The sequence below is a fragment of the Nyctibius grandis genome, chromosome 6 (assembly GCF_013368605.1).
Source record: "Nyctibius grandis isolate bNycGra1 chromosome 6, bNycGra1.pri, whole genome shotgun sequence".
In the NCBI taxonomy this organism is placed as follows: Eukaryota; Metazoa; Chordata; class Aves; order Nyctibiiformes; family Nyctibiidae; genus Nyctibius; species Nyctibius grandis.
The window spans coordinates 43,416,491-44,569,923 of NC_090663.1; the positions used below are offsets into that span (position 1 = coordinate 43,416,491).

Sequence of the window (1,153,433 nt, forward strand, 5' to 3'; positions counted from 1 at the left end):
CCAGAATATCATATAGTGACACCTTCAGAACATCTCTGGATAGAGGGATAGATTTATTATTTAAATTTTTTGAAGTACTGAAGGGAATATTGCTCCAGTAAACGTAAAAGAAAAATATTCTTTCCTTTGCATGTTCTTCTGGCCTACAACTGACAATATGAAAACCAAATCTAAGTTTCTGAATCTAAGTCCTAAGAGAGGGATTTTGAATAGAGGATTCATGTATCACAAACTCACCAAGCACACCTCCCCTTTCGCTATCTCTAAATTGCAAATACGCTTTTCATGAAAGACAAAGGAGAAAAGAAACACAGGAGGGCAGAAAGGGTGGAGTAGAGATAAAGTAATGTTTTTTGTAGATTTCATGGTGTTTGAAGGCTAACAACAACATCAAGAAAGGAATGTCAGCAAAAGCAAATTCACTTAAATCTTCTCTCAGCCATGTACCATCAAGCCGTGGCTCTTCAACAGCATGGGTACAGGCAGTGCTGTACATGGTTACTATACATGTTCTAGAGATCTCAGCAGCTGTTCTCATGGCTGATACAAAGTAGGTTGAAAGTTACTAGAAACATAGCCTCCTAGCACACTCTGATACAAAAAGAAACAAATGTGGCCCCATATAGACATGTTCAGATCCAGGTGAAAATTCCAAGTAATTGTACGTGCTTTTATAACATCGCCATCCTCAGTCTCATAGAACCATTCATTCATAACAACCTGATCACACTGCTTAGCAATAAGGAAGGCAAACAGATTATTCCAATCTCCTATCTCATATTCAAAAAACACTCAAAAAAACTCCACTGGCCATAGGCAGTCATGTGTTTTGGAACAGGTTTCCCAAAGAGGTTGTGCAGGGTCCATCCTTGAAGGTTTTTCAAGTCCCAGCTGAATAAACCCAGAGAAACCTGGTCTGATCTCATGGATGACCCTGCTTTCAGCAGGAGGTTACACTAGATATCTCATGACATACCTTCCAAAGACTTAACCTATGATCATATGATTAAATTCCTTATTTCAGCTGAGATGAGGTGAGTTCAAAAACATATTTTTAACCCAAAGCAAGAGTGCAGAGAGTCAGCCATTTCATTGTTAAAAATTAATAAATTATAAAAACTTCTTGTCTGTGCTGCTCCCAACGCACTGGAACCACAGTTCCTACTAGAAAGCAGGTAAAGAAACAGGTGGATATTTGTATGAAAGGTTTGTTATTTGCAACTGGTGCTGGGGAAAGAACAACTGCAAATATTACAGGGGCTGCCTGGCTTTTTCAGGGAAAAAAGCTATCTTTTCCTTTTTTGTGGATGCAATGTCAAACCTGGACAAAAGAAGGTTGTGTTTGTGTTACTCCAGTTTCTAGCTGGAGTTAATAACTAGTGTGCGGGAGGAACACTCCATTTTAAAGAAGTAGCACTACCTTTCCTCCCATGTCGTGCTATCATCTTTAATGGCAACAATAATTCACTTAAGCCAGGAAGACATTTTTTCTGTTTTATTTATAGATCATTAGGAAGGTCTGTCCGCTGCATTAATGCCTGCTAAAACGGCATACCGCTTCCCACTTTATGGCTCTATGTCCAAACTGTCTCTGATAGCTAGTTACTCACTCCACTTTGTCTGTTTTAAACAATCCATTCCTTACTGGATGAACCACACTATCACATGTCAGTTACTTGACTTCTGTAATATCCTCTATAGGTGTCAGGTCTCTGGAGGACTGTATGTCCTCAGCTCCCTCTGAAGACAAAGGTAGATAGCACCTTACAGATCAGATGCTGTGACTTTCTGAAGAGCTGCTTAAGCTTTTCAGTTAAAACTATACAGCTATGCAAAATGTGGGCATTATTTTTAGCCATACGTTGCATCTCTCCATTTGTGATAATTTGCAACCATGCAAAATATGTTGCTATGATATGACTCAAGAGGTAATAGCAAGGACAAATCAGTGCGAGCCTATAACAAACCAGGGTCAAACACTTTGCTGTGTTGACTCAGAGACTTGAGAATTGTTTTTTTATATTCGTGGAGCCTTTCTTTCTCTGCAATATAAATGATATTACAAAAAGTCATGTAATGTGGCTTATGGCATTTGGTGAATCTATTTGGCTTAATCAAATTCAGATTATTTCTTTTTTTTAAGTTTTATTGTGTACATTCTGGAAGTTGTCCACCCAGGATGGTTGCATTTGAGATAAATACAGAAGAAAAGTAGAAAGAAAGAGAGGTAGAAGAAGAATATAAAAAAAGTAATTACAGAATTAACTAAAAATTATTTTATGTACCAAATGAAATGAAGAAATCAGTTTGCACAAGTACATACAAATGGCACAGATAGGGTTGCTGCATATATAGGGTTGGAAGACACTGGATAAATCATTCATTGGTCTGTTTGGAGACCATAATATTTTACTAATTTTATTAAGTAATATAACACACCTAAAGCTTTGCACCGAAATAGGGACTCTATAAATTAAATCTGACACACACATATATATATATATATCTCTTCTTATTGGTCATCTGTGATATACAAAAAGTTGTCTTCATTGTAGATGTAAGACTCAAAGGTCCAGTCTGCCATAAAGTTCCCTCAACACAGCCTTTCACTATGGGTCTTTCAAAAAAAATTTTTTGAAACCAAAATGATAAATATTTACTATGCTTCTACTATTTATCTAAGAGGCTTAGAGCATGCAAGGCTTACCTGAGTAGCTGACATGGTCACACACTCCAATTGTGAGTGTGCTACACACTGTACAAACATAAAACAAAACACCTGATTACTACCTTGATTGCTAGTATGCGCCAAGATCCATGCATACTACATTTAAAACAACACTACTTTGAATAAGAGACTGTGTCACTCATTTGGTACTTGAGAGTGATTCTTGGTACCATATATGAAAGATCCTGGGTCATTTTTCTAAAGTGGAGAAATTTTGCCCCTTTGCAAACCAAAATTTTCTTTTTGCTTCTCCTGCATCAGCACCATTAAGGGTAATATTTTGATGATTACTTGCTGCAGCTTCCTCAGGCAAGGACTAATACATTGGTAATGTGTGATATTTTATAGGTCTCTGAAATTTTAGACCTGACATGAATGAAAAATTCTGAAAAGTACTCCAAAGTGATCATTCAGAATCAAAAAACACAAGGATTCACGGACCTCTCATGCTGTGCACTCTATATTCCTGAATCTGCTTGTTGTTGTTCTTACAGTTAGCTTGTGGACCACTTTATTCCTTATATTAAGAAGGCAAGACAAAGCTCTGATGGGTATGTGAAGCTTGCATTGAATCAGACTAAGTAAGCACCGCCTGTTAGGCTGCAAGCACTTGGAAAATGGTTTGAGGCTTCCCTTTTCAAGCCAGAGAACAGACTGTTACCTCCCACTTCGGACAGGAATGTCTTGGCTCCATTTTGGTGTTATATCTATTAGGTGCAGAGTGATGAGTCTATCTTACTGCTGATTCACACAGGCTGTTCCAGCAGCAACATGTGACTGCGATTCCTCTGTGGCCCAGAGGATATTTTCCATCAGCAGTAACAGATGTTACTAATTCAGAAGGCCAAAAGAAAGAATAAAATTATATGTACATAATACATATAAACATTTCAGTTGTATTCTTTTGACCATAGGATCAATAAATGCAAGAGTTAAAACAATGAATGCTGCTACTGTTGATGTTATTGGAAGATGTCAATGGTCAGGAAGGAGTTCTACTGAATGAGGACATGTAGTAAGTTATATTGCTGATGGAAAATAGGAAATAAATTGGGTGTGATCTTGTTTTTCTGAAGGTCACAATAGAAATGGATAGAAATCATCTGAAAGACTATAGGAGGGGATGTGTTATGATGAGATCACAGAATCACAGAATCACAGAATGTTAGGGATTGGAAGGGACCTCGAAAGATCATCTAGTCCAATCCCCCTGCCGGAGCAGGATTGCCTAGACCATATCACACAGGAATGCGTCCAGGCGGCTTTTGAATGTCTCCAGAGAAGGAGACTCCACAACCTCTCTGGGCAGCCTGTTCCAGTGTTCGGTCACCCTCACCGTAAAGAAGTTTTTCCTCATATTTAAGTGGAACCTCCTGTGTTCCAGCTTGCACCCATTGCCCCTTGTCCTGTCAAGGGATGTCACTGAGAAGAGCCTGGCTCCATCCTCATGACACTTGCCCTTTCCATATTTATAAACATTAATGAGGTCACCCCTCAGTCTCCTCTTCTCTAAGCTAAAGAGACCCAGCTCCCTCAGCCTCTCCTCATAAGGAAGATGTTCCACTCCCTTAATCATCTTCGTGGCTCTGCGCTGGACTCTCTCTAGCAGTTCCCTGTCCTTCTTGAACTGAGGGGCCCAGAACTGGACACAATATTCCAGATGCGGCCTCACCAAGGCAGAGTAGAGGGGGAGGAGAACCTCTCTTGACCTGCTAACCACACCCCTTCTAATACACCCTAGGATGCCATTGGCCTTCTTGGCCACAAGGGCACACTGCTGGCTCATGGTCATCCTGCTGTCCACTAGGACCCCCAGGTCCCTTTCCCCTACGCTGCTCTCCAACAGGTCTGCCCCCAACTTGTACTGGTACATGGGGTTGTTCTTGCCCAGATGCAGGACTCTACACTTGCCCTTGTTATATTTCATTAAATTTCTCCCCGCCCAACTCTCCAGCCTGTCTAGGTCTCTCTGAATGGCTGCGCAGCCTTCTGGTGTGTCAGCCACTCCTCCCAGTTTTGTGTCATCAGCAAACTTGCTGACAGTGCATTCTATTCCCTCATCCAAGTCATTAATGAATATATTGAATAGTACTGGTCCCAGTACCGACCCTTGAGGGACGCTGCTAGACACAGGCCTCCAACTGGACTCTGTCCCATTGACCACCTCTCTCTGGCTTCTTTCCTTCAGCCAGTTCACAATCCACCTCACTACCCAATCATCCAGACCACACTTCCCCAGTTTAGCTGCGAGGATGCTGTGGGAGACCGTGTCAAACGCTTTACTGAAATCGAGATAGACCACACCCACAGCTTTACCATCATCTATCCACCGGGTTACGTCCTCATAAAAGGCTATCAAGTTGGTTGAGCATGACTTCCCCTTGGTGAAGCCATGCTGAGTGCCCCTAATGATCCCCCTATCCTTGATGTGCCTAGAGACAGCACCAAGGACAAGTTGTTCCATCACCTTTCCAGGGATGGAGGTGAGGCTGACCGGTCTATAGTTACCTGGGTCCTCATTCTTGCCCTTTTTGAAGACTGGAGTGACATTCGCTTTCCTCCAGTCCTCAGGCACCTCTCCCGTTGCCCATGACTTAGCAAAGATGATGGAGAGTGGCCTAGCAATGACTTCCGCCATCTCCCTCAGCACCCGCGGGTGCATCCCATCAGGGCCCATGGATTTATGGACGTCCAGATTGCTTAATTGGTCCCTGACCCAGCCCTCATCTACCAAGACAGATTCCTCCCCTATCCTGACTTCTGCTGGGGCCTCAGGGGTCCGGGGCTCCTCAGGACAGCCTCCAGCAGTATAGACAGAGGCAAAGAAGGCATTCAGTAACTCCGCCTTCTTTTTATCCTCTGTCTCCAGGACCCCCACCTCATTCATCAGTGGCCCTACATTGCCTCTAGTGTTGGCTTTACCTGCAATGTATTCGAAGAAGCCCTTTCTGTTGTCCTTGACCTCTCTTGCAAGGTTTAATTCCAAGGAGGCCTTAGCTTTCCTAGTTGCCTCCCTACATCCTCTGACAACAAACTTATATTCCTCCCAAGTGGCCAGCCCCTCCTTCCATGATCTGTACACCCTCTTCTTCCACTTGAGTTTGCCCAGCAGTTCCCTGTTTAACCATGCAGGTCTCCTGGTACCCTTCCTTGACTTCCTACCTGTTGGGATGCTCTGATCTTGAGCTCGGAAGAAGCAGTCCTTGAATGCTAACCAACTATCTTGGGCCCCCTTACCTTCTAGTACCCTGTCCCATGGAATTTCCCCTAGCAATTGCTTGAAAAGGCCAAAGTTGGCCCTCCTGAAGTCCAGGGTTGTGATTCTGCTAGCTATTCTGTTCCTGCCACATGAGATCCTGAACTCTACCATCTCATGGTTGCTACAACCAAGGCTGCCCTCAAACTTCACCTCTTCAACCAGACCCTCCTTGTTAGTAAGGATAAGATCCAGCAGCGCTCCTCTCCTAGTTGGCTCATCCACCATTTGCATCAGAAAGTTATCATCAATGCACTGGAGGAACCTCCTGGACTCAGGATGGCTGGCTGAGTAGGCCTCCCAGCAAATATCAGGGTAGTTGAAATCTCCCATGACAACCAGGCCCTGTAATTGCGAGTCTGCTCTCAGCTGCCTGTAGAAGGCCTCATCACCCTCCTCATCCTGATCCGGTGGCCTGTAATAGACACCCACAACAGTATCACCCCTGCCAGCCTGCCCCTTAATTCGCACCCACAAACTCTCAACTCGCTCCTGATCCGCCCCTGGACAGAACTCAATACATTCTAGCTGCTCACTCACATAAAGAGCAACTTCACCACCTCTCCTTAGCGGCCTGTCTTTCCTGAACAGGACATAGCCATCCATGACCACATTCCAGCCATGCGAGGCGTCCCACCAAGTCTCTGTGATTGCCACTAAATCATAGCCCCCCGACCGAACATGGATTTCCAACTCCTCCTGTTTATTCCCCATGCTGTGTGCATTGGTGTACAGGCATTTCAGGGAGCGAGCTGAGCACACCGATTTCACCCCAGGGGGATGGGAGGCCTCCTGGTCTACCTCAACACTAGAGCGTTGCCCCAGTGGTGCAAGCCCAGCTACTACCCCATCCCCCTTGGAATCTAGTTTAAAGCTCTCCGAATGAGCCCTGCTAATTCCTGTCCCAGAACCCTTTTGCCCCTACGACATAAACCTTTCCCATGTATTACCGTCACGCCTGGTGTCTTATAAAACCAGCCATTATCAAAGAACCCAAAGCCCTGTCTGTAGCACCAGTCTCGTAGCCAGGCATTAATAGAGAGAATCCTACTATTCCAAACAACGTCATCACCTGAAAATGGAAGGAGGGAGGAGAAAACAACTTGTGCCCCAGACTCTTTCACCAGCCGTCCTAGGGCCTTGTAGTCTTTCTTCATCCCCCTCAGACTACAGGATGCAGCTTCTTCCCCACCTGTCTGGAAGATCAGCAGGGGGTAGTAGTCTGTGGCCTTCAGCAGGTTGGGGAGTTGCCTGGTGATATCCCTGATTCGGGCTCCAGGCAGGCTGCAGACCTCCCTGTGATGGGGGTCAGCTCTGCATATTGGGCCCTCAGATCCCTTTAGGAAGGAGTCTCCAACCACTAAAACTCTTCTCTTCTTCCTTGTGGAAGAAGAGAAGAAACCTGACGCCTGTCAGGTTTTTCTGACTGTGGTGGGGCCTCTGATATAGGTTGCCTCTCCACCACATCCCCGTTGGACCGGCTGTATTCCACTAGGGCTTCATATCTATTGCTCAGAGGCACCTGTGGAGGCAAAGTAGGCAAGGAGGGCACTCGCCTTTTGCCACGGCCATAGACTTGCCTCCACTCACTCCTCTCCTCTAGGTTATCGTTTTCCACCTGAGAGGGGCAGAGTACAGGGGTCCCTCGATCCTGGGAGCTCTCCGGCAGGTGCTCCCATTTTTGTTGCAGGATGGGCAAAGCCTGGCTCCACCAGTCTATCTCCATTTCAGCCTCCCGAATGCTCCTAAGCCTTTCTACTTCGGCTTGAAGCCTTTCAACCTGGCTTTGCAGATGTGCTGCTCGGCTGAGCAGATCATCTACCTGCTCACAGCGCACACAGCCCCCTGTCACCACAGAGACGCTGTAGCATTCCCTGCAGCCGGCAACCTGCACCATCGCCTCCTTCCGTGGGAGCTCTGTCTGGGTTCCCACATCCATTTTGATCTTCTTCCACCGGGTAGATACCATTGTTCTTTCACTGAGCTGGGAAATACCTGCTGGTGACACCCCTGGTTCACAGCTCCTTGGCACCTTCCTCGCCTTGTGCACTGGGAGGGAGTCAGCGCCCTCCCCAACGAGCTGCAAACTGCTGCGGCCTCTCCTGCCCTGGGACACACCCAGTCACTGCTGACTCACACAGTCACTGCTGACTCTCCCTCTACCCTCTGGCCAGGGACTAGTCCCTGCCCTCCAGGAGGCTTTTTATCACCCAATCAATCACCACCCCCAATCAACAGGGGGTGGTGCGTTTAAATCGCCCGCGGTGCCTCTGGCTATGCCCCCTCCTCTCCCGGTCCGGGGTGGGGAGAAGCAGCTCGGGACTGCTGCTCCGGGGGGACCAAGAGTATGAAAACCGCCCGGTTACAGCCCGATGTCGCCCTCGCCCCCGCACTAACCTCAAGTCGCTGTTGCTGCTGCCGCCGCTGTCCGGCAGATAACGGATATCTCCGCTATTGCTGAGATAGCGATATATTAAATCATATTAGTTCTCAGTATACATGGGGGGAGGCGGGGTGGGGAAATGGAAGCTTGTTCCTAGAAGCTGTGCTTTAAATGCAATTCTAATAATTTGAGATGAGTCATTTATTTGCAACTAATGCCTGGCCAAGCTTAGGACCAAAATGAGGACAAGTTGGCTGATATTCAATCTAAGCAAAATGGTACATTGGAGAACTTATTTAACAGAAATGACTGGTACAAATCTCACCCCATCTCAATCTTTGGCAGTATCTCTGTCATTTCATGACTGATCATACCCCATCTAAATACCATTTCTGGCTGGACATTTACTATTGAAAATTATCTTTCTACAGTAATCATTATAATTTGTATAATCTATTGGTCCACAAATGCTGAAAGAGGAAAATACTTGTTCGTTCAGCTTTACTTCCTACCTTTTCCATAATCAGTCACCACTACACACCCTTCCACAGCTGAACTGTGTTGTCTTTGTCCTTGGTATAAATTATTTGCTGAAAAAAAATCCATCTTAGTGCCATTTTTTTCTTTTTTGTTTGTTTCTTTTTGATACAGCAATGAAGTCCATATAAAAATAAACTTACATTTTTATGGATTAATCAAAGCAAAATAGTGATCCATTTAGGCAGAGGGAACCAGTCACCTCCAGTTCATCATATGAACAGGGCCTTTGTAAATTGTTCAGGACAAGGATCATGTCTTATTCACCGGATAAACTTTGTCATTATATACACCTATGTTATTTCAAGAAATATGGGTTAAATAAGAAAAAAAATGGCCATTTGGAACCCAGCCTGAAACTCACTGAAGTCAATGAAAATATTTCCATTAGCTCCAATATGAGCTGGACTGGATTCAAGAGGTCCTGTGAACAAAAACATCCATGATAATATAGTAAAGACTGCATCATAATGTAATCACTCAAGGGGGCCAAATTGAGATCACACAGGTGACCTAAACTGTTGTATTTCCTTATGCTTTTGAGCACTTGATTTTTCAACCTTAACATTTTTAACATAGCTGTTTTGTCTGTGGTACTGGAAGTGTCACATTACACTGCAATGTAAATCAGCAGATGTCAAGCTTTTAAATTTTATCTTTTTTTTCTTTTTAACAGGCAACAGCCTTTCCTTCAAGTCACTATATCTGCAGAGTTACTTTTTGAGCAATAAAAGCATTATAGACACATGAAGCAAAGCTCTTCAAAGTCAGATATAATTACACTTTCTGTGAGGTACTTCATGGAATATTTATTTCCATTAATACTGGAATCTAAGTGTGTTGTTTATTGACAAAACGAAAGCAATGTTAAATATAGAATTGCACAGAGGAACACATTGGAATTCTGGAAATGTTCAATCTAATTCAACATTTTTGCCATACATGTATTAGGAACAATCCCAAGTGCAAAAACTAATGTCTCTGATGTAAAACTGTCTTCCAAAAGTTTGAAAGTCTGTCATCTTTCTCCATATACTCACTTCATTAAATAGTTTACTGCTTGCAAGGGGATCACAATGTTGGAGTAACAAAATGACTGTCCTGACAGATTCAGACAATAAAACCACCAGATTGTTATATGAATGTTTTCTCAGAGACTGTTGCTGCAACACATAATAAATACAAATATTGAAACACCTGCATGATAAACATAATACTTTTAACAGATGTTAATCCCCCCTGAATGCGACCAGTGGATTTAGATCGCATAAATGCAACTTGCCCCCTTCAGGTCTCCCTGGAAAATTACCAATCCCATGATTGCTTTCTGACCAACTGCTGCAATCTACGTGCATGGTTTTGCTTTTCAGCTCTGTGAATATGAGCATTTTAAAAACAATCCCTAACTATACCAATATGTATGTATGACACTGAATCTCATCTACAAGTTAGGCTAGTTGTCTGCTGTCAGCAAGCATCAGTTATATCATTTTCATAAACCAGTGTTCCAAGTAAAAAAAAAACAAACTATTTTCTCAAAATCCTGGCATTCCTCCACCATGGCAAGTAGAGAAGAACAGTTCTCTCCAGTTGGTGGGACTCAGTTGTTCTGTCTCAATGCCTTTTGATCTTATGCATCTTCTGTTGACTTCAGCCAGTTTAATGGAGGTTCAGCATCTTTGAAAATTAGCTATTAACGCTATCAAAACACTACTGAGGTTTTGATACCCTTGGAAGAGAGGCACACACTTAAAACTTAAGCACCTGCTCATGCACTTTGTTGGAAAAAAACCTGAATTTACATATGTCTTTTCATCTCCAGAATGCATTTGAATCTCTGTTGGTGTAACTTAAGTCTATACAAACAGTTCTGCACCGGTATGGCCATATCAGTGTTACGAAAGACGACAGTATACATTTCCACTGTAGTGAATGGCTTTATTCAGAGTTAAGCTATCCAATCAGTAGGGTCTGGCCTACTGACATGCGTATAACTGAAAATGAGCAATGTTGAAAGCAGAAAATAACTGGCAAATGATTATTCATAGAAACAGAATGGCGAAGGAAAACCTGTGGACTCGATCTCATGCCTCCAGTCAATAGATGCACTAATTCAGAGAAAGTTGCACAAAGAGAAACAAAGGCAGAACAGAGATCAGCGCAACAGAAATATGCCAATTCATCCTGGAAAGGCAAATATTTGCTTTCAAATTGACAGGTAAGCAAAGGAAATTTAATAACTTCGTTGGTATAAAAATTAACAATGGATTGTTCCATCTCCATGCATCACCTACGGACATCTAAGTTGACAAAAATGTGGGGTGAGCACAGTATTTCAAAACGTAGAAAGGTTCAACTGGTGTAGAATTTCCCCAGAGCAATTTGTGAATGTAGATCAGGAGAAATAAATGCAGCTGACTAGGAAGTAATAGAAGTGTTTGATAAATGGCTCCAGTGAATCTCCAGAGTTTCTCTTGGTGACAAAGGAAGACAAATTTATGTCTTAGATGCATGTTGTAGAAGAATAACCATCATTATAAAAAATCAAGACTAAATTTATTCAGCTTCAGTTGTACTCTTGGTGAAATAATTACAGAAAAAAATGTGGTTGGTCATAATAATCAAGAAAAACCACAAAGAAGATGTATTGCTACAGGGAGATAGCTGTTGAGTGCTCTAAGACAGAGATGGACCAAGGAAAGTTTCCAAAATGTTCCTATTCAGACATGAATAAATGGATTTACTTGCTTAAAGGCAAAGAGGAGGATTTTGTCACTACATCTAGTTAATTCTGCAATTAATTGCCATAAGATGAGAACATGGCACATACGAAAAACTTTTCTATTGGCGGTGAAGTGAAAAATTCAGCTGATTCTTCCACTTTTAGTATTATTATCTCATCATAATTAAAACGGGAAAGAATGGTGTTGCATAAAAATTGTTCCAGCTGAGCCAATGTGGTCAAAAGGGTAAACACACTGTTTGGATGGATACATAACGGGTTAGAAGAGACCATGGACTTTTCTAAGAGAACAGTTATGGTATTCAGCAACTGTAATAACCTGTGCAGCACTGTTCCCCTCATTTCTGAACGCTAGTGAAGAATTAGAATGGGTTCATTAACAATTCTAAGTATTGCTGTTTGCAGGAAAACTCTCATATGAAGAGGAACTGGCAAGATTCTTTATGTCATTAAAAGATCATAGAAAGATGCTGATAAAAACATCAATAAGATTAGCTAAAAAGACCTTTTGGTCTTGTCTCATATAAGATAATAACAAGAGAATGTTCAATGAAAATGAAAAGTAGCAAATTCAAAACCCCTTCCCTTCAAGGGAAGGGATTACTTTTATATTCTTCCCGTACTTAGACTGAGGAGTGATTCTAAGCTATAGCAAGACTCAAAAATCATTTGGTGTCTTCTATAGTTAACAAGAGTTTCAAGAATTGTTGTGTATAAAGCCCACTGTCTTTTCAAAGAAATTTTGCATCTTTTTGGTTTTTTAGTTTAATCTTCATTTTAAAAACTAAAGCACTAGGCTTGGGGCAGGGAGAATAAACACGCTTTCATGCAGCTTGTTCTAACCACTTTAAAGAGCTGATTAGAGGCAGTAGTTATTTTCTCTGACTTCAAAACTAATTGTTGGTCTGCTATAACTACAGCAGACACTTTCATGCTTCTTCTGTGTGTTGTCAAAAGGCTGGTGTCTTGGCCCTTAACTGGCTCCACTGCTGTTATCAAAATACAGAGAATGGAGGAGAAGTCATACGGTGTCTGGATGCAGATACATCTTAATTTTGCCAGGATTGTCTCTTCTATTCATTATAATGTCACATATTTTACCTTTGAAATTCTGAATACATTACAATTTATAGCTACATGAAAAGTTTTCTATAAATTGAGAATTTACCTGTAGCGATAAAATATTTGCTCACAAAACTGCCTAGATATACAGTTTTGCTCTCCTTTCTCCCACTGTCAGAGTACTGTTAGACATTATGAGCCCATGTTTCAGCCTAATCTGAGGTTGTGCCTGAGGTGCACCATCCCTTGCGAGGCAACAAGGCTTTAGCATCAAAGTCGGGGTGGTGGAGGAGTCTTTTCAATGCCATGCTGCAGCTTGTCCTTGCAGGGAGAGGCAGGGATGCCACGGCAGGGATGGGGAGAGCTTTGAGGGCTTCCGAAACCAGCTCCCATGCATGGGACATCCCCATTCCCCACAGAACTCATCAGAGGAAGCTGAATACAGAGCACCTGAGTATTCCACAGCACTAAAAAATGCTGCTGCAAAGGTGTCCTGGGTTTGTGTTTGGAAAATAATGTCACCTTGCTTTACACACAGACTTGCTGTAGCTTCTGTTGCTGCAAATGGTGCCATCAGTGGGTTGAGGGTCTCTGCTTAGGGCTGGATATGTCCCCTCAGTGCCTAGGCACACATGGGCTCAGCTGAGCTCGCCTGCTTACTCCTCTCCACCTCGTAACAGCTAAAATACTTACCTGAGGAGACTGCAAGTGACTAGCATAAGCCAGACCAAAAAGGATCAAAACTCCCATTGCCCTCAGTGGTGGACTGTATACTGCCTGTGCCTTTGTTTGCTCATTTGTGTAAGCTCATGCCTAACTGGCCCTTGTGGCTCCTGCTTGCCCAAGCCAGTGAGGTTGCTCTGAGCTTCATTAACCATTTCTGTTTTAAAACTAAATCCTTGAAGCCTTCCTTGTGCAGCTTCTCACACCTGGCAGGTTTTCCCTGTAAGAGTCTCCAGCTACAACATTCTCAGTCTTCACGATGGCGATTGAAAACTTCACACCTCTCCAGATACAGGTGCACTGATCCCAGCATGGGTCGTGCTAGCCAGCACTGTTTGCCTGGGCTCTCCTGATTACATACGTCTGCATTTATCTGTTTTCTCTCATCTCATGCACAAGTGTTAAGGCTTTCAGATGATGAATTTGTTCTGTCTTTGCTGAGGGAAAGTGTGCCAGTGGATACTGCTGTGCGACAATATTCCTAGGCTACGTGACTGGTAAACTAAGAGTATGATGAACAACAAGCAAATAGCCTTAACATGTTAAAACCACCTTAATTATTTTCATTCTTAAACCCTGTTTTCACATTATATTTATGTGCTAAAGTTTCAGCTGAACTTGTGTAAGTTTAGGTATTTCTGAAAAGTCTACACTTTAATGGGTTCAAATAACTAAGTTGAAAATGAAATTTCAGTAATTAAAGTGCATGTAAGGGGAGGTGTTTCATTTAGGTTTTTGTTTGTTTGCTTTCATCTAAAGGCCTCCAGTGTTTTCGTATCTATTCTATAAACAGGATAATATAAAATCATCTAGTTACAGAAGAAATGAAAAGTTGAATGATTCGTTATATTTATATGGCCCTAAAACATGTTGCAGAATTGTATTTATTACTCAGGAAAAAAACCAAAACAATAAAACATCTTATTGAGTAGACGATTATATGATATTACAAAAATCTGCCTTCCAGTGGAATCCTTTGGCCTGCATATGTACAACACTATAAATCTTGCTAAATATTTGTTTCAGAAATTGTCCAGAAGGATGAACAGATTGATTTTCCAGACCTAAATCATTTCAACACCAAATAGTACTCTGGAGAAAACTGTGTTTCTCTTCTTGTTGTTTGCAGACACATTAAGATCACACACTGAGCTACAGCAGTTCAGCTTTCTGGTCCTTTTGCTGGTTTGATGGTGACAAGATGGAAAAGACACAGCTTTGAGAGAATACCTAAATAAAAGCAGCTGATCAAGGGATAAAAACCCCACAGCAAAATTAAGGAACTAATGAATCCATTTCACTAATTCTGAACTTAGTTACAGAATGAATTTCTAGCCTGTGCATTTGCATGAATTTGAAAACCTGAAGAAGGACCAAAAAAAAGGGAATCTAGGACTTTTTCATAAAATAAAATAGTTTATAAAGGTTTCAGTTTTTACAAAATAAAACATTTTCCTTCTTTTTTACAAAAAGTCAGTAAAACCTATATTTTCCTATTAAACTTGTCAAACTGTCAGATTAGCATTTTGCAAAGGAAAATTTTTCAGCTATAAAAATTTTTACTTGTAAGTTGTTCATAATTTAATACCTCTGTTTAATGGTGTTCTAATTATTTTCCCCAAAGCATATGCTGCTCTGTTCTGAGCTCACTGCTTCAATTTATTTTCTGTTGCTGTGATTTTTAAAATGCTATAATATGTATTCTTTCAACTGAAAAAAATATTTTTTCCAAATGGGCTGAAAGCATATCCCATGTGATATACCTTCCTATTAAAGACAATACGTGCTTACAACCTAAGTACTTAATGCTGTGCCTTTAATTCGCTGGTGAAAGCCTGATGCCATGCTTTTCCCGTTTGTACTGCAGGCTCCCGCCTGAAGCAGCGTGCTTGCCAAAGACGATATTCACAGATCTTTAACAGCAGAATGAAAAAATCCTACATTACATCAGAGCTCATTAAAAACTGAAAAGTAAGAAGTGGTTTTTCTCACTTCTGTCATTCATAACATGCATCAAATACAATTATGTGTGTGTGCACTCATCAGTAACACTTTACAACTCCAGTGTCACCAGACTTCTAAGGCCCAGATGTATTGATTCAGTTTAGGCTGGTTTTATGCAGGTTGATTAATTTAAATAAATAAGTTTTTAAAATAGGGATGCCTGATTCTGCTCTATCTCTGGCAAAGATGAGGAGTTATCTCCAGTATTGTCAAGTATGAATGTATTGTACAGCTGTTATGAGACCAGACTAGACCCGTTATCAATTCTGCTAGATTAAATTCTCCTGAAAAGCTAAATGAAAAGTTAGGGCTCAGTATACATACCAGAGATCTACATCCCTTTAACGCAGGCATCCAGCTAGAACGCTATGTAAAGGACACTAATGTCTGTTTATATATGTTAACGTTTAGTATAAAGAAAATTTAGTGTGAAACATCTTTTCCTTCACGAAGGAAAAAGAAACCTACCCCTTCAGCTGTCAAGTCGCTTCTTTGTCTTCAAAATGCTTTTGGTTTGTTTTTTTTTTCCGACAGGTTCAGGTTAAGAGAATAATGGTAATAAATGCCTCAAGAGAAGTATCCTTGCAAGTGCAGTATAGAACTGTGAAATCTATAGAAAAGGGAAAAGAGAAATTTCCCAGATATAGTCACAACCTCTATCATTTAAACTCTAAGCCTCTTTGGATCTCAAATAAACAAATAAGCCTCTTGCGTTTAGTCTCTACTTCTGAAAAAGAACTGTATCATTTAGAAAGACCTTAAAAGTCATGTGGAAAGGTAGATTTTTATGCATCTTTAAAAAAAAGGTTCAACACCTATTTGTCAAAACTCTCATTTCCTATTAAGTAAATGAAATTGAATTGTTGGTGTTACAGTGGTTTAGTGGGTTTCTCCTCTTCTAAATGAACACAACCCGCTGGATCCAGCAAATTCATTAAAAATGTGCTTTTACAGGGTAGAGGGCTTTAGGAGCTGCACAAACCCATCAGACTTTATGAGTTTTCAGACCAGTTTCATTCACAGGGTGCGACTGAATATCTCCCAGTTCCCAGAAAGCCTCCCTTCACAAATAAAATGAACAGAGATAAGTTGAGAGACATGCAAGGTAAGCATAAAATATAATTAAAACATACTTGCATTCTACTGCAGCTTCGAATCCTACTGATTAGCAGTTCTTCTGCCTGTGAGTCCTCCCAGACATCTACTCACAGGGGGTCTGAGCCTAAAATAACTCTAGTTTTCAAGGATGCCAATGAGCAAATATTCAGATATAATTCCACATAGGCTAAAGACCAGTAAACCTACAGTATGAACTGACATAACTTGTGTCTACTTTAAACCTATGAAGTTAATGGGATCGTTTACATATATGCTAAGTGCGTACTATATACACTTGCTAGATCAACCCTGGTGTTCTTTTTGCATGCAGGAGGTTCAAAAATCAAGACAAGCACAGGTTTCCTCCACTTCGTATCTGCAAGATACACTTCGTGGCCAGAAAGTGAAAATAAAAAACAGGTAAATTCTGTGTCACTGCACTAATATCAGACAGCTGACCGTAATTTTCCACTTACATCCCAGTTCATATAAGTGTTAAATATCAGTCCTGCTGGTGTTTTATGAACTTTACTCATAACGATTACAGATGGTACTAAAACCGAGTCCATTGTTTGGCTGTTCTTTACGCTCCTTTTCTTGTACATGTGAGTTATGCATCTGTAGGAAAAGCATGCCAAGGTAAAAACTCTTGGCCAAAAAAATGTAGAAAGCAGGTGCTTGAATATTCATATAAAGATGGGCTGAACATGAGTACAAGATGCTCCTGAATGCTCATGTTCCCCTCCCTCATTTCAGTCCGATATTTCTGTATTATACATATATATACACATATATATACAGAAATATATTGTCCTACCCTGAGTCTTTCTATGTGCAGCAGCTCTCCAGCCAGTGCCAGGAAAGCTGTTGGTGAATTGATGCCCAAAATGCCCCTACCATGTGATGATGGTCTTGACAACTGTTAACTCCTTCCACAGGCTTCCCCCATCACCCCAAGCTGAAGTGTCCTAGGCTCTTTTGTCTCTGTTTATGGAGACCTGTAGCAGGTTGTTCCCTTCATATCCTCATGAGTCCGCCCGATCCTCCGCAGGAATGCATCTGATCTAGGAAGACTGCCTCAGTTCCTGCTAAGCATTGTGAAGGGAGGGGGCAATGAGAGAGTTTCCCCCTTCAGATCCATATTTGATATTTCAAATATTCAGTTGCCAAATTCTAAAGCTGTTTATACACTTCTTTATGTACTAGCCTTCAAGGGCAATCAGAGTGCATGCCTAGAAAAATGCAATTATATGGGAAAACTCATACATGGGAGTTTGGCTTGTAATTGGGATTACATGCTGGTTTGACATGTTCTGTTTAGGGGAAGTAGACTCACTCTGAAGGGTTTGGTGCTGATTCAGTGCTCTGCCTCCCCAGCTCTCATGTATCTGCCGTGTCCCACCACACTTTGCTGTCCAAGACTGCCACTTGCACTTTTCATGCAGTAACTTCTGTTCAGGTGGGGGTTGCTTTCCCCTGGTCCATTCCCAGCCAGAAGATTGGGGCACCTCTCTGATGACTCTGCATGCCCACTTTCCCAGGATGGGAGCTGGGTGCAGCTCAGGCACACACTGACGGATCTCTCTGTGGTTTCAAGAAATTTCATCCCAAGAATTTTTCACGATGTAAGTATGTTTAAGATTTCAGGAATACTTCAGTGGTTATTAAAACCAAAACCTTACAGATAAGATAATGCAGATAGCCACCGGTTGGGTTAAATAAATGCCAAACGCAAAGAGAAGTCCACCCAGGCTTTTCTGGGTATGTGGATTTATGCCTTTAGACAAACCTACCAAGCAATGCTTTGCATTCCCAGGTCTGAAAACCATGCCTAGCTATTTGTTTGCATGTATACGGCCATGGATATCCTCACAGCATAAACCTTTGTATTTGCAAGATGGGCCTTGAGCAGTAAAAATTTTTACAGTTCATGTCTTCCCTGTCCTAAGTTATTTAAGTTTTAAAGGTTCATGGCTCTTAATTTCTGAATTTTTAACTACTATATGAATGATTTCACCATGTAGCAAATGTTTCCAATATTTTTTCAAACACAAAACCACTAGGAAATCTTTGTATTTACTATGTTTTGCTTTAATACATAAATCAAAAGACAATAACAAGCCTAATGTCAAAGAAAATTTTTGACACTTCATACATTAAATAAAAGCAGCCGATAAACAGTTTAGATGAAATTATGGCTTGAAATGTAGTTCCCAAGAGGACCGTGGTTCATAAATTGTTTTTATACTGCCTCTGTCATTGTTGATTTGAGATATGCACAAGACACCCACAGTCATTACCAGAGCTACCATTACTTAACCTGCCTTCGCTCTAACTGATATTTAGACACATGGAGACTACCAACCATCTATTTCTGTGAAAAATGCGTTGTTTGGTTGTCATCACATGTGTAGCATGTTGCCTTCTATTTGAAAGCTTGACACATAATAAAAAAATTGGAAGAAAATCAGCCTTTAAATTTTGACAATGCCTGAATCCCAGAAGCTTCTGTAGCTACTTTGGGTATGCAAAGGGAGGGTGTTTTCCTATCCGTACAAAAGACATTTAGTATTTGATTGGTAATTGACCTGATTTCATTGACTTGCAAAGGTCAACCATTTCAAGCTCATCAGTTCTTTATTGCTTTCAAATATCTTTGAAAGACATACTTTCTTTTCCTTTTACATTTAATCTTTTTCTATAGCTAAATGTGACCACATATATCACTGCTTCAAAGATTCTAGTCTGCTTATTGCCAGAATATTTATTTTTACTTAGAAATTAACACGCCAGTGTTCACCTTAAATATGGGAAATGGAGAATAGTTTGTGTGGAACCAACCCTTATGATCTCTAGCAAGGTTCAGAGCAAGAACTTTATTTCTTGTTCAGTTCTGGTGGAAGAAAGTGTTTTTCAAAATACCTGAGATTATGTAATATTGCACCTTTCACATTAAGGTCTTCATCCTTCAAAACTGCACTCTCCATGTAAACATTTTCTTCTCATAGAAACAGAATGGTTCATTGAGCTGTGCTCTCGTGTTATTTCATGACTGAATGCTTCAAAATAGAGTTAAGAGAGAGGTAAGAGTTAACTCAAGCATTCACTGTATAAATGTTCTAATAACAATGGATTATAAATAAAACATCCACAAACGAATCTAGCAAAATGATAAATTTATTAAGTGTACCACTTGGGTTTTTTTATAGGTCAAGGTACCCTCTCTCTACAAGCAAAGGTGGTAAGCTTCTCAAAGTGCCCTTAATCATTATGCTAACTATGTGACAGCACATTTGCTGAAAGCTATACAAGTAGAGCATTGTACCTGAATGGCAACTATATGCTTTCAGCACAAACAAAACTAATAGATTTAAAGAAAGACTTTATGCCGTCACGAGTAACTAGTCTTTAAAGAGTATACATCCTTAGCACAAATCCTGATGATGAAGTATGTGCAAGCAGAGCTCTTAAAAAGAGCATATATGAAATAGAGTCTACATGGCCCAGCAGATTTCCTATTTGCTGTGCTTTCAGTTCACTTTTCTAACACCTCTACACAGATATTTCACAGCAATACACATTCATTTGAAGAAACAAGTGGGTCTGTCCAAAATAAACCATAAATATATTCCCACTCCTCTACTCTTGACGTTTGTTGCCATTGTTTTGTAGGGAATGCTATAGCTAGTTGATAGCATCATTTTTTTTCCTGCTGACAATTTTTCCTAGTAGGTGCCACTGACACTGCAGAAAAACCATAGAAGCTGGCTGGCAGCTAGCAGGCTAGATTTGTAAAGTGAGCCTTGGGCAACTGTGTGCATACAGTGCTGTGGGGCCAAACTGAGAAGTACAAACACCTATTGTGCTCATATAAGTCATGAATTTTTCGATGGGGAGATTCACACCCATAAACTGGGTACCTAAGCATAACATATGCAATTAGCTTAGAAAAAATTAACCAGACGTGGAAAACACCTAACCTGTACTATTCATCAGGGAAGGCTGACATCGCCTTTTTTTTGCTTGTTTTATTTTCTTATTTATTTGAAGTGTAATGGAAAGGCTGCTGCTTTACTTCCAATGCCATTAAAGCATATAATTCTTTTCCCTGAAGCCACAGGCTTTTCCTTATTTTCTTTCTTTTCACTTTCCTTTTTTATTTTTTTTGAGGTTGTAAAACTAATCATCCAGTGAAGGGTTTATCCTTTTATGGTATGGGGAGTTGAGCACACCTTTGGGCTCTGTCCAAAGAAAAAATCTACGGAGTAGAAATGTATTCCTGGAGGGCCATTAAACTTGCACTAGGCATTAACATTGTTAGTATGTTGATCTAGCTTCTGTCCTCTCTACTGCCCTCATTAAAGTGACTAACAACCTTTCCTTCATCAGATCCCACTCCTTTTTACTGAAATCCCTGCTACCTTCAAGAAGTGAGACCAAACTTTTCTTAAACCTTTGAACTTCTTGGAGCTTCCTTCACTCTTCTCCCTTGTAGCCAAGTAACTCTTCTTCTCACTTCCTCCTCTTTTCTTTCTTGCTGCAAAAAGAAATCCACTATGAGATTCAGAGCATATCCAGACCAACATTGTCTCCAGTGCTCAGGACAGGAATCAGGAGGATTTTAGCTGCCTCATATCTAAGCCAGAGATTCAGAAATCCTACTCCTGAGCACAGTCTAACTCTGGAGGGTCCTAAATTCACAGAATCACAGAATCACAGAATGTTAGGGATTGGAAGGGACCTCGAAAGATCATCTAATCCAATCCCCCTGCCAGAGCAGGATTACCTGGATCATGTCACACAGGAACGCGTCCAGGCGGGTTTTGAATGTCTCCAGAGAAGGAGACTCCACAGCCTCTCTGGGCAGCCTGTTCCGGTGTTCAGTTACCCTAAATTCAGCCAGCACTAACTCCCCTGTGGTCCACAGAGTTTCTCCTCACTTGAATGCACCCTAACTTAAGCTAATGGTTGCTTTTTGACCTCTGCCTGGCCTTCTGGACAGAGCAATCAGTGAGGGCTACTCAAGAACCGGGTATTAGCCTTTCCCCCTTCCAGAAGCCATCAGCATATGTACAGGAGGGGAAAAGACATCTGAATGAGACCAATAGCTCTGAGCAACTCTGCTCCTTCCCTTTCCAATGTTCCTGTCCTGCCCTGGACTGTCAAGTCTTGGTAACGTTGCTGGCACCATGCTGTTCTCCCCTGAACCCCACATGCTTGCAATAGTGACAAGGTCGATCCCCAGTCTAGCAAAGACACAGAGATATCCCGGAGGAAGCAGAGATGAGTCTGCATCACCCAAAAAGAATGACGTTGGTCAGGCTGCTCGGAGAGGCAATAGGAGCTGATCATGGGCAGGACTGGTGCATGGAAGCAAGATTAACGTGGGTGCCAGGAGACACCCCTGCGTTGCTTCTGGAGATTAAATGTGCACAAAAGTAGACATGTTTATCTCTACATTCTCCCCTCTGTTTTGTCATTTTTCTCGATTATTCCATTACAGTCCCAGTTATTTGTTGTTCCCAGTATTCTTTCTCCTATATGGCTTTCTCAGACAAACCCTAGCCCAAAACTCAGGTCCAATCCCTCCATCTTTCCTTGCAACTGCCTAAAGCTTTCTCCAAAACTCCTGACTTCATCTTCCTTTACTCTAGACAGTAATTCACACTGAAAATTATCATCATTACCCTGTCTGGTAATCAGCTCTTCTAAGCTGGCCAGGATCATCTGTAGGGCGTTTTCTAGGTTAGGTTGCTAACATCAGGCAAAGTATGCAGAGCATAACCCTGCACTGGACTGGACCTGAACTCCTGCATTTGTCAGCATCCTGCCATGGCTTAGGGCACAGTTTCTTGACAACAGAAAAAAAGCCTGCTAGCAGCCCACCTCAGCTCTTGACTTAAAAGGTTAAGATTCAGTTGTTAAGATTTCTTCTCTGCACACTTAAGGATTAATTATTGCCAATGGACTAAAAAAAATATTAGCCACAGAAGAGGTATTCTAAATTGTTTTCTTTTGATGTCAGTTAACGATTTAACTTTTTCAAGGGCTTATGAGAAATTGACTGCTTATTCCGGAACAGGTATATAAAGTGACCTGCCTATATGTGGAACACACAGAAAGAAAAGACTTTTTGCATAGTCCAAGTACAAACATGCCTGACCTACATTTGGTGCCTCTCTTGCTTGTTCTTCCTGTGTGAGACTTAGTGTGGCACTACTTACTTTTATTTTTAATTTTTTTTTTAAGAAAAGCAACTGAGGAATGTAGACGCATTCACAACTAAAACAACCTCTTTTTATTCTTGACTGCTTTAACCCTGTCCTCTGAGAACAGTCCCTTGAGACAAGGTTTATAGTCAATCACCAAAAAAAAAAGTGGGGGGTCCATTACCTTCCCCTTTTAATTGTAGGGCAGGGGCCTTTAACTTTCCATGAGGCTTTAGTAAGAATTTCTTCTGGGCAGAATTTCCTTGAACCTGGTAATCAAGACCACAGGATATGTGTTAATTGTCTTTGACATGCAGAATTATCTGCATTTACCCAAGTTAATAACATCACCCCAGACATACTGTTTTTTAAATGTATGGTTTAAAATCATCTATAAATTCAATTACTATTCAAATAACACAAAGATTGACAAAGACTAGAAAAGTTGAAAGAACTGAAGAAAAATATGCAACTTTGTCCTTAATTCACCCTGTTTCAATTCTATTCCCTACAAGACTAACGTGGCTTGGTAAATCACTCCTGTTTATAGTTCCTGTTCAACTGAGGTACAGTTGCATTGATTAAACATCAAGTTGCAGTCTTAATTTTGAATGGGCTTGCTTCTCTGGGCTAAAGTCAATAATCTTAATGATATGTGCAACATTTTCATTTCCCTGAACACATTTTTTTCTCAGTGTCTTGCTGTATTAAATGTTAGAAAAGAAAAAAAAAAGAAAAGAAACACCTTGTGGAAAAGTAAAGGTAGAAATGACTGGGTATAGTGGTTCTGAATCAAAGCATCTGTAAGCATTTTTAGAGCTTTAACAATTTTTTAAGTGTATAACTTCTACTTTGAAAGAATATCATAGCTGGTAAATGTTAACTAGATATGAGTAAATAATAGGTAAAACAATTTAACACAGGTCCATTTAATTTTCTCTTTCTAATTTATCCACAAAACAAGATGAGATTGATTAAAACAATATTCATTTCTCAAAATTATTTGATTAATATTTTCTTAAAATTCGTAACTCAATTCTTTACCAATTAATTAACAGGCTTCCCACATGTAGCATTTAAAAGACAAAACTGGAAGATAGTGTGGTTAGGCACCAATCATATTTTCATGACCAAGCTATATAATTGCATAAGAATAACATATTTTTGTTTTCTAATTTATTCTACTTACTCGCTAAAGACATCTATTTGTCTTTGCTTCATCTCCTCTTTCCCACCCAAATCTTAAGTCTTGTCTTACACTATTCTTGTGGCACACAGGCATGAATGTTCCATATTTTATATGCAACAAAGACTTCATTTAGTAGCACTACTATGTTTTATTTGTTAAGTAGTAATAATGTGTCCTGATAAGGTGAATAAGATTTTCAGAATTAGTTCATCCTGACGTAATTTTCACATTCAGATATAAAATGCTGTGAAAATTCAATAATTCTCACTTTAAAAAGCTGTCTTTCAGCAAATATTCTTGTTCTTTGTTAGAATATCCACTGGAAAATGATAGCTCAGTGTGGACACTGTGTAATGGGTCTGTGCATCTCTATAGCCACAACTTCCACTCAGGAGTTAATTGAAGGGGAATTAACAGGCTCAATATTGATTCATGCAAACATCAAAGCCAATAATCATGGAAAAAAACATTGCAATAATAGTTAAAACTTGCTAATAATTACAACGCTGCACTGCCCTACACAGTGTCTTTCCCCCTGCTCTAAATCAACTGGATGGAGGACTGTACACTTTGTGATATCTTCCTTCCCGCGCTGTGAATGGCAGCAACTGAGAGCCTAATGAACAGGTATCAAATGTGTATTGAAGATGACAGTATGAAGATGGCAGAACAGTGTGAAGCTGAAGATAACAGGACAGTGAATTCAAGGAAAAAAAAAGGTCTAAAAGCGAAGTAACATTTCTGAGATTATTTTTTTATCATCAGGTACTGTTTATTACCAAAAATAAAATGATTGTAAGGTAAGAATGTCAGTGATTTTAGGCACAAAACTGGAGCATAAATAGGAAAGGGTGTAAATGCCTCCTAAACTACATCAGGCTCTGATGGGGTCCTGCCCTTAAGATAATCAGCCTCACCAGAAGCTGGTTTGGCTGGAGACCCCTAAGCCCTGGAGGGGATGGTGCCCTGTCTTTCCCCGTGATCTTTCCAGCTGTAGCTGAGCCCTGTGCGCTGATCCTTCCTCATGTTTAATTCATACCAAAAGCAGACAGACTGCCCTGACATGCCTGCCAGTGTCGGTGGTAGAGCTGGCTGGGAGAGGTGGTGGCAGCACCCACCTGAGAACAGGACGGGTAAGGGTAATGAGAATGGACTAACACACTTTGCCCTCAGTCTCCTTCTATCCCCATTTTTTTTCTTCCTTTCTCATTATGTAGCTGCCTAGTCTGACAGCTCCTTGCTTCACTGCCTTCAGATGTCTCTGAACTTTCCTTTGAAGCTGTGAAAATTGTGCCATGAATTACTGCAGCGATGAGACTCGAGTGCAGACAGACAGAACAAGAAGTCAGGCTGCCAGTCCTGTGCAACAAAAGACTCTCCCAGGTCAAAGAGGTGGATATGCTTTTCAGCAAGGTAAAACTAATGGGTGAAACCTTCAATTAAAAGCAGAGATAGCCCTCTGGATCACAGTGCTTAGGGTAGTAATCATCTCTCACAGTACTGGCCCCTCTGCCTTCAAGACTTTAGGTTTGGTGCCTAAAGTGACCCCAGCAGAAAGTGACACAGTCTTCACCCCGTGCCAGAAGCCCAGGCGTTATTGCTTTTGTTTGGCCAACTTCCCATTCAGCCATAATCCTGGGGTTTTATCCTTCCTTAAATTTGGTAGATGCAAATAAGAGGTTATAAAAAAAACGGTCCCAGATTCATTTGCATCTTGCAGCTTTTGTTTTTTCAGCACACATCCTTGAAAGGTATGAGTAGGGGGCCTCTACTTGTTTGTTTTTATGTACAGTAGTGCATGTCTTTGCACTGTGGTGACTGAAGTTATAAATTGAGGACTGAGTATCTTGAAGACAGTGGAAGCATTTTAGAGGCACAGTGAGTGACACCTATGGAATAAGCATTTGCAGAAAAGATTTCTACATGTAAAATAAAGTTGTGAGAACGCACTTCAAACTGTAATTTCCATTATCAATTAGTTGCCTTCATTTGTATCATCAAAGTTCAAGGATAAAGCAACTGGAACAAAAACAAACAATGTTTACATTTTACCCGTGTTTTATATTCAATTAAACACCTTTGCTGCTATTTACATAGCTGAATGGCACTACATTTACACCATGCAATTTCACGTTATTTCTTTGTAAATATTTCTTTAAAGCCAGATGGAAGTTCAAATTAGTTGTGAAAGAAACATTAAAATAAAATAAACTTCCATTTGGGGGTGATCACTAATTACTCTGAAACTGAAGAGCAAGCTTGTTAAAATACAAAGTGAAAAGCAAACAATATTAAACCAAGATGAATAAACGAGGAAAAATAACACACAAGGATGCCTTTAAAAAGATTTACCTTATTGCAATAGATTCTGAGGATTACAGGTAAATCAGAATTCGATGTGAGTTTTAATTTAAGCAGCATGAAGTGACACAGTAGTTTAAAATAAAAACTTGTTGCACATGCATACAAGGATTGAAATTCCTGTAGTCAGAATTTACCCCTTCTTCCCTTAATTCTAGTTAAATCGTAAATGGTAATTTCATTTTTCCATCCTGTTTCCTCTTTGAAATCTGCTGCCAAAGCACACACTCCTCCACAACCCTGCCAAATTCTACATCATTTAAAAGTAAACTTTAGGAGAAAGAATGGAAAAGCACAATCTCAAAACAACTAGTTCATAACCTTCCTTCACTCTTGTATGTGTGACATCATGCTTCTCTCTCAGATCCAATCTTGTACCTAGTTTAGACTGAAAAATCCTCAGTGGTAACCACGGGTTTATTCCCTCTACATATTTTTCCATTCCACAGACGATGTTATGTACAAATAATTAGCCAGATCTTTAAAGCTGTGCATTTCTGAGTTCCACACAAGTCTTGGGGAACAGCAGTTGTTGAGGAAAAAAATTTGAGCACAAAAAAATCTTCTTCAGTTTGATCTTTGGGGGGTATGTTTTCAAACCACTTCATCCAGAAGATTTCATTAATCACATGGTAGCTGGATGTTCATTTCCATGTGTCCCTGACTTTCAGATTTCCGGTGATTGGATAATGATATCCACAGAATATTTATCAATGGTTTGTTTTGCAAACAGAAAGGTGGATCAAGTGGAGTTCTGAAGAGATCTGTCCAGGGACTGATTCTTGTCAATGCCTCCATGAATGATCCAAATTATAAACTACAGAATATACATAAATTTCATATATAAATTTTATACATAAAAGATGACAACAAGCTAGCAAGAACTCCATGTAGGTGGAAGGGCAAGACTGGAATTTAAAATTATCTTGATAAAATGGAGAAGTGGTTGGGGGAAAACAGAAAGTTATTATACTTTCTAGAGTAATCAACTGCATAATAAGATGGAGAGATCCCAGCTTGGGATAATTTTTTAGGGAAGAATTTACTGGTTATTGTGGAACACAGGCTGAACATAAACCATCAATGTCAAATTACCATTAAAAAAAAGCAATTACCATTAAAAAAAAGCAAACAGCTTGCAGGAGATATTAACAGACTTACAGGCTCTAAGATAAGTAAGGTAAACCTTCAATTCCACTCAATGCAGGAGAGGTCTAGTTGCCCTACTGTGTCCAGTCTTAGCCACACAATTTCAAGAAAGGTACAGCTGAATTAAAGAGCCAGAAAAACACACTAGACATTTAAGAAGTGTAATATTAAAAAAAAGAAAAAACAGTTAAGACAGTTGTTTGGTGTAGAGAAAAGAATGCTAAAGAGAAACATGCTAATCAAATATGTAGAAGTCAGCTATAAAGAAGAAAAGAATAAACCACTCTCCATGTTGACAGTAACTAGAAGACCCAACAAGCTTCAGTAGCAGTGGCAGAAGACTCGGTGAAGATTCAGGAACAACCTTTGTCAGTAAGAAAGAAATACTGAAATAAATCACCTGGAGAAGAAAGGAATCTTCTCTGGAAATCTGCGAAAACACAAACCTCTGACAGGTATGCTGCTCTTGACAGATGACCACACCTTGCAGCAAAAGGTGAAATCTATGCCTCTTCAGACACCACCCAGCTTTTTGTTTTCTCTGACTTCTTTTAGTCTTTACAGTGTAAGCTGAGATATCTTGACAAATTAACTTTAATATTGACAGCCTTGGAGACTAATCTTTCTTTCTGAAAACACTTTGGCTTTTTTTATCTGAAAATAGAAAGAAGGTCCATTTTGTCATGTCAACAGCCTAGTCAGCATATTCAAACTGAAAAAAAATAAGTTAGTGGTCATTTTCTGATTATGCCACCATCCATCCAACACACTTCTTCAGCTACCTTTCACTCCATTTATTAGTATGAATTTTGACCAGGCCCTCTGCACAGGGTCAGCCCCTGCTCAGAAGAACGTTCTCCAGCAGGGGAAGTCACTTGATTTCATTTTACTATTAAGGTGTTCTCTCCCGAAGGTGAGGGGTTAATGACACACACCAAATTATACAGAAATTTCTTTAAGGAAGAGATTCATCTTAGACCTACAACTACAGAAAAGAATGACAATGATTGATCTTCTCACCACTCAGCAGCGTCGGCAAAGCTACAAACATATATTGTTTTTACTCCTCTGGGAGTTATTTATTGAGCAAAGGGAGGTTAGATAGCACTTCCTTTGAAGTCAAACATCTTGCTTGGATAAGGAGATATGTTGCATGAAACGAAAGTAATAAAAGGACAAAATGCTTTATTAAATCTTCTTTATCTCAATATTGTGTTCCAATAGCATGATCTAATTAAAGACGTATATGAACCTCTTTTCATCTGAGGATTAGTTCAGAGGCCTTCATTTATCCTGAAACAAACACACTGCTGAAAAGTTTCCAAGATTTCCAGTGATGTATCTTTTCCATTTTCTCTAATAGGTGTTGATGCTTTAACTACCTCTTCAAGATTTGTTGTGGAGGGGGAAAAGAGACAGCACTTTTTGAAAGGAAGGGACAAATTATTTCTTTATTATCAAAGTCGCAAGAAATATACTGGTTAGTCTTTTAATATAACAAAACTTAATAAGTTGTATAGACATAACAGTAGATAGCTCTTAGAGTGTATCTCATTGCTTACAAGTAGTTCACTTCAGCTCTTTCCTTCATATGCAAGAGGTGTAATATCAGATGTTTTAAAGATACCTTGCACCAAATGCCTTTAGGAAAATTGGGTTCCTATGCATTTCCCTTAGGATCAGCATGAGCCCCAAATAAGGTGAGTGGAGGCTGTTACTAATTTTCCTTAGGATGGTGCTAGAGGAAAATATTTTGTGGGCTACAGCCCACATTACCTTTCTCCTGAACCACTACACTAATTTTCCCCCAGTACTTGCAGTTCACTTAGTCCTGGATTAATATTCACATTGAAAAGGTCTTATTTTACTTACAAAATCTATTTCAACAAAGTTTGTTTCCATTTCCTGATAAATCCAGTTCTTCCACGTTTGGTATAATACAAACAAATGAATCTGATATCTCATATTCAGTAAAAGTTAATTGTATAAACACTAGGAGTTTGTTTGTTTAGGTGTACTGTATTTCAAGTCTCTAACAGTAAGAACTGGATGACAAATAAATCCGGACATTGCTGTCTACAACTCAGTAACTTTTGTGTAATGGAACTGTAAAACTTGCTTGAGAAGCTGGAGTATGTATTCTGTAGTGACAGATTTGAAGAGTTTTTGTAAAACGTTTTGTATTGCTCAGAATTTCATCAAATTCTACCTAGGGGAGATTGTTCCTGATCTGGAAACAAACATTTAATTGAAGGGGTATTTCTCATTTCTTTTGCTCCTAAATCATTCTCTTCCATATTGTACACAGAGTTCCTTCCTCTTAATCTGTAATTGTTTCTGTTTTGGTCCCTGCATTCAACACTCATCCCTATTTATGTGTATGAAGATTTCTCACTGAGAAATAACTTGAGCGTAGTATTTGTTTACCTATGCTCACAAGTATACTCCAAATTCCCCTTGTAGCCCTTACCACCTGCCATCAATCCTGCCTTAAGTCCTTTACTCTTCCTTTGTAATCATATATGAACTGTAGTTAAAAAACACTTGCCATGCACAAGTACTTGTGTTGTTATTGATATTAAATATCCAAGACCTCTGTTCCTCCTGTTAAGCCCTCTCAGTGGGTTCCTTATGACTGTACATTGTAATCCTTCGTACAGTCAAACAGAGCTCAGATTTGAGAAACTTAGGACCACATCCAAGACCATCTGTTTTATCAGGCCTTTTATCGACCCTTATTAAGCAGTTATTTTAAAACAGAAAATGGGGATGCATTATTAACTTCTGCAGTCTGGAGGAAGACAAAACCATTTTCTTCTTGAAGTGGTATAATATACCCACGTGCTAAGGCAATTGGAGCTATTACAAACAGCTTTTAAGTAGTGTAAATTAAAGCTTACCTACAGAATGTGTAAAGCAAAATAACTTTGAAGAAAAACAGATGAAATGGACTGTTGAAGTCAAAGGAGGGGATATAGTTTTTGGGATGGGGAGTTGCATACTTGTATTTCAAAATGAAGTTTTGTACTTGTAATAAAAATTTAGGCTACATATTAAACACCTGGGGGAAATGAACTGCAAGTAATAACTACATTAGACTAAGAAAGGAGGCCATTCTACAAAAGAATAAAAGAAGTACGAGCAGAATGGGATTTCTATTGTATCTAATTTTATATAGTTCTTCTGATAATTGCAAAAAAATAAAGCCCAGAAATATTTAGATTAATACTGAAATGAACTGGCAGATTTAGCCAATTATAGAGCAGAAAATTACAGCAGTAGCAGTTCCCCACTGTTAACTCCTAAGCACGTGAAATTCCAATAAGTCATAGTAAGAACTGGGAGATTACTGTTGCAAAAAAGTGAGTTTGCTGCCATTTCTGACAAACAACTGAAAGCTTCAGCATCTTTCTTTTAGACACAGAATCATATCTTGTATCCACATTTAAGTTAAACTTTTATTTTCCATTTCTTTTCTTGTGCCTGTTACCCTGTGTAAGTTCTTGGTTTAAACATATGCTCTTGTTCTTAATGAATCTCTCAATGAATCCTGAAGGATATACCAAGGTCCCTCTCCAGACCTCTACAGAAGGCACCTTCCAGGTATTACATGTATAAATTGATTCTTGGTCATCAAGATGGATCATGCAGTCAAACATTGAAGGACACTGTACTATGTACAGAAATCCTGTCTGTGCCGCTTCCTACTTAGCTGTCATGCCTTCATCCAGCTGGCCTAATAAACCGTCTAGATTTCAACAGAATTGCCTATTTATTTCTGCAAACATTTTACTGTCTTCTAACATTAAAACACTCTAAGCCTCAGTCAGTGAAATGTCAAACAATTACTAACGCAGATAAAGAGTTCCCAACTGGTACTGATATCCACCAGAATGGCAGGTTCAAAGACATCGAAGAACCTCGGCACATGTGACCTGTAATATGAGAATAGCGGTTCCAGGAAAATCATCCCATGTCTTGCCAGTAGAACTGCTCATCATACATTTATTACAGTCAGTACCAAATGTGCTTTACATTGCACACAGATATAAAGAAAAGCAGTTAATGTCCCAAAACTATTCCAACTGTAGGGAAGTGGAGAAATATCTTTTGTTGGGGAAGAAGAAAAGAAACTGACCCAGGCCCAATGACAGCATAATGAAAGACACAAAAGTGGCAACAGATTGAGCAATGGATTAGCAAATCCTGAGCTAAGATTAATGCTGGAAAACAGACCAAGAAGAGATTCCTTTCAGGACACTAAGGACCTCAGAGCATCTACAACAAAGCAGGGTAACTCAGACAGTGGTTAAAGCTCAGGAAAATAAAATAACCAATGTTTCTAGTTGTTGGTGTGCTGGCATTGGATCTTCATCACTGGGTTCACAAGAGGTGAAGGAGAGAGGAGAGCAGTCAAGCTCATAAGTAGCCTAGGCGAAGTAAACATATGCATTTGCATATGTCCTTGTGTACTCAGCTCTCAACACATACCTGGAATACCATCTATACATGGCAAAAATGTGAAATCTGTATAGATGCAGGTACATCACATTTCTAAAAGCTGAAGAAGAGAAGGCATTTTCATCAGGCCACCTGAAAAAGACAGTGCAGATTCTCCAAGATCTTAAAGTATTTTGAAGGGAAGACTTCCCCTCTGTAGTCTAAGCCGTGTTCATTTCTCTTTCAGTGCAGGGATGGTAGGTCAGCTTGCCCAAGATACTTGTCATTCTGGCACTACCAAGCTTTCAGATTGTCCTCCATCTTGCTTGCATGCTCCCCTCCCAAGGAACCAGTAGCCAGGACAGCGGAAAAGCAGGGCAGCTCCCCAGCTTTTAGCAAAGCAAAGGGAAACCAGCCTTGAATTTCCAGGGCACCCTGTTGAAAAGTCTTGGTGCATGTCACATTCTGGTTGTCAGTGGCTGTTGGAGCATGTTCACAATGCCTAAGAAATTGAGGTGAACAGCTATGACACTTTGTGTTCTTTTGTTTTGGACAAACAGAATCCTACTTCTACAAAAAGGCAAGTCTAATTTACAACATCCTTTACAGAAAAAAATAAAAATAAAAATGTCCTGTTACAAATGATGTCTCTTCCTACCTTAAAACCAGCCTTTGTATTAACAAATGAGATTTTGCTTCACAGAAATTTTCCTTTTTAAATTGTTGTTTCCTGCATCATTTATTGTGTTCTTTGATCTTGGGCTGTAACTTTAAATCTATGTCATCTTTCCTGGGCTATTTAGATAAATGTAGCCTAATAACTTAGCAGTTTTATCTTTAGCAACACAGATAACTATCGCACATTCAGTTTGCTGTTCAGTTGTGAACAACCACAAGATACTATTTTTAAAACTTCATAAAAACCTTGCAAATAGCTGAAAGCACTTAAAGGATAATACTAGGGGCTATCACTGTGATTGTAAAAAAGGCCTATAAAGTAGTGTGAGATATCTTTTATGTTTTATTATTTCAAAACAGATATCAAAGAAAATATCATTACGTCATAAGGTCTCAGCTATTAAATAATTCTGCATTTCTTGTGCATTCAAATCTCAGATTTTATTAGTCAGACTTTTAGTGACAAATTAGTTCCCTCCAGTATTTATACGTATTACTTCTAAAAACATTTTGACTTGTAAATCTCTTTACAGACAGTAACAAAAATCTGAGCAGGAGAACTAATATACAGCAAGTTAATTTTAAAATAATGAAGTACTAAGCAGACTTGAATGCTTTACTTTATAGAAACCAAGTCAGAGAGGTTATGAGTAAACTACTGAGTGAAGATGAAGCACCAATAGACTTACTACTACAGACTTCTAAAGAGACAGGATTTCACACAGAGGGGACGTGTTGGTGGCTTTATTAGCTAAGGTTTTCTCACATTAATGCACTTCATGAATGCCTAAGAATTTAAAAAGAAAGAAGAATCAAAGGTTAGGTGCTAAATTACAGGTTGGAAGATTTTGCTGTGGTTTCCACACGTTCTATGCCTTACACTAAAAATTTGTATTGAATAAGATCTTCCATATATTTTAAAAATACTCCATGGCACACAGAAAAAAAACATTTATTGTTTTATCAATTAGAATCTTTTGTTCTGAGCTTGTACAAAATAGCTTCTGTGAACGAACTGATTCAGTTAGTTCCAATTAAACATTATTAAGCTCGTATTTTCCCTAGTATCATTAATCATTCTTCCTGTTGCAAATGATCAAAAATACGGTGTGATTAGTTAGAGATCAGCTCTTCCAGTAATTCTTTCTTTTAATAGGGCCAAATATACCAATTCTCATATAGATTGTCTCAGGTGACAGCTTAGTTTGGGGAATGCATCTACTGTGTAAAATTAAGATATGCTTACAGTGTAAGAAATGCCTACACTAACTAGACCTAGGTGCCCTCTTTGACACCAGTGAAGTCTCAGTGGCCTCTTCTATAATATCTGATCCTCCACAAAATAACAACCAGCAAGTTGAGCTGGGAATTATTCACTGCTTCCTTTCACAGTGAAGGGAATATTATGCTGCAATAAACTACCTTTCTACTAGCACTAAGGCAGGAAAAACGTGAACATATATACCACACTCCCAACACTTTGCGAGTTACACATTTTCTTATGTCGTAAGGAGTGAAGAGGTGATATGATGGAAATGAGCACCTTTGCTTCAGTCCCAATCTTCATTTGGCAGACTGAGTGATAATGGTGTTTCCTGGTACCCTCTAAGTTGTTACACTAGAGGTTCTGAATGAGAGTAAGCTGGTGAGACCAGCAGCAGGGTAATTGGCAGAAGCACAAGGCAGGTTAAAGACACAGGAGAGACACCTCCCAAATTAGCTTAGCCTGATCAACGTATTCACGTTCATCTAGTAAATCTTACTGGTGATCATTCAGGAATGAATGGGAGAAAGTGGCATACAGACAGGGAGCACAGCTGATAAATGTCATTGAGTCCAGAAGAAGGCCACCAAGACTGTTTCTTAAATTGAAACATGGAATGTTCTGGATATGACAGAAAAAAGATCATATGAAGATAGTTAAGCACTGGGACATGTTGTGCAAAGAGGCTGTGCAGTCTCTGTTCTCGAGAGTTTTCAGGACCCAGCTGGACAAAGCCCTGAGCATCCTGTTCTGGCCCCATAGGTCACTATGCTTTGAGACAGAGTTTGGGCTAGAGACCTCCAGAAGTTTCTTTAGCCTTGATGATTCAGTGATTGACTGCAGATAGTAGCAACCAGTGGTATCTCAGATTTACAGTGATCATGAAGTTTCAAGTTGTTTCAGACAATTTTGAAATTAACTGTGTGGACCGTTCTTTTGTGTGGAAAGCTGTGAGACAGATCAGCAGTTTCACAGATTTTCTGTCTCATGGCAGCAGCTCACTTGTATGTGCAGAAAGAGACTATAAAGCTCTGAAAAAAAGTTGCCTTGCAAGTATCAGTCTGTCTGTCTGTTGGCTTACTGTGACCCATCACTCTACAATTTGTTTACCTTTCACACCACAGCAGGACACCGAAGTTCCCATTTTTAAACTATAAAGTATAGACTGGCTTTGTAGGAGTGTTATTTGGTTTTGGAGTGGAGAATAAGCAAGGGATGAGAGAAGATCAGTTAGCAATTAATTTTTTATTGTTGCTATTGATAAATGTTTGGCTGTAAAAGGAGGTACTGTGTAATTAAAAAATCTCAGAGAAGGTAAAATTATTTGGATCTGCCAGTCTGTAGTGAAATGGTTATTTCTCAGTTCTTCATTCAGCCTCAACTTTACGGTTGACATTGTGTCATACGATTTCCATGTGCAAGACTGCATCAAAACTATTGGTATGCTTTTCATATCAATGAGGGGAAAAATAAGTAAATAGAAATATTTCTTTAGTTAATCAAATGTAGATTTTAAATTTTGTTCAACCTCTGCTGAGATGTAGGAATACTGCTTGGCCATCTTTTGAGGAAGCTCACTTAAAAAAAAAAAGATAGTAATGAAAATGTACTGTAATAAACACATATATGGACCCATTATTGTCCACTTGCACACATGCGTGCACACACACACACACATGCTTTCCATCATTTTAACATCATCTTGATTGTTTACCTGTGTCTTACTTAAGCTATGTTTATTGTGATAAAAGGCAATATCTTCATATGAGATACAGGTAAGGCCCTCATTTATGGCTTGCATAACACACAAAAGCATAGTTTTCAAAAAGCCCATAGTAAGTCAGAAATCTAGTCTACCCTGAGAGTCAATGGGGCTTGGGTGCCCGGCACACTTAGGATTTTCTGAGAACTTCACTCTATCCATGATTAGATATGCAGAAAGGCAACAGGGCTACCAGTTAAAATTATCCTCTTGTCTTTTAATGGGGTTTTTTATGCCTAAATCTGTATCTAGGGTTTTTTGCATACACACATACACTTATAAGTAGAAATGAATTAAAGTATATATTTGAATAGACTCATTTGCTTCACTCACATTGAAATACCACTGTGGTTATTTGACAGCTTTCAGGAAAGCCACATATATCTGGTGTCCACATACCAATTAATATTTTTGCCTTTCCTCCCAGTGTTACTGATTGTTCCTTGGGCTTAACCTTAGACAGTGACTTAGTTAAACGCTATATTGAATTTCACCATTTCCATTTGAACTACCTTTCTGGTAGTTCACTGAAGGGTTTATAGTTATCATGAGTGACCAAAGTACTTGGATGTGTGTACTTAGGTCAGTGTATAGGCCTATACATGTGGGATGGGGGTGAAATCTGTTAAAATAAAACAGCTGCAGAAGAAATGGTCAAGCCATTGAAGGCAACATGATAGCTGCTATTAAATCCCACTTTGAGAAGCTTCCTTTAGCTTTGATGATTTTTTTTCATCTCAAAAGTTGCTATCAATTTTTTGTTGACCTCATCTCAACCTCACAAAATCAACCTAACTTCTAGTCTGCTCAAGTTTTTCTTGTGTGGGGACAAAAAGCATAAAATAAAAACAGTGAATTTCATTGAAAGCGAAAGTGATCAAAAGTCAGGATGGTTTGGGTTTAAAAATTCCATGAATTCTGTTTTGCTTTTGCAAGCCAATACCCTGAGGTGTCTTACTTCAGGATGTCTTTTTGTCTGAGGTTCAGGGAGGTATGAATAAGTAGTTTGAGACTTCATCTTTAATTGTAACCAAATGCCCTCTTACAAGGGATTGAAGATTACTGTAAAGGTGTTCTCAGCTTTTCAAGGGTTGTTGCTGTTCTTGGAATAAAAATAATTTACATAATGCCTACTCAATATGAAGTCTGAATGACTCATAATCTTTATTCATGTTAATAGCATCTTTATTAGGCATCCTTGTTATCATGAACTCATATATTCTTATTCAGATGGGAAATGAAGGCATAGATGGACTAATGCCACAGAGCACAACACGAGCTCTGTATCGTCTAGAGTTGCGACGCCTGCCTGATACTGGAACTCAGCAGCATGAGTCAGGCACTGAGCATCTTTTTCTCAGTGCATATGAGGCACCTTGCAATGAGGTCGGCAGAATCACCATGCTGAGCAGCAAATTCTTTGTGGCCCTCATGCTGAACACATCTTAAAATATTGCCCCTCCTCGAGACTTAAGTGCTTGGCCAGTAGAGTTCCCATATCTCAGCCTGGGAAATCTGTGCAGCGTATGTGCACTCCACCCCACACTTCAGGAAGCAACACGTCCTGCTGCACATGCAGCATTTCATTGCTCTGCATATTCACAGTAAATCTGACTTACAAAGCCTTTGCTGTGCATGTTCCCAGTGGCTGGGCAGCACATGGGCAGTAGGGCCGTTAGACAATCCCCAGGAGTGTAAGCCTTACTGTGCAGGCATGCAGTGACTTTGTCACATGTGCACTATAAATATGATGCTCTCTGGAAGTGTTGGCCTGACTATGAGGGTTCATGCAGTCTTGTGGTTACCACCAGGCTGTGTACAACCTGCTTGCAGAGCAGCCTGGGCAGACCGTCTGACCTGCCACAGCTCCCAAGCAGCTTGAAATCCTAACAAATGTATAAATTTTTCAAGAGCTGCCCAAACAATGCTTCCGGACTGAAAAGGAGAATCTGTTCAGGAAATCTGTCTGTTTGACAGCCTTAAGTCTACGAAGTCTAAGTTTATGAAGGTGGGCCTGAAGCTCGTGGTCTTCTCTTGAACGTTGGCACCTGCACCTCTTTCCTCTCCCTGGGATAAGTGACTCTACCTACATCTGCATGGTCCAGACCCCACCTCAGGTAGTGAAGGAGTCTGTTTCCTTCCTAGCCTGAGTGACATTTCTGAAAAATATATGTTTTTATGAAGTCAGTGGAGGGATTGGCAACCATTACATTCAAAACAATATCTACAACACTTGTCCAGAGCTCTGAATACTTACAAACTAAGTATGATTTCCAGACTGATAAATACATGGAATACCTGGCTTGAGGATTTAGGTACCTGTATTTTGGCTTGCCCAAAATGACACACCTTGCCCAAAATAACAGAAAACCTCTGGAGCAGAACTGGAGTGTCCCAAGGCTACTAATTTTGTTGTCCATCATGGACACAACAGGTGACATATGATTTTTCAGTCAATTTTCTCAACACAAGCAGAGTGACAGGGATGTTCTCAGGAGCGCTCTGCTTTTCCAGCCTCCTCTCTTCTCCACAGGCACACACAGCCCTCAGTACCATGTGCAGTAGCATGCAGTATTGAGCAATCAGATACAGTCAGTGACTTGGTGTCTTTCTCATCCTGTCTCCTGTGTGCACTATACTGTTTGGTGGCTAGGAGATTTTTTAACGCTATTTCTGATTCTAAAATATATACATTTTAAGGGGTTAGATGAGAAAGAGAAAAACAGGAAGTAAAGTTCACATGTTGGAGTTGGTGGGGCCACCTTTCTGGTGGCTCTTAGTAACTGTGGGGTGTTACACAGTTAACCCCACACTCCTTAACTGACCCCAGGAAAGCTCTGTCTCTTCCCCAAACTAACTTTCTCATGATGATAGAAATTATATTCCCAGGTGAAGGACTGGACTTGCCAGCCAGACTGTCTATTCTAGAGTTACAGCTGGTGTTTTTACATGCAGTGTCCAGAGACCATTGAACATCCTGATGAGACCTTGCACCACTCCACAGGAAGCCAGCAAAGACTGTGCAGGGTGAGTAGGAGGTACTACCACTTGGTAGGGAGACCTGCTATGGTGCTCTGTTACTAGCCTGAAGCACCTCACGTCTCCCTTTTCAGATATGTGGTATTGTTTTAGTACATATGGGAGATTGCAAAGGTGTGTGTAATAGAAGCAGGACCACTGTCCACCAAGATGAGACAGGCACAAGAAGTGTTAGATGCTGTTACACACTGTTACAGCTACATGAGTGTCAAGGAAAGGAAAGGACCATTACTAGCCCATCTTCATAGTTTACTTTAGTTTAGTTTAGTTTGGTGTGGTTTGGTTTCAATTCTTGAACAAAATCCTCCAGAAATGTATAGTCCCTAATTTTATCACAACACTATGTATTTTGTGTTACGTGCGTGTTTTTGACAAATTTTCTTGTGTAACTCTGCATACTCAACCTTTTACAAAATCTCCAGCAGAGACCAGAAATGAGCTAACCTGGGACCAGGTTCTGTTGTCAAATACACTCTAGCTCCCTCTGACTTTGGTGGGATTTAAGAATGTGATATGAGGGCAAAACAAAATGCTTAAGAGTAAGCTTTCTGATTAACTACATTAGTTTATAAGGCACTGGCAAGGTTCCAGGGAGTGTCATTCTAAATTTTATGACAAATTTTTCACTGAAGGTCTTCAGTAGGAAGACATCTTATAGGAGTACTTTTTTTTTAATGGTTCTAGGACCCCTCTGAGCCAGCAGCAGCAGCCATGATGCTAGTTGATCCAAGGACCAGGGAGTTGCACCACTGGCATTGCAAAGGGGATCACAGGAGTAGCAGTGATGACTGTGATTTCATCATTGATACCAGTTTCAGGGCATCATCAAAAAAACAGAAGGCAGACTGTGTATGTGTGGTTCTCAAGTTGGTAATGGTGTCCACAGAGGGTCATAGATGACCTTATTAGAGCAGCCATAGGACTGACCTAGCTTACAGCATAGCCCAACCAGACTTTGAATAGGAAATCCCGCAAAGTATCTGCCACCCAGCTGGAACATGAGTAATCATGCAGAGTATATAGAATAGGGTCTCAGTGCACTGTGGCATGTACAAGCATGGGCAGGCTTGCCGTGTACACTCATACTGGGCACCTCCTGTGGCAGGAGCCATTCAAGCTTTACCTTTCAGCTCTTCAGTCACTTCCTCTATTTTTTCCAGTTTTTATACTATGTCCTCCTCTCATGTTCCAGATCTTATCATTTTTGTGTGTGTGTGTCCTTTCCATATAGTACTTTTACCTCTACTTTCTTCAGTGTGCTCTTCTTTCTTTGCTCTTGTTTCTCTCTAGTCTTATTTCCCAGTCCATTTTTTGACTGAGTTTCTTTCTTTGACTCTCTTTTCCAAGTCTGTAATCTCACTCCCACTCAATAAATCTCATTTTCTTCTTCTCTTTTTAGGTTACTCTTTCATTATGAGTTTGATTTTCACAAAAATCCTTAATTTCTCTCTTTTACATCTTCAGCTTGCATTCCTTTAAATTCTAAATTATCACACTCTGCCCAATTCCAAATGTAACCTTCTCTACTGCCATGGTATCTGTCCATCTGATGCTGTCTCACTCACAACCTGCTCTGCTTCTCCATCCCCTCAGTTTTTAAGTAAAGGGAATGGCATACCGTGATAAATCTGCATACAAAACTTCAAAGTTGCTACCCAGTCCTCTGCAGTTTTCTTCTTAGCCCACCCCATCAGGAAGGATTTATCTGTTGCCTACATCTTGTCACCAGCTGGTGGACAGTAGACAAGAAGTCTTACTGCTCAAGAAGGCTAAGAAGGCGGCAGTTTTGGTTCTTGAAATCCATCAGGAGTCCTATCTGTTCTCTATTTACAGCAGAAGGCTTTTGATTGTCATAGGTGTTCTCCTTTAGAAATTTCTTCATCCTGGAATAATCATTCTGTTGCAGTATCAGCTCTAGTTATGGAACAGGGAAATATCAATATTATTCTGACCAGATTATATAAACTTGGGAAAACACAAGTTTGGAGAACAAATCTGCTTGCAAGAAATGTTCTACAAACATACTCCAAGTCTGCAGCTTTTCAACTGCATATATCTCTGCTGAGGATAAGAAAACCACCTGTTCATCCACCTAGTGTTTTGGAGTCCACCCCTCGATGAAGTTATGTAAAGTGTTGATTCTTATCCTTCAGTCTATCTACCGGTAACAACGTGGTATGAATCCATGGAAATGTTGCAAGAACCCAAGTAGCTGACCCCACCCTGATAGAGTCCTGATTGCAATCCTTACTTTTAAAAAAACATTCAGTAGATCAGGTGTATTTGGCAGTCTCCCACAAAACCCTTTAAGAACACGTTTTACCATGTCTCAAAGGTGGAAATTGTTTATCTACCTCTATCACTTTCAACCACAAAACATTTCCCTTCCTATGCTGCTTCTCTTCTGATATCAAATAATCACCTTGGACTGCCATATCTCTACTCTAAAACTAGCAATAAAGACACAAATTATTCATCTTTCATAGACTTCTTGCAATCTGACAAGAAATTCTTAGGTGTGAAAGGAAGCTGCTGCTCCTTGCACAACCACCAGTTCATCTCTTTTCTGTGAGAGGGCACTCCAGCAGAGTGCAATCTCTGTAATTCTCTCAGATCAAAGCCTGATCAAGAATTAAAATCCACAGTCCTTTTTGCAAAGAATGATGGCAATTTTGTGCACTCAGACTGCTTGTTAGAAACACGAGAAGCTTTGTCCAGCTGGAAGATATACCTGCTTAGAGGGATGTGAATTTGATGTGTGTTTATGCTGCCTAAAAATGTGAAGACGAGCCATGTAAACACGTATGAATGATACTTTTCTTCCTCTACTATATTGAAGGTTAACGTGTAATTGGATGATGATTTCATAGTGACCATAAGGAAAATCTAAGGCATATTTTGTATCTGCAGGTTGTCGTGGTTTAAGCCCCGCCGGCAACTAAGCACCATGCGGCCGCTTGCCCATTGCTTTTCCCCTGGTGGGATGGGGAGGAGAAAATATAACAAAAGGCTTGTGGGTCAAGACAAGGACAAGGAGAGATCATTCAGCAATTATGGTCACAGGCAAAACAGACTCAACTTGGGGAAAAAAAATCAATTTAATTTGTTACCAATCAAATCAGAGTAGGATAATGAGACACAAAACCAAATCTTAAAAACACCTTCCCCCCACCCCTTCCTTCCTCCTAGGCTCAAGTTACTTTACTCCCAATTTCTCTACCTCCTCCCCACCAGCAGGGCAGGGGGACGAGGAATGGGGGTTGCAGTCAGGTCATCACACGTTGTCTCTGCCGCCCCTTCCTCCTCAGAGGGAAGACTCCTCACAATCTTCCCCTGCTCCAGCGTGGGGTCCCTCCCACAGGAGACAGTCCTCCACGAACTTCTCCAACATGAGCACTTCCCATGGGCTGCAGTTCTTCATGAACTGCTCCAGCAAGGGTCCCCCCACGGGGTCACAAGTCCTGCCAGCAAACCTGTTCTAGAGTGGGCTCCTCTGTCCACGGGTCCACATGTCCTGCCAGGAGCCTGCTCCAGTGCAGGCTTCTGATGGGGTCACAGCCTTCTTCAGGTGCATCCACCTGCTCCAGAATGGGGTCCTCCCTGGGCTGCAGGTGGATATCTACTCCACCTTTAACCTCCATGGGCTGCAGGGGGACAGCCTGCCTCACCATGGTCTGCACCACGGGCTGCAGGGGAATCTCTGCTCCAGCGCCCGGAGCACCTTCTCTCCCTCCTTCTTCACTTACCTTGGTGTCTGCAGAGGTGTTTCTCTCACATCCCACTCCTCTCTTCGCTGCAGGTCTTCCAGCAAGTTTTTTTTCCCTTCTTAAACATTATCACAGAGGCACAACCACCGTTGCTGTTTGGCTCGGCCTTGGCCAGAGGCGGGTCCAGCTCGGAGCCAGGGAAGCTTCTAGCAGCTTCTCACAGGACTCACCCCTGTAGCCCCTCCCTCACTACCAAAGCCCTGCCACATAGACCCAACACACAGGTACATGTCATCAAAAACTGCAGAAGTTTCTTCCAGTATAAGGATTAAGTAAATGCTAGACTATCAAGGAGGTAGTTGCCTATTTGCAGACCAAAAATTGGTCTTGAGTTACGAATAACAGTTCTCCACTTTTAAATGTCTATCTTCTCTTTCTTTTCCATGCAATGGCAGACAGATTGTGCATAGGGAATAACAAGACTGTGAAATTTGGGGAAGAATGGGGAGAGGCTAGTATTAGCTTGGGATACATACCTTGGTCTCCTGGAGTTTGCCAGCAGGATTTCTCAGGGCAAGTTGTTCAGCACAGAGGAAAACTGGACTCATTTGCACAGGGTTTGTTTCCTGCTGAAGAGCTCTTTACACATGCCGTTACAGCAAATCCACCAAACAGACTTGAGATAAATTGGTAGGGACTTGGACTAGCAACACAGAAGTGAAAGGCTCCATTCTCTATTCATGGTCTCATAAACTATTAATTCCCACTTGAATTGTTCCATTAGATTCCCACTGTAAGGTCTTCAGCTTCCTTTTGGTCCTTTTTCTTCACTTTATCCCATTGTTTGTGCAGGACACCAGTTTAGACACATAGTATTTTAACCTGAAAGGTCTCTTCCACTGGAAATTTAAATAGATCAGACTACACAAAAATGTCTTACAGCATGCGTGTGTTGCGTGCTACAAGGTAGTGCAGTTTCTGTCTGAGTCCAAGCTATTAATAATGATTTGTATGGAGACTAAGTAACAGAAAAAATATTTAGGAAAAGATTTCTTAGTTCTTATAAGATTGATTCTTTGGTAGGCAACTTTCTTAGTTTATGAAGTAATTTAGAAAGTGCTGTGTTGTAAATTACAAAGTACAGTACATAGCACTCAGGCTAAGGGCAGTTTTGTTATTATGACTGCCTGAGATCTGATAAACTATTATATCTGCCTTTATAAACACTTTATTAAATATCACACTATCACAAACCCAAGAATGTTGTATAAAAGCAACTTGAGCAATTCAACATCCACTTTTTGTCATAAAAAAAAGAAATATTCTCTTGATTAGTTTCTATGAAGCATAATAACTGTAAAATAAACCAGATAATCCTTGTGTAAACAGCACAGGGTACGCAGAGCACAGAAATGGATAGAGGCACAAAGAACATTCTTGGCTTTAAAACCTGAAAGCAAATTTCTGCTTCATTTAATCTAGTTTAATAATAGTTTTAATTGCAGTATTTTTAAGTCACTGAAAAAAAAATTCCAACTTTTTTTTTTTAATTGTGTCTATCCTCCAAGGTAGCAACCCCTGGGCTGCAATGAATCTTTGTGCTCATGCACCCCTTCAGACCTATCTCTAGACTTCACCACTGGAGTTCTGTCTGGCAACTATTGTTCTGTTCTTCATATATCAAGGAAACAAAATGTGGTTCACCTGTCCTCAGAGTAAGCTTCTAACCTCAGTTCACTGGCAACACTCTTTACCCCATACAAGAAGTGCAACTAGAGTTTCACAGCCATAACCGTAAGAAATAGATTTGTCTCAGAATCAGCTGTTTCCCTTCTTTAAGTATTTCCTTCAAGTCAGGTGTAATGAATGGGTTTTACTTTCTTTTTCTCATTATTTTAATCCACAGTTTTGAAGGCACAAATAGTTTACATTTCTACAGTGACCAACGTCTGAAGCACTCTGTGAGAACATTACCTAGTGAAACTTCATGTGGCCAGCTGGAATGAAGACACCTGCCTCTACAAAGACCATGATCCATGAGAATACCAAGGAAGCAGAATCAGGCATTTTTCAAGAGCTGGATAACTCTCAAATATTACTAGTCCTGCCAGATCTCAATGTTTCTTTTGAACTAGAACATTAGTTAACATGCTTAAGATGTAAATACTGAAGGGAAATTGCTAAATCCTATTTTTTTCAAATTCCTATGTATATGTGTATGTGTATGTGCATGTGCATATGTGTGTTTATCAACTTACATAGGATATAAACAATATTAGAATTTGAAGTCCTGGTTTTGTCTTATTTATAGCATCCACCCCACAAATAGCAGATTTCCTGTTGACAGCAACTATGGAAGGTGTAGTGGCAACCAGTATTTAAAATGGCCTGGAGGACTTGCAGACCACTGGAAGAGAACCTGTCTCCACACCCTTTACCTACCATCCAAAGGAAGGACCAATTCTTCACAATACAAAAAAGTATTTGAACGTATTATAATCTTTTCTAGAAGATAGATAGGCGTCAAGGTATTTTTTTACTTAGTTTACGCTAATGCCATGTTTTGTTTAAGTTTCTATTTATCATTTCTGAAACTCACAAATTCACCCAGTGTCAGATTTATAAGGAATCGGAATAAGAAAAAGACTTTAACTTTGCCTAACTGGCAAAAGCAACAAAATGTCCCATGAACATACCACAGTGTTCAGTGCAACTCCACCTTTGATATTGATTGTACTTATGTCATTAGCACAGCAATCAGTGTGTTATGTGGTAGTCAATACACGTAATTACTCATTCTTAAACAGGCACACACAGCTTAGCTTCAATATACGAGAAACTAACACAAGTACTGAAGTGTTTCCGAATGATTTTTAAGGAGCGCACAAAAGAGAGGCGGTTTCTCTCCCCCGACTTTGCACAGGAGTTTCTAGCCCATGATGCCTCTAACTGGGATTAGATGACAGTATCTGAAAAGCAGGCGGCTGGGACTCCATTCACCACTCTCCTCGGTTGCAGTACTGTGTCGGTTGCTCATAACAGACAAACATTAACAAGCCTATCGCAGCCACAGACTCATCTCTTTGGGAGCTGTCTTGGCGAGATCAGGATGAACCTCTGCCCAGTATGCAGGGCCTAATGGTCAGAGAGCAGCACACAGTAGGAATCCCATTACCTACAGAGGTATTAGAAAAGTGTTCCCAGCTGAAAGCCTTTATCCAATTCCAGTTGTTGGTTGAACAACAACAACAACATTAAGGGCAGCATTGTTCCATTTGCTACTGTGTCAAACAATGCAATGACTGTTTAGAATCGCATTTTTTTTCCCGAGTAGCTGAATTTACTGTGGGAGTAGAGAAGCATTTACATCCAGAAAATCTGCATTCCTTAAAGCAGATGTTTTTAATTTTAATAACATCAGCCTATAGAAATGAATATCTGAAATATTCTGATTGTTGTCTGCATGTTGCTGTTTACGAGTAACACTCTATCTTAGTGGGTTTGCAGAAAAATTCAGGAGCCACCAGGAGAAATAAGCTGCTACTAACCGTGCTACCAAGAATAATGCTGCATTTTTTTTCTTTGAAAGCCACTTAAAAATGCCCTCCTGTGCAGAAGAATGTCATTTTCTGCACTGTAGATACACCGCATTATAGACCCATACTTGGAAAATTGCACATGTAAAATTGTTTGCGGTGTGTGCCTTTACTTTTCCACACATGCAGCCCAGATGTGTGCACGCACATATCATACGAAATGGGCATGTACTGTTTTTACAAGCTAGGACATGTGAATAGTACAAGAATGGAGTCAGGGGAAGCCCTTCATGGGCGCCAGGGTATGCAGGGCAGAGCCCCTAGCCACCAGGTAAGCAAAGATGTATGTGTATCCAGTACTCACTTTTCCCACTACTCTGTCTGTACTGCAGACTGTACTGTAGAGGTCCTTGAAGTGGCTGTAAAACAGTGCTTGCAGTGCCTTATTGCAGTAGCATAGAGCTCAGCGAGAGAAACTGAGTACTTTGCTCAGTGAGAAACTGAGTAAAATTAGCCTGCACTGTGCTCTGCCTTCCTTTGTAAGACTGGCAATGGTATATGAGCCAGGTCAAGTATGTACAAATTGTTTCCATTAACAGTAAGCACATGCAAAACTTGAATTCATACAAATAGGTACCACTCTGATGCACAGTCTTGTTGGCTTAAGTAGCACAACTTGTACTGCTGAGGTCTGTGTCCGTGAGGTTTTTTGATCTTTCTTTTCCCATGGATGTATTTTATAGATGTTCAATACATGATTAGGATTGACATATTTGAACTGTAGATCATTCTACGACCTTTCTTGATAAAACTAGGGCTCTGAAATTACTTACCTGCTTTATTAAAAAAAAAAAAACCACAGGAAAAAGGCAGTGTGCCTTTCAATTAGCAATATATAAGACAATTTTTAACTAAAAGGACTTATGTTTGAAAGAATACATTTAACCACATATGCTACCTCTGCTTTCTGCTTTCATAGCTGCTAGACTTCCCAGTGACCAGCCACTTAAAGAGCCATGCTGCATGCATGTGTGTGTGCTGTGATAGGAAAAGCACTGGACTGTGAGATTATATGTGAAGCAATTGTTTCATGCCCTGCAGTTCCAAATCACTGCAGCCCAGGAGCAAACCACTGGAACTACCAGCTATTCCCTGCTCTCTAGGTGACCTAAACCCAGATTTGGGTGCTCGGGGTAAGCAATATCAGGACTTGATAATAAGAAAGAACCAAAACAAGGCATGGAGACAGATAACAAAACGTTCCCAGCACCTTAGATGCAAACATGCTTGCACTGAAGAAAACAGGTTTAGGATGTATGAATGCTGTTTTATAGCGGAATATGACTCTGAAAAAAACATATTTTCCATGAGGCAGAATTTTAAAGGTATCGAGATGCAGAGCTGTGTATTTTAGTTTCCAAAAGTATCCAGGGTTTAAACCCTCACAGGGATTTATATGCTGAACCTGCACTTATTTCAAGGAGTGTTAGACCCTTTGCCACTTTGAAATCCTCCCCTCGAAGTACCTATCTTTATTTTAGCATGTGAAAATCTCTAGAAAACTGGCCCTGTGAAACTAAAGCTGTAATTTAGCTCCACGGGCGGATAAACGATCTCAAACCTTAATAGTTTTGGAGTAACTAGAAAGAAAATAGCCTAACATGCTCGTTATGAGATGGATGGCAGAGCATTACTTCTGACTTAAAGTTTTGCATATCAGCAAACTATGAAAGGGTAGTGCCAGTGGCACCATAAATAACCGGAGCCTATCCCTGCAGTGGTCGGATGTGAACTCTCGTGTCAGCGTTGCTCCCTTGGAAGTCACAGGGAGCTTCGTGGCTGAACTAGAGGGGCAGAGTTGTATTTCCCCGATCCAGGGACGGCTGGGCGGGGGCATAGGGGGTATTTTTTTCTATGTAAGTATCTTTAGAGGTACCTGCGAAATAGTTGAGTCATAAACCCGTTGAATCCTTATGTTTTGCTGCTAAAGAGAATCCATAAAAAGAGATTTATTGCCATATTTCCCTTTTGTGTTGTACAGCTCCCCTCCATCATAAAATATTCTCGTCGGTTTATAGCAAAGCAAATATAGCAGCTTAGTTCATAAGCGCCAAAGTTCCCCTCTGTTACACCCCGGCTTTCAGACATAATTGAATTAGCTCCTATTTTTGTTGACACTAGCGAGCGGATTGCTGCCCCGAGCCTCAGTAACGAGGCTTATCGAGAACCGATGTGTGCAGAGGTGTCGTTAGGCAGGGACTGAGATGGACCGGCACCAGCCCGCAAGTCTGTAGGAGCCCGTCCAAGCGGGTTTTAACTTTTATTCTTCCTGCCGAGGATTTAAAGCGACTTTGTACAACAGTCAAACAAGCACAAGCAGCTGTGGAAAATATAACAAATCATAAGAGCTGTTTAACAGAGAGAGGGGGAGAGAAGCCGGCAAAGCAAACCCGACCACTTCGAGAGCCCTGCGTGGGGACAGGCGGGACGCCTGCCTTGATCCCTGACCCCTGCTTCGGAAGCAACGGTGGACCTGGGGGAAATTTCTTGTCCTGGAAAACTCGTGGCTTCAGCGCAGCGTTGCAAAAAACCTCAGGCAGCATTTGAGACTGAGCGATTCTGTTCTTGATTTTGAATTTTTTTTTTTTTCCCGAAGATCACTTGCTAAGTGGCTGCTCCGGGCGGTCCCACTCACCGCCCCCAGCCCCGGCAAAGGTGTCCGCGGGGCTGTGCGGGGAGAGGTGGCGGGGGGGCAAAAGGAGCTCGCCCCAGCGGGCAGGTAGCCACAAGCCAGGCCGCAATTACAAAGCAAACAGGGGTGAAATACTGGATCGGCCTCGCCCGTGACAAGATCGGCGCTTTTTGACGCCAATTTGTTTGTGGAGCTCTATTTAAAGGCGCTTGATTGAGGAAACGTTGAAAATAGCAGTTAGGGTTTCCCTAATGAGACCTCTAGAGGAAAGCAGTGGCATTCCGGGGGCTCCAGGAGGAGGAGGGGAAGCGCTTAACCCTTTCCAGCCGCCCCCAGCCCGCCGGGGCTCCTCCCGGGTGCGGCACGGCCCGCGGGGCGCCGCCGGGGTCGCCGGGGGGGCCGGGGCCGCCCGCCCCCGGGAGGCGCGGTGGGCAGCGGGGGCCAGCCCCTCCTCCTCCCCCCTCGGCCTTTAGCATTTCGACCCCCGGCCCGCGGGAGGGGTGGCGGGGTGCCCCGGCGGGGGCAGTGCCAAGGCAGGGCTGAGCATCCCCGGCCTCTCCCGGCGCGGGCGGCCGGTGCCCGCGGGCGTGCGCCCCGGCAGGACCGCGGCGTCGGGCCTCTGCCTCCCCGCCGCCCCTTGATCCGCTGGGTCGGATCGTCGTGTGGCCACGGGCTAATGCTTCAACCCGGCAGCTCAAGGGCGGGCGGAAAAAAAAAAAAAAAAAAAAAAAAAAAAGGGACCCTTCGAAATGCTGAAAAGGCCGGGAATGTAGTGAACAAATAACGAGACGTGTGACATTAACATGCCCTGCGCTGGGGCCTTGTGACACTCTCTCCATGTATTCCTCGCTCCGTTTTCTCCTGCTGTGTGAGCCTGCCCCGGCACTCGTTCTCGCAACCTCACAACGTGCTCAATTAGCGCCTGTCCGAAGCCCGTATTAAATACACATGAGATCTTTGGTAAAACGCATGCTAATAATATTTCGAAAGGTGCTAAATGGCTGTAAGGGAGTGTGGATTGCAGTCCTCTTTCAGCTTTCTTCCTCGAAGCGCTAACACTTGAACAATATTGAAATCCACCCACTCTCAATTTCATAAATCAACTTGAGTTCCGAAAAACGGGGCTTGCTTGCACAGTGAACTGCCTGCAGCCTGCAGGGCCTTCGGATCTTACCTAGGGCATGTCTGCTCGCTCCTCTCCTCGGCCACCGCACCATCTTCTACACATACATCACCATCAGCGTTTCCGTTGAACGTGTATATGTGTGTGTATATATACATATATATATATATACCTGGACGGAGATCAAAATAACCTTTTAGGGAATACCTAATAAAAAGGGAGCATTGTCTCTTCCTAGAGGGAAGAAAAAATGAAAAGCAGAAAAACAAAGTGTTGACTTTTGACTTAGTAAAATATGTTCTGCACGGTGATGTAAAATATTTATTTTCGTTGTCGCATTTACACCCAACGTTTTGGCCACGGCTCCGTTTCCCTGCAGGTCTGAGGAGGTATATGACACTCAGTTCTCCATTTCCTGGCTGCTTCAGTTACTTTCCTAAAGGGAAAAGTAAAGACTATTTTTTTTTTTTTGCCAGCTTAAGTGAAGTAAATAAAGATTTTGCCTATGCACGAATCGGTTGTATCATCTGTAAGAACAATTACAGTACGGACACGCATTTCTAGTAAAGCCTCCTGCCTTCTGTTTATGTTATGCTATTTCTGTTTGTAATTATTTTTATTTTAATTTTATGTCATTTTTAACAGAAGCCAGACCGTTTTTCCCTCCGTGTTTTGTACACAATGCTCTCTTTCTCGATAAGATGTTCTTTCCTATCTTTTCGTTTTTTCTTTTAAAAATGTTTATAGTTCCCCACGAGCAATTCTCCAATATTTCTCTCTTGTATTTTAAGGACTTGTCCCTGTCTTGCTTTATTTGTTTGTGTGAAATTTAGTTTGAAAGGAGATCAGAGAGAGCAGGAGGGGTTTGTAATAAGAGAATGACCAAGTGACCTAAAGGCTGATTATATGTCATTAACTGGAGACTTCGTGTATCCAAATTACCAAAAAGACCTCACTCAGCCAGATCAATTACGCCGAGATACGCGAATAGGAATTGCGGTCCAGGCTGATGCTTCTAGCAAGTGTGCAGCCGACATTGCAGGAGTCAGCTGCTGAGTTTTAAGACGAGCCCGTGTGCTTCAGCCGGTCCTGGGCGAGCGGGAGCGGGGCGCGGTGCAGCAGGTACACGGCGTGGGGGGCACCGGCAGGACGACACCGACGTTTTGGGGCGTGCAGTGAGGGCGAAATTGCAGTTAATTGTCACTGCTCTAGAGGGATCTTTTTTTTTTTTCCAAGCCAAGCGAGGTTGTCTTTGATCTATGAACGCTGCTTAAACCCCCGCCTTGTTAAAGGGAGACTTCCCATGAAGAATGGCAATAGAGGTGTTGATTTTTGTTAGCCCAAACCCAAAACGATGCCAGTCTAACCTCTGCTTCCTCCAACGCCTGAACTTCAGATGCTGCAGGACAAAATATTTATTAATGAAAGCAATTACAGTCGAGAGTTGTTTCATCAGCGCCGAGCTCAAGAGCGGCATAAGATGCTCTTTCCCAGGAATGCAAACAACATTACGAGACAAAAACTTGTGCTTGTCTGTATACATACATGTGCGTGTTTATACATGAGTATGTATAGGATACATATGTGACAAACCCAATAAATACAGACACGCTGTGCCTTCGCTGCAGAATGCTATAAGGTCTTTATTATTGTTCTTCTGACAAAGAAGGGGTCTTGGTTGGAGTTCGTTGTGTTTTTCTTTTCTTTCTGTGACTCCTGTCTAGGGTTTAAATGCAACTCTGGATACTCGGTCACAAATATAAGCAATCCTCGAATAATTGCTTACACATGCAGCGGTAAAACGCGCAGGGTCCCGTGCTTACCGCCAATCATTGTGACTTGCAAAATGGTCAGTGTCTTGGGTTGTTCTCGTCTCTGCCCTCTTTTTCCATTTTTTTTTTTTTTTTTTATATACAACGGCTGCGAGACTATCATGCCAGAAATATGTGGGCGTTCATTACTGATAATAGTAACGTAAACCAGGGTTCCTCCACCTCCAATGGCACCAATTAATTCAGGCCTGATGGGCCCGATTCTGCCCTCTGCCCTGGACGTTGAAATCCAGGTTGTGTGAGTGTAACAGAGGGTATAAGTAGGCCCATTAGGCACAAGTCCTTTTCATTAACCCGCACTGACAGGTTGACCTTCGAATGATATTTCTCCGGTGCCTCTTTACAAAAATCCATTTTCTTGCAGGTTTACGTTCTTCTGCGAACTTCTAAGCTATGGCCCAGGGATAGGATGTGTTGCATCCCTGGGACACGGGCTCCTTCGGCATCCCCAAATCCATCCGAGAACGATACCCGTTTCTGATACGTTTTGTCCCGGGTCAATGACATCATGCACTCTATAAATTCAAACGCGTCTCGACTTTTCAAGCAGTGCACCGGGCGGCTGAGCGATGTGGTAGGCAGCCGGGCGGGAGGAGGAAGGAAAGGCACCCTGCAGCCCCTGACCCCCGGCAGTTCAGGAGTTGCCGGGGAGGAAAGCCGTCGGGGGGACTGCCCGGCCGGGACTGCGCCTCAAGTGAAGGGATGTGGTGCCCTTGGGGTGCTTTTGTGGTTGTGATTGTTTGTTTTAATGAAAACTATAAAGTAGAAGGGAGGACACGGTGCTGCTGCAGGGAGAGGGGCGCGCGTGGAGCTGGGCTCGGTATCGGCCACTGCAGCGTTGGCGGGGGGTCCGCCGCTCCCTCACTGCCCTGCCCCGGGCGGCTGCCTGCCCCCCAAAATCGTCCCGCCGGTATCGGACGCTCCTAGACAAGAAGATGCAGAAAAGCAGCAAACGAATGAGAGGCTGCCTGCTCGGGCACCGGCCAGGCGCTGCTATGCCCCTGGCCTGCTCATTCAAACGCCCAGTCCGGTGTGCCTGCAGCTCTCCCAGCCAGCAGGCCCGAGAGTCCCCAGCAGATGTGGGTTTCCGACCACACAGCGTCGGCACCTCTTCCCCGTTTCCATACGGTTTCGTCTGATTCGGAGAAATTAGCTTAATTTGCAATTTAGCTTAATTCACGCAATCCCGGGCTGGGGAGGGGAAGGGGGTGGGAGCACAGCTCTATTGTTCTGTTATCCCCAAATCCCACCCTACCCTTGGCCCGGAGGAGAGAAGTGACCTGGCGATAAGCGGCCCGGCGGTGGCTGAGCGCCGGGGCAAGGCAGCGGGTGGCCCCGCTGAGCGGGCGCCCTGCCCGCCGCCCCCCGCCGCCGCTCCGCTCTTCGGGCTCCTGCCTCCCGCTCCCCGGACTCCGCGGGGCACCCACCGGGGGCAAGGGCAGCCCCTTCCTCCTGCTCAGCGCCGCGGAGGTCTGTCGTGCAGGAGAGACAGCAACCGCGGGGCAAAAGCAATGATACGCGCCCCCACACACACCTCCTTGACAAAATAAAATTAAAATTAACAAAAAAAAAAAAAAAAAGCGGGGCGGGGGAGAAGGGAAAACCAGCCTCGGCACAGTCGACACCAAAATTTCTTAATTAGAGCTAGCTAGGAAATTCCTGTCTGGCAGCAGAGCCTAGATAAACCATCGCCTAACATGCAACCATTTTGGCAGGGAAATAAGTGACATAAGGCTAGGGCTTTTTTTTTTTTTAAAGCGAATTATTTGTGCACGAAAAAAGTCTAATCAAATCGATGAATGGAAGATCGGCAAAACGCTAGTACTTTTTAGCGGACTCCAAGCCTAGTCTTGGGAAAGGTACTTTGGGCTCCAGCGGCTTCCAACGAGTTGATCAAACAGAAAAGGCTATAACCCCTCATCGGACAGCCTGAGCAGTTAAAAGCTGACGGAGGACATGAGCAGCATTTGCTCTAAAATTCGCTTTATAAAAAACATGAACAACTGCTAGGGGGTAGGAAGAAAAAATATATATAAGATCCTGCTGGGTACTTTATCTAGAGACACTCTTTCTCCAAAGCTAATTAAGCAATAATGATGCTAGCTTTGGAGACTGGTATTCTGATCGATATCTCCTGTATCTGTTATTACTTTTTCTCTGCCTCATGTTTTCCGTTTCCTTGATCATTGGAGATGTTATCGGAGTGACCGCAGTGGCTTGCCACGGAGACTGTCACGGTTGCAGTCCAGCCTGCAGTATATTGAAAAGCTCTACCCAAATAAGGAGAGCGCAAAGAAGCACGACCCTGTTTGCAAGCCAATATACCTTCCCGGCCTTGACAATGCCCGCTTCTTCTTCGCATCAAGGAAAATATCGCAACAAAATAAAACTGGAGAACCGCTGCAGAAAAGGGGTGGATTTCCAGGCTGCGCCCTGCAGATGCTGTACCCCAGGGCAGAGGCACGCTGCCTGGCCGCTCCAGGTCTCTGCCTGCACGCTGTGCGCGCGGCCTTTCTTAAATTTAAAAATCCGCGCTGAAGACTCATTATTTCCTTAGGATAATACAATATATACCTGTGTGCGTGTGCATATATAGATACAGATATCCATCAGTCATTTTAGTTACAAGCATGTGTGTGTACGTATAAGATGTATGTGTATATACATCAGTTCTACATCTGGACTAGTTTTTCACTTTCGTACTCAGTTTACACCCAGACGCACACGCATATGTGTTTATCCTTATATAAATGTTCGTCTGCGTTTCTGTTCTCTGTGTACGTCCCCTCGCCGGGTCCAGCCCTGCCCTTCCCGTCCTGCCGAAACGCGGGGCCGGTGCCCAGTTTCACCTTCGGTATTTCCCTGCCGAAGCCAGGTCCCCGGTACCGCAGCGGGCTGCTCCTTGGCGGGCAGCCTCATCCACGGTGATCGCCGCTTCCCAGCAGAGCTTTCCCCGCCGAGAGCACGCAGACCCACCCGGAAAGCCCCCGTGTCCCAGCAAGCCCCCGTGTCCCGGCGGCACCTCCGAGGGCGAGCGGGCAGCAGCCCTTCTCCGCGCCGGGGCAGCTCGGGCTCAGCTCGTCTCCTCTCTCCCGGCATTGAGTTGGTTCCCCACAGAGGGGCTTTTTCACCCTCTTTCCCCCCCGCCAGCGCTTCCCCCCAAGGCACCCCCACGGGCTCTGCAGTGGGTCCGAAGAGCGCACTGAGCTGCTGCAGAAATCGCATTTGCCGTTCTTGCTGCCTCCTTTCGTGTACTTCTCCATCTCTATCTTTCTCTTTCTTTAATTTATGACCTCTCTGCTCCTGTTGACACAGTTTTCCACACTGCCTATATTGTAGGATTGCATTGTAATATACGCCGTATCAGCCCAGACGCCAGCCGACAGACGTAACGGTGGGTATTTGATATTTCGCAGCTATTTAGTAATGCTCGGCTCCATTTGAAGATGACAACAATTCTCCTCGCCTCCAAGTTATCCATGAATTACAGCTTGAGATCCGTTTTCCCTTTGTAATGTCTTCAAGCTTAGCAAAGCAAAACACCTAAATAGCTACGGGAGATTTCCTCCTGGCCTGGCCGTTAAACAAACATTTAACTATTCCCTTTCGATAACTAACTCTGCTTTCCGCAGATGCTGGTCTTTTTTATTGCAGACACAGGAATGCGGCGAAATATTTATATATTTGTTAGTAAAAGCTAGAAAATAAGCTCTGAACATGCTGTAAAAAATATTCGGTTACTTACCGATCAGACCAGTTAAACAAGCATGAAACTGATTTCAGGAGCGAAAGTGAGTCGGGTGAACACTGGTCGAGGTGCGTAAGCGCAGCCAGCAAGCTGGAAGAGAATCAGTTAGAGTCGGGTTTATTGTTAGTGTCTCAAAGCAATTCTTTCTGGAAGAAAATACTGTCCCTGGCCGAACCCTGAGCTCTCCGCTCCCTCGGCAAGTCAGCAGCCGCGAAGCCGGAGCCAGCCTTTGCTAACTTGGATCGCAAACCCGGTGACAGACAAGGCAGAGAAACTTCTTCTCCCTCCTCACGGGGACTAGCGAGCTCTTTGTGTATATTAACCAGCAATAAAAGTATAAGCCGGAGCTCTGATGGGCCGTGCCTATCACACCGGGCAATCGATAAAGTGCCCTCCGAAGCTGGTTTTATTTGTTCCTCTACAGCACCGGCACAAAGCACTTTGTAAAAGCAACCTCGGAGCGTATCAAGTTGGCACCTAGGTTTTTGCCAAGAAATTCCTGGGATCCATACTGTACCTGGTTTGAAATTATCCGATATTTAACTTTTAATGAGTTTGTTCGGTTTTTTTTTTTGTTGTTGTTTTTTTTTAATGCAGATTTTACAGTAAGGCATCTGCTAAACACTTGCATTAACGTCTGCCTCCATGATAATTTTCCCCCCTTGTTTTAATTACATTATGGATGCGGAGGGGCAGCCAATCCTAAAAGAGGAGCTCAGCAATTAGCAGGGCGAACATCAAAAAGTTTTATTGCGGAGGGCGGCGGGCCCCGCCCCCGCCGCCAGCCATTGGCGGCCGCCGCTGCTGACGACATATATAACCCGAGCGGCTCTAAACATGTAGCTGTACATGGAGATCGTGACGGGTAGCCCTGCCACTGCGCCGCGCCGAGCCCCGCCACAGCCACCCGCTCGCCGCCGCCACCCGCCCGCCGCCGCCGCCGCCGCGCCGCCGCGCCCGGCCAAGCGGCGCGGATTGCCGCAGAGGAGCGTCGGGGCGCTGACGCCAGCGGCGCGGCGGGAAGGGATGCTTGCGCCCCGTCCGGCACTGACGGCCTCCGCCGCCGCGCAGGGCAGAGGGGAGCGCCGCCCGAGCCAGGGGCGCATGGAGAGGGGCCGCGTGTAAGTACCAGCTGGCCGGCCGCGGCGGACTTGGCGAGAGCGGAGGGAAGCAAGAGGCGAGGAAGATCCCGGGCTGGGAAGCCAAGCCGTTTTGTTTTGGTCGTCTTCTATCCATAGCGCTTTTTTTTTTTTTCTGTGCGCGCTTCCTCGAAGACCGGCCCCGGGCGAGGAGGAGGAGGAGGAGGTGGAGGCACAACGCATGAGCGGCGGAGCCGGCGCCTGGGGAGGGGGGATCGCTCGGGCATCCGCGGGGACTCTGCAGCAGCGCCCTATGGAGAGGCAGCGGGCAGCGGGGCAGTGCTGAGGGGTGAGCGGCGGGGAGCATCTCCCGCCGGTGCGGCGGGGGGTGGGGGGCGGGCGGGGAGGGGATACCTTTGTTTTGGGGCCCGGGGGGGAGGGGTGGGGTGCGCTAGGGAGCGGGGATGAGTCTAGTGGGCGGCTTCCCCCACCACCCGGTGGTGCACCATGAGGGCTACCCTTTCGCTGCCGCCGCCGCTGCCGCCGCCGCCGCCCGCCACCCGCTGCGGTCACGAGGAGAACCCCTACTTCCACGGCTGGCTCATCAGCAGCCACCCGGAGATGTCCCCCCCCGACTACAGCATGGCTCTGTCCTACAGCCCCGAGTACGCCAACGGGGCGCCGGGCATGGACCACTCCCATTACGGGGGGGTACCTCCCGGGAACGGCCCGCCCGGGCTCGGGGGGCCCCGGCCGGTGAAGCGCAGGGGCACGGCGAACCGCAAGGAGCGGCGCAGGACTCAGAGCATCAACAGCGCCTTCGCGGAGCTGCGGGAGTGCATCCCCAACGTGCCTGCCGACACCAAGCTCTCCAAGATCAAAACCCTCCGCCTGGCCACCAGCTACATCGCCTACCTCATGGACCTGCTGGCGAAGGATGACCAGAACGGGGAGGCGGAGGCCTTCAAGGCAGAGATCAAGAAGACAGACGTGAAGGAGGAGAAGAGAAAGAAAGAGCTGGTCAGTGCTGCGGAACGGGACGGGGCGGGACGGGACGGGGCGGGGGGGCCGCAGAGAGGAGGCTGCTCGGCCGCCCGCCGACGCCCCATCCTAGCACTCCCGGCGCTCAGGTCGCCGGGTGGTGGTCACGGGGGACACCTCAGTTCCGCCAGTCCCTGGACATACCTGCTGGCCGAGAGGGGAACATGGCACAGCCCCGGGCGGCCCTCGGCGCCCGCCGCTCTTGCAGGGCGCCCGAATCCGGCCCAGCGGCTGCGGACAGCCGCGAGGGAAACACCGCAACAGTAGAGCCCTCGGGGGGGTCCGTTACCGGACCTGGGCTTGTCCCGGATCCCAAATCGTGAACCCGCCAGAGACAAGCCTCCGCTCTCTTAAATAATAGGCCTGAGGCGCGACTACCTGCTAAAGCCCAGCCCGGCTTTAAACCCTCGGCAAGTAATAGGTTCGCAGCGCGGGGCTTTTCTGCCCGTGCGCTCGGCGCTTGAACTTTTTTGACTTAACGGGAAGAGTCGGCTTTGACGAGGCAGCGCAAGCCCAGTTTTGTGTAGGCCCTACGGCTCGCTCGGGCGATATTCTCGCAGATTTCGGTGGCCGCGGGCCCGATGTTTTGCCCCGCTACGTGCCGGTGCGGAGCTCCTTCCCGGAGCCCGGGCGGGGATGGTTTAGCGCGGATCCTACCGTAATCCCCATCTCCCCGCAGACGGCCGGCGCCCTCAGCCTCCAGCCCGCTCCCCGTTCCTGCGAGCCCCGGGGCCCGGCCGCGGAAGGGCAGCGGTGGTGGCGCGGACGGGGACCCGGCGTCCGCGGGAGACCGCGGGCGGCTGCGCACGACACAGGGCCGCTCCCATGGGCGGAAAGAGCCCGCGGAGGCCGTCTGCTTTGTCCTCTGCAGCCGGGGGCCTCGGCAGGAGCCCGTGACTCCTCGTAGCTTCCCTTCAGGGCAGGGCAGAGGTGACCTAGAAAGGGGAGGAATATCTCTAACCTTTTTTTTCTCCTCTCCCCCTTCTTTTTTTTCCCCTCTCTCTCCCGCTTCGCATCCTGTCTCCCCAGAACGAAATCTTGAAAAGCACAGTTAGCAGCAACGATAAGAAAACCAAAGGGAGGACTGGCTGGCCGCAGCATGTCTGGGCTTTGGAGCTCAAGCAGTGAGCACGGCAGGACTGGAGGAGCCGTCCTCTTAGTCTCGGTAGTGAGCTCTCCTCTGAGGACTCCTTGTATTTGGAATCGTCCAGTTTATTTATGTGCAATTTCTCCCCCAACCCCCCCCAAAAATGTGGATATTTGAAGGAGAGGGAAAAAGCATTCCATGTATGAAGAGGAAACTCCAGCTTGGTAAGGGGTAATGTCTCTAATAGTTTCGTGAATGTTATTTGCTCTGTATAAAACACACGGGGAAAACACAACCATAGAAAAGGAAAAAAAAAATCCCTCCCTGGCATTAGTGTGTATGTGGAGTGTATCTTTAATACTTGGCCTTTTGGATATAAATATTCATGGGATTATAAAGCTATATTTCAACAGAAGCAGTTGCACCAATGTTTCGGTTGACTCGGTATTTAGTGTTGTAATTTTGTTGTGGTCGTTCAGTATTTGAAGATGTTTTCAACAGTTATTGGTTATGTGCACTTCCGTCCGTAAGGGAAAAAGTGGAATCTAATTAATATTGAAGGTGTAAACATTGTAAGTACTCAATAAACCACTGTGTGTGTTTTTTACAAAACCAAAAAAAAAAAAAAAAAGAAAAGGAAAAAAGAAAACCCAAATCTTTTTATGTTTTATACCTCAAAATGTTTTGAATAACAGCGTTGTTTATGGCTTTTTTTTCATAATATTTAAAATATTCGGAAGTAAACTAAATTATAAAGATGGCTCCTAAGTTTATTTTTAAACAAGTGACTGAGTGAAAGGAGGGGTAGAGGGAGGGACCTCGCCAGCCCCGTGAGTGTTGAACAGAAACCGGCAGTTCAGCTGAATTGGAATTCCTTGTGGTGGTGTTCTCCATGCAGGAGACCTACTGCTGACGGGAAGCGGACAAGGGTGCAAACCCCGGGCCGACCAGAAACGCCCGAGACGGGCGGTGTTGCCGCCGGAGCGCGGGCGGCGGCGGTGCCGGTGCCAGGCGCTGGCGGGAGCCGAGCCAGGAGCGGGCCGGGCGGCGGGGGTGGCCCCGCGAGGGCGGTGGCCCCGGAGGGGTGCCGGGGGCAGGCGAGGGAGCCGGAGGGCTTTGCTCGGAGTGATTATGTAGCAGGTAATTTTACGTCAAGGAAGAAAGAGCGAACAAGGCAAGGGATTTGCGAGGGGGGGGATATGTAAGATTTACAATGAGCTACGGTGAACTTAATATTAACTTTGTGGTTCCCGAATCTCTCCTGGGTTGCACGTTTCCAGTCTGCCACAGCGAGCTTTTTTTTTTTAACCTTTTTTTTTTCTGACTGCAAACTGCAGCAGCCCGTACTTTGATTCTTTTTAGTACGTTCATCTGCTTCCCAGTATGATCTCTTTTCCCTTACATCTGCACAGTTACGTCTCGCCCCGTCTGCCGACCCCTTTATAAGGGTCCCGGTGCCAGGGCGGTGGCTTTTCTGCTTCCCAGTGACGGGGCGAGATGCAGACATTTAGCGCTGGGAAATGCGGGGCATCCCTCTATCGTAGGCAGGCAAGGAAAAAAAACTACAGCTCTTTGCGTAAAGAAGCTGCTCTAGGTATTTTTAGCAAATCCCCGTTAAGCGCAAGGTTTCCCACCTTTTCCATAATAAAATTCAGGTTCGTATTTTAAATCCTTACTTAAATCATCTCAACTTATTCCAAGCTGGTTCTCTCTCCAGGTCCAGGGCTGCAAACCTCCCTGTCTTTCCCCTGCCACCGCGTCTAAGGAAGTGGCTCCCGACGAGACTCGGCACTCAGCGTAGGTAGATGTGCAATTGCCCATAAAAAAGGAACCCCTGCGCCGTTTCGCTACCCCTGCTGACAGTGAGAAGGTTGCGGGGTTACAACAACCAGACAAAAGTGATGTGCCCTCCCTCCGGTCGGGTCAGGCAGCCCGGCTCTGCGCTCCGGCGTGGGTCGGTGTTTACAGACACTTGCTTTTGTTTATAACACTCGGAGAGAAGAATCTCCCCCCCCCTTATTTGCTTTTTCTTGCCTGTTAGTTTCCCAGCTGATAAACTGGAGCATCTCGCACTCCCCCCCTCCCCAAATCTCTTGGGTTTTTTTACGGCACGGGAAAAAAAAAAAAAAAAAAAAAAAAAGAAAGAAAAAAAAAAAGGAGGGATGACTGCGCGGGGCAGCCTCCCTGCAGATGCTGTGTCTTCCCTTGACCGAGTCGCTGGGCTGCAGCTCTCTCGGGGGTTGCGCGGCGGGGCCGGGGAGCCGCCGGCCGCCCCTCCGGCCTCGCCGCCTAGAGAATCGCCTCTCTGATATTTCCCCATCAATAATTTACCCTTTTTGAAACGTTAATTTCTCACAATCGCAAGCCCTTCTGGTTCGGCTAAGGACGATCTCTTTTAATTGCTCCCTAATGAGGATGTTGCCATTTTCTCAGGAGCAGTCATTCCCGCAGCTAAATCACAAGAGCCCTAGACAGGCCGGAGCCGACAAAAATGTAGGTTTTGACGTTAAAAGCTAAATGGGGAAGTAGAAGGTAAATTGATGGTAGATGGGGATGTCAGTGCCCTGGCTCCAGCTTTCCGCCAGCGGAGCCGGGGCCTGATAACAACCGAGCGCTTCTCCCGCACTCTGTCCGCACCCGGGAGCATCGCTGCCCCAGCGGCCTGCCCGGTACTTCCTCGGGGCCAAAGCATTTTGGGGAGCTTTTTCAGAGGTGAAAGGCACGTAGGAGGAGGGGTGGCAGCCTGTACCCCTCTGCAACGTTTCTCTGCGCTGTGCGGATGGGGGGAGGAAGAAAGACAGGAGGGCAGGGGGGGTGGTGGAGTTCAGCCGGGTAGTTGAAGCCCTGTCCCCGCAGACAGGCTCATGGCCCCGATTTACTCCTATTTTAGCCGGTCGCCTCGTTTCATGGCTGGGGGAATGAGACTTTCTGCTCTGCCTCAAGAGAAAATATAATTTATTTTTTTTTTCTTCCCCCTGAAGAGAAACGTCACCACTCCGGATGGTGTCCCGCCTCCTCTGCCCTCCCAGAAAGCGTCCCCTCCGCTCCCCGGGGTGCGGGCCCGCCTGCACGCCCGCAGCACCGCGGCTGCTTCCTCGCAGGGAAGGAGGCGAGGACCTCCCCGGCGGCGGCGTGTCCCCCGGGGACACCCGGTTTAGGCAGATAGTAGCGTGTTTTTTCAGAGATAGTCGCGGTTTTGGGGAGTGGGGAGGCAGCGAGGGGCAGGCCCGGTGCCCCGTCGTCGGCATTGAGCCCAGGCTGCCGCTAATGTACTAGGTTTTGGGGGTCTCCCTGCCACGTGTGGGACCCCGGCGGGACCTCCAGCCCTGCCCTCGCTTTTGGGGTTGGTTTATGTGCCCTCCGTGCTATCGGTCGTGCATGGCATGCCTTTATTCCTGCAGGCAAGGAAGATGATAAACTGTGGTGGGGCTTTTTTTTCTTCGTTTTGCTTTGTGTTGTGTTTTTTTTTTTCACCCCCCCCCCCCCGTTCCCAGGAGCTCTTCTCTGTGTCAAAAGATTATTGCAATAATTAGTGGTAATTTGCTGTCGTTGTCAAAGAGGTGTAACGGGGCCTCCCCGGCCAAGCCGCAGACTCCCCTAGAACAAGCGCCGAGACAACCGCGGGCAAATGTAAGGATATAAACACGGCCAGGGGATGCCATTGAGACAACGTGAGCTTGAAAGGTGGGCGGGGAGGGGGTGGTGGTGGTTAATAATAAAACCTCTAAGCAAAATATCCTCCTTTGCGCTTGAAAACCTAACCATAATCCTTCTTTTTCACACATACTTGCCCAGCGACACAGAAATACACCCAGAAGAAACCTCCAAATAGCGGTTGGAAGGAAACACATTCCGCATGCTTGCAGACATAATCCCCTCTGCTGTAACGAGGGGCTTATCAATGTTTTATATATTTTTAATTTGAGACTTTTTTTTTTTTGCGGGCCATGAAATATGGGCCTTTGCAAACTAGCTCAGATTTTTTCTATTTCTAATTGGCCGATTACTGTTCAGCTGCTTCTGATCGTCCCGTACAATAGAGATTAAAGCAGAGAAATTGTTATCTGAATTATACATTCACATAAATTCTAGCAAAGTCGAGCGATGCGCGAGGCCAGCGCCTCTCTGGGAATCCCTGTGGCCCCTTCCCCCCCTTCCAAACCAGCGTGGTGTGTGTATCCCTCTTCCCCAGCTCTCCCCCCCCACCCCCATTTTCCTCTAAAAATGTCGTTGCTTTGATGATCCGATTGTAGAGCATTGATTACAAATTTATTCTCAGACACTATAGAAGTCTTTATATCTGCTATTAGAGACATCTGGGAATGATTAGAGCCCTCCCTCCCCCGGCTCTGCTCCCTCTATCTTGCAGCGAGGAGCTAGAGACATGTTGACGTCAGATCAGACGGCTAGGAGCCATCCTGCTCTCCACTTGGGTGTAATCACGGCGGCGCTTTCCAAGCTCCAGCCCCGGCCGCGGCCGCCAGCTGGGATGCGGGTGCAGCGGGACACGGAGCTCCCGCTCTCGGGGCTCCTCGGCCCCGGAGCCCCCGCAGCCTCCGGCTCTTCTGGAGTTTGCCGCCGAGGTTGTTTATTTATTTGTCTGTTTGGGACTTTGAGAAAGAAAAAGGGGTGCATTCCGCGGGCGGTGCTCCCCCCGCTGCTCCCGCCCAGCCCCCGGCCCAGCGCTTGCTTTATCTCGGCCCGATTTCTGCCGGCGCATTCCCTCACAGCGCTGTCTTCCAAAATAAATATCGAGCCAGGCAGATTTCCACCTTATGTCTTGGCAGGGAGAAATTAGCCAAGCAAAGCGCAACGCTTACGTGCGGGCAATGGCAGGCGCGCTGACACCCCGCTATCCAAATTGGTAGTCGGGTTTACAACGAGCCGGGAGAGCTGGAGGCTGCTGCTGTGAAACAAGACGGTTCCCTGCCCAAACGGCAGTGCTGCTGGCGAGGAGATGGCTTTGCACCTGCTATTAAATCCTAATGAAGCGCCTTTAATTGGGGGCTGGGGCTGTCTGACGTTAACGCTGAATAGCCAGCATGGTAGCCCTGGCTCATCGGGACCCCAGACCACTTTTGCCACGCTTACTTTCACAAACTTTGCACTCCATAATTTTGTATGTTTCGTACCACTCTTTTTTTTTTCCTCGCCCAAGGAGATAAAAAATAATAATTTAATAAATACAACTTAAGCCTTCGCCGGCTGTCTGCAAAGTCTTGGACGGCTGACACTTTTCCAGCTGTACGTTGCAATCGGTGCTACTACCAGGAAGGAGGGGGTGGATGAGAAAGCAGTTGATCTCGTCTCCAGAGGAAAGAGATAATGTTAGACTATTTGTCTGAAGGATTAAATTCTTGGGGTAAAATACACTTGCCAGGAGGAAAAAAAAAATCCCCGCGTGACCCTAAAAATAAATTTTAAAAATAGAGTTCTATTTCGTTGTTCCAGCAGAATAAAATAAAATAAACCCCCTAAGATACCGCAACGCTCCGCTGTGTCTATTTGTAATCTCGAAAGGAAAAGAAACATTTCCTTTCCGAATCAGTGCAAACGTTATGCTCTGTGCTCGGCTTCCCACCACAGCCACTAACCCCAGGGCTCGGGCAGGCGGGGGAAAAAAGTGAAGAAAAAAGAAAGTAAAAGTCAAGGAAAAAAAAAAATCAACCCAAAAAACAAACCTCATGAAACAAATCCGAACCAAAACAAATCCCAGCAAATCCCGTTACTGGGCTTTACGGGCGAGTTCTGACTGGTAACGGCTCTTCTGCAGGGCTGAGTCTGACACCCCGGCATCTCTCCCGGGGAGCCCCTGGCCCTGAGGCTGCAGCCGCCTCCCCATGGGAGGAGGCCGGGGGGCCCCCTCGCGGAGCGGGCCAGGCCCCGCGGGCCCGCCTGGGGAAGGCGCAAGGGTCTGCAGCCCCGCCGGTCCGGGGACTGGGTACGGCCGCGGCGGCAGCGGGGTTTTGAGAACAGCAGCAATGTATTAGCGAAACAATGGAGATCAGCGCGCCCGCACCGCGGAGCAGGTTATTTGCTAACCGTGAGGGCTCTTCAAAGCAGGAACGAGCCCCTGCGTTGCCCAAAGTACTCGGGAGAAAAAAGTAAAATTATGTTTTACTGTGTGGCAGTAAAGCCGTTTCCCCGGCCACGTATATTGAACAAACGTGGGGATAATAGAGAGGACGACTCTCCTATAGGGGTCCCTATTTGCATGCCATATGTGGCTATAGGCTGAAACAGCTGCGCATAACGAACTTTTTAAAAAGCTAAATACGCATGCAAACCCATAGCAGTTTTCTAAAACTGGCCTAAAAGACAATGAAATGTCCTGCCAGAAAATACAGGAGGCGGAAGAGATTAAAAATAATAATATTAACTTCCCCCCCACACACCCCAGCCAAGCCTCCGCAGGTTTGCTGAGAGCCCTGCCCGAAGGAGGACCCCGGCAGCTGGTGTGGTGCGGGGGTCCGGGGACGCCCGAGGGTAGGGCAGCGACGCGGCGGGGGGGGACCGGGGCGGGCTAGCAGGGGCGAGCCGAGGCGCAGGGCCCGGCCTTGACTGCCTCTCTCCCAAATCTGGTTTTCATAGAGCCGCGCAGTAATTACCTAAAGCCATAACTGTCTCCGAAATTATTCATTAAAGTCATTCTCGTGAATCTCGCGGCGCTAGCGCTTACATTTATGGCCTTTGCGCCATCCGAGCATGACATCGCCTCTCACCCTGCTTCCTCGGCGGCCGTGTGTTTAACATTGCGGAGGGGAAGCGGGAGGTTGGGGGGGACTGCTCTCTCTTGCCTTCCCCTCGGTGTGTTTGCTTGCCGGGGATTCAGGTTGCTTTCCCCCTTTTGGCAAAGGATCGCGATGCAACCCGGCAGACACCTTGGGAGCGGGGAGGATATTTTGTGGAGTTGCAGTGTTGTGCGGAAGATCATGTCTGTGCCCTGTGGTGCTGTCAGCGGTGACAGATCCCAGATGCAGCCGCTACTGTATGGCAGATTGAGTTTCTCAGCAGAAAACTCTCTCCCTCCCTCCCTCCCAAACGTCTTCAAAAACCTTCTCCAGATACTGCGGGTCACTTCGGCTCAAACGGGGAGAGAAAGGGGGGGGAGGCTTTCCCTTTCCCCCTTCCTCTCTCTTCCCGCCGGGTCTCTCGGGGGTGCGGGAGCGTCCATGACCGGGCCCTTCCCCACCCGTGGGGCCCAGGCCTCCCCTCTCACCCCCGGCCCGCTGTGAGCACGCCGCCGAGCACGGGGAACCTCTTCCAGGTAAGCGGGGGCCGGCGGCGAGCGGGGCCAGGGCCGGCGACCGCGGCTAGGGTGGTCCCCGGAGCCCGTTCACCTCCTCGGTGGGGTCTCGCTGCCTGGCGGGGGCGACCGAGGAGGGGGATTGCCCGGAGTTGGGCGGCGAGGGGGGTCCCTCTGCCCTAGGCAAGACGGGGTGAGAGTCGGGGGATGAGGTGGGACCTCCCCGCCCGGCCCCGGCCGCGGCAGGACGCAGCAGCCGGGAGCCGGGTACTCTGAAAGCCCCCGTCCCGGAGGGGCTCGGCTCCTGGGGGGTGTAACGGAGCGGGGGTGAGTTCGGAGGCTTTAAAGGGAGACCGGGGAAGGGAGGGAGAGCGGGCAGAGGAGGGGACGGGTAGCCGGCGGGCGCTGGGCACAGACCCCGCCGGGAGCGGGGAGGACGGGCCGGCTGCGGACCCGGGGGCGCCGCTTCCATCACCGGCACCAGCAGCCGCCTCCTCAGGAAGCGGCGGAGGTCGGTAGCTCCCCCCTGTCCCCCCCCCGTGTCTTTTCCTCACCGCTGCAAATAAACGGCAAGAAGCACGGGGTTTAACAGCGCCGGGAAACTCAGCCCTCTCTTAGAGACATACAACGTGTATCAACCCTCCCCTCCTTCCCTCACCACTCCTGGAAAATATTCGCGCCCCGAGTGCCGCAATCAGAAGCCAAGGGGCTGGGGTGTCTCCTCCTGGAGCCCTTCTCCCCGCTCCGCGCAAGTGGGTGATGCCTAAGGGCTTGTCGGGGGCTGTGGCTGTAGTGCCCTCTCCTCCCCACCTTAGAGGAGCAATGCACGTGTAATCTGCCTGGCACCAGCGAGGTCCCCCGCCAGCGGATGAGTCCCCCGGGGGAGGCCTGCAGCTCCTGACAGGAGATTCGGTGTGTCAGCCCTGGGGTCGGGGGTGACCCCCGCGCGAAGCGCCCCGGACCTCATCCCCCGTCGCTTTCCTCTGGGTGGAAACAACCTGATTTTGCTCATGTCTCTTGCAAACGGTTCCAACTAACCTCGCTCTCGGTCTTTCCTTCCCCAGATGAATTGAAAGGCTTTAATTCAACTACTAGCCCAGCCCCCTCCCCTCTGTCTCTTTTTTCCTCTCATTTTTTTTAAAAAAAAAAAAAACAAAACCAAAAAGCAACAAACTCTTGCCTTTAGCAAAAGTATAATTGTGACCCTGCCTGATCCACAGAGCCTCCTGTTGGGAGCAGTTCGCTGTGGTTGCATTAGGCCAAAGGACCTCCCAAGTGGCCGTGGCCTGGGTGTCATAGGAAGGGACTCTGCACATTGTCCATTCTTTCTCATCAAAGTCCCAGGCACCGTGGAGCCAACAGTTTGGTGGAGCAGGAAAATAGCAAACAAGCCTCCCCCCTCCCTTCCCAATCCAGCAGCCCCGTGATCTTCCCGGGACGCAGAGAAGGGAACAAACTTTCATAACTTTAGCTCTACGGTGTGATTTACATTTCCGGCTGCTCTGTCAGAAGGGCAGTAATTTACAGCCTGATAAAAAACACTTTTACAACACCAGGGCATGTTCAAGTGGTGTCTTACTATGCAAAAAGATTGTGAAAGAGGACACATGCAAGAAAAAAAAGTTCTTTTCTCTGCCTTTTTCCACCGTGGCTTTCCGAAGAGACAAATGGGTTGAAATTGCAGTGTAGGCAAAACAAAAAAAAAAAAAGTAGATGCAGGCTGAAGAAAACGGCGATGAAATCAATCCTGGGCTTTTGTTTATATGGTGTCTATTATATGTCCACGTTTCTCCTATTTCTCCAAGGCTTTCGCTTAATGGATACTTCTATTTTCATGCTCTCGGGCCAAATCCTGCTTGTCTTGCCCCAGGGAATGCTCTCTTTTGGGCATGGATCTATTCTGTTTAAACAATTTCTTTTCTTCAATAACTCATTTCTTCTTCGGAGTCTAAAATCGAGTAGGTCTGGTAGCGTTTATGAAAGGGGAAGCATCTTTTATTCAGTTCTAATTTCTCTAATCTGATATGAAAAGCTTTTCCAAATACCAGGGTAATAGCGTTACCGCTTCTTGAGGGGCATCCAGTTTGTTCCAGCCAGTCTCCTCCACCGGGGCAGGGAAGGGTGGCTCTGGAATCTAATGCACAACATCCCTATCCCGGTAGAGACGATAAAGTTTAGTAAACTACAAATATGTGAATTTGGCAAACAGTTAGGGATTAAAATGATCAAACGATTTAAAAAAATGCCAATGAATAAACCACATGTAGCAGTTGCCGCTTTCATGACTTTGGTAATTATTTACACCTGAATCATAGTTTACTCCAGCCACGGTTTCAAAAGCAAACCTTTAAAGAATTTAATTATTTCCAGTTTTCGGCAATAGCGATGAAAAAAAAAAAGTGTAGGTTAGTGAGCAAATGCTGTCTCCCGAGCTTTCATAAAAGGCTTTACGCACATTTCCATCCCGAAGGTACAAGCATCCCCTCCGCGTCCACCCCTCCCCGACACACATGGGCGCGCACCGTCATCTGTGCGCACATTTACGGCCTAAGGAGCGGGTGCTGAGGGGGGCTTACATGGCTCACGATCCGGCTGCATATATATGTGTGTGTATATATATATATGTGCCTGTGTGCGTGTTCAGCCGAGGTGCAATATGGAAGCATGTGTGGATGGACAACCCGGCTCCTTCCTTCAGCTCTATAATAGCTCTGTTATTTTTACTAAACGATCAGGATGGCTCTACGTGACCCCTCGTCATTTAAAACCATTTTCTATCATTGCACGTGCGCCGGAGGGGGGTCAGGAGGTGGGGAGGAATCGACAAGTCAGTGAGAATAACCGGGAAAGCCTGTGATGTATAGCACGTTTTATCTTTATTTAGGCAACATGTCGTTCGCAAGATGGCCTGGGTTTCCACGCGCGGTGGGGGCATGAAGCACATCCAACCCTGCGGGAGAGGTAGACAGACTCGGGAAGCTCCTGCGGCTGAAGGGAGGCAGTCAGGGCGGGCGCAGGGGCAGGGCAACATCTCGTTCCCCTTCTGCCATTTTCTGCGTGTGAATTCGGCACTTTCTGTGGGAAAAAAAAAGTAAAAAAAAAAAAAGTTTTTAAAAAAGTAAAAAAAAAGTAAAAGAAAGAAGCAAAAAAGCGGTTCGCCGCTGCCAGAGCTCCGCGGCCGCGCTGGCCGGGGTGTGCGTGGCTGGGGTGGGCCAGCGCCCCGGGGGCTGGGACCTCTGGTCCCCGCGGGAGCCTGCCTTTCCGTGGACACTGCCGTGCGCTGCAAGCTGCCAGTACTTCCAGTATTTCATTGCTCCCTCTCTTTAACCCTCCCCCCCGCGAGCCCCCGCGTCGGGGCTACCTTGGCATCCGTCCCGCAGCCGCGCAGCATCCTCGTGTGCGCTGTATCCTGGGACCGGGCTGGGATTTAAAGGGCTATGAAACAGGCAGTTTGCCTTTAGGAAACCGCTCGGGCTTGACTCCGGTGGGGGTCCCGAGGAGGGGGGGGGGGGCAAAGGGAGGAGAGACAAGCCGTGATTTGGTTCGGAGCACAGTTTTCCGCAGCGTGTGCCCCTTTCCTGGGCACCGCAGTCGGGCAGGGAGTGCTGGGCTGCGCTCTGGCGGGAGCTCCGGGGGCGGCCCGAGCATCTCCCGCTCATCCCTCGGGGGGGCCAGGTCCGCCCGCCTCAGACCCCGCTTTGCTCTGCTCAGGCGCTGCCTGGCGCGGCGGGCGTCTGCGCTCGCCGAGAGAGGGGGTGCCACAGAAAAGAAAGGGAAAAAATACCCGCATTCATATTTTTTTAAGCTTTCTGGAGCTTCCCCAAAACAACCAGCAACCTAAAATGACTAGATCTGTGAGGGTTTTACACGCACCCCCTCGCCACGACCCTGAGTAACACGCCGCTGGTGCGTTAGGCGGTAACTATGGAAGTATTCGGACATATACGTATATGTGGGGGCATGGATAAGAGCCCTGCATCGCCTTGGGCTAGGGGTTCAGTCCTCAGGGTTTTTAGGTCGCTGGCTCCCACTGTGTAAAACAGATGTTAGAAACGATGTTCCCTACCGGACAACGAGCTCGGAGCTTCGGGGGTTTGAGGTTTGTTTTTTTTTTTCCCCCTTGGCTGAGGGAAGGGAATATCACGCTGGATACAGGGAGGCGAGGAGGAACATAAATTAACTGTAACTCATTTTCTAGAGGTAAAACACCTCAAGCATGTGCTTAGTCATACTTCTTATTTTTGCTGGCCGATCGTCGTAACAGATGTCAATGCTGTTATATTTATTATGTCATTTGCAATGCCATTACTCGCCCGTCCTTCTTATGTTTAAAAACAAAGATGTTTTTGACCTGTCCAGGGCTAAGAAGACTTATACTTACCTGACATCAAAAGAGTACAGCTTATTAAAGACGGGCAGCCACAGTTCCCACTGCAGCGTCTCACTAAAAGCGACAAGAGAGATTGAAACGTGATAAGGTCATATACTATATTCTGACGGAGTCTAAGCTGTATAAGCACAGAAGGTGTTTAAAACTTAAACATTTCTCTGTTATTTCTTTTGTACACATATGGTTTAAAACAGACAAAGTGGTCATTTTATTTAGTTGTACGTATATATAACTCCCCCCGAAGAGAGCTCTGACACCTGTTGTAAGCTCCAAAACGGAAGATCACACTGTAAATGCTGGGGTTTTTTGTTTGTTTGGTTTTGGTTTTGGTTTTGTTTTAACGGTAAATACTATTCTCAGATAAAATAACCACAGGAAAGATTTACTAAGCAAACGTCCTACGAAAATATATTCGAGGTTGAATTAATATTCGGCTGGGACGAAAAAGGTGTCGGATTCGCCCCGTGTTGCTCAAGCCGGACACCTCCGAGCAGATCTCTGGCAATCTTTCCCCTATTTTATTAAATTCTGTGGAGACTAGTTTGCTGAATTTGCTTGGGTTTATTTCTACTTGCTGAGTAACGGGAAGAAAAGCGTGGTAAAATTTAAAGGGCTTGCAGGGAGAGTCAGAAAAAACCCATCATTTTCACCTTCGCCGAAGCAAAGACTATTTCGGGGCTCTTTCCCCCGGGTTCTCTGCATCCAGCCCACAAAGTGCCTGCCTGCTCCTCAGAAGGGCTGCCCCGGCAGCCGGGAGCGGACCCCCGTGGCCGGTGACCAGTGCCCGCGGAGCCCTCACACATCCCCCGGGCGCGGGGACGGCGCTGCCGCCCCGTCCACCCCCGCCACCAGCCGGCAGCGCGTAATGGAGGGGGGCCGAAGCCGCCGTGATTGTTTTCCCTGCAGATGCTTTCCTGGTATTTAAAGGACTAAATCACAACTTCCAGGCACACAGCTGTGGTGTGTTGTATCCTATCAGTTCATAACAAGGAGGCATTCTGGAAAGACTCGTAAGGATATTTAGTTTAAAATGTATGCTGAGAAGATATATGCCAAGGGGAGGGGGGACAGGGTTGGGCGTCTCGAGTTTTGTTTCTAAGCCAAAACGGCACAGTTCGAGTTGTGAACAAATGGTTTCCAGAGAATAGTTCTTTTCTCTTTCTTTTCCCTGCAAAAAGTTTGGTGGAAGTTCCCGGAGTTTTAAATGTTAAATAATATTAATACCGAAAAGAATTCTTAGGAGCTTCTTGTTTTAATTTTGAAGGGCTGGCATGTGTGGTTCCTCTTTTTTTCTTTCTTTCCCTCTTTCTTCCTCTCCTTTCTTTCTTTCTCTCTTCCTTTCCCCTCCCTTCTATCTTCCCCCTTCTTTCTCTTGCCCTCTCTTTTCCACCATCTCTCTCAGTGCCCCTTTCTTTCTTGTTTTTGGAAACTCCTTTCAAGCGGACTGTGTTCGGGATATTGTTGCGCGTAAAAGAAATAAATAACGCAATAAATAAAGCAGGCTCCTGTTATGACAAGTTCCAAGCCAGAGCAACATTTTACGAGTTAAAAAAGCCCTTGAGGAAAAAGGGGGAAAAAAGCGAAAGAGTTTAATAACATAGACGCTGTCTGTTGCGAAGGTGTGGGGCAGCGGCGCAGGGCGCACCTCTCCCCCAGCCCCACCGCGGCGGATCTGCCGGTGCCCCGGGCACCCCGGGGGACGGAGCGGGCGCCGCTCTCGGGAAGGAGGGATTGCGGGATCAGCCCGCAGCGTTTATCAACGGCAAACCCTCTGCAGAGCCGGCAGCAGCGGGAACGGGCAGCTCGGCAGGGCGCTGCTGTTCCCTCCCCGTAGCTTTTCTTTCTTTCATCGCTGCCAGCGTGTTAAAACGATTGCGAAAACAGAGAGGGATCGCGTCAGCTTTCTGTGAGGGCTGGACGCTTCCTGACCGCCTTCAACCGGGAGTTATCCCGGCTCCGGGGAATGCGCCCGCAGCTTCTGCCTGCCCGCCCCGTCGCTGCTGCCTGGGGCGGGCAGCGGAGGGGGCCTGTGGCCGGTCTCTGCCGCGAGCTCCACGGTTAGCCATGCTGGCAAGGCCAGCCCGCTGCCTCCGGGCGGGTTTCGCTCCAGAAATCGAGGTGGAGGGGTGTGTGTGTGAAAGGTGTTGGTGGGGGAATTGTGCAGAGTCAAAGTTTGAAGACGGTTTGTTCTCTGCAGATCCTGGGAGGGGTTTAACTCCGGCCGGGGAGGAGATCCTGATCCGGGAGCGAAGCGGAGCTGCCTCTCTGGGGAGGGCCCGGCCGGGGGGGGGGAGCGCAGCCGCCCCCCCGGGAAGCCGCGCTGGCAGCGGTCCCCCCGGCCGGCGGGAGCCCCCCGCTCCCCTAATCGTTTGCATGTGCCTGCGCCCCGAGGAGCCCCGCTCCGAGCCGCCCCAAATACCGTAACAACTCGCGTGTCGTAAATTACAGAGACCTCACCCTGGCAGGGACATGCCGGGGAGGCGGCCGGTTTGTCTGCAGCTCTGCAAGGCACGGGAGGAACCGGGCTTGCTGCTTCCCTGATTTCCCTTTCCCCTCGCTCCCCCCGCGCCGCCTCCTCCACGGAGGGTGATATCACAATGACTCACTGACAAGTTTCAGTGGAAGGGAGCCTTTTTGTACCCCCCCCCTTTTTTTTTTCTTTTTAAGCTGTTAACTCCCGTTTATGATCGAAATGTTACTCCGCGCGTTTTGTTTCGTTCTGGCTGCCATTGGTTGGCCTGGGTTTAATCAGAGGAGAAAAATCCTCGCCACAAATGTAGCTATTGTCTGGCTGGAGAGACGGGGACCGGGGGAAGAAAGTAGAGAGGGTGGGAGACCGTGGGTGACAGTGACGGTGAGACCATCCATCCCTCTCCCGGAGCCCTGGTTCTGCGCTCAAGCTCTTCCCAAAACGGAGTTCTCTCTTTCCGCAGCCTGCCTGCAGCGGTATGCAGGGGAGCCGGGGGCATGTTATCTCAGGAACATAATACTAATAAACGTGCTCATATGTTGGACATTCCGCTTGCCTGTTTTATAGGGTTTCGCTGGTGGTGCTTAATGGGCTGGGTCACCGGGACTGATGCTAGAGAGGTTATTAGGATTAAGTAACCTAATGAATCGTATGGCCATTAGCGGGCTTTGAAAGAAGGTAGTTTTCTCTGTAACCTGGTCTTCTGCCTCTTAACACGGGCAATTATTTTTAACTGTCCCTCAATCACAGGTCGGAGGGGGGGGCTTTTGTTTTTTTTTTTTTTAAAACCACTCTCTGATGCTCAGAAATGGATTTATTCACAGGAGGAACCTGGTTGCTTTTTTTTTTTTTTTTATCTCGGTGTTCCTCGGAACTGCTGGGCAAAGCCTGCCACCGGGGCTGCTGCCGCCCTGCCCGGCTGATTAGAGCGCAGCGGCCGGCGGAGGAGCCGGTGCCGGTGCGTTTCCCCGCCGCTGGCCACGGGTACATCTCAGGGCACCGCTCCGTGAGTACCCGAGGAGGGTTTTTATTATTTCTATTTTTCCCCAGCGGAGGGTTTTCCTCTTTGTGCCTTTTGCCCAATCCAGGTAAGCGATGCGGTGCTCGGTTCCCTCTCCAGCTGCTAGCCCTGCGCCGCTCCCTTCTGGGGCGCACCGGGGAGACCTTGGAATTTCCTTCCTGACTTCACCGCCCCGCACTCCGCTACCGCCACCGGACCCCGCCGCGGCCCGACCCGGGGGGCGGCGCTGGGCAGGTGGGCAGGCCGGCAGCACCGGAGCTTGCGGCTGGCCCGCTCGCTCCGGGGCAGCCGTGTCCGGGGGAGCGCGGGTTGACAGGAGCGAGCGAGCTCTCGCGCCATCCACCGTCTTCTCCGGCGGGGAGAAACCCAACTTTTTTTTGTGGTTTTTTTTTTTTTTTGTGTGTGTGTTTTTTTTGTTTGTTTGTTTGTTTGTTTTTGTTTTTTCTTTTGGCCCCGGGGTTTAATATTGCGCCGCGGGGGATTTTTTTGCAAACCTCGTTGTTTGCCCCCCCCACCCAGGGAAAGAGAGCGTCTGAATGTGGTCACAGGTTACAGATCGTAATGCTCCCTCAGAGAGGCCGTGCCAGCGGTGTGAATCTCTCCTTTAATTAGAACAAATGTTAACGGCTAATCAAATTTGATCAGATCTGAAATATTTGTCTCGTGTTTATTTTTCGGACCGTTCACACTTAAAAACCAAACCAAAACAAACACTCAAGAGAAAAAGCCGGCAAGATGGTGTAGGGAGAAGAGGAGAAGAGACCGCAGGCTTGTGGCCGGGTGCCGGTGGGAGCACGGCAGTGCCTGCCCCGCTCAGCCGGCTCCGGCGGCGGGTCTAGGAGGGGGTCCCGGGGACGGACACAGGGTTGTGGGGCCGCGGCGGCTGGAGACAGAGCAAGGCCCAGCCTCCGCACCCGGAGCAAAAGAAGACGAGAAGCCCCGGCCCGGCGAAGCCAGGGCCCCTTCGGCAGCATGTCACCCAGCGGCATCTCCCGCGCCCGGCGACATGGCGCTGGCAGGGTGACGGGGGCAGGCTGGCTGGTGGCAAAACGCGACGTTTTGTTTCCCAGTCGTAAAAGTTCGTGATGAAACGGCGAGAGGCACAGCACCTGCCGGTCTGCCTGAGCCACGGCTGCCGGGAAGGGGCTGCTCCTCCGGGGCCCCGGCGGCGGGAGCCGCGCAAGGTGTCTGCCTGGAGAGGGGAGCAAAGTTCCAGGCCGCCTGACTTGGAAAGCCTCCACTTTCCCACAGCTTTTTCAATCCCCAATACTTTTCACACCCTGTTCGGAGTTAACACCGCCGAAACCGCTAAACGCTTCCATGCCTGGAGGTACTCCTCGGCGGGGGCTGCGCCTGCCGGCCCCCAGCCCCCGGGGGCTTGCCGGGCCGCAGCGGTGGGGAGCGCCGCCAGCCCCGCGGAAAGGGCTCGTTTCCCTGGTGGAAATTCCTCGAACGTTTCGTGCTTAGGCTAACACATCGGGCCTGCTTTCTTTGCAGGGGCTTTGCAGGGCAAGGGAGGGGAAGGATTCCCGGGACACCTTTGCGGGAAGAGCTGGGGGATACTGCCAGAGCCGCTCCGGCTCTCTGGGTAATGTTTCAGATGCCAGCCCCTCGGCGTGGAGAGCCGGCTCGGGGTCAGCTGTGCGCTCCGGGCTCTGCAGCCAGCACCGCCGAGCGGCAGGGAAGGCTCCCGGGGGAGGGGGGATCAAAACCAGCAGGCTAGATCTTGACTGTAGTTGGCGGATTCTTTTTTTGCGCGGGGGAAGGTGGGGGTTGTTTTCGGCGTCTGTGATTGAGCCTCGCACCTTCCAGCCACCGCCCATCACCGTTGCCGGCGGTCGGTACCGCTCCGCCCCGGCACCGCCCCGGTCCCTGCGGCGGGACGGGGCAAGCAGCCGCTCCGGCAGAGCAGACCTGCAGCCAGGCCGGGAGCTGACCTCGCCTTTGGTGTGTCCGCAGCCTCACTACTCACTCCGCAAGGCCAAGGGCGGACAGGGACGATGCGATAACCGAACCGGCGCCGCAGGAAAGAGCCGGTCGGGGAGCAATTCCCGTCCTTTTGTCCCATTGAAGCAATCGCTGGGAAATTCCGTGTGACATTTCTTGCCACTCCTTTCCAAACCTGCAAACACTGCCCCCAGCAAAACCGACCGACTGGGGTCTCCCCAGCTCGCAGCAAGAGTACTCTCCTCCGAGAAGCACAAAATTCATCCAGAAGGCCTGATCCTGCAATGTCTGACCGGCTGTGCCCAGCCTTTGAGGCAGTGGGACTTGTAGGTTGGCATTCAGAGCCTCAAGGGTTTTGTTCGGCGGGTTTGGTCCCCCACAAAAAGGGACTTGTCCCCAGCGCAAAGTGAGCACATCTCTGGAACCCAGCTCTGCCGTGCTCCCCTCCAGCCTTCCCCGCCCGGCTGGTACACACAGCGGTATGTCTCTCCTTGCACCCCACAGCTCACCAACAGTCCTTCTCTTGCAGTAACTCCGGGGAAGGCCGAAACGCCAGGTCAGTGGGCACGAAGTGTGCGGGATGCATCTTCAGGTACTCCATCCACACACCCCCGGTCAGCGCTTTTAGCGTTGTACACGTTGCAGCATCCCTCGGCTCCTCATCTGTTCTGCCTTCAAAACCCTCTAAAACCTTGTGGTGGGGAAGGGAAATCCGTCAGTAATACGCACTTGGCGGGACACTCTGTTGTCTGATTTGGCTTTTCCCTCCGCCGTTGGGGAACGCACAGCTGCGGTGTGTGCCGCACGGGGGGAGACCGCGGGTGCGCTGCCAGGGCGGCTCCCGAGGAACAGCCTGCGGACGTCTCCGAGAGAGGTTGGTTCCCAGGCGGGGGACGCAGAGATTTCCTTGGCTGCCCTCTCCCTGCCCCTGCCCGAGGCACACACGGCCCCCTCGGGCAGGCCCAGGTTAGCTGCAGCCTCTCCCTGCCGATCCTGGGGGCCAGACCGGTGGCCCTGTCCCGGCCCGGCCTGGCCTCACCCGGGTTACATCCCATGGGCTGTGCTCGCAAAGTGACACAGGGATCTCTGCGCACGACCGGGGAGGGGCGCATTTCGGTTGTGTTTGAGTCTTACCGACGTCTATAGCTTTCCATTGAATTTGCAAGCCCCCACGTTGCTTTTCCCCAGCCGGAGCATCAGATCAGATAGAAAAGGAGGTCCTCTGCCCTCCCCACTCACCCAGTGGGACAAAATCACGGCAACAGAGACAACGACCCTGATTCAAACACCATCTGCAGCCCGAGGGGTCCGATCCCACAGCGGCTCAGCCCTCCACTCTTCGCTTTCCCTGACGGGGCGGGACGGCGGGCACCCTCCCGGCGGCAGGCACACCACAGGGACCTCCCCACCGCCCGCGGGGCCCCTGCCCGCACCCACCCAGCCTGCTGCGGCTGGTGGGGATCCGGATGCCCCACGCTCAGGGCACTTGTCCGGCCCGGAGGGAGGATGTCCATACGGAGAGGGTCACCTCTTCCCGCATCCGCCCCAGGCCTCAGCAGGACCCTAAGCCCTGTCCAAAGTGAGGGACCTGCGGTGAGGGTGCTAAAAAAAACAGGCAGAGGTCCTCACTGCTCAGGTGTAACTGCGGAGGGTCTCCTCTCCCACCCTGCTGCAGGCCGGGGCCCTGAGGGTCCGTGTAAACTGTACCCTGCCCGACACTGATCTCATTTCAACTTGATGATATAATTTATTCAAGTGGAATATAGGCTGTCACGTCGAGAGCTAGGAGGATCGTCCAGGAAAGGATGCTCTCAGGATGCCAGGCGAGTGTGAGGATGACGGCGAACCGAGCGTCAGAAGGCACGGCAGATGGATGGCCAAGGCGGGCCCTGACAAACAGCTGTGACCCGCCGAGAGCTGTAGCCGCTTACTGCCCGCAGCCGCCAGCTCTCTGCCTCCTGTGGGGTAGGTGGCGGGCGGCACCAGCGGGCTGCGGGCGCTACATGCCCCAGCTCCCCCCTTCCTCCCATCGCCTGGCCGCTCCGCGTATCCCGCAGCCGAACTCCCCTTCCCTTCCCTTCCCTTCCCTTCCCTTCCCTTCCCTTCCCTTCCCTTCCCTTCCCTTCCCTTCCCTTCCCTTCCCTTCCCTTCCCTTCCCTTCCCTTCCCTTCCCTTCCCTTCCCTTCCCTTCCCTTCCCTTCCCTTCCCTTCCCTTCCCTTCCCTTCCCTTCCCTTCCCTTCCCTTCCCTTCCCTTCTTCCCTTCCCTTCCCTTCCCCTCCCCTCCTAAAAACTCACGGAGAGAGAAAAATACCAAAACCGTGTCGTGCACAAAGGTGGTTTTAGGTGGTTTGGGAGTTTTGTTGTTGGGGGTTTTGAGGTTATTTCCTTTTGGTGCGCTGCCGCCCGTACCGCCGCGGCGCAGGCAGGGTGGGAACTGCTCCGCCCGAGGGGATGCTCGGGTTTAAAACCGAATATCGCGCCCTCCCCGCTGGTCTGAGAGCGGCAGCGGTGGGAGCAAACACCCTCTCTCTCCCCAGCTCCCCCGCGCCATGTGCCTCCGCGGGCGGTGGTGCGGCTGCTCCGCGTGTGCGCGGCTGGTCGGCGCGGTCTCAGCGCGGCGTCGGGGAGGCAGGAGCGGGCATCAAGCCTGGCTGGGGAGCCCCAGCGCAGGCTGGACACGGCGAAACACGTAGGTGCGTGCGTGTGAGTGCTATACGTACGTACGTATAAACACATGCACATGCAGGATTAATATATGTTAAATAATACAATCGAATATAAATTATATTATTTTAGTTACCTTACTAAATAACAGTGAATTAGTTCTGAAGTTTCCCTTCATTTGCTTCATGCGCTTGAAGATCTGCAAGAAATACAAACTGAGGAATATGTATATATATTTTTACATACTAAAGATACACAAACATATACAAATATGTTATACTATATATATATGTAAACACATATCAACATGTATGTATAAATGCACGTACGACTTTTACTCCGGTTTGATGATACGGTAGGATGGGACCTGTGATATGATGGGATGTGACAGTGTCCTTTCGGATGCGAAACTCGCGGCGGGGTTTTCCAGGATCCCCTTCCCAGCGCTGGCAGCTGTGACACCCTCTCGATCCCGCGATTCCCGTGTGCTCCGGCCGCCGCGGCCCCGGCCCGATCCGGATGCGGCCCGTGGGAAAGCGACGTGATTTCCGCCCCCCCCGCTGCTGCCCCGTGCTCGGGCGAGGAGGGGCAGTGAGAGGTGAGTGCCTGCTCTGATAGCATGGTGTCATCTCCGGCTCTTCCCTGCAGAAATCAGTCTGTCTTATCCGAGGAGGTATGGGGCGCGTGGAGTTACTAGCAGATCTTAAACCTCCTCCTCACAAGAAAAAAACAAAAGAAAAAAGAAGTAAGAAGGAGAGAGATCGCTGTTGGAAGTAAGCAAAAGGGAGGAAGTTCCTTCTCGGTGCACTGCGTGGAGGCGAGGCTGGTTTTCCTTCATGCTTCTTTGCAAAGCTTTCCCAAGCGCCTCAAGACGTGAGATGTCAGCTCGAAACTGCCGTTTGCAAAATTCGCGTGTCACAGAGCGGAACTTTGAAACACCTCGTTATGAAAGAACAAGCATCTCTCCAACATCTTGTCTTCTTTTTTTTTTTTTTTTCCCTCCTATAATTGCAGCTACTGGGTACAAAAGACGTGAATAAATGCATCCATCAATCCCTCCTTTAATAATCTCCTCTGAAGTCACTGTGTAACATTCCAGAAAGGCGATTTGAAACCTAATTCAGTCACTTTGCTGAAAGAAAAAAAGAAAGGAAGAAAGAAAGAAAGAAACACCATGAAAAGAAAAGAAAGAAAAGAGAAAAGAAGAGAAAAGAGAACAGAAAGGAAAGGAAAAGAAAGGAAGAAAAAGAAAAAAAAGAAAAAAGAAAAAAAGAAAAAAAAGAAAAAAGAAAAGAAAGGAAAAGAAAGGAAAAGAAAGGAAAAGAAAAGAAAAGAAAAGAAAAGAAAAGAAAAGAAAAGAAAAGAAAAGAAAAGAAAAGAAAAGAAAAGAAAAGAAAAGAAAAGAAAAGAAAAGAAAAGAAAAGAAAAGAAAAGAAAAGAAAAGAAAAGAAAAGAAAAGAGAAAAGAAAAGAAGAAACCCCCCACCGTTTTGGTTATTTGTTAATATTTTCCCATCGGTTAATTGCACGAAGAGCCGAGAGCGGGCACAGAGCAAGGCAGAGAAAGCTGCCGAGCCCCTGAAGGCGGGGAGCCGCAAGCTCCCAGCCGTGAGTCTGGGGGGTTTAAGGAGCTCTTCCTTCCCGCGGGGGAGGTGGGGGCTGCGTTTCAGGGCAGGTAGGCGTCCAGGCCGGCTCTCCGCAGGGCACGGCTGCCGGCCCCTCGGCGGGGCAGCCGCGGAGCTCGGAGGGGCGGGCTCGGTGGAGCAGGAGCTTCAGATCGTGCTTCGGGCAGGGAGGAAACCACCGCGTTTGCAGCGAGGAACGCAGAAAGCTCGTTCTGAGTTAAGGAGGGGGGAAGAAAAAAAATTTAAAAATACAAAAGACAGAAGAAAAAAGAAACAGGAAAAAAGAAGAAAACAAAAAAGAGAGTGAGAAAAAGGGCAAGGAACAAAAGAAAGAAGGGAAAAAGGAAAAAAGGAGGGAAAAAAGGAAAAAACTACCATGTATACTTCGGACTACAGGAGCAGTGCTGGGCCTGGGGCCAGGGCCAGATCCTCACTCCGGGATGAACCATGCCAGCCCCGCGCACCAAGCTGCTCCAGATAGCTCGGCTTGATGCATAGGGCTAGCACTGTCCATCCCATGGTGAGGATCCGGCCTCACGCCTTCCCATGAACCAAACCCAACATCAAAGGGCACGCGATAGGCAATGTGGAGTGCACATGCGAGGCTCGCAAAGCCTTTTCTGTCAAAATGTGTTTCCTGGTGTTTTTCTGTCCTACCAGACCTAGCCCCCAGCACCCTCGAAGGACTGTGGAAAAGCAGCAGGGACCTATAGAGCTCTAGAGATGGGCTGTGCATATGTACGGCTTCTTGAAGTGAGCTTGGGGAGCTGCTAGTTTCCTTTCTTCCTCTGTGGGATGCAATGACTTGCGGCAAGTTAATAGCCATTGTCATCCAGGCATGTTTCTAATTATCTTTTTGGTCCTCTGCAGATTTAACTCCTCTTCTGCCCCTTTGCTGCACAAACTGGGCATCAATCCAACATCCACTTTCAAACTTAGCCCTCACAATCAATATCTCACTTGCTTTGTATCTACCCCACTGGCCAATTCTTAGTTCAGCCAAAGACAGCAACTGCCTCCACCTCAAGTCCAAGGACTTGATGGATAACCCTTTACCCCTGCTTAGTGACTGCATGTGGCTCCCCCTGTGAGCTGCCAGGGTCTGGAGGCACAGCGGGTTCTGAGAAGGGTTCTAATTGGAAATGGAGAAGGATTTTAAAGCTCTGGACTGGTGGGGAGTGGAGAGGAGATGGGAAAAGAAATTAAGATCATTTGGTTCTGCATGAGTATTCAAGAAAACACCCTTATAAACATTTCAGGTAATAAATTAAATAAAGTTCTGATTTAGGAGAGAACTGGGAATTTGTAGCACATTTTAATGATGATTTGTTTCTACATTTTTAAATATTTTCGTTCATTCACACCGCATTATAGTGAAAGGTTATACAAAAGCAATAGGTTTGTGTGCATCAATGTACTGCAACAGTAACAAATCCAGAGAAAAAACTTTTGCAGAGCAAAAAAGACACAGCATTCAGAAAGAGTCACTGCAATACTTCATACCGTCTGCACCTAGGAAGATCCTATTACTTAACTGGGACACAAGTCCAGCTCACAAACATACCAACGCTGGGGATTAGGTGGAAATCTGGTGTTTAAATGCAGACTATCTTTTTCATATCATCATGCCTTTACCAAGTAACTCCCTCGGCACCAGGGAAGTCTCTGAGATGCCTGAAGTTCTGCTCTGCGTGTGCACAGAAGCTTTTCGGTCTTGACAGGGCTAAGTGCATATCTCGCACCTAATTCCTTCTGGATTTGCAGACAAAGCATTCCTTCCCCCTGGAGGAGCTGGCTCTGGCAGTGCACATGTAACGCACGCTCACACGAACAGGGTCTGCATGAAATACAGTGGCACCAGAGCATGGTGGGGAAATGCCAGCAGTGAGACAGTGCAGTCAGCACCATTTTGCAGAGCAGCCTGTTAGCTAGGGAGATCCATCTCCTTCATCTGCTTTAGGTAATTCACAACACATCTCCCATCACTGTAGTATGTAGCTTACAGAGTATCAGGCAGCCAAAGGACAGGGAGAAGTCATCTTATTAACCATCAGGCCACTCCTTTCTAAAAAAAAATAATGGATTTTTCAGTTTCTGATAAAAAAGATTTATTCTCTACCCTCACAATTCAGGAAAGGACTAGAAGCCATGGAACTGGGCACCCATGTCCTTGACAGACCTCGGTAGTGCTTGACTGCTTACAGTGAAGTTACAGGAGATTTTATTCCCTTGGGAAGGAGGGCGGGAGGGTTTTTAAGCTTCTGATACATCTGTCTGTCCTGAAGCAGTTAGTGAAGGGGCTTTGGTCCAAACCAGGCTGCCCTGTCCCTGTTGAGGTTGTGTGAAGTGGCGATGGACTTTTAGATACTGGGTAAAGACAGTGAGTACCTGTGCCCATGTGGCTGGAAAGTAAGAAACACTTATCCTCAAAGGCACTAGCACAGGATGCTGCTTATGTGGGGCATTGCTGGCATGAGCTAACTGCAGCTGGAGTCCTTGGGTGTGCACGCGCACCGGACGCCTGTCCTTCTCCAGGATAGATCCTGCAGGCTGTGTGCAGCCACCTCCTCCACCACCCACCGATGCTGCCATTCCCTCACTTGGCTGCATGGGTTTGGGCATTTGAGTTCTTTTACATTAAGCAACCCAGATGCACATGCACCTATTAGTTGCTGAGGCTGCTTGAATAAGGAGTAGAACACAGGGTCCAAGAGGCATAACTTTTGAAAGATCTGAACAAGGTCTTCCTCCTGTACATGTCAGTACAGCCTGTCAAAGAAATTTATTCCAATAAATATTTTAAGAGCCCAGGGACGGTGCTGAAATGGAAAACTTAGCTCCTTATGCTGGCAGTCAAACCCGTGTTTCCTATAATTCACACAGCTGATCAATAGGTTTGGGGAGGTACAATTTCTGGTAAAGAAAGGAAGTACAGAAGTATGGTTCATGTACTCAAGGCCTTAATCTCCTCTTACCCCACCCCCACAAAATTAACCACGTAATTTGTAATCATTCATAACAGTTGGAATTGTCTTGACTTTTAAAAGACTTTTCTCATTAGACAACCCTTTATTCCTTGTAAAGCATATTATTGATTTTAATATGCAGAAAATGCCATAGCTAGCAACTCTGAATGTCTGTGCCTTTTTTGCTAAACAATGAGAATTGATGAGGTTTGGCAGGACACTAAAATATTTAACATTATAACTTTGAGAAGGCTTTTATGTGTCTGTGCTAATAAGAAAGTCTTTTAACAGGAAAAATGTTTTTCTCTGCTCCGCTAAAATCTCCAATGAGGGCTGATTCTATTTGCATTAAACCTGATGGAAGGTTCATTATTGACTTCAAAGTCAGTTCCAAGAGCAATTCCTGTTGGGAAAATCATGACTAGAAAAAAATCTCAGCCTTTTAGTCACATGACTAGTGCCATTTAAATTAACATTTAATTACACACTCTGACACTTCAGAAGATATCTGGGGCCAGGACATTTGGCTTTGCCCAGAGAAGTTCACATTACCAGCCTGAGCATGGTGGAGATGCCAACTCCTACACCATCATGTCATCTGGAGCACATGTGATGGACCAGGTACCACTCCCAGGGGAGCCACAGGCCTGTATCACATCCCTCTAAGAGTCTACTTTTGAGACACTCTTTTTTATTTTAACTACACAGATCTCTGTTCTCACTGTCCAAGCCTGACTTTCAGGGCTGAGCTCTGGTACCTTGGCTGATTCTCTATATTTACAGTGTTATGGGTAGGGTGCAGAGCTCGGGGGAAGCAGTACAGGAGGCAGCAGGGTGTTCAAAAACCAGACTGTCGCTACGTAGAGCATTACAAGACCTAAATAGGTAACTGTGAGAGGGAAAGCATGTTTGGTTCGATTCCTTGACTCAGCAAGGAGTATTTGCCAGCTGGCTAATTTGCCACATCCTGGTCCTTTGTGAGCTGCTTAAGGGCTGTGGCAGAGCCCTGGCAAAATGGGGCCATCGTCACCTTAGGGTTGCAAGAGCATCTCAAGGCACTCCTCCATCCTGTGAGCCTGAGTGCTGCCTTGGGCTGGTGCACGCCAGCGCTGAGCCCTGCAATGTGTGTCTCCTCTGACCATGCATCTTTGCATTTAAGATGAAGGAGGAAAATTATTTGGGCTAACTAGGTAGCCGAAAAGAAGATTGTGATGAAAATGAGATTGTAAAGTTCATGCCTGTCTTTGACTTTCAGTATTGAGGTCATGTGAGGGTACTCTGGTGCTTTGGGCACCTGGAGCATAAAGGTCCTTCTTGCCTGTATTTCTCGTAAAAGCTCTAAGAGCAGAGCTCAAGGGCCTGTTGAGGCCTCTTGGACCTTTTGTAGCATTAAACAAAACCTGGTACACTTCATTTTAACCATGGAGCTCATCCCCAAGTTTTCTTGAGGTGGGCAATTTAATTATGAGCATCACGTTATTTGTGAAGATCAGATTTTCTTTATCATTTGCACTCTTCCATTTACCCCCAGAAGGACAGCACCTCTTATAAATGCCAGCAGGCAAAGAACAAAATGTAAAATTGGTATCCTGTAATCATATTTATTCCTGTACACAACAAGCTCGAATGCTGGGATCTTTTAATAGCTTTTTCCATATTGGACTCTTTGTTTGGATGTGGTTTTCCTGATGTATCCTAGTAACATGTTTAGTTAATTTATATTGTGTGTATGTGTAGACAGATATACACACATCCATATGTATGCACACACATAGTCCTTATTAAGTAAGTGTTAAACCTCCCACAGCAGAGCTGGGTTTGGAGGGCAATAAGGCTGAAAACTAGCAGTCTGTTCCTTTTGCAGAGGGGTACCACAGAGACCGCTCCAAGGAGGCACACACAGCCCTCAGCGGGGATCTGGAGCCCCTGCGGCTCTGGTGTGAAGGCTGCTATGAAGTGCGCACCCCAAGCAGGATTAAAATCCTTACTTCTCACTGGGAGCAAAGCACCATGCTCAGAAGCCCTCCAGAGGGGGTGGATTCATCTCCCCCTCATTCCTCAGTTGCACGTGCAGAGTCTGGAGCGCTTGGCCGGTCCCTTGGTAGCAGCGGCGTTGCTTGCACATGCATTGGCGGTGTGAGGACTTGATCCTTAAACTGTTGGAGTATCTCGGCTGTTGCAAGACAAACTCCAAACCCATAAACATTTGGCGGATGATGATGAAAGGAGCAATTCCACATATTGCACAGTAAAACACAAGTATAACCTGCTTGTCTGGTGTTAGGAGAAGATTCTCTCTTGAAGGACTCAATCCTGGCCATGCCTGTCTCCATTAAAACAAGCAAGAGCTGGCTCCAGGGCTACCATATGCACTCTTGGAAAAGCCACACACTCCTTATACTCTTTTTTTTTCCAGGCCCACAAGTGGATTGAACAAGTCCTGCACTGTCCTATTTACTCTATAGCGAAGCTCCCTTCGAGGAGGATTCTGCAGACCTAAGGACTGAGGAGTCAGGACTGGGAGCTAAGGAAAGAACATGAATAATTTCCTTCATAGCTGGTTTAGAAAAAGCCAGCTGCTCTCTACAGTCAAAACTAAGAGGAGATGGTCTGAGGTTAAGAAACACACAGGTTAATTTTCATAGCAAATGTGACAAATGAGAAATTGCTTTAACATATAGTAACTTGTCATAAAAAAGTGATACGTGTTCCCTTCCAGCTTTAAAAGGAAACTTTATAAACTCTACTGTCTTTGATTTGTTAAGGCAACTTTATATTTATTTTTTAAATTCATATGTTTGTGAGAAAACATAATGAAACCCTTGATGTTTTTATGATCTCGAGTAGCGCTTCATTGTATAAGGATTTTGTTATTGAAACGTAGACTAAATATTGCACTGTAAAATATGTTGCAACTTGTTCAATATCATTTGGAATTAATAGAAAAAAAGGACAAGACTGCAAAAATGGTATTAATTTTAATTTTGTTTAATTTAATAAAAAACTCACTTGACTGCACAGTCCTTTGCTTTATTTTCTCACTTTCTCTGTATATATTTGAAGAAAAATGTCTGTTGCATATCATCTATCTAACACTAAAAACTAATGGTGTTATTAATAAGTTACCAAGAAAAATAAACCAGTTTGCACTTTGATTTCTATCATTCCTGGTGAGTGATTCTTCTGGAATAAACATAATTCTAACACATGTAAACAACATAGGAAATTAATAACAAAATTCTTTGGGTTTATTTCAGATGCTGCATACTTTATGTAAATATATGTGGCTTTCAGTTTCAATGATTTTCCAGTAAGTAATAAACTTTGCTCATTAACCTCCTCTTAAACTAAACATTTATTACTTAATAAGTATTTCAGCTAAATCAAGTGAATGCTCTTGGTAAATTAATGCAACGGATCTGTTCAACCACAGAAGCAGGATGGCTTCTTTGGAGTGGGGAAAATTCAGAGTTTCTACTTAAACTTCAAGGGAATGATATGCTGTATAGTATGTTGATTTTTAATGTGAAAATTATTCATAATATTTTTCTTAAATTAATCTACCTTTCCCTCGTAAGCTCAGTGGTAAAACATGGGAAAAATCCCATCAATAGCATAAAGTTAGATAGATCTGCTCCATGAAACTTGGGTTAGTAGTTTCTCACAGAACTGGCTTGGTGGTTTTTTTTTCACTGCTATCTGTGATTAGTCAATATTTTTGTGGAGTGATGAGTGGGGTATATTTTCTGGAAATAGAGTTCTTTTAAGTGTACAATTTTAAGAATATAAGGACAAAAATATTTTGCATTTCCTGTACCAACAGGAAAAAACACATATTAAGAAATATTCTGCTCTTGTGGTTGTCATGATATACATCTGACTTCTAAAAAGTTGTCAGCACTGACCTCTGTGGAGACTTTGGACCCTTAGAAAACCCATTCCCAGTGGTATGGGTGTGCAGCTCATGATGTGGAAAAAGCCCTGCCATGAGGCAAAGGTTTGGTGTGGGACACAGCAGCACCTTCGTTGCCCTTCCTTACCTGAGAAATTAGGAGCAAACCCCTGGGGGGGTCAACCAGGGGGACCGTGGGAACCAGTCTCTTTTCAACCCAGACTTCTCACGTTGGGGCTGGATTTGGACAAGCCCGCTGTGCCACTGCTACGCGCCCTTGGCTCACACGGGTGTTCGGCTGATGTCGGCTCCTTTTCCGCACAAGAGACAGCAGGAGGTGGACGGTGGCATGGCGTGGGCATCTCTGCCTTTCAGGGGCTGCTAGCACAGATGAGGGGGCCGTCTCTGAGGCCTGTGAGAGAGATTTTGTTGCTCTGACCGTGTCAGATATCAGCGCACAGCTTAGTATTTAACATGAGTGGTAGGCTTCTGGATTCTATCTCTTAATGAGGCACAGGCTATCCTTGGGGGACAGTGAATCATCACATTTCTTGAGCGCAAGCTCACAACCAGCAGCACTTATTTTAGGGATTGCGTTGGCTGGGAGTCTGCACGAAGTGTCATTAGCTCTGATTACAGGAGTCAAGCACTAAAATCTATTAACTCAGATATAACAGGTTTTGGTTTCTTTTGGTTTTATTTTGTTTGGTTCAATTGGATTTGCTTCAGACATGACTCATTGCCGTTTCCTACATCTCCACGATGGTTCCTGCAGGACCCTCAGCCACGGAGCATGGCTTGCACCCACTTCAAACACAATGCAAATTCTCATGTATATTTTTCATACTGAGGCTTCATCTAAATTAAACGTGGCAGGCCAGAGGGTATGAAGTACACATCCTTAGTTCCCTTAGTAGACGGAAAAAGAGAACTACAAAGAAAAAAGAAAAAAGGGGGAAAAAAAAGAAAGAGAGAAAAGGAAAAAAGCTCTGGATATATAAAGGAAGAAGTCAAATTCCAAAAGCTCACAGGAAGGCAAATTCTCCAGGCACAAGAAAAGTGACATTATCCAAACCAAACCGTAACACAGCATGGAAATGTGATGAAGAGTAGGGCTGGTATTTTCAGTGAGGCTATAGACATATATGTAAATACAATCAAATTGGGAACACATTCTAGGGATTAAAGAGATCTGCATAGCACTAGAAGAAAGAAGCAGCAGATGTAACTGCTAACAACAAAAGAAGGGATTTCTGGTGAAAGTTCAAGATTTTCTTGCACCCAAGCCCATTGTTACAAGTGAATCTGGACACAGTAAATAATTTGTAGTGACTTGTAGATCCAACTTCTTTTTGTTGTTGTTCATGAGCTAGCTACCATTTACCAACATGCTGACTTTTATAAATGAGTTCCTTCAGAGCCGTTCAGCAAACATGTAATGCAGATGTATTTCCATCTAGGCAGTGTCACTGCTCTATTAAACTGAGCTGCTACAGTGGCAGTGGCCCATGTGAGATGGGCAATGAGCGAAAAGCATTGATAACCGAAGATGACCAAAAAGTTCTGAGCCCCGATTAGTAGATTTCCAGCAGCTGAGAGACACTCAGCTCCCATGGAGCTGATTTTCAAGCTTCAAAGAGGTCCCAGGCATCATGCTTCATGTAAGCCTTTCTTGATGAAGGAGGGGAGGTACCAGATGGGGAAGATGCCTTGGTGAAGCAAAGGCCTGGGAAACAAGACCTGTTAGGTTAGTCCAACATTGATTTTAATTTCTTGGTGTCTGTAGCCAGAGCTCGCTGGACATCTTAGCAGTAGGTATTAAACAAGACATTAAAACTGGGCTGCATAATTAGAAAATTTTGCCGGGTCAAGACAGGCATTAAAACAATGATAAATAAGTCACCTGAACTTCCACACATAGTTGAGAGCATCCTGAACACACGAGAAGAGTGCTCAGCCAAAATTAACCTGGAAATAAGGCCCACCTTGACATGTCTCTTACTTTTACTGGTCACCTAAGAAATATCAACAGTATTTTCAACATTATTAATTTAACGTTCCTGTCTGTGTGTTGTGAAGACCAGAAGCCCGACGGGTTAAGGAAGCACATAGAAATGTATTCATTGTCCACACATACTTCACAGGTCTCCACAGCAAACACTGTGGTCTGACAACTTAAAAGTAGTCAAAAATAGGAGTGCTAATGCAGACGACAGTCCTCTGCCTTACTGCCTGCAACAATGGGGTCTGTGTCTCAAGTTATTCAGTGAACCTGAAGGACAGAAAGGGCTACTGTATTGTCCCAGTGGGAGACAGAGAAACAAATGTCTTCTGCCCACCATTGTTTTTAAGGGACTGGCAGTGGCAGACCTTCTAGATCTGTGAGAAAAGGAACTATGGGGTGGTGAGAAAGTGGAATTTCTCTGGTTCCCAAGATGGATTTCCATGCTGATGCCATACCCAAACAAGGCCACATGCAGGGCCTGCCCTGTGCTGGGCAGTCACTCTGGCAGCCTGGCCATATGGAGCTGCCCCAGCCCTAAGAGAGCACCACTATTGGGACCTGGGTCTGCAAACCCACAGCCACTGCCCCATGGCCCTAGGTCTGCTCTCCCTTGCTCGCTGCAAGCCGCTGTGTCATCTCAGACTGAGCCCAAACCACAAGCCCAAGCTCTCGTCTCCTTTACACTGGGGATGGCAGTAGATTAAACAATGAGAAAGTAAGATTATTTGTTCTATTTATTACTCACTTCCCACTTTGGCACACAATACTTTTATTTTTGTAAGATCCTGTTCTGTTGAACAAAAAAGGGGCAGATAAAGGAAACAATTTTATATATAGATTTGCATTGTCCTTTTAAGTCAAAGTCTACATTCAAGTGTTTCTATTAATGATTCAGGATGCTAAACAATTTTTAATAAATTATTACAAAAGCTTTTCAGCTTGCTTTTAAGAAAAAGAAAAGTTGGTTTAACATATGAAGCCTGAAAAACTGCCAACTAGAAAACAACATCACTCTTTTTTTTTGTTTTTAATTATTTGAAATGCTTCTGAATTCCCAACATGGCTATTGGGATCCAAGGTTATGATCTAAGAGAAAAGATATGTTATTTTAATTACAGTAGCCTTTTACATTAAAAAAAAGTTACTTTTAAAAGATTCATATCACTGTTTATGAGCTTTGGGAGGACAAGAGGCTCTGGGAATTGCTAAAGACATACAGATATCCATATGTTCCTCTCACCTCTGTTGTTTTCCGTGGGACTGATTCTTCATTGCTTGTGCCATGTGCGAGGTAATAATAATCTATGTCTCTTTTATGGAGCTTTGCAGTCTTTGGTTACAAAACATTCAGTGCTGCAGATGGGAAATGGAGGCACAGGACATGAGCTGATTTGCCCCATGATGCGGGGTCACACCGCAGATTAGTGGCAAAGTTTGTCCCCGAGCAGCACCCTCCCCAGTGACGTGCGCGAAGTGTAAAATGCTATCGTCTGAAACTGTTGACTCGCCTGCAGCCCATTGCTGCCACAGATGCAAATAATAGAGAAATACAACTGTTGATTTCAGTGATTTATACCTCATTGAGGAGAAAGTCAGCCCCAGAGTATTGTGAGCATGATTAAAAAAGAGCAATAAGAGATCATAAACTAATTGGTATTTAATAAGAGATCAGTTTGGCAGTTTCATCCCAGCTTCAAACAGACAAGCGTCTTCAGCACAATGCTCTGGTCACTCTTTGGGAACTGTGTATTGCAGCCACAGCATGCCAGCCTACCACCCAGCCCCATCAGCACTGAGTGCTCTTAAGTGAAGTTCATTTTTTTACCTTCTACATTGTCAAAGTAAATGAAAAGCTGAATTTAAAATTAAAAAAAAAGCCAAAGCCACACAACAACACGAAGAAATTCATACAAAGGCATCTCTGGTTCTCACCAGGCAAATGGTGAAACAGTTTGATTTTCTTCTGTTCCTCAAAAGTTAAACCATGCTGACCTCCCTCAGAGCCACAGATGTACTTACGAGGTCTAGCTCCGTGCTTAATTACCAGAATGCTGTCTATGATGGAGCCTATTTTTAAATAACTTCCCTTCCATCTTTGAAATCAAAGAGAGAGTATGCGATGTAAAGAACAGCCTAGGTCCAGATAAAGTTTGAAACTCTAAGAGAGGAAGTAAAGAACAAGTAAAGGAAGAGAAGGACGGTCTAGCGGCCAAGATAAGGCTCATAAATTCCCCAGGTTTAAGGGCAGAGGGGTTGTCAGAGTGCCAACCCCACACGTATCATAGGCCACTACATTTCACCCAGTTAGGCCTGCAATGAACTCAGACTGACTACAGCACAATTGGTATTGGCCACTGCTTTATTTTATCATATCCTTGATGAAAGACTAACCAAACGCCCACTGCAATGAAAGGAAACTTTCAGGAATGGGGGTGGAAATACAATGAAAGTAAACCAAAAAGCTTTCATTGGAACCACCTGGGATGAGAAGCATGTCAGGGTGAAAGCTGGAGGATCAAAGGTTGTGTCTATAGTATCTTGTTCACAAGAGGCTTGAGCCAGCCTCACTGGTGACCCCCACGGTGGTGTGAGATGGGCTCACGGATGGAGGCATGCACGGATGTGACTAATGCAAACCTCCCATGCAGGGGGGCCAAAGTGCAGGCTGTGGGCAGCACACGTGCGACTGCGGGCGCTGAGCTGCCTGTCCTCGTCGTGCCTGAACTGCACTACCGCCCCTGAGAAGTGTCACTCCTCCAAAAAGGCTGAGTTTGTAGCAGAATAATAGTTTTTTGTCTGGGGCACCACAAATGTCACTTCTTCGAATGGCAGGAGTTCTCTTTGTGTTTCCATGCTCTGGTAACATACGGTGCTGGGGAGAAAAAGAAGACCCAATGCAGAAGCCTCCCTAAACCCATCATTCCTCTCCTCAACTGGCACCACTACAACAATTTGCAGAAAAGAAGCAAGGAACGTATCAGATGGAGACAAAACGCCAAGAGAAGACTGCAAAATAAGACACCTCTTGACTGTAAGCAGGTTTACTTTCTCTTGAGAGACTCACCATCTCCTTCTATTCTAAATACAGCACCTGGTGCAAGCCTGGCGTGCAGATGGCCTCGCCGTGGTGCACACAGCGTGCAGCCCTCTGAATCTGGCAGACAGCTGTTTCGGTTTCTTTTTGCCAGGCTGCCAGCTCAGGATTGTTTTTACTTTTCTTTCCCCTTTTCTGCTCCCTCTGTACTCAGACTTACCCTCCGCGATGTAAATTGGAAGAGCAGACGTATAATCTGGGAAATTTTCCACATCCATTTTTAAAGAGGAAGGTGGATAAGCTAACTCAGCTCTTTAAGGCCCCAGTTCGGAAAAAGCACTTTAGGCACATGCTTAAGTCCTGTTGATTTAGGAAAGGCAAAAAAGGCTGGTGATTTCATAGGCCTTAAACACATGCTTATATGTCCTTCCTGAAGAGCAATATGTACCTGAACAGTGGCCCAATTATGCCAGTGCAGAAGGCACAAAAACGAGCGTTCACTGTAAAATACACAAGCTGAGTAATGTCCCAGTTTAGCTCTTTACAACGATCACAGTTTCATAGATTTTTAAGGTCAAAGCAATGTGCTGACTCTAGAGTCTTGTTAGTATTGGGGTGCTCAAAATCAAAAGCAAATATTAAAATCCTGGTCGCCTCTGAATCGTTCAAGCTCTTCCTCTGTCAATAAATCCCTGTAGCCCTTATCCCTCAATAAAAATGTTGACAGCATTGCCTGAACAGGCACATTTGGATTTTAGGAAGGAGAAAATGAAAACAGTTAAGGATTCCTCACTAAGGATGATTTCCACCAGACAGTGAGATTAAATGTTTTCCTCAGCTGCTGAAATACCACAGAGCACTGTGGTACAGCATAGGCCATTTTGCTGGTCAGTCAATTGTGCTTGGAAATGAGCAGCAAACCAGCGTGAGCTGCTCCCTGGGAGGACCAAGCGAGCTGTGCATGATGCAGTGGTTGTACCTCTCACATATGGGGTTTTTGCACTTTGTTTTCTCCTGCTCTCTCCCTCCCAGCACCCACATACAGCCTTGTCCTCTCCTTGCCCTTAACCCCACCCCAGCAAACCCTCTTGTTATGGCTCCTCTGCTGAGATGGAGAACATGGAAAAGAGGGAGCACCCCTTTGGGCCCCACTTCTCCAGAGGGCACCCCAAGGAGTGAGGCTGGCCTTTCTGTCCTCAGAGGTCCATAGTCATGGCTTCTTGTCTCGTCATCAATGACTAGAAGCATTTCGCAGGCTGTCGTGTGTGGAAACCCTTTCCAGTGCCCCAGTATGAATGAATGGGTAAACTGCCCCAACCCAAGGAACTGCCATCGTTGTTCCCCCAGCCCTGTTGCTGGCTGCCCCCTTTGGTCCCCATATCTGTTGCCACCTGAGCTCCGAGGCCCAAGCTCGCTGTGACACTGTGTGAGCCCAGCGTCTGCACCAGCTGCTTTTAATGAAACAGGCAGAAGTCTCATGTGGATATTGTTGACATGGTGTCCCAAAACACCTGACAAGCCAAGCAAACAATTGAAGCAGAGCTAGCTCCTGGGGCTAATGAGCAATCATCAATGCCATCTTCAGGGTCCTCTTTCCAGGGAAGAAGACTTCCAGCCTTTACGACTGCTGTGCCACAGGTCAACAAGCGCAGAGATACAAATACAGAGATTTGGCTTTTGTCAGAAGCCTATTGGTTCATAATTTCTGCCAAGAGGTTGCTGTGAAGGTCTCAGTCTGACTTTGGACTTGCTTTGTTCTGTCTTTCAGGAAGATCTGAGGAGACCGGATAGCTGGAGGGCCGAGGCGTACCTCTGCACTCTTGGTGCGCTGAAGTTGGGTATCAACAGGCACAAGTCAGACCAAGGAAGAAGGAAGAAACTGGACTGGAGAAATTAATGAGGAGACGGTTTTATCTTGTCTTTTCCTTTAATCGTGGCTTGTGGCAGGTTAGCAAAGATCAGCTTTCATTGCAGCTGCCTATACTGTACTTGACCTTTGCAGAAAGAAAGAATTTGGTCCCCAAGCCTGGAAGTCAGGCACCCTCGCCTAGCTCTGATTTCTCTTAAATAACTTTAATTAAACAAGGAAAAAAAAAGTGAACTGACAGTTATGAATAATGAAGTGAAAATGGGCTATGAATACAATAAGAACTAATTAAACAGTGAGGGTAAGACCATGTTGATTTATTTCCCCCCCTTTTTTTTTGTCAGACTTTTAAATGAAATACATGTGCATTAGGTCTAAGGAGGGATTTAAAACTGCTGCACACACTTTCCTTCAGAGCACAACGCATGACAGATGTTAGTCACATCACTTAATGCACTACTGCAGTAGGCTTCAGATACTAGTGAGCAGTGCAGTGTGGGAACCCATATGGGAGGGCATAGGAAATGATGCTGGAGAAGTGCATTTTACCTTCTGTTACGGATGTGCTTGCACAAGTGTACACTGAACCTGTGGCACAGCAAGTGCCATAAAGACAAATCATTACCAAATGCTAAGATGCTTCAGCCTGTTCTAATAAAAGTATCTGAATTTCCCTAGAATGTTACTACTGAAGATGTGCAAATAACAATATATTGCAATATATTGCACCACAACGAAAATGAAATCACTGGCAAGGGACCATCCCACAGACCACCTGCAGATTATATATCATTTCATTTCAGAAAAGCTGGAGCAGGGGGGAAAGGGGATTATTTTATTCCACAGAAATTGATGGCAGCAAGCTGTAAATGATACAGGTAATATTCATTCCTCATTCCCAAAGAGAGGAGCAAGGGCCAGCTACAGAAAATTAGAAGGCTTTACTGAAGACCTTCCTGGCTGAATTCCTCCACAGGCTCCTTCCTGCTGGTTTCGAGGCAAAGGACAGCAGGAGCACTGGAAAACGTGACCCATACAGTAGCTGACTAACTAGCCTCTGTCTCCCCTTGCCCGGCACTGTGAATCCAGTCCTTTCATTAGCACTCATAGGCTCCTACCCACATGGAAACGGGTGGCTGAGCATCCCTAAAATATTATTGAGAACTGGCTGCCTGCCTCCGAGCTTGAGACCGACTCCACGCTTCCCAGGTTCTGCAAAACGTCCCTCCAATTCCCTCACCCCGAGTTTGCTGCTTGTCCGCACTGTCTTTGACTTTAACATCTCCAGCAGAAAACGTCACTGAGCTGGAAGGTCTGTTAACACCCAAACAGACCATATTTTTCCAATTGTCTTACAGAGCGGATTGCATGATGTGGTTGCTGTGGAGACTGTCAGAGCTGCGGCAGTATATCTGAGAACGGATCACTTCATACATTCCTTGCTTCTTACACATTTCCCTAAACAAGTGCCAGGGAGAGATGAGGCAGAGGTAGGTAGATCTTTGACCTGAGCCACCATGGCAAGAGCAGGGGGCTACACCTGATGCCTGGGAAGTCCCTCTGAGCCTGTGGCCCAGTCTCCTTCCTCTACCCTTTGCTTAGAGGGGCTCACGTCCATGTACAAACCTTTGAAGGCCCTTTGATAACCTGTGTCCAGAGACCTGCAAACCAGTTTGGCCCATCTATGCAAAAAATACAGCCCCCTCAAAATGGAAGGGCTGTATTTTCACAGAGTTCACTTACACACAGAAAGTCTCATTTGTGAACCTACTACGTGCAATGAAAATGTGCCTTTTTTGTGAATAAAGCCCCAACTGTCTACTAACAGTGCTAACACACTGACATCATTCTGCAAACATTTTCACGTAATACAGTCTCTGACAAGCTTTGTTTCCACTTGGGTCAAATTACTTGGAAAAGTCACACTTTTCCTATTAAAAAATCATTTTCTCTTTAAGCAGTTTCTACGGTACTCTACCCCACCAACTTCCAGTTGGAGCTGGCTCACTTTGCTTGGCCAGGTCCGATGGCTAGAAGACAGGCAGTCCTCAGTTCTGGGCTGGGTGGGAGCTGGGCAGTTGCGCTCAGTACAAGTATTAACCAAGACTACAATTGCTTAAGTACTTTCAGCTCTGACAGCAGTCTCCAGCCAACAGTGGTTAGAAAGCTCTGCACCTCAATGAACAGGTAATTTGTGACGATTTACAAAGCAACACCTTTACTCCTACATTTACTCAGTGATGTAAATTCAAGTGAGCCTTGCACAGGGGTCATTTGAATAATTACAAGCATCCTAAGCTACTGAGTAAAGTCCGAATTTGCCGATACACTCTGGATGCTTTGCATTTTCTAACAGCACAAACCCAGATAACGGAGGCCAGTTTGTGATGCAAATAAACTGAGAGGAACAATTTTTCCTACAGAAAAAGGTGTCACAAATCTAAGTGGACTAGCAGTGGAGATTTGATAAGTGCTTTGAAGATGATGAATGAAGTAATTGCTAACTGTTGTCATATTAATTGTCCTTGGGCATATTTTCAGAAAGAGTGAAACCTCTCTTTTGCGGCTGTGAGTTGGACTGCTGATTAGGCTGCAAAATGCAGCTACAAGAGCAAATCAGCTTATTTGTGTATATGCCTACTTGACAGTAGCTGGAAATTCATAGGTGGAAATTAAGGCTCAATTTTCATTTTCACCAAGTCTGTGCAAATTTTGGGAAGGAAACTAAAACAAAAACACACACCAAAAACCCCCCTATGACTAAAAAATCAGTCCTTAGGCATTATCCTCTCTGTTGGAAAAAAATTTGGTTTCAAGAATTTTGGCTTGATTATTTTTAGTATGGGTAATGACCTTAAAGTCACTTCCTCTATGAAATTTGTACTCTGACATCTTTGTACTTGATTCACTTCCTGAATTACTGAATGACGGTAAAGTGTTTTGTAAGTGAAAAGGCAAAGTTCAAGCACCATCCACATGCAAACTTGTGGCTTTTAAAAAAGCTATAAATGTTAACTCTCCAGCCTCACTAAGATGTATTTTGTTTCTAGAAATAATTAGCTTCTATTAGCTGTTGTAATCTGAAAGGTTGTTCTTTTTCTTTTAAACCCCAAAAAATAATAAATAATGTTTTCATAGTGGTTTTAGACAGCTTTTAAAAATTTATTTATTTTTATTATTTTTATGGAAAGCAGGCAATTTTGAATTTTGTTATCCCATTCTACAGATAGGGAAAATGCAGCACAGATAGAGTGAAGTGGTCACACATTGGACTGATGGCAAGGCAGGGAAAGCACCTACAGCTTCAGAGGCTCAATACAGTGCTTCAACATAAAGTGAGTAAAGTTGTTATGCCCAATATTTTTATAGGCTAGGTGATAATGTGAAAGGAGTTGAGATACCTCATAAAGTAATTTCTTTAGCCCATGCATCCTATGAAATGTGGAAAAATGTCAGCTCAATATGGATTGCTTCATACAAGAAAAATAGCACTGCAGTAATACTGTATGTGATCTAATCAAATGAAATTTTTTTGCTTTGTCTCCATTCCTTTCTGCACATTATTTGTGTTTGCATGCCTACTAGAATATTGAATATCCTCCTGAGGAATAGCTATGTACTTTCTCTTTTTCCTTTCATGGCACCAATGTTTAGAATTGAGAATTCATGTGCTCCTCTGCCTAATAATTTATTATTCTAAGGTAGTTTCATTAACTACTGTACTAAAATTTGTTTCATTTCACTAAAAATTGCCTATAAAGATGACTGCAATGGTTGCTGCATAACACATAACATAGACATTTTGTGTCCTGCTTGGCTTAAAGAAAACTAGAAGTCACACAGAAGGGATGAATGACAGATACTGCGTAGAAGCACAGGGGGAAGAAACAGAACCATTCTTTATTTATTTGTAATAAAAAATCAAGATATTGTTTTAAATTATTGGGGTTATATAGAGACAGGCAGGCGGGAAGAGGAGGAGAAAGGGAGGTGGGAGAGAAGGAAGGAAGGTGGAAAGGGAGGAAAGAGGGAAGAAGGAAGGAAGGAAAAGGGAGGGAGGAAGGGAAGGAGGGAACAGTTAAAGGTTAGCCCCTATGTGTGATCAAAGGAATGGCTTTCTAGGCACCGCAGCAGAGATCTAAAGAGGACTGAGGAATGTGAATTTGCTGTGGTGTTAAATGGCTTCCAGAACTGACCCTTGTCTAGCACCTCCAAGCATGGGCAGCACAGGTGTGCATCTCCCTGCACACGTCTATGCAAACAGGACCTAAGAAGTCTATGTTTGAAATGAAAAGGCTAGGGAAAAGTATCTGTGAGCTATCTAGCTGTCTTGCTGTTGATGGGTATTCAGTCTTGCATTTTCAGTCTATATCCAGCCTTGCACTGAATAATCACATTGCTTTGTAGATAATCAGAGATATTCACATGGAGCTTTGCTACTACACATTGGAAAAAGTCTTCAGCTAAGGCAGTCCTGTTCAGTCTGAGCAATTTTGGGCTTAAATTCCCCCAGGACTCCATGCCCCTCAGACTTACCATAAGCATTTATGTTCAGTACAGCAAGCCAGGAATAAAATAATATATAGATATAAGGTAGTCAATTAAGGGTCCTTCTAAACCTCTTTGTGTGTAAATCTGTGTGATTCATTTTGTATGGCTGCTTTTGGGTGAAATTAACTACTCATTAAAAGCGCTTATTTCTTTCCAATTGCTCTAAAGGGACTCTAAAAGGATAAGTCAAATTTGGAAATCTACGTTATAGATGTCTGTAGCTGAATCACAGTCTTAACATAGGTACCAAAGGTTGTGCTCATAATACCCTGTCTTTACGAAGCTAAGGAGATGTCAGTGTCTTGAAGGTCCTGACTCCTTAAGCTTACCCTAACCATGCTTACCATCTATGCATCTTTTCTCACCCTTGTCAATCAGGTGCCTATCTAATATAAAATTAATCCATATATACTGCCACAGGGGGAAGGGATACGTCCCCAGTCTTCCTCAGCCCACAGCTGGACTGCAAAATTAAGCTCACAGAATCACACAGAATCACAGAACCAATCAAGTTTGCTTTTTCTCCCCGCTCCTCCATGACATGTTTGACACACCTGACTGCCCCACCTCGCTCTGGCTTGAGCTCCTTGCCCACAGGCAAGATGGGCATTTGGACACACATCAGTAGGGATGGCTGGGACTGCTCCTTCCTCACCACCCACCCGAGCCCCAGCGCAAGCCAAGCCCCATGGCAAGGGTGAGCACCCATGCCTAAAGCAGGAGTCCTAGCCTGGGCTGGTATCTAAGCAAAAAGGAAACAAACAAAAATAATCCCTGTGGCGTGTGTTTTTGTGTGCTGCCGAGGCACCAGACACCCCTGCAGGCTTTGAACTCTGGAGAGGCAGCGCAGCTCCAACAGCCACAACCTGCCCTTCGACTGGCCTGGGTTGGCAGCAGCCCTGCGGGACCACATTTGCCAGTCCCAGTGCCCCATCCATCCCCAGAGACATTTGGTTAGCTCAGTACCCTGGTAACTATTGCTTCCAGAGCTAGCACCATCTTCCAGTGCTGGCATGTGCAGCACCATTTCTGCTCTCACCCGACACACCCATATGGGTGCTTTTGTGTATCGCACCCTTTCTTATCTGTTGTCCTGTGTTCTAGGTATCAAAACCCTGCTCTTGGTCCTGAGCAAAGACTCCTGGCAATGCTCATGGGCAGGCTGGTGCACTCATACCACAGGCATTTCTTCGCCTACTTCACTGCAGGGCATGACAGAGGTCCCTTGGGGTGGCAGGCTCAGGTGATCCCCTTCCAGTGGTGATACACCCCAAATTCACTCAGTTCAGTCAGTCCCAGATTGTGCCATGCTGGGGAATCTGAGCCTTGCCTGAGTTTGCCCTCAGTAGACACCAGAACTTCCTTGGCAGGTAAAGTCATCTCCTCACCTCTCTACCACAACCCTTCCACTGTTTTAAAAGGAACCAGAAAACCTTTCTCCATAAAGAGCCCCAGAAAGGTGTGCAACATGATGTGGTCCCATGTGAGCAGGATTTCCTGCCTAACATCTGAACACTGCTCAAGAATTATTTAGCCTAATTTTCCTTCAAACATGCAATGTGAAGTTTCCCAGTTGTTATTACTTACAAATAAGTATCATGACTAATTTGACAAATAACTCCAGACTTGAATACCTCTGCTGGAATCTTTATTTAAAGACTACATCATTCTGGCCTAGCTGTTGTGCAAAACAAAGGAGAGAAAGAAAACCGTCTTTGGCAACAGATAGAAAGAAGATCTTAGTTCTGATTAAGGAATGAAACAGATTTCTTCTATACCTGTGGTCGCAAATTTGGTGACATACATGGATGAAATTTTGCCCCCACAGAGATGAGTGGGAATTCCAGTTGCCAGTGTTAAAGGGCTGAGAATTAATCCAAGGTGAAAATTACTTTTTCCAGGGGGAATTCTAAATTATCAGTGGTGTAAAGCAAGCCTGAGATTTCTCTTTGAACAGAGAATTTCCTGAAGAGAACTCTCTTAATTTTCATTTAAATACATATATCAATAATGAATATGAGACTAGCAGTCTGGTCTCATGATACTGAATAAATTACTACCCACTGGATCATAAATCAAGTGTGTGCATAATTTGGCTATTTACAAATCAAGCCTCAGTCCAGAAACTGTTTTTTCCCAATGCAGTCATTGTAGTTAAGCGAATACTTGGAAAACACACAAGATTTCATCTATTTATCAGCTTCTTTTAAAACAGCTGTTTGTATCTGTAGTAAAAAGGAAGATGCAAAATGTTCTTGGAATGTATTCAAAATATGAAAATTATCATAGTAACAGTGGGAACAACATAAAAACTCATGGAGGAGATCCAACTTCCTCTTCATTAGCCCTCAGGACATGGATGCCAATGAAACAGAGCCTCCCAGGAGGACATTTTGATAGTGCAAGGTGGGACCACCTTTTCCTGGCCGAGGGATGGCTGCACATGGAACAGTCAGCACATGTGGTGGTACGTGCCCAGCTTTGTCCCCACGTCTGAACACAATCCGGTGAGTTGGCCTCCCTATCTGGAAGAGCACAAGGAACGTGTGCTGACTCCCTCAAATGCTGGTTTAATGGAAGGATTTGCTGCTAGGAAAAAGTCTGTGCTCAGAGACTTATGGTCCTGCTGTTCATATTCCTGAGGCAGGTTGGGCCAGCGCTTACTCCAAAGCCAGTGCCGAACCGAGCTCACCCAAGTGTGTTTGTCAGGGTACAGGGAGTTACTCTGGAGAGTTTCCATCTCTCCTTACACACAGCACAGGAGTTTCACCCTGCTCAGATAAATGGCTAAGGACCAGAGCTTGCCCAAAGTTATGGCAGGACAACCCCCCGTGCCATGCAGCAGGCAGCTCATCCCCGTGTCGCATGGAAGTCTGGCTTGAACATCTGAGCCTGGTGCTGCTCCAGCTGAATGCCCTGTGCTGGCTCCTCCACTCCACTCCACTCCACTCCACTCCACTCCACTCCACTCCACTCCACTCCACTCCACTCCACTCCACTCCACTCCACGCCACTCCACGCCACTCCATTCTCCTCCACCCTGAGGCGAGTGGGCGTGCAACCCTAGCCAGAGTGTTGGAGTACACAGCATTTCAACCCATGAAATGGCAGCATAAGGACCAAACCAAAGAGTCATCTCGCTTGGAAACTGTGCCTGCAACCTCATTCCAAACAGATATGCAGAATCATAATATTGTACTTAGAAATAGATTTGAGTTTCCGGAGTAATTTTTAGATGCAATAAAATAATGAGAGGCATGAAAGCTGGTATTGGCCACCATTCGCATTTCCAAGATAAACATCTTAAAATACATTATGATCAAAATAAAGCAGACAAAGTTACTAGTAATGTTTCCAAGAGTAGGTGGCTTGTTTTGAAGCTCAATTAATGTTTTTCATTTTGTTTTGGTGCCAGCCTGCAAAGCAAAAATATTCCAAGAGATAACATAAAGGTACAAAGAAGAATAAACCCATTATTCATCTATTGCAAGGCATTTGGCCACCATGAAGTAAGAGGGATTGAGAATGGAAAGTTGTTGACATGTCCAGAAGATGGAAATGATTTTGTAGAACGTAGCGCAAAATTCAGTGTTATCTATAAAAAAAAAAGAGAAAAGATTGTTGGGTTGTGGGGGAAGGAAACCAGCTACCCAGAAGTGAGGAAGACCTATAGTCACAGCGACGTGATCCTGGGTTAACCCATCCAGGTTAACTAGTGTGCGACCATGCACTTGGGCCTGAGACACAAGATATTTACTTCTCACACCTGCAAAACTCTTTCCTTCTCCTCTGGAACAACCATAACACCCACAGTAAAAAACCAACACCTGCAACTATAAGATACTAGAGGAAAAGAATATTCTTAATTTTTTTATTCTGTTCACCAGCAGGTAATCTTCATATACAACTCCCAGAGCAGCCTAGGAAGTGACCCACACCTCACACTAAGATCAGTGATCCCTGCCGATCTAACTCAGGAGAAAAAAGAGCTGCAAAGCTCAGGCCCAAAATAAAACACACGAGCAGGTTACAGGAGTCCTATTGAGAATCATTCAGTATCACAAGGCTCTTGGGAAAAGAGCAACTGCCTATACTTGAATGATACTGCTACTATTTGCAATTCTTACATCTCAGCTTTTTTTTGTTTTGTTTTTTTTTTTAATTTTAAAAATAAAGAACTGATCTTCTTAAGCAGGAATTTAAATCCAAGATTGCTGGATTACTGACCTCCATTTTTATAAGGTTTCACAGAAATAAAGGGAAAGAAATGCCTGGAATCTTGGAGTCTAATGAGGGCAAAAACATAGAAAAGGGAAAGTTCAAATTTTGTTGAACAACTAGATCTTGTTTGTCTTAATTTTTTACATATACATAAATTTAATAAATTACATATATGTATGATTTGTCTACAGCTAAGTCAACACATTTTATAGCAACATTTAAGAAAGGAGGTATGTTATATTCATTGAACTTTCTTATATACAATTTGTTGATTGTTATTAAAGGCCATGTTCAATAATTATGTCAGTCCTGCATGAATGTCTCCCTGCAAAACACAGTCTATTTTTCTGGCTCACATGTACGGTACTCAAGACACAATAAACTAACAAATGAGCTAACAAAATTTGTCCAGATCTGTTTTTGCTGTCCCTGTTTTAGATACCACTAATCTCCAACAGCAGCTCCAGCAGAATGACATTACAGCTGAAGATCTGTAGATGAGCACATACTCTCAGTCTTCTCAGGGGAAGCACATCTCCGGTCCCTGAAGAGGCGTTAGCTGGTTCTTGCTGCCCGCTGGGAACAGCCAGATTGCTGGAGGAATCCCTCCACCCAGAGGTCCTGCAGGGAGTACCTGGGGGAAAACCAAAGGAGGGTTCAAGAAGGGGTGGGAAGTTCTGACCTTTACACTGAAATGAGTACGTGCAAACTTTTCTGATGATAACAAGTCTCAAGCTTTGGCGAGCTATAACAAAGTCCCCCCTGGCTGCAGGCCTGTGCTTTTGGGGAAGCACAGAGTGTTCCAGTGCAGATACATTGCTTGCCATGGTGCGTACTGCACCACTCGTCCCAACACAGCAGCTCTCCAAAGACTTTTCTTCCCCAAAATGTAGTTCAAGAAGACACTTTTTCAGCTGTGTCCTGACAGTGATCAAGCACATACATCTAAACCACTGAGCATCAGGTGTTAAAAAGAGCCTTAATTTTTAAAATCATTATTGATTAATTTTAACACAGTGTTGATAAACAAAATTATTATGTTAATGCAACATTTGACCTCTATCCAACTCATTAGGTCATAACTCATCACCTGTGTCTCACTACCATGCGCTGGCAGCTGTGTGATCAAGATCCAATCCATCAAATCCTCTATGACTTTGGGGCTGCAGTGCTGGAGCCTGGAGCTGGCATCCTAGGTATCAGCTGATGTTTTCCTGCTGAAGCCTTACTGTGTGACTCATCTTACCATTCTGGGAAGCAGGTCTAAAAGGATTGTTTTACAGACATGGTGGAAAGGACTGCAGTAGCTTCTTCCATCTGAAAATGAGGAAAAACTTCTTTACTTTGAGGTGACAGAGCACTGGAACAGGCTGCCCAGGGAAGTTGTGGATTCTCCTTCTCTGGAGATATTCAAAACCCACCTGGACACGACCCTGTGCAATGTGCTCTAGGGAAGCCTGCCTTGGCAGGTGTTGGACTAGATGATCTCCAGAGATCCCTCCCAACCCTTACTATTCTGTGATTTTGTGATTCTGTGATTCTGTGATTCTGTGAATGGACAATGTGACTTTCAGAGGCTGGTCTTCTGGAGCTGGGAAAAAGCATGAAAGGGTCCAAACCTGGCACTAAAAAGTCAGAGTAACCACTCTACCCTCCAGTGCCCTGGATGGATTTGTTTATTCAGTGTGCCTACCAAATGAATGTCTGAATTAGTTAACAGAAGAATTGCAATAGGAATACTGATGTTAAAATGATCAGTGAAAGTTCATTTCCAAGAGTGTTTTTTTGAGGTGGATCATTTTCTGACTTCCAATGCATTGTGATATAAATCCCAACACCTACCTGAGTTATTGCTGATTTACACCAGTGTAACAGAGCAGAATTTGATCTGGATATAGCCTGATGAGCAGTAATCACAACCCTCTGCTCCCAAACCACAGGCCTCTTACCACTCAAGCTAAAGGAAAATTTCCACTCATTTTGATTGACGTAGGGTTCTTCTTCAGGACTAATTTAGACCATGCAAAGCTGAGAAGCTTCTGATCTGACCTTTCAAACACATCTAGGGGAGGGCTTTTGGGGAGGAGTCATTTAGAGAGTTACCATAATTCCATAGAAATCTCGTGTCCTCTCACATACAGTTGTACAGAAAATGAAGAATTGCAAAAATGAAGTTATGGAGGTATTTGTCCTAGAAAAATAAAACCCATAGCATTTCAAGTTTCCTGCTTGGATAGTGGGTTTGTTTTTTTTTTTTTTTTATGATGCTTCTTTTGTATCTGCCATGCATTTGAGTTTTGGCAAGCAGAGAATTATGTTTCAAACCTGAACTGCAAAATTCTCTCCAGTAATCAGCAATCTTCAGTGAACCTGAATCTGAATTTCAGGCTCATTTAAAAAATGCTGAACCCAGGTGGGGTTTTGCCTGTTTTTATGTTTTGTCATAAAAACTGTGCACACCTTTATTCAGCAGTACTTGGTGAACCAGCCATTGGAGGGTAAGCTTTTTCTAGTGGTCGAGGAAGCGAGGTTCTGCTCATCAGGGATTACAGCTGCACTGTTTTCTTTCCTTAAAAATATTTGATCTTATAAAATTTAGGACTACCAATATTTATTGCCAAATATATAGCTTTTTCCTAGTCCTAACATCTGAGGATATGGCCTTTTCTAAGATGATACTTGGCCTACAGGTTTTCTCCATCACTTTCTAGATCACACACCCAATTGACAGGCAGGATTTGAGCATCTGCCTCCACTGACCTGCATCTGGCATCAATGGGTGGGCATGGCATGCCTCTGCAGCAATAACTGCATTTCCCAAATTCTCTCAAGGTCAGGATCTTGCTCTTTGCCTCTGGCGCTCTCAGATTCCTCCTAAAGAATACTGCCAGAAATCTGCTCTGGCACGAATTAGAACATCAGCACCCTCCTGAGCCATGAATGTTTGATTTTTCTTGGTTTTGCACAAGAATTAACATTTTTATTGTACTGGTTTTCTTTCAAATTAGTTTTCTTTTATTTGAAAGGCCAAAGAGGAAGATTTTTCAAAATATTTTAGGATTTTAAGACAATTTCTCTTAATTAATCCAATTCATTGGGATTGGTGAAAAGTGGTAAAATCAAAGCCAAGTATTTGATGAGCTTGGGAATCATGGTCAAAAGCATGTCCCTCTTCAGTACCAGCAAGACAGTCTTTTTCATTCATGGTTAGAAGTAAGTTAGAGCAGAAAAATCTGGCTTTGCATTTCAAACACATCAAAAGATATTCAGAGCATACCACCAAAGAAACAGAGCCATTTACGAAGGGTAAGGCTGTGTCCTGCGCTTTATAGGTGCCTTTATAAAGTCCTCCATGAATGAGATGGAAAAAAAGGTTTTAAGCCTTCTTATCCCTGCTAATGTGCATTAGCACTGCTACAAAAGTGGAATATACATTTGGCAAAAGGAATAACACTGACATTTGCCTTGTAAGACTGAAGGAGAGAGACCACTAGCTCTTCTCCAACTAACTTTCCTTAAGAATCGTTACCCGAGACTGAGCTCTCTTGCAGGATTGAATTTTGCAGCACTTTCTAGGCTGTGGTGCTATACCTTGTCCATAATACAGGCCAGTTCATAGCATGGACTGTGATACTCTCCTGGGCTGGAGGGGGAGGCAAAGATAACGAGACAGAGAGGTGGAGGAGCAGAACTGAACATGGTCCCGACTTCACTCCATGCACTAAGGTCCACATCATGCTGCTCGGGTGTGAAATCAGACCCCTTGCCTTTATGTGTTTAACCTTTGGTGTCTGAAGCAGTCCTAAAACATCCCAGATAATTGTTCCACCCTCAAACCAGATTCAAAGAATCACAGAATCACAGAATCACAGAATCACAGAATCAATCAGGTTGCAAGAGACCTCTGGGATCATCGAGTCCAACCATTGCCCTCACACCACCCTGTCAACTAGACCATGGCACTAAGTGCCATGTCCAGTCTTTTCTTAAACACATCCAGAGATGGTGACTCCACCACCTCCCTGGGCAGCCCATTCCAATGTCTAATGACCCCTTCTGTGAAGAAATTCTTCCTAACGTCCAACCTGAACCTCCCCTGGCGAAGCCTGAGGCTATGTCTTCTTGTCCTATCACTAGTTGCCTGAGAGAAGATGCTGACTCCCACTTCACTACAATCTCCCTTCAGGTAGTTGTAGACTGCAATAAGGTCACCTCTGAGCCTCCTCTTCTCTAGGCTAAACAACCCCAGCTCCCTCAGCCATTCCTCATAGGTCAGACTCTCCAGACCCTTCACCAGCTTGGTCGCCCTCCTCTGGACTCGCTCCAACACCTCAACATCTTTCTTGAAGTGCGGGGCCCAGAACTGAACACAGTATTCAAGGTGCGGCCTCACCAGTGCCGAGTACAGAGGGACGATCACTTCCCTAGACCGGCTGGCTACACTATTCTTAATAGAGGCCAGGATGCCATTGTCCTTCTTGGCCACCTGGGCACACTGCTGGCTCATGTTTAGCCGGCTGTCGATCAGCACCCCCTGGTCTCTTTCCACCAGGCCGCTTTCTAGCCACTCTTCCCCCAGCCTGTAGCGCTGCATGGGGTTGTTGTGGTCGAAGTGTAAGACCCGGCACTTGTTCTTGTTGAACCTCATGCCGTTGGTCTCGGCCCATCTATCATCTAACTTGTCCAAATCCCTGTGTAGGGCCTTCCTACCCTCCAGCAGGTCGATACTCCCACCCAGCTTGGTGTCATCTGCAAATTTGCTGAGGGTGCACTCAATCCCTACGCCTAGATCTTCTATAAAGATATTGAACACCACCAGCCCCAGAACTGAGCCCTGGGGAACACCGCCAGTGACTGGCCGCCAGTTGGACTTTGCCCCATTCACCACCACTCTCTGGGCTCGGCCATCCAGACAGTTTTTAACCCATTGAAGAGTCCACCCATCCAAGCCCCGGGCAGCCAGTTAGTCTAGGAGGATGCTGTGGGAGGCAGTGTTGAATGCCTTACTGAAGTCTAGATAGACTACATTCACAGCCCTGCCCTCATCTACTAAGCGGGTCACTTGGTCATAGAAGGAGATCAGGTTGGTCAAGCAGGACCCGCCTTTCATGAATCCACGTTGGCTGGCCCCGATGCCCCGATTGTCCTGCATGTGCCGTGTAATGGCACTCAGGATGATCTGTTCCATCACTTTGCCTGGCACCGAGGTCAGGCTGACAGGCCTATAGTTCCCTGGATCATCCTTCCAGCCCTTCTTGTAGATGGGCATTACATTTGCTAATTTCCAGTCAGCTGGAACTTCTCCAGTTAACCAGGACTGCTGGTAGGTAATAGAGAGTGGTTTGGCAAGTTCATTTGCCAGTTCCTTCATTACTCTGGGGTGAATCCCATCCAGGCCCATAGCCTTGTGGGTGTCCAATTGGCACAGCAGGTCACTAACCGTCTCCTTCTGGATTACGGGGGGTTCACACAGCCCTCCGTCCCTAACTTCAGGCTCTGGGGGCTGAGTCTCCTGAGGACAACTGGTCTTGACATTAAAGACCGAGGCAAAGAAGGCATTGAGCACCTTTGCCTTTTCCTCATCCCCTGAAACTACATTACCCTCTTCATTCACTGTGTTAAGTTGTTCTCCTCATACTTACTCCTCTTCTAGTGGGGCCAAGTGCCTTTAAAGGTGGTTTCTGGGACTTGTTTGTTCACTAGTTCCTGAAAATGCAGTACACGAATTTAATCATGAAGAGGAAGATGTCATCCATGGAGTATCTGCACTGTTGGCCTAGTAATAAGTTTGCTTAAAAAAATATTATGTTCTGTATCAGCCATAAAAATTTCATCAGATAATGGAAAAAATGGGGCTATAGCTGCAGACTTGGTAAACTGATTAGCATTCTGCCCATTGTGCTGGGCCTGTGTAGCAGTGAAGTGATGCACAGAGGACACTTCCAACAACTGTCTATACTTTAACATTAAAATGAAATCATTCAGGACAATGTCAACATAAAAACATATTCATTAAAAAAATATTGAAAAATATGTCTTATGCTATGATTGTCCAACTAAAAGGTACAAGATTTAACAACAGAAGATCAATCTACCAAGGGAATTGTTATATTTTTGTTATTTATATCAATATTTATTTCCCTCCCTATTGACTTAAGCAAAAGCCTCTTCTACTCTCCAAAGTACGTGTGCCTCAAAAAAAACCCCAAACTGTTACTGTGATGGAGAGGTAGAAGTTAGAAAAACAATATAGAGCCAATTTGTGGTTTGTACCACTGTAGTGGGAACGATGAATGGGACCAAGAAGTCCCATATAAAAATGTGGGTTGAATTAGATGGCCCAAGTGATCTCTCCAGCATACTGCCCACCACCTCGTAAATATGCCATAGTGCATGCCATGTGTACCCCCTGTTAGTATCTGGGCCTTCTTATTTTTCCGCATTGAGGCCTGAGGTGGCAACACTGTCCAACAGGTTCTTCACTCAGATCACTGATAATGCTACTTTCTGCTTTAACTCTCTGAGTGGTAGCATACTAGCCCAGTTTATTTAAAGCAGAAGACTCAAGGTGCTCCAGGTTTTTGTACTTTGGTGGTCTGAGCTCCCTTACACTGCCATCTTGGGTAAGGCAGCTGTATGGCTCCACAACCACCACACAGGTAGCACCAAGTCACCACCTCAGAAGGCAAGGAGAAAAAAGGGAAATCCCACTGATATTTCAATTTCATCAGCTATTGCCAGCACTGATCCTGCATAAGAAGTAAATCCATGCTTCATAGCCCTTCACAACAAGGTAACAGAAATTTCATGACCTCCTGAAAGCAACTCATTCTCCATGTTGTGCCTGCCTAGAACACATGGGAATTTTGTGACAGTGATGAATGAAAGAATTGAATCATCATGAATAAATGATGCTACACTTACCTTCTAAAGTTCCTGTGGCTCCTAAAGTTTCTGATGTGCTAAAGTTCCATCATGTTCTATCAGATCAAGGCAAACTTACCCTCAATTTAGTTTTTAATTTATCTCTTTTATACTGTTTACCAAAGAAATACATTTGAAACTTATAGGTCTGATATTAGTCTTTGGCTCAGGTTTGTTTGGTCATTGTTCCTTTTTCTCCCTCTCAGACTGCTGAAATCTGGTTTGAGGGGAAGGAAAGAAAAGAGGAGACAAAGCACGGCAGAAAGCCTGACAGACATAAATTTTGTTTTCCAGTATGTCTGTGCTTGCAATCAGCAGCCTAAAAAGTTCTGCTATGATCATCAAGAGATGATGCCTATCAATCAGTCTCTAAACACTGCCCATTAGGTACCCTTGTTGAGGATGTAACTGAATCTACAATTTCCCGAAGGTTATTTTTATTCCATTTTGCAGCCAAGGGAGAAATAAGAGAAGTTCTTTTTCTTTCCAATACATTAAGTGGTATGGATCAAAGGGATTAGTATCATGGCCTAAAAAGTTATTTTTTAGAGCTATAATAGAATCTATACTGTTTTTTTTCCTATAGAATTGTTTAAGACATAAATCAAGTCACATAGTATTGATTGTAGAATATATTTGCAGATGTCACCCCTCAGTATAAAGAGACTTGATTTCGAAATGTTTTATTTTCTGGTGCTGTAGGATTTTATACATTCAATAGGGCATATGCGAAATGCATTACATTATTCTCTGGGTTTAGATTTTTTCCAGACAACAGGCGTTACTTTTATGATGTCCTGAATGGAATGACAGAGTAAATTGTCCTGATTTATACTCCATTACAAGCAGTGATACTGCTGTCACGACTGCTGCTCTTTCTCATTGCACAACATCATACACATCCTTGTCTAGCAATGAAATAAGTTGCAGCGTTCTCAAATACCAGCAACACAGGTCGATTTCCATCATGTGTCTTGCTCGCTCACCCTGGGAACTTTTCCATTTTAGACCTCGGTCTACAGCCTCTCTTACGGATGGTTTCCATTCCGTTGCCTTATCTGGGGTATACATGATATCCCATTCTTCATTTTAGATGTACTGTTTGGAGGCAAGCACCAAAACAATAAATCATGGGGCTAGGTTATTTTTAGGCCACATTTCCGAGTCAACATTGAGACTATTTCTGAAGAACCTGCACAAGGAACTTATTGTGTGCATACACAAATAAATGACACAATTCAATGGTTTAATACTATCTGCCAAGTTAAACTACTGCAGAGCAGCTGTGTACATTTAAAATGATCCCTGGCACTTCTGAAGAGTTCATAAATCAGCAGCAACATACTTTCTTCCAATTAAGAGAGTTAAAGGAAAAAATCAGAAATTAATGTGTCTAGGACATAAATGACATCTCTATACACTTGTGAATGTGAATCTGAAAAAAAAAAGCAAGCAATGTTCCTTATATTATTACGGTTATAATAAATTTAAAATTCTCATTTTTGTGTTTCAGTTGTCAAAAGTATTGTTATAGGGAGTCTTGCTTGAAGCCAGCCAGTGAGGGTAACCCAAATCTACTGAAGAAATGAAAGCCAGTCATCAACTAAACCACAAAAGCACCTCACCAATGCCTCAAACTATGCATCCCTCCACTAAGAGTAACTTGAGATGCACACCCTATATAGGCAGTCACAAATAATCTTTTAGAACTGACTCCGAAAGCAATCTCTAAAATACTGATCGTTGCTCTAAAGAACCACATTATATAGTTCCACTATCTAAACTTTCCTGCCGATTCGCTGGCATCAACAGCAACCACCACGCTACTGCTCAATGACTGTATGCCCTTGGCTCTTGTGCTCTGCTATTGCAAACACTATAGAAACACAATGGAGATAACAGGCAACACCGAGTCTTTACCACCTATGGCGGTCTCTTCTGTTTGTGCATCTTCTCCCTTGCAAGTTCTTAACTTCTCATCATGCTCCAGTTTCCTGCACCTTTTCACAATGGAGTTAGTTACTCTCTTGCTGTAGTTGGATCTTCATCCCAACCGTATTTGACATAGTTTGTTTTTCCCTGTGAATAGACACATAAAAATTTGTATTTTCCTCTGGTTTAGATCTTACTAAAAGAACCAGAAGGAAGAACAAGAGCATTAATAAAAATGTTTAAAAATTTAAAAAAAGCTCATCAAAACAACAGTTTTGTGCAGGAACCAACACCCATCTGACCAAGTCATCTCCCTTTGCTCTCCAGCAGATCTCTCAAGTATACGCCAGAAAGCTCCATTTAATGCAGCCCTGCTTCCTCCCTTCCTTCGTTGAATGGTGTCTGCCACCAGCTTCCCATGGTGCTAGGGCTGCAGGACACACAGTTCTTGCACACACTCCATATGAGAAACATGTAGGTTGGAAGGGACCTCAGGCAGTCACCTAGAACATCCTCCTGCTCAAAGGCAGCTCTTAGAGCAGGTAGTTAACATCTTGTCCAGTCGATTTTTCAATATCTCTAAAGATGGGTATTGCACAACCTGTCTGGACAATCTGCTCCACAGCCTGATGACTCTTATGGTGAAAATACTGAGCTGGGACTTCCTGTTTTCCAGCTGGTGTCTGTTGCCTGTTGTCCTTCTGCTGTGCAAACCTGAGAAGGTGCGTCCACCTTCTCTACACCTTTCCATTAGGAAGTGATTCCCAGGAGTGGGCAGCACAGAAATTCATTTCATTATTATAATTTATTTACTCAAAACCTACTAATTCCATTTGGATACTTCCTAAGATCCATAACTGGTCCTCTCCACACTCCAGAGGAGTGGTATCTCCTTTCACTCTGTGCTCTGGCAGAATGGAGGACAAATGTATGCATAATTGCCAAAGTGTCTGGAGCATGCTTGAATCTGTTTCTTGTTAACTAGGTCGTCATTGCACATTTGAAACACAGAAGCTATGTTAAAGCGTGTCCTCTTGTTTTAAGCTTATAGCAATCTAGGCCATTTTTGTGGTAAACCAAGTGTGGAATGGATAAGATTTGGAGGACTGGGAGACAAGTCTGGGTCAATGTTGCTATATACTGACATAATGAGTTCATAGCACCATTTAGCTGTAACTCTTAAACTAGCGCATAAAAGTTTCAGCATGGTATGATGTTAATTTAATCAGAAATAAAAGGCTAGATTTAATACAGATTTGTAAAATGTTTTGCAAAAATGCCCAGTCACTTGATTCTTCCACGGCATTATTTCCCGTGCCAGCTGTCCCTGGCGACAACGATCTGTTTGACAATTCAAAGGAGGACACTTTAGGCCTGGAGAACTCCAGGAACTGAACAAGGAGACATTTCCAACTAATGGCATAACCCTTCTGGAAAGCTGACAAGCATTCGGGAGTGCTATAATGCACTTCGAAGGTTCTTCACAGCTCACACTCATTCAACAACAAAGATGAGGAGTTCCTGTTCTTCAGGTGAAAGCTGATTTATATATACAAAGTGTGGGCAAACAGGTATTATGCGGACACACTTCAGGGGGTGAGTCAGGTGAATCAGACTAGCCAGCTGGAAACAGGACTAAAATACCTAGGGGCTGAGATGTGTCCTGCAGGGCTTCTGTGTGGCGGGTACTGCACATTAAAGGAAATGATTTTCCATGACTAAGGCTCTCCCCCATTGCTATACTCTTTGCTAGGCTCTGCAGGAGCAGCCAGAGCATGTCTCTTCCATGGCTATGGGAAAGCCCAGTCATTGCCTGACCTGATAACTGATATGAAAACGGTCACCATCATCTTTGGTTTTTCCACTGCCCCTGAAGCTAATCAACAGAATTGATCCATTTTCCAGGGGAAAATGGATCCTGCCACAGGGGGGAAAAAGCATCCTGTGACCAACAGACCAAATTGGCTAGTGATGAGAAAGCTACGGTTGTTTGTAAATTCCTAGTGTCAGAAAAGGAGGTAGACTGAGCATATCACTACTGCATAAATGCTGGAGAGGGCTAGGCCAAGAAATGGATTTAGACACTTCATTCCCTACTGCTAGATCCCATTCTTAGCTGCTGCTTGCCAGAAAGGAGGCATAATACATCAGCACCTCCACTTGCACCTCTATAATTTACTAGGCCGAGTCTGGGCAGCACTGAACTGCTTTGCTTTTCAATGGATAAGCAAGTTTTTACAAAGCTGATTCCAACCCCTTCTGAGATCTAGCCAAAAAGTCACTGAAAAAGGAGGCCAGGTGAGGAAACAGCAGGCAAAGCAGAGTTCAGGAAAACTGCGATTCTGTAACCCTCACCCACCCCAGCTGAGCACTGCAGACATCAAGCTCAACTGGTTCCTTGATTTTTCAGATTTTAATACTTCCCTGGCAGCACCCGATGGGATTGCACAAAAGCTCAACTCTCCCCTTAACCAGCCAGATGCGGAGCATCCCTACCCCGGGTGCCCAGAGGAGATGCTGCAGGAGGCCACCCCAAACACCCCATTGCTAGGCTCCGATTCCTCACAAGAAGCAGTGAAAACTGCCATGACAGTGCTTTTTGGTGCTTTCACAGTTACCCACTGGGAGAGTGCTCTTTGGTGTCCTGAGTGGAAAAGAGACCTTCTTGTTGGAGTTGTCCCTCAAACTACCTGTGGATGCCATGCAGAGAGGGGCCTCCCTTGTAGCCCTGTGGAGGGGACCAGATTTATAAGATACCTGGTGCCCTGTACCTTCCACAGAGCAGGGTAGCTCTGTGCAAATTCGGTCACAGGAGCTTCCCCCCTGGGACAACCTAGCTTTCTCTGTGCACAGCCTGGGAAGACGGAGAGCCTGGCATCTGTTATAGAGAGCAGGCACCTAAAAACCCATCAGCTAGGTCCTCTTCTGGCCCTAATACTTAGGCATCAAATTCCCCCTTGTGAGCAAAGAAAACCCAGTCTAATCTGATGAAATGTTTTATACTTTCTAGCAACTAAATGAGTAGGAAATTGAAGATTTTCCGTTCTGGAAAGTTAAGGAATTGTTATTAGTAAATGCAAGCAATACTGCAGAGTTTAAATTTCTGAGGAAGTCTGTGTTTATTTTAGGGAAGATAGTAGGGTTGATCTCTTTTCTAGATTTTCATGCCCCTGATGAAGTAATATTTTGCAAATGTTGTTTACAGTTTCAGTCTTACAAAACCGTATTATGCATATATGTATGTGTGTGTGTATATATGTATATCTCCTTAACTATACTTTCTATAAAGAATTCATATCACATGTGAAAAGTTAAAAATGCTTTAGCAGAATATACATCTTACTTTGCCTGTAAATATCTGACAGAGATAAGAGATTTATAAGATTATTTTTATGATTATTCTTTACTGTTACATCCAGCAGGTTTAAAAGCCAAAGTTTCAGTTAAAGCACGAAATATGTAAAGACTCCCACCCAAAGAGTAGTATGATAAACATAAAATGCTTCCAAAGAATCATAACCTGCCCACTTTAAAAAAATATGGACTTCATAGCTGTAGAGTACATGGCTAGATGGAAGGAAAATTCCACCAAGTATTTTATCAGCTGGCTGCCATTCTCTGTATGTGAGCCAATAAAAATGGAGAATTTTATTGGGAAGCAATAATTTCCTCTATATCAACTCTTGCAAGCACTATTACATCAAATCCCAAGTGTGGTCACAGAAACAAAACACCCTTTTAAATGTTTTCCCAAGATATGATGCAGCCATTCCATCTATCATTTGGACCCCACTATTTTAACCAAACATGCTTGTATTGAGTCATCAGGGATTTGAGCTGCAGATAGCATAGCCATGCAAAAGGACTACAGGCTTGGTAAGGCTTTACTTCATTATTTTTTGGTTTTTAATTTTGGGGGGGTCAAAGTAGTGGGCTATCTTGGCTGTGATGTAACGCAGATCTAAAAGGTAACGGGAGGAAGACCACATTTTATTGAACAGCTCTGGTTACACAGGGAAGGGATGTGAAAAGCCTTTTCAACACAGGAAGCCATAGGCACTCCCTTGATCAGAGGCAACACTTTAAACCAAATTAAACAGAAGTCAGGTGACTAGAAGAGCACCTGCATATTCCCAAGACCTTTTGGCTATTGGTCTCTGGGACCTGACCATCTGAACCAAAATGTAAGTCATATAATTCTTTATGACCTTAGAAAGCATTAGAGCTACCCCCCCAACCATTTATGCCTTTACTGTAAAGCTTTGCTGATGTGCTGAATTTAAATAATCTCTCATTTTGTAGCTGGCTGAGACGGGTAACAGGCCATCTCTTCAACTTCAGTCTCAGCCTGGCTACAATAAATAAAATAATGCTTTTTTACTGTCACGATTTAAAGCTGGGCCAGCTATTAACCTGGTGGCAGATGCTCTCTGTTAACCCTCTCCCCCCCACCCTAAGGGAAAGGGAAAAGGGAGAGAGACTTACGGGTTGGAAAGTTAAAACAGTTTTAATAAACTATAGTAATGAGAAAGAGTATAATAAGAATAATAGAAATAATCAAATATATACAAATACATACAAAACCAAGATCGAGAACTTAGAAATCCTCCTCAGGCAGAGTTGCTCCCCCCAGCACGGGCAGAGGGGAAAATGCAGTAGCTCCCCCCAGCACAGGCAGAGGGGAAAATGCAGTAGCTCCCCTGCCATCACACCAGCAGGCTTTTAACTGGAGAATTGGCAAAGCTGGTACCAATCAGTGGGAGACAGGAGGGCCCCTCCCTCCTGGGCCCCACCTCCAGGAGGCAGTGGGTTAGTGATAAATAGGAAAGTGAGAATGACATGTATGGGATGGAATACCTCGTTGGTCAATCTTGGGTCACCTGCCCTGTCTGCTCCTCCCTGCATGTGCGACCCCCCTTCGGCTCTTCACTCATAAGCAGTGAGGAATTTAGCAGTGACCTTGGTTTCTCCAAGACTAATTGGCCTGGTTTGGGCCAAACCAGGACATTCCACCCCTTATTCCATACCATTCACATCATACTCAGATCACCACTACCTTTTCATTTTCAAATATATATTCACATATCACTAGTTTATGATTCATCTCTATACAAAAAGTTCATCAAGTTCATTTGGTTCAGGATTGTGGGTTTCCATCTGGCTAGCAGTCTCTCAGCAGTCTCTCTGGCTAGCAGTCTCTCTTTCGTCATGGTTCATGCCCACGGGTTGCAGGTTAAAGATGTCAGTCTCGAGGAGGTTACTGGACGCCACTTGATGAAGCTAGCTCCGGTCTCATCACCACTGTCTTAACCTGAAAGACACTTATGCAGCAACAACATACAGTTCAGAATTAAGTAGTCTCACCCAGAATCAGATCACCTTCAGGGACACATCGGACTTCACCATCTTGCAACATCACCCACCAAGTACATCCAGGTCCCTGAGCAAAAGCAATCCCACGAATGGGTTTACCTTTGCCCGTTGCAGGAAGAACCCAGACAGTTTTTCCCAACAGATTCCTTTCATGCACCACAGGGACTTTATCTCCTTCTACTGTATGTAGAAGGTCTGACTGAGCAGGGCCAGCTCGATTGATAGATCCCCTGGTGTTAACTAACCAGGTAGCTTGTGCCAGATGTTTATCCCAGTTTTTAAAGGTTCCACCCCCATTGCTTTCAGGGTAGTTTTTAACAGCCCATTATACCGTTCAATTTTCCAGATGCTGGTGCATGATAGGGGATGTGATATACCCATTCGATGCCATGCTCTTTGGCCAGTTGTCTATGAGACTGTTTTTGAAATGAGTCCCATTGTCCGACTCCATTCTCTATGGCGTGCCGTGTCGCCACAAGATTTGCTTTTCAAGGCCCAGAATAGTGTTCCGGGCAGTTGGCATGGTGCACAGAGTATGTTTCCAACCATCCGGTGGTCACCTCCACCATTGGTAAGCACATAACGTTACCCTGGCGGGTATTTGAGGGAGTGTGATATAGTCAATTTGCCAGGCCTCCCCATATTTATATTTCAACCACCGCCCCCCATACCACAAAGGTTTTAACCGTTTGGCTTGCTTAATTGCGGCGCATGTTTCACAATCATGGATAACCTGTGCAATAGAGTCCAATGGTTAAGTCCACCCCTCGGTCACGAGCCCATCTGTATGTTGCATCTCTCCCTTGATGACCTGAAGTGTCATGAGCCCACCGAGCTAAAAATAGTTCACCTTTATGTTCCCAGTCCAAATCTATCTGGAACACTTTAGCAGCTTGATCCGCTTGTTGGTTGTTTCGATGTTCCTCAGTTGCCCGACTTTTAGGTACGTGAGCATCTACATGACGTACCTTCACGACTAGTTTCTCTAGCCGAGCAGCAATATCTTGCCACAATTCAGCAGCCCAAATAGGTTTACCTTTGCGCTGCCAGTTGCTTCGCTTCCACTGCTTTAACCACCCCCACAAGGCATTTGCTACCATCCATGAGTCAGTATAAAGATACAGCCTTGGCCACTTTTCTCATTCAGCAATGTCTAGAGCCAGCTGGATGGCTTTTACCTCTGCAAATTGACTTGATCCACCTTGTCCTTCTGTGGCTTCTGTGACTCGTCATATGGGACTCCATACAGCAGCTTTCCACTTCCGATGCTTCCCTACAAGACGGCAGGATCCATCGGTGAACAGGGCATACTGCTTCTCATCCTCTGGTAGTTCATTATATGGTGGGGCTTCTTCAGCACGTGTCACCTCCTTTTCTGGTGGCATTCCGAAGTCTTTGCCTTCTGGCCAGTCCATGATCACTTCTAAGATTCCTGGGCGATTAGGGTTTCCTATTCGAGCCCTCTGTGTAATTAATGCAATCCATTTACTCCACGTCGCATCAGTTGCATGATGGGTAGTGGGAACCTTACCCTTGAACATCCAGCCTAGTACTGGTAATCGAGGTGCTAGGAGAAGTTGTGCTTCAGTACCAATTACCTCTGAAGCAGCTCTAACTCCTTCATATGCTGCCAGTATCTCTTTTTCAGTTGGGGTGTAATTGGCCTCGGAACCCTTGTATCCTCAACTCCAAAATCCTAGGGGTCGACCTCGAGTCTCCCCTGGTACTTTCTGCCAGAGGCTCCAGGTAGGACCATTGTCCCCAGCTGAGGTGTAGAGCACATTTTTAACATCTTGTCCCGTACGGACTGGTCCAAGGGCTACTGCATGCACAATCTCTTGGTTAATCTGTTCAAAAGCCTGTCATTGTTCAGGGCCCCACTGAAAATCATTCTTCTTTCTGGTCACTTGATAAAGAGGGCGTACAATCTGGCTGTAATCTGGAATATGCATTCTCCAGAAACCCACAACACCTAAGAAGGCTTGTGTTTCCTTTTTGTTAGTTGGTGCGGACATAGCTGTTATTTTGTTGATCACCTCTATCGGGATCTGGCGACGCCCATCTTGCCATTTAATCCCTAAAAACTGGATCTCCCGGGCAGGTCCCTTGACCTTGCCTCTTTTTATGGCAAAACCAGCTTGCAGAAGAATTTGGATTATTTTCTCCCCTTTGTCAAAAACTTCTGCTGCTGTATCACCCCACACAATGATGTCATCAATGTATTGCAAATGTTCTGGAGCTCCACCCTTTTCTAGTGCAGTCTGGATCAGTCCATGGCAAATAGTAGGACTGTGTTTCCACCCCTGGGGCAGTCGATTCCAGGTATACTGGATACCTCTCCAGGTAAAAGCAAACTGTGGCCTGCACTTTGGTGCCAAAGGAATAGAGAAAAATGCATTAGCAATGTCTATGGTGGCATACCACTTGGCTGCCTTTGGCTCCAGTTCGTATTGAAGTTCTAGCATGTCTGGCACAGCAGCACTCAGCGGTGGCGTAACTTCATTTAGGCCACGATAGTCCACAGTTAATCTCCATTCTCCATCAGACTTTTGCACTGGCTATATAGGACTATTAAAGGGTGAGCGAGTCTTGCCAATCACTCCTTGGTTTTCTAATTGTCTAATCAGTTTATGAATGGGGATCAGGGAGTCTCGATTGGTGCGATATTGTCGTCGGTGCACCGTGGTAGTAGCAATTGGCACCTGTTGTTCTTCAACCTTCAGCAACCCCACAACAGAAGGATTTTCTGAGAGGCCAGGCAAGGTAGACAGCTGTTTAATGTCCTCAGTCTCTACAGCTGCTATACCAAAGGCCCATCTATACCCTTTTGGGTCCTTGAAATACCCTCTCTTGAGGTAGTCTATGCCAAGGATGCACGGAGCATCTGGGCCAGTCACAATGGGGTGCTTTTTCCATTCATTTTTAGTTAGGCTCACTTCGGCCTCCAATACAGATAACACTTGAGATCCTCCTGTTACTCCTGAAATACTGATAGATTCTGCCCCTTTATGATCCGATGGCATTAGGGTGCACTGTGCACCAGTGTCTACCAAGGCTCGATACCTTTGTGGTTTTGATGTGCCAGGCCATCGAATCCACACAGTCCAATAAACTCGGTTGTCCCTCTCCTCCACCTGGCTGGAGGCAGGGCCCCCTAATTAAGAAATGGATTCGTGCTGCTCACAGGGACTGGACCTTCATTTCTCCTATTCACACTTGGGAAAAAGGAATTTGAGGCCCATCTACCCTGGCTGCGGTCCTGCTCACTGGTAACTGGAGCAGCCATCCTTCTAGAAAAATTCTCTCTGGTATTTCTGTTAGCTTGCAACTCACGTACTCGTGCCTGTAGGGTACTGGTAGGTTGTCCATGCCATCTGCTCATGTCCTCCCCATAACCATGCAGGGCAAACCACAGGATACCTCATGATGTGTTCCGTTTCCTTTGAGCTGGTCCTGTAGGAGGCCGTTTTCTCCTAACAGCTGCAACGCGGGCCTGTGTAGGTAGAGAGTCAAGTTTATTCTCCATCATGGACAGTTTGTCTGACAGTTGTTTAAATGAGTCCTTGTTTTCCTTAGTCAGTTTTTCCACAGCCGAGATGCGTGCCTGCAGTGGGGAAGAAATGCTATCTTCATACTGTCGCATATGGTTAGCCATTTCGCCCACAGTAGAACGTGCCATATCATCTTCTCCCCATACTAATATTGACAATGTATGGGTATATGTCGGTGGAGCATTCTTCACAGCCTTCCGGAACATGGATCGGTTGCATTCCACTTCATCAGGATCTACAGGATCTACAGCTTCCCGTGGGTGTCTATAAATGATCTCTTGCACAGCCAGTTCTCTAAGGTAGTTAATACCTTTTTCTATAGTGATCCAGTTGCTTAGGTGACTCATAACATCATCTTTATAGGGATACCTGCTCTTTACAGCTGACAAGAGTCGCCTCCAGAGACTGATAGTGTTTGACTTTCTTGCGAGCGCCTTATCAATACCACCATCTCTGGACAGGGATCCCAACTGTCTGGCTTCTCTGCCATCCAATTGCATGCTATCTGCCCCATTATCCCAGCATCGGAGCAGCCAGGTAATAATAGGTTCACCGTCATAATGGCTGAAGTCTTTCCTTATATTTCTCAGGTCCTTCAGGGATAAGGAGTGGTAGGTTATCTCTACGTCCGAGTCCTCTTGTGATAGTTCTGCTTTAGAAGGACCTTTCTTCTGTGATGGGTCTGCTTTAAAGGGACGATCGTGGAAACCCCCATCTGTGTCGGGCCCTAACTCTGCCTGAGAAGGGCCCTCACCTGGGTCATATGATGGCTCTGCCTTAGAAGGCTCTGAGTCATCATCCTTCTCTTCACAAGCTGATTTCTTTTGGTATTTCTTCCTGGTTACAGGAGCAATTGGTACAGATTCGATAGATGCTGGAGTCTGAGTAGATGCAGTGGCTGTCGTGGGAGTGCTGAGACTCATTAGAGTCTGAGTAGCTGCAGTGGCCATCTTGGGGGGTGTAGCAGCTGTGGTGCAGGCTGCCGAGGCTTCAGTGGGTTTAGTGGCTGTAGCGGCAGTACACACTGTAGGATCTGAGGTGGCTGCATAACACCTACAACTGTCCCTGCACTGATATTTAATCTTATCCCACATCAGAAACACATTCAGGACAACCGAAAATAAAAACATGCCACCTAGACAGCACCATCCTAATTTCGCAAAATCTAGTAGAATCAGCTTGGCAGAAAAGGAGAAGGTACTATTTCCCAAAGTAAAACTGGAAGTGTAATCATTAACAGAATCAGCTAAAGGACGCCTGGAGCGTGCAGATGAAGTCGCTGCTACTGATTCGCGATTAAAGCTGCCCATCATTGTGTCATAGAGATGAGATCGGAATATTAACTGCCCAGTTTATCACAGCATAAATCAGTATCAAACCCCATACCAAAACAATACATTTCGACCAGCGCCCACTGCTAAACTGCATGTAAACATTCATAAGAAGCAAGCAATAACACAGTGCCCACGGCAGGTAAGGCATCATTGCAATACTCAACTGTGAAAGAAACTCTATAAAAAGACGAGATAACACAGCATTCAAAAATGACATCACCATTTTCACTATCTGTTTTAATTTCCAACCCCTCATAAATCTCAAAGGAAGAAATCTGATACTCTCTCAGCTGAGCTCTCCAGGTCTCCTCCCACCAGAGCCAGGATTCAACTTATCAGAGCAACCTGTTGGAGCTTCTCTCGAGCCCCACATTGGGCACCAATACATCTGTCACGGTTTAAAGCTGGGCCAGCTATTAACCTGGTGGCAGGTGCTCTCTGTTAACCCTCTCCCCCCCACCCTAAGGGAAAGGGAAAAGGGAGAGAGACTTACGGGTTGGAAAGTTAAAACAGTTTTAATAAACTATAGTAATAAGAAAGAGTATAATAAGAATAATAGAAATAATCAAATATATACAAACATATACAAAACCAAGATCAAGAGCTTAGAAATCCTCCTCAGGCAGAGTTGCTCCCCCCAGCACGGGCAGAGTGGAAAATGCAGTAGCTCCCCCTGCCATCACACCAGCAGGCTTTTAACTGGAGATTTGGCAAAGCTGGTACCAATCAGTGGGAGACAGGAGGGCCCCTCCCTCCTGGGCCCCACCTCCAGGAGGCAGTGGGTTAGTGATAAATAGGAAAGTGAGAATGACGTGTATGGGATGGAATACCTCGTTGGTCAATCTTGGGTCACCTGCCCTGTCTGCTCCTCCCTGCATGTGCGACCCCCCTTCAGCTCTTCACTCATAAGCAGTGAGGAATTTAGCAGTGACCTTGGTTTCTCCAAGACTAATTGGCCTGGTTTGGGCCAAACCAGGACATTTATGTTTTTTTCATTCATACAAAACTGCACTAATTGTATAGCCACTTAAAGCCCTAAGGAACCTTTAACAATATTTAAAAGCAATCATCCTTTTGCCATCAGCATCAGTCTGTGCTACTACCTTTTGCTCAGCTGGTCAGTAAGAACTGAAAGTGAGCCAAGAGATTAAAATTAGGCATAACACGTTAACAATGCCTAAAAGCATTTCAGCCTTAGAGAAATTCTCAGATAATCAGAAAAGATGGGAGAAACTCGTTCCCCCCCCCGGTGGCTGGCAGTATACTGGCTCCATTAGCTCTCAGGGGCCCTGAAATATATGCGTATCCCGACATGGAGGCAGTGTTCGGACTTGAAAATGAAGAGGTGGTAGCCAGGTGGGAAGAGCGCTATGCTTTCCAGATCTCCTGCTTCTAGCTCTAACTGAAACTCTAGTTCAGGAGTCCAGTGGAGGACAAAGTCTGTGCTGACTGAAGCTGACCAAACCCATGGAAACCATGAAATCACCCAAGTCAGTGCCACACAAACTTTGAATTATCCCACCTGAAAAGCCTCATTCAGATCTTGTTATTGCTAACTACAGACCATCAAACTGCCCATCAGAAAACAACCCCAAACCCTGACTTGGTTACTGAATTACATGTCAGTGTTCCACTCATTGAGGCAGTGGAAAGGCACACCAGATCCTAATACAACACAGTTAGAAAACACTGCTTCCAAACCCAAGCATTTGCACTTGCTTTGAGTAACCTTCCTAACCCCCATCAGCATTCTTCCTTGAAACTCATAGACGCAAGAATATAAACTTTTTATAATATTTGTGGCCAAATCAGGAAAAAACACCAAACAACAGGAAAATACGCAGCAGGGAAATATGTCCTTCTTTGCCTTTTGATCAAAAGCTTTTAATCCAACTCATTTGAGCACCAAGAAGTGAACACTGTTCATATCAGGAGAAAGAAAACAGCTGTTGACAGCAATAGCAACAGTCCTGCTGTATCATCTCATTTAATGATCCTCTATTTTTGCATTTGATATTTACCTCCTTGAAGCTGAGTCCCATCCACCACTTATATATCTTCCTTTCTTCCTCTTGCAGACTCTATACACATCATAATGTTGATTAGTCAAAGCAAAGCTTTCTCCCATTTGTCTGCAGCTGGCATTCCTGCATAACACAAAATTAATTAAATCATACAGCAGTCCCAAAATTAATATCTTGGCAGTGAAGACATAGTTTTCTCAAGGGTACCTAGCCTGGCACTGGTAACAGGGGGGTGGAGCCCTAGCACTGAACCATTGATCTGTCTTTACAGCAAATGTCCATCCCAAAGGCGATTTCAAGAGTGGTGGCTCTGGTCTACCTTGGTTGGCTTTGAGTCTCTGTTTTGTGGTGAAATAGGTTGTCAGGAGCACTGGGAGCCACAGCGTTGCCTCTGCACTGGTCCTTGTAGATAACTGCAGGGCCACTGCCAGGATGCAGAAAACAGCGGGAGTGAAAGGAGTTGCCATCCCCTTCTGCCTGAGAAGAGAGGGAGGAATAGGAGGGGATGCTCCGAACACTGGATTGGGTGTTTCTTTCTCTTCCCTTCATTAAGCTGGGACAGATTTAGAAACAAAGTGTTCTGAAACAAAAAAAAAAAAAAAAAGAATGAAAGAGTTTTCTGTAGAAAAATGTTGAAATGAAATATTCTGACTATTCAATTTTTTCCTTCATGTTATCGACTGAAAATGTTGCTGGGAATTTAACCTCAAGTCCCAGATAGTTTCACTCAACCCAAACCTGCATTTCAGGCAAATGAGATATCTAACATATGTCAGTGCAAGACTGCTGACCATTTTTCCCACCAGAATATTGGGAGGTCTCATATGTCACTGAGAGCTTAGAGTATAACAAATTTCTTTATGTTTTAAGCAATTTCCTTTAGTGTTCAGTGAATTACCCTGTCACACATTCAGCGACTTGTTTTCATATCGCTACAAGCAATTCTGCTGGATGAAATTAATGTAGTAAAGTGTATTCTCAGTTTTTATTAAGCTCTCTTGGCTGAGAAAAGATCAATATTTAATAGGAAGATGAGGGAGGCAATGCAAGCAGAAAGGTTTCTTTTTTCTGTCTAGTATCTGAAAAAAAATTAAAATACCTAATTTCATGAATGACAGACTCATTCAGCTGGCTGGTTGGATTCTGCTGAGTACCAATTGCGCTCACAAAAATCTCAGGCCTCTGATGCTTTGAAGTCAACAGAGCTGTGCACAGGCAGTACCATAAAAAGAAGAAAACCATCAGAAAGAAATGTAAAGGCCACGTATGCCATTTAATTGATGTAACTTTGGAGTCACCTATGTGGGCAAAGTAATTAAAGCCCAGGCAGCAGGGAGAACAGGAAGAAAACTGAGAAGCAGTAATTAATTAAAAATATTATTATGTTTCTCTCTGCAAATTCTGTAATTTCCACAACACAGCAGAAGCTAGAAGTAACGTCTTGCACCTTCAGGATGCTGATCTGCAGGATATAGACACCTAGACAATACAGTATGTATAATAGATGAATAAAAGGAACAATTGTTTCGGCTTCAGCACGATGGTGAACTTTGATGGCATCCTAGTAAAACACATAACATTTATTGCCATGATAAACTGCTCTTGAGGGAGTGATTTCCCTGCCCTCCCAGCTGGAGCTGTCGTGCTGCAATGACAGAGTGGGTAAGGAAGGGACGGAACAATAGTGAAGTCAAGGAGCTGAAGCCTGACCTTAACAGAGTGGGTGGTATTTGCTGCAGTCCAGAAAAGCAAATAACTCACTCAAAGGTGATAGATTTTACTGGGGAGTGGAAATAACAAAGCTGAGAAATAAAGTGGAGCAAACATGGTATGAAAGCGGATTAAAGTAACTGAAGGAGGGGATTTACTTGTCAATAGATTCAGCTATTAAGGAAAGAAAGAGAGAGAAAGAAAGGAAAAAGCAAAAGAGATGTGAGAGAAGAGAGAAGAGAGGGATGGGGAAAGGAAAAAAGAAAAAGAAAAAGAAAAAGGAGAAAAAGAAAAAGGAGAAAAAGAAAAAGGAGAAAAAGAAAAAGGAGAAAAGAGAAAGAAAAAGAAAAAGGAGAAAGAAAAACCAAGCCTCATGACTGCGAGGTGTTCTTGATTAAATGCATCACTCAGTAACATGTCCAAAACACACCAACCCACTTCATGTAACACCTCGCCTGACAACGAGGGTGTAATTGAGTAGTTGGTACTGGAAAATTTGTTTCTGTTTTCTCTTTTTTGAGACCACGGACTACAGGGACCTACAGGCAGGAGAAATGTTGTTCTTGGTCACCACCTCAGTCAAGAACACGCAAGAGAAAATCTCAGCTCTCCAAAGCACTGGGAATGTTTTTTGTGTGTGTAGGGCAACTACCTGTACTTTTTCACTGTTCTTGCCTATTGCCCTATTTTCCTTAAAGTCTGAGAATGAGAAAGGCCAGAGACCTATTCATTGATTTAAAAAAATTAGGAGCTGCTTTGGTACCAGTGACTTTAATCCATTTGCATTTGCTGTGTGCAAACAAAACATGACACTGGTCGCAATATGTACTTTGGGAACTTGAAAAGGGTTAGTTTTCCAAAGCTGAAATAAATCATTGCAACGACTGACTAAAAAGTGTTATTGTTCAAGGATATTTTATTTGCTCAGCAAAACACCACAGGTAGATAGGAAAAAGTATTTTGGCTGAAAGGAGACACAGAAGCTGCAATAAGCTGTAAATATACATATAGAATGAAAGAAAAGGAAAAAAAACCATCAGTGAATTCAAGTTACAAGTTTATATGTCTCATAGCTGAGTTAAAAAGGAAGGTAAAGAAACTGATGAAATATCCATTGCCTCTTCTTCAGGGGCTTTTTTTCTAAAACATGCATAAGAAAAGATTCTCTCTCAGTCTGAGGTACTTTTATGGCTCCTGTTGATATTGCATTAAAGTGCTTCAAAACAGTAAGGTATTTAATTTTACAGTCTACTTTGAAGAAGCAGATGTCTCTTTTGCCTCCATGTTACAGAGGGGAAACAGGTACAGAAATATTCAGAGATATCCCCAGTGTCAGAGGGGATGGATACGTGCAGTGATAGAGCAAGAGGAACTTAAATCTCTCAAAATTTTTGGGCAAGCATGTGAGTTGTGGGTCACTCTTTGTCCAAGAATGATGGCCACTGCCCCTTTGAATCCTTAGGATAAAGAGAATAGTAGTAGTAGTAGTAGTAGTAGTAGTAGTAGTAGTAGTACACAAAGCTGTGGCTGGGGACTACAAACATCCCAAAGAGTTTACAGACTAGCAGAGAGGAAAGAGCGGGTTACCTTACCTTGGTAAGGCAAGGTAACTTGTATAACACGATATATTCAAATATTAGAGGATAAGGACCGGGAAGCCATCGCCACCCCTTGCAGAGACTGCATAGGTTTCAGCTTCTGTGTACCTTGTGGCACAGGTCAAACCTAAACTGGGACTTTACTGGTGAACATTAGAAGTAGCGTTACACACTTTGACTGGCAAATGGGCAACGTGGCATCATCTTCAGCCTGTTCGATGGAAACTGTGAGCTGTGTTGATGGCCACTGGAGGGGTCATCAGATCAGATGTTTCTAAGCACGTGAAAGAGTTTTTACTTCTTTCTATTCTAGATGGAATTGTAGGATAGGATAATCTCTTGAAAAGACACTAATAAGTTATAAGTGAATGGCCAGCCTACCACATAACACCACTATGATTATTATTTTTCTTTTCCTTAAAGCGGTGTCTCTCAAAAAGCTGAGTGGCAACCAACAGCTCTCTCACCCCACGTCCTGCTCCATGGCCTCCTCCTCGCCCCCAGGCCCCAAGGCACGGAAGGAGACCTCAGCCTGCAGGACACCCCAGAGCGGGCTGCAGCACCCCCCACCACCAGGCTCTGCCGCTGTCTGCGTTTCCAGAGGCCATCTCCCCTTCCCCTCCAGCATGCCTGGCCCAAATGCCCTGTCTTCACAGGAGGAAAGGTTACTGCTGTTCGGGACTGGGAAAGGACAGAGCATCTGGAGGAGCCCAGTGGGGGCCAAGGCAAGTGCACCTGAAAGATGCTCCTCCTCAGCACGCCCAGAGGCTCACCTCAAAGCTGCTTCTCAGACAGCCCCGTCTCCGCCCTCCTTTTCCCTTGCCTGCCAGCTTCAAGAATTGCACTTATCAGCATATCTTCCTTTCTTTTTGATGCAATTACCCTGCAGATCAGCAGCAGCTCCTTGTCCTCCACTTGAAAACATAGTGTGGTATAAACAACCTCTTATGGAGAAGGGAAAAGAGGAGAGATGATTACAGAAGCACAAAGATGTTGATGGAATGTTCAGTTCTTTGCATGTCTAAGAGGAGCATGATTTCCAGCTGCAGCGAGTCAGCATCTTCTTTGTATCTCTAGATTACGTTACTGCAACTCGCTCTGCAGAGGCTATGCAGCAGGCAGTTCGCTTGTGCAAAACGTGGACAACCACCAGGCACGGAGCTCCCGGAAGATCTCTTCCCCTTTGATCCCAGGCCCAAATGGTATGTTGCACTACACAGCACAGCTCTGTAAACTCCCTTATTCAAATCAGTAGTTTTTCTGTCCAACTCATTAATTTTATTCTTTTTTCCTACTCTATTTTGAATATATATACCTCTCCGTGAGTGTGAGCGTGTGTATGTATATATATATATATATATATACACACACACACTTACCAGAGTAGTTTTCATTAATGAATCCCCTATGTCTTATCACTCCTGCAGAGGTGATAATTTGCAATAAAAATAACAGTTGAAGCATCCCATGTAACACTTTAAAACTGATTTGCAAACCTGTGAGCATGCCAATTGTTCAAACTGAGCTTTTCTAATCTTTTAATCTGTGGCGGAACCAAACCTACGCCTCATAGCTGTGACTGCTCAGGTAAGTCATACACTACTGTCTTCCCCAGCAAGAGAGCACTTCCCTTTGGAAGAGAGACAAATCTCCCTGGAGAGTGAATTTCAAATCTCTGGGCTGCTGGATCACCTGGACGCTTGCTGAAAGCAGACGTTAAGTAAAGAGCCTGCACTTAGGAATGGCATGGCCAGCCACGGCATTTCCTCCGCCCCTCCCCTCCTGCTCGACTCGCTCCAGGTATCGCTCAGACTTGGACACACCGTCTGTCTCAGGGAGCTCGTTCCCTCTAATATGGGTCAGGTGAGATGTCCCAGGCTGCCGATCCCCCAGCAGGACCCCATGGAGTGGAGGATCCTGCAGGGGAGGTTTCCCAAAGACACAGTCCCTCTTCCTCATGCAGCAAATGACCTGTCTTGCAGGGGTAGGTTAGGTATGGTGGGTTAGTTTTCCCTTCCCAGTGAAGGTACTGGGGAGGGAGACGTGGGAGCTGGACACATTTTTCTGTCAGAACCACCACGCTGCAGCCAGTTTACTTTTAATATTATTTGCTTGTTTGATACGTCCTTGCACGTGCCACAGCAAGACTGTGATAGAAGGTATGTATAAACCAAAATACCTAAAATGAGTAATTCTTCATAATTCAATATGACATCCTTCCTTTAATTTAAACCTAATCAGGGAATAAGAAACTAAAACCAGCTGTAAGCATTCACATTACATCTCTCCCGGGAAATGTACATAAAGTTAGGATTTGTTTTCACCCAATGGAAATTTTGCGATTTCACACAGCCACTCTTTTTGTTTAAGCTGCTTCTTTATTACATTTTCCATAACAAAATTTACAGTCTCCACAAAATAAAAAGCAATTCCACTGCATTTTCCTTGGGTGACTCTCTTGCTCTACCTTCTCCTGCTCAAAACATGAAAAGATTAAACACGTAAGTGTTTCTAGTAATCTGGCTATCTCGGCCATAAATTCAACAGGCAGGAAAGATTTTTTTTTAATCAGCAAAATATGCCTGGAAACCGCACACAGCCTGGCACATTGTGCACATTTTGGTTTTTTTTACCATTCATATGGTAAATAAGCTTTTAGCAAACCACATCCAAAGGCCTCCTAAAGCTCTCTTCTTTGTGTATATCAATCCTAGCCAACAGCACAGAACTAAAATGCACCGTGAGCTCAGAAGCGGACACTTCTAATGAATAAAATGTTGCATTCCAGTGAGGAGATGCCGGCGGAGAGCACGAGGGAACGTGAGCCCTTGCGGCACAAAAGGACATGGCCCCTGGACCATGTCTGTTCGGCAATACCTCAGCCATTAAAGGGAGCAGGGAGGGATCCAACGACAGCGCGAGACAAGTAGAAGCCTGTATCCTCCGCATCCAGCGGGAAGTGAATAATCTGATTACGGCCTTCAGTCTCTTTCAAAGTCAGTCGCTAATGAATGTTTTGAGAAAAATGCTCCGCTCCTGAAGCTCACTCAAATAAAACGCACAGTATTTGCAAACAGCAATGCCTTATGAGTCCAAAGTTAATGCTAGCAACGGCCTCTTAATCTGTACTTAATAATCTTCTGGCAGAGTGAAAGGCTGACCCAAGGCAAAGTTTAATGATCAAACTGGCAATTAGAGCCATTGGTAACAATTCATTTTTTCTGCAAATGTGCTTTCCACGGTGGGAAGTGAGACTATTAAATTTCCAGACATTTTTCACTACATTTTAAAAAATGAGGCTATCAACCATAAATACTGCCCTAGGTCATATGTGACATTAAACCCAGGAACAGTGGCAAGATCTTGCAGAAAAAGGCAATAGATGCAATTGTGACATTTGGCTGTGGTCACAGCCATAAGTGTTTTCTTCTTCACATACAGGAGGAACTTAAGGAACAAACACTGTAAATTTTCCCTCACAGCAAAAGACTTTTTGAACCTGCCCTTGTGGAGGAAAAAACCCACAGCGCTACCGACAAGCATCACCTCTTGAGAGCCCATTGCCTTCAGTGGTACTGCCCAGAGGACAGAAACAGGCCTTGCCAGCCTAATCCCCCAAAGTAGGTAAGTACCTGCCTAAATTGAAACAAGAGGTTTCAGTGGGACTATTCACAGCACACAAACCAGGCACACGTGTCATTCTCTGTGGTGTGAGAGCACAGGAGCGCGACTTCTGACGCCTTCAGTGCTATTGAAATTGTTCTCCCCCGAGGCAGGGGAATTTTGCAGCCACTGACTTTCACGGGTGCAGTGTGTTTGGGTCAGCATCAAAAAAGGCTGGATGCTCCTCTCATGCCTCCAGAGGCACTGGCTGTTCAGGGTTGCAGCTGGATTACACCAAGCCTTTCTGCTGCCGATGCGCTCAGGGGAGAGGGTGAGGGATGGAGGAGATACCCCTCATGCTCAGTGGGGCTCACAGCAGTGCCACAGGCACCACCGTCTCTCTCTGTGATCGTGACAAAATCCTCCTGTAAGTCACTGGAGTGGCATCACATACCTCTTATTATACACCTGCAATGGTAATTTTGGAATTCAAGTGCTGACATGCCTTTATGAGGACAAAAAAGTGCTTGTCGGTTGAAGTGTGAGAGAGTTGTGGGAGGGAGAGGGAACGAAGCAGTAGAAGGAGAGCAAGAGAAAGAAGCCAACTAAGACAGACCTGGTTTTGCCCTGTTTTTAACAATTTGCCTAGCCAATATTGTAAGTTTTAAACATGTGCATCATAAACCCCGTGAATTTTCCTTCTGCGTTTTTGGAATGTCCTTTTGTCTTTTTTTTCCCAGCAATTACAAGTTTAATTTCAAAGGAAAAGGAAAAGGAAAGGGAGAAACATGAGAAGTAGGCACTCTAAAGCATATTTTACTAGACCATTAACATACGCCTCAGGTATATAGAGGAGCAAATTTGAACTTGAGGCAAGAATTAGTAGCCTACGAAAATGTGTATTGTCCTGTCTTAAAGACATAGCCTGTAAGAATTATTCTTCTAGTCAGCAAAGACGAAGGCGTTTAGCAAATACAGAGAGTACAAATGCATTTCATATACAGTAGTCCATATGTTGGAAAATACTTCTGGCCTATATAATCAAATTAAATGATGAATAAATTAATTTGGTAGCCTAGCTAGGTCCCAGACTTGTTTTTAAGAAAAATGCATACACATATACAGCTATATATACATTTCCTAAGATAACCACAATTCCGTGTACAATCCACTAACATTTATAAGACTTTTTCAATCATTATTGATAAACAGAGATAGTTTTCCCTACAAATCCTAAAATTAATGTACCCGATGTAGTTCAAATCAGGACAAGACAAAGCAAATATGGTTCAAGAACAAATACAGGTACACATAATTCTTAAAATTAGTTTTATCTATCATCTTGATGTTCCCTCTTGTGTGGGCGATTGTTTTGTCTGTTTGTGTTTGTGTTTTCTCTTTTTGCCTTTTTTTTTTTAAGCTTGGAAACTGCCACAGAAAAGTCTGGCAGCTATAACCTCCAGCTAACTACTAGCAAATGCTAACATGCTGTAAAGTGGAACATTTATACAAGATCCATCTGGCGCATAGAAGGAGGAATCCAAGATTTAAAGCCATTACACTGTGCATGTGCATTTACACCTTCATCAAAGTTGGCAAAAAGAGTAGATTTTACCCCATGATTCCAGTAGTAAAAGGAGGGGTGTGAAACGTGTGCTGACCTACACTTCTCCATCCAATTGTAGTTATTATATACTGCACTTTGGCGCGTTACATCCCAGGCTTCATGCCAGGAGTAAATTAGTCCAGTCCTGAACTTGCCTATCAGAAATTAAATAGTACAAGAGTGAAACGTGCCTATAAAGTATTAGAGTAGCTGAACATTTTCTTTTGATCAGTCTCACAGCTTTAAAAGGGCACTCCACCGGGTCTGGTAAAACCAGCAATACTCCCATCAAAAGGACGTCTCAGCTGGCTCTTTTTGCCATAACCGAACAGCAAGGAGGGGAAAAACAGCTTTGAGCTTTTTCATTATTCTTCATGAAGCTCAGGCGCGCTTAACCATATGCCTAGTGTTTTAGTATTTTTCTGCTCGGTACATTCCCATCACCGCAGGCAGAATAGACCTGGGTTTGTCAGCAATATTTGACTTTATTTATACACAGGAGGTATGTAGGAAAACATATGGATATGCAAACAAGGTATGCATGAATTAATGAGAAGCCTAGTCATCACCATGATAAATAGAAAAAAAAAGAGAGTGAGAGCAAAGGGTACATTTACACTAGGGGTGACATTCAGATTTTGGCTGGGAAGCAAACTCCGATGCTTAAGGCATTCGTCAATGCCCTCTGCTGCCTGTCCCGGCGAACTTCAGTGCGCACCGACCGCCTCTCCCAGAGAGAAGCACCGGCTCGCAAAGCCCTTTCGGATCACCGGGGTTTCTCGGTTTGCGCGCATCTCGCCACCGGCAAGATGCAGCAAAGCTGTAGACCCGGTTTACTGAATCACACCAGGATTTCTGCCTCTAGCCCCAAAAAACGAGCCCGTTCCTCTGCAGGTGCGGGTCCTTCTTCAGGCCGGCCATTTAAACACCAGGTGGCACCAAATAACAAGTTTCAATAGACTTGTGGCCGCTTTTTTTATTGGGAAAAGGTTGGTGAAAAGATCTCACAGGAATATGTACGAGAGTGTGGGGAAAAAAAAAAACCCCACAAAACAAAACACACCAAGCCAACCAACAAACCTCAGCACGAGTCTGGGGTGAGCTCACCAAGAACAATGCCTCCATCTAGATAGAGATGGGAAGAGATGGCGGGACACCCGGGCACCCCAGGCTCTACCTGCCTGCACAGATGCTCACCCCAGGACCTGACAGCAGTAACTATCTATCTCAGTAACTTCCTACACACACTTATCTGAAGAGGACAAGGACTTCGGGAAACGGCAACAGATCAGTCATTAGCTCTTCTAATTAACACCTACAATGTGACCAGGTTTTTGAGTGGGGCTCTCCTTGCCACCAAGATTGGCTAATGCTGCTCAACCTGATAGTAACAGGCCAACAAGGGCAAGGGCAGTACTTGGGGGTGGGGAGAGATATCATGCTTTTAGAGCATGCAAGCACAGATGTGACATGCTGGACAACAAACAGACATGATTTCTAGCCCCCCACTTCAGTCACCCTGACAGCTCGCCCACTTTGCAATAGCCTTAACTGCCAAATTTTGCATGCTCAGCGCAAAACTGGGTCCTGTGTTACTGTGCAGGGATGGGCTAGAAAGGGTGGTGCTTTTTCCTCTGCAGAATATTACTCAGAAGACCAACAGCACAAAATCAAATAACGCACCAGTATAAAGGAGGATGAACTTGCTGGTTTGCTTTTATCAGCGTTTCCATACTCAATTATAATTTTAGAAGGATTATAACTGTACCTGGTATGAAGGCATTGCACTGTAGTGTTTCACAGAGTCATAAAATTATTGAAAGGGACTTTTGGAAGTCACAGACTGGATCCTCCTGCTCAAAGCAGGGCTAACAGGTTAGACCAGGCAGTTCAGCATCTTTTCCTGTGAAGTTTTAGAAACCTCTAAGGTGAAAATCCCAGAGTATCCCTGGCCTGCGTGTTCCAGTTCTCAGCCACTCCCATAATGAAGAATATTTTCCTTATATGCAGACAGAGTTTCCCTTGTCAGAACTTGCCATGTACTTTTTACTACACACTCCTGGGAGAAGCCTGTCTCTATCTATCTCCTCGATGCTCCTCCCCAGCTCCGGGGTGGTCCCCCCAAAGCCTTCTCCTCCTGAGGATCAGCAAACCCAGTCTCTCCTCACATGTCACCTGCTCCAGCCTCCAAACCACCCTGGCTGCTCTCAGTGGCCTCTCTCCACTTCGCTGCCTCCCCCTTGGATGGGGGAGCCCAAATCCAGGTGTAGTACCCCAGATGCAGCCTCATAAGCTCTAGGAGGGAAATAATCTCTTGCTCCCATAGCTCAGTAGATGTCAGGTCTTGGGGCACAGTGCTGGCTCACACCCAACATGGTCTGCCAGCACACATGTGTTCTCTGCTGCTAAACTGCCCAGGGCTGATCCATCCACAGCCTCCCCTGGGGCACAGTGTTACTCTAGCCCCAGTGCAGGGCTGTGCATTTGAGCTTCTTGAGGTTGGTGCTGCCTCATTACTTAAGCCTGGAGATCCCACTGAACAGCTGCTCAGGCCTCCACTGGATCACCTGGGCCCTCAGAAAACATTTCTTGTTTGACAAAATCAGAAATAATTGGATTAGGAATCAGGACACTGTTACCTTTTAGGTAGTCAGAAACCTCTATATTGATCACACTGAAGTTACTTCAAATTTTCATTGCGAAAACCAGTAAAATTATTCTGGTTGGACTTTTTTATATGTGCAAGAGAGAGCACACCTGGAGACCACCATGTAAGTGGTTGAGAAGCCACAGTGCTGCCAGAGGTGAATTTCCAAAGTGAGGGAAAGGGAATCCTGATTACACAAAGTTAGTACAGTTATTTGAATAATCGTCTTTTACATTGCACAGGTGTTCAATTCGATGCCAATTATTTAACTTCATTTCCTTCGTGGGATACAAAGGGAAGCAATCAGAATTTATGTACTTACCTCTTGCCAATGGAAAGAGTTCATTCTTAAACTCACAAGCAGAAACTTAACCCTGAAACTTCCTCAAGGTTTTGACAGTAGAAGAAGTTCAAGCCATCATTAGAGATTGCCCACCATATGGAGCGCGGATACCCCAGCCAGAGAGCCGCTCCCCCTCGGGGGGAAGATGTGACCCATGGGTACCCACTTTCGCAGGCTCTGCAGGCTCTGCAGGCTCGCAGGCCCAGAGCCTCCGGGCAGAGCAACAGGGAGGCACTGATGTTCTCCGCAGCTGCACAGCAGGAGGCAGGATAAATATACACCATGTTATCTACGAAAATATGTGTGTTTGTACTATACACACATGCTGTATGACCATTACGCTAGCGAACTAACCCTATGGACAGGTTCACAACTATCACGATGTAATTTCTCCGTGCAACAGCAGGTTTGGAGGTGTGATTAGCATGGTCAGAACAAACAAAAAAAACCAGCACAAGGCCACAGACATGCCCCATATGTCTCATCAGCTAGAAAAGTTGTACTAAAGTCAGGCTTTAAGTAATAAAAATAATTTTAAAGGAGAATTCATTTTGCAAAACGTCAAACAGCCTGTTTAAGAAATATCACTAAGAAAAGCCAGTTCTGCACTTTAACACTTACCACTGCATTCTGCAGCTGAAGTTGTCCAAAGCTAATTATATAAACATAACTGCTTTCTGATACAGTAATGAGGTACATTTTCTACGCAACGTGTTTCCTGTGATGCCTCCTGTTTCCTTTCCAATTTACACTGCTGGGGTACAATTCAAATCAGAGGTGGAGACCGTGCCTGTCAGATTCTCTGTATGCTAAACTCCTTCAGACCTTCAACTAGGCCATGAACCTTTTAAAATCTTTTCTATCATAATGAGCAATCAGGCAGTTGTCTTGAATTTCATGTTCTTAAATGGCAGAACCGGCATCTTTCCTAGATTCAATAGCATTAGGGATGTCATCTCTCTCCACCGCTGAAGAGACAAAGTGCATTGCTGAAACTTCCTTCCTCTAAATAGAAGTTTGGGAAGGATGGAAGGGATGATGTAATTTTGCAAACTTCAGACTCAGTTTCCGCATGTCAGCACTACTGTTTAGGGTGATGATGATGATGGGTATAAGGAATTGATTACCAGTTTCAGTAAATGACAACTTTTACTTTTTCTTCTGTGGTAGTTGTGGTGTTCTCTGCTAGCCATTAGTATCTGAAGCAAGTAATGATTTAGGTTGCATTTTTACTTTTGACAGGGTGAAAAAGGTTTAAATGATCTATTTTTAAGAATTCCTTATTAGCCAAATCTCCCACTCATCTCCTCTGAAACTGCCTGTCTCACCAACAAACTCTGCTCTTCCTCCATCCACACATAGTTCCATAAAGACAAATTAAAATAAGCAAATATTGCTTACATGAGTAAAAGGTTGCAAGATTGGACACCAGTTGCACAATATGGGGAACTGAGAACCAGATCCCTCTGATAAAAGGTCAAGGGCATATTCCTACAAAGTATTTCTCGTTCAAGCAAGTCATATAAAGAACTTTCCTCAGCAAGATACCCACATGAACAACGTGGCAAGAACAGGTTCTTGTGTATTATATGAACTTAGACACTTTCAAAGTTATAACTCCTATGACAATGATACAGTGTTTGCTTGCTAGAATTAAAAATGATTTTTTTTTAAAAATTACTTCACATTCTACAGAATTTTGTTATAACTTCTCATTTTTCCTTTTTACCAAAGCCTTCTACTTTTCAGAAAAGATTGATGCTTAATAATGTACACATTAAACCAGCAGATTGTACACCTAAAAAAAAAAATCAATGCTTTTGTGCCACCATTAGAATGTAAGTTGCAAATTTAAGCAATAAAGGGACAGAGTTACAAAGGGGCTTAATTACTTTAATCTAAAATGGTGATCCAAAACTCTTTATCCAAAGCCCAGCATTCCTCCCAACGCTCACCCTCAGGACGCAGTCCAGTTGGTGTCCTCCAGAGCGCCAAACAAAATGCAGGTGGTGGCAAGAGGAACGCCATGTTTCATGCAATAGCTCACCCACAATGACCACAAAGATCAGCCTGGGTGGAATTAATCGTGCTTCAGTTTGGCCATCTAGAACTGAGATGTCCAATCTGTAATTGCCAGTTTGTCTTACCTGTAATGGAGATAATTTATTCTCTCCTCTTTCCCTTCCACAAACAGAAAAGTAATTATGCAAAACACAAGAGCTGCCAGTTATCTTACACAAACTATAGCCTACTGCTTAGAGCACTGCCTTAAGCTGCAGAGAGAGGAATTGCCTCTCTTATCTTGGTGAAGTTGGCTAACTGATACACTACTGTACGGTTCCCTTCCTAGCTCAAGGAAAGAGAAGAGCAGATTCTTGCTTTCTTTCCAAGCGAGAGAGTTTAGGCACCTGCCTCCAAAAAATACTGGGCTCTTAAAATCCCTGGCATGTTTAATTCATAAGGTCTCACGTGATCCATACAGACAGACTTTAGGACATCTTCCTGAATCGTACGGTCCTTCTCTGTTTGTCTTCTTTCTCTGCCTTTTACTCTTGTGAAGGAAAGCCTTCTCCATCCATCTGGCAACAACATTACCCATTATGGGTTGATCTTCCTGAACAAAATTTTTGTGTTAAAAATCTTACTTGTTAGGGAACGTCATCAAGGAAAGAAGTTCCTAGCAGATCCTACCTCCTCCTCCCATCCGTGTCTTGCATACTTTTAATGATGATAATAGACCAAGGGCAGATGTTCCAGGGAGCTGGTACAGGGAAACTTTATACCCCTCCTCTACGAGCCACCCCGAGCAGAACCAAGCCTTGGGGTTTAAATTTAAGAGGAACCCCACCCACGGAGCAGCCAGTGCCAAAACTACCTATAAATGACATGCACCCTCTTCGAGGCATAAACAGGGAAAAGCCTAAAGAAATATGTGATGCCTACCAAAGTAACCTTTTTAAGAGAAATTGTTACCTACCTAGTGATTAAATGTGATTGGGTCAGGGATGAGTTGTGGTCACTGGAAGGCTGATTTATTCACCTTCAGAATCCACCTTTGGTATGCTGCTATGGTGCACTGTCAACAGCATTCATACTTTTACAATTCAAATGCTTTGGGGGTAGTGGTGGTGTTGTCTGAGCTTTGCATGTGATAGGACAGTGATAGAAATGGAATAGTTAAAAACAGTGAGAAAAAAGAGCAAATCAGCTATGCATAGGTTTATTTTTCACATTAAATTAAGCTCATTGTCAAGTAATATGAGAGCAGAAATGAATCCTTATCCAAAAGGAGAACTTACCAAGTCATTAATTGCATAAGATGTCCAATGGAGAAGGCAAGCAAAGAAAAGGACATTACAGTAAACACTGCAGGAGTATTCAAACCAAGAGAGGCTTCACGCTTTTCATCAAATCCACCTTTAGAGTATACAATTAACAATGAATTACATTCCTATTGGATAACCAAAAGCCCTCAAGAACTGGCAGAATGAGGACTGGGATTAAAGTAAGCCTTCCTATGTTTATTCAGTTGGTGAGAAAGCAAACCCAAGATATTTAATGCAAACAGCTTTCAAGCATGAACTCTTCATGATGAATTTGTAAATTGTGAATATTCACCACCTAGAAGTCAATTTTCTGCTTTGCATGCCAGTTATTTTCACGCATAGATTTGTCAAACTGTACAAACTCTTTTAGTGACTGTGCTCAGACAGTTTATCACATTTCAGGGTATAAAAATGGTCCCTGAATTGTGTATGCTAAAGTGCTGTTTCTGACAAAAGCAATCTGGTAAAACTGACTCAGAATTAACGACATTCACCAATGAGGAACAGCATTGGCAAGAGGGGTTAAATGTAATTACAACTCAAGAAACCATTATTACTTGAGTTGTGAATCCCAGGGAGACAGTCCCATTACAGGACAACAGAACAGACAAAAGTATGTAGGAAACAGGGAACTGGTTAACCTTTTGAACCCGTTAACCAGCTTCCTCTCCTTAAAGACCATGCCTCAAGAAATGTGAAGAATGCTCACACTTCTGTTGTCACCTTACCAGACAGAAAGGTTTGTCTGCAATTCTTTCTGAACTATTAAAAAAGAAACCATAAACAAAAAAACCCCACAAAATATTAACCATTTAGTGGGAACTCTGCTGCAAATTTATGTCATACAGGCAATTAAACTTTTATGCTGTGATATATAAACAAAAGTTCAGATGGAACGGTTTCTACAGTTTACTCCCACAGAGCTGAGTATCTTGCAAACATGATGATGAAATTTTTTAAGGAGAAAGACATGTCCTGATTAATTTGGTGGTGATGGGCATAGGGCAATACATAGAAAATATTAATTTTATATAAACATTTACATAAATATACACAGCATTCTCAGGTCAAATTAGTTTTGTATTTTCTATGTGTTGGGTATATCTTAAGCTTAATGAGTGCCAAGGCTGCTGAAGACAGCAGTAAATTGCTTCAGAGTTTTTGCTTTATGCAAAATTGTCCTTTTTCTTGGGCTACTTACTGTCAAAACATGTTGAACTCTACTAGGTCCAAACTGAAGAGTTGCATAGTATTTACCTAACACTCGACTGTCAGGTTTTGCTAATACAGCTAAGGGCCTGTGCAAAGATTACAAAGTAATAATTCAGTTCTGGATACTCTGAACATGAAGCTTTTAGTCTCTGTTGGAGCAGGGACAGTCTGGAAAGTATTTTTGACTATTCTTTGGATGAAGTTCTCAATCATTCCAGTGACCCAAGAAGACTGCGTAAGAAGAAGTAAAGATGTATACTCTTATCAAACCTTGGAAATCAGACATACACTGTAAGATTTGACATATTCAATTTCAATGCAAAGTTAAAAGCTCTGGAAACGGGTTTACAGTGATGACAATAAACATGCAACAATGTAGTCACCTAAGTACCCGTGAAGGAGTTGCCAAAACTGTTCCTCACGGAAATCATTAAGTACAAATACAGTCTTTATTGACTGAAGAGTCAAAAAAGGCATATGAAGACTTCAGTATATGACTTTGTTTTTCATTTTAACTGGGGTCTATGAATATTGAGGAAATAAAATAGCACCAGAAAAGTAATGCTCCTGACCATAATGACCTGGGAGTACAACGTGAAAGGTATTCATTGTAAGTTGTATATCTCAGCAAGAGATTAATCCTCATCCCCACTCAGCTTCTGTTCAGCAATAACGATTGATAAACTGAATTTCTCATTTCCACAAGTAACATTCCTTTGTGGATTTTTCCAGGTTATGATGATAGTAAACTACAACAGTAAACGTTCTTGTTTTGTAGTTAAAGCTGATTAAAAATGAGCTGCACTGACATATGTTACAAATAAGACCATATTATTTATCTCTGGTGAGTGCCAAGTCCAATATCCTTCAAAAAACCGTTTCATCTGTGATTTACAGTTTTGCTACCCATAAGTCTAGGGAGCAGTCTTTCTAAATGTCAGTTATATGACTGCAATCTGTAGCCTGTACAAATAAGACACTGATGGTTTGACTTGATGTTTTGAGTCCACAATAAAATTCTGGATTCAAAAGCAATTTTAGTAAAATTCCTCTTTATTCATTATGGTAGAGAAGCCCAGATAGTATTTTGCCTAGGGCTTCCAGCATATTCAAGATAGCCCTTCCAGCAGTAAAGCACACTGTCTCACTTTGCATAGACAAGTCCCCAGATGGGACTGTGGAGATGTTCCTCTCTCCATCTCCATCCTCTAATAGAGCTATGTCTGCCTAAGAGACAAGGATCTATCTTTTTGAGATATATTTCAGAGGGCTCCTGTATGTACGTATCCATCTGCACAATGTTGTATCTGCCAAAAGCAATAATGTTTGGGTGAAACTCTCTAAATGCCTTGTGTGGGGCTTCATTTGGGGTACATATATAAATGTAGCTAACAAGCCTCCAAAGTCTTCATCGCACAAGATATGAAATAATCTAAGCACACAGCTATGAACACAGCTCCATTAACACTAGTTGTCTGGAAGATTGGGTATGTGGTCTGGATGATCGGGTAGTGAGGTGGATTGTGAACTGGTTGAAGGAAAGAAGCCAGAGAGTGGTGGTCAATGGGACAGAGTCCAGTTGGAGGCCTGTGTCTAGCAGAGTCCCTCAAGGGTCGGTACTGGGACCAGTACTATTCAATATATTCATTAATGACTTGGATGAGGGAATAGAGTGCACTGTCAGCAAGTTCGCTGATGACACAAAACTGGGAGGAGTGGCTGACACACCAGAAGGCTGCGCAGCCATTCAGAGAGACCTGGACAGGCTGGAGAGTTGGGCGGGGAGAAATTTAATGAAATATAACAAGGGCAAGTGTAGAGTCCTGCATCTGGGCAAGAACAACCCCATGTACCAGTACAAGTTGGGGACAGACCTGTTGGAGAGCAGCGTAGGGGAAAGGGACTTGGGGGTCCTAGTGGACAGCAGGATGACCATGAGCCAGCAGTGTGCCCTTGTGGCCAAGAAGGCCAATGGCATCCTGGGCTGTATTAGAAGGGGTGTGGTTAGCAGGTCAAGAGAGGTTCTTCTCCCCCTCTACTCTGCCCTGGTGAGGCTGCATCTGGAATATTGTGTCCAGTTCTGGGCCCCTCAGTTCAAGAAGGACAGGGAACTGCTAGAGAGAGTCCAGCGCAGAGCCACAAAGATGATTAAGGGAGTGGAACATCTCCCTTATGAGGAGAGGCTGAGGGAGCTGGGTGTCTTTAGCTTAGAGAAGAGGAGACTGAGGGGTGACCTCATTAATGTTTATAAATATGTAAAGGGCAAGTGTCATGAGGATGGAGCCAGGCTCTTCTCAGTGACATCTCTTGACAGGACAAGGGGCAATGGGTGCAAGCTGGAACACAGGAGGTTCCACATAAATATGAGGAAAAACTTCTTTACAGTGAGGGTGACCGAACACTGGAACAGGCTGCCCAGAGAGGTTGTGGAGTCTCCTTCTCCGGAGACATTCAAAACCCGCCTGGACGCGTTCCTGTGTGATATGGTCTAGGCAATCCTGCTCCGGCAGGGGGATTGGACTAGATGATCTTTCGAGGTCCCTTCCAATCCCTAATGTTCTGTGATTCTGTGATTAGTGGATTTGCTAACCATTTTGTATTATCCCTAAAGCTGGTAACATTTCCTATCAGCAGCTGCAGGAATTATAAAGATCTAGTAGAGACAGCAGCAGTTCTACTCAGGACCTACAACCCTTTACAGGTACAAAACCTTTGTAGACTAACTTGAAGTTACCAAAGGACCATGTAACAGATACTGAAGGTAGCAGTTCCTTTGATGAGAGAGCCTGAATGGACACCTTTGGGAAAATGGGATGAGCACTTAAGAACTGTAACCATTAATCTCTGTTACTTATTAGAAAACCAAATCCTTTCACTCTCAATAAGCATCTAAAATTACCTCATTATTATCAACCAACAAATGAAAAGGTTCTGGTGAGACTCAACGGCAAAAGTCCTTTCAGCTTTTATATGCCCAAAACTATTTCTGGCAGGTAAAGCATGAGAAAGAACACCAGTGTGAGATGAACCATGACTAACTGGACGAGGGTGATTCAGATTCTATTGCACTTCATCAGTTTCCAGAAATTTGTTGGCAAAAATCCCTCATTAGAGGCTCTTAAGGAAACTAAGTTGCCCATTCATACGGAAAGTTCAGAAACAAACAGTAGCATACACTGTCACTTGCCATGACAGAAGGAGGTTGCTGTTCTCATAGGGCATCTGGGCTGTGGCCTGACAAAGAGTGATAGGGACCTATAAGGAGTCCACAAACAAAAGATCTGCTTTGTCAAACCACAATTACATGAGCTCATTCATGATGGTGCACTCTGTACAGGTGATTGCAGTTCTGGAGCCTATGCTGAACTGCTAACTGACTTCTATGTGAGCAGGGGGCTGAAATCACAGAGTAGTTCAGGTTGGAAGGCACCTCTGCAGACTACCTAGTCCAGCCCCCCTGCTCAAGCAAGGTCAGCTATAGCAGGTTGCCCAGGACTATATTTAGCTGAATTTTTAATATCTCTGAAGAGATCTCCACAGCCTTTGTGGGCGCTCTGTGCTAGTCTTTGACCTTCCTCACAGGTAAAAAGGTTCTTTGGATTTTGAAACGTAATCTCCTGTGTTCCAGCTGGTGCCCATTGCCTGTCACTGGGCACCCCTGAGAAGAGTCTGGGTCCATCTTCTTTATCCAATCCCTACCAGGTATTATAGATAGGTAGGTAGGTAGGCAGGTAGGTAGGTAGGTAGGTAGATAGATAGATAAAGATCTCCTCTGAGTCTTCCCTTCTCCTGGCTGAAGAGTCTCAGCTCTCCCAGATTCTCCTTGTACAATAGATGCTCTAGGCCCTTAATCACCTTTGTGGCCCTTTGCTGGACTCACTCCAGTTTGTCCACATCTCTTATACTAGGTCACCCAGACCTGGATCCAGCACTCCAAGTGTGTCTCACCAGTGAAGAGCAGAGGGGATCACCTCCCTCAATGTGTTGGCAACACTCCTAATGCAGGCCAGGATACTGTTGGCCTTCGTTGCTGGCTCATGTTCAACTTGGTGCCCACCAGGACCCTCAGGTCCTACTCTCCAAAGCTGCTTTCAAACCAGTTGGTCCCAGCCTGTCCTAGTGCATGGGGTCATTCTTCACCAGGTTCAGGACTTTGAATTTGCTTTTGTTAAATGTCATCTTGTTCTTGACAACATATTCCTCCAGGCCCTTTGAGTAGCAGCCTAACCATTAGGTGTACGGTCCCCTCCCTCCACTCTTACTTCATTTGCAAGCTTCTTGAGGTTGCCACCACTTCCTCACTCAACTGTGGGTTGCCATCTCCCTCCCCTGTTATTCCTTGTTTAAAGCTCTCCTCACCAGCTTGGCCAGCCTGTTGACAAAGATGCTTTTGCGCCACGCAGTCACTCTTGATACTTTCCAGGTCTCTGCTGGCTGTATTGTTGGTGACCACATGGATGAGCAGCAGGGGTAAAAGTCTGAGGGCTGGAGAAGCCTTTACAGTCTCTCTGCAATGCCCTCATCAGAGCCCCCAGCAAGCAGTTTTGTGTAGGGTCAGTTATCCTGTAACAGGCAAAAGGCAGTGGTGTGGTCAAAGACTTCAAAAGTCAGTGCAGTATCTGTAATGTTTTTAGTGGTGGTGATTAAGGAAAACTAAGTCAGACCTTATAATTAGCATAAGTTTATTTTTTTGTTTTGCTTTTTCATATTTTTTTCCTTTAACTACAGAGAAATTAGCACAGGTGATAGAGGCAAAGGTATCTGTTGGTTTTCCATGAGACTCCTGGCACTAACCAACTCTAGTAGCTGCAGAATGCTCCACACCCTCAAGACCAGGCACCTTTAAGTATCAACAGCTAACTCCTAGCAAAGCATTAAAAAATCCCCAAACAAAAACCAGTAACATTCTGAATCAACAAAGAATCAGACCAGGCATGGACTTCCAGATATCAGACAACCAATATCTGTGACGGCTGGTAGCTGAGAACGGTTTCACAGCTTAGAGTAATTTTTCCATAACACATTCAGATTAATTTGCCAGTCTGAATCACCAGACTTTATACATACACACATACAACATTAACTCATTTGGCCCGTCTGGAATTGATAGTTCATAGCATCAGCAGGTTCTGAATATATTGCATCCTCTCTGCCTTCATAGAACAGCAGCAACAGCCTGAGCATGCCAATAGACCATTGATCTGAGGAAATACACTAGAAGATGCCTTTGATTAGCCTAGTGCTTTGTGTCACATATTTTAACCACACACAGATTTCAGCCTGCAGAAAAAGTTGAGAGAACTAACAGCAAAACCAGTAAGCCAAAAATCAGAGAAAGAGAGGAAGCAGAGGGGCTCTGGGACTCCACAGAAAACAGCTGCTGGAAGTAAAGTAACACCCAACAATAAAGGCAAGAAACAGAAGAAATGTTGCATGAACAAGAACTACTGTACCCCCAATTTCTTCAGAAGAAACAACAAACGGTGTTCCAGAAAACTCAGATGAATCCCTCGGGCTAATGAAGGTACAAGGTATAATGCAAATTATCAGATGCAGGAATTGCAAAGGCAATTGTGGAGTATTTAACAGAACAGACATTTTCTAAAAACAATCATGAACAGAACAAAGGGCACAAAATTAAAATTACACAAAGTAAAAGCATGAAAAACTGTTTTCAAATACTTTTTCTGACTGACGCTGTAGATGTTGAGTGACGGAAAGCGTGATATGAGGGATGCAATGCAAGTTATACTTGTTTTACATGTGAATATTTTTTAAATGAGCATATAAGATTTTTATCTTTGCTTAAAAATCCATTGTGCTGAAGATTGACTCCAAGGCACCCTACCTACTGTGAGCCTGCAACAAACGATGACAGCAGTTAATGTCTTAGCTGTGCTGGCACTGTCATTACTACTGGCATTAAGTCTCCAAGGTCTTTATGCATCCCTACAATACTTACAGTCCACTACAATCTTCAAGTATAGGTTTTGGATCGCATCATCCTCCAAAATCAGGTTTTCAGGTTTCTTATAGATCTCCTCATATAAAGTCTATGTTTTAATGAGCTGGCTGACTCATAGGTTAAGTGGTATCTTTTAAGAAGACTTAATGTGAGAGGAGAGAAATCAGTATTTCTCACTGTCAGCCTGCAAAGAGCTGAATGTTGATATCAAGGATACAATAAGATGCAAATTGATTTTTGTTTACAGAAAAAAGCTAAACCTTTTTGCTAAACCTGTGTGGCTCATGTTAAAAATGCAAAGCACATTTAGAATGCTGAGTACTTAAAAAAAAATATCAAAAAGTAAGATTCTTTTTCCAGGGCACATTACACAAATTTAGTCAAGAGTAATGCTGTATGTCAGAGGCAGCCATGTTTTTGCAACTGAATTTCAGCGCTGCCTTTTCTTTCTTCCTTCTCACCCTACCAGGGGCCATTCTCCTTCGACGACTACTTCTCTCCTCTGGATTGCTACTGCTACCTTGTCACTACCCCCTCCTGCCTCCATCTGCCACTGCGTCCTCATGGGCCATCACTTCTTGCTGGCTCCAACAGCTCCAGCCTGGGGGGAGGGAAAAAAAAGGCAAAGCAGCTGTACTTTGCATCTTACCTCTAATATTGCCATACCTCTTCAGGCAGGAACAGGGATACGTATACATCTAAAAATGGGTCTGTAAATATAAGGAGTTGAATGCAATTCATTATTACCATCTCTACACAGATGAAGGAGGGTGAAAAAGCAAGATTTCTTTACGGTTCTCCTGCAGCTCCCAGATGCCATGGTGGAGAACAAAAAGCCTCTGCAATTTTCAATACCTCCCTGTGACAGCTGGCATCCCACCAGCCCACGCCAGACACTGGCTGCCGAGCCTGCTGGGGACGTGGTGCTGGAGCAAAAAGGCAGAAGGAAACCGCAGATAACAAAAGGGCCATCAGGGCTGGAGATAGGAAGTGAGGTAGTGTCAGTACAGAGAGAGATATTCAGGGCAATGGGTTAGGGGCAGAGTGGAGAAGGGAAAGGAGGTAAGATCTGGAATTACCGCTTTGTACTTTGCTCTCTCCCAAGCCACCTGCATTGACCTTCAATGCATTTTCCTATAAACTACCACACTTTCCACACCTCAAAGAGTTGTTCCTACGTAGTCTTGAGTTGCATTTCCCTGATGAAATTCCCTAAAACCTTTGCTTCCTCCAAATTCCAGTTTTCTTCCCAGTCTCTACTCTGAAGCAGCATCACAAGGGAGAAATTTTCCTCCTGTTCCTCAATGTTTCCAATGACTGAAAACACCATAAATGGAGCTATGGAGGGAGAGAAGAATAAACACCAGCAAAACACCAGCTTTGTTAGAACTGTCTTTTCTCAAAATACATAAAGACATATCCCAAAGAAAACTATCCCTCACACACTTTATAAACAAAACTATCAGTCCACCAGACTGTCCAAACAGGGCTTTCCCAGGGAGCAAAATGAGTTCTGGAAACAGATGCTCCCTGGAAAATACAAGAGAACTTAAATGGGTAGCAAGAGAATAATCCCCATATACTTTTATTACATCTTCTGACAAAAATTTCAAATTATTCATACCAAAATTTATTTGTAATTAACTGAAAAGACATCCAAATTCAGAGCATCAGCACAAGATGCTCTCATTCCCTCCTCTGAGTTTTATCCCTGCTTATAGCCAGTGTCCTGCTGATTTCCATCCACACCAGGCTCGCAGCCCCCGCCCACAGCAGAGGGCTGCCCTGGAACACGGCGTACTCCCAGAGGCATTAGGATAATCTCATTTAAGGCATGAACTGCCGTGGCCAGGATCCACACCAGAAAAGAATTTCTGCAGAAAAGCAGAGTCAGCACCAGGCATTTTGTCACTCCGAAAAGGCAAGGATGTCCTGTTCAGACAGCAGCTGCCCACAGCTACCTCCTCCCTGCCTTTTACGTTGCCATGCCCATAACAGCAGTGGCAAAAGATGTCCTGCCTGATGTTTTTAATCTCAATTAGAGGTAGAGGTACAACTGTGCATCCCGCTCTCTGCTGTCCCAGCTGCCCATCTCCAGTGGAGAGGAGGGAGTACCTTGCTGGATGGGACCACCACAAGTAGGTAGGTGCAGTTTCAAGAGGTTTGCTTCTAAGCATCTCTGCCCCTTGCCTACTCTCCTTGCTGAGACAGCAGATGGGACATGCACCTCTTACAGAGGCCCTAGTTCACTTCTGGCATAAGATGAGTCAAACTGAACAAGCACTGAGACATCAAATTGTACATTCAAGCAGCTGAGCAGAGGCACCATTTTGTTCTCCTAACAAACCTCTGTACTGAAGCAGCCCAACAGATAGAAAACAAACTCTTATGAAGCAACAACAGAATCAAAGCAATGCAGACTAGAGAATGTAAAAATTACAGCTCAACAGCTGAGCTGCAATCATACTTCTCTATCCGCATCACAAAATAGATCCAGAATGGCCATAATAGAATGAGGGCCAAATTGCAACAGAAATATGAGGATGCACACTTCACCCTCAAGACCATTTTCTCATTAATATATAATGCTTCAATTTCACCTGAGAATCTCGTTACGTGTTTTTATGATATCAGATTTGATTAGCTATATTAGCCTAACACAACTTCCTCTGAAATGCTGTTCAATATAATACTCTACCTCTTGATTAAATGTTTGGTCAGTAACAAACTCAATGCATGACAAGGCAGAGTGTGCTATACTAGAAGTCTGGTTAAAGTAACTACAGTTTTTTTTATTATTTCAGTTTCAAAAAACTGAAAGAATCCCAAACTCAGGAATTAAAGTATTGCATGAGATTTTTGGCGAGGTCTGTTCTTCCCACCCAATGCAAAAGGCATCCATCCTGCAACCACGTTCTTCTGCCTGTGCAGTCCTGGCAGCTCACTCCTTCCCGCTCCACCCAGCCTGCTCACACTCCACAGCAGGACACAGCTATTCCACGGGGTGTTTCCTTTTCCCCCATTCTGGATGTTATGCTTTGCTCTCTTAGGAGACACCTTCTCATCGGATCCTGGATGAACTAATCGTTTCCTGCTGGAAAGGATATGTTCTTTTTTTCCTCTAGTCTAAGTTGGCAGTGACTGAAAGAGGTAGTTCTTGCGGCCTATCCTCTGGCCCCTCGCTGGAGAAGAGCGCGCGTCAGTCACAGGCAGAAGTCAGGACAAAAAAAGGGCTGTTTGTACAGCGTCTCCCACCAGCCCTCCCTCTTCTCATCCCTGCTAGCTCTTGCTCTCTCTGGGTACATCTAAAAAGATACAGCTGCCAAGTGAAAGGGAGTGAAGCAGAAGAGAAAGGTATGTCTTGCTCCTGAAATTATCCTTGTGCACTTGTTCTGCTGATGCTAGTTACAGAGTACAGAATTAGAAATATATATGGGAACATGCAGAGAAGATTTAGGAGACGCAGATACATTTTAGGCAAGAGATGCTATTCAAGACAGATGCATGGATATGATCCAGCTAAAGATAATTCTTTCACTGTCTTGCTCTTCTTCACAGTTGGATGCTACATAATAACATCTGAAGTCATTAAACATACTATATTGCCTTCCAGTGCTCAATATTATTGCAAAATTGGTGAATATGGAGAGAGGTGTGTTCACAATGAATTGCTGTCTTTAAGAAAACTAAATGGGTTTTAATGAGAACTCAGTTTCTGGAAAGAATCATGGTATTGATGGTAATTACAAAGCAGTAATTCACTGAATTCATCCTCAGTGGAATAGCTGCTGTCCTTACAATGCACCAACTGTTCAAGCAAAATAGATTTGAAGGAATTTTTTATGGAAAAAACTTCATAATAGTAATAATATCAGTTATGCAGCTCTTGTGTAGTGATTTCTTAGGAATGCACTAATAAACCTAACTATTATGCACTAACACACCTAAATATTAAATGTTTAGCTCAGCATTTCATAGGTGTTTCTGAAATGGAAACTTGACACATAAATAAACAATAAAATACATTTTATTTTTAATAGCTATTTTTAGCTCTTGAACTCAATGCACATGAAGAAGCAAATATATATTAAATTTGCTTCACTTTAAGTCCAACTTGTTAACCGAGCACATGCTACTGGGCAGATCAGAAAAGATCATACACCAAAAGTGTACAATTAATGTATTCCTCGTTTTCAACATTAGGCAACTGGAGATGCAGCCTGCTTAGTATCTCTGAGGGGTACATTTAATAGTTGCTAGACCAAACTGTAAATATTTGTCTTTACCCAAACATGCAGGATCTCTAGAGGTGCTGAAATACACATTTTATGCCATTTCTCAGTTTTCCCTATTTCTATCCCCTATCTGTAACACCTGAGCTCCTACTAATACCATGTGATCTTTAAAGGGCATCACTTTTCATGAAATATTACCCTGTTGTTCTTGGCCAAGGAGGCTGAAACTTGGGTTTTTCTCTTTGGTCTTTTCTGACTACCTCTGCATCTAGTAGATCCAAAAACTATGTGGTGCCAAATTGCCTGGCAGGATAATTCAAACACTCTCAGCTGAGCAAGCAGGGATAGCACAGATTCCTGACTCACAGTGCATATTCCCAAACTAACCATTTTCCTTTACCCAAAACCCCAAATTATTTCAGAGCACTTGTATTCCCAGCTGCACTTGGTCTCAAACTTTACTTACAGCATGTCAAAGTAACCAAAGTAATTCACTGAAAAGAACTTATGCAAATGCAGGGAGCTCGTTTTCAGTATTTTTAGATGGCTTTACTCCTGCTAGAATTTGAAACAACATAATCTTGATAGAGAAATGTGATCAGGCTTAGCACGATCAGCATTGCTAATTTTCAGAAGGTTTTATAAAATAATGTAAGAGGGTGCTTGCTGGCAATGAGTCTTTGAGTCACCTTAGTGACTGGATTTGTTCACATTTACCTGATTTGTTTTACAAGAAAAGAATGTTTCTGTGGTAAAAGCAGATAAGGTCTTTGACATGTATTTTGACATAAATTTTGCCCAGAGAAGCTGTGGCTGTCCCCTCCCGGGCAGTGTTTAAGGCCAGATTGAATGAGGCTTTGAGCAACCTGGTCTAGTGGAAAGGTGTCCCTGCCCGTGGCAGGGGGGTTGGAACTAGATGATCTTTAAGGTCCCTTCCAACCCAAACCATTCTATGATTCTGTGATTTTAAATACGCACGTACTAGCTCTGGCAATTACCCAGGCAATCAGTGACATTCCATCATCTGTGCAACCATATTCAGGAAAAAGAAGTTGCAGCAGTTTGTCAGAAAAAGATGCTGCATCTGAAGGGTCCACTGAGTTTAATTGGCATCAATCCTGGGCGGGGAGCTGATGAAACACTTCAGGACCTTGGCAATCTTTCATCTGTAAATAGACACCATTCTCTCACAGGAAAGGAATAACCTTTTGAAGAAAGGTCTTTTGACTAAAAGTTTCTTTTCAGTTACTATCTGAAAAAAGACAGTGGAAATATTTAAGCAGAAATAAAATTATAATAAAATAAATACAATATTTGTTCTGAATAGCAACAATGCTGCGCAGGTAAGATGCATAACTGACCTGATAGTGAAGCCGTCTATCCATAGCTCACCAGCACATTGACTTTGCTAACGCTGATTTCGGTAGCTATCCATAGAAACCCTCTTGACGATGCACTATAGCAATATCATGTTCTATTCTAAGGCAAGTAGTGAGTTATCTTAAATTGCAGGTTGTGATTTTTGAATCCAGTTATTTGACAGTCTATAGAAAATCTGCCTGTTTTCAGGACAGAATGAGTTCCTATGAATTTTGAGCAGACAGGCAGCTGGCAACAGATTCAAATGAGCATTCCAGCTGAGCTCCAGGTAGGGAGAGATCACACAAATTATTAGGAATTAAAAAAAATGGTCACAAAAGCAAGATATGGTGAATGCTTCATCCTCAAGAGAAGAACTCGCAGAATAATCCAAGCACTGGAAACAAAGGTATAAACCCCCTGCTTCATAAATTTATCTTCCATGGAAATTTTCTTCCATTAAATACTTAAATAATTAAGCTCAATTATTTGAACAGAAGAATGTTAAATGGTACTCCTTGACATTGGCATTTATCAAGGTGTAGTATAAACAAACCTGTTCTCTTTGAGCATTAGACTTCTCTGAGCAGAACCCTCATAACTGCAGCATTTATACTCCTACAAAATAAAACCATTATTATAATAATACAGATTCTTTACTCAAGTCTAAAAAACAGCAGCAGGCAAAGTTAGAACAATGTTTACTTTATCTGAGAGTAGTTTTGAGGTCTAAAACTAATAAAGACAGTTATTCAATACTGCACTCTAAGGTAATTAAAAAATGGATCCCCAAGGCTCCATTACTAGTAGTTTATTACAGTCTCCTACTCAAAAGTTCACATACAAGTTCATGGAAACTAAAAGGAATCATTCAATGAATTTTGCTTCTGTAACAGAAGTTAAAAAATACACAAGAGCTTATTTTCACTTCAGTCATGTTCTTTAATATATTGGCCACTTTTTAATATTTTATTTGGCTACTGGTGTTCAAAAAACAAGTTTGCACAAAATCTTATGGAAAAATATAATCGAAGAGCATCGAGGTGTGGTGTTTTATCCCTAATATGAATCCAAATTCCCAGATTTTCTTATAGTCCCTGGTGTGTCATTCATTGCCTGAAGAAACAGATGATCAGCAAGATAGGTATGGTGGTGATATAACTACCCAGGAAAAATTACTACAAAATACAGTAAATTTATACATTTAACAGTTCATTGTCTGTTTTTCAAGGGTGACCTCAAGAGTTTTACAAAGTAACCCAAGTGAGACTCTATTAATTGACTTCTACAGCTGGCAAGCCTTATTTTTTTCTTATCTAGATAATAGCTCTGCCATCTTAACTTGGCCTTTGATAGTCTTTGACCAGACATTGCCTTATGCCTAGTTATTTTTGGGTTAGTCTAGAGCCCTCTATTCTGCAGCCCAAGGAAGACTAGAACCAGCCCACAACGATGTGGTGTTGGGTGATCAACTCCAAAGTGTCAACTGGATGAAGGGCAGCAAAGTCTTCCTTGAGGCTAACACAAGTACAGTGAGGAACACTCAGGGAGAGCTCGCTGGGCAGAGCTGGCCATTGCTTTAGGTTAGTTTTCAGAGCAGAATTCCTATTTAAATTCGGTAAGATATCAGACCCCTTTCATTCCAGCATGAGGAAAAGTAAAAAATCCACTCTCTCTCCTAATACCAACAAAGTCTAGGTTGAAGCATTGCTCAAAATGCTAATTTAAAAGTGAATGAAAGTTCACAGGTCTTATCCAAAGCTTTGTGGCATGGTCAGTCTGTGCAAAGCAGCACAGAACAGCAGAGCTAGCGCTGAACAAGCTCATGCAGGCATTGGAAAGCCTAGTCACCAACAGCAGAGTTTTGCAAAGGATAATTTATCCTGTCTTTTAAAAAGCAGCATCAATTAAACCTCCTGTAGCAAGTTTGCACTACTAAACTAAGCAGTTTGCAGTACTAAAAAAAAAGGATTAAAAAAGAGAAAATTCTCAGCCATGCTGTATCATAGCAGAGCCTGCAGTGCAGGACAGCGACGCTCAGCAGCACTGCAGAGAGCTTCAGCCTCCTTTGCTGTTTAACACTTCAGTTTCTCGAGCAATCCATGACAGAGGATGCAATCAACAGACAGTTTTTGCACAACTTTCATGGGGAAAGATACTGTTGGCAGGAAGGCAAGGAAACACACCTGGACATTTTCCCCTGCTTTGGTAGCAATCAATAGATTCACTTACACCACCGAGAGAACACCACCAGCTCAAAGCAATTTTCTCAAGGTGAGAGGCAAAAGAAACAACAAAATTGCCAGCAACAGAAGCCTCAATTCCTGATGAAAGGATTCCCAAGGTTGTACAGAAAGTAATGAATATCAATTCTGCTGTAATATTATTTACCTCCTAGGAGAAAACACTCACCAGCACTCAGGCTCAAACCTCCAAAAGTTCACAGGAAAGAAAAGAAAAACGCAAGCCAGAAAGCAAATTGGGGGAAAGAGATCTGTTCAACTGCTATACCTGTGTCATGTACCTCATTTCTCTTTAGCACCCTGCTGCAGAAAGCTTCGCAAAAATGAAGATGGTCCCCGCACTGCTTCTGCTGAGCACCCTCCTGGGTACCCCCGCGGTTCCTTCCTGGCGTCACTCTTGTTACAAGAGGGTCCTCAAAGACCACCACAACTGTCACAACATCCCCGAAGGCACAGAGAACCTTCGACAAATTGATGATGGTCTGCAAGATCACTTTTGGGAAGGGAAGGGCTGCGAGGTGATCTGTTACTGCAACCTGAATGAATTGCTCTGCTGCCCAAAGTAAGACCATGCTCATTTCATACACACTTGTACAAGTCTATATGACCACCCATTAAATGTCCATCGTTTTACAGTTTCCACTGGAGGAATAAGCTATCATCTTAAAGAAATGCATTACTTACAGATGGTTTGAAATCATATCAAGATACAGCCAATTACCTGATATGCTGCCAGTTTTCAGTTTTTGTTTTTCAGGGGCTCACCTAGCACTTGCTTAGCATGTTTTGTAAACCTGCATGTCCTATTACAGGGGACTTTAGCATTTAAATCACCCAACTTCTGACTCTTTTGTTTGATCTAAACCAAGTATGAGAACTACATCAAATCCTTATTCACAGCACTTTGCAATGAAGGTGTTTTTAGGACCATAAACAAAACCATTTGATTTCTGTTCCACAGCAAAGAACCATATTGCTATTCTAAGGTGTATGCACATACACCAGTTGAATAAATGATTCTGTAAAGGCAGCTGTTTAGAGTAGGAAAGCAAACAGGATGGAACAGAGGTTCACAAATGCCCGCGAGGGAGGGAAAAGATTTAGCCCATGAATGTCAACACTTCTTCGGCTCGCTGGTGCTGCTGGCAAAGCAGAATGAAGAAGTTCTCGCTGAACATGGGTTTTTTGTTGTTTTACAGCAGGCATGCACATCCCAACAAAATTAATACTGACTTAATAAACACTGCTAGCCCAAACTGGTTTGAAGTAATAAAATGTATTAAGAGGTATTATCTCATTCAGCTTTACAGCAATATCTTTTCTTCAGGAAATTTAGATTTAAAATATCAACATCTCAAAACTTATCAATACTTCAGGGACACTAAAATATGATGGCATTATATAGGCAAGCAAAAATGACTTTTTATATGTGCTCCTCTCACCACCCAAGTTTCTCAAGTCCCCTAAAATCCAATAAAAGGCAACTTTTCAGCACTCCTATAGGGGACTAGATCTGAAGTAAGTGGGAATGATTTCTAAAGCTAGAAACCTCACATCCAAACTGAGAGCAGGGTTTAAATAAGTTTTTCATATTTCACTCTTCCTAAAACCAGATACAGTGTCCTCACCCTGAAGCACACTTTGGGTTTCCAGCTTCAACGTCTGAGCTTTGAGCAGCCTAAGAAAGCCTCTTTCTTTGATACAAATACACAAGGAGGTCTTCCTTTAACCATCTTGAGGTACTTAAGACCTACTTTGCAGGTCTGCTCGCAGGACAAATTGCACTAAACAGTACGCGTGCACATGCAGAAGCTCTTTATTTTTCTAAAATTATGTACTTGGTAAGTTGACTTTCTGAAAGCTAAAATACTAGGGTAGAGTCCTGGCACTCTGGTCAGTCAATGAAAGTTTTGCCATCACTTCCAAACCAGGCCAGCAGAAGTAGAAATACAGTAGCTTCATACAGACCTGCAGCTGCATTTGCCTTGCTTGAAGGGCATCCCACAAACACACTAATTCCACATATATCCCACCAAAAGCTAAAAAAAACCCCACAACCGGAAATGAATGTCATGTTAAAGCTCTGATAAAGCAATAATCTAATTATTTAAATATCTGGTTATATCTTTCAGGGATATTTTCTTTGGACCAAAGATATCTTTTGTGATTCCCTGCAACAGTCAGTGATGGACATCAAGTTTGCTGGTGACAACAGGAGGCATCATTCTACAATCATGTAACAATGCTTTCAAGGGGAAAAACAAAACCACCAACAACAAAAAACTTCCTAACCACAAGACAGTGCCTCTTTTTACACTGTAGAAAAATTCCTTCTCTAGAGCTTTTTGGAGTCTCAAATATGTACGAAATTCTCCTTTCAAATTTGATAGCTGCCTTAATCTCCATAATCACGCTAAAGACTGTACAAGCTCTTAATGCATCCTAATATGTGTCCCCCAGAAAACAGCCTAGCTCATGTTACTCAGCACAACTCCAGGTTTAAGCCTCCAAGTGGTTAAGAATGTGACTCACGTAGCAACCTACTGCAAGTGCAGCTTCCTATTGCTTTATTGCCATCACACAGTTAATGTTTCAAGCCGAAGCTACTCAGTCCCTGGCACTTCTGCAGACAGGCTCCCACGTTCTATTTAGGCATCTTAAAATACATGCACATACCAAAGGCAAACTTTCACCATTCATATTTGAAGATTCCACTGGGGAAAAAAAAAAAGTCAAAACTCACATTAATAGTACTGAAGCACACTTAGGTCTTAATTATGTCTAACTGGTCACCTGCATTAACTATGCAATCTGTAAAACCTTAAATTGCTTAATCTTAACATTGAACATTTAAAATACTAGAACAGTTACAACAGTATATATATATTCAGAAAGACGTCTAAAGAGGATGGAACTGATGCAAGGTCTGTTCAGGCAATACAAAAATCCACTTTTGGATCTACTGAAGCAGCTTTTTTAATCAAGCCTGGTTTGAAATACAGTACCCCAGAATTAAGTTAAAATGCTGGCTTTTTATTTTTAGGCTAGTCCTATAAGGAAATAGCTAGTGAAGCGAAGACAAAGAGATGTATCAAAGTATACATCTTAATGTTTAAGGGGTATCATAGTCTAGGCTGTAGATATACAGTCACCTCTCAACACCTGCCAATACCAGTTGCAGTACAAGAGAAAAACAGCCAAAAATTGATGACCCTTCGTAAGTTTAAGGAAAGCCACCTGAATAAGCCAGGCTTACAGGCAATAAGCCTAGCTTATTGCCTTACATATAAAAACTGTTTAGCTATCAAGTCAGTCACCTGGAAAGTGTGTAGTACTGAAGTAACCATTCAATCTTCCACTCAAAGTGTACTGTTCATCTAATAACCTTACACCATTACACCATGAAAACTGCTACCACCAGTTTACCAGACTTATTTCACATGCAGTATGAAGTATCACGATGACTGTTTTTCTTCCTCTGTTAGTAAACGAGGGTTGGCTAGTGGGGGAGGAGGGTGATTATACATAGCTAATAATAAATGTTTCAAGTAAATCTGTGTGTACTATTTTTGTCAAGTTAATTCTTAGGCTACTGACTGTTAAACAAAGTTTGTGTCACCAGGCTTTTTAAGCCTGGCTTGTGTAATTATTCCTGAGTCATTTGGGCTTCCTACCAAATCATCAATTAAGGGTAAAAAAACCCCCCATAAATCTGGCAACCCACAGCCAAAACATCCAAAGTCAGTGCTCTGCTAGGAAAACATATGGTATCTGCTCTTGTGCAAAGTCCTCTATAAGCTTCTAGCAGTAATAAGGGCACATAACTTCTGTTGGTTGTGCCATCTAGCTTCTACATGAGTCATGTTCCATATGCCTGGCATTCACAGATTTCCAAAGCAGCAGTAGGAAAAAATTTAAGGCAGATGCAAATCTTGGTAGTAAAGTTGTTTTTTTTCAGTTTGATTTTCAGTCACTTTCCTTCCACCACTCATGGATAAGGAAAATCCATAATCCACTGGAGAGAAGTTTTGCTCCTTCCCATATGCAGCAGGATAGGGTCACTTAGGCTACTACTTTAATACTGGCCTATAGAAACTTGCTTTTGTTTCTCTTCCCACTCCCCTTCCCTCGCAAAGCTGCTTCTACAGGTCCTGCCAGGCCTAGGTGAGAACATTCACTCCTGCCACGCACAGAGAAAAAGCCTTTATCCTTCAGATGTCCTATCCACGGCCAGGTTCCCTGGCTGCTTCTCCAACTAGTACTTTGAAGATGACAAGCTGAATTTGTGCAAATGCTATTTAGCAAACAACTTTACAGTCATTGTAGTGAAATGGGCACTAAAGCATCTCTTCAAAGGAATACCAATTTTAGCTGACACTAGCTAGATATCACTAACTGCCTTGGACTTAGGCCAACACCGCAGAACTTTAGTGTGGAAATATGTAAGACATTGCAAGTGAAAGAAATCAGGCCACCGAGAGCTACTGGGAAGGCAGCCAGTTTGAGGTTAGGGTTTATCATCATTCAGTTCTATGCAAGTATCACAGGTCAAAAAAAGCAAAGCTGAGCATGTTAGTTGCAGTGATACCAGAAAAGTAGCAGTTTTCAAAAAAACTCACAAGATTAACACCAAGCAGATTAGACCATAGAAATACTTTCTAATTTTTCCCAAATTAAGAAAAAAGTTTTTAAACATCTGATGAGGTTAAGAGTTGCAACAAATGCTAACCGAACAAGCTGAAGCTATGTCCTCCTCTGCTTTAAGACAAGAACTCTTCTCCCTCCACCTTTGCTGCAGCCTATGTGCACAGTTTAAAGCAGAAAGAAATCATATTCCATATACCACACATTTAGACTGGCATGACAGTTAAACGACAATAGAAGTCATTCATAATACTGTCTTCAATATCAGACTTTACTAAGATATCCAGTTAAAGGCAAAAAGTATTGCTGGATATTTTTCTCATGTTACCATGAATTTTGTTTGGTGGGGGTTTTTTTGTTTTGTTTTTTTGTTGTTTTTTTTTTTTTAAAAAAAAACAGGCCTGAGCTAATGCATGCAATGAAAAAGGAATAGTATGCCTACTAGGCAATACCAGCACAGACTCTGTCTTCCATTCTTCAATTAAGTTCTTAGCTGCAGTCTACGTAGATGAATGGAAAAGTCAGCAGGTAAAGGATTTCTTACTGAGTGGAAGGATTTCTCGGCACAGTAAGCTGCAGCAGTCTTTTCATCCATACTTACAGCTTTGAAATTCCAGAGCTGCATTTTTTTTTCTTTTTTAATATAGGAGCAGGAAGGCCTCGGTGCTTGGAGGCACATATCCCAGCAATGACAAGATGAATAAACAAATCATAAAAGCCCCTATCAATTCTTGTTTCCAAAGGGGAAAAAAATTGTTATTGAGCCATTTCTACCCAGCTAACTAAAACTGTCATTTAGCACGTATTACCTTAGGAAAAAGAACCTATTGCCAAGTCTGCTACAGCTTTTTTTTTTTTTTTTTTAAAAAGGCATTGCATCATGAGAACTTGAAGTACATTCATAAATATATCCTTCGCACACTTTAATTGAAAAATATTTTAATATTATTACATAATTAGTCAAAGCTTAACTATTAGGTACAAGTAACCCACTAAATAAGTTACAGACACACCCACTTGAGCAACAATATCAGTGATATTTATTTAAAATACTTTTGCTGAGGAAATATGCTTCATAAGAGATGGTTTTCAAACAAATCAGCAAGGTTATGAAAAATAAAGGAGAGACAAACTCTCTGGGGAGAAAAAGTTACAAAGAAAGCTTTTGCATATCAACAAAACTCCTCAGTCTTTTGATTTGCAGCCTGAGTCTCAGTCCCAACCTTTTCCATCTAATGAACTCCACTATCCATCTTTAGATCTGGTTTGTTCTTGTCATTCTTCACCGAATAGATGAAATATGTTAAGGTGTCCTTTTCATTCACTGGAATTGTCCTAAAATGGCAGCCAATTATCTATAAAGCAAGAACACAAGGAAATTAAATAACTACTCTTATATGCAGAAACTGAAGATTCAGATTTAAATCTACTACATCAAAGTTTAAAAGCTTGATCAAGAAGCTAAAAAAGAAGAAAGGAAAAGACACCTCTCTTCATAAGTCTTTAACGGTCATAAAAAAGGTAATCAGGAATCATTTTATTGAGAACTATGAACTAAATATAGCAGATTGTACCCTAGTTTCCTAACTAAAAAGCCCAGAAAAATTTAAAAAAAACCTCTCAAAACAAGCATGGGAGTATCATTACATCTGTGTAGTTAAAGCTCGACTATAAAGCAAGTAATGAATATGGAACAACAACAGAGCTACAGCACAGAAATGAGAAGCTACTGCTCATTACTCAGGTTGGGGGGGGGGGGGTGTATCACATATAGAAACATCTAAGACAGTACAAGAATCTTTGAGAATTATAATTGAACTCTTGATTATATTATAAGCTCAGTTATAATCGAGCTGTTCAAAACAGAGCTATCAGTGAAAAATCACCATGCTGTAACCACTAAAATAGACAATTTCTAAACAGTTCTTGAATCACTTTTGTCATTCCAGAAGTCCTTCCCTTCATCAAAATGAACACCAGCTTTAAAAAAAGCATGCAAAATACTCTGTCTGCCCGAGTCCATCCTCCAGCTTTTTGCAGAATATTTTGGTACATTAAAATTAGCAACTGCTGATTTAACTACCACAGGATATAAGTGTAAATGTTTAGCCTAATTAGCAAGTTAGAAAGTTTTCTAAACCCTACCCCCAAAAAATTCACAGAGAAATAGTTTGACAGAGTCCTTTGAAGTGGACTTTAAGTAACAGCTAGAGGAGTGTCTATTGTATGTTAGGACAGGTTACAAGGAATCACATGCACTGTAGACGAAGGAAGTGCTGTAGCTATGGCTCACAAATACCTGCAGGTCAGTCAAACAAAGCACATTACAGAGGAAGCTTTGACTATTTGCATTAATCAGCATAAGAAGCATAAGCTAGCGCAAATATCTCACAAGATGTACCTAAAGCAGACCCTTAAAAATGCCAGTTTTGCAGAACAAAAACTGCTTATGCTTTTTCAAATGACAGTCCTGCTAATTCAAGAGCCAGTTGTACCTCAACTCACATATGAGAAAACAGAAGACTGATTTTACATTCTTACTCATAGTGGCAGCAGCACTATTCTTTTACAGCTCAGCCTTGAGATCTCCCACACATCTAAGAACCTTGCCTTTAATCCACACAGATTAAGGGAGATACCAACAAAATGTCTGCACAGCACACTCAGTACAACTGAGTGTATCACTGCACAGAAGTGAAAAAAGAGTAGCTATACCTCTCCATTAAGAGAAGATCACCAGTTCTCCCACGTATTTGCATCAGCATGCTGTAACTGCATCTTTGCAGTGCAGAATTCCTTTAAAATTACACTTGCATGCAAAGATACTCGCGTACAGCTGTACTCACACACAGCTTCAGCACTTTTAGAAATATTGACAGGAAAAGAACTAATTTCATAAAGTTCGATTTTTTCTGATGACAGATCCCAGTGGTTTTAATTAACATAATTATCAACAGAAGCCTGTTTTTCAGGTTTCCATACTTTATAAACATAGGTATTTCTGTATATGTATTAACTAGCTTTTTAAAGCAAAGTCTGAACCTTGCTTCACTGCCACCTCTTGGTTTCTAGGTCTTTTCAGGAGGACACTTTGGGTGAAGGCACAACTGATGCACAGACTATAAATCCATGATTCTATGATGTTCAGGGACACGCAGATCATCTTACTGTTCCAGTTCAATACTTTGTGTTTTTAAGCAGCACACACTCCCTTCGGAAGTTAGAAGTCCCTCCTCTGGAAAGAACTTTTACTTTTGATTCGCTTGGCTCAGGAGCCGTGGCCAATGAAGGAAGCTAGATAAGCAGTTTCCTTTTGTTCTCCTAAAATCCAGATCACATATGCTCTGTATGCAAGGATCATGTTGTATAGAAAACCACATGCCACAGCAAGTTGCATTTTCTATTATGGAACAAACACTCATACGTACTTCAACAAGCTGTGCTTTGTTAAGTCCTGGTCTGGTCTGGAGCTTGAAGTGTCTTTTGTACCTTCGAAGTGTGTTTACTTGTAACTGATATAAATCAACCTAGAAGAAAAGTGGGGAAGGGGAGAAAAACAATCTAATGTAACTGAAAAGGATTCAGTCATGAATAGTTTGCCTCTCAAAAACATTTTGGAATCTCACAGATACGTAAGTGTAAACTGTCAGCTCAGCAGATCTCATTTTGACAAAAAACAAACTCCACCCCACACCTTCCAGCAGAAAGGAAAACAGGCCGGCTCGGTTTAAGAGCATTTTATTGTTACCAAGCACGGCCTCTGCCTCCCTTTAGCTGTGGACAATATTTGGAACTCATGATTGTACTTTAATCAGTTCTGGGATTTTTGTTCATTCCCCAGTTCAAGCACGATAACACAAAGCCCAGTTAACAAATCTCATATCACATCTATGAGGATGCTGATACAAAGGATGTCCCTATATTGTGATTTCGGCCATCAAATTTTACACAAGTTACATGCAAGATATAGCACATCTGCACCATAAAATAGCACGTATTAGAATCAGGGGAAAAAGTCTGAAGCACAAAGTTTTCTTGGCTTGAGGTGAGAGAAGAAAACAGTTGCTCTTGCCCCCCGAACGTATCCCTCCTACATAAGCACAATGCAGGAGTTAGGTGCACAGGCATAGTTGTCCAAAACTATTTTTCAGTGCAAGTTAACAGTTGAGAGAATTGCACAAGGTCCTCTTAGGGATATAAATACACAACCTTAACCCAGTACTCCCTCAGTGTTGAATCCCATGAACTCTGATCTACAGTCACTTCTCCCAGCAACAGCTTACCCTCCCATCCTCCTTGACAACGTAAGAGAGCTTAATCAGATGAGTGAGTGGGAAACCAAGCTGAGAAAGCAGGCTGAATGAGAAATCTGCTACATCAGTTACACTAGTATTCTCCAAACTCATTGCATTAAAGATTGGTTAAGGCATTCACTTACACTTTAAATTCATTTAGCGGCCTCGACTATAGAATACTTAAACAACAGCAATACTGCTGCATACTTGGTAACCTGGCCAAACCTGATGCGATGCCACCTTGCACAATATAGGATGGGTATCCTTTAGTATTGTGAAGTTTACATGGCACAAATTCCACTTCCCAAGTCACAGTGGAGAACCCGTGCCCTAGAGCAACACGCAGAGGAATAGCAGCAACTTTCCACCAAGTCCCAGAAGCCACCAGTACTGCAGATGCCTCTTCCCTTCCTGCAGGAATCACTTCTAACAGGTAATAATGGTTATGAATGAGATGGAAACAGGAGGGCCCTGCAAGTCTTCAGAAGGATTTTTTTTTTCCTTAGTAGACTAGATGATAGCAGTTGAAAATACAAAAGGTCAAATACCAACAGGCATCTAAGACATACAGTAATCACATGGCATGAACATACTGCTGTTGTCCAAACGGCCAGCTGAAACTCCTCAAAAATACTTCCCAGGCAGTTTTTTTCCGGCAGCAGTACCATTCAAAAAAAAGTTTGCTTCCTTGTTCTAAAGATACCCATTGCTTGTGACATGTTTTATAATTCTTGCACGAGAAAACAAAACAGGCTTGCAGGAGAGCTGTGATGACCACTGTTCCAGACAGCTACCTGAAGCCACACAGAACATTAGCTTTAGACAGAACTTTCAAAGAAGCAATCCCACGTATTTAACAGATAAACAACACAGCCCAGCATCAAACTACTCCCAATCCCCTTAGCCAGAGCCTTCAGACTAGAGCCACTTGCCTTTAGGCAAGGATTCTTGCACAAAGTTTCATTACTTAATGCTGCTGATATCTGAAGATGCTGACCATAAGGATGCCAGTAAATCAACACTTACAGAGCAATTTCTGAAGAATGCTTTAAAAAATCCTTCTTAGAAGGGACCAGGTAGGCATGACAGCCTCTGCTCAAAATTAACACACTGAGCAGTACCTGCTAAGCCAGGCTGTAGAAGAAATAATCCAGTGCACACATAGGAAAAAGAGCCTTAGGTGCGCAGTCTCTCCCATTATGCTATGCAAAAGGTTTGAAAGCTGCAGTTCAGTTTTATAATAGATGAGGTTTCACTGGTCTGCAGTGGAGAAAACAGGTCAGAAAAGCACCATCCTTCTCTACTCCTTTCTAGCACAGGTCCCGGAATGCCTCTTCCCCCAAGAGGTGGTAAAAACAAAGAGCTACTATCATTAAACTTTCCTAGTTAGACTAAGGCAACAGAATAACTGCAAGAGCCATCTGCAACACATTTAGCACAGACGGAAAGGATCGGCGGGACAGGGCAGTGAAGCATTTATATCCCAGGTCCTGTGTGCAATTCCCTTCAAGTTGTCAACTCCTGCAGAAGACAGAATTTGCTGACACGTAGCAAAGCACCACTCGGGAGAGGAAGCACTAAGAAGGAGAAAGTTGAAAATAGCGATTTGCTTAGAGAACTAGAAGACACTTAAAAATAAGTCAGAGAATCTTATTCATTCTACTCTGCACATTTAATACAGAAAATACACTGCAAAATTCAGTTAGCTTTTGTTATATGAAGAACTGAGTGAATCGAGCGCTTTCCCTTTCCCACACGCCCCAAAGTAAGGAGAGCTGTAAGAGTGGGAAAGCAGTATCTGCAGACTCGGTAGTCATTAAGAACAAGCTTAACACAACAATTAGAAAAAACCCAACTATTTAACTACCTCTGGAGTGTCGATGTCTTGCACCGGTGAGTCACCATCATCATCACTGCCTTTCCTCTTTCTTCTGTTTCTCACACTCTGAATTAAGTTTTTGTGGAAGTCACAAATATACAGATGTCTTGCCTAGAAGAGTAATATGGCATCTTTCAATCAAATCCACATAAGTATCTCCCAGACTTATATGTACTTATGCACATACAGAGACAACTCTTCAGCAACCACAGTCACATTAACTGAGCAGAGGAAGCTTTTCTACTAGATTCTTCTAAAATAAAGAATGTGCTGTACTACAGATCACCGCCACCGGTTTGGCCCAGAGAACGCTGAAGTGCTGCAATCGACTGATTCAGCAGTAACAGGCTGCGGACACACACGAGCACACCCCTCCCTCCAGCCGCTCATCGCAACTCGGGCATCGGGAAGCGAATAAACAGAAAACAAGCCTTCAGTTGTTCTTCGGAGGGCAAAAAGCCGGCTTTCATTTCCTATCTATAGCCTCCCCCTCCTTGTTTTACTTCCACTACCTAGGCGAGGTCAAGCAACACACATTTTTTCTTTTTTAAAAGTTTCCCTTTGTACGGATCTGCACGCTTTGGGAGAACCCTTCAGCACGTACCAACCCTGAATTCCTGAGCTGCGTGCTTTAATGGCAATGAAAGCACGGAGCTGCGTGTATGGGACCACGCCTGCACGGCGAGGAGCCGCCGGCCCGGGCCGGGGGGTGGTCCCTCGGGGCGCACGGAGCTCTGGCCGAGGAGCGGAGCAGTCGCGCATTTTAAGCTGCTTTGCCCCCGCGCCGGGAAACCCTCCCGCGATACCGGGCAAGCAGCCCCCCGAAACGCCCGGGCGCTTCATTCCGCAGGAAGGCGCCCAAAGGCGGCCCGGTGGCCGCCCCTCCCGCCGGGGGGGTCCGCTCCCCCCGCCCGGCCGTGCAGTGCCGAGCCGAGCCTGATGGCTGCCGAGGGAAAGATACAGTGGCGAGGGGAGACGTGCAACATTGCAACGCGAGGCGGAGCAGCCGAGCGCTGCCCTCGCCAGGAACAGACACAAACTAGCGCGCCGGGACCCACGCAGGCTCCGCGCCGGGGAAGAGGAGGAGCGCTTCCCGGCCACGTTTCTTCCCGCTCCAGCTACCGGGGGGACATGGAGCCCAGTGACCTCGGCTCTTGGGGGCTGAGAGGGGACCCCAGCAGCCGGCAGGAGGGGTGGGCGCTCCCCGCCTCGGCGCTCCCGCGGCGGGAGAGCACTTTCAGGCCGTGCTCCTGCGGCGCCGGCCAAACTCCAGCGTGCTACAGAAAAACAGGGGGAAGGGGGAAACACTTTCCTGCCGCAAAAAAAAAACCCACAATCCCTAAACTTTATTGAAAGCCCCAAAACCAACCAAGCCGCTGGAGCAACCGGCCCGCGCGGAGCGGGGCCATGTCCGGACACGCCGCGGCTGCCCGGGCAGGCACCGCCGGGACCCGCTGGCCGCTTTTGTCTGCCCGCCCCGCCGGCGGCCCCGCGTGTGTCCGCGCTCCCCGCACTTACGCTCTTGTCCAGCTCGATCTTCACCTTCTTCTGCGAGATGCTCTTCTGGATCCGCTTGCTGAAGCTGGCATTGCCGGCGGCGCGGCCGCACCGCTCCCCCTCCTCCCGCAGGCAGCACAGCTGCCCGGCCCCGGGGCCGCCCGCACCCCCGGCGCCCGCCGAGCCCACTGCGGCGGCCGGAGCCAGCCCCGGCGGCGCTGGCGGCGGCGGCACCTCCACGGCGGAGCCCGCATTGCTCACCACCGCGGCAGTGGCGGCGGGGTCCGCCCCGCACTGGGTCACCTCCTCGGGGGCAAAACCGTTCATGCCCGGCGCCACCTCCGCAGCCGGCGGGAAGCCCGGGGGAGGGCGCCGGGATCCCGCCCCGCACCAAACTTCCCCAGCAAGACGGCGCGGCCCGGCGGGGCGCTCCTCCGCTCCCTGCCTGCTTCCCCTCAGCGCCGACACCGGGACGCGAGCCTGTCCTCAAAGGCGGCCGGCAGGCCCGCGCGCCGCGGGAGGGACCCTCCTCCCCGGCTGCCGCTGCCCAAGCCCCGCGGCTACCGGAGCGACGGCGCCCCGCGTGCCGCCCCACTTCCTCCTTCTCCCCCTGTCATGTGGAGACTCTTCAGCTGTTTCCTATGTAACAACAGCAACCTGCCCGCCGCCCCGCCCCGCCCGCCGCGCATGGCGGCTCCCCCACCGCGGGGCGCCACGGGAAATGCAGTTCTTGCCCCCGCGGCCCCCTCGGCGGCCGATCCGGCGGGAGAACTACAGCTCCCGAGGTGCCGCGCGGCGGCAGCGGGAGCGCGGGCGCGGGCGGGGGCTCGGCGTGCCGCTTTGCGGCGCTCGGGCCGGCCGTGCCGTCCCGCGGTGGCGGCGGGGGGGCAGCTGCTACTCTTGTCCGCGGCAGCAGGCAGGCGGACCGCCCTTCTTGCGCTGCGCTGCGGTTCCCCCGCCGGCGAGAGGCTGGACCCACCATGCGGGAGCGGCTCAGCCCACTTTTAAAAGGCCCCGTTCGCCCCCCGCGCGTCGCTCCTCCCCGGCGGCGCGGCCGTTGGTATGTGAAAGGCGGCCGTGCGGCGGCGGCGGCCGAGCCCGGCCCTGCCCTGCCCTGCCCTACCGCGGCGGAGGCGGGAAGGCGACAAAGGCGCGAGGCAGGAGGGGACGGCCGGGCGGCCCCTGAGGGGTGCGCGGGGCGGGCAGCGTTTCCCTCGGGGGCAGAGATCGCTGCTGCTGCTCGCACGGCCGAGGGCGTAAACGTGCTGCAACCAGAAAAGGCTTCGGCGCCCACACTTCCCCTGCCCCGTCCTTCGGCTGCGCCTCTCGCCCCGGCGCTAACTCCCGCCCTTCACCTTTTCACTGTCTCAGCCCCAGCCGCGCGTCTCGGGCTGCTCGTCTGGGATTTTATATGGGTGGTTTTTTTCTGCTGCCTTCCGCCTCGGTCCTGTCCCTCCCCGCCTCGCTGCCTCCTTTCTTTTCCCCTCTTTTCTGTCAGCCACGGCTGGAGAGCGGGCCCCGTCGGCCAGCGCGAGCGAGGAGGGGGCTCCCCGGGAGCCGCAGCGCTGCCGCCGCCTGTGCCCTCCGGACCGGGAACAACCGAAGCTCGGTCCTTCGTTAAAGCTGCTTTTAAAACATGTGTGATCAGGGGTCCGTCTTGCGTTCCTTCGGTGAAGATCTTTGAAGACAAAGACGACTTGCAGTGCGAGTTTCCAGTTTTGTCATTTAAAAGGACTTTTTAATAAAGGGGACTTTAACAACAAAAAAAGACTGAGAATGCAGAATTATTTTCGCTAGTGATGAACCAAGACCTCGCTGTGCACACGACTAGCTAAAATAGATACTGCAAAAATACTTGTTAAAAGCAAGTTTTTACAAAACTACGTAAGAGATGCACTTGCATTAAACCATTTAACAATTCAGCTGTCGACAGCAGAGCGGCAGAAGCAGCAAGTTTTGACCCACTATTTTTTCAGGCTCAAAGTGCACGCAATGAAGGGCGAGGTTTTGCTTTCCTTTTGAACTGCCGCGAATAGTCCTTTAAATCTCAGAAACGGCATCGGAGCTGACCGTACTCAAAGCGTAATGATTTAATCGCTGAAATATTTGGCCGTGTCGCTTGCCATGTGTTTCCAGCTTGTAGAAGGAGGAGAGGAGTAGCGGGGAGGCCGGTGAATGATTTGAGGAGACACAGATCCTGCGTAAGCCAAAGTTCTGTGTGAGCCGGAGAACGCGATTATAGCGCAGTTTCAGTTTGCGACACAGATGGCTCCTTAATCTGATTGCATAACCTGGTATTAGAGAGTAAGGGTAGGTCCCACTTCACGCTCCCCAGAGCTGCAGTTGAATGAAGGATATAGTAACAGAAGCTAAACTGAGCTTGAAGTCACAGACAGCACTTACCTAGAAGACACGTTTCAGTGATTAGAGAGGGGAATTGGGTGAGAGTTGGAAAAAATACCAAACCCTGCTTTGTTATCAGCTGAGCTGAAGACTACATGGAGTGTCCGGGTTTAATTCCACGCCCTGCCGCTGCATATCTCAGACTACAGATGTTTAACTCACTTTTTGAGTTTCTTGTGATTTCACACTTTCAAAAAATGTAATAATGTTAAAATAAAAAAAAACCAATAACAATTACAGCAGGCTTTAAAGAAGAACATAGGAAGCACGAGTTGGAAAAGTGGGACAAGGGAGAGTTCCAGGAATTCTTCAGTGGCAATCTGGGTCATAAATAGCAATTTCTAGACTCTTAGGCTATGTCTTTTGAGGTCCCTTTTATTTCTTCAGATGGGTTTGACCTTACTGTGAGCATAAAAAGTCGGGCTGGGTTTGGCTTCTGTGATTTGGTACGATGGAAAGATCACTTGTGCATTTTAAATATGTTTCTGATCCTCTTTGTATAGTTTGTGAGCAGTTAAAAGCCCGATTATGTTACCCAGCCATGCTTGCCAAGATGTTAATTTGTAAGTGGAATTTCAAGTAGAGTAGTATCATAGTTTCACGATTAGGTCACGGTAAGACAGTAGTGGGACTGAGAAAGATGGTTCTGCTTCTGCCGTAAGCTACTCATTTTCACACCTGTGCCCTGTCCTTCTTTGTGCCTGTAAAAGCATTTCTACAACTGCACGGCAAACTGGATTGGGTTACAACTAGACCAGCAACAAGAAAATCAGTTGAGTTTAACCCTGATCTGCTTTACTGCTCAGTTGCGTGATGTCCCAGCACATAGGGACAGTCCAGTGGAAGGGCAGCACCATGTGACCGGTACAGGGGGATGACCGCCTTGTTTGGTATGAACGCCTGCTTACAGTAACAAAGAAATCATGTCACTTTTAATCTTGCATCATATCTGGGATCAACAAATACAAAGAGCTGCAGCTAGATGGGCTTATCAGGCAGTATGAAGCTTACTACAGGGTGGATTTGCAAACATTCACGAAGCTTGGGCTTCGTGAAATAAAAAAAAAAATCACTCGTCATGGAGTATGTTATCTAAAATTATGATTTTATAGCATAAGCTCTAGCAGCGGTTAGTAGAAGTATTCAGATATAACTAAAGCATATATAGGGAGAGATTTTAAATAAATATAAAAGCATGCAGTATTGCAACAATATACAGATTAGAGTAAAATTTCAAAAATTAAATCTGTTCAGAGGAAACAGCAGCTCCAAAACAGCAGCTCTCTACATGAAACTTCACTAGCACTTAGGGGCCACGCACACAAGCAGAGCTGAATCGTACGGAAGGCAGCAGTAATCTACATCGCTCATGCAGGCCAAAAACACAGCATGGATGATTTGTAAGTGGCATACAGAAGGAGCAGGAGCTACAGCATCTTGAAAAGCGTGCCTGAATTTGCAGCTCCCAGGCTCTGAAGTCAGCGGGACTCGGTGGCCCCTCCTGGCACCGAGGTGGGCCAAGCGCAGGTGGGAGCAGAGCAGCTTGGGCCTCTCTGAGATGCCATATGTCCCAGCTCCTGTTAGCTTTTGACTGATGTGTTTTGTAATCTGAGAGAGAAGAATGATAATCGCATGCATCGCCTTGGATATACCGCAAGCACACTGCAAACACGTTATTAGTAATTAATCTTGGAAAGGAAATGTGGCATGTAGCTGTGTATCCACCTTCACATGATAAGGTTCAACTGGGGATGACTATTCCCTTCCCCAACAGGTACCATTCATCTGAAGTCTAAGTGTATGTTAGTGTGCTTGTGTGCAGCACCTGAAATTATCCTGTTAGAAAATGGAATAATAAGGAAAACTATTGGTATACATTTTTCACAGGAAATAACATTTTCTTTGCTTTGGATTGTAACTATTTCAATGAAAAATAGATTCCTTTAAAAAACTTCAAAAATTCCACAAATTCCACCACACACCCTGGTGTGGTTGATAAAAGAGCAACTGTCTGTGATAAAGAACAGTGACCAAATCTCTCCTTCCTGCTCAGAAATAAGTCCCATTTATTTTATTGTGCTCTCCTTTCTCTGAGTTTCGAATCTCTGATTTTCCCTTCCCACTCCAGCACCAACTAACCATGCTACTGCCTGCTGCTCTGTCTCCAATTTATTGTCCAAATGTGTTAAAGCATGGAGCCCAAAGCACAGGAATATTGGGACTTACCTACAAACTGTATCGTTTTTACTTCTTTATAAGTTTCACACTAGGATAGTTAAAATGTAACTTCGTATAGTTAATTGTATGACAAAACTTAATCTCTATTAGCACACATAGAGCTTATTTTATATGATTGGTATATACAATCATATTGTATATGAATGGTGGACTTGGCAGTGCTAGGTTAACAGTTGGACTCGATGATCTGAAAGGTTGTTTCTAACCAAAACGATTCTATGATTCAAGTAATATAGTAAGGGAAAAAAATCATACCTTTAACCAAAATAGTGATATTGGTGCAAAACTGGTATTTCCAGGTCTTTGAGTAATCCAGATGATGCCAACGTTCCTTTTTTTAAGCATTCTGCCTTGTACAATGGAAACTAAGGGTGTACAAAAGAGTTTACGTAACACAGGCTTTAATAAAGATTTAAAGCAGTAAACAGGGTCCAAAAATAAACAAGGTATTTTAAGAATAATCTAGGTGTTACGGGATTAAAACTGATAAGCCTGTGCACTGTAAAAGCCTTAAAGATTTGTAATACGTGCCCCTTAACAGTTTGCGCCAATTCACTTTTACAGTAAGCCATTAGTTACAGGAGACATCAAAGGACCTTCTGTCAGAAGGCTTCGCTCCTACATGCAAAAATACAGAAATGTTGGTACAGAAACTTTAGATGTTGAACGTACGTGACAAATTGTTTGTTGGGGGACTTAAACAAGAAGAATGACACCTACTTTTGGTTCATAAAGCAACAGCAAATGCAGCGTATGGGAGATACCTGAAACACAACTGCACAGAAGCAAACAGAGGAGCCAACCTCCAGCTTTGCATGAGGTGCCCACGAGGTTTCAACTCCCCTCCTCTTCACAAGCCCCCATTCAGCCAAGTGAGAAGTGCACATCCACGTGCTTGCTTCAGAGCCACTGTTTCACCGATCGTTTATCCATCCAGGCTGCTTGGATTAATGTTTTGTTTCACATTATTTTAGATCTCGCAGTCAGAAAGAGACCCAACAAAATCGTCACTAGTGCTTTTCTGAAACGTAATACAACTATCTGGAACACACAGTGAAAAACTATCACCCCTAGAGGTTTTGTTAAGTAACGTGATACTAATTTAGCTATGAGTAATAGGCAGACAGTTGTAGTATATTGCTTAAGAGTTACTTTTTAATCCCTTGAAAAGAAACAAAAAGCTCACTCAGCTTTTTTTTTTTTTGTTAGTAAGAGAAACAGTCACATCTTTTCAGCAAAGTTTTCTAGTCTCAAATGCACTCGATACCAGAAAAAGCACTGTATACTCTTCGCTACTGTCTTACATTTTGTGAACCACTCTTTTCTGCTCACAGAAATTCATATTTGATGCTGTCTTTAATCACTTGCTTTTTATTTTGAATAATGTATATTACACCATCTTCACAGATCCTAGAAACTACAGTGTTCCTTTACACCATCATGTCCTCATCTGATACGGATTCATTTTGCAGAAAGGAAAATGGGAAACTTCTGTAGCGCTGAAGCCTCTTCTACTGCCCTTGGCTTTGCAGTACAGTTATAAGCACCTCGAGGTCTGACTTAGCTCTTGTTGAAGTTAAGGCAGGTTTTAAGTGCCCATTGGAAGCGGCTGAACGCTTCCTCCACCCGAATGCAGAATGCGTCGTTTAGAAGGTCTTTAGAAGGTATTTGGATTCTGACAGTAAACCCAAAATAGAGTCTGATACTAATACAGATATTTTTATAAAAATAAAATGAGTAAAATTACATGTGAGTTTGGTGTTTAAATGTTCTCCTGACTTCCCGCAGAGCTCATTCTGGGTAAAAGACATAGGCTTATACTCCAACAAACTCAAGTATAATGATCGTTATGAATTGCAGTTGTCTTTTGCTGATGTTACTTCACAACAAACCCTTAACTGAGAAATACTATGGGAAAAGGTTCAGAGAAAATGTTTTGTAAATTTTTTCACAAAAAAATGGTCATTAGGCAGAATGTACCAGGCTTCCTACGTTTTGATAGTACCTACTGCTATTATTCATTCAACACAGCAGCTGATCAAAAACACGGCTTCTTCATTAGATATTGACATTCATCTGTAACGCTCCTCAAACCTCAACTCCCTTACTTGAAAGATAACATTAGAGTCTCAGCTTTCATACCGATAAAGCTTCTAGCTTTTACAGTCGCAAAGGTAGGGTCAAGGACATATCCAAAAGCACAGAACACAAAAAGAGACCCCCACCTTCCAGTTTCAACATTATGTTTTTTAAACAGATATGGTTTCAGAAGTCTTTTTTTATCCGAGTGTTTGGTTGTTAACATTTATTAACATCATAAACACCACAGATGAGACCCGATTCTGCTATCGTACCTATCCACAGACACTAAAAGATCTTTACCTCTCTCCAGAAGTGACTGCTGGAGCAGGATTTCACAGGATTTTACATGATCTTATAAATTATTTCAGAATTAGGAAAATAATAATACAGATCTTTTACCTCTTAAATCACTTTAACGTCTTTGATTATCAGTGTTTCTAGTTATATCATGAAAGTCTGTTCCAAAATGAATTACATATTTACAAAGTAAATTTTTAACTACCGGAAAAGGAGAAGGAGAGTTTTATGCTTTTAATATTTGTACATGACAATAATTTAACAAAATATAAATGCTAATTATTAGTACAAATGTAGTGACATAAAAATTGCACAACATGATCAAGCCTACAAACTAGAGTGTATTCATCAAGATGGTTTCTCTCTTAACGGTTTACGTTGAAGTTGAGAGTTTACAGGCTTTGAGGATTCTTTTTTGTCAACTTTTAAAAACTGGAAAAGACATGCTTTGGGCTGCATTTTAGTTTCTCATTAGCTTTGAATAAGCCAGCCTTGCTTTGACACAGAACAACTTCACTGGAGATTTCCTTGTTTATTTCTTCAAATGCACAACTGTTCCGCTCCCTGTTTCTTTTTCATTTGTAGTAGGTGTTCATCGCTACCAGCGCTTAGGGAGGCATCTACTTCACACATGGTCACGCTAAATGATAAGGATTAATCACAGGCCCAAGGGTTTATTATCGAACTTAAGATTTCCCTCCCACCCCCAAGAGCTGGGGCTGTGGAGTAGAAGCATTAGCTTTTGACTGGTATTATAGACAGACACATTTTCTAGTAGCGTTAAGATCTCTGAAACAATCTTCCTTGTTACTGTAAAACACTTAACAGTATAGAGTAGGGTATACAATAGGATCCTCTAGGGAAACTATACTTTTATGTCATCAGTTGGTGGAAAATCCCACAGGATCCATGACTAAAAATGAGACTGATGTATCAACAATTTCAAAATCTCCTGAGCATTTTCTTTCTAGTCTCAGATTACCTGTGTATCCTATGATTGTTTCTATGACACATATGACAGCACTACTTGCCAGAAATAAGAGAAATTAATTATTCTACTATGACAATATCTACATTAGCAACCACACACGATGTACTCCATGCGACCAAAACTTGAGACCCATTTAAGTTTAACGAGACTCATTGAAATTAATTTAATTTATTCCACTACCTGGACCCAAGGCCAACATGTTGACGAGTATCACAGTGCCTACAAGGAACCAGGCCGTAATCAGCCAAACCCGCTTCTCTCTTCTGGCTGTGGGAGGCAGGAGGGTACAATTCTTCCTTCCTCTCGTGGCCCGTGGCATGCAGCCTTGTCAACTCACCCTATCCTTTCTCTTTCCTAAAAGATGTTATAGCTGCAATTACATAGGAAATAGCTTCTACTGCCAGGTTCAGCTGATTTTAAAATTTCTAGCCCTCACGACTGCAGAAGAAAAGAGTCTCTCAGAATGGAGAAGGTACAAACAGAATGTTCTGGTTTGTTCTGTAGAAGTTTCAACATTTGTAAGTCACCATGGGTTGACATGTATTTCATTTCGTCAGCAGTGAGCAGCAGCGGCCAGCCTCACAGGGGTGCTTGGACTATTCGGGAGATGGACAGTGATTACAGCCTCTTCGGGTCTGCTTGCTGGATGTCACACCTCCAGAGCCAGACACCATCCAACCCTTTGCCTTACTGTTTACAAGGAGAAAAAAATATATCCTGGAACAGTGTTCTCCAATTACCAAACGACACAACATTTTTATTAGTAATTACATTTTATTTCTTAACAGTAAGTCGTGTATAAATTTCAGGTAAAGCACCAACGTTTACCAAGGCTGGAAGAGTTTGGGGGCATGGGGATAGAAGAATAGAAACTTTTTTTACCCGTTTAAGTGGATTTCATCATGTAAATTACAGCTATCCACATTTTAAAGCCCCTCTAACCTACCTGTGAAACCATCTAATGGATGAACAAAGGAAAATTACTTTCTTTTCATACCTGCAAAAAGGGATTAACAATATAGCAAAACAGAAAAGAGGTCTATTAAGATCTTCAGGGAAAAAGTGTTACATGAGTACTGCTTAGCATGTAAATAAGGAAGTAAATGAAAGTGAGGTCTAGGAATAGAAAAGTGCATGTTAACCCAATGCAAGTGGAAAAAAGTTCTTGTCAAATTAAGACTGAAAAAGTACAGTTAAAAATTATTATGACCAGGAACAGCTGGAGTTCCTAATATTATCTGCCTTAGTACCACGAGAGATTTCTTGTATTTATTTCCCATCATATGACGGCTGCAGTTCAGTCTTTGCTCTGCAGCTGTCCCGGGCAGTGTCTAATGTAGGCTGCCTTTGTTTTAGGTATTTGGTACACAGCACAAAGTCAAAATGAGTTCCTGAGCTTTCAGACTAAACCAGCCTGGTGTAACACAGCTGCTGTTTGCCTACAGGCTGCTTAACTGGTTATGCAGGATTTACAATAGCACATATAATACAACTGTAATGTTTAAAGGGTAAATAGATTTCATTTTTATACAATACATATTATTTGCATGTTATATGTAAAAAATAACATAAAAATGGGAGAAGTATTAATGTATTAATCTTAAATGCAATTCTTTAAAATATGGACAGAAATATCAGTTTTGCGAACTTTTGGGCAGCTGCAGTTATATAAGCTTTTATCAAAGTACAAAGAAAGTAACTGCTTATAACTGGAACACTCCAGTAAAATAAGTTTTGTTTTGAATTTAGGTAAGCAGTAGCCTAGGTAGTTCTGGTTTTGCTTTTCATCCTAAAGCTCCTACCATATATCTAGTATGAGAGGCTCACATTAAATAGGCCAAAAAACATAGTTGCTGTCTGTAGACTTTGTAAGTCACATTAAAAAGGGTTTTTTTAAGCAGTGACCTGTTTAAATGCTTTTTGTGTCTTGGATTTTAATCTTTTCTATAACAAAAAATCGCTGATTAAAGCTAAATTTGCTTTTTCTTCTAACATCTTGCATCACTATTAGAGAAGTCAGGTGACATTAAAATTGAGAGCAGCTGTAACTTCCTTTCATCATTCATACGGTAAACACTGACTTCTCAGGTCCGTAAGAGAGACCCTTTCAGCAGTAATCAATCAAGAATGATCACTTTCTGAAGCAGAATTTTATTGCCATTAAGGCTACATTAGGCATATTCTGTGCAGGTATTTGGGTAATAGCATAGTCTCTGGGGAGAGACAGTAGAGCTGCTTCTTCCAACTGGCTGAATTAAAACTGACAGTGTCACCATATAATACACTTACACCAGAATGAAACTTTGGTCAGAGTTAAGGTCATGCAACTGTAGTTTGCAATTTCCTCAGCTGAACTGTATCTGTTGCAATGGATCTGCTGATGGAAACGTTAATTCAAATAAGAAGTCTTTGTTACTTTCTTCGCTTGCTTTGTCCACACTGACACCAGTATCCAGAGAGGCTGCCCACAGAAGCCAAGAGATGCACTATGATGTAAAGTATTATCACTCCAATCACACATTTTTGTTGTCCATGACATATACTTTTCTTTAAATACATTTCTCAGCTCTGCAGCCTGGTCTTACCCACCTGGTCTTTTATCTTCCTTCTGTCCAGCATTTCTAGTCACTATGTTGCTTCTCTTTCCTCACATGCAGTTTACTGAAGATTAAGTGAAGTTAATGATAGCACCCAAAATTGTAATTGTAAAGCAGATTAGAAACTCAAAAGGGCTCAAAGCCAGGGAGCTATAAAACTTAACAGTCACTCCATGAGCTAAATTTTTCAAGCAGAAGTGAGCTTCAAGTCGTGGAGTTTATGCTTCTTCCCCACAACTGTCATCCATATGTGGTTAATAAATTAACCACGAAGATGGAAAGAAGTCAATACTGCACAGATCACTGCTTTAGGAGAGTAACAGTGACTGAATCTCTCGAGGCAGAATTGTGGGTTTGTCTGAAAAGGAACAGCATGGTGTAATGAAAAAATGGTGACAGCTTATTGTGGAACCAGCCACACAGAGAAGCGCTTTTTGCAGGCACGAGGGAGCTGGGAGGAAGGCATGGCTTTGGGACTGACAAGTTTCTAACATGGGCATTCTTGTGTGGAGCTTTCAGCATCAGCGCTGCTGTGGAAAGCTTCCAGTGTCATGTTCAAGCGTGGAAAATTTTCAGTACTGCCTTCCTTGTTGAAGGACAGACAGATGTTAAAGAGTACAACTTTGGTTTCTTATGCTGCTCTATGTTGCATGACATCGCATGACATAACCCTCTTATGTATATATTTAATGTACAAAAGCTTTTTCAGAGAAGATAATCTAGAAAAAGAATATCTTTAAAACAACAAAGAACCTAATTTCCTTCTTAAAACATTTGATTAAATCATTTGAAAGGCAGGTCTCATTTTTTTCCCATAGCAGTAATTACACTTTCTTACCCTACCTGCTTTTCCACAATAATTTTCTTCATATTCTTAGACCAGATATGAAAACAGATGGAACAGAGGAAGCCTCACTGCAATTATATCCCATAATTTCCAAAGACTGTTCCAAAGTAACTTTTTCCATGAACAAAAGGAAGAGTAAAAATGTCAATAATAAACTTAGATAAAGCTTTTTTTTTTTTCTTCAAGAACTGACAGAGAATGGATTTGGAAGGGTAAAAGGAGAAAAATTCTTTTCTCCTTTCAACTGTTAAAAATAATTTCTGGTGCCTGTATCCATCCTGATAACTTTTCAGTGACAAACTCCCAGAGGTCACAACTTGCTATTTTAGAAACACTAACATTGAGAAAACTCTGTTTCCTGAAAACTAGTGGACCACTTCATTGTTCTTTCAACTGTGAGGAGGCAGAAGTCAAACTGATTTTGATTGAATTAACTTACATTTTTATATGGCTATAAACAAGCAGAAGGTACCTATGAGTTTGTTTGGTGTCATATGGAGAGCTCTAGGTAAGTCTGGTGGACAAAGAATGGTTTTACACCAGAGATACTAATGGCTGTACTATGATTCATCCAGCACACGCTAGTATTGTAAGATTCTACCATCTGTTACAAAACTACTTTATTAACTAGAAAACACTCCGCAAGAAACTGTCATATACAGGTGGTTTACCACAAACTGAATGAATAACCCATCTGGCAGCATAATTCACCAAGCAAAATAGTGCTTTCCAAGGAACATATGAAGTAAAGGCATTTTTAAAGCTATGTAACAAATTAAAACAACTCCTTGCAAAGTGGCTAGGGCTTCACAGAATTCAGTACCACAGAACTGAGAACATTAATTTGCTACCGAGAAGTAGTGGAATGGTTTACAGCAATAAAGAGCCAAAACTGGAACATGGAATATCCCCTGTGTAAATGTTTATTTTAGAAGATAAGTGTAAGCTTTGTTTGTAGGTTAAACACTATCAAAAGAAATAGCCACAGAAGTTAGCACATATAAGAATCCGGGTAACTGGCTTCTGACAGGCTTTGACATCTTCAAAGGGAATACGTATCTCTGCATTGCTTTGTCAACTTACCTCCCAGTTACCCTCTCTTCACAGAAGATTTTGAGTAACTTTTCCCAGTTTACGTTATGTCTTTTAGGGCTGCAGTTTGGGCAAACACATAAAGCTTAAAATGAAACAGGGATAAAGGAGGCATTTACTACCATATTAGTGAACTGTTCTGTGTGAACATGTCCTCATCAGAAGGAAAAAAAAAAAAAAAAAGAAGAGAGCTTGAAGGACCGGACCTGATAAGTGCTTCTTATTCAATGCTCCTTACGCTGAGCAAATCTGGAATGGGGAAGACTCTGGAGACCAAGACATTGACTGCTTTCACACCTGCAACTAGTCAATACCCTCTGACAGTTTAGGGATACTTGCTGTTGCCTTTTAAAGGGCTGTGTGTTTTTTTTTATCATTGAGCTAGGTTAACATGATTAAAACTCTACTGAAGGCATGGCATCTTCAGTAAGCAAAGTTATAACCTGCTTTTCACCAGTGCTATAAACTACATCTGAAAAAGCAAGAGTGCTAGAAACTGCTTAGAGTACCAACAATATTTACCCAAACTGATGTTAACTAGAGAATTGGATGAAAATAACCAGAGAGAAGAAATCCAACATCAGCAAAACCCGTATCATGTAGACTATGGTCAAATCACAATGAAATAGACTAAATGTCTGGAAACTTCGGTTTTATCCCCAAACCGAAAGGGATTCACCGCTGGGTTCACTTGAACGCGGTAACGCAAACCACGGGCCCTACATCTCCGACCGAGTCCTGCTCCCGGCCTTTCCCCCGCCCCGGCTGTCGCTTTACAGGGAGAACAACACACAGAGAGAGGCGACACTTTCCCCTCCCAGCGCCCGTGCTTTTAGTCCGGCGTGAGATGGAACACCCGGCCCTGGCACCCAGCCGCGGGCTCTGCCCTTACACCCCTCCAGCCGGAGGAGGAGCCGGACCTTCCCTCCCGGGCACGCCAGGCCTCTCCCCGCCCCAGGCGTGCCGCAAGCCGGGCCCAGTGCCCCGAGCCCTCCTCCCGCGGGCTGACCCCGCGCAGCCCCGGGCTGGAGGGGAGAGAAGGGGGAGCAGGCACCGCCCGGGCCGTTACCCCGCGGCGGCTCGGCTCGGGGCGAGGGCAGGGCCGCTGCGTCCCCGGCCCCGCAGCATCCCCCCCCGCCAGGAGCGGGGCTCGCTCGGGCGGCACAACTGAGGTTAAAGCCCAGCTTTACAGCCGGCGGCTGCTGCCCGCCGGGCTCGGGGAGCCGCGGGCCCGCCGCCCCCGCCCCAAGAGGGAGGCAGGGAGGGTCGCGCTCACCGCCGCAGCCCTCCCCGGCTGCCCCCCCGCCCCGGGCAGGAGAAAGGTAGCGCCGAGGGGGACCCACACTCTCCAGCGGCCAGGCCGGGACAGGAGACCGCCGGCAGAGGCTTGTCCCGGACCTTGCCCACCCGCTACCGCAGCTCCCCCAGCTCTACCCGCCCCACCAACCCTCCTCCCTCCCTTTGTATTTTTAAACCACGCTACAGCATCCCGCTCCGCCCAATCAAACCGCGCACAGCCCCCCAAGGCCAATGGCGGACGCCCCCGCGGTTTTTTAAACCGTCCCTCTCCCCCAATCGCCGCCCAGCTCTGTTAGTTCCGCCCCCTCCACTATCCTCACCCCAACCGGTTCCAACGAGTATGAGCGCTAACGACCCCCTCGCGCTCGACCTAGCCGAGAAGCTGCTCGGCCGTTGACGTCGGAACGGCAGCCAGCGAATCGCCGGCGGCTCCGGCCCGAGGGGGCGGCGCCGCAGGCAGTTTGAACGGGCGCGGCAGCCAATCCGCTGCGGCGGGGGGCGGGTCCCCGGGTGCCGCGAGCCAAGTTGCTGTGGCGGGTAGGGCTGCGGAAAACAAGAGGCTGTAAGTGCGCCGCCGGGAAACCATTCCGCAGCAGCTGCGGAGGGAGCAAGGCCTACGCCGCCGCCGCCCAGCCAGGCAAGGCCCCGCGCAGCCCCCGCCGGCGGGGGCCGCAGGGCAGCGGGAGGGCGCCGAGGGGGAGCGGGAAGGATGGTGCGCCGCCGCCGGTGCCGGGCGCGGAGGGAGCGCGGGGTTCCCGGGGCGGGCGGCGCGCCCAGGGCTGAGGGGGGAATTCCCGCCGGGCGGGTGGGGCCGCGGCGCGGGGAGGGCGGCGGGCGGCCCCAGCAGGGAGGGCCGGGGCGCGGGCGGTGGCGGCGCGCGGGGCGCCTGCCTCAGCCGCCGCGGGGGCGGGTGAAGGCGCCTGGCGGCGGGCGGTGCTGAGGCCCGGGAGGGTGGCTGCGGCGGGGGAGGGGCCGGCGGCCGCGGGGGGCGTGTTCGGGCGGGAAGGCGCCGGCGGGCGGGAGGCGGGAGCGGCTCGAGGCGCGGCCCCGCCCATACGCCGCCTCTCCCCTTTTGCCGCCTCGCAGGGACCCGCCGCCGACCTCGCCATGGGCAAAGGCGACCCCAACAAGCCGCGGGGCAAGATGTCCTCGTACGCCTACTTCGTGCAGACCTGCCGCGAGGAGCACAAGAAGAAGCACCCGGACTCCTCCGTCAACTTCGCCGAGTTCTCGCGGAAGTGCTCGGAGCGGTGGAAGGTGAGCGGGGCCGGGCCGAGCCGAGCAGGGCCGCCCCCGCCCCTGCCGCGGGCTGCCGGGAAAAGATCCTCGGGAGCAGCTGCTGCTTAGACGTTACTGGGTCACCAGGCGCTTTATCTGATCCAGACTCTTCTCCTCTCCCCTCCGCAGACAATGTCTAGCAAGGAAAAAGGAAAGTTTGAAGAAATGGCTAAAGGAGACAAAGCTCGTTATGACAGGGAGATGAAAAACTATGTTCCTCCCAAAGGCGAGAAGAAGGGAAAGAAAAAGGACCCCAACGCTCCTAAAAGACCACCGTGAGTGTTTCTATGATAAAAAAAAAAAAAAAATTCTAATAGTCTTGACACTTAATTTTAATCACTGTCTGTCATTTTAGATCTGCATTCTTCCTTTTCTGTTCTGAACACCGTCCAAAAATCAAAAATGATCATCCTGGCTTGTCTATTGGAGATACAGCAAAGAAATTAGGTGAAATGTGGTCTGAGCAGTCGGCCAAAGATAAACAGCCATATGAACAGAAGGCTGCAAAACTAAAGGAGAAATATGAAAAGGTACAGTGAAAGTGATAAAATAATGGTTAAATTTGTAGAGGTCACTGTAGATGTGTGACTTTGGTTTTGCACCTAAACCATATATTGTTGATAATTCCAAGTGTTTATGTCAGCCGTTGTCAGGCTTCAGAATGCACGGAAAGGTGTGGTGTGGGAGGTATCTGGAACCCTTACAGTGAACCTGGATGTGGTTTTTACGTGTCTAGAGGTTTTACCAGTAGCATGCTTTGCTTCCAGAAAGCAGGTCACTTGCTTGGTAAAACACACAGTCGTACTTCAAAGCACTGCGGTCATAAAACTCTTACAACTGTCTGGGTCATGCGTTCTCTTGCCAAAAGAAGTAAGTGTGAAAGTCCCAAGGTTGAAACCCCGCTTTTCCGCGAACACTGTATTTGATCTGCACAGTATAGTGTTATTAAATTATTGAAGCAGTACAAATTTGTCTTCAGAGTTACGTTGCCAGCAACTAAACAGCATTTTTCTTGCAGGATATTGCAGCATATCGTGCCAAGAGCAAGAGTGACACAGGAAAAAAGGGCCCAGGTAGGCCTGCAGGATCTAAGAAGAAAGCAGAACCAGAAGAGGAGGAGGAGGAAGATGATGAAGAGGAGGAAGAAGAGGAGGATGAGGAATAAATGAATGTCCTGCTGTAAAGATTTATGCTCAAAATCCAATATTTTGCTAAGAATGTGAACTCAAGTGCAGCTCATTGTTAGCTTCAGTATAAAAATCTGTACAGAATTGTGTATAGGTAATGTGGTTCTTTGTAGGGAGACCTCTATTTTTAATGTAAGTAGTAGCCGAGGGCTGCTACAGTTTGGTTTAAAAAAAGAAAAAGTTGTGGAATGTTTCTGCATATTTAATGGTTTTGTTGAAATTCAGTGACTGATTGATAGCCAGGTGTTTCTTTATAGCTAAGTAAAACAAAGGAGGTAGCTTAATAGCTGATCTTATATTTTGTAGTATATTGCATTGTATTACTTTTTTTAACAATTTTGTAATAAAATGTTGTACATGATTATTGTTGTATTCTTGGTGTTTCTGAGAGGCTGGGCGCTCCTGGCATGCTGGAGCCCTGTGCAGGATAAGGCTTTGCATTGTTCTTGGGCTACTGCTGTTACTGCAAGACTGGCAAGTCTTGTGCTAACTCCTGAAGTTTATACTGGATTTTAAACTTTTTTTGCTCTTTAACCACAATTCCCTCTCCCCCATACACTACCCTTGGTGGTAATTGATGTTTTCCTTATGCTAGGATTTCCTTGTATCAACACCTTCTGAGTGAAAAAAAAAAAATCTCAAATTATAAGTACTGAAGTTGTTGATATTCCTGGACTCCGCCCCCTGCCACTGAAGCAGAGGTCTTAAAAGTTTTGTCTTGGTTTACTAGCTGGTAATGATTCTTTGGAACTTTCTCTCCCAGAGCTCAGGGTTTCTGGCCTTTTCTGCTGTCCATATCAGGACAGGAAAGTTGGCTGTAAGACAGCTGTGGTTAGAGGTATGTCTTTCCAGATGTTCCCTACTCCTTCCCTCTCCCCCCGGCCTCAGTATTAGCAGCTTCTCATAAAATACACAGCTTGCAGAACAGCATGAAAAATGTTGGAATGTTATCTCCACATGTGCCAATAGGTTCCTGCAGAAAAGAGGAGGTATTAGCAAAGAACATGTGCTCCTGTTTGTTAGGTTCCTGTTTGTCGTGATAACTCACTAGTTAGTTACCCTGTTTCTTGCTTTTCAGTTTTTCACTTAACCTTTAGTATATTTAAAAGTCTAAATCTAGATATCTAACAATATTTGCAAGTGGGGAGTTGGAGATCCCACAGCTAAACTAATAGCTTAAGTTTAATTTGTTGAGATAAATACTAGGCAATAGCTTTTACTAGCCTTTGAAAGCTCAGCACTGAAAAACATCTAATGTCTAAAATATTAAGTACTATAAAGGGCAGGCTTCCAACTTTTTTTTTTTGTTTTCAAAGTGTCTCCCAACAACTGAAATAAATTTGCATACAGTCACTGTACATGTCTAAGATGAAAAAGTGGTTTCAGTACTATAGCCATGGTAAATATCACTGTGGTAGGTTAAAGATCATGTAGCACTTCGTGAAACAAGAGCCTTGACAAAAACAGTTTGTGTATTCCTGAAAGTGTGGAAACAATAAGGTAACTGTAAAGGCAATTCAAACATTTTTATGTTGAAGTGGGTACTGACCTTTGAAGGCCGTAGAAACCTAGAGCTGTTTTTTCCTCCCCCCTCTGCCCCTGAGGTGCTTAAAGTAGTATCAGAAGGATTAGCTGCTGTTTTACATGTTGGACTTGCCAGAGATACTCGGCACAGGCGGGATCAATGGCTCCATTTTGCAAGCTCAGATTTTGGGAAGCTGCAGACGCAAACTGGAAGTGAGAGGCACTTGTTCTGTGTGCAGTACATCCTGTGCTCAAGAACATTTTCTCCTGTAGAGAGTCTGCAATCCTAGAGCACCTTTATCCTTACCTCAAAAATTCTTCCAGCTAGAGGCACAGCGTGTAGCTGAGACTATGCTGGTCTCACTGGTTTTCAGCATACTCTGTTCAAATTTTCCTGTAGAAACTCACCATCATCTCCCCTCAGTTCTCAGAATGAACAGAATGGTGATGCTTCACAAAGTCTTCCTGATCAGATTTAAATAATCTTTTGCAGTGGAGCAGTAGCATCAGAGTAAATTGACTAGTTTGATTATTTGAAATGTTTTTTACTTCTGCTCAAGTGCTTTTAAATTGAAACGAAATAGAACCCTTCAGGTGTCCTAGAAAGCTGCATGGGTTACAGAATTTTAAATATTGTGTCAGAATAAGAGCATACCTGGAGGTAATTCAGAATAAAGGACCTCTTCTAATATTTTCCTCAGCGATGTAAAATGACTTTTGGGTTCAATTTAATTCAGCATTAGTTGGCTGCTTTAGCTTTAGCACAACTTCTGCACAAATCAGTGCAGAACTGCCTAATGTTGCTACTCTGTTGTCCCACGTCCTAACGATGCTCTATGAAAAGCCATCTGTGGGTTACTTGTGTTTATGATCTCATTTACAAATATATCCTGAACTGCTGGAGATCTCCATTGCAAAAATAGTCTATTGCACTGCTCTACTAGCCTGACCCACATCGTTACACAGATCATTTTGTGTGCACGCCATGTCAGCATGAGCCACGGCAAAGCTCTGCATCAAGCTAATCGATAACTGAGAATGATGTCATGACTAAGATAACTAGTAATTTTTAAAAATAATATTTTGCCTTTTCAATAAGGATGTTGAATATCTATTAAAGGCAGATGGAAAAGAGCATGTGGAAATTACTACTTTAAAATTAAGCTTTAGAAAGTACGGTATGTCGGGTCAGGGGGTTCAGATAACGCCCATCTGTGAGCACTGAAAGAACTAGCACTGCAAAGGACTAGTAAGTGATCAAAGTTTAACGGGAACGTTCAGAAAAGATAAGGCCATAGAAGAAAAGCTAAATTAGTTTTTCACATCCGTGTTCAATACGGACAACCTTATGAAATTACTCATTGGAAACTTTTCACTGGAGGTGAACTGGGAGGTCTGTCTCAAATCAAAACTAAAAAGGATGCCCAAAATAGTTGCAGGCATGAGGGTGACTGCTCACATTGCATTAGAGGTCCAGCAAAAAAGGTGTATCACCCAGTAAAGCAGACCAAGACCACCAAAAAAAAGACTGGTGTTGGTAAAGAGCAAGGTATGAGAAAATAAAGTGTAGGAAAACAGCCTTTAAAAAGTTGAAGTTGTTTCTAAACCAGTAAACCAGAAGAAACCTGCAGCCTGACAGGCCAGACGGAGCAATGTGTGGCAGGGAAAAATAGCATCAGAGCAACGCGAGAAAACACACGGATTAATAACAACTTTCAAACACATCAGAACGAGGAGGCTTGCCAAGCCATCCCAGGGACAATAGATGGTCAAGATATAGTAGCAAGGCCTAGAGAAGATTTCAGGAAAATAAAACTTTTTTTTTAACCTTGTAGGGGAGCTTCAGGAAGTTTTCATGACAGAACTTTTTAATGGAGGAGGCATGGTGGAGCATCTGTCTCAAATCCAAGTGTAAAAGTTTTTGAAACAAAATGACAGGACAGATGGTATTCATCCAAGAGTTCTAAGGAAACTCAAGGATGAAATGGCTGAACTATGAACCGTACTTTATAGTTTTTCACTTAAAACTGCCTTAGTGGTAGAGGAATGGAAGGTCACAAACATGACACTAATTTTTAGAAAGTATTCTGTGGTGATACAGGGAACTTCAGACCAGCAATGCCCATATGGCAAGGTGGTAGGAGCCATGGTACAGCCGAGAGTTGCTGGACAAATGACTAAAAGGGACTTGCAATTTCACAAGAGGAAATCCTGCTCCACAGACCTGTAAATATTCTTCAAAGAAATCAGGTAAAGGAGATCAGGTAGTTCTGGTCTGGTCTACTTCTCATAAAAGAAGTAAATCTTCACTGAGGGCCTTGCATGAATAAATGGCTGGTTAAAAATACAGGAACAGAATAGGAATTAGTCATCAGTTTCACCAGTGGAGGAAAATCACCTATGAAATCCCATAGGTTATTTTTGGAGACGGGGTTAATGGCTACTGATTGTTTAATATATACATAAGTGACTTGGAAAAAAGTGGTGATGGTGCTGCAAGAAAGACGAGAGCTAACAGTGAAGAACTGCAAAGCCAGCCTGCAGCCTGAAGCGACAGGATAATAAAACCAGCAGGTGAAATATGGCGTTAATACAAAGTGTATTACATGCTAATACGTGCGCCCCCAACACATGTGAAGGGGAAAAAGCAGGCCTAACGTTTATGTCATGGGTAATGTGGGTGGACAAAAAACTACATTACATTAGTCTGGAGGAGATGCTGGAGCTATAATAGAGAATTCTGTGGAGACATAATAGATGTTTGCTAGAAAAGCAAATAGCATGTTAGGCATTGTTAGGTAAAGAGTTAAGAACAAAAAAATATTTAGTATTTGCCTACTGTCTTCCTAAAGGAATATAAAGTTTCCTTTTTCTTAGATCAACTCAGAACAAAACCTGTTCACAAAGTTGGTCTTATTTTTCCCAAGCAAAACCTATGGTCTGAAGAACTGTAAATATGCCTCTTCTGGGTTTTGGTGGGTTTTTTGCGTGTTTTCAAAAGGAAAACCTTGATTAGAACAGCTACAGATCTGGGAACTCACTGCAGTATATACAGGCTTTAGAACTCAAATAACACTAAAGAAATTGCAAATGGGTGTGGAGAGAAAATCAGAAAAAATGGAGTAGTTTTTTATTAGCTAATGATCTATTGAACTGTTTCGTAACAGTGCATCACAGGCATCTTATATATAACATTGGTACATAATCTAGTACATACTGCTCAGTGATGGATTATTTGCTGTGGTGGTGACTGTCACTGATCCTGCTTCACTTGCCTTACCATCCTTAGCATATATTTGTTTTTCTCTTTGCTTTCTTATTTTGGCTTGTATTTCTTCCCACATCTTGAAATACATAAGTGTTTTGCCAGCAACCCCTGCATTTCCAGAATTGCTGGGCCTCTCACATGAGCCGCATCACAGCCCCGTCTGTTTTCCGTGATCCCACTTGAATCCAGTGTCAAGAATCCGTAACGGAGCCCAGATGTCAAGCTCGCTGCTGCGCTCTCCAATGCACGCAGCCCTTGAGGGACGCGTTAACTCTGCTAACTGTGGGATGTGCACGACATTCAGACCTACTCAGTCAAAAAGTTGACTGCCTATGCAAATTTCTCTTCATCAGTGCAATTGTCACAGGCCAGCACCAATTAGTGTACATTGCTGCAACTATCCTGATATCCTGAGACCAACTACCCCCCCAGCCTCAGTGCTGGGGAGGCTCTTGATGTTTCAGGACTGAATATGGAGTCAACTACCAGAAAAATCTTTACAGCCAGCAAATCCAGTGGTTCACCTGTAAGTTGTGTGGCTATTCTCAATGTTTCCTGGCCCAAACATCTATTGGTAAAGTTTGTATCCATAAATCAGTTCTCCAGCAGAGCTGAAGGGACGATATTTGCGTGGACAAGACCACATCCTTCTAAAAGGCCCTTTGAAAAATGCGCGGTGATGATGTTATTGTCAGTGCTGTCACCTTGAAGCCAGCTCCTGGCTGGTTGGACCCAGCACTGACATAGCACTAACTACTCCTTTGGGAATTAAGACCTTTAACAAGCCTTCATAATTCTCCTGTATCTCACTGATTTGTCTCAGCAGAGGAGTGAACTGAAGAGCCAGAGTGCCTCCTCAGAAACCTTGAAACTTTTTGCATAAACAGATGTGATGGATGACCAAAGTCTGCCTAGATTCAAACAGCAGTTGGGCAAATTCTGGACTATTAAATAGAAAATACCATCTCTAGCTCAGAAAGTGGTTGAGTTGTATATTGCCAGAAGTAGGGAGAGCGTTAGACAAGTATCCTTGCCCTGTCCTTTCACTCTGCCCTGCGCTCCTTGACCACAGTGATCCTACTGACCACTGAGGGAGACAGGCTACTGTGCTAGCTTTGGTCTGATCCTCCATGTACTTTTTAAGATCTTATGTTAAGCTCAGTTCTTACTTTAAGTCAAAAATATTTTTCCACTTTGTCCATCAGAGACAAAGGGTCCTGATAGTTCAGGAGTGTGGGCTCCATTCCTCTCATAGTAATCACACGGATGATAATGGGATACAGTAACAAGCAAAAAAAAAGCAGAGTTGTTCCTATCTCAACTGGGAATGGCCCAGTTCAACTTTACTTTATCTTCAATAGCTTTAATATCAGTACTAACCAGACTCCACTCTGCTACAGGGTTACAGAATTGTCTTCCTCAGTGACACCCCACACCATCTTACCTTCACTCCCAGGCCGCAGGACAGACAGCTTTCCCTTCCATCGCCAGGTTGATTAGCTCAGTCTTTAGAGGTTCCTTGGCATCTCCAGGACATGTAGGACTTCAGGGCATTCCTCAGCGCGACTGAAAGAGCAGTATGACTAGAATCACTTCCAGAGCTTGGCGTGCTTTTTCTCCTGGTCAGCTCTTCCCAAATCTCCCTCCTTATAAATTCACAAGAATCCTCCTGAAGGCCTCTACTTTCATCCTGTTCTACTTCTGTTCATTGCTTCTGCTGCCTCAGAAATAAAAATATGAAAATTGCAATTGTAGCTGCCTGTTGGACAACCGTGATGGCCTTGAGGACTCTGGTGAGAGGGTGTAGCCATCCTGCAGGCTCAGGCTAGCAAGGCACCCATTGCCAGGCAGGGCTCGGGGTCTCCCAAGCGTACCACAGCATGACATGGCGCTTCCCCAGCAGGCTTTGGGGATGAGATCCCTGACTGCATGGAAGCACAGCTTGCTGAGGGCACGTTTTTGCCCATCAGCCCTCAGAAATGCAGGCACCAGCCTTCATGGCTCTGGCCCAGCTGTCACCCGTAAATGCTAATGCTGTCTCTTGTGGCAGGCCTAACCCAGAGAACGTGCACCCATGCACAGAAGATTCAGATCCACAACTGTTTAATTTCAGGGCTTGTTCAAAGATACTGGCCTACACTATTGTCCTGGGGAACTCCTTCCACAAATTTCAAGGGAAAAAGCCATCTTTTGATTCCTGTTTCCACTCTAGTGCCTTCAAGTGACTCAGAAAGCCGATTCCAAGCAGGACTTCATCTTCATTTGAAGACTGTGCTTTATCATCTGTCTGGGCGTGCTGCCTTCTGGACTGACATACACTGCCACCAGCAGCCCATCCCAGGAAAGTAAAACACCATCTCTCCATTCATTTCCCCTTCCCCTTTCAGGACCCCATGGATGCTCAGCCAGATGGCTGCTGTTGCTGTCACGCGCATCTCAGGCATTAGTTTGCTTTGTTTTGGTTTTAATATGAGTTAGTGCTACGCTGCTTCTCCCACCTTTCTGCTCCTTTCTTGTGCAGGAGACACTAGTCTTGCACAAGAAACATTGCCGCGTTGTTCGAACAGGCAGCCCACTGGAGGCAGTTCTACTTTCACATTGAATGATACGGCATTCACAAGACCTGCAGGACTCACCTAGCCCTCAGCCCTGCTTTACCTACACTCCACTTCAGAGGAGGCATGGTTCTTGTCCCTAAAGCAATCGTATTTCTTTTCAGTGAAGTACACTAGTGAGAAAAAGAAAGGATCTAACATGCAAACATACCTTTTCATCTTGATGTTTGAACCGCTCTAACACCTCCTTACAGGCTTTGATCCTTGTCACCTTTGTGGACCTGTTAACTGAAGGAACGTGCATTTTTTTTTCATCAGTCAGTTAAGATCCACCAGACCACAAGCTATGCCACTACCTTGCTGAAGAGTCTCCATCCACTCTACTGTTCAGAACAGTCACCGAGCAGTGCAACGTGGTAAAAACCCTAAGGGTTGTGCAGGCCACTTATTTTTTATCAGGACCCATGTTACATGGTAATGGAGAATACTTGATTTGTTTCTCAGTGTAAAGAACAGACTATGTTTTTAAGATTTAAAAAACAAAGGTTACTAACCATTAACTGGGTTAATGAGATGTGTATTCCACATAAACACCTCTTCCTACTTTTGCTGTGCTTCATATGAGTTAAGGTAGCTGAGGGTGTGACGAGTGAGGCAGCATGCAACAATGCACACACTTGCAGCAGCAACGTGCAAGGGAAGATGACGAGAGGCTCCCCCCAGTGAAAGGAGGGCCAAAGTGACTTCAGTCTTCAGGAATTACTCACGGGTTATGGTTTGTTTTTTTTTTTTTAAAACCAAAGGGAGCAAACTCACCTACATTTTTTGATAGCTTGTCACTTTTTCTGCCTAGACTCATTCTACGTAGAGAGCTCTCCTATACAGTGTCAGCCAAGCTATGCAACTTACCATTCTAACATGACAGGAGTTCAGAGGAGGCTTGTAGGGTACGTAAAGTCAACAACCAGAGGACTAAATGCTGGCAACCACTTCTGATGTTCCCAAGAAGTAAATATTACTCTGGAAGATAACCACTGACACTTCTCAGGGATTGCTCTCATAACTGTAGCAAGATAAGATTTCAGAACGCAGCAAGACCTAGTATTCCCATGCCTTTTATAGCAAGGAAAAGAACAAACAGAAACAGAAACACTGCTCATTTGTTTTCCCTGAGCTGTTTCTTTTCACCTATTACAACTGATGGATCTAAGCTCACCAGCAGGGAACAAACAATAAATGCTTTTACAAAAAAAACCAGTTTGTGTTCAATGGTGTAGATAATTTCTTCTGCATGCTCTGAAATTCCTATGCCTCTAAGGATCTTGCATAAATTGACCTTCTTTAACCTAAAGGGAAAACTGTGTTTGATAGACAGCAACATCTAGCAAAGCATCTTTTGTGTTTTTACAAGCAGCTGGTGGGTTTTTTCTTTTCTTGTGAAAGTCTCATAAATAAGCATAAAATTTTTACATCCCTGGCATAGTGTAACAGATCTCAGGCTTCTTGGTCTAGTTTCAGAGCAGTAAGTTGATCTTGACTGTTGGCTTTAGGGACTGCAATTTGGAAGCAGATGGTATGGAAGAAGCAGATAGTAAAGAAATAAAGGTGACTGACTGACATTAGGGAAAGAGAATTAATTGATTCTAGGATGCCATCAATGGGGACAGCATCTTTGGTACTGCCCAAAGGGTGCTGTTGGTTCTCCTAGTGCTAGGATCTCCAATAATGAAGAAAGATGACCCCTCCTTCCTATCAGTCCCTGTTTACGTACATAAAAGTGCATTCCCTTATGTGAACCGGCTCCTGCTACACCCACAGGGTTTTGCTGAAGGAGCCTTTCAAGATCTGAACACACATAAGTGCATTGACAGACATGGCTGGGAAACAACAATCCCATCTGTAAAGTGCTGCAAGATTTCAGCATTTAGGCTTGCTCTTAGGCCAGAACTTGTGTCTTCCGTGTCCTGATTTAATTGCATACTCTTCTGCTAAGCAACCTTCTCAGGAAAAAAAAAAAAGTTTGTTTGAAACATGTTTGTTGGTGGAAACATACATGGACTAAGATAAAATATAGAGCCAAAACACTACCAACTAGTCCTGACCTTTGGTTCTACTTTAGAAATCATTCTCAAGTTCATTTTCTATGAGCATATTAAATCTACCTAATTAGATCAGGTCAGGTGATAAAAAAAATCCAAATGTGTCCACGTGGAAACTCTCAGTGGGAATTTAATTTTTCACTTCACTGGAAAAAAAACTGAGTCCTCACAGATAACGACAAAAACTACCTAGATAAAAAGTGAAATAAACCACTTAATATTTGTAAGTTTGTAATACTGAAGTTGTCTAGATTTATAATATGGGGTTTCTATAAATATAATAATCGATTTTTACTCTGTAAAAGTATAGTAAACCCAAAAATTCAAATATTTTATTTACTTCATCTAAAAAACAAGCAACCCATAAGTAAGATATACATAGGTTTCCCAGATTTATCCCTAATAAATTTTTTAAAGATTTATACAATTTCTACAGAAACATACAGTGTATCAAAATCTGCATAAATCAAATTTATAAAATATGTAGAAATGCATAGTGATATTATCAACTTACAAAGCAAGAATATGGGAAGTATTTTTTCCAAGCTGGCTATAGTAGGAAAAAGTCATTACAGCAACAGCTTCTTATGATCTCATGTTTTGTAAGGTTTCAGTCTCACATACAGATTAATATTCACATACAGCATCAGCTTTCAATGAATTGCACAAAATACCCATTTAAAATGCACACCTGCGCAATTTATGTGCCACCACTCTTTCTCTTATGCATAGTTGTATGATTAAATTAATCTACTCAACACACAAAAATGGAGTCAGTTTTCATACACACAAGGAACAAGTACCAGCACACACCCTTATTTTCCTTTTTTTTTTTTCCAGTTTCTCCCTCCTTTATTTTCTATTTTTCATAGCTCTAAAAGGATAAATGAGAAGTTTAAAGAAAGTAGGAAAGATCCCAAACTAAAAGATCAGTGCAGACAGCCCTATAAAGATCAAACTCTGTCACCAAATATGATACAGAACCCTTGTTAACATCAATGGGAGCTGCATGCAATGCTATTCTAGATTTCAGGGAAGTATTTAGTCATATTTAATAGTGTGACATGTTATTGGCATAGCTCTTATGAAATCAGTACACTGATGTCAACAGTTAACAGTCCCAAAATCTGGAATAAGGAAGTGAGGATAAGTCATTTCTCCTCCACCTCTCTGTTCATTCAGAGACTCCCTTAGAGTCCTAAGGGAATTTGCATCGACTCCTTTCCAGAACTTTTTCAGAAACAACTTCTTCACATTCTAGTCTGTACACTATAGCACCAAGCAGTTGTCTTTTGTGTTTGTAATCCCTCAGGAAAAGTTGCCAATGACAAAAATAAGAAGAAAATTAGTATGAATAAATGTGGTTTCAGGATTTCCATTTCTCTTTTCAAATCTAAATCTGGCATCCAAACTAGTTGACAGATGTCCTTGTAACATTATGTAGATGTGTTAAGGAGCTGGATGTCTTCTCCTAATAAAAAGTTTTAGTCCACCTCTAAGTGATTTCCATTTAAAATGACAATATAAATGAAGCAGTGGATTCTTTCTAAGTTTTACATAATTGTGCAGCTTTATTTTATTTTTTAAAAAATTATTTTAACGTAAGGCATGGTTTAAACAAGAAAGTTAGTGCTTAATTCTTAATTAATTAATCCAGTTAATTCTTAACTGGAATCACGAGGGTGCTTACTTCCATCAAAATGTACCACATTAGCGCTAAACTCAACACTAAGCTCTTCCTTGCACCGTACACAGTGTCCAGTCGAAGTAGAGCAGCCAAACTGGCCACAGAAATTTGTCTTCAGTAACACAATAATTACATGGGGTGGTACAGTTGGTCCCCACCCCTGGTGACAGCTCAGAAAAATCCAGCGTATAATTTCCAACAAATGCTTTTCTTGTGAAAGAGAGAAATGAAAGAGGCACTAAATATGTTGAAATTCACCTTCCAAAAAAGCAGCATGACTGTGAGAGAAGGCCACCCTGGCTAATAACCTGTGGCAGTGCTTAGTAAGATGTAAAATTAAATAAAAATATACAACAGGTTGATAATCACCAAGTTCTATGAAAATCTGGTTACTCCAACCTTTTCAAGTGTGTGTAAAAAAACTGCCTTCAGACCCCTGAGTGTAATCCCAAAGACGACGACAACGCTTTTAACTATGTTCCTATGAAACATAGCTAACAGCACATTAATTTACCAACATCTTAAAAGAAAAAGATGTAAACATCTACAGAGTTTAAGGTAAAGCAGTTTTGTAAACATTAACTGCAGATGATAATGTTATTGTAATAATCACAGTTCGTCTATGTCCTTCATCCAAGCCAGGAGGCTCGCAGCTGTACAAAGTTAGTAATTGCAGCAGTTTTCAGGCTATTTTCAGTCCTGTACAAATTAATGTGTCAGTAGGTAGGTTTTGTCTGTCTACACACTAAGGATGTTGTTCATTTCCCATTTTTGCGTTGCTTTACTGGAATCACACTCTGAAATGAAAACTTGATGGAGGACTTCGGAGCGATCCAAGCACTTCCCTGATGGAATGTGAGTAAATCTGTGCAGATTCTGGAAAACAAAACCATCAGGAACACGTGTTGTTTTTTGTGGTTTTTTTTGTTTTTTTTTTTTTTTTTAAATATTTTCTTCACAACTGCAATATAGCTATTTACAGAACCAAGTTTAGGGTCCCAGAACAGATCAGTTCTATGCTCATTTTACTGTTTGTTAAACCTAGACTTTCACAGCCTTCATATTATGAAATGTTTGACACGTGTAGGTCCACTTGAGACGCCTCCCATTTCTCTTAGGCAACAAACTGCTAAGAAAATTAGCAAAACTGTGTCTAAAATGCTTCCAGCCTTTTCATCCATCCTGTAACCAAACGAAAAGATGAACTCCTGAGGACAGCTCTATGAGCACTGACTTCATTGGGCAGATTTGGTTATCCCTCACATAAAGCAACTGCACAGCACCAACATTAACCACACTGGGAAGAAAAAAAGCACTAACTTTGCTCCCTGTTTGGCTGGTAGAAGGAAGAGAAGAGGGTATGAGAGCAAGTCTGGCCTCCGGAGCAACAGGAGGCTGCCTAAGAAACTGCAGACCTATTGTGCCTAGCACATTCAGGCTGGGACTTGCACGTTTGGCTCCTTCCACACCTCCTGTGCTGCCATGCCCGAGTCTCACGCATTTGCAAAGCGGCCTGTAGCTCCTCTCCCGCCTGCTGACCCCCTGCGCCAGATGCAGCCCTGACTCACTGACCAGTTGCATCTCTCCTGAAGAGCAACGGAGCAGAAGCAAACCTGCTGCACTGCAGCTGGGCTGGGGCTCCACAGCCCTGCCCCATGCGCCCAGCTCCCCATGGCATGGGGACCTTCTCCATCACCCCATCACTCCTGCACATGTGTGCATGTCCAAATGTTGGTTCAGCTCGATACCTGCTCCTGCTGTGCAGACAGACATAGGGGTCCTCTACTTGGAGAGGTGAACAGATGCCTGAACAAAAGCAACAAGCAGACCACTGCCAGTCCTATTCTGGATGTTTGCTTATGGGCACCAAAGCCCTGCTACTGCTTAACACTCAAGCAGCACAGACGTTGCACTCACTAAACTGGCACACAAACGTTCATTCCAGAAACAACCAACCAACCAGATAAAGTCTCCTGGCGGCTTTCATTTACATGAGGCCACATTTTTCAGCAGTTCATAAGCATTTCATTCTTTACATCCTCCTCATTAGAAGAGTTGGTCATACCCTCTGTATTGCATAGCAGAGTGTGCCAAATTTCTAGTATCTGCTTGGTTACACACCCTTGGTGGTCCTTTCGCTCTCACTCCCCTTTTTCTTTCCTTCTGGAAGACAGTCAGTGTTTTGTTCTACAGTCCAGACCATGCCTACTGCGCTTCCTTATAACTTGTGGTAATGAGCAAACAATTACACAACTTGGTACCACTGTGGAGGAAATGGATCTTTCTTGCATAAAAGAAACGCTTCGCGAAGAGCCAAGTAACATGCTGGGACACACTAGAAGGCTGGAGAGTTAGCAAGTGCTATATATTATTCCAATATTAAAACAGAAGCTGTGAGGCAGTGAAACACTGCTCACTGATTTTTAAATTTCAGGTTTAAAGAGTTTTGTCTGTCTACATGGCACAAGAAAGCTGGGTGGAAATGGCATTATGGTGCTTGATGCTTCCTAGCTCTATGCAAATATCAGAAAAAGTAGGGTGGCTTACAGGATAACAAACAGATTTCGCTGCACTCAGCAGTGCCTACATCTTTCAGATAAACACAATCCAGATAACCAGCTAATGAATTAATAAATATGCAATACGCTAGATAAACTGAAGAAAAATCAACACAGAAGAGTTTCTTAGACACAGAATCAAGTTATGTGGCGCTATATCCAAGGATAACATCACTCTTAGACTATTCAGTCTTATTTTTTAAGAGATAAACAGAAATATAACCTTAGACATTTTTTAAAATAAACACTTTCAAAACTAGAATTAATAGAGGACTTACAAATGTAGTGACTAAATAGACTGTAGCAGCCCTCATGTGTATATCAGCCAACATTCCAAGTCTTTATTAAAAATTCACAGATTTTGCAATAGCATCATAATGGCGCCACACCCAGAATTCACAACAGAGCATGTTATTAGAAAACGGCTAATGAGCAGGAAAAAGAAATACTGCAGAAGGCAAAGGCAACACAAAAAGCCAAAGAGTAACGCTATGTTTACCTGTTCCTATGTAGGCTTAGAAAGCTCTGTCTTTAAACAGAGCAACACTTCAATTTAGACCTCTCAAAATGAGATATAATATTGATCCTAGCTGCTAAATGCACCTCACCAGTTAAGTAATCTTCTCACAGGGCCCATTAGATAAAGAAACTTTCTTGATAGAAGGCATACAAGCAGAAAGGGTGATGACACAAAAAGCTCTTAGAAACTCTGTCACTGGTAGTGGACATCCACTCTTTGCTTCCTCCCAGATGGGTGCTAATTCCTAACATACCTGTGGCAGCACATGCAGCCTTGTGAGATTGTCCTTAAAGATCGTGCTACAGAAGACAGCAAGTAGAGCTACTAGCAAAAGCATCCTTCCCTACAGGAAGTTTTCCCAGAAAGCATGGATTTCCAAGAATGTGCAATTAACAATTTACTCTACTTAACTCAGTTAACCTTGTCATAGATCTTTATTTTCAGATATATATATATAAACCGATAAAAAAGGTGCAAAAAACCAGGATGCAAATGATAATTTCTTTTCTGCTGTATATCTGTTGCATACCTTAAAGTATTGCCAATCCTTGTATTCATTCTGATTACAGTGTGTAATCATAATTTTGGATCCATCTGGTCCTTTAGTTAAGCACTGATCATACTGCATGAGTTGATTAGCTTCATTGATTCGGAAAAGCTAACAGGAAAAAAAAAAGCCACCTTTTCAACAGTTGACTCAAAATAACAAATACTTCAGAAACACTCAAAATACCTACGAAATTGCATCATTCAAAATACTGTCTGGTGTATTTTAGCTGCCTTTCAGGAGGGCTCTTTATTTTACATGATGTAATGCACTTTTACTATCATGACACTCAGTTTCATGGAGAACTTTCCTGTAGGATTTAGAAGGCTAAGAAACTTACCTAGCAAGACAAAAATGATAAAAATAAAGGGATCCCTATTTGGGAGACTTCTGGAAGTGTTTGATTAGAAGCCTTTGTATGATTTGATGGCCAAACAATCTACTACCTTTCTAAACCTCTGGCAGGAAGTCCTTGGTCCTGGACAGTAATTTCATGTGAAGACAGTAAACTCGGGCATTTTACCCATGGAGGAAATAAAACGTACGCATTTAGATACAAAAATATTATCCTAGCTACTTCTTAGCAAATAATTGTTACAGGGTTTTTGGGGGTAACATAAACAGAAAAAAAGTAGTTTATGGAACTTTTTCATTAAATATCAAAATAAGAGAGACATTTCTAAGGGCTACTAAGCTAACCCAAATATATTTTTTAAAAGCATCATCCTGCACATGCTTTCACACTGCTGTGACAAAACTTGCCTGGTTCAAGTCTACATCAGCATAAATAGGGACTTTAAATGCTGAAAAATTTTCCAACCAAAAGCAAAGATGTACATACAGAACAGTGTGTTTGTGTGGTAGTGTGGGTACGTTTGTGAAGATACAGGTCAAACACGATAGCAGCTTGGATTGCAGCCATCTATTAGTAAATATGCTCTGCCAATTAATTTGTAAATGAAGCAGAGAGAAATTTGTATTCAATTTCTTGTCTCCCGTGGTGGAAGATGAGTTACTGCACAAAAGTGTTTTATACTTCCATTAGAGCAAACCATCTTTGTGAAATAATTGAGCCAAAGTGAGTAAGGGGATTGTTTCCTGAAGGATGAATTATTAAGCGAAGATAAACGATGAATCAGCAGCAATGCTAAGAGCTGCAGTTGTTCTAATGCAGTGATATGGTTGCTTTAAAACACAGTTCTTGCCTCCTTATGTATCTGCTTCACTGAAGAAGAGATTATGAATTTGCCTTCAATTTTGTACCGTTTGTGTTTGAAGTTATATTTTCAGATTCCTGTATTTTAGCAATGTCAGTATGCTTATGGAAAAATCTCTAACTCCCACCTTTGTAGCTAGCACCTAAGTGCCTTTACGTACAGGCTTAACAGAAAACCAGCCTGTTATCATCCACAGCAAGCAATTCTCCTTCAGACTTGCCTCCAAGCTCCTTACCTGATTTCCTCCCATTCTGTGGCACGGCCCAAGCTCAACGAAGCCACCGTTGCTGTGCCCCATGCTATCGATGCAGTACACGGTTTCAAAGCCTCTAATCTGGAAAAGAGGTTTTGCACTCTAAGTTAGTGTCAAGGAAAAAAATAAGTGCAAAGGAGTTCAGAAAATTCTCACTTATATTTCAAACCAGAAACAGGTATCTGCCAGAGAGATATGAGACAAACCTGTGTAGGAAATTTAAATACTGATGTTAACCATTCTGGGAGATGGAGCTTCAAGCTGCTCATGCTAATTTCTGGGCTCTTACATGAGTTAGAGTACACTGAAGAAGCTAGAGTTGCAACCTTAGTTCCAAACAAATGACACCAAAAGGCAGGACTTTCAAGTATTTTAATTTATTCAGTCTCCTATTAAAGCACGTTCAGTCTCCCAGGTCTTCATAAATAAAGCAGGAGCTCAGCTTAGATGCTCTCATCTTGTGCATGAGAGAAACGTGATGCACAGCCGTTATTAACTGCAGCCAGGCACAGCCTGCTGACTCGGCTGCTCAGCAGTACCTTCTGCATCAGCAATTACACCGGAAAAAGAGATAAAATTCATGAGGGGTAGCACAGGCATAGGGATAAAGAATAAAAGTCCTGTCAGAAAGCATGCCTCACCTGCTGATTATCCCATTCCCTTCTCAGAAGGGCCAGCAAACAGCTTTACAAAGACTTTATGATGCAAATAACATTCTTTCCAGACCGAGTTTCTTTGCCAGAGCCTGCCTCTTCTTCATGATGGTAGAAGAAAGTCTGGAGGACTAAGCTTAGACCTGACTTCCAGAGAGAGTGTTAAAGAAGATGAACCCCACACTTTCATTCCTGACACTTTGGAAATGCAAGTAGTGTGGTGTTACAAATAGGTGGGGAAAAAAATTTCTCAGATGTAGGATAACTAGCAGCCAGTGAAGAAGAGTTGAAGAAAACTTCAGAGACATCGCTGAACTTCAGACTTTCCAGTTGCTTCACCAGAGCCACTCGCTTTTATCAGGGATGATTTCCTGCAAGGTGGCCACTATTATTTTATTCTCTTCAGATACCTTCACTTCAGTGAAGAGTAATATATAACATGCCTTCCTAACCCTTCACGTGGATTCAAAAGGAGGTCTAAGGCCAATGTAGTAACTGATGCTTTGTGCTAGCTTTTAGGTAAGAAATAAAGGTGGCATTGTTCACCTGATCCCTCAGATACAGGACTATTTGTACGCCCTTCCACCATGCACATGCTGTATGTCACTAATTCCTCAGAGAAATTAGAGATGACACTTTCTCGGCCATAGGAAACAGCATAGATCTGTACTTTCTAATGCTCTTTTGAAGTTATAAGAATGGGTCCATCATAACTTGGGAAAGAAGGTTGCTAAATTTGGTGGGACACAGGAGTCCTCCTCTACTAGTGAGACAATTTTTGAATTTTGCCTCCACAATCTGCAAAAGTGAAATTAATAGGAGAGACAGGGCAAGGCTGGAACCAACTAAAAAGGGCAAAAATATAAATAAATTTGAAAGCAGGCAGGAGACCTGCAGTAAGACCTTCTCAAGGCGTAAGCTCAATGCCACAATGAAACAGGCAGGGTTCAGTGAGTTGTCCTGTACTTGCCTGGCAACATGCTGTCTCTGTCAACCACGTGAAAATGCCAAATTTGTAACCACATTCTTAATTTAGCAAAGTCATACTCATATTCATTAATGCTGGAAATGACTGTTAAGGAATCATATCAAATTATTACATACAGGTAAGGGAACTACCGGGGTTGTAACGATGAGTACATCCCAGGCTAGCAAACATAGGCAGAATGTACTCCACCTGGACTTCATGATCTATTCTCTATGCCTTCACAGAAAAAGATTTTCACCTATTAATCTTCGTCAATACTCCTATGCACACAGGATTCACATTTTTTCTTTTAAAAAACCCTAAATTCCACTTATGGAAAAAAGAGCTTTAGACGTAACTGAAGACAGGGCTAGAGATAAAATAATCCTTCAAGGAACTATGGAGCTAATTAAAAAAAATCACACCTCTTAAAGTATATAATAATTTTTTTTCCTAGGGTTATATCGCTATAGCTCTCTGGATAGTATCATATACCTTAGTATAGTGGTAATCAAATAGCCTGTTCTTAGATTGATGTCAAGTAACAATCACTTCCTTTTGCATTCCCACTTTTTTTTAAAAAAGGTCCTAAAATAAAGAGAGGTTATGTGCTGTACTTACCTCTCCCCAGTCCACGTTTTTAGGTGGTAAGGGATAATACGAAGTTATATCATATGCTATTTCTTCCATAAACCACTTGAAACTTTTGCAGTTGTGATCTTCACGGAATTTTTTCAGCTCAGATATATCTCCATAAGGTAGCGCTTTTGTCTCTGGACGACTGGCATAAAAGTAATCTTTATATTCGTCCCACCACACTTCTACAACTCTGACATAGTTCTGTGAAGAACAAGGACACTGCTGCTACCTCAAAGCACACACAACAGGTCAGACACAACTGCATGTTAATTCCAGAAATATAAGGATTTCTCCTCTTAAAAAGTGACAGCATGGAATTATTATATTGCACTAATAATTTGTCACCTTCAGTAGATTATACAAGACACATACATATTAGTTTCTATGACAGTTTAGGACTGAAGCCAGCAAAATAAACTGGCTTGCTTAACGAGAGTATGAAGTATTTTTTTAAGTTTAGAGAATGTTTATTTGAAAATAAAGACTCTTCAGTTACGGGTGCAATAAAGCGTTGCAATCATTTGCTGTGTACCAGAACTGCAATTTAGAGTTTGCATTCACCGTCTCCAGTTTCAATACAGAGAATTATATGCATTAGTCCACTAAGGGTGAAAAAATTAAGTCTTAAATGGATCAGCTATGACACACCAAGGAGATTTTATCTTCTTAAGTAAAGTAGTTTATTGCCGCTTGGAGAAGGGGAAAAAATGGATGGCTCGCCTGGTGAACAAGACTCTCCCTCACACCCTTCTCCTCAGTCCCTTTGATGGCTCGTATCTCTATTACCTGAACATGTTCTAGATGCACACCTCACTTTGTACAATTCTTCTGGCGTTAATGACCTGGTGTTAAAACAGTCTTAACAGATCTGGCTAAAGGCACAAATTATTCTGAGTTTTACTTTAATCCACATCCAGCATAAATTGAACAAAGCTATAAAGGAGCACATTTACTATGGGGATAAGAGTGTACCCAAAGAGGGAGAAAGCTATTCCTTCACCCTGCCTTGAACGGAGAAGCAACTTAATATTTAAGAACACTCAGCAGTGTTTTGTTGTGTTCAGTAAGCAGATGAACAGACTCATGTAAGGTGTTCAGGTATGCAGTAAATATTTTCGATCATCTTTTCAGAAGAGTGAAATGTTTTTTATGATTTCAGACAAGTCAAACAAACATCTTACCTCCACTGAGTAATGGAGCTATCATTGCTATCCTGTCTCCCATTGCTCCATCTCTACTCCCAGCTATGCCCCTTTCCCCCCACCCTTCCTTGTACTGGTCCTAGTGCTTGTTTAATTCAAATGTTAATCAATTGACATTACTGATAGAGGACTTTTTGTTTGTTTGTTAGTTTGGTTTTGGTACCAGGTTAATTTTTTACCATTAAGCAAGGCTGGGACATTCCCTTTTCAACAGAACCAACTGTTAGCTTGGCACAAGCCATACTCTGTAACCCTACCAGCAGTCATTGTCACAGGTAATGTCTAGGAAGATGGCTCTGGGACTGGAATTTACAAAGAACTGGGTCTTTGGGAATGGGATTTACCAATCGCAAAACACTGCACAAGAGGAAGCTTAAACCAGGCAATAGGAAACTTTAGCAGGAGGAAGGTCATCTCTCTTCCTGCTGGTAGGTGCAAACTTAGTTTTTCTTGACTCAACTTATGCCTTCAGATATAGACAGCTGGCTCACTCTTTTCTTGAGGTGATGTCTACTTTTAATATCATGGCTTGAGCAACGCTTCTGAACCTGCAAGGTGCCTGAGGAGTTACCAACCTTTATGATGATGTGCAGAGCATACCATTTCCCAGGTCATTCACTGCTGCTTAATTGACAAATGCAGCCACAAAGCTCTGAGAGATGCTAGATTACAGCATTTGCTAAAGCTGCCTATGATCACACCCTGTCAAGTCAAAGGGGGATTTCAAACCCATGATCATCACCTTCCAGGACTGTGCTGTAGTTACCATAGCTGTTCACAATTCAGTTGGGCACAGTGCAGCAAAGGCTTGGGGTGCTGAGAAGAAGTAATAGGAAATGTGATTTGTACCTCAAAGATGGGGAGGGGTGGAGCAAGAAGATGGGTTCCAGGAATCTCTACTCTTAATAACAGTGGGATTGGCACAAAGATTTCCCTCCTGTGGGGATGACCATCTCAGCTTTAGACACTAAATAGCTTTGGATGAAGTGCTCTCTAAATTGCTACTGATAATTTAAATAGATTTATCTAAAACTGTTGTTATCTAAAATAAAAAAACACCTTCAAGGTTGCAGCAAAACAGTACCTTTAATGTAGGAGAAGATCCAACGTACACAGGGGGTGGATTTCCTTGCCAGCCCTGGAGACGATAGATGTGTCCAACACGAGAACAGGGAACAAACAACAGTTTTCCCCCACACTGCCAGATCTACAAGTTCAAAGATGCAGATATTATATGCATTGGAATTTAAGACAGACAAAAAGATAATAAATCATAGAAGAAATGCCAACTACTTTTCTTACTATACCAACTGTGTGATATATTTAAATATTTTAACTTCAGATGTAAGTATAAACATAATAGGTCTCTGAAATGAAAGGTTGTATTGAGTACGTCTTCAACTCAGCCATGAAATTACTCAACTAAATTACTTTTCAAAAAAGCTTTTAAAAAAGTTTGCCATCTTATTCCATTGATATTTTAAAACAACAGTAATGAATGAGAGCACAAAATCTGGAACTGGGTCATTTTTATTATGACATTATTAATAATATTTTGATTTTATTAAAGCAATTCACATACCATCACTAAGATGGGTTTTGGTTAGATGCCCACCACATTTAAGTTTTTCTTAATAAAGACTAGTAGGAGATAAGGATGTCTTTGGTAAGCTATTCTTCCAAATACAAACAGATTTTTCTTTAACTATAGTAGCTGAACATAAAAAATGAGTAAAGCATATTACAATTCTGAAATTCCCTTCCTCCCACACATCCTTGGATAATCCCTTTATGGGGAAAAGAAAACATACCTAAATCTGAATTTAGCTGCTCACAGTCTTGACAAGTTTGAAACATAGCATCAAATCAAAATTCAAGCTAACTTTGAGGATGTTCCAAATTCGTCCAAATTCCACATTAAAAATATGACTTAACAGTATTAGAAAAGATGGGCAGAATAGTTTACTTCCTTTGTTGCACCATCATATTAATTTTCTTAAGTTTCATCAAAAAACCCCCTCAGATATGCAAGGCCATTATATTTGCTACCTAGGAGTCAGCATGCAAGACTGAAAAATGTTACTCTGTTCTTCTGAAGACTGGTCGTGATCTACGTGAAACCAATTCGGAGGTCTCTACATAATCAGCATTTCAATTACAAAACTACTGTATGTAATTTCAGTCATGATTTAGCTCTAAGCAAGATGGAGAATTAGAAGGATAAAGGCCCTGTATATTTAACATCCTCAATAACTACCTTTTGCATATGGATTTACAGCTGAGTGAGGGCACTCAGAGCTTTCCTCCAAATTATGAAGAGCAAGAGTAGCTAGGGGAGCCCTGAATGTACTTTTATTAAAATTCAGCTACGATTTTACAGATCGCTGTTGAGGATATTAAATGTCTCCACTTTTGTTTGTTAATTGGGACAGATTCCTGCTGTCTGCCACTTGTGTCATTATGAATACTGAAGCTACAAGAAGCTAATGATTATCGTCTTACGTTTCCTGCTAACTGAAGAGCATGCATATGCCTAGAAGTGAAAATAAAATCTTCTGCAGTGATTATGAATTATGCAGTTACTGTTTCAATTATGACGACTTCTCTTGTAAAGAAGTTATTGGAATTTTGAAAAGTATATGAGATCATATAAATGGTATAAAAATGGTATGGAGGAGGAAGCCAGGGCAGATTACTTTTTGTCACATCATTATATACTTTACATGCATCTATGCATAAATTGAGTGCTATTTGTTCTCTATAATCACTTTCATTAGAAACAAGCACTCACTTCCCCCCCATAAAATTTGCCATTCTGGTTTCAGATTAGATATTTAGGGTTGTGTGTGATCCCAAACCATTAACAAAATCCAGATTACTCAGCATTTGGGTCTCAGCACCAGGCCACCCCTCTGAATGCTTCTGCCCCAAAGCCCACGAGGAAACACTGAGGACACACATCCCTGCCACAACCTCTCCTCGCAACAAAACCTACTGGGCTTCATGAGACAGAGGTGGGGCAAATCAGAAGCAGGTCTGTCTGAACTCTGAACAGAAGTAAATACAAAAAAAATATATACTAAACTGAATTAGTTTTCAATTTTTTGGTGTTACCTTGTAAGAAATCTCAAAATTTTCACCACCCCAGATTTGAAGACCAGGATCATAGAGACCCAGTTCAAAGAAAAAGTCGCGTTCAATGGCAAACAATCCACCAGCCATTGCAGGGGACCTGAAAGAGGAAGACAGTGTAACTCCTTCTGCCAAAAGGATATGATAACACTTGGAGTAAGCATCAATTAAGGAAGCAATTCACTGTTAACATACAATAAAGATTAGATAAATGGCAATACACAGAAAAATCATAAAGCTTTGTCATCAGCTTCCAGCAATTTTCTGAAATAACATCTGTATTATTTCTAGTGAAGTCACAAATTTATTTATTTTTTTTTAATTACACAAAACTTCGGTTGGAATTATCCGTTCAGCCAAAAGGTAAGAATCAGTGTGGCAAGACATTTCTCTCTTGAAAATCATTTAAGTTTCTGAGATAACAGATGAGACCATATAGCAGACTTAAAGCTTATGCTCTGAGGAGCTGCCACATTGAAACTTCTTATCTACTACACAAGCAACACAGTTTTTCCAGCTAAATGACAACTTTCAATCTTCTCCCTCTGGCTCTTTTTCTACCACTGCCATATGAGACACTTCTCATCATTCTCAGTGAAATTTTAAAGAGGGCCTAGATCAAGTTGTACAAAGTTTCCATTTTGGTTTAGGTTTTTTTTTTAAAATGGCATTGTAAATCCCTCCATGTATACCAAGGTTCAATTAGCAAGTCTTAATGTGTCAAAAAGATGTTGTGGTTTGGATTAGAGCATTTTTGCAGAACGCTCTAACCAGAATTCTTTGGTTGCTTGCTCACACTGAAATAGACAGTAGGGTATGTTAAGCCATTTCCAGTGCACATACCAAGCATTCTTCACCTAAAGATCAATAAATATATAAAAATCCTAATGGATAAAAGCTGTAGTTCCCACTAAGCTGGCAATTTAAAAAAAAAGCTGGTAAGGAAAAAGTGAATTCTTTCTGACTTTAGATGGTCTGCAGCACTGAGAGGAGGAGGATCCAAGAGTCCAGATCACTCTGGTGAGCCAAGTAAAACACGAGTGAAATATTTCTCCATGACGAAATTGTTGAGAGATGCGTCATTTCTAGCACTATTCAGTCTCTTCATTCCATTAGGTTTTTAACTCAGTGCTGCTCCTTTTAACAGCAATGATTACGTATTTCCCTTCTGCACATAAATGTCTGGGGGAGAACTGCTTAGGAAAAAGTAACGTGCACCCTCTGCGTGGCAGGGGCTGGGCAACAACAAAACCAGAGCTGCGGGGTCTATCAGCTGAGGTAAGTATAACCGTTATCAGTTCAGCTGCTCTCCAAACCACCTGATCAGACGATGAGTTACTCCTAAACATCTCCTTCTACTTGTCTGCTCGCTGCACTTTCCTCCAACACCGCTGCTGCACGTCTGGGGCTCCCAGGGCAGGACGGCAGCGGGCGCAGCAGGGACAAGCACGCTGCACAACACAGCCCTGCCGCTCTCCTGCACCTTTGGTTTTCCTCAGCACCAGAAACACTTGGCACGTGTACAGGCCTCAGATGCTGATGTTTCAGTCTTGGCCTCCAACATGCTCTCAAGTGTGTTAAAGAACACAGTACAATCCGCATAAGCTCAGAAGTTTATTTTATAGGATATGAAGAGGTAAGCATAATATTACTGAAAGAAGGATTCAGTCCTGGGGCAATTCTCACATTACAAAAAGTTTGTTTCTGCGCTTTAAGCTGTTGAGGGGTTTTTTTTTGGTTCGTTTTCTTTTTAAACGAAGCTATCCTGGCTATGGTTTCAACAGGACTTTTACTTGGTCTTACTTCTTGGTATTGCCGCAACAAAATGCGTACAGCCTGGACATAAACAGATGCAGGGAATGCCTCTTTTTAAAAGAAGCACTGTAACTCTGAAAGTATTATTAAAAATAAAGTAATCTTTTAAACCGTTCAGAGAACATGTGTTCTGTGTTTCTGGGAACAGTTTAAAGGATTTTAAGACCTGTTTGGATGGTAAACACAGAACACAACAGCAATGTTTGAAATAGTTTATCCCTCTCTAAGAGAGTATTAAAGTTCCAATGTGGACAGCCTTGTCAGAAAATGGTATTATTTATACTGTATACAAAACAGATCAAAGCTTCATAACTTCCTTGCATGTGTTGCCATTTTAGCAGAGAACAATCATGGGTGAGGATAGGGAATTACCAACATCAGTTCTTACAATGTTTAAATCATATATACAAGCAATAGAAGGCATAAGATTCTGAAGATGTGAGGATTGCTTTCAAATGTAGAAACACGATTAGTTAAGTGTGAAGGGGAAAGTAATAAAAAGCAGCAGAACCACAGTCTCCCAGTCTTGAAAAGCCATCCAGAAACTCTAGTTTCTAAGCTAGGGCTTCTAGCCAGTTTCTGTTTGCTGGGAAGAAAACAAACACCCCTACAAAGCATAAGAAAAAGGTGGAACTTCTGTGAAAGTTATTTGAGTTTTCCCAGAAAATAAGGCGGTGTTTTTTTTTTTTTTTTTTTTAAATGTTATGTGTATTAAATTAAAATCCCCAAACATACTAAGACCTTAAAAAATATCTGGCCAAGATTCTTAAACAGTATGCTTCTTTGTCAGATGTGATCTATTATGAAGCAAGTGGGAGAAATATGACAAAAGAGATTTTTTTTGATGCGCATGCATAATCCACGAGCTGTATGCATGCATCAAGCCATAACAGCAGGCTACAGATTTTATGCATTACCGGCTATGATAAATACTCACAGCATGCTCGTTATTTCAAATCAAATGGTTAAATAAGCACTGTTGTTTCCAACACTACTTTTAAAGAAATATCATAGCTAAATAATGTTTTCCCTGGAAACAAAGTCATACAGTATTTCATTTTGCCAAACAAAACCCTGTCTTTCTAATGTGTGCCCTATTAACCACACAAGAGCAGGAATGGAGAGGCAACACAAGGCAGGAAAGGTATTTTGAGCAAATAGTCAGTTGTGGCAAACAGGTCTGACCAAACAAAGCAGCTGGTGTAGTTAGAAGTATGAAGGTTTTCAGGCTAGAAGTACATGCAAGTTTTAGTGGATCAATACTGACTTCAGAAAAAAAAGGAACGGGTAAGTGATTTAGTGATTACCGATACGGTTCAGTTTTTGTCTTTCTGCTTTCCTTCTCTCGCTTGGTCAAGGGAACCCTCTTCCATAGCATACTCCAATCCCACGCTCCTCTAGCAAACCCATCTTCGTCACCACCCCCTTGCGGCACAATCTTATAAGTGTTGCCATCTATGACATCTATAAGCGGCACAGTGCATGTGGTTCTGCAGGGTGGCAGATGGCGGCAGGGAAGATGCGGTTATGTGCAAGGACCCGCGTGGCACATGTGCACCGACCGTAGTTCGTGGGAAAAGAGCAAGGGGGAGGGAAAAACGAAAGGGTTTAGACAATTTTTCATTACAATTCACAGTATGTAAACAGCTCTCTTTACCGATAAGGCTCAGTTTTATGTTTTCGTTTGGACTTTTCCTTGTGGCTTAACGGAATTCGTTTCCATAGCAAACTCCAGTCCCAGGCCCCTCTGGCAAAACCATCTTCGTCCCCACCTTGTTGTGGCTCAATGGAATAATCATTTCCATCTATGTAATCTATTAGAGGTACAGTACATGCAGTTCTGAAACATTTATAGAAGGGAAAGAAAGAGCAAAATACAGTTTCAGAAGAGTAATGTCTAATCTGAAATTTATACCATTAAATATTAAGCTTATAGAGCAGCTTGTATGAAAAGTCACTTGTAAACATATTATTAAAAAATGAAACCTCATTAGAAGAAAAAAGAACTAGTCCTTTCTTTATGTTGTTTTAAGAGGTTCCGAAAGCAGAAAAGTTAGGTCTGAAATGCTAATGTATCAATTCATTTATCAGTACTTTTCCTTTTTCTAATAAACCACTGCTGGAGGCAACAGAGGGCTAGGGTTCTCACAGTATTATTATTTCCTGTAATTTCTATTTGTATCAGATCTTAGCTATCAACAAGTATGATAAGCTCTTAGCTTTTACTAGTGTAAAGATGAATCTTCATTATTCTGTCCTATTCAACTGCCCATGCTGGATTTGTAGGGCAGTTGAATAGGATAAAAAAAATGATACTGGTGCTCTCCTAGCGGCAGTCTTCAGTAGAATTTTTCCTGTTTGATTTGCAATATGCTCCTCATTGTGATGTATCACATACAATATTCACCACGGAAAAGACATTATCTTATTATTCTCCCCAAATTTTCCAAATTAGCTTCCCAGTGAACAAACTTGGGAGCTTTTCCATCTTTTTAAGTCAAATCTTATGAGATAGAAAAATAAGTGGGGTGAAAAGAAATGCTAATGCCGTGCTCTTCTTCGAGGCAGAAGCGGCAGCACGCTGTGCCCAGGGTACCAGGGCTTAGAAGAGGGCTGCTGAGGGCTGCCCTCCAGCACTGCGTGCCTTGGCATCGCTGGTCCTCCCGTAACCTCTGCCTCTGAGGGCGGTGCTGGAGGACGGCCCTAAAGCCACCTGTTCTCACCAGCCTTTCTCCTGTAAAGGAGTAACACACACTCGATGGAAGCATACAAGCATTTCCATCTTCCCTCTAGTATCCTGGCCCAAATATAGTCTTGAAGCTGAGTTACAGCCTTTAAAACACACAAAAAACACCACTTCAAGAAAATTCTGGTAGTACGACAGGTTAACAAATAGTTTTTAGGATTAAGCAGTTATTTTATGGGATAAAAGAGTTTAAACAAGCACATAGTTTCCTAAACACACATACCCCCTGACCACACAAACTAAGAGCGCGGTAGCACACAGCAACAATAATATTTCAACAGCTGGAAGAAATGAAGCCCCTGGGGATGTCCCTCCTTTGTCACCTCTCGCAGACCCCACGCACACAGCACAGGCATTTCCACCACCGACTCCTAGCAAGCGCCTGGGCTTGCAGCAGAGACAGGCTCAAGCCCTGGCCTTGGTTCATGAGAGACAATGCTCCAAAGCACTTCAGAGGAAACAAATAAGACCATATTGCAAGACCAAAGATGAGAGACTTATAAAACTCTTGAGATCACAGGGGCTTTAAATCCCCATTAAATCAAGACACTCACTGCTACTTTTCCTCTACCAAAAATCACGTTTTTCTTTAGTTTTTTTGTTTAATCAGGCTCCTTATTCAGCCAGAACAGAACATTTTTTAACAGTCCCTCAGATCATTGCAAAAGACAAGAGCTGTCTTACATTTAATCTACACTGAGCAAAATATTCAGTATGCCTATTAAAATAAACTATATGGAGACTTATTTGCCTGACTATTTTCCTTCCTCCTTACATAGCTTTTATGCTGGGAGATAGTAAAAACATCATACAGCAAATATTCATATAGTTTGATATAGATAAATATTGATATAGATATAAAACATATTGACTATAGTTTGAAAAGTGAAGATTGTTACTTTGACTTTTTCTTCCTAAGAGGCCAGACACTGGAAATAATGGGAGAACATTACCTGTCCTTGGATATAGGAGCTATAAGTGGCGCATACCAATTAATTCCCACCTCACAATGGGCATCAAGGTAAACCAAAACCTTCAAAAGAAAAGAAAGAAGTCATTTGTATTTCTGTATATAAGATCACAATGATTTAATTAAGCTTATTTATGCCGAAATACTTTCATATTATAAACAAAAAAAATGAAGCTTAAATGAGTAAAATTAATATCTTTTTAAAACAATATAGGCAACACAATACTATGTTTCTACACATCTATTTGAACATAGAACCACCACCACCTCCCCCTCAAAAAAAGAAAAAAAAGACACTTGTGTATGACCTGGCTCCTACCTGTCCAAGTTTAGCCTTCTGGGCCCCAATGCTCCTAGCTTGGATTAAACCTTCTCTCCTCTCATTTCGAAATACCTTTACAAGGCCGTTCCACTGCTTAATATACTCATCCAGCCTCTCTTTTAAGTGTGCTATCAAATAACAAAGAAAAAAAAATATTTTGGTACAGTTTAATAATAAACAGTTTTGTACTCTTAATAGAGCCCAAATCCAACTCTACTTAAAAATATCTACAGACATCTAAAAGAATATTCAATTCAACTGCTCATATTCCCGCTCACAAACACTAAATCTGAAGAGATCAAGACTCGGAGTCTTCATGGCACAGCTTTGTCTCTGACTTCATGGCACAGGTTTGTCTCTGGCACATCTGAAGAAAAAGCAGCTGAAGTGGTTGGCCACGGTACAGGGAAGCCGGCTGCACAACTCCCAGTCACTTCAATATATTACATTGTGGTTTTCAGGTCTTCGCTTGCATTTCAACTTCAGCATAAGGTCTTTCCTCATCAGGTAATGTCACACGTACAGTTGAAGGCACCACTTTTCAGTTTAACATTTCTCTTCACTCACTTCCCGCCTCACAAAACTTTCTGTAAGTCTATTAAATCTGGAAACCTGAGACAGAAACCCACCATACTCAAATTACTGCCCTCCCTCATCTAGACCTGTTCCCTTCTTGGCGTTGAGGTGGCCTTATGCTCATCTTCTAATGAAATTAATAATAAGAATAATTGCAGCAAACAAACTGTGGCTCATCATACTGATGAGACAGGAAACCTTTAGCCGAAGAGACTTGGTCAGTAAAGGGATGAGTAACCACATAAGAATCAAGACGGGCTATGCTTAAATGGTTACAGATTTGTATTTGCACATTGGTCTTTGCCAAACTAATCTGGAAACCACATTCCTACCACACAGTTTGAAAAAAGGATCCTAGTGTTGCATAATATTTTTGCACAGATGATTCTGTTGAGAAAACTCACAAAGGCAGAACGGCTGGCAGTCAAGCACTTGCTGTTTGAGGCTAAGCTGATTTAATTACTGGTGTTCATTTAAAATCTATTTTTGTACTGAACGGCTCAAAAGAATTGCCTACAGCTTCAGTTTCTCTCAGTCGGGAACCAAAATAAACCACCTAGGCTACAGCCAAGGCATCCATGCACTGGTTTGCACCAGCTCCGAGGGGCTGCTGGATGCCAGGCTGCGCCGATCTAACAGGAGAGTGGACATGCAAAGGTGGAAGGAGGATGTCCCTTTCAGCAGCAACATTTTCCACACCCTGAATGAAAATTATTGAAGTCCAGAGCTTGCTGCAACTTACGTTTCAGTATGTTTTATATTTTTGCCAACAGTATTAAAAAAATTCTAGTTTAAACAAAAGCTACATATAAATAATTGAAACGGAAATGGTGTTTTTTGGAAGTGAAGTTTCCAAACTTGAATATTCAGCAATTCTACCAAAGAACAATCTTCTGAAACTACTATCTTTTAATACTCTTATTAACCTTCCTCCTCACCTTTATAAAAGAATAAATTTTCTCAACTGAAAGTTTTACGTATCCTCTTCTTCTTTCCCACACACATTTACAATTTCTTTTGTAAATCCTTGTGTGTTAGGAAAACCTCAAGGAAACATAAATATCAAACTAGAGAAAGAACAATTTAATCACATATGCTGTATGGAATAACATGCCATGTGATATATGTAGAATATATGATATGATAGCTGTGATATAAATTTTTATAGGATAAAATCAACAGAGTTATGCAGTCATACTGATGTGGTACTAAGAGAATCTTTGTATCACATCATTATTTATTCTGCAAATTCCAAGTACATGTCACAGAAGGACTGTCAGGAATGTTTTAAAGATTTAAAATGTGAAGTTATTTCCAGCTCTCCTGCCTACGAAGCCAAATGTTTTAGTTATCAAACGTTCAACTATGTAAGGCTCACAGGGAGCTGTAAAAACCTGTCATATTAATTGTGTAAAGCTTTTCTACAGTACACGTCTCAGGACTTTGCAGTCCATTATCTGAAACCGCGCCAGGGTTAGCAGCAAGTGCTATTTCCCACAGGAAAACTGAATTTTTCCTCCTTCCCATACTACAAGGCCTGCATGACAGTAGTGTATAAAATCCTGACACTTTTACAGTAAGAAATACTGTTTGGCCAGTGTTAAAATTTTGTTCACCTAGAACGTGCGTTTATGATATCTGTCAACAGCCTTGCAGCATTCTGGTTTTTGTTCAAAAATGTGTATTTTACCCTTCAAAATATTATAACCACCAATCTGGTCTTCCCTTGTTTAGGTTCTTCTCTCATGTCTCAGTGCATGATTAAAGCACGAATCAATGTTTTTTAAAAACACGTCCTTTCTCCAAAAGATCTTAGGCATTGCAGATTACAAGGTGGGGTGGAAGACGAAAGCAGTTTTTTTTCCCCTCGACTCATGGATGCCAGTTTGAGAACTAGAAAAACGGTATCAGAAGTCCTCCCTAAAGAAGCCGCCTCCAAGTCCCCTGTGCTGTAATACTACTAACGTGGAGCTCTCAGCTCTAAGACAAGCACTGATTAATGCTTCAGTGTTTCCCCACTGCAAGCACTGTTAAACAAGTTAGTAAGAACAGTTACCTGTCTATGCTCATTACTTCTCCTTTGGTTATCTCATGGGATGCTGCATCAGTGGGAAACACAGATAATAGCGATAAAGAAAAAATAAGTAAAGGCAAAAGGCAGACAAAGCCTTTAAACACTACTAGGAACACTGGTATTCACTCACAGTCACTCTGTACAGGTGCATGGGCTACAAAAAGTGAGCTGCACTAGCCGAGATATTGACCTCTATGCTTCAGAAAGAAATAAAGCTACATATGTATTATGTAAATACATAACCAAGTAGTCGTTGAAGACTCATATACACAACTGTAATTGTAGGGAGCTTTGGAAAATCTGGCGTTATGAATTCTCATTGCTCTTCCAGAACAGCTGTGTCCTCCACACAGCTAGCACTCACAGCAAAATAAACTGCTTCTATCAAGAAACACAAGAAAAAACAGGGGAAAAAACCCCTATGTGCAGCAGCGTGGCCACACTGACACTGTGGTAGAAGATGCTGCAACGCTTCTTGGACTCTAACATGTATTAATACAGAGGTCTCCATTGAAAATATCAGAATGAGCATGATTCAATTAGCTTGGCATCATCTTCTTGTTACTGTTCCCTTTGTGCTTTGACAAAGGAAAAAACACCCGAGCAGAATTCAGCACATCTCTCTGTGCAGTTCTGCACAGTCAAACCTCGCTGTTTGCAGAAGAGATTAAGGAAGGAAGGGAGAGTGTCGTTCAGCAAAAAGAGTGCTCCCAACTGACTTTATACAAAGAATTATAATGAAAAGAACATTTTCCAAGCATTGCAACTGTTCCTCCCTGTAAGGCATAACATATATAAGCTTCTATGCAGCTGTAACTCCCTTCTGATGAAAGAGGATTTCTCGTAAAGAAGGACAGGCAGGGTTCCTTATGAGGCAGCCTTTAGAAGCGTTTGCAACCGCTATGCTCCATTTTAATTTTGTATCGCTGGAGGAGGTGGCGGCTAAGAAATAAGGACAGCCACATTGAGTGTAAGCAAACACCTACTCAGTCCAGCATTTGTGTCCCTCCACATCGGTCTCAAAGAGCGCTGAGATGCTCTTTGCTGTATGGAAAGACAGCTATGCAGTGTGCAGTCTGAAAGCAGGTGGGGAAGGAGAAAATCCTGTATCTGTGCTGTCAGCACTGCCTTTCTTCTGGCTGAAAAAGCATAAAGCCACCAGCAGCTCTGCTGTGATTAAGAGTGCTTGTGTTCTGCAGCTCTCCTAACAACTGGAGATCTCTTCAGGCGGCTTGGCACGCTTCGCAGCCCATACTAGTTCATGCTTCTCTCTGGGGAGAAAGAAGTGGAACAAGATTCTACACTCTCGGCCATTTTTCATCTAGAATGCAATCTGAATTACTGAAATTAAGTTAATTATGTTTACCAACTAATGGCCTAAAGCATTTCAAAGAATTATTATAGTGAAACAGTATAGTTGCATCAAGGTGTTCCGAGTCATTCCAGTCCATGCCTGTTTTCCAGTCACTCATACATGAGAAAATTGCATCTTGAACTTGCTTTACTGAATCTTCTGATTCAAGAAAGTTATTTGGGAAAATGAAGTGTGGGAAATACAGACACGAGTCTGCTGGATGTTAGGTTCAGGCTAGCTGTATCTGCTAACCATTCATATATGAGCAGAAAGCATAAGTAAAGTTCTGTATTTCAAAACACATTTCTTGAAAAATACTGGCTTTATTCAACAATTGTCATATATTGGAAAACTGTAGTACGAGTTGCTACGCCAGACAAACACATTCCATGAATTACATAAACATAGCACAGAGTCAGCTACAACTCATGTGAAATCCAAGTACTGAGTCCAATCATTAGTAAAAAAATTTGGCAATTTTTCTAGAGACCATCAGAGTCATAGTTATTTTATAATAAGTCAGTCCTTGAATAGCTCTGAAGGAAAGCTGTGATCCCAGCTGAAAAGGAAAAACACAGCACATGTCTCCTGACTGAATTTTTAAAGTTATATCCCTTAGGAGAGATGATATTTTTGTTTTATAGTGTGTGTGTATACCTAGACCAAAATCCCAAAAGCTGTAAAAGGATACAGGAGACTATAATGTAGCATTCAGTATCTTTATTAGACTAAGCCAGATGTATTCAAGTTTACAATACAGGTAACTTTTCCTCTCCTGTAAAACAAACAGAAAATGATACCTACCTACCTACAGGTATGATGTAAAAATTAACATAAAATAACTATTTTTAACAGTGATTTATACTCAAAAAAGGCAACTCCAACTATGTGATCAGTTCAGTTTTCAAATTTATAGCGGTACACTTGCAGAAAACAACTCCTCCCATGAGGCTGGAACTGGGAGAAGCCCAGATCACTTGATAAAACGGAGAGTTTCAGAACAGAGTCATCTGCTTTCCATGCCACTACCCAATTCAGCTATTATAAAAACAAAGAGGAGGGTAAAGGGAACATATCCTATGCTGCTGACCAGTTCAAACTTTCCTGTACTCCTAAAAGCCATCATCACCATTGTCTAGAGCAGACTGTCATCCTGCACCCTCAAAGTTATGTTTTTTATTTATGCGCTTACTCTTTTTCTCTGTCAACTTCTATTCAAGAACTATCCTGCAACAAAATCTTGCAGAACGCGCAGCTTTGGTGCACTACTTTGAAATTTGTTTAAAGTTTAAAACCAGACAGATTTCCTCTGTATCAATCATTTTGTATCTCTAGCATACCACTTTCAGTTCTCTGCATTCAGCCTTAATTTGCATAAACGCTGAAGATATCACCATTAAAGGAAAAAAGTAACTGTATGTTTATATTTGTAAGAATCACTCGTAAGTACATACATCCTGACTATAAACCAAGAGCAGAATGTATATTATAAAGGAAGAGGAAAATCTCTGGATTTCTGAAAATGTTGATATGCAGGACTAAAAGAAAGGCAGAAAGCAAAACACACATTCTTAAAAGGCCCTTCCCCCACTGAGAAACAAATACCTTAATGTGATGTTTACTTTAAAAAGGATGTTGGAAATGAAAAATATGTTGACAATGCATCCGAATAATTCAATAGCCTTAGATACATTTTTATAATAGTAAAAAAAAAAAAAAAAAAAAAAAAAAAAAGGAATCTGGATTCCTACATGGAATAAAGAAAGAAATTATTCTGAACAGGCTTAACTCAAACTCTTCCAATAATCTTAAAACCACTTGTTTTCACAAGAGCTAAGAGAGGCACTAGCCATCCCAGCTTTTTACTATATACTGCTTCACAACCACGGTAAGAGGCCCCACCACAAATATTCTATTTCTAACAGCTGAATACACATAAATGATTGCCACCTTTATGAAAATAGTTCATTAGAAAAGAGCCTTCACTTCACTGAAAACTGAAAGGACTGAGAAGAAGCAACTTAATTTTCTTGCAGAGTCAGCTCAATCCATGGCAGGTAATAAATCAAAAGAAAACTATTTAAAGAAAATAAGGTTTCCTTTTCTACAAGTAGTATGTTAATATTCCAAATATACCTTTGTTGCTAAAATCATCAATCAGCACAATTTCTGCCAAGTATTTCCTTGGTGTTCTCTTAATGACACTGTGGACTGTCCTCATGAGTGTGGACCATCCTTCATTATGGAAGACAATGACAATGCTGGAGGTGAGCAGGTTTTCATCATAATGCCAGTATTTGCACCTGTAAAAAGATTTGATTTTATTAGTTTTCACATTGTGATTTACAGAACTGCTCAGCAACATCTTTGTGCAAGTGAAATCTTCACTGATGGTTATCCTTCAGATTAAAGAGAAACAGGATATAAAAAGTAATACAGCTGAAGTGCATCACAGAGGTACAAGGCCCAAAGAGCAGCTTGCTTCTAGCCAGCAAGATTTTTTTTCCTCCTGAAAGAGGTAGGATGCAGCTGGTGAATGATGACTCCTGCCTCAACAACTACATGCTTCCTCCTGTGTAGGGGGATAGCATTGCACAGACCCCGCCAAGAAACATCCCTACCACTGCCACCACCACCACCACCTTGCTACTTGTGCTGCCAGCAGAGAACTGTAGAAGAAAAGCTCCAAACTGCAGCTGCCAAGATTGGGGTCTTCTTCAAAACATCAGATACCACGATTTAGGATGGACTGTGCATTTGGCTCACCTACTGCGTAACACACAATAAGTGCTGTTTTCCTCTAAGCTTCTTTAAATCAGATTTACCCAGTAGAAGGACTGTCTATAAAGCGTTCCTATTGGCTTTATACAGTCTACATGCAGAATCTGCATCATCAGCACAGTCACAAACTTTGTGGCAAGGCAAAACTCATTAATTTCTGCCCTTTCCCAATAAAATAGATTTAAACATAGTAAGTAAACTTGCTAGAAGTACAGCAGCAGCACATGAAATGCTCACGTCAGCTGCTCTGCATAAAACTATCTCCGTTTGCAAAATCTATCAGAAAAGCATAGATGCACATGGGAAAAATACAATGCCCTGGCAGACAGGACGTGATCTTTACAATTTATTATTCATAGTTAAACTTTCAGGTATAACAAATGTAGCTAAAAAAAAATGACCTCACCAAACCCATTCAACCCTCCATTTCCTCCAGTCAAAATGCAGATTCACATGTTTCACCAGATGTAAGAAAGTAACAGCTTTGGCCAAATTAATGCAATTGTACATATTTTTTGAACAGATACAAATAAAAATAAAAAAAAAATAGACTGCCAAGGACAAGTTTCAAACCTGGCCCAATTTCAATGGGCTCCTTCCTTGAAAGAAAGGAGAAGGAGAGAAAAAAAAAACACAAGAGAGGTGAGAAACCAAATAAAAATAGTGCAAAAACTCAAAGGAATAAATTGAGAAATTGAACACTGAAAGGCTGCCAAATCTTAGAAAAAGGCCAAGAATTTATCGATCATTTGAAAATATAATGCCTATATAAAATTTGACAATAAATGCTATCACAATAACAAAGAACACAAATTTTGTTCAAAATAAACATTTTCTAAGCCTACAAATGCACTGAATGGACACTGAAGTAACAGGTTCAATCAAGCATGTATCTGGCTATAATACACATCTTTCTCGTAGCCAACATGACAGATCACAATTGCACTAACCTAATGTGCAAGACTAACCAGTGTCAGAAAGAGTAACATAGGAAATGTAACTATTGCCTATGTTCATCCCTATCAAATTTTTTCAATGTAAGCATCTGTATTGGTGGGTTCCAGCTTGGCATGCCATTAAAAGCACTTCTGTACCCATTTAGCACATGTTGTATTTCAATTTCCCTGTGGACCTGGACTCAGGTCTTTCTTCCCAAGGGATTACAGATGATTTAGAAACAAGCAACATGAGTAATTCAGTCCACACTTTCCAATATTTATTAATCACATTTATCAACAATGGATTTCATTTGCAATTGTAATGTCCATTTCCCCAACTGCATCCCTAAATAAAACTGTTCAGTCTCCCTAATTACAACTAGTCCAGATATTCCCGTACCTGATCACTAGGCTCCTTTTCCGACTATAATAATACAATTCCTGTCACCAAACCCAGAGACATAGCACTTTTGATTTCAATGTGCAAAAAACTTCCTTTTTTCATCTTTCAGCAAGTAAAGTCTCTAGTAGAGAGAATGTGACCTTCCAAAGACAACTATCATGCAACTCTCCAGCCTGTCCAGGTCTCTCTGAATGGCAGCACAGCCTTCTGGTGTGTCAGCCACTCCTCCCAGTTTTGTGTCATCAGCGAACTTGCTGACAGTGCACTCCATTCCCTCATCAATTATTAATGAATATATTGAATATATTGAGAGTATCTTTGCAAACGGCTAAAATAAAAACGGCTAAATTTTATTTCTCTATATACAATAAAAAGCTTAAATGCACAAAAACATTCCTGTGTTTGAAAAGAAATTACCTTAATCATCAGAAATCACGAGAGTTTCTGAAACTAAGTTAAGTTATACATGGAAAGAACTCACATAACAGATCTATAAGTATTTAAATAGCATTTCTTTGGTGAAGAAGGACGTATTTCACTTATTGTCAGGCAACAGCATCAATATATATTTCTCACCCACCAGAAAAAAAAGAAATTGGCAGAAACACTATTAATTTTGGTCCTGTAGGAAAAGAAAAGTACAGAATCAAAATAATCTATAACTAAGTCCAATCTAACAAGGCTTTTATTCTCTTAGTCAGGCATGCTGTAAGGAACCTCTGAAACAGCACGATCTCTACAAGCACGGTTTACTGACTAAAATCCTCCAGCTCAATTGTTTTTACGCCTGAAGTAGCCGCAGCTAATCAAATTTATAAGCTACCAATATACAAGTGCTAGACAGACTGTTTAAAATGCACAGTTCAGGCCACCGATGGCTTCCTCCCACGGATCCCTCTCAAAAGATTTCAGCTGATTACACATTGCAATGCTCACATCTGTAGCACAAGCAGTTAAGCTGTCCACAACTTTATTTAGCCATTTGCAAAGATAAAATGGATATGCTACCTAGGCGCATTAAGCCAGCTGTGTAAAAGAAAGATTTTCCATTGTGTGTGTAATAACAGGTTAATAACAGAACTGTGTTTGCTGTAACACATGTACTTACCTGGATTAATTTTGGTGATAGAGTTATGTTAAAATTGAGGAAAATGTGGTGTTATACATTAAAAATCGGAATGCCATTCGAGAGCTCCATGTAAAAGGCAGTGGAAATTAATGGCACCTTTTGCCTCAAAGGAGAAGGCAGTATCTGATGCAGGTTGCACTGTGCCGCTGACTTGCGCCTTTAGCAGTTTACCTAGGAAACTTATTTGCTCTCCAGTTAAAAAGAAAGACAGCTACGACATTTCAGACTGCCTTCAACAACAGAAAAGCAAACACTGCAAAAAAACCCAAATCTTTTGGTTGCTTATTTCTCCCACTTCCTGCAGTGTAGGTAAGTCATATTTAGGAACAAAACGGTGACGAGCATAAGAATGAAAGAAAATAAGTAACTTAACGTAATTTTAAAAAGCCAAAGCTATTACAAAAGCCTGAACTGAACAACACATCTGTGAGCAATTTATAAGCATTTTTTGATCTGTATTTAATACATTTTTAAAACATAAAACCAGAGTTCTAGACAGGCTTTTTGCTACATATCCAACTTAATCTCCTCAAATCTGTCAGCACGTTTTACTTTTTAAACTTGAAAAATTATGTGTTGCTAAACGTGCCATTTGCAAGCCATAAAAACACTACATATATACCTCTAGTAAGATCATACCTTCATTTTTTTCCAGAGGCTTTAATTTACTTATTGGACAGTCCACAGAGTGACTCATCAAGCCCATAAGCTCCAAAAAGAGAGCAGTAACTCCTATGCACAATCTTGTCTCTCATCTTGCATTGAGAATTAGAGGCTTGAAACATGGCAGTTGTTTTAGATACGTGCAATTAATAAATATTTTAATCTCTATGGCATTTTTTCCCAAGAAATGTGAATGCTGCTCAAGTATTTGAGCGACAAAAATGAGGCGCCTCTGTTCTCTTTCCCTTCACACGCACAGGGAAGGCAGCAGGGAAGAGCCTTCCTCCAGTGGAGCAGCACTGACATCCAGTGGCTGGCAACCCAAACACCAAGAAACCATAAACGCATTTTCCTTGTGTTTGAAGACGAATTTTACAGCACTAGTTTCCCTGTAAATTTTACGCACCAGAAGAGGAAAACAAAACGCCTGGATTTCCAGCCTCATGCTTCAGTTTTAAAAGATAGGGTCAAGTGGATATGGGTGTCCAGGCAAAAGCTGCAAGCTATCAAAAACTGGCATGGGCAGATTCAAAGTACAAAAGGGTCTGTGACAAGGAGGATTTAAATACATTTCAACCTCCACCTTCATTCCCTGGGTGCTGTCCTGCCCACATATGGCAGCACGGTGCCCTTTCACTTATAGCCTGCAGGCCAGCTGTGGTGATATGCTGTGAAAAAAACTAGTAAACATGAACTCACTTAAAAAAAAAATTATTTTAAATTCTTCTTGGTAAAGCTGAGAGGATGGCACATTGCAGCAGACATGCAGGAATGAGAGGGTAACATTAAGCAAGTCTTGCCTCTAGACACTTCCCATAACTTTTCCTGACCCCTGTAAAGAGTTATTGTATGGGGCAAGAAGGAGCAGGCGTGCACAGATCTGCAAAGGGCTGGCAACACCCTCCCTGGGCAGCGCTGCAGGGAAGAACAGCTCTGTGTGCTTCCCTTCCTCAGGAAACTCACAAGTGAAAGGAAGCAACACCTTCAGATCAGTCTATGAATAAAAACTTCCCATCCCCAAATCAGCACTGGTATTGCTGAGCAAAAACATGGACTGACTCATCACTGGGGCAAGAAGAAACCTTTCAAAAGATACAGCAGTGATCTAATGGAGAACCAGGGTGAGTAATGTTTCTTCTATTAGCCCGCATACTTAAGATGTGAATTAGTCCTACTCCCTCTCTCCACCCCTGCGAGGGAACAGCACTGTTGGAGACCGTGCCACACCAATGTCCCTGTCCCTTGATCACAAAGCTGCGCACCAGCCACCGCAGGAGAGGAGCCCTTTTACGGGGGACCCCTCTGCACAAGAAGCTGGACATCTGGGCTGGAGCGCTCCTGGGCTGGAGGAAATTTCTGCTCTTACACCTTTGTACTCTATTCATTGGCTTGCTCTTACTGATGTCCCCTGGCCCCACAAATGTGACCACAGGTACATGCTCCAAGGACTGGATGACCCCATAGCCTCTCTGTTAGCAACCACTGCAGTTGCAGATGTAGGGTCAAATTTCCTCAGGCTAAAAAAAGCCCAGGCTAGAGGATGCTGCTCCTGGAAAAGTAATCCAGACATCAAGCAAAAATGCAAGAAGCGAACAAGAAGAGCACCTCAACAGCAATTTAAGTGTGAGGCCCAATCAGATAGATACTTAGAGGGCAATCTGAGATCTTAAGCCAACAGAAGTGCTTCTCATGTCATCCTGAATTCCTAACTTACCTAGCACACCAGCACCTAAGCTCCAGAGAAAAGTAAGAGGTATCATGACTGCAACCGAATCTCTATCCTGAAACCATCTTCCTCACATCAACTATCTAACTAGCACCTGCACTTATCAAAGACACATCAGGATTTTAAAGCACTGTGCTTGTGTGTCAGACCAAAACACAGGGGCACAGATTTCTCTGAGATAGCAGGCAGCTGCCTTCGCATTCCTGTAACCGCTCCAGCAGCCAACTCCTAAGCAGCTCAACTCGGCTGCTTCAAGCTGAGAGCCCTGAATCAGTACAAAGCCGAAGGTCTCAATTTAGCATTTATCCTGAAATTGTAATTGACATTAAAAAATGGACTCTCTCTTCTTCATTAATATAAAACTGGTCATAATTTTAAATTGTATTTTAAGTTTTATTTCATGTTTAAAGTGGTATGAGATTCACAGTGATACCAATTATCACCTACTACTTTACAGTGCATGCATTTTCTTCAGTCTTTGAGAGGGTCTAGCACTAGCAGAGCCCAAAAATCAGTCAGGAGCTCTGCTTTCATTTGCAGCTTCCTTTCCCAGTAAGCCCTGTTCTTATCTTATAAGGAGGCAGTCGTTCAGCAGACAGCATGCTGTTTACATGCTTTAATACTGAATTCAGGGCTGCTTGTTATTTTAAATCATCAATTTATTATGACTACTGCAGTAAACTGCAGCTACTCCCTAGGAAGACAGATGAGAGTTTCTTTCACAGAACACCTTCAACAGTTTGCTCATCTGTACGGTTGACACTGCCAAGGTCCTAGCTGAGACCGGCTGCTTGATGCCTGCAAGCCTGAAGGATCATTGCCTAAGTCTAGAGCAGACAGAAACAGATTACAGAACTGGGCATTTCTTCGTTAAGACATAACTAAGTAAATCTGATGTTAACACTGGATTTGTTACCTATGAAGCCTTACAGGGTATTCTTATGCATCATAAACATCAATGTAAGATTATAGTAGTCAACTTAGAAAACAGGGGTTCTAGAAGAGAAGTGAACAGACATTCCAAGTAGGACAGTTTGATCAGCTGAGTAATTTTTTTCCCTTCACCAGACAGCAGCAAAACTTCTATTACACATACCTAACAGCTTAAACCTACAATGAAACAGCATTTCCTACTTTTACAATAGCTACAAGCTTTGACTATTTCCATTCCTGAAGTAGCCCACAAGGCTATGTCACTAAATTTTGTTATTAATGCCCCTGGAAACACAAGCTACATCTCCTATCATACCTCTGAAAGTGTCACAATCCAAATTCAGGGCAAGGTTTGTACAGAGATCAAACATTAGGGGTAATAGGAAAATTAAAGGAATAAACTTTGCATTTTTTTTAATCACAAGATTCTCACTCGTAGTATCACTTGCCCAACACTGAAAAAGTTGAAGCAATAAACACCACAGGGCAGGAAAGCTGGGGCAGATGAGCAGCTAAAATAAATTCCCTTCCTCGGGGAAGCCACCTTACAGAGAGATGGAGCCAAAGCGCTCTCTCCAGTTTTGGTTTGTGGTGCAGTACCTCCCGGCAGGTCTCCAGCCCTTCTGCAGCACCATGACACACCCAGAACTACCGCAGGCAGGAGACAGGGCAAGCGGATCACCCGACTCCAGCACGGGACATTGTTGTGGGTCCATTGCGATGCGCTCCCCTCTCCTAAGGGGGAGCTAAGAGGCTACAGCTCGCTGCATGTGGCAATTCTCGTAATTTCTCCACTGAGGTGGGCACGAGTTTAGCTATGGCTTGATGCATTGGCTTACGTACAGCTCAACAGTCCAGGCTGTGCATAATTTTGGATTTATCAAACACTGCCAGGTTTTACCTAATATAATAAACAAAAGGCTAGAAAGAAGCTTGGGGCAGTGGGCTCAGTCCCACAGAAATACTTCTCTTCCACCATGCCTTGCTCATCAGATATTAAACCTTGAAGTTCCTGCCCATGCTCAGCTGGACTGAAATAAAACTTATATCATGCAAGTTTATTTAAATGCTGTACCACAGTAAGTTCTGGTTAACAGGAACAAGACAGAGCATAAGAAGTTAATTTCATTTTTTAGTTTCACATTCAGATTACAAATCATTTGACACAATGCTTCCTCCATTTGCCCCGAAATTTCTATGATGCAAGACGGCACCTGGAGGGTTACACAAGCAGCTGCAGGAAACCTCTCAGACTGTTCTCTGCCCCCTCCTCCTAAGTTAAGGTTTGAGGCAGAATTTAAATATACTCGAGGCGCTGCGCTATACATTTTGGTTGAACAAAAGGTCCTGTTCAGAGCTCGGTCTTCTCATTTCAGATGCACACACACAGGTAAGTAAATTCAACTACAGGTAATGCACCCGGTGCCTCCATCAACTTCTTTGTACTCTTTGGGTGAACTATTTCTCTGTTGAAACTTAAGATTTGAAACGCTAGCAGCCAACACTAAAGAGGCCCAGGATCCACCTTCACTGTAGTTTTCACTACTGGGACCTGAAACATTAACAGGAAAGGCTTAGTTTTGCTTTAAGGACAATGCCAGGAATTCAAATCTTTCCTGACCACAAGGAGATGCTCTGACGATACATGGCTAATTACATTTTAGACGCATTTTTTTCCTCCAGGAGCCTTACTAGCAGTAAGGCAGCTGATAACCTGCAGTAGCAAGCCAGCCTTCCTGATTTAGTGGGACCACTATAATTCACCTGATTCTCAACCCCAGCTCTCACTGAGGCACACAAAGATTTATGTGCATACTATAAAATTAATTTTCTTGGTTACAGAACAGCTCCAGTGTACTATGTGGCACTTGAATAAAAGATTTTCCCAAGGTACCATGTGAAATGAAACCAAGTCCCTAATGCTCCACTTCCAACGACACAGATACCAACAGTAATTACTGAAATCTTTTTTCGTATAAAAGTTTCAAAAATGTAATTTGCACAGTGCTATAATTAAGGAACTAATCACATTCCTGAAGAAAGCACGCTCCACTCCAGAGCTTTTCTATTCAATCTCCTTAGCTACGACAAGATTGACTGGACAACTACTTACTGTAAGAGAACGTTATTAAACTCATGTTATTTGCCTAGAGTAAAAAGACCATCCATTTATAACGAGCAGCCAACATTCATCTGCCTTATTTCATACCCTGAGTAACTGCTTACAACTAAAGATTTCAGTATTTTTTCAACTCAAGTCCAGCACCAGAAATTTTCTATACAGTTTGATATTTTTAATAGCACTTGGACCAATCAAAGAGTCCAAGGCGTTACCATCAAACTATGACAGGGAAAATACCTTTACTAACAGCTCTGCTTTACTAACATACAGCTCTGCACGTGTGTATTCTTAAGTAAAGTCAGAAGTCTTCATTTTTGGCAAGAATTCCCTCCTCTGCTTGTACTAAAAATAATAAAAATATAAACCAAATGCCTTTCAAAACTACATGTATGATTTTTAAAAACAAGACAATTCTCATTCCCTTTTGATTTGTCTTCTAAAGTGTCAAGAGCTGCAAAAACAGTTGTCCAAAAATACATTTCTGCACATAAAGGCATTGTACTCAAGCAAGGAGGAGTTACTTTTTCAGGTTTTTCAACAAAAGCTTATTGCCAGTTGTTCCATTTGAAGTAAAATGGTGACCCATGGCAACAGATCCAAGAATTCAAGTACGAATCTGTATGGCCCAGGGGGCATGCCCTGTAACAGCAATAATGTCATTAAAAAGGAAAAGTCAAACTGGATAATCCATGGAAGAAAAAAACACTCAAAAAATATTTATTTTCCCATGATCAGACTGACAGATGTGTGTAGGTGATGCAGCTTCAATTCTGGCTCATGCTGGTGAGCAGACCGCATTTATCTATTGTCATACTGGAAAAAAAAAATCCAGTAAGAGATTGACTTGTCTCATGCCAAAAACATTCCCAAAGAGTCATGATGCTTCCTCTCCCATGCTACTCAGGATAGAATTCCCGCAACATCTGTCAAAGGAAGCTGTCAAAAGAAATCTAGCTTAAATAGAGGCATAAGCCGAAAATCTTCTGGGTCAGTAAGCATAATTTGTAAGCAAGTTTTCCATGGGTTGGATAACAACAGCATATCAAGCCTGAGCAAAGCATGAGCGTGGATCGTTTCTTATAGCCAACACAGTTACTTACCCTGGCATGAAATCTGATCAACAGTATGAACATCCCTGGCTTAAGGGCTCTACAGTAATGTAAGTTAGTTAATAGGACAGACAGGGAGTTTCACAGAGCATCACAATATCCTTTAAGAGAATGCCTCTTGGCTTAAATATCAACCCAACGTGCAATAACCATGACCCAACCCAGCAAAATACACCAATGGAAATGGCAGACATGGATTGGAGTGCTCTACTCTGAAAGTGAACTTCATAAAGGAAAACCTGCATTGCTGCTTAGTATTTTTGAGATAAAAGAAACTACAAAGAGACTACTGCAACTAATGCATTGTAGATACGTATTTTTTTAGAAATACTGCATATAGATTCTTTGGAACAACTCCCACTGGTCTCGTCTTGTATAACCATGTGCAGCTCTTGAAATAAGCCATACATCAGACAGACTCTTCTCAGAGCCCCACACTCATAGTCATCATTGGTTTTGTCCATCAGGTAGTTTTCTCTCCCTTTTTGACTCTTTCATAGAGCAACCGTTATTATATTCCTTTTTTTATTTAATTGTTTCCTAACATCTGCCACGAAAAATCCATTATTTTAGGTGTTACAACTTTTCCAAAAAGGCCCCAGATATGGCTTCTTTGAGGACAACCTCCCCAAAACACAGGAACAGCCCATTCCCACATGCAGTAAGTCAAACAGGCACAGCAGAAAGGCCACCTGGCTGCACCAAGAACTCCTGATGGAACTCCAATGCAAAAAGGAAGAGCAGGGAACGTAGATGCATGGATTGGCTACCTAGAAGGAGTACACAAATATTGCCTGAGGACATGTAGAGAGAATTAAAGGCAAAGCTCCAGTGGAGTTGAAATCCGTGAGACGGGAAGGGCAACGACAAGGGCTTGTAGGCAAAAGGAATACTAGAGAAAACACGGATTTACTGCTGAATGAGATGCAACTTAGCGTCGAAGGACACAGGAAAGATGCAGAAAAATCAACATCCGATTTCCCTCAGTCTTTACTTGCAAGGTTTGCTGTCGCACCTCCCAAGTCCCTGCGTCTAGTGGCAAAGTCTGCAGAACTGAAGGAATATCCACCATAGAGGATGAGTGGGTCAGAGACCACTTTACTGGACATACCACAGCAAATGGGATAAACAGCACAAGCCCATGGGACTGGCTGGAGTGCACCGGAGGGTGCTGAAGGAGCTTGTGATGTCGATGTGAGGTCATGCTCTACCATTTTTACAAGGCCCTGGTGCCTGGCAGTGGTTCCTGAGGACTGGCAAAGACAAATGCCATGCCCACCTTCAAGAAGGAGGACCCAGGGAACTATGGACAGCCAACCTGTAAAGATGACAGAGCATATGCTGCTGGAAGCCATTTCCAAATGCACAAAGGAGAAGGTGATGGGAATAGCCAGCATGGTATTACCAAGGGCACATCCATCATCCTGACAGTGAAAAAGCTTCCAACTCCAAATTAATACCTTCTCCCCAGCAAACCAGCAATTAACCACAGACTTCATGCAATTGGACTTCTAAGAGTGATAATCACTTCACTTAGGTCTCTGTTTTAATCCTATTGAATTGGAGGACTGATTTTGCAGCAGGTCTCTTCAGTTAGGCTTTTACCCTCAGCTCCAAATGCCACAGCCCCTTTGGCCAGCACTGTGCCTGCTTTGTGCCGTGCCTATCTTTAGCTACACCATGGAAAGTAATAAAACAGATTGGAGGAAGCACAACAGAGGCCTGGCCCAAGGACTCATTCAGCATCTTGTACCCTCAGTCATGGGGCTGAGAGGGCACAGACAATGTGTTTTGTTTTTTTTTTTTCCTAGATGGAAAGAGGGAGAAAATAGCTGGATTTACCAAATTTCCAGGCAATGGCAAAAAAAAAAGAAGCAGAGCTTCAGCGTCTGGATGAGAAAGTGGTGTGAAGCAGCATGTTCTGAATTCATTAGCACCTGGTGAAATTTTTGGAATTGATTAACTTTACCCAGGAAGGACTGCCTTCTCTAAAATAAACCAGAGCCAGATTACTAGAGCTTAAACGTGCCAGGGATCTTCTAGCATCAGACAAGGGGAAGCCATCAATACAACCATGCAGAAGTACCAGCTACCCAAGCAGGACTCAGATAGGACCCGTGATGTATATGGAGGAACTGGAGCACCTGAGAGAACAGAAGACACAGGCAGGAGACTTCCACTGCCTCAGGGGACACAGTAAATATAAACTGTGCTCCACAGGCTACGGTTTCAGGCATCACTAGTTAGTGTTTGCAGGGGGCAGCACATCAGAGGACCCACAAGAGAAGCAGCACATTTTGAGTCCTTGGCGCACTGTGGAGCTCAGCTGAAGACATACCTGTGTAGGAGTCACGCTCTAATTGCAGCCACAACGCACTGAAGTTCTAATGCCAGAAGAGAGGTGTCCTAGTAACACCTCCTTTTGAAAAGGGGAACTATAACAAAGTGAGTTGGCTTATTGAAAAGATAAACTAAGGGTAAAATGCTTTCAGGTAGCATGAAGCTTTTTCAAAGACACCATATTAGAAGCTGAGAGTGTTTATCATTAATCATAAAAAAAGCCTAGACAAGAACCAGGGAAGGCCAGCATGACTGAAAAACAGATGCTGCTCGCTGTACGACAGACACTGTCTTTTAAATGCACAGGGTGGTGTCCAACCAAGGAAAACAGAAATGAGCACTAATTCAGGCATACTGAATGTAAATAGTAAGATAGATTTAAAAAAAAAAGTTTGAAGAATAAAAGCTGCTATTGAAATATTTTTTTCAAACACCACAAGTAGGATGCCTGCCAGAAAGTCTGTTGGGCTGACAGATGATCAAAATGAAAAGAGACCACTTCAGAAGCAGGAAAGCTAAATTAAGTATTTCCGTTGAACTCTTAGCAGCGACCAATGCCAAATACCCAGGGAAGAGAACAAAAACAGGGCCAGCACGCAGTGATACTTCCCACTATATGCTCCTATCTTCAGCTACCTAAAGCTTAGGGACTTTGTAATTTGGAGATAACAGGTATCTGCATGATAGCTTCTACTGGATTCTTCTGGCATGAATAGCCTAATTGCATTTTTCGTTTTGTTTTGTTTTGTTTTTTTTTTTCTTTTAGTAAACCCAGTATTTCCAAAAGAACGCAATGTAAATTGACAAACTATTATGGTGTATAGCTGCTGCTGACAACAGTCTTGTTATCAAACAAAGAGAAGGAGGAAAACATGATACCAGTTTTTATGAAAGCGCCCTGGGATGCTAAAGAATTGCAGACCACTAAGTCTGACTTCTGTGTTGAGAAGAAGCTAGTAATAAATAACAAAATTAGTAAACCATAGACACAGCTTTTGTGGAAGAAAGCCATGCTGCAGAAACATACTATCATCTTTTGAAGAAATCAAAAGTTATGTAGACACGGGTAAGCCTATTAATAGAGTTACTGAATTTCCAAAGCCTTTGAAGAGGTTCCTTGCTTTCTTTACAAGCAAAGTCCTCATCAAAGTATGGCAGGGTAAGATGGAAGATCTCTTAGATTAATAACTGCTAAAGTGCCTATTCATTCCAGTTTTTTAAGCGAGTTTGTTACTGTAGCAGCATAAGTGTGCTGTGAGCCAAGCTGTCCACCTCCTTTTCCAGGTCATTACTGAACAATAAAAAAAGTTCTCAGTAGTTGCAATTAAGATGACTATAAACAGCTGCAGAATAATTCAAGGACACTACCGAGGAAATGAGCTGGCAGGAGAGCTCTTTGCAAGTGCAAATGAATGTATACGGAGTGCTAGACCACTCTGAGTGCATATAATCAGTGATAGAACCTAAACTTGGCATTACCACTCAAAAAAACCTTGGGAGTCAAACATGGATAGCTCTTTGAGCATTTTAGCTCACATTTAATGAAAGGGCAAATAGAATTATAAGAATAATAAGGAAGGAACATGAAACATTTATATATTAGCTTGATGTAGGTATCCCCAATATTCCCATATCACAGGGCGGCAGAGCAACAGAGGTTACATGACAGCATCCTGGAGGAGAGGTTAAACAAACACCATGACCTTCAGCCTGGAAAAAGTCACTGACTCAGGATGTCATTAATTCCAAGAGTCTAATTGCATCTAAAAGACAAGTCTGTGCACAGAAAAAGGTCCATGAACCACGACAATCCTGTTGCAATTTTTGGCTCAAGTGTCTCAGACCACTGGTTGCCAGGAATGAAACTTAATCCATTCTTGTACGTTTTCTCCCAAGCATATGTTATTGGCCAGAGCTAGAGGCCAGACTGTCAAGAAAAATGATCTCTGGTCACACCCAGAATAGCTGTATTTTTTAAATTTTATTTTATTTTAAAATATCCTGGACAAGTGACTCACACTGGAAAAACAACTGAGTTCTTGTTCTCCCTAGCAGCAATTCTCTTCAGTTACGATTTTTTTTTTGAGGACACACCTTGTTACCTGACAGCATTCATCCTCAAACCTAGGTCAATTTTTTTTATTTCCCTAGCATGGTGTGTTTATCTTGAATCCAAGATTATCCAGAAACTTTAACACTCTATTTTTACTTCAGCTCTACCTCTGTACAGACTCTTAATCACAAAAAAAAAGAAAAAAAAATCCAGGGAGCAATCAAATTAATATCCTTCTTCCCTAAAGCTAAATTAGTTTTATCGCAGGTCTGCTAGAAGGCAGGGACCACATGTAAAATTCAATATAAATGACTGCTCTTAAAAGAATAATATCTATCAGAATAATAAAAATAATTCCAAAAATGGTAAAAATCACCAAGTTTTAAGAAAAAGTTTTCTTCCAGCAACTGTACAGAGGTTTTGCACAGAGCCTGGTAAGCCTGCTCTACTTCTTCGCAACTAGAAATAAGGTGGAGAACAGGTACCGCTCCACCTAAACCCAGTTTCTGGCTCCCCGGCCCTCCTGCAGAGTGCCGAAAGCCTGCAGTGAGATGATGCCATCTCTGACATTTTGTACACTTTTACGTATACTCATACACTCTTGATTTTGTTTAACCAAGCCTATGACTTGCTGTAGGCCAACGGAAGTGCTCAGCTTCAACCTTGAAATAGGTTGGTTAAAATCCATAAGGCAAGAGTGCGCAGTACTGTCAAAACAGAAATATTCTGATGTACCTGACAAACAACTTCAACACAACATCCAATGTCACAGGGCACAGCAAGAGTTAAGGCTTTTTACAGCAGCTGAGACTGCCCAGAATCACCAGCAAAGTTCCTACTGAATCAATAAAGGCAGCTGGTAAACCATCTTGGCAATGCCTCCGGACTCCAAGGTCAGATCTAAACACAGCAGGATTGAATTCCCCTTTCTTCCCTCTTGGACAAGCCCTAAGGCTATGTGGCTTTTAAACTGAGAGAGACAGTTCTTGCAGCACTATTTCACTCCTGCTAGCATTGCCTGGGAAAGCATCTGGCATACTTCACTGAACAGACATGATTGCTTAGGGGGATGCTTAAACATTTTGGTGTTTAAAGCAAGAGAAGGCTGAGGTGAGGTCTACCTGGATTTGAACGTCTATGAATGAATAACTTGGTCTTTGCCTGAAAGATCTCCCTCAATTAGCAATGCCAAGATACCATTAACCACAAAAAGATGATTATGCTGCTCTTCAGTAGGATTAAACTGAATCTTGACCAGCCTTATCAACCAAAATGGCTTCCAGACTTTTTAAACAGATCAGTGGGATGAAAATAAATAGCACATCCAACAGGCAATCTGCTACCTTTTGCTGCATTTCTCGCTGGTATTGGGGGATGAGCAGGAAAGTGAGTACGTTGATACCTGAAAGCATATAGCAATCTAAGCCAATCTGACATTGCTTCCACTCTCTTCTGCCATTCCCAGGAGACACGTGGAAGCTACAAATTAACCTATTTAGGGCAACTGCAAGCATCCCAAGTATTCAATACATAAAATATTTGATATAAAGTTGTCTGAAAGATGCCTTTTGTTCATGTTGTTTTTCATGCTGTTTTGTTTGCTTGCTTAGAACACTAAATAATAAAACCTAACTGATTTGAGCTGCTGGCTTTGATCTCCATGGAAGACTCATCTGCAAGTGTGCTCGGATGAAACTTTCTCAAATTCATCTTTTCTTCTCTGATCGTTCACATGGCTGTTCCTCCTACTCCTCAAAGTATGCAAAGTATTTAACTCTTCTTTGGGAATTTCTATTTATTAGTCACCTTCAGAACAGAAGTAAAGACAAACTCAGATTATGCCAAAAATACTTCAGGAAGCTATAGGTGTGGAACTATTTGGCAGATATATATATGCTCTCTGATGCGCTCCACCTTGAGGGAAAACGGAGGGCAGGGAGTACTTGAGCTCTGCTGCCAAAGACACAGCTACTAGCCCGGGCAGAGGCAGCCCGGTCCCACCTGCACGCAACACGCTGCCATTGCTGCTTTGCTGTCCTTGGGGAGCAGAGAGCGAGGAGGGGAGCTGTGCTTCCATCTTCTTCCCCCTCTCTAGGGAAGGCAGGGCCAAAGCTAGCTCTGCTAACATGACCTCCTGCCATCAGCTCCCCTCTGCTCAGTTAATCACAACACCCGACAGGGAAATGGTTTTTCTCTGAGAGTTTCCTTAGTCCCGTTGCCTCCTACAAAAGGGGCCCCAGTGGCTGCAAATGCCTCGGCAGAAGCAGCAGTGTCTACGGAATAGCCTCCTAAAAGAAAACACTGACCTACACAGGTTACCCAGATAGTTTCTTCCCCTTCAGAACAATCTCCTTAGCACAGAGGTCCAACTGCGGACCGGGGCGAAGAAAGAAAACTGGAGGCACGGTCCTCTCCTCTGACTGCCAGCAAGTGGAAACCTTTACTAAGGCACCCGAGAAACACGGCACAAAGGAAGGGAAACGCTGTACTCCATGCACTCCATTTGCTTTCAATGAATGCACACCAGGCAGTAAATTCAGTCAGCTGTACATGCACAGGCATGAGTCAGGCTCACAGCTGGCCAGTTCCCTCCTACCTCGCAAAATGGAAAAACGCACCCACTGTAAAAGGCCACAGCAGAGCCTCAGTACCCAGACAGTGACCGACCAAACTGATCAGCTGCCATGGCTGGAATCATACAACCCAGAAGCTGACACCCCATCCAGGGATCGGCATAGCTCCATTGCTAGGGATGAGGGGGAAGTGAAAACAGGCAAGTACCCCATTTCGTATCTAAATTCATATACCCTCCCCTCCAAATGCAAAAAAACCCTTCCAAAACCAACAAACAAAAAACCCCCTACCAATCAATTTGCTGAGAGACCTGTCCTTCGCTGATATTTAACAAGGAAAATTATATCAAATGCAAATTAGCCTGAAAGCAAAGCTGGCTCCAGCATACACCAAAGATCAGATGAGACTGTGTAAACCTGTTAGTAATCATTAAGTAAATGTTAGTAACTTCCCAGAATTTCCCCACATCAAAAGTAGGCACCCTCCCAGCAAGTAAAAAAAAGTTTTTTCTAAGATTGCTTCCTTCTTTTTGACAAATGCAGTGAGAAACTGTTAGAACACTACTCTTCTGTCAGCTCCAAATCCCAAAGACCACTATGGCAGATCTAGACTTCTGTTAATGCAGGTAATTAAGCAGAGTTATTTAAAGGGAACAATATTTCTTTGTTTCTGTTCTATTTATTTATTTAGTTTTAATTTTTAAATCATCAGTGTGAAACCAAAACTGAATAAACTAACTATCATAGGAATTTCTGCAGGAAATCATAAAGAAAAATCATTCTTTCTTAAAAACAAATCTAGAGAAGTTATGGATTAAGAAAAGAAGATATGACAATGAAGACTGTGACTGGACCTGGAACATGCAAAAACATGCAATTAGACACTAAAATGGATGACTTCAGAGATAAATCAATATAGATTAAGTATTCATGAAAGCCATAATTGCAACACCATTAAGAATAATATATGGAAATATTTGGTATAGTACAGCACTCTTGCTTGTCAGGACAAGAAGCCTTAAGTATTTGGCCTAATTAATACTACTATTTTAAGCATCAATTAAGATATATGGAAAGAAAATAATTAAATCCCATAAAAACAGAACTAACAGAAAACAAAAAGTTTGCTTACTCTTCTTGACGCAAGTCATTAACACTCCGATCTAGTGAGATCATATCGCTTGCCACCATATTAAACCCAAACTCTTTAATGCTGGCTTGAACGGATTCTTTGTAATCTGGTCCTAAAACATATGGCTTCGCTTCCTCTCCAGGGCCACCAACAACTCCGTGAGGCTCAGGCTCTTTGGGTTCAAAATTACCAAGGACTCCAGGTCGTAAAACAGGATCTCTGTATACAAATGTCTGAGGCTTAAATGTGAGATACTGCCTCTGGATGATGTTTTGCTGTTTGTTATCACCACCACCATGATGATTTAGTTCATTTTTGGCCTTATTTTTCCTTCGAATGGATTCCAAGTCCACTTCCACACCTTCAACATGAGGCCAAGGTACCACAGGTTTGAACTTCTCATTTCCTAGTCCATGGTCTCCTTTGTTTGGCATGGGTCTGTTGGCTTCTTTGTCATCCTATATATACACACACAGAGAAACAGCAGGAGAACATATAAATTGATGACCCTTTATTTATTTAAATCCAGTACCTTAATGCATTGAGAGTTGGTACTAAATACATGTTAAGCAAGAAGGGAAAAGTCTCTGTTACAGGGCTCAATGAACACTTTTTACTAAAGCAACTGGCTGCTGGGAAACATCACCAGCTGTTGTCCACACTTACCGTGGTGAGTAGGTCCTGCAAGTGGCCTAACGCCCAAAGCATTCCCAAAGACCAAATACCCACCTAGGACATATTAACTTGAGCATAGTTCAGGCTGCACACCAAACCAACGTGCAGGGAGCACCGACAGCGCACTTAACGAAGCAGAGGGTGGTATGAAGGCAGACAACACCGCAATGAACAGCACAGCATCCTTGGGGCTGCTCCTAGACGCAGGGTGTTTCTGAAGCTATGAGTACCGGCTGCTGAGACCTCCCCCCACGGTCTCAGTAGTTGCTAGATACAGCCTCAGCATGCTCCTGCACTGGGAAAGAGTGCTGTGACTACGTGTAATCTAGCGTGCACATCTGCAGCAGCCTCGAGCCACATCTAATCCCTATGCTTCATCCCTCCAACTCGCTCCCACCAAGCTTTACCCACTCTGCTGCAACAGCAGCGCTGTGTGTTTAGAGCCATGAGGTAAGCTGTAAGGCATCGGGGGCAGCAGGCAAAAATGAGATGCAGCCCTGATCTGATCTGCTGCACAGCCACGCAGACAGACCCGCCTGGGGAAGCAGTGCTGGGGCTGAAGAAAGCTGCCACAGGCACTGGTATCTCCTTGATCAAAACAACTTTACCATTTTACAGCATTCCTCCCTGCCTCCACACCAAGAGTTCTGAAGCTCTCACTGAGAAGAAAGGCTGGGATTTTGAAAATTGCTTGGCATTTTCAGTGGGTTTGGTGGGGTTTGAGCAAGGGTGGGTGATTCTGGAAGAAACTGGACAGAAAGGCTCTGATGTATCTGAGTGTGAAGTCTCCAGAGTACAACAGCCCCACCCAGAAACGTTCCCCAAAACATACAGTCACTGCTTTTTCCAATACTACTGTCCAAGAGGACAACAGGGAAACTTTGCTGAAAGTTCAGATTTCCTGCTAAAATTATCTATTTGTAAATAGGACAGATGTAAGATCACACCGAAATCTTCAGAGAACACCACATACATTTTAGCAACATCTCACTATCTATTCACAAATACAGAATCAAACAAAAAATTTACATCAGAAGGATGTCACCTATTCAAACCTGCTGGAAGCAGGGATCGCTTCCCAGTTAGATCAGGTTTCTCAGAGGCTCACCCAGTCATACCCCGAAAACCTCTAGTTTCTCTGGACAACCTGTTCCAGTTGCTTGATCAGTCTCACAATGAAGGTGTTTTTCCTTGTATCAGTAGAAGTTTTTCACGTTGCACCTTGTGATGATTGCCTCTTGTCCTTTCAGTGTGCACCCCTCAGTAGATTTTATTTCCATTTTCTCTGTGATCTCACTTTTGAGGGTGAAAAGGTGCAATTAGATTCCCCATTAGATTTTTCTCCAGCCAAACGAAGCAGAGCTTCTGTACCCTTTCCATGCCTGTGTCATGTGCTGCAGCTCTCTAACCTCCTTATCAGGTCTTTGCTAGGTCCTCTCCATTTGTTAATATCTCCCCTGTGGCAGGCAGTGCAGGAGGAGAAACCAGACACACTGCTCCCAATGCAGGCTTGTTAATGCTATGTGTCGGGAAACAAACCACATCCCTTTGCTTGGTGGCTAAGCTCTTCCTAGTGTAACCCATTATGCAGTTTGCCTTTACTGCGGCAAGGGCACAATGCTGACTCATGTCCGTGAAACCACACAACACTTACTACTACATTACAGTATTTTCCTCACATATCATTCTGCGTAATAAAGCTTCAGAAATTAAGAAAAATCCAGTAAAAAATATGTCTAGGTTAACACAATAACAATGGGTGTCAGACTGGCTGCAATTCAAAACAATAGAGTTTATTCAAGAAACTTTCTGACCTCTCTGCTTGTTCTAGTTTAAACAGGGAAGACGCACAAAATGCAGAAGTGCTACATTATTCTGTTCTCCCATCACCATTTTTTGAGGAACTCAAAATCCAGTGTGAGAAAGGGAAGGCTGCCATGGATCTAAAGAAAGCCCTGAGAGGACTTTTGAAGAGAGCATCATCTCACACTCACCCTAGAAATCAAAAGGAAGGCTTTGCCACTCGACTGTCAGAACACTGCTGAGCACTCAGCTCTTACCAACTCGCATCTAATTCCTGCTCTGAGAGCAGAGGCAGCTATAAAAGACAACAAAATGGTGGGCATCATCAGGAAGGATGCTTAAAGAGAGCATCATTTTGACTGCATAGAATTTTGAGGCATTCATGTCTTCAGTAATATTTAGTTCTGGCCTCTGCATCTCCAAAGGAGTCAGAGAAGGTACAGAGTAGGGCAACCAGAATGAAGAAGGTCGATAGGTACCTTGAGATGAGAGACCAGAAAGGCTGGCCTTTTACCTTAAGACTCTCCAGTTTGGAGATGTGATGGCTGAGGAGTATACAGCTGAAGTTTAGAAATCATGAAGGTGATGAATAAATTGAATAGAAACCCACTGTTTACCCTAAATACAAGAACTGGAGGTGCTTGACAAAATTGACAGGAGATCAACCAAAAAACATCTTTGCACAGTGATCTCCTGGAACACGCTGCACAGGAGGCTGTGGAGAGAGATGGTACAAACGGTTGAACAAGGGATGAGACAACGTGATGGATGACAGGTCCGTAAGTGGACTGTAAAAGGGCTGCACAGGGAGATACCTCCTAAAAACTCTAACTCAACAGCTGTGGATGCTGGAAGAGTCCAAAGGGAAGGGAGAATAGAAAGCAGCCAGGTTTACATGCTGCCACTCTCAGACACCACCCTGGATCACTAGTCTCAATCAGGAAGGAATTTCTTATGCCCCTGGTATGTATGAAATTAAATATCCTTTCATTCCACTTCCACCACCTATAAAACAGTTACAAGCTTCCACTCAGCCAGTTCTCTGACTGAAGCATAACATTTCTCAATGTAATTTGTTTATTTTGCTGTTGTCAGAACTATGATTTATCTTGTATTACATTTAGCCTCATTACAACTGTTATGCACAATTTGCATTATTATACATTTATTTGCTGTTCCCTTCCAGACACTAAAAATATTCCATTTTTTGCAGGCCTGGGAAAATATTGTGTAAACCAAGAAAATTATACACGAACACACAGACACAGTAATTCACCTATTTCTTCCAATTTTTATGTACCTAGGACAAACATGATGGAAGGCATTTATGGTGGGTTAACCCCTGCAGACAGCTCAGCACCACATAGCTGCTTGTTCCTCCCTTCCCACCCCAGTCACAAATCTAACACAGCATCACGTGCGATCCTATGAAGAAAATTAACTACGTCTCAGCATTTTATGGGCATTTAAAAAAAAAAGGAACTAGCAGTATTTAAACACGTGGTGCAGATCACAGCTCCTGGAGGTTATTTGTTTCTCCAGAGAGAACCGAGACAAATGTTTTCCAAATACTGGCTGGAAATAAAGCAAAGTCAAACCACAATCAAAGAACTATTTTAGTCATCATACAAGCCACAATGCCTTAGTTAGGAACTTCTAGAGCTTCTTCTCTTTTATGAATTATGACTTCCCCCCGCCTTTTTTTTTTAAATGATTTAATGACATAATCAAAAAAAAACTGAAATAATTTTTAATCACTGTGCCCCACTGATGGAAAAGTTTGGCTCAGCTAAAAATGTAGTATCAAACTTCTAAGATTCAAACAACAACAGTCAAACTGGAAGGCATGCACATTAACAAAAAGAAACCACAACAACTGTTCTAAAGTGGAAAAACAAGGTAGTCTTAAAATTATTTGAAAAACTTCGGAAGAGACAAATCAATGACAAGGTGAAGGGATGTCTCAGAAGTAGTGAGCATGACACACAGCTGAATGCTGCACTTCTAGGTTGTCCAAAACTGAGAAGAGAGAAGCAAAAAAATCTGCAAATTCTCTCACATCTGCAGACAAAAACCAACAAAACCTCATTACACCTTTATAAAGGACACACAGTAAGCTGTTTACACACAGTAATATAGAAAAATGTTTTTTCCACAGATGATTGTTTTTTCTTTAGGGTTAGATCTAGGATTTCCTGCCAGTTTTTCTAACTCCAGTTCAGTGCATGCTGCTTTATTTTTTTTTTTTCCACTCTTTAGGGGATTATGCATGAGTCACTACAATGGGTGGTTCGGGAACAGTGAGATGATGTAAATAGAGCCAATGCCTGACTTGAATAAAAAAAGGAGGTTTTTGGTGTAATTTTTTTTTGCAAATTAGGTTCTTCCTCTTTGCAAAAGCCAGGAATGCAATTAAAGGTATAGGGAACATAACTGTATCCCTTTGGAAACACGTTCCTAAACGATACAAAGTAAAAGAAAAAACTGGGAGAGGTCTTCACAGGACCACAAGATTGGTCAACAGGCAGGAGGGTTGGAGCTGGAGCCGCAACAAAACTGCAAATGCAAAAGTTGCATAATCTGCTTTTCTTCAGTCAACCAGTTCAAGACTGGCAACTCCCTAAAACTCTCTATGAAATAACGTCTGAAGTACAAACTGATGTTAAAAAAGTAGATTTGCTTCATTTCTAAAATGGAAGATTATCATACTGAAAAGTTTGCTAATTCAAAGCAACGTCTACAAAAGCAACTTGCTCATCTAGACAAAAATCAGTGATGCAGAAAAAATGAAAAGGGGAATGATTAAGTAGAATCTAGCAGTATTCTCCTTACCCAAGGACGCAAAAGGAAATTTAAAAAACCTTACCCTCTCAGAAAATACATGTTCTTACACAGCTGATTAAAGACAGATACTGAGTGTTGCAATATTCTGGTGTTCCTCATGAAAAAAACTAAAAAAAAAAGGATACAGTTTAATATTTTAATAACCTAGGAGGCCAATCCCTACGTAGTTCTCTTATCTCCAGTCCAGCTTTTACCTTTCTTAACTCTTGACTGCATCTACACCACTGCAGTTACCATGAAAGGCAAATACAATATATGTTCTTCCACCATAAGGAAGGGTTCAAAGACTTAGTTAACTGAGTATGAATCAATAGCTCTCAGACCTCCCCTGATGCAAGTTCCTCTTCTATGCAAAAAAGCAGCATTTTGAATAAAGCCTCCGTCACAGATACACTGACAGAGACCACACTTAATGCAGCCACACTCCTAGTTTATCGGAGAATAAAGGCCACTTGAGAGGAATTATATAGAGCCTAGCATTTTCAATTATTTGGGTAAATAAAAGGGGCTTGTTTTAATGTATTCAGTTACCTTGTTAAAAACAAAAAAAAAGCAAAAGGATTACAAGATAGATTCAGAGATTTCTAGACTCATGCTGGGAATATACTAAAATAATGCCTGTTTGCAGCCAAGCTTCTAGCATGATTCTGCTCTCTGCCAGCTAATAAGAAACAGAAAAAACCCCAACACGTATTATATTTTAGTTTGCTTTGAATCATTATGTGTGGGTCCTACTTACTAGCTTACAGTTCAGGGCATAGATGGAAAAAACAGAAGTGCCACAACGAATTACTTTGTCCTGCAACTATTTTTGTGCTAAATGATAGAAAAAGACTCCACAACACTCTTATGACCAAAAAACTGGAAGACTTTTCAGTATACAGGATCAAACACAGAAAAAAGGGAAAAATCAACACATCCAACAATGTATTTATGAATAGATTTCTCTCTAGCTACCCACTAACTTCAGAATAAATAAATGAGCAATGATTCCCCCAACACAGCTGGCTGACTGTCAAAGAGACCCTGTAAGATTGCACACCTTCCACTTCCACCACCCGCGGTAACCTCCATCCCAGCAAACAGAAGTGCTAGTTACTGCAGGACCAGCTGCAGAGGGGAAAGCAAAACCAAAAGCACACACAAGTGGAAAACTACTGCTTCTCAAACAAGGATAAAGATCTATGACACAACTGCCATCATTCAGAAAATAAATAATTAAAAAGCCCTTAGTAATCATTACAATTTTTTTTGCACAAAAAGGTCTGTTTTAAGCTCCACATGCTGCACTGCTTTTGAGTCATATCTTGCAAAACCTTCCATCAAACAATTTCATCACAAGGCAATCACATTGACTCAAATTAGGGCAGAAGCTAGACCAGGAGAATTCTTTTGTCAAATACGAGCAGTGGCATTCAAGCCACCTGGCTGTAAAGCTGCATTCGCTGTCACAGTGCCTGGGCAAAACTGCCTCTCTCTTGCTTTGGCTTCTTCTCTCAGTGTATTTCAGAGGTGCTCCAAAGGTGGTGGAGTGCATACTTATATGCTCAGTAGCTCCTACAGTGACTTTTAAAACTCGTGTAAAGTTAGAACAGAGCATTTATGGGAACTGTAGAAACACAGAGAGAAATACAATTTCACACTAAATTACAGAAAACTTTTGAAGTTTCAAAATACATGTTTGTAAAAATAACAGACTGCTAAATCACTATTATTGCATGCTTTGTGCAACCCAAGTGAAAAACTGTACTATTGATGGTATTTGTCACCAGTGTTTCCAGGAAAACATAAGTCTTAAGTTATGTTCTTATGTTCATAGTTGCCCTCAATTTTGACAGATACACTGACAACATGAAAGTCCATTATGCAACCAATGCCATCTCTCCATAGTAGATTTTTGCCCCATTAAATATTCTAGGGGAAACAAAATGTACTTAAACAAGACCTAAATCATACCCATTAGTGCTAAAGCTGTGTAAGTTATGTTATACCAACATGGAATAAATTTTGATAGACAGAACCAACTTGACTACAGTTTTGTACCACACAGTAGTGTGATGGCATCTCCAAAAAGCAAGTAATCCTACCAGACATATAACCACATCAGTCTACTTTTTGGAGTGTTCAACACAAGACTTGGTTAGAAGCCACTTATGAGCCACAAAGAAAACTCCAAACAGTTAAAAAGAATTTGGATTATCTAAACAAGCAAGCATTACATTATATGCATAATTTTTATATATCTACACCTACACCTGAATAATGAAAAATAAAATGTTGTGTATTTTTAATTTAAAAGAAGCAATGCAACTTCCCCCCGCTTCACCTGCTTCCTAGATTTCACAGCATCTGTCAAGCTGATTGAGATGTGATGCACTACTCATTGCCCTGCACCATCCTTTATCCAGCTTACTTTTTCTTGCCCCCTTTCTCTCAGTTCCCAAGTAGCTCCTCGAGAGGGAACTGTTTTGCCAGGGAGAAATACCTGTAATAAAACTGCTAGTCAGCAGCACTGAGGAAAACCCCTTTTCCCACTCGTTCTTTATGTCCTATCTGATAAGGCAGAACAGGACAATCACTAGTATTTACACTTCTACAGTTACAGAAGTAACTTAGTTTTCAACAGATAACCAGCAGACCAGTCATTAATATTGACTCAGCCCACTGCAAAAAATAATTAAGTAGCATTATCTTTGAGCCCCAAAATTACCTGAGTTAACCAAGGCAAAACAACTTAGAGGAGTAAGATCAACAATCTTCCTCCATCTTAGGGCTGACATTCCTGAGGTTTGAGAGCATTGCTTATGGAAAAGCAAGTGGCATGTTCAAAAATGAAAAGGGCACATAATAAAGGAGAGGAACTGTTTGTAAAAATGTGAATTTGGCAACAGCTCAATGTTCTGCTGTTACAAAGGAGTCTGACAGAATTCAGCATTCAAGTTCCGAGTGACTTGCATTACCTACGTGAGTCTCTGTATCACCAATTCCAAAAAAATGGTAAAAATAACTTCTCGTTACCTAGTAATGAGTCTAAAAACTAACAATATTCACTAACATCTGAGGTCATCTCTGCTGGTGATTGAACTTGTGAGTGGCAGAAAAACACTGAGGAAGATAAGGCTCAGTTTCTCAACTTTGTTTTATTTTTTTAAATGGTTGCTGTTGCTGTAAGAGTTCCCTGTGCGAAAAGACCAAATAGCTCTTCCTGCCTTCTTGGATTTTTGTGAAGATACTGTCTACTTTGTCACAGCAGAAGCATTCATCTAGGAGAGTGACTTCAGGCTATTGCTGCATACTGCCGTGGTCTGCAGCCAACATCTCACAATGTCATCGCATACAAAGCTGTATTAGGCTATGGAAGCCCTCAGGTAACAAGTCATATAGGAGACTGCCTCTGCCCCTTCTCCTTCCCTTTTTTTTTTGTGGCGTGTCTGTAAATATAAGTAACTCTGATATTCAAATTTCTAACATTGCAAGAATCTTATTTCCAGTTGAAATAACTTGATTGCCCAGCTATTTGTCTAACAGAGGGGAATACCATAAATCCCGAGTTTTACCAGTTTACCTGCAGAGTACCTTGTTTAAAGATACATATCCACATTTAGATGAGTTAGTATGATACCCATCTAATCATCCCATTTAAATGAAATGGTTCTGTTGCGATATTATCTTTCACTTGCAAGGGGAATTCATCTGAGCTAACGATGCTTCTGTCATCCTGCTTGGCCTTGCTGTGCACATGCCACAAACTCCTGCAGAGCAATGCAATCCTGCCACAACTGCTGTTTCAGCTTGTACTGCTTTACCCCTGCCCTTGCTCCTACACTCCTCTTCTGATGTCCCTGCTCCCCTACAACCTCCTGCTGTATGTGTCCCTCCTGCCTGGATTTTCTATACACGTAATGGTCACACTTGTATGCGTCTGGTCCAGACTGAGTGTCTTCCTTTACTTAGCAAAGTCCAGTTACCTTCACCAAAAGCAGAGACTACCAGGTGATCTGGCCAGAATGCTTTGTGCCAGACCCGGTCCGTATTGGGGTTGCCACCGGCCACCCAAAACTTGCAAACTTCTCTCTCTCTCTCACCTTCAGTGAGATTTAAGAGTACAAAAAGGACAGTGAGAACATGGCCTGTACCTGACCTATCTTACATGGTGCCTCCTTAGCAGAGATGCAGTACTTCTTGCATTCCTGTGCAACAGGCAGTTTCACGATTAGACTCCGCCTGACTGAAAGCAAGTAAAAGTAAAGACAGCAAGTGCTTCAGAACAAATTACCGTCAAAAATAGCTGTCTTTTATTGTCCTCGTTTTTACTGGCACTCAGTGTTTGGGAAATATTGAACCAGCTGTTAAACTTTCGAATTTGTATTACTTGTTGCCTGAAGTTCAACTCTTACTCAGCTTTTACACATCCAATCCTTCCATTCCTGGTACTGTCATAGTTCATTGTCCCATACTGCCTCTGGTCCCATCTGTAGTTCAATAGTCATGCTGCATTAAAGAAGTCTTGCCAGAGATCCACTTCACTCAAAGCCTCCTCTTAAGAGATGCCTGAGAACTTTATGGAGGTAACCACAAGCAATGCACCTCTCCTTGCAGCTCTGGAGAGCACCATGTAATCTGGGATAGTAATTAAGGAGATCTAAAATAGAAAGACTCAGATAAATACCTGAATAAACAAATATTAAAGAAAACTCTGCTTAACTTTGTAACTTAAGGCTAGTCTTAAAGCAGGCAAAATAGCCTCTTATCGTTAAGATTACAATCATTTTCAAGTAACACAAATATTCTTAAACTGAATCATAAATGAAGGTACTGTATTACCTATGAGGATGTTGTAGTCTCTCCTATGTTCTAGAAATGGAAAGATGTTGGCACTATTATCCTGTGCAATAAAAAAATCAAACCACATTTGTAGCTGCTTGCTGCAGAGTAATAGAAAAGTTGTTAAAGTACCCTGGATAAGACAGAAGTATGATCCAGTGCCTCCTAGATCCTCTCCTTACAGACAGCACACCAAAGATGACAGAAAGGCTTTTAGGGTCAGAACAGCAAGAATCAATTCCAAGTTTATTACAGCTAGAATAATCAACATTTTCAGTAGAAGAAAGCCAAAGTGATCAAGTGGGACAGAATATAAATGAAAGAGCATAAAAGCAAGTATCTCCCTACACACTGCATCTTTTCAGGTGTGTTTTTCCTTCTTGTTAATTAAGTGGCTTTCTCTGTTGCATCGAAGTGCAATTTCTCTGCTCCCCAAGAAACAAGAGATCACACGCTTTCCTTGCCTGCACTGATGCTGGCCCACTCTTCTTAATGGAACATGACACAAATTGAGAAAAGACAAATACTGTACGTCATACAAGGTAAGTCAGTTTAGGTTAAGTACTTAAGACTGGTCTAATCAACCACCAGCTGACCCAGAGACTGTGCTTCAACTCTAAGAGTCTGTCATCAACTGCTTTTCAAATGCCCATAACCTTTCTTCTTTCTCTGCACAACAGACCAATTTCTATGTATTGCAGTGTCCATTGTCATTAGCATGGATTTAGCATGGTATCTCAACAGCAAACTGCTGTAGAGCATCATCCACAGTAATTCCTTCTCAGAGACTGCAGTGATTCTGACCCCCAAGCCCACAAAGCACGTGGTCGGTATGTTTACCCCAAATGCACCATACGGGTTGCTACACCTGTATAGATGAGACTCCACACAAATTAAAAAAAAATATCGAATTTGTATGCCAGTTGACTTACTTCATGCTAAGTTCAGCCATTTAAAATATTTTATTGTAATTTAGTTGTTTAGAACACTGTTATGATAACAGCCAAGCCCCATGAAGAGGCCAAAGAGCCAGGAGAGCACCACATCCTGGGACACAGTTATCATTCTGCAGTGGCACCAGGGAGAAAAATTGTCCCAGGTAAGCAAATCCCACCAACACTGACCCCTATCTTTCCAAAAAAAAGTCTAGTTTCTTGTCTAGTCTTGAGAGTGGAGACTCTACAGACCCAGTCGCTTTCCATCTTCCTTCTTTTCTTGAAGCATCTCTCCACCTGAAGTCTTAGGGGATGTCAAGTTGCATCTGCTCGCAGGAAGGGCAACACTTACTGCCTAGAAAGTTAAACCTTGTTTTCTCTTAAGAAACTTAATGAAGACAATCCTTTTTCAGCTTCTCAACCTGGAGGCAATCCATGGGGTACCATGATGTGTGAGAGGTTCAGCAAGGTGACTTGTTCCTTAAGCAAATGCGCCAGCTGCTGTAGGTACCACAGGAGGAGCAAAGCAGTAGATGAACTGATGCATTTCTGAACAAAAGCAACAAACTGGCTTCTACAGACACAGCAAACCCCAGAAAAATGTTTAAGCAGATGAAGGCTGTGGGAAGTCTCCAAATGCTCAGAATTCTGTCTGGCTCTAATCAATATTATCATCTCTCATTTCTGTAAACATTTGGTGTTATGTATTTTGTTCAAATGCAACCTTCTGTCCTCTTTTTAATTTCTCTCAAATTTCTAGTTTTGTTTACAGTACTTTGATTAAGATGGTGCCATTGCTTACCCTATTTTAGAGAAGCAGAAGGTGGAGGCAAACATTTTTTCCAACTCTTTCCTCTAGAGAAAAGCTGAATATCATGAAATCCGTTTTGAAAAATGGATTGCAGAAATGGATGGCAGAAAACACAAGATTTTTTTCCCTGTCTCCCTCCTCCAAGTGATTAGGAGTACCACATTTGCTTACAGCTATGTGGTTTGGAGTAATGCTACACATTCGATCATATTTTGAAAACAGTAAAACCATCAACAAAAAAGGAAAACATAACTCTGCCCTTTGACTTGCATACAAGGGCTTCAGAGTCAAGTATTACATGCTTGTCTCCATCTTCCCTAAGCTTTTCCTAAGGAGATACGCATGTGGACCATGTAATATAGAACACCTCACAACCAAACAATACAGTTTTCTAACACAGCCTGATAAACTGAAATCCATTTTTTGTTAATAGAAAAATTGACTTTCAAGTCAAGACCAGCAAACCAAAGTGAAGATAAAGGCATTTGTTATCATACATTTACAATAAAATTAATCAGAAGCATACTTGGGCTGTAATAAATTGCTTCACAATAATTTGAATAACCAACACCTTGCTGGCCTATGAAGTTTTTCCCCAGGATACAAGGAAAAAGAGGAGCATACCATAATTAGACAACTGTCTACAATTTTTCTCTCTAGAGGGATTTTATAAATGCTTGACTGGAAAAATTATGAGCACTAAGAACAAAACGGACAATTGCTTAAGACATCATCTCCATCAGAGCTGACTGTAAGATGCAAAAGGGCCTCCAGACTTCAGGTTTTTGTTTATGACTCTTGGACTATTTCTTCCCTTCTTCAGAAAAAAAATGCGTTGATTCTTCATCTGAACTTTACTATCTTTCTCTGTTTTCCCAAATAGAGGCTAGCAGAACAGCAGACATTCTGGTTGTAAAGTAGATTAGTAAAACAGTATTTACACAGGAAAGCAGGTCCCATTTCTTAGCTTAAATGACCTCCTTCCCTTGTAGATGGCTAAAACTATTCAATTTTAACAATTAATAAAAATTAAGAGCAAACGATCCTGAATACCCAAAAATAAATATAGTGTTGTATTGATGTCTTGTCAATGTAGTATACGCTGATCCATGTAGTTTAACTATTTCTACAGGAGTATTATGCTACTGCCACATGCACACGCTTTGAAGTGCTTAGCAAACAATTCCAATAGTTTTTGCAATCAAATGGAAGACAAAGAAAACAGCCACAAGAATGAATTGTTTCACTGCAGTATTGCCATAATCCAGAACACTATCATTTCCATCACTAAGACCTTCTCTCTGGTACTTCCTCATTTCATTCCTGCACTCCGTGATCTTCAGCTGCATCGCCTTGTCTTTTGTGCCCAGCAGCTGGTCTCATCCAGTCCTACACCTACACTCAAGGCATTGCTACAATTGCTAAGAATTTTCTTCCATAGCCCTTAATGGTTCAGCAATAAGAAGCCATCTCTTTCCCATCCCGAAAACTTATTTTATCTTTTTTTCCTGGCAATTTATGTCCTCCAAGGTGAAAGGCCTAAAACAGCGTCACTGAAATGGTTCAGTACAAGATTTGTTCTTGCCACTACATTTCAACATTAAATGAAGCTTGTGACCTTTCTAGTTGAGTTATTGCTCCTTCCACGTTCTGTCTCACTCCAGGAATATCCTTCATTTCATGCATATGTTTCAATGAGATCTTAAAAACAGAACTCATGTTTATTCATATGGATATTAGAGATTCTTAAAGACTTCTAAGATGTCCTCTGTCCAGCTTCATTTCCTTCCATAAAGGAAGGATTATTCTCCTTTTCCTGTGAAGTAGTGTTACACAGCAGACTATGAGGGGCAAGGCTTTTCATTTTACTAAGACCAAGCCCCTTTTAGGAATGTTCTCCGTAGACTGAAGAAAGAAATAGATGAAGCTGTTTCTTTTGGACTTAAACAATCAAGATTTAAGTAATCAAATTTTAAGCTGTGGAGATAAGCAGGTGAAAACAAGCACATGCCCTGAATTTAAAAAGAGAGAGACTGAAGAGTTACAATTTATAATCCATAACTTTGCTACTGAAAATACCCAACTTCTATTATTTTTCCCTCCAGAGGGAAAAAAGCCTCAGAAAGAAACAAAAACTACCATCAATCCTCATGCTCTAAGTGGCTGAGGACAGCTTTTCTGGCCCTCCATGCATCAGCTATGAACATAGCACTGGTTAAAGCCCGCAGAGGAACTTCATCCTCGTTTCTCAATCATCTGAGACAGATGGATGTTTAAAAATCATGCATTTGTTTTATATACCTCAGTGAGTAAATGACATTTACAATACAATAAATCCATCACTGATGGACATGCTTGATCAAAGGATGCAGGTTTCTGTGCTATATCCTGTCTGCCTCAATTTTTAAAGGCACATATGTCAATCTAATTTCGTATTCCTTGCTATTAAGAAGCAAACTGCATGATTAGATTTTCATTTATCTTGAAATATTGTTACCATTCTCAAGCTTTACAACAGCCTATTTCTGTCTTTTTTTTTTTTTAAAATTGCATTTCACAATTTGATCAACCCTACCATTTTGAAAGCTTTTTCAAAGAAACAGCCAGCTGAAGCCAAAAGCTGCACTGTATGAAAATTACACATACAGTCTAAAACTCGTTTCTGAAAGTTTCATTTGAACTCCCAAAAGATTTCAGAAATCAAGAGTATTTATGTAATTACCTTGTGTGCTGCTTGACTAGATAAGTGAGGGGAAATCACTTGTCATGATCAATTGTGTTCTCCCTTTCATCTTTATTTGACCCTTCATTCCTGTGTCTTTTCTGCACAGGATATTAAAGACAATCTGTGTGGTATTTGCCAATAAATTATATTTATATTCTATTCTATATTTATATTTATATTCAGTTATATTCTACTGAATTGTTGAGGTAAGGTAAGTTCTCATCTGTCCTAAATATTAAAAAGAAAAACAACAACATGCTTCCAACCTTGCGCTTAGCTCTGCACTCTCTACGCAATATCTGTTATTTGGACTATGGAAATCACCACGCTCACGTTGAGACCAGAAGACCCAGTGGAGAGGCAGACACACTGCACCTGGACTTCAAGAAACAGACTGCCTTGACATTTACTTTGTTAGTGCAGATGATCCACGATGGTGCCAGCAATCTAAACTTGAAGCTGCCCGAGGCTAACGTTCAAACATTACTCTCAAAGCCAACTTTGGGAACCGACATCCTACTGCTTTCTCTTAACATGGCACCAAGGATCAACCTCTAGCCCTGAACATCTTCCAAAGGACCTGCCTACATCTGCCAGATCCTGCAGAGGTTTTCATGTGACCTTTTTGTTTCCAGCCCAGGTACGCAATGGCCGGCACTTCTGACCATAAGCCTGGAGAAGATGCAAATGAACACCATCCTCTTGTGTGCACTGATTCCTTTGTAATTGGACTGTAGCATTCTACTGTTTAAATTATTTGGCATACAGCACACACAGAAAAAGATGCAAGAGGCATTTCTCTGAAGCACTGTAATCTTTTCAACAAACGCTCACTCCTTGTAAACATTTCTGTTACAAAATCAGAAGTCTTGGCAATTCAGACTCTCCATGTAAATAATGATAATGGAATTTTGGTTAAAAATTGATCTCAAAATGATGGTGAGTCTTTCCTCAGGTTATACTCTCCCCAGTACCCAGCTGGAGCGATTTCCACATGCCCTAAGCATGCACGCTACTGGTAGGCTTCAAATGGAGCTGCTAATAGCGGCATTTATGAACACTGTGCCCTTCACTTACTGTATCTAACACAGAAAAGATATTAGCAAAGCATACTTACGATCTATCCAGTTCATTAAATGGGCGTTTAAATTGGAATGCAGTTCACTGAATCAAGACCTTTACGTGCTAGCCTTGCACTTTAACTTCTATCAAAGACAATTTTGTTAAAGCCTATCAGAAAACTCATTTCAAAAGCACACTGCAGTCCCCGAGAAAGAGAGTCTGTTGTCTCTAACAGGGCAAAATCTGGCCAGCAGCTGGAGAAGGAAGAGTCAGTAAGGCCGTTCACACTTATGTCTGGCTGGGGAGAGACAGTGCCTCCCAAGAGGAAGAGCTGCAAAAGAAGAAAGATGTCAGTATTTCCATCTTCAGCGTGAAAGAGAAGCTACACGCATGAGCCATCAAATATCAGAGAAGGATGAACTGACAGATATACCAGGATAGGACAGTAAACCACATAGACTTGTTTCCTGTACATCAAAACAGAATCAGCAAAAGAAACCCAAAAATCTGCAAGGAAGATACTCTAATCAAAATACAAAAGAAGTAAAATCCACTGTGTTTTGCTACCTTTCAATAACCTGCAAAACTATTATACTGAAAATGCTAAGGAAACGCAATAAAGAAGAGCCTTTTCTGTAAGAGACAATACATTCACATGATTGTCAACCAAGCCAATATTACTGCTGTCATTAATCAGTTGCCTTTTGGGATGAAGTGCTTTCTTTTTTAAATTTCTTGCACATAAGTGACAACAGCACAACATAAAAGGTATATGCTCTGTTTAAAACTGTCATATGTGAGTTACCCAAATCAACATTTTCTTAATACATTATCATACAACGTAGACTTAGACAAATCTTCTAAGTTAAGTCAGAGACAACCAGATTGAGTCACTATCCCATTAAACAGTTCCAGTGAACTAAAACAAACAAAAAAGCAAAATAAATGAAAAAAAAACAATGCAAAAAAAAAAAAAGAGAAAATCCGCTGTTTTTTTTTTCTTAAATTACAATTAAACAGTTCTACAGTTTTAAGTCTCATGGTAAACTAAAAACACCAAGGACAGCGATGAAGAGGTGTCAGTGTGTTCTTCGGTGAAATTGATGGAAATATTCAACTGGATATTAAAAAAACTTGCACCATGAGAACGGCCAAACAGTGGGACAAGCTGGGCAGAGCGGTTGTGCCATCTCCCTCCTTGGAGGCCCAACTGGACAAAGCCCCAAGCAGCCTGTCTGACCACACAGTTGCCTCTGCTCTGGGTAGGCAGTTGGACTAGGGACCTCCCAGGTCCCTTCCAGCTTGAATACTATATGATCTTATGCATGAAATTTGGATAGCCTTTCAGACATCATTAAAGCTGGAATTTTTGACTTTGCAACTCACTTCAATTAAAAATATAAAAGCTTAAAAATAAGCTACTATTCAGGTTTCCATTTTTAATAATTTCAACAGAACAGCAGAAATTCTGTGCATCTCTTTAGCACAGAGCAGCTGAAAGCCACAAGCAATAAAATCACTTCAGACATAATACTCTACCTGGAAACAGTGTATTTTTGTTTAGTATGGCATTTCCATTTCTATCTGGACAGTATGACAACTGTAGATTTGTAAAGGAAGTCACATTTACATAAGATGTGGCAAAAAAAATAATCACTTGCCTACTCTTCCTACTGAGTAAAGGGACTCGAGGCTGACTTTCCTGTTTTATTTAAAAAGCAAAGTATGGAAGACTGCTGAATGTCAATACTATGATGCATTACATTGACATTTATCTTTGCCAGATTGCAGATATACAGTAAAACCTGAAGGTGATATTTTTCATCTCTGCTGCAAGGTGAACTGTGGAATACCAGGAATGCGAATTACCAGATGCACCCAGCTCTTGCAGAAAATTAATGAAAACTGTATTTTTTAGCTGCTGCAGATGAGCTGCCTTTACATTTTTGTTTTTGCTAATTTGTTGTGGATTTAAACCTGTCTGATAGGTGCTGGATTTTTCAACCTGTTGTTCCAGAGCAGGATGGATACATTTCTACAATGAGTTTACTTCTCTGCTACACACTTTTGTCCTGCCTGTGCACCAGCACAAGCACCTTTACACCCACATGCTAAGCTGGATCAAGGACCAGCAAGGATCCAGCTGTGCAGGCAAGCCAAACGCATTTGGCATCCATAGGCAGGGTGAACACCCGTGCAGAGCTATCTCAAAACAGGAGCGTGGAAAAAAAAAAAAGCTGCTGGGAGCGAGGGGTAGCTGAAAAAAACAGAGCAGAGTGCCCTAGTAGCAAAACACACAGAACACAGCTGCCCCCCCAGGCTGTTTAAAACCATTACCTGTGCATAGGCATACAGCAGAGACATGGGCCCTGCAGCCCTGCTCTCCGCCGCGTGATTTCTAGCCATCCTTCAAGCCCTCCTCGGGACCTCTGTGGGACACGGGGGAGAACAAGGACCTGCAGGCTGGCAGGAGAGCAGCTGCCTGGCTCAAGAGAGGGTTTGCTTCTTTTATACCTTTAAAACAACACAACCCAACTAAACAAAAAAAACAATGAAAAAAACCTAGAGTGCCTCTCTCTAAACCTTTCTTCTCCCTTGGAGGAGACCCACTTGCTGTGCTGAAAAAGTAGAGGCATAAAGGCAGGACACTCAGGTCCCTGCTGAATTTAGGGCCAGACACTCAAGAGCATCAGAAAAAAATATGCAAGCTTGCCCAGTCTTGTGGTTTTCTGAGTCACCACACCCAGACCCCATCTCAGAAATAATCCAAGTGTTCTTATGCAGGGAAAGCCTGTAACAGCAAAACAGCCTGTTTCACGTGGCCTGGGCAATGGCTGCTGTTCCCCTTCCCAAGGCACCCAGGACCATTCTTCCAGTGTTCCCTCTCGTTAATGGTAGTGCAGGAACTCCGCTATGCTCTAAACAAAAGGGCATTTCTGTTAAATATTCTTAGCAGTATGAATCTCCCTTTCTTCTTCTAAACCAAAGCTACAAAAAGATTATTTTCCCTCTTACTACAGAATTAAGGAGACAGCTGCATGTTCTTAAATTCTAGGAGGAGAAGGAAGACGTGCATAACCAGCAGTTGCCCTGCACTAGCTGAGGGCACTTCTCCCTTTCCAGGAAAGCTCCAAGCCTCAACAGAGTTCTCATTAAAAATATATAAAAATGGTGACTTTTCACAGCACAACGTTTCGAACATGTATTTCTAGATCTCCAGTACTACTCTTTCCTTAGAAAATGCACCCAAATGTCAGGCAGAACTCCCTTCCACATAAGTATTTTCTCACTCTTGTATCCAGTCTTTCATGCCACTACAGCTAGATAATAAAGGGTATTAGGGAATGTGCCAGTCTAGCGCTGGCCACACTTCTTCAGTCTACAGACAAAATAAATCAAAATAAGTAAAGAAACCGAAACTTTAAAAGCAAAAATGTATGAAGGGAAAGGAGCATTGCAGAGGTTAACATGCATTCGGATAAAACCAGCACTGGTTATAAAACATTAGAGTTGCCATAACTGGTCTTTTTCATACGGTTTAAAGTTTCTTTGAGTCCTTATAGCTGATACAGTATAAAAAGTTAAGCAACATTAAGGTCTGACAAAATTAACAAATGCATGCGGGTGAGAAAATGGACTTCCTACAGCAAAGTTGTTGGGGTTTGGTGTTAGGCTATGAATAGATCTCCTAAATATATACACTGCTGGAAGGTTTCCATTTGTAAAGCCAAAGTGACTTACAGAAAGTCAGCTACATACAACTACATACAGGAATATTTAATAGGCTCAGCTATAAGACCCTGAATCTGTATCTGGAACCTTAAGTTCCTCATCAGTAAAGCTGGGCTTAAAAATAAATGCCCATGCATTTTAGTAAATATGTAAAAAGTGTATTGCTCTGGACTTCGGAAATCTCAGGTTTGAGAATGAAAAAAGGAAGATGATAAAATACCGTTATTTCTGATACGTTGTCTCCGTTTAGCCCGCACCCAGGGCTAAACAATAACCAGTTGTTCTATCACCCAAGGCCCCTCCCCAGACGAGAAAGGGAATTGGGAAAAGGAGGTAGACTCGTGGGTTGAAATTTAAACAGATTTAATAAAATAAGAAAACCAATATCAATACTAATACAAAACACACAAAATTTTACTTAGCCCATAGACTGGTGGCAAGTCCCTCCAGGGATAGTAACCTTGGAGAAGAGAGGAGAAGGAGGAAGACAAGAGGAGAGCAAAAAGTCCCACCTACCCTGCCCCAGCAGCTTTCCCATTTATAGTGAACCCGACATTAATGTTACAGAATACACCTGTGGGTCAGCCTGGGTCAGCTGCCCTGGCTGTTACTGCTAATGGCCTCGATCACCACACCACAGCTGGCCACAAACTGGAAGAAAATGTAACAGAAAATTGATTCTATAAATTTCATCCCCACAAAACCAGGACATACGTGAAAGCATCCTCACCAATGAACATTTTAAGGCATCAGAGTCAAGATTATTCAGTTAAGCTATTAAAATATATTTTTAAAGCATCAACCTAAAAAGTAAAATTAATTCTGCTTGCCACATTATGACTTTGGTAATGTTAAGTAGTACATTATGGTTGTTAGATAAACCAAATTAATAGATTAAAGTTCTGTCTGTTTCTTAGAAATTAACAGCTGTGAAACATTCCTGAAAAGTAGGATTGCTGGGATTAGACTGCAAACTGTATTTTGACAAGTTATCAGTACAGCCTAAATTCTTGCAAATATCGTGCAAGATAAAACCCGTTCAAAAACCTGTTCAAGCTGCCTCTCCTTTGCAGCAATGCTAACTGGCCAAGTCTATCAGTGAAAACTTTGGTGCTTAGCGTTTAAGGCCGTGAAGACTTCTTTAATCATAGACATGAATTGTAGAGTTTAAAATGAAACAGGTTTTGTTTTTTCCCATAAAACCCTCAGCATTTTATATCCTGTAACAAACCTGTTACAATATAGATTCAAGAGAAGTAGTCTGATCATTTATCTTTCTTCCTTATTTCCAGATATCACTTAATATCTTACTGCAACGCAAGAAAACTCTTTAGCTGTTGGACAGTGGGTCATGAGAATAAGCCTAATTAACTCCCCAAATTCCCACAAAGAATGAATGAGGAAAAAAAAACTGACTAGGGGAAAAAAATAAATAAATTAAACGAGGTATTCATCCTTCAGCTGAGGATGAGAATGGAATAAGAACCTGGAATAACAAAGATCAATGCACCTCATTATACTAACATGGACTTGTGCTGGCTGCAGTCAATCAATGATCACCGTCAAGCTTCCTTGTGAGGATACAGTCATACCTTTGTCACCCGATGCAAACATACAGGACTGTTTAAAAAAGTTGTTTTTTGTAAAAAAAGATACCTTATTGTTTCCAGTAAATACAAAAATTATGTTAAGATCTGAAAATCAGTGTCTTGCATGCCTTATTGTAAGCCCAGCAGCCTCTCTGGTCTCAGCTTAACAGTAAAAACGTAACTGTGATCACCTGCAGTCCCTGTGCACGTTTCACCACACACATATACACAAGTCAGCTTGGGTTTAGAAATTTTGCACCCATGGGAAAACATTTCCCAAAGAGGCACGAGGCGCCTCTCAACCACAAGATCTAGGCATATGGGAATCAGAGAAAGGGGACGTAGGACAGATGAAGCGTGCTCAAGGACAGCAGATTTCAAAGAATTCTAATTATTTTTAAAGTAGGCCAACCCCCAGGACGTATCCATTTCATCCAGAAAAATTAATTCAGCCTGCTCCTTGCCATCCTCTTTTCCCAAGGCCCCTCAGGCATACACAAAGATTAAAGGCTACATGAACTATCCTGGCAGTCTGCTCCCTTTTATCACAACAGCTTGACAACTCCCCTGTCATCACCAGTCTTGGTAGAAGATAATAATGGGAGCAAAACTTGTTAACTCCTCGAGAGTTGACTGACATGACTATTCATGGAAAAGGTAAGTCTGCTCTCTAATACAGCGACTCTGTATCTTACAGAGATTCCCCCGCCCTGTTTCTCTGCATGAAATAATGGTGATGGTATCAACACTTTGGACACCTACTCACTGCTCTGTATATGAGCACTCAAGGGTCTCATCATACATTGCCAAAACTGGGTCAGAGTAACTGCCGCAGGTTTGACATCAAAGTCTTCTCCCAGTCTTGATTCCAGCGCCATGGACAGCTGCTGTCCTTGAGGATGTTTTTTCTGCCGCTGACCCTGAAGGAGGAGCTCAAGCCTGAACCTGCTCAAAGAGCTTCACGGCCTCACTGTCAAGTCAACACTTGTTGGCCTTCCTTAGCCCAACCTTTCCTGTACTGTTTATATAACTAAAAAACAAGCAAGTGTTCAACACAAATATTTCAGATTGTTATTGGAAAACATGGAGAGTGATATAAGACACAAGGAGTCTTCAACTCTTAGACACTGAGATCACACAACAGCATCCCAGAAACTAATCTGCAGTCTTACTTCAGATACCCAGGGCTGGAATACCTCCACAGAGAGTACTCAATACCACTTTACACACTCAGTAAATCTCATGCTGCAGGAGCATCTTACATTGAGTGAAATACCAGCATTTGGAGCTGAGGATCTCCAAAAAGTGATACAAGAGGCAGCAGGAGATTCTTCTCCCTCACCAGCAGGAGCTGAGACACAGGAAACCCACACACCATCCTGCCGGACTTGAGAGCTCCTGGCTAAGAACTCTCCAATCAGAAGCAGGTGATAAACTTATAAACAATCACTAAAAGCACATATTCCATCAAAAGAAGCAAACAACAAAAAAAACACCTCCCACCGTTCTCCACCTCTGCAGATTACTGAGATACTGTTTTTAAGCTAATCACTAGTCAAGGTCTTGGTTCTGTGCAGGAGGAACATATTTCATAGAGGGGAGGGAAATAAGGGTGGAAAACATGGAAGAGGTGAGAAAAAAACAACATATTTCATAGCTGCTGTTTAAAGCTTCTGAAAGGCTTTGGCATGTTAGAATAACACTGTGGGAGATGGATTAGCAGAGCCAGAGCAGGTGAAGCAGTCTAAGGTGCATGATAAATGCACCATTGATACAGGCATGGCTTACAAAAGACATATAATATGAGCCTTGAAGAGCTGACTTCAAGGCCTCATTTAAGTGAGAGCATAGCAAATCTCGTTTCAAGACTAAAGCATGCAGAGAACAATTCATTTTCTCTGAAGAACACGGTATCTCAATATTGTCTGTCTTGGTCTTCCTTCCTCAATAGGAAGGATAGAAAACTCATGACGTTACCATCCCAGATGCTTTTAAGAGGTAGCTCGGTTACTTTTTTTGGTTTTGCTTCAAAATGTTGTTACAGATGAGGCATTTTCTACAGGCACCTTAAAACGATAAATACCTCTTTCTTTGACATATCTAGAATTCTTATTAACTAGCTCAAAACAAAGACATTGCTTAAATATCTCAAATCCATCAAGGCAGGAATAGAGAAATAAAATGGTGTGCTGCTATGCTTCAGCCCTATTGAAATGCTATTCCTTGTTTATTTTAGTCATCCTTAATAGTGAAATATTTTACTACAGGTTAAAACCTATAGTACGTTTTATTCAATTTCATATATTCAATTTCATTAAAATTCTTGTATTTTTTCTAAAGCTCACTATTTAACATGATGTTTTCTGCCTCATTTAAAAAATCAACTGTATTCACTCAAGTCAGAACAGTTCTTGCTGAGACATTTTCATTGCCAATCTTTGAAAAGACAACAAAATAAGTAAGAAACTTTGCAGGCTAAGCACCATCTGCTTATGCTTTAATTTCATTAACAGTTATATTTTGAGACCTTCAACTGTAAAGGAAGTTTTCCAAATGTAAACAGCACGTAAACCAGTATACTGTTTTAACCTTCTACCTTCCTACGATTCTCTCCTGCTGCTCAGGGGTTTACCGCACATCAGTGCCGACTGCTGCTATTCGCAACTGAAGGCTCCACAAAGAAACCGAAGGAAAATAAGCTGTAGCTTAGGAAAGCCAGAGCAATACCAAAAAACATTACTGGAGTCAGCAATTAGAATGAATGATTCAAGAAGACATGCTAAGAGAGAAACACACAGACCACCACAGAGCAGCAAACAATTAGTTTATTATAACAGAGAGGGGAAAAAAAAGGCAATTCTTTCTGCAAGTTGCAAGAAAGCATGCTTATGCACGGAGAAGCATGCTGAATTCCTGCTTAATACAATCCTTTTTTAAGCATCATCTCTTCATTACAAAAAGTAGCCATTTTTGTTTTAGTAATAATGTATGTATGTATGTAGCCTGCTAAGAATAATATTTTTACTCCCACATGGGAAGTCAATTCAGAAAATAGGAATTCTGTGCTATAAAATGAATCCCTAGGAAAGCACCAACCTATTTCAAAACCAGCTTGCACTAAGCAAAGAATTTGTTTTTTTCAAATTTCAGACCTACCGATTCAAATGGTATTCCAATGAGTAAGCAAACATTTCAAAACTGTTTGGTCCCAAGCAGGGGGAACACAATAAGGATGTTCATTTGAAAAACAAAGGTAGAATACAAGTATTAGCCTTCTCCTCTGTGTCTTTCTACTGTTATTAACAACAAAATACCCCGTTTCCACAAAAGCATGTATTTTCCAAGCTCCTTCAAGGAGGAGGCTACAATTAAACTGATAAATCCCAATCTAGAAATTGCTATAAAGCACAATCTTAACTTTTGCTTTAAGTTTACAGAAATCTACTGAGTTTAAATTTCTTTTAGGGAAAAAGCTGTATTAGGTGAAAGGCCAGAATACCCCCAAATGCAAGCCTAAACAGCACCACAGGTTGCGAAGACATGCATGCTGCTGGCTGCTTATTGCTCCCCTTTGTTGGGCCATTCTGGCAACATCTTCCTTACTGAACACGTTACCTTGGCATTGCTATTACTTATAGAGTGGGGAAACCTAACTCACCAAAACACTCTCTAAATCTAGAGCACTGTAGGGTGGAGGTAGACTGCTAAAGGCAGATTCAAGCAAGATAAATCCCCTTTAATTCACAAAAAGATTAAAGAAAACTGACGGAGGAGGCGGCCTTTTAAGCAGCACGTTGCTATTTTTAAACTAATCGTTCACAGTAGACGTTTGTTTTCCATACTTTTGGAGGAAATCTAGTAATTAAATGTAACTGTTACCAGACTTGGAATCCTTCTCTCAGATTATATGGCCTAGTTTCTGTAAAAAGCATCCCCGCCACCCCCCCAAGGTAGAAGTCAAACCTATTAATGTAACAGCTTATCCTGCCCTATTTCCACTTGGCAGTCTCCCGTAATGCTGATTTAATATCTGACAAAAATAGGACAAAGATACTGTCATTTTTCATTAGGGAACATCAGCTCAGTACAAGCAATTTTAACTCTGCTGAGCTTGGGTTAGGGAAGGTATGTGCTGCTTGGCCATGTGGTGAAAAACCCACGTACATACTTCTGGATATGACATGCCTTCTCTCAAGGCTGGCATCCTGATGAGCCACTGAGCCGCTTCCGATAACTCAATTTACTAGCACCAGAATTGCTACTACTTCAGCTTAGCTATCGTACCTTAATTCACCACCTTTAAAATAGAGAGTTAACTATTAGCTAGATCTTTATTTAAAAAAGGACTTTATTACATGCTAATTTTAATGCTCCATTTTTTGACCACTAAGCAGCACAAATTACCACTGCTGGTTTTTTTTTTTTTTTTAAAAAAACAAATGACAACCTACCCAACCTGTTGTGTTGATCCTTCCTGATTTCTGTGGTCTTACTCACAGTTTCTCTGTTAGGTACTGCAACAGTGGAACAGTTTTACCTGTGTGATCCCCAAAACAGACACAATTACTAAGTTTTTCTTGCGTAATCCCACCTAACAGTGCAGAGCCACCTTTCACCCTATGCTGAGGATCCTGCCAAAGGCTCCCTGGATGCTCGAGATCCCGTTCTCCTGCAATGGGATTCTTCAAAAGCAAACGCCAGCCTTAAGTTAAGATCTTTGATTTTTCAGCTGTTGAGTTCTTTTACATCACTCATGAATGGCAACACCGGGGGCTAGAATAGGACAACAGCAATCTTGCCACATACATATAAAATGGTGCAAAACTGCTCTCTCTAGAGGAGTAGACGTACATAATTAATAGCCTTGAGATAACAATGAGTTATTTACTTAACTTATTACAAGAATCTTAATGACAAAAGAGTCCAAGAAAGTTTTAATACAATCTATGTATACATAAATTGTAGGAATTATGTAGGCTTTTTTCCCCCCCATTTCTTCACATTATTTATTTTATGGTCATTTATTCTGCAACATAACTGGAAGCATTTGTCAAAAGATTTCACTTTTAATATGATAGGGATTGGGGTTTTTAACACTCTCCCAAGGGTGACATGTTTACAAGCTTTTTCAAAGCCAATTTAGATGAAAGCACACATTAAAAAAAATTAGCATTTAATCTCTCAAAACATTTTGCCTATTACTGTCGCTAGCAACACTAAAGATTACTGTAATAAATAGAGGGGAAAAAGAAAGTGATGCTTACTTCCTATAACAGCAATACTTTGGCTATAGCAAGCTCACTGTCTCCCTGCACACAGATTTCAAACCAAACTTGTTGAACACAAAAAATTTGCCAAGGTGTTAATTTCTGTTGAGTATCACGCAAGAAGTAGTGACTTATTATGGCTTTGATTGTAGAAGGCGGTGTGCCTATGCCTAGCCCTGCACCTGCAGGGAGCTTTTCACACCCAGATGATGAATGATTGCGTTGAGCTCTCAGATAATGCCAGAGTGGCAGAACTGATGTGGCACCAACTGTGTTAGGTCTCAACCATTTATAGAAAGGCAAACTAGTAAAAAAAGTGACTGACGTATAGATAACTATATAAAGCAATTGGAGAGAGAGAGAGAGAGAGAAATTATTTTGCTGTTTGGTCACCTGTGTACCACAATGCATCACGCTTTTATCAAACTCAGACAACTTGAATCCCTTCACTACTGAACCCCACATTCCCTGTTACATCAGATTTATCATCTTATTCCCATTCCCAGCTTTCCTCCAGTAACGATATCAACTTCAAATTACTGCGTCTCAGTTTCTCTTCTAAGCACATTTGCCGTTACTCCTTAAGGGAAAGTGGAGAACTTCCGCTGGGACTTCCACCACAAAGAATCTAATTTAAACCACAATAACACTTCAAGTTCAGTCTGCAACTTGTCATTAAGTTCTCAGTGACAATCTAGCCGAATCATACAGGATATTAGCAGTCCTTAAAGTGGAGGAGAAGGCGTGTCACCAGAAAGCTCAGAAAATGTCCATTCAGCTTTTGCTTCTTTTTTTCCCCAACTCCTCCGCCTCCACATCAGAAATTCTCCACCTTCTAGTGGCCACGTGGGAATTGTAATGTTTAAACTTGGCGGTTGGTGAGGGCCCACAGCCCCAGCTGCAAGCCCATCATCTGGTTTCCTGAAGCAGAGGGACATGCCAGAATCACCACCTGCACCAAGGCCCTCAGCAGAGCCTCCCTTCCCAATCCGAGGGCAACCGCTCTTCCCTCGCTACAGCACAGCTGCCGTCACATCTGGCAGCAAGGACAGCTAACTGTCCTGGCAGGGAGATGAGGGTATAAATGTTCAAGGGTGGGAGACTGTGACCTCAAAAGCTCCTGTTAAGTTACAGAGCACTGAGAGCACACCTCGTGTAGGAGATGTGTGTGCTCTCAGGCGTGGTAGGAGGAAGGGGACAGTTGTCCAATTACTTATACACACACAAAAAAACCCCCCTGGGAACCCAGTCCAGAAAGTCTGAGAACTGTTGATAAACAAACACTCCCTAAACAAGCGCCCATTAAGAACATGTCACTTATAGACACAGAAGATCAAACGCCTTCAATATGTGTCAAGGCAAGTTAACAGCAGCCCATGGGTGGCTCTGGTGCAGTGCCCATGGGCTAGCTAAAGTTAGGAAATGCCACAAATACTGTAATGCCTCAAATCTGAAGCACCAGGTTCCCAGACATGAGGCCAGGCAGCCCGTGCCAAGATTTCAGGAAGTTCTCCTCGCTGCACATGAGAAGAGGGCAAAACAGGGAATTTGTTTTGTGGGTTTTGCAATCTCACCACCACATTTCTGTCTTGTGCAAGGTCAGCTGCACACTACTAGCAAATCTTTTACTACCTTCCTAGGCTCCGGAAGGGGATAAGTAACACACTGGACACTCTTACTTACTTACTGTCCTTCATATGGACAAATGAATAGTCATTTCTATCAGCTTCTTGGAGTGCTCCAGTGGAGATTAGAGGAAGCATGAGAGCACTGATCATACTACTACCACACAGACTATGAGCATGCAAAGTTGTACTTCGAGCTTTGCCTCAGGTAGGCTAAACAGATCTTTCAAAAAAAAAAAAAAAAAAAAAAAGCACAAACCAAACCCATCAACCTCAATTATACATAACTTTTAAAGCTTCTGAATACTAATTTGGTCACTTGAACACTTTGTAATTGGTCAGATTTGGAGAGTTAAAGTTGACCTATACTACATTTACTCCTCTAAATACGCTGTTTTCAACTTTTCAGTAATGAATCTTTCTTTACTGTTTTGGTCCATTGGTTCTGACTGCTTACTATCCACTTCTTGATGACACCAGCTTTTAAGGCTGTACCTCTGAGGCTGATCATTAGCGACACATCTCGCTGGAGCCCAACAAGCGCTCTAGTTGGGATCCCTACAGCAATCTTCTTCCGATGAATAGCCTCAATCATTTCCCTGCTAGCTCCAAAACAGTGATCCCTGGATCCAGAAGAGCAGAAGGTATCAGAAAACATCCAAAAGACCCCACAACATGCACATAATAATTGAATCAATGACTCTACCTAATCTTTTCTCACAGCCATAAACAAGAGTGCCCCTGCCTAAATCTCTGGTACCCTTGTAATCCTTACTATCAGATAGCAGGTATCCTTACACAAATGCAGATATGCTTTTAAAGACTCTAAGGGCAGACCTGAATATCTTTTCATTGTTTCTATTTTGTTTAGATTGGAAATCAAAAGCCCCTTAGGATAAGGATTATTTTATTCCGTTTGGATATTTCTGATAATGCAAATAAAAAAATATTTAACCTCTCCCTTGGAATCCTACAAGCACTTTTTTCTCAAATGGTGTCTTGCAGAAACAAAGTTCCACAGTCAGATTATCTGGAGAAGAGCTTTGTCCCCCCAATTTCTGAATATGCTTTCAGTGAACATATACATCTGTGGTAGTCTTCTATCAGAAAGAAAGGTCTTATCTCCAGCTGTCTGTATTGCTGTTATTACCTTTGTGTTCTCTCATTTCCTTCCTAAACAGCCACTTCTCCACTTTCACTTTTTCTTTGAAAACTGTCTGTACATCAAACATCTTGTCTCTCTAAAAGATCTGAGATCTTTTAAGATCAGTAGAAAAATATAACATGGTATTTGAAAGAAGATATACTTTTTTTCAAGGTATATAGTTATAACACTACTACAAGATCTTCAGTATTGCCCGTTCTTGTCTGCTGCTACAAGCAGGAAGAGATTCAAAGTTGTAAACATAAAAAGAACAACACAGCACAATTTTCATCTTTGCTTCATTAATGCCTCAGTGTTATTAAAAAGTACCTAGGGTTACAGTTCAGAGAGGGAAAGGGTACTGCCTGAGGTTAACTATAAAAAGTTAAGTTCTATTTTAGGCTGGTACTGTCTGAGGAGGAATTTTACACTTGTTGGACAGAGCCTTCAGTGCAAGTAAAGGGAGAAGGGTGTTGTACGGGAAGAATTATTCTGTTATCTTTAGCTTAACAAACTTCCTGGCAGCTAACAACAGAGCAAACACACACATTTGTATGACTGAACAAAGTGCACAGCAGTGCATTTCAGAGAAGCAGTTACAATTAAACTCCAAGTTCCAACATGCTGAAACGGTACCAATGAAGTGTCTGTTCCCGGGTGCTGCAGGGAGCATGCCCTGAGATACAAGCCCACCTCCCGGGGCCACTCGTCCAGCAGGATGCAGGATGCGCTGACCCTCACCTCTGGACGTACTCCTGGGCTCTGCCAGCTCCGCAGAAACGTGCTGGAGCATTGCTAGTAGTGAGCCCGCTCACTACTGTTTAACTAGCATTCCTCACCTGAGCAGCTTTGGAGGAGGTAAAGCAGTCCACACCAAAACACAAATTTAGTAATAACAATGCTGTTTCCCAGAAAATGAAGAAGCTGCATGTGTTACTCTCGTATACATCACAATGATAAGTAAACAGCTGATCTAGCCAATGAACCAGATAGTCTGTTTAGATTTTTTGACAGTTTTTACTTAATATAATCATATTTGTTCCCATCAAAGACTGAATTATTTCCTGAGGTGGCTGTCATGGATATTTCCTCCTCCAATCAAGGCAGGGGTAATCAAAACAGAATGCTGCTTTATCGGGGGCTGGACTGTAAAAACTCTTCCGACTCCTTTATCGCCACACGCACAAGCTAGAAACCATTTCTGAATTAGACCTCACACGCAAATGGAGGTGGATACAGGAGTTCAGCTCAAAAGTCTCCAAGCGAAAGCCTTCAGGCTCGTGAGAAAGGACAGCATGATTCATTACAGCACCTGAATAAACTGGTGCAGCACACACACTGTAGGACTGCAATATTTCAATTGTCACCCCTGAATAATCATCTGAAGATGGTCACTGCCCTATACAGCAACGCAATCATAACTGTTTTTTTTTTTTTTCTGAGGATGTCACTTTACAGGTCTGTTACCCTTTCCTAAGCAGGAAAAGTAATTCGACTGGGTTTGACACGAAATGTTTACTGCCTGACATTTTCCTGGGAGGCATGCAAATAAAATTCCTGAAGATTTTTCTATACAAAGAAAAGCCCATGTTGTGTCTAGAAGAACAGATAACAGAAACTTCACTGCTTAATAAATTGCGAACCTCCAAAAGAACCGCTATGGCCTATTATCTCAGCAGTAACTGCCAAGATACAGAAACTAACAGGTTCAGAAGACAGAGCATCTACTGAAGGAGTCCAAAGTCATTTCCAGTTTTCAAAAGCAAGAATTCTGTCAGCTCGCTTGCCTTCCACAATCATTCAAAGCAACCCACTAGAGACGACCAAGATCATTAGTGAACACATCACAAAAGATCCCTTTTTAAGATAATCACTGTGAAACTTTATGACTTTACCAAGATTATTTTAATCTTGACTAATCTTACTTCAAGCAGATCTCCCTAAGTCCAGTTATGTTCCACAGCTCTAAAACATCTGGTGAAAATGGGAAAAAGCACTTTGACTCCTTCTGAGACCCTGGTGTTGAAGGGTCAGATTATTCTCACCTGACTGACTAATACAAGGGCACAGCAAGGCTCACTCTGCACATTTGTTTCCCTGACCTCCTGAAGCATTTCTAGAGGTTATCAAACCTCCTGGCCAAAGCACTGCCCACCCTGCGCCTCACAGGTCACCCCACCATTTCAGGGTGCGAGATCTGCACCGCCTGCACGATCAGTCCAACACTTTCTGGCTTTCCCTGCGTTGTTCTTAAATGACCTGACCTGCTGCTTCTCCTTGGAGAAACCTGCCGTTTGGTCAGTAAAACGTCAGGAACCGATCAGTGGCGGCGAGGCGAGTGGGAGAGGGGCACACCTGCACCCTTTGTGGGAGCACTGAGGGAGACCTGTGCAGGATACTTACGGCGCTTCACCGGCGCGGTTGTTTTAGGGATGAAAAAGCGCCCAGAGGGGACACGGACCCACGCGGTTTGGGTGCCCTGGGCACCGCCGGCGGGAAGGTCCCGGGCAAGGGCCCCGCCGGGGACGGACACCGGCGGCGCGCTCCCGGCCCGGCCCCCGGCGGGCGGGGGAGCTGCGGCGGCCCCGCGCCGGGTGGGGCGGCGCGGACCGGACACCCGCCGGGCCCGGCCGCCAGGGCCCACCGGAGCGCGGTGCCCCCGGGCCCCGCCGCGGACAGCCCCACGGCGGCGGCTGGCCACGGCGCGGCGCCGCCCGGGCAGGAACACCGGATCCGGGGGATGGCTGGGGCCGGCCCCGCCGCTCCGCGCTCCCCTCTCGGGCCTGGAGACGCCGCAGGCCGCAGCCCGGGCAGCAGCCCCCCGCACGCCCGCAGCCGCCGCCGGTCACTTCCCGGGCGGCGGCCCCGCCACCCGCTCCGTCCCGCCCACCCCGCCGCCCAGCGCGGCCGCACACTCACCCGCGTCCGTCCCGGGGGAGCCGGCTCCTCGGTGCGGGGCGACAGCGAGGACCAGAGCAGCAGCAGCCCCAAGAAGCTGCCCGCCAGCAGCACGGCGCGCAGCAGGAAGCCCAGCTTCAGCCGCATCCTCCCGCCCGCCCTCCTCTCCCTCCCGCCGCCGCGCACGCAGCGCCCGGCCCCGCGCACCGGCGGGCTTCCGCCCCCCGCCCGGCACGGCACGGCACGGCCCCGCCGCCCCCTCCTCTCCCTCTCCTCCCCCGGCCGCTGCTGCTCTCCGGCAGACGCCCGCCTGCGGACTCTTTCCTCCCGCCGCTGCTGCACGTACAAACTTTCTTTTTTTTTTTTTTTTTTTCCCCCTTTTTACTTCCCCCTCACCGTCTCCTCTTTTCTTTCCCCCCTCCTCCCCTGCAGGCTCCCCGGTAAGCTCCCCCACCTCCCTCCCTCCCCGCTGGGCGCAGCGGCCGGGGTGATGCGGAGCAGGAAGTGGCCGCCGCGAGAGCCGCGGTCCACGTGGCCGCCCCGCACCGGGGCGGGGGCGCCTCGCACCGGGCCGCCGCTCCGGCCCCCGCCCCGGCGGGCGGGCGCTCCCGCTGCACCTGCTCCGGCCCGGTTGGCGGCCGGGGGTCACCGCGCCCGCAGCCCGCCTGGGAAAGGGGGCGAAATGGAAGAGCTCGAGTGGGGTTTTGGCTGTTCTCAGCGGGGTGGGCAGCTCCGCTCGGGGCATCAACCCGTAAGAACTGAGGTGCAAACGCTTAACTTTAGCGATTGTCATAGGAGTAGGGTAACACAGGCCCGTTAATTGTTGTATGCAGCCTGGGCAGAATAAGGCTGAAAAGTCAACAGATTTTTCTTGAGGATGGCAGATTAAGTACGAGATTAGAGAGATGTTATCAGCCCTTAGCTCGCGTGTATTTTGTTACTAATTTTCTGCACTAAGAGCCAGGCATCCTGTTTCCTCCTTTGAACGAGCGTCACACATGCACCCACCCACACAAACCTGATTATGTGAGCTCTCCACAAAGCAGAGTGATGCAAGAACAATACTTGCAATGTAATAATACTTATGCCTTTGCTGTGTATTTAGTACTAGCCGCTTGCTTTGACGTTTTTCAGTTGTTTCTTGTGTGCACTAGGAGGATATCGGATCGAAGGATCCTGAACGTTAACTTTCAATGATAAGTACTGTAGAAATAAAACAGGATATTATGCCCTGAACAGGATAAAACCCCACTCCTAAGTGACCTTTGTAGTTGGACACACCTAGACACATAAGTCTTTGTTTATTCATGTAACTTGTGCTATAGCACCATGTGTGGCTTTTTTCCCCCCATTCTGTAAGATCACGGTAGTCCAAGACATAGACAAATGTGGTGTTTAAAGCATGGGCAACATCTCTAATCCTTAGAAGTGTTTGCACAGCCCTGCGACTTCCACGGGTCCCCAGAGGTGTTTTCCCCAAAGCCCTGTCCCTGTTTGCGGTCACAGTACCCACACAAACATCCCAACACAAAGGTTTACGTGGCTTTTTTCAGGTAGATAACAGCACCTGCACAGGGCTGGGGGGGATTGGTTTTTTGCTGGGAAAGGCATAAGAGTTGAGGTTCCCAGCTCTGAACAGATCCCTTGGCTTGCGGAGCCCCATAGGAAAAGGCAGGTTGGGGCCACAAACTGTGAAACTCTGCAGGCTGTCAAAGAAAGAGGTATGGAAATGTTCCCCCCAACTCTTCTTTCACTGCTTTCCAGAGACTTTTACTGTGGCAAAATGTGCTCTTTCCTCCCGTTGTTTTATTCTCCATTTTTGGGATCCCTTTTTACTGTCCTGTGCTGGTGCTCTGAGCACACCTGCGAAGAGTGAAAAGAAAAATATAAGTTACTCTTAACACTGCACAGAGGGTACTGTAAAACTGGCCGCAGCCATGTGATGTGACACCACTCTGCTGCTGCTTGTCAAAACTGAGAGTGACAGGGACAGAGCCCTCTGCGTGCGAGTTGATACCACATGGATTCACATCTGTAAGGCTGCCCGCCGAAACTTTTTTTTTTGTTTAAAATGGAAGCTTACATTCTGCAGAAACTCAGGGGTGAACCATGCATCTGTGATTATCACAGAGAGCTGCACACTGGAATGTGCCGAAGTGTTGTGTGGTTTTAGATACCAAAAGTCTCGCCGTCAGTGAATTCCCCCATTAGGTGTCTGAGGACAGTGGTTTCTGTACTGGGCATTTTAATAAACCCTGCCTTTTCTCCCAAAAGAGAGGTAGTTGATGCCCACTGGGAGGCACTATGGGCCAAGGGACAGGGTGTTCATGCCACCCAGCCCCTCTCTCTCCTGAACTGCCACTGACAGGAGACTGGAGAAGCCATCATGTTTCTGTTTTACTGTTACACCTGCCTGCCCTGGTCCACAACAAGGAGCATCATCCACCTTTTTTTTTTCTCATGCAGTATCAAGTTAATACTGACCTTGGAAGTAGTTTTTTTCAGTTTTATCCTCATTAAGAATGCGTTGAAGTTTCAAATTCTGCACTTACAGTTTTTCCTACATAGTAAAGTACCTAAAAATGCCTACAGAACATATTTTCGATCTTGGTGAATTCATACTGGCTAAGACAGAAAATTCAAATTAAAGCTGGCTTTGGATTGTCTCCAGTAACATTCAAAACCACTTTTAAAAATCTTTTACAACCTGGAGAGGGGGAGAGAGAGGGTTAAACACAAATTTTTGCCTCTCTCATTTGCAAAATACTGTATAAACCATGATGCTTTTACTGCCCAGCCAGCACTAAAGCAAGACACAATCCTGACTGTTATTAGGGAGTTAATCAACCTCTATTAGACTGATATTCTGTCATTCAAGCATTTCTAACAGACTAGCAACTGTCATAATGTTTGTATCTGTATGTGGACGTGTCTACTGCTTGCTGCAGGGAAATCATATGTTCACTTCTCTATATGCCTCCAAATAAATAACTGATGGTGTTTAAGTCATTACAAAGCCTTCCTGCTCTTGAACCAGAGACCTACGATGACCTGGAGGTGAAGTATCTGATTACCAATCCCCTAAGCCATGCAGTTGCCTTATTGCTGGGGATTTGGGGGATGGTGTCTGGAGCAGGGTCACTAGCAAACGTCAAAATCTCATGCAGTTGCTTGCATTGGAGAAACATCAGGATCTGGATGAGCCTCTTAGCTCTTGTCCTGAATATTCGGCCACAATAAAGGACTCTGCTTGTTCATTAATGTAGTGTTTGAAAGGAAATTTGTATAAACTTTCATACCTATCAAGATGAAAATCATGTAGTACAAAGTTCTATAATACAACAAGCTGCTGTAAAGGCTTTGCTGTACATAAACCCTCCCATTTTGCTCATCTGCAGGTTTTTTTCTGACAACACATAGGTCTCCTTTGTAAAATCTGCAAGTCAGAGACCAACTTCCCTTTCTATTGAGCGCAGTGAGCACAAAACACAAGTGGGGTTTTTTCATGTAAATAGGTTCTTTGAAATTAGCAATGGATTCCGGACCTCAAGCAATTTTGTTTTCCTTAGAAGTTCCTGGAATTAACTACCAACACTTCATGTAGTGCAGTGTTTCACTAGATTATATACTCTAGGCTTCACGTAATGGCAAACTTGGCCATGCTTTGATTGAAGAAGACAGTGCTGGAAAATGCCAGCTGGCAGACAGTAACTTGCTTTCCTAAACTGAATACCCTCAGCACAAGCAACACCTCTGCTCCAGTGAAAACTTCCAGCTCTATACAATCCCTTTTCCCATCCCTTCGCATCTTCCCTCCTCCACTGTTAGCATTTCTCAGGTTATTTGCATTTAAGTGGTCACCTCTGAGCAAAGCTTATGAAGTTTTCCATATTGCTACTTTGGATCTAAGGTGAGCTGGCCATCGACGCTTATGGAAAACTCATGTAGTGTATTAGCACTACGGCAGATCTATCAGTGCTGCACAATGAAATCCTGAAGTGTCCAGGTGGAATCCAAGACACTCCTTCCTGAGTTTGCATCTGAGATCTGAGAAGGTAGAAGCTTGAAGGTGTGGCTGGAGAAGGCTGGCCAGATCTACCTTAACTTCTGTTAAACAGGCTCATACTCCCTTCTGACACTGTCCCAAGCATTGAGGGATTTGTAGAGAGGTTCTGGATTAATTAGGTGGTCACTGCTTGGAATAATCCAGAAGGGCAGAGTTTGGCATACACTGCGATGGAGATAAAGCTGTACACTAAATATTTACAGTGTATGTATATTTAACTACAGAGTTGATAAAAAGGAACTGAAGTACAGGTTTTGAAATTCTTAATTTCTGTGATTGTTTTAAATGTACTTTAATCAAGTAAGTGGCTCTCGGTAATACTTAATACGTGGTTTTGCAAATGAGACTGGGATGTGCTTCATCTGCATTGTTTCATGTTCACGATCTCTAGTCTTTAGTACCATTCTTCCTGTAATTCTCATTTTTCCTTCTTTTTTTAAGCCACAGGTTTAGCAACACATGTCCTACCAAAAATTATCTTTCTGTATTTCAGGATTTGAATGGATGCTTATGGCAGAGCGCAGTTCGCCTCCTTTGCTTTTCCTGTCACTTTTATGAAGAACATGTTATGAAGTTCCTGTCATTATATTTAGCCCCCATACTCCTGTCATGACTACTTAGTAGGTTTTCCTCCCGCAATATCACCTCTAGCTTCTCTTCTCTTTTCCCACGCAAGAACAGTAAGCGGGCTCATTATTTTGTTCTGGTTCTGGATTCTACCTATGTCTTGAAGACTGGAATGTAGAAAATCTGCCCTTTTTGGTATTGAGTATCAATCAATCTTTATGAACAATGTTGTATTATTAATACTGCTTTTGTCTAAAGAAATTTAACCTCTTTTGGATTTGCAAGTCCTCAAAATATCCACACTGTAACGAGTGCTGACAATGCTTGACAGATTTAGATCTCGTTAAAATAGTGGATGGGATGGTCTGTTACATGAGTGTTTCATTTCAAAGAGAATTGGAATGATTCTAAGCATGGTTTTGCCATTTTGAAAATAAAACCAATATATATATTTTAAATGGCTTTTTTTAGAAACTGTCACCTTTATTTTGAGCCAGATGTACGTGTAAGTAGTCATATATCTCAGGTCCAGAAAATATCCTTTTCCAAGGTGTCATATTTCTGAGCACTTCGAAGAGAAATTAACTTGCATCTTTTCCTGAATCTAGGGCAGAGAAAATTGAAATAGGTTCCTGCAATTTCTGTTATGCTGAAAAAATGGATGGTGTAAACACCCACATTTCAGATGCTGATTAACTTTTCCAAAAATCTTTTAAAATCTAATAAATTAGTGGAATTAATTTGATGAAATTGTCAGTCTGAACAACATCCACAGTGCATTTGAGGTACAAAATGGAACTTTTTACAGCTATAAGTTAATTAGATTTTCATACTTCTGTGGACTTTTACTATTTAGTGATGAATTGTTGATAGTCTAACAAATAACTGGTAACTTCGGTATTACTGATTCGGTATCATACCTGCTATATCGGCTATAAATCTTCAATAAGTTTGACAGCTTTTTCTTCAGGATGTATTCTATTATGTTGTTAAAAATTAAACAAAACCTAACCACTGAAGATACTAAACATTGATAAAGCATTGGATAAGTTAAATAAAGTCAACGTGTCAAATCTGAACAAGATAAAGCCCTTTGAAACTTCACAGAGAAATAAAAAAATCAAAAGTTGTTATATAGAAAAGCGTGGATGTGCAACAGTTACTAGTCCTTAAACCAAGCATCTTTTGTTGTTCCTTAACTTAGTCACAGAGTAAGTTAGCAAATACTATTTCAGAAAGTGTAGTCTGCCTCATTTTACATAAATTTGTAAAAGATCAATTAATAATTACTGTAAAAGTCCAGGCCACTAGATAGGTTCATACATTAACACTGAAATAATAGAAACTGAAGAACATCACAGAGATAAGTCAGTTAGACTTTGATTTTCAAACTGGGGTCTCTGGATGCCTGGGGAATGGGGAAGGTGTCTGCAAGAGACAATGACAGCAAGACCATTGCCATGAGTCATTTAAAGTTCTCAGTACAGAGCCTCCATCACAAACTGATAACTGAAAGTTGAGAGCCTTAGTAGCAATGAATCATAAAAGCATTGCTAGACAGCTCTGAGATTTCTTATTTTTTTTCAGATTTCATAAACTGTAAGTTTGATATTGCAAATGGTTGGGAACCAATGCCAGGGTGCTGAGCAGCCCCTTTTCTTTCTGAGCTGCTATTTGGAGAGAAATTCTTAAACAGTAGATTATTTCTATTATGTATTGTCTGACACCAAGTTGTATAGATTAGTAATTCAATGAAATGATTCTGTTATAAAAGGCATCTTTTGTGGGAATTGCTTGTGGAATTGCAGGCAATAGCAGCAGCAGTTGCATCACAACACTGCACACATTCAAGTCTTTTACTAAATATAATCACAATGAAATAGATTTCATAAGGGCTTTAGTACAACATGCAGATGCATCATTTTGTGCAAGTTTCTCCCTTTTCTCACATCCAAAGTTACGTACAGATATCCTTACTGGATATGAATTAAACAATTTCCAGCTTGTACACTTTTAGCTCAGGTATCGATATAGATACTTCTTTCAATTCTTTTTTTTTTTTAAGTATGTTTTCCATCCTTTTCCCAAACTGAAAGTTAAACCAAAAAAAAAATTAAGAGAAAAAATTCCTAGACCTGTCAAAAAGACTTTGAAATAAAGGTGAAGAACTGTAATAAAGTCATCATCTTGGCACGCTGAACCCCGTTGCTTTTTAGTCACCTGTGACAAGTAATAGTGACAATGGCAGGATCTCATCCATCTTCAAATACTGCGAGTTTCCAGATCTCTCAATTCACTGCCACTCAACTGTTTTTTCTAATGTATAACTGCAATGAGTTAAAAATTAGTTGGCTGAGTATTCCAATTAAACCAAAAATTTTCTAAAATTCCCAGGTGCATGTGATTAGCAGGAAGCAGATCTCTAGACTGTACTTTTATTTTAATATTGGCTTAACTAAATCTTTGTCTTGACTAGTTTGATCAACTCAGGGACATCCTTTAGATTTAGAAGTTAGTTAGAGTTTACAGAGTAAGTGGGAAAAGATTAATTTAGAATTTTGGCCTTAAAAAAATAATAAATCAATTTATTTCACTGGTTGCAACTTGAAAAGCATGCGTATAGAGAAGATGACTATTCCAATTAACATTATTTCAAATTAAACTGAAGAATCACTGATTTATTCTTATTCCCATTGCCTGACCTTTTGTGGAATGAAAGCTGCTCCTGTAAACCTTAGGCCAAAGTGAAGGTGATTTCATTCCTCATTTACTATCAACAGCTTTGACATATTGGAATATAACTGAAAATGAACACAGCATCTGTGTATTTAATTGATTTTTTTTTTTTCCTGAAATGGTGCTTTGGGACAAAGTAGAAGTGATAGGAAGACTTCATATTCTGTTAAAGCATGATGACCCACAGCAGGGCTTTTGTAGACTTTTGGCTAACTGCTTGAAAAACCTGGTTGACTTCTTATTAACCTACAAGACACAGGAAGCTAAAACATGTTTTCCATACATTTTAGATTTAAATAAGCAGACTTATAATATGAATAAAAATTAATGTAACAATTTGCCTCTCTTTCAGGCTCATATCCAAACGCTCTCTCCAAACTTGCCCTGCTAAGCCTTTGGTGTCAGGGTTGATTAACTGAAAGGAGGAGTTAGAGGCACTGTTCTTCGCAACATTCAGGTCAGCTCTGATGCTCCCTGGCATGTATCTAGGCCACGTCTAATTAATCCCAGAATATTCCATAACTGCTGGATTACCTCTGTCAGCTTCTCCCACAGAAACCTGGCAGCAAAGATTTTTACCTTAGGTGACGAATTTCCCTTTTCTAAAGGCAAATAGGCTTTTTTTTTTCCCATAGTCTAACTATGTAATGTTTATGCAAAAACTTACAGAGCCCTTAGGATACAAAGTATTTAGTAGGGGTGAATACCTTCACTTGAAATTAATGGAATGTTGCCGCTGATTTAAATAGAGCCAAACTTTCACCTCCCATTTTTTTTAGGATAAAAGTTACCAGCTATGGCCTTCTCAACTCTAAATTTGATGCTGTTATTCAAAAGAATCAATTTTTTTTTTTCTTTTTCTAAGCCAAATGTGTATACAAGGTGTTAAATCAAATTATGAACATAAAATAGAGGAGAGCTGCAAAATAAATAAGAACGTCACTAGGCTTACTGCAGCTCAGGAGAAGTTAAGGGGCTGAGTTGTATTTGTGCACTTTTGTAGTCTATGGTCTTCAGTGACCACTATCAGAATTACATAAACAGTTTGCAAAGACACTTGTCAGCTTGGGGAGGTGCTTAAATCAAGATGAGCTGCCACTGTGGAGCAGTGGATACTCAACTGGTGACAAATAGAAAAATAATCCAGCACGCATATTGAACTGAGGATACACTGCTTTCGTGTTCTGTGTATCACAATAGCGATGCACAGAATCACAGTACTAAAAGTAAAGCATTAATTAGCAATGCTAAATTTATATGCAATTATGCAAGGTGCTGGGTGTCTCCAGAAGTACCACGTTTGCATCCTGAGGGCAAAGTATTGTGACTCTTAAAATCAGTGCTCTATAAACATGCTTCCATCTAGTATGCACGAAGTCAGAAGGTTTCTTTTGTACCTGGTAACAAAGTGCTAGAAGACAAGACAACTTATTACTTGCAGAACAAGAAATACCTGTTATTGGAGATCTATTAATATGCACTTAAAACATAGGCTAAGAACAGCACAGGCATTTTTGTAGTGGGCGAGGTATGTTTTTTAACCCCACCCTTTGCTTTTGAAATTATGTCCTTACAATCTCCTTTGTTTAAACATCAAAAGGATTTTCACTGCATTTGGTATGGCACTCTTGTAAAAATCCTCATTTAAATGCTTCTATTGATACCTTCAGAATTATGTAATATTACAAATGCAAATAAGATGCAGATTTTTCACATACTTGTTTTCCTTTCCTATGTGAGTTGATTACTAAAGCAGGAAAAGCTATTCATAAATGCTTGATACCAACACAAAAAATCCATATTGAAAAACTTATTTTTTTAAATTTCATTTGAGAAATAGTCAAATCAGTATCAACCATGATTTTTGCCTGAATTAAGATTTACCTGCCTTTCACTGTCATCCGATACCTGCGTTAACATGCCTCGCATCTACATACTGTGTTTTAGAAGTCGTCTTATGTTTTAGCTCACATTAGAAGCAGGAAAGCAGATTTTCTTAGATGTAAGATGAGCGCACCTGCAGCAAAGGTACATATAGATGTGTCGCATTACATAGCTAATGCTGTGAAAGTGCCAAATCCCACAGTCTTGTGCTTAATGTTTTAGGATGAACCTGCAGATAGGTAATAAAATAATGTCATTTTGACAGGTAAAAAATGCACACAGGCTGGTAATGTGATATTAATAATATTCCAAGTTAGTGTAAGCCGTCACAATTCACATTGCTCTTCCACCAAGGTCCCCTACTATGATACTGGACTTCACCATAGGAGAGTGACTTTTTCATCAAGGCCCACCTTTCTGGCTGTATCCGAGAGTCCTACAAGCACATGCGACAACAGTGTGCACTAAGGGAGGTAGGCTCTGCCTGGATTTTGGTCATGAAGCTCAATTCAGAGCAGATGGATGAACTAGATTTGTGGAAGTGTTTCTAACAGTGATGGGCTTCCTGATGCTATGCAAAATAAGCTTGATGGTGTAGGACAGAGTACCATTACTGAGAGATTATAGCATATTTGTCCTTTTGCTTTAGGGATGTTACCCCTTTCTTGTGCTTCATCACTCAGTTCAAACACTGTACAAACTGTGGTTTGGTGGTGGTAGCAATATGAAGACACCAAAATGCTCTCTGACCTCGTCATTCCCCATCATGTACGATGCCCACTAGGGTACTAAATTTTCACCACTTTATTTCTGACCAGCCTCTCAAATTCATCAGCCTCAAGTAGCTGAGCAGGTTGTAAACTATTAGTGAAAGTTACAGCTGTTGGAGTTATCTATAGTCTTCATGATATCAGCTTGATGAGACAGAGATAGATGGGCACTGGAGAGGGGAGTTATTTGGGTGGGTTATACAGGCTCTACACTTGGACTGTTATTGCCCGGTACATAGCAGAAAAACACAAAGTTGTTATTCAAAAACTGTTATTAGTCATTTTAACTTTAAAATTCCCTACATTCAAGAATCTGGATTTTAGACTCTGTTAGGCATAGTTTTCCTTGTAATACCTACAGAAATTAATTAAACAAGTAGTTATTGCTTTGCAATCCAGACAGAGGTGCACTATTAACTTAGGCAGGAGTGATCAATAACTTGCACTCTGAAAAGTGCATATAGTACACGTAAAGTGCATGCAATTATCTTAAAAAGAGTTTTTATGAGTGGCTGCACAACTTGAATTGTTCTTGAAAAATTAAAATAGTTCATTGTATACCTCCTAGAAATTGCTTCATCTGATAAGTGTGTCCTCTCTGATCATTCAAAGCTTTCAACAAATGTTTCCTTTCCTGCTGCTGCCATTTTGCTAGTCTGTCATTCTTTCCTTTCCCTCAAAAAAAAAAAAAGATTGCTTTATACAGTGTATGTTCCTCATCAGTCTTGATACCGGGATGTCCAGTTTCCTGGCCAATTCTCTGGGTACAGTTAGATTATTCTCTCCGTTCAGTATCCACAATAATCTCCATTATGAAGGCAAGTCTTTCACCCTGCCCCATGGTGCATGAAGAGGACCAACGATAGCGTCAGCATCTACACTCACTACATAGACTAAGAAAAAGCCAGACCTTTTTAAAGCTTCTGGTGTCACAGCCTTCTTCCTGCTACTTGCAGGCATGGGAGAAGCTTCTCACAGTGATCAAACAAGCCTCCAGCACTTTAGGGTAATACCAGTCTGCCGCCGATGAATCTTCAAACCTGGTATAACAGGCAAAGAATAGGCAGATGCATTCAGTAAATGGCTCTCATGGTTCAAGAACTTCTGACGGGCAAAGTCCTTAACAAATACCTGCACCCTGCCCAAGTTTATGAGTTTGAGGTTCCTCACCTCTGCACAATAACACGTGCCTTTGTTACAGCAGTCCTTGTATTAAACATGCCGACACCTGGACTCTAAAGAAGTGACAGATATCAAGCTGACAAATTTTCATGTAGTTGTCTGAACGTACCTAACCTTCCACCAAGTATAAGCTCAGGGGTCCTGGGGATGATCATCCTGATGAGTTTTGTACTGAGGTAGAAAAGATGGTGCTTTTTGGTTGTTTTTTTTTTTGACATAATAAAGATCTGGTGTCCATTGCTGGTTATCCCAGATCTAAAACACTGTCCTATCCTACTTTTAAAATACAGTTCATAGCTAAGGAACAGCATTATGTAGATCGATACGTCCAGCAATGCTTAGCAGATGCATCTGGTTTTCTTCATTCTCCTGTGATGTCGTGTTTCAAATTCAATACATTATTTTACGTATCCTGCTGACAGTGTTTATTTTTATGACCGTGAAACTCTCAGTGCTTGTCTATTCTTTGTCAACGCTGACAGTGCTCTGAACATGGCACTGGCTCACTGAAGCAATGAAAATGAAATAAGAGTCACCTTAGAACTGAATCTGGTTAACATCAGGACAGAGGTTCCCTTGCCTTCTGGTTTTGAAATTTCAGCATGCAAAACACAAAAAGATCCCAGGAGCTCTGCAGCACAGCAAGGGAGTACGAAGTTTGGGTACTGCTGTGCTGACCTGGTTCAGCCCTTTTTTTAATCTTTCTCTGCTGTCTTTTTGCCTTGTACACTGTCTGGTGTGTATCTTTGTCCCATGTTTGCTCAGTGCCTAGCACAGACTAGTCCGGTCTGTTGCTAGAGCGCCTGCAGGATGGTGTACATACTTACAGTCTCTTAATCCTGGAAGAAGTTGAGACCTCAAGCACACACACATGTGCACACACAACCTACTTACCCGGGAGTTTCAGTATGTTTTCTACAGATACAAAAAACCCGCAGGAATTTCAGAAGGTGTATCTGCACTAATTAGTGTTGTTTGCATGCCAGAGTTTTCCTCATCATCTCCAACTGCCCTCCATCCCCAGTTTCAACATTCATATCATCCTGCTTCTTTAAGGACACATTTGAAAATGAGTTTCACACTCACAATCCATCTCTAAAGCAGTAATAAATCCTGTGACAATTTTTGTTTTCAATAAACCAGCTTGCGTAGCAAGTCATAGCTTCCATTACTGTTAAGTTGCTTAATTCCCCAAGACCCCTTAGGCTCAAATACCTGCAGCTGTTTGGTACCATTGACTGGGTATTTCACCTCTGAAAGTATAAGTACCTTTTGTACATCAAATACTATACATTACTTTTCCTGGTTGTATTTTAATAAGCTTTCATCACTATTTTTACCCAATCATTCTTAAGGTCCGCAGGCCACATGCTGAATATGTATAAATATTGCAGCTCCAAATACATCAAAGAAACTATATTCGTTTGTCCCAGGATTTGGCTTCCTCCTTCCGGTTTTACCAGACTTTTCTTTAACTAATCTTCCAAATGCCTTAACCACATCCACTTCCTACTGTACCCCTCTCAATCCCTTTCAATTACCTCCTTCTTAGCATATAACCCCTCTGTAATTCTTTCCTTTTAAATCCTTTTAAATCCTTTTTTTTTTTCCTTTTTTTTTTTTAAATTAGCTAATTGTTAGAAGCATTTGTAACTGTTTGAAATTGTACTTCTGAATGCATTGTGGTATGTTGACTCTAAGGGCTAAAGGTTCTAAGCAGCTTTCACAATAATGAGATTTGTGTGCATGACTCCCTTGCACTGCTTTAAAGATTTACTCTTTAGAGTTAAAAGATTTTTTAAAAATCAGTTTCTTTGTGCTGCTGGCTTGTGAACCCTGTGCTCAGAGCATGCATCCTGTACAGCACAGTTACTCTTTTCTCTTCCAAGATACTTGCTGTGCTTGAAGGACCTGTGAACCCTTAGACATGCAACTTTCTAACCCAAGGGTGTGTCACCCGTAGCAGCAGCTGGTCCGCTCTGCAGCTTTTGTCCAGTTTGCCTCCAGTCAAACATGTATGTGTAACATATTTGCACTGGGCATTCCTTTAACAGGTGACGCATTCTCTTTCTTTGCATGAGCAACGTTTCCACTGATAAGTGGCAGCAACATGTAGATATCGTCTGTAAAGTGTAAGTGGCAGTTAACTTGCAGATATCCTATGTAGAGTTTCAGTCCAGTCCAAAAGGGTAGGCTCACGTGCCAGATTTTTCAAGTTAGCAATGCTTAAAGTGTTAATCTAAAATGCCTGCAACAATTTCCTCACATGTCACAGTCTGTTACACTTTGTATGATTATTTCACATCAAGTTTCATGACAAGTAAGCCTGCCTAGCATCTCATTATTGCCTGCAGTATGCTTGACCTGGTCATTTGGGTTGGGTTTGCAGAGCCTAAGCCTGGGTGCCATTGTTCGCTTCTCCCCTGATGCTGTAGCGTAGGCCTGCCAGCATGCCACGGGGCTGGCTGGCTCTGCCAGAAAGGTGGGTTGGCTTCACTGGCTGCACCGGTCGCTCCTGGAGTATTTGCATTGTCTGGGGTGGCCCCGGCACTCCTCTGTCCACGCTGGCTGCTGTGTGCGCTCTCCCTGGCTGGCCATCAGTCTGAAACCCAAGGTTAGCACTCCCTGATGGGAACCAGGGCGCAGTCATGTATCGTTGCTTTTTTCCCTCCTTCACCTGCCTCCCCTGGCACAACTAAACCAGCTCTCACCCTGCTGTTTTCTTCAGAGCTAACCAAAGCATATGCTGAAGCATTTTGCACCCCAAAAACATGTTATTCTACTGCTGTCTCTGTAGACCACATTTTGAATTCCAAGTTTTTGCCTCATTGGAAGTTTTTTGGTTAACTAGCTGAGTCTGTTAACAATAAGCTGTGTGAAACATGATTGCAAACAATTGGAGAATAGGAATGCTATGCAAGTCTCCTGGGAGGGAAGGGAAGAAAAAGCTGTATAGGTTTTCACGCATGGCCTCAATTGCCCTCCCCTTTCCTCAGGGATGATGGGATAGCGACTTTATGATGACCCTGTTATCACAAAGTTACACACATACCTAAGCCATCATTTGAGAACCAAGGTACTAAGGCTTGTGCTGGGTCTGTGCTTCACGTGTTTTCACACTGCCTGAAGCTATGTGAGTGTATTAAGACAGTAATAACCATTGATGGGATTTAACTGTTGCCTGAATAAAAAAACGTATTAAACTATTAGCTGCAGACTTCTTAAAGACCCTGGAAAATGCTAGGGTTACAAGAGTAACATTCGTTACAGATAGACATGAAAAGCTGAATGAGAAGTAGGAAGATAAAGAAAAGTTAAGACTGTTGAGTATTTCCACATGTTAAGGTGTTTAGAAGGCTTCGTTCTTATCTGTGCTCCATTTCTTCCTTGTAACAACTATGCTTTTATAATTATTTTTTAAATCCTTAACTTTTTAGTAATACAACTTTAACACCAAGCATGTTCTGTAGGTATTTTAAAGTGTTTTTGTTTTGAAGAAAAAGTCTCCTGCATTCAGAATCACCTACGTGCTTAGCATGCACTGGGAGTCAAGGAGGCTGCAGTATCGAGGACATGCCTGAATCCTCAATACACATTCCCGTCCAGCACCTTGTAGTTTATCCTCTTTAAATACAGAGGGATGGGGGGGGTGTGTCTTTTTTTTTTTTTGCTTCATTTTTTGTCCCAGTGAGGTTACTTGGCATAGCCTCCTTAGGAGAGGCGAAGGAAAGGAGACCAGAGCCAGGCTTTTGCTCCTTGGCTAGTGCAGCGTTTCAGGTCAGTGAGCCAGGCTGCGCTCACTGCTGTGCATTCAGCCTCCTCCCTGTAATAACCCCAGCAGTCTTAATTCACCTTTTTGGGGGAAAAATCTTTTCTTCTCAAAATATTTATCATCAGATATTCAGTTATAGTTTATACAGGTTTAAGGCAGTGTTACACAAATAATTTAAGCACTCAAGAGTGAACTCCTGCAATTGTATACAGCGTTAAACGTGACAGGGTGCCTCAAAAATTGTAATTCTGTAAAAAGCATTCCAACCAGAGGATGATCCTGCCTGGATCTGGTAAATGGACCCAACAGTTCCCACAAATTCAGCCTGTCATAAGCAGTAGGACTAAGCTGTCTCTGATGACCCCAGATCTGGTACTGTACCCAGCATCCCCGAAAGCAGCGTGCCGTTTTTTACATCTGCTCTGCCAAGTGCTGGAGCAGGAGAGTGCAGAAAAGAAGCCAAAGGAAAGAGATTTTTCTCCTTTTTGATGCCAGCTCTTGCAACTCTAGGGCTTTTCCCATAAGGCCTCAGTCCTTGCAGCTTTATGAATAACTTCTGGCCATGACAACTCAAGAATGCAATCTGCCCATCCTCACTCCCCAAGCCCTATCACCCTCCACTCCCCCAAAAACCTGCTGAGAGCTCAAATAGCCCTCAAGTCAATGCAAACGCATTAAGAATATACTTTATGAGGTGAACTGGTGAATTTTGGATGCTTGCCACTGGCAAACTGTTTTGTCTTTCCAGTTTCAGAGTTGTTCCTCTTCTTCTTTGTTTGAGGATAAAGCTTCCTGGGCTTTCTAAATGTCTCTGGTGACCTTTTCTGGACTCCTCTGGCTTTGTCAGCAGGGAGGACTTTTGTTGCTATGGCAGTGGGAGGCAGGGCCCCTGCTCCAGTCAAAAGGTTTGGGGAATTTCTTCTGAGGCATCGCTGCCACAAGTAAGACAGCAATTAGATGAAGTCTTCAGGTATTGCAAGGGTATATATATATGCTACCTGGGTTATCTGACATGGCATCCTCTGCTGCAGATAGGCAGCTATGTGGTTTATGGAGCAAATTATTTTTTTGTGAATTTGATAACTCAGAAGGTCTATTTTGGTAGCTCTCCTATACTTAATTAACTTCACCATGGCCTGAGAGCGTGTGCTTCAGCATGGTGGGTGGTGGCATACCCTGCGAGGGGAGTTACAGCAGCCTTCCCACTGGGGAGGTGGGGACAGACCCTGCATCTCCGAGGAGCGCTGGCACCCACACTTGAGTTTTTCAGCTCCCCCTTCGCTTCTCTGCTGGGCCAATACAGTATCCTGTGGCCCCTTCAAAAGCAAGTGGTATTAACATTAAATTCCCTGTTCAGCACATCAAGTTCTTCATTTACGAAAGGCAGAAAGAAACCCTAATTATTTAAAACCACCTAGAAAACTTTACCTTTTAGGAAAGCTGCCTGTGCAGGCAGCAAGATCCCCCTTGCCTCAGCCGTTCAGACAAAATAACATTTTTTTGCTTGCACAAACCAAATTTTACGGTCACTTTTTTGTGTGTGTGTCACTGAGCCATGCAACAGTTTCCTATTCTCATTCTCCACCAGCAGCGTGTCGTTGGGAGAGAAGCCAGGCCTCAGCAGGTAGTCTCCTTGCAAACTGTATTTCATTAAGAGTGAGCGGACTCCTTGCCCCCACCCTATGAGCAGCTGCAGATTCACAAACCGTCCGGCACTGCGGAGCCCAAGAACCTTCGCTGGGGTTTGGCTTCGCTATGGGAATGTCTCCGTGCAAGGAAGCTCATATTTGGTCCTTGCACACAGCTGTTGCCATTACAATCAATAAAGCTTGGAGAGAGGCCTGCAATACAGCTTTGGGAGCAGATGTGCTCTAACGACGGCTGTACAAAACTCCCTTGCGACAGTTCACTCTGCTCACGCGACACAGCGAGACCAAGGGGCTGCAAGAGTCTGCCCGAGGGCTGTGAATTATCTCGTCTCTTCCCACCCTTTCTTACACCCTGCCACTTCCTCCCCTCACTTGTCATTACCTCTACATGATCTTTGGAAAAATAGATGGTGTGGGGAGGTTTTTTTCCCCCAGCTGATCAATGAGATCATGATTTTTAATTTTTTTTTTTTTTGAGAGGCAGAGAGAAAGAGAAGGACTAAGACCCATTCTGTGAAAATGTTCCTGTTTGGTGAATGGTCTAAGATCACTAAACTAACAAAGGCAAAGAAGTTAGGTTTTCTACCTTGCTTAAAAGCAGAACACTTTTGAGCTTAGTTAACCCTCTCCAGAAAAACGAATAAAGACTATGATCTATTAAAAAAACCCAACAAAACCAAAACCTTAAAAAACTTCACAAGAAGCTAAACATGCCTTACATGCTATAAGAACTCAGATCGAAGTCACTACTGGTTTTGGAAGAATACAAATTCAAAGGTACGAGCCAGTCAAAATCTAATCCTTTTACTTAAAGAAAATTACTTAACACACAAATGAAAACCTTAGTTAAAAACAAAGCTGCAAGCTTTAAATGTACACACATACTGACAAAAAAAGGTCTTAAATGGTTGTTAAATTGTCTGTAAATTGCTGCTCTTCTGGGCAGAGTAAATATTTTGTGATATATTGTTGTCTCTTCATGGGAAATGCAAACTGTTTTCTTTATGACTGATATAGCACTTACGCTTTTAAAAAAAATGAGCTGCAGTATTTGCATATGTCAACCACTGTGCTCAGGCACCAAGTAAAGAATATTGTGGCAGGCGAATAATAGAAAAATGTTTAGTTTACCTTGCTTCAAATATGTGCTTTAAAAGGGGAAATATTTTATCTAGGTTTACTTTGATGGAAGATCTCAGGGGAACTGAAGATATTATAGACCTTATTCATGGCTAGACTGTCCTTGATTTCTTCACATGCATTGACAAGTCTGTCCTGAGAATCACCACAGCCTTTAAAAAGTGATCTAGCTGAAGATCTCAGTAATGGGTCAGATGAAAGACTGATGCAAGAGAAAGATTTTTTTTGCATGGAACAAAAGTTCAGCAACATCTCCTATACTAGAGTAGAGAACAGCAACATCTCCTATACCATGGAGAACATGACACTTCTGGATTTTGACTTTCTTTTACTGGAAGCTGGAACGTGGTAGCTCCTAAACCAACACATACTCTTCTAGTGCTTTACATTTCTCAATGCAAAAGCTATGTCAGAAAGAGGGAAGAGGTAGGACGTTGTACTCAAAGCTTTTAACAAAGTACTAAACTGTCTTCTAATTACACACACACACAAACAATCACTTGAGAAATGTTTGCTAACCTGCCACACAGCACCACATTTTGCTAGATATGCTGCCAGGTAATACACATAAAGCTGCCTTTTTTTCCTATCTGTAGCTCACCTAGGCCATGCCACATTGCCTATCAGCCTAAGGGGCTGCTGGTATTGCCTATACTGCAAGAGAAGTGTCTTCTCCTTATATTAGCAGAAATGGCAACAAGCACAGCAGCAACACAAATAGCACTGGGCATGCTGGCAGCCAGGTGGGATGGGAAGCAATGCTGTTCTGCCTTTGCTCAGCAAGGTGCACATTGCACCATCACCCTTGCCAAGTGGCCAGTGTGTAGATATGGCAGGCTGTAATTTCTTGAGCTAGAGCCTTGAAAAGCAGGTTAGAGCTCCTGAAAGGTCAGGGCCACAGATCTTAGTTTTGTAGCATGCTGTTTAAAAGAAATAGACTGAAACCAGCAAATGCATCTTGCCATGAATTTTTATAGCCCTATGTCCACGGTTATCCAGGACCTGTGTGCCAGTTGGCTAATGTCCCTTGTCGGTACCACAGTCATAAGCTTTTAGTAGCAAAAAACATCTGCATTCTCAGTGGATCATATTGCAATTTTGTCTTCCCACCCACCCTTATCTCCCCACCTTTTCTTCCTCATCCCAGCTGCTATTTCAGAAACAGTTAAATAGACAGTTCTTGCTCTCAGGTCTAACCAACAACTGCAGATGACTTCATAAGGTCCCTTACGGTACTGGCACTTGACTTGCCAACATCAAATAGTTTAGTCACTGACCTGATTTTGGGTTGGCATAGTCTCCTTTCAATTGTGTGTCCCAGTGCTTGGAGAGTCAGGGTCATATCTTCTCAGAAGGCTGCAAATTCAGTTTTCTTGGCATGAAAATGGTGGAGCCACAGCTGGTCACTAATCATGAGGTGCAAACAGGAGCCCCTGAAGCAAAACAGCTCAAAAAAACCTGAGAGTGAATCTGTAAAGGCTTTATATACCCTTTGGTATGGTCTGTTGCTGTGTGGGATTCGTGAGGAGCTGGGAGATGCAGGATTATGCAGGTGACAGCAGTTCCCCCTTGACTAAAGCCCCCTCTCTTGGTGGTGTAGCTGGTGCCAGCATGGACCTTCCTGGGTCACCTGAAGTGTGTGGGGTGGCCTAAAGAGGCACTCTGGGGGGGATGCCCACTGATGACTGGCTTCCTGCTCTCCATTTGTGTTCTGGGAAGCACCGAGGAGATGAGGATAGCCAAGTAATCCAGACAGAGTGTCCAACTCCTAGTAGTTCAGGCAGTAGCTATCAAGCCCACCTCTTTGGCAAAGGGCTGTGAATTATAGCTTGCAGGCACCACTGCTGGGGTTAGTCTCCTGACTCTGCTTTCTCAGCTCTTCCTGCTTGTCTGTCTGCCTGTCAGGAGCTACTTTCCTTCTACCTGTCAGTTTTACTTCCCACTGCCAGAATGAAAGTTTACCCTTGCACTTCCTTAAAGTAGAAGCTTGTTAGTTCTAAATCAGGAGACACATTTAACTAAGACAGTGGAGAAGGTCACTTAAGAATCACTTAGGCAGAAGGGAGAAAAAAAAAAATCTCCTGATTTTTTCCACTTAACTCAAGGCCAAAAAAAGAGTCCAGCTAGAGTAATCCAAACACAAACACACCACCAGACACCCTCTTCTGCTTCCACTCCCCAAGGCCTCCAGCTGAAAAGGACACTACAATCCCCCTTCAAAACCAAGGAGGATGCCCTGCTACTGACCAGGACCGCACAGACGTGTCTCCTTCTCACGTGGCTGGGGCAGTTCGTTGAGCAGAGCTCATAGCATTACCAAGTGTGCAGTCAGGCAACACGTCTCCGACCGGTGCAGGGAATTACCGGTCAGAGAAGCAGGGATGGAAGTGCCACCTTTGAGCTAACAGGCAGCTACAGCTAATATGCACGGAGGTGCTGCATGAGCTGGTGGTGTCACAGGCTTTTCATGGTGGAATTCAGGCCATGGGTGGCTGCCTGCACTCTGCAATGCTTCTAAATGGCTGCTGTTAACATGGAGCTGTATCTGAAGGCTGAGATCTTGTAGCTGCCGTTGACCTCCTCTGTCAGAGCAGTCTCCCTCCTGCGCAAGGAGTTGCCCAGCCGGGAGGGTCACAGGCTGCCTTCACCCTTCCCCAGCCGTGGGCATTGCAGAGGAGGGAAGGAGGGAGGCGAGGAGATGGGAGCCAGGCTTGGACGCTCCTTTGCTTCCAGACTGGCAGGAATATGTGTGGCAACATCTCACCCTTTAAGTAAAAGAAGAGTCAAAGCAGAAACCCAGTCAGCCTCCTTGTCCCTCTTCCCACGCTGAAATGCTGTGTCCTGAGTTGAAAAACGTGTGCCAGTAACTGCTGTGTAACTCCTGTCCATTGCTTGTCCCTGCGATTAGGGACAAGCCACTCATTTCAGAACAAGATGCAGTTCCTTCTTCTTTCTTTTCTCCCCACTTCAGGTCTTATTACTCTCCTAATGTGCCCTTACCTGCAAAAGCTCTTTAAAGCTTTTTCCTTGAAGGTTTGCACCTGATGTTATCAAAGGTAATTAGATAATTGATACACAATTCACATAAGGCTCTCTGGTTTCTTCATACACGGTGCTTTCCCCAGGCTGTGAACTTTAAGTGATGCAAATGGGAGAATCCTCTGTTGTTTTACTGTGTTTAACTTTAGGCTATGTTAAAACTAATGTCTAATTGTTTTTGATGTATCTAAAGCACTTTATTCTTCTTTTAATAATAATTTTTCTTTGTTCCTAGTTGTTCCCTTGCCAAGGGTAGTGCTGTAACATCAATGACACCAGCCTCATTAGGGATTTGATAGGAGTTTTTGTTATTCATGAAATTCCCCTCACTTCTATTTTGTTTTGTTGTTGTAATTACCATTTCAGTTTATCATCATTCTGCAATGGTATTTACCAAGGTTTGCTCAGTGGAACTGCCTGTAAAGAATTAGTCCCAAACAGTTGTTTAGGTGGAAAATAAGTTTTTCTTTTTTTTTTTTTTTCAGCTGTGAATGCCTTCAGCTTGCATTGGACTCCAGCACGCTTTAAGCTCTCTAGACAAGGAACAGTCACGTATTTTCAGTGCATGCTTATAGTTTTCTTATTTTTGCCGCTTTTGACATTCGGAGGTCTTCAGAAGCAATGTTCACTTTAACTGTTCTCTCAGAAAGCTGCCTGAATAAATAAAAATTAGATTGTGTCCAGTTAAATCCCACCACAACTCTGCTATATGCAGTGGATGTCAAGGATGAATTTAACCAACTAATTTAGATTAGAAAGTTTTATGGTAGAGGTATAGCACTGAAGAACTGAAGTGTACAGGTATGCATAAAATTCAGTTATAGGGCTTAAAGAGATGCAAATAAAAAAAGAAAAAGAGAAATAAAATACTCGGTAATAAGCAACTCTTCCTTCCCTAGTCTTTGAAGATGACTGACTCTTGCTGTTCCCCTATATGACTCCTAAACGCCTGCAGTGCAGGTACCAACTTTCAGTAAGCTCATCCTGCTTAGGAAGATGATGTATTTTTATCTCTTATCAGTTGTAGATAGATAGAAGAACCAGCAGTGCTGGGAATTTCTAGTGTGGGTTTTTTTTTTTGATGTGGAAGGGGGACAAATAAATGTCTACTTACATGGCTTTGTACTAGAATCGAGTCCTCACTGACTTTTCCTATGCTTCCTTACTTGTCACTTGGGCACTATTATGTGTGTACGACTGTTTTGTACTCACTTCTGTATTTGCCTCTTATTTAAGGGGCCATTCGAGATATGAGTTCTGATATTGCCAGAGCTAACAGTGCTCTTCGTTGGAGAGGATGCCTTTGCTTTCTCTTTCTGTTGATATTACACAGCCAGCATGGCCAGGGGCTGTGGGAATGGCAAGCAGCCGTGCAGCCCTGGGCAGCCCTGCAGCTGGCTGGGCTTGCCTGGTCCTTCACCCACTCGACAAAGCAGGCTATTTTAGCAGCAGTAGACGTACGACAAATTGAAACATTAATGCTGTAGCTTCTGAGAGGTATTTATTCATTCAGATCATGGTAATTTTTTTTTTTAAACTGTACTTCAGCAGTCTTTTACTTTGTATGCCATCACGTAATACATCCAAATATAAAATAGGACAGGTGTACAATTTTTATTCCATAGTTCAGCTCCTTAATTACAGTCTAGTAATTTACAGGCATGTGCTCTCTGTAACTCCTTTAAGCATGTCTTGAAAACATTATTTTAATGCCTCAGTAAGTTGGTCAAAGCTTCTACAACTGTTGTTTAATAACATCTAAGCCAACTATCTCAGACTAGTCAGCACAGAAGTGTATGTTTTCTTTACTTATTATAATGCATATATTAGTAATTGTAGTCTATTGTATAATACTTCAAATGCACACACCTGAAAATATTTTCCCCATTTTTTCAGAGCTATATTTCCCAAATTACAATAACCAAAGAATTGCACCTTGATTCTCAAAAAATTAGACAACTCCGTCTTACTTGTTGATTGAGCTCTACTAGCCACCTCTCAGCCCAGCTCATCACTGGCTGCCTTGGCTACTAGTACATTAGATAGGGATTACACAAAGTTGTCTCCGGCTCTTCTTGGCCCTTTAAAAATAATTCATAACAGTTGAATTGCCAGGGAATGTTTTGTCCTGACTGTTGTTTAACAGCAAGTGAAGGCTGTAATTCCAGACTCTCAGAAAAGTGAGAGAAATGGATATTTTGCAGGATACCTGCAGGGAAGATTGTTTATTCACAGAGATGCCTGAAAAACACTCTGACCATCAGAAAGGCTAGTTGATAAATAGAAGCATCTCAGAGGCTCAGAAGGGACCATAAATTTCTATTTTGCCACCTAATGCTTGGTAAACCGTATGTGTGTTTATGTGGGCTGGACTGCTGTGAAGCATTACGAGATGTGCAATGGACCAGATCGTCTGAAGAGCTGGTCAATACCGAGCTACTTCAGCCAACAGAGTTTGAAGTGGAAAACTACAGGTCAGGCCAAAGTCAGAAGGAATGCGCCCCTTGCAGGGACAGCAACCGTGGAGAAAGACTCCCAACCCCAAAGATCAGGTTTATATTTACATGGTGAAGACTTGTATGGAAAACTGGCAGCAGAGCCCTGATGAAGCGTGTAGATTACCATGGTACATTTAGATGAGCAGTAGCTGCAATTTAGAGGCTGGTATGACAGGAATAAAGGAAAACAAACTTTAGGGTGGCTTATTTGCCTATGGCTCCTGTATGAAATCCCTCTTCCTTGGCTAACAATCCTTTCGATAGTGCATTTGTACAGCCTTCACACTGGTATTCTGGTTTCCGAGGAACTTGTTTAGTGAAGGAACAGGGTACAGCTTCTATCCATGTGTTCTGGTTACAAATAAATGACTGTGGAGGTGTATAAAAACAAATAGAAAACAAATGAAAGGGTTCTCTGCTAATAGAAAAGAAAAGGTGATGTTTCACTGCCATGTCTGCAAACACAGCTTTGATAATGAGAATCATGGGGCCATCTTTTATATACATTAGCTTTGCTGACATATTGGGGAATAAACTGGAGCCCTGTACAGCTGAAAAGCTGCTCCATGTTGGACAATCTCTCTCTTTTTGGGGTTTTGTAAAAAAAGCCCCTCCGACCCTCTGCAGCTTGACTAGACATTAACCTGTATGATGCGTTCATCAGAGATTACACATCCATTTCAGATTTCAAATAATGCCTTCAGTTAAAGTTGTTATAACCCCTTTGTGGTTTATACTAACCACATTTTAATATAATTCTAACTCAGTTTCTTGTATCTACACTAGCTCAGTAAGGATAATCACAAGTTAAAACCTGCTTGCCAAGGTTAAGTTCAGCTGCTTCCAAACATTTGTAAGAAGTGTATCCACTGAGTAAGATGCTTCCATTCTTACATATTCTCCTCTCCGGGTAGCACTGAATTTTGAAGATGGTGAGAAAGTAGATCACCGATGCAATTTTCTCCCTCTTAAGTTATTTGTCTGTCTGTGCTATGAGCTATAACACTTTCAAGGACAAAATCTGTAGTGAGATTGACCCGTAAGGACACAACTTCTCCCTCCTCCTCAGGTGCCTTTCCCCTCCCCACCCCTCTGCTAGCACAAGCTGCAGCAAGCGAAGTACCTGAGGCAGAAGGTCTTGTGGCTCTGCCAAGTCAAGATCAAAGCAGCTTTAGTCACTCCTATCTTCAGGAAGGGATCTGCAACAGCAGAAACACCTCTTGGCACAAACCAGAAAGGAGGGAAGAAAGAGGACCAGCATTCTGGCAGAATCCTGCAGATGGGGAGCCAGCAGAAGGGAAGAAACACCAAATAGGGAAAAGAATAAAGAAAATAACTGAAATGGATAAAAAGTGGTGAACACTGCAAAGAGTCACAAGGCAGAACTACACTGTTCTTTTTTTAAGAGCTGTATGTGATGTCTGAAGAGAAACACGAGTTGTCTTGATCCACATAGGGAGTAGGCAGAGGTACTTTGTACTGATCTGGGTTGACATTTCCTGGAAAATTTAGCTAAACACTTTTCCTCTTTCAAAAAAGTCTCAGATGCATCAAAATAGTAATCTGAGGTAAAACAGTGACCATAATGTTCTGCTTCTACACACTATCCACAAAGTAACCTCAGGAACGCACATACATACCTTTGGTGGAAAACTCAGCACTGGCTTGGTGTCCAGCAAAGCTTTGCTCTAGTTGTGTTCATGTATTTTAGGATGAATACATTTCAGATTGTGCAGTTCTCTATTCTAAATTTAAGTCTGTTGCAGGAGGGGGTGGAACTGATTGCCTCTCAATTCCTGAATATTTGTGATGGAAATAAACACGCAAACCCTGGTATGAAGAGGTATCCAAAATTATCAGTGGCTGACCTTTGTAGGTCATGCTTCCTTCATATCCAGAAATAAACCCAGTTCCCGCCTCTTCCCTTTTACCACCTATTTCCTCCTTCCTTTCTCCATTAAACTGCCATCTCCTAATCTCACCATTTGGTCTTTCACCTCTGTGCAAGCTCATGACTCCTGATCTTCTTAATCTAGGATCATTACCATCAATCACTCCTTTAGGCAAGCGAAACCTTTTTTCACAAAGGATGCCAGGGGCCTACAGATCTTTCAGGCTGACAATATTGTTTTAGTTCTGGTGCCAGTTGGGGTTTTTGACTAAACTGTGCCTAGTGGTGTTTTGTGCCAATTAGATGCTCCAAGCTAATCAACAGAAATTTGCTTGGGCTCTGATTCCTTCCAGTTTGAGTCGTTTAACTGGGAGAGGTGAAGGATTAACGTAATTAAATCAACTAATACTTTGACAAAGCATTAGGGATACTGCCAAGGTTAATGAGGGCTAAGGTTAATGAGGACCAAGTTTTCCTTTCCTATGTCTTAATGTCTTTTAGACAGTACCACTTATCAGACTTCCTCACTGCAGCTCCCCTTACATCCGTTACACTGTCCGTGGTATCTGTCTCAACGCCCTACTCATCTGCTTCTCAAAAATCGTTTATCGTGACTTTTTCTGCATCTTCTGCTGAGTACAGGCTTTCCTGCTGGCCCACGTTACATGGCTCCTTCTCATTCATATATTCTCTGGAGCTGAGCATCTACCACAACAGCCACACAAAAGAAGGAGATTTCTCTTTGTGTGTAATTAACCTGCTTGACAGTGCTGTGGACATGACACCTTTAGGTAACCACAAGTTCTTATTATTTTAACCCACATCCTCTTTGTTCCCCTGTTGTCTGCATTGTTTTCATAAGGGCCATTGAAGCACCTACCACACTACCAGGTCCTGTAAAAAAACCCAAAGATACTAAGATAATGGGAACCTAATAAATAGCTGACTCTTAAGGCATACCAGACTGCAATGTTTGAATGCATTTTTTCCAGGAACTGTTCCTAGAAAGTTGTTTTATTTTTTCCTGGCACCATCACCATGCTGTCTATCTACTGTGCCAAATGATAGCACATCATTTTCAGAAGTCCTGCTTCAGGGGTAGTACCACTGATACTAATGATACACTGAAAGAACACAAAGCCACCACACAGACCAAATGTATTTTCTGAATGCTGCTGAAGCTTTCAGGAAATGTGATGCATTTTTCTGATCATGTCTAGCTAAACTTTCTCATTGTTTTTACACAGGTTTCTTAGGTAGTTTTTAGAGGTTTTTTTTTCCCCCCGTGTTTAGATTTTCTTCAGTCCAGTGCATTCAGAATTATAACAAGGACATATAAGATTACAGGAGACCTCAAGACAGATTTATGTACTACACATGGTTAAAAAAACCCATGTCAGCAACTAACTATACAGATTCACTAAAATTTGGGTTTTTTAAGAGTAAAAACCTTATCTAGAAAGTACTACACACTAAAGATTTACTAAACTACATTACTTATTAGTCTAAAATTTTCCAGTCAATGGATAATATTTTAGAACAAGAAGTTTAGCAAAAATCTCTTAGTACACTAGACATAATAGCCAGGTATTTTTCCTTGGGTTTTTTTTTGTTCCCTTTTGGCTTATTCCTGATAAGTGTTTAAAGGTCTTTCAAAACTTTCTTTCAGGCAGGGCAAGATCCTCAAAATCTTATGTAAAAGCACTCTTGGACCCTTGTGCTCTTTCTAAGAGGATATGTGGACCAGATTTGGAAGGGAGTTAAACAAATTAATTCATGAACTCTATACGGCCAATAACAGCTATAAAAAAAGCTACTTCTGATCAGCTTTTTTTGTTTTCAAGGGTTTTGAAATGGTTCCCTAACAACCTTGCTGGATTAAAAAACAAAAATAAATCCATTATCATATTCATTTTTTTAATGTACATCTTGTGTTCTCTTGAAAAACGCTAGGCTAACAGCCTTAAAGATTGATGCTCTTTAAACAGAAACCGGATACATCCCTGGTGGCAGCCACATTGGAACCCTTCCAATATAGCCTTCCTGAAACGCTCCATCCCCAGTCCTTTGCAGAAGTTATCAGTAAAAATGCAAATGAATTCTGATTATGATGACTTTTTTAAAAAAAACCCCAAAGGTGACATCTTGTAGAGGTGCAACCCATCAAATCAATTTGGTTAAGCTATTTATATACATTTCCTCTATGATCATCTGTGGCATCCGATTTCACTGAGGTCATGGAGACATTGATGCCTGGTAAATTGCCAGTAATCAAAGGTTGTTAAGTGCTTGTCAGCTTCCTTTCAAGCTTAGTCTATCTTTATCATGAGGAAGACCTAGTTCAGCAGCTACAGCCCATTTATTCGTAAACTGATAACACCCAGGAAGTACGGGTTGTGTCATTAAAAGAGCCATAATGTTGCAGAAGCATTTGTTCTAAAGCAATCTCATTTTTCTAAAATAAGACTGTGCCAAATGAAAAGTGAAGCCTTGTCATGCCTCTGCAACAAAGCTGCTCTCCGACACGTGAAACGCTTTGTTTCCCAGCTCCTCCTCTCCCTTTAAAGCCCTCTCCTCCAAGGCTTCTGTTTAGCGTAGATTTTGGAATATACACAGGGAAACACATGTGATTTTAGTGTTTCAGTTGCACTTGGTGTTTATTCCAGCTTTTCCAGTTGCTCTCTCTTGTGGTGGTAGTTTGATGGCCACAAAAAAAGAGTCAGATATAACCTTAAATGGAACAAGTTTAGGGTAGATGCTGATGACCTCTTGAGATACAAAGATCTTCTTTTCAGGCATGTTGATTAAAGCCCTCTCAGCCATAAAATAATTAATTGAAAAAACCTGAAGCAAGTCATCAGTTGGGGCAGATCAGTACAGCTCCACTGAAACAATGTACCCATGTCAGTTAATGCTACCTGTGCACTGGATTCAAAATATATTCAGAACTATCTGGTATTTTAAAAAAAAATTCTGTGAAGAAACTTCATAGCCTTTTGAAGAAATGCATATTAAAGCTAAATGCTCCTGGTGAAATAGAGAGGAAGATATATCTGTCCATCCTATCAAGTTGTTCAGAAGTTTGTTGGGTGGAAAAGGTATGGTTGAAGGAAGACTTAAAGAAATTCTGAATGTTAAATTAGTCATGAAATACTGCTATCAGTGGAAAGCTTTGGCGAACACCCAAGACAGAATTTAATTTAGAGGTAGGAATGATCATTCACTATTAACAAAAAATTCTGTTGAAGGAGTCCTGTGCTTAGCAAGTCATAACCATTTTGCAAAGCCATCATCCCAAACATTACAAGAGCACAGCTCTGAAGCACGCTGTCCCAAGGGCCACCTGATACCCATAGTAGGATGATTACAGCTGGCGGTGGTGAAGCTGCATGCTAGCTTTTTTTGTCTCTGTTTTTAAAAAAGAGAAACTTGCTTAAGCTGAAAACAGTAAGATAACTGTCTTCAGCATTAGTCTAATGTGTCCTATACTTTTTTTTCTGTGCAGTTCTGGTTATAGTGTTTGAAAGATCAGCCCATGAAGTGAAAACAAACCTCTCTCCTCCATCTGCCTCTTTCCACTGGTCACATATACATATGTATATATACACACACACACACACATGTATATGCATGTGTGTGTGTTTCTATGCTGCACTGTGGCAAGATCTCATTAAACTTTCCTCAAGGTATGGACCTTCATGTAACCTTCATATTTCTAGATTGATCAACAGGTGCTCACTGTTGACCCACAACAAACTCCAATATATTTTTCTTACATTTTTTCCTATAAAACCTGAAAACATGCAGATCATATTTTTTTCCCCTGAAACATCTGAATATTAGCTATGTGGATTGTTTTCTGGTGAGGACTGCTAGATCTCACCATTAGTGTCCAGCTATGAGTAAGGGGAAGGTTTCCTTTGGCAGTGCAAGATGCTGTGCAATATTACTCAACGAGGGGTGTAAAAGGCATAGAAGTTCTTTGCTCCAATAGCAGCCTAGTTCCAATTAGACATTTCAAAATCAGACCACTGAGGTGTAGTCAGACATTTAATGATATAATGCTACCAATCCATGCATAATATAAATTGCTTAGCTGGTTTAGTAATTCTCCTTTGCCACTCTATTTTGGGCATCCAGTGTTGCTTCCAGGACTTTGACAGTTTGGGACCAGTTACAGTCAGCAACTTGAAGGTGGCATTTACATTTTAGGCAGCCATTTTCTTCTTTATCCAAACCCTCTTTCCTCATGTTCAGGATGCAAATAGATGATGCTGCGAGCACTGCACCTGGGAAGGCTGACAGTCTGCAGTGCCTGGTCTGGTTCTGTGTACTGACAGGTAAACAAATCTGAAGTATCCTCATACAGTAGCCTGACTGCTTCTGTTCCTGAGTGCACCATATCTTCAAATTAAATTTAAACAATAACTAAACGAGCTCACTTATTTTCAAATCATAAAATGAGAAGTCTAAATCTATAGACACATTTCTTTCAGAGTACTTCAAAGATCTCTTCACTAACTTGCTAAAATTGCTCTATGTATGGATGCATTTCCCAGTTTTCCAAGTGCATGCATACTGAATGCTACAGGATCTCATTCCCCTCCTAAAAAGTCCCCTCCTACATCTTACAATTTTGGGTCTTAATCTACAACTACAAGGTGCTGCCATAAAATAGCACAGTTACTGATACTAGAACTATCCTCTGGATGCAATCAATGCTCTTTGTGCATAAACACAGCTTAAGGAGCAATAAACAAAACACAGTCACCCTGCTCCCTCAAAACAGGGTAGATTGCACATCAGTATTTTGGTTAGTCAGCCACCTCTCCAGCAATCAGAATAAGCAACTTAATTACATATGATATTTTTGGAACCTGAAAGCACAGTTACAGATGCTTTCATCTGTAAAATCATCTTGCAAGTAAAAGCAGGTCACGTACATACTTGATATAAATTTATACTCGTTCTTACCTTGAAAAATCCCCAACCTATCAATTATGTTCCATGCATCAGTATTAACTGATTTCTGCTGAGAAGAACCACAGGCTCCCCAAACAAGTTTTGGAGGCCTCTCACGCCAAGAGCTTGATGGTCTGAGGGACACTACGGGCCATAATGATCATCAGTGTGACAGAAGCCTGACTTACCCTGAATTGTGCCTGTGCTGAAAGTATCAAAATATTGTAACATTTAACTTGTTTGCACTTCTTGTTTCCTCCATCATGAGATCTACAATACCATTCACTTGCTAACTCTGGAAAGTTCATGTGATTTCCATCACGGATTTCAAAGACTCTGAAACCACCCAACTAGTTTCACGTCAATTTTTCTCTCCACTCCTATCCGTCAAGAGCACTGCAAGATCTCTGCAAGATCTTTTACGCTGCACTGCAGGGAGTCAACACGCTTTTAGGTGATGGCAGAGTATCAACGTTAATTTGACTAACCTAGTTCAGCACGCAGTATGCAATTATTTCCTACTCTCCTGATGGGTTTTTTTCCCAGTCTATTTTCAATTTAATTTATACTTTGGTAAGGATTCTACCTTTAGAAATGATAGCTAGTCCACAAGCCTTCCATTATGCTGCAGCTGCTGCTGTTATATTTGCTACTGAAAAAAAAATCTCACCTTGTGTGACAATGGGATTTGAATCATAATTGCTAAATATATCATGTATAGAAATTTGATTGCTTTACTTTTTTTCCTGAAGGAGGGAAATGTGAGGGCAAAACCTTATGGTTTATTTTATGCTTTACTGCAGTGTAATTCTAGACCCTAAGATTTCTACCATTCCTATTTTGCTAATGAATGGAATGTAAAAGGGAGGTATTTAAAATTAATTGCAGCAGTTCTGAGGGTTAAACCTGCTTAACCCAACCTTTTATTAACAGAATGTCAACAAAGCATATATCTTGTCTAGGGACTGCTGGAACATCATTATTCTTCTACCAGCATGTTTAGTTCTAAAACCTGGGATTTCTTCAGGTTCCTGTAGCCGTCATGCACACCATATACCCATCCCAAATTATAGCGTCTGTTCTGAGCTACTCACTACAGCAGGATTTGACCTGAGAAACTCTAGAATTTTGTTTTACTTTATTAACTTGGAGCACTTTTAAACAGTTTTAAACAATTTTTTCCCTTGACCAGCAAGGGAATTTTCAGCCCAAAGTTCTCAGCAGCATCCAGTGAGGCTCTTGGCCAAGTTCTTCAGATACTGTATGTCCACAAGGACAGCCTGCTGGCTCTTGCTGTGGCATTTTCTTAATCCTCAGAACAAATTTCCTGGATCTAGGAAATTTAATTTAATTCCTGACTCCTTTGACCCAGATGCTGGCGAAAATGTAGTCTGCAGTCTGTACGTAATTGGGTGTGTCATTTTTTTTTTTCCTTCTAGGAACTGGCCTTGCTGTTAAATTTTTCTAAAACAGTCATATTAATATGTTCAAAAATCCACTGTTGAGTTTCAGATAAAGGATCACATCTGTTCATGAAAATCTTCTTCTCAGCTGGGTTGCAATCTATGCAGCTGCTGCTTACCGGATGGAACAAAGTTTTGTCCTACAGGAACGAGAAAAAAGTAGAATTAAGTAACAAATGCCAAGTCATCGGAAGTGTTCTCATTTTACAGAACATGGATTAACACAGCCCTGTCTGAAAAGATTTTGTGGTCTCTGTGCGCTAACCTTGTGTAATAACCACAGCTATTAGGAAGCTGTAGAGAATGGAGTGTTTTTTTGCCCTTGGGTTATTATCCTTCACGAAACTGGGGATTCAAGAAAGAATGAGGAGACATCTTCTGGTCTTTAAATAATGAAAGAAACAGAATGTATTTTAATAATCTTTGCATATCATGTGCTTCCCTGGATCCTATTTAAATGTCGGAACCTGAAAAGTGTGTGGTTTTTTTGTTTGGATTTGTTTTTGACAGTTTCTACCGTGCTTCTGGGCAGGAGGATCTCTAACAATCTGTCTGGAAAACCAATACTCTTAAACTTGAGGAAGATGTTAAAAAGGAGTTATTAACTGAAGTGGTGTGATGGACAGACAGACCCAGCACTGATGATCTCAGTTCTCACCCCATTAAATGCAGACTTTGCCTATGGCCTCTATAAGACCAGACACTGAATTACGCTCTCTCTCTCCTAATAAGAAGGAAATCCCAGCACTGTTTTATCTCACTATGAAGATCTTGCAAAGATAAGCATGGATTAAGTTGCTTTAGAAAGAATATTTATGATGATTATTTTTATTAATTTTTACTTCACAAAACTGGAGCGAATTGTAAATAACCCGTGAATCTTTGGTAAAGCAGAAACTACCCAGATGAGCAACTGGTATTTGCAGGTTGGGTAGTTTCAACGTACTTAGTTTACGTAGGAGAATGTTTGAGAGAGACAGATGTGGGGGTGATTAGACAGTTTGAAAGTTTCCAGGGACTATGCATTTATGGGATCTGTTGAAATAAATTTCAGATTACTCTCTGTAAAATGCATCCAGGCTTTCCCCCTCTGTGCCAAACATGCCCTGCCAGTATTTCAATAGTAATCCAGGATGTGCCTGCTTGTGCAGTTTGTGAGAGAAAAAAAAAAAGCTACTTGTCAAATTGCAATTGATTAAAAACTCACAGAAGTGCTCTGGGTGCTGAGCAACAATCCCACAGAAACTTCTATTTAACTAAAAATACCCCACATTCAAAAAAAAAGTGTGAAGACAAAAATAAACATAACACAATAAACCAATACGAAATAGTAGCTATTTAAAAACAGTTTTTAAAAAGAAAGTGTTTTTTTTTTTAAATTTAGGAAAGATGAAATTGATTGACTTGGGGAGTTGTGAAACAACTTTATGTACTTTACATAAAGTACAATGTCTTTTCTTTATATTAACATATGCAACAACGAGCAAAGACAAAAGCATCTCGTGCTCTGGCTGAGGGTGATGGTGTTATGTCTGCCTTTCACAAACACTGGTTTTCACCTCCAGCATCTGCCTTTCCCCCAAAACAGCGGGTAAACACACACACACAAGACTGTAATTCAGAGGGATGCTGTCAAAGCTGACAGGACTAAACCAAATGGGTAGAGGCCTTTCTGTCATGCTCCATTTTGCTCTACAAGGTGAGCAGGTAGGATACTTCATCTTGCAAGAAGGGGCTCACTGTACCGTGTACAAAGGGCTGTCATGTCCTTACTAGGAGGTGGGCCTGCAAGAACTCTCAAGCACCCTACAGGGTGGTGCAGGCACCCATTTGCACCTTGCCAGCTCCTCCTGTCCTTCTGCAAGAGATTGATGGAGCAGCACTGCCCAAAACCAGGACACCGTGACTGTGCTACGGAAGGTGGCATCTGGTCTTCCTTGCGTCATAGCTGGGCATGAGGATCAGCCAAGCTATTAGGAAGCCAAAGTAGGAATACTAGAAGCTTTAATAGGATGGCTGGTACAAGAAGAAAGGAAACTGCTTCAGTACAAGAAACGTGCTATGAAAAACACTCCAGCCTTTCTGAAGAGAGCTGGCGGTCTTTTTTCTCACAGAAATATCCAGGGGATGCAATTTTTGAGTGAAGCATTGTTGGTGCTTTCTTTTAGAAAGTCTGGTTATTAGGAGAGAAGAGCGTCTTTTAAGAACAGGGACACAGTTACCACTCTGGAAAAACTTCTGGCTGACTTCGCTGTATATAAAAGCCTATTAATTTATCATCTCAAGCTTATGCTGACCTAAGGTCAAAGCCTGCTGCTCTTATGGATTTCAATGGAAACAAGCTCAAGACTTTAAGGGGTAACAGTTGCCTGCATCCCTGAGAAGATCTTTCCAAGAGAAATATATAAATTCTTCTTTACACCAATATTAAAAAGCCACAAGAACTCTTGTGGAGATTTTTCTAACATCTGAAAACAGTAGAGTGATTTTTTTTTTCTTCTGCATGAAGGCAAGTCTGAAGATTATTTGCAGAAGGAGAAACTTCTCCATAAGATAATGGGCCTCAACAGTTCAGGGGGTTGGTAATGAGACACAGAGCCTTCCATTTCTTCTAGGTCACTGCTATAACTATGGCCAAGGTCAATAGCAGCTGGAAATCATATCAGCTGGTGGCTGCAGTAGTTTATCTGAAGTTAGTTGGTAGCCTCAGCGCAGTTTCAGCAGGACGGATGTCCATATGATAAAAGCCACTATCACAATGACATGTCTTCAGTTGTCTGAAGAAATAATCTATGTACCTACTGTGTGAAGAGTGAACTTACTCTTACAGTTCATCCCTGAAGCTGTCAGGAGAGTACGAGCAAACCACGCTGTTCTGGGCACGTCTTTTGACGTCGTCAGTCTAGCATCTATCATGATCACTATGCTCAGGGTAGAATTATAGTATAATGAAATGATTTTGCACAATTGTTTCTTTTTAAAGACCTACTAAATCAGACCCCTCTTGGATACTTGTGCTCTAAAAATAGCACTAATGGGACCAGAGCACATATAAACTGAATCATACTTTACCAGAACCAATGTATTACCTATTAACCCAGAATGACGCTACCCTGAAAACCAGAGGTGTATTCCTTCACTGGAAGAAATGGAAATTTGTAGGCACTGTTGATTTTTGGCTCTGGCATTCTTAGGAATCTTAGAGTCAAGGAAACGACTTTAGCTTGGTAAAGTCACGATTCTTGAAAATCCATAATAATTTCAGATTATTTACATTTATCTATCTAATTTCTCACATTGCTCCTGTCATTGATGTCATAGCCCCATTATGGTGTCAATACTGTTTTTTCCCAGTATTAAACTCACTTTATTCTATTTCCAACCCACAGTAGTGTTTATGGTATTACTTGGATTCGTTCTACTCCATCGCTCCTTACAGTGATTTCTTAAAGGTATACTTGGTTGGTTTGGATTGGTCCTAGAAAAAATTGATTATTTAATATCACAGACTTCCTAGACTTTCAAACAGTTGCTCGGATGCAGTTTAACATGTAGCCATATGTGTGATTAGCAGTATGGGAATAAGAATAGGCTTTTGACATATGTTTATTAGTGGTAGTCTTGGTTTCATTCATCTGAAGTGAATCCATTTTCATGCTCTGAGACTGCACTCCAATGAGAAATAAAGTGCAGGTAATTGGGATAAGCTGGAAATGTTTGCATAAGAGCACTCCTTACCCAAAATAAAATATTAATGTATTCTACTTGCCACTAAAGTATTTAAACTGTTTTTATTTGCCAGTATCCAAATACAGGATGTTAGGTTTCTACGCTAAAAGAATATGGAATCTTAAAACAGTGCCTGGATTCAAACTGTACATGCAGAACTTTGTAATCACTTCACAGGCCTAACTTCTTACCAGTGGCTTGAGGATGCAAATCATCATGAGAAGAGACTCACGCTTAAAAGAATAAAAAGCTTATCTTCTAGTTTTATAGGAACAGTATGACAGCATGGTAAGAAATGCTTCACATTAAGCATCTTTTAAGATATTGACAAACAAGGTCATTTTTCATAAAACATGGGAAGAACCATTGTCAGGATGGATACGTGACCATTAGGGAGCTGCAGAATCTGTAAGTGATGCAGAGAACAGAACAGAGTTGCTGACCTGCTCTTTGTTTTTTAAAAGGAGGCACTTCTTGCTTAATCAGACTACTACTCTTATTTATTCAGGGTACAATTTTAGTAGCATACCATCCTCTAGGTAAAGGGCTTTAGTACAGATACAGTTAAACCAATATAACAACCTTTTCTTGTACAGTGTTTGGGTGTGGGGTTTTTTTTTTAAACACTATAAATCCTATTGCCAAGATGCTCTCAAAACTAGATAAGGATTATATCATTAGGATTTTGGAGGTATAGCTGTACCACCAAAAATCTCTAATGTAAACCTGACCTGCATCTGAGGAAACAGACTATGTGAAACAATAAAAAACTACTTAATGTGTAGCCAAACTAAACCTAAGCCTAAAGAAAACCATGTATATAGAATTCTATTATCCCAATGCAGTTTCTTAATTTAAGGCTTATGCAAACTAATCAGCTTGCTGTCAGGTTGGTATTACAGTTAAGACTGTGTCAGTACTTCCATCATAACAAAATTTTGTGGTGTTTCTTGCCGAGATGGAAATGCCTGCCTTGCACTGAGAATTTTTATGTGAGCCCTGTCAGCCTTTTGGAAATGAAAAATGAACCTGTGCAGAGGACTTAATAGAACTTACTCTGTGTATTTTTTTCAAATGTAATTTTTTTTTGTATCTGCTGTATTCTATCCACATCAAAGGTGATAAGCCTTATAGAGGGCAGCTCCAGACCTGCATTTTGTCTCATGAACCAGCTACATTAGGCACCAATGAAGTGCTAAAGGTATGAGAGTTTCTTTCTTTCAGCTTGGGTAGGCAAAAAGATAAATTGGAAGGGTTTTGAAGAAAGAAAGTATTATTACGGCATTATGAAGCCAGATATGCAGCAATACAGCCATGACAATTTATGTCCTCTAAATATCTGGCCCATATGTTCTAACTTTATTACAGGTAATACTTGAGTTTCAAAGGGATTACACTTCTGGAAAGTCTTGTGGTGCATCTGCAATTGCAACATAAATAGGGTAAAAACGCACAGGCTAATAAGCAGGCCTTCAGAAAAAGGGTCGGGGCAAAACTATTTTTAATGGTTCTGAATTAGTTTTCTACTATATATCATTTCAAACTAGAAAGCACTGTTGAGGTTTATCTGGCAAAGTCCAATTCCTGCCACTTTGGCCTCAGCTTAAGCAAGGTGGTAGGCAAGGCACAGTGGTCACAGAAAAGTAAAGGACATGTGAGAGGAATCCTCAAGCACTTGGAAGAAATGTAGGTCCTTATCCTGCATGGAATACAGAGTTTATTAGTGAACTCTTTAATCAGGGCAACTTGCTGATTAACCATTTAAAAAAACCTAACAACAACTTGGTAGCATTGCCAGGACTTTTTGTCCTAAATGAGGCTCTGATAGTTTCTAGCTTGACCTCTTGTTTCCAGTGGTTTATAAAAATGGACTGAAACTTAGCAGATCAAAGTAGCGTCTAAGCTGCTTATCTTTAATTTATAAACTTCTGCCTTCTTTGGGCTTACAGCAGGGCTTTTAATGTTGGGTTGGGTTTTTTTTTTGAGGGAGATTTTCCTGACACTTATAATCTTTAAAATGTAGTAAAATAATAATATTTAACTCATAAACAGCATTTCTTGCTGCTGTCACATTCAATGACAATATTTCTAACAGTGCCTTTGTTAAAATAACACGAGCATCTTGAAGCACCAGGATGGTAAAACACCTTTCACGGAACAGATCCAACACAGACACCCTCCGAGCTGGATCAGATCCATTTTCATTTAAATTTGACCTAAATAGATGAATGTTCAAAAGGAACATACTCTAGAGAGGTTACCACAAAATTAAATTGGAATAAGACAGGGTGGATTTTAAAATAAAACTTCTCTGATAGGAAAATGCAAGCCCGCGCTAAACTGAATATAGGCTCAAGACAGTCTGAACCCCTGAGATGCCCCAGAGTGATTCCAACCTTCCTATAGCTCCAGTGCTGGTTTCCCTTCATCCCGTGACAGTCATACAGTGTGACGGGGCTGCTGTGTGAAATTGCATCAAAGCAGAACTTCCTGGTGTGAAGTGGCTCCCCGGGGCGGATGTCTTCTCTCCAACCAAAGGTGAAGAGCTAGAAAAACAATCAGGCAATGTAATGATACGTTACTAGCAAAAAACATTTAAAACCACGCACAAAGCTTGATGCATGTTTCCCTACTCCGTACATCCCAGCTACTAAATTAAATGAGATCCTGCCTGTGTGCAATTAAGTGATGCCAACTGCCTTAATTAAAGTGCATCGGCGGCAATGTGGAATATACCCCGGGAAGGCACAATCCCTATGGCAGGGAAGGAAAAAAATCTCTGGCAACACAGTTCTGTGGGAAGGAGAGGGGATACTCTGTACTAAAGCCTTCCGTTATCCCAGTTAAAGAAGCACTCGTATGCTCTAGGACTATAGCTACCAGGGACTCAGAAAGCCTCTGCTAGTGACTCTTCTCTCAGTTGGGTCTGAAGAAGCTGCCTAGAGAGATCTTCTCATCACAGCATCTTTCCCATGTTTAATGAACAGTTTCCTTCTGTTTATGTGGGACACTATTAGCATATCCTCTCTTGACATTCTTTTTTCTCCCAAACAACACACATTAAATGATTTTCATCTTTCTACCATGAACTCTGTGAACTACAGGCAGCTTGTTAAAGCCCTTTTTCTCACTGCCTGAGAGGAATCATGGAGGCTCACAGTTAATAGAGGAATCCTTCTCAATCAGACACCAGCTGTCTGAAATGATGCCATGACACTGCAGTCTTTCAATCATCAGATGAAGGTGACAGTTCTGACAGCACCAAATTTAAAGATGCAGAGTGCATTTTCCTTTTCCAGGGACCAAACCTTGCAGAAAACAGGTTGCAGGTTGTAAATTGCTACCAAGAAGCTCTCCTGAGAGCTCTGAGGTTTCTGTTTTTTTTTTCCTTTTTTTTTGATGTCAGTTCTATTGTTCGGCTTTCTCCATGACTTTTGATTTTCCATACTGTAAACGGCAACATAACATTGAGAAAGTGAAGCTCTCTTTAAATGAGCAACCTTTGCTAGTGGAAATTGTTTAGCGGTGATGGTTCATGTGGAACACACTCAAGATCATTACCCAGAAAAGCAGCTCCCCATACTGTGCTCCGACTGCCTCCAGCATCCCAGCTACCTCATCTCAGGGTAGTTTCGGTCCTTATCTAGCACCCTGCTCCCTGTGATGTGTACTTTCTCTCATAGAATCAGTGCCTACAAATCCAGACTGAAGCTTGGTGTCGTACGGGTCTGATCCTGAATACTTCTGTTGCATTTGCCAGATTTTAGCCCTTTCATTATGATAGCTATCTTCTTTCCGTGGTCATCATAAAAGATACAGCTTTTAAAAATACTCATCTTCAATGCCGTATCATCCTCCAAATGCCACATTTGAGAGGCATTACTGTTTCCTTCGGCCTGCGGGCACAAAATACAACCTTATATCTGAATATTTGCTTTTTTGTTGTTGTATGTCTCACTGTAAGCCCTTGTTCTCTCTGTTAGCTGCTGTCACTCCCTATTTACTTCTGTATTATCGGTTTCCTAGACAGCATTTTCTCAGCCTGCCCCTGTGTCCTGCTTATTTCTTCTTTCCCCCACAGTGGAATTTACATTTATCTGCAGTAAAATGCAGTGAACAGCTTTGACTTCATTTTCAAACCAATTCCTGCTTTTCAAAAGGTAGAGTCTTTTTCTGCTCTTCTAATGTTTCTTGGAGGCAGCACCACGGAATCCCTACGAAGATAACTTACCATTTCACAAGCATACTCAGAAGTAAGATTTGGTGCAGGAAAAAAAGCTACGCTGCTGCTGCTTCTTTAGAAAAAGAAAAGCCTGAGATGATTTTTCCTTTAAGGAAAAGACAACAAAAGCCATTTTCTTTCTCTTACCCTTTACCTTTCTGCAGCTAAGGAATAAACCTGGAGCTCAAAGTGATGAATAACAAATACCTAGAGAAATGGCATGGAACAGTGGTTCTGCGATATTCTCGCTCTCATCACTACTACAAGAGAGATCCTCTGTCCAGGACCTTCCTCATCTTTCCCAGTGGGTGGCTCTCCAAATTTCTCATTCCTTGCATGGCTGGTTAGCTGAGGGGCCAATTCCTGCTGCTCTCTGGACCTTGGCCTGAGGACTACTACCCTACTGAATGCATCGGTACGCCTGAAAGAGCTCAAGCTAGCTTTTAAATCAGATTGTACTGATCCAGGGTATCCCTTTGCCCTTTCCACTCCTATGTGGTTTCTAAAGACTGCCAGGGCCGTACCCTGTTTGACAGTCAAGACGTGGTAACAGATGGGGGTTTTTTATTCCCTTCCACCAAAAACTAGGATCTGTGTAATACTAGGTCTCGTTTAGACTAGCACAGATTCTTTTTCCTCCTTCTCAGCCTCCTGGTTTGCAAAACAGTTTCATTTTTAAATCAACAAGTATGTCTTCTCCCTAGTGATACTATTATAAAATCAACCTTGTTGATGCAGAAACATAATTTTAGGACTAGGAGGGAGAAGAGAAAAAAATTGAACAGAAAAAAGGGTATACTTCTCTATACATCCAATTAATATTGAAATCTTGTTCTTACAGATAAAATTTGAAGGCCTACAGTCCTTCCAATCTCATCATTCTATGCTATCCTCCATTATACAGCAAATTCTCTCTAGTTAACACTAAATCTGGCTGATATAAAAATTCTCTCTCCTCTGCATAATGTGCAACAATGCTACATGTTATTAGCTGAAGTCCTGAATACATAATGCTCCACTTTGCCACCACCTATCACTTTGGATTTTGTTGTTCCTTTGACCTAAGCTGTTAGGAGCCACCTGTGTCCAATTTTCTGAGAAACGGATGAACCTTTTTGTACCCCTTCATTCATTCATTCCTGTCTGCTTGTTGATTTGAAACAAGGCTGCACCTAAATTTCCAGACACATTATTAACAAATAGCAGGCGGTTATTCACCTGCAGCCCACGGGGCTGCTCTTCACTGCTCCCTGCGGTGCTCAGTTTCCCCAAAGCAACCAGTTAGCTCTGGGAAGACAAAGGTGGAAGAACGCCGAGCTGTGCTATCCTTTCCTTCCCCCTGTTTTTTAATTCTGGGGAAGTTTCCAGAAACTGCAGCACCATTCATCCTCACTTCCCACCTTTCTCCTGTTCACTAGAAAGTCTGCAAGTGCCCCACGAAACTTTTGTCTGCTGTTCGCCCACTGGAGCTTGTACAGACCTGGGGTGGAAGGTCTCCTCCTTCTCATGGGGGCTGCTAAAGAGCTGTGCCCCACAGCACAGCTGCTGAGACTGTCAGCTTGTAATTCCTGCCCTTGTAACATGACACGAATCAAGTGGCACAAAGGATCATCTCTCTGTCTCGTGTCAGCACTGACTCCTGCTGCACCGATCACATCAAGCTACTATATTTTGCCACTGAACTCCCTGTAAACTTATACCAGAAGTTGCAAGACCAGCTCAGTGTCAATCCATGCTATTTGAAATATGATAATAAAAATGCTTGATATTTTCATTAACACTGCTAGTTTCTACTGGCATATGTAGAAATCACGTAGCCAACAAACTCAAGAAGACATAAGCAATAAAAAGGAGCTCTCTGAGGGCTGGTCAGGTGTTTGGCAGTTCTTCCCAAACACTCTTTAACAAAGTTAATCTTCATGGTTTACTGTGGTGCAAGTGGAAGATCACATCCCTTCTCCTTGGGAGAAGTTTCCTTAGACTGTGGTCTTACACGCATTGCAGGTAATGGTCCTGTCCTGATCGAGTAACGAGAGCAAACTGAGAAATTTCCCTCAAAAAATACCAATCTAAAACACACTTTTATGGGAATTTTTGCACTTCTATTGACTGTCACCAACATAGAGACATATTTAGCTTGCCAGGTTGGAAGTTGAGATTTTGCCCTGCAGGTTTCTGGGGAGCTACAGGGCACGGAGGCGTTGGTTATGGATGGAGTTGTGGAAGCCCAGGTGCTAACACAGTGAGCACTCTGCTATGGGAAACTTCAGGAAAAAGGGGGAAAAGGATGTTATCTTCTTTCTGAAAAAAATCCCCCAAACTCTCCATCACCAAAATGTTTTGACCTTCTAAAAGTAAACATTTTCAGAATTTCTTTTCTAGAGGAAAACTGAAAGTTCTCCTCTGGATGAAACATTTTGCACATACCATAATTTCCAATAGGATAGAAATTCTGAGTTTCAGCCAGGTCTAATACCTCGTTCACTTCACCTTTTAGTTTATGAGATTCTGTAATTCTTTCCTTTCTTTCTCAAGTGGTATCTTTAAAATCTGTACCTTGCACAAACTCATGCTTGAAATCTATCAGCCAGATGAATGTGTCTCATACCAGGAGTCTGAGCACTTGAGTAAAATTAGTTTTGTTTTGCTTTCAAACTAATCCAGAAACCAATAGGCTATTACGACTATTAAAATTATTCAAATAAGAAGTTGCCCAGCAATACAGTAGTAGATAGTATGCCAGCTCCTTATTTGGTAAGGGAAGACACAAAATCAGCTTTCTTCTAAAACATCTATTTTCTAGTTTTAGAAAAATAAAGTTCCTTCCTAGGAGGAAGTGAAATTACATTTATTTATTTATCATAATAAATTCCATTATATTTTTTGTATATTATTTATATCTATAAATAAATTATAATTTTATTTATCACCCTGATTTTCCTCTAAAGATTCTTCAACATTTCTCGTGTGATTTCTAGGATTTACATCCACAGGTGGGTAAACTAGCAGTAACTGTGTTCCTATTCAGTGGGAAGAACAATCCTTGAATGCAGTGCCACCTCCTGGGGAAAAAATAACCACCACCAAAATCCCCAACAAAGGAATGGAAACAAAAGAAAATGGATTGTTTTGAGGGTTAAATAGCATAATAGCTGCCGTTCATTAAGCTACCTTGGGGTGGGCAAGCATTCTGTGGGTCCGGAGCTGCCCGCCACTGACCGGCTACAAACTCATGGTCCTGCAACGGCCGCGGCAGGAGGAACCCCTGGCACCCCTGCCCTCCTCAGCAGCCCTGAGAAGTCACTGAACTGTTCAGCAAATTGGATGAAACGGCTTGGTTTGGGTCTTGGCAGACCTTTCCCAATGCAACCGTGCCACTGTGGTGGGAGCGGTGTTCCCTGGCAGTGTTTTCCATGCTACCCTGCGGGGAGAAGGTACGCGCTGTTCCACACCGGCCCCGCAGAAATAATTCATGCTGTCCCTGGAGCGCATGTCAAGCGTGGACGTGTTTAAGGGTTCCTAGTTCTGGTTCTGTGCTCTGAGGAGCTGGTTGGTTGAACTCCTTTCATGCTAGCTTAACCTTATTTATTTTAATGAAGTCACTTTTTGTCATTAGTGTAGAATGAGACCTTTACATTGAGTCTGATCCCAAACATTGCAATGCACTGGAGTACACTGAAACACGGATTCCTCCCAATCCTTCTCCCTTTGCTTCCCTTCCTCACAAGCACTTGCTCTTTCAAAGGATATTTCAAATCTCCCTTTTCTCTGCTTTCCCTCCTAAATTTTTTTCTTTTCTCACCTTTTCATCAGTTTTCTTCCCTCCTTTCTCTCATATCTGGCAGCCTTGGGACTCCCTCTGTTCTTGAGGAGTGTTTAGAGCTCTTCAGGTTTGCAGATTTTAAAGCCAGAGAGCACTGTGATGATCTAGTCTGGACCATACAACTTCCTTCAATTAATTGCTTGAATTACTGGATGTCTTTCATAAACAAAAGAGGATGATATTTATCCAGTCTCGGCATCCTATCACTGTGCTACATCTTTGGCAGCTATGTGAAGAAGCCTTCTTTCAGCAACTTTCTTTTTCCCATGTTGGCACTTACCTAAATTGTGATCATCCTTCAGTTTCTCCGTTTCATTCCTTGCACTTCTCCCCCTGCATTTCTCAGTATCCTCAGAGAATGATTTCTTGACCTCAGCACTTCAGATAACCCTCAGAACTCTCTCTCCTGAGCTTTTAAGCTTTTGCAAAGTGCCATGTGCGACTGCCAGGCCAATTCTTCTCCTCAGCATTGGGAAATTTTTCTAATCTGGGACCTTGCCCTGTGAAAGGCATGTTCACTAAAATTGCTAATAAATGGTTAGGTTGTACTTTTCATCTGGATTCTCTTTGCTCACGTTGGCCAGACCCACAGCCTGTGGGTCATGATCCCTTTCCTAAGGCACTCACAGCCACAGTGAGTACAAATCAGAGCTCTTTGCCTCCGAACTCCTGAGAGCTAATATTTTTCTACCTAACCAACCTAGATAAAATCTTTTTTTGAGTCTTTATCATCCCTTCACAGAATCACAGAATGGTTAAGGGTTGGAAGGGACCTCTGGAGATCATCTAGTCCAACCCCCTGCTAAAGCAGGTTCACCTAGAGCACGTTGCACAGGGTTGTGTCCAGGCAGGTTTTGAATATCTCCAGAGAAGGAGACTCCACAACCTCCCTGGGCAGCCTGTTCCAGTGCTCTGCCACCCTCAAAGTAAAGAAGTTCCTCCTCATATTCAGATGGAACTTCCCATCTTTCAGCTTGTGCCCATTGCCCCTTGTCCTGTCACTGGGCACCACTGAGAAGAGTCTGGTCCCCTCCTCTTGACACCCACCCCTAAGGTATTTGTAAGTGTTCATAAGATCCCCTCTCAGTCTTCTCTTCTCCAAGCTGAACAGACCCAGCTCTCTCAGCCTCTCCTCATAAGAGAGATGCTCCAGTCCTTTGATCATCTTTGTAGCCCTTCACTGGACTCTCTCCAGTAATTCCTTATCTTCCTTGAACTGGGGGGCCCAGAGCTGCACACAGTACTCCAGATGTGGCTTCACCAGGGCCATGTAGAGGGGCAGGATAACCTCCCTTGGCCTGTTGGCCACACTCTTCCTAATGTACCCCAGGATACCATTGGCCTTCCTGGCCACAAGGGCACATTGCTGGCTCATGGTGAACTTGTTGTCCACCAGAACACCCAGGTCCTTCTCTGCAGAGCTGCTCTCCAGTAGATCAGCCTCCAACCTGTACCGGTGCATGGGGTTATTCCTTCCAAGGTGCAGGACTCTACACTTGCCTTTGTTGAACTTCATGAGGTTCCTCTCCACCCAGCTCTCCAGCCTGTCCAGGTCTTGCTGAATGGCAGCACAGCCTTCTGGTGTATCGGCCACCCCTCCCAGTTTTGTGTCACCAGCTTATCTTTGTGAAACTTTCATTCTAGTTTTTACCCATTTATCTCACTTATACCTCATATTAATTTAAAATATAACAGCTTATTGAGATGAAAGCATAGAAGTAGACAACCACTAGAGCTTTACAAGCCCAGGTACTATATTTAAAATATTTTCAGGTAACTGAACAAAAATCAACATGTTTTCATAACATAGTGGGGGTGAAGGGGGCACCCAAAAGCTCTTTGGGCATTGCAATCCCTTTTGGAAATTAAGAAGAATATACAGCCCAGGGGGAGGTTGAAATTTCTGAAGTTATGTTAAAGAGCACTTTGTAAAAGCCATTAAGGACAGCAGTCATTCACAAATTACTTCTACACCCTGCTTTGCCTTAGGAAAAGGAGGAGCCCTCAGAGAAATGTTTAGAAACTGAAAAAGAGAAGCAACAATTTTACACTGCGTTTCTCTTTCCACCGATAAAATACCTGTTCGTGTGACCATGTCCGTTCTGAGCCATCCTTCACACAGATGTCTAGCCTCAGCTCAGTCCCCGTGGCTCCGTGTTTACTGTCCACACAGAGATTGGCTGCCACGTTTCGAATCTGCAAAACCAAGCATCAACATTTCATGTTAAACCAGGCTGCGGAATAGAGCTTCCAACATTAGGGGATTAGGAGTTCAGCTCACTTAGAAACTGAAGGGCTTGAGACTGACCATTAGTTACATCAAACTGGTGGAACTTACTTTTTACAGGGTAGAGAGCCACGTCCTGGAATTAACTATTCTTTTTGTGAACAGCTTTAGAAGCAGCAAGGTTTGAAGTATTCTGCTTAACAAATGAAAGGCAGGTCTGCATGAAATACTTTCATGCAAAGAGACTAGGAGGAAGAAAAGTCTGAGAAGTTCAAAGCTTGGTCTGACTGCTTCTTCCCTCCTACCAGAGCAAGAGAGATCAGCCGTATTAAGAGGAAATTATTTCCGTATGAGTCTCTCACAGGCTTTGGAGCAATATTTCTTGAAAACTCAGGCACGCCTTGTTCCAGTGCTTGTTCTTACTTTGACACAATAACACTGTTGTAGAGAAGGTCACACGCTAGGGCTCAAAGTGCATAAAATTAAAAAGTACTTAACAAATGTCTACTGAAACTGTGCTTACCCATGGAGTTTCCTTGTGCTGTCTGCATGCCTTCTGCAAACGTTCCACAGTGTAACTTATTCTTAAAAGGAAAATGGCATTTTTGAGACTGAAGCAACTCAGTAATAATTGATCTGTGACTATCAGTCATACCAGTTAGGTACCACTGCTGCCATGTATATTTTTCTAGAAGACTGGATTGAAAAGGAGTGGATTTCCCACTGCCAACAAAAAGAGGAAAACCCCAAATGTGTTTTGCAAATATGCACACGTTTCTCCTCGAGTACCTTAGTTGGGCTGTTTAAAAATCCTTTAGACACCTCCAGAATGAGAAAGATTTCTTAAAAAACTTTCCCTGTCAATGACATACACAGAAACTGAGTAATCTATGTCTGCGTACATGCATGGAGATGTCCACAAATTCTATACGTATAATATATAGAAAGCAGGTGCACACTTTGACATTCTGGCCACTACTTTGATCCTTATGTTAAAAAAAGAAAAGCTAGATGCCGAATGGAGATACAGTTGAGTTGACATTTGTATTTTACCATGGAAAACATTTTAGAAGTCACTGTTGTTGACACATTACATTAGACAAATGTAAACATTGCCACTCTTAAATACTGCATACCTCACACACAGAAACAAAGGGTGGAAAACTTCTCAGCATAGCACAAAACATTGCAAGGAGGGGCAATCCTCATGCTTGTAAGGCACACAGGAGAGCTACTCTGCTCTTTTTCTCATTCTGGAGGATTGGAATTGAGTCTATTCACCATGTTCTAAGATTTAGACAGATGGGAAAGCAACAGGAACTGGAGAAAATGTAAAAAAAGTCACCTTCAGGAAAGGTTTTAGGAGCTGCATTTGTTTAGCCAAGAAAAGAGCAGATTGGGCAAATGATGGGAGCATCAGTTTGAGCGATTGGCTCCAAGAACCTTTGAGCCTTTACCAGCGCTCAGAGAAGTATTCTTCTAAAACTTAAGACAAGCCCAGTTTGAGAGCATTTTTTCTTATTTCAATATAATAAAAATTGCTATAGATGAGGTAAACCACTACGATTTCATACACATAACCAGATGCAGAAGCCCACCACTGAGCCCCACAGTACAAAGGGTCATGTTAACTCAAAAAAAGGATGAAAGGTAATTAGTTCTCAGCAACCCTGCCTTCATTTTCATATCACCCAGCAAAAGAGACAGGAACGAATAATGAGAAGAATGGATTTTAATTTCATATTTTTAAAGTTTCATGTGAAATACCTACTCCAAGTATAATTTTTTTTTGAGAGTGTTCAATCATTTCTCAGTGCACTTAAATTTACATTGTATAAATAAAGATTACTGGCCTAATACAAAATTAAGTGATACATCAGTTCTGTTCTTAGAGCATGCGAGCTAATTAAAATGGAGCTGCTAACAATTGCCATTAATAATTGGGGTATTCAGAATTGTAAAATGACAGTGAATACACTCCACATCCAATGAACGCTTATTGGGTTGAAGGGCTTTCGTAATTTTGTCTTGATGGCATCGCTCCACCCTGTTCTCTGTCATTTGGACTATGCAGTAAATTTGTTCTATCCATTTCTGGGAAAGGTTTGAGCTGAAGCTACATTTAGTTCCTTCACTGCTGGAATTTGTCTCTCCTGTTCTGTATTTTCTCTCCTCCTCCCCCTGCTCCTGAAAGGTTTCCTTGAGTTAGTTTTTGCTCTGGTTTGTTGCAGCTTACACATTAGCTCATCCTTTTTTTTGTTTTATCCTTTCTTTCAACTGCAGAGGGGTCGTGGTTTGCTTTTTCATTTTCTTTTTGTAATACAGGAATTTCAGTGAAGTCTGTGCTTTTGTTTTCTGGCGTTTCTGTGTGGCCTTGGCTGAACTAGAGACTGAACTGAGCCATCATGCTGCTGCCAGAACCACGGGGAACGTTCTGCTGAGCACCAGCACCACATGGCCTGCAAATCCCCCAAGATGCTTTCATGGAAGAAGGAAGGAAAGCAGAAGCACAGCAAGGAGAGGCTGTTTTCTCCTTTATACATCAATATGCATTTGAACTGCCTTGTCTCCAGTCACTCACACAATGGATTTTGAATTTTTAAGGTCATGAGTTACAGCTAGCAAAGAAATAGCTAGTACTCACATTTCCCACATTTGGATTTGTGCAATTGTAGAGACTGGGGATGAACAGGAGATGGATTTTATCACCCATGCAGGTAGGGCATTGAGTTGCTACATACCATGATTATTTGCTCCACCTTAAATGCTGTCAATATTTACACACAGATAAGCGTATGCAAAAAGCGTGCTTTCGAGGAGTCCATATGGACTAACAAGGATGGTTGGCAGTGATCTTAAAGGCTAGTTTAGAATTAAAGAAATTCTGAAGAAAGCATGGGACACTATATGTAAGTCATTATGCATATTTAATTCTTGAAATGCCATCCTAACACATGTTGGCACATAGATACTAAGACTATGAGCCCTGTAGTCCTCATAGAGAGCAGATGAGGTGTAAAAGCACAGAGAATACAAACTCTAAGGGGGTCTCTTTTGTCCCTTTTCTACACTGGAGGTGTCCAAGCAAGGATGTACAGGCTTCTCAGTGCTGCACTGATGCTTGGCAACAAAGACATGTCACCCGAGCGGGAGTTCTGCTGGTGAAGCAGCTGAATTCTGTGCTTTAAATGAGGTGGCAAGCCACAAGGAGAAATCACTGGGTAAGCCTAGATTCAGTAATCCTTGGGTTTTATGAAAAGCAGTTAGCTTACGTTAAAACTACAGCTTGCTTTCTCTGAGTTAGCCAGCCCGTGTTAAAAAGACTTTTCTCCAGAACAGGCCAGGCCTTGAGAAAGAAGTAGCTTAGCTTGCTGGCACTGCAATTGGGAAAGAGGAACATGATGTAAAACAGGAGCTGGAATGTAGGAGGACAGAAGGCCTGAAAGCCTAGACCTTAGGTTTGAAGATGACATTGTTACCTCTTGACATTTGAAGCTGCTGATTTGATAGACTGGTATTCAAGGAAAAAAAAAAAAAAAAAAAAAAGAGGAGATTTTTGGATGCCTATCAATAAAGGAAAAAAAAGGGGGGAGGGGAAAAATCAGGGGCTCCCAAACAGTGTTTACATATTGCAGAATATATGGTCTCCCAGATAACTTGACCTCTGGCTAAATTAATGTTGGAGTTTTGCAGAAAGCCAGCAGTTATATGATTTAATAAGCTCCCCACAGGAGAGGCAGATTAAGATGGTCTAGCACTATGCTCTCAAAAACATCGTATTTGTCATTAGTATGCAAGGATGGAATGGAAACTGGAGAGCAATGGATGCATTGATTACCATGAGAGTCTTCTTGTTGGAAGATCACAGTATTATGAGGAAAGTGAAGCGTCGCAGGCCATTGATACAGCCTGCTAGGATCAATTTTGAGATTTTAACATTGAGGTGGGAGCTGTGGAATGACACACTTGCATGCTCCATGTTAAATGAAGAAAAAACCAAGACAACCTTCCCCCACACCTCTACACTTTAAAGCGAAGTGGATTTCCCCTTTCCTTTTAAGAGAATGTATTTTAGGCTGAAAAAGAAATTACAGAGGGAAATTAAAGCTTCCCAGGGTCCAGTGGTTATATTGACCAATTTTCTTTGATAATTCTAAAACTGTACAACTTTTTTCACAGGCAAATGAGGTCCTGCAAGATTGCTGTTGAGGTAGTGGGTGATGTCCTGGCTCCAGCAGCCTTGCCCTGCCTGCACCAGAGCCGGGCTGTCACCCAGGGTCACTTCAGCCTTCCTGGGGAAGAGGGAGTACGTCAGAGAGGGAGAGGCACTCCCAGGAGTCCTGGGAACTATCCTGCGTGCTCATCGTGGCACGAAACTGTCTGCACCAAAAGCAAAAGTGCGAAAGCATAGCAATCTAAAGAAATCTTTATGCTCAATATGGTCACCTATTAGAACAATGAATGTGGAGATGGTGCTGCGACTACCCTCAGGGTGCCCCAACAGAGCAATAAGAGAGACACCTTGGTGCTATCAGTTTATATAATACTTTCCATACATCTGATTTAATGCCTCAAATAAGAAAGTGGCTGTAGTTCTTAGAAGACATTAGCAATGTTCTTTTATGTTGCTTTTTTTTATCTGAACAGCGCTTAAAGCCAGTTTTAGTGCACTGCTTACATTCTCAGATAACCCTAGTGCCGTCAACGTCTACAGATCAAACATGGAAAAATGAGCCACCTTTCCTATCAACTGATACAGAGTAATTTTAAAAGTATTTATCCTTTGTGTGAGCCATGAAAAGGAAAAGTCAAAGTTAAAAGAAGTCAAGCACTGCCAAAGACCTCACTGAAGAAACAGGGGACTCTGTTATTCAGTGCGACACTGATCCCAATGAAAGAATTTGAACAGCCCAGCTGTGCAGCACTTGGCGTGTGCAGGGTGGGGAATAGCTGGTTACATTGCTTTTGTACAACAGACGTGTGACACTTGGTGAGCTGAGATTGACTCATTAAGGGTGTGAGGATGGCACTTTAAAAAAAAATAAGTAATCAAAAGAGAAGTTAGTGAGTTCTTAGGCTTTAATCCTTTTTCAAGTGCTACTTGACTTAACTTCATGGGTGACATTTTCATGTCAGTGCCATAATACAATTCTGTAAAATCCACAAGTTTGGGACTAAGAAAGGAGTATTTTCAGGTCCTACAGCTTAGCACTGCTGCAGTGACTGAGAGACTTGCTGTGTATTAAATTATTGAACAACAAGTTCATGTAACAGCAAATGAAACCAAGCTTAAATATTTCCCTTTTGACGGAGTAAAACAAATTCTTTTTTTCATATCACCTTGACTAAGGACTCATGAAGTCTAGAATAAATGACAATGGCTGACATTATATGATTGATTTACTGTAAAATGTGTTTTCAAAGATATTGTTGGAAGTTGTGATATCTGCACAATATATTCATGCTAGGTGACAGCTTGTAGATTCATGAGTACTTCCTAAGTAAACATTTGGTGTCCAAATCTCACCTAATGCAGCTATCGTTTTAACTTCCTTCAACAGGATTTCAAATACACATTACAAATAAATTATTCTGTCTTAGAAAGAGAATGGGATGGGTATTACTGTTTTCCAACTGGTAGCATACTTTCCAATATATTCGGAAGAATAAGAACAAAACTTAATTGAAAACTTTCCTTTTTTTCACAGCGGGAGTGGAAAGAGTACAGTTATCTCACTGAGACACAGAACTGACAGTCTCACTAACCTTAATCTGTCTGGATTTGCTGTTACATTGCTTTACTGCACATATTTCAGATGTTACAAGGCAGAACAGAATATCAAGGGAATGTAAACCCTGCCAGCTACAAAGGACAAAAGGCACAAACAAGCAGAAGAGATAAGTTCATGACAAGTGTAGTGAAGAATATTGTTTTTTGTTTTGCAAATTTGCTTCTTTTCCATCATGAACAAACAGATTTTGTCAAGAAATGTAAGAGTCAGATTTTAAATAAATGTGTTTGCTAAAAAAGAATAATTGTGCAGAGGCTGTTATGAGACGTCTGCTTTCACACCACACGCTTTTGCTAGCTAGATATCAAAATACTGGAGCGAAAAATTGTCTGAGTACCTCATTGTTTATTCTTTCTCAGACTGGGATAGGCAAGCAGATGAAAAGTCTTTCCAAGCGGAAGCAGAGAGGGTACTAAATGACAGTCAGTCTTGGCACAGGCTTTTGGTGTGTATAATCAGCAAGGTTTCTAGAGCTGCTTGATTCTTACAAAGCAATAACACACAGTCTGTTTTCCTCTTTCAGCTTCTAATTAGGACGGCCATTGACCTTCAAGTTTGTTCAAGTTTCTTGCAAGTGCCAAGAAATTAATTAAAACTTCACAGGAATGTGACAGTCTCAGGAAAAAATAGAGTAGTAGGGCTGAAACTTCTCTTGCTGTTTTAGAGAAAGTACATTTTAGAGGAAACAGAAAGCCTTTGGTCTTCACTTCTTTCCTAAGAACTCAATAAGTGCTTTTAAAGTGCAGATTTGATACCACTGCTATGATCTTTGATTTACTTTTAAAAAGTCTTGTTTTTATGCAAAGAATATATTAATAGTGCTGTGAAAAGAATGAATACCTGAATCTCTTCCACTTAGACCCTCTGACTGACTTAAGGATTGTTCAGCTTGCCAGAGAAATTATACATCCCATGATCACAGTCCTCTAAGGGTGCGCATGTATACATGTGGAAGATGATGAAGGAAGATCATAGCATCAGTCACAGCACTCCAATCCAGCCTGACTTCTACTGATAAACTCATCACCTCTTGGTATACATTAATCCCATAAAGGGTGGGCAGCAGTATCAAATATATAAGAAACATTAACAACAAAGCAATTCATTATTGCCAAGAAGCAGCAAACAGTAAGACACATATAAATTGAAGTTCCTTTGAACAACTGTAACTGGTAGCTTACAAAGAAGAATTAAGGACTGCTGCTACCACAGAAAGTTATTTTAAAAATTTTGCAATGACGTAATTTGCTTTTTTAGAAAGAAACTCTGGAGAACAGTAGAGGCACCTATGTTTAGAAATCCCCTGCATGGGCCAGCCTTGACCACTGGGGATATGCAGAGGTGTGAGGGGGTCTTACCAAATGTTTCGGTCAAAGTTTCAACTTCATCCTTTGGTTTCAAATATAAAAGGCGATTGCCTGAGAGCCCCAAGAACATCTCCCGCAAAATCAGAGAAGGCCGGAACTCACAGTACAGATATTCCTATGGGTTTTAAAAAAGTAGCACAATACACTGAAAGAACAAAGCCTTCTTTATAAATCTTAATGAATTGAGAGGAAAAAGCTCTCTGCGTGCCACCTTTCCATGGCATGAACCTGCTGTAGTTCCTAGAGGTAAAAGGCCACTGCAATTTTTCAGCGCAGCTACAGAGGTAATTTCCTACCCCTGAACTCTTTGTGTTTTCATTTCTTCTACACAAAACAAACTGTCAAAGCAAGGTGTGCTACAGCTCTGCACTTCAGAGAGGTCTGAACGCAGAACATCTTTGATCATGGGTGGAGAGTTCCAGCAGGCTGTTTGCTTGCCCTGTGCTCTGGAGTGGTGCTTGGCTATTGGCTTCTTTTTGGTGGTCTCTCCCTCCCCTCATCCCCCAAACGAGAAATTGCATTTGTCTGCTACCGGTACTCAGTCATGACAGCACCTACACAATGCAGACCACAAGGTGAGCTAAACCAGTCTTTTTAAAAGAAAAGTATCCAGGCTTCGCTTGTTACACTTGCACATGTGAGCAAAACAGAGCAAACCTAATTCCACCTACACGCAATTGTCCTTGTAAGAACATGAGGAGGTATATAAGGGGATACGCAGAAAAAAAAAAGTGTTGACTTCAGACCTCCTTTTTACTAAGGTGATTCTCAGCATCTGAAATCATCTTGTAACATGCAATGAGTGCTACATACGCTTTTGCACATCCTTGTCCTCATTGTGCATGCATCTTATGGCCTGTACACACAAAATTGTAATGAATTATAAAAGAGATGGCGATGGTCTAAGACATGACAGTTTCTCACTTTAATGGCTAGTCCAGGGACTAGGGAACTCCCTTAATAACACTACTTATCATAGGAGCTAAATCTAATTTCATAATTTTAATTTCCTGTAATGTAAAATGTTAGACTCATTTAAATTTGATCTAATTTGTGTATTCCTCACCTCTCCCCAGGCAGCTGGTGGAGGCTCCACAGGAGGGTAATATTTGGGGACATCCCAAGCCACTGCAGCCATGAACCACTTGAAGTCTTTACATTTAAGGTGCTTGCGAAGTTCCTTCTGGGCAGAGATATCACCAGTTGACAGATGTCTGTACTCAGGCCGTCGCTGGTAAATGTACTCTGCAAACTCATCCATCCATGTCTCTGCCACGCGCTTCAGGTTCTGTGCAACAGAAAAAAAGCAATCATTAATTTCTTCATGCTTTGAGTGAATGATATTTGTAATGGAGAGAGCTAAACAAAAAAAATTCAGTAGTCCATACGACTTTTAAGTTTAGCTGGTCTAATTTCTCAGTCTTAAACCATTGAAAAATACTGATAAACGTATGCTATCTTCATTATATTGTTGAGCAAACACTATAGACTATTACGTACCCTGCTTTCTTGCTGACTCTGTAAGATAGAGTCTTCTGTCTGTTGAATATCTTATTTTCCTTTGTATTCTTTATGTATCTTCACATGGGTTTTTGATTAATGATAGATGTTGAACGGAAAATTTCTTTCAGCTGCTCACATTGGTACCTATGTTTTTTTCCTGTTAGTTCTGAACGTACTAATGTGCACGAATCATTCAAATTATTCCTTCTGATGTATTTCACTTGGCATTTGAAAGGCATCTGAATTTTCAGCTGTCATCACACTGCTTACTCACCTAGCAATTCCTACCTAAATTTTAGGGTCGGGTCTTGCATGCACATGTATGGGGGCAAACAGTCATGAGCTTGCTCTGCCCCATCTCACAGCTGGTTTTGTACTACCTTTGGACTGGAAGCTTCACTGTGTTAGTGTGCTAGTAAGTCTGTGCTAAAGCATAGCACGTAACCCTGAAGTGGAGCTGACCTGAAGCAAAGCAGTTTGTGGGATAGGTATGGCAACTTGTGGCTTTCTGCACTCATCCTATAGACATATCTAAGACTGTTTCTGTTCTGTGAAACCCAGTTCTGGCTTATGTCCCACAAAGTTTATTTTTGTTGGCATTTTACAGGAAACAGAATTACCTATTTTGTTGCATAAGAATTTATTCAAATTATAATTAATTAAATTACTGACTCAAATTATAAAATAAAAAAAGACTCGTAAGGAAAAATCCTGAATAGATGAGACTGAAAAAATATATTTATTATTATTTAGCGTCATGGAGTCTAAATATGCTAGGGGCAAATTTTTCTGTATTTTTGTTTGTTTTTAAAATTCTTCTGCAACTTAATCCACACAAATTTATATGCAGATGTCGTAGTGGAGTACAGGTTTAGTCTATTCTGCATTTCCACAGCTGCCCAATAACCTCTCATCCCACCAACAAAGTGACATCTCACTGGATGACGTTGAGACATTAGAGTGTTCTTATTGCTTTGTTTGTGAAAACAAGATCATCAAGTTTTGTAATATTCTTTTTATAGAACACTAACTGCAAAATGCTGAGATTCGTGCTGTAATAAGATGGAGGACAATATACATCTGATTATCATCAACATAAGGTAACATTTCTTCTCAGAACATTCTCTGCATCTAAGTAAGCCTGATTCGTACTCTGTTTTGCTTTCAAGATTCATTTGAACATACCTTTCCTGAATTTTATTAATCCATACAAACTAAATGTCTCTGAACTAATAAGGCTTATCTAAATAAAAAGACAGCGAGATACAGAAAAAACGAAGTACTTTTAGCTGTCACTGCAAGATAAGCTTCTATGTGCTTTCCCTCTGTGAAGCAAATACGTTAAAACCTGCAGAGATAAAGCAAGTAAAATTAAAGCAGCGTAAGAAATCACAACACTTATATCCCTATTAAGAAATGGCCCTTGCCTCACATAAGGTTGACTTTTGTTGTAATTTCATGAAAACGTAAATGACTTTACAAGAAATCAGAATTCAAGAATACAGGAACTGGGTAGGACAAAGAAAACCAGAACAAATTCAAGAACAACATCTAAATGACAATCCCACCTTTCTTGCAGAAACGCTGTAACACAGAAATCGCCTGACAAGTGAAAATACTATGTGATGAGACTTTGTAGGTGAGGCCAAAATACGATTAAGCACATAAAACAAAGAATCCAAAATCATGAAAACATGTGTGATCTTTCCATCATATCTTCCACTTCTAAATGCTGTACACCTCATTTACTAGAATGCAAATGCAGTTTAAGACTGTTCTAGAAAATATACTATTTTTTGCAATCACTTTATCTGATAGTGCTATTTTCCTATTTAAAAACTATTCTGTAAAAAGAACCATGTAGTAAAAGTACAGTAAAAAAATTATCTTAGGAAAGAAAAATTCAAAGTAAACTCCAGCCAAGACTTACCCCATCAATATTAAGAGTAGGCTCTGCTGGAGTTTTCTCTTTAGTTATTTGGCTATGCTAAAAGTACTGCATTCTGCTTCAGATGATCTAACTGAATAAACCAGGAGTCCAACAGAAATGTTGATATTATACCTGGTCACTAGCTCAAAATTCTCATTCACCAGCTAAAACCTCTCTGTTTTCCAGTGAGTTCTTTCTCTCTGTTTGTTTTCTGTGTGTGTGTAAAGCCACTAGAACATTGCATTAAAAAAATACAGTTCTTCCCACCATTCCCCAAGTATTAGGTAAGACACTTCAGACAAATCTTTTTAAAATTCTGTTCCCAGTTCTTCCAAGTCCATTCTCTCCATCATATGCTAAAAATCCTCCCAAATCTTGCCAGATCCTGTAATTAACCTATATATTATCTTAGCATGTTTATACATTGCTGTCATAAACTGAAGTCTTATGAGGTGGCCCTTTGAATTTCAATAGGTTCCCTTTTAAAAACATAAACTCTTGATTTGCTAGCTCTAAATCTCCAGACTGTTTATGAACATAACTGCAAAGAACTCTCTGTCCTGGAGTAGTGGAAAGCTCTTCCTGAAGTTGCCAGTTACCAGGAAGCAAGCACTCAGGATCTAAACACTTTAGTTTTAAAAAGAGGTTTGTTGACTTCAGTTAGCATGAGCTTCTTAGCCTTATTATCACTATGCAAGCTCAGTAATCATGACACATCCTTTTAACATAATCGTGTACAGACTAGTAGTAAAACTTCAGATTGCAGTTAATCTCCATACTTGAATTGAATGCAGTCAGGTAGAGCTGCTGTCCCGAAAGCTAGTCTGGTGCAACCTTGCACAATAAAGGCAAACATCATTTACATTCCTATTTTGAACATGCCAACCTAGCATGTTCCTGGAGCAAAAGTTCAGGCTGCCCAAGATGAGATGAGTGAGCTCTCGTAAGCTGAAGATCCCCGTTTTGTGGCTGTCTAACAGCGTGAAAATTTGCCCTATGTGAAAAACCTCCTAGGAACATAAGTCTTCTCTGCAAATTACATCAGTGAGCTGCTGGTCTTTTACTCACCTGATCACAACAGAAAGGTAGAGGAGCACAACCAAAATGAGAGTGCTCATCTCAGAACACTTTAAGGCCTACCGATCAAGTGACTTACTGTAAGGTAAGGATGTGATTTCAGGTCCTTTATGAGTCTCCCGAAGTTGCCTTTCCCACAATCTGGGTAAATATCTGACATGGTGGAGAAAGGAGGATGGTCACTTCCTCCCTGCCTGAGTCTTAGGTGAGGCCAGACACAATGTGAGCATGCCAACACATTAAGGCCCACAAGTGGGAATGGTTATGAATAGCTACCAAATCTTGATAGAGTCTAACTGTAAAATAGGTGCTAAGCAGTTTGACTTTGTTAGGACTTTACCGTGTGTGTGTGTGTGTGTGTGTACACTGCTGCAGAACGTACAGGTCAAAGGAGCCTAACAGATTAGGTGGCATTTTGTGAATGTCTTATAGCATCGTTTAAGCACTCCAGTCTCACCATGAAGCTAATCTACAGCGAATTTGTAACAAACAAAATAAGAGTTAGATTTGAATCTTCTTCATTTCTGTCTCTCTTTGCTTAATCTTCTAAAGAAAACTCCTTTAAATACCAGTTTCTCAAATGGCATTGAATATCTTTATCAATCTTATCAATAAGAAGAATCAGTTTTAGGATATCTTTGTGGTAGATCACACTTGCTTGGATTCAATCTGAACACCTCATCTAAATGCATACAGAAAGGAAAAATGAAACATGTTTCTACAGCTTGGTTGTCAAATTCATTGCAAGGCTACAGTTGTCCAGATTGGTTAAGAAGGAAAAATAAAAATTAAATAGGAGCAATTAAATGAAGATCAATTCAATATTGATCAGTTACATGAATTAACACACACTGTAAGGAAGTCACAGAGACTCTAGACAGACATCTGAGCAGTTTCTCAGGACCTATCCATGACAGACCAATGATAATTTGTTCTCTCTCTCATCACTTTCCGTGAAAAATTTCTGTATGAGAATAAATAAGGCCCAATGATATTTCAGTAGATGCATATTTCTGTATGTAAGGTTATGACAGCTGTCACCAAGAAGCTGAGATGCATACAAAAGTGACTCATCAGCTGTCAGCAGTTGTCCATGTGCACATTCTGGATATAATTAAGTTTTGTGTCACTGTTACAATTTTACTCTCTGGTAAATCCTTTACCATCAAGCTTACATTTGGACAATTTTTCTTTAAGTTTGTATGAACTCACGCATTTAAGACTGTGACTTTGTTTTGTATTTTCACTCAGCAATAGTCTACAAGACAGTAAGTTACAATGCCACTGATAGCTGGACTTAAAGAGTTCAAATCAACTTGACTGGAGAAAGAGAGAGATAAATGAGGAATTCTCTCTTGAAAAAAAAATTTCATGGACCATTTTGTCCCTTTCACTTTCTTCGGTGAGTGGGGAAGATACATCTCTCTGACCACACGACTGTCCCTTCTTTTTAAGTGTGTAAGATCATCCGTCGTTTTCAAGAGTCATGATATTACTCAAATAAACCCAGGGAGAAGAAAGTAGACGCTGGCCATGAGAATGGAAAAACAGAGTAAGGCAGGGAAACGTCAAAGGACAGATTCATAATTATTCCCTCTAAGCAAGGTTTAACTAGATCGATCCCTAGTACAAGAGGGGTAGTTCCACATTTCATAACTGTGCCTGGTGTGCTGGCTTGCAGTGACAGCACTGATAAGAGAGCTACCTGGCTGTACGCTATTCCGCACGGCGAGCCTGCACAACTCCATCCTCTAGCTACATCTTTTCGAACTGACATTCTAGATACAGCAGTTAAATTAATATAACAATGTAATTTCTGTTTTCAGTTTCTCCAGATGTTCTAAAGTAGATTTTTGTTATCTGGTGGCACTAAAGCAGCACAATGGTTTTATTATTTGTTTCATTTCACCTGCATAACCTGTTTTTTCCACTTTTGTGCCTATCTTACTGTTTGCATGAAACCAACTCTGACCCTAATCCACAGACTTTACTTTTGTCAATATTAAACTACTACAGGAACATCTGGATCCTGTAACGAGTTCCTGTTCTCCTACATTTAATCTGAATATTTTCCAGGAAGCTGGATGTCACCAGCTGGCGCAGTCTTATTTGTCATGATAGTCATTTCTCTCATCAGCCAGGGCGTCAAAAATCACTTTGAATTACACCAATCAAATATGAATCACCACAGCACGTCTAAGGCCTGACTGTATTTCAGTTGTGAAATATAAGAGAGGATATGACTATTTATTTGCTAAAAATAACACAACAGTCTCTGCAACAACTGACATATGAATCTATTTTCCTTCCTAATAAAATTCCAGTGTGGTTATTTTCACTCAACCTACATAATTTTCCTAATTTAAATGGTTTTTATTGTTTGTTTTGTGAAGAACAGTGTTGTTGCTACTTCAAAATGGGTGCCCTCTTTACTTCTGGAAGCAGTTGTATTTCATTTGGCTGGAAATAATATACAATTTGTTTTACATAAAATGTATTTAACAAGTGCATTGGGATCCATCCAGCCAAGACAACTACACTTTATGTTCCTCTGGAATAGGGGTAGAATAATGTCACAATCAATCATTACGAAGGAGGAGAACAAAGTATGACTGGAGGAGCCCATCCAACAAGTATGGATTAATGTGACAGAGGCAGCAGGGTACAAAACTCCAAAGCATTCACAAGGAGAAAAACAGTGCCCTCAATTTCATGCAAAGGTCCTTCCTTTAGTGTTAGAACACAATCATATCTCATTTCTGTGTATTTCTACAGTGAAAGCACAATAAAACATTTCCTGGACACTAATTACAGCTTTGTGATCTTCAGGTCGCAATATCTAAGCTCCCCACACCAGTTAAGTCTAAATGGGGGTTTTCATCCCTTTCCCCTTCTTGCCTAACTCCCTTTTAACTTAGGCAGTGCTAGTGCTTGTCAATCTTTCCCTCTCTTGGGCTCTCGGGTATCTTATTTTGGTCCTTTACATTTGACTGTGTTTAAAACTTAACTGTGTTTCATTCCAGCAATGGTTTGTATTTGTGTAAAAAATCCCAGCCAAATAAAGAGATGTCTGCAGGCATAAAAGAAATGCTTCTCCATGGAAGACAGTATGCTAACTAGGTGACAAAGCTGGTGGTGTATATAAATAAATCTTGTGAAAGTTAGCACAGCTGGCAAAGAAGCAAAAGACTATTTATTCTCAGCCTGTAGTCTGCAAGTACCTAGAACTGAAATTCCACAGGTGTCATCTGAAAACAGCCAGAATTTCGTTCTCTCTATAAAGGTTTGCATCTCCACTGCAAAAAAAAAAAAGATCTACACATTGGAAAAAAGTGAAAAAAAGCCAAAAAACCATCCTGCTGACTAAAGGCTACATCTCTGCTCAGTGGCTCACTTGAAGCCAGCCTGCAGGGCTTGGAGGGCAGGGATGGGCATGGTCCCTGTGGGGATGCTGCCTGCCCCCAGCTCTGCGGTGCAGGTCCCTGCAGGCTGGCTGTAGGGGAGCTGCGGAAAGCAGAGTGACAGTGTAACAACATCTCTGCAAATTTGTTGGCTACTGCCATGCTCGCTTTACTCCGTGAGCACATACAAACCATAGCCCACCCCTGCAGCTAGGCCTGGAAGAGAGTTCAGGGGTTTGATTCCAAATACATTTCTTTAGCCACGTAACTTGGGTGCCAGTGCTAGTCTATTGAACAAATCCTGGAAAGTAGCTACCACCACTTTGTTGTTGCTGTTTTCCAGAAATGTCTAGTTCTCCATCTTCTTTGTATTTTGGATAGTTAAACTACCTGTCGTGTTGCATTTATTATCTTAAAAGCAAAACTTCTATTCCAATTGGAGAAAATATAAAAAATTAGCGTTAAAAAAAATTACTTTGACTTCCTTGTGTTCAAGGATTAGAAGATACTAATTTGAACTTTTTCTTTGATAAGTGCTCTGTTTGAGATCCTGGTTTAATTAATTTTACTGATGAATTTATAAATCTGTTAAATGAAAAAATGTTAGAATGGAAAATTAAAACTTGTGTTGTATAATCATAATCATTACCATATTTTATAACTATGCTGTTGCAAGAAGGTAACTGTTGCTTGATTCCTAAATAATTTGCTTATTCTCAGCTGACGTTTCAGCACTTACTGTGACTGCTGAATCATAACTGACTTTGTGCTACAGAGATGATTGCAAAAGTGCCAGCAGTGCTCCCTTAGCAGCATGCCACATCTATCAGTTTGCACTCTGGTCACGAGAAAACATAGCCATTACCTAACTGATTCTCCTCGTATCTTTAACTTGCCTAGAAACCAAAAAGAAAATGTTCATGGACTGCTTTAAGAAAACCCCAAACAATATTTGCAGCTTGGGGAGAAAAAAAAAGGTCATAATATTAAAGGAAGTTCTGTCAAAAATGCAAATGTGTTCACAGCACCAGATGGTATAGCTACAGTAATTTTCTTTAAAGATCCCTTTCAAAACCACAGAAAAGGCTGAGCAAATGGTTCAGGTGGGAATCTGAACCCACCTTTATCAGCTGAGCTCCTGAATCCAAACTGGTGCAAGTCCCAGTTCAGTGACACTGTGTCATGAGGCAAATGTCATCGTGCTTGTGCCTGCTGGGTCAGAGGATCACTGTGCTCTGGGATCCCACGTCCTGGTGTGCAGGGAGGAATTCAACTTAAGGTTAGGATTCACCACACTGCTGGGTTAGCATCCAAACTTGAACTTCACTGGGATTGCCCTTCCCTTCAGAAAGGCCTAATGCTCTAATGTTCTGTAGTTAATGCTAAAATGCTGTGTAAAATACCTGCAAACGAAAAAAATTTCTGTAGATATATTTTGAAATTCTGAGTTCATCTCTGCATATCCTATGGAACAGTGAACTTTTATTGATAAATTCCTTATGGCTTTTATAGAATCATGAATAGAAAAAAAATCCCCCCCAACTAGGAAACTAAAATAAATAATAAACTGGGATATACCTACAAGAAATTGCTAATAATATTTTTAAGTCTAATTTCATAGGTAACTGGCTAAAAGGAAATGGCTTAGCTAGAATTGTTAAAAATGAAGCAACAGCCAAGAATACCACAAAGCATCTAAAATAATCCAGTAAAACAACTCAAAAGTTTTTAATAGGGCAACACCTTGCATAGTTTAAGATTTGGGGATTCGCTCTCTCTATATGCTTTACCTAAAACAAACAGGCAAAATTGGTTTTTAGTCACTGCAGTTCTGTGCAGAGGTTGACAGGTTTGAAATGAATGAATAATTATGTGGTGCTTCCATATTATACTGTGGAATCAGTGTTGACATCTGCATGTCCATTAATCTTGCTTTATGTGCAATTATGTGTAAATGGGACACTGACTGCATTTGGCAAGCAGCAACTTCTTAAGACATCTCCAGACAACTATATTCAGCTTTTTTATTATCTGCATTTGATTGCCACAATCTGTTTTATAAATCTACGACGTATGTTTACAGCTTGCTTTACTTTTGTTCTGTACCACCAAACAGCTTTACTGACAGAGCATTTCATATGCGGATGCTTTTCAATTTATGGGGTATGTGTCAGCAAAAAATACGCATAGGCCTTGCAAGTCTTGAGTGACAGATAAGAAGGTAAGAAATATGATATGAAGGACATAGAAAATTGATGTCACGATACATGCTATTGTGCATGGTGCACTTATGGTTATTTAGTGATGGGGAGGCAGAACAGAGTTTTTGACAAGTCTCTCATTTAATAAAGCATATGTGATCGTGATGCCAAGTCACAGCTCTTTGAAAAGACCAGTCTATATTGGTCAGGCTTTACGTAGCTAGCTGCAACTGTGTGTTGAAACTTGCTGCTAAAAGATATAGACAAGTGAAATCCCAAGGGAAGGTAAAATGCTCACTTTAAGCATTATTTGTTAAGGGCAAACTTAAGCTGAAACAGCTTGAAAGGAAACCCATGGCATGATTTGGGCTACACCTGAGTTCGTCTAGAAGTTCTGTCCTCTTCCTAACTCCAGACTCCATATCCCTTGTGCTGCTGCTGTGGGATAGGATGGGAAAATCTGTCATTCTTTAACGCAGTATCTGCACAAGGGGAAATTCTCCCTTGATTAATGAAGGGGCTCTTGCAATCATTTGCAATCTTGCAATCATTACAATCACAGTCAGGCTTCCTAGAGCTTATTCCTTTGTGAACTGCATCTCCAGCATCCTCCTTAGCAGAAGACGGAAGAGGATTTAGTAAAGACCTTTGTGGAAACTACTTAGTAGTGAAAAGTATTGCTTTTGACAGCAGGGATAATACTTCCAGATATTCTTGAGTATGCTATTCATTATATTCTTGAACTAGAGGGAAGTTTTAGATGAAATACTCATAAAGGGTAGACTATAATCTTTGGAGGATACAATATAATATTTGGAGGATAATGCAAAGACAGCTGAAATATCCAGGCTACTTCTGTTCATACTCCCCTAGTAATATTTTGGCTAACAGCTCAATTTGGGGCAGTTTATTTGGAACCACAAGTGGTCTGTATCAAAAGGATTGACATACTGAAGATGAATATGTCCTTGCTTTTCCTTTTCTGGCTTGGATGAAAGAAAGAGAATATTTTTAGCCTTGAAACTACACACAATTTGATGAGTTAGGGACGAAACTCTCCTCCTTGGCTAGTTATTGAGATAGCCCCAAATACTAAAATGTACAGAAGATCTTGTGCTCTTGGCAGCCTTGATGCAATGTATCCTAACAGCAATGTTTTGGTTTAGAATATTGTACTGGAAAGAAGACAGTAAATTTTCTTTCAGTGCTAAATATATGCCAGAAATTTACCTAAGCATCATGTTTTGGACCCTCACAACACAGAAGAAACTATCCATTATTTGAATGGGAAGGATAAGACCCACCCTTATCAGCACACTAGATCTTTTCCCACAAGATACAGGGCAGTCACTCTGTTCATGGGCAAAGATTTCATTTTTATAACTGGGAAATTTCTTTTGTAATATTTCAGAAGTGATTTATTGAAATCAAGCTAGAATAAATAGTACAGGAAGGCTGCAGGCTGTGGCTACATGATGGCTGTAAGTACTCACAGTGCCTCCATGAAAGCTAGTTGAGTGTTGAACTGTACAAGATGTTAATAGTCCAAACAGAAATCATTGTATTTTGCTCCTACAGATAATGCATGAGACAGCATATTCTCTAATGAGATACTTTGCACTGTAATAGAGAAAAAGAGACTGAGGTTTGGATTTCTTATTGCAAGTTGTGTGTGATTTTTGCAGGGGATACCATAAACGAAGCAGTTTATTTCAGCCAGTGCAAAAATCTGGATGGGGAAACTCTGAGACTACACAGAGCTATATTGGGGGAAGATTTTAATCTCACGATTTAGTCAATATACTTCTTATCACCACCACTAACACCACCACTAATCCCATTACTGTACTGTGTCTCACTGTCTGCACGGATGCTCTTTTAAGGCAAATCCTTCTCTCTGTCTAGCCAGATGCCAGGCAGGCAGCACAGGCGGCCTCTTTCCTCTGCTGCAGTTACTACAGCAAACCTTGTCCTGTGGTGCTGAAACCAAGAATATCTCCCCCTTAAAGCAAGAAATTTATTATTTTATTCATACCACATTTTCATTATTAAGAAAAAATATGATTCATAAAATATTACCCTATGGCAATATGCAGACCTTAATATTAATACCGTTTTATTAAAAAAAATCCTCTAAAACAGAAAAGATCAAACTCAAGCACGAATAAATAGTAGTATCTGCCTGGAAGCTACATCTGTGCCCTTTGTCTCCCATCTTTTGACATCCCTTGAACATCTCCAGAAAGTTATAGAACATTTTCTCTTGAGCAAAAAACCCCTCATGGATATGGATGTGTGAAGTAGTCTTTGAGAAATGTCTAGAGGTCTCATAATTTCTCACTCACACGGCTCCAAGCTGGCTGTATTCCACAGCCAGGTTTTACGCAATAATTAGACAGTCACTAAAATCATTGTTACTCTGTTCTTTTGCCTCAGAAAATGTTCCTTTCGCGAGATTCTGCCTGTTCTGCTGACTGATAAGAAAATGTGCATTCAAATTGGTCCTGCTTGTAAAAACTATGACTGACAACACTGTCCAATTTGAGAACCATAAGCCTTAGGTTATTCCTAGGTTTTTTTGAATCAGCATGAAATGTGCTTCTGTGCTGAAATGTCCAACCCTGTATTTTTAAGCTTTCATTTTGTTCCGGGCAATCTTATCTCTGGAAGGCAGCATAACTGCAGCAATTGCACATCTCATTTCAGAAAAATAAAGAAACATCCATTTTCCGTTTTAATGGTTTACTGGAAACTAGTTCACGGGGAATGAAGAGACTGATGATGAACGAAAATGAAAAACAGCGAGACCCAATGACTCACCCGTGCTAGGCTGGTTCCAGAAGGGACTTTATATGGGACATACTTCCTGTAGATATGCCCAACTCGAGAGCATGGAACATCAAACATGCCACCTCCGCACATCCACACCTGGAAAGGAGACAGAAAGCAAATGAAAGAATGATTCCTGGAAACAAATTGGGCAAAGAAGGCATTTTATGTAAGGGGTGTGTGAAAATGACACATTGTTCTGTACTGACCCCTGCCACAGTCATAGAGGTGGCCTTCTCTGCATGCTGAATAGCTGGAATTAGGTAACATGGCAGACTCTCCTATCTGAAATCGGACCATACAAAAGCAGAGTATGTTCAAAATAAAATCATAAAACATATTTAGAATATCTACCAATGGTCCTCCTCCTGCAACACAACCAAGATATTAGTGTGTCTGTTTAAAACTTACAGAACCAAAATTTCCAAAGGCAGCTATGTGAGTAAAGCAAGCCATCAATCAGAAGTAATTTTTGTTTTTTCCAAAACACCCGGCTTATATTTTGCTTTGAATAGTGACTACAGAGCTCAAATACTAAGATGCTCTTAATTTTGTAAAGAAAAAGGAACAAAAATCAATTTCCTTCTGATCAAATTTATGTAGGCAGAGAAAGAAGATCACGCTGCTAGATTTCACCATGAATACTTTAATACTGAAACAGACCGAACCATCTAGAGTACACAGGTTTGGTGCTTCAGGCCTGAGCAACCTCAGTCAACGTTGATGGGAGCTGCAAGTACTTCATGGCTTTAGAAATCAAGCTGTATCCTGATGGGCAGTAAGTATGAAATTCTTCACGATTCTTTACCTAGCATAACCAGTTTTTATCCAGTGTACATGAGAGCAAAGTTGTGTGTCACGTCTGAGCAGCTATGGCAATCACGCCAGTAACACCTATGGGCATGGTTTTCTATGCTCTGGCAAGGCAGAGCCACTAAACTCCAACATGGCTATTGGATGACTTATGTAGCATACTGACAACATTCATAACTTTCTGATTTCAAATATGGCAATTTGACTTTGCAAATCAGGGAAATGGAAAACAATAGCGAAACCACCCCCCATAATCCCCAAGCAGAACTCTTTAAGTATCCTAAAACCAACCACACAGCAAGAGTTTAAAATTAATTTAGAGTGAAAACACTGGTATTATAAAAATTATTTTCTAATTCTAGCAAAAAATTTTTTTTGTTCCCCACAAATATTAGAACAGAATGGCTGTATTCCAGGTAAGGGACACTTGTGGTCTCAGCTTTCAGCCTTTAGACTGAAAACAAAAAAAAAACACAACCCCCTCCCAACCCATTTTAAAAGAAAACCACACCAAAGCTGAGAAAGAGAAATGGCTTGTCCTTTCCATGTCTCTTTATGTGGACATATATAAAGATGCTTCACGAAACACCACCATGAATCTGGATAAGAATTTAGGTCCATGCATTACATATATGAAGGAATTTTATCTGTATTTGATGCACTCTGGAGCGAAGTAGTGTGAAATAAGTTTGTGACTGAGACTAAAGCAGAGCAGAACATAGACAACTGAAAAGTTTCATCAACAATTTCCGTACAGAAAGGAATTAATCCAGAAGTCGATATGCTCTGAATTAAAACAACAGTAACCAAACCTTAAAAAAAAGATATCGGAAAATATGATGCGATCACAAATACTTGACGTTCTTCAAAAAGCCTGCAGAGAATGTGCATCTCTACATTTCTTTTACCATACATTTCTCATTCCATCTCTTTTGTCCTGCCCACCAGCTGGGCTGTAGCTACTGGCTTTTTGAAATCACAGGAAAACAAAATGATTAATTCCATTCATTTAAAACAATAGAGAAAATGGGCAAGAGTTTGGCCTCTTTCGCTGTGCTTGCCTGTTTGTGTTACAGTGGGTATATCTGCTTGGTCCTGGCAGTGTGGCTGTGAGCTTGGGACTAGATTTTAGTAATCTGAACATGCAGATGCTAAACACTGCAATATGGGATGATTTGGTGCTTGAGCGTGGCTTAAAGCACTTGCTGAAGGTAGCACAATGGAATTCAGCCCCTGAGACTGACTGTGCTATTGATACTGTGAATGGAGAAAACAGGAGGTTTCGAGTGAAGGCTTGAATTGCAAAGTGATTTAGGAAGCTGCTTCTCCTGGGTCATTTGTGTATTAGCCCTTACAGTATGTTAGCTCTTAGCTATGGCATCCAGCTGCCACCTGGTAATGAAATGTTCAAGGATCTACACCACATTACAGGATAAACCTATGTACACTAGTGTAAGTGGTTAAGGAAGGTTTGAAACCATCGAAGGTGGGGCAAGATCAGGCCACCGGATCAGGATGAGGAGGGTGATGAGGCCTTCTACAGGCAGCTGAGAGCAGTCTCGCAATTACAGGGCCTGGTTGTTGTGGGGGATTTCAACTACCCTGATATTTCCTGGGAGGCCTACTCAGCCAGCCATCCTCAGTCCAGGAGGTTCCTCCAGTGCATTGATGATAACTTTCTGATGCAAATGGTGGATGAGCCAACTAGGAGAGGAGTGCTGCTGGATCTTATCCTCACTAACCAGGAGGGTCTGGTTGAAGCGGTGAAGGTTGAGGGCAGCCTTGGCTGTAGTGACCATGAGATGGTAGAGTTCAGGATCTCATGTGGCAGGAACAGAATAGCTAGCAGAATCACAACCCTGGGCTTCAGGAGGGCCAACTTTGGCCTTTTCAAGCAATTGCTAGGGGAAATCCCATGGGACAGGGTACTAGAAGGTAAGGGGGCCCAAGATAGTTGGTTAGCATTCAAGGACTGCTTCTTCCGAGCTCAAGATCAGAGCATCCCAGCAGGTAGGAAGTCAAGGAAGGGTACCAGGAGACCTGCATGGTTGAACAGGGAACTGCTGGGCAAACTCAAGTGGAAGAAGAGGGTGTACAGATCATGGAAGGAGGGGCTGGCCACTTGGGAGGAATATAAGTCTGTTGTCAGAGGATGTAGGGAGGCAACTAGGAAAGCTAAGGCCTCCTTGGAATTAAACCTTGCAAGAGAGGTCAAGGACAACAGAAAGGGCTTCTTCAAATACATTGCAGGTAAAGCCAACACTAGAGGCAATGTAGGCCCACTGATGAATGAGGTGGGGGTCCTGGAGACAGAGGATAAAAAGAAGGCGGAGTTACTGAATGCCTTCTTTGCCTCTGTCTATACTGCTGGAGGCTGTCCTGAGGAGCCCCGCACCCCTGAGGCCCCAGCAGAAGTCAGGATAGAGGAGGAATCTGTCTTGGTAGATGAGGGCTGGGTCAGGGACCAATTAAGCAATCTGGACGTCCATAAATCCATGGGCCCTGATGGGATGCACCCGCGGGTGCTGAGGGAGCTGGCGGAAGTCATTGCTAGGCCACTCTCCATCATCTTTGCTAAGTCGTGGGCAACGGGAGAGGTGCCTGAGGACTGGAGGAAAGCGAATGTCACTCCAGTCTTCAAAAAGGGCAAGAAGGAGGACCCGGGTAACTATAGACCGGTCAGCCTCACCTCATCCCCGGAAAGGTGATGGAGCAACTTGTCCTTGGTGCTGTCTCTAGGCACATCAAGGATAGGGGGATCATTAGGGGCACTCAACATGGCTTCACCAAGGGGAAGTCATGCTTAACCAACTTGATAGCCTTTTATGAGGACGTAACCCGGTGGATAGATGATGGTAAAGCTGTGGATGTGGTCTATCTCGATTTCAGTAAAGCGTTTGACACGGTCTCCCACAGCATCCTCACAGCTAAACTGAGGAAGTGTGGTCTGGATGATTGGGTAGTGAGGTGGATTGTGAACTGGCTGAAGGAAAGAAGCCAGAGAGTGGTGGTCAATGGGACAGAGTCCAGTTGGAGGCCGGTGTCTAGCGGAGTCCCTCAAGGGTCGGTACTGGGACCAGTTCTATTCAATATATTCATTAATGACTTGGATGAGGGAATAGAGTGCACTGTCAGCAAGTTTGCTGATGACACAAAACTGGGAGGAGTGGCTGACACACCAGAAGGCTGCGCAGCCATTCAGAGAGACCTAGACAGGCTGGAGAGTTGGGCGGGGAGAAATTTAATGAAATATAACAAGGGCAAGTGTAGAGTCCTGCATCTGGGCAAGAACAACCCCATGTACCAGTACAAGTTGGGGACAGACCTGTTGGAGAGCAGCGTAGGGGAAAGGGACTTGGGGGTCCTAGTGGACAGCAGGATGACCATGAGCCAGCAGTGTGCCCTTGTGGCCAAGAAGGCCAATGGCATCCTGGGCTGTATTAGAAGGGGTGTGGTTAGCAGGTCGAGAGAGGTTCTCCTCCCCCTCTACTCTGCCCTGGTGAGGCCGCATCTGGAATATTGTGTCCAGTTCTGGGCCCCTCAGTTCAAGAAGGACAGGGAACTGCTAGAGAGAGTCCAGCGCAGAGCCACGAAGATGATTAAGGGAGTGGAACATCTCCCTTATGAGGAGAGGCTGAGGGAGCTGGGTCTCTTTAGCTTAGAGAAGAGGAGACTGAGGGGTGACCTCATTAATGTTTATAAATATGTAAAGGGCAAGTGTCATGAGGATGGAGCCAGGCTCTTCTCAGTGACATCCCTTGACAGGACAAGGGGCAATGGGTGCAAGCTGGAGCACAGGAGGTTCCACATAAATATGAGGAAAAACTTCTTTACGGTGAGGGTGACCGAACACTGGAACAGGCTGCCCAGAGAGGTTGTGGAGTCTCCTTCTCTGGAGACATTCAAAACCTGCCTGGACACGTTCCTGTGTGATATGGTCTAGGCAATCCTGCTCCGGCAGGGGGATTGGACTAGATGACCTTTCGAGGTCCCTTCCAATCCCTAACATTCTGTGATTCTGTGAAGATGACATGCTTGGCTTTGTCCTGAAATTCCAAGGACACCTGGGCACAGTCAAGCACAGCTGAGAGCTACTTGGGAAGCTGCTACTTACCACCTCCCAAAACAGTTAGTTAACTCTTAACTAAGGCACAGGAGCTCTGGATAGGTGCTTGTGGTGCACTCTAGCTTCTCAGAATAGGAGACAAATTTTGCAGATTAGTGGCACAGGGTAATAAAGGCAGCTGTCCTGGGCATCACTCTGCTGAAGCATGTATGTTGACAGAATGAAGAGTATTTCAGTACCTATTTCTGTGGTGAGGATGTCCTGTCTGGTCTCCTAGTGAGTACTGTCCTTCTCAGGGAGGAAATTTATGGGTGGGTTGGAAATGGAGACCCAAATGAGAGCTTCGCCTCCATGCCAAAATAGCTCATTGCAGCCCAGAGCAGCCTTGATATGCCATGCAGACATGATCATTATTTTCTTTTCAAAAACATTTTGTAAAATTTACTTCCTAAAGAAAACCTTGAAATCCTCACCTGTTTAATCCCATGTCACCTAATTCACTAAAAACATGTTCATAAACATATTCAAAATCATAAAAATGATAACGTTAAAATAAGGTGGCAAATGCCACCATTTAAAAAAAGTTATTCACCTTTCTGCCAATACTTTGTCTGTATATTATGCATTTGTAGCAGAAATCTCTCTGTGGCTGTCTTCAAACAACCCAGTGCACCAATGAAAGTGCAGACCTATATTTACTATTAGTCTTTTTTTTTAAATTAAGGTGTTATTTCAAAAGTTAGACAAGGTATTACAGTGATTAATCAAGGTTTCTTAGCCTTCAAAGAGCGGACAGCATAGCAGTTAGACAAAGGTCAGCCACAGAACAAATTTAAAAGACAAGAAAGCAGAAATATATATATATAGAGGCCAGTATTACTTTAACTCAGACAATGAGTGCGGAAGTAGACATATATTGTATTTCCTCTGAAGCAGTAGGATATCACTAAAAGAAATATGAAAAGAAAAGGAGAAAAGGAATTAGAAAAAACCTGTCAGGTATGCTGAGGCAATAATAAGTGGGAGGAAATAACACTTTGTGTTAGGCTTATGTTTGATATATATAAAACTTGAAGATGCTGGGCTGCACCTGAGGTGCGCTGTGCAGGGTAATTGAAATGAATCTTGGGCTCCCTTGAAGGACATTTAGCAGCTGTTTCTGTTCAGCTTTCAGCTTCAGAATGATTTTAAAAACATTTTTTATATTTTCCTGGGAAGATCAATCTGGCAACTTTGTCTTTAAAATGTGCATTTTTATGTCACCTGCACTAAATGCAAGAAATTGGAGAATGACTTCTCTGTTAAATATTACAGACCTCCAGTGTACCATGAAAGGAATTCAGGTGGTGTGGGACATTTGGTGAAATGATATCACAACACCGATGCCTCTCTGTTTATCTAAGGAGCAAGCAATGAAACTCTCGAGATTGCTAATGTCTCCTTCTTACAAAAGCAATGAATCTGGTCTGCAGCTGAGGTATAAAAACCAAAGACAAAACCAAAACAATGCAATTTCAGCTTGGAAAGATCAAAAGAAGACTAGTTTATGTGTCAACTATATACTATATCACATTTATCTTTATATAGCTCCTTCCAACAGAATGTTGCAAAACACTTTACAGGGGTGGTTGAAAGCAAACGGCAAGCATTTATGCAAGCTTTAAAAGAGATTAAGCTGTGGTTATGTGGCTTTATTCTTGACTGGAGCTTAGATGTCACAGATGCATTTTTTGGCTCTGCTGTACAGCTCTTGCGGGATTTTGGGTGAATCACCCTCTTTTCACATCACTAATTTGTCTTTAAAATTGAATTCTGCTTGCTCTTATGGGTTTTCTTCCCCTGCCTTATCTGTCTAGTTTGTGAGTGATCCAGCCTGGGCACTGTCTGGAAAATGTAAATACTGTGCATATGAAAACAAGACTCCATTCCATATGCTACACTGTAATCGTAATTACTGCAGTAAGAGACTCATGATTTTTGAGCAGTGGAGGATGTGTTGCTGTGGAACAGGAACACAAACATACAGCAGATTATGTAAAAGATTGAGGAGGGACTGAATGGATTTTGGATCAGGCTTCAAAACTTAATTGAGAAATATACTGCTGCTGAGAGTCAGTAGAAAGACAGACAACCGCAAGAGACACTGAAATGGGTGGAAAAAACAAACACTAAACTGGTGGGAGAGGAATATAGAGTATGCCATGCAAAGCTGTCAGCTTGGTGCTCTGAGCACCAAGAAGTGTTCAGAAGTGCAAGAAGTATAGACTACAAACAGGAGAAATGTATTACCACAATAGGGCTGAAAAAGTACTAGAAAATAAGAATATAAAACCTCTATAGGATTTTTCACTCACTCTTCCTGAAATATAAGCCCAAAGACCAGATTTAGCAGTTGTAGAAAAGGAGAAGGAAGAATACTTTCCTGGGAACTTTTCCATGTAGTGAAAATGTTCAGCTAAATGCAAGAAAAAATTGAAAAATAGGATCACTGACTGCAAAACTGCAGTCAATGGGTTCACAAACAGCAAAACCATTTACTTGTGGTACAGTGGGATTTCCTGTCAGGGATATTAGAGCTGTATCGTGTAAACTGGAAATTGATGGTTGTGGATATTTCAACAATACCCACTGGCACCTCTGAAGTGATGAGAAAAGTGGCAATATTCCATGTTTGTCAGTTCTTCATATAGATTACAACTGCATTGACAAGTGGTAATGCTTCCCCACTCCCTACCTCCTGCCAAGATTGCCAGCAGTGAAGGGAATTGATGATGATGATGATAAAGAAAAGGATTAATGAACTTGGAGGTATGTGTTGGAAAACAGGGATGAAGAGAATCTGGAAGATGTGTTGGCATGGATAAGGATAAAACTTTAGATATAGGTGACTACCTGCAAAGAGGCTCGGGTATCACCATTAGCGTTTTTGTTAAGGTGTGATTTATGACGCCTAAGGAACATCCAGCGTAAAAGATCTTCAGCAAACACAGGAAATTAGTATCTTTCACTGCTCTATATTTTGGAGATTACTACATAAACTGTGCCTTTCTAACAGATTTAAATTTAGGATTTCCTAAATAGAGGCTTCCCTGGTTATTGAGAAGAGATGCTATTAATCAGGTCAGTTCCAGTGCTTTGCCAGCTTTCACAAGTCTAGCACATGCTGAACAGCATCGTCAGCAAGATATCATACATCTTTTTAATTAAAAAATTGATCCCGAGGTTATGCTGCCAAAAAATTAAAATGCTGCACATTATTTCTTATGTAAAAATTAATCTAAGAAACTATTTAATGAAGAGGTCATATTTTGAAACACGGGTTGTGGCTGCCTCACCATCCATTGAATGTGTGTGAGCTCTGATTTGGAAACAGCAGTTAATCAGCACGGCACCCAGTGCTGCGCTTGCTGCTGTCCTCTGCAGCAATATTAGCAAGTAAGAAATGAACAAAAGGAAATATGTTGGCTTTTGTAGTTGAGGAAATAAAGGTCAAGCAAATTTTTAAGCAGTAGCTATTTTTTTTTTTTAACCTGTCTCTGTGTTCCTGACAACTAAGCACCTGGAACAGTCGTGCCTGAAGTTTGAGGAAGTTTCTTTTCCTGCTATGGCACAATTCCAAATGTCACAGAAACATTATAAAGTGTTCTGTATTTTGGAGAAACACTGAATTACACTGCAGTAAATCTATATTCACTGCAGGTTCACTCTCTGTAGTATCTTTCTTTTTCCATCAAACAACCCCCCCCCCCCGCTCCAAGCACACACAAACATATATTTTTTGCTCACACCACCCACCTTCTGTCCCTGTGTAATGAGATAATGCAACCTCCCCCACAGAAAAAGACTTCTGGTTAGGGCTCTGCTCTGCACTGAAGCCTGGTGTCTCTCACCCCAGGTCGCATCTAGTGAAAGAGCTAGTGTGAAACATCAAAATCGACACTTGCCCTCCAAGCTTCCCAGCCTGAGTACCTTTTCTAATTCTGGTTCGACCTCTTCTTCTCAGGAACAAGATTGAGACTCCCCAGGCAACCACTTGTCCTGCTAATCTAATTTTTAACCAGTCCTTGAACTCTCTCTTAGTGTCTTGAACTCATAAAGCAATATGGCTTTGCTATTATTGGCGATTCCTTTGAGCTTGCATGATGGCCCTTGATCCAGCACCAGACTTTAATTCATTGCGTGTCTGGGGTTTGCAAAGCACAGTAGAAGATTACAGTGAGCAGAGCAGAGTAGCTGATATTAAGTGCATGATGAAGCAGCTAATAATTTTGTAAGTCAGAGGACTTTAGACAAACTATTTCATTGAGTAGCACAGATCTAGCCATCACACTTTTCTGAAAGCTCCAATTTCTCTGACTCTCTAAGCCCACACTTTGCACTCATGGCTTCCCACCTGATTTGTAGCAAACACTCCTGTAATGTGAGTTGTGTGGATGGCTGTGGATGTCTCTGGTACAGTAATGCAGAGCGTTTTGGTCAAGAAGATGCATTTCCTTAATAGGATATTGACTATCAAGTAATCCTTTCCCCTTGGCATGCAAATGTTTCTGTGGGGTGAAGTTTCATTCCAACATATAGGAAATTTTTCTCCAAATAAAATTAGGCCAGAGAATATAAAACATATACTGTTTCATAAACATGATTCCATATTTGCCAGCAGTGAATTTGGACATATAAACATGATATTTGACACACGCATTTATCAAAAATCTTCTTTAACATACCTGTAAGCTTAACTTTGCATCAAAACATTAGTGGTGCTAACTAGATACATATGCCACAGCTTGTCTATTCTATAGTACCTGGACCTACTGTTAAAAGGTTCAGCAGAAGAGTTACAGTAGTCTGTTCCATGGACTTTAAAATGCATCACTGAGTAGGGGACCAGAAACAATCTGTGAACACTCCTCACTCCAGCTCACAGAGCAGGGCAACCAGTTCAAGATGAACCAGACACTACTTCATTTCAGGGAGCACATGACACCTCTTGGTCTGGCATGCACCCCCTCATAATTACATCACTGTATTTGAATGAGCCACAAGAATTTCCAGTCTGACACTGGGAAGGTTGTGTCATCAGCATGGTCTCTGTGTATAGTAGCTAGGTTGTTTACTTATTTACCATCACATAGCAGCTTCTGTACAAATGAATCTCAAAGTTAAAAACAAGATGATATATGAAGGTAAAAGGAAAACGTTGTCTGTCACTGAGGTTAAAGATCAGCCTGAAACAGTCCTCGAAATACGAACTTCGCACAATTACGAGATATTTCAAATCAGCTGCTTTTTACAACTTTTTAATGAAAACCACTCATGTTTTTACAAAATATTAAGAATTAATGGAGTCAAAGAAGAAATGAGTGAGAACAGTTAAATGTCTGGTGGTTAGACCTGTTCTTGAGCCAGTATACTCCAAATAATTATTTACAAGCAAAATACTATTAATGTGAGGGCACCCACCCTATGACACTTCCACAGGCCAGAGATGTGGACACTAAGGAAAGCTAAGATGTAATTTCAGACCCACTCAAGCAGCCGAGGAAACTGAACCAGGCTGGTTGTCTGGCTTTTTCATTGACTTTCTGAATAACAGAGAGATGGCAAGTCCACCATCATCCCAAGTTTTGTGAATAAAGCTGGTAAATTAAACTGTCTGGTTAACTTGTCCTCATTTAAACAAGTTTTAAGATGACTGAATCTATAGCTACAGTAGAAACTGTTGAAGCAGAAACCTTTCCCAGGCTGATATTGGTGATTCTGATATAATAAAAACTAGTCCTTTCTGTTTCTCCTTCCCGCCTCCGTGATTTTTCTCCCATTATTTGTCATTCCAAACAAAATAGCAGTCGTCTTTTTAAAACATACATCTGTTAAGTTCTTCCAATAGAAAGTTCTTGCTATTTGGCAATCATTTCTAAAGAGTATTTTTTCCTTCTTTTAACACTAATAAGAAAGGACAGGGACCCTAAGGTAGTATATACTAATGAGATGAATCAGGAGATACGACTGCAATGACACCCAGTGTGACACAGCTGCCTCCAAAAAAAAAAAATCTATCAGTTGAGCAAAACACACTGGACAATCTAGTATCTCAATTTCCAGTACTGTTACTATGGTTTCTATACAAAGACTGGAGAGCATTACAAGTATATTCTTTGTGATGACAAATAAAAGGAATATTTGAAATAGGATAATAAAATCTTGGGTGACCTGTCAGAGACCGTTGTGACAGCTACTAGTGACTACTTACATTTGCCTCTGAAGCAACCTAAATGGACAGAAGGGAAATCAATATGTTCTAAATACACTGTCTAGCTATGGGCTTTCCTCTGCCTTCCTGTTTTATTTTGGTGGGGTATAAAAATGATTCGGAGAAACATGAGAGAAGCACAGTTAATACAAATCATTTTGCTGTTTTTGATAACTCCTGTAAAGACAGCCTGGCAGTCCAGTGTCGAGTCACACTGTATGTTTTGTTCCACAGAATGGTCTCAGCTCTATTCTTTTAATCGCTGTTGAAACTCAGATACAGCAAGATGTATGATATTAGTCATGGCTGACATACTAAATTTATTTACTGAGCTTTACACTGTCAGAGTTTGGAAGTAGGTTGGAAAGATCCTGAAGCTAAACATGAACTCTAATTTCAGTTCCAAGCTTTATCCAAATATGCTTGACTCAATGAAAATCTTTGCATGTAGAGTTCTTATGGTTTTGGGTATACTGGAATATAATAAAATTAATTTTCAAAATTCGACATGTTAGTCCTCATCAGAATAATGCAAATACCTACTTTACATGTGGAAAGTAACAAGACTTTCAACTTGACATGTAAAAGCCAAGTAACTGATTTTAATACACATGTTGACATAGAGGATATGGGGATATACCATGGCTGGTTGTACATAACCTGAGCGCTTGAAAACTCCCCATATATTTTGTCATTATAATTATTCAAATGCAACTAAAAAATCATCTGATTCTGAAAATTTGGCCAGTAGGTAACAGCTCATAGTAGCTGAGCTCATCTAGTGATTCACTGCTACTGAAAGGGGTCCTTCTTCCTATGACTTTCTCTTTCCATTTCCACTCATTTCTCTGAGCTGACTCCAGGGGAGCCTACCCCAAGAGCTGATCAAACTTGTTGATCTGTGTGGAAAATTATACAATTTTCTTTTTTCTAGATTAGTTCTCTCTTGGCTTATTGAGCTGAGCTCAACACTTAAGCATGAGGTAAATGCAGTATCTGAGAGAAGGCAAGTGGAGAAGACTTGACAAAAGGAGCAAGGTAGAACTTAATCATTCTTTGATGGTGGTAAGCTACCAGATTTTCAGAGGGAACTGAACTCAGTGTGATTTTTGTATGGCTTCTGGAGCATATGTTTATGGCACAGATCTCTGTGAAATTAGGGAAATTCCTAAAGGAAAAAATTAGTATTGTACTAAATTAATTTTAGTTAAGAGACAAAAGCTAGTATGAATGAAAGCATTATGATCACAAAGTATATGAGAAATGAAAATCCATAGGTGTAAGAACGAGTCTTGTACCAAACAAGTAAGGAAGTATCGTATATGGTGACTTGATGACTTACCTTAAAGGAGATTTCATACTGCTCTCCTCCCCATATTTCTAATCCTGGATCATAGCCTCCCAGCTCCCAAAACCATTTCCGATTAACAGCAAAGAGACCTCCAGCCATTACAGGAGACCTGAAGGATGAATAATACAAACTGTGAATGACAGGAGCTGTCATGCCATGCTTAAAAAACTAAGGAGATTAGCAATGTACATGGACAAGCAACAATGAAGATGTTTGGACCATGTGTGTGTGTGCCTTTGTGAATGTAGGCAGTCTGGCTCCCACAATTGCAAAGCTATGGAAGGTAGAGACAACGGGTACTGTAAACAAACAACATTTACCCTTATTCACCCCACATTGGACTCTAGATGAGAAACAGGCAATGTGACAGACATGTAGATAGATATAGAACATGGCAGACAGTCATGCACAAACTCCTTTTTAAAAAAAAAACAAATTCTGTTCATTACTAAATAAACCCATATAACAGAAGAAGAAAGGGACTCTGGAAACCTGCCAAAGTGTTTAATGTAGTCGCAGTACTCTATGTGAAGAAAATCACATTTGAAAGTTAGCAAAACTTTTCAGTTCATTTCAGTCTCATAGGTACTCGCCAGAGAAAGGCAGAAAGGTGACAGTGGATGGCTACAGAGTAGCTGTTGGGGGTTAAACATCTGCTTTTCTACAGCAGCATTTAAAACTCCTAAACTTTGTCGCACAGTGGTAATTTAACTCATAGGCAAATAATTTGCTGTTTCCCATGTTTCCATTTATTCCATGAATAAACATGTGGAATTGAATTAACTCAGCCTTTCCACAGACAATACAGAAAACAAAAGAGATATTTAAAGCTAGAGTTAGAGAATATTAATGAAAAGTGCATTTTAAATTTATAAGCAGGAATTTTGTACTGGAAACTAAGTGGTTTTTTTTTTCACTACCAAGAGGACCATGTTTCTAATGCGGTAAATATATTGACAGCTCTCAGGATTTAAAGGTTGCTCACTGATTCTTTGAAATTGTGGTGGAAGAAGGATAAATGGGATCTATACCGGACAGTGAGGAGACAGCAGGCTGAAGAAAGTCCAGTCCAACTGTTCAATTCGATCAATGCAGGTCAATACTCGCATAATGAGTTTTAGAGCAAGAGGCCAGAAGGAACACATGCCTGTTGATGGCCGGTCAGCAAGAGAAAAGACACATAACTCTCCCTATGTAAGACAGACATGGATGGCTTCCAGACAGTGCTTCCTTATTGGAGAACAGACATGAAACTGGATCCTATGCCATGTGCTTTGTAACACTGTGGCCCCTGAGGGAAAATTATCCCATCTAGGGGCATTTTTATTCTGAATTACTATTGGTGGTTTGTTTGGGGCTATGGGAGCAGATGGTACCATCCCTGAAGAACTGAATAGCAAATAAAAACTTCACCCTTTGCCACTGATTTAGGATTTGGCAGTGAACTCAGGACTGGTAGGTATCACAGGAATCTATGTGTAAGTTAGAAGTTTATTAAAGAGGACATCAAGTTAATGGAATAACATTCTACCATATTTTCTCTTCCTTAACACTTTTTATATTGCTCTCGTTTATACAAGCCAGTGGAGAAGATAAAATAGCAAGCAGACAGCTGAGTGTCCTCTGCCACCATTAGGATGCCAGTGAGTCCCCACACACATGAATGTTAGAAAATGATCCTCTCATCTGCATTCATGGTAACAAAAAACATTACAGATATTTTACCTTTCACTTCTATAGGATAGGTTTTAAAAATATATATATATTTTAGATTATATCTTAGATTAAACTATCCATTTTCATGACTAGGGAGCTCTGTTTTTAACAGACTAATTCTATTTTCCTTTAGAGATTATATTTTTAAAAGCACATAAAAGCTTTGTGAAACAAAGCTGCAATATTCTAACTGGCAAGGCCATGCACTGTAACATACACTGAATGCTAATACTTTTTTACTTTTATTGACATTTCGTAGCTCAAATATTGACTGCTCTTTCTACATATGAATAAATTAAATGGAGATTTTATTAGAAACCTTCCCCTGGGGATTCTGACTACTACAATACATTTTTAATTCCTACCAAAGTAAACCTGATTATAACATGCCCTTTGTGATTTCAGGTTCTAAATAATCAAAACACAATGTCCTTTTATAAAGATGGACTTGCATGGAGAATACTTATTACTAAATCTTTACTGGTAGAAGCAATGAAGTCCCAGAAATCACTGGGGAAATGCAGGTTTCCTCTGATTCTCTTAGGTACAATCTCCTTCCTGAGCATTTCTCTTGACACAGTGAATGGCCTATAAAAAAGACAATCCCCGCAAGTGAGTCAAGGTGAAAAAATCAGGGACTTAAAATTGCAAAATAATTGGCAGATACTTACAAATGATACTTTGTAACTAATTTTTAGATTTTTCCAGTGGTAATACTGAGTAAAGAAACCCTTTGTTATTTACATGTTAGTTCATGAAAGTTCAGAACATTTATTACAATTAGCAAAACTACCAGACAATGACTGGAACAGCAGCAAACTCCTGTTCCTTGCACTTACTTAAAAAAAAAAATAAAGAAAGAAGATATTTCATGTAATGTTGCTCCGTTCTTTTTTTATTCCACAACATATTCTGACATTTGTTGCTTTGCAGGAAGAGTGATGGAGAGGACAAACAAGACGACTTTTTGGTTTTCATTGGAGCGGGATGAGCAATAAGCTGTGTGAACCTGACCACTTGGCACAGGATACATATTCCACTCCATGCCACAAGCAGCTGCTGCTGAACAGGCCTTAAATTGTCTCCAAAATATGAAGACAAGAGTCCAGTCCTACAATCATGACTGATATGAAAAGTCCTTTTGTAGTCAATACGATCACTCACACAGATAAGAACTGCCCTGAGCCCAAAGGGGAAGAAATAATCTCTTGTTTAATGGCTTCCATATAGAAATGTCAAATACAAAGCTGTGTTTGTAGAAGTAATTTGTCATGAAATGTCCTACTCAGACACTTAAACAATCAGACTTGAGCTATTATAGCATAATATTATGTGAGTAATTACAGTGGGAAACTGTAAAATACATACAGTCAAAAACTTAAACAGATAAAGACTCCCAAAACATCAGAAAAGCTGGAAAGGCTAAGGTTGCTAAACTTAAAAATAGTTATAAAAACCTTCCACATGAGCAGTACTGCACAGACTCACTGACTATACCTAGAAGAACAATATTGCAAGTAAAAGTCAGATGATCCAAAAGTGGCCCAAGAAGTCACAGATTCCTGTGCTGAGACGCAAAAAGAGTTTGATTTAGTGAGACTGCAAAATACCCCCACCCCACCATAAGCCAGCAAAGACTTTTGTAACTTCTCATAACTTACATGCAGAGGAAGAAAAGAGATCATCTATGAATTTTCAAGGTAAGAGAAAGAATGACACGGACTTAAAAGGAGTGTGAAGTTACTTGCATTAGAAATAAATGTGATATATTGCAAGCAAATGAACTGCAGAGCAGGGTTTGGAATCATTACATTACAAGAGTGATACAGACAGTGGACCTAAAGGATTCGTGAAAAGGTGAAAAGGAAAGAAGAGCTTTCACAGCACGCAGAAAGACGCTTAGGAAAGCACCTGTGCTATATGACATGTGCAATAGTTATGCTGATGTTGAGACTGGAAAATGCCCGATGACACATCTATTTAGTGTCATATGTCAGTAGGTAAACGTAGGTTTGTGTGATCTATTATTCAACATAAAGAAAATATTACACTGTGAATTGATCGTTGTTGAATTGAGATGATGCTGCTGCATACTGGGGCACTTCGGAAAGGGCTGATAGGGATCACCTGCCTGAAACAGCTGAAATTTAGTCATTATAATTGTATCCAGTGAATGGCACATTGCAGTATGCATCTCTGTGTATAATCCAGACTGATTAAAGGCTCTGAGCTGAACTACTGAACAGATGAATGCTGAAAAGATGTGTCCACCTCATGCAGGACATGTTAGACAAAGTGACCTTCGGTGCTAAACCAACTGGCACGCAGTACAAAAACTGGAGTAAATGTCAGCCCGCATCAGGAGCCAGCGCTGCGTCCTGTTGACCTCGTGGAGTCACAGATGTGATAGATAAGGAGGAAGGGGACCGTTTTGCTGCTGGCACAGTGACAGTCCCAGAAATGACTGGTGATCAGCTGAGTGCAGTTTTGAGCTGGGCTTGTGCACTTTTTATAGTGAATTTCAATCTCTTGTTAATCAAGGAGCATGCCCCTGCACCCTCATGATACCACAAAGACACCCCAGAAGAGTGGATAAAGTCAAGTACCTTGTTTCAGTGGTTACTGCTTCAGGTGCTCTCTGCAGTGATTCCTGATACTGCACCAAAGCTTCTTAAAGAAAAGAGCAGAAGCTGACACTAATCCTAGATAATAAAAAGTTCTAATAAAACTAAAAATTAAAATCTATGCATGTCTAATGTTAGAGACAGTCTTGGTGACTCACATGAAGTTAAGTGAATGCAGAAATAAAAGAAAGTGAAATTAAAATGACTTGATCAAATGGCAAGGAAGTGATATAGACTAATAAAATAAATGACAAAAATATGAACTTAAAGGTTGCTCCAGCTAAAGATAAATTGAGGGACAGATTCTGCACTGTGCATAGAAAAAGATGTTGATGTAACTGGAATGAATATGGATCAGACTTACTGAATTTTTCAAGAAGTAAAATAAAAAGTGGAATCTTTTATATACTTAACTCTAAATATATTTTTAAAATATTTTTAAATGTACTGACTTTTTTACATTTAATATTTCTGTAAGGCACTGTTTTCTTTTATCCATTCTAACAACATGAGTGATCGCCATGTTTATAAAATCATCAAAATTTGAAAAGTAAAACCTGTATCTGTGACATTAGCCTGTGGGGTTTACTCTTTCTTTTTTTCCTCAAGAACAAGTGTCCAGTCTTCTGAACAACTTTTCCCCGTAATGAATTTGTGCTCCTGTCTGTACCAGATGATCACACAGGTTTTGCAAACCACTGCATTCCTGATGTCCACATCATTATCTCCTTAGAGAGTCTAGAAACAGTATCTTAAAATATATGGCAGATCAACTAGGGAAATGGTCTATCTTAAAGTTGATTTGCTCCCCATAAAAACTACCTCCACCCCAGCAGTTAATTCACTGTACATTCAAGGCTGTCACCATAGTACACTCTAAATTGCCAGCTGATTTTTGTCCTCTGGTAATGTATGTAACTCTGAAGTTCTAATTATTTATGGTGAGGTACCCCAGCAATTTTCACAAAGGAAACTGAAGCTACTCACACAAATTCTAATTTGTAGAGCTGTATCCCACTGTGCAGACTCCTATACATCTAGTTGGTTTCAGTAATCTGTATTCTCTTATTAAACTGTTGTATAATTTTATTGTCACTTAAGCAGTTAGGATATTCTTAGTTAATTTTTCTTTGCTATATCTTTCTAATGAGTTGTTTGCAAAATCCATCATATGTTGACAGATTTAATATAGATGCACACTGTCTCCATCTTACCTACAATAAATCAATAAATACCCATGTATATGCATGTGTATTTCATACATTTCTACTCACTGGCATCCAATCAACTATTTTACAAGTGATAATTAAATTGTGGGATATCTGTCCTTTAAGAGGCATAGCACTAAAATGTCACCCATGTTTATTTCTGTGCTAAATGTTCTCCTCCTGATTTTTTTCCCAAAACAATCTCTAAAATACTCAGTCTAAACGAGCATTCACCCATAGGCTAGCACAAAATTACTAACTGCAATGATAAATATCTTGCTTTTTGAGCAGTTCCATTCAAATTCTAGTCAATGTTGACAACAAAATCATTCCCTTTTCCAGAGCAGAGTTGCATTCAAATTTAGCAGGGTTCAATTATGTTTTAACTTCAAGTAACATCTTTCCTGCACAACTCAAACCTGTGAAATGCTAATGTGGCAGAAGAGTGAGTATGTACCCAACAGTACCCACTAGTGATAGTAGCTGCTTGTGACAGGTTGTGACAAAGTCACACAAGCTTTTCCTGACTCTCTGCTACTTCCCAGTGGAGAAGGCACTATTATGCAGGACAGAGAGCAGAGCTAACTTACTTCGACTTGTACTTTTGTAGCCTGCATCTCCACATAATCAACAGTCTCTCTACTAAAACTGCAACGAGGCCTCATTTTGATACCAAATGTGGCAGATTTTTCATGACCAGCAGATTTCATAAAGTTTGATAAAAAATTGCATGCTTATGTAGTGACTTGTTGGAGATTATGACCAGTCAGTTTCATTACATGAAACGTGTGTAAGTGGCACTATGCACCTCTCACCCACTTGAGGCTTAAAAGTATAAATTTTTGGCATTTAAGCAAATATTCTTACAAGTATGAAAAAGAAAAAAGCATCAGGCTTAATTTTTACATAACCTATCAGTTCAAATCATCATTGTGCTGAAACGTAGCAGCCAAGATGTATTACTTAAAATTAACTCCCAAGTCCCTATATAATTACATTTCATTTTTTAAACTAGACTTTTGTTTGGGAAATATTAAGATAAAACCCCATTCTTCTCCAGCAGACAGCCAGAAAGTCATAGAATCATAGAATGGGTTGGGTTGGAAGGGACCTTAAAGATCATCTAGTTCCAACCCCCTGCCACAGGCAGGGACACCCTTCCTCTAGACCAGGTTGCTCAAAGCCTCATCCAACCTGGCCTTAAACACTGCCAGGGAGGGGGCATCCACAACTTCTCTGGGCAACCTGTTCCACTGTCTCACCACCCTCACAGTAAAGAATTTCCTCCTAATATCTAATCTAAATATCCCCTCTCTCAGTTTAAAACCATTCCCCCTCGTCCTGTCACTACTTGTCCTAGTAAAAAGTCCCTCTCCAGCTTTCCTTTAGGCCCCCTTCAGGTACTGGAAGGCTGCTTTGAGGTCTCCCCGGAGCCTTCTCTTCTCCGGGCTGAAGAGTCCCAACTCTCTCAGCCTGTCTTTATAGGAGAGGTGCTCCAGCCCTCTGATCATCTTTGGGGCCCTCCTCTGGACTCATTTCAACAGCTCCATGTCATTCTTATGCTGAGGGCCCCAGAGCTGAACGCAGTACTCCAGGTGGGGTCTCACGAGAGCGGAGCAAAGGGTCAGAATCACCTCCCTCAACCTGCTGGCCACACTTCTTTTGATGCAGCCCGGGATGCGGTTGGCCTTCTGGGCTGCAAGTGCACATTGCCAGCTCATGTTGAGCTTCTCATCAACCATCACCCCCAAGTCCTTCTCCTCAGGGCTGCTCTCAATCCATTCTCCACCCAGCCTGTATTTGTGCTATGGCATTGCCCCGACCCCCATGCAGGACCTTGCACTTGGCCTTGTTGAACTTCATGCAGTTTGCAGAGGCCCAGCTCTCAAGCCTGTCAACCTCCCTCTGGATGGCATCCCTTCCCTCCAGTGTGTCAACCACACCGCACAGCTTGGTGTCGCTGGCAAACTTGCTGAGGGCGCACTCAATCCCACTGTCCATGTCGCTGACAAAGATGTTAAACAGGACCAGTCCCAATACCAACCCCTGAGGAACGCCACTTGTCTCTGGTGTCCACTTGGACATTGAGCCATTGACCGTAACTCTTTGAGTGAGACCATCCAGACAATTCTTTATCCACGGAGTGGTCCATCTGTCAAGTCCATGTATCTCCAATTTAGAGACAAGGATGTCGTGCGGGACAGTGCCAAATGCTTTACACAAGTCCAGGTAGATGACATCAGTTGCTCTTCCCCTATCCACCAGTGCTGTAACCCCGTCGTAGAAGGCCACCAGATTTGTCAGACGTGATTTGCCCTTGGTGAAGCCATGTTGGCTGTCACCAATCACTTCCTTGATTTCTGTGTGCCTCAGTATAGTTTCCAAGAGGACCTGCTCCATGATCTTGCCAGGCACAGAGGTGAGACTGACTGGCCTGTAGTTCCCCAGGTCTTCCTTTTTCCCCTTCTTGAAGATGGGGGTTATGTTTCCCCTTTTCCAGTCAGTGGGAACTTCACCAGACTGCCACGACTTCCCAAAAATGATGGATGGGGGCTTAGCAACTTCATCCGCCAGTTCCCTCAGGACCCGTGGATGCACCTCATCAGGTCCCATGGACTTGTGCACCTTCAGGTTCCTTAGATGGTCTCGAACCTGATCTTCTCCTACAGTGGGCGGTTCATCATTCTCCTTCCAGTCCCTGCCTCTGCCTTCTGCGACTTGGGTGGTGAAGCTAGAGCACTTGCCAGTGAAGACTGAGGCAAAAAGTCGTTGAGTACCTCAGCCTTCTCCCTATCCTGGGTAACCAGGTCTCCCGTTTCCTTCTGGAGAGGGCCCACATTTTCCCTATTTTTCCTTCTATCACTGACATACCTATAGGAACATTTCTTGTTGTCCTTGACATCCCTGGCCAGATTCAATTCTAACAGGGCTTTAGCTTTCCTAACCTGGTCCCTGGCTTCTCAGACAATTTCCCTGTATTCCTCCCAGGCTACCTGCCCTTGCTTCCACCCTCTGTAGGCTTCCTTCTTGTGCCTGAGTTTATCCCGAAGCTCCTTGTTCATCCATGCAGGCCTCCTGGCGTTTTTGCCTGCCTTCCTCTTTGTTGGGATGCATCACTCCTGAGCCTGGAGGAGGTGGTCCTTGAATACTAACCAGCTTTCTTTGGCCCCTCTTCCCTCCAGGGCTTGATCCCAAGGGACTTTCCCAAGCAGGTCCCTGAAGAGGTCAACGTCTGCTCTCCTGAAATCCAGGGTGGTGAGCTTGCTGCGTGCCCTCCTTGCTGCCCTGTGGATTTTGAACTCCACCATTTCATGGTCGCTGCAGCCAAGGCTACCCTTGAGCTTCACGTCGCCCACCAGCCCTTCCTTGTTGGTGAGAACAAGGTCCAGCATGGCACCTCTCCTCGTCGGCTCCTCTTTCACTTGGAGAAGGAAGTTATCATCCACGCATTCCAGGAACCTCCTGGATTGCTTGTGCCCAGCTGTGTTGTCCTTCCAACAGATGTCAGGGTGGTTGAAGTCCCCCATGAGGACCAGAACCTGTGAACGTGAGGCTACATCTATCTGTCTCTGGAGGGCCTCATCTGCTTGGCCATCCCGGTCAGGTGGCCTGTAGCAGACGCCCACTGTAATGTCTCCTGTCCCTGCCCGCCCTTTAATCCTGACCCATAAGCTTTCTGTCAGCTCCTCCTCCATCCGCAGACAGAGCTCCATGCACTCAAACTGATCATTGACATAGAGTGCAACACCCCCTCCTCGTCTCCCCTGCCTGTCCTTCCTAAAAAGCCTGTATCCCTCCATTCCAATGCTCCAGTCATCAGTCATCCCACCATGTCTCTGTGATGCCAATAAGGTCATAGCCTTGCAGGTACGCGCACGTCTCTAGCTCCTCTTGTTTGTTCCCCATGCTCCGTGCATTTACATAGAGGCATTTCAGTTGGGCCCCCGACGAAGATGCCTTGCGGCCTGAAATTCCTATCCGTGGCTCTTCTGGTGCTCTCCTGACGACCTGACATCCTTCTCCAGTCTCTGGGCACCTATTACTGGCCCTGGCATCGGACTGGCTGAATTGGGATGGACTGAGGTTCCCCTCCCCCAGCAAATCTAGTTTAAAGCCCTCTTTACCAGCTTGGCTAACCTATGACCCAAGATGATCTTCCCCTTCTCTGACAGATGGACCCCGTCGGCTGCCAGAAGCCAGGTTTCTCAAAACGAGTCCCGTGGTCTAAGTAGCCAAACCTCTGGCTGTGGCACCAGTCCTGTAGCCATGTGTTGATTTGCCTAATATGACTGTCCCTTTTAGTCTGCTTCCCTTTGACTGGAAGGATCGATGAGAAAACTACCTGGGCCCCAGAGTCCTTTACCACTGCTCCCAGGGCTCTGCAGTCCTCCTTGATATGTCTCAGACTGCTCTTAGCTATATCACTGGTGCCCATGTGAAACAGCAGCAGCGGGTAATAGTCTGAGGGCTGTACTAGGCTTGGTAGTCTCTCCAAGTCAGCTGCAGAGAGTCAGCTACAAAAAAAGCTCTAAAAGCGCTTAAAGTTCAGCTTATAAAAATTTGCACTGTGATTTCATCACGTGGCTTCTTTGCATATTTTTCTTATTCATTGCTAAACTTCTTTGAAAAAATCATATTGTAAAAGAGTGATGAGCCCTTATGTGGATAATGATGCTGAGGCCCATTTAGCCTTCCCTCCCATATTTAGGAAACCAATGAAGCTGTAGGGGAGGTGAGTCAGTTGGGCAGAGATGGAAGACTTTGAAGACAAGGCTTCCCCTTTTCATAATTACCTCCCACAATCCAAGGGAAATCTATCTGAATTATTAATAAAGGAGATCTACAGGACTCAAACTAAGGAGGTGGGTCAGCAGAAATTATCATCCTGAAGCAAAAAGAAAATGAAAGCTTCTGGAAATGTCCTACAGGCAAAGGTGTTCAGAAGGATAAAAGAGGAGCAAAAGAACAGCTAGAATATTATGCTGCAAGTTGTACTAAAGAGACGAGTCCAATACACGAGCAGTCTTACAAGATTGAGGCCTTAGTACTGTAAAAGCAAGAAAGGGGAGATGAGAGCAGCACTTGGGCTTCGGGACATTCATGTCACGAGCAGGCATGGATCTTGGATATGCAGAGTTCAACTGCAGCAAAAAAAACTTCAGCCTATTAGTGGGAAGTAAGAACTGTTGGGAAAAAAAAAACAACCTTGAAGCAAAACTGGACACAACTCTGCCTATTTATAGTATCTTTGCATATCAATGGATATAATTTCTATTCAGGGTTGTCCCTTGAAATATAATATTTGAAAATTAAATGTAAAAATAAAGATCGATTGGAGGCAAATATTACCTACTGTCCCTAAAATAGGAACTTACTTTAGCCCTCCTGGCTTTTGGTAAGCTTCAGTTTGAAGCATATCTAAAACTAAACACAAAAAAGATCATTTTTTTTTTAAAAAAAAGGATATACTCTTTCTGAACTTGTCTAGAATCTCAACTATACTAAATTCTGCATATAAAGGTAAACCAAGGTCAGAATTCAAACAGGTAAGTAGTGTTTTGCACAGCCTATGAATTTCAGAAGTGGAGGAAGTCACCCTGTTCCTCGTTCTTCTGAAAATCCAATTATTTTGAGTATGAAGGCACGATGAACCTCCTACGATCATCTTTCCCCTCTGAGTTATTATGAAACATGAGGCTGGAATTTTAAGGCAATGCCAATTCTCTAACTTGAGTGTATGTCTTTCTTTTAAACAGGAAAAATCTGTTCAAGCTAACAAGGAAATCCGTGTCTATGGAAACCATCACAGGTAAATGGACATTCATTTGAGATCAAACTTCTATTTTCAAATAAGGAGCAAGGCCAGAAGCATATCTTTAGATTATCCATCCTGGTTGTGCAGTAACTCCATCACCACCTCCCAAGTGTTAGGGAACAACAATTCATTAAATCCCATGACTACCTTCAAGGATGTTCTCTCAGAATTTATGAAGGTAGTAGCTGAGCAGAATTACTATCCAATTACAATGCTATCTTCCCCTCTTTAGATGTAGAGGTATACACCAGAGAACTCTCCTCCTTTTCCAATGCTTACTTCTGCTATATTGATTTACTTAAACCCAGTATAGCATCATAAGCAAAGTTTAAACTGGAGAAATTTTTAAATTTCATTAAGGATGATAAATGACTCCTCTTAAAACATACCCACTGGCCGGAACATAGGTCCTTATTTCCAAAATACTCCTTTAATTCAGACCTTGTTCTCCCAAGAGAGATTCCTAGATAAACAATGACAACAAATCCAACTGGTTGGCATCTGCTGTTAAAAGTTACTGGTGATTCTGATCAAGTTATTCTGATTACTATAACTCTAGGACTCTGATTTCTTTAACTCTAAAACATTATGTACCTATTCCAGATTAAAGTAGATTTAAAGGCACCACAGCGCAGAAAAAATAACTTTGCACATAATGTGTAAAAGTGGCTTCACAACTGGAGATTACAAACTGCCCCAGGAACAGCTTTTTTTGCACTGCTTGCACCTTCCAGCACAACCTCCCAAGCGGACCAAGCCAGCTGGCCCACCGCGTGCTCGGGCACTGCTGCTCACCCTGGTGTCGGCTCTGCAGGCAGGGCCAGCGGGGCTGCGTCCATCAGGCCTGCCTTATCTCTTGTGCCATAGGCACTCCACGGGGCCTGGTAAAACACCTGCTTGGGTCTTTTTGTGGACGCCAGGTGAGGAAAAGAGGTCATTCTGATAACTGTACTACATGCTACTGGGTACCACCATATGCATATTTGCAACAGTTGGGAAACTTGGAAAAAAGACGAAAAAGGCAGTCAAATTACAATCACCACCATAAACTCCAGACAAAACAGAAATCTTTTTTTTTTCTGTCTCTCTTGCAGTATTTCGGACTGTAGCTTTACTTGTGCAACACCGAACTATTTAGGTGGGCAAATATGAGGAATTAGTATTGAAGCACTGCAAGGAAGTGGCAACAGGAGTTTCAGTGGGTTTTCTTTTTTGTTCACCCCACCTTTTACGCAGCAGATCAGACTGAATAGTTAGTGAAGGCCATTTCCAGAACATTTCTGAGTTGCAAGGATTTGAAATAAATGGAAGTATAGTTACAATAACCTGCTCCTGATTTTGTAGCAAAGCCTTTTGAAATACCGCTGCCTGCCACGCAGATGGAATTGGCCTTTCTTCAGAGCCCCACAAACAACCCCCAGCGACTCCGATTCGAGCAGACAGAGCCCTCGCACTAGGCTAAGTGAATGAGATACACCACTAACGATACGGCCTGTGATCTGCCTTGGAGCTGAGGATCCGGATGCATATTATTCCTTTGATCAGTTCTTCAGCAGTACTGTCAGCAACTGCCCCCACTCTACCCTTATGCACACACACCGCTTCAAACGCAGGCAGGAAATGGAGACAAAAGGTAATTTTAATATTTCATTTATGTCTGTCTTTGGGGGTTAATGCAGAAGCCTGAAATGATTACATGCTGACAGGGAGGGAGACTGGAGCCCGTGTAGCCATGCCATTGCTACAAAAAGCAGGTCATCCATTTGCCAGTAGTCAAAGATTTCAAGGACATTATCATTAAGTTTTAAGAAGCCAAAAAAAAAAATGATGCTTGAAGAGGCAGATATGCAGCCAAAGGTATTCTGGAATCCTGGAAATAGGCTCCTAGATGCATCACTGCTATTTATTAAAGCTCTATAATTTGCTGTGTTACCCTATTATGGAGGGTAATTAATTCCTCTATTAGGAACAGTGTAGCCAGCCAGTCTAGGGAAGTGATTGTCCCTCTCTACTCGGCACTGGTGAGGCCGCATCTTGAGTACTGTGTTCAGTTCTGGGCCCCGCACTTCAAGAAAGATGTTGAGGTGTTGGAGCGAGTCCAGAGGAGAGCGACCAAGCTGGTGAAGGGTCTGGAGGGTCTGACCTATGAGGAACGGCTGAGGGAGCTGGGGTTGTTTAGCCTGGAGAAGAGGAGGCTCAGAGGTGACCTTATTGCAGTCTACAAGTACCTGAAGGGAGGTTGTAGTGAAGTGGGAGTTGGCCTCTTCTCCCGGGCAACTAGCGATAGGACAAGAGGACACAGCCTCAAGCTTTGCCAGGGGAGGTTCAGGTTGGACATCAGGAAGAATTTCTTTACAGAAAGGGTCATTAGACATTGGAATGGGCTGCCCAGGGAGGTGGTGGAGTCACCATCTCTGGATGTGTTTAAGAAAAGACTGGACATGGCACCTAGTGCCATGGTCTAGTTGACAGGGTGGTGTCAGGGCAACGGTTGGACTCAATGATCCCTGAGGTCTCTTCCAACCTGGTTGATTCTGTGATTCTGTAATGGGGAGGCAGGCAGTTAATGACAAGGAAATTAGATTTCTCCTTGTCTGCACCAGAGGCACAACAATATTTTCTTGTAAAAACTGTGAAACAGTGAAAGCAGTTTTTCAAAAATGGAACTGACAGAAAAACACTGGAAAGCACTTCACAATGAAGGATGAAGGAGCTGAAAACTGATGAGGTTGAGCACTTCATTGTCCCACGACAGCATCTGCTTTTAATTTGTTGTTGTTGTAAAGATGGGCAGGCAGCACTGTGGAAACTCAGGGAAATGAACCTTTCTGTTTTATCATCACAGTAAATAACATTAAAAAAAAAAATCTCCATTTGATAATAAAAAAAAAAAAGAAAGTCTGCTCTAGGGATAGCTCTCCACATTTGCACAAGCTCATTCACTCTGTAGTAGAAGTGCATGCAAATGTGCCTCAGCAATAATGAGCTAGAGAGAGAATATCTGCAATGTCATCTATGGGAGATTAATATCTTTGAGGTTTTCAACAGCAAGGCTGTCAGAAATTGCTGAAGATACCCAATAGCTTATTTTATTTCCTCAAAAAAGAGTTATATCTACTGTTTTTCTTTCAGAATTTGGATGTGATCTGGTTGTTTTCAAAAACAGTGTATAGATATTTGTCATTAACTGTTAGTAAAATGTTCTGATGGCAAGAGTTGCTGACTGCTGTTACGAATGCTCACTTCTGTTAGACACTCTTTCAGCTATGTGAATATATTGGTATGCAGCTGAGAGGAAAATGGTCTATCCCTGTTGAAATATGACATTTTTCTTTTATTCTAAATATAAGTGCATATTTACATAAGTGTTGCAAGTACACTTATTACACTGTTTACTGATAAATGGTCACATCTAGAGGTGAAGCACTAGAAATCTGTATGACTGAATACACAATTCTGCTTCCAACCAACATGTCTTGCAAACCTGCAGCTGGATCCTAGATCTTTAGATGGTTTAAGTGTATGAAGAATACAGTGCCAGCAAAATTATGCTGTTGTATGTGAACTCTGGACCTGACCTTGAAGGGAAATAAGGATAATGAATTTGCTATAGAGTTCTGCTAATTTGTACAGGCTATAGTGCAAACTATTCTGAGCAAACCACATTGATGTCAGGGCTGGAAACAAGAATCCCTGTGTAGTGTAACTGCACGCACACAGTACCTTGATGCAGTGAGACAGCCAACCTCCCTGACCCTAGGAGCTGCATACTCAAATTTTCACATAGCTGAAAGGTACAACAGTAAGCCAAAGAGGACCTCTGGGAGTAATTCAAAGGCAGGATAATGGCCGTTCCCAGAAGTAATTCTGCCTCATGTGGGATAGGGCCGGACTGGGTACACGGCTGGCTTCTGGGTGACTCACTGATAGAGACCAGGCTTTCTCCCTCCCAGAACCAGAGGCTCACGCTGCCCAGCTACACTTGTGCCAGCATCATCCCACTGCCTCCCACGTGATAGCACAAGGATCAGGAGGGGTCACCCTAACCTATATATATTTATAATGAAAATACTGCAACAAAAAATTGAGAACTGAAAACAATAACATATAAGAACTGCAACTGCATTGACTCAAATCCCAAGGCTCCTGTCTATACTCGCTTCCAGGAAATACTATTCTTTCACATTTATCTAGACTAATAGTATACAGATAAAATAAATGATATGGTTATTTTAAGAAACATCTGAAGAGTTGGAGAAATTTGAGGCAAACAGTTATCCCTGACTCATTTCCAAAAATCTGCTAGTGAAAGCCCTGTCACTTCAGGATTAAATTAGAAAGCACACAAAAGGCATATCAAATCCTGAACTGGTAGGAAGGTAAACTGGACAGTAATAAGGACTCTTGCAACTGACCTATAAAGGCTTTTTTTGTCAAGAGTTTACAAAAAAAAAAAGAGAAAGAAGATAAACAGAAAAAGCAAATCCTTAACAAATAATCAGAATAACCTTTGTTAGAAATGGCAGCTACCAGCCCCAATGAAACTGTCGTTTCATCTGATCTCCTCCATCATGGTCACATTCACCACTATGAACAAATGCACTTTATATTGTTTAGGTGGTTACTGACAGATAGTCTCATTAAGTAGATGATATTCATAGGAGGGAATTGGTAATACTGTTATCGTTTTACAGACTACACAAAGTGAGTTCAGTGCTTCTGATCCAACAGGTTTCTTAGCTCCTCACGGAAATACTTTAAATGCAGATCCAAAGATGGATCAGTGGCTGCTTTAAGGTCCCGAGTCCACACACTTTGAGGTATTTCCACTGTTCCCCAGCTTTTTGGCCTTGAATGCATAGGCTGTCCTTGGAAGTATGAACTGAATCTCAATAAGAGATCAAGGTGATGCTGTAACCCATGCTCAGTGTCAGCATATAGACTGGCTTCACACCTCATATAATGTTTTCCCCAAGGAGTCACAGAATCACAGAATCAACCAGGTTGGAAGAGACCTCAGGGATCATCGAGTCCAACCGTTGCCCTTACACCACCCTGTCAACTAGACCATGGCACTAAGTGCCATGTCCAGTCTTTTCTTAAACACATCCAGAGATGGTGACTCCACCACCTCCCTGGGCAGCCCATTCCAATGTCTAATAACCCTTTCTGTAAAGAAATTCTTCCTGATGTCCAACCTGAACCTCCCCTGGCAAAGCTTGAGGCTGTGTCCTCTTGTCCTATCGCTAGTTGCCCGGGAGAAGAGGCCAACTCCCACTTCACTACAACCTCCCTTCAGGTACTTGTAGACTGCAATAAGGTCACCTCTGAGCCTCCTCTTCTCCAGGCTAAACAACCCCAGCTCCCTCAGCCGTTCCTCGTAGGTCAGACCCTCCAGACCCTTCACCAGCTTGGTCGCTCTCCTCTGGACTCGCTCCAACACCTCAACATCTTTCTTGAAGAGCGGGGCCCACAACTGGACACAGTACTCAAGATGCGGCCTCACCAGTGCCAAGTACAGAGGGATGATCACTCCCCTAGACCGGCTGGCTACAGTATTCCTAATAGAGGCCAGGATGCCATTGTCCTTCTTGGCCACCTGGGCACACTGCTGGCTCATGTTTAGCCGGCTGTCGATCAGCACCCCCAGGTCTCTTTCCACTGGGCTGCTTTCTAACCACTCTTCCCCCAGCCTGTAGAGCTGCATGGGGTTGTTGTGGCCGAAGTGTAAGACCCGGCACTTGTTCTTGTTGAACCTCATGCCATTGGTCTCGGCCCATCTATCTAACCTGTCCAAATCACTCTGTAGGGCCTTCCTACCCTCCAGCAGATCGACACTCCCACCCAGCTTGGTGTCATCTGCAGATTTACTGAGGGTGCACTCAATCCCTACATCTAGATCATCTATAAAGATATTGAACAGCACCAGCCCCAGAACTGAGCCCTGGGGAACACCGCCAGTGACTGGCCGCCAGTTGCACTTTGCCCCATTCACCACCACTCTCTGGGCTCGGCCATCCAGACAGTTTTTAACCCATTGAAGAGTCCACCCATCCAAGCCCCGGGCAGCCAGTTTGTCCAGGAGGATGCTGTGGGAGACAGTGTCGAATGCCTTACTGAAGTCTAGATAGACTACATCCACAGCCCTGTCCTCATCTACTAAGCGGGTCACTTTGTCATAGAAGGAGATCAGGTTGGTAGAGCAGGACCTGCCTTTCATCAATCCATGTTGGCTGGCCCTGATGCCCCGATTGTCCTGCATGTGCTGTGTAATGGCACTCAGGATGATCTGTTCCATCACCTTGCCTGGCACCGAGGTCAGGCTGACAGGCCTATAGTTCCCTGGATCGTCCTTCCGACCCTTCTTGTAGATGGGCGTTACGTTTGCTAATTTCCAGTCAGCTGGAACTTCTCCAGTTAACCAGGACTGCCGGTAGATAATCGAGAGTGGTTTGGCAAGTTCATTTGCCAGTTCCTTCATTACTCTGGGGTGAATCCCATCCGGGCCCGTAGCCTTGTGGGTGTCCAATTGGCACAGCAGGTCACTAACCGTCTCCTCCTGGATTACGGGGGGTTCACACAGCCCCCTGCACCTGACTTCAGGCTCTGGGGGCCGAGTCTCCTGAGGACAACCGATCTTGACATTAAAGACCGAGGCAAAGAAGGCATTGAGCACCTCTGCCTTTTCCTCATCCCCTGACACTACACTACCCTCCTCATTCAGCAAGTGGTGGAGGCTCTCCTTGACCCTCCTTTTGCTGTTGATGTATTTGTAAAAGCTTTTTTTGTTGTCTTTGACTGCAGCAGCCAAATCGAGCTCTAATTGAGCTTTGGCCCTTCTAATCTTCTCCCTACATGACCTGGCCATGTCCCTATAGACCTCCCAAGTTACCCGACCCTTCTTACAGAGCAAGTAGGCTCTCTTTTTTTCCTTAAGTTCTAGTCTAAGTTCTCTGTTTAACCAGGCTGGTCTTTTTCCCCGACGTCTTGCCTTCCTACAGACTGGGACAGCCTGCTCCTGAATATTTAGCAATTCCCTTTTGAAGCATGTCCAGCCTTCCTGGACTCCTTTGCCCTTCAGGACCGACTCCCAAGGGACTCGGTCCACCAGCCTCTTAAACAGGCTAAAGTCAGCCCGCCGGAAATCTAAGGCAGAAGTTCTGCTCTTGCCCCTCCTTACTTCCCCCACTATAGAAAACTCTAACATTTCGTGGTCGCTATTCCCAAGACGGCCACCGACCCTCACATCTCCCACTAGTCCTTCTCTGTTCACAAACAACAGGTCAAGCAGGGCCCCTCCTCTAGTGGGCTCATTTACCACTTGCATGAGGAAGTTGTCCTCCACACATTCGAGGAACCTCCTAGATTGCTTCCTCTCTGCCATGTTGTAGTTCCAGCAGACATCTGGCAAGTTGAAGTCGCCCACGAGTACAAGGGCCGGCGACCGGGCGGCTTCTGACAGCCGCTTGTAAAACACCTCGTCCGCCTGCTCATCCTGGTTGGGTGGTCTATAACAGACTCCCACCATAATGTCTGCCCTGCTGACCTTCCCCCTGATCTTCACCCATAAACATTCAACCTTGTCATCCTCACCATCTTCCTCAATTTCAACACAGTCCAAGCACTCTCTAACATATAGCGCTACCCCACCGTCTCTCCTGCTTCGCCTGTCCCTCTTAAAGAGCTTATAGCCATCCATAGTTGCACTCCAGTCATGAGAGTCATCCCACCACGTTTCTGTGATGGCAACCACGTCATAACCTTCCTGCTGTACAGTGGCTTCTAGCTCTTCCTGTTTGTTGCCCATACTGCATGCATTGGTGTAAACGCACTTCAGCTGGGCTAGCGGCCTTGCCCCCGACGCAGGCCTGTCACCCCTAGGTTTATTTGTGGCTGCCCTGGTCTTATCCCCCTCCCCCATCGAACCTAGTTTAAAGACCTTTTAACCAGCCCTGCCAACTTCTGGGCCATAACCCTTTTCCCCTTCTGACTCAGCTGTTCCCCATCCGGCATAAGCAGGCCCGGTGCCATGAAAGCCGCCCTGTGGTCAACAAACCCAAAATCCCACCTACGGCACCAGTCTCTCTCGAACTCCTCCATCTGCCCAGAAACTTCTCACCATGGGACATCACTTTAGCCCTGCGGCATTGACATCACCTCTGTTTGTACTGCTCAGTAATCTACCCTTAATCTTTGAGATTGTTGTCTGTTATTTAGTGGCAATGGCCAGTGTCAGCACAGATTATGCTAACTGAACAAAAGCTGTACGCTTCTAAAGGATTGAAGTCCTCTGAGAGGACTGCTTGTGTCTACACTGTCACCGTAACCTCCTTTCTTTTTCATCTCTCAGCCTGAGTCCCCTGACTACCTGCTCTGACCCTGTCATAGCTCGTTCCCCATCCCCGCCCTGGGAAAATCTGCCAGCTCCCCTGAAAGGGGGGAGCTCTCAGAGGATGCTTCTCTCTGCAGCTAACACAAGCCTGACAGCATGGCTCTCACCAGCAGGTTTCACTCTCTCCACTTCAGGCAGTCTTTCCTTTACTTTCATAAGTAAAAACATTCCCTGATGACCAGCTGAACAGCAATGGGAATTATGATGCCATAAACAGCAGGATAATAAATCTGAATACTTTGCTAATGAATATATTTTCAAACCACTCATCTCCAGCTAGTAGAACAGAATAGAGCCCATAGAAACTGTAGGGAAGAACAGTAATTAGGTCAGTCTGACATTTGTTGCCCTACCTTTGTGAAAATATTTTCCTGAAAATTTCAGTTATACAACAACAACACATAACCAAACTTAATACACACAATGAATTGTTGGCTGTCACTATCAGTAATAAGAGGGAAGAGTTATAGTTGCAAAGCAGCTGCTGTAGCATTCAGCTATGTTCTGCTGGCAAGAAAATAAAACTAATGAAAGATTTAAAGGAAGAATGTTATGCACGAGCCTTCCCAGACACACAATTAAATACAAATTGCAAAACACAAATAAGTACATTATAAAACACAGAATTGCAGGTCAAAGTCTGAAATTATTAGCATTGACAGAATCACTTTTATAGCTTTCCTCCTGAAGCTATACACAGGATGCTATTCTTCTAAATGCTAGGTTTATAAATAAAATGAAACAGAACTCTGCAAATATTTTCCCCTCATAACTATACTTTAAAAGCAGAACCATGCCTCTGCTGTAATTACAGAAGATTCCATTCCATTAACAACTAATATTAAGAGCAAGTGGGAAAGCAAACAAGCCAAAGGGAAAAAATCTGCTTCTAAGTATTGCTAAAAGAACCCCATGTACAACTGAATTTGCTGTTTAGTGACAAGGCTTAATCTCTCAATGGAGGCAGAAAAGCAATACAGTCCCAACTAAGCTGTGTTTTGGGGTCAGGTGAAGTGGATTCCTAACAACATCTTTCAATCACTTGCAGATGCAACTGTTCCTGGAGGCCAAAACCTGCTCTAGCTGGAAGACACAATTTCTTGACAAAGAGTAATAGCAAGAAAGAAAAACTGAGTACATTTTCTTAGAAGAAGAATGAGCTTCACAGAGGTCAGCATTTTGTCTTTGTTGCTTTTCTTTCCAGAGCAGGGACAGCAGCTTCAAGCAAATCTGACACAGCATGCTCTGCATTAGCAGTTTTCTTCCTCCATACATCACCCTGTCTGTACCAATACCCTTTAGATACCTCCCCATTAATCTGGGAGTGGTTCATACACCTGCATTTCCCAAGGAGAAAACTCAGCATACTCCAACTCCCCACACAGAAGCAATATACAAAACAACCTTCCTCTCCCTGCATCACAGGGGAGGAATTCACCTTGATACTTGATTTCACTTCCTGAGGGATTTATTAAATCAGAGAGCAATGAAGCAAGAGCTGCACCATCTGTTTGGGGTTCACTTTTTAAAGATGACTGCTGTAGGGCACAGATTGGCATTACTGACTGTACAGGTGCCTTCTGAAGTAATGACTAAGAAGAAAATTAAGAAACAGTGAAAAAGGTCTTCCTGGTTTTGCTTCGGTAACTTGAGGAACTCCGAAAGTACAAAGTAGATGCCAGCAAAAGATCCGTGTATCATTCCTGGTAGTTCTTCAAGATCAATGCATTATTTGTTGTGTGCTAATAATAAAGACAGGTGCCAGACAAAACTCCAAATGAGTAATATCAGCCTCCACAAACTCCTATTGCCATGAGCAATGGTGTCCACATGATGAACATTACGCAACTGAGCCACTATTCCTACAATAGATCTTCACATCTCTGTGGAATAATGAAGTTCACTCCACTGTCAGGATATGTTAAGGGCATGTGTGTATGTGTTTCATTATCAAGACAAAAGCCAACAGCCAAGTATTCAGCAAGAAATATGTATCATATTCTTGACAAATAGTGTAAGTAATAAAAAGCTCCTGTTTCAGAGAAAGGAATATAGTCAAGAACATTTTTCTTCTTGCATGAAAGATTTTGAGTTTAGTTTTCCAGCTACAGGGTTTTATTGATGAAGCACAGCTAATTTGTACTCTAGGTGGAGATTAATGTAAGATCTTTGAAATATATTTTCTAATAAGAAGTCAACATGCATTCTATTGCAGTAAGAAGCAAAACAGAAAAAGAATCTATTTTCAGGAATTGCATGGATTATCTGCTAATGTAAATAATCCTTTGAAATATTAATTCTTGCAAAAAGGTGTTTGTTTAGAAACTGATACATGAGGAGGGCTTTCCTCAATCACTAAACTGTTCTAGCTGGGCCTGTCTCCTACTGCCTCAGTGCAATTAAACATTGTGCATTCATGGCAGCCTAGTTAGCTGCTGAAAACACCTTCTTTTAAGAAGCGTTATTTTTAATTTTGAAAATTAAAATACTGACCTAGAATACCATGTTTTCAGGGCTACTATGCAGGAAGCTACATTTAAAAAAAACCTTTGAAATACGATTTCACACATGCCCCTAATGTTAACTTTGAATATATTGCTTGAATTTTTGCTCGAATTACTTTTCAGTACTGTAACTCTTAATCTGTAAAATAGAACTTTTTAAAGTCAAACATTTCCTCTTATTGTGAGCCTCACAAACTGACTTTATCACAAAAGGTTTAACTATGAAGTTATATTTTGCTGTTAAGAAACAAACACATAAACGAAGTACTTCAGTGGATTAAGAAGCTCCTTCCTGCACTTCAGTTACTAAATTAAGCCCCTTGATGGAGCTAAAGAGTTGTTTTTTAGAACACTTAGTTTAGAACACTAAGCACTGTTTGTCCATGGAAATGCAGTCTTCATAGCAAAACAAATAGTTAAGCACAGGTAAACCACCACCACTGAAGTTTTATAGAGGACTCTTTAAAATATTAAGGGCTGATGAACCGAATTGTCTTCTCTCCTTGACCACTTCACACACTGTCTTTGCCCAATGCAAACCTCAGTAAATAAACAAAGGAAGGACAATGCTACAACTTTTTGAAAAAATTGTCCCATTCTCCATGGAGACAATTAATCACTATACCATGTTTAATGACCTTTTTCATATCAGAAAACAGCCACAATGTCCTCCCTCTCAGTCTTTTCTGTTCTAGATTAAACAACTGAAGTTCAACTGGAGTCTGCAAACGACTACTGCATGGTTCCCAGGTATGGTGATCATATCTGGACACAGCAATGCACCCGCGACTTCACAATTATGCAGACTGGAATAGTTATCTGCGATTTCTTATGGATGTTAACACAATGCACAATGAAAATTGAACTTTGCTGTTTATTTAACAATATAACACTCTCATCCTTTCCTGCCACAGTGCTAACTAACTAGCTATTTGCATTTATGCTTTAAATTTCTCCTCAGCTGTGGCACTCGATGCTTTTCAATGCCCAATCTCATGTGATTTTCTTCTAACTATGTCTTCAATTTGCCAGGACCAACCTGCATTTTGACCATGTCTTCCCAATGACCTGTAAGCCCCTGCAGATGCCAGCTTGCTTGGTTTTTAAGAATTTACAACCCATTTATTGTTCAGATAATTAATGAAGACACTGAACAGAACTAGGATGTGGGGTTCTGCAGAGGCATTTGCCTCAGGGACCTGCATCAGTTATTTGAGACAATTTCACAGTTTAACATCAAACCTTCACAGCTACTCTTTGACAGCAATTTCTTCTCAACCTGTTGTGTAGTCAGCTGATGAAAATTAAAGATGTATCCACACTCTTATCAACTTTATGAGAAAGCAACATCGGCAACACCAAATGCCTTGGAAGGAAGATCACATTTACCGCCTCCCTATTCTTCTAAGTAGCTGAGTTCCTAATAATGCTTAATGCATCTAATGTCTTGCTGCTACCAAAGGGAGAGAACTCACTCCCCACTCACTCCTCTAATCCTGCCCACTGTAGCTTGCAGATATGTGGTCTCCTCCTCATGGAACAGCTTTGTTCTCCTCAGACTGCTTAATACACTCAAATGATAGAAAACTAGACATCTTTTCCTGAGTGTGGGGGTTTATTTTGCCATTTCAGTGACTTTACATGGCTCCTGAAGGTGGGTACTGTAAAGCACAGGAGGCAACACTAAGTCAGCAGCGTGACAGACTGCCCCACAGCAGGAGCATCCTCTCCCCAACCTGGTGGCAGGAAGCTGGTCGTGTTCTCCCTGTATCTCATGACACCACATCCTCTGTCAAAGAAGGAAATCAAAGTTCTATGGCAGGGTCTGTTCCTGACAAGCCCATATTAATAATTTTATCTTTCAGGTAACTACAACTGGATTATTTAGTATTTTTTCTAATTTTTGATCCATGCTCAAAGAGACCCTTATTCACTTCTTTCTGGTTAGGTGGTTTATAATAGCCTCTCAACAGAGATTAAGTATTCTATAATATCTACCATCATCCTTTTCTTTTCCCTTCTTCCCTCATCCTGAGTCATTCAATAAACGTGCCTCTTGCCTGTCCCAAAATTTCATAGCAAGTATACACAGTATTGGACACCACACAAATCTCCTCTTTCTCACTCTCTAGATCAGATTTGCAAATCACTGGGGAGATCCCCACATCTGCTGTTACTGATAGAGCATTCCTGGGAGCATTCTGAAATTTAGGCTGCTTCTGAGACCCAGAACAGTATGCCCACCCTTTCCAGTTATGCTGCACCCAGAAGCATCATTTGCACCTGCAATGATGCCCCAAATCTGCAGGTTTCTGGGTGCTTGAAATCAGAATCATAGGATCACTCCAGTTTTGGAAGGACCTGGGGGAGCCACGGCCAGCACAGCCTCCATCTCAAACAACTTTTCCCTGGCTCACCTCTTCTGCTTCTTGTTGTTATTATCAGAGTGTGTTGACCTTACCTTCAGGGCAGGAAAGCGTGTCTGCAAGGTGCACTCAGATTGATGACATCCAGTATTTCCCTTGGAGAACACCAGCTGGAGTGTCACTGGAGCCAACTCTGACATCACTCCTGCAGGTAACTAATATGGACAGATGGCTAATTTGGCTTTAAGCCTGTCCTCCAGGACGTTCTACTCAGTAATCAAGCTTCTGATAATGATAAAACATAAGAATTCTAACAAAACATTTGGTTTTATACCAGCATTTCTGATTCTTCTCAGTTATTTTCCATAACATTGACATTTGCATTCAGAAATCTCAAATTCAAAACATTTTGCTTGTTGAAATCAGCTTCTTTTTAAGGTTATAAAATAGTTGTGTGCACTTTTCTCCGAGTATCTTTGTCGCTCAAAATTATTCCCTTAATAATATTTTGAAATTTATCTTCATGGATCAAAAGTCCCATATTCTGAGCTGTATTTGCTGTGACCAGTCAACCGAGTCACCTGGTATGATACTGCTGTATGTCCTTGCTTCAGTGTGAATATACAGCTACCCATTTGCTTTCCAATAAGGCCTGTACACAGAAAGCTGAAATATAATTTCCATGCATTTTTGAGATAATAAAGCTATGTATGAACCAACCGAAGACAAAGTGAAAGGGGCTGTAGCTGGCATTAAATATTGGTGAAATTTATTTTTGTGTTATTTCCTTAAATCTATACACGACAGCTAAACGACCAAAAATATTTTAGTAAATGCCTAATATTTTTTATTTCTGCCAAAGAGCTAATTAACCAGTTAATTTAAATTGGTTAATTTAAGAAGTTTAACAGCTGGAGAAAATGAGGGAAGGAGGTCTAAGACGTGGTAGCAAAATTTGGTCTCAATAGTCTCTGTGGACACTTCTATTTGAATTTAACACTTCAGCACCATGGCATATTGAATTTAGTAAGAGATAGTTTACAGAGAATTGGTTGGTTGGCAAATTTGTGACAAATTCAAATGCAGATAGATGCAAAAAGTGTATGCATTACCAGTGACATCCAGCAATAAGAAGAAGCACAGCCCTTTAAGTTCTGTATTCCAGTGGGAAAGTGCTATTTCTTTTCTCAGGACCCTAAGCATAATAATAGTTCAAAAATCAATATATCCAAATCCAGAATGTCTAAGTCTTTTGTCAAGACAAGAAGGAGATATTTGCAACAATTACACAGAACTTTGCTCTTTTTCTAGCTTTGCCACATGCCTCTGTGGTAAGTCACTTGTTCTGTGCTTCATCTATTGAATTCAATATTAATATCTTCGTACTTCTGTGGGATGCTTTGATAACACATTCACTAAAGCTTGTGATGCCAACAAAAGCTTTAAAGAAAGATCTTCTTTAAAAGCTCCTAGTGAAACGTCAAAGAAACAAAAAGCAATTTCTTTCCATTAAGTGCTCATGGAATTAACAAAATAATTTTCTCATTTAATTTCTTAAAACTTTGTTTCAATCCTGAGAAGTGTGTCCATTGTCTTTCAGAGACTTTCAAGGGTTCGTTGTAGCCAGCAGCCATCTGACACAAATATCTGTCTTCCAAAGGAAAAATCAAAGTGAGTTCACTTGGCACTGACCAAGGGGACCAGCAGCAAAGCCTATTTCTCCCATATACATCAGTCATAGCAAAGACAGAGGTTATGTATTCTGCATACCTGACAGTACATTTTGCCATAGATTAGAGATGCATGATAATTGCCAAGAACAACAATGCTTTTTAAGCTAAACCAGCCTATTCATATTGAAAGGAAACCAACTGGGAATACTCTGACTTACCACAAGACAAATATTAAAGCACCTAGATACCTAATCAAAAGCTTACCAAGCTCCCAATCCTGAAATGTCATTCCTTTTTTTTTTAGCAAAACATAGTTCCAGCAATAAAAGCAGTAGATCAAACACTAGCTAAATATTCTCATTATTATCTTGGTGAGAACTAACTTAATTTCCATTTCCAAAAAAGGTGAGACATGGAAAAAGAACCACCAAAGCATTTAACACACAGAGAAAGGGAATGTCCTTCCACCTCTCTTAACAGAGAGATAGATGTAGAATAGATTACATTTCAGCATTAGTTTAGATCTATCTGTTTTTACATATCTTGAGAGGTTTAACTTTTGCCCTGTTTTATAAAATAGGAGTTTTGTTATTGACTTGACTGGGACCAGGATATCTTTTCTAGAGTTTCCAAGACCTGCCTTGCAGGTTCCTGTGAACTATAGTTGGTATTTTAAACTGCTATTCAAGTATTCACAAAACAATGAATATATAATTGGGACACTTCTTTTTTTCCTGTTTTTAACTGTTGCTTAGCTAATTATGCTCCAGAGACACTATCTGATTTAGCAGCAGCAATGCTGGATAATTCAGAAATAAGGAATATCAAATGTGCAGAAAGGCAAGCTGTCACACAAATCCCCAGAGGTCTGCTTTAGCTAACAAATCTGACGGCACATCAGTTACCAGCCCTGGGTCTGGCACTGCAATGAGCTACTACTGATTGTTATCATCTACAGATTTTTTGAGTCCCAACAAGAGAATCTCCAAAGCAGTACGTTCTTCAGACTGAAATACTTAACTTTGAAAAATGGATTAAGGACACCAAAGTTGACTTTTTCTACTACTATCGTATGTCTGGAAGGATGTGTATACTGTTAACATTACTCTTACAGGAACAGAAACCAGAAAGAGACAAAAAAAAGGCTCAGAAAGGTAGAATTCTCCAAAGTAAATATTAACAGACTCTGACCTTAGGGCTAACACCAAGTTTATTTAAACAGATAGCAAATATACAAGACACCAGAAGTCTCAAGGTGTATTTTGAATATCAAAGTGCTAGTCATCCCTGTCACACTTCCAGCTGGCAAAATTTACTTACTAAAATCTTGCTCACTGGTAATATATGCTCACCTATGTTTTTCAGAAATTTCAGAATAATTAACTGCTATAATTCTTCCCTTAAAAATGTATTGTTTTTCCCATGCTATTACACATGCAAATCACAATAAGAATATTAAATAACAAAAAGAAAATTAATGTGTTTACTTGAGCTTTTTAATAAAACAGCATCTGCGTTAAGGTAAAGTGATGCTACCAAAGAGCTTAGAGTCAAAATAGCTTTTAACTTAGATTCACATGGATTGTCTCCCCCCCACACAGGCATTTATACATACAGATATTTAATATTAGTTATATCAGGAAGGAGCAAATAACTCAGAACACTCCTCCTCCCACATACAGGACTTATCAAAAATACTTTTCACTTCTGCCTCCAGCTTTACAAGAACCATTCCCAGTGCCATGCTATTACTATCAACGGTGGTGTTGCAAATAAGAAAGTAAGCAAAAAAGCTATGTTAATTTCAGGCTTCATTAGAAATGGAAGTGAAAAAACCATCAATGCTTATTGAACGAAAATGGACTCAAGTATTGGAAAAGCAACATCAAAGTTCTCTGGGAATCTTTCAAATACATCTCATCTTACTACTCTCCCATACATCTTGTGCCCATTACCTCATCAGAACCAAGACTGGATCATTTGAACTTTTGCAAGAACAGCTGTTCCAAATACTTGTGATGCGCAAGGTCAGATAGTTCAGGAATGGATGAAACAAGTATCAGATAAGCTTTGGAAAGGTCAAACACAACTTTAAGATCTATTAGTAGAGATCTTTCCAGCAGATATAGATCAATGGCACTGCTGAGGATTGCATGCAGTATGATGCTGCATACAAATCTGGCCTGCTATTTTAAAAAAAAAGAAAAATGAAACTAAACTTAGAGCTATGACAGAACAATCAGAGGAATTATGGCTCTGGTATTTTATGAGAAGAGACTGAAGAAGCCCACTGAAATGAAGACTGAAACAGGATGTGATTTGGCTTTAGTGACAGGCCAGGAGTTACCTAACAGATCAAATATTTTTAAAGAACCTGGCTGCTTAGGTGTGTTCAATTCATTTCCATAAAGACCAGCATTTTCAGAGATCTGAGGCATCATCTCTGCTGCTGTCAAGTTGCAGTAAGCTCTCTAGTCCTGCTGATGTCACGGCTTTATGGGTTGAACTCCATGTCTTTCTGCTTCAGTTCTGCTCTCAGGGTATGTTGGATTCTCTATTACGTCCAGAATGTCACAACATGCAGAAATTTACAAATTCATTTAATAAAGTTTCATAATAAACTTTCTCTATCTGAGTCAAATGAAACCATTCAAAAATCAGCTATCTTGAGAACTACAGCTATCGTCTCACTAGGTAATTAGCATTTCTGCTGGTGCCTGTTGTTTACAGATACAGAGCAAAGTGCCTTTCAAGCTTCTTTCAGTTATCTTCCATGTTTCTGGAAAATTTCTTTTCCAGCTGGGCAATAGCTGTTCTTCTATATAGGGCATGCTCCTATTTTGTGTTATTTCTGTAACTATTTGAGGAAATTGCTCAGAGAAAAAAAGAATTTAGAAGAAACCTACTTCATTTAGCACCTGAATTCTAGCACTGTTTAACACCAACTTCTATAGAAAAAGATATTAATTCTAAGTGGCTCGTATGACTTTTTTGTAAATGCACCTGATAGGGCATCTGATCTAAACTGAGTCTCTGTAAAACTAACGCGGTGTGTATGTGAGAGTTACTATTACTCAGCCCAAGCATCAGATTTCTAGTTTCACCATGCACTGTACTGTATTTGTGCTTTATATGACTACTAGGGAGATTGTGTACTTAATATTCCTCACAATAGTTAAGATTTTACCAATGTATCTTTAGTAGGAGGCTTTCTGAAGCCAGAAACTTGCTAATTAAGCAGAAATTAAGTAGAAATACCAGTAAAAAGATTTTAAGGTGCAGGTAGAGAAGATGTGACATCAGCTTTCACAGATGAATGCCCTGTCATAAAGAATTAGAAAGCCAAATCTTTGGAGAAAATTAAGGTATAAAAGAACACCTTATGCTGTAATTTTGTATCTATTTATTCTACCTTCTTCGCTTCTCCCTGGGGAAACGAGGAAGAGGTTGTCGTGTCTAAAAGACAATAGGAGCATGAGAGATTCCATCTGAGACTGAGAGAAGATGATATCCTGACTTGTGAGGAAAAGGAGTAGGGGCAGCTGAGATTCTGAAATATTCTGTAACCACGAAGGGCCAAGGGCTACGGCAAAATAAGGTCCTGGATTGCATTTGCCCTTTTCACACCTCTTATCACACTGGAGAGTCATTGTCTATGACTATCAGCTTTTACAAACAGCATTTCTCTTCCTCTACTCTTACCGATGGGTAAAATCTGTTCTGAAAGAAATTGTCATTATCAGTCCACTTCGACTGAACATTTTGTTACTCAATTTCATCCTCTTCTCTCCGCTAACCTCTAAACGGCTATTGGGATTTGTTTGTTTGTTTGCTTGTTCGTTTTTTTTCCCCCTTTTTTTCTGCTGGATGCCAACACTGATAATCACCCTATGGGTCAGCAGTCTGAGTTCTTTGCTACAACAGATTTTTCTGTTTCGTTTTAAAAAAATCATTTCTCTAGTGACATCATTCTTGTTATGCTATTAAACTTTATTGAGTTACATAGGAATAACTTTCTACAGGTCTACTGTGTACTTGGCTCTTAGACGTGCTCATGCATTCCCACTGAAAGGATCTATAGGTGGGTTTAAATACACTTTTTTTTTTTTCTGATTTAAAAATCTTGTCATATTTTCTGTATTAATACCTAGGCTAATATGCATAGGTAAATGAGTCTGAAGACAGTGGCTTCATTATATACGTGGCCAAGCAACTTTGAATAAACTTCCCCTGAAAATCGTGGCTGCAAATGATTTTAATATCATAAGAAAATCTTTTAAAGGCAAAACACTACTTGGGTTTCAAACTAACATTTGAATGGGACTTTGCCCCATCAGCCAGTAGGTGGAGATGTAAGTCCAGTAATTACTGCAGAAAACTGCGATTTAGCAGTCCTTATACAATTTAACCAAGTTCTTAATAAGCATTAGATGAGACAGATGAAATCTGCCTGCAGTTAAGGCCCATCTATCAGCCTTTCTTGCCACATTCTTACAGCCTATGGTCAGCTGTGCCCACGGAGCTTAGGAAACATTCATATTCAACAAACTATTAATGAAAGTAAAAAAGCAGAAAGTTAAATAGGTGATCAAAAGGCATATTTTCTAATTCTAGACCATATGTTGTCAAGTATCTTAAAAAATCTTGATCAGTATTCTGTTACAGAACATTAAAAAAAAGTACTATAAAAAAATGTATAGTCTCAGTCAGTCATCCCAATACCCACATTTTGACCAGTTTTGAGTGCTTTCATGCCTACATAAATTATGAGCATGTTATTACTTTCCAGTAGATATATGAATGTTCTTAAAGTATTACCACTTCCATCATGACAGTCACAATACTCTGTTTTGGTATTAAAAATTTATGAATCTGTTAAATTATTATTGTAGGAATTCATAGTGGAAATTGGTTGCAATAGTGGTAGTATCTTGTGATCTACAAAAAATGCAATCATGTCTCCTAACATCTCTCTGCTATAGAATAATAATAATATCCCTATTTAGCAGAAATGGAAATGCAAATGATTACACTAATATAAGATAAAGTGTTAAAATGAAGAGAATATAGTTGGACACTTATGATAATTTCTTTGTTTTGTTTATGCTGCTTGATTTAAGGCCAAATGAGAACACCCCTGAAATAATCGGGCCCATATGATTTAGCTATATCAACAAATTATATATATTATAACTACAAATAACAAAGGACTATTCTTCTTCCCTGAACGCCTTTTGAACAAGTCAGGAACAAAGACTGTGCTTTGAACAGTTTTGCTGTTTAAACTGTCATTCTGTCAAAAAGAATCACTACAAAACGGGCCAGGCATTAAAAACTACTGCAAAGCAGCGAGCTGGGGACCTGAAACTTTTCCTGTGGGCTGAGAACTTAGGAAGTTTGCTCTCCTTCAGTGCCTTCTGGGAGTCTCTTCGAAACCACTACCCTGAGGTCCCCAGATAGTGGTCTGAAATACTGCTCCAAACTACTTTCTTCCCCACTGTTTACCTTTCCCTTGGATACTCTGAGAGGCCCTTTGCATGTTCGCAATGCTTCGAAAGGGAAAAAATGTTGTTACTGTTCTCCCCCTGTGCTCCTGGCTTATCACCACCCCTTACACTCCTAATTCACTGCATGCCCACAGGTCATTTGTACTCATGGGAAACCAGAGTGGTTATTTGCCCTCGCACAAAAAAGCCAGGAAAGTTCTGCAGAATCAGCTAAACTTTCTGCTGGAGAACCAGGAGAGCAGAGGGAGCGGGTCTCCTCTCTCCTTCCAGGCACCTCATTCTCTGTAGGGGGCAAATGGACTTTTGCAATTTAATGCCTACAGTGCCTCTCCAGCACTGAAAATAACACTGACACACCAACTTGACAAAAGAAAACATCAGAAAGGTTGATTTTCAAAACAATTCCCTTGAAGGGATAGTTATATACTGTTTTCCCACAAAGGAAATACATATATTTAGCAATAAGCAAAGCTGATATATGAATCTTGTTCCCTAATAAAGGACACTGTCTTGGCAGTTTATGGAACAACAAACATGAACTGTTTTGAGCCTCATTTGTTCCTGGTCTCTCAAAAGATATGCCTAGCATTTTATAAATAAACTAACACAGCAAAATTTGGAGTGTTTATCATAATTTTCACTTCACAGGTTGCTGGAGGCATTTGCCTTTGCCTCTTGACAAAACTTGTCTTCCAGCTAGAATAACGATATTTTGGTTACTTACATGAAAAGAAAACAGATGCTAGTGTGTCTGGGATAATTCAGAATGTGATCTTGCATGCCTTATTTCTAAGGTCCTCGTCATGTCAATACCTATACTGAACTCTAATATTTTAAAGAAATTTTGTATTAACTCTCTCTTTTCTCACTCAAGTCTCAGATAAAAGATCTGATTCACAGATAACTGCCAGGGTTAACAACTACAGAAATATGGAAGAAACATAATGACTGTCAGAGAGATGCAAATCTGCTGATAGCCACTACTGAAAATCAATCACCTATAACGCAATATCAAAATGGAAATTGTCTTGAGAGAGTATCTGCAAACATTGTCCTGTATCTGATTCACCTCAGTGTCGCATTAAAAACCTGCATGGTGTAATTCAACAACCCTACTCCAAGGAGCTTTAAATAGGGCTTTGTGCATAACTATCAGTTTGGAACATGTCCCCATGAGGTCCTAGATCTTGATCTCAGGTCTGGAATGGGACCTGAAGAGCCAGCTGTCACTGTGCTGTAAAACTGAAGCCATCTAGAGCATGTGGAGGAAGTCTTGTGTACCATTTTATAAAGGTTTGCTCAGCAGGAAGCTAGGCTTCCAAATCCGACAAATCTTCCAGAGCCACAGAAGTGGTACATGCTGCATTTTTGGCTGAGAAAATGGAGGAACCACTGGATGTACTGTTGGAAAGCCAGAGACTTAGCATATCTTGATTTCTGGCATGGACCAAACAGACCTTCTTACAATCAGGATTTAGAACAGAGCTTGCCATTTGCATGAACCTCAAATAGAGCTCAAATAACATTGCAATAGGCTGTAAAAATTGGAAGGTTAATCAAAATTCAAAAATCTTAGCAAACTGGAGAACTGAAGTAAACAAAGTCAAAATAGATAAAATTCAAAATGTCCAGTTACAAAGTATCACACTGATCTAGGGACAATGAAGACTGATCACCTTTTTGGACACAGCACTTCAAATAGATATGAAGATAAATGCCTTGCCTTCAAACATGTAAAATCTGAATTATAAGAGGAGGATGATGAACACTTGGCTAGATACCAGTTCTGCAGAAAATGATGTGGAGGTTACACCACAGCACAAGCCTGGCATGAATCAACAACGTCAAGGAAATATAAACAGAAACATAGCCTCTGAGACAGGCAAAGTCACCCGCCTATTCTACTAGGCAGTGATACGGCTTTGGCCGGTGCTGTATCTGCTCTCAGTATGGAAAAAGTCTAGAGGAGAGCAAAGATAATAATCAGAGATCTAGCTAACAGGACTTAAGAGAGACTGGAAAAAAATAAGATAATTTACTTGAAAATGAACAATGAAGTGATCCAACATGTGTCCCCAAGTACTTAAAAGGCCTTCTCCCAGTGTACAGGGTACATGACAAAATACAAAGATGTTAAAGCCATGGCAAGAAAGTTTCTGATTAGATATTATAAGAATAGTACTGAAACACTGGCTACATATAGATTTCTTCCCAGCATCTTCTTTTCGTGCTTCCAGAACACATTGCACTGGCAGCTCAATTTCTTCAGAGTGAAAGCCAGAAAAATCTCTTCAGCTCAGGGCTAAGGGGGTCCTACGCCAAGATAGCTGGACAGTCAGAATTATTCTACGTAGACAAAAAATCGGAAGGTATATATCAACAGGTGAAGATGCTTCTATGCCATGCTTAGTTGATTGCTGCCTCTGAAAAAAGAACCATGGGCATTGGAGGGGAAAGGAAGAAAAGCACTGTGATACTGTGGAGTATCTGGCAGACCCTGTGGAGTAAGGGGGAAATGAGACACACAAATACGGCCCAACCGCAACTGCTCAAACTGGACAAACGGTAAAGAGTATTAGTAAACTTGAGCCAACCAGCATGTGTGGACCTTACATCAATGTACAGATTTGGAAGCAGTTTGGAACAAAGGGGTCTGACAAAATTAGTCATTTTAGTCTTTGTTCTCTCTTCTGTTGGAAGCAACTGTAGCACTAGATTGAGGCTTTACATAGCAATAGGTCATTCTTTAAAAAAGCCACAAAACCAAACAAACAGAAATGAAAGTGGATGCAGAGGTCACTCCCACCCTTATGCTGGTAAACACTATAAAATGTAAGAGAAGATTTTTTGTTTCTTAGTACCAATAGGTGTCACCAAATTCTGCATGAAAGTCCTAGAGAAAATAGCTTGAAAATATACAATTAAAAATAGAAATAATTATTTTAGAAGTGTGATTTCTTTTTCTTCATGGAAAATTGTTCAGACATGATTTTATAATTTTGAAAGCCAAATCATCTGTATCAATAGCATGTTGATAGTGTTAAATAGCTCACCTGTATGCACTGATCAGCATACCTCTGTCTTCTTCTTGGCCACCATCCCAGTCTTTTTTATGTAAACAAATATTAAATTAATGTCCAGAAACTACTTAGTTTTCTAATTACTGGTACTTTTGGTGACCCACTCTATGAATCTGCCCCAGCATATGGGCGTATAGACTGTCAAGCTCTAAAGTTAATACTTGTGTGAAGTAGCAGGCTAACAGCTCTAGAAATATTACATTCAAGATGTTTACATTTTTATGCTAACCATGAAGCTCCAAGTGTGAAAGAAAATTGGAAATATGAGTTTCCACAGAAGCAGAAAAACATAGCTACTTTGGCACTGCAGCACCAAGGCATTATGAGCAAAATTAGTTCCCTTTTGTCTTGGGAGGCATGAGCCACTAGCAACATTCAAATGAAAAGTTGTGTATCAAACTTGAATCTACCCAATTCAACTAGTATGTAGGACTCCACCAATTCCTCGAGTGACTCTTGTGAGGTTATAAAAATTATATCAGCAGCAGCTTTTTATCCTTGATGGTTTTGTTTTTTTTTTTTTTCATTCTGACAAGTTACACTGTCTTTAGAGTTCTCTCTTCTGCACTGGCCTTCAGAGAAAATGTACTGATTGTACAAAACCTTGACACTGAAATCCCACCAAAGGCAGAAGATAATGATTGAATATGCATATCTTCACTCATAAATGGTGTGCTAGTGTCAGCATTTTTCATTGAAAAAATTCTGAGATTTTCATGAGGCCATGGGTGGATGGCAGTTTGTAAAAGCTATTGTTATCACCACTATTGTTATCTCCACTAACCGTCTTCTACAGACCATAGCTTGTCAAAACAAAAAATCAAGACCCTAAATTACACAAATTCACACTTGTTGGAGACTGCTTCTCTGTAGAATCAAACATCCCTGTGGCACAGTTCAAATCAGTAGATTATACTCAGGCTTTAAAAAAATATATGATTGTTCCTGGTTGTGAGAGGTTTTATGAATACGTTTATAGGCAGAAATCAGCCACAAAAGACACAGGTTATAAAGCACTGGGAGTTATAGAACAGAAATCATTGTCCAAAGCACTTTCTAAACTTCAGAAAATTATCATAAAATTGTAAAAGTACTTGTCAGATTTGAAATGCAGTCTTAGCAAAGATTTTCTTTGCACCAACATGTTGTAAAAAATTTATCTAAATACTGAAAGTAAGGAGCTGCAGAAAGAGAGAATATTTCTGAGAGTATGTTAAATTCAAATAAAAGACCATGCTGACAACAGCTTGCAGAATACTACTACTACTACTAATATGATTTTAGATACGCAATCCAACAGAAAGCGCCAAGTAATCTTCCAATCTAACACACAACTGGCTGCATTAAGGTCATATATTACATCCAAGGTTGAGAGTCTGTGATGCAAGGGAAGAGAAAAATGTACTTATCACCTAATTTCATCCCTACAGCATGTCCAAAATCTTACCAAAAAGTACATCCATAAACCGTAAGTGGCCCCTACTACTGTGAGACCTTAATCCTGTAACCTTTGCCAGACTCATACCCAAAGTAGCCTTGCGATGGTGGAGTGATTCTATTCCTTTTTTATAAATAGGAAACTGAGTACAGGAAATAAAATGCCTCGTCAGAGGTTACAAAGTTGCTTCTACTCCCTTGGCTAGCTCACTGTTTGCCAAACTATTCTTCTAATTTGCTAGAATTACATGATTCTTTAGCTTTGACTTCCTTCAGGGAGGTCTGCAGATGACAGCTCTGCATCAGAAGGCAAACAAAGAACTCTTGGAAAGTAAGGAGTGGTCATATACCAAAAAACTACTAACTTTCCCAGATTGGTGCTAGAAGTCTTGCCATCCAGTAAGTAGCACAACACTTTGCTCATCGGTTAGGATTTCCAACCTGAGTTGCAATTCTATAGCAATGCTGGTAGGTCTCACCCACACCTTTCCCTGCCTCCCATATCATAAAGTTGCACCACCACAAAACTGCTCCAAGGAGCTCTGCAGCCCTTTCCTACTCTGGTTAATCTGTGCTGTGTTAATCCTCTCGATTAGTTTGTGGTTTTTCCAAATAGTTGTTTGAGTTGAGTTGTTGATGATTTCTTGTCTGTCTAAAAATATGTTGCTGCCGGCATGAACGGACACTGATGCCCGTTTGCAGATCTGGCATGTGATAACATGAATTGATGTAATGTAAGTGCTGCCAGGAAATAAAGAGCAGTCATCCCCAGCAGGCTTGAGCATATCAAACCTCTGCTTTAAACTTCTACAGAGCTTTTAGCTCAGACAGGCTATTAAATCATATAAACTGACATGTTGTATATCACAATCCATTATAGTAACAAGGTTACCCTATTAGTTTAAGTGGCAATCGTTTGGGTTAGGCAAACTCCTCCAGAGACTAGAGTGCTTGCACCACAGAAAGAAACAGCCACACAAGAACATGCTCTTATGTCCCAAACCTGTTTGTCCCATAAGGGCATGCTCCCAAACCTCTGCCATGACAGAGAAACAAACCAGCAAGAGATAATCCTTGCCACAAAGGAGGTAAACATCTCTGGTCCTCCCTGCATATAGACTAGAAGAAAATTTCCCAAGTCATCTCAAATTCTGCTGAATGATGATTGACCCTGGGATCAAGACAGTGAGCATCATCATCACATGATGATGATTTCATGATTGTCTAACAATTTCCCACAATACATCAGAACACCAATTTGCTCTGTGTCTTTTACACAACCATGAATGCATCAAAGGCAAATAGCATGAAGCCCCCTTCAGAATATATTGGGGTAGTTGTAGAATCACAAGAGAAGAATCACTACAGCCAACTGTGATGAGCTGCAAGTGTGACAGATCACTTGAATGCAATATAAAACTTCTGCTGTTTCCATGCACATGAAAAAAGGAAATCAACAAGGAGTTCACAGATTTAATCTCGTGATGGGAAGGCAACATTATTAGGGGTGAAGTTAATTTCCATGCCTCTAAGGACTGAATGTATCCTGAAAAACAGCAACACGGATCTTTCAGAAAAATAGCTAATCTTAAAGGCTACATGAGATCCATTTATGGAATAGTTCTTAAATTTTCCTAAACACTACAATGAGCATAGAGAAATATCCAATAATTCACATAGGAGCTCTGACTGAAAATACATTTTATATGGCTATAGTTTAGTTCAGTGAAACCTCTGGGAAACTTGTTGTGGCCAGTGACAAACTACACATAAACCAAAATGATAATTTTTGTAGATGAATGCAGCCTGATCCAAACGCAGTTATAAATTTGTCGTGTGACTCCCAGATTGGTGCTAGTACATCATCTGTACCTGAGTTTGACACTGAGTAGGCTGGAAGCTTCTCAGATTATTATACAGTCCTAAAGTCATAAACACCAAGCCAAATCTTGGTGTAAAGCTACTTGTTGTAAACAAGTGCAGAGGGTCTGAGAACAGGTGTGGTTGTACATCAGGAAAAGCTGAGATCTGAAATGAAGCTCCAAGTTCTGTCACAGTGAAGGATGGAGATGCTGCCTGAGCAGCACTGCAGGTGTATGAAAAATAAACCATGCCCACACTCACACCACAAATGGATGGGAATGTCTAGATTCTTCACAAGAGGTATTTTGAATTGAAAGACTGTGTCCAGATAGATGGCATCCAACTATAGAGTACCTGTCAAACATGGACGTTGTTTGTGTACATGAAGTACAGTTAAAAAAAAAAAAGGCGGGGGGGAATTTCCAGAAACACTAGCTCAGCTGGCACTGGACCTCAGTAAGCTCCATGCTAGTGTCACACCAAAAGCCTACCTGACACCACTTCAGTTTGTTGTGTCAACAGCAAACACTCTGCTGATGTCCGCTGCAGCACTATTTTCATCATGTGCGGAAAGAAAACGTATCATTCAGATAATACAATGACTGCTCTTAGGTCTTCTGCAGTTTGATCTGGTTTTATGTACATTATTTCTGAGGCTGATGTGACCTTTTCTGCTTAACACACATACTGAGTTGGCATTTTATGTGAAGGAAAATACTCATCAGCGCAATTTTTGGATCACGTAGCCATTATTTGCTGGTGTTTTACTAAAAATGCTGGAAATTTTCCAGTTCATTAAGGATCAGCGCAGAGCTGATGCTGCTGGCAAGAAATAAAGCTATTAGGATACCAACAGTAAAATATTTAACCTAAATAAAAAATCCCTACTGCTTACAAAATAGTAACATAATAATTATGGTGCTGGCTGAAGCCATTTCTAGTTTTAGTGTACACGCACCTAAAGGAGAACTGTTCTGTTTCTTTTATTCTATAGAAGCTGTCTTGGTCAATTAAGTTACTGATATCTAAAATGGTTTGTAATGTTTACCATAAGTGTTGTAAGCAAGGTATTAAAAGCTCGAGGTATCAACAGAGCAGGCCCTAGGAGAAAAGCAGTACTGACTTTGAATTAGAAAATAATTCCTCCCCCAAGCAAAATTCATATTTAAAACACTTCTATACCCTTGTCATTCTAGGCAGAGGGTACTTTTGAGCAAAGATATTGTTCTAGCTCAGCCAGCCTTCAATCCTGCTGCCATGGGTGGGGATGGACATGGTGGTTCCATGTACAATGCTGCTTTTCCACCTGCATCGCTCTGATGTGGATCCTGTGACAGGGAAAACAAAGGAAGACCCTCACTGATTTGTGTAAGAACTGGGAAGACTTTCCACCTTTCTGGGGAGATGACTACTCAGCTTACAAGAGATTTATAGGTCGCATTGTCCTATATGTTGTTCCTTGCAAAGCCATTTACTTGTGTCTTAGGAATGCAGGCAGGGCAAGGTGGGTATCAACTGCTGCCATGCTGATCGTAACAACAGTTCATGCAAAACCACCACATCTGTTCTGTACTGCACAAAACCTCATCTGTTCTAGAAAGCTTCCTATGAGTGCCTTCTCTTCAGGCCTCTCTTGTCTTTGAGAGATACATACTAAAAACTGCAAATGTGTGAAATGGCTGACAAGCAACCCCGTAGCTATGGTGGCAATATAGAAGTTTTACTTACACACAAACTTTGAATGCTGAACCAAATTATACAACGTGCTAGGTGATTTTCAGTAAGTGGCAAGAAATTACAGCTGCTCAGAGGACCAGGAAGACTTGTGGAAGAGCAATGGAAGATCTAGCAACTTCAAAGTATTATGTAATTGCACTAGCTGCATCTGTGTTGTGGAGTGGTCACATTGGTAGCTGATGGAAAGTACTTCATCAGCGCTTACACCAATGCACGATGAAGACTGATGGGCCTAGATGGAGATAAGTAAAAAGGAACAAGCAGAATAATGAAAATAAGCCCACCGAATGCCGCAATTACCTACTTCTCCCTGTATAGAGCTGGTCATTCCCTGGATATAAGGGTCAATTTCTGCATGAATCAGATCCATTACCTCAAAACAGTGCAGAGTCTGAGCCAGAGACACAGATTTTCTGTTGCTATTGTTTCCAAAGTTTTTTTTAGGGAGGGGAAAATGCTGAGTTTTTAAACTTCCAAAACCTGCAGCGTGGAGTTTCAGCCAGGGCTACTGACAGCATCAGAGTCAGTCCTGCTGCCAGCCCTGATGGGATGTGCACTGTGTGAGAAGACCTGGAGACTTTGTCACATTGAATCATGTCTGTCTGTCTGTCCTCTCTCTGCTGATGTGGATTAATCCTAGCTGATCCTTACATGAGAATAATTAAAAGAAAAGAAAGAAGGATATACCTTTGTGAAAAGTAGAAGATATTTCTGTGAATGAGCTGATCTATACAACACTAGGATCAGAGGTTAGCTTATCAAAAATTATTTACAAATCAGCTTGACACTGTTCAGGTTTGACAGCCCTGTGTTTAAGTTACAGCAAAACATACACAGTAGCAATATCACCAGTCATAAACAAAGCATCTGCTGGCAGAACGTGGACTCAGCTATTGATACACGTATTGCATCAATCTCCAGCAAAGAAAACATTAAACTAAATTCTGTTCAGGAAGTGCTCTGTGGAATAAACAGAGTAACTGTAGTCACATTCACAGAATCACAGAATCACAGAATCACAGAATCACAGAATCACAGAATCACAGAATCACAGAATCACAGAATCACAGAATCACAGAATCACAGAATCACAGAATGTTAGGGATTGGAAGGGACCTCGAAAGATCATCTAGTCCAATCCCCCTGCCGGAGCAGGATTGCCTAGACCATATCACACAGGAACGCGTCCAGGCGGGTTTTGAATGTCTCCAGAGAAGGAGACTCCACAACCTCTCTGGGCAGCCTGTTCCAGTGTTCAGTCACCCTCACCGTAAAGAAGTTTTTCCTCAAATTTAAGTGGAACCTCCTGTGCTCCAGCTTGCACCCATTGCCCCTTGTCCTGTCAAGGGATGTCACTGAGAAGAGCCTGGCTCCATCCTCATGACACTTGCCCTTTACATATTTAGAAACATTAATGAGGTCACCCCTCAGTCTCCTCTTCTCTAAGCTAAAGAGACCCAGCTCCCTCAGCCTCTCCTCATAAGGGAGATGTTCCACTCCCTTAATCATCTTCGTGGCTCTGCGCTGGACTCTCTCTCTAGCAGTTCCCTGTCCTTCTTGAACTGAGGGGCCCAGAACTGGACACAATATTCCAGATGCGGCCTCACCAGAGCAGAGTAGAGGGGGAGGAGAACCTCTCTCGACCTGCTAACCACACCCCTTCTAATACAGCCCAGGATGCCATTGGCCTTCTTGGCCACAAGGGCACACTGCTGGCTCATGGTCATCCTGTTGTCCACTAGGACCCCCAGGTCCCTTTCCCCTACGCTGGTCTCCAACAGCTCTGTCCCCAACTTGTACTGGTACATGGGGTTGTTCTTGCCCAGATGCAGGACTCTACACTTGCCCTTGTTATATTTCATTAAATTTCTCCCCGCCCAACTCTCCAGCCTGTCCAGGTCTCTCTGAATGGCTGCGCAGCCTTCCGGCACATCAGCCACTCCTCCCAGTTTTGTGTCATCAGCGAACTTGCTGACAGCGCACTCTAATCCCTCATCCAAGTCATTAATGAATATATTGAATAGAACTGGTCCCAGTACCGACCCTTGTGGAACTCCGCTAGACACAGACCTCCAACTGGACTCTGTCCCGCTGACCACTACTCTCTGGCTTCTTTCCTTCAGCCAGTTCACAATCCACCTCACTACCCGATCATCCAGACCACACTTCCCCAGTTTAGCTGTGAGGATGCTGTGGGAGACCGTGTCAAACGCTTTACTGAAATCGAGATAGACCACATCCACAGCTTTACCATCATCTATCCACCGGGTAACATCCTCATAAAAGGCTATCAAGTTGGTTGAGCATGACTTCCCCTTGGTGAAGCCATGTTGAGTGCCCCTAATGATCCCCCTATCCTTGATGTGCCTAGAGACAGCACCAAGGACAAGTTGCTCCATCACCTTTCCGGGGATGGAGGTGAGGCTGACCGGTCTATAGTTACCCGGCTCCTCCTTCCTGCCCTTTTTGAAGACTGGAGTGACATTCGCTTTCCTCCAGTCCTCAGGCACCTCTCCCGTTGCCCATGACTTAGCAAAGATGATGGAGAGTGGCCTAGCAATGACTTCCGCCAGCTCCCTCAGCACCCGCGGGTGCATCCCATCAGGGCCCATGGATTTATAGACGTCCAGGTTGCTTAACTGGTCCCTGACCCAGCCCTCATCAACCAAGACAGATTCCTCCTCTATCCTGACTTCTTCTGAGGCCTCAGGGGTCTGGGGCTCCTCAGGACAGCCTCCAACAGTATAGACAGAGGCAAAAAAGGCATTCAGTAACTCCGCCTTCTTTTTATCCTCTGTCTCCAGGACCCCCACCTCATTCATCAGTGGGCCTACATTGCCTCTAGTGTTGGCTTTACCTGCAATGTATTTGAAGAAGCCCTTTCTGTTGTCCTTGACCTCTCTTGCAAGGTTTAATTCCAAGGAGGCCTTAGCTTTCCTAGTTGCCTCCCTACATCCTCTGACAACAGACTTATATTCCTCCCAAGTGGCCAGCCCCTCCTTCCATGATCTGTACACCCTCTTCTTCCACTTGAGTTTGCCCAGCAGTTCCCTGTTCAACCATGCAGGTCTCCTGGTACCCTTCCTTGACTTCCTACCTGTTGGGATGCTCTGATCTTGAGCTCGGAAGAAGCAGTCCTTGAATGCTAACCAACTATCTTGGGTCCCCTTACCTTCTAGTACCCTGTCCCATGGAATTTCCCCTAGCAATTGCTTGAAAAGGCCAAAGTTGGCCCTCCTGAAGTTCAGGGTTGTGATTCTGCTAGCTTTCTGTTCCTGCCACAGGACATCCTGAACTCTACCATCTCATGGTCGCTACAACCAAGGCTGCCCTCAACCTTCACTGCTTCAACCAGACCCTCCTTGTTAGTGAGGATAAGATCCAGCAGCGCTCCTCTCCTAGTTGGCTCATCCACCATTTGCATCAGAAAGTTATCATCAACGCACTGGAGGAACCTCCTGGACTGGGGATGGCTGGCTGAGTAGGCCTCCCAGCAAATATCAGGGTAGTTGAAATCCCCCACAACAACCAGGCCCTGTAATTACGAGTCTGCTCTCAGCTGCCTGTAGAAGGCCTCATCACCCTCCTCATCCTGATCTGGTGGCCTGTAATAGACACCCACAACAGTATCACTCCTGCCATCCTGCCCCTTAATTCGCACCCACAAACTCTCAACTCGCTCCTGATCCACCTCTGGACAGAACTCAATACATTCTAGCTGCTCACTCACATAAAGAGCAACTCCACCACCTCTCCTTAGCGGCCTGTCTTTCCTGAACAGGACACAGCCATCCATGACCACATTCCAGTCATGCGAGGCGTCCCACCAAGTCTCTGTAATTGCCACTAGATCATAGCCCCCCGACCGAACACGGATTTCTAACTCCTCCTGCTTATTCCCCATGCTGTGCGCATTGGTGTACAGGCATTTCAGGGAGCGAGCTGGGCACACCGATTTCATCCCAGATTCACGCCCTGATTTCACCCCAGGGGGATGGGAGGCCTCCTGGTCTACCTCAACACTAGAGCATTGCCCCAGTGGTGCAAGCCCAGCTACCACCCCATCCCCCTTCGAATCTAGTTTAAAGCTCTCCGAATGAGCCCTGCTAATTCCTGTCCCAGAACCCTTTTGCCCCTACGACATAAACCTTTCCCATGTATCACTGTCACGCCTGTTGTCTTATAAAACCAGCCATTATCAAAGAACCCAAAGCCCTGCCTGTAGCACCAGTCTCGTAGCCAGGCGTTAATAGAGAGAATCCTACTATTCCAAACAACGTCATCACCTGAAAATGGAAGGAGGGAGGAGAAAACAACTTGTGCTCCAGACTCTTTCACCAACCGCCCTAGGGCCTTGTAGTCTTTCTTCGTCCCCTTCAGACTACGGGATGCAGCTTCTTCCCCACCTGTCTGGAAGATCAGCAGGGGGTAGTAGTCTGTGGCCTTCAGCAGGTTGGGGAGTTGCCTGGTGATATCCCTGATTCAGGCTCCAGGCAGGCTGCAGACCTCCCTGTGATGGGGGTCAGCTCTGCATATTGGGCCCTCAGATCCCTTTAGGAAGGAGTCTCCAACCACTAAAACTCTTCTCTTCTTCCTTGTGGAGGAGGTAGCTATATGCCTGTCAGGTTTTTCTGACTGTGGTGGGACCTCTGATATAGGTTGCCTCTCCACCACATCCTCATTGGACCGGCTGTATTCCACTAGGGCTTCATATCTATTGCTCAGAGGCACCTGTGGAGGCAAGGTAGGCAAGGAGGGCACTCGCCTTTTGCCACGGCCATAGACTTGCCTCCACTCACTCCTCTCCTCTAGGTTATTGTTTTCCACCTGAGAGGGGCAGAGTACAGTTGTCCCTCGATCCTGGGAGCTCTCTGGCAGGTGCTCCCATTTTTGTTGCAGGGAAGGCAGAGCCTGGCTCCACCAGTCTGTCTCCATTTCAGCCTCCCGAATGCTCCTAAGCCTTTCTACTTCGGCTTGAAGCCTTTCAACCTGGCTTTGCAGGTGTGCCGCTCGGCCAAGCAGATCATCTACTTGCTCACAGCGCACACAGCCCCCTGACACCACAGAGACGCTGTAGCATTCCCTGCAGCCCGCAACCTGCACCATCGCCTCCTTCCGTGGGAGCTCTGTCTGGGTTCCCACATCCATTTTGGTCTTCTTCCGCCGGGTAGATACCATTGTTCTTTCACTGAACTGGGAAATACCTGTTGGTGGCACCCCTGTTTCACAGCTCCTTGGCACCTTCCTCGCCTTGTGCACTGGGAGGGAGTCAGTGCCCTCCCCAACGAGCTGCAAACTGCTGCGGCCTCTCCTGCCCTGGGACACACCCAGTCACTGCTGACTCACACAGTCACAGCTAAATCTCCCTCTCCCCTCTTGGCAGGGACTAGTCCCTGCCCTCCAGGAGGCTCTTTATCAACGATAACAGGGGGTGGAGCGTTTAAATCGCCCGCGGTGCCTCCGCGGTGCCGTCGGCTACGCCCCCTCCTCTCCTGATTCGTTGCCGGGAACCTCCGGGTCCGGGTCCGGGGTCAGAGGGAAGCAGCTCGGGGCTGATGCTCGCGGGGGGCTCAGAGTACGAAAAACCGCCCGGTTAAGCCCGATGTCGCCCTCGCCCCCGCACTAACCTCAAGTCGCTGCCGCCGCTTTCGCTGCTGCCGCCGCTTTCGCTCCTTGTCCAATGTCAATACTTTCTCTTAACTATAAGTATGTGCCTGTCTCTTTTATGTACAACCACTGGGCCAGAAAAGATGGGGAAGGTTTGTGTTTACAGGCGCAGCTTGTGAATTCTGCAGCTTGTTGCCCTGATCTTATTCCTAGTTTTGAGGTTTTATAAACCTGCATAGAAGCTGTTTACGTCCACTACCTTTCATTAGTATGAAGTGGCCTACATGGAAATTTCTGGGCTTGGATTCTTCCACTACAGTTACCTTCTTTGCTCGTTCTGCTTCATGTTCCCACTCTCCCCTTTATCGCTACTTACTCAAAGGGGTCGCTGGGATCAGCTCTCTGGAGCTCTGGAGGAATCGGTATTCTTTTGTAGTACATTTCCCAGTCAAAAGCTCCTCGCATGGCATCCCCCGCCTGTGCCTCGTAGCCAAAGTGATTGTGGTCAATGACATCGATCATAGGACACACGATGGTTTTGTGGTTTAGTGCAATCTGGTCTGAAAAATGAAAGTAGAAAATAGGAAATGGCATGTCTAGTCAAGCCATCTATCATATTACTGCAAAGTGAATCCCACAGGTTTTCTGGTTTGAAGATTGCTTGCTTTGTTCCCTACAGTCCCCAAATAATTTCATTTTTCAAATCTGTATCAAACCTTTATCTAAAGTGGGCTTAATGCAGTTGGGCAATGATTAGAAGCATTTACAGTTCTTTAAAGGGAGTCATATCCCTGTGAGACCCACAGGACTTCAGCCATCTATATCTCTGTCACTTTACTACTCTGAGCTGTCCCCAATCTGTCAGCTACGGAACAAGCCAGCAAGCAAAATGTAAAAATACTCCTTCAGCTGTGGGGAGTGCGTATGGCAAGCTCCTGTGAGAGAGATTTGTGTTCCTAAATGTGAATCTCAGCCCTTGCAACTATTCAGCCGCTGTTCCTGTGGCTCTAGTGTGCATCAGCTTTGAGATCAAATGCTACAAATTAAAGGCAAACTCCAACGTGAAGAACAAAACAGGGCTTGTGTCCTTTTTTTGTACCGATCTTTGAGATCTAAAGACAGCCCCACAGTATTATTCTTACTCACCTGTTTTCTAAAGAAAGGAGTTTCTTTGTGCTTTAATAAAAAAATTAGAACTGTGAGGCTAAATCAAATTCTCATCTCTAGTATAAGGGCAGGGTGTGCCTGAGTCTGCTTTGGTGAATCCTATTGCTTAATCCCATAGAGGTCCTCAGAAAAGAGAGAAAAGTAAGGGATACATTCCACCTGCAAGAACTAGGCAGAAGAATAATGGTTTGAAATGAGGAAGTACAGGTAAAATTAGTAGCTGCATTGGCATGAAAGGACAGTAGAAAAACTATGAACCTTTGAAAAAACAAAATCTCAAAAATTCCAAGTATAATAAAGCTTTGTCTCCAAATTGTAGCCTAGATTCTTTACAAAATGTAACACATTGTAGGGCCTATGTGGAAAACTTGTTTTTTGTTTTTAAGGATTAGATTTCACTAGTGCTTGATAATACCCTAAAAAAATCAGAGGGCTGAGTGTGGAATGAAGACTTAGATGGGAAGGCAGGTAATACTGGTGTAATGATTAGTAATACAGATTCTGCTTCCTTGCTTCTGAAGGACTGAAATTAAGAAAAAAAGATTATTTTAGCAAAACATCTGTAGTTTTATATTTATTCTCAGTCATTGTTTAGAGACTGTCCAAATGGGGGAACAATGCTGACTGCTCACGAGAAATTACTGTGTCTGGAAGTTCAGCTGGTTTTTATATCCTTTATCCTTTAATAGTAAAATAAATTTAAAGCACAGGCTCTCATGAAATTCTAGGAAACCCATCTCAGACATAATGGCTACGTTACTGTTGCTATTGCCAAATATAATTACATTCGCTGGTATACTGTGTAATGTTATCTGTAACCATTATGTAAAGTAATTTTTACATAATCTCTTTCCTGTGATAGTCCTGCTAACAGTTATAGGGCTTATAATAATCTGTCTCTGATCCCCCCCCTTCTAAACTGATTGGAGGAGAGAAACTAAATGGGATTGATTTGGCTGGAACAGGTCAAAGGTAGACTCATAATACATTAGCATCCCTCTCTTGATCTTTAAAAGCTGCTGCCTTTAAATAGACTGAAGGATTGGAAATCTCCAAGTCACACGCAGAGATAGCCAGGGAGAAAATTATTTGAGCAATGCTCAGACTCAATCCCAGACTTAATGTCTACAACTCTGCAAGAATTTTGCAAGTAAGATGATGCTTACCTGCCTGTTCTTGTGTGTATCTGCAGAACCTACTTCTCAGCCCCCAAAAATGTTTTAGAGATGATGAGGAACCACAGGAAGATCTTGACTTCTGAAGAAACCAGGGTGTTTGTAGTTGTGCACACCAAAAGGCAGAGTAATCAAACTTGCAGCCTCGATGTTGCTTTTGGTATGCCTAAAGTAATGAATTTTGCATACATGCTTGTTAGGCTTAAATGCAGCCCCAATACAAATCGAGGAAACAGGGTTATCTTACGTTTCACAAGAGTGCTAGTATCACAGCTTTACAGACGTGAACACGGTGCTGCCTTTGCCAGCCACTGCTCTTTATCCCACCTGCTCCTAATGCAAGAGTCTGAAAGTCACAGCTGAACTGCTTTACAGTTTCTTTTCCATTGCCTTTACCTATCATGCTCTCACAAATTCCCACTGGTCTGAAAATTTCCATCCATTATTTCAATGCATATATGCTGCTGATAAAGGGAAGAACAGACAGATAAGCATCATTGTACATGTAAAAATCTTGCTGATTTGAGCGAAAGCATAGGATCAAGAGAGAATATTGCTCAGAGCTTTCTCCCTAGCAAGTTTAAGCAATATATACATACATATTTGAATTCAGCACTTTCAGTATCAAGCATAGTGTGCATATGTGGCAATAAACAGATGTTTTCACTATTGGATAAGCCACTCTCAAAAATGTAGGTTTTATCTTTATAAGAAAGATGCACCCCTTTAATTTCAAGTGCTTGTTTCAAATTGGCCTGGTTAAAGTAACAATGCCACATTGAAACTACTCTTATCTTCCTACTTAAATTTGTAATTACAGATGGTGACAACATTTGAGTGGCTCAGCAAATTATCTCTTGTCTGAGTTGTCATAAGTACTTGTATTCTCAGTCTTCCCCACCGGCAAGTAAAGCATCATATAAATGCTGTGGAGAGGGACAGCAATAGCTAGCAGGTGTCTTGATAACCTGCTGAGCATGATCTATCATAATATAATTTTAAGTCTTGGTCAGGAAAAAAATATGTTTTGACAAACCTAGTTCTGGTAGCCTATGGTACTTCTGATCTATTGTCCATCTTCCCTCTTCTCCTGCAGCAACATCAGCAGAAGGAAAGATGTGCCTGCATCTTTCAAGCTGGTTTGCTGGGCAGTTCCTTACCTTAAACCTGCAACAACTGCAACTTCACACTACACTAGACTCTCAACTACAGCAGCTGGAACCCAAGTCACATCTTTCCTTCTGCTGACTTTATACTACTGAGGAGTGATAACAAACAGCTGTGTTTGCCAACATCTTTACATGACTACAGCTACCTGCTCAGTGTAGATCAGGCAAAACTCTCTGAGATCTCTCAAAACATCAGGCAAAACTCTCTGAGATCTGAGAGTGGCTTATCTCAGTTTAGAAATCCATTTAAGCTAAAGAAATAAACCAAATAAAGCTTAATGAAAATAGAGAAAAGCCTTTTTTTTTGGCTGTTTTTAAGAAAACAAAACGAAGGGCTGTAACTGAAAACAACTATGGCTTAGCTCCACAAAGCTATTTAGATACCTAACAAGTACCGAAATAACTCAGTCTTCCTTTGGTCTAAAAAGTAATAGCCAGTTCTGAAAATATAAGTTAGATGCCTAAATAACTTTGAGACCATCTTTAAGTGCCTGCTCTTGGTCCCCCCACAACTTGCAAGGTCTCAATTTGAAAAAAAAATGGTTTGAAACACTGGAAGCCACTGCCCCTCTCAGCAAAGACTGGCAGTCCTCACTCCAGAGCAGGGCTGAACTGGGATCTTGTTGAGGACTTTTCACTACACATTGCATATACAATCAGAGCTAAAATAGGGCAGCTTCAAAGCAATAAATACCCAGTATATCCTCTGTTTTGGTTTCCTTTAACGACATTCAGTCAAATGCAGTGTTGAGTGAATCACAAGATAGATCTTTAGATAAATACTTGGAAAAATATACTAACTTCACTACTATTAGTAGCTAGGTGTCATCTGATTTCAGTATAGTAAATATTTGCCACCTAATGGTTATGAGAAAGTTCTCTCATCCCTTTTGGAAAACAGGACACGGGGCTTCCTTAAATATACTAGTTGTGTATTCATTTTCTATTTGTCCTTCTTCATGTAATGCTCTACTTTTTCATTCAAAATAAAGCCTGTTGATCCTGGGCTCTTGTGTTCCTCAATTTCTAGATCCTCTGGCTGGTTAGCTAAGGGTATTTCTACTACATGTACAATAAGAAAGATCTCATTCTACTTGAGAACTAAGGAGAACTGTCACTTGGTCCCTGGTGAAGCTTCTGTCATCTTCCCAGTTTTCTGGCTTGAGGCTGAGGGTTGCAATCATCAGTTCAATACCCAACTGCAACCTAACTGCAATTATGAATCCTTTGTGACCATTCTACTTATTTTCAGTTTTTATAGGGTGAAATCCAGCTAGATGTACCTTCATTTCAGACAAGAAAGCAAGAAAAGGAACTGGTTTTGCAACTTGCAATTTTCCCATGTCTAAGCAAAATAGAAAGGTTATGTCTCATGTACAGTAACTTAGCAAGAGATTTCAGATGACAAGAGTAAGAATCTTCTTGAGATTTTTTCATTAGTAGCAATGTATTATGCATGGTGGGGTCAAAATCAGAAAGCAGAGGAAAGATGGCTGTTGAATACATCAGAGTGTTTAACGGATGCTTGTCAGGGCTGCTTGTGGAAGGCTTGTTGAAACTTGTATTTCCCTCTGCCCCTTTATGCCATTTGGGCTTTACATGAAGAAATGGAGGTTATTTTTAAAAATGCTGATGTTGTGATTAAGGGCAAAATGGTAACAAGGGGATAGACGATATGTGTAATTTGACATGGAAGCTAGAAAGGATGTAAATTTGAAATTTTGTACATTATCTTGTTACTGATCTGAAGGAAAACTAGTTACTAGTATTTTTTTTTTGGTCTCAAGTGATAGTTCATTAGCAGAACAGCATCTCTTGGCGGCAAATGCTTTATCAGTTTATTATGTGGCCAAACCAGTCCTAGCAACAAAACTCATGAAACAATAACCATTAATTGGTGAAACCCTATCCTGTCATGTACTTACTACATACTCTTTTAATTAATACAAATTTCTTTAATAGTAAACTCAGAATTTTTCTTTGGTTTTGCTAGCAGAAAAACACTCACTTTGCAAAGCACATACACTTTGCATATAGTCAGGTAGAAAAGGGGACATTTGTAGAAAAAGGGACATTGTTTCCTGCAGTGAAATCCTAGACTACAACAATTGATTCTTTCCATTCCTTTGACTAATGGAGCTTTGCCAGCTGCAGCTGGAATCCAGTAAAGCAGTCAATAGCAAATCATTCTTTCTGATCTTCCTATTGTGAATGCAGTTATTGGATTTAACTCTGAGATCTTGGATACATTTACAGCAAAAGCTGTTTTCATGGAATGTGGAGGACTAGGAAGGAGTATATACCTGCATAACAAACGTTTGCAGGTGTATAGTAAAGGCACAGCATAATACTAGATTTAGTAGTGTATTTAGTAGTAACAATAATGAAATAAATTGTAACTCTAATAGGCCAAAGAGATACGTCAAAATTTTACCAGTTCTTTAGTCACAAGAACCATAAAATGGAGCTGCTCACATTTCTTTGAGTTCTCTCTCATACTGACTCTTCAGACACTGCAGCAGAGCTCCAAACACTTCTATACAGTGTATGTCCTGCTTATTGTGGGACATAGCTTCGATTGCTTAAGCTATGCTATATGCTCTGATGAATGCTCATACACTTACTAAGCAAGGGAGGCAGCCAATTCACGTTGACTTCGCAATGGGAATCCAGAAATGTCAAGACTTCTCCTCTAGCCAGCGAGGCTCCTAGCAGTCTGGTCCGAATGAGCCCTTCTCGTTTCTTGGTACGTACAATCCTCACTTTGGCAAAACGGACCATGTATTCCTCCAGCTTCTCTTTTAAATGTTCTAGAAAGAAGGGCAAAAAAAGCGTCAGTGGTGCCAGGCCTGGAGGAGCCAACAGAAGCACAGGTTGGCATACAACCTGCAAGCAGCTTATCTACTTCCATCTCTTGTCACTTTAAGTCCTCCAAAATCTGCCACAAATCCTCCCTGAGATGGTGTGGAAAGTGCAAATGTTCTCTGTTTTATCACACAGAGGAAGACACTGACACTCTGGACCTTTTACTGCAGTTGCTGCTGGCAACCTGCCATCCACGATACAATCATGGCCAAAACTAATGCAGGATATTCATCTATCCTCTGGTTCCTGCAGCACAAGGCCAGATAAACATTCTGGCACGCCGTGTTATAAACAGTGTCCTTTCCAAGTGGGCTTCCTATACCAAGTAATTATGAAGAACTATGCATGGTAAACATTTTTTAAAAGGTAAGTGTTAAACTAGCATGATCAGATGTTTTTGTAATGGGAAGGGAAGCACACATGAAGGAAGATCTTAATAGCTGGATATTAGCATGAAGCAAACGGACAGCTGACTTCCTAATAAAATTAAACTGCAATATAGAGCAGCTGATGGATTCTCTTATCTGCATAACCTGGCTCTCTTTCTATCACAAAACAGCACCTTTGGGAACTTTTTTTCTTCTGACTAGAAACACACACTAAGAATCACAAAAAAAACCCCTCCACCAACAAAAAACACCCTACAGGTTTGCCTCTTCTTAAATACATCTACAACAGAAATTTTGACACCTCAGCTTGTCAAACTCATTACTTTGGAAAAATATGATAATTTCATTTGGCAGGGAAAGAAGGAGAGAAGAGTTTAGTCTCCAATAATTAACACTGGTGATAAGCCACATTTAGTGATGCTAGGGGTTGCAAGCTAAGTCTGACTGAAACGGGTTTGCCAGGTTATGATTGCTTCTCACATCAGCTACTAATTCTTTGGACTTGTGTGGTCACTACAGGCCTCAATCCAGACCTTGCATCATTAGAGATTACAAGAAGTTTACTATGGACTACCTAAAAGGATTGTAATTTAGCAGTACCCTCGGGCGTATAAGGCCGACACATAGATTAAAGGCAACAAGCAAACAAGTTGCAGTGCAGAGAGTACAGAATCTTGTGTTAAAATAAAATCAAGCTCCACTGAAATGGAGCTTCCTGCACAGGCTCCTTCTTGTCTCTGCTCCTTCTCTTCCTACGCATAAGGCTGTCCAACGCATAAGGCTTTCCTGCAGATTAGGAAGGAGTAGAAACATTGGTGTGTAGTCATACACATTTAGTGGGAGAGTACTGCATGGGATGCCTCTTTGCACTGAGGAATCCTGATGTACACTGACACAGAAGAGGGAGCAGCCTGAGATGTGGGAACATCAGCTTGCAAGGATTACAGAACGGACTAAGGGTTTTGAGAGGGAGGAAACTGAATGCTCTGGAGGCACGCTGAGTCAAGAGAGTGGTTTGTGGTCGTAGTACTACCCAGGAGAAGTATTAGATCAAGTCAGAAAGGCCAAGCCTGAGACAAAAAAAAAATAAAGAATGACATTCAGATAAACATCAAATGTGTTTGCCTTCTACTCTGTGGTTGACTGTAGAATACAGCGATTTAAATTCTGAAATACATTTCGTCTACAGTTGGACTTGATGATCTTAAAAGTCTTTTCCAGCCTAAATGAGTCTATGATTCTATGAAATAAGAGGAAAAGAGGTATCCCTTTTTTATCCCATTTTGCTGCTTATGTACTCAATAAAAACCAACACAATCCCCCTACAGTCACAATGACAAAAGATGTACTATGTCTTTGAATGATGATCTTTGTATGATCAATGATATTCACAGGACAAGGGCTGCGTACACTCTGACTCATTTTAGGTACCAGCTACAATTCAGTATCATGACTGAGCTGAGGTTAAATCAAATCTTAGGTCATTTTGTGCCCATGTGCAAGACTGTCTAAAGTGTATATTTATCAAACTGTTTTCCTGTTTCTATGAGCTCCGCTGAGGCTATTCCCATAGCGTATGTATACAGAAGAAGGTAAATAGACCTTAAAAACAAAGATGTAAAGACCTTGCAGGTAATATAAGAAAGTCTGTTAGGGCTGTCAATCTGGATTATTTTTCTCCATTGTAAATTCTATCATCTTATAGCCATGAAAAATGAAACTGTTTCAAAGTGACAGGATATTACATATTTCCAAAGTAAAACAAACCTAATCTGTTAGGTACCATAGCTTCTGTTAGTCCTCAGACTGGAAATTTCCAGTAGTTCTTTACAGTAATCTAGTCCTTTCCTCTCTGATCTCTTCCACCAAAAAGTCTTAAGCTTGTTTGCACTGAATAGTGCATATGAACCCTGCACCAAGAGAAAGACCACATTGCTGCACACTGTACGGACAACTAATAAGTTTCAGGTTACTCAGCCTGAATGCAGCTCTCCAACTATGCTATCAAGCACTTAACACCTTGGCTATAGTGCAAATCCTCCAACTTTACCTGCCTACCCTCAGAGATGGGTTCTAATGAGACTCCAGTTGATCAGAGGATCCTACTATGTAGCTCTGAGTTTAGCTATGTATCAGATACGATTGCTTTACTATTCCCTAGGCAGTTTGCCTCTTTGTACGTGAAGGCAGCTACCAAGGAAGCACCTCAACTCTCTGATGGAGAGAAGAAGAAGCCTTACTTGGACAACTTGTTCTTGGTGTTGGTAGGCTCTCTGTTGCCTGTATAGAAATTCAAGGCACACCTGAATTGGACCTTCACTAGTTAGGTGTCACAATGGCTCAGGCAAGGCCCTTGCAATAGATAGTTTGAATATGGCCACCACTGATGTTTCAATGAACTAATAAAAACGCACTGTTTTCATGCATTCTGATTGTTATCACTTGTCTTGGGCCCAATAAATTCAGTGTAATTCAGTCTCATACAAAGAACTTAAATTCATTCCTTTCACATATTGCAATGAGCAAATTCTGAAAGCTGTCTATCTCTTCAGGAAAACACTTCAGGGACAGATGATGTAAACTATCATATTACGATACATTCTTTTCTGTCCTTATAACAATTGCTAAATAACAAAAGAGCCCAATAATATAATTTGGCTGTCATCAGTTGTATTGGAGCTTGAACTTCATGAAATCAATGGTAATTTGTACTGTTCTTTAATTGCTTCAGGTTCCTTGCAAACTCAGGAAAAGAAGTCTCTCAGATTTTAAATATTTTATTTTTTTTTGGCCAGAATAATACCTGAAATTCAGTGGAACAAACAAGAGTTCTCTATACCACCTTCCTCCCTCTCTCCCAGATAGCTCTTCACACATTTCAGACAGCATGTCATCTGATTTGTGAAGAACTGCATTAAAACATCCAGCACATCTTTTAATGCCAGAATCACATACCCCAACATTTTTTAATCTACTTAATTAGTCCCATGATTGAATAATTTTATTATTTTCTCCTTGTCACACAAAGAACAACTCACAAAAAAGCAGAAGTATACAAATAAAATTTGCATATCTTGTTCACACAGAATTCTAAATGCATCCTCATTTAGACATATCTGGAAGCAATCAGGAAGAAAACAAAAGTAGTAAGTGTTAATTTTTATAGAGCTTAGTTAGACAAGTGACATAAAAAGATCAGGTCTACCTACAAATCAAAGTATATGGATTACTAGAGATACATAAGGTATCTAGATTTGTTAAAACAGCTACATGTTAGTAATATCCTAACAATAAGTCATGACATAGTCAAACAGATGCTAGTAACAATACCCACCGTATTGTTAGTTTTGAGATTTGGCCAAGAAGATAGTTTGGGAATTTATTTGGGAAAAATTATCAATAACTACAGAAACATCATGAAGTATTTAAGTTCAACTGCCAACTCCAATATTGTTGTGAGAATGAAAATATCTTAAAGTGGAGGAAAAAAAATCTCTTTTGGATCCATAAGTAATGATTTAACTTAAATCAATATGAAAGTGCTCTCATATTGTATTTTCCCCTGCAATGTCTTGTGGCACTATTTGTTTCAAATCTTACCAATCTCTAAAAGCATAAACAAACACAGAGTAACAGCCAGAAACAGTAGAACAGCACTAGTTTTAAAGAAAACTGTAGTATTTTCTACTATTCAAATAAGTAGTAATAAGTTCAACATGTTGAACCACTCATTAAAGCCACTCCCACATCGGTATTATAGGTGAGACTCTTTAAAACAAAACGGCAATTCTGCAGGACCTACTGTCAGCAACTGGCTGTAAAGGCTAGTTACTTAATAAAAGAGCCTGTGTTTGAGCCAGGGGGCATGAAGACATAGATGCTCTGACAAAGACAATACCTGGGAATCTTACAGCTGAATTGTTGCTTAAAACAGACTAGACAAGACTTCAGAACTCTCTGTATGGGAATAACTTTGATTAACAAATGATCTAGGTGTTTGTGATTACTAACAAATTTTGATTTTTTTAACCTTGTATTTTCCCAAAAATATCAAAATAAACTGCCCTTTTTCACAGAACTCCATAAATTTCTTTCACAGAAGAAAAAATCAAATGATTTTTTTTCCTATAGTACAACTGCATTTTCTCACAGTTCCCAATTATTATGTTGCTAATATTATCTCCAGAAGAAGCATCTCACACACGAAACCTGTATATTACACACATACATTTAGAAGCAAGTAAACTCAAGTGCCCAAGTAAACATGCATTAATCAATGTCAGAGCAAAACTGTAATTCTAAAGAAATTCTCTGAAAGAAATTATAATGTGGTGTGTAAAATAGAAAGCAACCTGTAATAAAAAGGCCTTTAAATGTCCAGGGGACAAAGGATTCTACCCATTTATTACCAAAGGAAACAGTTCAAGTAAGCTTGCCATGACAATAAAACAGGGAGATAGGATGGTTTAATTTATATACTATAATATTACATAAATTTCACTTTCAGAGTTAGACATGAGAGAGAAGCAAGTATTTAAATTCTACAGTGAGCTTTGGATACAAAGAAGCCAAAGCCCCTGTCACTAGATATGGAGAATAAATGTCTAATTTGTAATTTAAAAGAAAATACATCATTCTTTTCTTCACAGTGTTGGTCAAATGAACCCATGAGTAATATGTTTGACAAATGCCAGGCACCTGCCATGGCAAGAGTTGGCACAGGTGGTGACAAATAAAGAATAATGCACGGGCAGGAGGTTTACAGGCTGTCAGTGCTATGACAAGTGATGATAAAGGGAAGCATTATGTCTCTTCTAGCAATAGCCTGTAAACAAATTCTCCATTATACTTGTTTTGTGCGGGCCTCCTCTGTCTTCATTTGAAGTCTAGAGAAGTTTTTCTAAAAGAATAGCAAAGACACAATTGCCTGGTCATAGTAATTAAAGATCTACTCAAGCAGAGTACCCAGTTACTTAATTTGGACCCCAGAAATAAATTGGAAATCAAGGTTTTGCCTTTCTCGGGAAAAAAAAATTCATAGTAGTAAAAACCAGAACTGCAATTCTTCTTTCCTGTTGCGATGCACTCAGGGAATATTTCATTGTCACACCCTGCGGCACACCCTGTGGCCACAGTACCCTGTAGCAACGTGTGCTATGTGACAAGAAATGTTCCTTCCTCCAAGGTTTTTGAGAAGGGGTTAAGAGAGACTTAAAAGGTGATGTGAAAGCTGGAGCTGGTCTTCAGGACTTGCTTGACTGCAGCATGGACCAAGAAAGAGGAAAGAAAATACAAAGAAAATAAAGCCTTTTGTTAAGACCCTCTTCTAGACAGCCAGGCAGGTCCATCCCAAATCTGGGCCTGTAACACAGCTTACCCTCTGCACCATCTTCAATTTCTGCCCAAAAGTACTGACAGCCTCTGTTATAGTATCATTGACCTGCAAATTATCAAATAATTAAGAACAGCAACAGAGCCTGCTAAATGTCCTGGTAAACAATCTGAAGTAAATCTGTTTCTTTTTAACTTTAATTGACTGAGAAGTATGTAATGTGAGCTGTTCTGTCATTCCCAATATAAGCCATATAAAAATAGTTCAAGAAAAACTTACAGTAGTAGAAAACATATGCTGGCCTCTCCTGTTACCTCAGCACAGGCATATGGGAGCAAGCAATGTGGCCAAAGCCACAGCAGTCTGTGATCTTAGGGCAGTAAAATAATCTGAAAGTGACTATTTCTGTTGGTGAAAAATAAAGCAGTCAAATGCCTGTTTTGACATGCAACAATAATGAGGCCAGCTCAAGAAGATTTTTTTCAATCTTTTTTCTCTCTGGCCAGCAGTAGAGAGTTTTGAAGCTTTATGCTTAATATGCACAGAAAAACCTACAAGTACATTTATGCAACATCCATGGCTCCCATTGTGAAAAGGACCTCCATTGCTTTATGTCTTCTGCAAGACGGGATTATCTTCCCAGGTAAAATTAGCAAGGATACCCTCCATTCCTTTCTTGAGGCCTTGAGCACACATTTTTCCTGGAACTCCTCAGCTTAATCTTTTGGTGACTGAAATGCTTCTGTCTAGTTTAAATCTTAAGCTTGACAGAAAATACATAAAGGAAACTTAGTGGCCTATGATTATTCAGTTATTTGTTTTCTGCTGCAATTGACAAAATAGCCTTCTCCAGTGCACTGTCATTATTTTTACTTTCACTGCCTCTATATATGCTACCATAAAAGCAAATCAGTCTGCAGAGAGAATACAAGGTGAGGCCATGAATTTGGGTACATAATTTTTTTTTTCTTCCAGTTTTTCTTCAAGTTTTTTGCTTGCAGAAGATTGGTTGGAAATGCTGGTTGGACAGAAATGTCGCAAAGGCTGTACCAGGTCAGCTGTCACTTTTTCTAGCCAAGTTGAAGGCTCCAAGAAGGACAATTCCCCTGGTTACACGTCTGGGTAAACTAATCCACTGCCGCACTACCTTTCTGGTGAATAACTTTTTCCTAAAGTCCATACTGAATCTTCCAAGCTGCATCTTGGGGCTGTTGCCTCTTATCGTACCATCTGCCAGTACCAGGAGGGATTCGGTTCTGCCATCTGTGCGATTCCCATTCAAGCTGCTGTGGGCAGCTACTAGATCACCACTTAGCTGCTGCTTTGCCAGACTACACAAGCACAGGTTCCTCAGTCTCTTTGCAAAGGTCACATACTTTTGGCCATGACAGTCCTTTGCTAAATTGACTCCAGCTGTTGTCATCCTTCTTGAACTGCAGAGCCCAAAACTGGATGCAGAATTACAGGTGTGTGCAGCACCAACATCATAAAAAGCATAATTTCATTTTATCTGCTCCCTCTCATCCTAGCATCGTCCAATCCAGTTTGCCTTCCTGGTGATTAAAGGCCACCACTTTCTCCTGTTCACCTGGTATCCACTATGACCTTTGCAGGTCCTTCACGTCACACCAGCTAACCAGTTCGCATTTTTAGTGGTACATGGGGTTATTCACCTAGGTGCAGAATTTAGCACTCCTTGTTGAACTTTATGAGATTTATTTTGCCCAGTCCTAGAGCTTCTCTGGACTACTCTATTCTTCTATACTATTTGATGTGTCAACCACTTTCTCCATTTTACTTTCATCCACAGATTTGCTGAGGGTATGCTGTCTCATCATCCAGGTTATTGGTGAAGATATTGACTAACATTGCCCCCAGTACTTACGAAAGATATTCTGTCAAACAGACATCAGGCCATTGATCAACTACCCTTTGAGTCCATCAACTCGACCCATCTAGAAGTCTTTTTTGTGCAGCACATGCTTCCTCTGTCTACCAGTGAGCATGCTACGGGGACTAAAACTTCTTAAAGTCAAGGCAAGTTACATCCATCACCCTTCCTTTGACCATCATCATCATAAAAGGCAATCAGACTGTCCAAACATGATTTGCAGTTGGTAAATATGTGATGACCATCCTAGATTATTTTCTTGTCCTTCATGTATTTGCAGATGGCTAAGCACCGCTCAACAAGATGTGCTTCATGATCTTTCTAGGCAGTAAGCTGAGCCTTGTTGGTCTGCAGTTACTGGATCCACTTTTTTCTCTTTCTCAAGGATGTAAGTAGCACCTTTTTCTAGTTGGTCACTCATTCTGGCTGACTGCCATTTCCAATGGTTGCCCAGTCTTTTGGTTATCTTTCACCATACCTTTATTTTTTGCTTAGAAGAGTGTGATAGTGTTCTCTCTTCAGATACGCAAAGTCTTTTACTCCTAATTAGTCCTGACTGAGTAATCCTGGAGGAAGGATGGGGAGGTTTTCTGCCAGACAGACTTTCGCATCTGATCCATAGCCACGCCAGAATAAAACAAGTTCTAGAAGCAGACAGGTACTGTGAAAACTGTTGGATATGGTAAGTCTGACATAGACTGATAAATAAGAGCAAAATTTATAACTGCTTGGTATGACAGCAGTTGGCTAACACCAATCTCATTTGAGCACTAGATAACCCATTCTTTCCAAACAATTTTGCACGCATAAGAATAAGGGCACTTAAGAAAAACTATGTAGTTACTGCTGATCTGGAATTAGCACTGTTTAGAGAGCCATTTGTGCCAACCACTTGGAAACTTGTTCTCCTGGCTGTGATGTTTGGGCTGGCTGGCTTGGGGCAAGCTAAAATGCAGTCTCTTCTTCTGACATTAATAATGAGCCAAAGTCCTTGGACGATATACTAGAAGGCTATGGAGAGCATCCTGAATGTGCAAGAGTTCCATTCATCACTTGCCCATCAATAACTACAAAATTCCAGATAGAACGTCTGAATGTCTGAACTCAACAGTAAACGCACATTCCTTTGCCACAGCCTGTTAAAGTTGAAAGAACGTCCGAACTTGACAGTAAACGCACATTGCTTTGCCACAGCCTGAAAAGGTCAGCATTACCGAGAGCAGGAGGCTGAACAGAGCAGATGAATACGTAGCTTAGCTTGATTTCATTCATGATACACTTAAGATAAACTTCTCCGAACAAATCTGTTTTGTAGTGTACTGGCTTTCATATAGTCACGAAAGGAGTGACTGGGACAGTGGAATCTGTGAGGCTAGCTAGATTTGCTGAGACTTTCTCAGACTATAGCTCCAGTCAATAGAAGCACGCAGAGATCCTAGTATCTCTTTGTTCCACTTCCCCGGGCCCATGTAATTGTGACTGTTATCACAGTCGTTCTGTCACCAGCACAGAAGCACCTAGGACCTCTTTGTCAACATGGTGAGTGTTCAGGTAATTGAATACACACAGGAGGTTACTCAGATATAAGGTGTGGTGACTTATACAGATGCCATGGAAGCATCATTAAACTCTTGAGGTACTTTTCCATTCCAGATTTTGCGAACAGGGAAAGGGGTGAAACACTTTTTAGGCTGCAGTAATTTAGCATCGTAAATTAGATCACCTCATGAGCAGCTAGGGCTGGCTTGCTAGTTTGCTGGTAGAGCTGACATGGCTGTGAATTTTCCCTTTTCATAAGGAAAGAATGAAAAATGGTTATTTGTTTTTATGGATTTATTCCAACTGCCAGTTGTACAAGGTAGTTGTTGATATCATACTACAACACCAGTGAAGGCAACTCATGTCTTTTCTACAGCTGAGAGCAGACTCCTTTATTCGCTATGTTTGCATCAGTCTAGCTCTGAGAAAGGAGTCTCCAGCTGGGAGAAAGGTGGGGCTACCTTTTACCCAAAGACTAAATGATCTCATCATTATTTATCATCTGAAAGCCCCCAAAGCAACAAAATTACCAAAACCGTATTTTACATAACACAGTTAAACCCTTCCAGGAATTAATCAATGCTCAGTGTATTTTATACCTTAAAATGGAGGCAAAAAGAACTTGAGCACTTACTCCTTATTAATTGATCTTATATGCTGAATACACAAAATTAAATAAATTTTAAAAAACCCCTTGTATCCACTTCTGCTTTTTGGCTTGTCTGTTGCAGCCATAACAATTAAATATATCTCCCCAAAAGAAAAAGATCTTTTTAAGTAAAATATTTAAAATAAAGAGAGTTACTATTTTTTTGTATCTAATTTTAAAGCAATTATCTTTTTTGTATTCAGGCTGTTCATGTCCCTTTAATGTCTGTGTTCAGAAAAGGATTTTGGAACTGCCTGAAGAAAGCTTATGACCTGCCTCTTACTACGTGTGCCTGTATCTATTTCTGAATGTTTCCCCAATATTAGCTTTGAAAAAAAGAGTGAGAAAATACGTTATTTTTATATCTCTGTTCACCTGGTTGTATCCAAATGGTTTTCCAGCTATAATATGTGGAGGAATAATTTTGTTCACCAAACAAATGACATATTATAAAATGCAACCACCTTATGCTAGATGAGGAAATTGGTTAAGAATATACAGCAAAGCAGTCTTAAACGGGAAGCAAAAATTTATTAGCAGGAAATTATTTTTGCTGCAAGGTAAATATAATAATCACCTGAATTGGAATGGGACCAAGAAACTGAAGCCAGTTAACGATACAGCAGATTAAACGGGAGAGAGCTCTTGGTGCACAAACAGGAAATGAAAGATACATCCTCCTCTGCCTGTCCTTCTGCAAACTGTATGGGTCGAGAGCACTAAAAGTACAGTGCCTGACCTTAAGGGTGAAAAGAAACCATACAACTCATGTTGAATGGCACTTTACAGATAATTTGCTCCCTGGAATAGCTTCACAGCTGCAGCAACACAGCTCATGGAATAAAGTTCAAGCAAAGTGGGAAGGATCTGTTCCCAGTACCATCTTGGTAGTCCTGAACCTCACGTGACCTTCACAAGTGTGCTTAGGGACATGCTGCCCACTTGGGTGATGAGAAGGAAGGCAGAAGAGTTTGCAAAAGCTTTTTTTATGGACAATTTTTTTACAACAAAGACTTTATCATAGATGGATGCACTTGCTTTCGCACTTTCTTACACCACTAATTCAACAAATATAACTGTGGCTACAGCTCAAACAAGAATCTGGGCAACTGGATTAGTTACCAGGGAAACTATGCTAAGTATACAATAAGACCACAAAGAAATGTACAGCTGCCTTTACAGATCATTCTCTGGACACAATTACATAGTACAGACCCCTGCCAAAAGGGTGACCTTGTTGCATTAAAATTTGATTCTTTTTAACAGTCTATTTACTACACAGGTATTTATACAGTAACTCATCCCCAAGGGAAGCATGTTGTGAGGTTTCTTCCAGGTTGCAAGGCCAATTACAAGAATGTTATGTTGAAGTGAATCCAGGAAAGTGTAACTTTCCTTGAGATCAATATATTACTCACAAATGCCATCCTCTTGTTTTCAGAGTCACACTTTTGCATCCTGACAATCATTAATTGTTAAAAATTGTAAACTATCCTGGCATCTATTAGGAATAGTGTAGCCAGCCGGTCTAGGGAAGTGATCGTCCCTCTCTACTCGGCACTGGTGAGGCCACACCTTGAATACTGTGTTCAGTTCTGGGCCCCGCACTTCAAGGAAGATGTTGAGGTGTTGGAGCGAGTCCAGAGGAGGGCGACCAAGCTGGTGAAGGGTCTGGAGGGTCTGACCTACGAGGAACGGCTGAGGGAGCTGGGGTTGTTTAGCCTGGAGAAGAGGAGGCTCTGAGGTGACCTTATTGCAGTCTACAAGTACCTGAAGGGAGGCTGTAGCGGAGTGGGAGTCGTCCTCTTCTCCCAGGCAACTAGCGATAGGACAAGAGGACATAGCCTCAAGCTTCCCCAGGGGAGGTTCAGATTGGACATTAGGAAGAATTTCTTCTCAGAAAGGGTCATTAGACATTGGAATGGGCTGCCCAGGGAGGTGGTGGAGTCACCATCTCTGGATGTGTTTAAGAAAAGACTGGACATGGCACTTAGTGCCATGGTCTAGTTGACATGGTGGTGTCAGGGCAATGGTTGGACTCGATGATCCCAGAGGTCTCTCCCAACCTGGTTGATTCTGTGATTCTGTCAAGCAGGACTTTTTTTTCAAAACATATTTCTAACACTGCAAACAGTCTCGCAGATTTTGAGACCTGTCTTTACACTGACATTTTCTCTGTTTTGCCTGAAACTATCTTTGACACATTTTTCGTTCTTCCTCCAAAATGTATCACTGACTTTTACAATAGGTGCTGTCTTCAGAGAACAGTTTTCTCTCATACTGCTCTTTTTAACCTCTCAAATGCCAAGGACAGATTGTACTGGAGAACTGGTAAAACACTGCTGTGAGGATGACACTGACTTTATATTTGCAGAGGACAGTAATACTGGTCTTTGGGAAGGGGGCGAAATAGAAGTCATGCAACTCGTGTAATTACTTCTTAAGTTGCATCAAATTCTGGTACAGCTCCCTACACTGAACACTTTTATTTCCCAGAGTAATTCTACTGACATTATAACTCACTGCAAACCTTAGGCTCTACTAACCTAAAGATATTGGAATATGGCCATCTCCTAACAGAATATTTGAATAACTTTCTGCCTAACTGAAGATGCTACACTTCTGTAGTTCTTGTCCATTCTATGTGCTAACCATCCCAGGTAAAGGGTCAGGTCCTAAACACAGCTTGCAATTAATCCTTTTCCTCAAGAATTCAGTGAGTGTTTTTTCCTAGTGCATGGGTTTGTTCTTGAAATAAGAGAAGTCCTTGAAATATGATTTGAAACTGAGATTTCAAAATAGAACAGAGAGTTTGGGCAATACCTTATTCTCCTTGAGGTTGATATTACATCAAGAAGTTGCTCGTCTTCCAAGTTTTGTATTAATGTTTGTCTTTTTAAAAATGCCCTCTCTGACATAGGAATTGGAGTTCTGAGGTACCAAGTCTTTACTATGGAGTGATGAATTTACTTAAGCTCTGTATACTGCAGCAGGATAAAACACGAAGACACTCAATGAAGTTTCTCTAACCTATTGAGAGAGGCCTTAAATTCCTAGTAGTGCAAATGCTAGAACTAAGTATATAGCCAGAAACTTTTAAATATCTTTTGTATCTCCTGAATTTTACTTCCTACAACACAGCATCTGGCATTACTAGACCTTCCACAGCTGGAGTGCAGGCCTTTATAAACTTCAAGAACACTTATTGTTGAAGCAAGCATCCAGTTCCTTCTCTTGATTGCTGCATTCCATCATCCAAACATTTTATTTTCTTAGTTGTTATTTCAAGAGTTTTCTCTTTTTCAGCTTTGTCTAGAGTGGAAATACATCTCTTCTTCTGAAACTTCGATACCAACAAGTTTCTGTCTTGACTAAGCTAGAACTGTAGTTCTCAAAATGGTTTCACTCATTTATTTGCAAATGTTAGCCATGTTCTTGGTATCACCTTTGCAGTCATTGCTATATCAAGGAGTGCAATGAAAGAAGATGGAGTTAGTATTGCTGAAGAGGTTTTCAGAAAGCTTCAGTCCGTGGGAATTCTCTGACAACCTACTGGCAAAGAAAAGCAATCTGTTTGAGTCATGTTTTTGAGATTAGGTCAGGCTTGGTTTGGTTTTTTTTCCTTTCATTATTTGCAACAAACAGTTTGCTTCCAAAATTAGGTGTATAGAAATCTTACAGTGAAAGAACTAGACTGCTGTTTGGGTTACATACTTTGAAGCATGAGAATTAATTATCAAAAAGGAAACCATTCTCTGTTCATAGACTAATCTGCTATGACAATGTTCCTCTACATAATGAGGCAAACACTGATGCATAATTAGGCATCTCCTAACTTCAGTATGAGCTATTGATCAAATAATAACACCATGTTTTTTTCATAGATAAATGACTGGCTCTTGACTTTTTATTTAAAACAAGCAAAAGAACAAATAAATGAGCTGCTGCATAAATCAAGCTTTGGAAGAGGAGACATCAAGTTTGTTCTTTTCTTTGTTATCTTTTCCCCTCCTTTGTTTTACACATTGAATCAATCTGTCTTTTCCTGTCTCTCAGCTGTCACAACTGTTCTGCAGTATCACTGATGCTCTTCACATCCTCTCTAGTCTGGCAGGTTCCCTCATTAAGGATGTGAATTTAAGAAACAGAAAGACATACTGAATATTAAATGAACAGCTAAGATGCAAAGTTTAAATAAATAAATAAATATTATATTGAATATTAACTAGCAGATCCAAGCTCCTAGCAGCTTTCATGTGATGACAACGGGATTAGGCTCAGACTATGCCCATACATTTCTATACAGCTTATTTTGAACACTCCTCCACCACTTTCCCTCCCCCAAACTGCTGTCTGTTTTGCAATGTCAAAAGACAGAGGATGTGACATAGGATATAATCTACTATTTTTTACTTTATATGTTAACAAAGTTTATGGTAACATGGTCATCTCTCAATACAAGGAATAAGGATGGTATGGACTGTTCTAAATCCCTTTGGAAAGCTGAGCCTTAGGCTCATTCCATCTCCATATGGACAGCCACGTGAGTCCAGACTCAAACACAAGAATTTGTTACATCTGGCCTTTACTTGTATAAACACAGCTTCTTCCTAGTGATCTTTTCGAATCTTTCATAAGTAAAGGATTAATGGATTAGTGGATACGAAGTGAAAAATAAATCATTGCCATGAACATGTCTTATTGCTCTTGGAAAGGGTAAAGCTATTTCAAAACTCGACTGGTCATATCTGCTTTACAGCATTTTACTGATCCTTAAAGATGGACAAAATGCTGTACTTCTGTACACAATTGACATATCTTTATTACTGTTAAAACTACAGATTATAGATTCAATAGAGGAAATAACCTTTGTATTTCAGATTTCCTTAATATATAAAAAATAACTTTGTCTAAAACAGCATTTAAATCTGTAATAGAAATGCCTGAATTTAAGACATATATGAACAGAAAACCAAAAGATTGTCTCATTTTCATTTTAAAGCACTTTTAGCATAAAGTATTCAGCAGACTCTCAATATCTTGGCTGATACAAGATGCCCCAGTGGTCCTGACCAGAACTATATGCATCTTCCCCTCACCATCTTTTTGCTGAAAGGGAAGTGTTGTGGTTCACACGTAGTGTGTCACTTACACTTCTCCTCAGTTTTGTGCTGGTGTGAGATTTCCCACCTTTAGCAGAGAAAGTCTTTTAAAAAAGGTGTCATAAAAGGAGTGGGAAAGTTGTTGCTATTTGCTACATTTAATATTTTTAATCAATGCATCCTCTGCACTCTAAGCTGAAAACCAGCCATATGAAGATCTACTGTAATAAGCATGTAAGTGCCGTGCAAAAAAAATCACGGCAGAAAATATTCTCCCTGGAAAAAGTTTTCATTGTGTGAGTCACATATCAAGAGATGTACTCTGTTACAGATAACCTCCTCTAACTACTCAGAATCACACGGGCAGACGTTCCTTTCCAATAGTCAACTCACTCATCTCTATGGCAGCTCCATCAATGGCTTGCCTGGGAAAAACACAAGTATTTTTGCATTTTACCTGTAGTTAGACCTGTAGAGTTGGTAGTTTTTCTGTGGAAATGTAATCGCTTCTCTCAATTTTTGTTGGGTTTTGTTTAATTTTTAATAACTCATTCCCCCAGGTTTGTTTTTTTCCCTCTTGTAAGGGCATCGCTTAGGCCCAAGTAAAACACGTAGAAAACACACAGAATAGGGACAGGTAAAAGCAGGTACAAGCAAACAGAGAAGCAGTGCCACCAATGACTCACATACTAGTTTTGTAACTGTTCTCATTTAGTGGAATTACTTTTAGAAATGAATAAAGAATTCCCCCCCCCCAAATTGACTCAATTTTCTGATTAACTAAGACATTCCTAGATTCACTTATCATCAGCTGCAGTGGCAGATGCTTGTCACGCTCTGGAAAGGAAACTGTGACAGCGCTTATAGGTCAAGGAACATGTTTAGCTTAATTTCAAAGCTACCTGAGAGCAAGAGCTCCGAATTCTTTTCTAGAGTTATGTTTCTGTGTTTGTATTTTCTTGGAAGCAGCTGAAAGGAAGTAAGAGCAACAGAAAAATAACAACAGAGTAAATAAAAGTTACAGTGGGCACAGGTGAACACGGGAAAAACTATAAAAACTAAACCAGGAGAGAGTATATAAGTAAAAGGTAAAATACAAGTAACTACAAGATTCTGAAATGAATATGACTTCTATTCATACCAGGCTATCATTCTGCTGAAGAAAATGTTGGGCTTTTAGTTCTGCTGTAAAGGGCAGACTACATCTTAGCAATGCATCTTGTAATTTGGTTCACTTTGCGGCTTGGAGTGAAAAGGAGAACACTTAAAACTCACAGACAAATGAAATACAAATGAACCTGATTTCCAAAGGAACAGCTGGAGATGTTCAGAAGAAGGAAATAACATGCTACCTGGTTTCTTTCACTGGTACACGCTTCACTTTGCCCAGAGGAAATTCTCTCGAGGATGAGACTCCCTTAACAGGAAATTTCCCTCAGTACAAAGGTAATATGCTCCATTTATTATCAGCCAACTTTAAAAAGCTAGAGCTTTACACAAGTGTAAATTTCATCTTCAAGGAATTAAGGATTGACGTGCTCATCTATATTGTAGCTCTGTGAACCACTCATCTTGGCATTGCCAAGTGCTAGCAATAGGCCTCAGCTTTTACAAAGAAAATTAAACTCATCAGGACATAGGCCTTGTTATGCTGTATCTTGAATTTACTGTATCCTGATTTGCTCTATCTGTAAAAACATGTAAGAAACATAGATCATACCTGCAACTTGCTTAAAGATCTCATGATTATTGTCTATCTTGCCCTAGCTGCTACACCACAATTACTGGTGGTAAATTGCCTGCTGCTTATCCTCGGTTTCTGAGCTTTAGTTACATTATTTGATTTGTTTTTCTTTGCATTTTGCTCAGTTTTGTCTAGTTGCATTGTTCTCCCTCTAAAAGGAAATTATAGTGTCTGCCAAGAAGGATTAAAAAGCCTAAGTGTTTGACTCTGGGAGGAAGAACCCCCCAACTTCATACTCCTGATGCCAAAGAACTCATGTGATGCACTGAAGCAACACATAGGGAGGGTAAGAATAACTCCAGAGAAAAGGGTAGATGCTAGGATGCTGGCTTACAACTATTTTAATAGCATTATTAATAAGAACAAGGAATAATTAGAGAATTTGCATAAGTGTAAATACAATTTAAATTACATTAATTAACTGATTGTGGTGTTTTGATTACGCTATTAAAACATTAGGTTAATAATACATTCTAACTGTTGGATACAAAGGTATGTTCTTTGGTTTTCCATGACTAAATTGTACATGTAACAGTACATTTACATTATGCTTCTGGAAGGATCTCACTGAATGTGAGAAAATAAAAAATACTTCAGTTTCCTTTGAACATGCCTTAGTGACTTTTCATAATCTCTTGTTTCAATAACCCTACTGTGTGTTTTTCTTTAGCAACTCTTCTAGCAAAACTCTGCAGAGTACTTTGAAAGTAACAAAGTCAGCATGGCAGTATTTCATCTATTCGTCAATGTCAATATTGTTTTTACTTTTAAGACCCTTTGCAGCCTCCGAACACCAGAGCTATCTGTTTCATTAGACAATGGTTTACCATGGGACTTAGGACTAGTTAGTGTAATGATTCAGTATCTTCCATAAAGCTGAGGCAGCTTTACACACAGAAGCAATAGCTTTGTACATCTAGTGAGTTTATGAAAATGCACTTTGTTTTAAACCAAGATCTTCTGAAAAGGACTTTCATATAACACAGTTTGTGAACTATACAGGGAAAACTTCAGCATACACAGAACAGGAGGTAGAATTTATTTGATGGCTCAGACAAGCATGAGCTTCACTAAATCTCAGCCAGGTACAACCTCCCTGAGAGTTGCTGTTCACCAGAGCCGCTAAGGTACTGTGGGATCCCAATTCAGTTCCTGTCTCATTTCATTTTTTTCTGTGCCTCATTGCTGGGGAGTGTGAAGGGCTCAAGCGTCACTACCAAGAGGAGCTTTAAGAACTGCTGGGGATGCAGGAAAATTTCTGACTCCAATGAGCCAGTGTAGCTAGCCTAAGGCCTGCAGAAGGCAGCACCAGGTCTTTAAGGCAATGCCCCCTAATAATAATCCAAAACACTCTACCTGTTTGTGTATACATGAGGACAGGAGGTGACAGCGGATGGGAAATTCACTCCCTTTGAAGCTCCCATCTCACTCCCATGACTGGTTAGACAACAAAAGAGAACAAATTACTGTCTCAGTCAGGTGGCTAAAATTGAGAACAAATAATTCTACTCAAAATTAGGGCTATTTATTTCATGAAAAGTTTTCTGAACAAAAGTTGTCTGTAAGAGCCAATAGTGGCAAATGTACACATGAGAAGTTTTATTCTAAATTGCATCTCTGAAGTCACCGAATGTAAGCTATACCTTGGGATCCACCCACCGAAACAAACCAGGTAGCTTATCCAAAAGTATTTGCCATGAATTTATCCACAGACACAGGGAAAACCACACGTGCACCAAAATGTCTTCACAAAAGTAACCTGGAAAATAGTATTAAAGAAGCAGATCATAAAACCAGACAAACCCTTCAGGGTGTTAAACACTGAAAAATAAAGTATGTTCACTGAGGAAATAATTCACAATTAATAAGTTGGAGGTTAATATAAGTAAGATTTGGCAAAACAGCAGGAGTCAATTTAATACCATGACTGAGCTTTTCTAAGTATCTGCTACACTTTGGTGTTTTCACCAAATTAATTGTTAAGTTGCAGAAACTTTCATTTCTTTTTTTCAGTGAAGCCTGGTTTGTTTGTTTGTTTCTCCAAAACTTCACCTATGTTTTAAATGTATCTGTGTAGCATAACTGTAATTTTCAATCTATTGTATGCTTCTGACTAATTTAATTTTATTTTTCCCTAGGTTCCACATTTCTTCACAGCCTCTTCCTGGACAAAAATGGATGTATTGCAAAAAAATAGAGAGGGATTTTTAAAGTCAGTCAATTATGTATTAAAACATTTTCATACACTCTGTTGCCATTAGAGCTACGTTTACATGAGATTAAAGAATAAAACTAGACTGTGAGCTTTGTTTAAGGGAAAAAATACATCACTTGTTATTTTTCATTATTAAAAGCTAAAGTTAAGCCCCTTTTCATATTTCTGAGTGAAAAAGGTGATTGCCTAAGTATAAATGGAGAATGGTTACTATTGGTAACTTTGTGAAACACTCTCACTTATTCTGCACTGGAATGGCATCATGTATTTCATGTGTATGACTTGCAAAAGTGCCTAAACTAAAAAGACTCTGCAGGATCAAAATTTTTTTTAATATTTTATAATACTCCCACATGCACTTTTAAACACCCAATAAGTTTTTATGAATGTTCTGCATTTTTCCAAAAACAAACCTAAGGAGAATACATGTACACTTCAAAAATGGTTACCTTGCACTAAATTTCTCCTGGAAAACTTCAGCGAATATATCAAAGCAGAAATAGCTGTATATAGTCATCTGACCCACAGTATCATTTCTCTCAGATTTTTCTGTCATCAGTCATGAAAATTGTATGTAACGAACAACTTGTTTCTTTGTTTTCCTTCTGTTATACATCTGAGTTTCAAACAACACAGCATTTAACTCATCAGAAATACATGGATCCAGGCTTTGCTGAATTTTATTTTTTTTCTACATCACCGTAGTCTATATTTCCTCATTTTTTACGTCATCTAAATGACTTGCCTTCTACCTGGTTGCTGCATTTCCCCCTTTAATTGCCACATTAACGCCTGCTCTTGAATCCGAACTGTCTGCAGGACAGTGTAGAGTTGGAAAACCCGCAGCTGCTGCTATCACAGATCAACGCTTACGGAAGCACAGAACCATACATCCTGCCATAGTAATTAAATTACTGTCTTGTGGAACTGAAAATTTCTCCCCAAGTGTAATCTAGATCCTATAAATGTTCTTGCTGAAGCCAAACTGCAAAGGGTGTTTTCAAAAAGACCTCACTGAAAGATTCATGTTCTTTTTACTTTGCACAATTCATCCCTACAAGGATAACTTATGAATATATGCTTTAGCAACAATTCCTCACATTAACAACTTCAGACAGCTATGAATGGCACACACCAGGCAGGAAGATTTTTCTACATAATCTAAAATTTTCACAGTTCAGCCACATGTTGTAGAGCATTAGAAAAAGAGATGCCATTTATTTAATCTCTGAGGATCACTTTGCTTCTTTATCTGAAGTGAGAGGAATTAATGGTAGTCAGTCAGGTGCTTTTAGAAAAGTTTCCTTGCTTACATTTGTAAGACCTCATTAAATGATATGGCTAAACTAAGTGAAGAAAATCCTTTAACACACAATCACCATGTCAGATAAGCTAATTAGTAAGTAATGGCCAGGATGCTAAAGGTCTTCAAACATTGATCGGTCCTTGATAATAATGAGAGATAAGTATTTAAATACGTTTAAAATTCTCATTAATAATGAAAAAACTTAATAGGTAAAAATATTCTCATCTCACTTTCTGTTATTTTTCTTCAGGAAGTTAATTTGTAAAAGCTACCCGCAAAATGGAGTTGGATATAATTAGTGGCCAATATTTATCACTGTATGATGACTTAGAAGCAGGAAGTATCATTGTTACACTCTCTAGCACATTCAGAAAAGGCTTTGTAATTTTTCATGTAGGTTTGCAAATGTTACTGGATAATGTAATCCAGTAATACTAATAATATGGGAACAGTCCATCACTGGCAAAAAAATACAGGAAGAGACTTGATCCATGATCTTGACAAATCTCCTCAAAAAGCAGAATATTAATCTGTACATCCTAAACAAGGTCTTAGAAGATGCTCTTCATTAGAAGTGATAATTACCACCCCACGACTCATGACATTCAGAATTTATCATCAGCTTCCAAGCTAACTGCATGTGTTATCGTGATTATTATCATCTGATTTACACTGTGGAAATGTTTCTCTGGAACTGTTTACAAATTGTTAAGATACCATTAAAATGTATTTTGTTGGCATTTATTCAGTGGTAGAAACAGGGGGAATGAGAAGTGGAAAAGTAACAGAAATATTTCCTTTTTCTCTAACTTGACATAATCAAGTCATGGTGACCAAAAACTATTCAGCAGGTTTTGAGACAAAGATGAACAAAATGGTACATAGCTACATTTCATATGCCACAGAAAGGATGTTTTTATAGCCTCTGATATTTACAGTGCAGGGCTATACATTTTACCTCTGCTTTAACACATCCTACTGTTAAACTAAAATTAAATGTACACATTGAAGAAACTCTTCAGTCACAAGTTAGTGTACTGTAAGCAAAGTTGTCTCAATATCTGCACAAATTAACAATTTGATCCAACAGCTTTAACTCTGACAAAATTCCTATTGAAGTACCTAATGTAGTACAAGGCAATTGAAGTAGCGAAATCACTTTTGGTCATTAGGCATTATCAGACTTGCAAAAAAAGTAAGCTCTTTTGGCCAATTTAGCCTTCGTTAAGTAATTACCATGCTATATGAGCATCTGTGGCTCACTGATAGCCAGGTTGTTGAAAGTCAGATTGTGTGGAGGGTGCCTACGGTTCTGGTCCATCCTACCCTCTTCCCCATTTTAAGGCAGCCTTCTGCAGCCCCTATCTAGGTAGGTCCCTTTCCAGTGGAAACGAGAGCCCAGGGAGTGGTAGATACATGTCCAGGTACTGAAATCAGGATGAAGCCAGTTATGCACTCGTATCTCTATGAGACAAGGGATGCCTGGGACTCTGTAGTGTGCTTATACGTGAACTGACGCTGGCTGCCTGTGAAGGCTGAACTTGAGATCATACCAACTCCAGAAAACTAAAACAGTTTTAACGAATAAAAATTTCACTGGTTATTAATCTTTGAACTTTGGCCCATGAAGGATTCTAAATATCAATATGCATTTGCATTTTTCATTCTCCTGGAAAAAACAAGCAAACAAATAAAGTAGCATCCCAGGTCTGAACTGGCCTAAGCTTAATGAATTTAGAATCTGGATCCCTATTCAGCAGTTTAGATTGATTTCCCAAATTACTCATGTGCATTGAAGAAAACTTGTGAGTCTATTTAATGGATCTGGGGCACAACCTTCATTATCATATTTTGCCTTACACATAAGATCTGGCCTTTCTAATCAGAGGGCCAGAGTAAGAAAAAAATTGTGAAAGAAGAATAAATTTTGGCACTGATATAATGCATATAACAAAGGGATTTATAAATGTTAATAGAGATACTATCCATTAAAAATTCAACCATGTTGGAGTTACTGATATGGTAGGTATTTGTCTGTGTGGTGAGCTCAAAGACTGATTTATCTACAAATTCGATTATGCAAAACTTTCTTTGCTATGTAAGGCTCTTCTTTTGGTATGTGATTTGGAGCTTATTTCAGTGTAACAGTGCAACACCTACAGAGACTCACTCTTTTTTTCTTATTTTTTTTTTTCCCCCAAATACATTCAGTTCCATAGAGAAATATTTCCCTTTTCACATCTGCAAAATTAGACTAGTTTGTGCACTGAGTGAGTGGAGTGGATAACTTCAGTCATGATATGGGTCTGGAAACAGAAGATTTAGACCCTACAGGCGAGAGATCTATGATGTTTGAACTGGATATAGCAAAAGAAAATGATGATAATGATGAACATATAGAATGATAATAATGATAATGGTATTTATCATGAATATAAATAAATCCTTACACACCCAATAATACTAGTAAAAAACATTAACCACTTCAGGGAATTTTATTTTTATCCTAGGAGCAATCTCTTGCATCACGGTCAAAAAAATATATCCTTCAAAGTTTGAAAAATTTCTTAAGTATCTTGCACATATCATGTGTGGCATATACAAAATATGTGATGGTGTGAACTAGAAGTTTTAGTAACACATTAATTTGGGATTCACAGAAAGTCTGGTGGTTTTCTCTTGTTAATTTAAACCTTTACACTTTACCACATCACCATATTTGCACTCTGTACTGTAGATCTCTTCACATTAGTATCTACACGCTCATTTGTATGCTAGAACATTACAAATTATGTCCAACTACACCTAACAATGAGTTACCAAGGATGAATAAAATGTTAATTTCTGAGAAAGACAGGTTATATTAAATATTTTCCATTAACACAATACTTGGAAAATGTGGTGTGATCTTGCAGGAGACCAAACTAGACTCATCTATTTTGAGAAAACCATAAAAAGACTTAATGCTGCAGATACTTATGCTCAATCTTTGCTTTAAGAATCTGGATAGACTCATTCAGGTAAACGGGACTTTATTCTTTAAAGTTAAAATGCTTTTTATAAGTTAGCAAAGTCAGTGCTAAGACTAAGAAAACAGGCAAAATCAAACTTCCAATGTTAAGCTTTCAGAGATGTCCTTAAAATATTCTTACTCGAGTTAGCTGAAGAATTTCATAGTCTACTGCTCAGGCGAGTGATTAGAGAACAGGGTGATAGGCACGTGAGTCAGATATTGATTGAACATCATGAGAAATCGATTCTGAGAAGCTCCTTCAGTATGTCTACACAAGAATTGGTAATTTAAAATATGTAGCATACACTCAATGTCAGGAACTATTAATGCTACTCTGAAAGAGCAGAGATCCAGTTTAATTTCTAATATACCAGGAGAGAACTCCCAAGGAGCTGAGAGGAAGTTTCACCAAGTTCCTACTACCCATTATTTTATGCTAAGGCAGAAGTCTGAAGAGATGAGGCACAAAGGACACAAGATAAAACCCAGAAGGGAGAAAGAGGAAGAAAATGGTTAAAGCTGTTGTTGATGGTAGTCTTCTATCTTTTCATTCTCTTGATATAAATTCTTTTAAACAGTACACAGGTAATTTAGTTACCTAATGCCACTCATGACAAGAGACTCCCTGATGCTTTAGGAAAATTTCATCTGCATGAGAATTACTAGTATCAGTGTTATGGAGCTGTGACAGTCAGAGAACAGGAGAAACAAGGGTTTGCAGTACACAACAAAGCTTTCATTAAAGTAGGTCATATAATGAATATAGCTTTTTTTCAGTGAGATCATCAGGTGTAATAGAAGACGTTACATAAATAACATAATTGTTAATAAAAAGTAATCTCACATGAAGGAAGTGAGTGGGAAGAATTCAGGTTAGCAGTCTGTAATTTGAAGTGATACATGTCCAAGGCATTTAGTAACGTGTACTTGCAAAAAAAATACAGCTTACAAAAAATTCAAAATACTGCATTTTTAATTTCTCAAGTAACATAGCCCTGAAATGACCTGTAGAAGATAATTCATGATTCTTGTATTAAAACAATGTAATACTTTCCTTACACTTTGAAAAAATAGAAAAATAATGAAGAGAAGTTCAATGCTTGCTGAATCACAATAGCTCGAACATTTATAGTCGTAAGGGACTTTGTATGAATATTGCTGTGAAATAATTTAAATAGTGCAGAAAAAAAATTCAAGGAATGAATACAGACTTATTAGAAGAAATGATCTTTTGCTACCAATGTTCGCAATGAATATTCTACCCTTGAGTAAGTTAAAATAAATAGAAAGCTAAATACGGAGTAAGAAGAAAACCAGTCTTTGAACAGATGGGCTGGTGATTCAGGTTTATGAATAATCTGCTATAGATATTGGCGTAGTAATATTTATAGACAAAATAAATACAATGCCAATTTGTTTCAAGGATGTTCCCTTTTGGGAGCTGTCACAGTTTAAAGCTGGGCCGGCTATTAAACCTGTGGCAGACGCTCTCTGTTAACCCTCCTTCCCCCACCCGAAGGGAAAGGGAAAGGGAAAAGGGAGAGAGACTTATGGGTTGGAAAGTTAAAACAGTTTTAATAAACTATAGTAATGAAAAAGAGTATAATAAGAATAATAGAAATAATCAAATATATACAAATATATACAAAACCAAGATCGAGAGCTTGGAAAACCTCCTCAGGCAGAGTTGCTCCCCCCAGCACAGGCAGAGGGGAAAATGCAGTAGCTCCCCCTGCCATCACACCTGCAGGCTTTTAACTGGAGAACTGGCAAAGCTGGTACCAATCAGTGGGAGACAGGAGGGCCCCTCCCTCCTGGGCCCCACCTCCAAGAGGCAGTGGGTTAGTGATAAATAGGAAAGTGAGAATGACGTGTATGGGATGGAATACCTCATTGGTCAATCTTGGGTCACCTGCCCTGTCTGCTCCTCCCTGCAGGTGCGACCCCCCTTCGGCTCTTCACTCATAAGCAGTGAGGAATTTAGCAGTGACCTTGGTTTCTCTAAGACTAATTGGCCTGGTTTGGGCCAAACCAGGACATTCCACCCCTTATTCCATACCATTCACATCATACTCAGATCACCACTACCTTTTCATTTTCAAATATATATACACATATCACTAGTTTATGATTTATCTTTATGCAAAAAGTTCATCAAGTTCATTTAGTTCAGGATTGTGGGTTTCCATCTGGCTAGCAGTCTCTCAGGGCAGGAGACATGGTATGAGTTTTGTCACAGTTCATGCCCATGGGTTGCAGGTTCAAAATGTCAGTCTCGAGGAGGTTACTGGACGCCACTTGCAGCTAGCTCCGGTCTCATCACCACTGTCTTAACCTGAAAGACACTTATGCAGCAACAACATACAGTTCAGAATTAAGTAGTCTCACCCAGAATCAGATCACCTTCAGGGACACATCGGACTTCACCATCTTGCAACATCACCCACCAAGTACATCCAGGTCCCTGAGCAAAAGCAATCCCACGAATGGGTTTACCTTTGCCCATTGCAGGAAGAACCCAGACAGTTTTTCCCAATAGATTCCTTTCATGCACCACAGGGACTTTATCTCCTTCTACTGTATGTAGAAGGTCTGACTGAGCAGGGCCAGCTCGATTGATAGATCCCCTGGTGTTAACTAACCAGGTAGCTTGTGCCAGATGCTTATCCCAGTTTTTAAAGGTTCCACCCCTCATTGCTTTCAGGGTAGTTTTTAACAGCCCATTATACCGTTCAATTTTCCCAGAGGCTGGTGCATGATAGGGGATGTGATATACCCATTCGATGCCATGCTCTTTGGCCCAGTTGCCTATGAGACTGTTTTTGAAATGAGTCCCATTGTGCGACTCAATTCTCTCTGGCGTGCCGTGTCGCCACAAGATTTGCTTTTCGAGGCCCAGAATAGTGTTCCGGGCAGTGGCATGGGGCACAGAGTATGTTTCCAACCATCCGGTGGTCGCCTCCACCATGGTAAGCACATAGCGTTTACCCTGGCGGGTTTGAGGGAGTGTGATATAGTCAATTTGCCAGGCCTCCCCATATTTATATTTCATCCACCGCCCCCCATACCACAAAGGTTTTAACCGTTTGGCTTGCTTCATTGCGGCGCATGTTTCACAATCATGGATAACCTGTGCAATAGAGTCCATGGTTAAGTCCACCCCTTGGTCACGAGCCCATCTGTATGTTGCATCTCTCCCTTGATGACCTGAAGTGTCATGAGCCCACCGAGCTAAAAATAGTTCACCTTTATGTTCCTAGTCCAAATCTATCTGGAACACTTTAGCAGCTTGATCCGCTTGTTGGTTGTTTCGATGTTCCTCAGTTGCCCGACTTTTAGGTACGTGAGCATCTACATGACGTACCTTCACGACTAGTTTCTCTAGCCGAGCAGCAATATCTTGCCACAATTCAGCAGCCCAAATAGGTTTCTCTTTGTGCTGCCAGTTGCTTCGCTTCCACTGCTTTAACCACCCCCACAAGGCATTTGCTACCATCCATGAGTCAGTATAAAGATACAGCCTTGGCCACTTTTCTCGTTTAGCAATGTCTAAAGCCAGCTGGACGGCTTTTACCTCTGCAAATTGACTTGATTCACCTTGTCCTTCTGTGGCTTCTGTGACTCGTCGTATGGGACTCCATACAGCAGCTTTCTACTTCCGATGCTTTCCTACAAGACAGCAGGATCCATCGGTGAACAGGGCATACTGCTTCTCATCCTCTGGTAGTTCATTATATGGTGGGGCTTCTTCAGCACGTGTCACCTCCTTTTCTGGTGGCATTCCGAAGTCTTTGCCTTCTGGCCAGTCCATGATCACTTCTGAGATCCCTGGGCGATTAGGGTTTCCTATTCGAGCCCTCTGCGTAATTAATGCAATCCATTTACTCCATGTAGCATCAGTTGCATGATGGGTAGTGGGAACCTTACCCTTGAACATCCAGCCTAGTACTGGTAATCGAGGTGCCAGGAGAAGTTGTGCTTCAGTACCAATTACCTCTGAGGCAGCTCTAACTCCTTCATATGCTGCCAGTATCTCTTTTTCAGTTGGAGTGTAATTGGCCTCGGAGCCCTTGTATCCTCGACTCCAAAATCCTAGGGGTCGACCTCGAGTCTCCCCTGGTACTTTCTGCCAGAGGCTCCAGATAGGACCATTGTCCCCAGCTGAGGTGTAGAGCACATTTTTAACATCTTGTCCCGTACGGACTGGTCCAAGGGCTACTGCATGCACAATCTCTTGTTTAATCTGTTCAAAAGCCTGTCGTTGTTCAGGGCCCCACTGAAAATCATTCTTCTTTCTGGTCACTTGATAAAGAGGGTGTACAATCTGGCTGTAATCTGGAATATGCATTCTCCAGAAACCCACAACGCCTAAGAAGGCTTGTGTTTCCTTTTTGTTAGTTGGTGGGGACATAGCTGTTATTTTGTTGATCACCTCTATCGGGATCTGGCGACGCCCATCTTGCCATTTAATCCCTAAAAACTGGATCTCCCGGGCAGGTCCCTTGACCTTGCCTCTTTTTATGGCAAAACCAGCTTTCAGAAGAATTTGGATTATTTTCTCCCCTTTGTCAAAAACTTCTGCTGCTGTATCACCCCACACAATGATGTCATCAATGTATTGCAAATGTTCTGGAGCTCCACCCTTTTCTAGTGCAGTCTGGATCAGTCCATGGCAAATAGTAGGACTGTGTTTCCACCCCTGGGGCAGTCGATTCCAGGTGTACTGGATACCTCTCCAGGTAAAAGCAAACTGTGGCCTGCACTTTGGTGCCAAAGGAATAGAGAAAAATGCATTAGCAATGTCTATGGTGGCGTACCACTTGGCTGCCTTTGACTCCAGTTCGTATTGAAGTTCTAGCATGTCTGGCACAGCAGCACTAAGCGGTGGCGTAACTTCATTTAGGCCACGATAGTCCACAGTTAATCTCCATTTTCCATCAGACTTTCGCACTGGCCATATAGGACTATTAAAGGGTGAGCGAGTCTTGCCAATCACTCCTTGGTTTTCTAATTGTCTAATCAGTTTATGAATGGGGATCAGGGAGTCTCGATTGGTGCGATATTGTCGTCGGTGCACCGTGGCAGTAGCAATTGGCACCTGTTGTTCTTCAACCTTCAGCAACCCCACAACAGAAGGATCCTCTGAGAGGCCAGGCAAGGTAAACAGCTGTTTAATGTCCTCAGTCTCTACAGCTGCTATACCAAAGGCCCATCTGTACCCTTTTGGGTCCTTGAAATACCCTCTCGAGGTAGTCTATGCCAAGGATGCACGGAGCATCTGGACCAGTCACAATGGGGTGCTTTTTCCATTCATTTTTAGTTAGGCTCACTTCGGCCTCCAATACAGATAACACTTGAGATCCTCCTGTTACTCCTGAGATGCTGATAGATTCTGCCCCTTCATGATCCGATGGCAATAGGGTGCACTGTGCACCAGTGTCTACCAGGGCTCGATACCTTTGTGGTTTTGATGTGCCAGGCCATAGAATCCACACAGTCCAATAAACTCGGTTGTCCCTTTCCTCCACCTGGCTGGAGGCAGGGCCCCCCTAATTAAGAAATGGATTCATGCTGCTCACAGGGACTGGACCTTCATTTCTCCTATTCACACTTGGGAAAAAGGGATTTAAGGCCCATCTCCCCTGACTGGGGTCCTGCTCACTGGTAACTGGAGCAGCCATCCTTCTAGAAAAATTCTCTCTGGTATTTCTTTTAGCTTGCAACTCACGTACTTGTGCCTGTAGGGTACTGGTAGGTTGTCCATGCCATCTGCTCATGTCCTCCCCATAACCACGCAGGGCAAACCACAGGATACCTCGTGATGTGTTCCGTTTCCTTTGAGCTGGTCCTGTAGGAGAATGTTTTCTCCTAACAGCTGCAACGCGTGCCTGTGTAGGTAGAGAGTCAAGTTTATTCTCGATCATGGACAGTTTGTCTGACAGTTGTTTAAATGAGTCCTTGTTTTCCTTAGTCAGTTTTTTTCCACAGCCAAGATGCGTGCCTGCAGTGGGGAAGAAATGCTATCTTCATACTGTCGCATACAGTTAGCCATTTCGCCCACACTAGATCGTGCCATAGCATCTTCTCCCCAGACTAATATTGACAATGTATGGGTATATGTTGGTGGAGCATTCTTCACAACCTTCCGGAACACGGATCGGTTGCATTCCAGTTCATCAGGATCTACAGGATCTACAACTTCCCGTGGGTGTCTATAAATGATCTCTTGCACAGCCAGTTCTCTAAGGTAGTTAATACCTTTTTCTATAGTGGTCCATTTGCTTAGGTGGTTCATAACATCATCTTTATAGGGATACCTGCTCTTTACAGCTGACAAGAGTCGCCTCCAGAGACTGATAGTGTTTGACTTTCTTGCGAGCGCCTTATCAATACCACCATCTCTGGACAGGGATCCCAACTGTCTGGCTTCTCTGCCATCCAATTGCATGCTGTCTGCCCCATTATCCCAGCATCGGAGCAACCAGGTAATAATAGGTTCACCGTCATAACGGCTGAAGTCTTTCCTTATATTTCTCAGGTCCTTCAGGGATAAAGAGTGGTAGGTTATCTCTACGTCCGAGTCCTCCTCTTGTGATAGTTCTGCTTTAGAAGGACCTTTCTTCTGTGATGGGTCTGCTTTAAAAGGACAATCAAGGAAACCCCCATCTGTGTTGGGCCCTAACTCTGCCTGAGAAGGGCCCTCACCTGGGTCATATTATGGCTCTGCCTTAGAAGGCTCTGAGTCATCATCCTTCACTTTACTAGCTGATTTCTTTTGGTATTTCTTCCTGGTTACAGGAGCAATTGGTACAGATTCGATAGATGCTGGGGTCTGAGTAGCTGCAGTGGCCATCTTGGGGGGTGTAGCAGCTGTGGTGCAGGCTGCCGAGGCTTCAGTGGGTTTAGTGGCTGTAGCGGCAGCACACGCTGTAGGATCTGAGGTGGCTGCACAACACCTACAACTGTCCCTGCACCGATATTTAATCTTATCCCACATCAGAAACACATTCAGGACAACTGAAAATAAAAACATGCCACCTAGACAGCACCATCCTAATTTTGCAAAATCTAGTGCAATCAGTTTGGCAGAAAAGGAGAAGGTACTATTTCCCGAAGTAAAACTGGAAGTGTAATCATTAACAGAATCAGCTAAAGGACGCCTGGAGCGTGCAGATGAAGTCGCTGCTACTGATTCGCGATTAAAGCTGCCCATCATTGTGTCATAGAGATAAGAGATCGGAATAGTAACTGCCCAGTTTATCACAGCATAAATCAGTATCAAACCCCATACCAAAACAATACATTTCAACCAGCGCCCACTGCTAAACTGCATGTAAACATTCATAAGAAGCAAGCAATAACACAGTGCCCACGGCAGGTAAGGCATCATTGCAATACTCAATTGTAAAAGAAACTCTATAAAAAGACGAGATAACACAGCATTCAAAAATGACATCACCATCTTCACTGTTTTAATTTCCAACCCCTTGTAAATCTCAAAGGAAGAAATCTGTTACTCTCTCAGCTGAGCTCTCCAGGTCTCCTCCCACCAGAGCCAGGATTCAACTTATCAGAGCAACCTGTTGGAGCTTCTCTCGAGCCCCACATTGGGCACCAATAAATCTGTCACAGTTTAAAGCTGGGCTGGCTATTAACCAGGTGGCAGATGCTCTCTGTTAACCCTCTCCCCCCCGCCCCTAAGGGAAAGGGAAAAGGGAGAGAGACTTACGGGTTGGAAAGTTAAAACAGTTTTAATAAACTATAGTAATGAAAAAGAGTGTAATAAGAATAATAGAAATAATCAAATATATACAAATATATACAAAACCAAGATCGAGAGCTTAGAAAACCTCCTCAGGCAGAGTTGCTCCCCCCAGAACGGGCAGAGGGGAAAATGCAGTAGCTCCCCCTGTCATCACACCTGCAGGCTTTTAACTGGAGAATTGGCAAAGCTGGTACCAATCAGTGGGAGACAGGAGGGCCCCTCCCTCCTGGGCCCCACCTCCAGGAGGCAGTGGGTTAGTGATAAATAGGAAAGTGAGAATGACGTGTATGGGATGGAATACCTCATTGGTCAATCTTGGGTCACCTGCCCTGTCTGCTCCCCCTGCAGCTGGGACCCCCCTTCGGCTCTTCACTCATAAGCAGTGAGGAATTTAGCAGTGACCTTGGTTTCTCTAAGACTAATTGGCCTGGTTTGGGCCAAACCAGGACAGGAGCTAACTGGAAATAAAAGAAATTCAGCATCTTGCTACACAAACCATGTCCAACGTGAATGTTTTCACACTTGTTATAACCTACTGAAACCACTACTTAAATCCAGTCCTCACAGGATATTTCAAAGTAACAAGACAAAATACTAGGAAACAGCATAATTATAAAAAAAAAAAAAAAAGAAAGACAAGTTTGCCTCAAAGCTTATAGTAATTGGATCTTATCAGATGTATGGAAAATGCAAATACATTTGAAAACCAAATAAGAAGGTGGCTTTTGGGATTCACTTTGAATGCTTAAAATTTACCCATGTATGAAACTCTGAGTTTTCATCCTCCAGAAATGGGCCTCTCAATGAAAGCATGAAGTTTCAACAATTTAGTGCAAGGATCATAATGTTTTACAATTAACGATTTTTCTATAAAACTGTGATATTATGAAATTTCAATCACAACTGAATTCTTGGGAAGGCAGGAAGCCCTGGAATAATGATGATAATGCTTTTTCTACAAAAATAAATGTTTTTCCTTTGATTCAGTAGCCATACTTTCTCTATAATAATTATTTTGACTGACCTTTAGAAAAGATTAAACATTTCAAATCTTTTGCTCCAGGCACTAACAATGTGGGCTACCCAGAAATGCTGAAGGAACTCAGCACCTTTGAAATGTTTTGCCTTTTACTGAAAGACAGTTAAAATTCAAGATCAATACTACCTATACTTTGCTGTCATAATTAACACAGGGTGTCTTGGAAGACAATAATCTAAAATTTGTTTGGTTTCCTATTGAATTTTTGTACTACGAATAATTATTTAAAGATTATTAGATACAACATGGAAAATAAACAACATTGTTTAAAATAATATCACAAATAATTACAATTCAAAAGTGAATTGTTTAAAAAAAACCAAAACTTGGATTCAGATGTCTAGTGTGCTTCAACACAAGCTTTATTAGTCAACAGCATTCAGAAAAAGTGAAGCTCCTCTGAAAATACTGACTGTTCATTAGAAATACATATTACTAGAATACTTGGGGGTTAAATTATCATATTTTCCTGACTCTCATAATTCTGCTATTGAGAGTAGTAATTCTACTCTGCTAGCCACACTAGTAAGTGGAATAAGTTATTATTCCTGAGAGTGAAACAGCTTGAAAATATCTTACTCTAAGCTACTTTGGGATGAGTAACAACAGCAAATGATTTATACATTTAGTAAACAAAGTCAGATGAACCACAAATACTGAAAATGACCTCCAGGCTGGTCATTTATAATGGAAAAACTCACAAATACCACTTTTTTAGTGGTACTTCAAGTAACGCATTAATTCAACATATTTTTTATACACAATTCGTAACAGCCACTATAAGCTTTCCACAATGGTATTTAAGTGTGGGAAATTGTTTGAAACTCTCAAATCTCAGGTGAAGTCATCTCACTGAAGTCAACTGCAAACCTCCTGCACATCAAGACAAAGATTTCTATCTCCTTATTTACAGTTCAGATCTCATGAACACACCCTGCATTAATTCTTACGGGTCGAGGGGCTATAGGCTCTATGGTGCCCACGGCCATCCCACTAGGTACAGAAGTCAGGATAACAGTTCGGAGATTGATTTTGCCTCTTAATGCCCAGGCTGTAGAAAAGTACACATATAAGCTCATATGCAAAATGGGATAGTAGTATTCCAAAAAAGATTATGCTTATTATATATGCAATTGTTTTTATTCTGTAGAAATTAGTACTGGCAGCTCTACTCAGTTACTGAAGCACTGTACTGGGCTCTTCTCACTGGAACTGCTGCTGAGATCCAGCAATACATTTCTGAGTTTCTCACTGGGCCCGGGTTAACAAACCTGTCCCATCACACAACGAAGTAGAAGAATCCAGTGGTCTAAAGCTACAAACTCACATGCCTACTCTGTATGCAGTGGGAGGGACCCAAGGACAAATCAAGGTGTTTTCACTGTACACGAGATATGCACTTGCTATATCATGCTATGCGTTCCTCTCTTGCCAGCACTCACACCAATTAGACAGTCTCTTGCCTAGCCCAGCAAAACACCAGTAAAAGTTTTAAAAACCATACTTGGGATTCTCTACAGGGGAAAAAAGAAATCATTCCATATATAAAAATTTAAAATCATTTTGCCCTCAAACAAATTAATATTTGCCACTTACTTTGGGATCTTAATGAATGAATATATAAATACCATTCCAAGGCAAGTGGCTTTTCCATTTGCTGATTTACTGCTGATTCAAAATCTAAACACGGTGTCTTGTCAAAACTGAGCAGCAACATAAATCATGATCTATAAATATGCAGAATATGAATACCTGACTAAAAAGTACATATTTTTTTGTGCAGCCTATTTTCAATGTTTTTGTCACTAAGCAACAAAATGAACCAAATTCTTCTATTATCCAAAACATTTGCATTATTGCCAAAGTCGCCTTAATACAACTTCATTATCTCAATTGCTTCACTTGCTGAGCATGTGGAGCAGCAGATTAGGGATAATTAGACAAGGAATGAACAAAACTCCAGTGCAGTCACATCCTGAGAGACAAATGAAGTATTGATTTTGATGATTCTACTAACAGCCATTTAATATGCATAGCTACTAAACATTTGAATTGATATGACTTCACTCTCAATATGTTGTTAAATGTATTCTGGGTTCTGGCTGAGCAAACGATGTTCAGCCTTTATGGCACTGCATACCACTCATGGGTATTAAACACAATTAAGCAATGTGGAAAAAGTGTGAAGGCTGAAGGACAGCTCACCAGAGCAGCTTTAAATTTGTCCTGGTTTCTGAGGTAGGATGGAAGGGAGAAAATGAGGTAAGGTGCCTTTTGAAGACGTACACCCATCTGCAGGATGTAGAATTTCTCAAGATCTTTTGTATCATAAATCCCATATACGTTACAATATCGGGGAAAAAAATAGGGTGCAAGCTAGGGAAAATCTGAGACATCCCTATCAGAGCACTGTATAACATGATTAATGATTTATGCACCAACAACTGTATATAAAATAGCGTTTTGAGAAAGGCTAAAACGGACTTTCAAAAATGTTTTTATATATGATGAAATTTTGCCTTCGGTTATATCATTACAAATTAAGGCAACAGAAACTAGTGAAGTTAACCTGGATTTATGTTTGTGTAACTCAGTGTTGCAATTTGTTCCTAAACTGCAGAGGAACTGCTTCTCGGGATTAAAAACTGGTGCCCTCAAGCAGCTTAAGAAATGTTTCACAGCACGTTACTCAATGGAGAGGTACAGAGGAGAAAGGGAAGACTACTATGCATAATTGAGAGTACAGACATTAGTTTTATCAAAAAATCGCATGAACTTAAATATCCCCAAGATATTGCGGCTAATGCCCATAATTTTATGATTCTTAAATAAAACAGATCAGATTTTCACACACTGTACTCTAACATAAATCTAGATCAACCACACTGCCTGCAAGTCCTGTGGTCAAATAACTTGTTTGGATTCAAGCCAGAAGATACAGCAGTACAAATGAGATCATATCCCATTCTCCCGAGTGGTCAAGAACTCATTGCTCATCCAAAAGGCTCTCAAGGACAAAGACAAAAAAAATAACGTACTGAGAAATGTACTGAGAATCAACAGTAGTGCACCCGGTGCATCCTCATTCTAGTGGACAGACTTCAAGACTTGCTACTGGAAGTTAACCTGGAAGCCTAAAAATACAACGGCTTTTTAAGCTGAGGATCGCTCACAAGGTTTGTGTGTCTACATGGGAGATTTTGTGTGCGTTTGCTCAGGCCACTCTCCAGCTCCAAACCAGGCACAACTTCTGCACAACTGAATTGTCCTTGTTTGGACTTAACATTATGACCACAATGGCTTTTGGTTCACACTGGATGGTATCTGGCTTGCCTGAAACACAAGTGTCTTAAGCATACAACTTAGATCACTGCAGAGTTCAGGAATATCAGAAGTACTCAGTACTTTACACATTTTAATGAGCCTGTGCAATTCTATATGAGGATGGCCCTCAGTTGCCTCACTGCCGAAACAGGAGAGGTCAGCATACTGTATTACTGGCACATTGTGCTCTCTCGTCAGGCACTATACCTTTCAACACCAGAAGTTGCTCAGTGCATGTCACGAGTAGGATTTTGTTCCATGACAGGGTAATAAACTCAAGGCAGCAGAGAACCCATCACTACAGATATACTTCAGATTTACTATATGTTCTGCAACAGATTTATCAGTGAGATATAAATCTGATATCAGATATAAATCTCAAGGGAGAGAATATATGCTCCTCCTCTCACCACCATCCTTAGAAGTAGCAAACTGAAAGCACTTGCTAGGGTTTGGGGGCGCAGGGGCTAACCCTGGCTGGAATGATGAGCTTATTCTGATTCTGACAAGAACAAAACCAGGAAAAGAAGTAGAATAAAGATGCGAAGCAAGGATTTGATAGGTTAGGGAATGAAGGACTTGCAGGGCAGAAAGCTGAGGACAAGGTCCTTTTATACAAAGTGATGGGATGTATGCCACGTATCAGTTGTTTGTGTTGGTTTAAAGAAAGTGCTTAAAATGGTGGGGTTCTCTGTATGCTAGTTTGGATTGGGCTTTTTAGAACTAGGGCAGCACCAGGTAAGACTGAACTCAGTCACTCAAACACACCTCATGCATGTGAGTCCTGCAGTGGAGAGCCAGAGCCAGCATTATGTCGGCTCATGTTTGTTTCCAGTGGTGAGCAGGCGAGACAAGCTGTGGCAGGCACTTCAGATGGAGCGGTGTCATCTATTGGTTCCTCTTGTGACTCTCTGATATCATCAGTGGTGTGAGCATAAGGAGTTGTTGTGGTGGGAGGAGCAGTCTGACAGCAGCTTATAGTCTGTAATATTTTTTGTTGGCTAGGGAAATAACAAGCAGATTTTATTCATTTTTTGTAAAATGATTTGGTACTTTTTTAATAAGGCAAACTTCACTGGCACAGCTCATCATAATTTGGCTTGAAACCACCAGCAGGAGTTAAGACAGGGATCTTCTAAACTTTCCGGTGTTGACATAGCAAAAATACCAGCCAGGGACTTAACATAATTTTGAGTTACAGTAGGGAAACAACAGTTACCTTGCTGGCAAGACAGGAGACACCAAAACTTCCTTGTGATGCTTCCTGCAGGAGATGCCCAACACAGCAGTGCAGGTAAGGCTGCAGCTTCCAAACTAGGGGAGCTCAGTTATGAACAGAAACACAGACCTATCAAAAATTCAGCTGCTGATAATTCGTTGATAGTTGAGTTGTGAACCTGAGAGTCAACTGCAGGGTTTCAAAAAGGAAATAAAACTTCAAAAAGTTCAGCTGCCCTCTGGGTGTTGGAAAAGATCGGGGGTTTGGTGTTCTTGACTTCATGCACAGCAGTGAGATGATCTTCGTCAGCTCTAACTACAAGCTTCAGACTAACACCTTGCATAGCATGACGTTTCCTTCCCATAAATAAAACCACAAATATAAATTGGAAACCATAGACAACAACATTTTGGCTATAAACTAACATCGTATCTAATGCTTTAATCCAATAAATCTAACTCAGTTAGCTTTCAAAACTGTAAACCACGCTTGGCTGTAAGTTACATTTATATAGTCTTCAAGAAATTCACCAGACTCATGCCAAGAGGCCTTTCAAAGGGAGAAATATTGGCTTATATCCATTTTGATGCTAAGAGCATAGTGTTTTTGAAAAAAAAGGAAAGTGTTTTAATGCATTGCTTTTATGATAGCAATTTGAATTTTAGAATGATTTAACAGCACAGAAATCACTCTTAAAAAGTACTTACTGAAGAAAAAATTAATTTTGATAGCATGGGCCAAAATGTTGTTTGAAAATGACAGACTGGGCAGTGGGACTAGAAAGTTCTATCCATTGCTGTCAGAGTAAAAAATACTGAATATACAGAGGCTTCTCAAATATCCCTGTGAACTATATACACATGGTTAATCGAATGAACTACTACCACTTTTAAACAACTGACATAGAGATCATTGGTTTTGACCAATAATCACAAACACTAAGAAAAGACCCACAAAACCCCCTACAAAAAGTATATGTGTCTGTCTAGGACCACAGTCCTTGGAATGCACCTAATATTTGCAGCAGCTAAGTAGCCAGTAATATATTTTTCAAGGCCCCCAGCATTGTGTGTATGTGTGTGCACCTGTGTGAGCATGTACATGCATATATGCGGCTATACAGAAATATCCACTTTGCCTGATATAGCGTAGCTATTTCACACCCTGCTGCTGCTAGTGCATAAAATATCCATTGGATAAAATATGTGAACAGTCTGTGGAATAAACACTTCCACTTCCATAGGGAAACTATGCTACATAGTGATAATTCACTAACTTTCCCTTCCTCTGGCAAGTATATATGGCATCATTTTTACTCCCACACCTACCATCTTTTAAAAGAATGGTCTCAGCCTTTCCTATTATTTGGAAGAAAGTACATAACTCCAGGAGACAAGTCAGAGCAGTTTGCCAAAGGCATGAAAATGGGCACTTGTAGGCTGCCCAAGATAATGAAAGGATGTTACACAAATCCCTCAAATCAAAGTTTCCTACCAGAAGCAATGGGCAGTGTGCTGGTTCTTTTAAATGCCACTTAGCAGTGGCAACACCTAACTGTGCAGACATGCATATGCATAAACATTACAGTCATTAAAAGCCTCCATCAGGACAGAGAAAGCACTTTCCAAGCACCTAAAAGGGATGCTGATAAGAGTTTCTGTGTCTTCATCTCTCTTCCAGGGCTTTACCCTCAGGAGGGATAATTCAACCATACAGCACCTTTAAAAAGTGTCACACCCACCCCCAAAGAGGTCATATCCTACAAACAGGAGTACCTTATATTTTCATCCTTATTTATACTCCTAAAAACATAGTATGTACTAATGCATTCTGCAGATATTAGCCAAAGTATCTCTACTAACTTATTCATTGGGCTGGCTTTGTTTTGAGAAACAATTCTGCTGACTTGGAATACAATACTGTTCAATTATTCATAGCTGCCTTGGCTTCTCAAGGCGACCAGAAGTGAATAGATGAAATCATCAACTATGTGACCACACAGAAGGCGGCCCTCTTAGAGTTCTGTTTTAGATTACAATGACATTTTTTCTAAATTATCTTACACAGTGCTGATTAGACTACATTGTCACAAGAAATAACACTGCAGTACAGAAAACTCTGGTTATTCTAGCAACCATTGGCTGTCATTGCTCCATTAAGTCCATGTTCCACCCCAGTAATTAAAATTTTGTCATGGTGTTTTCAACACTTTGAGTTAATAATTAGGTTGGACCATATTTCTGGCAGCCTTTTCTCCCCCCTTTTACTGCTTGCTAAAATCCTGACTTTTCTATAACAATGAACTTTGTGTTTTTATCAAAACTTTGTGTCACAAAAGGAATGCTGTGGAGGCTACTAGGCGGCAGCAGCTCAGGATCTCAGCATAAAGACAACAGCACGTACTGAGTCAGCTCAGGGTTAATATAATGTTTTATTTGGCTTGCCATTCACTTTGGCTCATCTTTTTCATCTGTAATAGACCACCCTGCAAACAAGAAAGTATTGTGCCATTGACACAAGACCAGCGATATAGAACAAAAAGAAATAACAAAATGATAGACAGTTATATGGTAGTCAAACACACTTTCTGGACATCATTCTATTAAAATAGGCTTGCTGATTCTCATCTTCCCCTGCACAACACACAGACATAAACCTGGCTTGAAGTTCCTATTGAAGGAACTGGCTATGCAAATTCCTACAAAACCTAATAGCATAGACATTGTGACATGATCCCTATGAATAATATGCAAATAAATCCAAATCCAGAAGAAAGTCACTTGCTTTGGCTTACAACTCTTATCTGGAATCTTTAAACAAATTTTATTGAAGTTTGTTAACGGATTGATATGAGTCATATGAAGATGATAAACATCTGAAACCTGATAACTTTGAAGTCTAAGTTTTCAATTTTATACTCTCTGTAAACTCAAAAACTCAGACCCTTAGGGTCTGAAAGACTACAATGAAAAATAATCTATGATAAAGTTTCTCACAACTCCAAGAAGAATAAATCCCCTTTTTCAGACTACAAGACAGAGCTACTAAAACTGAGTAATAAGCAGATATTCAAGTTCAGTTAGAGAGATTTGAAGTCCCTAACTCAAAAGTCACCTCAGTAGAATATAAACGTGTCACGGTTTAAAGCTGGGCTGGCTATTAACCAGGTGGCAGATGCTCTCTGTTAACCCTCTCCCCACCCCCCCAAGGGAAAGGGAAAGGGAAAAGGGAGAGAGACTTATGGGTTGGAAAGTTAAAACAGTTTTAATAAACCATAATAATGAAAAAGAGTATAATAACAATAATAATAGAAATAATCAAATATATACAAATATATACAAAACCAAGACTGAGAGCTTGGAAATCCTCCTCAGGCAAAGTTGCTCCCCCCAGCACGGGCAGAGGGGAAAATGCAGTAGCTCCACCCAGTACGGGCAGAGGGGAAAATGCAGTAGCTCCCCTGCCATCACACCTGCAGGCTTTTAACTGGAGAATTGGCAAAGCTGGTACCAATCAGTGGGAGACAGGAGGGCCCCTCCCTCCTGGGCCCCACCTCCAGGAGGCAGTGGGTTAGTGATAAATAGGAAAGTGAGAATGACGTGTATGGGATGGAATACCTCGTTGGTCAATCTTGGGTCACCTGCCCTGTCTGCTCCTCCCTGCAGGTGCGACCCCCCTTCGGCTCTTCACTCATAAGCAGTGAGGAATTTAGCAGTGACCTTGGTTTCTCTAAGACTAATTGGCCTGGTTTGGGCCAAACCAGGACATTCCACCCCTTATTCCATACCATTCACGTCATACTCAGATCACCACTACCTTTTCATTTTCAAATATATATATACATATCACTAGTTTATGATTCTTCTCTATACAAAAAGTTCATTAAGTTCATTTGGTTCAGGATTGTGGGTTTCCATCTGGCTAGCAGTCTCTCAGCAGTCTCTCTGGCTAGCAGTCTCTCTTTCGTCATGGTTCGTGCCCACGGGTTGCAGGTTAAAGATGTCAGTCTCAAGGAGGTTACTGGACGCCACTTGATGAAGCTAGCTCCGGTCTCATCACCACTGTCTTAACCTGAAAGACGCTTATGCAGCAACAACATACAGTTCAGACTTAAGTAGTCTCACCCAGAATCAGATCACCTTCAGGGACACATCGGACTTCACCATCTTGCAACATCACCCACCAAGTACATCCAGGTCCCTGAGCAAAAGCAATCCCACGAATGGGTTTACCTTTGCCCATTGCAGGAAGAACCCAGACAGTTTTTCCCAATAGATTCCTTTCATGCACCACAGGGACTTTATCTCCTTCTACTGTATGTAGAAGGTCTGACTGAGCAGGGCCAGCTCGATTGATAGATCCCCTGGTGTTAACTAACCAGGTAGCTTGTGCCAGATGCTTATCCCAGTTTTTAAAGGTTCCACCCCCCATTGCTTTCAGGGTAGTTTTTAACAGCCCATTATACCGTTCAATTTTCCCAGAGGCTGGTGCATGATAGGGGATGTGATATACCCATTCGATGCCATGCTCTTTGGCCCAGTTGTCTATGAGACTGTTTTTGAAATGAGTCCCATTGTCCGACTCAATTCTCTCTGGCGTGCCGTGTCGCCACAAGATTTGCTTTTCGAGGCCCAGAATAGTGTTCCGGGCAGTGGCATGGGGCACAGAGTATGTTTCCAACCATCCGGTGGTCGCCTCCACCATGGTAAGCACATAGCGTTTACCCTGGCGGGTTTGAGGGAGTGTGATATAGTCAATTTGCCAGGCCTCCCCATATTTATATTTCAACCACCGCCCCCCATACCACAAAGGTTTTAACCGTTTGGCTTGCTTCATTGCGGCGCATGTTTCACAATCATGGATAACCTGTGCAATAGAGTCCATGGTTAAGTCCACCCCTCGGTCACGAGCCCATCTGTATGTTGCATCTCTCCCTTGATGACCTGAAGTGTCATGAGCCCACCGGGCTAAAAATAGTTCACCTTTATGTTCCTAGTCCAAATCTATTTGGAACACTTTAGCAGCTTGATCCGCTTGTTGGTTGTTTCGATGTTCCTCAGTTGCCCGACTTTTAGGTACGTGAGCATCTACATGACGTACCTTCACGACTAGTTTCTCTAGCCGAGCAGCAATATCTTGCCACAATTCAGCAGCCCAAATAGGTTTACCTTTACGCTGCCAGTTGCTTCGCTTCCACTGCTTTAACCACCCCCACAAGGCATTTGCCACCATCCATGAGTCAGTATAAAGATACAGCCTTGGCCACTTTTCTCGTTCAGCAATGTCTAAAGCCAGCTGGATGGCTTTTACTTCTGCAAATTGACTTGATTCACCTTGTCCTTCTGTGGCTTCTGTGACTCATCGTATGGGACTCCATACAGCAGCTTTCCACTTCCGATGCTTTCCTACAAGACGGCAGGATCCATCGGTGAACAGGGCATACTGCTTCTCATCCTCTGGTAATTCATTATATGGTGGGGCTTCTTCAGCACGTGTCACCTCCTTTTCTGGTGGCATTCGAAGTCTTTGCCTTCTGGCCAGTCCATGATCACTTCTAAGATTCCTGGGCGATTAGGGTTTCCTATTCGAGCCCTCTGCGTAATTAATGCAATCCATTTACTCCATGTAGCATCCGTTGCATGATGGGTAGTGGGAACCTTACCCTTGAACATCCAGCCTAGTACTGGTAATCGAGGTGCCAGGAGAAGTTGTGCTTCAGTACCAATTACCTCTGAAGCAGCTCTAACTCCTTCATACGCTGCCAGTATCTCTTTTTCAGTTGGAGTGTAATTGGCCTCAGAGCCCTTGTATCCTCGACTCCAAAATCCTAGGGGTCGACCTCGAGTCTCCCCTGGTACTTTCTGCCAGAGGCTCCAGGTAGGACCATTGTCCCCAGCTGCGGTGTAGAGCACATTTTTAACATCTTGTCCCGTACGGACTGGTCCAAGGGCTACTGCATGCACAATCTCTTGGTTAATCTGTTCAAAAGCCTGTCGTTGTTCAGGGCCCCACTGAAAATCATTCTTCTTTCTGGTCACTTGATAAAGAGGGCGTACAATCTGGCTGTAATCTGGAATATGCATTCTCCAGAAACCCACAACGCCTAAGAAGGCTCGTGTTTCCTTTTTGTTAGTTGGTGGGGACATAGCTGTTATTTTGTTGATCACCTCTATCGGGATCTGGCGACGCCCATCTTGCCATTTAATCCCTAAAAACTGGATCTCCCGGGCAGGTCCCTTGACCTTGCCTCTTTTTATGGCAAAACCAGCTTTCAGAAGAATTTGGATTATTTTCTCCCCTTTGTCAAAAACTTCTGCTGCTGTATCACCCCACACAATGATGTCATCAATGTATTGCAAATGTTCTGGAGCTCCACCCTTTTCTAGTGCAGTCTGGATCAGTCCATGGCAAATAGTAGGACTGTGTTTCCACCCCTGGGGCAGTCGATTCCAGGTGTACTGGATACCTCTCCAGGTAAAAGCAAACTGTGGCCTGCACTTTGGTGCCAAAGGAATAGAGAAAAATGCATTAGCAATGTCTATGGTGGCATACCACTTGGCTGCCTTTGACTCCAGTTCGTATTGAAGTTCTAGCATGTCTGGCACAGCAGCACTCAGCGGTGGCGTAACTTCATTTAGGCCACGATAGTCCACAGTTAATCTCCATTCTCCATCAGACTTTCGCACTGGCCATATAGGACTATTAAAGGGTGAGCGAGTCTTGCCAATCACTCCTTGATTTTCTAATTGTCTAATCAGTTTATGAATGGGGATCAGGGAGTCTCGATTGGTACGATATTGTCGTCGGTGCACCGTGGTAGTAGCAATTGGCACCTGTTGTTCTTCAACCTTCAGCAACCCCACAACAGAAGGATCCTCTGAGAGGCCAGGCAAGGTAGACAGCTGTTTAATGTCCTCAGTCTCTACAGCTGCTATACCAAAGGCCCATCTGTACCCTTTTGGGTCCTTAAAATACCCTCTCTTGAGGTAGTCTATGCCAAGGATGCACGGAGCATCTGGGCCAGTCACAATGGGGTGCTTTTTCCATTCATTTTTAGTTAGGCTCACTTCGGCCTCCAATACAGATAACACTTGAGATCCTCCTGTTACTCCTGAAATGCTGATAGATTCTGCCCCTTTATGATCCGATGGCATTAGGGTGCACTGTGCACCAGTGTCTACCAGGGCTCGATACCTTTGTGGTTTTAATGTGCCAGGCCATCGAATCCACACAGTCCAATAAACTCGGTTGTCCCTTTCCTCCACCTGGCTGGAGGCAGGGCCCCCCTAATTAAGAAATGGATTCATGCTGCTCACAGGGACTGGACCTTCATTTCTCCTATTCACACTTGGGAAAAAGGGATTTAAGGCCCATCTCCCCTGACTGGGGTCCTGCTCACTGGTAACTGGAGCAGCCATCCTTCTAGAAAAATTCTCTCTGGTATTTCTTTTAGCTTGCAACTCACGTACTCGTGCCTGTAGGGTACTGGTAGGTTGTCCATGCCATCTGCTCATGTCCTCCCCATAACCACGCAGGGCAAACCACAGGATACCTCGTGATGTGTTCCGTTTCCTTTGAGCTGGTCCTGTAGGAGAATGTTTTCTCCTAACAGCTGCAACGCGTGCCTGTGTAGGTAGAGAGTCAAGTTTATTCTCGATCATGGACAGTTTGTCTGACAGTTGTTTAAATGAGTCCTTGTTTTCCTTAGTCAGTTTTTCCACAGCCGAGATGCGTGCCTGCAGTGGGGAAGAAATACTATCTTCATACTGTCGCATACAGTTAGCCATTTCGCCCACACTAGAACGTGCCATATCATCTTCTCCCCATACTAATATTGACAATGTATGGGTATATGTTGATGGAGCATTCTTCACAACCTTCCGGAACATGGATCGGTTGCATTCCACTTCATCAGGATCTACAACTTCCCGTGGGTGTCTATAAATGATCTCTTGCACAGCCAGTTCTCTAAGGTAGTTAATACCTTTTTCTATAGTGGTCCATTTGCTTAGGTGACTCATAACATCATCTTTATAGGGATACCTGCTCTTTACAGCTGACAAGAGTCGCCTCCAGAGACTGATAGTGTTTGACTTTCTTGCGAGCGCCTTATCAATACCACCATCTCTGGACAGGGATCCCAACTGTCTGGCTTCTCTGCCATCCAATTGCATGCTGTCTGCCCCATTATCCCAGCATCGGAGCAACCAGGTAATAATAGGTTCACCGTCATAACGGCTGAAGTCTTTCCTTATATTTCTCAGGTCCTTCAGGGATAAGGAGTGGTAGGTTATCTCTACGTCCGAGTCCTCTTGTGATAGTTCTGCTTTAGAAGGACCTTTCTTCTGTGATGGGTCTGCTTTAAAAGGACGATCGAGGAAAACCCCATCTGTGTCAGGCCCTAACTCTGCCTGAGAAGGGCCCTCACCTGGGTCATATGATGGCTCTGCCTTAGAAAGCTCTGAGTCATCATCCTTCACTTTACTAGCTGATTTCTTTTGGTATTTCTTCCTGGTTACAGGAGCAATTGGTACAGATTCGATAGATGCTGGGGTCTGAGTAGATGCAGTGGCTGTCGGGGGAGTGCTGAGAGTCTGAGTAGCTGCAGTGGCCATCTTGGGGGGTGTAGCAGCTGTGGTACAGGCTGCCGAGGCTTCAGTGGGTTTAGTGGCTGTAGCGACAGTACACACTGTAGGATCTGAGGTGGCTGCATAACACCTACAACTGTCCCTGCACCGATATTTAATCTTATCCCACATCAGAAACACATTCAGGACAATCGAAAATAAAAACATGCCACCTAGACAGCACCATCCTAATTTTGCAAAATCTAGTGCAATCAGTTTGGCAGAAAAGGAGAAGGTACTATTTCCCAAAGTAAAACTGGAAGTGTAATCATTAACAGAATCAGCTAAAGGACGCCTGGAGCGTGCAGATGAAGTCGCTGCTACTGATTCGCGATTAAAGCTGCCCATCATTGTGTCATAGAGATAAGAGATCGGAATATTAACTGCCCAGTTTATCACAGCATAAATCAGTATCAAATCCCATACCAAAACAATACATTTCAACCAGCGCCCACTGCTAAACTGCATGTAAACATTCATAAGAAGCAAGCAATAACACAGTGCCCACGGCAGGTAAGGCATCATTGCAATACTCAACTGTGAAAGAAACTCCATAAAAAGATGGGATAACACAGTATTCAAAAATGACATCACCATCTTCACTATCTGTTTTAACTTTCCAACCCCTTGTAAATCTCAAAGGAAGAAATCTGATATTCTCTCAGCTGAGCTCTCCAGGTCTCCTCCCACCAGAGCCAGGATTCAATTTATCAGAGCAACCTGTTGGAGCTTCTCTCGAGCCCCACATTGGGCACCAATAAATCTGTCACAGTTTAAAGCTGGGCTGGCTATTAACCAGGTGGCAGATGCTCTCTGTTAACCCTCTCCCCCCCCCCACTAAGGGAAAGGGAAAGGGAAAAGGGAGAGAGACTTATGGGTTGGAAAGTTAAAACAGTTTTAATAAACCATAATAATAAAAAAGAGTATAATAACAATAATAATAGAAATAATCAAATATATACAAATATATACAAATATATACAAATATATACAAATATATACAAATATATACAAAACCAAGACTGAGAGCTTGGAAATTCTCCTCAGGCAAAGTTGCTCCCCCAGTACGGGCAGAGGGGAAAATGCAGTAGCTCCCCTGCCATCACACCTGCAGGCTTTTAACTGGAGAATTGGCAAAGCTGGTACCAATCAGTGGGAGACAGGAGGGCCCCTCCCTCCTGGGCCCCACCTCCAGGAGGCAGTGGGTTAGTGATAAATAGGAAAGTGAGAATGACGTGTATGGGATGGAATACCTTTGCTGGTCAATCTTGGGTCACCTGTCCTGTCTGCTCCTCCCTGCAGGTGCGACCCCCCTTTGGCTCTTCACTCATAAGCAGTGAGGAATTTAGCAGTGACCTTGGTTTCTCTAAGACTAATTGGCCTGGTTTGGGCCAAACCAGGGCAAAACGTTTGCTTGTTCTGCCTGTAATAATGTGTGAATTTTAGGGTAAAGGACACTGATGAGTTGGGTGATGGCACAATACAATGCAGAAATGCTAATTATTTCATCTCAGAAGTGAGACAGTAACAGCAGCCAATGGCAAGGAACATCTTAAATTACATCTTACCCGTTAACCACATCTCAAGGGTGAAACTCATGCCCAAGTGTATGAGTGATCCTCCTCCACTGTGTCATGAAGTCAGACAAATTAATTCACACTTCACGGGTCAAGACATCATACTGAATTCACAGTCAGGAGGAATGAGAGAGGCACCAGTTACAGCTGTTTCACAGGTACAGGGGCACCTTAAAATGCCATTCCTTACACACACTTTCAGCCAAGTTTATGCTGGTTTTACCCGCAATTCATCCACACAGCAATCACAGGAGAGATCAAAGGTAGGAAAGTGTTTGAAACTGCCTGCTGTCCTCCAAAGAGTTTTGAGACCTATTCCCAAGACCATCATTGTCTGGGAACAGGGTCTTATCCCCTGTGGGCAGCTGAGTGACTTAGGGAACATTATCACAGACTTAACTTTCTTCCAAAGTACTTTACATCCATCTAAAGATTTTAATAAACTAAATACATAGATAAGCTAGAAAAACTGATCATTTACTCTTCAACTTTCTTCCAATATATTAGTATACATCAAGCTCAGGTTGCAATACTTGATTGCCCAAGAAATGGAAAATACTTTAAATTCTGTGGATTTCTGTAGAAGTTTCACATGCCACAAGTTTTACATTACGAAAACAATTCTCTTTCAAAAAGCTATGACCCTTATCACAGTGTTGTTAACATGACCTATGAAGAGATATGCTGACATGAAGATTTAGATACAGAGGACCTTCCACTGTGATACTGTTGAAGGTTGAACTTGACACGTTACAAGATATTTGGCTATATATAGCTGCATTAGAAATGTGTTGCTGCAATAGGTGTACCACCTTTAGCATGAGTGACAGCAGGTTATCTTTTAATTAAATATGCCCTGCACATAGTTATTTGGATATGAATTTTTTTATGAACTCTAGAATGACATACTGTTTCATATTTGCAGAGTACATTGCTGGCAGACCTAATTATGACAGAGATCAATTCAGTGTGTAATAGGATATGCATTTTCTACTTTTCTCTTTTTATGTCTGTGCAGGTTTCACTTTGTTTTCGTTCTGTTTTTGTCCTTGAATTTGCATTTCACCTTTTATTTTTTATTTCAGCTTTTTTTACAGTATACATTTAATCTACAGCAAAACTGATATCCTCCTTCTTAAAATCATTCCCGTCACGTGTGAGAAAGCATCTCATGTTCCTGCTCCATGCAGTTTTGACATTGAGTAAACATACAGCTTTTTAAGTTGACCGATTTTTAATCTCATTTCAAAAGGTATACTCTTAAATACAAAAATCTGTTACCAAAGTCAAGAGTAAAACAAACAATATCATAGTAACTGAAGACAGAAAGCACCAAAAAGCTCTCAGAGCCATAATCAGCTGAAGCTAATTGGCATACTTATATAAGTAATTCTTTCAGCAGAATTGAACCAAGAAAATTTAGTTAACTCACAAACTGTATCAGTGGGTGGTAGGTGGGAGTGGGGACAAAAGTGGCATGCCAGAGCATTCATAGCAAGAATTTAGGTTTTCCGCGTTATTGAAAAAACTCAGAACTAGTAAAATAGCATACTACCTTATATCAAGGAGTCCTGCAGAAGACTATTGGCTTTACTTCTGCTGTCACCTACGTGTCTTTTTACAGGGCTTGCTTCTAAGAATTTTCTGTTTTCCAAGAAGACTTTGTTTCAAATGGTGGCACAGAAGTAGAAACCAAGTGCAAAAATTCAGTCCAAAATCAGTTTTTCCCTCAAAATGATTTTTCCCCCAAAAAGCTTAAAAAATGCTTCATATTAAGGTGAGCCTGCAAACTGCTTTTCAAATGCCACCACCCCTTGAAAGTGCCACCAAGTCTTTAGAAGTGTCTTTTCCCATACGTACCATGATTTCTAGGTAGATTAACTGCAGCAAACATGGGTTGTCAGCATTTTGAATTCTGTTCATTTTGTTGGTATAAATTACAAATTTAACGTCAATTTTTAATACATCTCACTTTCCTCTAATGTATATTACAGCACAAGCATTTCTCAAATCAAAGCAAAAATTCAGTGCAAAGCAGTCTGGTAAATTTTACAGAAGCCTCACCCAAAAAAAGCTCCCAAAGTCTTCATTGTTAAAGGAATGGGGAAAGGGAAGCATTTTGAGTGCATGCAATGCTGTTTGGTACACAGGAATTTTTCAATCAGTTTTTTTTCTTTTCCCATGTCTCTTTTTTTTTTTTTAGCATTACCTTTAGCTTGCAAGTTGTGGTTGTGTGAGGATAAAATTGGAGGCTCACAAGACTGTTGTCAGCTCTGCCCCAGCACTAGTTCTATCATCTGTACAGCTGTTTCTGTACTTTCTTGAGCTTTTCATAACAATTCCTTGTTACTTAAAGAGTAAAGACTTTTCACTGTTGTTGCAGTGAATTGAAGGTTTGTGCCTCTACTTTTACAACTTTGCAAAAATACGCAGAGAAAGCCTTGACAGTGCAATATTAAGGGGGAAACCATTTCTATTTTCACAGAACATATATTAAAGGCTTATTTGTTCTGATTTGTGCTCAAATGAAACAAAGAAATTGCCATCACTGTTTCTGCAGCACACTTGCTTTTAGTTCTTTCTGCTCATTTAGGTCTCAAGGAGAGGTTCAAATGCAGGCAAGGAATCTTCAGAGTAATTTAACACTGCAAATCCTTCAGTAGTCCAATAAGCTGAATTTATCATTCAGAGCTTCAACACCGTTGGATGAAAATCAAGAGAGATCTTGTAAAATCTCATACATCAAAAAAGAAATGAGCTATACCTCTGGCTGGGAAGGGATTATAGTGATGCAGGAAATTTTTCTTTGGCAATATTTTAAAATATTTTATTCTCCTTAAAATTTAATGTTTCATACCCATATTTTCCCAGATGAATTCTTTCTGGAAAAGGGTTGATAATTCCACAGAAGCTAAAGTTGAAAATCATCTTCTCAAAAGATATTGGCCTGGGATAGAAGAGTGTGCTTGCACCTAGAAAATATTGAGATTCAGCATCTAATATGTGCAAGTCCTTTCATAGTTCAATAGATCATAAAAGAAACTATGCAAGGGCTATTTGAATGGAAGGATTTATCACTCGTAGGTACATCCTGGCAGTGTGAGGGGAAAGTGAGACGACACCAATTACAAAAACATATCAGTCAGTATGTGTGACTGTTACCATACTGCCCATTTGCCTCGAAACAATGTGATAAGGAAGTATCAAAAAGCCCTGGAATAATGGACAGTTTATGATTGTTTTAAATATTGTGCTAAGCCTACTGGTCCTCTCTCCTAGTGCACTACAGGCTGGGGAAAAACTCTCTCTCAAGTAGTGTCATTTAGCTCAAAAAAAGTCATTCTGAAGCAGAACAGCATGCTTCTGAGGAACTCTCTGTAGACCAGACCAATATCCAATATACGGTCAGATAGTAATTTCCATGCTCTCAAAGCATACATTTCAACTCAGGATACGACCAGCATCACAGTATCAAACATACCAGATAAGCCAGATCTTGGATAAGGGGAGTTACCTTGAACCACTGCAAGTAAGTGATGGGGGAACTGCAGTTTCCAGGTATGGCTGAACAACAGCAGGCCCATGCCATCAAATACAGATGGTTTTCAAATAGACTGTGTGTCTGCTTCTGACAACTCTGAAGGACAGGGGCTCAGCCAGCCAGGACACTGAGCCTGGCTCATACTGTGTTGTTCAGTTGACCCCTATATGCAGCAAATCTTAGTTCCAAACTTTGACATTCCTGTGCCATCTATATGCTCATTCATACAGTCTGCATGGTTTGTGCCCGAATCTTAGCAAAACAAGGATATGATGAATACATATAAAACTGTCCGTGGCAGCTTGAAAATTGATCTTGCATAGCTTACAAAGATAATAAAAGACATCTGTTTGTTCAAGATCTGTATTCTTTCCTGGTAGAACATTTTTTCAAATGACATTGATAAAGCTAAGCACTTCAAGCTTGATATATGGCTCGTATATTAGCGTACCCCAACCACTTTAATATTTTTAATAAACATTTCATTTTATGGTGAGTACCTTTCTACAACACATACAGTACACTTCCAATATGAAGGATATTTATGAATCAGTTCTTAAAGCTCCCCATTGCAATCACTGAGAGAAGGCTTAGATTTTAAGTTTATATTACTTGCAAAGCTACTAAAATTATGGTGAAATATTAATCTAAGTGGACCTAAAATACTTTGGTCACTAAAGCTTTCTAAATAGCTAACTTGCACATAGATATCCTCTAGGAAGTTATTACGTTAATATATCACTTCCAAAGTAGTTTCCGATAACATCCTATATATCTACTGGCTACTTCACATAGAAAAGACCTGAACTTTATGAAGTCACATTAATAAATAATATATTTAGATTTTTCTACTTTTTAAGCATTGTCTGAAAGTGTGCATTTTGCAAGATTTGAAATAAGCTCTTTCATAAAAAAGAAAAAAAAAATCAAAACACCTCAGGTTGATGAATCAGCTGCTGTCATCCAGAGAAAATGCTCTATTAGCAGGATTTGTCTCTCAATACACACAATAACTAAAGATGTTACATTCCAAAGAGAAAGCCATAGACTGAGGTTTCAAGAGTTGTAGCTTCATGATAGAAAGCTTTCAGCAGAAATACAAGCCCCCCCAAGCCCCAAATAAAAAAAATGTGGAATACATACAGGAGAAGCTACAAAAGCAGCTTATGTAAAAGATCAGCCTTAGAAAGAACACAGAAAAATTGTGAGTTTGAAGTCTAGAAAAACTTTGATAATTCTTTTTGACTTCACCTTGTCCTTTGTACTTACACTTTAGGTGACTTTAAGAAGATAATAAGAGAGAAAAAGGGGATGTGCAATCAACAGATAATATTAAAAACTAAGTAATGATTGTGTTATATCAGGAAATGGTCTACCACATAAACTGATATTTAATTATTTTAATATATATGTTATTATTTCTATAGATTAGATAATTATAACTATTATAACTATTGTGTTATTTTTAACACATTCCTTTCCCAAGCTGATAAACACAGAAGTCCTCTTTGATGGGTAAGGGATTGTTGAACTAACTATTAATATAAAGATTCAGTAATCTATGACTCAGCTGTCCCTGAACCCTCTTATATTTATTGGAAAAAAATAAAAATCTTTCTTTTATCTTTATTACTTCTTGCTTTTCTCTGTTTTTTAATAATTTATGTCATTCAAACTAATTAGGTTACTGTGTGCATTAGAATAGAGAGTAGATTTAAAAAGAAAAACAAAATCCATCCCCATCCTCTGCAACTGGCTTGAAGCACGCTTACAATGAAACTCTGCTAGATTCATACAGATAAATGACTGCGCTTTCTTACTTCCTTTCTACTCCTTCCTTCCCAAAGCAATAGAACCAGCTTCCTATTGCTGTCCTTAAAATAGTAGTGAAAAAATTCCATCTCTCTTTTTTTTTTTTTTTCCTTGAACCCTTGAAGGGTGGGATTCTGTCAACACTTACATGACAGCTCTTCCAGCATAAATCCAGAGCTATTGTCTGTTCTAATCTGGGAATAGTCTGTACATCAGTTAATTCCTACAGGGGTATTTTCTGTCTTCAAGGAAGAATATCCATACTTGATTTAAATATTGCCAGGGAGGTGGTTCCAGTGGAGTTCTTATTATGTTCAGTTTCCAGCTGTTGGATTATATCTTTGTTTCACAAATCTAAGGTTCTAGTATCACATTTCTATTTTTGTGTGGACATCTATAGATAATTAAAATTTGCACTGTTAGTTTACATAGGCTGTACCCCTGTATAACGCATGTTTTTATGGCTTTCCTCTAAACTCTTTTAATTTTTATCACTGTCTTTCCTGAATGACAAACTCCAGAATCAGACACCCTATTTCAGCAGCTGTGCACTAGGACTGAATATCTAAGCAAGATACTTCTGCTTTCAATATTACAAATCTGTTCCTGCTACCCAAGGTGGGATACCTATATGAACATAATTCCTGATGTATTTTTGTCTAATCTGGTTTTATGAATAAAGATGTCTTTGCTTTCCCTAGCCATCTACTCCAATGCTCTATGCCTCCTATAGCAAGAAAGTTTTTGCCATAGTCTAATGTTAATCTACCTTGCTGCAGGCAGTTAGGCCCATTTTATCCTATCCTGTCCACCATGAATTTGAGATGGTCTAGAAAGCAGCTTTTTATGTACATGAAGACTTGTCACTTCCTTCAGTGCAGACATCTAAGACATCTCATGACCTCTTCAAAGAATCTCCACATGTCTGGAACTTTGCCAAATTCTGGAAGGACTTCTAACTCAAGTCTCAGATGCCTGTTGTTGGTGACCAGTAGACAACTTCTCATGCAGCTGTGATTTGCTTTGTGCTTGGTCAGCCTAAAAAAACCTATAAGGATTTAAGATTTAAAGCTGCTTATCTTCCCAGAAGGCTGCATAAAAGATTTCACAATTGCTCTAATTTGGTCTGACTGAAAGCAAAACGCAAACCTTTCTAAGTCACCGGAGGAAAAAAAGCTCCAGCTTCTTCCAGTTTACAGTGGAAAAATACTGTAGGCAGCAAGTGGTGATTCAGGACCTGCTACATACTCTTTTCATGAGCTCAGCGGGACAGAACAAACCCCTGGGTCTGTAATCTCCTGATTCTTCCCAGTTTTAGCAGACTTCTCATTGGGCAAGTTTCTGCATTAGAAAACTCTAATTTGCAGACCAGAACAGTGGTCTTCTGTATTCCATATGAGCCACTGAGAAAAAAACAAGTCCCACCTGCTGCACACAAGGCCTCAGTGGCTGCTTTGCAGCTGGGGAAGCCGTGCAGGGCTCCTCTGGCACACCTGCTTCCACATCCTTCCCCTGAATTTAAATAGGATCTCCCCATCCGACTGACTGCAAGTGCAAATATTAGATGCAGGGAAAACAGCAGCAAGATATTCTGTGCCTGAGAGTGCCATTTATAATTCTCTCTATGTACAAATATCAAAACGCATTTTAACTACTATCTTTTAATGCTAGATCCTTATGGCTCTTTTTTTTTTTTTTTTTTTCCAGATATGTGCTAAAGACAGCAATGAGACAAAGCTCCTGGTGAGTGTACTCAGCTCTGTTTATGGGTATGATAATATACAGTCACTGTCTTTACAGAGAAAATCAGGGTTGTGAATATGTGACAGAATTTGTTGTCCTCAGATGCTTCCATGCAGCCTAAGGAAAGGAATGAAATCTGATATTCTGCGGTACCTAGCAGCTGCTAGCTAAAGAAAAAGTGTTATTTTCACATCCCCACTCTCTCAAGCAGTTTGTCCAACCTGAAGGAGGAACCACAGAAACAGGAGCTCAAGAAGTCTATCCGAGGAATGACTGAACTGCTCTGTGCCTGTCTCAGATTGAACAGGTAACAGAGCACATAATCAGCCTTCGGTGTTAATGGAGTCTTGGACTAAAGGAACAAATACCTTAGGAGTTTATTTGCTTTTTGTCACATTAAAACCTGCACCAGGTTTTTCTCTTTTTCTTATTTTTTTCTATTTTTCTCTTGTTCTACCTGCTATCACTTGCCTGTTTTTAATAAAGAGAAATTCACGAGGTGTTTCTTTGACTGACCATAAATGATTCCAAGATAATACTGGAATATACTGAAAGTAATAGAAGAAAACTGATTAACAGAGGAGATGAGATTTTCAATTAGACTGATTAATAGAACTGTATTTTTAGCCTATTCAAGCTCATCTGTGTAGCTTTAAAGTTTTCAGATGACTTGATGGTCTGTACATGGTTCCTGATGCCAGAGATCAGAAACCGGTTTTCAATATACTACTTCTATAGCCTAAAAATCAGGCCTCAGAAAGGAAATGGGATGAAAAGTTAAAAAATGAAATTGTCCTCCTGTCAGGGAAGGATGACAAACCAGAGCTATATAAGAACATTTAACTAACAAAACTTGAATTTTAGAGCTAGATACTTGTCATTCATTCCCATCACACCTTTCAAATTCATACAGAACATTTTGTTTAAGATAAAGGAGGTTAAATGAGTTGAACTTGAAACATGTACCTTTTACTAATGCGCATCTCATTTTGCATACTGTCTTTTGTTTTGCTCAGCCATTGAAAATTAAGCTTTATTAAATAGCATATCAGTTAAGTTTACACATAACAGGGAGCTGAAAAATGCTAAAGATATGAGATTATGGGATTAGAATTCAAAATGATTTGGTCAAACTGGAGAGATGAACTGAAGAAAAGGGATTTCATTCAACGAAGGGAAGCCTCCAACATTCAGGAACAAATAAGCAGTTGTACAAAGGCTGGATGGGAAACAGTTTCCTTCATCTAGTAGTTCCTCAAAACAGTGCTGATTTATAGTAGATCAAAAGCTGAATACAAGGCAACCAGGTCAAGTTATTATGAAAAGGCAATCATTATACTGGCAAAAAACCCCATATAAGACTCATATAAACACTAGTCTTCAAAATAGGGAGAAGAAATCCGTAAGGTGCCTTAAGCACTGACACAATCTGAAACGAAATGCTGTGCCCAGTTTTGGGTACCACTCATCATGACCAGTTTCCACCAACTGGAGTGGCTCCAGAAGACAGCAGTGAGAATGATCAGGGGCCTAGAAAACATAACAAAAGACTGAAGAAATTGGAACTAAAATTGGAAGAGAGTGATCTTTCCTTTTACCCGTGGCATGTAAGAAAAGAAGTAATGGGTTTAAACTGCAATAGAGGAGATTCAGTAGAGAAATATGAATGAAATGGGAAGCGAGCAAAGGAATAAGCAAACCCAGGTGATTCTGGGAGCACCACAACGGCAAGTTAAACAAACATCTGTCAGCACGGACAAGCACACAGACACCCTCTCTTGAAATGGGAGACAGAAAAGATGGTTTCATAAGGATCCTTCCAATCCTGCTATCCATGATTGGCTATGGGTTAATACCTTAGAGCCTGAGGGAACAGACATACCCCTGTATTTGACTGCAAGGAACCATCATACCACACTTATAATAAAAAGGAACAGAGACATCTGTATTTGTTACTGCTACAAAGAGTTCAGCTAACTTCCGTTACCAGTGTAACAGCTGCAATCTTATTAAATATTAGTGATCCTTCTGGACTAGAAAATTGATTTATAATATATGTCTTTCTGTGTATCTGTCTACTGCACTTCACAATAGTGTGTGCTGGGTTCTGCTGCAGGTTCTCTAACTTTCAATAAATCATGTGATCCCTGCTGCTTAATTCCTGCTCTTGAAACCTGAATTGTTTATATTTAATTCTATTTGATTAAGAGGCTGTGTGAATGCATTGATTAATAACTGTTAGATGTTCCAATATCATAGTGAAGGGACTACAAAAAAGCTCACATTCAGTTCAATAAAAGCAGTAGTTTTAGAACCAGAAGAGATAGCTCCTACCATTTAACAAGACTCTTTGTATGCAAAGATCACAGAATTTTACTCAGTGATTTCCTCTGACATCTAAAATGGTAGTAATGTCCCACTTCCAGGGCAAACTGAATGTGGATATCAGGATGTCTCACATAAGCTTTCTACTGTTTTCTTTGGCCTTCATTATATGCTGCTATGCAGATGATCAGAATTGTGCTATGATTCTTATGCTATTCAGCAGCAAATCTGCCTTTGAGTCCATGGCAATAGACTGACAGAGCTGACAAAGAACAAGGTGGAGTCATGGAAGTTTATATGTATTCCTCCCACTAATGCACAGACTACGGCTAGCGTACCCCTGTTAAAGTTTTTCCCTGATCTTCCCTGTCTGTTTTTTGGTTCCTACCAGACTTGTTAAGACTCTCACACTGTAGAAATCTGGAATGGGAAGCTAGCCTCAGTGGACTGCATATGAGGTGTGGCTGAAAGTCAGATCCACATCTGCCTTCACTTCAAAGTTGAAAGGAGGGTCTTAGGTGGAGCTTCAGGCACCTGAGGATATCTGTTGGTTTCGTATGGCACTGGTGTGGTGTACAGGAGCTTAGCCAGCAGGTAGGCTTAACCAGGTAGCCTGTGAAATGAGGGTCAATGTGACACAGAGCTCACAGACTGAATCTATACTAATGAAATACTCACTGCCAAATTTTGCCCTCAGGCCAGCTGCGGATTTGTGACAACCATGCTATTAACCTCTCCGAACCTCCAAAACAACTACACCAAACCCCAAACTGCATAAGAGGAATAGTTCTGGTCCCTGCTATCTCCCAAACCATGCCTGGGAACTGTTTTGTATGGTGGATTGTCTCAGGCTAAAGCTGTACCAGGAACCCTTCTACAAATTTAAAGTGTTCAGCCATCTAGTTCACTGAGTTTAAGTATTCATACATGTGCCTGGTACTGTTCAGCTTACAGCTACAGGCCTTGCCACAAATACTTCATGTATCACTTTGTAAGAGAAATGAAAACAGCCATCTACACCAATAGACCTTTTACCATTCTTCCCAATGATTTTGGGTTTTCTGCCCTGCTTACTACAAAATGGTGTTGATTCCACAATTTATTAGAGAAAAATCCATTTCCCCACATGTAATCAAGCTTAGATTACATGTAATCAAACTTAGAGTTAATAAATGGAAAACACTGTTAGCTGCACATCTTTCTGTAAGATCCTTCTTGATCTTCTGAATGTATCGACACATTAACAAAAGTAAGAAGCACAATCCATTATATTTATTGCCTTTCTCTTTCAAAATCCTACAATCTTAGGATAAGACTAGTTACAGCTTCTTCAGCTATGACATATGGGTACACAATATTTTTTCTATTAAGGGAGAGTATAATTATTTTGTTAACTGCCTACAAAAGTAGACACAATTTCCCCCTCCAAAAGGGTAAGAAAAGTGAGACTAGTTTTCACCCTCCATAAAAGGACAGTACTGCACACCGTCTGTACAAAATGGTTATAGAATGTATCTTAATATAGTCTGGAAGCAAAGCCAACAGCTATTATGCATCTTTATAACTCCCATTTCAGCCTACAGAAATACAGAATATTTAAGAGAACTTTCATAAAACATGCCAGTGTGTAAATATTACAATGCTAAGTACTAATGCCCTGTTGGACCACGTTCAGGTCCTCTGCAGAATTCAGAGAGAGAGAAGGTGCAAGTGCCTGAGCTTACATTCAGCCTTCCCATGCAGCAATTAAGCTTGGAGAACTACTTTCCCATCTGACAGATTTCCTTAGCCCCTCTCAGTTTAGCTGCTACTACAGCATGAATAACACGTTGCAGCTGTCTTAACTGCAACAAAAGTAGTTGTTCTCAAACGCCTGAACACCCGGCCTGTCACATCTTAACGCGCTGGAGTGGGACAGTTAAAAGACAACTCTTCTTATTGGGATACTTGTCAAAAAAGAATCAGCACCAGAAGGGTTTCACTTGGAGTATTTTAGAAGCAAAGACAGACCTCCATTCCATTTTGATTCAGCTGTCAGAGACAGAAGAAAGGGCACATTAACAGACGCAACTCAATGTGCAAAATTCAATGAATTGATGAAGAAACACTAGTTAAATGAACTTTAAACTTCCATCTAATTAAATGCCTTTTGTACTGTTCATCTTTTCTAAATCCTGCATGTTTTACAACCAGAAATTTACTGTAGTGTTTAGGTGTTTTTTTCTAGCGAATGGACTGTTATTACACTTCTGTTTTTAAAGATATTGCATGCTCTCAATTAAGTGACATAGTTACAGAATTAATTGTTTGAAACCAGCTCCAGCTTTCCTGCATGATAACTACTGAACATTGCTATATCCCCGCAGGTGACAACCTGCAGGCAAAGCCAGCAACCCTGGAAAAGCTGTTATTTTCAAACAAGGATGAGGAATGGGAACAAGTCAGACTGCGTGCAAATGACGTGAAGCACTTCCCTAAAATCACTGATATGACAAGCCAAAAAAGATTTATCAAGATATGTAAATCTTATGCTTGACTACCGCTGTTGTTTCTGTCAAAGTAGTTTTTCATGGATCAAACAGTTGACCACACCACTTGTGGAATCTCCACCATTAGAAATATTCCAAACTGAACTGGACAAGGTCCTGAGCAATGTGATTTACCTCTGAAGTTGGTCCCTTACAACCTCAATTACTTTTTGAGTCTTAACAAAAAAAAAAAACAAACCAAAACCCACCAAAACCAAAAAGCTTCCAAATTCGGAAAATGATTAGTACTTGTGCAGAGTTTGTATACTATTAAGCATTTTTAAGCTTGACTTACATAGTTGTAATGGGAAACAGCTTAGGCAATTATATTCTTTCAGGTGAGTTAAAACCTTGCTTGTTTTGAAGTCACAGTGAGCTTTCCTTCTAACTTTAGCAAGAACTGGTCATGTATGATTAAAACAGGCTGCACCTTCTCTTTGTGTATTCAGGGGCCCTGAGATCCATTAAAGGCGATGTTTCATGAACATTTTAAGCTGGTAGTTCCAAAAGAAGCAATTTGCCCACCCTTTCACCCCACCACTTGATCTTGTTCCTTTTATGCTGGCACAAGCATTTATGCAGCTGTGATGTAAATCAGATTAGGGAAATTCAGGTAAAAACTATTTTGTTTATTTATTTATTTTTAGGCCATTTTGCTTTTATAGGCATTAGTGAATTACTCCTGACAGCATGGCTGGAGAATAGGGAAGCTGACGTATTTGTTTTAGAGGAGGAAAGGCAATGGTGTGCAGACAACCAGAAATGTGCCAAAATTAGGCATGAAAGCTGTTAGAGTCAAGAATTTAACTAAGATGCCCGAACTTTCTCTCTTTTAGCCGTATTTTCTTCACCGGAATGTGTAATTAATTCAGTTACACATTAATGCAATTTTATTTACAGAACTTAAAAGGTTTTCTGCTTAAGGATTACTATAATTTATTAATTAAATTGTACTAAGCAATTTCCAGAAGGACATATTAATATTAATACTTGTAAACAAACAAAAAATTGCTCTACTCTGTCTTAAGAATTAAAAATGAATGGCAATTTTTTTTCCCCTGTGCACAGGTCAGCTTTCCTCTTTACAAATATTTAGTTAAGCCTGAAGGATAATGCATAATTAGATTGATCTGGGTTGATATTTTAAACACAAAGCAGTAAGCCCACCTGACAGTGGTAAGAAACTGGCAAGATACAGTAAGCAGATATGTGATATGTGATACGGCATCCTGGCCTCTATTAGGAATAGTGTAGCCAGCCGGTATAGGGAAGTGATCGTCCCTCTCTACTCGGCACTGGTGAGGCCGCATCTTGAGTACTGTGTTCAGTTCTGGGCCCCGCACTTCAAGAAAGTTGTTGAAGTGTTGGAGCGAGTCCAGAGGAGGGCGACCAAGCTGGTGAAGGGTCTGGAGGGTCTGACCTCTGAGGAACGGCTGAGGGAGCTGGGGTTGTTTAGCCTGGAGAAGAGGAGGCTCCGAGGTGACCTTATTGCAGTCTACAAGTACCTGAAGGGAGGTTGTAGTGAAGTGGGAGTTGGCCTCTTCTCCCGGGCAACTAGCGATAGGACAAGAGGACACAGCCTCAAGCTTCGCCAGGGGAGGTTCAGGTTGGACATTAGGAAGCATTTCTTTTCAGGAAGGGTTATTAGACATTGGAATGGGCTGCCCAGGGAGGTGGTGGAGTCACCACCTCTGGCTGTGTTTAAGAAAAGACTGGACATGGCACTTAGTGCCATGGTCTAGTTGACAGGGTGGTGTCAGGGCAACGGTTGGACTTGATGATCCCTGAGGTCTCTTCCAACCTGATTGATTCTGTGATTCTGTGTGATTCTGTGATTCTGTGATACATACTGTTAGTGAGTTCAGAAAATACTCGCACTTCATTCTGTTTCAGAAAAAAAAATATTCTTACAGTTCTAAAGCATTTGAAGAAACTTTGTCAAAGTTTAACTATTTTTGATTTCCATACAAAATCAATTAATTTCTTTGCAAACTATAATTGAATGTGCCCCAACAAAAATAAGCATCTGTAACATGACAACTGAATCCCAGTATTTAATGGCTGGGGTTGCATAATCTGTGGAATCTCCCTCTCTCTAGTGCCTTCAGTGTAGTGGCTTTTGTCCCAAATGTTTTACATGTGTGACTACATGTGTGCATAGAAAAACATGTTTCTCTTCATAGAGGACAGCAGTCACAGATCTTTCCACCATGGTTTTGAAGTCTTGAAAGCTTATTGTCAATGCCTTCCACAGACTCACTCAAGCCCAGTTTATTTTGTGAACCTCCCTCCAGCATGGTATGATATCGAACTAAATGCTTCCCCAAGTAATCATCAAGTTTACTTTGAGTTAATGGAAAGCTCACAAAAAAAACATTTGGAGTGCTGATTACAGACTCTTCTCTGGCATTTGCCTGTGCTCTCTGTGCACCCATCTCACTTAATAAACATCCCCGAGAGTCTTCAATCAATTATTTGATTATAAAGCCATTTTTACACACTTACTTTGTTTAAGTGAATTGGATCATGCCGTAATTTTTAGTTTCGAATGAACCTGCTGGACTAAGGCTAATTAAACTAACTTCTGGGTCACAACATACACATTGCCACTAAAAACATTGTTTAAAATTGCAGACAGTTTAACATGCTCTTACAGGCTGCAGAAAAATTTATAGGCACAATACTACTATTTATCAGAAGAGAGTCAAAGCACGCTGTGCGCTGGTTGCCCAAAGGACAACCGTTCATTGTAATTCATTCTGTGAAGACTGAGTGAAAAGCTGGCATGCTACAGAAATTAATATGCTTCACATTGATTTTGCAAAGTTGTAAAGGATTAAACAAGGCCCAGGAACATGCAGACTTGAGCCTGTTGCCTCCATTTTTGCTGTTCTTTCACTGGATCCAACAGGTCCATGTCAGAACGGAGAGCAACTGTCTCCTTGCATTTCCTCTTCTTCCTTACCCTACCCCAGCCAAAGGGAACACCGGGGACACAGTAGATTAAAAATATATATGGTAATATACAATTAGAGAAAACTAAATCTAAAAATATTTTTCCTCTAAAACTGTGGAGTTAAGAATAGAAACCTTTTAGTTTTAGAGTTACCAAGCCATTCTTGTCAAATGGAGCAAAAAAGCAAGCCAGTTTTGAGTAACACCCCCACACACTGAAACATATAGTCAAACCTATTTTCAAACGAAACTTCCACTAACTTAATCATTCCTTTCAATTTCATGCCACAATTTCACTAAAAGTTGAAAAATATTTAAACAAAATCTCAAAACCAAAATGTCTCATTTTGATCAAAATGTTTAATTTGATCCCAGTTATTTTCAGTATTTTAGCTAATAAACATTTTACTTGAGAAAAAAGTAATGAAGCAATCTGATATGATGCTTCTAAAATAATTGGCTAATGTTTCAAAAGGATCTACTACACTTTTTCTCCTGAGGCCAAAGAGAAGGATGAAGCCTTAAGCTGTGATGATATTGAGCAGTGGAGATTTACGGTTGTCCTGGTTTGGCCTAAACCAGGCCGATTTTCCTTTCAGTGATTTTTACTTTCAGCTAAGTCTCCTCTAAGTAACTGCACTTTCTGAAACTAACTACATGTTTTGCAGACAGTGTCTGCTTCCAGGACTGATAACGCTCGAAGTTTGTAGTTATCACTGAGGCACCGGTAGGGATGTTGTGCAGTAAGGCTCTTGCTGTACTTAGTCTTAGAGAAACCAAGGTCACTGCTGAATTCCTCACTGCTTATGAGTGAAGAGCTGAAGGGGGGTCGCAGCTGCAGGGGGGAGCAGACAGGGCAGGTGACCAAAAATTGACCAACGAGGGTATTCCATCCCATACACGTCATTCTCGGTATAAAGTGGGGGGATCACGAGGGTCTCGGTCTCTCTTTCTGCTATGGCCGGTGTCCAAGGAGGACTCCGACTGTTTTTCTGCTGCCCCCGATCCCGATCCGTGCATCCCTGAATCCAGCTCTCGACCGTCGCTAGGCCCAGCCTGGGCCTCCCCGGAGCCTGCCCTGCAGTGCCGGTGGTGACGTTGCCGACATCGGGGGAGCTCGATCTTGGTTTTGTATATATATTTGTATATATTTGATTATTCCAATATTATTATTATACTCTTTTTCATTATTATAGGTTTATTAAAACTGTTTTAACTTTCCAACCCGTAAGTCTCTCTCCCTTTTCCCTTTCCCTTTCCCTTCGGGTGGGGGGGGAGGGTTAACAGAGAGCGTCTGCTGCAGGTTTAGTAGCCAGCCCAGCTTTAAACCGTGACAACGGTATTTATGGAGACATTTGTAAAGGGTTATGCAGCTGGAATTTTGATACAACTTGAAAATTGGATACCTACTGCTTCCCCCCTCCTTATTATGTTGGCTTTCAGTAAGAAGTTTCATGAAGTAATAGTTTTTATCTCTTTTGCTTTTTTTCCCATTTGTTTGCTTTCTTTCATAGATTTTTAGTAGTGATTGAAATAGAGCTAACATCTGAAATTGTATTTGGCATTGTACTTCTCTTGTTTATTGGCAGCTTTTAGAAAAGTAAAAGAGTAAACACTGTTCTTCCAGAGACACATTCTACCATTTCAACCACATTTTTACAGAGCATACATAAAGCCAGCAATCTTCCCCCAACTTCTCCAGCTGGGGGTGTCACATGCAACCATGAATCCTCCTCTATATTATCTCCCAAGCAACTAGCACACATCCTGGTAGATAATGAACATACTTCTACTATCCCCAGAGCAACATCCAAAGATATGTCAAATTTCTGTAAAACTTTGATAAGCATGAAACAAATATGGCATAAATGTGAATATCACTGTCAGAAATATCCCCAAATGGGGATGTAGTAATGCAAGGTGTGGAAAACATCAGCTGTTCTTTCTCCCTGAAGCAGTTCATTTTCTTTACCCTGGGAACACCATGCCCCTTCCAAGTTTGTGGCTAAAATAGTAAATCCTCCTTTGTGAAAAAATGAAAACTATCATCCCATCAATTTCTCTTGAGGTGAACTGTGCTATCACTGCTTAAAAGTCTTCAGAAATGATGTGCAGTGTATTCTACTTGGAAGAAATACAGAAAACAGGAAATGGGTCAAATGGCCCTTTCTAACCTTCGATCTCTACCTCACTCTTCCTAAATTCTTAGGAATTGACTTAAAGATCAGAAGCCAGCTCAACCAACTCACAGCCTGTCTCTCACACCAAATTTCAGCCTCAAATATTCTCAAGTCCTGGAAAACTCCCTAGGGTAAGGAAAAGAAGCAGTAATGGGTTCAGTTTTCAAGTCTGTCTGTCTGTGAGCAGTCCCTGTCTGCAAAAGTTATTCATCACCGCATTGTGGGAATCTGGCCCTTCCTTTTGAGCATTGTCTCAGAAATCGTAAACCACGTGCTCGGGCGACATCTTATGGCGGCTGCCTGGAATGCCTGAGCCTGGCAACGTGGGATGGCGCAATAAGCTAGGCGCCCGCCCTCCACCCTCCTCCGGATGCGTGTCTCCGGTGACAGCCTGGCAAGGGACCAATCCTACGGCGCAGGAACCGGACATGTCCCGCCTTCGGACCTGTGATTGGTGCGAACTGTTGACTGACGGCTCCCAGTCACATGACTCTGCCGAAAAACTCTATAAAAGAGGCTGGATCACTTCAACACGTGGGACCCTCACCGCCATCTTCCAAGGAGGACATCGCTGGATCTCAGGGTGGTGAATATTTTCTTTTTCTTTCTCTTTCAACTGTTTTCTCTGTTTCTTTCTTTCTTTCATCTCTCTCTCTCTTTTCCTTGAATATTGAGTTGCCTCAGTGTTGGATCTAATAAAGTCAGAGCCAAGTGTGTTGATACCGTGCCTCGGTTGTGCTTTGTCTGAACTCAGGGATCACGAATCTTTAATATTTCGGGTCAGGATTGTTTGGGGGTGCTTTACCTGCCGGCAGGTTAAGCATACCGGGTGTTTGCATTGAACCAGGCACGCCGCACGTGGGCTGCACTGGAATTATTTATATTTTTGGCGGGCCCTGCGCGCGGGCTGTCTGCATTGAACCAGGCACGCCGCACGTGGGCTGCACTGGAATTACTAATTAGGCGGATCTCTCTCTCTCTCTCTCTCGGGGAGCAGGGGACGGGGATTGTCTGCATTTTATTTCTAGATTTGCTCCTTTTTTTGACTAATTAGGCGGGTCTCTCTCTCTCCCTCTCTCTCTCTCGGGGGGGGCGGACGGGGGGCGGCTGTCTGCATTTTATTTCTAGATTTGCTTTAGAGGCGGACCTTAAATCCGGAACCCGACATTTATAAATTGGCGTAGTCGGCAGGATCCTTGAGTTTTCGGAAGGTATCAATAACTTAGAGAGAATGGGTGCAATTCTGAGTGCATTTGATGTAACGCAAGAGCAGGAGTTGGAGGACTCGGCACAGACGCCGCAGACAAAAGAGCTTTTGGTGCGGTTGTTGCAAGATCGGTTGGTAACTTTAGAGGAGAGAAACTGTGAATTGGAGGAAAGGGTTAAAACTCTGCAGGATGAAGTAGAGAATGAGCGGGAGAACGTAAGGTGTTTGCAGGAGGCTTTTGTGGAGAACTTACGTGCTTGTGACTGCAGAGGGCGACGGAGTCGTGCACAGGCAGCTGATGCAGCCCCGTCCCCTGGTGAGGATCACAAAGGGGATGGTTTGTACCGTAAGGGGGAACCAGAGGAAGCGAGGACACAATGTGATTTACCGCAGGGTCCTACGCAACCCCTTCGACCGCTGGTTAAGGTCGAATATGCTTATGAGGATAGTGAGGACCATAATCCTAAGATGGTTACTAAGGAGGTGCCGTACACAGCAGCTGAATTGGCTAAGTTGAAAAGGGATTTTTCACGCAGTCCAAGGGAGTCTGAGACAGAGTATGTGTGGAGAGTGTCGTTGACTGGTGGTGATCAGATTCTGTTGAGTGAAAGAGAAGCTGAGGGATATTGGGGACCTGGAGTGTTTTTGACTACTGGTGATAATAGAGCCCCTTGGTCTCTCACTCAGCGAGCAGCTTATTGGGCTGGAGGTTTGAATCCCTTGGAGAGGGGAGATCCTCTTGCGCTTACAGGCTCGGTGGATCAGCTTGTGGAGAATGTGCACAAGGCGGCTTGTTTGCAAATGATGTATGATCGGGAATTGAAGCTTAGGCGGGAATCCCCAATGATGATACCGGTAGATCCTGAGAGGATGACTCCCCTGGTTAGAGGTTTGCCTGATTCATTGAAACCCTTAGGAATTCAATTGCAAGGTACTATCAGAAATACCCCTCAGAGTGCAGGGGTGACAGCTGCTTTAACCAGAGCTGTAACCCCGGATCGCTGTACCCCAGAACGGAAGGTGTGGACTTGGGGGGAAGTAGCTCAAGAATTGATTAACTATGGGCGAAAATATGGTCCAGTGAAATCAGGACCTAAAAATGTGAGGCGTATGGAGGCAAAGTATCCTCTAGCGAGGCCCTCTCGCCCAAACCTGATAAATTTAAAGAGAGATAGTACATCTCGAAGGAGAGTGTTGTGGATAATAGAACTATTTGTGGTAAGCTTAGCACTACTAGTGGCTGAGCACATGATTCGTCAGCAACAAATCATTCTCAGAGGCCCCTTTAAGGAAATAGCAGGGACCCCTCCCCCTGACGGGGTGGCACAACGAGCTTCTGTACAGAAATGGCATGCACAAATTGAACATTATTGTAGCATCTTTAACGTATCAGAAGGCACACCTAAAAAATTAGCTATACAGGAGGAATTCTCTCCAGATCATGAGAATAACCTCCCACCTCCTGTCATACAAGTAGTGCTTCCATTTTCCAAGCAATTACCAAATACCGGGCTCACTGATGCCTCAGCCAAACGTGAGGCAAAAGTGTGGAAGTATCGAGCTGCTGCTTTACAAGCCCAGACTGATGAGAAAATCATAACAGAAGGTGAAGGTAGTGCACAAGTGGGTGAATTAATTGCTGTTTGGAGTGTTTTCCAACATGAGGCTCAATCTTCTTCTCCTGTCTACATCTACACTGACTCTCTCACTGTCTCCAAGGAGTGCACTGAGTGGCTTCCTTTCTGGGAGAAAAATGGGTGGGAAGTCAACCAGATACCGGTATGGCAAAAGGAAAAGTGGCAGGACATTTTAAGAATTGCCAAACGAGGGAATTTTGCCATAGCCTGGGTGGCCTCTCATCAGGGCGGTGATGGCCTGGCTGGTCGATGGAATGGTGGAGCAGGTGAATTGTCTCGTCCAGCTCCCTTACAAAATGAACCAGTAATGGAAAATTGGGAGAGATTATTGGAGTGGCTACATGTCAAACGAGGACATATGGGAGCCAAGGATCTTTACTGTAAGGCTCGGGCTCGGGGCTGGCCTGTCGCTGGGGAAAGCATAACCCAAGCCTTAAAAGAATGGTTTTGCTCACTCCCAAGACCCCAGCTTATTCCACCAGACAATGGTTAACCAAAACCTCACCCGGTCCTTTCACTAATAGGACCGAGAAGTTTCTTTTTCTGTTCCTTTGCAGGTCGGAAGATAGAAGTTTAGAGAAGCAGAAGAAGAAAGCAACATTTAATGGAAGTTTTGATTGAATGTATAGTTTTAAATTGTATAGCCTTAATAATTTTTGCAATGTGCCTTTAACACTATTGACAAATTGTTTTGAGCAGTTGTATGTTGTCTCGCCTATACTGTTCAAAGCCTACCCGGCGAGAACCTTGCTTCCTTGTTCTCAGGTTTAACATGGGGAAAATGAGTTCTTGTTGTTGGGAAAATTGGTTACTCAAGCTTTTAAGCTTATTAATTGCTGGGTGTGTGGTGGACCATTTGGTCTGAAAGTTGATTGTGGATCTCCATTTCTCTTGCTCATGAGTGGATTGTGAAAAGAATCACCCTCATCTTGGCCTATGCAACACCCTGCTCCTGGTCACTATTGTATTAGTTACACCCAAAAGGGAGGGTGCTACAATCAGTCCCTGGTGGGAGAAGATTTTCTGGTCCCCCACTGATTACACTCACTTTGGGGAAATATTAGGTACAAATTGTGTTTGGAAACAATGAGCAGGAGCATGGTAATGCAAATGGGGATGGAATTAAGTTGATTGCATTAACTGTGGTGTGACAGGGAACCCCTTTGGCCTGGGAACCATCTGAGTCAAGGGACTACCGCCCTGCCAGATCATGGCCAAGTCCTTTGCAAATGGGATGCGAACCCTGAAAGGTCATTATTGGTTTTGCGGGCACCATGCATTCAAAATACTACCAAAAAAATTGGGCTGGGGTATGGTATATTGGTATGATATGCTTCATACTTCTAAAAATTGGCAGCTAAGAACTGGGAATCAAATTATATGATCCCCAACGAATTATTGAGTATTATGGACCCGCAACCTGAAACACCAATGAACCAATCAGCGGTGCTCGAGAGCCAATCAAGATTGGCTGGTTCTCGATTACCTGCTAACAGAAGAAGGAGTTTGTGCCAAAGTTAAATGACTGTAATTGTTTCCTGAAAATTGATGATAATGGAAATGTGTTTACACTGTATAACTTTTTCTCATTTTGTTTACATGTTATAGTTGCACTATAACTTTGTCAAAAGCTATTTATCATTATTGATGATATTGTTGTTGTTAGACTTCTGTAAAGAAGAAGAGGTGACTCATTCTGTTTATTAGAATGATACCAATCACAAGTCATTGGACTTATCTTTATCTTCTTGTATGCTTTACTCTTCCCTTGTCTTTCTTCAAAACCTATTATCTTTTTCTATCCTTACCTTTCTACATTTCCTTGTCTCTTCCCTTTTCCTTCTTTTAACCTGTTATCTTTTTCTGTCCTAACTTTTCTACACCCCCTGGAATCGAACTTTTCTACACCCCCTGGAATCGAACTACTGACTATATGTTGATGATTTCTGAGCCACGGGGTGGTGTGGGAATCTGGCCCTTCCTTTTGAGCATTGTCTCAGAAATCGTAAACCACGTGCTCGGGCGACATCTTATGGCGGCTGCCTGGAATGCCTGAGCCTGGCAACGTGGGATGGCGCAATAAGCTAGGCGCCCGCCCTCCACCCTCCTCCGGATGCGTGTCTCCGGTGACAGCCTGGCAAGGGACCAATCCTACGGCGCAGGAACCGGACATGTCCCGCCTTCGGACCTGTGATTGGTGCGAACTGTTGACTGACGGCTCCCAGTCACATGACTCTGCCGAAAAACTCTATAAAAGAGGCTGGATCACTTCAACACGTGGGACCCTCACCGCCATCTTCCAAGGAGGACATCGCTGGATCTCAGGGTGGTGAATATTTTCTTTTTCTTTCTCTTTCAACTGTTTTCTCTGTTTCTTTCTTTCTTTCATCTCTCTCTCTCTTTTCCTTGAATATTGAGTTGCCTCAGTGTTGGATCTAATAAAGTCAGAGCCAAGTGTGTTGATACCGTGCCTCGGTTGTGCTTTGTCTGAACTCAGGGATCACGAATCTTTAATATTTCGGGTCAGGATTGTTTGGGGGTGCTTTACCTGCCGGCAGGTTAAGCATACCGGGTGTTTGCATTGAACCAGGCACGCCGCACGTGGGCTGCACTGGAATTATTTATATTTTTGGCGGGCCCTGCGCGCGGGCTGTCTGCATTGAACCAGGCACGCCGCACGTGGGCTGCACTGGAATTACTAATTAGGCGGATCTCTCTCTCTCTCTCTCTCGGGGAGCAGGGGACGGGGATTGTCTGCATTTTATTTCTAGATTTGCTCCTTTTTTTGACTAATTAGGCGGGTCTCTCTCTCTCCCTCTCTCTCTCTCGGGGGGGGCGGACGGGGGGCGGCTGTCTGCATTTTATTTCTAGATTTGCTTTAGAGGCGGACCTTAAATCCGGAACCCGACACGCATTCTTCCCACAACTCTCTCATATGCTACCACTTTTCTCAATCCTAAGCATGAAGAAAAGGTACACTGAAATACTCTGGAAAATTCCCAGAACCATATGGTATTTCTACCTTGCAATTCTGCAGCAGTTCCAGAAGCTGTTCTGACTCAAAAGCATTCTGTTTGCTCCCCTTTATTCCTCTCCACCGATTGAAACTGCTACTGAAGCTTGTAAACCACCCTTAAGAGCCTACACATACTGCAGGGACCTCACCTTGGAAACTATATGTCAACACGACTGTCTCTCTTACTGGGCACATGCAACTCAATTTCTTCATGCCTCATTGCAGCACCAGTTTGCTAGTCCCCTTCTGCCCCTCTGACAACTGTCTAGCTCCAAGGCCCTTCTCACTTATTACCTTATCCTCATTTTATATATCTATAAACCCAGTATCATGTCTTTCAACCAGTGAAAAAAATATGGAAACAGCTATTAGTAGAAATCATAGTGTAAACTGAATTGCTATAGTTAAGTGGATCACAGGTAAGGATAGCACTGATTTACAGCATATACAATGAGAAAAATAAAACTCCCACAGGAAAATGATACAGCATACCTTTAAAAACTGATACTGTCTACATAATCAGTGAGAAATACTAAGCAGGAGTATGCAATGGGTATTAGGCCTTTCCTCTACACCCAAAGAACAAGTATTTTGTCATGGCAAATGTTCTTAGAGGAGCTGAGAGTTTCGTTCTTATGTATTATTTTATACTGATCTCTCATTTGGCGTAACAGGTACTTCTAGTGCAGTGGTAGGCAGCACTTCAGTGACTTGGGAATATTAAGAATTTTTTGGGGTCATGTCTCAAAAAAGATATATATCAGTAAAAAATAAATATTTTGTCTGATATTATGAGGCATTACTAACCCAATCTGTACCTCTAATCTTTATGCTTAGTGCCGCCATACAAATTTTTAACTCCTACAATACACAAGGCTAAGGAATTTTGTTGGGTCTTTACAAATCCTGTTCTAACAGTGTAGCTAAAACTGTTATTTGGTAATCTCAAAACGTTTTGAGGCTGTTGTCTTTATTATAGTTTAATGATAACTGCTATGTCGATTCATACATTTTTAACTTCAACATTGCATTAGTGTCACTCTGTTTGCCAGTTTGCAGTGTACCGACTTCAGTTAATGTAGGTTTACTCAGGTCAGTCTGAGGCATTTTAAATCCTGTTGCTACACTGCTGCCTGTGATAGAGTCACCTCTTGGCATCTGCTCAAGTACTGAATTACATGATGGTAACTGCACAGTGCAATCAGATGAAGGGTCAGGAAACAATCTTCAAGGGTAGCATTTTTACCCCTCAAACTACAGCAATTGTTTCAACATTTTTGCCCAACAAGCAAGGACACACAGTGATGAGGGGTAAGAAGGTCTTCCATGGTACAATGGCAGAAACTACAAAGGTAGTTTCTATGAAGTATTAATTACAAACAGAATGAAAAATCTTACGCTTTACTAGGTGAAAGCATCGCCTGTAGGTAGGTTTAGAGCATGTAAATGGCACAAAAAGAAATTAAAAAGAAGTTTTAATAGTCTGTAAAACTCTGACATATACCGGACAGCCTCTGACACTTGTACCAAGTTGTGCTGCTTCTAATGTATTTTCTGTATTTCATGTTGTGACATGTACCCGTCTCCCTGCTCTCACTTTTAAAACAGTAAGACAAATAGGATTTTTTAAATATTTGAGAGTCACTATTATTATTTGCCTTGTAGTGGTCCTAATGACCTCAATGAGGAAACAAACCAAGGCAAAGACAAGTGAAAAGGAGAGAGGTCCTTTTTTAGATAGCTGTAAGTGGGTGAAAAGATACAATGGAGACACTGACTGGATAGAGAGGTGGATGGGTGCTTCAGGTGAAAGAAAAGAAAATGCAAAAGGAAGGAATGAACACAGAATGTAGTAGCTGCAAGTTGTATAAGATCTCAATGTTTTACATAATATTTTTACAGCCTATTTCAGCTTTGCAGTTCCTCCCTTTTACAGATAGTTTTGCCTTAATTAAAATGCATCTTGCTCTTGTAACTTTTAAATCTGTCCTTAGAGCATAACTGCTTGTGATATCATTGAATGCTCTTCAGTGATCTTTTTACTTTTGCATTTTAATTTTCATAATACATTTAATTTAATACTATTTTTCACGGTTTAAAAAAGATTAAAATCAGTACATACGACAGCACTACCTTATTACTTATCTATCTCATTTTTATGTGCAGGGACAGGAAAATAATCTAACCATATTATCTAATTCTCATCGAAGAGAACAATAAAACAAATAAGGTGTTTTTTTTTCCCTATTTTTCCTTTCACTTGCTCTACTTTTTTTTTTGTTGTTCTTTTTGAGGCTGCCAGTAAGTGAATCCAGATCACTGGGCTGGCCTTGTTTGAGATTACTTATAGAAAGTATGGTGACAATTTTAACAACGTTTTAATAAGTATCAGGGCTTTTTTAATTGCAGGAGAAAACTGCAATGTTGTGAAACCCAAATCTGAAAATCCTTTTGTTGTAAAAGAAAAAATAAATTATTTCAAGAGATGATGATAATACTTAAGATATGGGCAAATTATTAATTCATATAAAAAGGGGAAAAAATGTGATAATTACACAATGAGTTGATTTTGGGCAGCAAGTTGTACTTTTACCCTCACTCATTACATGTAACATTGTAATGCAATGGTGAAGGGAGGTGAGCACATCAGGAAACGGTGACATGGAAGAGATTAGGCACTAGTGGCTCTAAACAAACGATAAAAAAGCTGGTCTGCTGATAAGTTGTGAATTGTAACTAAGAAGTTAAAGGAAGAACAAATTGTTGTCAAAGAAGATGATCTTCACTTCTTCATTGAATTATTTCTGTGAAGTTCAGGAGAGAGGAGAAAAACCCACAGAGAACCTACCTCAGCTCGCATTACTGAAAATAACTATTTGTTCATGTACAGACTTCCATTACATACAGTGAGAAAACTATGTTCACCATGTTAGTTTTCAACATTAAAAGTTCAATTTTTACAGTCAAGGCCAGATGCACATGTCTCCTCATTGGAGCAAACCTTGATCTAACTTTTCCCTGTTTGCTCCCGTTCAGTCTCATCAACAGAGCTTCCTCCTGACTAAGTAGTGTTTTTGATCTGATTAAGCTCTCAGGCTAAATCTTAGATCCTTACTCTTCTGGTAAAAGGAATTGTAACTTCATTTTTATGGCAGATACTTATCTTATGTGTCCTTAAAAGTGGTGGAAATGTCACCAGTGAAAGAACATTAGAAGTCCAGGTTGATATCAGTAGATGAAACAATTGCCTCTCATTTTGGGAGAAAAGGAGGGTGTAATTAAGTATCCATTGTACAGCCATACATGATATAGTCAGAAGTCACCTGCTCAACCCACTGGACTAGAAGGCAAGGCTTATTTAGGATATTTTTGGGGACTAGATCAAGGTTCACTGGATATAATAGATGCCCTACAACTTTGGGTCTAAAGAACATAAGTGGCCATGGAGCTTTCACAGAAGTGTGGATCATATCCTTATTGATAAGGTAGCCATACTAAGTCAGACTAAAGGTCCATCTCACTCAATATCCTACTGCTTTCAGACAGACACCGACTTTTAAAACACCACAAGAACTACACTCAGTTTAATTTCTAAAGTGCTTCTTTTTATAGACTGTTTTTTTTTTTATTTATTTTTCTTTAAAGAAAAATAAATCAAAGATTGATCTTTTGCACTGGCTTTCTGCCAGGCTAGCTTCAGCTGGAGTGTTCATCAGGAAGGGAAAAGGAGTGGAATCCTATCTATCTCATCTACCCTTTGTGACAAAACTATTTCAGGTAGAAACAAGCATAGACTGCAACAGTGAAATAATTGTTGCCTGCTCTTCTTTATCGGTTACTTGGCCAAATTTCCTTCTGATATGTTCACTAAGTCAGCAATTGCTCTGCAAGTGCTTGCCCTGTGTGCATCCTGCGCTGTAACACTCAGATGCAGCAATGCACTCATGTGAGATCCTGGAGTCAACAGATAAAACTGAGTAACTCTAAGACTGGCAGTTATAGGTGAGACATATCTTCTGGTAGGATTATCTTCAAACACCATGAAGAAGGGTACACATTATCAGCTGATACCACTGACCACTGCCAGGGGTGGTAGGGAGTAAGAGAATAATTATCAGCAAGAGTCGAGAAAGCCTGCAAGGCAGATGAAACTTAGCAGTAAAACAAAAATCAATGAGAAGAAACTGACAAAATTTTGAAACAGAAACTATGAGATGTTATTGTCAAGTGACAACAATGAACACTGGCTTGCCCCCTTCTTTTTTCTTCTGAATCTCCATAAACCTTTATTATTGCAGCTAAGTATAACGTGTTCTCCCTGACTACATCCAGTGTGGCTGAGGGATTCTATCATTATGGAAACAGCAGACCACAATGTCTGTGGGAACAACACTGCCCTCGCCAGTACTAGGCAAGTTCAGGCAATGAACCACAAAGAACTTGATGCTTTCTAATGGCTTTCATACAATGACCTACAGCCAAGATACTGAATCTTAGAAGGTACAACATTAAAACGAATCTGAGTGGAGATGCCTTGATGGAACATCCGTCATCCCTGGAAATACTGCGAAAGAATCACAGAAAATATCCATGTTACTTTCAGGCATCTTCTATTGATCTTACAGGGATACTTCATGTCTGCCGTGAATATAGCAACAAGACCTTCCACCCTTGCACAGACTTCTCCCCCCTCACCCTGTGCCCAAACTAATACATCCAGTTTCTAATTTATCAAGTATCTAACTCCTCTTACTATGTAATAGATGGAAACATAAAAAAAACCCCAAACCACCCAAGAGTATCAAAGTGAAATCATCAAATATGCATTTTTTCCACTGAGCTATTATTATCACTTCCATGCATGATTTCATCAAACTCTGCAGAAGAGTTTAAAAGGCAAAAGAGGAAGACTGATTTGTAAACAAGAGCTACCAGCTATGGGCTCATTATTCTTTATGCTCCAACCCTGAACTGGCCTTCGAAGACAAATTTCTGTTCTGCTGTGTAGTTTCTGCACCATGGCCCTATGATTAATTATCAGCCACCACATGCAAAATCCACCATGATGGATTGTCTGCCCACATCAGCATAATTACTAACCACAGTCATTGACAGTCCTTGTTACTGGAGCAACCAACCAGTAGAATTGAGAGGTGAATGAAAATACTTTGTAAGACACAGCAAAGAAATGCAATTAGAAAAAGGAAGACCTATCAAAGCACTTAGCATAGTCCTTAGCTACAGAGACCAAATCAGAGCAATTCACAACAAATCATTTAGGAAATTCAGCATCTTTACATGCTGAGTCTATAGACTCTATAGTATCAAACGCTTAGAATTTCACTGTGTTGCTTAACCATTTCTAAAAATCATGTCACTTTTTCTGATCCTTAATGGAATGAACCATGGTTATAACCATAAAAAGACTTGAAAACTTCAAAACTTTTAGAATGATCGTGGCTTTCTTCTTAAGATAACAAAGAAAAATTGGATTGTGAACTATGCTAAATTGTAAAACTTCTGAGCATTATTTTGTGTTTAGGCTGAAGCTTTATTCTTAGAGTTTAAAATTGAAGTCAGCAGGTCAACAGAAGGACACCTATTGATGGGGCTAGACACTACCTACTATTTCACCTCTTATCATCAATAGTCTACAGCAAATTCAGTCACACAGAGTGGGATGGTCATGAAAGTCTGACACCTAAAGGCTGCTTTCAGGCTTGTGTTTGCCCTCCTTACTTGTCTTAGTGGCCTTCTCAAAGAATTTGAGGAAACTGTTGCGTTCTGAGCCTACCTCTTCCTTTACTTTGCTTCCTGTCTCAAAGGAAAGTAGGTAGAGACAACAAGCAGCCCAAGAAGTAAATAATTTGGCTGTTCAGAAAATGAATCCACAAGGGACATGAACAGGAGTAACAATTCTGTTAAAAACAGAAACATAAACTGTACAGAAAATGAGGGTATGGACACTCAGCTCTACTGATCAGCTATCACCAGAAAACAAAGGTAGGTATATTTTTTTCTGCTAATGAATTGGCCCTCCAAAGTATAACCTTTTATTCTCCTGTCATCCTAGTGTGAAATTTTTTCACAGAAATATAACTATTGAGTGGAGCTGTTAATTAAGATGAAATGAGAATGGTGAGGCTAGAGAAGAAAAATCCTGCTGCAGGGAAAGCTGTGTATGCATGCTCTTTTGTGATATATGATGACAGACCATGTCAAGCATAGATTGGCTGTACACCACTGAGTCATATGTTGAAACTTAACTGCATGAGAGTGGCAGGCTAAAATGAGACAGGTTTTAAGGAATAAAAAATGGGATGACTTCAGGTAGTATTCTTGTAGTGTTAAGATCAACCTGCTCTTGGCTACAAAATGGGACCTGCCATTAAACAACCCAACTGCTCTCCCAACTGGGTCAATCAGCAATGAAAATTATAAGTGGTCCCTACTTAGAACACCATAAGCAATATCTTCAGTAGCTATAATATATTATTGTATTTTCCAATAATGACTGCAGATGCAAAATTACAAAATGAGATTACACATATAGAAACTTGTACTGTCTCCTCTAAGGAATTTAGCTGTAATCTAATTACACAATTGGGTAAAAAATAAACAAAGAGGGGTTTTCTATTGCTGTTGCTGTTTTTAAAACTAAGAGTGTTTTATTGAAGAGATTTCAATTTTTATAAAATAAATGACAGCACTGTTTGATATGGGTGGTGAATCAGCATGGTATGCCATGAAGACAGAGGCAGCTTGCAATTGCTCAGAACTGTTCTGAATATTGCATTGCAAAAAGCATACATCTGATTAACTTTAATAAGAATACATTGAGAAATTTTACTCAGAAACCCCATCATTGATTTATCAATATCCACTCAATAGGCATGTCCTCAGCCAAGAAAAAAAAATGTAATTACTGTACTAAAAGTAATGATGATGATATTAAATTGTGTAACTCATTATTAGAAGGGATCAACAGCCGAAGATTAGGCCTTGTAAAAACACTGTAACATGACAAGACAATAAACAGCCTGTAGAAAACATCCCCAACTGTAGGCAAAGTTAATGCGTGAAAGCTTAGCCTATGTATGAAAATGAGAAATCTATCTGATTATCTCAAATATCACAGGTTTATTAAATATTAGACCGGATTAGGCAACAGATATTCCATTATGTAGGGACTATATTCCACTAGGTAAGGAAATATATATTCCCTTATTCCACTACAGTGTTTCTATGGAACTTCTTCCTGACACAGAGCATTGTGCCTTTCATATATGCCAACAAAGCACGTTTTCGAACAGTAACAGGATGTGCAAGTTTTAAGCCGGATGGCTACACTCTGACAGAAACACCCCACTATTTCTGTGAAACAAGAAACCTGAGAAATGAGGTCTCTAAAGATCAGTCATGGTTTACCTCACAAGAAATGGTAAACCTCAGTAATTAAATAAGCTTTTAGTTTCCTATTTGAAACTCCTCTGTTATTAATACATCTTAAAATTTCTCATCTAAGTAATTTGACATGTGTTTTGCTATGGAGATCTTTGACTTTTAGAGGACTGAATTGTATGTATTTTTTCTATCCCAAGACCACCAGTTGAAGCTCAGTTTCACTGCCATCAGGCATTGTAGGAGAAATTCCAGGGAAATATGAAAGCATCTTAAAGAAGGCAGCGCATTGTATGTATGTTTTAACAAAAACTTAAGCAGCCCACAAACCTGCTGATTACGAGGTCCTATATTCTCCTAAAGACATCCTACCTGTAGTCTTCATTCCTATTGGAAAAATCCTGCATAAATGTGAGACAAGGAAATGTTAAACCACTTATCACTGTTTTATAGTGAATACTATTCATCACAGATAATTTGTACAGAAAGGTACATAGCTTCCAAAATTTATGAAAACAGATTTATGTGTGAACTGTAAGCAATGAAATACCTTGTACTATAATATATTGTATTCTGCTGTTAATAATCAAGATATCCAAAACCAGTATCATCATGGCCAAGACTGATTCTTTTATACACATTATGTTATTTATGGGTAAATCTCTATTGAGCAACTCCTATCTACAGGCTGTGGATAAAATCCTAGCAATGTATGGTTTCAAGTGCTTTGCATGCCATAAAATGTTGTTCAAGATATAACAGTACAAGAAATATGGCATACTTTTTTACATATTATTGCTAAAATACTTCACACTATTCTGGTGTATTTGGGAAAGGAAGCACTTTAGGTTTCAAAAACTATGGACACAATATTATTTTCTTTTTAAGCTTAGATACACATCAGAGCAACAAAGTAACTAGAAATTATTAAAATAAAAATTTTAAAATTATTAATATTTCAATTATTGTTACCTGAGTTACTTCTCTAATAACATTTATAACAATATGGCCAGATAATTTAGAAAACAACCATTACTATGAAGGGAGATTTGTCTGATTATGTCAAACTACAGAAGTTTTTGGAGATTACAAAGAGCTGTAATCATCTGTGGTATGCTGAGTACAAAACTGTGCTATCTAAACAGAAAACCAGAAATACCTATGATTTTCATTTCTATATTTAACAATGGCATACAGAGGACGGCTGTATATTTATGCTCATCACCTTTCACTTTCCATTTTTTCATGTCTGTCTTCTTTTTACAAGTGGATAAAAATAGACTATTTTCTGTCTACAAGAGATCCTCTAAAGCTCTTAATAAATTGTCATATAACATACAAACCAAAGAATTTTCCACATATAATTTCCCATTAATACTGTACACTAGCAGCGGGGAAACTTCCTAATGATATTTCTAGGATAAGCAAAAAGGCCAGAAACAACATCCAGAGATAACTACTTTGCAAACTGCACCAACTTTCTGTTAAAGACTCTCAGAGTCTAGCACAACATCAACAAGATTTTCTTCAAACAGAACTGTCAAGTCATTTTTATCACATGATTACACGTACAGTGTACACAGCAGAAATGTAAAGTGATCTTAAAAATTATATTCATACTAAAATTATACCTTAATCCACTTGAAGTTAAATATTAAAGTTTTGTATCAACTATTGCATATGTTCAAAATTATAGCACTTTAATTATAATTTTTAAATTACAAATTGAATGGCTATAATGCTCTACAAGCTTTATTTGAAGTACCAAGACTTTCTACATAAAAAAGTACATGCATCCAGCACTGACATACAAAGTCTTAAAATAAAGTAATGGCTTGGAAACCATGCCTTCCTTTGGGCTCAGAAGAGAAACATGCAACCCATTAGCTGAATTTCTATTATATGCTATTAAAGAGAGCACCTACCCCTGCAACCACCTGGAAGCACTTTTCCATGTAAATCTAGTCAAGAGCCAATTTAGGAACAAAGTGCCTTATGACGGACAGCCCAGACTAAACAAGAGGTTTTAAGGGACCCAGCAGTTGACTTCAGGGAGAACAGTGGAGGAAGCTGCTGGTTCCCAGGCTGGAAGAGCTGCCCAGCAGTTTTATAACTTCCAGCCACATGTTTAGTGGTGCAAGCTATTTTAACAACAGTGATCAAATCTTGTAATTCAGCATGTAAAATGATTACCTAATGATCAGAAATAATTCCCCTCTCAATCATACTAATAAAATTTGTAGTTGCGTACTAAAGGGAAGCGTTGTAGGGCTTAGAGTATTCTTCTCTGTCATTTCAAAGCATCTACTTTTTTAATGGTTAAATCTATTTTTTTTTTTTTTTTGTCATGGCAGATAATGTAGATTTGCTCAGAAGAGTAAAGCGTATAATTCTCTACATTTTCAGCATTCCTCGGAATGAAACCCTGTGGCTTCATTAGTGTGTCTAAATTTTTGAACTTATATATAAAAGCTGCTCTCTATGAAATTCGTCAATTTAGTTCAAGTAATTACTGGTTTGGTATTACAGAAAGTTGTTTGATTAATACCTTAAAACTAGAAGCATCAGATCTTTTTGAAGTGTACAGGAAATCAGTGCTGCTTTTTTTTTTTTTCGCCCCTCATTTGAGATTTTCTCCAAAGTCAATCTACGGAGAATAAAAAGTGAAATAAATGTGTCTGTAGAGAGGCACTGGATTGTTATGAGAGGGAGAATGCATGGGGATATTGCTTGATTTTAATATGGATACAGTTGTCTGTATTCAATGTTTTAATTCATGTGGAGCAACATTACAAAGTGTATTTGGAAAATATATCTAAGAGGTTGCAACTTGTTAGAGAGCCACGATGAACAAATGGTTCCTTCTCCTTTTTCCCATCAGGCTGGCACTACAACCATTGTTAAAATCTTATTGCCAGTCATTATAAGCTCTAATGAAGTTACAGCTTCTTATCCCCCTGATCCTTTCATCTCTCTTTCATTAGTTCCATTGATCCATTAATTTTGCTTATTATCTTTTTTTCACAGAAAAAGGAACAGCACAGATCTGAAGGACAGTGGGTTCCAGATTCCTTTGCTGTTGCTGTTAGCGGAGAAACATGTCAGCAAACATAAGGATAAAATAAATACTGCTACAGTAAAGCAGCTGGGAAAAAACCTGTATTTTCTGCTATAGATCCTGAGATTATACTGCCAGAAAAATAATTATTTAAGACATTTGAAGTCTCCACACAGCAGAGAAAATAACGCCATCCAAGAAATAATCTCTTTCTAGGAAAAAAGCATAAGGGAAAACACACAAACTTGGAACTTATCAATGCTACTGATTTCTTATTGTTCCATTTCATACTGCTTTCAAGACAGGTTTGATACAGTGAAGTCTGAAACAAAAATTGTAAAACAGCTTATAGAGGCTTATTTCACCATAGGACTAGGAGTGAAAGTGCACATAGCTAAATAGATACAGATCCTTCACCACAAACTTCTTTGAATTCTGTTGTTCTCAATATGGATGTCAAATAAAATGAAACAAAAGGACGGCTGCCCAAGAAATCTTCCAGAAATGCGAGCGGTGTTCATGGTTGAAAGCAATTTGCCAGCTAGCATTTCATCTACAGTACTGAAGCACCAGATTGAGGGAAGGCTAAGAAACAGCAAGAATAGGAAAAAGTATAGATAAAGGATGGCACAAAAGATGCCACTTGTGCATTTCTACTCGATTTGCAGCAACTGATTTGCGCTACCACTCTACCACGGCTTTTTTTTGACAATTCAAAAATAACAAAAATCTTTCACAGAGAGCAACCATCTATCCCCACGGGGCCTTTTGATTAAAACTTTTATTTCAAATCTTGTGCATTGAAACATATTAATATATTTGTCTGGTGTTTTCCCAGTGTTACCAGATGGTAAGATAGTGTTGTCAATAAACGGAACAAATGAACTCAGTGTAGACTTACAGATCCAATTTTTCCACATCTTTTAAAAAACATTAACTACTGAAAATTTCTCAATGTGGAACTAAAACCTGAACCGTGTACATCAGTGGAGGCGTTGCCATTTCTGTGAAATACAGGATGCTTGTATAGGAATATCATCTGCAAACATTTTAACCTTTGGCAATACAATCCCAACATGGATTCATGAAAGGCAGGTCCTGCTTGACCAACCTGATCTCCTTCTATGACAAAGTGACCCGCTTAGCAGATGAGGGCAGGGCTGTGGATGTAGTCTATCTAGACTTCAGTAAGGCATTCGTCACTGTCTCCCACAGCATCCTCCTAGACAAACTATCTGCCTGGGGCTTGGATGGGTGGACTACTTCCTGCTGCTGATCTTCCAGACAGGTGGGGAGGAAGCTGCATCCCGTAGTCTGAGGGGGATGAAGAAAGACTACAAGGCCTTAGGACGGTTGGTGAAAGAGTCTGGGGTGCAAGTTGTTTTCTCCTCCCTCCTTCCATTTTCGGGTGATGACATGAGATGGAATAGTAGGATTCTCTCCATAAATGCCTGGCTACAAGACTGGTGCTACAGGCAGGGCTTTGGGTTCTTTGATAATGGCTGGTTTTATAAGACACCAGGCGTGACAGTAATACATGGGAAAGGTTTATGTCGTAGGGGCAAAAGGGTTCTGGGACAGGAATTAGCAGGGCTCATTCGGAGAGCTTTAAACTAGATTCGAAGGGGGATGGGGTTGTAGCTGGGCTTGCACCACTGGGGCAACGCTCTAGTATTGATGTAGACCAGGAGGCTTCCCATCCCCCTCGGGTGAAATCGGTGTGCTCAGCTCACTCCCTGAAATGCCTGTACACCAATGCACACAGCATGGGGAATAAGCAGGAGGAGTTAGAAATCCGTGTTTGGTCGGGGGGTTATGATCTAGTGGCAATTATAGAGACTTGGTGGGACAACTCGCATGACTGGGATGTGGTCATGGATGGCTATGTCCTGTTCAGGAAAGACAGGCCAGTAAGGAGAGGTGGTGGAGTTGCTCTTTATGTGAGCGAGCAACTAGAATGTATTGAGTTCTATCCAGGGGAGGATCAGGAATGAGTTGAGAGTTTGTGGGTACGAATTAAGGGGCAGGCTGGCATGAGTGATACTGTTATGGGTGTCTATTACAGGCCACCAGATCAGGATGAGGAGGTTGATGAGGCCTTCTACAGGCAGCTGAGAGCAGTCTCGCAATTACAGGCCCTGGTTGTCATGGGGGATTTCAACTACCCTGATATTTGCTGGGAGGCCTACTCAGCCAGCCATCCTCAGTCCAGGAGGTTCCTCCAGTGCATTACAGAATCACAGAATCACAGAATCAACCAGGTTGGAAGAGACCTCTGGGATCACTGATGATAACTTTCTGATGCAAATGGTGGATGAGCCAACTAGGAGAGGAGCGCTGCTGGATCTTATCCTCACTAACAAGGAGGGTCTGGTTGAAGAGGTGAAGGTTGAGGGCAGCCTTGGTTGTAGTTACCATGAGATGGTAGAGTTCAGGATGTCATGTGGCAGGAACAGAATAGCTAGCAGAATCACAACCCTGAACTTCAGGAGGGCCAACTTTGGCCTTTTCAAGCAATTGCTAGGGGAAATCCCATGGGACAGGGTACTAGAAGGTAAGGGGGCCCAAGATAGTTGGTTAGCATTCAAGGACTGCTTCTTCCGAGCTCAAGATCAGAGCATCCCAACAGGTAGGAAGTCAAGGAAGGGTACCAGGAGACCTGCATGGTTAAACAGGGAACTGCTGGGCAAACTCAAGTGGAAGAAGAGAGTGTACAGATCATGGAAGGAGGGGCTGGCCACTTGGGAGGAATATAAGTCTGTTGTCAGAGGATGTAGGGAGGCAACTAGGAAAGCTAAGGCCTCCTTGGAATTAAACCTTGCAAGAGAGGTCAAGGACAACAGAAAGGGCTTCTTCAAATACATTGCAGGTAAAACCAACACTAAAGGCAATGTAGGCCCACTGATGAATGAGGTGGGGGTCCTGGAGACAGAGGATAAAAAGAAGGCGGAGTTACTGAATGCCTTCTTTGCCTCTGTCTATACTGCTGGAGGCTGTCCTGAGGAGCCCCAGACCCCTGAGGCCCCAGAGGAAGTCAGGATAGAGGAGGAATCTGTCTTGGTAGATGAGGGCTGGGTCAGGGACCAATTAAGCAATCTGGACATCCATAAATCCATGGGCCCTGATGGGATGCACCCGCGGGTGCTGAGGGAGCTGGCGGATGTCTTTGCTAGGCCACTCTCCATCATCTGGGGCGAATGTCACTCCAGTCTTCAAAAAGGGCAAGAAGGAGGACCCGGGTAACTATAGACCGGTCAGCCTCACCTCCATCCCCGGAAAGGTAATGGAACAACTTGTCCTTGGTGCTGTCTCTAGGCACATCGAGGATAGGAGGATCATTAGGGGCAGTCAACATGGCTGCACCAAGGGGAAGTCATGCTTAACCAACCTGATAGCCTTTTATGAGGACATAACCGGGTGGGTAGATGATGGTAAAGCAGTGGATGTGGTCTATCTCGATTTCAGTAGAGCGTTTGACACAGTCTCCCACAGCATCCTCGCAGCTAAACTGGGGAAGTGTGGTCTGGATGATCGGGTAGTGAGGTGGATTGTGAACTGGCTGAAGGAAAGAAGCCAGAGAGTGGTGGCCAATGGGACAGAGTCCAGTTGGAGGCCTGTATCTAGCGGAGTCCCTCAAGGGTCGGTACTGGGACCAGTACTATTCAATATATTCATTAATGACTTGGATGAGGGAACTGTCAGCAAGTTCGCTGATGACACAAAACTGGGAGGAGTGACTGACACACCAGAAGGCTGTGCTGCCATTCAGAGAGACGTGGACAGGCTGGAGAGTTGGACGGGGAGAAATTTAATGAAATATAACAAGGGCAAGTGTAGAGTCCTGCATCTGGGCAAGAACAACCCCATGTACCAGTACAAGTTGGGGACAGAGCTGTTGGAGACCAGTGTAGGGGAAAGGGACCTGGGGGTCCTAGTGGACAGCAGGATGACCATGAGCCAGCAGTGTGCCCTTGTGGCCAAGAAGGCCAATGGCATCCTGGGGTGTATTAGAAGGGGTGTGGTTAGTAGGTCCAAGAGAGGTTCTCCTCCCCGCTCTACGCTGCCCTGGTGAGGCCGCATCTGGAGTATTGTGTCCACTTCTGGGCCCCTCAGTTCAAGAAGGACAGGGAACTGCTAGAGAGAGTCCAGCGCAGAGCCACGAAGATGATTAAGGGGGTGGAACATCTCCCTTATGAGGAGAGGCTGAGGGAGCTGGGTCTCTTTAGCTTAGAGAAGAGGAGACTGAGGGGTGACGTCATTAATGTTTATAAATATGTAAACGGCAAGTGTCATGAGGATGGAGCCAGGCTCTTCTCAGTGACATCCCTTGACAGGACAAGGGGCAATGGGTGCAAGCTGGAACACAGGACGTTCCACATAAATATGAGGAAAAACTTCTTTACGGTGAGGGTGACTGAACACTGGAACAGGCTGCCCAGAGAGGTTGTGGAGTCTCCTTCTCTGGAGACATTCAAAACCCACCTGGACGTGTTCCTGTGTGATATAGTCTAGGTAATCCTGCTCCGGCAGGGGAATGGACTAGATGACCTTTCGAGGTCCCTTCCAATCCCTAACATTCTGTGATTCTGTGACTCTTCGATGGGTTAAAACTGGCTGGATGGTCGAGCCCAGAGAGTGGTGGTGAATGGGGCAAAGTCCAACTGGCAGCCGGTCATTAGCGGTGTTCCCCAGGGCTCAGTTCTGGGGCCGATGCTGTTCAATATCTTTATAGATGAACTAGACATAGGGATTGAGTGCACTCTCAGCAAATTTGCAGATGACACCAAGCTGGGTGGGAGTGTCGATCTGCTGGAGGGTAGGAAGGCCCTACAGAGGGATCTGGAAAGGTTAGATAGATGGGCCAAGACCAACGGCATGAGGTTCAACAAGAACAAGTGCCGGGTCTTACACTTCGGCCACAACAACCCCATGCAGCGCTACAGGCTGGGGGAAGAGTGGTTAGAAAGCGGCCCGGCAGAAAGAGACCTGGGGGTGCTGATCGACAGCCGGCTAAACATGAGCCAGCAGTGTGCCCAGGTGGCCAAGAAGGCCAATGGCATCCTGGCCTCTATTAGGCATAGTGTAGCCAGCCGGTCTAGGGAAGTGATTGTTCCTCTGTACTCGGCACTGGTGAGGCCACACCTTGAATACTGTGTCCAGTTCTGGGCCCCGCACTTCAAGACAGACGTTGAGGTGTTGGAGCGAGTCCAGAGGAGGGCGACCAAGCTGGTGAAGGGTCTGGAGGGTCTGACCTATGAGGAACGGCTGAGGGAGCTGGGGTTGTTTTGCTTGGAGAAGAGGAGGCTCTGAGGTGACCTTATTGCAGTCTACAACTACTTGAAGGGAGGTTGTAGTGGAGTGGGAGTTGGCCTCTACTCCAAGGGAGATAGTGATAGGACAAGAGGACATAGCCTCAAGCTTCGTCAGGGGAGGTTCAGGTTGGACATTAGGAAGCATTTCTTTTCAGAAAGGGTCATTAAACATTGGAATGGGCTGCCCAGGGAGGTGGTGGAGTCACCGTCTCTGGATGTGTTTAAGAAAAGTCTGCACATGACACTTAGTGCCATGGTCTAGTTGACATGGTGGTGTCAGGGCAACAGTTGGACTTGATGATCCCAGAGGTCTCTTCCAACCTGATTGATTCTGTGATTCTGTGACTATTAAGTCACACTCCACCTGTGAAGCGCCATAGCCCCAAGTTCCTGTTCTAAATAATTGCTACTGAGTAAGCTTCACTATTCTTTACTTGCTAATTATTTCAATTTAATTTTATTTCTACTTCTCTTTTTATATCTATTTATATATGTATTAATATATTGTTTCTACGCATAGAAACATTGCACTTGCCCTTACTGAATAGCATCTCCTTATTAGATTAATTTACTTATTTGTCAAAATAATTTTCAGTGTTAATCTTGTCCCTCTATGCCTTTGCAAGCCCTCCAAAGCTTGCTGCTGTCTGCAAAAGCAGCAGGTTTCCTCAGTGTGAAGGCATGAAATCCTTCTTTCTACAACCAAGGAGCAAAACATATTCTAAAGAGAAAGCTTGCATTAAAAAAAATAAAAACAACCATAACTTCATAAAAGTATGGACCAACAGAAATATCACTTCAAATATTTTGTACGCACCACACAGATGAAACTGTCCAAGACGTAATATCATACTGCCATTTCAAAGAGGTATATAACAGTGCTTTCTGGGAAAGAGAGACAGTGCAGGCAGAATCTTCCCTACTTTCTTTTTTTGAAAGATCTTCGTTCTTAAAAAAACAACTTCTCTGAAACAAGGTCTGTAGCTCTAGTAACATAGAATATACATTTTAATATTCAATAAATTTACTATGATTTCCTAAGTGAAAGATAAAACGTAAAAGAATCATTAGATAACAAGGTCAAATGAGCATGGTTGCTTCCAATTTATTTTTAAAGAGAACTGCATTCATATTTTATTAGTCTGACTTGGATGGCACTCACAAAAGCAGTTACTCCATATTGTTTCTTTAAAAATACATAAATAATGTGTTTATAATTCATAAAAATATTCCTGTAATTACAAGATAGGGATTCAGCAAAACAAAATAGAAACTCAGCACTGCTGTACTTAAATTTTGTTAAAGACTTTAGAAGTAATATATATTATAGACAGTTTCCTTCTTTTTACAACATTAGATTGACATTATTATATAGAGCAACCAAAAACATGATAAAGAGGACTACTGCAGTCTGCACAGAGCAGATGATAAACATGTGGATAACAGGAGTGTTGTGTTTCATAATTAGGTACCGTGAAGAGCTATTATGGTAACGCTCTATCTATGACATGACCATCCTTTGCCAACAAGGTGATGTAAAGAATTTAACAATCCGAGGCAGCACATTCCACTTGAGCAGTAAGGGGAACAGATGCGGCAGCAGAAACAGCACAAGCAAGACCCTAAACCAAACTTATCTCTCTCTGGTGTGGCAGGTGTTTTCCCTGTGGTCTCTAATTTGCAGACTCTTAAAGGCTCTCACATTTAGCTTGTGTACTTGCATGGGTCAGTGTTCCAGAACGTAGCATAATAAAAAATGGCCTTTTATGTGTCTATATAAAAGCATGGAAAGAAAAATCTTCTTCCCTGTTAAAACAACTTAAGTGGAAGTTTAAAGAAAAATGCACAGCCGCTAATATATGCTTTTATATACGTATGGTTACATATTATATAATATACACTTATATTCCACATGTAATTACATAAATACAAGTATACATATACAAGTATACATATGTATGTATATATAATTACACATAGAATCTGCAGTAAAACTAATCAATTCTTACAGATATGTAACCATAAAAAGAAGGGTTTAAGGATTTCTATTTCTATCAGGCTAATGCATTTACATATCAATGATGAAATTCACTTGTAATCACCAAGAAAATAAGAAGGTGGCATAGATCAACTCAGAATAAATAATATCAAACCAACCTGATCTTCTGTAACATGATAAGAGAAAACCAGAAAATAGTGAAGTCAAATGTCTTGATCTTTTGGTACTTTTAAAATTCATTAACGTTCATACAGATAAGTCAGGGAATTCTGCTGTAGATGGACAACAGTTGAAGCGTCCACAAAAGAAAGCAGAGCAGAGCAAAAACTGTGCTCTTGATTAGTCTTGGTCCAGTGCTAGGGCTGATGGATACAAAAGCACACTTGCTTATGTTTTCAGCTGCATCAGTTGTTCTACTGAAAACACTTGTTCCTTGCCCCACCAGTGCCCTCAGACCAGCAGAGCTACCACAGTATTATCTCTGCTTGTAACGAAGGCTATGAAAGCTGAGTGCTTTATATGCAAGTGGAACAGAAAGGCTTTTAAACTCTGCCCATCTTCAAACTCTCTTATTCAGGTACCAATCTTCAGAGAAGGCTTCAAAGAATACCTTGGGGATTACAGGCTTCAGTAACAAATCATGAGAAGGTATAACCGAAGGACACCTCACCTGGATAAATACAGAAAAAGTCAGCATGGCTCCTGCAAAATAAAATCCTACCCTACCAAACTTTCAGCCTTCTTTGCACAGAGATAAGGATGGTCTAGCTGGTATAGTCCACTTGGATTTCCACAAGGTTTTTAAGGAATTTAATAAGGCATAGCATAAGATGAAAAACCTGACGTATAAGTATATGGTGACTGAAATACATGGTGCAGAGGGCAAAACAAAATGGTTAGTTCTCCCAGGTGATTGACAGTGAAGCCATAGTCTCTACTAGCACCTATACCATTCAATATATTAAACAATTACCTGGAAAACGGGGTAAAACTGCAGGGTGATGTCAGTTTGCTGATGATATGAAAAGTTTTTTTATGCAATGAAGACAATAGTCAGCTGTGAAGAAGGATCACAGAAGAACCTGTAAAGAGGAGCCTGGGCAATACTTGGGCCTGAAAACTGAAATCTACAGCTACCTAATATGTTTGAAAAGGATTGTTTTAGTCTTAAAAAGCTTGTCTGAGAAAGGTGTAATTTTTTTTTCCTGTAACATTATCTTCCCATAAGTAAATTTAAATGCTCTTTTCTCTGAGATGGCAGTTGGAAAACAGCCCTCTTGCTACATGAATGGGAGATTTTCCTTCATCAGGATTTTGTTCCATGGGATTCTCCATGTATAAAACCAAGAAAAAACCTGAAAGTGATGGTTACTTAAGTTTACAACAACTTAGATACTATGTAAAATGTAATCCAGTAATACAACTTTGGGCTGAAAAACAAAGACCTTTCCATATGCATTAGAGTAAGACTTTATGGCTACTTATCATAATATTTAGTGCTTTTTTTCCTTTGGTGGCACTCAGAATCTACATTCTGTTTTTGTGACTCTGACTGTACAATGAGCAGAATCTGTCTGAACACATCAACGTTTTAAAATATAACATATGAGCATAATATCTGAACAACTCTGGGAAAACTGCTATCAACTGAATAAAATCCCTACTAGACTTTAAATAGTTTCTGGCACATCTTCCTTTATTGATGTGACTGTGTTTAAGAGAGAGTATGTTGTTGTTTTTGTGTCAGAAACAGCAGATGGAGTTGGAAATAGAAGATTTTGCAAAGTCTGTCAATAAATGACACGGTTGTGGTAAACACTGAATTTCATTTGTACCTAGTAAAATTAAACTCATTTGTTTAGAAGGCAACCAAGACAGCTGCAGGAAGATGATATCTCAGTAAAAAGTTCTTATCAAAGAAAGTGGTCCAGATCTTTAAGCTATGAGCAAGCATGCTAACTGAGTAATACTGGTTCTGAAAAGAAGAAAACCCAGTAAACTTTAGTCTATTGGTAAACCATTTGATGCAACTGTCAAGTTTTGCAAATAAAAATTCCATAAAGAAGGCAAAACTACCTATTCAAACAAGACAAATTCATGCCTGTGGAGGCTAATAAACAAAAAATGACTCACATTATTAATTACGAGAATGATACCAATGTTACAGATTAAGATCCAGCTAGTGCAAACCTGCTGCCTATGTTGGCAGCATTTTTTAGGACAGCAGTAATTTAGAAGCTGAAAAGGATGTTTTAATAAGGAAATTAAGTCATATTGTATCTCCAGGGCCTCATTGCCATCATCAGAGAAGTGAGAGTTATGGATTGGATTTATAAGACACAGACATTCTTGGTATAGATCATAAAACTAATTGTGAATAGCAGAAAAATAAATAAAATGAAACTCATTGCTTTCATCTCATGGGGAACTAAGGAGACAGAAATAGCATGTTTAGACTATAAAGTATGCTTAATCTGCACAAACCAATAGACCTGAAGAAGAAAACTGGAGCAACAGAAAAAAAAAACAAAGCCACTGATAAGCAAACCATAGTGTTACTCATGTGTCTACGTAATTTCTGCTTTTCATCATTGCTTGAAATAAATGATCTGCTTGATAAATTTTGGGAGAGCAAGGACTGAGGAGGAAGGGGAGTAGAAAAATACGGAGATTACTAATGGTTAAAATGCATTTTCATTTTCACTCTTTCTACACCACCATACCATCATCATCTGTAACAACCAGCCAATAGCTCCATCTCTGGCACAGATAAATATGTGCACATAGATAATGAAACGTGAATTGTCTGAATTGTTTTCTGTATGAAATTATGCAGATGCAAAATAAAGTCTACATCATTATTTTCAGAGGAAAAAAAAGGACATTATAAAGTTGTGCACTTCCTTGTCTTATTCTAAGTTAAAGAATCTTTACGGTGTTTTCACACACACTAATTCACAGAATCACAGAATCAATCAGGTTGGAAGAGACCTCTGGGATCATCAAGTCCAACTGTTGCCCTGACACCACCATGTCAACTAGACCATGGCACTAAGTGCCATGTCCAGTCTTTTTTTAAACACATCCAGAGATGGTGACTCCACTACCTCCCTGGGCAGCCCATTCCAATGTCTAATAACCCTTTCTGAAAAGAAATGCTTCCTAATGTCCAACCTGAACCTCCCCTGATGAAGTTTGAGGCTATGTCCTCTTGTCCTATTACTAGTTGCCTGGGAGAAGAGGCTGACTCCCACTTCACTACAACCTCCCTTCAGGTACTTGTAGACTGCAATAAGGTCACCTCGGAGCCTCCTCTTCTCCAGGCTAAACAACCCCAGCTCCCTCAGCCGTTCCTCATAGGTCAGACCCTCCAGACCCTTCACCAGCTTGGTCGCCCTCCTCTGGACTCGCTCCAACACCTCAACATCTTTCTTGAAGTGTGGGGCCCAGAACTGAACACAGTATTCAAGGTGCGGCCTCACCAGTGCCGAGCACAGAGGAACAATCACCTCCCTAGACCGGCTGGCTACACTATGCCTAATAGAGGCCAGGATGCCATTGGCCTTCTTGGCCACCTGGGCACACTGCTGGCTCATGTTTAGCCGGCTGTCGATCAGCACCCCCAGGTCTCTTTCTGCCGGGCCGCTTTCTAACCACTCTTCCCCCAGCCTGTAGAGCTGCATGGGGTTGTTGTGGCCCAAGTGTAAGACCCGGCACTTGTTCTTGTTGAACCTCATGCCGTTGGTCTTGGCCCATCTATCTAACCCTTCCAGATTCTTCTGTAGGGCCTTCCTACCCTCCAGCAGATCGACACTCCCACCCAGCTTGGTGTCATCTGCAAATTTGCTGAGAGTGCACTCAATCCCTACATCTAGATCATCTATAAAGATATTGAACAGCGTGTGGGGATCTGTCCCCTTCCTTTTGAGCATTGTCTCAGAAATCGTAAACCACATGCTCGGGCGACATCTTATGGCGGCTGCCTGGATTGCCTGAGCCTGGCAACGCAAGATGACGCAATAAGCTAGGCGCCCGCCCTCCGCCCGCCTCCGGATGTGTGTCTCCGGTGACAGCCTGGCAAGGGGCCAATCCTACGGCTCAGGAACCGGACATGTCCCGCCTTCGGACCTGTGATGGGTGCGAACTGTTGACTGACGGCTCCAAGTCACATGACTCTGCCGAAAAACTCTATAAAAGAGGCTGGATCGCTCGACCACGCTGGACCCCACCGCCATCTTCCAAGTAGGAAGGAAGAATTTCCCGCGGGACGCCGCTGGATCTCAGGGTGGTGAATATTTTTTCTCTTTCAACTGTTTTCTCTGTTTCTTTCTTTCTTTTACCTCTCTCTCTCTCTTCCTTGAATATTGAGTTGCCTCATTGTTGGACCTAATAAAGTCAGAGCCAAGTTTGTTGATACCGTGCCTCGGTTGTGCTTTGTCCGAACTCAAAGATCACGAATCTTTAATATTTCGGGTCAGGATTTTTTGGGGGTGCTTTACCTACAGGCAGGTTAAGCATACCGGGTGTTCACATTGAACCAGGCACGCTGCACGTGGGCTGCACTGGAATTACTAATTAGGCGTATCTCTCTCTTGGAAGAGAGATTGTCTGCATTTTATTTCTAGATTTGCTCTTTTTTTACTAATTAGGCGGGTCTCTCTCTCTCCCTCTCTCTCTCGGGGAGCAGGGGGGGCGGACGGGGACTGTCTGCATTTTATTTCTAGATTTGCTTTGGAGGCGGACCTTAAATCCGGAACCCGACACAGCGTCGGCCCCAGAACTGAGCCCTGGGGAACACCGCTAATGACCGGCTGCCAGTTGGACTTTGCCCCATTCACCACCACTCTCTGGGCTCGGCCATCCAGACAGTTTTTAACCCATTTAAGAGTCCACCCATCCAAGCCCCGGGCAGCCAGTTTGTCTAGGAGGATGCTGCGGGAGACAGTGTCGAATGCCTTACTGAAGTCTAGATAGACTACATTCACAGCCCTGTCCTCATCTACTAAGCGGGTCACTTGGTCATAGAAGGAGATCAGGTTGATCAAGCAGGACCTGCCTTTCATGAATCCATGTTGGCTGGCCCCGATGCCCCGATTGTCCTGCATGTGCTGTGTAATGGCACTCAGGATGATCTGTTCCATCACCTTGCCTGGCACCGAGGTCAGGCTGACAGGCCTATAGTTCTCTGGATCGTCCTTCCAGCCCTTCTTGTAGATGGGCGTTACATTTGCTAATTTCCAGTCAGCTGGAACTTCTCCAGTTAACCAGGACTGCCGGTAGATAATCGAGAGTGGTTTGGCAAGTTCATTTGCCAGTTCCTTCATTACTCTGGAGTGAATCCCATCTGGACCCATAGCCTTGTGGGTGTCCAACTGGCACAGCAGGTCACTAACCGTCTCCTCCTGGATTACGGGGGGTTCACACAGCCCTCTGCACCTGACTTCAGGCTCTGGGGGCCGAGTCTCCTGAGGACAACTGGTCTTGACATTAAAGACCGAGGCAAAGAAGGCATTGAGCACCTCTGCCTTTTCCTCATCCCCTGACACTACACTACCCTCCTCATTCAGCAAGTGGTGGAGGCTCTCCTTGACCCTTCTTTTGCTGTTAATGTATTTGTAGAAGCTTTTTTTGTTATCTTTGACTGCAGCAGCCAAATCGAGCTCTAATTGAGCTTTGGCCCTTCTAATCTTCTCCCTACACGACCTGGCCACGTCCCTATAGACCTCCCAAGTTACCTGACTGTTCTTCCAGAGCAAATAGGCTCTCTTTTTTTCCTTAAGTTCTAGCCTAAGTTCCCTGTTTAACCAGGCCGGTCTTTTTCCCTGACGGCTTGTCTTCCTACACACCGAGACAGCCTGCTCCTGAATATTTAGCAATTCCCTTTTAAAGCACGTCCAGCCTTCCTGGACTCCTTTGCCCTTCAGGACCGTTTGCCAAGGGACTCTGTCCACCAATCTCTTAAACAGGCTAAAGTCTGCCCGCTGGAAATCTAAGGCAGAAGTTCTGCTCTTGCCCCTCCTTACTTCCTCCACTATCGAAAACTCTAACATTTCATGGTCGCTATTCCCAAGACGGCCACCGACCCTCACATCTCCCACTAGTCCTTCTCTGTTCACAAACAACAGGTCAAGCAGGGCCCCTCCTCTAGTGGGCTCATTTACCACTTGCATGAGGAAGTTGTCCTCCACACATTCGAGGAACCTCCTAGATTGCTTCCTCTCTGCCATGTTGTATTTCCAGCAGACATCTGGCAAGTTGAAGTCACCCACGAGTACAAGGGCTGGCGACCGGGTGGCTTCTGACAGCCGCTTGTAAAACACCTCGTCCGCCTGCTCATCCTGGTTGGGTGGTCTATAACAGACTCCCACCGTAATGTCCGCCCTGCCGACCTTCCCCCTGATCTTTACCCATAGACATTCAACCTTGTCATCCTCATCATCTTCCTCAATTTCAACACAGTCCAAGCACTCCCTAACATACAACGCTACCCCACCGCCTCTCTTGCTTCGCCTGTCCCTCTTAAAGAGCTTATAGCCATCCATAGCAGCACTCCAGTCATGAGAGTCATCCCACCACGTTTCTGTGATGGCAACCACATCATAACCTTCCTGCTGTACAGTGGCTTCTAGCTCTTCCTGTTTGTTGCCCATACTGCGTGCACTGGTGTAAACGCACTTCAGCTGGGCTAACGGTCTTGCCCCTGACGCAGGCCTGTCACCCCTAGGTTTATTTGTGGCTGCCCTGGTCTTATCCCCCTCCCCCATCGAACCTAGTTTAAAGACCTCTTTGATCAGCCCTGCCAATTCCTTAGAACACATTCCTTAGAACTGTCTTTTAAGTTTGTTATTCCTTAACATACATACTAGCAGTATGTACTTCAACATACTGCTTTTAAACAGTGCGGTATAGCATAAAACTTTATAGACAAAACAAAGCTCTTACAGGTTATCACTATGATAAAACAGAGTTAAATTAATCAGAATCAAGAGAGAAGGTACTTCCCTCATTTGTAATTTGGAAAGTGGAAATTCCCTTTGGAGTACACATTTTTCATAATTTCAGATCACGTGTGACCTCACCTCTTTTGTTTAACCAAGCTTATTAATCAAATACATCCCAGAGGTGGCTAATGATGTTCCAGAATTGTAATAGAAGCAGAAAGTCAAGGACGGCATCAATTGATCCACATCACCTACTTTATTAAGTTTACAATGCTGACAATGCTTCCCTAGTTTTACTCAGAATTGCAGCCCATCTGGTTATAAGACTACTGCTTAAGAACTAAAACAATTTGACACACTAACTCCCAAAGGACTGGATGACAGATTTTTGTCTCAGTACAATATATCCCTTAAAATCTCTGCTGTAGGTTTTTTTCCTTCAGATACAAAGTTAAGGGGCAGCTAAAGTTACTTATATAAACATCCCTGAAACATGTAAGCACCCTCCCATTGAATGACCATTGCTGACTGTAATTTTGTTATTGGAACATATTTTTTATAAACACTGTATATCAACTTTTTCACATAATTTTGCTCCCAGTGGTGTCTTCATTTATTAGATAACATCACATGCAGTTTTTATTCTTCAAATGTCTAAGCAGAATTTTGTGCTCATATGATCAACGCGTTGAAAAGCCATGCTAAAAAGTGCAGCTGAAAAAAATGCAAAACGGGACACGGGCGAACAGCATTTCTGTCCTTCACTGGCCTCACAAAATAACACAGATAGATTTTTCCAAAAAGACAAAAATTGGAAATAATACTTCCCGTGCTGCCTTTACACAGCCATCTCAGCAACAACAAAATCAGAGATCCATTGTTACAACAGTTACTCATATGGGAAGGATGAGTTTTACCCTGTGTTTTGCGTATCTCTGATTAAGAGGATTGGAACCTCTTTTGTTGGCATAAATGGGCAAAATCGAACCTACCAGCTCAGTTCCCACCCAACACAAACTGTGATGGGAGATGGCAGCTCCAGCTTGAGCCATCACTGCTTGAAGAATATACTGCTTTCCCACAGCAGAAACTTGAGAAAGGAAGAGGAAACATTGCCTTTCCGTGTCAAGGGATGAACGCCTACGGTATCACAGAGATTAATTAATGACTTAGAGATTAACTGTGGTGTTAGTCACCACGCATACTGCATTTTTCCCCTAAAAGAGTATGCATTTGAGGAAAAGTTAGACAGCATTTGGGGCAGAAATAGGAGGTGATTTGCTATTAGTATATATACAGAGTATTTTTTTTCCTTTTTTTTTTTTTACTGAACACCACATTGGTCATACATAGAACACAAGTTTCTGATTCAGTAATCTATGTGCATATCTGCTGTTAAGAACTGTGTCATGTCTGGTCTAAAGAGGACGTCACGAACATTGAAAAATGAAGGACTCAATTCAATAGGTGCTGAAAACCCAGTGTAGTGAAAGATCCATCATTATTCATGTTTTAGATAGTAAACAGAAGAATGGGAGGGCAATAAAACAGAAACCCCTAAAATCCTGTGATTTTTCACAAAAGGAAGAGTAACAGATGACAGAACAATTAGATATTTACTGTTTGCTTTACTGGTTGTGTAGAAAAAAAATGATTAACAGAGCACAGAAATGTACAAAAAAGAGAGCATGAAAAAGGAGTGAGAATAATATTGTTTAAAGAAAATTACTTCGAAATTACATCTTTACTTAAATTGAAGACATGAAAAGTAATATGAAAGAAAACCTCAAAAACACTATGACTGCACCAAAGCTTAAAGAAAAGGGAGAGAGGAGCTTTGTTCAGAACCCCATTAACCAAAAGCTTTTGATGACATGGTTAGAATCATCTTCCTAGTTCCCCATTGCTCCAGGGAAGGGACTTAATGGCCTAAATATAGCACATGCTCCCATATTTGAAGTAAAAAATACTGCTTTGCTAAACGCTTAACAGGATAGTCGCCGTTCTACTCAAGGCCCTCCCTCTGCTTAACGCAGAACTGGAACATCAGAGGATATTCTTACCCATCCTTCAAAAGCTAAACTAACCGTATTAAACCTTTGTCTATTGTAGGGGCCTGGACCGTGGGAAAATTATAGAGATAACATACGAGTACACTGTTATGCAGGATCATGAGTCAGTAAGGAAGTATGAAGATAAAGCTTGCTTAGGCTCATAGCAAGTATTCAATCAGAACAGCAGAAGAGGCGCGTGGACAGAGCGTGCGCAGTGCTTGCAGCCAATAGCTTAAGGCGTGACCGCGAGATAAGGAAGTATGTATGCTATAAAAGAGCTGTGTTAACCAAAATAAAGCGGACTATTAGAGCATCATATTGGTGTGCTGCAGTTCCTTCCTCGCATGGACCCCAACAGTCTATAAAATAGTTTTATTAATGACTGCCTCCCGGATGCATTTTTCAAAGAGAAATGCTCACTTTAAAACCACTGATTTGGTTTTTAAATCCAGAAGGACTACATGACAAGAAAGTCTGAAAACTGTCAATCAAGCACACAGAAGTCACCAAAATACTGACTAGTGAGAGGTAATAGACCTGAGTTAGTCATGATTTTACTGGAAGAAAGAAATAAAATGCCAATTCCTCTAATTACATTAGTTCTACAAAGACATCTGAAAGCTCTGTTATGACAGGGAAAAATTATTGAAATAATACATAAACTTTTATCAAATAATTGGATATAACTGACTATGATTTGAAGGATCATTGTGCTCATCTTGAAGATTATAAATTTTTTTCTCTCCTGTCTATATGATGGAAGAATGAATACCATTACAGGATTTTTGGAGGGGAAGATTTCTTTGCCAAATGCTCACAACACCTCCAAGTAACTACAGACTGTTTACTTTGACATTCAGAACACAGTCATGAAAGAACAGGTCAAGGCCGGTGTTCACATAAGGGCTTTGAATTCCCCAGAAATCAAATACTGTTTAAAGACAACTTAAGTTAAAAATTATATAACAAAAGCTAATTACAAAACAAGAGGTGAAATTTGCACAGCATTCAAACAGTAGTTCCTGTATAATAAAATCTCTTTTATGGGAATGTCATAATCTCCATACTGCAGTGATATAATTTCTCTTTTTTTCCATGATACTAGAGAACATCTTTTTAGGATATATTTTTATTTTATACACAGGATACTATTTTTGCTATAAAATTGGTTATTATTGAAGTTTTTTTGCTTTATATACTTTTATTTTGTTGTTTTTTGTTTTCCAGTTTTTCCCCCCAATGATCAGCTAATTGGAGTCACCACCCTTGTAGATATTCAAAAGCCGCCTGACATAGGCTTGGGCAACTGACTGTAGTTGCCCTAGCTGTCCCTGCTTGAGCTTAGACAAGATGACCTCCAGAGGTCCCTTCCAACCTCCACCATTCTGTGAGTCTGTGATGGCCTTGCAGAGCAACCAGGCTGCAAAGGAACGTAAACTGATTCAGTCCAGGAACACTTCATGATACAAGCCAAAGCACAGTCAAGTGGGATGACAGGGAAATTTTCTTTAAAAGCACACACCTGCTGCCAACTTAATATTGGAGTGGCATCCACTTCGTGTAAGATATAGAAACAGGGCTGAGATTTTGTGAGTCAAGACTCATATTTTTTGGAGTGAATTCCTGAGGAGTATGGCATTTTGTATGACCCTGTGAACTGCCTAACTCTCCACCTGCACTGAACAGAGAGCTTTGTAGCCTAAATACAGGAGGAAAATTTAGAGAGCCAGGGCAGATAAAACTAAACACTGTGGTCTGAAAATCTAATACTGAATCAAGGCTGGAGTTCATCACTTTTCATAAGTATGTTCATCGTGCTTATAACAGGGCTAGGGTGCTCACCTTTCTCGACACTGTGAAGAACACAAAGATGACTAGATAATGAGCCAAATGAACAGCTCAAAACAGACAGAAATATATTTTACCTTCTTAGAAAAAATGACCTAGCTATCAAATTACATATAAAATAATCTACCTATAGAACCAATCACCATACAAGCAATGTTAATCTGCCCTAAAATGTACCAGGTGGACCTGGTTGAAAATTGTTCTCTTTTCCCTCCGCCTTTATGAAACCAAGTTATTCTTGTTATGGTGGGAAAGCTTTATCAATAAAAGGCACTGTAAAATACCTTCCACATGAACAGAATGTAGAAGGCATAGATCAGTCTTCATAAAAGGCTTTTTCTACAACCAGTACTGCTCAGCCAAGAACACTTTATCTCTAGCTGTCACATGCGTCATCCTTGACCTGGGCAGCTGTATTTGTCTCACATGAAATCAACTGGTTTGGATGGGCATAGACAACGCTGCAGTTGCTGATGTGCTTGGGCACCATACCGTAACTTGGGTACTCTGAGCTGGCCTGTAAAGTTTGTGTTAGCATTTAAGTAACAGCCACTGAGCCTGAAGTAAAATCCTAACTACTAAAGGTTTAATTAGGCTTAAAGACCTTAAGAGATATTAAGCGCTTTGACTAGAAAGTGCTATATGCATCTATCTTTGTAATCAGTAGAATAAAAATCAATCCTGCAGTAAACTTGGAGCTGATCAAATTAAGTTATACAAATAATCAGATCATTAAACATTACGACAATTATTCCTATCTCAGTACCATGTAACCTGGTATGTGGAAACTTGCAAACTAAATCGAATTATCCATTAAAAAATATTTTCCATAATTTCAGGTATTGACATCCAGTTCCTCTAACATGATAATACAGTTCTCTCTATATTATTCAAAGCACAAATAACTCATATTTAATGGTACTAAAGCATTACTAGGCTATTGGTGATTCCTAACACTTTCCTCCAGGGAATACTGAAATACAGCATGATTAATGGTTTAAATTAACCCAAGTATAGCAATAACAAGTATTTTAATTTGTGAGAAAATCATATCAGAAGCTATGCTATGGTAATTTGATATAATGCAATTTTTAGAATTGAATGAAAAGTAATCAAGCTACAATAAGGACAATTGAATAGGAATGTGCACAGGACTAAAGTAGTGCTCCCCCCAATTGATGTCCCCTGGTAGCAAATCTATTAGTTTTGCAACTGGGATCTGGGAGGATGCAAATGACTAGGACACTGGGGACACTAATTACATGTGGCAATATTTATATAACTAATATTTTCATTTACATTACTGAACAACAAAGTTCCACTAGCAATTCAATTTGGAATTTTTACCAAAGCTTGTAATAAAAACCTTAAGCAAATTATGGCATGTCATCAGTAAAAGTTCATAAAATACCATGAAACTAACACAAAGAATTTACATGTCCTCAACATCACAGGCCTTCTTCATAGAAAAGGTTTCTTCATAGAAAGGTTTTAACCTGCTGATAATGACCAATTCACCACTACCAAGCAGCAAACACAGCCTTCGCTGTATTGCTTGCACCAGCTACCACTATGAACTTTTCCATGAAATCTAATTGAAGTTATCTGTGCGAATTTTCTCCTGAAGCTTTTTTATGTTTCACATATTTGCATCTTCTGGATCTCTACTGATGACAAAAAAAAAAATCTTCCTACATAGCTTTACTTGTGTACCCTTACATTGTGGGGTTTCATTTTGGAGGGGGTGGGGATGCAAAGACTAAAATCTATCAGACCTGAATGCTCAGGGGCTCTATTCTACAACTTCACTCATGCCAGTGAGCAATTCTTCACAACAATAATCCCCTTCAAATCCACTGGAACTGGTCACATAAGTGGTAATCGAGACTACTAAGAGTTTAATAATTGTATCTTTGGATTTCAACCAATCTTCACTTGGAAAGTCATCCACTGAAAAAAGCCACTGCTCCAATAGCTATATAATAAAGTTATAGATTTTTCTTCCCAACGGGCTAAACTTCCTGTTGCAATAGCATGACTTTCCTAACACATAAAAAGAATTCTGGACCCACAAATGCATTTCATCTTGTGAGATCGAGTGATCCTTTATCCTCCATCACATTTACGCAGCAGTAGAATTTTATATTGTTTCTATAGATCCAAAGAAAGGGTTTACAAAGCAAAAGAACCACCAAACAGGAAGCTGATCTAAGGAACTACCATTATAAATGAAACAAGTGTCAAACGTAGATGAAAACTGTACAAGTTTCCCCTAAAAGTAGGGAGATGATTTTTTAATTTTGTTCTATAGAAAAAACTAAATGGACCCATGACTGTAATTCCCAAATGCAAATGCATTCTCATTCACTTTGTCCTCCAGCAAAAACCACTCTATGACACAACTGGAAAAGGTGGTTTTATTTTAATAGGAAAAAATGAGGGGACAGTGTTTTCTCCTTCCTTCTCCAGCTTCAGTGTGTGCTTAAATATGCTATTCCAAGATCTAAGGAGAATCTCTATTACTCGTGATTTTGAAAAGAGAGTCGTTGCAGAGAAACACTAACAATAAAGATTGTGCATGGCCAACACATTCGGAGTATTGAACACACTCTGCCCTTGCAAAAATCAACTATGCAGCTCACACACAGTAAGTGTATGTTGCACAGCTCTGGCCTTATTGCTTAGCACTGAGATCTCCCAGGCAAAGAGGTCACTGTGGGCACACCACTTCAGATGACAGTAGTTCACCACTTACTGTAAAAATATGATGATGATGATGTCCACCATGGAAATCCATTAAGTAGTATGATTACTGGAATGAGACTGGTACTTATTTATGTTGTTATTACTAGAAGGATCACACATCATATCTATGTATGGCGATCTCAGATGTTTGTTCTTCTAACAGAAACATACCTACACTTAACTGTACAAAAATAACACAACATAAAATGATCCTTAAATGTAATAAACTGCTCTTGATGTCATGTTTTTCTTGTTTTTAATTACAAAGTTTAACAACAATTTTAAAAATCCAAATCCAACATTGTATGTAATGGGCAGGTTTAGCGCCAAGTCTAGAAGACTGTTTAATTTCATTCAGAATTTGGCTGCTGGCTGGAAAAGATTCTAAACTCCTGACCATGAAATCTCTTAAATCACTGCTATGGTATTGTTTTTTTAGTATTCAATTTTAAGAGAGCTTTGATCAAGAGAGTTCTGATGCTAGTGGAAAAAAACCAATAATAATAATAATAATAATAATAATAATAATAATAATAATAATAAAATGAGCAGTCACTACCCCTACCTGAAAACAGGGAAAAAAGGATAAAGAATGAGATCATTTTTATGACTGCCATTAAGAAGTAAAGTTTTTAAAAAAATGAATCTATAATTTAGAAAGGTGAAAGCGCCATTCAATTTCTTATCAGTTCGACCCTTAACTTGCACAGCACGTATTTCTGACCTAGAGCTGTAGGCTTATTCTGGGAACTCAATAGCCGCTCAGTCACAAACTGTCACGCTCATTCTAACCTCTAGTCTCCCTGTATGTTAACAAATTGCTTGATGGTACAGTCTCAACGCAACTGATACCATCTACTTTTCACTGTGTGTATCACGCACCAATGCATTAAACATCTTTTATGATTTTAGATTTCACAGAAGTTATTATTACATTTCATTGTGAGAATATGACTGAATTTTCCTGAGACAAAATAAGTCTTGTAACTCATCATTTGCCTTTCAGAGGCCTCATTTTAGGGCACCTACTATACATAAATAAACATTCAGATTTTAAAAATAAGAAGTTCATTTAGTGTAGTTTAAAATTTAAATGTCTACATTTTCCCATTACAGAACCTTTGAGTGTGAAATTGAAAAGTATATTTTAATATTCTTAGTCATTGAAGTTCATCCAACAATTTGTTAGATTGCAAAGAATCTTTTTTTAAAAGTGTAGTCCTAGAGAATAAACAGAAAACTAAATTTCCATTGCCTGTGCTTGCCTAAACAGTTGGTATAGACTTCATTTATTAAAAAGTAATACAAGCGTTAAAGAAGAAAATAACAGGCAGCAATATTTTCTGAAACTTTGTCAGATTTCTATACACAGAGGGATCTGTCCTGAAGGATCGTGTCACATCTTCTCCTATACATAGGATTATTGTAAGGTTGAGAACCAGATTAACTTCACAAATGAAAACACATAAAATTCAATCTGAACATGAAAAAACACTGTTTTTTTTTACTGTGATTTTGGCCAAACAATGGAACAGATTGCCCAGAGAGGTTGTGGAGTCTCCATCTGTGGAGATACTCAAAAGCTGACTGGACATGGTCTTGGGTAACCTAGTCTAGCTGACCCTACTTGAGCAGGAGCATTGGATGAGATGATCTCGAGAGGACCCTTTCAACCTCAACCATTTTGCAATTCTATAATCACAACTTGTCAGTAATAATGGAATACATGAATGAAGGACGAGATCAGTTTTGTGTTAAAAGGTTGTTTAAACCAGTCACTCTGAAGGGATCACGCCCATCAGTGTTGCAGACTCTTTGCAAATTTAGGCAAATATGTCCCCAGGCTGTTTCTATACAGACTTCTATGACATGTTACTGACCTTTTCCAATCTTTTTCTGGAGGGAAATGAATCTTGATATCAAAGGCTCATGAAACAATAACAGTATGGCTGTTTCTTGGTTATTTCAATGGTACGCTGTCAACAGCAGGGTTTATGAGCCTGATAAATGTGCATTCATGCAGAATAGGGAAAAGGCCACATTTGCATTGAAATTCAATTTTTAATTGTTCTTATTCTTTATTGATGCTTGGTGAATTGGATCTATAAAGCACCATTTTTAAGCAGAATGAAATCTGACAAATAGTATAGCTGTGTAAACAATTTCAATAATTACGGCAGCAATTATTCTCAGTTCTGTCTCTTGGTAGCTTTAAAAAGAGGAGAAAGAAAGTGACAAGAGACCAGCTTTTAAAACCCCGTGGAGATCACAGCATCATGGAAGTCAGAGAAGCCAGATACCAAAAATCTATGCAACATAGGTTTAGCACAATAAGATAAACATTGTCCCTATCCTGAGTTTCAGAGTTGAGTTTCTTTCTTACTCAGAGAAATCAATAGACTCAAATTAATTAAACATGTAGAAAAAATGCCACCCACACAAAAACTTTAAAAAAGAGCATAGAAGTTTTGCAGTCACAAAATATTATACACCACACTATTATTTATACAATTACTAGAAATCGTACTGGCATTATTCTCTCTTCAGGCTCTGTCAGAAAAATCAATTGCTGCTCAGGATGATAATAAGGACACACCAGCAGCGAGAGATTAGCTATTCAGATAAGTTTTGCCATCTTCTGTAGAGGCCTGGAGACATAGCAGGTCTTTTTTCCTAAAAATACTGACATTGTCAGTGCAGGAGGAGAGGAAATGCATTCTAACTGGTACTGCTGAGAGTATGATCTCTAAAAAACACAGGTACACTGTATACAGTATACAAGAGAGGTCAGATTATGATAATATTCTTTTCTAGACCTAAACCTCTTTAATAATCCAGTATCCGAAGTGTAATAACTCCTTCCCAGCAGAGTATCATAGAATCACAGAATGTCCTGAGTTGGAAGGGACCCACAAGGATCATTGAGTCCAACTCCTGTCCCAGCATAGGACAACCCCAGAATTCTCACCATGTGTCTGAGGGCATTGTCCAAATGCTTCTTGAATGCTGTCAGGCTTGGCACCATGACTGCTTCCCTGGGGAGCCTGTTCCAGTGCTCCACCACCCTCTGGGTGAAGAACCCTTTCCTAATATCCAACCTAAACCTCCCCTGGCATATCTTCCTGCCATTCCCTCGAGTTCTGTCACTGGTTGCCAGGGTGAAGAGGTCAGCGCCTACTCCTCCACTTCCCATTGTGAGGAAGTTGTAGACCGCAATGAGGTCTCCCCTCAGTCTTCTCTTCTCCAGGCTGAACAGACCTAGTGACTTCAGCCGCTCCTCATATGGCTTCCCCTCTAAATCCTTCACCATCTTTGTGGCTCTCCTCTGGACACTCTAGTATCTTGCTGGTTTCTCATTACACACTAACTACAAGCGGCGTCACTGAGAGTCTTGTCATACACTGACTATGGAAAGCAGAGTCCCAAGCATGTCAGTGAATTCCTCCTCAGAAGAGGAAGCTTTGAAACCAGTTAGAAAGAAGACAAAATGGCAACCATTTACTTTAGGAGCTTAAAATACAATGCAGAATGCAGACGACACACAGAGAAAAATGTAGACAATAAAACAATAAAATGAATTTTGCAAGGAGAAAAAAAGCCTAGGAATTCAGAAACAAAAAATTAACAGCTTTAACAGATGAACAGCAATATAAAAAAGTATCTTTATGACTACAAAAGAAAATGTTAATACACTGGAGAATATGTTATTGATGAGAAGCTAAACTAATTTACAAGTTTCTTGTCCTCCAGTTTTTTGTTTTTCTGAAACTCAGGAATACTTAGGAAATGCAGAGAAATGAGAAATATTTTCATTAGCTGTCCATTAAGAAGATTCAGAGAGCTGTTAGACACAGAGAATGGCACATCTTACCTAGCCAATCAAACCTGAATAATTCAATTAATTCTTAAACCAAAGCTAAAGCAGTTTTGCTTACTTTATTTTTCCACTGCTCAGAGTCTCATTCAAAATACTGAAAGCTATGTAGCATTGTAAAGAAAGAATGTGTGTCAAGGTATGTGGCCCCCTGTCCCTCGTTAGATAAGAGCCAGATTGGAGGACTTTGTCCACGAGAGTTGTATTGGGCTTGCATGGCCAGGTTTTGGTAGCGGGGGGACTACAGGGGTGGCTTCTGTGAGAAGCTGCAAGAAGCTTCCCCCACGTCTGAGAGAGTCAATGCCAGCCAGTTTCAAGGTGAACCCGCTGCTGACCAAGGCCGAGCCCATCAGCGACGGTGGTAGCACCTCTGGGATAACATAGTTAAGAAGGGGAAAAAGAAAACCCTGCACAATACCAACAGCAGGGGAGAGAAGAGTGAGAATATGTGAGAGAAACACCTCTGCAGACACCAAGGTCAGTGAAGAAGGAGGAGGAGGAGGTGCTTCAGGGGCTGGAGCAGAGATTCCCCTGCAGCCTGTGCTAAAGACCATGGTGAGGCAGGCTGTCCCCCTGCAGCCCATGGAGGTTAATGGTGAAGCAGATATCCACCTGCAGCCTGGGGAGGACCCCATGCCGGAGCAGGTGGATGCCCAAAGGAGGCTCTGATCCCGTGGGAAGCCCATGCTGGATCAGGGTCCTGGCAGTACCTGTGGACCCGTGGAGAGAGGAGCCCACACTGGAGCAGGTTTACTGGCAGGACTCGTGACCCTGTGGGGGATCTGCACTGGAGAAGTGTGTTCCTCAAGGACTGTACCCTGTGGAAGGGACCCATGCTGGGGCAGTTCAAGAGGAACTGCAGCTCATCAGGAGGACTCATGCTGGAGAAGTTCATGGAGGACTGTCTCCTGTGGCAGGGACCCCATGCTGGAGCAGGGGAAGAGTGTGAGGAGTCTTCCCCCTGAGGAGGAAGGAGCGGCAGAGACAACGGGTGACAAACTGACCACAACCCCCATTCACTGTCCCCCTGTGCTGCTGGGGGTGAGGAGGTAGAGAAAATTGGCAATAAAGTTAAGCCCAGGAAGAAGGGAGGGGTGGGGGGAAGGTGTTTTTAAGATTTGGTTCTATTTCTCATTATCCTACTCTGATTTGATTGGTAACATATTTAATTGATATGGAGTCTATTTTGCCTGTGACCATAGTTGGTGATTGATCTCTTCCTGTCCTTATCTCAATCCACGAGCCTTTCGTTATATTTTCTCTCCTCTGTCCTGCTGAGGAGAGGAGTGATAGACCAGCTTGGTGGGCACCTGGTGTCCAGCCAGGGTCAACCCACCACAAGAATGTACCATGTTTAAAAGCTGTGCTAAGTGAAGCAGAGGTTACATTTACTTTTGTGGGTATCAACCCTGTCACAGTTTTGCCCTTTAATGTATTCTCAAGGTACAGAAAGGAAGCAAACCGTATGCTAAAGAACACGGAAACTACAGGAAGGGTTTGACTGAGACTCAGCTCTAGAAGCACTGTCAAGCATCAGAGCCACCACCACACAAAGCACACAAAATACTAAGCTCTGCAGTTTGTGGATAAGACAAAAAGGCAACAAGAAAGCTCATCAGGATAATAGTGCACCTAGTCTGGCTAATCAAACTATCAGCATCACCAGTAGAGCAAAGACATATTTTGCCAGCATCCTAGCACACGCCGCTATTTAGAAGAGATTTACAGGACGACCAGCTAAAGAGTCAGAGGTGATCTGCCTGCACAGCAGATCCTCGCAGAAAGTAATTATTTAGCTCTTGGCAGGACACACCATCAAATACACTGCTTTGCAAACATGCAAGTAACTCACCAAGCACTAAAAGACTCCTAATATTTAGTGCCAGGCATCTGACAACTCAGTTGCCTTTGTATATGCCGGGGACTCATTTTTTCAATTTCTAAAACGTATAGTGCGTCAGCCTTGCTCTCACTTCATGGACCAAGAGCTTCCTCTGAGAGAGGTACCCGTCACTCCCCCAGTCAATCCGTCAGCAGGAGCCGCCTGTAAAAGAGTTGCTACCTCTACCCTCAGCACACAACTACACCCCTTCTGCATATACAGCTCTTGGAACAGTTTACTTTTAAATGTCAATATTATTATTAATTACCTGTCTGGATTAGCACTGAAGATGTGTTTAATTAGGCCATACAACTATGGACTACTGCACAACTGAAATACCATTAATCTCTTAAAACCTTGGAGAGCTGATGTATAGGGTAGTCTAATGGCAGAAAATAAAACTTAATGAAGCACTGTTAAGCATATGAGAATGCTAATATTATCCGAGAATAACAAACAGATTGTAATATTAAGAACATGAGTCTAATTATCATGATTTTGCATTTTTAATACTGATCAGAAATTTAATCCTAGCCCTCCCCTTGTAAAATAAATAACTGGATTTAATTATGTAGCTTTTATTTTGAGGGATGAAGAACTGTGCTCCTTATTCATGGCCACATTTTATTTCGTACCATTTCATTACATAGGACCTGTGTACTATGATGCCTTCTCCCTCCCCTACATACATACTGTGAATCAGTTCATTTAACGATGAACATGATGAACACAATTGTCTTTGTCTTCGATTCTCTCTGGAACATGTTTTTTTCTATTGTTTGCTGGGGAATACCTTCCTGATGATGTACTAGTTTTCAAGTCAAGATAGCATTCCTGATGTATCATTTAAAAAATGGATTTCTTTCACAATTCCTCTGGCAATCAGACACATGCATTTTAAATTGCTGACACGTGCATTCTTAAATATGCAAAACATTAACACAAGCCAAGCACTAGAAAACAAAAAAGACAAACAGAAGCCAACTTCTCATGGTATTTAAGACATCCCTAGCTTTTTGAGGTATCTGCACCTTGTTTACCTGTAAGAATCTCAAAAGTCCTGAGGTAACATTGTATTTAATTTAGCAATTAATTTGCTAAATTGCTAATTTAATTAAATGGCTAATTTAAACTAGCAAATTAAGGCTAAAACCAAGGGAGATGGTTGGTGAGAGCATCAATGTGATATGTATACATTTTTGCTAGATGTCCGAGTTAAAAGATTAATTAGTCACAACAAGAGACGATAGGCCTTTGTGTTTAAAGATTAAGGATGGAATATTTTGTACTCTCAACAAGTACATCAGGAGAAATTGTAGGAAAGATGATGGATGCTAAATATTTGAGATGTCAGGAAGATTTTGTCAGGTTCTATAACAAGGTCACAGCATTCACTTGTGTCCTTAAAAGTCATTTTTTTCCATTTGGATGGTATTCAGTACCTGAAGAACTTCAGACAATCACTTTTGATGTGCTATAAAGTATTCAGGAGATTATGATCTGTAGGAGAACATGACTACAGACATTAAACGGTTCTTGAAAGGGTCAGAAATATCTGACCAACCCCAAACACAGAAAAATTGCAACGTCTCCCCTAAGTATATCATTTCTATTCAAGAGAATTTATCACATGAACGGTGCCAGTAAATATCAATAAAATTGATACAAAACTGCCCGTGCCCCAAAATAACACGGAGATCAAGATTCCTTGCAGATGTGAGTTTGAGAGAGAAATTTGTCTTTTGCTTGTCCTACAGAGGTGACCTGAAATCTCTCTAGTTAACAAAGGAAATCTACAGAAAAAAAGATGAAGATTTTTAAGATACTGAAAGAATTAAATCTCTGCGGCAGTGTCCACCAAAATGGAAGTTATCACAGATATCTGGTAAAAGTCTTCTAAAATTGTACAGCAAAACCCAGGGCTTTTTTATCTCACAGAGTAATACACATTATATGATTATATACTTGTTCCATATTGATTATACTCAAATAGAACAGTTGGCTTTGACAGTAGTCCATCAGCACAAAAAACGTCTATTCACCTGAACACATGCCTTGCGTAGAACTCCATGTTAAATAATATTGACTGCAAATTGCTAGTATTATAACCAAACAGGTCCTACTAAACACTCCCTAGAAAATACAGGCTTATTTTTCTTTTACAAATACAACTTCAGAGATAGATTCCTGAAGAAAAGATGCTGCTAAGCAAGACTTACAACTAGACTGCTTGTTTGAAAAAGGAAAAACGAAAAGGACCTAAGCACATTTGTCTGACTTCACATGAAAAGTGGAGACTGCTTAGACATATAATAATTTGTCATTAGTTGATCAATAGCAATCGAAACCTGGGAGTTCCTACTACTTCTTGAAACTCATGGTGTATGTCTGTAAGAGGAAACACCACTCACTTTCTGACATAAAAGACAGGCTCATAAACGTACAACGTTGCCCACACAAAGACATACTTCAGGGAGAAGAATATTTAATTTCAAAATTAAGAAATGTGATCCAGGGCACTAAATCAGTGTTTTGGCTGAGAAAGTCCCAGACAACATGCAAATCCATCAGCCTGAGAAAGCTTCATCTCAGGAGATGATAGCCAGAGCTGAGGAACTTCTTGCCTCTTGAAAACAAGACACTAAAGCAAGGCACCTTGGGAGAGTCACTGAAAGTTAGCTCACGTATCAGTTATACGTATTTGAAATGTTACACTGTATTAATGTTACGGATATTATAATATTCTATTGATATGGAGGAGCCTCAATCTGAAAATTCTTTTGAAATTCTTCTGAAATGGTTACTTCATACATATTGTGCAAGGTCCCTCAACTAGAGCTAAGACTCTGAATTAAATTTGTCTGCTACCCAATTCCTAGCTTCTGAATGATACCTGAACACCATAGGGGACATCCCTAGCTCTTCTTCAAGACGCTGGACTGACCGGAGGCCACAAACATGATGGATGCAGCTAGCATAAAGCCAACAGAACTAACACGGTCTGCTAAGGGCAGACTGAGTACTGAGCTTGGCCCGTGGCACTCGCTATAACAAAACGTTGGACAGTGAGCAGTGAATGTATATAGTGAGTTACATTTGCCCCTCAGTGGTCAGGTCATCTAGACCTACTCCAGTTGGTAAGATGACTGTGCAAGGCTACAACAGGTCTTCTCTTATCCACCTACATGATGAGAGCTGAAGTAACTGAAAATTTTTCTCAGCACATTCTCTGAAACTGCTTCTTTATTAGGCAATGAGAGCTAGAAAATTTGGTGATTTGCCGGATGCCAGTATTCTCACAGAAAAGAAGAAGGAATGAAAATAAATACATTTAATACATTGCATCTGGCCCAGTGTTTCAGAGGACAATGGAACCTCTGAGTGAATTCTCGCTACTAAATATCAAAGTTTTGCCATGAAGATTAGAAAGCTTTTGGAATAAAAGACAGAAAAGAATTGTTGTAATGAGGGTCTTCTCAGCAATGGGGATAACACAAGTAGCAATCTTTTTCATAGCTTTGATTATTGCTTTTTCATAGCTTTGATTATTGCTTTTTCATAGCTTTGATTATTGCTTTTTCATACTTTTGATTTCTATAGTCCACAAGAAACTTAGACCGATCAAGCCACATAATCCTAAATGACCTATCATAATAGTTACATTCTTTCAGTTTGGAAAAAAACAGCAGTATTTCAGGTAAATGAGCCTTCCCTTTACCCTCTTCCAACCACAACATACTTTCCTTGCTTGCTTTTTTTCAAATGCATTTACTACTGAAACCACTGATCCACATTTTACAACAAACTTCAAGAAGTACTGCACTAGTCAAACTCAACTATTTAAAAGAAAAAAGTATGACACAGCGCTAGCCAACTTGTTGTCAGAGGTGGATTTCTTATGCTGGTTTTCAGTTTGAGTGCCAGGGACTAATCTGAAAGCTGGATCCTTATACGAGTCTCACAGTAGCTGCCATAACAACTCCAATGCTCCTCAGTTCAACGTGCAAAAATGAATTTTCTGTCATGGGGATCAGTCCTCAGCCGTTTTTCACAAGTAAAAAGGCTTCAGGGAACTACAAGAGGGCTGGAGAGACAGCTTGGACAGTCAGCCTCTGCTCATACTTCCATAACAGATACTGTTTATCCTTGAAACTACCCTGTTGGAGTCAGCCTGACATGGTCACATTTTTCCACCTTTTTTTCTCATCAACTAGTATTTCTGACAACCTGTTCTAAAGCCATTTTTTTTACTTTTCCTCTGCTTTGAGTAGGTTGTGGCTATAACTTCACATCGTATCAAACTTTCCAAAGTAAATACAACTACTAGCAAGCTTTCTGGGAAATAATAATAAGATCTATAGAAGCAGGACAGAGCAAATCAAATAGGGATTGAATTTGCAAAAAGGTCAGTGTTTTACTCAGACATAATACACAAAATGGCTGCTTATAAACTACAGGAGTAACTATACCATCAACCCAATAAATAGACTTCCCACATTGTCAAGATAACATAGAGGAGAACACTATATTTAATGAATGCAAAACCACTTGTGGGAATTTCTTCAGTGAGTTTATCAAAGGGTTACTTCTCTACATTCTTGAAGTATCCTATTTAGATGAATAGGATTAACCCAAAGACCATAAACAGAGGCCCCATATTACTGAAGCAAGCGGAAATATCTAGGATCAATAGGAGTTTACTATTACTAATGAACAGATAATACTGAATTACTACAAGAAAATACAACACTACTACTTATTTTACATAATAGACACCAAGTAATTTTGCCAGGTATCTTAAAAGGTATCCTTAAAATCTAGTACTGCTAAATCACTTTTCACCTTCTAAGCTCATCAAATATAGTAACTACTTAATATTCACAGTCTCCTTCTGGGGAAGATAAGTACCATTTTCCCCACATGGTGAAACAAGCAGCAAAACTGCTTGTTGTGTGTTCCCCCCCCGCCCCAAGACTACTGATGGAACCTTGTAGGCAGACCACCAGAGGCTCCTATAATAATTAGCTCCCTCAATAAGTATTTCTCTCTTTTCCCTCTATTCTCCATGTTAATAACTTTATTCTGTCACATGAAAATTATGGTATTAAATGCATGATGGTTTGCTGTGAGCTTAGACATAAGCAAGTATGCCAAACTCAAAGCTATTTTTACAACACAAATTTCATAAGCAGCCCTGCACATAAAATAATACAAAGCAATGGCCTTTTTTTCCTTTGGGGCACATACCAAAATGTGCCTTTTTGATGCATTTCAGATACTAAATTTTTAAATCTTTTAAGATTTAACTTCTAATTTTAAATTAAAAAAAAGATTTTCACAAAACTTTTCAAAGTTTGAAAAGTTTGTCAAATGTAAAACTTTTGCATAGGAAGAATTAGAAGAAATACTGTTTTCTTTTGTATATTATTCTACCTCCATAAAAAGATATTTTGCTGCCCATTATGAAATGAAACTGAGGACAACTTTTGAGCAGGCATGACATATACGAGGTTCTTGCACATCTAGACTTCAGAGACTCTTATGTTTTGCTGTTCTTGTTGCTTTTGGATAACAACAACATCTGTTCCTGAGGAACTTTAATTAAGCACACTCATATAGGTCTGATGTGAAAAATTGAGAAAATGACTATATTTGTTCCATTGAGAAATTCCTACTGTGTCACTTCTGGATTTACTTTTGAACATTTTTTCTGTTAATTTTGATGTATGTCATTAGATTTGCAATTTCCTCCCCTCTCCTACAAACACTGAAATTTCAAGTCAAAGTTCATCAAAATGTTCTCTTGTTCCTTCTGATTCAACATTTACTATGATTACTAGCAATAAGTGACCTTGAAGGAAGCATGTACCACACTCACTCTGTTACATCATATAGATTAGACTTGGCCTGGCAAGTTATCTTTAACATTTTTACCCTCTTCAGCTAATTTCTAGCTACTTAAATGTACCTAATAATAGAGACAAAGCCCAGCTTCAAATATGGTTTGAAGATTATTGGCATCACAGAGAGTCACTGCTGGTATTAGACCGTTCCTATTAGGAAAGTTCAATAACAGCAATTCCCTTGATTAAGCAGTCCTGTCTTTGAAAGGCTTAGGTGGAAAAACAAACAAGGGCTATTTCACAGGAAATTCAGACTAAATAATCAGTCATGCAAATGCTTAAATGATTTTGCAGAGTCAGAACACTAAGGACCAATGTGACTTCCAGATGACTTTGGCTACTCAACATCTGCGCTGTAAATGCGGGAAAAGAGAGACGGAGGGAAAGGAACAGAGATTTTTGTTTTCTTAATTTCAAGAAAACATGATGAGCTTTTCTACTACATAATGAAGCTCCACGCATTCTTGCACTGAGAATTATGCTACACCATTGCCCACCATAGGAAAATCACTGGCAACAAGAACAAAATGATTTATTTGTACTACTTATTAAAAGACTTAACAAAATAGAATTTATCAGTATTACCATGTTTGTCTGGTTCTAGCTTAATTCTTAGCATTCTTAACCCATGCAAATCAAAAGGGGAAAGAAGCTTATTTGCCTTCCTTCCTGCACACAGTGTTCAGTTTTTTTTAATACATCATTCTGGGAATCTTCATGACTGTCAGGAAAATATAGTCTTGTAATGTTTCTGTACTTAAAAAAATCATGCAAGGTCTCTGCTTCTTCAGGTAAAAGAGTGTGCCCATCTCAAAAAACTAATGGCTTGTATAACAGGATCCACCATTGGGGAAGTACTTAGCATCCTCTTCATTGGAAGCTTTAATTTCAGAAGATTCAGCCTATGGCTCTGGGAAATTCAGATTCTGTACTTCATGAATATTGGGGTAGGATTTAAAAGACAGAACTATTCATTTAAAAAACAAGGTTAACTAATTAGTTACATTAAGACTTGACATTGAGGCTACCATTAAACCTCATCTGCCCAAATACAACTCTGACTACTGCATCATTTTTGCTTACCTAGTGGCATCGAAAACATAAGAAAAATAACAGAAGACTGAAATAGAAACCAGTGAAAAAAGCAGTTACATATATCTCACTTAAATTCTAATTGTATATTGAGACTGTAATACTTCTTAATGAGTCAGATTAGTTTATGTGGTAAATAGCCTTATAAACACTTTTGAAGCATCTGTGTAATGTATTTGAGTTATGTGAGCCAAAGAGTATTTAAAACAATAATGTGTCAAACCACAAAATTCCTGGAACGCGTAAAGGAAAAAGATCTTTGACCTTATCTCTAATCAATTAGCACAGAATACTAAGTAAAAGTGTATATGCACTTACATGTGTAGGAATAAGTTACACTAACTCCTCTCCTCTGCAGCTTCACTTCCTTTCACCAATAAATTTCTTAATATTTTAAAATACTTTGTTTTCATCAAGGGACCTTTTATATGAAACAGAGAGCAATATATCATAATACTGAGATATTATGACTATTAAAGTAAAAAATAAGTAGTAAAGAAAATCATTGAACTGGAACCAAAGATGATCTAAGTTAAATCTTTTGTAGCTGTTAAAGTTTCATAGTATTAAGTATTATAAAATTATTTTTAGAATCTGTCTTGCAATGTAACCACCACCTCACCATTAAAAATTAAAACTTCCCACTGAAAGATCCTTTTGGATTATTTGCAAGAGTGAATACTGCATTTGATTCACAATCAGAAATTTACAGGTATGACTTTACAAAATCCTGTAATCTTCCTGCTATATCTACTGGTTAATAAACAGCAATTAAAACCCTGTAGTTCTTTGTTTCTTCCAATAATGAAGATGAAAAATGAAAATGAAAAACTAAAACATAGAAATAATTAGGGCAAAAAAGTGCTTAATCTTATTTTTCTTGTACGTGTGCTACAGAAGTCATTTAGTATCTATTTTAGACTGAGAAAAAAGGAAAAAAATAGTTTATTTCAAATCTGCTTTGAAGATTTGTTCATTAAGATTTTTTTATGTTGATATACGATATCCTCTCTTCATAACAATAAATGCCTCTGAAAGGATCAGTGGCATCTTTTCATCAGTGAGATGCACTTATAAACAAGATGGTAAATAATCCTAGTCTGATTGCATTTCACGAAAGAAGGTCTGGGTATTAGCCTGTTTGCAAAATCTTTTCATTTCTAGTGCACAAATCACAAAGTTTTCTTAGATTAGAGACCAAACATCACATTCCCAACCTTTAGAATTCTTAACTGTATGCATTTCAGAGAATTTGGTAGCAATAACCAAAAATCTATAGATGGTGAGTAATGCACATTAATGAAACATTCCTCTTTTACGGTGATAACTGAGTGACTGCAGAAAAGAGATCTGAAATCCAGCAAGGGGGAGCAAATACATCCTGCATAACAGCAGAACCCTTTACAGAACCCAGCTTCCATTTGAAACATCTGAGAGCCTTTGAAATGTTTGCCAATTAACAATTTTAAAAGTATCTTCTGATGAAAAGGAGAAGCCAAAATAATTTTAAAGTCATGGGTTTATAGCCTTTGATTTAATTGGAGGTGCTAGACATCAGGAGCAGTGTGGAAGGGAAAGATCTTTGTCGTATCCTCACAGTATGTAAGGAATTCAAGCAGGGCACATATTGCCAAGGGCAACTAAGGAATGCAGGTAAAGGAAAGAAGTGATGTAGAATCCTACTTTTCTTCATTTGACCATGTATATTCACCACAGTCAAAAAAAACAGAGGGATATGAGAGAGGAACATCACAAGTAATGTTCTTCTGGTATGCTATTTCTTCTAACGCAGCTAAATCAATTCTTGGGTCTAAAATGTCAACATGGAAAATTGGGAATTATAGTTTAATTTGCCACTTAATTTTAGAGAATATGTTCACAAGAGGAGAGAGTTGAAGGATCAACACTCTTTCCTCAGGAGGAAAATTTGAACATTCCCTGCAAAAAATTGAAAACTAACAGAAGTGTACTGGGGTTGAATTCCTGACCACATGAATTATCAGCTGCATGAAAGAACGAGCAAAGGGACAGCATATTTTTTCTTTCAGTTTAGGGATAACCATGTTTTTCTTTCCTTCATTAAATTGTGTAACAGTTAATTATGGATTTTATACATTAATAGACATCTTTTATCTTGATTTTATTTGTGTTAAGAAAGATTTCATGGATATTGAATAACATAAAAACATCCCATCACAGTGGCAATTTGTAAATACTGGATATTACAGTGCTTTGCATTAAGCAAAACACCACTACCTATTTTTGTGGAATACTCAGAAAATATCAAACTGTTAACTCCCCTTAATATGCTTTAGCTGGCAATTATAGAGTCTGTGAAGACATATCTTCAAGAGCCAGTGTTAACCAGGAAAATTTCTTAATACATGTCAGATTAAAGTGGTTCCAAGATAACTGCTAAAAACTGCTTTAGCTGAATTTAGGGAAATAGAAATTACTCTCCCTGATAAACTTTATCAACTCTACCAAAGGGATCATTATTGGTGGGAAAGCAGCAAGGTACGAGTAAAGTATCAGAATCATTGTATTTGGTGCTGTTAGGAATGGCCAGAATTAGCTAATAATGATGTCGGGGTTTTTTTTTGTCTCATATATTGAGGTTAAATAAAAGGTTTAATAACATCCTTTAGTGAATAGCTTTGCTCTTTAATCACTCCAAGGAGTCTGGGTATCTGGAATAATACATAGCCACTGTGTATATTACAATGGTCCAAACTTACATACTTGTAAACTGAAGAGGAATTTACTGAAACAGTACCACAGCTAGAGTTAATCCATATGGCTATATTGAATTAAACAGACTGATACTTATTTATATAAAGTGAGAATTTAATCTATGATTTAATGTAGGTTAGGATATCAGTACACAACAGAGAATACTGTTTACATCTTGCTAGGTCCTGCACAGCAGTACTTCAGCTCACTTTAGAAGCTGAAACAATTTTCCTCAAACTATTTTGCAAGATGCAGAAAGAGCTCAAAGCCTCAAAGTTGACAGCTGATAAAACAATTTTAACCTAAAAATATTCAACAAAAATTAAGAACTACAGAACTGCTTACACATACATCAGGCAATGCTACATTAGTGCACAGGTTACTAAATCACAGAATCACAGAATCAATCAGGTTGGAAGAGACCTCAGGGATCATCGAGTCCAACCATTGCCCTTACACCACCCTGTCAACTAGACCATGGCACTATGTGTCATGTCCAGTCTTTTCTTAAACACATCCAGAGATGGTGACTCCACCACCTCCCTGGGCAGCCCATTCCAATGTCTAATAACCCTTTCTGTAAAGAAATTCTTCCTGATGTCCAACCTGAACCTCCCCTGGCAAAGCTTGAGGCTATGTCCTCTTGTCCTATCGCTAGTTGCCCGGGAGAAGAGGCCAACTCCCACTTCACTACAACCTCCCTTCAGGTACTTGTAGACTGCAATAAGGTCACCTCGGAGCCTCCTCTTCTCCAGGCTAAACAACCCCAGCTCCCTCAGCCGTTCCTCATAGGTCAGACCCTCCAGACCCTTCACCAGCTTGGTCGCCCTCCTCTGGACTCGCTCCACCACCTCAACATCTTTCTTGAAGTGCGGGGCCCAGAACTGGACACAGTACTCAAGATGCGGCCTCACCAGTGCCGAGTACAGAGGGACGATCACTTCCCTAGACCGGCTGGCTACACTATGCCTAATAGAGGCCAGGGTGCCATTGGCCTTCTTGGCCACCTGGGCACACTGCTGGCTCATGTTTAGCCGGCTGTCGATCAGCACCCCCAGGTCTCTTTCCGCCGGGCCGCTTTCGAACCACTCTTCCCCCAGCCTGTAGAGCTGCATGGGGTTGTTGTGGCCCAAGTGTAAGACCCGGCACTTGTTCTTGTTGAACCTCATGCCATTGGTCTCGGCCCATCTATCTAACCTGTCCAAATCCCTCTGTAGGGCCTTCCTACCCTCCAGCAGATCAACACTCCCACCCAGCTTGGTGTCATCTGCAAATTTGCTGAGGGTGCACTCAATCCCTACGTCTAGATCATCTATAAAGATATTGAACAGCACCGGCCCCAGGACTGAGCCCTGGGGAACACCGCTAGTGACCGGCCGCCAGCTGGACTTTGCCCCATTCACCACCACTCTCTGGGCTCAGCCATCCAGACAGTTTTTAACCCATTTAAGAGTCCACCCATTCAAGCCCCGGGCAGCCAGTTTGTCTAGGAGGATGCTGCGGGAGACAGTGTCGAATGCCTTACTGAAGTCTAGATAGACTACATTCACAGCCCTGTCCTCATCTACTAAGCGGGTCACTTGGTCATAGAAGGAGACCAGGTTGGTCGAGCAGGACCTGCCTTTCATCAATCCATGTTGGCTGGCCCTGATGCCCCGATTGTCCTGCATGTGCTGTGTAATGGCACTCAGGATGATCTGTTCCATCACCTTGCCTGGCACCGAGGTCAGGCTGACAGGCCTATAGTTCCCTGGATCGTCCTTCCGACCCTTCTTGTAGATGGGCGTTACATTTGCTAATTTCCAGTCAGCTGGAACTTCTCCAGTTAACCAGGACTGCTGGTAGATAATCGAGAGTGGTTTGGCAAGTTCATTTGCCAGTTCCTTCATTACTCTAGGGTGAATCCCATCCGGGCCCATAGCCTTGTGGGTGTCCAAATGGCACAGCAGGTCACTAACCGTCTCCTCCTGGATCATGGGAGGTTCACACAGCCCCCTGTCCCTAACTTCAGGCTCTGGGGGCCGAGTCTCCTGAGGACAACCGATCTTGACATTAAAGACCGAGGCAAAGAAGGCATTGAGCACCTCTGCCTTTTCCTCATCCCCTGACACTACACTACCCTCCTCATTCAGCAAGTGGTGGAGGCTCTCCTTGACCCTCCTTTTGCTATATTCGTTTGTATAAATACATATATTCGTTTGGTTTAAGGACTGGTACAAAGATCACAGAATCACAGAATCACAGAATGTTAGGGATTGGAAGGGACCTCGAAAGATCATCTAGTCCAATCCCCCTGCCGGGGCAGGATTGCCTAGACCATATCACACAGGAACGCGTCCAGGCGGGTTTTGAATGTCTCCAGAGAAGGAGACTCCACAACCTCTCTGGGCAGCCTGTTCCAGTGTTCGGTCACCCTCACCGTAAAGAAGTTTTTCCTCATATTTAAGTGGAACCTCCTGTGTTCCAGCTTGCACCCATTGCCCCTTGTCCTGTCAAGGGATGTCACTGAGAAGACCCTGGCTCCATCCTCTTGACACTTGCCCTTTACATATTTATAAACATTAATGAGGTCACCCCTCAGTCTCCTCTTCTCTAAGCTAAAGAGACCCAGCTCCCTCAGCCTCTCCTCATAAGGGAGATGTTCCACTCCCTTAATCATCTTCGTGGCTCTGCGCTGGACTCTCTCTAGCAGTTCCCTGTCCTTCCTGAACTGAGGGGCCCAGAACTGGACACAATACTCCAGATGCGGCCTCACCAGGGCAGAGTAGAGGGGGAGGAGAACCTCTCTCGACCTGCTGACCACACTCCTTCTAATACACCCCAGGATGCCATTGGCCTTCTTGGCCACAAGGGCACACTGCTGGCTCATGGTCATCCTGCTGTCCACTAGGACCCCCAGGTCCCTTTCCCCTACGCTGGTCTCCAACAGGTCTGATAAAAGATAAAAATGAAGAACTGTTCAGGATAAGTCAGTTCTCCACAAATACTAAAGGAGTGTTAAGAGATAATTCTGTGAAGAAAAACACTGCTTTTATGCGACAGCAGAAGCATAACAGACATCAAAAGAACATAGAGGTTTAAAAAGTAGCACTCTCTAGACACAGTAGTGAACTAGGAACAGTGAAAGCAAGCAAAGACAATTTACTAAGGTTAACTGAAAGCAAGTCTGTTCAGCTAGAAATTACAGAGCAGCAAGACCTTTATGAAAATAAACGTGGTGTATTTTTAAACTCCTCTTAGAAGGTCTTGTCTATTGTTAATATAAACACTATTATTTCAAAAGGCTAGTCTGAGTGTTACATACGCTAATGCCCACAGCCAAGAAAAGAATCACAAGCACTTAAGACAATCAGACCCTCTGCACAATAACGGTTGCTACATCACAGTACTGTCTCCAGTTGAAAATACTACACGAGAAATGTTCATGTTTAAAGACCTCTACAGAAGCATTTGGAGACATACAGCAGAAGACAACAGCACAGCTAACCCTGTAGCTAGGAAATCTTACATTGCAAGAAATAAAATCTTATAATATAAGAAACCCAAAAACCTAGTACTGGTGAACATTTTCAAAACCTCAAAAATAGCTGTAAATATTTGAGATGGTGTCACGGTTTAAAGCTGGGCCGACTATAAAACTGGTGGCAGATGCTCTCTATTAACCCTCCTCCCCCCACCCCACAGAAGGGGAAGGAAAAGAGAAAAGGGAGAGAGACTTACGGGTTGGAAAGTTAAAACAGTTTTAATAAACTATAATGATGAAAAAGAGTATAATAATAATAATGGAAATAATTAAATATATACAAATATATACAAAACCAAGATCGAGCTCCCCCGGTGTTGGTCACGTCACCCCCGGCACTGCAGGGCAGGCTCCGGGAAGGCCCAGGCTGGGCCCAGAGACGGACGGGAACTGGATTCAGGGATGCACGGATCGGGATCCGGGGCAGCAGGAAAACGGATAGAGTCCTCTTCAGACACCGGCCATAGCAGAAGGGGGGTGAGAAGAGAGAAGAAGGGCAAGACCCTCGTGATCCCCCCGCTTTATACTGAGAATGACGCGTATGGGATGGAATACCTCGCTGGTCTGGTTTGGGTCACCTGTCCTGTCCGCTCCTCCCTGCAGGTGCGACCCTTCTGCAGCTCTTCGCTCATAATTAGTGAGGAATTTAGCAGTGACCTTGGTTTCTCTAAGAATAAGTACAGCGAGAGCCTTTCTGCATAACATCCCTACTGTTACCTCAGTGACAACTATAAACTTTGACTGTTATCAGTCCTAGAAGCAGACATTGTCTGCAAAACACGCAGTTAGTTTCAGAAAGTGCAGTTGCTTAGAAGAAGTTTAGCTGAAAGGAAAAATCATGAAAGGAAAATTGGTTTGTTTTAGGCCAAACCAGGACAGATGGAAATGCCATTTTTATTATTTTCCATCTAAAAATATTTATGAATAAACATTTACCTTTTTGATTTCATACAGCACAAGTTGTGACTCCCTACTCTTATATATCTTTCTCACACAACTTACTAAGTCCTGTAGCTCTTTGCTGATATGAAGAATGCATTAGTCAAGGATGATCACAATAAGTCGTTTTGCTATGAAAAATTTAGAACCCTGACTGAAATATGATAGACTTTCTAAAAACTTACCAAGATCCTGCAGATCTTCAAATCCACCCAGGATTGATAACTTCGAGTGCCACTACTGACAGCTGAATACTGTCCAGTTTAGCTTGCACTAGAAAGTGGAAAAGGTGCTCTCATGCGTAACTTCAGGGCTAACAATATACATTTTTGTTATACAGTAACTTTCTTTTTATCAGAGCAAACATTTGGAGATTCATCTCCTTTTCCATTCTAAAGTACTGCAGAAAAACACCTTAAAAAGCAAATAATTAGCTCTGTGAAAGCATCAGCTTTGTTGCTGTCCAGTCTTTCTATGACTGGTTTGCTTCTCTATGTTAAAAAAGATAATATGCTCAATTGTACCGTCTCATATCTATTTGGATTTTTTGATGGGGGGTATCCATGTCCAGTGCACAGAAATGAAAGAATCCTTGTCTTTATAGGGCCAGAGGATTTGTAAGACCTTGAGGTTCATTAATCTTGTTTGATCATGGCTGTTGTATTTTCAGGAATAAGTCATACTTAGACTGCTGGAGGTGCTATTTATGTGGTTAGTATAAAAATACATACTTGGTTTATTTCGTACATTATTTACGGTTACAATGTTCTTTTCTATTCAGTAAGTAAATACTGGAAGACTATTATTAAAATAAATTTAATATGATGCAATCCACTACTATATAGTTGGAAGAGTCTCATTTTTAGTATCTGAGACATATTCTAATTTTAAATCCATAAAAACTTAACTTTGTAAGGTAAAGGCCAAAGAAAAAGGCACTTCAAAGCATAATATTTCACAAAATGATCAGAACATTACTAATTTTTACTCTTCTAATCTGCAAACTCATGAGGTATATATCAAGGCATTTCTTAGGAATCCATGAGAAAAGAGTCACTAGAGGAGAACTGTGGGTAATGGGAACAATAATACCTGCACTAAAAATTCCTCTGCCTATCAAAAGGAAGATCAAAGTAAAACATTAATCAAAATGAAAAAGTTTTTTCTCGTTCTTTTTTAAGTAGCATGATCCAGGGCTTCAGTTAGTTACGTATTCTCATTTAAGGTTAAGTAGCACATGAATACAAGAATTCCATACAGTTAATTCTGAACTAATTTAAATATTTTTTTCATTTTTTTTACCTCTGATATTAGAGAACGTATGCTGCTGACTACTAGCTTTATAATCAGAATGAAAAATAGTAAGAATGAAAACTTGTCTTACTTTACATTTGTAAATGAATAAGTTTATGTGTACCGATGTGGAAAACTTTAATGCTCATGAAACTTGATTCTTTGCTTAATGCACCACCATGAGTATACAGGCAAGTCAAAGGATAGTGATTTGACAAATTTGGACCCTTCCACCAGATATAGTGCAAAATCCTTCTGTTGGTAATTCACCAAATTCTGTATTTCCCAGGCTATCTATCTTTTAGAATAAAATGGTATCAATACTAATCCATAGTGGGCCTAATACACTACTATTAAAAAGTGGTCAGTACATACTGAAGGTGCTTGCTAATTATTTTACACAGAGGAAATCGTGACATTATTTACTAATAATGTTTCTCAACATTTCCTTGTTAGAAGACTGTTTTCAGTATGTCACCCTTACCAAAATTTAATGATCAGTACTGAAATCTTCCATGTCATGGACTTAATAAAGATTTTTTTTTTTTTAATCATCAGAGTAACTTTAGAAAATGCTTCAACAGCTTATGACTAATTAGAAAAAAATATTTCTATAAGGAAAAAAAAACCTCTCAGCATCTTTGCTTCGGGAGAAAAAAAAAAGAAAAAGGAAAAAAATCCTCTTGAGAAGCTTTGCTTCAGAACAGACAATTGAAATTTGACAGATGTGAGTGAAGTTTGTGGCAGAGGTTTGTTTTTTGCCATTCCTATGGCAGTCTTTTCAATGTAGTTTGCATATGTTCCCCAGATATGGAGATTTGAGCAGCTAAATTCTTTGGAGCTTCCCTTCACACTTTTTACTTGATATTCCTTGCAATTGCAGCTTTAGTGAATATTCACAAAACCCCTTCTTCAAGACAAGCATTTTACAAATCCAGTCTGTAGCAAGCTACATTGTACCATTACATAGTTAATAAAACAAAGAATAATATTTGAATTAACCTGGACAGAAGGTCACAACCAGGTGATTGCAGTGTCAGTTGTGCTTATCCTCGAGAACTTCTAAAGTGAAAGTTTAAACTACTAGTAAGACTCAGCCGGATCAGGGAGTTTTCAGGGTGTCAGACAGAGGGTTCTGCACTTGTCTGACATCCATCCATCCATCTATCTATCTATCTGTGGTCTCCATGCCTTTCACTCACAGGCCATCACTTCAAAAGGAAGTTAGCGACAGCTACATACTTATGCCTATAGATTTATTGCTCCACCACACATAAAAATGCTCTCTATACACACACACTTATTCAAGAAAGAAAATGTGAACAGGAAAAGAAAAAGGGGGAACAGACAAATAACCTTCCATAACTGTAAGTAGCTGAAAACCAGTTTTGATTAAGTATACTTACAGTAAAGATAACACTTCATTTGAAAAACTTCTATCTACCTTTACTTCAGATACTGGCAACACAAAAATTAATGTTATATTTAAAGGTTTTTTTCTTATTTTAAACATTCCTTTATAAAATAATATCACTTGAATTAAATTTAAAACTCTTCTAAGGAAATACGTGCCTTCCTTTCTACTTTTGCACATGCCCATAACAGTGCAGGTCTACATCTGAGCACTAACAATATAAATTCTTCTTAATCATTGCAATTTTTTCAGATACCAACAGAACTGAGAGCATATTAGGCTCACACAGAGGTAAGGGTGAAAAGCTAGAAAAGGTCAGTTACTGAGATTGTTCTGCCAAAGACTACTACAATTTCATGTAAATATTTGCACTGCTATGATGTAAAAAATAAACAATAGACCAGTCGTCTTCTTATCAAATCCTTTGTTATCATCATGATGTCATTTTTGTGGCAACACACAGGAACAGATGGGGAAACCTATGACATGCATTATCAGATCCCTATCCTGCTGGCAGCAGCCATCCATTTAAGCCATCACTGAAAAAATCTTTTTATTTTGCCCTTATCTTTATAAAAGTCTTGTGTCACATTATCAACTACCTTTCTTTGGAAGAAAGAATATACAAATGAGAACTATGCACACGCCTGTATGAAACTAACTCTTCAGCTCCGATTCCTGACTCTTTGACTACAAACCACCAAAATAATGGTGGCTTCATGTATTCCTCTCATATACTTTTATTCTATGTATTCTGCTGCCTTGTGGGTGTGGAAAAATACTACTTAAATTCCTGGGACCTTTATAATATGAGTAACTCTTTAGCCTTTCAAATTAATTCATGTGTGGAGCTGATACTAAGTCATATTAGTGAAATTAATAAGCTTAAACTAGGACTTTTTATGTTACACTGAATGTGATTTTGCATAATCCATGTTCAGATATTCAGTTGCCATTTTCACTTTGAAAAAATAATAAATAGTAAATTAATCATATAATTTTAGAACCAACTGAAATGTGAAACTGCCATTTACAGAATAAAAGCGAATATTTTAGCAGTACAAAAATACATGAATTGGCAATTTCATTAATTTTTACTAGAGTTAGAAAGACGACAAACTTTTATGAACTGAACTGAGCTGTACACCAGTTACAAAAGCCCAGCAACACCATACGTTTAAAATTATTTAAACTCTTGGCAAAGCATGATTTCCACAAAGGATGTAATATAGTTCAAAAGGTAAGGAATGCAACATTGATTTTGAGGTTACATTGAATCCACCTATTTCAAAACTCTTCCTCGCATTGACTTCACAAGATATTGGGTTCTCAAATTACAGGAGAGAATTAAGCTAGCTGGCATGTATTTGGACCTGTATAATGAGATGCTTTCCTGTTCTAACTTGTTTAGATCATGCCCACAGAAGGACACTTGCAAGAAGAGATAAACTTTCTTTTTAACACAGATGTATCATCCAACAGCTGAGACACTAGCAGAGTAAATAAGCTCAAAATGCCTCTCTTCTGCATCCCATTCTAAAACCCACTTTCTCAAAAGAAATAACATAATGGAAAAATTAACATTTTGTTTTTGTAGAGTAAAAGGCTACTGTGACAGGGTTTAGAACATGTAGAAGCCCTTCTGTTCAAAAAGATTTTAATGATTCAGCTCCCTGTGGAACTCCAAGAAGCTGCTTTCCACAAGAATAAGGTCTAACTCATGTCTTTATCTTGGCAAAAACCATGAGTTTCTATCTACCAAAATACAAAGTACCATTCTAAGACAGACTTAGACACACTATTCCCCCACCCCAAACAGAGTGGTGGACAATATATGATCAACACTATGAAAAAAAACCCAAACCCAACCCAAAAACCCACCCCGTACTTTATGCTGAAATTAGCACGTCTTCTTGTAGCAAAACATGCAGAAAAATATTAATAAATTTTTATGCTTGAACCTTACATTCCTTAACATTTGATACGATGCGAAGGAAACAAAAAGTCTGTCTCAATGCTAAGAGTCACCTTGCTGTATTATTAATCTGCCTCAGACCTCAAGTTCCTAAAACTGCCTTTTCAGCTAGTATTGAAATGCCATTAACCACAAGTACCCTAAGTGAATGGAAATCTAAATCTAATTTTCTAGGAGGCTCCATTTATAGAATAAAATTTACCATGTTACATTAAGTTATTGCTTTAAAAATTACACCATTCATAAAGAAAAGGCCTAGGGACAATCCATTACGAGGAGCTTCGGCTGTTATATATTTTCTAGATAGCATTGGACATTACCATATCACTTGGTGCCAAAGCTGTAAAATCAGAGCTAAAGAAAACATTTACAAAAACTATGTTTGTCGTGCCTTCTGGAGAGTGTGTCAGAGCACAGGCTAACATGCAGCGCTTTCTGTAACTCTGTCACGGTTTAAAGCTGGGCCAGCTATTAACCAGGTGGCAGATGCTCTCTGTTAACCCTCTCACCCCCACCTAAGGGAAAGGGAAAGGGAAAAGGGAGAGAGACTTATGGGTTGGAAAGTTAAAACAGTTTTAATAAACTATAATAATGAAAAAGAATATAATAACAATAATAATAGAAATAACCAAATATATACAAATATGTACAAAACCAAGATCAAGAGCTTGGAAATCCTCCTCAGGCAGAGTTGCTCCCCCCAGCACGGGCAGAGGGGAAAATGCAGTAGCTCCACCCAGCACAGGCAGAGGGGAAAATGCAGTAGCTCCTCCTGTCATCACACCTGCAGGCTTTTAAATGGAGAATTGGCAAAGCTGGTACCAATCAGTGGGAGACAGGAGGGCCCCTCCCTCCTGGGCCCCACCTCCAAGAGGCAGTGGGTTAGTGATAAATAGGAAAGTGAGAATGACGTGTATGGGATGGAATACCTTGTTGGTCAATCTTGGGTCACCTGCCCTGTCTGCTCCTCCCTGCAGGTGCGACCCCCCTTTGGCTCTTCACTCATAAGCAGTGAGGAATTTAGCAGCGACCTTGGTTTCTTTAAGACTAATTGGCCTGGTTTGGGCCAAACCAGGACATTCCACCCCTTATTCCATACCATTCACATCATACTCAGATCACCACTACCTTTTCATTTTCAAATATATATACACATATCACTAGTTTATGATTCATCTCTATACAAAAGGTTCATTAAGTTCATTTGGTTCAGGATTGTGGGTTTCCATCTGGTTAGCAGTCTCTCAGCAGTCTCTCTGGCTAGCAGTCTCTCTTTCGTCATGGTTCGTGCCCACGGGTTGCAGGTTAAAGATGTCAGACTCGAGGAGGTTACTGGACGCCACTTGATGAAGCTAGCTCCGGTCTCATCACCACTGTCTTAACCTGAAAGACACTTATGCAGCAACACCATACAGTTCAGAATTAAGTAGTCTCACCCAGAATCAGATCACCTTCAGGGACACATCGGACTTCACCATCTTGCAACATCACCCACCAAGTACATCCAGGTCCCTGAGCAAAAGCAATCCCACGAATGGGTTTACCTTTGCCCGTTGCAGGAAGAATCCAGACAGTTTTTCCCAATAGATTCCTTTCATGCACCACAGGGACTTTATCTCCTTCTACTGTATGTAGAAGGTCTGACTGAGCAGGGCCAGCTCGATTGATAGATCCCCTGGTGTTAACTAACCAGGTAGCTTGTGCCAAATGCTTATCCCAGTTTTTAAAGGTTCCACCCCCCATTGCTTTCAGGGTAGTTTTTAACAGCCCATTATACCATTCAATTTTCCCAGATGCTGGTGCATGATAGGGGATGTGATATACCCATTCGATGCCATGCTCTTTGGCCCAGTTGTCTATGAGACTGTTTTTGAAATGAGTCCCATTGTCCGACTCAATTCTCTCTGGCGTGCCGTGTCGCCACAAGATTTGCTTTTCAAGGCCCAGAACAGTGTTCCGGGCAGTGGCATGGGGCACAGAGTATGTTTCCAACCATCCGGTGGTCGCCTCCACCATGGTAAGCACATAGCGTTTACCCTGGCGGGTTTGAGGGAGTGTGATATAGTCAATTTGCCAGGCCTCCCCATATTTATATTTCAACCACCGCCCCCCATACCACAAAGGTTTTAACCGTTTGGCTTGCTTCATTGCGGCGCATGTTTCACAATCATGGATAACCTGTGCAATAGAGTCCATAGTTAAGTCCACCCCTCGGTCACGAGCCCATCTGTATGTTGCATCTCTCCCTTGATGACCTGAAGTGTCATGAGCCCACCGGGCTAAAAATAGTTCACCTTTATGTTCCCAGTCCAAATCTATTTGGAACACTTTAGCAGCTTGATCCGCTTGTTGGTTGTTTCAATGTTCCTCAGTTGCCCGACTTTTAGGTACGTGAGCATCTACATGACGTACCTTCACGACTAGTTTCTCTAGCCAAGCAGCAATATCTTGCCACAATTCAGCAGCCCAAATAGGTTTACCTTTGCGCTGCCAGTTGCTTCGCTTCCACTGCTTTAACCACCCCCACAAGGCATTTGCTACCATCCATGAGTCAGTATAAAGATACAGCCTTGGCCACTTTTCTCATTCAGCAATGTCTAGAGCCAGCTGGATGGCTTTTACCTCAGCGAATTGACTTGATTCACCTTGTCCTTCTGTGGCTTCTGTGACTCGTCGTATGGGACTCCATACAGCAGCTTTCCACTTCCGATGCTTTCCTACAAGACGGCAGGATCCATCGGTGAACAGGGCATACTGCTTCTCATCCTCTGGTAATTCATTATATGGTGGGGCTTCTTCAGCACGTGTCACCTCCTTTTCTGGTGGCATTCCGAAGTCTTTGCCTTCTGGCCAGTCCATAATCACTTCTAAGATTCCTGGGCGATTAGGGTTTCCTATTCGAGCCCTCTGCGTAATTAATGCAATCCATTTACTCCATGTAGCATCAGTTGCATGATGGGTAGTGGGAACCTTACCCTTGAACATCCAGCCTAGTACTGGTAATCGAGGTGCCAGGAGAAGTTGTGCTTCAGTACCAATTACCTCTGAAGCAGCTCTAACTCCTTCATACGCTGCCAGTATCTCTTTTTCAGTTGGAGTGTAATTGGCCTCGGAGCCCTTGTATCCTCGACTCCAAAATCCTGGGGGTCGACCTCGAGTCTCCCCTGGTACTTTCTGCCAGAGGCTCCAGGTAGGACCATTGTCCCCAGCTGCGGTGTAGAGCACATTTTTAACATCTTGTCCCGTACGGACTGGTCCAAGGGCTACTGCATGCACAATCTCTTGTTTAATCTGTTCAAAAGCCTGTCGTTGTTCAGGGCCCCCACTGAAAATCATTCTTCTTTCTGGTCACTTGATAAAGAGGGCGTACAATCTGGCTGTAATCTGGAATATGCATTCTCCAGAAACCCACAATGCCTAAGAAGGCTTGTGTTTCCTTTTTGCTAGTTGGTGGGGACATGGCTGTTATTTTGTTGATCACCTCTATCGGGATCTGGCGACGCCCATCTTGCCATTTAATCCCTAAAAACTGGATCTCCCAGGCAGGTCCCTTGACCTTGCTTCTTTTTATGGCAAAACCAGCTTTCAGAAGAATTTGGATTATTTTCTCCCCTTTGTCAAAATCTTCTGCTGCTGTATCTCCCCACACAATGATGTCATCAATGTATTGCAAATGTTCTGGAGATCCACCCTTTTCTAGTGCAGTCTGGATCAGTCCATGGCAAATAGTAGGACTGTGTTTCCACCCCTGGGGCAGTCGATGCCAGGTATACTGGATACCTCTCCAGGTAAAAGCAAACTGTGGCCTGCACTTTGGTGCCAAAGGAATAGAGAAAAATGCATTAGCAATGTCTATGGTGGCATACCACTTGGCTGCCTTTGACTCCAGTTCGTATTGAAGTTCTAGCATGTCTGGCACAGCAGCACTCAGCGGTGGCGTCACTTCATTTAGGCCAAGATAGTCCACAGTTAATCTCCATTCTCCATCAGACTTTCGCACTGGCCATATAGGACTATTAAAGGGTGAGCGAGTCTTGCCAATCACTCCTTGATTTTCTAATTATCTAATCAGTTTATGAATGGGGATCAGGGAGTCTCGATTGGTACGATATTGTCGTCGGTGCACCGTGGTAGTAGCAATTGGCACCTGTTGTTCTTCAACCTTCAGCAACCCCACAACAGAAGGATCCTCTGAGAGGCCAGGCAAGGTAGACAGCTGTTTAATGTCCTCAGTCTCTACAGCTGCTATACCAAAGGCCCATCTGTACCCTTTTGGGTCCTTAAAATACCCTCTCTTGAGGTAGTCTATGCCAAGGATGCACGGAGCATCTGGGCCAGTCACAATGGGGTGCTTTTTCCATTCATTTTTAGTTAGGCTCACTTCGGCCTCCAATATAGATAACACTTGAGATCCTCCTGTTACTCCTGAAATACTGATAGATTCTGCCCCTTTATGATCCGATGGCATTAGGGTGCACTGTGCACCAGTGTCTACCAAGGCTCGATACCTTTGTGGTTTTGATGTGCCAGGCCATCGAATCCACACAGTCCAATAAACTCGGTTGTCCCTCTCCTCCACCTGGCTGGAGGCAGGGCCCCCCTAATTAAGAAATGGATTCATGCTGCTCACAGGGACTGGACCTTCATTTCTCCTATTCACACTTGGGAAAAAGTGATTTGAGGCCCATCTCCCCTGACTGGGGTCCTGCTCACTGGTAACTGGAGCAGCCATCCTCCTAGGAAAATTCTCTCTGGTATTTCTGTTAGCTTGCAACTCACGTACTCGTGCCTGTAGGGTACTGGTAGGTTGTCCATGCCATCTGCTCATGTCCTCCCCATAACCACGCAGGGCAAACCACAGGATACCTCGTGATGTGTTCCGTTTCCTTTGAGCTGGTCCTGTACGAGAGCGTTTTCTCCTAACAGCTGCAACACGCACCTGTGTAGGTAGAGAGTCAAGTTTATTCTCCATCATGGACAGTTTGTCTGACAGTTGTTTAAATGAGTCCTTGTTCTCCTTAGTCAGTTTTTCCACAGCCGAGATGCGTGCCTGCAGTGGGGAAGAAATACTATCTTCATACTGTCGCATACAGTTAGCCATTTCGCCCACACTAGAACGTGCCATATCATCTCCTCCCCATACTAATATTGACAATGTATGGGTATATGTCAGTGGAGCATTCTTCACAACCTTCCGGAACATGGATCGGTTGCATTCCACTTCATCAGGATCTACAACTTCCCGTGGGTGTCTATAAATAATCTCTTGCACAGCCAGTTCTCTAAGGTAGTTAATACCTTTTTCTATAGTGGTCCATTTGCTTAGGTGGCTCATAACATCATCTTTATAGGGATACCTGCTCTTTACAGCTGACAAGAGTCGCCTCCAGAGACTGTTAGTGTTTGACTTTCTTGCGAGCGCCTTATCAATACCACCATCTCTGGACAGGGATCCCAACTGTCTGGCTTCTCTGCCATCCAATTGCATGCTGTCTGCCCCATTATCCCAGCATCGGAGCAACCAGGTAATAATAGGTTCACCGTCATAACGGCTGAAGTCTTTCCTTATATTTCTCAGGTCCTTCAGGGACAAAGAGTGGTAGGTTATCTCTACGTCCGAGTCCTCCTCCTGTGATAGTTCTGCTTTAGAAGGACCTTTCTTCTGTGATGGGTCTGCTTTAAAAGGACGATCGAGGAAAACCCCATCTGTGTCAGGCCCTAACTCTGCCTGAGAAGGGCCCTCACCTGGGTCATATGATGGCTCTGCCTTAGAAAGCTCTGAGTCATCATCCTTCTCTTCACGAGCTGATTTCTTTTGGTATTTCTTCCTGGTTACAGGAGCAATTGGTACAGATTCGATAGATGCTGGAGTCTGAGTAGATGCAGTGGCTGTCGGGGGAGTGCTGAGAGTCTGAGTAGCTGCAGTGGCCATCTTGGGGGGTGTAGCAGCTGTGGTGCAGGCTGCCGAGGCTTCAGTGGGTTTAGTGGCTGTAGCGACAGTACACACTGTAGGATCTGAGGTGGCTGCATAACACCTACAACTGTCCCTGCACCGATATTTAATCTTATCCCACATCAGAAACACATTCAGGACAATCGAAAATAAAAACATGCCACCTAGACAGCACCATCCTAATTTCGCAAAATCTAGTGCAATCAGCTTGGCAGAAAAGGAGAAGGTACTATTTCCCAAAGTAAAACTGGAAGTGTAATCATTAACAGAATCAGCTAAAGGACGCCTGGAGCGTGCAGATGAAGTTGCTGCTACTGATTCGCGATTAAAGCTGCCCATCATTGTGTCATAGAGATAAGAGATCGGAATATTAACTGCCCAGTTTATCACAGCATAAATCAGTATCAAAACCCATACCAAAACAATACATTTCAACCAGCGCCCACTGCTAAACTGCATGTAAACATTCATAAGAAGCAAGCAATAACACAGTGCCCACGGCAGGTAAGGCATCATTGCAATACTCAACTGTGAAAGAAACTCCATAAAAAGATGAGATAACACAGCATTCAAAAATGACATCACCATCTTCACTATCTGTTTTAACTTTCCAACCCCTCATAAATCTCAAAGGAAGAAATCTGATACTCTCTCAGCTGAGCTCTCCGGGTCTCCTCCCACCAGAGCCAGGATTCAACTTATCAGAGCAACCTGTTGGAGCTTCTCTCGAGCCCCACATTGGGCACCAATAAAATCTGTCACAGTTTAAAGCTGGGCCAGCTATTAACCAGGTGGCAGATGCTCTCTGTTAACCCTCTCACCCCCACCTAAGGGAAAGGGAAAGGGAAAAGGGAGAGAGACTTATGGGTTGGAAAGTTAAAACAGTTTTAATAAACCATAATAATAAAAAAGAATATAATAACAATAATAATAGAAATAACCAAATATATACAAATATGTACAAAACCAAGATCAAGAGCTTGGAAATCCTCCTCAGGCAGAGTTGCTCCCCCCAGCACGGGCAGAAGGGAAAATGCAGTACCTCCCCCCAGCACAGGCAGAGGGGAAAATGCAGTAGCTCCTCCTGCCATCACACCTGCAGGCTTTTAACTGGAAACTGGCAAAGCTGGTACCAATCAGTGGGAGACAGGAGGGCCCCTCCCTCCTGGGCCCCACCTCCAAGAGGCAGTGGGTTAGTGATAAATAGGAAAGTGAGAATGACGTGTATGGGATGGAATACCTTGTTGGTCAATCTTGGGTCACCTGCCCTGTCTGCTCCTCCCTGCAGGTGCGACCCCCCTTTGGCTCTTCACTCATAAGCAGTGAGGAATTTAGCAGTGACCTTGGTTTCTTTAAGACTAATTGGCCTGGTTTGGGCCAAACCAGGACAAACTCGGACTCTGTGCATTCAACGTTGCCACCTGCAAAACACCTGCTAATTCAGGAGAAGCACGTCCAGGTGGCCTGAGGACAAGCCTGCCATTGCCAGTCCAGCTGTGCTCCAAGCAGGGGAGACGCAGGGCGAGGACACAGGGCAACACGTGCTCGTGCTCTTCCCCTTAGTGTGCTCCATGGCTCACCCGATTTAGATGCAAGCTCAAGCCTGAGAAGGAACCCTACACTTCTACTCCAAAAGTAACCCAATGAACACCACAATATAGATTATTAGCTGAGCACCATGAACCAATGTAGTCAATTAATAGCTCAAAAAGCCTGAATGTGGAAATACAACTGAGGATGCTGCTTTCAGGAAAAAATATTTTTGGCCATTCTCACTTCTTTCTAGCAGTTAACACGTCACCAATCATTATCTTTTGTTGCTTTCTTTCAGTATAAGGACGTAATAAGGACACTTTTATGAAACCAGATTTAAAACCATGTTGAGACAATCATTATATTATCAGGTATGTTAATGCAATAGGATTCAAATTATAGAAAATAAAGGAATTCTTGTGTCTAAGCCTGTCATCTTAAAACAGTCAAAACTATCTGACTTAGATTAGTGAGGTGGTTTCTTTTTTTAGGAAAAATGAGTGATTGAGAAAGAATTTTTTTTTTTTTAAATATTTTTAATCTACTGTTGGAATAAAAGGGGATTTAGATACTATTTTATTAAACACATCTTCCTTTAAGAATCAGAACTGTAGCTTCCAAGCACCTGGTATTTCATGTGTGAAATTTGTAACTTGTATAGTGGACACCATCCCTTTTCTCTTTTATATTCAAGTAATAACAGCAATTAAGTACTGATTCTTGCCAGTACTTTCTGAATTAATGCAATTAAGTGTGGGTCTAAAACTCTAGTCACACAGACACAATACAATTGCCTCTTTATGAAACTGTAATGAATAAAATCAAACAGCAGGAATTCCACTGGAAACAATGAATAGTAGCAATCTGCTTCATCTTATATTACACTGACTGCTTCATATAATTTCATTTCATTTCTACATAAAATAGAGAATTCTGTTGTCTGCTCTGCTGCCATTTCTCTTGATATTTGAAATATATTTAATTATACAAGGTCACATCTGAAGAGATAAAGCTCTCTGGAGAGAAAGAAATTGAACTTTTCCACATCAGATCACTTCTCTCTCCAGAAATGAATTCTTTATTACCCCAAAATTACATGGTATTATCCTGAAATGACATGATATGTCTTATTTCTCATCTAGCACATTCCTGGAATTAGGCTGGAGTATAAAAGAAAACTAATGGTTCTGGGAATTGGCTGCTCCAAAGGCTTCACTCTTTCATTACTCACTCTTGATAATTGGCAGTCCACAGCAGGAGAAGCAGGAAGAAATATGCCAGTTGCATTTAGAGATGGGAGTTATGGCCTTTTCTTTATGATGTTCCATAAAAAATTATGGCAAATTATAACAGCTGTTACAGATGTGTTAAACCTGTCAAAGGTCTGTTTGTACTAAAAGATTTTTTTTTACAAATGCTAAATTCAGGGTTCTTCAGTCCTTCAAAGGCCTAAAAAGAGTTTTCACAATGGGGAGGCAAAAATGGAAAAAGGGTAATTAATGGGAAGACAAATGTCACTGAAGGTAAAAAGAAGTTCAAAAATTTCTGAAACTTTCTTTTTATCCCCATATGGAGTACATTTGAAAAAACAGACACATTTCATAGCTGTATATTTTAGTCATCAGTGCATTTTGTTAAATGTTATACTTTTTGGATTGTATCTAATACTCACAAAATGTGTAAATATAATAAAACACCTATTCCATTTTTTTCTCTAGATTTTTTTTGAATCTACTTACTATGGTTTTATAAGGAAGTAATTTGGCTATAAAGAATTTTATTTTTTTTTAATGACATTATTTGAATTATGGGGAAAAAACCCAATAATAATCTATACAGAATATAATTCCTTATGATTGTTAGTGTTTTCCAAATTTATTTGGCCTGTTTTCCAAAGACAGAAAACAAAAAGTTCTAGAACAGGCAATGCTCTGGAAACACACAAAATATTATCTATACGTATACATACAAATCTTGTAAAGTGGAACTTGGAACCTGCTCTAGCAACTCCTTCTACCAGGTTAACCCACAGTTATAAGAATGACCAACTTCTCAAAGTTGTTCAAACATAACATTTCTATATTACAAAGGCTGTTCAAATCTTAACAAGCAGTTTAAATTGAAAAAGATAAGTCACTTTGTACCTGACTGAGACACTTACAAACTCAATTTTCTGTATAAAACCCAGACTTCATCCTGTTTGTACAAGCAAGTGATGAGGAAGCTGTAAAATTTGCATTTTGGAAAGCAGTAAAAGAAAAGAGACATTCTAGAATTGTCAGTGCCCTGGTGATGCATGGTCCATACACTTCGTGTGCTGCTGTAGAGAGATTTGATACTGCGGGAGCTACAGAGCTGATGGGTTTGGCACCATGTAGGCTAGCTTTAACTGAGCGCATACTTACCTTGTGGATCTTGAAGCTTTTACAGCCTTTTAGAAGGCACTCTTAGAACAACCTACAGTATTTTTCATAAAGTATTGGTTTTGTTGGTGTTATTAATAGTTCAACATTTTTATATCTGCTATAGGTTTAAAAATTAGCCATTAACAAGGAGCAACAGCTGCAACAAAAATACAATTGCAGATTCAAGGTGCTGCAAATACCATATTTGAAAGTACAAAGGAAATAAGGAACTGCAACTAAAGGGAGAACAGTTTTTTCAGCCTGAGCACTAGATTACAATGCTCTCCCTTCAAATTGCTCCTGCCTACTAAAGATATGCAGAACTGGCAAAATCAAAAATAGTTTTATGAAAACTGTAGGTGCAAACTATAAAAGCCCGTGTTCTGCCAGCTAATTCACAATAGGATGCACTGTCACAGCACACATACACAGCACAACACTGTTACATTATAAAAATTTTCTACTTTCATTAAACTTTAATTAGACTTTATTTAAACTTTCATTGGACTTTAAAAAATAATTGGAAATCCTATTTCCATTAATATATTGTTCAAGAAAAAGATTTCCTAAGTCTTAAAATAGAACAACGGAGCTACTCTTTCATATGTCTGTTACAAAACTTTCAAGGCATTATGCTGTGTACAAGTTTGTGTTCAGATGCTTCATAATTTATTACTGTTTCTTATTTATATTTACCTGTTTAGCAAAGCTAAGCAAAACACACACACAAAAAAGGGAGACATTGGGATAATTACAGACCGATTTCTTTGAACAGCCTCAAAACTGTTTAGCAAAGCTAAAAAAATTAAAAGATATGCAATTCTAAAATCTGAGAATGGGTCAGAATTGTTTTAATTTCCAAGAGTAAACTATGATGCAAGGTATCATATGATATGATATGATATATTTGGCTTCTTCAAATACATTGCAGGTAAAGCCAACACTAGAGGCAATGTAGGCCCACTGATGAATGAGGTGGGGGCCCTGGAGACAGAGGATAAAAAGAAGGCGGAGTTACTGAATGCCTTCTTTGCCTCTGTCTATACTGCTGGAGGTCGTCCTGAGGAGCCCCGCACCCCTGAGGCCCCAGAAGAAGTCAGGATAGAGGAGGAATCTGTCTTGGTAGATGAGGGCTGGGTCAGGGACCAATTAAGCAATCTGGACGTCCATAAATCCATGGGCCCTGATGGGATGCACCCGCGGGTGCTGAGGGAGCTGGCAGAAGTCATTGCTAGGCCACTCTCCATCATCTTTGCTAAGTCGTGGGCAACGGGAGAGGTGCCTGAGGACTGGAGGAAAGCGAATGTCACTCCAGTCTTCAAAAAGGGCAAGAAGGAGGAGCCGGGTAACTATAGACCGGTCAGCCTCACCTCCATCCCTGGAAAGGTGATGGAACAACTTGTCCTTGGTGCTGTCTCTAGGCACATCAAGGATAGGGGGATCATTAGGGGCACTCAGCATGGCTTCACCAAGGGGAAGTCATGCTTAACCAACCTGATAGCCTTTTATGAGGACGTAACCCGGTGGATAGATGATGGTAAAGCTGTGGATGTGGTCTATCTCGATTTCAGTAAAGCGTTTGACACGGTCTCCCACAGCATCCTCGCAGCTAAACTGGGGAAGTGTGGTCTCGATGATCGGGTAGTGAGGTGGATTGTGAACTGGCTGAAGGAAAGAAGCCAGAGAGTGATGGTCAATGGGACAGAGTCCAGTTGGAGGCCTGTGTCTAGCAGAGTCCCTCAAGGGTCGGTACTGGGACCAGTTCTATTCAATATATTCATTAATGACTTGGATGAGGGAATAGAGTGCACTGTCAGCAAGTTCGCTGATGACACAAAACTGGGAGGAGTGGCTGACACACCGGAAGGCTGCGCAGCCATTCAGAGGGACCTAGACAGGCTGGAGAATTGGGCGGGGAGAAATTTAATGAAATATAACAAGGGCAAGTGTAGAGTCCTGCATCTGGGCAAGAACAACCCCATGTACCAGTACAAGTTGGGGGCAAACCTGTTGGAGACCAGCGTAGGGGAAACGGACCTGGGGGTCCTAGTGGACAGCAGGATTACCATGAGCCAGCAGTGTGCCCTTGTGGCCAAGAAGGCCACTGGCATCCTGGGGTGTATTAGAAGGGGTGTGGTCAGCAGGTCGAGAGAGGTTCTCCTCCCCCTCTACTCTGCCCTGGTGAGGCCGCATCTGGAGTATTGTGTCCAGTTCTGGGCCCCTCAGTTCAAGAAGGACAGGGAACTGCTAGAGAGAGTCCAGCGCAGAGCCACGAAGATGATTAAGGGAGTGGAACATCTCCCTTATGAGGAGAGGCTGAGGGAGCTGGGTCTCTTTAGCTTAGAGAAGAGGAGACTGAGGGGTGACCTCATTAATGTTTATAAATATGTAAAGGGCAAGTGTCATGAGGATGGAGCCAGGCTCTTCTCAGTGACATCCCTTGACAGGACAAGGGGCAATGGGTGCAAGCTGGAACACAGGAGGTTCCACATAAATATGAGGAAAAACTTCTTTACGGTGAGGGTGACCGAACACTGGAACAGGCTGCCCAGAGAGGTTGTGGAGTCTCCTTCTCTGGAGACATTCAAAACCCGCCTGGACGCGTTCCTGTGTGATATGGTCTAGGCAATCCTGCCCCGGCAGGGGGATTGGACTAGATGATCTTTCGAGGTCCCTTCCAATCCCTAACATTCTGTGATTCTGTGATTCTGTGATTCTGTAAAGTGAAAAGGGTTTTGAAATCACTTCTCATATCTTTTTTTTTATTTTTTATTATTACAGTATTGAAGTGTTTCAATGAAAGTGATGATTCTTCACAGAAGAAATGATTGACTTTCAGAAAACCTTATTTTCCAAAGGGAAACATTTCAAAAAAAATTATGAAGAATTTCTATATTATTTTCACAGCAGAAATTATTTTCCTTCCCCTGGCTAACAAAAGTCATAATTAACAGCTTTGCCATAGAATCTGTAAATGTCAGTGAAAAATATGATCTGAAAGACAAACAGAAAACTCCTGAGGCAAGAACATCCTTTCTGTTTTTAAAATGACTAACATGTTCTGTATACAACTACAGTATGAACTAAAAAGTAGCAATAAATAAATGACAACTGGTCTCAACATGTAAACTTGGCATTGTAGAAATTATGTGGGTTTTTTAAATTTAGTTTCAAATTCTCAACAGTTTTCACAACTAGTATCAGATGTACACATTAAGATCATGTACAGAGAATAAAAGCAGAAAAATACTGATGCAATAATTTCTATTTCAATAATTAGAAAGTGATTATGAAATTTTATCTAATGTTTCTTTCTTATTTTTCTACTGCTCCTTTATGGGCTTTCAATATACCATGAGCTCAGCTTCCTTTATGTGCAGTCTAACTCGCCTCTCTGGTAGATAATTTTGGTTTGTATTCTTTGAATTTGTTAAGCCTATACCTCCAGCTGTACTGTTTTCTTGATGTGTTATTCTTTTACAGTAGATCCCAAACAAAAGAAAATATGACCGAGAAAAGCCAATACTTTTATTTCACAGAAGTGAAATAATGTCCCACATTTCATGGAACTGGAAAGGGACCAGACTTTTGAAGACTAACTTGTCTACAATTCCTGTTGTGACAAAGAAAGGGAGAAGGCGGCAACAAAAGACTGAGAAAACACACTACATGTGAACCTTTTTTTACCTTTAAAGAACAGAGTAATTTTTGATTACTTGGATAGTCTAAAATTCTATTTTGGATTATTTAATTAATCTCTTTTTTACCAAGAAAAAAAAAGGCTCAAAACTAGACCTTGTTTAACTTGGAGTAAACCTGCAATAATGGGAGACAAATCTCCATATTTCTATTTGTGAGCAGCACAATTCAGTCCCGAATTAGTAAATTTAACAGTTCTCATAAATAATTAATATGATGGTCATTTAATAGTAAATCTTCATCATGGTACATCAATAATAGTAGGAAAACCAAAAAATGGATTTCCATTAAACTCAATCCCTTTCATTTTCTTAAAACAACATCATCTCATTTGCCATAAATATTCCTCTCCCATTAAATATCTACTCATTGATCTATGTTTTTTCTGTTCAGACCATACTTTTAGAAATTATTTTCCTTGGAAAAATACAGAGTAGAGTAACCGTGCAGTCACAAACGAGGGAAAATTTCATTCACTCAGAGAGGGTATATAAATGCTCTAAAGTCAGGGTTACATGCCCAGCTTAACACTGGGTATGTAACTTTCACACAAAAAACTTCTGTGTGAAAGTTTTTTCTAAACCTGGATTTTATTGTATATTATTCTAATTTTATTTTCTTTTTAAAGTAATTTTCAATGTATGTAATTTCTCAGCGTCACTTTAATCTTGAATCAGTTTATAGTAGAGGTCCTTTGTGGGTTCAGTTAGTCCAGCACCTTCTGAGTGATCGACAGCAGTTAATTTGAAAGCATATGAGAACAGATGAGTTTACCATTACATCTTCCCACACTACTCTCTGTTTCAAGTGTGAACCTCAGAGAGTCCTGAGGTGTAGGGCTTGCCTACATATTTATGAACCCCCAATGAATTTGTTTTAAATTTTTCCAGTCTCACAAATCAATATAACTATTTAGCACCCATACACTTGTAGCAAAGCAATTTCATATCTTTGAGTGTTCATGGTACAGTTCTACAAATCTATCCCCATTCTGCCATGCCATTTTTGAGATGAGAGCATTGCACATAGGATATAACTTGTGGATGGATCAAGGGTACATTAATGGCATAACGATGTTTGTTTTCTTTACTCTACTCCTTTCCTAATTTGCATTTTTGGCCCCTATTTCAGAGTCAACCTTTCAGTCAACATTACCTGCTTTCAGCTATACCTTTAAGTACAACCACATTGAGAAAGGGAACAAAAAAACAATCTTTAAATCCATAATTATAATGTTATAACTCAAGAAACTGAGGAAACACGGTCCTTATGGTAAATACTATGTGAAATGAAGGACTACATCAGAATTTTACACATGCCCTAAAACTCCAGGCACTGTGCACGGAATTAATTTTAGTCAGCATAGCTCCGTCTTTTAGTCAGCAAAACATCAGAGGGCATTTTTAAATTGCTATCTACTTTCTGCAGCTGGTTCATTTTTAATAGCTAAGAAATAACCACACTGTCTTTCTTTGAAGAAGTCACCAACATGAGAGATGACAAAGAGAATTCATCAGATCTTTGACTATTGTACACTGCTGGTTTCTCAGATAATAATTGTCATTCCCTCCTTCTCTCCCTCCCCTTTGAGAAAGAGTTATGAAACTTTTCACAGCTTTCTAGAAATTTACTGAGCTAATTTACCGTTACTTTCCTTTTAAGAAACCTTGGATTTCTGGAATTGTCAGCAAATCTTATACAACCGATGTAGTTGAAATTATTTCCCTTGATCACTGCTGATACAGCTCGAGGTATGACATCAATCACACCACCCAGACATCAGCAATTGTCTCCTCCTTTCATCCTCCAAAGGCTGAGCTACTACATAGCTTGCAAAAGTATCATAAACCTCCAGCTCATCTCCAGTTAGTTTTTCTGTTAATGAAATTTGCACAACTTCTATGAACTCCCAGGATTCAGATGCTTAAGGCATTTTCTGTTAAAAGAAATCCGCCTCCTCTTGATAAACTATCCTCTCTTAACAAGTAAGACAGGCACATACTCATTCATCAGGCCCAGTACATATACCAGCCCTCCAAATTAAAATAAAAAAAAACCACAACACCTTTTCATCTTGCAGGTATCGTATCCTGTGGCTGTTCTGAAGATGAAGCAGTATCATGCTCTGCATGGCTGCTAACAACACAGTCTAGTTACTTCCATGTATCAGCAATATATTGTTGTGCATTGTGCCTAAAGTAGTCACCAGAGTTGGAACTCAAAAACCATAATTTCAGCTTCCATATTTTAAAGTTAGTGAACAAGTCTACCTCATATACTCTCACTTTTCACCAACACCAGGAATTTCCATAAGGAAGACCTTGCAGATAGGCAAGATTCACATAGGAGTCTGAAATTCCACTATTTTTGTTTAATGCTCAGCATTTGTTCTGAAGATTCAGTTCCTAACACACACAACTATTTATTTAGAAGTACATAACAGACTAGTTGGCCTTTCTCTGGTTGCTCTGAGTGTAAAAGAAAACTCCTATTAACATCCAACATCAAAAGTATCTCTTGCATATGCTCCATGTAACAAAATCAGAGCGCAGTCACAGGTGTGCAGGTACCTGCAGGAAGCGAGCAGCAGACTGCTTTTCATGCTATCTCCAGACGGACCTTTTGAAGAGAATGCGTTATCACGTGCTGTCACCTCTCACAAGCTTAGAGAGACTGCACTTTTAAAAGTTTTATGAATGAGTAAATTTCTACTGAATCAAGTGCTTAAAAGGAAGATGGCACACCTTCTTAATACTTCAGTGATTTAACCTATTAATTATAGTTGTAATCACAGTGCATACACACACAGCTACCTTGTATACTAAATTTTCTTTCTAGTCTATAGACTTAGACCAGACACAACAGCATCCCTTAACACAGAAACACTGCGTCTGGGGTTCACACCTCTGTAGGGCTAGAATAACAAGTAAATTAAAAATGAAAGCTGCAAGCCTATGACACGCTTTTGAACCAACTGGTACAGCAAGATATAGCCTGACTATTGCCACCATCACCAAGACAGAAGAAAGATGAAATGGAGGAAGGAACAACAAAGAGCCTGAAGAAAGAGTATAGAGGGGGGCAGCTCAAAGCTGAAAGTATAGTGACTTCTTTGCCTCTGTCTATACTGTTGGAGGCTGTCCTGAGGAGCCCTGCACCCCTGAGGCCCCAGAAGAAGTCAGGATAGAGGAAGAATCTGTCTTGGTAGATGAGGGCTGGGTCAGGGACCAATGAAGCAATCTGGACGTCCATAAATCCATGGGCCCTGATGGGATGCACCCGCGGGTGCTGAGGGAGCTGGCAGAAGTCATTGTTAGGCCACTCTCCATCATCTTTGCTAAGTCGTGGGCAACAGGAGAGGTGCCTGAGGACTGGAGGAAAGTGAATGTCACTCCAGTCTTCAAAAAGGGCAAGAAGGAGGAGCCGGGTAACTATAGACCGGTCAGCCTCACCTCCATCCCTGGAAAGGTGATGGAACAACTTGTCCTTGGTGCTGTCTCTAGGCACATCAAGGATAGGGGGATCATTAGGGGCACTCAGCATGGCTTCACCAAGGGGAAGTCATGCTTAACCAACTTGATAGCCTTTTATGAGGATGTTACCCGGTGGATAGATGATGGTAAAGCTGTGGATGTGGTCTATCTCGATTTCAGTAAAGCGTTTGACACGGTCTCCCACAGCATCCTCGCAGCTAAACTGGGGAAGTGTGGTCTCGATGATCGGGTAGTGAGGTGGATTGTGAACTGGCTGAAGGAAAGAAGCCAGAGAGTGGTGGTCAATGGGACAGAGTCCAGTTGGAGGCCTGTGTCTAGCAGAGTCCCTCAAGGGTCGGTTCTGGGACCAGTTCTATTCAATATATTCATTAATGACTTGGATGAGGGAATAGAGTGCACTGTCAGCAAGTTCGCTGATGACACAAAACTGCGAGGAGTGGCTGACACACCGGAAGGCTGCGCAGCCATTCAGAGAGACCTGGACAGGCTGGAGAGTTGGGCGGGGAGAAATTTAATGAAATATAACAAGGGCAAGTGTAGAGTCCTGCATCTGGGTAAGAACAACCCCATGTACCAGTACAAGTTGGGGGCAGACCTGTTGGAGAGCAGCGTAGGGGAAAGGGACCTGGGGGTCCTAGTGGACAGCAGGATGACCATGAGCCAGCAGTGTGCCCTGGTGGCCAAGAAGGCCACTGGCATCCTGGGGTGTATTAGAAGGGGTGTGGTCAGCAGGTCGAGAGAGGTTCTCCTCCCCCTCTACTCTGCCCTGGTGAGGCCGCATCTGGAGTATTGTGTCCAGTTCTGGGCCCCTCAGTTCAAGAAGGACAGGGAACTGCTAGAGAGAGTCCAGCGCAGAGCCACGAAGATGATTAAGGGAGTGGAACATCTCCCTTATGAGGAGAGGCTGAGGGAGCTGGGTCTCTTTAGCTTAGAGAAGAGGAGACTGAGGGGTGACCTCATTAATGTTTATAAATATGTAAAGGGCAAGTGTCATGAGGATGGAGCCAGGCTCTTCTCAGTGACATCCCTTGACAGGACAAGGGGCAATGGGTGCAAGCTGGAACACAGGAGGTTCCACATAAATATGAGGAAAAACTTCTTTACGGTGAGGGTGACCGAACACTGGAACAGGCTGCCCAGAGAGGTTGTGGAGTCTCCTTCTCTGGAGACATTCAAAACCCGCCTGGACGCGTTCCTGTGTGATATGGTCTAGGCAATCCTGCCCCGGCAGGGGGATTGGACTAGATGATCTTTCGAGGTCCCTTCCAATCCCTAACATTCTGTGATTCTGTGATTCTGTGACTTCCAGCAGAAATTCTGGGATGTGTGCCCCAGGAAAATCCTGCCAGCAATATCCCAACCTCAATTATCCATTTAATAAAGTAAGGAAATTCCACATTAAATATCAATGAAAAGTGGAAGGAGGGAAATACTCTAGATGCTATATGTCTACTATACTGTAGGTTAACGCTCCTGGAACCTGGCCACCATCAGGAGGACAAGAGTTGAAATACGTTGAAAGGTATCAAACAGATGCTGAGTTGTAAACACCTAAGTTTTGCAACAGAAGCCAGATCAGCTCACAGGAGTCAAGAAGAACTACTGCCACACTGTGGTAAACTGTAAAAAAAAAAAAAAAAAAAAAAAAAAAAAAGGTAATTTCTGTTTGGGTTTTTTTTTTGGTGACTAGTCTGCTTTAATACAATGCCAAAATATGGAAAGAACTATGTAATTGCTTGGAACCTCACAATTTGCCTCCTGGGAAATGGCTGAGCAATCACAATGCCAGGTTCATGTAGCAAGGGATGAAACAGACAGAGAAGACAGTTTGCTGCAAACATGACAGTTTTTGACTAAACATTCTTGGCAGAACAATCAGCAGAATAAGAAAAGAAAAAAATGAATGAGGTTATTTAATAGATATTTAAATAAAATACTACATTTTGTAACATTGCAAGAGTATGGAGTACAATCATATATATGCTACATGTGGCAGCTGAAACAATTGTTTCTTCTTCTTGCTTTAAAAGGTTAAACAAACCTTCAAAATGTAAAACTGCAGCATATTTTGGAATAGAATTAATTTTTCATTGACAAGTTCCTGAACATATTTTTCAAGCAGCCCTTCATTTAAACTATAGCATAGCAGATGATGCTATGAAAAGAAAAGATGATGACTCTTAATTCAACCTTACGCTGATTACAAAAAGATGGAGAGATGTATATATATAAAAAAGTGATTTATATATCGTCCTGGTTTGGCCTAAACCAGGCCGATTTTCCTTTCAGTGATTTTTGCTTTCAGCTAAGTCTCCTCTAAGTAACTGCATGTTTGCAGACAGTGTCTGCCTCCAAGACTGATAACGCCCGAAGTTTGTAGTTATCGCTGAGGCACCGGTAGGGATGTTGTGCAGTAAGGCTCTTGCTGTACTTATTCTTAGAGAAACCAAGGTCACTGATGAATTCCTCACTGCTTACAAGTGAAGAGCCGAAGGGGGGTTGCAGCTGCAGTGGGGAGCAGACAGGGCAGGTGACCCAAAATTGACCAACGAGGGTATTCCATTCCACACACGTCATTCTCGGTATAAAGGGGGGGGATCACGAGGGTCGCGCTCTTTTTCTGCTATGGCCGGTGTCCAAGGAGGACTCCGTCTGTTTTCCTGCTGCCCCCGATCCCGATCCATGCATCCCTGAATCCAGCTCTCGACCATCGCTAGGCCCAGCCTGGGCCTTCCCGGAGCCTGCCCTGCAGTGCCGGTGGTGACGTGGCTGACTTCAGGGGAGCTCAATCTTGCTTTGTATATATATTTGTATATATTTGATTATTTCTATTATTATTATTATATTTTTTTTTTTTTTTTTTTTCATTATTATAGTTTATTAAAACTGTTTTAACTTTCCAACCCGGAAGCCTCTCTCCCTTTTCCCTTTCCCTTTCCCTTTGGGGGGAGGGGGGGGGGGATAACAGAGGGCATCTGCCACAGGTTTAATAACTGGCCCAGCTTTAAACCGTGACAGATTTATTGGCGCCCAACGTGGGGCACGAAAGAAGCTCCGACAGGTTGCTCTGATAAGTCGAATCCCAGCTCCAGTGGGAGGAGACCCGGAGAGCTCAGCTGAGAGAGTATCGGAGTTCTTCCTTTGAGATTTACGAGGGGTTGGAAATTAAAACAGATAGCGAAGATGGTAATGTCATTTTTGATCGCTGTGCTATCTCGTCTCTTTATTAAGCCTTTTACAGAGTTAAGTGTAATAATACCTTACTTGCCGTTGTTTGTTAGTGTTTATGTGCAGTTTATCATTGCTGGGTACTGGTCAACATGCATTGTTTTGTTATGGCGTTTCGTACGGATTTATGTCGTGATAAACTGGGTTGTTACTGCTCTGACCTCGGTAGCAGAGATTTTATCTGCGCACTCTGGGAGTCCTTTAGCTGATTCTGTTAATGATTATACTTCCAATTTTACTTTGGGAAATAGTACCTTCTCCTTTTCTGCCAAGGTGATTCCACTAGATTTTGCGAAATTAGGATGGTGCTGTCTAGGTGGCATGGTTTTATTTTCGTTTGTCCTGAATGTGTTTCTGGTGTGGTATGTGATTAGATGTCAGTGCAGCAACAGCGGTAGGTATCATGCTGCCCCTGTAACCAGGAGAAAACACAGAAAGAAATCAGCTAGTAAAGTGAAGGATGATGACTCAGAGCCTTCTAAGGCAGAGCCATCACATGACCCAGGTGAGGGCCCTTCTCAGGCAGAGTCAGGGCCTGACACAGAGGGGGGTTTCCTTGATCGTCTTTTTAAAGCAGACCCATTACACAAGAAGGACAAGAAAGGTCCTTCTAAAGCAGAACAATCACAGGAGGACTCGGACTCGGAAGTAGAAATAACCTACCACTCCTTATCCCTGAAAGAACTGCGAAATATAAGAAAAGATTTTAGTCGTTATGACGGTGAGCCAATTATTACCTGGTTGCTCCGATGCTGGGATAATGGGGCAGATAGCATAGAATTGGATGGTAGAGAAGCCAGACAGTTGGGATCCCTGTCCAGAGATGGTGGTATTGATAAGATGCTTCCAAGAAGGTCGAACACTATCAGCCTCTGGAGGCGACTCTTGTCAGCTGTAAAGAGCAGGTATCCCTATAAAGATGATGTTATGAGCCACCTAAGCAAATGGACCACTATAGAAAAAGGTATTAACTACCTTAGAGAACTGGCTGTGCAAGAGATCATTTATAAACACCCTCAGGACATTGTAGATCCTGTAAATCCTGATGAAGTGGAATGCAACCGATCCATGTTCCGGAAGGTTGTGAAGAGTGCTCCACCAACACATACCCATACATTGTCAATATTAGTCTGGGGAGAAGATCCTATGGCACGACCTAACGTGGGCGAAATGGCTAACTATATGCGACAGTATGAAGATAGTATTTCTTCCCCACTGCAGGCCCGTGTCTCGGCTGTGGAAAAACTGACTAAGGAAAACAAGGACTCATTTAAACAACTGTCAGACAAACTGTCCAGGATCGAGAATAAACTTGACTCTCTACCTACACAGGCCCGTGTTGCAGCCTTTAGGAGGAAACGCCCTCCTACTGGACCAGCTCAAAGGAAACGGGACACGTCACGAGGTATCCTGTGGTTTATCCTGCGTGATTATGGGGAGGACATGAACAGATGGCATGGACAACCTACCAGTACCCTACAGGCGCGAGTACGTGAGTTGCAAGCTAACAGAAATACCAGTGAGAATTTTCCTAGGAGGATGGCTGCTCCAGTTACCAATGAGCAGGACCCCAGTCAGGGTAGATGGGCCTCAAATCCTTTTTTTCCAAGAGTGAATAGGGGAAATGAAGGTCCAGTCCCCGTGAGCTGCACGAATCCAGTCTTTAATTAGAGGGGCCCTGCCTCCAGCCAGGAGGAGGAGAGGGACAACCGAGTTTATTGGACTGTGTGGATTCGATGGCCTGGCACATTAGAACCACAAAAGTATCGAGCCCTGGTAGACACTGGTGCACAGTGCACCCTCATGCCATCGAATCATAAAGGGACAGAATCTGTCAGTATCTCGGGAATAACAGGGGGATCTCAAGAGTTATCTGTATTGGAGGCCGAAGTGAGCCTAACTGAAAATGAATGGAAAAAGCACCCCATTGTGACTGGTCCAGATCCTCCGTGCATCCTTGGCATAGACTACCTTAAGAAAGGGTATTTTAAGGACCCAAAAGGATATAGATGGGCCTTTGGTGTAGCAGCTGTAGAGACTGAGGACATTAAACAGCTGTCTACCTTGCCTGGCCTCTCAGAAGATCCTTCTGTTGTGGGGTTGCTGAAGGTTGAAGAACAACAGGTGCCAATTGCTACTGCCACGGTGCACCGACGACAATATCGCACCAATCGAGACTCCCTGATCCCCATTCATAAACTGATTAGACAATTAGAAAATCAAGGAGTGATTAGCAAGACTCGCTCACCCTTTAATAGTCCTATATGGCCAGTGCAAAAGTCTAATGGAGAATGGAGATTAACTGTGGACTATCGTGGCCTAAATGAAGTTACACCACCTCTGAGTGCTGCTGTGCCAGACATGCTAGAACTTCAATACGAACTGGAGTCAAAGGCAGCCAAGTGGTACGCCACTATAGACATTGCTAATGCATTTTTCTCTATTCCCTTGGCACTAAAGTGCAGGCCACAGTTTGCTTTTACCTGGAGAGGTATCCAGTACACCTGGAATCGACTGCCCCAGGGGTGGAAACACAGTCCTACTATTTGCCATGGACTGATCCAGACTGCACTAGAAAAGGGTGGAGCTCCAGAACATTTGCAATATATTGATGACATCATTGTGTGGGGTGATACAGCAGCAGAAGTTTTTGACAAAGGGGAGAAAATCATCCAAATTCTCCTGCAAGCTGGTTTTGCCATAAAAAGAGGCAAGGTCAAGGGGCCTGCCCGGGAGATCCAGTTTTTAGGGATTAAATGGCAAGATGGGCGTCGCCAGATCCCGATAGAGGTGATCAACAAAATAACAGCTATGTCCCCACCAACTAACAAAAAGGAAACACAAGCCTTCTTAGGCGTTGTGGGTTTCTGGAGAATGCATATTCCAGATTACAGCCAGATTGTACGCCCTCTTTATCAGGTGACCAGAAAGAAAAATGATTTTCAGTGGGGTCCTGAACAACAACAGGCTTTTGAACAGATTAAACAAGAGATTGTGCATGCAGTAGCCCTTGGACCAGTCCGTACGGGACAAGATGTTAAAAATGTGCTCTACACCGCAGCTGGGGACAATGGTCCTACCTGGAGCCTCTGGCAGAAAGTGCCAGGGGAGACTCGAGGTCGACCCCTAGGATTTTGGAGTCGAGGATACAAGGGCTCTGAGGCCAATTACACCCCAACTGAAAAAGAGATACTGGCAGCATATGAAGGAGTTAGAGCTGCCTCAGAGGTAATTGGTACTGAAGCACAGCTTCTCCTGGCACCCCGATTACCAGTACTAGGCTGGATGTTCAAGGGTAAGGTTCCTACTACTCATCATGCAACTGATGCTACATGGAGTAAATGGATTGCATTAATTACACAGAGGGCTCGAACAGGAAACCCTAATCGCCCAGGAATCTTAGAAGTGATTATGGACTGGCCAGAAGGCAAAGACTTCGGAATGCCACCAGAAAAGGAGGTGACATGTGCTGAAGAAGCCCCACCATATAATGAACTACCAGAGGATGAGAAGCAGTATGTCCTGTTCACTGATGGATCCTGCCGTCTTGTAGGAAAGCATCGGAAGTGGAAAGCTGCTGTATGGAGTCCCATACGACGAATCACAGAAGCCACAGAAGGACAAGGTGAATCAAGTCAATTCGCAGAGGTAAAAGCCATCCAGCTGGCTTTAGACATTGCTGAACGAGAAAAGTGGCCAAGGCTGTATCTTTATACTGACTCATGGATGGTGGCAAATGCCTTGTGGGGGTGGTTAAAACAGTGGAAGCAAAGCAACTGGCAGCGTAAAGGTAAACCTATTTGGGCTGTTGAACTGTGGCAAGATATTGCTGCTCGGCTAGAGAAACTAGTCATGAAGGTACGTCATGTAGATGCTCACGTACCTAAAAGTCGGGCAACTGAGGAACATCAAAACAACCAACAAGCAGATCAGGCTGCTAAAGTGTTCCAAATAAATTTGGACTGGGAACATAAAGGTGAACTATTTTTAGCTCGGTGGGCTCATGACACTTCAGGTCATCAAGGGAGAGACGCAACATACAGATGGGCTCGTGACCGAGGGGTGGACTTAACTATGGACTCTATTGCACAGGTTATCCATGATTGTGAAACATGCGCCGCAATTAAGCAAGCCAAACGGTTAAAACCTTTGTGGTATGGGGGACGGTGGTTGAAATATAAATATGGGGAGGCCTGACAAATTGACTACATCACACTCCCTCAAACCCGCCAGGGTAAACGTTATGTGCTTACCATGGTGGAGGCGACCACCGGATGGCTGGAAACATACTCTGTGCCCCATGCCACTGCCCGGAACACTATTCTGGGCCTTGAAAAGCAAATTTTGTGGCGACATGGCACACCAGAGAGAATTGAGTCGGACAATGGTACTCATTTCAAAAACAGTCTCATAGATAACTGGGCCAAAGAGCATGGCATCGAATGGGTATATCACATCCCCTATCATGCACCAGCATCTGGGAAAGTTGAACAATATAATGGGCTGTTAAAAACTACCCTGAAAGCAATGGGGGGTGGAACCTTTAAAAACTGGGATAAGCATTTGGCACAAGCTACCTGGCTAGTCAACACCAGAGGATCTATCAACCGAGCTGGCCCTGCTCAGTCAGACCTTTTACATACAGTAGAAGGGGATAAAGTCCCTGTGGTGCATGAAAGGAATCTGTTGGGAAAAACTGTCTGGGTTCTTCCTGCTACGGGCAAAGGTAAACCCATTCATGGGATTGCTTTTGCTCAAGGACCTGGATGTACTTGGTGGGTGATGCTGCAGGATGGTGGAGTCCGATGTGTCCCTGAAGGTGATCTGATCTTGGGTGAGAATACTTAATTCTGAACTGCATGATGTTAATTGCTGCATAATACTAACAGTGTTCATAAGTGTCTTTCAGGTTGAAGCAGTGGTGATGAGACCGGAGCTAGCTGCAAGTGGCGTCCAGTAACCTCCTCGAGACTGACATCTTTAACCTGCAACCCGTGGGCACGAACTGTGACAAAGCTCATACCATCTTTCCTACCCTGGGAGACTCCTAGCCAGATGGAAACCCACAATCCTGAACTAAATGAACTTGATGAACTTTTTTCTTCTGTATAGAGATGAATCATAAACTAATGTTATCTGTATATATTTTAAAATGAAAAGTTAGTGGTGATCTGAGTATGACGTGAATGGTATGGAATAAGGGGTGGAATGTCCTGGTTTGGCCTAAACCAGGCCGATTTTCCTTTCAGTGATTTTTGCTTTCAGCTAAGTCTCCTCTAAGTAACTGCATGTTTGCAGACAGTGTCTGCCTCCAAGACTGATAACGCCCGAAGTTTGTAGTTATCGCTGAGGCACCGGTAGGGATGTTGTGCAGTAAGGCTCTTGCTGTACTTATTCTTAGAGAAACCAAGGTCACTGATGAATTCCTCACTGCTTACAAGTGAAGAGCCGAAGGGGGGTTGCAGCTGCAGTGGGGAGCAGACAGGGCAGGTGACCCAAAATTGACCAACGAGGGTATTCCATTCCACACACGTCATTCTCGGTATAAAGGGGGGGGATCACGAGGGTCGCGCTCTTTTTCTGCTATGGCCGGTGTCCAGGGAGGACTCCGTCTGTTTTCCTGCTGCCCCCGATCCCGATCCATGCATCCCTGAATCCAGCTCTCGACCATCGCTAGGCCCAGCCTGGGCCTTCCCGGAGCCTGCCCTGCAGTGCCGGTGGTGACGTGGCTGACTTCAGGGGAGCTCAATCTTGGTTTTGTATATATATTTGTATATATTTGATTATTTCTATTATTATTATTATATTTTTTTTTTTTTTTTTCATTATTATAGTCTATTAAAACTGTTTTAACTTTCCAACCCGGAAGCCTCTCTCCCTTTTCCCTTTCCCTTTCCCTTTGGGGGGAGGGGGGGGGGATAACAGAGGGCATCTGCCACAGGTTTAATAACTGGCCCAGCTTTAAACCGTGACATATATATATATGCATACATACATATATACATAAACACACAATTATTTTTACTCAAAATTTGACTCAAAAATTCTTCCGGCATGAAAAACAGAAAACAGAAGTAACATATGCAGTTCTCTCGGCAAAAAAAGAAAAGAAAAAAGCTGTCTGTTGTGATTAGTGGTTACACATTGCCTTTGGGTTTTAAACTTTTATCATTAGAGATTGCTCAAAAGTACTCCTAAAAGACTGAACCAGTTTAGAGAGAGATTTTAAAAAGTGATCTGTTTGAAGTGTGTACAGATGTGTTGAATTAGATGGGAAATACCAGAGGAAACAAGTTTTTAATATTTCATGAAACTTTCAAAGGAAGTGTCCAGTGCTAAAGTTGTAAGGAGATGAAAATCAGCATCTTGACAGCCCTACTTATCACTACGGGCTACTGAGAAAGCAAGCTCTCCAGAGGCTGAGACCCAGAACATGAAGCAAGCATCTCTCAACTTACTGGAACACACTGAAGCGTGTTTTCCTCCAAAAAAAGAATTTGCAAAGATGAATTCTTGCAGTATCAATGCCTACTTTCCCCAAAGGGGTCCAATACAGAAGCTGTTGATTTGCAAATCAAGAAGTACTTTTTCTCATTTTCAATGCTATAAAGTTCAGAACTGAAATCAAATTACATTTTTCTTTTTCTCCCACAGTTAGAAAAGGTTTTGTTTTTGTAAAGTAACTAACAGTTTTATTAGTTGAGTCAAATACAACTTTACACAAAAGAAAGTTTATAAGCTATGATTTTCTACGAAATGCATTTCAATTATGCAGAAACTGAGAGACAACAAAAGAATCATATTAGACAAACTAGCATAAGAATTATGTTTAATTGATAATTAGATTCTCAAGTATATCTGATACTAAAATGAGTATATGAAGTTGTTAAATGGATAAAAGCTGATTTGAAATTGGTAATAGGAAAAGCTTACATCTTTTATATTCAGCTGCCGTGTGAAGTTAGTGTAAGCTAGTTCTCACAGATGGAAGAGCATGAAGCAGAAACAGCTACTAAGATGACGTGCTAAACTAGGTATTATTTTTTCTCCCATCCCTGGGAATTGTAATGGCATTGTAAAAGTGCTGTCAAAGTAGAAACAAAGGCATTCAAAATGAATGTGCTATATCTTTTTTTCTTTGTACTTTTATTTTGGCGTATACATTTCCATTCCCACGTGTAGCTAAACACAGTCCTACAGTCCTTATTGCAAGAGACATAACTGTATTATACCCAAGAGTAGACAGATTCATTCCAGCAGCTTAGGAGAGCTGTGACTGCGATAGGATGAGCTGTGCCTTTGTGCCTGGAGGGATCAAGCATGCCTTATTACTGACTATTTTTACAGACTTCTCATTTTATGGACTTACTATGCTGAGCCCACAGAGCTGTCATCGTGCCACGAAGACGATCAGAAGAAAGGTGGCATACATGACTGCAACCTCTGAGGCCAACCAATGGATAAGGAAAGGAAACATCTTAGATACAATCCTCCCTGAGAGGGAACTGGTAAGTCCCTGTGTACAGGTGGCCAGAAACAAGCTGCTCCCCTCCTCCTGGCCTGAATTAAGCCAGCACTCTGCACAGGAGTTGGTAGTGATTGACTTACGGGAACAATTTGCATTGCTTCTGTATTCTTTTAGAGCACCAGTAGAAGCAGAAACGCTTCTAAGCTGCTTTATTGCTTTGTAGCAGCATCACTCCAGATTGCAGGCTCAAAAGTTGTGTTATGGAAACAGTGTACACCTGAAGCACATAATTCTGTGCTCTCAGGGATTTAGATTCAGCTCACCTGCATGTTCTGGGAGGGTAGTAGAAGTTACCAAGAGATTCTATTTCCACATAAATCAAGTTTTGATTGTTTGATTTTGAAGTCTTCAGTTTTCTTAGTTGGAAAAAAACCCCACAACCTGACGCCACCACAACATGTGCACACCCCAAATTCCCTCCTCACATTGTTTTTTTACCTTACAGTGAGGGCTATCATAATGGACGTTGAAATTACTTTGTTGATCCTTTCATTTTTCCTGAATTATTTTAGACATCCTGGTCAATTCATAATGGTTTCTGTAGCTCAGGTGTCAATCAATATTGGACACTCAGGACTAAGAGGTGAAGAATGAACAGAAAAAAATATTGGAGACTGACTTATGCTCCTTAGGGTATATTTGTAATGGGAGCATGAATTTAAAAAGAAAAATAATTTTTTTTGAGGTGACACCTGGAAGCCTTCTCTCTTTTTTCACCAGCTTTCAGTACCCTGCTCTAACACTTACCATAATTTATTTCCCTTGTTACTTTGACTATCACTACACACTCTGAATCCTCTTTCATTTCTATTGCTGTGACCAACCAAACCTTTTATTTGCCTTTTTAACTCCCACAGTAAACTTGGAAACACTAAGTGTAGCATTAGCCACTTTTAAGCTTCAAGGTCAATAACCTTCTTGATACTGTTTTCACAAAGAAGCTGTGGCCCAGTGCACCGACTATGCCCAGACAAAGGATGATTAGCTACCACTAACTCACACTAGTACTATATTCATGAATGAAAATGGAGGCTGGAAAGAAAAAACAGGGAACGGAGATGAGATGACAAATGACTTTTTCAAACATCAACAGAAACAGACTACCAGCCCTAGACAGCAATGACGCACAAGAACAACTTGAGACAATTCAGATATGGATTTTAGAACAGTCAAAGCCAAGGGATTGTTTTAATCTCATTAAAGTGCAACTTGAGCTCTGCTATATTAGCCAGGTTCAGTTTAGCCTGATACTTAGTCTAGGTAGCTACTTTTCTTTCCCTTTACTACATGGGTAGTTTCTCATGAAAAAAGCAGGATAATTTACATACGTTCAATACAGTTTGATATGTAATCTGGCAAAACTACACCCTGATTTTTGTTGTGGCTCTAGCATTCCACTGCATGACAAAAAATATTTAATTAATAATATAGTACTTTCTAGTCTCTTGGAAGGTAAGCTGCATTTGTTTTTCTGATGCTCTGAATAGCAAATTGATCAATGTTATTACAACATATAGCTTCCACATACATTCTGACCCTTTTTTCCCAGGAACGCCACTCTACTGCTACCTTTTTCCCTTCAATTTCGATTTCATTTAGGAGATTTTGGTGTCATGATCAAATCTGCAAATGCTCAGCTGCATATTCAGATGAACAGTTATGCTGAAGTTGGTAGGAATACTTGCCTCATGAAGATTACTACCACAATTAAAAATTCAAGGGACTGAGCTTCCAGATTTACCCAAAATATCTGACAGGAAGTTGTAGACTAAAACAAGCACAGCACCAATGACAATGCTGCCTTTTTTTTTTTTTAAGTAGAAGCTACACTCTTGTTTGTTTTCTTCTGCATAGTCTCGATAGTGTTCTCCAGCTAATGTATTACTCAGCATTAAAGGGCCCACTCAGTGAATTTCCACTTGCATCTGTATTGCAATGAACCACTAGAAAAAGATTTCTGTTATAATTAAGCAAAAGACATACATTTCTTCTCAGATCCAAATATCTCCATTCAGATATTTTTATTTTCTTTTCAAACGTGTTTTGCTTTCAAGTAAACTGAAACAGAAGACAATAATAAGGAATTTGAAGGGATATTGTGAGCTGAAAGAGGGTTTTGAATAGTACTGGATATGCCATTTTTCAATCTGTTTCTAGTTGTAAAAAGCACAGTGAGTAAACCCAGAGCCAGACACAATGATAGGTGAGAGAAAATCTGATTACGGTTTGAGTACTATAATGCTGAACCCATGCTATAAAATGAATGATGCCCATATTAAAAATAATTTCCACCACTTCTTTAAAAGGAAATTTAGTATGCTAGTTCTTGGAGTAATTGAATAAGCCTTATAGCATTTTGCTAAGGCTTTCAAATAGATGTGTGGCAAAATCAGGAAAAGCAGCATTCTGAAATGATAAAGGCAAAAAAAAAAAAATCAGAATTCATGTAACTAATACACTATGTTCGACTTTGTACGTAAAAGCAAAACTGCTTCATTTTAAATCCTGTGCTGTTATTTCATTTTCAGTTCAACTCCTAAAAGGCTTATTTCCTTCTGAAACTGCTCCAGTTGCTCTCTGTGGGAAACTATAGAGTTTATATATTATTCATCCAACTAAAAACCCTGAGGCAGGACCCCTATGGAGCCTCTTCAGTAATTGGTCTCCAGATGCTGGTAATATGCAGTGCTCTAAAAGTCCTTAAACATCATGAGAACACAATTCCATCTGCTTTTCAAGCTGCATACATTTAAAGGAACAACACTGACTGCTCACCCACATTTTCACCCAGATCCTACAGTACCTAATTATTCAGGAACTCATATGCCTTGAACTACGATTTATGTGGCTAACACAACAGCATAAAAATTTGCAAATGAAGTAATCACTGTATTATCTAATAAATATGTGACACAGCTGAGCAATCTATCCACAAAAGCAGTGTACTTTGGCAGCAAAATTATCGATCGTTTCAATGTTTCCAGAATACACATAAGCCGGAGGCTGAGAGTGAAAAGCTGAGCAGGAATCATTCTGTATTAAGTTATCCTGATATGCAGGTATGTGCAGTGAAAGTTCATTTGGCATTTGTGTTTATACCCTGAAACAGTAAAACAATAACAACATTTACGTCTTATTTCAGTATCGTTCCAACGTGGGCATTTATGCAATTCACTGAAACCGGGCCTTGAAGCAGGACTAAAATTATTCTGTTCTACACTTCAATGGTCAGTCTCTGTATGTCCCTGAACACCCCAAACTGTGAATAATAAGCATTTTAATACTTCTTTTTCCAATAACACTATAATCCAGAAGCAACAGATATATTTGTACCCTAGTGCCATAAAGGAGGCACATCTAGGTGGTGAAAGAAGAACTACATGGCATGAAATCGGATGCTACATACATGAGAAGCAGCAAGAACTAGCAGTCACGGCTGATACAGAGACGTGCCACCTCAAGAAGAGTGGAAGTAAAAGCTAAATTGGGTGTGCAATGCTACACATTAACAAGACGAGTCTGCTAGGAAATAAAAATGAGTAAGATAGATAAAACACAATCCACTTGGGTTGAAATAAAATTTTGTCATGAAATGATGAAAGAGGTTCTGACCAGCATAACGTCAAAAGTCAGGTACAGGTCTTCAGGATGAGACAGGAGGTTCTCTTCCCAGGGGGAGACCAAAGGACCAACTGCTGCTTACTGATTGCAAGAGCCAACAGATTTCTCTTGTCATTGAGCCAATAAGAGGCAAAGAAATTCTGGATGTAAAGTTTTGGCCAGCTGTTAGAAACACTGTCAAGACAATATCCTCAGAATAATCACGTATGACTAAAAAACAAAAGAAAAATTAGGGCAGTAGCTTGGAGAACAGATATCATAACGTCACTGTCAGCGCCTACAGTAAAGCAACCTTGAAATAAACTCATGTGGCAATGGTCGTGTGGTGCTTATTCATGCAAATTTTTACACCTGTAATGAAGATATTCTCTGAATCTCAGTAGTCAAGGGCAAATGTATAGGAATAAATCAGTAGAGTGTTCTAGACTGGAGAACCAGCCTGACCTAATTTAGAGTTAGTATTATTGGTCTGCTCCAAAACAAAAATTCATTTACACAGCCTTTACCCTTGGTCATAGATGTAGTGCTACTCACATGTGTAATTTGCCTGACTGTTGTTAAATAACACATGGGGAGTTGCAAAGCCCAACAGAGCTCCACCCTTGTATAAGGCTTTTCTTTGTCACTGGTATGTAAATGATAACAACTCAGCTGTTGTAAACTGGTACCACTTTGGTAAAGTGAATGCAACTGTGCTGATATAAAAAAAAGCAGGTATTTATAAACACATATATATTTATAAAGAGCATTTTAGCATTTTATTCTTCATTTCTCTAATATTTGTATGAGCAGACCGACCACTTGTCTGAGCTTCTATGCTTTTTAAGTTATCACAGCAACAAGAATTCTATGCAGAGATGGTACAATGATAACACTAATAAATTCCTGCAGCATTTAGAAGACCATGAAAATGTAGTGCATCTATCGATGAAACATTCTCAAGAACCGTGCCACAGTTAAATTACAAATGATGGCAAATTTCTATGAAAATAGAAACTGCTTAGTGACCACTAATGGGAAAAGGGATTTATGACCCTTGTCAGTAGCATAACTTTGCCTTAATTTACAATGATAATTAGTTTTTTATAACATCCTTTGGAAAGTCTAAGGTAAGGTTGGCTTCATAGATTATTGAATTCTACTTACCTTTGTTGAATTTCACTTTTTTAATGAAATCTGGCTGTTTGTTTTTACTGTACAACAAGCTACTAAGAACCACCTCCAATCCAGACCCTCTCACCTACTACAGCCATCAGTCTGCTTTTCATTTGAGAGAACCTCAACCTCACAGTGCTCACCAAGAAAGGCAGAGGTTTCTCTTAGAAGAGATATTACATCTGACAGGGGAAATACGGGTAGAATAATATTGGGTGGGAGTGTCGATCTGCTGGAGGGTAGGAAGGCCCTACAGAGGGATCTGGAAATGTTAGATAGATGGGCCAACACCAACGGCATGAGGTTCAACAAGAACAAGTGCCAGGTCTTACACTTGGGCCACAACAACCCCATGCAGCTCTACAGGCTGGGGGAAGAGTGGTTAGAAAGTGGCCCGGTGGAAAGAGATCTGGGGGTGCTGATCGACAGCCTGCTAAACATGAGCCAGCAGTGTGCCCAGGTGGCCAAGAAGGCCAATGGCATCCTGGCCTCTATTAGGAATAGTGTAGCCAGCCGGTCTAGGGAAGTGATCGTCCCTCTGTACTCGGCACTGGTGAGGCCACACCTTGAGTACTGTGTTCATTTCTGGGCCCCACACTTCAAGAAAGATGTTGAGGTGGTGGAGCGAGTGCAGAGGAGGGCGACCAAGCTGGTGAAGGGTCTGGAGTGTCTGACCTACGAGGAACGGCTGAGGGAGCTGGGGTTGTTTAGCCTGGAGAAGAGGAGGCTCCGAGGTGACCTTATTGCAGTCTACAAGTACCTGAAGGGAGGTTGTAGCGGAGTGGGAGTCGGCCTCTTCTCCCGGGCAACTAGCGATAGGACAAGAGGGCACAGCCTCAAGCTTCGCCAGGGGAGGTTCAGGTTGGACATCAGGAAGAATTTCTTTACAGAAAGGGTCATTAGACATTGGAATGGGCTGCCCAGGGAGGTGGTGGAGTCACCATCTCTGGCTGTGTTTAAGAAAAGACTGGACATGGCACTTAGTGCCATGGTCTAGTTGACATGGTGGTGTCAGGGCAACAGTTGGACTCGATGATCCCTGAGGTCTCTTCCAACCTGGTTGATTCTGTGAATAAATAAGGTTATCTGAATACAGAAACACTGTAACAGCTGGAAAAGGAACCGCATGGTGTTGTTTTAGAAATAGGAAAATTGAAGAATACATGCTTATGTAGGCAAGATATTCCAAAGCAATATACATGTTGTGTATGCATTTACACATCCACACCCCCAAATGTACATACTGAAATAATATTGTGATAACAGAGGAAAGCTAATCTAAGCAATTCTTGCAGTCCTAAGCACGCATTATGAAGTTTCAGAATGCTTTCAAGTAATCCCACCAGCATGTACTTGAATCTTCTGCATAAACCAAACCATTATAAATAATAATTGGAGAATAATAATTTTTGAGCATGAACATATTTATATACAGGTTTAAACATCACAGATATCTAACATGAAAGTGTAGAAATACAAGGCTTGCAATCATTAATATATGCTTGCCTATGACAGGGTTTACAACCAGCAGAACCCTAAAAAGTTCAAGATAATTAGAAATCAGTGTAACAACTTGTTTCCTTATTTTTTTCTTAAATACCTGAATGATTGTCAAGTCACTTGGACAACATGGTACAGCTTTACAGCTGTTACATTACACTGATTTCTCTGCCTTACAAAGCTCACAGTTTCTCCTAAACGTATTTGCACTACCAAAAAGTGCACTTTCCATGAAATGCAAATGAGAACCACGGGACTGTCTTGCTTTTTCCTACCCCTGCCCCTAGCCTCCATGCCTGTCCTAACAGAATAGCTTACAAACGGCAGAGGAGACCCACCTTGCGAAGGGTTAAAGAACAGAATCCACCTTCCTTGAACACCAGAAAATCTAATTTCTTCTCACAAGATATCACAGATCAATACAGACATATAACACTCCTCAGCCTTAACACCACTGATCTGGAAGGAACTTTCTGGGCCACAGTCCTTGCTGTCACAGGCAGTCTTAAAGTAAGGTCTGGTAACACAGTCTTTCTATAGCAACTAAAATCTTCAACCATCTGATAACTGATACCTTTTTCTTCTACTTTGTAAAAACAAGTAAGAGTTTTCTCTTTTAATTTCTCTTCCAAGAGATCATACACTCTTCTGAAACTCCTCTTGAGAAGAGAGAACAAATGCATTGCTTTTCTAGCTAAGCTGTGTATTTTTTTGTCAATTCTCATTTGAAGGCAACATTCAGCAACATACGATCCTACATAAATTTATTACCTTAACCATCTTCAAAATGTTTATAGTAACAAGGGACAACAGTGAGGTGATGAGAATTCAATGCCTCCTGTTACAAACAGTATTTACCCTTCCACATCTCTCTTCTCACATCTACATATTAACTCTCTTTGCTTAGTAACAGAAATTAAATTAATTTAAAGATGCTTAATTTCCCCTCAAGAAATAGGTATGCAGAAAGACACGTGGCCCTTACACACACAAAGCATATATGTGTGTGTCCATGTCCATGTGTGCATTTACAATTTTAAGAAGTCTCCTCTTTTATACAATTTTTAGTTTTGGAAAGAATGATTCAGAGTTTTTACAGAGAGTTAGGTAAAGAATCCTTCCCACCAGTATGATGAAAAAAATGACTATATATAAATACTTTAACCAAATAATTGAGACAAGCAGCGTAATGCTCAGAACCACAATATTTGAAGCAATTACAAATTAATATTTGAAGCCCTTTAATGGCATTCTATTAAGTATCTGATGAGGTATATATGGCAAAAAAAGTATATATTTTTTGCCTACTGTTTGTCTTTTGTACTTAAAGATATGCAACACAGCACTATTATTCATTGAAGTTTTAAAATTCAGAATATCCTTTGATGCATTGGATCTCTCTTATACATACTTTTCCTACATCTTCATAACTGCATTTTATGGTCCAAAAAGCTACCCTCAAAGTTACTGAGTTTATATTCATGAGGTTATATCAGCAGGTTATATAGCTCTGAAGCTATTTGACACATCATGCCTCACACTCAGGACAGGATTTTAAGTTTAAAATGCAAAGCTACTATTTGAATGTTTCTCATAAACAGGGCAGTATTCTGTGACTGTTGTACTGCAAGTCTTAAAAATATTTACTATTTGCACTTATTATTACTGTATGCCATCGGTCCACTGGGAAAATGACACTTTGCTATGAGATGACTTCCACATGGAACAGCTAGGGAAATGTATTGATAACGCCTGGAAAGTTAAACAACGGTTCAGAGAGTTATGGCTCATAGCAGAGAATTCTGAAGATATTATATTAATTTTCTTAGCGTAAATCCCTGTAGTACAATAATCAAATTTATGTCTAAGAGAAATGCACAAGCAAAATAAGCCTGGGAGGACTGGGAACATGAAACAATTACAGTAAAAGGAAACTTTATGGATTTCTGTTTTACAGTAGTTGTGTTCCAAACCTCTGTGAACAAGGCCCCTATTTCTAAACATATTTGTCGAGGGAAAGCTGAAACAAAGCAAACAACATCAAAGTATGTGGAATAAATACATAGCGTCTTGCATTTGTATACGTAGTTGGTTAAATAGCTGGTTAAATTACAAATAGTAATCTGGGATAGATTTTCACACGGACTTAGCATGCATTTGGAAGGTAAGACTACAGCATTTCTTTCCAGAGGTAAAAATATATCTGGCAATCCACACCACAGTAAAATAACAATGAATTACACTAATCTGTTAAATATCATGGGCTAACATCGGTAAATCTTCACATCTTTCTTAAGTTACTTTAAAGGGTAAAAATTAACCATCAGTTGTTATGTTGCTTTGAATTCAGAATCAAGAATGTATTCCATAGTTTAGGGTTGGTTTGCCTGATGTATAAGACCCTGCATTAAATCACTGTAATAGCATTATAGGTTATAGTAAGTAAGTTTATATAGTCTAATGATATTATTGATCATGGAAGGTAACTACAGTTATACAATATTGATGTCTTTCTCTCCTTCCATTGGGGAAAATATTTATGAAAGATGCTAGTGGAATTACAATGGAAGTTAATGGTCTTCCTAAACAGAGTCTCAAAGAAAAATAGTAGCACGACTGTATTGATTAAGTGCCTTCTCTGTCTTTTGCAGGAATTACTTTTAGAACTGAGTTCATTCCTTCAGCTTATTAAGGTGATAGTAATGTCTTGAAGGCACCATGCTTTTGGCATCAGCATGCTGCTTTTGTCCCTCTTTGAGGCCTTCATATTTCATTTAAATCAAAAGCAGATTATGTTCTTTTTCCTACTGCACACAGAAGAGAGACTTCTACACTACAATATGTCCTAGAACATATACAATTTCACCAGTAACAATTGTACATTAATTTAGTGGGGAAAAAGAAAAAAACAGTAAAAGCATTCTAAAGACCTATTAGGATACCTGTGGAGTTTGTAAGACCGTTTTATTCCTACTACTAAAAGGAGTTGAGAAAATAATCTAATTTGTGTTTCAACACCATGTACATCAAAGTTGCCTTTGCAAAGGTTCAAGTGGAGATATAGCCAAAATGTAAGCTACGAAATTATTACCTTAATATCCATACAATAGCACCTAAAAGCAGTATACAATCACTCAATGACAAAAATGTATTCACTTACATGCTCGCCCTCCCAAAGCACCAAATATATTAGTCAGTACTGTGTTGCTAGAATGTAATCCTTGTCTCTCATCTCCTCTGAACTCAGAAGATTAAGTTTGGTGCTACCCAAGCAGAGAGATCACCTATCATAAAACCAGTTCCTGTAAAAGAAATTTGATTTACTTCTGTCCCACAGCAAATGCATGAATCACAGAATCACAGAATCACACAGAATCACAGAATCAACCAGGTTGGAAGAGACCTCAGGGATCATCGAGTCCAACTGCTGCCCCTACACCACCCTGTCAACTAGACCATGGCACTAAATGCCATGTCCAGTCTTTTCTTAAACACATCCAGAGATGGTGACTCCACCACCTCCCTGGGCAGCCCATTCCAATGTCTAATAACCCTTTCTGTAAAGAAAGCGGCGGCAGCAGCGGCATCGACTTGAGGTTAGTGCGGGGGCAAGGGCGACATCGGGCTGTAACCGGGCAGTTTTCGTACTCTGGGCCCCCCCCGAGCCTCCCCCGAGCAGCAGCCCCGAGCTGCTTCCCCCCCCACCCCGGACCTGGAGGTTTCCAGCAATGAATCAGGAAAGGAGGGGGCGTAGCCGGAGGCACTGCGGGCGATTTAAATGCACCACCCCCTGTTGACTGGGTGATAAAAAGCCTCCTGGAGGGCAGGGGAGAGGGAGACTCAGCACTGACTGTGTGAGTCATCAGTGACTGGGTGTGTCCCAGGGCAGGAGAGGCCGCAGCCGTTTGCAGCTCTTTGGGGAGGGCACTGACTCCCTCCCAGTGCACAAGGCGAGGAAGGTGCCAAGGAGCTGTGAAACAGGGGTGCCACCAACAGGTATTTCCCAGCTCAGTGAAAGAACAATGGTATCTACCCGGTGGAAGAAGACCAAAATGGATGTGGGAACCCAGACAGAGCTCCCACGGAAGGAGGCGATGGTGCAGGTCGCAGGCTGTAGGGAATGCTACAGCGTCTCTGTGGTGTCAGGGGTCTGTGTGCGCTGTGAGCAGGTAGATGATCTGCTTGGCCGAGCGGCACACCTGCAAAGCCAGGTTGAAAGGCTTCAAGCCGAAGTAGAAAGGCTTAGGAGCATTCGGGAGGCTGAAATGGAGATAGACTGGTGGAGCCAGGCTCTGCCTTCCCTGCAACAAAAATGGGAGCACCTGCTGGAGAGCTCCCAGGATCGAGGGACAACTGTACTCTGCCCCTCTCAGGTGGAAAACAATAACCTAGAGGAGAGGAGTGAGTGGAGGCAAGTCTATGGCTGTGGCAAAAGGCGAGTGCCCTCCTTGCCTACCTTGCCTCCACAGGTGCCTCTGAGCAATAGATATGAAGCCCTAGTGGAATACAGCCGGTCCAATGGGGATGTGGTGGAGAGGCAACCTATATCAGAGGTCCCACCACAGTCAGAAGAACCTGACAGGCGTATAGCTACCTCCTCCACAAGGAAGAAGAGAAGAGTTTTAGTGGTTGGAGACTCCTTCCTAAAGGGATCTGAGGGCCCAATATGCAGAGCTGACCCCCATCACAGGGAGGTCTGCAGCCTGCCTGGAGCCCAAATCAGGGATATCACCAGGAAACTCCCCAACCTGCTGAAGGCCACAGACTACTACCCCCTGCTGATCTTCCAGACAGGTGGGGAAGAAGCTGCATCCCGTAGTCTGAGGGGGATGAAGAAAGACTACAAGGCCCTAGGACGGTTGGTGAAAGAGTCTGGGGCACAAGTTGTTTTCTCCTCCCTCCTTCCATTTTCAGGTGATGACGTGGGATGGAATGGTAGGATTCTCTCTATTAATGCCTGGCTACGAGACTGGTGCTACAGGCAGGGCTTTGGGTTCTTTGATAATGCCTGGTTTTATAAGACACCAGGCGTGACCGTAATACATGGGAAAGGTTTATGTCGTAGGGGCAAAAGGGTTCTGGGACAGGAATTAGCAGGGCTCATTCGGAAAGCTTTAAACTAGATTTGAAGGGGGATGGGGTTGTAGCTGGGCTTGCACCACTGGGGCAACGCTCTAGTACTGATGTAGACCAGGAGGCTTCCCATCCCCCTCGGGTGAAATCGGTGTGCTCAGCTCACTCCCTGAAATGCCTGTACACCAATGCACACAGCATGGGGAATAAACAGGAGGAGTTAGAAATCCGTGTTTGGTCGGGGGGTTATGATCTAGTGGCAATTATAGAGACTTGGTGGGACAACTCGCATGACTGGGATGTGGTCATGGATGGCTATGTTCAGGAAAGACAGGCCAGTAAGGAGAGGTGGTGGAGTTGCTCTTTATGTGAGTGAGCAGCTAGAATGTATTGAGTTCTGTCCAGGGGCGGATCAGGAGCGAGTTGAGAGTTTGTGGGTGCGAATTAAGGGGCAGGATGGCATGAGTGATACTGTTGTGGGTGTCTATTACAGGCCACTGGATCAGGATGAGGAGGGTGATGAGGCCTTCTACAGGCAGCTGAGAGCAGTCTTGCAATTACAGGGCCTGGTTGTCATGGGGGATTTCAGCTACCCTGATATTTGCTGAGAGGCCTACTCAGCCAGCCATCCTCAGTCCAGGAGGTTCCTCCAGTGCATTGATGATAACTTTCTGATGCAAATGGTGGATGAGCCAACTAGGAGAGGAACGCTGCTGGATCTTATCCTTACTAACAAGGAGGGTCTGGTTGAAGAGGTGAAGGTTGAGGGCAGCCTTGGTTGTAGTGACCATGAGATGGTAGAGTTCAGGATCTCATGTGGCAGGAACAGAATAGCTAGCAGAATCACAACCCTGAACTTCAGGAGGGCCAACTTTGGCCTTTTCAAGCAATTGCTAGGGGAAATCCCATGGGACAGGGTACTAGAAGGTAAGGGGGCCCAAGATAGTTGGTTAGCATTCAAGGACTGCTTCTTCCGAGCTCAAGATCAGAGCATCCCAACAGGTAGGAAGTCAAGGAAGGGTACCAGGAGACCTGCATGGTTAAACAGGGAACTGCTGGGCAAACTCAAGTGGAAGAAGAGGGTGTACACATAATGGAAGGAGGGGCTGGCCACTTGGGAGGAATATTAGTCTGTTGTCAGAGGATGTAGGGAGGCAACTAGGAAAGCTAAGGCCTCCTTGGAATTAAACCTTGCAAGAGAGGTCAAGGACAACAGAAAGGGCTTCTTCAAATACATTGCAGGTAAAGACAACACTAGAGGCAATGTAGGCCCACTGATGAATGAGGTGGGGGCCCTGGAGACAGAGGATAAAAAGAAGGTGGAGTTACTGAATGCCTTCTTTGCCTCTGTCTATACTGCTGGATGCTGTCCTGAGGAGCCCCGCACCCCTGAGGCCCCAGCAGAAGTCAGGATAGAGGAGGAATCTGTCTTGGTAGATGAGGGCTGGGTCAGGGACCAATTAAGCAATCTGGACGTCCATAAATCCATGGGCCCTGATGGGATGCACCCGCGGGTGCTGAGGGAGCTGGCGGAAGTCATTGCTAGGCCACTCTCCATCATCTTTGCTAAGTCGTGGGCAATGGGAGAGGTGCCTGAGGACTGGAGGAAAGCGAATGTCACTCCAGTCTTCAAAAAGGGCAAGAAGGAGGAGCCGGGTAACTATAGACCGGTCAGCCTCACCTCCATCCCTGGAAAGGTGATGGAACAACTTGTCCTTGGTGCTGTCTCTAGGCACATCAAGGATAGGGGGATCATTAGGGGCACTCAGCATGGCTTCACCAAGGGGAAGTCATGCTTAACCAACTTGATAGCCTTTTATGAGGATGTAACCCGGTGGATAGATGATGGTAAAGCTGTGGATGTGGTCTATCTCGATTTCAGTAAAGCGTTTGACACGGTCTCCCACAGCATCCTCGCAGCTAAACTGAGGAAGTGTGGTCTGGATGATCGGGTAGTGAGGTGGATTGTGAACTGGCTGAAGGAAAGAAGCCAGAGAGTGGTGGTCAATGGGACAGAGTCCAGTTGGAGGCCTGTGTCTAGCGGAGTCCCTCAAGGGTCGGTACTGGGACCAGTTCTATTCAATATATTCATTAATGACTTGGATGAGGGAATAGAGTGCACTGTCAGCAAGTTCGCTGATGACACAAAACTGCGAGGAGTGGCTGACACACCGGAAGGCTGCGCAGCCATTCAGAGGGACCTAGACAGGCTGGAGAGTTGGGCGGGGAGAAATTTAATGAAATATAACAAGGGCAAGTGTAGAGTCCTGCATCTGGGCAAGAACAACCCCATGTACGAGTACAAGTTGGGGGCAGACCTGTTGGAGAGCAGCGTAGGGGAAAGGGACCTGGGGGTCCTAGTGGACAACAGGATGACCATGAGCCAGCAGTGTGCCCTGGTGGCCAAGAAGGCCAATGGCATCCTGGGCTGTATTAGAAGGGGTGTGGTTAGCAGGTCGAGAGAGGTTCTCCTCCCCCTCTACTCTGCCCTGGTGAGGCCGCATCTGGAATATTGTGTCCAGTTCTGGGCCCCTCAGTTCAAGAAGGACAGGGAACTGCTAGAGAGAGTCCAGCGCAGAGCCACGAAGATGATTAAGGGAGTGGAACATCTCCCTTATGAGGAGAGGCTGAGGGAGCTGGGTCTCTTTAGCTTAGAGAAGAGGAGACTGAGGGGTGACCTCATTAATGTTTATAAATATGTAAAGGGCAAGTGTCAAGAGGATGGAGCCAGGGTCTTCTCAGTGACATCCATTGACAGGACAAGGGGCAATGGGTGCAAGCTGGAACACAGGAGGTTCCACATAAATATGAGGAAAAACTTCTTTACGGTGAGGGTGACCGAACACTGGAACAGGCTGCCCAGAGAGGTTGTGGAGTCTCCTTCTCTGGAGACATTCAAAACCCGCCTGGACGCGTTCCTGTGTGATATGGTCTAGGCAATCCTGCTCCAGCAGGGGGATTTGACTAGATGATCTTTCGAGGTCCCTTCCAATCCCTAACATTCTGTGATTCTGTGATTCTGTGAAATTCTTCCTGATGGCCAACCTGAACCTCCCCTGGCGAAGCTTGAGGCTGTGCCCTCTTGTCCTGTCGCTAGTTGCCCGGGAGAAGAGGCCAACTCCCACTTCACTACAACCTCCCTTCAGGTACTTGTAGACTGCAATAAGGTCACCTCGGAGCCTCCTCTTCTCCAGGCTAAACAACCCCAGCTCCCTCAGCCGTTCCTCGTAGGTCAGACCCTCCAGACCCTTCACCAGCTTGGTCGCCCTCCTCTGGACTCGCTCCAACACCTCAACATCTTTCTTGAAGTGCGGGGCCCAGAACTGAACACAGTACTCAAGATGCGGCCTCACAGGTGTTACAAAACTGCTTTATATAGTTGGGTGGTTCCATGCCTTTCTGGATGGAAAGCCTGAGAGATGCCTTCCTGTTGTGCTGAAAGGCCAAGCTTGATGCCTCGGATGGACATGGCCATCTGCTAGGGACCAGATCTGGCTTGCAACCATCCAGGTTTCACTGAAGGCTAAACTCCTCCAACCCAGGACCGTAGTGGTGCACTGTCCCTCTTCTTGCAGCACTCAGTAGAAGAGAATCAGAATGAAACGGCTGTGTATAGAGCGATTCCTCTACAGTAATGCTTCCCTAGCTAGCAATCTGGGGAAATACCGACTAAGAAGTTGCACCTGGAGTATCATTTTTACCATTAATTAATACATTTGGTCTGTATGACTTCACCTGAAATTTTTGCACACCCACTTTTACATACAGCATCCATAGTATCTTGAAAGAATGAGTTCCACATTGTAATTATACTTCATAGGCTAAACAGCATTTTTTTTCCTTTTATGCTTTCAGTCTAATAATTTCTTAAATACCTCTCCATTGTTACAGCAAGAAAATGAGAAATAACATCAACATTTTCTTTAGCATCTTCTTTTGCACATACACATGTAGACCAGGACTAGTTAGGTAATTTCACTACCATGCACTAAATATTTCACTAAGATGCTCAACAACCTCTAGTTATTTAATCTACGCAACCATGCTTAGCATTTACTGTCACTACCATCTAGTCTAAACTCATCTATAATACTGAAATATTACTTTCAGTAATACTACTTTCTCCATTTTCTTTTTGACAATACAAAATCATCCTAGCTAGATCTCATTGTTTTACTTTAAATAATAGAAAAAGTAAAACAAAAGTATACATATGCTAAAAATGAAGGAAATTTTAGCTAAAAACACATAATCTATCACTTCCACTGCTCAACTCACAGTTAAAAAAAATCAGAGTCATTTTATTTTACAAATCAATAGATAAAACAATCAGTTAAAAACGTATTAAAAAAAAAAATCAGAAAACCATTCATCTTATTACCACATTCTGCCTGTAAGATTTTTTTGTTGTTGGCTTTAAGTTTAAGTAAAAGGTGCAAAATCATTTCTTTACCATCTCCTTGCCAAAGCTCAAAATAGTGTCCCATAATCAAATGGGATTCAGATGATCAGATTCCAGGGCAATGAGAATTAATGACTTTTGTTTCTGGAAATAATTGGTTTTTTGGAGGTCAAAAGCCAAGGAATGAAACAAACTGGGGGTTTGCCATTTTTCAGCTTCTATCCCAAATAAAGTCTGCAATGTAAGAAAGGCTTTCTTCAAGCATACAAGGAAGTGTAATGAAAAAGAAACACAGTTTTTCAGAAATTGGCACTGGAATGAAATCCACCAGGAGTAGACCACAGTCATCCTGGCACTCTCACTCTGCCTTATTGCCACAGGGAGTGGCGCAGCCTCAGGACTGAAAGTGATGGCAGGGCACTGAACCTAGAATAACCCATGGTTTGATGATTAGGAAACCCTCCTAATTAAATAAGAGATGCAGATCACATCACTGTCATACAGAGGAAGAAATCTCTGAAACTTTGGGTGAGCATTCAACTCCCCAAAACAGCAAATTACAAAAACATCACTTGGAGGAGGACTGAAACAAAGGCATTGCCTATTGTCCAGCTCATTATCTGTATAAACTAATTACTTGGCAGGAGTCAAACGTAAGACATTAATTAGAACTAAATGTAGAAGTAGCCAAAATCAGAAATTACTTCTGAAATGACTCTCCCAATAGTCTCTACTTACTGTGCTTTGGTACACTATGTGGAAAAGGCTCAGAAAAAGCAAACTGGGTTGCTCTTGGACAATATAAAATCAGAAGATGCTCTCAAGATGCACATCTAATATCCTTTTATTGCTAATGGATGTTCAAGCAACGGGATGAGAGTAAAACTAGTCCACAGTAACCCCTTCTAACAATAACAGTGCAGATTTTGGCTTCTCAGCACCTACTGTTTCCTTCTGCAAAGCATCTGCTGCACTGCATTACTTGCTGCAGGCTCAGATCCCTCTGCTATGTGGGGATTCATTCAAATATCACCAGAGGCAAAATGCACAGCAGTGGAGACAGCATCAAGAGGAACATCATGGCACGGAGTTCTACAAAACAGGGTTGCTGAGAAAACCATAGACTTTAGGCAAGGGTGAAAGTTGCTAGAAAGGAACATTAAATGCTTTCCTGAAAAACTAACCTGATGTGGCAGAAAGACACTGTGACATAAGGGGCATAATATCTCTTTAAGGAGATATTAATGACTCAAGGAGACTTGAATCAAAAAAGAATATTCATAAGAACAGTAAATTACGTATAGCTACTCAACAAGATTAATCTTAACTTAAGGACAGAATGCCCAGCCCAACCCACAGCACTTGATGAAACTCACCCTAGAGTAACTAAGTAAGCATCTGAAGCAATCTCTACACCATCATTGTGAACTTATGGAGCATGAGCATCCCAGAGGAATGGAAAAGGGCAAACTTGGTACCTATTTGTTTGGAATTTATAGACTAGTCCAAATAGATTCAATCCCCAGAAAAATACTAGAGCATAAAAAAAAAGCCAAACTAAAAACAATAGGAAAAAACATGAGCACCTATAAAAGAACAAGATGAGAAACCACTACCACAAGTTTGCCAATAGAAGAGTATCACAAACAATTTGGTTTTCTTCTCAAATAGGTTAACTGCCAACTGGATAAAACACTGTAGAAATGCAGTGCATCTTGTCTTTTAGCAAGCTTATTTGACAAGACGTCTTAGGACTTTTTTGTAATGAGCGTTGCCTGATACCCACAAACATTTCAGAACATTAAAGCCTTATTATATGTAAGTAACTTCAGTTCTTGTTTTCCCTTTATATCAAGGGACACAGATATAATTTTTTTAAAGTCAAAATCAAGCACACAGATTTAGCAACGCAAAATTAAGTATAAAATGGGGATTCATTCACAATCAAGGACGACATGGCACTTAGTCTACAGCTGCTCGTGGGAAAAAGCACCATAAGATTCATTGTTATCAAAGAAAGAGTTCAAGACAATCATGAAGCACAATGTAGGATACCCCAGATCAGATAGACAGATACTGAGATTCTGCAGCAAGGAATTAGCTAGGATAAAGTCTGAACGTGAAAACTAAGAAAACAGCCACGAGCAAGACTTGCGTTGAGGTTGAAAAAAAAGAAACAGCAAAAATATGAAATAAGACAGAACCACAAGAAAAACAGTTTGAAAAACTGCTCCATTTCATACGTCAATATTTTTAAAGGGTCGCACAGGCCCTTTTAAACAGATGTACACAATCTAGTTAAGAGGCCATGTTTATGAACTCAGTTTTGGTAAAAAGAACATGATATCTGGCACAAATGGTAGTTACATGTTTGCAAGTATATGTAGGAATACATCAAATAAGCAAACACATGTTAAAGCTGACTCACGTTAATCCTTATGGATCTGATACTCTTGTAGTACTCACTTTACTAACTTTTGTTTTCACAAATGTTAGGACACGCAAGAGCAGATGCAAATGCTTACAAATTCTGCTAGGCACTGAAATACATTTCATCTCTCCTTCAGTTTCATGAAAGCAAATAGTTATGGTGAAGGCTGGGATACTAAAAATACAGGGAGGAAAAGACGTGGATTATCATAGGAGAGGGATGAAGAACCCATAAAGATAAAAAATTCAGAAAAGCATGCAATATCTTAGAAGCAAGGAGGGGAGAAGAAAACTTGTAAAAGGAATCGGAACCTCTCCTGCTTTAGTGACTAACCTGGTGACTAACAGAGAATTAAGAATACTTTAAAAATTGGTGGAAAAGAGAAAAGGGCTAAAAAGCTCTTCTCTTTCAGCCTTATACACATCGGAAGATGATGCAGTAATGAGCTGCAGGCACTTAAAAGTGAAAACCACAATCCATTAACTGGAATAGGGGAACATCATCTCCTAGAGCATTATACTTGTGAAGATGGGAATCCCATGGGAAAGGTGCTGTTGAGAACAGAGCACCTGCTTTCACAGTAGACAATGCTTGTCTGAACAGAACATCATCAGAAACAAAGACAATACAGGGCAATATGGTAATGGACTCCCAGTGGGAGAGCCATGTGTCTGTTCTGCTTTAGGAGGACACACACGTTCACTCTGAAGAGGAGGCAACAGAGGCAAACAGCAGGACAGGCTGTCAGCTCTGGCTCCAGTGGGTCACAGGAGGATCTTTCACTCAAGAGAACGAACGTATTGTGCTTTCTTGTTTTCTGTAACAGAAACTGAAAACAGCCTACCCTTGATGGCCTATGGGAAAATGCAAACTATACGCAATCTGACATGTATGTTTATTTGTGGGTTTCTACTTTTCCCTCCGTACTCCTGAATTTTTAGATACTCAAGGCTTGCTTTCAGGGAAAGGGAAATAGCAAAAAGCCCCTGGCCAGGGACAGTTCAACATAGCAGCATGCGTTAGCAGCACCCAAATCTTTAAGTGAAAGATTAGGAACAAATAAATATTCTGATTTTAGACAGAAAACAGTCCTTATTCTCATCTATAGGTGGCTAGTAGTGTTTTTTGTTACTATTTTATGATTTTGCTTGGTACAAGCACAGTAACATGCAAACCAGAACTTCAGATTCTTTTTTTTTAACTTCTTTCAATCTCCTATGTTCATTTGGAACATTTTAAACAAGATCTGTTGCTTTTTTTTTTCGGTAGCTGCAAATTTTCTTTGAGTTTATTTTAAAAGCCTCCTTTACAGCTGGCATGGGTTTCTAGACTGTTTCCAATCTGCTTATCCCAAGAAACAGCAGGTGGGCTCAGTTGTCATGTAATTCTCTTATATACAGAATAGCAGTAGTACAGCATTCTACTTATTTTTCCAGCTACTTATGGAGAGAAACCACGTGGATAAAAATATTAAAATATATCACTAAGGTTTTTCGTGCTCTAGGTTGTGCTATTAGCATTGGTGAATTTCCAAATGGAGGTTTTCTGCTGCTGCTTTCTGTTCAGCTGTTTGTGAAACTCCTGCCACAGACAAGCCCACTGAGGGAGGCAGCAAACAAGCACCGCAAAAGCCCAAAGCATGGCAGACTATCTCATCCACACACATTCGAAAACACACTCAGAAAAGGTGAACTGTTCATGCATGTGAAAAATATAAGCCTGATTTGCTTCCATCTACTCTCACCACAGGTGGCTCTCTTGGGACTCATTCCTACCATGTCCTTACAAGCACCAAGAGAAAGGTAATAAGGTAAATGCAATGAACAATATGTCTTTCTAAGGTGGCTTACTTTTTAAATCAACAAACTAAATTTAATATTTATATTCAAGAGTTTTTGCCTCTATCACTGATCTCCCTTTTATTTATTTTTGAAGACTTCTCTAATTGCACAACCATGCAGGAGAAACACATTAGAAATATTTCAAAAGCCGAAGGCACCAGTGGTTCACAAACAACACCGAGAAACTGAAAAATTAGTAAATTTGATGCTCCTAATTGAGAGCAGTAGGCCTCACTGGGGAACAATGAGGGTTACTCCAACACTTGCAGATATTTAATCTTTTTCTTTGGTTCGCTATAGAATTAACCTGCCCTATGTAATGCGTGACATAGTCAAGTTTTCACCACTGTAACACAACACTAGGTACAGATTCCAGTGCTTGGAAGACTTTGGTGGGATTGTTAGTTTCCCCAGATACAAAACTAATGCCTGGTGGCCAGTGAAGGCCCCTTTGAAACTCTTCAGAGAAACAGTGAATTGCAGGATTCCAGACAAATTCCTGTTGTTTTAACTATAGTTCAGCTACGGAAAGTTTCCTTACCCCTTTCAGGAGTGTTTCTCCTGCCTCATCTCAGAATACGCTAGACTACAGTTCTTAGAAATGACATAAGAACAAAGACTTATCAATAAGGAGAAATCTTTTTAAGTTTACAAAACATTTTTTTGCCATCTTGGATCACAGACATGTAATCTACAGAAATTAGAAGCTTGATTAATTGCATAATTATCTTGGATAGGATAGGGTCAGCAGTTAGTCCTAGTTTATTTTCTGTGCAACTATGACATTTTATACTCTCATTTCATTGTTTAAGTAAAAAAATTGATCTTAAAAACACAACCTTAAAACATAATTTATTCCTGATGTTTGAGATTTACTTAATTTTTATTTTCCTGACTTTTTAATGCATAAGAATACATTTTATGTTCATATATTCAAAGGCTGAAACATGTCTTCATTAGATTCATTAGCATCTATGGTCTGTCCTGAAATTCTTCAGGAAGAAGGACTCTGTATCCCACTTTCTGTTATGCAGTATGAATTCCTACATGCTAATATCTTAATTAACATTAGATTGCTTTCTTGTGTGTGTTAGAATTACTTCAACAAAAGAAGACAGAAAGGAAATTTTAAACCTTGATTGCAAACCGTCTTGAAACATTGTATTTTTCTGTTGAATCTCACTGGGTAAAAATCAAGGTAGTTTACTGGCCCCAATAATTACAAAATCATGAAAAAATGCAATAATTTTTGCTCAGACACCCTCAATAATGAGGTTGAATTCTGCTTTCAGTTGTAATAAACTACATCCAGATAAACAGCAATGATGAAATAATAATAATTAAAAAAATGGCGATACATCACAAGATGTTTACTTGCAATAGAGGAAAGGAAAAATTCAAGCCAGGCATAATCAGCAAGTTATATGAAAATAAATCCTTACTCCCAACTTGGCTTTAAAACTTCTATGGACTTACTGGATACTCAGAAAGTAATACCTAGAGTATAACCATTTATATAAAATTCTCAAAAAAAAAAATTTAACAACTGTAAACATTTTAAACTGTGATTCTGTATTGGCCAGCCAAAAGAAAGACGCATAAAAAAAATGGCACACCAATTCTCAGGAAAAGAAGAAGATCCATTTTATATCTTATTTATAGCTGATATATAAATATTGCTGTAGCTCCACTGACTCACTAGAATTAACAAGTACATCAGGTGACGGCCTGCTCCTAGAAGGGTTGAGTATGTGAACACGTTAGGTCAAAGTTTACCCAGAAATTAAATTATAAAACTCTATCCACTATCTTCCTAGAAAAGCAAGAGTAATTGAGGATTCAGTGTAAGACTTTAGTTTATAATTAAAAAATATTTTAAATGAGTATGGACACACATATACACACAAACATGAAGACTTGTCAAAATAAAATGCTGACCCTCCTCTCTCTCATTGCATATTTCTTATGGCTTTGCATATGGAGATGTATACTGCCCTTTGCTAACATATCAGTTTATGCATTGTGTGTAAACAGTATTTTCATATAAAGTTGCAAATTTGCAGAGGGATGCACTATCTACAGTTCGAAATGAACTCCACCTTCCACCATTCTGTTCTCCCTTATCTGAACTGTACCTATTTTCATCAAATTCTGCACAACAGCAGTAGTACCAACAGAGGAGGAGAGACTCAGAAGTAGGGAAATTGAAGACATGTTGCTTTTCCGCTACTTTTCTCTCCTTAGTTCCTGTCTTAGAATGCACAGGCATACAAGCACAGAGATTTCAATTCACAAAGACCTGGTCTTCTGCAAGCACCATAAGTGAGACTGGAAAAGAGAAAAAATTTCCTCTGCATTGTTTTTACAACTTTCCCTATCCTTCCATGCAGCTTCTGTATAATTTCAGAGTATTAGAGCTGAATAATTGAACAAGTAAATGCATGAGAAGAAATTAGAGTCACAATTGCCTCTCACTCTTAAGAATAAGAGTGTATTGGCACACACACACTGCATTGACTACGCCTCACATTTACTGCAAATATGCACAGAGAATGCTGAAATACTGCAGTTTAAATTGAGTGAAATGACAGTACATATGTGAAAGGAATTCCTCGTCTTGTCTATCTAATCTATAACAGATTATATGAAGAAAATAGCTGAAACTGTCAAAAGACATTTACAACGGCCCATTTCCTTGTTGAAATGTCATCATTTTAGTCCTTTAGTCCACCAAGTCTAGTTCACTCAGCATAACCTCAGGGATATACACTGCACCCCAGCCTGGGCAAAGAAACTCACCTCCTGATATCAGATTGTGAATGTGCTAAAGGACACAATATAGAAACAAAACAGCCGTAGGCTTTGTCTAGTTTGACAGATGTGTCAGGTAACATCTGGCCAGTTGGTCTGATTAGACAGAAGAACCATCATGATTCCCAAATCACAAGTTACTTTCCCTTTACAAGTGTATGCACTATGCACAATTTAATTAGCACTTGTATAGCTGTTCACTAGGAAGCAAGATACTTCACTGAGGTTATCTTCTGCTTGACAATATTGTTAACATATGTAGTTTGATACATGATACTGACCCAATAGTTTTCACTGTCATCTAATTAGGCTTAGCAGGCGTGAAGGAAATCAAAGCTGAGAAATCAAGAACCTGGTTGCGACCACACTGGAAAGTTCTCTCCGTTCTTCTTGATCCGTGTTCCAGACTCATCACCCAGAAGTCTGATGATGCAAAGAAGTACTGAACAGATATGATCACGATGAAGAAGTCTGAAAGTGGCTGAGTGTTGTCAGGCAACTGTGCTCCTAGTGACTCAAATCGCTAGGCCGGAACCAGCAGGCTGAATCCTGCCTGCATGCATCCCAATACCTACCATGGAGTGACAAACCTGAAAGGTAGCTAACTCAAAGCATCAAGAAAGAAGAGATTTAATGGTGACCATTTTTCATGTAATAAAAGCTACTACGAGTATTATCACCTGGTTAAGAGCTATGGCTCTACAAACGTCAAAGTTGACATGAATGCTTTAACAGTATTTTTCTCCTTATTTAGTTGGAAACTTATTTGGGTTAAAACCAAAGATGTCACTTGAATGATTTTGATTAATTATATTAATTGTATTATATGAACTTCATTAATTATTAATTACATTAGAAGCTAAAAGAGCATTTCTACTGTTCTGCTCTTCTGTGGCACACACGCTGAATCACTACCCCAGTAGGAAAAAAAAATGAAATGGAATCCCAGTTATTAAGGAAAATAGAACAGCAAACGATAGGAAGCAAATGAATTTGGAAAGATAAGTAGAAGGGAAAAAACGAAACAAGAAAATTTATTGAGAAGAAGAATTTACTACTTCAGTTCATTCTTTGGTTCACATTTTTTTGTCTGTTTGAATTGAAAATATTTACTGATTTATTTTTTCCACAGGGAAAACTCACCAGATAAAGGAAGAACAGCCTACCTATTCAGACAGTTCCATTAGTCTAGAGATTGTGATAGTGTCATTTCTTCTGGCTGCTTTCACATAAATTATTAAAGCAAGTATCTTCCACAATTTTCTCCCCCCACACAATTAAGTCTTAGACAAAAATGTTTAGCAGTGGTATCATCTGTTCTGCTAACTGTATTAAGAAATGCAAAGCAGCTTTTGCTCAGGACAGTCCATCAATTATTCTGTTAGCCATTTCTCCCTGAACAGGAGTTTCACTAGTGAGCTGCCTCTCCCCACCTCAGCATGCCAGGTGAAGGACTCTACTAAATAAAGTTTTTACAAGTCTTGCATATAAGTCCAATGAGATAATGTTTCTAACAGCTTTGGAAGCATTGCCATGAGTAGGAACAGTGTGGGCATGTTCCTGCCAGCATCATTTCACTGAGAAGAGCACAATCTTTGCTTTAGTCACTAGGATGTTTGTGTATTATTCGTGCAACTAACAACAGATTAATGCTCACAGTGCAAAACTGAGGTGCCTGTGCATTAAGTCAGTGAACACTTTCCATCCTTATTATCAGGTGAGAATAGTTTCCAATTGTTTGGGACACACAGAAGTTAAATTTAGAACTTTTAACAGGAAGAAAAATCTTTCAAATTCTGAATGCTCACTGCGTGGTTCTCAGTATCTCATATTGCCCCGTGCAGCACAGTTCAATGATTTTAGTGGTTTAAGGAAGAAAACATGCTTTCCAAGGAGATTAAAGAGGGCTGCACTTAAGTGGAAGACTAAATTTACCCAAAGGGTCTGTGAACGTCTGCCCGATTCTTCTCAGTGACATTCACTGCAGTGCTGAAGAACTAAAAAAAAATATAAATAAATCCCTGTGAACCTCCCAAAAAACAACTTCAACATACTGGCATTTAATATACAGAAATGAATTAGTAAAATGAAAAGTAAATTCAAAAGATAGTAAACATAGAAATGTCATTACATTTTAAGTATGTTTTTTGAAAAAAAAAAAAGCATTTCCAAATTACTTTTTACAAAACCATCACTGTGGTAATGGAAAGTCCGTCTTTATGAAAACACACGAAGCAAAGAAAGAGATTTGAAAAATTCTGTCGTCTCTGAATAGCAGAAATTTAGAGTCTGCAGGCTGGCCAGCTAATCATTTAGTCATTCTAGCCTATTGTTACAAATTACATTGTTCAGACTGTTCAAACTGAGCTATGAAAAGAAGATATAAATTGCATACAAAAGTAATAAGTGAAAATTTCTCCTTACTTCAAACATCATTTTGCCTTATTAGTCTCTTACAGAGAAACCAAAAAAGAATATAAAAGTATTGATGATTATGGTGCATGGACCTACATCCATATTGACAACAAAAGGGAACTGATGGACTTTCTTAAAAAAAACTTTTTGCAGTATTACCTTAAGCTTCATTCTTTTCCATTACGGCCCTATGCTGGAAAAGAAGAGTGTTTATCTCATACATCAAAACATTAGAATATAGGCAAATACAAAAGGAACCTGCTCCAAACACACACGCACATTTTAAAGTGCAGCCTGGGATATTTATACAATTTACAAAGCTGTTGGCATTAAACTTCTAAATAGTATTTCAACTGCAACATTCAAACAAAGAAAAAGTACATGCACTACACACCAGGATGGTGTCACACTCATATCTGAGACTGCTCATTGCAAAAACAGATCAGACTTCCATTCAGATGTGGTACTGTGACAAGTTTTTGTGACACTGAGACTCTCTGCAGTTACTCAGTCACACGGATCTACCCTTTTGTCATCACGGAGAAAGAAACCAATAAAAGCACAATGATATCAAGGCACAAAAATGCTCATGAGTGTACATGGACATAAATCCAAATAACTTAAGGGGAGGCTTAACTCTACAGGGTTAGGTATCTCCTTGCCACTAGGCAGTGGGAAATCCCAGTGCATCACAGAGCACCAGCTCCACTCACATCCGAGGCTACACATGGGACTTGGTCTGCCTCTGGGCCTGATGCGTCTCTCTAGTTACAGCCTGAACCTCCGCACAAGAACCCTCACAGGGCAATGCTTCAGCTAGGAGCAGCAATGGAGATGGTAACAGAGATGTCATTCCTTCAGTGAACCAGGGCTGCAGAGGTACTAAAGAAGATGGCTGCTCCCATTCTTTAAGGTTGATGTTTGTTGCTGAAATCCACACCAGAAGAAACTAGCTAGGAAAAAGCTATTTTGGCCTTGCAATAAAGCAATGATCCTCAGTAGCAAATTCTCTATTCCAACACACATACGTGGCAGAAGATTTAGATCTCCTCTCCTTCCTCCCTCAAAAAGTATGTTTCTGCAGTGTAACAATTTAAAGAAACACTGGAATAAATACCATGAATATTCAGATCACCTGCATTTTAGACAATGTAATGTTTGTATTTCAGAGTCAGTAGATGTGTAAGTTTTATTATTTTTTTGCTAACCATTGTGCATTCAGTAGTCTGGTATTTTCAGAAAGAAGGTTTTCAAATTACTATTTTCTTTAGAAGCAGAACTTGATGGACCCAGACAAGTATTTTTACTTGCACTACGAACTACTTCTCAAAGTAGATATATATAACTCTTTGTCATCTATAGCTCCATTATTAGTTTCAGTAAAATGATTTACATGAAGGTCTAGTGAACAGAGGGGGAAAAGGAGAAGATGAAATAACAATGAACCAATTGCTTATATCTTTGATCAACTCCTTGACCCAGAAATCCTTTAAGCACAGGTGTAATTTCAGGCACATGAATAGTACTACGACTCCAATGGAAATTACTCCTGTAAATGTAAGAGTATAAGACTTTCTCTAGAATAAAGACTAAAAATCTCAAGCACTAAGCAGACAGTAAAGATTGCACACATTTTAAGTAAAAAGAATTCCTCATTTTTTTCTCATATACTTTTTATACACTTTATAAATACTTTTTTTAGCTAATGCAAGGCTACAAGAGGGATTCTGGTGTTCTTAACTTTCACTTGGAAACATTGCATTAGGGACTGACTAAAATTCCTATTGCCATGAAGATTAATATCAACTGGGGACTTAAGCATCCAAATGAGTGTAAGTAAACAAGACATTAATTTGCATCTGGCCTAAGATTAAATTCCCTTCAAGACTGGAAAAAAAAAAAACAAACGAACACCAAAACCCAAACTCCAAACCCTAAAACATTCCTTCAATTTGGAGTGGAACTGATGCTCACATTGAGTTGCTGTAGTTCGCCTGAAAACGAAAAACCTGACTGGTCATACATACAAAGGGACCGACCTCTCATTTACTCCCTGCTCCTGCCTGTTGGGGCGGAGGTCAAATACAGTTGCCACATTAACACCTTAATCCAGTAAAATAATCTGAGGAATGATTAAAATGGCACATACATGAAGGTTGGCCCAGAAATTTTAAGGTTCAGGAGTTAACATATTTTTTAAATTTATAACACAGCTTAAGATGGACAACTGCTTACATCAAATAGAACAAAACAATCAATTTTTCAAATTGAATGAAAATTGAATTGAATTCTCATCTTCAGAATTCACCTGTCAGCATTTTAAAATAGAATTCATCCTCCAAGGTGGTCCACAGAAAAGGACAACAGTGCAATGGATAAAAGGCTTCACAAGATTACTGGATTCTCATAACCCTTAGAATTCTGGGTAGTCAGTGATAACTGAAATACACTTCACACAGTGAGCAGGCACTAACCCGCAATAAGTAATGTGTACTTTTTAAATTTTACGTTTGAAAAATTTACACAGTTACAATATGACCTCCAAGGCTCAAGAAGTTGCCCTGCATAGAACCTTTATTTTTGCATTTTATTAATTAGTATAAAATGCATTTCATATACTACTACTGACTGCATAAAACTATCGTTTACATTTATTAGCTTTAGTAGAACATATTCTTTATAATTAATGGTATATCCTAATATAGTTAAACTAGAACAATAGTTCAAATTTCATCTTTAAGCTCATTACACTGTTAATCTCAAAGATGAAGGATGACAGCAGTTAATTCTTATGTTTTGATGTTCTTTCAAGATGTCTCCTGAAAAAACAAACCTCCACAAAATTTAAGGTGTTTTAACAATTACTCATAGTCTCCTGTTTCTTTACACACTTATTAAAACTTAGGTCAAACCCTGGTTCTTTACTATTGAGCCAATCCTCTAATTAGTGAATTCTTCAACACCTTGCAGAACTGTGCTATGCAAAATACTTTTTCCCCAAAATGTGTACATACTATTAGATTTTATTTATTTAACAAAACAATCTCTTAGCCAGGGCCTCCTCCTGATTAAAAGTTCTTAAAATCTTACCTTTGACCAAATTGTATGTTGCTACTTTAGGTATTTGCATGAAAGACATGTATGTATTTTATAAAGAGAACTTTTAGAAAAAGAGATGCTCCCTCAGCTATGAGCACTGCATACTACTACATAAGACTGTAGCTTATATTTTGCTAGCCTCTAAAACTGTTACTTGAATGTAGAAAATCTGAGACAAATACAGTAGTCTTTGGCTTCGCAGCAAACAACAACACATTTAAAAAGAAGGGCACAAAAGTAAATATTGAAAACTATGTTCAAAAAAATATGTTGCCAGGTACAATCACAGAATTTTAAACAACATAAACCATATATTTATTGAATATATTATGTAAATTACACATGAGGGAAGAGGAATAATGTTAGCATGAGTACAGAAGAAAAATGGATTTTTTTTTCCCTCACTCCAATTTAAAAATAGCTTGATTTTTTTTTTTTTGAAGACATTTAGATCGTGTTCCATATTTAAGAAACTGGTAAGAGCTGATGTAGTGATTTTACTTATATCTGTATCTTTTGTGTTTGTATGGTATTTGTGATAAGGTAGAAACAAAATGTATGTAGCTGAAGCTTATTCTGCCTGGTGGCCATGCTACAAGACATGATTTTACTGACTAGTTGGGTGCCTTCCAAGTCTGGGGCAGTAAAGAACAAGATGGAGAAAGCACAGATCACTTCCATCTAAAAGTAAAATAGGTATGTACGAAATTGTTTCAAACAGAACATCACCGTCTATAAGTATCTACGAACGTGTCAGTGAGAGCACAAGAATATGAAGAAAAATCATTTAGCTGTACCAATGCTTTGAAAGAATTTCTTTGCTGTACTACTATCAGAGCTGGCAAACGGTGTTTTCTTTTGTGAGAAGTTAGCCTTCCCAGCTGTGGGCAGGTTTTTGATTTAGATCATATATGAAATGAAAACTGATTGAACCAGGAAGAGTTGGCAACTATCACCTAAAAATTTTTCAGAAGGAACAGGCACACTTGAAAAATGTTTCATTCTTATACAATTTTGCTACTGGAATAAATAAAATCTTTCTTCATTCATTAAACATATAATCACAGTATTAACCCATGTACCTACTGATCTTTCACACTGATGCTAATAACACACTTGGCACAAACCAGGTTTCCATGCACAGGCTGCCAGTTGCAGCTACTGTTGACAACTGGAGAATTTTATAGTACTCACAAACAACTACACTAATTAGTTTTACTTTATTTCTCATTTTAAAATCTTTATCAAACAGTCATTTTTGGAAATGCCCTGAGGCTTCTGAATACAGACCTCTGGAACAAATATTAATTACAAAGGGAAAAGATCCACTGAATTGTATAGCTCAGCTCTTTCTGTAAGTGACAGCAGAACTGTATAGAAATCTGCAACAGGCACACACTGGGCTGCCTTTCATACAGTCTCCCCAGATGAACAGGCATGGGGAGGAATTATTTGTAGGAAGATACTCGCCGCTCGAGCACTGTGGCCAAGTGCTCAGCTGTCGAGTTAAGGGCTGCGTTAAGCCAGCAGGGAACCTTGAATTTCACACGTGAAAGGATGAAAGTATAATTCTTGTGCCAAACCTAGACCTCAGATTAAGAGTCTGGTGCATCTCTAATTCTATTTGACATTAAACTCTCTCAGAAGGGTTAGGGTGAACAAGTATATTTAACTAAGCTTTATTTACTAGAATTTTATTCGTAAGAAGTTAGGAGGGACAGACCCAGTAGAAAAACACATTTTCTTCTTTATTCCCCAAGGACTGGGAAAGAATTGCCAGAGTTTAGCACTCGGGAAATTTGATTCAAATGGGCCAGTTAGTTGTTAACAGATAAGCACAGATCCAAAAAACAAGGACACAGAGGTCAGCATGTTGAAACAAAGGTGCATCAAATTTTTAGTTCAGAATCTGGCCCCCTGTTACCAAACTGATTACAGATCGTTTGGTAAATACAGAGCTCAGAGAGCACACAAAGGTAATGCTGTAAACCTCTACACTGTCTGACCAGTTGACTAACAAATTAGGAAATAGATATTTATCATATCTATGATTCTATGATAAATACTGAAACAAGGCACAGCATAGCTGAGGAAATTTTCATTAAATCACTCCAGTAAAGAACCTTCCCGCATGGAAGAAATAAAGCAGCACAATACACAGTACATTAAATACTGGCTACACAAATTTCTATTAAAAAATAAAGAAGTCCCCACTGTTTGAGAAGACCACACAACTATTCCTTAGACAAGTATTGTGGAAGTTCAACTCGTTTTCAGACTTGTGTTTAGAAAAGTATCAATGTAAGTCAGCTAAAATCAAGTTTTCAAATAACACCTCCAAAGTTTGCCTTTACATAATAGTTAATTGTCATGCAGACCATGTGCACGACAACGTGTATTCTGTATTTTCAGACATCCAGAAAACCTTTACATCTGAAGGATTCATCTATATGGTAGAAAAACAGAGATTCTTGAGAGAATCTTTATATTTTAACTGTTGGGCTGTTTGTCCAGCTGCTTCTACAGTGCAAATGTACAATCAGGGTGGCAGAATATTCTTTCTCCATTTACCCATGGAATGCAAAACTACCAGTATGCAGGATGAAACCTAATAATATTGATTCACATAAATAGTCAACTCCAAGCAGACATATGTGAAGACCACTTGTTTGCACTGCAAAGTCTGGCAAAGGAGAAAAATGGAACAACCCAAGATTATTTTTTATTAATATTAACTTTAGACTTGCTCCCTGTAGGAACTACTTCCTGCCAAACTTCTATGCTGTCCAAGGCTGGCACCTGCTTTGGATGAATCAGCAAAAGGCTGTAATGTAGATCTCCTACTCAATGCATTTAGAGAGGCAGCTTAGCAGCTTCTGGTTGCAATTTGTTACCAAGAGTGAAACAGCAGTAATAGCTGAGACTTCCCAGCCACAAGACTTCTGAAAGTCATTATATGGCTGACTGGCATGGCAAAGGGTCAAGCAAATGCTCACCTTTACAGATTTGCTACAAGCAATGAACTATTATACCCTTTTCTCTATGGAATGTTCCTTTGTCCCCTCTCCCCCCAACTCGTCACAGCCCAGCAACTTCTGTCACTTTCTCTTCTGAGCCATGCTTCATCCAGCAGACTCTCGAATGCAGAAGAAACCCGAGCTTTTAACTCTACTTGTGCCCTGCTATTTGTGCTATTCTCTAGCCCAGACCTAGAGAGGGCAACACTAACAGAGGCAAAGCCTTTTTCTAGCGTAGCAGTACAATGCAACCAAACCCCGCTCTGACTCAGAGCTGCAGTAGTTAGCAGAGACAGCCTTGAGAAGAGGGATAATGCCTTCCTCTGCTTTCTGGCCATTCACTTGATGCGTGTGGACTCTCAAAGAACCTGCTGCAGCACATTAGAAAGACAAGTGCCAGTGCCACAGCAAATGACCAAGAGATGAAGCGCCTCCTTCCTCCTAGGAAATATTCTGATGATGTGCAGTTATTTATTTCTTTCTAAATCCTATTTCTTTCTAAATCTGTGACAGAATAAGCTCCTTAAAGAACAACTCAAGCTCATCAAAAGCACTAGGGACATTACAAGCTACAACAGAAACAAGAGTGACAAGTAACATTTTAAAGCAGGCTGTATTAAAAAAAAAGTCCCTACCCAAGACTAATGATAAAATCACTTCTCAAAGGTAAAATAAGTACATTTTTTTCCTGGATCATAAAGCCTAGTCTGAGAAATAACTAGGCAGGTCTAATGTTTGCCTTCTAACGTGGACCTTCTATATTTGATTGTATTCCCCAGCACCTTTGAACACTCATGGAAATTAGTTATTCAAGCTCCTCCTACAACATCATCAAAGTCCATGGAGCTCTGCATGAATAGCATCTGTTTTGTTATCTTAAAATACTTTGGGGTATCTAGAGTGCTGTCAGTTGCTGAAGTACAGCAACTATTTCACAATGTTGTATATAAACAGGTATGCACTACAAAGCAAAGAATTGGTAATCACAAAAATAAAGGCATTTCTATTTTCAGCGTCCATTAATAGCCATGTAATAAACAGGAGGAATTTTTTAAAGAACATTTACAGATACAGCAAAACATTAAGAGACTTTTTCAAGGTCCATGAGCAGCCTGCTGCTACTGCTTAGTCTATAGCTGAAAAATCAGAATATATACATCATAGGAAGAGAATTTGTTACACCTGAAGAGAAATGTGCAGCAAAATTCCTTCTTCAAACCAGAAAGGAGGCATATGAACTAGAATTCAGAATGAATACCATGCTGACAAACTATTTCCTGATAGAACTACCAGCTCTTGACAATGAGCTCTTTTATTTTATTTCAAAGCTTAATAAGAGAGACCCTAGCATCATGACATGACACTTTCACTTTTCAGCATTGACTCTAAAGAAAACTGCAGGGTAGATCTGCAGTGCCTGAAAAAAAAGAGTGAGTGTGGGCAGATCTGGCTACCAAGACAGTCTGGCTACCAATGCAGGAGGTTAGGTGCTTTCCCCCTCCTCCCCGAATCCCTGTTACCTACGGTGGTCTCACTCTAGCATCTGCTACTGCACTTGTAGACTCCCTTCCTTTTCCATTTGTTGCCTCCATTGTTCCACCTTTCCTGCACAAACATGAACACTCTGAAAAGTCCCCAGAACATACCTTTTCCCAATGTGTTTTTACCCACTGGAAAATTATCACTGAAAGATTTACTAGCAAGACTTGCATAGTATATTTGGTCAAAGGTCAATGAGGCTAAGAAATGTTGTGCTAACTGAAAGGCCACTGATAAGTTGTTGTTGGAAACAGGTTATTATAAACATAGATCAAAAGTTAACCTAAATCAAGGGGAGAACATTTCTTCATGAAGTTCAGTCACATAGTGTAATGAGATTAGAAAAAACAAACAAAAGTCTTGGTCATCTCGTCCTGCCATTTTCCCAATATGACATATTCCTTATTTAACAGTAGGAAAGAAGTCAGTCATAATTAAATTAGATTTTTCCCTTCACCCAACTAGAAAAAACACACCCACATTTTTATTTTCTTGTTCTATAAAAGTATGCTTATGATAGGCAATAGGCAAGTTCTTGCAATTCATTGCTGACTCTAATAAGCCAAATAGAATCATTAAATGAATTTTTTTATGAGGAGGCTGAATTTTAAGTAATATATTATAGCTGTAAATATAAGCCAATCACTCCTGCTATGTAATCCATTACAAATCTGCTAGGCAATCAAAACTCAATTAGATTTAATCCACTGATGTTCAATAGACATGTCAAAATAATGCTTATAACAAATAGTTAGAAATCACTGTCCTTTGTCTACGAATGAAGGTACTTATTCAAGGCAGAGTTATCAAAACCAAGAATCCATTGTCCAAATTAGACAATTATTTTGACTAATTCAAGTACTCAATTTGACTTCAATCTGAAACCCTGGAAATCCTTTCATTATTTTTCATTTAGCATCAGCAACTTTTCTGATTAGGATGCTTTGTAAATGATGGCTGTTCATTAGTCACTGGTATAATTACAACTCACATAGTTGTTCAAGTAAGATTTGAACAGTGTTATTTTAAGATAGCTTAAGCCTGTGGTATTAGTCCAGAAGCATTCAATACAACTGCAAAGACAGAACTTATGTGGCGTGATTGCTGTGTCTTCCATGTGATGTTTCCAATTCATGTTTGAAATGGGGGAAAAATTGTCTATAAATGCCTGTAATCTGTATATGAATTTGTCTGTATTAACCAAAAACACTGAAGAAACCAAAAGCCTTCAATAAGAATAGCTCACCATGTTCAACAAACAAAATTTTACAGAAATCATTGAAGTTATAGGCAAGCAAAAGAAAGAAAAAAAAACCCAGAAGAAAAAAACTTGGTAAAATAACTATAATGCAATAACTAGTTTGAGCTTACATGAGGGAACGCGATTACCTTAGAAGTGGTGAAAAAATAGGTACCCAGGTTTGGAGACAATCTTTTCATACCACTGCCAGTGAGAACAGATTCTGCACAGATCTTGTTTTGCTATATCGCACTGAAGTAGTTTAAAGAACAAAACCAGAAAATCTGGTTAGTTGTCTACACCGAAGGTCCGTCTGGGTCAGCGCAACACAAAGCGTATCCCCGACATTTATTGATGCTGTTGCTGAAAAATTATTAAATAGCCTACTAACACAAAACTATGTGAATATATCATCTCTCCACATCCCGTCATGCTTTGAAATAAATTTTGTATTAGAATTCACTCCATAAATGTGAATTTATTTTTAGTCTTTGGAATGTGATAAACATAGGTGCTGACCTTGGAAGAGGTTTCCATATGGCCTCAAATTTCAGTCCAGACCGTGCAACTTCCTTCTAGGGTTACTGTCAACTCCTTTCCCTTGCAGAGCTTTGTGAGTGTGAAGTGGCAGGGGAAAGAGCTAATGCAATGCAGGTTATGCGAGAGGAACAAGGGAATTAGCAAAATCTAGCAGTGTCAGTGATGTCACTCATTACAACAGCGATGCAATTTATTGTCAGGTCTGCATCAAGCAGCCAGAAGGCTGGAAACCCACATCTACATCTACGATTTTATAATCTTATATAATACAAGTCCAACACACGGGATTAAATATATACACAGTAAAACAGGACACTAAATCCCAAGCACATTAGTCTGTCCTTTGGATTTATGCTCTTTTGTTCTCAATAGATCCACACAAAACTCTGTTTCAAGACCATCTGTAGGTCTGACAAAAGCAGACTCACACCTACTAGACACAAGCAGCTTGTCAGTCCCACAGCCTGCATATATCTAAACGTTAAAGATTTTACCCTATAATCTTATTTCTGAGTGTACTCCATAAGTAACTTAAGTGGCATAACACGAATAACAACTCTTCACATGGAAAAGAATATGTTTAAAAATTTTTAAACCTCAATTCCTAATCTTTCAGAGACAGTCTTGGTCCTTAAATTTATTTTCACTCACAATGAATTGAAGGCACGAAAATAGAATTTAAACAGAAGTAAATAGTTAAGCAGGTATATCCAATAATTTGCTACTGTAATTACACGTATAAAATTAGAAACAAACTTTAAGAAGGAAATATTATTAATAGAGTAACTGGCATAGTCAGGAGACAGTAATGATTTATGATATGTCAAACTTGGGATGTGAGAAATATGAACAATTTTTATATTTCTGATCTGTAACTTTATTATGGGTAAAAACTTCCTCTCACCAAACTGTAGAACAGACAAATAAATGCATAGTCTGTGATATGACAAGGGTACATTATTAACTATTTCTTTTTTTTATTTCTCTTTTTCCATTTACATATAGCAGATGGTAGCTGTTAACATGTCAGCACTCATAACCAAATCAGACTCAATATCAGATCTCACTAAAATTTTAGTTTATTTACTGATTTTAGAGTCAAGTGGTCTCACAGAAGTTCATGTTAAATTCAGTAATTTGTTCTGATAAAAAAAATAAAATGAAGTCAGAATTTTAATTTAAAGTGTTTTAAGTGTAACATTTGTCTTGATTTGGAGTTCATTTTTGTTATTTTAAGATTAAAAGGAAGTATTTTCCTTACAACCAAATTAAATATTTTATGTAAAGAAGCAAGTTTTATGTAATGTTTTGCTCATGTTCTGAAGAAAGAATGAGATGTTTTCAACCTGGTTTTCCAACTCCCTGTTTTAGTCAAAAAGCAGTTACAAAATGCAACTTTCCATTCAGCTTTACTTATCAGAAGAACACTTTCAATAAAATTCATGTTGTAAGATTCGAATAAAAGCAAATTAAATAGAAAGAAATTAGCTACTAATAGTCACATAAAAATTTTTCTTCTCCACTACTTGTAGGCTTAGGTAAAAGTAAACCATCTATGAGTTCAGATCTACATTAAAACAGATCGCTGCACACATACACACATATATATGCATACACATGAATGAAAAACAGTAATATCTGCTACAGAAAATTTCCTGTATATTGCAGCCGACTTATTAATAGAAAATAATTCCACATTCTCTTTAAATCTCTGTGTTATATAAGATCAAATCTGATGAAATTTTACCATAATGTGAAGAACTGAATGGTAGAAAGGCATTTTACTTTTTGTATTTTGCTATTTTACTGACTAAATCCAGTGTTTCTTCAGTAACTGAGGCCATGAAATCCCAAATGATATATGTTTAGGTAACGCACCATGAAACATTTCCCTGAAGCAGTTCTCTTAAAATTTTTCAGCAGGATCCTGTTAAGCCTCGTTAAGGCACCAAGCGTGTATTGCAAGATAAAAGCCTTACTCACTGAAATCTAATACAGTTGATTACCTGATGTTGAATCTCTTAAAATGATCAAAACTGCACTTAAAATTATATCTATTTCTTATCTGTTTATACTCCAAGAAAATATTTCCACAACTTTTAAAAGGGAGGAAAATGATCAAATGCTTCCTTTCACCACAGCTTCTGGAAGAATTTCTCATTCTCCCAGCAAGTACTCAAAGAGGATTATAATTTTTCTTTAAATTAATTCAGATTTGTATTACTCAGAAGGGTACTTTTCCATTAGGAAAAGAAAAACCTCAATTTTTTCCATAAGGTTCATTGTACTGATTAAGCCTGAACACACTTTCCAACTACAATCACAGTGGAAATGTGAAGATGTAGGTTGTTGGAATCTCAAGGACAAGAAAAAGCAAAATATATGTGCACAAACACATCAATTTACCATGACAGCTTACAACATTTTATATATTTGATGGACTTAAAGGAATGTCTGCCATTCTCTGTCATACTGTACCTAAAGAAATTTAATTTTAATTACTTTTAATTGGTCTATTTACATGTTTTCACTTTGTAACCTGAGTTTTATGCTTTAGTAGAGAGTCAGGAATAACCTTCTAGCCTCCACTGAAAGTTTAGACCAATAAAATTCAGATATGTACTACACACTAGGACTATAGTATACTGTATATATAAATTATAAATGTAATTTGTAAATTTATTGCCGTTTCCCCAACAGGTGTAACAAAACCCTTGATTTTCTGATCAACTGTCTTTTAATACAACATTTCCATTCAGATCAAAATCAAATACTGAACTTTTAAAAGTTTTTTTGGTGCCAAGAGCCTTATGTAAATACTTTAGACTATGAAATAAATCTAGGGAGCAGGGAAGAAGGCAACAACAATTTTCTTTCAAACAGCAAATTCAACTACGGCTCATGGTGCAATGTAAGAATGAGTGTACAGGATTAGACTAAGAAGTCACTTGATTCAACTATCCTGTCTCCAAAAGCCATAAATAAACGTCCAGGGAAAAGTAAAAAAATGGGGCAAATGTACACAGTACTTCCCCCAGTGCTCTTCTAGACTTTAACCATTTTCATTAAAGGTACTTTCAGAGCCACCTGTCTTCTGTGTATTTCTGAATGAATTTTCCAGTCTTGCCTTGAACCCATCTACACTGTTAGCATACACAGAATTGCCTGCTAAATTCTATAGCTGGGTGATTTGTGTTTCATAAAAAAACTGCCCTTCCTTTGGTTTACTTAGAAACCAGCTTCTACCAGATTCAACTGATATTCTCTGGTAGCTACTGTACCATATAAATAATGTTTATTAAATAACAGGTGCTAAATATATTCGAATCATAGAATCATAGAATTGTTTGGGTTGGAAGGGACCTTAAAGATCATCTAGTTCCACAGGTAGGGACACCTTTCCTCTAGACCAGGTTGCTCAAAGCCTCAACACTGTAAGTATTTGATTTTCCTTTTGCATAAACTTGCATAGCTGTGAATCGACACCATTAAATTATCTACCTCCAATGTACATAGTTATAATTTGACTATTTTTTTTGGCACAGATGACTGCTACATAATTATGAAGGACGTCTGGCCAGCTCCACTGTACAAGAGAGATGTTACTGATCTGCCAGGGAAATGTGCCATTAAAACTGAGACAGAAATAAAGTACTTCAGAGCGTTCAGTCAAAATACTAGGAAAAACCCATAACATTCAGTTGCCTCTCTTTTTAAAAATCTAGAACAAATATTGAATTGCTTAAATACACCTAATAAATTATATGCTACGGGTATTTGGCAGTTACAGTTTAAACAATGCAAGTCAATTTGTAAATTATACAATTTTAATTTTTTTTTTTAAGTTTCATTTATGCTAGAAAATCAGTGAGGTAAAAGACTCCTCATATGGTTTTCCTTTTGAAAAGAGAGAGAGGAAAAAAAAAATCACTAGTGTTGCAATACATAAGGCTACCAAAAAGGACTGGCAGATTTTCTAATGCTTTTGGCTGTACTGATGTGTGCAGAGGAATATGTTTTTATTATTTCAACTGTTACAATGTAGAACTGAAAGACCAGAGAGCCATCAGCTTTTGGAAGACATGCTGTGTTTTGTTCTTTGGAAGAAAATTTTTTCTTTTTTTTTTTTTTTTTTTTTTTTAAACAGAATGACTGTATTAGATTTAACAGGCACATGTTCTATGCCATCTTCCAACAGCAAAATCATGTAACGCTATCAGACCCAGAGCACAACCCACTGGATATTCACACACACCTTGCTATTTTGATTAGGAATCACTGAGCATCACTCTGAGCACAGTTCCAAGATTAGTTTCACCTATAGTATGAGTTACTAATTTATGTGTCATTTATGAGGTTTTAAAATAAAAACTGTATCTTGACACTCACAGGCCACAGTGGAAATGATCCATAACTAGAACTCTACAAAAATGTAACAACACAAATTGCAAATCCATAGCAGCAACAGCTTCAGAAGTATTTAGACAAAGAATAAGGGAGAAAAAGAAAATATCCTGATCTCATGCAAAGGAAAGTTGTAAACACAAGAAAAGGTCAACATTCATATTACTTACAGAAAACATACATTCTCATTCCATTCCTAAACCCATTTGTTAGGACTAAATATTGCAACACTATTGCACTACTGAGAGTAATGAACAGCAGCCCTGCCACTGAACATGCTATTGACTTATGCTATTTATGTAGCAGAACACATATACTGAGTGACATGTTTTTCCACACACAACCCTGAATTTCCTGAGAAATTGTGTTTGTCAAAAAAAGCAATTTAGAACTTTAATGTATTTGACACACGCAAATTCCTGGTAACTTGCTGTTTGCTTCCTCTTGTTTTTCTTCCTTCAGATATTCTACTTGTAGCTAAGTTCTTCACTACGGGTTCAAGCATTTACCTTCCTGTTATTACCGCAGCACATTTACACAGGCAAGTAACTTAATTGCACTTCTTAAATTATCCAAATAAAAACCACAACCATGGAAGAGGAGTGGAAGAGAAGGAGAGGTCAGACAGCAAAAGAGCTCTGCAGGCTGGCACCAGTCAACATTTCACTTTCTTTTTTTTTTTTAAAAAACATGACCTTGCCTTTTTTTTTTTTTTTGAGCTCATCCCTGTCTTTGCATATTGTCTTGTCAGAGCATGAAGTGCAGACAATCTGTATCCCAATGAAATTTGCATGTGATGAATACATGTTCAGAAATATTCCTGATCTGTAAGACTGATGTCATTTTTATGATTTTAATAATCATAACTCAATTTTATTGACTTGTACATTTGTGAGGAAACTAATTAACTTTTAAATGCAGCCTCTCCTTGGGGAAAAAAAAATGTGTTACAGATTCAAAAAAATTATGATTCAGAGCTCCCAACCATGATGGAGTGGTGATGAAGTTAATGAAAGTGAAGACAAACAGCAGCAACATTAAGTGAAAATTTGGCTTTAATTCTGATCATGTAGTTAAGAGACTCTCAAAGTCTATGCCTCAGTCCTATGAATGACTAGTCCTTTCTTGCAAGGACAAACCCTTTTTCTTAAAAGTCCTTGATTGAAGACTCCACTAAACAGAATGTGGATAGAGCCACAGGACAATACACCATCAACATTCCAAAGAAAAAAAAAATCAAGTTTAAAGATCCACCTCCATCATGTTACATATCTAATAGCACCTAGGTGCTCAAAAATTTCTTATACTGACACCACATATTACTAAAATTGTAGTTATACATATAAAAATAAAAGGCTATTTCCAACTCACACATAAAATCAATATGAACAAACAGAACAGAAACACTGTTCCAAAAAAATTAATTATCTGAATTTAAATCCTTGAATGATGTGGTACCAACAGTGGAGAGAAATGAAAGATGACTAACAAAAAAGCAGTTAGACATACAAAACTTTTTTGAGGGGTGGGGGGATGAGAAGAACCTATTATAGTAACATATATGACGGAGCTAATCAAGTTTGAGAATGCGTTATACCAGACACTGTTCAGAATAACAAACAGTCCCTGCCCAGTAATACAGGATTTCATCAGAAAAGGATGGCTATTGAAGATATAAAATATCATTACCAAAATATACACAGCAGGTCAGTGGCAAAGGCCACAATTGCCCAAAGATGCCTGAACGCAAGCTCAGTGCTGTTTGCAAGGACCACCCTTCTCGCACATCAAATACTGCTGCAAGAGATAGTCCACAACAAATCCATGTTTTCAGCTTCTTCTATGCTTCCATGTTTCATCAGCAACTATGACCTCTGTGCTCATCACTGGGCTTGAAGCAAATTTGCACCAATTCTACTTGCTGTGTTCGAGTAACACAAGTCATTATCCTAACTGAGGGCAAATAAAACAATAATTTTGTATTCATTACTGAGAACAATACCTTAACTCCAACTGCATGCCAATGCAGATATACTCTGTTATAGTTCCTGATATTCCACAGATGGTACAGATTATGCCCTTGCAGTTTATGACATTAGTAGTACTGATTATATCGCGCCATAATCATGTCCTTGGCTGAAAAATAAGAGCAGATCTTGCAGCACCTGTACAAATACCTTCCAGCTATGCAAAGACAACTTGGGATCACAGTTCATCAGCAGAGCCAAGGCAGAAACTTTCACAAATAATGAACCAGTTCATCCATTTTCATACCGTAAATTTTCGCTACTCAGAACTGGACCATTTTGGAAGAGATATTATACTTTTTTCTGTCCAATATAAATTCATTTTTATCTTCACTTTCATTCAGATTTATGAGTAAGTTGCACAAGTTGGTTTTGATTTATTCTACCAGTCCCATCATTTTGTGAGTTACGTTATTCTCTTCAGGATAATCAAGTTAGATAAATTAATCCTTTCTTCTGCCATGTGAAAACTGTGCATATGCAGTAGGGAGTAGTATGACCGTAAAAAAATTATTTATGTTTTGATTAACTTTGTGTTATGCCACTGATTCTTCTCACAAATCTTACATTCTTGTACAACAGATAAAAAAAAAAAAGAAAAAGAAAGAAACTGGAGCTCAAACATAAGACTGATGATGTTAATGTAGCACAGAAAAATAAACAGTTTAAATGGTACTCTTTAGAATAACTCCACCTAAGATCATTTCTGGGTAAAAATATGCCTGAATTTTTACTAAGATTCTAAAGAGGGAATTAGTGTGAAATAATTTCTGATAAGTCCTGAAATTACAAAATATGGTTGAAATTATATATAAGGCTGCTCAAACATACACTACTACTTCATGCAAGCAAAATTCCCAAATACTAACCATTCACAGCATGGTTTTTGGTCTATTTTTAAAAAATACATATATTTTTAAGATACAAAATGTCTTCAAAGGCTTTTATGTGACGATAACTCAACGTTTTAAATACACCCTGTTAGCAAGTTGGTGCACTGAACTGTGCTGAAAATTACAGCAGATGATACTTTACAAGTAATTCCTTAAGAAATGCTAAAAGGCAGGCAGGCATTTAAAGGAAAAAAAATGTGGCAGCAAAACACAAAGCAGAAAGTTTCACTTTCTCTTTTAACTTTATAAATTAGTTATTTTCCAAAGGTTACAAGTTTTCTGAGCTGAAGGGTCTAATTAAGTTGGCTATAATAAAGATGACTAAGCTTCATGACAAATGGCAAATTTGTAATATCCCTTTTCATCTAACCACAATGCCAAAACCCAAAGATGACAATTTGTGGGAGGGAGCACCCTCTGTTTTTATGACCAATTTCTTTGAAAAGTTTGAAATCAGTGCCCTGTTCTTTAATTTACTAATGCACTCTGGAATTAGATTAATAATAGAGAATTGCTACCAACATTTTTATGTTAGTTTTCTGACAAATTCTGTTATTCAAGGTCACTCCTACAATTATATGTCCCTTGTGGGCAGCCACAGGTGCCTACATTCACTGTTAAGACAAAATCTTCTTTCTTCTGGTGTTAGTGTCAACAAGTATCATGAAGTGTAAAGAAATGCTTGGCAAAACTGTCACAATGCATGACCTTTCTGTAGCTGAGACAGCATGTGCAGTATTGCACAAGATTCCCATCTAAAAACATGTTTATTTGGCACCTATTAGAAATGGGCTACATGCCATCTTCACAGATGACTGTAAGTGTTCACCACTAAACTATCATGTAGCTTAAGAAACGTGAGGGTCAAGGGCAGGGTTTCTTATATGAGAACATTCACATGTTGTCGCTTTTAAGTCATCTGCCATTGTAATTTTGCTGTGAGCTAAATTAACCTTTAAAGTGTGAAACTAAATTTTGCAGACAGGTAAAGGAATACTTAGCTTGTTAGAGTGACCTACGAGGAAAGATGCCTCGAATATTTTTCTGCATACAGCTAACTTGCCCTCCAAGGGTTTTAAAAGTAAATACTGTCCTACTTTACAGATGAGAAAAATTTGTTTGGAAAAATTTCTGTTTGGAATTTCCAAACAGGTAATGCTGTTAGGACCTGTAATACTGTGAATCCTGGAACCAGAAATCAGGAGATATTGACACACTATACTAAGTGTTTACCTCCTGTTCTAGAGGCAGTAATTTATCTGTCTCCGGCTGACCGGCATGCAAGTTGGATGCTGCAAAGAACTGAGACTTTTCATGTTTCTAACAGCTGCTTGTCAAACCAAGTCTGTTTGCAGAAAACAATCTACATTAATACTTCCTGAGACTTTTAAATGTGATTTTCCTAAGGCTCCCATGAACAGAGCTGCGTGCTGACAGGCACTGAGTGGGAATGGCAAAACAGGAAAACCCCCTGCCTAGTTTAGTTATATTAAAATAACGTAGCATTTGAGTTTACCTGGATATAAAGGCCAATCTAATTTTTAAGACTAAAAAAGTATTTAAAAAAAATTATGTTCACTAATGGCAAAACAGGAAATGAAATATTTTAAAAGTTTATTTTATATAGTACTGTATTAGAAGAAAGAAAGGCAAGGTAGGAAGGTGTACTATTGTAGGAAGAGTTTGCCTATACTGTAAAATTGGATAACAAGGCTTTTAAGCCAGTAATTTGACATGAGAAGATTCCAAACAACACAACTTTGTAGAGAGAACTGAACTTTTTTTTTTTTAAATTCAAGAACTGCCTTTTAAAAAATTTTTTTTTTTTAAAAAAAAAAGAGAACCAGACTTCTATTCTTTCTTCTGTTACTGATATGTTTAGTGATCTCAGAGAAACTGACTTGTGTTTGTGCCTCTCTGTCCCTATCTGCAGAACTGAGACAGTAATGCTGGTCTCCCCAGTAAAGTACTTCTCACCAGTTGTTTGAAATGCACTGTGTCAGAGTCAAGCATTACAAACATATCATGAAAAGCGTGTGTGCACATGTAAAACCGTACTGAGGATCTTTGACCAACAGCACTGCCAAACAAGAGAAAAACAGAAAATCAATTTCCATTTCAGCAGCTTGTACCATGCTAGCTTCTTTAAAATAAACATTTAGATAGTGCTGCACTGAATTCCTGTTGAAAAGAACTGATGTTTGTCAATTTAGAATGTCTGGCTTAGGAAAAAGGACTTTGCCCATGGTCTGATTCATACACTCAAAGTAATTATGGCTTATTGACTTTGACTGTGGTGATGTTTGATGAAAAAAACAAATACTTTCTTGTGACAGTATGAAGTCAGACTTCAAGGCTAATACTGAATGACTGGAAGATACTGGAGGATGACTAATATATTAATAAATATCAGCCATTTGATTTTACAACATTTGATAGCAGCTTCCCTAGAACTAACAAGTGTGGTGCTTTTTTCATGGTAAGAGATATCACTTACCGTTTTTAGATCTGCCACCAAAATCTGAGATAAAAACCTTCTGAAAGGTTGCAAGTGATCTTTTGTCATTTCCCCCAGTTTGTTCGTGCAGTATTTGTGAACTTCTCAAGATTCCAATGTATGAATTCATAATCATAATGGGCCAATTAATTTACATAAGTAATTTCTGCTTGGAGACGTGTTCACTGAAATACTCAAAGTCAAATCTTGAGCAACACTGAAATAACAAGCTTCAGATCTGTAATGGTGCGAGCACACCTTTTAGCTTCCCCAGGCTTATAGTTTAAGATGATTTTAAGAACAGAAATCAAGCAACGTTTTTAAAGACTCTCCATTTTTTATAACTATTTTTGTCACTAAACAAATTTAGTGGAAAATTCATGAGAAGTATGCTCAAAACATATTTGATGTAAATCAGACAGTTTCCTACTTAAGTTTAAGTATGTTTTAATAATATTCTGGAGCCAGCATTGAAAACACTGTAATAGCAAAAAACCCATCACAGTTTAGTCACAATTCCATGTGCTTAAATGAGTATCATCTTTTTAACACTTGAAACCCATTGTGCTGTTTGTCATATCAACTGCAAGTCCTTGATCCAAATCCTTTAATAAATTACCATTCAATTTAAGAAATCAAAACAAAAGCACTTTCTAGCTAATATTTTCCTACAAGCATACCATAATGTATGTTGCAATTTACATAACCCAAGAGAAAATGATAGTTTGACAACAACTCTGTCTTTATTCCCACTCATATATTAAGGGAAGAATCTGATATATGTTAGAGATGTGGACATGACTACATGAATTCACTTGTGTTTTAGAAAAGCAACATATTTATATGTCACTGCTCTACTTGGATATTTTTTTTTTAAGGTTTACCTGAAATGCATGCAGAGAATGTCTTACTTGGTGACCTTAAGTTTTTTTGTATGCTTATCTGTTTCCTTTCACTAGCAAGTGATTTTCGGCTTTACTTTCTAAAGGGTGAGCTGACAGGCGACCCAAAAATTCTGGGCCCTTTTGACCCTCATGACACTGATAACACATTACATTTCTGCTATCTGGATATTACCATAAAAACTTGGGAGTGACACTACAGAAGAACGAAAAGAGTTTCTGTGCCCTGCTTGAATCCTACTTCCAGTTATCTGATTTCTTGGAGAACTTCATCTCATTGCAGCTGCAATGCAAACTGACACAGAAAAACCTGATTTCCTCCTGTTCTCTCTCCTTTCTTCTCTTTAGCAAAATAAATTTTGCCAATACTGTTTTTCACAGCTGAAAATCAGTTTGGTTTCCTAAACTGTGCAAATTGGACACTTCTGGATTGCTACTACTAATCTCAGCTGCTTATATCAATGACGGTTTTCAGCTGAGACATCTTGGTGCGATGGATCCATTACCACTTTTAGAATGACAACAAAGCTTTAATACAAATAGTGATATTTATTATAGAGAAAAAATAACTGCAAATGATTATCAGGATATCAAAGCTCCTGCAACATACAATGGGCTTGCTCTTTGGAGTGTATATATGACCTTCATACTTAAAGCTGAAGTAATCTCAAAACCCCCTCTTTTTCCACTTTAGGAAAAAAACATTTTAAAGATAGATTCAAGGCAGCAGAAAAGTATTGATGATTGAAGTTTCTATCACATTCAACCAGAAATTGGCACAAATATAAGTTATTTTATTTTCCAAGATGTTGTATGAACATATTTCCATTTACAATTATTATTAATATTCACCTACAGTTTGTTCTAGACAGAGCAAATATATGACCCCTCTCATAAATAAACGAGGATGAGAAACAGACAGTTGTCAGGCTATTGACAGAACTTGTGAAAAATTGGGGTGTGTGGAGCAGAGTCCAGTCAATGTTCCTTTTGAAGGTGGCAACTCGAATTGAGTGACAAGCTATTAGTACTTCAGTGGCATTTTTAGTACTCCAGTAGCACCAAAAGATGTGCTAATAGTATAATTGCAATATTGCAAAAAAATCTCAGCGCAAAGCAACCTCTCATATAAAATGAAATTTTTTCTCCTTCAGGGGAGACCAGTACAGCATTTGGAGAATGGAACAGGACGTAGACTTAAACATTCAAGTACAGCTGGCTTCAACAGAGCTCAAACCAAACAGTTCCACAAAAGGATCATAAAAGCAAGATGATTTCAGTCAGATTGATTAGCAATCTGCTAACCAAAACGAGACACCCTTCTACCAGTAAAAATTGCTGTCTAAATCACAGAATCACAGAATGGTTATCATTGGAAGGGACCTCTGGAGATCATCCAGTCCAACCCCCTGCCAAAGCAGGTTCACCTAGAGCATATGTTGCACAGGGTCGCGTCCAGGCGGGTTTTGAATACCTCTAGAGAAGGAGACTCCACAACCTCCCTGAGCAGCCTGTTCCAGTGCTCTGTCATCCTCAAAGTAAAGAAGTTTTTCCTCATATTCAGATAGAACTTCCCGTGTTTCAGTTTGTGCCCGTTGCCCCTTGTCCTGTCACTGGGCACCACTGAGAAGAGTCTGGCCTCATCCTCTTGACACCTGCCCCTAAGGTATTTGTAAGTATTGATAAGATACCCCCTCAGTCTTCTCTTCTCCAGGCTAAACAGACCCAGCTCCCTCAGCCTCTCCTCATTAGAGAGATGTTCCAGTCCTCTGATCATCTTTGTAGCCCTCCACTGGACCCTCTCCAGTAGTTCCTTATCTTTCTTGAACTGGGGGGCCCAGAACTGCACACAGTGAAATGAAAGCACTAAGCAAGATACCTACTTAATACTTATAAAGGCAGTAGTGATTTAATGGTATTGTACAACCTAGAATATGCGGAGTACAAACGCATGCATCATGCATGCATATATACATGTTCACACGCAAACCTTATCCAAATGTGCAAACTTCTACAATTAACGTAGAAAGTCATATATCTTCCACTTCTTATGCCCCACATACACTTCAAACACTCTTAAATTATTTCTCACGTTATTTAAAAAATAAGTGAAATCATTCCCTGACAGTGAACATCAGACATAACTGAATTAGTGAAGTGCTGCAACACAAAAAAAATAGTATTAGCATTCCTAAAAGAAATGCCATATTTATCCATAATCTACACTAATACTTTTCAATTGTACTGTTGCCACAGAAACATGCATGGATAATCCTGCCGTTTACATCTGTTCATCATCTCCAGTCAGCTGGGTCACTATGACTTTGAAATAGATGAAGCCTGCTCTGTGGGCCAAATCATTAATCAATCTTGCCATGTCATTCCCTTTTTTCTTAGTAGCAAACCCAGTCTTAGACATAGGTTTTGTAAAGTACACCCAAGTGTGCGTCATAAGCATGAAAATTAAAAGACTTATCAAATGGAAGCAATACAAAATAGCAAAATAAGATATGGTACAGATACAGCATATGGAAACTACAGTACCATAATAAGCATTCTGACTTTCAACAATATTTTCATGTTAACCTCTGCAAGATCACGTTTATCTGGGTTGGTTCACATGAGGATTTCACAAAGAAAGCCTTTTCTTATTTTTTATTAGTTTCTTTTCCCCCGTATAATGCCATGTCATCCCACTTGATTTTCAAACAGTTCTTAGAGCTACAGGCTTGTGTCTGATTTTGTTTTACATTCACTTCAACTAAAAAGTTTTTACTAACTTCATAGGTCATCCTAAACTGTCATTTGTTCTTTTAAACAAAAAAAAAAGAGAGCGAAAAAGGATATTTGTACATTTTGTTTTCCAGAAACAACAGAAAAACTCCAAGTCCTTTTGTCAGAGGAACCATGATCTAGGTTTCACATAGGACAATAACAAAAAGTGATAAATGCAAATACTGAAGAGAAAGAAGTGTCAGTGCTGGTCCTCATGAGAAACTAGACAAAAATTCATGGAGATACCTCAGGCATCAGCCCATTTTGAGGTGGTTTGCTCCTCTGTTCCATTCTCCCACCCCACCCAAAGGAATAATTTGTTTTGAACTCAGCTCTAAAATTCAGATTAATGGGAAATCAAAGTAAGAAAATAATTCGTGAAAGGTCTATCGCTAACACAAACCCTAGTTAGGGAGATCAAGGGAAGAAGTAGATGAATGTGTGCTCTTTCAAAGCGTGGATAAGGAGACTAGCCTGCAAATCCAAGATCAAAAGAGAAAGCTGGGAGCCACCTCTAAGTTAGAGACCAGTCTTCATCCAAAGTGCAAACTTTCCTGAATGTGACAGGGTTCTGTTAAAATTATTTTGGAACCAATTAAAATTACTGAATTCTAACCATGCAGATTAACAGGAAGACCACCCATAAATGAGAAAGAAATAGTTCAGTATAGTACAATAACCATTTGGTACTCTACTGACGATACTCTTCTGTCAGATAGAAAGGGAGAGAAGAAAGAAATGTAGCTGTCTACAGTTTTTCTCTAGAGTAGTATGGCTAACATGAACATTGGGTTAATATACAATCATAGTACCTTTCCCTTCTGTCTGACGTCTAGTCTGAAGACTGGGAGAATAACTTTGGGAAATAATTTTTGCTGTGCGTTTGCAACCTCCCTTTCCCACATTCTCCAGAGAATGTGAAAAGAAACAAAGAAACAATTAAGGAAATATAAAAATAACTATAAAATTCTCTACTGCAATATTTTGGCTATGTCTCATGAAATACAAAAATATGGTTCCTTTGATAGTCTTACTAGCAGTTATATATCAGTTTTGGAGCAGAAGATCTGTCTAGTGAAATGGATTTTATGTTAGAATATGGTGCTAAAATCAAGAGCATCTATAATCTCTCGTTGAGAATGTATACTTCACAATATTAAGGCAAAACACTTTGTAAATAGTCATTTTTATAAAAAATGGTGTTCCCCATGCCTAACAAATGTATAATTAGATGAAATTTGCATGTGTTAATTTCCTCTCTGGAATTCCAAAATAACATTGCACATCCATGCCTTCTGTTGGAGGCTATATAAAATGACAGCCCAGATAAGAGTCTATAACAACCAGTGACTACTATATTCTTCTTACTAACTTTTTTGTACTCTTTCTTCAAGAATTCACTACTGACCATAAGGTGTTGATCAAACAGCGACTTTGGAGCTTGTGGGGGAAAACCCCACTACTTTGTTGGAGTTAAACATCAAATATTTTTGAAAGAAGTCTGCTTCACACAAGTTCAAGTCCATTGCTGTTGATCTAATGAATATATATTTCTGTATTTGGGGTGGTTGTCCAAATCAGACCATTCATCAAGGGTCATCTATCACTAAGCAGTATTAGAGAGGAAATAATAAGAGGCCACAGCTTCATTATTCTGTTTTACACGAGAAAGCAAGCAGGATGGAGACATACAGGAAGAAATTTATTCCATGCTATTGTGCCAAGAGAGAAAGTGTATCAGGCAGTTTCATAGGATATCAGTCCCAGTGCACAATTTAATAGATTAGAAACCTTTGTGTAAAATAGCATTCAATCTACTGAGGGTGTCAGGCTTAAAATCGAACAGGCAATTACGCACATCTATTCAGAAATAAATTATTCTGATTGCTTGAAAGTACCTATAAGAAAGTATGCTTCATGGAACTCAAAGAAATTAATAAAACCCAAAAGATTAATGGAAACTTCAGAAAAACTATAGAACTTATCCTCTGCTGTGAATTTGTACAGTGACCAGTTCGTCTTTCAGCTTCAGTTGGTTCATCTGACAGTAAACATAATTTAGAATTAAGTAATGGAAGCTGTATCAGGTCACCACCAATCTCAACTTAAACAGAAAAAAAAATATTATAATGTAGAAATCTAAAATCAGCACAGGGCTGACACAAACATTATTCTCTCAGAAATTTTCTTTTAGCCTTGTGACTGCCAAGATGACCCTTGACTGCATGCAGTGAAGGTACAATGGGAGAAAAGGAATTGCAAAAGGATATACCAGACCTCCAATTGTCAATAATGGTGAAGGCTTCTGGTCAAACAACATTTTCAAAGCCTACCTTCTCTAAATGCTGGGAAGAATGCTTTCCAAGCCATTCCATCTTATGGTGGGCTTTTCTAGAAGTGCTATTTAGTTCCTTCCAAGAAGAAATAACAAAAGTAATAACAATGGAGGGGAGAGAGGTAATCACTCTGATCTCCCGAAACAGAGAACAGTTGCTATGCTTTGGGCAGAGTTCCACTGTTGCTTTTGTAAATGTACTAATGAGCCATTGTCATACTGGTGCCAACCCGGCATTAGTAGTCGCCATAAATTTACTGCAAGAACACTGCTGTTTGTAATTAGCTCTTCATTACACAATCAGGCTGATTTAGAGAAGCTCTCATATGATTTGCTCAGCAAATGAAGCAATATAATTACACCTCACTTGAAATCAACAAATTAGACTGCTGTTTGCAATTGGCTGTATTATGTGCTGTTACCATTCTAGCAATTGCAGGCCTGTTGCGGCCTTTAGCACTTAAATAAAGTAAGCATAATTAAAGTACTGAATATTTTTGAATTTGCAAGATCAGCTACATAATAATCACAATTCTTTGCAATTAAAAAAGGAGCCAAGATTTATGCACCACAAACTCTCTGTAAGCTTAAGTCGCAGTGATGATAACACCTAACGATACACACAGATATCAGCTGAAAATTACAATGAGGAAATAGTCAAAAGGTTCATCATGATTTATTTTGCAGTCAGCATTGAAGACTTCAGTCTATTCAGATCAAGAGGAGTAGGGAGATATTAGCTATGTCTTTGTTTTTGCACGTCCTTTATAGAAGTAAGCATAGCAATCTTTTTACATTTTATAAAACATTTCTGAAATATTTCTCTTTTGAGGTACATGATTTCATGTCAATCTCTTGGACGAGTAAGAGCAACAGAGGACTAATTCAAGTGTCTGAATGTCACAAAGAAGATGAAACGAAAATGGTTAACCAACAGTAGTTCTTCCTCTGCATGATCACTTGGGGTCAGGCAGTAACAGGATACTGGAAAACCCAGTGCTGGGTGTACATTCAACCATTTATTATGAAGACAGTAACAAGAAGTAAAAATATACAACAAAAGTTAGAAAGAGGAGACAGATGAAATTGTGCAAAAAAAACAATGGTAGAAATCTATACAAGTTATGTGTCATCTGCAATCCACTGTAGCACAGTTTGTGGTGATTTTCACATTACAACTTCTACTTATCACAGATATGGCGAAAGATCTGTCTCAAAATGAATCATTTGTAAAAGAAGTTGTAAAACAAGTTTGTAATATGATCAGTATCAGAATGTCAGAAGCAGAAGCTCTTCCACTTTGAGTTTAAGGGAACCCTAGCATGAAATGGCTGAATTGCAACCGCAGCACATAAACTATCACTTAGCATTTTAACACTGCAGAAACAGTAGGTGGTAAATACAGCCTCAGTATTTAAGAAGAGCTTGTTTGCAGGATCTGGGAAACTACAGCTCCTGAAGTCTGACACCATTATCAAGAAAACTTATAGTAGGTGCAAAAAACTACAGAATTTATGCACATATGGATAATGTATCATCCTACAGAATCTACATTTTTTTTTTACCAAACATACAAAGAGAAAGCAACTAAAACGACAGAGGGGGGAAATTCCTTTCATTAAAAGATTCATGCCTAATCACAAGATTAGTGGTAGGCAAACTGCTAGTTTTCACATCAGAGGGAAGCCAACACTGGAATTCCACAAAGACCTATTTAAGGACTGCTTTTCAACTTATATGTTATCCAAAAAAAGAGTTAACAGTGAAATGACAATTTTTTTGCTGACAAAAAGGCTAGTAAAAAAGACTAAATTCTTCCACCAATAACTGGATTACAGATGAATTTCAACTTAGATAAACAAAATAATTCAGATGGGAAAGAAAAGGATAACTTCAAATATGTGATGGACTGAGCTGACAACTACTGCTATGCAGAAAAAAGATATTGATACTAGACATAAATAGATATCTCAGTGGAAATGACAGCTCAATGTTCATTAGTAATCAAAATAAGAAATAGAACACTAAGAAAATATAAAACCTCTTTATGCCACTCAAACCCCTTGTGCACCTGTATTATCTACAGCGTTCTCTCTGCTGTCACCCAAGATATAGGATAGGTAGAAACAGCGAAAGGAAGGGCAGAAAGGATGGTAGAAAATATATTTCCAAACCAGGAATGATAGGCATGGTAGATAGACTAAGAGTCTTCAGTGTAGAAAAGAGGTGACTGAAGACTGATGGCAACCCTTACGTGTGAAATCGTGAACGATGGAAGAAAAGTAGCGAGATAACCCTGTTTTGTTTACTGATTCTTCTAATACAAGAATCGAAGAGTATCACAGTAGATGGAAGTGAACTAAACAGGTATTGTTCTACACTACATGCATTAAAAAACAGAACTCAGTGCCACAAAGCATTGTTCAAAAGAATTACACAAATTCCTGGAAGGAAAAGCCACCAAGTTCTAAAAAGAAAGAAGTTAGCACTTCTGCCTCAAAGAGTTACTAAGCCACAGGCTGCTGAAAAGGTATTCCATGTAAGCATCACTACTTTTTTGACCTGTTCTACTCTTTCCTAAGTATGTGTTGCCAGCCTCATGGGGATAGGATATGGACCATTGCTCTGACTCTGTATGGTAACTCTTATATTCTACCATAATTAAGAATTTAACTGTATCCCAGACATCCAGTACCACTTTCATGATAGATAACTATAAGTTTTGGTCAATGGCATCCGGTCAGCTCAACAGGGAAAGCAGGACAATAAATTTTATGAAGATTGCTGATTTTCTGTGTTTATTCAAAAGGGGAGAGTGTGGATTTTGTTGCATTTCCAGATACTTCAGAATAACTGAAAGATCAACAGTGAGTAATAATACTTTTTGTATTTACAAATACGGTTGATACTCCTGTTTTTATAAATTTTAGATTAGATGATCACAATACAGCCAAATTGAACACTGCAGCTAGCACTGAAGAGAGATTCATTTATAATAGTGTTTTACTGTAAAGGTTACAAGCAAGTGGAAAAGTGAATTCACCAATTGCTTTAATGTGTTATTTAAGGTCTGAACTATCTGACAATCTATTTTGTGCAAAATTCAAGTTTTGAATATATTGTCCAGATTGGTACAAGATATATGGAACTGCTGACCTTGACAGTGTGATAAAAAGTTCATTTTTGGGGGAAAAATAATTTACAAAAGTTGAGAAGAATGCTATAATGATGACTATGACATAAGCCTACACTGTTAAGATTACAGTGGCTGGTGATTATTACATAGTGGTTATTGAGAAACTCTCCTTTTCATCTCATTAGCATTTACAAAATTTATTCTGGATAGTTTTAAAGATACACATATTTCTTTATTGGGTGTTTTACACTCTTTAAAAATCAGTATTTGTATTTGCTATTTTTGTATGATTGTAGCAAATAACAGCTGTTGATAAATTCAGTACACTGCAATGAAGTAAGTTGCTATTACATTCCCCACGCAAAAACATTTTAGAACACTTTAAAAATCCCAATATGAAAGAGAATCAACTCAATATCTCTGTAAGAGCATCCTTTCTTTAAAGCTCATCTGCAATAATAGTGAGTTCCTGATGAAACTTGCCTTAAAAAGATCTTAAGTATTTCATGTAAGCAATGGGCTACTAAAGGTGTTTTGTAGAAGTACAGTCTAGAGACTTTTGCAAGTAAACTGTAGTAAGTTATTTAGGTCTAGTATTAGGCAATAATACAGCAGAAGAATATCTGCAGTGGAAAACATTCAGCTGTGATTAGGCAATCCAACCAGACCGGGTAGATCTTAAAATCTGCGTTTTATATTTTTACAAAATATATAAAAAATTGCAATGGTGGGGGAGAGGGATTGTTTATTTTGCTTTCAACTAGAACTTAAAGCATGTAGATTAGCAGAAATGACAAAGTACTTTAAAATCAAGTAAGCTGAGATAATAGGCTTGTTTAATATATAGAATCATAGAATGGTTTGGGTTGGAAGGGACCTTAAAGATCATCTAGTTCCAACACCCCTGCCACAACACCCTTTTCCTCTAGACCAGGTTGCTCAAAGCCTCATCCAGTCTGGCCTTAAACACTGCCAGGGAGGGGGCAGCCACAGCTTCTCCGGGCAACCTGTTCCAGTGTCTCACCACCCTCACAGTAAAGAATTCATTCATAATATCTAATCTAAATCTACCCTCTTATATGCCTATACATAGACATATATAAACAGTCACATAAATAAAATCATTATGAAGACAAATAAAGATATTGATACTTTCACAACCAAAAATACTTTTAAAAACAGTAAAAAGCATTTGTGGGGATGCAATCCTAACATACCTAAAGAGAACAATTTGCTACCCACAGATTTGATTTATGCCTCAATAAATATGAGGGCAAATAGAAACTCAGATGCTGCAAAGTGGACCTGGCGAAGTGAAAAGCATAGAGAAAAATGTTACAGAGCTAAAAGCTATATATAAAAAAAAAGTAACGTGTGTATGTTGTGTACTTATCATGACAATGCTGTCTATGCAAGGATAGGTGCAGAAGTAGTAGGAAAAAATATATAAATATACATAACCTTAAAATAAATTCTGATTTTACTTTCTCCTGTATTCTTTTATCAAATAACAGAGATACTAAGTTATAACTGAATTTCATAGCAGCTTTTTTTTTTTTAATGCAATTGCAGTTCTGTTTTGAAGAAAGCTGCCTGTTTTTTTCCATTTTTTACTTTCCGAGTAAGTTCACCCAGAAGGTTTAAGTTGGTTTTGTTTTTCAAACACGCAGAAGCTTCTCTGAGTTCTTTTGCAAAATATCACCAATTTGCTACCATTTTTTCATTCCTTCTGTCTCCCAATTTCATGTCAGAAATCAGTAATTCTCTCCCAGTTTCTTATCATAAAGAAAGTAATTCTCTTTAACCCTTTTGGTTGTCATCTTCACAGTGCAAACAAAACCATTAACTAGGGAGGGAGGTGGTAGGATGCTTTAATATACGCTACCAGTTTTCACCTCCAAAAATTAAGTTTGACTCATGTTTCGTAACTGGAATAAATTTGGTTGCCTGGGCTGTGACAATTAATCCTAGGAAATGACAAGACTAAATGAGCAACATTCACTGATCTAAGGAGTCCAGGAATTAAAGCCTGTACATAGCAAAATGGGAAATTAACTGAAATTACCTGAAGTTTCCAAACGATGATCCAATTCTAACAAAAGCGCTTTAAGAAGTACTGGGACTGATGCTATACACACCAACATTCATGCTCTAGAAGGAAACTAAGAACACAGCCAGGAATATGGAGCTATCAGTGAACATTAGCATGAAACAGGAACAGTTAACTGCTTCAAATGATCATTTACTACTTGGAATACCATAGTATTCAGAATATAGTGTTAGAAAACTTTGCAAGCTATTTCCACGGAAAACTATATGCATTTCCAAGAAGGTACCACCTGTCACACAAAATGAGAAAGGAATTGAATACTTAATGAACAGAAAAGTGTAACTGCCTCACATAATGGCAAGCTTCATTCAGAGTAAGGCATTCTTTAATATTTAACCATCACTACTAGTTACCTGTAAAATACACAACTAATACTAATTGCTTGTGAGGCAACCCATTTCTTTATATTTTTGTGTGCTTTGTAATAATTCCTACATGCATCAGTTGATATCAGGACCGTGCTATGTTTGTCTCTGTAGACACACACTGCTAAAATAGTTCTTGCTTCAGAGATTCTGCAGCCAACTGCAGCCCTAAAGGGGCCATTGGCATTTATTTTTTTTTCTTATTTTACCTTACTGTTGCAGTACTTGCATCTGTTCACTTGCAAGACATTTGTGTGCATCTAAAAACTTTTTGGAGAAGTATTAAAAATGTAGTCTCAAGGATAGTTTAACAGTGTGTTTCTAAAAAAAAGACGTTTCCCTTGTGTCATAATTTCTGTCATTATTGAAAGAATTTTGCTGCTGTCATTAATGGGCAGTTAGGAACTACCTAGAGCATAAAAATATAAAGTGAATACAGGTGCTGTGCTGTAAGTTTCAGTAGATAACTTCTTAAGAAACATTAAAAGCCAAATTTGAGCTAATGCCTAGAATAATACTGCGAGATAAGAGCAATTAGGCTTAGCTAAGTCAGAAGGCAGACAACTGTGCCCATACACATGCTGAATTCAGACTCCTGAGAAGATTGTCTATTTTAATTTCTCGTACATTCCCTGCTTAGCTGTCACAACATCTATGCAAACACACACAGGTTGAAGACTGTCTCTTAAACTGTAGCATTATTGCAAGTCTTAATGAACAGAAGGGAGAGTAAAGGAATAAAACCTGTATTTTACTCAAAAGTCGACTTTCTTCTCCTATGTAACTTGATGAAGTCAAAAGCCCATAGCATTTCATTTTCACACCTAACATTGTAACATCATTACAGATTTAATTAAAAAAAAACCCCAACAAAACAAAATGAGGAAATCCTTGGATAAAAGTACAGAGCTTTAGAAGTTGCGCAGAGAATGTAACCTATTTTCACTTCCTTTCTTGAAAGCTAACAGCAAAAGACTCCAGTGTCTGAACAGCTAAAATCAACATTCACCTCACAAGGCAAATGGATATTCACGATCATCTGTCTAGCAGCATACTCCACATGTGTGACCACATTTAATGCAAAAATTATATTTGTTCTGCAGCCTACAAGTCTGGTAGCTGCCAGATGGATAAGAAATGCATGTATAGTTTCTTGTTCAGTGTTTAAAATGGCAATATATTACAAATTATAGTATACTTTATAAAACATCATACACTAAATATAATTAATTGCTATGAAAGTATGTGCTTTAAAAATCAAGAAGATGTTTTAAGTAACCATAATGGTCCAAGAGGAAAGTTAAGCACTGATAATGTCAAGAATTCATTATGCTTTTTTGTCCTTTACTTTTTCATTGCCTTTTCTCACTTCAGTCATGACCTACAGTCAGCTTAAATCACACCTGACAACCCCGCTGGACAGCTGTAAAAGCAGCAATTAAGAACACTGAAAACACCCAAATAATTTATTGTCACCCTGGGAGAAATTTGTGTCTGTTACTAAAAACCGCTAGAGTCCATCACATCACAAGACAGTCCCAGACCAAGCTGCCTCTCAGCATCAAAGAAGAAAACTGGGGAAGTGCTGGCAAGCAGGGGAGAAGTGAGCAGAGCCTGTGGAGAAGAGAGTAGAGCCTGTGGAGAAGCCCTTGTTGAGGCATTAGGAAAAAGGGGAGCATTGAGAGTAATTGGTTTCCTTCCTCCTATCACAGATAACGCCTTCCAGTCCATCCCTGCCATGCCCATTTTACATTCTTGCTGCAATGCACAACCTTTCAGAAAAAATCCAAGCAGAGTTAAACGCATTTCTGTAATGAGTGAGTAAACACCGAGACAGTGATAATTGGTTTTAAGGATCAAGTGCACCAAGTGAAGTCCTGTCATTTATTTACGTACTTTATAACATAATTTATGCTACGCTGCTATATTGATGTATTCACTCATATCCTGAAGTGTCACTCTTTTGTAACATTTACTTTATGGAAAAATTAAACTGATAGTTGAATAATTTATTCTATTAAAACTAATTTCAGTGCTCAGATACAGTTGTATGACCAAAATAACTTTACCATTGTAACCCTTTGGTCATAACCTACTATTTTAATGATTTATCAAATTCTTTTCAAATCTGACTTTTATGCTGAGGCTAGACATAATCTGAAATTGCAAATCATTAATATAATGCCAATAAGGTCAGTCAAACTATGGAAGCAACTTGCTTTATATAGCTGCTGACCTTCCACTCCAGTGTAAGGTCAACAAGCCTAACAAGACTCACCTCAGTGTTTATCCTGCATTAAACAATTAAGGAAACCCTTTTAGAAGGCTATCACTTCAGTGTGGGCAGTTTTACTAGTATAAAAGCATTTATACTGTTAACTTTTTTCCAATACTTGATATTTATATAAGTTGCTCTAACAGCAGTACAGCTACTCAAGGTATTATAAACTGCAGGGAAAACACCAACCCTAGATGTCTCATTCTGCTGAATGCAGGCTTAAGAAAAATGTATGCCCTGCCTCAGTTCCCGTAGTGACCTAACTCAGGCATGCTCACCCAAAACAATTTTCTTAAGGTTTGCAACCTCTACAGAGGTGAGGTTAAAAGAGAAGCTAAAACTGCAGTGGTCATTAAAACAAAAGCAGCAGAGAAACACATGGTCATTCAAGTAATAGCCATATCCCCAAGATGGCAGGTATTTGACAGTAATAAAACATAGGCATAAGGGGAAGACACTATCCTTCTCCAACAAATTGTGCAAAAACAATTTAAACTTTCCTTATTATTCTTTGTGTTTTGCCACTAGAGTACACTGCACTTTACACACATCTTGTTTTCATTGCATCCCACAGCCAAGAAACATTTGTCTTACTGTTCAAACATTGGAGTCATTAACATGTGCTCTGAGGCACTACAAACCGAATGTTTCCAGTTGCTGTGTGATAATCTGCTGGCAAGGCAAGAGATTCGATCAGAGCGCTAGGGAACGGGGTAGAAGTTTAAACCACAGAACAAGCATAAATGTATGCAAATCTTGAGGCCCACCTGAGAACGTTCCCACAGCAAATTTCTTTTTCGCTGCTCATCTTATGTTAACAATAAGACGTTAACAGAAGATGTTCTGTGCCTGTGGAATATCGCTGGATACCAATGACAGCGACACCCATTCGGCATGAAGCTTCTCAAATGCATAATCTTATCTGCTGGGTTAGCATTCCAGCTGGCTAGAGGTACTTCTGGGCAAAGTAGTGAATGAGATGCTTTCCTTGGTATGAGACCATTATACAAAGCAACAGAAATTTTAAGGAGGTTAAGTTCATTCTGCTCAATTAGATAAGATGATGTTGGTTTCCCTGTTGAAAAAGGATTGGAAAAAGACAAAAATAAAATTCGATTATGACACTGGCAAAGCAAATTTAATGCACGATAACAAAATATCAGGCAGACAAGGAATACTTCAGAGTTAAATATGCTCACAGATGTCCAATATCAAGAAAAGAAATTCAAGACAGGTCTTAAAGACAATTCAGAAAGCTGAAAACAGGATTAAGGTAAAAAATCCTCTCTCCCTCTAAGACATACTTCAATAAAAAGAAGTTTCTTACACTAGATTGCTCAACAGAAAAGGGATAATTTGAAATGTCCAAGAGAAATTCTAAATGCTTCCCAGAAATTAATTTTGCTTGTACTTTAATTTTTGCTCAGCTCTTGAGTATGAAGGTTCCATTCATACTCAAATTCTTTTTATCTTTCCTAAACCAGTAAAAGTTACAGTGCTTAGTTGTACTGACTAGAGAGGAAGAACGGTTTATATCAAAAGCACCCACCACTCATCAGCTTTTAGCATAAAATTAGACAGCTTAATAACAGAAGTCCTATTGACATAAACAGGAAGAAATAATGTAATCAACATAAGAATCAATAAGATGTATTATTCCCTAATTTTTCCTTTAAATACAAAGTTTTTCATTTTTCGGGTTTTGATTTTGTTTTTTTTTCTCCCACCCAAATAAATTTTGGAAGACAGCCACCTAGTATTACAAACTCAAAGAACATAGAACAAAAATCACGATGCTGTGTTAGACAACTTTGTATATCCACAGGATATACATAATATGAATTATGAAGTTAGAGTTAAAATAGTAATTTTCATTAGAAAGATACACAACATGAAAGCAACAATACCATCTTAATGCTTTTTTAAACTCTACTCTCTAGATGCCATCATATCCAACAGTGTGCCCTACAAAGCTGCCCAACACAGAAGGGACAAGCATTAGATAGATCCATGTACAGCTGGAAACACACGTTCCTGTTGCAATGAATACAAAGACAGCTTTTCTTTCTTCTTGTTTCCACACAATAAATTTCTCACTTATGTTTCACCCTAAGGTTATTTGCTTTTCATTATCATTACATGCATAGATTTTTTTTTTTGGTTCAATTTTAAAAGGAAACTGTCTAGATGAATACTGTACTCTCTTGGCTAATTCTTCCTCATACATAATCATACTCTTCCTCATACATAATCGATCTACTCTAAGCCTTTCCTTGTAAAACAGGCGATATACCAAGGAACAACATGCCCTCTGGGATGAAGATTACATCACTGACTTTTTACCTTAACACATCAATCACTCTACTTCAATTCCCCTTGACAACTACTAGTCCCCTAAAGCCACACAGAAAAACTGAAGAATGGCATTTTATATCATCCCAGAGCCGCTTCATCAGAGACCCAGAAATGAGTCGTTTTGCATCTCTTTGATTTCTCACAGCTTAATCTAAGTATTTTAATCAGCCCATGCACTTTCTCAGTCTTACGCAAAGGAGGAAAATGAGATTTCCAGGTCATTATTATCAGTTGTGTTAACCTACTTCCCTCTGCATTCGCTGTGCATGGCCAGGTCTGGGTGCCAGCCAGCCAACCATCGCTTTCATGAGACACAGGCAGCTGTTAAGTTCTGGTCAGAGATATTGATCTCTGTCCTGAAGCAACTTAGTTCTATTTAAATATGAAAGAAAACACAAACTGTCCATTTCATCACTTTTCAGTAATATTTCTTATGAAGCCAGGTAAAAGCAAATGTGTGGCTCGTAAAAGCCTTAATGCGTTTCTTCACACAGTGCATTTCTGTAACTAATTTAAAGAAGAGAATTGGTATGCCATAGAAGAGGCATGCTCATTTTGGTAATTTCAGAACAACTTATTCTTTCAAAAAACATACATACTAAACATCTTATTTTACACATTGACAAAACAACAAAAGAGTAATTGAATTCACGAACAATTTCCATAAATTTAATATTATGGGTTTTCCTGTGTAAAACTTCTAAAAGCAACAGAGTTAAAAAAATATATATATACATATATTTGGCAGCAATCCACAAAGTTGCATTTGAACATTCAATACGAATTTTGCAGCAAGATACTCTTTGAATTATTTAGAAAGCATTATATAATACTTTTCACAACATGGCTTTGAATAAAACAGCCAATTAAATAAATGAGCATGCTACTGTCAAACAACCAAAACTGCTCATAGTTCTGGACTTTTTTTTTGAAATACGCCTCTGATCAGGAATACTAAGTCTACTAGATTGTTTATGTTTACATCTAATACTTAAGTAATTCCATTTACACTCACAAATATGTTAGAGAAGCATATTGTACCAATGAGATTTATGTATCACATACTAGTCAGCAACACTAGTGTAACCTTATCATTCCAAAGCTCTGTCCAGCTACCTAAAGCAGACAGGAAGAACTGCAGTTATAAATTATATTTGTATATTAATTTCATCAGAAAACCTGCTTTTACCTTTACAGGAAATGGGAACTGGCTTCTAGATGTCTGATTGATACCTGATTAATACTATAAGAAATTAAGAGAAATACTGCTGATTTATCTTAAAATGCAACCTTATGCAGAAAGATAAAACTAAAAAAAGCAAATGCATCTCAAAGTTTAAAATAATTGTATCAGAACTAAGTTTCTGGTCTGACTTGTTTTTTTTTACCAGTCACCCCTTTTTGCTATGATCCCCCCCCTGCATTTCCTGCAAAACAGATTCCCATTCTTGTCCCTCAGCTCCCTCCAGATTGTACTGATCAAGATCCCCTTCAATACACGTTTTTCCAAGAACTATTTCACCACCATCCCTATTCTTTCTCTTCAGCTACTGAAACCTGGAATCATTCAGGTTCCCTGGGATTTTATAGCCCATTCCATAGGTATGAAGGGGTTTCAGCTTCAGGGACACTCTTTTTTGGACAAAAATCTAAAAGAAGCGAGAACATCTGTTTCCTGTGATGCTAAAGAACACAGCCTGAAGGAGGAGAGTGAAGACAGGAAATGGAGAGACAATTTCTGTTTCTCCTCCACTACTTATCTGTTATATGCATGCGGGGATGTAACTTTCTTTGCAGGGTTCTGTTACCTCATCCATATTTACCTTTTTGTGACAAGAAGGTATACACACTTAAGTGGCTTTACAGAAACACCCTGTAAAGATGCATTACCAAAAAAACCACGTACGCACCTGCAATACGACTTGTAATAGCAAGAGAGGTTAGACTGGCACCTTAGAGTTAAAAATTATTTTATGCAGACTTGTATGCAGTTAGATCACTGTACCCCTGACTTGCCTCACAGCTCATGCTGCTGCTCATGTAATGCAGGAGTGCCATGCGAGTTATGATTTTCACGTCACAGAGACTGTGAGGCAGCCAATACGCTAGAATAGAAGGTGACTCTATCCTGTGGGTCTAGTTAATAGGCAGCTGAAACAAGACATCATCTGCCTAAAGGAAAACTGATTGCAAAACAGACTGAAAACAAAATGACTATGCCACATTTTTTCAAAGATTTTGTAATATAGCACACAGTCCTGGGAGCGGTTTTTTTTTGGGGGGGGGAGGTAGTTTGGATTTTTTTTGTTTGGGTTTTTTTTTTTGGTAATAATTCTTGGGCATGATGGGTTTGATTTTTCCTGACCTAAAGCAGGTTGCTAAAATTCAACCCAGTATGTGCTAGCTTAATTAGATATTCTACAGGAGATACAAATCATTTAATCACAGATCTTTTTCGGTCAACATAATTGTTTTACACTAGGACAAGGCCATCCCTTCTGCTGGGCTTTACGTGAATTCTGAAAGTACCTGAAGACGACAAACAAAACCCACTGCATGCAAGCGATTGGAATGCAAGCGATTATCCATATCAAAAATGAAGACTTGACACCATGACCAACAAATGGGCTAGAATAGTTTACTATTTGATATTTGCAATCAGGTCACAGAATTTCACAGCTCTTTGAAGGGCTCCCAAACTCCATCCCACTGAAAAAAAAGGAAACTTGCTTTTAATTGCGTTTTTATAACTATACTGTTATTTTACTGTCATTCATAACCAAGTCATTGCATTTTAGAATAGACATTTGGCAGGTACAGCATAAGTTGCCCGGTCCAAGAAGGCAACAAAGTTGAAATAGATAATACTTCAAAAATCTCAAACAAACAAAAAAAGAGTGGGGACATCAAAAAGGGTAAGAAGAAATTAGCTCACAGTTCTTGTTGGAGCTCTAAATTCAGTTAAAATTACCTCAACTAGCAACACTTACAAGACTCTACAGAAATAATGCATTCAGTTCAAGAATAATCATCATCAATTACCTTCAAAATTTAATCATCTGTACTACAGGAGTACACATCAAAAAAAATAAAGGACTCCATCATACTTAGCACCATCAATCTATTTTACATTTCATGCCCTTACATTCACGGCATCCAGATTGTCACTCACTGGTTAAGAGGGTGTTTAACTTTCCTCCAGAGAAAAAAAAAAAAGAGGGAGTATTTCAAAAGAGGATATTTAAGTTCCTGTTAATAACACTCTGACTAGATGCACATATTTTAATTTGTCCTGCAGTATGCTTCAATGCCATGTTCATGTACTATTACAGTTTGTAGCACAAAATCTGTTTCTTATAATTAATATCAAACTGCCAATAGAAAAACAGAAGGAGGAGAATTGCAGGTAAGAAGCAAGCACTTTAACTAGTCTTTTCAAATATATTCAAGGACAGTGATACTTTTAGACTCAAATATAAGTTCAGATTATTTTCATTTTTCCATTCATTAGCAAAATCTACCATTGCTTTCTTCAGTTAAATATTGCAATAGGTAAACCACTCAAGGAAGAACAAGACTAACATCTGTTCTGAATTATTTTGCAGTGCTAAAGGATACTGACTTCAATATCATTACATTTGTTTGCACGTAGTATCTCTTTCTTTCTAGACACGTGGAACTACTTTGTGGAACAGACTGTGGGACTAAGATCCTTGAGTAATTTTTCTCAGTTCTCACCTAAATGAATCAGTTGTACTTGAAACATGTTTTAAAGCACCATTGCTTTCCATTAGAACTGCATAATATATCTTTAAAAGGAAACTTTATGAAGTTAGAATAATGGTCTTAAACATGAGCACCTTTCCTTTTTTGACTAGAAATACTGCATTACAAATACAGAAAATTCAGCCAAAGGCAAAGGGAAGTTGTTCACAGATACTCTGTGGAGCTGCAGCAGGAACAACTGCTACACATATACATAAGTGGAAGTTAGAAATCTTATGCCTTATTAATTCTCCTTTATCTCACCTTCTCCATCAATACTGATTTTCAATCTGAAGAATGACGTATTATGGGTCTTTTAAAATGGAAGACATATGTAACTTCATTTTTTGTCAGTGTCCTGGTTTGGCCTAACCCAGGCCAATTTTCCTTTCAGTGATTTTTACTCTCAGCTAAGTCTCTTCTAAGTAACTGCACTTTCTGAAAGTAACTGCACGTTTTGCAGACAGTGTCTGCTTCCAGGACTGATAACGCTCGAAGTTTGTAGTTATCGCTGAGGCACTGGTAGGGAGGTTATGCAGAAAGGCTCTTGCTGTACTTATTCCTAGAGAAACCAAGGTCACTGCTGAATTCCTCACTGCTTATGAGTGAAGAGCCAAAGGGGGGTCACACCTGCAGGGAGAAGCGGACAGGGCAGGTGACCCAAAATTGACCAGCGAAGGTATTCCATCCCATACACGTCATTCTCAGTATAAAGCGAGGGGATCACGAGGGTCTCGCGCTCTTTCTGCTACGGCTGGTGTCCAAACAGGACTCCGTCCGTTTTCCTGCTGCCCCCGATCCCGATCCGGCATTCCTGAATCCAGCTCTCGACCATCGCTGGGCCCAGCCTGGGCCTTCCCGGAGCCTGCCCTGCAGTGCCCGTGGTGACGTGGCTGACTTCAGGGGAGCTCGATCTTGGTTTTGTATATATATTTGTATATATTTGTATCTATTTGATTATTCCTATTATTATTATTATACTCTTTTTCATGATTATAGTTTATTAAAACTGTTTTAACTTTCCAACCCGGAAGTCTCTCTCCCTTTTCCCTTTCCCTTCCAGGGCTGGGGGGGGGGGGGGTAACAGAGAGCGTCTGCCACAGGTTTAATAGCCGGCCCAGCTTTAAACCGTGACAGTCAGAAATAAAACTTTAATGGTATTTAGGCCTTTAACATTACTGGGTACAGATGATACCCAGAAAGGTTCCCCACTCTTATAAATACCACCTTCTCACCCAGCCGCTGTACAGGCCGCATTTCCTAGGGGCTATAATAATTACTTGATCAGAACATTTAGAAATCCTTAAAGAAAAAGCCTCAGCAATTAAATCCTGCACTTCTTAGAATAAAAGACTGGACTGAACAGGCAATCAATTTACTCAGTATAGCCAGAGGACATGAGAAAAATCCATGAGGCATGGGAGGGCTCTCTTCAAAAGACTTCCACACCTGCAAACATCTAAAGACAATTAATTTGGGTCTCTTCTGTGATTAAATGAGGCAGAAATGCAGTAGGACAGCAAACTCATGTCTATTATACTAAATCTAAAGCAACAAGTTTGCTATTTTGATAGCTGTGCACAAACAGCACCTTTACAAAGAATGTCAGCTCCGTTTTCTAAATTAGGTGTGTCGCCCTTCAAATGAAGGGGAAAAAAGAGACCTTAGCTAGACATCCTCTTCCAGATTTGTTGAGAGATTTTTACCTATTAAAGATTATTAGGTCCCTAGTAAAGAATCAACATTTTGCCTGCAAATTAGTATTATGCATTCCCTCTGATTATTTTTTTCAGAGCTAGAAAATATTGTGGAAAAGTATCCTGACCCAGCAGTTAGAGGAATTAGCTTATATATCTTAAAAAAAACAGACCAAAGTAAAACCAAAACAAAACCCTCCAACCCACCCCCAACCCCCCCCTCTCTGACAATAGCAAAACTCACTCAAGCTTCCAAAACCAGAAATCAGCAGAGAACGGAAGTCTGCATCCCTGAATACCATGCACATATTTGCAGTATGTTATACAGGTGTAATTAGAAGTGTTCTCTCCATCACATAAAAGCAAAACCCCTAACAATTACCTGTTCTAAATGGTTAGGATTTTCCATATTGCGTAGTGCTCTCTGCTTTGCTGAAACACTGAAGGAGTCTGGCCTTTCTCAAGCCTGGGTGGTCCAGTCACCTCTCCAGCTAGTGTTACATTATGGAATGAAATAATACCAATACACTGGAGATACTCTCTTCAAACAAGCTTTACATTATGTATTAGCTTTTCGCAAACATTTTTGACTTTTTTTTCATGCCCTTTTTTTTTTTCCAGACAGATGCATGCATTTTATTTTGATTATTAGCTTCATTTCAGGTTCAAAGCATTTTTCTAATGCTTATTTCTTGAATTTGTGCATGGGAAGGGCAGATATGAGAGTTCCTACAGCAGGTGAACAAAGGTTGCTAAGTCACTGACTTTAAATGAAATCAACAGATTTGTTTGCCTCTGTGTGCTGTCTGTGTCTCAGTGAAATTATGCAGCAGCTCTGCGAAGCTGAAAAAACTGAAATGTCCTCTCACAATGCATAAGCATACAACAGAATAAAAAGGAGAAAAAAATATAAATAATCACTATCCCAGGTAAAAATATTTTAAATCTGTGACTTTGGAAGGCAGAGGGGAATGCTCAAAAGCTTGTGTCATGTACCAAATCATCTTGCTTCTGGCACTCTCTTCTTCACCAAAATCTTCCACTGTATGTGGAACTCATTGTTATTTAGAAAGCATGATTTGACCCACTCTTACTAAAATAAATCCTTTATAATTGCTAGATGCAAGTTATTAATGTTTTGCTCACAAATCAGTAACATTTAAAAAACAAACTGTGCATGACAGATCCATTAAAGCATTCAGCCATTTATAAACTTCATAAAATTGCCCATCTGCCTGAAAGATACATGAGCTCCGTTTGGGAAAACAGCACATACAGAAAAGCCCCTCAAGTTGCCTGAAATGTCTGGATAGTGATTTCTGAGAGCAACAAAATATTCCTTTTCAAGCTAATCAAAATTATAATTGTATTTCTGTACAGGAAGATTTGTAACTAGACAATTCCATATGTCATTAATGCCTCCTGTGAGACATCCAAGATGCACAGAGCAATGAACAAACATGCATAAGTACACTTTTGATTTCTGACTGTACAAAATAAAAATCTGCATAAACACATACAACGCTAAACAAAATAGATGCTTTTGGCAACAGGGCCTTCATTTATGCAGGATAAATAAGTTAAATAAATACAGATGATGGTGGAATGCTTGCCATTAGCCAGGAAAGAATCATCAGAAACAAATGCTGTCATATTATGTATTATGTGATGTCAACAGAAAAGCAATCAAGATTAAATGAATACAAATGAATTGCAGCTCTTAATACTCATAGAAAAATATTCTGTAGGCTTTTCTTATTTGTTTGTTTTGACAGAAATAGAATATACCAGAGCTTTAATGGAAAGAGAAATTATTTTCTGTTTTACTCTAGGTCTGAAGCAAGGTCAGAATAGCTATTAGAGCTCTAAACATTTCTGATTTTGTCAGGGTTACCATGTTAATAGGACAGGACAAACCTTTGTTCCTCACATATAAAGCTTTGAAGGCATTCATTTGCTAAACTCATTACAGGATTTTTCTTTCTTTAGATCATGTTAAGATTTGAAAATTAAACACTCACTAGGAATCCTGCGTATAAGAAGCAGTCTAGAAAAGACACCAGCATTTAGTTTGTAAAAAAATGCACACAGTTAGCAACCAAATCAACATTCTCCCAGCCATCTCCCAGAGAAATTATTAGAAGCTACTATCTACACCCAGTATCTGATTGTAAGAGCTTTTACAGGCCAATACAGAGTGTTTTTCTACCAGAACTCTAGATTTAAAGTTCTCTTACAAGTGACGATCATAATTTCCTGCTTTAGCCATCTCTCAGTTTTCCTTATACTACCCACCTTTATTTCTTACCTGTATATCAAGTTTGGTACCAGTGAATGAACAGGAAAATAGCTGCTCATTTATACTACTGGTAATATATTTGGAACAATGTTAGTAGATCTCAGGCTTGCCCATGGTTTGCAAACAGGAGGGCAAAAAAAAAAGGGATGAAACAAACACCTAAACATTTATAATCTAGTCAAATAATGTAAAAGGTTTTCTGAAGTTGTTTTTTTTTTTCAGACGCGTAAAGTGTAACTCATGGCATGCACAATGCTATTGCCTGTTCTTTTAAGGATCTTACTACTTGACTTGAAAGTCTGTATTTAGGAAAGGGGAAAGATAATTTTAAAGTCTACTTAAGCGAACTCAAACATTGCAATTAAGACAACCCTGACTGTAACAAACTACCATCTTTGGAAAGACTACTAGGATGTCAATTCAAAAGCTTGTCACACCTTATTAAACTGCATTTAACTTTGAAAACTGAAAGCTGCAAATGATCATGAATAAGTTTTGATTTTAAAGTAAAAGAAAGCTACTAAATAACAGACAACTAACGTTTGGCAAGAACCCTTTATGTTGATACTAGGGCAAAACCTAGTTGATTAGCTCATGAAAAATAGTACTATATAAGATCTCAGGCCTGTACTCCTGACACCTAATAGCAAAGAACCACTCAGAAAAGAAAATTTGTTTGGTTTAGATGGACTGTTTGCAAAAGGTCCAAAGCAATAGATGTTAACTGCTGTGATCCCACATGTGCTATCCCACATCACCCAACTACAGGTTTTCATGCTGAATACTTTATTCAGGAGATATATCATCCAAAGATGTAAAAGTTAATTAACACCTCCATTACACTACTCACTCAAGTTGTGGAAGGAATACATTTGGAGTACTAGCTAAGAATTGCCAAGTGCCAGTGAGATTCCCAAGATCATCTAATTCATAGCATCAACGTCGACATTTTAAACAGTAATTAAAACAAAAGAATTTTCTTGAAACTTATAACACTAAAAGAGGGGAAGGAATTTAGGGAAATGTGTAAGGACCATATATTTTCCATTTTTTTTCAGCTACTAATGTACATATTTCTTTAATTCTGATAGCCGAAGAAGGTAACTGAGCTAATTGTTCAAGTCTCTTGTCAAGTTGTTTAATGTATCATTGCAATATAATAATGCTTTTTTGAGTGGAAAGTAAACAGCTGATGTCTGAGAGAAAACTCAATGTAGAAACCAATGTTTACTCAGGTTTAGAAATTTTCTTTCCTATTTATGAGATCAAATTTGAGTATTCCACATGAAGAATTTAAAAATAATTTCATTTCAGCCATAACTCAATTTAACCTTAAAGAAATGTAAATCAAAGCAGAGATGCATAGTAGAAAACACAAAAGAACACGAAACTAGGATGCATTTAATTTACTACATGAATAAATATGCTTCTAGTATTTCAAGATTACTCAGGGTGCATATATTGATTTATTTCAGAATCTACTTCAGCTATCTCATGAATGACACTCCATACAAGTATGGCATAAACATTTTTAGAAGTTGACACAGAGAGGACACAATCTTGCTAAGTACAGGCTGCCCATTGCTACCACCTTGTTTCTATCTTAAAAATTCTTCACGCGTTCACACGAGAAAGGGATGCAGCCTATTATAGCAATCAGCATAATGCGCACCCAGCAAGCATTTCATAGGGTGGGTAAGCCAAGAAAGATTGACCAATACAGGACTTGTGGAAACACAACCTTTGTATTCTGACTCCACGAGTACTCAAAAGTGAAATTGCTTACCTATTACAACCAATTCAAGGAACTATATGAAAAGTAAAAATGTTTTCATATTAATATCACATGGCTGGAATTTTCATTTTTACATCTGAGTTGTATTTGAGTTGCCTGAGTGCAGGCAGCACTGGGATGTGGGGGTACTCCTAACTTTCTCCCACAGCAGCCACACTGCCAATGAATTCCGCCTAGGTGAAGTGTAAAATTTCAATTATTTGAAGTTCTTCCCACTTCTCCCTTTCTCACAACATGACAATATTCTTTCACTCCAACAAGTGAAAAGCATTTTGAGATGGGCTGCAGATGCCTTCAGGATGACCATTATTCTTCTGAGCTGAACTATCTTCAACCTCAGGGCAACTCTTTATTTTCCCACTGGTAAAGCCATTCTGTCAAATCAGAATGCCTTCAGTAACGAAACTGCTATTCCAAGGTACGTCAGTGAGCTGAAGGCAAAAGCCTGCACTCTGTAATTTCAGAATAAAAACCCCATAACAGAAATAATAATACTAAATAATCAAAATTGAGAATGGACAATGAAGAACAGAAAACTTGGTACTACGGATTCAAATCAGTTTATTCCAACTCATGCTCAGATATCTTTGAAATTGTACTTGTTACACTGATGGTACTTTATTTTGACCAGAAGCAAGTCCAAGTTTAATAAAATTCAAATAACATGTGTGTAAGTCCATTATAGAGGAAATGAAAAGAGGCATTTTATAGCTCTATACCTCAAGTATAAAAATGTAAATCCGGTGTTTAGTTAGATCTCTACTCAATGTAGACATCTTGAAATTGAATTTGTTTCATTTTCTATTTGGCCTTTCACTTTTTTTTTTTTTTAAAACTCCTTTTAAATACAGTGAGGTATTGTTTTATCAACTTTGGATAAAAAGACTTAACTTTTAACCCTATGTGAGGGTCAGTCTCATAGTTTTTCGGATGTAATACACATCAAGCAGTAATATGCTAACATTAAGGTCAACATTACTTCAAAATTTTGCTGCATTAAACTCTTCTCCTATAAAGGTTTGCTTAACGTATCAGTGATATGAACAGTGCAGCTGAAGTTGCTGGGATCACTCTGGGTTCCAGGATGGTACATTAAGCTGGGGTGAAGCCACCACAAATTTTTTAGGGAGTAGAAAACATCTGTCTTTACCTTTGCATTATTACTTCACTGCAGCAGTAGGTTTCCCAGCTGGTAAGGCTATGTGTTTCAGGTATAACTATACAGCTATAAACCTAATAGGTATGTGGATTCACACTTACTTTCTTACACATAATTTCTATGTGAGCTAGGTCTAGTATTGCAAATTCCTGCCAACACTGGGGTTAATGAAAGCACACTTAACTTGACAAGAGTTTTCAAGATAGCAATGTTAGCGCTCTCAAGTTTACAGCTTTCAAATACGTAGGGTGTCAGCATCTACATTTGAGATGACTTTCAGATGACATTGATTCACTTGCAAGTCCTCTTTCTATGTATCGTGTTTACTGCAAGAATCATATTGTAATTGATAGGGTCACCAAGCAGCCTTACTACTAAAAGCTCATCAGTCCTTCCCAGGTTAAGAGGCAAAAACTGGGCTGGTCTAACATAAACAGTATTGCCTTCTCTCACCAGTCTCCCTTCTGTCCATGATATACTGTGAGGACAGACACTTCAAGGAGACCAGAATGGTAAACATTGAGAGTGCTCTTCTGTGGCAAGATGAGTCTGCATGCTTAATCCTTCACAGAAGGCCCATTTTACATGGCAGGCCCAGATTGCTCCTTGCAAGTCACCAGTTACTTTAAAAGATGGCAAGATCTGGCCTAGTACCTTCGGTTGATTGGAAACTTACTTCAGTGACCCACTCCCTACTGATATAAAAATGCTTTTCACCACAAACTTCTCTGGCAGAGCTGTATTTTGGGTAAACCTAGGAAGAAGCAGTAGAAAGAATAATAAAATTCCATTTGCAAAAGCACATGCTTGCTTAATCGCTGTTTTCATTACAGTTCCACACACTCACAGTTTGTTCTTAGTAAAAAAAAAGATGACCATTTCAAATATTTCAGAATGAAATCAAGTACCAAGCCTTATCCAAGGACTTTTACCAACTTGATAGCCTTTTATGAGGACGTAACCCGGTGGACAGATGATGGTAAAGCTGTGGATGTGGTCTATCTCGATTTCAGTAAAGCGTTTGACACGGTCTCCCACAGCATCCTCGCAGCTAAACTGAGGAAGTGTGGTCTGGATGATCGGGTAGTGAGGTGGACTGTGAACTGGCTGAAGGAAAGAAGCCAGAGAGTGGTGGTCAATGGGACAGAGTCCAGTTGGAGGCCTGTGTCTAGCGGAGTCCCTCAAGGGTCGGTACTGGGACCAGTTCTATTCAATATATTCATTAATGACTTGGATGAGGGATTAGAGTGCACTGTCAGCAAGTTCGCTGATGACACAAAACTGGGAGGAGTGGCTGACACACCAGAAGGCTGTGCTGCCATTCAGAGAGACCTGGACAGGCTGGAGAGTTGGGCGGGGAGAAATTTAATGAAATATAACAAGGGCAAGTGTAGAGTCCTGCATCTGGGCAAGAACAACCCCAGGTATCAGTACAAGTTGGGGACAGAGCTGTTGGAGACCAGCGTAGGGGAAAGGGACCTGGGGGTCCTAGTGGACAGCAGGATGACCATGAGCCAGCAGTGTGCCCTTGTGGCCAAGAAGGCCAATGGCATCCTGGGGTGTATTAGAAGGGGTGTGGTTAGCAGGTCGAGAGAGGTTCTCCTCCCCCTCTACTCTGCCCTGGTGAGGCCGCATCTGGAATATTGTGTCCAGTTCTGGGCCCCTCAGTTCAAGAAGGACAGGGAACTGCTAGAGAGAGTCCAGCGCAGAGCCGCGAAGATGATTAAGGGAGTGGAACATCTCCCTTATGAGGAGAGGCTGAGGGAGCTGGGTCTCTTTAGCTTGGAGAAGAGGAGACTGAGGGGTGACCTCATTAATGTTTATAAATATGTAAAGGTCAAGTGTCATGAGGATGGAGCCAGGCTCTTCTCAGTGACATCCATTGACAGGACAAGGGGCAATGGGTGCAAGCTGGAACACAGGAGGTTCCACATAAATATGAGGAAAAACTTCTTTACGGTGAGGGTGACCGAACGCTGGAACAGGCTGCCCAGAGAGGTTGTGGAGTCTCCTTCTCTGGAGACATTCAAAACCCGCCTGGACGCATTCCTGTGTGATACGGTCTAGGTAATCCTGCTCCGGCAGGGGGATTGGACTAGATGATCTTTCGAGGTCCCTTCCAATCCCTAACATTCTGTGATTCTGTGATTGTGACTTTTATTAGCATTTTTTTTCCATATTACCTGATGTTTCTTTTTATTAACAATACCCAGCAGTTTGCTTCAGAAAATTATAACACCACACTCATATTTTGGTGTTGGTATAAGAATAATGTTGGCTGTCTCTCAAAGTTCTTGACAATGTGATATACAAAATATAGTGATGAAAAAGATAATGCAACTCCTCATGCCTTCTATTAGAGTAAGTGTGCTTCAAATTGAAGGTTCACTGCTTAGTTTTATTTTCTTTCTCAGCTGTTCCAAAATGAAGTAGGTCTCTCTAGTCTGTACCAAATGGACTAGTGTTCTCCAGAGAGCTGTTGGATATTTAAGTCAGCTTGACTTAAGTGCACTAGTGTAAATATTGATGAACACATACTACAGCACTAACAAATTGTTTTCATCTGTAAAGCTAAAACAGAATTAGCCTTAATTTTTCAACTGAATGATTTCAGTTTAGTACTCAGTGAGTCAAGGCAACAGATTTCTGTGCACCTTTATCCCATTCCTGCTTAACTCTCAAAACCTGTTACAGTCTATTCTACTGTATAGCAGGTGATTTCTGAAGTTTTTCCTATCCTATAAACTTCCAACCATAGGACATCTTAAGTAGGTAGCAGAAAGCTGCATCAGTACAGCTTTCCTACGATAGATATTTATGCTGTACAACATAATGCCAGAGAGACAGTCAAGCTAGCATCAGTTCCAAAAGCAGTCTAGTCTCATAAGCATAGCATTTCTCCTCAGCTCATTAACCTTATTCAGCAGCAGTTGGACACTTGCCACTTCACTTGGAACCCCATTTTTAGTACAGTAATACCCGTACAAGCAGGGATGCTCCTGCTTTTGCCTTTCTCCTCCCACTGTTTTTTTTTTTCCCCGTTCTGCCACAGAGGGGTATTCTAATCACATAAAAAATGTTCAATATGCTCAGTGTCCCATATCATCAGAGCATGGAGAACAACAACAAAACAAGCAAAACAAAACCCCTCACCATCAAATACAAACCCACTGAATTGTCACAACATATTGCCATAAAGTTACTTGCATAGGTGTTAGCTTGCCATCAAGAGCAATTATGGTCCTCAGCCCCTCCACTTGCCATCACTGCTACCTTCACACACACCCCTGTCGGCAGCTAGGGTTTCTCTCTGACTTCCAGCATGTCTTGTCCAGGTTCTGACTTCTGTTCCTACTAAACACTTTTTAGTTATACCCTTTCTATTTAAAGGAAAGGCACATCATAGAACATTTTCTTGGCTGCAGCCACTTTGGCCATACACAGCACCAGGAGGCAATCCCAGCCGTCTTCCCATTAACAGTTAATAATTCCCCTTTCCTTGTGCTACTGTGTCTCCGGGAAGATCGCTAATGGGCTGTGTCCATGTACTCCTTTGGATGCATTCAGCATGGATATTGTTGGAAGTGTTCTGTTTGGTGCCCCAGTCCCCACAGGTACATGCAAGGAGGTTAGTTTTCAGGGACGGGCAGACACCTGAGTTCAAAAGTATAGTCTGTGGTATATAAAGGTGGAGAACTATTAATATTTAAGAAAAATAAATCACTTGTGTAACTTTAAAGAACGCAGCTTAAAAGAAAAGTCGTTGAGCAATTATATATCATCTTGAAAAACAAGCTCCTAAACTTAGGGAAAGGGACAGGCAAAAGCATTTTCTTTGGTAGAGGTTGACTTTGACAATATTACAACTTCCCCCTCCAATTTTCTTTTTAAATTGTTGTATATTTTGACAACAATGGCAATTTTTGGACATGTGAGCTTTCACCATATCAGGGAATTGCAGTCTATAGCAGAGGTTTCCTATGGCAAGGTAGTCATTCATATAGTATAACCTTCACTTTTATTTCATCAGAAAAGTTATATCCAGCTATGATCTGAAGCCAAGCATCCATAAATTAGAATCACAAGTGATATGTTACAGAAACTATCTGTCTGCAAGTAAAATACAGGGAATTTCATCTTCATGCAACAAATAGCATGTATTTCTTGAGTAGGAAGTTGTACAGTCTGATACTCTGATAGAGCTGCTTTGCTTTCAGCACAAACTCCCTTACCCTACTGTTATTGTATGGTATCATCAATATCATTTACAGAACTACAGGTCAAAAAATTAAATTTAAATAAAAAAAAAAAAAAAAAAAAATCAAATCAAATCAAATCAGACAACATCTATATGGCCAAAAAGGGTTTAGCAGGCTATTAGGGTAATTGTGCCATAGATCAGATATTCCTCCATGTTCACACAAAACAAAGCGCATCAGTGCCATTAAATTTCACTGACCAACTAAATCAAGCCCTGATCACAGGTTGGTTTTGCAGACTGATCCACACATTATTAATCTGAGCTATTCACAGAACAGAGATCTGGCACAAAGCATATGATATCTGATATGGGACAGTATGATAGTCTGAAAATCAAACAAGTAATGGTGCAGAAAACAGAGCTAAGCAAGAGGACATAGATCGGAGGACATAACAGGTGATGAAATGAGAAGGGACTGGCTTATCAACATGAATGAAAATTTCCCAGTTTATCATTTTCCACCAAAACACTGAAGCCAGGAAAGTGAATACAGTGTAGCAATACAGGAATCAGAGAGTTAAAGTTTAAATGTAGGCTTTAAGCAAAAACTTAGAGAATTTAGTATTAACAGCGGAGGTAATAATTCACTGAGGAACAGGACGCTATGACATGGCCTAGGACGCTCTGACATGAAGTAGGAACAGAGAAAGCTGAAAAATGCTAACATATATAAAAAGGGGAGATAAGAAAAAGGATGAGCCAAGAAATCAAGTATTCTTGCCAAGACACTAAGAATCCTTGCCAGGTACATAGGGAAACCATCCAAATTAAGGAAAGTTCAAGAGTTTATGAAGATGATGATGAAAGGACACTGGGTTCATGAAGCTGAAGAACGGAACGACCCCTCAAAATCTCCCCAAATTGAAGACCACGCCTATAACTCCGCCTGCTATGAATATTATAATTAGATGTTGCAATAATATGAATATGCATGAAAAGATGTTGTAATCTCTTATGCAAATTGTATAAATAGTCTGATTTCCACGTACTGCTTTGGAACTCTTTTGTCCGGCACGAGCCGGGGGTTCCCCAACGTTGCCTGAAATAAATACCTCGCTGCTTAAAGACTAAACTTTGTCTCTGAGCAGTTTCATAGAGCCTTTTGGGGCATAATTTCGGCATCAACACCAGTCCATTGTCAGTAACAGAAATTAGTTCTGTCCTGCAAGCAGCTATTTGCTGCTAAGTTTTCCATTTTTTTTTTTTCCTTGGCAAATCTGATCAATTTTTTGACAACTAAAAAACTGCCCAGTAATTGTTACTGCTAATAAACTCGTTGTCTGTGGCATTGTTTATTTTTTCTTACAATAGATGCTATACCAGTTAGAGAACTACAGGCTAAAGTAAAAATGCTTGGTAAGTCCATTTTACATGCACGGGCACATGCTGTGTTAGTAACAGTTCACAGGTCTGGTTATGCCAATAAAGTCATTAAATCACAAAAGGAATAAAGGTTGATTTACAAACCTATCATGTGTCAGGAATTAATGAATTAATTATGCCAATCTATGTTGCCCCGAAGTTTTAAAACATTGATTAGAATTTTTAGTATTCCTTTGCAAATGCAAGCTGTTCCGTAACAGAACCAATGAAAACTTGCTTCCTTTTTCATTTTTGTCTTTTCCTCCAAAACTGTTGCCCACATTCTACTTCTTGTCATGTTTTCGGAGATCTGTCTGCCAACAGACTGTAACTTCAGAGCAAACTATGACAACAATAAACACCACATCCCCCCAAAATAAACCTGCAAACCACACCCCCCCATTTCAAAACTCCATCACACACAGAAAAAAAAAAACCCTCCCAGAAACAAAACCACTTCCCACAAAGTTCATTTCCCCAGAAACTAGGCTTACAATACCAGAGGTGCACACAAAGCCACTGCAGAGATACCTGATAGAGAGGTATGTTTGTACCTCTAACATAAAGCTGTTTATTTACTGTGGCAGGTGACACTTACTGAAACTGATGGGTCTTTAATTTAGACACACTTTGGAATACAGGGCTTGCATGAATCAGGTATGGGAATAATGTGCAACCCCAAACCCATCACAAAGTCAGAAATATTCTGCACACCTTAGTATGCAAAGGTATGTATATCATTAAACTTTTGTGGAATAGCTACATTACTTGGACCTAGGACAGAGTTATAAGAATTCAGTGGAAGTCTCTAGTGAAGAACTGACTGCTAAAATCAGATGGAAAGAGTAAAAACATTCTTAAATTTGTCTGCCAACACACAGCATAGCCAGTTCCCTCCCTCATCAACAGATTTTCAAGGCACACTAAATAAAAGTCTAATACTTGCCTCTTTTACAGAGCTTGCTAAGTGACAACGTATTTATTTTATGTGTGGAACAACTTCTGTGAACTCTAGATTCAGTTCCCTTTCATCTTGCCAGTACACCACCATTTGTGTGTACACAGATATGAATTTTACTTTTGTTGAAACAGAGTTGGAAATAATTCCACTAATTCGATCAATTTTCTCCCTCACTTTCCTTCATTATTTTTAAGGAATATAAACTCTCTAAAAATTATATCAATAAAGGTATTTTGCAACTTCGGGTACCTATATTGAAATCTACATTTCCTTCTGACTTTCACAGATGATATTTTGTATTCACGTCGTTATTTATATTAAATTTGTCCATGATCAAGTACCGCACTTCCAAATTTCATAACATTTGCTTACCTCCCCTTTCTTAATACCGAGTCTCTAGTCTGCATTATATTGATATTTAAAAAGGTGCAGCTGTCCTTTCACTTTTATAACATCTAAATGTCATAATTTATGGTGAATATTATGCATGAACTATCTAAAGCTTTGGTTTTGATCACAAAAGCCAAAGAACTGAATATGAATAAAATGAAGGCACACAAGTAATTTCGCAGAGAAACCAGCAAACTGCTGGGTACCTGGCTGTGCACTAAAACATTTTCATCATCTGTTATCAAAAACTCTTTATGTGCATTTCAGTATTTATATTTGCATTAGTTAAGAAAACAAACAGCTCCAGCATTTTTATCCATCTTTTACACCTCTTTCAAGTTTCTACTTTTTCTCATTTTCTCTATATCTAACAGGGACTCGCTTTTCATAGCAACTTCTTAGACTTTTGTAAAAAGGAAAAGTTTGATTAGTAGAACATCCTAGAGAAAAACATTTGCCATTTAATCACTACTTTTAAAATAAGAGTGCTATTGAAATATCCCATTCTCACTTTCATCTATCTACAAATGATGTTTAGGTTCCTAGTAGAAAACTCTTTCTTTATAATACAAAGTTGTGGAACAAGTATCACATACATAATATCACTTAAATAGTATATAACACAAAAGAAAGTAATAGCCCTTTGTCAGCTATTTGACATATGAAGCTTCATGGAGAAACTATACGACGAGAAAAAGGGATACAGATTTATCACTAATCACTGTACTGCTTCAACATCGCAGTAGACCTTGCTTGCAATGATTCTATCAGTTTTGACAGCAACTGAACATACTTATATTTAACTTTTGACCTAATCTGTCTTCAATGTCTTTCACAGTGCTTTACTGCTCTCATCAGTCTAGGAAAAAGCAACTGAAGGACTAATAACATAAAAAAGGCATCTATTCTATCACTTTCAAAAAAGATTATTTTGTGAACTGGGAGGGGAGGGGGATAGATATCAGTCAGCATTTTTTCAACATAAAATAACACAACTGTATTATGCATGATCACTTAATGAAAAAGAAAAAAGGGCCCAAGAAAACATGATATAGCCTCAGTTAAGTACAGTTCAGAGGATCACAAATACAAGAATTAAACCTGCTTCAGATGCACCAAAATGATTCACCTGACTTGAAATTCAATGTTACTGAATTCAGAGTAGAGATGCCAGCACATTTTTCTTGTGTGTTTGCTCTTCTCAAAACATACAGTACCAAATATGCTACCAAATATGCTCAAGTTCAAAACCGGCAACCATTCAAAAATGCATTTCTAATCTTTATTTTAATAATACCAAAACCCAGATAAGTAAATCTTCCTAATGGTACAACAGTTCTAGGCCCAGCTCCACACAAGTCGCCTTAATAGTTTTCTTTCATTTTCAAACCAGACACTTATGTTAAGCATTTCCATGCTATATGAACCACTTCTTCCAGCTGAAAACTGTTCCACTGAAAAATTAGATAGGTTTATATAACTGGAAATGAAGAATATTTGGGAGATTTTTATAATGTTATATGAATTAAGAAACAATTAATATTACAGGTAATATTTACTCCCAAAATACTTTCAGCCAGCAGCAGAACCTAAGACAGGGCAGGCAAAAAAAAGCAACAGAAGTTACAATATTCCCTGTTTACTGGCATTAATTCTTTTTCTAATAAATGTTTTACAAAGCTTATCTACTTCCCAGTAATACACTTAGAAGTATATCAACAATAGTCACTATGATCTTCATTAAAAAAATGCTACAGTATCACTATATTGAGCAGGCATAGGCTCAATAGCTGCTCCCTCAGTATAAGCAGCACTTTGACTTCTCAGACACCTCATAAAACCAACTTACAGACTTCCCTGTAAGTTGTTTACTACTAGGAAATTGTTAGCCTGCAGAAAAATTGTTGTGCTACTTTACACTTCTTGTTTTGAAAACTTTCATCCATGGTGTAGATTTTATAAATATAGAATAGCCAGAACTGTACTCACTTCACAATTTCACTTAAATTGCTTTACAGATAGAGAGGCAGTTCATCAAAAGACATATTGCAACTAAACCGGCAGATATGAGAAGGTAAGATAGATGTGTGCAGCATTAATCTTTCTCACCCCTGAAATATCAAGTTAAAAATCTTACAAAAATGATTCCACTGCAGCAGTCTACTAATATTCCTCTCGTTCACCCAGGGGCTTCTCAAAATAGTAGGTTAGAAATCTGCTCCTGTAAGTTCCTAGCTGAGACAAAGGTTTTATCTAAAACAGCAAAGAGCACAATTCTCTCCTTTGCTGTCTATCAATCTACTCAGAACAAGGTTCACATATACACTAGCAACTGATGTTTCAACAGAAACAACCAAAAAAACCCCAAACACGAAAGAAATGTCAAAGCTCTTCATGCTTGAAGTCCTAAAAGATGTATAGAAATTTGAAAGAAAAACTATTTCCTAATTCCATATCATTGTTGTGGATGAATTTTACCTAAGAAATGTTAAATTTCATTTAAGAAACTTAGAGCTTTCATTTCTTTTGTTGCATTCAAGAAATAATGACGGCAAAGGTCACTAAGTGATTGCAGTTTTCTTAATTTTACTAAACATAGATGATATAAACTTTGTTTAACTATTGTAAAGCAGTTTTTCACTTTCCATTCAAAAGAGTCTCATTTTCTGTATGGCTACATTGTACCAGTATATGAAGCTGTCTAGCTCAATAAATTCCAGGATTAAAATCTAATGAATTGCAACCAAAATGGTCAAAGTTAACAGGTTTTCTGAGTGAAGGCAAAGTCTAAGGAAAAGACGTTGAAACACTAAAATCTGCAGTATTTCAGAAATAATACATTCAAAATATTATATTAATAAAGGCCAATGAACAGCTGACAGTCTCTTCCCTTTGACATGAATTTCAGTATTCATGCAAAGTAAAACAAAAGACACTTACACATGTTTATTCCAGCTAACAACCAAACAGTACTTCAAGGTAAGCAGTCCAGCAGGTACGATCTCTTCACTTTTTGCTTCTCTTTAGTTTCTATATGGACCACACTGCATTATAAATTTCAAGTTAAAACAAAACCAGTTGGGCCTTACCTCTGTCACTGAAGTCATCCACAAGAATGATTTCTGCTATCAGGCTGTCTGGAGTGCGGTTGATGATACTGTGTATCGTTCGCAAGAGTGAAGTCCAGCCTTCGTTATGAAATGGGATAATTATGCTAGTATTTGGTAGCTTTTCCAAGTACACCTTGTGCTTACAGCTGGAGAAAGAAGAAAATAATTGTATAAGCATACTGAAAAGTCTGAGTTGGCAAATACTGCCATCCATTTGGGCCATTCAGCCATCATGGTTTCTGGCATAAAATTCAACAGTGTAATCAAGCAGTACTTCCATGTGACAATAACTAGTTCATTTAAAATATTTATATTGCTTACAACCTACAATAAATCTGAACAACAACAAAATTTAAGTACACTGGCTGGAATTAGATTCTTTTCCTTCATGGGAAACTTTTTCCTGCAAAATGACAGAGGACATATCTTCTGCAACATTATTTCAAGAAAACAAATCCTTTTATCAGAAAGAATTCTGAAACATAATATGAAGCAAAAGAAAATCTGAAATGATCCTTTTTTGTCCATAGCACACAAAATTTGTAAAAGCAGTCTACTACACCAAGAGACAAACTCTAGAAAACAATACAGTATTATCCTGGCTGACATGTGCTTACAGTATACAGAACAACAACATCACAGAATCACAGAATCACAGAAACACAGAATGTTAGGGATTGGAAGGGACCTCGAAAGATCATCTAGTCCAATCCCCCTGCCGGAGCAGGATTGCCTAGACCATATCACACAGGAACGCGTCCAGGCAGGTTTTGAATGTCTCCAGAGAAGGAGACTCCACAACCTCTCTGGGCAGCCTGTTCCAGCGTTCGGTCACCCTCACCGTAAAGAAGTTTTTCCTCATATTTATGTGGAACCTCCTGTGTTCTAGCTTGCACCCATTGCTCCTTGTCCTCTCAATGGATGTCCACAAATACAACTCCAACTCCACATCTGGATATTCAAAGAGATTGCCACTATTAAATATAGAGATAAGCCAACACATGATTCTGAAGATGCAGACTGATACAAGCAAGAAAATATAAACAAACTTTTATTTTTGAAAGGAAAGCACTGCACCTTCAGCATCTTAATTGAACAGCATCTATGTAGTATCAGTGCTTAACCTTACCATTTTCAATATTGACTTGTTTACATACTTGAGCAAAACCCTATTCTTTAAAAATAAATAAGGGCCTTGCAATTCAGTTTCTCCTAATAGTTGAGAAAATTTCATGAATAATGTTTATGTTACTGAAAAGGATAGGATCTCATCTTTCAAGTTTTATTGAAAAAATGGGTAAAGGGACACATTCCTCTGTTAACATGCCATGGCATTTTCAGCTCTGGGGACAAAGTAATTGAATGACTTCTCATTCCCAAGAGAAAGTTGCACCCTTACAAAGGTATCTCTACAATCAGAAACACGTCAGCTTTGAGATAAACAAACAAAAGCAACAAACAGAAAAAAGCTTAGACCTGCCACTTCTAGGTATAAAAAAATCTACAGATATCTTTGCTGCTTTTCAGAAAGAATAACTATGCATATCAAATGATGCTGTAGGTTATAATGTTGATTTACATATATTTGCAGCTTAGTTTGCATTTCCACTTTATAAATGTCACTTGGAAATCAATATTTACCAATTTATTGTACAGCTACCACAGTGAAGAAATGTTCCAAAGAAATAATAAAAACTCGTAGCTACTAGTTGTATTTGCAAAATAATAACTGTTATGTAGTTGTGAATAAACCATCAAGTTTTTGGATGCTTTCCTAAAAAATAAAATTTAAATTCATAATTCAAACATTTCTTCCTAAAACATGGGGACAATTAATTTAATGACAAGCCATTTGCAAAAATAATACTTCTTGAAACTTTTTAATCAGCAGCTTGCTGGTAGAACACATATGCACACTGGAATAAGGACAGTGGCTTTGCCAGAATGTGAAACTCTGTAGAAAACAGTGCTCGTTACCTAGTGACAGAAAAGGCTAAGTATATATTCTAACATTTTAGGAGAAAAAGAAAAAAACACAACACTGCAGTAACAGAATTACATAAAAATTCTTTTTCTTATCTGTAGGAAGATAAGGAAGCCCATTATTAATATGCAGCTGTTTCAGTTGGCAAATTAAGAAAACCGCCTACCAAAACCACCACCCACTGTTGCTAGCTGTTTGCTGACAGGGATGCTTCTTGGACCAGAACAAATGCAGCAACTATACATGAATGTAATTCTTATGCTATTCCTGAAAGTAAGATTTTTCCTTTAGCATTTTTAACTCCCAATAAGTATAATTTTAAAAATAATAAGTTCTCCAACTCCATAAAACCCCAAGCCAAAAAATAAAACCCAAAAATACCATAAAAAAACAAGCAAAAGAACCCTACACGTCAGATTGCAACTTCTAAAGAGTAAGGGGCAAAAAAGATAATATTCTAAACACTCAAATACATTAGAATACTGTTTCTTTTTAAAAATGTTGCCCCTCCTGTATAACAATATATCCTTTGAAAGAGGTTGTCCTGAAATTTGTGTATTTGCATGGTGAATATTGTAACCTTAAGTGTATACAGATGGGGAAGGTCATTGGATTTGGATATTCTCATCAATAATTTCAGAGTAATTGCATAATCTAAGTGATGAGAAGGAGAAGCAACATCAATGGACTTAGTTTTAAACTATTTCATTCTTCCTACAGAATAGATTGCTCTATTAACGCTAAAAGAGAGACATGCTTACAAGACGGAAGAGGAAAACATCTTACACTTTCTTAACATGTCTTTGTCACTCCTCTTTGACATTTAATCCTCAGTTTTATTTACTTTTACTTTGATAGTCATTGCAAAGGTACCTGGCTATATGTGGACTGATTTCTAGTAAGAGCCATAAACTACCAAAATGCCCTTTTCCTACTTCTCTCAAAAAAGCTGGTCATGTTCTCAAATTCATAGAAATGAAAGCTTAAATTTCATCATCTTCTATTGTTAAGACAGTCTGTTAGGTTTCATAGCAGTAGCCTACTTGTCTGTCTTCAGCAAGTTATATTCTGCTCATTTTTAGCCCTTTGCTCTCTGACACAAGACTCTAACTGTAACAGAAGATCACTGTATTTTAGAAGGCGTAACACAGTTGCACTTAAGTTCTACTCAGCATTATCTATAGCAGAGTATAGCTGGCTCCGTGCTGTGATGGGCTGCAGGACAGATCTGATAGATAGATAGATAGATAGATAGATAGATAGATAGATAGATGGCTGCAATGCTTAGGAAAGGCCCATGAATTGCAATATAGATGCAGTTAGATATCCGCTGCTGAGATACTGGATTTACCAAGAGAATAATCACATATGCGTGCAGCATTTGTTCAAAGCCCATCAGTATGGTTCTTTATATGCTGCATTTCAGAAGTGATAACAAATACCCTGGCTGCAAGAAGTCTACTTGGAAACATAGACATTGCTTCATGGAAGCCATTGTTAGTCTTCAAAATATCGATCAGGTCTTTCTGCCTAGAAAAAAAACCTAGTTATCATATCACTAGGTCAGAGTGAAGCCCACAGTCATAAACTACTATTATATTTAAATTTATTAATGGTGCTTACAACATAGGATAAACCAGTCTAGATAGATGTATGATTGATATATTAAGCAGAAAAGATAACAACATAAATCCATAAATCTTGAAATATTAGATAACTCTATGTCAACTCATCTGTTTTACTGATGAGAACGATGTTTAAAACCAAGAAGCATCAGCAAAGTTATCAGATAAGCTACTAGAAAGACATGTTTACCATTAACTGCAACAATTTTTTGTCAGCATCAGAGATTTCTAGAAAAACTTTCAACACTAGTTCATGATCAAAAATTTGGTAGAGTGCATTTGGAGAGGTGCTGACAAAGTTTGATCACAGCTTCAAACTAACCTTGCTTTATTATTTATGCTGGTTCCAAGGTTCTAACATACCTTTAATAAACAACTATTTTATTTTTCAGCCACCATAAAGTCATACTTTCAAGACTAATCATGCTTTTTGTTCTCACGAAAATAATCCTAACATGATAACGGTGTTTTAAGCATTCCTAAGCAAAATACAGACTCAGATTTCAATGTCTACTCTCTAAAATTAATTTGGTTAATAGCTTAACTACCCTGTGGAATGGATGTTTTAAAAGCGAGATTCTTGATTCTCCAAAGAACTGAGAAATTATAGTTCAAGAGGCTTTTATATTTCCTGAAGAATGCAATCTCACTAAAATTTATTAAAATAAAAAATAAAGCAAGGTTTACTGTAGAAAGGAAAAATGCTATGTATGAAAGATTACCGTTACCATCCAATTTTAACAGTGTTTAAATGAGCACTAATATTCATTAGGTAAAACTTTTTGAATTATGGTATGTATGTTGAACAAAACTGAACTGACTTCCTATGGAAATATTTCAAATACTGCTGAGCAAAATAATTTTCTTTTCCAAAGCCTCACAATTTCAGTAGAAAATTTTGTCAAACTTGTATCGATTTAGAAAATGATAGTACTTGCACACATAAACTCCAATTATCAGCCTCCACCTGAAGACACTGCAATTTACTTGCACACTTTAAATGAATGTAGGCACTATGTAGACAGTAAGTGTTATTCAGGTAGTTTGAATGGCAGAAAGAACATTACTTTATGCTATCCTTTTCATTATCAAATCATAGTGCAACTGACAAAGGCAAATGTATTACTGTAGAGCTTTAGTATCACATCATATTCTAAGGAATTAAAAAAAAAAACAACAAAAATCAGTGGTGAATTGAAAAAAGGGTGCAACTACCGGGTCTTTCAAAATGATTTTTAATAGTAAGGTATTATTTGCTATTTTTAGTTTCTATCAGGACTAGTTTTTGCCCTAGTGGTAATTTCATCTGAATTAACTTTTAAAATAACTCAGGAGAATTTTGCGGTAAAAAGGTTGATTTGAATGGTAAATGAAGATGAAGATTGGACATTTAACTCAGATAACTCAGTTCTGTATATGTTGTAAAATGGCTTGTTTGAATGAAATATATGTTAACATAAACATATGCAAATTCTCAGAAGAAAAACTTCCCATGAAATTTGATAATTTTGCCTGTGGGATTGAGGGCAGAAAACTAAATCAGTCTACCTGAAACTAGTACACCAAACTGATTATTTGCTTCAGCTTTGATCACAATAATTTCCAGGAAAGTGTTCTCAGTAATCAGTCCCAGGTATGTATGTATACTCAACATCATGCCCATACTGATAAGAAGATAAATATTTAAGGATGCTAAGAGCACATTATTTGACTAATCTTCCACTGTTTTCATTATATTTTTCCTCACTTCCATCCTTACGTCCACCCTTGTGTTTCCTCAGATAACCAAATAGCTCGGTAGAATTTTTAATGTTTAATGTTTGAGGCAGCACTCATTAACTTTGTTCAGAAACACATCAAGTGGTATTTGAGGTACAGCTCCCTATAAGTTAAATTGCTAGAGTTAAGAAACGTCACACTACCTCATCCTCAGCTTCCCTGGTTCAGTTACATGGCTAATGCTGCCTCCTCATCAATGGTTTGTAAGTGACCATTTACAGAACTGGACGCTTAATTGTTAAATGTTTGATGCTGTCTTCCCCAAAGTATTCTGAGAGATCCTGATCAGTTGTCTTAGATCACATACATGCTCGTATCTCTAGATATATGCCTAGAGATCAGCAGGCAGCTGCACAACCTGTGGCACATCCTAACTGAATAGACCCAGGCCTCCAATCTTCTCCAGAGGGCAGATTTGGGATTATTCCTAGTTTTACAGACTGTCAGACTAGGGTGGTGAATTCAAGCTGCTTGCTCATTTCACAGCCGGGACTGGAATCCACCAATATATGTGAATGTTCTCTCTCTTGTTCTTACACCATGCAGTCTCATCATACACATGTAACATGTCAACTCTTCTCTTAAGAAATTTAAAAGACAGTGGCTTTCAGTGATTAGGACTATTCTGCCTGTACTATTACCCTTCAGTTAATCTCACAGAACCTCTTCCCAATACTTTCTTTCTTAGAGGCGGGGACTCCATCTTACCATTGACTTCCACAGTGACAAAGTTTTGATCTTGGTTATGGTTTCTAGCTACTGTGTAATTGTAGGAGTATCTGTATCAGACATGCACGCTGTACTGATATGCCATTCTCTTTCCTCCTAATAAATCGGAAGATATAACTAATACACAAGTTACTCCTAAGGATATCTCCACCATAAGGATATCTCCACCATCTCTAAACACACACACACACACAGAATAACTGCTTGCACTTTGTCAGAAAAGATCACACAGAACAAGAGAAAAATGCTTACCATTACTCCATATGGCAAGTTAGCTATTAAACCAAAGTAATTTGCTTCTGCAGTATAATCCTACATTTATTGTAATTAATTTGTATAGTGAAAAACGTTAAATATACATAACTGACAAAGTGGAACTTTCTACCAGCTTTGTATTTGGCATGCTGTTCCTACAGTTTGTTATCGTAGCTGGGCATTTGGCTCCAGGAGTTCAAGGCTTATTCATAAAAATGATACACTATCACACCCTCTAACTCACTTTAAAACACTTGATACTGATTTAGCTGTTCCTTTGAGATACAGAATTCTTCTTCTGGGTTGAAACAAGAATCAAAACTGAGATTCTGAATAAAACACTTTTAGAGTCTGCTTCAAAGTTGCATGGAGACTTTTAGAAGGTTGAAAGAATAGTAAGAGGTTCTATTCCTGGAATACTAACCTGCCTGAGGAAGAAAAAAAAAAGTCACAGAAACACCTGGAAGCTATTTGCTGCAGGCACTAATAAAATACAACTTGAAAAGAGGACCACTCATAAAGAGAGGGGTAGTGAAAAGGAGGTACAATTACACTTCTTTGTTATTCACTACTGAGAATTCTAAGACTATTATGATTTCATTTTGTAGGTTAGTCTACTCTACCAGACAGAAATAAAGAATAGCATCCTTTTGCTTCAAGGTATAGGTATAATTTTGTTTAATTCCCGGAGTTTATAAGTAGGAAAAAAAGGTCCTAAAACATCATACTAGCTTAAGAAAAGATTTAGAACTGCAAAATTCTCTGTCTTTACAGCTTCTCTGTTAACAGAAACATGCAGAAATCTACTACCTCCATAGAAAAGCAAATGAAAAAAATGGACTTCTAAAATAATGAAAAAAAAGAGAATAGGGCTGGCACCATTTCAGCCACTTTACAGCAAAAGCTGATTCATAAAATCAGCAATTTGTTTGACCCTGTGGATATAACAACAACAATACTTTATGCACATTAAGGGATGCCAATAGCAATGCCTTGGCCAGTTACCAGGCTCTGTGCCTTCTAGACACATCAACCACCACGTAAACTGCCCTTTCTGATAGACAACAGCATAGGAGAAGTTAAATGTCTTGCAGACATCCCTTCGCTGCATTTAGGAAAAAAGGTAGCAGCCTACTATGGCAGTTAATGGATCATAAAATTAGCCCACCTCCAATTTTCCCCTCTTACAGGAAGTTCCAGAGAAAGAGCAAAACAAAGAGATTTGCAACCTTTTTTTTCCCCCCACTGGCTTTGTTAACACACACTCTCTTAGCTGAGCTACTTTTTCAGATCTGACCTTTTCTTTTCCTCTATTAAAGGAACTACAGCACCCACTGGGCTCCCAGCTACTGACAAGCCCTCCACAAAGCTATCGGGACGAAACATTTTCCAGTGAAGATTTACATAGTAATTGTCTTCGCATGTCAAAGTATTCAATTTACAGCAACAAGCTTCAGTCACACTGTTTCTGTTCCAATCTAGCCATGTCAACTGAGCCTGATAAAGTAGTGATAACTAGTAATTTCTGCTGCCATTTGACAAGGCTGTAAAATTAGCTTGGGTGTGAGCTGCTGGAGGTGAAAGTAATCTTTATTTTCACAGTGGCTAAAAGCTGGGAAGCAAGCAGACATTACCAGGTATGGGACTCAATGTCACAACACTTTTCCTTACTAGAACAAATAAACCTTTTCTAAAACATTATTGCTATTTTCATGAAAACAAAAAAAAAAAAAAAGAGAAAGATTAAATTGTACAGTAGAAATAGTTTGCATTACTGCTATTAAATGCACTAACAAACAACACATCTTGGAAACTAAATGGACAACGGCTTGTATTCTTTATGTAGGTTTCCCTCAGTATGGGCTTCATCAGAGCTCACAGAGCTGAGTTAGGTGCTCGTTACTTTAGGTCAAACTGCATCTTTTCAGTCTGTCACAGACAATCTCTCCAGCAGCACTGCATGTCTTCGAAGAAATCAGTCAGTGAATTTGCCTCACTTCATCCTTCAAACCAAAAGGTTTCTCTAACCAAGGAAAGAACATAAGAGGAGAATAAGCCGCATGACACAAAGCACATTTATGTTTGCAAAGCTTTGTTTTACAAGATCATGAGGTATAAAATCATCATCCACTCATGGAAAGATCTTCTAAAAAACCCCCACTCTTTAACATGCTTTAAGAAACTTAACTACTCACCCATATGTATTAAATCTAGGCTTGGGAAAAAAAAAATGAATGCATATAGTAATTTTATACCATCCCAAAATCCCTCATAAGCAAGCTTACATCATCAGGCATCTCAGTACTATAACTATATTTCATCTTAAACCTTGCATTTTTTTATCTATGAATTCCAAAATATCAGCAAGCAGCCCTATCTACATAATATATACACATACACACACCCCCCAAGCACTTTTTTTTTTGAGACAGAGATTACAGAAATATCCATATACTCAAAATTCATTCATTCACACTGAGAACACTTATCTGATTGTCTCTCAAAAGTCAGGCGGACCTTAACATGATTGTTAAAAAGCCTCTATTTTGAGTCTAGGTTCATTTTCCTGGCTGAAGGAGAATAAACAGGATTAGAATCTCAGGCTTTTGTCATCTTGAAGTGCATTTAAAGCATGCTACTTCAGGAACAAACCAACCCGTGACGTTCAAGCACCCTTTAGCTTCTGTTTCAGAAATCCTAATTATCCTTTTACCACTTCCCCTTACACTCAAAAGCTATCCCATAGGCTTCTAGGCACCCTCTGGCACATCAGCCACTCCTCACAGTTTTGTGCCAGTCCTCAGGCACCTCTCCCAATTGCCATGATCATTCCAATATAGTTGAGAGTGGCCTCAAAATGGTATCAGTTCCTTCAGCATTCATCGGTACATCCCATCAGGGCCCATGGACTTACTATGTCCAGTTTGCTTAAGCATTTTAAGATATTCCTTCTGTGATCTACCTACATCTCTCCTCCACTCCCTTTCACAGCAATATGTGACTAGGCTCACGTCTCTCTCTCAAAATCATCTCCCATACACGATACGTGAGATAAAACAATGGGCGAGACATTACTAGGTCTGACCAGTGTCTATAGCACCAAAAAGATAGCTGGTAGACATGAGAGCGAATGTTGTGAAAGTGCTGCCGTCAGGCCTTACGGACCACAGGTGCCAGCACGATCAGTAAGTTCTCATGCCTGCCACTACATCTCGTGGCCAGCGCAGCCTTTGGAAAATTAGAGCTTGATAACGTTATTCATAATCAAACCAGGCAAAATAGAAAGAAGTTACTTTTTCATTCCAGCCTTGCTGCACATTTGCTGCCCTTATTACACAGGGTATAACAGCTAATTCTGTTGCCAGTAAGAATGTACTGCTGGCACTTGACGTGTTTTGTTAATACTAGAGCTGAAATTTCATTTGCTTAGAAGTATCCATTCTTATGCAAATTCACATTAGATACATGCCTAATTGTACGAAAAAAATGGTTGGAAAGGAAGCAAGAATGGATATATAAGAAAAAGGAGGGTATAGTGAGGCTTTTTATAAAACTATTGAATTAACAGCATATAACATCACCACTTTCACCTGTGAATTGCAAAGGTACAGATCCTCAAAACATTCCATATTTCTCACAGATCTTAGTGAAGTTACCTGTACTTTCCAATTTTAGTGTTGTGTTATTTGAGAGTTAAAAGTTCTGGCTTTAATCACTGCCAAATGCTAATAGACTCGCCTATCCCAGATGCACAGAACTGGCTGGAAGGTAAATATCCGTCAGTATTCCTATCCTTATTAAGTTTAGACTTCACAGTTATGTCTACTGCAGCTTGCTATTTTCTCAGCAGCGTGGGAGGCTTTACTGGATTCTAGGTAACATGCAAAGCATCTAAACACACAAGAACTACTTTCCTCCAATTGTATAAACAGCTTATTTTTTTATCAAATTCTTTTCAGTAAACAGAGACAGACCCATCAGGCTTGGACTCCCCTCAGTGGCCTATTAAACACTGCAGCCTGTTCCTCACCAAAGGACGGAAGGGGAATCATCAATCTTCAGCTACATTTTAGTTGTTGTTGCCATAAAAAAAGACACACAAAGCACCCAGAAAGCACTTGGGAATTATTCCGTGTCATTTGTTACTATCAATACATATCTTGCAGAGGAACTGACAGCAGGCATGACAGAGAGAGAAGGCCACAGGTTTTCCTGAGTATAAAATATTCCCGATCCTGTTTTGAGGAGCTGCACTTTGAATGAGATGCCCTGAAGCAATTGCAGAGAACAACCTGGTGAGGCTTGGAAACAGGGACATTGCCTATAACGTTTTGGACTGCGTGACTTTCCATCTTCACTACATTATTCAGTAACTACAAAAAACGCCTTGAAAAGCAGTCAGAGTAATAACCTCCAGCTTTTTCACTACCCCACTAAAAGCACCGTTTTAGTTTAACCAGTTGCTCTGTGGCCAGATAACGTTAAGGCAACACTAGTAAACACCAGTACGAAGCAATGCAGCATGTATGTGTGTATGAAGATATTTCTGATTTCCCAAAGCGAATGAGAACTACAAAGAAACCTTCTACTCTCTTAGAGTTTCTTCCAACATATAAGCAAAAATTCAATAGAAGATCGATCCAAACAACTAACTACTTCCATGAGCCTTACTAAATATTGTGAAGTTCAACATACTTAAACTAGATTAAATAATTTTTCTTTTAGTGTCTTGAAGCAGGTCAACCTAAGATCATAGAATGCTGAGAGAATTCATTGGAATCTATCTTGGAGTACTGCGTTAAAGATGGATTTTTAAATTTCAGTTTTAAGGACCATATACATAGCTTGAACTGTGACAAATGCACTGTATTTATAAAAAGAAAGTAATTAAATACATTCAACGCAATAACTGAAAATTTTTAGAGGATTCAGATATGAACTACTGCATGACTGTATAACTATAATATTTATATAATATATCCCTTTCCCATGTGAGTCTAGTAATTCAAGTCTTCCTGCAAAGTTTACTAAAACATAATTAAGGATTAACAGTTAACTGCAACTATTCCAAAGACACAACAAAATACAGCCAAACAAAAACCAAACCAACCCCCCTAAGAAATCCCATCGCATATTCATTTTAGCCTCTTTTAAAAATACAAGGGACAGCAACCACACTGCATTAAAATATTTTGACAAGAGAACCATTTAGGCATTCTCTCAGCTTCTTCTACTGTTAAGAAGGAAGAGATTGAGAGTTTCAGTTATGCAGAACAGGTAGAATGAAATTTGCTTTTTTATTATTAAAAAGAAAGAAAATCTCATTAGTGTTCAGGACACAGAACATCTCACAGCCTTTAGCTAAACACCCATATTTCTTTGAATTTGAAAATGCATTTCTTCTGAGGCCTGTGAAAAATTTATTGTGTAAGAAAAAAGAGCATAGCTCAGACTTCTGAAAAGGATCGCTGCTGGGAGTGACAGTGAAGGGCCACCACTTCACACAGCAACAGAAAGACCAGCAGTCAACACGTGGAAACACTGACTCCAGCCCATATGGGCTAAAAACTAGACATCACAAAAATCAGGTTGTGCATCCTTAATGTACAATATGAACATTAATAAAAATACAAATTGAATCTATCTATGCCCAGGGAAACCTAAAAAGGACAGGATTTCTTGTGATAGATTATTCGGGCAAGCCAACAAGGATTTGTGCACCCGATCCATGACTACACATTATCAACAATTAATGTACAAATTGTAGATAAAAGGAGACCTGTTATTGAAATCAAGCTATACAAACATACCAAACCCAAAGATTTTAAATGACAATGCTTGCAACTCTATTAGTACCAGGAATTAACTTGAATTCCTTGATTCAAGAATGAAAAGCTAAAAAATTGGATGCTCTAGTTTACAAGGACTTAGGAGTTGGAAACAGGATATACCACAAAATTTATATTCACCATTCAGACTAGATGATTGCAATCATTCCCCCAAGCCTCATTAAAATGCTATTCAGAATGTGAATCAGATTCAGTTTTGTTTGTTTGAACAAAGCTGGTATGAATGGCAGAATATTTATTAATGTTGAGAAGATAAGAATTAATGGTAACTGCTATATTAAATAATGAGAATAAGTAGCATTTGTCTCTACAATAGAACACAATACTGCCAGCATTCTTCCTAGCTTTAGCAGGTTTGTTGTATTCCAGACTACAGAAAGTAGCACGGGGCAGGCAAAAAGAAAAAATGAAAACACTATTCTTGTGGCTTTTGAAATATTTTTCATATTGGTACAGAACTTCTAACTCTTAAATAGTAATTCCATTGCCAACTCTCAATACTACCCAAAACTCATAATGCTGCCTTCCACTTCAGATGACCAGAACTCTTATTTTCACTAAATCAGTCCTGAAACCCAATGAACTGAGATGATAATCCTGTTTCAGATTTTTATTTGGAATTAACGAAAAAAAGAAAAAAGTTGTTTTGTTTGTTTTTTAATTAAAGCCAGTGGGTGATTGTGGGCAAAGAACAGAGAATTAGCTAATGTAACTTGGCAAGAGCATCCACTGTGAGAAGTGGATTTTGCATGAGAGTGGGACAGAAACAAGACGTCAAAGATCACTCAGAAATGGAAAAAGTATTCTTCGAGTGTAGCTATGGGAGATAGAAAAAAACATGGAAGATATTAGAGGGGTGCAATAGAAACACATTAAAGACCCAGAGAAGCTGTTAAGTCAGCCTTAAAATAGAAGTCAACTGTTTCATTTCTCTAGGGATTTTTTATAGCATGCACATTTTAGTGTCTTAAAAAGAAAAGAAGCATCAATCTGAAACATCTTGCTGAAGTGCTTTAAATATATCACACTTAAATGAAAAAAAACAAGAATATTATGAAAAAAAATTGAAAATCTGAATTTCTCAAAGCTCAATCATCTAAGCATTTGTTTAGTTCCACTCATCCCTCTTCCAGAAGATGTATCTTGTACATCCTGAGCCCAGTTTCCAAAGAGACCAAGATGAAGAAAGTTCATTTGGATTAAAAAGAGCAAGTTTTGGTTATCTGCTATCTTTGCATACTTCCCACAAAATGAAACACTTAGAAGTGGGACTTGAAATTTCTTTGGTCTAAGAGTTTGGAATAAAATATTTTTGATGAAGTTAATTCAGAGAAATGTAAAAACTACTGTAGCTGTTCTTTCAATTTAAATAACTTTTGATCCAAATTACAGGATTCACCACTCAGTTTCTGTTGTATTTGAAGGTTCACTTTGGGAATTTTCTCTACTGATGGCAATAAAGTCATTCTCTTTGGTTCTTTGAAACAAATTCTAGACAACATTTTCAGGAAATTTGTCTTCAGCACAGACAAGCCCCTGTGCAAATGGTATACACTAAGTAGAGACAGAAGACCAAAAACTCAAAGTCTATAATAAGAGCATCCCCCACAAACATGCAAAAAAAGATAGTTAAAAGCTGAAGTGGAGTTAGAAGCTCCACAAAGCAAAACCCCTTTATAATACTCAGAAGCTGACCAAACTAGATCTTGCCTGCTACACCTCACTTGAATTACCTACTCTAATTTTATTTCAGTAAGAACACCTTTTTCCAGCATAGAAGTTATATAGTTTTCACAGAATCAATCAGGTTGGAAGAGACCTCTGGGATCATCGAATCCAACCATTACCCTGACACCACCCTGTCAACTAGACCATGGCACTAAGTGCCATGTCCACTCTTTTTTTAAACACATCCAGAGATGGTGACTCCACCACCTCCCTGGGCAGCCCGTTCCAATGTCTAATGACCCTTTCTGTAAAGAAATTCTTCCTAACGTCCAACCTGAACCTCCCCTGGCGAAGCTTGAGGCTATGTCCTCTTGTCCTATCACTAGTTGCCTGGGAGAAGAGGCCAACTCCCACTTCACTACAACCTCCCTTCAGGTACTTGTAGACTGCAATAAGGTCACCTCTGAGCCTCCTCTTCTCCAGGCTAAACAATCCCAACTCCCTCAGCCGCTCCTCGTAGGTCAGACCCTCCAGACCCTTCACCAGCTTGGTCGGCCTCCTCTGGACTCGCTCCAACACCTCAACATCTTTCTTGAAGTGCGGGGCCCAGAACGGCACACAGTATTCAAGGTGTGGCCTCACCAGTGCCGAGTACAGAGGGATGATCACTTCCCTAGACTAGCTGGCTACACTATTCCTGATAGAGGCCAGGATGCCATTGGCCTTCTTCTCCTGGGCACACTGCTGGCTCATGTTTAGCAGGCTGTCGATCAGCACCCCCAGGTCTCTTTCCGCTGGGCCTGTAGCACTGCATGGGGTTGTTGTGGCTGAAGTGTAAGACCCGGCACTTGTTCTTGTTGAACCTCATGCCATTGGTCTCGGTCCATCTATCTAACCTGTTCAGATCCCTCTGTAGGGCCTTCCTACCCTCCAGCAGATCGACACTCCCACCCAGCTTGGTGTCATCTGCAGATTTACTGAGGGTGCACTCAATCCCTACGTCTAGATCATCTATAAAGATATCAAACAGCACCGGCCCCAGAACTGAGCCCTGGGGGACACCGCTAGTGACCGGATGCCAGTTGGACTTTGCCCTATTCACCACCACTCTCTGGGCTCGGCCATCCAGACAGTTTTTAACCCATTTAAGAGTCCACCCATTCAAGCCCCGGGCAGCCAGTTTGTCTAGGAGGATGCTGTGGGAGACAGTGTCGAATGCCTTACTGAAGTCTAGAGAGACTACATCCACAGCCCTGCCCTCATCTACTAAGCGGGTCACTTGGTCATAGAAGGAGACCAGGTTGGTCGAGCAGGACCTGCCTTTCATCAATCCATGTTGGCTGGCCCCGATGCCCCGATTGTCCTGCATGTGCCGTGTAATGGCACTCAGGATGATCTGTTCCATCACCTTGCCTGGCACCGAGGTCAGGCTGACAGGCCTATAGTTCCCTGGATCGTCCTTACAGCCCTTCTTGTAGATGGGCGTTACATTTGCTAATTTCCAGTCAGCTGGAACTTCTCCAGTTAACCAGGACTGCCGGTAGATAATCGAGAGTGGTTTGGCAAGTTCATTTGCCAGTTCCTTCATTACTCTGGGGTGAATCCCATCCGGGCCCATAGCCTTGTGGGTGTCTAATTGGCACAGCAGGTCACTGACCGTCTCCTCCTGGATCATGGGAGGTTCACACAGCCCCCTGCATCTAACTTCAGGCTCTGGGGGCCGAGTCTCCTGAGGACAACCGATCTTGACGTTAAAGACTGAGGCAAAGAAGGCATTGAGCACCTCTGCCTTTTCCTCATCCCCTGACACTACACTACCCTACACTACACTACAGATATGCAATCTGAGACTGGCCTGCATCATACTTAACACACAGCAGCTGAGAGATGGGTTTGTTTCTGGCAGTAAGGCAGAAAGCATTGTCAGATTTCTGTTTGTCCTGGAAGTTCGAGACATAGACTTGCTTCAAGGTGTAACCATCAGAAATATTGACCCCAGCTTTGTCACCTTCATCAGTGTACTACTTAGTACGCAAATTTAGCGCAAGAACATTTTTTTATCTTTACATTTAGAAGATACAGTCAATTAACTAATACACTACTTGTGTTACAAATGTTTAACATAAGGAAAGTCATAAGGACATGATGCAAGTATTAACTCGGGCCATTACGAAAACATCAACCATACAAGACTTCACTGAACACCACAGGAACCTAGCTGAATTGGAATATGAAAATGATGCAGATACCTGAGGATTCAAGTTTTCAAAATGAGATGCTTAGGTGAAAGTCAGTAAAGGATTGGTGCAGGGGTAAGGGGTGGAGAAAGGCTGGTGTAGCACTGACTTGCTCCTAATATGTCACTTCTGACAACACATTGCTCACATTGCTTCTGGGGACATGCATGGAAATGTCATTGACTGTGTGGACAGTAGCGGGTGAGAAACAAATTGCCAGAAGACCAACTTAGAAAAACATGAAGGGAGAATAAACTTGTCAGGTTCCTTCTTTATTTAGTAATTGTCCTCTGTGGTTTTGCTAATAGAGAAGGATGGCTGATGAGCATATTTATTATGTCAACAATGTAATTTAACACAGCTTTGCTGCTGTACATAAGAACACAAACTTCTGGGAAGCACTCTTTGTATAAATCATTTCAGGTAACCTGGCAAAGTAGAAGGCAAGCAAAGTATATAAAACATACAGCTTATTAAAAAATATATTTCTTTTTACTTAATTCTGTGCAAACAATACTAATATTATAAATTAACAGATAAAAAGTGTTTTCTCAAAACAACACAACATGGTAATTAAATAAGAAACACCTCCAACAAAAGATTTTTTTAAAATATTTTTTTGGTTAATTCCTTCACTGTGAATTCTTTTTTTAAATCTTACTATGCAGACATTTATACACTGTTCATTCTTTGAAAAGGATAGTTCCATATTTGACAGAACAAGAAGCGGTAGTTGCCATGATATTTCTCTCCCCCCCGGCCCCGAGAACTGTCCAGCTCTCAAGTTGTGTTCAGTTCTCTGAAGAATTTCAAACTAATTTGCACAGCAAAATTGTATAGGTGAACAAGTGAGTAGATGTCTTAACCTGAAACATCATATAATAAAGGGAATTGTATCAAAAGGAAAATATAAACCTAGTCATGGAGACAATTAGTTTTGTCACACTCCTCTACCTTTCCCCCATACACTAATTGTATAACACCCAATTAAAAGAGGGAATAACACCACGTAAAGACACAAACCAAATCATCCCTCGCTTTAGAGATCAGAATGACTCTAGAGAACCAGAGCCTGAAGCCTAGAAAGGCATACATGCCCTTTCCTGTTACAGATGGAAAGCTCTACTCTTTGTATAAGGGAGCCAAAATTACAGAACATGAAAAGAAAGTTAAGTTTGCAGAGAACTGCATGATAATTTTTAGCTCAGTGGTTATTTTCCAGAATAATCTTTAACCTAGTTCTCTGTAGGATATTACTGCTATTAAGGAACAATAGCATCATTCAACTCATGAAATGCATATGCATTTCATCATTGCATTCTGCTTTTACGTAATTCTACACTGCGCAAATCAGCTGTAGTATCAGCACCTGATAAGCTGTAGCTATTGGATTGCTTTCACTTTTTATGTAACAAAACCAAACGAAACATTTTGGAGACACTGGTCCAAATGTTTAGTCAAAAATTTCATGCAACTTGTCACCCTGTCCCCCAGTCCAAAGATCTGCAGCTATTATCAAATGAGAACCTCAAAAACTATTTAGCACTGCCTAACAAATCACTACTCAGAAATTCCACGAAAATAACTCTGTAATTAAAAGAGGCCTTCTAGAGTCTTAATGTGTTACTAATAAGATGAGAGGTCAGTTTAAAAGACAGATAGAGCAAATGATTTAACAACAGTGATAAATCTTCCATTTCCTATTTAATGAAATGGTCACTTTTTGTTGTCTGAGGGTTCATGTTTGACCTTCTGGGAAAAAAGGTTATTTAGAAATATACAAATATAAAAACTTAAAATCAAATAGTCCAGGAAACAGTTTACGTACTTAGGATGTCGGATGTCTGGCAGGGATCGCTCCAGTGCTATATTGTTGCTAACAAAGATGTTGAAGCCATTTTCCCTATAAGCAGAATCATCGTGGTCTTCCTCTGTAAGAGGGTACGGCTTTCCATGTTCACCTTTCCCTACAATGAAACAAAACAATTATTTGCCTCAAACTGACAGCACAGAATGGACTACAAAGACAAAAATAAGTTAGACTAAACTTCAATTAGTATATTGGGTCTGGAAAATCTCCAAGGAATTTCTTGCAATATTTTTAGCGACTCTCCTGTTACTTCCAATACAAAACCACAAAGCAGGTACAAAGAATGGGACTCAGAAGTCCCTCTGAATTCACTCAGTTCATCTCGCTTTCCTTCTTTCCACAGACACAATCAACTTAAAGCCATTTATATATAAAAATCTGAATTTTAAATTAAGTTAAATAAGACCTTTTTGCATCAGAATCAGACTTTCATAGCAAAATTATGAACAAATGGATCAGTTCCAGCAATACTCCTTTTGATTGATACAAGGAACCTGATTCCTCAGTTACTCTGCATTTTAGCAGGAAAAGCACCCCTCCACCTTCTCCAAAAAAAGCCTTTATCATTGAAGTTTAGGGTGTCCAACTTTCCAGAACAAATAGTAAGGAAACCAAATGTTTTGCTCTGGGCTCCTTGAACACTCTCACACTCCAAGGGGCCAGTCAGATATACTCAGTGCTTCTAATGTCTCAGCACTGCTGATTTGGTTTCAGAAGCTGGTCACTTTGGTTCCCTAAAGAAATCATCTGCTTGTTCCCTGGCAAAGCACAGACTTTCTACTCCACCTTTTTATTCCCAAGTTAGTTCTCATCATCAGTCACTTGGCTTGCTTAGTACCTACCTCAGGCAACTATACCTCTATCTCTTCCAGTCAGAGAGCGGAGAACAAATAAAAACACTTCAAAGAAAAACAGAACATAAAAGCCTCCACTTCTCAACTATTTTTATCCTTCTCATTCTTGCAAAGGATGAACTCTTCAGAGTTTCTAAGCCCTTCATGCCTACTCAGGTTCTTAAGAAGATACACGTTCCTCTACATCTAATTGATCAGCTTATAACCTCTGTCCCTCTCCCTCCAGGCCCACTCATAAGAAAATACCTCCTTTACCTGAGCTTTGTTAGAGAAATTAATCAGTTTCCCAGTTGGATTTGACAAGTGACCAAGGACACCTGGTCCTCAGCTAATCAGAAGCAGCTGCAGGACGGGATGAAGAGGAAAGCAACTGAAAGCTGAAAGAAACATCCAGTGGTATCCTTAAAGCCCATGAGCCTCTGTCAATGCTCTATTTCATACTGCACACACACAAAACATCAAAACCAGAGAATATGCAATTAAAGATGCTGTAGTTACTCAATCAGACTTTTTTCAGATAAAATAATAATTTTTTATTCCAAACTTTGTGTGTATAATTACAATTTCATTTAAATTCTTAATGAAAATAATGTTACTTACAAGGGAAAAAAGTTTGTATTATGAAACACTGTCTGTTTATGCTATTTCACTACTAACAGGTATTTTGTAATTTTTATTTTCAAACATCCCCAAATGCATGTAACACACTCTAACACAATACAAAATCTGAGACTAAGATTCTATGTGAATCTTTATGATTTCATACTAAATATGGGGAGGAACTATAATATTAAAGCAGCAGCTGATGAGTCAGAGTACTACCCCAAATTTAATGCTACAATTATATCAAATCCGTTTCATAATACAGTAACAATAAGCTAATGTATTCAACACCCAAGACATAGAAATTTTAGCCCCCCTCTTTCAGTACATATTCTAAGTAGATCCAAAGTAAGTATTTTAATTTGCTTTTAATAGGAGATTTATCCAGGTAGCTACTAATACAATGGAAATTACAGAATAAATTACTCATATGATAAAACATATTATTGCTAATCCGTGTTTTTACAATATAATTTTCTGTATATTCCAGCTATTCACCCTGTGTTAAGAAAGGTGGATTTTTTTGCTTTGCTTTTCTTAAAGGAGTCTATTTGGCTGTTCAGGAGATGAATATTTTTCATGGTACTACAGTTCTTCATATTGTCCCCTGCTAGTGAAACAAGTACTTTTAAAGTGAAACCTTCTACTCTTCCTCACTGAATATGAAGCACTATCACTGTGCATAAGCCAAAAGAATAGATATCATGGTTGTTATCTACAGCAATTTGGGAACAGGCTGAACTTTCTCATATCATGCTGCAGAAGTATTTGACCAATTGCAATATATAAATTGCTTTTGCACTTATACAGTAAGTTGGGCCATGAGGTGCACTAGCAGTTGTGAAGCATGACTCTTTCCTAACACTATACTAAAATACACACTTAGAGCGTTAACAGACACTTGTGGGATTTTATGAACCCAGTGGATATTTCTCTCAGCTTTCTTGTTTGCTTGCTCTCTCACCCTGCAGCTCCTCCTGATTAGCTAGGGATCAGATGATCATCTACCATCCAGCTGGAAGCAGCTGGCTAATTTCTCTAAAAGAGCTCAGGCAAAAAGAGACTATTTCTCTCCTTCTAAGGAGAGAAATAGAGAGCTTAGAAGATAAGTATTTAAAAAAATGAAGTACAACTTTTGGATAACCAGTAGGCCTGACGGGTTCCCTCTGTACAGAAAATTGCCATGTATGAGTCTCTTCAGCATTACAAATTATTATAAGCACATTAAAACTCTCTTCTGTCACTGATTTGCTTTCCTAGATGACTGACAGAAATTGCCATCACTGCACACTGGTTTGGAGTTGGACTATCCAAAAGTTTACCTAAAATGCCAGTGTGACAAGGGGAAACTTCACAATGCAAGAACAGTAAAGTTCTGGTGAAAAAGAGCATGAAAGAGTTTAATGTCTTGTTACTGGCTACAGAAGGCTACTTTAAAGCCACTGCTAGACAGATATAAGCCCTCCTAGACTGTTTGTTCTGTCTGAAGGCAAAACAGCAATTCAGAAAGTGCATCAGGGCTATAAAGTATTGCAGGGAACAGAGAGCATGACGGTGACTTTTTGGCCTCTTTGCGTTTAAAGGGGGGGTCACCAAAATGTAACAGCTAAAACCAACCCAGCACTAAGACTTGATACTAACTCTCTCTGAGGCTAGTTTACAATTGCAGCATAAATAACCCCAGAAACTAAGGACAATCAGAAGTTTTAGTTCAGTCACTTGGATCTCGATTTTTCAAGGAGCGGTGAAAGGAGAGGAAGAACCGAAAAGCACAAGAGCAACACATATATTCAACCTGGGCCCAAATATCCCATCAGAATGCTCCATTGCATGGGAATCCTAACAGCACTGTTTAATTCATACAGTTCTGTCTAACCTTTGTGATTACAGACTTATTACACTGATTTTTAACTCAGTACTCAATGTAAGCAACACTTAGAAAATATGCTAGATTTTTTTTTTCCTAAAACACTATGATGGTTTTGGAGTTGACATCTCTACGTTGCTTAGTATTATAAGGGTTTTAATACACCACCTCAAAATGCCTCCCCACAGATATTCAGATAAAAAAAATGGTGAAGTAAGATATTATAGTAATTCAGCTGAAGTACTGGCTTGGCCAAATATCAGATGCTCTGTAAGGCTTTTTTAGCCCCACTCAAGGATGTTACTGTCTCCTAGGAAACAATACACTCTCTACCTAGTCCTAAAGGTCTCAGGTTTTATGCTTGACAACTTGCGATAACTGATAGTTCAAGGACACCTCAGTTAAAGCATCTTCTGCTTATATTAAGTACAGATACAGCAGAAGGAGAGTAAACCCTCTTGTTTAGCAGATGGCATGAAGGGAAGAAGATTAGGGTGAGACAAGAAAATAAAAAAAATATTCTGTATACTCAGCACAAATGTGTAATAGCAGAATAATGGCTCTGGATCAGCCATGTTGGTACAGTTTCCAAGAATGATAATTATAAAAAGAACAGGGGTATTGTAGGTAAAATATATCAGCTGCAAATCAATTTGAACATGCAACAGAAGATGAGTGCTGCAGTACTTCTGCATGCAATGAATAGCGGAGCTTGCTTAAAATTATGAACAACTAAACATATTGCAACATCTTCTTATTTCAGGTTTTTTGGGGTTTTGTTTTGGGGGTTTGTTTCTATAATTCAGATGAACATTACTTATAATTCAATAGGCATGGTAAAAAAGATCGGCTTTGCCATATAAGTTAAAGGAAGTTAAGTTGGAACAATCCACCTCTGTTTATGATAATTTTTATATCACTCATTTCATTTTGGTTATTTTAAATCAAGACATTGTGCTTTATCTTAAATATGTGCATTTTCTCAATCAATAATTAATTCCTAAATCTTATAGACTGTGCTTTATGGAACATTAGTGTACCCCTTATCTTTTTCATCCATTTGAAACATTAAAAATACAGGCTGTGAATTACCAACGTATGCATTGCACAGCAAAAATACAGTGCACGTGGGGGAAGTGCTTGCTTCAAAATACATTGTGAGCTTAACCAGTGGTATTCTTGTGTTTCAGCAAAAGGGCAACTGCATATGAACTCTGAAAAGTAAGTTGTCTGAAGGCTTGAACAAACACTTCACCAAAATAAGAGTGTTTAAAAACACTTTTTTTAAGCTTTTTTTATGGCTTTTAACACTTGCTGTAAGAAATAAAATGGCTTGGCGGGCAGAAAGATTCATTCTACCCCCTTTCCCATTTTAATAAGTCTAGGAAAAAAAAAAGGAAGAAAAAAAAAAACATACTATTTGGTATGTCCAGTGTATTTAGAATGCCACAGTGTACAATGCAAGATAAGCAGCAACACATGCTATTTTGATATGAGTTGCTCTGTCACTATAGCAGAGCAGCAATATCGTCAGTAGCATTCTGCAGGCTGAGCTGAGTCTAATCACAACTCTGTGGCCAAGGGATGCACAGTACATCTTCTATTCAGTCTAACTACTTATCACCAAATGCCACAGCCACTAGAATGATTTTTTCATTTAACATTAGAACAGACTGGCCACAGACCATTAATCAGAGTCAAACACTGAATGAGCAAGCATGTGAGAAACAGAACTCAACCATAAAAACGGCTTCACAGTTTGTAACTGAACGACCTGCTAGGATAAAAAGGGCCTACTACGGAACAAGACTACCTGAAAAAAAATCTACTAATAGTGGTACGGTGTTTGTTTCAGTGCTTAAATAAATTAATTCACACAAACTGCATCAAGAATGGCATTCTAATAGTCTCTAATATCAGTGGGTTTTCTATAATTAATGCATGTGTCCAAGCTGATCTCTTGGAAAAGCTCAAACTAAACTGTTACTAACATGGCATATTCAGGAACTAAACAGCTCCACAAACTTAATGCAAAATTACAGTTGCGTAGGTACAGTTTTAGAAAGCCCAAAAATACAAAATGATAGGGTTCTAAGAGCTGTAATTAACACGAGACTTTTCCCTCTCCGTCTTTTTTTCTTCATTCTAAGACGTATTATAACCATGTGCCGTTTACTGGATACCATCACAGGAAAATAAACAGGATGTTCCATGGAAAAAAACCTATTAATAGGAATTCTTTAATTTTTTATTTTCTTTTTTTTTGTTTTCATTAATTCAACCCAAACTAGCTCTAGAAGCTGGCTTTGTGGCTGTTGCACAAAGAAGATGGAATAACCTGTAAAAAGGACTTTAGCTATGTATGAGCCAACAGTGTGCAATAGCGTAGTCACTCTTGCACTAGAAGGACTACTCCATGATGCGTATCCTACAGAGAAAGAGTACATGAGCTGTCACAGCTCCCAGCAAATTTAGATTTATCCTGTAAGACCTCTACCAAAAAAATATGGAGATAATAAATATTCACTCTTAAAGTTTGAGGCAGACACAGGAACAAGAACTGTGCTACCTGATTCCCAACACAGTGACTTGGTGACAAGGCCATCCTTCCTTCTGTAAAGCTGAGAAGAGTGTTCATAAGCAGGCAGATTTTGCACACTCAGGGCCAAGAAGGCAACTTCCTCAGGTAATATACATGTATTTTATTGCTTTTTCAGGTCCACTTGGATCTATACATTATAAAATGAAGTGCCATATTTCTCAGATGATAATTAGTTTAATACGAAACTGAAGTTGAGTATGCAAATAATTACTGGTTTAATTAAAAAAAGCAGACACCCCCACCCCCACAAATTCAGAAAAACTAGAGTTATCCTTAAGACAAGCAATATAAGACCATGGAACTGTACTAATAAATTAAGATATAGCGAGATGCAGTTACGGCAGATAAACAACTGAAACTCAAGTTATGTCACATTCTCGGGATTGGTTTACCTAAGTCCTTCTGCTTTACTTAAAACATAATACATTTTTTTCTACCACACCCAAAGAAACACTTTGAATCTCAATGTTTTTCTCCTTTTCATGTTTTCTTTTGGCAAATCAGACACATTACTCTTCTGAAAACTGTATCGGTACTACTTATACTGCTGTGTGTACTCACTACTACTGCACTTCCCAGTGACCGTCTTTCCCTCTTATAAGATACCACTAATGTTGAAACCATTAATATTGCCTTTTATCATTCATTTCGTGGTATAAACCACATTCTTCATTTGAAAGAGCCTTACAACTGACTGACATTCTTGTGGTAAGGGGAACTAAACTTAATGCTTGACCTGCTATGAGCATAGCTCTGCACAGCCCTTTTCCTCCCTTGACATTGATTCACCTCTTTCTGAATGAGTCTAATTAATGCCAACTATTTTTCAAAAGCCTGACACAAATTTGAGTAAATTTCCCATAGTAAAGCAAACTGAAATTTCTAGTCAATATATGCTGTGGAATCAAGCAGAGGCAGATGTGGAGACTCGAAAAATCACCTTCAGCCATGAACTGATCTTCAACTAATTAGTTTAAAATATTTTCTGTTCAAAAAGACAACTCATCACTTACAGAACACAACTAAATAGTTATCCTAAGGTCCACACTTATGCATAATTCAGCAGGAACCTGCATATGCCCATTCGGAACTCTTTTGAAAAAGTTAATTTGCTGAAAACTGATGTTTGGATTCAGCCAAAAGTATTTGCTGATCTTCTTTCATTTTGTTGATGTCTGGGTTAAAAGAAGCGAATCAAAAATATATTTTGAAAATGAAACTTTTAAAATTATAGTCGCTGTTTTTTGAAATCTTATATAAATGACAAAACTTAACTAACATTATCAAAGGATAGACATCCAATTTGAAAATCCTGTTTGTGAACCAAAACAATACTTTCTCATTTTATCATAGACAGAAAAAAGTTTCAAGTATCAACCCAAAAAGTCTTACATGCACACAGCTTTAACTTTCAGGTGTATATAAAGCAACTCCCTAAAAATTTCTTTCTCACAGAGAAAAATTTAAAAATGCTAAATTCCATTATGCAGCACACAATAATCCTCAGTTTTGCTTTTGTCTGTATGATCAAAAGTCTCTCAATAAATTCAGTCTTTGAGGAGAAGGTAGGGGATCTTAGAAACAATGCAAAGAGAACAAGCATACACACTTCCTTAGCCCTCCATAAACACAGGTAAAAGAAGAATGGGACATAAACCAGAGATTAACTTAAATTGTAGGCTTTGTTTTAGAAGCATTACCAGAAATTCCACCTTTCAATTTGTAAAGTATATTTGAAACTACAAAAGCAGAAAGAAATCATAGAATCATAGAATGGTTTGGGTTGGAAGGGACCTTAAAGATCATCTAGTTCCAACCCCCCTGCCACAGGCAGGGCACCTTTCCACTAGACCAGGTTGCTCAAAGCCTCATCCAATCTGGCCTTCAACACTGCAATCATCATTCCTCATATTTTCCAGAAGGAAAAAACCCCACTTAGCTTGTCTATTTTGTTGCCGTTAACTCATCTCTGCATTCATTTGATATGTTTTAACTTACAGAAAGTGTTTCTGCACATGTTTAATTTCATTTTTCTTGTACTTTCTTAAATAGTAAACCTACATCTTTAAAACAGTTAAAAGCCTCACCGTGTATTGTTACAACTGAAAGAAATTATGACAGAGGACTTGGATAGGATTAAGAATTGATGCTCCACATAGAGAAGACTTTCTGTATAAGGTTACATTTGGCATTTCAAAATGTTTTGAATTTTTGATATTCATTCTAATTACTGAGTCTTGATTTTTTTGTTTTAGTTATATTTTCAGAATACATTTTCCAAAATCCATTATGCTTGTGCTAAAATCAGACTTGTAGCTGACAGAAATCACTAATAAATGAGCTCACTTCATTTACAATAGATTCATCATCCAGATGGTCTGTGAAAATGCATGAAATACATGTAAGGTTATTGAAAGAATCTATCCTTCAATATGCCTTTAAGAATCTTTGCTAAAAATAAATAAATGAACAAAAAAAACCCCATCCCTACCTGGCACATCCAGATTTTACACTAAGCAATGAGAAACCTTCCGGTCAATTCCTTTCCTTCTCTCTTTTCCCTTTCGTTTGTATCAGTTGACCAAGAAATATCTGAAAACATAAACTGTTCTTCATCTAGGCATTCAGAGAGACATCTTCCCTCAAGAATTATCATTAAAGGACCTTGTCAAAATGGAGATGTAGCTCCTGAACTTAGTTCTTACAACTGTGAGATTAAGCTTCCCTCAAATTATAAGTCTGAACTGAATTATGCCAGTGGGCTAAAATTGTAGCCAAGAATTTATCCTTTTATCAGTACCCTCATTTTTGAGATGTGTAATTATTATCCACTAAGCAAAACAGATATGAAATGAATAAATGTTACTTGAGTATAGGACATTGCCAAGAAATGCTCAGGGTCTCGTAACTTCCATGTAAAACTTCAGATTCCTCAGGAAAAAAACATATGAAAACATAGTCTGTACCACAGTTTATTACAAACTTTAAAAAAAGTTGATGGTTGAATAAACTGGGGAAAAAAAGCCATTTAAATATCATACTGAAGTGGCTATATGTTAACAACTTGCTTAACTTACTGATTAGCAGCAGCTGATTAAAATGTCAGCCCTCTAGAACTTTCACAGCTCACAGCTTTCACTCTTTCTGAAGCACGTGAAGTTTGGATTTCTTCCCAGTGTAACTGCTTTAGTAAAAGCTGGGAACAAAATATATTGAAAAATCAAATAAACTTACATGTTATTTATTTAGAGGCTTCTTTTGATTTTTGCATGCCCTGAAGAGTGACTCAAAGTATTCAATACCCAGAATAGCTTTACCTTTGAAAGAGCAGGAAAACAGACCTGAAAGGAAAAGGGAATCTATCTTGTCCTCTGGAGACTATTCCTTCCCTGATTTATTCATGCACTGTGCTTCAGGATCCGTCTCACCTTTTGTAAGCTGCCATGGAACAGCAATGCAAGGAGCAACTAGAAGCATCAGTCGCCTCACATACATTGACCAAAGGCTCCAAAACACATACATACGATCCGATTAATCAGCATGTAAAATAGAAGTAATAGTCAGGGTAACCTGGAACACTTCAGCTATCACTTAAAAATATAAACATATAAACCCCTTTTCAGAGTAAATTAACTGACAAATACCAAAAGGAAGACTGTCTCCATGTTTTAAGAATGCTGATAATGCAATTTAAAAACATATCTTGATTTTTTTAATCTGAGCATTAAAGTTACTTTGTTTTTCCATTGAATTTCCTGGCAAGTCTTACTATTCACATTTCAACATCACCTGCAGGCCTTTTAGTTAAGATTGCCTAAAAAAAAGTTTGTTTCCAGCTTGCAGACAGCAGAAGTTTCATGTAGGTTTGCAGAACAAAATGTCACTCCTAGAAATGTGGTTTCTTTTTTTACTTTCTTTTTGTTAGAAGGAGGACAGATTCTCCTAGATACCACTTCACCGCAAGCATGGAGGGTGGATGACTTTGTGTCACATAACCACGCCAAAAGGTAGCTGTGTTCCTTGAGAAGAAGTGATTACAGAGTATCATTTGATGAGCTAGTGTCTATAAGGCAAATTATAGCAAACCAATCATATATCTCTGCCTTTTCGTATATATTGATTAGATGTCAGACAAGTCGTTTCACCAGTCCAATAATTTTCCTCTGTCAGCTTGTTTACTGAAAACAGCAAGGAGAAGAAAGGAAAGTCACCTTACACGTATTTAAGTCATAAACTGCATTGAAATAACTGTACTAGACTTTGGTACTTCACAGAATCACAAAACAGTTGGGGCTGGAAGGGACCTCTGGAGATCATCTAGTCCAACCACCTGCTAAAGCAGGTTCCCCTAGAGCACGTTGCACAGGGTTGCGTCCAGTCAGTTTTTGAATATCTCCAGAGAGGAGAATCCACCACCTTCCTGGGCAGCCTGTTCCAGTGCTCTGTGACCCTTGAAGTAGAAAAGTTTTTCCTCATATTCAGATGGAACTTCCCATGTTTCAGTTTGTGCCCATTGCCCCTTGTCCTGTCACTGGGCACCTTAATTCATACCCTCAAAAGAAAAAAGCTATGACTGGAAAGTAGGCACAATTTATTGCCTTTTTTTTAAGGAATTATTGTTAAATCCAAACATCTTGTTGGCCTTTTGAAAGCCAAAAGGCTAAAAAATGCTCCAAAATTGTTTTGGTAAATTTAACTATGTCCTCTGCTAAACTGTATTTTCCATACATGAAAAAACTAAGTTTACAACATCAAGTCAAATAGAAGCACATAGATAGTATCATATAGCAATACATTATATATCGTCTTTGAAGAATCTTAACAACTGCAATATTAAGGAAAACAACTGGTGATTTTAGAGTGCAAAGAGCTTTCTAATTGCTTTGGAATGGTGTGCCTGTGATTATCATCATGGTTATTCTAGCTGACGAAGTCTGTAACACACAGAGGAACTGACTGCATGCAGGTAATATGTGGCACTGGCATACTACGCTGATAGCAAATTCCCTCAAGTGTTATATAGATTAGACCAAAAAAAAGTGTCTTGGTCAACCATTTGGCAAACCTTTAAAACTGAAGTTTCTCTTACGGGTCTTTTGACCTGGATTCAGGTTTAAGGAATGTCTTCCTTAAATCTTTAAAAGAAGTAGTTAAAGCTGGTTGACAGCAGCTTATTCCGTGTTTTAAACTTAAAAGACAACACAAAAATAGTAAGGAAAAATTTCCTTTTGTCATTGCTTCTGAATTGAAAAGTATGGTCTTGATATGCTATAATTGCTGTCAGGTACTTGTTCCAGCTCTTTTGCCACAGTTTAGTCAGGATTCCTTTCCCTCTTCTTTGAATTAGGATTTTCATAGCAAAACAATCAACAACTAGAAACCGAAATACAAAGGAAAACGTTTATTTCTGCCACTGAGTCATGCAACAATTGCCCTGAACTGACAAACTTGATCATTTTTACACCTATCACAAGAGACAACCAAGTCAATTTAGATGATCTATAGAGCTCTCCTCCTCCTTCTGCACAAAGGCAAGTCTAGTCTGAAGGTCTCTTGGCTCTTTGTTCATTTCAGACTCTCCCTGCAAATGAGCCACATGTTTTAGAAGACTATCCAGATAAAATTCCTTTTCCAGAATTACTACAAAAAACATTTCTCTTTACACAGAATCACAGAATCACAGAATGTTAGGGATTGGAAGGGACCTCGAAAGATCATCTAGTCCAATCCCCCTGCTGGAGCAGGATTGCCTAGACCGTATCACACAGGAACGCGTCCAGGCGGGTTTTGAATGTCTCCAGAGAAGGAGACTCCACAACCTCTCTGGGCAGCCTGTTCCAGTGTTCGGTCACCCTGACCGTAAAGAAGTTTTTCCTCATATTTATGCGGAACCTCCTGTGTTCCAGCTTGCACCCATTGCCCCTTGTCCTGTCAAGGGATGTCACTGAGAAGAGCCTGGCTCCATCCTCATGACACTTGACCTTTACATATTTATAAACATTAATGAGGTCACCCCTCAGTCTCCTCTTCTCTAAGCTAAAGAGACCCAGCTCCCTCAGCCTCTCCTCATAAGGGAGATGTTCCACTCCCTTAATCATCTTCGTGGCTCTGCGCTGGACTCTCTCAAGCAGTTCCCTGTCCTTCTTGAACTGAGGGGCCCAGAACTGGACACAATATTCCAGATGCGGCCTCACCAGGGCAGAGTAGAGGGGGAGGAGAACCTCTCTCGACCTGCTAACCACACCCCTTCTAATACACCCCAGGATGCCATTGGCCTTCTTGGCCACAAGGGCACACTGCTGGCTCATGGTCATCCTGCTGTCCACTAGGACCCCCAGGTCCCTTTCCCCTACGCTGCTCTCCAACAGGTCTGCCCCCAACTTGTACTCATACATGGGGTTGTTCTTGCCCAGATGCAGGACTCTACACTTGCCCTTGTTATATTTCATTAAGTTTCTCCCTGCCCAACTCTCCAGCCTGTCCAGGTCTCTCTGAATGGCTGCGCAGCCTTCCGTTGTGTCAGCCACTCCTCGCAGTTTTGTGTCATCAGCGAACTTGCTGACAGTGCACTCTATTCCCTCATCCAAGTCATTAATGAATATATTGAATAGTACTGGTCCCAGTACCGACCCTTGAGGGACTCCGCTAGACACAGGCCTCCAACTGGACTCTGTCCCATTGACCACCACTCTCTGGCTTCTTTCCTTCAGCCAGTTCACAATCCACCTCACTACCCGATCATCCAGACCACACTTCCTCAGTTTAGCTGCGAGGATGCTGTGGGAGACTGTGTCAAACGCTTTACTGAAATCGAGATAGACCACATCCACACCTTTACCATCATCTATCCACCGGGTTACATCCTCATAAAAGGCTATCAAGTTGGTTAAGCATGACTTCCCCTTGGTGAAGCCATGCTGAGTGCCCCTAATGATCCCCCTATCCTTGATGTGCCTAGAGACAGCACCAAGGACAAGTTGTTCCATCACCTTTCCAGGGATGGAGGTGAGGCTGACCGGTCTATAGTTACCCGGCTCCTCCTTCTTGCCCTTTTTGAAGACTGGAGTGACATTCGCTTTCCTCCAGTCCTCAGGCACCTCTCCCGTTGCCCACGACTTAGCAAAGATGATGGAGAGTGGCCTAGCAATGACTTCCGCCAGCTCCCTCAGCACCCGCGGGTGCATCCCATCAGGGCCCATGGATTTATGGACGTCCAGATTGCTTAATTGGTCCCTGACCCAGCCCTCATCTACCAAGACAGATTCCTCCTCTATCCTGACTTCTTCTGGGGCCTCAGGGGTCCGGGGCTCCTCAGGACAGCCTCCAGCAGTATAGACAGAGGCAAAGAAGGCATTCAGTAACTCCGCCTTCTTTTTATCCTCTGTCTCCAGGGCCCCCACCTCAATCATCAGTGGGCCTACATTGCCTCTAGTGTTGGCTTTACCTGCAACCTTTACCTGCTTTACCTTTAAAAAAACACGTAGTGTCTACATATGAACCCCATTTAACTTTCACTTAGATAGTCCTGAAAAAGTTTAAGCAAAAGGAGAAAAACAAGGTGCTAACAGTGCCCAAAACCAAAACACCTTCCTAGACTGCAAGTGACAAATTAAAAGACAGATTTGAGCTGAGACTCCTTTCACACACCTCCTCTGCCCAAAAAAACCCCAAAACCCAAAACTTCAGAAGTCAAGTTTCCCTTCATTTTCACTTAATTCCAGGCAGCAACTCTATGAAATCCCCACGTATTACACATTAAATAGATTCATCAACATTAGCACTTCATCACTACTACTGATGTGAATCCACTCACAGATCTTCACCACTGTACAGAAGATGTTATAATATACTTGGGACTATCACAAGTTAATTGGCAGATTGCATCTGCATCCTGGTGTTTTCTTTGAGTTTTATTTCTTTTTTGGCTTGTTTGCTCTCTCTTTCTTTTCAAAAGTGTGTAAGCATTGAGATCAACATTCAAATACAAGGGGAGAAGGTACTAGAGAGAGGAGAGTTTGGTCTATTAAAGATTTGACACCACGCTTCCCCCCACAGATGAAAATATAGAGAAAGATGAAAGACTAGCAACTTTAATAATTTCTGTAAAAGAGCACTTCTTGAAATTTGAACATTAGTTTCCAGCTAGAATACGTATCATTGGTTTACAGTGTAGTCATAGACATTTCTTGCCCAGTTACTAGAAATATAGTTCTTTCCACAAGCCAATGCCCAGTAGAGAAGGGTACACTGAAGATCATTTTCAGTGCTCTAATAAATATGAGTCAAAAAGAAGTATTATGAACTCTTTTCCCCTTTCCTTGGCCTCTCTGGTAGTCCTTAAAATTAAAGTGGTACCACTGATGAGTTTTCAAAGGTGGGGGGGCAGGGAAGAACAGGGGACTAGTTAACTTCAACCACTTGACTTCTGTTTAACTTCAACCACAAGAAGCGCGTCGAATATTTGCAGTGAATACTGAGACCACAGAGTCATCGTGCTTTCCAGGAACAACTCTAAAAAGGAAACTCTACTCTGACTTACAGCCACATATAAGCTCCTTTTTGCATATAGATTTAAGTGGTGAGAGTTAGTTTCACCATGTACAGTTTTCTGAAAGAGACAAATGCTGCAAAGCCACTTTCCTGGCTTATTCTGCAGCAGTGTAATATTTGGTTGTAACTTGACATCCAGTGGGGGTGTGTAGTAACCCCACAACACCACTTAAATAATACTGTGAAATACCGTTTCCCAATCTGAGGAAGCAAGTTTGTAGCTGTCCAGGGAAAAACTTAAGCATCTGTGAAAAAAACCCCAAAAGAACCACATATTTTCTATACATCAAGTTTTAAACTCTGGTGAAACCGTCACTGAAAATCCCTCTTTCCAAACCAATACTTGAGACTATAATACCTTTCTTTGTGCTTGACATCTGGCTCCAAACTGATCTCACTGTTTTCAACAGTGCATCCAGACCATTAAGACTGAGTAAGAGTGGCGGAATCAGATCATAGTCTACAGCACTTTATATTTTACAGTGCAATGTTTTTATATATGTGAAACACTTTATGTAAATGCAGTAGATTATAACCGTCTCTTTCTTATATATCCTTTACATGCTGTTTCCTTAACAAGCAATGATTAATATTACATTTTAGAATTTTTTAATCATGTCAGACTTAAATTAAGATAAACTGATGAACATTTTTCCTTTTTAAAAACAATACACTGTAAACTGTATGAAACATATTCTTGATTTATGCTACGAACAATTAGGTTATGACTGCTTAATGAGAACTTGGCTACCACTACAATTCCAATTACATTGCAAGTTCTCGAATTCTAAAGGAATTGCAAGTTCAGAGGCCTAAATTAAACTTAGTAAATTTGTTTAATATATAATGCTGACAGAATTCCCAGTGTACAATCCCATCTGAAATATGGGATAAGTAAATCAGTATTTCAGTACACGCTTCTTTCCCTGAACAACGTTGATTGTATTTATCTATATAAGCATCACAGAACTAATTTTTTCATAACCAACAGGGAATTACATTTAATGTTCCTATCTGTATGATGCTGCCTTGTATCTTCTAGAGGCACTCTGGCACTAGGCTTTGCTTTGACAAGTTCTTCTGAACTTAAGAATGGGTACTGTTCAAAATGATAAGGATTAACCACTGAAGTTTGGTGGAATTATTCTACTGCACTTTATTCTCAAAAATTCTTAAACAGAAGTGATGGAAAAAAAATCACCAGTGCACAATTTCTTTAGGTCAGTTAGAAGTCAAATCTCAGGTGTTCACTACTTTTTATTGCTGTACAAAAGCACTCTTGATTCTTTTGCCTCCTTTTAATATTCCACCCCAGGAATACAGAGTTTCATTCTATTTCAGTTTTCATCACAAACATCACATGTGGAGACCAGTGGATGAGTGGCATTCCTCATGGGTCAGTATTGGGACCGGTCCTGTTTAACATCTTTGTCAGTGACATGGACAGTAGGATTGAGTGCGCCCTCAGCAAATTTGCCAATGACACCAAGCTGTGAAGTGCGGTTGACATGCTGGAGGGAAGGGATGCCATCCAGAGGGACCTTGACAGGCTTGAGAAGTGGGCCCGTGAGAACCGCATGAAGTACAAGGCCAAGGTGCAAGGTCCTGCACACAGGTCGGCGCAATCCCAAGCACAAATACAGGCTGGGGGGAGAATGGATTGAGAGCAGCCCTGAGGAGAAGGACTTGGGGGTGATGGTTGACAAGAAGCTCAACATGAGCCAGCAATGTGCGCTAGCAGCCCAGAAGGCCAATCATATCCTGGGCTGCATCAAAAGAAGCGTGGCCAGCAGGTTGAGGGAGGTGATTTTCTCCCTCTACTCTGCTCTCGTGAGACCCCACCTGGAGTACTGCATTCAGCTCTGGGGACCCCAACATAAGAAGGACATGGAGCTGTTGGAATGGGTCCAGAGGAGGGCCCCGAAGATGATCAGAGGGCTGGAGCACCTCTCCTATGAAGACAGGCTGAGAGAGTTGGGGTTGTTCAGCCTGGAGAAGAGAAGGCTCAGGGGAGACCTCATAGCAGCCTTCCAGTATCTGAAGGGGGCCTACAGGAAAACTGGAGAGGGTCTTTTAACAAGGGCATGTAGTGATAGAACAAGGGTAACAGTTTTAAACTAAAAGAGGGTAGATTTAGATTAGCTATTAGGAAGAAATTCTTTGCTGTGAGGGTGGTGAGACACTGGAACAGGTTGCCCAGAGTTGTGGCTGCCCCCTCCCTGGAAGTGTTCAAGGCCAGGTTGGATGGGGTTTTGAGCAACCTGGTCTAGCGGAAGGTATCCCTGCCCCTGGTAGGGGGCTTGGAACTAGATGATCTTTAAAGTCCCTTCCAACCCAAACCATTCTATGATTCAATGATTCTATGATATACAGTTGACTTCTTTTTCAGTGTCTCTGTTTAGTTTGTTTATAGAACTAATCTGTATGAATGTTTCTTTGTAGTATAGAACTTACTGTTTGTTTATAGAACTAATCTTTATGAAATGCCTGCACTGAGGCATGTAAAGGTCAAGATCTTTAAAATCCTTCTCCTGGTCAAGATAACATTTTGAAGAAGTAGCAAGGTAAAGACTATACTGAATATAGGAAAGAAAACTTTCATTCCTTCCCTCCACATAAGTCTTCCACGTGCTATTTAAATATACTAATAGGAGGAACAAAGACTGTGCAGATGGCTCAATAACTGCTGGGATAACCATTGAGTGATACAGTATATTTTGAAAGTTTTTTTTCTCTGAGAACTTATTAGCAGACAGGACCAAAATGGCTCAACAGTCAAACATAAAAGTATTGATAGCCACACCTTAGAAGTCACTTTATCAAATCCTTAACTAATTTCTTTTGAAGACAAAGATTTTTAAAAATTTATATATAGTGCCCTAAACACAGCTCCTTGCCTGTTACCATTCTCTCAGAAATTTGCTTTCAATTACACTGAATTTTCAATGCCCCTCATAGAACATAACCATTTCAGCATACACATGCAAGCAGTCAAAAATATCTCCAAACCATTATAAAGGGGAAAAAAAAGGACAGTATTTAAAGAACAGTCCTTTGAAATGTTTCCTTTCCAAACAATGTGAAACAGAAATTGAAAACAAAAAAACACTACAGAACTTGCAGTATGCAATCTTTCTACATCACTTTATAGGCTTTTAATTTCATTAATAGACTTGATAAAAAAATTTTCAGAAATTAAACTTTATTTTTTGTTTTCCATCAGTTCTGCTCAGCTGGGAAGTTTCCATTTTTCTGTTCCTTCAGTTCCCCTTTTGCAGTATTTTACAATGGGAAAGCTATCACTTGTAGTTAGAAATACCTTTTCATGATCAGAAGTAGCAGCATATTTAAATATAAACATTCAATCTGTACTTCTTCAAGAGCTCAAGAATTATGCATTTGAATCCTTCCTCTTATCTGAGAAGGGCTATAATTCATCATTACTGCTCACTGCTCATAACTGATGAGCACATACAGCTGAGAATTTCTTGAGGGAAATAGATACAATATCTTTCAGAAATGGAGTAACAATGACATTGACTGATTCTCTGGGACTCTCAGTCTTACTACCCAGGACATAAAGACAGAAACGGAATCAACAAATTTTCCTCTCATGGATGCTTTCGAATTACTACCTTAGGTCTTCATGGCTCTCTCCTGTGAACCCCATATCTTGTGGGAGCATTCAGGGATCTTAGACTCCTAGTTCTGCACAGTAAGCCTGGAAAATCAGTGGCCATTTGTGCCACAGCAGTTGCCATGCTCCTGAAATGAACATCGTGATAGACATGTCCTCAGAGCCCTGCCCAAACAGCCAAGGCAACTAGGGAAACCTCCGATGAAACTAAAAAACTTGCCAAATCAATAGCTGATAAATGACAATAAATGGCTTCAGCATCCAGGATCTCTACTCTATCCAGAGATGCAGGCAGACTTATACTGCCCTGATACAGTCAGTGTTGCTGTAGCTGGACTAATATCCATATTGGTAGCTGCCTAGGTTATTACTACACAAGCTTCATTTACATGGGGTGCACTCACAATTCTGAACTGCAATGCATGAACGCTCTTTGATTATACATAAGACATTGTTTACTTGACAAAACAAAAATTATGACAGATGTAAGATTTGCATTTGTTCATAGTTCTCATATTTTTAATGCAAATTAAGCATATTCTTCATCAAGGCATGTCATCAGTTGTATTCCCAGAGGAAAATTAATTAATAGAAATAACTCTTTGTTTAAATGCTGATATCTTGGCAAAAAGATGGCATGACATATCAGCTCCAATAGTAATTTTTTTCTGATTAGCTTATTCTGTTCCCTCCCCTCCATTGTAATATTTGATTGACTTAATGGGTTACTTCAGAAAACTGAAGCAATTAACTTTTTTTTTTTTCTTCCTAAAGTATCTATTAGAACTGCTTAGTCAGGAATTACTTTTTTAAGGTAAACTTTTGCATCGCTTTTCCTATATTTCAATCACTGGCTTTTAGGTAATGACAGAATAATATTCAGAGAAAAATGGAAGTGATTGGGATGACTGTATGAAATAAGTTTCATTTCACTATATGTATTCTGTACTGATGAGCAGTATATTTAACACAAGTCATTAAATGCTCCTTTCTGCCTTTGAATAAATCAGGGCTTGGATAAATGTCAACTAATCGGCTAACCTTCCTGTTCTACCAACGGTATAGCAATTAGTACTTCTGCAACCCAATAGCACATTCCCTGTATTGGCTTCTTGCATTCTTGTACGAAAATAAACCAACTAAAACTCTTAGAACTGTTTTGGAAGTTTTATTTCCACTCAGAGAGGTTGCAAATATTGAAACTGCATTAAAAAATTGCAAAAGAGAAATAAGCTGCAAGTAAACCGGCAAATTAATCGGTATTAGAGAAGCAGTTAGGTGCTTTTCCTAACTCATTAAAAAAGCAAGAGTAAACATGGTAGGATAGAAAAAATACACAATTAACCTGTCAAAATCATTCTATCACAGCAGTCAAAGAACTACCAAGATTCCAGACAGAATTAGAAATTTTGGAATGGAATAGCTACAGTGACAATGGGTAGAGGATGAAAAATTTGGCTATATGAAACATTAATTATCCAAGTATCTGAAAAGAGCAAGAAATGTATTTCCTAAATGAACAGTGTATCCAGGTGCAGTCTTTTCTTCCAATAACAGAGAGAACAGACACCGGTTAGTCTGTTTATATGTACATTTAAAATAGGCGTGCTCTTTGGTTAGCCTTTTAAGTGACATAAACCAAAGCACAATATCCAGCACAAATACCTTTAATACAGTATCTCCGTATGGCTGTATTTTTTGTTTTGGTTTGATTTTGTTGGTGTGGTTGTGTTTTGTTTTGGGTTTTTTTTGAAGAACCTTCACCAATGCAAATAAGTATGGGGAAAACTTCTCAAACATAACAGACATCTCTCAATCACCTGGACCAGTATCATTCCTGTGTCTCATCTGGCTGCCCTGTGAGTTTCAGAAGTTCTGTACAGGTAAGGTAAGCAACAGGAACACACAAATAACTGATTTCCTATTTTCTAGACAAAGGAAAAAAAATTAATTTGGGGGATTTAAAAATAACTAATTTAAAAAAAAAAACCCAAATGCTCAATTTTGGTAATTTTAAAACAATCAAGTTCCAAGAAAAAGCATCATTTTGAAATAATAAATTGGGATGTCTTATTTGGAAAACGCCATCACTAAACTTCATTATGCTTTCAACGTTCTTTCTCAGCGAAGATCCATACATAATTTCTTTAAGAAAAGTTGGGCATTCCATCTACATTGACTGACTAAATAAAATTTTCACCAGTATTATGTAAATTAATTTCTTTCCATATTTATCTAGGACCCCTTTATTCTTTTTATTCATAGCAGAAAATACTTCACAAGTAACCCATGGATCCCCAAGTCATTTCATCTTTGCAAGAAAATGACCTAACTGGGACGGCATGAATTATCTGTTTCACTGACCTTGCATTTGACTAGTAAGAAAGCATTTATTAAATTATAACCATTTGTACCAGTATTGCATCATCTTTTCTGGAGAATCACTCACACGGCAACTGTATCTGAAGATCAGTCAGTGGTGAATTTTTAACCCATCTGTGTGTCCAGTTAACTTCAGAAAATGCAAGTTGTTGATTCTAGAGTTGGGGTGTTCGTTTGTTTTTTTTTAATTTTCTAAATCAAAATGACACATGGTTTGAAGTCAAAGAGGAAAACCCAAGTAGACTGGATGATAACTTCCTTTCAGTGGTGGCTGCACAGTAGGTATTCTGTTACACAAAATACAGCTTGGCACCGGCGTAGGAGCTGATTGCTGTTTTGTGCACCTATGCAACAGTATCAGTAAGATCATGGCAACATCTCAAGAGAAACCTGTGCATAGCCCACTGGACCTTGCTGTGATAAGCAAAACTGATAGCAGTGCAGCCCCACATCACATGGCAATTTACAGATTTTTATTAGGGTACAGAAAAAATACGGCTGTTGGAAAACTTAGCTGTTAAGGAATTATGACTTCAAAGACTGCTTTGCATTTTCTCCACCAGTAAGAAACAATATCCTAGAACAGTCTTAACAGAGCCAGGAAGTGTTACCTCTTTCCAAGAAATCGAGTCGCAGAGAAAATGAAATACCTGTGAGACAACTGGAAATTATATTTATATTTATAGGCTCCCAGACTGCTGCCTTAATTACAGGCCATACCACCTGTGATATCTTACATTGGTGTACCTCCTTGAGGAGCTAGTTTCTTTGTATAACATCATTAGCAGTGGAATAGAATATATACATACGCACACACAAACACACACATATATATATATATCCAGTAAGAGTACATTGCTTTTGCATTGAATAATAATCCACAAGGGCACTAAAAAAATATCTGACGTCCAAGTCTAGATGTAATCTCACACACATTTGAATAGGCTTGCCTGCGCTTTGCTATGTGTAACAGCTTCAGATGTGTTTCTCCTATTCTTAATACACAAGATATGTATTTTCCAAAGGCAAGCCCCTCATCCCAAGAAATACCCACCATGAATACATATGACAGGTCTTCAGATTACATGTGTAGCTACTAGTTAATGTGTCTTCTGCTGTAAAACTGATATCCTACAGGGTGGGACTCTAAGCTATCAAAGAACATTAAATAAAAACTATGCACGGCACAGGTGCACACCAGACAGATTCAGACCCTCACTGATGGAAGAGTGGCAGTAAGCAGCAGCTACAGTGTGATTACATCTGTACCGTCCTTTGTTTTCTCAGGTGGGAAGCCCACAAGGGTGTCTTCAGAAGGACTTCAGCAAATAATTCCAGCTGAAGGAAACTGGCCTTGGAAGGATCTATACCATGAGCAAATCCCATATAAGTGAGGAGCTGAAAAAGTAGTACCTCTTTTGAAACCTCTGTCTCTACAAGAGTCTTTGAACATTAATTACGTTTTGGCTACACCAGGAGTTTAGCCAAAACTACACCAGAGGCTCTTCTTCACAGAGCCACAAAGATGATCGCAGAGCCATGAAGATGATTAAGGGAGTGGAACATCTCCCTTATGAGGAGAGGCTGAGGGAGCTGGGTCTCTTTAGCTTGGAGAAGAGGAGACTGAGGGGTGACGTCATTAATGTTTATAAATATGGAAAGGGCAAGTGTCATGAGGATGGAGCCAGGCTCTTCTCAGTGACATCCCTTGACAGGACAAGGGGCAATGGGTGCAAGCTGGAACACAGGAGGTTCCGCATAAATATGAGGAAAAACTTCTTTACGGTCAGGGTGACCAAACACTGGATCAGGCTGCCCAGAGAGGTTGTGGAGTCTCCTTCTCTGGAGACATTCAAAACCCGCCTGGATGCATTCCTGTGTCATATGGTCTAGGCAATCCTGCCCCGGCAGGGGGATGGGACTAGATGATCTTTCGAGGTCCCTTCCAATCCCTAACATTCTGTGATTCTGTGATTCTGATATATGTAAAGCCCTGCCACTCTATTACTCACTTCAGTACTTCTCAAGTACCATCATCATGCTAACAGAATGTGAACTAATGGTAGAAATGTCATAAACATACATTTGAACCTCAGGTGGTCCAACAAAGCCCCAGAAAACCAAAAGTAACATGAGTTCACTTCTGCATTTATATGCAAGATCATTTGTAATTTTAGAGGCAAAAAAAGATGAGCTAGAACACTTGAAATAAATAGAAATAGTATCATTTTTCTGCATGTTTTGCAAATGGCTTTTCTGTAGAGGTTTGGTTGAGTGAGAAGGGGCACGATCCTGTGACAGTCACTGAGCAGTCTGAGCAACCCAGGCTTTGAGCAAGGGTTAAGCCCAGAGCTAGCAACCTTGGACTCCCCTTGCACGGTGCAGAACAAAGAACCCCGTGGTGCCTGCTTCGCGGGAAGCAAAACTACATCCGGCGAGGGGAGGGGGGCGGTCACGGCTCTGAATATGTAACACCTATGGACCCAATCACAAGTCGATCGGGCGGCGCGAATTAACATATGCATAGTCTATATAACCCACTGCTTTTCTTGTTAATAAACGAGAAGCTTCCATACTCACATTGAGATTGCGTAGCTTACTCCGGGACCGTTCCCCAGCACCCGCGAGCGCGCCTCCCCCGGTTTTCCCCTACTACACCTTTCACTTAGCTTTATCATAACTTGAGTGATTTTCATTGAGCGAGACCACAGAAATTCAGGGACATTGATTTTAGTTCGGTAGAATACAAAGGGGAACAAAATATTTGGCCTTGCAACAGAAAAATTAGCCATGGAGAAACTAGCATGTCTCCATAATTAGATTTATTGAAATTCACATTCCCAGTGCTTAGGAAACTGTAAGCTTTACAGATAAACAGCTAAACTGAATTCAAAAAAAGACTTCAGTCCTTTCTTCTTTTCTGTGTAATGAGCATTGTCCTTGCCTTTTCTGAAATGTCCTGAGAAGCCCTTTCACTGTATTTATTTCATGTCTCAGATGATTTTTAACTAAAAGTTGATTTCAGCTACATTGTGTTTTGTTATTAGGGATAGAAATTATATAGTATGTCTCAAAAAGAGCTGCAATGAGATACTCTAGCTTTGCATTTTGTATTACTATATTGTGATTTTCAAGAAAAAAATCATTAAAAGTTAATTTAACCTAATGAATAATAATGACAGATAGGAATCATTAAAACTCATTTCTTAAATGGTCAAACTCAGCAAATACTATCACAAGGAAGCCAGTAAAAGCATAAATAACTCAGAATACTTAAATATATTATTATTATTATCAAGAATAAAAGCTACTGCAAAAATATTCCATACTAGGGCGTTCTACCACAGTTACAAGGTTAGGAGTAGGACTGGGCATTAGAAAGCTACATAGCATGTTTTGCTAATTTTTTTAGCTGATTCCATGTAATAGCTTGCATTACATTGGTAATGCTACAGCTATCATGACATAATCATAAGTATTACTGTTTATTTCCAGAACATATGTGGCCCCCATTACATACTCAGGAATCAAAAGTACATTGCCATAAGTGTCAGTGCACATCCCTAAAAATAGTCATTCTAACCAGATAACACATGACATTCCCTACATACGTGCATGTTTCTACACACATGCTGCTCTACTTTGTAATTTCTCTCTTAGATATTGTCATTTACACTTATCAATTGGAACACAATTTAATATTGATCTGACAACTCCTAAGATGCCTAGAATAACTTCGTCCCCTCCCCACCTTTTTTTTCCTCTGTCCTGTTTGGCCTAAACACAGCAGGCCCGTGTCTCGGCTGTGGAAAAAACTGACTAAGGAGAATAAGGACTCATTTAAACAACTGTCAGACAAACTCGTCCATGATCGAGAATAAACCTGACTCTCTACCCTACACAGGCCCGCGTTGCAGCCTTTAGGAGGCAACGCCCTCCTACTGGACCGGCTCAAAGGCAATACGGAACACGTCACGAGTGTATCCTGTGGTTTACCCCTGCGTGATTATGGGGAGGACATGAACAGATTGGCATGGACAACCTACCAGTACCCTACAGGCACGAGTACGTGAGTTGCAAGCTAACAGAAATACCAGAGAGAATTTTTCCCTAGGAGGATGGCTGCTCCAGTTACCAATGAGCAGGACCCCCAGTCAGGGTAGATGGGCCTTCAAATCCCTTTTTTTCCAAGAGTGAATAGGGGAAATTGAAGGTCCAATCCCCGTGAGCTTCACGAATCCAGTCTTAATTAGAGGGGCCTGACTCTAGCCGAGGAGGGAGGAGGAGAGGATAACCGGATTTATTGGACTGTGTGGATTCGATGGCCTGGCAACATTAGAACCACAAAAGTATCGAGCCACTGGGAGACACTGGTGCACAGTGCACCTCAATGCCATCGAATCATAAAGGGACAGAATCTGTCAGTATCTCGGGAATACAGGGGATCTCAAGAGTTATCTGTATTGGAGGCCGAAGTGAGACCTAACTGAAAATGAATGGAAGAAAAAGCACCCCATTGTGACTGGTCCAGATGCCTCCATGCATCCTTGGCATAGACTACCTTAAGAAAGGGTATTTTAAAGGACCCCAAAAGGATATAGATGGGCCTTTGGTGTAGCAGCTGTAGAGACTGAGGACATTAATAACAGCTGTTCTACCTTGCCTGGCCTCTCAGAGGATCCTTCTGTTGTGGGGTTGCTGAAAGTTGAAGAACAACAGGTGCCAATTGCTACTGCCACGGTGCACCGACGACAATATCGCACCAATTGAGACTCCCTGATCCCCATTCATAAACTGATTAGACAATTAGAAAATCAAGGAGTGATTAGCAAGACTCGCTCACCCTTTAATAGTCCTATATGGCCAGTGCGAAAGTCTAATGGAGAATGGAGATTAACTGTGGACTATCGCGGCCTAAATGAAGTTACACCACCTCTGAGTGCTGCTGTGCCAGACATGCTAGAACTTCAATACGAACTGGAGTCAAAGGCAGCCAAGGGGTATGCCACTATAGACATTGCTAATGCATTTTTCTCTATTCCCTTGGCACCAAAGTGCAGGCCACAGTTTGCTTTTACCTGGAGAGGTATCCAGTACACCTGGAATCGACTGCCCCAGGGGTGGAAACACAGTCCTACTATTTGCCACGGACTGATCCAGACTGCACTAGAAGAGGGTGGAGCTCCAGAACATTTGCAATACATTGATGACATCATTGTGTGGGGTGATACAGCAGCAGAAGTTTTTGACAAAGGGGAGAAAATAATTCAAATTCTTCTGCAAGCTGGTTTTGCCATAAAAAGAGGCAAGGTCAAGGGACCTGCCCGGGAGATCCAGTTTTTAGGGATTAAATGGCAAGATGGGCGTCGCCAGATCCCGATAGAGGTGATCAACAAGATAACAGCTATGTCCCCACCAACTAATAAAAAGGAAACACAAGCCTTCTTAGGCGTTGTGGGTTTCTGGAGAATGCATATTCCAGATTACAGCCAGATTGTACACCCTCTTTATCAGGTGACCAGAAAGAAGAATGATTTTCAGTGGGGCCCTGAACAACAACAGGCTTTTGAACAGATTAAACAAGAAATTGTGCATGCAGTAGCCCTTGGACCAGTCCATACGGGACAAGATGTTAAAAATGTGCTCTACACCTCAGCTGGGGACAATGGTCCTACCTGGAGCCTCTGGCAGAAAGTACCAGGGGAGACTCGAGGTCGACCCCTAGGATTTTGGAGTCGAGGATACAAGGGCTCTGAGGCCAATTACACCCCAACTGAAAAAGAGATACTGGCAGCATATGAAGGAGTTAGAGCTGCCTCAGAGGTAATTGGTACTGAAGCACAGCTTCTCCTGGCACCCCGATTACCAGTACTAGGCTGGATGTTCAAGGGTAAGGTTCCTACTACTCATCATGCAACTGATGCTACATGGAGTAAATGGATTGCATTAATTACACAGAGGGCTCGAATAGGAAACCCTAATCGCCCAGGAATCTTAGAAGTGATCATGGACTGGCCAGAAGGCAAAGACTTCGGAATGCCACCAGAAAAGGAGGTGACACGTGCTGAAGAAGCCCCACCGTATAATGAACTACCAGAGGATGAAAAGCAGTATGCCCTGTTCACCGATGGATCCTGCCGTCTTGTAGGAAAGCATCGGAAGTGGAAAGCTGCTGTATGGAGTCCTATACGACGAGTCACAGAAGCCACAGAAGGACAAGGTGAATCAAGTCAATTTGCAGAGGTAAAAGCCATCCAGCTGGCTTTAGACATTGCTTAACGAGAAAAGTGGCCAAGGCTGTATCTTTATACTGACTCATGGATGGTGGCAAATGCCTTGTGGGGGTGGTTAAAGCAGTGGAAGCAAAGCAACTGGCAGCGTAAAGGTAAACCTATTTGGGCTGCTGAATTGTGGCAAGATATTGCTGCTCGGCTAGAGAAACTAGTCGTGAAGGTACGTCATGTAGATGCTCACGTACCTAAAAGTCGGGCAACTAAGGAACATCGAAACAACCAACAAGCAGATCAGGCTGCTAAAGTGTTCCAAATAGATTTGGACTGGGAACATAAAGGTGAACTATTTTTAGCTCGGTGGGCTCATGACACTTCAGGTCATCAAGGGAGAGATGCAACATACAGATGGGCTCGTGACCGAGGGGTGGACTCAACTATGGACTCTATTGCACAGGTTATCCATGATTGTGAAACATGCGCCGCAATGAAGCAAGCCAAACGGTTAAAACCTTTGTGGTATAGGGGGCGGTGGTTGAAATATAAATATGGGGAGGCCTGGCAAATTGACTATATCACACTCCCTCAAACCCGCCAGGATAAACGCTATGTGCTTACCATGGTGGAGGCGACCACCGGATGGCTGGAAACATACTCTGTGCCCCATGCCACTGCCCGGAACACTATCCTGGGCCTCGAAAAGCAAATCTTGTGGCGACATGGCACACCAGAGAGAACTGAGTCGGACAATGGGACTCATTTCAAAAACAGTCTCATAGATAACTGGGCCAAAGAGCATGGCATCGAATGGGTATATCACATCCCCTATCATGCACCAGCATCTGGAAAATTGAAACGGTATAATGGCGCTGTTTAAAATACCCTAAAAGCAATGGGGGGCGGAACCTTTAAAAACTGGGTATAAGCATTTGGCACAAGCTACCTGGCTAGTTAACACCAGAGGATCTATCAACCGAGCTGGCCCTGCTCAGTCAGACCTTTTACATACAGTAGAAGGGGATAAAGTCCCTGTGGTGCATGAAAGGAATCTGTTGGGAAAAACTGTCTGGGTTCTTCCTGCTACGGGCAAAGGTAAACCATTCATGGGATTGCTTTTGCTCAAGGACCTGGATGTACTTGGTGGGTGATGCTGCAGGATGGTGGAGTCGATGTGTCCCTGAAGGTGATCTGATCTTGGGTGAGAATACTAATTCTGAACCTGCATGATGTTAATTGTGCATAATACTAACAGTGTTTCATAAGTGTCTTTTCAGGTTGACGCAGTGGTGATGAGATTGGAGCTAGCTGCAAGTGGCGTCCAGTAACCTCCTCGATGACTGACATCTTTTAACCTGCAACCCCGTGGGTACGAACTGTGACAAGCTCATACCATCTCTCTCCTACCCTGGGAGACTCCTAGCCAGATGGAAACCCACAATCCTGAACTAAATGAACTTGATGAACTTTTTTTGTATAGAGATGAATCATAAACTAATGTTATCTGTATATATTTTAAAATGAAAAGTTAGTGGTGATCTGGAGTATGACGTGAAATGGTATGGAATAAGGGGTGGAATGTCCTGGTTTGGCCCTAAACCAGGCCGATTTTCCCTTTCAGTGATTTTTACTTTCAGCTAAGTCTCCTCTAAGTAACTGCCACTTTTCTGAAACTAACTGCATGTTTTTTGCGGACAGTGTCTGCTTCCAGGACTGATAACGCTCGAAGTTTGTAGTTATCACTGAGGCACCGGTAGGGATGTTGTGCAGAAAGGCTCTTGCTGTACTTGTTCTTGAGAGAAACCAAGGTCACTGCTGAATTCCTCATTGCTTACGAGTGAAGAGCCGAAGGGGGTCGCAGCTGCAGGGGGGGAGCGGACAGGGCAGGTGACCCCAAATTGACCAGCGAAGGTATTCCATCCCATACACGTCCATTCTCAGTATTAAAGCGAGGGGATCCCGAGAGGTCTCGCCTCTCTTTCTGCTATGGCCGGTGTCCAGGGAGGACTCTGTCTGTTTCCTGCTGCCCCTGATCCCGATCCCTGTGCGTTCCTGAATCCAGCTCTTGACCGTCGCTAGGCCCAGCCTGGCCTTCCCGGAGCCTGCCCTGCAGTGCCGGTGGTGACGTGGCCTGACTTCAGGGGAGCTCAATCTTGGTTTTGTATATATATTTGTATATATTTGATTATTTCCTATTATTATTATTATACTTTTTTTCCATTATTATAGTTTATTAAAACTGTTTTTAATTTTCCAACCCAGAAGTCTCTCTCCCTTTTCCCTTTCCCTTTTCCCTCTGGGGAAGGGGGGGGGGATAACAGAGGGCATCTGCCGCAGTTTAATCGCCAGCCCAGCTTTTAAACCGTGACATCCTCCTAAGCACATGTGGGAGGGAAAGATATTTTTTTGGTTAGTCGAGCAAAAAGATTCAAAAGAGAAAGGGAAAAGCAGTTCATAAAACAACTTACACTTGAAGTACTTTACGGTTTTGGGCCTCTGCAAAATAAGTACTTACCAATTCTTCTGAATCTGTCAACTGGCCTCAGCTATAGAAGTATTTTTGGGGATGGTGTTGGCTGTCTTCTGACAGGGGATCATGACAGCATAATTTATTTTATAATAGTAGATTTGCCTTTTGAAAAATAATGACTTTCAGATCACTGATTAAGGTTGCAATTCAACTGCTGTTTCCCCTTCTTTCCTTTTAATCTAATTCATCTTTACATTGAATAGTTGTAAATTATGCTATAAAAGAAAGATTCAAATTTGAACATGCTCTGATTATAGAAAGAGGAACACAAACCTTTCTTTGCACATATGGCAACAGCACATGAAGGTACATTAAAACTACATTACTCACTGTAACAAAGTTTCCTTCAGTGTATCTGCAAATACAATTTGCTCCCATTTTCAAATTATTTTAGACTGTCAGAATGAAGTGGAAGTAGCTTTAGCAAGACTAAAGGATTGGAGTTCGATAATGGTAAAAGAGTCGAAGTTTGTTCCTAACATAACCTTGGATGTTCTCGACAGTTACAGATACTGGGCTCAGGTTTTATCCACTGATTTAAGGACAACTCAGCTTCAGTTGTAACATATGTCCCTTTGGAATCCAACACTTTTGCTTATATTTGGTCACAGTATAACAACTGATTTCAATCTGAAAAATATTCTGTTAATATTTTTGCTCATTTCCTTGTACAATCATTATATAGCTATTAGCATGAAACACATTATTTTTATTTTCACTTGGCTATTTTCAGAGATAAGGTATGTGTGCTTGGTCTGACCCCTCAGTTCAGAACATTATGTCCTCGTGACATGCTGCAATCAAAAAAAGGCTGTTAGGAATGCTTTTTAGCTGACTTAAAAGAAAAAATAACCATATGGAGAAGGAATGAATAAACCACTTAAATTTGCTCTGAACTTATGTATACCTGAACGCATAGCATCTTTTTGAATGCTTTCATAGTCATGCCAGTCCTTCCTTTTCAAGCCATCAGTCCAGGTAAAGAGCTGTCCATCACCCAGCCCCAATGGAAGTGTCTGTGAAAACAGTAAGAAAACAAAAAAAAATATATACATACATATATGGTTTGCACTGTTACAGAAGAACACTTATAATATGGCACAAGCATATAAAAAACTCAGTTTATCCAATGCAAATACTGAAACTTTACCATGATAAATGAAGCTATTTTTCTAAATAGTGTGAGAAAATCATGAATTTAGTTCTTGACAAACAATTAATCGAAGTATGTCAAAAAACTTGTGCTTAACATTTCTCTTTCCAGCAGCGTCCTCCTAATGACTGCCTGGCAAGAAGTTCATGTAAGTTAAATGGACCACTAAAACAGAACAGGTTTCAAAAATGCCTCATCCTTCAACACATGAAGTACCTTGATTTTGTGCTTAAGCTATCACATGTGCAAAATTGGAGTTACAGTTACTAAGCACCTTCCAATGTTTCCCTTTAATTTTTTTGTTTGTTTTCGGGCTTTTTTAATAGCTAATGATGAGTTATTGCCATTAACATAAGGCCAGGCTCACCGCATCAGAGGCACAAAGCAAAGAGACCCTCAAAGCACTTTCAAATCCTATAGATCTTTCTTCAAGGTAAGAGATAAGTGGGAAAAAAACAAACCAACCCACCACCCTCAAAAATACTCACCAAAAAATCCTCGTGCAACACGCAGTTGGTAAGTTGACTTCCCCTTTCCAGAGTCCAAATTCTTGGGTAAAGCTAAGAACTGCTTTTTGCTCCTAAGCAAATTTATCTTTCTAGAGCTTTTCTTTTTTTCTCATGCTTTGTGTCAAATGCTGGTATTTTATAAAAAAAATACAATAGAAAAGTACCAGTAGAATTACATTAGAAGTACACACAATTTAGAACTCTAGGAAGTAGTACAAAGCTGCAGAACTTTTCAAATAAAGTTAGCCTTTTTCTAAATGCTTAATTTACAAAAAATGTGGCCAAAAAAAGTGGAGAAAATTTTGATAAGCAAAGATGATCTACTGTATCTATGCTGAAGAAAGTGAGGACGCGATTCATTGCTGCTTCGGAGTAACATGAAAACTCTAGTTCTGTTAATTCTAGGTTTGAACCAGTAAGTTGTCCAGAAGGAAGGGCAAATGTATAATGCATGTTACAACTGTTGTTATCAAAGGGTGTGTGAAAACACACTCGTAAAGCAGTTCCAGGGCAGCAACATTTGATCAGCCTTCTACCAGGAAACACTGAAAGCTCTACAAAAATTTTATGCATATATAAGAGCAATGCTCTGAACTTCATGTATGAAGTAAGCAAACCCAACAAACATTGGACTCATCCATCTTGTCTTACTGATTTTACACTACTGGCAGCACAAAACTGGATGATACATTGTGGCTCCAAGTGAAGCTGTCTCAGCATTTTCAGTTAGGGTTTCTTTTTTTAGGATAGACAAATGTTTGCCAAGCTACACGATGTGGATCTGCTAACGAAGCCATCCTTAAAACTGGGGTTTGAAGGCTTTCAGAGTTGTAAGCAATACGTGAGGAATGCCAGGCATGGCTGTTTACCTTCGAGCAAAGGATGCTAGAAATCCTAGCTGACAAAGATCCATGCAGAAAACATCTGCTTTGGGAAAGCTGGTATTTCTGTGAATGTTGGATATTCAGGGCAAGGGGTTGTAAGCTCAGTGCTCTCCAATAAATCCCGGAGTTACTGAGAAAAATCCATCACATTCTGCTAGCATGACTTACTTTTTTAGATTTTAATATTAAAGTGAATGTTACATCTCACCAAAATGCAATCCAGTCTGTGTTTATTCCTCTATTACAACTATTGCAGACATATTCCAAGAAAATACTCAGTTGTCATGTCTTAATATAATACAAGCCAGAGGTTCACACCTGGAGGGACTGATGATATCCTTATAAAATTATTTCACGTTATCAAAATATCTAACTTTTCATGTCCTTGAAATGAACTCATTAATTTCAATAATTCTTGAGTTCAAATAATGCTAATGTTCTAATAGTAATATTAAATAGTTTGTTTCTTAAAGTCAGAAGCATAAAGTAGAACACAGGCTACAGCAGCGTTAACCATGATTCTTGAGCCCAAATTCTAAAATCATCCACTCTGAAGCACTAACTGGCTCTTTAAAAGTCAGGCCCAGATAGACTGGCTTCAATTAAACTTCTATCCCTTGTCAATATGGGTACAGCTGGTGTGAACCACTGGGTCCCAAAAAATCAAGAGTACCAAAACTATCAAAAGCAGGATAAACTTTACTTTTGTGACCCTTTATTCCTGTGCTGGCTTCTTTCCCTAAAAATAGTGGTTTAAATGGCAAGTTTGCAGCACGCTGAAAGAAAGCTGAGTAGTAGAGTTTACAGCTGGTTTCCTGTTGCTTATTTGCATTTTGATGCCAATACTCTTAAAAAAATATTACTTACTTGTAGTTACTTTACCTGGTAACACAAGTCTAATGTACCAGGGGGCCCTCTTGCCAACATAATATAGTTAAATAAATACATTCACTAAAATTAATCTAGCAAAAGGTTAAATATAAATCCAAATATCATGCAATACACAAAAAGCTAACTGAAGTCTTGCTGTGGCTCATATTTCAGAAGGGATACATTGCCCTAAGGGGAAACAGGAAACAAATAAACCCAAAACCGTAGTATTGGTGCCATCATAAGTCCCTGTTTAATGACTAGAGGGTTTTGTTTGGATTTTTTGCTGTTTTTTTTTTTTTTTTTTAATAAATCCCTTAACTGTCTCCTATCAAAATACATGCTGTAAGAGAAATCAATACCATGGTGATTTTTCATCTCTAACATCCTTTCAGTGTAGGGGGGGAATTAAATGCAATGCTCTTGCGAGTGGCTTCCTAAGAGTGGTATTCAGACAGCATAACCTCAATGGGGAGTGTACATTGTGGCCCTTAGAGAGACTGGACTTCATGAAATTCACCCTGTGTACACACTAGTTTTACTTTTGCAGTGAGCATGAAACAGGGCTTAGGAAGGGATGTAGAGCTTCAGAGCCAAACTCTCTGGAAAGATGAGCAAGAGTTTTGCAGTGAAAATTCTATAGCTCTGAAGAAATCAGAACTGCCTTCAGTCCCTCAACTAAATATTTCCCTTGTCAGCAACTGAAGGATTTTTTTTTCCATTTTTGATGTTGCTATACTGCTTAACAAGACACAAAGGCACTTGAGAAAACTGGTTCCTCCATTTCACTTCTGCCTAAGGGTAAACAAATTGCATTTTGAAAGACAATTTCTTAAATCTTTTAAAACTGCTAAAAGGCTCCCTTGTAAAACTCCATCTAAGTATGTTCACATGCCTCCTTCTTCCAGACGATGACGATTGGAAGAGTCCCCATTTCTAAAGCATCTCTAGCTGTCAAGTAATCAAAGGAAGGGAGGAAAAAAAAAAAGAAAAATAATTTAATAGTCTTATTCTAGCCTTGTGTGCTCCTTACATACTCTCTACTTTTCTTTCTCAGTTCTCTGTCTTTTTGGATACATTGATAATTTACATTATTTTGCATCAAACTAGAACAAACTCTGGTTTTGTTATAAACAGGCTATGACTATCTGGTGTAATGGCTAGATAATAATAACCAAGATAGTGTTGCTACATGTAAGCATGCGCAAGATAGCCCAGAAACCACATCCCAACCTCTATGGTCAATCTCAGAAAGACAAGTTCTAAGTAGGTGAATACGAAGTCACTTCACAGGATAGAATGTGCTAATGGATCCTGATTCTGAATTTTTGCTGAACATATGTTTAACCACAAGCTGATGGGATAAACTGAAATAAAATCAACCACACAGCATAAGTAGAAATGCTAAAGAAGGTAACAAAAGTAATTCTTCATTTTAGGGGTAACGTATGAGCAGCCAGACTAAAAATGATTAAATTCATGCTATAAAATACCTTATGACCTCAGTACAAAATTGGGTTCAGACATTTAAATAAATAATTAAATAAGCTTGGGTTCCAGCCCACAAAAGAAACCTTTATCAAGGATTATTAATCTATGGCTAAGAAAATTACTGAGTCATAGATCATGGGAGACAAAGTATTCTGGAGAATACGTTTGCACATTCTGTGTTCTCATATATTTAAAAAGTAGCAATACTTTAAGATTGGCGTGAAGTCTTAGTTCTACATGTGTCTGTAACTGCAAGGGCAACAATACACTTTAGTATACATGAGGGGCTAAGAAAGGGGAAGCATGACTGGAGAACATTATGGTTCCTTCCAACATATGCAGTAGGGCTTCTTTCCAGTGGAAACCAAGGTATGAGAAAGGAGAAGGCCTAGGCACACCCCCCTCCCCATGCCTCACCCTAGCATAGATGCAATGCTTATATGCATTCTTCAGGGATACATCAATACACAGGAATGAGAAACCAGCACAGCTGATTAGCTGAAACCTGCTCAGGGTTTTCCCCTCCAAAACATTTCTGTAAGTCACCCACAAATAGTGTCAGTCTGCCTCTACAGCCCTTAGCCTCTTGAACTCAAGAACTATTCTTATCATTGCAGCACTATTATAATAGCAAATATCACTCTGCATACAAAGAGCTGGATTTTGACTGGCTGTCAAAAAAATCCTACAATAATTTATCATCCAACCATGTGTTACACATAGTATGCAGCTGTGAGTTGCACATTTTTAAGTGCTTCAGTCCAAAAGGGATTACCTACCCACAGCAACATTACATACAGCATCTGCCTTACTATTTCATTTTCACATTAACCTCAAACCTTTTGGGATGCAACACTGATGCAGTACTACACAGAGTCAGAAGATCCTTCTCCTCTAGAGAAGATTCAACATCTGGTTCAATTACAGATAATATGATAAGCCCCCAAAATAGCACAATTATCAAAAACTCACTCACAGACTATTAGATCCCTCAGAGGGGAAAAAAACTTCTCTGCTGTGACATTTGAAAGCTCAAACTCAGAAACAAGTGCCTTCATTGAGTAACTCATTTATTTTTAATTTCACTCTGCAGAGGCAGACAATTAGAGGGGACTCAGGCAAAGGAAGATGATGTATCAATGGAAATGCACTTTCCTAAAAAAAAATGAGAGATAATTACAGATTCACTTTGAGCCTGAGGATTTGCTCACTAGCTCTAGGGTCATTTTACTAAACACCAATATACAATCAACTACCACATTAACAAAACATATGCTGATCAGCATAACTATTTCCAATTGTTTAATGAATTCTAGGAAATAATCTTACCTAGAACATAGGCACTTGTTCCTGCTCAGGAAAAGATGCACATGGGAAAGAAAGGCGGTAATGAAGCAGTGAGATGAGACACCTTCAGGGATGTTTCAAGAGAAGTATAAAAAACAATCACTGTTTGATTCTCGTTTGTTCTTGAAATAAAATATTCTGTATAGTGTTTGTAAAGTGTTGCATAAAACAGATAATTCACTATTTTTTTTCCACCCTCCTGACACAGATAACTCTCAGGACTCTAAGCTCTGACCAACTACTCTGATCAAACAAGAGAATAATGAAAAAAAAATCAGAACCCACTGAGCAATTAAATTCATTCCTTTATCAGAATAAAGTTAAGGAGCACTTTTTAAATAGTGGTGTCACTGGATATACCACCGTATGTTTATTATAAATCAGCTGAAAAATCACATGTCCGTTTCCCAAATTTCTATTCTGGTATTATCTCCCACATAGGAAGACAGACATTCTCATGAAGCTTCTCCCCAAGAGGTGGAACGGTCATGAAAACTACTCATTTTGGAAGATTTCCCCTTTTTCTGTTTATGCTAAATTTTCGCACAAGAGCATCAAAGTGAAATATTAGCACTACAGCACCCAAATCTGAAGTCAGGTTCTCTCCCACTTCCACACAAGAAAAATCCATTCTGGTGCAGTGACTGGCTAAGGATATTAGAGATGAAACCCAAAATATTATTTCCTCTAAGGATATGTTTGATATAAGGCAGCTTGATCTACAGAAAAGGTATAAAATCCAAACATCACACTCTCATCTCTACACCTTTATACTTAAGCTCTGAACATCGCCTGTGTGTCCCTCCTTTCCTGTATCTCTTCAGTGTTAGACTAAAAAATAAAAAAGGTCTTACATCTGAACTGCCAAATATAACAGAGATATGTGTATAAGTATTATGCAGAGCAAACAGGTACAACACAGTCCTTAAGCACCTGTGAATCTCCCATCACCATAAAATGAAAGTATCACACCAAGTAATTTGGATCCACCATGATCTTTCCTAAAGATACCAGGAGAAGGCATCGCACAGCCTGAAAATATCAGCCAATAGTTTTGAACCCCCAGGCTCCACGTTTCTCAGGGTCCTTCTCCAGGATGCTGTCCCTCTATGAGGGGACCAGTGGGTGCAGTGGCATGCTGTGGGGGGTGAGCAGCGGCCGCCCTGCCAACAGGGGGCACCCACCACTCAAATGTCACTCACGGATGGTTCCAGTCAGTCCTGCACCACTGCTGGCCAGCCATTGCCTGCCAAAACTGCTGCCCGTCAGAGCGGCACTTCAGGGACGCACGAGAGATGCCCGGGGAGAACTGGAGAGATGAGAGAGACAGAGGGACATGTCGGGGACCTCATCTTACAGTGCCCCCCTCCCAACACACTTCAGATAAACGACTGATGTAGATCTGGATATCCTCATTAAGTTGAAAGACACAGGATGTTGTTCAGCAAAATGTAGAGAACTACTATTTGCTATCCAGAGAAAGTGGTAAAGGCTCTAAAGCTCAGAATCTTTCAAAAAGGAGGGAAAATCACAACACATTGAGATATACTTACTGCCTTTAAATTTTATTTTTATTTTATTTTTAAGTACTTTTAAAACATTTTTAAAAATACAAACCTGAACTGTTTTCTAAACCCTTGACTTCAAGCAATATAATAGAGAGTTGAAAACATGATGAATTTCTTTACATGCTCAGACTTCCTGTGCCATTTATTTGTTATGCCACAGCAAATAAGTGTTCATTGCACTGACATTTACATCAGTAGAAATTATTAGCCCAGCACATAAAAAAAAGGGCAGCACTTCATTTAGTCTGTGACATCTAAATGACTCAAGGTTATTTCATTTTTGAAACACTTATATCAGACTTTCTGCGCTTTCAGTTCCTAGAATATCACGGACAACCCAGTAGCATCATGCCATCAACTCCAACTTAAAGCTGTTAATAATGTTATTTAGAAAATGCCAAACTCCCCAAGCATTTAATTACTGAGATTTTTATACACAGGTATAGAAGCTGTTATTGCTGCATTATGATTATATTGCTAAACTCAAAAAACTGCAGAAAAATCTAAGTTAAAAAATGAGTTTTAAAAACATCACCATTTCCTATTGATCCAGCGTATGAGTGCTTGAGCACTGGGTGAATGAGAACTCTGTAAGGATGCATTTGCATGCTGGAAAGTTGTGATTTATCATGTCAAATTATGGACGATTAGAGGTGTTTAATAATATACGTTGGTATGAGAAGACTAACACCTTCTTTAGCACAGATACTGTCTTGCATCCATCATTCATGGATTAAGAGCTTGCCGTATGCACTGCCATTCAGGATGCAGAATTTTAAACACATGTATTTTGCAAGTTATTGGGAAAAGGGTTCAGGGACTCCTACTATGTTGACTATATCAGGTGATATCCCAAGGAAAGTTCTGAGCTTCGCAACTCTGATGTATGTTGAAACTATCCTCAAAAATTATTTCTCATTTCTTTTAACAGCTAACATTTCTAAAACATCCATTATCACCTCAGTGAAAGGACTAGTGCAATTTCAGTTAATTTGTGATATGAACGAGTTACATGCTGGCATCTCTTATTACTATATAAGAGAAGCAAACAGAAACTTGAAATTTGTATTTCCTGACTGCTGAAATTGACTCAGGTAACACAAGCAAAGTATTGTAAATCCCCAAAAGAATACAGGCAGAGTGGGACAGAATAATGCCAAGTAAACTATCCTGGGCACATCACAGTACGTCTAAACAGATTTTTTCTGTGTTTCAGTTAGTGTCCGTTGCCTTTTGCCCTTTCCCTCGGCACCACTGAGAAAGGTCTAGCTCTGTCTTCTTTACTGCCTGCAGTCAGGTAACAGGAGTATAATTACCTCGTCTTGTTAAGTCTAAACAGACCAAGCTCCCTCAGTTTCTCTGCATATGACAGATGTGTCAGTCCCTCAGGATGTACCAGTTCCACAGACAGGGAATAAAATGCACGAAATTCAGAAGGAGTTCAGACTCTGTAGTTGTTGAACCTGAAACACCATGAATTGCCAAAGATGACCTACAAAGTTTGGCAGTGAACCTTGGCTTCCCTAAACGAGACAATTTCAACTGACTGTAGGACAGGAGGTAGGGTCTAGACCTGAAGGGATAATTAAAAAATGATTCCTCAAAGCAAGCAACTCCCTCCTCTTTCTCTCTGCTGGTCTAAGCTGCTGACAGTTTTGCTCAATAACTAAAACACCTAAGCCAATCTCTTCTTAATGTTTTATTTTCACTTGTTTCAATCCCAACCTTGGTCAAAGAAACAGAACTCAAGTGACATAAGCATCTATGATAGATCTAAATGAACTAAAGCACACGCTGACAGTATGCTGCTTCTACACACTGTCAACACCACAGGGTAAGCTTGCAGAAGAGTCTGCATCCATACTTGACTATTAATTTTTGGCAAGTTTAAAAATCATACCTGATATTGTGTTCATGCTGAATTTTTTTTAGTTGATTGCCTCTTTCAGAAGTTATTTTTTACATCAAAAAGACATGGAAAGGTTTTGAAGAGACTCAACGGGATTTTTTGCCAGCATGGCTACTGGTTGGTTTTTAAACCAACAAAGGTCTCTGTAAGACCTTTCTGATGAACAATATGAACAATCATTATGAGTGACTCCTGAAAGAATTTATTATATGATAGGTTTTTGGGTTTTTTTAAACATGTGCCACACGGTCACAGGAAATTATAAGTATGTTCTTTTATATAAACAGCCTTTTTCTTCTCCTTAAAATAAAAAAGAACCAAACCTCCCAAGCCAAAATCAAACCCTATGTCCATGAAAAATAATCAGATTGTTAGTAATTTTGCTAATTTTTAAAATTTAATTAAAAAAAAAAGAAACAGAGATAAATCTATTTACTGTTTGGGGGATGATTAATTTTTTGAGTACTTGCAGCTTGCAATATTGCAAGGATGAACAATAAAGAGGTGATAGTGCTTAGTGTTAACAGACTTTTCAGATACACACATTTTTCCTCAAGTTTGGAATAATGACTTTAAATTTTTACTATGGAAAGAATCATGCTGTTTTGTATTGCCCACTGCACCAACTCAAGACAAAAAGTGCTTATGTAGGATTCAAGTGTCAGGTATTTTAAGCAGGAAATCTTTTCTTACTTTGAGATATCTGTTCAATGGTGATTAACAATATTTTTTTTTAATGCTTATACATCTAAAGTAATTTGCCTTTGAATTTCTTTTAATAAAAGCACATCCTCTCTTAGGTAATGTTTACAGAGTACTGACACATTTTATAAACAGTACAGAATGATGACTACAGTTAGGTAATTGTTAATGAGAAAACTTCAACTTACTTGTGGCATGCGATGACACCAATTGCAGAAGCATTTTCTATTTTTTTCTCTCCTTTGGTGCACTTTGTATGGATCAAGAATTTAATTTTTTTCATGAGTGTAACATTCTTCAAATCTCTGGTACAGCTGATAACAGCTTTGCAGCAAATCTGATACCACTGACCCAGCAGACCCAGCAATATTAGAAATAAATAGCTACCATTTATTACTGCTTTTTAAAAATAACTCAAGCTGACCACTATTTTCAATAGAAATGGAGGGGTTTTTTGGCATATTCTGTTGTAATAGAAATATTGTAAAAAAAAGGTCAAATGCAGAAACTAACTTTAGCCAAACTTGCTAGCTGGCATGTTTTAACACTAAATAAAAAATTCATTACAAAAAATTAGTTTCTGCAGCAATGAGATAGCATATTCCACATTTTTAAATGCAGTATAAGGTAAAACTTAATTTGGCTTCTCAGAGTATTTGTTAAAGTTAACAGTCTTCAATGAGTACATTTTTTAATTGTTACAATAGAAGAATAGCAGATTTTTTTAATGTGGGTTTCCATGATCTTAGATAAATTACCATGATCTATAGATAAATTACCACACTATGAAACAGTCTCTGCATACAGGTTAAATACAGTAACTTTTTATTTTACACTACTGTCTGAACAGTACCTGAAGGGGGCCTATAGGAAAGAGGGAGAGGCGCTTTTTACAAGTGCAAGTAGTGACAGGATGAGGGGGAATGGTTTTAAACTGAAAGAGGGTAGATTTAGATTAGATATTAGGAAGAAATTCTTGACTGTGAGGGTGGTGAGACACTGGAACAGGTTGCCCAGAGAAGTTGTGGCTGCCCCCTCCCTGGCAGTGTTTAAGGCCAGACTGGATGAGGCTTTGAGCAACCTGGTCTAGCGGAAAGGCGTCCCTGCCTGTGGCAGGGGGGTTGGAACTAGATGATCTTTAAGGTCCCTTCCAACCAAAACCATTCTATGATTCTATGATAAGAAGCAAAACAGTATTTTTGAAGTTGTTTGTTGATCCATGTTCCAAGGGCACTGATTTGCAGAATATTCAAGCTTTTGGCAATGTTCACATGGAGGAGGATAACAGTTTATTGTATTGCTGAGTGTCACATAGTGCTAATTTGTTTAAAAATAATCCAGACTACCTATATTAAAAAGTAAACTTTTGTGCAAAATAACCTGCAGAAAGTAATGCTGTTCCTATTAGGAGTATCTTTCTTCCTGCAAAAACATCCATCAGTTCAAGCATTGGTATTAAAATATATCAATTAAATGCATTATTAATACCCGATTTTGGAATTTGCAGTTTACATTACACTGGATTAAAGAAAATGAAACATTGCAAAGAACCCACGTTGGAAAATAATTATTATCTTGCACTTCAAAGAACACCTTGAATGAAACTAATCTGTTCAAACGCAAGTGCCAACTCTTATTAGCAGGCTTCTGATGCTGCAGCGTATATATCATTACTCAATCTCTCAAAGAATTCTTTCCATTGGATAGAAATTTCCATTGTCTAAGAGATTTTCAAACAAACTCCACAGACGGCTGCAGAAAGAAAGCTGATTAAATATAACTGACAGGTTTACGTTCTTGTTCAGCCTTCGTAAAACAATATGAAGCTGATAAGGAGATCTCTTCCGAGGTCTTTGGAAGCATGACAACTTCTGTGCTTTGTGTGAACTCAGTGTGGGTTTACTGAGGCCAATGGCTGTCTTGCTAGTGATCTCAGCATGATGAAGTTTGGAACTAAAGGAACTAAAATTTTCAGTGGTTGTACATGTTCACAGATGATCATGAGAGAAGTCTGAGAGTCATCTACTTTTTAAAAAAACAGTTCCTAAGTAATGAGCTACAGATCCTGTTTCACTTCCCTGTGTAAAGTTAGATTACATTTGGATTACATTTTTTCCAGCCTGCACTATACCCCTTCTTCCTGCTATTAATAAATTGGTTTTAGGGTTTTTTTGTCGTTTTTTTGCAGGGCAGGATTTGGTTTTTTTCATTTGGTTCTCATCATGCTTTCTGAATCTGACTTAACTCCATGCTCGTTCCATTCTCAGTCTCATACTCATTTCCACAATCATTTCATTTCCTTTCTTCTAAGTGTTTTTAAGTCAAAATACTCCCATGCAAATACTTTTTTACAGGTAACTCTAAAAATAAAATCAATTGAAGGAGATTTGACAAAATATCATTGTTTAGAATACTCCTTTCATGTGAGAAAAAAGTTTTCAATCTCTTATTTTCTACCAGCTAAACAATAACACAAGGATATAATGAATACCTTAACATACCAAAAGAGAATAGATTTTGCTCTCCTTTATCTGAATCCAGTTACTTGCAAGAAAAAGTTAATTAATACTGAAGTAGTTCTGAAGAATCTTAATACTAAGATATTATGTCAGCTCCTGTTGCTGACCTGTCATGCCCGTTTTTGTTGAAACACAAAAAATAAATTCACTATTCCAGAAAGTTTTAAGCCATGTCTTATTGTGTGAAATTCAACAATCAGTCACAGAATCATAACAATATATCTGGAAGGTCCTTTGAGATATAAACTTGCCCCACCTCAAATCAGGACCAGCTATGCCTAAATCACTTCCCTGAAGTATCTAACTAACTAATCTGCCCTTGCAAACCTCTAACACCAGAGATTGCACAATCTCTCCAGGCAATCTACTTCAATACTTCATTATTCTTGCAATTAGAAAACTTCCCCTTTCATCTAACCTGCACTACTTGCCATAATTTAAGCCTTTTATTTCTTTGTTCTTTTCACCAGGGACAGGAATAACATATTTCCTTTCCAGCAGTTACATTTCATGGACACGAATATTATTCTCTCCTCTAGACTAAATGCTTTTCTTTTCTCAACAGCTTCTCAGCTCTTGTTGCTGACCCTGGGAGTATATGAAACTTTGAAAAGAACTTACTTTGTTAGTAATTGGATAAGACGAAGAATAGCAAGTATAAACTGCTTATTAAAAAACCCCAAACAAACCAACAGGAAACATTAATACTAACTGGACAAAGACCTAAGACAAGTACCTGGAGGTGATCGTCTCCTGACAACAAGATAGATTAAATTATTTATTGTAATATGCTTTTTCCCTCTCTGACTGACAACAAAATAACCTAATATTTCCATGCCGTGCATTCATATACTTCATACTTCCAACCGAATCTTAACAGTATTTTATGAAGCAGCAGTGAATTCTCTTAATTAAAGTGGACAAATGACTGAAATGTTTATAGATAATTAAGGCAGTCAAGATAGAATTATGTCACAAATCTGAAAAGAAACTAAAGTTCAACGGAATTCATATACTTAAAATTAGCGAACTACTAGCAATGATGATCTAACAGGTCTTGTACTTCTTCTGCTTGTGCCTGAATGAACGCTGATTTTTTCCCTAGCAGCGAGAGCATATTTAAAGAATTCAGACATAAACAGAAACTCTTCCCCAGGTGGGAGAACAGGAACAGGAGTAGAAGGAGGGAAGATTTATGAGAGGTTCTAATGAACTATTTCAAATTCAAACAATGACCTCATTTTTTTCCTCTGAACCAAAAACTTTGAAATTGGATAAACAGATTATCTTTGCTGTCTAATGCCATTTAAGATGACCTTTCCATTTTATGCCAATAGTTTTCAATTACAGAACCAATCACAGTATATTTCACTAAATGAAGTACTGTGATTAATTAAATCTAATTTTATCAACAGCCAGAATGTGAATAGCGCATTCAAGTAAGGTGAAAGAACAGCTTTGATTGATACACTGAGTTTTAATATCTAATTCCTTGTCTCCCACTCTTTTGGTAGGAATTGAAGGTTACACATCATTGAACAGGGTAAGCTACTGTAACCCAAACGTAGCTTCAAAGATTTGACCTTCAATTTTTCTCAGACATTTTCTCCCCTGTAGTATATAAACACCAAACTGATAGGTCTGGAGCTATGTGGAAAGTTTTTAAACAAAAAATCCTCATTTAAAAAAAAAGATGACTGACATGAACAATAATTATCATAGTTCTTTGGCAGAAGAAGCTATGTCCACCTTTGTTACAGGCTACTTCTATAGATTTTGAAAAGATCTTCTTTAAAATGTAAAATAATAATTCTTTTCTAATGTGGGTTCATTACTTGAGTTAATTAAAGAAGACCTTTAGTTTTCTAAGAACTAGAATCCACCCCATGTCCAAAGCTAGGTTTAAATTTGTTTACTTATTAATATAAAAAAATATTAATTTTCATAGGCACCCACAGCTCCTACTGATGCCAACCCTTAAGTTTGAAAATATTAGTGTTAGTTACTATATCTAAACTTCTTGCACTTGAGACGCTCCTGTGGCGTTGCACTGAGGAATTCATGAAAAAACTGCTCAAGAGACATGTAAGTTCTGCAAAAACTATGGCAGACAGAGGAATGGTACTGTACTTTCCATAGCCCTCACCCCTGAGAAAAGGTGCTGCAGCATGGTCTTATAGACCATTTCCATAACCCTCCTCCTCCGAGGGCAGGTTTTCCAGCAAACTCAAGACAACAGACCTTCCTGCCAGCCTCCCGCTGGGTCACAGCTGTGGTGCTGGTTAACCCTGGCCCTTGCGGAGGCTTTCATCCCAGCAGGCTCACGTCTTCCTGCAGGCTGGCTCTCACCAGGCCTTCTGGCTGAGAGCTTAGGAGAGTCTCCATTCTGCCTTTGCTAAGTCTCTATGCATAAACATAAAACACACTTATTCCTGCCACGCTACCTTGGCTGAACTCAGTATCCCTACGTTCCCCAACAGATCTGATATCCAGCTATGCTTCAGTGGCTCTAAGGCAACCTCCAGGGCTCCTTTAAAGGCCAATTCTCTCTACAAACAAGACCATTACTACCATGTAGATATAGAGAAAAAAATATTATCTCAGTTAGCACCATGAAGTAGCTGTTCTTTGAAAACTGACTTTTTACTGATGACTGTTACAATTACAGGGGTTAATATTATTAGTCCCCTTTTTTTCTTAGCTGGATATTTCAATACTCAAAAAAACTGAACTCTAAAATGTCTCAGGTCTGGGGAGGAGTCAAAAAGGAAGCACATGAAATTGTCAGTTTAATATATATTAGAATCCAAGGAGACATTAAATTTCACTTTTCATCTATGGATATTAAACATTAATGAGGTCTCAGGTACAAAGACATTAAAGTGAAACATCGGAGAGCTATGACTTCGCTCATATATAGAAGAAAGAAAGTTCACAAGGGAAGCTAATAAAGGTCACAACCACAGAACTACCATAAAACCAGAAAATACAATAGATGAAAAACAGAGAGTCAAGTAAACTTGATTTTAGAAGGGCTATTAAGAAATGTACATGCATTTCCACAAGCAGAAATTTCATGTAAAATACAAAGGAAAGGAAAGTAATTAAGTACATGGTTCTATTCACGTATGTATTCCTGACAAAGTAATGTTCAGACTGATAGCCCACAGACATCTCTTCGGTGACTTGAGAACAACTTGTAGAGGAAGCTGACAAACCTTAAAATGAAGAATTCACAAGTAGAAACAATCATAGTAATAGCTGCATCCTGATGTCTCTTGTTCCTCCCATGTCTCCAGTTCTGGAGACTCCAATGCCTACCGCTATAAACATAATAATTTAAAAAACCCAAACACACAGTGATTATGTGAAAAGATAATAAGGTAATATGCACTATTTGCATCTCAGCATACCCAAAATGTAAGGAAAGAAATGTCTAAGGATGAATAGGACATCAAAAGATCTTAGGCCAAGCAAGTGGCAGCTTAGTTTTTGTACATTTGTAGTTTACTTTTCTTCCATTTTATTCATACACACAACCATTCCCTATGGGTATAACAACAGAGATTCATTTCCTCCACCCCTGAAGATAAAAATTTCTAGTTACAAAATGAAAACCAGCCTGGGAGAGATTCAGTGTTTGGAGGCACAGTCTAGCACATTTCACAGAAATAAAGTGAGGCAAAATTCAGTACTAGATGTTCCATAGATAAAACCCAAAACAGTCACAGAGCTCCCTAACTTTACATAGAAACTAGAATTGTGTAACCAGGCTATATTTAAAGGTGTAATTCTGTAAAATCAGAGTTACTAGCATATGACGGCTAGCACAGCATATTCTTAATGCGTATTATCCATTTAACTGGAAAATTTTCACTTCTAAATGTTATATTATCACTCTGGTATACAAAGGCTTGGCACACATACCATACAATGAAATATTAACAGCTTAATAGTAATTTGTAAAATATCTCATAAATATATTTAAAGATAGATATACAGTAAGGTCCTTCTATTATATTACAGCATCTATCACCACATTAATATTAAGTCACCAATACATGTGACTTCAGAAGAGAGACAGCAATATCTGTGCCCTTAGATCTTGGATAAAGCCATTTGAAGAAGCCTGTCACTTAAACAAAGCTGATCAGATCACCATGAACCCTAAATGAAAGCAAAACTCTGACAGTCTTTTACTCCAAGTCATTTTCTGAGCAGCAAAATCTGTGTCCCCCGAAACACCTGTGCACAGTCATGTGCATCCCTGAGTTTACACAGTGAAGCCCGTTAATCCTCTAATTGCAGGTGAATTATCAAATCCAGTCAGGGTGAAGGAGAAGGAATAAACTGAAGTTATGCTCTTAGCTGTGCTCAGCATGAATGATGTTAACAGAAGTAAAACAAAAGGACACGGTTTGGTTACTAAATTGAACAGCCACACCTCTGCATTCATACTAAATGCAAATCTATTGAATAGAAGATCTCTTTTTTTTAATGGAATTTCAGAGTGCAAGCAAATCTTACTAAGCTTCTGCCATGGACACATTTTCAGCACCAGTATCAAGAACAGTTGTAATTAAAGTTTTATTATAGATCCTTCACTATGACAATGTCTAACAGCCCTAGTTAAGAATCATAAGCCTACTGTGCTCAGTAGCAAAACCTAGTTTTTGCCCAAATGTGTTTACATTCTAAGCCTGAACAGAAGAGCAGAGAAACATAAGTAATGAGACTGTATCATTCAGCGCAGAAAATTATATTTTCAGTGCGCTATGAACCTGACTAGTACTAAATTCCAGATACAGTCATCACACCAAAGGATTTTTCTTTTTAATTAAGTAATAGTTACATTATTTCATAAAGTTTGCTTTCCCTTGCTCCCCCCGAGCACCAACACAAAAGGAAGATCAGGGTTTAGGCTGGGTACCATTGGCTGATGAGAGTCAATGTTTCAAGACCTAATGAAAGAGTTGGGGTAATCTCCAAACCACTTGGGGATTAAAATCAAGCAGAGAATGCTTCGCATTTTATATTAGGGACAAGTGGTAAAGTCAAGGCTGTAGCCTTCTTTTTCTTTGTCAAGTCCAGGGAGAAATATACAACAGTAATTGAGATGCTGATGCCTGAAGAAATATTCAGCTCTATGGATGAATAGGAAAGGTTGTATCTCCCTGAAGATATGGAGAAAAACCCCTAATATTTCAATTTGTCTTCAAACAAGATATCACACACTATCCTTAAATCAGAAGTAACTCTTTAGCTCCCTGATTTTTCTTATAATTGGCCTGGAATTTTTATAAGATACTATTTTCTTCATACACACCCTTGCACACTAAGCATGCCTGTTGCATTTTACACAATCAACTAGACCCATGCATTCCTGCCCCCTAATACCTCCTTATCTCACTCACACAGGCATGACACTGATGACATCAGTGGTGACACCAAATTGCACTATCAGTAAAGGCCTCATGTTACTCTGCTCTTCCTGGAGAATATGTGCATGGTACAGCCCTTTGTCAGGTCACTGGTTACTTGTATCAAGCCCATACTGCACATACAAACCCTACAGAAAGTGCATCACTTGCAACATCTCCCCCATGTCCTGACTTGGCAAAGTCCTCCATCACACCTCCTGGCATGCAAACACGCAGCTGTCATATGCCCACAGTTTCACTTTCATCACGTGCTCTGTACTGACTATCATTCAGTACTGATTCAGCACCAGTGTAAGTCAGTACTTGTCATTCATCTATGTTCAGGTATTCATCTATGTCAGACGGTCTGTATTCAGCACCACACATAAATGGTTTAAGAACAGTTTCTTCTAATCTTTCTGCCACCTAATTTCAGTTTAACATACAATTCTCACTAGGAGTGAGAACAGCTCTCCTTAAGCTGACCTGAAGAGGAAATAAGAGCTTCAAGAGAAGTTATAAACTAGTCCTTATCATACCAGAGGGGGGAAAAAACCCATTTAATTATTGGTAACAGTCTCTTCTGAGATGACAAATATAATAATTTAATCTCTAATCTATATTTAATATCAATAGCTGTAGCAAGTGAAACTTAAGCAATTCATTCAATATGCAACTGAACTAAAGCAATTCATTCAACTGAAGACTCATTCAATTTCTGTGGCAATTGGCTGTAACTTCTTTTTCATCCGTTAACGTTTTCTACATCTCTCTATAGGATTGGATCATCCTTTGAATCAGTGCTTGATTAATTACCAGGTGCCTGTAGCTAATGCACATGTGGAAAGGGAAAACTCACTGCAGAAAAATCTTTTGGAAGAGTTTGACTTGAATTTGTGTGCACACACACACACACACATATATATATATATATATATATATATAAAAGATTTATATACATATTTTTTCTTACTGTCACCGAATCAGTATTATCTGGAAAAATTGTGATTCCCAAAATAGAATTTAGATAAAGTAATCATTATGAATGCTATACTAAAATACTTTTCACAAACACTCTATCTTAATTACTAAAGCGTAACTTGACGGCAAATAATCAAATTATGGGAATTTTTTAACACCTTACAGTTTTTAGAATGAATTGGTATATTAAAAAACTGTGTTATGTAAGGCACTTTTAATAGTGAATAATCTTGTCAGGGCCCTGAGTGCCATGCCTCCTCCTCTGGGGTCTGGCTGCAGGGGCACAGGCCTTACCTGAGTGACCGCCACTGCCAAACCAGGCCCGTCCATGGGCCTGGGACTCAGGCCCCGACTCACAGGCCACCTCCTCGTCCCCGTGGCCCTGCTCGGCCATCCCAGCTGCATCTCACCCTGGTTCTCCTCGCCAGGCCTGACCCTGACCCTCACCCGTGGGCCGATGGCCCGGCTTGGACCCACCACCAGGCTCCTGAGGAGTGGCCTGCCCCACCTGCTGGACCCTTGCTGCTCTCCCTGGCCAGTCCTACACTGAAAATATTCCTCACTTCCCTGAGTTCAAAAGGCCTGAAAAACAGTTTCAAGTATCTTTAAAAAATACAAAATGCACCAGAAAGCTGGAGATAGGTTATCTAGAAAAATATAAATCAGTAAGTGGGTCATTCTATAATGTGAATTAATACTTCACATAATAATGATCAAATTAATTAATCATTATATAATGTGAACTAAGAACAGTATGAAGTCAGCTAAAAAGTCAACAACTGCAGCCACACAACCACTGCTACAGGACCAGTCTTGTGAACCGGAAACTAAGAAAAGGTCACAACTTACAGCGACCTTTCTCCAGAAAGTTGTTCTTGAGACCTGAGAGCCATCCATCCACATGGTGAGCTGCAACACAAAACCCAAAACCCAGCACCATCCATAGCAGACCATCTGCCCAAGTGCTTGTTAAATGTTATTTAAGAAGTAAGGCAAGCCTGGAGCGATCCAAATCTGGGGAACAACAGAGGGAAGTCAGTTTTCTGTGGCTTGTGGTGAACCTGAGTTTACAGTAGCCTAGAGCCTTCCTCAAAGTGCCTCTGATGAAACCACGCAGCCAGCTGACTTCTGGACCTGACATGAATTGTTTACAAGAAAAACACCATACTTTCAAGGCCATAATGCTCTCAATTAAATTAACGTACCTGAAAACAAATGCCATAAACAGCAGCCTCTCTTTGTAGAAAATATGAGGCTACAGCCACACAGTACTATCTACTAAAAAGAAAAAGGAGGACCACACATCACAGATTATACTTGCCATAACACATCTCAGTCATAAAGGGGGAACACAAGGTAAAATAAAACCAACTAGGGAAGGAAAAATCATGAAGAAAAATCGTTTGCACTGTGTCTAAGTCAAATCAGCATTGAAAAAAACCTGTCATCTATCAAAAAGGTCTAGATAATGGAGATATTACTAAACAAGGCACTACATGAAAGCACTGACAACTTATGTAATAAGTTGCTTTAAAAAGGGTAATGCTCTGACAACGTAGATTGCAGCCTATTAAAGGTGACAGGCTATATCTGCACTAATACACTTAAAGGTGCTTGGGAGTAATTTTGGGCAAGGGAACGTGGCTCTTCATAACTGTAAACTGTCAGAACGATCTCTGTCACGCTTTTGCCCATTGCCAACTAGCACACATACATTTATTTCTGCAGTGATCATATTTTGAGCACCAGTTCCCATCAGGTGTTTTTCATCGGTATTTCCTGTTTTGGAGACCAGGAGCTGTATAGTGCAGACGCTGGCCACTCCGTGACAGTTGGCCAACATTCAGGGCAGAGTTAAAAATTTGGGGTATTACATACAAGAAAAGCACTGCTTGGACAGAGTGTTAATGCAACACAGTCAAATATCAGCTGTCACATTACGTTATCCAATTTCTCTGTTCTAATGTTTACATTTAACAAACGTGAAAAATATTACCAAACTTTTTCGTACCTGCAAAATACGGTTAACTGACTTAATACCAAAAACTTATAAATATGTTAGCTGTAACACTCCTAACTTTAATTTTTTATCTCAGTAATGTCGAATCCTCAAAATGCCTGCTGAAAAGGCTACAGGTATTACTTGTAGTGTGCAGTAGAGCACTGAGCAGCACAGAAATGAATTTTCATTACTGCAGTTAATTCACAAGGTAAGAATCATCAGTTGGTACATTTCAATTAAGGTACAGTAAATACATGTAAAAGACACAGCAATATTATCTAATATTGATTTTTTTTACAATCTATAAAACAGTCTTTGCGGACATAGAAATAAAACCCGTAGTTACATTGTTTATCATGTACTGATAACTCCTATAGCTTGGATGCTTATTAACTGAAAGCAGAGAGAATTAGTAAAGTGCCAAATGTGTTTCCTATACCTTCCTGTTACTTACCATGTCAAATACCAGCACTACAAATGTTGTATGACAATAACTTAATCACAAATACTGAAGTATTACAGCTACTATACAGTCAAAAATGTATGCAGACAGAAGAAAATCTTTATGGTCTGTAATTTATTCTGAATAACATCTCATTGTTTTCTGCGTAATCCTCATGGTTTAGTATAATAGACACATATGTACACATCTGTATCAAAGTTGTGACCTTCATTTGACATTACAGCTGCCTTTGGAAAAGTGTGACCTATGTTTCAAGAACATATTTCAACTGTAAGTAGCTGTCACAGGAAAGCTGCTGACAGGTTATTGGAATGCCTGTCACCTTCTTGGATGGCTTACACTAGTGTCACCGGTGGTGACTGTCATCTCAACATAAGGACTTCACCGTTAAAAGAAAATTTTGCTAAAAGCATGGCTAAGTGACACTGAGTGGTGGGTGACATAAGAATGGAAAAAAACTTTATTAAAGTCTTTCACCTGCTTAACCACCATTACCAAAGAGGATCTGTAGATGCAAGAAATGGCCTGCCTGAAAGAACAGCTGGTCTAAGCAGTGAGGACAGACACAGACAGGAGACCTTGTTGTGTTTTGTCACTTTTCCTGAAGATCTAAAACTTTCATCTGCCCTGGGCTCCTACTACATAACACTTCTTTATGGGCATGGTGTTCTGTTGGCGCATATAGAACTGACAGTGGGGACAAATACAATCTAGCATCCTAAAATATTGTGCCGGAAGGAAATATATTAGTCCATGTGAATGAAATAATTCCAGTATGGTGCAGTACCTTTTTATGGGGAAGACCCAGAAGATGCCCATATGAGCACAACACCCTTTCCTACAGGGTGAAAATGAAGAAAAATGCAAATATAGCCCAGACTACAGTCTCAGAGTGCACCATCCTTAAACGTGGTTTTCAGAAACAAATATGGAGGGTGCACTGGAGCTTAATTCAAGCAGTGTCAAAGAAGTGTTTTTATATAACATTGTAAAGCACCTTACAAAGTATTTTAATTGTGTGCCGTGAAAGCAGTATTATCTTTAAAATTATTCTTGTCTTTGTGGCTGTCTGCTTTCCTGCAGAGCTGCCACCTAGATTTTTCATCAGCCTTTTAAATTTTTCACATAGATACGGTTCTTGCGTAACTATACACTATTTTCAAAAACACTGGCATGCTGCAGAAATCTCTTTTGTGTGTCCAGCTACAATCATTACTGAAGATAAGTACCATCAAAAAATCCCAACGTCCTCCAAGTGTCAAAAGACAGGGATTCCAGTGAATAATGAGTATTTGCTTTGAAAGGAGAGGGAAAAAAGGTCATAATTATGCAAAAATATGCCTCATCCACAAACTTCTAGCATTTCCAGCTTGTAAGCAATCAGGATGACCTAAGCAATGATGCATCAGTTAGCAAAGGCTCTGTCAACTTACAGAGGTCCCCAAGTCTCCCTTTCCTGAGGGTAACATAGGTCCTTTGTGTACTACCACCTGCCAGACTGAATATTTTCTAGCAAAGAGGTGGATATAAAGGCATATCATTTCCACACGAGGTTATCCTATGTGTTTATGACAGCAAAGCATAAACTACGTCTATATCCTACCTATTTGTTTTGTCCATTAATTAGCCCATTCCCACCATAGAAAAAATAAATGGGTTATACTTTGTCATAAATAATTCAATGCCTATTTTATTTACATTATTTTTACATATTCTGAGTTCACTTTTGAAAATTTGTTATTTGCAAACTCGGTAACATAGATTTCAATTGCAATAATACATGCAATACATTATTTTCACCATTCTCAGAACAAAAATAAATCCATCTGTACTAAAAAAAGGTGGAAGTTTTATTCCACTGACAAAATAAATGCATTTTTTCTACAAAGGAAAAAAGAAGATATTTCTGTTAATGCTTTAAATTTAATATAATACTTAACCTAAACTCAGAAGATGTAGTTTATCTTAAAATAACTTCATAGTTGTAATAAGAAAGCCTAAGTCTTCTCTAGACAGCTGCAGTATTGGAACATAGATACTGATGATTCACATACTCTTGAAAGTTTTTTCATGTTTCCTTTGTGGCTGCTCTAAATAGCAAATCTCAATCAAGTCTCATATCAAACTCTCAAAGTAACTTTGACTACACCCAAGGGATGAATGTTATATCTGTGATACTATCCATAGACTATCCTTATGCTTTCGTTTCTACTTTTTTAATCTATCCTTGTTTAACAAGCTGAAAAGGATTCTTTTGATCATAAATTTCTCTTGAAACTATTTTCTGCATGGTGAATACTGTTCTATCTGGGACTGCAAACATTTTTAAAGTCAAATTGCAAGGGGTAGATTTTTTATTTTTAGAACAATTTGTTGACTTTTTTTTCCAGAGCAGATATATAATTAAAAAGCGAAACTAAAGAAAATTATGATCACATACATAGGTATATATAGCATTTAGGTAGATATTATTAAAATTCAAATCCATCCAGAAACAGAAATTCTGGTGGGGTAGAACAGAGCCTGGCTGAACAGTACTCTGAACTCCATTTTTTGTTACACGCTGAGTATCTAGTACTCACATAATAGTGCTTGCTACATATATGCAGAAAAATATCCCACTCAAGGAACGTGACTAATCCAGGATGGGGAGCCCACAGCACAACAAAGTACAGCCACTGACTCCATCTGTTCCCCAGAGCAATACATTTTCTTTTCACAGATGGGATGAGTGGGACTAAGGAAAGAGTTGAATTTCCCAGCTGAACTTGTAGCAATAAAGAGGTTCTTTTTAAAGGAAGAGGTTGTTTTTTACTCACACCGTATGTCATATATTGATGTCATATATTGGAGAATAAAGGGCAAGGTGCCCTCTCTGCCCAATCCAAATGCTCAGCTTGAACTGGAATGGTATTTTTAAAATATCTCCAAGTGCTTTTAAAATTGGTTATTGCTATAAAGTTTCTCTGCTGTGCCTACACTATTTGCTATCTAGCATACCCACAAATGGGTTAAACTTGATGCCTGAGTATCATCAGATGCTGAGGGAATGTATGCATGAGTGAGCATGGGTTAGACACGTGGGAGACCCAAGACACTGATTGACATTGAGTGGAAACACTGCAGTCAGCTTGTTTAAAGGAAGGATGTTGGACCAGAGTCCCAAGTCTACAGGAGTGGCCAGAAACACAGATCAGAAACAATTAATGCTTCTCTCCTTAGGCTAAGGATTTCAGAACACTTCAGACCAACAGCCCTGTAACCACATGGTTGCAGGCCAGGCAGTCACATGTATGGACATGTTTTGAAATGATGAATTTCAAATTGCCAGATATTATTACTACTTCCCTCACATAGCCTCTGGAGCTCTGGTCAAAGTTTGATTTTTATCACTTCTGTCCCTCCTCAGGTCAGGTTAAATTTTGGCTATGAGAGTATGTTTCTTTTAGTTAGAATTGTGCAACCCTACCGCAAGACATATTCTTAAACCCACTCTGTTTGAATTAAATTAAATTAAAGAGTTCACTTATATTTACTTTTTAGATGTGCCAAGCAAGTAAAGGATATATAGGGTGGGTTTGGAGCTTTTAAATAGGAGTCGTGTAAATAGCTTAGCTGCTGTAATACCACTTTGGGCTATGACAACCCCAGTTAGCAGATCTCATCCTCTCCACCTGCTCTTCCTCCAAATTGTCTTGAACACCTCTGAGTGTCTAAAGCTTAAAGCAGCACAAGTTCCCTCTGCAGATATCAGGACAATCAAATTTGTGCTCTCAATTGCATAGAATTTGATAATATGTAAGAACAAAGGGCAGATTTCAGAGGATGTGCACTGAAGCGTGATGGTTATGGTCAAAAGCTGTATTTGACATGACCACTGTATTTTTTTCTTAAAACATCTGGTATTTTTAAAAATTGTATTAATTACATAACAGACCTACATTACCTTAATGTAACAAATCATTTCAGATTGTTGTGTTTATACATTACACACATCTATAATATGCATATGTAATATATATATATATATATAGTGTACCATAAATATTTTTCAAGTTACGTCTGAACTTTATTTATGATAGAGTTACTTGTTATCATAGAGTAACTCATTGAATCTTGGTAGATTTTGTTACAAGGCTACATATTAAATTGTAAACTAAGAAAAATCTATGCATGATCAATGTCTATGGAACTACAAAACACATTCTAGTTCTGCTAGAGTAGATGATGAACCATTGCATTTTTAAACTGAAGCACAAGAGCTTCCTTGTGTTATTAAAAATCTTATACATTGTGACAGATAATAATTAAAGATAATAAAGTGTGAAAACTAATGATTAAAATAATGCGTATTATTTCTGTGATAGCAAGCAGTCATAAGTATACTCATTTGACTGTAATCCATATTAATTGCACTCCCAGTTTGCATTACATGCCCATATTTCATTTCTGTGTATGTGCTTTTGTCTAAATATACAGGCTAAATAACATATTCCTTCATCATGTCATAGATTTTTAAGTTCAATTTGGTATAGTGTAAACAGGGCACAGCGAATGATTATCACAAGTACAGTAAAATTAAGTTACTCACAGGTGTCTCCTGCATGTTGCAGAAAAGATGAAAGAATGCAATTCACTGGACAAGCTAAGGGCTCAGAACTGATGGTCTGTCTAGCTCTCAGCCACACCAGGATCTAGCAACTAAAAGTGGGACAGAAAGTGAGGGGACACCTTCAGCAACTCCCCACCTGCTCACAAGTATTGGTCACACCTGTAATGCAGTGATAACAGTGAGCTCCAGAGTGGAGTCCAAGTGCAGTGGATGCCTCAGAAAGCATGGAGGGAAAAAAGGGGAAGAAAAAAAGAATATGCCCTACACATGCTGACAGTACAGAAGAGGAGAGAACACATGGAAATGTTATTTTCAATTGAGATTTTTCTGTCATTGTCCTAGAAACTGTTATCCCTACTCCTGCCTTCATCACTAGTAATATTCCAACTCATATGATGTGAAAATACAGATGACTATGTATGCAGACATGATCAGATGCATGAATAATTATCTTTTTTTCCTGTTAATTTCCTGAAACAACACAAAAGAAATTCCAGACTGCTTGAAATGAAAAAAAAAAAAAATCATAAAACTAAACCATTTGAGGGCAGAGGTGTCAAAATGAACCATTTTAAACTTTGAAAAACAATTTTGTTGAGCCCTAATTGTGATGCTATGCAATCATCCGACTTATGTTTCAATCTGAAAAATGAAACTAAAATATGTTTAGTCAATGGGATTCTAGAGCTGAAACAGTCATTCAAAATGTCTTAATTTAATTCATATCATCCACAGATGAGACTTGGATATCATGATCCTATCTGAGGTTGACTAAATTTCCATGGGCTTATATATAAGAAGGTAAGTAGCAACAGAAGATAATCATGCCTGGCTGATAGAATTTGACCTGACTGAAACAACCTCTAGTATATCTTAAACCAAAAACTTACCAGCTTCATATGCTATAATATTTATATTATTATTTGTACATACATTAGTTTTAAAACATGTACCAGCAGTTGTAATAAGAAATGTAGACAGACGAAATACAAATAGTGAGAGAGTCATTAGTGCTAGGGCAGTAATTTTTTTTTTTTTTTTACATGTCATTAACAGATAACTGCAGAATTTCACAGGAGGAGATAAATCCCACTTGAGTTTTTTTGGTTTAGGTCTTTTGGTCGTAATCACTGTGCCAAAAACTCAGTGCTCCTGAGACTGAAGGTTATGATATAGAGTAATCCATGATCCTTTTAAAACCGTTCCTGAAAGATACAGAACTGAATAGGCTGTACAGCAGATAGGTCAACCTTTCAATAATGAGTTCAGCTGCTTTAGTGACTGTTGAGATAGATTAGACAAGCTTTTTCCACTGGCTTAAAATCAAGATACACTATTTTCTTTATCAGTATTCTGCAGATGTCTTATTTCCTTCTCTGATAACATCTCTATACGCTCATGAGAAAATACTTCTACCCTCAGCTGTCACATTCCTGAATGTTCCACAGCTTTCTATCCAATGCAGATTTTATGTAATGAAAAGAAATTATTCCTTTCCATAAGTATTGTGGAACGTCTACATTTTGAATCTCAGAGCCTTTTGATTTAAAAATTTCAGTTGTTTAGTCTCAAGGTGTTTTTTATGATAATCAGTGTGTTTTCCACATTTCTATCTAAAAACTTTATCTTAAAATTCAGGCTAGTCTCAAAAGTTACATTTGCTGGAAGGAAAACAATGAGAACTGCCAACTCCAATGCTTCAAGAACTCCATATCAAGAAAGAATTGCCCTGTATTACTATTAGAAGTTCATTATAGATTCTTTCATTAAGTATCTTCCTTGGTCTTTCCAGCCCTGTCCAAGATAGTGGATAAGACACTAGTTTAATACTTAATTCCTATTAACATTAGCATACAAGAAGCTTCGGTATATCAAACTGAGAAAAAAAAAGACTGAATAATTTTAAGGGATTATCTACCGAATAAAACTTAAGACATTGACACCATAAGCCTACTGAAAAGCGATATTGGACTGTTTTTTCTGTGGGGCACAGGTTTCAACCATTTTCTTAATTGTAAACCTCTCATAGGGACTACTGGTGCAATTATTTAGATCTTTCAAAGTAAGGTTCAACTCTAAAAATGTTCTATGTTACAATGTCAGTTTTTTACAAATCATATCTTTTGGATTATAATTAGAGCCCTCCTTGCTTACTTCAATGGTGATAATTATAATTACCAAGTTTTACTAATACTACTACTTGCAGGGTCTTATGAGCAATAAACTATGTTACATTATATTACTTTTTCTGCAGCAATAACAAAATCATAGAGTTTGGGTTGGAAGGGACCTTAAAGAACATCTAGTTCCAACCCCCCTGCCACAGGCAGGGACACCTTTCCACTAGACCAGGTTGCTCAAAGCCTCATCCATCCTGGCCTTAAACACTGCCAGGGAAGGGGCATCCACAGCTTCTCTGGGCAACCTGTTCCAGTGTCTCACCACCCTCACAGTAAAGAGTTTCTTCCTAACATCTAATCTAAATCTACCCTCTTTCAGTTTAAAACCATTCCTCCTCGTCCTGTCACTACTTGCCCTTGTAAAAAGCCCCTGACTTAAAATCAGTTATTAGTGCCTTGGATCAACAACTGAGAATTAGTATAAACATTTCACCATGGTAGACAGTATGAGGAAAATAGGATAATATCAATGTTAGAATGGTTTTAGCATTTTTAATGAAGATGCTACAACAGGAAGTAAGGGCTGCCCTTCGAGCCTTACTCTGCCCATGACAGAGAAATATGCTTCAAGACTGGGACTCCTGGGCACTATGACAATTCTAAAATAAAAAATTAAAACCACACAATATGACAGGAATTACTTTGACAATGTCAATAATTTAACTAAGTCCCAGAATCTTAATTTCCTGTATCCAAAGAAAGAAGCATTATTTTCATGGGAGTTTCCAAGACACCTTGTCTCAGGTTATGAATTTGATTTTGATATATGAGGGCTATTTATGATCAAAACTCTGCAAATTACAGTACCCATCTTGTATCCGAAGCTTGACAGGGAGCGGACATTCTCTATTCATGAATCTTCGACAGAAGAATCAAGAGCTTTCAGCACTTAACAGCCCTTCTGTACTGGAATAACATGTTTCCTACCAGCATGGCCATTAACTCTGAATGTCCGTTTACTCAGGAGCTGATGATAGGGAACTGGATAAATTTCAGCAGCAGAGCAATAACAGGGACACATCCCATTTTGTTTTTTAAATGGTGTGTTTCTTCGCAGAATGGAGTCCATGCCACTAGCAGGGGCAAAACAAGAGCAAGAAGGCCCGAAGGCTCCTCAACAAATGACTGAGTGAAAAGACTGAGGTGTAGAGAGATGAGCCTGCTGTAATGATAAAGTCTGACATTCAAAAGCTGGATTTCAAAGCGCTTGAAAGACAGCATCTGTAGACAATGACAGTCTCAAGCACCCCTAAGAAGCAGAACTGCAGCTTCTATTCAGCATTACTATTTAAATTAAAAAAAAAAGACACTACCCAACACCACAAAGTGCTTGCTAACAGAAGAATCCATTGCTAAGTCTGTGTGCTCTGCTTTGCTTTATTAACACAGTGACTTTCAAGAATGTAAGTAGTTCAGAGGCATGAAGACAGAGGATAAAAATACAGATATTAGGAGAATAGTAGCACTGATTCCAGCTACAAAGTAATTCACTTGTGAAATGCCACTGCCCATGATGTCTGTCAAACATGTGACTCCACAAAGGGGTCAACTTGAAAGGCAGATCAGAAATAGTTATGATGAAAGCACAAAAAAGACAAGTCACTTAGTAGGTGAACTGTGGTCACATCAGCTCTGGTAACCATTAAGAGAAGTGGTCTTCATAATTTTGATAACACGTTTCACTGTTTTATTCTAGTGTTCATTTTAAATTAGATTAATTACATTACCATATTGATGAAAAGTTATATACTGCTAGAAGAAAGCTTATTTTAAAGGCAATTCTATCCTTCAGATTTACTTTTCACTTTACACTATGTTCATATTCACAGCTTGGGGTTATACATTAAAAAAAACCTGTGACACAGCTGCACTGTGGTTGCATATACATAAAAATCATATAAAGAGAAGTTTATCTCAGAGCTGCTTCTCTGTCTCCCACAGCTTGATCCTGCATAGCATAATCTGCATCTCTCAATATTAATCTTTCTATTATTCATCCTCACCCTATTTCCACTACTACAAAACCTCTCTTGCTTTTCATCCTCCTCCTGCTTCTGACATTGATCAGGAGAGGACTGTCTGAACGTGTGGGCTTAAGTGTGATTTTTGTGTATAAAAGTATGGTAACTACTTTATCTTAATTATGTACTCTTAGTTACCATTGATACAGAGAATTTATTTAAAATAATATCAGAAAGAATAAAGAAAAACTGCTAAAAAGTCTTTCACAGGTTTTTCCTTTTTTTAATAGGAAACTGTGAGTAGACATACATCCAGAATTTCCTGAAGGTGGATGAAGTATTACTCTTCAGTTAGCCTTTTCTTCAAATTCAATATTAGAGCAATAATAAAATAATTAAAACTATCTGGAACAGATTTAGCTTCAATGTCTCTTTTATAAGCATTTTTTTGCACTGTACTGCAACGTTAAGGAAGCTTACCTGTGGAAGATACTTGCAACTAGCAAGTCCCAGAGATTTCTGTATCCTAGTTAGCCAAAGAGGCCACATTCCAACAGTTTTTCTCAAAAACCTTTTAGCTCTTCATTCTGCATCGCACTGACTTTCAGCCTCGCTCCAAAGTTCAACAGTTGCAAGAGTCTCTCACACATTGAGGACTTGAAATAAAAGCCTTATCTTTCCAACGAAATGAACAATCTCTTGAAGAAACTGAAGAGCACCATACATGTTTTCAGATCCACAATAACCGAATGACAAATATCATAAAACATGAGCTACAGCTGAACTCATTAAAAAAATAATCTGAGTAGTCTGTCTTGATGTGTAAATAATCCTTATTTCACTCCTACACACTATATTGAAAATCTGAATAACAATATAGCTGGATAAGAGCAGTCAGGAGACAGAGTACTACACAGAGAAGTGGATTAACGTTTCTTGCTATGTTCTTATAGACTTGGACTGCAATAATTTATTTGAGCTCTGTGAATAAAGGCTTATATGTTTTGGCAGGTCTGTATGATTTCTTCCTTCTATCCCAAAAACGTTGCATGCATCACAGTTAGTATAGTTATTATAGATATGAAGACAAGTTTGTATTGGCACAAAATGGAATGGCACGGCTGTTTGGAAAAATCAAATCACTGTCCTGGATGTTATGGGACTTTGGGGCACACTTTGGACAGTTTAATTACAATTGGACACACAGTTTAATTACAATTTTATTTTAAAAGGAAGTGGCTCTGAAGCAATGTTTTTTAACTGTCTGCTTCTACATAGGCCTGAATCAACTTGAGAGAGAAGCTTTACCGGCTGACACACATCAGCAAAGAATCAGCCAGTAGAAGGTGAGCACGAAACAGGATAGAAATGAAAAAGTGCAACCAATGAGTACATGACTATTCATATATCACAGAGGCAGGAAAACTATAGGGAGCTTAACCTTCAACTTCACATTTACATTACAAAAATCTCTGCAGAAAAATTATTAAATCTCTACTATTTGCTCTTTCTCTTTGACCACACATATATAATGGAAATAGAAAAATCTTCACATACACTTCAGATACAAACTAAGCAAAATAAATTAACAAGTAACATTCAAGGTACCCTCTTTAATAGGGTTATCAAACATTTTATTGTGATCACTTTAGAACATTTTTGTGGGAATAATTAAGGTCTATCTAAGATCTTTGAGGGTCAAGAATGGAAAAAATAGAAGGGACAGACGAGGTGATGAGGTATAAATATTAACGCTGAAGATGAGAAGAAAGATTTAATGGAGGAGCTTCTACTGACCCTTGAAATTCTTCTTCTGCACAGTCCAAAACAATGCAAACAAGTTATCTTGTTTGGACAGCACGTTTGTGGAACCAGCAGCACAGAGTTTAAAAATATCTCATACTTTTCATACACAAGAGGAGAATGACCTTGCTTATATTTCTGTTACTCAACTATATTCTGAAAAGTCTCAGGATAAGTTGTAATTACCAATGACTTTGATGCATAATATATTGTAATGAAGTCCCCTCCATCAAATCAAGTATTTATTATGCCTTCATGGAAAAAGCTTATGACTCCTAATGATGTCTTTGTATAATTGTTTCTTAAGATACAAAGGTAAGATGAGTACTGCAACAAACACAGCAGAGTTGTCCAAACTAGGATGAAAGTATTACCTGAAGAGCACAACAAAGATCTCAATGGCTCCATCACATGCTAAGGAATGAAGTGACAGGTGATAGTGAGCATGTTCTGTTACAGAAAGAGAAGGCTGTACTTATTATGTGGGTAGCAGGAGAAATCACTCAGTATGTTTTTATGAGCTTTTAAACCTCATTTTCAAACTCATAAACCCTGAGGTTTTAAATCTCTTACCTGAAATGAATGTAAAATGAGTTTAATTTTTCATGAACATTTAGTTTAAAAACCCCTTTCTTCATATGCTTATGTTCCTATCCAAAATAACAATTATCTATGCATAACTTGTCAATTATATTCTTTCATTGATATAAGTGTTTAAAAAATGTCACATTTTTATTGACTAGAATGGTTGGCAGCAGGAAAGCAGTATGAGCTGGTATTTCAGACCCCGGCATGCAGAACTTAACTTTGTAGCTTCTCTGTTGAAGAATCAATAGATGGGGTGGGAGAAGTCACAGAGGTCTGTTCCAGTAAGTTGCCACAGTGATGCCTCACATCAGCCTTCAAAGTATATATTACTTCATCAGTGTCATAGTACATAGGGAAGAGGATTTTTCTCTTAAACAAATCTCCAAGCAAAATTCTCAGGAAAACCACGCTTATTCACACCCTGTCATTAACATATTTTGCCATTCATAGTCTTGCTTTTTACTAATTCAAGGATTTACTAACTCAAGATTTTTGACAGGATCTAATTATTAAAAAAAAGTCCGTGTCTTGGAAAAAGCAGAAGAAAAAGCAGAGAAGTTCAGATTCCAAATCAGTTTTGTGAGTGCAATTAAATAATGTTAGCAATAAAGTTTTAACTAAATTGTTTCAAAGTGAATTGATTTGTTATAATATACAAATTATAGATCTTTGCTTAAAATTAGTAACATAATTATTTCTAAAAACAAACAAAAAACAGAGACATTATCTAACCTGGTGACCCTGAAACAACCTGCTTCACACAGATATATCATCAGGCACCATTAAAACATACCTAAATATATTACATCTGCAGCTCTTCTCTCAAACAGAGTGACCACAAAAGTTCTTGATTTGTCTGTAGAAACTGTCAGCAAAAGCTGATGTTTCCTGAGGTAAAAAAAACCCCAACATTTCAAGTCTGTGAACTAGACTGAGACCAAACTTATTTCACAAGGTATTCAGTGACCCACTGGAATGTCAAAAAAAGCTCTGATCACTAATCATGGTGACCTTATTTACACTGGTTATTTCAAGGTGATAGATTATATATCCCATTACCATTCACTTGAGCTATACAATTTCTCCAAATAAATAAATTATAAAGTAAACTAAATCTTTTCCCAAATTATGCCAAGATCTGGCTTCAGTTGTATTTGCTTTACTTTCGAGCCACTGAAAAAACCAAGGCTAATCAGAGTAGAGAGATTAATTCCTTGCATTGAATTAGATTCACCTGTGCTCTGAACTCTTGCAAAAGAAAATAAAAGCCATGAATACTGGTTAAGCTGGATCATTAAAAATAAATTAATCAAAATGTGGTGGGTTTTTTTTGTTTGTTTGTTTTGTTGCCTTTTTTTTTTAAATCATGTTTTTGCACCTATCTTCTTGACTTCCAAGGATCTTATTCAGTCCAATATCTAGCCTCTAAGGAATACAGGCTTAACACCTGGTTATTACAGATTCGCAAAATGGCTGAGGCTGGAAGTGACCTCTGAAGATCATCTGGTCCAACTCCCCTGCTCAAGCAGGGCCATCTGCAGCTGGTTGTCCAGGACCATGTCCAGACGGCTTTTCAGTATCTCCAAGGATGGAGATTTCACAACTTCTCTAGGCAACTTGTGCCAGTGCTCAACGCTTTGGAACAGTGCTGCAGGTTTTTTTTAAAATGCTTGATTTTTTTTATCCTTAGTGTAATTTTTCCTTAAATTGTCTTCCAGGACCTGAGCTAATGCCCACTGATATACTATCCCATCTTTATTGATTTTGAATGCACAAATTCCTTTCATTTTATCTTTTAAAAAAACACCTATAACTTGTTAACAAATGAATTGTTTTAATTATAGTAAAATATGAAATTCTTTCTTCACATTTAAACAAAAATATTCCAGCTCATTTTCAAAAGCTCATTTATAAAGTTTCTAGTTTTCAGGGCTCAAAAATAATGCAGAAAAAGAGATCTGTCTAAAACTGTCATCTGCAAACTAAAGCAACATTTTTACATTGCCTAATGATTAATGAAGTAATTGAAAATTAGCAGTTGAGCATAATTTATGTTTTCAACCTGTGCAAAATTAATGTTTTCCAAAGACTTATCGTGAACTGAGAGAAACAACAAAAAGAAGTAATTCCTACCTCTTCTACAGAAAAAGAAACATTTTCGACTTTTCTCAACTAAGAAACAAGATCATACACTAAACATTCAAAGAAGATAACCTAAGTGATTGTGATGTCTAGGCAGGAGACATATTTAGGGTATTGAAGCAAGTCAATAATGCTGATTATGACAATGTACATGGTTAAAGCCTCCTCATTAACAACTATATTCTTATGAAAGTACATTGAATATCTTTCTTTTTATAAAATTAGGTTCTATGAGTTCAGAAAATGTAACATTTAAAATGTACAAATCTTATCAAGTATGGCTTCAGATACACAACAAATGAAAACTAAAACAACTTAATCACTTAAGCTTGGGGGGAGTGGGCAAGCAGAGGTGGAGTGCCCCAACTCCCATACACCTTTTCATAGAAAGGAAATGTGCAGTTTTGCTTCCAGGTGATGGCAGTATGGATTTATCAAGGTATTGCTTACACTCTATCAGGTAAAACTCACAGGAATGAGCATTCCCAAATGAAGAAAGATGAAATCATCCACCCTCTGGATCCTGTATTTCAAGGAAATCTTAACCATATTTGTTAAGCTTGAAATCTGTGGATTGGATGCATTATTGACAAAGCACTTAGGCACCTCTCCTATGAAGACAGGCTGAGAGACTTGGGGTTGTTCAGCCTGGAGAAGAGAAGGCTCCAGGGAGACCTTATAGCAGCCCTCCCGTAACCTGAAGGGGGCCTACAGGAAAGCGGGAGAGGGACTTTTTACAAGGGCATGTAGTGACAGGACAAGGGGTAATGGTTTTAAACTGAAAGAGGGGATATTCAGATTAGATATTAGGAAGAAATTCTTTACTGTGAGGGTGGTGAGACACTGGAACAGGTTGCCCAGAGAATTTGTGAATGCTCCCTCCCCGGCAGTGTTCAAGGCCAGGTCGGATGGGGCTTTGAGCAACCTGGTCTAGTGGAAAGGTGCCCCTACCCATGATGGGGGGGTTGGAACTAGAAGATCGTTAAGGTCCCTTCCAACCCTAACCATTCTATGATTCTATAATTTAAAGATAATGAATAATTATTACTGATTGACACTGAATTTTGCTAGAACTTACCCCTGAAACTAGGCAAGGAAAAGAGACAGTTGCCTCCTCTGGAAAATCATAAATACAGACAGATGTTATTTTCCATTTTAAACTATTTTGAGATTCCCATAGCATTAACATTCCAAAAAATCAATTTCAAGTGTGTATTTCTACTCCTAAATCAAATGAGAAAATAGACACCTTATCTCTACCAAATTAAAATTCATGCTGAAAGAGCTACACCTTGTAGCCATATCTCTGTCATACAAATAAATTTACAACCTCATCTGCAATCAAATAAGCCATCAGCCAATAAGGTACCATCCACACATTTGAATATATACCTAATATTAATGGTTCCTAACTGCTCCAGAGACAAGGGCAGGATCAGCGGGATCGATGATAAGCATCATCAAGTTAAAATAATTTCTCTTCTGTCTTTTCCTTTCCATGTCTACTGTGGCCTTGCTTAGGAGGCAAGTTTATTCTGGAACATAAAACATGTTCTTTGGTACTGTCTGGAATGCAAATGATCTTCAATGCTTAATGGCTATTTCTGAATCAGGTCTTGTAACATGGAGAAAAGGGGATTCATTCATAATACCTCCCAAATCTAATCTCCAGCAACAGAGGTGAAATCAAGACTCCACAAAGTCATCTGCCTCTTTTCTTATCTGTACTTCATCCTGCTTTCACTGCCCTGTTTCCAAAATACCTCACCTATCCCAGTGCTACCATCACCAGATCAAATTGTACAGCTTCTCTTCCTATTCCTAACTTCTCTTTGTTTTGGTGCCTTTCCTTTGTAAATTCAGTCCTAGCTTCTTTCCCCCATACCCATCTCCTAACCTTACCAGATTCTATGCCCATTTTTCTCCCTTCCTTTTCCCATGGCACTTATGACACAGGCCTCGTGTGCTACATTTTCAATTCTAAGCTTCCCTTAGCAAACACCATAACATGTTTCTCTCCATCTTTCCCACCTACTAGTCCATAGGATTCTGCTCTGATGCTCCATGGAATGGTCAGGGTTAATGATGCTGCGACAAAAAGGTCTTTGAAGACCTAGCTACCCAGGAAGAAGTGAAACATTTTCATTGGGAAGACAAAAAGTAGTGTTATTAAAAGTCTTAAAACTTGTTCAAATCTGGGCCTATGAAGCAGACAATAAGCATAGATTTGATAAAATCCCCTTCTCCAAGTAATTTCACCTTCCCGCTTCAAAGTAGGACAGGAAGACTATTTAAAGTAAAATAATAAGTATAAATAAGCAAAACACTGTTTCACCTACTTCAGGTTTCTGAAACATGCATTTTGCCTGAAAGTCTCTGTCCTGGTTTGGCCTAAACCAGGCCGATTTTCCTTTCAGTGATTTTTACTTTCAGCTAAGTCTCCTCTAAGTAACTGCATTTTCTGAAACTAACTGCATGTTTTTGCAGACAGTGTCTGCTTCCAGGACTGATAACGCTCGAAGTTTGTAGTTATCACTGAGGCACTGGTAGGGATGTTGTGCAGAAAGGCTCTTGCTGTACTTATTCTTGAGAGAAACCAAGGTCACTGCTGAATTCCTCATTGCTTACGAGTGAAGAGCCGAAGGGGGGTCGCAGCTGCAGAGGGGAGCGGACAGGGCAGGTGACCCAAAATTGACCAACGAGGGTATTCCATCCCATACACGTCATTCTCGGTATAAAGTGGGGGGATCACGAGGGTCTCGCTCTCTTTTTCTGCTATGGCCGGTGTCCAGGGAGGACTCCGTCTGTTTTCCTGCTGCCCCCGATCCCGATCCGTGCGTTCCTGAATCCAGCTCTCGACCATCGCTAGGCCCAGCCTGGGCCTTCCCGGAGCCTGCCCTGCAGTGCCGGTGGTGACGTGGCTGACTTCAGGGGAGCTCAATCTTGGTTTTGTATATATATTTGTATATATTTGATTATTTCTATTATTATTATTATACTTTTTTTTTCATTATTATAGTTTATTAAAACTGTTTTAATTTTCCAACCCAGAAGTCTCTCTCCCTTTTCCCTTTCCCTTTCCCTCTGGGGGGAGGGGGTGGGGATAACAGAGGGCATCTGCCGCAGGTTTAATCGCCAGCCCAGCTTTAAACCGTGACAGTCTCCCTCCACATATTCAACCTGATACAGATACCTCACATTAGGAATTCCAACCATTATGCCTTATGCTCAATAGTGTCATAAACCACTTAAAACCAAAAATTATATTGAGAAATATTGAACAAACTTAATAGACATTTCATCAGTTCTACTTAGAGTAATTGAGTGCAAATTCTACAATGTACTAGAGTATAAACTGTTTGAGCTAAATCATGGAAGTCCCTAGATTGCTCTATCACAATATTAATTGTTAAAGCTCACAAAAGGAACCTGCTGTCAAAAAAATTAAAAATCAATTAGAGAGTTAAAAGTATTTGGCACAAGAACTGTAATTATTTTTACAAAGCAGCACACACTTATGCCATACAAATCACTTGCAATTATCATTTCTTCACTTAACTAATTTGCTGGTTCTAATGACAGGGAAGATTATAGAGAGAGTTCTTTTTTATGTAGTATTTCAAAACTTGAAGTTTATATAAAATAATGTATAATTTTTCTTTAAATCAAATCTATTGCATAATGTACCTCTATTTTCAGGCAAGGCTACAAATCTATGTATATATATCTGACCATGACACTTTTGTGATCTATAAGAAGAACCAGGTGCCTTGGAAAGGAGTTTACTACAGCAAGCACACTGAGCAGAGAGCATCTATGCTGGTCAGTAAGAAAGGCTGACAAGGAAGCCCACTCCCTTCCCTCCCACAGGCTCAGACAGCTCACTTCTGTCAGAGGAAGGCATTTATCCCCTGATTTGTAACTCTGAAACTTTCTCAAACAGGGTCCTGAGCTTCCTTCTTAAAACTAAGCAGCACTGATTCTTTCTAAACATGTTTGACGGAGTTGCTGTTTTACCTGGTTGCTCACTGGTTACAATGCGCACATGAGATAACAGAAAGCACAGGTTCAAGACCCCTTCAACTAAAGTGCATCTGAATACTTGCTTTGCACTTTCAGAAGAGTGCCACAGCCAGCTCATGATAACAGACTCTGCATTCATCCTCATACCCTTGGAGCGCACCCTCTCTGGCATCACAAGGAATTCCAAGATACTCCCTGGATCACAGCGAACACGTAGGAATTGCCATAGCTCCACAATTAGGGTATTCACTTTGGAGGAGGGAGGACCAAGTTCAAGTCCCTGCTCTAATGAATGCTTAATTTAGAATACTGAAATGTTCATTGTCGTGGAATCCAAAAGCCTGATTCCCCATCCCAAAGGGCTGCCTTACTCACTAGGTTACAGAGTTCTCTCTGGCTTAAAAGATATTTAAGTACTTAACTCTAAATAGAACAGCTCCATCATGAAAGTCTCTGAAAGGACTAGCCAATTGGTTAGCATGAAAACCTGAATTTAAATCCCTTAGAAAAGGAAGGAGGTGTGACTTCGGTCTCTCCAATATTTCAGCAAAATATTTTAAGCTAAACCATTTTACACCGTCTTTTCTGGCAGCTCTTTTCTCATCAGCTCATTTAAGGACATCCTCTGCATATCACCACGGAATAGGGGACGTGAGCATCCATGCTGCATATACATTGTTTTCACAAATAAGGCCAATGATTCAAACAAGTTCCTTGCAGCTCAGCTTACTGGTCCCATTTTGTAAGCCATTCAAATGCTGAGAAGCAGCAAATCATCAGCTTATACAGCTATGGAATTTGAAACTAAAAATCCAAAGCAGTTTTCTTCTCAGTACTTGGCAGGTGAGGTATGAATTCATTGACATTTAAATGCTTGATTTATACGCCTGCAGGGACATTTAGGCACCAGCATCCCTCTTCTAAACTTGTCTTTTTAACACTTTGAGATTTACAGACAAACAATACTTGTAATAATGAATTTGGAGAGTTTAATAATAATGTCATCAACTAATCTGTTTAAATTATCTGAGTTCCTTCAGCTAACCTGAATTACAATGTTGCTATTAACTTCCAAAGAAGCAGGATTAGGGCTATTTTCCATTGCCAAAACAAAAAGAACACTTAACTTAAAAAAATCTAGTAAAGATCACTAAGAGCCATAAATGTTCCTACTACATCTTCCAGAAAATCTCAATACTTAAAAGAAAGGATGAAAATAATTAGCTAAGTCTGTCATGTCTTATGCTGCTTGTGTACAATAAACACAATACAATTTTACAAAGCATAAGTAATTGCTTTTTTGTTACAGGTAAGATTTACTAGCTTCCATTTCAACTTGGTGTTACATAATTCATAATGTTACAGCACACTATAGGCAGTTATGATTTATATGTAGAAAACAAAGAAAACCCCCAACTCCAAAACGACAAACTTCAAAGAAGAAAAAGAACCCAACAAAAGTCACCACCCAAGACGTTCTGACAGATTTCAGGACAATTTCTGATCAAGTCAGAGGGCAAACTGCAAAGGTACTGATCCAGCAGCTTCTGATGCTGACTGCTAATGCTCTGCATGCAGAGTTGTAACAGAATTGCTTTACTAATGACCTGCATTATATTCTTGATAGATTTTTAGGAACAAATAGGCTTCCACTGCATTAAAGTAAAGTAATCTACTTTTCAGTCTGACATGGGTGGGTGGGTTTTAAGAGTAATAATGTAACAAAAACCTTCTTGCTCTTACAAGAGCACGGTGGTATCCACAAGCTGAGATTCAGAGTCGGTTTTATCTACAGCTTCCCTAATAAGAGACAACAAATAGCACTCATCTATTTTTGGAAGATTAAACTTTTGACCATGCTAATGGCCGTGCTTTTCAAAGGCTTATTCTCTTTTCCTCTGTGAAGGGAGTGTTACAGGTGTGTTCTTGTGCATCCAGGCCTGATAGAAATCCCTTTGCTTCAAATAGGGATCTGTGTTCTGCTGTCATATTACTTTAAAGCTGACTTTATATTATACAGAAACATAGACAAACAATCCCAATTACTGTGTGCATCTTTGCTTTTAAAAATAGTTAAGCAGCTCTCCTGTTCAGTACACGCCAAATCACAAAGGTCAAGAGACTGCTGTTCTCAATGATTTGACCCTATCATTAATAGATAAATTGTACTGGAATAAAAGATAGAGAGAAAAAAGAATTTGTTTCTGAGCAAGCAAATTGTATAGTAAACAGAATCTTTCCTAGTTTAAGAACATCGTAAGAGGCTGATGAAGAATTAAAAGAAAGTACGCTTTAGTGTGTAAATTATTTTACTATTACTTATAAGTAAAGCTCAACTTCATGAAATCTTGAGTTTGGATGTCATGATTGAAAGTCCCAATCCTTCCAAAAAATAATCAAAAAATTCTGCTGATGGGGAAGTTCTTTATAAATTTGTGAGATGGTTGACTGATGAAAGCATTAAGAATAAAGCTCTTTCCTGATGTCTTTCACTATTTAAATTCTGTAATATTTCATATAATTAAATAACCACTTTTTTAGGATTGCATTTTTTCACTATGAGAACATACGTAAGATTTTCGATGCTATAAGCATTTTCACAGATGTACGTGGCAATAAACGTCTTAACTGTTCTTCTATTCATGTTCACAATTAATGTGATTTTTGAAGAACAGAGACACCACTAAAAGGCTTGAAAATTCCTGTACATCCTTCTCACTGTGGATTTTATATGAATCGTTGATTTCCATTATATGGTACAGATGATCTAAACATGCAGGTTGGAAGTTATAAATGTAAAAACAAATCACAAGGTGTAGGGATTTCATTAGAAGAACCTTACTCCCAATATTGGGCACTCACTGACATCAGGTCTTGAATACGCATCAATATCTTTAGAGATCAGCACACTGGTAAATGGCAATTAGGATTGCTATGTGAGGCAACTATTAATAAACTATTAAAACAAAAAAATCCTGTAAGCATGAGATGAGACTTCCTGCAAGGAAAAATATAAGAAACTGTGTGAAGTGGACTGGACTAGATGATCTTTCGAGGTCCCTTCCAATCCCTAACATTCTGTGATTCTGTGATTCTGTGAAGTGTGTGGGATGCAAATCTGCCTTTACCTGATATCCTATATAATTACTTTTCTTATACACTTATTTATCACTTATTCATTATTCATATTTTTAAAGTTAACTATAAATGCAAAATAATCACATATGGTGCACAAGATAAATCTTTTATATAGATTTAAGCACAATCATCTTAAGGAAAGCAGAGAACTTGTACGAATTTATTAAAAGAAATAATTAAAAGTATGATACAACTTAAAGAAATTGGACAGGAAACTGAAAGGCATTTCATAACAGTGAGGTTAATTAAATCATAATATAGTTTTCCAAAGGAAGTGATTATATTTTATCAAAATACCAAGGCAGGAAAGGAAGGAAACTGTGGCAGTGTATACCTACATAGTAGTCTTCCTCTGCTTGGACTTCTAGGCTACATCTATACAGGCTGTTGCAGAGAGACAGGAACTAACTGCCCAGGCTCACAGAACTGAGCTTTTCCAGATCTTCTACTAGCTAACAGCTAGCAAGCATTCAGTCCGTGGGACCAGTTTACAGCTAGTCCAGAGCAAAGCCCTCTGGAACGCATGTAAAATAGACAATGAGCCTCAACAGCAGCTATTGTGCTATCAACACTATTTGTTGACGTAAACTTAGCCACCAGTGGCCACCCATCAAAGCCAAACCTACAAAATGGCATATGTCAGCTTGCATTCTGCACTGTGCAAACACAACTAAACAGTTTCCAGTTATTCTCAGGAGCAAACTCATTTGCATCAGCCTAAACTATTGACAGAGTCAGCTCACATCAATCTGCAAAAGGTTACGTGGATTTTCTGTCTGTGGAGTCTGGGCTATTGGCTTTAAAGGCTGCTGGAGCTGCAGGAGTCAGCCAACTGCAGTGGTCTTTCCCAGTTATGCTGCCTCAACACCGACTGGTAAGCTCAGCTAGGCTCCACATTTCCATGTCATACAATTTATGGAAACCTTCAATGATGGCTGTGAACACATTCACACTGCAAAGCAATATCACAGCACTTGAAATAAGCAGCTTACTTAAGTTTTATTTTAAACTCAGCGTTTATAACAATAAACTTTACCAGAATATAAAGAACAGAATACCCTGAAAAACAAGAATCTCTCATCGTTCCGATAAGGCTCACCAGCTGCCTATCCTTCATGCTACTTTACTATATTCACATCTATTTCAAAGCAGTTTGGAGGGAATCCAAAGAGCTACCAGATGCTGTTTGCTGTTCCCCAGAGAGAACCACAGATTATATCATAATAACAGACTGCAAATCAGAATTAAAAGTGCTACATCATAAATCCCTTTTAAGGGTTCTATTCTATGGCTTGAGGTTTCTAAATACGATTTTTTATTTTTTCATATCTGCTTACATTTTCTTTTGTTTTCCACAGCTGGTTTCTTTGGCTACTATTCATGCTGCCCAAATTGCAGACAGAATATTCTTCCTCATATTGACCTTTGCAGCACTGCTTGCTGAGAGCATATTTTAATTTAGATTTCCAATATTGGCATGGAGAAGTGTGCAAGGCTGCTTGCATTCATGTGAGTGGAAGGTGCATACAGGAGATGTGACATTAGACACATCCAGGCCTAGCACAAGTCAAAATGAAGATAATTAATCTCGGTCCCACCCCAAAATAGACACTCTTTATAGAGAGTAATGAACATTTCCATCTGATCTATAGACAGTAGTGTTTTGAATAGGACACATTTCTGTATTCTGACCATAACAGATGCACCTAAACAGTGTGAGATCCATCCACAGATCTATTAATATCACAAAGTAACACTTGGTAATATTTTACAGGAAATATTTTTCCATTTATCATGTATTTTCTCATCAATGGAGAATTAAAACAGAAATACACTTAAAACCTTCCAAATTCCTGTCTACTTGGAGTTTTTTCCCAAATGACACAGAGGACCAGACTCTTTGGGTGGTGAGATGATCCTCTTTATAGTATTCACATGACCCAAACTGGTCTTTTCTCTCAATATGTATTTCTCCTCAATATGCTTCCTATGTAGGTATACAGAAACACTGGAATCGTATTCAATACCACCCTATCCACCAAAAGCATCTCACAGTGCTTTTGAAGCAGACACATTTGAAAAGCACCCAGAACGACCTATGAAGCTACTGGGTCATTTTGCCTCTCTTCTAAATTAACAGAAATAATGTTCCTCAACCCAAAAGGATAATTTCTTATTTAAAAATTTCAGGAAAACATCTCTTTTGCTGTTTGAATTGTGACACAGTGCTCTCCTGAAAATATGATACAGGTTGTCAACGGCACTTTATCATTTCTGGTCTTATTCAGTATCTCTGTTCACAGAAGAAAAGGTACATAATTAGCAAATAGCACGACTTCTGCACCTCGCACATCAGGAGGGCTGTGATGTTATGCTCCTGCCAGCATTTCACATACCAGCCTCTGTAAGGCTGATGTGATAATAACACACTTTCAATTCACTAACAGTAATAGGAACACTGAATTCTTTGTACAGTAAAAATCACAAATGAAACAAAGGAACACTATGAATATATTAAGATTAGTGAAGTCTCACATTTAAACTTAAATGTCATGTAATTTTTTTTAAAATGTTAATACTGGAAGACAATACTTCACAATAGCTGTTCTGCCACCCACAGAGTAAATGCAGCTGAATCGGACAAGTACAGAACTTTTTACAAACCATTCCATTAAGTGCTCAAGGAACTCTTGCGCCTTTACGTTACAGCTTGCTTTCCTCTTTCTTTGCATCAGAGAACACATGGAAGACTTACATTTTCATTTACCTGCTAAATGCAAATTTGACACAAAAATAAAAAAGAAAAGCAAAGCACAAAAATTCTTTGAAATCGCTAGTGCCACAATCCATTCCTTTTTCTGCAACTGCTAACTGAGAGCTAAGAGACATGCTACACCATGTCTTTTCTTGCTTTCTCTCTTCCTCCCCGGCCTTTCTAACTAAATTTCTAATTTTGAATCAATTCAAGATGACAATTCCAAAATTGCTTTCCCTTATTATTCTGTTTTATTACTATTTTACTGCTATTTTCTACTGCATTATACCCTATGCTCTACATTATGCCGTCACCAACTTCTGTATAAAAATTTTTTGGCCTTCATATTCCAAGTTTTCCATGACATCAAATCTGGCTTAATCCAAGTCTCCAATTAACTCTTGCTGTGAAATCTCTCTAAAAGCTTACTTTTACTGCTAGTGTTTCACAATACCATTATATCTTGTTCTGGGGAGACAGGATTCTGGGCTTTTGGGTTTTTTTGGGGGAGGTGGTGGTGGTGTGGCTCTTCCATGCTATTATTGTCACTTTACACTTTACCATCGTATACTGCGTTAAAGCAAATATGCCCCTTCACCACAAATATTGCCAGCACACTCATTTAAAAAAGAAAAAAATCAAAATAACATTACTATCAAGAGGTCTGAAAGTTATTTAGTTTGCCAATTAACCTATCTGTCATTCCCAAACTATGAGGCTGTGTTTCATCCAGTGTTATGTTTTATGACTTGAACTAACAATTCATAAGTAGTTAAATGCGACTTTTGTACAAGTGCATCACATCTTTTTGAAAAACAATGAGTCCGATCTGGGGTTAAGACAAAGGAGTAATGCTAATATAATACTAATACATAAAGGGATTAGTGATAGGGTGCCACACTTGCTCTTTATAAAAATTAATGTAAGCTGATCTTTGCTATCTGAAATTTCTATAGTATGCTAGAAATATCACAGCACAAATCCTTTTACTTTATCACAAATGCAATAATATTGTGACAGGAAAAGTCTATGGCAGATCTCTAGCAAAAATACCCCCTTAGCTCCTTCTGGTTGGTTACTTTTTTCAGCCTTTTCCTGCAAATATTTTACTATGGCTGCTAGTTGTCATGACATGTTCTTTATGAGGCATATGTCTTTTGTTAAGCACTGTTCTTTTTATCATTTTTTGACAGGTTTTATTTACTGCCAAGATAATATACTAGAACATTTTACTGGCATTGGTCATGTTAGGATTGTAAATTAAACCATCTTGATAGGGAACTGGAGCTTACTAACTCAAATTATAACCGTTCGAGAATAGGAAAGTTGTGATATTTGATTAATTAGGAAAATAAAACTTTCTGTATTACAAAACATACCTGATTATTTGTGACAAGACATGCCAAAATAACCATGTCAAAATGATCCATCTGCATCAAGAAGAGCACCTCCTCATAAAACAATGAAGGACAGCACTAAATACATCATTATTAGGCAATTTTTTGTTTCATTGCTCCCAATACTTCAACTTTAAGCTCATTTACTTAACAGGTCATTAAGAACTTATATTGGCCTATAGATATAAAAGAGGGAAATTTTATTTAATCTTTTCTGCTTTGTTTAATTACCTACGCTGAGAAGCAGAGTAATATAAACCCAGGTGGAATACTATGTTAGCTGCTAACATGCAGCTGTATGCAATTATCTTGTGCCATCTGAAAATACTGCTCTACCAGGCTGAGCTAGCTTGAGTATCTCTGCTCTGTTGTGTTACACAAACCTAAACAAATGTTACTCAACAAGCATCTCAACTTTTCAGAGAATGAATAGGACATGCTATTAACACATTAAACACCTGTTAGAAATCTCTAGATCAAATCAACATTCCAATAATTCATCAGTGGAGGTTTTGTCTAATAACTTCACTGATATGACTGTGATATCATATGAATATGAACAGCAATAGCAGTGAACACACACAATTTAATACGCAAGGTCTAGTAAAGGTAGTATAATCCACATAGAAATCTGTACAGCCATGACATCACTGATGATCCAGGCCAACTCAATTAAAGGTAGAATAGGTATGCCTAACTAATCTGCTCATCCCACATTCCGACTGCAGTACAGATAGACTCACAGCAGTCAGGAAAACCTAGGTGATATTTAAATGTTTTCATAAAGCTATCCCTCTCCTTCCCCCACTCAAAAAAAAAAAAAAAACCCTCAAAAAATAGTAGACTTTTCTAGTATGGTATTATTATTCCATTTACTTTTTCTTTTCCTTTTTTTTTTTTTAACTCTTTTTGAGTCAGGTGGATACAATTAGGCCAGAATTAATTAGATGGAAGAACTGAAGGGATAATAAATCTCTTCACAGTTCTAATGCAATTACTCTGATTTAGGAAACAGTCTAAGCAGAAGGTTGAGATAGCTCAAATTCAATCTGTTTTAGAAGGTCCTACAAGGCCATAAACTGTCTCAATCTCAAAACACTTATTCCGACTTTTGGAAGCTCAGTACTGCTCAAAAGCTTTTCCTAGCCTGGAAACTGAACTCACTTCATAGGTTTGCTTGATGAGCTCATGCATTTGTGTGTGTGTGTGTATATATATATATATATGTTCAGCAAACACCTGCCCAGCAGAAAATGATCTACAATTATGACATCAACTTAAAGACCTTCTGAAAATATTTAATTTCAATTAACGTAACCATCATGCAATTTTAAGGCAAAGCATCAAAATCCCCACACCAACACTGCAGCTTCTGTTAGTTACAAGGCAATAGCTGTGAAACTCCCGAGCAGAGTTCTCCGGCTGTAACTCGGCAGTTGCTATTTATGGGGTCTCAGGGAAAGACACTTACCTTCAGGAAGGTAATATTTATGACTGTGTTGTTACCTCTGCATCTCTCGCAGAGACTGTTTTTGAAAGACAATTCAGGGTGGATGGAATGCCTATCAGGCTTTATAAGATACTGCATCCTAGTTACACCCAGGAATTTGTAGATTGATGAGTTCTTTCAAACAGCCTCTTTCAATCTACTTCTGGTCTTCCCCCATGGGTTTAGCCCAACACCTATGTGAATCTCTCTTATGATCTCTTGAAGTGAGCCTGTTTCAATATCTTGTATTTTGGTAAATGTCAGTTTAAGCCTTTTTTTGGTGCTCCTCAACAGGAAATCTGTAACTACAGAAATAAGAGACCAAAGTGGGCCATTTAGCCTAAAATTACAGAATCTCCCAAATTGCCATAACTAGGTCAACATTTCATATACATTCTGATTTCCTTTTTGGATACCTACCTTAGCATGCTGATAAATCATTAGTAATTATTAACTAAGCTCCTGGCTTATTCAAAGGAGAGCAATAAACTTCTCCAGAGGACAATTCAGAGCCTTAAATTAGGCTTCTGCTCAAGAATTACTCTCTGGAGAAGCCATGTTCTCTCATATACTTTGAAGAGATCCTAGGGAGATTAGTCAGGTAATTTAGCCTGCTAAATTAGATACTAACAGTCACGCCATATTGATATCTTCTCCTAAGCTTGAATATAGTGCAACTCCACTTACATATTTCAAATGTGAGTTTGTTGTGTTGCTGATCTGCATTAAAACTGTTCTCCAAGGCAAATCAAATTGTACATGCATTATCTTTACATGGACATCTTGTTAAACATAATGATTATCATTAATAGCTCTTACAGTATTTGTACTTTTCAAATGGCTCATAGCTCCATAATAATCTCATATATCATGTTTGGTGACACGCTCAATGATTCAGGTTTTCTTAGGACTGAAAAAAAGATGAAGAAGTGAATAAATGTTCTTATTTAATACTCATTTGACTGATTCACAGCTAGTGAGGTTAGCTACAGAATTAAAGACAGGTAAGGCTATTCTCCAAAAATAAAAAAATACAAGTTACAAGTTTCTTAAAGCAAAAACTTTGGTAGCTTTTGAATATCTGAATCTATAGATGATCTGTAATGACATATAACAATCCGAACGCCATTTACCTAACCTCAAAGGGGTAGAGGAAAGAGAAAGAAAGAGAGTGAACAACTGAGCGAGAAAAGAAACCACTTGAACAATCAAAGGCACAAAACCAATTAGCAAAGAAGAGGTGTATAATTAGACCCAAAATATTTCTTATCCACTGCCCACATCTTCCTGGTAAACTACAGATCCATAATTTATTCATAATTTTTTTTTAATCATAAAACTTATTTCATAAGAGATGTGACCCCAGGATTACACTTTCCCTGTCCCAGACAAGAACAGAACCACTGGCAATAAACTGAAGTCACTTTCTGAGGCCTCACTCCTGCAACGTCAAAAATCATGAGAGGAGCACAGGTGCAATTACCTCAGAAAATGAGGCTGCCTCTTTATCCTTGGCCATCTCTATCCCTGCTACAGCTGTATCATTATTTCTAAATGGTATGTCAGTTTTTTAATTTACACTCCAGTCTTAGCCATAAAAATGTTTCAAAGCCAATCTTAGGATGCATATGATTTATTGCCCTACTATAATGTAAGTCACATTAAATTAAGTAGTAATATAATTCATTACTTTCTCAAGACTAAATACTCCTTCATATATTATTCTATTGGAAATAACAGGAATAATTGAATCCTTGACATAAACTCGCAGGAGAAACATGACTATGGGGATTCCACATCTACATTCCTTACACTTAGCAAACTATGTACAGAGATCTACTTTTATATTTGCTTTCTGTGTTGTATAGTGTGTGAGACATCATATAACCATCAAAGGAGAGCTGTTCCCTTCTCAAATTCTAGAATAGAAAAAAAAAAAAATCAATAAACCAGTCATTTAGAAACCAATTATGCATTGATAATGCAATATAATAACATAATGGTTTATTTTTATTCAGAAAATAAACTCAATATTCTGAAGTTTTTCAGTACCTTACCGTTTCTTCTCCAAGTTCATACTTCATGTTGCAATATTGTAACTGTCAATTAATGGTCCAAGAAAAAAATATCTAATACAACAGAAATACATAAATTGTGTCCTCTACACACCGCCTCATGGTGTTTCACAATACAATGGATCTGTTATTGGCGTAATCTTATGCCGTATTCAGTTTTCTATGCCTCAAGCACTAGCTTGCTATCTAGCTGATTTCAACTGGGATATATTGGGTTCTTCCCAGTTGCTCAAACAACTGTTGTAGAAACTCTACGTTTGTCTTGGTAAGGCTGAGAAAAAGATCAAGAATTGAACGTGTGTACTGGTAGAGCACTTCCTCCCGTGATTCATGTCTAGTGAGGATACTATAGCTGCAGAAGTTAAACAGCCTTCTGATTATGTTAATGGACTTCCATTTCCTCCATAAGAAGTTAAACAACTCTATCTGTTTCTGCTGTATTTACAATTGAAATATGTCACTGATTACAGCAAGAGAGCCCAAATGGTACTCTTGAACAGACTCAAGAACTCTCTTACACTGAACTGAAGAGTTGCTAAAGAACAAATCGAGTAACATGAAACAGGTGGCAACACTGCCATGCATCTAATCCAGCTCAAATTCACAGTGCAGCTGAAGAGAAGAGCACACAGAAGGTAACACTGATTCAATGTCAAGTGTCAAAGAGTGGAAGCAGTTGTTCTTATTTAAACATTTAGCCCACAAAAAACATCTCTGCGTGTGATGTGCTGCTGACACCCTCACCCCACTTAGACTGGCTACTTCACGATGTCAACATCTGCATTGCTTCATTTCCCCTCTACAGTAAGCATTTCTAATAGGAAGGTTTTGAAAAGCATTCTAAGAGATAAAAATTTTTGCAAATCCATACTCTCTACTCCATATCTTACTAAGACCCTAAGAACTGCTTGCATAACCAAAACCATAGCCACAGAAATAAATAATTATTGCTACATTTATGGTAACATACTATAACCCTGAACACAAGTGTCATGCAACCACAGAAAGCAGCAATCCCTGAATTTCAGTGGCAATCCCTGAATTTCAAAAATAGTACAAAAGAACATCTGAAAAATGCACAGCTTTAATACAAAGGTGATACAAAGCAAGATTACATCTTAATCAGTGCTCTGTCAAATAGGAAGGAGGTGGCATAAGCAAGGATAAGGTGAAATCACAGTTTTTTCAAGAATTAGGAGGAGAAAACATACTCTAAACTTCATTTGTAGTCAAAGATACAAAGTGGTTAATATGTTGAATAAAGGTATAATATTACTGAATAAACATGAGAATCATTTGACTTTATCAAGATACACTTGGAGAGGGAAAGCTCTAAGGGGCAAATATAAACCACAGAAAATACTGACTAGGGAACAGCACTGCAGGAAAAGAAATGAGGAATAAAAATATAATACACTGAACATGAACAGAATTACAAAATTAGCACTATTTGCTAGAGATTGTACATAGAGAGGCTGTACTGACAGCTCTAGTGGGGCAATTATTTCTCTTTCTGATGTATTGATACAGCTAAACACAGGATACTGTAAATACGCTGCTAATCTGTATAGTCAGAATAATGATAGCAACAATGCAGAACAGTAATGTTCTGTAATGCAAGAGCAATAAGTGTGATAAAAATTAGAAGGCATATTGCATAAACAGGTAGGAGAAATTAGTTAATATACACTAGAGGAAAAAATACTATTGAAAGAGTACAGTAACTCTTTATAAATACATAAGCAGAGCTAATGAAAACGATGAAAAGGTATACATAAAGTAGTTACTGTCAGAACATGAAGAAATGTCCCTTGAAGTATGAAAAGAAAATTAAGCCTAAACAAATGGAAGCATATTTAGTAAGGCTAATTGGGTTGTTTTGCTGAAAGAAAGGCAACAGGGTCACCATCTTGGAAAGTATTCACAAAAGAACCAGAGAGAGGCAGAGGGGGAGTCTAATGAGCATTCTGTAGAAAGTCATAAATAACTTCGAAGCTGTTGGAACAGAGTCATTGAACCAGACTCTCCTTCCAACCCCATCATCCACAAATGCAAGTATTGAATTATGAGGGATGCAACAATTAAGAAAAAAAGGGCTCTCCAGAGGTACCTGAAGTTGTCAGAAATTTAGAGGAAAACAATACACGGAAAAGAACAAAAGACTGTGTATTATGCAGGGTCAGTCCTGGCTCTACTGAGTATGGTAATATGACAAAATGACAGGCAGTACATGAAGAAAAGAGCACAATAACATTAATCGTGAACCTATTCTCATTAACATGAAATAAAGTAACAAGTTCTACCTAGAAATAAATGTAAATACCCATGTCAATTCTTTTAATTGAATTATAGTAATATTCACAGACAAATGTCCGTACCTATTTAAAGGAAATGAGGCACTGGTTAGGAGGTTAGCCACACTCTGGATCTGGCCCTAATTAATTTTCTGACACTGGTCATCTTTTGACTAGGAATTTCAAGGTCAAAGTTCAATCCAGGAGGCAGTTGACTAAAAAAGAAAACAGGTTTCTAAATAACTTAGAAGATCTAGTCCCTCCTCTAGCTCTTTTTGCTCCAACTTAAAATTTAAGAATGAGGAAAATGGTGTTACAGAGCCATAGGCACTTCATGTTGAGTGTATACACATTCTCAGGGAAGAGACACAATTTCACATTCATAGATCTTGCCCATACAGAGAACAAATATCATATGGGATGTTCCGTGCATCCTGTGACATAATGCTTGATTTCACAGAAAGAAGAAATTAAAGAACTCTAAACTGATAAAACAAGAAATTGTGAACTCTACCAAGAACTTGAAGCTGTGTAAGAATGATAAAAAAGAACTTAAAAACCACTCTTAAAATGAAAAAAAAAATTTTTTCTTCTACTGGCCAAGACAGACAAAGAAATGGCAAAACCAAAAAAACCCCAACACTCCCCATACTTTAAACAACTTTAAAACAGCTAATGAAAAAAAGAAACCCTAAAAACTGCTGTGGCATTCAAAGCAATGTCCTAGTTAAAAATATTTAGGTTTTTTCTTAGTGTTACATCTACCAACAGTCACAAACTTACATCTTAAATTCACTATAACGTCAGTTCGCCAATCAAAACAAGTGTTTTTGAAGTGGATTTATAAGGGAGAAGTGCATGAATTGAATATAGTGACAGAGCAGGAATCACAAAGAAACTGCATCTCTCATTCTTATGAAGGTTATTAAAGAATTTTCTGTCATTGCTATTTGAGTCTAACTTAACAAAACAGTATAGTAACTACTTCACTGGTGGAAATAATACAACCTTTTTTTTTAAAAAAAAACAATTACTTTGACAATCCATGCACCACAAGCATTTTCCGTAATACTAACTCGGATCATAGAAAGATAATCACTTTACACTGAAATATGGTATCTGTGAAATACTAAGTTTATACCACATCCAGCATCTAGAACTTGAGCCCGTTTCCGTAAGAGACAGTATTGCTCACAATAGAACAAACTGAGAGGCTGTAATTACTCCTGAAAACATCTTAGAAGCACAGTTAGAAATTTAAATAGATCATTGCACAGTTAATATTCTTAGTAATAATTGTCTTTATTTCTCAAGCATTGATTTAACTTTTCAACAGAGAGCTATTCAAGCTAGAATTTAAACTTCTTTGGGAAGTCAATTTGACATATGGCAAAGAGCACTACAGAATTATCAGGCAAAAATCATAGAATCATTTTGGTTGGAAAGGACCTTTAAGATCATCAAGTCCAACCATTAACCTAACACTGCCAAGTCCACCACTAAACCATGTCCCTAAGCACCACATCCACATGTCTTTTAAATATCTACAGGGATGGTGACTCAACCACTTTTCCCGGGCAGCCTGTTCCAATGCTTGACAACCCTTTTGGTGAAGAAATTTTTCCTGATATCCAATCTAAACCTCCCCTGGCACAACTTGAGGCCATTTCCTCTCATCCTATCACTTGCTACCTGGGAGAAGAGACCTACAGCCACCTCGCTACAACCCCCTTTCAGGTTGTTGTAGAGAGCAGTAAGGTCTCCCTGAGTCTCTTTTTCTCCAGACTAAACAAGCCATGTATATTAAAAATAAGTATTTTTATGGTCCTTAAATATCAGAAGTTGAAAAGTAATTTTTTAGCCCTGTCTTTGTAATGTCAAGTGATAACTTTAGAATCTGTTTTTTAAAAAGCCCCATTTAGACAGTTTTACCAATCTCATCATTGTAATATAGGTTTTGCTGCTATTCCTATTCCTCTCCCAGAGCTCCTCTGCTATTCACAAAATATCAGAAACTCCTTAATATTCTGAAAATCTTTCTACTTGGTGGGACAGAAACTCAATGCAAAACAACAACAAGCAATTAAAAAAAATCTAACCCTAATAGTGAGAATCATACTTCCATGATTGATTTAATAATAAAACAAGAACAAGAAAAGAAGAATATTTGCTACAGAAAGAAAAACTATGGTGAAAGTACAAAGATGATGTTCCAGCTGAAAATGGTATTGTTTCCTTGTGCATTTAAATGAAGTACTAGAGAAGAAATGGGGACAAAATGGATGCTCTTATTTCTCACAAATACATTTCTAGATTTCTATCTAAAAAATGGGGAGCTAACGTATTACTTTTTTTTAAATTTGTGGCAGAACAGCCATACTTCTTGTACTTTATTGAGTATCATACGTTTTGATATTTATTTATACTTACTGATACTTATTTTTTACTCTACTGAGTAATTAATTAATGTTTTTCTTAGTTTTCTAACAAAAATGTAATCTTCTAACATATAAGGGTTAATGTTCACATATTTATCTGGAAGAAGTTTTATATTTAGTCATTCAGATTTCAATTGACTGTAAATGTTCTCTCAGTTTTCCGAATTATAATAAATTACTGGTATAGTTTTGTTTGAATTTTTTTTATTAGCCTAACTTGATGTCAACAACACTAAATCTTTCTAACAGTTTTCAAGGAATCTTCAAAGTAATGGTACCAAGGAATTTATCACGTTGACGAGCTCAGCATCTTTGAGTTCTGCACAAACCAAATAAAAATTAACGTCTCCTTAAATTTTCTGGGAGTCAGTTATGTGTATAACTGGAAAATGTATTTTTCCAAACATACTGGATTTATATTCATCTGTTTCCCTTTTATAACTGTTTAAATGCTTATACTATGACAAAGAATGATATCTTATAATCTATGCTTAAAAAGTAAAAAATTTGATAAAACAACTGACTGGGCAGTGACTGAGTTGAAGAAGTACGTGAGAAGTATTCAATACAGCTGAATTCATGCATTTCTTTTGTGTATCTAAGTCATTCACACATAATTCATTCTGAAACCTAACATTTGCACAAACCCATCAGATAACTGAATTCACAAACCAGAAACGAAAAAAATATCAGCTTTATAAAAAGCAATATTGCTGACCCTACAAATCAAAAAGTAATTATCTGCCTCTCTTTTCCATCACAGATATGGCAAAGAAATGCAACTTTCTGAAACAAAAAATATAATCCATTTGTATTTTCTTTATATTTTAAAGAGTATTTCAAAGGAATGTTTTTTGTCTTTGTGGATCACAGGCTTTGTCTGTTCCTCTCATTAAGCTAAAAACACACATTCCCAAGCGAGGACAGGAAAATGTCTTTCCCCATCTTCCACTTTACTCCAGCTCCTTCCCACAAGCATAGAAAATAGTAAAGCATTTCAATGGTAGTACAAGAGCTGTCAGAACCAGAAGTGTTACTTTGGAGAAATATTCACAAAAGAAGATTTATATTGGAGCAGCGGGACAACAGTTAGCAGAAATTATAGCTCTAGTACAGTTTGTACTGTACATTGACTTGCTTTCTTCAGTGACTGTTCAAGAGTAAATAAACATGCAGAACAAATGCTGGCTCTTTATTTCCAAAGATAAACTAAAAGGTACACAGCAATATGAAAACAGAACAGAACAGAACAGAAAGAATAGCTTTTCCTTTGTGCAACAGACAACTTTTGAAAGAAGCTAGGTCTTCTTCAGATTGATACACTTCCTCTGTATACGCCTTTTCTGAGTAGTGGATATGCCAGTGACATGCTGAATAGCTCCATCTAATCATTACAGAGCATGAGATTTTAAATTATTTAGAGAAATTTTAAAGAGAGAGAATAGTTTCTGATTTGCCAAAGCACAGAAAGTAAGAGAGAAAAGCAATTGTAATAATTACGTTAATACAATAAAGAATACAAACTTGATTTTGGATTCCTTTTCTTTCTCCTTCTTTTAAAAGATTGTTTTTTGAAGAGGATTGTATAAAGGATGAATACTGGAAATTTTAAATGGAGATTTTCTGCCTTCTTTTTCCAACATGATCAGCATTCAAAACAATGAAAGATGAAAACGTGCTCAAAAGCTGCATGTCTTATCTTTGGTTCTGAGCAAGTGAATGAAGGTACAGAGGGGGATACCAAAGGCATGATTAATATATTGGCCTTACCTCCTAGCAATGAATGTGGGTAGAGAGCACTATTCCTTACAGTCTGTATTTATAATACGCATGAATGTTTTAGTCTTTGTAGTGTCAGATGTCAGTGCCTCCACATGACACTCACTTTGTGAGGTGTAAAGTATCACATCAAAACATTGGGAAGACTTAAATTTGGGGTTGAGAGATGAATTGGCCTCTTCTTCAGACTTCTAAATCTTATGGTCAAGCAAATAGCTCAGCTGTCAGACATGCCCAGGAAACAGTAACGGAGCAGAGCATAAATTCCAGCTCTGTTATAAATTAAAAAAAAAAAAGAAAAAGAAAAAGAAAAAAAAAGTGAAGGCCATCAATGGGAATTATTTACAACAGTACTGACAAATGTTATAAACTATCATACAATGTAGTAAGTAAATAAAGCATATTCGTTCCTGAATTCAAAAGATTATATTCTTCTAACACCTAGGTTTGTTCTGATCAGCAACAAACACACATATTTTTTCCTCTTGATGCTTTTTTAACCAGTCTGCTTACCTTTTTTCTTCTATTAAGAGACATCATCTTTACTAACTCCTTTGTACTAATTACACTATATTAATAAAATATAACCTAATTCAAAGTAATACATTAAATAATGTGACTGTGAAATTTATAGTATTTCTAAATTGGTTTAGACCTTCTAGTATTTCAAATATTTAATGTCACAAAATCCAGTCTGGAACGTTTTCAAAAGGAGTTGCCATTGATGTCACTAGCAATGAAGCATCTAGCACTCTAGGGGATCCAGGTCTAAATTTTCAAAGTGTGATTATAAGTCTTCAGAAGAAAACTAAGTTATGACTGATAATTTTCTTTTTTAGAATTGGCCAACGGGGGCAAGTGTTCCAATTCAGACTAAGGATAGAGTATAAGGAGATTTCAGTTTTGAAGTTCAATCAAGAATGAACTTTGAATGAGCTTTTCTCCTGCCGATAACAGAGAGGGTGCCTTATAGGTATATTTGCTGGGTGAGCAGGACTCACAGGGGACCTGGCTGAATTTCAGAGCTTTGACAATTCCCTACCTTGGAGCCACTACGGAACCGTACATACAGACCCCCCAAAAAAGGCAACACTCAAGAGAAAACACATAATGTAATCCCCATTTGGGGCTTTAAAAGCAGGAAGAATGTCCTTCCTTGTTTTCAGTTCATGAAAAACAAATCGAGGTTAGAATACAACGGATTACACGTTTTAAATGTAGTACTTCCCTGAGCGTAATGACTTGAGAATGTTGTAAAAAGCATGTAGTAAGAAATAAATACAAGGAAATGCTCCTTAGGACTAATTATGCTCTAATTTTTAGGATATAATTATAGCAAAAAAAAGTTATAGTACTTATAATTACATATTTTGTACCCAGAACAAATTTAAACCCAATGCTGCTCCAAAACTTTTCCATTATTTTCATTGATCTTTTCATATTCATTTCACACTTACAGTTATCACACTGAATTGCTTTCTAGCTGTGGGCGATGTACACTTCAGACATAGAAAACTCAGGGTTTTTCTCCTCTGTTGAACTAATAATATAAAAATGTCCAGCCAATTTTTCAATATTTTCATGTTTTACAGCGCAGCACAGCTCCAATCAAAAATTCAGTAGATAATGAAGATTCTTATGAACGTTTAACCTGAATGTTTAATCTCTCGAGGAGTTTAAAAATTACCCTGCACAAAAGAAGCAACTTTGTGCATTACTATTTGCGGAATAAAACTTCTGAAATGAAAATCTGAAGTCCGAGCTTCCTGCTCTTACTGTCTGCAGAGTTCACAGATGTAGCTTATCGCTGCTCTGCATCAACTGTTTTCCAAGAGGTTGCTTTAAAAACGAGAGCTTGTAATCCTGGCATGGAAACAAGAGGCTCTGGAGAGCCTTAGCAAGAGTCCAAGAGTTGACTGTTACATACAGGATGCTAATATATAAAATATAGATCGTATCACTATTTCCAGCTGACAGCAGTGGGTTATGCAGCAGCTGGAGTGCAGGATCAGAGCTCTCCCTTCCAGCAGAAAAGAGGATGAAAGAAGATTACTTTCTGTCATCCTAATTCTTTTGGATTTTGATTTTTACCTTCAACATATTCAGAAATATACTCTTGAGAAAAACAGATGGGGCTGAAATTCATTGATATGGAACTCTACGACAGTATTTATTGTAGCATCATTACCCTAGGCCACGGCTAGCTCACATGTCACAGCGTGTCACGGATTGTGAGACTTCCTTACCATACAGCCCAGGGAGCAGTAAGGGCATTGAAGAGCAAAAAGGGAAACCACCATCAAGGAGATGGACCTGGCAAGTGCTCCCGGGACTGGAACTCAGACCAGGCCGGAAGACTGAACCCCCAAATTTCAGTCTGCCAGTGAGCTGGTATTTAATTCCACTGAAATCCCAGGCTGACCACACACACAGAGGCTCTAAACACATAACATAATATACTGGCTTACTTAACAAGCATTGAAAACCTCAAGGGAGAATTTTTTGACAGAGCCAATCGTGCCTTTGAGGAGGTTGGTACAGCGCTGTGGGCCTTCAAACTGCCTGTGGCCTTTGTGCATTTTGATACTGATACGTAGCAATGTCGTAATTATTCCCCATATTGTAGTATTAGTTAACGTAGGTAATGATAATGTAAGTCAATCTTTAAAAAGTGAAATGAAGATAAAAGACATGGCAATCCTTTTAAAATATCACAGTCTCTAGCGAGGGTTATGCCCATTTGCAAGACCTTATGCGACTGAAAATGCAACAGGTGAGGAACCAGAAGCTTAAACTCTTAACTTGAAAAGCATAGTTTAGATGTCACAGTTTATAATATTCACACAAAATGCAGACATCAACTGGATAAAATTAGCTGAACAGGCCACAGGTAGTTGTGAATGAGAACAAATAATTGTGTATTATTATATTTTTATTTTAAAGTACTAAGGGTACTTCAAAAACCTTTTGAAACTAATGAAGAGATTTACTTGATTCTCATTTGAGGTTCATGAGTAAAGTTTTACATAAAGGAACAGAATTATCTGTGACCTCAGTGTTTCTTCTAAACCAATCCAATACATATTTTAAAAAAAAAAATTAAAAAAAGGAGAATAATTACCTGTTAGTATTCTATTTCTCTGTCTCCTTCCAATCTACTACATTTTAAATTAGTATGATATTTAACTTTTTTTTAATCAAGTAAGAATTAATAGTAGGCAGTGCACAATTGTAAATGGAATTATGAGGGACCAGGAATTCTTATGGCTAGAATCCCTCTCAGTGCCAATGGGGCAATTTTGTCATATGCTCTCATATTAAGGAAAAACTCGTTGGCTAGACTCCATCGCTCTGTTCAAACAGATAAACACAAATTGCTGCATTTTGTTCTGTTCATTTATTTTAAAATATTATATGTAGCGTGGATTTTTAGAGTTTCAGATAAAGAAATTCTATCGTATTCTTCAGGGCTTTATGCTTGAGAAGGGCAGAATTGTTTGAAAGGCTTCATAAACTCATGGCTTTGAAACAACCAAGTGTTTTACATACTGCTACTGTATTAACATTAGATTAGTATTTGTTTTTATATGCAATTATACTATTACTGCATCCCATATACACACCAAAAACTCAGCACAGGTGTCAATAAATAATTTCTGTAGGCAGATATAAAAGACACTCGTGGTGCACATCAGCTGTCAGCAGTAACATGATGCTGCCACAATTCTGCTGCTCTTTTTCATGCTGTGCTCCCTCCTAAACCTAATTGAATGTATCCTGATTTAATTTAATCTGAGTTGCCCTCTATCAGTAACTTTACTGCCCTGCTCAGACTCTCTATTGATCTAAAGGCCTAGATACACAACTGATTTTATATCAGGAGACAAGCTGTAGTGGTGGTTTGGAAGACCATGTGTTCCAGCCCTGACTAGAATAAAGTGTTTGTGAGATGGCAGAGGGAGGTTTTCTACAGCCCCATAGAGTTGGATTTGGGGTTTTCCAGATTCTTAGTAATTTGGAAAAATTGGATATGTGGACTGATAAGGAGCAGTCTTTCACATGTGCAAACTGTATGTGTCTAATCCTGAATGCCTTCCTGATTTAGATGAGCAGTGATGCTAAGGATGTGCAAATATATGTAATTACAGAGCAAAAGCTAGACACACACTTTTCCATTCCATGTAGCGCTGAAGGAAGGTGAATCACTTCACTACTAAAATGAAAATCTAACTGTTCAAAATGCTTTTATTTTCTGAAAATATATTATTCATTTTAACAAAAAGAAGGGCAATATTGTATAGAGCTTCCTTTACCAAGGAATTTACAAATTAATGAAAAATATAATTTCCTTTTTCTTTATAAAACCAACAGGCTAAAATCTACAAATGAAAAAAAATTCTATCAATTTATTCTTATTAAATCAACATATAATTTTTTATGTAATTCATTCAACAATTCATTCTCCATCTCAGCTAGTCTCCTAACCAGTGTTTTGATATTGGAGTTTCTTTTCCAGGCTACAGTGTAAGAAAAAAAGCTAAATAAAATTCCACTAATACATCTTTCTGACACATTTGTTATTTAGCCAGTGGTACACAGCTTCCTATTGCTGATATAGTAAATGTTCACTGTATTTCAATTTTAATGAATGTTTTAGGCCACCATAATTGTTTAATATATGTCTACACTATATATCCATTGCAAGAGAAGACCACAGAGTTGTCTGTGTAAACAGACGAGTTTAAACTAATTGAAAGCAAAGTACAATACCACCCCCACCACCTCCTCAGATTCAAGTGCAGCTGTCTTAGTGAACTTTTTTACCAGAAAAGAAAGAGAGTGCTGCAGGGGACACAGCAGTTGAAGAATAGCATCTGATGAGTCAGTCAATTAAACAACAACAGTAGTAGAAGAGGAAGAAGGCAGGTACCCTTTCCATGCTTCAGCTCAGTGTAATGATGTTGAGAAGCACCGTCCCTGGTAAGGTTTTTACAGTCATACAAAAACTGTGACTCATCTCCCCCTCCAAAATTCCCAGACTACACTTACTATCAAAAACTTTAAAATAATGGCCTATCTTCTGCCACTTTGGAAAAACAAGAGGCCCAGACAAAGACTAAGAAACCAAAATATTGGAGACGAATTTAGTATGCACCTTAGTAAAGTCCTGACATTTAATAGCATATCTGATGAGCCAAAGAGAATATTAAAGTATTGACCTTTTCGTTTAAATCTTCAGCATAAGGATAGGATCTGGCCTTTATGATAAATTTCTAAATTACAATTCTAATTTCTTCCTTGCATATCTCTTTGTTTATTACTTAATTGTTTAACTTTTGCCCTGATAACAAGTACAGCCACTTAATAATAATGAGTAGTCTAGGTGAATTAACTGGAAATAGAGATACAAACAGTTAAGTAGGTAGGTACATTTGGTTTTGAGGATTTACTAGTCCTTATTAAAATATCTACAATGTTAGTATACAACTTGAAACAAGAAATGAAGTCAGAATGTATTAGAAACATTTTCATACTGAAGGAATTAAAATAATAGTCACGCAGGTCTGGCAAGAAAGAAGAGATGCTGTAAGATAATGGCTTATTGGATTTTTTTTTTTTCTATTTTCTACTTGTTGATTGCTATGAATTTAATTTGGTCACAGCCACATCAAAACTTTTTTGCATGTACACGACAGGGAGTGCCCTTGCCACAGGGATGATACATCTGTGGTAATGAGGATATCCTAACAGTTTCAGGAAGATCTGAAATAGCTGGGAAAGACCAATGCAAGTTTTTGGGAACTCAGGTTAGAAAAGAAGGAAAAACTAGCAGACTGTTTTGGATGACTGTGCCAAAGATCCACAGCAATCAGCAGACATTGAAAAACAATGAATAATAAAGGGTGAGCAGGGCCTGAGGAGGCTCTGAATGGAGGGAAGGCATGGGAGGGTGGTGTGACAGGAACCAGGGACGGCTGAGGTTGAGAGGACTGCAGAGCTGGTGAAATAAGTTCCAAGAGATGTGGCATTGAGGAGTCCACCAAGACTGAGGACCTCAGTAAACGACTGAAATGGTATAGTACTTTACTGATTCACAGCACACATTAACCTGTACCAGGTTATAAAAAAGATAGGCATCTAGTTCAGATGTGGGGAAATTCCCACGTAAGTGAAGTATATAGTATACAGGATTACAATTATTATTTAAACTCCAAATTTAGAATCCAAAGTTCTCTGTTGAGCATAACCTTCTCAAACATCATAAACTGGAGACTCATTATTTTCATGCTATTCTGCTGAGTTTGTCAACATTAAATTTAGCAGATTGCAGGCTAAAAGGGGTTGGCTTGGATTTACATCTTTACCCCACTTCCCAAAGTCCACCTCTTCATCTTCATTGACTTCAGAGCTACTGACATTTTAGATACTTTTCCAAGAACCCTTCCTCACACTGCCAAGGAATACAGAGAGAAAATATGCAAAGCAACTGTTTCTTCTGTATTTGCATTCTCATGTCCATCCAGTTTTAACAATCTCATCATTACGCAAAAGGTCAAAAATTGCCACTGGGTGAAGACTGTACCTGATGACTTGTCTCACTGTGATGTTAGTGCTCCATTTACTAGCATGACTAATTATCAATCATTGTTTGCTAATATTCAAATTAATTCATGTAAACAAATGTATTTTTCTTAATAATATGGGAGATTAAAAGGACCTGCTTATAGTATATGTTCCTAATTTTTTCACGTTACCTGAATGTTTTATTGTATTATTCTTACTAAAATTAGTACTATTACATATTCTTACTTGTATAAAATAACACAAGAATGACCCAAGAATATCTACACATGAATTTGACTGCCTGTCACTGAAAAAATTAAATCCCCTCCTTTCCTGAGTTGTACTTCACTGGAAAATAAGCTGAAAATTTGGGATCTGTTCAAAATCTATAATACCAAACTTGAGCATGTCTGTAATGCAGTATTATAAAGATAGACAGAAGCTTGATGGAAAATAACAGTCATGTGGGAAATGTACATTACTGAAAATGTTACTATTCTGAGAAACTGCTCTGAAAAGTATGCGGATTTTTTTCATCGTATGTTATTCATGATTTAAATTTAACATCCTTTTTTTGAGGAAGAAACAAATTCTGTTCTTATATCAGAAACTAAAGGCCAGAGGTGAAATAATCTGTGGCTCAATAAATAAATACAATAAAGGATTTACGGACTGCCATCTGGGGAAAGGTATCTTTACCGACGTAACTGACAGATTAATAGCACATTTACTAGCTGTGCAGGATTACAATAAATTTGACTTCAGCTCTGGGCAAATCATGATAAGAAATACTGCCACGTCAAAGAATTTCTCAGAGATGTCCCTGTTGTATAATAGCATGTCACCTAAGAACGTTATATTCTCTAGTGACCTATTCCTCATCCAGATGAGGAAAGAGTTTGATTAGTATTCCTTATTTAGAAGTGCCATAGCACTGAAAAATGTCTTGATCATCTCACATCAGACAACAGTAACTACAGAATTCCAATTTTTGTTGGAAGTTTAATATATTACTCTGGAATATAACATATTACTTATGTAACACAATTCTGTGTTATGTGAAAGAGGTAGGGAAATACTTGCCTACTTTGGATCCCAAGATAAATACAGTTACTTCAGTATCTTCATAATCTCCTTGACGTCCCATCTCTTTATGGCAAAGATGATCTGGAATACTGCTAATACTGATTGACTAAATGCAAATTTTGATAATCATCAAATGTAAAAGCCTTTAAGGATAAAAATCAGCTGATATAAGTCACTTCAGTTTCAGTGAAAGCTATGGCTTTTTTTCAGCTAATTCCAGGTGGAAGTTAATTCTCTGGGTTTCTGTCTAGAATATTAATAATCTGAAATGCCACTTCTGCAAAGCTTAAGCACACATGATTTTATGAGAACTCTTCTTCAAGTTAATGGAAGTTCATTTGAATTTATATACACATGCACAGAAGTATTTAGAGGATCAGTACCTAAGTCCAGAAATAACAATAATTATTGATGAATGGAAACAGTAAGCCAGTATAGTAACATTTTGTGGCTACCATCATCGTTACTTATGAATCTTCATGTTCATTTCTTAATAAAAACAATTAATACTCTGCTGTCCCTCTCTCTCAAGTTTTAATTATCTGTGGCACTGACCACAATGAAGACATTCAGTAAAGGTTCTCTTGTGGTAAAATATATGTCCGCGAGAAGTCAAATATTTTTCTTAAAAAAGTCATTTTTATGGGGAATAAGCATAACTGAAAAAAAAAAAAACAATTCTAGAAGCTAGAAAAACATGTATTAGAATCTTAAAGTAACTAAAATCCAAAAAAAATTATTGTGAAGTAACTCAGACAAGCCTGAATTACTGTAAGGGCAGATGAATGACCACTGCCACAGATTTCACAACTGATATAATCAAAAGATCAGATGCTTTTTCAGATTTTGCAATTGAAGAGAAAGTTCAGCATTGATCCTCCTTCATATCAGGTCTAAACCTTGTGTTCAGAATAAATACTTAATTCAGATGCCATACCTTTTCATTTAATACTAAAGAAATTAGATGTATATTTCAAACAAAGCACTTCCCTGAATACAGATTGATTGAAGATTTGTTTTTCTGAAATGGATTCTTTCATTAATTTAGCTCTACAGAGCTATTCTCTTGGCTATGTGACTCCTCAGTGCAGCAAAGCACTTACTCATCAACATTAATATCTCTGCTGCTTAGGATCTACCATCCCATAGCAATATTTACAGAAAAGCAAAAGACAAGAAATTATGAAGAACTCTCTATATAGGGAATTCACCTTCAAATTTCAGGAACTAAAGTGATATGCTCTACTACTACTACCACTACTGTTACTACTACTGAACTGTTAGGATGGTATAACTGATTTCTGACTACGGAAATTTAATTGTGAATTTAGTGGGAAAAATATTTCTGGTCAAGAACTAGTCAGAATGTCTCATTTTGCAATTTGCCTGCAGTGTACAGCATCTGCAGTTTACGTACAAGATGATTTCACAGAAGTCCTTAAGAACTCTACCAGAAGGGATATGAGGACCAAATCAAGCACTGAATAAACTGCAGAGAAAAAATACCTCTGGACAGCTACAACACAGTCAGAGCTGGTGAAATGGAATCACAACCTGGGTTGAAAACAACACTTAAATGTATTTGTTTGTTTATTTTTAATGCAATATGCAAGATCACATCATCTTCACTTGGCCTTCATATTTTAGTTCTTGTTGAGATCTAAAACCAAGAGAGCCCTCTTTGAATTACGGTTCAGATACAGAGAAGAAATTCCATTGATTGCAACAGTTTGAAGTAGTTAGTTACTTCTTTGAGCTAGAAGCACAGTGGAACTAATGAAATTCTAGTGATAAAGATCTAAATCCTGTTCATGTTTGAATCTAACATGTTAATTAAAATTAAATTAAAATCTTATTGTTAAAAAAAAAAAAAAAGCCTTTTAAGCTTGCTTTAAATTTTCATAGAACCAGAGCTCGAATTGCAATAAAAATTCACATAGAATTCAAACATGGAGTTTTTTGCTTCATCAAAGGGGAGTTAAGTTAAACTAAGGAGAGACTGTACTCCTTCCCGTCCGGCTGTATTGCTTCTTAGTAAAGCTGCATGTGAGACCCTACAGTCTTGTCATTCTACCTATATCCCAATGAAATTCTGGATCCTTGTTAAAATATTGTGCGCCAGAACTATAAAGGAAATTTCCTGCCTATTTTTAATACTACCATTTATAAAATAAATTCTTTCTGACTTAAAAGCATGTGATCATTTAATGTTTATCTTAAAGATGCTTAGCTTCTTAGCTTCCTACATTTTCATATTTAATTTATATCAAGGACCTTTGGTGTGGTCACACTTTCTTTAAAGCACATGCTCAAATTCTGATCATCACCATATTTTTAATGAGTACTGGATAAACTGAAAGGAGTTGATATTAGACATGCTTTCTGGGTTTTCATACTGATAGTCTCTTTCTTATTCTTTAAAGTATATAAGTTATAAAGACCCCAAACTGCACATGGCTTCATCCACTAGGATAATTCTTGTACTTCACTCTGTTTCCTCCTCTCAGAACAGCATGTTCTGCTTCTACCTTTGACTTTCCTTACAGACTAGTCCAATTATTTTCCGAAGCTTTTGTTAGCTTATCCCCTCCGCTGTTAATAATTCAGTATGAACATGAACCCCACCTGAGCCTTTGTTGTTTCAAAACAGTCTGACTTCCTCTTCAGTCTCTTCAAAAATCTGTTTCTTATGCAAATAACTCAGCTGTCTGGAAAAGAGTTGCCTATAGTTCAGCTTTATATTTTTCTCTTAGATAACAAATTAATATTCATGCTATTTTAATCATATTTACAGTTTTAAGTCATTAGTTTCAGTGCTGATCAGGATTATTTTTTTCCCCTGGACTCTAGTGTATTTTCTATTAAGGCACTCTTCTAGTAATCTTAATAAATAAAAATGCATTTTAAATCAACATAATGAGGTGTAATGGGACAAGAATGCTCTCACTCATGAATTATATTTTCTATATAAGACAAATGTGGAGATACATGTTGCATGTTTGTGTATGTGGCTGAGTATGAAGAAGAAACCACAAGTCAGATTCCTTCTAATTAAGCCATTTTTCTAGCTGACAACTGTCAAATCCATGAATATTAAAGTGCTGTTCACTGGCACATTTGGCATTTTGAAGCTGGCCAAATAGAAGTCATGAAATATGGAAGGAGTGCCCCATGTCATTTTGTAGAAAATGTTGCCATTAAGATGATGTATGGGAAAATTCACACCTTCATCTTCTGGGAGTACTACACTATATTTTCTGTATTACTTTGCTTCAAAAGCATTACTAGTGGCTGACATTCTTCCTTCTTTGGCTGAAAGAAATTTATGAAACATATTACACTCAAGATTCTAAATGCCTGTTAATATTGATATATACACTTATCTAAAACAAGTGCATATTTTTATTTGTAATGAAATTCTCTTCTGAGGGAGCATTCTAACACAGCTTTTTCATATCTACTAACAGCGACACAATGTCATTAGCTTAGTTCTAAAAAAATTCTACAATTTTTTACAATTAAAATCCACCACAGTACTACAATAGGAGGGGACTTTTTTGCTTTAAAATTCAGACTCAACTTTATCTATGTTTTGGTTCTCCCATTTGTGATGAGCAAAATTCTCAGAAAATTTAAGTTCTCATGACACAACATATTTGCTGTCCTCCAGGTGGCAAAGTGTTTCAGAAATACAAGACTTTCACCCAAATTTTAAGAACATAAAAATCATAAGAATCGAGTCTGCCTGGGTTACTTACCTAAACCTGTCACCCAATTTATAACATGAGTTAAACACAATAATAGGACCTTCAATACAGTTATCTGATCTATATACTAGCAAGCAATTCGCTAACAATCTAGATGTCTGCATTATCACTCATCCATTTAATACACCTTAAATAGCCTATCAAGTTCACATTTAAATGCATGAAATGCATTTAACACATGTGCCTGGCCCTAAAAGTGACAGTGCGCCACTTGGAAGGGCCGAGCTGCCCATGCCCAGGCTGGCCTAGCAGCTTACATAGTATAAATTTACCTGCTTAAACCTGAAATATTAACAAAGGCTGACATTATTCCTTGGACATCCCACATGCCTGGAAGCACCTTGGAAAACACTAATCCTCCCAAGAGATCTCAGACGTTGCCACCGAGGGCCTGAGAGGAGGCTTCAAAATATTGTCTCTAATCATCGTTACCATCTTTGTGCTACTGTTCATTATTTTGGATACCTTCATCATTAATTTATTCTCATCTCCAAACTAATGCTCATATATACAAATAATAGCTGAGCTGTGACTCAATAGCATATCTTTGATGAACAGGTCAAAAAGAAATGGCCTTAAACTGCTGCAAGATGCATGGTTAGATAGTTTAGATAGTAGGTTAGAATATCAGAAAAATATTCTAATGAAGCTCTGGAATAGACTACACACTGTTGCAAGCTCAGTAATTAAGCAGTAAACTTCAGTTCACTAATGTTCATTTGTTATTTACCCTCAGAAAAACAGCATTCGCATTTTTTATCCAACATTGTGTACTGTCCTCATTAAATAATAGGACTCACAGGAAGCCTGTAACAACTGTAAAAGCTAAAATATTGAACAATTGCTAAAATCCAGCTTAAAATACATAGATATATAAAATCATTATTATCTCCTTTAAATGTCTGTATTGCAATGTGTCATTCCAGTCTTCTTTCTAGGTCCAAATAAATTTATTTTCCTGATTTTTCTTCTCAGAGGAAGGTATGGAATAATTTAAATCATGTTTATCCATAAGAGAGTTTAGCAGCTTATCTGGCCAATGCTTAATTGGGTTTCCAGATTAAAAAAAAAATCTACAAGTTATTATATCCAATATAAGTATATGTTTACAGCACCTGACGTATAAATTATCACCTTGAAAAGAAAGAAAAATTTCCCCTTGTTCCAGGGAAAAAAAAAATAACACTTGCTTTCTTTGAAATATCTTAGTAGCTGTATCCCAAGAAAAGATGATGATCTCCAGAGGTCCCTTCCAACCCTAACCATGCTGTGATTCTGTGAACTTTATGAAGGAACCTGTCTTCCCTTTGCCACACAATGCACTCAGCTTAAATCTGAAGTACCTGAGGCTGAATAAGCAAACATGCATCTTCAGACATACAACAAGCTATCATTTCACAGGAAACCCTGTTAGTCAATCTTACATGGCAATGCTCTGTTCAGAATGGCCACGGCCATTATGACTGAATGCACCAATTAGGAATTTCCGGTAAATGGAATTCTGGAAATTTACTGGAAATTCCTAACTGGTGCATCCTAGCACAGCATCCAACATTCTCATGCATACCTTTCCCAGAAAAATCCTATCCACCTGCTCAGTGACTGCATCATTAAGGGGCCACACTTTGACCTGTCTCAGAAGTTCTTCACTATATTTATCTGTCACTTAAATGATGTATTTCTTATGACTGCTGATTTCTTCTGGCCTTGGTTCAACTAATTAAACCCAACAGAAAGAGAACAATGAGCTTTGTGGGAAAGTAATATTACTATTCAATTTTCATTTTGTTTTAAAAAAGTATTTTTAGTATTGTCATTTGAGCCTAAAACCCCAAGTTCCTGGCACGTCTATGAGCTATAAATCAATACATCATTTCATCAACGAGGATTTAATTACGATAAAAAGGCAGTCAAGTATTTGTTTCTTTATCTAACAGATAGCCCCTAGGAGTCTGTGATGACATCCGCTACGCTTCCAAAAATACATAGAAACAGAAGAGAGAGATGCTTAAATATGCAGGGAGATTTCAGGTGACATAGCTTGCATGCATTGGAATAAAGGACCCTGAAGATACCTTTGTGAATAAAGACACTAATATTTTGCAGTTGGTTTATTGAATCCTTATTCCTTAAATAGTACATTGATTTTAAGCTGACATATCCTAAAAGCACGAAGTTAGAGGCCTACTGTAAATGCAGACAGGAAAAACATCCCTTTTTGTGTAGTCTGTGCAAAATGACTCCTGCCCTTTTGGCTTGATAAAATGATCTGCAATAAATACTTCTCATGTTTCTACATCTTTAATAATTCACTTTGAAAAGCCAACAATAGCTGTAGGCACAGTCTATTATGATTAATAGCAGAAGCAGTGGCCTTTGTGTAACAAAGCTCTATTGGTTCTAGAAGTTTTTAAGGTCACAATTTCATCCAATAAAGTTCCACTTATGTTTAATATTCTTTAAATATGATCAAATTTTCATGCAAAGTAAGATGTGTATTACCTTATAGGAAGGATGATACAAAAATTATATCGTGAAGCTTCAGATTAATAAAATTCACACGCACTTCAAGGAAAACTGCAGTGGGAAGGTAGTTTTTGTCACCTCTCTCTCATTATATGGTGGAAGTACAAACTACAACTCAGATAATTTCACCAAGTTATCTTTGTTTCGCTACACCAACGATCTCCACATGAGGCTGAAGCTAGATCAATTACCTTTAGCCTGGTCAGTTAAGAAGATGAAATACTGATAAAAAAATCATGCTGCAAAACTTCAGATGTCATTATAAAGAAAGCCTTATTTTCCACTCTGCCTTTACAAATAGCTATACCAGAAGAGAATGACAGCTTTTGATGTGAAAGTTTTGCTCTTAGCCTTTATAATACCTGAGAGATTTATCACTGAGAAATTGCCACCACTTACATACTGAAACATTCATCATGCGGTGTGAAAGATAATTATTACCAAACTTCACACTATAAATATGTTCCTGGTGCTTTATGTTCCTGTGTTATTCTTAATAGTCATTGCCATGCATTAAACCAATTTACTACACTTAACAGGATGTCTTCACAATCTTAGAGGACAATAAAATTTCATACAATATTATATCTTTCAGAGAGAGCATATGCTAAAATACTTCACAAAATCAAAGTTTATTGCAGTGGCAAAAGGAATATAAAATAAAAGATCATGTAACAAAATCCCTTTTATATTGTAGATGATGAAGAAAAATATGAATACACATAAATAGCTAAATTTAAGCTTAAAACAGGATGAAAACTGTTCAAAATAAAAGGAGCTTCATGTAGACTCCATTAGAAGTGACGGAAAATGTTAATGAGTAAGGAAATGTCATGGAAACTTACTAAAATTTTAATGATTCTTATTTCCAAAGAAGATATTAGAGTTGTTCTGTAATCTCTGGCTCCTAGAATCACCCGATTTTATGAAAACCCTACCTTTCACTCAGCTAAATTTATTTATAGCTTCTTGAAGAAAAAGGAAAAAAAAGGCACAAAACAGTGATCCATGGAAACCTAATCAACTGTGCGTTTGGACATGGTTCAGAAGAAAACACATTACTTTCACAACCTCAGGAAACCACGAGGAAAGAATGCTCAGTCACATACAACAAAGTTACAAACAGCAAAACAAAATGCAAATTTAAGTAAATTGCAGACAAAGAGGATTTACAACTGCATTTGGGATTATGAAACTTGTTTGAGAAAAAAAATAAATATGAATTTTCATGACATTTTGAGCAGTATAATACACAAACTGCCTCAGAATAGGAGGGGGTGAAGCAGGAAATGGGGCAGAAGCAGGACTGCGTGTCCTGGTAGTGTAAATACTACACCAGCTGGTACTTATGGAGGGACAGAATTAGGCTAGTTTGCCCAAATAAATCTTTGTCTATTTAATTTAGGGTAACTAAAGAAACTTACGTAAACTTCTGCTTGGAAGAAGTATTAGTAAATCAGCAATATTTTTGTCAATAGATGTATGACATGCATCAGCATGAAATTTGTTTTCTTCCAATGATAAAAATAAATTACTACTATGTTTTGCTTGCAGTACTGTAATGGGTCTAGATGACAGAAATTAGTCACGATCATTCATTGTCAGCAGAACTGACAAGTTGCAGTCTTTTGTGCTATTGATGCCTCTGCCAGGAGAACCTACCCCAATTTCCAATGTTTGTGGGAATTCAGTGTGGAAGAATTAACATAAAACTGACAGAAACAAAAAGTAAAACTAATAACAAATAGTGCCTGTAAAAAGATATTTGCAACCAAACACAAAGAACCAAACCAGCAAATCACCATTATAAAAATCGCATCAACACCGTAAAAAGATATTTTTAGTCAAGTTTAATATGGCCAGATGCTTGTTTAAGCAACTTCGAGACGCAGGGTCTAGACAGAGGACAAAAAAAAAAACCACCACAAAACCACCACCAAACATATTTCAAGCATCAAAGACTAGGATAGAAGTAAAGTTAAAAAATCATAAAAGGAAAACTGATTTTGTACTCTTACAGGAAGATTACCTTTAAACTTAAGATTTCAGTCGAGATGAAAACATGGAATCACAAAATCATCACATTTAAAGGGTGGAAAAAAAAATGAAGGGGGATAAATGCACATTTTAAAGCAGTATAAATAAACTCCAGCTAGCAGAACCAAGCCTGGCTCATGACCTGGTCTATTAAATCACTCAGTACATCATTTTGGATTAGTGCAGAAAACTGCAAGATACAGTTCTTGTCTTATAGTTGAGTGTTATAAAATAAATTGTGAAGCAGCACATAATGACAGGGTGCAATATAAAGGTCTACAAGTGAAATAAAAATGGACATATAACAGCTGACTATGATTGTTTAAGAGAAACAAGATGTTTAACAGTGTTCAAGGGTGAGCATATCCAGAAGTCATATTGATAGACAAGAGGACTCAAAACATTCCAGAGCACATGACAACCAATTTAATCACATTTCAAGTGTATTTTAGTACATTAAAACTACATACACTGTGGGCAAGATTCAGTTAGGACATAAATTGTAATAGCAACTGACCTGAAGTATCAAATCTACCATGGCATAGGCATCTTATATACTCTGTAGTACAACTTCTGAGTGCACTGCGTATGTACCTACAGTGACTGTTTATAATTCAGCTCTTCACATAAATTTACACTCCTATTGACTTTTGTTTAAAAAAAATCATTAGCTCTCTGAATGTATATTCTGACATCTGTTGTATTTTATATACAAATGCAACGTAAGAAAGAAAACCTCTGAATGTGACGCTTGCCTTCATGGATTTAAGGATGGAGGTCTCTAGTCCCCAGAGACTCATTCAGTAATATTTCAATTTGTTCACAACAAATAGTTAGTCACCTTCAATACGTCAGTGACTAAGACATCACATTATGCATCTTCCCCATTTTTAGCAGTCTAAACTAAAAAGACAGTTTACTGAATAACTTTCATATTAAAAAAAAAAACCCTAACACTGCTCAGATTATTTATCTTCTAGCATAAGTCCTCACAGGTGCTTTTAGAGCTTTGTAAAAATAGTTCAATCTTGTTTTGCAATATAAATCTCATAAAAAAATAAATCAGTGCTTCCTTGTATCAGCAAAGGGAGTTGTAAAACCGACATTGTGTAAACTGTCTTCTTTCTACTTAATAAAACACTATGTGTGGAGCGATGGGGAGGGACAGAGCTCCTTTGCATACAGGAGCTGTGCAGAAAGTCTGCATACTTCTGTCACCTTCAAGAGATACAGGGGAAGATGGTGCACTGAACTTGATGGTCTACTTGTATCACTGATTCAGTGATTTTTCCAAGTAATTTAGTAACTGTTACTCTGGGTCCATGTAGCCCAATACCCTACTGGTGACCACTGCCAGAAGCAGAACCTTCATACTGGTTTCACTGGCATAAAAGGACACTTAAAGATGATCCTGAACCTAAGGTTACCAAATGTTCTTTTTTCCCCCTGAATGTTGATCAGCTGGGCCTATTAGAAATGTCTCAACATCTGCATACAAAGGAAGATTTCCTGAAATTTACTCAATAGAAATGCATAAAGATTGCTCAGAGTTTTGTAATACATTTCATAGTGGCAAATACCCCCATTAACTAGCTGCTGTTTGCTTGGATGCCCCATTTCTGCTTGATATGTTTGTGCTTGTCCTAGTGCCAAGTGATACCTAAGAAATTATTAAGATCAAGTTATAAAGTTCCTCTCTTCCCATACATGACAACAGGTGATAATGCTGATAACCTTCTGTTATCAGAAACTTGTACTTCAGCAATGGGTTCATCGTCGCAGACACTTGTGTGCACCAGGGCAGAATGCAGAGGCAGGGAGGGTGGTAATTACTTCTTTCATATTAGGTTCCCCGCTATCTTAACTATGTCAGCAGCAAGACAGGACTGCCAATATACTGTCTTATTTGATATTCCGTATTTTTCTCCTCCACGTTCTTTGCCCAAGACATGAAAACATTCAGTGAATATTAAGTTTTAATTTTTCTTTTTACATTCAATAATTTTTTTTAACCTTTACTGGCAGAAATATGGATAGATGGAAGCGCAAGAGGAAGCTTTAAAACTGCAGAAGTTAAAAAAAAGGTATTTTATTTTAAATTAAAAACAAATCAAACAAAAACCACAGTAGCTGACTAAGATATATTGCTCAAACAGCAGAATATTCTATTTTAAATTGATCTAATTGCATTTTAAAAAATTCCATTAACTCTAGATGACTGAAGTGAGTGTTAACAGCATCTTGCGGATCTAAAATCTTAATCTGGGAAAACAGAAGTTCCCATGGACAAGAGACAGAACTCAGTCAAGGACTGAGATGCCTCTTGTATATAAGGAAAGGACAAACCACAGCAGCAAAGACATTTGGAAAAGAATTAACAAAAACTAGTAATTCACTCTCAGTGTGCTTTCTTATCAGAGAAAAGTGAAAGAAAATGGACAAGGACTGTAGCTGAGTAAAAGAAAAATAGCCCTCAGATAACAGCTAAAAATTTGAGGAGCAGATAAAAATAGCCTGAGTGCCCTTCTACCAGAAAACACCTCTATATTAGAGAATAAAGATAACACCAGCAGTAAAAATCTTTCATGAAATAAAAGGAACACTGCTGTTCTTATCTCATGGGATACGCAGTCGTTAAGATAATTTGATAATTTATATTTAAAACACCTAGAATAAAGGTTTCACTAGGTCAGTATTTCATTGGCATTTTAATTAAATAATTGGTCTAAATTCTAAACTGCAAAGCTAAATGATGATCTAATTTAAACAGAATAACTGAGGTCATCAAATGATTTTTAATTAAATTGTTAATTGATTTTTCTTTAATTCTTTAGGATGATTGATGGCCGCGCACTTAGCTGCTGAGTTCGTTAATTACCACCATGAGTCAATTCCATGCAGTGCACTTTGGTACGGCTGCTCTAGTTATCTCCCTATTAAAAAAAGAAAAATTTTCATAGTTTTGCTACACCATTTAGCATTACTCATGCGTGCCTCCTGATGCGGTTCACTTTTAAAAAATTGCTAAGGTAGATCAATCATTTCCATTGGATGTAGTTTACAAAATTAATCTGCTAGTGAATTAGTTGTCCAATCATATTTTCCAGCAAATCTTGCTCCAGTCAGCTTAATAATCTTTCTTATGGTTGTCAGAAAGAATGTTCATTTCATTTTTTGAAAATTATGCAAGACAAGCTACCTTAAACTTCCTTTAACAGTTGGTGTAGACACGGCAATTTTTTTTGGCATGTTCTCTAGCTTCATTTACAGAGTTCTCTAATCTCCTGACAACAGACCTCCTGTGATTATGCACTGAGTAAAGACCTGGAGAAATGACAGCTTGGTTTCATGCCTAACTACCGCTATCTGTCCTTTGTTTGTTGACAGCATAATTCCTATTACCACCAGCTGCGCAAAAGCAGTGTAACTGTTTCACCTTCTGTGAACGTAAGCTCTTGATTTAAACTTTTTACTTTGGGTTGAGATAAGCAATTACTGCAGCTCATGACACTTGAAGAAAAAAATACAGAATTCAGCTCTGCTTTTTTCTTAAACAATTCTACATTCATGAGAATATTGCTTGCTAGACCTGAGCTTCCATGAAGCCTTTTGAACTGTGTATCTAAACAATTTACCAGCAGTACTCTTTCTTGCATTTATAAAGTAAATTAAAAAAGAACAAACAAAAGACTAATCCAAGGTTTACTGAAGCAGCCATCTCAGTAAATCTCAGTATCTCACTAAACAGAACATCATTTTGCCATCTCATCACCGTCAGGGATGGTAGAGCATCACAATTCATATTTTGAACTACATTAATTGAAAATTTGCAAAGAGTGTATGGAGAACAGCACATCTAGACCACCACCTTACCAGTAATATGTTTTACCACTGTATACTCAAGAGCTTAATAAAAATTACAAGATGTCTTTTATTATTTCACTTGTAATTAATATCCCAGCAATAAATCTTTGCCCCTCACCATCGTGCAGGAAACACTATGCTGTCAGAAGAAATGTGTCTGCTGAGCCACAAAAAAAAAAAAAAAAAAAGTAGTGATATTAGAGCTGAAAAAAATACGAGGACACAGTTAAAAAAAAAAAATAAAAAGAAAACAAATACAAAACTACAGATAAATGCACTGGAAGCTTATTTTCCAGAGAGTTCATTTTTACCACAAATAATTTCTTATTGATTTCTTTGGTGTTTTTTGCTGAAATGTAGAAAGTTTCAGTTCTGTTATCTAGTGATTATTAACACTCTGATGAAGTCCAGTGTTTTACTCAAGAGCCCATTTTTTCAGCACTGTAAGGAGAGTTAGGAATAGAAAAGCAAAATCCAGTAATTTTTTTCAGTGTATCCACTGTGTTTGAGTAGATGAATGGTTAGTTAGCATCTGTCTCTACCTTGGACTCAATTTCTATATTAAGGTTCACTAAATCAAATTGCTTGAATGATGTGGAGTATTAAATCAGGCATTCCATGTATAGCATGTGTAATTTTAGGTTTTGTTTAATAAATAGAAATGTTTTTTGCTGTTCCAGCATATCCAGGACATTTTGAAATCATGAATAAATTGATAAAAAAGAACAGTTCTGGAAAGGACGAAAAATGAGAAAAGTCAGGGCAGTAAGTGATGCAAGCAAAAGGTTTTGTTTCTTTTGAATTTTGACCCGAAAATGGGTATCTGCACAGCTTTACTGATTCATGCGGGCAAGAAAGGGGAAGAACTGGAAACGTCTGATTAGTTGCTGGGTGCAAACAAGCCCTCAGGATGCAGCAGAGAGAGCACTGAGACCATTTGAAATTTTATCTGGTAAGAAAAACATAACTTATTACAGCTCAAAGAAAAGTGAGAAAAAGTTGAATAACAGAAAGAGATTTAGTTTACTGGATTTAAAATTGTGACTTTATGGAATTTTTTTGCTTCCAGTTTAAAACATATTTCATCAGCCTTCAAATACGCCTGCTTATGAAGGGGATGGCCATTTTTCCCCCAGGTAGCACTTTTTAAGAACTGAAAAAAGCCAGCCTTTATCAAGATGTCTTCAGACGTAAGTTTCACACTTGTGTTAGTGAACTAGATCCTCTTTCATGACTTTCTGCATTAGTACTCCACTAACACAGGAACTAATTGACACCCAGTTTGTCTTCCTTTGATGATTTTCAGCTTTACTTTACAATGTACTCGCTTATCCTCATTTAGCAAAATAAGTTCTTACACGGGATAACAAAGACAGACTCCCTCCCTTTTTTTTTTTTTCCCCTCTTTTGGGACACCTAAGCTTGGTGGTTAGCATGACAGGATGCCACCCATGGCTCTAGCATTTATACAGCATGGAAAATAAAATGTATTTACTTGCTTTTGTTGTTTTACTTTCCTAGTTAAACTTATAAAAAGGACAAGGCAAGGGAAGCAGTATCACTGCTTACAGTCAGAGGTCAGGAAATCATGTAGGGCAGCTAGAAACAGGGCAAATAGCGTATAGGGTTTGGCCCAGAAACTCCACAATCCTTCAGGTGGTTGTGGTTTTGTTGGTTTGTTTGTTTTTTTTTTTTCCCTTCCAATTCGTTCTTTTTTTTTCCTTTACTTGTCTGTGTGTTACCCAAACACTTATACAAATCCTGACATCTACCACCCCAGAAGACTTTTAACTACAAACTGTGAACTGGAGGGTTTTTTCCTCTGTTTGCATTCCTGCTAAGCCAGAGGCTGCAATTAACCCTTACAAGCTGTTTTACAACATGGGCCATGTCTTCCTGTTTTATATTATGTTGTCAGCACTCAGCAAATTATCTTAATAGCCATGCTTATCATTATTGCAGTGTGCAATTCAGACACGCACCAAATTTTGACGCTTAAGTGCAAAATATGACTCTACATATATTCACTGCTATTTATAAAATTGTATTTAACCTCAACAAGATAAAATTGGATAGATGAAATTGGAATCATGAGATGAAAATCCTTATACTTTCATAACAATCAAGAGGAAATAGAAAATTATGATGATCACTGCAGGTGAAAGTTGACAGAATGCCTGGGAAGGATGCAAATGAATTAGTCTACTTTGCCTACAGAACTAAATTTAAAAGGCAGTGTCACACTCTAGATCTGATCCCTATGTTCTCTAGTTTGTCTTTTCTATTTCAACTCAATAAGCAATTTATTCGTGGTATACTGTGGGATGATCATTATACAACATATCAGTAAAGATATTCCACATGAAAAATTCATTTTTCTAGATTTTGGTGTCAAGATTATTCAGGGTTTTCTGTTAGTAAACACTGTCTTTGACAAAAGTATTCTTGGCTGAAAGTAATTGCAAAATCAAATGTCATCTATTTCAAAAGAAGGAAAAGGAAAAATACTAAGAAACTCCTCTTGCTAAATACTCTTTGCACAGCATCTATGGTTACGCTAATGGACCCTGTACTCAGGTCATCTGTTCAAATTAAAGAAACTGCCTTCACAGTAAGAAATCTGCATAGATTGTCAATTGTTCTAGTTCATTACCTGTTACCAAATGTGAAGAGCCAAAGCCAATTCTGACATCTATGTATAATGAATTCATTACAATGTCTGGCACATTTAGCTTTGGGAGAAAAAGCAAAGGACAATAAAAAGGAACAATACAGATTAGGCTTTTATTAAGAACATTTGTTGGAAGAAAAGTAGCTGGAATAAAATCTCAAAAGCATAGTTCAGTCTTTTCTGAAGTCTCATTTTTTTAGCAGTTTATTACATAATTTGTTGTTTCAATTTTAAGAGAGATATATATTATATTTATAGAAAAGAGGATTAAAGAATGAAATATGGGCTTAGCATTAAACCAACAGTCATACAGCTTTTCATTTAACAGACTAGACTAATGCAGGACTTCTGATTTGCCTGGATTTCATGAAACAACTGTTTTACTTGAGCATCCCCACTACAATACAAAGATACTCTTTTCATATGAAGTATTACAAGTGTTCAAATTAGATAAAAGCTTTATTTGGGGATAATTTATAGTGTAAGACTGATTGTTTTGAACTGTTTTCTGTATTTACTCTCCAGATGGAATTTTTTTTAAATATTCAGAATTTTAATTACTATATTTTCTACAAACTAGTAATTTTTTTAAAAAATATAATCTCCAAAGACCATATCAATTTGAAGCTGCAACAGTCAGAAAAACAACCTTTGCCTCTCCTACAGATACGCTACATGTTCGTTCTATCAAGGCTATTTAGTTGGCCATATATAAGTACATATATAGAATTCATAATAAAGTCCTATGAAAGATCATCAAAAAAGGTAGTATGGGTGAGAGTTCCTTTTGAAATGATTAAACAGAAGCATCCAAAATTCCAGACTAAGTGTGAATGGGAAGCTTCAGTTACCCAGGTGTATGTTTGATAAGGGACACACCTGAAAACACCTGAAAACACCTGCTCAACGAGTTCTGTGCTGGGAACCACCTTTAAAAAAATGAGGTGGTCAACTAATTAACAAAGTCTTTCATGTACAGACTGTGGGAAACATACCTGAAAACTCATTGCAAATGGTTGCTTATGAAATAAGACACCACATTATTTAGAGCTTTTATTTATGACTCATTAAATTTGCAGATAATGTCAAGTTTTAGGGGAGCAAACTCTCTGTGATCCAACAGAAGAATATAAAATATTTTAAACAAATTAAGAAAAGGAATTAGATGGGATATTAAATCAGTAAGAACAAATGCAAGATTTTGGGAGCATCCACTCTTCAAAAAACAACATGGGAGAAGGACTATCTTGGCAGTAGTGAGCAACCTCCTCTGCTACTCTGTATACAACACGGACCTACATTTTTTCTTGAGAGCTAAGAGTTCCTGAACTGATAAGCCATATATGATATAATACGAAAAGCAACTGACCCTTGCTGCTTCCTGCAGGGGCCGCCTTGCAGAATATCTTTGCCTGGAGCACCCTGAGTCTCTCAGCGCTTGTGCCAGGCTGACGTGCAGCACACACCACCATAGTTACACCCTTCCTCTTCAAACCCCCTCACATAGGCGGCTTTTTCGATTTTCTAGCATGGCCATCTCTATGATGCAGTATTAGAGGGCCCTGTGCCCAAGGGGGCTCCTTCCCTCTCTGATACAGTAACCTCACACCCTCCCTCCCTCCCATGCTCCCAAACAGCATCATGGGCAGCCAGTCAAACCCTAACCAAAACCTGCTATGGCCACTGGGCCACGACCCACGTGCATCATCATGACAACAGCACCTACCCTAATTAAAAGTTATAGGCAAGGGGGTTAATGATGCACCTTTTCAAGAAGATGGAGCCATTACTTAATTTTTGATTACTCGAGTCTTTCACTCCTCCCAAAAACAACATTAAAAAAAGAAAATAACACGGGGGGGAAGGGAGATCTATGACTGTGTATCATTCCTTAATGAGATTATTTAACTGTAGCTATTCTTTTTTTTTAATTAAAAATCAAGGTGTCTCTCAGCTTGAAGAATACACTAACGACAGATTTTTAATCATTTTAGCTCAAGTCCTGACACCATAATTAAAGTCAAATAACTGAACCAACCGGCATTATCATCCTGTACACAGTATATATCTCTTCACAGGAAAGGAGGAAAGGCAGACCTTTGTACACATGCAGAGTCTACAGAAGTAAGGAAACATAAAATTTCACAGGTCTAAGATTCAAAAAGCACCCTGAGAGCTTTCTGCTTTTTTGCCATTTTGCCTCTACCCTGGGGTAGACTTTAAAACTCCTCTGACTAAACTTGTAGTCAAGGTCATTGAACTTCAATATGTGTTTATTGCACTGAGATGACTGCAAACATTCTCTATTTTAGAAATGGAACTAACAGTCTGTTAATGAAATAAACTAAAAAGTTAATGCTAAAAGAAAAGTCACCTGTTTCTGTCAAACCAAGCAAAAAAAAATGAGTGCATATTTTTCCACTTTCTACAGCTGTATGAAACAGAAATTTAATCAAGTGATAAAAGTTTAACAAAATCCCTACAGAAAAACTATAGTCACTGTAACTGATTTTCACTTTTTTAACTATATCATTTTGATAGGCTTTTACCCATTGGTAAAGCCAAAACGATGATGCTGTTCTTACTGTTACAGTTGATCAGTCTTCCCTGTTTCTGAGGGGGAATCCTGTAAGCCTTCTCCTTTCGGCACATCCATCAGGCAGACAAAACAAAAGGTAAACCTGGCAAACACTGCTTGCTCAAGGTAAGCATTAATCTTAATAGCTAGCTGTAATTAGGAACAAGATGTACGAACAGACAAAAAGCAATAAATAACTTTAAACCAGAAATGTGATAAGATTTAAACTCAAAGACTGCACTTGGGTTTAATCTAGCTGTCTTTGTTTAACCCCAGCTGGCAACTAAGCCCCTCCCAGCTGCTCGCTCAGTCCTCTCACAGAGGGATGGGGGAGAGAATCAGAAGAGTAAAAGTGAGAAAACTCATGGGCTGAGATAAAGACAGTTTAATAGGGAAAGGAAAAGCCGCACACACAAGCAAAGTAAAACAAGGAATTCATTCACTACTTCCCATCAGCAGGCAGGTGTTCAGTCATCTCCAGGAAAGCAGGGCTCAATCAGGCTTAACGGTTACTTGGGAAGACAAACGCCATCACTCTGAACGTCCCCCCCTTCCTTCTTCCCCCAGCTTTATATGCAAAATACCCTCTCCTGAGGTAGTCTATGCCAAGGATTTCACAGGCTCCAGTGCATGTTGACCCTACTCATTCATTAAGCCATCTCTGGACCTTCAAGGTCCATCTACCACCTACAAAGGTCCAGACTAACATCTTAAATTCCTGTTTGGGAATCCTGCTGACCATACCAGATTCCTTTCTTATCCTTCCTTCCCAGACCCTTGCTTATGACAAGGACTTCCACTACATTTAAAATACTTCTGTGCATAAAGTATCTTATTTGCTACCACTTCCAGAATCAAATGGACCATTGCCTAATCACCTTGAAAATTTACCTTGGTATACAAGGCAGCGTATGAAGAATGGCACACAGGAAAAAAGCAAAACTGATCAGAACATTCACACTCTTTAAGTAGAGACATTTTTTAAAAGGTGACTGCATCACAGAAACCGACAAGCCTAAGACATCTTGAGATTCCCTAAAAGCCAGACTGGATACTTTCAGGGAACTTTTTAGGAACAATAAAATAACAAGAGCAGAGAGCTTCTTCCTAATTTAAAAAAAAACCAAACCAAAACAAAAAACCTCCAGAAATTGATGAGAGCCTGAAGCCTGTGCTATCAAATAAAGCTGGCAATTAGGAAAAAAAATTTTAAAAAATAATGTAATGACAACAAAAATGTATGAAAGGCAGAAAATCAAGTCTAAATAGACACTCTGTGAAGAGCAGATTGAAGCACGTTTTAATCCAAAAGCAAAGACAAAAAATTCCCATGTCCCTATATTTTTTTTTCAATTTAAACAACTGAAATAGTGGTTATCTGAAATCTTTCTGTTTCCAATACATGAGCAACTATTGCCAGAAATGTTTCAAACAAAGATTTCAACTCTGTTCTTGGTAGTTGAAGATGTGACCAGATAACATGGTTCTGAATTCCCCGGTTGATTCAACTGAACATACTTTACCTTCTTTCTACTCTCACTTACTTAATTGTCATGATATATCTGGTACAATAAACAGAGTAAAATGAGCTCAAAAAATGCCAGTTCCTATATGACATGAAACACTGGCAATTGGTGGGGGGTAGCTAGGTAGGTATTTGTAGCCCCGTGCAGAGTTAAAGACACAAAACTGCTGCCAAAACAAACAGTAACGTTCTATGCTCTTTCCTAGATACAATGAAAATGGGGGTTAATGCTCTTTCTTTTAGTCCAACTCCTATTGATCAAGAAGAAAAAGAGACAGAAAGCAATTTTCATCCAGCATTTCTCAGTGATATACCAGTATAAACATCAGTTTGAAAAATTCACCCCAGTGAGACTACTACTATGTTTTCGAATCACTGTGTCCAGGTTTTCTTCAATCAGGAAGCAAAGGATGATTTCATTCCAAAACATGGAAGTCCATTTCCTATCTGACAGATAATAAATAGCAATAGTAGCATACAAAGGCTTCCCAGATTTACCATGTTCAGTGTTTAACTCAAAAATCAATTTTGTGAAAGCACATTGCCCTAAGACAAAGTATTTAATTGTGATATATGTTTTTGAAACACCAGTGACCACATTCTGTTGCCAGCTAATGGAATCAAAACGGTGTAAGTGAAAACAGAATTTGTCATTACATTTTAATGCTATTCTATAAAAGAAAATTAACTTAAGAAAAAGCTTAATTAAAACATATATTATAAGGTGTCCTGGTTTGGCCCAAACCAGGCCAATTAGTCTTAGAGAAACCAAGGTCACTGCTAAATTCCTCACTGCTTACGAGTGAAGAGCCAAAGGGGGGTCGCAGCTGCAGGGGGAGCAGACAGGACAGGTGACCCAAGATTGACCAACGAGGTATTCCATCCCACACACGTCATTCTCACTTTCCTATTTATTACTAACCCACTGCCTCCTGGAGGTGGGGCCCAGGAGGGAGGGGCCCTCCTGTCTCCCACTGATTGGTACCAGCTTTGCCAATTTTCCAGTTAAAAGCCTGCAGGTGTGATGGCAGGGAGAGCTATTGCATTTTCCCCTCTGCCTGTGCTGGGGGGAGGTACTGCATTTTCCCCTCTGCCTGTGCTGGGGGAGCAACTCTGCCTGAGGAGGATGTCCAAGCTCTCAGTCTTGGCTTTGTATATATTTGTATATATTTGTATATATTTGATTATTTCTATTATTATTGTTATTACACTCTTTTTTCATTATTATAGTTTATTAAAACTGTTTTAACTTTCCAACCCATAAGTCTCTCTCCCTTTTCCCTTTCCCTTTCCCTTAGCGGGGCGGGGGGGGGGGAGAGGGTTAACAGAGAGCATCTGCCACCTGGTTAATAGCCAGCCCAGCTTTAAACTGTGACAGATTTTATTGGTGCCCAATGTGGGGCTCGAGAGAAGCTCCAACAGGTTGCTCTGATAAGTTGAATCCTGGCTCTGGTGGGAGGAGACCTGGAGAGCTCAGCTGAGAGAATATCAGATTTCTTCCTTTGAGATTTATGAGGGGTTGGAAAGTTAAAACAGATAGTGAAGATGGTGATGTCATTTTTGAATGCTGTGTTATCTCATCTTTTTATGGAGTTTCTTTCACAATTGAGTATTGCAATGATGCCTTACCTGCCATGGGCACTGTGTTATTGCTTGCTTCTTATGAATGTTTACATGCAGTTTAGCAGTGGGCGCTGGTCGAAATGTATTGTTTTGGTATGGGGTTTGATACTGATTTATGCTGTGATAAACTGGGCAGTTACTATTCCGATCTCTTATCTCTATGACACAATGATGGGCAGCTTTAATCGCGAATCAGTAGCAGCAACTTCATCTGCACGCTCCAGGCGTCCTTTAGCTGATTCTGTTAATGATTACACTTCCAGTTTTACTTTGGGAAATAGTACCTTCTCCTTTTCTGCCAAGCTGATTCCACTAGATTTTGCGAAATTAGGATGGTGCTGTCTAGGTGGCATGTTTTTATTTTCAGTTGTCCTGAATGTGTTTCTGATGTGGGATAAGATTAAATATTGGTGCAGGGACAGTTGTAGGTGTTATGCAGCCACCTCAGATCCTACAGTGTGTACTGCCGCTACAGCCACTAAACCCACTGAAGCCTTGGCAGCCTGTACCACAGCTACTCCACCCCCCAAGATGGCCACTGCAGCTACTCAGACTCTCAGCACTCCCACGACAGCCACTGCATCTACTCAGACCCCAGCATCTATCGAATCTGTACCAATTGCTCCTGTAACCAGGAAGAAATACCAAAAGAAATCAGCTAGTAAAGTGAAGGATGATGACTCAGAGCCTTCTAAGGCAGAGCCATCATATGACCCAGGTGAGGGCCCTTCTCAGGCAGAGTTAGGGCCTGACACAGATGGGGGTTTCCTCAATCGTCCTTTTAAAGCAGACCCATCACAGAAGAAAGGTCCTTCTAAAGCAGAACTATCACAGGAGGAGGACTCAGACGTAGAGATAACCTACCACTCCTTATCCCTGAAGGACCTGAGAAATATAAGGAAAGATTTCAGCCGTTATGACGGTGAACCTATTATTACCTGGTTGCTCCGATGCTGGGATAATGGGGCAGACAGCATGCAATTGGATGGCAGAGAAGCCAGACAGTTGGGATCCCTGTCCAGAGATGGTGGTATTGATAAGGCGCTCGCAAGAAAGTCAAACACTATCAGTCTCTGGAGGCGACTCTTGTCAGCTGTAAAGAGCAGGTATCCCTATAAAGATGATGTTATGAGCCACCTAAGCAAATGGACCACTATAGAAAAAGGTATTAACTACCTTAGAGAACTAGCTGTGCAAGAGATCATTTATAGACACCCACGGGAAGCTGTAGATCCTGTAGATCCTGATGAAGTGGAATGCAACCGATCCATGTTCCGGAAGGTTGTGAAGAATGCTCCACCAACATATACCCATACATTGTCAATATTAGTCTGGGGAGAAGATGATATGGCACATTCTACTCTGGGCGAAATGGCTAACTGTATGCGACAGTATGAAGATAGTATTTCTTCCCCACTGCAGGCACGCATCTCGGCTGTGGAAAAACTGACTAAGGAAAACAAGGACTCATTTAAACAACTGTCAGACAAACTGTCCATGATCGAGAATAAACTTGACTCTCTACCTACACAGGCGCGCGTTGCAGCCGTTAGGAGAAAACGTTCTCCTACAGGACCAGCTCAAAGGAAACGGAACACATCACGAGGTATCCTGTGGTTTGCCCTGCGTGGTTATGGGGAGGACATGAGCAGATGGCATGGACAACCTACCAGTACCCTACAGGCACGAGTACGTGAGTTGCAAGCTAAAAGAAATACCAGAGAGAATTTTTCTAGAAGGATGGCTGCTCCAGTTACCAGTGAGCAGGACCCCAGTCAGGGTAGATGGGCCTCAAATCCCTTTTTCCCAAGTGTGAATAGGAGAAATGAAGGTCCAGTCCCTGTGAGCAGCACGAATCCATTTCTTAATTGAGGTGACACATGCTGAAGAAGCCCCACCATATAATGAATTACCAGAGGATGAGAAGCAGTATGTCCTGTTCACCGATGGATCCTGCCGTCTTGTAGGAAAGCATTGGAAGTGGAAAGCTGCTGTATGGAGTCCCATACGACGAGTCACAGAAGCCACAGAAGGACAAGGTGAATCAAGTCAATTCACAGAGGTAAAAGCCATCCAGCTGGCTTTAGACATTGCTGAATGAGAAAAGTGGCCAAGGCTGTATCTTTATACTGACTCATGGATGGTGGCAAATGCCTTGTGGGGGTGGTTAAAGCAGTGGAAGCGAAGCAACTGGCGGCGCAAAGGTAAACCTATTTGGGCTGCTGAATTGTGGCAAGATATTGCTGCTCGGCTAGAGAAACTAGTTGTGAAGGTACGTCACGTAGATGCTCACGTACCTAAAAGTCGGGCAACTGAGGAATATCGAAACAACCAACAAGCGGATCAAGCTGCTAAAGTGTTCCAGATAGATTTGGACTGGGAACATAAAGGTGAACTATTTTTAGCTCGGTGGGCTCATGACACTTCAGGTCATCAAGGGAGAGATGCAACATACAGATGGGCTCGTGACCGAGGGGTGGACTTAACCATGAACTCTATTGCACAGGTTATCCATGATTGTGAAACATGCGCCGCAATTAAGCAAGCCAAACAGTTAAAACCTTTGTGGTATGGGGGGCGGTGGTTGAAATATAAATATGGGGAGGCCTGGCAAATTGACTATATCACACTCCCTCAAACCCGCCAGGGTAAACGTTATGTGCTTACCATGGTGGAGGCGACCACCGGATGGTTGGAAACATACGCTGTGCCCCATGCTAGTCAAGTGCAGTAGTGGGAAGGGTCACTGTTAAGAGAAAAAAAAACTTCTTTTGACAGTATGCTGTGGGTTACCTACAAATATTAAACAACTTTAGAGTTTAAAAACAAATCTCTCATACATTCCCAATCCAGTTCCAGACAGGTCTTACAAAACAGTTGTGAGCACAGTTTATGTAAAAGTTCAAAAAGTTTTTCCAGCTTTCAAGGCTTCAGACTTAACTGACTTCTATTGTGTAAGCAATTCTATAACCTACATGAAAGCCTTCCTAACGAATTCATGAATAAACTCCTTAACCAACATTACTGCAAAGTAACAAGGGGGACACAGCATTTTTGTTGTTGTCTGTTTCTTTTCCTGGGGAAAACGTCAGCATAGAGAGAATTAAAGAAAAAGCAAAGCACACAGTTTAAAAATTGTTTTTTAAATAAATCTAATATAAAGAGAATGTCAACAAAATATTCCAGCTACTGCTTATGCTACGAAAAAACAGGAGAGCAGAATTAAACGCTGTCAGCTGCGGCACACTTGAACAACAGAACCACAATTTACATGTATTCTTTAAAGTAACTCCAGCAATGAAAGCAAAGCATAACAGAGATGGTTCGTTTTCTTTGGGCAGTGCAGTAATAATGTCAAATGCAATGGCTGTCATAAAAAGGTAAGAATACTAAAGCATACCTTTAAAAATCCTCTTTTATATATATTTTTTTTAAATTACAGGCAAAGATTTTCAGTTTCACAGTCATTTTCCACACTTGTCATAGATGTAAATCCGTCTATGTCAGTTGAGATATTAAAGATCTCCACAATCTAAGACAATCAAAACTGGGACAGATAACTTTGTTAGTACTAAAATCTGGCCCTAATCAACAACTCCATTTAAAAATTTGCAGAATCTCAGATGAGCTTTGATGCCTTTTAACAATGCAGACACTTGTTCGATCCTTGCTTACCTAAACAAAGCTCCCACTTTCTGGTTTCGCTATTGTTAAAGATTTTACAGGAAAGCTGTAATCTTCAAAACCCAAACTCCATGCTAGTCCAGCACCTTAAATATATATTTAAGAAATATCAAAGTAATGACATGTCAGTATATGACTTCTTAAATACAAACATCTCTCTAAGGAAATACTGTGTTAGAGCAGATTCACACACTTTGTAAACAAAGATCCCAATTCTGCATGAAACAGGGTTCTCAGGATCTCGAGTTGAATGGACACGTGGCAACTTGCAGGACTGGAGCTCATTTGGGTCTGAATATACTGAAGATTTCTTGGGGTAACTCAACCCCAGAAAAGAGCTGACAAATAATGGCACTGTAAAGCTCTTATATCAAAATGAGCAGGAGAAATAATTAGAAATTAGTTTTCTTCAGCAAGTTATCAGCATATCTAAAACTGAGGTTTAAAAGAATTATTCTAAGAGAGAACTTATAAACAAAAAATCATATACTGTTAATTGGCAGCCAACTCATGGCCTGCTATTGGATAGCTATCTGAAAAGTGAATTGCAATGAAAATTTACTTTCAGACTACGGATGTCTTATGTAAAAAGCTAAAAGACAAAAACTTACACAAAAACCATCTCCTTTAAGAAGAGGAGTACACTTTGTCATAACTCTTAGTCATAATTTTCAACTACTTAATAGATACACTTATACTCAAACACGATTATGGATTTTTTAATTGACTTTTTTTCCTTCCAACACCAATGAAGTTTTTATCTTTCAAAGCAAGAAAGGAATTCTAGTTTTAATTCCTTCTGCCATTTCTTCCTGTATGCGCTTACAGCATGACTGCTCTGTCTGTCCATTCATAAATCTCATGGAATTAAAAAGGAAACCCCAAAAGGAGCTACCAAAACCCTTTGTAAGAAAGAAAACTAGGGACTTTGTTCAGGAACTAATTCAACTGGCAGGTAATCAGACACCCTGAGAGCTCAAAAACACAGTGCTCCTCCACCAAGAAGAATGCTCTTTTAGGGAGACTAAAACTTCTTCATAGGATATCTTTCATTTAATGCTCTGAGGAGAAAGAAATAAAAATAATAATTAAAAAAAAACCCACAACACCTTAAGGCTGCTGACCACACATAGAACTGACTTTAGTGTTATTGTAGCTTTCCTTGTCTAAGCCTTGAGATATTATTTTTGTGAAATGCACTGGTTAATTGGGTAAGATGTGGTTAAGAATACAGTTTCAACACTCCAAAAGAAGCATCTACTGCATTTAAATACTATAAAAAAAGTTTTTCTTTTTAAGAGAAGTATGATGAAAACCAAAGCAGACAAAAACAAATCAGTGAATTTGCCTGAAAGATACTAGAATACTGCATTCCTTTCCTTCTTAAGGAAATTTATCTCGAGCAAGGGTTGTTTCAGCCCTTGTAACTGTAAGATGATGTAATCTACCTGAACTAAATGTGCTTACTGTAAAGAATGGATGCAAATCTAAATGGGAAGCTGTGCACCCACACAGCCATGGCCACCACGTGCTGTGCATTGCACTGAAAAAACCTCACATGTGTAGATATTTATCTATGTACATCTATAAAATACAATTATGCATGTGCACAGGTAGGCAGATGCTCAGAAAATCTGAAGCACAGCAGATGGGGTCCAATGAACATATTCAAGCAAAAAATATGATCCCATCAGTGAACAAGAATTTAGAATGCACATTCTCTTTATTCAAAGAAAAGCAATACTCACTTGAGAAGCCAAGGAGGACTGTGCTTCTGTGATGAATGAATAGACATTCCCCTTCAGCAAAGAATGAGAATTAGAAGAGAATGAAGAGACTGAATATCTGACTTCACTGGCACTGGGTAAGCACTGAATTGGAAAGAAAGGTGACGAATAAGTCTAGAAAAGAAGCCCAACGTGGAGTAACAATAAATACGGGCAGGTGGTATCAAATCAAGGCAACTGTCAAATAACAACGAATAATCAGTTTGAATTATTTTTATCTTTGCAGTATGCAATGCTGAGTGAGCAGCCATTTCAGAAAGGTAATTCCAGTAACACAAGCTCCATGGCTGAAGACTGAAATGGGAATGCGTGTGCTGTTACATTACCCAAGATATCAGTGTGGAATATAAATTTACAGGAAACAGATCATTGCCAGGACTAAAATCAGACAGTCTTTTCAGTATGGTTCATAGAGGTGATCATCACCAGAGAAGGAGGAACAAGATATATTTGATGCCCCTGTACAGATACTGTCTCAGAAATCAATAAACTGCGTCACACAAGCACTTCTACCAACTTAGGACACCTCTACAGGACAGTCAGGACCAAAGAGATGCATCATACTTGCAAATATAGTAAATTTATCTCCCTATAGTGTGCGCAGACCATACAACTACTGTGATATTTTGTTAATGGAATAGCAAACTTTACTATTTACTACCTAGGCATTCTAATTTTTAAGACCCATAGGAAAATGTGATGGATCCAAGACAAGCTACTGAGAAAGTGCTTGCTCCTCAGGAAAGCAGTCTCTACAACCTGTTCTTGTTCAAAGGAGTGCACTAATCAGCTCTGCCCATTTCAGTAAACATTTTGATAGCCAATCTTGAAAAACAGATATATCCAGAACTTGACTTTACACATCTTCAATTTTGGCAACTGGACCATTGCAGATGAAGAGATAATTAATCAATTAGTTGCTGAGACATATAGACCGTATTTCACAATATAGTGATATGACACTTTATATGGTATTTGTAAGAGTGAGTAAATAGGACCAGGGGACTAAAATATTTCACTGCTGGGGAAGAAAAGCTAAAGCTCCGTTCTCCATTTCAGAACTTTACCTCCTTTTTAACGCATCAAAAGTCACTGAATGTCATCTATGCATTTACTGAATCCCACTTTGTTTTCAAAGCCCATCCAAACTTCTGAGAGACTGACACATGAAAAGATGGAAAAGGAAGCACACATTTAAAGCAACCCACCCTACAGGCATAACAATCAGCAAACAACACACTACAATTACAGCAACAGACTTGCTGCTGTTTTCAAGTGTGTAAGCCTTCATCAAGGTACTTAGTGCTGCAGGCTTATATCACCATTTCTAAAACAGAAGTGCTGATGACACACTAAGTTTTAAGCATAAAATGCACTCATCTCCTCTGGAGGTAGAGTACATGGCATTGATCTTAGCACTCCTGATATAGACAGCAAGCTCTGACTGATAAAAAGCATTGTTGTTCTTAAATGCTTTGGAGGGGACTAAGAAAGCAGATGCGAGGTGACAGAAATTAGAAGGGATTGAAAGCTGCGGGTATTTTTTGAGGTAGTTGGCTCAATAATTAGAAAACAATTTTGAACAGCATTCCCTGATTCTTGCCTCATTCACTTGCTTCTAACACGCAAAAGCATGCAATTACCTAGATACCCATTAGGAAATTGAAACTCTTAAACTATGCATCACCGAACACTCCGTTTCCACGGGCTATCAAAAATCCGCTGCGTTTAAATGTGACAACAGATTTCCCCCCCCGCCCCAGCAGCCAGCTGTGGGCTTGAGAGGTCAGTGGACTTTTAGCTATCATGCGATTATACATAATAAAGGTTTGGTAATCCAAAATGGACTCTAAGCATCAGCTGCTTTTGCTGGAGCCTCACAGATGTAACTCATTAGTTGTGGATAAGCCATTCTGCACTAGAAGAGAATTCAGCTAATTCAGCCAATGACGTATTATGGTGTTAAACTGTGCTAGAATAAACAAACAATAACATAAAATTCATCACTAGATGTAACAAAATATACAAAACCAGAAACTACTCAACACCCTGGTATTATTTTTTACACACGTAGACAGAGTAATGTTGAGCCAAAGAACACAGTATTTAACAGAGCATGGACCAGGCTACCCAAGGGTAAGGAGAACCTGTTTCTCTTGCATGCCCCACCCTTCAGTCCTTTTATTTGGAGGGGGAGACAGGGAAGTTTTGTGGTGTTTTTGAAGGAAGGAATCTAGCCTGCATTGGATCATAAACATAATTTCTGCATAACAAAAAGACATGAAAAAATAAAAGCAAACACCCGTTTGCTGTTCCTTTAGCATTAAAAAAAAGCTGTTTGAGACATATCACCTTACGTTCAGCAGACTCCCACTCCTTAAGCTCTTTAAAAATTATTGATGCCCCATACACTCAAGAGTTTGGGAAAATTAACAGAACATGTTTTTTTTTTTTTCCTGATAGTATAGAGATAAGAAAATAGCAAATTTAGCTGCCTGCTTTAGTCATAATTTCATATTCCTGACACCTCAAGAGAACATGATTTCTTGGAGGAAGGCATTATTTGAGTGTTCAGCTCATTGATTTGTCTCATTCAAAATTTCCAAAGATTCTTACAGTTCTTTATTCACAAAAGGCATCACTAAAAAAAAAAAAATATCAGTATTATTGATGTATGACAAGCCAGCAGATACACTCATTCTCAATACACGATAGATTATCCAAATACCATCATTCATCAAGCCTCTTGAAAGACATGATCTCAGTTTTAAAAACCTTCAAAGAAAATATAATCATCGGAGTATTCTAACAGTCAGGTAGTAGTTGAAGTTAAAACATATTGTAGAGAACTGAAAATGTAAGACCTAAGTGTAGATTTTCCTTTCTTTACAAGCTTACCTGAAGATATTTTTCACTTAAATCTTTATAGGAACATATGAATATTCTCAGCTTCCAAACTAAATACAAGTGTGTGCATAAACATGGAAGGCAACATAACACTCTATTTGTGCTTGGCATTTAAGTTAAAACACAATGATTAAAACTTGCATTTTAGGGGAATAAAGTTTATGCAGTCAGAGGGCACGATCTTCAGCATCGGTACAGCATGTTATATGTTTAGAACTGCACAATAACTGTTACCTCTATTTACCTCTTTACAGTATCTTAGCACTACGTTGTTTACTATACACTATTTTCACAAAAAGAACCCCCCAAGATAAGCGTATCTTATAAGGATGTATTTAGAAGCCTATCCAATGGCAAGATACAGAGACTGAATGTATTTATGAGGAAAGATTAAATAGTTGGAAAAGTTAGTAACTGCTTATGTACTTCAAATCAAGTTTATACAGTGTGGTGGCCTGAGGTCTTAAGGCACAGATACTAAGTGAACAATTCTCATAGATTACGTCACTAACATTGATTTACAACATTGTCCTCCTCTTGACTACTACAATCATGTAATTCACTAAAAACAATAGAAGAAAAGTATCTAAACGATAATAACTTTTTACAGATTGAAAGCAACTCAAAGAACAGAAGTGAAATCCCCCATCTCAAACTTTTAGATCCCCACATTAGAAGTGCTCTGAACCTCATCTAGATCACCACAGAAATCTGCTGTCCCAATGAAACAGCTGGGTTTTAACTGGAGAAGCACAAAAGGACATGACGATGCACAGAAGTAACAGCATTGCTATTTTTATATATGACCATTGGCTTTCTGTATTACAGGGGTCTTTCAGACAGGGAAGGAGCAAATAATTTACATCTTCCTTTCTCTGTACCTGCATGTTTATGAACCACAAATCGGCTTCTGGCTGGGTCAGACAATTTTTGGACTGTTTCAACCCATGCCTCTTACAAAGTGCCCCCTCAGTGCACTGGCTACAAGTGCTTGCTGATACCGCTTCTCAGGCTTCACCTCCTGTGTTCCTTCAACACCTCAGAACATCCCCTTCAGAAACAACCAATCAGCTTCATGGCCTGTGCTGAAGAACTTTTCATTCAACTTGATACAAGAATGACTAACTGACATGTTATAAAGTTGTAGTCTACAAAGTGATTTTTTGTATTCTTAGGTTTGACAGAACTATTAATAAAGTCCCTTTGCACAGATGAGCTGTACCAAAGGAAAACCTTAAGGATTATCAAGGTGTCAAATCCAATCTGGTAGATTTTGCCTCAAAAACTTTCACAAAAGCAATGACCCATGTAGTAAGCGAAATTTATAAGTTTCAGATACAGCTCTTATTTTGCCAACAGCTGGGGTGAGATGACACTTAACAATCACAGTTTGGATACTAGCCTTGGTAATCAAGCTCTAAATGCCCAGGCAGGAAAGTCCAGATATAGAGATACTTATATACTTTTCCTCTGTCCATTTCACATTTTTTGTTCTTCTTTAGTTACAAGTAGATGAGCAGTATACCAGAAGGCACTCTTTATTCTTAGCCTGAATAACACGTCTTCGAGATTCTTTACATCTCTTTTACAGCTCATCAAGGGTTAGATGCACCCGAAAGCCCTACAATCCATCTATATAACCCTAAGGGGCACATTTTGACTTCTGCTGTGATTTTGACTGTCAAGATTTTGCCACTTCACCTGATGGTTAAAGGCCACAAGATTGTGCAAAGGCTTGAACAATACCATTAAGAAATATAAACAGTGGGATAACATTTGGCAGGCACATCTGGAGCTGCATGCACCTGGCAATGACCTTTAAAGGTCTTTCAATGCCTCTGAAAACATGTGCATCAAGGAAGAAAGGCCATTGACTTACTCTAACTTTGTTGGATGACAGGAAATATTCTAACATTCTGGTTCTGCTACTGAAATATTAATTTCAAACACTTGCTAATGTGCTCAATATTTAAGTATCAAAATGGCACAGAAATACTTCAGTCTTGGTGGTTTAATTTTTTCTTTTTTAATAATAATGTTTGCAGTTGTTCTGCAAAAAGTATCACCTAGGGACACATAACTAGGAAACTACTGTATAACATATAAAAAAAGTTTCTCTAGGAAGATTATGGATCATCCTTCCAAGCATGATACATTTGAGACAGTTTTCATATATACAAAAGTTATCAACAATACAGGTTTTCATGCCATAAATTTCCCAAAACTGAATAAAAAGCTTTGTAATCCTGATGCTTTTAATATTATGCAAATGATTTTCCATTTACTTTATTAATAAAACATTGTTGTATTACATGGAGACACATTTTGCACTTCTGTTTTTCTGCTATTTTAAAATTAGGTTAGATTTGACAAGGGACTATTTGTGGTAATGTGGTAATTAAGATTTGAACAGATGTCAGCAGTAATAAGGGACTCACATGAGGTGTAGGGAGATAAATGTACTGTTTTAGCTGCACTGGCACACCAGGCACCATTGAGGGGAGAAGACAGCGTGGCTTCAGCTGTTCTTTTTTCAGGAGAGCTTCTGAAAAGTTGTCCAGTAACTCAAGTTTTCTGATATTATTCAGTCATTTCGCACAACCTTTTGGACTGTTTTATTCTCAAAATAAATTACTGTTCTATCAATATTTATGACATTATAGAATTTGATCGATACCTTATAACTGCATAACTCTTAAAACAGAAATTATTATTTTTTGTGCTATCGATCATCATTTTAAAAAATATTCTATACCCAGATTTTCTTATTCTCTCTGTTACTACAGGTTGCATAAGTACTTAATGCTGCGAGCAACAACTTTCAGAAATTACGAGCTAAATTCACAGACAAGTCAGTCCTGGCCAAGAGTTTTAAATTCACTTCAAAGAAACCAGTGTTTACATTGTGTGAACTAAACTGGAATAAGAAATACATAAATTCACCATTAGCGAACAAAGATGAACAGAAATTAGTTGATTACTTCATTTGCAGTCACTCGTTTAACCTGTATCTACAGCACTGGTAAATAAAAGTGGTCTGACACCATTCTCTGTCCCCAAAACCAGCTGATACATCATGTGCCAAACTCTCCAAGCCCTCAAATTAGTGCAGCCACTTCCAAACAAATTTGTGAGCGGTGACCAGCCATCCCAAGCTGTGAATTTTGTTAATGCACTGTTTAAAAGAATGGTAGCTGGCATAAGCAACACCATGTTCTTCACATTGCTCACTGTATAGCAGTATGGTGAACTGGGTGCTAGTGCTCTGAGTCATGCCTTGGCCCTATTTATTTGCTTATAAGTCAGCAAATCCTTCTGTCTTATTGACTGAGATAATGTACAAGTCCTCCCTGTCTCACATCACAAATGAATAAAATTTTTACTAAATTCTTAATTGGTTTCTCCATTGCTGATCTTTTTCCCAAGGTCACCTCAATGGAGTTTGGATTGAGTCAGAGAAGAAACAGGATGAGAAGCTCTCCTGATAAGGAAGGTTGGTTGTTTTTTAAAAATCTCTTTCAGATAAAACACTATCTTGTTCTCTTTTTGTTCCATTTCTCATGACACATTTCATAGTCACATTCCTCTAGTACCATATTAAGAACCTCTTTCAATCAGAATATTTTCATGTCTCATTACAAACTCAGACAGAAGATCCATGAATTTGACCCATAACAGTTTATGCAAATACATTTCAACCTATCAAGCATTCATTACACTTAAAATAGAAAAATAAGATTAACATACAATAACAAATTGCCATATTACCATGCAAAAACTGGCATGTGTCTAAGAAACATCCTCTCTGCAAACTAAAACAATTTATACTTTTGACCCCATGATCATTTGTACTCAGAATATATGTCAAGAAGCATATTATAAAAGGCTTGGGCTGTTTAAATTAGTTGTTGGAACTTGTTCCTGTTTTATACAGAACTTATGGTATGCAGATGAGATCATAGGCACTATTAAGTAGAGCTTCATGACTCTATGCAATTTCTGAAAACAGAAAGCAAGCTGAAATAATATTCACTAAGAATATTAAAAAAGTCTTTAAAAGAACAGAAATTTGTAGGGAAAAAAGGAATTTCACACAGCTCTTCAAATTATTATTGAGCACTAGTTAAAATATTACTTCTTCTCAAAGAAGATGAGAACTGGTTCTGACGCACTTTTTCCTTTTTTTTTTTTTTTTTTTTTAATAGGCAATAAGGTATCAGTTAACTTAAATCAAAGATGTTAAGAATGTGACAAATTTCAGAAATACTCCAATCTGCAAAAAAATCTTCTAGACTACCAAGTACCTGAAACATGACCAGACTGTTCTGGATCAAAACACTCAGAAAGATACATCCTGGCATTATGTCTCAAAATAACTCTTGCAAAAACTATCAGAGTACACAAGCTGAGTGTGACGACAGTTTCTAGTCTTACAAGCAACCTAAGACCCTATGAGAAAAGAGGAGACTACGGGCAAAAACTTTGAGTGAGAGAAAGAAAAAACCAAACCTGTTCTGGAGTAATAGTATACAAAATAGGTAAAGTCTAAAAATGTGTCTGGAAAAAGACTCAAAAATACAATCCACATTACATTCCTTTGCAACAGTTTACAATCACTAGTGGTTGCAAAATGTGTATGAAGTTGTTTACAGAAACCCCATTGCACTACGGGCAAAGCTATGCGCATATAATGCAAAGTACTATGAGAAATATTCCTGAGAAAGAAAAGCAAATAGGACTAAAATCTAACTCCACTAAAAAAAAAAAAAACAAAAAAAAACACCAAACAACCAAAAACCAACGAAAAAACAGCTTATATATTGCAAGCCACACAAACCACAGCAAGTGAGAGAAGTCTAGGCAGTGCCTGAACTTGGAAGAAGTTGCAAAAAAATGGCAGTATGTTATCCATTTGGCAAGTTCTTGCAAGGATGAAAAAGTTAATGTGAAAACACAGCAAAGCAGGTGCAGCACTGCCAAAAAGAAGAAAAGTAACATTAGTTCAGTTAAGTTCTTCATAGGAGGACTGGACAAATATTGCAACAGAAAATTATCAGCTTATCAGTGTGAATGGAGATGAGGGGTTTATTTGTTTCAAGTTTGACAGTGACACAGAGTCCTATGTGTGCCAGGAGCAGTAACACTAGCCGTGAGCAATTAGCTGTGGGCAAGCTGTTAAGAACTGGCTCCAAGCTATCACTGAGTGTGGTAAAGAGCAGGAAACACTTGGACTGAGTGACAGACCAGAATTCAACCAAGCAACAATTATTTTGGATTATTCTGTCACATCAATACACATTTTTTAAAGTGATTATTAGGGCTAAACAGTAGTTCAGCTGAAACAGATGAAAATCCAGTATTGCAGCACATTTGGGCTCAGTTTTATCGTCTGCAAGTTACTCACTTTGCAGCCTAGGTCTCCAGTCCTGACAGAGTAATGAAATAATTTCAAAGCAATATTTTAAGTTGCTCTAAATTTGTGCAACTTAACTTATTTGTCCTAATTACAGAGGACCAAAAGCTCAAATATTCAACTGGAAAAAAAACCCTGAAAACTTCAAAATAAAAATACCCCTCACACGCAATCTACATGTTGGTTTTCTTCCCTTATTTACAGCTGTAATGTAGAGTATCACACATTGCTATACCACATTATGAGACTAGTTCATCTGTTGACACTCAGCACAGCATTCCTTATTTTGGTGATTTAGATAAACTAGCAGCTCATTATCAAATTGAAATATACCTTATACAAAAGATATTATATAGCTAGATTTTGCCAATACTTGAGAGAATAACTGGGAAATCTGTGTGCAGTTCTGTATTGAGTGCTGTAATATATTTACAGATTTTTCTCAACCATTTCCAATGGATTATTTCTCACACACTTAGAGTTTCTGGACTCCCAACAGATCATTGCTATAACATCTGCTTCCTCAGCGTTCATTTCACTGCCCTTTTGCTAGGTTATTATTCTACTAATCACTATTTTCAGCAAGGTAAAGAACCACTTTCGATAACTCTTGTTTCTCTGGCCTCCATTATACACAGACAACCTATCTTAGGTGGCAAAGGTGATATTTATATGCATTTATATCTTTTTATTCTCTTTCACTCTCACAGTACAATTCAGGCATCAGGATTTCCATCTTGTAGCATTTGGGCTGGCATAAACTGCAAGCACACTGTGTCCCATGCTAATCCTCTTGTCTTGCTTCCTCCATGTGTTTTTCTCTCTCACATTATTTTATTTGCTGCCGATTACTAGTACCAAGAGTACTGATTTCCTTACCACTCTTCTTCCAAGCCTCCTCAAGTATGAAATACTATGTATAGTATTGTAGCTTCTTTTGAAAAGGAAAAAGTGAAAAAAAATTACAACCAACCCTACTACTTCTGCATCAGCATTAAAGCACATGTATTTAAAACGTCAAGACATCTGGTAATGTCAAGACATCCTTAGTGTAGAACTTGATTTGTCACATATGGTATCACGTTAGCCAGATATTATGCAAGCTATGCACACATACACACACAAAAAAGGAACCATAATCATCAGAATTCCTACCTCCTCCATGTTCTGAAACATGAATAAAATAATTTAAAATCATAATTAAAAAAATAATAAAAGTGGAAAGAGTTCTTTCTGCTTTGTTTCCCCTCTAGCCACAGGTTTACTGTAAAGCTTTGGAAAATTCATTTAACTCAGTCCTGTGATTTTGAGGAAGTCTGCTAACCTCAGTGAATTAGTCACACACAAAATGTTACTACTGTAACATCTCTCAGAAATATAAAGAAACTTCCCTTTATTTTGGGGAAGCATCTTGGATCTTCTCATCATTCCCAAATACAGTGTGAACCTCTGTGACCTCAAGATTTCTGTTGCAGTGCCTCAATTTCTGTACACATCACAGTGACATGAACCTGGAGATGTCCAGGATCACCATAAGTGGTATCTTCTGAGTCATCAGGTAGTGCCTAGGATCCTGAAGCAACATCCATACAGTGTGTGCTGGAAGGAGTTTCTTCCCAGGTTACAACTTTACTGAATCCCCCTGTACATCCCCTGCTAGCATTTGACCCAGTATATCCTATCTCATACAACAAGCAATAAAAAGTTGAAAGCTCTGTATCAAGAGCTGAGTACACTGCACATAAGTTAATTAAGTTAAAGGATTTCCAGCTGGTAATGATTTATACATTTGATATAGTTTGCTGAGACTCATATAACGTTTGTTGAAGTAAGCCAAAAAGTGAAAGTTACGAAGACAGTAAATACTCTTAGCACTGAAAAATGCTGAACTAGAACAACAGCACTAAAAAGAGTCTGAGATTTTAATTATGTGACATGACTTTGCTTACAAAAAAATCAGAAATTCAGTGTCAATGTGACATTACCACTGACTGAGTTTTAACAACTATATACGGTGGCTCCAGATATTGCAGAATGAGCAACGTTGTTACGAATTAGAAAATTAAAGACGATTCTCACAAATTCTGGCAAACACAGAAAATTTCTCTACTTTGCTCTTTTGCATGTAAGGCAGAGTGCTTCACCCTCTCTCTTGCTACAACCACCTGAATGAGTTAGGAAGCCTGCCTTAATCCGCTATCCAGCTTATGGCACGGAGTCTGTCTATTTTTGGCTGAATGTGGCCCTAAGTGATTAAGATAACAGATCATCTGTATGTAAAACACTCCCTCACAAACACATCATATAGGAAAATTATTTTTCCTGACTTACATACTCATGGTATTCAGAATAATAATTTAAAAATACATTTCCAAATATACCCACTAAATGGTCTTCTCTATGAAGCTGTCCTTAGCAGTAGAACACCAGATAAAGCAGAGATGCAGTGAAACAGGAAATATACCTGCCTTACATTATATGTATGTTTGCTGCTAAAGAATAGTAATGAGCTACAGAAATTGTAAGCTTAGAGTTATGGCCTCAGTAACACCAGTTTACATCTTTTATTTAAACATCAAAGCAAAAATACATCACGGAGATAGGAGAGAACTATTCTGAGCACCTCGAATGGACAGAGATGAAAAGATTTTAGAAAAATGACTGTATTGCTATTTACTAACAAAGAAGTTACATAGAAGATGTTTTCTTGTTACAGGATGACAACAATCTACAGTTTTCAATTATTCACAGCATTACTTTAATGTCAATGAGAAGGAGATATTAATGTTTGATTAAGTCAAAGCAGTTTATTCCTGCTGACAAATGTAACTATGAGCCTGAAAATTATTCATATTCTGTTAAAGCATTTGTATTTTTTAAAGAGCATTTCTTTAGCATTCACGCTCCTACATCCTGTGTTGTGGCTGTAGGGTTTTGTTATAATGACTGGTTATAATCACTGGCCCTTTACACCCAATAATATAACAACCATATAACCCCAACTGAGTTCACATTTAACAACGTGGCATCAGGACCATGAAAGACACTTGAACAGTCACACAGAAAAGGTACGTGACATACATTTTTTCAGATTAGCTCTGAGAGCCTATTTGTCCTCATTAAACTATTGCAGATCAGAATTATTATACTGGTATTGGCGTAATTCATGGGAGACACTGATGGAATAAGAGACCTCATTGCAGCATTTATCTAGAATTGTCAAATCATAATGTTGGTTCTCGGCCTTGTTAGGCAAATACCTGGCCAGCAGACAGAAACCTCTATAAAGAGGACATGCAGTACCATCTTTATTAATCATTACCCTGTGCATATTTTATGTAGCACCATAAAACAATTGATTCTAAACAAAATCACTAACTTACAGGACTCATAACAGTAAATTTCATTCACCAGAAAAGCACTTCAGGTGTCATTTCATGTAACGGTGTATAGTAAGTATTGGCTTCAAGAAAGTTGTATTTCACAAATATATTTGGATTCTTAAAAGTCAATTAGTATGAAAAGAATAGGCTGGTCTTATTGCCTGCTCAAATTCCCAAAATGCTTTCACAGTTTTTCTAAATTTCTTAAAGAAACTAACTTATAATGGAATAAAATCAAAAGCATTCTTGTGGAAGATTATATATTAAAGATGGGAAACCAAAGAGAAGAACCCATGCTCATTTCCACAACAAGTAGTATTTACAAGTTTTACAATATCTGTCTTGAGTATGTTCAAAAAATTACATGGAAGAGGGAATGAATAATGTTATAACAAAGTTTAATGATGATTTGAAATTATTCAGAATAATGAAAAGTAAAGCTAAATGGCAAAGAGGCGCAAGCTGATAAAACGAGAAACAAAACTGAGTGTTGATAAAGTCACAATATTTTTTATGATAAGTTGTACATTTGATATTTTCTCTAAGAAAAAATAGAAATTGGAATCTCTTTCAGTAGAAGCCAAAAGGACAACAAAACTTCCGGAATTATTATAAAGGAATAGAGAATAACTTATTTGGCCACTCACTATAGTGGTTGAGCACCTTGAGTATTGCACAGCATTCACTCTATCTCAAGAACATATGACTAAACTAAAATTAAGCTAAAAACCTTGTACAAACACAACAAAGATGATCAAAGGCATGAAAAGCTCCAAGACTCTTCAGCTTACTGGGCTATAGAAGTCACTAATGGTACACCAATGCACGCAGCATGGGGAATAAACAGGAGAAGTTAGAAATCCATGTTCGGTTGGGGGATTACGATCTAGTGGCAATGACAGAGACTTGGTGGGACAACTCGCATGACTGGAATGTGGTCATGGATGGCTATGTCCTGTTCAGGAAAGACAGGCCACTAAGGAGAGGTGGTGGAGTTGCTCTTTATGTGAGTGAGCAACTAGAATGTATTGAGTTCTATCCAGGGGTAGATCAGAAGAGAATTGAGAGTTTGTGAGTATGAATTAATGGGCAGGCTGGTATGGGTGACACTGTTGTGGATGTCTATTACAGGCCACCAGATCAGGATGAGGAGGTTGATGAGGCCTTCTACAGGCAACTGAGAGCAGTCTCTCAATTAGAGGCCCTGGTTGTCTTGAAGGATTTCAACTACCCTGATATTTGCTGGGAGGCCTACTCAGCCAGCCATCCTCAGTCCAGGAGGTTCCTCCAGTGCATTGATGATAACTTTCTGATGCAAATGGTGGATGAGCCAACTAGGAGAGGAGCGCTGCTGGATCTTATCCTCACTAACAAGGAGGGTCTGGTTGAAGCGGTGAAGGTTGAGGGCAGCCTTGGTTGTAGTGACCATGAGATGGTGGAGCTCAGGATCTCATGTGGCAGGAATAGAATATCTAGCAGAATCACAACCCTGGGCTTCAGTAGGGCCAACTTTGGCCTTTTCAAGCAATTGCTAAGGGAAATCCCATGGGACAGAGTACTAGAAGGTAAGGGGGCCCAAGACAGATGGTTAGCATTCAAGGACTGCTTCTTCCGAGCTCAAGATCAGAGCATCCCAGCAGGTAGGAAGTCAAGAAAGGGTACCAGGAGACCTGCATGGTTAAACAGGGAACTGATGGGCAAACTCAAGTGGAAGATGAGAGTGTACAGATCATGGAAGGAGGGGCTGGCCACTTGGGAGGAATATAAGTCTGTTGTCAGAGGATGTAGGGAGGCAACTAGGAAAGCTAAGGCCTCCTTGGAATTAAACCTTGCAAGAGAGGTCAAGGACAACAGAAAGGGCTTCTTCAAATACATTGCAGGTAAAACCAACACTAGAGGCAATGTAGGCCCACTGATGAATGAGGTGGGGGTCCTGGAGACAGAGGATAAAAAGAAGGCGGAGTTACTGAATGCCTTCTTTGCCTCTGTCTATACTGTTGGAGGCTGTCCTGAGGAGCCCCGGACCCCTGAGGACCCAGAAGAAGTCAGGATAGAGGAGGAATCTGTCTTGGTTGATGAGGGCTGGGTCAGGGACCAATTAAGCAACCTGGATGTCCATAAATCCATGGGCCCTGATGGGATGCACTCGTGGGTGCTGAGCGAGCTGGCGAAAGTCATTGCTAGGCTACTCTCCATCATCTTTGCTAAGTCGTGGGCAATGGGAGAGGTGCCTGAGGACTGGAGGAAAGCGAATGTCACTCCAGTCTTCAAAAAGGGCAAGAAGGAGGACCCGGGTAACTATAGACCGGTCAGCCTCACCTCCATCCCTGGAAAGGTGATGGAACAACTTGTCCTTGGTGCTGTCTCTAGGCACATCAAGGATAGGGGGATCATTAGGGGCACTCAACATGGCTTCATCAAGGGGAAGTCATGCTTAACCAACTTGATAGCCTTTTATGAGGACGTAACCTGGTGGACAGATGATGGTAAAGCTGTGGATGTGGTCTATCTCGATTTCAGTAGTGTTTGACACGGTCTCCCACAGTATCCTCGCAGCTAAACTGGGGAAGTGTGGTCTGGATGATCGGGTAGTGAGGTGGATCGTGAACTGGCTGAAGGAAAGAAGCCAGAGAGTGGTGGTCAATGGGACAGAGTCCAGTTGGAGGCCTGTGTCTACTGGACTCCCTCAAGGGTCGGTACTGGGACCAGTACTATTCAATATATTCATTAATGACTTGGATGAGGGATTAGAGTGCACTGTCAGCAAGTTCGCTGATGACACAAAACTGGGAGGAGTGGCTGACACACCAGAAGGCTGTGCTGCCATTCAGAGAGACCTGGACAGGCTGGAGAGTTGGGCAGGGAGAAATTTAATGAAATATAACAAGGGCAAGTGTAGAGTCCTGCATCTGGGCAAGAACAACCCCATGTATGAGTACAAGTTGGGGGCAGACCTGTTGGAGAGCAGCGTAGGGGAAAGGGACCTGGGGGTCCTAGTGGACAGGAGGATGACCATGAGCCAGCAGTGTGCCCTTGTGGCCAAGAAGGCCAATGGCATCCTGGGCTGTATTAGAAGGGGTGTGGTTAGCAGGTCAAGAGAGGTTCTCCTCCCCCTCTACTCTGCCCTGGTGAGGCCGCATCTGGAATATTGTGTCCAGTTCTGGGCCGCTCAGTTCAAGAAGGACAGGGAACTGCTAGAGAGAGTCCAGCGCAGAGCCACGAAGATGATTAAGGGGGTGGAACATCTCCCTTATGAGGAGAGGCTGAGGGAGCTGGGTCTCTTTAGCTTGGAGAAGAGGAGACTGAGGGGTGACCTCATTAATGTTTATAAATATGTAAAGGGCAAGTGTCATGAGGATGGAGCCAGGCTCTTCTCAGTGACATCCCTTGACAGGACAAGGGGCAACGGGTGCAAGCTAGAACACAGGAGGTTCCACATAAATATGAGGAAAAACTTCTTTACAGTGAGGGTAACTGAACACTGGAACAGGCTGCCCAGAGAGGTTGTGGAGTCTCCTTCTCTGGAGACATTCAAAACCCGCCTGGACGCGTTCCTGTGTGATATGATCTAGGTAATCCTGCTCCAGCAGGGAGATTGGACTAGATGATCTTTCGAGGTCCCTTCCAATCCCTAACATTCTGTGATTCTGTATAAAAAAGTTGAATAAGGAAGCATTACTATTGTTTCTCATAATGCAAACTGTAAGGGACCATCCTTAAATACAAATACAATACAAATACAGTGCTGGGTTACGAGTTGGGCTTGATGATCTTAAAGGTCTTTTCCAACCAAACTGATTCTATGATTCTATGATTCTAAAAGTAATAGAAGGAAAAAAACCCCATAAATACTTTCTCATCCATCACATGAACTGTGAAATCCTTTATATTATGTAGATTCAAAGTGTTTCTCAAAATCTCAGCAGAAGGAGCATGGAACAGACATTTAACAACGAACATTACAGTTAGACGACTTCTCAGTAAAGAAGGTGAATATTATTTCCTTTTTGCCCCTGAGCTAAAGAGCAGGATGGTGCCTGTTCTTAAAAAATTTATTTTGGAGGAACGATTCTTAGGAAGGCCCTCTTACAAGATGTGCTATACATCAAAGGCAGTTTATATTCCAACCAGCCTATGTAGGATGCCGTAGAAGACATATTAAAGGGTGTCTTCGTTTAGCCTGCACCCAGGGCTAAACAATAAGCAGCTGTTCTATCACCCAGTGTCCCCTCCCCAACCAAGAAATGGAATTGGGAAAAGGAGGGAGACTTGTGGGCTGAAATTTAAACAGATTTAATAAAATAAGGAAACCAGTATCAATACTAAAGCTAATACAAAAGGCACAAAATTATACTTAGCTCACAGAGTGGTGACAAGTCACTTCATGGATAGTAACCATTGAGAAGAGAGGAAAAAGAGAAAGAAGAGAAGAAGAGAGCAGAGCAAAGAGCCCCCAGTCCTCCACAAGCTTTCCCTTTTATAGTGAACCTGACATTAATGTTATAGAATACACTTATGGGCCAGCCTGGGTCAGCTGCCCTGGCTTTCACTGCTGATGGCCTTGATCACCATATCACAGCTGGCCACAAACTGAAACAAAATGTAACAGAAAAGTGATTCTATAAATTTCCCTGTGAAACCAGGACAAAGGGTTATTAAAGACTTGATAGTGGTAAAAATTCATTAGAAGGCAGGAATCTTATGTTTTGTAAGAACTTCTGTTTTTCCAGATATTCTAAAGAACAAAAGCAAAGCTTTCAGGTTACAGAAGGTAACTCTAGGGCTAAAAATTCCCTCCAGATGCAACATTCCCACACAAGAAATTTGACTATACCTTCTACTTCCAAGTGTTCCTACCAGAGTTCTTTTTCCAATGAAAAATTTCTCATGAAAATTTCTCCTACTTTTATTATGCGCATCTTAATATATAGAGCATAAAAGACGATCCACATAAAGCAGTGAAGTGAGGAGAAGCGAACGCAGAGAAACCTCAATGTTAAATTGGAAATAGAAAGGTCAATTCTTTACCAAAAAAAAAAAATTCCGTAAACTAAGTGAATTTATCCCTTCGTGTGTGCGTGTAAAAACCCAACACATTTATCATTACATTTTGTAAATAAGAAGTCAACTGTAAATCATCTTGTATGGCACATTTTAGTTAGGACCATAACTGAATAGCTGCTGCTCTGCTGCCATTCAGAGTTTGCTAAAACTGCAAAAATAAATACTTGGGCTATGATAAAGAAATTATGAAAACCCTGAAAATTTGTATCTCCAAAGCGAACATTGCTTTGAGAAGGGATTAATTCAAGCTACCAAGTAACCAATACTGTTTGACAATATTTTGAAATAGGGGTAGATTTTAACCATAACAATGATGGGATTAAAGAAGCTGACTCTGAAGAAGAAAATTTTGACCTACAGCCTTGCATACTTCCATTAGTAAAAGAAATCTGCAAACTGCAGCTTCCACAGCAGGACTTGACACTGATGTGGAGACATCTGCTCCACTGTACCTCTGCCAACAAAACACAATAGCAACAAAGCATTTAGAGTTGTTTTATGTGTAAAAGAAAAAGAAAAATGAGTAGTTTTCTGTAAAGACTTTGAAATACATCCAGGAAATCAGTCCATTCTTAATTATATCTATTCTATCAGCGGAAAAATAGAGTAAAAATATCCTTAGAATTGGCAGAGTATTCCTCATTTTGCAACACTACCACACAAGTGTACAGTATCTAAATGATTTAGGATATTATATGACATACAGTTATAGGATTTACACAGGTCTGTAAGAAAGAACGTACTGTAAGATAACATGAACAAACTTTGAAATCTTGACTCAGGGATCATAATCTAATTTGTCTTTGAAAGGACAGTGATAATTTGCTTTATCTATGTTCTCTTCATTATATATTTTTAAAGACATTATCATAATTTAGACTTCAAAAAGCTTTCCCTATAATATGAATAATGCTTATATATACATACATATATGATTTCTATGACATGCCAATGACATTATATCAGAGTGTGCTTATCGTTGAAGAAAACACATTTCTGTAAGAAACAGATACAACTTTCAAATATCCAAGTCCACAGAAGTAAAAAAATCACTTACAAAATAAATCTTCTGAGCAAATCTTAACTTCCTGAAATTCTTTGCCCTCTCATAGCTAGAGAGAACAGAGAACTCCAAGGATCTATCATCCTATAACTCAAAGACTTGCAGGGGCACCCCTAACTCCTAAGATCTAAGGACTAACCTTACAATACAGGCCTGGGTTCCTATCTCCTTTTATCACCTGGCACAGTGACCAGTTTAGCAGAGGGTGTAAGCAAACCCTCAGTTTTATTTAGACACCAAATTATTCCTAAATCTGTATTTAAAAACAAGGAGGTGCTTGGATAGCCCACTGAACCTGGGATAGTATCATGTGCCATTGAAGTGGCAGACTTGACTTGAAAAGCAAGCATTCACACCAACTCAGGCACTTGGGGAAGGATCGTCTCTTTGCACAGCAGTTCTTGTACCAGCAGCAACTCACAAAAAAACAAGCAAAGCCTTCAAAGTGAAAAGCAGTTTACAGACAGAATTACAGAATCATAGAATGTTAGGGATTGGAAGGGACCTCGAAAGATCATCTAGTCCAATCCCCCTGCTGGAGCAGGATTGCCTAGACCATATCACACAGGAACGCGTCCAGGCGGGTTTTGAATGTCTCCAGAGAAGGAGACTCCACAACCTCTCTGGGCAGCCTGTTCCAGTGTTCGGTCACCCTCACCGTAAAGAAGTTTTTCCTCAAATTTAAGTGGAACCTCCTGTGTTCCAGCTTGCACCCATTGCCCCTTGTCCTGTCAAGGGATGTCACTGAGAAGAGCCTGGCTCCATCCTCATGACACTTGCCCTTTACATATTTATAAACATTAATGAGGTCACCCCTCAGTCTCCTCTTCTCCAAGCTAAAGAGACCCAGCTCCCTCAGCCTCTCCTCATAAGGGAGATGTTCAACAATTCAAACCAGTTCCTTTTGCAAGTGTGGAAGAGAACATTGCTGCTCCAGAGACACAATTGAAATTAGTTATGCTCACAAATTGGATAACTGCTTCCTAGACGCAAAGCAACGTACACGCACACAGCCCTCTGCGTGCTGTAGATCATTGCCATTACTGCATCAAGGTAAGCAAATTTAGAAATCGAGCGTGTTTTAAAAAACGTGCATTCTGAAATTAATATTCTCCTGCATTCTTTCATGCAAATGAAAACCTTGTGCATACTGAATGAATATTCTCAGCAAATTTAAGTGAATGAGCATCTTTTAAAACTATTTTCTTCAAATAAAAAAGTTGTGTATGTTTCCGAACTTAAAGAGTCTAACCGTTGCTAAATAGACTATACATTTTCTGACCTCAGTCATAATTTTTCAACACTTAAGCCACGGGCAAATACAAATTACTATATATGCTACTTATTTTAGTTTCAAATCTAAGAATTCTGTAATGTCAGAACAAATAAAAAGAATTTATGCAAAATTTTTATTTCATAAGACAAGTACCACAGCTGACTCAAAGCAACATTTATGGTTTTGTTTATGTCTCCTACTGATTCAAAAGAAATAAACAAAATACCTTTCCCATTTACTGTCACTTTCACAGGAAATTATGGTTTATTTTTAACCTTACTTTCCTTATAATGCCTTCATAAACACGATGAGCAAAAGGAAATACTCTTTTATTATTTATTCGCCATATTCCCCGGCTTTGCAAAAAACCCCACCAAATAAACACAAAATTAAACACAGAAAACCCAACAACTTGCTCTCCCAGCCATATACACAAAAACCAGTGGTACTTAAAAATGGATACAAAAGACAAGCATGGCTAGTCTGGCTACACAGTTTCACAGAGATTTCAGAGATGTTGGTTTTTAACTGTTCACTAGGTTTCTGCATTTGTACTGGCCATGTCTACATCAAAATCTCTAGAAACACTAAGAACGGTTGGAGTATTGGTTTTGATTTAGTATGAAAGGAACTCTACTATAATCCTGTTGAGCTGTGTTGTAGTAACAGCCACCATCAATAAAAACAAAAACAAATCATAGCTTTCATCTGGACCTTTCTCTACCGTACAAAATCACCAAGTTTCATCTTGACATTAAAATACAAACCTCTGGGAGATAGCAGGAAGCTGTGTGGTGAAAGTTCTACCTCCTCCAGCAGCAACAGGGTGGGTGGTACTCTGCCGTCAGCCGAGAGAGACTGGTACCCACAAAAAGAGGGGAGAAGGGAAAGCAGGAGTAGTATTTTTGTCATTTCTGGAGACCTTTCCATGGCATAAGTGGTAAGAAAGCTGCTACAACCCAAATGGCACTACTTTTAAAGGAGCTAAGCCTTCATAATGAAAAGAGGGATGGACATACCTTATGCCCTTTGGTTCATCAGAAAGAACCAGAGCTTAAATACCCAACTGGCAGCCACAGAAGTAAACAAAGGTCAAGAATGAAAATCAATGGGAATCATAGGAGGAAACCTGGTCTGCAGCCACAAATTGATGCTAACAATGAAAAATACCCTTATTTGTCATTTGGAAACCACATGACAAATGGATCCTGGGGTGTGGGTGTGCAGAATAAGGGAAAGTGATTTCATTTGCCCTCATAAACAATATTGAAATATTTACAAGAAAGCATTTTCAGTTATTCAGTAGCTAGGAACATGGGCTCCTCTGCAGTTTTAGGCACTTGGAAATAACATTTTTCTTAGTTATTGTTAAGGGTACGCCTGCAATGTAGCCTTTGTTCTGTTAATGATAACTGAATTTCTAGACAAGTCACATGAAAAAGGCAGCACTCTCGAGACGATTTACTAATGCGAGAATAAAACTGTCAGATTGAAGTCAATAAAATTTTTAAAGACTAGTCACACTTCATATCCAGTGATTTCATGAGACACAGTGTGCAGCAGTCACTAATGCTTAGGCAATCAATACAGAATTACAAGACTGGTATTTTTCTTTTATGGATATCTTTGTAATCAGTTCCCTGGCATTCTATTCAGTGCTCTGCACAATGTTTTAGAGGAAAGACTCTTTACAGAGCAATTAAAGGAAAATACACCTACCTGCCCATACTTATGCAACCCCGGAAAATTGTTCTTGAGGAGAATTGCCAGATTGCTTGGGGGAGAAAACATTTAAAACAAAATGTCGCATCTTTGGTGTTTACAATAGGGAATAGAGGGATTAGTGACCAGCTCACTACTTTTTCAAAAGTTGCACAAGGTTTTTCTTTTATTTGGGCAAATTTATGCAAAAAATGTGGTGTAGCTTAAATACAGGTTGAAATCTGCACGTGTTGTAGTTTATAAAATGTTTACAAGATTCTTCACTTTCATGTCTGCAGAGTGTGCAGATGGCACTGTATTTTGGAGGTTACTTGTTCCTAAATCACTTTCTAAAGTACATGTAAGACATTTATGAATACACACATTTACACTTTCTTTTAACTCCAAGCTGGAATTTGTTAACACAACTCAGCACTATATAGGAGCCTTGTTCCTTCCTCTATCTTGTCTGCCAGATGAGATCATACCCAAGATGAAAGTAGCTTTTGTTACTATGTAGGGACTTACAGTTGCTATAATGACTCTGCTTCACCTTGTGCAACCTGTTTTGCAAAAAAGAACTAATGCTAGTGATAAAAAGACACCGTCATCTGTGATTTGGAAACCAAAATATTACAAGGTCTTAGGGAAAAGAAAAAAGAATGATGATTCAGATCCTTGAAGATTATGCATAGCATTTCACCTGGAATAAGAATAAATTTGAAGCTTGATTTTCTTTTTCCAATAAATTAGTTCCACAATAATAATTCAAGGAATCTCCTGAGTAGAGAAAGACATGTTATAGCCTAGGACATATATGTGTGGAACAACGTAGCTTTTATATGTAAGGATTAAAAAAAAAAATCAGAGGAAACCAAGTAATTTTAACATATTTCTACACCAGGTACTACTCCTCTTATAACCATTTTCTATTAATGAACTGTACATCAAAATATTCTAACACCCCACATTAAAATATTGACAGTCACAGACAGTCAACAAAACCAAGACAACTTAATATGTAAGTCTGACACTAAAAAGTCAGACTAGTGCTAAGAGAACAGCAATCCAATGTCACATAGCTGGCTGCTAACTAATCCCATAAGCATTTCTATAGCATTCTTGGAAGCAGTCTGGGAAGGTGTAAGGTACGATAGTCAAGCAGTACATTTAGGATAGTAAAATAGATAACTTTTTTCACCAGAGCACAAGTGGAATCCATCCACAGAATCAGGTGCACACCTGCACCCGTGCGTGTGTGCACAGAAAACCTGCCCAGGACAGCAGATGTCTCTGTTGCTCATGACTACTGGGAAGTCAAACAGATCAATCACAACTAATCAGTAACGAGGTGCTTCTTAATTCACAGGGTATTAAGGAGAAGTGCTCTGGTTTTGTTACATCAAAATGTTTAATTTTGCATTCTTAAATGGAAAACAACACATGCTGGGGGGGGTGGTTCTGAATTACAACAGCTCTTGATCTTGGTTTCTCTCTTTAAACTGATTGTAGTGCAGTATGCTTTGTAATCACAGATTTGATTTGTAATCATAGATAAGCAGCATAGAGACACATGGGCGTGGGGGGAAGAGAATAGCAAGAACTTACCATTCATAAAATACAAAGTATGGCTTCATGTTTTAAAGAATATTAGCTTACACATGCACAAAACTCAGCCAAAGTTATACAAACAAACTTGCTTCCAAAAACTTTATACAACTATAAATGCAACATCAACCATTTACAGACCTTCCATGGAAAAATGAATGAATTTTTAAATTAAAATTTAAATTATTAAATTAAATTAAATCCCACCTCAGTATCAAGAATATTTTTGTAACTATAGTGAACAGCTCTGATTATATTAAGAACTTCTTGTGTAAGAAGCTTGAGGTACGTTACAGTTTCAGAACATAATGGCTTTTAATACCTATGGGATTTTTTTGTGTTCGGGTGGACACTTCAAAATCTATTCATAGACGTAATGCATCTATTGATTTATTCCTGTAGGTAAACAAATTGCTTAAAAGCTATTCCTTCAAAAAAACAAAGAAATTTTTCCCCAGTGAATATACATAAATCATGTCAGTACACGTTTATAATACACAGCATTTTTTCCACACAAGCCTTTGTTCTCAGGATTTTGACATTTGCTTCATTAATGATTTGTAGATAAAGGAAAAAAAGACAGCTGCAGGAAGAGAAACTTATTGAGAGGATATATATTTGCATATGCAGTTACAAAAGAACAAAAACGCACTTAGCCTAAGGTGTTCTACACAACTTCTATTCTGATACAGTCCATTTTGATAACAGTCCTACATCCGTTTTATTACTACTAAACATTGTACGTTCATTTATACTGAACAGTCTGGTGGAGCTGCCTGAGACCAAAATAACCCAACAAAACCTGTAAATCACTGTAAGTCACATCCTCAGCTATTTTGCTTCAATGATGCAAAATCTTTCTACAGAGGGAGGCTGATCTTTCGGCTGTTCTTTGTTCAAATTCTCACCGACTACAAAGGAACTTTACTGCATGGAGAAATGACAGTGAAAATGAAGGAAATTTCTGACCTAGTTAGGCAGAAGTTTTGAGATACAACAAAAGAACAGGCAGCGTAAGACAGTATCGTTTATTTCAGCTTGTCAAAATGGTTTCATTAAATTTTTGGTTATTCAAAGTAATGAACGTAAGTCTGGGAGCGTGAAGGTAAAAGGAGATAACTAATTCTTTCCTGCTCTTCTCAGAATAACATTTGCAATCACTATACCTGTATTGTTCATGGTATGTATGCAGCATTTATCTGTATCACATTTGCAAATATATACAAATAAAATCACACAAAGAATCATATTCAAAAAAAGATACAAGTTGTAAATTATATGTCATCTACTATATATTCTAGGGTTTTGTTTCATTTTTTCTTTTACTTTATTGTTTTTTGGAAAAAAATTTGCTCAGAAAACTTTTTCTTTGAGCTTAGGAACAACAGGACTGTGAAATGTTAACCTACCCAAGTGGCACTGAAAGTTGGAGTAGTAAAAAAAAAAAAAGAAAAAAGAAAAAAAATTAATTCTTTTCTTAGGAAAGGTAAACCAATTTCAGTCAACTATTAACCTTTGATTCTACAAGTAATAGAGACTGAAGTGCTAGGGAAATGGAAAATGGAAGAGAAAGAAAAAAGCAAGCAAGAAAAACAATAAATCTACAGCTCTATTTTTTTTCTGCAGTGCGTCTACATTTGGGAGGAGGGGAACAAAACTAACAAAAACAACCAATGACAAAAAACTATGCCTTACATTACAACATTAGCGTTTATCAGAATTACAGGCTTGGCTCTGCAAAAATAGCAGTGAAGTGAATAGAGAAAGCACTACACTTAGAGGTACAAGAATTAAGGGGGAATTAATGTGCATATGTACACATAAAATATATAATGTGCCTATGTTCCATAAAATAACTTACGTTCTCAGTGAACAAGCCATGAAAATGTAGCAGTTCAAATTCTGCAGAGAGCAAATTACAGAAACGTCTCATGATTCCGTCCTGAACTGTTTGTGAACGAACACGTTCTTTCTAGAAGCAGAAATAATATCATGACTTAGCTAACCAACAGGGGACAAGCTAAAATTGAGGCTAATATTGAAAATATCAAATAATTTCTCTCAAAATACAATGAATGAATATATTCAGTTGTGCCATACGTTTATTTAGCATTCATTTGAAGTGACATAGTAATCACCCATATTATTGACATCCGTTGTGGAAGTACTTTGAAGATAAGGGGAGAGATATTTTGCTCCCTTATCATCAGTATGGATCACAGCCTCTTATCATAAAAATCTCTGTGTGACATTTTATAATGAGCTTTTCTGGTCTCCTTGGGGAGCCAACAGTCCTCAAATGTGCAGTAATCACACTATTGCACACTGTATAGCCTATACACCTCATCTTTCTCTGTGCATACTACTGTGTTTACAGTTCTGGTGTGATGGGGACTAAAGAGCTATGGAACCATATACCCCACTAATACTTCAGTATTACTGTAATAAACATGATGTATTTAATTATTTAAAAATATCTATGCTTTATTACACATTAGACTTATGAAACATTAAATAATATTTCACATATTACCCTTATCTCACATTACTAAAATATTCCATAAATTTATTTAATTTTCTTTTAATTTTCTCCAGCCTTTCATGAGTGTTAACTCATAAATAGTGCCAAAAAATTCTCCACGACCATTCTGCCTCCAGAGTATTTCCTTTTCTTTGAAGATCTGTACAACCAGAGACCTTCATACAAACAACACGTCTCATCTACCAGCTGTTTCCCATCCAGGACAGATTTTGCCTTTGAAAGGTTTTAGCAAGCCCACTGGCTTTGGGCTGTCTTGTTCAGCTGCTCTCCATTGATCACGAACCTTCCCAGGGCTCTCTCTACCTGCTACTAGTCATTGTGCAGGTGCCACACTGAGAGAAATGCAAATCCTCTTGTAAAAGCTCCAATTATATGAGTCTTAGCCGGAGCTTCTTTATGAACGCTGTCACCAGCTGAGAGCACAGAGCATGCATCTTTTTGTGAAATAAACTCACTAAAACAACAATAAAAGACATGAATGTCATATTCCATATTTGTTTCTCTTCTTCTTTTTAACTCTAAGCTTAGCCAGTGACTTTGATGAGAGAGATCAGATCTTATATGCAAGCCGCTGAAGAAAAAGACCTAGAATCATAGAATGGTTTGGGTTGGAAGGGACCTTAAAGATCATCTAGTTCCAACCCCCTGCATCAGGCAGCAACACCTTCCACTAGACCAGGTTGCTCAAAGCACCACCCAATCTGGCCTTAAACACTGCCAGGGAGGGGGCATCCACAGCTTCTCTGGGCAACATGTTCCAGTGTCTCACCATCCTCACAGTACAGAATTTCTTCCTAATATCTAATCTAAATCTACCCACTTTCAGTTTAAAACCATTCCCCCTCATCCTGTCACTACTTGCCCTTGTAAAAAGTCCCTCTCCCGCTTTCCTGTAGGCCCCCTTCAGGTACTGGAAGGCTGCTATGTCTCCCCAGAGCCTTCTCTTCTCCATGCTGAACAACCCCAACTCCCTCAGCCTGTCTTCATAGGAAAGGTGCTCCAGCCCTCTCATCATCTTCGTGGCCCTCCTCTGGACTTGTTCCAACAGCTCCATGTCCTTCTTATGTTGAGGGCCCCAGAGCTGGACACAGTATTCCAGGTGGGGTCTCACAAGAGCAGAGTCGAGGGGCAGAATCACCTCCTCTCGACCTGCTGGCCACGCTTCTTTTGACACAGCCCAGGATACAGTTGGCCTTCTGGGCTGCATTGTCGTCCTATGTTGAGCTTCTCATCAACCATCAACTTGTTCTGATTTGGTTATTTGTATGGATTTCATCTGCATTATGATAGGTCTAGTAGAAGAGAAAGCGACTGGAAGATCCAAATGAAAACACCAAATATCTAGATTATAACTGTTCATTCTGTTCAGAAAAACACTTATGTAATCTTACGAAGACTAGAAAATGCCATCTTCAGAGCAAGTAACAGTCTCTATTTAGTGATAATAGCAGCTGCTGATTCACAGCAATTGTCTTTCTGCAGCAGATTGGTCTGGAAACAAGTATTCAATAGCAAAATAAAAGCATATGAATGATTTTTCAACTCTATTCACTGAGGATGTATTAATATTCCTTTATTGTCAGGCATACTACGAGGCAAAGACAGTGCATTATAATAGTAGAAAAGATAACTGGAGATTAATTAACTACACTTATCATCATTCACTTTCCATTTATAATTAATCATCCAACTGTATTAACAAAGCTTAAATTTTCCACCTTGCTATATCATTAGTATCGAAGTATAAGCAAAACAAGATTTAAGTTTGAAGAAGTTAGGTCCAAATATAGATTAAACAATTTCCAAGTAATAGAGCATTTTAGGCCTATGTTTTAAAACAATTCAAATTTATTCATATTATCTGTCTTTGCTTCCTTGATGTCATAGAATCATATAATCGTTTTGGTTGGAAAGGACCATTAAGATCATCAAGTCCAACCATTAACCTAACACTGCCAAGTCCACCACTAAACCATATCCCTAAGCACCACATCTACACATCTTTTAAATACCTACAGGGATGGTGACTCCACCACTTCCCTAGGCAGCCTGTTCCAATGCTTGATAACCCTTTCAGTGAAGAAATTTTTCCTGATATCCAATCTAAACCTCCCCTGGTGCAACTTGAGGCCATTTCCTCTCGTCCTACTGCTTGTTACCTGGGAGAAGAGACAAACACCCACCTCACTACAACCTCCTTGCAGGTAGTTGTAGAGAGCGATAAGGTCTCCCCTCAGCCTCCTTTTCTCCAGGCTAAATAACCCCAGTTCCCTCAGCCGCTCCTCATAAGGCTTGTTCTCCAGACCCTTCACCAGTTTCGTTGCCCTTTGGACTTGCTCCAGCACCTCAATGTCTGTCTTGTAGTGAGGGGTCCAAAAATGAACACAGTATTTGAGGTGTGGCCTCACCAGTGCCGAGTACAGGGGCGTGATCACTTCCCTAGTCCTGCTGGCCACACTATTTCTGTCAATTCATTATGTTTCCCTTTGGTTATTAACCATGCTAGAATTTCTGTACTCTGTCCTTCTCTGATCTTGTAGCAAAGATTACACAGATACTGGGCACAAAACTCCCTTTTACTTCTATTTGAGGAACAAAGATCTTTACTGGCGATTTTCAGGAAAAAGCCCCCATGCACCTTTGGAAGGTAAGACATGTCTCCCTGCTAGTCCTCTATGTACCTACATGTAATCTCCTTGTAGTATCCACTGCATATATACCTAGTATTACACATTACTGCTTGTACAAAATACAGTAATTCATCTTTATAAGCACTTTGTTTTCCCACTTTAGCAGAGAGACATTCTGTAAGATGGAGTGGGAAATAATATGGTTTTCTAATTGTATTACTACTCTTTTTAGAGCTCTATATTCTTAAAAATAACTGGGTATGAAAGCCCCATTCATAGGAATCTCTGGGACAGATTCTGGCATACTTTGTCACAGTTGATACATGATAGCAAAAGACATTTCTCTAATTTCAGCAGTCTGAATGCAGATTAAGGCAGTATTTACTGCAAGCTTATTTTAAAAAGTATTTTTTCCTTCCACCTGTATTCAGTCAAGAAACATCTGTTGCTATCCACCACAACATAAAGGGAAATTAAATATTAGCATAGGACTGATTTCTGCTTGGCTCTTCTGTAAGGATGCAAGAGGAGAAACAGGGGAATATTCCATTTTTCCATTGTTCCTTTTTAATCTCTCAGGTGATGTAAGACATCATCATCATTTCTCTTTATTCAACATTCTCATTTCCACTCACTGAGCCTGTAGAAAAGGACACAGATAAACTACTGAAACGAAGGGACAGACACAGAGACTCTACAGGGGAAAAAATGATACTGCTTGGGGTTTTGTTCTACAAGAGCATAGAGAGGGAAAAAAGCAGAAATGATGAGTCTACCTCCTACTCAGCTGGCCCAATCATTTCTTCTTTCTAGGTGCTTGTCCCTAAACTTTCTTGATGCAAAATTCTGAACCCAAGAAATTGTTTCCAGACAGAAAGATCTAAGAAAGAGACACTTTTGGCAACTGAAGTGCCGCCTTCATGCAATGTGAAGTGATATCAAAGCAAAGCTGGAACCGTTCTGGCTTTTCCAAAGCATCCTGTGAAAGGTAACAAAACCAGCAGAGGTAGTGCAGTATCTCAGGGGGTAAAGAAAAAAAAAACCACAGGAAAAAAGGTTATGTGAGCCATCTAGACCAAAGTTAAATACTAAACCATCTTCATGATAAATAATACAGCACATAAAGTTAGCAGAAACTGTTACCAATTTCAATTAAACTAAATTTTTATTGACTAATTAGGTAAAAATGATTAAGAAAAGTGTACCTATTCTGTGCGTTTGTTTTTTCATCATAAAAATTGTCATGGGTAAAATAATAATAATTAAAAAAAGGATCCTATTGCAATTAAACATTGAATTTAAATGGAGTTTGCAACTAATATGGTGTTCTTTTATTCTACACTGCTTTATTCTACATTACTTTATCCATCAAGAATGAAAAGTCTTTTTTTCATTTGTCCAATAAGAGATGACAGAATTATATTCAACAAAACTTTTTTAAAGGTGTGGGCTTTTTTCCCTAAATAGTCTTCTCCTGGTGTAGAAGGGAAAGACTCGAAGCTCCTTTCAAAAGATCACTAGAAGTTAAAATATAAAACAGAATATCAAGTCCTCTCTGTTATTTTCAAGAAGGAATTCACAGGCATGACAACTCAAGATGAACACACTTCTTAAAAGCAGGTTATCACAAACTTCTCCACAAAAAACAAAAAAAATACATAAAGGAATTATGAAAGTGATGTGTAGATAGACCAGATATCCCAAGTTTCCCTATTAAGTGTGCTCCATCTGTCTTGGGCACAGCTTCCATATTCTCTCAGGCTTGTCTACTTATTTACCAAAAAAAGACACGAGACTGGATGAAAGCTGAATTTTCCCTACTTACTAGAAGTTTAGCATTGAGTTATTTAAAGAAAACCCAAAACTTAAGGATGAAAACCTCTCTTTTAAGAACTACAGACACTAATACATTTTTAAAGGGTGAAATTCACTTGCATATGGAACACCAGTTAAAGGACACCAACACCAATCTGTACATGCTATGAATCTCATTTTATCTTGAGGACAAAAGCTCAGGTCCAGATAGTCTGAATTCTATTTATACTCCTGAGACCTTTGGCTCTGGAGGCTTACAGGCAGTTAATAAAGAAATAAAGATGAAGTAGGGACCTGGGTGGAATTTAGGTCATCTGGATTTGCACTTAAAATCCCAGTTTTGCAAGCTGCCATGAGCCACCTTGATGACTTTGAGAGCTCTGGCTGAATGGAACAAGCCCAAGGACAAGGCCGTTTCAGCAACATGTAGACAAGTGATCCACCACAGAAACGAAATTTTCCCTAATCAAATACTTTGCATTAATCTATGGAGAGAGAACACTTGACTGTGTGGTAAAGTTACTTTCAACACACTGCTTGCCTATCTTCACCATCAATACCTCTTAAAGATTACTCAGTGACACAGCCATACAATATCTAAAAAATGCCCAACAATCTGCCATACAATGTGCATATATTTTTTTTAAGGGAATTATCTTAATTTTTTAAGTCTTCAATTTTAATATAATATATATAATATGTTTCTAAGCTCAAGGATTATACCACAATGTTTCATAGAACTTGTTTAAATTTCTTTTAATTGTATAATCCAACTCCAGTAATTTCAAACTATGAAAAAAAAACATCAATTAAAACAACCAATATCTACCCCATAATATTTTTTGTATGCTAAAATACACTTAAAACAAAGGGATTCATTCCTAGAATTTTTCATAGCTAGAAAATTATATGGACCTAACTCATTCCACTTAAATGACTTATTTCCACAGATCTGTATTTTTTCATATGTCCAGTTTCTTTTCCCCAATGAATTTGGTATGCCTCTTATAACAGTGGCAGAGCTCTCACTTTCAGCTTAACACCTAAAGCAATTAGTAACCCAGGAACAAAGACTTCTAACCCTAAATCAAAATGTAATTTTAGGGAAATAAATTCCATATTTAAGAAAGGAAACACTCTTGATAAATTTATCTATACAATTATGTTTAAGCAAAGTTACTGTCCAGCACTGACTTAACTGGTCAGGAAACTAGTATGGTCTTGATGGAAATAATTCTTCAAATATTGGGCAAGGGCAGAGACCAAAGGAAAACAAGCAAACTTATTGCATGACAGTTAATATATTAACATGCATTTAATCAACAAACACAGATAACTACACAAAGGCAACTTGCAGATGCATATTCATATAGATGGGCAAGAGTGTTCAGCAGTGGTCAGAAAAGGCTAGATCAGGCAGACAGGAGCTTGGGTTCTTCTTGGTAACTATGAGGCTTCAAAAGTGAGTTGACCTCAGCTCAGCTGTGCTTCGAAAGGAAAAGCAATGAGGCATATCTCCTCTAAAGCCACAGATCACCTTAACAGAAATGGGGCAGCATGATGTTCCTCTGAATCCCCTCAAGCACTTGGGAAGCTAGAAGGGAGGTCTTTCATTCCTCTTTGCCCCCTTCCAACCAGATGAAAGAAACTACCTGAGTAATCCCGAAGTTATCTAAAATACTAATTTTTTTGTCACGTTCTTCTACAGATGTAGCAGTGTAACTTCATCAAGCTCAGGAGTCACTTGTTCAGCAAGTCATTATCCAAGTCAGGAAGAGATCCTGATGTTTCAATCCCATGTTCCCTCATATTTTCCATCTCTGAATTAGAAAGGCATGTTTTAAAATGAAGAGAAAGAACTACTCCTGAAGTCAGAAATGGCCACAATTTCTACTCTTTTCAGAAACAGAGTGATACAGTTGTTCAGCTCCAGAGAATACAATCTGAGGATACACAGTGGAATCACAGATACACTAAGTCAAGCACAAGCTATTCCCCTGCTCAATAACCCTCAGAGATGACATTTAAATTTAAAAGACTGTATAATCCAAAAACCCCTCCTGTGACTGTCAATTCTGACTAGACCCTCGTTTTTTTAAGGATACATCTCTTTTGTGTAGTACAGTGATGCTGATTAGAGTTCACAGAATCACAGAATCACAGAATCACAGAATCACAGAATGTTAGGGATTGGAAGGGACCTCGAAAGATCATCTAGTCCAATCCCCCTGCCAGAGCAGGATTGCCTAGACCATATCACACAGGAACGCGTCCAGGCGGGTTTTGAATGTCTCCAGAGAAGGAGACTCCACAACCTCTCTGGGCAGCCTGTTCCAGTGTTCAGTCACCCTTACAGTAAAGAAGTTTTTCCTCAAATTTAAGTGGAACCTCCTGTGCTCCAGCTTGCACCCATTGCCCCTTGTCCTGTCAAGGGATGTCACTGAGAAGAGCCTGGCTCCATCCTCATGACACTTGCCCTTTACATATTTATAAACATTAATGAGGTCACCACTCAGTCTCCTCTTCTCTAAGCTAAAGAGACCCAGCTCCCTCAGCCTCTCCTCATAAGGGAGATGTTCCACTCCCTTAATCACCTTCGTGGCTCTGCGCTGGACTCTCTCTAGCAGTTCCCTGTCCTTCTTGAACTGAGGGGCCCAGAACTGGACACAATACTCCAGATGCGGCCTCACCAGGGCAGAGTAGAGGGGGAGGAGAACCTCTCTCGACCTGCTGACCACACCCCTTCTAATACACCCCAGGATGCCAGTGGCCTTCTTGGCCACAAGGGCACACTGCTGGCTCATGGTCATCCTGCTGTCCACTAGGACCCCCAGGTCCCTTTCCCCTACGCTGGTCTCCAACAGGTCTGTCCCCAACTTGTACTGGTACATGGGGTTGTTCTTGCCCAGATGCAGGACTCTACACTTGCCCTTGTTATATTTCATTAAATTTCTCCCCGCCCAACTCTCCAGCCTGTCTAGGTCTCTCTGAATGGCTGAGCAGCCTTCCGGCATCTCAGCCACTCCTCCCAGTTTTGTGTCATCAGCGAACTTGCTGACAGCGCACTCTAATCCCTCATCCAAGTCATTAATGAATATATTGAATAGAACTGGTCCCAGAACCGACCCTTGCGGGACTCCGCTAGACACAGACCTCCAACTGGACTCTGTCCCGCTGACCACTACTCTCTGGCTTCTTTCCTTCAGCCAGTTCACAATCCACCTCACTACCCGATCATCCAGACCACACTTCCCCAGTTTAGCTGCGAGGATGCTGTGGGAGACTGTGTCAAACGCTTTACTGAAATCGAGATAGACCACATCCACAGCTTTACCATCATCTATCCACCGGGTTATGTCCTCATAAAAGGCTATCAAGTTGGTTGAGCAAGACTTCCCCTTGATGAAGCCATGCTGAGTGCCCCTAATGATCCCCCTATCCTTGATGTGCCTAGAGACAGCACCAAGAACAAGTTGTTCCATCACCTTTCCAGGGATGGAGGTGAGGCTGACCGGTCTATAGTTACCCGGGTCCTCCTTCTTGCCCTTTTTGAAGACTGGAGTGACATTCGCTTTCCTCCAGTCCTCAGGCACCTCTCCCGTTGCCCACGACTTAGCAAAGATGATGGAGAGTGGCCTAGCAATGACTTCCGCCAGCTCCCTCAGCACCCGCGGGTGCATCCCATCAGGGCCCATGGATTTATGGACATCCAGGTTGCTTAATTGGTCCCTGACCCAGCCCTCATCTACCAAAACAGATTCCTCCTCTATCCTGACTTCTTCTGGGGACGCAGGGGTCCAGGGCTCCTCAGGACAGCCTCCAACAGTATAGACAGAGGCAAAGAAGGCATTCAGTAACTCCGCCTTCTTTTTATCCTCTGTCTCCAGGACCCCCACCTCATTCATCAGTGGGCCTACATTGCCTCTAGTGTTGGCTTTACCTGCAATGTATTTGAAGAAGCCCTTTCTGTTGTCCTTGACCTCTCTTGCAAGGTTTAATTCCAAGGAGGCCTTAGCTTTCCTAGTTGCCTCCCTACATCCTCTGACAACAGACTGATATTCCTCCCAAGTGGCCAGCCCCTCCTTCCACGATCTGTACACCCTCCTCTTCCACTTGAGTTTGCCCAGCAGTTCCCTGTTCAACCATGCAGGTCTCCTGGTACCCTTCCTTGACTTCCTACCTGTTGGGATGCTCTGATCTTGAGCTCGGAAGAAGCAGTCCTTGAACGTTAACCAACTATCTTGGGCCCCCTTACCTTCTAGTACCCTGTCCCATGGGATTTCCCCTAGCAATTGCTTGAAAAGGCCAAAGTTGGCCCTCCTGAAGTTCAGGGTTGTGATTCTGCTAGCTATTCTGTTCCTGCCACATGAGATCCTGAACTCTACCATCTCATGGTCGCTACAACCAAGGCTGCCCTCAACCTTCACCTCTTCAACCAGACCCTCCTTGTTAGTGAGGATAAGATCCAGCAGCGCTCCTCTCCTAGTTGGCTCATCCACCATTTGCATCAGAAAGTTATCATCAATGCACTGGAGGAACCTCCTGGACTGAGGATGGCTGGCTGAGTAGGCCTCCCAGCAAATATCAGGGTAGTTGAAATCCCCCACAACAACCAGGCCCTGTAATTGCGAGACTGCTCTCAGCTGCCTGTAGAAGGCCTCATCAACCTCCTCATCCTGATCCGGTGGCCTGTAATAGACACCCACAACAGTATCACCCCTGCCAGCCTGCCCCTTAATTCGCACCCACAAACTCTCAACTTGCTCCTGATCCGCCCCTGGACAGAACTCAATACATTCTAGCTGCACACTCACATAAAGAGCAACTCCACCACCTCTCCTTAGCGGCCTGTCTTTCCTGAACAGGACATAGCCATCCATGACCACATTCCAGTCATGCGAGGCGTCCCACCAAGTCTCTGTAATTGCCACTAGATCATAGCCCCCCGACCGAACACGGATTTCTAACTCCTCCTGCTTATTTCCCATGCTGCGTGCATTGGTGTACAGGCATTTCAGGGAGCGAGCTGGGCACACCGATTTCATCCCAGATTCACCCCCTGATTTCACCCCAGGGGGATGGGGGGCCTCCTGGTCTACCTCAACACTAGAGCATTGCCCCAGTGGTGCAAGCCCAGCTACCACCCCATCCCCCTTCGAATCTAGTTTAAAGCTCTCCGAATGAGCCCTGCTAATTCCTGTCCCAGAACCCTTTTGCCCCTACGACATAAACCTTTCCCATGTATCACTGTCACGCCTGGTGTCTTATAAAACCAGCCATTATCAAAGAACCCAAAGCCCTGCCTGTAGCACCAGTCTCGTAGCCAGGCGTTAATAGAGAGAATCCTACCGTTCCATCCCATGTCATCACCTGAAAATGGAAGGAGGGAGGAGAAAACAACTTGTGCCCCAGACTCTTTCACCAACCGTCCTAGGGCCTTGTAGTCTTTCTTCATCCCCCTCAGACTACGGGATGCAGCTTCTTCCCCACCTGTCTGGAAGATCAGCAGGGGGTAGTAGTCTGTGGCCTTCACCAGGTTGGGGAGTTGCCTGGTGATATCCCTGATTCGGGCTCCAGGCAGGCTGCAGACCTCCCTGTGATGGGGGTCAGCTCTGCATATTGGGCCCTCAGATCCCTTTAGAAAGGAGTCTCCAACCACTAAAACTCTTCTCTTCTTCCTTATGGAGGAGGTAGCTATACGCCCGTCAGGTTTTTCTGACTGTGGTGGGACCTCTGATATAGGTTGCCTCTCCACCACATCCCCATTGGACCGGCTGTATTCCACTAGGGCTTCATATCTATTGCTCAGAGGCACCTGTGGAGGCAAGGTAGGCAAGGAGGGCACTCGCCTTTTGCCACGGCCATAGACTTGTCTCCACTCACTCTTCTCCTCTAGGTTATTGTTTTCCACCTGAGAGGGGCAGAGTACAGGGGTCCCTCGATCCTGGGAGCTCTCCAGCAGGTGCTCCCATTTTTGTTGCAGGGAGGGCAGAGCCTGGCTCCACCAGTCTATCTCCATTTCAGCCTCCCGAATGCTCCTAAGCCTTTCTACTTCGGCTTGAAGCCTTTCAACCTGGCTTTGCAGCTGTGCCGCTCGGCCAAGCAGATCTTCTACTTGCTCACAGCGCACACAGCCCCCTGACACCACAGAGACGCTGTAGCATTCCCTGCAGCCCGCAACCTGCACCATCGCCTCCTTCCGTGGGAGCTCTGTCTGGGTTCCCACATCCATTTTGGTCTTCTTCCACCGGGTAGATACCATTGTTCTTCCACTGAACTGGGAAATACCTGTTGGTGGCACCCCTGGTTCACAGCTCCTTGGCACCTTCCTCGCCTTGTGCACTGGGAGGGAGTCAGTGCCCTCCCCAACGAGCTGCAAACAACTGCAGCCTCTCCTGCCCTGGGACACACTCAGTCACTGCTGACTCACCCAGGCACTGCTGAGTCTCTCCCCTCTGGGAGACCGGGACTAGTCCCTGCCCTCCAGGGGGCTCTTTATCAACGATAACAGGGGGTGGAGCGTTTAAATCGCCCGCGGTGCCTCCGGCTACGCCCCCTCCTCTCCTGATTCGTTGCCGGGAACCTCCGGGTCCGGGTCCGGGGTCAGAGGGAAGCAGCTCGGGGCTGATGCTCGCGGGGGGCTCAGGGGGGGCCCCGAGTACGAAAAACCGCCCGGTTAAGCCCGATGTCGCCCTCGCCCCCGCACTAACCTCAAGTCGCTGCCGCCGCTTTCGCTGCTGCTGCCGCTTTTCGCTGCTGCCGCCACTGTCCAATGTTATCAGATGATTGATGAAATCATGTCAAATGCACAATTTAAACAAAATTAACTAGAGAACCTAACTTTATAAAAAGATTAACTATTTATGAATGAATATGAGAAACTCCTACACAGATTTATCAGTTTCACAATCAGTCCCCATCGAGCTTACTAATGGGGATGAGGGAAAGGAGGAAAAAAAAAAAATATCAATCTATTGCCCATCTGTTTCTTTTTCTTTTCTCTGACGTCTGGAGAGGCCCAAAGAACCAGCATATGTCTCCCCGCCAGCTTTTTTTACATCCCACCCCACAGGCAAATTATGGTTTGTTACATTCTCCTCTTTCACTGTCATGCTGATGACACTAAGCTGTATCACTCTCATGATCATTTCCTTTCAAATATATTCCAGGTTCCATAAAGTTCAAATATCTGTGCCCATTAATTCTTTATGCGTTAATGCTTGGCATACATTTAAAAAGCCCTATGCATAAACCTTCCAAAAGACTGTTTTGTTATGCTTTTTTTGTTATGCAATCTACCTGGAAACAAAGTTACCCATAAATTTAGAGACAGCATGAGAAACATTTTCTTCTTATGGGAAAAGCCTTCACTTAACAGAAATACTCAGTATCGTGGACTGCCAGCTAATCCTTGGAGTCATAAAACAACCCATTCAACTACATTTTGCCATGAGCGAAGACTGAAAAAGTTCAGAATTTTGTTTTGAAAGAAAAAGTTCGACACAAGTCATCTCAACTTTCCTTTGATATTCTACAATTTCTGCAACAAAGGAGCATTTTGCTCACAATACAAAAAACATATGCAACTACTCAAGGGTTTGAAGTCATAACTGCCATACGCAGTCCTCTTTTTTTTTTTTTTCCCCCCTCAGAAATTTGTCCAGAGTAAAGAAGCTAAAACCACAACTTACAGAAGCATAAGCACAGGACTAGCTGTGTGCTTACAGTGAGACCAACATATCCACGATGATTTTACTGTGCAGAAAAACTGACACCTGCATATTGAATCCAGCACCCTCACAACTCCTCAAACTTGCCAGGCTCAACCTACAAACCCAGACCACACTGAACTAGCAACTATGTGCCAACACACTCATGATAAGCCAGAAGCATCAGGCTCACTGTGCAAATGCCGCACCGATTAGAAATGTGAGAATCCTATGCCATATCAACAAGGATGTGAAAGCCAATGGGCACAGCTGGGATTAAAGCAGACTCACACTTCACCAGAGCAAGTTTCCACCCTGTTGGTTAAATAGTTCAAGGAGCAGAAGCTCCATCCCTGCTTGCTCCTCAGTTTTCATCTCATGCACAGAGAGGTTGTGGAGTCTCCTTCTCTGGAGACATTCAAAACCCGCCTGGACGCGTTCCTGTGTGATATGATCTAGGTAATCCTGCTCCGGCAGGGGGATTGGACTAGATGATCTTTCAAGGTCCCTTCCAATCCCTAACATTCTGTGATTCTGTGATCTCACATCATTACATCTAAATTTAAAGTTCTTGAACAGTAAGTATTTGTTGGATCCACTGGCAATAGATCATTGGCAATACTCCTGTGGAAGTCAGTGAGAAAAAGTGAAGACTGTTTACCAGGACCCCCGAAATTTAAATATATTCTTAAAAATATGTTCTTATATAATCCTCACAGAAGAGAGAAGTCATCAGAGGGCATTTCATTAAGCCGATAGTGCATGACTAGAGACACTCTGCCTCTGCTGAAAACAAAAAGCTATGCAAATATAATTCAAAAGAGTAGAAAACATTAATTCTTTACACAGAAATTCTGAGTTCATCCCCTCACTTACAAACGCCTATAATGGCATCCTTGCTCGAAAACTGATGGAATGCAATAGCCCAGTCTCCTGTTAGCAGGAAACATTCATCATACATAGTTGTGCTCTACTCAAATAATGAAGAGTATCACACTGTCTCCTGTATTGACACTCAACTTCATCAGTCACAGATGGCTTTTAAGCAACAGGTTTGTGACCCTTTGCTATGCTACCTACTAAGTAACCTGGCACTTCAGATCTTTGGATTTATTTCTTTCAGGAGTCTCTACTAAACTATATCCATGGTGCTATCATGCTACCAGACCACAACGTTATTCTTGTTGACTTCGCTGGAACCGCAGTCTCAACATGCAAAACTTAGTCTGGGCCTGAGAATCTTTTATTCCCATCAATTTTTATTTATTCTTTTTCCACCAGGCAATAGAACAGGTAACAACTATAACTGTGTCAGCTAAAAGTAAGGAGCAATTTAGTACCAGTATCAAATCAACATTTAGATTATTTCAGGAGCTACAATCTTTGTAACAATCATAAAATGTGTATTATAATAAAATGTAAAATGTAAAGTGTATCTTATAATAAAATGTGTAGTTAATGTAATTCATAAACTCTATCATTTTGATTACCATATTTTCTTATGCCAAATATCGGTTATACTGAATTACCTTCTTATGAAAATACTATATTATCAACCATACCGTGTGTGGGTAGTACAGAGATGTGACAGATGACTAAGGAAAGAAATTACATCTATGCATATGAAAATATGTGAGCATTATATGTTATATCTACACTAAATACGTACATCTCAGACACGTAATTAATTACATATATCCCCATTACAAATAACTAAGATGGCCCCTTTCTCTCACCTGATAATTATTACCACTGAAAATTAAGAAAACTGCACATGAGAAACAAGTATCTGAACACAGAACACAAAACCCTTCTCTGCTTGATGTCTCTTGTCTAGTGAAGATTTTGCCACTTACGCAATGAAATCTCAGGTTAAATTTAAAGTACTGTCAATTATGATTGAACACAATATCCTATAACTGGAAACGAAAGACAACATAGGTAATGCCCTCATTATACCTTAGCCCTCATTTGGCAATAATGCTTCTTAAATATCAAATCCAGTACACCTGCCTATAAGGCATCAACCACACTGTTCTTGTCCTAGTGAAAAAAGTTGGCAGCAGTATGAAACCTTTATCACAATTATTTTTCTGCTTATTCAATCTACAAACAATTAGAGACATTATAATCTAATTTCTCTATTATTTTCTCAAAAAAAAGGCACATTTGGGAACTCTCTAATTTATAAGTTGTCCTGTTTGCAATATTCCTTTAAAATAATGGGACTGGGCCATACACAAATTTAAGCAGAGACTAAAATAAGCTAAACTTACAAGAAGGAGAATCAGTACTCTGGAAGAACAGCTGTTCCAAGTGGCATTTAAGGCTCCTATGAAATTCATTGCAAGAACCCAGCAATTTGAGAAAATTAGAAATGGAAGAAATAAATGGCTATAAAGAAACATTTTAGCAATAATTGGCAATCAACAGATGGAATTCATAATTTAAATTGTCATGCTGTAAAATGCATGGCACAGTTTTACACAGTTAGCTAACAGAGAATGATGAGATCTTTTAACATACTTTATTAACCATTTATTAACAAGATCTGCAAAAAAATTACTTCAGAAATTAATGAGTTATTAACATGATTTCAGATTTGCACAGCTTCCATTGTTTATGAGCTACCAAACAAACTAAATCTTTCAGTAAATTTTGAGAAGATAAAAATAAATTTCTACTATTTATGTAAAATATATTAAATTTATATTTACTTATAAAATATATGAATATATATTGACTTTATAAAATCTTAATGTAAATGTTTTCATGCTGCTGTGTCACAGCTGGAAACCCTCCAGAAGAACAGGCTTCATTTGTATTAAAGATGCACAAAGACTAAAAAGGTCAATCTAGCAAGAATGATACACACACTTCTGTGAAGGGTAGCTATTTTATTCAGGTTTTTTTTTTTTATTCAATTATTCTCTCCTAGGAAAGCAGGGTGAAATGGAGCCCTATAAAATTGTGGGAACAGTGAAATTAACAATACTTCATATGTACTTTCAAGTTGTTTAGAATTATGAAAAAAAAAAGTATCTTTCAGAAAAGGAATCACTTAGAATGGTAAGTCCTACTGGCTTATGCAAGACCTTGTTTTCCACTGTTCAGATCCTTACAGGAGTTAGGCTCCCAAGTTAAACTTAAAAATAAAGATTTAGTTCTCTAAGGATGTGGATCTTACATGTTTAAATCACCTCTGAATAAGGGATATAAGTTACTTCCATTTAAGCACGGGTAGCCTTTTTAAAATGTAACGTTCTTGTGAGCAAAAGCAATAGCTTAGTGCAATACTTGCTCGTAATTCCAATTTCAGAAGAGGTTAGAAAACACCAAATATTTTTACCCCTGAAGGTACATTCAGAAATATATGTGTACATAGAATAGGGTGATTCATAAAAACTTTTGAAAAATTTTCCCTGAGTTGTGCTTTTCCAGTCAATAGTTTATAATATCAAATAAGCATTATGAATAATTTAAAAGCCTACATTTGAAAGGACTGTAAAGATTCATACTTTATACAGGAAACTGTCCCTGGTATTTCAATGCTGATGTTCTTGATGCTTCAGACATTTTAGGAAGATGGCTGATATGCATATGCATCAGTTTAGAACAAAAATGTTAAAGTCTATTAAAGTTACCTAGTTATAAAAATGACAGATCTAAGAAATGACAAGAACAACTCTATCCTGTGTCAGGAGAGGGGGTAATATTCTTGAGATTAAAACTTGTTTTAAGACATAAAACATATTCTATTTGAAAAGAGGATTTTAACTGCAGTACTAGGCATTCACTAATAATTAGATACGCTTTTTCCACACCATTTTTTTCCACTAAATTGAACTAAATAAATTTATTAAGACATTAATCCAATATAATTTCAATTAACTGAATTAATGAAATAATTAAACAATGGTTTAAAATGGTGGAGCAATGACTTCCAAAGTTTACTCTTGAACTTTATAAGGTTGTGATAGTCCTTTCTTCTTAGAGGTCTGCCTTTTGCACTTTATATTTACACAGCATGGTCATGAAACAAACATCTCTGAAGACCTGAAATGCCTCTCCGCTGAAGGTTGCTACCAACAGAGTGAACAGCTGCACGCTTCCATCTGGGTAACCACTGGCTGTTTGGCATGCGGACACATTATAACATCAGAGAAATTGGACTGATACTGAAAAGTTTATGAGAAGTTGGCTTTACAGTTCTAAAATTTTACTAGGTAACTGTGGTGTGTATGGGGTTTCTTTTTAAATTATACTTAAGTTAGTAAACACCTCTGGAGTAGATTTGCTTTTGTCTGGACAATATGCCTTATGGCACCAATTACCTTGTCTGATTAGATCAGATTTTACTGTGGTACTTTAGTACCAAAAAACCTTTTCCAGACTTTGCATAATCACTTTTTTTTCTTTTTTTTTTTAAGTACACCTATGCCAGGAAAATTTTGCTATCCAACTATATTTTAATATAGTTAGAATCTGAGTGTAGACAGTGTCTCACTATGCAGAATATGTTTACATTATGCTTTCTGCTCTCTCCTGAATATATGCCAATGATTATTTCTTTCCTTCCTGGTTCATTCTTTGACAGAGTTCAGAAACCTTCTTCAGTAGATGTCAAGTTTGGATAAATATTTTCTCAGAAAAAAAAACAACCCTTCTATTAAATATTTGATATGCAAACCCTCTCATACATGAATAACTATTCTTTTGTGTCATCTCCATTGACTTGAATGAACACAGCGTATTAGTGGTCACTTTAGAGTAGTTGGGTACGTATTTCACTGTTGGCAGGGTAACCTCATTAAGACACAAAGATGGGAACTCCATTCACGGAAACCATCCATCACACTCAGTGGTACTCAGCAAGTGTTGCTGCTATCACAGATTTTGTGCAATGGTGTTCTCTCCAACTACCTTGGAAGACATATACCATATATGCACACTGCTACAAAATGACATGTATAGTCACGATGCCTCACGCAGTTATTCACAGCTGTGCCTGAAACAGTGCTTTCTTTCCTTAAGGTCAGATGATCACGGTCATGTGTCTGGGGAAGACTTCAGTCTTGGCTCTTCCCACTCAGGTGAGGTTTACACAGTATGGTCCTGAAATATCAGAGTTAGAGCTAAATGACCCAATGACTCCAAATGACACCGTAAAGAAGCAGGGTAGACACAGCTTCAAACCCAGAAGCAGTAAGCAGTTGCTGTGAAACATCATTACTAATCTCTAATCATCATTACTGATGTCAGTTACATTACTTGGGCAGTATCAACTCAAGTATTTCTAACATTTTAGGTGGGTTGCTGAGGTAAATAATTCTTATCTTAATCAAGGAGGACATTGCCCCGAACTTCTTCAAGTTGTAATGCTCCTGTGCTACAGATTTGCCCTTATCACCAGGCTAAAACAAAAACATTGGAGAAGGATTGTGGCATTTTATAAACAACATGTGAAAGTGCTTGTTTTCACTGCAATACAGAGTAAATACAATTTTGGATCTTTTTCAGCTGCAGTAACGGTGCAATGCTTGTTTCTGGACCAACCCTATGGAAGGAGCTGCTTTCACAATCTTAATGATAGGTAAAATTATGGGTTTTTTTCATCTTTTTTTAACTTAATTTCTCAGGCCTCATTTTCTCAAAAGCTTAACACATTGTTTCACCTTGAAATCACCTGGTTAAAATCCTGTGCCTAGAGGTAAGTAGATTTTGAAATGCTTCATCAGATATGAATCTCAAAGAGGTCCTGCTTCCAAATGGCACACACAAGGACCAGTTGCATACTAGTGTCACCGGGATTTTGTTCAAGGGGCAAAAAAGTATGCCCATCTATAGAAGCTTATTATGAAAGAAAAATGTACTGTTACTAGTGCAAGTCTCTGCAGCTATTAATATTAAGAAAAGTTAGAGACCTAGCATTCATAATTATGACGACAAATATTAACTGATTTAAAACAGTATATTTGCCAAAACTTCTTCAGGCGTTCCTCGCTACTTTTAACAATTGCTCTAGCTACAGCTTCTAATTTAAAAGTCCCCCTTTGACAGGAAAGAGCAGAAGCTTCCAATACAATTTGGTTGAAGACAAATTGCTGATGACTAGCAGATAAGCAGCGTGCAACACGTGTTAGTCCTTAATGCACAGAAAACATACTTTTTCAAATATAAAACGCAGTATTTAATTAACAAATTTAGATAACCCCAAAATGTGGAATGTACTTCAATACTGCTGGAGATCACTGTACTGATAATGTTGCATTAGCATGCATAGTTAATGTATTCACAGCATGCAAAACTCTCATACTCCTCTGGGATACAGATTATGGTTTGCAGAGATTTTATTTTTCCCCCTCTCTCCAAACATGAAGGTTTTATTGAAAGCACTGTGGAATTGTCTCTCTGCTGGTTTTGTCTAAACACCTATAAAACGTTAGCCACTAGAAATAAGGAACCCAATTCTTACTGGGAATCCCATCCAGATCTCTTGATGACCCTCAAGTCAAATTAGAAGTTTCAAGACATTTTTGACAATGAGCAGATCAAATTTATGGATTAATTTCAGAACTCTATTCCTTTACTACAAACATGTAGGCTATTGTCCATCTTGGGGTTTTTATTTGGTTTTTTTGGGGGGTTTTTGGGGGTGGTTTTTTTTTTTTTTTTTCAATCTGTGCAATAACAAAGCAGCATTACAGGTATCTCTAATCCAAACAGTGTAAAGTTCACATTCTCACAGAACTGCTACAGTATCTGTATGCAGAAAAAAGCACATGCTTGTGTTCCTGTGTATGAATGAGCCTTCTAAAAGAGGTATAGAAAGCACAGCCCACTTCAAACTGAAAAATATACTTTTACTTAAAAAAAAAAAAAAGTAACCTTTACTTACTGAATAGGCTTCAGTTAAGTATTTCCTCTCAGGGCTGGGGAGGGGGAGTGGAGAAGAGGTAAATCACACAGCAAAAATACCTAAATATTACGTGTTAGCTTATAACCTTTCAATATTTGTATCTTTGCTAATAATAGTTTCATTATACCAGGTGCCTGCCTCTCTCAGTTGTCCTTCTACTCTCTGAAAGAAGTGACACGACCACAAAAAGATCAAGAGAGAAAAGACAGAATGCTAGGAATTGCACAAAACTACAGGGATGATATTCAAAATAAAACTGTTGAGGCATCCCAGCTGATGTCTTCATAAAACCCAGAACTTCATAAGCCCGTTACTCATTGTCCTTAAGAGCAGCAAATGCAGCCCCAATTAAAAATCCTACATCTGTGACAATTGTAAGTTAACACTTTTTTTTTTTTGCCATTCTCTCCCCTTTCTCCCCTTCAGAACTCATTAATGCACTGCTGTTACTCCTCCCCTGCAGATCATCTTTTATTATCACAGCATCTGAAATAACTGCCTTATCTGTAAAGTCCTTTTCTTCTTCTTCTTCTGACAATTTTTTTTATATACTTCTACACTTTACAAGATTTTACTATGAGTACTTTAGAGTCACTTCTAAGTGTCTATAAAGAACATACTTATTTCCTCACAGGAGTTTCTACATAATCCAGACTACAAATTACAAATGCATTAATCTGCTTGTTTCTTTCTTTCCTCTGTTGACTATCAGAACTAATCCTTCCTAGGATAAGTTAAATCACTCTAAAGGCTCCAGGGACTATATTGCTTAGCCACTGACTATAAAAATGACAGAATTGCATGAAGAGCTCATGTAGACATACAAAATCTTGTGTTTACGCCAGACCTTCTATTTGAGTGTTTTCACCTGTAAATTTTTTTTTCTTTTTCTATGAAAGCAAAAATCGTTATTCTTATTGATGTAGTCCTCTTTCCAGCCTGAAAGTTCTGCCTATTTCACTGACCTTTTTTATGGCCCTACTTTGTTTACTGAGTCTTCTACTTTGTTTACTGAGTTATTCTTATTGATGTAGTCCTCTTTCCAGCCTGAAAGTTCTGCATATTTCACTGACCTTTTTTATGGCCCTACTTTGTTTACTGAGTCTTCTACACATAGCATCTTCTACCACGCAGCATCACTGATTAATGGGAGAAAACAGCTTCACATTGGCTCTGCTTTCAGCGTAGAAGGATTCACACAAAAGATTCTAATACTACAAATACACACGCTCCAAGTCCAACGACTCTCCAGCATTTACATCTTTGGAAGGCAGCAATCAGCATCACATATGTCACTTATTTGAATCTGAGGGAGCAGAAAGAGAAGTTTTGTAATGGTATTCATGCTCATTACTTGCTTCAGCGATAGGACTTACAACCGTAGCTTTTTTTAATAAGGTGTATCAAAAATTGTATTGCAACAGCAGATAAATCATTAAAGAAGCTGCTACTGAAAGACCAAACATTGAAGAATTTCTTCGCCTAAGAAGATTCACCATAAACTGTTCAGTGTCTCCTTAAGCAGTTTCTGAAGTCCTTCTGAGTTTTAAAATAGAACACTTTTTCCATTACATAAACTGCACCAATAAACATTTTTGCTCATGAACAGGATGCCAAACATCAATTATTGTAAACATTCATTTGAATTTCCCCCCTCCCTACAGGTTTTGCATTTTCTTTCAGGTTTGTGGAATCTAACAGCAATTTTCCCTGAGCTCAGCTACTGTGATAAATTATTGAAGATTCAAAGTGAAGAGAGAGTTTCTCAATGCATTAGAATTAATTCTGAAGTCAGTAAAATTACAGCACTTTATACCACTTAAAATCTGGTACAGGTGTTTTATGTGTTTACCTGCAATTTTGTATGTCTTTGGAATATTTTTTTTTTAATTGAAAGTGAATAGTATGAAATTGTTAAGGCTGTCATAATTTTTTAAACGGCTGGAACTTGCAACTCTGCAACCAAACTACAACTAGTAGATTATTTGAGTAAATTAAAAACCTAAGAATTCAAGATCAGATAGTTTTATGACGTGCTTCCTATTACCACTTATTTGACTCTCTCAGCTAACATAAAATGCATTTATAAACAAAATAATTACTAGACTTAGAAATAGCAAACATTAATATTTATCACAGACATCCTGTACATAAAACATTTCTATCTTTTGGGTTTCAGTTCCACAACAGCTAGAATCATCCCTGACTCATTCATCCTCTCTGGAATTAAATAATATGGACTCTTTTGACTGGGATGTTATGCTCAGTGCTGAACAATACTTAGTACATAAATACAAAACCTACCATGGTTTTCCTCAGAAAGATAATGGAGAAAAGGGAAATGGATAAAAGGGGATGAAAAAGAGAATAAAAGACTGCAGTTACTTCTCTTAATATAAACTGGCAAGTGCTCAAAGTACCACTCCGAGATTTCAGATACAATATTAGAATCTAACAAAATAATAAATTTTCTACAATTAGAAAGAATGCCAGTAAAAAAGTATGATTTTGACTGCATAGCAAATGTAATTGTAAGCTTAAGTCTCAAAAATACACAATATTGCTCTTTCACACACGCAAACATTTTTCCATATGTTATTACTTGTAGGTAGTTTCTCAGTAAGATGTCTCCCTGAATGCACATTTGCATGCATTCGTATTTTGCTACAAAAAGTGATTCGTATTTTCCCTACATCAGCCCGGGAGTCACCTCCTTGTGGCAAAATAGCAAAGGCATAGGTTGCATTTTCAATCATTAAATAATCCCCTAAGTCATACAAAGCCTGATCTGTACTTCATGGGTCAAGAAAGCTTCCTCTGACACTTTGGATGGAGCTAGACATCTACAAGAAGCAGGGAGGTGAGCCTTGGAGAACCACTGCTGACAAACAGCTGAGTTGGGCAGCACCCTCAGCATGGGGCCTCCTAGCAGAGACCAGAGTTTGCCTGTTTCAGTTCTCTGCTCTACAAAATGTCAAATGGCTTTAATTTATGCTGTCTGCAGCACTTTTTCTAAGCTGGATGGAAGCAGATGAAAAACGCTTATCCAGACAGGCACTGCAATCAGCTGAGAGACAGCAGACATTTCACTTGGTCTCTGCTGTGCTGGTAGTTTCCATCTCTACACTGAATACCAGCTGTTGGCTGTGAGAACAATTCTCCTCCACTCTGCTTCAGTGTAAAATCAATCTTACATCACAGATTTTTTGAGATTTACCTACCTTGTCGCATGTTTTAACACTCAGCAACAATCTCTGGTACTCAAACTAATTGGCTCCTCAGGCCAGAGTGGCTCATGTGCAGGCTGCTCACAAAAGGACCTTCATGGCATGGTATTTGGCTGCAGCTGGGAGCCTTCTATGGCCCAAGACATAATTTTGTGGTTTTCAGTTCAATGTACTTAAAACAATGGGTCGTGCAACTGTCAGTGCATTTATAACACGGTGCTGAGGACTGCTATTGCATGCCATAAGAGTATGCGGAGAAATTTTAGGACAAAAGATGTTTTCTTGGACAAGATTGAAAGACCAGGACATAGAAACAAACTGGTGAATTTGAGAGTACAGAAGCATGATTTCACTCCACTTAATATCAGTTTCTTAGTTTGTCCCAACATTTATCAAGTTTTTATCCCCTCCAAATCAGTGCTGTTATGCTGCTACCAAGACGTACTAACATACAAACAGTAATAACGCGAACCCTTTCTTTCATCTGTCTTTGCGTTGTACAAACTTAAATGCTTTCAAACTCCCTTATCATTAACCGCATGTGAAACAGCTTTAAGGATATATAATTACATAAAGCAACAAAGTATTCACAGTATGTCTCTTGTAAGTAAAGCTCCTATCATATGTAAACAGTATTGCAAATGTTCCTATAATTTAAGAATAATCTAATAATTTTTAGGAAAGAATGTGCACTCCAGTTTGCTTGAGCTGAGGTTAAGTAAAAATTATCAAAGTGTGACACATTCAATTAAAGTTAAACTGGCTTGGAAATTATACCTGCTTTAATATATTTTGTAGAAGATGTTTATTAATTCTTAGATGCCTGTTTCCTCTATCACCTTCCCAAATTGTTGGTGTGGAAGAAACATATCACAGAAACTTGCCTCTTGTTGTTTATAACAATACTTGTAACACTGCAATTAGTGTATTTAGTCTGTATTTTAAAATTTATAAATAGAAACAAGGCAAGCAATTCTGAGAGAAAACTGCTTCACCTTCCTTTTGCGTCCTCTTCCTTATTTGTCCATGGTAGCAGAAAACTCAAAGGCACTGTGATTTTCTTTTCTTTTACACTCATTATCAGCCCCAGGCACCTCGGGCTTTCCATTGGTAATAAACATTTTCTTTTCTTAGAAAGGGTTATTTCCTGCTATTGCCACATCACCCTTCTCCTGAAGTTTCCTGCCTTACTACTTTGACTTTTTTTCCCTTCCCAATGCCTCTTTTCTGTTTCTAATCCACCCTAACTGCACCAGAAAAAGAGTTTAAACTCAAAATAAATCACAGTAGGTAAACAGGTTATTTTGTATATAAACCTGTAAACCACACACAGTCTTACGAAAAGTATGAAGCCCAGCTCCAAGCAGTTCTCAGATCTTCAGAGAAAGGCAGAAATAAAGGGATGGAGACATCAGTTTCTGCCTCCAGCTAGTTAGTTTAAGCTAGATTCTCTTTTAATATTTCTTAGGTTTTGTTTTTATTAGTACAGTGTTAAATATAAGGTCCACTAATATCTCTGTCACACACACAAAAAAGAGAACTAAATCAGTCTCTCCTCTCAGCATGGTTTGCCAGCAGCTCCTCTGTTCAATACTTAAGACACACTACAAGATTTTCCTTTTCTGTCTATTTATTGCTACTCCTATTCTGCTTTTTCATGTGTTCTGGTATTAGCACTGTAAAGATATCATCAGGTACCCTGAGAAAAAGATACACATTCAGGTAACGTCCCTTATATAATCTAGTTTACATTGGACAATTACATAGACATATTTCATGCATTAATCAATAGCACAATACAATCACTTTAAATAGACATGAGAGGTTTTCTGTAATGCTGACCTATGCCATGGAGAGAAATAAAGGAGGGCACAAATCAAGATGAGTGCAAGTTACCAAGGAGAACACAGAACAAATAACCCTATCTCATTAATTTAAGCCCAGAAAATCCAAAAGTCTGGCTACCTTTCAAGTCACATCTATAAAAATCAGCAATACCAAACTTGGCTCCTATGCTCTCAACAATGTTTCATAGCTTTTGAAAGGAGGACTTACCTACTTTTTTCTTAATACAAAATATATCTTTCTAATATCAAAATTGGGAAAAAATAGGCATTGGTCCACCCAGCTTTTCAGTACGAAGCTCTGTCTTTACAAAGCTGACCACACATCTGGATTTATACCTCTATTACTTTAATTGGATCACCCAGAAAAAAAGACACTGAAGGAGCACTGTTCCATTTATGTTAAATAACTTTTCAACGTATTAGATCATGAACATCCAAAGAAGAACCCTATGACAATTCAAAGGAGGGGGAAAAAAAACAAACCAAAAACCTTTTGAAAATTAGTAACTTCCAAGAGTTACAAAATGTGCAGAAGATTAATGTTGTTCTTGTTTAGCAGGTCACAGAAGTGTTTGCCTCCTTCACTGTGACTAAGGACAGAGCTCTCCTAATAAAGACCTATCAGTATATAATAAATACCTCTTGCTCCAGTCTTACCACTCTTCTGCTCCCTGACTTTTGCACAGGCAAGACCAAAGATGATTGAACTTACACCTCTGAAGTCAGTCCTGTTATTGACTTCACTGACAGCAGGAGCAGGAACAGAAGGAAATTTCCCCAGGAAGGAAAATTCACGTTATGATGTTTAAATTTCTGGCTTACAGTGTTCTGAAGCAGATGACACCAAGGCACACCTTGCTTTATGCATGCCAAGTACTCAAGCCACCAGCCTGAGAAATCGGGAAACCAAGCTGCTACACCTGACATTTACCAAACACATCAACCTGTCTTCTTGCTGCCATACTTCTTCTGGCATGCAAGACATTTATCTAACAAGATCTTGTATAATAAGTCCCAGCTGAGAATTTGTATGTAGGGCTGAATTAATATTCCTTGGGGGAAAATAGCCGTGTAATTTGTTCCAAATGCAGTCAATTTGTTTCAGGATCTTTGAGAACACTTTATTAAGGTACTAAGGCTAGGCAGATGAATAAGAACAGGAGTAACCGCTCATGAAGAAAAAGTTCTTGGAAATACCATTGGGCACTAGACCTATCTGCTTTTTATCTATATTTTCTATAACAATAGCTGTCACTTGAGCCCAAGACATCGTGATGCTGAATCACTTTGTGATATAAAGGATTACACTTTTCAGCAAAACTGACATCCTCTGCTCAGACTTTGATTTGAAAAATGGCGGGGAAACTAGCTTTTGTAAACTGTGAAAAACACTTCTTTCCTTGTAGGCTCTTCAGAAGTTGCAACCTTAGAGTAAGCAGGTCACAGCATGCCCTGCAGAGCTCGTACTTACTGGTTTATAGCTGATGTTGTGTATTTGTATATGAATATCCACTGTGATAATTTACTGTGAAAGGCAGCTAATGTGCTTACAATGTGGAATTAGTGTCACCTTTTTAAACTTGTCTGCAACTGTTTGGATGAGATTGATTTGTTGTCAGTTTTTCATCTGACAACAGGGAGTTGGGGAGAAAAATCCTTGTACCGCAGGGTATTCTCCCACCCTTCATGAAGTGAAATCAAGATTCCCTGCAGAAAAGCAAGCAACAAAAATACATACTTGCCTTGTTTTCAGGAAACTCACCTGAATATGGCAGAATGTAATTCACATAGCAGGCATAAGCCAAGACAATAAAAAGGCACAAACCTCAGTTTACCCCATCTTAAACGTGTTTCTACCCACATGCTTTTCAGTACCTCCTGCACCAGTGCCCATCAGGGACACACCTTTCCAAATTTGTTATGCAACATTTTGGCTACACAGAAAAGTACAATGTCAATTCACTGACACTATATACACTTCATAAGGTCTGTAATTTTTCTACAATCTGGCAAACCATTAAAATATGCCAGAGTCATCTAATCTTACTTAAGAACTGTTTATCTGTAATCACAATAATGCTATTATTTTCTACAGCAAGACATACTCCCTTGTATAAAAGACTACTGGTAAACCCGCTCCAAGGCCTCCACAAATGCTTAACATGATACCTACATACACAATTCTTCCTTCCTACAATACCAGCTCTTTCCAAATGATAATTTTCTTGCAGTGCAAGATAAGAAAAAAAAAAGACCCAATTAAATCATAACATTTTTCTTCTACGTTTCCAACAAGAACTATTTGTAAAACAAAATGTTTTGCTGATTTTAAGGACTGTGAAAGCTTGTGTTTTTTTTAAAAAAAAAAAAACAAACAAAAAACAGTCACAGCTGGACTCTTAACTTTTTATGGTATTTTTCCTCCTTGCGTTGTCCTTTAGCTACAGGCAGCTAAACAGCAATGAAGAACTGAGCTGTTAGTCAACTACTGAATGCCATCCACTTGCACAGATGCGTTCTTGAAGATCTCGTACCTCCAGCAACTATTTGTCTGATGAACAACATGTCCATAAAATGTAGATAATTAATCAACAACTGAATTTGCCCCTTTACTTTTTTTTTAATTTTTTTTTTTTTTACATAAGGGAAGAACGTTATGAATATCTCACAATAAAGGAAGTTCCTTCCCACTGGCAGGAACGGTCCTTGCTTAACCACCTCTAGTGACTGCAACTACCAAGTCATCCCACAAACTGAAAGAACACTTCTCACATCACCAGGACACTGAGAAGTTCATTCAGGTGCTTCCAGTTACCGGAGCACAACAAGTGCAGATGGAACAAATTGGTAAGTCTCACTCCATCACTGTTGGTATAGTTTCCCTAGAAACAGCTAACTATAGTTAATGAGAATGAATGACTCATTTAGCTCATTGTATGAGAATTTCTTCCTCCTTTTTCCCCTCAACAAAAATCTCACCAGCATTAGTTTCACACTTTTTTTCTATGTTATTTTCTCATTAGAAAGAAGATAAGACAAGAAAAAATGGAAGCATCCAAAACCAACAGTGAATGATATCCCAAAATACTAATGTAGTGAATATTTGATATCATTGATGGCATTTAAGGGACTGTATTTTTTCTAACTCCAGTGGTAATAGTGTTTCACCTAACTTACCTTTGGCGAGTTTCATTTAGCAACTTTTAACCTGGCTTCTTCATGGTTCTCATATTCTGATATTCTAAAGCTCCCAGTTTTAGACAACGACTAAGGAAAATATAAAATAACCAGATTTGTCTTCCTTTCTTACTACAACAACAAGAAAAAAAAAACCTTACGGTATTAAACCAGGTTTTATTTTATAAACCACAAAGTTATCAATCACTGTCTCTGACCTAAGTATTCTTTCTGTCTAGAAAGTTTTGCTATTGTATTGCTTAACATTTTAGAAAACAAACAAAAAATATGAATCATTGTTTCAGTACCAGGCAGCAGCTATCTTTCAATCCTTGCTAACACATGGGAAATAAATTAATTCTTTACTGAAAGCACTGTCTTACTCCACTGGGGCTGTTTGTCAGTTCTTCCAGAGTGACACTAAATCAAGTTGCAAAGCACTGTAATGTAAATCACAGCCTAATTTACTTGTCAGTGTGTTGTGACACTTGGTTAAAAATGCTTTTTAATTGCAAGGATAAATTATACATTAACAATTCTTAGTGGCAGTTTCAATACTACATCAGATTATTTCACTCCAGAGAAAGGAGCTGAACAAACACTGCCACAACCTATGACAGAATATTTTTAAATTGTTGGGTCATCCAGATTTATGGTGTTGGTAGTGTTGTGATGATGAGTTCTGTCCCCCACAAAAACAAAAGACATAATCAGTCTTTTATATTCAGTAACTCATAGAGAAAAAGTACTCTCTTTTCTTGAACCTTTCAGATCACTCCAGCTGCTTGCTTGTGAATTATTAGTCAGACTCCCTAAAGTAATATGAACTGGTTCTCAGTCATGCTGAAAAATAAGCCTCTCTCATCTATAATCTAGGACAGGAAAACAATTGAAGATAGAACAAACTATGTTAAAAAAAAAAAACAAACCCCAAAACCAACCATGAGCGATTTTTAGTGATTTTCAACATCTCCACCTCTGGGACTGCAATTCTCTCTATACAAACAAGTTTTTGCCTGTTGGAAGCTGGACTGGATCTGGCACCTCCTGCAGCTAGTAGCCAGCAAGCAATGACCAGTACTAAATTTGAGCTCATGACCTACAGGTAAAAGGTTCCACAATACGATTACTAGCACTAGACCAGAACAAAGTACTTTGCAGAATTTAAAAGTCAATCCCATGGCTCATCTGATATTGCATTTTGTATACACTATTCCTTAGTTACACATTTCTCTTAGTTCACCATACTAGTGCACCTACTATAGTTTACTATCGCGTAGGTTGCTCTAATATATGGAGCTATGCCCCACACAGTCTGCTACTCTGCAATCCATGGCCTGATGTAACTGCCAGTCACAACTCAGAAAATACGAGCTAAGGATATTCTGTCAGTAAGGTGCAACACAGATGTATTATGGAGATTATGCAAACATGACACTATCAATGATGAGATATGAAATTACACATTCATTTTAACACCACAGAAGAAATTTTTGGGGTGTTTTTTTGGTTCAGATCTTCCAATTCCATTGAGCTGACGGTCACCTCAGTTTTGATGGTCTCAACCCTCAAGGGTAAAGCAGACAGACTCAAGGGAGCTCCTCCAGGAGGGGAGCCAGAATCAAAAGGGGGACCTGCCCCCTCCTGCATTTGGGATCATGTCCTTTTGTCAGGCATTTGATTTTGCAGACAACTGCCACCCCTTGGCCTGCACCACCTGCTGCAAGGCGCTTGCCAAGTGTTACTTTCCCCGGCCACAGCTGCAGCCTCACCCTGTTGCTTGGCTAATTTTCTTAAAACCAGTCTTTTCCTAGATCACCGGGCTGCCCTTTAAACTGCCCATCAGTGGGGCACGGTGGCTGTGGGGCCTCTGCTTGCACCCTGTGCCTACACTTTCAAGGCTGTTGCTGTTACCCCTACCCTTAGGCTGTAAAACAACATCACAGCACCCGGCACCATGACCTTGTTTGCACAGCAAGTCTTCATAATTAGTTGATAATGAGCCTAATAAAAGTCCAGGACTGGGCCCCTCACTGTTAGCCTAATGCCTCTTCACATGAGGCACAGCGAGCTTAAGGTTGTTAGCAATAACAATATTGTTTTTACTGGGTACAGAAACGCTTCAACCTTTATAGCATATAACTATACATATGTTTAGGATCAAGTAGGCCTCTGCTTGGGTTGCAAGATGAAAGGCAGCCCCCATTAAAGCCCCCGAGGGAGAGCAGTGCCTGCTGCTATTGCAAGAAGTACCCTGGCAGTTACTGATGGCTCCTCAGGAGCCCAAGCCTCACCCATAGGCAATGCCCACACCTTAACCAAGCTTCCATGTCTGCGGCCGATGCTGTCGCACAGTGGCTGTGGTTGGTTCCCCTTTCCATGCAAAACAGAAACATCCTGTTTCAGAGGCTTCCTGGCACCATACGAGAGACCTGAAACTTGTACTAGGTATCCTTTCGTGTAATATAGATGGAAATATTTCAATGAGGTATTTCTGCCAGACTGGCATCATGAGCTTCAGAAAATACGCACAAATCCCGAGATGAATCTTTTATCATAAAAATGACTTAGATTATTTCTTATAAATTAATTTTCTGTGATTTATACTGCTAGCAAGCTGCCCTCTTCTTTTCTGACTTTTTTAATGATACTGAATAGATTTAAAAATCAGGAGGCAGATTTCCTACAATAATTAGGTATCTAAATAGCATGTAGGAGCTTAGGAGACTTCTTAAAAAGTACATAACCACCACTGAAATATGTAAGTGCTGACACCTAATTCACTAATTGTGTCCTGAAACACAGTTGGTTGGTATTAGGTTGTAAATTATTGTTCCTGGCACGCATAGTAAATCTGCTTATTAAAATTCCCTTTCTGAATATTTATGCAAAGTCTGCAACCCTCTATGCATAAGAGACCTGTATTATCACACAGAGTAACTTGGCAGTTTCAAAGAAACCTAACATAATTAAATCAAACCAAATCAGAAATGAAAAACAGTACAACCGCGTGAGGGGCTAACACCCTGAACTTTCACAATATGCGTCATTAGAAGCACCCGGCATATTACAATACCAAGTTCCAAAATACTGATTTAGAGTGTTCTAAAAATACAACTCATGTTTGCATTTTTAATTATGTTGTCCAGCTAAAATCTTTAATATTAAACAGATTAGCCCTTGAGCATTTCTGTGGCATTTCTACTTTTTGGAGTATATTTTGAGTGTGCCTTCAATGCAGTTTAGTATTTTGTAGGGTAGAAACAGCACGGGAACCCCCAAGATACTGACTCCAGGTGCCTACTACCTCAAAAACTGCTTAATCTACTTCATAAACTGGTCAAACATAGTCTTCAAGGATTGTTTACCCCTTTATTACTGCCCAGACGGGCTATTTATGCATGATTTTTACATTTAAGGACCTCCTTCACATGTCCAACTTAATGTATCTCTGACCAGTTTGTAATTTTTTGGTCTCTCTTCTGCAGTTGTGCTGGATGTTTGAAGGTGGGTTGTTTGGGTTTTTTTCTGATTGCCAAAACACAAAAGGATCTTTTAATCTCCTCCCGAGTGCTTCATCTCCCCTTCTCTCGTTACCCAAGAGCTCTCTCTGTACACATGTTTACATCCATCATTCAGGAAGAAGGGAACCGGGGCACAATATTGTCAGTGATTTGTGGGGTTGTGCTAGTACTTCCCCTTCTCTTTCCTCATTACAGTCACCCATGTCTTTTTTGTGCTGAATCACATCAGTAGATTGCAATTATTTAATGATCTAGGTGTTTTTATGATGAGACTAGGTGTTTTTATTCAGCTGTCACTTCCAGGTGATGAGCCCCCTTTTTAAAGAAGAAGTTCTTAAGCTCTAGATAAAACACCTTATGTGTTTTTGTAAAGTATTATTTCAATTCCTAGTCCCTTCAAAAAAATTCAGTCCTTTGTATATATCCTTAATATACATATATATGTGTGTGTATGTATGTTAAGACACATAGCCAAAGTATTTAAATTTGATGCCTAAAGTGCCTAAATACTTTTTTTTTTGTTCTAAAGTGCTCATCTTATTCAGAATTCCCATCAAAAATATCTCACTTATTCAGTACAGAAAAACAACTTAAACTGCTCTTATTCCTGGCTGCTGAAACGCCATAATTACAGAACCTAATTGTGTTGATGTACTTTTAAAAACTAAAGAGTTTCTCAGCCTGTGTAAATTGTTATAGCTCCATTGGCTTGAAATTACAAACTACAAGTTACAGTAACTGAAGATCAGTCATGGCATGTGTTCTTTGCCTTTTGGTCCTTAACCTCAACCAAAATTCTTCTGACATTAGTGATGTACGAGTAGTTCAACTCTTTTTTTTTTTTTAAATTTATGTTGCTAAATCTCACAAATTTGAAATTTTCTAAAAATTTACTTTTCCAGAGTTGACAGCCATTATCACATATTGGCCTCCTTGAACTGTACAGCCAGTGCCTGCTGGCCTTGAATGAGTGCTGCCTGAGTTGAGATTTGCAGTTCCCAACACAGAAAGAACTTCCCTTTGTGCTTTTGGGTGCATTGATTCATACGATCTACCATTAAACCAGCAGAGCTCTGTAAGGACCCACCTGACACTGAAGAGAGGGCGTCCTTTCTACCCATGCTGCCAAGAGTCGGGTCAAGTCACGACGATCTTAAGATCAACTATATCTGAATTCCTGAGTGCTCCTCTGAGCCATCCAGCTCCTGCTAGCATTCTCCTCTGACAAACACCTGGTTATGATTCAGAGTGAGAAAAGAAAAATTCCTCCAGTCCTGCTGTGAAAAGCCAAAGAGTAGAATGGGAAGGTGGGAAAACTTCAAGCTATCTTGGCTCCTGCTAATGATGTTTGTGTTACCAGCATTTGTCATCTCCTACTGTATCAGCTCTGTGATATAACCTACTCAGAACGAGAGTTTTAAGGACTGACTGCTTTGAATAGACAGTGACAGAGATGAATAATGTACAAAAAGCTATTAGCAGGAGGGATGGGCTTAGTGATTGCCTAGCTTAGTAAAGTTTAGTTTTAAAGTTTAGAACTGGCATGATAAATCAGTCTTCTAAACATTCCCATCACAGCGATCTCTAATGCCTTAGCCAATATATATAAACTCAGTTACACCTGTCTATTAATTGCAGTATTTTACCCCAGTTCCATGGTTTGCATTTTTGCCTACCTGAAATTGTCAGTGCACTGACACATTCTCTTCAGTGACTCAACAGAATTACAAATTGTATGTGCTAGGGAAAAATAAAGAACGTACTAGAGACAGTGCTCAGCAGATATCCAAGAACACAAACAGAATGCCAAGAATCATTAGAAAGGTAATAAAAGAACATCACTGTGCTGCTATGTAAATCAAGGTGCATCTACATTTTGAGGGACACATGAAATTTTGGTCCTTCCTAATTTAAGAAGCTTTAGTAGCACTGGGAATGGATGATTAGTACAAGTACAAAACCTGTCTTCTTACGAGGCAAGATTAAATAGACTGGGATTCTCCAGCTTGGGAAGATGATGACTGCAGAGAAAACAGGACAGATGTCTGAAAATCTCTAAAAATCATTAATGATATGGAGAACAGGAAGGGTAATGATTATTCACTATATATTTTAAAACTCTTTTCAACTCTTACTTTTTCAGTTACTAGCAAACTAAAAAAACCACATTCACTACAAAGCCCTCAGTACAGCAAATTTCAGTAAAATAAGATCAATCTCACCAACTGAGAGATATAAAGAGAACAGAAAAGTCATCCCACTGTTGCAAGGCAAACAAAGATCCAGAGTGAAAGTGGCTCTAAAAAGCAGAAATTAAGATCAGGTTTATGTAACAAAAAGACAAGCACAAGAAATAATGACAGTAGAGGCCAAAGGCAATGTATTTTTCTGATCAGGATGGTCACAGTCAGTTTGTAAGTATCATCAAGATTCACTCACGTGCATAATTTGTGCTGCCCTAAATACCCTTCCCAGTAGTTCCAGAGCATCCCAGAAAGAAAAGGATGGACAGTAGGAAGAAGAGTAGCTGTAACAAGGTCAGAGCAAAGGGAACCCGAAGCAAAGAAATGACCCAAGAACAACCAGGAGCGAGACAGAGACTCTTCATCTCACAGAGGATGTGATGGTTTCAAGGGCAGGAGGAGGAAGAGAGAGACAATGGCAGTTCAGACCCAGTCGAAAGGAAAGCAAAGTTGCCCCAGGGGAGGGAAATAAGAGAGAATTTCCCCATGATTCAGAAAAATGCCACAGAAGCACTGGAATTGGTAAAACACATAACAAAGGGCATGGAAGCAGGTGGTAAGTTCAGTAAAGCAGACAAGGAGAGCCTGAGCTGTGAGGCACAGCGCACTGCGGAGAACAAGGAAGGAAAACAAAGAAGGAAAAAAAAGAAAAAAAAAAATCACAATTATATTGTAAATTCTTTATTTAAGCTGGAGGTGGAGGTGGGATGAACCAGAGCTCTCTTGAAAGAAATAACCTTAAACCTAGCCTTGCCACAGCTTCAGTTCTCACAGGGAAAACCAGGAAATTGAATGAGAAGTAAATTTGAAAGAAGTAAAACACCAGGTATGCAAACCCTCACACAGGACCACTGCAAAATACATGAGAAATAGAAGCATAGTCTCTAACCTATTTGTTGTTATCTTGGAGTAATGACTAGCAATGCTTATGTTTTCTTCCTGGCCAAGTTCCTTTTTATTGTGTTCACTTGGCTTTCTTTTTTTTTCCCCAAATCTTCCCTTCCAATCCAAACACTGCATATTTCAAACAGGCACACAGCCTTAAGTTTAGTTTTTAATTAGAAAACACGATGATTCTGCCTCATCCCTAAATGAACAGGAACACCTATTAGTCAGATGATCAAATTTAGACAGGTTAATTACATCTGTTTAAATACACCTCACCCTTTACACTACAGTAGGGGAAGAAAAAAAAAAGTCATATTTCTGAGTCACAGGAGTTAAATGAGTTCATTAGTCAGGCTTTGAGTCAAATTCTCACTTCATGTATAACAGCACAGGTCTGCTGAAGTCAATGGTGCTGCTGCCATCTACATGATCGAGGAACTGACTCATTATTCTACCCTAACTGCATTTGCATCTTCAAATTAAAGCACATTATTCTATTGCCAGTGATCAAATTACCACTCTCTAGCAGTTGAGGGCCACACCAGTGATGAGCTCTTAAAAGAGTGATGTAGAATCACAGCAAAGAAAATCCCAAGGGTCCAGTTAAGACAATTTAAAAATTACTTTATAGTGCTAGGATGATTCCAAGCGATAAAGCAGAGTTAAAGACTTAGTCCCCAATGTTGAGTAATTTCAGGGAAAAAGGTTCTGTTTAAAAAGTAAAGGTACAGTGACAGCATGTCGATAGCTATGCAAAATGCATTCATTGTTGTCCTATTTAAAATAGGAGAAACCTGTAAAAAGTGTCAAGAACCACTGGAAATTTAACTCATTCAATACACTATTAATTTAATGAAATACTTCCATACAAATAATTATTGCCTTTCAACAGAAGTGCACTTATGGACTAAGTCAAGCTTTTGCATTTTAGAAAAAGAGTTTGTTTTATATGAAATGGGTTTTATGTATCACCAAGTGCCTGCATAAAGGTAATCCACAACTTGGTGATTATTCAAGTTAGTTTTGATATTTCATACCTGATTTAAATAACCTTGATTGGTCTCTGTGTGCATAACTTCAGATGTTTCCCTTGCCTGGCACACCATAGCACACAGTTCAAACAGCTTCATGGATAGCATCAGGCACAGACCCTGCTTTCTACAAGTTTTGCATGGTTGGTGACACAATGTGGATTAATACCCCTTAACACCTCCCTTCCACATCACCTCAACCAGACGGTGTGGTGTAACGGGGAGGGCACAAGACACGCACTCCCTCTGTGTTTCCCCAGGAGCTAGCCAATGGCCATTCATAAGTTATTCAGTCAGCACTTTTTCACCAAAGCCATGGTCCTGACAGCTGACTTCCTGCTTGTAAAACACACTCTCTGTCTTCAGTACAGCCCATAGCTATAGGCTTGCCTTAGGCTTGCACTGAAACATGACTATTTCTACAGTATAGAAAATTATCCACAGAAATATACCATCCCTCCTCTTTTCCCACACCCTCAAAACTAGCATCACGGTGCTATCAAACTCTTTGGTGTAGACTGACAAAACAGTGCTCCAGTTGATTTGGCTCCTGTTATTCAAAAGGCAAACCTGAATCTGCCAAACGAAAATTTCTCTAGGCACTTGCTGAGTTTCCAGCAGCCGGCTGCAGCCAGGCACCACTGGCTTGGCTACCTTAGTGACAGCTCTGTCCCGCACACAACCCCTCGTCTCCCACAGCTTGCAAACATCACTCTTTTCACTCCTAAACTAAGCCAAAATTATGTTAACATTCTGTTAACCATGTAATATATCAAATAGCTTCTCTTCAAGTGTACAAAACTGAAGTAGAGAAGGAAAAAAAAAAAAGACTAATACTTAAAAATCTCAGTGGTTACACAAGTTATCAGGCAGCAACCAGATTAATTCATTCCCATCTAAACACTAGAAGCTCACACTATTAAATCTGGGATTCAATGCTGGCAAGACATGTTGTTAAAACACGGACAGATACAAAAGAACAGGAGGGATTGTTGAAATGGTGCAGGGATCCATCTGTTCAGATGCTATGAAACTCATTTCTTTTCTCACAAACTCAGCAGAACATCACCACTGAAAATTAATCTAAGTGTTTTAGATTTTTTTTCTAGAGGCAACTGTGAAGTCCTCTGAACAATTTTTTAAAAATGCCTTTTTCCCCCTCCCAATATGTATGCAACAGGAAACAATTTTTTATTTTGAGGCAAGCAGAACATATTAAAACATGAGCAAGAGAGAAAAAAAAATAAACATTCAACACTAAAGCAATGAAAAAATTGTATAAATTATATAAATTGATATTTTATTTTAATCAGTTAATCATTATATATAAGCACTATTTTAACTCCAGTTATTTTCCAAAGTATATATTAACTCAGAACTATAAATGCAATGAGTCTGCAACCTCATAAATCTAATCAGTAAAACCCCCAAAATGTACAATATAGGATAAGCAAACTGTAGTTTGCCTGGGTTAATTCGAAATTGCCCTACTGAGACCTTTCCCAAATGCTTTTCATGTTTCATGGAGCTTTAATGACCAGTGAGCCAAGCTGAGCAAACAGACCTTCAGTTCAGAAATTTGGGCTAGATTGAAGAAGGGAGGGAGTGACAGATCTCTTAATTGCTCTTTTATTATTATTATTTTAAACTCTGAGGACATGTGGAACAAAATGGCTCTGAACAGTTGTATTGGAACTGACTTTCAGAAAGGCTTATGGGTCTTTATACTCCTTTTGACCAATCTTTCATTCAAGTCACAGATTCAGCATGAGAAGTCCTTTAGACTGATCATAAGGAAACCCATGCATACGGTTAAGTGTTTGTACAGAGCCATTTAATTACCATTTTCAATATGAATTGATGCATATATTTTTGAGAGCAAAGTCAAAGGAATAGCAGATGAGTAGCTGTGATGTTGACCACTCTTTCTCCCACTATAGTATGCCACCGCATAAAAAAAAATTATCTTTGAAATATTACTATAATTAAATATTCCATGAGAGGAGGACATGGAATACACTGAAATACTCTCACAAATAAGTTAATGTTTTAAATCAATGGAAGATCTGCAAGACAAAATACTTTTTGTGTCTCAATCTTAATTAATCTAGAGTTGCCAAGATAAAGGACACTAAATTCTTCAAGTACTACACAGTAATAATAACACTAATAATATAAAAACAGAGGTTAAAGGAACTTTATTTAAAAGATACAAAAAGCATTTGAATCTTGTGGGCTAAACAATAGTGTACCTTTCTTTAAAGGTGCCAAGTTCATTACAAAATTAGAAAAGAAACGCACACAAAAAAGTACAGAAAATCACTAAGAACAAGCAAAATTTAGTTACTAACTCCAGTTGCATAGATTCTCACTTTATATTCAAACATGAAGTAATAAAATAAGTGAAACTAATGTGTGGGGTTTTTTTATTTAATATCACATCCAGCTCAACAAACATTAGCTGCTTTTTTTTTTTTTTTTTTAAAATGAGAACCCAGTAAAATAAGCTGCTTTGGAAATGCAGAATTAAGTGACAAAATACACTCCAAAAAATAAGTGTAGGTCTCAGACTTTGGTCGGGATTATTTTGATGAATTTATTGTCTTGCCAAAAAAAAAAAAATAGCCCAAAATAATGAGGTTTCTGCATCCTTCACACTATTTCTAGTCAATCAGTAATTTTGAGAGTGAATTCACCTAGGTTTCCTGAAATATGTGCATTTTGTTTAAGATTTCCACAAGCCATGGACTTGCATACAGCTCAGAAGCTGTCTCCAAAGCAGAAATTGATTACTAGTATTTTGCTCTAGCTCTATGGGATCACTTTTTTTTTTGATTTTTTTTTTTTTTTAAACAAGGAGTATATTTGGTTGTAGAGAGAGAGATGGCATCCCCCCGCCAATCACTTTTTTTTTTTTTTTTGCAAACTACCAACATGGTGGGGACAAAAATTAAAATCTACCCAAAGGCTCATCTGCCTATGTCTGCTCTTAGCAATCACCTCCCCTTCTGTGCTCTTTCAACAACTTCATTTCTCTCCTGCTCTTCTCCACCAGAGAAATTTCTTTATCAGGCAAGTTTTTTTCATATAACATTCATTTGTGAATTCCACTTAAACCAACTTGCTATTTTGTTTCCGTTCCACTTCAATACCTGAATAACCTCTTACTTCTGCACAGATGGGTGTAGATGGATTACCGCCACAAAAAGGTGACAGACACCAGAGCTGAAAACTCATGAAGTAGCCAAATCTGTCTGAAAGCAAGAGGCCCAATACCCCAAATCTGGTAAGAGAGTGTCATAGCCTGTAGGAGAGAAGAAAGTACCAGCTGCTGCCTTCCAAAAGGTAACGCTGTGAGTAACATTGCAGGGTTAGTCTATGTAGATAGTCAGATCCTACAAGAAGAAAGTAGGATTGCAATCCTCCTGTATTATCCTTACAATAGGATTAAAATAATTAAAAGTAACACTACTGCAATAACTGAATTTATCAAATTCCTCAAATTTGACAAAATCCCTGGGTGTTCAGACTATACATTAGTTATGATCTTCATGAAAGAAACATTTACCATTAATAGCTCTGGTTTTGTTAGCATACAGTGCAACCAGACCATCTGTCCATATATCAGATCATGGCATAAAGATGAAGCATCAGTTAAGATTGTGTGTACTTCTACATCATGTTTATTTTGTTACAAAAACAAACATGAGAGACTATGCTTAGATCAGACTGGATTTTATTTATTTCAAAAGTATAGGAATTTTCATGTGAGCAAAAGGCCTGTCTTAGAAAGGTCTGCCACTGTAGCTATAAACAAGTAAAGATTTATCTGGCAACCACCTATAGCAACAAACAAACAGAAAAATATTTTAGATTGCTTTATTTTTCATAAAAAAAGAAAAAATTCTGGTCAAGAATGAAGAGCGTGATGTGTACTGTTAAGATTTATACCTTCTGAACCAGGTGCAAAGCAGATGTGAAACACTGCTGTTCTGTTTTGATAGCATTTTATTCCCACTTTAAAAGCACACAGGTGACAACACATGGTTTAAAAAACAAACTAAAACAAAACCCAAACAACACACAGGAAAATTGGTCCCTTATGTTTACAATGCGGATTAAAATAACAATGAAACAACAACAACCTCAAAAAACCCCACAGCACAACAACATAGAGTCCTTTAGTCCTTGAAAAATAGGCAGAGAACTTTCAATAATGTAAAATCACCTTGAAAACAGAATGTGGAAGGACTAAAAAAACCGCCCAAATCAATCACCTTTTCTGCAATACACTTACCTCCATTTGCTGGATGAATCTCATATTTCATTGTTTAACATTATTTTCCAAACAACTGCATTGCTTTATTGCATGTTATTCAGATGCTGAGTAGAAAATAGTAAACAGCAACCTTGATGAGGCATTAGCTTTCCATGCTAAGTCTGAAACTTTATTATGTTTCAGCATATATATTTGGAGAAATTATGACACTTTAAGGTTGTCAAGTACTACCAAAATAGTTTGTGTAGAAGATACGAATCACACTATTCCATTCCCCAAAACGTTCACACTGTAGGTTAATGATTTAAGTATAGCAACTGAAGCACATGGCACTTCCCGGATATTAATTTGCCTCTGAGGAGAGTAGGCAGCCTCAGCTACAGTCAAGAGCCTTACAACTCTGCAGGTGGTCACCATCCACACCAAACAGCCTCACCCACCCTTTTCTTCATTGAAAAATGAACAAGAACCACACGGAATTCTGATGGCAAATTCTTTTGTTTTGTTTTATTTTGTTTTTCCAGACACTGTGCTTCTAAGCTTCTTAGGAAGAAAAGGACCTTGTGTTTTAGAACCAGTCAAAATTCTCAAATCATACTGCACATTGCAAATTAATCATTCACAAATTTACAGTTTGGTTTTTTTCTGTCTTCACATAAAAAAAATTATGAATCAAATCTTCTTTGAAAGGCAGCAGAACAGATAGGAACCTTTAAAATATTTTGGACAGAGATTTCAAGGCCTGTGACTATTTGAGTTAGGTTTTTTACTCTATTGTGAAAATCTGATCACACAGATACATTTTTCAATTGTCTTCATCACAAAATCTTAATTATACAGTCAAATAGTGTTGGCTATTTGCTATTAATTCAAGATTTTTTTCCCCCTCTCTTGTTTCTTTATTGCCTGCAGAAAACCATGGCAAATTTTTATATCTATTCGCAGTGGAAAATTTACCCTCCAAGACCAATCAATCCTACGCATCTAAAGAAGAACTGGAGATCTAGTATGTTTTAGGGAGTACAGGAAAGCAAGAGAAGGATGAGTAAACAGAACTTTATTGTTCTTGGTTGCTTGGTGAATCATAGGAGTAACCCCCTGCCAGATGACCAGGCTGATAGGAAGTCTAGAGTATTCACATATTTGCAATACCACACATACAAAAGTGGAATGGGAGATTGCCCAGGAGAATTCTAATGAGGAAAGAGTATTGAAGTACACAACCACGACTCTTCATGTAGACATGTCCACTTCAAAGTAGCCATTTTGCCAGCTAGACACCTGTGGAAGCAGTCAGAAAACACTGACATTGTACCTGCATAGCCTGCTGCTGAAATTTTCCTTCCGTACTACACTTTTTTGAACACCGATTTTTAAAATATATCTATTTTTAACAGGTTTTCAGCATTGCCTTTTGACAAAATTTAGTTCTAAGAACTAGAACTGAGGGGAGAGGGGGGAGAGGGGGGGCGCGCAGAGGGAGCAGAATGGGACACATCTCTGAACCTCCTGGTTTTACCTACATGTTTGCTATATTCTCTTTACAACTTTGTTGATTTACTGTTGAATCCACTGAAACTTATTGCTTTCACTGCCCTCTCATAATTTATCCTACATGCTTATTACTCCTTTGAACTTTTTCATTCTGCAAAAATTAATTGCATGACCATGTAGTCTTGGCTGTATAGGTCTGTGCTCTTGGCAAGACACCACGCAGCATTACCACCATTTTTCCTCCCTTTAAGAAAACCCTCAGAAAACAAGCAGCTTCATGGTGGGTCTATTAACAAGAAGATAAAATTACTCATTTTTTCCCCAGCACAACTGGAGATATCTAAGAACAGTGTTCTTCCAGTTACTGACGATTCTTGATACTTCACTCGTGATACTTTACTTATGATTCTCTGAATTGCTGCGCAAAACTGCAACTGAAATTTCAGGCTTTTATGCAGCACTTTCCTCCCTGTCATAGTTTTTGCCTTGGTTTGCCTTGATTTCCTTTAACTAACAGGAGTGCTGGCGCTCCCCAGATGGCACTTCACACATGGCAGCACATGCACACTCACACCCCAGAGTCTAAAAGACTTTGCTTGTTCAACCTCTCTCCAGTGCACGTCCACCCTCACTTGCCACAGATAGAATCATATAATCGTTTTGGTTGGAAAGGACCTTTAAGATCATTGAGTCCAACTGTTAACCTAACACTACCAGGTCCACCACTAAACCATATCTCTAAGCACCACATCTACATGCCTTTTAAACACCTCCAGAGATGGTGACTCCACCGGTTCCCCGGGCAGCTTGTTCCAATGCTTGATAACCCTTTCAGTGAAGAAATTTTTCCTAATATTCAATCTAAACCTCCCCTGGTGCAACTTGAGGTCGTTTCCTCTCATCCTACCGCTTGTTACTTGGGAGAAGAGACCAACACCCACCTCGCGACAAACCTCATTTCAGGTAGTTGTAGAGAGCGATAAGGTCTCCCCTGAGACTCCTTTTCTCCAAACCAAACAACCCCAATTCCCTCAGCTGCTCCTCATAAGACTTGTTCTCCAGACCCTTCACCAGCTTTGTTGCTCTTCTTTGGACTCGCTCAGCACCTCAGTGTCTTTCTTGCAGGGAGGGGCCCAAAACTTAACACAGTATTTGAGGCACAGTATCACCAGTGCCCTTCTAATTTTTTCCCTGCATAACCTCATGATGATCTCCATGAGGTTCAAGTTATCCAGGCCTTAGGGCTCAACAAGGTCCAGCGACAGGACCTTGCACCAGCTCCGAGGGAAGCAAACCCACCCAAACAAGAGACAGTAAATTCTGCATAGTTCAGACAATATCTCCACCTGGAGAAGCAGTGTTATTTCCTGGTAGCATAGAAAATAGCTGAGTTACAGTGCTAGACACTCTTAAGTGCCCTACACCATCAAGTCCTTTCCCTTTTTAAGGGGTTTTACACACATAAAATACAGACCTAAGGGGTTTAAAGAACACTCCTAGTCATAAAAACATCAGCTTTCCTTTCCATAGAACAACTCTGGACATACAAATTGTTCAACTTGTTTTCCTTTAACATGGGTGCCTATTGGCTTTAGGGAATCATTTTCCTTTGTACGTTTAAAATGTCTGTCTATAAAAAAATAGAAGTCCTATATCAATAAAAATTTGTTTAATAACTTGACATCAGAACCCAGCTCTTCCCTGTCCCATGTAAACATTTCAGATATTTCTAATCTAATAAACCGCATTTTTTCAGTTTCCGAGTGTCAACATTAGTGACAGATGTATACACTAAAAAAGCCCAAAACCCCAAGTTAATTATCCCCAATAAGTCTTATCAGAGCAGCACATGAGTTCTGCCAGTTGTCATGTCACCAGAAAAAAAAAAAAAAATGCACAGCATTGCAAATTTTCCATCTCAACTGCTGCATCCTTGTATCAACCAAAAACCCCACAACTGTTTAAAATTTACACACCCTTTAATGATTAAAAAAAAGCATTGTGATTAGGGTTGTCTGCATATGACTTCTGGTTTTATGTATCTGGCTCAAGTTATTCTTCCTAGCTACAGCTGTGTGCCTCTGTCAGCACCAGTGGGGATTACACAGAAGAAACAAAGACCCTAAATTTGGCTAATGATGCTACTCTGCTGGCAGAACATACATGACTATCACAGAGACTGACTAATTTTCAAATAACTTAAAAATTACTAAATTTATTCCTTTTCTAAACCATGATAAGGAGATTTGACAAACCCATTTTGTTAGTGGATTGGTCTAAAAAAACCCCTGACAAAATACATTGCAGAAAGAGAAGGAACCAGGAACTCTGATGCAATGACATGTCACAGTAGAACGCAGTGAGGTTGTTTTAAGTTAGGCTTTGTTAATACCTACTCTTTCACAAAACCCTGTAAGGAAGCTAATTTTTTTTTGTTAGTAAACTAAGCTAAGAGATTTTATATTGTATTTCCAGGACTCATGCTAAACAGGCTAATCTCATCTGCAGGCTTCCTTAGTTCAGAAATCCACAAATCTCTTGACTACTCAGTAGCTAACCCAGTTGCATTAAACCTCTTATTCCGAGCACAGCATGGAAGTTGCCCAGTATCCCCTACTTCTCCAACCAGTTAGGTGCTGTGGATACTGAGCATATCCAAAAGTTAAGCCACTTGAGAGACAGACACCAAAATAACATCATTTCCCTAGATGGTAACCAACAAGTGTTGAATTCTCTTCAGGTGTAGCTTCAGCAGCTTTCTTGTCTTAAAGATTGTCAGGAGCATTCTTGTCTTAAAATTGCCTGAAAATTGGTAGTTTCTTTCTCCAGAGAGATGAAAACTGACCCTTAGTTCCCTTCAGGCAAAGAAGGGAATTGAACCTTCGTTTACACATGCTGTCATCATTATGTTAAAGTCTGAGAGAAAAATGCTGAGGAAAAATACAACCACTCCATCTCCTTTACAAAGGATGTAAAATACAGCTCCAGGGTCACTATCGATGAAAGCTGTCTATATCTCCCCTCAGCTTGGCTTCTTATGAAGAATGCAATGAAGGAATCACATTTTGAGCAGCATTTTTTTCCAGCTACTTCCATGCAGGCCCATTCCCCCTGTCCTTACATTAAGCAGGTCACAAGTAAGCATATGATCAAGACACTGAATAATCAGCGTCAAACAGGCTTCTGGATCACTTTGCAGTTGTCTTAAGTGTTAAGTGCGGAAAAGCTCAACACTTCTAACATCCAGGTCTCTTTTCAGACCTAGCTTTAAGTCAATCAAGTCAAAGCACAAACTCACAGTTTCTAAAGGTGGATTTCTATGACTGCACCAGAGTCGAGACACTAGCCTACAGCTCCAAGCTGGTTAAAACCCATAAACAGGCTTCTAAACTGACTTTGGTATCATGAAATCCCAAGGCAAGTCCTAGACTGGAAATTCAACTTGAGAAATAATTAGAATACTCTATTCAGTGTCCCTACTTATCTGCTGAGATTTTGGGGGCATTGGGGAAAAAAAATATAATAAGAAAAACCACAGCTTCTTAACATGCTGCTTCTAGTAACTCTTCTACAGAGAAGCCCATGTGTTCTCTACATTATTCCAGGGGGATTAACAAGGGTGGTATTACAGTAATTACTGAAGTGTATCCTTCTATCACAGATTACTACAGCAAATTTTATAGAGCTTGGATGCAGAATAAAATAAGGAAAGAGAGAACAAAAAATCTAGACAGACAATTACAAGGAAATGAGAGACCTGACATGTCTAAAAAAAAAATTGATGGTTTAATATAGTCAGAAGTGGTGGGTGGGGAGGAAGAGCCAGGAGGACAGACCCACTACTTTTTCCATTAACGCATCATTTTGCAACACATTTCCTTTTCTTAGGAGTTACGAACACAGTTTTTCAAGGCATGTTTTTAAACTGTTAGCAAATTTCTGACAACAATCTAAAATTACTATTTCCAAAGTCAGGAAACTTCACAGACAGCGATTCTTTCCGAATATTGCACCAAATCATCTTTACTTTTGCATTGACAAATTCCATGTTGTTAATAGGTGTCAATCACAACTTCATCAGTATGCAGAGTGCCTTCTATTGTGTGGATGCTGATTACAGGTAATTTGGCAGCTGTTATGATGTGTTAGCTGCTTCAGCAATGTAGAATATATAATGACAGCTTTACTTTCTGAATTTTTATTTAGTCACGAATCTCTCCCCACAAACATTCCGTTCAGGTGAAAGCAAGTCATGATGCTCTGGTATTAATGGGAAAGAGGAGAAGCATGGCATGTTTTACAAGTAAATGGGATGATGTAGTCTGGGTCATCCAACCAAAAGTCAGTCTTGAGAGCTGAAATGAGGAGTTTACAAAGGTGGTTTGAAGTTGGAGCCCCTGGCAACCACAACCCTCTAAGTCCATTTAATGTTAACTATATGAGATAAACCCACAAGGTATCTAAAAGGAGAAAGAAGGCCACTGCAATAGCTAGTGTATTTTTTAAACTAGTATTTTATCCCTGCAAAGTAACTAGCTATCAAAACAGGGGAGGACAAAGAACAAGGCAAACAAAAGATGTGTGGCTTTCCCTGAATCTGCTCGCCAATTTGCAAAATATAGGAAACTTGTTGGTTTAAAATTTGTCTGGTTAAACCATATACTTTCTCCTGTGTATTCAAATATGTTTTAATTGAAAAGTAGTTGCATTTTAGCTTTGGTCTATGCTAAAACCAAAATAATTTGTCATTTTCTTTTTGCTTTATATTACATTCATTAAAAAGTAATTGAAACATACCCCAATTCATTTACTCTAACCATTTAGCTCTGAAAGGACATTTTGTCTTTCCAATCGCATGATTATACAACACATTAGTTTTGTATGAGCTCTGTACATGAGCAGGACATCGAGTAGCAGCGTAGGTCCATCTTTAGGGGAAAAAGTAAACTAAATGAAACTAGTTGGCTTTTTCAGCACTGCAAAAGAAATTAAAATGAACATGAGTGCTGAAGATCTCTTATAAATATCATTACATTTTTTATAAAAGGTGCACAGGTTTTTCAATCTATGTGCCCTAAAGCAGCCTATGATTCTCCTTATGTTCTTATTTTTCTTCCTTGCCAAAGTCAAGCCTATTTTTAAAGATATTTTTCATGCAATAGCCCCGTATTATAACATAAAGATGCAATGTCTTGCTTCTGTAAATTTAAGTTCTGTTTGAAAGCATTATTGCTTTCCTCAAGTTGCAGAGCAGGTTTAAGGAGAACAATAGTCTCTAAAAATAAACATAATATATAACAGTCTCTCAGGCAATGTCAAATGCAATGGAAAAAGAGTGATGAGAGTTCTCCAAAAAGAGTTTTAATGAACCTTTTCTCTCTCTTGTGTCAGTGTAAGTATCATTTATTTTTAAAGCAATCGGTCACAGCTTTCTGTTAGAATGATGGCCTCTTGCCTGATTTTGTTGAAGTGCAGAATAATAGGAATAATAATATTCCCAAGCTGGCAATCAGTAATGAACAAAATTTGAAGTCAGCTAAAATGAAGTACTGTATGAACTTAACTGTAAAGTATATGCAATGTAAGTCTTCAGACTACAGGACATAAGCCAACCACTAACTGACAAGGATTAGGAAGAAATAATTTTCCCTGTGGGCATGTTTTTCCATAATCATCCATCACAGGAACTCAAAGAAAAAAAAATCCTCTATAACACCTCTTACTAGCCAAGGCTGGAGAGGGGCTGATGAAACTGATATAAAACCAGATTTATCCAACACAGAAATTCATATTCTGTAAATATACTGTGATTATTCATTGTAAATAAAGTGAAAAAGGCAAATACTTACAACGAAAGCTAATAGTTATGAACAAAAGGCAAACAGTTACAAATAAAATCTAACTGATATTTATCAAAAAAAGTTTACATAGTAAAATTAAGTAGTAGTAATTTTTACCTAGCTCCTAACAATGCCCAGACTTTTAAAGTGACTCTTTTTATAAAGTGGGGAACTTTCCTTGGAAAACCACTGCTTCAGAGGAATTTTAAGACACAGGCACATCCCTGACTATTTGAGGCAGCTCAGTCAGACCAGGTACCATCAGAGGACTTAAGTAAGAAACAGAAGTACAAGGGGCCCACTAGAGCATCTTTCCTAATTGCAAAATCCTTTTGCTCTAGATACAATCCTCCATTATTAAATGCCTTGCCTTTTTATAATTCCCTGATGACTGCATGTATAATTGATTACCGTTTCCTAGGTGGTGTTTGAAATTAGCTGCTTTTGCAGAAAAAAAAAAGACTGATTCACAGCTTATAACAGCTCAGGGCCTGGTCTAAAAACAGGGATAAAATGACGGCATTGTGCCCACAAATAAGTGAAAGACCCAATATTGAAAAAATACGCTTGAAGAGATCACTCAAGGCAGAGACATCCAACAAAGCCTTAGTGACAACAAATTATTCTGTTGCATATGAAAAGCTCCTATGCCTTGCTCTATTACAGTTTCAAGGAGCATCTTAACTGTATACAATTCACTGCCTGGAAAGAAAACCTAATCATATACGTGATCTTTCTATATAGGTTATGACATCGCAAGCTCACTGGCCACTAGGGTGAAGGCTGGCACCATCCTATGGAATTTGACTGGGGACAGGGAGGCATTAGGTGACAACAGGACAGTGGTTGTTCCTCAGACTTTAAATTTCTCGCCCCCCCCATTTCCGCTAAGAGTGCTTGAACCGAATCAGAAAAATGCCAAGACAGACAGACAGAAAAGCCAAATTAGGAGCTGCCAGAGCTTTGCCTTGAAAAACATGAGTCTGGTAAACTATCAGAGCTGCTGAAAGCTGTTATAGTACAGCCAGATTCCTCATCCTTGCTCCCACTTATTGTTCCACAGAAACACACCACAAGTAAAATTGGTGGCAAAGTTCAAATGATACTTTTTTTTTTTTTAATAACTATTTGGCTGCTTAGAAGGAAGAGGAAAATGAGGGAAATGGAAAGTTTTCCGTAACAGAAATAGTTCAGATTGATTGCTTGGGGAACCTTGAAGATTTAATGTACGACTGAAAAATACTTAAGTGTGTCACTGATCTGGGTGAAAAAACCTTTCTAACTTTTCTGTGAGACAAATTTCTTCATTTTTCTCTCAAGGAGGAACAGTACAACAATAACACTGTACAGCTGGAGGTGTAAGGTAATCACAACTATCTTATCCCAGGAAAAAAGGCATTTAAGTAGCCAGCTCCCTGTAGCATCTACCAGAGAGCAAAGAGCCTTCAAGAAACCATTGTAAGATAAAGCTGCGCAGTAACATCAGTCACACAATAATTATTAGTCATCTGGTTCTTCTGCGTCACTCTCTTCATCTGCAATTGAAAACTGCTTTCCAGAGGAAGTTTTCCTAGACACATCTTAAAAATAAGGGAAGCTAATCACAGAGAGATAATGTGATACGCTAGACACCGCAAACAGAGGGACTGAAGACTCACGAATAAGAGCCTCAGTCACCTAGGGACAGCACAGTACTTGGTCATTAATGCCACTTCCCAGCAAGAAATGGATTCGATGTTCAGAAAAACGCACGTGTCTTATGCCAACTTAAGCTTCTCAGGAAGAATATTGCTTATTCTTATTTCAATACATTTAAACAAACAAAAAGATCTACAGATACGGCATGCCAGTTTTTAATCATTCCACAATGTAGTTATACTTTTCCAACACAGTCTTCTACTGTTAATTTTTATGCAAAATAACCATGAGCAAATATTACATGGTAAGGTATAGGCAAGCCTTGATCCTGTAAAATCTCTATTCCAATTTTTTGTTACACAATTGTCTGTTGCCACATTTTCTAACCTTTGAAATAAGCAGGGCTTTTCATACTAGATAATATTTTCCTTTGGGAATTAATATAATATGAACACAGTGATTGGTTTGTTCTTACCTGTAGGCTAGTCACAATGTGAGAGAGTTTTTTAGTTGTTGGGTTTTTTTTAATATATACACTTTAAAAAGCCTACTGCTATAAAAAAATACTTTTTTTTGTATCTTTTTGAAATCATCTTTGTTTAATGTTCAAATCAAATTCATAAATCAAAGAGAGTTCACATAAATTTTGTTTGGAAAAAGTCACATCCCTGAAACCATTTGGAAGAAAGACTCCTGTTCAGATACATATGAATCTCCTCCATGCATGAGTTACAGTGAATATCATGCCTGAATTATATTTACAACTCATGAAGTAAACCACATGCAAACTACTGATCTTTATTTCATTAAGAAGATGCATCCCTTTTTAAGCTTATCTTGGATTTACTTTAAAAAGTTTTTTTTTCCCCATAAACTATGTATTTAGTATTTCTAATATATTATTAGTTTTGGTTTCTCTTTCAAATTGAAAGTTTTGGGGTTCACACTTTGCATTCTATTTCCTTGTGAAGTGCCAAATAAATTGTAGGCATTTAACACTATGTCAGGGTGAAAACACTGTATGCAGGACTATTAGCAACCATCAGCTCAAAACTACAGGTTTTTTAAGTCGTCGTATATATGGCTTTACTGAGTAAAATCCTTTCAAGAACAGTTATACTCTGTCAGATTAATGCTACTTGATCTCATTTTTAAACCTATAAGAGCTGATACTTTTGTAACCTATTATTAGGTTAACTGCCTGTATTGGGTTTGCGTGGCAAGGTTTTGGTAGCAGGGGGGCTACAGGGGTGGCTTCTGTGAGAAGATGCCAGAGGCTTCCCCTATGTCCGACAGAGCCAGTGCCAGCCGGCTCCAAGAAGGACCCGCCACTGGCCAAAGCTGAGCCCTTCAGTGATCGTGGTAGCACCTCTGGGTTAACATAGTTAAGGGGGAAAAAAAAAAACCCTCCACAATACCAACAGCAGCAGTCAGAAGAGTGGCGTGAGAATATGTGAGAGAAACACCTCTGCAGACACCAAGGTCAGTGAAGAAGGAGGGGGAAGAGGTGCTCCAGGTGCCAGAGCAGAGATTCCCCTGCAGCCTTGTGGTGCAGACCATGGTGAGGCAGGCTGTCCCCCTGCAGCCCACGGAGGTCCACAGTGGACCAAATACCCACCTGCAGCCCAGGGAGGACCCCATGCCAGAGCAGGCAGATGGCCAAAGGAGGCTGTGACCCTGTGGGAATCCCATGCTGGAGGAGGCTCCTGGCAAGACCTGTGGCCACGTGGACAGAGAAGCCCACACTGAAGCAGGCTTGCTGGCAGGACTTGTGACCCTCTGGGGGACCCACGCTGGAGCAGTCTGTTTCTGAAGGACTGCACCCCGTGGAAGGGTCCCACGCTGGAGCAGTTCATGAAGAATTGCAGTCCATGGGAAGGACTCACATTGGAGAAGTCTGTGGAGGACTGTCTCCCACGGCAGGACCCCACACTGGAGCATGGGAAGAGTGTGAGGAGTCCTACCCCTGAGGAGGAAGGAGCGGCAGGGACAACACGTGATGAACTGACTGCAACCCCCATTCCCCATCCCCCTGCGCTGCTGGCGAGGAGGAAGTAGAGAAGTCAGGAATAAAGTTAAGCCCGAGAAGAAGGGAGGGGTGGGGGGAAGGTGTTTTATGATCTGTTTTTTATTTCTCATTATCCTACTCTGATTTGATTGGTAATAAATTAAACTAATTTCCTCAAGTCAAGTTTGTTTTGCCAGTGACAGTAATTGCTGAGTGATCTCTCCCTGCCCTCATCTCAACCCACAAGCCCCTCGTTATAGTTTCTCTCCCCTGTCCTGAGGAGGGGGAGTGATAAGAGTGGCTTTGGTGGGCTCGTGATGTCCAGGCAGGGTCAACCCTCCACACTATCATACTAACTGATTTCTTTTATCCACTAAAAGACTCAAAGTCATCAGTGGTTCAAACTTCTCCCTCAGCCACAGCTTTGAAATATCACTTGTAGGGATGAGAAAACAGTTTGGGGTCAAGGCCTTCCAAGTCTTGGCCTCCTGACAAATTTTCTTCAGACGACTGTGATGTTGCCTAGGGTTTGGTAATAGCTATTATTGCTAGGGCACTTCATTGTGTACACCAGTTTTCAAAACGTATTTTGAAAACAGCAGGGAGAATGAAGATTTGAGAGGTGGCTTGGAGCACAAAAGAAGACATGAAAGAAGGTGCAAAGGTTGATGCTGGAAACAAGTCAAAAGAAACTGCCTGACAGATGGCAACCCAGAAAGGAAGGACTCTATGGTAAGATTCAGATATGAAAGAGAAAGTCAGTCCAGATGGTGACTGACAGCACTGATTACAAAACTCAGCTCCCATTGAAGGCAATGGGAACTTTACTCCAGTAGTGAGGATGATGGCAATGAAGACTATTTTTTTTTTTAAATCTTGTTGTTTTGCTATGAAATACTCTGAAAGCACTTGTGTAATTCTAAAATTCAAGCCCCGACACCTGTTGAACAGGATAGTTGATAGTATTGCACTGCAACTTGTATATACAAGCTAGGACTATATAGCAAGCATGTTTTTAGGAAAGAGAAATAAAACAAATTTCTACATCATACGTAAAAGTGCAGTGCAGGAGCAGGTTTTAGCAAATAAGCATGCATTACTCTGGGGAGACCTTATTGCAGCCTTTCAAAATATAAAAGGGGGCTTATAGGAAAGATGGAAAGAGGCTTTTTACCAAGGCCTATAATGTAGGACAAGTGGCAACAGTTTTAAACTGAAAGAGGGTAGATTTAGATCGGACCTAAGGAAGAAATTTTTTTATGATGAGTCTATCAAGACACTGGAACACGTTGCCCAGAGTTGTGGATGCCCCATCATTGGAAGTGTTCAAGGTCAGGTTGGATGGGGCCTTGAGCAACCTGGTCTAGTGGAAGGTGTCCCTGCCCATGGCAGGGGGATTGGACTAGATGATCTTTAAGGTCCTTCCAGCCCAACCCATTATATGATTCTAAAACTAAATTCCAGGAGAGCTCTTTAAAAACACCTTTTCCATCTTAGATGTATTGCTTTGCATTAGCAACTTCACATTACACTATTCACTTAAAAAAAATAGGAAAGGGAAGAAGAGAGATGAGCTTTTATCTTCACCAGTTACTGTCAGTAGACTCTTAAGTGGTGTTCTGGTAAGCACCTGGCAAACCCCTGACCAGCACAGCCTACAGAATCCTAATGAATAAGGTTTCCTGTAAGTAACTTCTACTGAGGCAGGGTGGGAAAGAAAAGATTTTCTTCTTTATTCTTAGGTGGTTAAGATATACATTCCTGTGGTAGATTCTATTCATATTGAAATCCAAAATGCAGCCTTGATAGCAAACAAAGTTCAATACCAGGAAAATGGGAACCATTTAGAAATGGCAAAACATCACATTTATATCTACATGTGCTCAAGAGTTCAAGTTACAGAGGAATGAATGTACAGCTCTGCAGATATTCCACGGAGTAATTTAAATATTTTAAGGCCGTAATCTCCTCTTTATATGCAACGTATAAATGTAGGCAAATATTTCCCTTAAGGACTAAAAAAAAAACCCTGAAATGAAAACCACAACCCTCCCAAGCTCTTCCATGTATACTGACACAATACCATGATCTCAGACTTAACATGTTCCCTATGACACTCTACCATATTCAACATGTCCCTGTTTTATCCTGAGGAGGAAAATTTTAACATTATTTAGCAGAGAGAAAAAGAGAAAATGTTGCATAAAAATTAAAAAGCAAACTAAGTACACAGAAGATACAGGAATCCTATTGCTAGCACCTAACAGACAATGGAGATGATGAGGATCAGTACCCCGTTAATTAAAGATTAGAATCTTGAGATTGTGTCTTCAGTCTCTCTCAAATATTAATCATGCACCAAGACATGCATTTAGAATAGGAAAATGTATGTTGTTAGCTACACTTAGTCTAAAGTGCGTGCTTTCTCAGTGTGCCACACCTCAAACTCATTGTGGAGCTGCAACACTGAACCTGTCTGGCATTTATTATTCTTTCTGGCTTAAAAGAACACTCTCCAGCATCCAGTAACTCATTCAAAATCTCCTTCTGTTCCACAACTTGATTTCCTATCAGCAGTTACTATAGATGACTCTAACTTACACATTATTAGTTTAAGAATGACTTTTATAAAAGCCATACAAAAAGGTCCATCTAGCCAGCTATCTGGTTTCTGACAGTGATCAACATCAAATCCTAAAGATAGATACAAATACAGGGCAAACAAACTTCACTTCCCTACAATACCCTTCCAGCCTCCAGCAAGTGGTGGTTCAAGGACTCTGCAAGCCAGAGGTGCTGTCTTTAGCCCTAATGGATTTTTCTTCCATTAATGTATTCAATTGTTTCTTGAAGCCATGTAAGCTTTTAATATCCACAATCCCTGGTTCAGAAAGCTCCACAGCTTAATAACTTATTGTATGAAGACCTGTACCTGTCATTTGTTTTGAACCTGGTACAGTATTTCATTTAATACTATTTTTTCTGTTCAAAGAGAGAACGAATAAAGTGATCCCTCCATAGCTTTTCCATGTTACTCTCCTCTCAAACACCTCTATCATATTATCAGTCCTCTCATCAGTCACTCAACAATGAAGCCTGTACTTAATTCAGTTACTCTTGATAGGTATCTTTTCCACCCCATCTGTGATGATTATGATTGCACAAGAATTGCATACAGTATTTGAGTACACAATGAACTTGCACACTAGTCATAACAATGTTATCCTCTTTGAAATGAAGGCTAACATTTTCATAAAACTAACATAAGCATCAAGAGCTCCTTCCTAAGTAGCAATTACTGTGTCAAAAGTTATTGCTGTATAAGTAAAACTAGGATTATTTACTTCCCCGTATACGTTATTTTATATTTATCCACATTTTACTTCAGAGGGCCAGACGAAGAAAGAAGATTATGTGTAGAGATCTTTAGCTACAGCAGTAAAACTCTGCCTGTGTCCTACTCCAAATTTCCCATTTTTTATTTTCTCTCTCTCTTCCATTATATAAACTCTGCCCGTTGTAATTAATCTTCCAAACACTGGCTATTGATCCCAGAGATCATTTGTTTATGCCCCTGTTTCCTACGCATGGATCATCTTACATTTCAAGCACCTTGGAAGCACCTCAGACTAATAATAACCCCAAAACATAAAAGGGTTTTTTACTTTCCTTCCCATAATTCTTCTGAAGCAATTGGAATGAATCTTTCTGGTCTCGTTTTACGTTTTGTTTCTCCTCTTAAGTGGCTTGATGTTCAATATCTCTGCTGATCTCTTGATCATCTCAGTCACCACCAAGTCACTGTTGTCCTACACAAGGTAGGAGTCTTCACAGAATCATAGAATGGTTTGGGTTAGAAGCGACCTTAAAGATTATCCAGTTCCAACCCCCTGCTATGGGCAGGGACAACTTTCACTAGACCAGGTTGCTCAAAGCCCCATCCAGCCTGGCCTTGAACACTTCCAGGAAGGGGGCAGCCACACTTCTCTGGGCAACCTGTTCCAGTGTCTCACCACCCTCACAGTCAAGAATTTCTTCCTAATATCTAATCTAAATATCCCCTCTTTCAGTTTAAAATCATTTTCCCTCATCCTATCACTACATGTCCTTGTAAAAAGTCCCTCTCCCGCTTTCTTGTAGGCCCCCTTCAGGTACTGGAAGGCTGCTAGAAGGTCTCTCCGGAGCCTTCTCTTCTCCAGGCTGAACAGCCCCAACTCTCTCAGCCTGTCTTCATAGGAGAGATGCTCCAGCCCTCTGATCATCTTTGTGGCCCTCCTCTGGACTCGCTCCAACAGCTCCATGTCCTTCTTATGTTGGGGGACCCAGAGCTGAACACAGTACTCCAGGTGGGGTCTCACAAGAGCAGAGTAGAGGGGCAGAATCACCTCCCTCGACCTGCTGGCCACGCTTCTTTTGATGCGGCCCAGGATACGGTTGGCCTTCTGGGCTGCCAGCACACATTGCCGGCTCATGTTAAGCTTCTCATCAACCATTTAATTTTAAACACTATTTTTACCCCTCTTAGATAGTTAACAGACCTCTAAATTAGTTGAAAACATTGTTCTAGGGAGGTGCTTATTCTGTTTATTTTAAGCAAATTTCCACAAGTTCTGTGTAGGTGTACTTTCGGGCCATGATGGGAATCAGTTTTCAGCATCTCTTCCAGAAGACCAATTTAACAAAAAACTACAACCACAGCCTGAAGTTACCAGTGAAACTTAATGAGTTACTTAAGCTTCCAGAGCACTGCCTAACCTGTGAAGTCCAATGTCACTGCAGGGTGGGCAATGCTGGTTCTATTGAGATGAGTCTGCTTTACTAAATTTTGTTATTTAGCTGATTTTTGTTTGTTTGTTTGTTAAATTTGCAGTGTAAGCTGCCCATAATATTAGAATCTAGTGGAGAAACTGCACTACAGCTTTGCAAAGAAAATCAGATTAGATTAAAACATAGACATTTGAGGTTTGAAAAAAAACACATCCCTGCATTTTGAAAAGCATGCAATAAGCCCTCGTTCCAGCTCAATTCTAATACAGAACACAGCAAGTAACACTTTCCACTTCTAAAAGGGAAAAGAAATACAGAGTTACCTATGTAATAATTAATGATGTGAATTTTACAAGAAAAAATTAAATGCACTGCTTTTACAAATGAAGTTTTTGGAAATAAACTGTATTACAGAATTCTCCTACACTGCACCACAAATAACAGTGATTTCCCACTCGTGTACCAAAGCTATAAAACACAAGACATAAAACACACTTCCTTCTTATGATTTTCAGTCTGGTGTACCTCACAGACCACCTTAACAGCTACATCACTTCACATTTAAACACTGCTTGACACCACACACTGCCCAGCTATGGCAAACATGTTTCAGGGAGGCCACCCCAAGCTCCACATCAGTGCATTACCAAGCATCAACGCTGTTTGTGTCCACAGTGCTGTGGGGAAACTGAGGTCCTCCTCTCCATGTGCACTGCTGTTCCTCAGACATCCTCTGCAAAGCACATCTCCAGCTACGGACATCAAAAACCACTCAAAGCGTTGGGAAGCAAAGTAAGGCAGTCCCAGTAAGACTTTCCCCTTGGTTTTGGTAGGAGCTCAAAGAACATCACCAAGCTACAGTTCCCACACCAAAACATCCTGAACTACTCAGTCCTTCCAACCTTCAGGCTGCAAAGGAAGAGAGAGACCGTTTTGTCCAGGTACAGGTGTAGTAGGCTGGATCTGTTAAAACGTGGGGATGCATAAGGGAAGAGTGCACTGACACCTAACATGCCATAAGCAGCATCTGCACCTCACTAGGTTTTCACTTTGAATCAAAAAGGCAAGCCTGCTTTCTCAGAGCACTAGTACAAAAATGTGACCACATGTACAACAGAAGAAAACAAGATTATAGATCCTCCTCTCCAGAAGGAGCCTCAGTTTGCTACATAAAAATATTAAGCATGCTTTATTCACACATTTTCAATTCACTACAACATTAAAAGCCCACAGGTCATGTTTGTACGATGCGGTTAACATAAAACTAAGAGCTTACTGCAATCAAAATAAAATATTCCTCACTGGCACTACTTCAATAATTGACCTAGCCCAGGGTCATTTTAGAACAGTTTAAATGCATCATTAATCCAGGGTATTCCAAAGCAGCTTTACTAATATGCTATAATAAATTAGAATAGAGAAGCAAGGTTGCAGTTAGCATGCATTTGAAGAAATAATACGATAACAATATATGCCAGAGATGCAGATTAGAGCAACATGAAAGAGAAGGCATAGGAAACATGATAGCAACATGACTTAGAAGTTCCAGAAATACATTTGATGGGATGTATTTTCCTTATTATTGTCCTGGCTGTACATTTTCCTTTCTTCCATGTTTCCTTCCTCTCACTTCCATCCTAACACTGGCAGCTTCTCAGTCTCTGTTACCACTAAAAGAGAGTAGCTGGTGTCTCTCACAACCAGATCAGTAAATTGATGGTTAATCTGCAATATGAAGAAGGTTACTAAATTGAAGAGAAGGTCAGTTGTCTGATTATTTTAGATCACACATGTCAGGAGAAAAGCAGGTTAGCAAAGCATATTGTAAAGATGGCAGCCTTGGACAAGTATTTTTGAACAAACTTGTGTATGGTCTCCTAAAGAAATGTGTATGCGAGTCCACTGTCTAAAGAGGAGAAATGACTTGCAGGAAAGATTGGAAAGAATCAAGGGCATAAATAAAATGAGCCAACATCTTTATTGCCTACATATTTCAAGACTTAGAAGTAGAGAGGAAAAACAAAAGTTCAGTAGATGGTCTGAAGTTATCACTGTTCAAAAACCTAACATAAAGCCAGCCCACATACAATCTGTGCATAAAGAGGGACGGGAGACAAAAACAAACCAAAAATCCACATTTATTAAAAAAAAACAAACCTGGAAAATGCCAAAGACACTGTAGATTGTACTGAATTTATACTCATAAACATATGCTTTCTCATGTATTTGCATGGTGTCTTTCACAAAATCGTTCCATTTCTCCTAAGATTCTTAGGGCATGTTACATTAAGAAAAATAAACTCCCTCTCCCAGTAGGAAGAAAAGATGGTCTCCTCACCTCCTCCTGCCCATAAACAGACATGTGTGTACGCATGTGGTGCATAGATACTAAAAGGAAAAACTCAAAGCTCACACTAATAACCATTTCTGAACAATCTGTTCTACTAAGAATTTCTTTGAAATGCACTGAAGAGTCTCAATTCACTGAATTTTAGTTTTAAACTCAATGCAGCAAGATTCTACTCTCATAAGTGACAGAACAAATGTTACTACAACACAAGAAAAAGGCAAGTTTTTCCAAGACCTCTGTCTGAAGGTGTTACAATGTGCACAGGCAATAAATATGTGTCCTGAGCTTGATCTCCTGTATTCATTTGTCATGCACATTCATTCCAGATGCAGAAGCAGGTTGCTGCTTAGCATGATGCCATCTCCATTTCCCTTCTTCCAGTATAAAATAAAATTTTTCTTCATTGATTCTGAAGGAGACATCTGTTGTGTGTCTTGAACATTTGACAAAAAATTTCTCTCTCACTTGTTCATATTGAAGTTGCTTCAATGAAAACCCCCTTTATCTTCAGTGACTGCACTATTACTCTGTGTGGGGGTCAGCACATGAATCACAGAATCAGAATCAACCAGGTTGGAAGAGACCTCAGGGATCATCGAGTCCAACCGTTGCCCTTACACCACCCTGTCAACTAGACCATGGCACTAAGTGCCATGTCCAGTCTTTTCTTAAACACATCCAGAGATGGTGACTCCACCACCTCCCTGGGCAGCCCATTCCAATGTCTAATAACCTTTTCTGTAAAGAAATTCCTCCTAATGTCCAACCTGAACCTCCCCTGGCGAAGCTTGAGGCTGTGCCCTCTTGTCCTATCACTAGTTGCCTGGGAGAAGAGGCCAACTCCCACTTCACTACAACCTCCCTTCAGGTACTTGTAGACTGCAATAAGGTCACCTCGGAGCCTCCTCTTCTCCAGGCTAAACAACCCCAGCTCCCTCAGCCGTTCCTCAGAGGTCAGACCCTCCAGACCCTTCACCAGCTTGGTCGCCCTCCTCTGGACTCGCTCCAACACCTCAACATCTTTCTTGAAGTGCAGGGCCCAGAACTGAACACAGTACTCAAGATGCGGCCTCACCAGTGCCGAGTACAGAGGGACGATCACTTCCCTAGACCGGCTGGCTACACTATTCCTAATAGAGGCCAGGATGCCATTGGCCTTCTTGGCCACCTGGGCACACTGCTGGCTCATGTTTAGCCGGCTGTCGATCAGCACCCCCAGGTCTCTTTCCACCGGGCCGCTTTCTAACCACTCTTCCCCCAGCCTGTAGAGCTGCATGGGGTTGTTGTGGCCCAAGTGTAAGACCCGGCACTTGTTCTTGTTGAACCTCATGCCATTGGTCTCGGCCCATCTATCTAACCTGTCCAGATCCCTTTGTAGGGCCTTCCTACCCTCCAGCAGATCGACACTCCCACCCAGCTTGGTGTCATCTGCAAATTTGCTGAGGGTGCACTCAATCCCTACGTCTAGATCATCTATAAAGATATTGAACAGCACCGGCCGCAGGACTGAGCCCTGGGGAACACCGCTAGTGACCAGCCGCCACTTGCACTTTGCCCCATTCACCACCACTCTCTGGGCTCGGCCATCCAGACAGTTTTTAACCATCAAAGAGTCCACCCATCCAAGCCCCGGGCAGCCAGTTTGTCTAGGAGGATGCTGTGGGAGACAGTGTCGAATGCCTTACTGAAGTCTAGACAGACTACATCCACAGCCCTGCCCTCATCTACTAAGCGGGTCACTTGGTCATAGAAGGAGACCAGGTTGGTCGAGCAGGACCTGCCTTTCATGAATCTATGTTGGCTGGCCCCGATGCCCCGATTGTCCTGCATGTGCCATGTAATGGCACTCAGGACGATCTGTTCCATCACCTTGCCTGGCACCGAGGTCAGGCTGACAGGTCTATAGTTCCCTGGATCATCCTTCCGACCCTTCTTGTAGATGGGCGTTACATTTGCTAATTTCCAGTCAGCTGGAACTTCTCCAGTTAACCAGGACTGCCGGTACATAATCGAGAGTGGTTTGGCAAGCTCGTTTGCCAGTTCCTTCATTACTCTGGGGTGAATCCCATCCAGGCCCATAGCCTTGTGGGTGTCCAACTGGCACAGCAGCTCCCTAACCATCTCCTCCTGGATCATGGGAGATTCACACAGCCTCCCGCCCCTAACTTCAGGCTCTGGGTGCCGAGTCTCCTGAGGACAACCGATCTTGACATTAAAGACCGAGGCAAAGAAGGCATTGAGCACCTCTGCCTTTTCCTCATCCCCTGACACTACACTACCCTCCTCATTCAGCAAGTGGTGGAGGCTCTCCTTGACCCTCCTTTTGCTGTTGATGTATTTGTAGAAGCTTTTTTTGTTATCTTTGACCGTAGCAGCCAAATCAAGCTCTAATTGAGCTTTGGCCCTTCTAATCTTCTCCCTACACGACCTGGCCACGTCCCTATAGACCTCCCAAGTTGCCCGACCCTTCTTCCAGAGCAAGTACGCTCTCTTTTTTTCCTTAAGTTCTAGCCTAAGTTCCCTGTTTAACCAGGCTGGTCTTTTTCCCTGACGGCTTGCCTTCCTACACACCGGGACAGCCTGCTCCTGAATATTTAGCAATTCCCTTTTGAAGCATGTCCAGCCTTCCTGGACTCCTTTGCCCTTCAGGACCGATTGCCAAGGGACTCGGTCCACCAGCCTCTTAAAGAGGCTAAAGTCAGCCCGCCGGAAATCTAAGGCAGAAGTTCTGCTCTTGCCCCTCCTTACTTCCCCCACTATCGAAAACTCTAACATTTCATGGTCGCTATTCCCAAGACGGCCACCGACCCTCACATCTCCCACTAGTCCTTCTCTGTTCACAAACAACAGGTCAAGTAGGGCCCCTCCTCTAGTGGGCTCATTTACCACTTGCATGAGGAAACTGTCCTCCACACATTCGAGGAATCTCCTACATTGCAGCATTGATGAACTGCAGCACTTGGAATTTCTGAATGGTAATTTGCTGAAATACCACCTCAGTTTTATAAAAAGTAATTCTCATGTTAATAACAACTCTTCGTCAAGCAGTTTCTCTCTACACTTTGTGTATGGATGGTTTAAACAACATCTCAGCTTCTTTACTGCTCTTGGTGCATCCTCTCATGAAGCAAGGAGACAGGGAAGATGGGGAAAGATCACATAGTTGACTGTGTTTCCAGTCAAATTTATTTCTCACCCCTCTACAGCTTTGCTCCTTTCCTTGAAGGAGCTCCAGAAGTTCCCTAGCCTTCTCTGCAGCCCCTCCTGCACACATGGCATGTCTGCTTTCAATTTTGTTTTTAAAATCCATTAGTATATATAGGCAGTTGGTGGAGGTGAACGCAATTTCACTTTCACGTTAGCAAAGCATACGTTAATATATATGTTCTGGCTGCGCTTTCATTGGGCCTGTATCTCTTAAATGGATTACTTCAGAGAAAATGGAGATATAAAACCAGTCTTCTCTCAGATCACTAAATAGATCAAGAAGTAATATAGGTCAAAATAGAATCTGACCATATTAGGAGGAGTGTCTCCATATACTTGGAGAAATTCCCACTGCTTCACCATCATTGGGAATTGTCAAGGATGACCTTATACTGAAAAATATTTAATCTGATGTGAAATGCAGGTTAAATATACTGCAGCAATATTTTGCTGTGAGGCTTTTGCATGTCATTTTTGAGTTTTCTGCTAATTTTTACAGCCATCCCAAGTACTTTTTATGTCCATGTATGCTGTCTCTCTAACGATTTCGTAACTTTAGTGGAGAATTCGTTACTTAATGTCATAAAAGTTCTGGATTTACATTTTTATACTGGTGTTATAATTGCAAAATTTGATCAGCAATTTGACTGTCACTTTAGTTTATGTCGCACAATTCTGGAAAAACAACATCCGTTCAAGCCTGTCATTCATTTTCTATCCATATCAAATGCAACTTAAAATGCAGTCATTTATCAGAGCCTGAAAAACAGCAATATATTTCTTGTAGGATTGCGTTTATGTGTCTTTTTCATGCATTCCTCATGCTAATGTGAAACCACCACTCTGTAGAAAAGGCAATCTAAAAATTTGCAAGATTCAAGCAATCCAATATAATAATTTACCCAGCAATCAAATGAGATATCAGAAACATTAAAGAAGCTGAAACATGTTTTTTTAAAAAAAAAAAAGAAAAAAAAACAAACAAAAAGGAGAAAAAGGGGCAGGAGACGGAAGCGTGCTGCTATGTTGAAAATAAGAAGGCTTTCCCCATTGAAGGACCACAGTAAGTATTTTGTCACTCATAAAAAAAAAAAAAAGACATAAGTGAACTATTGCACTAAACCATGTATTACATTCTGTGCAAGACATGATTCAGAGCTGGTGAACTACTGAAGGATACTGCTTCCCAAGATTTGGTACAATTTAGTCTCTTCTCAAGTTATCTAGCTCTGGCTAACTACTGCTGCATCTGTGCAGGCTTTGCCAGCAACTTGCAAAATTTTGCCAACGGTATAGATAATCTGCGCAGAAGAAAGATTTCAGTTGTCAATATCTGTTGGAGCTAACTCTTGCGGGTGAGAATATCTCAAACCTCCCAAGTACGCGTGCACTTGTTTGACTTTGCCTTCTCCAACACAACCACATAAAGCTTCAGCAGCATTACCCAAATGTTACATTACAAGCACAACTTTTACCCCAGGAATTAGACAACAAAACAGAAATACAAACTGCCTGTGACAGACAATTATGTTATCTAATGCAAAACTGGGAGATTTTAATCACAGTGAGGCAAAAACATATGGGATAAAATACTTGCACTATAGAAGCAGTTAACTTTGCCAGGATACTTGTGCAGGGCCTGTATTTCCCAGACATTGGCTCTGAAGAGAGACACAGGAAGCCCTTGCTCTTCCCTGTCTTCACCTATAAACAGAACTTGTCACAGTCTGGCTATAAAATGTTCTTGCTTGTCCTAAACATTTGTTCACATTCTCCTAGTACTTAATTTATAGAAAACTTTTCAAAGAGCAACAATAAGGAAACAGGCTAAAATTTTCTAAATGAAATAGAATAACAGATGAGTTTAAGTACAAGTCTGAAAAAATATGCTTCTTTAAGCAAATGAGCACCTTAAGTTAGTCTGATAAATCTACACTTACACACTTCAGGGAGCAATCCACACTGGTGTCCTGACCAAATTCTAGTTGATAACTACTCTGCCTAGCGAAATCTCTTCGCAGTATCGCATCCTGTCATAAATGACTATATAGCACAGAAGTAAACTGTTAAATCGCCACTGTATCTTAAGCATAGAATCAATGGTTTATTACATTTAAGTCGTATGGGCCAGATTTTCTGGTCTACTATGTCCAATTTGCACTGTAAATCAACTGAAAAGTGTAGGAAATTGCACTGGGCATGGTAACTCTTAGCTGGCACAAACCTGACAGAAGTTTCAGGGCATTGCATGTTTATGGCACTGCCAGATGTCACCGATCTCCAAACTCCCTGTTGCTGCAGCTCTCATGGGGGGTTACTGCTCACATGGGTCTGAAGATGACATGCAAATATTATTCAACTACTTCAGGGAAAAGTCTGGCTGATATGCTTAAACTGTTACGGAGGTGGTTTCAGATGATCCAGTGAAGCATCTGTCAAACGCTTTTATGTCCTATCACCAGACATTTGGCTGAAAAATTCAGACACTGGATGGTAACCAACAGCTGGAGGTGACAGGGGGGAAAGGATTCTGCAGTTATCTGTTAAATCCACATGTGGCTAGACGAAAGCCTCACGCTTCAGCTAGCGACTGCTTCCGAAAGTGAGGGCAGAAGTCTTCAATAAACAGGATGTGACCAGGAGAAAGAGGGGATAGGAAATTCCTTCAATAAGATCTGCCAAGAGATCTTAAAATGGAAGCATAAGATAACATTGCCCTGTGAAACACTACCTTGGACAGGACCATGGCAGCTCTGACCCTGCAGGGTACAAACATCCAGAGAAGAGTAGGATATTTTGGCCCATGTATTTCCTGTGTTAGCTGCACATACCCCTCATCATTTGTATTCCTACCATTCTCTGAATATATTGCTATTAACTTGATGATTAAATAGCTGACTTGAATCACCAGGTGTTTGCATAGACTTGGAGTCATGTCATCTTCTCTATGAAGAAAGATGTGTGGAAATTATGGAAATAATGGTGAAGAATTTGAAAGAGAAGTACGAAATCCTGTTAAATTCCTGCAATAAATTTTCTTCTTCTCCTTTAGCTCTTGAGCAAACCTCCTCAAGTAGGTCTCTTCTACAGCATTTTTTCATAAAGAAGAGGGAAAGGATTTCTCTGTCAAAGACATATCTTGAGAAGGATTACCCAGCCAAGCCCATCATCCAGTGAAACTCCTCCAAATGTGACAATTGTCAAAACTAGTTTGAAACCAATGAATCACAGTAGAGCTTGACCTTAAAAACCAGTTTACATCGGAATTCTCAGAAAGGAGTTGGTACAGTAGGTTGACATATCCTAATAAAGCCTTTTTACTTTTAAAAGAAACATTAAAAAACTGGGACTGCTACTTCTTTCAGTCAGCATAATTTGGTCTCTTGACAGTGAGGAACATTTACAATAGATGTAGTATTATTAGCTTGGGATTCCTGAGCTGCATTGTATTTAACTTGTCAACCTCTGCGCTAATTTTTTTCAGCCTTATTTAAAGTAACCAAACATGTCTGCTCCTGCCACTGATCCATCAAAATAGTTAGCATACACTCAGTTTTGCTGAAGTCAATTGCTATAAATGTGTGCATCAGCATATTGCTAGACAAAGAGCATAAGTTACCTGTCTCAGCATTAAAAAAAAAAAAAAAAAAAAAAAGCTGAATTGTTCTTTCTTCTGTATGTGAAGAGACACCTGCCCACACACACGGTTGTGTCTCCACCAAACAGCATGTGCAGTGGCACAGTGCAGTTTGCCTCCCAACTGGGATGCCCCTACGGTACCGCTACAGTTCCCCGGACCCAAACACAAGAGCTATATTCCCTGCACAGGGAGATGAGGAAGTTTAGGAAAGAAGTGAGCATCACGTCCCAGTGAAGCGACAAAACACAGCTTGGGTACGCCTCCCTAATCAGTGTGCAGTCTTGCATCCCACTGCTTCAATAAGGCCATGGATCCCCCCTCATTGCAGTCGTCTTTCTACAAGTCTCAACCTTGTCATGCACAGAGATTTCTTGACCTTGTGTTTTGATCTGGATTACTCTGAAATGACAGTGCTTAAAAAAAAAAGGTAACTATGCACAATAATATTAGCTGAAGTGCATTACAAATGGCGAGTTAAATGGAAAAAAACCTAAATATAGAAAACAGTCCATTTATTCTGTAAGATATACCCTGTTTAGTAACATTCCTGAAAATTGATAGGTATTACATTAACCACAGGAGGGCTCCCTCTGGTATACTGAATACAACAGAAACATACTGTTAACTGCCAAAAATAATACCGTATCTTAAAAGTAACAAAGGTTTTAGCCCTCGAACGATATTTTCCTCAGTAGGCTCCAGTATATAAAGGGGAATAAAATTATACATGAACAATTCAGATAAAGAAGCGAATTACAGAAGTGTTAACTGTATGACTGTTAAATACTTGAATGACAAATGCAGATTGCCAATGCACTGCATTTTAAGACACTAAGCTCTGTTTTGCCATGCCATGTATCGGGGCCCTTGGAGCTGACATATCGGCACAGCAATGAGCAGGGTTGTAGAATGAAAGAGGATTGAACACACTGGGTCCCAGCTGCTGCTCTAGGGAGAGAAATGAGGACTTGCTTGGAACAGCACCTGCATAGAAACTCCCAAAATAGTGCAAATTAATGTCAGAAAAAGTTAACCAGCTGCTGTTGTAGACTGGGGCCTGTTTGTGACTGTACACTTTATTTACTCCTCTGTTAACAAAGAGAAACAAAACTCTCCTGCCTCACAAGCTTGTGATGAAAGCAAAGGTAAGTAACTGAGACAGTGGAACTAAATACACAAGTAACTGACAGCGTCCCGACAGTGCGATCATAGGAAATAGGTGTCTATTTGTGTCCTAACTGAACCATATTTAGTATGACATTTTGTACCTGTTGAAATCAACTAGAAAGGCGAGGGAAGTACAGCTAAGTGGGAAAAAAAAAGAAAGTTTCACGTTCAAGGTGCAGCTTTATGCAGCTCCAGACACAGAATTCACCAACCCAAATTCTGTGCTTCACTGGCATCAATAGTGAGTAAACAGAGCTAACTGTCCTGGAACCACTATGATTTTCAGAACCTGTGTACCAACGTTGAACTTGGGGCTAAATTTAATTTTTCACCTCCTTGACGGACTTCAAAAACCAATGACCCTTTGCAAGACAGATTTCAGTCCAAAACCGCTTCCGGGATTCAGAAGCCAAAGTTAGCACTTTCATAGCCACCAGGCTTGCAAGGTGGATTTTGTGCCTCTTGGCCAACTACAATACAGGCCAAGGATTTGTAAGAACTATGTTCTCCTTACCCTGAGGAGTTCATTTAAATCTATATCTCGCATATCCCAAGAGCAAGGCCTAACCATGGGGCTAACCAGACAGAAATACAGAATTCACCGGACAAGGGAAAGAGAGCATGACTCTATCCCATGGAACAGCGCTTTCCCCTGGCAGGACGGCTGTATTTTGGTCTCTGCTCCAGGCAGCGTGCACAAACCTGAATAAAAAGGGCCAAAACCATCAAGAAAGTAAATTCATCCCGCAGAAGTGCCTAAATCAGGAGGTTAAAGTGGCACACCCTAATGCGCCAAAGCATAAGTAAAATGAAGCCAGACATCTACCTTCTTTCCTTACTTTACACATCATAAAGCATTTCAGTAATATACCTACGAATAAGTATTACAGAGCATCTGCGACTAAGAGATGCTGCTGTTCAATGCAATTTTAAGTGAGGAGATTTGACACCGGGATGCAGGAAGATGACAGCTGAATGAAAAAAGTGCCAGTTGAAATTGAAATGCACTAGGGGTTACTTCACTAGACTGCCCTCCTTTCAGCCAACCACACTGGCATCCCATAAAAACAGAAAGAAATGTATCTCACAACACCTTTTCACTAAACACCTATATTAAGGATGCTGGAAAGCTACTGTAAGAAATTTGGTTCTTTTACATGAAGTTATTTTTCATATATTGAAAGTATATAAACAGACAAGGATAAAGCCTTACTGCAGCCAAATAAAGTATCACTAACTTTAGATAGCATCAGATAACCATGTTCGGAGTAGGATTACATCCTACTGGTTGTACTGCATTGTTGCTTTTCCTTCACAGAAAACAAAACTGAAATTAAAAGTTTTATCAGCATAACTTAGTATCCAAACACTCTGGCCTTGGAATTTTATCAAAAGAAAAGATCAGACAGGATACTTATATCACATATGTAATATTTCAGTAACATAAAAAAAAAGAAAATTAAGTTAAACTAACTGTAAAAACTGTAATCAAAACTCAAGGACATCATAACGTGTTAAGGAATTTATCAGACTTTTTAAAAAAGGTAATAAAAAAATACCCTATTCAATTGCCCTTATTCCCATAGTACATCAAGGAAGGTTGACTTAGAAAGAATTAAACCAGATATTGATTATATTTTTTTTCCTCACATGTACTGCTTTATTGTCAAACTATATTTTACGGAGAGCTTGTTGCTCCATGTAACTCAGAACCTTAATATCTGTACATTTACCCTTGAAGCTCAACTTTAAATACCATGATAAACCAAAAGTAAATAACAATTATCAAAATATAAACATCAAGCCTACCAAGTTCACAAGGAAAACTTGACAGGTTAAAAAAAAAGTAAGGGCAAAGAATGACTGCGTTGAGTGTTGAAATTCTTGCATCTCCTACCAACTTAATAGAAGAAAAAAGTTATATTTCTACTATATACTATTTCACTATTTCTAATGCAGTCTTTTCTAGTATGACCTCATTTCTAGTGTAGTCTCAAAAGAAATACACTGACCATCTTCTTACAATTTCCTTATATTTAAAAGAGCTGAACTCAAAACTTGTATTTCAACCTTTGTTCCTTGTACGTATTTTGGGTTATAATGCGCACATCGAAAGACACAAGTACTGTAATGGCATTACTCACCTCTACTTCAACCTGCTACCCTCACTGAATAATGACATTGACAACATGACTTCAATTCTGACAGTAATAACGGAGTAACATTAAAGTTAGCTGTGAGGTTCAAAGTTTCATTGCTCATTTTCATTGTTTTCCCATTAAACAGTTCCATTACTGCTCAATTAGTATTCAGGTGGGGAGAAAAGGAAAAAAAAGAGAAAAAAAGAAGCTAGCAAAGGCCCCTTTCAGTAAACTTTGGATTTAAAATTTTCTGGGGCCTCATTAGCAAGTCTCACTAGCCCTTCATGTATGCTCAGCTGCTGATCTCCAAGGTTTTCTTCCACGATGTTATCCAGAACTTTTTGGGGAAAAAAAAAAAAAAAGTTATTTCCCTTTGAGTGCTATCCAGTCCTGCTCTACTTAGAGTGCAGTCTTGAACATTAGAAATTTCATCTTATGTCAAGGCATGTGTCTTTTAAGAGCCACGCAACAAACACGGAAATCATTCTTTGCATAGAATAACTCAAGCTTTCCTAAATCACAAAGTAAATTAGAAACTGCAAAGACTACAGTATGCACCTTGTAAACTAATGACAGACATTTATGATCGTGTATAATTTTCTTTCAGCAGCAATTACTTTCAACTAAAATCTAGCACCTGACACCTACTGCATTTTAAAACCCTTGGAAAGATAAAGTAAGCTTCAAATTAAGAAGCTTACTTCTACCCCTACTTCTACCCCTAATCCCTACCTTCCTCCTGTAGTAACAAAGTATCTTCCATTCAGCGTATTTTATTAACCAAAGTTATGATACTTTGGAAGACTAACTTCTGTAATGAATAGCTATATTAACAAAGAACCAAATATGTTATTGTTCAATTGAAGCCATTGACTTAAATACATTTAGTATCTGGAAAGTACATTACATACATGGGTGATGACCCTTAAAATTAAGACTACTAATACACTAAAATGATACATGATGTTGTCTAATACACTCTAACATTAAGGCTATGGAAGTGGTAAACAAGCTAAAAGATCAAACAATCCCATAATTTCTTACTAATGATCTATGAAATATTTATGTTATATTTAAATTACACTGACAATTACATTGTAGGAGCATAGCACCGTTGAACAGAACAAATATAAGCTTTCGTAACTTACAGGCAGGGTTTTAAAGCACTGCATTACAACAACTCCGTAAAACTAAGCTTCACTTAATGCAGGTCATACTGTGATTTACGAGCCATACGTAAACCCAGCGAGTTGAAGAATAACTTAAGAAAAAACCAGCTTGTGTCAACTGCTGTTATTAATAACGGTGATTGAGGAGACTGTAAACTGGAAAGATTTGAAAGTTCGTTGTGACATCAGTCTGACAAGCAGTTACACACAGCATAGTTGTATAGGTCACATCAGTAACGTTCGGAACAGAAAAAGACTGACAGTCACTTCTGTCGAGTTTTCAACAGAAAGCAAGAGCAAACAAAAAAATCCAGGCGGTTAGTTACCTAGATGGATCCCGAGCAATTTTAGCGGACATACAGACACGCAGCCGTTCAAGAAGTATTGCAGACAGGCAGACAAATAAAAGTTGCAGAAAAACTCCACTTCTCGTAACGAAAATTAGAGCCCAGCTTCACCCCTGGCTAACCAACGAAGCATGCAAAATCCCACGTCCTCCTAATCTCACAGCCAGCTTCTGTGACTGCTCACCCTTGCCCTTCCCGGGGAAACCCAGCCCGGCAGGCTCAGTTCTTCGCCCACAACTTTCTCCCTCTAGCGCGGAGGTAGGACAAGCACATGTGCTACCGCTCTCCGCTGCGCGCCCCGAACCCCACGGGGCCGCGGAGGGGCGAGGGCCAGGGCCGCGCCCCGGGAGGCGGAAGGCCGCCGCCTGCCCGGCGCAGCGGGGCACCGCGGTGCGCACCTCGGGGCAGCGCTCCCGGGCGGCTTCGCACCTACCTGCGGCTCGGAGGGGTCGGCAGGCTTCACTAGGTGCTTTTCCTTGTAGAGAGACCAGAGGCCGATGTCGGGCAGGAAAATCAGAGCCGCGGTGAAAAGCAGCGTCATTTGCAGAAACCTCTTCTGTTTCCTCTTCATGGCCAAAGCTGGGCTGCTCTGCTGACGGCGGCGGCGGCAGCAGCAGCTACCCCAGCACCGCGGGGCCAGGTCCTTCCCTCCCCGCTGTTCCTCGGAGGGGCCCGGCACCGCGGAGAAACTTCGCCCGCCCGCCTCACGACCGCCCAACCCGTGCCCGGGCGGGGCCGCCCCCCGCGGCGGCGGGGCCGGAGTTGGCGGCCGCTCCCCCCAGCCCGGCGCGGCGCTGCGCGGCGGCGATGCCGCTCCTGGGGGAGCTCATGGATCCACCTGCGCACGGAGCGGCGAACAGGTCAACGCACAGCGGGGGAGGGAGAGCGAGAAATAAAATAAAAAAAAAAATAAAAATGAACCCCCCCCAACAATAAACAGCGTTGGCCCGAGAGAGCGGCCCCTCCCTCCTCCCGGCTCCGGGGGAAGCGCTAGCGCTGCGCGGAGCCCCCGCGGCTCGCCGCGGCCGCCCGCCTCACGTCCCCCTGCCTGCCCGGGCCCGGGGCGGGGGGGCGCGGCATCATGAGCTCATCACGCGTAATTTGCTAAGCATGAGTTTAAATAACAAAAATACGAGAGGAGCGCAGAGGCCGGCGCCGCGGCACAGCGCGTCCCTCCGCGCCGGGGAGGCGGGCAAGGAGGGGGCGGCCCCTGCGCCCCCCGCCACCACGTGCGGCGGCCGGGCCGGGGGCGGGCAGCGCAGGGCCCGCCCCGCCGCGCCCCCTTATCCCGACCGCCCCCTGTGTGCTATCCGCCCGTTCCGCGCTTTCCCGCGCCGGCGGGCGAGGCAGCAACTAGAGTCCCCCGGCCCCGGCCCCGGCCCCCAGCACGGGGACCGTGGGCCGGAGCCGGGTGGCGCCGTTGCTGCCGCTGCTGCGCACCGGGGACGAGGCTTGCGATTCCCGTTCCGGTCCGTCCTCCTCGGCGCTACGTGAAACGCGGGGCGAACCGCTCTGAGAGCCTGCGGCGCCTCCCTGTCCGAGGGCCTGGCCCGCCGCGCCAGGCAGTGCCGGGGCGCTCACCTGCCGGGGGCTCCCCGGGCTCCCCCCGCAGCGCCGCCTTGCCCGCCCCCGCCCGGCCGCCAGCCCGAGCAGCCCGGCGCTCCCCGCACCGCTGGGGCTGAGGGCATCCCTCGCTTCGGGAGCAGCACCAAGGGAAGGTGTTCAAACCGATGTGGCTCCGGTTGTGGGCTCTACCCTGCTTGCTGCATCTTGCCGTTTGCCGTTTGGGCTTCTGGTCTGGGTTCACCTGCTCGCTCCGACTATGGATTCCGATTATCCTTTCTTCTCAAACTAACTCCTCTAAGCAGAACAGGACATTTAGGTTAAACTTACTAGGACTTAGCGCCCTTTCAGCGCCATCACGTCAAACAGCAGGAAAATGCATACCAGACTTGTAATGTTCATGTGTCTAGAACGAATATTGAAAAATAAAGGCATATCTAACTTCCGTTTTTTCCTGCCCTGCGTATGAAAAGCTATCACTTCAATTACAGTCCACATTTCTGTCGGTGGCTACAATATTTCTGAATGTCTAGGTCTAAATCCTGCAGTGAGAACCCTCTTTCTGTAACCAAAGTGCATCTCTACAAATGATGAGAAGTAGTCCCGTCCTTTTTCATCGGTGACATTGATCTTGTCTGTCCACAAAACTGTCTTGTGCAGAAAGCATTTCATACACATGCATAAAACAGTAAAAGAGGCAGTTAAAGTTTATTTTTAGGAGAGTAGGTGGAGATAAAGGAAAACTTGTGGGAGGAACAGAAGAACTCTGAATGCTGAAGGTGGGGTGGGAAGAAACAGCATAATGCTCTTCACGTAAAAGTAGGACTGGAAGGGACCTTGCAAGGTCAGCTCCTCCATGGCTCTACCCCAAGGCACGATCAGCTCCATCTATGTCATTCTTGACAAGTGTTTGTCTAAGCCATTCTGAAGTCCTCCAGCAATAGCACCACTACAGCCTCCTCAGGCAATCTGTTCTGACTTGCAGTTACAAACTTTTCCTTAATGTTCAACCTGAATCTTCCTTGCTGTGATTTCAGAATATTACATTAGCCACCAAAGAGGCAGCAAGTGGAGTATTCTCCGCAGTCTTTACATAGTTAAAACCTGCTTCCAGATACTATTCCATAGGCACTACAGGACATCTCAACAGCTGATGTCTCTTACTGCTTTCATCAGGACTATCTTCAACTGATTTGTATCTTTCTTGAAGTGCAACGTTCAAACCTGGATGTAAGATGCTATTTGGGATCTTATAAGTGTTTATAAGAAAAGAAGGATAATTGTGCATGAGTCACGGTGTATGCTGTTTTTCCATGTGGAATGCAAGCTTTGGCTGTAACAGCAGCAGGCTGTTAACTAATGACAATTTCGTGATACAATTAAAGTTCTCGTTCGTTTTATTTCTCTCAAATTAACTGCCACCTAATTCATTGTTACTATTTCTATCTATCTCTATGGCTGAATACTTCTCACTTTTGTGCTTTCTCTATTGAATGTCATAATTTTTTTTCCAGAATATTTATCCAGTTTGTCAAAATCACTTTGAACTTAAGCCTATCTTCCACTGTCATGTACAAATTTAATAAACAACTTCTATTCTGTAGTCCAGACTGTTAGCAACAACTTTAATGTGTTCAAATGCAGGACAGATCCTTGCAGCCCTCTGCAAAATGTATTCTCCCACATTTGAGAGTGAGCCGTCAATAGTTTACTCTCTTTGTAGTTTCCAGACAATTTTGCACTTGTCCTGGTAGTTGCAACACCTACGTAAAATAGTCTTGCTTAGAAGTGTCACGTGCAAGGCTTTCCTTTATTGTCTTAGTGACAAATGATACACTTAATTATTTTCTTTTCACCCCTGCCAGGCTATAAGGATGTCATGGAATATCACCAAAAGGGCTATGCAAGCAGTTACACTTTTTGATTGTTGCAGCTAACCAAGGAGGTATTCAGTTTGACCAAATTTAAAAAATTTGGGTTTGTATTCAAGAGCTGAATCCACCAAAAGATTAGAAGTATTCACAAAACCAAAAAGCACTGATCTTGTCAGAAATTCCACTTACTTTTTTAGCTCGTCATCCAGAGTTAAGAAACTTACCCAGCATATAGAAGATTTTTATTCAGCTGCCTTTTTGTCTGAAGGGATTCAGCCCTGATGTTCTTCCACTCAGTGCAAGAAGCATAATAGCTAGAACCATCCTAAGTATAGAAATGATTGCTATGAGATCATATAATAATTGTATAGAAAAAGTAGGACTACTGGCAGGAAAGATTTAGGAGATGTTACATACTGGAATTCCACAGCATGCCGGTTAAGTCCCCCTCTGGAGGTCAAAGTGAATGCAGACATTCACTCTCAGCAGATGAAATTGAATTTAATTTCCTGAATTCTGAGAATGATTTTATAGTAAGCGTCATAGTCCACAACTGGCAAATTCAGGTCTGCTTTGTAAAGAGTAAAGGCACATTTTTCAGCAAATAATTTTTGCGCACAATCACAAACCACCTAGCCCTAATAAAAATTGCTGAATTTTTAAGATGCTGAGGTAGTTTAAAGAAAAGAAAAATAAATTTTAAAAAAAGCCTCACTGTTCTGTGACTTAAAAGATGCAAACGCACATCAAGGCATGTAGCAATAACATACGCTTGCCCTAGAAGAACTTGTAGTAGAGCTGCAGAATATATGGTTTCTTCAGTAGGAATACATTCAAACCTTCAAGTATTTGCTGTTTGAAATCTCAAGCCATGCGTGAAAAAGAATGAAAGGGGTGCATTCTGAAACTGTGCACACCTTGGCACCACAATTTAGCATATTGGGGACATATTTTCATTTCTGCTACCAAAATGTCCTCCTAAGTCAAAAGTTCCACCACGACTTCTGATACAACCTAGGACAGAAAATCAGAGCAGAGTGTAAAACACCCTAGCAGGGATGAGAGCTACCAAGCGAGATGACTATGAGAAGCTGCTTAGCCACACATTTCTAACCTAGAAGCTGAACTCAGACAGCCCACGAGGTACATTTTTTAAGATCGCGGCTTTATGTATAGTATTACCCAAAAGAGACTCCAACTCACGGCTAATGGGTACTCTTCATGTAGGAAAGCCACTATTCAGTGCATGTTTTGCAGGAGCCAAACTCTGTGTTCACATGAAAGATAAGTACCCACCTTCATGTTTCCTGTTACAAACAGCAGAGGTTGATGTACCCTAACAGAGAATGAACCTAGTAAAATTACGATTAACCATCTGTAATATTGCCATATAAAAGAGTGAACAAAGGTAAAGGAATGGGAGTTTGCTTCTATTATAGTATTTACCTCCAGGTACCTCAGGATGTTAAATGTAAAATGACCACATTCTGTTTCAATGTACTTAGCTAGAGACAACGCGTGGTGGTGCAAACCACTTTCAAAGGCAGGAAGAGGGGCAAAGGGGTCTATGCTTCTACCAGTATAACTCGGATCTGAAACAGAGTTGCAAACAGTTGGTGATTCTCGTATTTAGGGGACTGACATGCTTTTATCATGACTGGTTTTCATCCTCAGACCTCCAAGGGTCCCTCACAGCACCTCACACCCTCTCTCTGTATCACTTGTCTTAAGATTGACCAAAACCTCAAGGGAAAGGCATGACACCAATAGCACACTAGAAACAGAAATGGAAATTCAATGTGATAGGAAAATACTCTTTTACAAAAGTTTAAAATCCAAAATCCTCCAAACTCCCACAGAGAACATATATTTTCAACGTATTCTGTAGCAAAAAGTTTCAACATATTCACCTCAAAAAATGAAATGCTTATTTATGTATAGACTCTGGCTATAAATAACAATACATGTAACAGTTTTTTGTTGACCTTCTGTTTCTAAGTCATTTTGGCCTCCTCTGTCTCCAGTTTTGTCATCAAGTTTCAAAATCATCATCACATATTTGTACTGCTGCTAACTGTGGAAATATTTTTTGTAAATCTCATTCATTGAGTTTTTCTTAGAATCAAACTCTTGTTCTCAAAGTTAACTGAGAATTTCATCTGAAAGGGAAAGCTAGAAGCCCTCCTACTCGTACAGGAAATACAGAAATTCAGTCTCCAGAAACTTAAGCGAATTCCTTTTATCAAGATTTTTGGATCCTGACTTGTATTTTTTAAGTTATTAGGTTTGGCAATATTGCATAGAGCCAGAAAATTTACTTGAGAAGTGTACCACAAACATTTGTTAAAATTGAAGTAGTTATAAATCTGAAGACCTCTTCTTTTTAGCCAGTGGAGATTTTCTAGTCATAGTACACGCATAAAGGTCCATTACCTTAAGTAAAACCTTTAGTAGCAATGAAGAGAACTAAATTATATGAAAAGATTATTGGGGAGGTCCCCCCAAGGATCTTTAGCATTTAGAAAATAATGTAATTCCTATTCTAGAATTATAAAATTTGGTCTAAATTCCAAAAAAATCTATTGCTCCAGTAAAAGTCACATAGAACTTAAATGACTAATGCTAACACCATGAATTATTTCCACTTTCAAATTTTTATTCTGTTTGACTAGCTGGATGATGGATGATTGCTTCTTCATTGTTGCTGTGCCACTACAAACTCAAGAAAGCAAACAAAAATGCTGATGGATCAGACTTTTTGCCAGTTACCTCACAAGCTGCAGATTCACTACCACACAAAAGAAATCACTGAAATGTAAGGGTAATCAGAAAAGTTTATTTTGAGAAAGAAAATCAGTACAATGTCAAATATTTCTAAATAGCTCAGTAATCACAAAACACTGATGTCAGGAAAAATAGTTTCTCATTCTTGCTTTTGCAAAAGCCCACAGTAATTTGGACCTAAATATGGTGCAGGAACATGTCATTTGCAGGAAGTTGGATGAAAAAAAGTTATCTTCTTTTAGATCATCTTTTTCAACAAACAGAAGCAATATATTAGTTTTACAAGAAGAGAACAAACTCAGCTCTGTGTTAGCTAGGAAAACCATTCAGCTTTTTTGAAGATCAACCCTCCTTTTAGTTCCTTTCTCTGGCCCATTTCAGAAAGCTCGCTATATATTTTCCAAGTGTCTAGTAAGGCCTCACATCAACATTACTCTTTTCACATCCAAGAGGTTCCTCTGTCTGGTAATACACAGGGCCTTCACACTCTCATCACAGAACCTGATCCAAGTTGGATCTCAAATAACATTATATTACTGGAATTAAAGCAGTACATTCTGCAAAGCTTCCTTAACACGATTGAAAGTCTCATCTCACCAAATTTGTAAAACATGCAGAATATAACAAAAGGTAACAGATGTCATCTTCAGTTCTGATTTCTCATTAGAGGCATTGCCAACAACCTTCGGAGATGTCTACGCTGATAAATAGGACAGAAGAGTGGGCTAGAGGAAGCTCCACATTGCTTAGTTGCTCATTTGCCTCCAGTTTTGTTTTGGGCTGCTCTAAACAGTTGTTTCCAAGACTAAGCCCAGGTTCAGCACTGGGAATAATTTATTTCAGTTAACCATATAAAAGGATGAATGGATGAGATGGCACCAGGTTTGTATCTCTGTCATCCTTCATGCACTCCCAGCCAGCTGAGTGCCACATGCCCCAAACCCTTGCCATGCCTTCCTGTCATTCCCTAGGGTACGTTACACATCCTTGAGGTCTGAAGAAAGTCACTTCAGTGGCTTGCACAGAGACCTCATGTCACCTCAAACACTGTAATGTCCTGCACCTTTTCCTCTCCCCGTTGTGTCAGAGATCAAGAGATAGCTTGAAAAGTGAGCAAACTAAAATGTTGGTTTGCTATTGACAGTTCAAAGTTAATAATATGTAGTATTTCCCTAACTCACCGACAGTTGACTATTAATTACTATGAAGTATACCTAGGACAACTAATGCTATATAAATACTTTCTTCATTTGAAGATGAGGAAACTGTCAAAGAGAAATGAAGATCATAATGCTGACAGCTCCAGTTCCATCAGTGCAAATTTCTAGTATAAATATATATATAAAAACATGAAGCAAGTAAGAAGCAACACATTTATACTACATTACTGCTCTGAATTGCATTGTGTACTGTAGAAAGACATCATAGATGCCATAGAAGGCAAGATCATAGTTTATATATTCTGGGTGCAACCCAGCAATTACATAACCTGGATTCTAATGACTATGTATTGCTCCATCATTAAAGAGAAAACGTGATTTTATTTAAAATTATAATCACCAAATCCAGTGATTTCTGATGAGCTGTGTGAATGTGGTTTACAATATTGATTCCACCATATTCAAGTAAGAAAATAAATGCTGAAAGAAACAAGGCTCAACATAAATACTTTATATTAGAAAGTATTTTTTTTCTAAGGTGTATTAGTAAGAGGTTTTTCTCCTCTTTAATGATTAACATATTTCACATTTTACAGGCAAATGTTGAAAGCTAGAGATAAGCCAACCAAAGGTAAAACATAAAGGACTAGAATGTCACTCAGAAAAATGCTTATTAAATAACAAATAGTTACTGTTATGTTGATCTGTAGTCTTACTAACCAGATATTTAGTGTTTTCCATGGAAGTTGTTATCCACACTTCAAAACAGCCATCATAAGAACTGGAAGATTTTTTTGGCTGTTACAATTCAGACATCATAAGTTGTCTTTTCAGTCTCAGACTTCATTCAGGCTCATAGGATATTGAACAGTAGTAGGACTCAATACATTAAAGGATCAAACAAAACAACTACAGACTTCACTGAGTATTATGAAGGAAATAAAGATAAAACTAACCAAAGAGTTTCATCAAAAGCTTATTGAAAATTTTGAACTAAACCCTATAATTTCAATGAGTTTCATATTAGCACAAAGGCGAGAAAATAACGTATTAATGGCCATCAGATGTAAAAAAAAGTTACATCAATCTAAGTGGCCCTGAATGTAAAGAAGCTGAGGGTTTTTTTTTTTTAATTTCCTTTGTGTTTTGCCCCCCCCGCCCCCTTCTCATACCCTGAATAAAAGACAAGATAACTATCAGGAAACAGAGGGCAGGGGCAATCTTAACAAATATGTGCCATAAGCGCATCCTTATCCCTTTTATGAATATTTGTGAAAACTGGCAATTTCTGGTGTTAAAATATCCACAAATCCATTGTTTCTAAATACCCAGCTTACTGTAGTTTCTAAATCTTATTTTGCCTTCAAATAGTCAGAAGCAGCACCAGGTGCTAGAAGTGCAGTAACTTAACTTGAGAGCTGATAGTTGTTAGACAGCACTGAAATGTACATGGGGAAAGCCAATAACATCCTCTGGTGCTGTAATGTGAATCAATAAGCATTCTGTCCTGTCCTGTCACTTTGGAGTTAGAGCTCTTGAACGCTCTTGAAGTTTTTCCTTAAAGTGAGAACAAGAACTGCTTCATTTTAGCTATAGCAATGCAAAGCAAATGGGAAGTGAATCAGGCTACAGGCAATAAAAGAGTACTCATTTGTGTGGCTTGACAAACTTATTTTAAAAAAAAACCCCTAATATTCTGAAACAGAAACATTGTTCTGTGGTAATGCTTAATCTTAGCAAACGTAGCTTAGAATTTTTCCCATCTAATTATTTAGAGGATACATTTTTTTATAACCAGGATATAGAGGGCTTTCCACACCTTGGGGAGCTAATTTTAGTGACTTAATACAATATCAAAAGGATCATTCCATGTTCGAGGATAAAAAATAGCTAAGAATAGAGCCAAATGGATTTTCAAAAAACTTTCATCACTGAAGTTAATGATAAATTTAAGAATAGCTAATGTTAAGAGCTCTTTATGAAGTGATTAATGAAGTCTGTCAAGTAGTAAATCCCAAATTCTCTAGAACTTTTTCCAGGTGCATGCATCTGCAATTTTATATATACTAGAGGAGGGAGAAAAAAATTAGGAAAAAGCTTTCTGCTATAATTATAGATTCTACTCAATGAAAAAAAAAGTCAGAATTTGCATTGATGTGGAAGCAAATGGATTGGTTAAAAACTAAACAACCATCAAAAGAAAAACCTTAAAAAAAAAGTCAAACATGATTACTGTAAGGTAACAAAATTTGAAACAGCAAAAACCCCTAAGATCTTTTCAAACAAAATTCAGAGAAAGTGCTCCATTTCAGTGTATGTGAGGGCTTTTGTTTAGCCCAAAATTAATTTTCTTTTTCAGTTTTTCCTTTCAGCCATCAGAAAGGCCATCAACCTCCTTCCCTGCCCACCTGTGTTCCCACACACACTTACTTAATTGAGCAGTGTTTTTCACTTATGTCCTTGCCATGCTTTAATTGACCAGTTGAGGACATTGGCACATCGTAGATGTAGATGTACAATATTAGAGCTAATTACTCTGATACAGGTCCCCGACCATGAAGAACATACGATGGACATGTGAAAAACGTATCATACAAAGCACTTATCAAGATAAAGAGTCACTACAGTTTGAACACCTCAGAAATAGGTAGGGTTTTTAAAGTTTCTTATAAAATCTTAAAGCTCATGTTCTCAAGCTATCACACCTGATTTAAATGCTTTCCAGTCTTTGGGAAGCCACCAGAGCAGCTGGTTGGCATTAGCAGTATTAAGCCTAACTTATATGTTTTGAGCTTTTCAAGACCATCTAAGGGCAGGACTGAAGACAGTATCAGCCTAAATACATAGAAGTTAAAATATCACAGCATCTCAGGCTACTTCACAATGAAATGCCTCTTTTCAGATGACTTTTACGTATAAGAACAAGTTAAATTGTCATCTCTTCTTTCTTTCACGTCTCATACCATGGCATTTTGCTAGCAGAGAACTTTCTTGACAAGATAGCGGTCCCCATCTGTCATTCACTCTTCATGCTTCTCAACGGAGTTAAAAAGCCTGACAGTTTCCGTGAATACCAATGACACATACTCTTATATCTTGTGAAGAGGCACAAATTTGACTGATGAAAGAGGGGGAAAAAACCCCCACAGCATTTAAAGAATTTTCTGAGCGCTGCTTATGTCTGGTTTTGAGAGAAGATGGAACTGCCATTGTGCGTGAGTCAACCACCCTGCTTATATCTGTTATCACGTAATTGCTGACTCAGATCACTGCAGCTAAGGACCTGTCTTCACTATGAACACAAATCTGTTTTGCAACCAACACCCCATGCTTTCACGAGACTGTTCTGTATTTTGCAATAGCCCTTGCTTAGCTGGACTTCCAATGGTTTTTAATACACAGTTATTGACCATGTTTATGCATCTGCACTTAAAAAGCTGCTTAAGCATACTTGTTTGAACACATTCTTGAAAAGTATCCTAAAATCATAGCAGGGAAGCATGTTTTGGAGGAGATGCTCACAAGCAGCATGTAGAAAACCTGCTTTTACTGCTATGAGTGGTTTTCATGGTAGGGTTGGCAAACATAATTGCATAAATATAGTTATGGAGGCACATCTATACTACCTGATTTTCAGAAAGACTGCACCTATCTATTTGGTAATAGGTTTATTTTGTCAGTGCAGAAGACAATGGGAAAGAATTCTCGAGAAGGGAAAGGGCCTCAGCCAAGCTTACCTAGTTTCAGTGATTAATAAGGCAGCACTACCTCAGTCTTTGGTCAGCCTCATGTCTGTCAAAACATTATTCCTAGCATGAGCTAATTCAAATCTCAGTCTGAAAAATTTCCTCTGGTCTCTTGAGCTTCTGTACAGAGAAAAAAGTTAACCCATATCTCATATCAAATATTATTATGAATGAAAAGGGGTTCCATCAGCTTATAGACCTGCATTTAGAAGCACTTTTCATTATTGGCATGAGTTATTTGGTATTTTGTTTTTTCCTTTAGTTCCATTGTTGAACTTCTGACTGTACTCAATCAAGTTGACTGAGAAATATGCTTATGTCTTCAGGAGGTATGCATTATTTCAGATTATAATTTAGATATATGTTCCTTTTTTTTAAATAAATCTTTCATCTTCACTGTGTAAAATTCAGCTCTTCTAGAGGCTGGTCAAGCATCAGTCTTGGGGAAAAATGCTGCTGAAGATTATGTTAGTGATCTTGGCACAAAAGTAGGTATATACTAAAGACATTTTGAGAGTCATCAGCAATAAAGGAGAAGATTAGAATGTTCTATAGAAAGAGACAGAGGACCTTGAAGGCAAGAATAATAAAAGTGAAACAGAGTTTAGTATAGTGTGGGACAAGATCATATATAAAATGTCCACCAAAAAAAATCATGAAAATTGGGAATGAAATTTTAGCTAGTAGACTAAAAATTCCGTCAAGTATTAGGAGAAAGCAACTTAATTTCTTTTAAAAGGATCTTACTAACGTTATGATTAGGAAAATACATTGTGTCTACGTGTAGTAGCAGAGGCCTCACTTGACAGATCCAGGGGTCCCTTCAGTCTGAGGGCTTGACAGACTTGTTTAATCTGTTTGACTAATGCTGTTCCTCCCTCATTTTTTAATGAATGTTATGAAGAAGTCTCAAACTCCCAAAACTGAGTATTGCCCGCCTACTCAAGGGCCAGGAGCATTGTCTTATCTCGTTTTCCAATTGCCTAATTCTTTCAAGAATTAGTATTTCAAAACTGGCTCCTTTTGAAAATGCTTACAATTCAAACTGCTGATGGCTTAAGTCTCTTTCACAAGTCAGCTGCTAAAGGAAAAGAGAAGAAGAAGCAGGCAAAGTACAGAAAGAGAAATATTGTTTCTACCCAACTGAAATCTTATTGAAACCAAACTGAAATTGGGTCAGAATGCCTTTTAAGGGAAGCAATAAAGCTGATTCTATGTATTCGGTCACCTACTATGTACTGAGTCACACAAGCCTACTATTTCTTCTCTAGCTGATTCAGAGCAAAGGTCCAAAAATGGAAGACAAAATACATCTTAAGATTTTGTTTGTTTGCTTATTTTTGAAGGCAGCAAGCTCCATAACCCCAGAAGATAATTTCCAATCTTAGTAACATGCCTGAATAGTTTTGGTCCGTGGGACTGTACAAGGACATTAATGATAAGTTGAAAAATGTGAAAGTTCCTCAATATATGTCATGATAAATTCAAACATATGAAAATTCTAGTTTTGGGGGGAATCCACCACATCCTGGCTTAACTAGGTCTCGGAAGTTGCTTTTTTCTGGCTGCTGTGTCAGGCATTTTGCATGGCCAAACCTCCACAGAAGTTCAGTGGAATTTTGTGTGACAGTAAGTTTCATAAAATTATGCATCAGAGGGCCTACTTTATAAAGAGGGTAACTGAAGTAAGGCGGATTTAGACTTAGCACACATTTATTTTATTAATACGGTATAGTCACAGAATGCTTAAAATTCTGAAAAATGAAAATTCATGAAGTGACTCATAAATTTATAAATTGCCATTATTTTGCAACAGAAGGATCTATTTCAAAACATGGTGACCCTGGGCAGGCTTGGTTAGTCATCCTCCCTGATTAGTCCACACACAGCAATCTGTATCAGATAGAAGGATTGATGAATCTTTCCAATATACAGAAAGTGTGTCCTAAAAGTAATAAATGCCATTGACGGGATGCCATCCAGAGGGACCTGGACAAGCTCGAGAAGTGGGCCTGTGTGAACCTCATGAGGTTCAACAAGGCTATGTGCAAGGCCCTGCTCATGGGTTGGGGCAATCCCTGGTATCAATACAGGCTGGGGGATGAAGGGATTGAGAGCAGCCCTGCAGAGAAGGTCTTGGGAGTACTGGTGGATGAAAAGCTGGACATGAGCCATCAACATGTGCTCGCAGCCCAGAAAGCCAACCGCATCCTGAGCTGCATCAAAAGAAGCATGGCCAGCAGGTCGAGGGAGGTGATTCTGCCCTCCCACTTCGCTTTGCTGAGACCCCACCTAGAGTACTGTGTTCAGCTCTGGAGTCCTCAGCACAAGAAAGACATGGACCAGTTGGAGCGGGTCCAGAAGAGGGCCATAAAAATGATCAAAGGGATGAAACACCTTTCCTATGAGGACAGGCTGAGACTGTTGGCGTTGTTCAGCCTGGAGAAGAGAAGGCTCTGGGGAAACCTTATTGCAGCCTTTCAATACTTAAAGAGGGCTTATAAGAAAGACAGGGACAAACTTTTTAGCAGGGTCTGTTGTGATAGAACAAGGGGTAATGGTTTTAAGCTAAAAGAGGGTAGATTTATACTAGATATAAGGAAGAAATTTTTGCAATGAGAGTGGTGAAACACTGGAGCAGGTTGCCCAGAGAGGTCGTAGATGCCCCATCCCTGCAAACATTCAAGATCAGGCTGGATGGGGCTTTGAGCAACCTGATCTAGTTGAAGATTTCCCTGTTCATTGCAGGGGGGTTAGACTAGATGATGACCTTTAAAGGTCCCTTCCAACCCAAACTGTTCTATGATTCTATTATTTCAATTACCTGTATCTAAAACACTATGAATCTAACAAACAATGTGAACTGTGCTATGTCCTTATTTGATGGAATACTAGGAGATGAGTATTATGTGACATGTCAGTATGTGTGGTCATTTTGTTATATTTCAAACTGAATTGAGGTTATTTTTTAAAGATTGTTTTTTTTCTTATGGGTGTGTGAAGAAGGGGTTATCCCCTTTGAGGAAGAGGGCAATAAAGTTTAGAAGCTGAGGCTTACCTGAAAATGACACAATATGAAATGTGAACTAAATGGTGTATAACAGTTTTCAAGATGTAAACAACATTGAAAAGCTACACCAAAGCAGACCAAAGTTCTGCAGTTTTGAGGTACGTACCAAGATGGTTCAGTAAGAAAGCACATTTTTATGACAACCAAAGTTCATAAGCATAGGAAAATGATGATGAAGTTAAAGAACTTCAGAAAGTTAAAGAGTTGTTTGATGAAGAGGAATGTACTAAAACAGCTTCTTCATTGTGATTTTAAAAGCATTTTTTTCCATCTTTTTTTTTTCTAAATTAAGTCGCAAAAATGCAGTAACTTACCAACTATAATTATTACTTTTGAGAGCTTAGTAATCTTTCTACTATTCCTAACTATTTCTTGATAAAATATCATGTGCTTTTAAAAAGTCTTATGACTGTCTGAAGGTATACTACAAATAGATAGTCTAGAGATAGTAACATGAATACATTTAAGTTTAGGATTCAAGTTGTATGATGAGTGCCAACAGTGCAGTTGCAGTTACAATTGGTAGCTCCATGGTGGAGCCAAAAGCATGAGCTTTACACTTACTGCTGCAAGAGAATCAGAAATGTAATGTAAGTGTGAGAGCATCCAGCTTCCTACAGGAACACTTTGTTCTGGCATATCCTATGTAACAGTGATTTCTTAGACCCAGCTGCAATTGAAGAAGTGTTTCAATAAGTCTATTTCATTCACTGAACTAGCTAGTTGTTTAAAAAGAGTGACAGTAATTAAATTTCATTGCTGCTGAATGTAGATTATATCATAGGTATACCACAGCAAGGGGGAAATTCCCATTTCAGAAAGGAAGTCATACAAACAAAGACATTCTACAAAGATTTCAGACTATAATCAGGTGTCCTGGGGACAGTCAGCATCTTTGATTTTAGATTAATACTTTTATATGCCAATGAAGAGTATCATTCAGCGTAAAGCAGCTTAACTGAGATGAAATGCATAAATCACTCCTTTAACAAAGTATCATTCCAAAATTAGCTTCATAAAGCAAAGACTATTCTTCCCTATTCACAAACATATTTTAAAATAAAAGCACTATATACATCAGTTTCTAGTGAAGCCTTAATCTCATTTCCAAAACTGAAAACTGTTTTGCTCTTTAAAATGATTATTTTTTTAAGCATTATAAATTTTAATGTTCAGATATACTTTGAAATAATATGAGTAAAAAATAATGATGTAAAATAAGAGCAATTCTAGGTTATTTTGTACTAGCTATGTACTATTCTTTCATTAAAAAAAAAAGGCATCAAAACTGAAGAAGTGAGTGAAACTCGATGCTGTTCCCCATGTTCTGTCAAGCTAGATGATTCTTAAAAGGAGCATGGGTGCTTCCTAATGCATCTGTTCTTGTCACACTGGGGATACCCAAAAGACAAAACCCTACCAGTTTACTACGTTGCTTGTGAATTTGTGGAAACAGCTCAAATGCCAAGTTATTACTCTGGACGAAACACTGAGTGTCACAGACAGTCCAGCCTATTTGATGCAGGCATAGGATGACAGTCTCTTAAACCAATTAAGAGCTATAACTTTGAGAGAGAAAGGGCTTCTTGTTGCATGTGGCAGTACAATTTTATGTGTTTGTGAACCTTCACTTTGAAACCTTCTAAAAATCATATTAGCAGAAGAACTTATGTCTAATTACAGTGGGTTGTTTCTTGTCCTAAAGCAAGCAAAGAGCACTTTTGAGTTGAAGAGCCCAGGTTTCAGTTCCCAGTTGCAGCTGGAGAAGATTCCTTTGACGTTGCCTGTGTTTTGCCTGCCTGATGCAAAGAATTAACAGCATCCTCCCAGGTTCTTACAGTGTCTTCCCTGGTAATCAACACACGAGGAAATAAATTTCTTCCTCATTTAAGAGCGGTAACAGGATTTCACTTCTGCAAATTTCTGGAGATATAATTCTCAGGGCTGTGCCCTTTGAAAATACTTATAAAGGCTCATGAGCTACAAAAATGTGTTAAATGTTCATTTGTATGTATGAGGGTCATTCAGTATATTAGCAGTTAGGGGGACTATCAAGTTTTACGTTGTATCTGCAACTGGCATGCCCATCCTGTACTCATTTTGGAAGGGGTACTTCCTATTCTGAGGCAGATATAGAATACTAAGAAAGTACATTTTCATATATAGCAGTTGGCCTATCATACTCAATCCATCTCCATTCAGTTAAAACACTTGTTTAAACATGAGGGAAAACTAGCTATTGAAATATACATTGCGAGTTAGTGAATTTGCATTTGTCTTGCTGTTAGAGGTTAAGTAAGCTCTGAAGTAAGAATCAATCTTGAGAAGTACCGTTTGAACTAAAATATGCCTTTCTAATTTTTAAGCTCTTCAGTTAAGAGATGTATCTACTTACACAGTGTTTCAGAGACTGGAAAAAAAAAGAGCTGGAAGCATTACTACAGCTAAGGTGGGAGTGAAGGCTCTCAGTACTAAGTACAAGATACTGTGCCAATTGCCTGGAGCAAAAATAAAAATGCAACTATAAATTGCATGGAATTATAAAATTATAATCTACCTCTAATGACATACTTTGCTGTCAGAGACCTACTTCAATAACAGAAGATTTCAGGATATCAACAAAGTTCTAGAGCTATTCTTGCAGTACAGGTTGTGAGTGCTGAAGGCATACTACTATTTGCATAGCTGGTGCAAAGTGAAAGGTTTGTTTTTGCAAAATAGTGCACAACACCCCATAAGGGAGAAGACTAGACAAGGAGAACAGGCTGCATCTTCAGTGATGATGATAATGAGCTAATGAGCTCAGAGACTAGCTGGACATCAAGGAGGCTGTTGCATTAGCAACAGGGAGAAAAGGGTGCTGAGATGACAACTGTCATGCAAACTCCTACTCAGCATATTGCAAACAAGTTCAGCTGAGCTGACAAGGAATATAAAACTGCTTATATAACCAATGCCAGTTGTTTTGCTAAGGAAAAGAATTGTTATGATTCGCGAGAAGAGCAAAGGAATTGCCTGAAACCTAGCAGAACAAGTTAGGTTATTGCTATGTTAAAAAGTCACCAATAAGCTGCTTACCAAGAAGATTAAAAAAACAAAAGAAAAAAAAAGATGGAGGGAGTCAGTCTGTGCTAGGCAAATACTGTAATAAATACATTTTAAAAAACATATTTAGGAAACTGTGATAATTAAGAAAGATCATACAAATACTTGAAAATATTCATTTAAAAAAATATTACCAGGACAAGATAATTTTTAAGTATTTTTCTAACATGCATAAAGAAAACCTGGATTTTGGGCAATACAGTTTGATTAAAGCATGTAGGATACCAAACAGTAGAATGATAGCGATGCTAAATGAAGATGATAACTTCCAGTCTCAAAAGACATCGCTTTTAATTGCCATTCTAATTTAATTTGACATCATTATGTTGAATAAAGATCAATCAATAACAGAACTGGACATTGTTTTGGAACCTACAGACGAATAGCAATAATGCAGCTGCCCACCGATTTCTCCACAAGGAAAAAGAACATAGTCCCAGCTACTAAGAAATATGTTAGTACATAAATTTCCAAAGGAATGATTTTCCCCCAAACGAAGGCCATCCTAAGCAAAAGAGGTTAGAAAACAACATTTAAAGAGAAAGTTGTCAAAAGAAATGTAGAAATTCCTTAAAAATAAGATGGCTGCTAGAGAGCAAGAATCATTCAGTAACAATTCTATTATCAAGATAAGAATTACATCAAAAAGCGCATCCTGGTCCAGGGCAACGTAGGGACAGTACTTAATGGTATAAAAAAAAAAACAGCAAGAAGGAAATAGAAAATAAATCAATATAAACTTAAAGCTTACGGGATATAGAAATCTGATAAAGGAAGTTAAAGACATTGTGGAAAAGGCATGGTAGAATGGGCCTGCAGAAAATTAGAAGATTTAAGCATTACCAGGTCAAATATGCTGGTGGGTAATTAGGTTCATCTTCTGATGGACATGGCAAAGTAACTCCTTACAGTGAGAGACCTTGCAAGCTGCTTTTTTATCCTCTGTCACCACCACCAGTAGTGGTAATTCATGTAGTGCCTAAGTACCTTCATGGGGAGAAAACGCCGTGTGACACTTAAAAAAGACAAGATTAAGAAACAGGCATTGAAAGTCTAAAAATCACACTAATTTGTATAAGAAAATGCATTCATTTTCAAAAATGAGGGGGATGAACTGTTGCCATGCCTTGTTAATAGGATGGGTGGACTCACCTGGTGCTTTTTGGAAGACATGCTTTATCCAGGAATATTTTTGGATTCAGCACAGGGTATGTTGGCAAAAGATAAGAACTGGTAACTACAGAGGCTGGGTTAAATGCTCCAATAATGCCTGCATTCAGTGAAACTTTGAATAATACCATTGCAATAACCTCTTCTCGTGTCTTACTTACTAGACAAGACAAATCCCTGGCTGTACACCCTGCGTGTACTTCATGTTGTTAATCACTTTGTAATTTCCCTTAGAGAATATATTGACTAAATAGCCTCAGTCTCAGAATGGTCCTTTTTACCTTTATACCTCTCTGAAGCACCTATAGCATTTCTCTGTGCTGGGAAAAGAAAATAACTTTACTTCCAATATTTCAATGTTCCCAGTGTCTCTTAGTTTTCTCAAATCTGAAGTTGTAGATGGATCCTTTGGAGAGAAACTCCAAACTTGTAGAAGGTTTTTAAAATCCTTCCTCCATAATAACTGTGAAGCTTGTCTCCAGAAATTCTTAGCTCCTTGCAATTGTTTTTCTTTCTTCAGCTCTAACAACACTTCAGAAAAAGTTATCTCTATGAAAAACAAATTAATTGAAAAATGAACTTTCCGTTTCCTTACATATCTTTCTGCACTAAGTGCCTCAGCAGCCCTTCTGGTTTGAGTAGTCAGAACAAAAAAAATTATGTTTATTTTCATGGAATTTTATCTATGCTGTTGAATATAGGAAAAGGAGGGAAAACAAATAATATTAAAAAAAAAAAATCATAGTTTGTGTCTAAACCATGACATTTCTGTCTGGAAAAATATCATGTCATGAGCTGATAATGTTGAAATTAAATTAAAGGATAATTCTTGGTAAAAAAACCCTAAGGCAACGATGAAATACTTTGCTGATGATCTGGTGTGAAGCTGGGACAACCAGTCCCAATTTAAGAAAGCCATGATGATGGGGGAATCTAATGGGTCACCTGCATTAATATATTTTGAATTTCAAATCACATGCTTTGATGCTCTTTCCAATGTGGAAGCTGTACCAAGAATTTATACACAATGAATCAACGCAGAAAAGAAATTAAAGTGGAAATTATAACAATAGTACAAGTAATAATAACTCTTCTTTATTATAAGTTTTGTATTATTTATATGTTAAGACTAGTATCCAGACCTGACGGGGACTCTTAGGAACTGTGACCACTAAGGGTACTCACAGGAAAAACCATGTCACATCACAGTGTTTCCAAAGTGCCTCTTTCTACTGCCAGAACTGTAAAAAAAAAAATGCTGCAGTGTCAGTCTTACTGGCATTCCCTTTGTCAGTTAAACAAAAGACTTACCTATAAAATTATGTAAAGCATATACAAATGTATGTTAGTTACTACTTTGTGCAACATATAAACTAACTTTCTACCTAATGCTCCAAGGCACAAAACATTTGTTTGATTTTTCTTTGGACTTTGCTCAAATTTAAACGCTCCTTCAGGGCTATCAGATGAGCTGCCCAGAAGCAGCTCGATGGAGCTTGAAATATAGCAGGTGCTGAATGAATGCTCTCCCTTGCCAGTAGCTGCAGCATGTAGCAAACTTGCCTTTATTGGCTTCTAAGGCAGTGAATCTGCCCTATTTTTTCACCACAGCCTCAGGCATGCTGCTGATCATTTAGATTTAAGCTTATTGGAAGTTGTAAATGCATCTCGCTGCAGCTACCTGTAGCTTTTCAAAAAGGTGCAACTGGCAAGTCAGCTCAGAAATCTGCCTCAAACTCAATCTCAATAAATTCACAGAATCACAGAATCACAGAATGTTAGGGATTGGAAGGGACCTCGAAAGATCATCTAGTCCAATCCCCCTGCCGGGGCAGGATTGCCTAGACCATATCACACAGGAACGCGTCCAGGCGGGTTTTGAATGTCTCCAGAGAAGGAGACTCCACAACCTCTCTGGGCAGCCTGTTCCAGTGTTCGGTCACCCTCACCGTAAAGAAGTTTTTCCTCATATTCATGTGGAACCTCCTGTGTTCCAGCTTGCACCCATTGCCCCTTGTCCTGTCAAGGGATGTCACTGAGAAGAGCCTGGCTCCATCCTCATGACACTTGCCCTTTACATATTTATAAACATTAATGAGGTCACCCCTCAGTCTCCTCTTCTCTAAGCTAAAGAGACCCAGCTCCCTCAGCCTCTCCTCATAAGAGAGATGTTCCACTCCCTTAATCAAAATTAAATTAAAAGATTTAATCAAAGATTAAATTGCATTTAATCTGTCTACTGTTTTATACAAAAGATCTTCTTTGTTAAAAACGCATCTGCAGGCTTTGGAGCAGAATATGGAGGAATGATTGATCAGACTCAGCAGCTGCTTGCAAAAAAAATATTGATTTTCTGTAGATAACAAAGCATCTAAACATTTAGGGTATATTACCATTTTATATAACCTTAGAAAATAAGGTACTACATCTTTAGTGTTCCAGCAAAGAAACGTAGCCCCTTGCTGTTAAGGTATTTCTCTCAAAGTATTTTGTTTTTTGTCCTTTCTTAGAGTGCTCTAGGGATAAGTAATTATATTTCTTTGTGAGGTAGACAGGTAAACTAGATACTGTAAAATGCCTCCAAGTCACTGTTTTTTTTTGTTTTATACACATGGAACTTTAAAATTTACATAGATAGTAATATTTTCTAAGGGCTATTCCTGTTTGTCCTATATATATGCAGTCCACTACAACTATGAAGTGAATACTTCTCTTAAATTACCTTCAACATGATTGTATTTGCTCTCAGTGGAAAAACAAACAAAACCAAACACTGCCAGCAAGTAAATCTTAAAACCGTCTATTCATTTACACATCTGGAAAAATAATCCAAAGGATGACCAAGATAAATAGTTGGAGTTTAAAAACTGCAGACCTGACCTGAATTGCTACATAATTTGCTGTTAAAATTGTTGATTTGGGAAATACTTGGTGTAGACGTGAACAGCTTAATGTATGATGATACATGTATCTAATTTTCAGGATTGACAGGATTATTCCTATGAGTAAGCCTTAATTATAACTAAGTATAATAAAATTTATCCATAACCTGTGTGGGTTCTTTCAGAGCACTGGGAAACAAAGAAAAACAAAAGTAAGATACTATACCAGTAAAATAAGAGGTCAAATTAGTTCAATACTGAAAGATTCAACCACTTTTTCACAGTCCAATCTAGCATTTAGAAAAGAAAATATTTAGTATTCAGAAGTCACTGGCTCAACAAGTTTTGAACAAGTTTGAACATTTTTACTTACTTTACTTCTAGGAATACTTTTAGTGGTTGAATTTACATTCCTTTAATTCCATAACTTTATGTGCCAGTGCACAGATGTGCCTAAGGGAGCATCTGAGATATAAAACTGGTAAAGACCAGATAGGCTTCAGACGCAAGCTTAGTCCACCTTACTGACAGAGGTCATTTCCATTAATATTATATCTTAATAACTGTGCCCTCAGACTGGCACAGAGCCTTACACATTAGCTTTTCTCATGAACCCTAGGATTGAAAGTTGTTTATAAAAAGGATAAAAGCATGACACATGGTTATAAAAAGGCATACTGCATGTATTAAGATTGATGTTTTACTTCAGTACACATACTTCTAAAACATCCCTATTCCTTGAGGCGAAAGGTGAGGAAGAAATATATCTTGAAGTCACAATGAAAATAATTTTTTATATTTCTAGAGCAGCTCCCTCTGGTGGATAATGATTATCAAGAAGAGTAAATGAAGCATTAGACACCATCAACTCTTAACTGCTCTGTTCTTGTACTGTAATGACCAGCGTAAATAAGATTATGCATGTCTAAAAATCCCACTGCTCCTGATCCCACAGCTATTCAGCCATAGAGTAATGACTACCATCTTACAGGTACTAGGACTCAGTCAAAGGCGTTATCTGGTCCATGCCCATGATCATCTCCCGCATCTACAGAGTACACCACGCTTTATGATTAACTAATGCATTTTTGCTTGCAAATGAAAATGTAGTTTCCCCATCAGATTCAGCCTAACAGAAGAAAGGATCAAAATCCAGATCTTTAAAAACTAAAGCATAGTATATTAATCCAGTGCATTTCACAGCTGAAGGAGGTAAAGGGAGCCTCCACTGCCAGTTACTAAGTGATAACTAGCTAGGCCTTAGTATTTTAGTTCCTTTGATTATCTACTCTTTCCTAAGGATCCTCACTGTTTTTTTTTTTACTGCTCTAAGTCTATATTGCACAAAGCTTCTAAATTGTGAGAACTGCCTTCTATCCCTCTTTCTTGCTTAGGAAAGGCACAAATGGCTGAGGACAGGAAAAGTATTTCTCCTTTGTCCTTTACCTAGCTCCTTCCCACGGGCAGGTTCTTCAGAGATTGAGGATTTTCCTGTTGTGAATTTCCAAGTTTTATAATTAAATTTTTGTGCCAATTAATCTGTAAAAATAGTACAGACCATGAGCTGTTTGACCTTTCCAGACCTCAAAATTATTTCTACATCAAGAATGAAAAATTATTCTGCTTAACTATGTGAATACAAGTTTCAGAAGAAAGGTAAAAAAAAAAAGAGAGGTCCAATTTACATGAAAAATCTGAATGTTACTGTAACTAGATATAAACAGTGTTATAAAAGCTTTTTTAGTCTGTTATTAACTGCTGCTGAGCATGTGTTAGACTAGTTCCACTGTCATCTAGGGCAGCACTTAAAAATACAAAAAACGTAACTGGGAAAAGACGGCCGAGAGGCTGAGATGTATCACTGACTAAGCAGTGTGATACCTACATCATTCATAAGGATTGTTTTCCTTTATCAAATTGTGATCGCCTGTCATAGGGACATGAGAAAATCATCACCAACAGACTGAACAAACCTTGAAGAGCTGGAGGAGCACTGAGACAGAAAACAACAAATCAGCACTAGGACGTACAGTCACGTTGATTGTCTGACACCAGTCCCAAAGGGGCATTCTGTCTTACACAGGGGCTTGTCTGTCCCCATAGATCTGCAAGTGAACTGGACATTTGGGCCAAATGCAATATCCTTTCACCCAGGCTTTCACCTTGCTGACAGAGGTTTTCTAGTCTGTGAAAGCAGCAGTAACATGCAAGACCAAACACCCAATCAAGCCCTAAATCCTGTTGTATCCTTGTCACTCCTTGCCATAGAGGTTCACTCTATACCTTTTGAGAAGATGAACCAGAGCATCATGCACAGCTGTCAAAAGAAGGGTATGCCATAGTTTTAGAGAGTGGCAGAATGACTTTTTCTATTTGCTCCTCATTGACATTGTTTGCTTTTTTTGGAACACTGTGGATTGAAATGCTGCTTTCTTCAAAAACATTTATTGTAATGTGGATAGCTTTATCTGCTGCAGTCCCATAATCTCATCCCTGAATAATAATAGTCAGCTCAGAACTCATCACTGCATACATAAAGTTCAAATATTTTCCTTCTGTTACTTTACATTGCATACTACTATTTTCATCAGCCATTTTATCACCCAGTCACTCAGTGTTTTTTTTTCTCCCTTTATAATTACTCACAGTTGGCCCTTTTATTTACTACAGTCCCATAATTTTAGTTTAACAGTAAACCATTTGCTCTCACTTATTCAACTCCCTTTCCAGTGTATTTAAGAATACATTAATCAACACGGGTTCAAACAGAGATTCTGGTGGGACTCCAGTGTTGACCTCCTTCCACAGAAAACCCACTATTTATTCCTAGCTAGTAAATAGATATTTTAATAATTAAGAACATAGAAATAACAGTGGTGTTTATAGCAGTTAAACACCCTCTATGACAAGAGAATATCACCATATTTCTCAAGATTTTCACACAAGTATCAGCAAGTTATACTTTTAAGCGTTATTCATAACATGCATCTCTGTAGGCTGTACCTACTCTGTAGTTTGTATCTTCTATATTTCAGAATAAAAAATAACCCTAAACAGCCACCAAGGAGGGAACTTGTGTTCTGCTTCCATGATTATTAGAAATTATATAATAATCACAATTCACTTCCATTATCTCTGCTGACTGTGAGGAACAGTTAAGTACAATTGACTATTAGTCCAGAAAATACTTACATGTTTTATTTGCATTAATAACCCCAATGACTTAATCTGGTTCCTGTTGCAGGACTCAATGCCAAATGGGCTTGTCAGGCACGTGATAGAGAATGCATATATGGCTTTCAGTCTCGCAACAGGAACCAGATTTCTACGTGAAAATTGACACACTTGTTTTATTTTGCTTGTGGAAGAGTGACAGAAATCATGGAGAAAAACAGTAAGATGGTGGAGAATGAATGCATGGAGAATGAATAACACAGTATGTCAGTGCTAAGAGAAATGTTTCATTGTATCTAGCATTATAGTTGGAAGCCCTAATTTCTTCTGTATTTTTATATTTGTAAGGAACATTGCTATTTTGAGAATTATTGAGAATCTTTGCCTTAGCTCTGATTCTGCAAAATAGTTCAAGACATTTTGGATCCTTCCATATGTCAAAACTTAGAATAGACCTATCTGTTCCAGTTTTCATCTATTTAATTTCTTCTACTGCAGTTAGCTCTTGTTACAATGTCTTCTAAAATTTGTAATGGGAAAACAATGGCAAAATATACTTCGAGCATGCCCAGCTTGTTTGATCTTGAACTTAGGTGTTTGAACAATTATTTCACTAGACTACGAGGCATACATGTGAGAAATATTTCTCATTCCTTGTAATTGTGTGGTAACAATGTTCAGCATGAAAATCTTCCTTCTGTTTTCCAAATTCATTTCTCTGTGAAATGCTTCCCATGAACTGTGAAGCAATTTCTGAGTAAGGCAATGACGACTTGGTTGTCCCCTGACATCTACAATACTGTTTAAATGTCAACTTTTGAATCAAGGTCTGACATAATTAAGTCTTGTCTATAAACTGTCTTCACTATCAATGCTTCCAATAATGGATATTTTCAACAAGACAACTTCACTCAAACAAGGAAAAAAATCCTACTTTTGCTGTTACGTGAAATTAGTGGAATATGATTCATTTAAGCAGTTACCCATTTATTCTGCTTTGCAGCAAATTACTTGAGAGTGTTTGCTGCTTTTAATTTGCCAGGGTTTTGCTCTTCTACAAATCAAATTAGTAACCAAGTCTCTTGTTAGGCAGAATTCTGGGGAAACTAGAGTTCATGTGCAGTTAGGCAGAGATGCCCTAAGCTTCTGTTTCTGATGGGGTCTGCTGCCTGCTAACAAGATGCTGTCATTGGACAAGAATGCCTAAGGCTTCTGATGTGACACAAATGAGAGTTATTTGGGCTACAAAGATCACTGAGCATCCAAACACTGTGCTTTACGAGCATATTTGAGTCTTAGCCATATAGTTTTATTCTTTTGACTGTTTCTTGTTATGCAGCTGTACTAAAATATCAGCAACACTGAAATCTCTCTTTGATATGGATCATAAAGCACCCATACTATTCTTTCTGTATTAAGAGACTGTCAGTATTTCTGAAGACAAAACTTGGTTTTTTTTCCCTCTCACAATGATCCTGTAAATTCTGTGTAATTCACTGTAAACACTTGAGTAGTCCTCAATGACTAAGGCTGACTAGTATATATAGGAGCTGTAAGATCTGATGCCAGCTTTACAAGAGACCACCTCTCTAAGTAGACCCAGCCTGACTGTATTCTTTAGAGGGATGGGATTATGTTATGCATACGTTACATATTAACATTATCTTCAGTGTGGCATCAAGAGTGTTCTGAGGTACAAGTACATCAACATGAAGGAAAACCCTCAAAGTAACCACTCCACTTGCGCAGAGTTGTCACAGAAAGGTCTTTTTTTTTATATAAAACATGCATTTATGCAGTTTTGTACACTACGTGTGCCTTGTAGTAAACATGACTCAATTTCTATTTTTCCTTATTAAATTATGCCATGCTATTCCCCAGACTTCAACTATTAATTTTAGGAAGGAGAAGGAATACTAGAGTTAAGTACAAACCTAGTGTGTAGTGAGTGCACAGACTTAGCACAATAGAGACATACCTTACTAATTCAGGAAAATACTTATTTCTTTCATTTATCTTGACACCTTGTAACATCAAATTACAAAATTCACTAGAACCAAGTGACAAAAGTCTAAATTAAGGCACAATTTCCAGCTCTTCTTTCTCCACATAAAAGCAATTTGTTATCATGCAGTTTGAGGCGGGGGGTGTGTGTGGCGTTTGAGTGTTATTGTTTGGGTCTTGTATAACTCAGTAATCATTCAGTTTTATAATATTCTCTGTTATTCTCTGTACGTGACTTTATTTCACTCTCCTAGAGCCCCACAGTTCCTCTGTGGCTATCTCTGTATCTGCTCTTTGGAGAAACTTGCTTTGACCTTTAAACATCTCTTTATATCAGCTTCTTCAGCTTATGGAGGACCTTGCTTCCTTTCCAGTTTAAATACTGCTTTCTTTCCATTCCTCATCTGTGGACTAGATTTCCCATGGCCCTTTTGAAATTAAGGTTCCCAAAGTAATTCTGGGATCCATTTTAACAGTAAATACAGTTTACTGTATATGAGCAAATAAGATTAGAAGTTTGATTGATCTATTTTTAGGTCAGAAAAAAAGGCTCAATTAAACTGATTAATGAATATCTTGTTCCAGGAGTGGTCAATAAAGCCATAAATGAGAATATAATCCACAGTGGATAAATGTCAGATGGTATATAATGCAAACTATAGATTTTTGATATCATATATGACTGCTGCTCAGAGCAACTCATTGCAGAACTCACAAAAAGAGAAAAAAAATACTGATTTTGTTCTCAAAAATGTCAGGATTTGGTTCAAAATACCTCAATCAAATAATGACTTTGTAACAGCGACCTATATCCTTACAGAAAAGAAGAGGTACAGTATCAACTATTCATAATACTATTGATTACCTTCAATTAGCAACGGTATATAAAAATATGAAGCTTGGAAAAAAAAGGAAATGAAAAAGAGCAGCTGAAAGGGTAGAATACAGCATGGAAAATAGGTAAAGACACTGCACTAGCCAATCACAATAAAAATAACATCACACCAAAAGCACATCTAAAAAGGGCCCCTCTCTGAAAAAAAGGGCCATCTTATTTATAGGATATACCATAATTAAATGAAACAGGAGGCTCTTACAGCAAAAATACATTAAAGACATGGACGTTGTTAGAAGTAAATCAGACCAGGAGAAGCATTACCTTTCATAACACAAGTGTGAAACCATTAGTGATGCAACATAAAGAAAAGATTTGAGGAAGATAAATACCCCAAAGCTATGACTAATTTTACAGACTAATCGTAAACATGCAATCTGGCAAACAGCTGTATGGCCTTGCAATCCTCTCCTCTGCCAAATATCTGCGATTTCTGGGTCAATAGATCCTGTAGGTACAAAAAGGATGCTGTGGGAAGAAAAAGCCATCATGGAAAATTTGAGCATTCCAGAGCCTTGATGTTCATAGCAGAGAAGCCTAAAGAAAGCTGATACCACAGTCTTTCTTTGTAGGAGATAAGTCAGGAATCGTTTCAGTTAGACACACTAATAGATCATTTTCAAAAACAGATCAATAAATTGAATATTAATAAATCACACAGATCATGTGATATTTGCTCGATAGTTCAATGTGAAATTGCCAACACATAAAGTATATTAGTTATCCTTTAAATCAGCTTTACTGCCAGAGGAAAGGAAGATCGCTGGTGGGATTTCAGCTTCCTAGAGAAATCTAGGTTATTCTGCAACAATGTGCTAAGAAAATAATTGATAAAATCTGTAATACAGACTTGAAATAGTACTTGCAAAAAGAACTAGAGATAGAGAAAAGGGTGATGAGGCTAACTATTGAATGGCTTCTATAGAAGAACTTATAGGTAGCTATATATTATCCATTTGAAAAAAAAGGATGGCTCAGAGAGAATATGATAGAGAGCTGTAGGCTTATGTAGGCTCTGAACGAAGTGAAAAAAAATTCTATTCACTTTTTCCTACCAAAACACCTGAACTAGGTGACATGTGCTTAAATTATCAAGTGATGGATTTAAAACAAGCAAAAGAACATAACAATTGTAGAATTATATAACTTTGCCATGGCATTTAGCAGTAGCCAAATTGTATTAAGAAATGATTAAAGAAGTAATAAAAGAAAACCCACCAAAGGGTAGACTATATGATTGTGGAAGAAAGTAATATAATAAAACATAAATTATTGATTTTTTAAAAAAATATTTGGAGGAAATATTAAAGGATAATGCATCTACTCTACCTTTATTTTCTATATGCTTTCCCTATGCATCTGTGATTGGCCACTATCAGAGATGGGATACGGCAGTGATAGGTTATTGCTCTGATCAGTAGGATCATTCCAATGCAACTGCTATTGCTACATTTCTAATGCTGTAGCACTTTGGCAGAAGAGGATGTTAAGGCAATCAAATCAGGTTCAGATAAACCAGGATGGTTAAATGTTCATATCATATAATTTTAGCTATATTTTGAAGCTGCAATGTGTTTGTCCAAAACTGAAATAATTCCATTAGGATTTTTAATAAATCTAGTCTTGGCTATGATTTTTAAAAGGTAGGAGGTGGTTTTTGTTGGGGGGGAGGGTGGAGGGTTTTTTTAAAGAAGACAACTATTAAGCACATCATTTAAATTTAGATGTTTGCATTTATTTTATCATATTACATATTAAAACCTACAGTAGAGCAAACAAATTTGGCAAAATCTGAGGGAGAGTTTATACAACATTCAGACAAGGTACAGGTTTCATGGCATAGTTACTCTGTAATATCATTCAGATATGAATTTGCACATGATAATCATTATTTGTTTTGACATTTACCAGTGCCATGCCTGCCTGTTACTTACTTAGAAGGCTAGTTTTATGTAATTTTTATTCTCGTCATGTATATCTTCTGACATTCCTTTGCCTTCAGACCGTCTTCTTGTTATATATTTGAGTATTATAATCATAGAGTATTCAAACAGTATTTAAAACACACAGCAATATTATATGACAGTACGTGTGTATATGATTACGAAAATCTACTTTTAAATGAGATGTTTTGTGAATTCTTTACTATTAATGCCATTATCTAGCCTTTAAAATCCATTGTAAATTTGGGTTCACTTATGTGTGAGTACATGCGTATATGTGTATAAACATTTGTGTGTATACATGTGTATATGAGAGATCTATATGTAGCTTTACCAAAAAAATGTAATATAAAAGATAATGTTATGCTTCCTCAAGTCTTTTGAATGTTTAACAGAGATACATCTAACCTAGAATTGTATAGGATCATTAACAATAGGAAAAGAAACATCTTCCCTTATGTTCGGTGAGTAGACTTCTAGAATTGAGAGCTGGTACAGCACTGTTGCTTAAACAACTAATTAAATATGTGCAATCATCCTATCCAGCAGCTAATGTCCTAGAGACATGGACCTGAAGAGGCCCTTGCACCAGTGCAGAGACAGAGGAAGCCTGGCTGGTCACCGACCATATGGAGGGTTACGCTACTCCCCTCGGCTCCACTCTCCTCTTTTCTGTCACTTATGTCTTCATTCAACATATCAGTATTTATCAGAAGTAGTTGCTCCAATGTTAAAGCAGAATACTTTGAAGGAGCATGGGGAAACTACGGGCATCTCAAATTCTGTATAATTGCATTAAAAAGCACAAAGGAAGACAATCAAATACTAGACGTCGTTTGCTATGAGATATGCTATTTAGCTGGTTATATGCTTGCTCAAGTAGGACTTGAGAAGCATAGTGAGGTCAGCTGAAACTTCTCAAAAGCCTTACTATGCTACCATAAATCACAAAGTTGTACAGAATAGTATTGGTCTTGTATCTTTCTTTAAAAACATTGCTCTTGACCTTGACATGTAAGAGCCTAAATTCTCCCTTCAGAAATACATTCTGAAGAAGAAAAACGAGACTGAAAAGAATTTTTTCCTGTAATGTGATGTTACCACATGTGCCCTATACGACATGTGTAGTTAAAGATGCAACCAATACTTCTAATACTTATCTGTGTCCATTCCTTTAAAGGGTAAAGAAATATTTTTTATTTAGGCGAGGAAACTGCAGAACTTTTTCTCTTTTAACTGCTTAAGTTCTTCATAGCAGCAGACACATATTCAGGCAATTTCTAAAAGCATACAATAGATTGTAAAAATTCTTTTTGTGTGTGACATTTTGTCTGAATGCCATGACACCCCATTGAAAATCACATACCTTCTAAAAGGGTTGCAATATAAATGCATTACCTCTGCAATGGAGACTGCTGCCCTTTAAGAAAACAGTTTTCTTCCTTTGGTAATATTTTGAGCCATGTCCTGCTGCTGTTCCTTTCAGAGTGCTCCTTTATCTTACTTTCTTGATGACCTCCTGTAGAGGTATGCTTCCTTACTGTTGACTCATGCAGCGTGGAGCACGTCAGGCTCTGTAGAGTTTCTTAAATATTTCGTTGAAGGTCAGTCCTGCCATCCAGGAGAGAACAAACACATAACCTTACGCTGTGCTGCACTTGCAGAAACTTGGAATGAAAAAAAAAAAAAAGAAACAAACCACTTTCCCAGTACGATGGTGTTAATTTATAACCCTGGGACGCTATAACCTGTGCTACTGGAGGCTTGCCAACACTAACAGCTGGATGCTCACATGTGCATATTTCACTTATTTTACAAACCAGGAGAAAGTAAAGATATAGGCAAGTCATATGTGAAGAAAAGGCTGTTTTTTATTGCTGCTGGCATCGTATAATTGAATTACGGGGCAATGGTTTGGTGCAAAGCCTTGATCCCATTGAACAACAGCAAAACTCCTGTTGTTATGACTCATCTAGGGAAATTCATGTGGAGCTTTTTGGAATAAATCATGAAGACCTAGAGTCCCAGAAAGCAAAGCCTCTCCTGCACTTCCTCTCTTCCTCTTCCTTTCACATAGGGGAAAACCACTACTTTAGGCAGATTATTTAGAGATCCAGAAATAAACATGTCAGGAATTCAGTGCCATTATTTATCTAGAACAAACCTTCATGCATATGCACGCATCAGACTCATTATTTGCTTAGAAACACACTTCAGAAAGTTTTCTAAGAAAACCTAGAAAATTTGACAAAGCTGTGGTATAACCTCTGAATAGCTTCAAACAGCTACAGTGTTTAAAAGAAAATAAGGTGCTTGCTTTCACACATTGAATTTTCCCTCCGAGAGTCATTCCTAAACTAGCAACATTTAACTTTGCATTAGAGAAATATTTGGTACAGGATGCTTCACTGAGCCTCCAATAATAGGAATCCGAGAAGTATAACTTCCCAAAAGCACAAGAGGTATCTATTTTATAGCGTATAAAGAGATAGTGAGACTTTGGATTATGACAGTAAGACTGAAGCTTTCTTTAGATGATTTCATAGATTTCTGAAATATGCTCATTATATATTTTGCCCCACATACTGAGTATTCAGTCTTTATGCACAAGAATTGGTGGTAATAACCAATGTGGTTTCTTGACCACAATGGGAAGGCTCTCTATAAATTCCCATTTTTAAAGTGGTTTTGGAAGTCACTCTTACGTGGGCTGTGAAAGCCTTCATTGCGTATCACCAGGTCATTGTTTTACCTGCGTGCTGTACTTGTGTTCTTCATTTTGCGCAAATCATTCTTCCGGGTTTTTCTACCTTCTTTTGATTTTCTTGGGCTCTACAAGCAAATACGTTTTTCATTTTATTCAAATGATAAAGTGTTTTTAGTGGTTTCTCAGGTCCATGTCTCTAGGACATTTGTTGCTGGATAGGATGATTGCATCTATTTAAATAGGTGTTTATGCAACAGCTCACAGGCCACTGTTACCATAGCATCTGAGACAGACCTTTATGATCTTGCAACATATAAAGATCAACATAGCAATAAGGCAGCAAAAAGTTCTTATTTTCTACATGGAAAACAGAGAAACCAAACTACTACAGCGTGAAAGAAAGAAGCACTGGACTGGCTTTTCAGTTTTCAAAGCTTCCTTTCTGTGATGAGTTTTCCAGTGGTATATTTCCACTTCTGCATCAAGGTGCGTAGATTGAGATTGTGGTTGTCTGCCTAAGCAAGCAGACATATTATTAGAAGCATATTATGTGTAAAAATATATTTTGATTCAGTTTAGATTAGTTTCTACCTTAATCTCAATTATCTATGCAACAAATACATTTATTAAACTAATAAGCATTCTTTGGCTGTAATTTAAGTGTTAACAAAAGACAACTTAATTGCTTTAAGAAATTTACTGCTACTGTATTTTCTGTGACTTATCAGGCAAATATTATGTACATCAATCACTGTTTTGGTGTTGAAAAAATTGCAATTACAAAAATAACTCACATTTTAATAATGCTAAATGCTGTTTCACTGTGTAAGAGTCCATTGCCAAGATAAATAATATTGAGATTTCCTTTCATTTAATAGCAGAGCCAATGAAGAGGAAAAAAAAAAAGCTATAACTTTAGTACCATCATATTTTCATTTCTGTTAAATATCACACTGAGTATGGTGCACATTTATCAATTTGGGTATGCAGCAGTTATGGGTTATGCTTTTGTGTATGCAATTTTTTATTAATTTTCCCACAAATCAAATTATATGAGAAGAAAAAGAGGAAATAAAGATAATAGTTTCATAAATATCTTAAGGGAAAATCATAAATTGCATCACGCATCATTGCTATATTGTCCTTTTTCTCTATCTTTCAGCTGGAGAAAGGGTAACCAGAAATTCTCATGTAACTTTATTTTTTCTCTCATAATAAATTATGCAATGATTTAAATGGTTTCCAGCCTTCTTTCCATATGCTTCCTTGCTGCTTTATATAGGTACTAAAAATTAAGGCTTTTTTTTTTGAAAGTAGGTGCATGTATTTCAAAAGCACATGCAATCACAAAAACATTCACAAAACCAAATTCCTGTCTTTAAGAAGCAGTCATCCTTCCTTTGACAATTAAAATATTCGTTTGGATTCACAAATGTTTCTTCTTTTGTTTTCAGTTTCCCAAGTTACCTCTGACCTGGTTCCCCTTTTCCTTTCAAAATACTGTGGACAGGTCTTTTTACTGACATAAGTTGAAGAATCTTACAAAATAATGTAGGCTGTGCCTCCTGGGTAAGAAGGAACTGTTCTGGCAACTAGGCACCACAGAGGTTAAGCGGGGAGTAAGGTGAAAAGCTACCCCATGTAGTGCTGGTATATGACACTGAAGCTCAGGGGGGGTGGGGTATGTGGTCAGGAACAGCAACCTTTTTAGCCCCAGAAGCTGCATACCCAAATTTTAGTCTGACTGAGATGTACATCACATCCCTTAGAGAGCCTAAGAGAAGCAGTTGTGTGAATCTCCCAGGAAAGAGGTGTACATAACCACAGGGGTTTCCTCAGCAGTTACCCACTCCCTTCATTGGTCAGTGAAGTCAGCCTGCATGGTTCCTCCTGGTTTACTTGCTCCTGGATTAGCTTTGCACAAGCCAATCCCACCTGGCAGTGGTGACCTAACCCCAACGAGACCCGTACTGTGAATTGCTAGAGTGCTGAACGTCAGCATCTTCTCCAGCTGTGTGTTTACATACCACCTCTGTATGTTAAGATCTAAAGACTGTATCAGGAGCATCTTCCGCTAGGGAATATCCAGTGAGATCTCAAGCCTGATTATAAAAAGAGGTTGAGAAGAATGAGCTTGCCAGATGTCATGTTTCATAGGTTTTTAAATGTAGGTAGCTGAAGTCTGATGTCAGAAAGGAGGGCCGTTGTACACTTCTGAGCGGCATTGCCCAATGCCTTTTCACTTCAGACTGTGCTGGGAAACTACTTGTACAAGATAAATTAATTTAATCTTGACTGTTTTGTCAATCAGTGTAAGAAGATATTAAATCAAAATAGAAAAGACATTGTAATACAGTGATTATTCTCCTGGGATATCCTAAAGCATGAAAAGCAGCCAGGAGTTTCACATAGTACAGGACAGTAATTATCTCATGACAAGTATGTTCCCTGGAGATCACTTTAGAGCTATTTTAAAGATATTGTGGAGAAAAGCTTGCATATATGTTGTACTAGAAGAAGACAAAGGTGGCACTTTACAGTCATAAAAATGAGCTTTAGCTGCCTGTGAGGTACACACTGATTAATTTAAAGTGTTAACAGCCAATTGAACACCTCTTCAGTTGAAGCGTATCTATAACAGAGTGTAACAACCAGTTAACCACACTTTGAAGCTGTAGCACAAAAAATAAGTTGGAAAACAACACTCTCTTCAGTTATTTAGCTTGATATAAAGCACTTCCTTTGTGCTTTTGCCTCTTAAAGACACTTTAAAAACGCAAGACCATTCTTCCGTTTTTTTTTTTAAAAAACACTACATTTGACACAAATGCGGGATATTGCTAAAGGATTGTTGAAGCTGTGGTTTGAGCTCTGGGGAATGTCAGTAACTGACCTAAATTGAAACCATTTTACAACTCCTGCAATAAGATATTCAACAACTTTGCCATATGCCTCATTCACATCTTGCAGTACACACTTGCTTACACAGTTCTAACACTTGACTATTTTAATATCCCTGGAAAACTGCATATAGTTAGTGTTTCTCCTCTTCTCTTCACACAAGGACAACAACAAAGGTATTTTTTCTTGGCCTAAAAATCTCCCTTACACCCAATATACTTGATTTCTGTTTTTATCATAACAAACTATGTCATAAAGATAGCATGTGTGCTTGTCTGTGTGTGCCTGTGTGTATGGAGGAATTTTTTCCCTGAACTGTCTATGCTTTCCTTGAAAATGTGACCTTCATGAAGTATATAGAAAATTGAGTTGCTGCATGCATAAATATTTGCTTACAAACTTCTTGTGTAAAAAAATTTAAATCTTTAAAAATTACCATGATAGTTGAAAAGCCAGCAAATGAATTCAATTATAACACACAAGTATTGATAGGTCAGTGCTAAACAGGCTTTAAAAATAAATTCTGTAACTTAATGTTTAGAAAAATGCTGCAGAATATATCCATGTCTGCAGATTTAAGAAAGGATATTATCCTTATTTTTATCACGAATCATATGAAAACCAGACTAGTAGCAAATACCTGTGGATGCAATGTGCACTCTTCATGTGTAATAAAGTCAGGGGGATCAAAAAACTACAGTGCTGCAATGTTGATTACTCTTTTGCATAGTGTGGAAATCAAAAATGATAATAATATACTTACATTTTTTTGTAATGTCCCCCTAGGACATATGCTGATATTGAAACAGGACAGGAAAAAAAAAAAAGGAACATGATTTTGAGGATATTATTTACAAAAAGGTATTATGAAGTGCCAATCTATTTGCATTTCCTTTTTTTTCCCTAACCAATCTCACTGATATAAGAATGGAAAGGCATTACTTCATTGTTAGTATTCTTGTCACATTCTTTAATAAAGGACTAAAACATATATTCATGTTTAAAGAGCTCAAGGACTCCTTAACAAAAATAGAAGACCTCTCAAAAAGGAAGAAGAGTCAGAAATTGATGCAGAGAAAGGTGAAATTTATCTTTGGAAAAGGGCCAGCACATAGTCCATGTCCCATTTAGATTTTAATTTAACAACTTCATTGACTCTCATGCAATCCTGTGCCCAATATCTGCTCCCAGGACGAATTTCACACAGGATAATGGAATATAGAGCAAAGGCCAAAGAAAGCATTAAGAGCTGTAGTGTTTACAGGACAGGTATAAAGTATATTCTGCCTACACATAAGCAAATTTTGAAGCAGCATCAGTAGATGCAGCTACGGGTTAAGGATCCGAATGAACCACTAGTGATTTTTTTATTTCCTAAACTTAATTGGAGAGGAGGGACTTGCTATGCCCTGTGATATTCTCTTAACACTTATTATTCCCTCTTTAGTATTCTCTTCTTCAGCTCTCCAGTACAACATATCAGGCATTATACCCTATCTCCCCTACAACATGTCCCCTGTGTCTTTGCAAAATAAAGCTCTGCTTACAAAAGGTTAAAGATCACTTCCAAGAGACGACTCGGGATCACCAGAGTTTCAACTGCTATACAGTTTAACCTTTAGTTAAAGACCAATCTGTGAGAAGAGGCATTACATATTTTTTTCAAATCCCTTGGGTAGTTTCTGAAGACAAATTCCACTGTTCATGTGTAAGTAGAAAGCAAGAACCAGAAAATGCTAGTTTAACGAAACAGAATATTGTCTAACAGAATTGGAGCTATTTAGCAAGCAGCACAAAAATCGTTTTTGTGGTAATAAGAATGGTATGTTCACAATCCATGTATTTTAAATTAATTTTTTTTTAACTGAGTGGGATGAAGCTTTTAAAAGCCTCTTAGCTTTATCAGTGGTGGTGCTTCATTTTACCACTGTTTGTAATTATCTATTTACACTAACATAACAAATGTGGTGCCTCCAGCAGAAGGCTAAAGGTTTATGAGAAACAGAATGAAAAAGCACTGAAATGTTAGACTAGTCAGTAAGATTTTCAAGTTTGCTAAAATTAATACAAGCTATCATTAGAGTACTCTACAGTTCAGTGCTTCATAAATAGGAAAACCAAAGCAGCAATGCTTTTTATACCTTTCAGCTTGATTTTTATGTTGTTTTATCTTCTTTTAACAAACCAGGATACAGAATGGCTCATAAAGCTTCCAGTATAATAATTTACTACGTGTATCCTGAGCTACTTACAACTTGAATGTATCCAGACTGATTGAAAAATATATTCTAATTACAGAAAAGACAACAACCAAGAGCAAAGAATTATATCTCTCAGTACTCTAGGGTGAAGATGGGTACCTCTTTAATACTTTGCCTGTTTCATTCACTAACCCAGTTGTCTTGTCAGAGGAAAACAAAAAAGTTTCTTCCACTTCCGTCTGCTGAGTCCTGCATGTCCTGAAGAGCAGTAAGGTTCCTTCCAATGAGTCATGGTTTTCTAAAATGAAATAAAATATCAAAATACATCTTTATAATTTATGTACCAAAAAGCATGAAAAAGTGCTTTGGACTGAGTATTGAGGCTGCTTCAGAAAATGACACAGTGGGAGAATCAGTGCCAATTAATTTCAAATTTTGCAATGTTCATTCAGAACAAATGAGTGCATTACTTACCATATAATTTTATCAGAATAGAAGATGTTAATTCCCACAATGCTTTAAGTCACTCACAACCTTGACCTCTTGCAGTGAAGCTTTCCAGGTGTGTTAAACAATTAAAAGCCTTGGGAATACAAAAGTCGGTGAAAGAGTTCTTTGGTAGAATATTGAGTTATTCGAACATTATTTAGAAAACATTTGAAATTCTGAATGATGAATTTATTCAGAGAATCATAGGGCATTTCTTAATAAAAGTTCTGTGCAGGAAGGCATACATCTTTTACTCGGATACTTATAGTACAATCACACATGTTATTGCACTAATAAATATTTGACTCAACTCACAAAATTAGGTAAAAATAACATGGAAAATTAAGTGAGATTAAATATCTGGCTGCAGTCTCGGTGGCAGTTGTGAACTCTGTGTTGTGATTTAACCCCAGCCGGCAACTAAACACCACCCAGCCGCTCGTTCTCTCCCCCCTGGTGGGGGGAATCGGAAAAGTGAGAAAACTTGTGGTCTGAGATAGAGTTTAATAGTAAAGCAAAAGCCACACACACAAGCAAAGCAAAACAGGGAATTCATTCACTACTTCCCATCGTCAGGTAGGTGTTTAGAGCCATCTCCGGGAAAGCAGGGCTCCTTTGTGCATAACAGTTACTTGGGAAGACAAACACCATCACTCCGAATGTTCCCCCTTCCTTCTTCCCCCAGCTTTATATGCTGAGCATGATGCCATATGGTATGGAATATCCTCTTTGTCAGCAAGGGTCAGTTGTCCCAGCTGTGTCCCCTCCCAACTTCTTGTGCACCCCCAGCCTACTCGCTGGTGGGGTGGTGTGAGAAGCAGAAAAGCCCTTGACTCTGTGTAAGCCCTGCTCAGCTGTAATGAAAACATCCCTGTATTATCAACACCGTTTGCAGCACAAATCCAAAACATAGCCCATACTAGCTACAGTGAAGAAAACTAACTTTATCCCAGCCAAAACCAGCACACTGTATCTTCTCATATAACCAATTATCAAGAGCTATCAAAAGCCCCTAGTCCAACTAATGACTGTCAAACAGAGAGGGAAAAGTTTAGGCCCATGTAGATCTGAAGGTGTTATTTTAGGCTCTTTAGTGATGCAAGAGTTTAACACACAATGAAATACATATAAAAAACTAAAAGCATATAGTTGTAAAAATGACCATAATATTTTTAATTTTCACATAACATTTGTAATATTTAGTATCCAGATATTAGGACTTTTTTTTTTAATGAAAGGTGCCACATTCTAGAACAAAGCAAGGAAGATGGTAGTTTTTTTTTTCCTGAAGTGCTAGAAGTAGCTAGAAGGATGAATATCATCACCTTTTTTGTACATAAAATGAAACATTTAAAAGCAGAAAATGCATCAGGATCAATCCAAAATAAAATTTTTCAGCTGCAATCTGAGAACTCCCATGCAAGTCAACAGGATTTCTCTGCTCAGGAACTGCAACACTAGGCCATTAATTTTGCTGTGTTAATGGATGATTTCAAAGCCACTGTTTCTAAAAACTGTAAATTAAAATAAATATTCTTTCTTTTCCCTCAGATATGAAAGGTATGTTAGAGGAACTGCAAGCATGAATTGAAAAGTCAGCTTATCTCCACCTGCATTTTACAAGGTTGCGATAGAATAGTACCTAATATTTCTCTTTTTGTGGAGAAACATCGATAGGTATCATTGTCCAGAGCTTTTCTGAGTTGGATCTTTCTCTCCTTTTCCATTTCTATAACAGGAATTTTTTCACATGCTTCGTTCATGTATTTTCATCACAGCAAGTGTTCAGCGGGCATCTGGAAACAGAATTAATCTCAGAAAAGCAGAGGTGTCAAACAGAGTAACCAAAGTCCACAGAGGTGTTCCCTGTTGGCAGACCATTTTACTGAAGTAAGTCAGTGACTCAAAATTTGTACCATCTTTTGCTCAGCAGTGTGGTAAAAGATGTTTTGTTGTTACGATGTAACCATTCACCAAGGAGGAGATGCACAAATTCATGAAATATCCACGAAATGGAATATAGATTTAATAACAGATTGAGAGAACTGTGAGAGATTCAGCAACTCTGCTAGCATATTCCTATGAAGATTTATACTTCTCTGACAACAAGCAGGGATGCAACCTGCAAGAAAAAGTCCTACCTCTGTGGTTGAAGATGAGGGTAGGGCCAGTGATTTTATCTTGTTACTCAGTTTGGGCTTATTAGTATGGAATTCTTTATTTTCCAACCTGTAGAACAAAGATAAGTAGCAGATGGAAAGTTATGAGGTACAAAGATTAACAGTGAAAGAAAAAGATAATGAAGAATAAAGTATGCTATTTTCATTATAATGAAGTCCATTTGGTTTGAGCTTTAGAAAAAAGATATTTTAGGCTCTCTAGTGATGCAAGGGTTTAAACAGACAATGAAATATATATGATAACCCAAAAGCAAATATTTGTAAAAATGGCCATAATATTTCTCTCTTCAATATGCTTTAATCCTGGCCAGGATTCTGGACAGAATTCAAAATTTAAATTTAATATCACATTGGCATATAAAACCCCTGAATTTTGCTTTGGTATAAGTAACTCTAAAAAATCCCCAATCACTCCCAAGTTTTCGTATTTTATATCAAAATGGAACTGGAAGCCTCCATATTGACCTCAAACTGTCTCATCTATGGTCTCTTGTGATCTGCTCTCTGCACCGCTGCTGCCTGCTGCTCCCTGACACCCTGTCTGGGGGAATGGCCTCCTGCCACCCAGGTCCCACCTCGAACCAGGAGTGCCCATCTCCTGCACAAGCAGAACAAGGAGAAAACCTCAGCTAGACACCAGTCCCGGGCCTGTCTCTCTGACCACTGTTCGGCCACAGTCCCTGAAAAGCTCTACTTTTGTTTCAGCAGGGTGCTAAGGTCAGTATGAAAAAGTGTCCTGGTTATGGTTTGAAGGTTAAAGAAGCTGAATCCTTTCTTCCAGCACAGAAATACCAAACACATCGTGGAGGTGAACGCAATGGCTGACAGGAGTTTTTGTGGAGTGCCATCACATCAAACTGGCAGGCATTGGCTTTATTTGCAAATCTGGTGAATCTGTAAAAATGCTACAGGCAAAAATCCTTCCCCTGTGGTGCATCTCCAACACCCTCTTCTCAGGAGCTTTAAAACCTAGGTTTTACTGTCTTTTCCCATTAATGTCTGAATAACAGAGCAGGCATAGAGAATTCTGCTTGTCTGCCTTGTCACTGCCCAGTAAATGAAATTCACAGATAAAATATCACAAAGCCCAAACCCCCTGAACAGCGGAATGTTGCAATCTGTCTCTTCTCTTTCATTTGGGAAGATGGGATTATCTGTGATAATAATGGGTTCCACAAATTCTTTGTTTCAGTGTTTTGCTGAATTTGAGTATGCTGTAAACTTAGGACAAAATGCTACCTCAACTTCATCTAACATCAATATAGTTTTAATGAATCTGACCCTAATTCTCAGCTCTCAAAACCATCAGCACTGGTGCAATGAACTGACACATTGTTTAGCACACATTTTTTAAATCTCATTTAATTTTATAGTAGATTTTTTGTCTTGAAACCTTACAATTTTATTGAGCAATTAAACTGTTCTCAGTCAGGGGGAAGAAATGCTCATAAAATAACAATAAGCTAAGCAGTAATTTCTAGACAGAAGTTACATTTTCATTTCCTCCATCATAATAGGAACAAGTATTTGTTTCGTAAAATAAGATTCAGTGTCTTCTGAAAAGCTGAAAATGACAATTGATTTTTTCCTTTTTTTTTTTTTTTTCTTAAATGAGATTAAGTTCAGAGTGCTTCAAATAAATAACAAATTGCTTCTACTCTACCGGCCTTATCAGATCAATCAGTCAAATGAAATGAGGAATAGTTGGTGGAATCTTTTTCTACAACCATTTTGGTGACTGGTGGCTGCTTTCAAAGCATCACATATTGAATTTGTCTCCAGAAAACACTTCTGCTTTAACATGAACATTTTAAAGGTAACCTTGTTGTTGCCAACAAGCTAGTGAAATCCTGTATCTGTTGTAAACAGTTCTGATTTTAGGTTCTGGAGACCTCTTTGTGATGGTGGAATGACTACCAGTGAATTTTAAAGATGATGTTTAAGTGTAAAACATCATGTGCAGTACCTAAGTATGTCTTCAAGTATAATAATCACAAAATTAGGTTTTAACAAATGGGAATTTGGAAGACATAGCTATTTGTAAGACAATATTGAAAACCCACCTGGACGCGACTCTGTGCAACCTGCTCTATGTGAACCTGCTTTAGCAGGGGGTTGGACTAGATGATCACCAGAGGCCCCTTCCAACCCTAACCATGCTGTGATTCTACAAATCACGCAGGCCTGCGTCAGGGGCAAGGCCGCTAGCCTGGCTGAAGTGCGTTTACACCAATGCATGCAGTATGGGCAACAAACAGGAAGAGCTAGAAGCCACTCTACAGCAGGAAGGTTATGATGTGGCTGCCATCACAGAAACGTGGTGGGATGACTCTCATGACTGGAGTGCTGCTATGGATGGCTATAAGCTCTTTAAGAGGGACAGGCGAAGCAGGAGAGGCGGTGGGGTAGCGCTATATGTTAGAGAGTGCTTGGACTGTGTTGAAATTGAGGAAGATGGTGAGGATGACAAGGTTGAATGTTTATGGGTGAAGATCAGGGGGAAGGTCGGCAGGGCGGACATTACGGTGGGAATCTGTTATAGACCACCCAACCAGGATGAGCAGGCGGATGAGGTGTTTTACAAGTGGCTGTCAGAAGCCGCCCGGTCGCCGGCCCTTGTACTCGTGGGTGACTTCAACTTGCCGGATGTCTGCTGGAACTACAACATGGCAGAGAGGAAGCAATCTAGGAGGTTCCTCGAATGTGTGGAGGACAACTTCCTCATGCAAGTGGTAAATGAGCCCACTAGAGTAGGGGCCCTATTTGACCTGTTGTTTGTGAACAGAGAAGGACTAGTGGGAGATGTGAGGGTCGGTGGCCGTCTTGGGAATAGCGACCATGAAATGTTAGAGTTTTCGATAGTGGGGGAAGTAAGGAGGGGCAAGAGTAGAACTTCTGCCTTAGATTTCCGGCGGGCTGACTTTAGCCTCTTTAAGAGGCTGGTGGACCGAGTCCCTTGGCAATCGGTCCTGAAGGGCAAAGGAGTCCAGGAAGGCTGGATGTGCTTCAAAAGGGAATTGCTAAATATTCAGGAGCAGGCTGTCCCGGTGTGTAGGAAGGCAAGCCGTCGGGGAAAAAGACCGGCCTGGTTAAACAGGGAACTTAGACTAGAACCTAAGGAAAAAAAAGAGAGCGTACTTGCTCTGGAAGAAGGGTCGGGCAACTTGAGAGGTCTATAGGGACATGGCCAGGTCATGTAGGGAGAAGATTAGAAGGGCCAAAGCTTAATTAGAGCTCGATTTGGCTGCTACAGTCAAAGACAACAAAAAAAGCTTTTACAAATACATCAACAGCAAAAGGAGGGTCAAGGAGAGCCTCCACCACTTGCTGAATGAGGAGGGTAGTGTAGTGTCAGGGGATGAGGAAAAGGCAGAGGTGCTCAATGCCTTCTTTGCCTCGGTCTTTAATGTCAAGACCAGTTGTCCTCAGGAGACTCGGCCCCCAGAGCCTGAAGTTAGGGGCGGGGGGCTGTGTGAACCTCCCATGATCCAGGAGGAGACGGTTAGTGAACTGCTGTGCCAGTTGGACACCCACAAGGCTATGGGCCTGGATGGGATTCACCCTAGAGTAATGAAGGAACTGGCAAACGAGCTTGCCAAACCACTCTCGATTATCTACCTGCAGTCCTGGTTAACTGGAGAAGTTCCAGATGACTGGAAATTAGCAAATGTAACACCCATCTACAAGAAGGGTCGGAAGGATGATCCAGGGAACTATAGACCTGTCAGCCTGACCTCGGTGCCAGGCAAGGTGATGGAACAGATCATCCTGAGTGCCATTACACGGCACATGCAGGACAATCGGGGCATCGGGGCCAGCCAACATAGATTCATGAAAGGCAGGTCCTGCTCGACCAACCTGGTCTCCTTCTATGACCAAGTGACCCGCTTAGTAGATGAGGGCAGGGCTGTGGATGTAGTCTGTCTAGACTCCAGTAAGGCATTCGACACTGTCTCCCACAGCATCCTCCTAGACAAACTGGCTGCCCGGGGCTTGGATGGGTGGACTCTTTGATGGTTAAAAACTGTCTGGATGGCCGAGCCCAGAGAGTGGTGGTGAATGGGGCAAAGTGCAACTGGCGGCCGGTCACTAGCGGTGTTCCCCAGGGCTCAGTCCTGCGGCCGGTGCTGTTCAATATCTTTATAGATGATCTAGACGTAGGGATTGAGTGCACCCTCAGCAAATTTGCAGATGACACCAAGCTGGGTGGGAGTGTTGATCTGCTGGAGGGTAGGAAGGCCCTACAGAGGGATCTGGAGAGGTTAGATAGATGGGCCGAGACCAATGGCATGAGGTTCAACAAGAACAAGTGCCGAGTTTTACACTTCAGCCACAACAACCCCATGCAGCTCTACAGGCTGGGGGAAGAGTGGTTAGAAAGCGGCCCGGTGGAAAGAGACCTGGGGATGCTGATCGACAGCCGGCTAAACATGAGCCAGCAGTGTGCTCAGGTGGCCAAGAAGGCCAATGGCATCCTGGCCTCTATTAGGAATAGTGTAGCCAGCCGGTCTAGGGAAGTGATCATCCCTCTGTACTCGGCACTGGTGAGGCCGCATCTTGAATACTGTGTGCCGTTCTGGGCCCCGCACTTCAAGAAAGATGTTGAGGTGTTGGAGCGAGTCCAGAGGAGGGCGACCAAGCTGGTGAAGGGTCTGGAGTGTCTGACCTATGAGGAACGGCTGAGGGAGCTGGGGTTGTTTAGCCTGGAGAAGAGGAGGCTCAGAGGTGACGTTATTGCAGTCTACAACTACCTGAAGGGAGGTTGTAGTGAAGTGGGAGTTGGCCTCTTCTCCCAGGCAACTAGCGATAGGACAAGAGGGCACAGCCTCAAGCTTTGCCAGGGGAGGTTCAGGTTGGACATCAGGAAGAATTTCTTTACAGAAAGGGTTATTAGACATTGGAATGGGCTGCCCAGGGAGGTGGTGGAGTTACCATCTCTGGCTGTGTTTAAGAAAAGACTGGACATGGCACTTAGTGCCATGGTCTAGTTGACAGGGTGGTGTAAGGGCAACGGTTGGACTCGATGATCCCAGAGGTCTCTTCCAACCTGGTTGATTCTGTGATTCTGTGAATATCTGTGTTTTTTATTTCACTTATCACCTCCATTATTAAGTTGCCTTGGTAGATTCTAAAGTATGTTTCTATCCACCATGAGTAAGGAAGGAAAAATATGCACTTAAAATAATTACACAAAACTGCCTATAATATTAAAAACCCCCTGCCAATACGTATTTAGTTTGAAGGAAATATTAAACCACAGAACTATACACTGCTGATCATGGAGAAATTCTCCTTTCTTTTTCCACTACTAATTAAATGTCATTGGAAGAATAAAAGAATTCAACAATGTGTGTTCTAGAAAACACCTTTTTAAAGTATCTCTATATTATGAATACCTACCTATTTATTCACTTTCACTTTCAGTCAGCACAAATACCTTAAAAATAAAGTGGATAGAGACAACATAGCTTAATCCACATATTAAATATTAAAATATTAAATGATAAAAGTTACAGAGCCTCACAGAAAGAAAAAATATGCTGCTCTGCTCTTTATCCACATAGCAGCACAGTAGACAGAAGCATATGAAAAGTTGTTTTAGACTCCATAACAAGTAACACGTTTATGAACATGCTTACAAATTAGCTAAGGCCTGAACAGCTAGCGGACATGTGCTTTAGTATCCAGAAGAATCCTGGCACCAATAGCATAACAATAACAGCAGGCCAAACTCTTTAATCTTGATGTAACTGTTAAGTAAATTAATTATTATTTTAATATTGCAAGTTTTTATAGGATTATAATCTTAGTCCTTTCTAAAGGAAAAATCCTATTGCTTTCAGTACCTATCTGAAAAGCAAAGGCACATGAAGCTGCTGCACCACTTGAAAGACATTCTTACACAGAAATACAATCATTCTTCTGAAGCGTGATGAGTAGAAGTGAAAAGGAGGTGCTTGTATTCATTATTATCCTCTAGTTTACAAAAGATTAAAAACTTTCTGACTACCTAAACAATTTCTATCAGCGGATAGTGATTTTATTAAATCAAAACATATCAGCAAAATCTAGCAACATCACTGACATTTAGGAAAAAATGTTCTCAAGAATTTTCTTTCCAGTAAAATTATTTCCTTCATTTTGAATATTACATTCAGTCATGAAATCAAAATATTTTACTATACTGTACTCACAAGGAGCATAATGTAGTTGCAACAATGCAATTGTTTGAAGTATTCCAATAACATCAAAACTAAGCACTTAAATCTCAAAACCAGTTTGTTTCCAGAATATACTAAAAATACTATGCAATAAACTTTTGGAAGGATCTTTCCTAAGTGATTTTGGCTGCATGTTCCAATTTAGGAAGAAAAATAACTTCAAAATAATTATACTTATTTCTGATGAAACAGTCATTCCAAATTTTGACCAGTCTTGACTGGAGTCATGCTCCAGTTCATGCTTCATCTCTTTTACAGTGCACTGTACTGAACTGTGTGGAAAACTGAAGAGTTATAACACTGAACTCTAATGGCTCTTAGATCAATAAAGCACTGTGACATGCTGTACTCCCAGGTGAAAGGAAAATTGAGCTGGCAATTGACATCTCGGATCTGCCAGTTCCTTACATTCACAGAGACATTATTATTTAGTCTGGATGAAAGCAATATTCTAATATAACCAAAGGTCAGGGTTGAGTAATAAATCTGAAGCTAGAGTCAGTTTATCATAATACTGCCATGTAAAAGTCACAATGTGTAAGTAAAGGTCAATTTTAGCAAGTCATATTCAAGTGTTTTTTCTTTGGGCTATGATAAAAAAAACCATCTGTGTTATGTGATAAGTAAATACTGAAAGGTATAGCAATCACTAAATATATTATTACAAATTATCTTATCTAATTTCAATCCTGCTGCATATCAGATTCTTACAGACTGCAGCACCATTCCAGTCTGGTCTTTCAATTTCTCAGCACATCACCAAGTTAACCTTGCACTCCGTTCTCCTCAACTAATAAACTGAAAGATTATTAGCTCATTGTACAGATATTTCCATGGACTTCCAAAGTTTCATTACTTTTTATGTTCCACTGAAGGCATTGAGGGATTATCATAGCTTTCAGGAAAATCTTCGCTTAGTGGGCAATCTTCTATAGTTGAAACAATGCTATGTGAATCAGCCTGCCTTGCTGCAATTCTTTCTCATAGACTTTTAAACTGATGTAAACTGTACCTTTCTGTCAGCAAAGACTAATGATCTGAAAGTGCTACACTAGGCAAACAACAAGAAATATAAAAGCATTCATATGCCATTCCTCCTTAAGACAGCACATTTGAGCTGAAAAACTGTTCCACGAATCAGGAATTGCTGTCCAAACCTGCAGTCTTGAGCAAGCAACATAAATGTGGGAGTTGCTTTATGCTGAAAAATAGTGCGAGTACTACTGTTTGAATATTGCATCTTGCTGAGAACTCAAAATAATGTCCCGCAACAAGCAGTAGTACAATGTAGCCTCAAGGTGTGTAATATGATGCAATGGAACCATTGTAGTTTCTGGGTCAAGAAGCTATGTTATGAATTCAGGAAGTATGCAAGATCTGTAAGTAATTTGCACGTAAAGTACTAATGTAAATGTGGCTGATTTTTAGAAAAAAAAAGAAAGAAAAAACAAAAGCCTTGTAAGATACAGATGATAGTCAATGTCCATTAAATTGGCTTTAAGTTTCCAGGTAAAAACTACAATCTAGCAGTGAGTCATGGAGGGGAATATACCTTCCCCAGGCAGTAGCAACCATGCAGTGCAGTTTTCTGAACTTCTTACTGATCATGTTTATTATCAGAGGTCCACTGAGATTTTCAGCTTCTGTAGACATTTATATCACAATTACCATTATAAAAGCCCTTATGAAGGTTTCCCAAATATTATTACTGTTTATCAGCTTTCCTCCTTCCCAATTCCTATGCCTCACCAGAGTGATTACTATAGAAATGCTGGACACCAACAAGAATTCAATTTGTGAAGACTATGTCCACTCAAATCTGTTATTTCAGGAGTAGAAAAGGCCATGCAAAACTTATTTCTTTATCATGGCACATTTCCTTACAGAGAAGAAATCTCCAGAACTCTGCCTTTTCATTTTCATAAGCCTAACCATAGCAGTGTTTTCTCTTATGCCTGGTCTAATCAGATATGATAACCTTTACGCTATTTGCAATTATTTAACTGCAGCTGCCTACAGCTACCAAGATCCCTAATTTTTTCATGTGACAACCATTCGGGGCACTCATAAAAACCAGAAATAGTAAATACCATCTGTTGTCTTTCCTTCCCTCCCATCCCTGCCTTCAGGTATTTGTACTCATGGATAAGCCTGAGCCTTCTTTTCTCCGGGCTGAACAGTCCCAGCTCTCTCAGCCTTTCCTCATATGAAAGGTGCTCCAAACCCTTAATCATCTTTGTGGCCCTTTGCTGGATGGGCTTCAATATGTCCATATGTCCCTTGTAGTGAGGAGCCCAGACCTAGGCACAGCACTCCATATACGTCTTACCAGTGGTGAGTAGAGGGGAGAAGAATTCCCTATGTTTTGAAGATTATAATTTTAGTCATAAAAAGTAAGAAAACCTTTTTTTAAAAGGAAGTTTGTTTTTCTATATCTTTCTGATATCTTTAAATCAGTGCATAACACACTGTTTTGTAATCCTTGGCAGTTTACCCAAGACACATTATTAAAGAACTGCTACCTAGAAAGATGTTAGTTTTCTTTGGAATTTCTGAAACTAGATAAGAATTCTCTCTTCATGTTTATCATCACACCCAAATCTCTAGTCACTACAATTTGCTTAGAGTACTTTATCTCCCGTGCTACCTGTGTGCTATCTGTGTGCTTTACTTGCTGCATCCTGGTTTTGCACATGACACTTCCCCCCACTTCTTCCTCCTCACATGCATGTGCTACTCTGAAATCTGTTACACAAACTAAATATTTTTCAAAATGTTAGAAATAATTACTTGTTAATCACTAAAATAGTCCCAGAGACAACTGCTAAAAGAAAAAAAGATTAATACAAGTTTTATAAGAAGTTGTTATAACCAACATTTCAATGACATCTCTTGCTTGGAATATGCTAAACTCCTTTACAGTTCCTGGTTTCAGACACAATCAGAGCCAATTTAGATATACTCATAGTGTTAGTGGGGAAAAATAAAGCATTAATGAGGAAATAAAACTCATCTCCCACACTAATCAAAAAAAATACAAAGATAAAGAAAAGTTGTGGTTGTCCTTGATGTTCTCTGGTGAATTTGTTTTGTGTATTGGTCATGATGGAACAAGAAACAGCTATTCACAGAGCTCTGAACATCCTGTGCAGTAATCTTGGAATTTAGGGCTATCTGCTGGTTACAGTTACACACTATTTTGAATATAATGGCTTAGCTCTAGCTTACTGCCATGCTAACCACTGCAGGCTCCATTACCTTGCAAGTAGCCATCATAAATGCTGCCATTTGCCATAGCCTTCCTTTTGTGATACTGTTCCTAATTCTTTCCAAGTCAAAAATTATATCACTGTTCTCCGTTATTCAACCTCTCTCTTACCTGATGAGAAGATGCATTTGATTTTAACTAGATCAAGCTAACTTCAGTCTTGCTTTCATTCTACTTTGTTGTAGGCTCCATAACTAAATTGCTTTTGGTTCATGTTGTGACAGACCTCAACTAGAATGCCAAATTTTACATTTCTTTTAAGTGTAAGACACTGAATCAGATTAAATGTAGGAATATAGGCATCTTAATTATGTATGTTACTGCTTTGCAGAACCATTAATCTTTTAAGAATAACATGCTTGTGCTTCAGAAGGCACTGAATGGGTTGTTGGCTCTGCTGTTATCTAAACAGAAAACATGAACAATAATGAAAATGCACAATCACTGTTGTGGGGGAACTTTGGAACGATTTGGGCTTCAAGCTTTCTCATTTGTGAGCAAGACTCAGCTACTACTGCTGAAGAGCATGAAATTGAGCTGTCATTACGTACTCATTATAATTTATTGTGCTAGGAATCACTAGGAATCAAGGATGTGAGAGTCATGAGAAACGGGGAGTTTATTTGTATCCAGTTCTCACTGTTATGCTTCTCTTTCCAATTTAGGATTACTCAAATTTCTTCAAAATTATTCAAGAATATTTTATTATTATGAAATCTTCCTTGTGTGTCAACACCACAAAAGTAACTCTCATCCTATTTCCTTCTCACGATGATCCCACTTCTAAGGCATCTCTTAAAACCTACAAACTAATTTATCTCTGATTCTTAACAAGCATTTTAAGACTTTACATCTTTCCCATATATCCTCTGCCTTCGGAAATCAATGGCAAGCTCATGTTGTTAGAGATTAGCTCCTTAAAGGGTTGAATGACTGAAGGTCTTCTATATAACCATTAAGGATTTAGCAATTCTTCTCCATCATTTTAGCTTCAGATAATCTTTATTTAGCCACCTATGGACACGGTTACAGGGGAAACAGTATTTCTTAAATTCAGCGAGATGATTCTTAAAGTGTTTATTTTAAGTTTTAAGGCACTTAATCCTGGATAGACATTTTTATTATAAACAACATTTTTTTTTTTTAGTAAGTTGATAAAATACCACATAATGTAGACTTGTAGATACACTGCTTCATTGTGAAAAAGATAAACTTGACCATAATATGCACTAATTAATATTGGTATAAGAAAGAGTAACTTAAGTGACTTAACTGAAGTTATTCGGATTTATTGGGAAATTTACAAATGTAGAATTAGAGTTTAATTTAATCTAGCATTCAGGGACGATATTTTTAAGAACAAGAGAAAAGACCAATCTCACAGTATCTTGGCTAATTAATTATATAGTGCCATTAACGTCATGTCAATTCAACAAGATAAAAATGAATGGAGGTATATGGTCCAAAGACAGACCTGTAACTTTTAGGTTATTTTCATGTTTTATGGAGATTGACTGTTCTCCAAAACATTTACAAGTAGCTTGAAATTTTACAAGCCATTTGAACAGTAATACTTCTATTTAGCCTTCAAAATCTTTGTTGAAGTGGGCATGAAATGACTCCAAGTTGGATCTACGCTTCATGAAGGAGTCCTTCTGGCTTGGCTTATTTGTTTTCATATTAGCAGAGCAAGTGTGACAGTAAGAGGAACAACTGTTCCAGTTAGACTGCCATAAGACTAAGAGAACCGATGGATGATACATTTTATTATTTACTACAGTCCTGTGTTTTTATTTCCAAAATATCGTTAATGTTAACTATCATCTACCTACTATCCCTAATTTGTCCTTGGTAATGGGAATGTTATAAAGTGCTCAAACTATTAGTTTCATAAGACAGGTTTTGCAGATGACTGAAGCAGAATGTGAGCAGACTTATGTAAATATTTCATTTCAGAGCATGTAAAAAAAAAAATCTATGGTAGCTAAATTCATAAAAATTGATAATTTATCTAAATTACATGAAGCTTCTCTCTGACTAGGGAAGGTATTGGTAGATATTTTGCCACCTGACCTCCTGGGTATCAAAAGCTGTATGCTGTTATTATAGCTCCACATGGATTATTGCTAATTGGTGAAAAAAAAAGCTGCAAAACTGTGGCTCTGTCTTATGGAAGCAAAACATCCAGTGGGAGAGCAGACACATGATGTTCTGAATTTCCAGTTAGCCTCACCTGTGCTAACATTAAAGATCATCCTGAAAAGGACAGTCTTAGAGATTGTTAAATTTTGGATGAAAAGGGGCATATGCTCAGTTTAACTAGGTTTCAGATTAATAGAATTACAGGTTAGCACACAAAATTATTTCCATGCTGTTAAAACCTGAGACTTCAATACCCTCCACCAGAAAATACTAAGACCTTGAGTAGAAATCAATGTAATGTTCATTTAACTTAATCATATGTAGTTGTCACCAGAGCCCCAAGACCCTCTCAACTGTAATATTTTCTAATGTGATAGGATATTTTGTCCTCTTCCGCAGACCAGCTACCTGGATGAGTGACAGGTCTTTGTATAGGGTTAGGAATCAGCTATTGCCTTCACACTATTGATTGTAATACCAAGGTTCAAAGAGTAATGGACTGTGTTTTTAAATTCAGAAGTCTAAGTGGAACTTTATGGGACTAAATTTAGTGCCCTGGGTCTCTAGTTCCAATACCACTGAAAGGTAAAACATCATTTTTGTAACTTGATAATTTAGAACTCATTTTAGGTGTAACCACTTGGTTTTATTTGTAGAAAAGTCCCATAATTAACTATAAAGCCCAACGTGGTTGTGTATCTTTCGCTTCACACTTAAAAGAACATAGTGAATGGTTAATCGTACATCCTTACTGATAAGTAGGTTTTTCATTAAAGCCTTGTGAATGGACATGATAAGAGAGCAAAACAAGACCCAGAAAATTCCTTGACTGTGTTTAGAAAATGCATAATATAAAGAAAAAAAAAAAAAAATAGTTCTCCACACCAACCCTGAAAATAAAAGCTAATTCTTAATGCGCCTATTTGACAAGTACTGCATGACTATTCTGGCAGGCTTACAAAATGCTTGCAAATTAAAAGGGAGGTGGGGCTGGAAAGAAAACTCATTAATTAGCATTTTTAGTATCTCAGATGCGAAGAACAGCATAGACTCGCAAACGTCATTACTATGGTATCTTTAGTGCAAAACGAGATGTGGAAAGAGAAACGGGAAATGTAGAGGATTCATTCTGTACAAACCTTGTTAAGGAAATAAATAGAAGACAGTACAGGAAAATCAAGTCAATCTTCTTTCTCTCACGAATGTTCACTTCACCTATTAAGCCCTCAGTCCCCATGTTCTTGAAGACCCTCTAACATTAAAATTTAGGAGTTGTGTATTTAAGGAAATGGTTACAGTATAGCATTTTCCCTAACCCATGCTCCAGGCACCTATATTAGTAGCTGAATGACATGTAGTTTTATGCAGTGCATCCACATTGCTCTATCCTGAGCACAGGCTGACTTACAGATCTTACTGGCCTTTGCAAATACAGTATTGGAACCCTTCCAAAATCCCAGATTTTCTGCATGACATTGATCATTTGATGTTGCTTCAAGGACAGAAGAAATATACAGTGGCAGGCTTGTGCTGGGTATTCCTCTGCCTGGCTTCTGCAAGTAGGAGTGCTTTTTGGCTCCTGTACCCAAATTTTCCCCTACAGCATCATAATCACAATCTTGTATTACAACAGCCAGTGCAAAAGACATAACTGGGTTTAAAACACAGTTCTATACAGACCTAGTCTTAGTATCAGAGTTTGATCTCATAGAGGTGACTATTTTTCCCAGAATTCATTATGTGCTAGGATAAAGGGAAACCAGAGTTAAATCCAAATTAATTTTTGTTCTTGTAAGAACTCCCTCATTGTTTCTAACAACAAAGATAAAATATTTCAAGAGATGAGCAACTGTCACTAAATATGATCCTGACCCTTTCAAGGCATAAAAATATTTCACACATATACACTATTTAAACTCTTGTTGAATGGAGTATACCCTCTAATGCAAACATTAAACCAAAGACTTAATGCCTTTCTTATATAGTAACAACTTATCAGAAAAGCTATTAGAATAACTGCTGTTGAACTTTTACCTTAACATGTAGAAGATAAATTTTCACATTATTAAAACAAAGACCTTTCAGTGTAATTGTTTCAGAGCCTTTATGTTGTGACCATAAATTCACGACTGCAGTACTTCTGCAGTTTGTCTGTGGTATTATATAGCAATAGAACATTATATAGACACTGATAGTGTGTGTGCACTATGAATGGCTAGATAAATGTAACTAATAACATGTTATGCGCACATACTATCATTGTCTATACAACAGATATACTCTTATAGAGATAAATATTAGGAATAAAAATAGTCTCACACCGACTTAAAAGGTAGCACTCTCCCTCCTAAAGACCGATTATAAGTGTCAGACTAGACAGTAATGAGATATGAGATAATGTTGGTAAGATGAAAATTAAATATAGTGAAAGACAGTACTAAAAGTCATTTTAGTGTTTTATCGCTGCAGTTGCTGAAAGGGTGAATATTTTTTTAAAAGGCTGTACAGTATGAAAAAAATATCTACAAAATGCCAAATGTGTGAACAGAAAATAACTGAATATAATTTGGAAATTCTTCATAACATATATGCCTTGCAGGTCTCCTTTCTACAAAATGAAAACACTCTTGTAGATTTTGCAATTATGGCATTAAAATGCATTCAAAGACAACCTCCAGCATTCTTAGTGTTGTTACATATGCACAGGTCAATACACTAATAATTAGAGAAGCATAACATTGCTCAAATGAAGAGGGTCTGATTAGTGATTGTAGCCTTCTACATAAAAGCCAATAAAAAAGTTGCATATGAACAAGATATAAGTGGACTAGCTTAGTGACTTCATTATGTTAGATATAGCTTTGGCTATGTTGAAGCAGAAAGCGTCATCTAAAAAGATACTCAGTACCATAAAACTTCAATATTGAGATACTGCACTTGTTAAACACTTTTTACATCAGGACAAAGATATTCTACTGTCTCTATATAACACCACAGAGAAAATTTACCAACACTTATTACAACTGCAGAAATGATATCACTAACTTGTCTGGAGTTTTCCAAGCCCAAAATTGCGAGAATGAAAATCCACTCAAATTCCATCTGATAGCACAGTTTAATTACACTGTCTTCTAAAGCAGTTTTTGATCTTAAAGTTTGTTACATATGTCCTAGTTATGAAAAAAGAATATTTCACTGCTCAGCACTTACGTTCAGCCTGCTTAAGAGCCACAAAACACACATTCTTCCAGTAAATCCCCCAAAGAGCTCCATTTGATGTTCTTAAATTCTGCCTCTTATGTTTTAAAGGATAAGACTTGCAACAAAAAGAATCGGTAGCAATCACTGGTTTTCGGAGCAGTCATGATATCATTGCTAAACCCCCTTACACAGAGCTTACGTGCTAAAGCGCCGCTTACAAAATGGGGGGAAACGTCCATTTCCCCACTACCAGAACAGCACCTTCAAAACACGTGGCTCTCAGGCAGGTCACAGTGGTGGAGAAAAGATGATTCTAACAATAGATATCAGAAATACAATCAGACCTGATGAAATTAAAATACCCAACTTGCATTATCAACCTCCTAATCCAATTTTCTTTATAACAAATATTAGAATTCTGATAGAGACCAATGTTTACATGTAAGTTTTTTAAAATACCTTGCTTAAGAATAACATCTCTCTGAAAACTCCAATTCTACTGTTTCAGGTGGTTTGTTTGTTTGTTTTTAAAGAAACAGCTTGCTCTAGAGAACCTAACTTTTAACTGCTTTGATTCCTTTGGTAAGTCTCTCCTTAGAATACAGTACTGGGGATCGACTGTCTTCTATCCTTGGAGACACAGAGTAAGAGCTGGGAACCAGCTTCTCATTATACAGCAAAAGTAAGACAAAATTTCACAAAGGGAAAAAAAATAGAGAACTGCAAAGGCAGAAATAAACACAAGCTGGGAGAAAAATATAATACCCTTACAATACATTGTTTGGGTCTAGAAAAAAAAAATAATTTTTACAGAGAATTTAGACATTTTTCTCATAACTTATACCAGGCTGCATAAGAAAGGGCAAATATTTATTATTTTATAAATGATATGTTATATGCAATAATATATATTCTATTATTTATATATTTATTATATTGACATAGTATTATTTTACTATATTTATTATGTAGATATATATTATTTTCTTTTCTCTTTGAGATAGAAAACATTTCCTAAAAACCTGCATTATCTTTTTTTTTTTGATCCTCAGGTTCTTATATATATAAATAGAAATTATCAACTTTCAAGTAACTAATGCCCTTGTAAATGTGAGCAGAAAACCATGTCAGAAGCAAAAATAAGCTTTTTAAAAAATCCTCACCTTTTCTAATTTTCGTAAGACAATGAATTAATAGAGTAAAAGAAAAAGCTTGTAGGAGGATAGTAGAGAGCCTCACAATGTAAGGATGTAAGATTTCAGTTATTTCTGAGGATAAGCTCTTTGTCTTTTTTCTAAATAAAAACCAAACCCCATTAAAAAAAAAAAATCCCTTGCATATATTGTCCTATGAAACTATGAAATACTTTCCAGAAAATATTTTTAAATAACACTAATTTTGAAGGTCAAGATGCTCATAAAAATATCCTGTGTACAAAAAATACCATGTTTCATAATAAAAGAATATTACTATAGCAACAATTCAAGTTGTTATGGTAACTGGGTCTGTAAAAAAGGGAAATGAGCTTACAAAATGTTTAGGTATTTTTCCCTGCAAAATTTTTCAAAAGTTTTTCAAAATAATTCAGAGGATAAAGTACAGAACAAAAGAACTACAAGGATTTAGATGGAGCCATAATTATTCTTCTGAAATATGAACACCTACTATGTTTACACTCATTATATGTTAATGGATATATAACATTTGTATACTCTGAAAGAAAAGGGAGGCAAGCTCTCAGCAAGTTATCCTATTAGCCAGTTTCATTCAAATTTTAAAATTTGTCAAAAAAAAAAAAGAAGGAATACAATCAATCACATTCAGGCAATTTGAATAGCGATTTGATTAACAGCATTATTTAGGGCTCATCGGAATTAGCAACTCGTTGAATCATATTGTTCTGCAGGCTAAATGGAGCTGTTGTGTACATACAGGAGACAAGTGTAGATGTCCGGGACAAAGGGAATTAACATCTGCCTAGCGCATCATGGTTTCACAGACTCACTGCCTATTTTGTCCCCACAGAGCCCAGGGGTGGAACCGCACCTGTAGGGGCTACCAGTAAAGGGTGGAAGCAGGTGCTAGCAGGCTCTAGCAGGGTGAGAGAGGAAAGTCAGGGACTTCTTGACCTTACAGGCAGGAGGCTCAAAGCAGTAATACGCCTTCCCAAGTAGCCTTGTCCTTTGTCATTGTCTCAAGAAAGAGAGCATGGTTGGAAACAAGACTTTGATGCTTGAGTCACTGACCGCTTCCTGGTCCTAGCCAGATCTCTTGTGCTGCTGACAAATGTGAAACAGGCCTTATTAGTGCTGAATATATAGTCCTCTGCCAGAAACAGCAACTCTATTCCTTACTCTGTTGGTTCTCAGCAATGGTTCGACTGAGTTTTCAAGCTTCGCAGGAAATAATTTCCATGCCGAGAGCCAACCTGGCAAATATCAGGTGAAAATAAAACATACTTATGAAACTGCAGCAATAAAATCTCCTGTGAGTGTCCAAAAAACATGAGAAAAGTTAAGAGAAATAGTAGAAGTACTTAGAATAGCATACCTCTGTTTTACATACGGGAGATATTCAACCAATGGTCACTGATTTTGACCTAAGATCATACCTGATTCTGACTAATATTATGATGAAACCAATCTGCGGTACTTTCAGCATGGGGGAAGTTAACCAAACTAAGGAAGTGCAATAGAATATTTTGCTAAAGGTGTGTATTATAATTTTCTCTGTGTCATTTTATTATTCTATTGATGTTTAAAAAAATATGATTTTTAAAATTCCATTTCTAATTCAAACATCCTGGAAAAACAAGGAGTCATTTTTAATTTTTGGACTATGAGTGGGATCCAGGATATTTTCATATAGGTAATTTATATAGGAAAAAAATTGCTACTTCAGAAAACAGAGTTTTCGATCATTAAGAGTCCAAAAACTGGGCCTGAGGTATATTTGCAAATCTGGAGAAAGTTATAAACATGTATTCTGGCACCTCATCAAAACTTAAAGCAGTTATGCATTGAATGCACTCCTTATCAAAACCCAGGACCTTAGCTCTATGAAGAAACATCTCCATTTGGAACTAAATAGAGAATACCATGAGATGACAGAGCTTATTAAATACTTCCCTGTAACTAGTACACTTTTCAAAGCATCACCTAGTAAAGTCTATAAAACATGCCTCGAACTACACTAGACACTCCCACTGACAGGTCATCAGGAAACAGAAAAAGCTCTTTTAATTTGGGGAACGTATCAGAATAACAGACTGCAAATATACAATTTCTGAACACACAAAGAGGGGTTTTAGTAAACACAGAGATTCCAGTGTTGATGCGTCTACAATGGGTGCTGCCAGTGGGAAGTAATCTGAATCCTGTCACTTGAAATGCTTGAGTCATTTAGAACTAAAAAAAAAAAAAAAAAAAGATAGCATACAGCAAGTTTTTTTTACAAAAGAAGTTACAAATTTTGTATGAACAAATGACAACTAAAATAAATCTACCACAGTATGTCTTTTCCATCTCTCTTATTCATGATTCTATGCAGCTACTATCTGAAGTGTTTAAACAGTAAACTTTATTTAACCATTAAAAAATAAAATAATTATTTTGTATGTAAAATTCATTTTAGAGAAGAGTGGAAAGTGTCATATAATCTCATCTACTGTGGGTTTCAGCATACATGGCAACGAATACTACTATTTATAAAACCTGGAGAAATACTTCATAATTAATACTATAACTAATTGATTTTACTTTTATGCTTGTGAAGTGTTTGCAGGTAGGAATGTCTACAGATACAGGTGTTTATCACTCTATTTATAGCCTTCTGTAAACTAGAATAGTCCCAGATAACAAGAATCTGTTATTACTAAATTAATTTTTTGAAAAATTTAGTAGAATATTTGGAGAGCAGTAAGAACAACACTAATACATGGAAAAATAAGTGCATTCTGCATTTATTGATCTAAATGTTCTCTAATACCAGAAAGTTCCTGCAGATAAACTTGCCATATACATGGAATTTACTGGGACAGTTTCAGAGATGAAACAACTCTCAGCTGGCCCAGAATGGCATGGTTAATGCCCTTACAACATCATTCTCTTTTCCAAGATGGCTGTATCGATTATTCCTTTACTGGGGTGAAGCTGCCCCAGTACAGATGATGCTTTTAAGACTATTTGTCATAATCCAAGACTCATTCACCTCTGTGGAAAACATCTGGGTGTCTGGTAAAGAGGCTTAAAAAAGGTAAGTTATGAGAGTACAATGCTGTGGAATAGCATATATTCCCTTGTATGATACAGAAACTGCAAGTATCTTGTCTAGGAAGAGTCATGGTAATAGTCATTACAGTATTATTTCCTACATAAGTAGAAACATGAATTAGATGCTGGAGATTTCTTGGACACATATTAATTCCTCTTTTTTTGTTATTTATTGACCACATTCAATACAAATTTTACCAAAAAATGCATATGGAATGAGATCCTAAATAACAATTCAAGTATTAACATTATTTTTCTATTAGTAAAAATGGTAAATCATATTTCTGTAAGTTTTTATTGACTACTTCTGAAAACGTTCTTCACATTGTATATTTTAATCTCACATCCAGTAGGCCATTGTAATCTGTTCTGTAAATTGCATATTCCACTCATTAAAATTCACTATATTTTAATCAAGTCACAGTTATGACATAGCTGTCCTGATACAATTATATTTATTTATGAATAAAGCAAAGTCCCTGTCTATGTGTGTAACAAAATCTTCCTATTTAAAGAAAAAAAGAAGTTGGATCTAAGTAAGATTATATCTAATTTTCTTCAGCCAATGAAATAATCTATGAACTAGTCCACTATGCGCTGCAGCTAAATATTCAGATTATTTAAAACCTCTATTATTCTCTTCCTAGTCTATTTTTATGTACACACACAGTACTTCGTCTCAAAAGTGCAAATATATGCAGTGCTATTTTACTGTTCTGTTTATATATTCCAAGCTAGCTGGAACTTTTTCAAGAGCCTTCATTATCTTAGACATTTTGAGAATATTTTGAAAGCTTAAATAAATTGACTAACCACCAAATGCCTAGGGCAGCTAGGCAGTGTCTGAAGACTTAGTGAATTGAGTGACTCTTAAATCAGACATTTGCATGGTTATTTTTAATTAATCACCATATAAAATGTAATTAGCATGCACCACTTATCTTTTGAATAGCAGTTGGCAATTTTTTATTTTGTAAATTCTTCTTACAGCACACAGTTCAGGAGGAAAGAGGGAATCCCAGAGGCTGATGTCAGGAATAATCAGGGGTGATTTAGTTGGCTGTTGCTCAGAATATAACGTGTAGTTTATTTCACTCTCTATTGGTCAGGATATTTTAACTTAGAAATATACAACTGTGCAAGCTCGTCAACTCTCCCTGTCATTTTGGAGCAGTAATGTGCTCAATAAAGAAATAACTATAAGACTTGCAAAGAACCTCATTCTCAAGTGCTGTGTGGTTACTCTGTGATGCTAACTTTAAAGGCAGCGGGACATAGCACAGGTGCAGGGCCCCCAGTGGCTTCAATGAAGATGTATTTGTGCTGGTATGAATGAAAACTCCTAATGCTGCTTTAAAGTGGATTGAAGAACATACGAGAAGAGCTGTAAGGTGGGTAGCATCCCTAGAGGAACACCAGGAAGCCAATTTCTTCCTGTCTGGCGGCAGCCAGCTCTCAGCTGGGATTCAAAGGTACCAAGCCTTCCTAACAAACAGAGGAGTTGATATCAAAAGCTACTGCACATCCTCAGCATCTCCAAAGACTGCAGTCCTCACTGCCATAGTGCCCAGAGCTGGTAGGGACATTCAGAATCATACAGATGCACTTTCAAAGACCACACAGAGAACGGAATCTGTGCTTGCTTGGACAAGCCCATTCCCTACCTTACATGAGACGGTAGGCAGGTCCCTCTGCAAACTGTGTCTGGACTCATTAACGTCAGTTCCTGATGACATGTCTCAGAAAAGCACTTCATATTTGTTCTGGAACTAGTTAATGCTTGGAATAACGCAAACTAATTTCTGACAGACTGTATTCCCATCCTATCTACCTCTGTAGACATACAGATAAGGCAAGGCTTTACATCTACAGACTCAGTCTTAAGCTCTGGCCAAGACAGATGACTGCAACAGAGCGAAGTGAAAAATGTCACGGAGTTCTGCTTTCTTTCAGCTAAGTACCCAAATCTGTTAAAGATGTCTTGGGCACTAATTTATTAAGTTGATCATGTTTCCAGAAGAACAACTGCAGCAAATGAAGGCAAATTAAAAAAGCCAGATAAACTGACAGCATCCCCATACACTGAGGACATTTTTCCCTGTGAGTCACACAGCAGCATATGGACTGCATCCTTCATGCCATGCATCACCAGACAGTGTGCACTGAACTCAGGAGGGCGCTCCCAAAATTTCATTTACAATAGAAAGAATTTTATCTTTAGAAAAGATTTGAAAAATCACCTAATTTGAGGATGAGCTAATTACTACATTGCATTTGAACACTGGCCAAATTCTAGAAATAAGCTGAAAAGGCTTTCTGGAAGCCTTTTTAAACCCAACTCTCACTTTTCCTTAAGAAAAAGGCTGTGAGACTGTGAGAAGTGTGGGGAGAAAAAAAAATTCTGGTTCTGCTGCCTTCACTGCACTTCCGAGGAATATAGAAGTATTACCCTTTTGGGTTTATACCACTTCTATGTAAACTTTAGTAGCCTGATTTAAAATAAGATTTCAGCATCTGAAGCACAACTTAGAAGACAGCCACTTAAGTTAGAATTTATAGTTCTGAAAATCCCTGCTCATCTACCTCAGAACACTTAAAACACTTCAAATTGTCATTGTTGCCTCCACCTTTTTATTCCAATAGTTTCTCAAGCACTGAAAGTTTTTCTTCAGTGTATTTCCACAAACACCTCAGTACTGGCTGAGCTGAGCGGACAGATCATACAATCTCCCACCTAAACCTAACATCATATAAGAAACTGGCACTTATTTTTTTTTAATTTTTCTGTGATTCTTACTGCTTGAAAGTGTTCACAGAATGCCTTCAGAATAAAGCTACGCATAAAGTCATACTAGTGGCTTCTTAATTCTTCTAAACATTGCATGGGAAAATATTATCGACTCTTTTATGTAGTAACTCAGTGGTTAGAAAGATCATGTAAAAATTGAACAAATAGAGAACATGTACAACTATGAAAGAAAAAAAACACCTTACCTACAAAGGGAAGCACCAGGTGCCAAGGCTATTTGTATATTTTCATGAAACATTATCTGGGTAAGACATGTAAAATATTACAGACTAGACTTCTCAAGGTAATCAGCTACAACTGGCATCACGGAAGTGCAACTGCTGGGTTGCCTGGTCACCCCCCCTCCTCTTTTACCTTTTTAAAAAATATTTCTTTTTAAAAGAGAAGTGTCAACAAATCTCTCCCTGCCAGAGTTTCAAAGCAGATAAAATCAAAACTTTGAGCTGCTGGTAGGTAGGTGACCTGTGCTCTGGAGAGGGAATGGATTTAAAATACATCTCTACACTGAACAGTTCCTATCAGGTTTTGGATTCCACTCAGGAGATCAATCACTTAAAAGCAAGGCACTAGCAGTATTTTGAAACAATACATAACTCTCTTTTTTGAATTAGCCTTAGTTCTTTAAAAATGTTTTGTTACAATCACAATGATACAGACTAAAGATGAAATCCCTCCATAACAATAACCACCTAAATAAAACAAAGCAGTAGTCTATCCCTGAAAACCTCTTGCTCCTAATCACACTTTGGCAGGATTTTCCCCAGGAAACCCGCTTATGCAAAGCATCACACTCCAAGCAGGAGAGAATGACTAGAGCCTTACCCAAAGGTTGCTGTCAAGAAATGTGCTCTCTGATCCTGCACCCTTCCTTCTTTTCCTCTTCCCTTTTTCTGCCCAGGGGAGCATGTTTTCCAATTTTTTTTCTAGAAAACCCTCCTCAGCTTTTCTCAAGCTACGCATTAGAGAGTACAGCATAGATATTTTTCTAATGAAAACGTCATTTTTTACTACCTCAGTAGCTGGTAATAAAACTTATTTCCCTATTGAGTCCTTTTTAACATACTATTTGTTTTAAACTGCCCATATGCTTGTAAACAGCTTAGGTTGCTGTAAATTGATTCACCTGACATCCTTCTTTCTGGTGTGGATAGTCAGGATAAAGGGAAGGCCAGGCTAATTACAAAGAAGATGTGTTAATTAGGTAATTAACACATCACACTTCTCTGTATCAGGTAGAAAGGAGGAGGAAGATAACTGGGGAATTGAGTGAAGTTATAGTAGAGATTGGTTTATGAAGCACAGAGAGTAGGGACTAGCTTTGATGAGATACCACAGCTGTGTGTAATGCACTCTGTCAAAACCTAAATCTCTAGTAAACTACACAAATTAGCTCAGACATTCATCATTGTGAATGCAAGGAGCACAAGCCATACTAACTTAGTCAGGAGTTTGCCTAAGTTTCTACAAACTTGGATAAGTCTGGTCCCTTCTTGAACTCTATAGCAGAAGACTTCATTGCGGTCTACATCGAACAAAGTGCTGCTTGAAATCCTCTCTATCTACCTCTTTCAGTGGGCAGGAATGTAGGAAAGGTATTATCCTTAAAGAAATTCAGTTAGTCACACCCAGAGAGATGGATGCTATTGCTGGTATCAAAGAGCTCTACTTTATACTTTTTTTGCTTTTATTACAGTTTAGTAAGGACATGTATCTCATATATCATGAGTTTTGTCTCTGAATGCAAAATCAATTTGGACTCAACTTACTTGTGAGAAATGCACCTTTTACCTGATGATCAGTTTGACCTGTACCTGACAAACAATCTGTGACCTTCTGCAGTTTCAGGCTCACACTCCCTAAACCAAACAAAGTACCAGCACAGTTCTCACCAGCATAAAAATTGAGCTTTACATGGAATTAAGGCTTTTAGGGCGCTTGTTGGAACAGGCACATAAATGTTAATTTCACATCTTTCTTTTCCAGGCAAAGAAGACAACAACAATTTGCAGAACTATGCTATGTGATTCCAAATATTTGTAATCTATCCACTGACTGAATTTATTAATGCCATTTAACCTCTGAAATGCATAGTGCTGTCTGTCACTCATACTTACTGCTGTCAAGAGATACACAATCACTTTCAGGCAGTGTTATGAGGGTCTCAGCTGTCTTACAAGGCATGTTATACTTCTGTTCAGAAACACTGACCTTTTCTGAAATAGGGAGGGGAAACAAAAGCTGCATATTAAAATCTCTCTAAAATGATACTGTACATGGTTTGCCTTTTTGGTAATTCATCCACCCTTTCCTTGCAGTCTTCCATGTAAGTGACTTGAGATTCAACAGGCTGTTTTTTCCCTATTTTAGGAGTGACTTCGATTATCAATTGCAAAGTGACAACTTTGTGTCATATGCCCACAAAAAAATTTGCATCATAGATAGGCATTGTGTCATTTTGATAAAGTAATAGTGATTTCAGGGATTTTTTTTTTCTTCTCCAGTCTTTGAGTCTTTATATGTCTGTAATTTCTCAGTTCCTCTAATATCAGCTTCTATTACAGGCACTGAAATTCCCAGTCACTCATAAAAATTTCTATAAGTATTGAAACATGTTTCCCTGCTGTTATTCTATAAATTAGCAAAATTAAATTCAACTCAGTCTGAGTCTACAACTTTCTCTAATCATTGCTTTGTTACCTTCAATCTTTTTTCACTGCTATGTTGTGATGGTAGAACTAAATGATTAAGATCACACTTATCTACAAGCCATACAATCTCATGCCCACTAAACCACATTCTTAGTTTATTGCTCCATTCTGTGCTTTACTTATGAAACCAGTACTAGGGCAGAATTTGGGAGGTCTCAGCACAAGCCTGACCCTGTAAGAATGATGCCTTACCTGTAAAATAGATTCTAAAATCTAAAAATATTTATTTCTATGATGTGCAGTGTCATACTTCTCTAACTTTTGTAGCATGTGTTTATAGTTGGTCTTTTTTGTTTGACTTAAGTACATCTAGTGTATCAAAAACCACTGTTGGTTTCTTTAAATAGCATACTCTTCACCTGTGCACATTTTTTAAAGATATGCTGTAGTTTATGTATTTTCTTCCCTATTTCTTCAATTTTATTCTGGTGTATTGTTTTTCCCTATTCTCTTCTTTCACTCAAGTTATTTTCTTTTGTGTCTTCATACTGCTATTTCTGTGTCATGCTCGGGAATCACTGTTTATCTTCTTTATTCCAGCAAAGTAGTTCCAATGCCTCTGTAAAACTACAGATTTATACAGAGCTCCTTTTCAGATATGAAACCTTTGAAGCTAAAGCTATCAGAGATTCAGTTTTCTATTTCACAACTCTAAGCAAGGTCATTGTTGTAGACCTATAGACAACTAAGATAAAGTTATTCCTGTTACTAGAATGATGGGGTGTAAATTTCTGTTGTGATTTTTAAAAGTATATGTATTGGCACCCTAACTTCCCTACACAAACATACTGAATGGTAAACTCAGCAACAGGATTAATTATCCTTCCATTTTGGACTTGATAGTATTACTTTCATTTAGCTGTTTAAAATTTACATCTACTTTTCTAGTTTTATGTCTAGTCTGTTTCTAGCTTTCACGATTATACTTTTTTCCAGGATAAATACTATGGCTCATCTTTGAGACTGTTTAGCAGCTCCAGCAAAAAGTAAATCCACAGATTATTCACAGCTCCATTACTATATGAATGCCTACTTAGTGCAAAGAAACAGCAATCTACTGCTTACTGCTTTGATTTACAGTTTTTAGATTTGGCTATCTAAGTACACGATATTGTTTGTCAGCCTAATTTTAAGTTTTCGGTGTCTTCAATATTGATGATACAGTCAACATACGGATTTGGAAGTAAAGCCTCCAAGCTCTGTCTGTTGAGTAACACTCAGTTAATTACACTAGGTAAAGAACAATTGCTTCATGCAAAATATGCCAAAAAAATCCCAGCATTGTGTTTGTATCATGATCTATTAATATTGCAATTATTAATTAAGCTACATGCATGGTAAGTATTCATACAGCAAGAGATGGTGTAAACGATTATGAACACCAAATATTTCAATAGAAACCTGGTAAAAGAGCAACAGAAGAAAGCTGAAAGGAAGTGAAAAGAAGCAGCAGCTGAAAGGAAAAGCTACAAAGGACAGAAAAGAGGTCATATGAGAGCAGAAATAAGTGGAAGCAATCAAGGAATGGCATTTTTGTAAAAGATCCCAGGTGAAACAAAATTGGTCCGAGTTGTCATACCTAGCTGATATTCTTTTCTCTGTAATAAGTAAGTACTGTACCAATTCTTTTGCTACGTTTACTGATTAGTAGAGGCTCAAAATTCTTCCAAAGAGCAGACAAGTTTTAAAAATGAGATACAGTCTTAATTGTAGGCTTTATAAAGTCGATGGGAATAGTTGAATCCACATCCAGCCTCAGGAGACACATATTAACTTGAGAAAATATGAGAAATAATATCTGAAATGGAGAACAATTTGCAAGAACAGAAAGCAGGTGAAAGAAGCTACAAAAAAAATGGGTATCAGTGCTGTTCAGTGCTTTTAAGAATTAGCTTTTAAATTGCATTTTGAGTTTCTTTTAGAATAGTCTTTAAATTTTTTTTGTAACTAGAAGAAAGACTACATATAAAATAGTATTGAGCCATTATTTTACTCAGTTTTTGGTAAAGCGTCATTGACATAATGAGATCTGACACGAATAAATTCTAGACTTCACAATGGTTAGCTGATATTTTCTATATTTACATAGACACTCAGGTTCTTTTGGAAGATTCTTTTGCAGCATTTTTTGCAACATTTTTTGCGGACACTGATTCCCCACTGAAAGCGAAGGATTTCATGTTTCTTAAAATAAGGTCATTTGGGTGACTAAGTTCCAATTCAGTTGTTCAAGCACAGAAGCTTGAACCATAAAATCTAACTGTAGATGTATAAATGTTTTTATTTGTATTTTTAGATAAGGTGAACAAAGAATGGAAGAAAGAAAATAGTACCATTCTCATTTTGCAGGGAAAACCACTGAAGCACAATCTATGTTCAAGCCCTCCAAAAATTTATCCTTTATTAGTCAGAGGTTTCCCCAATAAATGAACACAAAGTGTGTCATGGTAAGTGAGAGAGTTTTGGCACCTTGCTATGGGAACTGTCCCAGTGCGTTAATTTAAAAGAACCTTTCCACATGTCCTTTTTGTGTTTTGATTTGTTTTTGTAATTAAGCAGGGATCTAGCACTGTGAAGTAGGTATAACATAAACTGACCAAAAAAAAAAGGCAATGACAAAGGAATTGTTCAAAGTATGTTGCACTTCAGCTGCACAGCCATTTCAAAACTTCTTTTAAAAGCGAATTGGCCACCTCACTCCTCTCACATGCTATTAGATCAGAAGTCCAAGGAAAAGATCTTGAGGTGCGGGTATGCAACAACTGGTTATTGAGACTTTGATGGCACTGTGTATTGGTTGCTGCAGGATCTTTAAAAACCTAAAATTATCAACACTATTTTCTGTTAATTAGTCCTGCCTATAGTTAAAATAAATAGTTTCTGAAGTGATACAATGGGCACAATCCTGCTTTCACTTAATTCAGAGGTGGTTCCTCTCCTGTACCATCTCTCCACCATACACTGCTGAGAACCATGATAAAAAACCTAGAGAAAGCTGAGCCATGAACGTGCTGTGAAATATGTTGTTTAAGCTGTGATGCCTGAGACTTCTTCGTCCCACATCTCAAGCATGTCTCTGTTAGGCAAGGCTGGTGATCCTGTGCAGAATGTTCCCTTCTGTGCTTCAAGCTTAACACTTGCAAACAGGTCTGCTTTTTGACAGTTCAGTGATGCTAATGTTTCTGCTTTCTCTAGCCTCATTGAACAGAGATGACATAATGGATTTCATTCAGGCTTGTATAAATGATTGTGCATACACTGAAAGTGAATGCCATGTCCTAGATTTTGAGAGGTTTGTTTAGCTTGTCTCAGCTTCTGATGTACGTTTTCTGCAATAAACTGGCATCGGTTGGATCACCATAAAATAGTGAAAAAGAAGCTCTTGCTGATGCTTCTGTGGAAAAGCATACCTTTAGACAGGTATTTGAAATTTGGCTTAATAAAAGTCTTTAATGTGACATGTACTTGCCAACCTAAGAATAGCAAAACCCCAAGTTAATTGCTGGTGTAATCTGTATTGGCTCCTTAACAGGCAGATTTATAGACACTTTCCATTGCCATCCAGTGAAAAGGTGTAATAGTGAACTAATCATCAACTGACATTTCAGTTCTACCTAAGGATATAATTTCGTTATGATAAAACTGCAGGGGAATTATGGAAATGGTCATAAATCAGTGTCTAATGTCTTGTATATTATGAAAGTGGTACACAAACTCAGATTAAACACAAACATTCTAACATACAAGCACTTACTTTTCACTCAAATGTGTATGTTCTTCTAAGGTAGTTTTCATAGTTTTCCCCATTGTATTACTTATTTGTAACTAAAAAAAAAGAAAAGGAATATTCAATAAGTATGTTTGAAGGGTGATAAAGACAGATCAAATAGAACTTTCAAAGCCACCAGGGAGATGGTATCTCAAAACCATCATTCACAGCAACATGAATTCTGTATATAAATCACATAAAACCACCTGGAAAAAATATAAATTAATGTATTAATGATAATTATTCTCTTGATGAGATACTGTTTGGCATACAATATTACACTAATCACATTTTATCTAATACAAAAGCAAGTATTTGTGATGAACTCTGGGGTTTTTCAGTATAATAAATTGCTGCTTTAGATCTGGATACTTAACACCTTTCAGGATCTCTGTCAATGCTGTCACTGGCTATCACACAGATACCCAGTTTAGTTTGGGATGGTAATAATTTAGGAACTCTGATTTTCAGGTTTCTGTTTTTGACTATTCAAAGGATTCAAAGACTGAGATTTCAAAAAACAAATATACATATATCAAGCTGTTCCTTCTGCCCTTTAGAGTGTGTATAAAACATGTTTATCTCTTGGGAAGAGTATGAAAGGATACATGAAGCTAGGAAAAAGCCTCAGTGATTACTTATTTCCCACTGGATTCCACCAGTGTTTTGCAAAACTGGGAAGAACCATTCCCCCAGGACTCTCTGCTATCCTACTCAGCCATGTTTAATTTTCCAAGTTTGTGCTAATTTTAATTCCTTCAATGAATACTGAAATGTGTATTTTCAGAGAATGAGAATAGCTGTTTGGAAGTATTAATGGCCAGGCAGTGAGTTAAGAAAGAAATAACTAAAATAGCTTTTCAGTATTAACAGTGATGGATGTTTTGAAAATTTGTGCAAAATAGTCGTGATAATGTAAATAGATTTGTATTTGGTATTATTATGCTAATACATCAGAAGTAATTTTCACTCTATTAACAGAAATTGTAATAACAGTGAAGGTCTTTTATCCTCGCCTCTATTCTGGAATTATCTATTTTCTAACAGTAAACTAAATGCTGTAGTAGAAAACTAATGTAGCTGAATTTAGAGTTTAAAACAGATTTTACTGCTTCATGATTGTTTTCTTCTCCTGGAGGTACGCATTGCATCTGTGTGCTATTGAGCACAACACTAAGCACTGAGTTAACACATGAGATTTTTCAAAGGCATCTCTAAACTTTACCTTCCAAAATGAAGCCTTCTTAACAGGATTTCTGATCCTAGCATAAGTGACCAGCCTTTCCAAGAAGACACGTGAAGAATTTCGACCTTAGTGATACAGTACCTAAACTAGGTGGGAGTGAAATACAGAGGAAAAGATCAAGTTTGGGCACCATCGAGACTATCCACACTGGACAGGTGGTATGTGCAGGGGCTTGTCTCAGGCTCCTGGTCCCCTGGGTACCCCCACTGACAGTGGGGGTCACACTTCGAGACTGCTTTCTCACAGCAAGCAGAATACCATAAGGCAGAGGTGAAGTCACTCATGTCCCACTCCCAGGAAGAGCTGGGACACAGCTGAGAGGTCATCCGCACCAGAGAGCCTGCAGGTTGGGAGTGGTCTTCCTTCTGCTCACAGGTGGCTAACTGGGGCTGAGGGAGGTTCTGCCTCTGCTCAAAACCCTGAAATAGGATGCTTAAATCAGGTTTCAGTGTTAGACTAGGAATTTAGAAAAATCACCTGATTCTGAAAACCAGGAGCCTTTAGGAACTAAGCGTCCTTTATCCTGCGCTCTCTCTCTACAAAGATGCTCTTGGATGGGGGAATACATGTGTATTTGCTAGCATATTGGAGTGGAAATATGGAGCTGGGACTTGAGCTCAGGCCCTAACCTGGCATTAGCTATGTCTTAACATAAGCTGGACCTGGATTTACGTAAACAATGGTTGCCTTTGGCTGAAGTCTTCACAGTATACATATGTAAAAGAAATAAAGACACAATCCTGTGCAAGACATACTGACTAGCAGTATTACAGCAGAGGATGAAAGAAGTTGGTTCAATTGTGAGTGCTCCCAGTGGCTGCTTCTGAATTTCTTCCAGGAAGGCAATATAGAGTCTCCTGTGTCCTTGCTTGAACTTAATGTTGTCTTTGCCTTGAAGGATTTATTGACATCTACAGTTTCTTCCATTTCCAATGATTCTGCAGTTTGTGGTGACACGAACCCTGTCAGCTTCTAAGAGACACGTTTGGTAGGGAGTCAGACTGCTTATTGCAAAGGTTTTGCCAGCAGAGATTTATTTTTTTTCCCCTCTGTTTTGCTGATTGTTTTATTCTAGCATAGAAGAGATGATTTGGGGATTACTCTTGAAGACAGTAAATTCAACAGATCTCTTCTTATGATCTGTTTGAGCTCTGCCTGGATTCTGGTCAGCTGTGATTTCCATAGCTGAACTGATAGTAACTTTTCACTTATGTGCCCTGCTGTTCACTGTTATGTTATAAAGGACTGCTTGTAATATTGTGGGAATACCTAACTGTAAAACGCGGTGGTTTTTTTTAAATAAATCTAAATGATATTTTACTCCATTTCTTTTTTTCCGTCTGAAGTAGATACACTTCAGCTTAGTCAAAGAACTGATCTCAGGTCCCCCATAGAATTGATGGCAGAGTTGCTCAGTTTTCACATAATTAATACTTCATAGAGAAGTGATTTTTCAACCAGGAGACCTCTGGTATAGTCTATAAAGTTGTGAACTTCTGAATAACGCATAGAGACCGACTGACAACAAGCTGACTTGTCTAAGTTAGTTTTCCTAGCATCCTTAAGAAGGAGTTTAAAGACTATAGTTTGAACATCATTACATAGTACTTTTCCCTTAATTTGATTCAACAAAGAGAGTAAAATGCCATGTCAAAAGGACAAGTGGTGGAGTGGAAGGCAGGATTTTATGCTCTTCCATTATTTTCAAATCTGCTAGAAGAGTGATGAAAATGACTTTTCTGTAATAATTCAAGCATAACATAAAAACAAGAGACTTCACATTTTGATAAAAAGATACAAGTAACCAGTATGAACACCATTTTATAAATAAATGGTTTACTGTATTTCTTACAGTGACGCATTAAAATAACCTGAACATGAACACTATTTGTTAAATACTGGACATGTGGACTGCCAATATAACTATTGTAGGATGTCCCCCTTAATTGTTTTTTATCTCATTATTTGATATATGAAAACAAAGAATTGCTTGGCAAGATATCCCTGTTATGTCTGAAAATCACACAAAAATGAATGAAGAATATAAAAAAATGTCTAATTTTTATTTCATGAGGCTAACTATCTGCTCAGCTTACTCTGTGAATGAGGGAGGATTTGTGGGAAAAAAAACCAAACAAACAAACCACCATCATTTAAGAGAACAATGTAATTATTCAAGAAAAAATGCTCCCAATTCTAGAGAGAATTTGCTGCCTGATTTTTTCAACCTATTTAATATAAGCGCAGAGATTCTTCCTCCCTTCAAAAAGCTTTCGTCAAATATATTATAAAACATAATGTCCTGGTTTTGTGGGATAAAAATTCATAGAATCAAGTTTCTGTTAGATTTTTGTTTCAGTTTGTGGCCAGCCATGGTGATCAAGGCCCTTAGCAGTTAAATCCAGGGCAGCTGACCCAGGCTGGCCCACAAGTGTATTCTATATTATTTATGCCAAGTTCACTATAAAAGGGAGGGCTTGCTGGGGAGAGGTAGGGCTCTTTTTTTTCTCTCTTCTCTTCCCTCCTTAGCATTCTCAATGATTGCTATTCCTGAAGGAACTTGCCAGCACTCTGTAGCTAAGTATAATTTTGTGTGTTTTGTATTATCATTGATATTGGTTTCTTTATTTTATTAAATCTGTTTGACTTTAACCCACAAGTCTCCCTCCGTTTCCCAATTCCGTTCCTCGGTTAGGGAAGGGACATCGGGTGAGAGAACAACTGTTATTGTTTAGCCCCAGGTCTGGGCTAAATGAAGACACAGAAGTACAGGGATGTACATGTTTCTGAATAAAATTCCAAGATAGAGACAACATTAAAACACCTTTAATGGAAGTCCCATTTTCCATAGTTATCAGAATAAAATGAGCAATTTCAACATTTTGTTTTCATGACCCAGTAATGGTTACCCAAATTTAGTCCTCAGCTATCAAAATTGAAGAATGTTAACTGCACAGAATTAATTTTATACAAATACCTCATCTACTTTATTTGAAAATCTTTCACTATCTTTTAAAAATGATATTTGTTTAGAATTCATCTTAAAATATAGACACAGTTCTTATTTTCAAAGTAAAATTAAAACTTCAAATTGTTGTTGACCTGTAACACTCATAGTGAGGGCCATAATTGGACAGACTACAAAAAAAAGGACCAACAATAATTACGTAATCATCAGAATCAGCTTAGCGAGAAATCACAGATAATGTGTTCACTATATCTCAGTTTCTAGAACTCTTTCATGAATGATGTGCAGAGACTCTCATTTTATACGTGTTTATCATTTTAATTACTCATGAGAGTTTCTGAATGATCCAAGCATGCTGAAGATAGTTGGAGGATTTCTACTGATATAATTTAACTATGGATATATAGAGGTGGTGGAGTTGCTCTTTATGTGAGTGAGCAGCTAGAATGTATTGAGTTCTGTCCAGGGGAGGATCAGGAGCGAGTTGAGAGTTTGTGGGTGCGAATTAAGGGGCAGGCTGGCAGGGGTGATACTGTTGTGGGTGTCTATTACAGGCCACCAGATCAGGATGAGGAGGGTGATGAGGCCTTCTACAGGCAGCTGAGAGCAGTCTCGCAATTACAGGGCCTGGTTGTTGTGGGGGATTTCAACTACCCTGATATTTCCTGGGAGGCCTACTCAGCCAGCCATTCTCAGTCCAGGAGGTTCCTCCAGTGCATTGATGATAACTTTCTGATGCAAATGGTAGATGAGCCAACTAGGAGAGGAACGCTGCTGGATCTTATCCTCACTAACAAGGAGGGTCTGGTTGAAGCGGTGAAGGTTGAGGGCAGCCTTGGTTGTAGCGACCATGAGATGGTGGAGTTCAGGATCTCATGTGGCAGGAACAGAATAGCTAGCAGAATTGCAACCCTGGACTTCAGTAGGGCCAACTTTGGCCTTTTCAAGCAATTGCTAGGGGAAATCCCATGGGACAGGGTACTAGAAGGTAAGGGGGCCCAAGATAGTTGGTTAGCATTCAAGGACTGCTTCTTCCGAGCTCAAGATCAGAGCTCGGAAGTCTTCCCAACAAGTAGGAAGTCAAGGAAGGGTACCAGGAGACCTGCATGGTTAAACAGGGAACTGCTGGGCAAACTCAAGTGGAAGAGGAGGGTGTACAGATCATGGAAGGAGGGGCTGGCCACTTGGGAGGAATATAAGTCTGTTGTCAGAGGATGTAGGGAGGCAACTAGGAAAGCTAAGGCCTCCTTGGAATTAAACCTTGCAAGAGAGGTCAAGGACAACAGAAAGGGCTTCTTCAAATACATTGCAGGTAAAGCCAACACTAGAGGCAATGTAGGCCCACTGATGAATGAGGTGGGGGCCCTGGAGACAGAGGATAAAAAGAAGGCGGAGTTACTGAATGCCTTCTTTGCCTCTGTCTATACTGTTGGAGGCTGTCCTGAGGAGCCCCGGACCCCTGAGGACCCAGAAGAAGTCAGGATAGAGGAGGAATCTGTCTTGGTAGATGAGGGCTGGGTCAGGGACCAATTAAGCAATCTGGACGTCCATAAATCCATGGGCCCTGATGGGATGCACCTGCGGGTGCTGAGGGAGCTGGCGGAAGTCATTGCTAGGCCACTCTCCATCATCTTTGCTAAGTCATGGGCAACGGGAGAGGTGCCTGAGGACTGGAGGAAAGCGAATGTCACTCCAGTCTTCAAAAAGGGCAAGAAGGAGGACCCGGCTAACTATAGACCGGTCAGCCTCACCTCCATCCCCGGAAAGGTAATGGAACAACTTGTTCTTGGTGCTGTCTCTAGGCACATCAAGGATAGGGGGATCATTAGGGGCACTCAGCATGGCTTCACCAAGGGGAAGTCATGCTCAACCAACTTGATAGCCTTTTATGAGGATGTAACCCGGTGGATAGATGATGGTAAAGCTGTGGATGTGGTCTATCTCGATTTCAGTAAAGCGTTTGACACGGTCTCCCACAGCATCCTCGCAGCTAAACTGAGGAAGTGTGGTCTGGATGATCGGATAGTGAGGTGGATTGTGAACTGGCTGAAGGAAAGAAGCCAGAGAGTGGTGGTCAATGGGACAGAGTCCAGTTGGAGGCCTGTGTCTAGCGGAGTCCCTCAAGGGTCGGTACTGGGACCAGTACTATTCAGTATATTCATTAATGACTTGGATGAGGGAATAGAGTGCACTGTCAGCAAGTTCGCTGATGACACAAAACTGGGAGGAGTGGCTGACACACCGGAAGGCTGCGCAGCCATTCAGAGAGACCTGGACAGGCTGGAGAGTTGGGCGGGGAGAAATTTAATGAAATGTAACAAGGGCAAGTGTAGAGTCCTGCATTTGGGCAAGAACAGCCCCATGTACCAGTACAAGTTGGGGACAGACCTGTTGGAGACCAGCGTAGGAGAAAGGGACCTGGGGGTCCTAGTGGACAGGAGGATGACCATGAGCCAGCAGTGTGCTCTTGTGGCCAAGAAGGCCAATGGCATCCTGGGCTGTATTAGAAGGGGTGTGGTTAGCAGGTCGAGAGAGGTTCTCCTCCCCCTCTACTCTGCCCTGGTGAGGCCGCATCTGGAATATTGTGTCCAGTTCTGGGCCCCTCCGTTCAAGAAGGACAGGGAACTGCTAGAGAGAGTCCAGCGCAGAGCCACAAAGATGATTAAGGGAGTGGAACATCTCCCTTATGAGGAGAGGCTGAGGGAGCTGGGTCTCTTTAGCTTAGAGAAGAGGAGACTGAGGGGTGACCTCATTAATGTTTATAAATATGTAAAGGGCAAGTGTCATGAGGATGGAGCCAGGCTCTTCTCAGTGACATCCCTTGACAGGACAAGGGGCAATGGGTGCAAGCTGGAACACAGGAGGTTCCACATAAATATGAGGAAAAACTTCTTTACGGTGAGGGTGACCGAACACTGGAACAGGCTGCCCAGAGAGGTTGTGGAGTCTCCTTCTCTGGAGACATTCAAAACCCGCCTGGACGCGTTCCTGTGTGATATGGTCTAGGCAATCCTACTCTGGCAGGGGGATTGGACTAGATGATCTTTCGAGGTCCCTTCCAATCCCTAATATTCTGTGATTCTGTGATTCTGTGATTCTGTGATATATTTATGTAACTTGGCTTGCGCCTGAATATTAAGTTTATAGTTTACCTGAGATATTATTCCAGAAAAGCAGAACTCGATTTTGGCTCTGGTGCTAATTACTTTCAGTAGTTCTTCGTCAGTATATTGTCTTACAGTCATGGACAAACCAGGACACTGGCACTACACAAGAGACAGTGAAACAGAAATTTGAGAGATGAGGGTGACCATATGAGTTATTTAAATTTTCTGTCCTAGAAATAATGTCTACCAACATCTGAAATTATATACATGCTCTACTATCTACAAATCTTACATTCACACTCTGGGCTCTTCAATTCTGAATATTTTAGTGGACAGTGAATTTCTGATTTTTGAGCTGGCAATTGGAAGAAGACAGATGACTACAGATAAAAATAGGGAATTTTGGCTGTTAAAGGTTAAAAAAAAGTTTTCACAACAGTGGAAAAATAAAGAAAGGGAAAGAGAAACTGTTTGCTTTTTCAGGACTAGGACTGTAGAAAGTTGGAAAGAAAGTAACAATAAGAAAAAACAATATTGACACTCCTGTGCTATGCTGCATTTTAGAGACAACATTCAAATCAGACAGGCAACATTAGAGAAGTATCAAGCCCAAAGATCTTAAAACTAAAATACTACTACTTTTTTTTTTCTTTTTAATTGTGCTAGAATGCTTGCATTGGATTTCTTTACCTTTTGTGCTTTTTTTTTTTTGGTGTCATATTAGGGAAATCAACACATGGCTACAGGACTGGTGCCACAGCCAGGGGTTTGGCTACTTAGACCACGGGACTCATTTTGAGAAACCTGGTCTTCTGGCAGCCGACGGGGTCCATCTATCAGAGAAGGGGAAGACCATCTTGGGTCATAGGTTAGCCAAGCTGATAAAGAGGGCTTTAAACTAGATTTGCCGGGGGAGGGGAACCTCAGTCCATCCCAATTCAGCCAGTCCGTTGCCAGGGCCAGTAATAGGTGCCCAGAGACTGGAGAAGGATGGCAGGTTGTCAGGAGAGCACCAGAAGAGCCACGGATAGGAATTTCAGGCCACAAGGCAGCTTTGTTGGGGGCCCAACTGAAATGTCTCTGTAAATGCATGGAGCATGGGGAACAAACAAGAGGAGCTAGAGACGTGCGCGTACCTGCAAGGCTATGACCTTATTGGCATCACAGAGACATGGTGGGATGACTGACGACTGGAGTATTGGAATGGAGGGATACAGGCTTTTTAGGAAGGACAGGCAGGGGAGACGAGGAGGGGGTGTTGCACTCTATGTCAATGATCAGTTTGAGTGCATGGAGCTCTGTCAGGGGATGGAGGAGCTGACGGAAGGCTTATAGGTCAGGATTAAAGGGCGGGCAGGGACAGGAGATGTTACAGTGGGCGTCTGCTACAGGCCACCTGACCAGGATGGCCAAGCGGATGAGACCCTCCAGAGACAGATAGATGAAGCCTCACGTTCACAGGCCCTGGTCCTCATGGGGGACTTCAACCACTCTGACATCTGTTGGAAGGACAACACAGCTGGGCACAAGCAATCCAGGAGGTTCCTGGAATGCGTGGATGACAACTTCCTTCTCCAAGTGATAGAGGAGCCGACGAGGAGAGGTGCCATGCTGGACTTTGCTCTCACCAACAAGGAAGGGCTGGTGGGGGACGTGAAGCTCAAGGGTAGCCTTGGCTGCAGCGACCATGAAATGGTGGAGTTCAAGATCCACAGGGCAGCAAGGAGGGCACACAGCAAGCTCACCACCCTGGATTTCAGGAGAGCAGACGTTGACCTCTTCAGGGACCTGCTTGGGAAAGTCCCTTGGGATCAAGCCCTGGAGGGAAGAGGGGCCAAAGAAAGCTGGTTAGTATTCAAGGACCATCTCCTCCAGGCTCAGGAGCATCCCGACAAAGAGGAAGGCAGGCAAAAACCCCAGGAGGCCTGCATGGTTGAACAAGGAGCTTCTGGATAAATTCAGGCACAAGAAGGAAGCCTACAGAGGGCGGAAGCAAGGGCAGGTAGCCTGGGAGGAATACAGGGAAATTGTCCGAGAAGCCAGGGACCAGGTTAGGAAAGCTAAAGCCCTGTTAGAATTGAATCTGGCCAGGGATGTCAAGGACAACAAGAAATGTTCCTATAGGTATGTCAGTGATAAAAGGAAGACTAGGGAAAACCTGGGCCCTCTCCGGAAGGAAACGGGAGACCTGGTTACCCAAGATATGGAGAAGGCTGAGGTACTCAATGACTTTTTTGCCTCAGTCTTCACTGGCAAGAGCTCTAGCCTCACCACCCAAGAAGCAGAACGTAGAGGCAAGGACTGGAAGGATGATGAACCACCCACTGTAGGAGAAGATCAGGTTCAAGAGCATCTAAGGAACCTGAAGGTGCACAAGTCCATGGGACCTGATGAGGTGCATCCACGGGTCCTGAGGGAACTGACGGATGAAGTTGCTAAGCCGCTATCCATCATTTTTAAGAAGTCATGGCAGTCTGATGAAGTTCCTACTGACTGGAAAAGGGGAAACATAACCCCCATCTTCAAGAAGAGGAAAAAGGAAGACCCGGGGAAATACAGACCAGTCAGTCTCACCTCTGTGCCTGGCAAGATCATGGAGCAGATCCTCTTGGAAACTATACTGAGGCACACAGAAATCAAGGAAGTGATTGGTGACAGCCACCATGGCTTCACCAAGGGCAAATCATGTCTGAAAAATTTGGTGGCCTTCTACTACGGGGTTACAGCACTGGTGGATAGGGGAAGAGCAACTGATGTCATCTATGTGGACTTGTGCAAAGCATTTGACTGTCTCGCATGACATCCTCGTCTCTAAATAGGAGAGACATGGACTTGATGGATGGACCACTCGGTGGATAAAGAATTGTCTGGATGGTCGCACTCAAAGAGTTACGGTCAACGGCTCAATGTCCAAGTGGAGACCAGTGATGCACTGGCATTCCTCAGGGGTTGGTATTGGGACCAGTCCTGTTTAACATCTTTGTCGTCGACATGGACAGTGGGATTGAGTGTGCCCTCAGCAAGTTTGCTGACGACACCAAGCTGTGTGGTGCGGTCGACAAGCTGAAGGGAAGGGATGCCATCCAGAGGGAGGTTGACAGGCTTGAGAGCTGGGCCTCTGCAAACTGCATGAAGTTCAACAAGGCCAAGTGCAAGGTCCTGCATGTGGGTCGGGGCAATCCCAAGCACAAATACAGGCTGGGTGGAGAATGGATTGAGAGTAGCCCTGAGGAGAAGGACTTGGGTGTGATGATTGATGAGAAGCTCAACATGAGCTGGCAGTGTGTGCTTGCAGCCCAGAAGGCCAACCGAATCCTGGGCTGCATCAAAAGAAGCGTGGCCAGCAGGTCAAGGGAGGTGATTCTGCCCCTCTACTCTGCTCTTGTGAGACTCCGCCTGGAGTACTGCATTCAGCTCTGGGGACCCCAACAGAAGAAGGACATGGAGCTGTTGGAGCAAGTCCAGAAGAGGGCCCTGAAGATGATCAGAGGGCTGGAGCCCCTCTCCTATAAAGACAGGCTGAGAGAGTTGGGGCTGTTCAGCCTGGAGAAAAGAAGGCTCTGGGGAGACCTCATAGCAGCCTTTCAGTATCTGAAGGGGGCCTACAAGAAAGCGGGAGAGGGGCTTTTTACAAGGACAAGTAGTGACAGGACGAGGGGGAACAGTTTTAAACTGAAAGAGGGGATATTTAGATTAGATATTAGGAAGAAATTCTTGACTGTGAGGGTGGTGAGACACTGGAACAGGTTGCCCAGAGAAGTTGTGGATGCCCCCTCCCTAGCCGTGTTCAAGGCCAGGTTGGATGAGGCTTTGAGCAACCTGGTCTAGAGGAAAGGTGTCCCTGCCTGTGGCAGGGGGCTTGGAACTAGATGATCTTTAAGGTCCCTTCCAACCCAAACCATTCTTTGATATGATTCTATTCTTAGCAGTATCTGAAACCAAAGGAAAATATCAGTTTTCCATGCAGTTTTCCCCCAGTTTTCTCCTGACTATCTCACAGTGCTTGCCATCAAGTGTCAGTTCTTTAATCGTCGTAAATGACAATTTTTGGAAGATACTTTGTCTTAACATAGTATTATCCAAACAACAAAAGGCATGAGGCCATTCAGTCACGACTGGCCAATAAAAGACAATGCTCGGAACAAATTTTCAGACATATCCAAAACCTCCCATGTACTCACCACATTCTGGCTATACTAAATTTACCTGTATTTTTCATGACCTGTATAATGTCAATAAAAACAATGTGTTTATTTTAATGTCACACTGAAAAATGGAGTTTGAAATTATGTAAGAAGATATTTATTACTAGGATAAACTCTAAAGAAATTAAGGATTGTAGTGTGATCTATGGAGAGTTACAGACTCAATATTTTATTCTGGGATTTCTCCTCTATCTTAAAATGATCACAAATGGCTGTGAAGGGGCTGATGATAAAACATATTTGTGCTAACACTACTTCTCACATGGTGGATTATTGAGGCTTAGAAATTGACAGACACATGATTTTGCGGTGTAAAAATGAACAGTCATATATTTTTACACACTGGAATTGAAGTTTTAAATCTAAACTACAAGATACTCTTAACTAAGTTATCAGCCCACATTCCACGAATCCTCTGTGAAAAAAGGAGAACAACTAATACCTCTTCACAAAGACCGCAGCTAAGCAAACCACATGCAGCCTTTCCTTGAGGAAAAACCAATCGGGCAAGTGACTCCATTGCCTTTCTAAGCTCTGCAAAAAATGCACCAGGAATTTGGTTTTCAGACCCCAAATATTTGTCTGCATGTGCCAAACTTTTATCACTGCAGTATAACAAAACTTATTTGAATTAATCTCAGATTGTTATTACAGCAAATGACCCATGCTAGGTCAATGCAAATAAGAAAAAGCTTGGCTGGTCTTCACATAGAAAATTATAAAACATGTCAAATCAATCTCTCTCAAGTGTGTGATAAAAATGCATCTTCACTGCCTCCAAGAGCATTGTATCTGACCTCAGAGCATTAGAGAAGAGAGACCATATTGAATGCTTTCATTTCCACATAAAATGCTGATCATGATAGTTCAGACATGGCAGATGGCAGTAGTAGTGACAAATGGTGTTGATTTCTCAGGAGAAATGAGCTAATAAAGTTATATTATGTACAGTTGAGATTTAAAACATGTAATGTCATTAAAACTCTTATTCTCCTGCAAAATCATATGCCTCATATTTCAGTGCCATGTCATATAAGGGGAAAAAAATTCCTGCCATCATGTGCTACTATGAAAAGCAGATTTTCCATGTCACAACAAAACTTCCCTACACACAGTATATACAACATTTTTTAATATGTATACATATGAAATGATGGACTATCTCTATAGGAAAATCCAACAATAGTATTTTGCATTTATTCCTTATGTGGGTACAGCCATATATATGTGGAAACAGGGAAATAATAACACAATGCTAGATTAGATAAAACTTACCTCACATTTGTAACAGGTCCTTCCTTCCTTTCTAAAATTAGTTAGGATTTCTGAGCTAAAGGTCATCAGGTGTAATAGGAGGCACAAGGCCATCTTTAATTCTGAGCTTGGTCTGGCTAATGGTTTAACGGCAACTACAAGACATTTTAAGAAATTTTACTGATCTAGACATAATTTGTATCTTCTCCAAAGAGGCAACTCTATGGGATTTTTCCTTTTAACGTCTGAGGATTTTAGAGGGAGAAGGTAGATGCCCTGTACCCTGTAAGCAGAAGTCAGTCTGTTACCACAAAACCTAAGGAGTCAGAAGGCTGGAGGTAAATTGCAAAAACATCCTGTCCTCTAGCTGTATTCCTAGGACTTAGATCGTTTTACTAGTGATATGTCTGCACTCATCAGTGGCATTCTCTTGATCTTCCACCATACAAGGAAGCACCTGAGAAAAGAAAAGAAGTTAAAACCTGCAGAGTTGTTAGAAGAGTTATTTTTCAGTTGTTCATTTTAGAGTAATGGGCAGAAACCCCTTTTCCTGAGAATCACCTTTTCCTTTTGTTCACATCTGAAGCCACCCTTTTTTTTTTGGGTCTGGGTCAAGAATGTGCTACAAAAGAGTAAAACAAATTTGTTCTTGGAGAGGAGGTAGAGTGCTTATAAGAGAGACTTTTAAATCTAAGTCAATGAGGACCAATTGCACCTTACTAGAAATTATAGTGGTGTTGATGGAAAGGAGAAACTACACCCAGCAAATATATAATGTTACTAATACCATACATACTCACTATACATATTAAAGAAGACAGAAAATAAGGGGTGTTACAACTTGTATTGTCTGTAAATCCTTGAAGAACAGAAGTGCAACAAGAACCTTGATTTGTCATACTTTTTGTGTATATTACTCAAACTCTTTGTACTTTGGCAACATGGAATTTAATTTCCTTTGTCTAACTTTTCTTATTTAATTTTATTAATTAGAAGGCAGCCAAATTTAGAAGAAGAAATATTACAGAGGTATATAAGAAATAAGACAGTGGAAAAGTCTATCACGCAAAGATTAATTTGTCCAATTTCAAAATGTATATTGCAATATGTTATAGCTGACAGGTGATCATGGGCAGATGGTCATTACAATTTATCACAGCAGGAAGCTGTTAAAATGACAATATGGGCAGGTATAAAATTATATGAAGGAGAAGTTATAGAAGATCATTTCAAAACTCTAGCAATTTATCCTTTCAAAGTTGCAATCACCAAAAGGACATAATCCAAAATCTAATTATAATTTTAAAAGACAGAGCTGGAAAAAAAAATAGCCTGTTGAAGGCAAAAAAATTTATGCAGACAGATTTCCATCATTACTTCCTCCTATTCACCAAAATTTATGCTTTGCTACACAGAGATTGTGTGAAAGTTTTTTGCCTCACCTTTTTTATTTTGAATTTATTGACTAATATTCCAAGAAACAGAGAATGGGTGTCCAATCCCAATTTATGCCTTTGAAAATCTCTCCCTCTCTCCATTTTTGCAACCCTATCATTTATAAACAGCAGCCACATATTATTTTTAAGTGGAAAAGGAATGTTCTTTGGCACTGATCAGCCTTGAGTGAAGTTTTATGGCGGTCTTATAAATTTTTCAATAGCAGGGTTTATAATGAAATTGCTTAAAGTACTCTGACTCTAGTCTGCTAGCTGGCGCACTAGACACTGCTGAATGGATCCTTGTTATAAACTAACAAAAGGAGCTTTAAATTTTTCTTCCCTATTGCTGCTAGCACTGCTTGTTGCTTTCACAATTCTACAATCAAAGGTCCATAAGTTTGGATATTATGGGCTTTTCTGTGCTCCATTTAGTCAGTGAGATCCACTATAAGACTAGGACCTTAAGATCATAAGCTCTTGGAGGTAGGATGGTATTGTACTATAGGGTGCAATGTCTACCACAGAGGAACCATTGATCAAACACACTCTATAGATGCTGTTGTAATAGAAATACTAACAGATGATTAAAGTGAGGTATCCATTTTATACTTCATAATATACAAAGAGAGCAGGGGTATTAAAATCTTTCTGAGATCATCTTCTAGGGTTTTTTCCCCCGCAGCCTTTCAAAACTGAAAAGATCTGTCTTAAAGGAGGGGTATTCACAGAAGCCTAGTGGAAAACTGCTTCTGGCAGGAGCAGTTTAATAGTGAAATACTGAAAGGAAGGAAAACAGAACAAACATTCTAACCTTTCCTTTAGTTTACTGGCAGAATTTTTAAATTATCTTCAAGATCTGCAACTTTGAAGCTAAACCAACCATTTAGGCAGGTCACACTGGGTCTCAGCCAGCCAATATGTAATAAGCAAATACTCTTTTTAATAATTTGTTTGTACTTGAGCATGCCCACAAAATCCATGTAATCAGTACAGAGGCCCTTCTAATCCTCACTGAAATCGAAGTGAGATAAACTGAGCGATGACCACTGGTCATATTGTAAAGCACTTCCTTAAGTTCAAGCATAGCCTCTATCTCTGGCTAGGAAAAGGACTAGTCTCACAGCAAAGCACAGTTCACTATTGAGAAAGCTACAATCCAATCATATTTAGCTGAGCTTTCAAATTAGCCTGCTAGGGGAGACCGTTGCATGCTTTGTATGCAGAAATACAAAATATAACCTTTTCAATTTTTAAAAAAAAACACCTCAAGAGCATACAGTTTTAAGTTAAAAAATATTACTAACTTACACCAACACATATATTGGTGTTTGCATTTCTCTTCAGATGCCAGCCAGTGAGTACTGCTGAGATTCACACAAACCAGAAACTCTGACATAAAAAGCAAATGAGAGACAAGACAGGAATTCATGTAGATCCCTGTGGAAACATCCAGCCAGGTGCGAACACTCAGCCAGGTCAGGGAAGTTGGGCTGAAGTTGAAAAGAGAAGCGAGTCCATCTGTATTTAAAATGGATTCCAAAACACAGTCACAGCATTTTTAAATTCCTTGAATTTAAATTGATGTTATGAAACATGATGTGATGAAAAATGAAATTAAAAAACTTTAATATTTTCAATGAATCCTTCTAAAAGCATAATTTAGTTGCTGGAACCCAGAATGTCATCATGAAATTTAATACTGACTGTGTGAAACATGTCTAATACCTTATAATAAGCACCTTACTGAGAAAATAAATGAAATCTCTACGTTATTCTCCATCTCACAGGGAAAAATTCTGGTTTCTGCTGAAGCCAATGGCAAACCTTTTTTCTTTCAATGAAGGAAGTACCTCACCACTGAGATAAAATAGAGAGATTCTGCAAACCCTTAAGCAAGGATTAAGTAAATTTAGAGTCCTTCGCACAATGGATGGATTTAGCCTTTTTTCCCCTCTATTTTCTGAAAACCCCATGTTTTGTGCACTAATAATGACATATAGTAGGAGTATAAATATTTTTTAAATTTTTAATTGCTGAGCAAGGTTGAAATGCATCTTTTCTCATTTTTTTTGTTGTTTCATTATTGTACAGAGCAAAGGAAGATTTAAAACATCATTTAAACTCAGGTTTTAAACATTAAGATAATGTGTCTTTAAAAAGCGAACATTTTGTAACTCATCGTATCATTTACATACTCACAAAGTCTAATTATAAATATACAATGAAACAAAATGCCACGTACAATAAGCAAGAGAAATTGATTTAATGTATTTTTAGTATCTCTCACCCACCACTGTTCTGGTTCCACAAAATATAAAAAGGAAAACATTTTCAACTATATTTGTCTACTTATAATGTATTGCAAAAGCGCAATTACTGTTCAGAAACATCCAATTTTGTCTACACAAAATTGAATGTTACTTATAACAATATAGACTTGTAGCCATGTAGGACGTCTTGGCTTATTCATATGTTGTTATGAGTAATAGGTTTTTTTAATTGACTGCCTAGGACTACGGTCATGCTATGCAGGCCTTGAAAATCATGGATATCTAGTCCAGAGGCAGAAGATACTTGGATGCATATTCATGAACTTAAATAAAATTCCTGTTAAAATTAGATTTTATTGTTTTATTAATACTATCTGCTTATATTTAAAGTACTTCTGAGAACAATATCAAACACTATTACCTGAGAAAGATGATTAAGTAGTTTTTATGTCCAGAATGTTCATGCATGACTGCCACATCCATATGTATAAGTTTAATACATTTCCTCCCGTCATTTTCATACATTATTGAACTGAACAAAGTTCAATAAAACACAGACTCATGTTCACTTGTCAACATCCACTATAGTTTGCACAGGCTTTTTCAGCTAATCCACCTGAATGTAGTCCTTCTTTGCATTTCTCGAGTCAACTTTTTGCATAGCAGTTTGCTTGAATAGGCCAAAAAGTTTAAACATGAAAAACACGAAATTCACAGGTGTTTGTAAATTTGGGTCTATTGCTCACAAGACCTAATGACCTGCATTAAATCCTGCTGCATCTGTGCATTCCCATCTGCTCAGTGCAGTACTGTCTTTCCTTTCTACCTCTCTAATGCCCATGAGAAAGCATTTTCTGGTCTTATTCTCTTAAATAAAGAAGGAAAATGAGGGATCATGGAGTGCAGAATCAAGTAGGTTAATGAGTAAACTGAACAGCAACAAATCCCCGCAAAAGTCTCACGTCTGTTCTCTTAGAAGACACATGGTAGCCCCAAGCTGAATCATCTTTCTTAGTGCAGTGCTACTATCAGAAAGCCTGAGCAAATCTCAAAAGCCAGAGTCAGGCTACCAGGACTGAAACGTGGAAAACACATCAAGGACTCCAGCTGCTTAAACAATTATTTTCAAAAATCTGGTTTTGTGTCACTCAATAACTTTGCTGTTTGATTAAAGATGACATCAAGAAAAAGTGCCAAGAAGCAAATTCTGAGTACCAAAAGGAGTTTTTCCACGTAGTCACACTAGAAAATCACAGTGTTTACATATGATCGTTTTAGGAGTTCAGAGAAGACTAAAGACAATTCAACTGTGTGGTCCCACACAGTATTGTACACTGATCAGCCTCTCCTTTGAAGATATGGTATATCTTGCAAAATTACATGGAGATGTAGAGAAGCAAGAAGGGAAAATGTGTACTTACTGTTATATCCTACACCCTTATACCTTTTGAAAAGAAAAAACACCACGAATCATAAGCCGCTATGAGCAACTGATAACTGTTTTTTTTCATGGCATGGTGTAAAAGTGTAATAGACAGCAACATATACTTAATATGAAATGTAAAAAACCACAATCTGTAGGAGTGGGCTTTTTTTTTTTTTGATAGCTTCACTAGTTAGCCTGTTTTCTCCCACTGCCTTTTGTGCAGAAAAGATATACCTGCACTGATTGCTTGGGGGTTTAATGTTTCCAGCTTAGCAAGGAGAAATATGATTGTGAGCCCCACTGCAGGTATTTAAATGCCCGATCGAAACATTCAACAATAGATGTAATTAAGCAGGCTCTAGTTTTACTTATGTGATTCAACATAAAGAGAGGAGCTCCATTACTTAAGTGTTTACATCATTCCTTGGATAAATGACCTTAATTTATTGTAATTTCCAGTTGGAAGATTACCAAATTGGTTTTGAACTTAAGTAGCCCTATGGGTGCACAGTCATTTGGCTGCCAGATTACATGAAGTACACTGATTACTTCCAATTATAAAAGACTTATTTTTCTTAATAAATAAGTTTACCTATACTACTAAACAGATACCACAGTTAAACTTTTCTGTTAGAATCACCTTGCATTCTGACAGTTATCATTCACCAAATAGTTAGTCAAAATAATACCTTTACAAATGGAAATACAAGTTACATAGTGCATATATAAAGGCATCATTTTGTGTAGCACATGAACTTAGATAAAAGATAAATAGAGGTTTGGGTGACTAAGCTGAATTTTACACAGGACAACTAGGTTTACATCGCTATTCTTAAGAGAGATTTTGCAAAATGTTTAATGGCAGTATGTTAACAAAACATAGGTTTTATAACTCATGTGACCATAATGAACACAGTCCAACAGACACTCCAAATCATCAGCCACTGTTTCCCAGTTCAAATTTTCATTAAAGTTTTTGAACTTCAGAAGAACCTCCTGGTTACAGACAGCTATTGTATGAGGACAGGCTATTATACACAAGGAAAAAGCCAAAAAGACTTTAAATTTACAGTGAACAAGCAACTTTACATGAACCACTTTGAACAAGTGGTTCAAAATAAGAGCTCTACTTTAGACAGAAACCAGTGGATAGGTTTCACAAAATACAAAAATGAAAACAACAATACTACTAATGGATAATCTCAACAAGGTAAGTACACATAGTAAAAAAAAATAGCAAGTGTGCTTAGATCAAGGACATTTTAAGGCCACTATCGCTAACCATATGTCTTAGGAATGCCTTATGATGCCAAATTTGAGAGCTTTAACAAGTCAGTTAACGTCATATATAATGCCTCAGAAATAAACTTAATCAAAGAGAAAAATATATTCCTATTCTCTTTACGTTAACTTGTCTCATTTCTCTGGAAAGCTTTATGGATGATCACCCTTCTTTTGCTGGAAGAAGACTGGGTTACATACATTTGAGACCTGATGAAAAAAGATTAATTTTTCACCTGCATTTCCCTGTGATAGAACTTTCACTGTCAGCAAATATCTTCACTTTGCACTTTGTTACACTGGACTCAGGATTTTCAGACTACACCTGCTCGATTCATCCTACAGAGATTGTACAGTAAACACTTTTAGGAGCACCTCATAAAACACAATATTGGTCAGGTCCCCCATGAAGAGTTTGTACCAGAGAAAGCCCCAAAACAGTGAAGAATTCTGTACTGGAGAAAGGCGGTTATGGGTGCATGCGTGTATGTCTGTGGGTTTATAGGGAAGAAGCCTTTTCCCAGGGAATTTTAATTGAATGCATTTCCTTCTTTTATTTCTTTCAATTTCTTTATTAAAATATGGACTTGCCAATGTCTTATATGTTTTTCATAACGAACAGGGTTGGGAAATTAGAAATCCAGAAGCAATGCCTGGAAAGGGATCTTTAACATTCAGATAGGATTCCTGCTTAAATTGGAGCATTTGTCGTGCTTATTGTGGTGATATCATAATCTGTGCACAAAATAAAAAAATCTTATTCAGGGATGAGTGCCATACACTCTTACTGAACTAAATGTGATTCGAAGCTAGATTAAACTTCCCTTGTGGCCTGAATGCCTATTACATTTCTTGTCACTTCTCTGTGTTTTTATATAAAATACCTACAAGAAAATTCATATTTGTCACAAATAATCACATCCTTATCCATCACTGGAGCAAACTGAAACCAATATAACCCCAGATTAAAGCAGTATGGGCTCTTTCCTTTTGTATATAAAAGGAGAGATTAAATGTTCTTTAGGATTGTTTCCTTCTTCCACTGATAATGTGATTTATTTATTCTTTACTGTGTTATCAGAAGTGTCTGCACTGAAAGAATCATTTTCCTTTCTGAAACAATCTGATGCCTGAATAACATTCTTTTCTTGTTTAGTATTTTAGAAATATTACAATGTTTAATAAATTTTACAAAAACTGAGTACAAATAATTCAATTATCAGCTATTAATTTGGGATCTAAAATGTGCTGAATACTTGTATGAAAACTCCAGCATCTCCAGTGCTTCCTCTCCATCTGTAAACTTCATCCTCCTTCCTCAATACTGAAACCATAACTTCTTTCACCATTTTCAGAATATCAAATATATATGAAGCGTTACTAATAAAGAGGCTTAGGGTAAAATTCTGAGTAAGTGGAGTTGTGCTTGCCCAGGTACCATCAATTTGGATGCCTTAAAAACACTCTGAAAAGATAGGTGACAGTGAAGTCTGGAATAAAAGCAGACACAGATTAGGAAGAATCATATAAGGAAGCTTAAACTCTGTGCTACTCATTATGAATTCTCAGAGCACAGAGCCAGGTCATCTAGGACTAAAAGCTTACATAAAGGAATGAAAACATCTTTCATGTCCCTAGGCAGACACTGAATCGGTCAAGCTCTGGAGTTCCTTTTTTCCAAGAGCTGCATGATCTTGGATTCTCCTCCAGGCGCTTCCATGAGACCACACATGTCACTCGCTGAAAATTCTGGGGAAAATGGTTGTCTGACTACCAGAAGCATTTTCTGAGACTATGGTTCTAGCCATTGCTTTCCTGATCCAAAGTAACAGAAGAAAAGCAGAAGCTCTAGTTCATCAAAACTGACTGCTCTGACTTCCCATAGACGAATATATCTCACTTTAAGCTTTGGCAGCTGATAACAAACTACTGCTTGGTTTTCAAGTAATGTCAGTTAAATCTGTCTGACTGCCTAGATGCCAGTCTGCTAAATAGTGTGCTCTAGAAAAGTAAAATGACTAATAACGACTACTAAAACTTTATGGAACAAATCATCTTCCACAAAACCAGGTGTTTACCACAGAGCACTTTTAGGTGTACCCATCTGCCAAAGTCCGCTCTTCTGAGAAATGTAATATGAGATAACTATCTATGTCTATGTGCTGATTCTCATTGGTGATTAATCAGTGCATATGTACACAGCAGTCAGCATGGAAGTGTTATTGTGAAATTGATAGCATATCCTTTTCAGTAAAACTACAGGCATAACAGTGAACCATTTGCATTTCAGTAGTTGACAGTTCAAATGCTCCTGTCTTAATTTCACAGTCTAAACCACCTGGTATAATTATTTTCTGTGTTAATTTCTGGATTCAAATCAGCAATTAAAAGATCACTTTTACCAATACAGGACCCAGAGCCTGAACGCAATACTGTGGCATTGCTGATGCTCATACTACATGTAGTGTTCTAGGATCCTGTCTGAACTGGGGACAGAAGAGGGTATGTGACATGTGCAAGAGGATCTCAGAAGGATTTGCATGTCAGGCACATCATATCCTCAGGCATCTTAGCACACAGGGCTCAGTATGTAGGCAGCATCATCCTTTATAGCTCGAATTTTAATGCAAGGCATCATGAGATAATCCGGTCTTATCTGAAAGTAAATGAAATAATAAATACATTTCACTCACCACTACCTGAATACCTGAAATAAAAGAGTGTTTGAGACAACTAGATAGCATGCAAAGGGAAAGGAAGCCGTTCTGAAGGTTTTCTTTCCACAGAGGGGAAAAAACAAATGGAGAGAGAATCTTTTGTGTGTGTTCTCTACAGAGCTGAAAAAGAACAGTAAGAAGCCAGAAGCTCTTTGGAAGTTTTTTCTCGGACACTCTGGGGAAAACTTAAAAAATCCCACAGAAAAAGTCTTACATTTTTACTGAAAAAAACCCACCCAAAAACCAAAACATAAACTCCACCCTCCCCAGCACCTGAAGTTTAACAGGACAGTAGAAACACTGTAGGACTCCTGAAATACTGAAGAAAATTTTTACTTAGAAGACAAATGAAATAGGAGGCATACTGAAAGCTTGAGAGGAAAAAGATATTCTAGGACTGAGCCCAGACAAGAAATAAATTCTTCAAAAGAAATGAACCCAGGGAAGAAATGCATAAGAATGCAGATCTGAGCTGTGGTATATCAACCAGGAAATTATATCAGCCAAACTTATAAATTTAACCATTGCCATAAGAAACATCATACCCAGAAACAGCCTGTGACCTCCTCATTCCTCATGTTCTTTTCAAGCCAGCTGTGGGTGCAAGGACATACAGTCTCAATACTGATCCTAAGTCATCCTCTAACCTGTTACTATTAGCCATCTAGGTGAGTGCCATTTGTATTCATAACATGAATTCTGCCAGAAAGGATAGTCACAATCTAGCCTAAAATATTCCTTGCCCATACTGAAAGGATTTGATGAATGTTTGAAAATGCTTCAAGCACTGTTTTATTGTAAGATTAAATGCCTCTTATTTGGATGCTTACTCTTTTTGGGAGTCATATCTGCTCACACTTAACAAAATTATACCTGTCAAGTCCAAGAGCTCCATTTTCTGCTGGACTTGTTTGATCTCATCAGCATCTCCTAAGCAAGCTGCATTTCTTTGTGTTTTCATACACTCCAAAAACTCATTTTCAAAATTACTTCCTTATACATAGCTATTCATTAGGATTTCTGAATCACTTACAGTAATCAAGATTTTAGGAATAAAAGTATTTGTCTATTAGAGAGGCATTTATTAGCACCCTATGCAGTAGTAAACAATTACAAAATTCGCCATAATGTAACATCATAAAGGGTCCAGAACACTCTCTGTAAGTGGTGATGTCTCAAGGATTTAAAAAACCTGTTGTCTCTGAAACCCACAAAAACACTCCTCCTAATCAGTGGGTCTTGGCTTTGGCCTGAAGCCATGGAAATGGAAAAAACCCTTGACAAGAAAGAAAAGCACAAGAAGAAAAAAGAAAAAAAGCTCTTATGGATAAAACATAACAAGGAAGAAAAAATAAAAACCATTTCATTTCAAAAGGTTCTCATCTGTTCCTGAAACATATATATGTATACAGAATACACAGAGATGGGTGGAAAAAAAAAAATCCATCCTTCTTTGAAACAAAAATCTTGGGAACAACAGTTGTTCCTGTGCTTAGAGACCATTTCTCATCTCTCGTCTCTCATCTGTAGAGAGAACTGGCTCCACATATTTATTGGAATAGCCTTTACCTCACTCTTGCTCAAACAAGAGATCAGCAGTAAGGCCATGACCCTTATCTGTGCCCTATTTAATGCTTTGAAATCTCTTAGAGATCCAGCTTAGAGCAGTGCCCACCTGCCACAAACTACTACGTCCTTTTTTTGTAAGTGTTGGGCTGGAGTTAGATCAGTGCTTTGGAAACTCTGCCAAGAAGTCTCCGGAGTGGAAATTTTGACTAATAAAGAACTGTTATTGTTCTTGAACCACTATTTTCATCAATATTCATTTCATCATGACAGAGAGCACATCTTTACTATTGAGGAAACTTCAGGGTTCAATCATACTTAGAAGTTTGGGATTAACAGTAATTATGGCAGAAATAATTACCTTTTAACCAGAATTTCATGAGAAACCCAAAATTTGAATGTGTACTTCACCCATTTAAAAAGCTTCAGATTATTTAGAATCAACATTTCAGTTCGGGGCCATCTCTATTTTAGCCACCAATTTGCATAAATATATATAATAAAGATGAATACAATTGCAATTAAAATTAGATTAAAAAACTCTGTGTTGTTTTGATAATTCTAATGGCCAAGCTCTATGGATGTTATCGAAAATTGAAAATATGAACAATAACAAAAAATATGTCCCAACAGTAGTCTGGAAACCTTTCTAAAAGTTGGTCGACATGCACAAAATGATTGATCCTTTCTCAAAGGGGTCCTTGAGTGCTGAATGTAGCAAACAGGAAAAGCAGATACATTATGTCATCTAAATGCATTGCACACAGTGCTGAAGTGATAAGAGCATCCTTGGATTGCAGCAAATTACAATATTGTGCTAAAGCAAACACAGGTCTAACAAGAAAGGCTACAGCTACATGCCTTTTAAAAACTTCTAAACATTTAATTGACCTTACTGTATTTTCCCCATTAGCCTAGCAGCAAACTCTCTTACTGGATGTGTACTACTTGACACACAACATTTGATGTAACTCAAAATTCCTTCTTCTTCATTTAAAGTTAGTATTTCCCATAAACTACACATCAAAAGTCTCCAAGGATGGACACTTAAAGTAGAACAGGTGAATATCTGTTATAGTAATTTGTTATCCTGATGAATTTTGATCATGTAACAAGTTAATTTCCATTTGCTGCGAGAGGTGTCAATACTGCAAATAACCTGGAAGGGTTTCGATATCTGATCTAACCTGTTACAGGAGAACTAGAGTGAGCAGAAATATTGTGAGGCCAGTGCCATCCAGAAGATTTCTAGAAGGCAGCTTATCTAAAAACTGCTGAAGCACAAGGTAGTAAATGAAATGAAAAATGCATGCAGTTGCCTGTATTTCAAATTCTACCATTTGATGAAATATTGAATAGGAATTTTTAATGTCCTGTAGTATTATTAGCAGGATTTTCTAATTATCAGTAGACCTTAAATCTATCTTTCGACAGGGTAAACATTCTTTTTCCCTGAACAAGTTAACATTTAATTAGTTTATTGCATGTGTTCACTTTATTTTTCTGTATAATTAATACTGTACTTAGTTTTTTTCACGTTAGCACATTTCAGTGTTAAGCTGCTATTTATAATGGGTCTGAATTATGTCTTGATTTGGTTCCTTCCATTTATATGTGCACTCCGTATTAAAAAATAATATTATGGTCATTTCAATTTTTGATCTAATTTCTGGCACAACTTCAAAATTACAATTTGTAAAACAATAAATGAATTACACAGTTTGAAGTTAGGTAGGTGATACAATTATGTACACTAAGCATCCATTTGCTCACATAAAAAATCCATTACATCATTTGTCACTATTGGAAATGCCTCTTCCAGAGGAAATCCTGCCCTTCCTTGAAGCCAGTGGTAGAATTTGCAATTTCTGAGAGGCAGTTCTCCACCTCCTGCATGAGAGTGATGCTGAAGGTCATGGCTGAAATTTCTTAGCACCATTGTGTACACATTTGGATTCAGTAGGTAAATCCTCTATAAAGCTAATAGAACAAGACTTAGCATTTTGCACTGACAAATTCAGTGTGAGTTTTTTCAATTCACTTCTACAAAATACTTCCACTTTAATTCAGAAGTTGGTCTGATAGTATGTTGCCAAAGTTTCTGTATATTTTTCTTTTTTTTTTTTTTAATAAAGGCAGTATGGCAACCACGTTAAAAGGGATGAACAGGAATTCTGTGGTGTTGTCAGGTAGAAGAGAGAGGCAAGAGGCTCAAATTAACTAAGACAGATCTCAGAATGTGTAGTTCCTACATTTTGCACTATATTTGCAACAATTTGCAAAAATACTTACTGGATGTCTTCCCAGCTCAACTGATGTCAAAGAAAGTTTTGCCCTCAAATATGCTGGAATCATAATCCTTACTCATCACAATATTATTCCAGATCTCACACTCAGCACAAAGCAGACACTTAAAATAACATCACCGAACTTCATACCAGAATCTGATGACTTCATGAATACTAGACAGTTGATCTGTGTTTCTGCTCTGGCTTCTGCAGCTTCAGTTTCAACCACGTTGACTTTCAGTGTGTGAAGAACCTTCAGTTGTCTTTGTTTATTCTGTATGTGACAAACCCCAAAGTTCTTAAAGCTTCATCTAAAATCTGAATTCAATAGGCTTTACAGTCCCTTAACTTTCTCAGAAGTACAATTATTAATATTAAACATAAATTTATAGGGAGCTGCCATCTAAGAACTATCATTTGTATTTGCTTGAATTTATTTTCTTGCTCACACCAAATACAGGATAACCACCAGTTATTCTTAATGCCACATTTACAAAACCTCCCTTGCACACTGCCAGTGAAGCCTGTGGTTAAGTCAGCCTGTTGTACACCAGTGATCAGTTCCTTCTGTCATTCTGAAACACTATTTCAATACTGAAAGCAGAAAATTTGAATTTATAAATGGTAAAATCTCTGACGTTTGAATAGGCTTAGATCTGCTCTTCCCAGATGTCTTCTTTACTGGCTTAGAAAGAGAGTTTTTGTGATTCTGAATCATAAATCACAGTCTTGTTCAAAGTAGACCTACTATTTTGGGGGAGTACAATAACACTCTGACTGACATGCTAATAGATGGTTTTACATGTTGGCTCCATTGTCCACTATTTAAGATAAGGCAGCTCACACTGAGATTTTTTTTTTGTTCTAGGCAGATTATAAATAAACCCAGAATAAATGTGAATGCTAAAAGAAAACTGCTTGTACCATTTAGGTTTGAAATGCAGAAGTAAACACATGGAATTTAGATTTTAGCAAACCTTTGCTAGAATTGTTTTTGTCAGCATTGAAGGTATTCTGAAAAGCAAGAAGTCTGATAGTGAATGCCTGACATTAATATAAACAAACCTTATTTAATTAAGTCATTTTGTAATACATTAAAAAAAAAAAACCTCAACGGAAAATTGTATGCTTGATCTTATTAACAGAGGGTGGAAGCAAGGGCAGGTAGCCTGGGAGGAATACAGGGAAATTGTCCGAGAAGCCAGGGACAAGGTTAAGAAAGCTAAAAACCTGTTAGAATTGAATCTGGCCAGGGATGTCAAGGACAACAAGAAATGCTTCTATAGGTATGTCAGTGATAAAAGGAAGACTAGGGACAATGCGGGCCCTCTCCAGAAGGAAACGGGAGACCTGGTTACCCAAGATATGGAGAAGGCTGAGGTACTCAATGACTTTTTTGCCTCAGTCTTCACTGGCAATTTCTCAAGCCGCAAGGCCCCAGTTGCAGAAGGCAGAGGCAGGGACTGGAAGGATGATGAACCACCCACTGTAGGAGAAGATCAGGTTCAAGACCATCTAAGGAACCTGAAGGTGCACAAGTCCATGGGACCTGATGAGGTGCATCCACGGGTCCTGAGGGAACTGGCGGATGAAGTTGCTAAGCTGCTATCCATCATTTTTAAGAAGTCATGGCAGTCTGATGAAGTTCCCACCAACTACAAAAGGGGAAACATAACCCCCATCTTCAAGAAAGGGAACAAGGAAGACCCGGGGAGCTACAGGCCAGTCAGTCTCATCTCTGTGCCTGGCAAGATCATGGAGCAGATCCTCTTGGAAACTATACTGAGGCACACAGAAATCAAGGAAGTGATTGGTGACAGCCACCATGGCTTCACCAAGGGCAAATCGTGCCTGACAAATTTGGTGGCCTTCTACGACGGGGTTATAGCACTGGTGGATAGGGAAAGAGCAACTGATGTCATCTATGTGGACTTGTGCAAAGCATTTGACACTGTCTCGCATGACATCCTTGTCTCTAAATAGGAGAGACATGGACTTGATGGATGGACCACTCGGTGGATAAAGAATTGTCTGGATGGTCGCACTCAAAGAGTTACGGTCAACGGCTCAATATCCAAGTGGACACCAGTGATGAGTGGTGTTCCTCGGGGGCTGGTAGTGGGACTGGTCCTGTTTAACATCTTTGTCATCGACATGGACAGAGGGATTGAGTGTGCCCTCAGCAAGTTTGCTGACGACACCAAGCTGTGTGGTGCGGTCGACAAGCTGAAGGGAAGGGATGCCATCCAGAGGGAGGTCGACAGGCTTGAGAGCTGGGCCTCTGCAAACTGCATGAAGTTCAACAAGGCCAAGTGCAAGGTCCTGCATATGGGTCGGGGCAATGCCATAGGACAAATACAGGCTGGGTGGAGAACAGACTGAGAGTAGCCCTGAGGAGAAGGACTTGGGTGTGATGGTTGACGAGAAGCTCAACATGAGCTGGCAGTGTGCGTTTGCAGCCCAGAAGGTAAATTGTATCCTGGGCTGCATCAAAAGAAGGTGGCCAGTAGGTTGAGGGAGGTGATTCTGCCCCTCTACTCTGCTCTTGTGAGACTCCGCCTGGAGTACTGCATTCAGCTCTGGGGACCCCAACAGAAGAAGGACATGGAGCTGTTGGAGCGAGTCCAGAGGAGGGCCACAAAGATGATCAGAGGGCTGGAGCCCCTCTCCTATAAAGACAGGCTGAGAGAGTTGGGGCTGTTCAGCCTGGAGAAAAGAAGGCTCTGGGGAGACCTCATAGCAGCCTTCCAGTACCTGAAGGGTGTCTACAAGAAAGCTGGAGAAGGACTTTTTACAAGGGTATGTAGTGATAAGATGAGGGGGAATGGTTTTAAACTGAAAGAGGGGATATTTAGATAAGATATTAGGAAGAAATTCTTTACTGTGAGGGTGGTGAGACACTGGAACAGGTTGCCCAGAGAAAGTTATGGATGCCCCCTCCCTGGCAGTGTTTAAGGCCAGACTGGACGACGCTTTGAGCAACCTGGTCTAGAGGAAAGGTATCCCTGCCCCTGGTAGGGGGCTTGGAACTAGATGATCTTTAAGGTCCCTTCCAACCAAAACCATTCTATTATTCTATGATTATTGTAATTTAGAGCTTGAATTCCTGTCCTGATGTGATATAAAACTTGGACAGAGGAGTGGGTGGGTACATTCAAAAGCACAGGTAAAAGCAAAATTTGCCTTGCCTGAGTAATCCGTGGCGGCTGCTGTAATCCAATGGACAGGTAATTACAAATTCTTGACATGAGCAGAGAGGAGGAAGACCTTTAAAACTTATTAAGATGGTTCATTCCTCTGCATGCTGATGCACCAAGAAGACAACATGTTAGGTGCAGATTTACTATGGAAGATGAAGGCAAAGACAGCAGCAGCCTCCTGGTGAGTTCGGCCTAGTATGAAGCTTCCCTCCACTTGTGTAGTGTGATTTCAATGCCTCAGGCCTCCCGCTTATGCCTCCCCCACACTCCCAGTTCTCACCTTTCATACTTGGTACATAACCTTTGAAAATTTCTGGTCTTCATTTCCTTGGCCAGGATCTCCCCAGCTGCAACCAAGACAAGCAGTATTTTCCTTCACTTAGACCGAATTGTACTTTGATATCTCAAGGAAATAAGGATAAACTTTAATAAACAGGGAAGAAAACTGTGCCTTTGTACTGCATGGCTCATAGACACTCATAGACAATAGGAAAGATGTACTCCTCAAAGATACGTATGTCTAAGAGTTATCTGAAAATGATAACTCTGGCCAACTTGCTATTAGGTTTTCAGAAGAGATATCAATACTTCTGTAAATAACCAATTATTAAAATTTATTTTAGATTAGATAGGAGATTTGGTCAGCAATGTGCCAGCAATGTGCCCTTGTGGCCAAGAAGGCCAATGGCATCCTGGGCTGTATTAGAAGGGGTGTGGTTAGCAGGTCGAGAGAGGTTCTCCTCCTCCTCTACTCTGCCCTGGTGAGGTCGCATCTGGAATATTGTGTCCAGTTCTGGGCCCCTCCGTTCAAGAAGGACAGGGAACTGCTAGAGAGAGTCCAGCGCAGAGCCATGAAGATGATTAAGGGGGTGGAACATCTCCCTTATGAGGAGAGACTGAGGGAGCTGGGTCTCTTTAGCTTGGAGAAGAGGAGACTGAGGGGTGACCTCATTAATGTTTATAAATATGTAAAGGGCAAGTGTCAAGAGGATGGAGCCAGGCTCTTCTCAGTGACATCCCTTGACAGGACAAGGGGCAATGGGTGCAAGCTGGAACTCAGGAGGTTCCACATAAATATGAGGAAAAACTTCTTTACAGTGAGGGTGACTGAACACTAGAAGAGGCTGCCCAGAGAGGTTGTGGAGCCCCCTTCTCCAGAGGCATTCAAAACCCACCTGGACGTGTTCTTGTGTGACATGATCTAGGTAATCCTGCTCCAGCAGGGGGATTGGACTAGACGATCTTTTGAGGTCCCTTCCAATCCCTAACATTCTGTGACTCTGTGAGATTTACTCTTACCCGATATAGAGTCCTCAGATTTATACATTACAGGGACAAGGAGGGTGAGATACATATATTATTTGTTTATTAGTTTTTACATTCCCTGCTAGATTTGCCAAAGGTTTTCATTGTCACTAACACCGACACTAATTTCACTAAATATTCTTCCATTGCAAAGCTACATGTTATGCAACTTATTTGCAATAACTCACAGATCTCTATTACAGCTATCAGGTGCTATCAAAATTATAGCAACACCAGACAAAGACATTGCCAGAAGTACCTGAATCTGATATTTTAACTCCTAATACATAAGATGTATCGCCAACACTTTGAGCCTACCATGGCATAAATTTTTTATCGCTTAAAAGGAATTTTGACTCTTAGTCTTATTCTGCTGTAGATGATGGAGTGAGCAATTCAAATTCTCTGTTGAATTGTTCCCAGTTGTTTGGCCTTCAGCCAGAAATGACAGCAGCCCTTTGATTTGCACATCCCTTTACCTGTTTGCCATAAAAGACACAGTTTTAGAAACCTTCAGAGCCATCTTTCTCCTGAGCATCCAAGCAGCCATAATAGGACAGAGGATATCATCAGTACACCAGTGAGCAGCTGAGGCTATTACACAGTGCCTTGTGTTTGCCTGTAGAAATACAACATAGTTAATCACAGAATCACAGAATCACAGAATCACAGAATGTTAGGGATTGTAAGGGACCTCGAAAGATCATCTAGTCCAATCCCCCTGACGGAGTAGGATTGCCTAGACCATATCACACAGGAACGCGTCCAGGCGGGTTTTGAATGTCTCCAGAGAAGGAGACTCCACAACCTCTCTGGGCAGCCTGTTCCAGTGTTCGGTCACCCTCACTGTAAAGAAGTTTTTCCTCATATTTAAGTGGAACCTCCTGAGTTCCAGCTTGCACCCATTGCCCCTTGTCCTGTCAAGGGATGTCACTGAGAAGAGCCTGGCTCCATCCTCATGACACTTGCCCTTTCCATATTTATAAACATTAATGAGGTCACCCCTCAGTCTCCTCTTCTCTAAGCTAAAGAGACCCAGCTCCCTCAGCCTCTCCTCATAAGGGAGATGTTCCACTCCCTTAATCATCTTCATGGCTCTGCGCTGGACTCTCTCTAGCAGTTCCCTGTCCTTCTTGAACGGAGGGGCCCAGAACTGGACACAATATTCCAGATGCGGCCTCACCAGGGCAGAGTAGAGGGGGAGGAGAACCTCTCTCGACCTGCTAACCACACCCCTTCTAATACAGCCCAGGATGCCATTGGCCTTCTTGGCCACAAGGGCACACTGCTGGCTCATGGTCATCCTCCTGTCCACTAGGACCCCCAGGTCCCTTTCCCCTACGCTGGTCTCCAACAGGTCTGTCCCCAACTTGTACTGGTACATGGGGCTGTTCTTGCCCAGATGCAGGACTCTACACTTGCCCTTGTTATATTTCATTAAATTTCTCCCCACCCAACTCTCCAGCCTGTCCAGGTCTCTCTGAATGGCTGCGCAGCCTTCCGGTGTGTCAGCCACTCCTCCCAGTTTTGTGTCATCAGCGAACTTGCTGACAGTGCACTCTAATCCCTCATCCAAGTCATTAATGAATATATTGAATAGTACTGGTCCCAGTACCGACCCTTGAGGGACTCTGCTAGACACAGGCCTCCAACTGGACTCTGTCCCATTGACCACCACTCTCTGGCTTCTTTCCTTCAGCCAGTTCACAATCCACCTCACTACCCGATCATCCAGACCACACTTCCTCAGTTTAGCTGCGAGGATGCTGTGGGAGACCGTGTCAAACGCTTTACTGAAATCAAGATAGACCACATCCACAGCTTTACCATCATCTATCCACCAGGTTACATCCTCATAAAAGGCTATCAAGTTGATTGAGCATGACTTCCCCTTGGTGAAGCCATGCTGAGTGCCTCTAATGATTCCCCTATCCTTGATGTGCCTAGAGACAGCATCAAGGACAAGTTGCTCCATCACCTTTCCGGGGATGGAGGTGAGGCTGACCGGTCTATAGTTACCCGGGTCCTCCTTCTTGCCCTTTTTGAAGACTGGAGTGACATTCGCTTTCCTCCAGTCCTCAGGCACCTCTCCCGTTGCCCACGACTTAGCAAAGATGATGGAGAGTGGCCTAGCAATGACTTCCGCCATCTCCCTCAGCACCCGCGGGTGCATCCCATCAGGGCCCATGGATTTATAGACGTCCAGATTGCTTAATTGGTCCCTGACCCAGCCCTCATCTACCAAGACAGATTCCTCCTCTATCCTGACTTCTTCTGGGTCCTCAGGGGTCCGGGGCTCCTCAGGACAGCCTCCAACAGTATAGACAGAGGCAAAGAAGGCATTCAGTAACTCCGCCTTCTTTTTATCCTCTGTCTCCAGGGCCCCCACCTCATTCATCAGTGGGCCTACATTGCCTCTAGCGTTGGCTTTACCTGCAATGTAATACAGCCATGCTACACATCAATTGGAGTTTGAACCAGATGAGCAAGGTGCAAAATGAGTACCTTGGGGCTCAGATTTGGGGAGAATAAATTTTATCACATTCTCTTAACATTTCTGATAGTCTAGGCATCCTAGAAGGATGAGGTGTATTAATAAACAAACCAGACACTTGAATGGAATGTCATATGATTCAAGACCAGAGTATTTAGTATTCTAGTTGATTCCTGTTCCCTTTCGGCCCCTATTCTTATTCCCTCAAAAAAATGCAACCAACCCGCCAACCAAAAAAAACCCAAACAAGGCAGAAACCCCAACCCTAAAGCTCAGAATGGCAGGAAATTATGAAAGAAGAGACAGGAACTCTTTGGCTGGATAAGATCAAATTTAAGTGTCTCCAAGTTTCCCTGTTGCCAGAAAATTCCTGTCATTAATAATCATAACAAAGAGTAAGAAATAACTGGATCAACCATAAGTAAGAAAGGGGAAAATATCAGATGTTTACAGAAGTATGGTGGCTGAGAATTGGATGCTTATATATTACTGAAGTTACCCTGCAATACTTGTTGTCAATCAGCAATCACACTGCTCTAAAGTGCAACATGGGTCTAATTTATTCACTGAGTTCTGACTGACTTGTGTGTTGCATAAAATTAATCTTTGCAAAACCCCCAAAACCTCTAACAGAGAGCTATTGCAAGTGTTACTACAATGTTCCCAAAATAGAATTTTTCTATAATTGAAACATTTACTATACAGTCTGAGCGTTTTTGTTGTAATAATGAAGGTTGAGACATGCTCACATAAACCTTTTTGCATGTATAACCTTTGACAAAAAGATAGGAGTACAAAGGCTTGCAAAATACCAGTATGATTGACTGCTACAGGTAAATATATTATTCTTGGATTTTTCTGTGCTATGCTGAACTTCAATTTTTGACTTTACTAAATGGTATTATTTAGTTTAGATATGAATGAATCGTCTGTAATTGAATTATTGGTATTTCTCTTAGGTTATATAACAAAAAAATTTGGAGTTTCTGTTGACAGACTGTTTAAAGAATGTGATAATGTCAAAAAAAACCCCAAAACCTGAATACAGAAAATGCTTTCTCTGCTCTGTACTGGCCATACCTGGCTACAGTAATCACAGGCATGTTGCTAAAACTAATGAGCTGGTTCTGGGAAACGCTGCAGTGATCAAACATGCTAGATATTGTTCTTGTAAATATACTACTAAACGATAGACCATACACTAATATGAAGAGATTGCTACACTGAAGATCCTTTTTTTGATACAACATTGTATTTATGTACTGTTAAATAATAATAAAAAAATTCCCCATATGTGTTCCATTCCTATTTAAGTCCTATCTCGAAGGATAAAGGAAAACATATTTTTAACTCCTAGTCTGAATATTTTATTACATTTGTTAATTCAAACCACAAGATATCTGTCAAAAATAACCACCTCTAATTAAGTTCTGGAAATGATTTCTGCAGAAGCTACGTTTATCTGCCGTAATGTTACGGATATTTATTTTATGATTCTTGGGTTCCTCTGGGTTGTCAGTTTATATAAATAAGTTGCATTTTTTTCCAAATGATCATTGCTAACTGTTGTTCTTGTATGACATAATGTTTTTGCAATGATATAATTTCAAAGTTTAATGTATTCTAAAAAAACCCCTATAGTTATATGAAAATATGCAAATGAATGCAAAATGAAAAAAGCAAAGTATAATTTGTTTTCTCACCTTCATTTTTAAACATTTCATTTGTTAAAAAAAACAAGGTAAAAACCAAAATAAGGTAAGTATAATATAATCTTGAACAGTATTTTTTCCTTCAAATGCAAGGTTTCTTAAAAAAGCAAAAAAGCAGAAAACAAGATGCTTACTTGACTTATTAATAGATCCTCAAAGACCTTTCCAACCCCAGCCTAATAAACTTGAAGCTTCTCTCTTTGTAGTCAATAACCGAAAAGAGCAGCTTATTTTTATATGTATTATACTAGTATAATCGAAGTGAGTCGTTATTTAAGGTTTGTCATTGTTAAACTTGAATGATAGCATAAACAGTATCGAAGTGAAATTTGGGCAAAATTCTGAAGCTTCGCATTCCCAAAGAATTCTGAATAGATAATTTTTGCATGATTTACCAATTTGAAAATTATTTTTAAGAAGTAGAGCTAAAAATATTTGGATTACTTCAATAGTTCCATTTGATGAGCAAGACGTTCATTTTTAGTATACAAAACTCACAGTGAAAAATGATGACATCTAATATAGCATTTTCAGTAAGAATTTAAAAAGTTTACACAGACATGGCAATCCTCTTAAAAATAGAAAATTCTAAATACTTTTTTGATCAAAAACATTATATTTTGAAAAATAATATTTTTCACTGGAAAAAATCTTATGTAAATTTTTGACTGACTATAATCACTTTTTAAAATAGAACCCTTCAAAGTCTTATATTTCATCAGTGGAAAAACAGAAAAATCACTTATATTTGTCAGAAAGTTTAAGTTGAAAATATTATCTATCAAAACAAATCACAGATAACTGGTTTTGCTTTTCTAGACTCAGGGTTTTTTTTAAGAGGCTTCTTACAGATACCTATTAGTAGATAAAAAGTTTTACTAATCTGCCAGTTGGAAAAAAATAATAATCTCTGTCATGAAATGAGAAGACTGGATAGGCCTATTCTAACACTTGCAAAATTTAGTGCGTGTGGTGTCAGCATTTATTAGCAAGAGGGTTATGTCTTGGCTATGTATACATTTGGATTCAGAAATAAACAAATAACATGGATACTCTTTTGCCTGATCCACAGACCCAGGGAGATGAACATGTATGAACCAAAGGTCTGCCAGTAGCACTGAGCACTGAAGTCAGCAGACCATGCGCCTGATGCACACAAATGCTCCGTACCGTTTCCACGTACTCTTGCTTGTTCACCTCTGCTGCCACTACAAACTACTACTATGAACTTTCAGCTGACAGCAGTATTTTATATTTGATTGCTTAAACCAATTAAGATAATTTGTTATATGTTGAGCTTCAAGTGCTTGGTTATTACAAAATTCAGAAAACCACTACCTTTTCACTTACGGAATAGACACCATTCATACCTTACCTATTAGAAGTTAGTTATACATATTGATGTCAGCTTGATAAAAGTCTATACATACGCTATTATTTCAGGCTATGCGACTGTTGGTGGGGGTTTTATTCTTTTATCTTTTTAGGAACCTGCCAGCAGCATCAGACAGAAAATACAGATAAATGTTGCTTGTTGCCCAGCACGAAATTTGCTAACCGTCATTGTGAGAAGTCCAAAGGCCATGTATTAAATTACTAACAACGCTTTTGTAGCACCTTCTTTACATGAGAAAGTTTCTGATCCCAAGAACAGGCTCATTCCAAGTGTTTACTAGAACACTGTGGCAGAAATGCCCTGCACCCTTTCTTCTCTATGTCACGCCCCAGACAAGCTAATGCTACAATCATCTTTAAAGATCTTACCCATTTGCTGGTAAGTTCGCTCTTTCAAACAGTGAAAAAGATGGTAATTTCTTTCTATCACTCCAAGAAAATTCAAGGCAAGGTGATGGTTAAGACTTTAAAATAAATGACAAACATACATATACAGTGATGACTGCTTTCCTGAAATGAGCCTCTATGTTTTAGAAATATGACAGACTAAGATTCTATTTGACACATACAATAACAACATAAGATATAAGGATAATTTATCTTTCCTGCAGTATGCAATATAGCTCAAAGTGCACTAAATTTCAATAAATTGCAACATACCTGTACACATTCTTTTTTTCCAGTATGTGATGAAATGCTATATTTTTTCAACTTCGTTCACTTTTCTCTAGGTTGCTACCAATAAATTGATTAAATAAACATCTATGCTGTAAATTCTATGCTACTGTATTCACTGTTGTTCTGTGATGGAAAACAATTTGGTTTACTTCCATTTCCCCACCTCTAGATCAGTATGCAATGCAATATTTAGGCAGTCAGTACAAAATCAGTGAAGTATGTTTTAAACAGTTTTCAGTGTAATCTCAGATCTACAGATTACTTTTTGTTAGTCTTTACACAGGTTTTGGATGACTGAATTAATTGTATTAGTTAAATCTAAACAACATTATTTAAACTTGACCTCTCTTCCCGAACTAGAAACAAAACTCTGCTTGTTTCAACATTAAACTAAACAATAACAGCATGTTGTATTTACCTTGTAAGGCCGTCTTTAATGTTTACACAGCATCTATTATAATGAGGCTCTAATCTTGACTGGAGCCTCTAAATGCTACTCAATAGAAAAAAAAGGAATAATAACTATATTAATTTTCTTTTTTTGTAATCCATGGACTCAGTAATTCAACCTGAACAGCTGGCATTCTTACTTCACTTATCAGCAAAAAAAGAATAAGCAGACTGCTATAATCAGATCTCATGATATTAAAGCATCATCAAAGTTATGGCAGTTACTGTTATGGATATGCTATAGAATAAAACATTTCAAAAACAGATTATGAACTCAACAATGCTCCATAAGATTACAGAATAAAGTACTTTCTGTGATACATCAATCAAGTAATAGTTATTTCACTCTAAGGCTAGGAATCATTCTGCCATAAAGGACACCTTAGGCAACTTTGAAGACTCCACAGCTTTTTTCATATCTTTTTCCTTTTCCACACACTAAGGTTATGGATGACTTGACTCCAGAAGACCAAGGCAAGTTTTCCTCACTTGTACTGCTGGGATATGAATAACCAGTATGCCTTTAACACTCTGCAGTAACTGGGGAACGTTGTGGCCTCAGTGTGTATCACCATACAGTCTTTAGTATGATTAAGAGGGCTCTCCAGTTGTTTGCTATTTCATCCTAGAATACAAACATTACTTTGTGCACTAGAGTAAAAGATTATTTTCCCCAGTCATTTCTGTGTTTTATGCTCCTGCTGTTCCTTCTCTTCTACAATATACAAAATACAAGTGCTACTCTTCCTGAGTTACTAAACATACTGATAAAACCATGGGGAGCTTTAATATCAGACATACTTCTCTGTATATTTTTGTCTGATTTCTCATTGGTGTTTTTTCAGAAACTCCTTTGTAGGCCTGTTGTCCCTCACATTTTTAGTGGGAAGATTTTTGTATCCAGAATTCTTTCCTCTCTGTGTTAAAAGGCCTGGGAGGTAGCTGCCTTCAGACACCAAACAGATGGCTTCATGTCAGCCTACATTTTTTTCTCTTCTTCCTAAGTGGTCATCAAAGGCCAAGCAATTCCCAAATGGAGCATTACTGTTAATGCAAACTAAATATTTCAAGTGGAATAAAGAAGATAGCACTGGACACTAAATCAATACTATTTTGTCCATAGTCAAAATTCCCAAAGAGACCATATGACTCATATGACTGTCTCTTCAGTTTTGCCTGGAAATACTTGTGAGCTCCAGAACTATGACATTTACATATAAACACAGAGAAACATAAAATTGAAAGTGCTGAAAGGGGAAAAAGAAGTATCTTGAAGAACAATACTTTCTTCCAATGATCTCAAAAACCTTTAACATGCCCTCAGCATCTACATTAAAGCCACCGCATCCTTCATCTAATCATGAATTAGACTGAAGGTCATGATTTAAACTTATGGCAGGGTAACTGAGAGGCAGGAAATTTTAGTGAGGGGAAGAACAAATAGGCAGGCTGCTATTTTCTAGAATTGTCATAGTATGATTTCCAGAAATCTCATCTCAAGCATAGAGAAAGAGAATGCATTTGTGACTAAAGTTAGGGCTTCAGCTACATGGCAAAAAGAGTCTTAAAATTTAAGAAAGATTAGATTATTTTTTCCATCTTTAATTGCTCTCTCTTTGGGTGAATCCAGCATTTCAATAGGCTGCTGGATATACCAACGGCTTCCCGATGGTACAAGAATGATGACTGGGTACATAACAAGAATGATGGCTGAGTACATAGGATTAAAGATCTGTCTACCAGACAAGAAAGTTGGTATCTTACTGGACTTTATATGAGATAAGCTACAAGCAGCTTTTTCTATCTCCTAAAAACCCCAAATCCTCCTTCCTATAGAAATTTGCTCTCTGTAATGATGGAAACATTTTGTGTTCCTACAGATCTGGCTATTCCATTACATTTTATTTTACAATTACACTACAAAACTATACTGTATATATTATATTTGCAAACAATATATTTCTGAGTATATGTCTATCACATAATTCTTGCTGAACCATGACTATGGGGAATGAAATAGGGATTTTCTTTACCTTAATGCATAGAATCTCTGTAGTAAAAGCTAAGCAACAACTTTCTCAAAATAAGCTCGGATATGCAGGAGCCATGAAACCTCCAGAGCATCTGATGACTCTTTTTAGCATAATCTGTATTTTGGAATATAATCCTGGGTCTTACTCTTTATTCACACACAACAGCACAGGTGGATATCTACTATTGGTAGAAGTGCTGCAGTATGTATCCTAGGACACGGCTTTACACCAAAGAAAATATAGAACAACAATATTTGCTGCCATTAGACACATATTCAGTGACTAGAAAGGATTCTGGTGGTTTTGTCTGTACCCACATTCCAGGTAGGAAAGAATGCTGGAAAATACAGCAATTCTGCAATTTTGGGTTGATTGGTGAAGGTATTAGAGTTTTACTTTATTATTTTGTCAAAAAATGAATAGTGTACCACTTCTTACTGAAAATGTTGGGAACAACCCAGCTGTAAGAAAATCTCCTTCCTCCTTTCAACCTGGCTGGAAGCTTTGGCTGTATAAAAATAGAGAACTCTCTCTTTCTTTCTTTAATATTTTAAGTATGTATCAAAATATCTTTTTATTCTTTGGTTTCAAGCTTTCTGTAAAGCTTCAGAAGATTTCGAGCACACACACCAAAACCACTGCTTATTACACTGACCAGCACTGTCTCCTGGTTTCCACTTCCTCTGTGCATACATCTCTACCTTGTCAGTCCTACGGAGCATGTTTCTATTCTGTGTTTACAGAGTACTTTCCCATACCCCAATGTCCTATGACAGTACAAATAAACAACAATATGGAAACTACAATGGAGCCCACTACTTTCTCACAGCACTGGGAATTAAATCCTGGGTGAGCTGGCATTAGTAAAACATTTGTGCCTTGTTGATGACAGAACAGAACCTAACTACTTTTTACTTTTAACACCAGAGGATAGATAAATATCAGGTAAAATGTATATAAGAAACAGTCTGAAGAAACACCAGTAAGAGCATCATTCTGAACTAGAAATATTAATATAAAAAATACATTCCATATTGTGAAGTTTAACTCATACACATAAACCTAAATTCTGCTAAATTCTAAATTATGCAGTTAATCTCACTAAACAAAGTCAGGCTATATATAAAAATGAAGTGATAACACATATAAGCAAAGCTTTTCGGGATTAGAGCTACTAACTTGTATTGCCCTTTTGATCTACAACATCAGCACCAACAGATTAATAGTGATTCTTTTTAGTTGGGTTCTCTGGCCCTTATCTGAAATCCAATGTGTTTTTCCATGGCCAGAATAGAATCAACCAATGAAGAAGTCACAGAGAAGTAAGTCCCATTAGGTTCTTCTGGGTTTTTTGAAGGACAGATTTTGTCATAGAAATTCTGTTCAGATGACTGAACGGCATCTATTCCCTGGTCTCACCCAAGGCAGAAGCTGACTACTAATGCTCTGTGAGTCTTGCTTCATGATCATTAATTTGACATAGCGCTCCTCTGAGTTCTATTCCAATTCAAAAATTTTACTAGGGAAGTTTGTGCTCAGTGAAGTGAGGATCATAGTTCATTTTAGATTATTTACATCATTTCCATTGAGAAACATATTAATAGCGTTAGTTTGGTTCAGTCATGACTTTTTTTCCAGAAGCAGATTCTGTTTCATTTTGAAGAAGTTTAATAAAAATTAGACTGACACATTTATACAAGGAGTATTGAATGTCACAGCATCTCTGATTAAACATTTAGGGTGGCATGTCAAATTCTTGGCAAAGTCTAGAATCACTTCAATTTTGCAGGAGGGATTGGCATATACATAATGTCACCATTTATCACAAAGCTGCTGAGCTGCATTTTAATGAAAAAGAGATCTTTTACTGTGGTCATTCTACACTGTGTATATTTACATAGTATTTAAATGAAGACTAAATTTTAAGGGGAACCGTAAACTGACCAGTTGACAAAAGTGTAAGTCCTAGAGTCCTACTTAGCATTAAATTTAACGTGCCAATCCTATAAAATCAAGATCTCTGAAACATAAAGACAGCTTAGCATTTATAGATCCAGGAACTAATGATCAAAATATCTTTCATACGTTTTTCTTTATGATGATATCAGGTAAAATACTGAAAACCAGAGTACAGGTAGCGTAATTCCTTCCATTCAACCCTTGACATCACCAATAATCTTCCAAAATTTTTCATTCATGGGTTCACATTTTCACATGAAAAAAATCAGAAATCAACTTTTGAAAAAATAGACAAGTAAAAGTAAAAACATTCACAATATTTTTAAAAAAGATCTTCATAATCTTTAATCCCACAAAGAGTGAAATGATTTGACTACAAAAATACATAGTTGGCAGAGAAATATTCATCACTAAGTGAAAATACTTCAATTGTTAGACAGTGTTTCTGGTTCAAACAAATATTCAGGCAATTCAGGCAGGTTAAGGTGTAACTTTTTGATTCTTACTTTTCTATTGTCTTTAGCAATAGAAGTAACTCTTTTTATATAGGCCAAATGTTTGGTAAAGTTTTTCTACTTACCATTTACATACACCACCAAGAAACAAAAATGACCAACCTCGCTTTGAGGCAGAGAGAATGAGTATCTACAGACACTGAGGGCTGTAAAAATGTATGCTTGAAGATACTTTGCAGAGTGAAACAATATACTAGCACCTTTCAATATCATATGGCCAGGTTTTCTCACTAATGTCATGAATTCCTAATTAACAGTTCTCTGAATAATATTTAAATTTCACTATTGTACATGAAAAATAATACGCAACACAACCCTTCAACGGTATTAAAGTGCTCGGTTTCCTTATTTGGACCTGCAGGTGGTATTTCTCTTTCAGACCCAGTCACGTAAGAAAACAGACATTTGAATAAATTTGTTGAGCTCAAAGTTACACTCAAATCTTATTCTGCATGTACCCTACTGTTCATACTGGTCATACTTTGGCTTCAAAACACAGTGACTGCTTTACTCAAGGTTACACCATCAATGAGTAAAATTCCTTAATTTATGGAATTTATAAAAACAGTGCTTTGGAAGACAGCAGTAGAGTATACAGGCATATCCTCTTGCATGCGTGTCGATGGTTCTGATGCACTGTCTTCAAAATTGTGTATCTTCCAACTACTTTTTCACTGTTGAATTACATACTAGCTCAGTATTAGTCTCACTTTATTTACGCCTATATCATGAAGATATGTAAACAGTCATCTTTACATACAGCTTTCTGTCTTTAGTTTTAGCATAGTCAGAGCATATCTAGAGCCGTACTATGCCATACTTCTGCCTAGATTATATAAAAGTGGGTAAAAGGAACAACAAAACACATCTATCATTTTCGCACTGAATGAAGCATCAAAAATGCACTTCAGGTTATCACAAGGTCAGTGGAAGATATTTAGATGGCAGAGTGCATCCATTGCACAGACTAGCTGATCTGTAGGAGCAAAGCCCTCTGAAACACTTCAGGATCTAAGTTTCCAGCTTCTTCCTGGAAATTCCCAGAGAAGTTAGCATCTCTTCATTTGCTTGAACATTTTGCTAGTAGAACATAGATATTTTTGCTAATGTAGAACAGTCTTAGGCATATTTATCATGAATAAACATCATGGATGAATTTTGAACATCTCAAATTTTATTTTAGTTTTCAGAATACACTTATGTGAGATTATAAGAGGTGACTTGTATAAGCCTAAAGAAGAAATTGAAATAATATTTGAAACTCACTTAAAACAATATCTGTCCTGTGGACTTTATTGGTTTCCAGAGCTGATACTTCAGCTATTAATGCAGGAATTGATCCCAGAATAAGCCTCCCATTAATTTCCCTTGAACTCCATTCTATCTGTCACCTTTGTTCCTTTTCTCCTATAGTGCATGCTGTTTGTATCACCTATAAATGCATGGTGCCAAGCCAAGACTCCAGTAAGATGCATTTGTTCCACCAGTAACCATCTCAAAGGAAGGACTTCTTATTATCACAAAAGACTCAAAATAATAATAATGAAAATCTCCCAGTTAGTTCAAAAGGCCTGTTCTGGTTCAAATACTTCGGGGACTATGGGAATGTCCATATATAATTTGCACGGAGAGCTTAGAAATGTAGTTTCAATGGAGAGAAAAAGTTACGTTCTAAAGGAGTTTCCAGCGTTAGCTGAAGGAGTTTTTTAATGGAGCTTGAAAACTGACTATTTTGTGGAATACTGACAGGGCTGTGGCAAGCAGAAGTTGTCCTATACAAAAGAGAAAAAGTCAAATTTTCTTCCACCTAAAGTCACACAGATGCCAATCTTCAAAGAACTGTCTTGTCCTTATGGTTGATGTTTCTGTATCTGGAAAGCTGTAGGTGAGGAGTTTCAGGACAGGACTGAGGCAGACTTATGTTTAGAGTTGACCCCCCAAGAAGAGAAGGGAAATAAGAACAAACAACAGTGAAAAAGAACACACAAGCTTTTTGCTAAATGAAATGATCGAACAGTTGAAGTGGTAATACAAATTATCTACAGAGCTGGAAGAGCTTCCCTCACTCAGGTACTGTAAACTATTGCAAATATAATTCAGATCACCCCTTTCCAAGAGACTGTTAATGCAGTTTAGCTTGCTTTTGACAACAAATGCTAAATCCCTAACTGATGCATTCTGTTAATTGTGTAATGCCACAGTGGCTCTAGGTCTCCTCTGCAGCACACAAAAACAGTTTTACCTACTAGTAGCCATATATTGTAATATAGGAGTAGGAATCATCCCCAGCTATACACTATAAAACTTGCAGTGTTACCTGATAGCTCTGATGGTGCAGAGCTAACAGTGTGCCTGTCTCTTCTTTCTTCCTATCAGTCTTCCAGAGGTATTCCTAATGGAAAGTGAGCAGGGTAGCCCTACTTATTTTATTTCTCTCATAAGAGCAATTTGACATCTAAGGGGGGGAAAAAAAAAGGTTTAAATAAAAAATAAAAAACCATCCCAGTGCAAATCCACCAAGTTCATAGGCTAGGGTATATTCAGGTATATGCATGCATTCTTTTGAGCTGTTGGGGTGTCTCTTAGGAATTGCATCCCAGGTGTTTCATGTTCCCTGTTTGTCTCTAAGGTTTAGGTTGGTAAGATGTCCAATCTGGCCACAGAGTCTCCCCACTTACTAAACTATTGCTGTGCTTCATATAAGTCAGATCTTCATGGAGCATGAAAGAAGATATAGACTAGCTTGGACTGAATGATCCCACTGAGAGTGGTGGAATAAAATTCTTAAGGAATGCAAGTTAAATGTGAAGCAAACCCACACAAATGTTTCAACTGGAAGTTCTGGTGTTTGTTCAACAATAGACTTGTATAACTGAATTTGCAAGGTTAAACCTAACACCAATATTTACAATTGCCCAAGTAAGGAAAATCTCAAATTTTGACACACTCTAAAATCACGTTTGCAAATTTGGTGTTTAATAGATTAACTCCCTTTCAAGCAAAATGAAAACAGACCTTTTGCTTCCCAAACAATGTTTTACCACCACTCCCCAAGAAACCTCCATTGTCAAAACCAAAAAGACTCCCATCAGCTATTTCATCCTGATTGTAATTTCCCTCCCCACAATTTTATGTTATAGTACTCATAGAGGAATGAGCCTCTCAAGTGCAATATACCAGACAAAGAAATGATGGCTAATGCAGTTGTTCCACCATATAAATGTTTCCAGTAATTTATCCATCAAAAGTAGGAAACATGTTTAATTATATTGTTGTACAGCTGCTGAGGGAATATTTTATCCATCAGAAATGACAGGCACAATAATGGCCTAGTGAAGTTAAATACTATAAAAAAGAAAATAATTCATAGCAGAAGGTTCATGAATTTTTATTTTCTCATTTAAAAACACTGCAGTAGAAAAAGACAAAGTCTATGCTATGAAATAATTTGTTTTTCAGCGCTATTAATTCAGTTTACTCTGGCATGAATACAGATGCTTTCCAGAGCACATCATATCGAAAACTAGCCATTTCAAGGGTGAAGATGGGAGCGACTTCATTTATTAGATTTCTCCTGTTTCCTTTAATATCTCTTTTGGTAGGAAGGATCATTTAAGCTTTGTTTCAGATCAGGGCTTTTACTCTTAGTCTTCATTACTGATGAAAATCTAGAGTTCAACAGCATATTCATTTAATATACTATAGAATAATTCATGCCTGAAGGAGTAAAGTGAAAGAAAAAAAAATAAAAAGCAAGCCTCCCTACTAAAAAGGGACATTAGTCATTTCTTGCTGTCATTTTTTTGGCAACTGATGTTCTATGTTTTGTAAATCATTACATCTAAAACAGATGAAGCTGTAAAACTAATGAAGCAGGTCAGGGAAAACAACCAAAATGGGGTCAGAGAATCTGAACCCATGTTACCAGTTCAGTCAGTCTTGTGTCACATCACTTACTCTTCATTTTAGCATGCCAACTTATCAGTATCACTGCTAATGAGAAATACTATCCTCTACACATTTTTAGACACCTTTGCTGCAGAATTATAAGATCTGGAAGTTTCAGAAACAAAAGGAGTAAAGCATTTTCTCGAAGCAAGTATTTTTAGAAAGACTTTGTAATAAGAAGATATAATAGAATGACTATTCACGTCATGGGAAGCAAGAAAAGTAGCAATGAAATACAAACCAGTAATGTGAAGCAAAAGAAGATAAAGGACAAGAAGCAGTTATTAGTTTAGACATGTGAGGCAAGACCCTTTATTAAAAAACGTAGCAAAGGGCTTGAATTTGATTCTGCAAAAGATATGAAAGCAAAAAAACCCAGAGCTGAACAGAAAGAGATAAGTGTAGAAGAAGAGGACATATCAAGTATTCAAATTTTAGATACAAAGGAAGAAGGGACAAATTGTCCACAAGGATATGAACAGAAAAGAGGAACGGAAGGATTTTGATAATGAAATGGAAAGAAGGCTTACTGAGCTGCAAAAGAGAATAGAGAGGAGTCAGGAATGACACTGAGTGGATTAGCCAGAGCAAAGAAAAAAATGAAGCTCATGAATAAAAAATACTAGTCATTGATCTAGTCCTACTGTACACCTTTTGTCATCTTTCAACCACAACATCAGAACTGCAGCTGTGTTACTTTCAAATGCAAAAATGTTATCATTGACTTCTTGAATTTGCACCGACATTTATTGAAAAAGGTGCTGCTCACACTGTCTTTAAAGCAGTTTAGAGACTAGAAACTTAACATTTTCTATAATAGACAATGAGGACTGATATATGCAATAAAATTTTTATAGAATGATCCCCATCTCACTGGCATAACAATAGTACTTAATAAAGATATATTCGTTTCTCCAAACTGACAGAATATTTATCTACAAACCTCAGAATCAAATACAAATATTTCTTAAGCAGTCTTATGTATCTCTTTCTGTTATTCATTGATTTTGTTTGGAATTCATTGTCTGTTATTAAGCCTAATATAGAACAAAAGGAAAATGCCATCCTAAAGGTCAAATATCCAAACTAAAAAGAAGGTTTTGAGATATAGGAATTAAAACCACACATATTAAAAGAATTCTTTGTATGTAGCTGACAACTACATACTGTAAAGAAAACTTGGTCAAATTTATCAGCAGATATTTAAAAAGAATTTATTAAAATTACCAGGAAAAAAAAACAAATGTCTTTTGTACATGAAACTGTAAACCCATTTACTTGTAAAACCATTAACATATTTTGGAGGTTTAGGAGTGTTTCTGACTGATTGTTTTTTCTGGGTACTTTTCACTGTATGCGTCTCCAAATTTTTTTGAAATACAAAATTCACATACTCCTTTTTGTTACTAACCACTAAGATATAAAAATAGAGAGCTCCTAACATCCAACTAGTGCCATCCAATTGGATCAATATGTCAGAGAAATGCTTTTTCTTTAAACAAGACGAAAGAATTAACACTGCATTTTCCAAACAGCTTCCATTTCTGTTGAAGCATCCAATTCTCTCATGAGACGCATGACTACTCATGGTGACATTAAGTTCAGTACTAGATTCAGCAGAAAGCTGTTCCTGAACAGTCAAATAAGACTGAAGTAATATATATACCTCTAGAATATAATCTACACAGTAATCTATTTCAACCCAAGCTACCCCTTTTGAAGTAATATGTTAAGACTACTTCTTCACGAGGTGTCTGAAGAAAGACTCTCTCATTCACTGATGTGGAAACTGTACTTGAATCCCTTGAAAATACAGTTTATATACAGCAAGGAATGGGGAATGACCAAAGCCCAGCTAGCCTGATTTACTTTCTTTACCATTTACTCCCATTCTATCAGACATTCAAACATGCAAACAAAAAAAGGGGATGAGTATGCTTGCTCAAGAGACCAGAATCTCCTGTGCATTAATACAATATGGGGCATTTATGGTTTCATCAGTTTTAAAAGATGAGGAGATAATTATTTATCATTTTAAATTAACATAACTTAGTAAAAGTGAAGCTCTACAGGTGTTCATTTTTTTTTCTGTACCCGTATTTCAGTTCCTTGATGTTCAATATAATTTCATCTTTTCTAGTTTTCGTTGTCCAAGGAAAGTCCTGAGGACCCTTAATTGTACTTTATAGCTTTACTTTAAATAAGCATAGCAAGAAAGGTTAAGTTTCTGAGTTTTCAAAAAAAGTCTGTTCTCATGCACAGGAAAGGAGATGTCTTGTAAATTCCTGCTATTAATTTAGGCAAGTAAGAAAGGGTTCCTTTTGGTTTGGGGGAACGCCTCGGCATTTTCCTACAAATACTAAAACACAGCATTATGAGCAATGCAGAGAGTTAAAGCTTCAACAGTCTTACTAGTCTCCATGGTTATTTACTGTGCAAAAGAAAAGCAGTATTAAGTAGGTATTGATAGATGGTAGAATTTAATAATGACTAATAAACTTTTCTTGGATTTTTTTGACCATATAATAAAAGATATAAAACCTTATTAAATTTTAAAGCATGATTAGAAAGGAAAAATCAGGAAGCTTTGCACTTCTCTGGAAAGTTCTAAGGGATTTATTTATCAAAATATGAAAAAGTAACATTAGATTAGGAAAGAGTCTTCCAAAAGCATAACAGCATCAGAATATGATTTCTTAAAAGCTCAACTAATACAATCATCAAAGTACTACATTCCTAGCTGCATCTTCTTCCTGGAAGCTAAATCTATAAGCATACCTGACAGACATTTCCTTAAACAGTTTGTGTCCTATCAGTCTGCCATATAATTAACATACTTTTTTACCTTTAGATTAAACAAGTTTTATTTGGTGATGTAAAAGCCTCCCAGCTTTCTGTCAGTGTATCGCTGCACACAAGAATAGTGAAGTTAAGAGTTTTCCTATCTGGTTAGCTATGAGCAGCTACTACATAGTGACAGCTCTTTTCTTGAACACAGAAATCAAAACCAAAAATATTTTGGTTCATTTTGGTGTATACCTATATATGTGTGTGTGTGCCATACACATACAGAGGTGTGTGGCTATACACCAAAACATGTATTCATACATATATATATGTATGCACATATACACATTTTCACTCAAAGTAACAGTGAAGAACTTAACTGAATGATTAAAGTTTCAAATAAATAGATAAAAGAGATTAGTGTTTGTGAGATGGGACCTTCAACAACCAATTTGCTGAGACAGGTATAAAGAAACTTGACTGGCCAATTGCCTTAATATTATAAAAACTATATCAAAGAACTGAACTGATGGACAAGGTGCTTTGGAATAAAAAGAAACAATTACAAACGTCATTTCAGCAAAGCTCTTTCTAGCTATAAACTATAGAGAATGAAAAATGTCTGTTCTGATGAAAAACTGTAAAAAATATTTTGTGGCTTCATTATGGGCTTTGTTCAAAGCCCATTTACAACCAGTGACACCTTTTCAGCTCACTCCAGGGGTTTCAGAGCACAGTGTATTTTACTAAAAGAGGAGAGATACAAAAAACTCTTCTAACTTCTGTTGTTGAATATTAGAACTGTGGAACTATATCACCTTTGGTGTTACTTAGTATTTTTTTTTTAACACAATGGTTTTAATTATCTATATTTTTGACAAAACAGAATCATTAAGGCTGAAATTTTCCATGCAAGATTACTTTAATGTGTTTTGTCTTGATTTTAGCAAAAACAGTTTAGAGAAAATGTGTTGTTCCCTAATATTAAAAGAAATTCTTATTGATAATTGATTCTCATCAACTATTAATTGGAAAGATATAGAAATTCTGTGCTTTCAAAGCAGGCAGCTAAGATATGGCAGGAAATGTTCTTATAGGAAGCATGAGCTACCCATGCTTGTGGAAGTCTGCCCAAATTATCTGCTTTTAAAAATACAATATTCATGTGCTTAGAAAAGACAGCTTTACTGTAACTGATAAAATTCTTCTGTATTAAGAATGCCTCAGACTGAAAGCCACCAGGTATTTTCCTGGCAGCATCTGAAGACCATGTAAGATCCAAGTCTGGTTATTAACACTGATAATAGGAGCCTGTCTCCTCAGTCTCAGTTCTTCCTTCTTCCTTCCTTCATCAACCTCAACTTCCCTGGAATAAACCTGAGATTATAACACCACCACAAAAACAGTCTCAGAATTAAAGCAGCTGAATGAAAACCCATAGAACTAAATGATAATCTTTCCTTAGCTACTGAATTGCTTTGTGCTAACGAACAAGCCATTTAAAATAGACTTTTCATAGTTAGCCATTAGGTATGGATACATAATTAGTGATCACCTGATTTCTGACTTGTGATCTTGATATGCAGACATACTGAATAGTAAAATCTGCAACAGAAGTCAACAGGAGTTTTGCTTTAAACTGATATACCATTGAGCTATTTGTAATGCTAAACAGTCTGGAAAGCAGGTCATCAGCAGCTCAGTTTGTCAACCAAACTGAACGGTATTTTGACCTTAATCTCCATTTATGACAGTATATGACAGTATGTCACCTGCAAGGTTATCTGAAAATGAATACTTTTGAAACAAATAATGGAGAGATGTTCACCATAGAAGAGCAAGGAAAGACGTTGGAAATTCTAGAGTTGGAATAGGTTGATACAATGCAAATGGAAGTAGAGAAAACCAAAAAGAAATTCACAAGTTCATCCGTTGAATTCAATTTCATTTTAAGCCTTTGAATCTCTTCAGGAAAAGCAAATTAAAAAAAAATGCCTGGGCATTTTTATAATGTGAAGGTGGATTGAATGATTAACAATCTAGAAGTTATTTCCTTCCTGAATTTCACAACTGATGTATGACACATCAATGAACAAAGGAAATGACAGAAAAAATATCCCAATCCAACTATCTCCTCTAGTATACAGAAAGAGAAATGACTTTTATGCTTCTATCTGCTCTCCAGAGCATAAGAGTTGGGAGACCTTTGATCTTTATTTAACTGCTGCTTATTCACTCATATTTTAACATAGTATAAATGACTGATGCAAATATGGAAATTTTGCTAAGTTTGTTACTTGTTAACTAATATTGTTTATTGTTATGGTTGATAGAAACTAAATATGCAGCAGATGCAAAATGTCACTTAAAATGACATTTTCATTCCTGTAGTAATGAAAGTGAATTAAATATATCTTTTCCTCTGTAGTAATTCTGCTCATCTTTTAAATCTAGGCTCAGAGAAAGTTTCGTGCATATCTGTCACTATAAACAGCTTTCCTTCTCTTCAAAAGAAAGACATGTTCTCTTAATCCTGTTTGTCCTGTTGCTTTTCCCTTCTCTTTTTGCTATACTCATAATTGCCATCTTGATACCCAAGATCCTTTTCTTCAGGGAGCTGGGAAATACAGACTGCCATTAAATGTTATTTCATGACTCAACATTACTGGGTTATCTGTAAAGTTACCTGCTACTTTTCAGCTGGCAGCTTTTGGAAGTGCAGGAATCTGAGCAGGATCATTCTTGCTCACTGCTTTGAGCTTCACGCTTCAAAAATCTCTAGACTCAACATGAAGTTTGATTAAAACCAACAATTGTTACCCATTCTTGTCAACAAATCTAAGCTATAAATTCTTTTCCAAGGCTTTTAACAGAACAGATTAATCTAAACTTAAATCACCAAGGAAATCCAGATTACTTGAAGTAGATAAAATACTGCATTTCACAAGAATGATTAAGAAACACTCCAGTCAGATGACAGCATTTCTGTGATGTGTACAAACCACTACTCTGTGCTCATAGTGTGAATTTGCTTCAAAAATGGAGGTATAAGAGGGAAACACATAGTTGACAAAGATGAAAGTAAAAATTAATCAGGTCATTAGCTCAGAAACCCAAAGGGAAGCTTAACTAGATATGAATAATCCAATAATTGTATCTCTGATGTACATTTGTTTGGAGACCTATTACTAAGGGTTCCTGTCACCATTCTAAACTTACAGCTAAACTGAGGAACATCCCCTTTTAGTCCTATGTTGGCTTCCAGCTATCTACATATTATATTCAAATTCTTAGCTATTAATGTGAATGTCAACAGAGCTGAGCTCTTTGTAAAAATTTTCTGGCAAACTTAGTGGTTGTATTTCTTGTTTTTAAGTATGTTTGGGTTGAACAAGTTTGACCCTACATCTTTAGATGTCTTGCAATCTCAGGTACCTCCTCCTGTCCCTGATTATTTTGTCTGATATCAATACCTTTTCATTCTGACACCAGACAAAAATCTTGGCTCTTTCTACGTCTATGTTAAATATTCCTAGGCATAGCAAAGTTTCACCTTCCTTTTAGCTTCTCACCAACACTTCTCTGTCTGACATACAAACTAACTTCAAACCTAGAATACTGTCAAATTTCAACACAGCATATATGAATATAAAAATATAAAATATGCACAATAACTTTTGTATAGTCAGTTAATACCTTTCTGCTTGTTAGGCTCTGAATTTACCTTATCCAGGATCCAAATATGTCAGTAGAAAGAAGAACTCACAAGCTATCCTTCTAGGGAGAGTAAACAATACACGTAAGCTATGCATTTAGATAAAAAATTTACTTGGATAACTAAAGGTAGAAATCTACCCCTGTATTAATGGTACATAAATGCCTGATTTTCAGCACTCAAAATTACTATGTGGGGAAAAGATGCTTGGGCTACTTACTATCAAATACAGATTTGTGAACTAAACTGAATGTTTGAGAACATTAAATGAAGTATTTTTTTTGCACAGGTATCAAGAAATATCCTTCAATTTTTCTCAAAAGACTTATTTATGAACAGAGTAGAAAAGCACTTGTCACTATAGCAGGGGGGCATTAAAGACCTTTCAGGGTCTCCAACAAAAATCACTTTCTCTGTTTCTGATTTTTACATACCTCTTATACTGAAATTTTAGCCTCTTTTTCATCTTCAGGACAGTTACTGTATTGTAATGAAGTAATCACCTCAGACAGGGCTCGAACAGAAACCTTCTTGTGGTATCTCTAGCACTGTGTACAGGCATATCAAATGCCTGTGTGCTAGACTGGTGACATTCTTCTGCACTGAAAATTAAAAGGAGAAAAAGTGAGGCTGAAAGAAAAAAATAGGGTTGTTTCCCTTAAACTTAGATGAGATGTTATGAAGAAATAATCAAGCTGGAATTTATTTGAACTTCTCTGTCTAAATCAATACTGCAGGAGTCTGTCTTTGCAGTGATAAAATAGGAAGATTCAGCCTTTCTACTGGGCTCAAGGCAGAAGTCACAGGTTGAAGTGATCAAAAATTATCTTCTAGCTCTTTTCTTTTCCCCTCCTAGAGATAAAGCTTCAATCGATGGTCTCAGAGCTTCAGATTATCTGTCAGACAGAGAAAAGCTGTCTCAAGCAGCAAGGACCTCTAATCAAATATTGACAGATGAGATATTCTGGGTGATAAAAATAGATTTAAAATCCAAAGTGTCAATTTTTTATTAGAATCATAGCCTAACTGTTAAAGTCATAATGTAAGATAAATGATACAGTCTAAGCCTTCCAAATCAATGTATTACCTTTCCTAAATATAATGACTGAGTTTCTTACTTAAACCAAGGTCAAATCCCCACAAATTAACATAAATAACTTCATATTTTCCTCTAGATTGATAAAAAGACATCTGTTCATGATAAAAACAACTTCTCCTTGATTTGAAAAAGTTACAAGTTTGAAAGATATGAAGGGAGAACAGGAAATACTGGTAGAAATGGTCATATTCTACAATATTTAACTAGTGTACCATTCTAACTGAACCCATTGTAACACTGTAGCATATAATAGCTCACCTAAAGAGATTCCTGTAACTAGAAAATATTGATCAGCTTCAAAACTCAGTTAAAACTTCACTTAAATTAATGCAGTAAATTACACTGTCCATAGGAGAACGTTAGGTAGCAGAGAAGAAACCACAACTTAAACCAGAAAAACGTGCCACCAACTAACCACTGAAAAATTCAACAAAAATCAAAAGAATTCTATCTACTCAGAATTAAACAGCTTTAATATAAATCCAGCTTGAACTGATGGGCACGCAGTTCATGGGTCCTACCATAAGCCTACTAACAGATGCTATTGGTGGAGGAAAAAAGGGAGAAGCATGTCTTCAAACACACCTCCCTTTATATTTTCGATATTGAACCAAAAGGCTTTAAATTAATATAAAAATGTTACCTGTAACATGGAAATGGTGACATTGCTGCTGCTTTTTTTTTATAAAAGCATTTAAGTCTGTGCACTGTTAGATTTCATAAAAGCAGAGGACGATTTAAAGGTTAAAAAAAAAAAGGCAAAAAAATCATATACATAATTATTCCCATATTTGGCTTTGGGTTCCTGAAGACCAGAGCCACTATTCAAAGGGGACTTCATAAAATGTGCTGTAGTGTGGGAATCAAGGAGAGAGGGAGAAGGAAGATGCCAGGCTATCATTTTTGTACAGATGCATCACATATCTGCACACAGTATTTCAGCCCAGGAAACACCCTTCCCAGCAGGACGATGACAAGCAATCATCATCTGAGCAATGCAACATCAGCCAAGGTTAACACAAAGCGGCATATCAGAAAAAGTGCTGGTGCTGAAGAAAGCAGGTAGTTTATGCCTAGAATGGAGACATGGTCAACTGTGTGGTGCAGAGATCCCAAACAGAGCAATAAGTGGGGAAGTATGCTGGACATGCAGTAACAACAACCAGTTAGGAGGTGTATAACGCAATATACTTCCCACAATATCTTGCTTGCTATTTGATGCACATCTCAAATACCAGTATCCTGGGGAACTGAGAGATGCATAGACTTTTGTGACTGAGTTTATCAGTATTGATAGAAGAAAGGAGAGTAACAAAAAGAAATTTCAGGGTAAGACAAATGGAGGAGAAAGCTGTGCTCTGGAGTCATGAGACAAAAGTCAATGTAGATCAGTATCTTCAGGCCATGCTTAACTGGCCAATGCTAAGACTAAAATCCAACTATGATTCAGTACAGCTATTAAAAAACATTTTGGTTTTATAGGCTGAATGTAATATAGAACACATGGAAACTTAAAGCAGAATTTTATTTTGGGTTGATGAAGTATTTTCAAAGCACTTCAGTCATGTACGATTTCTTTCAGGATGAAATTTCATTAAAAAGAAAAAGTATTTTTTTGCTTTGTCCAGTGACAACCTCAAGAGTCAACTCTTGCACCTTAACTTTTACAATTCATGAATACATAACACAGTGTAGAACTTAAAACAGTAAGAACAGAAATATAATCAGAATTAAAACTAATTCACATGAGAAAATTCAATTGCATACTAACTTTTCTTTAAAAAATTAAAATGGTGTGCAAAGTAGACATCTACATTTTCATGCAATGATGTGCTAACTCAAACTCAGTATCTGTTAACCTAGGATATGATAGAATAAACTTGACCTTTTTAAGTTTATTAAAAAGGTTTTGGTATAAAAAACATGCAAGCAATCAACAAATTTAACTTTCTGAGCAATTATTAAACAGTTTAAATCAAATGTATATACACATTGCATGTGTATAAAAATATATGAAAATTGAGGTCACAAATATACAAGCAGTAATTTTGATGAAAGATTCTTTCATTTATTAAAGTACAATCAAAAATGGATAATGAAAATCATCAGAGCTAAACTAATAATAATAACAACAAAAGCAATAACAACAATAATAATTCTATTATGGGACACTACAGCAGTGCCAGCATTTAACAATCCTCGGAAGAAATATATTTTCCTCTCCAGCCTTCTTACAACATCCAAATAAAATCTTATCGAGAAGAACAAACCTTCTGACACCAGCACAGAAGACAATTCCCTATATTTTCACTACCATTCTTCAAGAAGAAATTTTTTAAGAGTATCAAAACGATTCTGGCAAGGCATGACTTGCAATTTAGTGCATATCCAAAATTTAACTGAACAGTTTGGCCTGTGACTTCTCCCTTGCAATACTAACACAAATATTTTATCTGCTTTGCCTGTTTATAGGCTTTGTTGTTACAAGACCCTCATGCTCCTTATAAGCAAAAAATACCAATGACTTAAATCTCACAGCATCCATTTTAAGCAGAAAAATGACATCCAGTTTATAGATAGGGAATTTCATGAGTTCACCAAAGTCAAATCAAGGTCATACACAGTCAGCTGTAGAACTGCCACTGAATTCAAGATTAATCTCAAACTACAATAAAGCTCACGTTAAATTGAGAGGAGGCAAATTTTGCTTCAGTCTCCACATTCACAGTGCTGGACACTAAATTCTAGCTGCAATAGTTTTGAATTAACACTGGCTTGGTCTTTTTTTTTTCCCCCCCTTGGATTTTTTGGTTGCTGACACTGCTCAGTTTGAGAAATAAACCAGTGACTGTAATGGAATTAAGAGAGAAAATTAGTAACAGAGGGGTTAAACTAAACTACTCTGATTCTAATCAGAGCAATTTCACAGTGTGGTTGCTCTGACAACTGCATCCATTGAACAAAGATTTATTTCACTACATTTCATCTGCATCACATCAGACTTATTCTGTGATTTTTCCACTATGTAAACTAGTTTAGATTAAGAGCAAGTGAGGCAGAGACCTGTCACTTGGTTGATTTTTTTCTATCCAGGGTTGAAAGGACTAGTGTTACAGAAATAAATGTTTTAAACATTTTGGAGCCCATACATTATATATTTTCCAAATCTTTTTCATCCAATGAAGAAACACACTAATTTTCACACTTCTATTATGCATACAATACATCCTGTGGGTATGCAAAGGTATTTCTGCAAATCTCTCCTCTGCTCTTTTACTAGCTAGTCTACAGCCAGTAAAGAAATAAGATCATGTTATGGTGGAAAGAAGGGGGTTGCTTGTTTTTTTTGAAATTGTACTTAAAACATGCACTGTGAACATGTACGTGCTTTTTTCCTGCATGAACATTTAGGCAGACATACAGCAAAAATTTGCTTTCTAATTTATGTGTTCTGATAAAGATTCTTTCTAAACATTCATAGGTTATCTCCCCCACTATACCTTTTCTCGAAGTTCGTCACCATGTATACACTTAATGGAAGCGATGCTGATAATTTCTGTGTTCTTTCAAGCTTTCTTTTTCAGACCAATTATCCCCAAAACATTTGGTTAATCAGTAAATACCTGCTTTGGTTGTCTCCACAAAGTAATGAACTGTCAAATTAACTGCATAATTACTAATTCCTGATCTTAGTGCTATTATTCTATGGTTTCAGCTTTGATAGTTTTCCTTTAACACATTACATTTACAGTCTAAGGTACACCTTTCATAAAATAAGATATCATATAAGCAAGGATGTGCTCTATCTTCACCTGAAAGCATATACATTTTTTTCACATACATTCAAATTCCAAAGGCATTTCTACCACTGACTTAAATTCACTCAACAGTTTTGATATTTTACTCAAAATTTGTTTTTATTAAGAGATATTAGTAATGACATTTCTCCAGCATTATTTTGTATTTCTTCCCAAACTGTGTATGTTACCTGTTTATTTATCAGGGCCTATTTACTAAGGCTTGTATCTTCAGGTAAATGCTAACAATGTAAATTCCTCTAATGTGTAGAAATTGTTCATACACTGAGCAAAACTCAGAGTTATATCTTATGTATGGAAAGTTTTCCAAGGTTTTAAAACATAAGCACAGTTTGGAACACTGTTTATTAACAATCCCACACAGGCAGGTTTATTTAGTCCCAAAACAGCACTGTGTTCACTGGCTCCCAACCTCACTTTATTACTGGACCATGCAGACCAGTAAGCTGCAATGTTTCATTGCACTGACTTGCATGATACACTTTGTCTTCTAACCACACAGTGGATACAGGTGATTGATAGCCAAGTTTGACACCTGTTCTAACACTGGATGACTATCCTCTGCTTATTGACATTATCCAAATCCTCACCAGTGGATTTCAGCTGGAAGACAGTGCTTAGATACTTGCTTGTATTCTCATTTAAATAGGTGAGCAAACTAAAACCTATGTCCTTTGTGTGGATGATGAAGTTGAGGTGAGTTACAACTCAAGTGTCCAGTAAATTGTGCAGTGAAAGCATGGTACTAAATATCAGTATCAATTTGAAAGCCACTTGCAAACACTAGCTGAATTTTTCTCACTGCAGCTAAAGGAACTGGAGCTGTTTTAACTTAGATCCTGACAGACAGCAGTGATGTAAGGTAAACAAACAGAAGTAGGTTTTTAGCTTTCTTTTAAAAACAAACCAAACAAAACAACCTTTTCATACCTTCACATCTTCCAATCAAAAAATTAATTAAGGTGTTATTTAAATTGACATAGACAAATAATGCAAAAGACTGCAAGGACATTTACTTAATTAAAAATGAATCTTATTTTATAACGTAGACTTCAATTCAGCTTAAGTGAATCCAAGCCAATTAGAATTGGTGTATTACCTATATTTATACAAGGCTTTGGATGCATCTGAAAAGCTCCTTACTTATGGTCTCCAAGTATGACACATTACCTGATATAGCTATTGGCTGTATTGTTTCAAGAAATTTTAAACAGAACACTCAATCAGCCATTATGAAATGATCTGTTAAAGGAAAAAAATGGTGTCATATGACTGATGACTGTACCTTTCAAGAAGACTTGGAGATAATGATTTATTTATTCTCATTGGGCAACACAAATATTTACGGTATCTTTGGTGTTAGTTTAGCAATTTCTGCTACACAGCTTTATTTTTTGTTTTACCTTCATAGAGAACTCCTTTGCAGGCAACAGCAAACATCTGAATGGTGACACAGGCATGGTTTAAACTTTCATAAGTTAATACAGCTCTTGTGTTAAATTTTTCCTCCTGTAAGCAAAGGTATGCAATGGTACTACACTTCTATGAGCAACTTAAATTCTTTTTCTTTACACTAGCAACCAAATTGTTCTTTTTTTTTCTCTCTTTTTTCCTTTATTTTTTTAAGAATAATGTTAAGATAACAGAAGTCAAAAGTAAGTTCAACAAAGCCAACAAAAAAAATGAAGTTGTCCCATAGTGTTTTAACATTTGGAAATGCTGTTCTCACAAATACAGCATGTGGCAAAACACCAGGGTATCCAGAGCTCCGATTGCCTTACAATGATTTATTACAAGAAATAATTCTGCATTCCTAGCAGTTGCTGGGGTAAGGCTGTGCTTGAGGCCTGTGCACAAACATATCGGAATTAATGGAGCTGCAGCTCATGCTGCTGTGAACAGCTGGGGGTGCTTAACTTGTTTTTCTCCACAGAATTTTTGGATTTCATTTGTTTCTGGCAATTATGGAACACAACAAAAGAGAATGGTGAATGAAGAGAAGTGGAGCTATGTAAAGCAGGAAAACAGAGCTAGGTCAACAAAATATGCTCCTCTGAAGATGTAGATAATTTATTTTTATATTTTACACCCTTTTACCTGTTCACACCTCCCCTAAAAATGCTTTATTTGATGTCAGTAAGAATAAAGATAACTGCGGGCATGTCTGCAAAGTACTCCAGGCAGCATGATACAGACCTTCAATCTCTTGATCAGCAAGTCTGTCTCAAAAACAGAAGGAAAATAAAATTGGCTTTTAGATGGGACAGTGTGTTGCTGATGTGGTCCTAGTGTTTCTAGACCTGTGCTATTATTATCTCCAGGGCTCTTAGAAAAATGGCACTGCACTAGATTGTGAGGACATGTCACCTCTGGTTTGCACCTCCTCTGGAATCTCCTCCTTAAAACACTATCGTACTCAAATTGTACTCATAACAGCGATTTCTTTGTGATAGTTACTATGCACAGCTCTACAGCTCCAGCATATTCTTGGGCACTGGTACGTTCTCACTTTTTAAGTTCTTAGGAAAATAAAATAAAAAAGAAAAAAATGAGCAGTAAATGCAAAACAGTGCACTTGAGAACAGATTTTATTAGCACTGCATCTGACTGCTGCAGAACATGCAAACAGTCCTGAGCTGCTGTTGGGGAGCATTCACTGGGATCAGAAAGAGGGAGGCAAAGATGGGTGTTTCAGCAGCTGAAGAGAGGCTGAAGGGCAGCTGCAGAAACTGGAACGTATGTGATGCTTCATGCAGAGACTGCTTGTTCTGCAGCTGCTTAATTCCCTACAGAACGTCCCTTCTCTCATGAATATTCCTTTATTCACTGTATCTCCTCCAAAGGGTTTGGCAACACTACATCACTGGATCCTGTTTAGTACTCTTCATGGTCTAACTTGCTATTGCTTTTTAAGCCAGCTAAAGCTCTGAAATGATTGCTTATTGCTGGGGCATGTTTTGATTGCTCTCCTGTCTTCCTTAGGCTATTCAAATGAAGGCAGCAGCTGCATTTTGCCATTCACAGTCATTTATGCCTAAAGGCTCATGTTTCCTGTCAAAAGCTGCAACCAGTGTTTGTATATGATTTTTGTTCTTAAGTTTAATCGTACATCACCGATATGTTTTCATAGCATTTTCCATCTAGTAATGACTTTATTGATCCATTCTTCAGTCTTTCATCTTTCCATGCATCTAAGCACATTGCAACAAACTTCAACTGCTCATTTTGTACCTTAAATTGCCCATAAATATATATTATAGAGTTATTCAATAATCACTCAATATCAACAGGCTTACTATACAAGGGCCCAAGACAAAGCCAGGCATCATTAACTGTCACTAGAAATAATCACAGCTAAAAAGGAACAGAACTAGGTTGCTACCATCTGCCTCGTCTGTTTCCCATTGCAGAATCAAAATGAAAAGAAGAGAAAGAAATGAAAAAATTAAGAAAACATGAAGGAAAAAGAAACCTATGACCACAACAGCAAACAGTAAAAAAATCTTCCTTTCTTTTTTTTCTTAACAAGAATATTAATTCATGTGCAGTGATTTTAACCTCTAAATTTATTTTTTCAAAACATATTGTTTGACAATTAAGAGCTTTATGCTTTTACATTCTAGACATCCTCATCAAGATAAACTGTAATATCTAAATATACTTACTTTCCTCTGATACACTGTCTTCTTTTTCTCTGATGGTTTTCCAAAGAATCAAAGATATTTCTGTTGAAATGAAAGCTGCTTCTACTGCATCTGCGCTTTCAGTTTCTATCACATTCTACTGCTACGCAGCACACAGTGCTGGATTTCTAATATTGCTAATATCACTTCCATAGCAACACACTAAGATATCATAAACTTGGCATTATGGCTTTATTCCTACATTAGGTCTAAGGAGGAGCTGATTTCAAAAGGCAACTCTTATTAATACATGTGTATACATAATAATCAAAAGTAATTGTAAGTGGGATACAGATAATGGCTTTCAGAGTACTGTAAATCATTACAGAATCACAGAATGTTAGGGATTGGAAGGGACCTCGAAAGATCATCTAGTCCAATCCCCCTGACGGAGCAGGATTGCCTAGACCATATCACACAGGAACGCGTCCAGGCAGGTTTTGAATGTCTCCAGAGAAGGAGACTCCACAACCTCTCTGGGCAGCCTGTTCCAGTGTTCGGTCACCCTCACCGTAAAGAAGTTTTTCCTCATATTTATGTGGAACCTCCTGTGTTCCAGCTTGCACCCATTGCCCCTTGTCCTGTCAAGGGATGTCACTGAGAAGAGCCTGGCTCCATCCTCATGACACTTGCCCTTTACATATTTATAAACATTAATGAGGTCACCCCTCAGTCTCCTCTTCTCTAAGCTAAAGAGACCCAGCTCCCTCAGCCTCTCCTCATAAGGGAGATGTTCCACTCCCTTAATCATCTTCGTGGCTCTGCGCTGGACTCTCTCTAGCAGTTCCCTGTCCTTCTTGAACTGAGGGGCCCAGAACTGGACACAATATTCCAGATGCAGCCTCACCAGGGCAGAGTAGAGGGGGAGGAGAACCTCTCTCGACCTGCTAACCACACCCCTTCTAATACAGCCCAGGATGCCATTGGCCTTCTTGGCCACAAGGGCACACTGCTGGCTCATGGTCATCCTGCTGTCCACTAGGACCCCCAGGTCCCTTTCCCCTATACTGGTCTCCAACAGGTCTGCCCCCAACTTGTACTGGTACATGGGGCTGTTCTTGCCCAGATGCAGGACTCTACACTTGCCCTTGTTACATTTCATTAAATTTCTCCCCGCCCAACTCTCCAGCCTGTCTAGGTCCCTCTGAATGGCTGCCCAGCCTTCCGGTGTGTCAGCCACTCCTCCCAGTTTTGTGTCATCAGCAAACTTGCTGACAGTGCACTCTAATCCCTCATCCAAGTCATTAATGAATATATTGAATAGTACTGGTCCCAGTACCGACCCTTGAGGGACTCCGCTAGACACAGGCCTCCAACTGGACTCTGTCCCATTGACCACCACTCTCTGGCTTCTTTCCTTCAGCCAGTTCACAATCCACCTCACTACCCAATCATCCAGACCACACTTCCTCAGTTTAGCTGCGAGGATGCTGTGGGAGACCGTGTCAAACACTTTACTGAAATCAAGATAGACCACATCCACAGCTTTACCATCATCTATCCACCAGGTTATGTCCTCATAAAAGGCTATCAAGTTGGTTAAGCATGACTTCCCCTTGGTGAAGCCATGCTGAGTGCCCCTAATGATCCCCCTATCCTTGATGTGCCTAGAGACAGCACCAAGGACAAGTTGCTCCATCACCTTTCCGGGGATGGAGGTGAGGCTGACCGGTCTATAGTTAGCCGGGTCCTCCTTCTTGCCCTTTTTGAAGACTGGAGTGACATTCGCTTTCCTCCAGTCCTCAGGCACCTCTCCCGTTGCCCATGACTTAGCAAAGATGATGGAGAGTGGCCTAGCAATGACTTCCGCCAGCTCCCTCAGCACCCGCGGGTGCATCCCATCAGGGCCCATGGATTTATGGACATCCAGATTGCTTAATTGGTCCCTGACCCAGCCCTCATCTACCAAGACAGATTCCTCCTCTATCCTGACTTCTTCTGGGTCCTCAGGGGTCCGGGGCTCCTCAGGACAGCCTCCAACAGTATAGACAGAGGCAAAGAAGGCATTCAGTAACTCCGCCTTCTTTTTATCCTCTGTCTCCAGGGCCCCCAACTCATTCATCAGTGGGCCTACATTGCCTCTAGTGTTGGCTTTACCTGCAATGTATTTGAAGAAGCCCTTTCTGTTGTCCTTGACCTCTCTTGCAAGGTTTAATTCCAAGGAGGCCTTAGCTTTCCTTGTTGCTTCCCTACATCCTCTGACAACAGACTTATATTCCTCCCAAGTGGCCAGCCCCTCCTTCCATGATCTGTACACCCTCTTCTTCCACTTGAGTTTGCCCAGCAGTTCCCTGCTTAACCATGCAGGTCTCCTGGTACCCTTCCTTGACTTCCTACCTGCTGGGATGCTCTGATCTTGAGCTCGGAAGAAGCAGTCCTTGAATGCTAACCATCTGTCTTGGGCCCCCTTACCTTCTAGTACCCTGTCCCATGGGATTTCCCCTAGCAATTGCTTGAAAAGGCCAAAGTTGGCCCTACTGAAGTCCAAGGCTGCAATTCTGCTAGCTATTCTGTTCCTGCCACATGAGATCCTGAACTCTACCATCTCATGGTCACTACAACCAAGGCTGCCCTCAACCTTCACCGCTTCAACCAGACCCTCCTTGTTAGTGAGGATAAGATCCAGCAGCGCTCCTCTCCTAGTTGGCTCATCCACCATTTGCATCAGAAAGTTATCATCAATGCACTGGAGGAACCTCCTGGACTGAGGATGGCTGGCTGAGTACGCCTCCCAGCAAATATCAGGGTAGTTGAAATCCCCCACGACAACCAGGCCCTGGAATTGAGAGACTGCTCTCAGCTGCCTGTAGAAGGCCTCATCACCCTCCTCATCCTGATCTGGTGGCCTGTAATAGACACCCACAACAGTATCACCCATGCCAGCCTGCCCCTTAATTCGCACCCACAAACTCTCAACTCATTCCTGATCCACCCTTGGACAGAACTCAATACATTCTAGCTGCTCACTCACATAAAGAGCAACTCCACCACCTCTCCTTACTGGCCTGTCTTTCCTGAACAGGACATAGCCATCCATGACCATATTCCAGTCATGCGAGGCGTCCCACCAAGTCTCTGTAATTGCCACTAAATCATAGCCCCCCCGACCGAACACGGATTTCCAACTCCTCCTGTTTATTCCCCATGCTGCGTGCATTGGTGTACAGGCATTTCAGGGAGTGAGCTGAGCACACTGATTTCACCCCAGGGGGATGGGAGGCCTACTGGTCTACCTCAACACTAGAGCGTTGCCCCAGCGGTGCAAGCCCAGCTACTACCCCATCCCCCTTTGAATCTAGTTTAAAGCTCTCCGAATGAGCCCTGCTAATTCCTGTCCCGGAACCCTTTTGCCCCTACGACATAAACCTTTCCCATGTATTACGGTCACGCCTGGTGTCTTATAAAACCAGCCATTATCAAAGAACCCAAAGCCCTGCCTGTAGCACCAGTCTCGTAGCCAGGCATTGATAGAGAGAATCCTACTATTCCATCCCACGTCATCACCTGAAAATGGAAGGAGGGAGGAGAAAACAACTTGTGCCCCAGACTCTTTCACCAACCGTCCTAGGGCCTTGTAGTCTTTCTTCATCCCCCTCAGACTACGGGATGCAGCTTCTTCCCCACCTGTCTGGAAGATCAGCAGGGGGTAGTAGTCTGTGGCCTTCAGCAGGTTGGGGAGTTGCCTGGTGATATCCCTGATTCGGGCTCCAGGCAGGCTGCAGACCTCCCTGTGATGGGGGTCAGCTCTGCATATTGGGCCCTCAGATCCCTTTAGGAAGGAGTCTCCAACCACTAAAACTCTTCTCTTCTTCCTTATGATACACCTGTCAGGTTTTTCTGACTGTGGTAGGACCTCTGATATAGGTTGCCTCTCCACCACATCCCCATTGGACCGGCTGTATTCCACTAGGGCTTCATATCTATTGCTCAGAGGCACCTGTGGAGGCAAGGTAGGCAAGGAGGGCACTCGCCTATTGCCACGGCCATAGACTTGCCTCCACTCACTCCTCTCCTCTAGGTTATTGTTTTCCACCTGAGAGGGGCAGAGTACAGGGGTCCCTCGATCCTCAGAGCTCTCCGGCAGGTACTCCCATTTTTGTTGCAGGGAAGGCAGAGCCTGGCTCCACCAGTCTATCTCCATTTCAGCCTCCCGAATGCTCCTAAGCCTTTCTACTTCGGCTTGAAGCCTTTCAACCTGGCTTTGCAGCTGTGCCGCTCGGCCGAGCAGATCATCTACCTGCTCACAGCGCACACAGCCCCCTGACACCACAGAGACGCTGTAACATTCCCTGCAGCCTGCGACCTGCACCATCGCCTCCTTCCGTGGGAGCTCTGTCTGGGTTCCCACATCCATTTTGATCTTCTTCCGCCGGGTAGATACCATTGTTCTTTCACTGAGCTGGGAAATACCTGTTGGTGACACCCCTGGTTCACAGATCCTTAGCACCTTCCTCGCCTTGTGCACTGGGAGGGAGTCAGCGCCCTCCCCAACGAGCTGCAAACTGCTGCGGCCTCCCCCGCCCTGGGACATACCCAGTCACTGCTGACTCCCCCTGTACCCTCTGGGCAGGGACTAGTCCCTGTCCTCCAGGAGGCTTTTTATCACCCAATCAACAGGGGGTGGTGCTACACCCCCTCCTCTCCTGATTCGTTGCCGGGAACCTTCGGGTCCAGGGTGGGGGGGGGAAACAGCTCGGGTTGCAAAAAAGTTGTTCCTCTTCAAATATGACCAAGAACAAAGAACTTGTTTTGTTAGTAATGTTTAGCATATATTTCCCCAGCCGCCCTTAAAGACAATAGCATATAATCCCATGTATTCAATTTCTAAGAAAGATAACATTACTTGTGTTTTTCACATGCTGGATTCAGTCCATTACACATGGGATTCAACGCAGTGCAAAATGAGGGCAAAATTTTGGTCTGTCCTTTGAGTTGCAAATATTAAGAATCCACAAAGAACAGAATGAATGAATGAGAAGGAATTCAACGTGAAAAACTGGCAAGATAATTTTATCAATAAATCTTTTTACTTTTAAGCATAAAATGTAATATATTAAGTAGAACACATATCATTTTGGTCACCATTCTGGCATATCTTATGATATATAATTACTAAGGGCAAATGGGCTCCACTTGTTACTTCCTGGCTGAAATCTTAAGTAAAATTGTAAAAGGCAGATAATGCAAGCAACTGTGTACAGGCTGTAGTGCCACATGCTTTGCAAATGGCTGAACATCTCAGAAATAAAAGATATTATTTTAAGACTAACTAAATCTGCATTAGTATTACTCCATATACTTTCCATCAGCAGCAGTCATGATTCACAGAGGAAAATATTTCTCTACTGATTTCAACACAGTCTGTCATTGGGATTCATCAGGAAAAGAGAACATCCAGATTTGTTGATTTGAAGTAGCCTGGGGAAGAAGAAGAGCTATTGTCTGTTTCTAAGGAATTCAAGAAGGTGGTTCTTCCAGCGCTAGACTGAAACAAAAGGTTCTGTAAGGATGAATTCAAGGTCAAAAAACAGAAAAAAGAATGAGCAGCTTTCAGCAGAGAATACTTCAGGATCTGTACTAGTACCTGCTTTGTTCAATGTATTCACAACTTGTCTGGGAAGATGAATAGCAAAGTTTCACAACATAAGGTCACTCAGGATAGCGACTACAGCAGCAAACTGTGAACAATTTCAGAGGAGGGTGGGGCGGGAGAGACTGAGCAATTGTACCATAAAATGGCAGATAAAATTAAGCATAGAAAGATAAATATACAGTGACGCATATGGAACCTGAATTTCAGATACAAAACAATGGACTCTATGCTTTCTCAGGAGTGGTGTCTTGGGGTTTTCACTACATCAGCTCAAAGCTCAGTAGCAGTGAAAAAAATGAATCAAATGCAAGGAAGGACATGAAGGAAAAAAAAAACAAAGTAGAAATCATTGTCATGCTATCATGGAAATGCGTGATGCACCAGTGTCTTGAATATTGTATGCAGTCTGATTACAACTCAGTAAGTTCATGGAAGAACTGGGAAAACCCAGAGAAAAGCGACTGATATGGCTTAAGATTGAGATTCTTCAGTCTGGAAAAGAGATGGATGATGGGAAAAAAAGATGGGCTTTATATGTTATTAAAAAAAGGTAACAGGAAAACAATAATTCACAGTCTTTTCCGAGAGGTATGGAAGATCAAATTAAACAAGAATGCAGACAGAAAAAAATGATTTTTTTTTTTAACTGCATGGTCACATGTTTAATTAATCTATGGAAGTTCTTGCTGTAAGATGTTGTGGATACTAAAATCTTAGGTGGGTTAAGAAACCCAGTTGAACAATGTAGGAACTTTTAAAAAGCTGAGAAAATAGCTTGGCCTAATGACTACCTGAGGCACCAGTTATTGTGGGTGGGAAGAAGTATGCTTGGGAATTCAGGACAGTCTCCTACCTTTGCCAGGATATCCTCTTTTCATCTCTGCCAGAGGTGGAATGCTCAGCTAGAGAGTCTCTCCTAGGCTGACTTCATGCAGCCACTACCTGTCTTTTCCCTCCAGCATGCATCACCCCTCTTCTGCCACAGCAGAAGGACTGGAAGTGTTTTGTATACTTCTGAGAGAACAAAAAGCCCCTGACCTGTCCATACAACCTTACCTGCACGCACAGGGTAGGTTATCCTCTTGCCTCAGCATAGCATGAACTAGATAATAATCTGTTACTCGTAATTTATTTACTTACTTGTTTTCAATTCTATATTGTTGCTTCTAGGACTTAAATAATCACACTATTGTTGAACCAGCCACACGGAGAAATTCAGGTGAAAGGGGAAGGAGCAGAGAGGACTCTATGGGAGACGACTGGATATAACAGTTTCACAGACGACAAGTACAGCCTAGAAAATGTCCTGGAAAAGGAAATTTCTACTTACACATAGCATTAACATTCATTGCTTTGGATTGGAGTTAGTATTTTGTGTAAGGAAAAAAAAATTATTTTTTTTTGCCAATGTTCCTTCAAAATAAATATTTTTGCATGAAAAAGTGAAAGCATGAATCAATGATCAGGATAAAAATTTTTTTTCTAGTTCCTTATTTCTGTATCCTCTAAGCTCATTGTGATATATGAGTTTTTGCTTTTCTATGTTTATAATTTAATATGCCTGTTATAATTTAAACATGCTTTTACATACATGCAAACATTTGAGTAGCATGATAAAAGTGATATTTCTTTGAATTTCAAATGCGACATGAGAAACACCTTATAGGTCACTTCATATTTTACAGATTTAGAACTGGTGTAAATGTGACAGAAAAGTACAAGTGCATATTCATGTTCTTTTTTCTTTTCTTTTCTTTTCAAAATGAAGTCTTAAAAGATTTTTTTTTTCTGTCTACACATTCACAAACACATGGATTAACTTGTTTTGCCAACTAAAAGTATGAAAGCATTCTGACTAGACAAAATAACACCTCTGGGGTTGAACTTCATTCTCCACTGAGACACTATGCCTGGTCTTGGATGATGAAGTTCCAAGGAAATTCACCATTTACTTGCTTGGGAACCAGATCAAGGTCTAAACGTGATGTACACTGAGGACACTGATTTACACAACTGCTCGAGAATCAGAGCACTCTAATTTAAGAACAAGATGCTGTGCCAAAATATGACAAAATTCCAGAATTAGATAGAAATCAAGTCTGCAAAGACACTCAGTAAGGTGCTGAGCATCCAAAACTGACACTAAATGCTCAAAATCTTGTCACTAGTTACTGGTTCCAACAGGCACTCAGTAAAATTACATTCCTTGACGTTAATTCTGCAGAAATGAAAAAATACCAGTTATGTAACTGTGGTTTTGTGGTTCATTCACCAGAATGAATGGCTTGTAATGGACTGTAGTAATTTTGAGATAATACTGTGATTGTACTTATGCCATCTCCTTAATTTACCGTGGGGTCAATGCTATTCTAAAATATGTGATTTTTTTTTTTTCTTAAAACCAAGGAAAAAGGGAGGAAAATCACTACCTGTACTGCTTCAGTTCTTTTGTTTTACACTCAGTACAGCTCTTTTCCTACTTAAGATGTCAAATACTGGATCTAGTTTGGCACTACTCCTTAAGTATATTTTTAGTAGTTTTATGGACAGTAGTGTTTTACTTTTGCAGATAAAAACATGGTTTTGCTATGTTGCTGAGAGGAATTTTGAAAACAAAGTTATTTGCTCTAGGTATATTTTTTGTGTGGCTCTCATATATGTACCTTCAAATGCACAAAACCAGGACTCTCCCTTCTGCATTTCACACAATTCCAGGAGCTGTTTTCTCTTGCCCTCCACTAGAAGTTAACTATTACAGGATAGTAACAGGCTCAATCCCACACAAGTATTACCATTAAAAACATTGTTTTCTGACCAAGAATAGTTTAACACAATGCAGAAATTAAGTTAGAAATAGATTTTTTTTTGAGGTTTCTTAAACTAATCTGTACTCTCAGAGTGACATTTGTACAGTAAACTATGATACAGTCTTTTTCTTTTCTATTAATCTTTATTGGTTATTTGTTGATTCTGCAATATCCAAGTGATAAAAGTCTGTTTCCTGTACTAACTTGCATTATTTCATCTAAAATGATCATGACACTCCTTTGCTTACCAGTTGAAAGTCCACTACAATAACTCATTTATTGTGGTATTTGTCACTGATACCAAGACAGTGTTGTAAAAGCTGATGCATTTGCAGCTTTCCTCCTTTTTCCTGAAGAGGCAGTTTCCCCCCTGAAATACCTTAATACCTGTTTCCCCTTAGTAACAAAATGAAGGAGAAGACAGGTAAGTAGCTGAAATAAAACACCCTGCAAATGAAGAATACCCTGACAGAACAGCTTATTGAAAAACCACAAGCAGATTTCAAAGCATTGGCTTTAAAAATAGACCCAAACGGGATGAATGAGCTAAATATTTCAAGACCTGCAATTTATATTTGTTTTAAATATTTTGACATAGTTTTCAGTTCAGAATGATTTTTCTCTATTTCTATGATAATGGAAATTGTAATGAAATACTTTATCTACCTTAGTGAGAAAGCTCATCTTGTCTGACTGGCTTTTGATAAATAGTAGGAGCACAGACTAGGAAAAATTGAAATAACTAATAAATAAATTAGTTATAGCTGGAACCTTGTGTGAATCTTGGAACTAGAAGCTCTTATTGATACAGTTGTCAAAAGATCAGGTCATAGAAAAAGTTTCTCCAGATTTCTTTTGCTTAGAACAGTCATTTTTCAATATCTCATAGGAATTTTTTGACATGTTAACATAGTTGTCCCATACATCCAAATTCCAAGCCCAAATTCCAACTATATTTTCTAAGTCAGGTACAAAGTCAGCAGCTGAAGAGAAACTGCTCCTCTAGATGAATCTAAACTTAAAAGTTATTTTCTTCTTAACCATGGGCCATAAAAGACACTTCTTGCCATGTAGGATAAAAATTTCTTAGTAAGATAGTAATACGTTTTAAAGGTAGCATATCTCACATTCCTATGTGTGATGTGCATGCCTTAAAATGCCTGCGGTTTAGTTGTCTTCAGTGGTTTGCATTTTTGTAACAAATATATTATTTCTACTAAGCATATTTTATGTGCTGTTTAACTATTACAAAAACTACGACAATAAGACTGTGACTAAGCCCATTTGGTAGTAAAAATCATAGCTGTTGATGAATGCAAGAAAGCATGGAATGAAGAAGAGAAAAAAAGGAAACGGGGCGCAGGACTGCTCAACTTTTTTTTTTTTTAACTGAGGTCCAATTTTCAATATCGAGGTCCACTCTGTACTGGGTCTTCATGTGGAGAGAACTGACAGTGTGCTAAGATGACAGAGTACGGCGGCTGGAGATGTTTATTGTAGATGAAAGAGTTGCACTCATGCTGCCATTCTCCAAGCTTCACTGGCCTGTCCACACAATAGCTGGAAACACGGATAGCTCCTTTTCCAAACAGGTATGACTAAGCAAGAAAAATTCAAATTATATGCCTTATTTTCTAAAATACTTGATCGTGACATCTGTATACCTTGTCAGAAATGGAATATTAAACACAGCAATTTGTTTTTAGTTAGAGTATGTCATAAGTACAAAGTAACTGCTCTGTCTACAGTACTATGTAGTATGTTAACATGTTATAATCTGAACATGGTTCTGGTAGGATTTTCGAAATTTTTCTACCTTCATTACTGACCCACATGAGACAGATGTGGCCCAGAGAAGAATAATTATGGAAATTCTACGATTCATCTGAAAAAATAATAGGGAAGTCTTTGTAATAAGGCGTTCTTTTCCTAAACACGGAGATGCATATGTAGAAAACTTTAGTTTTGATACATAGTCTATTTTTATTTGTAAAAATACACAGATTTTTCAATTTTTGTTAATTTTTGTATTGTCCTCATAAACTAAGCCCAAAGTTACATATGGAAACTGTTGTAAATGAACTTGCAACACATCCTTTGGAAGAACAACCAAGAAGCCCCACAAACAAGATAAAAATAAAATAAGTTAAATTAAATTATATTAATAAATAAGCACTGAAGGCATAATAAAAATGGTTTTAATAAAAAATTTATGTCCATTGCTCTTCTCAAGTAATTTTCTAAGTTTTTATTATAGCTACATAAATGAAAAAGAAACTTAAAATTCAGTGCTATATATAATATATAGCACATGACTGGATATATATCTTTGATGTGATAACATTAATACCTTTGTTTTCACCTCCATTCATTCATCTCCCTTGTGAACAACTCTGGATGCTATAATTTACAACCTGTCAATAAGATTCATGGACTAAACTAGATTTGTGAAAGTTGCCTTCCTCCTGCCTGTTTAGCATAAAAAAATTAGTTAGAAAATCTTGTGGCTACTTTACAATTAGTCATAGCTGGTTATTTTCTACACAGAAAAGACACTGTGGACTTTGTACTACATTCAGGATTTTATTAAATGTCCCTAGTTGAAGTAGCGAAGACATACTTAGCTGTGAAATATTTACTAGCAGTTTTTTGGTTTTGGGTTTTTTTTAATAGCTGGAATGTACTTACCTCAAGATCTAAAGTCCATGTCCTATAGGGAAACTCTAGAATTTACAGGAAAAAGAGAGTTACCTATTGCCTATATGTCTTTGTGGAACAAGTCTTCAGTTGGGCTTCATCAGTTATGAGTACTTCTATGCATTAAGAACAGTAATGACCATGAGAAAAGTGAAAAGATGAGAAAAGGTGAATCCTCTAGCCCCAACACACAAAAACTTTGATTAACTCCCATATACATTTTCATATGTCATTGAATTTCTTCACTTAGAAAACTAAAGCAATAAAATACTAATGAGGCTACATTCACCATACTTTTCATTTGGGTGGAAACAATTTGCAATGAATGCTCACCAGAACACACAGTCTAGTAAAACTTCTTTACCAGTTTGGCAAGGTAAATAGGTTCACAATGTTAATATCAGAGAACCACCAGGGTGTTGGTAGCTTTACATAAAACAAAATATAAAAAGGAGGGACTTTGGACATAGCAAAGCACAAGTTACAAGTCTGTATGGCTATGATTCAGTTCAGTAAATACCATATAGTACTATGTTTAGAAATGGGAATGTTTACCTTCAGATTTCCCTAAGTGGAGCTAAAAATCTATATAACCAATTTTCCTACTGAGAGTTTCAGCAATATGTGCACAACCATGTAGTTAGTGCCTAGTAGAAATAGAAAGTTTTTGGCTGTGAAACAGAGAATACATTTTTCTACCAGAAGATTATGCCCTGTAAGAGAAAAAAAGACATGAACTGGTGAAAATAAACCCATAAATTAACTCTAAAATTTCAAATATATAGCCATTTATCTTGGTATAACAGGACAAAAAATTACTGACAAGAAAATTATTTATATTACCTTTAATTTGAATCTAACCAAAATGTCTTTGTTATACAAGTTCTTAAGCAAATATTTAAAGAAGTTGAAGTGTCCCTTCTGACCCAAAATTTTAACCAAAAATACCATGTGTTCTAGAGAATATGATAGTATGAATAGAAATATATTCATTTTTTGAAAATGACTTCATGTTTTCCAGTTAGTGATTATAAAGAATAAAGTACAAAGCTCAGAGATGTAGAAACACAACCACTTACTTCATGATGAATTGATTATTGATGAGCTTGAATCTTCTTGATCAATGATACGGAATCCTAATTTAGAAGTATTCTAGACAAAATAATTCTAAATTTGCTCTCTCTGAACTACAGTGGATACTGACATTTTTTGGTTATTGGATGTGGTTCCAACATAAATAAACTAGGCTTAAAAAAAGTATTGTATTTAAATTGGATTTAATTCAACTTAGTGATCATGGGAATTCTGAGGCAATGATGACAACACAATGATGATATAAGGCCTCAATACAACGTATGCTCACTTGCATATCCATATGGAAAATACAGCTTCTATAAAGTACATTAATATGGAAATTTAATACATATAACAAATCCTGTATATCTGCTTGTCCACTCAGGATTAATGTCAGGACAACAGAAGGTCTTTTAGGCTATTGTAGCATGAGTCATACCCTGCTTTATCACCCATGAACAATTGCAGAAGTTTTGTGAGATACCTGATTAAATGCCTGTGTATTTCTCCTTCTTTCCCTTTTCAAGTACCTTCTTGATATAGATCATAATACCTATTTCCTTTACCTATTTCTCTGTCAAATATGTCCTTCATCTAGAACTGGAGAAGACTTGGCTCTGTTTTATTCTTGAATGACATGTCATCAATGTTACTTGCACGGTCCCCATTTAATAAGTGGGGTCACATGAAGTAGATTATATCCTCCAGGCAGCAAAAATTTAACAGCTCCATAAATGTGTCAAGATGACAAAAACCTCATAAAGTTGATATAAATTTAACATGAATGACCACTATTCTAGATTTTCCTGCAGGTATCACTAAAATTACTTTTTTTTTTTTTTTCTATTTTTTTATTAACAGCTTCCTCAGTAACCACACGGAAGCACACTTAAATTATAGTGCAGAGCATTCCAATTTGTTTTAGAAAAGATTTTAAATAAATTGATATCTATATCCTGTAAAATATGCTGTTGGCAGCCGCCTGTGTTTTGTACAGTAACTGAGGTACAAATTTAAAAAATGTAAGACTATTTAGTTATTAAAAACAAACAATAAAAATGTTCTATCTTTCACAACTTCAATATTGCCTATTCAACCCCCCAAAAAAGAAAAAAATTACTTAAACCAGTAAATAATACGAGTATTACAGAAGAACATCCATAAAATTGAAAGTTAGAACTGAATTCCGAAGTCCTTGGTGTTCACAGGGGATACTTAAGTGACAAAGATACAAAGCTGGTTGCTTTCTATATTTCTGTTGAAGCTCCTGTCATGAATTTTATGGATTACTGCTAAACGGGAAATTGTATGGCCTGAAAACACTATAGAAAATGAGGTGTCCAAACAACAGTCCAAGAAGATCCTTATTAAAAATAAAGAAATAGTATGGCATGCAGCACTTTCTTCAGTTCCACATCAACTCATAGACTAAATAAATAGCATGGTAAAAAGGTGCTCACATTTACTTTTTGTCTGCGACTTTCTTCTTTCTCTTAGATTGTGCCCTATATCGTGAAGAAGTGGGACAGGAGTAAAGAATTTTACTATTTTTGTTCTCTCAGAACATTATTTCTAGAATCAAGACAATCAAATCACATTATCAAGCCCAGCATAAGCTGTGTTCTTTATGAAACTTTAACCTAATGAACAAGACGTTATATCAATTATGCCACGACTATTATACCAATTACGTCACAACTAATCAGTCTTAGGTGACTGCTCTTATTTTATATCTGAAAATACGTAACTGTACAATGATAAAATTTTTATCAGAAATTTCTAAGCATGTTAAACTTCCATCCTCCTCAAAATAGGTCTCTATACACTTGCTGAAACCATGACTGCATGAATCAAGGGCCTAGATTTCCTCAGATGTCAAGTGGAACCAGGATTTTACCTGACTTCCTTTTTAGATCAATTTTAATTCTTCTTTTGATGCTAATTAGTATTTAAACTTTTTTTTTTAAAGAGAGCTTATTTTGCCTCCCTGATCAATAGGGTTGGTATAATCCACAAAAACTCTAATGCTGCTAGCTTGATGGATCAATGAAAAGAATGTTGTTACATGACCTACATGTCTACAAATACCTATACCATACCAAAGTGTTTAAAAATATAAATTAGTTTTTAAAATTGCCTAAGATTGTGGATGCTATTGAATTCCATGCCAGACAATTTTAAAAAATTTCAATTTATACAACAGAACATTTGCTGTTCATAGTAAGAACACTATCAGGTTTCTCTCAGAAAAATAATGGATACTTCCCAGAGGATTATCTGAGTCTTGACAAAACAGTTAACAGGAAAGGAATTCAAGTACATCATATTACTTTGAATTAATAGCACCATGGTGAACTGTAAAAGAAGTAGAAGGTAAGTTTCTGCTGCACCTGTTTAACACCACCTCCTGGAACATTCAGATTTCTGAGATCTGTCTTGCACTGTAGGTGAACTCTTCAGCTATCAGCTGCTCATTAGCTAAGTTTTATCATATGGGCTGCAGAAGTTAATCCATGTTTATTTGTCATTGCAGTGGGTTATGATTAGAGAGTTACCATATACCTTCCGAATAGCAGTAAGTTCTTTAGATTTTTATAGATAACGTGACTACTTGTAAATCTGCAAATACACCTTTATGCATATACAAAACATATGAGTGTGTTAATTAAATTGGTCTCAATAACTAAAGTCGTTGAAGATATTACATTCAATTAATATGTGAAATTCACTATGGACTATATTAGCTTAATTATCGTAATATTTTGCTAAGGTTTCTAATTATAGTAAAAGTGCACAAAGCCATGGTTTGCCCTCTAACAAAACTTAATCGAGACTCCAAGTCATCCAGGTCCGCTGTTAGTTCCAAAAGACATTTGACTTAACAAGAAATGGTATCATCACCTAAGTCAGTAGTGACATGGGCCCTGACATGGGAGATCAGCCTGAGTAAGCGCTGAGAACTAAATCATGTACCTAGTCATTAAGAATATCTTATTTAAATCATTGGAGAAAAATGCCTAATACTAAAATAAATACTAAATAATTATTTCATGCTAGTCATCTAAATAAAAATGGTAGGAATAAAAGCAGAAAGTAGCACTTGATTTTTTAAAATAAGATTCTGAATTCTACCTAACCCAGAAAGCAGGTAATCTAAACTCATCTCTAACAACACTTAAAATAATTTTCAATACTGTTCCTTTGCAGTCTTTGTCATTTGCCTGCTTGTTTTTAAACCTTCAGCCTCTCAATTTCTTTCCAGAGTGTGCTCTTATTATGAAATATGTAAGCAATCCCTCTTCAATTACAGTAATACATTTAAAAGTCTTGGTGAAATAAAATGCTCCCAGTTTTAGTATCTAAAGAGATAACAAAAAGTAGGGGTATTACAACACAAGTGACAATTTCAAGAGATGCTTCCAAGTAAATAGAAGCAAAAAATTAAACTGAATATTTGGATCTCTTAAGCTGGCCACTTTAGATGGTGTATAAACTCAGTATTTGAATGCTAAATTACCCTGCAGCAGCAATAAAATACCAAGAATTACATGTGCAATAGTAATGTGCACAATCCAAAACATGTTTAAACTTAAGATTCTATTTTAAAGGATGGGAAATATTTTTTCCTGGCATATTCAAGTATATGGCTAGGAATTTTTAGAATCTACTAATACTCATTTCTTAACCATATAATGCAAGTGGTTAATCAGACTCTTAACCAACATGGCAAAACAAAGAAATATAAATGGCTCATGTTCAAATCACGTAAAAAACCTGCTGTGCTAGTCATTCAGGTTCACTCAGCTCCTGTAAGCACCTCCTACCCCAAATCCCTGGAACTCAGTTGTCCTCTAACTCCTCATTGGTTGAAAGTACCTCCCAAGGTTTTTGTTAGAAGTGTTAGTGGGACTGTAACATATGCACGTTTTCTTCATGTTCCTAAAAAACACACCATTAAGGGGCAACACAAGGAATGCTATAAAAAGGACAGAGACAAACTTACATATGAAAATTGATGCTGATGTGAGTTTTCATCTGATAAATAAACGTGTTTATGTTAAGCATGTGTGCTTATCAGCTCTTCAGAGAGCAGTAGCCTACTTCAATCTAAAGAAGCCTATTCCAGTCTGGTTCCACTGACCTACTATATAATAGTACCTCAATATAACCTCAATATAATAATGCAATTCTGCCACCTAGGCTTTCCTAAGACATATAATAGTTACTCTCAGAAGATAACTTAAAGATAATGAAGTGAGACTATAAGACGTACTTTCAGTAGAGTTTCTTTAATCCCAACTCTAAACTCAAATGCAAGAATTTATGGAATTTGGCCCATATGGCCAATACACTTACCGCCATATTATTATCAGAAATGCATGAAATTTCAAACTATCAGTAATAAAATCAGGAATGAAAATGAGTAACTTAATTTTTATTTAGACCAGAAGTTTTCCTAAATAATTGTACTACACTTATTGGAATATTTAATCACTGTATCATAGCAAGAAAAATGAAAGAAAGCAGGCAAACAATTTTAAATGATAACAAGCAAGCAATGCCAGTTACAAGCTGGGAAACAATGACTAAAGCAGCATGTGAAAGACAATTGAACCATTATAATATTTGATTTGTAATTCTACAAAGGAGTGCATCAAGCTATTTCATTGGGAAATTTTAATTAATTCATGAAAAGCCATGTCAAAAATAAATGGCACTTGTTTTGTGCTTGAGAACTACATACAGAATATTAGAACAAATCAGCTGGAGTTTAATATTTTGTAAGAGTTTAAAAAAAAAGAGAATGGCAGCTGAATAGCTTCATGTGTTTTGCATGAGCTGAGAATATGCTAACTTTTGAAATGAAAATTGAAAAACAATTACTTGCATATATTGATTGACTAACGAGGATATAAGAGTGATGCAACGTTGCTGAGATTTAAATAGTAACTACCGTAAACACATATGGAGTTTCTAACAGGTGAATTCATGAAATATGTTAACTTAGTTTGTAGAATCAAACTCCTCAACCTGGATGACTCCTAACTTCATTCACATATCTAAACTAATTTTTCAGGGTCTGAATCCATAACTCCATTTCTGAGTTGGACATCTCTATATCTTATAACAAACACACAATTTTTAATCAGGTTCTCTTTTTCCAAAGCATTGTTTAAGTTTTGCAAGTTAATTTCTGGTAGTGAGTTAAATTCCAATCACATGCAATTAAACAGTTCAATACTTATGTGCTCTGTTAAGCCTACCAGATGGACCTCAGCACTTAGCTTGGAATGAGTTACAGGACATGTTGCTTGTAGACCAGTAAAAGTTAGGAGAAACAGAAGAAAGAGAATGGGGTGGAGGAGAGCTAGAGGTACTGCAGTGGTGATGGAAGGAGAAAGGACACAGAACTGCAAGAAACCAGAACTCATTAGCTTTTGTGCTCAGGGAGCAGCTTTTCAGCCATTGAAGTTCCTAAGCTGGTATCCCGATCTTGTCAATAAGCTAGGCAGGAGGAGGATTTTTTAAAAAAGAGAAGCAAAATAAAGCCAGACACTATGCAAATGTATAGAGAAGTGAAGTATCCATTTCATTTGAAAGATATTCACTAGTAATGTTAAATCCTAAATAACTCACTCTGCCTGCGTTCACTATGTGTAAATTCAGTTTGCCTAAGCCTCGAATAAAAAGTAGAAGGCAAAAAACCTAATTCTAAACATCTTCCTTGCCATGATTAAAAAAAACCTTAGCTCTCACTAAAGCAGAGAACAATTTCTTTTCTAACATGGATGCAGAAGGTTTGATATTCAACAAAAACTGGGCAAACTTTTACAAGCTGAATTTCCTGTCCTGTAACATTCATCAAAGTAGCTACAATCTCTTGAGCTTAGTTATTCCTGGTTTCTATTAACATAAGAGAGATAGAGATCAGTATTTGCAAAATGTACCATGCCTTTAGTTCACTTTTTTAATAATAAGAAAACATAGTAACAGTAGTAATAGTAATTATAATAGACCGCAATGATAGTGGATGATAATACTAGTATCTTTCAAACAGACACATTGCAAGAAGGAAAACCAAAAAAAAAAAAAATAAAAATGGTTACGTCAGTGGATTTCCATTACAATTGGCAGAGTTGGGTCAATGTAAGAACTACCAATGACTCTGTTCATATTTTAAGTCATAAAATCATTTTCTCCCAGTGCAAAGTACAACAGAAATCTTTTTGTCTGCCTTCAGTCTACTTTCCTCTTTCCTTGAATCTACTACAACAGATCCGCACCTTCTGTTATTGAGACAGCCTCAGCTATAGCTCCTTTCATCTACAAACACATCAGTTAATACACTGTAATCAATACAATTGATTACACCAATGTTAAACTGATGTGAACTGAGTAAAATGAGTGCCATGCCTTCTATGAAGGGAAAAGTGCAGACATAGCAAGTTACAAAATACTTTAGATTGTATTTGCAAAAATAAAACCTATAAGGTATTAACAATTATATTAAAAAAACCCTAGAACCATTTCAACATTCAGAAAATTGAATATCTGTTTTTATTATTATTACAGCACTTGAACTAGTGGGACACGTAGTATATCACACAGGTGTTGCAAAGCTTTCTCTTTTAGCAAGCATTTTTCCTCTTCTGGTAGGTAACTAAATAATTATGTAACCCAAGGAGAGTAACTGTTTGCTCTGTAGTTTTTGACTTTCTGCATAGTCTAACACTTCTGCATAGTCTAACACTCACACAGTAGAGACCCAAAATACCATGAGACTCCAAATAGGAACTATTTTAGGTCAGTATTTAATTGACTGGAACTCAGAAACTAATTAACAGGTTTGCATGAGACTTCACAGAAAAATCAAGCTTTAATGAAAGACTGTTACTTGAAAAATAGGGGAAGGCATTTTTTCACATGAAACAAGGAAAATGAGTTACTGCTTAGAGTGTAAGAGAAAGTGGAAACTTCTACATCTATACAGAGGTCAGTTATGTCCAACAATAATAATTAACATAAGTGAGCCATACTATACAGGCAAATATACATTCAATAATTACAATTAATTAATTATAAATAATTTATGGAACACAAAATGTGACATTCCATGAACACAAACTCTGTGATCCACAGGACTTCTCTGTTTTCCAGCTTAGTTTCCAGGATCAAGCCAAGTGCTAACTTCAGTTTAATAACTTCACTCTAAAAAACATCAACTTTGAATTCTAGCTATCACACTTGAAGTCTATCTTTAAATTCATACACATGTATGTATAATACATTTTCATCTATTTCAAATCAGCAAGGACATTTCACAGTAATATCTAGATTTTTACTCAATATGTAGAAAGGTAGGATGTTTCTTGGAATGTTTTTCCTCTTTGATCTGACAGAATCTTGATTTTCCTCAACTTTCCATAACAGAAACATCTGTCTACCAGCAGTTCTCATGTGCAAACACTTTACAAAGCATGAATGCTATGAAGAGTGCAAAAACGCTGCTCAAAACTCACTTGATCACGATTTGTAAATGTTCACTTCAGCTACTTCTGAATTGGTAGCACGCCTAGGAATAATTGATGGGTGCATAGGTTAGATGTGGGGAGGTTAAAATTATCCAGTTCCATGTCTGGGTTATTTTAAAAGTTTACCAAGGAAGCAGTCATTTATTTAAAAATGTAGAACCTCTTTTAAGCACTAAGAAAAAGGTTGCAAAGAACTTTAGGCCAAGAGGAATTTAAAGCAAAGAAATAAGGAAATCATTTGTGGAGGAGGAAATAAGCCTTTGGAAATGAATGTTTATTGTACTGCTGAATCAATGATAAAAGAAGCAGCACCCACATGTATGGATATTCTCTACTGGAAGAAGAGGATATAAAATAAGATCAAGATGGAAATTAAATATGTGGCTGCAACTATTGACTATTCTTTCAAAGCCTTAATAAAATGTTATATTTTTCATTTGTCAGTGACCCATGTTTGCATGTTTTTATTTTTATTAAATATGATTGTGATGTTGCCAATCCTGTAAGAAGCAAAGATCAAGCAGCAAAACCTTTAATACAATGAAAAGTTTACTAGTATTAAATTTAATTTGAAAATCTATAGTTAGGGAAATTAATTTAAATGGTAGTAGAGTACAGTTAGGACTTTCAGATATAATAAATTCAAATATTCTTTCAACTAACCTTCCAAATGAAAGAGAAGTGCAATCACTTGGTATTCGAAATAAATTAACAGAGAACATTTTTACTGCTGAAAAATATTTCTGACTTTTCACTATAATTTTTTTACCATTTCCATTTTATTTCAGTACATTATTACATATACTTTACACTACAATTGCATGGAAATATAAGGAAAAGTGCAGCAAGGACGCAAGCTGAAATGCTATTATAAAGCACTGATTCTGTTCAAAACCAAGAACTGATACTATTTTTTAAATTAGTTTTATTACAAATAAAAACACTACAGAACAGACCACATGTAAACTCTGAGTGGATTCTTCAGTCTTTCTTTTAAAAATAGATTTGTTTCAGCAGTATTATCTGGGAATTATATATGCATAGATGCTATGCAATAACCTCAAAGTAATCAAATTAATGTTTCCAAGAAATTTAAATTATGTTCTAAAAAAAAAAATCTTTTAATATCATCATCAGAGATTCTGCTTGGAAATAAACTAGAATTTAACAGACACGCATTAAGAACCATCACAGGTGACTTTATGAACATACTGCATTTATGAAGAGTCATTAGCTCTGTCACTGAATTTTATGTCTGCAACATTTAGTACCTAGGTGACCACAAGAATTTGGCAGGCACTGCTATTGTTTGAATATTCCCAGATATATTACACAGAATCACAGAATGTTAGGGATTGGAAGGGACCTCGAAAGATCATCTAGTCCAATCCCCCTGACGGAGCAGGATTGCCTAGACCATATCACACAGGAACGCATCCAGGCGGGTTTTGAATGTCTCCAGAGAAGGAGACTCCACAACCTCTCTGGGCAGCCTGTTCCAGTGTTCGGTCACCCTCACCATAAAGAAGTTTTTCCTCATATTTATGTGGAACCTCCTGAGTTCCAGCTTGCACCCATTGCCCCTTGTCCTGTCAAGGGATGTCACTGAGAAGAGCCTGGCTCCATCCTCATGACACTTGCCCTTTACATATTTATAAACATTAATGAGGTCACCCCTCAGTCTCCTCTTCTCCAAGCTAAAGAGACCCAGCTCCCTCAGCCTCTCCTCATAAGGGAGACGTTCCACCCCCTTAATCATCTTCGTGGCTCTGCGCTGGACTCTCTCTAGCAGTTCCCTGTCCTTCTTGAACTGAGGGGCCCAGAAGTGGACACAATATTCCAGATGCGGCCTCACCAGGGCAGAGTAGAGGGGGAGGAGAACCTCTCTCGACCTGCTAACCACACCCCTTCTAATACACCCCAGGATGCCATTGGCCTTCTTGGCCACAAGGGCACACTGCTGGCTCATGGTCATCCTGCTGTCCACTAGGACCCCCAGGTCCCTTTCCCCTACGCTGGTCTCCAACAGCTCTGTCCCCAACTTGTACTGGTACATGGGGTTGTTCTTGCCCAGATGCAGGACTCTACACTTGCCCTTGTTATATTTCATTAAATTTCTCCCCGCCCAACTCTCCAGCCTGTCTAGGTCCCTCTGAATGGCTGCGCAGCCTTCCGGTGTGTCAGCCACTCCTCCCAGTTTTGTGTCATCAGCGAACTTGCTGACAGTGCACTCTATTCCCTCATCCAAGTCATTAATGAATATATTGAATAGTACTGGTCCCAGTACCGACCCTTGAGGGACTCCGCTAGACACAGGCCTCCAACTGGACTCTGTCCCATTGACCACCACTCTCTGGCTTCTTTCCTTCAGCCAGTTCACAATCCACCTCACTACCCAATCATCCAGACCACACTTCCTCAGTTTAGCTGCGAGGATGCTGTGGGAGACCGTGTCAAACGCTTTACTGAAATCGAGATAGACCACATCCACAGCTTTACCATCATCTATCCACCAGGTTACGTCCTCATAAAAGGCTATCAAGTTGGTTAAGCATGACTTCCCCTTGGTGAAGCCATGCTGAGTGCCCCTAATGATCCCCCTATCCTTGATGTGCCTAGAGACAGCACCAAGGACAAGTTGTTCCATCACCTTTCCAGGGATGGAGGTGAGGCTGACCGGTCTATAGTTACCCGGGTCCTCCTTCTTGCCCTTTTTGAAGACTGGAGTGACATTCGCTTTCCTCCAGTCCTCAGGCACCTCTCCCATTGCCCATTGCTTAGCAAAGATGATGGAGAGTGGCCTAGCAATGACTTCCGCCAGCTCCCTCAGCACCCGCGGGTGCATCCCATCAGGGCCCATGGATTTATGGATGTCCAGATTGCTTAATTGGTCCCTGACCCAGCCCTCATCTACCAAGACAGATTCCTCCTCTATCCTGACTTCTTCTGGGTCCTCAGGGGTCCGGGGCTCCTCAGGACAGCCTCCAACAGTATAGACAGAGGCAAAGAAGGCATTCAGTAACTCCGCCTTCTTTTTATCCTCTGTCTCCAGGGCCCCCACCTCATTCATCAGTGGGCCTACATTGCCTCTAGTGTTGGCTTTACCTGCAGTGTATTTGAAGAAGCCCTTTCCTGTTGTCCTTGACCTCTCTTGCAAGGTTTAATTCCAAGGAGGCCTTAGCTTTCCTTGTTGCCTCCCTACATCCTCTGACAACAGACTTATATTCCTCCCAAGTGGCCAGCCCCTCCTTCCATGATCTGTACACCCTCTTCTTCCACTTGAGTTTGCCCATCAGTTCCCTGCTTAACCATGCAGGTCTCCTGGTACCCTTCCTTGACTTCCTACCTGCTGGGATGCTCTGATCTTGAGCTCGGAAGAAGCAGTCCTTGAATGCTAACCAACTATCTTGGGCCCCCTTACCTTCTAGTACCCTGTCCCATGGGATTTCCCCTAGCAATTGCTTGAAAAGGCCAAAGTTGGCCCTACTGAAGTCCAAGGCTGTGATTCTGCCAGCTATTCTGTTCCTGCCACATGAGATCCTGAACTCTACCATCTCATGGTCACTACAGCCAAGGCTGCCCTCAACCTTCACCTCTTCAACCAGACCCTCCTTGTTAGTGAGGATAAGATCCAGCAGCGCTCCTCTCCTAGTTGGCTCATCCACCATTTGCATCAGAAAGTTATCATCAATGCACTGGAGGAGCCTCCTGGACTGAGGAGTCCAGGAGTGACTGGCATATTCAGTGACTCTCATTCTCATTTTCACCAAAATGCCTTGACACAGTTCTACTAGTGGTTACACAAGAACTCATTTCAAGCAGCTATATAATTCCACCAGGTCATGTCACAAGGCATCAAAGGAGGTGAAGAGACTCCTACCCAGAGCGTAGAGTAATATTTGCAATAAGCACAAAGCGAAACTCCTCAGCAACAACTTGAATTACAGACATTACACACACTTTCCATTTGGGAACAAAAATTTAAGCCCAGACTGTGATTGGCACCTGCACCAGAAAACAGTATGTGGAAAAACATTTAAGGAGTCAGTCTTCTCTTCCTCTTTCCTGATTAGAAAACAGCCACAATGTCTGCAAAGGAAATTCCCCTGTGAAAATACTCCTCTCAAGTTAGACTACTTAAGGAAAATGGGGTCTCCTTTTCCACTCTAATTAACGGTCAGTTTCTCATATTATAATTTGCTCAAATTCTCTGAGCCAACCCATGATTTAAAGCCATAATTAAACTTCTACAGTATGAAAATAAGCCAGCCTCTCATTAAAATCTCCATAGTGTGCATGTTTTGTTGTACAGTTAATAGCTTTGTTTCAAGGAAAAACATGAAGAATAATTCTTATGACTTCCACGCATCAGAAAAAGTGTACAAGATTCAGAAGCAGCGTACAAGATTCAGAAAAAGCAGTCCATCACAAAGACTGACCAAAACTTTGGCAGTTCTTCTAAGTACATTAGTTGTCTAGTATGAGGTGTTTCCTCTTACTATTCATCACAGGTCTCCTCTTTATCAAAATTACAAATCTTCTTCTAGCATTTTTGCAACACTAAATTCTGAAAGTGCTTTTATGAATTTTAATTAATCTTCAGCATAAATAATCCAAGCCAGGTAGGTATTATTCTTAATTTACAAATGAGAGAGACAGCATACAGAGAAGTGACCTTGCGCAAAATTGTACAGAAAAAAATCTGAACAGAAGCCAGGTTTACATCTCAGGGGTTTCTTTCATGGTCTACCAGCCATACTTCATCTTTTCATTTCTTGCTTATGCTCTCCAAACTCAAGTAGCTGCTTGTGCTAACCTATTTGCAAAACTCCTATCAATTTTGTGTGAGCAGACTCAGACCTTACTACTTCATACTCAGTAAAAGTTGGTGAGCCTGTATGTTCACCTCATCCCTCCAAAGAGGTAAATATTTATTTTCCTAATAATTTCTACAGATCCTCTGAGCATGCGCGTTAAGGAAAATATCCAAACATACTTTCTGCTAACTGCTGAAGGCATTTTGCTGTGCTGGGGCTTGCCCATGCAACCTGTTGGTGCACATTGCTTTCTGAACAATTGAGTTTAGGAACTGTTCCAATATGCCTAATGTGTTATCTTGCTGACACAAGATCAGTTTTGATTTTTTAATTCTGCAGTAAAAGCTTCATAGACACGTCAGTAGTTTTTAAGCTAATTTTGAGACAAGAATACATTTCCCCTTCTAATATAACAGTCCGTTAGGCACTTACTGTTTCAGTAGTCAGTACACTCTTCAGAATTACATTGTGTGCAGTGACATTCACCGACCTTGCCTTCTATTTTCTCATACACTCATTTCTGAAAAACTGAGGTTTAAAAATGTGCTAATAGCACAAGTAGTGAAAATATTATTCCTACACGAATTCCATCAAATTCTGAGATATATTTCAGTTACACTAGTCCTAAAGTTGGATTCATGACCATTCTGTTATTCAATTTGTGAAACTCCTTTCTTCTATCAGCACTAGAGCCAAGTGGTCTTTTTTCAAAAACTTTTTTTTCCCTGCTAGAAATCTATGACTAACCCAACATTTTTTGGCTAGCATCAGGAAAATAAGCATCAAAAAGACATCAGGACCATCCTCAAATCTGCAAGAAGACTGCTTGGTGAAGCAAGGTGAAGAGAGCAAACACATTGTAAAAAGAATGAGAAACAATTGATTCTTGTTGCTCTTTCTGAGCAACAAGACTTTCCTCTCCTCCTTTCTTGCATACAGAATCACTTCCTCATTTCTCCTACCACCTTCTCACAGCAGGTAAAACAGGAACAAACAACGATCCTGGAAGAGAGCACCTGTGTTACCAGATTTAGCACTCCAGAACTGAACTAATATTGCAGTAAAGTGTTCAGTCAAGGTCTACCTCAGAGGCTATAAAATACATTCCAACACACTGGAACAACACTCTTATACAAAGGACAAAAAAAAAGGAAAAAAAGAATCCCCTAAATGATAATGTGGCAATGCCACTGCTGTTACTAAAAGGAGAAGTGACTCACATATTTTCAATATTCAGCAAAATATTCATGTATTTGTGCTGTAAGTATGGACATTATTACATTCTCTGCTCTAACAATGTGCTGGTTATCAACAATTGTCAGTCAAGCCATTTAGGATGCATCACACTGGTCCGTCTTCTCCATGCTCTGGAACTCGTGAAAAATGCATGCACGTACATAGGCAATGCTTTAATTTAAGCCTTTTAGAAATCAAGCCATTTTTTCCCTGCCTTTGTAGAAGCCAAGTAGTGCTGATTCTGGTTTGGTGTTTTATCAGAAAACATTAAAATAAGTCCACCGTAACAGGCAATTCTTTGTGAACAAGGTAGCTTATGCAATAACAACATTACTTAGCTAACCCAGGATGAAATGGTAATAAGGTGTGTAAAGTGAGCTATTTAGCTAATTTGTTGGTAAGGGAATCACTCCTATTCTCAGCTGTGAGATCAAGGCAAACCTCTGTTTAAACTAAAATAAGCCATGCTTTGATAACGGAAGCAGTGTCAGGCAAAGAAACTAAACATACTTATTTTAGGCTCCTCAATCTAAAAGTTTCTCAAGCACCTTCCAAAGTGGGAAGCACATATATCTCATCAAAACCTTTAAGATGACTCAGATTTGCAAGTACATTTTGTTAAATCAGTCCATAATTTAAAAAACAAAACAAAACACCACAATTTCTTATGTGTGTCAGACTATGTGTCTTCACAGGTATTGTATTTTAAAACCTACAGCAGCTGACAGTGTTCAGCTCAATTCTCTAATTCCTTTCCTCAAGAGTCTTGATAATATTCATTCTCAGTATCACAGTTTCCTTATATTAGTCTATAACCAAATTCGAATTTCAATGTGCCATCAGCAATACAGAGAATGTGAAAGCAGACTGCTGAAGGCCTTAAGTTATCTTTGGGCCTACCTGCACAAGGTATTTTCCCCTTCTGCCCAGACCGCTCTGCAAAATGTATCTGTTGTAATTCAAGCTGACCTCTATCACTGCACTGTGTTATTCCTCACTGGTGTAAAAATTAGATGCTCTGTTCCCATCTTCAAGTCATAGCTATTGCCTATGAACATTACACCAATTTGAAAAATTCCATTGATTTCCAGGGGAAAAGTATGGACATTAACATTCTTGTCAATGATATTATTGGATTTTCAGTCTACTAAATACTGACAGAAATCTCAAGCAGATTGGTTTTGCCTCAGGTATCTATTCTGGTCGTGGAGGTTAATGTTTTTTTTTTAATGCCTTGCATTTGATTACTGCAATACATCTTAGAATATACAGCAAAAAGTAAAAAAAAAAAGTCTGAAATCGCTCAAACATCCAGCAACACATCACATACATCTGAATATCACTTTTGGGTGTTCAGGATTTATTTAATATTTTAAGATGCTGAAGTGATCTAAGATTATATTATACCTGCAATCTTTGTAGACATACCCAAGCTAGTCTAAAATTAGCTGACTCCTGTACTGCTACCATTGTTGCCATAGCAGCCTAGAGCTCAGTATTCATTATCAATGTCCTGACATGGTTTTGCAACCACAGGGAGTCTCATGCACATAAATTGCACGTAAGCCAAGTATTTTGAAGCTAGGGTTGGCTATGTCAGATATTTAAATACAATGTTATTGTTCCTAAATAGTTTAGCATCATTCCTAACTGAATTCCTGTCTGGATTCAGTTCTTCTTGCAGTGACATGGCATACTGCTTAATTTTATAAAGTATTTTGAATAGCAGAAGATCATTATTTTACCCTGAGTTTTCATACAAAATTCTTTTCATCCCCACTCTACCATTTTTTTTTATTTTCTAGGCTGACTGTTACTATAAAAGCATACTTAGGTATACTTTGTAGTCTAAACATACTCCTTCAAACACAAAAAGCTTTACTGATTTAAGCAGAATTAAAAGTAGTAGAACTGAGCTACATTAATTCTAATTATAGATAAATAGCTGAGTCTAGCAGTAGTAGACCAAGGGAGCAAAACTATTTAATTTTTATTAGTTATTTATTTTGATTTCCGATTTTCTAAGAGCCAATACTGTTGGGATAACTTGGTTTGCTTTGCCTAGAGACTCTAAGAACCTTACCAGTAACCAATACTGCATCACAAGAAGTCTCCAATCGTATGCCCTTGGTAGAAATGTGGTATTTCTTTTTTTTTTGGTTTAATTCCTATCTCCATTTAGCCCACACCCAGGGCTAAACAATAACCAGTTGTTCTATCACCCAATCTCCTCTCCTCGACCAAGAAAGGTAATTGTAAAAAGAGGGAGACTCATGGGTTGAAATTTAAACAGATTTAATAAAATAAGGACACCAATATTGATACTAATACAAAAGACACAAAATTTTACTTAGCTCATAGAGCAGTGGCAAGTCACTCTAGGGATAACAACCAGGAAGAAGAGCAAAGAGTGTCCCCCCCAGCAAGCTTTCCAATTTATAGTGAACCTGACATTAATGTTATAGAATACACCTGTGGGCCAGCCTGGGTCAGCTGCCCTGGCTGTCACTGCTTATGGCCTTGATCACCATACCATGGCTGGCCACAAATTAAAACAAAGTGTAACAGAAAATTGATTTTATAATTTTATCCCCACAAAACCAGGACAATACCACCTGAGTAAACTCCAGCACAACCTTGTTGAATAGAGACGAAGTAAAATATGCAAAAGCACTTTCTTTTTTTTAATAGTCTTAGTAATATTAAATCAGGAATACATAAGTAAGATTTAAAATATTTTCTGACGATATCAGGAAATACCAACTGATGCCATTCGAACTTCAAAAGGCCAGTTTGGGAGAAAATACCACAGCTAATTTTCAGTAAGCAGAGACAGCAAGATGAATTTCTGATATAGCAATTAAAGGGCGTTGCCCTGAATTAATAACTGCTATCTCTTCTCCCCTTAACCCCAAAATTACTGCTATTGCATAGTCATCTTGGTAGCAATAAAGCTTTTTAAACTTTTGAAGCAAATGGCAGGAATAATAAATGTTAGAGAGTAAGAAAACTACATCTACCACACCTCAGAATGCCTCTCTGAGTCTCAAACAGGTCTAGCAAGACATTTAGAAACCTGAAGTTATCTGAAACATTCACAGATTCTTGAAGAATAAATTTGCACCTTGTAGGACTCCCCAAGGAAGCTTAAAACTTGCTCCCACGTTTTTCTTTGCAGAACTATTTCCTCTGAATTTAATCTGAAATACAGTAATCTCTCACTGGAAAGAAACAGTACTTTGATTCCCGTCTAGCAACAGAGCTCTTCACACAAAGGGACTACCCTTCACATGGCAAGTGAAAAACTTAGTAGCATCACAGAGACAAAAAACGATTCGGAGAAGAAAAAAAAAAAAAGAAATTGTCCCTGTATTTCAAGAGTTTCCTCCTCTATTACGGGAAAAAGAATGGAGTAATGCAAAATCTAAGATGCCCTATAAGACAAAAGCTTTTCCCTGTGCCCTCTTGTGTCTAACCGTGCTATAGGTTGAAGTGAGGCAAACACAGCACAAACACAAAGAAGCAATAGAGATGGAGAACCTGAAGAAGTTTGGCACTTTGAAAATATGAAAAGCCTGTTTGATACACTTATTAGCTCAAAAATAAATTGTGGTTTCTTTTTCATTTTATAAAATTTATTTTTAAAGTTTTAAGTTACATTAAATTAGTTTCATTGATATGATATGAAATACTTTACTTGCTTTATCACTCTTTCATTTCCTGTTTTCCCAAGGGGAGGGTATCTTCTCTCATATGTAGCAATAATTCATTTCTATGAGGTATTCTATGAGGTATTCATTCATTCCTATGGCTTTATCATGGGATTCATCACCTGGCTTCCTTTGCTTTGGATGAAAAGAGTTCCCTGACAAGTTTGTATCGTGTTTTCATTCACATCTCTTTGGATGAGATGAACATTTATTTTAATAAATTCCAATTTGAGTCAGGTAACATCATTTTGCCTCATGATTTTTATTTATGGCTATTATTAATAATATAACAATATTTAATGTGATAATAGTAATAATGCCAATAACAATAACAGTGATTATTGAACTAAGCAAAAAATCTAATGCAAAATACAACTGAAATTAAGTGTGTGGGTGGATATCTCCTTTAGATTCTAACAAACACTTGACTTCTATTTCTTAAAGAAACCTTTTACACAATGAATACCTTACACAAATCAACAATGTTGAACCAATTAGAAATAGGAATGAAAGATGAACATAATAATTTTTTCCAGGTTATGTTTTGGTTTGAGATCTTTTAAGTTTTATCTGCATGTCCCTCCCCATGAAAAGGAAATTTGAGGCTTTTAAGCAGCAGGAAATGCATTCCTTTTGCTGTATATAGCACAATCTTTTTTCTTTCTGTCAAACAGCAGCACCAAATCTCTCTCACTTGACAAATATTTTCCTATATATGAAAAGGAAGGACTAGATACTTTCTTATGATTTAATTTGATACAGATAAGACATGAGAGTTTGATTCAGAGGTTTTTTTTAATACAACATAGAGAAGCCAGTAAGTCTCACTACAACATATATAGTGGTTGTGGTACCACAATATACTCTAACAATCTATAGCAGTAATAGTCTGGGGTGGTTTGCCCTTTGTATCAGTGTAATTCTGTTTTGGAGAGGGTGAAATAGAAGAGTTAGAAAGGCTGAACAAAGATGCTCAACTTCCTGACAGCTTTTCAAGGATGCTGACATTCTCCATCTCTTTCTTTAAATCATGCTTACTATTTACAGGACGATACTTTATATGTACTGTGAGAATCAATAAAATGCAGTTTATTATTTCACATTATATATTTTTAAATAGGAACATAGTAAAGCTGGAAAGGAGACAGAGTTCTAATATACTCACTAGCATGAGATGCCTGGCCTGTCTGACAAGTATCAACTTCTGGGTAATTTCAGGGATAGAGTTTAGTGCCCTTCATGACCTTTTCATGTTCCATCTTCCAAATATCCACCTGTACCTCAATACGCAGCAACACCTGGACTATTGACATTTTGAGCTGTGCATCAAAGAGCAGAGTGTGGCTGCTCCAAGAGCAAAGACAAGCCAGGAGCCAAAGACCACCACAGCACAAACAGTGCCCTCATCAATAAGGTCACAGTCCCACAGTATCTGAACAGGCCCAGACAAGGTGAGGTCCAGAGTCTATTCGGGAAGTTCAGTCACAAACAGCAGAAGATGACCAAAAATAGGACTGAAGACAAAGCAACCTACAACACAGGTCTATGGTTCATCCAGGAAAATCAGTCAGCAAGCTAGGTCAGCTCTAACACAGCTCAGACAAGATCTGGGTGCCCAGGAGATAAATGGAGCTCCTATAGGATGTGTAGGTGGATGCCCTAGGTGAAAGCTGGTCAAGACGGTTAAGATCTAGTAGCATACTCAAGGCCCTGACACTATGGCAGTGCCACACTCAGTTGTGGCAATACCATTGCCCAAAATATCAAGAGGCTTCATTTGTGTTTGCATACATTAATTTGTATGATAGCAGTAACTCTGAGATGGATTTTAAGGTGAGAAAAAGTGTCTTCATTCCAAGGTTATGTGGATGGCAATAATATGAAAAAAAAATTATGAAGAGCCCTTTGTTGATAAGAGTTTTATTTTTATGGAAGCAGATCTCTAAAATGGTGTCTATAAAGAGAGTTTTAGTAATTTTTTCCAGCTTCAGTTCTAATGCAGTTCCTCTGGTGAAGCAGTTAGGTCAGCAATATAGACTTAGTGTGTAGCATCTCACTAGACTAATTCCTGTGACATCAAATGTCTGTGAGATTTAAGTTAGTCTAGTATAGGATTCTATCTTCCATGTCAGCCTGAGAACATGAACAGTATATGAGCCCAGTAAATATGAACAGATATAATGTGCAGCTGCCCATGTGATGCCTAGGTGACCAGAAGTAATGCTTCTCACATCATGTCATTTTATATATAGGTTTTTATTTATTTATAATGTGCTTAGACAACCTTATGCACCCATCAGAAATGGGACTTCTCATTTGAAGCCTAAGAAACTGATGATATGAACAGAATTCTAGGTGTCTATTACAACTAGTTACCTCCTTTTTTTGAACTTGAGCAGTAGCTATGTTTTGCCATCTACTCAATCATATTCACTTCTGATTCATTTGCAGATTCCTAAAAAAGAATTACTGCTGAAAGTGTCACTGAAGTTTTGGTTGTTTTGGTTTTGTTTTTTTTGTTTGTCTAATAAGCATTTTTTGCCAAGTGGAAAGCAATAGAAGATTTGGAAATGGGAGCTCTGGAAAAACTCAAGCCTAACCAATTCCAGGATCTAGTAAGGCAGTTTTCAGGAGGTTTCATCTTGAATGAAGTTGCTGTCCGAGCGGCAGCTGACATCAAAATAAGGTATTCTGTCAAGTGATCATCTTGCCTTGGGCTCAGAAGGGAACTAACTGTTAAAAGCTTTCTGTGGGATATTTGCCATGTGGGGTTTTAAGTGCTTTCCTGATAAAGATTAGTGACAATCCTTGTGTAGGTGAAACTACCATGTAAAATAATACTTGTAATGATGACTGAGGTCTCAACAGAAGAGATTTTGTAGCCCTCTTTACCTCCCTGACACATACTAAGGATGCAGGCAAGAACCCCAAGCAGTGAATGTTACAACTGCCTTCAAATTATTTCAGACGTTGTTGAGTAATATTCATCCAAGTGAAAGATTCTGTTCGGCTCCCTTTCAATTAAAAACACACAGTGTTCTGCTCTGCTAGTTCCCAGGTTCCAGCTACTTGCTTTCCTGGCTTAACACTGACAACAACTCTGGGTGGTTGAGGAAGTAGATGTTCGTATTAAACATTTGGGACAAACATTAGGATCCCCTGAGAGTTGTACTGGAGGCCGAACAGAAGGTAGAACATTCTGTTTCAAGTAAGAACATGTCTTTATTTTTCTTCTGCCTCACAAACTCCAGCCTAATTATACTCAGGCATAAACGCAGTAAAAGCAAAAGGTGAAGTTCCTTGCTTCATCTAAACTTTTTAGTAGGCAATCTTGTCTAAGAAAAGATGCCTCGAACAAAACATATAAAGGCTTAATTTTTACTAAGGTCAGACTAGAGAGAAGAAAACACAATAAGAGATTTTGCTGCCTGACAAAATGGACTTGTACCTGCAGAATAAAGATAGGCTGACTACTGTGCAGACAGCTCAGACGTGCCAGTTTGGTCAGCATGATGCACCCTAAGCCACTCAGCCAAACCGCAGGGGACTCATGAATTTTCCCTTCCTTCTCAAAGTGCCCATCTCAGCTGGGCTATAAATATATTTCAACCGTAATCTCACCATTAACTATCCACCCACTCACCACCACCTACAGGTTTACATGTGAGATGCACGTGAACTAAATGTAACATTGCACTTTGCAAGCAGAACTGATTCTGTCAGTTTACATTTCCAACACAAGACATTTCCCAGTGTACCAGATTATTATTTAAACACATAAAAAGTAGTCACCTCAACGTAAATATTTAAATTTTCAGGTTCTCAAAGTGTTGTTTATATTTTCCAGGTTTCAATGTTGATATCATGGGACCATATTGCAGGAGCAATTTCTCCCTGAGATCCTGGAAGTAATAGATTATAGTGTCAGTGAGATCTTATGCAAGTTTTATCATGCTCTTGAAGAAGCAAATTCTAATCTTTTTTGGCAAACAAAACAATCTCAGATCCACCTATACACCTGTGTGGCTGTCTGGGACAGACCAGAACACTGAAAATGACACCCTTACATGTACAAACTTAAAATAAAGGTGGTAAACAGAGCATCCAAATCACAAATGGAGATCACCTCTCCCTCCATCAAACTCACTAGTTTCCACTCCTCTGTCCAGCTAGCTCTGCTTTTTCTCCATTTTCCCACTCTCCATTCTCTTTTTCCTCCTCTAACTCTTATCCCCTTCTGAAACAGCTTTTGTCTCCCTGGGCTTCCAAAGCCACAGCCTACTCCTTTCTCTCTAACTGAAAGTCATTTGAGGCATATGATTTTCTGCTGCCTCAGTTATTAGCAGAGGAGAAACAGACTTCTGCCCTCTTTCCAGCTGCACTCCTGTCTGGCTTCTCCGTGGAAACAGAGCATTGTCTTGTCTGCAGTGGGAGCTGCAAGAGAACTAAGAGCAGTCACTCCCTGCCAATAATAGAGTACCTCAAAGCTTTTAGCTGCCAGGCTAAGCACATACGATTTTTCAAAAGTTTTTTGCTTAGACATATTTGAGTAGATTCCACACAAGTCAAAAGGCACTTCCTCACAGAAACCGTTTCCCTGTCAAGTTTCAAATTCTTACTACAAAAACACAGATGCTAGAATTATACTCCACATAAAAATAGGACATAATGTAGTAATAATAAAATATATATTGCATATAAAATATGAAATAATAAACAGAACTTCAGAATTTTTTTCCCTACTATTGCAACACAAGATATTTGCAACCTGGCCTTGCTTTCATACCTAGATGAGCCATGTGGGGTTAAAGGTTTATAAAATAGTTAAACTTTAGGGCAGGTACACGATGAGGAAGACATCAACCCAAATGTTTAACATTTGGCAAAGTTACAAGAGACAAAAAACCCACCATCTTATTACAGGAAATTAATGCTAATGGTGAATTGCAGAGCCCACCCTTCCAGTAACACTGAGGTGGCTTTTATTCCTTGTAATCATTCCTAATTTATTTTAAAGGTTTGGGAAATATTTATGCATGAATTTCTGTCATGTTGGCTGCTACTCATCAGTAAGTATCAAAAGATCACACAGAGGTTATATTTGGAACTATGATTTCACCTGTCATAATGTGAAGCTACTTAGCCAGATGAGGGCCCTCATTCGCAGGAGCTGTATTTACAAAACTATCCTTAAACCAATCATAATAATTAATGAATAAATTACTATAAAATTATTATTTTATTATTGTATTAAATTATATTATCTGACTGATATTATTTGAAGCATAAGATGGCAAGCAGTGTACTGAGTAATGAGGAATTGGACACAATAATAAAAATACAGCCCTCCCACAGTGTCATCATTACTTGACTGTAAACTGGTTTCATTTATGACATAAGCAATAACATTTTAAAAGTGTTATCTTTTCTACAAGAAAAATAACGTATCTGATATGTCAGATAATGATGTAATTATGTCACTAATTATTAGTAACCATCATATAAGAAATCAATGTAAGCTGTGATTTAACAAAGGGGAGAGATGATTTCAAGAATGCAATTCCTTCCCCTTACCTACCTCCCGCCATATCACTGTGGACATGGAGAAAGTTGAAGAAATGATGAAGGAACAGAAAGAAAACTGTTGTAGAGCAGAGAGATTGGAAGTATAAAGGAGCGCAATAAGGAACAGGAGATGGAAAAATCAAATCAATCCTACGTTAGGAGATAATTACTTACTTTGAAGTTGAGAATTAATGTTACAAAGCTGGTATGATAGAGAAAATAAACTGGCAAAGGGACTGGAAGGGGTGATAAAAGAAAATTCCCATAAGCAGTATGCACTCTGAAGAACTGCTGACTGATGGAGGCATAGAGGACTAAAACAGATATCAAAAAGCAAGCACATAATCCCCCTTGCACTGTATGTTCATACTAAATGGAAATTGTATTTCAAAACATGCCAGCAATTGCCTTGAAAATGAATGCGTAACATATCCTCAGAACATCTTTGTATGTGCCTATAAATGTACTGGATTAATACCTGTACTGTAAATACAGGGTTATGAACCCTCTCTATAGATAATTATGATAGTAAACCTCCCTGCACATAATCTGAAATCTCAAATTACACTTATTCTTGGCATTCTCATTAGCTGAACCTAAACACAGCCAGTAAGAGGTGACGGCATTTCACAGAATGAGTTGTCCATACTGTATTTTATACTGTACATAAAACCAGTGTTCTGAATTCTGAGTAGGAGGAGCATCCTTATGAAGGCTAAATAGATAGGATTTTTCGTTCAACATCCATCACAGTGGAAATAGCTACCAAGGAGCAGAAGAAATACAAAGGCTCTAAAAATTAAAAAAGGTCATTAATCTATTCAGTCTCCTTTTTGTGACAGATATTTCAAACGGAAAACTCTATGTTGCATGTCACTGCACTCTTTGCAAAAGAATTGATATAAAACAAAGGCTGTGGTGACATGTGGCCCAGAAAACCAAACCAAAACAACTTTCGTGGGACCTACCAACTTTGCAACAGAAGAATTACTGCTTTAAGCAAAACAGTATAGAGATACACCAAAGAGTGTAATTTAAATTTCCACATTCAAGGGGAAATATACTTATTTCTGGTTGAAAAACATCTTACTGTTTAAACACTTTTAAAAGGACAGTTAAAGCCTTGATCACTCTCTTGTTTCCATCAGTTAATTCCACACAGAAGAATTACATAAATAAATTACAATATGTTGACTTGCATGGATTGACACTACTTCACAAGAATCAGGCTATTTTGAATCATAAAAGTTCACAAAGTAATTATTTCTAAGTAATTGATTTTGCCTGTTAATGTGTCTGTATCATTCTTCTTTTCAATAACGTCTTGCATACCAACACTATTTTTGCTTACTGTCAGAGCCTGAAGCTTACTGCTCGCCTCGCAGGAGTTCAGCTGCCTGTGCTCAAGGACAGCTCTCTCATGTGATACCCATCTTAATTCATACCACTCTGAAGGAAGAGCTGTTCAAGAAAGAGCCTTAAAAGACTTGCAGGGTGGGGGACAACTTGTCCCTGCTTCCTTCAGGAGCTGCTTTAGGCCACCCTCTTGGTCCTTGATTCTGTGCCTGGTCATATACCTTCCTGATCCAAAGCTTGATCCTAGACCTGCCCTGGCACTACAGCCATGATGGACGATCACTGGGCTGTGTCTGCCCCTGGTTGCCATCACTGGACCTGCAATGCAGACGCACCAAAGAAATCAGCTGCAATGCATAAACTCCATACACATCATATAAACAGTTATTGCACATTTCTGAGTGTTATCTCTAGCACCTTACTTGTAAACTAAATGTAAGCTTCTCTGCATCCTTTTTTATCTGATGCCCTGTTCCTTGCACCATCTTTGCCTGCCTGCTTCCTGAAAACAGAAGCCGCTACAAGGAATTGCCAATAGCCAATTCCTCCTCGCTTCTTTCCTGACAAATAGGCAGTGACAGTCTTCCACCACAGCACCTCAGAACACCTCCAAGATGTCATTCTAGGCCACTGGAGGGAACGTACCCTGGTGAGGAGAGACTGAGAGACACACTGAGAGACCATAAGACTGAGGAAGAGAGAGAGTTTGTGCAATCGTCTCAGCAACTAATAAAAAAACAAATTCCTCTGCAAATGAGACTAGGAATAAGAGGGCAAACTGAAGTGTTCTTTGAAATTGGGATATTTACCAGAGCTGGAAATAATGACTGACAAGAGGCTTAAAGGATGTGCCTTATCATTCCTGTTTGTTCTGACACTACAGCCATAGGAACACCACACTTGACATGAGTCTTGCATTGTGTGTTGGATCACACACACACATACAAAAAATAGACCTGATATTTTAAAGCTGGTATTAGAGCTATGATCTCTCTACTTTCTTGCAGTAAAAATGGTGCCCTTTATTCCCTTTCCTTCTGCATCAGTACTTATCAATGACATGTAAAACAATGTTCATTCAGGCAACTGGAGTTTTGCAATACTGGAGCAGCAGCTGTCTAGAACATGACAGGAAAACTGCTAGTAATATTCTGATGAAGATACAAACTCCACTCTTCAATTTGGAACATGGATCTGAATTTTTTTTAAATGTTAAATATTTAGAAGTTATGCACAGGATTAGATAATATAGCAAAGGATAATCTGAGAATAGTAACACTATAAAATAAAGTAAAATCTCAAGGGTGAAAACTCATTAAATCCAAATATATGGAGATGAGTTAATGCTGTTAAGTTGATATCTGCTCCACAATATAAATTTTTTTCCGAATGTTCCCAGTCTCATTGTTAACAACCTGCTGTACAAACAGTAATTTCAGCACACTGAGGAAGAAACAAAAAGCTACATCTAAGCTTTAAAGAATATAATTCATACCAATCTAACTACAAGTATGCTTGCCTAACCTATTTTTTTTTTTAAATCTAACCCTAATGAACTGAAAACAGAGTGGGAGTAAAAGGTCCATGTGTGATAGGATTAAAACACTAATATATTACCTCCCTCATGTAGTGTATGCAAGAGACACATTTTTATAATATCTTTCAAACAAGCGTCTTGTCAAGTTTCAAACAAACAAATATAAAAGAACTTACACTGCAAGAGGTCTGCAGGTAGACCTCTCTTTCATTCAGCATCACCCCATTTCTTTTGCCTTGCTATGGAAGCCAAATAGAGCTTCACAGCTCTATGATCATCCTGATGCATTACATCTGCCAGGGAACAGCAGAGACACTATAATGCTGCCCTGCAATGGGAAGAGTATCCACTAGCTGGGGGTCCAGGCTCCAGTCTCACAAGTATGGTAGACTGCACCCATGATCCCTCCAGGCCACGATTGTATTTTCAGCAATGACCGTAAGCGCCCATGGTAGAAGTGGGAAGAACAGGGCATGCATATGTGGTATTACTTCTTAATTACCTCCCAGGCTTCAATCAGTTCAGGGACTTCCTGAGCCAGATGTATTTTTTAAAGTATACAACCACTATTAGTGCTTATCTCTTCCAAAAACTTGTCCAGTCTTCCCTTGAGCCCATGTGAACTTTTAGCACCTTCAGCAAACTCAGGCAAGGATCGCTACAGGCCCCTGTATGAAGAACTGCCTCATTTGGGGAAGCACTATGATAATATTTGCTTCCCAGGTCCATAACCCTTCCTCAAGGAAAAGGGTTTCAAGACAAGAAAATTGGAAACTGAACTTGGTTATATAAAAAGCCTGATCTCAGGAAAGAGAACAAGTAGTGTATTTTGAATTCTGAATTTTTTTAAAGGACGGTACAAACATTCCTTAAATATTTTGTTCTCCAAGTGCTCCACCCACCAGGAAAAAAAAATGCTGATACTATTTTATTATTATTGGTATGGCTTAACAGCTCTTAACTTCTTAGTCACAGATGTGCAACTTACCTAATGCTATAAACAATTTTAAGATAAATGTTTCTGTTTTCTCCCTGTAGAAGTAAAGAAATCTATGTATGTCACTATCTGAAACTGTAAGATTTTTCAGTAGAACTCATATAAGGCTAGTAGAATCACTCTCTCTGAGGAGTGAAATGGAAAAACTACATACAAGTTCTGGTAAGTTTAACATAGTGGAAGCTAGCAACCAACCATGGCTAATTTAAGAAGCTAGATATGGAAATAAATGCAAACTGTGGCTGCAGGGAATCCTGGAAGATGATTTACACTATTTCCCTGCCCAAGCAAGATCAACAATACCCAAATCATTTCTAGCAGATGTACAGCTTATAAACTTCCAACTGTCCTACAGAATTTATTCCAGTGCATCATTGTCCACAGCATCAGAAAGTTTTCTTTTCTTGATGATAAAAATCTAACTTTTTTCCACTTAAATCTTTTCCTCATTGATAACTTTTCTTAACAAATTTTCTCATTCATTTTCTAGTTCCCAACTCAGTTTTCTTCTTTTTGGGGCTAAACAACCCTGGTATATTGAACATGTATTTTCTCCTCTGATATTGGCAATCTGAGGTATTCGATGTTCCTTTAGCTCTCTTACAGAAATGTCATAAGACAGGAAAGCAGACTTCCTGGAGTCAAGGGATAAAACTTCTACTGCATCTTTCCTATTTACAAGATCCTCTACTTTTCTACAGGAAAAAAAAATAGGTTGGTGGCACAAGACTTTTTCTTGATGAACTGATGTTAGACCTATCTCTTTTTTGTTCAGGTATATGGATAGTTCAATAGTTGATTATTGCTCCCAGTACTTTTCTAGGAAGTTAAACTGGCTGTCATGTCTTTCTTGTCTATCTTTTTACAGACAGATACTAGTTTTTCATTTTTCTAAAATCTTCTCTTTTTTTTTGAATTCCCAGTAATAACAACTCAAGATTCTGAGGCTACCTGAGCCAGTCCTTTGAGAACCAAAGAGTAATTTTAATGAAGTAGTCACCACGAAAGCTTTTAAATGAACTGCAGCTGTTATTTTTCAATAGGTTTTCCTTCCTATTGATTGGTAAATCTACTCTTTCCTTAGCCTTTCTCTTAACACTAAGTGGAAGAATTTCATTTAGGCAATATTTTCTTTCTTCCCTTCATAACTTTTGCCAGAAGTATCTCATTTTCTACCTTGACACTTCTGATTTTGTGCCTGTATTTTTTATGCTATTTTTAATGTCCTTAATAGTTTGATGTATTTTCCACATTATGTATATACGTTTTTGTTTGAGATCATTGAAGATTTCATCACATTATCAAGTTCATTCCTGCTTATATATTCTGGTCTTTCTCTGTCCCAGGATAAATGCATGCATATCTTTAACTTAGTCTGTTTAGGGAGATGGAACTGCTCTGAACTCCCTTTCTACTTCATCTTGCTTCCTATCACATTTTCCTACTAGTTATCTGAATTTGTTGAAGTCTACTTTCTTTATTTTGTAAGATTTTTTTTGTTTTCTAAAGACTGTAAACATTCCCTTTTCACAGTCATTCTCAACCAGGCTTTTTCTACTTTCACATTTTCTGTTTAGAATTACATATCTAATTTTCTTTTTAGATTCCTTTTTTTTTCTCTATTTTCCAAAATATGTTGGAAATTCTGTGCTTTGTTGTATCTGTTTTCTGTACAGTTCAAAATTTTGCCTTTTTTTTTTCTTCGAGAAAAAGTCTTGTTTCCTCCAAGAATCAAACCTTAACTGTTGGTTCACAGATGATTTGACTATTTTATCCTTATCCAGAAAATGTGTGTCATCTCTTCATGGATCTACTTGCCATGCAAAGCAGTACATTGTCTTATTTTCCACCCTTGCAGATGTTTCTGGAGCAAATTATACCCACTAATATTCTAATCATGTGAATTATCCCACTGTCTCATATGCCAATTGAGTAACTGTTGTAATAATTAATTAAAATTTCAGCTCTTCCTGTTTATTTCCCTTAATTCTCAAATTAGTGCAGAAACAATTAAAATATTTAGTGGATTAACATACGACTATTCTACTTGTCTTTCTTATGACCTAAAAATGAACCCTAAACTCAATAACTTTTAGGTGCTTTTCCTAGTCATTATTGTTTATATGTATCTATGAATATTTGCAATCTCTTTTGATCCTAGTTTAAAGATTTTGTCATTACTGAGCGACCAAGACTGCGTTTCAAAATGTTGTTTACTACAGCAATAATATATTTTAAGGATCAATGCTTATAATGACATTGCCACATGTCACAGAACTACTCCACTGCTCAAAATAAATTAAAAATCAAGTTAATGTATTGTTTCTTCCTCTCTCTTACTCATGCACATGCAAATACAAATGCAGAATGGCCCAGTCCAAAACAGAAAAAAGATTTCCTCTCAAACTTCCTCTCACGTTTCACCACTCATATCCATGAAGAATTCAGTGCAAAACTGTAAGTAAACTATTGATTCTGGAAGCTTTCCTGTATAAACATCACTTAATTGTTAGGAATTAGGAATTAAGTCTTAGGAACTTCCTCCACTTCCTCACCACCTCATGAGCAGTTATCCTGTCACTGAGCATGTCAGCTGGGACTGAATTCAACTTAACTACATTACTGTGCATGTTCTTAGTTCTCAAGTATGCACCTGACAACTTTTTAAAGTGACAGGCTGCTACTAGTGAAGCTAAGAACTTGTAAACACACTCTGCTATGAGGAAAGTGAGAAATCAACAGTAAAAGCAGCTCTGAAAGGACTGGGGGTGACCATACTTAAATAAGACAAGCTGGAGCCATCTCAGTTCAACACTGCATACAGGCCCACTCAACTATGCCTCACTTTGTGTAATGACACTGGCACAATTCCTGTCTCAACACAAGGCAGATTTCATCATAGTGAAAAAGGCAGATAAAGATTTAAATCTAAGGTTCCAATTAGAGCTTAAATTGCTACACAAACATGCCTACGCTGCCTGAGAAAAATGCAGAGTACCCTTTGGTGTGACCAATAGCAATAAGTGATGCTGAAAGAATTACCATACAACAAGATTTACTATTAGATTAATAACACTGTTTCATAAGCACTTTCACAACAATGCTAATAATAAACTGTAATTTCAGATATACTTTCAGTAAAAAGCTATTTCTTAGCAAAAAGTTCTGCCCTGTATTTCTTCATGCATGCCTTCAAATGTCATACATTAGGTGACAGTTAGGCATTTCATTCAATTTGTTCCAAAAAGCAAAGCTTTCAATGATTGTCTCCACCTAACATTAAGTACATCAATTACTCATTCACAGTCTTTGGTGATACCTCTGTAATTCTAAGGATTTTTAACCAGAATATTTTTTTTTTTAAAATGTATAAAAATATTTACATACTCTATAAGCGATTAATCTTTTGTTCAACTCACAGTTTCTGGATGCTAGTGATCAGCCACAACAGCATCTTTTTTGTTGTATCTTGAGTGTCAAATATTTCTTTAATACCTGTTCATCATAACTACTTGTTCTGTGCATCTTGTCTGAATTCAGCCAGAGAATAATTCTGCAAGGTGCTGAATTCCTTGCAAAAAATGCTGAGTGTCCTCAGGTCTTATTAGTGGAACTGAGAGTCCTTAGTGCACTGAAGAATTAGGCCCAAATTCAAACCTTGTTTCATTATCAATACCACAGCTTCTGAGCCTGTTACACAGGCTGTAATGGCTACTGCACTAGTCAAGTCTTTCTTCCAGAGCAGTTTTGAGAATTGGAGCTGGAAGATAGGAAACAACAATATTTTAGAGGGAGGGAACAAGCTGCTGCAAAGATGCCCTTTACCCTCCAGCAATAAACACACATACTTTTCTTACTGAGCTTGTGCCTGGTATCATCAATCCAGAGACTGTGTCTGTGCTAATCCACATGGAAGATGCCTGGAAGGTCACACAAAACACCATTTCCTTCTGTGGAGAGCTGCCGTCATTCTCAATGTTCTCAGCACTGCCAAGTGTTTGATCTATAAACCTATATTTACGGCAACTGTTCACACTCATACTGAAAATCTGCAAACCATTTTGCCCAGCAGTCTTCAGTACATTAATTTGCAACACAGTTGGCAGAGCATATAGTAAACAGAGTGGTCATCAAGTTTGCTTCAAAGTTTGCTTCACAGAGGATAAGCATGTTGTTTGCTTTATCTCTGAAAGCTTGTATAAATGTGTACTTTATAAGGTGATGACATTTTACTCTGTTCCCAGAACTAAAAATAAAAATACAAAAAAACCCCAACAATGGCAATTGTTTTCTGTCACTATCTGCAGCATTTTCCAACAGAAGAGCAGAGGGGTTTTTTGCTCCCTTAATGTTGACCATTTTCCAATTTCTAAACCAAGCTTATTTCTGGATCACAGCACTAACAGTTCTGAAATTTATGGCTAAACAAGACCCAAATGGATACCACATACCTCTTTCAAGAACTCCACAAATCAGTACAAATTGTTTAAAGTGTATATTTTGAGGAGTATTTTTCAAGGAGTATTTTCACAAGAATATATTAATACAAAATTTAGCATAATATATGGAATGGGTAAATATTCCTTGCAACATCCTGTCTGGATTCTCCACCTTCTTCTGCTTCCATCCTCCTCTGAATACGTGGTGGTCCTAGCAAGGTCTTTAATCAAACAAGTATTTGATCTTCCAACAGTTTTAACTAAGAGGCTAGCAAGCCTAAAGTTTGTGTAGAAAGTTCTTGAAATAGTCAGCCCAGAACTAGTGAACAAGCCTGAAACGACTCTAGGAAATTTAGAGCATTTGGGCAGCAGACCAAGGAAATGAGGAAAGTAGAAAAATGTTCTCAGCTGTGAAACAAAACCTCCCAAGTAGAATTGAAAATGAAGGAACAAACTGAGATGGCATATGCCAGGTCTAGGTTACTGAGGACTGTAAGTGGGGTGAAACAAAGCCTGGAAAGCACTGGAAGACCACTGAGTTTAGAGTCAAGGATCTGAAAACTGTGAACTGTTACTTCTGGCATTTGTTGGGAGTGCCACAGTAACTCAGATTCCAGAGAAAAGAATGAGAGGAAGACAGATGTCTGTAAGGGCGGAAGGATAGCAGGCAGAGGTCGCCAGCTTAGGAAGCCCTATTAATTCCGTGTTGCCATTATGTTAGTAAATGGATTGACAGTTCTTCTACAGCACTTAAACTGGAATAAATTTCAAACACTGAAACATGTTTAATGCTGTCTTCGTCATAATCACAGAGATGCAAAACCACATCAAACCACATGCAGGGTTATTTCTGGGAATATCAAGACCTTATAGCGCCCTTCATTCTTCTGAATAATAAAACAAATTTATTCGTTTGTATGGAGGTGTTCATCATAACCTTGTATTTTTAGTCCTCAGTAAGGTATAGTGTAGTAAGTTCAGAGAAAGGAGAGAGGAAAGGAATAACATTTAAATAATTTGAAAAATACTGCAGTCAATAAATTACACTTTTGTTGTTCCCTAGTGAATTTCTCACACCTTGGCATGCTTGACAAATATGCATTAGTTTAACATTCCAATTTGTAAAACTGACAGGTTGAAAAAAATTCTAAAACGTGCTTGTTTACTTGGGTTGAAATCTCGAACTGAATGTCCCCCATTCTCAGCAGAAGTGACTCTTGGATGAAGGCTGAACTCTGACCTTGTCATATAATCTCTGCTGAAATCAGTGAAATGTACATTTACTACCAAGCAAAGAAATCAGTTCAGACATAGCATTCTTATCAGATATTGGAATTAAAATAGCTGCATCAGGTCTTAAATATCCACTCTATTTCTATCTGTCTTGTGTTGTCCTTGATACTTCTGAAGCTCAATCCAGCTGAGATCACTGGAGCTAAAAATGCCTGGTTTTCTTCAAAAGCTATGTGTCCCCTTACAGATCCTCTCCGAGTCATGTGAGGTAGAGAAGATACGTTCCCATTGTGGCTGAAGCAGTAGAAAATACAACAGAAGAAGGATGAACATAGACTAGAACTAATTTAGCAAGTAGCATGGCACAACGGGAGTGAAATTTGTAGAGTGAATCATTTGCTGCAAAGGACCAGCAGTCCATGTTATATATATTTGAAAGAGTTATAGCTGACTAGCTCCAGTTTGATCTTGTGAGCTAATGCCCATTAGCCGTTAGAGCTCATTAGCTGAGCTCTTACAGGACAGCACCTCTTACCGACTCAAGGTCATCAGGAAAGAACTGAGTTAGAGCACTCTGAAAATACTGTGAGGTGCTCCAGAGCACAATTGTAAAGAGACTCTATATCTACTATAGAACACTAAAGTGGACACACTTATAGTTGCCCTAGACATTGTTGCTTAAGATCCCACGACAAATCATATGCTATTCCTGAAATTCATAATAGCAGTACATGACAGCAGGAAGACCTTAGGGCAGCTGTGTAACAAAAAAGACAAACCAAACCAAAACAAAACCAGTGGGATAATCCACTGATGGGACAGTCTCATGCCTAAAAAGTACCCCTGTGAAATCACAGTACTCATGGTTGCACAGAGAACTTCCAGGAATACAAACCTAAAACCTCCAGATGTTGAAACCATTCAAAACAACTATATTACACAGTCATGCTTATAGGCAACTTACTTCAGAGTTGCAGAGCTACAATTAACTTTTCCTTTCCATTTCTGCATAAAAGGAAATGGCATAAATACAGTGTAATTTGTTCTTTGAATGTGAGCATGTATTATGTTATGTATTTGAATGGCATGCGGCAGACAGAGGCCTTATTCTGAGGGGAGATTAGGATACAGTGTTCTGCTCATTTTGCTTCAGAAATTTTTTGCCTTTTATCATTCCAGTTATCTTTTAGTGTATTGCAACCCTTATTTGGGGGTGTTTTTTCTCTTTTTTTGGTTTGTTTTGGCCTGTTGTTTTTCTTTTGTTTGTTTCCCTGTTTGCAGAATTTGAGGTTTCACTATATGCTGTACCTGCCAGCTGATTTAGGAAAAAGTTGTTTGACCTTCTACTATGTTACATATATGTATAAAAACCTTATGGGATTTATGACTATTAAAGAAGTCAGTTATTACTGAAATGATAGAAACCTTGACTGGAAAAACTATTGGCAAAAATTGAGCTATAAAAGCCGTGTTAATCCCACCTGGTGAAATCAAAGCTGATTATTCATACTGGTTTAATTTGAAGCGTCTAACTTCCCTTCTCACAGAGATAAAAACAAGATCCTCCAAAAAAATCAGTGATCTAAACAAATGAATCAATATTTATTTTCACTTGGGAAGACACCTCAGAAAAAACAGAAACACTTAGGGATAATTTAGTAGTAGTACCAGTCCTACTCCCACCCTACAATGCACTTCACTTAAGCTGTTTCTGGGAGGCTGATTATACCTCAGCTTATTCATAGCAAGAACGGTAAACAAGTTTGAGGTAAACCACCAGGAGAAAGAGGAAAAAAAAAGAAAAAAAAAGAAGAAAAAGTGTGTTTTGCAGCTCATATAGAAGCTGAATAAAATCATTAGCAAAAATAAAAAAATGTGAAAGCTCAATAATAGTGGCTAATAACACTTCCAATAAAAGAATACATGGCCTTTACATAGTATTGATGTTCGCTTCTTTGCTAACAGTATGAAGTAGAGAAAATGGTATTTTGATGTTGATGAGATTTCTGGAAGGTTTCTGCACATCAATAGGCAAAAGTTACTTCCTTATAAGCCAATCTATAAGCAAACAGGCTGTGTATGACTACATTAGGAGATAGCATGGTAGCATGGATGTAGTATGGACATTAGAAGGCAGCATGGAATGGATCCAGAGAAAAAAAACACCTCAGGCCAAGTACCTGACATCTACATTATAAATATTTCAGCATGTTTTATTTTGGCATAGCTCTAGTCTCTTCTCAACAGATTCAATAACCATCAGCATTTAGATCACATCATGCATGCTCCTGCAGCATGTTTTCTCTTTTACTTTCATGTAAAGAAAATCCATCTTGTGTACTGTAGGATCACTATGCAATATACCAGGCCAGCAAACCGGAGTGGTCAGAATATTTGCTTCAAAAGTGCATCTCTGATCTGAGGTAAAATATTAACAGAGATGAACCCATAGACTCGAGAAAGTGGTTTAAGTTGTTTTATACATGTGACACTGACAGGCTGGATACGTTATATAAATACCACTTGGTCTTGTTCAGGTATATCATACTTCAACTCATCAAGGTCAGATCAATCCACAGTTTCACATATCCTTAGTGTGGTTTAATAGTGTCTGCATTGGGTATTAGGAGCTAACATGCCAACTGTGCAGCAGTTACCTCCCACAGAGTCCTGAGGTTCCCTAGTCACTTCTGAAGGAGAAGTAGAAAAAAGGTGGAGCAATAGGAAACGCCAGTTTCAAAACTCTGCCATAAAGCAGGTAAAGTAGGGACTTGAATCAGGCATTTTCATATTCCTGAAGAGACATGCAACGTGGGGCATAGAATGGTCACCTCAAAGCTCACATTTGAATCTAATAGAAACATTGAAGGATTACATTTACTTCCTCTGATGAAATGACCATGAGTCTGAATCTTAAGAAATTCACAGCATTATCATACTCCAGGTCAAACCAAATCCAGAATGTTTGAATTACTTGAGAAAGTGAAAGGGATCAGAGGGGCAGAGACATGCTTTTTCAACAATATTGAATAATCTTTCAGCACCCTCTCTTGGGAAGCTTCTGATAGAATACTGTAGACTAAGATTAGATATAGATAAGAATCTGGGTTTCTGGATCTATTCTGAGTTACACTCATTCAATGGATTACACAATGAAAAAACAAGTTTACCTAAAACTATATTAACTATCTGTGGCTACAAGCATGTTACTAACATCTCTCTCTTTCACAAGAAGTCCATTCTCTTCTCTATCTCTTCATCCTTACCTATTCATTCAGTGCTTGAGGAAGCTATAAAAGCTGGACTACTCTTCAGATAGAAAGAGAAATTTCCACTGAGCAGAGGCAACTCAGCCAGCCCATATGGTAAAGTTCACTGGACAAGATTAGCAGTTAGCGGAGTTCTGAACAGCCCTGAAGCTGCTGTGATTTGCATTTTAGGCAGGAAAGACCCCTGCTAGGCACAGCATCTGTTTGGTATTAAAGCTATACAGAGAAACCTCCTTTGGGCTGAATGAAGTTCATTCAGACCTTAAAGTTCATAATCATTCATCGCAAAACAGCTGAACATTTTAACATATCCTTCTTTGATAGAAATCAACATGGTCCACTAGACTTCCTGAAAGGAGGTTGTAGTGAGGTGCAAGTCTGTCTCTTCTCCCAAGCGGCAAGTGATGGGACAAGAGGAAACGGCCTCAAGTTGTGCCAGGCGAGGTTTAGATTGGATGTTAGGAAAAATTTCTTCACCGAAAGGGTTGTCAAGCACTGGAACAAGCTGCCCAGGGAAGTGATTGAGTCACCATCCCTGGAGATATTTAAAAGACATGTAGATGTGGCACTTAGGGACATGGTTTAGTGGTGGACTTGGCAGAGTTAGGTTAATGGTTGGACTCTATGATCTTAAAGGTCTTTTCCAACCTAAATGATTATATGACTGTGAAATCCCACCTTTTTTTCTCATGGTTGAAACCTACGGTTCCAGCAGCTTTTGCTATACCTACCACATCCCAGCATGGAGAGAGGCCCACTAACACGTCTGGTTTGTGGCAAGAAGAAGGGCCTATCTGTGTACATTTGTGGCTTTTTGATGGAGGAGGTAACTTGCAAGCATTGAACATTAAGAGGAGGGAGATACCTGTGTGGGACTGGTAAGCTGCTGCTTAGGGAAGAAAGTCAAATGTCTACATTTGATGTTTGCTTAGGGAGAAGTAGGTTGTTGCTGCTGGGGGCAAGGGTTGTTTAGAGAGGAGAAAATGCAAATGGCCTGCAGGACCCAAAACCTAGAATCACTTCCCATGGATGCTGAGGTTAAAACATCCTGAAAAATGTAGCTCATTTTCCCTGAGTAATTACACTAATAATTCTGCTAAAATGATCAGTCACCTTCCAGCTAAAAATTTCTGTTATGCTCTGTCTCTGTGAGTATGGTACATTGCCATGTAAATTAGTACTTGAGTGCCCTGAAGTATGGCTGTACCACAATCAAAAACAAGAGCACTGATTACTTTAGACGATTCAGGGTGACATCCCCAAGGAAAAGAGCCATGTTAAAGGAGAAGACTCCTATAGACAACATGCTGTTGATAAATGCAGCAAATTTAGTAGAGAGGGTGCTTCTTGCCCTTCCCCTCCAATAACTCATATTGATGTCTTCCGAGAGCAATTAGAAGCAAGATTTTTCCCAGGAAAGAACTGCAATTTGCTGAGGATTAAGAAAGCACTGAAGCCAGTATCTTCAGCATTGAGAGCCCCTTTAACAGTAGGGCTGAAAATAGCAAAGAACTCTAAAAAAATGCTCAGTACTGGCTAGACCACATGTAGAATACTGCACATAGTTTTGAGGCACCCAGTGTCAGAAAGACATGGATAAACGGATTTAAGTTGAAATAAGAGTGGTTTGGTCTGTTTTTCACCATGAGAACAGCCAAGCAGTGGAACGAGTTGATTACAGAAGCTGTGCAACCTTGGAGGTTTCAAGACCCAACTAAATAAAGCCCCAAGAAAGCTCTTCTAACCCTGCAGGCCTTGCTTTCAGCAGAAGGCTGGACTGAAGACCTTCAGAGGTCCCTTCTGAAGAGACTTGCCCTATGATATTATGAGACAATTTAATAACAAAAAGGTTCAGGTTGGACAGCATCTGAAGCTCAAATTTCTTGAAAGATCTCACAAAATAGTTCTACAAGATAGTAAATGACATGACTGTCTACTGACAGTTTTTTAGGGGTGAAACTGCAATTACTGATTTCTCTACTATGAAATCCAGGTAAATTTTCTACAGATAAAAATTCAGAACATGAACAATGACAGGAAAATACATGCACATATACTGATGCTCCCATGAGTTTCCAAAGCAAAACTCAGATAGCCTTTTTTTTTAATGTTGATTCCCACAAAAAAATCTGTCTAAATTTCCCAGATTTATTGCAAGCAAACAGCATAAATTTCAGTTGTAGCCAAATTTCCTATTAATGACTTACATAAGTACTAATGAAATTAATGGGTGATATTAGCATGTCAGAATACAGAAATCTACAAAGGAGGCATAGGATGCATTAGATGGGTAAAGCAAATTAGTATTAAGGTAAGAAAATATAGAAATGTATAGATATGAAAGAATCCTGAATTTTTACAGAAGAGCAGAAACTAGGACAGCAGTCTTCATCTGTTGGAAATTAAGAGAATATCAGATGCAAATTGGCAGGTATGGAAACAAAGAGTGACTATTAATGCAGATTTGCCACGTCATCAAGCAAGCCTGGACCATATGATACTGGTGAAACTGCACTAAGAACATACTTTTCTATTTCAATTCCTTCTTAACAGAAAATAAATGGGAGCATGTAGAAAACAGCTGTTGTAAGAGAAGAAGAAAGGCTTATTGTAAAGAAAAAAAATATTATATGAAGCATAGGAGCAAACTTAGCTCCACTATATACTTGGAGCGGATATGTCACCTGGAATGAAATAAAAAGGATGACCTACAATATCTCAAAAGCTTTCAGCTAATAAAACTTGTTAGACTGAAAAACTATCCTACAGTCTCTGAATTACTTGGGACAGATGAAAACAACATAGACACAGAAATAATGTATACACCAGGGATCAATTCTGCATCGATAAAAAGAGAGACAAGAAAGATTTTGTTCCTGTGAGTAAAAACTGAATGTGACCCAGCTGTTTTGGCTTGCTCACTTCCGAAATTATGCATTTATATATATAGTACCCGGGAAAATAACTTTCAATCATGTATACATATTTTAGGTCCATATATCCAAAATCCAAGTGAAGCAGTTAACAGTGTGAGGTGGTTAACAGTGTTGGCATTTAAGCAACCTAAATAGGAATTCAAATCAAATTCAATACCTCAGGAAAACAAGTGCAGGAGGATTACCCTTGTGGCACCTTGTCTGGCAGCTCATTCATTCCTAGGTCATACTCTGTGTGGTATAGCCAATTTCTGCAAAGAGAAAAGCCTCTAATTATATGACAGCAAAAATGGTGGAAAAATCTTTACAAAGCTGTTAAGAAACTCAGTTTTTCTGTGCTTGTGGTGCTCCGCTCTCCTTGCTGAGAAGTGAAGAAACTTCCAAGAAAATACCATGTAACATACATATCTCTAATTGCCATTTTCTCTGATAACATGTTTAGCTTGTCTTATCTGCCAGCTACATCTCATTACTATTTGAGAGAAATGCTGATTTTTGCAAAAAAAAAACCTGACAAGTTTTCAGAGGATGGCATTTAGTTATTGAACATCATTCCATAGAATGTCATGTCTCAGTATGTGGGGATTTTTTTTTAAAAGACATTTTTCATTTTGCATTCATACATAAATTAAGATTTCTTTCCCTCATAGACATAGGGAAGCATTTCTAATCAGAATATTTTTTTCTTTTTATTTGGACAAGAAAGGTACATGCTGTCATTAATAATTTGATTTTATTTTTCTTTGGCAGGTACAATTCTGAGATGCCTAAAAAGTTGTCATGTCTGAAAAAATAATCACTGAACAATGTTTATTATTCATAATTTGGAAAGCTTACTAAAGTGTCCTATAAATAGTCTATTTTAACAGTTCAAACTTTATTGAAATGTGTCATTTTGCATGTGTTTTATTATTTCCTGCATAGTATACAGCATCAGTCTGATATTTGAAAGATTTTATGACTCTCTGTTTCCGTAGGTATGATTTTAAAAGAATTTATTAAATTTTATTGTTCACATTATGTCCTCAGATATCTATTTTATATTGGTAGAAAAGTGGATTTGTTTTCACATGATCACAAATTTCACTTTATTAAAATACAATAGTAACAATTTTTTAAAAACACACTTTTTTTTTACCATAGTGATTTCAGAGTCCAACACCAAAAATTAGAAGGTAGAATCCAGGTAGCCCTCTACATGCATACAATTTGTAGTAGAAACCTTAGTGATGTTATCTGATATAATTTTGTCCACAGGATCCTGAAGGGTAAATGAACCACTGTTCATAAGATCCTGAGATGCCATCTTAACCTCTTCTAACTCCTTTACCTGGCTCTGTCACTCCTACGATTCCCCATGACATACAGAAGTCTGCAGAGATCCAATGACACTTTCCCATCTCCTACCTTTTCCTCCTGCCTCTGCTGAATACCATTAATTCAACCCCTCACTTGCTGCAGTATCCTTTATATTCCACAGCTGCTTGTGAGAGCTGCAGCATAAAAAGTCTGGAAAAACTGCTATTAGGAGATTTCTCCCAGCTCCTCCCCTACCCAGTCCTCACTTTAAACAGCCAACTCTTTTACATACTTCTGAAGTGCATAATCCCACCAGTTAATTAACATTGTAAAACCAATGACTGCCTCTATTCTTTAGATTGTGTTTAAGCATCAAGAATAGCTACATCATTTCTCTTCCTTTCGTTACACTCCTTTTTGGTCATTCTTGACACAGTAAAAAGCAGAAAGCTGCTCAGATGGTTAAAGAATGGGGCGTTACCCACATCCATTTGCTGCCCACAAATCAGTGCAAGCCTTGCACTTCAGGTTGGCTGCTCACCTTTCAGCAGTGCACAAGTGTAAACGAACGTCTTTTTAATGTTATTGACACATAATGCATATGCGTTCTCTCTTCAGCTACTATCCCTGTAGAATATCTGTTCATTTCTTCTCTCTGGAAAAGTCTTATTTTACTTTCCGTGTCTTGGAAAGCATGTGCAGCTCTGAAAGTTGCATAGAAAGCACGTGCATCTCTGATCTTCCCCTCCTTGACAGCAAGCCTCCAGAATGATGATGCATTCTGTTACTAAACACATTAAATTAACTCCTCCTACTTTGATCACATGTAAAAATTTTGCGGTATGAGAGTCAGACCCAATGGTTAAAGTGGGAGATGATAAAAAAACAAGTCTACATTTTAATTCTCTTAAATTGCTAGAGTTCATTCTGGTGCCACGAGTATAGTATTATAAAAAAACTTAGAAAAATTAATTCCATTGAAATGTACTTCTGAGTGGATTTCAGACAATTCTCTAATCTATTGATTTAAGTATAAATAAAATCTAATTTAAGCACCATTAAAGATTGGAAATATTTACATGCAGAAAAAACACTTGTTTTTTTGGGAAAAAAAAATCTTATATCAAGAAAAATATTCATTTTCGCTGTTCCAAACCCAGATGAACAGTTATTCAGGATGCTACAGTCAAGTTTTCCTATGTAAGTAATTTAATTACTTTTTCATTAGTAATTCTGGAAACCACACTAGACTCTCCCTATGTTTTTCACTGTACTGTATATACTGAAATGTATTCTTTACCTGAGTTTATTTATAAAGCACTAAGCAACATTCAGCACTATGAATAAACCTTACATTCCCAACATTCATTTTTGGGTTTGTATTTAGTTACTTTATGTGGGAGGAAGACAAAGATGTTTGATGGGATTACATAAGCCATCCCTCTAACCTCATTCCTAACAGGTCATTGAGAGGCGGTTTATGCAGCTCCGTATAGTAATATTTGTATACTACTCAAGTAGTATTGCATAGTATGTGAACCCAGTTTTAACCACAGCAAAAAGATTGCTCAAGCTGTCTTCCCCTTAGTTTGCCCAGTTTTCTGCAGTAGTGATTCTGTTCCCTGCTCTAGCCTTCTTTTAGCCACCCCTCCAGTCTTGATTTGGTTTAGTTTTTGCTGGTTTTGATGCAGTTAATATCCCAACCATCTTAATGCAGATCACAATGAATTGCTCTTCATTTGTTTTGAGTAACACTTTACCTATTTATCTACTGCAGAGAAAGAATGCTAGCCAGTGAATTCAGCCTTACACCTGCCATGACACTAAAATGTCTCACCAAATTACTTCAGATGTCTAAATACAGATGTATTTCTTTTCTGTGCAAAACTGCAAGGACAGAGAGAGCAGTATCAGAAAAACTAGTGAGACACAGGACACAACCACTGGTGATGACACAGTACAACCAGGTAGGAGGGCTAACACAGCAACCTTTACACCTATGCTAATCATAAATCTACACCTTGACATTGGGAGGTCCACAAAGCCGATAAAGGAGAATGAGAAAAAAAATATATAGACTGAGATCCAACAGAAGTAAACGTTTCCCACAAAAACATGTTTGAAAGTAAAGAAAAATTATCTCTAATTTTTGCAGGAGTAGAACTGCTCAGATTTTTACCTTGCAGTTTTTACATATCAACAGCTCCCTTTATTTATCAGAATTGCACATTAGTATCTAATTTGGAGTGGAACTTTATTTAGTCTATGTTAAACTCTAATTAAATGCATATTAGTAGCTACTCAGCTGCCCAATACATTCAGGTAATTGTGACCAAGAGAGCTGTGCTTATTTCTTTTTGATATAAAGAGACAGGAGCCACCACTTAAAATAAGTGCAGTCCCCATCGCAAACCAGCCATATCTTTGTCTTTTTGACAGCAGCTATAATACATGCTAACCAAAGCTACCCGTTGAAGCCACTTGGAAGTGGAAGCCAGAGAAAAAAACCCATAGCTTTATACACAGACCACAGTTTCTACAAAATATGTCAAGCTTGGAACTAATCCTGCTCCACAGTAGCATCATAAAGAACTTAAAGTAGAAGCTGGTCCAGTCTGGGACTATTGTAACTGTGACTGCTGAGTACATGAGAGAAAGAATTACAAAGCTCAGGTGTAGAAACATATTTAAATTTAGTGATTGTATTTTGGTTCTTGGTAACTTATTAAAGCATAATCGATTGCTTTTTTGAGATATATGATTGGAAAAGAAAACACAAAAATACTATTAAAACAGCCAGATAAAGACTTCATGCACATTTTCCAGACCAAAATCTAGTTCTCTCAGTTGTGTTTCTTTGAATGCAGAAGGAACAGAGCAGGAAGGTGTTCAAATTTGTTGTTAAAAAAAGGGCCAACCACAGTACATAAAATATTCTATCACATAGTACTTAAAACTTTTGTTTCCTCTCATTTACTGTAACAAAAAAGACTATATATACTCTCAGTTATTTACACAACTATAGCTTCTGTTGGATTCAAGGAGAGCCACAAAGGCAAGAACTGATTTATCAGAAAAAAAAATAATCCTTCATGTAGAAAAATCAATAGATACTTTTTAGAGTTCTACACAAACCAGTATAGGCATCTTTTTTTTTGTTGTTTTTTTTATTTCACAGAATCACAGAATCACAGAATGTTAGGGATTGGAAGGGACCTCGAAAGATCATCTAGTCCAATCCCCCTGCCGGAGCAGGATTACCTAGATCATATCACACAGGAACGTGTCCAGGTGGGTTTTGAATGTCTCCAGAGAAGGAGACTCCACAACCTCTCTGGGCAGCCTGTTACACTGTTCGGTCACCCTCACTGTAAAGAAGTTTTTCCTCATATTCATGTGGAACCTCCTTTGTTCCAGCTTGTACCCATTGCCCCTTGTCCTGTCAAGGGATGTCACTGAGAAGAGCCTGGCTCCATCCTCATGACACTTGCCCTTTACATATTTATAAACATTAATGAGGTCACCCCTCAGTCTCCAAGCTAAAGAGACCCAGCTCCCTCAGCCTCTCCTCATAAGGGAGATGTTTTAATGATGATTTAATCAATAAAGTTCAGCAGCAGATTAGCATTCTTTTGGGGCAGTTTTTCTGCATCATGGGCAGTGCTCATTTAACATAGTGCATAATAATATTTTGCTTATTCCATTTGGAGAAAGATTTGTGGAAAAAAATAAGAACTAAAATATTTCTCAAAACACTTTTCTGAAAAATCATGCCAACCAGAACTTCCATTTCCTGACTAAGAACCTTCCTTTTAATTCTAAGCATTAATACAAATAAAAACAACCTGTATGTAAGTTGGCACTACACTTGGCTAGTTTTCATTTCTTTTTCATGATTATAACAGATGAAAAGACACAGTTGAGAAGGCAGAAATTCTGCTTGGGCCAGGTAACATCCTTAAATACAGTATACCATAATCTTATTTGTAATAACCTGTGAATTACTTCTTAGAAAAGAGAATTTAATAATAATAAGACAAAACACACAAAAATCATAAGGGAAAGGAATGACTCTCTCTTTCAGCAGCTAAAGCATTCAGGTCTATTTCTTTTCCAAACGATCACCGGCTTTCCTATTTTCCGGCAAATATTCTACACAATAGCTTGTTTCATGAAACGTGTAATCACAGACCTTCCCCTGAAGCAGAATGGCCACAGCTGTGTTTCCTGAGGAGCAAGACCTTGTCTGTGTTTAAGAGGTGTAATAATTGGGCCTGCAGAAACGTTAAGAGGAGTGTCATCTGGTTATTGGATTCTGCTAAGGTTTAAGCAACTCTGGAGCTACTTTCTTTACAGCCAAAGAGAGATGTTTAAACTAATCATGAATGCATCTAAATACTTTAAAACTGCCCTGAGCTATAGCATTAATAAGTTTAGGATTTTTGAATAGCAATTTTGAACTTAAACTTCTAAAACAGACTTTAAAGTACCTAAATCCTTTACTAGCTCTAGCTTTCAATCTCACCCATTGCCAATGAAATTTAGATTAAGTCAGTGAAACTCTGAAGAGCTGAATAAATACCTTTAAGAATAAGGGCCTATGAAACCCTTTAATAAGCAATAAATATGCAGTAGAGTACATATATACGATGCTCCTTTTCTAACATTAAATACGTTGCTCTTCACCATTTCACTGACTTCACTGTTCTGTCTGGATCTGACCATTTTTAAGTGAAAAGCTTTATTTCATTCATTCATCCTTTTATCAAGACAGGTTTGATTTAAAAACAATCAAAACCAGAAAAATAGTGCCTGTGGAAGGGTAGTTTGCATATGACAAATGGTGTTTCTATTAATTTCTTTGCAATGCTGCAAACTAAATTATTTGAGCTCATTATTACACATGTCAGTTTAATTCAGTACCATTTAGACCACATCTTCCCTTTGCATGATTGTAAATGGGAAAGTATTTACTTGCACAGTAAATATATGGGCATACTGAGTGCAAAACAGCATGGCCAGGCCCTTCACACAATACGTTGAGCTAGAAATGCACTAGAAACTTCCCCAAAGGAAACTCCACCATTTGGAAGTGAGACCTGTCAGAGTTAATGTGTATCATCATTATCGTTCCTAAGTAGTCTCTGCAGATTTAGTAAGGACAATGATGTGTATCCTCTGTCATTGTTCCTTCCCCATTTACAGAGCAGTTTTGACAGAATTTACAAGAAAGGTCAAACTGTGTCTCCAAATGGAGTCCAAGGAGTTTTCATTATCTCTGTTCATATACACAGTGGAGAAGATTTAAGACTCAACTATTTTTCTCTGTGATGACAGTATAAGTCGCAAGAGCAATGGAAAAAATATGAGCAGCAGTACTTGAGGAAAGATAATTATTCCAGGATCTGTCTCAGACTCACAGGCTGAATAATTTTCACTTTGATTCTCATAATATTTTATTTCATCTTTTTTGCTCCTGATGAGTTTAGCAGGGGATAATATAAAGCCAGCTCAACAAACTGACACACTAAAGTCTGATTCCTTTATATTCAAAGGTGTTACTGGGAGAAGTTAATGTTCAGTCTTGGAAACAGTATTCACATGTCTGTTGTTCATCTGCTGAAGCTCTCATTTACGTCTTCATGGTTCAGTTTCAAAATGGCACGCCAAAAATACTTACTCTTGATTTAATCATTTTGTAGAATGGTGCTGCTGAAGAAGAAAAACTGAATTTAAATTAATACAGTAAAAGGTGAAGTTACTTCAATTCACTAAACAAAATAAATTACGTGAAAGAAAAGGCCACAGATCAAACTCTCAAATTCCACAGATCAAATTTACCAGGGGAGCAAACAGACCTTGGAATGACATGATATTGATGGCTAGCATGGACCAGATCCTGAAAAAAGGCTTGTGAGACTGCAAATGAACAAATTGGTAAAATATGAGGTCACACTTCTCATGCCTTCTAAGGACCACCTAATGGTCCTTGGCAAAGAAGTACCGTTATTAATAAATTGCTTTCAGAATAAGATATCCTGAAATTTTACCTGTGCCTTTTGGAGTGAAATATTAAGTCTCCGTTCATTTTCTAAGAATGCACAAACCATACCCAAAGAAGAAAATTTAGGATGACTGTGAGAAAGAAAATGTCCTCCTAATCAGGTCTGGTCTAGGCTGCCCAGGAAACTGACAGAAACTCTATCTTTTTTTGCTGTTTAAGAGTAGCCTAATAAAGCAACAGCAAATGTTCTCTAGGAAACAAACCTATAGTTGCACATGTGACCTGATGCAATGTTCTCATCAAATTAAAAAAAGTAAGTTGGTTATAATTGCAATTACTGTTTGTATTAACAAATGCTACACTGCCTTGTGTAGCCCAACAGACAGACAAAAACATCAAAAAATGATTAAACAAGACACTGTCAACAATCATTATGCAAAGTAATTGAGAGCAATTTACTTATCTTTCATAAAAGGGATAGAAAAAATGCAGTGAAAATGAAGGCAGACAACAAGGATAGTAAACACTATGAAAGAACTGAATAAAGAAGGAAGTTCATTAAAATAAGGCACTACAACAAACTGAGATTTGAGCTTGACAGTGATGCTTAACTTTATTTTAGTATTATCTTCAAGAGATTCTCGAAGGAAAAAATATCTATCTGAAATTTTTATGCTTCCCAATCCATGCACTGTTTCAACTTCTAGTCCTTTGTTCTTTTTACTGTAGCTATTCTTCTTTTTTGAGCTCTGTTCTTACATATTTCACTGCTGGTTAGTCCAGTGATAATCTCTGGATTGCCTGAGACTACAGTTTAGATCACAGAATAGTTTCAAGTGACCAAAAACCATAGTCAAAGAGATACAGATTAGGAAGAAAAAAGCCAAGGTATTTTCTACTGCTTCCTCTTCACCTCTACCATTCACAGGCTGCCAAGTATGAGATTCAGGTTCAACAGAACATGTCATTCAGTAATTTTACTGTAAGATATGTTCTTTAGCAGAAGCTGCCCAAAGCTGTGTTGTTCCAAATGAAAGTAACAAGAGACACCAAAGGAATCACCAATTTGTTGCTAAAGGAGAAGTTAGGAATTTGTTCAGTGATTTGGTGATCTCAGGAAAGAGTATTTGAGTCCAAATCATGGAAACAGACACATTCAAATGTTGTTCTGACATCCGAATATGAATATTTTAGTCACCCTTAATACAGATTATTCATGTTTTTCTCATTGTATTAACAAATCATATTTCTTTTTCTCTCTTTTTCACAGTGCTGCCAAAACCCTCAACCTGTTCTCTCCTCTCTTTCATGCCTTCAGATATTCTGGATGGTAGTGCAGTAGCTGTCAGACTTAGGGAGTTAGGATGAAAGATGCTAAAAATCTAGCACTGCTAGGAGACACACCTCCTTGTGAAAAGGACATCATGCTTCACAGCATGGAGAACAGTGATTCCTGCAGGATGCTATGTGCCTCGGATTCCCATCAGCTCCCAAAGGTATACAACTTCACAAGTTTGGGCCTCATATGATTTTAACCCTGACTCAGCATGCCTTCCTTTAACAACCCTTGTTACACATACAAGTTTCAGATTTACAGGAGAGAGATGCTACATACAGTCCCATTTTATGAAATTCTATCTTTTTAATCGAAGTACAGATCATGACTGAGATCTTTACAAAATGTTAGTGTGTTTCATTTTTACAGTTTTTAGGAAATACACATTTATTTTAATGGCTGAACTTTTCAGTTACTTTCATATGCTGTGTTAGGTAATGTAAATTTGTATTAATCTCATTGGCAGTTCTTTCATGTATCTCCCTAGAGACTATACAAAACTCCCTGTGAAGGAAGAATAGTGTTGGCTGCTAGAAAGTTTCATTCCTCTTGACTTTTGCAGGATGACTATAGTGAGAAAAACACTTTGTACTTGTGTTGTCATTTTAATTAAGATTGTATTTTCATTTGTTTGCATTTCACTTCAGCAACTATTCAGTGCTAAAAATCTTTAAAATATTTATTTATAAACACAGACTCTCTTTCTTCTTGAAACTTATAATGCCACTAAAGGTGAATGTCAGCAGTCAATGTTTCAGTCATGAGTAACAGATGAAGTAGATTTCAATGCTTACTTATTCTTCAGACAAAAAAAAAGACAATAAATTTAATTTATGAAGCATCACCTGCAGTGTAGTCAAACATTTATGTCCAATGTTTTGCTTACCCGAGTTTTACAGAAGGATATTTTATGACTGATGCAATGGTTTAAATAACCTTTGGGTTTTCAATTTCATAAAAACTCATTCTGTCTCCACATATATAAATTACACAAATATATGACGAATCCACGGGACAACAAGCTTTTCAGGTCACTCTACTTGTAATTACAACTAATTAAAATGTGCCAAAGAAAGGACAGAAATTTATCACTGCTCATTAAACCTGTAAAGACTGTGTTAATTAGATGTCAGTCTCAGTAATTCACTTAAATATTTGCTGCCAGTCTAAATTTAGTGAAAAAATAAATGCATTTATAGCCACTGTGGCAAGAAAGGAGATAGGTGCTGTTGAATTAAAAGAGTTAAAAGCTTTCTATACTACAAATCTAATTTTTTACCTGTATGCTTTTTATCTTGAGAACAGTGTGCATGAATTGTCTGTTGCTATTTTTTCCCCCAAACTTAAAAACCCATTTGATGAAAGGGAAAGGTAATGCCACACCGTAATTTTTGTAACATCATATTTTCAAATATTGCTTACATGCATTACCATACATTAATTTGCAAGAGTTAATTAAAAACCAATTTTTACTAGCAATTATCACACTACTGCATCATGTTCTTACTCAAGAACGTTATATTTATATTGTTTTATCACCCACAGCAACCAGGAATTGGTTCCACTGTGTTCCCCAAAATTTATAACCAAAACCTTCAATGCTTCAGCTGAGTCTTCTCACGGGACATCTCATAGAGGTCAAACAGTTTTAGTACGAGACACTATATATATTGATTAATTTGAAAGTGAGCCATCAATTCAAGCCATAATTGATAAGTCAGGAAGTAATAACATAAATTGTGTTCTTTACAGATTAGCTGCATGTACAGGTTATAATTACAACTTCCCTAGACTCTTCCTAGGGCCTTTCATTACAGAGAAGAGGAATATATGCTGATACCGACTGAGAATTTTCACTTGTGCATTTCCAAAGGAGCAAATTAAAAAGCGCTGAGGTGTCCGGAATACCAATGTCGTAAAGCTGTTATATTTCAAATGGAGAGTAACATATAAGTTGTTATACATTTTAATCATTGAAGTTCCAAATTGTCTTGATGTTTTCTGAGATTTATTCATTGAAATCCCTAAGAATAGGCATTACTGAAAAACAAGAGACCACTTAGTCTGTGGAAGGAGTCAGGAATTTGTTCGCCCGTGTTTACTGCTTTGAAACCTGACTCAAGAGTGCTATCACACGACTCCAACACTGCCACTGCTTTAGGCTCTAGGATAGCTTTTATGCCTGGCCTGCACAATACCTGTGAGTTAGCCCCACATTTTCCATAACACCTTCCATCTACTTAGCTTCAATTCAAGTATTTGTCTTAAAGGCAATTTAGTCTCTGAGTATGATTTTTTTTTCTCCTGCTGTGAGGAATTTCAAGTTAGGCACGTAATACAGAAGAAATGAGACCCCATCATTCAGTCCTTTCTCATCTGAATAGTTCAACTGCCTCAAAGAGGCTGTTTAGATAAGCAGATCAGGACCTAGTTATCTTGGCTAACCCTGGGTCTTCATAAAAGCAAGAGAGCTATATGAAAAATCCCGTTAGTTACAGGCATTCATTTATCCTCGATTCAATTAATATCTTTGGTGAGATATGTTGCTGGAGGACGTAAGTGGGTGAAATGTTCCTTGGCAATATTTCGTTAATTAACAACACTTCAGCTGAAGTATTTTTATGCCCTGGGTTTGGATGCACAGGAAAGTGTCAGGACCAGGCTTGTTTCCAAAAAAATTATGAGAAAACAAATCCCCACAGGGTCCATCTCTCCTACAGATATTTCAGAAGAAATTCTAAATATCTTGCTAAATATTTTTTAAGGAGAAGTTACTATCTAAATGACAATGTTCCAACCAAGTGCCAAGAAAAAAAAAAAAAACAAACCAAAAAAACCAAGTTTTATCTGTTGAAAGAAATTTTTGCAGGAAGAGAGAAGACCATGTTCATGGAAAACTTGCTGTACAAGAAGCACTATATGGAAATTGACTTGAAATTTTCTCTGAAGACTAATTTTTCATTAGTCTTCCTAAGATTTTGCTTCTGAGTCAAACGGCCAATACAGAACACAGCCAAACTTAAGAGAATAACTATATGGTCAACAAGAATAATAAAGGAATAGATTATTTACTAATTAGTTCTCACTTAAAAGATCAGAGAAAAATAACATAGATTAAAGAAAAAGAAGGAAGCATACTAGTCAGAAGAGGGCTATTTTTAGGCGTTTTGGTGGTACAGAACATGTTTCTTCTAAATTTACATCTGCTGATTTAGCTTACTGTGGCCTCAGTGTTGTAATTGGATTCACACGGACAGTCATTTCTATCTGTGAGTCTGCAAAAGCCCCTGGGCAAGTGCCTATTGAGCACAGCCAATAGTGGTCCCATCCAAAAGCTAGTAGGTTTAACTTCTAAAATTTTAGATGCTCTGTTACTGTTTTCAAATAACAGTTCCATTACTGCCTTGCTCCTATCATATAGGCCTATATAAAGACAATAGGGACTAATAATTTGACTGTAGAAATAACATTCGCCTAAAAAACCCCACATTAAGCAGCTCCCTACTGTCCCACCTCTCATAACTCCAATACTCACTACATTGTGTTAGGACATCCAGGAAAAGCAAAACCTTATTTGCTGGAAAAGTCAACACCTTTCCCCAGGACAAAAAAGTGACAACGTAGCCAGCAGTTACCAAAATAAATAACCTTGTTGCCTTCTGGAAGTTTTACAAAGAATGACTTGCAGAATGAGAATTTGACATCTAACAGTCATAAGAAATAGTGTTCGCTCTTTACACCGATCTAACCTACACTTGCTCCAAATTCCACGTACTGGGTATTTACAAAGGATACACCAGCTAGCTTCTTATCTAGTACAAAGGCTACGATTGTGAAGGTTCAGTATATTACTGGGCAAGAGCCTAAAGGACTACTATACTGTCCTGATTTTATTTAAACCTGTATGAAACTTTTATATGAAATCCAAAGAGACAGACAGACCCTAAGGCACACATAATTGGGTCACTGTCTTCTTGACAATCTGATAAAATAGACACTGTGTTCTCTTGCTTATAGATATATTTCTTTATTTACCATCTTCAGTTCCTTTGACTTGAGAAGGACTAGCTAGCAGAACAGTGACTATTCGAGATCAAAACTGTGAACATCACCAATTAACAGATTTAGAAACTAACATCCTACTTTGAAAACATCCAGCAGAGATGCCTTATTTAGCGTGCTAGGAGAAACAGCTAACAGTAATCTGGCCAGCTGCATTAGCCTCCCCTATTGTAGGTCCTGCCATGGTCTGTTTCATTTTGTTTTGTTTGGGCAGGGAGGTGTGTGTGGGGGGTTATTGTTGTTTGTTAAGTGCATTCGTTGGCATTCTTTTCATATTTTCTTCTGGCTAAGGGTCCAATTAATATCCCAAAAACATTGTTGCCATCCTCAAAGCAGCTGATTCAGTCACCTCCTTCTGCCCTGAACTCCCCACTCACATGAAAAATCCAAAACATTGTGGGTTACTTGGAACAACAATTGCCATTTTTAAACAAAAAATTACACATAAAACTATGAAGTAATAGTGTTATCAGGTTTAAATAATACATCTATTCTGCCCCCTCTCCAAAGCCTAGTATTCTTTCTTTACTTATTTCTTCCTATTCTTTCCTCAGCCTTTTAAACAACTCTGTGACCCACAACTCCTCTACTAAATCTGTGCTGTGACAGTGATAGATGCTGTTTTTGAGTTGATTTTAGCTGATTGTTTGTGAGAGGCAAAGCACCCACAGATGTCAGCTGCTGTTCTATCAGACTTATTGAGACAATCAGATAAATTTGGAACAGGAAGTGAAAATTACTCCAAGAATACATTAGAACAAGGCTAGAAATAGCACAAAACTATTATTTTAGATGTGAAAGCACAAGATTCCATCACAACAGTGACAAAACCACATCACCAGTCAGACAGACAGCTCTCATTCTGTCATAGCCTCAGCATTTTTAAATTAAATGACTGTTTATACCAATAACTGAACCTCATTAGCATTACTACACTGTGAAAAATCAATTAAATCCTTTGGTTTAACAATCACCACTCAGAGCTCATGAGAGCTGACAAAAGCATTACCCAGACATACCTTCCAGCGCTTGACTGTGTAGAGACACTGATGAAGATACAGGTGATTTCTCATGGAGTTTGCTCTCAAATGCTATTTTCGTTATGGAAATGAAAAACAACAACAATACGATTCTTTCTGATGCTTTCCTCTACATCTTAACCACACATAATTTTAGAGTTCATGTCAATTTGTTATGTAATGTAAAAGCATAGCTTTTTAATTATTTTTTTTAATTGTGTAACTAATCCTCTACCAACTGATGTTATCTTATTACAAGTATCATAACCACATAAAATCTGTGGACCTTGTAAAAATTTATCACAGTACTATTAATAGTACATGTTATCCTGGCCAACATGAGCACTGGACAACAAAAAAAACAAATGTGCCATAACAGCAGAGTAAAATGCCAGTGTTCACACATGCACTTTACCCAGAAAAGGTAGACTAAAAAAAAATAAATACTAAGAGACACGTGAATTGTATTATGACTAAATTGTTTTAAATTCTGTGAGATATTCTGATATTCCGAAGTATTTTATAAAATTATATGTAGTAAGCTAAATACAGGATGACAGGGTCCTGCACATGTATCAGCCACTATGGAATCAAAGACAAATACTGTAAATAATTTTCTGCTCTAGCCCAATACAAGTGGGATAAAAGGAGTGTCCCAAACAAAGATAATTCTATACAGGGAGTGGAAAGAAGAGGGCAGGGCAATCCAACATAAAAAGAAGTGGGCAATGCAAACATACACAGGAGATTAAAATGCTAAGGGCACAGAATACTGGAGATCTTTTCCTGACAGTGAACCAAAAAAAGACTGCAAGGAACTGACTGCTAGTGAGCTCCCTTTTTCAAAGGGGAAACAGGAGAAGACAGTCCTGGCAAAATACTTTAAGCTTGAACCCTAACCCTAATTTTGAAAGGCAATTGATCCGAATCCCAAAGACGGCTTCCTGGGGGCATGGCTTTGTCTAGACCTCTGTACTTCTGTTACCCAAATTGCAAGGTACTTGTTTTTAAACCTTCAGCAAACTCTGAATTTTATATAGTTCAGATACCACGTGTCACTGAAATGATGATCTGTAAACTGGCATACGCTGGAGATGAGGGGAAAAACACTCCCTGGAAGTGTTTAAGGTCAGGTTGGATGGGGCTTTGAGCAACCTGGTCTAGTGGTGTCCCTGACCATGGCAGGGGAGTTGGAACTAGATGATCTTTAAGGTCCCTTCCAACCCAAACCATTCTCTGATTCTATGAAAAAGCTTATGCGCAAGCAGCTTGCAAATACTTCGGTGAACAGAAGCATTAAGGAATCATCGCTCACAGCTCAGAACAACTAGATTGCTAAACATAATGAAACAGTAGCAGACTGGAAAATCAAATGTATGCCAGAGGAGTGAAGGATAAAAAGAAGTCAGCAATTAAAAAAACACACAAGATGTCTGAAAGTATTGGAAATCTTTCCTCAAATACTTTGCCTTTGATGACATTTTTCAATTTTTTTGCCAGTCTCTCTCCCTTTTCTTTCAAAAGCCTTCAAATCCTTTAAGTTGGTGGAATTTGAGAAAAAAAATTGATTTATAGTTTTTTTGTCTTTTTTAGTCAACAGTCTCAAAGCAGAGAAAAATATTTTTAAAACCTTACCCTTTTACCAAAGGTACTTTCTTTCAGGACAATCCTCCTGATACTTCTTGCTTGCATCTGTTTGTGGTCTCTTGGCTTTTTAATTTAGTACTTTACTACACAGGCAAGCAAGGAGAACTAGAATCACTTTGCTTAGCCTTCTTGCAAAAGACTGTGTCGTGATCTTTAATACGATACTTTTTGTAACACTGCTTCTATATACAAAAACATGCTCTGTACCTTGTGAAGAAAAAGATTATTTTCATTTTTTAACTGAAGTAAGGCTTTCCAGCCAATCCGCTGCACGGCATGTACTCCCACTACCAAGAATGGGAGGGAAGCACTAATAAAATGTGAGATTAAAAAAATAAACAAATAAATATAACTAAAAACAAGCTCTGGTCCTGGAAAACAAGAAGTGTGCAGATGTTGCTTCAAACCTTAAAACTTTTTATAATATTACATTTCTTTTGTTTTTGTAAAACTGAGCCAATAAATCAGTTTGTTTTTTCAGTACTACGTGTATAATCTTTTGTTCTTGTACGATTTGGTATACTACTTATGTAGAACTGGTTTAGCGTAACTTGCTTAGTATTAGTAGTTAAATTTGCTGAAGCCTTAGGCCACAAGCTGTGAACTTTCACCTAGATATATGCTGAACTTTTGTTGAGCTTCTACCTAGTTAAGTAGGAGAAGGCCCCAAAGCCGTTTCAAGCTTGAAGAAAAGGAAGATACAGCTGTCAGCAGAAGCTGCAACCTTGGAGATAAGAAGAAAAACCACCTGCCTAGAGACAATGAAGTGACGCAATGAGGAAGAGGAAGACCCCAGAGTCTTCCAATATTACTATTGGTCCTAACTGTCATGTAAGGAGTGGGAAGCTTAGATGGCAAGGGTATAATTGCCCAGAGGTTTCTTTGTTCAGGGTCCCTCTGTGGAGTTACCCAGCTCGAGCTGTATCTACCACTGTATCACTTAATTATTTTATGAGACTTTGCACCAGACACTTTGCTTTGGGAAACCTAGGGCCAAACCTGAAGGAAAGAGAAGCACTCGAGACTGAGAATGCACATGTGAAAGGAGTCGAAAGAGGCACTTGTCAACTCACTGGAGTCGCCCACTGCGAAGGGACTCTGGTCCTAGCAGGAAAGACTTGGGTGGTGTGTGTGCAACTCCTAGGATCGTGTATGTGTGCTCAAGTGGCTACTCCCTTAACAGTTCTGCTTAGTAAGAACAATAAATTTTCATTATCTCATGAGAATACTTGAAGTTTATAGAGTGATTTTTCATTATTATCTTCCCAAGTTGAAAGATTTAAGTACAAAGCCATTTTCAGTTAGTACTTGCTTTTGCTTATATGCTTCAACTAATGCAAGATAGTAGACTATATTAAAAAAACAAAACCACAGCACACACTACAGGAAGTCAGTGTGACTGCATGTAGAAAATATACATTACATATCCAGATATAGATATGATGCTCTGTATACCCTTCTATGACTAACACATGGGAGGTTCCGGTAGAATTTCTGCAATCAGCCTGTGCCTCTGTCAGGTGTCCTTACACTGGGGCTCAGTTCAGATGCCCACACATGAACATAGTGTCAAATGAGATGTTAAAGGGAATCCTGCCTGCTTTCTCACTACCTTTTCCATAAAGTTATGGGTAGTATAACTACCCATAGTAGTTATACTACTATGTAGTATATGAAGTAGTAGTATGAAGCATCGTATATTCCTGCCCCATGCAGTTGTTTCTGAAGCCATGAAGACTGGCTCCCACCAAGTTTTGTCTGGAAATTATGGCCACATGGTCTGTAGAGAGTATGCAGTACTGCAAGGAAGCACAGTCTACTTTGCATGTGCTGAGTGGTTGCTCTGCATATGCAGTGTACCTAGCACTATTGGGATATAGCAGATTTAATGGGTTCAAGCTTTGTATACGTAATCTAACTACATGCACAGGAGGTTCATCTGATGCTTTTTAAAATAATCCACCTTATTAAACATGGCTTTACTAGACGTGGCCATAATATATAACATTTCCAGATAAGGTGTATCCTGGCTGGTGCCATAAAGTCTATTAAGATTACCACATATAGAAAATCCAAGATAAATGTAAATCTTTCAAGTACCTCAGGACAACATTTCTAGGTAGAAAAAAGAAAGAACATCCACAAAAACTGTATAACACAGTCCACATACCAGGGATCAGAGAAATGGGGTGGGAAGTCATTTTATTTGGGTGTGGTTTTCTGAGTCCCTGATAGAACTAGAAAATGCAGCTGTTATGAACCTTCTTCCTAAACCACATCCCTTCTCGAAATAGATTCTTTAAGATGAAGAGATTAAGCTTTACCTCACTGAAATAGTGACACTTGTGCTTAAGGCTACAATCAAATACCAAATGCTACTCTGCACTAAAGATTAGAAGGTCCCTGCAAGAAAGATGAAGACTGCAGATATTTACTAGAGGTCAAGAAGCAGACAGAGATTTTCATTTTTTTTTTAAAGTACATGATATCTTGCCTCTGAGATCTGTTTGATTCTGACACAGCCCTGCACCTTCACAAAATGTTCTGCCTTTGTAACATCGTACTGCTCATGAAGTAGATATAAACAGGAAGCATAGAAACCGTATAAAAACTAACTGGACACAGTACTATTACCCATACCTGTTTTACACTGCATAAAACTGTAGCCAGTTTTCCTGTCTTTCACTTAAAAGAGAAAAATATGCCAAGACCTACAAAAATCTAAAGCTATGTTCTTTGTCATTTATCATAAGCTAAGGCAAATAAATATTTATACATACTTGAAAGCTATTTGTACTGCAGAAGGATCAAAAAAACCAATCTCATTTTGCAACTGAATCATGGAGTGTAAATATTTAACAAATATTCCATATGAATAAAGCAGTCTGGGAAAACATGGCTTGTACTTCCTAAGAAAAAGAGGTCAAATTTAAGTGGTTGGACTTTTTCTTCCGTGTAGAACTTTCACAAATGGTTTCTACTTCTCTACTGATACTTCAAAGTAACGATGCTTCTTATTTTTCAAGTTATATGGTTTCTTCACCTTATTGTTGTCTTTGGATACGAAAAGTGCTTTTAGCAAAACAGTAATTAGTGGTAAATGATATATAGTTAAAGCCAAGTCATAAAATACACAGTTGTAGAATTTCATAAAATATGCATTTTCATAAAATTCTGGCCTCTATTCAGCTTTTTTCTTTAAACCATAATTGTATATAACATGCTTTCACAATCAAGTGGATTGAAAATATTTCATGGTTATATAACAAAACAGTTTGACTATTTTTTCTCTAAACCACTTCAACAACTGTACTGAGAGTATTCTACAAGAGTTAGGTATCATCATTGACAATTGTTCAATTACTTCAAGCCTATGGCACAAAAAATCCTTTAAAAATCCTACCTAGCCAAGATTGATTATGTATGATAAAATGTAAAACCAAAAAGCTTGTTCTTTCAACATGCATTAACAAAAGCTGAGAGAAATATGCTATTTCTAAATCAAATCTGAAACAAGAGTACAACTGTATTGTTTCTTTACTCTTAATAACTTCCTTGTATGACTACTCATATCAGGAAAACTTTAACATTAAAATTTAATACCATAGCTACAGTAACAAGCCTTTAGATTTGCAAAAACTGTATGTGTGTTTCATTGAATGATTAGAATTATGCTAGCACAGTCAAAAAGGCAATTATATAGTTACTAGTAATAGCAAATATGCCTTTCTGAAGTAGGGTTTTTTCCACATTTGATAGTCTGCTTTGGTTTTCTGACTAAGGAAGCATATATACACAAGTTAAGATGTCATAATCTACTTCTGAACAAAGGTATTGTACTAAATCAGGCCCAAGATTAGGTTGGATCTGTGTTTTACAGGTTATTTATTACTTTCACTGATTTATTAAAAAACAACCTTGAAGAGTGTGAGATCCTGAAGAGCCTCTATACAATTTGTATTATACGCATTAAAAGGCTTGTCTAATCATACATTTGGAATGTAAGGTAAATGCCCACAAGAGGAGAAACGAACCTCCTTTGGAAGGATGGCATTGTAAGTCAGTAGCTGGAGAAAAGTTATTCATTGGATCTGACTGTATTCCAATATAAACTCTCATATCTATATGGATAAGAACAAATCCATGGTATCAACCAAAACACACAGGTAATCCAAACACCGTTCCTGTAAAAAAGTTAGGCAACTGGCATCTTCATATGATTTTGTCTGCTAGGGAGTTGTATTTTATTTTCTATGACTCATTTGGTGTAAAATTTTTCACGTACACATCCTTGAAAAAGTTCAAGGCACTGAGCAGGTGGACAACCCAGAGCCCAGAAAAAGGACAAGACTTTCTCCATGACCTCTGGAAGCTCAAAGAACTCACATTTTGGATAAAATGTGTAATCTGCTATGACAGATTTGGGTCATATAGATCATCTTTTTCTTTATTTCTTTAAGTGGAACCTTGAGAATGCTTTGGTTTAAAAAACAATAACACTGTGCTATTTTAAATTACTCCCAGAAGGATAACAGGGTATTCAGTTTAAACCTTACGTTAAGGAAATGGCTATTTTTCAATATTTCTAACTACACAAGATCCAAATCTACCTATGGATGTACAGAAAAAATAGTATCTTTATGGATTGTTATTCAAGCTGATGTGCTCAATACTGCTAACAAAGATGAAATGTCAAACCTAAATAATGTATACATTCTGTGGTTTTCTCCACTGAACAATTTATCTTGATTTCTGAATGGATCATCTTCCCAAAGAAATCAAAAAACACCACCCCCTCACTGTACTATGAATTAAGAAATTAAGACTATTTACATCAGTAGCAATTAAGCCTAACCTTGATTAAATAATATTGTTCCCAGAACAGATACTGCTGACTTGCATCCTTGTAAGATAACTGGGAAGATAATACAACTTCATTATAGAGAAAAATCTGTATGATGAATTTGCTTACTATTGCTTTCTAACAGGTGTACACTTAAAGGACAGGTGGGCAACAATCCTACAAAAATCTAATTTGAGCTTTCACTAAGAAAATGAAAAATTTTCATTACTTCTAGCATTAGGCTGAAGATATAAGTCTCACCATGCCAAACAGATGACTAAGCAGCCCCCGTTTATCTTAATTAAATTTAATCTTAATCAAGGTAGTGTCTGTGAGATACAATGCTACTTAAGACTAAGATTCTTAGCATAGTTGCATGGTTCCCAGAGGGAACATCTATCAAGACTTTATGTATAACTACAACTTAGTCCTGCTAAAAATGTAAAGAAAGAAAACAAAGCAAATCAACAATTAACATAGCTAGTATAGAAAACAAACATAGCTAGTATCTTATCTGTTGCTTAAATCATTCAAAGACCAACTATGATACATTGCAAAGTCAATTTTGTCCTCAGTAATATACTTACTGTATATTCAAAAGCAAGTGTCTTTCACAAATATGTATTACAAATTTAAATGGAATTAACACTGAATTCTTCTAAACAAAGATCAGAATTTGATCCATTGTAAAGATTTTGGTAAAACTGGCATTTTTTAATTGTTTTTTTAAAAATTTCTTCTACATTCATGTAGACTCAGTCTCTAGACAAAGACCCACCCTACATTCAAATAAGTAGAAAGCAAGGTCATACTGGAAGAAACCACATTTCACTTCTTTTTGGAAAGCTCTCTCTTTCACCTGCTCCATTTTGAATCTATAAATGACCTGTCTCTAACAGGACCTCTCTTTCTTCCTGATGAAAGCAAATTAGTAAAAAAAGTGGACATTACTTTTCATAAATAAACAAATAAAAGGAAAGCAACAGTCCTGCATTTGAAGAAGCAAGAGTCTTGCATTTGGAGAAGACTAACATGAAAGGCTAATAGGAGCTGATATTGTCATTACAGTCTATAATTTAAAAAATAAAAAGCAGGCAGACAGATTAGTGGTCTGTGCACACTTACCCTGGACAAGACAAATGGAGTTTAACCAGAAAAGGAACTTTCTTCCAGAAAGGAAGCTCTGGGTCTAAGCAAAGCTTATAAAAACAGTGCTCTGATACCACAAACATTACTGAAAATGCAAAACACCAAAATGAAGAGACCTAAAGCTGAAACAAATAGAGAGTACAAAGATTTGTGCAGCTACACCTGTTGGAATAAGAAGTGTAAGCTTGTTCTGAACATTGGCCTGTGGCCTCCTCTCAATACTGGAGTGCAGGGCTCCCCATTTTCTCTGTGCTTTGCTCTGTATTCCTGGTCTGGGGCTACAATAGCAAGCAAAGAATAATCACGTAAATCAGCCCTGTTAGTCTATTTTCTTTCCAAAACTGTCCTTCTTTGAACAATGCACATGTCTGAATGTACATTTAAAGTTCCTTGTATTTACTCAGATTTGGTCCCTGATTTCCAGAAAGCAGCTAACAGAGACACAGTAATGAGCACTTCAGCAATTACAAGAAGTAGCAGTCATTACTATTTCCCATTACTTCCAGCACAGATACACTGCTGCAGATATAAAACGAGCTCAGTATTAATTTCAGAGCAGCTAAGGATTATTTCTAAACCAGTCACATTCCTGTACTACTTTTTTTTTTTCTCCTTTTTTTCCTTTTTCTTTCATTTGGACTTCACAGACACAGTAGTGAAACTAGTGCCTCCCATTGAATTGGCTGCTGTTTTAAAGCTTTGGAAAGAAAGGAAAGAAAGGAGAGCAGCCCCTGCCAATTAAGGACCAGAAGAGAGATATCAATGCTCATTTTATAGAACTAGAAAAATTAATACAGGGATTACTATTTCCTGGGCTTTTATTTCAAGAAGAAAAGAGAGACTCAGAGGACTGCATATACCAGGATAAATGTCTATGCTCTACCGACCTGTGACCATACTTTTTTCTGTGGGCCTACATAATGATAGAAGAGGTATTTTTTTTTATATACAAGAACCCTCTGTCCTGGTTTGGCCCAAACCAGGCCAATTAGTCTTAGAGAAACCAAGGTCACTGCTAAATTCCTCACTGCTTATGAGTGAAGAGCCGAAGGGGGGGTGCACCTGCAGGGAGGAGCAGACAGGGCAGGTGACACAAGATTGACCAACGAGGTATTCCATCCCATACATGTCATTCTCACTTTCCTATTTATCACTAACCCACTGCCTCCTGGAGGTGGGGCCCAGGAGGGAGGGGCCCTCCTGTCTCCCACTGATTGGTACCAGCTTTGCCAATTCTCCATTTAAAAGCCTGCAGGTGTGATGGCAGGGGAGCTACTGCATTTTCCCCTCTGCCTGTGCTGGGGGGAGCAACTCTGCCTGAGGAGGATTTCCAAGCTCTCGATCTTGGTTTTGTATATATTTGATTATTTCTATTATTCTTATTATACTCTTTTTCATTATTATAGTTTATTAAAACTGTTTTAACTTTCCAACCCATAAGTCTCTCTCCCTTTTCCCTTTCCCTTAGGGTAGGGGTGGGGGGAGAGGGTTAACAGAGAGCATCTGCCACCAGGTTAATAGCTGGCCCAGCTTTAAACCATGACAAATTTATTGGTGCCCAATGGGGGGCTCGAGAGAAGCTCCAACAGGTTGCTCTGATAAGTTGAATCCTGGCTCTGGTGGGAGGAGACCTGGAGAGCTCAGCTGAGAGAGTAACAGATTTCTTCCTTTGAGATTTATGAGGGGTTGGAAATTAAAACAGATAGTGAAGATGGTGATGTTATTTTTGAATGCTGTGTTATCTCATCTTTTTATAGAGTTTCTTTCACAGTTGAGTATTGCAATGATGCCTTACTTGCCGTGGGCACTGTGTTATTGCTTGCTTCTTATGAATGTTTACATGCAGTTTAGCAGTGGGCGCTGGTCGAAATGTATTGTTTTGGTATGGGATTTGATACTGATTTATGCTGTGATAAACTGGGCAGTTACTATTCCGATCTCTTATCTCTATGACACAATGATGGGCAGCTTTAATCGCAAATCAGTAGCAGTGACTTAATCTGCATGCTCCAGGTGTCCTTTAGCTGATTCTGTTAATGATTACACTTCCAGTTCTACTTTGGGAAATAGTACCTTCTCCTTTTCTGCCAAGCTGATTCCACTAGATTTTGTGAAATTAGGATGGTGCTGTCTAGGTGGCATGTTTTTATTTTTGGTTGTCCTGAATATGTTTCTGATGTGGGATAAGATTAAATATCGGTACAGGGACAGTTGTAGGTGTTATGCAGCCACCTCAGATCCTACAGTGTGTACTGCCGCTACAGCCACTAAACCCACTGAAGCCTCGGCAGCCTGTACCACAGCTGCTACACCCCCCAAGATGGCCACTGCAGCTACTCACACTCTAATGAGTCTCAGCACTCCCACAACAGCCACTACATCTACTCAGACCCCAGCATCTATTGAATCTGTACCAATTGCTCCTGTAACCAGGAAGAAATACCAAAAGAAATCAGCTTGTGAAGAGAAGGATGATGACTCAGAGCCTTCTAAGGCAGAGCCATCATATGACCCAGGTGAGGGCCCTTCTCAGGCAGAGTTAGGGCCTGACACAGATGGGGGTTTCCTCGATCGTCCTTTTAAAGCAGACCCATCACAGAAGAAAGGTCCTTCTAAAGCAGAACTATCACAAGAGGAGGACTCGGATGTAGAGATAACCTACCACTCCTTATCCCTGAAGGACCTGAGAAATATAAGGAAAGACTTCAGCCGTTATGACGGTGAGCCTATTATTACCTGGTTGCTCCGATGCTGGGATAATGGGGCAGATAGCATGCAATTAGATGGCAGAGAAGCCAGACAGTTGGGATCCCTGTCCAGAGATGGTGGTATTGATAAGGCGCTCGCAAGAAAGTCAAACACTATCAGTCTCTGGAGGCGACTCTTGTCAGCTGTAAAGAGCAGGTATCCCTATAAAAATGATGTTATGAGTCACCTAAGCAAATGGACCACTATAGAAAAAGGTATTAACTACCTTAGAGAACTAGCTGTGCAAGAGATTATTTATAGACACCCACGGGAAATTGTAGATCCTGTAGATCCTGATGAAGTGGAATGCAACCTATCCATGTTCCGGAAGGTTGTGAAGAATGCTCCACTGACATATACCCACACATTGTCAATATTAGTATGGGGAGAAGATGATATGGCATGTTCTACTGTGGGCGAAATGGCTAACTGTATGCGACAGTATGAAGACAGTATTTCTTCCCCACTGCAGGCACGCGTCTCAGCTGTGGAAAAACTGACTAAGGAAAACAAGGACTCATTTAAACAACTGTCAGACAAACTGTCCAGGATAGAGAATAAACTTGACTCTCTACCTACACAGGCGCGCGTTGCAGCTGTTAAGAGAAAATGTTCTCCTACAGGACCAGCTCAAAGGAAACGGAACACATCACGAGGTATCCTGTGGTTTGCCCTGCGTGGTTATGGGGAAGACATGAGCAGATGGCATGGACAACCTACCGGTACCCTACAGGCACAAGTACGTGAGTTGCAAGCTAAAAGAAATACCAGAGAGAATTTTTCTAGGAGGATGGCTGCTCCAGTTACCAGTGAGCAGGACCCCAGTCAGGGGAGATGGGCCTCAAATCCCTTTTTTCCAAGTGTGAATAGGGGAAATGAAGGTCCAGTCCCTGTGAGCAGCATGAATCCATTTCTTAATTAGGGGGGCCCTGCCTCCAGCCAGGTGGAGGAGAGGGACAACCGAGTTTATTGGACTGTGTGGATTCGATGGCCTGGCACATCGAAACCACAAAGGTATCGAGCCTTGGTAGACACTGGTGCACAGTGCACCCTAATGCCATCGGATCATAAAGGGGCAGAATCTATCAGTATTTCAGGAGTAACAGGAGGATCTCAAGTGTTATCTGTATTGGAGGCTGAAGTGAGCCTAACTAAAAATGAATGGAAAAAGCACCCCATTGTGACTGGCCCAGATGCTCCGTGCATCCTTGGCATAGACTACCTCAAGAGAGGGTATTTTAAGGACCCAAAAGGGTATAGATGGGCCTTTGGTATAGCAGCTGTAGAGACTGAGGACATTAAACAGCTGTTTACCTTGCCTGGCCTCTCAGAAGATCCTTCTGTTGTGGGGTTGCTGAAGGTTGAAGAAAAACAGGTGCCAATTGCTACTACCATGGTGCACCGACGACAATATCGCACCAATCGAGACTCCCTGATCCCCATTCATAAACTGATTAGACAATTAGAAAATCAAGGAGGTATTGGCAAGACTCACTCACCCTTTAATAGTCTTATGTTTTTTATTTAACTTTAATAGTCCTATATGGCCAGTGCGAAAGTCTGATGGAGAATGGAGATTAACTGTGGACTATCGTGGCCTAAATGAAGTTACGCCACCGCTGAGTGCTGCTGTGCCAGACATGCTAGAACTTCAATACGAACTGGAGTCAAAGGCAGCCAAGTGGTATGCCACCATAGACATAGCTAATGCATTTTTCTCTATTCCTTTGGCACCAAAGTGCAGGCCACGGTTTGCTTTTACCTGGAGAGGTATCCAGTACACCTGGAATCGACTGCCCCAGGGGTGGAAACACAGTCCTACTATTTGCCATGGACTGATCCAGACTGCACTAGAAAAGGGTGGAGCTCCAGAACATTTGCAATACATTGATGACATCATTGTGTGGGGTGATACAGCAGCAGAAGTTTTTGACAAAGGGGAGAAAATAATCCAAATTCTTCTGCAAGCTGGTTTTGCCATAAAAAGAGGCAAGGTCAAGGGACCTGCCCGGGAGATCCAGTTTTTAGGGATTAAATGGCAAGATGGGCGTCGCCAGATCCCGATAGAGGTGATCAACAAAATAACAGCTATGTCCCCACCAACTAACAAAAAGGAAACACAAGCCTTCTTAGGTGTTGTGGGTTTCTGGAGAATTCATATTCCAGATTACAGCCAGATTGTACGCCCTCTTTATCAAGTGACCAGAAAGAAGAATGATTTTCAGTGGGGCCCTGAACAACGACAGGCTTTTGAACAGATTAAACAAGAGATTGTGCATGCAGTAGCCCTTGGACCAGTCCGTACGGGACAAGATGTTAAAAATGTGCTCTACACCTCAGCTGGGGACAATGGTCCTACCTGGAGCCTCTGGCAGAAAGTACCAGGGGAGACTCGAGGTCGACCCCTAGGATTTTGGAGTCGAGGATACAAGGGTTCCGAGGCCAATTACACCCCAACTGAAAAAGAGATACTGGCAGCATATGAAGGAGTTAAAGCTGCTTCAGAGGTAACTGGTATTGAAGCACAACTTCTCCTGGCACCTCGATTACCAGTACTAGGCTGGATGTTCAAGGGTAAGGTTCCCACTACCCATCATGCAACTGATGCTACATGGAGTAAATGGATTACATTAATTACACAGAGGGCTCGAATAGGAAACCCTAATCGCCCAGGAATCTTAGAAGTGATCATGGACTGGCCAGAAGGCAAAGACTTCGGAATGCCACCAGAAAAGGAGGTGACACGTGCTGAAGAAGCCCCACCGTATAATGAACTACCAGAGGATGAAAAGCAGTATGCCCTGTTCACCGATGGATCCTGCCGTCTTGTAGGAAAGCATCGGAAGTGGAAAGCTGCTGTATGGAGTCCTATACGACGAGTCACAGAAGCCACAGAAGGACAAGGTGAATCAAGTCAATTTGCAGAGGTAAAAGCCATCCAGCTGGCTTTAGACATTGCTGAACGAGAAAAGTGGCCAAGGCTGTATCTTTATACTGACTCATGGATGGTAGCAAATGCCTTGTGGGGGTGGTTAAAGCAGTGGAAGCGAAGCAACTGGCAGCGCAAAGGTAAACCTATTTGGGCTGCTGAATTGTGGCAAGATATTGCTGCTCGGCTAGAGAAACTAGTTGTGAAGGTACGTCATGTAGATACTCACGTACCTAAAAGTCGGGCAACTGAGGAACATCGAAACAACCAACAAGCGGATCAAGCTGCTAAAGTGTTCCAAATAGATTTGGACTGGGAACATAAAGGTGAACTATTTTTAGCTTGGTGGGCTCATGACACTTCAGGTCATCAAGGAAGAGATGCAACATACAGATGGGCTCGTGACCGAGGGGTGGACTTAACCATGGACTCTATTGCACAGGTTATTCATGATTGTGAAACATGCACCGCAATTAAGCAAGCCAAACGGTTAAAACCTTTGTGGTATGGGGGGCGGTGGTTGAAATATAAATATGGGGAGGCCTGGCAAATTGACTATATCACACTCCCTCAAACCCGCCAGGGTAAACACTATGTGCTTACCATGGTGGAGGCGACCACCGGATGGCTGGAAACATACTCTGTGCCCCATGCCACTGCCCGGAACACTATTCTGGGCCTTGAAAAGCAAATCTTGTGGCGACACGGCACGCCAGAGAGAATTGAGTCGGACAATGGGACTCATTTCAAAAACAGTCTCATAGGCAACTGGGCCAAAGAGCATGGCATCGAATGGGTATATCACATCCCCTATCACGCACCAGCCTCTGGGAAAATTGAACGGTATAATGGGCTGTTAAAAACTACCCTGAAAGCAATGGGGGGTGGAACCTTTAAAAACTGGGATAAGCATCTGGCACAAGCTACCTGGTTAGTTAACACCAGGGGATCTATCAACCGAGCTGGCCCTGCTCAGTCAGGCCTTTTACATACAGTAGAAGGGGATAAAGTCCCTGTGGTGCATGAAAGGAATCTATTGGGAAAAACTGTCTGGGTTCTTCCTGCAACGGGCAAAGGTAAACCCATTCGTGGGATTGCTTTTGCTCAGGGACCTGGATGTACTTGGTGGGTGATGTTGCAAGATGGTGAAGTCCGATGTGTCCCTGAAGGTGATCTGATTCTGGGTGAGACTACTTAATTCTGAACTGTATGTTGTTGCTGCATAATACTAATAGTGTTCATAAGTGTCTTTCAGGTTAAGACAGTGGTGATGAGACCGGAGCTAGCTGTAAGTGGCGTCCAGTAACCTCCTTGAGACTGACATTTTGAACCTGCAACCCGTGGGCATGAACCGTGACAAAACTCATACCATGTCTCCTGCCCTGAGAGACTGCTAGCCAGATGGAAACCCACAATCTTGAACTAAATGAACTTGATGAACTTTTTGCATAAAGATGAATAATAAACTAGTGATATGTGTGTATATATTTGAAAATGAAAAGGTAGTGGTGATCTGAGTATGATGTGAATGGTATGGAATAAGGGGTGGAATGTCCTGGTTTGGCCCAAACCAGGCCAATTAGTCTTAGAGAAACCAAGGTCACTGCTAAATTCCTCACTGCTTACGAGTGAAGAGCCAAAGGGGGGGGTGCACCTGCAGGGAGAAGCAGACAGGGCAGGTGACACAAGACTGACCAATGAGGTATTCCATCCCATACATGTCATTCTCACTTTCCTATTTATCACTAACCCACTGCCTCCTGGAGGTGGGGCCCAGGAGGGAGGGGCCCTCCTGTCTCCCACTGATTGGTACCAGCTTTGCCAATTCTCCATTTAAAAGCCTGCAGGTGTGATGGCAGGGGAGCTACTGCATTTTCCCCTCTGCCTGTGCTGGGGGGAGCAACTCTGCCTGAGGAGGATTTCCAAGCTCTCGATCTTGGTTTTGTATATATTTGATTATTTCTATTATTCTTATTATACTCTTTTTCATTATTATAGTTTATTAAAACTGTTTTAACTTTCCAACCCATAAGTCTCTCTCCCTTTTCCCTTTCCCTTTCCCTTAGGGTAGGGGTGGGGGGAGAGGGTTAACAGAGAGCATCTGCCACCAGGTTAATAGCCGGCCCAGCTTTAAACTGTGACACCCTCAAAACTGACAGAAATTACATTGCTAGTAATTACAACAAAATTATTCAAATGAAGGGGTGAAAAGAGGTCATATTTTATTACTGATTTATGAGGCAAACCCCAAATTCACAGAATTATGAGTTGTAACATGAATGTCATGTCAGTAAATTTATAATATTATATTGGGGCAAAAATCTCAGCAAGCCTTCTGAATTAGCTGTGCTAAGGATGAGACTACATAGACACTTTTCTGTCCTTCATCATGTATTTAAATGAATCATGGTATTTTTGCACTCTTAGTTGATTCACATATTAAAAGACACATCAGCAGTTTTCCCTCATGAATTCTAAAAGGTTATTGTTTCCAATGAAAATATTCATTCAGAATTTAACTAAATGTAGTAGCAGTAGTAATTTAAAATTAACTATCTTCTTTAAACTGAAGGAAAAAAAATTACTTGAAGATAGCCAAGTAGTTTAACTTTATCTCATCACACTAGAGTGAGGAAGTGAGCCTGTGGATGTAACTCAATGATCCTGAGGCTTCAGAAAGCTGGCAGAACCTGGATTTGTCATGGGAAAGGCATACTTGGCATTAAGCTCTGTAACATGCGTTTAATTTTTACAGCAGGTAGGCGCTGCTATTGCCACAGGAAAATATAAATAAAAGATTTTACAAGTTATGTGACTTGTAATTCTTCTGAGGTCCCCATAAATATTGAAATAGAGCCAGATTTCATCTTTTTTAGTGTTGGAGATGTTACAGACTAACCAGTGCCACAATTTCAGCAACTTTCCCTACAGAGGAGATCATCCTCTCTATTATTCAATCTGACTCTTACTACCTCGTCAGCGTCACAGAAGTTTCATGTTAGTCTGTTGGCTGGGCAGGGGCTCATGAAGAATTTAAAAAGCTAAAAGCTGAGCAATTTTTTCATGTTTAACAAAGGAATCTCTATGCAGAAACAGACAATAGCAATACAAATCATATCTAAAAATAAGAGATTATCAGGCACATTCAGCAAGTCCGCATTTCCTTTAGATTAATTTCACCTTGCAGTGAAATTTGCACCCATTGAACTATTGGCTGGTCCTTCATCCTTGGTAACCTAGATCGGAGGTGATAATCTGGACTAGTGAATAGGATTTCCCTCCTGTTTCTGGGTGCTCTGTGCTGTTCTGCCAACGTAAAGCAGTTCTAAGGCAACGGCACCTAAGCTTCACTTTGCAAGGTAGAGACTGGTAAGTGGCAAAATATCACCCTATCAGTGATAACCAATTTGCTGGATTAAAGAGTAGTGGAAGGATGCTGGAGTCAGCAATTCCTAGAAACTGCTTTTTGCAATCAGTCTTTTTGCTGACTGAAGAACAGAAGTGGCCTGATATCTTTAATGCACTTCCATGAATGTATGTTTTTGTTTAAGCATCTATGCACACAAAAAAATCCCAAAGTGCTCAGAAGCCAGAATGAAAAATTCAGTTTTCTCAGTACTAAAATTCAAATTTCATCATCAAAAATATGCAATGTCTACTAACTTTATTATCTCTTGTTAAAACAGAGAGCAATCAGGCTTGAGTGGCAGGTTCTCTTCTGCATAAAGCTGTAGCTTATGCTTTCATTTCCTCCTCAAATTTGTTTTAACAGTTAAGGAGTACTTAACTCCACCTCAGTATTTTTTCCTCATTTTTCCAGCAGCAGAAGTGAGCCATACAGAGCAGTAAATTCTAACCTTGTCTCTCAGCTCTGCCTTTCATTCATCAGCCTTCGACAAATCCATTAATCCTTGCCCCCACTTTCCCTGCATCAAAAGCAGTGCTGGAATTGCTCACAATGCTTACCACAGAAAGGCTTTAATTAGACATCCTCTCTAACAGACCAAGCAGTGATCAAAATTTAAAATAACTGTGCTCAGGCCTTTGTCCAAGCTTCAGTTCAAGCAGTATAAAAGTGCTGTAGAGAAGCTCTGGTTGGGCTTCACAGGTACTTTTCTGTAAAAAGGTGAAATACTTGGCAATGTGCAGCTGGCTTGAAATTGTCAGTCCCAAGGGCTAAAAATCATGACTGTTTCTACAAAATCAAACAAGTAAACAGAAAACAGAAAATTAAAACTCAGATCATCTCCCTTCTGGCCTTTGAAAACTCTATTTGTGTTACACCTTGTTCTGTTTGTGAATTCCAAAAAATGTCCTCACTGGCTTTAGTCCAGTGTTACTTCATATTTTTAAGCTTTTATATGCAACTTGTTAAGCCTGAGCTTTTTTTTTTTTAATATATAATTGAATGCCAAGGCTTTTTGTTCAGCACTTGGACTACAACAATTTTTAACACGAGTATTGCTGAAATTTGCACAGTACTTAGCCAAAGTGGATCTATGCCGGTTTTCAAAACTTTATGTAGGAAGTGCTTCAAAAACCTGTTGGAGTCAGGACTGCAGCACCTCAGTGCCCTGGGGGTAACATGGAAATCGAAGACTTAGGCAGCTACAGGGTATAGATCTAGACTGAAACATCAAGAAACATAAAACAGCATCCAAGCAGCTGTGACTGTACTCTATCTACACTGTGGCAAATTTTTACCAGAGATCTGGGCACTAGGGTGGACTTTCTTAGGATCTTCCACTTGCATGAGTGTTTTCCATAATTTCTATTAGTGCTCAAGACACAGAAAGGCAGCAATGCCTCTGATTAAAGAAAACTGGGAGCTTAGGTGAATGAAAAAGAAGGAGAATGCATCTGGAAATTAATCTGATATGCAACTGTGCAAAACCTGAAATCAAGTTTAAAAATTCTATACAAAAATGCTCTACCTTGAAAATACAGCAGAAAATGAGCATGAATGTTATTATAATAGACCTTGGAAATATTTGATTGAAGTGACAGATAGATGTTATTGTGAATCATAATGCATTAAAAAAGAAGCAATAAAACATAAGCAGATGATAAAAATGTGATTACAGGCAAACTTTTTGAGAAATATTATGTTGTGAAAGGGCATGATAATATTTTGAAGATTTTTTTTTTTTTAATATACATTTCAGGGATCTTTAATGTCTCTTCTTCCAAAATGACCAGTGAACTATTTAAACTTAGTTATTAAAATGTATCTGAAATAACTTCTACATTGAAGGTTTCCTATTTTTATATACACAGTAGATGGCATACCTAAGAATTAAAAAAAAAAAAAAAAAAGAAAATATAATGTGTTAGATCGGATAAATTTGGAAAGCCTGTGCTTTGTGCATGGTGTAACAAACCTTTGATCGCTGAAAACTAACTGAATTACTATATTCTGTGGTTTTCACTGAATGCTGTGTTTCCTCTGGGAAGAACATGAGGATGGGCTTAGTTTGTTTTCGCCATGTTACTTGGATCAGGCCTTGCCGGGCAGTGACAGGTATGTCCCAGTGGAAGTGCCAAGAGGAGATCCAGGGCTAAAAGTCTGACTGCCAGACTTCAACAGCTCAAAGACAGTGTGGATTAGGCTTATAGCTGCTAATCTTCCATTTCAGTTGTGGTCAGACTTATCCAAAACCTGAACCACTATTCAGAATATTATTGGAATATATTTTGGAAGTAGAGAGCAGGGAAAACTGCCCATTTTAGAATAGTTTGAAAAGATTAAAGATGAAATCTTAATTTAAAGCATTTGAGACCATTTGAAAAATAAGAAAATTAGAAAAACTTTATTTAATTCAGCCTGATTATAGTTTACCAATTCTTTATAGATGTTTTCTTGCATGACTTAGATTCACGAGTACGCCCTAAGAAATGCTTGAAGCATAGTCTTGTTACAATATGAATACAATAGGAGTCTTTCCCAGTCATTTACAATAAATGGCTTAATGAGTATATCAAAGCATAGAACAGAATGTCTACTTATTTCAAGATAAAATTGTGTAGAGCAGAAAGAAACTGTGTTATAATCAAAGGTATCACTAGACGATGAAATCAAACAGCCAACAGGTAGGTAGTAAAAAACTCTATTTGTTGCAAATATTGATTCATTCTACACATATCAGCTCTACTCTAATGTTACTGCTTTGCCAATAGAAGGCCCAGACTGGTAGAAGATGGAGCTGCTGGAAACTTTCCGCTTTTGAAAGTGGAAAAAGAGCAAAAGTGCCATGTCAATCCAGATCACATGTAGCAGATACAGCAAAATGAACAAACATGGTTTATAACAGGCCTGCGGCCGGGGGAAACCAGAGATTCAGGGAACCCTAATCACTCTCTTACCAAACCCATGTCCTTGCTTATTTTATCATAAATTGGATGAGCAATAAAATACAGCCCATCATGCTCTATTCACAATTTTGAAATCTTATTGAAAGCTGTCATGGTTTAAAGCTGGGCCGGCTATTAAACCTGCGGCAGATGCTCTCTGTTATCCCCCCTCCCTCCCCCAGAGGGAAAGGGAAAGGGAAAAGAGAGAGAGACTTCTGGGTTGGAAAGTTAAAACAGTTTTAATAAACGATAATAATGAAAAAGAGTATAATAACAATAATAGAAATAATCAAATATATACAAATATATATACAAAACCAAGATTGAGCTCCCCTGAAGTCAGCCACGTCACCACCGGCACTGCAGGGCAGGCTCCGGGAAGGCCCAGGCTGGGCCTAGCAACGGTCGAGAGCTGGATTCAGGGATGCACGGATCGGGATCGGGGGCAGCAGGAAAACAGACGGAGTCCTCCTTGGACACCGGCCATAGCAGAAAGAGAGCGAGACCCTCGTGATCCCCCCGCTTTATACTGAGAATGGACGTGTATGGGATGGAATACCCTCGTTGGTCAATTTTGGGTCACCTGCCCTGTCCGCTTCCCCCTGCAGCTGCGACCCCACTTCGGCTCTTCACTTGTAAGCAGTGAGGAATTCAGCAGTGACCTTGGTTTCTCTCAAGAACAAGTACAGCAAGAGCCTTTCTGCACAACATCCCTACCGGTGCCTCAGTGATAACTACAAACTTCGAGCATTATCAGTCCTGGAAGCAGACACTGTCTGCGAAAACATGCAGTTAGTTTCAGAAAGTGCAGTTACTTAGAGGAGACTTAGCTGAAAGTAAAAATCACTGAAAGGAAAATCGGCCTGGTTTAGGCCAAACCAGGACAAAGCTTTTTTTGTTTGGGTTTTTTTTTAGGAAAGTATATATTTTAGATTAAGATGTAGATAGCTGTTGCAAATTTGATGTCAACCCACCTGAAAGTTAAAATTGAGGAGGAAAAGGAGAGGAGAAAGAAAAGAGGAGAGGAAAGGACTCATAAGTTTAAAACACGTTTGTAACCAGGCCAGCAAAAAGACCCACTTCAACAATATTGACTCTACTCAGTGTATTGTGCTGGGAACATAAAAATAACAACTGGTTATTACAGATTTATTTCTTACTGAAAATAAGGCGCATCCTTAACTTTCAGACTCAATCTACCTCAGACTGTTCATGGGACTATGAACAATGGTTGGACTCGATGATCCCAGAGGTCTCTTTCAACCTGATTGATTCTGTGATTCTGTGATTATGTGACTAATTCTGTCTGCCCATCTATTCCTTTCTCCCCATCTCATAAATTTTGATATTTGGTTCATTTCAATCAATTTTGAAAGGAGGTAGCAGGAGGGCAAGACTTAGAGACACCACAAGCTGCTTACAACGTATTTCATAACGGAGTAGAGAAAGCTTAATTTTGTGTTGCCCAGAAGGAAAAAGTGGGATCTAAGCTCAACTTTATCTATTCTCCTGACCTTTTAGCTAGCCAGTCAAAAATCGCATAGCTAATTAGATGACGTGTATTTTTAAGCTAGCCACGGCACTCACTGCCACTTACCGATAGTACTCAAGGAACAAGAGAAGGAAATGAGGGCATGATAACAGCATTTAAAGAAGCTGAAAGGAGCTGGAAAAGTAACGTTATGGGACAAGGAGAGGTTAGTGAGAGACGGAGTTAAGTTTGCTGCAGTAGGCATACATAGAGACAAAGGACAAAGTATCAAAAATCTGGTTTAAGCAAAATGTACATACTGATGGAAAAAACACAGGATCTACACCAACTTCCCTTTGGAATCTTTCCAGCTCACTTCAATGTAGAAGGATTTGTATCTGCAACAGAAAAGAGGAGAAATGTTACTTTCCTCTAAAATCTGCCATAAATTCTTCTGATCTTGAAAAAGTCATGCCCTACAAAATGGTCATTCACCCCCTCTGATTTTCTTTAGGCTTGACATTCTTCATCCACACTCATTCACAGAGGATTAGAAGTAAGATTTTTGTACATTTATCAAGAGAAAGAGTTTGCTGTGAAGCTCCCATCTTCTATCTACCCCTAGAGTGGCACATCCACCATTTTATGATATTATTTCCTTCCATTTGTGCCACAGTGGATTCAGGTTGGAATCCAGAACAAAATGCAATCATTACAACTTGCCCTTAAAGGATGGATGCTTAATAGGGCTGATTTCCAGCAGACAAGACTGACAGAAAGAAATGCATTTTTTAATAAAAATGAAATGAATCTGAAGGTCTCCAGCAATAACCATCACTCACCTAATAAGGTAGAAATTAAAGAAAACTCCCTGCAACATACTCTGGAAAAACAAGAAGCTTTATATACATTGCTTTTGCTCCTTTTCCCTTGTACATATGCCACAGATTGCAAAGCTACTTTTACACTAATATATTTAATGTGCTCAGGAGCATCCTCAGGCACTGAAGCTAATCTTGGCTTTTTCTATAAACTCTCTTATGCTCTAAGAGGAGGTGACTATGTCCAAACTGCTTTTTGGAAGCTGCCTCTGACCACACACACCCTCAAATGGCACCTGAGAACAATCTACAAGCCTGTGGGTCAAAACCGAGGCAAAACTGTTTCAACAATTTATCAACATGACAATCAAGTTCCAGTGCCTGGAACATTTCAATGTTTAATTTCCTCTTGTTCATGTAGCCTAAATTTTAAACAGCCTGGCTCAGGTCCACAGTCTCCTACAAAGACACATTTAATTCCCAAGATGTTCGACAGTTAAATAAATACCTTGAGAAATATCTTAAATAAATAAACCTGATGATGGCAGAAATGTCACAAATCCATTTAAAGTAAAATTCAATATACAAAGAAGAAATCTTTCATGTTGTCCTTTCATTTCCTTGGATTGCCTTAGACAGATGCTCTACAATTTCATGAGAATAAATTTCTTTAACAGCGGCCCTCCATTGTAGGCCTCATCCTACTGATGGTATTGTGCTGTTTAATGGTCTTTACACAGTATCACAGGACAAATACCTGTCATGGTATGGAAGGCAATAACAGTCTTTCATGCTTCACTTCACAGTTTCACAATGAAAAACTACCATGTAGCACATCTATACTGCCAGTGGCAAGGATAGAAAATACATAAGTATTTTACACAATAATAATAAGCAAGGACAACAAGCTTTTAATATATAGGAAAATATACAGCACTATTAATAGCAAAAATAGTAGTCTTTGCAAATACGAATTTTCAAAATAGCTACAGGTAAAAAAGGCTGTAAGACATTACCTTGATAAATAAGCTTACTGATAAATAGCCACTTGAATAGACTGTTGTACTGAACTTACAAAATAATTTCAAGACCAGATACTGTGTTGACAAGTGCCAGTTTAACTTTTATAATTCATTAGATAAAATTTAGGAAATTAATAGTAGCTTTATTAAATCTAATTTTCCTATAGCTAGTTAGCCTACTAGCTTTAGAAAGTTGGAGCATCAAAGAGGTATCAAGGGTTAAAAATTGTGCAGTACTTCAACTAGAGCTTTTGATAATTAAGAAACTGATTTCCCATTCAATAGAAAAAAAAGGCTACTGATAGTTTAGGTTTCCCCACAGTGATTAGGAAAATTAAAAAACCTGAAAATATTAATGAATTATTATTCCATATAAAAATAATGTTTTGGGGATTTCAGAAAGCTTCTATTTCAAAACACTTCGATATAAAATAAACGGAAAGTAATTTTATCCTGAAAAAAATAAAAAGCTTAATTTTCAAAAGAGGAAAAGGTTCAGAACTTAGAGGAAAAATCCATTTCAGTAATTTTATATTCTTCAGTAAAAAAAAAAATCCTAATTTATCAAAGATTGTCAGTATATAGCTTCTAAGTTATCGATATTTTTAATGTATCAGATGCTACGTATCAATAGAGCAGTAAAATATTTATTTTATGGATATATATAAAGATTTGAAGAAAATATTTTTTTATGTAATCCAATAAATAGTGCAAAAAGACAAAATATGTGATTGCATCCATGAGTGCAAAACTGCATAAGAATAAAACATGCAATAAAAGTGAGCAGTGCTTACAAATATACAACTTACATCTCCCATAAATACTAACGCTCTAATGCCAAAGTGATATCATACACACAATATTACTCAAATTTTCTAGATCATAATGTAGGAAAGTGTTCTAATAAGGAAACAGTGTATCCTACCAGGAAACTTGTAAGAGTAGTTAGTCTCATCACACTCCCCAAATGTGCAAACTTTTCTATCTTTATTGCTAGTGGTATCGGCATACCTCTATAAAAATTCATTATACAAACTCTTTTTTTCCTAGGAAATCAATATTCACCTCATTAAGCACAAATTCTATTTGTTATTACTCAAGGTGTGGAACAATTCTTAACTGAAATCAATCAAATTCATTCCGTGTGGAAAGTGAGACAATCTGCTTTTTCATTATTTTGGCAAAGTCTAAATCAATCTTTTTTGGCTCAATCAATCCTGTCACTGATTTAAGATAAGATTTTCCAGGGTGTCTTATATTTGCTTCTTCTTATGTTTCCTAAACTTTAGAAATAATAGTATAGATTTTCCTTTCTGTTATGTACAGTACAAGACATACAGCAGATCAGGGGGTTGCTTGGCTCCTACCGACTACTTACATGTTTAAATTGATATTTGTGAATTTGTTTTCCCAATATACCAATCTCCGCCCTGCAACAATCTATTCTTTTTAGAGCAAGCCACATATCATATTAACCACCAGGCTATACACACGGAATACATACTAGATCTGAGTGACTCTACTTTCTTTGGTGTAGAATAATATGCCACCTAATGGTAAAACATGCAACAATTTCCATTACCTAAAACAAAAAAACCCCAAACATCAAAATCAAGTTAGTTTTAAAAATCTGCAGAAGATCCTATGCCTTCACACCTGCAAATGATTGCAGATTATCACAGCTTAACATTACATATAAACTTCTACTTGGTGACCTTTGCTCACAGTGCATTTAGGGTCCATGCTATCTAATAAATGGGAAAAAGAAGAAAAGAAAAAAAAAAATCAAACCTGAAGGCAAAAGGAGAACTATTAAAGAATATAACATATTCATTTCATTTACATAGATACAGAAGCAAGAGAAACTAAATAATTTTTAAATGCATTCAAATCTGCTAAAACATAATTTTATTATAACTATGAAGAATAGATTACAGAATCAGTCTTCTGGTCTAAAAAAAAAAAAATTAAAAATCCACAATTGGGGTCATCAAATTCTGAGCTTTTAAAGTATTAAAGCAAATATTTTGCATGAATGCAATTTTGGAACTCTGCTTTCATTTGACTCCAAGAAAAAACTAAATTCTAAGACTGTTTTGAAAAATGGAATTGTATCAAAGCGTCAGGTCTATATCAAAAACTTCAGATTCGTGCTTACCACACTCTTATTATTTTGTTTCCTTCTGTTGATGTGACCAGGTAGTCCACAATGGATTTCAGGAACATTCCTGTAGAAAACTGTCAAAATTCTGTGCTTGCAGTACATTTCCACTTTACCAAAAATTGTATCTTTATGGTTAAGCATTTAATCAAATATGCTTGAGATTGTTTCTACCAATTTTCAAATAGGATGCCATTCTACAAAAATTTTATATGCACCACACATATTCCATGAGATCTGGAGACCTATCTGCTTTCCTTACTGACAGCAAACTAGCTATAACTCCAGCTAGCAATGCAGAGACTCTATTCTACCTATATCATCAACCAACTTCTGATTGAAGAATCTTTTATCACCAGCAGTGATGATAGATACAACTGTGATGCAGCATTAGCCTCAGATCCCTGCTGAATGTGATGAGAAAAATCCCTACAGATTTAAAATCTGAGAAAAAAAATTGTAACAGTATTCCACTATCGCCACATACTACTGAAATAGAAACCCTTCATAGACAGAAATCATAAAATGATGCTACTGCAAGTCAGCACAGAATTCAGGACAATTCCAAAGCTCACATGAAACAAATGAGTTAATTTAGAGCTTCTCTTTACTAAGTTAGACATCCTATGTGTGATTTCTGTAACAACAAGATGTACAGAAGTGTAAGTTAATGCAAATCCTTCAGAAATTATTATTATTTCAGCAGTCTTTCTTGCTGTGAAGCCTCTTTGACACCAGCTCAGATTTCCTTCTGACATCAAGAAGTATAAATACTGGAATTTTGAATATACTGTATCTACTGAACACAGTCTGACATACTGTCATTGATTTTGAGATGGTCATATCAGTGCCACCTTCTCTAGTTTAACATGGGATTTATAGAAGCCAGAGTTCTGCAGCAAGAGTTATGCCATTAAACCAGTTGAAAGATAGTAAGACACTATATTGAGAGGTTTTTATCATCTGGAAATGTCTTAAACACCTTAACAAGAGTTTGAGGCCAATGGTAGCAGTTATATCAACTGAAGTTGTGAACATATCCACTCTCTTGAAACAGCATAGCCAAGAGAATCCCAAGTTGCTGTTATATGGTTGTGCCCTTGAATTGCATTATAAACTTGTTTAAATATGTATTAGTATGACTGTATTACTTGCCCAGACTAGTATTTCCCTGTTGTGCTGTTCTGTGTGTAACAGTATGCTAGACCTAGGTCTCTACCTTATGCCCAAGGCAGAACAGTACTAATTCTCTAAGGACTAGAAGTACTTTCAATTTGGCTCATGTTTCCAAATGCTTACATTGCTATGCAAAATGAAACACAGGTGCTTTGAATATTTTTCCTCCACCCTTCTGAACCATGATTTCAAGAGTGTCTCAGAATCAGACATAACACAAGTAAATAACGCTTTCTCTGCTTGTTCTAGTTTACAATAGCTACCCACTATAAAAATATTAATCACTTTTGGAAGCATTCCAGAAGCCTAACTTTAATGTTCGTTTATGTCTTTGGGGGATCAGCACATAGACTCCTTGCTTTGTTTTTGACTTGTAACTGTAGCTTCTTGTTGGCATTCTGAATAAAAGGATTCTCCTTGTTCATTTGTTATGTTTTTTTTTTTTGGCTGTTCCTAATAAAAATATGGTCCTTCTCTGCAGTAGTAAATTGATCATAATCACTCTCTGTCTACCCAATGTAACCTGAAATTGACCTTTTCCCCCAGCTTTCAGGACCTGCTTCCCTTTTATAATTCAGCAATCCTATTTCAAAAAGGCAAGAACTACTGTTTCTTTATTATTGGACAGCTCCTTTCCCACAGATAGAAAGACTTGGAGAAAAGATTCCTCTGCCCCCATTAACATATCATTACTGAAAGGACCCCAGAACACACTGAGAAATCCTCTAAGATATATAAAGCAGTATATCAGGAAAGTCAGTAGTGTGTATGAGGTGTATATTAACCAAAGGAGGGTGACAAATCTTTGTGTACTGTAAGTCTTTCAGTCTTATTAGTATCATCTATTTTAGGATCAAAAGGGAAGACTATAGAATTGTGTAAGGTCTTTCTCATCTGTACTTGTTCTGCAAAACACAGAGAGGAGCATGACTGACAATGAAATAAGCATTTCAAAATATTCCTTGTTAGAAACATATAGTGAAGGAGACATAACCACTTAGTCAAAAGCATTGCAACCATGTAGTTAAATAAAAGCAATCAGTCCTGCAGCAGCTATGACATATTCAGAATTTGCTTTTCTTTCCGAGCAAAATGGGACTATACTGATTTTTCCACCTTTAAATAATAAAAAATAAAAATTAAAAAAAAACCAAACCAAACAGTTTCCCAGTAAGCTGCCCCTCCACCCTTTCTCTCTTCAGAGTTCATTGAGGACCTCAAAAGCCTTCTTGATGAAGATTTGTGTCAAAGCCGTTATGATAATACATCAGCTTGGATAAAATACTTTTTTGCCCCCTCTAAAAGGTGCTACCAAAAAAGTTTGTGTCGTCATGCTCAAAAACGTTCATGCCAGTTAAGCATGCAAGACCTAAGATATTAATCCAAGGAAGAGTATAATCACTACGTATATTTACAATAAATGAGAAAACACATGTGTATAACTGATGAGTTTCACTGACAGTTGGATATGATACCATGGAAAAAGGCAAGAGTTTCAAGAAATTTACAGTTTGTCATACGATTCTACATACACTTTAGCCTAAGCTTAGACTAACCTAACACTCACTGTTTATATTTGCAGCCTCAACCAAAGGATATTATTCAGGCTAGAAGCCTACAGTAGTCAAAAAAACAACTAGGCAGACAGATGAAGCACAGAAAGAAATTACCTTTGATTCAATAATAGTTGAGCTACAAAACACTGGATGTTGGTAGAGTAATGTAGGGCAGTATTGTCATGTACTTGTTGTGATCTTTCACATTTCCCTAGGCATCTGCTATTAGCCAAAGAATACAGGCTAGATAATGATTTGTCTGACTTGGAACCGTTGATCTTATGTTCCTATTTTCTGAGGTTTGCTTCCTCCTGAAAGCTCAGCCATAAGCCAAGTCCTTAGAGGCTATGTATGATATTTTTTGAATAGAAATTGTTTTAGGAAGTATAGTCTGGAAGCCAGAAAATCCACATAACTTTCCTTGTTTTCAGAATTTAAAGCATTCACAGCACATGTTCACTGTTCAACTATTCTTTTGATTCTATAGGTATTAATACCAAACTTAGAGAGTTCTTTATGCTAAGATTGGAAATGTTACATAATGCCCAGGCCATAGACATGGCTACATTAGGAAGATGGGAAAACTATTGAGTATGTGAGTTGCTTTTTGATGTCGCTTTAACTTTTGCCCAGAGAATCTAACATTGGTTATAACTATAGCAAAAGAAGGCATTCCTTATTCTGTTTTATATAAATGATTTAGAGAGGAGGAACCTAAGAATTCAAATGACAGTACCTTAGAATAGCAAAGCTACATATTTGACATGCTCTAGCTAGATGCTTGAAGCTACAGAGAATGATATAATCAACTTTTAGGAGCAACTAGAAGAATATACTGAAGGAATCATTGGGGTTCCTTCACACATGGCAGAAAACCATTGGCAAAGGTGTGTTCCATATACTGGAATAAGAGATATACAAGGGGAAAAAAATGGACCAAACCAAATATAAAAGACTACAAATTTGACAGAGAAACATATAGTAAGATGCTATAGTAAGTATTCTACAGTCAATGAAGACAAACTCCTGGAGACTATGGAATATTGGTACTGTGGTAAAGACTGTCAAGGAAAACTGTTAGACTCAATGATCTTAAAGGTCTTTTCCAATCTAAATGATTCTATGAAAAAATATAAAACAACAAATAGAGTAGAAGAACCATTTTCCCATATACGCAGAAGTCATCCGTGATATTTGACAGAACCAAGAACTCACCTCCAGAAGGTTCAAGAAAAATAAAAAAAAAACCCTGAACATGTTCACTTCCTGTTCTAATGCTGAAGTTACATTTCACAATTTTCCATCACATCCTTTCAGTACATATTTTTTGAGGACAGAAATCTCTTTACCTTCTTTTCTCCTCATGCAAAGCCACTTGAGCACACTTCACTGAAACTGACAAAAATCCCGTAGGGAAGAAAATGGCATTTTCTGTCAATTCCTGAACACTGTAAAAGGTAAACATCATTAGCGAGACTGTGGAGGGAAACGCTGCACACAGTGGAAGTATCTTTCAGAAAAATAAAACTGAATGTCATATTTATTGTCAATATTTTTATCAATAAAAAAAATGTTTCTTAAAGGAGACAAGAAATGCGCTAAGTTCCTGAAAGTTTTCAAGAAGTGTTTACTTATGCCTTATTTTGCTAAAGCATTAAAACAAAACCCCCACAAGCTCAGTTAGTTTTCAGACTCGCTGACACATATAATAATCTCACAATATTCCCTGCACTAATGCTTCAATCACAAATTTTTGATTGTTTCAGCTGACATTTTGAATAACCTTTCTTCTAAAGTGCTTATTTTTAAAAAGGAGGAAAGTCAAACTTATTGACATGATGTGAAATGACGAGATATATAAAAACTGGCTGCATAAGGTTGCTCCTGACCTGTAGCAGAGGCACTGCACAGGACTGCAGCGTGTAAATCTGCTTGGTGGCATGACAGTCAGTTGCAACACTACACTTCTCAGACAAATACAAATGTATTTGAGTACGGATGATGAAAAGGAAGCAGCAACTTGAAACTAAGCATTTACACAAAAATCATACTGTAACATCGTGGTACAATAGCGGTACACATTGAAATGTGTCAGAAACACAACAGGAACGAGTTTAAAGCAGAATGCAACAGGAGTGAACTCAGAGGAAACAGACCCAGCTAGCAGAGTACTGTACACTGATCTCAGCTAAACCAAGTTAAATACAGAATAACAGCTGCTTTGGCTAATTTCCTCTAGATTCCCACAAGACTATCGTGTCTCAGTCACTCTGCATTGAACTTACAGAGTCAATCCTTGTGTTACTCTCATGCGTAGCCCAGCTTGTATGGAGCCTCTCTCTGCTTCATAATCCTACATATCCAAGGCATATGGTCTGTTCTGTTCTCCAGACCAGTTGTTTCTGAGGTGTAAGATTTTCATAGGAATAAGGCAGATAAATACAATTTTTTTAAAACAAAAATCTTAAAGTGGCATAATACTGCATACTTAAAATATTCCTATAGCAATAAAAATAACATATAAAAATTTATGAAAATTTTTAATGGAATCAGAGAAACAATCTCCAGATTTCATATAACATATACTCTTTCATTTATTTGCTCTTTACATTCATTTGTTATGAGGTTAACATAAAGGTATATTCTTGGTTTTGGATACCATGCTTTCATACTATTTATTTTGACTCTGTCCTCGACTTTTCTGCTCTTTTTTTCTCTGATGGTTTTTCTTTAGAAGACATAAAGAAACAGAGAGCTTGATCAGACAATTCCCTAATTCCTCTCTTGCTATAACAGTCACTAGGAGATTGTTTTATGTGTGACAAGCTCTTGTTCATCTCTGCATGTTGGGGAGGGGGCATTAGGTACTGATCTCTAAAGTTTGATCTATTAAACGCAAGAGCATTCAACACTAGCATAGAAGAGAAGATATACTGCTCACTTGTTTCTGTAGAATTAAGCTATAACAATAATGTTCCTAAGACATTAGAATGGAATAGAGAAGGAGGAGCAGGGCATTTACACTGGATAAAATTATTGAGACAAAATTCACATAGTCCACAAATGCTATTACTCCTCTTTCAAAAAACAGTATAGACTATTCAGTATCTCTAAATTATCAGGTTCTAAGTACATCAGTTCATTTCTTGCTCATGATGAAACATAATACATGGAAATAATAGCACTACCACTTCAGACATCAATTATCCTCAGATGTTTCTCATCCAAGAGCCAACTGTGGCCAGTGTGAATGGATAGCAGCATTCAGTGAAATGCTACTACTGAAGGCACTTAGCAACTTTCTCTTTTTATCTATATTTTATTTTGGCACAGGAAGAAAAAACAAAAGGATTTTATATTTAAAGAAACAGAAAGACAACCTTCAGATATACTGAGTCAGAAGGTCTCTAACAAAACCTAGTGGAATTCATTTGTGCTTGCAATTTCACCAGAATGCAATGTAAACAACCATAGGAACCACACACAGCCAACTTTTAAATTAAATCCTACAATGAATAATTTATGTTTTCAAACAAGGATTAGAAGTCCCATTCAATTGCAGAGTTTCAGGGGTGGCTTTAATAATTTACATGCTTTCCAAAGGTGAATAAAATGCCCTCCTGAACAAATATCAAAACAATCCAAATATTTTCTTTGTTAAAACCACACAGTGATTGACAAAAGAAAGGGCTACTGTTGTAAAGTTGAATGCATGTGCTGTGGGAGATAGGCAGGGGAACTCAATAATTTTCAAAGTAGAAGTTTCTGTGTGCAATTTCTGTCACGTACCAAAGGAAATAAGAAAAAATAAAACACATTATCAATAACAAAATCTGCATATAATGTAATTTTTGCCCTTTACGGAAAGTCTCTGAATTCTGCTTTTTTTTTTGTTGTGTGCAGGAGACCACACCGTTCCGTCCCAGGAACTGGAAAAGAACTCCAGACCAAATGTTCTCAGTATTAACAGGGCTATCTCTGACCTTGCAGGAGGAAGTCAAATATACAAGATAAACACTCTGCAAAGCACTATCACCTGGCTACAAGGAACACACACTAGCTTTAGGTGACCTGTTTAAACTATAGCTGCCTTACGGGAGTTTTTGTAGATAAACCGGCTCCCTTTGCTGTAATTCACAACCTCTGTTCTTTGCAGTCCTAATAAATATTCTTCCAATATCGAACATGTGTGTACTCTGAAAAAGGGTAAGGAATATTGTGCCTGATGAAACAGAGTCCACTGCTCTGGAAAACAGTGCAATCACAGCACAAGTGATCTATATCTTAAATGCTCAGGCAGCATTAAGGTCAAATTTAATGCAAGACAAATGTCCTGTGCTGCAGATATAGTTCATAAATTAGTTACTCATTCTGCATTGATTTTCAGTTCCTTATGAAGAAATAGTACAGAAGATGGCTGCTTCCTTCAAACACAGAATAACACAAGCATTAGACGGTTTGCAAAAATATATTCTGTATCAGACAATGGTTTGCAGTTTTGGTAAGTAGCATTACAGGTTCAAGAACAGTCAATATTTTTAATAATTCTCTGCTTACTGTAGTACTGATACTAGATAGATCTTGCATATGTCACCTGAAGCAATATAAGAAAAATATTTTTCAATCAAACAACATAGTTTATCATATACCCATTTTAACAGGAAAAAATAATTGCAGAAGAAAAAAAATAATAAAAACATCATATGATGGTAAAGATCAAAATGACCCCAAGCCCAAATCCAAGTCAAAGGAAGACTGCTGGCAAAAACTTTGAGGCCAAGCTACAGTCATCTCCGACTTGACTCTAAACAGACAAGAAGGATGAAGTATAATTTTACAAATGTGAAAATGAAAGGTGGAAAAATTAAGTTACCCAGGACAGCACCAGCTAATGAACATAGATCTACTGAGTCTTAGTCTGGTTCTTCATAAACAAGACCATCCACCCTGACCTAAGCGACCCTGCTATGAATCAGGAATGATTCTATTCGCCCATGTGGAATACTCAGGCATAAAGACACTGTCTTCCCGAGGAGTAACTGGCATAAAGTTGTCTGCTGCATTTTCACTACCAAGGGGAAATGATCTTCAAATTCTGAATGCAACATTTAGGTGAAGTCAGTCATCAGGGGTTCAGTTCAATAGCGTGACAGAACACCAAATCCAGCGGAAAAGATACCTATATGTCTTTTAAAGACCATGCTTGATCTTTCTAGAATTTGAATCCATCAGTATACCCACTGATAATGAACTTGGGAAAGTTTGTCCTTTTAGGCTGGGAAGGGGAGGGGAAAGAGAGGAAGATTTTGAAACATTTTCTTGTCTGTGGACGGATATACAACATTAGTTTCACCAAAGAATTAAGGCCACAATCTTCCTATTATTTCACTGTCTTTCAGTTTTACCTGATTGTTTTTCAAACAAGACTTCAAGAGAGTCCTTGATAAATTAGCTGCCAAATTCCTACTGAACTAAATCATTCTGAAATGCTGTAGGCACCTGCAATTTTGCTTAGGCATCTAAATAGTCTTAGGACTCAGTACTGCTGTGTACTGAGGTGCTTTACTCCCACTCATCTTTATCAAGGTCTAACAAAATTTACAATAAACAAAGAGGCAAAACTTAATTCTCATATACCCATAAATAGCTTTGCCTCAACCCTGAAACGATGAATCAGCATTATGAGCACTGATGAAGGTGTTGAAAACATCCTGCAGAGCATGTACACACTGAGTGACACAGGCAAAAAAGGAAACTCCAAACATCTCTACATCAAGAAGGCGTTTAATAACGATTGGTAGGTGGAAGGGTTTTAACCACTTTATAAGGGCCACTCCCTTTTCCTTAATTTCACTTTATTCAGTCTCACTGATGTGTCCATTAAAATTTCCTCCTGAAGAACAACAATTTTTTAGACAAAAAGGTGTCTGCCCCAAATTACATCAGGATCAAAAATTTTAGTTATGGACAGGAAAGAAGATAAAAATCCTACACATAAGAACTATTAGACATTTTATTTTGTATGAGTGTGTGCAACTTAGAGTCTTCCTCAAATGAGAATATGTCCTTATTCACTGCCCTTTTTCACAGAGTGGTCTTGCTTTATTCAGTATGGTATGGATCAGCCTACAGTGCACCATTACATTAGTATCCTTTCGTGTGATGGGGAATTAGCAGATAGCTGATTTTTTTGGTATGCTACCCGTTTTCCATCTCATTTCAAGTCCCTGGTGTATTAATTACCACAAGTTTTTATGAAGACACCTTAAATAACACTTTAGCATTTTTATTCAAAGCAACATATTTATTTGGTTTATTACACAGGTTGTAACTCATCATGATCAACTGCAATTTCTAAGATGCAATGGAGGGTATCATCTCCTATTCTTGATATCTTGAGGAAGTTTCCCAGCTGTTGTGAATTAGTAGAACAGCATCCAAGTCAGTGAAACAATAGTAATTTACATCTACTGAGATACTAAATATTAATTATGGGGAAAACCCCCCACCAAATCCATTTTTTGTTTCCATTTCAATTTGGGTAGCAAAGCCCATCGTATCTTAAACATATCAAGAAATCTTAGCATTCCATGGTTTCACTATGATATACTTCTGGCTGACAAGAATTCTTAAACCATAGCAATATTCTATTCTATCACCGTGAGAATGGTGATATTACAGTGGTTTTCAAGTGAATGAGAAGGATCAAGCTGTTTTCAGAAGTAATATATTCATTGATGTAAAAATGATAGACGGGGGTGGTCAGACTGAAGGCAGACTGATGCTTAATACGCTTTCAGGATCCTCTGCTATGCGAGCAGGGCATACCACCAGCACCAAGTCTTCCAACTACAGTAATTTCATCATGGAAAAATCTGACTGCTGTCTTGAAAAATGGCAAAACAGGAGGGAGATAAACCTCAAACGCTTCCACTTAGTCCAAAATTTTGTTGAAAAAACTTAATTAAACTTATCCTACTGGACTACAATTATTTTGAGCAGTCAATCTCCTGTCTGGATTGTTTCCAGTTCAATATATATGGCATCCGCTTAAGTAAAAACCTCTCATTTGTCAAATGAAAATATTCCTGTTTCAAGTTATGAGACTTTTTAGTATTATTTTTAATAGAATATTATGGTCAGCTTTTTTAAAAACTGTATTTACTATACATAGGCTGTTAAAAGAAAATGGAAGGGAAAACCTGTCCCTGCAAAGACCATTCACCCCAGGAAAAGCCACAGAAAATTGTAGCAGATAAAATATCCTTCGAAGAATATTCTCACTGAGGGTTTCTCCAACTTCTCCCTCAGCTTTGAGCTGTGGCCAAGCACAGGAGAGGCTCTAGTGGGACAAGCCCATCAAGGATAGGGGGATCATTAGGGGCACTCAGCATGGCTTCACCAAGGGGAAGTCATGCTTAACCAACTTGATAGCCTTTTATGAGGACATAACCTGGTGGATAGATGATGGTAAAGCTGTGGATGTGGTCTATCTCGATTTCAGTAAAGCGTTTGACACGGTCTCCCACAGCATCCTCGCAGCTAAACTGAGGAAGTGTGGTCTGGATGATTGGATAGTGAGGTGGATTGTGAACTGGCTGAAGGAAAGAAGCCAGAGAGTGGTGGTCAATGGGACAGAGTCCAGTTGGAGGTCTGTGTCTAGCAGAGTCCCTCAAGGGTCGGTACTGGGACCAGTACTATTCAATATATTCATTAATGACTTGGATGAGGGAATAGAGTGCACTGTCAGCAAGTTTGCTGATGACACAAAACTGGGAGAAGTGGCTGACACAACGGAAGGCTGCGCGGCCATTCAGAGGGACCTAGACAGGCTGGAGAGTTGGGCGGGGAGAAATTTAATGAAATATAACAAGGGCAAATGTAGAGTCCTGCATCTGGGCAAGAACAACCCCATGTACCAGTACAAGTTGGGGGCAGACCTGTTGGAGACCAGCGTAGGGGAAAGGGACCTGGGTGTCCTAGTGGACAGCAGGATGACCATGAGCCAGCAGTGTGCCCTTGTGGCCAAGAAGGCCAATGGCATCCTGGGGTGTATTAGAAGGGGTGTGGTTAGCAGGTCAAGAGAGGTTCTCCTCCCCCTCTACTCTGCCCTGGTGAGGCCGCATCTGGAATATTGTGTCCAGTTCTGGGTCCCTCAGTTCAAGAAGGACAGGGAACTGCTAGAGAGAGTCCAGCGCAGAGCCACGAAGATGATTAAGGGAGTGGAACATCTCCCTTATGAGGAGAGGCTGAGGGAGCTGGGTCTCTTTAGCTTAGAGAAGAGGAGACTGAGGGGTGACCTCATTAATGTTTATAAATATGTAAAGGGCAAGTGTCATGAGGATGGAGCCAGGCTCTTCTCAGTGACATCCATTAACAGGACAAGGGGCAATGGGTGCAAGCTGGAACTCAGGAGGTTCCACATAAATATGAGGAAAAACTTCTTTACGGTGAGGGTAACTGAACACTGGAACAGGCTGCCCAGAGAGGTTGTGGAGTCTCCTTCTCTGGAGACATTCAAAACCCGCCTGGACGCGTTCCTGCGTGATATGATCTAGGTAATCCTGCTCCGTCAGGGGGATTGGACTAGACGATCTTTCGAGATCCCTTCCAATCCCTAACATTCTGTGAAGCCGTACATTCTCTCAGAATAAAAGACTGGATGAACTCTAGCAGAAAATCTGCAATCAAATTCACCGTCTTTATCAAATGGTGATATTAAAAAGAGAATTTCAAATTTATGTTTGTATATGTAATGTCATTTCTATTTCTAAAATATTATTATGATCCAATCAGGAAACATGATACACAACATTTGTCAGATTTTATCTGATGGATACACATGAAAAACTGCTCACTGACAAATTACAACCAATAAATCAAACAAAACTGTAAATTAATCATTTTGTGTTACAAGGAACTGCTACATTGTTCAAGATGATGAAGGTTATCACATATAAAACCTTATGCCCACAAAGACAGAGAATGCATTTATTCTGGCACCGGGCAAGTACTGAATGTGTGCCACTGAGAATTTGCAACAGAGAGGAAATAGTAGCACTAAACATTTCTCCATTTGTGAGAGAGATGTTCACTCAACAAAGAATGAAGCAAGTGGTAATCAAGGGAGATGTGCTTGGTAGTCTCAAACTGACCAAGGAAGTGGAGACTCTAGTGACCTACCATTGCTGAAACTCTCCGCTTGCTTTACTGTTGTATTCCTCTTGCCTTAATTTTTTTTCAGATTAATGAAAATTAGGCTGAATACTGCAGTAAGATAGATGTACAAGGAAATAACACAGTACATGAAGTTACAGAAGAGGTTACAAAAGAGGGTTCTTTGAGTAGATACTGCTTTGTAATACCAGAGCACATTGGCAGCTTTAACTAATTTCTGTAACATAACTGCTGCAGGCATACTCACTATAACACTATTGTCCTGGTTTGGCCTAAACCAGGCCGATTTTCCTTTCAGTGATTTTTACTTTCAGCTAAGTCTCCTCTAAATAACTGCACTTTCTGAAACTAACTGCATGTTTTTGCAGCTTCCAGGACTGATAACGCTCGAAGTTTGTAGTTATCGCTGAGGCACCGGTAGGGATGTTGTGCAGTAAGGCTCTTGCTGTACTTTTTTCTTAGAGAAACCAAGGTCACCGCTGGATTCCTCACTGCTTACAAGTGAAAAGCTGAAGGGGGGGTCGCAGCTGCAGGGGGGAGCAGACAGGGCAGGTGACCCAAAATTGACCAACGAGGGTATTCCATCCCATACACGTCATTCTCGGTATAAAGCGGGGGGATCACGAGGGTCTCTCCCCTCTTGCTCGCTCTTGCTCTTTCTGCTATGGCCAGTGTCCAAGGAGGACTCCGACTGTTTTCCTGCTGCCCCCGATTCTGATCTGCATCCCTGAATCCAGCTCTCGACCGTCGCTAGGCCCAGCCTGGGCCTTCCCGGAGCCTGCCCTGCAGTGCTGGTGGTGACGTTGCCGACATCGGGGGAGCTCGATCTTGGTTTTGTATATATATTTGTATATATTTGATTATTCCAATATTATTATTATACTCTTTTTCATTATTATAGGTTTATTAAAACTGTTTTAACTTTCCAACCCAGAAGTCTCTCTCCCTTTTCCCTTTCCCTTTCCCTTCGGGTGGGGGGGAGGGTTAACAGAGAGCGTCTGCTGCAGGTTTAATCGCCAGCCCAGCTTTAAACCGTGACAACTATCAGTTGTCCTTAACATATAGAAAAGCCGTGACACTGCTAGCCAACAACGAATGAGCAAAGCATCAGCCTAAAGGTGGATATCTGATGTAGTCATCATTTACTCACCATAGCCAGCACAGCCAGATGAGGGGTAAAATCCTGGCTTGTATCAGAACTAATGTGGCCGGTAGGACTAGGGAAGTGATCATAGAATTGTTTTGGTTGGACAAGACCTTTAAGATCATCAAGTCCAACTGTTAACCTATCACTGCCAAGTCCATCACTAAACCATATCCCTAAGCACCACATTTACTTATCTTTTAAATACCTCCAGGGATGGTGACTCAATCACTTCCCTGGGCAGCCAGTTCCAATGTTTGACAACCCTTTCAGGGGAGAAATTTTTCCTAACATCCAATCTAAACTTGAGGCCATTTCTTCTTGTCCTATTGCTTGTTACTTGGGAGAAGAGACTGACACCCACCTCGCTACATCCTCCTTTCAAGTAGTTGTAGAGAGCGATAAGGTCTCTCCTGAGCCTCCTTTTCTCCAGACTAAACAACCCCACTTCCCTCAGCTGTTCCCCATAAGACTTATTCTCTAGACCTTTCACCAGCTTCGTTGCCCTTCTTTAGACTCACTCCAGCACCTCAACATCTGTCTTGTAGTGAGGGGCCCAAAACTTAACACAGTATTCGAGGTGCAGCCTCACCAGTGCCGAGTACAGGGGGACAATCACTTCCCTAGTCCTGCTAGCCACACTAGTTCTGATACAAGCCAGGATGCCGCTGGCCTTCTTGGCCACCTGGGCACACTGCTGGCTCATATTCAGCCAGCTGTCGACCACCCCTCCCCCAGGTCCTTTTCCACCAGGCAGATTTCCCATCACTCTTCCCCCCAGCCTGTAGCGTTGCACGGGGTTGTTGTGCCCCAAGTGCAGGACCCAACACTCAGCCTTGTTGAACCTCATACAGTTGGCCTTGGCCCATGGATCCAGCCTGTCCAGATCCCTCTGTAGAACCTTCCTTCCCTCATGCAGATCAACACTCCTGCCCAACTTAGTGTCATCTGCAAACTTACTGAGGGTGCACTTGATCCCCACATCCAGATCATTGATAAAGATATTAAACAGAAGTGGCCCCAACACTGAGCCCTGGGGAGCACCACTCGTGACTGGCTGCCAACTGGATTTAACTCCGTTCACCACAACCCTTAAAAAAAAGAAAAAATCACAAGTCTTTAACCTGGGCCCCAGGGAGGCAGCAGACTTCCCTAAGAAGTGGATCTGGCCTGCATATTGGGCCTTCTTTCGCTTCAGAAGGGAGTCTCCTGTAACAATGACCCATCTTTTTTTCTTTATGAAAGCAGTTTTGATGCAGGGCACATGCTGACTTAACCTCGGTGACACCTCCAAGCTAGATGAACCATCATCCTTATTAATGTTCAGTTCCACTTGCAGAGCCTCATACCTATTATGCAAGGGCCCCTAGGAAGGTGGGGTAGTCACAGAGGAGACACACCTGCTACACCAGGCAGGAGCTTGTCGTCGTTGCTCCTTGACCTTTAAGTCACTGTATTCAGCTAGGCAGAGAGAGGACAGGGAATCCTCCATATCATGTGTCCTGTCTGCCTGTTGGGCCTGTCTTAAGGAAGGTAGAGTATGATTCCCGTAGTCTCTCTCTCTCTCTCTCTCACTCCCTGATAGTCCTCAACCCACTCACCTCCTCCCAGAGTTCTGTCACTAAGCGGAGGAGTTCCTCTACCTGGGTGCACCTCCCACAGGTGTGCTCACTGCTGTTGTCAGACAGCGGTGTAAGAGTAGCCTGCAGCTTGACATGTGGGTGGCAGCACGTTCCCACCAGAGCTCTGTCTGGCAAACTGCATCAGTCTTGGTGGGTGCAGAGCTTAGAGAGGCCATGGCTTTCTGCCAGGTGGATACCATTGTTCCTTGGTCAAGCTGCAAGAGCTTCAGTACCCTTCCGGCACGCCCTTCCACATTAACTGATGTGCCACGCTCTGTTTGCGGCACTCCTGGTCGTTAGCACTCCCTAAGTTCTTCTTTTATACATGTGTGGGAGGCTTGGCCACCATTGCTCCCTTTGTACTCAGCACTGGTGAGACCGCACCTCGAACACTGTGTTCAGTTTTGGGCCCCTCACTACGAGAAACACATTGAGAGGCTGCAGCGCATCCAAAGTAGGGCAACGAAGCTGGTGAAAGGTCTAGAGAACAAGTCTTATGAGGAGCAGCTGAGGGAAGTGGGTTGTTTAGTCTGGAGAAAAGGAGGCTCAGGAGAGACCTTATCGCTCTCTACAACTACCTGAAAGGAGGTTGTAGCGAGGTGGGTGTCAGTCTCTTCTCCCAAGTAACAAGCAATAGGACAAGAGGAAATGGCCTCAAGTTTGGCCGAGGGAGGTTTAGATTGGATATTAGGAAAAATTTCTCAGCTGAAAGGGTTGTCAAGCAAGGGTTGTATCACCATCCCTGGAGGTATTTAAAAGATGTGTAGATGTGGTACTTAGGGACATGGTTTAGTGGTGGACTCTGCAGTGTTAGGTTTACAGTTGGACTTGATCTTCAAGGTCTTTTCCAATGTAAATGATACTATGATTCTATAGTCTTCAGCACTTTCTATCAAAGTGCACAAACTTGTGCCAGTTTATTCAAGCTCTTTTGAATATTTTCTACCTACAAATGTCTGTTTCTGAAGCTTGCTTGATCTTTTCTTGATTATTTCTGATGTAAACAATTTTGCCTGTATTTTCATGAATGCTTTTCTTTCCCCCCAAAGAAAAGAGAAGAAAAAGAATACTTAGGGCTTTCTCCATCTGCAGCTTCTTCCAAGGCCATAAGAAAGAAGAACTGGAATAAGAATGAAACCCAAGCACCTCAAGAACTCTAAGAGGTGTTTCAGTCTATCTTCCTTGTAACAAACATTAAAATCAACTTGAAGAGCTGGAGCAATCAACACACCTGCTTAAGCCAGAGTTTGTTTGACTTTCATTTATCACCATTTATCAAATTCATGACTTTTCACAAATGCAAATGTTTACGGTAAAGTGCCTGAACACTGGAAGGCAACATGTGGAAATATAAAGCAACTTTGCACACCTAAGTGGAGCAGAGAGCTTCCAAATTTGATTGCACTTCACAATTACATGGGAAAAAATATAGTATGCAATTTGAAAAACAGAAAATGTATAAGAGATATCTGAATCAGAGATTTTTTTTTTCCTTAAGTGCTATTTTGAGGACCATGATGGCATTCAGATTTTTCCATAAAATATTTATGAAACACATTTGTTTCCAGACTGTGTTAAAGACCAAATTCCCCAAAGCCTGTACTGCTACTGTTCTCAATTATTCATCATTGTAATAACTATGCAAGAATATTTAGTAAAACTGATAGAATCTGGCCCTTGTGGTTTAGTGGTAAGTGCAATTTTTATCTCAAGTTAGTTTACATGAGAACAATTTGAAAAAAAGACATTACACTTATCATCAAGTATTCAACAGTTAAATGCACATGACGATCCCACTTAAGGTCTACCATCGTCACAAGCTGAGGCTGCTCCACTGCAAATATAGTTTCCCAGTGTCCTAAGAACATGGCAAACACCTGGTTGCTTATCTTTCTTAGTACAATGAGAATACTTAATGGAGACATCCCAGGCTCTCATGAAAAGAAAAGGAGCAGAACTAATTCTCCTTTGAGATACACATTGGAAGACAGAAACAGGAAAAAAAGACTGCTGAAGAACTACTAACATTTGATTCACATTAACATGTGACCAACAGAAACACAGTTACTTTTAACTACGCTGACAGAAGCCACCAGATCCTGCTGTTCCATGGCTAATTCACAAATGCTGGAGATACGTTCATCGTCTGAGTTCTTTATACTCCTTATAAATGAAATTCAGTAACGTAAATGAAAAAGGATTTTCAAAGTGGTCGCCAACTGGTACATTTTAAAGGGTATTATGTATAGGCATGGGTTGCTCATGCAGAAGTTCACAAGGAAAAATTCCTCTGGAGCATTGCTTTACTCTTACTGCTTCACTGAGGTGAAATGAGAGAGAAATCCTCTCTGTAAATTTTAATTTATCACCAGCTGTCTGAAATCTTTAATCTTGTGGTAACCCAGATCTCTCCTAGGCCCTCATCTTGCACTAACCTCATCAGCCTTTATCAGTGTTTCAAATATCTTAAATTTCAGAAACCCTGAGACAAGATTTTGGATTAGAATCTTCCAATAAAGTGTTTCAACTCTCAGGAAATGGTTATCAAATGTTCTTGCTGAGGAACAAATATAAAGACCACTGTGCCCACTTACAGCATTGCCCCAAGACCCCACAAGTTCCAACATCACTTGAAGCAAAAAAACACTCTATATTTTCCGCTCACTAAATCTTATGATCCCTTTTGATCTTCCAGTGAGGGCAAGTCACCAATTTCAGGCCATTTATCTGAAAATAAAATTGTATGTTGCTGACTTGCTTATTATCTGTACATTCTCTTCCTCAAGTCAATCACTCTGAAAGTATTCATTTCTCTTGACAGACTCTTTTGGAAAGGCGTTTGACATCAACATGCATCTGAAATCCTCTAGGCAAAAGCTAATGTAATAAGTAAAATTCATGGATCAAGGAAGGAAACATATGCGCCAGCTATGTTGTACACTGTTTGCTCTAGAGATCAAATCTCTTTGACATTAAACTGGCATAATGGAAATGTAACTCAATGAAGCTACACAAGATTTAAACCAGAGCATGAGAGAGTCCCAAAGGGTAAGAAAAATAAGAAATAGTTCTAGTTAGTTAAAAACACATTCTCTCCATGGAAAAATGCTTTCTTCTTTTTTGTTTTTGTTTTAATTTTATTTCTAATAATGAACATGCAGCCCAGAATTCTGCTTTCTTACACCAAAAGTTACTGTTAATGTCAGCAGTTGGCTAGAACTGATGTTTCTGATCGTGGACAGATTCTTTGTTACTCTGCAAAATTCTGTGATCCAAAGCCTGTACTATTTAGGCAATACAAATTCAATTTTTCATCTGATGTTTTGAAACTCACTTGAGTTTACCTGAATAAAGCTTAAGAACACGCTTAAGGATTGTACTTACTGAATGTGTTTTACTTTTTTTTTTAAAAAAAGTTTTTTTTTTTTAGAAAAGTTTCAATGCAAATATGGCTATGAAAAATATTCTCCAAAAACACTTTCTCAAAAATTCTTTGCCAGACCTAAGAGTTTGCATTTTTAAAAAGCAAATGTAAGTTAAGGAGGCAATCACAATGACAGACACAAGGCAAATCCTAGATTTAATATAGCTTTGTTTGTACTGTTGCTTGTGACTTCTACAACAACGTTGCCCTGCTAGTCATTATTATATCTCATAATTGTCAAACTTTGCCTCTTTATCATAACACTGTACTACTGATGTTTAAACCCCTGGACATAGCAATTGTAATGAGAGCAGATGAATAAGAGCACCAAGCTCTCCTGGCCAGAAACTGCCTGGGAAGAGAGCTGAGGTCTGGCATGCTAAATACTGATGAACAAACCACATACTTCTGCACTACTTAAAACTTTTGCTTGCCCTGGAGACAAAAATGCTGCTAGGCTCCTAACAGCATGTTCTCAGCAACTTACGTGATTTGTTCCAGTTAATTGCTCTACAAATCAAATCAAATATTCTGAAACTGACAGCTGTATGACAGCAATAAACTAAGAGAAACAGTAGAAATGAGAATAAATAAGTGAACTCCACAGATGGCCTGTCAGAGAAACAGTTCTGTGACATAGCATGTTTTTCTCTCAAATTTCCAATCTCTTATTGTAAGGGTTGACATGAGACAGGTATTATCCACAGTTACATTGTGAATAACTGATTCAGTTTTTGTCAATGTTCTTTTAAGAAAAGTTAACCATTTTCTGAGAACATAGTCAAATTTACCTGAGCTGTCCCCTCAAGTTTTGAAAAATAAATGTTTCTCAAAAAGTATACTCTGCAAAAGACAATAGACTAGCACTACACAGCTGATTTTTTTTTAATAACCAAACTACTGCCATATTGTACTTAAATAATTTTTTATTTTAATCCCAAGGCTGGTATGCATGTGCATAGCTGATGCACCGATGACTCTATTGTGCAATATGCTTATGTTCTAGAATGTAAAAGCTACTAGTCTAGGGAGATGAAAGTTTCTCACCATAGATGGACTGCACAGATGGATTTCAACACAAGTGGAGACTGTAAATATTTTACCAGTTTGGGTTTATTGTTGTCTCTCTTTCCATTCCTAAGTGTGCTGAGGGAAAAGGAGGCTACAGCAGCTCAGGAGTGGTACAATCTCCAGACTATAAATTACCTTAAAGAACATTCAAATGGAAGGGCAGAAGGCACTGTGTTGATAACTTCCATCTAGCCTCCAGAACATTGTCAGAACTATGTTGTCTGTTGCAAATCTAGGTCCCCGAGAACAAAATCATTGATGCACGGAAATGATAACATATACTGGGATGAAAACACTAAACATGAAGTTCACAAAGGAACTGCAATTTTCTTCTAAATTCTGCCTAGAGAAATAAAATCTCACAGTTTTTTCAGAATGAAGCATTAGCAGAGCACCACTAAGAGAGGGTTCAACCTGAGAGACTAATACAGCAACCTGGGAAAATAACTAGTGTGCTGGAGCATGGATATGATATTGTAACTGCCTGCTATAGCCATGGGATGAATATTAGCAGACAATACAAAACTGCAGTCAACGTTTGTTTAAGAGGAGATGAAAAAAAGTGAGTATGCAAAAGATAGCTAAAAATCTGTTTTATGTAGTAACATAAATATGTTCGCTCTGCCTCTCAGGAAGATTATTGAGAGTTGACTTTAGTTATAGTATTTATACAGCTTCACAGGGAAAAGAAAACTGGAGAAACAGAAGTTCTTTAAAAATGTATAGGAAACAGAAACCAAAGGCTGGATGTTAAAATTGGAAAAAAATAAATGAAAATGCTATGAAGCCGTGTCAGGGGAAGTTCAGATTGGATGTTAGGAAAAGGTTTTTCTCTGAGAGGATGGTCAGTCACTGGAACAGGCTCCTCAGGGAAGTGGTCACAGCCCCACGCCTGTCAGAGTTCAAGGAGTGTCTGGACAACACTTTTAGTCATATGACTTTTTTAGTCAGTCCTACAAGAAGCAGGGAGTTGGACTCGGTGATCCTTATGGGTCCTTTCCAACCTGAGATATTCGTGATTCTACAAGATTAGGTTGGTATTTTTTATAAGGATGATTGGATTCTGGAATGAACCATTGGCAGTGGTATAATCAGTCCTCTCTCTATGTCCTCTGATTTGAATCAGACCCATCTGTAGAAAAGTTCTGAATCACAAACAATTAGTCAACAAAAATTTGGCATCAAGAGGACAGAGTTATAGTGTTTCTGACACCTTTAAAATGTCTGTATTTTTAAAAAATTATTGACTCACAGTAACATAATTTTTATATACTCACGGCTCATACTGAAGAATTTTTAAAACTTCTCAGGTTTATAGATGACATGACTCTTCTCTGGTTTTATTACTTTCTATATCTCAGCACAATCAGCAGAAAATTCATCACTTGTGTTCTGGACTGTCTTGGTTTTGAAATGGTTTGAAATAGCAAGAAAGATAGAGAGTATTTTAGGATATTGTTTTGAAGGAAATTAATTATTTCAACCTACATTCCCAGCTACAAACTTAGTGTGTATCAATTTTATATGATTGCTATCAGTTGGTTATACAAAGGAAGAACACAAAAATGAAGTCAGGTAAGTTTACAGAAATTCGTGTTACTATTTATTTACAGGAGTTCAACAGCGTGTTCAATTTTCCAGCAGCTCTGAGCATATGGAAGAATAGTAATCATTTATGCTTTCAAAGAAAGAGTCTATGCTAAAAAGTCACTGAACCCAGAGACTGACCTATCTTGTTTAAGTTAATTCATTTCTCAAAAATGTTCATTTCTTTCAAAACGTGGGGGAGAAGCTGCCAATCCTTCTCATTCTTGCTCTGTAGCTCAGAGGTTAGAATACAGAGAGTGGTTTAATTCCCTCTTCCTCCTTACTGACTGCCACAGCTCCCCGCCTCCTGGAAGCTTCCTTAACTACACTACCCATTAATCTGCAGTAACACATTCAGACCTTCGCACTGAAACTACGTCTGTGGAAGAGCTGAGGATTATCTGAATCAGAGAAAGTACAGAAGACTACAAAAATCTGACCATCTCCTCTGCTGGTTCATCAGACATACATGGGTGGATGGGAGGTCCAAGGTATCTGTCAGAGACAATTTACTTATTAAACCCTGTTCAGAAATTAATTCCTAAAGATTGCTCTTCTCCAAGACAGTGTGCTAGCTGCCACAAAGTTTACTGTTGTCTTTTGAGACAGACAATTGTTCTCAAATTTCTCTCAAAAGTTTTTCACACATTCCACCTAACACGTACAATGCAACTGTTGATAGCAGCTCTGTATGTAAGGAGGTAACCTACCTCATTGACTCAGTAGATATCCAGTGTTATCTCAAAATGTAATTTTTTTGCACTGTTGGGCTCATCAAGGCTAACAGAGAGAACTAAATGTTGAATTGGGATCCCTAAGCTAAAAAAAGTACCCTAGAACAGTACCAGGGCTCATGTAAGCAAATATGAACACAAGGTGAAAACTATGCAGTAGGTCTGAGAACACTATCCTACATTAATGATGTGATTCTTCAATATGATTATTTGAAACTCTAAGACAATTCACATCAGGTGGAAGAAGGCCTAAAAGAGGAATACTGGCTGTGAAGGGATAAAGAAGGATACTAGTTTCTCTTTTGTATACATCCTTCCCACATTTTTCCACCCTAATTATAATGGCAAGTAAAGGAACTTTTTGCTAGAAGATTTTCAATTTGACATCAATACAGTGCTTACAGTCTATTCCCATGTGTAGACCCACCTTCCTTTACCCACAACACTAGTATGCATAACACTGTAATAAAAAGACTAATGTACACTATTATTGGTTTTAAACTAATTTTTCTAGAAAGATTAGATCAAATTCTGAGTTTTCACAGTTACTTGTATTTGTGCTTGTATATAATACAATCAGAATTTCACCTGATGTTTAATATGTGACATTGATTTCAGCTCAAAAGACCTAATTTTCTCCCATAAAATAGAGTTCTAAAAATGTGTTTCTGAAGGTATAAATATTTTTTCCCCTATTTTACCCTAACCTCCTTTGTTTTAAATCTAACAAAGTATTTTTTCAGAAGCCGTGTATGTTTGCCAAAAAGAGAGAGTTGCAAAAAGTTTCTAAAAGAATCAGGGATTAGGCCGATGGAATAAAAAACCTAAACCAACAAATTACTTCCCAGGTCTATAAAACTCAGAAGTTAAATATCTGCTTAGAGTAGCCAGAGTTGACCCCAACCAGGTCTAAACTCTCACTTATATTCATTCACAGACTTTATATAATTTTTTTCCAAAGGACACTAATACATATTCCCAAACAACAATTGATTACTAACTGAATGACATCTCCAGTGAATTTCATACCAGACGTCTGCCTGCACACAACACAACGAAATAGCATCTACCACATTCCTCATTTCTACTTTGTTCGTCTCAGTCTTTTCAGTGAGCGTCCAACCATGATGTATTTGTACACAATTATTTTTACACTTGCTAGATCATTTTTATTGCAAACTCTGAGGAAGAAAATCGGTGTCCAATACTTAATTATAAACGTACTCTCCAGTGATCAGTGCTGATTATTGACATTTCAGTCCAGGTAACCCCTGGTTTAGAACTGGTCCAAGACTAGTCACAACTGATTATTTTGCTAGGGAAGGACACACCATTCTACAGAAACTATATGTTCTAAATCACTTGGCCCCGATGTCCCATAACATTACTCAGTCTCTTTTCTAAGCTTCAAAGATTTCTCTTAACTTTTAAAATTGTTTTACTCATTTTCCATAAAACTTTTACCATTTTTCCATTATTCATTAAATAGAAACAAGTATATCTATCAGACTAGTGGGATAATCACACACTTCTTCACTGAGCACATGAATTTATTGAACATCGAGAGTGTATCTAGGGTTTTTTCAGTCTTGTAATATTTGAATATTCATACTCAGATCTGATGCTCTATCCTGCTCTTGCTTCACTAGTCATCCATTGTGAATATTTCCTTTTAACTTTTTAGTAACAGAGAAAATTATGATAATGTAGAAAAGTTGATATAAATAAAGAACAAAATGTGAAAATTAGTGTTATAGTAATTTTGTGTGTATTTTTCTTTGCATATATTTAATTTGTGTTCTTCAAGAAGTTACATGCACATACTAATGAGAATATTTTTTAGCATTTCAGCAGAATACTAATACAGATGCTGACACATATTTTAAAATATTCAGACAGCATTAACAACCTATGATTTCTACTGACCAAAGAGCTTTAAAGGCAGTATTCTCTTGTCTAAGGAAGGGAAGACAACATCTTAAATAAAACTTCAAAACCCTTTTTACCTTTATGACTTCAAACAATTCACATTAGGAGCGGTCAGTTACCTCTTTGCTTGAATGACAACTATGTAGCCTAGAATCAACTCTCTAGTAGAAAACTTCCACATTTAAACAACTGATTACAAGAGAAACAGACATTATTTTGCCATACGCATACTGCAAAAAAAAAAAATTGCAGCCTCTTAGACTTTTTTTAAAGTTAACAAGATAAAACAGTAGGGTTTCTGTTGTCTACTCCTATCCTACATAAGCATATATAGGAACAGCTGGAACTAATATTTTTGAAATACCAGAAACCTGACTAACTCAGGCCAATGCCTGCTGGACACATTGGTATCATGCACATAGTTCTGACCAGCAAGTCAACCAAGTGACTAAGATGACTCTTTTCTTCATTTCTTGTCTCCTTCCTCTTTAGCAAGCAAAGATTTTCAGGCAGGAAGCATCTCTAAAACTGTGTTTGAAACAGTGCCTGCCACAAGAGGATCATTGCAGCATTTGAAAATATGCAAGTGTTATTTAAATAAAAAATACTATGGACTGGTTTGGACTAAAACAGAACCAATTTTCCTTTCAGTGATTTTTCCTTTTAGCTAAGCTTCTTCTAAGTAACTCCACTTTCTGAAACTAACTGCGTGTTTTGCAGACAGTGTCTGCTTCTAGGACTGATAACACTTGAAGTTTATAGTTACTACTGAGGTAACAGTAGGAATGTTATGTAAAAAGGCTCTTGCTTAGACTTATTCCTAGAGAAACCAAGGTCACTGCTAAATTCCTCACTTGTAATTCCTCTTCACTTGTAAGAGCCGTAGAAGTGTTGCACCTCACAGGAGAAGCAGAGAGGACAGGTGACCCAAAATTGACCAACAAGGTATTCCATCCCATACATGTCATTCTCAGTTTAAAGCTCAGTGATCACGAGGGTCTTGCCCTCTTCTTCTATGGCTGGCATCCGAAGAGGACTCTGTCTGTTTTTCTTCTGCCCTCAATCCCAATCAATGCATTCCTGAATCCAGTTCCCATCTGTCTCTGAGTTCAGTCTGGGACCTCCCAGAGTCTGCCCTGCAGTGCCAGTGGTGACGTGATCATTATCTGGAGAGCTCAACCTTGGTTTTGTATACATTTAATTATTTTCATTATTATTATACTCTTTTTCATTGTTATTGTTTATTAAAACTGTTTTAACTTTCCAACCCATAAGTCTCTCTCCTACTTTTCTCTTTTCCTTCCCCTTCTGAGGAGGGGGGAAAGGGTTAATAGAGAGCATCTGCCATCAGTTTAATAGCCAGCCCAGTTTTAAACCGTGACATACCAGCAAAAAAAGGCGGTCAACATGAGAGAAAACTGACTAGGGTGAAGCAAAGGAATAAAAATAATGGAAAGGATGAGATAATGTATGAAAATTAGAGCACACATGATGTGAAATTGCCAGGTCCAGCAGGTGTTGTCTGTGTGATGAAGGGGAAGGGGGAGAGGAACAGACCAATAGAGGGCAGATTATGTATTTTATATTTTTGACATGTATTAGCTGTTATTTCCTTATTTTTTTTGTGTATTTCAGATGCCTTATTTTAAAAGTTCATTTGTAGTGCTTTGTGTACCTTTGTTGCTATGAATAAAAAAGTATCTTTCATACACAATAGAAAAAATGTATCAGGAGCAGGACACTCAGCCATAAAGCAATATGTTCAAAAAGCCTTTTGAAAACTGACTTAGGTACAAAGAAATTAACGTGTTGGCCAGATTACCTTCTGCCTGCCACTTCTCTTTCTGTTTGTTTCCACTCCCAAACAATCAGCATACTAATAAATGCGATCACAAATATACCACAAGGCTGAAGTCCCATTTTCTGCACGTAGCATGTACCTTTATAGATCCTTGTCATTTTAGCATTTATTTTATGTAGTGTATTTAGAATAACCTGAGAAAAAGAAGACAAAATGAGATAACAAAATCTACAGCATAATTGCTGAAGTCAGTCTCACCTAGGAAAGATTTTAAGAAACAGCAGATTTATATGTATTCACAGCTTTCAAAGTGAGATGAAATAACTTAGATGCATGTGTAAGCGGGGATAGCTCACGAAAATGTCACACAGAATCACACAGAATCAACTAGGTTGGAAGAGACCACTAGGATCATCGAGTACAACCTTTGACCTAACATCACTGTGACAACTGGATCATGGCACTAAGTGCCACATTTAGTCTTTTCTTAAACACATCCAGGGATGGTGACTCCACCACCTCCCTGGGTAGCCCATTCCAATGCCTAATAACCCTTTCTGTGAAGAAATTTTTCCTAATGTCTAACCTGAACCTCCCTTGGCGCGGCTTGAGGCTATGTCCTTTAGTCCTGTTGCTAGTTGCCTGAGAGAAGAGGCCGACCCCCACCTCGCTACAACCTCCTTTCAGGTAGTTGTAGAGAGCAATAAGGTCTCCTCTGAGCATCCTGATACGGGAAAACAGGCCAAGAGTTAAAAACATCTTGGGATGAGAAGGCAGGCAGAGAGACAAAACGACAGGCCCAAAGTCCTGCTAACAGGCGAAAATGTATAGATAAGAGGAACTGCTGGTACACAAATGGGTTAGAACTGGTCTTGCCGTTTAGAAGCTCAGCCAACTCAGCATTCTAGAACAAAGGTGGAGAGTACACAGTGAAGACTACGAGCCTTCATCCTGAAGACCCCCATAGACGACCACCAGATAACAGTGCGCAAGCGCCAGAAGGAGGAGACTTATGATAATGAGTTCCTGGAAATAATTACCATAGTCATACTTATTCCCAGAACTAATTGTAATAACCTGCCCATGTTAATGAATATGCATATTTTGTATAATAAATGGATGCTTACTCTGAGGTCTGGTGTGCAAGTTTGGAGGAGAGATCCCCCTTGCACCCAGTGCTGTAATAAACACACTTGCTTTATAATCCTTTAATGAGTTATAGAGTTTGATTCCGCGTTTTAATCCTTTTCTCCAGGCTAAACAATCCCACTTCCCTCAGCCGGCTCCTCATAAGACTTGTTCTCTAGACCCTTCACTAGCTTTGTTGCCCTTCTTTGGACTCGCTCCAGCACCTCAACGTCTTTCTTGTAGTGAGGGGCCCAAAACTGAACACAGTATTTGAGGTGTGGCCTCACCAATGCCGAGTACAGGGGGACAATCACTTCCCTAGTCCTGCTGGCCACACTATTTCTGATACAAGCCAGGATGCTGTTGGCCTTCTTGGCCACCTGGGCACACTGCTGGCTCCTATTCAGCCAGCTGCCCTCCAATACCCTCACGTACTTTTCCACCGGGCCTCTTTCTAACCACTCTTCCCCCAGCCTGTAGCGCTGCATGGGTTTGTTGTGGCCAAAGTGTAGGACCTGGCACTTGGCCTTGTTGAACTTCAATGCCATTGGTCTCGGCCCATCTATCTAACCTGTCCAGATCCCTCTGCAGAGCCTTCCTACCCTATGTCACTTCAGCACACAACAGTCAGAAAGCAAAGAAGGTGTCAGGTTGTGTAAGAGATGAGAATAATATTAAACATATTAAAATCTCAGAATCATATAATTGTTTTGGTTGGAAAGGACCTTTAAGATCATCTAGTTCAACTGTTAACCTAGCACTACCAAGTCCACCACTACACCACATCCCTAAGCACCACATCTGCACATCTTTTAAATACCTCCAGGGATGGTGACTCCACTCCTTCCCTGGTCAGCCTGTTCCAATGCTTGATAATCCTTTCAGTGAAGAAATTTTTCCTAATATCTAATCTAAACCTTCCCTGGCACAACTTGAGACCATTTCCTCTCATCCTATTTCTTGTTACTTGGGAGAAGAGACCAACACCCACCTCGTGACAACCTCCTTTCAGGTAGTTGTAGAGAGCGATGAGGTCTCCCCTCAACCTCCTTTTCTCCAGACTAAACAACCCCAATTCCCTCAGCTGCTCCTCATAAGACTTGTTCTCTAAACCCTTCACCAGCTTTATTGCCCTTCTTTGGACTCTCTCAGCACCTCAACGTCTTTCTTGTAGTGAGGGGCCCAAAACTGAACACAGTATTCGAGGTGCAGCCTCACCAGTGCCGAGTACAGAGGGATGATCACTTCCCTAGTCCTGCTGGGCACATTGTTCGTGATACAAGCCAGGATGCTGTTGGCCTTTTTGGCCACGGGGGCACACTGCTGGCTCTTATTCAGACAGCTATCAATCAACATGCCATTATATAAATTAATCAACATCAAAATGCCATTATATAAATTAATGAAATTGAAACTCTGAAAATACTGCTCAGCTTGATTACTTGATCTCTAAATGGTAAGAGCAGAAATAGAATAGTTCCAAAGAAGGTCAATGAGTCTGATTAGAGTACACACAATGTTCAGGCAGTGCTGCCAGTGTGTGCTGCAGCCCATCTGTGCCCTATGCCCATCCCAGGGTAGTGTGGGGGCTGTTGGTGAAGGGCAGGCTGGAAGTGCCTGGCCTCTGGCAGCAGGAGGAAGGCTCCTGGCTCCACCTGCAGAGCTGCAGCTCCATGTGTATTTAGAGCCTTGCGCGGTGGTGAGAACAAGACCTGTTAGGATTCATCAGAACCAGCTTAGCCTGAACCTCATATCCACACAACAGGGAAAAGGTGAGTGATGCGAATGATCAATGAACAGACTAGAAACGATATTCTATTGGATCTACTACTCACAAACAAGAACTGCTGGATGATGTAAAGGTCAAGGGCAGCCTTGGCTTCAGTAACCACAAGACTGTGAATTTTAAGATCCTAAGAACAGTACGCAAGATTAACAACCGAATTACAAACCTGGACTTGAAAAGAGCAGATTTAGATTTGCAGAAAGCTGAGCGAACATTGAAGACGACCAGCATTGATGAATGTGGAGCTCCTGACTTGACCTTAAACACAAAAACGAAGTACAGAAAGTAAAAGCAGGGACAGGCTACTTGGGAAGAATAAGACAACATTGACCACATGTAGGAAAAAGCCAAAGCTCAGATGGATTTGAAAATACCAACAGAGGTAAAGGGCAATAAGAATGATTTGTCTAAGTTCCTCAGTAGCAAAAGGAATGCTAAGATGAATTTGGGTCCATTGCTCAGTGGCGCAGGAAGTCTAATGTCAAGTGATAAGATTGAGATATTCACTGTCTTCTTTGCCTCAGCTTTCACAGGTAAAGCTTGTTCTCAGGCATCCTGGGTCCTCCAAGCAGAATCTGCAGGAGCAAAGTAGTACCCACAATAGAGCAAGAAAGAGTTATGGATCACTTAACCCTCTTGGACATATACAAGTCTATGGGATTGAGGTTTATGGAGCTGGTTGTGTCACTGTGAGGCTGCTGTCTACCATCATGGCAATCATTGGAGGTTCCTGATGGCAGGAAAAAGATGTCCTATCTATCTTCAAAAAGGGCAAGAATGAGGATTCTGAGACCTACACATTGGTCAGCCTCACCTTATTCCCTCGGAAGGTTATGGAGCAAATCCTCTTAGTAGCTATTTCTTAAGAGACAAGAAAGTGATTGGGAGCAGTGAAAATGGTTTACTAAGGGCAAAGCATGCCTGCCTAACTTCGTTGCTTTCTAATATGAGGTGAATGGCACCGAGGCCAAGAGGAGGGCAGGGGATGCCACGTACCTTGTTTTTTATCAAGGCCTTTGATACAGCCTTCCATAGTCCCATTATTACTAATTCAGAGAGATATGGGCTGGATAAATAGATAATGTAGGTGGAAAATTAGCTAGACTGCCAGGCTCAAAAGAGTTATCAGTGGTTCAAAGCTCAGATTGCATCCACCAACTAGTGGGGTTTCTCAGGGATCAGTACTGAGACCAGTGCTGTTTACTGTCTTCATCAACCAGGACAGTGGGATGTCAGGGTTACAGACAACACCAAATCAGGAGAGCAATCAGTATGCTGAAGGGTGGGGATTGCTGTTCAGAGGGACCTAGGAAAGTCAGAGAAACGAGCTGACCAAAACACCATGAAATTCAACAAGGGCAATTGTGAAGTTCTGCATCTGGGTTGGAATAATCAATGTAATACATGCAGGGGCTGACTGTGTGGGAAGCTGCTGTTTCTAGAGAAAAGGAGATGGGTTGTGGGGGTTCCTGGTGGACAAGGTGAATGTTGGGCTGTATCAGTAAGAGTTAGCCAGCAGAGACCAGGGGAAGTGATCCTTCCCCTCTGTGTGTCACTTGTGAGACAGCAGCTAGAGTGGTGTGTCCAGTTTGGTACTTCCCAGTACAAAAAGGGTATTGACATACTGGAGTGAGTCCAGCAGAGGACCTCAGTCAGGGGAATGTGACTTGCAAGGAGAGACTGAAAGAACTGGGACTGTTCAGCTTGGAAAAGAGAAGGCTCAGAGGGAACCTCATTGCTGTCTACAACTACCTGATAGGAAAATACAGAGAAGATGGAGTTAGGCTCTTCTCAGAGGTGCACAGTGATAAGAGCAGAGGCAACAGATACAAGTTGAAACATTTTACCTTGAGGGTTGGTTAACTACTGGAACAGGTGCCCAGAGAGGCTGTGGAATCTCTATCCTTGGAGGTCTTCCAGACTTGACTCTACATGCCCCTGAGCAAATTAATCTAATTAGACTTGTTTTGAACAGGTGGTTGGACTAGATGATCTCTGGAGGTTTCTGCTGACCTAAATTATGATTCTATACCTTCCAGAAAGGGTTTCAATCACTGACTTACTACTAATGAGACCAAATCCCAACACGTAATGAGCTCTACCTTCGCTTTCTCAGTCTTTAAATACAATAGATGGTAGATATGAAAAAGAAATCTGACAAATCGCCACGCTATAGTGTACAGACACAGTAGTTCCCAGTTTGCCCAGCTCATGAATTGATAAAAGAGGGCAGCCAGAAGTAAACTATGGTCTAGAGACAGAAAGAAAATTTCAGTTTGGCTTCCAGGTTTGGTTCTCTGATTGCATCTCATTAGCTGACTAAAGATTACAGACATAATACCTTTAAATACTCCTACATAAGTTTTGTACCTTATGTGTTTCTTACACTTTAAGCTGTACTTTTTTATTTCCTGTGTTTACCTGACAATGAGGCAAATACTTTTTGATATACTTATGAAGTTTCAATTTTTTTTCTTTGTTGTTTTAATCCCATTGACTCTCTACACACACACAGGTCACTTACATACTATAAGTGTGTTAAAGTGCACAGCAAGCTGACAGCTGCCAGAATTACTAAGGAGAGCTTTCATTTTCATTGCCGGTAAGTGAACTGTTCTCTGGGTCTGTTATTAAGGTCAGTCTGAAGCAATAACCTACAACTTCCTTGGAGAGAATAATTCCTCTATTTCTTTTTATCTTTTAACTGGATATGTACCAAAAGAAAAATCAAGGTGACTGTGCACGATTACAGATCAGGAACAAAACAACCAACAGCAGATATGTTATTATGTATGTCTTTGTCAAACTGTTACTAAAATTTTTGTTGTTCTTTGGTCTTCTCACAAACATCATTTAACTTGAATTAGCATTCACCTATATTCATGCAATCCACCTAGAAGAACAGTAGCTGTCTTTTAACCTTTAAAAACCTCGTGGTTTTGTAAAACTGTGTAAGAATATTAAAAGCTCTCCCTTCCTTTCCTAGCCCTACATGTGCCTGTAAGCACTCAGATCGCACTGGAAAAAATTCTTAAGAAAAATTCAGTCACCAAAGAGTTTTTCCTCTAGTTTGCCAGCACTGAAACTGAAAAGTGAAAAGACTCTGAAGAGAAAAAAAGTAAGGGACTGATGGTCATAACTTTTCAATCTCAAAACTGTTTTCCTTCAGTGTTTCCTCTTGTGAGTACAGTGCTATCTAAAATATTTATAATCAAAACTAATTTTAAGTATGGTCTTTTATAATAGGTAATAAAAGCTACTTAACAGCCATTGCTGCATAAAGTCCTCTGGATTGTCTATACCTTTCTACAGAGCTGGGAGCCATTGCGTCCAACATTATGCTCAATTCCAATTCTAACAGAAATCACACGGAAATTTTTTATCCATTTGACTCTTGTTTTTAACTCATCTGACCAGAGCTAAATTAGGTAGCACTATATATGACGACCGAAAATTTTTGAGGAAACCACTGTATTAATTGAATACAGCACAATGAATACAGTTCAGACCACCACCACATGTAGGTAGATTTTAACACATCCGTTCAATTGCAGCACAATTCTTATCCCATTGAAGTTCACCAGAATCAGGTAAGAGCTAAGGGAGCTGTTTTGTGCTCAGGCAATTCTGCACTGGTCATGGAGAGGATTCTGGTCTTTCCTTTTCTCCAGCCAACATGGAAACTACTTACTGCAGCCCCTTCCCTAAAGAGGAAATCCCATTCTCACTCCTCCTCCTTCCAACACATTTCAACTCCCTCAAATTTTAATGTGGATATCTACAGTCCATTGCTGCTTGAACTCCATAAGAAATTACTAACTTCAGACACTTTTTTGTATGCAACTTCAGGAACATCACGTACTGGAAAGCATAACTGTGCTAGAAATACTTCAGTTCAGTAAAATGACTTTTAAAAGTAGCTCCAGTAATCTGTGATGCATCCGCTGCTATCTCTTTCTCTATACATCCTAACATCAGCTTAGAGACCTGCCTTTCCCTGTTCCATCATCTCCCGAGGCTCTGACTAGGCAGACACCCTTCTACGCGAGGGAAGAATTTCTGTTAGCCCATCTCCTGTACTCCTGGGCTGCACCTTCAAATGTAGCCAATATTTGGTTGGAAGCCTATCTGCTCTTGAGGGTTATGTTTTACAGAGAAGTTGAACATGAAACAATATAGCACCATGCTTCCTAGTGACTCACTAATTCCCTTTCAGCCCTGCAGAAGCAATCTTTAGGGCACACATGTGCATTGCCTGCACTCCAAGCCAGCACTGTTTCCCATGGAGGGGGCGTCTCTCAGCATAGTTTGCCATCCCTTTAGATTAGCAATGGTTCATACCTCACTGCTTTAGAGGGTGTATGAGAAAAGAAGGGAGTTTAGGAAAAATATACTTGCACACTGTACGAATTAGATCAGTGGGTCACATCTTCTAATCAGAGGGGGAAGTTTAGTCCTTGAAGTTATGAGGTAAACTAAAGAAATTGGACTGGATTTTCTACTGTAAACCAATCCAACCTGTATTAAAAAAGAGTCACAGGCATTTCACATGTTATTACCTATACTGGTCTATATGTGACCACCCCCTAAACTGAGTTTATAATCCGATTTTCTGGTCTGATGTTTTTAATCTTCTAATATCTTATGGCACTAATACATGAAAATATATCTGAAAACAAGGACAGCCATAGGATAAATGGTGATTTTGTATAATTAAGTGAATTATATATAATTTATAATGATACACAATTCATTCAGAGTCATTTATGCTGTCCTTTAGGTTGTATTTGATTCACACACTTTATTACAGAGCTTTATTACAGGGCTTTTCAGTTGTCATATCTTTACGGTCCTGTTTTTAGGTCAACTTGTGTCAAGTAGCTAAGTGTGAAAGCCCCTTTCTATATGTAGGATGGTAATCCAAAAAATTCAGTGCTACGTCAGTGCAAAAAAGAAATGGTAGAGACTCAGAGAGGGAGAAGCTGAGAAATACGCAGTAATAGTATGAGCACAAATAAAATATATTCCAATAATTATTTGTAGCAAATGTAGCAATAAACAAGTACAAAAATCAAGGGAATACTGAATTAGTTTGTGCTTTATTGCTGATGGCCATGAATATTTTCTCTACTCCGAAAGTCCCTTAGTCCCTTTTTAAATTAAGTTTGTACTTGTATGAAAATATAATCCGATATAACTTTTTTATAATACTAAGTACAGCAAATCCACCATGGAATTAAGTATTATTATTGTTCTAAAATGATATTTCAAATACCTTTGCTTTCTTTACTGACTAGCAGGTTTACAGGAATTTTCTAATTGAACAAATTGTAGCAGAAATGAAAAGAAGCCCATTTCACAATTTTTTCTTGGTAATTTCACATTACTAAGAGCTTGATGGGATGAATGATCCATGAATAATTAGTAAGTTCCTTTAGAGTATCAGCATTTATATCCTTATTCATTTAAGAACATTTTGATTCTCGAAAAGAGGGGACAGAAAAAATAAGAACAAGTCAATGTTATGTTTTAGTTTGATATACAAGCATACTATTCTGATTTAATCCTTCATCTTAACAGCATACCAATTCCATTTCTATTCTTCTATTTCTTTCCTGATATTAATTTCATGCCTAAGTTCCTAAATGTCCTTAAATTCGTCAATCTTTTTAAATCAGTAGCTGGAAAAAGACATTCAGCAATAGGAGTTAAAAACAAAAAGTAAGATTCATGGAAATAAATACATTTTTGAAAATTAGATATTCCTTCAGATGGTGGTATCTGACAGTTAAAAGTAGGTCTATATATTGATCTGTGTTATGCCACTTTTAGAGATGTCACAATTTCAAAGTTATTTTTCTACATTTCCTATGATGGTCCCATTGCAGCTAAAAAAATCCATTTTTATTAAGGACATTGCACTTGATTTGGTGCTTTTAAATTCATTACAATTTATCACCAACATTTCCCTCCAACTTAAATGGACTTTCTCAGCAAGACATCCTATCCAAATCATAGTGTGCTAGAGTACTGTGTATGAGCAATCACTGTGTTTCCTAAATCAATCAATAAAATTAAACAGGAAATAATCTGACCTGTTCCATATATTTAGAGGAAAGAGCACTGCAGTGCTAGAAGTCCCCAAAGTAACCATACCATGCTCTATCTTATTCTTGCCTCAATTATTTTCTAAGGTGGACATATTTGAGTGCTTAAAAAAAGATACGTTTTTTGCTTTGGGAATAAAGTCCTTACTATTCGTCCTTGTAATTTTCCTTCAAGATGACCTCTATCCACTCCTCTCCAAATGTAATCTGTATCACACCAAAAACTGACCATATATAGTAAAAGACAGCTCCCACTTCTGAGAATCTTCTAGTTTTGCAGCCACTTCGGCAAAAGTTTTTTTTTCTGAAGATGACCAGTTTGAAAAAGGACTTGGAATAAGAATTCTGATTCTTGCCAGGATACCAATATATAAAATTAATTTCCCTGCAAGTGCTGATTGTGAAGAAAACAACAAAAAAAATCCTGTTCCTAAAACCTGATTTCCCCCCCACCAAGTCTCACTGGAGATGTGGGGAGTACAAGGTACTCTAGCTACACACTTTTCTGACTCCAGACTTCTCACATTCCTCTAAGTACAGATAAGAATAGTGTACAGGTAGTTAAGACTTTTATGGAATTCTTTAATTATATGGAATATAAGTGTTTTTATACGGAATACTCTTAATTATCTCTCTTACATAACTTCAGATTTTCTATTTTGCTTTTGACAGGCCACCAAAAAATGATATTGCTTGGTTTGGGAAGATGCTTGAAGCCAATCAACAGGAAAATTCTTGCAGAATGAACTTAAAGTCTAATTGTTCAAGGAAATTGTTTCTATACAAATGAAAACGTATCTGCATGTTATAGTAAAAATTGGTAACGTGATAAATAAGGAAGGTAAGCTCACCTCTTTAATGTATAGGAAAAGTGGGTAAACAGAGTTTTCCCTTTTCAAACCTTGATATAGCCATCGGTTTTCTGTAAACCTATTTAATATTCCCTTGCAGACATAAACAGGCTGGGTTTTAGCCACAGAGGGACTAGAAGAAACCAAGACTTCAAATTAAATATATTGGCAGATTCCCAACAGAAAAATCAAACAATACCAGAGCAAGCATCCCACCACTCCTCAGACAGTTACAAGAGAATGAAAAACTTGCTTACGCTTGTGTCACTAGTTCTCAAAAAAGATGAGGTGTATAGTCATCCATTAAAAGGCAGGTCAGCATATTTCTTAATTTAGTATGAAGAGATAACAGTATATTAGAGACATTTAATATAACATCTAACTGAGGTTTGCTTCGAAAGAACATTTAAATGAAAGAAAAAGAAGGAAACAAAGAGGCAAGGTGAAAGCTGAAAAGATAAAAGTACACAGAAGTGTATCCATGACAAATAATCTTAATTTGAAGTGATCTTCTCAACAGAATCAAAATTAAGTTAATATTTTTTGCAAAGCATAAACTTTTTATTGTTATTTATTTCTTGCACCTAGTAGAGAAACAGAATCATAGAATACTCAAGCCGCTTAAAATAAATTATAATTCCTTTCATAATTTTTCTGATGTTTGAAAAAATAGCAGTGATTTCTTCCTCTGGAAATTCTAATCATCCCAAATTCTCCATTTCTGTTGAGCTTGGTGATGGTCAAACTCTACACTAATAAGTTTTGATTTTGCTCTAGTCAAAGAGTTTTTTTAGAAAACAAGAAAAACACATGCAAGGACACAGCATAGCTGATATAAATGTAATTAGTAGTAATTTTACTGAGTGTGAAAGCAAATGAACATATTAGATAAAGTCCATTGTAACATGTAGATTATATAAAGAGCAATGGTCTGTAAGGGTATGTCACACTTTAGTAATGTCATGTTTATGTGGCATACGAAGAAGCTATCTTCTCCACCTCTGACTAATGCATAGAAGAAAAAGTTCCTTTCAATTTCAATACCTTTAACTGCTCTCTCAAAATTTTAGTTCCCATTTGGTCATCTCTCAGTCAGATAATTCTATAAGACATGACAATTTGGGCGATGAGGGAGAAGGAAGCAGGTAGTGATGCTGACAGTGAGCAAGGCCAACATCTTTGTTTTCTTATTGTAGTCACTCCATTCCAGCTGGCTTATTTCTCTCTTCTTGTTCACCTGTCTAATATTATTTATTTGTGTTATGTTTGGTATCTTTTGTATTATTTTTACCTCACTACTCTCATCTTCTGTCTTATTTTCCAATCTCTTGAACATACTTTTAGGCTGTTCCAAGGAGTTCTTGATTTACCCTCCCTCACTTCTACATCTGTTTGAATGGTTAATGCATTTGTCATGGAATAATTTTTTGTGGTTTTTTTTTTCCTGTGTTTTTCTTACTGTACTGAAATTTCTAGATCTGAACAGTATTTGAGATAAAGTTTACAGAACAAATAAAGTAACCAAATCTGCTTTGCACTGTAATTTTAATCTAGTTAAGTGTAAAATTACATCTAGAGTAAAGCCAAACGGGGGAAATGAAGATACCGGGTTTCAGAATAACAGAGTTTAGGGGAAAAAAATTCAGCAGGTTAAGTGCAATCGAGTGTAATAAAATAGCAGAGAGGAAACAGCAGAGAGAAACTGAAATGTGTATAATGAGATTAAAGTGTGCCCAAAGGATGTGGAATGCATAACATACAGAAAAAAAAAAAAAAAAAAGTTTAAAAAGCCAATATGGCCAAAGGAGGGAAGAGGCGGGGGGGGGGGAGGGGGAGGGGGGTAACCCCACACAGTAAGAAAATGCATTACAGCTGGAGCCTCACTGAAATTAGATATGGAAAGATTTGTGTGGTCACCTTGACCCACAGGTTTTGGTAGTATTTAAAACACCAATTACAGAGTAAATTTTAAAGAAATACTATGAGAAGTGGTGAATATTAAAACTAATTAAAAAACAGTCCTGCAGTGTAAGACAGCTGTACAGAAAATAGACTAAGCAAAACTATTTCAAGGGACTGATGCAAGAAATTGGGAGGACCTTTATTTTTCCTGCCTACTCAGATTCCTATTGCCCTTTAAACAGGAGCTAAGAAATTACAGAGACATTCACTCCCAAGACATATGATGCAGGAGACCTCGGTTTTGAATTAGAATTGAAAAAAAAAAAAAAAGGATTCTGTGAACAATGGTAATTTCTGACATTTTAAAACATACCTTTTCTTAAAATTCTAATTTGGAGTGAGGTAGGTAAGCAGAAATTCTGAGTGTATTTTTGCAAGAGGGAAAATCCCAGTTAGACTATTTCATATTAACTTTGTAGATTTAAAGAAGTGGCAATGTTCATATATTTCATTCATTCTTTGAACAGATAGGAAACGTTTGGGTTTTTTTTTAATTTCCTCAACACCAAACATTACTTTCTCCATAATAACCCATTGCATTGTGGAGAAAGTTATACATTTCATCTGTACCACCCAATGGGCCAGTCCTTTAGTAGGTATTATGTGGATGAGAAAAGCTTCTGAGGAAAGCAATTTTCTTCTTTTAAGGGAGCTACAGTGCTCAGGAAGACCAGCAAATAACATAGCAAATCTTATTCTCCACCAACTCTTACAGAGACTGGCAGTTCAACTAAGTTTTGAAACCCCATGTTCTCAGACCTCACAAATATGTCTTTATAATGAATTATTTTTATTTGGGCAAAAGCTAGCAGAAATCAGCATAATTTATTTTTATTTCACTTTTGGAAAGTCAAAGATTTTTCTGGGAAAAAAAGTAAGAATTTCAATTTTATTGAAATGCATTTTCTGTTATAAATCAATTCCGAAACATTAACTTCACAAATAATATCACAATTAAAAAAAAAAAGTCAACACAAAACAAAACCTGTGGTTTCCATCTGAAAACTACAGAGAACAATCTTTCCATTACACTATCTTTCCATTACACTATCTTTCCATTACACTATCCATTGCCTTCCTCTCCGTTTCTTTCTCTTCCCTTACTCTGTCTACATTTAAGTCCAAGTTCTTCTACTACATGAATGACTTACACAATATTCTCACCATACAAATTAAAAGCCTATTTTTGCTACCAGTTGAGCCAGTAGCCTTTATAAGCAAGGGAGGTGGGTTCCTGCAAAAGGTAGTTCAGGAAATGTAAGTTGTGATCCTTCCGTGAATCACCTTCCGAGAACCTTATTGTTTATGAATCTAGAGGGAGCCTAAGGAGGCTAGCTGAGTAAGTCACATTCATGAAGTTGAGCAGGTTAACAAAGTTTTATTTTCCTTATGCAGCCACCCCTCAGAATTGCGGCTTTTCAGTAAACTTCCAGGGACAAATATTTTATGCTAGAAGAGATGCACTGAGTCACTCATTTAGCTGAGAGTTCTGTATAAAACAGGTTTAGACATGATTTAGAAATTTGTTTCAAATAATAAACCAAGAACTTTTCAGACAGAATAATAACAATTAAGCACTGAATCAAGCAATTGGTGTCAAAAAAAAAAGCTTGCTTTTAGCAGGATCTGGATTCACACATGTTTTCCTGACTGACCACTGACAGAATGAGACTACTAAGCTAACTGACCTAATAGGGAAGCTAAGAAAATCACAACAAAATCAGAGCACAAGAAACAGATAGCTAAATAGTTTGAAAGTTATAGTTCATGTGACATTTATATGTACCATCTGGGCTTGGAGATAATTTGTCACTGTTTCTACCTGCAAGAAACTCTACAAGTAGATCTATACCTCTCCAAAGTCATAAAATGATACTTTTGAGGTTTGCATAGTTCTGCATGAGGTTCTGCATAAGAACTACACAATTCTCTGCATAGTGCCTGCCCCTGTTTTTTGCCACTATAGCACAGTTGGCTAGAATGGCAACTGGCACTAAGCTACCTAGAACTGTCATCCAGAATGCCTCAGAAGAAGTTCAACAAAATAAATCATGAAAATTTCCACATGGGGAAAAAATAGAGATTTCTTGCAATTAAAAAAAAAAAATAGAAATATAATTTTAGCAATACAGATCTGGGAAGGGGGGCAGCTGACAAAGAGAAAACAAGCTAAACTAAATTTTTAAACCTTAGATTCAAACCAGTTTTATTTCAGGCATACTACTAATTCTCAAGTTTATGTCTGATACTTATCATTACTCAAATGAAACTATTTTCAAAGTGATCCTGATTGAAGACTAGATTTCAAAGTCATCATTTAAAGTACTCACATTGGAGTTTCACGTTGAAGAAATATTTGCTTCAGGTCAAAAATAGGAGTTGACAGTTGAAAAACATGAAGAATGTTGCTTTGTGATTTATCATTTTTTTCCTCTCATATTAACAAGATGATGAAATGTAAAAATAGATTAAATACAGCAGAATGATGATTTTAAATCATAAAAACAAATGAACATTCATATCAACAACTATTCTTTTCCAGGTAACTGTCTATCTATGCCAAATTAAATCTGATTAATTCTTAGACTTCTTTTTCCATGTAGGAAGTTCATCACTTTCAAAGACATGGAAGGGCAGACAATTCCCCGTGACTTCATAAGAATCTATTTTGGCTATTTTTTTCCCTTGGCATAAGTATCCTGGGTTGTGTCCTGGTGCATTTGTTTAAAGCCTAACATTTCTTTATCCAGGTGCTTGATATCGAGAAGATAACTTAGTTAACTAAACACAGTTTTAAAGAAAGGCCTTTTACTAGGCAAATTGCCTGCATTGAAGAGCCTCATCATGAACACAAGACAAGCGTGGCACAGCTGTCCTCTTTTTCCTATGGACTCATGGCATTTTAAAAGTTGGTATTTACCTTCAGTAGCTGGGGTATATATACTCCACTCATATATATATATATATATATGAATCCTAGAATGTTTGCATTATGACTAGTATATCCCTTGCTGTCATGGTCTCTTGGAAAAGTCTAGGAAAAGGCTAGCCTAAAGACTTTCTATACTTTTCCTTCTGGATATCTTAAGAATACTTTACCTACTTTATAGTTTGTGTCCAGTAAAAATAGTCCTCTTAATACTGGACAGATACACCATGTCTTTCATTCCAAAAACCCAGTCCTTTAAACTCACATTGTCATTCCAGTTCTGTGTTGAAGATCCATCCTTATGTACATACTTCTCAGAATAATTCCCTAAGGAGCATGCTTTCCGCTGGAGTATTTAAAGAATTCTTTTTAGCATTAAACTATAAGTCTATACTTATTGTCCTTTGAAAAAGTTCTAAACCAAACACTTTCCAAAAATATGTTTTGCTTTTACAGCAGAATGAGTTTCCACTATAAGTGTAAAACTTTGCCTATTGACAAATATCTACAAGCGTGCTGAAAAATTAACAATAGAGAAATATGGATGTGTATAGCATACACAGTTATTATTTTTTTGTCAAAAGAAGAGATACACCTTTTTACTTCAAGACATAGAGTCCAATTCTTTTCCCAGTACACAAATATAAAGTTATATGCAATTCCACACCAAAGTGAGTAGCTGTAGATTAGGACTCTTGAACCCTTACGTATTTAATCTATGAGAATTTAATGCCTTATTGTGTTTAAAGACTCTCAGCAATCTTTTTACAACATTTTGAAAGTTGTTTAATATGCTTATTCAGGTTAATAATGAGCTAAATTAAATATTTTTTCCATACTTACATATATTAAGCCGAATATATCCCATATATTCATGTTTCAGTTCCCACTATTTGCCTTACTCAGTAAAATCTGTTCATTGAACAGACTTTTGAGCCATTGTCTTTTATCTTCTGACAATAAAGTGTGTTATCTTTTTATGTAGTCTCCATAAGGTACACTACAGCAAAAACATTTTATAAAGAGTGTTACAGAGTAAAGGGAGAGAGGGAAGATCTTTTATATGGCATATTTGGCATCACAGTCTTGAAGATACAAACCTTGAGCAGCAATATGCAGTATGTCATTACAGTCAATGAGCCGAAATCAGAAGTGTTAGCTATTAGTATGACTTCAGTTGATAAACTGTATTTATTCTTTTTGAAGATATTTGTATCTGTAGATTTGGCGTATATGTTTTTTATATTTTTATATATATAAATAAAATGAAATATATATTAAATAACATTTATTTCTGTATTAAAAATTTGTATCTATATAAAAGTAATTTTCACAGACAAGCATCCTAGTGGTGAGAATTGTGTTTTGATCACAGAATCATAGAATCAATCAGGTTAGAAGAGACCTCAGGGATCATCGAGTCCAGCCATTGCCCTGACACCACCCTGTCAACTAGACCATGGCACTAAGTGCCATGTCCAGTCTTTTCTTAAACACAGCCAGAGATGGTGACTCCACCACCTCCCTGGGCAGCCCATTCCAATGCCTAATAACCCTTTCTGAGAAGAAATTCTTCCTAATGTCCAACCTGAACCTCCCCTGGCAAAGCTTGAGGCTGTGTCCTCTTGTCCTATCACTAGTTGCCTGAGAGAAGAGGCCGACTCTCACTTCACTACAACCTCCTTTCAGGTAGTTATATATATGATATATCATATATATATAATGATATCAATATTATTCCACATAATGACAAGCATAAATGGTCATAATGCAGTATGTTCATGTAGTAAAAGTAGCTTTTGACTACTAAGTAAGGGCTAAAGTTTCTGCTCAATATTAAACCAAGGAGCACACGAAATCCATTTGTAATATATTACAAGGCAGCTAGTATAGTACATATATTTTCCAAACAGCATAATTCTCCCCTCATTTTAACAGATATGTTCTTAACAATCTTGCAGATTATCATTTTTTTGGTTGATATAAAATTCTAACTTGCACGTTTGCACATTTTAATCTCTTATGAATGCCTACAAGCTCTTTGATTTGACAGTAAAAGACAGGGTTGAATTTCAGAAGCTTCAGAAGAGCTTTGGTTGTGGGACAACAAATAAATGTCCAAATTCCTTTTGTCCAGACATTAATAAAAAACATTAAAAGAAGTCTGTCCTTGAACCTGCCACAGAAAGTTCAGATCATAAGGCTTGAACTCCATCTGAATATGCAATGCACTCTGGAATAGAGAGCCTTTGGCTGACCAAAATCCATTTCACCCTTTGTGGTGGAGAAAAGCTGTCAAGCATCCTCAATTAAATTGTTAACATATTTAGGGACAAGATCCCAAACTGGCCAGGCATTTGAGATGGATTAAACAAGATATTTTCATTGTAGTGAGCATCCCAAAAATACAAGGTTCTTCAATGAGGAAAAACGCAACTTGTATCACATTACAAAACTCCTTGCATCTAAGAAAGAATAAAAAATTTTTGAAAAATAACTAGGACGGACCATACAGAAAAAAAATAGTCTTTAAAAATGCGTCTCACTCTCCCCTTCCCCCTCACTAATGTCTTGAAAAATCCCAGAAGAACCTATTACTTCATTAACCCTAGATCTGACCTGGGCCTGAGTTCTAACTTTCTGTTCTGCTGGGTAAAGCAAGCTGTTGCTGAGTCCAATGCAGAGCACAAGGATAACTGTCTTCAGCTATGATTAGGATAGATTTATCCACTATGTGTTTTGCATATAGTTCAGTACTCAAAAACTGTAAATGCCTTTTTCCTCATAACTTGATTTGAGAAGATAATGTTCTTCATAGTGGTTTTTCACTTGCTTCAAGGAAAAGAATTCCTACAATGGGAATTTTGTCATATCACTTATAGCTGTTACCTGAGTTCCTCTGCAACCTAATTTCTCAGCTAACCCTCTTTTTAGACATTTAGGCATAGATTTCTATGAAGTAGAATAACTGAAAGTAAGTTTTAAGGACATGACCACATGCTTTGTTTTCCTCCTTTTATGCTGCCAAGTAGGTGTCTACTTTTAGCCTGCACCCAGGGCTAAACAATCAACAGTTTTTCTGTCACCCAATGTCCCTTCCACAAATGAGGAAGGGAATTGGGAAAAGGAGGGAGACTTATGGGTTGAAGTTAAACAGATTTAATGAAATAAAGAAATCAATATAAACGACAACACAAAAGAGACAAAGTTATACTTATCTATAGAGCACCAGCAAGTTGAGGGAGAGGAGGGAGACCCCCACTTCTCACCAAGCCCTCCCTTTTATAGTGAACTTTATGTTAAAGATATAAAATACACCTGTGGGCCAGCCTGGGTCAGCTGCCCTGGGTTTAACTGCTAAGAGCCTTGATCACCATGGCTGGCCACAAACTGAAACCAAATCCCAGTGAAACCAGGACAGCAGGTCATCAGACCAGCAAGCCAATAAGTATTGTTTTTCTTACCTCACAGAAACCAGTGTTATTTTCTTTAATTAGTTCTTCAACTATTTGATCATCTGGGATTTTGTATCATAAAGGAGCATAGAGAGACAGTCTGAACTGAGAATTGTCCATTTTAAATGAGGAATGAGAAGCCGAGTAGCTGTGATAAATGGATCGCTTACATATTGCACACTAGCAGATAGTATTCAGAGTACAATATACCATAGCAAAAGGTAGCAATGAGCAAAGAAAAGATTCAAAAGTCAGTCTTACACAAGATGCCCATACTAACCCAATATAAAACATGTCATTGTAGTGAACAAAGCAGAGTGTGTTAAATCAAACACATGAGTAATAAGAATAAGCAGTTACCGTAAGAATTGCCTCTTTTAAGTATGTGACATCAACAGTTAGATTATTTTTCAGTCCTTACCCTTGTACATACCTGCCTATCATTAATGGAAGCACAGATATGTTTCAACACTGAGGGTCCAACTTTTGATCTCAGTGGCTTCCCCTTCATTTATAGCATCAGGATACAGTGGGAACCTTCCACTCTCATGGAAGCAGTTATAGTCTGTGAGTAGTTTTGCCTTTAAAGCCCATAGGCTATTTTCATACGTCCAGAAACTTTCCCATTAAACATGCTGAGGCATTTCTAACAGTTAATTCTGAGGACCTTTGCCTTTCTACAAGTTTCTGGTTGCATTCAGAACTGGAAAAAAACTGCATCACCAGGAGTGCTGACCAAAACATTCATCAGTTCTTGATGAATGTAAGGTGATGCCAGATGGTTATTTGAATATTCTGAAATTATGCTAAGTATACATATTTTCCATGAGTATTTGGGAGTAACTTTACTAATTCCCCTTCACATACATCTTTTGAGACACAATGCTTACAACACAAAATGCAGGTATGCATCATGCAAGTAAAAGCAGTGGTAACAGATTTATAAACAACGTCAATTCTATTACTTCTAATTTTTGTTTTGACAGTCCTCAGAAAAGGCACTCATATGGAAAGGTAAGCATCTATTTAACTACTAAAAACTGTAAGTCTGAACTAAACTTTGGCAAATCATAAAACACATTTTGTCCCAAACCACGTACCAGAGAAAGGTGGTAATCTGAAGTGCCTGTACACAAAGGCATGTAGATAGGGAAACAAATGAGATTAAGTGATTGAGAGCAGCCCTGTGGAGAAGGACTTGGGGGCACCAATGGATGAAAAGCTGGACATGAGGCGACAATGTGCGCTCGCACCCCAGAAGGCCAACAGTATCCTGGGCTGCATCAAAAGAAGTATGGCCAGCAGGTCAAGGGAGGTGATTCTGCCCCTCTACTCCACTCTTGTGAGACCTCACCTGGAGTACTGCGTCCAGCTCTGGAGTCCTCAGCACAGGAAAGACATGAACCTGTTCCATTGAAGATGATCAGAGGGCTGGAGCACCTCTCCTATAAAGACAGGCTGGAGAAGAGAAGGCTCCAAGGAAACATTATAGCAGCCTTCCAGCACCTGAAGGGGGCCTACAAGAAAGATGGGGGCAGACCTTTTAGCAGGGCCTGTTGCAGTTGGACAAAGGGTAATGGTTTTAAGCTAAAAGAGGGTAGATTTAGACTAGATATAAGGAAGAAATTTTTTACAATGAGTGTGGTGAATCACTGGAGCAGGATGCCCAGAAAGGTGGTAGGTACCCCACTCCCTGGAAACATTCAAGGCCAGGCTGGATGGGGCTTTGAGCAACCTGATCTAGTTGAAGATGTCTCTGCTCATTGCAGGGGGGGTTAGACTAGATGACCTTTAAAGCTCCCTTCCAACCCAAAGTGAAGTTGCACCTCAGTCTGAAGGACTCTAAGTGACTTCTTCTAAGGAGAAGCTTCTCTAAGGAGACTTAAGCCTTCTCCTGTGCCAAATATTTCTGTGAAAGTCAGTATTCTTAAAGCACATAAGAAAATGACAGGAGGTTTTGAAGATTTCTCTGGAAGTTCTTTGGAAAGAGGAACAAAACAAACAAGCAAAGAAAAAACCCTGGTGAAGTTTTCTGTGAATGTTTGAATTTTATTTTGTTATTAGCACAGAATGAGATTATTCAAGGTCAAACATATCTCTACTCCATGACTCACACAAGATCTGGGAGCTGGCAGAGCTGCCCGGGTGTTTACTCTGATGGAGATCCTAGACATACTGAAGGCAATGGGAGAAATATGCCCAAAGTACAGACTTTATTGTTCAGTCACTTTATTCCCTTACTACTGAGTCTTTCATTAGTTCAGTGATACTCTGGTATAGAATGAAATATAGTCAGAAGTCACTCTCACTATGATTTTGTAAGTTTAAAGGTCATGACTGTTACTGTGACCCTTTCCCTCAATTTCTTCTTAACAAAGAAAATTATGATGAAAACAAAAAACAAGAGTTGATACCATAGTGACTAAGTAACCTTTAGGACTTTTAGTACTGTCAAGTCACATATGTTCCTTTCCATTTCACCCAATTCTACTTCTGTCTGAGTTGACAGAGCTTCACTTTACATCTGCCAGAGGTATTGCTATTGCAAACTTATCTAGAAGGTACTATGCCATATTCTAGTTGCCTGTCTTACACATTGAATTCATGTTGCCTTAAGCAGAACGTAAAGCTGATCACTGAATGGCAAAGAATAAAAAAAGAAACCCGTTTTACTTCGATCCTCAGTTACTAGTATTGCAACCTCAACTTTTGTTTCTGTGTTCTCCAGTTTAGAGACCAAACTACACTGATGTCCATATGCTTGTATAAATTCTGCACAAGAATCTAGAAGCATTGAGAGATACAAGAGAAATCCTGTAAGATAGGGCATTATATTGGTTCCATTTTATCCACAAATGAGATTCATCACCCAAGATTTATGCTGTTTGACTAAGGTCTGATAGTAGCTATGAGGCAAATGTGAAAATAGGCACCAGAAGTCCAAAATTATTCTTTTCCAATAATTATTTTGCTGCAGCTTAATTTATTCCCTGAAAATGTTCATGCTAGAAAGGAGCATGAACCAAAACCTAAGCTCAAATGATCTTAAAGAACTCATTGAAGAACTCATGACTTTGTCCTCATTACTTGATTAATTATCCTCAATGAGGAGTGGCAAGTCGTATCCTAGTTTAGATCCTGTTTATTTCATTTTTATAAGTAACTTTTTTTCAGAAAAGATGTCAGACTGCACAGAGCGTCATGTATTTGGTTATTATTTATTCCTCACTAATTCACAGCACTGTCAATTCTTCGTTTGAGTCCCTCCTCCCCTTTTCTTCTGACTCCACAGATAGCTTGCACCATTCAGTTTTGATGACAGCATATGACTCATTACCCAACACGTACACTGGGACATTAAAAAGAAAACAACGTTTGATGGCAATACATCAACCAGAGTACATTTCTGCTGTTAAGGAAATGACAAGGGAATAGAACTTCCAAGTCTTTTACAAAACCCTAAAATGTTTATTTCTTAATTACAAAGGAAAAAGAATCTGAAACAAAGGCCCATTGTGGCTGAAAGGGCTATGGTCATTATTCCATAATTAAGAAATTAATGAAAAATAGATTAATTAGGGTGCATGAAGGGGGATGAAGGAGAAATTTGGGCAAAGATGAGAAATAGAAGGGGTAGATGGAGGATGTTTCGCATGGTATCTGGCTGGCATCAAGAAGGATGTTCATCGAATACTAAAGTTGTCTGGTTTACTTCATGCAGATGCCTTGGAGCTACAAGTCACCCTTTCAATGAATTCAGTCATTTGAAAGTTGATCACAATAATCTAATCTACTTGCAGTTTACTTTTGTGTATCTGACATAAAAGTGGGTCCTTGAAAAAAATTTTTTTTCTAAATTCTTAGGAGGGTAGGAAGGCCCTACAGAGGGATCTGGACAGGTTAGATAGATGGGCTGAGACCAACGGCATGAGGTTCAACAAGAACAAGTGCCGGGTCTTACACTTGGGCCACAACAACCCCATGCAGCTCTACAGGCTTGGGGAAGAGTGGTTAGAAAGCGGTCCAGCAGAAAGAGACCTGGGGGTGCTGATCGACAGCCAGCTAAACATGAGCCAGCAGTGTGCCCAGGTGGCCAAGAAGGCCAATGGCATCCTGGCCTCTATTAAGAATAGTGTAGCCAGCCGGTCTAGGGAAGTGATCATCCCTCTGTACTCGGCACTGGTGAGGCCGCACCTTGAACACTGTGTCCAGTTGTGGGCCCCGCACTTCAAGAAAGATGTTGAGGTGTTGGAGCGAGTCCAGAGGAGGCGACCAAGCTGGTGAAGGGTCTGGAGGGTCTGACCTCTGAGGAACGGTTGAGGGAGCTGGGGTTGTTTAGCCTGGAGAAGAGGAGGCTCAGAGGTGACCTTATTGCAGTCTACAACTACTTGAAGGGAGGTTGTAGTGGAGTGGGAGTTGGCCTCTTCTCCTGGGCAACTAGCAATAAGACAAGAGGACATAGCCTCAAGCTTCGCCAGGGGAGGTTCAGGTTGGACATTAGGAAGCATTTCTTTTCAGAAAGGGTCATTAGACATTGGAATGGGCTGCCCAGGGAGGTGGTGGAGTCACCATCTCTGGCTGTGTTTAAGAAAAGACTGGACATGGCACTTAGTGCCATGGTCTTGTTGACATAGTGGTGTATGGGCAATGGTTGGACTCTATGATCCCAGAGGTCTCTTCTAACCTGGTTGATTCTGTGATTCTGTGATTCTTGAATTACTTAAATTTGTCTAGCTAACTTTCTGGGACAAAAGTATCATGTTTTGTTAAGAGTCATCCCATCTGATTTATATAAATTTTTAAAAATAATTTTCCCATTTATTCGTAAGCAAATTTAAGCCTAAGAAATATAATGATTTTTAATGGTAGGTAATATCTTGTACTGTTTACAACAGAGAGATGTGAAGATGACCTGAAATTGTGAACTACTTCATACTAAGGCTACCTAACCTTCCATGTTAACCATGTCTACTATATCAGCCAGCCATAACAATTTTGTAACTTCTTTTAACCTCCACCATGCATTGGCTTACAGAGTTTCCTAGATCCTTCTGGTGAATACTGAGGGCTTGAACAATGATATATACATTGCAAGAGCCAACACAGAGGTTCACAGAGTTTCTCCAAGCCCTCATATCCAGGGAAGATTCCTAAAATTCTACAAGTCCAATTCTGGACAGACCAAGATTTCAGTTGCATAAATATAGTGGTCTAGTAGTATTTGAGTTGCCTGGAAGTATCTAAAACTCCTGCATATAGCTGGAAGATCAAACACAGTCTATAGAAAACTCATCCTGAAGTAGTAGCAGGAGGTGAGGTCATCTCATCCAGCTAGACAGCTATAATAGGAACTGATGTACTTAGCACACATAGAAGTATGCTAGGTGCCTGTATGTAGAGAGCTAATTTTAGGTGTCTTAATCCCAAACAGCCAATGAATAGGTGGCTGACAGATTTTTTGGGTAAATCATTTAATAAAAATAAAGAGCTGAGTCTAGAACAATAATTTGTAAGTTCAAGAGGGAAGTGTCAGATTTAGAAATACAGCTTGATCTTGCAGTTCATATGAGAACTCTTACAATCTGTGAAGTAGTTCAACAGTAGCTGGAACAAGACTGCTGCTATTACTGAAGGCAGAGTGAAGAGGACATGAACAGCAGTATGCAAGACCATTACAAAAATGTAAACTAAAAAGGCAAGGCACACATGTAGTGTTTGGAATTTGTTCAATATCACAAACAGCTCAGTAACAGAAAGATTGAAGATATGAAAAGGTGAAATCCTGTTGAAGCACCAGGAAATCATTGGGAGGAAGAATGGAATGTGTTAAATTAGTATAGATATGCTTTCTTGTTTCTGAGGAAAAAGGAGATCTGGTGTTCTTTTAAGACTAGATGTTCAGAAGTCCATAAGGGGTTAGTTTTGCATGATTTCTCAGCAAAATGGCAGGTGAAGCATTTGCTTTAAACATGTACAAGGGAATGTACTTTGGAGGGAACAATTTAACCTACTTGTACACAGACAGGTTGATAACTAATTCAGAGCTTTTTCACAAGAGAGATTCAAATGTCCATGTAGACACTACAAAGTTGCTGCTTAGCTTCAATAGACTGAAATAAGTCTTGAGAACAACACAAAGTTATCAGCAACATCTGAAATAGACATCCAAATGGAAGCCAGCCTATAAACTCACTTTCTTGTTGCCTGAGTAAGTCCATGCTAGTTCGCATCGCAAAATAAAAACCCTACTCCCAGACTTGATGTTGAAATTGCACAGTCCTCTATCTGTACGTTGGAGAACAATTTTTGCCACTGCAGATGAAACTTATTTTCTGTCCATCTGACAGGAAGGAAAGGATTAAGTCTACCCAAATCATAATTCTGTGTCATGTCTCTATGGACTACTTTGCTTTGTTTTCTTCTCACTTTTTTTTTGTCTGAAAGCATAGGACCAGAGTAGAAAACATTACTGTACATTGGAGTTTGTGGCAACGTGATTTTTCTACTGGACAGTGTGAGCAACCCTATCCAGAAACAAGATTTTGAAAGAATTGCTGGAATGATTTCTCTTCTTTGTTTTATGATTTACAGGGAAAGTTAAATTGTCTTGTTACTAGGAACTAAATAACTGTGGATTTGCTAGGCATACAGCAATTTCGTTTACATAATTTGTTTCATTTAAAATGGCTATCTTGTACTAAACCAGGGTTGGGTTTACCATTCCATCAGGCTGACCACAGAATACAAAGATGACTTCTGGACTGGAAGACAAGGAGGAAGGGGAGGTGTGATATTTTCATCTGCCTGGAGCCATGAAATCATGTTCAGTTGTAAATCTGTTGCCAGTTCCACTGATCAAATACCATTAGCAATAAGCACCACTAGTCACCAGCTTGACACTAACAAATGGTATAACCAAGAATGTGAGAAATCTCCTGATAACAGCATCCGGACTCAAAGAAGTCATTCATCCTCCTCTTTCTTTCTCTGGTCCTTTATCCCAAAGAGTTATTGCTCTAAATAAGTACCACTCCCTTTTTCCCTGTCTCAAGTTATGTTTAGTACTAACTTTAGTCCTGTCTTTCACACATGCATCTTTCTACACAACTCACTAATTAATCCATCCTTCCATAGCAATTTCTAAAATATAAGCAAGAGCTTTAAGTATATAAGTACTTCTGTTTTCCTACAAAGAATTTCAGGATCTAGAAGCAAGAAAAGAAACATCCATTGTACAGAAAAGTTAGCTTTCCATGGATAAACAGCCAAGCAATCTTCAAGGCTAGCTGTTGAACAATTTATTTTATTAATTCCTGGGAGAAGAGTGTTAGATTTCTACACATATATATATTTGCTTGTACATTTATTTTATCTATTTATTTAAGTTCAAGTACCTTTGACATTAGGTTCCCAAGTACACAAGAGCAACATTGTTCACCGCTAGTAGCATTAACTTATGCCAGTACAACTAAGACAGCAGAGTCAGACTTCCACATTTATGTAATAACGATGGTATCTATTTATCTACCACATTGTAATATAAAGACTTTTGTTGAATTTCTCTTCGGTTTCTAAGATAATACAGCTATTCTTAGCTCTCATCCTTCTGGATTTTACAAAATCTCTTCAGAGAAAGAATTGAGGCACCATGACAGTGGGAAATATTAATTCTATACCATTTCACTTAGAACAAAACTTAAATTCTTCTTTTATTTATTCAATAGTTATAAGCCACAAAATAAATAATACAGTATTTTCATGGGATTTGCAGAATTTGACGCTAATCTCTGGTTTTGTTTGAATGCAGGCATGTTTTTTATTCAAATGCAATTTTGTGCAAAAAAAATGCCTTTTGTAACTTAAAGGTCCAGGTCAAGTCTCTCTAAAACTGAAGGCCCTATTCCTATCTATGAAAAACTATTAATATTGAACACACTATTTTGCTCTCACTATGGTTTGGGTTTTTTTTTCACAGAATCACAGAATGTTAGGGATTGGAAGGGACCTCGAAAGATCATCTAGTCCAATCCCCCTGCCAGAGCAGGATTGCCTAGACCATATCACACAGGAACGTGTCCAGGCGGGTTTTGAATGTCTCCAGAGAAGGAGACTCCACAACCTCTCTGGGCAGCCTGTTCCAGTGTTCAGTCACCCTCACCGTAAAGAAGTTTTTCCTCATATTTATGTGGAACCTCCTGTGTTCCAGCTTGCACCCATTGCCCCTTGTCCTGTCAAGGGATGTCACTGAGAAGAGCCTGGCTCCATCCTCATGACACTTGCCCTTTACATATTTAGAAACATTAATGAGGTCACCCCTCAGTCTCCTCTAAGCTAAAGAGACTCAGTTCCCTCAGCCTCTCCTCATAAGGGAGATGTTCCACCCCCTTAATCATCTTCGTGGCTCTGAGCTGGACTCTCTCTAGCAGTTCCCTGTCCTTCTTGAACTGAGGGGCCCAGAACTGGACACAATACTCCAGATGCGGCCTCACCAGGGCAGAGTAGAGGGGGAGGAGAACCTCTCTCGACCTGCTAACCACACCCCTTCTAATACACCCCAGGATGCCATTGGCCTTCTTGGCCACAAGGGCACACTACTGGCTCATGGTCATCCTGCTGTCCACTAGGACCTCCAGGTCCCTTTCCCCTACGCTGGTCTCCAACAGGTCTGCCCCCAACTTGTACTGGTACATGGGGTTGTTCTTGCCCAGATGCAGGACTCTACACTTGCCCTTGTTATATTTCATTAAATTTCTCCCCGCCCAACTCTCCAGCCTGTCTAGGTCCCTCTGAATGGCTGCGCAGCCTTCCGGTGTGTCAGCCACTCCTCCCAGTTTTGTGTCATCAGCGAACTTGCTGACAGTGCACTCTATTCCCTCATCCAAGTCATTAATGAATATATTGAATAGTACTGGTCCCAGTACTGACCCTTGAGGGACTCTGCTAGACACAGACCTCCAACTGGACTCTGTCCCATTGACCACCACTCTCTGGCTTCTTTCCTTCAGCCAGTTCACAATCCACCTCACTACCCGATCATCCAGACCACACTTCCTCAGTTTAGCTGCGAGGATGCTGTGGGAGACCGTGTCAAACACTTTACTGAAATCGAGATAGACCACATCCACACCTTTACCATCATCTATCCACTGGGTTACATCCTCATAAAAGGCTATCAAGTTGGCTAAGCACGACTTCCCCTTGGTGAAGCCATGCTGAGTGCCCCTAATGATCCCCCTATCCTTGATGTGCCTAGAGACAGCACCAAGGACAAGTTGTTCCATTACCTTTCCGGGGATGGAGGTGAGGCTGACTGGTCTATAGTTACCCGGGTCCTCCTTCTTGCCCTTTTTGAAGACTGGAGTGACATTCGCTTTCCTCCAGTCCTCAGGCACCTCTCCCGTTGCCCACGACTTAGCAAAGATGATGGAGAGTGGCCTAGCAATGACTTCCGCCAGCTCCCTCAGCATCCGCGGGTGCATCCCATCAGGGCCCATGGATTTATGGACGTCCAGATTGCTTAATTGGTCCCTGACCCAGCCCTCATCAACCAAGACAGATTCCTCCTCTATCCTGACTTCTTCTGGGTCCTCAGGGGTCCGGGGCTCCTCAGGACAGCCTCCAGCAGTATAGACAGAGGCAAAGAAGGCATTCAGTAACTCCGCCTTCTTTTTATCCTCTGTCTCCAGGGCCCCCAACTCATTCATCAGTGGGCCTACATTGCCTCTAGTGTTGGCTTTACCTGCAATGTATTTGAAGAAGCCCTTTCTGTTGTCCTTGACCTCTCTTGCAAGGTTTAATTCCAAGGAGGCCTTAGCTTTCTTAGTTGCCTCCCTACATCCTCTGACAACAGACTTATATTCCTCCCAAGTGGCCAGCCCCTCCTTCCATGATCTGTACACCCTCTTCTTCCACTTGAGTTTGCCCAGCAGTTCCCTGTTTAACCATGCAGGTCTCCTGGTACCCTTCCTTGACTTCCTACCTGCTGGGATGCTCTGATCTTGAGCTTGGAAGAAGCAGTCCTTGAATGCTAGCCAACTATCTTGGGCCCCCTTACCTTCTAGTACCCTGTCCCATGGGATTTCCCCTAGCAATTGCTTGAAAAGGCCAAAGTTGGCCCTACTGAAGTCCAAGGCTGTGATTCTGCCAGCTATTCTGGTCCTGCCACATGAGATCCTGAAATCTACCATCTCATGGTCACTACAGCCAAGGCTGCCCTCAACCTTCACCTCTTCAACCAGACCCTCCTTGTTAGTGAGGATAAGATCCAGCAGCGCTCCTCTCCTAGTTGGCTCATCCACCATTTGCATCAGAAAGTTATCATCAATGCACTGGAGGAACCTCCTGGACTGAGGATGGCTGGCTGAGTACGTCTCCCAGCAAATATCAGGGTAGTTGAAATCCCCCATGACAACCAGGCCCTGTAATTGCGAGACTGCTCTCAGCTGCCTGTAGAAGGCCTCATCACCCTCCTCATCCTGATCCGGTGGCCTGTAATAGACACCCACAACAGTATCACCCCTGCCAGCCTGCCCCTTAATTTGCACCCACACCCCGACCGAACACGGATTTCTAACTCCTCCTGTTTATTCCCCATGCTGCGTGCATTGGTGTACAGGCATTTCAGGGAGCGAGCTGAGTACACCGATTTCACCCCAGGGGGATGGGAGGCCTACTGGTCTGCCTCAACACTAGAACGTTGCCCCAGTGGTGCAAGCCCAGCTACTACCCCATCTCCCTTCGAATCTAGTTCAAAGCTCTCCCAATGAGCCCTTCTAATTCCTGTCCCAGAACCCTTTTGCCCCTACGACATAAACCTTTCCCATGTATTACCATCACACCTGGTGTCTTATAAAACCAGCCATTATCAAAGAACCCAAAGCCCTGCCTGTAGCACCAGTCTCATAGCCAGGCATTAATAGAGAGAATCCTACCATTCCATCCCACATCATCACCTGATAGTGGAAGGAGGGAGGAGAAAACAACTTGTGCCCCAGACTCTTTCACCAACCGTCCTAGGGCCTTGTAGTCTTTCTTCATCCCCCTCAGACTACGGGATGCAGCTTCTTCCCCACCTGTCTGGAAGATCAGCAGGGGGTAGTAGTCTGTGGCCTTCAGCAGGTTGGGGAGTTTCCTGGTGATATCCCTGATTCGGGCTCCAGGCAGGATCTTCTTATTTGATCTCAATGGCATTCTTTTTAAGAAGCGTAGCATCATTTTTAGATTATTTTTTACGAAGTTAGTTAAAAACAAAGAGCAGCAAAAGACATTGATGTACAAACATAGAATTTTCTTCAACACCAATAGACTGGGAAACTCTATTCTCCAGATCATGCCTTACAAGGAAGGCAAAACACAAACACTTTGGGACAAGTGTTTTAAGGGAATAGTAGCTGTATCCTTTCTTTGTTAACTTCCTAAGAATTTGAGTCATGTAGGTACAGATCCATTCCATGCCATCTCATCTGACACTGCAATGCTCCCCTTCAGTTTATCTTCCATTTGTTGGACACACAGGAAACCTGCTCACTGACAACCTCTGAGACTTCCTTTGATTATTGTTGTGCTCAAGTGTTCCTCTAAAGAAGAACTATTGCTGTCCCAAATGGGCATTATAGGAAAGGGTTAAATGCATTATATAGGACAAGTCATGTCACAATATCCTGTTATTATGACTAACACCTGCATAAGTGTTCACCAGAATAAAGATGTTTTGTTTGCATAATATTGTCACTCAGAATGCCATTTTTAATCACTTTTCAAATATCAACTTTTTTGATTTACCTAGGTTAGAACAGAATTGTTTGGGAATATTGTCCATTTGCTAGGAACTTGCCTTTTTTTTTTTTTTGAGTCATAGCAAAAACTGACAAAAAATTGCCATCAAACTTCTATTTTTATGACCCTTAATTAGCAGTAGGTTCTTCCCCCTCCCCATCACAAGCGTGTCTTATCTCATATCTGTTTGCATTACTGTTTTCTTTTAAAATATTTATTCAATCTAAGGATGGATTATAGCAAGCGTGCAAATGACTAGCTAATGGCACACTTGTTAGTGGCTTCTGTCATGCATGTTCTATTTAATAATCTTTTATGAATCAGTCAGCAGCAGCAGATGTACGAACTGCAGATCTAATGCAGCTAAGGCAACGAGTTAGATGAACTAATGAATAATAAATCCTTGGGAGAAAAAACAAGCTTAAAGTTTCTACAGTGTGACAGAGAAATTCCAAGTCAGAAGATTTTTAAAGTGGTTACCATCTAATAGTCTATGTGAAACAAATAAAACTTCTCCCAGGTTACCCATGCACTGCTGTTCTCCCTTCTTCCACCGCACGGAGCAGCTTCACATCATCTAACACAATGCAAGATACTTAATGGTGTCTTTAATCAGAGACCAAAATGGACAAAACTAGGGGGTTTTTTGAGGATCTTGAAACATTTCCTTCCTGGGAGCAATCAGTGAGATGTTTGCACTTCATGCTGCACTAAACCATATCTAATCAATACGAATCCGTTCAATTTAGTGAGCTCTAAGAGTTACCTCTTTATGACCCTTCTCCTTCCATCCTGCTCCAATTTACCACAGGGAGTGTTAGTTCAGGTCAACAGAAAAGAACTACTATACAATGCTACCAGCAGGCAAGCAGTATGGCTAGCTTTTATTTCCAAGGATTTAGTTTTCACTTTTGCCAAGAATCTGAGAGGACCCCAGGCCCTACCATTCACTTGTTCTTACTTCTTCATTTTGCCCTTCTAAGTACATTTTCATTTATATTAGTAGTTTATAGTTCAGACCCTGCCTCTAATTTCACTTCTTCTAACTTTCAAGATCAAGTGGAAGAAAATCATGCATGCTGACTCATAAGGATTTGTATTTCACACTAAAGAATTATTTCCTTTTAGCTGTGGGGTCACAGCTGCCTGACTCTCTTTTCCACTATACTAGTTAACCACAAAGATTAGACCCCTCAGGGCAACCACCTGCACATTCACTTTTAGAAAAGCGAATGGAAATAGTCCCGTTCTTTTCGCGCACAGCATATTTATCTAGTAGATATTTAGGAAAAAAAGACAATTGATTCAAGGGCATGGCAGTATAAAGTGCTTTTTTTTGGTAGAAATGTATACACTTTACAATAAAATACTAGAAGCATTTTAAGTAAGCATAGTGATTTAGAAAGCAACATACAAATCAGGTCCAGATGTCTTTTACAGAATTGCTTAGTAGAGGGGAAATCGGACGAAAGCCAGTCTTAACAAAATGATGTTTTGAAAATCACTATTTCTACGTCTGGCACAAGTGAAGATCTGTATTGTTATGCTTTTCTACATCAATACCTCTAAAAGCTCTCTTTTGTCCTTCTAGACCCTTTTGGAATTTCCTTCATATTTCATAAGCCATCGCAGCACACCAACGAGATCTTTGAAAAGTGAACACCTATTCTGGCACTTGCTCACAAGCAGACAGAAATCTTAAACGTGGAGCCAAAACCCACAGAGTTAGTCCATCATTCCTTTCAAATAGTCTAGCAATAAAGACTTCTAACTTGACTGACAGTTTAATATTAGGTAGCCTCGTTTAATGATATCTGTTGGTTTCAGGATATTTTTAAATATTGGAAGCAGCTATTTTGATTTCATTAATTATATAACATCATGTAGAATTATGATAGTGGACTTATTATAGTATACCAAACCAGAAAACTATTTAGTTATGCATTAAAAATTAAAATTCATAAAAAGCATTAAAATACATATTAAAGTCACTTCTGTAATATTCTCTTTCTGGCTTAAAGATTCCTCTGAAGAGGGGAATCTTATGCTTGACAGTTCACATATATTAAAAGTACATTCAAAATAAATCAGTCATAGAAAGTCAGTTGTTTTTGAAAAGCTACAGTGTAAATTCTAAGAAAAGCAGAAGAATAAAATGCATGTTTACCATTTAAGAAGTAAATTAAATGCACAGCACACATTAAGTTCATGACACTTAACTGCCTTTGGTCTTAAGAAACTTTCACCAAGACCAAACTGTGGAATTATTTTAAAATGCTCTCCTGGACATAGGCTGACAAGAATAAATTTATAATGGATGAAAAAGCCGAAATCTTTAAAAAGACAAAAAAAACAAAAAAGGGATAGAAAGTAGGCAGGCCAAATAATGTCACAGTTGAAGATTCATTAATAGAGATTTTAACTTCTTCCTGTGCAAGTCAAAGCAATATCTGTTTCAGTGTTGCAAGATCAATCCTTAGCTACAGAATTATAACAGTAGAAGAAATAGGTGCTCTTCAGGACTTCGGACGATACAGCAGTATGTGTTAGCACAGCACATCTTCTCAGGTGAGTAACTTTGTAGATGGTAGAACCTGTAGTGTCATACAAAAAAGCCCATATTCTTCTGTTTCGCTTATATTGCCTTACTGCTCCAGCAAGCAGTCTAGAAAAATTCCTGAGAGCTGCCTCTTCCTGCACTCATTTATTATTATTTTTTCTTAAAGAAGAGTTTATTAATTTTTCTTAGATATATATTTAAGTCAGAGCATACAAAGCCCATTGTTACATAGACATTTCCTCATGGGGAGGAATAATATTGACAGAAGTCAGGTCTACAATATTCTTAGTTCTAGGAAAACAGAAGAAAATTTAATGTCGTGGTATTCAACTAGCTCACCCCACCTCAAGCCTCCTGACCAAGGTATGGAATAGCATTGGAAAAGGTTCAGAGATGGACTGTTACAATGACTACAGGGATAGACAACTAAATAAGTTAGGTCACCTTAGACGAGAAACAGCTGAGGAGATATTTGGTAGATTCTTATTCCTAAAAATCAGACAGGAATCACATGTTCACTGTTTTTTTTTTTTTTCAAAACAAGAATTAAAGGCCAACAAGTTAAAGAGATGGCAAGTTTCAAACAAGCAAAAGGCAGTTGTTCTTCATGCAACAGATAGTAAAATTGTAGGACTTGCTGCCAGAAGATATTGTGACTAATAGATGTCTACATAGGCACAAGGAGATACTTGACAAATATTTTAACGACAAATGCTCTAAGGGTTATCAAATGCACAAATATATGTATGTCTTTGGAAGGCCCTCAAAGTTGAAATATCTGGGGATGGGAAGTTATTGCTTTTTTCTCTCACTCTTTTATAGACACTTCCTTACACCTGCTGACCAAGGGAGCATACAGCACCAGTCAAGGTTTTTGTTGTGGCATGCAGAGCCATCCTTTGGCTGCTATAGTCAAATGCAACATTTTTTAATATTGAAAATATTTGTGTTCTTTCTAGGAGCTCTGTATTCTGAATGACAAATGCTTTAGGGAGTGTTGACAGATGTTTACAGGGTATTTCCATCGCTAGGTCTATGGTTTCCAGAAGTGAGCTATAGTTCTGAGAACGGTCAGACTGAAACAGATACAGACTGTTTAGAAGGCCCCAGCACACCTCCTGGTCAAGACCTTTGATATTCTAAACCCACCATGAACAAACAGGTGGATACAAGAGTTGAGTGTTTTTTTTAAAAAAAAAGCTTAATCTCCTTTTGTTCTCCCCTCTTTGCTCAATTATTTTTAATCCTATCTCCAGTTCCTTCAATTTCTCTCTTCTTCCCATATGTCATCCTCTTACCTTTTTCATCTTTTCTGTATTAAAAAGTTCCTCAGCTCTTCCTCTGTCTGCAGGGACCAGGAAAGGTTACCAATAAAACAGCTAGTGATAGAACAAGAACATGGGTCCTGGGCAGATTTTACTCTTCAGACAGTGTTTAACAGCTTATTACATCTACAGAGAATGATTTGGACAGAAAAGTTGAGAATCTACTAAAACACAAGTGCAATCATAAATAGATTATATTAAGAAACATATACACTTACCCAGCATAATTTAATTTCAAAAAATAAATCAAATATAGCTATTCTTTGGGGGAAAAACTCTGAGGCAACTAGATCAGCCTCACCATCTGTTATTATTTAATGAATTTGATGCTGTGTACTGGATTTTGAGCAGAAACTCCAGACTAGGAATCACCTAAACTTACATTCTATTCTGCTTTACTGTATTCACTGAAGTTAAGCAAAGTGAAAAGGAGGACAAAAACTGCTCTTTAGACTATGGAATAATGCTGCATCTTTAAAAGTAAGCATCTTTGAACATGAAAAAATTTGGAACCTTTGGTTTACAAGCAGTAAATCTGTAAATACAATATCACAACTGAGTAATCTTTAAGTAACATTCCAAGTTTGTGGTCCCATCATTTTTATATTATTTTAATTGAAATTCATAGATTTTTATAGCTAGGCACTCTCACATCAGTCAAAAAAAAGAACAAAAGTCTGAAATAACATCATTGTAAAGAGTTGAAGAATTAACAGTAACAGAAAGTACTTCAGGTTGGATTTAAAGTACCCATAGCACGGTAAACTAAAAATGCAAGGTAAGTCTTTCAAACCTGTTTGAACATTTAGAAGTTTCAGGCTTGTTGATGTAAACCCTCTCCCAGGACTTGATTGGCAGCCAAGTATAAAACAAGCAGAAAAAGGCTAAGTTTTTTAAGGATCACTGATCAACAGCTCAAGCTTTTGAGTGAAACCTTATTTCTAGGCTTTCCTCAGATATCTGGAAAACTTAAAGCAAAGCCTTTTGTTGTTCCATGTCACAGCTCCACTGCCAAGTGCAGGCAGAACCACCAGCTGCTCTTCTGGTAACCTCCCAGCACTTCAAAGTCAGACCAGAACCACCATAGCCATTGGAGTTCAAGGTTGAATGCCTGAGTTCCTCTTTCCCCCTGGAACTAGGGGATGGTTCTTCAGAGCAGCTAATACCTAAACTCTAGTGACTGGTCACTTTGCCACTAATTCAGCATTTATCTACTTAACCACAATCTTTAAAGATAATAATTCTCTTGTGATTTTTTAGTATCAGAGGATTAAAGCTACATTTAGGTTGTACATGCACACACAGCTTTATGTACCTAGCACGGAAATTATTGTGACAAAGTAAGAAACAATATTTACTGCTCGCCAAATAAAACCAGAAAACCATTTTATGATACCAGTTGAAGTTTGTCTATTATTAGGCAAACAAGCCATGCTGTGAACTCAAAATCAACCTTTCCTCAGGCATTCCTAAGTTTCTAAAAGCACAGCACCTAGGCATCCATTACCTAATTATATATGTAAGCCATTAAATACAGTCATGGTCAATAACATCAATCAATCAATTGCAGAATAGACTGGATATGGAACTGGAGAGAACTAAAGTAAAATAAGATTATCAGGACAGAGGGTATAGCTCTGATCCCTGTTCTTGCACAAAATGTGATAGAAAAAATCCCATACTTCAGAACTGGAGCTGTTAAATGTTCAGGTAAGTCTTGCTGCCAATAGTCATGATGGCAATGAAAAAAAGTGCAAAGACAACAGTGAATCAATGCAAAAAATATACGCATGTTTGCCTTTTTGTTGTATTTTTGACCTCTTCCCTACCTTATCTTTTTATATTAGAATTTCTAAGTACTAAGTATCAAATCTATATCCCTCCTTCAATCCAACCTGGAAAAGTGAATTAATTTGTTAGAAGCAAACTTCTCAGTAATCATGGTGTTGGCATGAAATCATGCTTTCTAAATCCATTTTTAAAACCATGTCACACTTTCTCACCTTCCTCTAGTCTTTTATGCAGTGTTCTGGTGCATTAGCATTTATTTCTCTAGCTTTCTCATCTATATTCTCAATGTCTCAGGAGGGTAATATACATTTTCCCTGGACTGTCAGACAGGGAATAACACTGGAAAAAGCAAAATTTCTGTGCACATTTTTCTTACTGTAACACTCAAATGATAAGAGCACCTTGATATAGGGTCAGATGTACTTGCTGTTTAATATGTGTTAGAAATCAGATGATTAGTAACATGAGAAAGAAGGCATATTATTTGTCATGTAAATGGATACCTCAGTAGTATCCCAAATACTACACAAAGATGAGGAAAAATGCTGTTACACACTAATGTAATTTAAAAAACATTCTTACTCTACATTCTTTGTGATTATGACATTGTATTCATCAGTAGTTTGTCAAGTTAATTTGCGGACAGACTGTATTTAAAACATTACTTTTAAATAGATTTCATCAAAACAAATACAAATTTTCTTGGTTCCTCTAAGTACGCCTGCAGTCTGAACATTTCATCTTTTCCACCTTTCAGACTCAATGCTACTAAATTGTATTTAAACATAAGAAGTTTAGCACATCCTCGTATTTTATAAAATGTACCTATTATGAACTAGTATATCCACCAGTATTAGAACCCTGTGAAGTCAGGGTGAATGGCGGCTGTTGACTTTTGGCAGTAAGGAGGAATCATAGCTAGGCAGCCTGGTTTTCCATCATTATAGCAATCTACACTTTAAATTAATCTTAAATAAAACTTGACCTTAGCACTGTGTGACTTATAGGCTTCAGAGGTTAAAATATGTTATCAAGTAGGTCCTTAGTTAAAGTAGGTGTAAAAATGGAGAAAGTCCAGACTCAGCACTCCACAGGTAGGTCAAGCTACTTCATGTAGCAAATGTAAATATTAATTCTAAACCTAAGCATAGTCTATCTCTTACTAAGCATCCTACCCAAAATGGGTAGCCTCCAGATACCGAATTCTACAACTTGATTCCTTAAACATCTCATTTTTCTATAGATGAAAAATTTAAAATCTCACAAGGGTTCAGTACTATGCTTGAAAAAGAAAATACACACACACAAAAATATAGGGTTTCTAAAAAATAGCATTAAAGTTTAAGATCTTATTAATGTCAAGCATTTCACACCTAAGGCCAAATATAAGTTTATTTAAAAAAAAAAAAGCACACACAACACACCACCACCCCCCCAGAAAAAGAAAAAAAAAGCACAAAACCAAAACATATTTGTATATGCAGAACTGCTTTCAACATTTACATACTTGGCTGAAATTTAAGCAGAAATTACTAAAAGCTTGGTTCATTAGTCCTCTTCTCCTCTTGGTTCTACTTTGTTCCCCTTGCGCCACTGTTTTTCTGAAAATGTATATCTTCGTACATGTACCAGTTTTTCTGAATCTCTTTTTCTAGTCACATATCAAATACTGCGCTCCCTGTTTCTCTTTTGTATTTTTTCTGCCTTGATGCACTATGAATGTATCCCATCTTCTCTTTCCCATTTACTGTAATCTAAACCTTGGCCTCAACAGATATTAATGTCTTCAAATTTTTGCTTTTTTTCCTTAATCTCTCATTTCTTTTTTGATTTTTCATGAAATGTTAAGGAAGCATTTTAATGGAGTTCAAGAGCTCAGGCTAATGAGCACTTATGAACAATTCATAACTGCTCTTCCTGAAGACAAACCATAAAAGAAGGTTTTCATCAGATTTTTCAGTTTTGCAAGTGCCTGAAGGATAGCAAAGGACAGTGAAGACAGCTATAAAGGGAATTAAATGCATTCACTAGTATTTTAGTGTTTCTGTCTGCTAATTCATTTCATCCAAGGGGTAAAGATCTTCCAAAACCATTGCATTTTAAACTGTCTTCCATACATTGTTTAAGCAAGATGAACCATGGAAGCACAAATACCTTCCTGTGTGTTACAACGCACCCTTGTCCATGTACTTACTATGGCTTTTATTGATTATTTGGAAAACATCTAGTCTTGAATTACTGATAACAGCCTTTAGAAAAAGATTACAGCAAGGGGTCAGGATCCAGCTTCTTATACAGCCTGCTTCAAATACTTCAGTGATCCCTTGATGTTTCTTACAGAAAACAGAGTCGGCTCCTACAATAAAATCACATTTAAAAGTAAAAAGCCAATTAAAAAAAATCCCTTTAAAAAGCTCCCATTTTATAGTCTCTGGATTGTTTTGCTTTTTATGTATTCAAGATTTCTGACAACTTTCAAAACCTAATAATTTAATGCATATTAAAATGTTGATATAGCTAGTTCTCTCAGCATACAATGTCAGCTGAGTTACATAACACAGAATGCAACAGGAGCAATGTATTTGTAAGAAAAAAAAATTCATAAAATGCTAAAGTAAAAGTTGTTGTTTAAATATAATTTATCAGTTTAGCTGTATCAGCTTATGGTCCAGCTAGGTGCAATTCCTACCTTCTGTTGCTAGCAGAATGAATCCAAGAGTCTTGGTTCTTAGATTAATACAGGTAAATCTCATCAGGGAAGAATTCCTGTTAACTGAGTAGAATTTAGCCTTGAACAAAAGGGTCATACTGTCATCTTAATTAGCCATTTCTTGAGAGCAGTAAGTATAGATAACATTCAATAAGCTTGATGTCTCTAAAAAATGATTAAAACTGCAATTATACTACAGAACAAAAGCATTTTATTAAATACAAATCAGTTGAATTTTATCAATAATGAGGCTTCCACCTTCATTAAGCTCTTAATACTACCACAAACACAGGAGTAAGTACTTTCCCACCCATTTTGCCTTTCATTAACAATATTACATTTTTCATTATATGAAACAGCAAGGGAAAGGGGGGAGGGGGAAAATCAGTCACCATCTTTTCAGTCAACTGAAGTGATGAGGAAAGACAGACTATTTATCTTAATTAATGTTTGTCTGAATCAAATTCCTGGCTCCTGAAAGTAATACCAAGGTTCTCCAACTTGAAGAAAAAATTATTTGTTTTGTTAAATGATACAGGCAAGTGACAGGAGACAGTTACATATTTAATTAGCCATATGATCCTTGACATACAGTTCTTAGACTCAGCTACGACTGAGTGGAAAAAAAAAAAAAGCCGAAGAAAATCCAAACAAACATAAGCAAGGGATAAGGAAAATGGCATGTTGATATTGCAAAAGTTTTGGAACTAACACAAAAGTGAGAAATTAAGGCAGATGGATAAAGCAAAGCTGAAGCAGACATATTGCCATTCTGAAAGCAAGTGAAGTATCTGCATTTAGCAATGATCACAAAGGATCTTGACTCAGTGAAGACTTTGGAAGGTATCTAGCCCAAAGCAATCCTTACTCTGCAGTGTGGGAGCTCTCACAGACTTATAGAGACATGTATATATGGGAACTGGGGAGGGTGGAAAGAGACTTGGGCCTCAGACTTGATCAGTCCTGCAGCCACCTCTTGTTTTATGACAAAGCTAAATCTGAAGAGCAACCATCTCTGAGAACTCTCCAGATAAAGAAAACTTTCTTTTGAATGCCAAGTTTTTGAAACTGAAAACGCTGCAGCAGTCATGATTTCCCTGCCTTCTTAAAATCCAAGTAACTTCCAGTGATGTGTTGATAATCAAAAAATATGAGGTTTTCTCCAAGTTCTTCTCTTCTTCTGGTTCTTTCTGATAGAGGGTTGTGGGGAGAGAACCTCAACTTGCCTTACTAGAGTCTGATGATTTTAGCACTGGTCTAGGATGCAAGAGAGAAGTCAGTGCTCTTCATCCCAACAGTGGCTGAAGCAGGGAGTTCCTAACTTTCCCACATCTCATGCCTTTCGTATCAGTTTAAAAGAAATCAATTAAAATACTTCTCTGTTTCTCTAGAAGTGCTCAGAGTACCTAAAATAATTCCTCTGAAATACTTTGTTTTAAAAAAGCAAAACATCTGGTCAAGTAGAGCCTTGCATCTCAACATTAAAATGTACCATTAATCTACTATCATTAATCCTTATGGAAAAAAGAACAAGGAAACAAGTTCTTCAGCACTGTGTTCTTTTCTGTAATGGGGTAGGAAATAAGTAGGAACAGGCTCAGGATATTACATACAACCTATAGGATTTCTTTGTGCTCATTTAGTCTTAAGCTCAAGTTGCTGCTCTTACTGCTGCCTCAGTTGCATGTCTTCATCACACACATTCAATTCTTGTACCAATACCTCTGTGACCTTTTAACAGCTAAGAGAATTCATATTCCCTTGTAGCCTTTAAGCTCTGGAAGTTGGCTATTTTATTCAGACTCATGCTTTTAGAGCAGTAGTTTAGAGTCAGACCCCAGAGAAAGCATTTTTGAATGCCGTTATACATTTATAATTGTGATTTTTGGCCTTCTATTACAATGGCAACCATACAGAGAGATTAAAATGAAGTATTCAAGCTAACGTGTGAAATGATATCCAGAAGTCCCAGGTATGGCCAAAATGACCCCTTTTTGCCATTTGTTGTCTTCTGGCTCCTTCACCACCAGTTGAAAGAACTGGTTGAAGAACCCATTATGCATTCCAATTTCCCATATCACAGTAAGACTGATACGGAAATTAATACTGTACATAAAATATTTATTTATGATACTTTAGTAATCCTAAGAAATTCTGAAGTAATTTGATAACTACTGTAAAGCAGCAGCTGAGCTTGCTGGCAACCCCCGAAAAGGCAAAGTACCATATATTATGAATCATACTGTGCACTGTACCAAAGCAGATCAGATTCTTTATGCATAATTTGAAAAAGAAGGTGATTGGTGACAGCCAACATGGCTTCACCAAGGGCAAATCACGTCTGACAAATTTGGTGGCCTTCTGCAATGGGGTTACAGCACTGGTGGATAGGGGAAGAGCAACTGATGTCATCTACCTGGACTTATGCAAAGCATTTGACACTGTCCCGCATGACATCCTTGTCTCTAAATTGGAGAGACATGGACTTGACGGATGGACCACTCGGTGGATAAAGAACTGGCTGGATGGTCACACTCAAAGAGTTGCGGTCAATGGCTCAGTGTGGACACCAGTGACGAGCGGCGTTCCTCGGGTCGGTATTGGGACCGGTCCTGTTTAACATTGACATGTCGGTGACATGGACAGGGGGATTGAGTGTGCCCTCAGCAAGTTTGCCGAAGACACCAAGCTGTGCGGTGTGGTCGACATACTAGAGGGAAGGGATGCCATCCAGAGGGAAGTTGACAGGCTTGATAGCTGGGCCTGTGCAAACCGCATGAAGTTCAACAAGGCCAAGTGCAAGGTCCTGCATGTGAGTCGAGGAAATCCCAAGCACAAATACAGGCTGGGTGGAGAATGGATTGAGAGCAGTCCCGAGGAGAAGGACTTGGGAGTGATGGTTGACGAGAAGCTCAACATGAGGCAGCAGTGTGTGCTTGCAGCCCAGAAGGCCAATTGTATCCTGGGCTGCATCAAAAGCAGCGTGGCCAGCAGGTCAAGGGAGGTGATCCTGCCTCTCTACTCCACTCTCGTGAGACCCCACCTGGAGTACTGTGTTCAGCTCTGGGGACCCCAACATAAGGACATGGAACTGTTGGAACAGGTCCAGAGGAGGGCCATGAAGGTGATCAGAGGGCTGGAGCACCTCTCCTATGAAGACAGGCTGAGAGAGTTGGGACTGTTCAGCCTGGAGAAGAGAAGGCTCCAGGGAGACCTTCTAGCAGCCTTCCAGTACCTGAAGGGGGCCTACAGGAAAGCAGGAGAGGGGCTTTTTACAAGGACAAGTAGTGACAGGACAAGGGGGAATAGTTTTAAACTGAAAGAGGGTAGATTTAGAATAGATATTAAGAAGAAATTCTTGATTGTGAGGGTGGTGAGACACTGGAACAGGTTGCCCAGAAAAGTTGTGGGTGCCCCCTCCCTGGCAGTGTTTAAGGCTAGATTGGATGAGGCTTTTAGCAACCTGATCTAATGCAAAGGTGTCCCTGTCTGTGGCAGGGGGGTTGGAACTAAATGATCTTTAAGGTCCCTTCCAACCGAAACCATTCTATGATTCTATGAAAAACAAGGAACAAGAGGTTCAAATTCACTCTGCTGCTGGGCTATCCAAAATAGTCTTTAAGTATAACCTCTTAAACCAATAAATATTTTCCATTAATTTGTCTGGGAGATTTCACTTTTCTCTTCAGGTTCCATAAAAAGAAAAGAAATCACTATGAAGACTAACATGCCAAGAAAGAATGCAGGGATCCAAAGAAAAGAAGAAAGAGAGAATCAATATCTTCCCTCAAATGATTTCAGAGAGAGAGGACACATAGGAACCAGAGTTCCAAGGAAAGCAAACATTTCATGAACAGGAAATGGACGTTTTTCATTACAAAGTTTCTGATGTACTGCATATCACGGTGGTTAATATTCAAAGCAGTTCAAACTATATTCCATTCAATGTACTTGTCAGTTGTATTTCTTGGGTATGTAATTTACTTGACAGGCACAGTTTAAATGCTTTAAAATAAACCATTGTACCAAGAGCAGATGCAGTCTAGTAACACAGCTTTAAGTTTTATTATGCTTTTAAATGCAACCAATTTGTTAAGGTGAAATCTTTAGAAATGACCCCTAAAAACTGTAAGAGGAAGAATCCATTCAGATTGCCTTTTTTTCCCCTCATTGAACCACTCAAGCCTTTTGCATTATTCATATACAGAGCCTCCTATAATATATTTTCTGTATTGAAGACCTGCCCTGCTACTGTGACTGTAGCACCTATAGCTAGTGTAATTCATGGATGAGTACTGATGAAAACCAGAGTCAGCGAAAGATTCTGCTAAATATGTCAAAAGGGAATAAAACATTACACTGTCTTTCTATACCTGCCTATTGCATCCTCCATTTCTTCTTGTACATTAGTAATCTTAATATTTGGGGGTTGTTTTTTTCTGGTGGTTTGTGGTGGTTTGTTTTTTTTTTGTTGTTTTATTTTTTTGTTTTTTTAAGCAAGTTACTTTAGATCTAACACTGTGATGAAGGGTGCCTGGCTTAGACACAAGTTGTATAAATACACTCAAAAGAAAAAGTTGTCAAGCTGGCACTAGTCAAACATGAGCTTGATTCCTCTAGCCACTAATTCAGCTACATATCCTTAAGCTTTGTTCCAAATGCTTTATCAGTCTACTAATCTCATGTTGAAAATGCCAAATCCTATTTTGCAATTAAAATATTCCAACAGGATTGAGTTACGTGAAAGAGTTGATGATTGAAATAAACATATTATAGTACATTTATTATGAAACTATAAATACAAAATAAAAAGGGGAAATACAGTCAATGTGCTGAAATTAAGATTTTCCATAACAATATCTCACAACAGAGATAAACAAACAATAAGGTTAAACTTCATCCTAATTAAAATTCCTAAGTTTGGATGCCAACTGGACAAAAAAATTGCAGTATTAAGTCTTACATTTCTCTAACACATAATCCATGCTCTAAAATGTAGGCCTGTTTCCTTCCCCTTCTTGACTTGTTGAGAAAGGTTTTGTAATTCCTTTCTGTTTGTATTTCAGTTGAGGTGACTAAGTGAATTGTCAAGGTTACCTATTTCTCTTCTATTGATTAAGAGCTTCTATTGGTTAACCAGTTAATTTTATCGATAGATGAAGTTGTGGGTTTTTGATTGGGGTTTTGGTTTGTTTTTTTTTTTTTTGGTGGTGTTTGTTTTTGTTTGGTTGGTTGGTTTTTTACATTAGAATCTTGATACTTATAGATAACCTTCCTTGAAAGCCTACGTAAGGCCTAAAATCCTAAACTAAATAGGAATAACATGAAACAAGTCAACATTATCAAGTACCAAGGAATAAATTATGAGGGGAAAAGTCAGCTATAAATTTGTAACACAAACACATGTAAGCAATACAGAAATAAACAAACAAAACTGATTATATGCAAGGGTTTCTGGTTTCTTGTGGGCCAGTCTCTCGACCAAAGTAGAAGACCTCAGAGCTAGACCTTGAGTGGAGAAGGTGAACATGTTGGCCAGTTCCTAACTGTCATTCAAATCAGAATTGGGTGTTCTGCATAACCTTCTTGTATTGTATGGAAACACTGGTGTAGGACCAATTCTAACATTTAACTTCAGCAGTCACAGTGTAAGTAGGACAGTTTCATGAATATGTTGAAAATATTGAGAAGGAAGAAATCATTACACAGGAAGGAGACTACAGTATTTTATACTAATTAAGGTTTAATGCAAAGTCATGATCTTAGTATAGAAGTGTTTGATTGTAAGTGTACTTTCTTATGCTAAATCTTGTCAAAACTATTATGAACTCTAGTCCTAAGTCAGATGAGTTAAGCATTCTTTGCCAAATCAATCAACCCTTCAACCCACAAGCTGTAGAAATCATCTGGAAATGAGTGAAAAAGGGCACTGTTGTCTGTCAGACATCACAGCTTAAGCACAGACAGAAATCAAACTACACTGTAGTCTCTCTGTCCTTGCCTCCAGAAGTTGGCCAGAGCAACACAGACCTGACAAAAAACCCATAGTTTGCTGCTTAGATCCAAGAATGGCAACTTGAATACAAATACATGCTAGGTATGTGAGGCAAAAAAAAACTCACAAAAATGAAGTGGAAAATTCTGCTAGCAAGAAAAGCTGTGCACATGTGATGGAGGAGTCACAGTATTTAAAATTATAAGATTTACATTCACCAAATAAGAGACAACACGCGTGGACAAGGACAGTAGTCAGCAAGAACTGAGCATAAGCCATCTCTTTCGTGTACAGGATGGGGTGATCAATGTTGAATGGAAAATTAAATACACTAAATTTAAAGCAACTGTTTCCATTGGCCTCCACAGACTTTAGATTGGGACCAGATGAAGAAAAATTAAGACCTTTTGGGAGAGCAAGCAACAACTACAGTTAGTTTAATGGAGTTATCTCTGCAATATGTCTGGATTAATTGCTCCCAATAGTACTTTTGACTTTTTTTTCAGTAAAAAATTATTTTCAAACTTTTCATTATTCAGCAAGTTCTAGTGTAAACATTAATCTGTAGAATTTAAAACAGGAATTGACCTCTTGTCTAAGAAAATAAAATCAAGGAAATAGTCAATTTCTGCATCCATTTTGTGTAATAATGTACCATTTCCAAGAATGTCTTGTGAAATCCAAATTTCCTCATCCCGGTGGAACAGCTTTCTGGTGTCCTCACTGAAGTTAGTACACACACCAGCATACAGGAATGAACTCCTTATCTCCAGTTAAGTGTACAAAATCCTGTATGAAATTTAACCCTCTGAAGTCATGATCATACTGAGCCAGTGATTTAATGAACCCTAATACTGGGCCTAATGCCTAACACATGCAGTACTAAATGCTCATACATCTTTTGCTGATCCAGTATAGAAAGTCTTTCTAGTATTAAGAAAGTACCGGAGTGCAAATGTGTTCTACATTGTACCTCACTTTTTCTTGCCTTACCTCATCTCATGCACCCCTATCTGAAGAACTCTTCAATTTCTTAGTAATATCAAGACATCATCAGTCATTCTTTTCTTTCTCTCATGTTAAGTTCCATCAGCTACTTTTTAACAACAGACATGTTCAAACCCAAATATTTAAAACTAGTAATGGTTAGAAAAAAACCTCTTGCTTTTTAGGCACACACTTGAAAAGGATGCTTTTTTGAAACCAATGGTGCTTTATAGGAGGCATAATAAACCTGAAAACGATCACATCAGTCTCAAAACAGAAACAGATGAAACAGCTGGTACTTGGTACCTTTTTTTTTTTTTGGAGGTAATGGTGGTGTACAAGAGCTAAGCTATGTATCATTCACATAATAGAAAAGGAAGCCACATTTGTGTCTTGGGCAGGTACTAAAGTTTTCAAATGAACGTGATACATAGCTTTTTCAAGATCTCACCATTATATTCTACTGATTCATTCCTCTTCTTTAGGAGTGTGGTGCACTAAAGTAGGTCTTTAAATAAGAAATAATCAGACATCTAAAAAAAGATATGTGAATGAACAGTGAGTCAATATGTATTTTATTTGAGGGAATTACAGTTTTATTACAAGTTCAAATTTCTACACAACTGATATATGAAAAATATTCATTAAAATGTGTTAGCAAGATATACACATGCCTGTGCATTCACTCTTTGCAGCAGCACTACTCTTTGCCTTATCCTGGTATGTGACAATGAAGCAAAATGCAGGGATCCCCCAAACTACTACCAGGCATAGGAAGACTTGACTTTCATCCAGTAGTAGTCTGAAGTACTAATGTGTACTTTGAAAACTATTTGTAGGCTTTTAACTTGAGATATACATTTATACCTATGTATCTATATTAGATATCTAGGTATGGTCTATCTATTTGTATAGATATCTGTTACTTTGTCAGAGGACTTGAAGGCAACCAAACTAAAGCTGACTGTCAAAGCAGGTTAGCGAGAAAAACGTTGGTAGATTCCAGTGCTTTGCAAACTACAGAATTTTCTGTCTTGAGAGAGCATATCTCTTAGTCCACCCCTTCACTGTTGCAAGTTCCAAAAATAGTATCTGTAATCTCAAGGGAATGAGACATTTAGGACACTGAGATCAGTTTCAGATCTAATAAAGCCTAAACTTGGTCCTAACAGTCTGTTATAACATAACACAATCTAAGAGGGTACCAGTTTGCGTGTTTCGAGTTACCCCTTCTTCCCCCAATGTCCCGCTCACCCTCCACTTCAGAGAA

General features: G+C 39.9%; 6 protein-coding genes and 1 long non-coding RNA gene across 9 annotated transcripts; 4 read left to right on the forward strand and 3 right to left on the reverse strand.

Moving 5' to 3' along the window:
- Positions 1 to 56,806: 56,806 nt before the first annotated feature.
- On the forward strand, positions 56,807 to 58,854 carry HAND2 (heart and neural crest derivatives expressed 2). Its single transcript, XM_068403953.1, is given in 3 exon segments — positions 56,807 to 56,895; positions 56,897 to 57,362; positions 58,413 to 58,854. Coding segments are annotated over 3 exon segments (654 nt in total). The 3' UTR covers positions 58,512 to 58,854.
- An 89,930-nt stretch (positions 58,855 to 148,784) lies between these two features.
- On the forward strand, positions 148,785 to 156,135 carry SCRG1 (stimulator of chondrogenesis 1). The gene is made up of 3 exons (XM_068404064.1): positions 148,785 to 148,871; positions 153,651 to 153,916; positions 155,487 to 156,135. The coding sequence occupies exons 2-3, from the start codon at positions 153,678 to 153,680 to the stop codon at positions 155,539 to 155,541; spliced, it is 294 nt and encodes a 97-aa protein (XP_068260165.1). The 5' UTR covers positions 148,785 to 148,871; positions 153,651 to 153,677; the 3' UTR covers positions 155,542 to 156,135.
- A 2,785-nt stretch (positions 156,136 to 158,920) lies between these two features.
- On the reverse strand, positions 158,921 to 166,302 carry SAP30 (Sin3A associated protein 30). Its single transcript, XM_068403769.1, has 4 exons — positions 165,691 to 166,302; positions 164,161 to 164,283; positions 161,427 to 161,525; positions 158,921 to 159,353 (listed from the first exon to the last, which is right to left on the reverse strand). The coding sequence occupies exons 1-4, from the start codon at positions 165,994 to 165,996 to the stop codon at positions 159,231 to 159,233; spliced, it is 651 nt and encodes a 216-aa protein (XP_068259870.1). The 5' UTR covers positions 165,997 to 166,302; the 3' UTR covers positions 158,921 to 159,230.
- A 194-nt stretch (positions 166,303 to 166,496) lies between these two features.
- LOC137665222 (uncharacterized) lies at positions 166,497 to 167,437 on the forward strand. The gene is made up of 2 exons (XR_011048457.1): positions 166,497 to 166,729; positions 167,168 to 167,437. It is a non-coding gene; the product is annotated as an uncharacterized lncRNA (long non-coding RNA).
- Positions 167,438 to 180,025: 12,588 nt separating this feature from the next.
- On the forward strand, positions 180,026 to 182,341 carry HMGB2 (high mobility group box 2). Its single transcript, XM_068403551.1, has 5 exons — positions 180,026 to 180,152; positions 180,602 to 180,772; positions 180,923 to 181,068; positions 181,149 to 181,323; positions 181,812 to 182,341. The coding sequence occupies exons 2-5, from the start codon at positions 180,623 to 180,625 to the stop codon at positions 181,956 to 181,958; spliced, it is 618 nt and encodes a 205-aa protein (XP_068259652.1). The 5' UTR covers positions 180,026 to 180,152; positions 180,602 to 180,622; the 3' UTR covers positions 181,959 to 182,341.
- A 9,476-nt stretch (positions 182,342 to 191,817) lies between these two features.
- Positions 191,818 to 266,641, reverse strand: GALNT7 (polypeptide N-acetylgalactosaminyltransferase 7). Of its 3 annotated transcripts, none has more exons than XM_068403154.1 (12): positions 266,516 to 266,641; positions 234,561 to 235,018; positions 216,795 to 216,961; positions 210,652 to 210,782; positions 210,316 to 210,395; positions 207,924 to 208,106; positions 204,784 to 204,901; positions 202,754 to 202,876; positions 200,450 to 200,668; positions 198,191 to 198,289; positions 196,721 to 196,849; positions 191,818 to 193,989 (listed from the first exon to the last, which is right to left on the reverse strand). In XM_068403154.1, exons 1-12 carry the CDS (start codon positions 266,639 to 266,641, stop codon positions 193,852 to 193,854), a joined length of 1,971 nt encoding a protein of 656 aa, XP_068259255.1. In that variant the 3' UTR covers positions 191,818 to 193,851. The 3 variants fall into 3 exon arrangements, with proteins under 3 accessions (XP_068259255.1, XP_068259256.1, XP_068259257.1); XM_068403155.1 differs by lacking the exon at positions 207,924 to 208,106 and adding an exon at positions 208,274 to 208,456; XM_068403156.1 differs by lacking the exon at positions 266,516 to 266,641 and adding an exon at positions 266,000 to 266,070.
- Positions 266,642 to 298,085: 31,444 nt separating this feature from the next.
- On the reverse strand, positions 298,086 to 863,791 carry GALNTL6 (polypeptide N-acetylgalactosaminyltransferase like 6). The gene is made up of 12 exons (XM_068403801.1): positions 863,560 to 863,791; positions 679,816 to 679,924; positions 649,615 to 649,753; positions 631,640 to 631,806; positions 396,359 to 396,544; positions 390,600 to 390,783; positions 344,686 to 344,803; positions 332,206 to 332,313; positions 320,340 to 320,561; positions 311,967 to 312,083; positions 304,239 to 304,388; positions 298,086 to 298,253 (listed from the first exon to the last, which is right to left on the reverse strand). The coding sequence occupies exons 1-12, from the start codon at positions 863,695 to 863,697 to the stop codon at positions 298,086 to 298,088; spliced, it is 1,806 nt and encodes a 601-aa protein (XP_068259902.1). The 5' UTR covers positions 863,698 to 863,791.
- Positions 863,792 to 1,153,433: the final 289,642 nt, after the last annotated feature.

Coding starts and splice junctions, on each gene's coding strand:
- HMGB2 (XM_068403551.1), top strand. CDS start 180,623: ATGGGCAAAGGCGACCCCAACAAGCCGCGGGGCAAGATGTCCTCGTAC. Junction 180,773..180,922: donor AGTGCTCGGAGCGGTGGAAG/GTGAGCGGGGCC, acceptor TCCCCTCCGCAG/ACAATGTCTAGCAAGGAAAA. Junction 181,069..181,148: donor AACGCTCCTAAAAGACCACC/GTGAGTGTTTCT, acceptor CTGTCATTTTAG/ATCTGCATTCTTCCTTTTCT.
- SAP30 (XM_068403769.1), bottom strand. CDS start 165,996: ATGAACGGTTTTGCCCCCGAGGAGGTGACCCAGTGCGGGGCGGACCCC. Junction 161,526..164,160: donor AAGACATCGACACTCCAGAG/GTAGTTAAATAG, acceptor CTTTTCTTCTAG/GTTGATTTATATCAGTTACA. Junction 159,354..161,426: donor ACAAAGCACAGCTTGTTGAA/GTACGTATGAGT, acceptor CTTGCTTTATAG/ATAATTGGCTGCCATTTTAG.
- GALNTL6 (XM_068403801.1), bottom strand. CDS start 863,697: ATGAAGAGGAAACAGAAGAGGTTTCTGCAAATGACGCTGCTTTTCACC. Junction 649,754..679,815: donor AAAAGATGCTATGCGTTCAG/GTATACATAAGT, acceptor GTTTCATTGTAG/GGAAAGGTGAACATGGAAAG. Junction 390,784..396,358: donor TTGGCTGCCTCCCTTGCTTA/GTAAGTGTATGA, acceptor TTCATTTTTCAG/ACCAGATTGCACTAAACCAC.
- GALNT7 (XM_068403154.1), bottom strand. CDS start 266,641: ATGCGGCTGAAGCTGGGCTTCCTGCTGCGCGCCGTGCTGCTGGCGGGC. Junction 210,396..210,651: donor AGAAGGCTAAACTTGGACAG/GTAGGAGCCAGG, acceptor TTTCTTTTGAAG/GTTTTGGTTTACCTTGATGC. Junction 196,850..198,190: donor ACAGAATGGGAGGAAATCAG/GTAAGGAGCTTG, acceptor TTTTCCTGTTAG/CTTTTCCGAATCAATGAAGC.
- SCRG1 (XM_068404064.1), top strand. CDS start 153,678: ATGAAGATGGTCCCCGCACTGCTTCTGCTGAGCACCCTCCTGGGTACC. Junction 153,917..155,486: donor GAATTGCTCTGCTGCCCAAA/GTAAGACCATGC, acceptor TATATCTTTCAG/GGATATTTTCTTTGGACCAA.